The sequence below is a fragment of the Lithobates pipiens genome, unplaced genomic scaffold, assembly GCF_037356315.1.
Source record: "Lithobates pipiens isolate NorthernLeopardFrog02 unplaced genomic scaffold, aLitPip1_a1.2 Scaffold_3, whole genome shotgun sequence".
Lineage (NCBI taxonomy): Eukaryota > Metazoa > Chordata > Amphibia > Anura > Ranidae > Lithobates > Lithobates pipiens.
Window position 1 is genome coordinate 21474557 of NW_027507790.1, and position 1113091 is coordinate 22587647.

At 42.2% G+C, this 1113091-nt stretch overlaps 3 protein-coding genes, 2 long non-coding RNA genes and 1 pseudogene across 12 annotated transcripts; 3 read left to right on the top strand and 3 right to left on the bottom strand.

The window, feature by feature from the left end:
• The first annotated feature begins 297030 nt into the window (after nucleotides 1–297030).
• On the top strand, nucleotides 297031–911702 carry SEZ6L (seizure related 6 homolog like). 2 transcript variants are annotated; one of them, XM_077461365.1, is made up of 18 exons: nucleotides 297031–297177; nucleotides 297581–297764; nucleotides 606006–606719; nucleotides 608608–608741; nucleotides 715729–715921; nucleotides 723270–723455; nucleotides 737215–737380; nucleotides 759881–760035; nucleotides 784254–784448; nucleotides 788555–788693; nucleotides 816869–817065; nucleotides 849983–850177; nucleotides 860892–861083; nucleotides 867878–868072; nucleotides 878179–878211; nucleotides 883650–883764; nucleotides 899599–899701; nucleotides 905338–911702. In XM_077461365.1, exons 2-18 carry the CDS (start codon nucleotides 297671–297673, stop codon nucleotides 905365–905367), a joined length of 3036 nt encoding a protein of 1011 aa, XP_077317491.1. In that variant the 5' UTR covers nucleotides 297031–297177; nucleotides 297581–297670; the 3' UTR covers nucleotides 905368–911702. The 2 variants fall into 2 exon arrangements, with proteins under 2 accessions (XP_077317491.1, XP_077317490.1); XM_077461364.1 differs by lacking the exon at nucleotides 297031–297177 and having other exon boundaries at nucleotides 297274–297764.
• LOC143940209 (succinate--CoA ligase [ADP-forming] subunit beta, mitochondrial pseudogene) lies at nucleotides 354516–356728 on the bottom strand (annotated as a pseudogene).
• On the bottom strand, nucleotides 738481–739833 carry LOC143940211 (uncharacterized). The gene is made up of 2 exons (XR_013263829.1): nucleotides 738899–739833; nucleotides 738481–738736 (listed from the first exon to the last, which is right to left on the bottom strand). It is a non-coding gene; the product is annotated as an uncharacterized LOC143940211 (long non-coding RNA).
• On the top strand, nucleotides 743346–744698 carry LOC143940212 (uncharacterized). Its single transcript, XR_013263830.1, has 2 exons — nucleotides 743346–744280; nucleotides 744443–744698. It is a non-coding gene; the product is annotated as an uncharacterized LOC143940212 (long non-coding RNA).
• A 10790-nt stretch (nucleotides 911703–922492) lies between the features above and the next one.
• On the top strand, nucleotides 922493–1086644 carry ASPHD2 (aspartate beta-hydroxylase domain containing 2). Of its 7 annotated transcripts, none has more exons than XM_077461372.1 (4): nucleotides 922493–922838; nucleotides 1065022–1066155; nucleotides 1083510–1083623; nucleotides 1085276–1086644. In XM_077461372.1, exons 2-4 carry the CDS (start codon nucleotides 1065204–1065206, stop codon nucleotides 1085383–1085385), a joined length of 1176 nt encoding a protein of 391 aa, XP_077317498.1. In that variant the 5' UTR covers nucleotides 922493–922838; nucleotides 1065022–1065203; the 3' UTR covers nucleotides 1085386–1086644. The 7 variants fall into 7 exon arrangements, with proteins under 7 accessions (XP_077317498.1, XP_077317494.1, XP_077317493.1 ...); XM_077461368.1 differs by lacking the exon at nucleotides 922493–922838 and adding an exon at nucleotides 997467–997979; XM_077461367.1 differs by lacking the exon at nucleotides 922493–922838 and adding an exon at nucleotides 997986–998129.
• Nucleotides 1086645–1093200: 6556 nt separating this feature from the next.
• Nucleotides 1093201–1099744, bottom strand: LOC143939955 (uncharacterized). Its single transcript, XM_077461049.1, has 3 exons — nucleotides 1099109–1099744; nucleotides 1097548–1097689; nucleotides 1093201–1095099 (listed from the first exon to the last, which is right to left on the bottom strand). Exons 1-3 carry the CDS (start codon nucleotides 1099566–1099568, stop codon nucleotides 1094883–1094885), a joined length of 819 nt encoding a protein of 272 aa, XP_077317175.1. The 5' UTR covers nucleotides 1099569–1099744; the 3' UTR covers nucleotides 1093201–1094882.
• Between the last annotated feature and the right edge of the window lie 13347 nt (nucleotides 1099745–1113091).

Genomic DNA, 1113091 nt, shown 5'->3' on the forward strand with positions numbered 1-1113091 from the left:
TATTTTTATATTTTTTCTTAGCTATTTTATTCAATGTCTCGATCTTGTAACCTTTTCTCCAGACGAATAGACTGTTCCATTGCTTTTTTGGATTATGCTTTAAGATTATAATTCAAGCTGAAGCTTTATAAATGTATAAGTAACTCACTAAAACTTTTGTTTTTAGTAAATAATTTCATCCTCTTGGAAGGTAGCGCTTAGTCCCTAAGGACAAATACTAATGATATTATTAAGCAGTAACAAAAAATTATTTTCTCTGTCGTCATGATTAATTGTCATGTATCTTTATATAGAACACGTGTCAATATTCTTCTGAATAGGTTATGCACATAAAATGTTATGAGTCCTTCAATGTAATCTATTCCAAGTTGCACAGCTGCCTTGTTCCTGTTTATCTGGCCCTTCCTGAAAGACTGTGTGCTAAATATGAATTCCATCCCAAAAATGAATGTTGTTCTGTGAATGCTGTGATATGACTAATAGAAGCCTTTTTTTTTTTTTTGACCACTGTGCAAATGTGTAATGTGTTGTAAATAACAGAATGAATAAATTAACTGCTAAATTCTAAATCTGGATCACAACGCCTTCAGAAAACGTAATTGTTTATTTAACTGTATAAAAAGAATACATTCCTATTTGATGTTTAAATGCTAAACAAACCATGATGCTGTCACAGCTTTTAAATAAATTGTATTTTTCATTGCAATTATACAAATTGTTATGAAAATCTTTGCTTATCTTGTTACCTTACAGAACCTCAATTTCCAATAATAGAATTCATTGCTTTCATACACTGTATATATATTTATATTTTGCCACCACACTATGCTTGAGGTAAATGCCCAGGTACTCTACCCTGTATGTGTCTTTTTACCCTTGTACTGTGTGATGTCATCACTAGGGGGTGTTGTTGGTGGGCGGGACTTTGGGTTTCTTGATCTGTTCAGTTCCGTGTTGTAGTGTCTTGAGAAAGATGAACTGAGCTTCATTAAAATGTTGACAATATAAACCTTGCTTTTTTTTATCTCCTATGCAAAACCCTTGAATGCCTTGTTTTGGATTTCTATGTTTAATAACATGTAAAGGAACAATTGAAAGATCACTATTACGTTTCAAAATGTAATAACCAGTTTTAACCACTTCAGCCCCAGAAGGATTTACTCCCTTCCTGACCAGAGCACTTTTGCCACTGTGTCGCTTTAACTGACAATTGCGTGGTCGTGCAATGTGATTCCCAAACAAAATTGACGCCTTTTTTTTCCCACAAACAGAGATTTCTTTTGGTGGTATTTAATCACCTCTGAGGTTTTTATTTTTTGCGCTATAAACCAAAAAAGAGTGACAATTTTGAAAAAAATTCATTATTTTTTACATTTTGCTATAATAAATTTCCCCCAAAAATATATAAAAAAATATATATATTTTTTCCTCAGTTTAGGCTGATACGTATTCTTCTACATATTTTTGGTAAAGAAAAAATCACAATAAGCGATTGATTGGTTTGCGCAAAAGTTATAGAGTTTACAAAATAGGGGATAGTTTTATGGCATTTTTATTAATAATTCTTTTTTTTGCTATTAATAGCGGTGATCAGCGATTTTTATCATGACTGCAACATTATGGCGGACACATCAGACATTTTTGACACATTTTTGGGACCATTGTCATTTATACAGCAATCAGTGCTATACAAATGCACTGATTCCTGTGTAAATGACACTGGCAGTGAAGGGGTTAACCACTAGGGGGCAGTGTAGGGGTTAAGTGTGTTCTGGGGAGTGTTTCTAACTGTGGGGGGCATGGCTACATGTGACATGTCACTGATCTCTGCTCCCGATCACAGGGAGCAGAGATCAGTGACACTGTCACTAGGCAGAACGGGGAGATGCTTGATTACATTAGCATCTCCCCGTTCTTCCTCTCTGTGAGGTGATTGCGGGTGTCCCCACAGCGATCGAGTCCACGAAACCCACGACCCGACTCATGGAGCTTGCAAGTGCTTGACAGTAGCAAATCAGCTATGTTTGAATGCAGTGGCGGCTGGTGCTCAATATTTGCTGACAAATTCATGAAAATAATGCTAATGTCAATAAGACACCTACATGCAAGAAAAAGTTAAATCGGCATCCAGATGTTGAATGAAAAATATTAATTTGTTATTGTCACACAACTGAGTGGGCTCAAGGCACAGTGCTCAAGTTCTTGTACTTCTTTTGGGCGTCAGGTATCCTGCGATTCTGCTTGACAGCAATTTTACCACGATTCATAGGACGACAATCGGGGCACAATAACACTGTGATTTTGAGCCATTCAGAGTAAAGGAGATCACAGGGACATCCCACATTTTGAGGCGTTTCCAAAATGGAATGCCATGGTGTGAATGGAGCCTAAATATTCACAAACCCACACCATCTAAATAAATAAAGTAATAGTTTTCTTCTGCTTTGGCAACATTTTGCTGATGGTGAAATTAGTATTACCTTTCGAAGAAACCACTCTGTTCATCCTTTGTGAATACCTTGCTATACAGTATGGTGTGGGTCTGGTATGTGGAACGCAAGTGTTGTTTGTGATACAGTGCCTTGAAAATATTCATACCCCTTGAAATTTTCCACATTTTGTCATGTTACAACCAAAAATGTAAATGTATTTTATTGGGATTTTATGTGATAGACCAACACAAAGTGGCACATAATTGTGAAGCGGAAGGAAAAATAATACAAAATAATAATGGTTTTCAAAATGTTTTACAAATAAATATCTGAAAAGTGTGGCATGCATTTGTATTCAACCCCCTTTGCTCTGATGCCCCTGACTAAAATCTAGTGCCTTCAGAAGTCACTTAATTGGTAAATAGAGTCCACCTGTGTGTAATTTAACCGCTTCCGGACAAGCAGCCACAGTTATACTGTGGCAGGTTGGCTCCCCTGCATGAGCCGTCATAGCTGTGCATCAGCTCTTTAAGATGCATTAGCAGGGTGTCCTCGGAGTCGATGCACATGCCTGGTGGGCACAATGACCGCGGGTAACCTGCAATCGCACGTGACAGAGTGGGAACTGGGATCTGTGTGTGTAAACCCTTCATCGCCCCCTAGCGTTTACCCCTTCATTGCCAATGGCAATTATACAGTAATCAATGGCTATTTTTAGCTCTGATCGCTTTATAAATGCCAATGGTCCCATAAAAGTGTCAAAAGTGTCCGATCTGTCCACCGCAATGTCGCAGTCATGATAAAAATTGCTGATCAATGCCATTACTAGTAAAAAAGGTAAAACATGAAAATGCCATATATCTATCCTCTATTTTGTAGACGCTATAACTTTTTAGCAAACCAATCAATATAGGCTTATTGCAATTTTTTTTTACCCAAAATATGTAGAAGAATACATATTTGCCTAAACTGAGGAAAAAAATTTAGATATTTATTATAGCAAAAAGTACAAAATATTGTGTTTTTTCAAAATTGTTGCTCTTTTTTTTTTTAAAGCGCAAAAAAAAGCAGGGGTTATCAAATACCACCAAAAGAAAGCTCTATTTGTGGGGAAAAAATTGTCAGTTAAAGCGACGCAGTGCTGTATCCCAAAAAATGGCCTGGTCAGAAAGGGGGTAAATTCTTCCGGGGGTGAAGTGGTTAATCTCAGTATAAATACAACTGTTCTGTAAAGCCTTAAGAGGTTTGTTAGAGAACCTTAGTGAATAAACAGCATCATAAAGGCCAAGGAGCACACCACACAGGTCAGGGATGAAGTTGTGGAGAAGTTTAAAGCAGGGTTAGGATTTAAAAAAATATGTCAAGCTTTGGGCATCTCACAGAGCACTGTTCAATCCATCATCTGAAAAGGGAAAGAGTATGGCACAACTGCAAACCTACCAAAACATGTCCGTCCACCTAAACTGACAGGCTGGGCAAGGAGAGCATTCATCAGAGAAGCAGCCAAGAGGCCCATGGTAACTCTGGAGGAGCCGCAGAGAGCCACAGCTAAGGTGGGAGAAACTGTCCACATATTAGTCGTGTACTCCATAAATCTGGTCTTTATGGAAGAGTGTCAAGAAGAAAGCCGTTGGTGAAAGAAAGTCATAAGAAGTCCTGTTTGCAGTTTGCGAGCCATATGGGGGATACCACAAACATGTGGAAGAAGGTGCTCTGGTCAGATGAGACCAAAATTTTACTTTTTTGGCCTAAAAGCAAAATGCTATGTATGACAGAAGACTAACACTGCACATCACCCTGAATACCCTATCCCCACTGTGAAACATGGTGGTGGCAGCATCATGTTGTGGTGATTAGACATGTGCGGTTCCTTATGTTCCGAATTACAATAATCTTGATTATTATTATTTAAACAAATCATATATAATAAAAAAGAATTCTGATGAAATTTGAATTTGAATCGTTTTCAAATCATTCTCAAATACTTTTCCAATTTCCAAAGAGAATAAAATAGAATAGAAAATAAAGGAATAGAATGAAAAAAAATAATAGACTAGAAAAGAATATAGCAGAAAATAAAAGAATAGAAGATAATTGAGTAAAACAAAACAAAACAGAATCGAAAATAAAAGAACAGAATAGACTAGAATATAATAGAAACACATAGAATAGAATGATATAAAAAAATATTATTAAAACTAGGAAAGAATAGATTAGAATAGATTAGAATAGAAAGAATATAACCATTTCCCAAAATTCAAACATAATCAATTTGAATGGAATAGAAAAGAATAGATAACAATAGGAAGATGGTTATATTAATTCTAGTCTATTCCCTTCTGTTGTTTTTTTTCTATACTATTGTGCTATTTTCTATTCTATTCTACTCTATTCTTTTCTATTCAAACTCAAATTGAGTCTATTTGAATTTTTGAAATTGGTTAAATTATTTCTATTATATTTTTTGTATTCTATTCTATTTATTTATATGTTATTCTATTCTTTCCTATTTATTCTATTCATATTTCAGAAGATGGTTATACTGTATTTTATTATATTATTTTTTCTTCTATTCCTTTATTTTATATTCTATTTTATTCTCTTTGGAAATTGGAAAACTATTCGAATTTAAAAAAAAATTAGAATTCGAAAACAAATCAAGTTCGAAAAAGATTTGAGATTGAAAACTTTTCAAATTTGAAAACGATTCAAATTAGAAAACTTTTCCAATTAGAAAACTATTCGAAATTAATTTGAAAACAAAACAAACTCCAAAAATGAATTAAACAAATTAAACTAATTTAACTAAACAAATTTATGTAAATATTGAATTCAAACGAAACTAAACAAATGTTTTCATTCTGCACATGTCTTGGGGATGCTTTTCTTCAGCAGGGACAGGGAAGCTGTCAGACCATATTCATGTGTTAGAATGGCCCAGTCAAAGTTCAGACCTAAATCCAATTTAGAATCCGTGGCAAGACTTGAAAATTGCTCTTCACAGATGCTCTCTATACAATCTGACAGAGCTTGAGATATTTTCCAAAGAAGAATGGGCAAAAATGTCACTCTCTAGATGTGCAAAGCCCATAGAGACATCCCCAAAAAGACTTGCAGCTGTACTTGCAGAGAAAGGTGGTTCTACAAAGTATTGACTCAGGGGGGCTGAATACAAATGCACACCACACTTTTCACATATTTATTTGTAAAAACATTTGAAAACTATTTACCATTTTCCTTTCACTTCACAATTATGTGCCACTTTGTGTTGGTCTATCACATAAAATGCCAATAAAATACATTTACTTTTTTGGTTGTAACATGACAAAATGTGGAAAATTTCAAGGGGTCTGAATACTTTTTCAAGGCACTGTAAGTATGTAGTGTAGGTTCTACTCAAATCTGGTGACTCTTGAAATCCCACGGTACACTAAAATAGACAATTTTAAACAATGTAAGACTTTATTCAGCAGTGGCTGCAAGCTGAAAATAAGGAAAAATGGCTAATGCAAACAGAGTAGCAAAGTCAATAACTAAATGTTGAATCACAGTATTGATATTAGATCATCAACAAATATGAAATAAAAGTTAACTTTCTTTGAGCTAAGCTACCTATAATATAGGTTCCAAATTTGTCTACTGATGAGTGGGCCTTTGGCCCTGAATAACTGCAAAGTAAATAACTCCCTTTCAATTCAACATAGTAGAGACCATCTACTGTCTCCTTAAAGTATATTTAAAGGCAAACCTTTTTTTAGTTTTGTATAGAATGCAAAGCGATTAGAACACTTGTCAGTTTTTACTGCGGCAGGTAGGCTCTATTGCGCAAAACGACGTACCTGTATGTCATTTCGTCCAATAGACACTGGGGTGCATGCGCTGATTGGACACAGGTGATACCTACCAGCAGGTCCCGTGGATCCGATGTCCGCCCGGCACCCGTGATCTTTCCCCATAAACAAGGCAGATTGCCATTCTAACAGGATAGAGATAGAGATCGGTGTTCCTGCCAAGCAGGAACACCGATCTCTGTCTTCATCCAGTCAGAGCAACCCCTACACAGTAAGCAAGTGCCAGCTAGGCACACGGTTAATCCTCTAACCGCCCCTGATGTTAACCCCTTTCCCTGCCAGTGTCATTAATATAGTAGCAGTGCATATTTTTAGCACTGATTACTGTAATAATGTCACTGGTTCCCAAAAAGGTGTCAAAAGTGTCAGTTAGGTGTCCCGATTTGTCTACTGCAATGTTGCAGTCCTGCTCAAAATCGCTGATTACCGCCATTACTAGTAAAAAAAAAAAGAAAAAAAAATGGCATAAAAATATCCCATTGTTTATACATATGATAACTTTTGCACAAACCAATCACTATATGCTTATTGGGATTTTTTTACCAACAATATGTAGCAGAATACATATTGGCCTAAATTGATGAAGAAATTCGATTTTTTACATTTTTTTGGGGTGTTTCAAAGCTGAAAGTAAAAAAAAAAATATATTGTTTTTTTTTTTCAAAATGGTTGCTCTTTTTTGAGAAAACGACGCAGTTGTCAGTTAACCACTTCCCGACCAGCGCACGATGATGTACGTCGACAGAATGGCACGGGCAGGCATATTGGCGTACATGTACGTCCAATATTCGATGCCGCCCTGCCATCGGGAGCGCGCCGCCGGCGGCGCTCTCCCGCGCTGGTCGGGACCCCCGTGAGTCCGGTCGCGGGACCCGCGGACTCGATCGCCGCGGGCATCCCCACGATCATCTCACGGAGCGGCCGAATGGAGGAAATGCTGTATAAACAAAATTTTTCCATTCTGCCTAGCAACTAGTGACGCTGATCTCTGCTCCATGTGATTGGAGCAGAGATCAGTGTACACTAAATGAAAGCCCAACCCCCCCACAGTTAGTAACACACCCCTAGGAACACTTAACCCCTACACTGCCACCCACTGGTTAACCCTTTCACTGCCAGTGTCATTTACACAGGAATCACTGCATTTATATAGCAGTGATTACTGTATAAATGACAATGGTCCCAAAAATGTGTCAAAAATGTCCGATGGGTCCCTGACAATGTCGCAGTCACAATAAAAATCGCAGATCGCCGCCATTACTAGTAAAAAAAAAAAATAATAAAAAATTATTAATAAAAATGCTATAAAACTATCCCTATTTTGTAAATGCTATAACTTTTGCGCAAACCATTCAATAATCGCTTATTGCGATTTTTTTTACCAAAAATATGTAGAAGAATACGTATCGGCCTAAATTGAGGGAAAAAAATGTTTTTTATATATATTTTTGGGGGATATTTATTATAACAAAAAGTAAAAAATAATGCATTTTTTTCAAAATTGTCGCTCTATTTTTGTTTATAGCGCAAAAAATAAAAACCGCTGGGGTGATCAAATACCACCAAAAGAAAGCTCTATTTGTGGGAAAAAAAGGACGTCAATTTTGTTTGGGAGCCACGTCGCACGACCGCGCAATTGTCAGTTAAAGCGACGCAGTGCCGAATCGCAAAAAGTGGTCTGGTCTTTGACCAGCAAATTGGTCCGGTCTGAAAGTGGTTAAAGTAACGCAGTGCTGTATCGCCAAAAACGATCGTGGCCATGCCGTGTTACTAGGACATGGCGCGACCCCAATCTCTGTAAAGAGCCATGGCTGTGGGTCTTTAACCATGTGGTCGGCTGTGTCCAATCACAGCCAGTCACATGTAAATAGAGAAGTGCCGTGAATCGGCAGAGTGTGTGGTGAGGAGTGCTGATCAGTGGCATCTCCTCGCAGGGGAGATCTGGGCAGGTAATCAAGGCTCAGATTATCAGTGCCTTGTTTACAGGAAAGCCCCTGCAGGACCCTCAGTGCCTAACAGTGCCACCAATCAGTGCCCATAAATGCCACCAATCAGTGCCCATAAGTGATGCCTCTCATCAGTGCTGTCCATCAATGCCCATCAGTGCCTCCCATCAGTGCCCATCAGTGCTGTCCATCAGTGTCCATCAGCACTGCCCATCAGTGCCTATCAGTGCTGCCCATCCATGCTACCTATCAGTGTCCACCAGAGCTGTCCATCACTGCCCACCAGTGCCACCTATCAGTGCCCACCAGTGCCACCTATCAGTTCTCATCAGTGCCACCTATCAGTGCTCACCAGTGCAGCCTATTAGTGCCTCCTCATCAGTGCCACCTACTCAGTGCCCATAAGTCCCACCTCATCAGTGCCCATAAGTGCCACCCCATCAGTGCCCATAAGTGCAGCCTATCAGTGCCCATCAGTGCAGCCTCATCAGCGCATCATTAATGAATAAGAAAAATTCCTTATTTACAGAATTTACTGACAGAAATTAGGAAAAACTTTTTTTCAACATTTTTTCTTTTATTTTTGTAAAAAATAAAGATCCCAGCAATGATTAACCACTTACCGACCAGCGCACGACGATGTACGTCCTATTTTTGAAGAGGGATATCTCGGTAACGGCAGCAGCTGCTGCCACAACCGAGATATCCATCTCTTCAGGCGCCGGTCGGCTGTACGATAACGGTGGTCTCCGCGGCGGATTTGGCGCGAGATCACCGCTATCGGCGGCGGGAGAGGTGCCACCCCCCCTCCCGCCGCCCTCCCGCACCTTCTGCCGCTTACCGGAGCCGTCAGTAGCGGCGAGGCGATCGGGTCCTTTCACTAGCTGGGTATGGAGACGAGTGAGGCTAAGATGGCCCCCACTCGTCTCTATACCATAGGAGGGCGGAAGCGACATCAAAACGTAACTTCCGCCCATACCTCTTAAAGGTATATTTTTTTTAAATGTCATTTTTTTTTTTTTTTTTTTGCATTTTAGTCCAAATATGAGATCTGAGGACTTTTTGACCCCAGATCTCATATTTAAGAGGATCTGTCATGCTTTTTTCTATTACAAGGGATGTTCCTTGTAATAGGAATAAAAGTGATCCATTTTTTTTTTTTAAAAAGCAGTGTAAAAATAAATAAAATCAATTAAAATAAATAACAAAAAAAAAAGGGTTTTTAAAAACACCCCGTCACGACTAGCTTGCGCACAGAAGCGAGCGCATACGTGAGTAGCGCCCGCATATGAAAACGGTGGTCAAACCACACATGTGAGGTATTGCCGCGATCGGTAGAGCGAGAACAATAATTCTAGCCCTAGACCTCCTCTGTAACGCAAAAAATGCAACCTGTAGAATTTTTTAAATGTCGCTTATGGAGATTTTTGAGGCTAAAAGTTTGACGCCATTCCACGAACGGGCGCAATTTTGAAGCGTTACATGTTGGGTATCAATTTACTCGGCGTACCATTATCTTTCACAATGAAAGCTTAAAAATGGCCTGGACAGGAAGGGGGTAAAACCTTCCAGGGCTGAAGTGGTTAAGATGATTCCCCTTGAAGGAAGATCTCTGCTTAGTAAGTTCACCTTATCCAACTGATGCTACTATAAAGTATATGTTTTTAAATATTTGTTCTCTGTATTTAGCTAGCAGACTTTCCTTAATTTTGCAATACAGTCTATCACATTAGCTCCTAATAAGATGCAAAGATAACTGGAGATATGGCAATATGGTGTTGCAGCAAAGTAAAGTAAAAAAATCTGAGGGACAGTCAGTGTAACATAAAGAACTTTATTGCAAAAAACATATAATGCATACAATTCAGCAGTCACTTTTCCTCAATAAAAAGGTGGAATCTGCCCCAACTTCCTAGTGATGTCTTCTATACACTCAACAAACCTCAAGAAGATTAGAAGAATCCAGCAGGATGTCTCTCAAATTTCTCTCTCAGCTGCCTTCTTCTAGAAAGTTTTTTCACTGACCTTTCTCCTCTCAAACTGTTATGCAGAACATTCATCTCTCTGATGGCACACACTCTCCAGGTTGGCAAATGTGTCTCTTTTTTTTTCCTGGAACTATCCCAAAGAGGTAAATTGCAGTGACCATTTTGCAACAGTTTGCAATCCATTGCTGGCAAGTTATTAAAGTGGTTGTAAACCCTTACAAACCACTTTGACCTACAGGTAAGCCTAGATTAAGGTTTACCTGTAGGTCCAAGAAATATCTCCTAAACCTATACGGTTTAGGAGATATCTACCTAGGCGCACTGGGTAAGCCGCAGATCGTGGCGATATGCCGCGAGTGTCGGCTACCGTGCGCATGCGCGGGAGTGACGTCATCGCTGCTCCGGCGAATCACAGCACCGGAGCAGAGAGACCCACGGAGACCCACCAAGGAGATAGACGCTCGGAACTACAGGGGACAGCGGTGACTTCGCTGGCTCCTGTGTCAGGTAAGTGACACATAATGGACTACTATGCGATGCATAGTAGTCCATTATGCTTTACCTTTGCAGGGAATCAAAGAGGAATCCCATCAGGGTTTACTTCCTCTTTAAGAACACTATAGGGTCAGAAAACATTCTTAAAGTGGAACTTTATCCAAAAGCATAAGTTCCACTTATTCACATCCCCCCCCCCCCCCCTCCTCTGCCACATTTGCCACTTTTCGAGGGGAAGGGGGAGGGGAGAGCTGGTATCTGGCTTTGACAGGCACCCGCTCCTATTTCCTGTTTGAGCACAGCAGCAATACGAGTGAATGTTCATCTCACCCTCCTTCCCCTTCAGCCATCTGGGACACATGACAGGTCACGAGAGACTGCAGGATCATTCACATAGCACAGCGCACCGAGGCTTGCACATGTGAAGTGTGAAACTACCAGTTTCCTCTAGTCAACATGCCATGCTTGGACCTGAATTGAAGAATTAGCTCAGGTGAGGACAATGCTGGATCCTTGGACAGGTAAGTGCCCTTATATTAAAAGTATGCAGCTGTAGCAGTTGTGGCTGCTGAATTAGAATTTTGTGGACGGGAGAATGGAGCTCCTGTTTAATAAAATAATATTAAACAATTCTGCCACATAACAGATTAATATGTCTGCATTGTAGTACAAACAATTTTGTGGTACATATAGAAAACAGGAAGTATAACAAATACTGCTGATGTGGTTACATATGTAACACTTGACTATAATAAAATGTACAAAACTGTTTGATAGAACATAAAAAAAATGAAAAAATGATGTTCAAACAAAATGCAATAACCGTGTGATAATCAGAGTTCATCTGCTTCAGTCAGGGCTGCTGATAGAAACCATGGGGCCCCGTACAGCCTACCTGATGGGGCCCCCTTCCGCCCCAACCTCAACCCCACCCCTCCATCCAGCGAAAGGGCTGATATGGGTGGGAAGGGGTTAATGATGCCAAGAGGTGCCCACGTCTTACTTTGTAAACTTACAATCTTTTTATTTATGTGCATTATAGTAAAATATGCAGCAAAGTCAGTATAACTGGCAGAAGATGCGGGGGGTAAGTCAGTAGAACAATGGACAGAGTCCCCCATTTCACATCAGAGCCCCCTCCATCACAGCAGAGCTCCCTCCATCACATCAGAGTCCCCCCTGTCACATCAGAGTCCTCTCCGTCACATTAGAGCCCCCTCCGTCACATCAGAGCCCCCTATATCACATCAGAGCCCCCTCCATCACAGCAGAGCTCCCTCCGTCACATCAGAGCCATCACATCAGCGCCCCCTCCATCACATCAGAGCCCCCTATATCACATCAGAGCCCCCTCCATCACAGCAGAGCTCCCTCCGTCACATCAGAGCCCCCTCCGTCACATCAGAGCCCCTTCCGTCACATCAGAGCCCCCTCCATCACATCAGAGCCCTCTCCGTCACATCAGAGCCATCACATCAGAGCCCCCTCCATCACAACAGAGCCCCCTCTGTCACATCAGAGCCATCACATATGAGCCCCCTCCATCACATCAGAGCCCCCTCGTCACATCAGAGCCCCTTCCATCACATCAGAGCCATCACATCAGAGCCCCCTTCGTCACATCAGAGCCATCACATCAGAGCCCCCTCCATCACATCAGAGCCCCCTCCGTCACATCAGAGTCCCCTCCATCACATCAGAGCCCCCTCCATCACATCAGAGCCCCGTCCGTCACATCAGAGCCCCCTCCGGCACATCAGAGTCCCCTCCATCACATCAGAGCACCTCTCAACATCAGTCCCCATTTCAGGTTGGTGGGGGAGGGGGCCTCTCAGGAGGTGTTAGGATCATTTACATTACATAACATTTCTGACTGTTCGTGTTGTGTCTGTGCTGGCAGGCCAGATGCAGTGTCTGTGGGCCTGTTATAATCTGTGCCCACATGAGAGAACTCTCCTGCACAACAGCGTGTCTCTTACCTCAGAAGCTCCTGTCCCGGGCTGATAATCCTCAGACTTCTCTCCTCCAACCAATGAAAGTAGCTGAGGGGTGTGGTCTTGGGTCTGGGGAGAAGGCAAACTAGAAGCTCTGGACTGGATTACAGAGCTCAGCTGAGGTCCTGGGAGACACAGATTCCTGGATTCTGTTTCCAGGATTTTGTAATGGAAAGAACCAGTGTGCAGTGTACAATGAGCGCAGGGAGCCACGGGCCCCCTGGGGGTGTAAATTAGAAAGCGTTTTTTGGGTTTTCTCCACTGAACTGTCTTTGAAGCTGCACAGCCCCCCCCCCCCTGCTGGCCGGGCCCGGTACAACAGGGCTGGCTGTACTGGCTTATCAGCGGCCCTGGCTTCAGTATATTTAGATCTGATTGGTTGGTATGAGTTATTGCAGCTTGCACTTTAGCTTTGCCCTTTACACTGCTCTATAGTAAAAAAAATATGCTCAAGTTGTATATACTGTATGTTCCTGGGTTTTCCTGCTGGAGGAGTCTTTCTGTGCTCATGTGTTCCTGGATTGTTGAGTCTTTCTGTGCTCATGTGTTTCTGGATTGTTGAGTCTTTCTGTGCTCATGTGTTTCTGGATTGTTGAGTCTTTCTGTGCTCATGTGTTTCTGGATTGTTGAGTCTTTCTCTGCTCATGTGTTTCCGGATTGGGGAGTCTTTCTATGGGCATGTGTTATGCCTTTCATCACAGTGCAGAGTGCAGTGACCAATGTGAATAGTTTACTATCCCAAATACTGGGAAAAAGACAAGAAATGGCTGAAAAGGGTTCATCTGTTCAGTTTCTCTTATGCTGCGTCCACACAAGCGGAACATTCCGGCAGACTAGGTCCGACGGTCTTCCCGACTGACTTTCGGCAGAGTTCCAACGGACCTTCCGAATGAACGGACTTACCCACACATGAACAGACTAAGTCCGTTTGAAAGTCCGTTCATTTTGAGCGTAATGAAATACGACGGGACTAAAAAAGGAAGTTCAAAAGCCAGTAGCCAATAGCTTCCCTTGCATCATATTTGGTCCGTTGGACCAGCATACAGACAGTTTTCCTGATAGGAATTGAGTCCATCGGACAGATTTGAAACATGTTCTATTTCTAGGTCCGTCTGATTTTTTATGTAAAAAATGATCGGATTAGTCCACACACAATCGGATTGTCCGACGGACTGATTCCATCGGACCTAGTCTGCTGGAAAGTCCGGTCGTGTGTACGCGGCATTAGCCCTAATAATTGTTCTTAAAAAGTTAATAAATTGATAATACTACTTTACAATCGGTCTGAATTGTTGTAACAAAATGTATCTATTGTTGTGCTCTCTTCTTCCCCCTGTCCTCACCTCCCCCTCCCACCCTTCTCTCCTACTTGCTCTCTATATCTCCCACACCCCCCAGTTAATTTCTTCTATACTAGAATGTTTACCATAGTTCAACATGCATACATATGCCTTGTTTTGTGAGTACATGGTTAAAATAAGTTTATGTAAATGTATCAATTATTGTACTGCCCTTTGCTTGAACAATTCAATGACTTTTCTGTTGTATTATTGAAAAAATCAATAAAAATCTATTTGCAGGGGCGTGGCTTGGCACGCAACGGAGATAGCAGCCTAGCAGAGGAGCTCCGTCGGATTAGTGGCCCTAGCCCGTCTGTATTCACCAGCGAACGAAAAAAAATGAGCAAGCAGAACAAGCTTCTGCATCAGACCCGTTCCCGCCATTCTACGACTGCTAATACCGGGCGAAACATCTCGGACATCTTTAAAACACAGGCCTCAGCACTGAAGGTAACGGAGGAAGGCAAGATGGCGCTGGTTCATGCGGACGAGGACTACAGCGAAGATTCGCAGTCAGCCGCGGAGGACAACGGTAGGCGCAGTGTCCGCACTGCTCACCCACTTACCTATGAGGACATGTCCGGCTTTGCGGCTGACATCAAAGCTTCGTTTTCCGCCGCCATTATGGATCTTAAGACCAGTTTCCTGGTTCTGCAAGAGAAAATGGAGGCCACAGAGACTGCATGGAAACTGAGGGACAAGTCTATAAGCAGACTAGATCAGGCAGTCACCACGCACTCCCTCCATTTCATTGAAATTAATAGACATTTAGAAGATCTGGAGGGTGGCGCAATAATATCAGGGTGCGCGGCATACCAGAATCAGTTATGGCAGACCAGATCACCTCAGTTCTGCAGAGGGTCTTTAATACCCTTCTTGAACGGCCAGAGGACACCGCTATAGACTTTGTTAGGGCGCATAGGGCGCTCAGAGCAAGAGGTCCTGACACATTACCCCCCTGAGATATAATTTGCTGCTTGCAGAGCTTTGCCCTTAAAGAGGACATCATGTCCAGGGCACGCAGGAATGAACAGATTATATTTAATGGGGAGAACATTAAACTTTTTCAGGATCTATCCCAAATTACCTTGAAACATCGAAGGGCCCTGCGTCCTCTCCTGGACAAACTGAGAGAGAAAGATCTACGTTATTCATGACGTTTCCCTTTCACCCTGCTGGTCACCCACGGTGGCAAACAGCACATCCTACGCACGCCTGTGGACCTTCCGGAGTTCTGTGCGGCCCTCCAGATTGAGCTGATTGCCTTACCCGATTGGTATCAGGAGTTTTCATTGCCCCCTAAGGATAGAAGACCACCTTTTTCTCCGTTGGCTTCTCCAGAGAAACATCTCACCAAGAGGCAGAGACAGGGACGCAATGAAACACCGCCAAGGGGAACACCCCGAAGCAGTCCACACTCTTCCAGGAACCTGATGGAAGCCTAGAGAACATGGTATACCTATACCTGCCTGCAAAAAAAATTTCTTTTCCCCTGGGATCCCCCTTTTTTTTTTTCTTGTTGTTTTGCTTTGTCTATGACATTTTCTTTCCACCTGATCAACGTCCACCTACCACGACTACGTAGATCCATTGCCGTTCTGAGCGGAGTGTTTCCGCATGATTGTTTACATATCCGCGCCATGGAGCTATGTGGGAGCAAAGTGCACGAAGACAGTTTTTGGGAAATGGACCATGATTCATCGGAGCTACCGTCCGAGTACTCTGGCAGTTGTTACTGGTGGGACTAAATATTCTGCTGGGGAATCACTGACTCCCCGAGTCCCTACCATATGTGGTTTTGATTGTATGGTCTGGATCGGGGAGAGGCGTAGACTCTAAAATGGTCGTGGGATAGGAGTACCCCGTGGGTCATTTCATGGTGGAGGGGGCTGCTTATAAGGGGTTGATCCCCTGCTGATCAGATCCCGGCGGGATTACATGCCAAATGTTCTTAAAGGTTAAATATGACCAGATGTTATGTTTGTAATTTGTTAAGTTTGCTCATTGCTAATCGTTAATCTTTGGATTGCTTTAATCGTTCGTTGTTGTATAACAGACCGTTTAGTACTTCTCATATGCTTAAATTGGGCCACGCACAACGGCTCCTATTTGAATAAGTTGAGTACCCACTATTGTCTTAATGATAGTCCGGTACTGTGTATTACTCCTTATCACGGTGTGGGCACCTGGTTGGATAACCTGGTGTGCTTCACGCGGTGAGTGCTGCTGTCTCCGGGGAGGGCCTCCCCGGACCCCACAATAGTGTTCCGGACGGGTTCATTTAGGACCCGTTCACGCGCACTAAAATCAACCCCCCGGGACGGTCCGACCGTCTAAAGGGGGAGTAACCTACAACTCCTTATTTATTTCTTTCTCATTTCTCTCATCCTCTTCGCTGTTCTTTCGTTCTCTCCTTTACCTTACCACGGCATTTACGCTAGTAAAGCTTTACTGATTCCTGCTGATTGCATCTAAAAAATTTTCTTTTTTGTGTATTTTTGGAGCTATAATTGCAGGTACTGACCTCCACACCTCCCTGAGTCTGAACCATGGCATATTCCGATTTAGGTCGTAATCCTACGGTGATCTCCCACAATGTTAAGGGGCTTAACATCCCTGAAAAGAGATCCACTTTAATGAGAGAACTTAAAAAAGGTAGGCCTAGTTTTATATTTCTACAAGAGACCCATTTTAAGACCGACCACATACCTAGGCTTACTGACTCATATTTCACTGAGGCACATCACGCTACCAGTCCCGGGACCAAATCAAAAGGGGTCTCGATACTGGTGAGCATAGATGCTGCTTTTGAGGTAACAGATAAACTAGTTGACCCAGATGGGAGATTTATTTTCCTTAAAGGGACGTGCAGGGGGGCTCCCCTGACACTAGCTAACGTATACTTTCCCAATTCAGCCCAGCTTACTTTTTGTCGGAAACTCACTACCGAGCTGCTGAGCTTCAGCTCTTGTAGATTGATTTTGGGTGGGGATTTTAATGTCCCCCTCATACCAACTGAAGACACCTCCAATGGTAAGACTACTATCACCTATAAAGTCCTTAAGAGCATTAAGAAGCTCTTACAATCTATGAACTTAGTTGATACCTGGCGCCACCTGAACCCAGAGGGAAGGGACTACTCCTTTTTTTCTATCCCACACAACCGCCACTCAAGAATAGATTATATCCTCATCACGCAGAGGGACCTACCACTGTTGAGCGATGCTCACATTGGACTGCAAACTATTTCGGACCATGCCCCAATCTCCATCTCACTGGACCTGATGAGCACCCCTACCAAACAAAATATGTGGAGATTAAACTCATCCCTATTGACGGACCCAACGTTACTCCCTGACCTAGTTTCCTCCCTGACTGAATTTTTTAAGCTGAATAATAACACCCGGGATGAGCCCCCTCGTGATCTGGGAAACCCACAAATGTCATATCAGGGGCGGGTTGATCCGTATGGGCGCCCGTAAAAAAAGGGAGAGAGACAAAGCGATTATGGATCTGACCACAAAAATTTGAACTTTAGAATCGCTCCACAAGCGCTCCCTTACTGTTGACTCAGCAGGAGCGTTACTTGAAGCCAGGAAAACCCTAAAACAGATCTTAGATAACACCACCAGGAGATTCTTATTTTTTAAGAAGAAAATATATTATGAACACAGGGATAAAACTGGCAAGATCTTGGCGAGAGCCCTGAGAACCCGGACAACCCACAATTACATCAAGGGCATCACTGGTAGGGGTGGTAGAATTGACAGTGATACTGAGAAAATTGCCCGACATTTCCAAAATTACTACACGCCCCTCTATAACCTCCCGACTATGCACAAACCGCCCGACATGCAGGGTGATCGAGCTCAGGTGATACAGGCTTACCTAGACGCTGCTGATCTTCCCAAGCTAGACGGAGGGGACTGTATCAAGTTGGATAGGCCCTTCGATGATGCGGAAATCAAGACGGCTATTAGGGAGTTGAAAACGGGCAAAAGTCCAGGGCCTGACGGGCTTAGCGCCATCTACTATAAGACATTCATGGACATTTTGCTTACCCCTTTCAAAGACGCTATGAACTCGTTAACAAATCAGGGATTGACTTCTAATGACTTTTTGTCTGCTTTTATTATTTTCCTGCCTAAAGATGGGAAGGATCCGCTCTGCTGCTCCAGCTATAGGCCCATCTCCCTCCTGAATATTGCCGTCAAACTTATAGCAAAAATTTGGGCCAACAGGTTGAGACCCTTACTTCATGATTTGATAGGACCCGTTCAGGCCGGATTCATGCCGGGTAGGGAGGCCAGAGATAACGTGACAAAGTCCCTGAACTTGAACCAATTAGCACACCAGCGAAAGATCGAGGGCTTTCTCCTGTCGACTGATGCGGAGAAGGCCTTCGATTGAGTAGACATGTTGGAGACATGCAAACGCACTGGTTTGGGTCCTAACATGATGGCCTGGATTTCGGCATTGTACCAGAATCCTTCGGCCAGGCTTAAGGTGAATGGGACACTTTCGGACGTAGTGTTTATTAAAAATGGTACTAAACAGGGGTGCCCTCTGTCGCCCCTACTTTTTATCATCGCCCTCGAACCATTCATAAGACATACCCTTGTAGATCCATCAATCAGGGGTTTCCAACTCAATGGGAAGGTCTTCAAAGTAGCGGCTTACGCCGATGATCTATTGTTCTTTTTGACAGATCCTCATATCTCCATTCCCTCTCTTCTGAGTGAATTCGCTAATTTTGGTTACATATCTAACTTCAAAATAAACTATTCTAAATCTGAGGCCATGAATATTTCACTTCCCAATGCTCAATTGACCACGGTCCAAGCCAATAGCCCCTTTAAATGGGTTACGACGGCTGCTAAATATTTAGGAATCTGGTTGACTCCAAGACTCTCATTGACGTTTGCACAGAACTCCCCCCCCCCTCCTTAAAAGCATAGCAAAGGTTCTTCAGAAGTGGGGCTCAGGGTACTTTTCGTGGTTTGGCAGGGCCGCCATCTGTAAAATGGTCATACTGCCAAGAGTGCTCTATCTGTTACGCACTTTACCTATTAGGATACCTATGAGCTTTTTAAAATCCCTACATTCCCTCCAGATGAAATTTATTTGGGCACACAAGCCACCTCGACTGAAGAAGGCCCTACTGACCAGACCCAAGGACAGGGAAGGCTTGGGCGTCCCTGACTACAAATACTACTATTATGCTACACATGTTGCACGTCTCATTGACTGGCATTGTCATTCTCAACTTAAAGATTGGGTCCTCCTGGAGGAAGAGACAAGCACAATCCCCCTCAGATTTTCACCCTGGATTCCACGAACTAGATACCCCATATCCATGCTTTCGCACCCTACCATTGGCACTACCCTCAGCATATTTCACGTTCTAGCCAAACAACCCAAGTTTTCCACCCCCCTGAGCCCCCTCACCCCTATACGAAACAACCCAGACTTTCCCCCGGGAATGGGGAACCCCTTCCTCAAACCGATAATTCTGAGAGGGCTGCTCCTGGCGGCTGACTGTTTCCTCTACAAACTGATGAAAGATTTTTCAGACCTTAAACTAGACTGTGAATTGCCACATATGCCTATGTGGACATACTTTCAGCTACGAAGCTATGTTAACGACGCTACCCGTAGGACATACTTTGCAAGAGACCTAACAGAATTCGAGTCAGTGTGCTTAAAGGGAGAACCCACCCCGAAGACCACTGCGCTTTCTTATGCCTGGATACAATCTCTGGGTCCACGGGAGGACCACAGACTCAGGGAGCGGTGGACTCAGGAATTGGGAACACTGATCTCAGATGACCAGTGGGGCAGGGCTTGCATTCTCTCCCATAGATGTTCTTTGAGCACGAGAATGCAAGAAACGTCCTACAAATTACTGACTCATTGGTACGCCACTCCAGAGAAGATCCACAAATGGTATCCACAATCATCCGACAGATGTTGGAGGTGTGATAAAGAGGAGGGTACTCTGCTCCACATTTGGTGGCAGTGTGAGCAACTGAAACCATTCTGGTCGGGGGTAAGGGATTTGATCATTCAGATCACGGAGACCAGACTTAGGATAGACGCTGCGTGTTGTTTGCTACATATATCCAACACTTCCTTCAGAAAGTACAAGAACTCACTCTCAAGACACATGCTAAATGCAGCTAATTCCCTTATTCCACTTTACTGGAAATCTAAAACAATCCCCACCCTGAAGGAATGGTTAATTAAAGTCGCCTTTATTTGTGAGATGGAAGACACGGCGGCCCAATCAAATGAACGAGTGGATCGCTATCATAAGACCTGGTCTCCGTGGTTCGTCTTTAGGTACTCCCAGACCTATAGGGATCGGATGAGTCAGGGGGGAGTTTGAGTCCAGAGGTCAGGGGTCAGACCTGGATATGTATCTCAGATGGGATACTTCAGCTTTTTAACTGTGACCTGAGGGTTGTGATCCCCTACATCTCAGTACTATACTGACAGTTCTTGTGCTACTTTTCTGGATTGTATGGTATAGGCACTCTCTTTATTTTCCTTTTCTTTCTTTGCCTATCTCTTTTATTCTGCTTCTCCTATAGACTGTTACTCTTCTCAACTTTGTTTCCTTCTCATCTACTGGGAACAAATGGGAATATTCAGAATCGAGGTGTTAGACAATGATTTAACCTCCAGGGTCTTAATGGGTCCATAGTGGGGGAAGTTGGTTCTCAATTTATAACACTTCTGTCGCTGTTTAAAGACATTGTTGACACGTTTTTGGCCTTGTTACGATTTGTAATGATTTAGTTGTATCGATTATATACACATGTTATTTGTACCTTAATTTGCAAATAAACGTTATCTTTAACGAAAAAAAAAATCTATTTGCAAAAAAAAAAAAAAAAAGATTATAAATGCCATATTATCTGTGAAGAGTAGAAAACTAGAAGTGATGTCAAGTCAGAAGTATACGCATGTAGTTCTACCCCTAAGGAGCTGCTTGATAGATGTCTCACACACAGAGACTTACCCCAACTGAACCCAAACTCACTGAAACACCAGTTGAATAAAGTGGGTCCTACTAAAGGCAACATGGCAACACTAAAACAGTTTAATAACAATCTCAAGAATAGGCACTGCAATCACCAAATATAAACATTATTTATATGGCCTTTGTGGGATCCCAAGGGTCCACATATGTCCACATATGCCACTGACAAGTGGGAGGTCCAAGCACAGTCTGCCAGTGGAGTGTTGGCAAATTGTAACAAAAGCAATTAACCCCTGAGCAACAGGCAGCAAGGTACTGTAAACATTAGTGACAGAGAGACCTCTCACCCAAAGTGCTGGTTTTGGTTAGTCCCCTGGAGGCTAAGCAAGAGGTTATGCCACCCACACATGGGGCACCCCTCTCAAGCCAGTGTTAGCTGGATCCGTGGCCTTCTGCTATCTTTTTTTTGCCTTTAGGCTTTTTAAGCTATATGACACCCTCCAAATTTTGCTTTATAAAGCAAGGGCGCATGGGGGGGATTTACTAAAATTGATGCACACAGATTCTGGTGAAGCGGTGCATATTAACCAATCAGCTTATAGGTTTTATTGGCAAAGCTTAATTTAAAAAGCTGAAGTTAGAAGCTCATTGGTTACTTTGCACAGCTGCACCAGTTTTAGTAAATCTCCCCCATTATCTCTGGGTGATTAGTGTGTGCATCAAAGCAACTGGGCTTTCTGCCTTGTTGCATAAAAGCTTTTTATTTATGTCCTGACTTTGCTACTAGAGCTCTTCAAAAGATAAATATCTACTGTGCAAAAGGTATGCTCAGAGAGGAGACTATAGATCTAATTTCTAATGAACATCTTAAAAATGTGACTGTTGAAAAATGGGTCTGCAAATAAAGATGTTGCCATATTTACAGGGCAATGCCCTGGCTCTCAGTGTCACAGTTAGAAAAAAGAAAGAACAATACATTTTTGTTCATCATTTTCTATACACCATAGAATAATGAAGTCATCCATCAATGCTACAGTGTCCACATCCAGAGATTGGAGTGAGCAGCCGATCATCATTTATGGCAGAATCAAGGGAGATAAAGTATGGGCCTGTAAAATAGGATGTCAACGCTTCTCAATATTTAAAATGGGAAGCTGCCATCACTGACTCATGATGTCTACAGAAATATTCTTTCATAGCACAATTTTATTTCTAAATTTAAAGGAAACTTGGCATAACAGAACTATGTTAATTCTATTTAAGATGCTAATTGTCAGGGTTTCATGTTCTGGTGTGAATACTTTCTAAGTCTCTGATCCAGATTAAGTATAGAGCTAATAAAAGCTCCCTTTTTCTGTCTTTTTAGTTGCTGCATATTTGTTTCAGGTCTGCTAATCAGAAGTGTTTAAAGTGTATCTAAACCCAGAAACAAAAATGTTATGTATTGAAACTTCCTAATCATTACAGTTTTCTTTTTTATAATTTTTATTTTCTTTATTTTTTTTACCTGGCGATCTAGCCCAGAGTTTCTCAACTCAACTGGAGTGCCATGAAAAGTCCCCAAGGGTGCCACAGGAAACGGGACCTAAAAATGTCCCCAACTAAGGCATCCATCTATTCTAACATTCTTCGCCACCGGTTTAGCCTTTTTTTTTATTACAGCGGTGCCAGTCTGCTGCGTAAATCTTGCATGCAGCTGCCACAGGCACTCAGAAAGCTGGGCAGGCTGCCAGCCGACTTCCTACCAATCGATGATGTCATCAGTTTCTAAGGGCCAGCCAGATGCTGGCATGGCTTTCTGTTATGCACTCCAATGGGCCAGAGATGTGCTAGAAAGCGCTCTTCTGTTGGTAGGTGGGGTGGCACATGCAGGCGTGAGAGAGAGACACAGGGAGGAAGCTGTTCAGTAGGCTGTATGAGCTCCTGTGGGCTCTGGGAAGTACAAAAATGTTTGTTGATGGTGGTAGTATTTTTTTTTTTAGTACAATTGGTTTAATTGCAGGCATGGTGTTTGATTTGATAGTAATTCATGGAATCATTATGTATGTGTGTGTTTATATACATATGTACTATGGGATAGATTTAGGGACTTGTTTTTTTTTTTTCATTTTATTGTTTTTACTAGAAATGGAAGCGATCTGTGATTTTTGGTGGGACTGCAATATTGTGGCAGACAAATCTGACCCTAAATTAGACTTTTTGGGGACCAGTGACATTAACACATTAAACAGTGTTATAAAAATGCACTGATCAATGTAAAAATGACACTGGCAGGCAAAGGGTTAACACTACGGCACGATCAAGGGGTTAAGTGTGTTCCCTAGGTGTGTTCTAACAGTAGCGGGGATGGGCTGCCAGGGGCATGACAGAAATAACTGTTCCCGATCACCGGGAATAGTAGATGTCTGTCATTTAATCTGGCAGAATAGGGAATTGCCTTGTTTACATTCCCCACAGTTCCCCATTCTGCCTCTCCTCACCGCGATTGTGGGTCACCAGTGGATATCAAGTCCACCTGACCCACGCGCACGCTCCCACAGCGTGCAGGTATGGTGATTCGCGCAGCGCTGCCAACCTGCCGCAGTATATCTGTGTGAGCTGGTTGGCAAGTGATTAAACTTACAAAGCCATTTGAAACGATGTACAGCCTGCATTTTCACTATGATAGGTACAGCTGCTAGGATCCCCAACTGGTGACTGGAGAATGGACTATTCAATTGTTACCAAGAATGTGATGATTACATTAAAAACATCTGACAAAGTATATACGTTATACAATAATTTTATTAAGTTGTATATAGTCCTTTTAAAAGTAATTAAATGTATTTTGCGTACAACAAGTGTAAAGCTGGCCATAGATGGTTTGAATCTCAGCTGGTTCAACAGGAACTAGCTGAGATTCGAACCATGTATGGACAGACTCAATGTACCCAAGTTGATTGATCGAGCAACTTGAGTACAACCAGCCTGCCAGGTTTTACAGTATCTCACAAAAGTGAGTACACCCCTCACATATTTGTAAACATTTTATTATACCTTTTTATTTGATAATACTGAAAAGAAATGACACTTTGCTACAATGTAAAGCAGTGAGTGTACAGCTTATATAACAATGTAAATTTGCTGTCCCCTTAAAATAACTCAGCACACAGCCATGAATGTCTAAACTGCAGGCAACAAACATGAGTAACCCCTAAGTGAAAATGTCCAAATTGGACCCAATTAGCCATTTTCCCTCCCTGATGTTATGTGGCTTGTTAGTGTTACAACATCTCAGGTGTGAATGGGGAGCAGATGTGTTAAATTTGGTGCTATCGCTCTTACTCTCTCATATTGGTCACTGGAAGTTCAACATGGCACCTCATGGCAAAGAATTCTCTGAGGATCTGCAAAAATTTTTTTTTTGCTCTACACAAAGATGGCCTAGGCTATAAGAAGTTTGCCAAGACCCTAAAACTGAGCTGAAGCATGGTGGCCAAGACCATACAGAAGTTTAGAGGACAGGTTCCACTCAAAACAGACCTCGCCATGGTCAACCAAAGAAGTTGAGTGCACGTGCTCAGCGTCATATCCAGAGGTTGTCTTTGTTAAATAGACGTATGAGTGCTGCCAGCATTGCTGCAGAGGTTGAAGGGGCTGGGGATCAGCCTGTAAGTGTTCAGACCATACGCCACACACTGCATCAAATTGGTCTGCATGGCTGTCATCCCAGAAGGAAGCCTCTTCTAAAGATGATGCACAAGAAAGCCTGCAAACAGTTTGCTGAAGACACGCAAACTAAGGACATGGATTACTGGAACCATGTCCAGTGGTCTGATGAGACCAAGATAAACTTATTTGATTCAGATGGTGTCAAGCCTGTGTGGTGGCAACCAGGTAAAGTGTACAAAGACAAGTGTGTCTTGCCTAATGCCTACAGTCAAGCATGGTGGTGGGAGTGTCATGGTCTTGGGCTGTGTGAGTGCTACCGACATTGGGAAGCTAGAGTTCATTAAGGGAACCATGAAAACCAACATGTACTGTGACATACTGAAGCAGAGCATGATCCCCTCCCTTTTGGATACTGGACCGCAGGGCAATATTCCAACATGATAACAGCCCCAAACACACCTCCAAAGTGACTACTGACTTGCTAAAGAAGCTGGGGCTAAAGGTGAGGAACTGGCCAAGCATGTCTTCAGACCTGCAGTAAACCCTATTGAGTATCTGTGGGGCATCCTCAAATAGAAGGTGGAGGAGCGCAAGGTCTCTAACATCCACCAGCTCTGTGATGTCATCATGGGGGAGTGGAAGAGGACTCCAGTGGCAACCTGTGAAGCTCTGGTGAATTCCATGCCAAGAGGTTTAAGACAGTGCTCGAAAATAATGGTGACCACACAAATATTGACACTTTGGACCCAATTTTGACATTTTCACTTAGGGGTGTGCTCACTTTTTTGCCAGCGGTTTAGACATTAATGGCTGTGTGTTGAGTTATTTTGAGGGGACAGCAAATTTACACTGTTATACATGTTGCGCACTCACTAATTTACATTGTAGCAAAGTGTCATTTCTTCAGTGTTGTAATGTGAAAAGATATAATAAAATATTTACAAAAATGTGAGTGATGTACTCATTTTTGTGAGATACTTTACAATCGGATTATTTACAAGCAATAATCACTGTCTTCTCCCCGTGGGGACGGCCGATTGCTGGGCGGGGGGGGGGGGATTCCCCTGTCAAAACTGTCTAAGTTGATGGGGGGAATCGAGCAAATTTCTTTCCTATGGTTGCAGGACAGAAACTTTCTCCCTCTATGGCCAACCTAAGTGCTTGAATCTGTCTTGAGATCAACCTTTGTCCTCCCCTACACTGAATCATCCCCCCACAAACCCCTACTTTCCTCTTCTGACAGTGTTATCTAGTGCTGGGCTACCCACCTTTGCATTTAACAACCCATAGACTGGGATGGGGCATTGCTCTTGCAGTACCGATACATCTTTCTCAAGTCTATGGGACCTTAGTGCACAGAAGAAGGCAGCTCAGGACTAAATTTTCACTAGCAGTGATAACCCCTCCAATGGGAGTAATAAAACTTGACAAAGGTTCTAACTATTTTTTGTTATTTCCAATTCGATTTTTTTTTAACACATGTTCTGTCAATTTTTAACCTATAATACTGTACTTCTTTGTCCACAAATCTATTTTGTCACAATGGGAAAATTTAGCACTAAGTGTAACATCTCCCATTAATCCTTTTTGCTACTACTGCAGTATATTGTATTTCATGCATGTATTCTAATTTTTCATACAACAGATTCTAAATGTCAAAATATGTCTATAATACATAAAGTGAAATTTGTTTTCCAATAGAACTAGCACAGATTTTTAGAGAGGGCCAAAGCAAAGGCTATTAGAAAGTATTGATAAACTGATTTCAGTGTGTTATGTTATTCATAAATAAATAAAATAGTGCAATTGTTATCTTTCCATGTTAGATGTTACAATGTATTATTCACAATTCCCTGTGTAGCTCTTGTGTCAAATCAACATTGTAATATAATAGAGGTAAGGTTGCATTTTGCTGCTCGTAAATTATAAAATAGTTTTGCTAGTTATACATAAAATCTGACAAGAAACCAAAAGCAGTCCACGGTGCTATGATCCATAAGCAAACAAACTCCATGTAGGATTAAATTATGTTTTTTTTCTGTTGAGTCTGTCTATTATAAACAGAGGCAATGCAACTCAGAAGTGAAAAAACAAATAAAATTAAAAAAAAAGAATGTAACAGCAATAGAATAAAATAATATATATTTGTTTACACTAACTGTGGAATTATTTTTGTTAAATACTTTTTTCTTTTTTTAAATGTAGCCACATTCCATTTTGTTTCTGTTAAATGATGTTAAATGCCTGGTTACACTTACTGATGCATCAAACAAAATATCTTAACGTTTGTAATTTTTATAGATACAAAATTGTAGACTGTAAGTGTACCTGTAGGAAAATAAATGTTATAAAGTCTTATTTGGTCTGAACAGGGCCGGTGCTACCACTAGGCGGATTAGGCAACCGCCTAGAGCGCACTGCCACCAAGGGCGCCCGACCGCTGGCTATTTTACTCCCGCATTGTCTGTCCTCCATAGAGCCATGTCAAGCAGCGCCACCAACCCCCACCCCCCCCCCCCCCTCCTCCCCGCTCTCCTCTACAGTACAGTGTTACCACACAGTAATACCTCCTCTCTGCTCTTCTATCACATGAGCGACCAGCGAGTGTCACATGTCTGTCCAGCAACCCCCAGGGGTGCTCTCTGATCGCTGTGTATCACAGTGTCACTGTCAGGCAGCAGCAGCCCCCCCTTCCCCCTCCCTCTCCGCTCTCCTCCTGACACTGTCAGACAGTCTGTGACATGTCATGTCCCACCATAGAGCACACAGCAACACTGTCCATTTCCTGTGTCTGTCCAGGCCAGCAGCACAGCCCCCCCTTGGCTCTCCCCCCCCCCCCACACTCTCCTGGCCTCACTACTGGAGCGGAGTACATGGATGGAGGATGCATGATGGGAATTGGATATAGCATAGTGTGGCAGTGGCTCTCTGGGCTTGGGGACAGATGCAGCCTGGGCTGGCTGAAACTGGAAGAGGCATCAGGCACTGCACCGACACAGAACAGAAGCAGCAGGCAGGTACACAGGCAGTACAGCAGAGTTGGTGCAACTGCAAGCGAAGAACAGGTGTTACTGGTATGCTAAGTAAAAACTGTTAAAGTTAATGAGATTGTATATGTGATGACAATGAAATGTAGTTTTAAAATGTGTGTGTATATGTACAATGCCTTGCGAAAGTATTCGGCCCCCTTGAACTTTTCAATCTTTTGCCACATTTCAGGCTTCAAACATAAAGATATAAAATTTTTATTTTTTGTGAAGAATCACCATAAAGTGGGACACAATTGTGAAGTGGAACGAAATCTATTGGATTTTTGAAACTTTTTTAACTAATAAAAAATGAAAAGTGGGGCGTGCAAAATTATTCGCCCCCCTTGCGTTAATACTTTGTAGAGCCACCTTTTGCTGCGATTACAGCTGCAAGTCGCTTGGGGTATGTCTCTATCAGTTTTGCACATCGAGAGACTGAAATTCTTGCCCATTCTTCCTTGCAAAACAGCTTGAGCTCAGTGAGGTTGGATGGAGAGCGTTTGTGAACAGCAGTTTTCAGCTCTTTCCACAGATTCTCGATTGGATTCAGGTCTGGACTTTGACTTGGCCATTCTAACACCTGGATACGTTTATTTGTGAACCATTCCTTTGTAGATTTTGCTGTATGTTTGGGATCATTGTCTTGTTGGAAGATAAATCTCCATCGCAGTTTCAGGTCTTTTGCAGACTCCAACAGGTTTTCATCCAGAATGGTCCTGTATTTGGCTGCATCCATCTTCCCCTCAATTTTAACCATCTTCCCTGTCCCTGCTGAAGAAAAGCAGGCCCAAACCATGATGCTGCCACCACCATGTTTGACAGTGGGGATGGTGTGTTGAGGATGATGAGCTGTGTTGCTTTTACGCCAAACATATCGTTTTGCATTGTGGGCAAAAAGTTAGATTTTGGTTTCATCTGACCAGAGCACCTTCTTCCACATGTTTGGTGTGTCTCCCAGGTGGCTTGTGGCAAACTTTAGACGAGACTTTTTATGAATATCTTTGAGAAATGGCTTTCTTCTTGCCACTCTTCCATAAAGGCCAGATTTGTGCAGTGTACGACTGATTGTTGTCTTATGGACAGACTGTCCCACCTCGGCTGTAGTTCTCTGCAGTTCATCCAGAGTGATCATGGGCCTCTTGGCTGCATCTCTGATCAGTCTTCTCCTTGTCTGAGCTGAAAGTTTAGAGGGACGGCTAGGTCTTGGTAGATTTGCAGTGGTCTGATACTCCTTCCATTTCAAAATGATCGCTTGCACAGTGCTCCTTGGGATGTTTAAAGCTTGGGAAATCTTTTTGCATCCAAATCCGGCTTTAAACTTCTCCACAACAGTATTACAGACCTGCCTGGTGTGTTCCTTGGTCTTCATGATGCTCTCTGCGCTTTCAACAGAACCCTGAGACTATCACAGAGCAGGTGCATTTATACAGAGACTTGATTACACACAGGTGGATTCTATTTATCACCATCAGTCATTTAGGACAACATTGGATCATTCAGAGATGCTCGCTGAACTTCTGGAGTGAGTTTGTTGCACTGAAAGTAAAGGGGCCGAATAATTTTGCACGCACCACTTTTCAGTTTTTTATTTGCTAAAAAAGTTTAAATTATCCAATAGATTTCGTTCCACTTCACAATTGTGTCCCACTTGTTGGTGATTCTTCACAAAAAATGAAAATTTTAAATCTTTATGTTTAAAGCCTGAAATGTGGCAAAAGGTTGAAAAGTTCAAGGGGGCCGAATACTTTCGCAATGCACTGTATTATATTGACTGATCTGCTCTGCCAAATGCCCCCCCCCCCAGGCTGCATTTGATGTTCGCTGGCGAGGCTGCATTTGATGGTTGCTGACTGCATGTAATGGGCGCTGTCAAGGCTGTATTTAATGGGCGCTGGCGAGGCTGTATTTGATGGGTGCTGGCGAGGCTGGCTGTATTTGATGGTCGCTGGCGAAGCTGTATTTAATGGTCGCTGGCGAGGCTGTATTTGATGGTCGCTGGCGAGGCTGTATTTGATGGTCGCTGGCGAGGCTGTATTTGATGGTCGCTGGCGAGGCTGCTTTTGATGGGCGCTGGTGAGGCTGTATTTGATGGGTGCTGGCGAGGCTGCATTTGATGGGCACTGGCTGTATTTGATGGGTGCTGGTGAGGCTATATTTAATGTTCGCTGGTGAGGCTGTGTTTGATGGTCGCTGGTGAGGCTGTATTTGATGGTCGCTGGCGAAGCAGCATTTGATGGTTGCTGGCGAGGCTGTATTTGATGGGCGCTGGTGAGGCTGCATTTGATGGTCACTGGCGAGGCTGCATTTGATGGGCACTGGCGAGGCTGTATTTGATGGTCACTGACGAGGCTGTATTTGATGGTCTCTGGTGAGGCTGTATTTAATGGTCACTGGCGAGGCTGTATTTGATGGGCGCTGGAGAGGCTGTATTTGATGGGCACTGGAGAGGCTGTATTTGATGATCACTGGCGAGGCGGTATTTAATGGTCGCTGGCGAGGCTGCATTTGATGGACGCTGGCGAGGCTGTATTTAATGGTCACTGGCGAGGCTGTATTTAATGGTCACTGGCGAGGCTGTATTTAATGGGCGCTGGCAAGGTTGCATTTGATGGGCGCTGGCGAGGCTGCATTTGATGGTCGCTGGCGAGGCTGAATTTGATGGTCGCTGGTGAGGCTGTATTTAATGGGCGCTGGCGAGGCTGCATTTGATGGGCACTGGCAAGGCTGTATTTGATGGGTTCTGGTGAGTTTGTATTTGATGGGCGCTGGCGAGGCTGTGAGGTGGGGCGGCAAAATTAGGTTTCCACTAGGGTATCAAAAATCCTTGCACCAGCCCTGGGTCTGAAAAGCAGACATTTGTAAGTGGATGCATGCTGTGTGTTATACTTTGTAGACTGCTCAAGCATTCTAAATGTCACCATTCAGACTTTTTCACCTTACTATTAAGTACTGAGATCACCCATTACAGTGATGGGTCAAAAGTAATGTGCATAACTAAACAACTCTCACTACTACTAACTTTACATAATGCATAGGAATTAGTTTCAGATAGAGTAGATGTAGCACCCCCTGTGTTACAGTGTAGGAAAATCTGGTTGGGCTCCTCTGTAAGCAGAGGAGTCTGGGTTAATTGGTTTAGAGTTTTCTGGCAGAGCTCCAAGCGCTGAATCTCTGTTACCTACCCTTGGCTTCTAGAACTGCTAGAGGGTTCTAGAACCTTAAGGGCAGAAGAGCAGAGATGAGGCCTAAATATTTATGGAGTCTCTTCCAATCACTGTATGGGGATAGCCCAGAAGGTGGAGAGATGGATCTTAAATATTCTGGAGCCTGGCCATGTAGAATACAGAGTCCAGGGCCCAGTCGCCTGGAGGGGAACAATGTGCCTGGGGGGGCTCTGCCGCTGGGCAGAAAAAAGGAGCCAGAGAGAGAGACCAGAAGCAGCTGAAGCCCCACACCCTTTCATCCTCAGCTAGACTTAGCTAAAGCTATCCTGAAAGCCAAGGTCAGGACCTGTTCAGCAGGAGGTCTGTGCAGAAGTTGCTTGAGCCTCAGGATTCATCAAAGGTGTGAGTAAGTGTGAATTAAGAGTGAGTAACTTCAACCACTACATCCCACAGCCTGATAGAGGGGAAACAGCCAGGTGCACTACCAGTGTTAATTTTCATCAACTAAAACTGACTAAAACATTTTAGTCAACTAACTTAATATCATTTTAGTCAACTAAAATACGACTAAAACTAAAACAAGTGAGATGACTAAAATACAACTAAAACTAAAATGGCATTTTAGTCAAAAGACTAAATTGTGACTAAAACTAAAAATGCATTTTAGTCAAAATACTAAGACTAAAACTAAATTTAAATTTGACGTCAAAATTAACACTGGTATGTAGAGCATGTTCATACCTCAATACCATAAATAATAACATATTCAATTTTTCCCTCCAGCAGTATGTAATGAGTTTGGAAATTGTAGAGAAATGCTTAACTAATGCATTAGATATTTAACTACACCCATTAGATTTTAGATGACTAAAATGAGTTTTAATCGACTAAAATGATTTTCATCTACTAAAATGTACTTGAGATTTTAGTCGACTAAAATATAGGGCATTTTAATGGACTAAAATGTCCTGGAGATTTAGTCGACTAAATACGACTAAAACTAAAACAATTGCAGAAGACTAAAATGGGACTAAAACTAAAATGCCATTTTAGTCCTAAGACTAAGGCCGCGTACACACGCGGGGACTGTTCACTCAACTTTGTCCGCTGAACAGTGTTTCGGCGGACAGTCCGCTCGTGTGTGGGCTTTCAGCGGACAGTTTCAGCGGACAGTCTGCTGAACAAAGTTTTTCGGAAATTCCGAAAAACTGTCCGCTGAAACTTTGTTTCAGCGAACAGTCCCCTCGTGTGTAGGCTTGTTCGTCAAACTAAGTTCCGCGCATGCTCAGAAAGGATTTACACGCCGAAGTTTGCATTGCAGTGTATAGGACGTCGTTTTCTAGTCCCGTCGTACGTGCCGTTCACGTCATCGCGCACGGTTTCAGCGGACTGTTCGTTCGTCGTGTGTGGGCAAGTCCGTCCATGCTAATTTTGAGCGGACTGTCCGCTGAAACTGTTTGACGGACAAAGTTGGGCGAACAGTCCCCGCGTGTGTACGCGGCCTAAGACTAAAAGTAAATTGAGATTTGTTGCCAAAATTAACACTGTGCACTACCCAGCTTGTGTACTTGGAAGGGACAGCTTAGAACTACTTAAAGTCAGTACAGCTACCCTACACCTCTTGCTTGGGGAATCTAAGGTCAGACAGTTGTATCGGCATTTTATACAGGGGGAGAGAATTTACATTCAGTGTTTGGAATATTTTTGCTATCAGGTCAGCTGATCTGTTTATCCCACAGGAGGACAGCATAGTGACTTTTAGCAGCCAGAAAAATAGAAAAAATTTCAGTTTGTCATCAAGTTACAGTTCTGGGCATCTTCTATCTTCCCCTACCCATCCAAGTTCATTCCCTAATAAATCAAAAACAAAACAAAACACCCAGTACTGTTTCTTGACTTCTGTGAGAGTGCTGGAAAATCCCTGTAGCATGGCTGTTCAAAAGAGGGAGAACTTGAAAATATAGCAGTGCCTAAGGGGGTAGCGCTACAATACTTGAGAAAGGGAGTAACGTGAGCCTAGAGAGAGGGGGTGCCACAGAAGGACATTATACTCCAGCAGCATATAACCAACACTGTGGTTGAATAATTCTGGGGACTCCTCCGTGCATGATGGTGGGGCTACGGATGGAGTGACTGTGGACAAGTCTATGGGACACGAATGTGAAAAATCAAAAGTGCTAACTTTAAAGGCTTATATACCAGTTATTGACATAAAAAGACCTGGGTCCTGCCCCAGGGGACATGTGTCAATGCAAAAAAAGTTTTAAAAACTGGCGCGACTGAGCAGTGATTTTAATAATGCTTAAAGTGAAACAATAAACATGAAATATTCCTTTAAATATCGTGTCTAGGGGGTGTCCTTGGTATGCCTGTAAAGTAGTGCATCTTCCCCATGTTTATAATAGTGCCACAGCAAAATTAAATTTCTAAAGGAACAAATGTCATTTAAAACTGCTCGCGGCTGTAATGTATTGTTGGATCCCAGGAACATAGATAAAAATACCAAAAATACAAAAAAAAAATTGAATGGATGTTGTCCCAAAATCCATACCAGGCCCTTCAGATCTGGTATGGATATTAAGGGAAATCCTGCTCCCAAATAAAAAAAAAAATGGCACTATATACTCTGAACAGCAGTATATATACTATATGGCCTGCCCTATATACTCTGCAGAAAATTGGACCTTAGGTGTTGGTACCAGAACACTGTAAGCCCTCACAGTTACTCTTGTTGGGTGCAGGAACAGGCCCTGCTGTGAAATATTATTTCAAGAATTGTAATTACATGCCCCTGTTAAACAGGGGCAGAAAAATTTAGCTTTGGGTGGTGGTGGTGCCACAACACTGTAACCCCTTACAGATACTCTTGTTGGGCGCAGGAACGGGCCCTGCTGTGAAACATGACTGCCAGTTTCTTGTCCTTCTGTGGCACCCGTCTCTCTAGGCTCACGTTACTCCCTTTCTCAACCTGGGAACCAACATCGTGGACTTCCAGTTGCTGCTCATCCTCCAGAAGCATATAACCAACACTGGGGTCGAATAATTCTGGGTACTCCTCTGTGCATGATGGGGGGCTATGGAAGGAGTGACTGTGGAAAAGGAGCCAGTGGAATAGGCCACTTTGGCAGCTGCATTGAAAGGCAAACTACTCTGAACCTGGTTGACAGAGGATGAGGACATCTTCGTTATCCACTCCACCAACTCTTCTGCATGTTGTGACTCAATAACATGGCCAGCAGCAGCAAAAAAGGACAAGTGTGCTCCACGGCCACCTTCATAGGATGCACCATGTTTACCACTGTTGACTGTAGACACAGAGGCTTCTTGCCTTCTTTTAATGGCCTGTGAGTGTCTGCCTCTCCTTGATGGCCTTCCGGACATGATGTATTTTTTGTTTTGCAACACCACACTAAACTGTATTAGATACTGTGTACACCGCCTGGTGTGTATTGGAAAGTGTAAAATGGTAGCACTGTATTGCATACTGTGTACACCACCAGAAGTGTAGTAGAGACCGTACACACTGTATTAGATATTGTATACACTACCTGAAGTGTATTACAAACAGTACACCATGGAATGCACTGTATATATATATATGCTACACTGAATGCAGAGCATATATATATATATATATATATTAATACACTGCCTGATGTCTATTAGAAACTGTACACAATGTATCAGATACTATGTATACCGCCTGCACTGCCTGATGTCTATTAGAAACTGTACACACTGTATCAGATATTATGTATACCGCCTGCACTGTATTAGCAACTGTACAATGGCTGCACTGTATTGTATACTGTGTACACCACCAGAAGTGTAGTAGAAACTGTACACACTCTATTAGATACTTTATACACTGCCTACACTGCATTAGCAACTGTACACCACTGAATGTACTGTAGATATAGGCTACACTGAATTCAGAGTATATATATATATATATATATATATATATATATATATATATATATATATATATATATATATATATATATATATATTATCTCACAAAAGTGAGTACACCTCTTACATTTTTGTAAATATGTGTTACTTTTATTTTGTCTTTTCATGTGACAACACTGAAGAAATTATTTTCCAGCACTGCCTTAACCCTCTTGGGCATGGAGTTCACCAGAGCTTCAGAGGTTGCCACTGGAGTCCTCTTCCCCTCCTACATGACTACCTCATGGAGCTGGTGGATTTTAGAGATCTTACGCTCCTCCACCTTCTGTTTGAGGATGCCCCACAGATGCTCAATAGGGTTTAAGTCTAGAGACATGCTTGGCCAGTCTATCGCCTTTACCCTCAGCTTCTTTAGCAAGGCAGTAGTCATCCTGGAGGTGTGTTTGGGGTCATTATCATGCTGAAATACTGCCCTGCGGTCCAGTCTCTGACGGAAGGGGATTATGCTCTGCTTCAGTATGTCACAGTACATGTTGGCATTCATGGTTCCCTCAATGAACTCTAGCTCCCCAATGCCGGTAGCACTCATGGAGCCCCAGAACATGACACTCCCACCACCATGCTTGACTGTTGACAAGACACACATGTCTTTGTACTCTTCACCTAGTTGCCGCCACACACGCTTGATACCATCTGAACCAAATACGTTTATCGTGGTCTCATCAGACCACAGGACATGTTTCCAGTAATCCATGTCCTTAGTCTGCTTGTCATCAGCAAACTGTTTGCAGGCTTTTTTGTGCATCATCTTTAGATCTGGACTACAGCCATGTAGACCAATTTGATGCAGTGTGTGGCGTATGATCTGACCCCTTCAACCTCTGCAGCAATGCTGGCAACACTCATACATCTATTTCCCAAAGACAACCTCTGGATATGACGCTGAGCACATGCACTCAACTTCTTTGGTCAACCATGGCAATGCCTCTTCTGAGTGGAACCTGTCCTGTTAAACCGCTGCATGGTCTTGGCCACTATGCTGCAGCTCAGTTTCCGGGTCTTTGCAATCGTCTTATAGCCTAGGCCATCTTTAGGTAGAGAAACAATTCTTTTTTTCAGATCCTCAGAGAGTTCTTTGTCATGAGGTGCCATGTTGAACTTCCAGTGACCAGTATGAGAGGGTGAGAGCGATAACACCAAATTTAACACACCTGCTCCCCATTTACACCTGAGACCTTGCAACACTAATAAGTCACATGACACCAAGGAGGGAAAATGGCCCAATTTGGACATTTTCACTTATGGGTGTACTCACTTTTGTTGCCAGCGATTTAGACAATAATGGCTGTGTGTTGAGTTATTTTGAGAGGACAGAAAATTTTCACTGTTATACAAGCTGTACACTCACTACTTTACATTGTAGCAAAGGGTAATTTCTCCAGTTTTGTCACATGAAAAGATATGATAAAATATTTACAAAAATATGAGGGGTGTATTCACTTTTGTGAGATACTGTACACATATACGAGACTGTATATATAAATATATATGCATATATATATATATATATATATATATATATATATATATATATATATATATATATATATATATATATATATATATATATATATATATAATACACTGCCTGCGCTGACTGAATATCGAGTAAATGCTGAATATATATATTTTGGTAGATCATAAGCTCAATAACAACATGCAATGCCAAGCTGCTTTTTGAGCAAAGTCCTTTCTTGTTTTAAGAGAGGTATGGACTCCAGAGAGAGAGATATAATTTTGCCCCTGTTCAAATCATTAGTAAGACCTCACCTGGAATATGCAGTTCAGTTTTGGGCACCAATTCTCAAAAAGGATATCGGGGGAACTGGAGAAAGTGCAGAGAAGAGCAACCAAACTGATAAGAGGCATGGAGGAGCTCAGCTATGAGGAGAGATTAGAGGAACTAAATGTATTCACTCTTGAGAAGAGGAGAATAAGGGGGGATATGATCAACATGTTCAAATATATTAGGGGTCCATATAGTGAACTTGGTGTTGAGTTATTCTCTGTACGGTCAACCCAGAGGACACGAGGGCACTCTTTACGTCTAGAGGAAAAGAGATTTCATCTTCAAGTACGGAAAGGTTTCACAGTTACAGCTGTGAAAATGTGGAATAGACTCCCGCCAGAGCTGGTTCTGGCCAGCTCAGTAGATTGCTTTAAGAAAGGCCTGGATACTTTCCTGAATGTACATAATATAACTGGGTACTAACATAGGTAAAGTTGATCCAGGGAAAATCCGATTGCCTCTTGGGGGATTAGGAAGGAATTTTTCCCCCTGCTGTAGCAAATTGGAGCATGCTCTGCTGGGGTTTTTTTTTCGTCTTCCTCTGGATCAATTGTGGGCATACAATTGGATAATTGGATTGTGCGATTATTTTTTATTTTGTTTATTTGTTTTTAAGCTTGAACTGGATGGACTTGTGTCTTTTTTCAACCTGACTAACTATGTAACTATGTAACTCTATATATATATATATATATATATATATATATATATATATATATATATCAAATACACTGACACTAACAGAATAACCGGCCGTTCTGTAAGCAGCCATATATAGTGTGGGGCATGGACTTTGTCCCCCTGGGCCATGATTGGCCAAAGGCAGAGTGCACTCTGCCTTTGGCCAATTATGGCTCTCTCAGCAGAGCATGCTGTGAATGGCCAAAGCATGCAGGTCAGGTGCATGCTTTGGCCAATCTTCATACAGCAATGTGAGCTCGCAGTGCATTATGGAGCGTTCCGCTGCATTTAAATTTTCCGTGAATGCCCCATTTGTTCAATTTATTTTAGAACAAATGAACACCCGATGTTCAAGTCGAACTTATGTTCGTCTCGAACCATGGGCTCATCCCTACTTCTGAACATGTGAGTGTAATTCTTGGATTCTAATAAACCCTGTCTAACAGTTTTACACATTGGGGGTCATTTGCTATATGATAAATGATCCTGCAGTCCCAGAAAATAGCTCCCAATTAAAGCCAATTAAAACTTCAACTCTCAGAAACTGGGCACTAATGCAAATGGAAGGCAGTGTTATTGGTGGCAAACATGCCTGTCAGATCACATACTGTATACGGGAATAGTGGAAGTCAATGGGGCTTGAACCTGAAAAATTCAAAGTTCTCACTGAAGGTTTATATGCAAGTTCTTTGCCATAAAAAGTGTATGGGGACTGCCCCATGGAACATGTATCAATTGTAAGAAATGTTTTTATCCACTTCCAGACCAGCCAACACATTTGTACTGTGGCAGGTTGGCTCTCCTGCGCTAAACCACGTAGCTATAAGCCGGCTCGTGGGGTTTGGATAGCAGGCGCGTGCACGCTGACAGAGGTTCAGCGGGTCTGGCATCTCTTACACAGCCATGGGACGTGACCATCCATTGACGTCACACGGCACACCGGTAACAGAAAATGGCAGCAAGAGAGACAGCACCAGGAAAATATGATGGTAGCAGACATGGCTCGGTGGACAAGATCACTCAGAGCTATTTTACAACAAACAAATTGTCCAAAACTGTCTATTGTTTTTGTCACATTTCACTTGTTTTTGGTGAATGGGTAGTGGTACCCGATACCCATTCACATAGGGGGATCGGGGGCCCCTTGTTAAAGGTGGCTTCCAGATTCTGATAAGCCCCCCGCCAACAGACCCCCACAACCACCAGACCAGGGTTGTGGGGATAAAGCCCTTGTCCCCATCAACATGGGTATCCCCCCCCCTCTTTTCCTGTGGCCTGCCAGGTTGAGTGCTCAGAAGGGTCTGGTATGGAATTTGTGGGAACCCCCGAGCAAATTTTTTTTTCGTGTGTGGGTTCCCCTTAATATTCATACCAGACCCAAAGGGCCTGGTAATGAACTGGGGGGAGGGGGGCAATTGTGACATTTTTTTCAATGATTTTTATCTATATTGCCGGGATCCAACAATACATTACAGCTCCGCGCAGTTTTAAAATATTTTTTTTTCCTTTAGAAATGTAATTTTGCTGCGGTACTTTTCTAAATGTGGGAAAGATACTATGCTACTTTAAAGGCATACTAAGGACACCCCCAGGTACGATATTGAAAGGAATATTTCATTTTTATTGTTTCACTTTAAGCATTAATAAAATCACTGCTCCTGAAAAAAAATGCCTTTTTAAAATCTTTTTATTTCATTGATACATGTCCCCTGGGGCAGGATCAAGGTCCCCATATACTTTTTATGGCAATAACTTGCATATAAGCCTTTAAAATTAGCACTTTTGATTTTTCAAGTTAGTGTCCCAAAGACTTTAAAGTGATTATAAAGGCTCATTAAAAAAAAATATATATATATATATATATATATATATATATATATATATAAAACAAACATGATATACTTACCTCCACTGTGCAGCTCATTTTGCACAGAGTGGCCCCGATCCTCGACTTCTGGGGTCCCCGAGGGGCTCTCATGGCTCCTTCCTGCATCAGATAACCCCCTAGGAGAAGCGCTCTCCCGAGGGGGTTACCTTGTGGGAGTGCTCCCAAATCCAGCATTTGCATCCACAGACACAAATGCTGGAGTCGGCCTCACCCCCGACACCCGCATCATTGTATTTGATTGGCAGCAGCTGGAGCCAATGGTTGCACTGCTATCCATCTAGTCAATCAAGAGCTGGGGGCCTTGTGCAGAGATGGACAGCGCATCTCTGTTAAAGCAAATACGGGGCTCAAGTAAATAAAACGGGGGGGCTGGGGGGCCGGTCACTGCCAGAAGTTTTTTCACGTTAATGCATAGGATGTCCCCTAGATGGAGTGACCAGCACAGGAACTTCAAAGTGATACATATCCCGGTCTCTTATTTTAAGCAAGTACAGGCCCATTTTACCCGATTTGTTTGGGCCCATAAAAACCCCCGACTTAAACGCTCACAAATGACACTTTCCAAACAACGTGGTGGGATTGCGCTGCTAGATCTTTGGCGGTACTACCTTGGCTCACACCTGGGCCGCATCCTTGATTGGAACCGCAATAATCCTTCCAAATAGTGGGTGCAAATTGAGCAATCCCAGACATGCATACCCTTGAGGAGTGCCTTGTGGTGTTTTGGTGACCTATCACCGACATTGAAATCTCATCCAACCATAGGGACCACGTTGAAGAATGGCCACATAGCGGTGGGTCAGGCTTCCTTAACGACCCCTACATCTCCTTTGTTGCCTATACTAGGTCACCCGAATTTTGAACCAGGACTGCTTCCTATGGAATACACTTCTCTTAGAGACTCCAACAGGGTCTATGCAAGGGAGTTGGTGAGGGAGGGGAGTTGGCCCTCCATAATGGCCTTGACAGACTCAGAGGGAACTTTTTGGTTGCCCTTTTGAAGAGCGGTGCAATTGCACCACTTCCTACATTCCATTCCTAACCCCCAAGACTACGCTCGACCACAGACCGTGTTTGAAGATCTCTGCACGGGCACAGACCAACTGACTCATACCCTGTCCCAAACATACTCCCTTCTGAATACCCCTTCAGTCCAGCAACAGTTACCCTGCCTCTCACGGTGGGAAAAAGATCTTGGTTGTATGTTCTCCCCAGCACAGAGCCAGCGTATTATTACTTTAAAACCTCCATCTGTACTAAAATACAGGAACTGAATTTCAAGCTCCTTACACGCTGGTACCTGACACCTTCCATACTTCATAGATGTTTCCCCTCCTCATCGGACCGGTGCTGGCGATGCGGAGAGGAAGAGGGCACGTTGATCCACATTTTTTGGTCATGCCCTGGACTATCGGACTTTTGGAGAGAAGTTTGTCGTATTCCCAGGAGTTTACGGAGGTGCCTATCCAAGAGGATGCAGCATTCTTCCTCCTGCACCATTCTCAAATCCTGGTCAAGACATACAAAAAGTCCTGGGTGAGACACCTAATAAATGCAGCAAGATCTTGCATCCCTTTGTACTGGAAGCAGGGTTCACCCCCCTCAATAGCACACTGGATTCGGAGAGTTGAGGAGATAAAGAGGATGGAGGATCTTGTCCTCACATCATAAAATAAACAAGACATTTTTAAAAAAACATGGGACAAACGGAATGTCTTTGTCTTTTCCAGTGAGGGCCAATGTCTCCTACTGCCTTAGGCCGCGTACACACGGGCGGACTGTTCGCCCAACTTTGTCCGTCCAACAGTTTCGGCAAACAGTCCGCTCAAAATTAGCATGGACGGACATGGCCACACACGACGAACGAACAGTTTGCTGAAACCGTGCGCGATGACGTGAACGGCACGTACGACGGGACGAAAAATACGACGTCCTATACACTGCATTATAGCTTTCAGCGTGAAAATCCTTTCTGAGCATGCGCGCAACTTTGTTTGACGAACAAGCCTACACACGAGCGGACTGTTCGCTGAAACAAGGTTTCAGCGGACAGTTTTTCGGAAATTCCAAAAAACCTTGTCCGTCCAACTGTCCGCTGAAACTGTCCGCTGAAAGCCCACACACGAGCGGACTGTCCGCCCAAACACTGTTCAGCGGACAAAGTTGGGCGAACAGTCCGCCCGTGTGTACGCGGCCTTAGCCATCTCCAATTGTTTTAAGATTATGGCTAGTCTGCCATAGCTTGGGCCTGATGTCTACCGTCGTGTCTCGCGGCTCCTTCCTGCATCAGATAACCCCCTAGGAGAAGCACTCTCCCGGGGGTTACCTTGTGGGAGTGCTCCCAAATCTAGCATTTGCATCCATAGACACAAATGCTGGAGTCGGCCCCACCCCCCGGCACCCGCATCATTGGATTTGATTGGCAGCAGCTGGAGAAAATGGTTGCACTGCTATCAATCTAGTCAATCAAGAGCCGGGGGCCTTGTGCAGAGATGGACAGCGCATCTTTGTTGAAGCAAATACGGGGCTCAAGTAAATAAAACGGGGGGCTGGGGGGTGGTCACTGCCAGAAGTTTTTTCACCTTAATGCATAGGATGTCCACTAGATGGAGTGACCAGCACAGGAACTTCCAAGTGATTAGAATGACTAATAGAATGACTAATTTTCGGGTCAGAAGGTAAAATCACTCTTATTTGATCGCAGCTGCGATTAGAATTTTTTTATTTTCATTTATTTGCAGATATGCAAATCTGTATTTCTACATGTAATGATATTTGAAGGTAAACTTAAGGGAGTGCGATAAGAAGTGGTGTCCCTGGGATAGTAGCAGGTGAATTACAAAGACAAAGTCCCTGTTTGAGCCCTGGTTCACACTGACAGCAGGAGGAAATCATGCAAGTTCAGCTGAACTCACACAATTTCATTCCTGCATGTCAGTCCTGACTGCGGGAGGAATTTCCGACTTCTCTGCGCTGATGTCAATAAAAAAATTGCCAAAAAGTAGCACAGAAACTACTTTTGCAAACTGCAGTGCCGCACCAATTAGAATGGTGCAATTGTCGCCAATTTGACATGTCAAATCACACCAATGTGAACCAGGGCTGACACATACAACACTGCCTATGCACCAGCTGAAATCATTACCTGCAATTCTCCACAGCTGTTATGTATAAAGATTCCACCTTTATCATTTACTTGCAGGTGTATTGAAGAGATTAGTTTTTTTGGTGCACAAATACATATAGAAATAATAAAAGATAGATATTGCACTTCCCCAAAACCACCACCCCCAAAACTAATTAAAAAGAAGAAAAAAAAAAAAAGAAAAAAAAACCAACACAACAAATGCAACAAATAAGCTCAATAATGTACTTTTATTTTGCCAGCAGAAACAAAATTATGTACATTCATTTACTAGCTTCAAAAAAAAAAATTCTACAGGATACATGTTGCTACATTTAGCGAAATTGTTATTAATAGGTTTTTAAGGGCCCTGCTCATAGGAGCTTACGATCTAAAATTTGTCTAAACCTTAGCGTGAACACAGCTTTACTAATAGTGTATAACGGGTGACATTTCATACTACAAATCACCCACCAGCCCATTTTTTTTCTGCACCATTATAGAAACATACTTAACAGTCATTATTCTTACAAAGCATTCCAACATAATATTAAAAAAGACATATATTCAAAATATAACACCCACCACCAGCCCACAATCCACACACATACATAGATGACCATGTTCTGCTGGAAGCTGCATTTCTGTGTACATGATTAAGCAATGAGATCAAAGAGTAGAAGGTCAGCACATGTTCCCAAACCATGTTTGCATGGTCAGACAGGAACAATACACGCCAACATTCACAGCATGGCCACATAAATCCACTTTTGATGGAAAAAAATGCAAAGAATTTCAGCAAACAGTCCTAGTTGGGCTTTTGTCAATATGCACAATATCATTCCTTCTCCCCCACAAATCACAGCAAAAAACCTGGCTTTCTCAGGCCAAATGACCCCTCCCCCCCCCCCCCCACTTCAGCCCTTTATATAAGATAGGTTGCATTGTTAGCACACAGACGCCCTTATCCTTAAATAATATACTGCATATTTTAGTACCATTTAGGAAATTATATCATGCTCTAAACATTATTTCCATGTGCACTACTCCTGGTAACTATAGTAAATTCGATTTTGGGAGTATTTTTTTTTTACTAACGCGATAGTGAATACCGTTTTAGTGCTAATTAGTGCTAATTTGCGGTAATTAGTGCTAATTAACACTGCAGCACTATAGTAAGTGACCCCTATGTGGTACTGTTCTTTTTTAAATGGCTAATTTGGGTGACGTTGATCTGTAACCTCCAATGATCAGACTTGTCCTGACATGCCTTCGCTGCACAGCCATTCACTGGCAAGCTCAGTGTGCTGCGGGGGGCCTTGTAAAACAACCCATTAAGTTTAAAATATAAATGAAAAAAACTTTTTTGTATAGGTATAAAAAATATTATAAATACTTTTTACCCTTTTTTTTTATAAATGATCACATTCCCTCTGTTCTTAGCTTCATGAGAGCTGGGGGGGGGGGGGGGAGCAGCAGCACACTGAGCTTCTCAGTGAATGGCTGAGAGTACACTGAGTTCCCAGCATAGCTAGAGAACTGACAACAATGTGTTCTGCTGTTTAGTGTGGTCAGTGTCTAAAAGGAAAGCAGAGGAACTGGCAGAAACACCAGGGATTTCATACTAAGGAAGCAATACAAAGAAAACAGGATACTTTCTCATACAAGTACATGGTACAGCAGCCACATATCAGGAATATGAAATGTTGAGGTAACAAATGCTTTAAAGCACTTTAAAATATTACAGTTATGCAATATAAGACATAATCCAGCACATAATCTAGCACTATTCTGGTGGACTAGAATATACAAATAAGTTATGTAGTGTTTTTATGTTTCAACTTTGGGTAGTAGAGAATTCCCAAGAGTTTATCATGAAAAAAATTTGTCAGACATTTTGATGAACATTTACCCTTTGTATCAAGCCAAATCAGTGTAAATGCATTTAAGATTCACCCAGGGAGCTGACATTCCCTGAGATTTGGCCACATCTGTTCTTTAATGGGGAATTGTATTTACTTTAACTGCTTGCTGACCAACCGCCACCATTATATGGTGAAAGGTTGGCACTGCTGCAGAAATCAACGCAGCTGTACTGTGGCCACTTTAAGAGTTATAGCGCGGTGCAACGCGGGAGCCAATGCACGTGGCTGGCGGCTGCGTTGTCTGCTGGTGACCCCTGATCACTCTTTAGAGAGCCAAAATTGGGATCTGTCAATGTAAAAAGACAAATCGCCGTTCTGTCTGGGAATTAGAGAAAGATCTGCTGTCCATAGTGATCAGGAACAGCGATCTCTCTCTACTCCCAGTCAGTACACTGCCCACACAGTTAGCAACACCTACCTAGAACACACTTAACCCCTTGATCGCCCCCTATTATTGATCCCTTCCCTGCCAGTACATTCATACAGTAATCAGTGGCTATTTTAGCTCTGATCACTGTATAAATGTCAATGATCCCAAAAAAGCGCCAAAAATGTCTGATCTGTCTGCCGCAATGTCGCAGTCCTGCTAATAACCTTTGATCACTGCCATTACTATTAAAAAAAATGTATAATAAAAATGGCATGAATATATCCCCTATTTTTGCAATACAATTAATATACGCTTATTGTGATTTTGTTTAAAAAAAATATGTAGAAGAATGCATATTGGCCTAAACTGCTGAATATTTTTTGGGGGATATTTATTATAGCAAAAAATAAAATAATATATATCTTATTTTTAAATTGTCGTTCTTTTTTTGTTTATAGCACAGAAAATAAAAACCGGAGAGGTGATCAAATACCACCAAAAGAAAGCTCTATTTGTGGGGAAAAATATTTTTTGTTTGGGTACAACACTGCAAGACCAAAAAATTGTCAGTTAAAATGACGCAGTGCTGTATTGCAAAAAATTACCTGGTCAGGAAGTGGGCTGAAGTGGTTAACATTCACCTTCTGTAAGAAGTGGGTGAATGCTACCTTCCTTGCACATATGCCTGATATTTCTTAAACCTATTTTTTACTAACATTCAACCTGGTTTGAGCTGTCACATCATTGCAATTCATCTACAGAAAATGCAATGAAGGTCTAACTGAACATGTGTTTTCAATACAGGTTTAACATTTTCAGTGGGTGCTGGAAATGGGGATTATTAACCACCTACCTCCTCACTAATGAACCAGTTCACTATGATTTCTTGTTCCTAAATTTAGGAAACATAATGTTGACTTCATTATTGGTTTTGCCTCCTGATCCTGCTAGTAACACATTTCATGTCCTAGTGTGACAGCACTAACTCACCATACTGTATATATATATATATATATATATATATATAGCACTTACTCCCAAAGGAGCGGCAGATTTTTTCCTGGGCTTACCAATTACCTCCTCCAGCTCATACTCGTTGTCCTTGTCTAGGGGTTCCCAGGGTTGATAACCCAGTAATTGCAAAGACCGACACTTGAATTCCTTGTTAGGATTTTTATTTTGCATAAAATGGTTAAACAAACTCAGTCTCTAAGTTGGGAATTGAGGGTATCAGGGTAGGATTTAGCTCAGGTGCTTGAAACTGCTGAGTTCAACGAAAGTCTCTCTGTCTATGTACACTGTCCAGGGAACAGCCGCTCGCAACTGAATTCTTTAACTGATAGATAAATCCTCAGGTTCTGGATTTAGCAGCCAACAGGTAATTCTATCTTTTCAAAGTCTCTCACGCAGACTTGGTTGAAAACTTGGAAACTTAGTTACGACTGGAAGGGTAGAAGTAGGAACTTTTCTTACTGTACCAGAATCTTTCAGTTGGTCCGGCGATTCTGTAAGAATTGTGGATTAAATCAATGTCCATGGCAGCTCAGCTTCCAGGCTCTTACTGAGAAGAGAGCCTTGTGCATGGCTCACTCACCAAAGAGTCCTCCCCTGGTCGCATGTATAGTTGCTGGGCCTCTCCAAAACCTGAGATGGCACCGGGACACCTTAGAATCTTCCTTCCAGTTACTGTGCCTCAAACTAGCCAGTTCTGAGGCTTGTAAACAGATGGATCCGCACCCTAGGCCATGAGGGCCCCCGGGGGATGGTCAGGAGGACCAGGACCACGGAGTCAGCAACAACTTCTGGACCGGAACCCCGAACCACGTGACTTTGGCACCTTAAGTACCCCTTCCTGGATTATGCAGTGAGACAAGTTCCCACTGATTGGTTCAGAGATAGAGATTGGTACCCAATGCGTCCAACCAGACTGCGTTCTAAAGCCTCCCACCGGTGTACAACCCCACCTATAACATTTAAATTTTTTGTGAAGAATCACCAACAAGTGGGACACAATTGTGAAGTGGAACGAAATCTATTGGATATTTTAAACTTGCTTAGCAAATTAAAAACTGAAAAGTGGTGCGTGCAAAATTATTCGGCCCCTTTACTTTCAGTGCAGCAAACTCACTCCAGAAGTTCAGCGAGGATCTCTGAATGATCCAATGTTGTCCTAAATGACTGATGGTGATAAATAGAATCCACCTGTGTGTAATCAAGTCTCTGTATAAATGCACCTGCTCTGTGATAGTCTCTGTTGAAAGCGCAGAGAGCATCATGAAGACCAAGGAACACACCAGGCAGGTCCGTAATACTGTTGTGGAGAAGTTTAAAGCCGGATTTGGATACAAAAAGATTTCCCAAGCTTTAACCATCCCAAGGAGCACTGTGCAAGTGATCATTTTGAAATGGAAGAAGTATCAGACCACTGCAAATCTACTAAGACCTGGCCGTCCCTCTAAAATTTCAGCTCAGACAAGGAGAAGACTGATCAGAGATGCAGCCAAGAGGCCCATGATCACTCTGGATGAACTGCAGAGAACTACAGCTGTGGTGGGAGAGTCTGTCCATAGGACAACAATCAGTCGTACACTGCACAAATCTGGCCTTTATGGAAGAGTGGCAAGAAGAAAGGCATTTCTCAAAGATATCCATAAAAAGTCTCGTCTAAAGTTTGCCACAAGCCACCTGGGAGACACACCAAACATGTGGAAGAAGGTGCTCTGGTCAGATAAAACCAAAATCGAACTTTTTGCCCACAATGCAGGGGAAGATGGATGCAGCCAAATACAGGACCATTCTGGATGAAAACCTGTTGGAGTCTGCAAAAGACCTGAAACTGCGATGGAGATTTATCTTCCAACAAGACAATGATCCCAAACATACAGCAAAATCTACAAAGGAATGGTTCACAAATAAACATATCCAGGTGTTAGAATGGCCAATTCAAAGTGCAGACCTGAATCCAATTGAGAATCTGTGGAAAGAGCTGAAAACTGCTGTTCACAAACGCTCTCCATCCAACCTCACTGAGCTCGAGCTGTTTTGCAAGGAAGAATGGGCAAGAATTTCAGTCTCTCGATGTGCAAAACTGATAGAGACATACCCCAAGCGACTTGCAGCTGTAATCGCAGCAAAAGGTGGCTCTACAAAGTATTAACGCAAGGGGGCCGAATAATTTTGCACGCCCCACTTTTCATTTTTTTATTAGTTAAAAAAGTTTCAAAAATCCAATAGATTTCGTTCCACTTCACAATTGTGTCCCACTTGTTGGTGATTCTTCACAAAAAATAAACATTTTATATCTTTATGTTTGAAGCCTGAAATGAAAATGATTAATAATAATGATTAACGTGAAACAATAAAAGTGTAATATTCCTTTAGATTTCGTACCTGGGGGGTGTCTATAGAACGCCTGTGAAGGGGCACATGTTTCCCGTGATTAGAACTGTCCCTGCACAAAGTGTAATTTCTGCAGGAAAAAAAGTAATTTAAAATCACTCGGAAACCTGCGTTACATCAGAGGGGGGCTGATGTAATCATTATTAAAATCATTATTAAAATCACTGCTCCCGAAAAAACTGCAGTTTTTAAAACTTTTTTTGCATTGATACATGTCCCCTGGGGCAGGACTCAGGTCCCCAAACACTTTTTAGGACAGTAACTTGCATATTAGCCTTTAAAATGAGCACTTTAGATTTTGAACGTTCGAGTCCCATAGACTTTAATAGGGTTCTAAATTTCACACGAAGTTTAGGTCTGTTCGCAGGTTCTGGTGCGAACCGAACCGGGGGGGGGGGGGGGGTGTTCGGCTCATCCTTAGGCCGCGTACACACGGGCGGATTGTCTGCCCAACTAAGTTCGGCAGACAATCCGACAGACAGTCCGTTCAAAATTAGCATGAACAGACTTGACCACACATGATGAGCAGACAGTCCGCTGAAAGCGTGCGTGATGACGTGTACAGCACGTACGACGGGACTAGAAAAACGACGTCCTATACACTGCAATGCAACCTTCGGCCGTGTAAACCCTTTCTGAGCATGCGCCATACTTAGTCCATCCAACTTGCCTACACACGAGCGGACTGTCCGCTGAAACCAAGTTTGGACGGACAAAACCAAGTTTGAACGGACTGTCTTACGGAAATTCCGTAAGACTTTGTTCGTCAGACTGTCCGCTGAAAAAGTCCGCTGAAGCCCACACACGAGCGGATTGTCCGCTGAAACACTGTTCAGCGGACTAAGTTGGGCAGACAGTCCGCCCGTGTGTACGCGGCCTTAATCATAATGCGCTCGTTGTGTCATTGTTAGGCTCCCCAGCGGCATACAAGCAATTCCAGCATCAAGGCCACTATTGAATAAAAAATAAGCAAACTTCCATCATGAAGTATATAAAAGCTTGTCACCTCATTTTAATTCCACATCATCAAAAATGAAGCATAGAACCCAAAAAAAGATAATTCCTTACTATAAAAATAGTCATGCAATGGGCGGATAACTCAGCCTCAACAAAACACTAAGTCGGACCTGCAAACAGCACGTCCCGGCATCTATACATGATGATGTCACAGACAGGCCACGACCAAAGATTTCTGTATACATTCCATGGATCAGATTTTTTTTTCTTGGAGGAAAGTCCTCTAAGGAGAACTGTTATGTTGTAAAAGCCAATCTCGCATATAGAAACAGATTTGCCTGCAAATTTTCAAATACGAACACCTGCACTTCCGGGTCCCATGGATCGCGGTGAAACCACACACGCTGTCGCCATTGTGATCAATGTGACCATGTGACCTTGACCTTGCGGGTGTTCGTATTTGAAAATTTGCCAGAAAATCTGTTTTTGTACATGAGATTGATGTTTTTAACTCTGTAAGTAGTCGATTGGCGTTTGCTATTTCAATAAACTGTCTGAACGATATCACACTATGGGAGTTCCCTTTTTCTCCTTATGACCTTTTTCTGGCTGTTTTGTTCCTGCCGTGGTCTGTCTGAGCGTGCTCACGGAGAGGGTCAGGTTCCATACTGAGAATGTCCATTGCATACCACGTAGAGGGATATTCTGCCTGCCCATTTGACCTTCCTAGCAATAGGTGGACCACTATATCTGGTAAGCGTCCCTGCTCACTGGGTGTAAAGTGCTGTTCTGTGAAGGCTCTGCACGATTACTTGGTGGTGGATTTGTTTAATTGAATTTGTTTATGCACAAGGACTTGATTTATGAATTCGTTCATCACAAGGACTCTTTTTGCACATGTATTGTTTACAGTTTGTAATGTTATTGATACACTGCACTGCACTGTGTATTAGTAGCGCAATTATTTTTTTGTATGTTCTAATATGTGAATACACATTCTTTATGAACGCTTTTTATTTATTATAGCCTTTATATTCATTATTTTTATCTTGCATGCATTTGCACTTAATTGGTATAAAATATCTATCACACATTGTTAATTAAATTTACAGTATATTAGCGATGCTTCCTGTTTATATTATAATGCTAGTTTATAAAAGTGCAGCACAAGAAGAAGGCACAGTTAACAGTTCATGGGATCTCTGGCATGATCGACTGGTATGTTTTGCACCTATTGAGCAGGTATCACAAAATGCTTTCAATTGTATATTTAACAAACTAAAAAAAAGGGGAAATAAGAGAAGCTCTTTCTTAGGATTACCATATCCTTTAACACTAACTTCATGTGATAGATGACCAATTAAATAAGCCATGGTTCAGTGTAATAGAGTGACTAGCTAGACTGCTGGCTGGAAGCTGCAGTCTTCGAATCCTTCAATTAACATAAATGTATCTATATACAGGAGATGAAAGGGAACTTAAATTCATTCATTATGATGAATGAAAGACCTTGACCTACAAACGTTAGCTGAAATATTGACCAAACAACTTGGAAAATATCATGGCTGTGGTCTTTTGAAAGCACACTTAGGGTTGGTTTATTAACCGCTTAAGCACCAACAGTACGCAAATATGCGGTCTCTTGGCGAGTGGGCCTTGGGCACCAATTAGCTGACACAGCCATGACAAGAGCACGTGCCCTGATCACTCCTAGCACAGTTATCGGAGGCTAATGGAAAGTCCCCAATAGCTGCTTGAGTTCAGGAATTTTCCGATCACATGATCACCATGACAGGCAATTGCTGCAGTCACATGAGCATTAACCCTGCCTCCCAGCATCTGAAACCTCTTAACCCCCCTCGCGGTATGATTATGTCAGATTTTTAATGCTGAATGCATGGAAATTCAGCGTTTTATATTGTAGACCTGTAATTCTTAGGAATAACTCACTTAAATCTGTCCAAAAAAGAGTCTAGTAGACATTGCGGGTATGATAACGTTTTTGAAACACAAAATCTTAAATTATAACATAATAATAATACATTTTATTCAATAAATTTTAGTCAATAATATAATCAAACTAAAAACACAGAATTTTTTTGGGCCAAACAAGGGTGCAATATTACTAGTCATATTGCTTCAGTAAACATCCGTGTATGGTAAATTTTGAAACATGGGACTGCACAAAGTCCAATGTCACAATCAGGACAATAGAACCTGGATTCCTTTTGGATTTTCCTTCCAATGTCATCAAGCTTTGAGTAACAAACCACACACATCCTTGTGGGTGCTGACTTTTTTTCAGTTGATGGGATGTGGTCCATGTGGTCCATGAAGTGACAACCAGTCAGCCGTTCCGGGTTGACAACACCAGCAGCACAACGTTCAGCTCTATTTACAGCCGTTGGTGTTTGGTGGTTCAGAAAGATCAGTTCGAAACTTTCCAAGCAAAGTCAGCATCAACCACAGGCTTTTCAGTTGTTGTTTTTTGTAGAATGAAGGCATTCCACAAGCATTGCTCAATAAGATGCCTGAAGATCTTCTTGTAATACTTTTTTTGTTGTTTTCTCATTGCTGGATAAAATATCATTGCCTAGTTGGCTCTGTCAACACATCCTATACTGTTGTTGTAGTCTATCACCACTTGTGGTTTCATGATGTCTTTCACACCTTTTGTGTGTACTAGGCATGTGCATTCGCCCGAATGCATTTTCGTCCGAATTTCAGGTAATTTCAGATAAGTGCAGAATCCGAAAAAACGAAAGACCTGACATAAACAAATGCTTTATTTTCATTTGAAAATAACTGTGACAATAGTTCGATATAGACAGGAGATTCAACATGATGCTGACAATTACAATCTGTGTCTAACCTGTGGTCGAATGTGCCTAACCTTAACTCTATTAGTCCAGACTCCAGGATTATTCTACACAGAGAGAAAAGGTTTGACATAGAGAGAAAAGATTCAACAGAGAGAAAAGATTTGACAGAGAGAGAAAAGGTCGCTGCTGGAATTGGGTGGGGGAAGTAAAATAAAAATAATGATGATGATGAATGTTATTGGCTGATTGTAACCAAAGAGGAGGAGCAGTAAAATAGCTAGAACTAAGTACACACGTACAGCCAACTTTCTTTCACTTACGATTGCTAGCAGAGAGAGACACACACACTGAATCATTTCAGAAGACAGTCAATCTTAGCTGGTCCATTTGTCAGAGAACCTAAATTATTTAGCAATTAAGCATAAGCACAGCAGCAGAACAACAGTGAAGCAAGCTACAGTTCAACTTTTTCATAATAATCTGCTGCTATTGTGTTAGTGTTGTGAACCTGATAGTGATACTAGTGTTGCTAGTGTTGTGATAGCCTCAAAGGCTGCTCGTGTTGTAAGGGGGGATTTATTATTATAGATTCTATATTATAGATTGAGATTATATATATATTATATATAGATTCTATATACCCCATCTTCTTGTTAATTCAGTGATCACTATCACCAGTCCATTACTGGTATACAGTACCTTCAACATGAACAACAAAGATTCAACAAAGCAGTGAAAAACATACAAACGTTGAATCTTTGGCTTATGGCAGGCATGTCCAAAGTCCAGCCCGGGGGCCAATTGCAGTCTGCAGTCTGGTTTTGAACGGCCCGCCTGGTCTTTCTCAATTTAATGTGCCGGGAGCAGGGCTGTCAGATGAGGCCGATCCCAGGCACTGTGAGAAGCTCTGTGCACTTCAAAAGTGAAAGTAAAGTGCAAAGGAGTGTGCTGTGCTTTCTGCTTCCCCCTACAGTGCAGTACCCGGCTGAATGAAGAAGCTCCAAAGGTACTGTACTATGCTACAAGCTAAATTAGTGTTAAAAAGGGCTTTATTCATGTGTGTGTGTGTGTGTATATGTATGTATGTGTATGTATGCATGTGTCTGTATGTGTGTGCATGTATGTGTGTGTGTGTGTGTGTGTGTGTGTGTGTGCACGTGTCTGTATGTGTGTGTGTGTGTGCACATGTGTCTGTATGTGTGTGTGTACATGTATGTGTGTGTGTGCACATGTATGTGTGTGTGTGCCCATGTGTCTGTATGTGTGTGTGTGTGTGTGTGCACATGTATCTGTATGTGTGTGTGAGTGCACATGTGTCTGTATGTGTGTGTGTGTGTGTGTGCACATGTGTCTGTATGTGTGTGTGTGTGTGCACATGTGTCTGTATGTGTGTCTGAGTGCACATGTGTCTGTATGTGTGTGTGTGTGTGTGTGTGTGTGCGCACATGTATCTGTATGTGTGTGCACATGTGTCTGTATGTGTGTCTGTATGTATGTGTCTGTAAGTATGTGTATGTGTATGCCTGTGTCTGTATGTATGTGTACGCATGTGTATGCATGTGTCTGTATATATGTCTGTATGTGTGTGCATGAATGTCTGTATGTATGTGTATGTATGTGTCTGTATGCGTGTGCGGCGTGCATTTGTCTGTATGTGTGTCTGCATGTGTGTGCATGTGTCTGTGTGTATGTTACTTTTAATCCAGACCCCCCCCCCCCCATTCTTATACCATCAAAACTGCTTTTGTAGGGCTTGTGTGTGATATTAGCCAGGACTGCTGCTCCTCTGAAAAGCAATCCATGCACAGATCTCTTTTCAGAGGCATTTGAATGACGGTAAAGAGGCATTATGTTGCCTCCTCACCACCTGTTTTTAAATTGCACTGCACCAAAAGGACCCTACATTTTCCAATGTGTGGGGTACCATTAAGAATTAACGGTACCCCCTAAAGTGCAGAGCATTCGTCTGTGTGTTGGGAATGAGCGTGACAAAGGCAAGAGAATTGTTGTTGGGCCGTGTATTAGTGCTTGGACAGACACACTAAGGCCGCGTACACACGGGCGGACTGTTCGCCCAACTTTGTCCGCTGAACAGTGTTTGGGCGGACAGTCCGCTCGTGTGTGGGCTTTCAGCGGACAGTTTCAGCGGACAGTTGGACGGACAAGGTTTTTCGGAATTTCCGAAAAACTGTCCGCTGAAACCTTGTTTGAGCGAACAGTCCGCCCGTGTGTAGGCTTGTTCGTCAAACAAAGTTGCGCGCATGCTCAGAAAGGATTTTCACGCCGAAAGCTATAATGCAGTGTATAGGACGTCGTATTTTTCGTCCCGTCGTACGTGCCGTTCACGTCATCGCGCACGGTTTCAGCAAACTGTTCGTCCGTCGTGTGTGGCCATGTCCGTCCATGCTAAGTTTGAGCGGACTGTTTGCCGAAACTGTTGGACGGACAAAGTTGGGCGAACAGTCCGCGCGTGTGTACGCGGACTTAGACCAAATTTTCAATGGTTCAAAGAATGTCAGGCAAAATGGTCGGCCCTCAGGCATGTTCACTTCATCAAATCTGGCCCTCTTTGAAAAAAGTTTGAACACCCTTGGCTTATGGTGTCTGTCAAAAGTTCTAAGAAGATTCGACGGAGCAGCTAAACTATACAGAGTCATACAGTTCAGCTGCTCCATTGAATCTTCTTTGAACATTCGACAGACACCATAAGCTTTCAATGACAGATTCGAACCTTAATTAATTTGGATTTTTGGACGAATGCAATTTTTAATGAAAAACAAAATAAATAAGAATTAATTTCGGGAGTAATTAAATAAATTTATTTTTCAGACGAAAACAAAATTCTGAAATGAAATATTTCAGTGTGCACATGTCTAGTGTGTACCACCACAGTTGAGGTTTCATGAATTGTACTTATTAGGCACACATCTTTTTTGTCATGCCATCACAGTGCCATAATTTTGCCTTTCTGCCAGGCAACCATTTCTCCTGTCTTGAGCTTCTTATTGCCAAAGATTGGTGGCATGCCACGCCGGTTAGCCTTAATGGTTCCATAGGCATAGAAGGAACTCATAGTTCAGGAGATGTGTAAAAATTGTCTGTAGTTACACAATTGTATCGAGCTGACCCTTCCGTTGTTAGACTTTTGCCTATACTGATGTCTCTATCTGGCACATAGCTCTGTTGGAAATATTTTTGAATCATTTGATATACCTCCCAAATCTTCTTATGTTTGTATGCTGGATGAGTAGTTTAATCAAATACTTTATTATCAGGGAGAATTTGTACTCCGACATGGCCGTGCCAAAGAATGGAGTGGCTAGTAATTTATTGGTTGTCCAATACCATGTGCAGGGGTTTCCCCACCACTCCCTGGTGAATTATTAGGCCCAGAAATTTCCAAATGTCCTCTTTGGTCACTGGTTCCCACTTTCTGCTCCTTGAAAACCTCTGATGTGTAGCAGCTTGTTACTTCTGGTACCGGTTTGTCCCTGTAACAATGGGAATCTTCAGGGTGCTGAGTGATCCATACTGCAGTCAATAGAGCAACAAATCCACACATCACTTAGGTCAGTCGGCAGGATCGCCGCTGAAATCACTTTCTGTGTCTGATGACGAACTTCCCAACTAATCGCTATCACTCAATTCTGCAAGTGATTCTGTATTGCTATCGCTGTTTTCCAGCCCATCATAAATGGCTTTGGAGGTAGAGGTGCACTTTTTTGATGCCATGGTCGTTCTCCAGTTTCCAGGCAGAAAGTACAGTAAAACTGCAGGCAAGGGCACTGAACAAAGCACTGGGAGGCAAACTGAGGTCAAATTATTTTATTCAGTAATGTAATCCAATAAGATTACAATGTATTGTTTGTGTTGTGGTTTATACTTTTTGAATCTGCCGCTGGTTCCACCCCCCTGCATCGCGACGCTCACAGGCAAGGGAGGCCGGAACACACAGAGCATCAGGCGGAAGGTCCGGCCGCAGTACACAGCGGAAGTACATCCTGGGATTCCAGGGACAAGGTAAGTCACCTCTTCCAGGATCCAGTGATGCAATACGGAGCATGGCTCGGATTTACTGCTAATGGTACTGAAATTTCACCCTGAGCCACACTCGGGAATACAGCCAAGGAGGTTAATGGGCCGGGAGATGCTGGTGCAAAGGGGTTAAAGGCATATAGGCTGTTCACTTTGCTCGGGAATTTTACCCAGAGCTTAGTGAATGAGGTGAAGCTGTGCAGACTTCCATCATCCAATCATGTACAAGCAAAAGTGCTGTTTTTTTTATGATGTTCCATGCACATGATTGGCTATTCTTTGCTCTGTTCCCTTGTAAAGTGCAACTTCTCTTGCAGAATCAACAGCCTATTTTCCTTTAGTAAATTAACAACTTAGGGTCTATTCATATGTGTTCATTCACATAGCTTTCACCCAAGATTTACACATTTTCCAGTTGAATCATCTTCGAAAAATGTGTAGATCTTGGATGAAGGTTACATTTTAGATAGCTCGCTTATATATTTACAGAGAAACTGTGTGATGACAAACCGTCAGCATGATCAGAGAATATTAGTCAAGGGAAGTGTTTTATCATGGTTAAGTAAGTTTATGTTTTAGGGTTTATTTTCAAGAGGTGCAAAGAGAGATCACACAAACGCTTGCAAATATATAACATTTAATTGGGTAAATACATAGTGACAGAAGTAACAAATGTAATAACATCAAAATAATATACTAAGAAACTGCAGGTAGAATATACGGTAGATGCTTTTCCAAGGAGTCACCACCCATTTCCAACTTGGCAGATGATTAGGACAGACACATGCTTGTTGTAGTTCTGTCGGGACTATTCCAAGTTTTGGCTGTAGTTTATACAGGAGTGGGTGGTAATGTTGACCAGTCATAACCCCCTGGAAAGCAGCAGTGCTTTTAAAGGACGATAGCACACATTCCTAAAGGGGCTTGGCCATTTAGTCAGTTTGTAGTTAAATTTCTGTAGTATAAAAAGTCATGTAAGGTAACCAAGCTTATAATACATTTGTGCTGGTGAGTCATAATAAAGAAATATGAAATGCCTCCATCAGAAAGATAGACACTCTTTGACCATTTGCAAACTTTTTTTGACAATTTTTTTAAATATCATTATGATTCTTAACCACTTCAGGCCCGGAATATTAGGCTGCTCAATGACCAGAGCACTTTTTTACAATTTGGCACTGCGTGGCTTTAACTGGTAATTGCGCGAAGTTGTACCCAAACGAAATTTGCATCTCTTTTTTTCCACAAATAGAGCTTTCTTTTGATGGTATTTGATTGCCTCTGAGATTTTTATTTTTTGCGATATAAATGGAATAAGACTGAAAATTTTAAAAAATAAAATTATATTTTCTACTTTTTGTTATAAGACAAAAATCCAATAATCTCAATTTTAGTCATACATTTAGGCCAAAATGTATTCAGCCACATGTCTTTGGTAAAAAAAAAAGTAAATAAGCATATATTTATTGGTTTATAGCATCTTATGGTACATTTGCTGGAATTACGCAGCTTTTAGTTTATGACTACTTATCTAATTTCTTGAGGTGCTAAAATGGCAGGGCAGTATAACCCCCCCCCCCCCACGCCACCCCCAAATGACCCAATTTTGGAAAGTAGACACCCTAAGGAAATTGCTGAGAGGCTCGTTGATCTCATTGAATATTTTATTTTTTGTCACAAATGATTGAAAAATGACAAAAGAAAAAATTACATAAAATTGTCACTAAATAATATATTGCTCAAACTGCCATGGGCATATGTGGAATTGCACCCCAAAATACATTCTGTTGCTTCTCCTGTATGTATGTATGTGTGTATATATATATATATATATATATATATATATATATATATATATATATATACCCTGTTTCCCCGAAAATAAGACCTAGCGTAATTGTTGGTGATGGCTGCAATATAAGCCCTACCCCCCAAATAAGCCTTAGTTAAAGTCCTTGTAGGTCTTATTTTCAGGGTAAGGTTTATTTTCGGGGAAACAGGGTAGGGCATATTTGGGGAGTAGGGCTTATATTGCAGCCATCACCGACAATCACGCTAGGTCTTATTTTCGGGGAAACAGGGTATATATATGTTTTTTTTTATAGCAAAGACCCTAGAGAATACAATGGTGTTCATTGCAACATTTTATCTCGCACAGTATTTGCACAGCAATTTTTCTAACAATTTCTTTGGAAATTTCATGCTTTTAAAAAAAAAAAACATTAAAGTTAGCCCAATTTTTTTTGCATAATGTGAAAGATTAAGTTACGCCAAGTAAATAGATGCCTAACATGTCACGCTTCAAAATTTCACACGCTCGTGGAATGGCGCCAAACTTCGGTACTTAAAAATCCCCATAGGCGACGTTTTACATTTTTTTACTGGTTAAATTTTTTCAGTTACAGAGGAGGTCTAGGGCTAGAATTGTTGCTCTTGCTACCTCATATGTGTGGTTTGAACACTGTTTTCATATGTGGGCAGGACTTACGTATGCATTCGCTTCTGCATGCAAGCACACGGGAACAGGGGTGCTTAAATTTTTTTTTTATATTGTTCATTTTAATTTTCTTTTTGTTTGACACTTTAAAAAAAAAGGGATCACTTTTATTCCATTTACAAGCAATGTAAACATCTCTTGTAATAGGAATATGGCATGATCAGTTCTCTTTACAGTGATATATGGGGTCAATAAGACCCCACATCTCACCTCTAGGCTGGGAAGCCTGAAATAAAAAAAATAAAAAAATAAACAATGTCGGCTTCCCAGCCATTAGTTTGAATGCAGAGGCTGGGTGTGACGTCCTAACATTGCGCCCGGCCTGCTAATGATCATAGAGACTCGGGCAACCATCTGGTCCACTGGAAATCTCTATGGTCACCATCCGGGGCCGGCGGATCCTGTCTCTGACTCACCGATGAAAGTGGTGAGTCGGTAGAAGTAGCAGGAGGAGGGCATCCCCTCTCGCCACCCTTAAAAACGTTCAATCTGTGGAACAGCCACTATGATCAATCCTATATTGTAGTGAATCGCCAGGCTGAAAAAACTCATATCTGAATGATGCCTGTCCCTGACCTTGGCAGGGACCATACTCATCAGCCCCTATCTGTCAGGGTGCCGCTGCTGTCTACCGGTTTGTATTCTGAGCCTGAATCTGATGAGTGACTTCTTCTTAACTATCTGTTATGCTCAGAAAACGTATAGGCCTTTTCACTACTGTACCTTCAATTTGACATTTTGGTCTCTAAATTTACTGGTACAGTACTGAGACTCACAGGAAAAAGAGTTCCTGACTGTCAGTGACTGACTCAAACTACACAAAAAAAAAACTTTTAGCGTTCGCAGGGATCAGGCCTGACTCTGAAAACGCTGCAGTTATGTGTTTTATGTTTTTGTAAGTGACAGTGATACTCCACCTGGGTGCTAGCAGGTATCTGGGATGATCCCACTAACACTGCATTTTTGGGAACCCTAGACTGCTGGAGATGCTAGTATAGATGCTGGTATAGATCTGATCAGATCAACTATCGATCTGTTCAGACACTATACTACTAAGGGAGGTGTATGGTGTGTGCGTGGGTGTTAGCTCTACTGGCACTAATCTGCCTAATCTGCCTGGGGTGACACAGACCCTATCTGACAACTAAAATCTAACTGATATCACCCGCTGGGTGATCGGGGGGTTAAACCTTTATTTAGGTAATATAGAGCGGGTGCCCTGACACTATGAAAACAATTAACTAAACAGCGTCACCCATGACACTAATACAGTGATCACCGGTGAAAGGGAGTGATAAAGGAGTTAAACCTTTATTAGGAGGGGTTGGGGGGGTCCCTAGAACTATCTGGGCATACACTAAATATCCTTACATTTTTGTCCCTAATGACATCAGAGTGATCAAAAAAATATGAACACTGCACTGGGTAACACAGTGACAGGGGACGAAGGGGTTAACTGGGGGGGGAATCGGGGGTGGCAAGTGTACCTACATGAACTGGTGTCAGTGTAGTGTTGGTGCACTTACTCTGAGATGTCTTCTCTCCTCTCTATGGAATGAAAAGTCTTCCACAAGGAGAGATGACATGACTTCCCCTGCTGTGTTTACACTTACACATGCAGGGAAAGGATCTCATTCGCCAGGAGTGATAACCAGGTCCAGGCCAGATACCATTGGCCTGGGCCTGGGGATTGATTGGTTCTGGATCGAATTTCGACCATTAGGGGGTGCGCGCGTGGGACGTACAGCTTCGCGCAGCTGGGCCAATCTGCCACAGTAAAACTTAGCCGCTGGTCCGGAACCGGTTAATATCACCTGATTCTCTTGTTTATTTAGTGTTGTCTTAGTTGTTCTCATGTAATAATTGTCAAATCTGTTCTATTCAACAGATTTGACAATTGTCTATCTATGACAATAAGAATATGTAAACTCAATCAATGCATTTCATAATAAATTTACCAAGTGAACATATTTTTTAAAAGTAATTTTTTATTTTTTCAATCTGAAGTTTTCAATAAAGTATCATTAAATTAATTATTTATTTTAATGCTCTATTCTGAAAGTTTTTCTTTTTATGTAATTTGACTGGTACAGCACCACACAGCACCGCGCAGACACAAATTCATACATTAGAGTACTAGAAACTCTTCCCTGTTGACAGGAAAGATTTGGGAGACGTCATGTGACCTCTGAACAGCAATAATTATATAAGGGATGATGGCAATTAAATATTGTATGCTTAGTATCACTTAAAAACAGAAGTAAACTCATGGATGAAACAGTTACATTTCCGGCACGTGCCGGAAATGGAATTGCCTCATTGGTTGTGCTCTCAACCAAACTGTAAAACTATGTAGAACTTTCTTTTGGTGGTATTTGATCACCTCTGCGGTTTTTATTTTTTGCGCTATAAACAAAAGAAGAGCAACACGTTTGAAAAAAAAACACATTTTTTTTTCTTTTTGCTATAATAAATATCCCATTAAAAAAAAAAAAAAAAAAACAACATTTTTTTTCACAGTTTAGGCTGATATGTATTCTACATATTTTTGGTAAAAAAAATTGCAATAAGCATATATTGATTGGCTTGCGCAAAAGTTATTGCAACTACAAAATAGGGGATAGATTTATTTTATTTTTATTTTTTTTACTAGTAATGGCAGCGATTTGCGATTTTTATTGTGACTTTTACATTGTGGCGGACACATCGGACACTTTTGACATTATTTTGGGAACATTCACATTTACACAGCGATCAGTGCTATAAAAATGCACTGATAACTGTATAAATGTCAAGCCGCAAAGCCGAGGACGTAATATGACGCCTGCCCAGGGTGGGAGATCCTATCTGCGGATGTCATATGTCGATGGGCGGGTAGGAAAGTTGTTAAACAGAGGCCAAGATGGCAGCTTCCTTGGCTGAAAATGATAGGAGAGTTTCCTTCCACTTTAAAATAATGCCTGGAGATCCTGACATGAGGATACTAGTCCAGACAGTTAATTTTTTTGGTTTGAGAACTGTCTTCCAAATATGCTACTGTTTTTTTACCTTGTCTCATACACCCCCAATGGAGACCAAAAGTGACTGTGCGGGCACTCTCAGATATGTTTCACTGTTACCACAAACAGGATACAGGTCTACAGAAATGCCATGCAGCTGGTGCTAAAGCAAGGGCTAAAAGAGGCTTCAGAAAGTCAGCAGCACTGCAATTCAAGAAAGATGAAAACAGTATTTTATGAAATATATGCATCGGAGGAAATGGATAAGACAAAGTATACTCTACCAATGTTTCTAGGATATCAAAAGAACTTATATTGCCTTTTTCTTAAAGGTTTTTGAATCATCATTATTTCCTTAGCTATGGAAACGTAAATGAAAGAAGACACGTCACCAAAATAAAATCAGTTGTATAGATGCTTGAAAATGCATTCACATAAACAGTGGTAAATATCACATGACTATATGAAAGGAGATGACAACGTTTAATGAAATGTCAAGGCCTAATATATGACAAAGAATTTTATAAAAGGAGTTTTGATGGCCATTTCTCATTAGAAATCGGATCTCTCCAGTCAATTAAAATACAAACTAATTGCTTGGCTAAGTGTTTTCTTCTTCTTCTGCCTATTTAAGCAAATGACTAAGAGGTGACAAGTGCCAGAATTTCCGACTCTGCAAAATCTCAATTAGAGGTTTCTTTGTAATTTCCAGGCAGACCATGACTGCTTATTATAGAGAAAGCAGTGCATTTTATGGAACAATTTAAATCCTGGATTACACTTTATTTCTAGTGCTTCTCACTAACCGCTTAAATGTCAGGAAGACTGTTAGCGAGTTCCCTGTGAGATAGGAATATCAAGAAAGCTGAAGCTTTGCAAGGAAGTTCTTTTTAATAAGCCAGCAGCAGAGTATATTTGATACTGCAAGAATTTTAAATAGGAGGCCACTGATTAATCCGTAAAGCGTACTAAAGCTAGCACCTAGCTGGGCAAGGATCAGTTAAGTGGCATGCTGTTTTTGTATTTAGCACACTAGCCATGCAGCAGTGGAGTCCTGGTTCAATTCGGATGTAAGCACACGCTTATGAATTAGCTTATATATTTTGTCAGCATTACTTAAGCTAATGCCTAATATAATGTTTAAGAGAGGAAAGGTTACATATATTTGCTTAACAGAGTATCCATCCTAATACAGATGTCGCAAGTTGGCTGTGCAACTATATTCAGATTTTCGTATTTTTGCTTTGTGGTCTAAGACTAAAACAAGTTATCCATATAATGAAAAGCATTGCAGTGCTCTATATGAAATTAAGTGTAGGCATTGAAAGCTATCAAGACCCTTGATGCCAGTTGAAAACTTTAATCATTTCTTAAAATCAAAACAATTACCAGATAATTTTGAATGTTTTTATTATGCTGTAAAGACATTAATATTAAGCATATAATATGCAGACAAGCCCTGAAATTCTTAGGTACAACTGGCACTAAAGGTTAAATTCACTGTCACCCAGAGGCATAACTAGAACCATAAGGACCCTGGTACAAGAGATTGTTAAGGGCCCCCTGTTAATGGGATCGGTGGAAGTGGTGGTGGTGGGGGGAGGGGGGTGGGATCAGTGGCAGTGCTGAAGGGGATGAAATGAGTGGTAGTGATTGTGGGATGGGGATCAGTGGCAGTGCTGGGGGGGTGTAAAATCAGTGACATTGCTAGAGGGTTGATTGGATCATTGGCAATGCTGGGGGGAGGGGGTGTCTGATCAGTGGCAGTGCTGAAGGGTTGATTGGATAAGTGGCGGTGGTGGTGGGGTGGGGGGTAACAGGATTAGTGGCAGTACTGGGAAAGGGGGATGGAATGAGTGGCAGTGGTTGGGGGAATGGGATCAATAGCAGTGCTGGGGGGTTGATGGGATCAGTGGCAGTGTTGTGGGGGTGATCAGTGCCAGTGCTGAGGGTTGATCAGTGGCAGTGTTGGGGATGGGACAAGTGGCAATGCTGGAGGGGGTGGGATCAGTGACAGTGCTGGGTGGTCTTATCATTGGCAGTGCTGGGGATGGGATGCATTGCAATGTTCGTAACAGGATGTGATCTGTGGCATTGCTGGGGGGAGGGGATCAATGGCAGTGCTGGTGGGTGTGATCAGTGGTGGTGCTGGGGGTGGGATTGGATGCGTTGCAGTGTTGGGAACAGAATGTGATTAGAGGCAGTGCTGGGGGGCATGGGCTCAGTGGCAGCAGTGGTGGGGAGGTTGAGTTCAGTGGCAGAAGTAGTGGGTGGTGAGTGGCAGTGCTGGGAGATGGGATGCGTTACAGTGTTTGTGACAGGATGTAATCAGTGCTGGGGGGTGTGATCAGAGACAGTGCTGGTGGGGGGTGGGGGGGTGTGATCAGTAGCAGTGCTGGTGGTGGGCGGGGGATGCATTGCAGGGGTGGGTAGTATGGGATCAGTGGCAGCAGTGGTGGAGGGAGGTTGGGTAGAGTGGCAGAAGTGATGGGAAGGTTGGGTTCATTAGCAGAAGTGGTGGGAAGGTTGGGTTAAGTTTCCTCTTACTTCCTGTTTTGGCTATGGGACAAGAAGTGAAGAGAAATCTCCGCAAAGGGGCACAGATGGCAAAAAAAAAATTGAGAGAGGTTACCCCTTTCTCTATCCAAAATGGAAAAAAAAAATGCCTATAGTTCTAGTTTATTTGACCTGTTGAGAAAAGAGAGGTTTCATAAGGTTTAAAATCCATCTGTACATGACCAGAACAAGAGTAAGGTTCAAAGTAAGTTTTTCCTATGTGTAGGGTTTCTTGTGAATAAAGTAGAAAATGAGTACTTGGATATGTCCAAACTGGTCTGATACTGGTATAGTGGGTTTAATAATAGTAAGCATGTATTCCAACTTCATATTGGAATCTTGGAACTTCCTTCTGATGACCCCAATCTAGACATAGTGCTAATAACCAGAACCTTAAACTTGGCCAGAAAAACCATCACATTTCATTAGTTATCTCCCCAGCCTCTGATCACGTGTCTTTTGAAGGAAAAAGGACACGTGATCTTTTCGGATGATTTCAGTGCTAAAATACAATAATAACAAAAAGATGAAACCTCAGCAGCTAGCACTAACACTTATACAAAATATCAATAGAAAAGGTGCAGCTCTAAATAATATTGAACTCAAAAACCATTCACAATGTATCCCAAATTAGTACAAATTGATCTGATGTGAATAAAAACAACATTCATTCTCTTATAGATGAAAAACTCGGCGGCTATGCAGATATATTGCACTCTCCAAAGTTTCACCAGTGAGGATAGAGATCCATGGCCCTCTACCTTAATGAGTTACCATAAATGCTTGTGAGAATTATCCCACGAATTCTGAGAAGAAGTTGTTTCCAGCTTCCTATGAATCTATAATCTGCACATAGGGCAGAGAAACATCATTACGAAACCTCATTGCATAGTATGATGAATAAAATACTTTTATTAAAAAGTAAATTATGCACTTACATTAAAATATCTTGGTACCAGCATACCATAAATAGCTGTTGTTTAAAGCAGACCCCCCCCCCCCCCCGCCACACAAACACACACACACACACACACACACACACACAACACTAAACAGTTATCAATGTGGGAGGTACACTAGGCTTGTACATGTAAATGTGAACTCGCCCACTTCAACATAATTCACACCCCTCATTCTGCAGCCAACAAGCCATACAAAACACATGGTATGATAGATTACAGCCTTATGAATACAAAGCATTTTGATATAAATGCATATCAATATAATATTATTTTAATGCATTTAATAAATCATTTTAAATGTAATTAATACATTTAATGCATTTAATATAAATGCAAACCAGTGCAGCTCATCAGTGTCCACCAGTGCCGAATGTCAGGGACCACCAGTCAGGGACCACCAGTGCCGAATGTCAGGGACCACCAGTCAGGGACCACCAGTGCAGCATGTCAGGGACCACCAGTCAGGGACCACCAGTGTAGCATGTCAGGGACCACCCGTGCCGAATTTCAGGGATCACCAATGTCACTTTTCAGGGACCACCAATGCCGCTTGTCAGGGACCACCATGTCAGGGACCACCAGTGCTGCTTCTCAGGGACCACCAGTGCCTATTGTCAGGGACCACCAGTGCCGCTTGTCAGGGACCACCATGTGAGGGACCACCAGTGCTGCTTGTCAGAGACCACCATGTCACTTCCATGTCGGGGACCACCATGTCACCTCCATGTCAGGGAACCACCATGTCACCTCCATGTCGGGGACCAACACGTCACCTCCATGTCGGGAGCACCATGTCACCTCCATGTCGGTGACCACCATGTCACCTCCATGCCGGGGACCACCATGTCACCACCATGTCAGGCTGTGCAGGGTGGGAGATATCCATATTAACCAGTTGATCCTACGGGAATAGTGGTACTCATATAATGTGTGTTTTGCACATGGCTCTTAATCTGTTGCATACTGGGTTGAGTACATAACTTCAGATGGGGAAACGAGATGATTATCTGTAAATGGGTACATAATTGCCTAAAAAAGGGGTTTTATACATGGTTGCTCTACAGAGAAAGCTTGGCCGCAGCTTGGCCATACAGTATAGAGAAAAGGCTATCTGCTGTTAAAGATTGAAATGTGATAGCTTTAATAGTTACATGAGTGAAATCATTGATACAGTATCTACACCACACAGGGGGATGGTCTGCTTCTATTTGTTAAAACCCATAAAAACACACTCATATTTCGGGCAAACCCACACTGCATTGCAGTACTGTACACTATGTGCGTTGGCATTCCTGTGCCTTGTGCACTGCAATGGTTGCAGTCTTACAACAAGGGTTCTTAAATAATTTAATTAATATTAAATTATGAAGAATAATAAGAATGTAGCATATCAGGAAAAAGGGAAAGGCATAAAGGTCAGAGATGAAAGATTGCATAGATGAGAATGATAGTCAGAACAAAGTGAATCTAGGAGCTAAGAGAGCAGAACATTGTCATAAGTAATCAGCATTGGGCAAAGAGAGACAGACAGCACAGAGACAGTGAATCTAAGATTATTTGACAGGCAAATTGAGGCAATGAAGTTGGTTTAAAAAGTCAGTGTTAACAGCACTGAACCTGCCACTCTATAACTTTTCGGCTGTTAGTTACTATTAGGAAAGCCAAGAATTATTTTATACATCTGCAGAAGAGCCATTAAATGTTCTTTGACTTTTCTTTAACATTAGTAAAAGGGCACCAGTCACATGCTAGACTTGCCGTTTCATAATGTTTTTAAAAAATGAAAGATCCAATGCTGTCATCTTTTTTATTTCACAACTTGTTAAGGCAGGGACTTGCCTTACTACTTAACTAGTATGCTTGTCACTAGTAACTGATATTGATACAAATAATATATACACGCTTGCTTCAGGTCAGTGACTCACTAAATATTGAGGCAAGAAAAAGATGACAGACCCAGATCCTGAACCATCAAAAATGTCAGTTCCAATATTTGTATCCTGACAGATTACCTTTAGGTATAGTCTACACACTACTTGCAAGCTCATTGAGGAAACCAGAGATCCAGAGTGTGCAAACCAGATTCTAAAAAAAAATCAGCAAATTCAGATGGAATCTCTAAAATAACATCTAGACTGTGTACTGTGGTACTATTGCAAAAGGTCCCCTCCCCTCTTTGTGTGTTGAATTTTTCTTTGTTTCTGTTATAAAATTTAGCAAATTAATAATTTTTCTTCATAAATTTTGGCCAAAATTTATACTACTACATATCTTTGGTAAAAATAAGTACAAATTGGTGTATATAATTTGGTCTGTGTGAAAGTTATAGAGTCCACAAGCTATGGTCCCAATATCTGAAAATTGATCACACCTGATGTACTGACAGCCTATCTAATTTCTTTAGACCCTAACATGCCAGAAAAGTACAAATACGCCAAAATAACCCCTTTTTGGAAATAAGACATTCCAAGGTATTTAGTAAGAGGCATGGTGAGTTTTTTGAAGTTGTAATTTTTTTCCCACAATTCTTTGCAACATCAAGATTTTTTTTCCCTTCTCCCCCCACAAAATTGTCATATTATCAGGTTATTTCTCAAACACAGCATATGCATACCACAAATTACACCCCAAAACACATTCTGCTATTACTCCCGAGTATGGCGATATCACATGTGTGAGACTTTTATACAGCGTGGCCACATACAGAGGCTCAACATGCAGGGAGCGCCATCAGGCGTTCTGGAGCACCCAGGACAATTCTGACATTTCTCTCCTACATGTAAAAATCATCATTTATTTGCTAGAAAATTACATAGAACCCCAAAACATTATATATGTTTTTTTAGCAAAGGCCCTAGAAAATACAATGGTGGGCATTGCAACTTTTTATCTTGCATGGTATTTGCGCAGCAATTTTTGAACGCTTTTTTTTGGGAAAAAAAAGGTTTGTGCTTTAAAAAACAAAAGAGTAAAGTTAGCCCAATGTTTTTGCATAATGTGAAATATGAAGTTACGCAGAGTAAATAAATACCTAACATGTCACCCTTCAAAATTGCACACACTCGTGGAATGGCACCAAACGTCGCTACTTAAAAATCCCCATAGGCAACACTTTAAAAAATTTTACTGGTTACATGTTTTGAGTTACAGAGGAGGTCTAGGGCCAAAATTACATAGTTACATAGTTAGTCAGGTTGAAAAAAAGACACAAGTCTATCCAGTTCAACCACAAAAAAAAATAAAAATAATAATAATATTATACAATCCCATATACCCAATTCTATACCCACAGTAGATCCAGAGGAAGGCAAAAAACCCCAGCAGAGCATGATCCAATTTGCTAAAGCAGGGGAAAAAATTCCTTCCTGATCCCCCGAGAGACAATCAGATTTTCCCCGGATCAACTTTACCTATAAATGTTAGTACCCAGTTATATTATGTACACTTAGGAAATAATCCAGGCCCTTCTTAAAGCAATCCACTGAGCTGGCCAGAACCACCTCTGCAGGGAGTCTATTCCACATTTTCACAGCTCTTACTGTGAAGAAACCTTTCCTTATTTGGAGATGAAATCTCTTTTCCTCTAGACGTAAAGAGTGCCCCCTTGTCCTCTTTGTTGACTGTAAAGTGAATAACTTGACACCAAGTTCACTATATGGACCCCTTATATATTTGTACATGTTGATCATATCCCCCCTTAATCTCCTCTTATCAAGAGTGAATAAATTCAGTTCCTCTAATCTTTCCTTATAGCTGAGTTCCTCCATGCCTCTTATCAGTTTGGTTGCCCTTCTCTGCACTTTCTCCAGTTCCCTCGATATCCTTTTTGAGAACTGGTGCCCAAAACTGAACTGCATATTTTAGATGAGGTCTTACTAATGATTTGAACAGGGGCAAAATGATATCTCTCTCTCTGGAGTCCATACCTCTCTTAATACAGGAAAGGACTTTGCTTGCTTTGGAAACCGCAGCTTGGCATTGCATGCTATTATTGAGCTTATGATCTACCAAAACCCCCAGATCCTTCTCCACTATGGATTCCCCCAGATGTACTCCCCCTAGAATGTATTATGCATGCATATTCTTAGCCCCCAAGTGCATAACTTTACATTTTTCAACATTAAACCTCATCTGCCACATAGTTGCCCATTGAGGTTGGTTTGTAAATTGGAGACATCCTCTAAGGACGTTATTCCACTGCATAGCTTGGTGTCATCTGCAAAGATGGAAATTTTACTTTTGATCCCAGACCCAATATCATTTATAAAGATATTAAAAAGTAAGGGTCCCAGCACTGAACCTTGGGGTACACCACTGATAACCTTAGACCATTCAGAGTAAGAATCATTAACCACCACTCCCTGAATTCTGTCTTTTAGACAGTTTTCTATCCATTTACAAACTGATATTTCCAAACCTGTAGACTTTACCTTACACATGAGCCGTGTGTGCGGAACTGTATCGAACGCTTTTGCAAAATCCAAGTATACTACGTCCACCGCCACCCCTCTGTCCAAGGTTTTACTTACCACCTCATAAAAAGAAATCAGGTTTGTCTAACAACGTTTGTCTTTCATGAATCCATGCTGTCTGTTGCTTAAAATATTTTTTTCCTGCAAGAACTCGTCTATGTGGTCTTTTATTAATCCCTCCAGTATCTTCCCAACTATAGAAGTTAAACGAACAGGTCTATAGTTACTTGGTAAAGACGTTGTTCCCTTTTTAAATATAGGCACCACATTGGCCCTGCGCCAATCCAGTGGTATTTTTCCTGTCATTAATGAGTCCCTAAAAATAAGATACAATGGCTTTGAAATTAGAGAGCTCAATTCTTTTAGGATACGTGGGTGGATGCCATCAGGTCCAGGTGCATTATCCACCTTTATTCTGTCCAAATATTTCTGGACCATATCACTTTTGAGCCATTGTGGATTTGAGGCTGTGTCACTACCACCCCCATTATGGCTCTTGCTCTAATTTTCGCAGCGATACCTCACATATGTGGTTTGAACACCGTTTTGATATGTGGGTGGGACTTATGTATGCATTCGCTTCTGCATGCGCGCACACGGGGACAGGGGTGCTTTAAAAATATATTATTGTTCATTTTACTTTATTTATTTTAGTTTGACACTTTTTTTCTCCAAAAATACATTTTTTGATCACTTTTATTCCTATTACAATGAATGTAAACATCCCTTGTAATAGGAATATGGCATGACCTGTCCTCTTTACAGTGAGATATGGGGTCAATAAAACCCCACATCTCACCTCTAGACTGGGAAGCCTGAAATGAAAAAATTAAAAAAAATATTCTGGCTTTGATCATAGCCGTGAGTCAGTAGAAGCCGCTATAATCATTCTTATGGTGTAGGGAATCGCCGGCTGAAAAAGCTGATATCTGAATGATGCCTGTAGCTGCAGACATCATTCAGATATTCTCGTACAAAGTCAAGAACGTCATATGACGGCCGGCGGGCGGGAAGTGGTTAAAATGCATTTTTTTAACACAAAGTTGTCCATTTATACAATATTTCTAACACATAGCATGTACATACCAAACATGACACCCCAAAATAGATTCTCCTACTCCTCCTGAGTACGGCGATACCACATGTGCGAGACTTCCACAGCCTGGCCACATACAGAGGCCAAGTATAGCTGAGCATGGCTGAGTATGGCCGAGCATGGCCGTGTATGGCCGAGCATGGCTGGGTATGGCTGAGATTGGCCGAGCATGGCTGGGTATCACAAGTATTGCAGGGTATCACCGAGTATGGCTGGGTATTGCAGGGTATCACCAAGTATGGCTGAGCATGGCTGAGTATGGCCGAGTATGGCTGGGTATTGCAGAGTATGGCTAGGTATTGCAGAGTATGGCTGGGTATTGCAGGGTATCGCCGAGTATGGCTGGATATTGCAGGGTATCACCGAGTACGGCAGGGTATTGCAGAGTATGGCTGGGTATTGCATTGTATCACCGAGTATGGCTGGGTATTGCAGAGTATGGCTGGGTATTACTGGGTATGGCAGGGTTTTGCTGGGTATGGCAGTTTATGGTAGAGTATTGGCAGGGTATTGCAGAGTATGGCAGAGTATTGGCAGGGTATTGCAGAGTATTGGCAGGGTATTGCAGAATATTGGCAGGGTATTGCAGAGTATTGGCAGGGCATTGCTGGGTATTGCAGAGTATTGCTGGGTATTGCAGAGTATTGGCTGGGTATTTCAGAGTATTAGCTGGGTATTGCAGAGTATTGGCTGGGTATTGTAGAGTATTGGCAGGGTATTGCAGAGCATTGCAGGGTATGGCAGAGTATTGGCAGGGCATTGCTGGGTATTGCAGTGTATTGGCAGGGCATTGCTGGGTATTGTAGAGTATTGACAGGGCATTGCTGGGTATTGCAGAGTATTGCTGGGTATTGCAGAGTATTGTCAGGGCATTGCTGGGTATTGCAGAGTATTGCTGGGATTTTCGGCAGTAGCATGGGGTCAGTTAGTAATAAGGAATTCAGTCACCAATTGGGGACTTTAGTGGGGGGTCCGAGGAGTCTAGCATGAGTGAAATAGGGGCATGATCAGATATGGATTGGGTTACAATATTCGCTTCAGTAACTGTATGTAAGTCTATAAATAAGTAATCAATCCATGAGTATCTGGCATGCGAAATAGAGTAAAAGGTAAATTCCTTGTCCTCTGGGTGGGGATAACACCATGAGTCTATGAGATGTAGAGAGTTCAGAAGTGTTTAAAGACTTTTTAGAATTCTGTACGTTATGTACATTTTACCTGATGAGGTGTCAGTCAGGGGGTTTAGGAGTAGATTAAAGCCCCTTCCTAAAATGATGCGTCCAGAACTAAAGCTTTCAAGTTCCTTCACTAGACATTTACAGAAGATCAGGTGGGACGTGTCGGGGGAAGTACACATTTGCTAATGTGATCGGGATACCATTATGTTTCCCTTTGAGCAGGAGATATCTCCCTTCCGGGTCTGTCAATTTGTCAGTCAGTCAGTTCAAAGGTTTCAGTCAGTTCAAAGGAGGATTCCCTGAGGAGTATGCCATGGTTCAGCTGTGGACAGATTCAGAGAGCCATGACCTACAAACAGTACTTATAAGAGAGATCGTGAGAACAAGTAGGTATGATATTGTCAGACATCTGTAAAATTAGAAATAGCTACTACCAATTGATGAAAGTATGTTGAAACTCTTGAGAGTGGTGGACTATAGGGATGGAGGTTAGAGGTCCGATGGCAAATAATAAAAGTCTAAAAAGGCAATTCTGCACTGTGCTGCATAGAACGTAGGAACCACCATATAAAACGGGCGCAGGATAGGGGAGGGAGCAATCTTACCTAACCCTATCCCTCATAGGGGGCCGTATTATTTTTTAAGAATGGTACCCATCAGTTGGGACATTGACTTGGTTAGGGTAAGATAACCTAGTATTATAAAATAGTAAAACACGTGTATAGAAAAAAAAAACGTTGTCAAAGGTGAATAAATGGTAGGCTGGTAGGGCCCTTTAAATTATTAGGCCTACCACTGTATCAAAACCAATACATGTATATGAGTATGTAGCAATCCTGTTCTGGTGGCATTGAGATGCAACTGTTAGCATAGCCTAGAGGCACAAACCATCTATTAGTATGTGTATAACATCTTAAAATTAGAATGGATTGGACGTCCTTTGTCTTTAATTGTTGGAGGCATATGTGTCTGCAATTGGCAGTCCAGTCCCTCATTGCCTCAGTCTAGGTTACAGAGAGTCTTCAATGCTTCCGAAGTAAGCTGAAATCTGTGTACATGTTCTGGCATTAGATTAGAAGTAGTAACCCTGTGTTTATTAGTAGGCCATGGTAGGTGGTTTCCTTTTAGGGGCTATTCAGATTGCACCAGTTTGTCTGGTCCAGCAAAGTCACAGGATGGGCGACTTGCAGTTGCAAACATATATGTAATGGCAAAAAAGGAAATCCACCGCTCCAGGCTGATCCACCGGAAAACTGATTGCTCTTCCTCCAAACAGGTAGGTGCAGGCTAATTGCACTAGCCAAATGGATAAGAAACAGAAGAACTCTGGATAGCCTCACTCCGGATCAGATAAAGTGAATTGTGCCTTTATTGTTTCAACTAAAAAACCTCACATCACACAAATCACAAAAGCAAAGGGAAAAAATTCAGAACAAAAATACTGACGCGTTTCACGCTAAAATTAGCGCTTACTATGAGTAAGCGCTAATTTTAGCGTGAAACGCGTCAGTTTTTTTGGTCTGAATTTTTTCCCTTTGCTGTTGTGATTTGTGTGATGTGAGGTTTTTTAGTTGAAACAATAAAGGCACAGTTCACTTTATCTGATCCGGAGTGTGGCTATCCAGAGTTCTTCTGTTTCTTATCCATATATGTAATGGCCTTCCAATGTATGATGAATAAAATTGCATACAGTCATTTAACCTTCTGTCCAACTGGGGAGAGGGTGCCCAGCTTCCCAAGGAGAAGGAAGGCCGCACAAAAAATCATGAATCAACAATCATAAAGCAGGCAATCCAAAAAAGGGGAAAATGGAGTGAAATAGGGCAACAAAGAGGGAATGTAGAACTGGAGATGCGGTGATTAGCATAGACGGCTAATAGCCAAAGGTCCACCATTAGGTATCATCCGGGGCTCTGGAGGAGTGTGCCCTGTTGTTGTTAGGGGTAACAGTGATCGATCTTCCCTGATGGCTTTGCTTCATTCTCCTGGTTAGGGGGAAGGAGAAATTCTTGATACCAGTCCGGGAGATCCACTTGGCCTAGTTGGAGGGAGGTGCATAATTCTGGGAGGTCATCTGGTGAGCGTAGAGAATGCTGACGGTTATTTGAGAAAAGTCATGAAAAAGCATTATCACTTCCCCGTTGAACACAACTTGATTGTTCCGGCAGTCTTTCTGCATGATATTCTCTTTTAATATGAAGCTCTGCAAGCAGCACATAATGTCACATGGGAGCATGGTGTCTGGGCTGCGTGCTCTCAGAGCCCTGTGTGCTCTCACAATCTCAATTTCAGTGTCCTCAGGCCTTTCTAATAGGCTATTAAATACCCTCTGTAAAGCTGGAATAATTTGATCATGGTCTACTGTATCGTGGATCCCTCTGACCCTAATATTATTCCGTCTCCCTCTGTTATCAAGGTCCTCCAAATGTCTATTCATTTCTATGAAATGGTTAGAGTGGGAGGTTGTTACTTTTTCAAGCCTGTTGATCGCTTTCTCTCTTTGCTTCCCTGCTGCCTCAACTGAGGCCATTTTATCAGTGAGCACTAGCAGGTTTGATTTGAGGTCAGTTATTGCTGCTGAGAAAGTGGATTTAATGTCCACTGCAAAGATGGACATATCAGCATAAGTGAGGGGATGGTTAGTATGTAAAAATCCCCTACAATTTTCCTCTGCCGCTGACTGGGAATCTTCTCTGAATTCCTCTTCAGTGTGGGTCAGCGCCTTTTTGACTCCTGCCACTACTGAACAGCGGGATCGGGTGTGGGGTGTCTGGCTGTTCTGCTTACTCATTATCGTGGGCGGAATGTACAGAATAATGGGCTTGAGGTTGTGGGTCCTCCGTTAGCAAGCTGCCATCTCAGCCGCACACCAAGCCATGCCCCTCCCACTTTTTATAATTAAAAAATAAGACAGCAGTAAAGTTAGCTCAATTGTTTTTATATTGTGAAAGATAACGTTACACTGACTAAATTGATACCCAACATGTCACACTTCAAAATTGCGCCCGCTCGTGGAATGGTGACAAACTTTTACCCTTAAATATCTCCATAGGCGACATTTAAAAATGCTACAGGTGGAATATTTTTAGTTACAGAGAAGATCCAGAGCTAGAATTAGGACCTGGTTTGGATTGTGAGGGGACCCATGCTATTTCTTTAAGAATTTTCTATTGTGGGGGCGTGGCTATCGCGCGCTGGTGGATGGAAGTGTGAGCCGATAGCTCCGCTCCAGCAACGGGTTCCAAGCGACTTCCAGGCGGCTCCACTACACACCAACCTCACCGCAGGCTACCCAAAGCCACGGGGAAGCAGGGAAGATTTTCCGCAAGCAGAAGGATACATCCAAGCCGAAGAAACTGGTGGATTTCTACAAGCCGACGGGCTGCGCCATCCAGCAAGATGACGCCGGTGGAGGAGCCCCCTCTCTTCTTCCTCATGTAGCTTCCACTCCGTAGTGCCAAGCCCTGGAGGGCATAATGCAGAAATCTGCTGCTCCCCTGCCGCATCTACACCGAATTCCTGCAGCCCTGTGAAATCCAAGCCATGAATGGCTGAAGACATCAGACAGGTGAGCACAGAGCAGGATTCCTTAGAAGACACCAGGGAGCTTGTAGATCCATTCACTGCCTTCCCCACTAACAACCAGCCAGTGTCAGATACTATGTTAAAAGAATTTTCTATTTCCAGCATTCTTTTGTTTACATTTCACCTCTCAGTGGGGAAGCCCGCTGACAAATGATGAGTCATTGGTTGTTAAGGATGCGGCGGCCGGCTTTCCCGCCCGCTGCTTACCAACCAGATATTCTTCACACAGAATTAGGATCAGTCAACAACTATACTTAATTAAATTAAATAAATTTCAACAAAATGTGTTACTATTTCAGATGTATCCGAATCTCCGAATAACCAAAAATGTGTCCAAATTCATATTCCGACCAAAATGAATTGCACATGTTAATGTCAGACCTTAGACCTCTAGATCAGCCTTTCTCAACCGAAATGCTGCGGCATCCTGGGGTGTCACCTAAGGTCATTAGGGGTTCTGCAGCATCCTTGTTGAGAAAGGCTATCAGAGCCGACTGAGCTCTGGCTCTTCCAAACTGTACATTGGTAGAGCGAGCAGGAACTAAATTCGAAAACTATTCAAAATTGATTAAAAAAATACACGAAAACTATTCTAAAATGATTTGCAAACTTTCGAAAACTATTTGAATTTGATTCGAAAACTGTTCGAATCGATTTGAAACCAAATAAACAAAACAAAATGAATGAAACTAATTTAACTAAACCAATTTATGGAAATAATGAATCGAAACAAAACACATTTTTTGGATCTGCACATGTGTAGAGGGTAGAGTATAAGGTGCAGTAATGTATAATACAGAGATGGTCTTCTCAAGCAGAGCAGCACTGTCACAAATCTTCTGCCACTCTGTCAGCTGGCTAAATGTACAATTGGAATGACATCTCCCTCACTACCTTCCTCTGCAGTTTCCATCTCTCTTCTGATGTTTTGCAGGCCCCCAAGGTGAAGCATTATACTGTTGCTGCTTGTGTAATGGGATGAGTAGGAGAGGAGGGACAGTGCCAAGGGGTGCCTGTGCATTAAGACGGCCCTGACTCTTATCCATAAAACCAGCCCTTGAAGTAGACATTCAGCCTAAAATTAACTAACTCTAAATCTACTGGCAGCCACATTATAATTTATCTAAGCCTGTAAATGGTAGACATGTGCAGAGTAAAATATTTCGTTTTGGAATTTCGTTTTCGTCCGAAAACTTAATTTATTTAGTTACTCCCGAAATTCGTTTTTATTTATTTCGTTTTTCGTTCAAAAATTGCATTCGTCCGAAAATCCACATGAATTACTGTCGAATCTGTCTTTGAAGGCTTATGGTGTCTGTCGAATGTATAAAGAAGATTCGACGGAGCTAGTATATAGCATACTTTAGAACCCCTGTTAAAGTCTATGGGACTCCAACGTTCAAAATGTAAAGTGCTAATTTTAAAGACTAATTTACAAGTTACTGTCCTAAAAAGTGTTTGGGGACCCGGGTCCTGCCCCAGGGGACATGTATCAATGCAAAAAAAAGTTTTAAAAACGGCCGTTTTTTCGGGAGCAGTGATTTTAATAATGATTAAAGTGAAACAATAAAAGTGTAATATTCCTTTAAATTTCGTAGGGGGGGGGGTTGTCTATAGTATGCCTGTGAAGGGGCTCATGTTTCTGGGGCTTAGAACTGTCCCTGCACAAAGTGTCATTTATGCAGGAAAAAAAGTCCTTTAAAATCACTCGCAGCTATTATGAATTGGCTCCGTAATACAGAGAACCCTCCTTGAAAGTCATTGATAAAAAAAAAAAAAAAAAGTGTGGGGGTCCCCCAAATTCAATTACCAGGCCCTTCAGGTCTGGTATGGATATTAAGGGGAACCCTGCCTCAAATTTAAGAAAAAATTTGACGTGGGATTCCCCCTAAATATCCATAACCAGACCCTTCAGGTCTGGTATGGATATTAAGGGGAACCCCGCGTCAAATTAAAAAAAAAATTGACGTGGGGTCCCCCTAAAAATCCATACCAGACCCTTTATCCGAGCACGCAACCTGGCAGGCCGCAGGAAAAGAGGGGGGACGAGAGAGCGGCCCCCCCTCCCTCCTGAACCGTACCAGGCCACATGCCCTCAACATTGGGAGGATGCTTTGGGGGTCTGTGACCCCTCAAAGCACCTTGTCCCCATGTTGATGAGGACAAGGGCCTCATCCCCACAACCGTGGCCGGTGGTTGTGGAGGTCTGCGGGCGGGGGACTTATCAGAATCTGGAAGCCCCCTTTAACAAGGGGACCCCCAGATCCCGGCCCCCCCCCTGTTTGAAATGGTAAGGGGGTACAAAAGTACCCCTACCATTTCACAAAGAAAGTGTAAAAAAATCGTTAAATAAGACAACCACACTTTTGAAAAATTCCTTTATTAAAAATAATTTTTTTTTAAAAAAGATTCATGCGGTGGTAATCCACTCTTGCTATCCAGCGATGGATGGTCATCTGTCCAGCGATGGCTCATCTCATCCAGCGCAGCGAATCCATCCTTCTTCTGTCTCCGCGGAGGAGACACTGCAGGCATTCCGGCGGCCTGACGTTTCTTATATACGGAGGGCGGGGCCACCCGTCACCTGACCCCGCCCCCCTCTGACGCAAGGGGAAACCCGGGGTACCCTGTGACGTATGGGTGACCCCGCCCCCCTCTGATGTAACGGAAACCTGCCTGTGTTACATCAGAGGGGTGCGGGGTCACCCATACGTCACAGGGAACCCCGGGTTTCCCCTTGCGTCAGAGGGGGTGGGGTCAGGTGACGGGTGGCCCCGCCCTCCGTATATAAAAAAAGTCAGGCCGCCGCAATCCCTGCAGTGTCTCCTCCATGGAGACAGAAGAAGGATGGATTCGCTGCGCTGGATGAGATGAGCCATCGCTGGAGAGATGACCGTCCGTCTCTGGATAGCAAGAGTGGATTACCGCCGCTGGAATCTTTTTTTTATTTTTAATAAAGGAATTTTTCAAAAGTGTGTTTGTCTTATTTAACTATTTTTTACACTTTCTTTGTGAAATGGTAGGGGTACTTTTGTACCCCCTTACCATTTCAAACAGGGGGGGCGGGATCTGGGGGTCCCCTTTGTTAAAGGGGGCTTCCAGATTCTGATAAGCCCCCCGCCCGCAGACCTCCACAACCACCCGCCACGGTTGTGGGGATGAGGCCCTTGTCCTCATCAACATGGGGACAAGGTGCTTTGAGGGGTCACAGACCCCCAAAGCATCCTCCCAATGTTGAGGGCATGTGGCCTGGTACGGTACAGGAGGGAGGGGGGCCGCTCTCTCGTCCCCCCCTCTTTTCCTGCGGCCTGCCAGGTTGCGTGCTCGGATAAAGGGTCTGGTATTGATTTTTAGGGGGACCCCCACGTCAATTTTTTTTTTATTTGACGCGGGGTTCCCCTTAATATCCATACCAGACCTGAAGGGTCTGGTTAAGGATATTTAGGGGGAACCCCACGTCAAATTGTTTCTTAAATTTGAGGCAGGGTTCCCCTTAATATCCATACCAGACCTGAAGGGCCTGGTAATTGAATTTGGGGGACCCCCACGCTTTTTTATTTATTTATTTATTTATTTTTTTATCAATGACTTTCAATGCGTGTTCTCTGTATTACGGAGCCGACAATTCATTATAGCTGCGAGTGATTTTAAAGGACTTTTTTTCCTGCATAAATGACACTTTGTGCAGGGACAGTTCTAAGCACGGGAAACATGCGCCCCTTCACAGGCATACTATAGACAACCCCCCCCCCCTACGAAATTTAAAGGAATATTACACTTTTATTGTTTCACTTTAATCATTATTAAAATCACTGCTCCCGAAAAAACGGCCGTTTTTAAAACTTTTTTTTGCATTGATACATGTCCCCTGGGGCAGGACCCGGGTCCCCAAACACTTTTTAGGACAGTAACTTGCAGAATCTTTTCTCTCTGTCAAATCTTTTTTCTCTGTCGAATATTTTCTCTATATAATCTTGGACTAGTAGAGGTAAGGTTAGGCACATTCGACCACAGGTTCTATAGACAGATTGTTATTGTCAGAGTCATGTCGAATCTCCTATTCTATATCGAACTGTTGTAACAATGAAAACGAAAATAATTTATGTCGGATCTTTCGTTTTTCGGATTTTGTGCTTTCGTTATCGTTTGTCAAAACGAAAACGAAAATAGCTGAAATTCGGACGAAAATGCATTCGGACGAAAACGAATGCACATGTCTAGTAAATGGGCCAGTCCGGTCCCACACGGAGTTGTCAGTAGCAGCTGCTCTGTGTAGGCGGGTAAGGATGAGCCAAACATGGCTTCCCCATAGCTTCAGAGGGGGTAGGGTCGCCCGTTTATGTCACTGGGTGGCTCCGCCCGCAACTATATAACAGCTGTCATAGAGAAGAATTGTCACTCGGGAACTGTTGTGGCTTTTTTTTCTCTTTTTAAGTCTGTCGGGCAGCATGGATTTACATCGCTGGATATTTTTATTTTTTTATTTTTTAATAAAGGACTTGTCCCAAGCTGTCTCTTATCTTTTTTACAATTTTTGACACTTTTTTTGTGAAATGGTAGGGGTACCCCGTTAACAATTCACATGGGGGGGTTGGGATCTGGGAGACCCCTTGTTAAAGGGGGCTTCCAGATTCCGATAAGCCCCCCCCCCCCCCACAGAGCCCCACAACCACTGGACAAGGGTTGTTGGGATGAGGCCCTTATCCCCATCAACATGGGGACAAGGTGCTTTGGGGTCAGATCTGAAGGGTCTGGTATGGATTTTTGGGGGGGCCCCACACCATTTTCTTTTAAATTTGGTACAGGGTTCCCCTTAATTTCCATACCAGACCAGGAGGGCCTGGTATAGATTTTAGGGGGCCTTCTTCGCAATTTTTTTATACATTTTTGGTTTGGGGTTCCCCCTAATATTCATACCACACCCAAAGGGCCTGGTTATGGACTGGGGGGGAACCCATGCTGTATTTTCCAATTAATTTTATCTATATTGCCAAATACTAAAGACACCCCCCGACATGATATTTAAAAGAATATTTTATTTTTATTGTTTCACTTGAAGCATTATTAAAATCACTTCTCCGAAAAAACTTCAATTTTTAAAACTTTTTTTTGCATTGATACATGTCCCCTGGGGCAGGACCCAGGTGCCCAAAAAATTTTTTATGACAATAACTTGCATATAAGCCTTTAAAATTAGCACTTTTAGTTTTTCATGTTAGTGTCCCATAGACTTTAACGCTGTTCCGCTTTTTCCGAATTTGCCCCAAACACTGCATATTGTTCCGTGTTTGCCGAACGGCCGAACAACCAAAGTTTGTCCCGAATTTAGGCTCAGGCTTCACCGTTCACCCATCCCTATAGGCAGGTGCAGGAGAGGCAGCCGACAATGGAAGGCCCATAGTAAGTCTATGGGTGACAGTAATTCCCAGGCATTTCCCAGCCGTTGTTGGCCTTCTCTTCTACACAGCATCCACCGCTGGACTGGAACGGCTGCAGAAAAGGTATATATAGTGTTTTTTGTAATACATTTCTGGCAAGATTACTAGGCATTTTGCTGTGTTTAATGTACTGCACTTGTTGAAAATGTTCTTAGACTGAAAAATTAAAACATGCAGCTACTAGAGCTAAAAAATAGCAAACTGCAATATATTCATTTTTCTTCTTGGGTTTAGATATGCTTTAGCATATGTAAGGGATCTTCCCGGGGTAGGGTGTGTTTGGACACAGTTCACAGCAGACTTGGAATTTGATAAAGCAGATCTTGGCGTTTATTCGTAGTACAAACAGTCCAGCAAACAAAATATACAGCAACACCGTGCTTTCTAAGTACAACAAAAATAAAAGTCCTAGCCCGGCTGGGCGCTTACTAACAGGTTCTGCTCACCTATCTGACACTTACAAACACAGCGTCTTTCGCCTGGATATCGCAGGGTGAGTTTTAGCTCCAGCAGTGGCTGTGCTTGCAGCTTCCTTCAACACACAGATTGTTCATTCCCTGGCTGAGAAGCAATCACCTGCAGACCCTACAGAGCCTTTAGCTTCCCAGGCTAATTAGGATCCAAGCTCACCTGATCCCAAACCCAGAACTGGATCGGGGGATGTGGAATGACAGGTCCCTCTACCAAACCTACCTGCCATTCCATATAAACCCAGGCCCGGCAAAATTAAATAACAACTCAGCAGCATATCGCTGCTGAGAAACTGATCCATCCTGGATTTACCATCTCACACTGTGTAGCAACCTAGGTGAGATGTACACCCCCTCGATCACTTCTCCAGTGACATGTCTACATATCCCCCCCCTCTTTTTCAGACCGGAGGGCTGAGCCTTTTGTCCCCACAGACAACTTACCCTTGACAATGCGTCAGCATTTGCCTGTAATTTCCCTGGCCTGTGTTCCACAGTGAAATTAAAGTTTTGTAGGGAGAGAAACCATCTAGTCACTCTTGCATTTCTCTCCTTGTTTAACTTCATCCATGTTAGGGGGGCATGGTCTGTCACCAACTTGAATTTCCTGCCTAGCAAGTAATACTTTAAAGATTCTAGGGCCCACTTCACTGCCAAACATTCTCGCTCCACAATGGCATAATTTTTCTCGGCCGGGGTTAGTTTTCTACTCAAGTACGTCACCGGATGCTCCTCACCATTCACTACTTGTGAGAGTACTGCACCTAAGCCTGTGCTAGAGGCATCTGTCTGGACCAGAAATTCTCGCCTGAAATCGGGGGTGACTAACACAGGTGGTTGGCACAAGGCAGACTTAAGGCTTTGGAAAGCCTCCTCGGCCTCTGGGGTCCACGTGACCATTGCTGTCTTTCCGCCCTTTGTCAAGTCAGTTAGCGGAGCAGCAACTGAGGCAAAGTTCGGCACAAATCTACGGTAATAACCCGTAATACCCAGGAAAGCTCTAACCTGTTTCCTTGTCAGGGGTCTAGGCCAATTCTGTATTGCCTCAATTTTATTTAGCTGTGGCCTAACCAATCCTCTTCCAACAATGTAGCCCAGATATTTGGCCTCTTCTAGGGCTAGAGCACACTTCTTGGCATTTATGGTCAACCCTGCATCACTTATGGCATCCAACACGGCCTGTACCTTACAGAGGTGACTTTCCCAATCAGGGCTAAAAATGACCACATCATCGAGGTAGGCGGCTGAGTAATCACGATGTGGTCGCAGAATCAAGTCCATCAACCTCTGGAAAGTTGCAGGCGCTCCATGTAACCCGAACGGCATCACTACATACTGGAATAGCCCATCAGGGGTGGAGAAAGCAGTTTTCTCTTTAGCCTCGTCAGAAAGTGGAATCTGCCAATAGCCCTTTGTGAGATCGAGGGTGGTTATGTACCTGGCGTTACCCAACTTCTCAATCAACTCATCTACCCTGGGCATAGGATACGCATCGAACTTGGAGATCTCATTCAACTTTCTGAAATCGTTACAGAACCTCCAAGTTCCATTGGGCTTTGGGATTAGCACAATTGGGCTGGACCATTCACTCTGTGACACCTCAATTACCCCCAGAGCAAGCATACGTTTTACCTCGGCAGATACGGCTTCCCTACGTGCCTCGGGTATCCTATAGGGCTTAAGGTTTACTCTGCTTCTAGGCTCAGTTTCAATGTGATGATGGATGAGGTGTGTACGCCCTGGGAGGTCAGAGAACTTGTTTTTGTTTTTCTGTAAAAATTCCTGAGCCTCCTGTTTCTGTGACACTGATAGAGTATCACCTACCTTGACTGGAGGGATTGGTTGTGACAAATTATTAACAGTATTTGTCGCCCCCAAGGATTCCCTGTCTTTCCAGGGCTTGATCAAGTTTATGTGATAAACTTGGAAAGGCTTCCTTCTACCTGGTTGGTGCACCTTGTAGTTCACCTCACTGATCTTTTCAACAATTTCATAAGGACCTTGCCACTTCGCCAAGAATTTACTCTCAACAGTGGGGACTAGTATAAGGACCCTATCGCCTGGGTTGAATGTCCTGATTCTTGCGGACCGGTTGTAAATTCTACTTTGGGCCTCTTGAGCTCTCTGGAGGTGTTCCCTTACCAGGGGCATTACAGTGGCTATACGGTCCTGCATTTGTGCTACATGCTCAATAACACTCTTGTATGGGGTGGACTCATTCTCCCATGTCTCTTTTGCAATGTCTAGTAGACCCCTAGGGTGATGACCATAGACCAACTCGAATGGTGAGAACCCTGTGGACGCTTGGGGCACCTCCCTAATAGCAAACATGAGGTAGGGTAATAAATGATCCCAGTCACGACCATCTTTTGCCACCACTTTCTTCAACATATGTTTCAAAGTTTTATTAAATCTCTCGACCAATCCGTCCGTCTGGGGGTGGTACACAGAGGTACGGATGTGTGAGATTTTAAATAGTCTGCATAATTCCTTCATTACTTTCGACATAAATGGCGTACCTTGGTCAGTTAGGATTTCTTTGGGGATCCCAGTCCTAGAGAACATATAAAACAACTCACGTGCAATTGTTTTAGATGCAGTGTTTCTTAAGGGTACAGCCTCAGGATAGCGGGTCGCATAATCCAGGACTACCAAAATATACTGGTGTCCTCTAGCTGACTTTACAATGGGACCCACTAAATCCATGGCAATACGCTCAAAAAGCACCTCTATAATAGGGAGCGAAACCAAAGGACTGCGAAAATGTGACACTGGGGCACTAACCTGACATGTGGGGCACGACTCACAGTATTTTTTAATGTCATCATATATGGCCGGCCAAAAAAACCTCTGGAGAACCCTCTCTCGCGTTTTGTCAGTCCCCAAGTGTCCCCCAAGAACATGGTTATGTGCCATGTCAAGCACCTGACGCCGGTACGGCTTAGGTACCAGAAGCTGTTCCACAATCTCATCCTTAACCTTATTAACCCTATAGAAAAGATCATTAGTCACCGAAAAATGTGGAAATCTTTTTTCAGCATCTGGTTCCTGAGGTACCCCATTCATTACAGCAACCTGCTCTCTCGCATTTTTGAGAGTGGGGTCCTGTAATTGTGCAGCCCCAAAATTATCTCTAGACACCTCTAAGTCTAGTATATTTTGCTCAGTGGGAGGAGCCTCCTCCTCCCCAGCCAGGACCTGTAAAGGAAAACAATCATTTTCATCCTGCATACTTTTATCATTCACAGTGGACAAGGCAACCCCCTTAGAGGTATCCTCACTCCTTTTGGGGATTTTTCTTTTTTCCCAGAGAGCCCAGAATAATGGAAAATCGCGCCCCAATATTACATTATGCATGAGGTTTTTAACCACACCCACTTCATATTGTACGGTGCCTTGTTCAGTCCCGACTTTAGCCAGCACTATAGGGTACATTTTTGTATCACCATGTATGCACACAACACTCATATGCTTTTTAGACTCTAAGTCCCCAGTCACCAGGCTAGCATGCACCAAGGTTACAAGGCTTCCTGAGTCCATTAACGCTTTAACAGGAAAGTCATTGATTGTAATATCGCAGATTTGCGGTTCAGTCTCTAGTCCAGGAACTGCAGCACAAGATGGTTCCGCAAATAGCGACTGACGCCGGCTAGCGTCACATTCCATGGGTTCAGAGGTAAGAGGGCAATGGGCCGACACGTGTCCCGCCTCATGGCATCTCCAACACTGGATAGGGCCTGGTCTCTTTGGCAAGGAGTCCTTTTCAGAGCCCCTTAGCCACCCGGGACCATCACCAGTCTTTTGTCCCTGAGACACCACTTGAGCCCTTTTCCCCCCATCAGCACCCCTCCACACTCCCCCAATAGATGGAAGTCTCTTACCAGCTGACGGCACAGATCTGGCGCTCCGGGGAGGTGAAGATGCTGCAGGAACATCACGGAGGTAGTCCTCAGTCGCCTGGAACCTCTCCACAAGGTTGACAAGTTCGTTTGCATTCTTAGGATCACCTTGTCCCACCCAGCGTTGCAAGTCAGTAGGAAGGGCTCGGAGGTAGCGATCCATCACGACCTTCTCTAGGATTTGTGCAGGAGTAGAAGTGTCTGGCTCCAACCACTTTCTTGCCAAATGGATTAGGTCATACATCTGGGACCTCGCTGATTTGTCCAGACTGTAGCTCCAGTTGCGTACCCTCCGGGCACGGACTGCAGTAGTAACTCCTAGTCGGGCAAGTATCTCCTCTTTTAGCCGAGTATAGTCCTTAACCTCTTGCTCACTGAGGTCATAGTAGGCCTTTTGGGGTTCACCTGTTAAATAGGGCGCAATTACCTCTGCCCACTCAGCGGCTGGTAACTTCTCTCGCTCAGCCACGCGCTCAAATACTGTTAGAAAGGCCTCAACATCGTCCTCAGCAGTCATCTTTTGCAGCGCTTTCTGCACAGTCCTTCTCCCAAAAAAAATCTCTGGAGCGGCTCCCATCACTATGGGTGGATTAGTAACCACAGGCGCCTCACGATTTACTATCAGGTGCTCGATAAGTTGTTGTTGGCTTTGGCGCAAAGCTTGCAACTCTTCCTTATGCATCTGCTGTTGTGCCGCCATGGACTGTTCATGTCGTTGCTGTTGTTGCAAACTCACTTGCATAAACTGCTTCAGCATCTCCTCCATGTTGCTGGACTGTTCCTGGAGTGTCATTGCAGCTTTCACCCAAGACATAAGCAGCTGTAGCCAAGTCTGTCCACACCGTTGCCCCTAGCAACCGACTTTGCCCGCATTCGAACACCAATTGTAAGGGATCTTCCCGGGGTAGGGTGTGTTTGGACACAGTTCACAGCAGACTTGGAATTTGATAAAGCAGATCTTGGCGTTTATTCGTAGTACAAACAGTCCAGCAAACAAAATATACAGCAACACCGTGCTTTCTAAGTACAACAAAAATAAAAGTCCTAGCCCGGCTGGGCGCTTACTAACAGGTTCTGCTCACCTATCTGACACTTACAAACACAGCGTCTTTCGCCTGGATATCGCAGGGTGAGTTTTAGCTCCAGCAGTGGCTGTGCTTGCAGCTTCCTTCAACACACAGATTGTTCATTCCCTGGCTGAGAAGCAATCACCTGCAGACCCTACAGAGCCTTTAGCTTCCCAGGCTAATTAGGATCCAAGCTCACCTGATCCCAAACCCAGAACTGGATCGGGGGATGTGGAATGACAGGTCCCTCTACCAAACCTACCTGCCATTCCATATAAACCCAGGCCCGGCAAAATTAAATAACAACTCAGCAGCATATCGCTGCTGAGAAACTGATCCATCCTGGATTTACCATCTCACACTGTGTAGCAACCTAGGTGAGATGTACACCCCCTCGATCACTTCTCCAGTGACATGTCTACACATAGCAGAGGTAGTGTAAATGTATTAGAACCAATTGAAGCGTTAGAACCAGCGTTAGAACCAATTGAAGTTACAGCAAACAGTTTTTATTCTTTTGGAATAAAGGTTTTGCATGAATAAATAAAAGCCAATCATTTTAATCACCCATGCCAGTGTTAAGTGGTTTATCTCATCCACGTAAACTGATACATTCTGCTGGAGAGTTTGTGCTTTTGAAAAACAACCGATTTGCTGGCTGGATCACCAAATGAAAATGGAAAAAAATAAACAGCCATGACTGTTGTAATATAATAAATGTTTGCTTTTGGGTTTAAAACCACTTTAAGATTTCACTATGGATTTTACTAATACACTAAAATAAATTTTGGTGCACACAAACACAATGGACATTTTTTTCTAAAGACTGACACAAGTCTGTGTTGAGTAAATTGGCTCCACAGAAAAGTTAAACCTTAAAGTGGTTGTAAACCCTTATGCCGTGTACATACGGCCGGACTTTTTGACAGCAAAGGTCCGATGGAACGAATCCGTTGGACAATTCGACCGTGTGTGGGCTTCATCGGACCTTTGCTGACGAAAAATCAGACGCACTTTACATTTAGAACATGTTTCAAATCTTTCCGATGGACTCGAGTCCGGTCAAAAAATCTGTTTGTCTGTATGCTAGTCCGACTGACGCTAGGGCAGCTGGCTATGAACTTCCTTATTCTAGTCTGGTCGTACGTCATCATGGTCGAATCCATCGGACTTTGGTGGGATTGTGTGTAGACAAGTCTGATTCGATGGAAGTCCGTTGAAAGTCAATCAAAGTCTGACGGAATTCAGTCTGTCAAAGTCCGGTCATGTGTACACTGCATTACAGACCACTTTGTGCTACAGGTAAGCCTATAATAAGGCTTACCTGTAGCTACCCAGGATATCTACTAAACACGGTTTAGGAGATATCCCCTGTATTTGCATGGGCCGACGTCATCGGCACATGCGCACTGACACAAACTGAAGCAATGGCACGTATATGTCGTTGCTTCAGTGAGTGTGCCATTACCGCGCACATGTGCGGGAGTGACATCATCATGGCTCAGGCCAATCACAGAGCCAGAGCCACGATACCCCGAAGTGACCCCCGAAAGTGATGTCAATGGCAGGTGCTGTGTATGGGCACCGTAGTGAGGGCTTCAATCTCAGATGAGTATTACATAATGAGCTAGCATGCTATGCATACTAGCACATTATGCCTTTGTCTTGCAGGTGTTTTTTTTTGTTATATTTTAAATGGGTTTACAACCACTTTAAAACTGCATGCACCTGTGAAACAAACAAAAATTGCGACAATCAAAATTTTCCAGAGGTGACGCTCTAAAACCTTAAGGCCGCGTACACACGGGCGGACTGTTCGCCCAACCTTGTCCGCTGAACAGTGTTTGGGCGGACAGTCCGCTCGTGTGTGGGCTTTCAGCGGACAGTTTCAGCGGACAGTTGGACGGACAAAGTCTTTCGGAAATTCCGAAAAACTGTCCGCTGAAACTGTGTTTGAGCGAACAGTCCGCCCGTGTGTGGGCTTGTCCGCTGTACTTTCGAAATGAGCGGACTGTTCCCGCTCGGAAAGTCCGCCCATTTCGAGCGCGTGTACAGGTAGGCGGGGCCCGCAAAGGAGACGTTGCGGGCTCCGCCGCCTGGAATGGGCTTAAAGGGGAACCCCAACGCCGAAAAAAATCGGCGTGGGGGTTCCCCCCAAGTCCACACCAGACCCTTGTCCGAGCACGCTACCCGGCCGGCCAGGAAAGGGGGGCGAGCGAGCGAGCGCGCCCCCCCTCCTGAGCCGTACCAGGCCGCGTGCCCTCAACATGGGGGGTGCCTTGGGGAAGGGGGGGCCGCGCGGCCCCCCCACCCCAAAGCACCTTGTCCCCATGTTGATGAGGACAAGGGCCTCTTCCCGACAACCCTGGCCGTTGGTTGTCGGGGTCTGCGGGCGGGGGGCTTATCGGAATCCGGGAGCCCCCTTTAAGAAGGGGGCCCCCGGATACCGGCCCCCCACCCTATGTGAATGAGTATGGGGTACAATGTACCCCTACCCATTCACCTGTGAACTAAAGTACAATAAAAAACACAACACAGAGAAAAAATATTTTATTGCACAGCTCCGGGGGTCTTCCGTCTTCGGGGGTCTTCTCGCCGGACTCCTCCGCTATGTGTGTGTAGCTCTTTTGCTAGCGGAGGAGTCCGGCTTTCTTCCTCCCCGCCGCCGGCCTCTTCTCCCGACTTCGGGGGTCTTGTCCCCCTCTTCGGTTCTTCTGCCGGGCCACCGCGCCTGGTCCGGTGGCCCGGTCTTCTGTCGCCGTCTTCCGTTCTTCTGTCGCCGCCTTCGGTTCTTCTGCCGGGCCACCGCGCCTTCTTGTAGCTCTTTTACAGGCGGTGGCCCGGTCTTCTGTCGCCACCGCCGCCTTCCGTTCTTGTTCTTCTTCTTGTTCTTCTTCTTCTCCTGGAGATGTTGACTCGACGAGCTCTCCGGCCGGAATGCCAGAGCCGCGCTGTGCGGTCACTTATATAGTGACAATGGGGCGGTGTCACATGGTATATGTCACATGGGTTGGTCACATGGTGACCCCGCCCCCTTACGATGTCATAGTCCCCATGTGACATCAACCCATGTGACCAACCCATGTGACATATACCATGTGACACCGCCCCATTGTCACTATATAAGTGGCAGCGGAGCGTGTCCCTGGCATTCCGGCCGGAGAGCTCGTCGAGTCAACATCTCCAGGAGAAGAAGAAGAACAAGAACGGAAGGCGGCGGCGGCGACAGAAGACCGGGCCACCGCCTGTAAAAGAGCTACAAGAAGGCGCGGTGGCCCGGCAGAAGAACCGAAGGCGGCGACAGAAGAACGGAAGACGGCGACAGAAGACCGGGCCACCGGACCAGGCGCGGTGGCCCGGCAGAAGAACCGAAGAGGGGGACAAGACCCCCGAAGTCGGGAGAAGAGGCCGGCGGCGGGGAGGAAGAAAGCCGGACTCCTCCGCTAGCAAAAGAGCTACACACACATAGCGGAGGAGTCCGGCGAGAAGACCCCCGAAGACGGAAGACCCCCGGAGCTGTGCAATAAAATATTTTTTCTCTGTGTTGTGTTTTTTATTGTACTTTAGTTCACAGGTGAATGGGTAGGGGTACATTGTACCCCATACTCATTCACATAGGGTGGGGGGCCGGTATCCGGGGGCCCCCTTCTTAAAGGGGGCTCCCGGATTCCGATAAGCCCCCCGCCCGCAGACCCCGACAACCAACGGCCAGGGTTGTCGGGAAGAGGCCCTTGTCCTCATCAACATGGGGACAAGGTGCTTTGGGGTGGGGGGGCCGCGCGGCCCCCCCTTCCCCAAGGCACCCCCCATGTTGAGGGCACGCGGCCTGGTACGGCTCAGGAGGGGGGGCGCGCTCGCTCGCTCGCTCGCCCCCCTTTCCTGGCCGGCCGGGTAGCGTGCTCGGACAAGGGTCTGGTGTGGACTTGGGGGGAACCCCCACGCCGATTTTTTTCGGCGTTGGGGTTCCCCTTTAAGCCCATTCCAGGCGGCGGAGCCCGCGACGTCTCCTTCGCGGGCCCCGCCTACCTGTACACGCGCTCGAAATGGGCGGATTTGCCTCCGCCTTACGTGGGCGAGTCCGTTCATTTCAAAAGTTGAGCGAACTGTTTGCCCAACCTTGTTCGTCAAACAGTCCGCTCGTGTGTGGGCAAGTCCGCTCATGCAAATTTTGAGCGGACTGTTTGATGAAACTGTTTGCCGAACAAGGTTGGGCGAACAGTCCGCCCGTGTGTACGCGGCCTTACAGTTCATCAGTTTAGAGTTAATAGCCCTATAATATATTCGAAAATATCCTCTCACTCAATCATTTGCAGCAACACCTAAGTTTATACATAAAATGGTAAGCTACCATATATTACATATTTGTTCCAAGATTTAGACACATTAAAAGCAAAAAAATAAATAAATATGGTTCATATTAAAGCGGAGGTCTGGCAGTTTTTTTTTTTTTTTAAGTCAGCAACTACAAACACTGCTGACTTTTAATAAGAGCACTTACTTGTCCAGCGAGCCAGTGATGTCGGCTCCCCGAGGCCGATCCATCCATCCAGATCGGGTGACGGTGCCGCCATGCTAACTAAGGGAAACAGGCAGTGGAGCCTTGCGGCTTCACTGCCCGTTTCCTACTGCGCATGCTTGAGTCACGCGGCACTTTGTGAATGGCCCTGTTTTTTTCTGGGACACACAGAGAAGACAACGGGCAGCTCACCAAAGAGGAGGAAGTGAAGGAAGAGCAACACGGAATAAGAAGAGGCAGATTAGGAAGACTGCCTAGCAACAGGCATTTCTGGTAAGTAAAAAAAAATTTTTTTTTTCAAATTTTTTTAATATATTTTTTGGAGAATGTTAATGTCTTTTTTTATTTTAGGGTTGACATCCGCTTTAAAGAAATTGTTTAATGTATATCTACCCAAGAACAACAATTGAATACTTTGTAGCTCATTATTCCTTTAGTTGTGGTGGCTGCATCAGCTTCAGGCTAAGAACATTTTCAGCAAGTGAAATACTGCAAATACAGAAAAATACCCACTGATCTTGCCAGAAATGTAGTTATTGTCATTTGATTCACAGGCCATTCATTGAACTCATCATGAATTACAAAATTTGTAAACTTTAATCCAAGCCCTATTTGAAGATAGTTTGGGGTGAATCGGGGAAATTCACTCTGGTCATTTTCAAGGCTAATAGGCTAGGGATCATCAAAAAAAGGGCATGGAGAGTAGACCTCTGTAGACTTTTAATACCGACAGGCAGTTACATGAGAGCAGGAAGATCAATAAATGCAAGAGTGCTGACCTGTGCCCTCGCAGTTAATTGAGAACTAAAAGCTGCCAGCAACAATGGCTGATGGTACTTGTAGTCTATTCATTCACAGGAAACTTTGGGAAGAGCCCTGCACAGTCACACCATTTCCAAATTGTGACAGCGGGAGCGGAGAAAAGGGGGGTTCAGGGGCAGGGCTGCTGTTATAAATCATGGGGCCCCATACATCCTTCCTGACAGGGCCCCAACCCCACCTTCAACCCCCCCCCCCCCCCACTGAGGTGCAGTGGAACAGAGGCACTGACTTTATTCCCTGGCAATACAACACTCCTAAAGCACCCCTGCCCATTGCAATCAATGGGGCAGCTCCACCGAACCACCCACAAAATGCCTCGGGTGCTAGCGGGGGTTAAATGCGACTCGCTAGCGCCTGATAAGATCCTCCACCCCAAACTTGCTCATCTATGTCTTTATGGACTTTGCTTTGTGTACTGGTGGGCAGTCATGTTGGAACAGGAAGGGGCCATCCCCAAACTGTTCCCACAAAGTTGGGAGCATGAAATTGTCCAAAATGTCTTGGTATGCTGACACCTTAACAGTTCCTTTCACTGGAACGAAAGGTCCAAGCCCAACCCCTGAAAAACAACCCCACACCATAATTCCCCCTCCACCAAATTATTTGGACTAGTGCACAAAGCAAGAAAAAGGGAGGAAGAATTGTGACTTTAAGTGAGGCAAAGGACCTAGAACTTAATAGAAACATTGGCATGTTTTATTGGCATAGTCAAATAGTGGAACACGTTACATAAATAACAACATGTGTAGTAATAATTGAATACATACATACATACATAGCACATAATAACACATCTCAATATGTACAGTGATGATCTCATGTAAATGAATAATAAACCACGTTAGGATTCATGTATATACCCACAAATGGGCAGCAGATTATAATATTTAATATAGGTAAAAAATTGTAAAACTGATCATGATAAAGTCAAGTAAAAAACGATATCCTATTGACAGGCACATAACTGCATCTTATATACCCGACATGTTTAGTGAATTATCACTTCCTCGGGGGCGGATGCATGGATATATCTAGAAAAAACAGATGTTAGTGTAGTCTGGTATTAAACTAAACTAAACATATCTGAAACCAGCAGGATTGCCAATCCTAAATACTCTCATAAAGCTTTAATTCAATAACATGCAGTGCTATAGAACAGGGGCTTGAGAGAACAGTCTGTCCTAAGTTGTAGGAAAGATGTTCAAACAAGGCACACAAAGCATTCTCAGAAAAGGAATTGGAATCTCCATGTTGTGATCTCTGGTTGTTGTATGAAGTAAACACTCCAGAATGTCTATAATGAATTAATAAAGTGTCCATCAATAATAAGTGGTGCTAGTGTACTGAGATAGAAAGAAACCACAATAGAATAGTAAAAGAAATAGACAAAAAATATATCATAGCAGTGCACCACAACCAGATAAAGACAACTGGTTGGAGAGTTAGACAGATGGTTGCAAGAGCCAAGATGTAGTGACCCAAGAGGAAAAAGAAAAGCCATACGAACGAATGTGAACTGAGAAACCATATGTAGAAATTTCTCATACTAGTTACCTCATGTGTCTGCATGTAGACATGACCCATATATTGAGTGTGGCATAACAAAGTGTGCATCTGAAGAAAATGGTGTCTTTATATATGCCCAGCATGCCAAAAAATCCGGCCAGAGTCACATCAGCAAGACAGAGGAGGGAGGAGTCTCAGTCAGAGCAGGCCCCGCCGCCCGTGACCAGCGCCAAATCATTTCCCATTAGGTCAGCTAGGTGGAACAGTGTGTGTTCCTGCCAAGGATGACATTATGGTCAGGCACAGTCATGGCACCAATGCATGATAAAAACGCCCTCACAGTCCCCCGTTCCCACTGGGGGATATTAAGGTGAGCCCAACACAAAAAGGTGAAGGATCCCTCCAATTCCATAGCACAGCCTTAATCTGAGCATGCAGCTTGGCAACCCAGGAAAAGGGGGAAGCCCTCCTTAACAATACCAGATCACATGACCTCAAAATGGGGGGAGCCCAAGTTTGTTGAGGAAAGGGGCCTTTTTCCACAACCCTGGCTCAATGGTTATGGTGGTGGGGGGGGGGGGGCTTATTGGAAACTGCAAACCCTCAAAAAATCACGTGTTGTAAATCCAGTGTCAATGATGAATGACCCCCATTGAAAGAAAAAAAAAAGAAAAAAGATAGATACACCAATCCGTCCATTTGTGCCACATATGACAGCTCTCTGGAGCTGTCATTGGGTTTATTTAAAAGGGGGTGGGGATATGGGGACATCACTGACCAAATATGGACTTCCCTGACCAAATTTTGTCCAAGGCCATGGTCATATTTAGTCATTGATGTTACCATCACTCTGCCCCTTTGCTTACATAGCCATGGATTATTGGCCATGTAAGTGAATAGAGCCAGTAATGTCACTGCTTGTTAAGGGCTCAGGGGGGCATCTGACTGTAATATTGTTAATATTATGCATGCATTCATTCCTCTAAATGCCTGGAAAGCCAAAGTTAATTTCAAACTTGTGCTTGGACTGAAATTCAAGCTCGTCTATACTAAATCCACAGAACAAAAAGTTTCAATGTTTGTCAGAGATCAGTTATCAGGAAAAAAAAACAATCAAAAGGCAAATGTCAGCAAATGTTTTGCTTTGATGATTTTTATTACTTTTCATAAAGTACAATAAACATGTAAGCAATAACTCATCTATTTCCAACTGCCTCAGCAAATTTGTTTAGTGCACTCTGAATCACATGGATATGTTAAACAAGGATCATAACCCACTAATTTTAATAAGCTATTGCCTGGCATCACATGTTATTTGCCACTGTTGAAAGTGCATTATACTTTCAAATGGTAAATGATCCCCATTTGCTACCAAATATAACAATAATATGACAACAAATATACAATTTTTGACCAGTGTGCATTGATGGACTCTGCATTATTTGCTAAATTAATTTAGTATTCAAGTCCTGGATACAGTTCACAGGCTTGTTTTCTCCCAAAAGATAGTGGTTATTAAACTACATTCTTTGGCTTACTTTTCAATTTTGGCTTATCTGTAGCAATTCATAATGCATTACAATGGAAGCATCAGTCAGGGAAGCAAATCATAGCCTTTTTTCCTTATCAGAAGATAGAAAAGTAATTTTTATACTTAAAAATTACAACCATGTTATGTGTGTCTCACTTGTAATTAAAAATAACAAGCAAGATAGACAAACTTACAGGTAACATCACTTCAACAAATGTTTTCATCTCTTATCTCTCTTTCTAAAATTACTTTTTTTTTACGCAGGGTTAATGGCAATTTGGCCAGCAATGTAACAACACAGCTATATGCAAAGCATAAAGAAAAAAATTATAGGTGAAAAATCGTAGGAGCCAAAATAATTTCCATAAACAAGACCCTGCAAAAAATTTAAAACAACTATTAATAAAAAAATATAGGGGGCGTGGCTTGGCGCCGAGGAGAGATGGCTGCCTAACTAGGAGCTCCCGGCTACAGAGATCCAGCTTTCTTCTGCTAGACCGACATCTCACGGTGAAAAATGGGGAGCACACCGCCGAATGCTTCAGCGATCCGTTTCGGATCGCCCCGGAGAGCAGACCCCCCTTCCCAGCAGCACATTCCGGAGATCTTCCGATCCAGGACTCGGGGAGTGCATCAGGACGCGCAGGCCGCAGCTCACGAGGCCCCGTCGCTCGGCCGAGCGGCGCCTCGATCCAGAAGCCGAAGTCCTCAAAATCCCTCTGCTGCTTCAGACGCACACCATGCCTTAAGCCTGGCTGACCTCCGCGCGGTAGCTGCGGACATTAAATCCGCCATGTCAGCGGCCATCTCGGAACTACGGGAGGACTTCCATCACATGGCTGTCAGGATGGAGGAGGTGGAAGAGACGCAGGTCCGCCATGATGCGGCCCTGTGTCAAGTTCAACAAATCTCAGAATCACACGCAATTCACCTGAGGGACATGAACAGGCATTTGGAGGACCTTGATAACCGAGGCAGGAGGCGCAACTTAAGGGTAAGAGGTCTCCCCGAATCTATTGACTCCCCTCAACTTTTGAGAGAAGTTACGGCGGTTTTTAATGGCCTGCTCGATCGTCCCCCTGACACACTAATTTCAATGGAACGCATCCATAGAGCTTTACGCCCCAGAGGAAGAGAAGCTGATCCACCTAGGGATGTTATTTGTTGCCTCAATGATTTTATCCTCAAAGAAGAAATAATGAGGAAAGCTAGAAATTCTGGGAGACTGATACATCAGGGCGCAGAACTCAGGATCTTTCAAGACCTATCTAGCATTACACTTCAGAGGAGAAGGGAGCTAAAACCATTGCTGGATGTTCTGAGAGCTAGAGAAATCCCATACAGATGGAAATTTCCGTTTTGTTTATCAGCCTCTGCAAACGGTCATTCCTTCAATCTTAAAGTTCCGGAAGATCTGGAACACTTTTGCACCTCTCTTCACATTCCTATAGTTGATGTTCCGGATTGGTACAGCGATTTCCGCCTTTCCCCGCTGCGCAGAGCAGAATCAATGGATGGAGTCGCCGAAGCGGGAAATTTCAGCTTGAACCGTCGCCGCAGACACAACCATCCCTCATCTCTGCAACACCCTGTGGGACCTCTGAGGAATCCGAGCCCCACGGCATCCCCGGATCATAGGAGGCAAAGACGGGCGTAATGCACAGGTGATCGCATCCCCTCAGGCTTCAAGTTTTGATACCAGTTAAATGTCTTTTTTCTGACTCTGGCCTTTTGACTGTTATTCCAGGAGTCATATTTCTGACCTCCTACCAGGTACTTATCCTCTTTTTTCTCGTTTCAACCCTTTTGACGTATATGTTTTTTTTGTTCAGAGTATTAACATGATACATTGGCAGATGCCACTTTCATTGGCCCTCTAGTATCTTCCTATTGACATGTTTCACCTGATCCGTATCACACAAGGTTTAACACAAACTGGACTCAAGTTAACCATTTGCTTTTGTTGCAGGTTTATGAGACGTAAGATCTCTTAACGTCTCCGAAGTTTGGGTTTAGTCCCTATCTTTACCCTTTTAATGTTACAGGAGGTTCTGATTTCTGATTTGCCTAGCCTTGACCCACTGTTGCTATGCCAATTGCTTTAATATGTGACTACCGATTTTTGTGTTCTGACCATCACTGTAGAATGGTCGGCTGTGTAATGCTCGGCTCCTACTCCTCCCCCTTCCCATCGAGTCATGCATAACGCTGCATTTCTCTCACCCTCATCCAGTATTTGTTAAAGCATTAATTACACCTTTATACATGGCAGAGGCCCATCTCCCTGTTTACGGGTGGTTCTGTCCGTTTACACAAATCACCTAACATGGAGCCGTGCATTCACAGTGGATCATAGTCTTACAAAAAAAAAAAAAAAAAAAAAAAAATTTTTTTCTTGATGCTACAGTTGGTGGTCTGATTGATATAGGCAACACGTATCAGACAGTTAAAAAGAAAAGTACAGTAGATGTATCTATATTTTTTACTAAAAAAGTTGAACCTAAGTCAAAAGTCGGGTTCTATATGGACCAGATGGTAGGAAAACTTTGGTTTTGTTAATGTTTGTTTAGTTGGTTACTACAGAGATCACAGGCATCACTTGAAGCACACAAACAACCAGTTCTTCAATAATTCCAAATCTACTATTACCATAGCTAGGTTATTGTCACTTAAACTCTGGGGTTGTACCCACCATCTCCCTTTTTATTTTATACGGTTTAGACCCCTCTTAAAAGAGATCACATTGATGGTCTCCTAACCCTAGCTCTCTCCAGTAATGAGGATATCTCCTCCCCCCTGCAAAATTCACTATTAGTCTTTAAATCGGCTCCTCCCCCCTTTTACTCGGCTTCAAATTAATAGGCTGAGGTTCGGTCCTGATATGTAGCACCACAGATCTCTCGGGATCCTAATTTCTTAACTCACATACAACTTCTCTTTGTTCGCCAACCACTCCTACACACAGGTGGTGCCTTAGTGACCCACCTGACCCTCACTGGGCTTCTTTGTCGGTTTAGTTAGTTCGTGACTACCGACCCCAGTAATACATTATTCCTCCCGGGGGATATCCTCTCACTTTCTGATAGGATATCCAGCGGGTGGATACCTACCCATCCTACTCACTCCCCCCCCCCTCTGCCTTCCATTTCATCCCCTTCCTTTTTTCCCACATACGTACCCACCCCATATCCCTCTACAGATTGTCAGTAGATAGATTAAACGATATCTGGGGATAGTTCAGTTTTTAGCTGATTTACCGCACTGGTTTTTACTCACAATGGCCTCCTCAATAACCAGATCAGGTCCTTCTACTCTAAAATTGGTTTCTTTAAACGCTAAGGGTTTGAACATTCCTGAAAAAAGAACGAGTATATTAAACAGTCTTAAGAGTATGCGAGCAGATGTGGCTTTCCTACAGGAGATGCACTTCAGTTCTCAGGCGACACCAAAACTATACAACCGACATTACCCACACAGCTATCATGCGACAACACCTAATTCAAAAACAAAAGGGGTCTCTATACTTTTGTCCAAAAATATACCCATACAGATTTCGGATTCGCTGATAGATACTCAGGGTAGATTTCTTTTCTTAAAGGGCACATGGCAAAATAGACCCATAACGTTAGCCAATATTTATAGTCCAAACTCAGCTCAAGTTTCCTTCTTTAGGGACACCATTTCCAAACTTGCTACGTTCCAGTCAGGAATAGTCATATTAGGTGGTGACTTCAATGTGCCCTTGGAACCCCTAATCGACACCTCGGCAGGTACCTCACACTTACCGTACAGAGCTCTCCGCCAAATTAAACTGGCCCTGCAGTCCCTTACATTGCATGATACTTGGCGTACCCTTCATCCCAAAGACAAAGACTTCTCATTTTTCTCGGCCCCCCACAATCGGTATTCCCGGCTTGACTACATCTTTATTACCCAGACTGACCTCCCCCTTCTCTCTGCTGCGAGGATAGAACCCATGACTTCTTCTGATCATCACCCGGTATCGATTATATTGACACTCCCTGAGATTCAGGAAAACACACGGACATGGACACTGAACCCACATATCCTCACAGACTCTATTCATGTTGCTGAACTGCAACAATGCATGGATGATTATTTCAAATGTAATGACACTCCGGACGTTTCACCCATGACACAATGGGCCGCCCACAAATGTGTGCTGAGAGGAAAACTGATTTCTATTTCTGCCAAGATAGCAAAGGACAAAAAAGCGTATCTTTCGGATCTTTTTGTCAATCTCAGAAAGTTGGAACAAGTACACAAGCAAACTTTAGCTGCTCAGACTCTCTCAGAACTACATACGGTCCGTACCTCCATCCAGACTGAACTGAACAAACGTGTAAAAAGAAAATTTCTATTGTCCAAAAAACAATTTTATGAATTTGGTAACAAAAGCGGCCGACTGTTGGCCAGAGCCCTGCAAAAACACAACGCTAAATTTAATGTCCATTGTTTGCATTCTTCATCGGGTTCCAAGGTCACTAGTAACAAGGCAATCGCAAAAGAATTCGAGCAATTTTATTCACAATTGTACAATTTGCACAGAGACACCGCCTCAACCACATCCCAATCGTCCAGAGCACAATTGATGCAACAATTTTTGACACAATATTGCCCACAATTGACTGACGCTGACCTTGTCGACGCGTTGGACGCTCCCATTAGCACCTTAGAATGGGACAATGCTCTCAAACAAACAAAAGTGGGCAAGAGTCCAGGCCCCGACGGTCTACCGACAATGTATTATAAGACTTTTTCAGATACCTTGAGAAATCCTTTTGTAAAAGCGTTCAATTCCCTAAACATGCAAAATTTTATTTTACCTGAAATGTTGGAGGCCCACATAGTAGTTATTCCAAAAGGCGATAAAGACCCCACACAAACAGCTAATTATAGACCAATATCTTTGCTTAATGTAGATGTGAAAATATTCTCTAAAATCCTGGCCAACAGACTTCAATCGATCCTTCCCTCACTAATATCAACGGATCAAGTTGGTTTCGTCCCGGGCAGGGAAGCTCGAGACAATACCATAAAAGCCATCAATATTCACCATATCAACCAGACAACTAGACAAAAAAGCTTTTTTCTATCCCTCGATGCGGAGAAGGCATTTGACAGGGTAGCCTGGGACTATATGTATGCGGTCCTGGGTCACATTGGCCTTGAAACTCAATTACTCAACTTTATCCAATCCCTCTACCGACACCCCTCGGCGAAAATTAGAGTCAACCGTACCCTGTCAGATGCCTTCTCCATCAGAAACGGGACAAGACAGGGATGCCCCCTGTCTCCGGTCCTATTTATACTGACGCTTGAACCCCTACTTAACTGCTTAAGACAAAATCCTGACATCATGGGGGTCAAAACAGGTGGAAGGGATCGCAAGTTAGCCGCCTATGCGGATGATATTTTGATGTTTCTTTCGAATCCCCATACTACCCTACCAGTTCTTTTATCTGAATTTCGCAAATTCGCCCTGATTTCCAACCTTAAAATTAATTTTGACAAGTCCTACGCACTTAACATTTCCCTAACCCCTGAGACGGTGGCTCTGTGTAAAGTCAACTTTCCATTCCAATGGAATGATAGCGATATAACATATCTGGGCATCAAAATCCCAAAACACCTCAATGACCTTTATAAAGTAAACTATCCGGACATCCTCAAAAAAATTACTCAGGATTTAAAACGTTGGTCCACAATTTCTCTCTCATGGTTTGGCAGAGCTGCTGTTATTAAAATGAACGTCCTTCCGCGTCTTCTTTATGTACTACAAACTGTACCGATACATCTCCCCCCTGCATTTTTTAAAACATATAAATCAATCTGCACAAAATTTTTATGGGGCAAATACAGGCCCAGAATTAACTACTCACAACTCACTCTGCCTAAGCATCTGGGTGGAATAGGGCTACCTGACTTGCATGGTTACTATGTAGCCGCACACCTAACCAGAATTGTTGACTGGAATATTCATATACAGACGAAAGACTGGGTAAATTTGGAAACAAACTTTTCCAAATTTCCTCTAAGATCGCTCCCGTGGCTGAGGTACTCAACTTATAGGAAAGAAGTTGAATCACATCCTCTTATTATCCCTACATTGCAGTGCTTCCGTAACCAATGTGCAAATAACTTAGTTTCCTCTGTACCGGGTCCACTTACATCAATTAAGCTGAATCCTGACTTCCCCCCAGGGGTCCACGAAAACTTTCTTCACAATAATTGGACTTTTGATCAGGTTTTAATACAACATTTCTATTCTTCCGGACGATTATTGACGGCCGCCCAATTAGCCTCGATTCACCAAAGACCACCTATAGCTGCATGGACCTTTCAACAGCTGACACATTACATGAGAGCCATTTCCAAAATCAGAGACTGCTCGAGACAGTTAACACCTTTCGAATCGCTATGTACATCTAATACACCCCAATCTCACCTAATATCTCAAACGTACTCACTCTTATTCCTTAATCTTAAACCCAATACATCCAAAGCCTGTGCCGGTTGGGAAAAGGAATTAGGGATAGTTTTGTCGCCTGAGGACTGGGAAAACATCTTTCTAAACATCCACAAAGGTTCGCTTAATGTCTCTACTCAGGAGAATGGGTATAAGCTTCAATCACGCTGGTACAGAACTCCAGTGCTCTTACACAAATGGAGCCCAAACAATCCAGAGGTATGCTGGAGATGCCTCCAATCCAGAGGTACTTTATTACACATCTGGTGGGAATGTCCCAACATTCAATCATACTGGAAAAATATCCACAATCTAATACAAAAGATCACTACCTATGACTTACCTTTCACCCCGGCTCAATTTCTTTTACACCATACCACAGTACATAACACATCTTACAGGAAATCACTTACCATTCACCTTATCAATGCAGCTAAACAATGTGTTCCTCTATTGTGGAAAACCCAAACCAGTCCATCTACGAAGGACTGGATACTGAAAGTTCAAAAGATAGCCGAAATGGAGGAGTTGATACATATTTCCAATGATACCCCTCAGAAATTTAACCAGAAATGGGCCTGCTGGAAATACTTTGAATCCACTTCCGAATGTAAAGACATTCTTTTAGGTCGTGCCTAAACATTTTTCGCTTCTTTTTTCCGCTTTTTTCTTTTTTTAGGTAATAACTCATATCACACCACGATAGCCCTTCACTTTGCCCTTACCTGACGTCAAGGCTCCGATCCAACCCCACTGAGCATGGAACATGATTAACCTTTGAAACCCTATGTCCCCTTTCCCTGCATCCTCCTCCCATCCTACTTTCCTCTTTATGTTACCCCGATCCTAACCCCCCTACCCCCCCCCCTCCCCCCCCCCTACCCACCTCGTCCTATCCTTCATTCCTCCCCCCCCCCCACTTCCTCCAGTTCCTTTCCTACCTTTGTATAAAAACTTGGGAATTTTACTCTCGATTAACTACCCTTTCCCGCTATAGTCAACACCATGTAACTACGATCAACGAAAAGATAGATAGGATGATGTTTACTAACTTAGTTAGCGGTTAATATCTCTAGAGTACCTATGTTAAAAGAAAAAAATTTTCTTTTACACTAATGTATGCTAAGTTAAAGAAGATGTACAATTTCTGCTTCTTTTTGACATGTTGTTGATTTCAGTTTATTTCTACAAAATGACTTGTAAGTTACCGTATATACTCGAGTATAAGCCGAGATTTTCAGCCTCTTTTTTGAGGCTGAAAGTGCCCCCCTCGGCTTATACTCGAGTCATCGCTGTCTGCCCGCTCGATCAGCGTGTCGAGCAGACAGACAGCGGCCATTCTGATTCAAAAGCCGCGCCTCCGGCTCCGCCTTCGCCTGTGATAGGCGGAACACTGAATTTCCCAGCAGCCTGTGTTCCGCCTATCACGGACGTCGTATCATCCTCGTACTACGGACGAGGATGATACGACGTCTGTGATAGGCGGAACACAGGCTGCTGGGAAATTCAGTGTTCCGCCTATCACAGGCGAAGGAGGAGGCGCGGCTTTTGAATTTTACAATGGCCGCCGACGAAGAGGGCACGGGACGGAGGCAAGGCAAGGCACGGCACGGGACGGGACGGGACGGGACGAAGGCAAGGCACGACACGGGACGGAGGCTCGGGACAAAGGCTCGGGACACAGGTAGGCTGGACACACACACACACACACACACACACACACACACACACACACACACACGGATGGATGGATACACACACATGGATGGATGGATGGATACACACACACACAGGGATGGATGGATGGATGGAGACACACACACACAGGGATGGATGGATGGATGGATGGAGACACACACACACAGGGATGGATGGATGGATGGATGGAGACACACACACACAGGGATGGATGGATGGATGGACACACACAGGGATGGATGGACGGACACACAGGGATGGACGGACACACAGGGACGGACGGACACACAGGGATGGACGGACACACACACAGGGATGGACAGGCATGTCTCACCCTCGGCTTATACACGAGTCAATAAGTTTGCCAGTTTTTTTGGGGGTAAATTGGGGGCCTCGGCTTATATTCGGGTCGGCCTATACTCGAGTATATACGGTAATCTGTATGCTACCTTATCTGTTTCAATAAAATCTTTGAAAAAAAAAAATAAAAAAAAATAAAAAAATAAAAAAATATAATAATTTTCCCCAGCATTTAAAAAAAAAAAAAGCTCCTCCTCTGTCCAGAGTCATTCAGCTCCTTTATTGGAGTCCCAGACTGTCATGGACTGGAGTTGTATCATTATGCTGGTCTGGGCTTACAGTACTGAAGCACAGAAAATCACTTACGGTACATGCCATTATGTGAGCGAGATTCTGTGCTGCAGTAAGGGCTATCCACTTTCAGTGGCTTTAGCTCGTCACTTCACTGTAAAAAGCCTTGGCTGGAGTTGGGTTTGAAGCAAGTTTTGTGGTTAGTTTGTCTTCAAATTTTTCTTACATGTAGCACTATGCAAAAGATTTAGGCAGGCGTGAAAAAGTGCTATAAATTAAGAATGCTTTCAGAAATAGAAGTGTTAATAGCTTATTTTTATCAATTAACAACATGGAAAGTAAATAAACAGAAGAGAAATCCAAATCAAATACATTTTTGGTGTGACCACCCTTTGCCTTCAAAACAGCATCAGTTCTTTAGGTACACTTGAATACAGTTTTTGACGGAACTCAGGAGGTCGGTTGTTCCAAACATTCTGGAGAACTAACCACAGATCTTTTTGCCTTAAATCCTTCTGTCTCTTCATGTATTTCACGACAGACTTGTTAATGTTTAGATGTGGGCTCTGTGGAGGATTTAAGGCAGCCTACAGCCAATTAGGCCCGAAGTCACTGTAAGCCAAAATATCTGTTAATATATGTTTATAGCTCACAAATCTATGTTTATAGCTCACAAAGTCTGTAAAAAGCTCAGGAATAACATAACCAATTTGATGCAGCTGTCCAGCTTAGCCTGGATCCTCTCATTTTATTTCTATTATGCTTCTAATTTATTATACTTGCATATTAATATATTGGTAGTCTATTGACTGTCACTGTTGCCCCATAATAGTTGTAACTATTATTCCAAAGATATGCTAATAATATCAGCATAACAAATATACATGATAGATGATATTATAAATGCAATGAGTTGTTCATGCAGTCAGGTACAGTCTGGTTTTCAATACTTTGGACATTGCCAGAAGCCATAGCACAGCTGCTTTGCTCCTCTGTCCTCTATATCATGGTGAGTTTTTCAGTACTGTTAAATGTGGGGTAGCTAAGTTTATAAGATGAGAGCACAGGTGGCTAGTGAGCCCAGTGGATAAAAAAATCTTATATATCCTGTTCATAATAAAATCACTGCTTGTAGTTTTGGCCATATAACTAAAAGTACCTCAAGGGTTTTTCAGCTGTTCATCCAGATGTTTACTACAAATTCCTATTGACAAATAAATGAGAAGCACATACTCCATATTTGAAGTTAAGCAGCTGGATTTATTTACACGTAGACCATGAATAATGTTCAATTCAGTGTCTCACAATGGCTAGAACAGCCAGGAATGAATATTCAGGATATCACAGCATAGGAACCACATTTCTTGTTATAAAGTGTAAGGAAGAGATGAATAGTCTCTTGCTAAAATAAAGATAGATTCAAGCAATCATTCAATTTGTTGAAATGCAATGTGAACACTGTATGTCCTGATCAATTTAAGGTTTGCTTCTTCTAAGCATTTCAGTACAATTTCCTATAGTTATATACAGTATTGCCTGCACTCCTGCAGATCCAAAGTATGTATCACGCACAAGTACTTTGCTCTTCATTTACTAGATGCTGTCCACAAATATACGATTTGAAAGTCAAATGTATATACATATTAGTGATCTAGAACAGTGAAAAACACATTCTGCACTATATATTAAAATAACCCAAACAAATACATTTCCATGCAGTTTCATAAACATTACACACTTATTTAAAACCCAAATAATATATTCAAATCCATCTATTATGCTCCCTATATTCAGTTATGGACCAGCATCGCTACTTGCAAAAGTACTCACCTGAAGTTTTTGGCCTTACTCTCATGGTTTATAGAGGCATATATCTACAGTATCCTCAGCCTGAAGGTAACCGATGTTCTTCTACTGTTGCATGGAATTCAACTCCTATTGGACTCATAATCTCTGTTCCCCGTTCTTTAATATGAAGATCTCTTCAAGCTCACTAGGGAATGGAGAGCTACTTATGTCATAAAACCAGAAGAGCATGCTGCCAATAGTATAAAACAGATTGATTTTAATTTAAAGCAGCAGTTATAAAAACAGCTACTACCAAACATGTTCATCTGAATTATGAAATAGCAGGGACGAATTTGTTAAATAATTTTTTGTAGATATAGGGGTTGCTTTACTAGGGAAAAACAGGCTGTTCACTTGGCAAGGGAAGTTGTACTTTGCAAGAGAATTTGCCCCAGAGCTTAGCCAATGGGGTGGAATTTTACTTTAAAAAAAAATTCATGAGCAAGAAAGAAAATAATTTTTGCTTGCTTGATTGGATGATGGAAGTCAGCAAAGCTTTGCCTCATTCTCCAGGCTCTGGGGAAAATTCCCTTAAAAAGTGCAATTTCGCTTGCAAACTTTGCCTGGTAAATGAAACTCATAGCATGCGTATAGTGCTGCCCTAGATTACTAAAATATATAATTTTCTATAGTGTCCAGTTATATGTAGCCATCTTCTAGCCAGAGGATCAGTTCTAACTGATCCAAAACCAAGGCCATATAGAGGGCAATTGTTTACCCTATCCTAGAACCCCCCAATATTACAAATTAATTGAGAATACATTTCTCCTTCATGTGTAAGCATAGCTGAAATATTGCTTTGCTCATACTCTGCTTTTCTTGATATATTAAAATACTGAGACAACATTTAACCTTTAGATTCTTTTATGCTTTGTTTATGAGTAGCTGGAGTCTGAAATATATTGACTGAGTTATATATTGTAACCTTTTTGTTTTTAAAACACAGCCTTTCAATTGTCTGTGTTTTTGGATGCATAACATAGCCACTTGGTATGTCTTATATATTATATTGTCTTCAGGCACCAAAACAAAATTGAGATTCAATGCAGTGATTTCACAAAAACAACTCTATTAAAGTGAAAAATAAATTACGGAGACTTTCGAGAAGAGAAATTTTCAAGCAAAAATTTGTATTTTATTCTTTCCATGGTGAAACAAAGAAAGAAATTGGCAGTGAAACTTGGAAACTGTCCTATAAAAGAAGAGCAAAGGTTGGTTGATTAAGGGGACTTCGTAATCCAGATCTCTGAACACATTTTTATTGTTTGTGTCCATTAATGCAGCAGATGATTGTAGTAATGGTTTTGTCTTTCTCAGTCATTCTACTAAATTAAAAATCTACAGTATGTACAATATGTATATATATATATATATATATATATATATATATATATATATATATATATATATATATATATATATATATTTATATTTCCGTAACCCTGTGAAAAAATTTAACACGTGTCCTTTAAAATACTTAACCACTTATCCACCAAGGTAGGTTTATAAATGTCATAGTAGACAAGTGGTAGAATCAAGCTCACAGTTACTGCGGCAGCTGTGAGTTTGTGATCAGATTTAACCACTTGCCTCCAGGGCACTTTTACCTCCTTTCTGCCCAGGCCAATTTACAGCTTTTAGCACTATCGCACGTATAATGACGATTGGGTGGTCATACAACACTGTAGCCTAACAACATTTTTATCCTTTTTTTCACACAAATAGAGCTTTCTTTTAGCAGAATTTAATCACCACTGGGTTTTTATTTTTTTTTCTAAATAAACAAAAGGTTTTGAAAAAAATCAAACTTTTATAGTTTATTATAAAATTTTGCAAATGGGTAATTTTTATCCTTTGCTGATGTGCGCTGATGGGCACTGATAGGCTGCACTGATGGGCAATGGTGAGCACTGATGGACACTGATGAGAGGACATTGATGAGGTGGCACTGATGGGCATTGATAGGCTGCACTGACAGGCATTGATGAGGAGGCACTGGTGGACACTGATGAGGCTGCACTGATAGGCAGCACAGATGGGCACTAATAGGTGGCACTAATGGGCAATGATAGGTGACACAATGGGCACTGGTAGGTGGCACTGATAGGTGACACTGATGAGGAGGCACTGGTGGACACTGATGAGGCTGCACTGATAGGCAGCACAGATGGGCACTAATAGGTGGCACTAATGGGCAATGATAGGTGACACAATGGGCACTGGTAGGTGGCACTGATAGGTGACACTGATGAGGAGGCACTGTTGGGCACTGATTGGCAGCACTGCATTTTTTGGCAGCACTGGTGGGCACAGATTGCCAGCACTGGTGGGCACTGTTGAGACTGCACTGATAATCAGGACATTAATAATCAGTGCCCTGATTATCAGTGTACATGTTCCTTTTAGAATAGCCAGTTATCAGCTCTCTTCTTCTCTCCTCATGCTGTCAACATGCGGAAAGGAATGCCGATAACCGGCTTCTATTTACATCCGTAATCAGCTGTGATTGCACACCTGTGGTAAAGAGCCACATGTGGTAAAGAGCCAATGATTGGCTCTTTACCTCAATATGTGATCAGCAGTGTCCTTCGGACAGGTTTGTGGAGGGCATGATGACGTGCGACCGTCATATGATGGCAAATGGTTAGCTTTCAAATAAAAGTCATCAGGCAGCTCTAGAGCCACCTGATCACTTTTATGTTACTTTTTTCCCCATAAATGTTTTATTTATAAAATTAAGTAAAATAGTGTATTATACAAATGGATTGAACAGGGACTGTACAGTGGCAATGACAATAGGTAATACAATACATTAGTATGGCAGAAAGTTAATTGACAATGCATAAACCTTAATGAATTAAATCTTGTCTCAAGTTCTGCAGTAGGTCGTAAGATATTCGGCTAGAAGGCAATATTTGGGTTAGGCAACCTGGGTGGTTCAGTAGGTTTTCCCAACTCAATTGCAGTCAATCACCTTTGAGAAATGGTCACGTATGGAGAAATATAATGGAGTGTGGGGGTAGCTCTAGGTAGAAGGATGGGTTTGTGGTGGACAAGATATGTGTGTGATTGTATGTCACTTTTAAGGGGCTCTCTGCTGGAATACATTTTTCATGTGTTTTGTGTGCAGCAAATGAAAAAAATTGCCCTGGTAGATATAAGTGGCTAAAGTACGGTAATACAAGCACTATAATCAATTTGATTCTTATAATAAACCATCAGTTAGCTCCCTGCTTAGACTTCAAAACTGTTCTTTCAGCTTGCCAGAAAATCTAGTTATTTTTGCTAAAAATAAAGTTAATAACCAGTTTTTGGCACAATAGATGATCTGCCTATTTAGGCTGTTATTTGATAACCTACCTTACCTCATTCTGTTTCCTGTCCTTCCTTAGCCACTTTTTTATTGATTGTAAAATTAGGGTTTGTATAGGTGCACATATTACCTGATTTTCTAAATTATACCACACCTATAGGGATGAGCTTCGTGTTCGAGTCGAACGTACGTTCGACTCGAACATTGGCTGTTCGTGCGTTCGGCGAATTCCGAACGTTTTGGCCGTTCGCGTCAAAATTCGAGTGACGCGCGCGCGGACCATAATGCACTGCGTTGGCGCAGTGCATTGCTGCCCGATGATTGGCCAAGCATGCACTGTGACCCCGCATGCTTGGCCAATCGCAGCGCCGGCAGCGAGGAGAGCCATGATTGGCCACAGGCATCCTGCCTGTGGCCAATCATAGCTCAGGCTGTGTAGTGCACGCCCCACACTATATAAGGCCGCCTTTGAGGCGGCTTCGTGTAGTGTGTTACTTAGCATCTGAAGCAGTGGGTGTTCTGTGTACCTTCAACACAGTACACACCAATCGTTTTTGGCTGATTTCCTATCTTGCTGCTGTGTAGTGGTTGTTGTCTGTGCCCTGACTGCAGTATACACCACTATATTCACCTCACCTATATAGCTAGTGATCTAGCTTTAACCACTTAACAACTGCCCATTGCCGATTAATGGCTTCAGGGCGGTTGTTTAACTCTGAGAGGCCGTTAATTAACGGCCTCCCAGAATTCTGCTCTCGCGTGCCCCGAGGTGTGCGCACTCGAGAGCATCCGTGACCGCCGGGTCGCATCACGGATCACGGTAAACGGCCGCTCATAGCGGCCGTTTACCACGTGATTGCTCCGTCAAATGACGGAGTGATCACTTGGAAACAAACCGGCGTCATGTTATGACGCCGGTTCCTCCCTCCCCTCTCTGTACCGATCGGTACAGCGGAGGGGAAAGAGATCGGTGTCAGCAGCGATGTGGGCTGCATCTGCAGTGCCCACATCGCTGCTCACCCAATTTAACCCCTCAATTCCCTGCCAATACTCTGCAATACCAGTGCATACTCTGCAGTACCCTGCCATTACTCTGCAGTACCCCGCCATTACTCTGCAGTACCCTGCCATTACTCTGCAGTGCAGTACCCTGCCATTACTCTGCAGTACCCTGCCATTACTCTGCAGTACCCCCCATTACTCTGCAGTAACCCCCATTACTCTGCAGTAACCCCCATTACTCTGCAGTACCCCCCAATACTCTGCAGTACCCTGCCATTACTCTGCAGTACCCCCCATTACTCTGCAGTAACCCCCATTACTCTGCAGTAACCCCCATTACTCTGCAGTACCCCCCAATACTCTGCAGTACCCCCAATACTCTGCAGTACCCTGCCATTACTCTGTAGTACCCCCCAATACTCTGCAGTACCCTGCTATTACTCTGTAGTACCCCGCCAATACCCCGCCAATACTCTGTAATACCCTGCCATAAATTGCCATACCCAGCCATACTCAGAGATACCCAGCCATACTCGGTGATACCCTGAAATACCCAGCCATAGACGCCCCCCACCCCTCACCGCCCTCCGGTGCTTCTACCAACTCGCCAGTACAATCAAAGCCAGAATCTTTTTTTTATTTTTTATTTCAGGCTTCCCAGCCTAGAGGTGAGATGTGGGGTCATATTGACCCCCCAGATTTCACTGTAAAGAGGACCTGTCACCCCATATTCCTATTACAAGGGATGTTTACATTTCTTGTAATAGGAATAAAAGTGATCAAAAATATATTTTTGGGGAAAAAAATGTCAAACTAAAATAAATAAAGTAAAATGAACAATAAAAAAATAAAATAAAAATTAAAGCGCCCATGTCCCCATGTGCTCGCATGTGCCACACATGTGAGGTATCGCCGAGAATGTTAGAGCGAGAGCAATAATTCTAGTCCTAGACCTCCTCTGCAACTCAAAACATGTAACCAGTAAAAAAAAAATTAAAGCGTAGCCTATGGGGATTTTTTAAGTAGCGACGTTTGGCGCCATTCCACGGGCATGTGCAATTTTGAAGAGTGACATGTTTGATATCTATTTACTCAGCATAACTTCATCTTTCACTTTATGCAAACATTGGGCTAACAAGTGGTTAATAATAGAGCTTGCAGTCAGTAGTGTTAGGAGATAGTGCGTGCTGTCTGCGTGCTCTGTACCCAGTACATACAGCTATAATATAGGGCAGGCCCCTACTTTCAAACATCCAACTTACAAACATCTCCTACTTGCAAACGCAAGGAGACAGCAGCAAGTGAGATGAAAAAAGATGGACGACAAAACAAATTATACAGGGCTGATAACCCTTCCCTATGTTTTCCAAAAAGCTTAAAGATAGTTTTTTTGACTGGAGCTACACTTTAAAAATGTACCGGTTGAAAATGACAAACAGATTCAACTTAACACAACAAACCTACACAGTCCCTGTCTTGTTTGCACCGCCTGTATACTGCTGTTCTGAGTATATAGGGCCTGGGGGCCACACGCATTTCCTTTTTTTAATATGGGTACGGGGTTCCCCTTAATATGCGTACAAGACCCAAATAGGCTGGTAATGGGCAGGGAGGGCTACCCATGCCATGTTTCTCAATGATTTTCAACCATATTGCAGGAACCAGATATAACATTAAAACTGCAAGCAGTTTTAAATGGTGTTATTTCCGTTTAATGTCATTTTGTGCAGGGACTGTTCTAAACACGGGAAACATGTGGCACTTCACAGGCATACTACAGACACCCCCCAGGCACCATATTTAAAGGAATATTTCACTTTTTTTTTTTCACTTTAATCATCATTAAAATCAGTGTTCCCGCCAAAACGGCAGTTTTTAAAACTTTTTTTTGCAGTGACCCATGTCCCCTGAGGCAGGAGGCAGGTCCCCAAACCCTTTTTAGGACACTATCTTGCATATTAGCCGTTAAAGTTAGCACTTTCCAATTCGAACGTTCGAGTCCCATAGACTTCAATGGGGTTCTAACGTTCGTACCGAACGCGGGGGTCGTTCGCAAGTTCTGGTGCGAACCGAATCGGGGGGTGTTCGGCTCATCCCTACACACCTAAATCTATGAAAGTAATTTATTTATTTTTCACTTAGAAATTTAAATCCAACTTCAGCTTTAGGTAATTGATGTGGGGCTACATCATCTCACCATTATAAATACAACAACACAAAAATGTTGGGGTAGGGCTTTTTTTCTGACGGAACACTCCGAAAAACTGTTTTGGCACCTGCCAGAGCACTTCCTGTGTCCCAATCTGTGTAGCCTGCTGCACTTGCCTGTAAAAAAAACACTAGCAGCCATGGCTGGATCAAACGTGGAGGATAATCCGCCAGAGCACCCCCCATATTCTGTACTGCTGTGCTGTCTATAACAAAAAAACACTGATGGCCACTGAGGGATCAAACGGCTGCAGCTTGTGAGAGCAGAAAGGATGGTGTTGGTAGGTAGCCTGCAGTGTTGGTCATCTTACTTTAAAAAAGTAATTTGTTAAGTTGCAAATTACTTCTCCCAAAAAGTAATTGCGTCAGTAACTCAGTTACTACATTGGAAAAGTAATTAGTTACTCAGCAAAGTAACTGTGACTTTTTTTTTATATTCTAAGGGGCGGGTCTAGTATTTCTGTAAGCAAGGGGTGTGTTCCCCTGCACATCTATTTCCCCTCTGTTCCCCCCTGCACGTCTGTCCCCTCCCACACATATATCTGTTCCCCCTCTGTACCCCACTACACGTCTGTCATCCCCTCCACAAACATATATCTGTTTCCCCTCTGTACATCTGTCCCCCCCAAACTCACGGATCGGATCATTCCTCGGATCAGAGTCACAGATTGGGTCATTTTTCGGATCAGCAGATAATAACTGAATTTTCAAAAACCTGTGAAAATTCCACCACTATATAGTCCCCACTGTAATACCCACAATCTCCCTACTGTAATATCCACGTCCTCTCCCCCACTGTAATATTGTCTGAGTATGGCTGGGTACGGCTGAGCATGGCTAGGTATGGCTGGGTATCGCCGAGCATGGTTGGGTATTACCTAGTATTGCAGAGTATGGCAGAGTATGGCTGGGTATTACCAAGTATTGAAGAGTATGGCAGAGTAAGGCTGGGTATTACCGAGTATGGGAGAGTATGCTGGGTATTACCGAGTATGGCAGAGTATAGCAGAGTATGGCTGGGTATGGCAGAGTATTGGCTGGGTATGGCAGAGTATTGGCAGGGTATTGCAGAGAATTGCAGAGAATGGTCATGGTATTGCAGAGTATTGACAGGGTATTGTGGAGCATTGGGAGGGTATTGGCAGAGTACTGCAGAGTATTGCATGGTATTGCAGAGTATTAGCAGGGTACTACAGAGTATTTCAGGTTATTGCAGAGTATTGGCAGGGAATTGCAAAGTATTGGCAGGGTATAGAAGGGTGGCTGTGTGACTGCAATTGTCACAGAGCAGCGCTGTGGGCACTACAGATCCAGCCCACATCGCTTTTGCCATCCGATTTCTCCCCTCGGCTGTACAGATCTGTACACAGAGGGGAGAGAGGAACTGGCGTCATCATGATGCCGGTTTATTTACAAGTGATCGCTCCATCATTTGACGGAGCAATCACATTGTAAACGGCCGACCAAGATGGCCCCGTTTCGAAGCTAGGCCGAAGCTGCGGCCTTTCCTAAGGCCGAAGCTGCGGCCTTTCCTAAGGCCGAGGCCGCAGAGCGCTCCAGATCGCCAATTACATCTACCGCTCCCTGTGGCGGTAGATGTAATTGCGGTAACGTCGCCCAAGTAATGGGAACGGCGTTACCATGAGGGGAAGAGTAATCAGTTAGATTACTCGTTACCCTCTAAAGTAATGGTGGCCTATCCTCCTCCTTACTAGCCTCCTGTTCTGTGCTGGGGACTGTGGAAACTGTTTTCTGGTAACAAAACAACAATGTTGCTGAATGGGGCTGTGCTGTGTCTCTTTGCTGGACTGGACTGAGCTGGGATGTCTCTTTGATGTACTGGACTGGGATGTCTCTTTGATGTACTGGGTTGTGGCTGTCTATTTGCTGGACTGGACTTGGCTGTCTCTTTGCTGGACTGGGCTGTCTCTCTGATGTACTGCACTGGGTTGTCTCTTTGCTGGACTGGGCTGCCACGTTGATGTACTGAGATGTGGCTGTCTCTTTGCTGGACTGTTCTGGGCTATCTCTTTGATGTGCTGAGCTGTGGATGTCTCTTTGCTGGACTGGACTGGGCTGTTTCTTTGATGTACTGGACTGTGGTTGTCTCTGCTGGACTGGACTGGGCTGCCACTTTGATGTACTGTGATGCAGCTGTCTCTTTGATGGACTGGGTTGGGCTGTCTCTTTGATGTACTGGGTAGGGATGAGCCGAACACCCCCCGGTTTGGTTCGCACCAGAACTTTCGAACGGACCGAAAATTTGTGCGAACGTTAGAACCCCATTGAAGTCTATGGGACTCAAATGTTCGAAATAAAAAGTGCTAATTTTAATGGCTAATATGCAAGATATTGTCCTAAAAAGGGTTTGGAGACCTGGCTCCTGCCCCAGGGGACATGGGTCAATCCCTAAAATGTTTTTAAAAACAGGCGTTTTTTCGGGAGCACTGATTTTAATATACGATTAAAGTGAAAAATAAAGTGAAATATTCTTTTAAATATCATGCCTGGGGGGTGTCTATAGTATGCCTGTGAAGTGGCATGTGTTTGCCGTGTTTAGAACAGTCCCTGCACAAAATGACATTTAACATAAAAATTTAATTTAAAACTGCTTGCGGTTTTAATGTAATATCTGGTTCCGGCAATATGGATGAAAATCATTGAGAAAAATGGCATAGGTAGCCCCCTGCCCATTACCAGCCCCTTTGGGTCTTGTGCGGATATTAAGGGGAGCCCCGTACCCATATTAAAAAAAGGAAAGGCGTGGGGCCCCCAGACCCTATATACTCAGAACAGGAGCATACAGGCGGCGCAAACAAGACAGGGACTGTGTAGGTTTGTTCTGTTAGGTAGAATCTGTTTGTAATTTTGAACTGGTACATTTTTAAAGTGTAGCTCCAGTCAAAAAATCTATTTTTAAGCTTTTTGGAAAACATAGGGAACCCCTGTATAATTTGTTTTGCCATCCTTCTTTTTTCATCTCACTTCCTGTTGTCTCTTTCCATTTGCAAGTAGGAGACGTTTGTAAGTTGGATGTTTGAAAGTAGGGGCCTGCTATATATGCTCTGCAGAAATTTGCGCCTAAGGTATTGGTGTTGCCACAACACTGTAAGCCCTCAAAGTGACTCTTGGTAGGCGCTGGTGAACCCTGCTGTTAACAATTATATCAAGAATTGTAATTACAGGCCATTGTTGAACAGTGGTAGAAAAATAGGGCCTTTGGTGGTTGTGGTGGTGGTAGTGGCGATAGTGCCACAACACTGTACGTCCTCACAGTTACTCTTGGTGGGCGCAGGAACGGTCCCTGCTGTGAAAAATGATATCAAGAATTATAATTACATGCCCCTGTTAAACAGGGGCTGAAAAATTGGGCCTTAGGCACTGCTTGCTGGTGCCACAACACTGCAACCTCTCTCAGATACTCTAGTTGGAGTGCAGGAATGAGCCCTGCTGCAAAGCATTGCATCAAAAATTGTACTACATGCCCCAGTGTGGCTCCTGTCCCCCAAACAAACCAGCGCAAGCACGGCATGGCATTGTTTTGCCTGCGTACTTGCGTAGCCCCTTGAACGCCTACGGAGCACCACTGGTTCCGAGGACAGAGCACTAGAAGAGGCCATGGAGGAAGAAGAAGAGGAGGGGGGTGGAGGAGAGAGGTTTGTCACAACCAGTAGTAGCATTTTGGAGGCGTGGTGGCGGAACAACCTCCAACACTACTGCACCTTGTCCTGCATCCTTCCCAGCTGCCAGAAAAGTGACCCAATGTGCCGTGAAAGACAGGTAACGTCCCTGTCCATGCCTGCTGGACCATGAGTCAGCGGTAATATACATCTTACAACTGACTGCCCTGTACAGCGAGGCAAGGACATTGCCTTCCACATGCCGGTAGAGAGCCGGAATCGCCTTCCATGAGAAAAAGTGGCGTTTGGGGACCTGCCACTGAGGAACCTCACATTGCACAAACTCACGGAAGGGGGCCGAGTCTACCAACTGAAAAGGTAGCAGTTGAAGTGCTAGCAATTTAGCCAATCTAGCATTCAACCGCTGTGCATGTGGATGGCTGGGAGTGAACTTCTTTCTACGGTCCAGCAGCTGGGGCAGGGAAATTTTCCTGCTACAATCTGACGTGGGTGTACTGCTAGCAGAGTGCCCCCAAGCACTTGGCTGTGACACACCTAATATACCTTCATTCCTCTCAGCACAGGTTTCAGAGAGGACTGAAGGTCTAGTGGGGTTGGAGATCCCAGCTGATGAGGAGCAAGGAGAGGTCTGCTTTGTTCTTTGGTGTGGGTCTTTGAGGTAAGCTTGCCAACGAGCTGCATGGCAGGTCAACATATGTCTGGTCAAGCATGTGGTGCCCAAGCAGCTGATGTTTTGGCCACACGAGATACGCTTGAGACATATGTTGCAAATAGCAGTGGTGCGATCTGATGCACTCGTCTCAAAAAGGCCCACACCAAAGAACTTTTAGAATAACGCGCAGAGGCAACGCCCTGCACAGGCGAAGCTCTGCGGTATGATTCAGTCAGTGTGCTGCCCCTAAGCTGGCCCTCAGAGGGCATCCTGCCTCGTTGGAGATGTGCCTCTTCCTCCTCCTCCTTCTCCTCTCTCCTACCAGGCAACCACATGGAGTCAGTGACCTCATCATCCCCTCCCTCTTCATCACTGGAGAAAACCTGGCAGTATGCTGCAGCTTGTGGAACATGACTGCCAGATTGCTGTCCTTCTTGAGCATCCCCTCTCTCTGTGCTCACGCTACTGCCTTCCTCTAGCTGAGTATCATCATCAGAGACTAAAAAACACTAGGCATCCTCCTGGAGCATGTACCCAACACTGTGCTCAAACAGTTTGGGGGACTCCTCAGAAGGATGTGGTGGGTCTAGGGAAGGAGTCACTGATGATGACATTGAGACGAGGGAAGAGGATGCATTGGCAGCTGCTTTGCTAGTAGCCTGAGCCTGGGTGAGAGGATGAGGAGGATGAAGAGGGCTTGATCATCCACTCTACCAAGTCTTCGGCATGATGCAGCTCAACACGTCCAGCTGCTGAAAATAAGGACAAGAGTGTCCCATGGCCACGTGCTGATGACGATGCACCGCATTGATGACCAGCACTGTTGTCTCTAGATGCAGAGCCTGCTTGCCCTCCTTTATTGGCTCGTGCCTGTCTGCCTCTCCTTGTTGACCTTACAGACATGGTAATGGCCTGCAGGGAGATGGAAAAACCAGCAATTGGGTAGTGTATATTGTGCAGGAGGCACAAAACACCCACTAACTCCTGCAGATGCCTTTATTATAGAACTCCAGCAATAAAGGGCAGATATAGGTGTATACTGTGCTGTGCTGGAGGCACACAACACCCACTAACTCCTGCAGATGCCTTTATTATAGAACACCAGCAATAAAGGGTAGATATAGGTGTATACTGTGCTGTGCTGGAGGCACACATCACCCACTAACTCCTGCAGATGCCTATATTATAGAACACCAGCAATAAAGGGTAGATATAGGTGTATACTGTGCTCTGCTGGAGGCACACAACACCAACTAACTCCTGCAGATGGCTCAATTAGAGAAGAGCACTATAGAAAACTACAGGTGTATACTGCGCTGGAGGCACACAACACAAACTAACTCCTGCAGATGGCTCAATTAGAGAGCGGCAATGAAGGGTAGATACAGGTGTATTCTGCGGTGCAGGCACACAGACAACACCCAGTCACCCACTAACTCCTGCAGATGGCAGATGGCTCAATTAGAGAACTGCAACAAAGGGTAGATACAGGTGTATTCTGCGGTGCAGGCACACAGACAACATCCAGTCGCCCACTAACTCCTGCAGATGGCTCAATTAAAGAAAAGCAACAATGGGTAGATACAGGTGTATTCTGCGGTGCAGGCACACAGACAACACCCAGTTGCCCACTAACTCCTGTAGATGGCAGATGACTCAATTAGAGAACAGCAACAATGGGTAGATACAGGTGTATTTAGTGGTGCAGGCACACAGACAACACCCAGTCGCCCACTAACTCCTGCAGATGGCTCAATTAGAGAACAGCAACAATGGGTAGATACAGGTATATTCTGCGGTGCAGGCACACAGACAACATCCAGTCGCCCACTAACTCCTGCAGATGGCTCAATTAGAGAAAAGCAACAATGGGTAGATACAGGTGTATTCTGCGGTGCAGGCACACAGACAACACCCAGTTGCCCACTAACTCCTGTAGATGGCAGATGACTCAATTAGAGAACACAACAATGGGTAGATACAGGTGTATTTAGTGGTGCAGGCACACAGACAACACCCAGTCGCCCACTAACTCCTGCAGATGTCAGATGGCTCAATTAGAGAACACTCAGAACAGCAATGAAGGGTAGATACAGATGTATTGTGCGGTGAAGGCACACAGACAGCATCCACTAACTCCTACAGACGCCAGAACACTACATAAGGCCGCCGCACTGCCGACCTTATATAGTGTGGGGCGTGTACTACACAGCCTGAGCTATAATTGGCCACAGGCATCCTGCCTGTGGCCAATCATGGCTCTCCTCGCTGCCGGCGCTGTGATTGGCCAAGCATGCGGGGTAACAGTGCATGCTTGGCCAATCATGAGCCAGCAATGCACTGCTATGGCGCAGTGCATTGTGGGCCGTGAGCGCCACGCGAATTTGGCGCTAACGGCCCACAGAGTTCTGGCTTTGCCGAACGGGCGTACAGCCGGTGTTCGAGTCGAACATGCGTTCGACTCGAACACCAAGCTCATCCCTAGTACTGGGCTGTCTCTTTGCTGGACTGGACTGGGCTGTCTCCAATTGGTCTTCAATGTTGCTAAAGGATAATAACTGGTGAAAGGGCTAAATAGCAACAGCTTTTTGTGGTCTTTCAAGACAGTAGGCATTCTGTTTCCCTGGACTTCTGGCTAAACGATTGTGTTTAGTCTTTATAATCAGTGTCCCGCATAGTAACAAAATATAAACATTTCTATTTACCAGATTAGTCCAGTCTGGCATAAAAAAATAAATCTTAAAATAAAAACATTGTGAAAAAATATTTCTGGCAAACAAAATGTAGACGTAGAACAGTTTCCAGTATAAATAATGTTATTTAGCAGTTCTAAAACATTTAGCATGATCAGCAAAGTGGTTAAAATATGACATGCAATTCAATTTTGCATCAATTAGATTTTGCTTCTCAACTGTATTCCTTTTTTTAGTAACCACATTTATGTAAAGAGGCTGGAATACTTTGAAACAAGGCAAAACATCAGTCTGACATTGTCCAATGTCATGGACTCTTCTCCAGTCACTACATACTAGAGAGACGAAATCCTGTCATTTCTTATTCTGCCTACCTTCAATGCAGAGTGTTCATTCTGACAGCTTACCACTTTCCAATTCATAAAAACAATCTGATAAAACAGTCTGTATATTGCTGTGGACATTACATATGAATTCTATGGAACCCTGACCTACTTCTGAAAATTTTCTTCTATGAGCTCTCAGATAGAAGTCAATAGGTACAGTATTATCATTTCAGTACAATGTTAGTGGGCTCAAAAAGAAAAAATGCACAGAATGTAACATTCTTTTTTTTGTAGAAAATAATATTATCCAGACAGTGTTTGTTTTCATATGTATTGTATGTACAGTACTGTACAGTACTGTGTTAGTGATGATACAGTACTGTTCACATAAACTCATAAACCAGGACACAAGAAGTCACAGGAATGGCCCACCACAAAGTCCTGATTTGAGTCTGGAATATCAGCAACCATGGGCGTCCGCAGAACTTTTTTCGGGGGGGGGGGGGGGCATCATTTTAAGGTCACTCATGCTCCGCCAGTTTTGACAATGTCATGAAGGGGAGGGGCTTAGTCATTATCACATACAGTGGTGTGAAAAAGTGTTTGCCCCCTTCCTCATTTCCTGTTCCTTTGCATGTTTGTCACACTTAAGTGTTTCGAAACATCAAACCAATTTAAACAATAGTCAAGGACAACACAAGTAAACACAAAATGCAATTTGTAAATGAAGGTGTTTATTATTAATGGTGAAAAAAAATCCAAACCATCATGGCCCTGTGTGAAAAAGTGATTGCCCCCTAAACCTAATAACTGGTTGGGCCACCCTTAGCAGCAACAACTGCAACCAAGCGTTTGCGATAACGTGCAATGAGGCTTTTACAGCGTCCTGGAGGAATTTTGGCCCACTCATCTTTGCAGAATTGTCCTAATTCAGTTACATTAGAGGGTTTTCGAGCATGAATGGCCTTTTTAAGGTCATACCACAACATCTCAATAAGATTCAGGTCAGGACTTTGGCTAGGCCACTCCAAAGTCTTCATTTTGTTTTTCTTCAGCCATTCGGTGGTGGACTTGCTGGTGTGTTTAGGATCATTGTCCTGCTGCAGAACCCAAGTTCGTTTCAGCTTGAGTACACGAACAGATGGTCGGACATTCTCCTTCAGGATCTCTTGGTAGACAGCAGAATTCATAGTTCCTTTTATCACGGCAAGTCTTCCAGGTCCTGAAGCAGCAAAACAGCCCCAGACCATCACACTACCACCACCATATTTTACTGTTGGTATAATGTTCTTTTTATGAAATGCAGTGTTCCTTCTACGCCAGATATACTTGGACACACACCTTCCAAAGAGTTCCACTTTTGTCTCATCGGTCCACAGAATGTTGTCCCAAAAGTCTTGGGGATCATCAAGATGTGTTGTGGAGAAATTGAGACGAGCTTTGATGTTCTTTTTGCTCAGCAGTGGTTTTCTCCTTGGAACTCTGCCATGCAGGCCATTTTTGCCCAGTCTTTTCCTGATGGTGGAGGCCTGAACGCTGACCTTAACTGAGGCAAGTGAGGCCTGCAGTTCCTTGGACGTTGTTGTGGGGTCTTTTGTGACCTCTTGGATGAGTCGTCGCTGCGCTCTTGGGGTAATTTTGGGCGGCCGGCCACTCCTGGGAAGGTTCACCACTGTTCCATGTCTTCGCTATTTGTGGATAATGGCTCTCACTGTGGTTCGCTGGATTCCCAAAGCTTTGGAAATGGCTTTATAACCCTTTCCAGACTGATAGATCTCAATTACTTTCTTTCTCAATTGTTCCTGAATTTCTTTGGGTCTCGGCATGATGTGTAGCTTTTAAGGATCTTCTGGTGGACCTAACTGTGTCAAGCAGCTCCTATTTAAGTGATGCCTTGATTGTGAACAGGTGTGGCAATAATCAGGCCTGGGTGTGGCTAGAGAAATTGAACTCAGGTGTGGACAACCACAGTTATAGTATGTTTTAACAAGGGGGGCAATCACTTTTTCACACAGGGCCATGATGGTTTGGATTTTTTTTCACCTTTAATAATAAACACCTTCATTTACAAATTGCATTTTGTGTTTACTTGTGTTGTCCTTGACTATTGTTTAAATTGGTTTGATGTTCCGAAACACTTAAGTGTGACAAACATGCAAAGGAACAGGAAATGAGGAAGGGGGCAAACACTTTTTCACACCACTGTAAATCGTGATAACCCTCCCCCTTTCACTGCCACATTTGGCACTTTTTGTGGGGGAGGGTGTACCTGGTTCTGCCATGGCAATCTGAGCCATATGCAAAACAATGCAAAACATGCTGCGACCACAGCAAGTGAAGGTATAAATAAACATACAATTAAGCAACTGATCAATTACAAAAAAAAACTACACCTGCATGGTGCAGCATTAGCTTAAGCCAGTGGAGATTTTAAATTCTATGCTGACACAATAGCATCTTTATGCTGTTGTGCCCATATAGCTGCTAATGTGACCTTCTAGATGCTGTTGTGCCCATATAGCTGCTATTGTGCCCTTATAGATTCTGTTGTGCCCATATAGCTGCTATTGTGCATCTATATGGGCACAACAGAAGCTTTATTGGCACAACAGCAGCTTTATTGGCACAAAAGCAGCTTTATGGGCACAATAACAGCTTTATGCTATTGTGCCCATATAGCTACTGATGTGTCCATATACACTAGATGCTGCTCTGCCGATATAGCTGCTGTTGTGCATTTATATGGGCACAATAGCAGCTATATGGGTGCAATTGCATAAAGATGCTATTGTGTCCATATAAGTGTAAAGGCTGTATTTGTGGGAGGAGCCTGAGAGGGCTATTTAATCCTCCTCCTCTGTCAGGGCCAGTGTTGCTGGTATTTCTGGGTGGATGGTTCTCACTTCCAGCCACCTTTCTGAGCGGCAGTTGGCTGTAGCATGGTGTCGGTTCCTCCTCTGTCCCTCGTCCCCCGTCATCCCTGGGTTCTACCAGCATGTTCCAGCTTTGTGGGGGGGGGGGGGCGTCTGTCCTTGCATCTTCCTCCTCAGTCTTCATCCCAGAGATACATCTGGCCAACGTGCAGCCCACCCGCTTCTTGCGGCGTTCATGGCAGGGGGAGCGAAGGGGGCGCCCGTCCTTCCATCCGCCATTTCACAGTCACCCCTCAGCTCCATGTGGCCAGGGTTTGGCCCGCCCGCTTTTCCCAGTGCTCATGCTGGGGGGGGGAGCGGGGGGGCGTTCATCCGGCCATCCATCCTCCATCTCACTAATCTCCCCACTGCTCCGTGGGGCCAGCGTGCAGCCCATCCGCTTTTCCCGCCGCTCATGCCGGGGGGAGAGGGGGGTGTGTTCGTCCGGCCATCCATCCTCCGTCACAAACTTCCCCACAGCTCTGTGTGGCCAGCAGGCAGCGCGCCCACTTTTCCCGGCGCTCATGCCGGGGGGTAGTGGGGGGCCGTCCGTCCATTCATCTCACAAATCTTCCCAGCTCCACCTGGCCAGCGTGCACACTTCGTGGGGGTGGAGTGATCGGCTGCCCGCCTGCTCCTCTCTTCATGTATGTCTGGCATGAGGGGGGCAGGCCGTTGGTTTCTCCTGGTGCTCACGGGGGGATGGGAAGTCTCCTGCCAGTCGCCCCTTTCTTCCCCACAAACTGGCATTTCTGCAGCGGTATCAGTGGTTCTCAGACCACCCACATCAGCCATGGCAACGGCCAGACGTGAGGCCAGGTTTGCTGCTTTTACTTGTTTTACTTTCTTTGGTCAGTGTTTTTTATCACAGCCAGCGTTCTGTCCAGCATTTTCTGTCATAGCAGCATTTTTCTGTCGCGCATTCTGTCCAGCATTTCCGTCATAGCGTTCTGTCCAGCATTTCTGTCATAGCGTTCTGCCCAGCATTTCTGTCATAGCGTTCTGCCCAGCATTTCTGTCATAGCGTTCTGTCCAGCATTTCTGTCATAGCGTTCTGCCCAGAATTTCTGTCATAGCGTTCTGTCCAGCATTTCTGTCCAGCATTTCGGTCATAGCGTTCTGTCCAGCATTTCTGTCATAGCATTTTGCCCAGCATTTCTGTCATAGCGTTCTGTCCAGCATTTCTGTCATAGCGTTCTGCCCAGCATTTCTGTCATAGCGTTCTGTCCAGCATTTCGGTCATAGCGTTCTGTCCAGCATTTCTGTCATAGCATTTTGCCCAGCATTTCTGTCATAGCGTTCTGTCCAGCATTTGTGTCATAGCGTTCTGCCCAGCATTTCTGTCATAGCGTTCTGTCCAGCATTTCTGTCATAGCGTTCTGTCCAGCATTTCTGTCTAGCGTCCTGTCCAGCATTTTCTGTCATAGCATTTCTGTCCAGCATTTCGGTCATAGCGTTCTGTCCAGCATTTAGGTCATAGCGTTCTGTCCAGAATTTCTGTCATAGCGTTCTGTCCAGCATTTTCTGTCATAGCGTTTCTGTCCAGCATTTCTGTCATAGTGTTCTGCCCAGCATTTCTGTCTAGCGTTCTGTCCAGCATTTCGGTCATAGCATTCTGTCCAGCATTTAGGTCGTAGCGTTCTGTCCAGCATGTCTGTCATAGCGTTTCTGCCCCGGCATGTCTGTCATAGCGTTTCTGCCTGGCATGTCTGTCATAGCGTTCTGCCCTGGCATTTCTGTCCTAGCGTTCTGACCCAGCATTTCTGTCCTAGCGTTCTGACCCAGCATTTCTGTCATAAGCGTTCTGCCCCAGCATTTCTGTCATAGCGTGCTGCCCAGCGTTTCTGTCATAGCATTCTGCCCAGCAGGTCTCTTTTAGCATTCTGCCCCAGGACTTCTGTCATGGCATTTCTGCCCCAGGATTGCTGTCATAGCGTTTATGCCCCAGGATTGCTGTTGTGCCTTTATTATAGAACACCAGCAATAAAGGGTAGATATAGGTGTATACTGTGCTGTGCTGGAGGCACACAACACCAACTAACTCCTGCAGATGGCTCAATTAGAGAAGAGCAATGTAGGTAGCTACAGGTATATACTGCGCTGGAGGCACACAACACAAACTAACTCCTGCAGATGGCAGATGGCTCAATTAGAGAACAGCAATGAAGGGTAGATACAGGTGTATTCTGCGGTGCAGGCACACAGACAACACCCAGTCACCCATTAACTCCTGCAGATGGCAGATGGCTCAATTAGAGAACTGCAACAAAGGGTAGATACAGGTGTATTCTGTGGTGCAGGCACACAGACAACACCCAGTCACCCACTAACTCCTGCAGATGGCTCAATTAGAGAACAGCAACAAAGGGCAGATAAAGGTGTATTCTGCGGTGCAGGCACACAGACAACGCCCAGTTGCCCACTAACTCCTGCAGATGGCTCAATTAGAGAACAGCAACAATGGGTAGATACAGGTGTATTCTGCGGTGCAGGCACATAGACAATACCCAGTCACCCACTAACTCCTGCAGATGGCAGATGGCTCAATTAGAGAACTGCAACAAAGGGTAGATAAAGGTGTATTCTGCGGTGCAGGCACACAGACAACACCCAGTCGCCCACTAACTCCTGCAGATGGCAGATGGCTCAATTAGAGAACAGCAACAATGGGTAGATACATGTGTATTCTACAGTGCAGGCACCCTTGGCATTTTGGGCACGGCGTTCTGTCATATCGTTCTTCCCCAGCATGTCTGTTTTAGCGTTTCTGCCCCAGTATTTCTGTCTTTGCGTTTCTTCCCTAGCATTTCAGTCTTTGCGTTTCTGCCCCAGCATTTTTGTCTTTGTGTCTCTGCCCCAGCATTTCTGTCATTGCGTCTCTGCCTCAGCATTTCTGTCATTGCGTCTCTGCCCCAGCATTTCTGTCATTGCGTCTCTGCCTCAGCATTTCTGTCATTGCGTCTCTGCCTCAGCATTTCTGTCATTGCGTCTCTGCCCCAGCATTTCTGTCATTGCATCTCTGCCCCAGCATTTTCTGTCATTGCATCTCTGCCCCAGCATTTTCTGTCATTGTGTCTCTGCCACAGCATTTCTGTCATTGCATGCATTTCTGTCAAAGTGTTTCTGCCCCAGCATTTTCTGTCTCAGCATTCAGTCTCAGTATTCTGGCTCGGCGTTCAGTCTTAGCACTTCTGTCATTGCGTTTTGCCCCAGGATTTCTGTCATTGCATCTTCTGTCTCATCGTTCAGCCTCAGCATGTTTCTGTCATTACACTTCTGGCTAGGATTTCTGTCATGGCATTTTTGCCTCAGCGTTCTGTCATAGTGTTTCTCCCGCCAGGATTTCTGCCATTGCATTGCTGTCTCAGATTTTCTGTCATAGCGTTTCTGCCCCAGGATTTCTGTCATTGCATTTCTGCCCCAGCATTCAGTTTCAACATTTCGGTCATAGCGTTTTCTGTCATAGTGTTTTCTGTCATAGCGTTTTTTGTCATAGCATTTCTGTCATAGCGTTTCTGTCATAGCATTTCTGTCATAGCATTTCTGTCATAGCATTTCTGTCATAGGGTTTCAGCCTCGGTGTTCAGCCTCAGAGTTTCAGAGGGGCATTGTTCACTTATGGCATACTCTGGTAGTTGTTTCGTCTTTGTTGATTGTCATGTCTCAGCATATTTGTGTTCATGTGTGTACCTGGGTCAGTTAGCTAGGGTTCGCATGTCAGGATCTGTCACGTTTACAGATCCATACGGGCTGAGGTTTTGTTTGTCAATTGATTGTTGTCCACAATCTTCTCGCCCGTATACCATATGTCATACAATGCATTTTCATTCACCACACCTATACGACTACCCACCATGGTCTGTGGGTACACTAGCCCTCATGTTTTCAGTGATTACCTGTCTCTGCGCTGCAGGTTACTCTGGCTCACTTACCACTTACACAAGGGTGGGGGGTTGTTCCATCGTCAGGTTCATTTACGCACAGTGATTTTGACTTTTCTGCTCATGTTCTCATTCGTAGGTAGGCACAGGGGGGCATTGTTGTTCTCATGCTTGGTTGTCTGTCATTTCTCTAGTTTGTGTTTTTCAGATTGGGCCACCTCGGCATCCATACCAATATCAACCATGCTTGCACTCACTTCCATCATCCCTGCCCGTTGTTGTGGGCTAGTTGATTGGTGCTGATGTTGTTTCGCCACTGGGCAGCAGTCGTGAATTCTTCTTCAGTTGATGTCCTGTTGCATAGAGGCCTTGGTTACCGCCCAGGGTTGTATAGTCTCTCTCAGGGTGTGTGCCAAGCCTCATCCCCTTGATGGTCCTTGGGTGGTAGGTTTGGGCCACGTCATCATGATTTTTGATTCCACTCTCAACTCTGATCTTTTCTAGCATGTTTCCTGGAGTACTGCTCAGGGACGTCAGTCCAGGCGCCTTTTTCCGATCCCCAGCCTGTTCCAGGTAGGGGGGGCCTCAGTCACTTTGGGTATGTCTGTATCATGCCATGGGACGCTTTCCCCTGGGATGGAATCTGCCCCTCCTTCCTCAGTTCAGGATACAGACTCAGTTGTTAGGTCTCAGGCTGAAGCATGACCCGATCGTATGGGACCAGAGTCCTGTGTCTGGCATGGTTTCTCCACATTTGACGGTTTATTGCCATGGCGAATGGGCCTTATCCGCAAACTCCATCACATCCGTCAGGTATCCAGCTTTTCAGACTCCTGTCAGTGGTCTTTTTGCACTCACTCTTTCCCTCTCACTTCCCCAGACCGAGTATGGGTAGGCCAGGATTTGGGGGGGCATGTCACTGAGCTATTTCACTGGTGTCCGTTTTAAAGTATTTCGATCTTCTCGGCCATAATTTGCAGGGGTTTTCTCGGGCCAGGCCTTGCTCCTTTCCCCCACTTATCTTCTCATTTCACAAGCAGTTCATTCTCATGTCTGGGTTGTCTTGGGCATCAGGCTCATCCAATCTTTCACGGGATGTTCAGTTGGGTTCTGGGTAGGTTTGCAGGTTCTATAGGGGGTTCCTTCTCATCACCAAGTCAGGAGTCGTGGGTTTCTCTTGTCACAGCAGATACTTACCGGATACTTGTGGGATACTTACTGTAGCCATCCAGGCGCACGCTATTACACGTGTTGGCTCATTACCTTCCCTTCTTTACTTTAATTTAATGGAATTGCGCAGAGTGGCTGTGAACCTCCTCTATTCGGGGCCCCCACGGCACTCCTGGCCCCTCCCCTCTGTCCAGTGTCCCCATGCCTCGTATAGGGTCTATAATTATAGACCCTTCATTTCTTTGTAAGTGGGCAAACTTACAAAATCTGCAGGGGATTGAATAATTATTTTCCCCAACTGTAGCTGGCATATCTTCACTTGCCTCATGCACATTCCCGACCAACTTCTCAAAGTCACTGCGCTGAATAGCTCTGTAATACTACCATCAATTATGTAAAGTTTCATTAATGCCAAGAAGCAAGAATTAGGACATTAGGTATATGACACAGCTTCAACAATCAGCCCCTATGATTCCACTTCTACTATATCCTTGCTAACACTCTAGAACAGGCTTTAGGGCCCATCCACACCAGTAACTGTATTAGACAGCAGCCACTGGTGGGCGCTCTGTTGGGATGTGGTGCTGAGAAAAGAGCATTGCACTGTAACATTTTTGTTTGAACTTTATTTCATTTTGTTTTGCTTTATTCACCACATCAGCATTATGATTCTGTGTACTACTTCGCATCATAATACAATGAAAAAAATGGCTGCACACTGGACTTTTTTTTCAGGTGTAAGGCTGGATTCACACCTATGCAGTTTTAGTGCTTTTTGCATTTTGCAGATTTGCACTACAGTCCATTTAACATTGTTTCCTATGGAACACGTTTTGTAGTGCAAATCTGCAAAATGCAAAAAGCACTAAAAATGCATAGGTGTGAATCCAGCCTTAAAGAACATCCTGGTTTATATCTTTGTAAAAAAAGGAAAATTGCCTTGTGCATGCATTGGGGCTGTGCTGATAAAACTGCCCAGTGGAGCACAATGGACCTGGTGTGTATGGGCCTATAAGTGGATGCTAACAGATGGACTCTTAGGCCTGATTCACACCTATGCATTTTTAGTGCCTTTTGCATTTTGCAAATTTGCACTAAAGAAAGTGCTCTATAGGAAACCATGTTAACTGGACTGTAGTGCAAATCTACAAAATGCAAAAAGCACTAAAAATGCATAGGTATAAATCAGGCCTTACATAACATGATGTGATCATGTAAAGAACTATTAAATTAATAATCCAACTCAATACCTGTTGGTTGAATAGGCTGTGCCCTTTATTAGGCTGGATTCACACCTATGCATTTTTAGTCCTTTTGCATTTTGCAGATTTGCACTACAGTTCATTTACCATGGTTTCCTATGGAACACATTCTGTAGTGCAAATCTGCAAAATGCAAAAAGCACTAAAAATAGGTGTGAATCCAGCCTTATAGGTTTAATATTAAAGAGGAAGTAAACCCTGATGAGTTTACTTCCTCTTTCATTCCCTGCAAAGGCAAAGCATAATGGACTACTATGCATCGCATAGTAGTCCATTATGTGTCACTTACCTGACACAGGAGCCAGCTGTCCCCTGTAGTTCCGAGCGTCCATCTTCTTGGTGGGTCTCCGTGGGCCTCGCTGCTCCGGCGCTGTGATTTGCCGGAGCAGCGATGACGTCACTCCCGCGCATGCGCACGGGAGCCGAGACGCGCGGCATTGCGCGGCATCTTCGTCATCGACGATGCCCCGCTCAGTGCGCCTGCGCGCCGCTATCTACGGCGCATGCGCCGTAGATAGCGGTGCCCGTCTTCGGGCAAATATCTCCTAAACCGTATAGGTTTGGGAGATATTTCTTGGACCTACAGGTAAGCCTTAATCTAGGCTTACATGTAGGTCAAAGTGGTTTGTAAGGGTTTACAACCACTTTAAATTAAATTAAATTAAAATTAAAAACGAATATTCAAATAATACAACATAAAATATATAAGAATTATATTATAATTTTTTTTTTTTTTATATTGTATTTACTAAATAATAATTAGTCTCTTAATGATGCCATAAGTGGTGAGGACGGGGACATTTTATGCCCCATCCCCCACTATTATTCCTCAGTACTTCTGAAGCCACTGCACCTGTTGTTGGGAAGTACAGGGGGGTGGAACAGAGAAAACAGCCCATCCATTTCCTTCTCATTCAAACAGTTGCTCACTGATCGCTACATGGCAGACTTATCAGCCAATAATTCAAAATACACTACTTTGTTTCAAAAACAGCAGGTGCATGTTTCAGCATGCATGGGAAACTAACAATTAATGACAGATGTAAATATATATTAGTATATGGTAAACTCACACCGCTAGGCAATTTGGAAATTGTTTCTCTAAATATCAAAATACAGGTGCATGGTATTGTTACTAGTGAACAATGCTCACAAAATGTGTTTCCATGGAAACAAAGACACTCACGCCAAATCATTGTTTATCATTGGAATTTGGGTGCTGAAGCAGATTATTTTTTTGAAGTTTTACTAAGCTGGAACATTTGTAACATATCTTAAATACTCATTTAAGAGTGGTTGTTAACCCACTTTTGTTACATGCTGCCATCCTCTCTGCAGCATTATACTAATTGTCCTGTGCCTGTGTTCTGTAAAAAAAAAATGCAGAATTGTACCTATATAAGCTCCGTTCCTGGCTGATTTCTCTCTGACTCACAGCTGCAGTGGGCGGGGCCAAAGCCTCCCGCTGATGTCAGCTGGGGAGGAGGGGGAGAGAGGAGAAGAGTGGAAATACAGAGATCAGACCCGCCGTCAATCAGCTGAGCGGTGGGAGCAGAGCTCATACAGGTACAAGCTTGCCGTTTTCTTTTTACATTACACAGGCACAGGGACAATTACTATAATGCTGCAGAGAGGATGGCAGCATGTAATATGTGAAATGAGAGCAGCAGGATGAGTAGGGCAGGCACTGATAGAGCAGAGACAGACAGAGAGGGGAAGGGGGAGGAGGGGGAGAAGACCACGATGTCAGGGGCTCAGCAGCCAATGGTTATGCATGATCTGTTTGCAGGGGGAGGACATAAATAGGCAGGATCAGGTATTTCAGGTGATAAAAGGGAGGGTCCAAATGACACAGTACAAGCACTGGGCTGTATAACATGCTTTAAGGGAACAAGATCTCTTTTTTTTCGGGTTAACAAACACTTTAAGTTAACAGTAGAAAAAAATGAAGGAAACATGGTCACAAACTTTTGGTATTATGCAGCTCCACTTGTTAGGCTAGACATAGACATGAGATGGTAGCCATAAGATTGAACCTATTGTCCTATAGAATGACCATGCTACCAATATGCATAACTGCTTCAGGCAAGAGATAATATTTTTGCACTTAGCACGCACCTCTGGGACCAGGCTCATCTCAGGGGACAAAAAATGATTATCCAGGAAAATCCAGGTAAATGGCTTTAGATTACTGAAAAAAAGTAACTGAACAGCTTGATCTGTTTAATTTCTATGCAAATATTTTTGTTGGTATCTTGAGATAATTAAAGGAGACCTGTTCTGAAATTTTTGTTTAGGCTTCCATTAGTGACCTCCTTAAAGGATGAAGCCTTTTCAGAAGCCTAGAGTCCATACAAAAACAAAGGGTGCCAGCCTTCTTCCTCACCAAGACAAACTAAGCTGCCCTTAGGTTCTTACTGTTTTCGATCCCACGTAGCATCATCTGTTTTAGCATCTACTTGATTTTTTGGTAGAGTTATGGAGGTATGCTTAAATGTTTCTCTTGCTCTCTCTATGGTCATCTCATGCTATCTCATGTTCAATTGCAGCCCAGGTCATGGCCCCCAATTAAAAAACATCTGACCACTTATCCAATAGATGCTGTACTATTTATAAGTGAGTGTAATTTCTTCAGTGGTTAGTTTTAGGAATAGTAGTATCTTGGTCACCACTGAGTCATATTTATTCTTGTCACATAGTGATAACCATGAAACTCTCAAAGTTTCATGTGTCTCACCTTGTGACAGGGATGGGGGGAAATTATATCTGTAATTAGGGCCAGTGCTGCCAATGATTTTCCAAAGAGCAGGCAGAGTGGAGTCTTAGTGTTATGGGTTTCAACTAGTACTGCACTTCTCTGGACCATTGTGGGGATCCAAAGAGTCAATTCTATGGGCAAGGGTTCCATGAGGACAATGAAGCCTTGCTATCAACAGTGAGAACTGAAATTTTGTGGATGTATATTCCTTTAGCCATTCATGTGCTCCTTTCCCTATGGTGTATCTTTGCTGCTAAGTCTTACAGTTTGAGTGCATTATGCAGAACAGATTCTCCTCCTCTTCTCACTCTGCTTTCTGACTCTGATTGGTCTCTATTGTTAAGGCTTAGCTTTACACTGCTTCCAACTATTTTCAAAGTAATCCTGGTCTTCCACCAGGAGGTACAATAATAATCGTTTTGCCTCCCCCTCTAGGTAGAAAAGCTGTGTGCTATTGGGTTAATGCTCACACACAAATTCTCAATAATGGGGCAGCTCAACTAGCTACAGATCACTTGACCAGTTTTCTCTGATTTAACAGACTTCTTTGAGCTACTGAGAGAGGGAAACTGGAAATATCCAGGAATCCAGGAAGTTTTGGGAAATGGAAATAAAGGGGTCTGCATCTGAGCATGGTGAGCAATTGGGCACTCCGCCACCCTATTAAGAAGCCATTTTTACTGGGGGAGGAGGTGCTGATCTAAAAAGCAGATCTTGCAGTTTAAAGCATTTCCATTTTAAAATAAAATTCAAATGTGCTTTTGCAATGGATTCATTTTACAACAGGAACTTTGAAGAAGATATTACTAGTTGAAATAGCATGTAAAGTAATATGATACTGAACAGCATTACTGTTAAATTCTAAGAAGAAATTCTGGCAAACGTGAAAAGTATATGTGCTGTGTCCTGTAGCTCATCAACCACCGCAACCTACACAAACACAAATTCAGCAGAGAGTAGCACACAGTGCTGCCAGCTTTGACATCATTAAATGGAAAAAGCTCCCAGCACCTTCCTAGATCTGAGGAATAGCTATCAACCTTTGCTGCCTTCTGTGCTTATATCTACTACTGCTGTTCTGACACCTGGACTTACTGAAACGTGATGGGTGTCATTTTATACTCCCGTAGCTGTTAAAACTAATTGTATTCTACTGTGATTCAAATGAAAGAAAGTCTACAGGATTCACTTTTTTATACCACCGTATAGAGCTTGGTTCATCCTGAGGAAGAAAGCTGTTGAACCTTTTTGAATCCCAGTACATTGATTAATGGATATATTTGCTTCACTTTCTTGCCATTGAAGCACACTGTGTTATTAAGCAAAGATATGCTAGAGAGCAGTGGCAGCTGGTGGTAATTTTTTTTGGGGGGGGGGGGGGGGGCGGTAAACAATACCACCTCCCCGGTCGGTCGGCTGGGTTTGTTGCACATACCCCATCTATGGTTGTCAGCACTTCTCCCAGGTTTCACCAGTGGCTTCCCTTGCTCAGCATTGACAGCTTTCCCTTCCCCTGCTCCCCACAGGCATTGCGGCGGCTTCCGTTTTCTTCCTGCTCCTCAACGGCCAATTGGTACTTTTTTCTTTTCGGCCAATCAGAAAAAAAGTATTTTTTTTTGTGCTGTTGTAACACCTGGGTGGACTCCTGGCGCAATGATCTGCACCATGAGCCCACCCTATTTTCAAGCCTATTATAGCCTTTGGCTCTAATCAGGTGTTTCAAAAAACACCCGCATCGATGTAATTCACACGCCCTGCATCCTGAAAGGGGCCAGACGCATGAATAGTGGGTGGCAGTATCCTGTCAAAATAACGGCCGTGGATAGAGCATGGGGGTGGCAGCTGTGGATAGAGGGGGCGGCGCCCCTAATGGATGGGCCACCACTGCTAGAGAGTAGAGTATAAAACCATGTTGTCTTCAGACTTACTGGGCTAAAGTGTAGCTGTAAACTTTGGATAAAATAACATGTTACATTGAAAAGATCCTATCCTTGCCTCACTGCATTTCGAATGGGAGATGTTATGCATGTTTTTGCCTCTGTATCATTAGGTCATTCACCTAGCCATGGTAGATCTTTGAGTTTAGGTAATGAGGGAATTAGAGATCACACAAAGAGGTGATCCGTGATGCTGATGGGTGGGAGCTCTGCATGGGAGAGAGCTGAGAACTACCCGCTGATCAGACCGAGCTTGCTACAGTTACATGCCCAGGGACCGCAAACATCTGCCGATCACGGGGGAGAAGAGGGGACCTAAAATCACACACTATTTTCTACGGCAGCATGCCGTTTCTTCCCCTGCTGCACTGTCCAAGATGGCGCCGCCACAAGCTACCTAGGCGAGCACCGCCGCAACAAGTAAGAAGGGTACACAGGCGGAGGCTGCTTTGGCTGGGGATTGGCCCTCACAAACTGACAGACTGCTCTCCCCTATATTGTCCTCTGCAATCCTGCACTCTGTCTCACGGATGGGCTTAGACCCCTCAGGAGGGACAGATGACCATGGGGAGGGCTCCCTCTGGGACATAGTTGCAGGCTTACGCAGTAAGCAGGACCTGCATGACATGGCAACCTCCATTGTAAACACTCTCTCACGGGAGCTGCATGACCTCTGCCAGCAGGTAGATACAGTGGAGGAGAGTCACTGTCCTGGAGTCCTCCGCCAATACCACTGATGCACATATTACTAGCCTGGAGACAGAGCAACAAGCCTTCCATCGCTATCTTGTTGAAACCCAACGGTGGCTGGATGATGGCGAAAACAGGAGCAGGTGGAACAATCTACACCTCAGAGGCATTCCTGAGGCCACCATGGGACCAGATCTACGGGCCACTGTGGTAGCTATCCTGAACCAAATCTTGGGCAAGCCCCCGACCATGGAGCTAGAGCTGGACAGGGTTCACTGTGTACCGGGCCCTAGGGCCCCATTGGCGTCATCGCAGGGACCCACCCTTACAGACCTGCCGTGGGATGTTCTCTGCAGGGTACATTTCTTCACCATCAAGGAGGAGATCCTACGCATGGCTTGGAAGAAAGGTCGAATTGACTTTGACAGAGCCCACATACAGGTCTTCCCTGATATCTCCAGGCAAACACAGGTCATGCGAGGGTTCATGTACCCCCTCTTCAAAGTAATCCGTGAAGCCGAAACTACATACCGCTGGGGCCCCCTTTCCACCTGATTGTGAGAAAGCAGGGATCTAAGTTCTATCGCCGCTCACCGGATCAACTCCCAGACCTGTTCAGCTTCATCAACAAGCCTGCTGTGAGTGTTTCTAACTGGTTTGACTACCTGTTATCCCAGGAGGCGCTTGGCCCACCTGCACCTAGACAAAAACGGCTCCCCTAGCCATGAGGTTGCCAGTCCTCACCTGATGTCCTCAGAGGCCTGATTTTCTTCTTTATCCCAGTGTCTGGTGGCTGTTGCAATTGATGTTCCTGTGGACTTCATCTGGGCTGGCCTGCTTGTTTGTTTGTTTCCCGAATCTTTGCTACAGCTGGGGGGGCTTCTTTACTTACACAGGGAGGAACTCTAAAATCTTTACTCTTTATTTTACGGTTTGTGGTTCTAGGCTATGGCCAGTCTAATGTTGCCACTTGTGATTTGCGATAGGAGAGAATAGGATGCTATATAGGGATCTGTGGGCAGGCACCAGGTTCCACTATTCCAGACCCCTCTCAGCCACAAATGGCCGCTACCAGTCTGGCCCTCCCAGTATTGACCTATGGAGCCTCTGCCCTCTATACAGCCCTTACAGTCTCTGGAACCTCTCCACAGCCCCCCTCCCCCCAGCATGTCCTAGCTGCTGCTATATGACTAGCAAGGGGATACTGGGGCCTGCCCGACAGCAATGTTTCTCTATAGATGTCATGGCGATATCATAGAGATGGGCCCTGCCTGTGCCTTTGTCTCGCACACTATGTTAGGCCTTAACCATGCAGACTACTTCTTCAAGTGTGTATTGGTCCTCGGTCCTGATGCTCTGGGGCACGCTGCTGGGCCATGGAGTGTGTTCCACCCTTTATGTCCTGTTGCTCACTCAGGGTCCCGCTACCCTGTTCACAACCCCCAGTGCACCATCACGGTATGACCCCAGCTATTGGTACTCAATTTCTCAGCTCAGGTTTTTGTCTATGTTTTGGATTTGTTATGTCTTTGCCAGCTCATATGCTACTTAATATATGGTTCTCTGTGCTCCCACCCCGTGCATCTCCATGTGCTTTGTTTATTTTCTCTATTGTTCTATTACTGCTCGAGTGTGAGCAGGCCCTAGCACTTCATCTGCCCCTAATTAGGGCGGACCCTTGGTAGGACACCATAAGTGCCTAACAGGGGACCCCAACATATTCACATTTTGAAACCAAATATACCCCCCTTCCCCTTGCCCCCTCTCTCTTCTTCTCTCTTTCATTCTCCCTTCACCTGTCACTGTCTTTCCCCCTCCTTCTTTTCTTGTTCTCTCTGTCTCACACTAAACACCCCCTGACTTGGGGGGACCCCTTGGTTGGGGCCTCTCCACACACTCGTTGGTGGCCATTTCCATGTCAGGCGGCATCATGGGTCTCCTCAAGATCACCTCCCTTAATGTTCGTAGCCTGAACACCCTTGAAAAGTGCTTGTAGCTAGTGTATTGGTCCTCGGTCCTGATGCTCTGGGGCATGCTGCTGGGCCATGGAGTGTGTTCCACCCTTTATGTCCTGTTGCTCACTCAGGGTCCCGCTACCCTGTTCACAACCCCCAGTGCACCATCACGGTATGACCCCAGCTATTGGTACTCAATTTCTCAGCTCAGGTTTTTGTCTATGTTTTGGATTTGTTATGTCTTTGCCAGCTCATATGCTACTTAATATATGGTTCTCTGTGCTCCCACCCCGTGCATCTCCATGTGCTTTGTTTATTTTCTCTATTGTTCTATTACTGCTCGAGTGTGAGCAGGCCCTAGCACTTCATCTGCCCCTCATTAGGGAGGACCCTTGGTAGGACACCATAAGTGCCTAACAGGGGACCCCAACATATTCACATTTTGAATACAAATATACCCCCCTTCCCCTTGCCCCCCTCTCTTCTCTCTTTCATTCTCCCTTCACCTGTCACTGTCTTTCCCCCTCCTTCTTTTCTTGTTCTCTCTGTCTCACACTAAACACCCCCTGACTTGGGGGACCCCTTGGTTGGGGCCTCTCCACACACTCGTTGGTGGCCATTTCCATGTCAGGCGGCATCATGGGTCTCCTCAAGATCACCTCCCTTAATGTTCGTAGCCTGAACACTCTTGAAAAGTGCTTGTAGCTAGTGATGGCCGAACGGTTCGCCTGGCGGTCGTTTCACGGCGAATTTCGGCTGTTCGCGATTCACCCGATCGGCGGACTATTGCCGCCGCTCGCCCGGCGGACTTCCGCGTTTACTGTGTAAAAGAACTTTGACCTATGATGACACATCCATCATGAGGTACAGGACAGCCAATTGAGACATTACAGCACATGGACACTTGGACATTCCCCCTAACTTATAAATACACCCGATCCGGTGGCCATTTTACATTCTTTCTTCTGTCACTATAGGGAGAGGTTGCTGTGTGGAGCAGGGAGAGATTGCAGTGACCCAAATCGCTAGCTATTTGGTACACAAAAGTTCTTTTCAGGACTGGTATAGGTGTTAGGTTTAGTTCAGGATATAGGTTTGAGGCAGTGCTGTGCTAGTGATTGTTGCAGCAGCCTGAGTGTCTTTTGTTAGTTTAGAGAAAGGGACAGGACGGTGTGTGCTGCAGGGAGAGTCAGTTTAATCATTAGCTGTTACTATCAGGTCCACAAAAATGCTATTCCAGTAACCAGTTATTGTTTCAGCAGCCTCTGTTTTGTCAGTTTATATAGGGACAGGCAGGAAGCTGTGTGTGAGGCAGTAAGGGTCAGTTTAATCAGTAGCTGTTACTATATTAGGTCCACAAAGGTTCTTTTCAGGACTGGTATCAGTGGTATGGTAATAGGCTTGTACACGTATAATATTCTTTCTTCCAAATATAGAAAGAATATTATACTTGACTGCTGCCCTTCTGCTGCAGTCTGCTAATCAGTCACAACCTACTTGTTCCACAAAGGTCCTTATAAGGACTGGTAAGGTCTAGGGTGCTACAGTACATAGGGTTGAGTGAGGTACAGTCTGCTATTCTATAAGGACTGGTATAGGTCCACAATACATAGGGTTGAGGTGCACTACTGCTGACCGCTGCCCTATACTGCAGCAGTCCTTCATCAGTATAGGGACTGACGTACAGTCTGCTAATCAGTCACACACAACCTACTTGTTCCACAAAGGTCCTTATAAGGACTGGTAACCTGGTGTAGCGTGCTACAGTACATAGGGTTGAGTGAGGTACAGTCTGCTATTCTATAAGGACTGGTATAGGTCCCCAATACATAGGGTTGATGTGCACTACTGCTGACCGCTGCCCTATACTGCAGCAGTCCTTTATCAGTATAGGGACTGAAGTACAGTCTGCTAATCAGTCACAACCTACTTGTTCCATAAAGGTCCTTATAAGGACTGGTAAGTTATAGGGTACTACAGTACATAGGGTTGAGTGAGGTACAGTCTGCTATTCTATAAGGACTGGTATAGGTCCACAATACATAGGGTTGAGGTGCACTACTGCTGACCGCTGCCCTATACTGCAGCAGTCCTTTATCAGTATAGGGACTGACGTACAGTCTGCTAATCAGTCACACACAACCTACTTGTTCCACAAAGGTCCTTATAAGGACTGGTAAGGTATAGGATACTACAGTACATAGGGTTGAGTGAGGTATAGTCTGCTATTCTGTAAGGACTGGTATAGATCCACAATACATAGGGTTGAGGTGCACTACTGCTGACCGCTGCCCTATACTGCAGCAGTCCTTTATCAGTATAGGGACTGACGTACAGTCTGCTATCAGTCACACACAACCTACTTGTTCCACAAAGGTCCTTATAAGGACTGGTAAGGTATAGGGTACTACAGTACATAGGGTTGAGTGAGGTACAATCTGCTATTCCTTAAGGACTGGTATAGGTCCACAATACATAGGGTTGAGGTGCACTACTGCTGACCGCTGCCCTATACTGCAGCAGTCCTTCATCAGTATCAGACACTACCACCAACAACACCACCACCACCATATACCTTCCACTTGAGTCACAGGAATTATTTTCCGATCCATATCAAGACATTTCTGATGCGCAGCCACTCTTGGTAATGGATCAGGAAGAGGAGGTAGCGACAACCGCTACTCAGCAGTCTGACGACAGTACCCAGATCAGCCCAAGGAGGAGGTTGGTCCCCGGTGTTGCTGCCTACTCCGAGATCTCTACTTATAGCGGTGTTGAAGGTGACTTCGATGATGATGTGTCTAGTGATGTCACGTGGGTGCCCACAAGAGAGGAAGAGGAGGGGAGTTCAGAGGGAGATATGGACCAGCAGATAGGGAGGAAAAGCAGGAATAACTTACATTGCACAGGAGGGACAAAGTAGACTGCAAATGTATCAGGAGTGAGTCATCGACCATGTACGGTCACATCTGGCGCTCCCAGGACACCGGCACATGGCTCCGCAGTGTGGGCTTTTTTTAACGTGTCCACTGCTGACAATAGCGTTGCCATCTGCAATCTTTGCAGTCAACGCATTAGTCGCGGTAAGCCCAACACTCACCTAGGGACGACCGCCTTAAGAAGGCACATGAGCAGCCATCACCGAGCCCAGTGGGAGCAACGGAACACACAAAGCCACACTCCAGGCTCTCACCGTCCAGCCTCGTCTTCTACTTCTCCTTCTCCTCTCTCCTCACAATTGTCCTCCACACCACCTTCCATCACGCCAAGCTCACGTTTTTCTGCAAAAAGGCAGGCTTCCATGGGCCTAATGTTCGAGCGTAAAAAAATGATGACCCCGGATAACCCTCTTGCCCAACGGTTGACGGCTGGCTTGTCAGAACTCATAGCCCGCCAACTACTGCCATATAAACTGGTGGACTCGGAGGCCTTTCGTAAATTTGTGGCCATTGGAACACCACAATGGAAGGTCCCAGGAAGGAAGTATTTCTCACAGAAGGGCATCCCAGAGCTATATGGCCATGTTCAGCGGCAAGTGAATGTATCTCTGGCACACAGTGTCGGTGCCAAGATACATCTGACCACAGACACGTGGTCTAGCAAACACGGGCAGGGAAGGTATATCACTTTTACTGCCTACTGGGTGAAGCTTCTGAAGGCCGTCAAGCATGTAACCCGTGGCACCCGTTTAGATTTGGTTTTACCGCCACGGATTGCATGCAGGCCTGGCTCTTCTTCTCCTCCTCCTACTCCATCCTCCTCCCTCTCCTCCTTTTCCGCTGCACCGCCCAAGCTCCCCAGAACCTATTCAACATGCCAGGTGAGACGTTGCCATGCCGTGCTGCGTCTGTTGTGCCTGGAAGCCAAGAGCCACACTGGCCCGGCACTCCTTTCAGCTTTGCGTTCACAGGCAGATCAGTGGCTAACACCGCTCAATTTGACAGTTGGTAAAGTGGTGTGTGACAACGGTGCCAATCTGCTTAGCGCATTGAAACAGGGCAAAATCACGCATGTGCCATGCATGGCACACGTCTTAAACTTGGTCGTGCAGCGATTCGTTGTCAAATACCCTGGGGTCCAGGACATCTTGCGGCAGGCAAGGAAAATCTCGGCCCATTTCAGAAGATCTTACACGGCCATGGCTCGCCTTGCTGACATTCAGCGGCGACACAATCTGCCGGTCAGACGTCTTATTTGCGATTGCCCGACGCGATGGAACTCAACCTTCTATATGCTTGATAGGCTGCTCCAGCAGAAACGTGCAGTTAACGTCTACCTGTATGCACTCTGCGGCAGAACAGGTTCTGGGGAGCTGGGCTTTTTTTCACTGCGCCAGTGGCTGCTGATGCGCGATGCATGCAGACTTCTCCGACCATTTGAGGAGATCACCAAACTGGTCAGTCGCAGCCATGGCGCCATCAGTGACATGGTACCTTATGCCTTCTTTATGGAGCGTGCATTGCGTCATGTCATTGATCAAGCTGTGGAGGAACAGGAGCGGGAAGATGAGGAAGTCGCAATGCTGGATGAATTCCCGGGGGGGCTACTCTATCTGAGACAAGTCAACAACAGGAGTCTGAAAAGGAGTCAGAGGAGGATGGTGCCGGGGCAGATGAGGAAGAGCAAGAAGAGCATGCTTTAAACCTTTCTGGGACCCCTGTTGTTGTGCGTGAATGGGGAAAGGAGAATGAAGAGGACAACGTTATCCTGGATGATGAGCAGGAGCCAGGCCACTACACCGCTTCCAGTTTAGTGCAAATGGGGGCCTGCATGCTCCAGTGTTTTAATAGGGACCCCCGTATAAAAAGCATAAGGGTCAAGGACCAGTACTGGGTGGCAACGTACTTAGACCCCAGGTACAAACACAAAATGGCGGAAATGCTACCGCCGTCACAGAGGGCTGTCAGAATGCAGCACTTCCAGGCCTTGCTTCGAGAAATGCTGCATTCTGCTTTTGCATGCACTGGCAGAGGAGCAATTCCCACTCCCAGAGAAGGAGTTGCGGGTACCAATCCAACAGCGCCTGCAAGAAGAGGCCGGTTTGAAGATGTGTTGGTGACTTCAGATATGAGGTCATTCTTTCAGCCGACCCATCGACAGGTGTCGTCCGGATCCAGCATCAGGGAATGCCTAGACCGTCAGGTGTCCGACTACATCGGGTTAACGGCCGATGTGGACGCTCTGAGGAGTGATGAACCCCTGGACTACTGGGTGGGCAGGCTTGACCTCTGGCCAGAGCTTGCCCAATTTGCAATCGAACTGTTGGCTTGCCCCTCGTCCAGTGTCCTGTCCGAAAGGATGTTCAGCGCAGCAGGGGGGATCGTGACCGATAAACGTACTCGCCTAGCTCACAACAGTGTTAACTACCTCACATTTCTAAAAATGAATGAGGCATAGATCTCGGAGGAATTCAACACATGTGACCAGTAGACCATGTATATGTCTATAAACATTTTTTTTAATCGAGCACACAGACCTTCTTTCTTCATTTGGCTCACTTCCTTGTCCAAAAAAATCACACCGTACTATATGCCCGTACCCTCCTGTTTGAAGAGGTTGAGCGGTGTCATATTTCTACTGGGGCTGCTTAATATGAGGGGCTCCCACCATCCCTGTGCTGTGCTGACTTCCTCCCGGGGCTGCTTATTATGAGGGGCTTCCACCATCCCTGTGCTGTGCTGACTTCCTACTGGGGCTGTACCTCTGCTGTGCATATTATGAGGGGCTCCCACCATCCCTGTGCTATGCTTATTATGAGGGGCTCCCACCATCCCTGTGCTATGCTGACTTCCTCCTGGGGCTGCTTATTATGAGGGGCTCCCACCATCCCTGTGCTGTGCTGACTTCCTCCTGGGGCTGCTTATTATGATGGGCTCCCACCATCCCTGTGCTATGCTTATTATGAGGGGCTCCCACCATTCCTGTGCTGTGCTGACTTCCTCCTGGGGCTGCTTATTATGAGGGGCTTCCACCATCCCTGTGCTATGCTTATTATGAGGGGCTCCCACCATCCCTGTGCTATGCTGACTTCCTCCTGGGGCTGCTTATTATGAGGGGCTCCCACCATCCCTGTGCTGTGCTGACTTCCTCCTGGGGCTGCTTATTATGATGGGCTCCCACAATCCCTGTGCTATGCTTATTATGAGGGGCTCCCACCATCCCTGTGCTGTGCTGACTTCCTCCTGGGGCTGCTTATTATGAGAGGCTCCCACCATCCCTGTGCTATGCTTATTATGAGGGGCTCCCACCATCCCTGTGCTGTGCTGACTTCCTCCTGGGGCTGCTTATTATGAGGGGCTTCCACCATCCCTGTGCTGTGCTGACTTCCTCCTGGGGCTGCTTATTATGAGGGGCTCCCACCATCCCTGTGCTATGCTGACATCCTCCTGGGGCTGCTTATTATGAGGGGCTCCCACCATCCCTGTGCTATGCTGACATCCTCCTGGGGCTGCTTATTATGAGGGGATCCCACCATCCCTGTGCTGTGCTGACTTCCTCCTGGGGCTGTACCTCTGCTGTGCATATTATGAGGGGCTCCCACCATCCCTGTGCTATGCTCATTATGAGGGGCTCCCACCATCCATGTGCTATGCTCATTATGAGGGGCTCCCACCATCCCTGTGCTATGCTCATTATGAGGGGCTCCCACCATCCCTGTGCTATGCTGACTTTCTCCTGGGGCTGCTTACGGTGCAGGTGTCAGTGCTATATATCACGGTGCTGATGTCAGTACTCTCTATCACGGTGCTGCTGTCAGTGCTGTATATCACGGTGCTGGTGTTAGTGCTTTATGTCACGCTGCTGATGTCAGTGCTCTCTATCACGGTGCTGTTGTCAGATCACTCTATCACGGTGCAGGTGTCATTGCTGTATGTCACGCTGCTGATGTCAGTGCTCTCTATCACGGTGCTGCTGTCAGTGCTGTATATCACGGTGCTGGTGTTAGTGCTTTATGTCACGCTGCTGATGTCAGTGCTCTCTATCACGGTGCTGGTGTCAGATGACTCTATCACGGTGCAGGTGTCATTGCTGTATGTCACGCTGCTGGTGATCATCTCTTGCACCCTCTTCTTTGCCTACCCTGGTCCCTGACCTTCCCTCTCCTAATTGCCTTCATGCGCTCCACAGTCCTGAATTGTCACAACAATTTCCCATATAAAAAAAGAATGCTTGTAGTTGTCGATCCCAGATTCACCTCATACATGTGTTATGTCATTGGCCATGTGGTGGGACTATGTTTGCACAGCTATTAATTATTTTGTGGCTGCAAATTTGACCTGTAGGTTTGCAAAGTTTGCCTCCCATTGAAGTCAATGGGTCCTGCCACGAACGTTCCGGTTCGCGAACTATCGGCCGCGTTCGCGGTCCGCGTTTGCGAAACGTCCCATCGGAAAATCGTCAATCACTACTTGTAGCTCCTGGCTGACTTGCGCAAAGGCAAAACTCACGTAGCCTTTTTACAGGAAACACACTTTCGTGGTGATAGTATTCCTAAACTGACAAATGGAACCTTCCTGACGGTTTATGACAGTGTCTCCCCGATCTCTAAATCGAAGGGGGTTAGCATCTTGTTGGCCAAATTGGTGCCGTGGACATTCGAGGTGCAGCAGGCGAATGTGCAAGGTCACTTTCTCCTTCTGAGGGAGGTGGTGTTCAATCTGCGGGTCACCTTTGCTAACCACCTGCAGTTCCTGTGGAGACTCTCTCCTGAGCTCCTGGAGTTCGCAGAGGGGTTATTTTTGGCGGTGACCTTAATTTGTCGATGGAACCGTCCCTTGATGTTTCACGCTGCGCCTACCACCTCTCCTACTCGCACCTGAAATGCCTGAAAGCAGATCCCCATACCCTGCGTCTGGTGGACCCCTGGTGGTTGCTCAATCCACAGTACTGGGACTATACTTTTTTATCCCAGATGCACCACAGGTACTCACGGCTGGATTATCTGCTGTTGTCGAATAAAGACCTAACCAGAGTAGTATCCACCTCCATTGATGTCATGTCTTTCTCGGACAGTGCGCCAGTCCACCTGACACTCCAACTGGGGCCAATAACCCGGTCCCCCCCATCCTGGAGATTAAATGAAGCCTTGCTTCAGTCAGAGGAAACTCATTCTGAGCTACTGAATACTCTGCAGGAGTACTTCTCCAGTAATGGAGAGTCTGTTACCAACCCCCTAGTGATCTGGGAGGCTTATAAGGTGGTTGTCAGGGGCACACTGAGAATAGGGGCCTGCCTTAAATGGGAGAGAACCCGTCACACGGAAGAACTCCTCGCCCTGATACGTAGCCTGGAGTGTTCACATAAGCCATAAGGCGAGTCTGGCACATGCAACCTTTCAGGATCTCCTTAAAGCCCGTGAGGAACTCCACTCTCTCTTATTTCACAAAATGAAGCAAAAATTGGCTTGGGCGCAGAGCACCATGTATGAATTCTCTAATAGACCAGGGCTCTGCAAGGCTTGTGCATGAAAACATAAATTTCTCATATCCTGCCTTCCTCTGGACAAAAGCTGAATACATCGACAGACATGGCGACAGAGTTTCGTTCCTTCTATGAAGGTCTCTATAACCTTAACAAGCTACCCGCTGCTGACCCCCCAGCTGACAATAGCTCCACCCCCAGTCATATGTAGCCGCCTCTGGCATGCCATCGCTCCCTAGTGCTGTACAGGAAAAGCTAGAGGAGCCCATCATGACAGCAGAGCTGGGAGTGGCTTCGGCAAGCTCAAAGCCAAGGAAGGCTCCCGTCTCCAATGGCCTGACTCCAACGTACTACAAGACCTTTTTTGATACGCTATCGCAACCTCTGGTCTCTTTTCTCAATTCTATTACAGAGGGTAACTCTTTCCTGGTAGACACTCTGAGAGCCTATATCTGCCTTATCCCCAAAGAGGGGAAAGATTCACTACGGTGCAGGAATTATCGTCCGATAGCACTCTTGAACACAGACTTTAAATCGTTTGACAAAATCTTGACCAACAGACTGCTCTCTCATATACCAAGTCTCATTCATAGAGATCAGGCAGGCTTTGTGCCACTATGGGAGCCACAGGACAACACCATCCGAGTGGAAAACCTGATCCACACGGCCAGGACATCAAAACAGGCCCTTCTCCTGCTGTCTACCGATGCCGAGAAGGCCTTTGACCGCGTGAATTGGTCTTTTATACAAGCCACCCTTGAGCACATTGTCCTCCAGTCATTGATGCGGAGATGGATATTGTCTCTTTACTCTCACCTCACTGCAGTTAATGAGACTAGGTCTGCCTTCTTCAACATCCGCAATGGCATACGGCAGGGCTGCCCCCTGTCTCCTATGATCTTTATATTGTCATTGGAGCCTCTTCTGTGCAGAATAAGGGCGGACAAAAAATCGGTTACAAAAAATCTTCAGGGTCCCAAAAGGTGGCCGCATTCGCGGACGACTTAATCTTCTTCCTAACGGAACCACTTACTTCCCTCCCAAACTTGCTTTGATCTCTTCAGGAATATGGCACTCTCTCCCTCTTTCAAATTAATCTATCCAAATCCTCCATTCTCAATATAACGGTGAGTAAGGACATTGTTCAACATCTGCGATCAGCCTTCCCTCTGAGATGGGCGACTAACCTTATCTAATACCTGGGATTCGATATCACCCCAGACCCTGCTGACTTGTACTCGGTGAATTTCGCCCCATTACTCCTTCGCCTTAAGGTGGATCTTCTTCACTGGCACTCCCTCACATTGACATGATTTGGGAGTTGCAATGCCATTAAGATGACTCTGCTGCCGAGGGTACTATACTTGCTACAGGCACTTCCTATATGTCTACCCCTAGTATTTTTCAAGCGAATTGACTCTTTGTTTTGCAATTTCGTTTGGTCTTATTGCAAGCCAAGCATTAGACTTCAACTCCTCCCCCTAGCAAAAAGTAGGGGCGAGGTTGGCCCCCCAGACATGAAAGCCTATTACAGGGCGGCTCACCTCACCAGGTTGGTGGACTGGCATTGCCACGATGAGGCAAATCACTGGGTGGCCATATAAATGGAGGATTCCGGGAACACGGCCAAGAGCTGGCCCTGGATCACCACACCTCTGTCGGGGGACTTCACTGGTCACCCCACATTAGGTAGCACACTATCAGTGGCCAGAGATGCCTTTCGGCACTCCTCTATGTCCCCGCTGCCCTCCACCATGGTACCGGTCTTGGGTAATCCAGAATTTACACCTTGCCTTCAGAATCCTCACTTTAAGCGACTGGCAGCAGGCAGTCAGCTCCATTTGTGTGACTTTTTGGGGCCCAACGGCCAACTCCCCTCTGAAGCAGGGGTGTCTGCTACAGACCCCCCTTTGGACTACTGGAGTGGTCTACAGCTGTGCAACTTTCTGCACAGATGCCTGCGGGCATCTACAGTCAACTTACTGAACTAGAACACATCTGTCATCAAGAGGAGCCAGTTGGCACTTGGCATTCAATTCACTGATTTCCAGAGGGGGAAGATTCTCCACTTTGCAGAGAAATCCTCTATAGCCACCAGAGTCCAAGACACCTGCTACAAAATTATGACTCAATGGTATAGAGTACCTACCACTCTGCACCATTTCTTCCCACAGGTCTCTAGCCCTTGCTGGCACTGTGGCACAGCAGAGGGAACGATGCTGCACGTTTTTTGGGCTTGTCCAAAATTATGCCCTTTCTGGCTTGAGGTGACTCGCACGATCAAACACCCGACTGAAGTCTCTTTGGAGAGGAACCCCGCTGCCTGCCTGCTTCACCTTTCGAAATGACTCATTAAGAAATACAAGGCCTCTCTCACCATCCAGCTACTGAATGTTGCAAAGGCATGCATCTCCCTCTGTTGGAGATCGGAGAACCAACTAAGTCTCTGTGGTTCTCTAAAATGAACGAATTAAGAGACATGGAGGATCTCACTGCCACTTTTCAGAACTGGAAGGAGACTTTTCGGGAGACCTGGAGACTCTGGCAACACTTCATATACACAGACTCTTATCTTTGTGAGGTTGCACAGTCTGGCTGACCCATTAGGCTTGATTGGGAAGCGCTACGCTACTCTACCTTACCTACTCTCGGCTATCCTCAGCTATCTGTCTCCACACACCACTATGCTTCCACCTGTCACCTCCCCCTCACCTCACTCCCTTCCCCCCCCTCAGTCTTTGTCCCCTCCCTGCTTTTAGGGTTATTGATCCTCTACCTCCCCTTTTTCCCCTTTCGTACACACTCCCTCCACATAGCTCTTATCCATCATGGGCTGTTTTGACCAGATACTGTGAATATCCTGATGTGCATTACTTATTTCTTGTGTCCCATGTTTGGGCCCACCTGGCTTTTGGGTTGCTGTGCCTCCCAAACAACTGTTAATGCATTGCATAGCTTTGCATACGCTATTACCAGTTCTCGGCTGCGCAAACACTTGTTAGGATGCCTTCCCGGCTTTGCACACCTATAGTATTTCTATACCGTATTTTTCTTCTCATATGCTTTATTTACTGTGCGGAGCCGGAGTAACTGATTTGTTTACCTCATCTCATGACCATGTTTGAGTTTTCTGTCTGATTTTTATTATGTATCTCTGCTATATGTGTTGAATGTTAAACGCACTTTTTATGAAAATAAAGGAATTACAAAAAAAATACGAATTTTGTCTTACCAGCAAAACAGCTGTTTATGTCAGATGAAACATTCCTTAACCTAATAGAAAGGGAAAAGGATCTCATAGAGAACTGTATCAGTATTTATAGTAAAAGTCATACTCGTGCTTTAGTAGTAAAACATTGCCTTCCTTATATACATGTCTGGATAAAGAACTTGCTTTCATCCTCTGCAGTAGCCAAATTCAAACTTGTATTTGAAAATGCCAGCTGTTGTATAGAAGTTTACATCTGACTATAGAATGGATCTAATAGGAAAATGCAAGGTTTTACTATATTGTACCTGAAGGAAATCAACCGTGCTGATATGCAACATGGGATGAAATAAGTAATAAAAATGTTTATGGCAAGTGTTTATGATACACAGTGCTTTAGCAAATTAATATCATTCATTTATCAAAAACTCACTCCCCTAAATTATAATCCTATCTTTATTCTTCATCCTTAACCATGCCCCCGAGCTTAACTTAATCCCTTGCCTAACTCTTATAAGGCTTTTTTTTTTTTGTTTAATCATTCCAAGTTTATTAAAGGATTGATTGTATAACATAGCATTGGCAGATGCAATTGTTTGTTTTGCAAAATGGTTCGGTAAATGGTAAATCAAACATACATAGCCTGGATACATTAAGGACCGAACTGTAACTATTAACATGTTCATAGTCAGGAAACATTCCCTTGTTTAACTGCCTAAACTGTTAGACTTTTTGACTTGAAGTCACAAAATTACTGTGTGAGCAGGACTATGGTGCTTTAATAACCCTTTTAGATCTTAACACATAGCCTTATTTGCTATTGCTAGCTAGGTTTTGAGGATAAGAAAGAGGAGAGAAAAAGGAAATATAGAGAGCGGCAGTTGAGAAAGGTGGCATCGGATAAGTGGAGATATCCATGTGGATATTCATGAGCCCTCAGAAGGTATGTTACGCAGGGCTCAAGTCCTGCGGGAACGCATGGGAACAGAGTTCCTGTACTTTTTCCCCAACAGGAACTCAGTTCCCATTAGCAGTCCTGCAAGACTTTGAAGTATGTGAGCTGTGTGGCAGGTGCTACACCAGCAGCTTCCTACACAGCTTGCAAAAGTAAGTGCCGCACACCAGGGGTGGACTGACCATTCAGGCATTGCCAGTAGGGGGCCCCATGACAGCTTCCTCTTTGATCTACCTGTCAATCACAGCCAGCTGATGGGTAGATCAGGTCCCTGCTGCTATGAGATTGTATTTAGTGAGACCTCTCATGATGCGCTCCTCCCCGCCTATCTTCAGTGCCATATGATGAGAGAACTCAGACCCAGAGGAGGAGCAATACGAAAATTGGATGTAAAATACCACTTTTGAAGTGGTCGTGCATATGAGAGTATAATTTTTTTTTTGGTGGGGGAGTGAATCTTGGGTGGGAGTTCCCACACTTTTTTCCCCAAGACTTGACCCCTGATGTTACGTCACCATTATGTATGTTGTCTATGTGTTCAGGGATGTCTGGATGTCTTCATAGGCTCCAGAGTATTTGAAGAGGAGCCAGCGTTGCCAAGTCTTATGGAGTCTATCAACCCTATCATTGGCCTGTGATAGAGTCTCCTCCATTTCATAGGTGTCGATACCTTGCACAGCCAGTCTGCAATAGAGGGAACCTGGTGGGAATTCCAATGTAAAGGAATTAAGGATTTGGCCAGATTTAGTAGGTGTCTTGATAGAGAGTGCTTATTTCTATTTAATGAAACACTGGTTACATACAGTAAAAATTTGGGGGGTGGGAAATTAAATTTGCTTTATTAGTATAGTATATCAATAGTAGTACGGGCTGGGATCTAATTCCACATTAAATGTCATTGTCTTACAACCACTGAATGTAAGACAATGACATTTAATGTGGAATTATATCCCAGCATACCCTATAATAAAAAAACACACCATACGGTGCCAGAACTACAAGCCCCACGCATACACACCCACATGCATACCCATTCACGATGGAGATAAAAGATGCTGCTAGCAGTATTGATTTAGACCCGGGAATATCATGTGCAGAGATAGATAGTTTCAAAACTTGATTTGCCAGTTAATTGGTTGCTTAATGTCCATTTAGGGCTAGCTTTGAGACTGTTATCCATTGGTTAATTAAATTCCTGGTGAGGTAATTAGTACAGATATATCACTGAGCACAATAATGATAGACTAGTTTAGTACTGTCAGTTGTAGTGAGCCATCCCAGGTTTATGTATAGGCCGATCAGAATGAAATTCATAAATTTGTTTAGGCACAAAATAGGTGGAACCTTGTGCGCTGCTGTAAACTAAAACTAAACACCTAAATACTATAAATGGTGACAGCTGCTGACACTTCCCACACCTTCCCACAATGTGATCAAATGAAAAACTCTATATATTATTATATATGTCTTGTGCACATGCACTGACATATATAAATGTGTCTCGCTATGTATCGCAGAGTGATTAACTGCGATACAACCTTCTAATATTATAAACGTATTATGAAAATATTCCTATCCCCATAAGGTGCTACTCAATAAGGTAACAAATCCATATATGAATATGCTTATAAATACATGAAAAACAAATAAAAAATCAAATAATATATAATCACGTGAAATACATATATATCCAGTGCCTGATGATATGGAGTCTATATATATATATATATATATATATATATATCTCTAATATCCAATTTTCAATAATAAAGTGCTCGTGCTCAGTGAATATAACATGAATAAAATCAATAAAATGCCATCAAGTCCATGAATTTTTTTTTTTAATTTTTATTTAAATTAAAAAACAAAAATTAGAATGAACATAAAAGCAAACAGTCCATCTTTAAAGTGCTCAGTGACTTTGTGCACAATTGTGCTCTCCTCCCCTGTCAGGTGTGGCCTGACCCTAAGGGCTTAAGTTTTAAGCCTGAATTGATTAGTATCAGCCGGGGGATCTTGATGCTTTATTTTATTCCTGTAGTGGCTGCTATAGACACCTCTCATTGCAAGCCTCCTCCACACTCTGGCTGTACACCTTCCTCCAAGAAATCTCCTCCAAGCCTCCTCACATATCCCATAGGGAGAGTAATAAAGGCACACAATAGTGTAATACCACTTGCGTAATAGTGCTGTAGTGGTAAGGGGGGTAGGGCCACCTGTTCCCAGATCTGCAGCCCCGGTGATGTTGCGTCAGATGCTCCTACACAGCCTCCCCACCCTACCTCCTTCTTTCTCACAGTCATTACAACTGGCGGGCAAATTTATTGCAAAGGGTTACGATAGGGATTTCATTACCAGCAGAAGAAAGGAAGTTGGAAGTATGGAAAGGGACTCATTGTTAGTTGAAAAACCATCACAAAATAAAAAAGAACAACCACCTGCTATAATCTTGGACTGCAATGTGCAATATAAACAGGTAGAGAAAATAATGGAAAAATATTTTGAATGTGTTGAAATGTGATGACATCTTGAAACCATTGATTCCAGAATTTTTTTTTTTTATCTACAAGCGGGTAACTAACTTGAGAGATATGTTGGTTAAAAAAAAAACACCTGATCAACTGGATCACATGGGACACAACTACCATTTAAACTAATGGCTCTGCTTGCCCACTATGGATCGGCTGCTATCGATCCCCACATATATTGGATCACTAAACCACATCAGCGAAGATGGACAAAGGCAAGGTCCACTGTACAATCCTCCCAAGCCACAAATAACCCCAAAAAGATGCAGACCACAAAGGTATACTCCAGCTCTTTAAAGTGGAAGTAAACTCCCCTATCGTTTTCAGCCAAGGAAGCTGCCATCTTTGCCTCTGTTTAATCTTCAACTGCTATGGTGCTGCACATGAGATTCGTTATGACCCCAGCCATTGGATGGTTTGATAGTTTGGCTGAGAGCACAGCCAATGTGCAGTTAGCATTCCTGGCATGCCTTATTTTTTAACTGTTTAAATCCATGGGTTTACTTCCACTTTAAATGTAAGTAATTCTTACAGCCACCACCTGCAGATACCTCTCTATATCCCATGCCGGTAAAAATACTTTCTATCAACACGCACGGCCTCAACCACCCGGCTAAGAGGGCATCTCTATGGAAGGAAGCGGACTTATTCCACTGTGATATCATATGTGTACAGGAGACACATTTCCACCAGGATGGCCCTCCCAAATGTTTTTACAAACATTTCCAACATTACTACTTCTCTAATATGAAAGCGAAACAAAGAGGAGTGATGGTAGCAATTAAAGACTCTGTCTCTTTTCAGCTACATGTGGAACTCTCAGACCCCATGGGTTGATACCTTATACTGGTATGAGATATCAGTTCTGTTACATATACACTGGTGAACGTTTATGTTCCTAAAAAACATCAAATAACTTTCCTAAACAAACTACTGAAGAAGGTAAGAAAGATCCAAAAGGGATCCCCCGTAATCTGTGGGGACTTCAATATGGTCCCAGACCCACATCTAGATTCTATGTCCAAACCTCCCAATAAAACTCCAGCTATGGCTTTGTTTTTGAACGCACAGAACCTATTTTATGCTTGGCGGTGTACTCACGCCTCCGAAAGAGACTTTACATTTTATTCACATAGACATTGCACGTATACGAGAATTTACTTGTTTTTGATGGATAGATGGCTACTCCAAAAGGTACTGAAAGCTCAAATAAATAATATATCATGGTCAGACCATGCTTCTATACTATTAACCATATGGGATTCCTAACCTACCCACATTGTCTCTGTCTGGTGGGGTCAGTCCCCTAATTCTGAAAGACCCTGCAATAAAAGCCTTTTGGAGTGTCATCTGTCCGAATATTTCCAGATCAATTCCCCTTCCTCAGAAAACCCGTTTATTGTATGAAATTCTCACAAAGCATACATTAGAGGTATATTCATTCAAATCAGCTCCAAACTTAAGAAGCAGAGGCAGCAGAAACTAGGCACCCTATTGAGAGAAATTAATGTCCTCGATAAACAAAATAAACAACATCCTGACCCCGCAACTAGCGACAAACTGTCCTCATTACGACACAACCTTAGAATGGAAATTCTCGGCTCCTATGAGATAAAAGAAAGAAGATTAAAAATGTAATTCTATTCCACCTGTAATAAAGCCGGGAAGGCACTAGCTCGCAGACTAAAAAGCCAAATATTCGAATCCAAAATTTCTCACCTCATAGACCCTGTATCCAAAAGCAAAATAATAGACTCCCAAAAAATAGCGGACACATTTAGTGACTACTACAGCTCACTTTATAACTTAAATCAAGATAACCATATGACACAACCTACTCAATCTGAAATACAAAATTTCCTCTCTACCATAGGACTTCAGGCGTATCTCCCCTTCCCAATTACAGAAATTAAATTCTCCCTTCTCAATACCTGAAACTCTGAAGGTCATAGAAACTCTGCCCAATAACAAATCTCCAGGCCCAAGCGGCCTACCGGGGGAATATTATAAAAGTTTCAAGTCTATCCTAGGCCCTCATCTACTCAGGGTGTTTGGGCAGCTGCTGCGTCTGCTTCCTTCCCCACAGAAATGTTGGAAGCATTAATCGTCACTCTGCCCAAACCGGGTAAGACATCGGATGCCCCCCAAAACTTCTGGCCTATCTCACTTCTGAACAACGACTTGAAAATATACGCTAAACTGATAGCCTTATGATTGATAGACATTATGCCCACCATAATTCACCCTGACCAATCGGGCTTTACAAAAGGGAGGCAAACCTCTGATGCCACCAGATGATTAATTGATATAATCAACCTGGCACATAGGAATCGGATGCCTTCTCTGCTCCTGGGTTTGGATGTGGAGAAGGCGTTCGATAGAGTCCATTGGATATATCTTACCAAAACATTCGAAAAATTCAGATTCGAGGGACACATCCTCTCAGCAATATTGGCCCGCTACACATCTCCTTTAGCTACACATCATGCATGCTGTCCAAACCATTTTTGATCTTGAACGGGACACACCAAGGATGCCCACTCTCCCCTCTCATATTTAATATGTCAATAGAACCTTTAGTGGCAAGCCTTTTTGCAGACAATGTAATACTAATGCTTACGCATCCGGTGTCTTCCCTGACCAAAGTGACCAGATTATTACATAGGTTTAGCGAAGTATCATACTACAAGGTAAATGATTCCAAGTCGTATATACTGAACTTAGTTGTAAGCTCACAGGACAGCCATCCAACAAACTTATCCGTATGTGTGGAATGAAAACTACATCTCATACCTAGGGATCAAACTCACTGCACAGCCAGTCCTGCTGTTCCGAACCAACTACCTACCACTGGAATCAAAACTCAAACATGATCTACAGAACCTAAGCAAACACATCCTACCATGGTTCGGCAGGCTGGCCGCTTTCAAAATGCAAATTTTACCACAAATCTTATACATATACCGTACAGTACCTATACCAATATCTAAAAAATGTTTACACACACTACAAAATATCCTTTCCAAATACCTCTGGGAGAGGAAGAGAGCTAGAAGATCGATCTCTACACTTCAAAAAACGAAACAAGCAGGGGGTATAGGATTAACAATTTTAGCTTATTACTGGCTGGCAGCGACATTAGCTCAATTTAGGGAATGGTTCGTAGCGCACCCTACCACCTTATGGGGGGAAATAGAAGGTACTCTGATCCCAGGAGGGAATCTATACAATTACATAATGGTTCATACTCTTATTAAAAAGAAAATCACACGTCTGGCTTTACCAATGGTAGCGTCCCTTACCGCTTGGAGGGCTTTAACAACATCCAATTCCTTAGCATACCCTACCCTGCCCATTCCAACTTCTCTGTCTTCCCTAAAGCTACTTATCCCTGACCTACATCTAGATAAATGGAAATCGGCAGGACTCACTCACATATCGGATGTATACTCCAACGATAAAATGAAGTCACTTGAAGCCCTACAGTAGGAATATGCACTACCTTACTCAGAACACTTCACCTACACCCGAATAGGACCCTACCTTACCTCTAACCATATCTCAAGTTACAATCTATACTGGAAGCTTAAAACATACCTCACTGATACAGTACACCATAAGGGCAGAATATCCCTTTTTTACCACTCTCTCAACAACAAAGCAATCTTCGCTAAAACAAATCCCATTCTAGCCTGGGAACAAGACCTTAAACATTCTTTTTCACTAGACCAATGGCTTAAAGCTATTAGATATACCCACACTGCCACAAAATGCACCAATCTTTGGGAAATGTCACATAAGATTATACAAAGATGGTACGTAACACCATATAAAATAGTGAGATTTGACAAGTCCACACCTCCAACATGTTGAAGGCAGTGTACCCAGGTTGGTACTCTACTCCACATACTATGGAATTGGGAGAAGCTTTCCAGATTCACCATATTTTATCAAGTAACTGGTCTAAGGTCTAAATACCCAACCCTCTCCCTCGTTAGCAATTCTAAATGTAGGAATTGAAGAACTCCCTAAAATACATAGGAACTTTTCCATATACCTATTCTTGGCATCTAAACTAGTAATACTCAGACATTGGAAATCTCAAGATCCTCTGCAGGTGATAGAATTGATACGCACACTTCATACACACTACACCTACGAATACATGCTCGCATGCATAGCAGGCAAGCAAGCTACCTTTACACTACAATGGCAGGCATGGACCAATTGGTACGCTAGCCATAAAACCACCTATAACTGATTATTAATGTACACCACTGAGTATACTCTTCTCAGCCCACTCCATATTACTTGTGCTCTTCGATTGATCCATAAGTCCACAGAGTTTATATAGTTTATATAGTTCTGATGTTTTTTCAACTTTATTAAGTGTGATCGACTCCTGGTGAATATTGGCATACGTATATTATTTGCTGATTTTCTGATATTGCTCTACAACAGAACTTGCTTCGCTGGGAGGGCGCTCCCCTGATGGCCACAGTTAGTTCCCAGATGGGGTGACTGACAAGGGGATGCGGACCCTTCACTACTACCTACAAATTACACCTTCTATCAATACTGTATAGATGCATGATTCTGTAGGATAGACTCAATTCCGTAATGTTGATTGTTTTTACAAAGTGATGTATATTTTCACCATTGTAACATGAAAAATTAAATAAAAATCTTTTTGAAAAAAAAAAACCCACCTGCAACCAGCACTATAACACTGTTCAAAAGGAAAGGTTTTTAAGCGTGTGGCAGATGATATAGCTGCAAGGCAGTCACCAATAATGTGAAAAAAAAAGAAAAATTCACCAATGGACATAATGGTAAAGAATATGTATTAAAGGATTTCCTAACATGCAACACGAAGGGCATAGTGTACGCCCTACAATGCCCATGTGGCATGATTTATGTGGGAAGAAACAAAAGAGAAATGCACATGAGAATTAAAGAACATGTTTATCAGATAACAAAAGGAAAAAAGGAGGACTATGTATACCAGCATTTCAGAATGATTCATAAGAAAGACGCATCAGGTTTACTCCCCTGTGTCAGAACCCTCAGTCAGAGAGAATCGTGGTGGGTGTATGAATTGGGTAACCTGGCACCCAGAGGATTAAATAACGAACTTGACTTGAGTTGCTTCCTGGCTAATTTTTAATTTTTAATTTGATTTAAAAAAAAATTTTAGGTTCACCATACTTCTTGATATTTTTGGGTTGCGATTTAGCGACTTAAGGTCATCCATTATCGCAACGAGGATGTATGTATAAAGATCTTTTAAGCATACTAAAAACATTGCATAATACATATTTAATAATTTTGCAAGCTAAAGAGAGGGTTAATATCACTAGATTTTAGATTTAGGTTTAATCTTATTTGGATAATGACATGCGATAACACCATAGAAAGGAAATCTCTAGATAGCAATTGTGATTAGCATTTTATTGAAATAGATATCATCTTCTCCCACTAGGGGTCTCTCTCACCGCTAAAGATCAGGAAAAAGGTGGCAATATAATAGCTGTTTATAGTCTATTATATGCAGCAACATAATAGTAGACACATGATGTTTGAGGAGATGTATTGCATAATTGTTTTAAACACCAGACGCTGTGGATTAAGAAGTCTCCTAATAGAAATATATCTGAATGCTGGCATAGTGCTAACACAACAAATGGACTAAGGCAAAATGGCGGCGATCGGCTTGATAATAGAAGAATACACTGGGACTACAGGAAAATGATGGCGGATGCCGCAATATAAAGTAATGCTACACATCAGCCAATCAGATATCCCAGAGGAAATCACGGGGATAGTGACGAAACCGGTCGGATTTTGACTGCCTTACGCACAGAAAGAAGGAGGTAGCGCGGGGAGGCGGTGTAGGAGGTGTACAGCCAGAGTGTGGAGGAGGCTTGCAGTGAGAGGTGTCTATAGCAGCGACTACAGGAATAAAAGAAAGCATCAAGATCCCCCGGCTGATACAGCAATTCAGGCTTAAAACTTAAACCCTTAAGGTGAGGGCACACCTGACGGGGGAGGAGAGCACAATTTTGCACAAAGTCACTGAGCACTTTAAAGATGGACTGTTTGCTTTTATGTTCATTCTAATTTTTGTTTTTTAATTTTAATAAAAAAAAAAAATCATTGACTTGATGCCATTTTATTGATTACGTTCACGTTATATTCACTGAGCATGAGCACTTTATTATTGGAAATTGGATATTAGAGATATATCTAGACTCCATATCATCAGGCACTGGATATATATGTATTTCACGTGATTACAGTGGGGATCGAAAGTTTGGACACCCCAGGTAAACATGTGTATTAATGTGCATAACGAAGCCAAGGAAAAATCTCCAAATGGCATCAAATTACAGATTAGACATTCTTATAATATGTCAAAAAAGTTAGATTTTATTTCCATCATTTACACTTTCAAAATGACAGAAAACGAAAAAATGGCATCTGCAAAAGTTTGGGCACCCTGCAGAGTTAATATCTTGTACTGCCCCCTTTGGCAAGTATCACAGCTTGTAAACGCTTTTTGTAGCCAGCCAAGAGTCTTTCAATTCTTGTTTGAGGTATCTTTGCCCATTCTTCCTGACAAAAGTGTTCCAGTTCTTTGAGATTTCTGGGCTGTCTGTCACACACTGCTCTTTTAAGGTCTATCCATAGATTTTCAATAATGTTGAGGTCAGGAGATTGTGAAGGCCATGGCAAAACCCTCAGTTTGCGCCTCTTGATGTAATCCCCCGTGGATTTTCAGGTGTCTTTAGGATCATTATCCATTTGTAGAAGCCATTCTCTCTTTAACTTCAGCTTTTTCACAGATGGCATCAAGTTACCATCCAAAATTTGCTGAAATTTTATTGAATCCATTTTTCCTTCTACTCTTTTTCCTGTGCCACTGGCTGCAATACAACCCCAAAGCATTATTGATCCACCCCCATGCTTAACAGTTGGACAGAGGTTTTTTTCATTAAATTCTGTGCCCTTTCTTCTCCAATTGTACCTTTGCTCATTCTGGCCAAAAAGTTCTATTTACCCTTATCGGTCCACAGAACTTGTTTCCAAAATGCCTCAGGCTTGTCTATATGTTCATTTGCAAAGTTCAAACGCTGATTTTTGTGGTGAGGACGTAGAAGAGGTTTTCTTCTGATGACTCTTCTATGAAGACCTTATTTTGACAAGTATCTCTTTATAGTGGAATAGTGTACCACAACTCCAGTGTCTACCAGATCTTTCTGGAGAGATCGTGCAGTCAAACGTGGGTTTTGAATTGTTTTTCTCACAATCCTGCGAGGTGTTCTGTCTGATATTTTTCTTGGTTTTCCAGGTCTTGCTTTAACTTCCACTGTTCCTGATGACTGCCATTTCTTAATTACATTCCAAACGGAGGATATTGACATCTGAAAATGCTTTGCTATCTTCTTATAGCATTCTCCAGCTTTGAGCGTCAACTATTTTCAGTTTCAGTTTTCTAGACAACTGCTTAGAAGAATCCATGGTGCTGATTGTTGGGGCAAGGTCAGATGAGTCTGGCCATTTAAAACTTTTGAGATTGACATCACCTGGTCTTCCTAGATGATGATTGAGAACAATCCATGACACTGGCAGGTCTCAGCTTTGCAAAGGGGGCAGTGCATGCTATAAATTCTGCAGGGTGCCCAAACATTTGCAGATGCCATTTTTTTGTTTTCTGTAATTTTGAAAGTGTAAATGATGGAAATAAAAAAATATATTAAAAGAATGTCTAATCTGTAATTTGATGCCATTTGGAGATTTTTCCATCATTCCTTGGCTTCGTTATGCACATTAATACACATTTTTACCTGGGGTGCCCAAACTTTCGATCCCCACTGTATACAGTATATCATTAGATTTTTTATTTGTTTTTCATGTATTTATAAGCATATTCATATATGGATTTGTTACCTTACTGATTAGCACCTTATGGGGATAGGAATATTTTCACAATAAGTTTATAATATTAGAAGGTTGCATCGCAGGTTAATCGATAGCGATACATAGCGCAACACATTTATATATGGCAGTGCATGTGCACAAGACATATATAATACTATATAGAGTTGTTTAGGCACAGTTATTCATGCAGTATCAGACTTTTAAACGTATTGAAACCTTGTAGGCATAGCCGACAAAGCATAGTATATGTAGATACACTCAATGTTCACTTTGTATGCAAGGGGGAACAGATAACGAGAGAGACAGTAAGATCGTAATACTGCCCGAAGGTTCTCACCACTCCATAGTGATGGCTGGAACTGTTGTAATTCTATCCGTTCTGTGCTTACCCAGTGAGTATAAATGCTGTCTTATTAGTTAGGCTTAAAGAGTGTTCGTTCAGGTGCAGTGCAATCATAGTCCACTGTTTCTCGGCTATACATGAGAATTACTGATCAGCTGTCCGGAAGATCAACTACAGTGGTTCAGAGGTCAATCTGGAGCAGGCTTATCCAAGTAGACCAAGGGAAGATGGAGGTGCAACCACACACATTAGCTTGGACACATGATAGAGTGTGAGGCTAGTCTGGTGCAACCTTTGTCAATGCATTTCGCACACGTGCCCGTGCGCTTCTTCAGAAAGTGCAGTAAACAACATGCTGCGTTCAAAGTAATTTGGTTTCTATTAATTGTTTCATCAAGGATTTTACTTTGTCCCAATATGGTAGAATTAGTGGACAGTGCCACCATATAGGGGACAGTGTGCCTCTCTCTTTTTCACACCTCCAGCAGACTTTTAGGAGTCTGTGGGTTCCAGCCATGCAACTTGGCCGGGGTGTTGTACCAGTGTGTCATGAGCTTATATGCTGTTTCTTGCATTTTTGTGCTAATGGAGCATATGTGAGCAAGGATACAAGCATGCCTACATTGTTTGGCAGTGATCTCCACTTGAAGTTCCTCTGACCATTTCCTCCTGAGTCCGTCCAAACCAGTGGGTCTTGAGTTTTGTAGCCATGAGTAGGCAGTAGAGGTGGCTTTAACGAACTGGGTGCCTTTATGAAATATCGACTGCAGTTTCATAAGAGGTCTGTGCAAATTTCCTTTACCTGTCTTCCCCCCTAGGTAAAAGTCCTTTGCCACCCTGTGACAATGCTAGTCTATTATTCTGATTAAGTGAGAAGCCTGGTAGCAGTGTCAAAAATCAGCTATACCCATTACTCCTTGCTCTTTAGGTTTTATCAGAAGGGTGAACTTAATTTTCTGTTTCTGGTGGTTCCAAATAAACCCTAATAGGATAGATCTTAATGAGTTAAAAAAAAACTTTTAGGGAATTTTGATTGGTAACATGTGTAGGAGGTAGAGCAACCTAGGCAGGATGGTCATTTTGATTATAGCCGCACGCCCGAAGCAGGAAAAGTATCCAGGTTGCCAGCAATTTAAATCCTTCTCAATGTTTTTCATGAATGGGGGAAAGTTCTGCTCATATGTAAAGGTTGGTAAGTGTGTGAGCCATACTCCCAGGTATTTCAGTGCCCTTGGGTCTCATTTAAAGGGGGGGGGGGGTTAGCTTTGGTCAGTGTAAGTGTCTGTTCTGGGAGGGATATATTCATGGCTTCAGATTTTGAGTAGTTAATCTTTAGATTGGAGATGAAACTGTAGTGAGCAAACTCTTTCTTTAAGTTGGGCAGGGTGGTCACTGTGTTTGTCAGAAAGAATATTAAATCATCCACATAGGCAGCTATCTTTAACTCTCTGTCCTGAACCCCAAAGCCTGTAATGTCAATGTTAACCTTGACCATCCAGATAAATGGTTCTAGGGAGAGTATGAATAGAAGAGGTGATAGCAGGCACCCCTGTTTGGTGCCATAGGTTATGAGGACCTTGTCATAAAGAGTGCCATTCATTTTTAGATTGGCTGCTGGGTTTTGGTGAAGTGCAGAGATCATATGTGGCCCTAGGCCCACCCTTTCGCATACAGCCATCATGAAGTCCCATGCAATACGGTTGAAGGCCTTCTCTGCGTTCGTAGACAAAAGAAGGCCCTCATTGTTCGCGTGTGTGCCACATGCATTAGTAGCATGGCTTTAATAATGCTGTCCTTTGCTTCTCGGCCTGGCATGAAATCCACCTGTTCTGAACCAATCAGAGTCAGTAAGATGGGGCTCAATCTTGATGGCAGTATCTTTGCAAAGATTTTTACATCTAAGTTTAGTAATAGGTTTAATAGGTTTAGCAATAGGCCCTAAGTTTAGATAGGGAGGTAGCTAGCATATTCTGCAGGGTCTTTACTGGCCCTTGGAATCACAGTAATGTAAGCAGAGAGAAAATCTGGGGTGACTTTCCTAGGCTCAGAGAATTCAATTCTGCCCTAAGTGGGTCCACTATAATATGTGCAAAGGTCTTATAATAGATGGATGTGTATCCATTGGGGTCTGGGCTCTTTCCTGACTTCAAATTTTAAATTGCACATTTAATTTCTAATGTCTCGATCGGACTCTCTAAAAGTGATATGTCTGCGTCTGTCAGGGTTGGCACTCCACTTTCATCTAAGTAGTCCCAGAAAAATTGAGGTATTTCACCCAGCATACCCTCCTGTCTATGTTGCGGTGGTAAATTGTACAACTTTGTATAGATGTTGTGGAAATGTTTTGCAATGGCCTCTGTGGTCACATCTACTTTACCGTTGATTCGTCGGATACCAGGTATAAAGTTGCTAGTTCTCTCAGGGCCATAGCAAGCAGACCACCAGTCTTATTGCCCAATTCTTAGTAAATAAAATAAAAAAAGAAATCTCTTTGATCTGTTATCGAAGATCTGTTGAAGGACCTCCCTAGTGTCTAGAAGTTCTAGTGCCATGTAAACAGAGAGAATTGTTTATGGAGTGTTTCCAATTGTTTAATACGTTCAGTCAGTGCCTTAATGTTTTTGTCCCTTTTACGATTTGAGCCCATTCTGATAAGTTCCCCCCCTATAGTACATTTGTGTGCCTCCCAGGTCATGAGTGGGTCCACATCAGGGGAGTTGTTGTGCTGGAAGAATTCCGTAAGTTAAGTGGTAAGTTTCAGGATAAGAATTGGGTCGGTTAGCAATGAGGCATTGGGTCTTCAGGTCTGGGGTTTCAAAGGGGGTGTAGCTAGGTCAAGAGCTAGTGAGGTTGGAGAGTAGTCAGAGAAAGTTTGAATTCCTATATGTGTCACAATGACCGACGATAGGTCCCATTGTGAGATAAATATGTAGTCCAGGTGGGCATGCCTATTATAGGTAGACGAATAGTATGTGAAATCTCTCCCTCGGTGTAGACAAAGTGCCAAGTGTCAATTATTTGTAGAGACTGGAGCAGGGTGTTACGTTTTTTAAGGATTTTATATGTAATGCAAGTCTTCCCATTGGATGTGTCAACTAATGGGTTTAGAGGTACATTAAAATCCACACCTACAATTAGGCATCCAGATGTAAACCCTTGGAGTTCCTTCACTACCTGTTGGCAGTTGAGATGGCTTCATGGTTCGTCCGGCGGTCGGTACGCGGGGAACTTTGATCGTTCGCGATTCGCCAAACTGGCGGACTTCTGGGGCTGTTCAAGGCGGACATATTTGTTTACATTGTGAAGAACTTTGACCCATGACACATCCATCATGATGTACAGGACAGCCAATGGAGACATTTCAGCACATGGACATACCCCCTACCTTATAAATAGACCTGATCTGGCGGCCATTTTACATTCTGTCTTTTGTCAGTGTAGGGAAAGGACGCTGTGTGGAGCAGGGACAGTCAGTCTAATAACTAGCTATTACTATTAGGTCCACAAAAGTCTTTTTAAGGACTGGTATAGGTGTACAGTATATAGGGTTGTAATACACTTATAATATACCTTCTTTCAAATATAGAAAGCATATTATAGTGCACTGCATGCAGTGCTGACCAATTCTGCAGCTGTCATTTCTCAGTGTAGGGAGGGACAGTTTGGTGTTTGGAGCAGGGACAGTCTGCAATTCACTAGCTACTAGGTCCACAAAGGTCCCTTTAAGGACTGGTATAGGTGTACAGAATATAGGGTTGTAATAAACGTATAATATACTTTCTTTCAAATATAGAAAGCATATTATAATGCACTGCATGCAGTGCTGCTGACCGATTCTGCAGCTGTCGTTTCTCAGTGTAGGGACAGTTTGGTTTTTGGAGCAGGGACAGTCTGCAATTCACTAGCTAGTAGCTAGCTACTACTAGGTCCACAAAGGTCCTTTTAAGGACTGGTATAGGTGTACTATTTTACACGTATAAAATACTTTCAAATATAGAAAGCATAGTATAGTGCATTTCCACTGTGCAGCATTGTGACTGCTGAGCGGTTCTGCAGCGATACTACAAAGAGTGACAAATGCAATTATAAAAAAGTATTATAACTGGTGTGATAGACCAGAGGCCCCCCAAAATGACAGATTGAAGTGGGGTGTTATATACCTTCTTCCACATACATGCTGCACTTCTCTAGAGACTTTTGTCACAGGGTCATTTAAAAAATGACAGTCAGAGGAAGAGGCAGGCCCATCCGCAGGGGTGGTAGGGCTAGGGCAGGAGCAACAGGCTTGAGCCAAAGTGGCAAATTGCAGAAGGTGCGTTCGATTACTTCAAAGGACGCAGCAGACTTGGTTGAGTGGCTCACTCAGCCTTACTCTTCTGCACCCTCCTCATCCTCTTGATCTGCACCCTCTTCACTCTCTGCTGTGTGCACCCCCAAAGACACTACCACCAACACCACCATATACCCTCCGCTTGAGTCACAGGAAATATTTTCCGATCCATCACAAGACATTGCCCATGTGCAGCCATTATTGGCATTGGATCAGGAAGAGGAGGTAGCAACAACCGCCACTCAGCAGTCTGACACCAGTACCCAGATCAGTCCAAGGAGGTTGGTCCCCAGTGTTGCTGCCTACTCCGAGATCTCTAATTATAGCGGTGGGGAAGGTGACGTTGATGATGACATGTCTAGTGATGTCACGTGGGTGCCCACAAGAGAGGAAGAGGAGGGGGGTTCAGAGGGAGATATGGACCAGCAGATAGGGAGGAGAAGCAGGCGAAACTTACATTGCACAGGAGGGACAAACCAGACTGCTAATGTATCAGGAGTGAGGCATCAACCATGTACGGTCACATCTGGCGCTCCCAGGATGCCGGTACATGGCTCCTCAGTGTGGGCTTTTTTTAACATGTCCTCTGCTGACAATAGTGTTGCCATCTGCAGCCTTTGCAGTCAACGACCGCCTTAAGAAGGCACATGAGCTGCCATCACCGAGCCCAGTGGGAGCAACGAAACACACTAAAGCAGAACTCCAGGCTCTCACCGTCCAGCCTCTTCTACTTCTCCTTCTCCTCTCTCCTTAGAATTGTCCTCCACTCCACCTTCCATCATGCCGTCCTCACCTTTTTCTGGAAAAAGGCAGGCTTCCATGGGTGAAATGTTCGAGCGTAAAAAAATTATGATGCCGGATAACCCTCTTGCCCCACGGTTGACCGCTGGCTTGTCAGAACTAATAGCCCACCAACTACTGCCATATAAACTGGTGGACTCGGAGGCCTTTTGAAAATTTGTGCCCATTGGAACGCCACAATGGAAGGTCCCAGGAAGGAAGCATTTCTCACAGAAGGACATCCCAGAGCTATATGGCCATGTTCAGCGGCAAGTGAATGTATCTCTTGCACACAGTGTGAGTGCCAAGATACATCTGACCACAGACACGTGGTCTAGCAAACACGGGCAGGAAAGGTATATAACTTTTACGGCCCACTGGGTGAACCTTCTGACGGCCGTCAAGCATGTAACCCGTGGCACCCATGTAGATTTGGTTTTACTGCCACGGATTGTATGCAGGCCTGGCTCTTCTTCTCCTCCTCCTACTCCATCCTCCCTCTCCTCCTCGGCTGGCTCCTCCTTTTCCGCTGCTAGCATCTCTTCCGCTGTGCCGCCCAAGATCCCCAGAACCTATTCGACATGCCTGGTGAGACGATGCCATGCTGTGCTGCGTCTGTTGTGCCTGGAAGCCAAGAGCCACACTGGCCCTGCACTCCTTTCAGGTTTGCCTTCACAGGCAGATCAGTGGCTAACACTGGTCAATTTGACAGTTGGTAAAGTGGTGTGTGACAACGGTGCCAATCTGCTTAGCGCATTGAAACAGGGCAAAATTACACATGTGCCATGCATGGCACACATCTTAAACTTGGTCATGCAGTGATTAGTTGTCAAATACCCTGGGGCCCAGGACATCTTGCGGCAGGCAAGGAAAATCTCGGCCCATTTCAGAAGATCTTACACGGCCATGGCTCGCCTTGCTGACATTCAGCGGCAACACAATCTGCCGGTCAAACGTCTTATTTGCGATTGCCCGACGCAATGGAACTCATCCTTCTATATGTTTGATAGGCTACTCCAGAAGAAACGTGCAGATAATGACTACCTGTACGAACTCTGCGGCAGAGCAGGTTCTGGGGAGCTTGGTTTTTTTTCACCACGCCAGTAGCTGCTCATGTGCGACACATGCAGACTTCTGCGGCCATTTGATGAGATCACCAAACTGGTCAGTCACAGCCGTGGCGCCATTAGTGGCATCGTACCTTCTGCCTTCTTTATGGAGCATGCATTGTGTCGTGTCATTGATCAAGCCGTGGAGGAGCAGGAGCAGGAAGATGAGAAAGTCGCAATGCTGGATGAATTTCCAGGGGGGGCTGCTCTATCTGAGACAAGTCAACAACAGGAGTCTGAAGAGGAGTCAGAGGAGGATGGTTCCGGGGCAGATGAGGAGGAGCAAGAAGAGCATGCTTTAAACCTTTCTGGGATCCCTATTCCTGTTGTTGTCTGTGGATGAGGGGAGGAGAACAACGAGGACGACATTATCCTGGATGATGAGCAGGAGCCAGGCCACCACACCGCTTCCAGTTTAGTGCAAATGGGGGCCTTCATGCTCCAGTGTTTTAACAGGGACCCCCGTATAAAAAGCATAAAGGTCAAGGACCAGTACTGGGTGGCAACGTACTTAGACCCCGGTACAAACACAAAATGGCAGAAATATTACCACCATCACAGAAGGCTGTCAGAATGGAGCACTTACAGGCCTTGCTTAGATAAATGCTGCATTCTGCTTTTGTGTGCACTGGCAGAGGAATTCCCACTCCCAGAGAAAGAGTTGCGGGTACCAATCCAACAGCGCCTGCAAGAAGAGGGTGGAAGATGTGTTGGTCACTTCTGATTTGAGATCATTCTTTCAGCCGACCCATCAGGTGTCATCCGGATCCAGCATCAGGGAACTCCTAGACCGACAGGTGTCCGACTACATCGGGTTAACGGCCGATGTGGACGCTCTGAGAAGTGATGAACCCCTGGACTACTGGGTGGGCAGGCTTGACCTCTGGCCAGAGCTTGCACAATTTGCAATGGAACCCCTTGCCCCTCGTCCAGTGTCCTGTCTGAAAGGACGTTCAGCGCAGCAGGGGGGATCGTGACTGATAAGCGCACTCGCCTAGCTCATGACAGTGTTGACTACCTCACCTTTATAAAAATGAATGAGGCATGGATCTCGGAGGAATTCAACACATGTGACCAGTAGACCATGTATATGCATAACTCTATAAACGATTTATATAATCTAGCACATGGACCTTTTTTCTACCTTTGGCTCTCTTCCTTGTACTAAAAAAGCACACCGTACTATATGCCCGTACCCTCCTGTTTGAAGAGGTTGAGCGGTGTCATATTTTTGGGTCCCACAGCGAGTTGCTAGTATCAGTGCTGGTGTCAGTGCTCTATATTTCGGTGCTGGTGTGGTGTCAGTGCTCTTTATCATGGTGCTGGTGTGGTATCAGTGCTCTCTATCATGGTGCTGGTGTGGTGTCAGTGCTCTCTATCTCGGTGCTGGTATCAGTGCTCTCTATCTCGGTGCTGGTGTCAGTGCTCTCTATCACGGTGCTGGTGTCAGTGTTCTCTCTATATCTCGGTGCTGGTGTGGTGTCAGTGCTCTCTATCACGGTGCAGGTGTCAGTGCTCTCTATCACGGTGCTGGTGTCAGTGCTCTCTCGCTATCTCAGTGCTGGTGTCAGTGCTCTCTATAACGGTGCTGGTGTCAGTGTTCTCTCTATATCTCGGTGCTGGTGTGGTGTCAGTGATCTCTATCTTGGTGCTGGTGTCAGTGCTCTCTATCACGGTGCTGGTGTCAGTGCTCTCTCACTATCTCAGTGCTGGTGTCAGTGCTCTCTATCTATCTCGGTTCTGGTGTGGTGTCAGTGCTCTCTATCTCAGTGCTGGTGTGGTCTCAGTGCTCTCTATCACAGTGCTGGTTTCAGTGCTCTCTATCACGGTGCTGGTGTCAGTGCTCTCTATCTCGGTGCTGGAGTCAGTGCTCTCTATCACGGTGCTGGTGTCATTGCTCTCTATCTTGGTGTTGGTGTCAGTGCTCTCTATCTCGGTGCTGGTGTCAGTGCTCTCTATCTCGGTGCTGGTGTCAGTGCTCTCTATCACGGTGCTGGTGTCAGTGCTCAGTCTCTATAAAGGTGCTGGTTTCAGACAGTGAGGGAGATAGCAGCGGAGAAGCCAATCAGCAGGCAATGCCAGCACTATGGCTGAGGATCAGCACTGGACTGGCACCTCTGGACCACCGCAGTGGAGCCCTGCATAGGTGGGGGTAAGGGCCGGGCAGAGGGAGGGGCTCAAGCACAGGTTGGCACACTGGGACACTGGGACAGGACTGCGCTGCCCTGACTGTGGCACTGATCATCTCCTGCACCCCCTTCATAGCCTGGCCTGACCTTGCCTCTCCTCCATGGCCTTCATGCACTCCTGAATTGTCAAAATTTCACAGATAAAAAAGAATGCTTGTCGTTGTCAATCCCAGATTCACTTAATACTTTTGTTATGTCAGTGTCCATGTTGTGGGACTATGTGTGCACAGCTAGTAAGTATTTTGTGGCTGAAAATATGACCTAGAGATTTTTAAGGTTCGCCTGCCATTAAAGTCAATGGGGTCCGCCGCGAACCGCAAGGTTCGCAAACTTTTGGCCACGTTCCGTCAGAAGTTCGTCCATCACTAGTTGGCATTAAGACACATGAGATTTATTAGGGAAGTATATGTTAGCCAGCGTAATAGGTGTGTTGTTGTATGACCCCATTAAAAATATAAACCTACCACTCGGGTCTATTCATTTTTCTTTAAGGTTGAAAGGGGCTTCCTTGCTTACCAAGATCGAGATTTGGATCTGGAGCCATCAATGGTGGCATGGTAGGCTTCTCTAAAAAAGTAGTCTGCCAGTTTAGATAGATGGTGTGTTCTAAAGTGTGTTTCCTGGAGAAACACAAAGTGTGGCCTGCCTTTTTTGAATTCCCTCAGTAGGGTGGAACGTCTCTCAGGTATATTCAAACCTCTGACATTGTGTGAAATCACTATGAGACTACATCCCAGAGCCAACATTGGGTGGACTCAGGAGGAAATGCCTAGGAGCGAACCAGCAAAACAAAACTGGTGATAGCTAATTAAAATCCAGACAGATATATTGTTATATGGATGTAGCACTGACCCCCAAAGGAGCGGCTGATTTAATTGGGCTTACCGTTACCTTCTTCACCTCCTGTGTATCTAGGGGTTTCCCAACGTAGATGGCCCAAGAACTGCAGAGACTGACGCCAGATCCACTTAAAGGGATTTTTATGTGCAAAAAGTAGTTAATGAACACAGTCTCTCAACATAGGGTTAGAGGGTTTAGGTAGGAAAGTCCAGATACTCTTAGTGCTAATTCAAATAGGAAAAGTCTCTCACATCAGGATATCCAGAGAATAACCATTCACAGCTGGATCCTCACCCTTATCGGATAGTCCTTCTCTCACCAGGCACTCCAGGCCATGAGAGTCCTGGGGGCTGGTCAGGTGGACCAGGACCATCAGCCAGAAAGCACTCCTGGACCAGAACCCCGAAAAATATGACGTCAGCCCCTTAACCACTTCAATACAGGGCACTTAAACACCTTCCTGCCCAGACCAATTTTGAGCTTTCAGCGCTGTCGCACTTTGAATGACAATTGTGCGGTCATGCTACACTGTACCCAAATGAAATTTTTATCATTTTTTTCCCAAAAATAGAGCTTTCTTTTGGTGGTATTTGATCACCTCTACGGTTTTTATTTTTTGCGCTACAAATAAAAAAATAATGAAAATTTTGAAAAAAAAATTTTTTTTTTGTTTCAGTTTCAAAACTTTGTAAATAAGTACGTTTTCTCCTTCACTGATGGGCACTGATGGGGCTACACTGATGGGCACTGATAAGGCAGCACTGATGGGCACCAATGATGTGGCACCAATGATGTGGCACCAATGAAGTGGCACTGATGAGGTGGCATTGATGGACACTGATATGTGGCACTGATAGGCGGCACTGATGGGCGGCACGGATGGGCGACACGGATGGACACTGATAGGTGGCACAAATTGGCACTGATAGCTGGCACGGATTGGCATGGATGGGCGGCACAGATGGGCATGGGTGGGCACTGATAGGCGGCACAGGTGGGCACTCATAGGCGGCACAGGTGGCCACTCATAGGCGGCACAGGTGGGCACTCATAGGCGGCATTGGTGTTATACTGTACTAATGGATGCCAATCAGTGCCAAACAATAACGCATGCCAATCAGTGATGCCCATTGTGGGCACTGATTGGCATCCATTATGGGCACTGATTGGCATCCATTGTGCTGACTGGCATCCCTGGTGGTCTAGGGAGGATTACCTTTTCCCTGGGGGGTCTGGTGGCGTCCCTGGTGGTCCAGTGTGGGCATCCTCGGGGGGGCTGTGCTGATAATCGATCAGCACAGACCCCCCATGTCAGAGAAGCAGCCGATCGGCTCTCCTCTACTCGCGTCTGACAGACGCGAGTGAGGAAAAGCCGATCACCGGCTCTTCCCATTTACACTGTGATCAGCCGTGATTGGACACGGCTGATCACGTGGTAAAGAGTCTCCGTCGGAGACTCTTTACCAAGATTGTAGTTTCCGGGTGTCAGATCAGGATTATGCAACCACTTTGCCACCGTCAATTGCCTACATGGATAATAGTGAACACTATGCCAAAGGTCAGACAAATTGGTAGAAAGAAAGGTTTAGAAAAATAAGTATAAAGGGCTGAAGATATCCATGTTCAAACAGGGTAGACTGTCTCAAAAAGTAGTAATTTAGTGTGCCCTATACAAAAATAAACTATGTACAGGGTCAGTTGAATGGGGAAGAGAGAGGCGACTAACAACCGGGTGAGTGGTCAGTCACTAGCTTCAACTAACAGTGAAAAGTGTAAAAAGTTAAACCAATAAGAGCAACTAGGTTGCAACACACACAGCCTTCAGATAGTAATCAAATAATTCTAATCTAATTCTAAATCTACCCAACCAGGCAGTATTAACAAATAATCTTGTGGGCAGTGAGCTAAGGTCACCAGCCCCCCCCAGACCCAGGACCACGGTCCCCCTAACCCACCTCCCCATGAGATTATGGGCTGCATTAGTCCCGGATCCAAGCCAATAGGCACAGGGGTGATCACATTGCATTGCAAATGGCTGAGTCATATCAGTTAGTCACATGTGTGTCCAGACACTGGGTGGTTATAGTTATCAACCTTGTGGGGCTTTTGCATTCAAATATCAAATTAGTTAAGGTGGAAGTCATCAGTATGGAGTGTCTGAGGCTCCAGGTTGGGTTGCTCAAAGGAGTAGGGAAAAAGGGTGAAGGGGGGGCCTGGTGAGATGTAGTTGGCTCTATGTGTCCTTTGGTAAGGAAGTCCAGTATGTTCCTTTAAGTAGCATTAGCCGTAGCACAGTAGCATGGAAGAGTCAGTGAGAAGGGGTAAGTATACAAGTGGCAAGCATTGGGGTGGTATCTGGGTTCACAGCCTGAAAATGATCAGCACGGGTAAATGAGGGGGTAAAACAGGGGGCCTGGGAAATAAGCAGAAAAAGTAAAAATGTAACAGCCAAGTCTGAGGTTATTCTTTCTCTTGCTCTCTACAATCTTCCATTGAAGGTTTGGGTGTTATCGCCTTAGATCCCCCAGTACGGTGTGATTTCTGCTTCTTGGATTGTCTTTTGTCCAGCATGGAGAAGGGGGATCTCGGGGAGCTTCTTTCCAATGGGGCCATTTTGAAATCAGAGTACCAGTCAGGGAGGGCTACATGACCCAGGTCCAGTGGCTCACAGAAATCCTGTAAGTCATCCGGTGCAAGTAGGATGTGTTGTTGACCATTCCAGGATACTGTCAGTGCAAATGGAAACCTCCAGGTTTATTTCAAATCTCTTTCCCTCAATTTCTCCAGCAGGAGACGTAGTGCTCTGCGATTTTTCAGAGTGATTAGTGAGAGATCCTGGAACAGCATTAAGTTTGCCCCATTGAATACAATCCGCTGGTTTCTCCTGGTTTTACCCATTATCTCCTCTTTGAGGGTAAAGTTTTGCAGGCAGCAAATTATATCCCTTGGTTTGGTGGTGTCTGGGCCCCGCGGTTTGAGCACTCTGTGTGCCCTCACAAAATCAGTACCCATATCTTCCTGTCTTTCCAGCAAACTGTTAAAGACCTATTGCAAAACAGGGATGATCTGATCTGTTTCCACTGTTTCAGGGATTGCCCACACATGTATGTTGTTCCTTCTGTCCCTTTTGTCCAGGTCCTCAATGTGCCTGTTAATTTCAATGAAGTGATGGGTTTGTGTGGCAGTTACCCTTTCCAGCCTGTGGATCACTTTATCTCTGTGTTTCCCCACCGCCTCTGCTGCCGCCATCTTCGTAGTTAAAACTAGGAAGTTAGATTTCAAGTCAGTTATGGCCACTGAGAATGTGGATTTAATGTCTGCAGCAAACACCAACATGTCAGCGTAGGTGAGTGGATGGTCGTGGCAGGATTTCCTCCTACCTGAGTTCTCAGGAGCCGATTCGGAATCCTCACTGTAGTCCTCCTTGTGGTGCAACGGCACCATCTTGGAGTTCCCCATGCTGCTGCGGGCCTCTGGTTTCGTTTTAAACAAGTCTGTAATGCTTCTGGCTAGATGGGCTGCAGATTCTCGTCTCGGGAGAGAGTGTGGGGTAGTGTAGAGCTGTTTGCCTGGCATCTGCAATCGGGAGGTCGAGTATTAGCTAAGGAGAGGCTGTGTGTGTGCCGGAACTCTCTCAATCAGCATCCATGCCTGTTGCGTGCCAAGCCACACCCCCAACTCTTATCAGTCTTATGTCCTGCATATTTACCTGCTCTTGTTCAACAAGTATCAGGCTGTCTTCTGCCAAGATAGCCACCAAAAGCTTCCACCCTTCCCCAATACAAATCTATTTCATAGGTGCCAATTAAACAGCCCAATCATTATTAATTATGTTAATATTGATGCTTGTTGATAGTAACAGTGCTAGGACTAAACCATAAGGAAAGACCATGGAATTCATAAAGACATGTCAATAGCTAAAATAGGAAAACTATAGTACTTTATTAGTGAATACAGAGCAATAGAGAACTGCAATCTGCCAAGAGGTTTACATGTGAAATAAATACATTGCAGTAGATACAGCATTTATCTGCTCATAGCACAATACTTATTGATGCATTTTAGACCAATGCATTTTCTCATTTGTCAGAGATTGAAAACTACAGCATTCTGTCAAGTGCATTGTGTCAGCTAGGAAAGTGTAAACCATTGTGATATCATTTTCTTCCATCCCAAGCATTAACTTGTCAGGATTTTTTTCACAGAGCTATGCAACTCCTAACAATAACATTTAATCTTTTTTTTCATATCTTCCATGCTGACCATTTATCTCATTCTCAGCCCATTGCTACTATCATTTGGATCAACAGTAGTAAGATATGAACAGCATTACACATACACTTACCTCTAAATAATGTCTTATAAATAGGGGAAAAAAATTGGCTTTAACATAAAAACTGCCTTCTCCTTATCTCTTGTGTTTCATGAGAAAACCAAAGCGAAATATCATTATAATTAAACTTTCCTATTTAATTCTGCAAACAATTACAGAAAGCACACAGATTGCAATTACTAGGTCTGAGGCTGGGGATTGGAAGAGTAGATGATAACATTTACATGCAGATATTACGCCTCTAAGGAACATGCATCACTGAATGCAATTTAAATATTTAATAATAACAGATTGGGTTACACATTTAAACCAATATTGCCTCGCTGTGAGCCACAAGGGTCAAGACTTCATAGAATAATGGATGTTCCAAGAGGCGCTGTCCAGTGTACAACATGTACTAAAGGATAGCTCATAGGCATTTATATATTCAGTCATACAGCAGTTCTGAGAATACAAAAAGGGCCCAATGGATTTAACAGCAGCAACACATCTTGCACGCATTAGGTGTCATTTCAGGCTTTAGCAACGTGTGAAAATGGTCACCCGTGCATTGTTAAAAATTAGAATTTTTCCCTTGACGATAACACTTAATTCACAGGATTTTTTACTGTTAAAAGAAAAAGTTGATATTGTTTTATTTTTCCACCAAGTGCACCATGAAAAGTTAATATTGCTTGGGTGCAATTCACTTCATGCTACATGCAACATGCTTTTTTTTATTTATTTGTTTTGCTTTGAATCATTATTGTGTTGCAAGGTCCATTCCCAGTTCATTTTTTTACAGATTGCCTTACATTCTCTTCATGCACACTTTGATATGATACCAAATTCATGGTTGACTCAATGATAAAAGCTGTCCAGGTATCCAAACAAAAAAGAAACCCAAACCATAAAGGTTTCCACCACCATGCTTCACAGTTGGTATGGGCTTCTACTTCTGAAATGTTATCTTTAGTTTGCACCAAACAGGTCTATGGTTACCATGGCAAACAGGTCTGTGTTTGATTTATCATTCTACAGCACATTGTTCCAGAAGGCCTGATCTTTTGTACAGCAATACTGTATAATCTAAATCATCCACATTAATGAATATTCTATAATAAAAGTGTTAAACAGCAATTCTGGATGAATGCTGAACATTAAAAATTCCATGTCCACACACATGCATTGTAGGTGTTTATTTTTCATTCTTTTTAATTGAGAGTAGGTTTTAATTGTGCAAATGGTATACCAGGTACTGTTTCTACATTTTGAGTTGCTTTGATAAGGTGGGTTGTGCCCCATTGAAACATTGGACATTTAGGTTTGGGGAGATATACGCAATGCGTAATCACCTTGACATCAGGCAGCAGGAAATGAAGAACATGATTGATATTTTGGAGAGAATATAATCCCTTTTTCCCTTCATTTTATTTTTAGATGACCACAATATTTTTTAGTACATGGGATCTCAATGTACGTGTTTTGTGGGTGCAACCCCTTCCTCATAACTCTAGTAGGTGAGAGGAAGGGATTGCACCCCCAAAACACGTCCATTGATCCCCCATGATGGGAGATAGCACATGTTGACATTACCCATTTGGACTCCCAATTTGTGTGCATCTTCAAAATTTGGCTTTTACAGGGGGTGACTTCACTCCATCAGATTTCATCAGATACGGCAATATCAAGACATTTTTGACACTATAATGTCTGATATTGCCTTCAGTTTTTATACGTTGAACTTTGTAAGTTCCAGAGTTGTGTATGTTATGTTCTAAAACATGCCTGTTTGTAAATATATATATATATATATATATATATATATATATATATACAAAATTACTTACAAAATTGGTATTGAGTATTGAAAGAAGAAGCCACACATTGTTGTATTTCAAAATATTTACTCATATTCACACATGTGCGTTTATAAAATGTGTGTTTTTTTATCACAAAACTTTTTTTTGTTTATATTTTTTCCTCAATATAATATTTTTTTCATCAATATATTATATATTGATGAAAAAAAATTATATTGAGGAAAAAATATAAACAAAAACATTTTTTTTGGCTTATTTACTAAAGGAAAATCCTAGGAGACAGCCAAAAAGAAAAGCAAGCAATAAAGAAAATTCTATATTTTATCAGAAAAAAAATGTAATTACTAAAAAGTTTATAGATTGTCTGGCATTGCAATGGCACCCCACCCATAAAATAATTGACATTTTTCTTCCGAACTTCACGGGCGCTTTCGGGTGCCAAGCCAGTACGCCCAGTATCCAGGCCCATCAGGGTATTCTGTGGAATAAGTCTGGCCTCAGGCCCAACTGAGGCTAGATAGTTCTGGGAATTTTTCCGTAAATAATTGTGCAGGATGCAGCAGCACAGGATGATACCATTGATTTTGTAGTCCGCCATATGGATTGCTCTCAGAAACAGAAGGAACTGGCTGGCCATTATCCCGAAGGTATTCTCAATGACTCGTCTCGCTCTGGCCAGCCGGTAGTTAAAAACCCTCCTCTCCGGGATTAGGGTCCTTTGGGGGAATGGCCTCATCAGGTGCTTGCTTAGACCGAAGGCTTCATCTGCAATAAAGATGAAGGGGAGTTCTTCCACGTTGTCTGCATCAGGTGGCAATGCCAGGCCACCAGTCTGGAGATGCAGGTAAAACTCTGTCTGAGCAAAGACTCCTCCATCCAACATCCGGCCATTTTTCCTCACGTCCACATAGAGGAACTCATAGTGTGTTAACACCACCACCATTAACACTACACTATTAAACCCCTTATAGTTATAATAGTAAGACCCCAAATGGGGTGCTGGCACAATGTGGACGTGCTTCTCATTTATAGCCCCTCCACAGTTGGGAAAGTCCCAACGGTCAGCAAAATGGGAGGCCACAGTCTGCCATTCCTGTGGCATTGAAGTAAACTGTGGAGTCAAACAAAAAAATATATAAAAGTACTTTTGCACATAACATTGCAAGCATATTACACAAAAATATTCTTGAACAATATTAGTATAACATTTATTTGAAGGAGACAAAAATATAAGGCCCACACTTTTCAGATTCCTCACCCCCTCTGATGGCCCATTGATAAAATTGTATGGGAGGGGGGGTTTGAGGTGACTTTGGGAGCCCAAAAAAGCTTCAGGCACTCTGTCTGAAATTAAGGACACACATTACATTTGGACACATTTTAGGGGATGGGGAGGGTTATAAATTAATTTAAGAACACACATTACATTTGGAGACATTTTAGGGGGTGTTTAGGGGGAAAGCAGTACAATGGAGCTGACAATATACATTGTTAACAGGACTAGGCTATAGCTGTATATGGGCCCAGGATAGCTTGCAAGGGAGGTTAGTGATGGCAAATATGCATGTAAGCCAAAAAAGGAATATTAAAAAAGCTTCCAGCATGCATGAGGATAAAGGGGACATTAACAGCATATTTTAATCATGGTAATTAAGGAATGATGAAATAAATACAATACATTAGCAAACATTAAATACATAAAATGTGATGTTAAAGGAGAAAACTTAGCTTAATGCTTCAGCAGGACCTGGATGATGGCAGAACAGGTCTCTGGAATAATGATCCCCAGAGCCTGGGGGGAGATGCCTGTTGAGAACTTGAGGTCCTGTAGACTTCTCCCAGTCGCCAAGTACCGCAAGGTAGAGGCTAGCCTCTGCTCCGGAGTGATGGCTTGCCTCATGCAGGTATCTTACCTGCTGATATAAGGGGTGTGCAAAGCCAACAGATGGTGAAAAATGGAGTCCATCATCCTGAGATAATTCCTGAAATCATTAGGATTATTCTCCTGGATCTCACGAAGCAAAGGCATGTACGAGAATTTGTCACGCTGGAGTAACCAATTCTTGCTCCATGAGGACTGGGCTCGGGTCAAAGTATGAACCCCAACACCAAGCCCCCACACAGCACAAACTCTACGAGTATGTATACCTTGGTTAAAATGGTCAGCTGGTCAGAATGAACTTAAACGAACACACTGAAGAACAGAAAGGCAGTAAACAGTTTAACAGCAGTAAAATGATCGGAATAATATGGAGTCTGAAAAGCGCAAATTGTCTCTAACCAAACTTTTACTAATACAATATCAGCAGAAGGAGCCCAAAGGGTGGCGCACTGGGTCTTGAACTTCCTTTTTCTAGTCCCGTCGTACGTGCTGTACGTCACTGCGTTCTTAACAATCAGACTTTGGTGTGATTGTGTGTACGCACGACAGTTTCAGCGGAACTCTGTCGGAACTCCGTAGAAAACACCTTTAGAGTTTATTCTGATGGGATTACCGGTCGTGTGTATGTGGCACTACATTATAGGATTTTGCACAAATGAACTTCTTTGTATTTTGCGCAGAATGTTTTGCACACTAATATATGTGTACAGCATATATGATGTTAGTAGTTTTGAGCTTATTTAGCACAAGGTGTTTTGAGTTTTAACACTTTAGCCAATGGCTCAATCTGTCCTGTAAGAACAGGAAGGGAGACCAGTGCTGCTGTAGATGAGCCCTGCGCTGGAGTAAGAGAGGGTTCAGGAAAGTATTTAGGGAAGGGGCAAGAGGCAACAAGAGTACAGTTTTTCACATTAATAAAGATCATGCATTAAGGAAAAACACCTGTTGACTTGGAACCACTTTAATGTGACATTACAAGTTCAACTATGTACAAAAATTGAAAAATAACTAAACTACGACATGCAATTCACTGACATTCTTGTCACAGTCGGTTGACTTCAGCTTCCAATACTGGTCCCTTGTTCTTCTATTATTCTAAAAGAACTGGTGTTGGCATTTCCTCTTTTGTAGGCGAAGTCCTGACTTTCCTCCAGAGACATGATGTATTGCATTATCTGGAGGTTTGCCAAATAGCATTTTTCCTGAAAAGAAGGTAAATTAATTAATGCTTGCTTGGGTACTGTATCCTCAGACTACTGTTTCAGATATAATGTCCTTCTGTGTATGACGGAATTGGTTGTGAGTTTTGCTATAAAACAAACTTGATCAACAGCTGTCTCAGTTATGAAATTAGATGACAGCTTCAGATTTTTCATAGCTTCAATAATGACATTTCTGTCTACTCCTCGTCTCTGGAGATGATAATTCTGCATACCTAGGACAAGAGGAGACACTGAATAAGATTTGTTTATCTTTCCATCCTTCTGGCCTGCCTGAGAGAAAGCATTTTCCAAGCTAGTTGTCTGATGGTGAAAGCGTTGTAATTTTTTTCTCTAATACATAGCAATGGAAATTACTGTTCCTTCCCTCGGGTAGACTTTCCAACAACCTAGAATAGGACCAAACTTGAAAAGTTAAGATCTGTATATAATTTCTGCTGTCTATAGGCTGGTAAACACAGGCAGAATATCAGCCAGTATCAGCCAGTTCAATAGAAACCAGCCGACATTTGGCTCATGTGTGCAGCAGCCTGTCTAAGGCCGCGTACACACGCGGGGACTGTTCGCCCAACTTTGTCCGTCAAACAGTTTCGGCAAACAGTCCGCTCAAAATTAGCATGGACGGACATGGCCACACACGACGTACGAACAGTTTGCTGAAACCGTGCGCGATGACGTGAACGGCACGTACGACGGGACGAAAAATACAACGTCCTATACACTGCATTATAACTTTCGGCGTGTAAATCCTTTCTGAGCATGCGCGGAACTTAGTTTGACGAACATGCCTACACACTAGGGGACTGTTCGCTGAAACCAAGTTTCAGCGGACAGTTTTACGGAAATTCCGAAAAACTTTGTTCGTCAGACTGTCCGCTGAAACTGTCCGCTGAAAGCCCACACACGAGCGGACTGTCCGCTGAAACACTGTTCAGCGGACAAAGTTGGGCGAACAGTCCGCCCGTGTGTACGCGGCCTGATAGAAGCTGGTCTAACGACCATCTTTTTTTAAATATGCATGCTGGAAAACCAGCATCCGATCAATGCTTGCAGCCATCGCATTGATCGGATGCTGGTTTTCCAGCATGCATATTTCAAAAAAGATCAGCAAGTGCTGATCACTGTGTTCTGATGGGGAGGTGGGATCCGACAGCCCCCCCCCCCCGTCAGAACACAATAGCTCAGTGAGGGAGGTCAATGTACTAATATCACTTGTGTTAGTGCAACAATCCGTCAGGTTTTTTTTTTTTCGTTCAGTCCACTGGGTTGAATGAAAAAAACTCCCCGTGTGTAACTCTTTTATTTCTCTAGTTCTATTATCTCTGCATATGCATTGTTTTTATCATATACATAATGCATCAAATGGTTCAGTTTTGTGACATGTTTATTTTATGAAGACAGACTGTAAAGTTTTGCAATATCAGATATGTTACCAAAACAATCAAAATACTGCAACTCTGTTTCCACACATAATGGTACCTAAATCATTAATAAAGGACATTTTTTTTGTTTAAAAAAAATTAACAGTGTGGCTTGCCCCCCCTCCCCCTGCTCCCTTTTTTCAGCTCCCACGGCTGCCTCTGTGCCAATGAGGAGAAAGAGAGAGAGAGCAGCAATGGCGAGGGGATGATACTGGAAGGTTTTTTACTTGAATGCATAGCATGCATTAAGGGGGAAAAAAAAACTTGAGCAGAAAATATCATTTGTTCACCTTGTATGAGAAAGATACTGACAGCCAAGAGTAGATGAACGCACATCACTACTGTGTACATTTAGTACACCTTAGGGACCAATTTGCAAGGGCCACTCTTTAGAATCAATTTTGCTACTTAAGGTAATCACCAAAAAAAAAAAGAACTTGTTTAAGACCCTGAAGGCTCATAGCATTGCACATTAACAGATGACATGAGCTGTCTCAACTGAATAGTGGAAAAATCCTATGTGTTTGGTATCTATCTGTGCTTTTCATTACTGATTCAATGCACACAAGCAGTTCAATAAATTTCACTCGGCTATGAGAATACAGCTGAAATTGGGATCACATGACTTTATCCCATTAACACACAGACTCAATAAGGAGCAGCAAAATGATACACGTATTACTATATTTATAGTATTTCTTTAATTATCCCTCCTTTTAGATTTCCTCTACTAGTAGCTATGCTTCAAATCTAGGTTAATAGCCCATGACAGCCAATAAGACATACGTTTTCAGGAGCTTATTAGGGGCTGACTACTGAAGATTTACTGCACACAATAGCCCTTATATCACCAAATAAGTCCATTCATTTTTAATAGCAGCATTTTGTGACAATATACTGTTACCCTGTCCCTTTCAAACATAAGCAATGTTCTCTCAAAATGTTACCAAAAAAGAAATGGTTGCTGCTGCCCAGAATAGTGTTATATAGTTAGTTATAATAACAGTAAATGATACGGATAAATAAACAATAGTCTGCATAGACTAATCCATTACACTTACATATCTTTTAAAACACCCTATAAATATCTGTTTTTAACACCCTTCTTTTAGAGCAATGCTGGTAAAATAAATATATACTATATATTTCATAAATGTTTTCTTTTCATGCCACAACTTGAGTGGGGTGGTGGCAGGTGACTAATCTTTCAGCAGTGTCCTGCTTTGCTTTTTCTAGCAGATCCATTACTAGATATCACCTGTCATGCCATTGCCATTAATCGATACCTCAGCTGATCAAGTTACATGTAAAGATGTTTTATTCTAGAACCTCAAATGATGGAATGCTTACAAAATTGTTTAAAAAAGAGTATGCAGTGACAAATAGCAAATGACCACATCTCACATTGGGCTTATCAGTTTGCAGTTAACTTACTTCCCATGTCTGTGTTCAAGCACTTTACTTCTGCTTGAACAAGGTAGACACTAGTCAACTGAAGATCCGATGATTTCTTACAGGGGCACTGTGGGTCTAAAGCCAAAGAGCAAGACAAAACAAGGCAAACTACAATGGTTTAACCACTTCAGCCCCGGAAGGATTTACCCCCTTCCTGACCAGAGCACTTTTTGCGATTCGGTACTGCGTTGTTTTAACTGACAATTGCGTGGTCGTACGACGTGGCTCCCAAACAAAATTGAATTCATTTTTTTCCCATAAATAGAGCTTTCTTTTGGTGGTATTTGATCACCTCTGCGGTTTTTATTTTTTGCACTATCAACAAAAAAAGAGCGAAAATTTTGAAAAAAAGCATTATTTTTTTACTTTTTGCTATAATAAAAACAATATAAAAAAACATTTTTTCCCTCAGTTTAGGCCAATACATTTTCTTCTACATATTTTTGGTTAAAAAAATTGCAATAAGCGTTTATTTATTGGTTTGCCCAAAAGTTATAGCATCTACAAAATAGGGGATAGTTTTATGTAATTTTTATAAAAAAATAATTTTTATATATATTTTTACCATGACTGCGACATTATTGCGGACACATCGGACAATTTTGACACATTTTTGGGACCATTGGCATTAATACAGCGATCAATGCTATAAAATTTTGGGGTTAACCACTAGGGGACAGGGAGGGGTTAAGTGTGTCCTAGGGGAGTGTTTCTAACTGTCTGGGGAATGGGCTAGCAGTGACATGACACTGATTGGTAATCCGGATGACAGGGAGCAGACGACTAGGCAGAACGGCGAGATGCTGTTTACATCAGCATCTCCCATTCTTCAGCTCTGTGACACAATCGCGGGTTTCCCATCGGCGATCGAGTCCGCGGGTCCCATGGGCATGGTAACTGAGCTCACGGCAGGCATGTGCGGCGGAAATTTGAAGTAACGCATGGGTACGTTACTTTGCCCAGCCGTGCCATTCTGCCGACGTATATATGCTGACAGCGGTTGGTAAGTGGTTAATTCAATATTTAACTGTTTAATTTTTAAGATTAGGTTTGCTATATGTACACAATCTTTACAAATAAGGACTCATGCACACTGCAGCTCATAGAAGCTGCTCCTACCGGTATTTGCGTTGTTTTGAGCTTTTACTTTTCTCTGCCGGTTAACTCCCCTCCATCTTAGCTGCATGTGTCCATGCACACTATTGGCATTTTCAGGAGTTCAGTGGCAGGGAAGTTTTTACAGGCTGAAAACAAAAAATGCCCCTGAACTCATATAGGAGTTGCTAAACTCCTGTAGGAGAAAAAAACATATTTTATCTTAGGCCGCGTACACACGGGCGGACTGTTCGCCCAACTTTGTCCGCTGAACAGTGTTTGGGCGGACAGTCCGCTCGTGTGTGGGCTTTCAGCGGACAGTTTCAGCGGACAGTTTGATGGACAAGGTTTTTCGGAATTTCCGAAAAACTGTCCGCTGAAACCTTGTTTCAGCGAACAGTCCGCTCGTGTGTAGGCTTGTTCGTCAAACAAAGTTGCGCGCATGCTCAGAAAGGATTTACACGCCGAAAGTTATAATGCAGTGTATAGGACGTCGTATTTTTCGTCCCGTCGTACGTGCCGTTCACGTCATCGTGCACGGTTTCAGCAAACTGTTCGTTCGTCGTGTGTGGGCATGTCCGTCCATGCTAATTTTGAGCGGACTGTTTGCCGAAACTGTTGGACGGACAAAGTTGGGCGAACAGTCCGCGCGTGTGTACTTAGTGTGTATGAGGCCTAAACATTTAATACAAGATAAGACTCCACGATTCTCATGGGTTATCTAAGAAGACGGCATAGTAGCAGCAGCCTGCCTTGTGGCTGGAGATGTTTAATTGAAACTTTGGACTGAGCTGTCTTATATAGCATTGGAATGAACCTTACAGTTCTGTGTGTAAATGCAGCTTGAACTATGGAGTTCTGCATTTGTAAAATAAAAAGTAAAAATAAAACATATTAGTATGTAAAATCTTATGTTTTCTTGACTTAAAAATATAAAAAAAAAATAGTTTTTTTTTCTTATTGCGGACTATATATAAAAAAAAAAGAAAGAAAATATGCACAAAACCACTGCACATTCCATTTAACACAAGACCTGTGAAAAGCGTTTCTTTAAATTATCCCTTGTAATTATCAGTGCCTGTAAATGTGCCAGAATAAAAAAAGCCTGAGTGATGGCCAAATGTACCTATATTAGTCCCATTAATATTCCCCAGCAGGTTACTTTTCATCTGTAATTGTAGCTCTGAAGTGTATATATGAAGTGAAGTATGAAGAGTAAGTGTGTATATATATATATATATATATATGATACATATGGCATTAAAGATCACACATTAATATCTACTTTTTGACAAAGTGAAGTATATTTTACTAACTTTACTGACTGACTCTCAGTATATTTTGTTGAATTATTAAAAATACCTTTTTACATACTTCTCTGGAATTAATGCATCCTAGAAAGTGCTCTATCAGCACTATATTGGAGAAGTTGAATTAATGTCTAGCACACCCTCCATACAGCAGTAAGAGTCTGCACTGAGGCAATGGAGCAAATATACTAGTAAATTCTTCTAATCAGCAGACTGCGTTTTCTTAATAGTGTTTCCCTGCATTACACATGCTTCATTAGCTGGTGTAAAAGGTTAGGTCTGTAGTCTTGAAAAGCTATAAACTTTCTTTATATTTTAAATAGTGATGCTTCGGGTGTGCCTTTACACCATTCATTCACTAATGCAGAAAGATGGATTTCTTCTTCCAGCAAAAGTGCAGCCTACAGCTCATGTGTTTCTTTATCATTCATATTGTTTTTAAAGTGAATGGTCTAATAAACATAAAATAGATAGATGACAAATGGCTCTGTATCAATTTCACCAATAGCTAATCAAATTGTATGCTGAAGTTCCTTTCCCTGTCTGAACAGATCTTCAAAGCACCTCCTGCTTTTAAATGTATGAAGTAAGCCCTTTTGTCATAGTAGATCATATAGTTATATTGACCATTTCCTACTGTGATAATAGTGGATATGTTTCTTAAATGGTCAGTCCACCCAAAAAGAACATTATATTTCCAGGTGGATCCTTGCGGGCTGAGTAAATCTCTGGATTCCTATATGTCCTGAATACTCCAACAAGGAGATCATCCTTGCATAATCTCTAACTTTATTTCCTCTTACCTTGTATGTTTTAGCACCCCTGTTTGAGTCTTCATAATATAAATGAAATAAAAAATTCAATAAGTTGAATAGGACTTCTTCATATTGGTCAAAGCAGTTGTGCAGATCTTGGAACTTGAATGCAAATATCTCATCCCCAAGAAATATAAGAAGCTGTCAGGCACCCTTGCTCTCCATAATCTATCAAAAACAGACATTGCTGTAGTGCTCCAGTCCTCTCTACCCCCCTTATCTACAATGTGGTGATCCTGGAACACACTTGATAGTAATACTAGAACACCAACCCAATTGTGTCTCACACACAGCATGCCAGTAATAAAGGTATGTTTACATCCACCAATCAGATTCAACCCGTCTTAGAAGTGTGATTGATGGTGTGAAAAGCAAAGTTACACAGCACAGGCTTACACAGACCATTGACCATCCTATTGACTCTGTGTAGTACTATGTATATTTATTCTGCAGAGCAATACACAGAACTTAGATCAAGGAAAATCAAGAAAACTTTCCGACTTTGGCACAGTTGCTGTATTTACAAGAGCATAGCTCATTGAATGCTTTTACTTGCCTGGAATTTCTCTCTAAAGGAAAGGCATAATGTGTTTTCTGTAAGCACATATTTTGAGACATTATTGCAGTATTTACCATAAGTAATATTTTTATATGACGTTCACATTTTTATGAGCTTGCTCTTTCATGTTTGGCATTCTGTTAAATATAGAGATTTGTAGTTTAGGTCTCAGTGGCTTTATACAATTTCTCTGCCTCTCCCTTAACAATTGTTGAGGTAAAGTTAAAGGTTTGATGAACTTTTGGAGAAGTCGGGTTTAATTTAATCCTTGATGCAAGAAACATCCTGGCCTTTTTTTGTTGTTTGGCTCTTATTAACCACATGGTTGGGTATTCAATTTCAACCCAGAACCTTATTTTTTAAGCTCAATGACTTGCAATGTGAAAAAAGAGCCAGTCAATTATGCAGCACTGATATCAGAGAGCAAATATGGATGCTCAATTAACATATATCATTACAAACTTTACATAACAAACAAGTGTTTTTGAAACACTAACAAACATAATATGTTTACACCAAGTATACCTCTTTTAAATGTTTATTTAAAAAAAAAAAAAAAAAGTCTATATCTTCCTTGTAACGTATTTCATATTTCAGAATCAGTTTTTATACCACAATATTATAAACAATTGAATACCACCATTGCACTTTGGTCCACAATTTGACTAGTAGATAAAAAAACTTGTTTTCAGTAACAAATGCATTCTGGATAATAATACAAAAAAAAAAATGATGTTTCACACAGTAGGCTTTCACAAAGCATTGAAATATGAAAGCTTTCATGTGGAATACTATCATTGTTTAAAGTGTAAGTTTACCTTCAGAGAAAATCTATAAGGTGATGTTACACTGGATCCCCTCCTCCCCCCCCCACCCCCCGCTCACGCTGTATCAGATTGCCTCGATCCCCCACTGGCTTAATCTTGTGTCCATATTGCTTAGCCAGTACAAACTATAGGGACTCTAATTCTAATTCCATCAGAAGCCATCTAGCCCGCACTGTCAGCACTGCGAGGAGAGGAGAAAAAACAACCGGGATTTCAACTGGACCAGTAAAGAGGCTTTTTGGTGCCTAACAGCGGGGAATCGCAGCAATCTGGTACAGCGGGGACCGGGGGTGGGATAGGGTCCAGTGTAAGGTCACCTTACAGATTTTCTGTAAAGGTGAACTTACACTTTAGAGGGTTAATTCAGCTTTACCAAAATATGCCTATGCAGATACGGGATGTCTGTAGATAGAAACAAACTGTGCAGCTTTGGATAATTTTATAAATATACTGTATGTAGCCCTTGCTATAGGTGTAGGCCATTTTGTCTCACCAGAAAACTTCCGGGACCAGCTATTACTGTTTACCTTCACCATCTTGAGTTACTGCATCAGGAGAGAAAAGTGCATGAAAGGGGGCTTGAATCAGAGAAATAGCTCACTTCTGTGATGGGGAAGGTGAGCAGTAATAGTTGGACCTTCCTTATCAACATCCTAGCAACATCTTGGGAGTTTTCAGGTCAGGCTTCATGAGGTACGTAAATGGCCCACACCTACAGCAAGGGCATTCTTCAACTTGAATTAAAGATGCACAGTTGGTTTTCATGTACAGACATCCCTTCTTTATAGGCAGTTTATTTAGTAAAGGTGAACTTTGCCTTTAAAGTTAAACCTAAACCCTGTGTTCACAATTTCCCTTTGATAAGGTGCTGAAATATGAATGTGCATTTACATGAAATGCAATTGTTACTTAACCCCTTGCCGACTGGCTCACGCCGATATACGTCGGTAGAAGAGCTAGTACAGGCATATTAACGTACCTGTATATTGCCCTTTAAGACGGGGCATTGTGGGCGTGTGTACGTGCGCAAGCTCCGTGAGTGTGATTGCGGGTTCCGCAAACTCGATGTCCGCGGGGATACCCGCAATCCTTTCACGGAGAGAAAGAATGGGGAATGGTCCCAAAATAGCACCAAAAGCGTCTGATCTGTCCGCCATAATGTCGGAAGTCACAATAAAAATCGCAGATCTCCGCCATTACTAGTAAAAAAACTATTATTAATAAAAATGCCACAAAACAATCCCCTATTTTGTAGATGCTATAACTTTTGTGCAAACCAATCAATAAATGCTTATTGCGATCTTTTTTTTTTTAACAAAAATATGTAGAAGAATACGTATCAGCCTAAACTGAGGGGAAAAAAATGCATAGATGTGAACCAGGCCTGAAAGATTCTTTGAATAAACATATTAGGTGGTTATTATACTGTTGAGCTATCACAAAAGAGTTTGTTTACACAAGGGTTTACCTCCAGATCCCTGTATTCACAGTTGAAACCACTTTTTATTAGTATGTTGCATGCAAAACTTATTTATTAAAACAAATGTCAAGTAATGATCTTCTTGTTAGATTCTCTATATGTCCCCATGTCCATCTAGACGCCCCTGGCACGCATGCTTTATGATGGCTCCATCTTCTTACATGATGTGTAGTGTATCACGTGAACATCACACTTATGGTTTACGTACATTTAGAGATGATTTTTATATGTATTTCTACTTATCTAGAATGCATGTTTAAGCTCCTGAAAAAGCGATCATTTGCGAAACATGTTGAGCTACAGCAGGCTGCCATGATTTTACCACACTTCAAGCAATCCACTACTACTATACCATTACTATGGGTTCGGTTTGGGTCATCTGTTCAATAAGCCTGATCTGATTATGTCCTTCTATGCTTTTATGAATTTTTTTATAGATTGTGTGCCTAGAAAGTCCATGTTTTTACTGCATCTCTTTTTCAAATTCTCCATGTACACTTACTTATTATTATTATTACTTATTATTATGTACACTTACTTATTCATTGCTAGGTATACATACATGTATTACTCACGAACAAAAGGAGGTTGCTTTTGCAACACAGGTGCACTGGAAAGTTAAACAAATAACTAGCCAGTAGGCCAAATATGGGCTGGCTTGCCAATAATTAGGGTGTGATTCATGTAACTCAGAAAATATTGTCACAAAAAGAATGGGGCATAATACCAAAAGAAGAAAGGGTGTTACTTGTAAGACTAAGCAGCTTAAACAACTGGAATCTTTAAAGTATAAAGAAATTGATGTAAACAATGACACCACAGTTGTAATTAAAAAGACAACATTGTCCAAAATCACAGCAGCTACACTCACTTGCCTCACATGCAGATGTGACTTAAAGATACTACTGGGCACAAGAGGCTCTGACCAGCCCACAAGTGCTACCCTTAAAATCACTAATAATCCTGTAGGGCAATACTAGGTGTGTAGACAGTCTGTGAATGAAACGTCACTGCATCAGATGGCAAATTGATGTAATCAAGACAGTGTAGACTGATAGTATTTGCTGAAAATGGAACAAGGCAGCACAATTTCACACATACTCTGTGTGGGGAGATGCTGGTAAACAACAGATAAGTCTATGTTAGTGAGCGCCTAAGCAGTGTTCAGATTGGGCACACTAACTGATACTCCAGGCAGGATTTGTAGATCAGCTCACCTAAATGCAGAGTCTGAGTCATCCTTTCTCCTGGATAGCTGGGGAGATACCTTTGCTCGTACCTCAACATCTCACAGGAATGACAGCTTGCTGTGGTGTCCACTGTCCAGATCACACATCCATGCAATAGAGCTCACAGTGCCTTTATGTCAGAAACTGTGAAATCAGGCTGAGACAGAAGTACAGTTAAATCACACTTGTTTAATAATAAAAGTAAAAAGAACAAACGTAGTCAAAGCATAGCCAAAGTTCAGTAACCAGAATGGATAGTCCGCCAAGCCAGAAGTCAGGGATGAATGTAGTGGAACAGCAAGCAGGATCTGGAGCCAGAAGGGATGTCAGCAAAGCAAGTCTTGAACAGGATCGCAGGAGATAGTTTCTGTGATGTTGACCAAGGCAAAGGCAGAGCTCCTCTGGACTAGACTGCTTAAGTAGGCAGGACTAACTAGCAGGATATCATCAACAGCTAAGTAACTGTGGAGAGATAAGAGCTGGCAATTAGCCTACAGCAGAGCGGCCAAGTCAGAGGAGGAAGGGTTAATCCTGAGAAGCATACGTAAAGGCCCAATAAACCGAGGTGCGAACTTCAGTGAGGGAACACGAAGTTGGAGATTGCGAGATGAAAGCCAGACCCTGTCCCCAACCTGGTAGGAAGGTGCAGGCAGGCGTCTGCGGTCAGCATGGAGTCTGTACCTATTATTAGCATGTCGCAAAGCCACCTGGACTTGTGCCCAAGTGGAACGAAGACCACGGAGATGCTCCTCTAACGTGGAACAAACGAGTCACGCAACATGGAAGATTGGAAACCATAATTCGCCATAAACAGGGACAATCGGGAAGCAGAATTCAAGGCACTGTTGTGAGCAAACTCTGCCCACAGTAATAGGTCTGATCAATTGTTATGATGGCCAGAAATATAGCAACATAGGAATTGCACCAAGGATTGATTGGCTCGTTCTGCGACCCCATTAGACTGCGGGTGATAAGGGAGAAAGCAAGCTGAACTCCCAACTGTGTACAAAAGGCTCGCCAGAATCAGGACACAAACTGACAACCCCTGTCCGAGACAATCACCTTGGATAGCCCATGTAAGTGAAAGATCTCCCGAGCAAAAAAATGGAAGCCAGTCCCTTAGAAGTGGACAATTGTGGAATATAATGACACATCTTTGAGAACCGGTCAACCACCATATGGATAACTGTGTTGCACTGGGAGTTGGGTAACTCCACAATGAAATCATAGACAGGTGGGTCCAGGGCCTCTCTCCATTGGGTATGGGTTGTAATGTAGGATCAGGATGTGCCAACACAGGAGCAGAAACAAAGGAAGCCTTGAGACTTTCAAAGGCCTTAATGGACTCCGGAGACAAACTCTGTGGGTTTTTGTCCTTTCTGGCCATATCAATCAGGGGCTTGACCAGAGGTGATAAGTTATGAACAAACTTCCGATAATAGTTGGCAAAGCCCAGGAAATTCTGCAAAGGGCGTAAACTCACGGGTCGGGGCCACTGTAGAACTGCCGAAAGTTTCTCTGGGTCCATCAAAAAACCAGCAGTGGAAATGACATAGCCCAGGAATGTAGCCTGTTCACGATAGAACTCGCACTTCTCCAGTTTACAATAGAGATTGTTCTCTCTTAATTTCTGAAGCACACTACAAACATCCGTGTGGTGGCTCTCCAGGGACTTGGAAAATATGAGGATATCATCAATATAAAACACCACACATAACTGCAACAAACCTCGCAGGACATCATTAATAAATTCCTGGAAAACTGCCGGGGCGTTACGAAGGCCCAAAGGCATTACTAGGCACTCATAATGGCCTGTTCTGGTATAAAACACAGTTTTCCGTTCATCGCCCTCCTTAATCCTCATGAGATTGTATGCTCCTCTCAAATCAAGCTTCGTGAAAACCGTTGCTCCCTTGAGGCAGTCAATTAATTCCATAATCAACGGATTGATTGAGACCCCGTTGATTGAGACCCCTATAATCAATACAAGTTCTCAGTTCACCACTCCTCTTCTTCTTCACAAAGAAGAAACCAGCACCAGCAGGAGAGGAGGATTTGCGGATGAAACCTTGAGTAAGTGTGTCTGCTACATACTTCTCTGTGACCTTATCCTCCAAGACCACCAAAGGGTAAACCCGGCCATGATGGGGTATGGCACCAGGTTGAAGGTCAATTGTGCAATCATACGGCCGGTGTGGAGGCAGGACATCATCAACAGCTGAGTAACTGTGTAGAGATAGGAGCTGGCATTTAGATGACAGCTGAGTGGCCAGTTCAGAGAAGGAAGGGCTGAGCCCACCCCTGACACTTTACGAATATGAATGCAGAGTCCTTCAAACAAGCCACTAGGCATATGCAGGCAGGCGGGGCTGCATCCGCGGTGACCGACATGTTTCACCCAATCAGCTTGGGCTTCTTCAGGTATAGACATACATTTCTTACAACATTGGATAGCAGAAATTTCATATACATACAATCCAACTTCTAACAGTTGCGCTGTGCTTCCTTAGAATTAAGGATGAGTGGTCCAGGCATATTCAATTTGCAGAAAGTTTAGCAAGCCCAACAGTAAGTGCTAAAACCCAGAATAAAGCACTAAGATGTATTGAAGTCTATGTGAGGCAAATCTTGTCATTTTTTTTCTGTTCTTTTTCAAGGCTAATTTGCAAGGTATTGTTAAAAAATAAAAGGATACATCAGTACCCCTTATTGTCTATTGCCCCCAAAAAGTAAAATAATGTATTAATGTAATCATGTAAAATAATGTAAAAATAATGTATAAAATATAATAAAATGTACGCATTGTCATCTGGTGTAAATGTTTGATCACATTGTTCAGTGTTGATGATCTAGTGTTAATCATGTTTATCTGGTACCATATAATGTTCCCCCACTGCCAAGATGAATTGTCACCTGGCAATGCTTTCCTTCTGCACTAATGTCACTAAATGACAAATTCCTTTGTGCTTGAATGTAAATGAGCAACAAAGATCCTGTATGATGTCTTTGACTGCATTTTTTCATAACCCAGAATGTGGGGATTTGGACAGATGAACTGAAAATGATGTTTGTATGATAGTTTGTGACTGACTCAAGCTTGAATATCATCCCTAACTAGCATTTGGATCACAGCATACCATATATGTCACATAAATATTTTTACAAAATCATAAATTCACTGCCTCCTCTAAGTTGTCAAATCGTCTCCTGTACTCAACATGTTGTTACCTGCTACAGTAGTATGCTTCTCTTGGCTAATAATAGGCTAACATTTTTTTCTTGGGAGCTTTTTTTTTAGCATGTAGGGCGTCTTCTTTCTGAGAAGACACGGTTTGCATCAGTGCAAGGCTCACACCAAATCCCAACTGTTCACATTTTGTAAACTTGCCGAACTAGACTGAATGCTTGGTTAAGGCTCTGGTATAGATTTTGGGGGGGCCCATACTTTATGTGTTTTTTTGGTGTTTTAGGTTTGCACAGGGTTTCTTCATGAAATACACACCAAATCCTCATCGGGGGTTTGATGTTGATTTTGGGAGGTCCCCGTAATATTTTTACAAGAACAACCAAGTCTGCAGAGAAATGTAATTTAAAAGAAAATGTTTTTTCTTTGAATGTTTTAAAAACAATCTGAATGTTTGATAAAACAACAACCTGGGGTTCCCACCAATAACTAGAACCTTATCAAACAAAAACTATTTAGTGGGGTCTCTTCCAAAATACATAACAGACATGTTTCCATGTTGAACAAAGGTCTGGCATAAATGCCCAGTTGCTTTGTTTACAAACAGGAAATGTCTTTTAGTGGCCAGCCAATGTTTTTCTTTCCAAATATCACTTTTGCTTCTGTACATCCTACACATATTTTTTACGTGTTTAAGACATCCACAAGCATTATATTTAAAGGGTTTGGGTGCTTTAAATGTTGCCCTTTAAGCCTTATTAAAAGAGTTATTCCCTTTGTTTGACAATCTCTTGCCTATTAGACTAGAAAAGGAAAAGAATTGACTTTCAAGATTTGCCCTCCACAGACTTCAGTTCACATTAAAATTCCCAATTTGTGGATTTTTGTGGTGTTCAATGAATCTGCATTTGAATTTAACCCAAGCAGATTCTGTCATCACTACTAATGAGAGTATAAGGTGCTCCCAGCGTGTGTTGGAAGATGCAAAACTGATCAGGATGTTAAAGCCCAAATGAAATTGCAGTTTAAATTAATGAAATACATTCCAGGTGTATCTAAACAAAGGGTGTACAAAATATTACAATTTTTTTCTTTAGACACAACTTAAATAGGACCAATATCTCTGTGATAAAGCAGTAGCCTCTCTGCAAAAGTTTCCCATGGCCTCTGCTGAATCAGAGCTAGTGTTTACCAATTAGTAGACATGTGCAGAGTGAAATATTTTGTTTCGGAATTTTGTTTTCGTCTGAAAAATACATTTATTTAGTTCCTCCAGAAATTTGTTTTTATTTATTTCGTTTTTCGTTCAAAAATTACATTCGTCCGAAAATCCACATGAATTACGGTTGAATCTGACTTTGAAGGCTTATGGTATCTGTCGAATGTATAAAGAAGATTCGCCGGAGCTGCTAAACTCTATATAGCTTATAGGCGGAGCATTTGACTCCTGAAATGTACGATTGCAGCGTCGTACAGTTTCGATGCTCCGTTGAATATTGTTTTAAACGTGTGTGTTTTTAGTTGCTTTGTTGAATCTCCGTCGTTCATGTTGAATGAATGGTCAAAGTCTCACAGTGTCAGGTGTCAGATAGTGAGTGACTTATAATAACAAATATGGCGGCAGCCCATTGTGAGAGCGACATGGAGGCATTGGAGGACGTTCAACACTAGTGTCACTGTCAGGTTCTCACACTAACACAATAACAGCAGATTATTAGGAAAAAGCTGAACTGTAGCTTGCTTCACTATTGTTCTGCTGCTGTGCTTATGCATAATAATAATTCGGGTTCTCTGACAAGTGACAATCCAAATGGACCAGCTAAGATTGACTGTCTTCTGAAATGATTCAGTGTGTGTGTCTCTCTCTGCTAGCAATTGTAAGAGAAAGTAAGTTGGCTGTACGTGTGTACTTAGTTCTAGCTATTTTACTACTCCTCTTTGGTTACAATCAGCCAATAACATTCATCATCAACATTATTTTTATTTTACTTCCCCCACCCAAATCCAGAATCTTTTCTCTCTGTTGAATCTTTTCTTTCTATGTCTATGTCAAATATTTTCTCTCTGTCGAATCTTTTCTCTATATAATCCTGGACTAATAGAGGTAAGGTTAGGCACATTCGACCACAGGTTAAATAGACACAGACTGTTATTATCAGAATCACGTCGAATCTCCTATTCTATATCGAACTGTTGTAACAACAAAAATGAAAATAAAGCATTTATTTATGTTGGATCTTTTGTTTTTCGGATTCTGTGCTTTTGTTATCGTTTGTCAAAACGAAAACAAAAATACCTGAAATTCGGACGAAAATGCATTCGGATGAAAACTAATGCACATGTCTACCAATTAGCAAGGAACATGAACAAAGCTCTAGCTATGAATCAGGGGAAATGTTCCACACAAGAGAATGGTCCTTCCCTTTTCTACTGAGGTTGTTTTCTAAAGAAAAAGAAATGTAAGACGTTGAAAGTCTATATAGACATTCTACAGCCTACTTAGCTCATCTACTGATAAAAGGATAGTTAATGAAAAAAGATCAAATATTAAAATTACAGTTTTACATTTACAGCAGTCATCATGTGTGAATCTTAAGAGATTCCTGCTACCTGCCTGCAACTTGGAGAGGGAGCATACAGTGCACCGAAGGGAGGCAGAGCACTGGTGTGCCTAAATGTCATGGGCTGCTTGTCGAACATGTTAGGAGGCTTGCTAATCTCCATCCAAATGTAATCCTTCTAGTGGTACAAGAATACCATTTGCTTTCACAGTAACTTATTAGAGGTTCCCAAATTGTATATACATTAATTTTATACAAATGTATTTTCTAAGTTCTATTGCTTTTTTTTTTTTTTTTTTTTTTTTTTTTTAATATTAATCTTTATTAAATTTTCACAATATACAGACCACATTTTAAAGTAACGTTGCCAAAATTTCAATACATATTCCTTCCATTCAGGAGTCTGAGTTTTAAAATTCTATGAAGGGAAGGGGGACATGAAAATACATCCATACATCACATATAATTAACAAAATAAAAACAATATCTGGACAATACCATAACCCCCATTATCCTTCCTCAACTATTTTTGCAATTCCTACATTTTTCCTATTGATATAACCCCCCCCCTCCCTCCCACCCTTTCTATCGACACCACCCCTCCCTCCCCTCCCCGCCAATATATATATTTGTGCTTTTATCCTACAATGTGTCATAAATGTGTTATAATGCTTCCCATACCTTTAATGTACTCTACCCTGCTCCTTCCCAATACCCATCCCCCCTCCCCCTCTCCTCTTCCTTTTCCTATCATGGTTTAAACTGGGGTATGCATCTCTTCTATCCACTCTCGCCAATTTCTATTAAACTCTTTTAAGTTATTTCGTTTTGCATATACTGCTCTCTCCTTACATAGGTATTCATTTACAGCACTTATCCAATCCTCTACTGTGGGGGCTAGATTTGATTGCCATCTCCTAGCTATCATCCTTCTGGCTTGGAATAGGCATCTTAAAATTACCGTTGTTACTCCCTTTCTCTCTACTTCCTCATTTCTATATCCTAAGATACACACTATGGGATTTAATTCTATCGCCGTCCCAAAGGCCCTACTTATTGTCTCTACCACTCCTTCCCGGTATCTAAATAATTTGGGACATTTCCAGAGCATATGCATTAAATTCCCTGACCCCCCACACCTGGGGCAACGGTCATCTGTTCTCTTACCAAATCTAAATAATTTCTGGGGAGTATAGTATGCTCTATTAATTACCATCAAGTGGGAAATCCTATGGGGAGGAGAGACCGAGATCTTTGGGCATGCCGCTAGGATATTTTTCCACTGTGCTCGTGTTATATTACCTAAGTCTTGCTCCCATTTCTCCTTCTCGACCCTCCCTTTCCTCTCACAATTAATCTGTTCACCCAACTGGGCATAGAATTTAGATATTAATCCTTTAGTGGGTCCTACTTGTGCTACTGGGTATAGCAAGGGCAGTTCTTCCCATGTTAGTGATAAGTTTCCAAACTGGGTCTTTAAAGCGTGCCTCACTTGTATATAAGCATAGAATGAGTTTTGTGATATCTTAAATTCTTTTTGCAGTTGATCGAAAGATTTAATACCCCTGCCGCCATATAAATGGCTAAGCCTTACAATACCACATTTTTCCCATTCTACAATTTTTCCAATCCGCCATATTTCCTGTAGCTTCTTATTGTTCCAGAGAGGTGTATACTTTGTTATTTCACTATATCCCATTTTTTTTTTAACTATATCCCATAGCTTTAACATCATTTTTACTGTAGGGCATCTACACTGGAATGAGTCCGCTTCCAAGGTCTCAATCAGCGTGCTATGTGGGGAGCCTGTTAATACTAATCTCCCATTTGGGGTTCCTCCGTTCATTTCATCAATCCCCCCTAGCTGTTGTAATTGGGACGCCCAAAAATAGCACTCGGGATAAGGGACTGCGAATCCTCCTTCCTCTCCCGGTAGCTGGAGCATCCGCAATCTCAATCTGGCCTGTCCTCCCTTCCATATTAACTCCCTGAACAACATCTCGATTTTATTAAACCAACTTCTATTAATCCATATTGGGGCGTTATGCAATATGTATAAAAGTTGGGGCATCCATATAATTTTTATCAAATTACATCTGCCAGCCACCGAGAGAGGCATTCGCTTCCATATAGCAATTTTTTGTTTAAACTTAACCAATAATGGGACTAAGTTATAACTTATATATTGCTTAGGATCCCTTGACAAGGTTACTCCCAGATATCAACTTATCCACTGTTGGCATTTGGGGGGTTCCCAGGGCCGTTTGCTGACCAATTGGGTCCAGAGGAAGACATTCCGATTTTTCCCAATTTATCTCCAGCCCTGTGAAGCCTCCAAACCCTTGCACCAATCCCATTGCCCTTGGTAGTGAGTACCTCATATCCCCCAAAAACAATAGGATATCGTCTGCATAGAGTGAGATTTTTTCCTCTCCAGTTTTTCTTACAAAACCGACTATCTCCCGGTTTGCTCTAATTGCACATGCCAAGGGCTCTATAGCCAATGCAAAGAGCAGGGGTGATAGTGGGCACCCCTGCCTCGTCCCTCTCCCCAGCTCTATTTTCCCGGATAACTCGTTATTAATTTTTAGTCTCGCACTAGGTTTGTCGTATAACATCCTAATCCATCCTATGAAGGAAGGACCCAGGCCAAATTTCTCCAAGACTTTCCATATATATCCCCATTCTACGCTATCAAATGCTTTCCTTACATCCAATGCCACTACTGCACCCGGAGTATCGTTATCCATTGGGATCTGCAAATTCAAAAAGGCTCTTCTAATATTTATACTAGTTGACCTGTTGGCTATAAACCCTGTTTGGTCCATATGGACCAATCTTGCTATAACTCGATTAAGCCTAATCGCTAATACCTTGGCCAGTATCTTTGTATCGGTACACAGGAGAGAAATTGGTCTATACGCTGCAACATCTAGGGCGTCCTTCCCTTCTTTGTACAACAGGATTATAACCGCCTCCATCATTGATGGAGGCAATTTACCCTCCCCATATGCTCCTCTTAACATCTCCAGGAGTTCAGGAAGCAGTATCTCGCCAAAATTTTTATAGACTTCAATCGGTAGTCCATCCGGCCCAGGCGATTTCTGATTTGGCATACTCGCAACTGCTTCCTGAAGTTCTTTCAAGGTTATTGGGGCTTCCAGTTCCTCTCTTTCTTCTTGTTTCAAACATGGTACCTCTAGTTGACCTAAAAATGTTTCCATTTGCTCATCCATCCCCACTTTCTGTGCAGTATATAATTTTTTATAATATCCTTCAAATGCTTGGCATATACTCCCAGTTTCCGTTGTAACCTCTCCCTCAGGTATCCTAATCGCCGAAATTGAGGAGGGACCCGTGTTATTCTTCACCAGTTGTGCCAACATTTTTCCCACGCTTTCCCCTTCAGCAAAGGAGGCTTGCCGTTGGAACATATGTTGTATCTCTGCTTTTTTCAGGGTTAATAGCCTAAGTTCTTCTTGTTTATCTAACCAGATTTTTTCTTTGCCCTGAGTGGGGTCACTAATAAAATCTCTTTCAGCCTCTAACACTTCTCTCCCTATTTGTACCTCCTGTTCCCTAGACTTTCTGTTTATTTTTGCTATTGATTGAATCATAAGGCCCCTCACAAAAGCTTTCAGAGTATCCCACAGGGTCCCTGATGTTACTGTACCCCGGTTATTTTTTAGAAATTCTTTTAATTCCCACTGAATTCTCTCAGGGCGTTCTTCTGTCTCTTTTTTTATCAGTTCCAACCAGAGCGGGTTCACTTTCCACAACCTCTGTACCTTTCGTTCTCTCATTTTTAAAACTGCTGTCACTGGGGAATGATCTGAAATCCCCCTGGGCTGATATTCAATCTTTTCCACCATTTGTAAGGCCAGGTCATTCCCCAGTATCATATCAATCCTGGATAACGTAGCATGCGTGGCCGAATGACAACTATACTGCCGGGCTCCCGGGTTCCCAGTTCTCCATAAGTCCAGTAGTCCTACTTCTTCCAGGTACTGTCCCAACCTCCCCTGCCAAGCTGGTTCCGCCAGTATTTTTTCTGGGAATCTATCAATTTTAATATCCAAGACCGTGTTGAAATCCCCTACTGTTATTATAGGAACACCATCTATCCCCACTAAAAATTCCTGTAATTTAAAAAGCACTTCCATTTTAAATGGTGGAGGGATGTAGATATTTGCCAACATACATTCTCTATTTTCAATTAGGCAATGTAAGAAAATGTATCTGCCCTTTTCATCCAGGCTGACCCGTTTACATACAAAATTCACCCCCGTTTTTACCAAGACACTCACCCCTCTACTATATGTCGAATAAACAGAGTGGTATTGAAATTGATATTTTCTACTCTGCAACCGGTATATTGTGTCTCTATTTAAATGGGTCTCCTGCAGGCAGAACAGCTCTACTCCATATCCCTCCAACAAGGATAGCACAGCTTTTTGTTTCACCTGCGTCCCCAGGCCCCTCACATTCCAGGAGCCTATCTTAATTTTTCCATCCTGCATAAACATAAACAAATAAAGAAGAAAAAAAAAATTGGAGCAGGGAAGAGAGAGAGCAAAATACCCAGTCTACTGAGGACACTATTGAGATCCATTTGTCTCCCAGTACCCACCAACTCCCCCCTATCTTCTTTTATTAACTTATACCGCACTCCCCAAATATTACTCCCTAGTGTAATAACAAATTTATTAGTCATCACCATTATCTCATATATTATGTGTCTTTTGATATGAATTATACTATATAATTGTTTATTACCATTTTCCCCCTTGTGACCAGTAGATTTTCCTTGTTTTTTACCACCCCCAGTTTTACCACCCCATATTTTGTGTCCTTTCTTGATTTGAGTTATATCCTGTACCCCATTTATTAGTGCATACATATTTCCCCCCCCCCCCTTCAACCTCCCCCATATTTTCCCCCCCTCCCCCCCTTCTACCTCCCTCCCACCCCTCCCCCACCTTCCTAGGTGTTACCCTAGGGGCTCCCCATACTCTTCCCTCCCCTCCCATTCTAACTCCCTCCCTCCCTCCCCTCCCCCACCTTCCCAGGTGTTACCCTAGGGGCTATTAGTGACCTTATACCACTCTCTTCACAACCTATTCACCAACCACACCTGCTACACTCGCCGTGTGTCACCTCCCTCCCGCCCCCCCCCCCCTTTCACCCAAAAAAAAAAAAAAAAAAAAAAAAAAACACCATACATACTTCACCCCCCCAGCTCTTCCTATCTTCCCAACACACTCCTGTCCAGAATCCCCAAGGGCTAAAATTTTTCTTTATTTTCTTCTATCCATTTTTCCACATCCATTGGGGAGCAAAAAACCTGGGTATACCCTAAAGCATTAATCCGTAACTTTGCAGGATAAAGAAGAGCATACGACACCCTAAGCTTCTGTAACCTACGTTTCACCTGAAAAAACTCTGCCCTTTTCCTCTGGAGTTCTGGGGAAAAGTCAGAGTATAATGAGATTCTAACACCCCTATACAATACATTCCCCATTTCCCTTGCTTTCCGTAACAATACCACTTTATCTTTATAATTGAGTAGTTTCATCAGTAGTGGCCTGGGGCGCCCCCCCTCAGGTGGGGCTCTAAAGGGTACCCTATGTGCCCTCTCTATAGAGAATGTTGTTGAAAAAGCCTCCCTCCCAAACAAATCAACCAAAAGATGCTCCATAAATTCAGCAGGGTTTACACCCTCGCTTCTTTCAGGAAGTCCCACTATTCGCACATTGTCCCTCCGGAGCCTATTTTCCATTTCATCCATTCTTGTTCTGTAACTACTGAACTGTTCCTTCAAGCTTTCTACTTCTTTAATTAGGGAGGTTGTATCGTCTTCTAGTCTACTAGTCCTTGTCTCAAGTTCTGTCGTCCTTTCCACCACTTTCTGTAGGTCTTGCCTTACCACCAGTAGATCCTCCTTCACTCCCTTCATTTGGTTACAGAGTTCTTTCAATGAGATATTACATGCGTTTACGGCCAATAGCACATCCTTTATAGTTGGCTCTTTTTCTAACGAGGGGGAATCGCCTGTTGTAGTTTCTGTATACTGTTCCCCTGCATCCGCATTTTTATTTACTGAGGGTTTTGCCCCTGCCCCTGCTCCAGCCTGCGTGTTAATATTAATGTTTGACTGTCCCATGCTTTTCCTTTCGGTCATTGCACCTTGCTGTCCCTTTGACTGTCCTTTTTTTGGGGGAGTCTGTGAAGACTGTACCGGGTTATGAGCATACTGTTCTAACTTGGCTGCTGTGGCGGTCTGTTGCGAGCTTTTTTCCCCCCTTTCTTTTGCGGAACGCAGGTGTTGCATCTTACCTACTTTTTCTTTCTCGCCCCTTACTTCAAAACAGTCCAGAATATAGCGTGATTTAAGATTTAGGAGGATTTTAACCCTACCGCCAACCACACAATAATCACTAACTGCAGTGAAAGCCGTGACCCAATGTTCATTTCAGATATCGCAAACACGTTCTATTGCTAGTTGGTATTATAGGAGCCAGAAAGTTTTGGGTCCAATTTGCTGCTGCTATCTATATCAGTTGCATTGTTTATCATGCCTATAGTTACTTTAAAAGGGAAGTAAACCCTTCCAAACAACTTGGACCTATAGGTAAGCCTAGATTAAGGCTTACCTGTAGGTCCAAGAAATATCTCCTAAACCTATATGGTTTAGGAGATATTTGCCCGAAAATGGGCACCGCTGTCTACGGCGCATGCGCCGTAGACAGCGGCGCGCATGCGCACTAAATGCGGCAAGTCCAAGAATGGATTTGCCAAATTTGTCGACTCCCGTGCGCATGCGCGGGAGTGACGTCATCGCGGCCTCGCCGTATGACAGCGGCGGAGCTGCGAGGCGCGACTCCCGTGCGCATGCGCGGGAGTGACGTCATCGCGGCTTCGCCGCTGTCATTGGTCGGAGCTGCGAGACGCCACCAGCAAGATGGACGCGGCGGACTACAGGGATCAGCGGCGACTTCGCTGGCTCCTGTGTCAGGTAAGTGACACATAATGAGCTACTATGCGATGCATAGTAGTCCATTATGCTTTACCTTTGCAGGGAAAGAAAGAGGAAGTAAACCCATCAGGGTTTACTTCCTCTTTAAGTGTGTGATATGGACCTGTGACTAGTTGCTACCTAAACCTAAAAAACAGCAAAGTATATCTGTATTAAAGTTGTTTAGATGAATGGAAATAGTCACTGGTGCAGATTAAGTTTGTCTTCAGACTTCAGACAGGCATACACAGAGAATCTTGATATGTTTACTGAACTTTGGATGACTTTATATTCTAGCCTAATGCATTCTTGGTACAGTCTCCATTCTGTAAATAACCAAGTCAGAACACTCCAAGGGCACTTACAGGTTCTCTAAGTTTTAAAGGGTATTATATAAAAGTATTATATAAAATCCAACAGCTATTATGGATATTAGAAGCAGTTGAACACTGGCTGACTGATTAACTAAGTTCAAATTCAATTCAAAGTAAACTAAACTAAACCAAAAAGTAATACACAATTGCATAACAAGCAGGAGTCGAAGTCAGCTGGGTATGGATGATGTCAATTGTAGTCAGGGAGAGAACCGGGGGCAACAAGCATTATGATTCAAAGTTAGAATGTGGAAAAAGTCTAACTAAGGTTACAGCAAGACTATGGCACCCTAAGATTAGGCAAGATCCAGAAAAACACTTGGCAACAAAAGCAGCTGGAGAGCAACAAACAGTAACACTCACCAGCCACTAAAGGTTTTTTGAAAGCCACAGCAGTCAAACAGCGTGGGAACTTGGCAGCCCTTTTAAAGAAAGAAGGACTAATCGGAAGGCACTGAGTCCTGTATATAAGCGGTACCACCTAAAACTTCCAAGAGGTAAATTGTGGCACTAATTACAAATGATCAGTGCAGTATATGTATAACGTATTTGATAACCATACATGTGCTTAAATGAATGAAATTTAAATAACACCCAGTGCAATATCAGTGAAAAAAAATCAAATGAAAAAAGTTCATAACAAACTTCATATAGAACTTAAAAGGCAAATGTTCATCATAAGTGCATTTTCATGGTATTCCAGTTCTGTGTCATTACTGAATTTTCACACCACACCATGTGAGAGCATGCCACCACTTCCCCATTAGGTTTACATTCACCGGATCAATTTGCCTCACATTCTCATGTTTGACAAATAGGCTGTTTAACCCAGAGGGTTAGAGGATCATCAGCAGCGATCTTCAACTTATAAATGGTGAATCACACAGCTCATATATGGGAAGAAAGGGGAGAGCTCCAAGAAGTTTCACACACACAATTTATTTAAAACTCTTCAATTATTACACTTTCATTAATCCATAAGAAAACAGGAGTAAATCAATAAAAACATCCCCATCGCATTGTGAGGTAAAGATGGATGCAATGCCAAAAGCTGGTATATCACCCGATCGATGGCTCTTATCGGAACATTAATTCCGGTTTCCTTCCAGAAGTGCTTTCCATACTTCCAGTTTAAAATTTGAGTCTGGAGTATAGTTGCCTGAAAAGCATATTTAAAAGTGCACACATAGAAACTCAGGTAAGGAATATGGAGAGCATAAGATTACAGATGTTGCAGGAAAAGAGGGAGCAGTCAAATCCAAAGGGCAGTAGGACACAGGACAGAAGAAATGAGAACCAAACTCCAGCTGACTGCATAACACCGTCCCTCCAGTTGCTTACCACATCATAGATGACTGCTGGATGAGAACAGTCTAGATGGGTCCCTGACAGACTTATTTATTCTAGTGCGATCACTTCAAAGCTTCCAGTCTTGTGAAGAAGTGGAAACAAACATTGAATTCTGCTGCACTTAATTGGATGTCTGAAGTAAACACATGTTCTGTTATCTTCACCTGATAGTAACACAGGCCCAGGCTCTCTTCACGTTAACTAGGTTCATCTCTATTTCTCTTCACAATTTAGTTATTCTTTACCTGTGATACAAAAAATATCGCATGGAACTATATAACATACAGGATATGATGTGTATAGTACAATATGCTGTCCTCACTCACCCCCTAAAATGCAGTACACACATGCATGCCCTCAAATACAGTATACTATAAAGAACTTAGTATGTAGAAAAATATACACATATTTACTAAAGCTACAAAAAGGCCTGGAAGTAGCTGTTATGCACATTCCAGCTGTTTGCATTGGGTACCTGTTGACTTTACTATTGCAGCCAAGAGGGACTGTTTAATAGCAATGTCAATGCATTTACATTTAAAGCAGAACTAAACCTTCTTGTCCTTTACAGTCAAGAAAGCTGCCATCTTAGCCTCTGTTTGATCTACACTTGTCATAGTGTTGCACATGTGATCCGTTTTGACACCAGCGTTAATGGCTTGACAGTTTGGTAGAGAGCACAAGCAATTGTTAAAATTATCATTTATGGCATAATAATAAAAAGGTGCACTATCCTTTTTAAGAAAAAATGTAATAACCCATATACTCCAACTCATAAAAATAAATAAAATATTAGTGCAGTACAATAAAATAACATATGTAAATGAACAATAATATAATGTGCTAAAATGTGTCAACATAACAGTTAAGTTATAACAAAAAAAAAAAAGGGGGGTCTTGCCACAAAAGGTGAAGCCTCATCATGCCCACTGGCTCGAGCATGTCTCCTACTTTTCATTGAGTCTGGATTTTGTGATTTATTTTTTTATCCTTCATGCCTGGGGTCCGGTGCGTTCCTGTACACTGGTTCAGGTGTGATTCTGGACTGAATTTTAGTCTGAATTTGCATCTGAACAGGACCCAAGGATGCACCGTGGTAATTTGCAGTAATTTGAAAAAAGCGTAAGGTTTTCTTTGTTTTATTAATTCACTGCGTACCTTGAACATGATTGAAATGGTTAAATAGATGGGTTTAGTTAAGGGGACTCTACTTCTTTTTTAAATCTATGTTTACATTTTTGTCTCTTTTTGTTCTGCGTATTTTTTCACTGCTAATAATGTAGTGGCTATTTACAGTACTGTATGTATTGAATTGAGTATTATTTGTACAGACTACTAAGCAGAGTTTCTCAGATCACCAGGCTGGGTTAGAGGTAGACTGATGCACTGTAGCATAGGCTGTTTTCCTGTATGCATTTTAAGGTTTTGTTTTTTATTTTAATTTGATTGTGCCTTTATAATAGTAATTTAGCACCCCAGGTCAAAACTCCAAGAACCTGCTGCAAAGCCCACCAAAGGAAGTGATACTGCACTGCCATGTGTAAGCCCTTGTACACACGGCTGGACCACAAAATCTGTTGGATTTTTTCAGATGGATTTTGTCCAAAACTGGTGTTGCATACACACGGTCGGACAAAGTTGTCAGAAAATCCAATCGTTCGGAACATGATCACATTCATTCGTTATGACGGGAATACGTCCAGGCTAGTAGCCGATAGCTTTGGTCTCGTAATTTGATCTGAGCATGCATGGCACTTTGTCCGATCGAAATTCTCTACAAACGATCGGACAAAGTCCAATCAGATCATGTTGTTGGAAAATTTTATATCCAGCTCTCAAACTTTGTTGGTCAGACATTCCGACAGAAAAAGTCAGATGGAGCCCACACATGGTCGGATTATCCGACAACACGGTCCGTCGGACATTTTCCGTCGGAATGTCCAACCGTGTGTACAAGGGCTAAGAGATATAGAGAGCATGACAGGCCACTACTAACTTAACCTGGCTAGTCAGCTATCAACCAGGAAGACCACCCATCTGACCAAAAAGCAGTCATGGGTTATTTTGAATAATACATAGACTTTCTTTTATTCAGGTTTTATTAATTACTAATGTGTATATAATTTTTTTCTTTTAATACTGTGTACTTATGTTAATTACATAATAAAACATTCAGGGAATGAACAGGAAAATATTGTATGCTTTGTAAGTTTTTTTTATTATAATTATTACACACACCTCACAACCACATTGGTTTCTTCAATATGATTGCCCTACTAAGTCATACATATTATTCAGTGAGACTAAAGCATATTTATCCCTTTGATAGCTGTAGGGCTTGAGTATTTTAGTGCACTGTGTAGTTGGATACAATTCACCCCTATCTGGGTCCATACAACTAGAACTAAACTGTTGGAAAAGTTGACTGACATTTTTAAAACTTAAACTCCTTTTCACATCAAAAGACACCCTTCGTTAAAATTAAATAGTTTTCAATGCACTTCTGGAATGGTATATTTTATCCTTTGGAGATGCAAACCGGGGGCAATTCATCAAAAGTACAATTTCCAGTACTTTTAAAGTGTTTCATTTACACTGTGATGTAAGTGTTGCTGACATTATCCCTAGTGTTTCTAAATACATAATGGATAAAAGTTAAGTTCACACTCCAATTGCTGACAGACCCTAGTGTGCATGGAGATCTCCTGAACATAACAATAATTAAGTATACTGAAGCAGGATAAAACACAAGTTCATACCACAATGATATACCTGCATGATACACTTAATGTACAGCATATACAGTAAATCTATACAACATGGAAAATAGATTTGAATTGCTTAACCACTTGAGATCCGCGCTATAGCCAAATGACAGCTACAGCGCGGATCTCCTTTTCCGGGACGACGTCTATTGACGTCGTCCCGTGCACGAGCGGCCTGCGCGCCGCGCACGCCCCTCAGGGGGCGCGCAGGCCGCTCGTGCACGGGACGACGTCCATGAGACTCGCCTGATCACCGATCCGTGCAAGGGGTCGATCCCGACCCCTTATCACATGATCAGCTGTCAGCCAATGACAGCTGATCATGTGATATAACGGAGCCGGTAATCGGCTATTATTCAGCGCGAGGAGAAAAAAAAGCCGATCACCGGCGGCCGTGATCGGGACATCAGTCCCGATCATGGCCAGCCCTGCTAGTGCCCACCTGCCCCCTGCCAGTGCCCACCTGCCCCCTGCAGTGCCACATGTATTAAAAGTAAGTGCCCCCCGTCAGTGCCACCCAGCAGTGCCCATAGTGCCACCCAGCAGTGCCCACAGTGCCACCCAGCAGTGCCCACAGTGCCACCCAGCAGTGCCACCCACAGTGCCACCCAGCAGTGCCCACAATCTGCCTCAAAGGGGCTGCACCCCAGTGCCACATATCCGTGCCCATCAGTGTCATCTACCAGTGCCCAGCAGTGCCGCCCATCAGTGCCCAGCAGTGCCACCTATCAGAGCCACCTATCAGTGCCACCTATCAGTGCCCATCAGTCCCATCTATCAGTGGTACCTATCAGTGCCCATCCGTGCCACCCATCCGTGCCACCCATCCGTGCCATCTTATCTGTGCCCATCTTTGCCCATCAGTGCCGCCTTAACTGTGCCCATCGGTGCCGCCTTATCTGTGCCTATTAGTGCCGCCTTAACTATGCCTATCAGTGCCCACCAGTGCAGCCTATCAGTGCCCACCAATGCAGCCTATCAGTGCCCACCAATGCAGCCCATCAGTGCCCACCAGTGCAGCCTATCAGCGCCGCCTAATCAGCGCACTTCAATGAAGGAGAAAAATGACCCGTTTGCAAAATTTTATAACAAACTATTAAAACATGATTTTTTTTTTTGCATCTTTTTTTGTTTGTTTAGCAAAAAATAAAACTCCGAGCTGTAACTAAATACCACCAAAAGAAAGCTCTATTTGTGGGAAAAAAATGATAAAAATTTCATTTGGGTACAGTGTTGTATGCCTGCGCAATTGTCATTCAAAGTGCATCAGCGCTGAAAGCTGAAAATTGGTCTGGGACTGAGGGGGGTTTAAGTGCCCAGTAAGCAAGTGGTTAATATTGTTTTATTATTGTTTTATTATGCAGCGTGTCTGCCTGTCACCTTATGCTGTCAGACTGCTATGTCCCCTGCAAATACATGTGTAATAAAAAAATGCAAATGTACTATGTAACAGAATGGCATATCATGCCTTGGCAATCAATACTTAAGCCCCGTACACACGAGAGGATTTATGTCCGACAGACTTCCGAAGGAGTCCTGCCGGAGTTCTGCCGGAGTTCTGACAGAGTTCTGACGGACTTTTCGACTGAGTGGACTTGGCCACACACAATCACACCAAACTCCGACGGATTCGAACGTGATGACGTACGACTGGACTCGAATAAGGTAGTTCATAGCCGGTAGCCAATAGTTGACCTAGCGTCGGTTTTAGTCCGTCGGAATAGCATACACACGAGCGAATTTTTCGAAGGGACCGGGTCCGGCGGAGTTCCGTCTGAAAAATTTGAAGCATGTTCCATTTTCTAAAGTCCGTCAGACTTTTGCGAATCAAAAGTCCGTTGCAGCCCACACACGATCGGATAGTCTGACGGAATCATTCCGTCGGACTTTGGATGTTGAAAAGTCCGCTCGTGTGTATGCGGCATTCGAGTTTTCCTGGCCCCTGGGACAAACTTTTATATATATCGGACTGATACTGTGTGGCCCACTGTAGAGCCACTCTTTTCCTTTCAGACCTCTTTTAAAGCAGTATCTACAGGTAGTTACAACTGCTGATCATTATACAGCATAAAAACCTGCTCTCCTCTTGGATTTGTGATCTCAACCCTGTGCAGCTTCCTTTGTGGCTCTGACATGTCAGATGACCTAGTGCAGAAGCCTGCAAAGTGAAGTCAGTGCTAATGAAAGACCCAGGAGCAGCTGACCTTTGAAATCTCTGTCCCCACACCACTTAAAGTGGTACTAAACTCTGCCCCTTGAGCGCTCCTTATGATTGCATTCAGTATGTTCAATGTTTCTAATACATTCTTCCCAATTAGTGACCCCCCTGGAATCTTGGGATGTCTCTTACTTGTATTTGCTGCAGTTTAAAATGTGTTCCTATCTGTCCGAAGCCGGCACTATGAGGATTACTGTCTTCTGTGTCAGCAGTGCTTTAGGTTCCTACCATATCTGTTTCTCCCTGTCATAAATGTGTAGATGCTGACTTTAAATAAAAGGACTCTCACCTGTCCAGGGGTCCAGTGCGGGGCTCACCCGAACCAGTTCTTCACCTGTTTTTAGATTCCCTCCCTGGTCCCTGCATGTTTACTGTGGGCATTGGGCTGTGATTCCTATGACTTCACAGCTAGTTGCCCATTGTGCATGCACAAACTGCCTTTGTGGATGGTCCAGCAGCCTTCTGGGACCTGTGGCATTTTCCAGAAGGTTTCGGGGGAGAGGGGAGAACTGCTGGTGGATTGCTGCGGTGATCTGTCCTGAAGTGGAAATGGGTACCTGTCAGGTACCCGCTCCCTTGCCAAAAAAAAAGAAGAACGGGGGGGGTCATAAAGTGCTAAAGTGGAATTTCCCCTTTAGGATGAATGAAGTTCCACTTTAGGCACCAAGAGTAAAAGTTACTAGTTACAAGTTACATGGTGAAATATTAAATCACTGCAATAGAACGTTTTCCAGTAAGATGGCAGGATATATTTTATTTTAGTTCTTGGAATGTACAGGCAATGCTACTGACAATCTAAGGCAGCTAAAATAAAAACGATATTTAATAAATACATGTGATTCTCACATTAACAGATTGTGATCTAATAAAAAAAATTTGAATTGTACATGTTAATGACTGTTGATTGCAAGATCGATATCTTATTTCGCATGTAGTGCATTGCATTAAATGAAATGTCTAAATGGTATGCAGTTTCATTAATTGTACAGTTTTAATGATAGGAACGGGATGCACTAAATGAATAGTTTTAATCTTGTAACAATTGCCATCCCTTAATGAAAATCACAGCTTTTTATAATGAATGTGGCCATGCAACAGCAAGAAACTACAGAGTACACATCTGTGTTCATTGTCAGACAGTATGTGATGTTCACTCTGGCAGAATCCTTTTTACCATTTCCCCTATGCAATTTAATGTTGTCTCTTGCTTTGCTGGCATTCAGTACAGAGGTGTAATGATTGCCCATACCTTTCTAATAGGTTGTCTGAGGTTAGGATATAAGAAACATCATGTGGAAGAATCCCTTGTAGTTTGTTATCTGAAAAGAAAACTAGGCTAGATTTAGGAATGGAACATTCTTTGATACTGTAGTCTTTTTATTTTAGGTTAACCTAGTTATTGTGTGGACTTCTTATTTTGATTATATTCTTTGTTAATTATCTTATATAAAAAAGGTAAGTCTTTATCTGAGAAAGAAAAAAAATACAGAGAAAATGTAAAATTCAATAAGAAGATTGAAAAGCTCTTTATGCACGCATTTAAAGGGTAAAGCCACTTTCGTGGGGAAAAAAAAGAGAAAATAAAGAGAAAATAATATAGAGTATACAATTGCGACACAAATCATATTGTAATTGAATGTTATTAAAAATGACCTTTCCTTTTCAATCTGCAGCCTCTGTACTTTTCTGTAAATGCAGTGCAATATGGCTACCAGGAGATGTTCTATACACACAGTGTGTACTGACCACTCCCCAGAAACATAATTTCCTGCTTGTTTGATTGACTCACCAATTTCCCAGAAGTCTGCCTAAGATACAAGTCAGATTTCAGGCATTCCCTGCAACAAAAGTGTATTTTTTTGGTGAGATACTTTCAATAGAAACAAGTCGAAAGGGATGCAGGCCCGGCATATTTCCTCATTAGTGCTGTTCAGGTGCACAGCTGATAGATAATTATGAAACGACTCCCATTAGACCTACTGAACACAGAGGTTCAGAACAACAATTGTAGGAATCTAGGAATCTGCAACAAAGTTTGTTAAAATCCTTGCAATGTACATAGACCATAAATACAAAGAATAGAGCCAGCAACTCCAAACGTCCTTGTTGCTTCTTTATTGGTGCACCAATGAAGAAGCAACAAGGACATTTAGAGTTGCCAATAAAGAAGCAACAAGGACATTTGGAGTTGCCGGCTCTATTCTTTGTATTTATGTGTGTACCGGTGTGAGAAAGCATCAGAGCCAGAGCACTCATTGTGGATTTTATTACAAGCCTGCAAAGGACTTACACTGATTTTAAGCATTACATTATCTGCTTTACCAATGTACATAGATCACCCAGAGGGTGTGGGGTCATCAGCTTAGAGTATGATTAATATTCATTGGTTGTTTTTTTTAATGTAATCATGTGTTTATAATATTATTTTGTAATACCATTGGGACACTGTTCGTCTAGTAGTCCCTCTGGTTTTAATGTATTTATGTGTACCTTTTGTCTTGTATTTGCTAATAAAGTATTTATGTTTTTGATTTGTGTGTGGTGTTGGTGGTCATTTATAATCCCATCTATATAGGGGGACTTTTGTGTTTAAAATAGATCACCCAGAGGGGAATGTTTTTTTCTCAACAAAAGTGGAGTTACACTTTAAATAAAAGAAAATGATGTTCCATGATGTTTTGTGTCTGTAAAATGAGGCCTCCTATGTACTGTAGATGTGTAGCAATTAAAGATTACACAGCTTGATTCACTAATAAATCCCTGCACCCAGGGAAGCCATCAGTAATTTTGGAGACCCTTACACAACTTTGAATTGCACTACAAAAACGATGTATTCCCAAGAGTGAGGGGGGGCAGGGTTGCCCATTTGAAGGTTTTACAATCTTGCATGTTTTTTAAGGCAGGGCCTTGACTGTCTTTCTAGGAAATCCCATTACACCAACTATATGCTGGAGGACGCCGTGGTATCTCCGCTCAGTCTCCAAGCTCTTCTTCATGCAAAGTTGCACTCGCTACCTGCTACTCTACAGTCTAATCTATGAATAAGAGACACTGTCATAGCCTGGAGAAAAGTGATTAGACTCCTTGGTTTGGCTACCACCATATCCCGCTACCTGCCTATACAGGTGGTCCCCAAGTTACAAACATCCGACTTATAAATGACTCCTACTTACAAACGGAGGGAGACAACATGAAGTGAGGGAAAATCTCCCCCTAGAAAGGGAAATTCACTCCTGTAAGAGCTATTATGTGAAAAAGGTACCTCCAATGATGCTTTATCACCAAGGCTTGTTTCCACAACAACCAAAATTTTCAAAATCCAATTCTCATTGGGACAGAAAGTGAGGTGAAGTCTTCTGAACATTGGCACAGACAGCAAAACAAACATTACAGGGGTGTTAACCCTTCCTTATGCTATCTAAAAAGCTTAAAAAATGTTTTTTTGGCTGGAGCTACACTTAAAAAATGTACCTGTTCCGACTTACAAACAAATTCAACTTAAGAACAAACCTACAGACTCTATCTTGTTTGTAAACCAGGGACTGCCTGTACATGGTAATCCAATGTTCTCACCCTCCATGGAACATAAAGTATTTGGCCAATGGTCAGCTAGCGTTTTTTCAAATCAAATCTCTTTTTTATTTAATTTTATCACAAAAAATAAAATATTAATTTTACATTTATCCAAATAACATCATACATTAAAACAAACATTTCTATCTTCTTTTATATATCAACAAAGGGGTCTCAATTTTGTCTATTACCTTTCTTTATTATATTTCCCGTTCCCCTTAACTTCTTCATATTCATTCTCACCACATTCATTCTCTGCACATTCTTTCTCACAAAAATAAAATAAAAATTATGTATATTTATCCAACTTCCTCTCCCACCCCCCCCCCCCCCACACCCCCTATATTCCCCCATGGGCCAATTGTTGCCTTTCTAATATTCTATCATGCTACTTGAGGACCGAAATTCTTCCCATTTCTTCCATATTTCTGGTATTTGATTTTTTATATATCCTTCTTCTCTTATTTGCTTTTCCATGTATTGCATTTAGTTCATTTCACAAATCCATTCTGTCACCGTTGGACTGCTTGTTTCTCTCCATTTTTGTGCTATTACTGTTCTGGCTGCTGTTGTCATATATTGTATTATCCCTGTTTTCATACAATCTATTGAATTTGCCGTGAGAGAAAACAATGTGATATTTATCTCTGGGTTCATCTCTATTCCAACCACTTTCTGATGTATCTCAAAAATCTTATTCTAGCTAGCAGTTTTTCAACTGCCGCAGATGTTTTGAACAGCACCCATGGCTCCTTCAGACACTTTTCGGACATATTTATCCCTATTATTTATCGCTATCATATTTAGCCTAACCACCAACATTCCCCAGGGTCCATCCACTGTCCCAACCCATGTCCTTCCCCTCCTCTATCCCATGTCCTCTTCCTCCCCATCCCATATCCTCCTCCTCCTCCATCCCATGTCCTCCTCACCCTGCAGTCCCAACTCCCTCATCCCATGTCCTCCTCCTCCAGTCCCATCTCCCCCATCCCATCTCCTCCAAACCATGTCCTCCTCCCTCCTCCGTGGTGACAACCCCATCCTTTTTCCTTTCAGTCACTAGGACAATGTTCCTTGTCCCAGTGACTCCATATGTAAAATTAAAATTTTTGGGTTGTCCCCAGAAGAGGAAAAAAATAAAATCTTCTTTTCTGGGGACACCAATGCTGGTGACAACTGACTGAGAGGGTATTTCCCTCTCACTTTCTGATGTATCAATGGGACCTGACAATGGGGCACAAATGGGGAAAAAAATTAATTGGGTTTTAACTCTACCATAATTTAGTCAACATAACTAGAACATCTAACAGGGTTATATCATTGCAAGAGATTTCCCTTCACTTCCTGTCCTGGTGACCCCGAGACAGGAAGTGAGGGGAAATCTCCTCAGCAGGCACACGGCAATGAATCATATCTATAGACCTGTACTTTTCCATGGACTGGAAGGAGATATAAGTACATAGAGCCTCAGTGCCTCAGTCTGAGCCCCCTCAAGAGGTACCCACATCTCCCTCTCACCTGAGGATGAGGATGGCGGCCAGCAGCAGCCCACACAGGAACAGCAGCCTCTGGTGCCTCTCCTGCCTCATGTCTCCTCTGGCTCCTCATAGAAGGTCCTCCACACTTCCTGGTTGACCGGGTAACACTAAGCTCTCTCCTCACTGACACCGCCGTTTGGACCCCAACCCTCAACCACAACTTTTCTATGCACCACCATCCACAGCTTATTCAAACGGCTCTTCCTTCTGCACAAATCCCACCCCCCTTCCCAGCTCTCACCTCCACACAACCCGCCCCTCTCCACAGCTCTCACCTCTGTAAAATTGGTCCTTGCCCTTCATAGCTCTCTGCTCTGTACAAATTCCCCTCCTCCACAGCTCTCACCTCTGCACATCTTCCCCCCTCTCACGTCGTATGCACCAGACCCTCGACCTTCCCAGAGTTACCTCTGCACAACCACCTCCCATCAACTTTCCCTGCAGAGCTCTCTCACCTCTTCCCCCCTTCCCTGCTCCCCCCCACAGCTCTCTACCTCTGCACAAAATGATTCCCCCATCCAAGCTCTCATCCACAGCACAACCCCCCCCCCCCCTCCTTCCCAGCTCTCCTCTCTGCATCAAATCCTCAATTCTCTCTACACTACCTTCAGACTGCACTCAGCTCTGTGCAACACAGGTTTGACAGGTGGCAAGGGACAGAAGCTGCACTTTAAAAAGAAATGCATCAGGATCCAGAGAACCCACAAGTTCACGACAGCCGGTAGAGGAAGTAATGTAGAACATTTCCTGTGCTAAGTGACAGGTTGCAGAGGACAGAGCCATCAGAGGTGGAGTATACTACCACATTATGGCTGAAAAAAAAACGCTACCTCCGGGGTCCCCTACATGTGTATGTGTTGTCCCCCTCTGATGGCAGCCCTGCCCACACCCCTACCATATCTTTATCCAAAAATAGATGTAATTAGTGTAAGGAAATCTAGGTAATCAGAAGGTTTGGGAAGCTTGAGTATTTTGGGAGAGCTATTAAATATCTAAGGGACTTCCTGGCACATGGTCTTCCTTCAATGATTTCACCCTGAGAGATCCTGCTGTATACACTAGTCTTGCTCTTAAAGCGGGAGTCCGCCGTTATTTTTTTTTAAAAGCCAGCAGCTACAAATACTGCAGCTGCTGACTTTTAAAATAACGACACTTACCCACCCAGCGCGCCCGCGATGTCGGCACCGGAAGCCGGTCTCTCGATCGTCTCTCGGGTGCTGCCGCCCCCATCTCGGGTATGGGAATCAGGAAGTGGAGCCTTTCAGCTTCATTTCTCGGTTCCCTACTGCGCATGTGCGAGTCGCTCTGCGCAATAAGGATGGTCCCCGCTGTCTCTGGGATCCGTGTGTTTCCCAGCAGGCAGCGGGGGACCTTCGGAAAGGGCGTAGATTCTGCAGAATCTACGCCGGAAGATACTGTACAGGTACCTGCACCCCACTCCCCCCTGAAAGGTGCCAATTGTGGCGCCGGAGGGGGGAGGGTTCCAATGAGCGGAAGGTCCACTTTAGGGTGGACCTCCGCTTTAAGCTTTTGGGCTTATGAACTGAAGCTCTGCAGGGATCTCCTCTCCTAGGAAGCATCCCTGAAGATATTGGCTGCATTAGTGTGCTAGGGCCTAGAGGAAACAGACTGAAGAGGTCCCCCTCATGGAGGTGGCAAGAGACTTCTGAGTAGGAGTGTGATAGACTCACCTGTGGCAGAGGCTTTTGGAGGGAACTGAATGCTAGCCTCTACTGATTATAGGCCCTGGATTTGAATGGAACAATACTTTTTGTGAGGTGTCTGCCTAGGGACCCTTGAAGTAATATTACTTTGGATTCAAGTCCATGCCCCCCCCCCCCCAAGACACACAGACTCTGAGAACCCTGTATATTACTTATTAGAAATAGTGACTGCTTCACACTGTTGGGACTCATAGCAGATGCTGATCTCAGCCACCTGTCTGTCTGTTGTCTACTATAATGTGTTTATTGTAAATAAGTCTAGTGTGGGCTCTAAGAGTCTTTCACCCATTGTTATTTGTGCTAATTATCTCTGCGGGGTTCTGTGCGCATATTTAGGATAATGCGTATTGTATAGTCAGTAAGATAGGAGACAACAAGGCTGCCCTGAAAGGTCATATCTCTGAGTCATCTAGTGTGATTAAAGGATTAGTTAATTAGCTCATGTTAATTAGGTTTCTGGTTACAGTTTGTATTGTCATCCTGGTGTATATATTTCTATAGCCAGATCCATTGGTCTCGTACACCAGGACTTCGGAAGCAGCTTCTTGGTGAAAAAGCCCAACAGGGTATCAGGATTCCGTTACAAGGAGAAAACACAGGAACCTCTGCATTGCTTTTATGCTATGAACCACAAGTCTGAGATATCCATAGAACCCTAGATTTCAAGAAGACTTTTGTAATATAGTTTTTTGATAGCTGAAGAGTCATATACCTGTAAAATATGTCTGCCTGCTTCACAATAGCATAGCTCCCAACTTACCTGATTTTGAGGGACTGTCCCTGATTTGAAACAAAGTCCCTCTGTCCCTCCTCATTTGTCGCTCATTTTGGTTTCTAAATTGCTGCATTTGTAAATTTTAAAAGCCAATATAAGGGAATAGTAGTTGTAAAAGCTCCTCTTTTTTTTTATTTTATAATTTTCCTTTAACGGGGCATGGCAGGGTATGTGCCCTATGCTTACATACTTTTGCTAATAGGTGTCCCTTGTTCCCATCTCAAAAAACTGAGGCATGCCATAGGGCTACATTAGTAACAAGCACACAGCTGAAATATACCTTCATTAGAGTTGATGTTGCAGGCTGCAGTCAAACAAAAGGGACAAGCATGAGACATTGTTAGTTTCTTTAATTCTAAATTATTACTATTATTATTAAATCTATATGATTAAAATCTATATGTAATAAAGCAGCAATGTGGCTAGATTTCAGGTTTTTAATTGCGCAGTCGTGCAATGTTGTACCTAAACAAAAGTTATGTCCTTTTTTCCCCACAAATAGAGCTCTCTTTTAGTGGTATTTGATCACCTCTGTGTTTTTTTTCTTTTTTGCGTTATATAAAAAAAAAGAGTGACAATTAAAAAAAAAAAACACAATATTTTGTAGTTTTTGCTATAATAAATATCCCAAATTAAAAAAAAAAAGAAAAATGAATTTCTTCATCAGTTTAGGCTGATATGTATTCTACATATGTTTGGTAAATTTTTTTTGCAATAAACATATATTGATTGGTTTGCGCAAAAGGTATAGCGCCTGCAAAATAGGGGATAGATTTATGGAATTTTTATTATTATATTTTTTACTAGTAATGGCAGTGATCTGTGATTTTTATCTTGTCTGCAACATTTCTATGGACACTTTTTTAGGACCAGTGACATTTATACAGCGATCAGAGCTAAAAATAGCCACTGATTACTCTATAAATTTCACTGGCAGTGAAGGGGTTAACAGTAGGGGTGATCAAAGGGTTAACTGTTTTCCCTCATGTGTGTTCTATTTATAGAGGGAATGTGGCTGACTAGGAAGAGAGAGATTGTTGTTCCTACTTAGTAGGAACACACAATCTCTCTCCTCTCCCCTGACAGAACCGGGATTTGTGTGTTTACACACACAGATCCCGGTTCTCGCTCTGTCACGATCAATCGCCGGTGCTCTGCAGTAATCTCGCCGCTGGGCACATGCATCGGCTCCAGGGACATGCTGCAGGCTCACACAGGTCTGCTACAGCATCTTAAAGAGCCAACCTGCCGCAGTATAACTGCGGCGGCTGGTCAGAAGGTGGTTAATGACATCAGTATATATAGTTTGAGAAGCTTCTGAGATCATTCAGAAATCACTGACTAGTACATTTGAGCTGCAGTTGACCTCTTTATGACCTACTTAAAGAGAGTTTTGCATTTCCATAGACTTGTATGTATCCATTGACACATGTCCTAATTGTGGTCTGAGGGATGAGCCCTCCTCTGCTCAATAATCTGGGAAAAGGGAAGGAGTTTTTATCTTGATCTACTACATAGTTAGTAAGGTTGAATAAAGACACCAGTCCACCCAGTTCAACCAGAGTGAGTGTCTACAATTGTCCCTATCCCTGTCCATTGCACACTCACATCGGTCCCTACCCTCAAGGAGCCCACAATCCAAGGTCCCCATTCATATACTAGGGCCAATTTGGGACAGAAGCCAATTAACCTACCTGCATGTCTTTGGAGTGTGGGAGGAAACCGGAGTACCCGAAGGAAACCCACACAGGCACAGGAAGGGCATGCAAGCTCCAGGCAGGTAGTGTTGTGGTTGGGATTCAAACCAGTGACCCATTTTACTGCTAGGTGAGAGTGCTAACCGCTACACCACTGTGCCGCCCATAAGCTGTTAGGCACTTTTGTGCGTTGCAAGCACAGTTGCCTGCATGGATTAATCCACCATGTAAACAAAGCCTCAAGTTAGAATGCCAAGTCTAATGCTAAACAATGTGGTTTTCTGGGAAATGTACTATTATGTTTAAAAGTTGTTGCGGCCATGTAGTATAGACAACTTAGCTAGATTATAACTTGGTTGTTACTTTCATTCACACCAGATCCCTTTTCTGTAGTGCTTTTTAAAACTATATCACGTGGAGGACCTCAGGGTTCCTACAAGTTGGAGCTGGAAGTAAAAACAACTCTAATTGGTTACCCCAGGCTACTGTATATCTACTATTGCTTTTAGCATTGGTTTATTAAATAAAGCTCATATCAAGTCAAAACTTTAAAGTATAACTAATGCCGCATAAACACAAGCGGAATGTCAGACAGAAAAAGTCAGATGGAATAATTTCAACGTATATTCCGATCATGTGTGTGCCTCATCTGACTTATTTTTTTGAAAATTCTGACGGACCTAGAAATAGAACAATGTTTTAAATATTTCCAACGGAACCAATTCCTATCTGGAAAACCACTTGTCTGTATGCTGATCAAAGACCACACATGCTCTGAAGCAAGTACGAGGCGGAGGCTATTGGCTACTGGCTATTGAACTTCTTTTTTCTAGTCCCGTCGTATGTGCTGTACATCACCGCGTTCTTGACAATCGGACTTTGGTGTGATCGTGCGTAGGAAAGACAGTTTCAGTGGAACTCCGTCGGAAAAACCTTCAGAGTTTATTCTGACGAGAAAACCGGTCGTACGTGGCATTAGTCAAAATTTTTTATACATTTTGAATAGAGTGGAGACTGATTAGAACACCTGTCAGGTTTTTAAATTTTAATCATGTTTTTCACCCTTCGTATTTGTCTTATTTACCATTTTCACCGAAAGGGAAAGAAATTCTCAAATTTAGGCATATAGAGTAATATAGGGAAAATATTCCAATTGGGGCATAGTTCTGGTGACCCTGTTGATAACCAGAGATTCCTTTACTTTGTAGGAATTTCTTCTTAAGCCCCATACACACTATCAGTTTTTTTGCTGAGTTTTTCCTTCAGATTTACCAAAACCATATAATATGAGGTCAAATCTTAGGAGTTTCAATTTGTATGCAATCAGGCAGGCCCTTGCACTACATGGTTTTGGTAAACCTGAAGGAAAAAATCATCAGAAAATCTGATAGTGTGTATGAGGCTTAACTTCCTCTTTTGGCTTTAGGCAGAAAGTGAAGAGAAAACTCTCCAATGAAACTCAGATGGTAAACTTTAAGGGGTTAAAATCCAAATTTTCTTCCTTACACTATCCAATAGACATGTGCATTCGTTTTCGTCCGAATGCATTTTCGTCCGAATTTCAGGTATTTTCGTTTTCGTTTTGACAAACGATAACGAAAGTGCAGATTCCGAAAAACGAAAGATCCGACATAAATAAATGCTTTTTTTCGTTTTCGTTGTTACAACAGTTCGATATAGAATAGGAGATTCGAAGTGGCCGTTCGATATAGAATAGGAGATTCGACGTGACTCCATATGTCTATTGAACCTGTGGTCGAATGTGCCTAAGTTTCGTTTACCTCTATTAGTCCTATTATATAGAAAAGCTTCGACAGAGAGTAAATATTCGACATAGAGAGAACAGAATCGACAGAGAGAAACGATACTGGAATTGGGTGGGGGAAGTAAATTAAAAAAAAATAATGATAATATTCGACGGGATCGTTGCACGTTTAAAATAATATTCGACGGGATCGTTGCACGTTTATAATAATATTCGACGGGATCGTTGCACGTTTATAATAATATTCGACGGGATCGTCGCAACTATACGACACTGCAATCGTACATTTCGGCAATCGAATGCTCCGCCTATAGGCTATATAGTTTAGCAGCTCCATCGAATCTTCTTTATCCATTCGACAGATACCATAAGCCTTCCAAGACAGATTCGACCGTAATTCATGTGGATTTTCGGACGAATGCAATTTTTGCACGAAAAACGAAATAAATAAAAACGAATTTCGGGAGTAACTAAATAAATAAAATTTACGGACGAAAACGAAAAAACGAAACGAAATATTCTAGTCTGCACATGTCTACTATCCAAAATGAAAAAAAGTGAGGGAGGGTCTTAAATTAAACGTTAATTAAACATTAAGGCTTGGTTCATACTTGTGCAATGATAGACATCACATGTGATTGACACTGCATTGTTGTGCAGACCACATGCTATCTCTTGTTGAAGCAAATTCAGCCATTCAAACTGTATGGGTGAAATCGCATTGCATTCACACCAAAATGGTGCAGGACCCTTTTTTTGCTTCACACTGGAATTGGATTGCATGGGTTTTCACATGTGATCTGATTCCTGCAGAATTTGACAGTTTGCACTGCAATCTGGAATTGGAATTGCGCTGGTTCCCAAACCACACTGGAATTGCTCTGGTTCCCGCATCGCATATGTGTGAGCCGGGACAAAGGCTGTTAAGCTCATGCATCAGGTAAAGTGGACATGAAAAATAGATACATCCAGTTGAGCTACCAACCAGTAATAAATATACAAGAAATAGAAATGCAAACTTTATATTATTGCCATAGTAATAACTAATTAATGCATAAAATTGTGAATAATGTTCTTTTCTCATTTATTTTATAGCTTAAGTAAGTAACAAAAGAAAAAAAATACAGACGGTATTTGAGGAAAATGATTGCAAATGTAATAATGGATTTTTTTGCTTTCCCTAAAATCAATACTATAACTGAAAACATACCCCACTGTAATTTAGCAGACTATTAGAATTCCTTGTGGCATTCTGTGACAATAGAAAATCACAAAATCACGGACCAATTGCTTTTATACAGGATGCAGAAATAAGTGAATTTCCACTAGTGGACAGCATCAATAAAACAGCACGTTCGGTAGTTAAGGATGCTGTAATCTGGCAGCACTCCAAACTGCTAAAAGAGGACTATACATATTACAGGAAGACTCTTTAGTGCTTACTGCATATTTTAAGAAACCTGTGGGATTTTTAAAGCTTGTAGCTTCTTGTGTATGTGTGCACCAGAAATCTCCAAGTTTCATTTATTTCCAGCATGCTACAATAGCAGCACTCTAAAGCTGGCATGGTCATGCTGTGGCCTGCCTCTTCCCCCTTTACATGACTACTAAGTGCGATGAACATGTAACATACACCTATACCATTAGCAGAAGAGAAATGCAACACAGTACAACAGCACTTGGCAGGAAATTGTTTATGAACAAAAAGAAACTAGAATAAAAAAAGAAACAAGAGAAATAAATGCTTTTCTTTTACTCTTGTATGCTTTAGGGAGTACAAAAGATTAATCTTGGGAGAAGAAAAAATATTCAGCAGTAAATACAGGTTCTGGATACTTCACTATTTCCACATATGAATAAAAACAGAGAGTGTTTTCCTTAAAGCCGCGTACACACGGGCGGATTGTATGGCCTACCTAGTCCGTCATACAATCCGACGGACAGTCCGTCATACTTTCGAATGAACGGACTTGACCACACACGGATGCACAAACAGTCCGTCGAAAGCTTGCGCGATGACGTGTACAGCACGTACGACGGGACTAGAAATAGGAAGTCCAATACACAGCAATGAAACCTTCCGCCGTGTAAATCCTTTCTGAGCATGCGCCATTCTTAGTCTGTCGAACTAGCCTACTCACGAGCGGATTGTCCGCTGAAACCAAAGTATGACGGACAGAATTACGGAAATTCCGAAATACTTAGTACACCAGACTGCACGCTGAAAAAGTCCGCTGAAGCCCACACACGAGCGGACTGTCCGCTGAAATGTGTTTTGACGGACTAAGTAGGCCATACAGTCCGCCCGTGTGTACGCGGCCTAACTCTAAGTCTCTGTAACTATTGGATATCTTAAACAAATAATCATGGTTTCTTTCATACCATTATCACAGACCTTTCTGTTTCCAAAGATGGAAAACCGCAATAGAAAGTGAAATCTTCTCTCTTCTCTTAGCAGAAAGGCCTTACAAAGGATCAATGTTTTTCCAGTACATAGAACCTCTCAATTATCAGCCCATTCCCAGATAAGGATTTGGGGACATCTGCAGCACCTATCCCTCTTTAATTAGATTGGGGCTCTGTCCCTATCGTCACTTCCCTCTTAAGGGTCCTATAGGACACCTGTGCCTAAAGATGGCCACTGATATCTCCCAGGAGCTCCATGTCCAATCATACCTATTCCCAAGATGGCACCAGAAGTCTATAGTGATGGACACACCTATTGTATTCCGCCTAGTGCCAGCATCAAAGCAGCACTCACCTGACCAGTGACCACCTTTTTAACATTGTCTTACAGTGAAAACAACCAGCAGCCACACATTTAAACCTACCTGTCTACACTCACTACGAAAAGGATAATGGTATAAAGCCAGTACCCAACCCCTTTTACAAACAGCCTTACTGGTTAATGCAAACATAGTGGCACACGGGCTGGGCTGCAGCACTTTTGCAGTCTGCATAATAGATTACCTCAAGTTGTGGAGGGTCAGGAGCTTTTAGAATCCCAAAAGTTTAAATAGTAATTTACACTATTGCTGTAGACATGACTTTATGTCTGTATTCATTTCACCTACCTCTTTTAACAGGTTATTTATGCTAGAAAATAAAATCTTAACAATAAATAACTCCATAAAAAAATGTAAATGTATAACTAAAACTTTTTTTTAGGTTTTGGATGAAACACAATAGGGAACCAGTATTTCTAAGATTATTCATCCATTGTACATGACATATTAATACAATGACAACCCATATTGAAATGAATGAGCTGTTCTATGGGCAAGTTTTCTTAATGGGACACCACGTATCAGTATCTGGGCTGCGTTTTTGTCACACCAGGTGGTCTGTGCAGTGCAATATAAAAAAGGGTAGGGTACTTCTTTGCAAAAGCACATGCACACATATGAACCAGGCCTTACTGTCTATGCTGCTTGTTTCATATTCATGACGCATAGATTTTGAATTCCAATAATACTGCTCAGTATCTGGTGTGACCACCATTTGCTTCACAGAGTGCAGCACATCTAGAGTAGAGTAGAGTTGATCAGGTTGTTGATTGTGGCCTGTGGAATGTTGATCCATTCCTCTCAATGGCTGTGCGAAGTTGCTGGATATTGGCAAGAGCTGGAACACACTGCCGTATACGCTGATCCAGTGCATCCCAAACATGCTCAGTGGGTGACATGTCTGGTGAGTATACTGGCCATGCAAGAACTGTGATGTTTTCAGCTTCCAGGAATTGTGTACAGATCCTTGCAACATGGGGCGTGCATTATCATGCTGCAACATGAGCTGATGGTCGTGGATGAATGGTACAACAATGGGCCTCAGGATCCCGTCACAGTATCTTTGTGCATTCGAAATGCCATCAATAAAATGCATCTGTGTTCATTGTCCATAGCATACGCCTGCCCATACCATGACTCCACCACCACCATGGACCACTCGATCCAAAATGTTGACATCAACAAACCGCTCACCCACACCACGCCATGCACACTGTCTGCCATCTGCCCTTTACAGTGAAACCCGGGATTCATCTGCCCACTCAAGTCGGTTACGATGACGAACTGCAGTCAGGTCGAGACCCTACGGAGGACGACGAGCATGCAGATGAGCTTTTCTGAGATGGTTCCTTACAGTTTGTGCTGAAATTCTTTGGTTATGTAAACTGATTGTTGCAGCAGCTGTCCAGGTGGCTGGTTGCAGACGATCTTGGAGGTTAAGATGCTGGATGTGGAGGTCCTGGGCTGGTGTGGTTACATGCAGTCTGCGGTTGTGAGGACAGTTGGATATACTGCCAAATTCTCTGAAACGCCATCGGAGATACCCGCGATCATCTCACGGGGAGGCTGAATGGAGAGATGCCGATGTAAACAGCATCTCCCCGTTCTGCCTAGCAACAAGTGGCACTGATCTCTGCTCCCTGTGATTGGAGCAGAGATCAGTGATCTGGAAATCACAGCCACGCCCCCCACAGTTAGAAACACGCCCCTAGGACACACTTAACCCCTACACTGCCACCTCCTGGATAACCCCTTCACTGCCAGTGTCGTTTACACAGGGATCAGTGCATTTGTATAGCACTGATTGCTGTATAAATGGAAATGGTCCCAAAAATGTGTCAAAAATGTCCGATGTGTCCGCCATCATGTCACAGTCACAATAAAAATCGCTGATTGCCGCCATTACTAGTAAAAAAAAATTAATAAAAATGCCATAAAACTATCCCCAATTTTGTATACACTATAACTTTTGCGCTAACTAATCAATAATCGCTTATTGTGATTTTTTTTACCAAAAATATGTAGCACAATACGTATCGGCCTAAATTTTTTTTAGATATTTTTTGTGGATATTTATTAGAGCAAAAAGTAAAAAATAATGCGTTTTTTTCAAAATTGTTGCTCTTTTTTTGTTTATAGCGCAAAAAATAAAAATCCCAGAGGTGATCAAATACCATCTAAGGAAAGCTCTTTTTGTGGGAAAAAAGGACATCAATTTTGTTTGGGAGCCACGTCGCACGACTGCGCAATTGTCAGTTAAAGCGCCGCAGTGCCAAATTGCAAAAAGTGCTCTGGTCTTAAGTCAGCAAAATGGTCCGGGGCTTAAGTGGTTAATATGGTGCCATATATTCTTAAACCATTCAAAGCATCTAATTTTTTTAAATAAATGATATCTTTTCAGGGGCTAATTCTCCAGTTTGCTTAGAGTGATTGTTAAGAATTTATTTTTAAAATAACAATATCTATATCTACCTGGATAGCACAAAGTGGCCCTGAACCTCCTCTTCTTAGGTCCCTTGCTGGCGCTCCTCATCTCTGTCCAGGGGGGTGAGGGACAAAACTGATGTCTAAAATGTTTAGGCTTTAGAACCACGTTAACTCTTATTAAAAGTGTTCAAGATCCCACCATTTACCTATAGAATAATAAAAAAAAAAGTCTTGGCTTTCAGTGAGTAAAATTCATCACCTTCACTCGACTGCTGGAATTTTACAGTATGACTTTTTTTAAATAGTATTTCTTTGCAGTACTGACTTCTCCATTTTAGTTAAATGTGTCCATTTTCTGGGGTTCTTCCTTCTCACTAAACCTACACTAAACCCTACCTGTAATAATTTATATTTCCCTTTAAATAATTCCTTTTCTTATCAATAATTCTCTTTTCTTGTGCCTTCATATACTTATTGATCCTCTCAGCATGTGTTCTAAACTCCTCTAACCTTTTAGAATAATGCTGGCCTCACTTCTTTCTCCCATATTGATCTGGCTGTATTTTCAATGGTATGGGCATGATGTTCCACTAGTAATTGTGTTAAATATAATAAATATTTATCCAGTCTTTCCTCCCATTTTTACCAACTGATCACTAGGTCTCTTTGTGAAACCTCAATCCTCTCAGGAATATTTTCTGATCAATATAGACTTTGAGTATGGTTTTATCTCATTGTGCGCATAGTTCTAACATCATTAACTTTTCCAATTCCAGGGAAAACCATATCCAGCTTTATATCTTTCAGAGGAGTACTGTATTTCTTTTTTTTTTAAATCCAGAGGGATAAAGCCTAACATTAGATTCAGTTCAGGCACATGGTGTGCCACCCATTCAGGATATTTATACTACCAATCTAAAATATCAAGCTAGTATTGCAGCTACAATATGGGTACAGGAATTTGCAGTGTATAAGTCTGGTGTCAATTTGCAATAATACTTTGAAACACAATCTGCATGCTATCCTAGCAAAGAAGAAACGCACTCTCCTACTCTACCAAGCTTACCAAAACCTACTACAAAGAACAAGTCAGCATTTGTAACCCCACATTGTCTAACAGGATATCCTCTTACTGTCCATGCTGCCTAGAAATGTTATTCATTATTTGGAATTCTCTCTTTCCTGTATTTGCGTGTCCACAATTTATATTTGATCTCCTTTACAACAAATCACAGTATTCTCTATTTTAACAGCTTACTGCTTCCAGTTTCTTACCCCAGCACTGCTCTGTTTACAGTGCTTGCAATAGCCATATTTCTGCTGATTGTGTTTGTCCATGTACTGGCCCTGGTGTGTAACCTTGATTGTGAATCTTCTTTACCTGCCTTGTTCCCCACCTGGATACTGACTAGAAATCTTGCTTGACTTGAACGGCACTCTACTTCAGTAGGGTGCTGTTTCACCTTCATTCTCTGCCTCTGGGTTCACATTATGTTTTTTTAAGTTTTGCTACGATAAGCATGATAGAAGGGTTAAAATCGCTGTCAGTTTTGTTTGTATTTTTGCTATCTGTATCACGTTGTGAAGATTTTACTCTTCTTTAGGCAGTTGTCATCTGAAGAGTTAACCCTTATTGGAAGATTTACTCTCACTTTTCAGTGATGCAGTTTGTTAAACGTGGTCACCAGAATAGTGAGAGTGATCCACCTAGCCAGGACAAAAACAGCAATAAAAACTATTCGGAGGTTATACACATTCTCTATGTAGCACACTTGTCCCTAAAAGTAGGTCTACAGGTAAATTTAGTTATGCTGGGTGGTAGCCAGCCTGGCTAATTTGTAGTGTTTAGTGGTTAAATGACTTCTTTGCTAATTCCATTTGTTTGTGTCTTCTTCCTTTTGTCAGTAGGTGTTGCCTTTGACATTAGTATGATAAGCTACAGCATATGCAAGTTATGGATAATCATACTTTTTTTCAGCCAATCACATACTCTGGGTGGATGTGTGTAAAGGTTCTGGCTGCTCCTAAGCCTGAGGCCTAGCCAGGCAGCTGCAGGCTGCTAGGCCTATCCGAGGCCTACCCGGGTGTTCAAGTTCCTGATGAGGAAAGTCTGCCAAAGATCCACGACGATTCTAGAGGGATGGAGTTCTAAGGAAGCACCAGAGAGAGGACCCTTCATGAGCAGGAGGCTATGAAGTGGCTGGGAGGACGTCAAGATAGAGCTCATCCAAGGGAATCAGTGCATGAAGCAATGAGTAAAGTTCTGTTATTAGAGGAGTCAGCCTGTCCTACAAAGTACAGATGTGCTGGTTTAGCTTAAAGGCTCTTTTTCCTGTACTGCTGTCTGCCTTATCTCACCTATTTTTGTCCAAGGAGTCTGCCAATCTGCCTGTTGCTGATCGTTATTAAGGGTGTATTGTGTCCTAATCCCCTCTCTCCCACATTTTTCCTGTTCTGAGAAATAAACTTCTCTATTGTTTAAAGCATAAAAGTAACTGGAGCCCAATTTCTTTCTTGTTTATCACCCACCATACCCACAAACTTGCACCCTGAGAATGTATGTCAGCCAGCCCTACCCCTGATAGTCACCATCAGGCCCCCAGAAAATCGGGGTAGGCGCTACATCTATACTATCCATAACTATCAAAAAGTTTGGGATATGTGTACACTTCGACTGTCTGACATTCAGAGACTATATTTGTGGGTCAATAGTGAAATAACTGCAGTCAGCATGAGCCCACGTGTGAAAGAGGTATATGTGATATGTTCTTTGCCCCATCCCAACAGAATAAGAAAAATACCCAGCATACTTTCCACGTAACTAACTAAACATCTTTGGTCAAAAACAATGGATTTCGTTGCATACACATGAAGCCAAACTGACATGTCAAAGTACCTTTGAAAAGTGTGGAACCTAACTCAAAATATCTTAGTTCTAGGCTGGCTATGTATGTTCTTGCAACATTTTGGATTCAAAGACCCTTTCCTTCAAGCCCTTACAGCATTATACTTTGTCCCCCACAGCTCAGATCAAGTTCCCACATTAGATTCACTCTGTATGTACAATGGTACCCAACAGGGTTGTCCCCTCTCACCTCTGTAATTCATATTGTGTCAGGAACCGCTAGCTGTGGCAATACTCTCTCATGCATATATAAAAGGTGTTTCAGTACATCACCTTGAATATAAATTATCCTTGTTGCTGATTACATTTTACTCATACTTATAGAGCCACGTATCTCACTCCCAAACCTGCATGCTTTTGTTGGATGACCCCAGTACCCTCTCTGGCTAAGATTAACACAAAAAAAAAATAACCCATCCCAGCCATATAGCTTTAGACCAGTCGATTGCCTTACAGGATAACTACCCTTACTATTGGTGTTCATTCAATCCAATATCTAGGTACTCACATTACAACATCATACTCAACACTTTATCAAGCTAACTTCCCCCCTATCTTTCAAGAGATTCATAAATTGCTTAGACAATTGAACATCTATAATATTTATTTTCTTGGCAGAATTAATGTCCTTAAAATGTCAATACTCCCCAACTTGCTGTACCTATTCAAAACCCTAGATATAAATAAGTGCAGCGCTAAAAAAAATCATATATTATTTGAAAATAAAGGTCATGTAAATCTTATAGAATGTATAAAAGTCCAAAAGAATTTTCATAAAAGTTCATGAACTGAAGATCCCAGATGGTGCAAAGTGGACGCCTCAACAATATAGATGGCTGCTCACGTATGACCTCCTGAGCCAACAGGAAGGTCAAACTAGCATTCCCAAAAGCGATCTGCCAATTTTCTGATGGTCTGAGTGGCTCCAAGTCCCCAATGCTACCTTAAAATCATAGATAGCAATAAAACATCAAATAAAAAGATTCTAGTGCTCTCTGCTTTATGATCGTTTATTCAAACAATGAAAATCATGCAAAAACCTGGCACTTGTCACAAGTGCATAGACGAGCACTTTGTGTATACATAAACAGTCCAGTAAGATGGCCGTGGGTGACGTCATGCGTGGCTTCTCCCCATACACATTGCATCCTTGGTGGGACTTTGTCAGTGGATACGGAGCTAAGCCAATAACCCACAATGTAAAAGACTCGCCTAGGGTGCCTTGGCGACATAGTGTCGCCCACTCTAGCTATTAGAGCCTCAGTAAATAGACTTAAAAGCATACATTAGTGGCAAAGCCATCAAGCCTCTCATTAAGAAGGTATTCTGGACTACAATATTAGGTAAAAATTCTTGCAGATAAATCAAACATATAGCACACCAAATAATGCAACAGCAACACGGCAGTCATTTCTCTTCTTAAAGGAGTACTCTAGCCACATCAATACCGGGCCTATTCTGGCACTCCTCTCCTACACGTAAAAATCATAATTTGTTTGCTAGAAACTTACTCAGAACCCCCAAATATTATATATATTTATATATTTTTTTAACCATTGAAGTTTATTGAGATTTTCATAATACAGAAATAGAAAAAAAAAGGGCAAGTAACAAGGCAAGGTGAGAAAAAAAAAAGACAAAAGCAAGTTATAACAACAGAAACAGTTACATTAGTACACACTGTTGCATAGATCGAATCTTATCAAGTATAAGAATACAGACTCAGTTCGAGCACTGAGACAGTCAAAGAAAAACAAGAACAAGTTATCAACAAGGATTAAAACCTCTGATATTTAGCACTCCAGATACTTCAGGTTATATCAAATTCTGAACATTTTAGAGCATTTATAGCTAATGCACGCTCTAGGGTGTAATGTCGTTGAACTACTCTGGTCAAGTCCGTAATGTTTATAGTCAAGGCAGTTTTCCAGTGTTGTAAGACTAAGGATCTCGCTGCTAGGAGAATATTAGAGACTACCGTCCTCATGTTGTAAGGAAACTCCTCAATACCTAAATGGAGGATCGCTAAAGCTGAGTTAGGAGTAGTAGTGATATTAGTAAGGGAAGTTATGAGTTGGAATACTTGGTTCCAAAAGCTCACTAGATTGGGGCACTCCCAGAACATATGGAGTAGGTGTCCTGGCTGCCCGCAGTTTCTCCAGCATAGTTTAGAAGTATGCGGAAAGATTTTTGTCAATCTACAAGGGGTGTATTGCCATCGATTAAGAATTCTAATGGTCACAGCCCAGTAACTGATAGAGCGTGAGGCTTTTTGGATCTCACGGAAGGCTGTCGTCCATTGATCATCTGAGAATGTATTTCCTAAGTCAGCTTCCCAAGCATTGATCTGTTTAGTCCTCGTGAAGGACTTCTTGTCCTGCAGAAGAGTGTAAAAGATCGATATGCCTTTGTTTGTTGAGGACTCTCGGGTAAGGAAGTGCCACGCAGTGGGTGGTATTGTAATTGTAGGGAGAGGGTTATGTTTCAGAAAATGTGCAATTCGGACACACGAGAAAAGATGGTGATTAGGGAGACCAAATTTATCCATTATCTGAGTATAAGTGAGAGCTTTGTCATTAGGGCACAAGTTTTGGATGGTATGGATACCATACCTAGGGAACTGTTTTAAAGACAGCATCGGGATTCTGGCTTCAAGTAGGCTCAGGGGAAATTGGTAACCTATAGTATGGAGGATGTTGTGACTCTGGTTTAGGAAGAACCTCCATGCTTGCAGGGAGGTTTGGATGGTGGGAGAGAAGGTGCGCATATCCCATGGTTTCCATATGTCTCCCATAAGTAGTGCTACAAGGTCAGGAAACGGAGCCATGGCCTGTTCCAGCTCAACCCATAATGGTTTGTTTGAGGTTCTAAACCACTGTCTGAGTTGGTCTAGTCTTGTGGACCACAGATAGTCATAGATATTTTTTAGCCCTGCTCCTCCAGCACGTCTGTGGGGAATTAGGTTACGGGGGGAGCATCGTGCTTTCTTATCTTTCCACAAGAATCTCCACAAAAGAGTGGAGATATCTCTAAGAAAGTGATTCGGAACGTGGATCGGTATGGTCCTAAACATGTATAGTATATGAGGAAGTACCAACATCTTACACGCAGCTAATTTGCCCATCCATGCGAGTTCCGTTTTAGCAATATGTTGAAGGGTCTCTTTAACCTTAACTAGTAGGGTCCCAAAGTTTGAGGTGGCCATTTTGTTTATGGAGTTGGTTATTGTGATACCCAGGTATGGCATACCATCCTCCCTCCATTTGTATGGAAGGTCACGTTGAAGTTGGTCTCTTGTACGTCTGTCCACTCCCAAGTCCAGAAGCAATGATTTTGCAAAGTTGACCTTATAATATGAGATCTCCCCAAAAGTTTGCAGAATTTAATGAATTAATGGTAGGGACTGGGACGGATTCGACAACATCAGAATGACGTCATCCGCAAATAAATTAATAATATGGTTGCAAGAACCTATTTTGAAGCCAGAGATGTCAACTCTCGATCTAATGGCCTCCGCCAGGGGTTCTATCATAAGATTGAAGATAGTAGGGGATAGTGGACACCCCTGGCGGGTGCCATTCGAAATTTAGAAGGGATTGGAAAGCATACCGGCAGTCAAGACATGGGCAGATGGACAAGAGTACAAGGCCAACACTGCATTGGATATAAGGCCATCAAAACCAAACCTACAGAGCACCTCTTTCATATAACACCATTCCACCCTATCAAACGCCTTCTTTAGACACTGCAGCATAATGAACAATATTAACAATACGTCTCGTCGCATCAGAAGTCTGTCTCCCCCGTATGAAACCCATCTGATCGCTTTGAATTAAAGATGGTATGTATTCCTCTAGGCGTTTGGCTAACAGCTTGGCGTAAATCTTTATATCTGTATTAAGTAAAGAAATAGGTCTAAAGTTACTCAGGGTGGTAGGGTCTTTCCCTGGTTTGGGGATGGTGGTTACGTAGGCTTTCAACATCTCTTGTGGAAATGATGCATTGTCTGCTGCTTGTGTAAAGACTTTTTGTAGGTATGGGGCAAGAACTTTGGGAAATGTTTTGAAGTATTCATTGGAGAACCCATCAGGTCCAGGGGATTTACCATTTGGAGGCATGGCAATAATAGATTCTATTTCAGGGGTAGTAAATGGGGAATTTAGAGAAGAAAGCTGTACTTCTGAGAGCATCTGGAGATTTAAATCTTTTAGGAAGTGTTGTATTTTGGATACGGTGGGCTGTATGGTATGAGGGTCAGTATTAAGGTTGTACAATTCGCTATAGTATTGTGCGAATTGGTTTGCAATGTCTTGAGGGTTAAGAATTTTGTGTTTGGATATGGGGTGTATTAAGTGTGAAATTCTGTTTCTGGTGCGTATTGTCTTAATCCTGTTAGCAAGGTATTTACCTGCTCTATTTGCGTTGGCGTAAGAGGACAGCTGTAGGCGACGGAAGTATATATCATACTTTTGGGTGAGGTGCTCCCTTAACTTCTCTCTAAGTGCAGAAAGCTGTTTGGATAACAGTTGTGAGGGGGACGCCATGTTTAGTAACTCTAATTTATGAATGTCAGCTGTAATAGAGTCAAGGGTCGCTGTGTATCGCTTTTTTGCTCTAGCTCCCAGCTGAATTAGGATACCTCTTACGAATGCCTTGTGAGCATTCCAAAGTGTAAATGGGCTTTCTACAGAATGCTCATTGTCATGGAAATAGTCCAGTAAATGTTGAGCGATCAATTTTTGAGTGCCAGGGTCTTGTAATAATCTAACATTGCTGCGCCAGATAGGTGGGGAGGGGGAGACACCCTTCTCATGGATGGACAATGAGATAACAGCGTGGTCTGACCACGTAATGTCATAAATGCATGCGGAGGAGACATCCTGCAGAGTCCACTTATCAGTCAAAGTAAGAACCGTGTCTGTGAGAAAAAAAGGTATATGTTCGCTCGTTACCATGTGTACTTCTCCACACGTCGTACAAGTCAGCAGCATGGAGAATTTTGTTCATATATGCCTTGCCAGGCCGACTGGTGGTGGAGGTGTCTAATTTGGGATCAACAATCAGGTTGAAATCCCCACCCACAATAAGACTCCCATATTGGGTGGATTTCACTTTGCGGAGCAGTCTGCTGAGGAATCTGACCTGGTGGTTGTTAGGGGCATATACCGACACAATGGTGTAGGGCTTAGAGTTGATGTCCCCTTGAAGAATAATATAACGACCATTTTCAGCAATCCAGGAGTTTCGGAGATTGAAAGAGACTGTATTACGAATTGCCAGGAGAACACCACCCTTTTTCTTATGTGGAGTGGTTGCCAGAAAGATATGCGAATAATTCCTGTGTGTGCAGTTGGGGTGGTTGTTTAGTTGGAAATGGGTTTCTTGCACACACAGAATATCAGCCTTCAGCTTTTGGGCTTCTGACCACAGAGAGTGTCTTTTAGCAGGGTGGTTGAGACCCCTGGCGTCGATGGACACACAGGTGATAGTCTTTTAACAGGAATAGGGTGTAATGTGAGGGACCGTACTCTCTGTGTCCTCTGAAGGGTGTTGGGAGCGACTCATCTCCATGGGATTGGTTCATAGCGTACTGCCATAGTTGTCCTGGATACGTTGAAATAGGAGGTACTTGATGAAGGTATGCAGAAGCGGTGCTAAGTAGATAAGAACTGGAAACGTAATAACAAACAAAAACAAATAAAACGTTAAGAAAAGAATCTTGATATCGCTTCATGCGCAGGCGTAGCTGCATAGGTAATATATTCCAGGGGAAAAAACAAGGGATGCAAGGTAATTTAGAGCCCTTGTGTCCAAGGAGAGAACCGAAAAGAGTATGATGTGATTCACGTAGTTCCATCGGTGACTTTTTTAGGCGCCCGTTTGCGGGAGACCACCTGCCACTCATCAGGAGAAGAGCCAAGTTGCGTGACCTGCGGCTCAAGTAGGCCTTGCTGAAGTATTATGCCCCATTTTCGCAACAGTGTGATCCCTTCAGCCAGGGTAGAAATTATATGAGTGGCCCCTTCATGAGATATGGACAATTTCGCCGGGTAACGCCACTTATGTGGAATATTATGATTTCTTAAAGCCTTTGTGACAGTGGCTAAGTTGCTTCACTGTTGAAGGGTATGCCGTGACAGATCAGGAAGGAGAATTAGCTCTGCATATTGCGGATGTTTGTTCTCATTTTTGCGGGACGCAGCGAAGATTTGGTCTTTGACATGGTAGTAGTGCATTTTAAGCAATACATCCCTAGGAGAACTATCAGGGAGGAATGCCAGCTTGGGGATCCTATGGATCCTATCAATAGTTAAGTCCTGAGGGGATAGTGCAGGTATAATGGTGGAGAATAGTGTGTGCACATACTGCAGAAATTGGGTCGAGGGTATGGCCTCTGGGATGCCTCTAATTTTTATGTTGGACCTCCTGGACCTGTCCTCGAGGTCAGCTACCTTGTTTCTCAACCAGGCGATTTCTTCACTATGCGACTTATGGGCCTCTACCAAAGTATTGAAGGAGGTAGTGTATTCTCCCAGTTTGCCTTCCACCTGATCCACTCTGTTTCCCAGAGCTAAAACTTTTTTGCGACAGTAAGTGAGTTCAGCAGTGATATCTGCCTGTATAGAGGCCTAGAGGGATAACAGCATCTCCTTTAAGACTGTATCAGATACCGGTCGGTCTGAGGTGGGATACGCTGCAATGGGGTCCGGGTTATGTACTTGAGGAACGAGGCCTACAGCAGAGGGCCCGCTTACCTCCATGTCGCGGTTGTCTGGTGAGGAGATCCTCGGTTTTTGTTTTACTGGGCTCCTTGTGGATGGACTGGCTGACCCTGATGAGGTGTCGCTGAGAGAGGCAGCTCGAGGATGCGATCGGTGAGGAAGGGCCTGTTCAACATTCGTCGCCTGTTACATAGAGTTATCCTCTCGTGCTCCGGCGCCATTTTGTGAAGGTCCGCGCGCTCCAAAGAAGTTCGGAAGTTTCCGCGGCGTCTGTGGATGTTTTTTGTTCTTCGGCATAGTCGACTGATGCCTCGGTGTCCGCACTATGTAACGAGTGAGGCAGGTCTGTCGGTAGTCACCGATGGACGTTCGGATGGACGGTTCTCTCCGGCGGCCGAGCGGAGCTCTCAGCTCACACGTCCATCTTGTAGCTCGGACGCCACGCCCCCAATATTATATATATATTTTTTTAGCAGACACCCTAGGGAATAAAATGGCGGTCATTGCAAATTTTTATCTCGCACAGTATTTACGCAACAATTTTTCAAACGCATTTTTTTTGGAAAATAAAAGTTTCATGATTTAAAAAATAACAAATAGTAAAGTTAGCCCAATTTTTGTGTATAATGTGAAAGATGATGTTAAGCCAAGTAAATAGATACCTAACATGTCACGCTTTAAAATTGTGCACACTCATGGAATGATGCCAAACTTGAGTACTTAAAAATCTCCATAGGCAACGCTTTAAAATTTTTTACAGGTTACAAATTGAGAGTTACAGAGGAGGTCTAGAGCTATAATTGTTGCTTGTGCTCTAACGCACGTGGCAATACTTCACATGTGTAGTTTGAATGGCGTTTACATATGTGAGCAGGACTAACGTGTGCGTTCGCTTCTGAGCGCGAGCTACTGGGGACAGGGGCATTTAAAAAAAAATATTTTTATTACATTTTTTATTTTACTTTATTTTTTATTTTATTTTTTTAGTTTATTTTTACAACTTTTTATTTTTTTGATCACTTTTATTCCTATTACAAGGAATGTAAACATCCCTTGTAATAGGAACCTATGTGACAGGTCCTCTTTATGGAGAGATATGGGGTCAGTAAGACCCCACATCTCTCCTCCAGGCTGGAAAGCATGAGATTGTGAAAAAAAAATTCACTGATCCCATGCTGACAGCCGCGATCGCGGCTATGTTAACTTCCGGGAACCCGGGCGTGACGTCATAACATCGCGCCCGGGCCTCCGACGGTCATAGAGATGACTGGTGACCATCTGGTCACCGGAAATCTCTATCGTCATCATCCGGCACCGGACAATTCTTTCTCCGGGTCTCTGATGGCACGGGAGAGCCTGGAGAAGCACCGGATGGCGACGGGAGGGGGGGCTGTCCCCTCCTGTCGCCTGTAAGAATGATCATTCTTATGGTGCACAGAATCGCTGGCTGAAAAAAAGGATATCTGAATGATGCTTGTGGCTGCTAGCATCATTCAGATATTCCCACTGAAAGTCCAGGATGTCATATGACGGCCGTGGGCGGGAAGTGGCTAGACTACAAAATTGTATTTAATAAAAAATTACCTCAAATAAAGCATACCACGGCCATCTCTCACCAAAATACTTAAATCCATATAAATTTAGATACAAACTTAAACCCTAAATACAGCAAAACACATAAAATCATCTATTTTTTTTTAGATCAAACTTGACATTAACCACCTCAATACAGGGCACTTACACCTCCTTCCTGCCCAGGCCATTTTCAGCTTTCAGCGCTGTCACACTTTGAATGACAATTGCGTGATCATGCTACCCTGTAACCATGTGAAATCGTTATCCTTTTCTTCACACAGTTAGAGCTTTCTTTTGGTGGTATTTAATCACTCTTGGGATTTTTATTTGTTCTTAAAAAAAAAAAAATTTTGAAATAAAAATTTTTTTTCTTAGTTTCTGTCAGTAAATTTTGTAAATAAGTATTTTTTTTTTTCTTTCACTGATGGGTGCTGATGAGGCGGCACTGATGGGTACTGATGAGGCAGTACTTACAAAGTTACAAATTGCATAAAATTTACTAAAGCACTGATGTGAATGATTGTATAAAATGTGAACCAAAAATGAAAAATTATATTGTGATCCAATAAAAATAAATAAATAAAGAAACTGATCATATATATGGGTCCAGTAAATCACACTAGGTATGAATGAATTACTGTTCTTCCAAAATGCGTGTAGATTTTTGGAGATACTAGAAAAAAAAGTCAAATACCACTCATTTGTAAGAAAACACACAAAAGGACAACGATACCCAAATGATCAGGTGTGTAGTCTTTGATGTTCACATATGGTTGATTGCTTTCAAACCTTCATTGCTTTCAATCCTTCATAGATCGATATTGCTCAAACAAAAGAAAGGACATACCTCATTGTGCAAATAAAAAAACTAAAAACAACATGGGGGTAATAAAACACAAGCCTTAGACAAATGCGTGGTTCCCTCCGCCCAGTCTATGTCTGGATAATTTAAATCCCCCATTAGAATAACACTTCCCATCCTTGCTGCTAATCCAACTTGTGATAGGAGATCTGTCTCCCCTCCTCCCTCAGGTTAGGGGGCCTATAGCACATGCCCAATAATATTTTGCCCTTAGCTTCATCCCTTTGGAGCTCTACTCATAAGGATTTCACCTCCTCCCTAGCTTCCTTAGTGATGTCATCTCTCACATTCACTTGAACATTATTCTTGATATATAGGCATACCCTTCCCCATTTTTTACCCTCTCTAGCCCTGCGATAAAGGGTATACCCTTGAATGGTTGCCAGCCAATCATGAGAGCTGTTGAGCCAGGTCTCTGAAATTTCTACAAAATCCAAATCCTCCTTATACAACAGTATCTCTAGTTCACCCATGTTGTCCGCCAGGCTCCTGGCATTGGTGAACATGACACATAGTTTAGACTGGTGCCATACTATCCTCTTATTGGGTGTTCCGAGATTGCAACTAGGACTTGTTACTATACTTACCTTGGGTTTATGTGCTTTAATCGACCTACCACTAATGAACCCAATACTACCCTTTGGAATATGTTCCACGCTGACTACATCTACATCTGGGCCCTCCCCTCGTTGCCTAGTTTAAAAACCCCTCTAACTTTTTGCCCATCTTTACTCCCAGCTGATCTGTACCCTCCTCATTTAGGTGCAGTCCGTCCCTTCTATAGTACCGGGTATCGACTAAGAAGTTGGACCAGTCCTCCAGGAACCCAAACCCCTCCTTACTATACCAGCTCTTCAGCCACTTGTTTACTTCCCTAATCTCCCTCTGCCTTTCTGGTGTGGCTCGATGTACCAGTAGTATTTCTAAGAATACTACTTTGGAGGTAATTTTCCTCAATTTAGCTCCCAAGACCCTAAAATCGTACTTTAGGACACTCCATCTGCCTCTGACCTTGTCATTGGGGCCAACGTGCACCATGACAGCTTGGTCTTCCCCAGCCCCTCCCAGTAATTTGTCCACCAGATCTTTGATGGGCCGAACCCAAGCGCCCAGTATACAACATACAGTTCAGCGCTTCAGGTCTTTATTACAGCTTGCCCTCCTAAGAATTGAGTTTCCTACCACCATAATCTGTCTTTCCTTTCCCTTCGCTTCCCCCCACTCTCACTGGAGGAGTTCTTCCCCTGGCAGCTAGGAGAGTCCCTCAGCTCCAGCAGTGCTGGTCCCTGACTGGTTTCACCAATGTCACTCAATGGAGCCTACTTATTGGGATACTCCAGCCCTGGATAGGCCTCCCTTGCACTTCCCCCTCTACCTTTCCTGACTGTCACCCATCTACTCTTTCCTAGCACCTCTTTGTCCCCCTTCCTCTGTGCTGGCCCCTGCTGACACCTGTTGTGTACATTCCTGGCTCTCCTTTAGTATGGAGGGACTTCTCAGTGCTGACAGTTGCTTCCCCAGATTCAGAACCTGGGCTTCCAGGGAAACAATGTGCTTACATTTTGCACAGCAGTATTTGTCCTCGATTGGATGATCAAGGAAAGCATACATGCTACAAGATGTACATGCAAGATGGAGTTGCATCTCCACACCCACCGGGCATCGTACCTACTAGCAGCACTCAGGTACTCACAATACACAGGTACTACTTGACACTAATACTCAATACAGCCCACATGCACTAACAGCACTCAGGTACTTACAATACACAGGTACACACTCACCCTACACAGGTACTTGACCCCTGTTACAACCTCTTGTTTTCAGCTCTGTTTTTTTAAATCACCACTTAGTCGAGTTCTACTTGGTCTAAGTTCCAGCAAACTCAAAGATGAGCAGGCTCAAAATGAGTTCTACAGAAAGTTATATAGGCCTTAAGCACCTATGATCAATTAACCAGTAGGCTGAAGGAAGGGAATAAAAAAATCTGTTTAATTAGTGACAGAAAAGGGTGTTAAAAAACTACAAGTAAAAGCCCCAAAAAGAACCTAAAAATGCAACCCAGCAATCACTAGCAGTCAAAAAGCAAAACTTGTTCACACTCTCCACCCAAGGTCCCCACTGTTTAGCTTTCAAGCAGTCTGGTGGGCATTGATTAGGTGGCACTGATGAGGAGGCACGAATATGCCGAACTTATGGGCACTGATAGGTGACACTGATATGTGGCACTGATGGGTGGCACTGGTGGGCACTGGGCACAGATAGGCAGCACTGGTGGGCACAGATTGAAGGCACTGGTAGGCACAGATAGGCAGCACTGGTGAGCACAGAAAGGCAGCATGGATAGGCGGCACTGATGGGCGGCACTGATGGGCATTGATGGGTGGCATTGATGGGCAGCAGTGATGAGCATTGATGGGCAGCAGTGATGGGCATTGATGGGCAGCACTGATAGCCAGCACTGACTGGCATCACTAATGGCTGCTGAGTGCTGCCACTTGTGAGCACTGATTGCTGGCACTTATGGGCACAGATTGGTGGCAATTGTGGGCACAGATCGGTGGCAATTGTGGGCACTGGTTGGCACTGATTGCTGGCAGTGGTGGGCAATCATTTGCTGGCACTGGTGGGCACTTACTTGTAATCTTCGCACTGATGATCAGTGCCCTGATTACATACCTAGCTGTCCCCTGTGAGGAGATGCCTCCGATCGGCTCTCCTCTCCACACACTCTGTCAATGTGAGGCGAGGAGCGCCGCTTACCAGCACCTCTGTGTTTACATGTAACCGGCTGTGATTGGACACAGCCGATCACATGGTTAAAGAGCCGCAGCTCTTTACACAGATCGGGGTTTGCGTCGTGTTACATGGTGGTTAAAGCCAGCAGGTGCAGCTTAAAGTGGATGTAAACCCGATTCATGAAATTTGAGCTAGGCACATATATCTGTTGCTGGAGGCAAGATGGCACCGACCTGCCCAGAGGAAAATTTCAGTGAGGAGTCCCAATCAGCTACAAAGCACAACGGTAGGCTACAGGTAAGCCTATAATAAGGCTTACCTGTAGGTAAAAAAAAATCTCCTAAACCTGTATGGTTTAGGAGATATTCCCCTGGCAATTAGCCGCTGACTGCAGCGGCGCATGCGCACAGGGGTTTCTCGGTTGGAAGCCCGGCAGACAGCAGACCCTGCCGGAAAGAAACCTTTCGCGCGCATGTGTGGGAGTGACGATATCGCTGCTCCAGCCACTCACAGCGCCGGAGCCGCGATATCCAGAAGACATGCCGAGGGAACATGTCAGCTCCCTCGGAGTGTATCGGGGCCTCGTTCTAAGATGAGTATTTCATAATGAGCTAATATGCGGTGCATACTAGCTCATTATGCCCTTTCCCTTACAGGTGTGAAAATAAATAAAGAATTCAGTGAGTTTACTACCACCTTTAAGCAGCTTGGAAGCACAGGGAGAAGGGGATTCACAGACTGGAATAAGTGACAACATCACACTCTATCCACTTCATAGAAATGAATAGACATTTAGAGGACCTTGGCAATAGAGGGAGACAAAACAATATAAGAGTCAGGGGGATCCCTGAGTCAGTGGACAATGAACAAATCATTTCAGCCTTGCAAAGGGTCTTTAATAGCTCTGAGGGCTTGAGGCCCTGATACCATGCCCGACATGACTTAATTTGCTGCCTGCAGAGCTTTCTGCTGAAGGAAGCAAGAAGGAAAGACCAGATAGTATTTCATGGGGAAAACATCATGCTCTTCCATGATTTATCTCAAATAACCCTGAAAAACGATAGGGCCCTACGTTCCCTCTTACGCAAGAAAGACCTGAGATACTGTCACGTACCTAGTAGTTGAGCCTGGAATGCAGGGAGCGGCCCCTCGTATCCCCTGGCTAATGAACCCCTGGAGATGGAGACAGGTATTCAAAAATTCAGGGGGCACAAGTGCCTGGCGGATGGAGACCGGTCCGGATAAGCAGCAGGGCACCGACAGCGAGTAGGTAGAGCTGATGGTACTTGACCGTAGCAGGCAGGCACAAGTGGATAGACTGGCGGGCAGGTAGACGTCAGGAAATACAGGAACCCCAACCGGTGAGCAGGAACAGCAGGGTCAGGTGCAGGTCGGGTCAGCAGGAATCGATCAGCAAGGTACAAGAGGATGAGGCAGAGACGTGGTCAGACAAGCAGAGGTCGTAGGCAGGCAGCAACGGATCAGGGTCAAGGAACAAGCCGGGTATCAGGAACCAAAGTAACAGGTACAGGTACAGAAAGCAAGGTCACGGACACGCTGTAGACTGGACAGCACAGATGGGATGGAGCAAGTGCCTTAAGAAGACCTTAGGGCGCCAAAACGGTCGTACGACGGGTCAGCGTGCCCCCGCGAGTAGACGTGCGCCCGTTCGTGACCCCACGTGTGTGCGTGCGCTCGTTCATGTTGACGCGAGTGCGTTCGTTCGCTTTAGCGCGCGTCAAGGGGAAACGACGGGTTCTCCACGACAGGCTTCTACGGGTAAGTCTCCTGTGTACGGCCGAAACGCCAGGGTGATCGTGACATTGCCCCTCCCCCCAAGGGGCAGCCTCCGGATGCCCAACTGAGCCAACTTATTCGGGTGGGAATTCTTGAAGGCACGGATGAGTCTCTTGGCATGGATGTTAGCTTCTGGCTCCCAGGAGTTCTCCTCAGGTCCGTACCCCTTCCACTTGACCAAGAATTGGACCTGGTTCTGTCTCTTCCTACAGTCCAGAATGGCCTCGATTTCAAACTCAATCTCCCCATTGACCAACACGGGTTCCGGGGGACTGGAGATTCTGTCAGCGAAGGGATCCGTGACTGCGGGTTTGAGAAGTGACACATGGAAAACTGGATGAATTCGGAAGGATTCAGGAAGTTTGAGTTCAAACGCCACGTCATTTAATTTCCTCTTGATCGGGAAGGGACCCACGAATTTCGGGCCCAACTTCTTGGAGGGGCAGGACAGTCTAAGATTCAAGGTGGACAACCAGACCCGATCCCCAACCTTAAGATCCAGCTCCCCTCTTCTCCTTCTGTCGAAGACTTCCTTGTTATGCTCCTGCGACTTGGCCAGGGTTTCTTGTAAGAGCTTGTTATTTTCTTCAAAGAAGTTAAGATTCTCCTGAACTGCTGGTACCGAACACTCGGGAAGACTGCCAGACAAAAACAACGGATGGAAACCAAAGTTCGCATAAAAAGGGGACTGCTTGGTGGCCGAGTGGATTGTGTTATTGTAAGCGAACTCAGCCATCGGTAAAAGAGAGACCCAGTCGTCTTGGGAGAAGGACGAAAAACAGCGAAGATACTGTTCCAGTGTCTGATTCGTCCTCTCGGTCTGATCGTTGGTCTGCGGGTGGTAGGCTGAGGACAGGCAAAGATCGATCTTCAGAGTTCCACAGAGCGCCCTCCAAAATCTTGAGGTGAACTGCACCCCCCTATCAGATGTGATGTTGGCGGGAATGCCATGAAGTCTCACAATTTCCTTAACAAAGGTGTTAGCTGTCTCTGCGGCTGAGGGGGTGCCCTTCATGGGCAAGAAGTGAGCCATCTTGGTGAGTCTGTCGACTACGACGAAGATCGTTGAATGGTTCTCCAAAGGGGGAAGTTCGACGATAAAATCCATGGAGATCATCCTCCATGGTCTATCAGGGACAGGTAGCGGTCTTAGTAGACCCCAGGCTCTTGACTTGTCGCCCTTACTCCGAATACAGGTGGCATAGGCCTGTACATACCTCTTGCAGTCGTCCTTCATTCGTGGCCACCAGAATGTACGCCTGAGTAATTCCAGGGTTTTGAATACCCCAAAGTGGCCAGCCAGAGGATGGTCATGACAGGAGGCCAGAACCAGAGTCCGAACTGCCTGGGGAACAAAGATCCTGTTCCCATGCCACAGAAGGTCATCGCTGGAAGACAACGGGGCACCGGATGGAGGTGTAGCGCCTATGGAAGCCCGCTTGACCTGAGACACCACATCTCCCTGGAGTAGAAGAAAGTTCCCAGCATAAAGGATGGTATCAGTACATGGCAAGTTCTCCGGCTGACTAAACATGCGGGATAAAGCGTCTGGCTTAGTATTCTTGGATCCGGGACGGTAAGTGATGTGGAATACAAATCTTGAGAAAAAGAGTGCCCACCTGGCCTGACGAGGCTTCAATCTCTTAGCTGTCTTTAAGTATTCCAAGTTTTTGTGGTCGGTATAGACCAGGATTGGGTGGATAGCCCCCTCCAGCAGGTAGCGCCACTCCTCGAGTGCAGACTTAATTGCTAATAACTCATGATCTCCGACGTCGTAATTTCTTTCGGCCTCTGACAATTTGCGAGAGAAGAAAGCAACCGGATGGAGTAAGGACTTGGGTCCCTGCCTCTGGGAAAGTATCGCTCCGACTGCTATTTCTGAAGCGTCAACTTCGAGGGTATACGGTAGAGCGGGATCGGGGTGCTTCAGGACCGAAGCCGAGACAAACAAATCCTTCAGGGTCTTGAAGGCCTCTTGTGCTTCGGGGGTCCAACGGAACCTTTGGTCCTGCTTGGTCAGCCCGGTAATGGGGGCGATAATAGAAGAGAATCCCTTTATGAATTTACGATAGAAATTAGCGAAGCCCACAAATCGCTGAACTCCCTTCCTATCGGAGGGGGCAGGCCAATCCTGGATTGTGGAGATCTTCTGGGGATCCATCTCTACCCCTCTAACCGAGATGACCAGGCCGAGGAACTGAATACTCTGCTGATCGAAAACACATTTTTCGGGTTTGGCGTATAAACCGTGAAGGCGGAGACGGGTCAGAACCTTCTTAACATGTTCCCGGTGGATGGCTAGAGTGGAGGAAAAGATTAAGATGTCATCCAGGTAAATAATTACAAACAGATCAAGATAATCTCTAAAAATGTCATTGACAAAATGCTGGAACGTGGCTGGGGCATTACACAACCCGAATGGCATCACTAAGTATTCGTAGTGCCCGAAGCGGGTACGGAAGGCTGTTTTCCACTCATCACCCCTTCTAATACGGACGAGGTTGTAGGCACCCCGAAGATCCAGCTTTGAGAACAACTTAGCGGAACCCAGTCTCTGAAAAAGTTCAGGTACTAACGGCAGGGGGTAGCGATTTTTAATGGTGATCTTGTTTAGAGCCCGATAGTCCACACATGGGCGTAAGGAGTGGTCTTTCTTTTCCACGAAGAAAATCCCAGCGCCAGCTGGGGAGGTAGAGGGTCGGATAAATCCTTTTTCAAGGTTATCATCCAAGTAGGACTTCAGGGTACTCAGTTCAGACTCGGATAGAGGGAAGATTCTTCCGAAGGGGATTTCTGCCCCCGGGAGCAGTTCTATAGGGCAGTCATATGGCCTATGGGGAGGAAGAGTCTCTGCCCCCTTCTTACTGAAGACATCTAGAAAAGCATGGTATTCCTTGGGTACAGCTTGTCGGGTCTCATCATCTGATTCCAAACAGAGAAGGGCCGAGGAGTCCCCGTTGGGAGTCGGGCAGCAATGCTGGAGACAGTAGTCCGAGGGGAATTCAATTATTCCAGTGGCCCAATCAATGCGTGGGTTGTGTGCCTTCAACCAAGGCATACCTAGAATGATGGGGAACAGAGGAGACTGGATGACGTCTAGGCATAGGAGTTCTTGGTGAGTTCCGGCGATGACAGCGGATAGGGGGCTAGTCTCCTGGGTCACTGGTCCTGATCCCAAGGTAGACCCGTCAGCCAGGTATACCGAGAGCCCGTTCTCTCTCGGTCTAAGGGGAATCCTGTTCTTTCGGGCGAAGGACGAGTCTACAAAGCCACTGCATGCCCCGGAGTCAATAACTGCGTGGGTTGGAATAGTCCTTCCTGGAAGCTGCAAAAGAACAGGAACAGCCAGATGAGAGGTGTTATCAGACAACACAGGTGAGGGGACAGGTGGAACAAGGAGGCACTTACGCATCTTAGCTGGGCAAGAGCGAACAAAGTGCCCTGGTTCTCCGCAATACAGACAGAGGTTGTTGACCCGGCGACGTTGGCGTTCTTCTGGAGTCAGAGATGGACGGAGTAGCCCCAGCTGCATGGGTTCCGGGGTGTCCAATGTGGATGCGGCTGGAACAGGAGGAGTTGGGTGACTAGGCACCCGTGGTAGCATCCAGATCGGGCGAGTAGCTGTGGAAGAACGTTCTTGGAGGCGCTCCCTCAAGCGCCTGTCAATTTGGACAGAGGTGTCTATCAGGGCTTCCAGAGTCTCAGGGACACCCACACGTGCCAACTCATCCTTCAGAGCCTCGGAGAGGCCCATGCGGAACTGATACTGCAGGGCCGCGTTGTTCCAGTCTGTGTCTGCGCTCCATCGTCGGAATTCTGAGACGTAGTCCTCCACAGGCCTGCGACCTTGTTGCAGGGCATGTAAGGCTGCTTCTGCGGTTGCAGCGAGTTGGGGGTCCTCAAAGAGTCTGGACATTGCCTGGAAGAAGGTATTCATGGAGTCTAAAGATGGGTCCTTTCGTTCCAACAGACGGTGTGCCCAGGCCTGAGGTTCATCTGTTAGCAGAGAGATGATAAATCCCACCTTCATCGCCTCAAGGGAGAAGGTCCTAGGTTGCAGGGCGAAATAGAGTTCGCAGGAGTTGCGGAAGGCCCTGAACTTGTTCCGGTCTCCCGCGAATCGTTCCGGAGTTGGGACCCTGGGTTCGGGTGGCATCATCACTACTGACGGTGGAGCATGGGCCCCTGGAGCAACTGGTGCAGAAGTGGATAGCGCCTGGACTTGTTCCTCCAGTCTACCGTAGCCTTCCTGTAGACTCTTAACTGCCTGAGTAAGGCCGGCCAGATGGTGGCAAAGCTCGTCCATGGGGGAGGCTCCCTGCGCAGGCTTGGACATGGCTGTCCAGTACTGTCACGTACCTAGTAGTTGAGCCTGGAATGCAGGGAGCGGCCCCTCGTATCCCCTGGCTAATGAACCCCTGGAGATGGAGACAGGTATTCAAAAGTTCAGGGGGCACAAGTACCTGGCGGATGGAGACCGGTCCGGATAAGCAGCAGGGCACCGACAGCGAGTAGGTAGAGCTGATGGTACTTGACCGTAGCAGGCAGGCACAAGTGGATAGACTGGCGGGCAGGTAGATGTCAGGAAATACAGGAACCCCAACCGGTAAGCAGGAACAGCAGGGTCAGGTGCAGGCCGGGTCAGCAGGGATCGATCAGCAAGGTACAAGAGGATGAGGCAGAGACGTGGTCAGACAAGCAGAGGTCGTAGGCAGGCAGCAACGGATCAGGGTCAAGGAACAAGCCGGGTATCAGGAACCAAAGTAACAGGTACAGGTACAGAAAGCAAGGTCACGGACACGCTGTAGACTGGACAGCACAGATGGGATGGAGCAAGTGCCTTAAGAAGACCTTAGGGCGCCAAAACGGTCATACGACGGGTCAGCGTGCCCCCGCGAGTAGACGTGCGCCCGTTCGTGACCCCACGTGTGTGCGTGCGCTCGTTCATGTTGACGCAAGTGCGTTCGTTCGCTTTAGCGCGCGTCAAGGGGAAACGACGGGTTCTCCACGACAGGCTTCTACGGGTAAGTCTCCTGTGTACGGCCGAAACGCCAGGGTGATCGTGACAGATACACTTGGCGTTTCCCATTTGCACTACTTGTGATTCAGAACAGCCTTCAACATTCCTTACGCTCTCCTGAAGATTTACCAGAGTTCTGCAGCTTACTATAATTGGGCCAGGTTGATCTCCCTGAATGGTACCAAGAATTCCTCATACCTCCCTGGAAAGGAGCCCCCCACATTCTCCCTTAACATCCCCGGAGAAGTGCCAACCAAAATAGATTAAGCCAAACCACCAAGGAGGCTTGATAGCTGGTACTCCAAACAACAGGGCCCATTCTTCCAGTCCCGGGTGATGCTTGATAACTGGCTCATGGCCCTTAGTTATATGTGCTTGTCTTTTTTTAATGACTTCAATTATTTCTCTCTATTTAACTAGAAGTGCAGTTGAATGCCAGATGGGATATCTGACATTATCATTTTGCTCAATTTCCTGGAACTGTCGCTTGATTTTTTCCAACTCAGTTATGGGAGGATAACAGTTTCCTGACCATTTTTGCACCAAAGGTCTTTTTATCCTCTACCTCCTACTAACTAATGTTGTAATTTGATAACTTGCTTGGTGCTAGGGATCTCACTAGCTCCCAGAACTTGTTCTACGGTAATTAAGCTGACTATCCAGGGGTAATAGGTATTTCTTTCACCTTAAATAAAATTGTAACATGCTTACAATTGCTTCCGGATATAGATTTCACAGTACTTCTTTGTTTTTAGATTTTAAGTACACCTCGTTAATAGTTAGTTATTGTCAATAGACCAACCACATTTACATATTTCTCAGTATAGGGGTTTTCTCCTTCATTATGTTTTTCGTTTTTGACAAAGTTATATTTTTCCATTATGCATCCTAAAATGTAATTGCTATGTTCAAATACAACCAATAGGTCACATTCAGGGAATAGAGATGGGGATGAAACTTTTCCCCCCTCATACAAAGGTGGTTCTTATAATTCAGTGATACTAAAGTGCAGAATCATTCTTTAGCTCCCTTACTACTGCTCCTTGAGGCTGAGACCCTCTCACCTGTGCCCAGTTAGATTGACACTCTTTCTATAGTGACAGGTGTTCTGCTGAATGCTGTTCAGACCAGCAGATACAGCCCTTAACCCTACAAAGTGCCTTTTGTTATAACATTTGTTGTTAGCTGGGTGCATTAGTTAAGACCCTAAGGATAGTGTTTCTATCTAAAAGGTGATAGACTCACAACTCACCATCTTCGTACTTTCTACTTCCTCTATCCCTTCATTTCATTTCTTCTCTGTACTATTTATTTCTACCTCTAACAAGCTTCTGCCAACGTTATATTTGTTTACTTTCATCGTTTTTTTTTTTCTTTTTACAGTTCTGTCTACAGATTGAGACTCCCCGGCTCTCTCTGACTTGGTTAAATGGCGTACTCCTTCTTGGGAAATAGTCCCACAGTGATTTCTCACAAAGTCAAGCGACGAAATATCCTCGAAAAACATTCAGCCCTTCTAAGGGAACTGAAAAAAGGTAGGCCATGCTTTGCCTTTTTGCAGGAAACACACTTTAAGACTCACCATGTACCCAAGCTCACTGACTCATTCACTGAAGTTTATCATGCCACTAACGATCATGCCAAATCAAAGGGTGTTTCCATAATGGTTAGCAGGGAAGCTTCCTTTGAACTGACTGACAGATTAACAGATTCAGAAGGGAAAGTGTAGTGGAATTCACAAACACTTCCCATTTAGCCTTCTATCAACATTTAGTAAAAGAACTCAAAAGCTTTAGCTCAGGTTGCTTGATTTTGGGAGGGGATTTGAATCTACCTTTGAACCCCTTAACAGACACCTCATCAGGTAAAACCTACATCATGTACAGAATCGTAAAAAGACCTAAATCACTGTTAAACTGTCTTTACATTTAATAAATACTTGGCGCTTTCTCCACCCTGAATGGAGAGACTTTACCTACTACTACCTACTATGCCACCCCTGCCAAGCTGCATACATGATATCCTCAGACTCCTGACGTGTGCTGGTGAAACCAGAAGGACAAGGGGACTCTCTTCCACATTTGATGCCAATGTCCTTTGATCTCCCCATTGTGGACAAAGATAAAGAGAATCATTTGCAACATAAGATCTCTGAAGCCAATATAGGAATCCAATCCATATCAGATCAAAGCCCCATTTCTTTGACCTTAGACTTCACAGTTTCCACATTCAAACCTGTGACATGGAGATTAAACTCATCCTTGTTAACTGACCCTGTGCTGCTCCCCAAAATTACAGTGCTCTTAAACAACCTTTTGGACATAATGTGTCCCCATAAATGCTCCATTAGGGGAGAGCTGATCAAGATGGGAGCTCAATGTAAAAGAGAGAAAGAAAAATAAATCAATAAATAAACTGATAAAATCCTGAAACTAGAAACCCAACACACACAATCTTTGACAACACAATCCTCAACAGACCTGCTGAAAACTAGGAAATTGATGCCACAGACGCTAGATGCTAGAACTAAACATTTTCTGTTTTTTTAAGAAGAAAATGTATTATGAATATGGGGATAAGACAGGCAAATTCCTGGCAAGGGCCCTGAAAGGACCCCAGGTCAGACACAATATACTGGGCATAACAAAACAAAGGCGGGAAATTAGACGTTACTAATGAAACAAATTGCATGGCACTTCCATGACTTTTACACTAACCTTTATAACCTCCCGAGACAATACAAACCAGCAGAGATTCAGGGCAATAGATCACATATCATACAAGAATATTTGGATGACTCCAAACATCCTACATTAACAGAAGCAGACATTGAACACTTTGAAAGACCCATTGAAGCATCAGAAATCTGACAAGTAATTAAGGACCTAAAGACAGGAAAGACCCCCGGCTCAGATGGCATTTCATCCAACTATTACAAAATGTTCAACGACACTCTTATATGTCCTCTCACCGAGGCATTGAATTCTCTCTCAAAACCAAGGGTAGTCCCCCCAGCCTTTCTATCAGCTTTCATAATGCTCATTCCCAAGATGAATAAAGATCCAGCAAATTGTACCAGTTATAGACCGATTTCCTTGCTCAACTTAGACGTCAATATATTAGCAAAAATCATAGCCAACAGAATGATATCTCTGCAACATGGACTTATTGGCCCTGAACAGGAAAAATTTATGCCAGGTAGAGAGGCAAAAGACAATGTAATCAAATCACTCAATTTAATTTATCCTGCCTGGATGTGAAAGATCGAAGGCCTTCTCATGTCTACAGACGTGGAGAAGGCATTCAATCGAGTAGCATGGGACTTCATTCTGGAGACTTGCAGATATAATGGCTTGGGAACCCACATGGTGGCCTGGATCTCTGCACTCTACAAAAACCTGCTGGCTAAGTTAAAGTTCAACGGATCATTATTAGACACTGTAAACATTACCAATGGTACAAGGGAGGAATGCGCCCTTTCATCACTACTTTTTATTCTTTTGTGTGAGACATTCATCAAAAGGGTTATAGAAGAAAAAACGATTCAGGGGTTTAAGGTAGCAAATAGAGAGTTTAAGATCATGGCTTACGCCGATGGTCTAGTGTTCTTTCTGACAAGTGCATACACCTCAATACCCACCCTACTGAAGGAATTTTCTATATATGGATACATATTCAATTAAAAAATTAACTACACAAAATCGGAAGCAATGAATATCACTATTCCAGAAGGGGCCCTCAAACACATACAAGACAATAGCCCCTTTAAATGGGAAGCTTCAGCACTCAAATACCTTGGGATTTGGCTTACCCCATGACGCTCTCAAATTTTTTAGCATAATTTCTTACCTCTTCTTAAAGTAATAGAGAAAGACCTACAAGCCTGGCATCTGAAACACTTCTCTTGGATTGCAAAATGTCCATCCTACCCAGAGTTCTTTATCTATTTAGAACCCTACCCATAAAAATACCCCAAAGCTTTTTCAAGGCTTTACAAACCAGACTTCTGAAAAACTCCTACTGCCTCACTCTGTCACAAGAATCGTTGACTGGCATTATCACCAGGACCTCAAAGACTGGGTGTCTCTAGAGCAGGGATATGCAATAAGCAGACCTCCAGCTGTTACAAAACTACAAGTTCCATCATGCCTCTGCCTCTGGGTGCCATGTTTGTGGTTTTCGGGGTCTTGCTATGCCTCATGGGACTTGTAGTTCTGCAAAAGCTGGAGGTCCACTAATTGCATATCCCTGCTCTAGAGGACAAACTTAGTCCCATACCCTTAAAATTCTCCCCTGGATACCTTAGACAAGCTATCCACCAACTTTAAAATTGCACCCTTTGATAGGTACCACTCTAACAATATTTAATCAACTGGCCAAACAAACAGAGCTATCTACATCACTGAGCCTGCCTAACTCGTTAAGGAAAAATCCTGACCTCCCAACGGGGGTTGGGAACCATTTACCTCAAACCAAACCTCTCCTAACAAAGCACTGCTTTTAGAACTCTTTGATCAAGGAATTCCATGTGCTCAAAATAGATAATATCCCACACCTACCCCTTCAGACCTATTTTCAGATCTGTAGCTATGGAAAATAACATCCACTGCAAGGGCAACTTCAGTAGACTTTTAACTGAGCTAGAGTCAATGTGCTTAGAGGGCAAACAAATTCAAAAAGTCACCTCGGTCTTCTAAGCCTGGTTGCAGAAATCCAACCAACTACCCATGAACAGATTCAGAGAGAGCTGGTTGGCAGACCTACACATTGTAATAACAAACAGACAATGGCAGAGGGTGTGCATTCTCTCCCATAAATGTTCTCTTAGCACTAGAATGCAAGAAATAGCATTCAAAATACTTACTCAGTGGTATGCCACCCCTGCCAAGCTGCATACATGGTATCCTCAGACTCCTGACATGTGCTGGCGATACCAGAAGGACAAGGGGACTCTCTTCCACATTTGATGCCAATGTCCATCGATCTCCCCATTGTGGACAAAGGTAAAGAGAATCATTCGCCACATCACAGAGACCAAACGGAATCTTGATGCAGCATGCTGTTTGCTCCAAATCACTAACTTTTCATTCCCAAAATACTAAACATCTTCGAATGCAGCCAAATGTCTTATTCCGCTGTTCTGGAGATCAACCGGTATCCCCTCTATTCGGGATTGTTACACAGGATTACAGACATCTACGATATGGAGGAGACTATTGCCCAATCAAATGACAAAACTGAACACTACCATAAAACATGGCCCCCCTTGTTTGGCCTTTAAGTACTCACAGTAGGTTGAAATCTGTCTAGTGAGACTGAACTATAAACTCATTAAATTCATAAAATGAGCCTCGACTTGAACCTGTACCTGAATATGACTCATTGTGAAAATCTTTTCACAATTATTCATATCAACCTAGGGTCCACCTTTAAGTACAAATTCAAATAATTTCATAATTATCCCAATGTTTAATGCTTTGTTAATGAGTAAAGTAGTTAATGAGTAAAGAGTAAAACAGGTTACCATTTTAGAGATACACAGGATGTCTGGAGCTAAAATTATTGCTCTTGCTCTGACATTCACGGTGATACCCCACACATAGGGTGAGATCATTGTTTACATATATGTGCAAGACTTGTGTATGCATTCACATTTGTGTGTGAGCACAGGGGGACAGAGGCATTTTAACATTTTCTAAAAAATTATTATTTTAATTGAAACCCTAAACACTTATTTGACACCTTTCACCAATCCAGTAGTGTTCCGACTGCACCCCCGATTTTATCTCTTCCTGGTCTCACAGGAGACACTGAGGACTGTTGTCAGTCAAACTCTTGTGAGGGGAGAGCCAGAGCATGGCTTGACAGGACTGTGTGTGTCTAAGGGGAATGATCTTGCACGGGTGCCCCCTTAGCACACAGTTTGCTGAGGGGGCACTTGGAAGAAGAAAGAGTGGACAGTGCTGGTGGAGGACCACCAAAGAGAAGGTAAGGGACTGCTCTGTGTAATATCATGGCACAGAGCAGTTAAGCATAAACTTTATTTTAGTAAAAGAAATGCTTTTAATATCATTTTAAATTGTTGTTTATGCTTAGGGAAACAGGTACAATTATTTTTACTTTCTTAAACCTTCACTCTAGCAGTAGGTGGTGCTGGTTCAGGGCTAATGTACTTGATGACATCACAGTGCCATCAACCACCGGAGTTGCAGGGAGAAGAGGATGCAGGGCCTTGTCTTACAGCATGGAGAGAGCCTGTGGGAAGGGGAACAGATAAGTAAAAGTACTTGTTCCTTGTATCCTAGGCATAAATGAGCATTCAACCCTTGCAGTGCAGGGGGAGCCCCACTGCTAAGGGAGATTTTTATTGCACACATTTGCAAACCACAATGCCATGCCAAAGCAACTTTGTAATGTGTGATGCCTAACTGCCTAGCTTTGCAAATAAGAGCAAATAAGTCACCACTTGCCAGTAGACATGTGCAGAGTAAAATATTTCGTTTCGGAATTTCGTTTTCGTCTGAAAACGTAATTTATTTAGTTACTCCCGAAATTCGTTTTTATTTATTTCGTTTTTCGTTCAAAAATTGCATTCGTCCGAAAATCCACATGAATTACGGTCGAATCTGTCTTTGAAGGCTTATGGTGTCTGTCGAATGTATAAAGAAGATTCGACGGAGCTAGTATATAGCATACTTTAGAACCCTATTAAAGTCTATGGGACTCCAACGTTCAAAATCTAAAGTGCTAATTTTAAAGGCTAATTTGCAAGTTACTGTCCTAAAAAGTGTTTGGGGACCCGGGTCCTGCCCCAGGGGACATGTATCAATGCAAAAAAAAAGTTTTAAAACGGCCGTTTTTTCGGGAGCAGTGATTTTAATAATGATTAAAGTGAAACAATAAAAGTGTAATATTCCTTTAAATTTCGTAGGGGGGGGTTGTCTATAGTATGCCTGTGAAGGGGCGCATGTTTCCCGTGCTTAGAACTGTCCCTGCACAAAGTGTCATTTATGCAGGAAAAAAAGTCCTTTAAAATCACTCGCAGCTATTATGAATTGTCGGCTCCGTAATACAGAGAACACTCATTGAAAGTCGATAAAAAAATAAATAAATAAATAAATAAAAAAGCGTGGGGGTCCCCCAAATTCAATTACCAGGCCCTTCAGGTCTGGTATGGATATTAAGGGGAACCCTGCCTCAAATGTAAAAATTTTTTACGTGGGGTTCCCCCTAAAAATCCATACCAGACCCTTTATCCGAGCACGCAACCTGGCAGGCCGCAGGAAAAGAGGGGGGGGACGAGAGAGCGCCCCCCCCTCCCTCCTGAACCGTACCAGGCCACATGCCCTCAACATTGGGAGGATGCTTTGGGGGTCTGTGACCCCTCAAAGCACCTTGTCCCCATGTTGATGAGGACAAGGGCCTCATCCCCACAACCCTGGCCGGTGGTTGTGAAGGTCTGCGGGCGGGGGGCTTATCAGAATCTGGAAGCCCCCTTTAACAAGGGGACCCCCAGGTCCCGCCCCCCCCCCTGTTTGAAATGGTAAGGGGGTACAAAAGTACCCCTACCATTTCACAAAGAAAGTGTAAAAAATGGTTAAATAAAACAAACACACTTTTGAAAAATTCCTTTATTAAAAATACAAATAAAAAAAAGATTCCAGCGGCGGTAATCCACTCTTGCTATCCAGCGACGGACGGTCATCTCTCCAGCGATGTCTCATCTCATCCAGCGCAGCGATCCATCCTTCTTCTGTCTCCGTGGAGGAGACACTGCAAGGATTCCGGCGGCTGACGTTTCTTATATACGGAGGGCGGGGCCACCCGTCACCTGACCCCGCCCCCCTCTGACGCAAGGGGAAACCCGGGGTTCCCCGTGACGTATGGGTGACCCCGCCCCCTCTGATGTAACGGAAACCTGCCTGTGTTACATCAGAGGGGTGCGGGGTCACCCATACGTCACAGGGAACCCCGGGTTTCCCCTTGCGTCAGAGGGGGGCGGGGTCAGGTGACGGGTGGCCCCGCCCTCCGTATATAAGAAACGTCAGCCGCCGGAATGCCTGCAGTGTCTCCTCCACGGAGACAGAAGAAGGATGGAGGATTCGCTGCGCTGGATGAGATGAGACATCGCTGGAGAGATGACTGTCCGTCGCTGGATAGCAAGAGTGGATTACCGCCGCTGGAATCTTTTTTTATTTTTTTATTTTTAATAAAGGAATTTTTCATTTCAATTGTTTTATTTAACCATTTTTTACACTTTCTTTGTGAAATGGTAGGGGTACTTTTGTACCCCCTTACCATTTCAAACAGGGGGGGGGCCGGGATCTGGGGGTCCCCTTGTTAAAGGGGGCTTCCAGATTCTGATAAGCCCCCCGCCCGCAGACCTCCACAACCACCGGCCAGGGTTGTGGGGATGAGGCCCTTGTCCTCATCAACATGGGGACAAGGTGCTTTGAGGGGTCACAGACCCCCAAAGCATCCTCCCAATGTTGATGGCATGTGGCCTGGTACGGTTCAGGAGGGAGGGGGGCCGCTCTCTCGTCCCCCACTCTTTTCCTGCGGCCTGCCAGGTTGCGTGCTCGGATAAAGGGTCTGGTATGGATTTTTAGGGGGAACCCCACGTCAATTTTTTTTTTAATTTGACGCGGGGTTCCTCTTAATATCCATACCAGACCTGAAGGGCCTGGTAATTGAATTTGGGGGACCCCACGCTTTTTTTTTATTTATTTTTTTATTTTTTTATCAATGACTTTCAATGAGTGTTCTCTGTATTACGGAGCCGACAATTCATAATAGCTGCGAGTGATTTTAAAGGACTTTTTTTCCTGCATAAATGACACTTTGTGCTGGGACAGTTCTAAGCACTGGAAACATGCGCCCCTTCACAGGCATACTATAGACAACCCCCCCCCCCCCCCTATGAAATTTAAAGGAATATTACACTTTTATTGTTTCACTTCAATCATTATTAAAATAACTGCTCCCGAAAAAACGGCCGTTTTTAAAACTTTTTTTTGCATTGATACATGTCCCCTGGGGCAGGACCCGGGTCCCCAAACACTTTTTAGGACAGTAACTTGCAGAATCTTTTCTCTCTGTCAAATCTTTTTTCTCTGTCGGATATTTTCTCTATATAATCTTGGACTAATAGAGGTAAGGTTAGGCACATTCGACCACAGGTTCTATAGACAGATTGTTATTGTCAGAGTCATATCGAATCTCCTATTCTATATCAAACTGTTGTAACAATGAAAACGAAAATAAAGCATTTATTTATGTCGGATCTTTCGTTTTTCGGATTTTGTGCTTTCGTTATCGTTTGTCAAAACGAAAACGAAAATAGCTGAAATTCGGACGAAAATGCATTCGGATGAAAACGAATGCACATGTCTACTTGCCAGAGTAATAAGTTTGGATAGCCTGAATAACTTGTGTTTTTGAATAAATCTGAATGACAGGTCAGATTAGATAACACACTGGTGAATGACTTACAAGAAAAATGCACTCTTTCCCTCTTATTCAAGTAGAGGAGGAACCCTACATAGACTACCAGCTAGCATGCAGGCAGTGTTTGGTTTATCTCTTTAAAATTCTAAAAATATATATAGCCAGTGCCACTACCTGAAAAAATATCATGTGCCACATCCAATATCCAAAAAAGAAGAAATTCCCTATAGGTTGGACTTTTAAGGCACAGGATATTTATTCTCCAAAAAAGGAAATTCAAAATGAGCTTTAACCACTTGACCACTGGGCACTTAAACACCCTTAATAACCAGACCAATTTTCAGCTTTCGGTGCTCTCACATTTTGAATGACAATTACTCAGTCATGCAACACTGCACCTATATGACATTTTTGTCCTTTTTTTCACACAAATGGAGCTTTCTTTTGGTGGTATTTAATCACCGCTCGTTTTTTTATTTTTTGTGCTATAAAAGAAAAAATACAGAAAATTCTGTAAAAAAATGAATTTTTCTTTGTTTCTGTTATAAAATTTAGCAGATTAGTAATTTTTTCTTCATAAATTTTGGCCAAAATGTATACTACTACATATCTTTGGTAAAAATAAGTACAAATTGGTAGATATTATTTGGTCTTTGTGAAAGTTATAGAGTCCACAAGCTATGGTGCCAATATCTGAAAATTGATCACACCTGAAGCACTGACGGCCTATTTCAATTCTTCAGACACTAACATGCCATAAAATTACAAATACCCCCCAAATGACTCCTTTTTGGAAAGAAGACATTCCAAGGTATTTAGGAAGAGGCATGATGAGTTTTTTGAAGTTGTCATTTTTTCCCACAATTCTTTGCAAAATCAAGATTTTTTTACTTTTTTTTATTTCACAAAATTGTCATATTATCAGTTTATTTCTCACACACAGCATATGCATACCACAAATTACACCCCAAAACACATTCTGCTATTACTCCCGAGTACGGCGATACCACATGTTTGAGACTTTTACACAGTGTGGCCACATACAGAGGCCTAACATGCAGGGAGCGCCATCAGGCGTTCTGGAGCACCCAGGACAATTCTGACATTTCTCTCCTACATGTAAAAATCATCATTTATTTGCTAGAAAATTACATAGAACCCCAAAACATTATATATGTTTTTTTAGCAAACACCCTGGAAAATACAATGGTGGTCGTTGCAACTTTTTATCTCGCACGGTATTTGCGCAGCAATTTTTCGAATGCTTTTTTTTGGAAAAAAAAGTTTTGTGCTTAAAAAAAAAAACACAGTAAAGTTAGCCCAATTTTTGCATAATGTGAAAGATGAAGTTACGCTGAGTAAATAGATACCTAACATGTCACTCTTCAAAATTGCACACGCTCGTGGAATGGCGCCAAACATCTCTACTTAAAAATCCCCATAGGCGACGATTTAATTTTTTTTTACTGGTTATATGTTTTGAGTTACAGAGGAGGTCTAGGGCTAGAATTATTGCTCTCGCTCTAACATTCGCAGCGATACCTCACATGTGTGGTTTGGATACCGTTTTCATATGTGGGCGGGACTTACGTATGCGTTCGCTTCTGCATGCGAGCACATGGGGACAGGGGCGCTTTAAAAAAATATATATATATTTATTGTTCATTTTACTTTATTTATTTTAGTTTGACTTTTTTTTCCCCGAAAATAAATTTTTTGATCACTTTTATTCCTATTACAAGGAATGTAAACATCCCTTGTAATAGGAATATGGTCCTCTTTACAGTGAGATATGGGGTCAATAAGACCCCACATCTCACCTCTAAGCTGGGAAGCCTGAAAAAAAAAAAAAGATTCTGGCTTTGATTGTATTGGCGAGTCGGTAGAAGCACCGGAGGGCAGCAGGGGGATGTCTATGGCTGGGTATTGCAGGGTATCACCGACTATGGCTGGGTATGGCTGGGTATCTCAGAGTATGGCGTTGCAGAGTATTGCGTTGCAGAGCATTGCAGGATATTGGCGGGTGTTGCAGAGCATTGCAGAGTGTTGCAGGGTATTGGCGGGTGTTGCAGAGCATTGCAGAGTGTTGCAGGGTATTGGCGGGTGTTGCAGAGCATTGGCGGGTGTTGCAGGGTATTGGCGGGGGTTGCAGGGTATTGGCGGGTGTTGCAGAGTGTTGCAGGGTATTGGCGGGTGTTGCAAAGCATTGCAGAGTGTTGCAGGGTATTGGCGGGTGTTGCAGAGTGTTGCAGAGTGTTGCAGGGTATTGCAGTGTTGCAGGGTATTGCAGAGTGTTGCAGGGTGTTGCAGGGTGTTGCAGGGTATTGCAGAGTAATGCAGAGTAATGCACAGCACAGTAATGCAGAGTATTGCACAGCACAGTAATGCAGAGTATTGCAGAGTATTGCACAGTAATGCAGAGTATTGCAGAGTATTGGCAGGGAATTGAGGGGTTAAATTTCGGTGAGCAGCGATGTGGGCACTGCAGATGCAGCCCACATCGCTGCTGACACCGATCTCTTCCCCCTCCGCTGTTCCGATCGGTACAGAGAGGGGGAGGGAGGAACCGGCGTCATAACATCACTCCATGATTTGACGGAGCGAGCACGTGGTGAACGACCGCGATGAGCCCAGGGGGCGCGTGAGAGCGGAATTCTGGGAGGACGTCATATGACGGCCTCCCAGAGTTAAACAACTGCCCTGTAGCCGTCATTCGGCTATGGGCCGGTTGTTAAGTGGTTAAATAATTTATTACAAAAATGCACAGGAAAAACATATATGTACATATTAAAAACATGAAGTGTTTGAACATCTCTCAATAAGTGGATACAACATATGAGTAAACATTATGATCAGAAAAGGGGGGTTTCACTCCTACGCGTTTCAATGACTGTAACTTCCTCCTTCTTCAGGGGTAAGAACATTAAAGAAACCCTTTTTCAAGAAAAATTATAATCAAATCAACCTATGACCCAGGTAGTGGTCTTTAGTCAGTCACATGAAGCCTAGTGTCTTTAGGAAGTTGCATACAGCCTAGTGTTATTGGAGAGAGAGACAGAGAGAAGACAAAAGATTTGAGAAGACAAGAATATTTGACAAGACAGAGAAAAGACATGGCAAGAGATGTGTCACATGAACGCCTCATCAACCTGGTGCATGCTAGGCCAACTTTATGGGACAAGCAATGTCTTGAATATAGTGATCGAATCACAAAAAGTAGGATGTGGGAAGAGATCTTTGTGGAGGTCACACCAAACTGGGCGTCACTCAGTGAGAAACAGCATCAGATACATGATAAGCAGTTTGTGGGATGGGGGTGGGTTGGTATGGTTAACTTGTAGTACACCCATATGTCATTATCAGCATCCTGATACTTGCAGTCCACCTAAATCACAGGGCAAATCCCAGCACTCCTCTCAAGCATGTAAAAGTCATCTTTTTTTGCTGGAAAATTACGTGGAACCCTCAAACATTATATATATATTTTTAACTGAGACCATAGGGGAAAAAATGGTGGTCGTTACAACTTTATCTGTCGCATGGTATTTGCTCAGAAATTTTTCCAAAGTGATTTTTTGGGGAAAAAAACACTTTCATGAAAAAGAAAATAAAACATTTTTTTGGTATAACGTGACAGATGACGATACGGCGAGTAAATAGATACCTCACATGTCACGCTTTAAAATTGCGTACATACGCGGTATGGCGCCAAACGTCAGTAATTAAAAATCTCCATAGGCGAAGCTTTAAATTTTTTTGCAGGTTACATGTTTAGAATTGCAGGGGAGGTCTAGTGCTAGAATTATTGCTCTCGCTCTAATGTTCACTGTGATACCTCACATGCATGATTTGAATGTTGTTTATATATACAGACGTGACCTACATATGCGTTTGTTGCTGTGTGCAAGAATGCGGGGACGAGGAGGTTTTTCTTTTTTCTTTTGGCTCTGACTGACCGTAGTCGCGTGACATCACTCCTGCGCCTGCAGACCAAGTAAATTTTATTAGTTTCTGTTTTAAGTTGTTTACATTTTAAACATTTCAAAGAAAGGGCCTATTATTTTTTTGAAACGCGCCTGCAACACTTCCTTTGTCCTCCACTTCATCTTTGAGCTCCTGCCTATAGCATTGCAAATCTAGAGAGTGAGATTTTGCACAATTCTTCTTTGCACAATACCTCAAGCTGTGTCAGATTGGATAGAGAGTGGCTGTAAACAGCAATTTTCAAGGCCGGTAACAGATTCTCAATTGGATTAAGGTGTGGACTTTGACATGCCCATTCTAACACATGAATATGTTTTGTGACTTCTGAAGGCAAGGAGTATCAGAGGTGGGGGCTGAATCGAAATGCACACCACATATTTTCAGAGCACTAGATGTTTTAGTTTGTATACAGTATATGTTATTTTTTTCTACAAAAATATGTTTGCACATATTCTATTTTTTGGGATATATGTTGAGGTCAAAAAAATTTGACTGCATCGAAAAGTGAATTTTATTATTTTACTCTATATAAACCAAATATAACAGATAGAAAATACGTGATGTCATTGGGGCAGTGGTGATTGATGTTGGCACTGCTTTGATATGTACAACAGCTTGTTTAATCTATGCCATGAAGAATTAAGGCAGTTCTGAAGGCAAAAGGGGGTCAAACATAGTACTAGCAAGTGGCTGGTGAGTGTTTTTACACATGTTGATACTGCCACGGAAGCTCTCCTTCTGGGGACATGAAGTAGTTTGCAAATGTATCACGTATGGTAATGTCTGAATTGTTGGGTCGCAGTCCAGCATACCATACAGAGATGCCTAGAAAGTGTAAAGGCCTCATCAGCTACAAGCACATTTGGCATATCTGGCCCTGCAGTTCCTGTAAGAAGTTTGTCTGATGGCAAATCGAAGTGATACATCCATACGCCCCAATATCTACAGCTACAAACTTATAATTACTGTCACAGATTGCCATAAGCACAAGGGAGAAGTATTTCTTATTATGAAAAAAATGTGAGCCAGATCGAGGCAGCATCTGAATTCAGACGTGTTTCCCATCGAGGGCTCCAAAACAATTAGGGAATTGGGTATTTCTACAAAAACCATTTGTGATTGCCTGCCACATGGGTGCATCTGGAACAGGCATTGCAGTAGACCAAAGCTCCTCCCATATTGTTTGACATGTGTTATGCACAATTCCTGAAATTGTGGAGATTCCCAACAAAAAGTAGTGTTTTAGGGAAGCATAGGATAGTCCAGATCCCAGAAACCTAGGAAGAGTAGAAGAAATAATCAAAGGAATCCTTCGCTGGAAATAATCAAGCAGAAAGGCTGGCTTACCTCAGGGTAAGTAGAAGTCGCTCCTCTGGAGGCACACAACTTTCAGTCGTGGATGCAACTTTTCTAATAAAAATTTGAATGTTGTTACGGACATTCTGGTGAAATTGAAGAATTTTTGCGGAAAACGTTGCAAATCTGCCTAGTGCAGAGCAAAAAAAAAACCTTCAGTGGGCCTCTTGAGCAGCATGGGATGTGTCCAGTACCTGCATCTTCTCGCAGAAATCTTCCTGCTGATTTTTCTTCTCCTCAAATACGATAACATGACAAATAATGTCACATGGTCAAAAAATCTGTTCAAACCCATCGGTCTGAAGCACGTAGACTGCAGAAAGTTAACAGGAAGCACACAGCAATAAAGGCTGAAACCAAAAATCAGCATGGGAAGCAAAATGCACACTGGGGAAAAGCAAAGAATCATGGGAAAATTCATAAAAAACTGATGAAAAATGGCTGCAAAAACGGATTACAACGAATGAAAAACGGATGACAACGGACAAAAAACGGATGACAACAGATGAAAAACGGATGAAAACCGGATGACAATGGATGAACAAATGGATGACAATGGATGAAATTTGGATGATAAACAGAGATAAATGGAAATGAAAACGGATTTGACTGACAAATGGCCAGGGGCCTTATACCGCGTACACACGACCGGACTTTCCGGCAGACTAGGTCTGACGGTCTGCCCAATGGACTTTTGGTGGTGTTCCGAACAAACGGACTTGGCCACACACTAATGGACTAAGTCTATTTGAAAGTCCGTTCACTTTGAACGTAATGACGTAAATGGGACTAAACAAGGAAGTTCAATAGCCAGTAGCCAATAGCTTCCCTTGTGTCGTATTTGGTCCATTGGACCAGCACACAGATGAACGGTTTCCTGATTTTAGTCCCTCAGAATTGAGTCAGTCGAATAAATTTGAAACATGTTCTATTTCTAGGTCTGTCGGATTTATTTTTCGAAAAATGATCAGACTAGCCCACACACGATCGGATTGTCTGATGGACTAATCCCTTCGGACCTAGTCTTTCCCGGAAAGTCCGGTTGTGTGTATGTGGAATTACAGTCTTTCAAAATTGCTGTGAAGCAATTTCGGCCCACTCTTTGCAGAATTGTTTTAATTCGGCCACATTGGAGGATATTCCAGCGTGAACGGTCTGTGCAAGGTCATGATACAGCATCTCAACTGGATTTAAGTCCGGGCTAGGCCACTCCCAAACCTAACTTTGTTTGAACTATTTGGAGGGGGGCATTCTGTTGTGTTTCGGATCATTGTCTTGCTGCATAACCCATGAGTGCACTTGAGCTTGAGATCATGAACTGATGGCTGGGCATTCTCCTTTAGGATTTTCTAGTTCATGGTTCCATCAATTATGGTAAGTCGTCCAGGTCCTGAAGCTGCAATGCAGCCCCAGACCATCATGCTACCACCACCATGTCTGACTGTTGGTATGATGTTCTTGTCATGAAATGCTGTATTATTTTTATGCCAGATATGCACTAAATGTATGTAGTTATATATATATATATATATATATATATATATATATATATATATATATATAGAAAGGCCAGTATGGTGGCCTGAAATTATGGGAGGAGCCCGGTGGTGTATATAACCTGCCGTTCGCCCATCTTCCTCGTCGGTTCCGGTGCGCGATACCTGATACGTCAGATATCAAGGGCCGACTATCCAGATCAGACGCAGCGAGCCTGTTCGGCGGTTCCCGCGTTTTCGTCTTCAATTTGACAATCCCGTCTCGTCCATCAGCGTCCGTAGGTTCGTCGACGTCGTACCCATCGAATTTGTCGCTCGGGCCGGCTGTCGCAGGTAGGGCTTCGGCACCCTCTTTTCATTATGTTCTCGATGTACCGTCATTATGCTTGTACGCACGAGCCGCTCGGTTCTGTCATATCGAATGTTTCGGTGGCCTCGTACGCTTGTCACTGCATGCTACTTTCGATGTAGGCGTTGTCATCATTCGACACGTTCGATTACGCCACGTCAGGCGATTCATTCGCAGCTACGGCATTCGAAACCGTTCGACTGCCCGTGCATTTCTATTGTAGCGGTCGAATCGTTCGACCCACAGCCGACTGCTTGTTACGACAAGGCAATCAGTCCGCACGTTTCGCTTGCTCTGCTCCAGTTCGAATATGTCTCTTCATTTCTTGCAATTATGTTATGTGTCTCATTTCACCTCGTTCAAACATTTCAGTCCCAGTCATTTCTGCTGCTCCAATATCATTTCTGTCACTAGTCGCGCTCCGTCGCGAATCCTGTCGCACCGCTGGTGCACCGATTCGCTTTGAAGTGCCCCAGGGTTCGGCCTCATTTCTGTACATGCTCCAGAGACTGAATCACTTGCAGGTTCACGCTCGGTCCCTGATTCTTGTCTTTGTCATGGCATACCATTTCTGTCACTTATTACGCTCCAATTCGAATCCTGTCGCATTCCTCTATGCACCGATTCGTCCTGGTGCGCCCAGCTGCTACGCCTCATTTCAGTACATGCTCCAGAGACGGATTCTTTGGTTACCTACAGTCCAGTCGTTGAATCCTGTCTCTGTCATGGGACATCATTTCTGTCACTTATTACACTCCAATTCGAATCCTGTCGCATGTTATTATGCACCGATTCGTTCTGGTGTGCCCAGCTGCTACGCCTCATTTCGGTACATGCGCCAGAGACGGATTCATTATTTGCTACCATCAGTCCAGTCGTTGAATCTTGTCTCTGTCATGGGATATCATTTCTGTCACTTATTACACTCCGATTCGAATCTTGTTGCATTTATTTGATGCACCGATTCGTTCCGGCGTGCCCAGCTGCTACGCCTCATTTCAGTACATGCGCCAGAGACGGATTCATTATTTGCTACCATCAGTCCAGTCGTTGAATCTTGTCTCTGTCATGGGATATCATTTCTGTCACTTATTACACTCCGATTCGAATCTTGTTGCATTTATTTGATGCACCGATTCGTTCCGGTGTGCCCAGCTGCTACGCCTCATTTCAGTACATGCTCCAAAGACGGGATTCATTTGTTAGGTGCATGGGCTCGTCTTCTGATTCCAGTCTTTGTCATGGGTTTCATTTCATTTCACCTATCACGTTCCGGTACGAATAGTCATGTTCATGGACCAATTCGTCCCGGCGTGCCCCAGGAATGGCCTCATTTCAGTACATGCTCCAGGTTCCGTTTCGTGCTCGGTCGCAAGTTTGTGGCATGGCGATTCGGATCTCTGTCATGGCAGATTCATTCATTTCACGGTCACGTATCACTTCCCGCTTCTAGTCCAGTTGATTCTTCAACGTTGGATTCTTATCGGGGGGCCCTTGCTCGTCAGCCTCATTTCACTAAAAAAAAAAAAAAAAAAAAAGGGAAAAAGAGAAAAAAAAAAAAAAAGGGGGGGGGGGGGTAAAAAAAAAAAAAAAAAAAAAAAAAAGGGGGGGGGGGCGATTCAGGGGGGGGGAAAGAGAAATTTTTTTTTTTTTATTTCCTTCTTTGGTGTCATTTTATCTCATGTGTGACGTCTCACCTCCACTGTTAGCTAGCCTTCGTCAGGTGGGAGTCTCAAACAAACTTCACCTTCATCTCCTCAGGTCAGTCGAGTTCAGTAGGTCCAGCCTGCACCTGGTCAGACGGTGCCTCCTTAGGTAAGCATAATCATCTAGCGGGGAAAATGCCCTTCAGCAAAGCTGCCTTCTTTGAAACAGGTATTTCTTTAGGAGTCTCCAACCAGTTGTAATCCATGTCACCCCTTATAGGTCCGTATTAGGAGAAAGACCCGCATCAGAGGGCTTGTGGCCTCGTCAGACCCAAATTCCGCCACCATGTCCCAGGACGGCAGCGAGGACCTCACGGCTCCATTGTCTCCATCCGGTTCAGAGAATGGCAGCCAAAGGGCCTTCAGAGCTTGGACCATTCCCAGGCTAACAGCCGAGCTGAGACGCAGGGGTGTGCCCTTTTCAGCAACAGCCAGAAAGGCAGAGCTTTTCCGGCTCCTGTTTCCTCCTCCCGCGGCGGTGGAGGCTTCTACTCAGCAGGCCTCCTTAGGCTCCATCGCCTCTTCTATCTCCCAGCTCCACACCCTGGTGTCATCCATCACGACCTCAATGACAGATCTGCAGGGCCGAGTGGCCCTCCTCGAGACCCAACCCTCTGTTTCTCCGCCTGTACCAGCATCCCTGCCAGTTGTGAGCCCTCCTGCAGGTATCCCCGGAGCTGCACCAATAGTGTACCCATCGCATTTGGTGTCAGCAAACATCAGGAAGGACATCTTAGAGGGAAAGGACGTCAATTTGGCTTCCCTGCTGATCTCAATTCATGAGCTGGCAGAGAATAAGGCCTATACTTGGGGGGACGTATCAGTGGTCCTCAAAGCTAAGGACCCCAGATTAGATAGAAAACTCTCTGTCACTGAGTTTACCTTAGCCTTTGGCATGATGAGGGACATCATTTGCTCAGCCTCCCCTGGCAGGAGGGAGGAGCTGGATCGGTACCTCCATGTGGTAGTTGACCTGGGCTACAAGTACGGCGGATTTTCATTTTATGACTACCACCGATCCTTCTCCGCTAAAGCAGCCGCCAGGCTCTCCCAGTTCCAGACCCCTACGGATTGGAGCACCATGGACACAGAACTGTTCTGCCGCCACTTCGCGGGGCTTCGGTCCCCTCTGTGTGCAATCTGCCAGTCAGCAACACATACTGCGGCCTGGTGCGCTACCTCAGTGGCAGCCCCGCCCTTCGTCGGCCCATCTACCTCGGGGACCGCTCAGGGCCTGCAAGCGCCAGCTCGCCCGCCACAGACCGATAAGCTAGGGCGCCCAGTTAAGACCATGGGCGGTGCTTCAATCTGCAATAATTATAACAGTGGGTCGTGTAATTTCAGCCAGTGTAGGCTGCTCCATGTGTGCACTCAATGTCATAGAGCTCACCCCCGGCTCATGTGCGAGATCAAGCAGCTCAAAAGGTCCTGACTAAGCCGGCTCAATGTGTCATGGCTTAGCGTCTACCTATCCAGCCACCCTACCCCCTCACTGTCCACCTTCCTCGTCCAGGGCTTCACGGAAGGCTTTCACACTGGACTTATCTCTCTCCCTCACGTCACACACGAATGCCAGAACCTCCGCTCAGCAGCCACGGATGAGCTAGCCATCGACCAACTGCTACAATCTGAACTAGATCAGGACTTTGTCATCGGCCCTTTCGTACAGCCCCCATTCGTCACCTGGCGAGTCAGCCCTATTGGGCTTGTCAAGGGCAAGTTCTCTAATAAACTCAGATTGGTTTATGATTTGTCAGCGCCTCATTCCTCCACGGTTCCCAGCCTCAATTCCCTTATTCCCTCTGAGGAGTTCTCCCTTAAATATGCATCAGTAGACATGGCCATCCAGGCCATTCTTAAGACAGGCACAGGTACCTGGCTCTCCAAGGCCGACATCTCAAATGCTTTTAAACTTCTTCCTATCCATCCTTCCCTCTGGTGCTGGCATGGAATCAAGTGGAGGCAGCGGTACTACTTTGCCACTAAGCTCACGTTCGGGTCCAAGAGTAGTCCTTGGCTCTTCGACACCTTCGCACAGGCTCTTGCTTGGATCTTGTTACACGTAGCCCAGTGTCGGGAAGTCATTCATTATCTGGATGACTTCCTGCTGATAGAGCCGCCCGGCTCTCCCCCACAAGATCTGGCTAAGTTGAGGGGAGTCTTCAATAACCTTAATGTCCCCATTGCCGAGCACAAGGTGGAGGGTCCGTCGCAGGCTATCACCTTTCTCGGGGTCAGCCTAGACACTAACACTATGCAGGCCAGCCTTCCCCCGGATAAACTGACCCGCATCAGGACGGTCCTGAGGGACTTTACTCATGCCAGGACTTGTACCAAGAGACAGCTCCAGTCCCTTCTTGGTATGCTCAATTTTGCTATGCGCATCATCCCCCAGGGGCGCTCGTTCGTGTCACGCCTGCTGGCCTTATTATCCCACTCTCAGGATCCGGAGCAAGTACTCAACCTGGATTCCGCGGCTATTGCAGACCTAGCCATGTGGGAGGAATTCCTGTCCTCCTGGAACGGAGTGTCCCTGTTCGTCCCCTCCGTGTCCGCCCTTTCACCTCGGGTGGTGACCGACGCGGCGGCCTCCACGGGCTTTGCGGCTATTTTTGGCAACCTCTGGCTCGCAGCCCCCTGGCCTCCACAGATACTGGCTATTCCTGGCTTCACTGAGACGTCCTCCCTGTTTGAGCTATATCCCATTGTAGCCGCTGCACACACCTGGGGCCGCAGCTGGTCAGGCCAGACGGTGGTCTTTTCTACAGATAACCTGGCCACTGCGGAGATTGTCAATAAAGGCAGGTCCAGATCTCTACAGATTATGTCCTTCCTGCGGCGACTGACCCAGCTCTCATTATTGTTTCAGTTTAACCTTCATTGTTCTTTTGTCCCCGGCAAATTCAATCAGGCGGCGGATGCCCTCTCCCGCTTTAACTTTGTTTCATTTTTTGATCAGGTGCCCGGAGCCGGACCAACTTCTGCAGCTATCCCGGACTGGTCTCAACTGACATTGGATTAACCCCGCACTTGTCAGCAGCGACTCAACTTATTGATCACTCCCTCTCAGACAATACCCGCAAGGCCTATCAGTCGGCCTGGAGGGCCTTTACTCGCTTCATATCATCCCACAATACAGAGACCTCCCGGGTCAAGCAAGTCCTTGCCTTCCTTTCCTACTGCCATTCGGACCTGGCATTATCTTTCAACACAATCCGATTGTACTTGGCCGGGGTACAACACTTCACGTCCCTCCAGGACCCTACCAAGCCCTCCTTATTCACCTTTCACGCCGTCCGGGCACTCATGCGCGGCATTCAGAAACGTCGGCCGGTTTCCAGCATCAAACGGCTGCCTATCACGGGCGAAGTGTTCAGGGACATGTCAGACGTTCTGGCCTCCTCACCTTTCGGTCTCCATGTCAGTGTCGTCCTGCAAGCAGCCATACACCTGGCCTTCTACGGCTTCTTGCGGCCAGGCGAGTTTACCTGCAGTGGCCCCTCGGCACGTATGCTGTGCAAGCACCATCTAGTTAGGTTTGAGGACCATTTCATCCTACATTTAGCGGTCTCAAAGACACAGCAGCTTGGCCCAGGTACGGACATACATCTCTATAAAACCCACAACCGCTGGTGTCCGGTTGCTGTCCTCACCCGCTTGCTGACCCTTTTGGCCGATCAACCAGGGACTGGCCCACTTCTCCCCTTTCACTCCAAACCTCTCAACGCAGCCCAGTTCATGGAGCATGTCAGGATACTCCTGGGCATCCTTCACCTCAATCCTGCACACTACTCGGGACATTCGTTTCGCATCGGGGCAGCTTCAACGGCCTCCCGCCAAGGGGTCCCGGTCCACGTTATCAAAAAGTTGGGTAGATGGAAGTCCTCCTGTTTTGCCCGTTACGTACCCAATCCGCAAGTTGAGATGGCCCAGGCCTTTGTCAAACTTACCCAGTAACAGTCTTGGTTCAATAAAATACATCCCCTACCTGAGTGTTTTGCCCCCTTATTTTGGTATACCGTACGTTAGACCAGGGCACACTTTCAGGTCCATTTCAGGTAGCGAGTTTATGTTGTCCTTGTCTATCATCCTTGTCCGTATCGGTCAGAGGGCTCTTCACCATAAATAGAAAGGCCAGTATGGTGGCCTGAAATTATGGGAGGAGCCCGGTGGTGTATATAACCTGCCGTTCGCCCATCTTCCTCGTCGGTTCCGGTGCGCGATACCCGCCCACCCGTCCCCTTTTATCAGGCCTTCACTCTAGCATACTCCTCATATGAGTACTCATTTCACCCATTTCATATTCATTTCATTTTAAGGTATGCCCCCTTATTTTGGTATACCGTACGTTAGACCAGGGCACACTTTCAGGTCCATTTCAGGTAGCGAGTTTATGTTGTCCTTGTCTATCATCCTTGTCCGTATCGGTCAGAGGGCTCTTCACCATAAATATATATATATATATATATATATATTCTCTGAGCAGCACACAGCCATACATTTATCTTCAATATTATGTTTGGAGATTTTATAAAAATAGGTGCACCAACGTGGATTAAAGGTACAGAAACATCCAACTGTTAGCTATGTATTACAAAAGGATAGAAAGGGTACAAATATTACAAAAGGATAGAACAGGATACATGCAAAATAATAATTTACATTTTTACCACTTAGAAATTTGTAGACTTTTATGATTACATAATAACGTATATATTAACCATTTTAATCAAACCAAATATTAAAATATAAGTTAAAATAAGCTAAATGCATCTCTGGTCAAATGCAGTAATATGACAGAGAGCCACCACTGTTAAAATGCTGCAAACATAGCCTTTGTGTCAGTTTTCTTGTTCATATTTGCTGACAGCACAGTGTGACTATATTTGACAGGGAACCATAAGTAAAATCACCTAGGGTTCTCTAACAATGTATAAAATAGTAGCTAACAATGCAAAATATTAAGCATTTAGCATGGGAACCTGAGCTGTATTATTTTTCAACACAATTAGTCAAGTGGCATTATTGGAAGATAGTTTACAATAAAGCCACTGGAACCTAGCAACTGCATTGTTTGCTATAAAAATGCAGCTGATAGAGACCCTGTCGATAGCAAGATCATGCTGATAATGAGACCTTGAGGAGCTCTTGGAACTTTTCTCTTCCTTGGTTGTCATATTTCCAAGCCTAATGCCATGTACACACGGTCGGACTTTCCGGCAGAAAAAGTCAGACGGAATCATTTAATGGTATATTCCGATCGTGTGTGGGCTTCACCGGGCTTTTTTTCAAAAATTCTGATGGACTTAAATAGAACATGTTTTAAATCTTTCTGATTGAATAAATTCGGGAAAACAGTTCATCTGTATGCTGTTCCAATGGACCAAAAAGCATGCAAGAGCAGCTATTGGCTACTGGTTATTGAACTTCCTTTTTCTATTTGCGTTGTACGTGTCGTACGTGTTGTACGTCACTGCATTCTAACAATCTGACTTTGGTGTGACCGTGTGTAGGCAAGTCCGTTTCAGCGGAACTCTGTCGGAAAAACCGTCAGAGTTTATTCTGACGGAAAAACCGGTCGTGTATACACGGCATAAGACTTGTACTTTCAGAATGCTAGAATGGACAGTTAGGTTTTGCACTAAGAAGCCATTCACTTGTGTAAAAACATCCAGTGAAACTGTCCAAAGATTCTTAATTGTTTTCTCTTAGAAAATCTGACAGTTTCACTTTATTTTTTTAACCATTTGCGGAACGGCCATTGTAGATATACTGCAGCAGAGTGGCCACTCTCTACCAGATCATGTGCCTAGTATGTGATCTGACACTTCCGGGTCTGGGGAGTGCACGCGTGCCGCCGGTGACCTGCTCCCGATGTGATCAAACACAGCGGTAGCCCAGCGATGGATACCATGTCCGCCAGCAACCGCCGAGTACACAGAACTAGACATGTGCAATTTGTTTCATTACTAATTTGTTTTTGGATTAAATTCTGCATATTCGTTTGTTCAATAACATCTGAATGAACAAAAGACTCTTTGAAGAATGCATATGAAACAAATTGTCAGAAAGAACAAAAATATGAAAATAAAAAAATGCGAAAGAACGAAAAATGATTCATGAAATGAAAAAATGTGAGTTGTGCTAACCTATAAGTAATGGAACATATGAGTGTGCGTATAAACACAAAAATAAAAAAAACAACAACCTAGTGCTGAATGAGTAGAGATTGGCTCCTTACCGACTAGATATGACCCCCCCGTTACAGAGGGTCACAACAGGTGAAAGATTGCAGTAAGTGGGCTCTCACGCTGTCAGACTATCCATCTGATCCTATATCCGATCCTATATCGCTCAGGGCGGAGCGACGCACTGAGGTCACCTCGTTTTTAGTTTGTCAACACACCAGGAAGCACGGGTTGGTTTGTTTGTGTGCGTCCGGCCGGCGCACACTTCTTAAAGCCTGATGCCATACTACTTTTGTAAGTGCAATATTTTGTATTCATTTGTATGGATTAAAGTCGAAGGTTTTACATTATTTGGAGCCTTTATCTTTTATGTGCTATCGCGTTGAGCGGAGAGTGGTGCATGGGAGAGAGTGAGCTGGCTCCATCCTGTGGAAGACATAGAATCGGATGGATAGTCTGACAGCGTGAGAGCCCACTTACTGCAATCTTTCACCTGTTGTGACCCTCTGTAACAGGGGGTCATATCTCGTCGGTAAGGAGCCAACCTCTATACATTTGGTGGTGGAGAGAGCACAATTTGCACCTTTGAAGAGCCTTATTGGAATTCAGCTTTTTAATGCATTTTTACCACGGGTGGTCGGCTATTGATATGGACACTATTCATCAATATTAATTTTCAATCCTTAATCTTTTATTCTTTAGCACTACCACTAATTTGTGTATTCATTTTGTTTATTTAATTATTTATATGTGATGATCACCATCATTTGTTATATATGAATTGGTATTTGTCACAGCACTAATCGTGGTCTCATGACCATTTCTCTGATCTCACGATTGGTGACATTTAGTTACATTCAGCACTAGGTTGTTGTTTTTTTTGATTTTTGTGTTTATACGCACACGCATATGTTTCATTACTTATAGGTTAGCGCAACTCACATTTTTTAATTTCTGTTTTTGTGTATATTTGGTGTACATTAGAGTTGCAGCTTCCGAAGGGCCTTTCTTTGGGCTGTTTAGACTTTTTTTATCCCGTAGCGCAGTTTTCCTCTCTTTTTTCTCGAAAAACGATTCAACCTATGAGTTTAACAAATCAATTACATTCGGATAATTTCGTTTTTGTAGTTTCATTCTTTCAGACTATTCGTTATTGCTGATTATAAAGAAATAATGAATGCATTTTTGTTCTTTAACCCCTTGTCGACCAGCTCATGCTGACATTGTCAGAAGGACATGCACAGGGATATTAACTCGATGTCAGTGGGGATACCCGCAATCGTCTCACGTAGAGGAAGAACAGGGAAATGTTGATGTAAACAAGCATTTCTCCATTCTTCCTAGTGAAAGGATACTGATCACAGCTCCCTGTGATCGGGAGCGGTGATCAGTGTTGTATCACACGTAGCCCATTCCCCCTACAGTTAGAATCACTCCCTAGGACACACTTATTCAGTGTATTTTTAATCACACTGATCGCTGTATAAATGTGAATGGTCCCAAAATAGCTCCAAAAGTGTCCGATCTGTCTGCCATAATGTTGAAGTCACGTTAAAAATAGTATAAAAAAAATTTATAAAAATTCCATAAAACTATCCCATATTTTGTAGACGCTATAACGTTTGCACAAACCAATAAATAAGCGCTTATTGCGATTTTTTTTGCTAAAAATATGTAGAAGAATACATATCGGCCTAAACTGAGGAAAAACATTTTTTTTATATATTTTTGGGGTCTATTTATTATAGCAAAAAGTACTAAATATTGAGTTTACCACAAAGGTGATCAAATACCACCAAAAGAAAGCTCTATTTGTGTAAAAAAAAGGGCGTCAATTTTGTTTGAGACTCACACCGCATAACCACGCAATTGTCAGTTAAACAATGCAGTGCCGAAACAAACAAAAATAGAGCGACAATTTTGAAAAAAATGCATTATTTTTTACTTTTTGTTATAATAAATATCCCCCAAAAATATATTAAAAAAAACTTTTTTTTCCCTCAGTTTAGGCCGATACGTATTCTTCTACATATTTTTGGTAAAAAAATCGCAATAAGCGATTATTGATTGGTTTGCGCAAAAGTTATAGCGTTTACAAAATAGGGATAGTTTTATGTCATTTTTATTAATAATTTTTTTTTTTTACTAGTAATGGCGGTGATCAGCGATTTTTATTGTGACTGCGACGTTATGGCGGACACATCGGACATTTTCGACACATTTTTGGGACCATTGTCAGTTACACAGCAATCACTGCTATATAAATGCAGTGATTCCTGTGTAAATGACACTGGCAGTGAAGGGGTTAACCAGTGGGTGGCAGTTTAGGGGTTAAGTGTTCCTAGGGGCGTGTTACTAACTGTGGGGGGTTGGGCTTTCATTTAGTGAACACTGATCTCTGCTCCAATCACATGGAGCTTATTAACAATAATTCTATTTGTGGGGAAAAAAATACAACATTTTTATTTGGGTACAGTTTTGTACAACCGCGCAATTGTCAGCTAAATTAACAGTGCCGTATCGCAAAAAATGGCCTGGTCATGAAGGAGGTAAAACCTTCCGGAGCTCAAGTGGTTGAAATCACAATTGAGGAAATATGGATAAACTAAGATTACAAGATTAAGATTACAGAAGAAAAATGGTCTTTCACTTTATTTGTTTTTTGAAGTACTCTTGTCATTTAGAAGATATGGGCTCAAATAACCAGATAATTCCGACACCTGCCTCGGGCGCCATGTTAAGAGGGGTGCTGCTGACAGGAGCAGTGACAGTGGTATCACAGCCCAGCGCTGGGAGCGAGGAGGAGAGAGCCAGAGGCAGTAAGGACTATTTTTGGTTTTTTTCAGAACTTGTAGACAGGGGCGGACAGCATATAGTATATTACAGGCATCAGGACAGGCATCTAAAAGCTGTAATTTTTGGTAATGGGGGTGGTCTCCTGGTGTAGTGTGGGGGATAGGGGAGTCCTCTCCGCTTTCTCACTTCTCTCTCTCTCACCTCTCCTCTCTCTCTCACCTCCTATCTTTATCTCTGACCCCCTTCACTCTCACCTCTCTCTCTCTCACCCTCTCTCTCCTTCACCCCCTCATGCCCTCTCTCTCACCCCTCTCTCACTCCTCTCTCTCCTCCCTCACACCCCTTTCCCTCTCACCCCATTATCTCACCTCTCCTCTCTCTTTAACTCCCTCTCTTTTACCCCCTTTTCTCTCTCTCTCGCCCCCACCCCATCTCTCTCTCCCACTCTCTCTCACCCCCTCTCTCTCTTTCTCTCACTCCTCTCTCTCTCAGCCCTCCATCAACCCCCTCTCTCAGTCCCCTCTCTTCTCCCTCACCCCCTCTCACCCCCATTCTCTCTCTCTCCTCTCCTCTCCTCTCCTCTCCTTTTGACTCCCTCTCTCAGCCTTCTCCCTCTCTCACTCCTCTCTCTCAGCCCCCTCTTTCCTCCCTTAACCCCTCTCTCTCTCACTCCTCTCTCTCAGTCCCCTCTCTCCTCCCTCAAAACCTCTCTCTTTCACTCCTCTCTCCCAGCCCCTTCTCCCTCTCCCTCTCCCACCCCCATATCTCTCATCCCACTCTCTCTCTCTCTCACCCCCTCTCTCTTATTCCCCTCTTTCTCTTACTCCTTTCTCTCAGCCCCCTATCTCCTCCCTCACCCCCCCTCTCTCTCACTCTTCTCTCAGCCCTCTCTCCTCCCTCAACCCCCTCTCTTCTCCCTCATCCATCTCTCTACCCCCTTTCTCTCTCTTTACCACCCCATCTCTCTCCCCCATCCTCTTTCTCTCCCACCCTCTCTCACCCCCTCTCTTATCCCCCCTTTCTCTCTCTCCCCTACCTCTCACCCCCTTTCTCTTCCACCTCTCTCTGTCTCTTAACACCTCACCCTCTCTCTCACCCCCCTCTCCCTCTCTCACCTCCCCTCTACCACCTCACCTTTCTCTTTCTCTCTCTCCCCACTCTCTAATCACCCTCTCACCCCATCTCTCCCCCCTCACACTCCTTTTTTCCCCTCACCCCCCCCCTCCTCTCTACCCTTCATTTATCTCCCCTACTATTCCTATCTCTCCTCCCTCTTCCTCTCCTTCCACACCTCTTCCTCTCTTAGATTATATTAGGAGTGTTTGTTATATTTCAGGTTCTCTGTAAAAAAAATGTGTTCTGTTAATCGATTTTCCATGTTTTATATAAAGCAATAAAATAATAAAAGAAAAACTACTGACACTGTCCTCTGTCCTACTGACACCAACCTCTGCTCTATTGACACCATCCTTTTTGAAGAGGGGGGGGGGGAATGGTGTCTTTGATCCAGGTGAAAGAATGTCTAGTTACCCACTGGAATGATCAATCCCAGTTTAGATCATACCTCTGCACCCTGGTGCTCTGTTTTCTGCACACCCCCTCATATTCTGTGTTTAGTTGTGGTTTTGCACCACTGTATATCCTGCTGATAGACTCTGTCCCTTTCACAGCCACTTCCTGCAGCAACTGGAGTCTGTAACACTCCCCTTTGTATTCTTTCAGACTCTGCAAATGATGTAACTTCCTTCACAGCTCAGATGGTGGCTGTGTAGTGCCGATTCCCCATACTGCCCGCACCCCCCCCCCCCCTTGTTGTTCCGCAGTGCTGCTGGCTTCCCTCCTCCATATTTCAGGATGGAGAATGGTGGAAGGGGCTAGTGAATATGTAATTTACTGACACCTTACTGACACATTCTGTTTACTTTGCTTTGGTTTGTGATTGAACAGGAAGCCGCTCAGCATAGACCAATTAATTCACTGCCCCGTGCAGCTAAGGCTGCAGAGAAAGGCATGTATGTTTGGGCTTTGGGATGCACACCCTAGTGCAATAGGTTGCGCACACCTATGGATGGTGGGTGGGATTCATAATTAGCATTCAATCCCACCCAGTCACACCTACAGGAAGAGTCCAAACCTCCCAAGTCCCACCTCACAGATCACAGCATTATTTACATACGCAGCCTGTTCTGAAAGCTAGCTGTGCTGCTGCTGGGAGGGATTGAATGGATCACAATTAGAATTCAATCCTGCCCAGTTATATATTCCAACCAGTCTGAACAGGGAGAGTCCCACCCCTCAGATTCCGCCCTTTCCGCTTTACCTGACACATGAGCCAGCGATGTCACCGCTGTTCCCTGTCGCACGGAGCGTCCATCTTCTTCCGGGTATCGCTGCTCCGGCCACTCATATCACCGGAGCAGCAATGACGTCTCTCCCGCGCATGCGCACGGGAGCCACCACTAACGGCATATCGCCATTAGCAGCGGCATACTCAGTACGCCTGTGCACTGCTGTCTGCGGTGCCTGTCTTTTTGTAAATATCTCCTAAACCGTGTAGGTTTAGGAGATATTTCTTGGACCTACAGGTAAGAGTTAATATAGGCTTACCTGTAGGTCAAAGTGGTTTGTAAGGGTTTACAGCCACTTTAATTTACATATGAACAAATCACCTTTATAATAACCTCCTATAGTCTATCTTCTGTAGTCCTACAGTGTGCCATTATTCTCAAAGAATCATGGGAGATGTAGTATCAGGACTCGTAAAAGAAGGAAACAGGAAGTCAGAGAACTTTAAGATTCAGTCAGGAGAAGGAGTGACCTCAAAATCACAGAAACCGGCTGTATACAGCTAAAGTAGGTAAGTGACACATAAACTGACAGTGGGGCTGGGTTTCATTTACATACACAACGCACATGGTGTTTTGGAGTGGAAAAGCTTCTTGGGGAGGAGTTCTTCTTTAGGTCATTTTGCCCCATGATCACAAGTGTGCATTGAGCCCAATCTCAAAATGTGCTATCATGTAGATAGAGCTTTCTGTGTACAGCACAATTCTTTATTTACAAAAAAAGGGGAGATTATACTGACAAATTCTCTTGCCTGCCTTTCAGAAATGTGGTTCTATATTTTTGTGTGCTCTGTCCCATTTGCTAAGCCCTACGCTCTCTAAAATATATAAAAAAAAGGTGAAATTAAAGCCTAATCAGGAGAGCAGTCATTTTTTTTTAACATTTCAAGTATGCTTCAGGTTATATCATATTTTTTGTCATATTAATATGACTCAGCTGTCATCTGTTTTCACTTCTAAAAAGCAGTAATTGTGTTGTGTGATCCCAACCTTAAATTACTGTTAAATTGTTATTATTTTTGTACAGTTAATCTGTGATAGTGATCCCAATACCATTACCACATTAAAAACATGACAATCTGACCTAGTAGTATATAAACAGCTGAAAAAAAACATCCATTCAAGGCATTACAATTGATTTTACTTTTATAAACATGAAAGCAAAGGAAAAATAGAAATATGTATGTAATGAATAATCGCTTAATAATAAAGTCACATACACAGCATATTTACTCTTCATAACAGTGTATACCCTGTTACCGCCATTCAATCCTTCCCTGGATTTTTGCTTAATCAAACAAAAGAAATAATGCATCTGCTTGGATATGTGCATGTGAAAGTTGAACATATGTCACCTCTACATCTGAGAGCCAAGCTCCACTGCCAGAGATGTACATGATTCTGAAAAGTCCTTAGCAAGATTGTCATATATCACATACGTGTTATCATGTGTAATGCCGCGTACACACGAGCGGATTGTATGGCGTACTTAGTCCGTCATACAATCCGACGGACAGTCCGTCGTACTTTCCACTGAACGGACTTGACCACACACGGATACACAAACAGTCCGTCGAAAGCTTGCGCGATGACGTGTACAGCACGTACGACGAGACTAGAAATAGGTCCAATAAGTCCAAGACACAGCAAAGCACCCTTCCGCCGTGTAAATCCTTTCTGGGCATGCGCCATTCTTAGTCCGTCGAACTAGCATACTGACGACCGTATTGTCCGCTGAAACCAAAGTACGACGGACAGAATTTCGAAAAAACCGAAATACTTAGTACTCCGGACTGCACGCTGAAAAAGTCCGCTGAAGCCCACACACGAGCGGATTGTCCGCTGAAATGTGTTTAGACGGACTAAGTACGCCATACAATCTGCTCGTGTGTACGCGGCATTAGGCACTCTACTGTACTCTACTATATACTGGGGCTCATTTACTATAGCGCCGAAAAATGATCCTGCAGTCCCAAAAAATAACACCCAAATATGGCCAATTAAGACTTCAACTCTCAGAAACTGAGCGCTAATGCAAATGGAAAGCAGCGCTATCGCAGGCAAACATGCCTGTCAGATCACATATGCGGGAATAGTGGAAGTCAAAAGGGCTTGAACCTGCAAAATCCAAAGTTCTCACTGAAGCCTTATATTCAAGTTCTTTGCCATACAAAGTGTATGGGGACCTGGGTCCTGCCCAAGGGGACATGTATCAATTGGAAAAAATGTTTTTAAAACTGCAGTTTTTTCGGGAGCATTAATTTTAATATGCTTAAAGTGAAACAATAAAAATGAAAAATTCCTTTAAATATTGTGCCTGGGGGGTGTCTATAGTAAGCCTGTAAAGTGGGGCACCTTTCCAGTGTTTATTACTGGACCGCAGAAAAATGACATTTCTAAAAAGATAAACATTTCATTTAAAATTGCTTGCGGCTCTAATGAATTGCCAGTTCCCGGCAATATAAAATTAAAAAGAAAAAAAATGGTGTAGGTTCCCCCCACTGGTCCAGACCAGGCCCTTTGAGTCTGTTATGGATATTAAGGGAAACTCTGCGGCAATTTAAAAAAATAGCGTAAGCATCCCCCGCAAAGGGTTTGGTATGGATATTAAGGGGAACTCTGCGCCTAAATTTGAAAAAAATGGCGTGGGGGTCCCCCCAAAATACATACCAGACCCTTATCCGAACATGCAACCTGGCAGGCTGCAGGGAAAGAGGGGATGACAGGAGAGCACCCCCCCACTGAACCATACCAGGCCACATACCCTCAACATGGGGAGGGTGCTTTGGGGTCCCCCTCAAAACACCTTGTTCCCATGTTGATGAGGACCAGGGCCTCATCCCCACAACCCTTGCCCAGTGGTTGTGGGGGTCTGTGGGGGGCTTATCAGAATATGGAAGCCCCCTTTAAAAAGGGGCCCCTAGATCCCGCCTCCCCCATGTGAATGGGTATCAGGTACATTGTACCTTCTCCAAAACAAGCAGTGAAATGTCTTCTTCCTCTATTCTTCCTCTAGCTTCTTCTTTCCCCCGCTCTTTCCTCCGTTCCTCCTTCTTCCTCCAGCTTCTTCTTCCCCCTGCTCCTTCTTACGGTCTACCTTTAGTTTTCTCCTTTTTCCTCCAGCTTCTTCTTCCCCGTTTCATCCTCCATCTTCCTCCACTTCTTCCTCTGGTCTTTCTCCTCTGCCGCTCCCGCCACTGACCTGCTATAAAAACAAAGAACCTCCTCTGAGGCCATCCAGTGGGAGGCCCCCACAACCACCAGGCAAGGGTTGTGGAGATGAGTCCCTTGTTCCCATGGGGACAAGGTGTTTTGGGGGGGACCTCAAAGCACCCTCCCCAAGTGGCCTAATATGGTTAAGGAGAAGGGGCTGCTCTCTCATCCCCCCTCTTTTCCTATGGCCTGCCAGGTTGCATGCTCAGATAAGGGTCTGGTCTGGATTTTGGGGGGAACCCCATGCAATTTTTTTATTTTGATGTGGGTTTCCCCTTAATATTCATACCAGACCCAAAGGTCCTGGTAATGGACTTGGGGGACCCATGCCATTTGTGTTCAATTTTGGTGTGGGAGGTCCCCTCCGAATCCATACTAGACCCGAAGGGCCTGGTGTAGACCTGGGGGGACCCCATGCAGTGTTACTGTCATTTTTTTTTTACTTTCAGTGCAGTGAATGGAAGAGGTTGGGACTGAGTTGGGAATAACAAGCTAAAAAAAAAAATACTGCCCATCAGCTGAGGCTAGAAAAGGGGTACACCAGAGATAAAACTCAGCCATGAGTTACCATGCACTGAAACCCCATGTGGTGTAGGAGAGATGAATACAAATTTGTTGATTCCAAAACGTGTGACATGCCCTGATCTAAGGAAACACAAACTAGAGAAATGAGAACAGACAACCAACCCATGAAACAACAACACCCCTACGTACCTGATAAGTGTGAAGATGTAGGTGCGGAAATGACAAGACCAACAGTGAGTGAATGTGAACCTAATAATGACACCACCTTAGAGTATGCAGTGAGCGAGCCCGAGCAACCTGCAGCGCCAAGACAGGTAATTAAAAACAAACGCTCAGGGCTGAGGTACCCACAGACCATGGTGGGTAGTAGTAAAGGTGTAATGGTGAACGTGCATGCTTGATACGGGTGAGAAGATTGTGGGACGGCAATCAATTAAAAAACGAAACCACAGCCCGTATGGATCCGTAGACGTGACAAACCCTGGATGTGAGGACTAGCTAAAGAGGACTGCTACGAATGAAATTCTGCAACAGAAAACCAGAGACAGGTAGCAAAACTGAAACCCTCAAGGCTAGTATACTCACAGACCTTGGTGGGTAGTCATACAAGTGTAATGAAATGAACATGCATCGTATGACATATGTTATATGGGCGTGAAGATTGTGGTCAACAAACATTTAAAAAATGAAACCTCAGCTCATATGGATCTGTAGACATGACAGACCCTGAGATGTAAACACTGCTAACTAAACCCAGGTGTATGAAGAACACTGAACAAAAAGGTACGATGATATGGAACAAACAAAGATGAAACAGCTATTAGTGTATGCCGTGGCTCTATGGCACCGACAAGCTGCGACAGAACATGCTGGACATAACCACTATGGCAGAAATTCCATGACAGAAGTGCCACAACAGAAATGCAAACCACACTGACAAGAACTGCTATGACAGAACATGCAACTGACAGAATCGCTGGTCAAAACACGCTAAATGATAGAACCGATATGACAGAAAATGACGTGAGGCATGAATCATGAATGACCATGGCAGTGGAGCTATCCCTCCAATCAGTCCCCCACCTGCTAGGCTGCACCCCCTTCCCCTAGATCTGTGAACCCACAGTAGCTAGAATTATCAAGCAAGTCTCAGCCGACTTGCTCCCCAGGCTCACAGAGCCATGCCAGGACACATCAAGCAAAACATGTAAAACACTAGTAACTGAGAATTCTGGCATTCCCTGCCCATCTATTCCCAGACAAACAGCTACACCCCCCGCCCTCTAATGACTGGTGTACCATACCCCTCTATGAATGGCTCTCAGACAAAACAAGGTGTTTGTTTTTTTTATTTTTTTTTACCAGTCTCTTGAATGACTGCCATAATGACAGCCTGTGCCTGGAGGAGTGGGAGGACGGCCCCCCTCATGAACCAGTGTGTGCCTGGAGCAGTGGGAGGGTGGACAAATGCCCCCCTCTCAGCGTGAGACCCGGGAGAAGGAGTGAGGACAGCCCCCTCTCTCAGCGTGTGCCCGGAGGAGTGGGATGGTGGACGGACGGCCTGCCCTCTCAGCGTGTGCCCAGACGAGTGGGAGGGTGGACGGACGGCCCACCCTCTCAGCGTGTGCCAGGAGGAGTGGGAAGGTGGATGGACGTCCCCGTCCCCCCTCCTAGCGTGAGCCCAGGAGGAGGAGTGGGTGGCCCTACAGACGATGCAGGTGAGACCATGGAAGGTGAAGTGGGTGAATGGCGTGAGCACCGGGAGTATTGTATTGGTATTGTTTGCAGATTGTAAAGACTCCTGTGTGAGTTTGGGTAAAGATTGTTATGAGATGGAAAGTAACATGTGAAAGTGACAGAGAAAAATATATTTTACCAAAACATTCCACATTCTAGCATTCTTAAGAACAAAATATTTGAAGTAGAAGCAACAATGTTGCAAAGGAAAATGTATTTCAGAGAAAGATACATTTCATCTCAACATTAAAAGGATTTATTTGTGAAAGTTACAATTCATCCATGAATCCATTAAAATCAATGGCTAAAACTTGCATTGAACTATAATATCAGCGCTCATTTTTGTATTTACTATTGTAAAAAAGACACTTTAGCTAAAATGAGAGCCATTTGCAGGTCTGAGCATGCTCAGTTGTGTTGGCACCTAGTTGTACAAAAAACGGGGAATTTATCTCTTCTCAGACTTTTAAAGATATTTCAATGTAGAAATCAATTTTTCACACAGTATAAAAGCAGATTATCTTTAAATAATATACTGCATATTTCAGTACCATTTATGCAATTATATCATGTTCTACTCAATATTTCCATGTGCAATTCTCCAGGTTTTAGCAGAGTAACGGTTGGGGTGCTATTTGGTTTCAGAGAACTATAGTAAATTAGATTTTGGGAGTATTTTCTGACCAGCACTATAGTGAATACCGTTTTAGCACTAATTTGCGGCAATTAGTACAGCGGCGCTATAGTAAATGATGACCCCCACTATGTATGTATGTGTATATATATATATATATACATATACATATAGTTTTTCTGGGACTAACATAGCTTAAATAGAATAGTGGGGTATCTCAACCACTTTGACACATCCTTAATAAACCACATGAATTTACATTTCATTAAATATAGTAGGTAAAAATTGCAGTGCTTCTATACTTATATTGTAGTAATAATCAAGTCCATTATCCTAAAAAGGATAACAATAAACCATAATAGAATATCCAAATTACGATTAATTTAATAACATATATAAAAAGAGTCCTTCAGCTTTAAGGTGAAATGGTAGCTTTACAGAAGACACACATACAGAGTGGAGACCATCGCCTTTGACACCACCACCACCACTACCAGATGTTGGTGACCCCCTATTGCAGAGGATCAAACGTGCTTATAAGTAGACATGTGCACACTGAAATATTTTGTTTCAGAATTTAGTTTTCGTCCAAAAAATACATTTATTTAGTTACTCACGAAATTCGTTTTTATTTATTTTGTTTTTCATTAAAAAATGCATTCGTCTGAAAATCCAAATTAATTAAGGTCAAATCTGTCATTGAAGGCTTATGGTGTCTGTCGAATGTTCAAAGAAGATTTGACGGAGCAGCTAAACTGTATGACCCCGTATAGTTTAGCTGCTCCGTTGAATCTTAGAACTTTCGACAGACACCATAAGCCAAAGATTTGACGTTGTATGTTTTTCGCTGCTTTGTCGAATCATTGTCATTTATGTTCATGTCGAATGTATATAGTTCAAACAGAAAATGGACTGGTGATAGTGATCACAGGTAACAAGATAGGGTATATAGAATCTATATAGAATCTCAATCTATAATATAGAATCTATAATACAACACGGCAGCCTCTGAGGCTATCACAACACTAGCAACACTAGTATCACTATCAAGTTCACAACACTAACACAATAGTAGCAGATTATTATGAATAAGTTAAGTTGAACTGTAGCTTGCTTCACTATTGTTCTGCTGCTGTGCTTATGCTTAATTACTAAATAATTCAGGTTTTCTGACAAACGGATCAGCTAAGATTGACTGTCTTCTGCAATGATTCAGTGTGTGTGTCTCTCTCTGCTAGCACTCGTAAGTGAAAGTAAGTTGGCTGTACGTGTGTACTTAGTTCTAGCTATTTAACTGCTCCTCCTCTTTGGTTGCAATCAGCCAATAACATTAATCATCATCATTATTTTTATTTTGCTTCCCCCACCCAATTCCAGCAGCGATCTTTTCTCTCTCTGTAGAATCTTTTCTCTCTCTGTCAAATCTTTTCTCTCTGTTTAATCTTTTCTCTCTATGTCAAATCTTTTCTCTCTGTGTAGAATAATCCTGGAGTCTGGACTAATAGAGTTAAGGTTAGGCACATTCGACCACAGGTTAGATAGACACAGATTGTAATTGTCAGCATCATGTTGAATCTCCTATCTATATCGAACTATTGTCACAGTTATTTTCAAAGGAAAATAAAGCATTTGTTTATGTCAGGTCTTTCGTTTTTCGGATTCTGCACTTATCTGAAATTATCTGAAATTCGGACGAAAATGCATTCAGACGAAAATGAATGCACATGTCTAGTACACACAAAAGGTGGGAAAGACATCATGAAACCACAAGTGGTGACAGACTACAACAACACTATAGGAGGTGTTGCCAGAGCCAACCAGGCAATGATATTTTATCCAGCAATGAGAAAACAACAAAAAAAAGTATTACAAGATCTTCAGGCATCTTCTTGAGCAATGCTTGTGGAATGCCTTCATTCTACAAAAAAAAAAAAAAAACTGCGAAAGCCTGTGGTTCATGCTGACTTTGCTTGGAAATTTGCCGAACTGATCTTTCTGAACCACCAAACACCAACGGCTGTAAGTAGAGCTGGGTGTTGCACTGCTGGTGTTGTCAACCCGGAACGGCTGACTGATTGTCACTTCATGGACCACATCCCACCAACTGAAAAAAAGTCAGCACCCACAAGGATGTGTGTGGTTTGTTGCTCAAAGCTTGATGACACTGGAAGGAAAATCCAAAAGGAAACCAGGTTCTATTGTCCTGATTGTGACATTGGACTTTGTGCAGTCCCATGTTTCAAAATTTACCATACACGATGTTCACTGAAGCAATATGACTAGTAATATTGCACCCTTGTTTGGCCCAAAAAAATTCTGTGTTTTTAGTTTGATTATATTATTGACTAAAATGTATTGAATAAAATGTATTATTATTATGTTATAATTTATGATTTTGTGTTTCAAAAACGTTATCATTTCCCGGGATGTCTACTAGACTTTTGTTTGGACAGATTTAAGTGAGTTATTCCTAAGAATTACAGGTCTACAATATAAAACGGCAAATTTCCATACATTCAGCATCAAAAATCTGACATGTGACTGCAGCAATTGGCTGTCACGGTGATCATGTGATCAGAAAATTCCTGATCGCAAGAAGCTATTGGGGACTTTCCATTAGCCTCCTGTAACTGTGCTAGGAGTGATCAGGGCACGTGCTCTTGTCATGGCTGTGTCAGCTAATTGGTGCCCACGGCCCACTCGCCAAGAGACCGCATATTTCCGTACTGTTGGTGCTTAAGCAGTTAATAAACCAACCCTAAGTGTGCTTTCAAGGGACCACAGCCATGATATTTTCCAAGTTGTTCGGTCAATATTTCAGCTAACATTTGTAGGTCAAGGTCTTTCATTCATCATAATGAATGAGTTTAAGTTCCCTTTCATCTCCTGTATATAGATACATTTATGTTAATTGAAGGATTCGAAGACTGCAGCTTCCAGCCAGCAGTCTAGCTAGTCACTCTATTACACTGAATCGTGGCTTATTTAATTGGTCATCTATCACATGAAGTTAGTGTTAAAGGATATGGTAATCCTAAGAAAGAACTTCTCTTATTTCCCCTTTTTTTAGTTTGTTAAATATACAATTGAAAGCATTTTGTGATACCTGCTCAATAGGTGCAAAACATACCAGTCGATCATGCCAGAGATCCCATGAGCTGTTAACTGTACCTTCTTCTTGTACTGCACTTTTATAAACTAGCAGTATAATATAAACAGGAAGCAGCTCTAATATACTGTAAATTTAAAGTGGAGGGCCACCCTGAAAAACAAAAAGTACATAAAAAATTTGCAAAAAATTAGAAAAAAATTTTTTTATTTTTTTTTAAACTTACCAGAAATGCCTGTTGCTAGGCATATCGTCCTAATCTGCCTCTTCCTCCTCCGCGGTGATGTTCTGTCTTCTCTCTTCCGTGTGGCGTCTTCTGGTTAATGGGTCGTGCTGTGTTCTGGGAACTGTGTGTCCCAGAACACAGCGTGCCCCATTCACAAAGCGCTGCGCGACTCGCGCATGCGCAGTAGGAAAAGGGCAGTGAAGCCGCAAGGCTCCACTGCCTGTTTCCCTTAATTGAAATGGTGGTGCCGGGACCCGAGAGCCGAGGGATGGGTCGGCCTCAGGCAGCCGACATCGCGGGCGTCGTGGACAGGTAAGTCTGCTTATTAAAAGTCAGCAGCTACAGTGTTTGCAGCTGCTGACTTTTAAAAAAATTTTTTTAAAGCTGGCCTTCCTCTTTAATTAACAATATGTGATAGATATTTTATACCAATTAAGTGCAAATGCATGCAAGATAAAAATAATGAATATGAAGGCTATAATAAATAAAAAGCGTGCATAAAAAATGTGTATCCACATATTACAACATTAAAAAATAATAATTGCGCTACTAATACACAATAAAGTGCAGTGTATCAAATAACATTAAAAACTGTAAACAATACATGTGCAAAAAGAGTTCTTGTGATGAACGAATTCATAAATCAAGTCCTTGTGCATAAACAAGTTCAATTAAACAAATCCACCACCACGTAATCGTGCAGAGCCTTCACAGAACAGCACTTTACACGCAGTGAGCAGGGACGCTTACCAGATATAGTGGACCACCTATTGCTAGGAAAGTCAAACAGGCAGGCAGAATATCCCTCTACGTGGTGTGCAATGGACATTCTCAGTATGGAACCTGACCCTCTCCGTGAGCACGCTCAGACAGACCACGGCAGGAACAAAACAGCCAGAAAAAGGTCATAAGGAGAAAAAGGGAACTTCCATAGTGTGATATCGTTCAGCTACTTACAGAGTTAAAAACATCAATCTCGTGTATAAAAACAGATTTGTGGGCAAATTTTCAAATACGAACACCCGCAAGGTCAAGGTCACATGGTCACATGGATCACAATGGCGACAGCGTGTGTGTCTTCACCGCGATCCATGGGACCCGGAAGTGCAGGTGTTCGTATTTGAAAATTTGCAGGCAAATCTGTTTTTATATGCGAGATTGGCTTTTGTTATTTCAATAAACTGTCTGAGCGATATCACACTATTGGGGTTCCCTTTTTATCCTTATGACCTTTATTCTGGCTGGTCATGGAGAGGGTCAGGTTCCATACTGGAAACTTCTCAGAGGATTTTCCGTTGCACACCCCCGCAGAGGGATATTCTGTCTGCCTGTTTGACCATCCTAGCAATAGGTGATCCACTACATCTGGTAAGTTTCCCTACTCACTGGGTGTGAAGTGCTGTTTTGTGAAGGCTCTGCACAATTACTTGGTGGTGTATTAGTAGCACAATTATTTTTTGTATACACTGTTTTTTCTTGATTATGTCCTGGGATTAATTGCTGTTGCTTTTTGAGGTAATAGGATTTTTTTTCACTTTTAGTGTGGTATAACATTACACTTTGGAACATAATACAACATAACAGTTCTGCTTAGAGGACTTTTTTCGAAGAAAAAAAAATCAGATCCATGAAATGTATACAGAAATCTCTGGTCGGGGCCTGTCTGTGCCGGGACGTGCTGTTTGCAGGTCCAACTTAGTGTTTTTGTTGAGGCTGAGTTGCATGACTATTTTTATAGTAAGAAATTATCTTTTTTTGGTTTCTATGCTTCATTTTTGGTGATGTGGATTTAAAATGAGGTGACAAGCTTTTATATACTTCATGATGGAAGTTTGCTTATTTTTTATTCAATGGTGGCCCTGTCCAGGGGACATGTATCAATGCAAAAAAAAGTTTTAAAAATGGCCATTTTTTCGGGAGCAGGGATTTTAACCACTTGCAGCCCACCCTATAGGCAATTGACGGCTGCAAAGTGGTTGCATAATCCTGACCGGACGTCATATGACGTGATCAGGACTATGAGCCGCTGCGCGCCCCCGGGGGCGCGCATCACGGCGATCGTTGTTGCGAGGTGTTAGTCCGACACCCGGCAACTACGATCTCGGTAAAGAGTCTCCGACAGAGACTCTTTACCACGTGATCAGTCGTGTCCAATCACGGCTGATCACAGTGTAAATGGGAAGAGCCGGTGATCGGCTTTCCCTCACTCGCGTCTGTCAGACGCGAGTAGAGGAGAACCAATCGGCTGCTCCTCTGACAGGGGGGGTCTGTGCTGATCGATTATCAGCACAGCCCCCCCGAGGATGCCCACACTGGACCACCAGGGACGCCACCAGACCACCAGGGAAAAGGTAATCCTCCCTAGACCACCAGGGATGCCAGTCAGCACAATGGGTGCCAATCAGTGCCCATAATGGATGCCAATCAGTGCCCACAATGGGCATCACTGATTGGCATGCATTATTGTTTGGCACTGATTGGCATCCATTACTATAGTATAACACCAATGCCGCCTATGAGTGCCCACCTGTGCCGCCTATGAGTGCCCACCTGTGCCGCCTATGAGTGCCCACCTGTGCCGCCTATCAGTGCTCACCTGTGCCGCCTATCAGTGCCCATCCATGCCCATCTGTGCCGCCTATCCATGCCCATCTGTGCCGCCCATCTGTGCCGCCCATCCGTGCCAGCTATCAGTGCCAATTTGTGCCACCTATCAGTGTCCGTCCGTGTCGCCCATCCGTGTCGCCCATCCGTGTCACCCATCCGTGTCGCCCATCAGTGCCGCCTATCAGTGCCGCCTATCAGTGCCACTTCATTGGTGCCACATTGGTGCCCATCAGTGCCACCTTATCAGTGCCCATCAGTGTAGCCCCATCAGTGCCCATCAGTGAAGGAGAAAATGTACTTATTTACAAAGTTTTGAAACTGAAACAAAAAAAAACATTTTTTTTTTCAAAATTTTCAGTATTTTTTTATTTGTAGCGCAAAAAATAAAAACCGTAGAGGTGATCAAATACCACCAAAAGAAAGCTCTATTTGTGGGAAAAAAATTATAAAAATTTCATTTGGGTGCAGTGTAGCATGACCGCGCAATTGTCATTCAAAGTGCGACAGCGCTGAAAGCTCAAAATTGGTCTGGGCAGGAAGGTGTTTAAGTGCCCTGTATTGAAGTGGTTAATAATGATTAAAGTGAAACAATAAAAGTGTAATATTCCTTTAAATTTTGTACCTGGGGGGTGTCTATAGTATGCCTGTGAAAGGGCGCATGTTTCCAGTGTTTAGAACAGTCTGACAGCAAAATGACATTTCTAAAGGAAAAAAAGTAATTTAAAACTACTCGCGGTTACAATGAATTGTCGGTCCTCAATACACATAAAAGTTCATTGATAAAAACGGCATGGGGATTTCCCCATAGGGGAACCCCAAACCAAAATGTAAAAAAAAATGCATGGGGGTCCCCCTAACTTCCATATCAGGCCCTTCAGGTCTGGTATGGATATTAAGGGGAACCCCGCATCAAAATAAAAAAAAATGGCATGGGGTCCCCCCAAAAATCTATACCAGACCCTTTTCTGAGCACGCAACCTGGCAGGCTGCAGGAAAAGAGTGGGGTGAGAGATTTCAGATTCCGATAAGCCCCCTGTCCGCAGACCCTCACAACCACCGGGCAAGGGTTGTGGGGATGAGGCCCTTCTCCCCATCAACATGGGGCAAGGTGCTTTGAGGGGCTACCTCATAGCCCCCTCCCAATGTTGAGGGTATGTGGCCTGGTACGGTTCGGGGGGCGGTCTCTCCCCCCCTCTTTTCCAGTGGCCTGCCAGGTTGCGTGCTCGGATAAGGGTCTGGTATGGATTTTTGGGGGGACACCACACCATTTTTTTATACATTTTGGCACGTGGTTCCCCCTTAATATCCATACCAGACCTGAAGGGCCTGGTATGGAATATAGAGGGGCCCCCATGCATTTAAAAAAAAAAAATTGGTTGGGGGTTCCCCTGTGGGGAAATCCCCATGCCATTTTTATCAATGAACTTTTATGTGTATTGCAGACCGACAGGTCATTATAGCCGCGAGTAGTTTTAAATTACTTTTTTTCCTTTAGAAACTTCATTTTGCTGTCAGACTGTTCTAAACACGGGAAACATGAGCTACATTACAGGTATACTATAGACACCCCCCAGGTACAAAATTTAAAGGAATATTACACTTTTATTGTTTCACTTTAAGCATTATTAAAATCACTGCTCCCGAAAAAATTGCCATTTTTAAAACTTTTTTTGAATTGATACATGTCCCCAAACACTTTTTATGACAATACCATGCATATAAGCCTTTAAAATTAGCACTTTTGATTTCTCCCATAGACTTTTAAAGGGTGTTCCTTGGCTTTCGAATTTGCCGTGAACACCCAAAATTGTTCACTGTTCAGCAAACTGGCGAACAGCCATTGTTTGAGTCGAGCATGAGTTTGACTCAAACATAAAGCTCATCCCTACTGAAGACAAGCAGACTAAGGACATGGATTACTGGAACCAAGATAAACGTATTTGGTTCAGATGGTGTCACGCATGTGTGGCGGCAACCAGGTGAGGAGTACAAAGACAAGTGTGTCTTGCCTACAGTCAAGCATGGTGGGGGGAGTGTCATGTTCTGGGGTTGCATGAGTGCTGCCAACACTAATGAGCTACAGTTCATTGAGGGAACCATGAATGTCAACATGTACTGTGACATACTGAAGCAGAGCATGATCCTCTCCCTCCAGAGACTGGGCTGCAGGGCAGTATTCCATGATAACGACCCCAAATACACCCCCAAGATGACCACTGCCTTGCTAAAGAAGCTGAGGGTAAAGGCGATGGACTGGCTAAACATGTCTCCAGACCTAAACTCTATTGAGCATCTGTGGGGCATTCTCAAATGGAAGGTGGAGGAGCGCAAGGAATTCAGTGGCAACCTATGAAGCTCTGGTGAACTCCATGCCCAAGAGCGTTAAGATAGTGCTGGAAAATAATGGTGGCAACACAAAATATTGACACTTTGGGCCCAATTTGGACATTTTCACTTAGGGGTGCACTCACTTTTGTTGCAAGCAGTTTAGGCATTAATGGATGTGTGCTGAGTTATTTTGAGGGGACAGCACATTTACACTGTTATACAAGCTGTACACTCACTACTTTTCATTGTAGCAAAGTGTCATTTCTTCAGTGTTGCCACATGAAAAGATGTTATAAAATATACACAGTACAGGGGGTCCCTGATTTACAAACACCCAACTTACTAACCACTTCTACTTACGAACAGGGCGCTGCGGGGACCCTCTGCTGCTCTGCACAGACCATCTGCCGTTCTGCGCATGCGCGGCCAGACAGAGCCTTGGAAAATGTAGGAAATGTCCATAATTTGCCACGCATGCGCAGAACGGCATTTGACAGAACATTTGAAATGTCCGTTATTGTCGTTCTGCGCATGCGTGGCCGACTTACGAATATTTCCGGGTTACAAACAGGAGGAAAGTCCCTAACAGGTTCTGACCCCCTGTATATGTTCATTTACATGTTTGCTGAGGTTGTTTTTTAATGAAAATTTCACTATGGATAAAGATTTTTTCTTTTTGTAATTTGTTATTTATAAATCTTTTTGTATGCCTTGTTTATGTTTGTATACTTTCATAATATATTTTATTGTGTATTTACAGTATGTGCTGTATTCATCTTTGTAGATTTAATATATATGTGATAGGCGTGAATCCTGAGGAATCTGCAAAACTAGATGCCATTTTGGAGAGAATCGCATATACTTAATAAATCTATGTCTTTTTGTGATCTACACACAATTTTAATTTACTTGTTTCCAATTAATTCTGTTTCCTCTTTTTTAAACTGTATAATAAAGATTAATGATTTTATACATCAATTGTATATAGTCTCTTGCTGGCACACACAAAGGCAGAATTTTCTGGCTCCCACCCTGTGTAGGTGGGAGATGGTCTATGTATATGTCTCAGGGAACTAGTAGCTCTTTTTGACAAGTACCAACTCCCACTTCTTCAATTTCTCCTATATGAGAAAGATGTCCAATTGCTTCCAGTGAGCTGAAGTCCGAAGTTCAAAGAATTGGCTCAGGGGAGAACAACACTGTATTCTGGTAAGTGTCTGTTTCATAAAAAATGTAAACTTTTAAAACCCAACAGAATATAATTTTGCCCATTTTGGGCAATGTGACAGAATTGTTTCTAACCCCCCCCCCCCCCCCCCCCGCTCACCCCCAATCTATTCAAATCCACCTTAAAAGTGTTCCTCTGCAGCTTTGTAATCTTAACCCTGTGTAATTTTAATGTTGGATAAAAAGAAAAAACTGTAAGCGCAAATATTTGTAAACATGAAGTAATATAGCAGGCAATATGAGAGCAATAATGGCTCAATATAAAACAACAGTACTTAGGGTGGGGTGGCAGGAGGCAGCTGTCCTCAGAGAAAAGCCAGCTCTGTAAGCAGATTGAGGAAGGGGGAGAGACACAGGAAGAACCAACCTGAGTTTAATATATTAAATACAATTTATTAGCAAAGTAAGTACAGTAATGCACTCACAGGAACTAACATAATAACAGGCTCATCGGTAAATGGTGATGTCTACAGATGTAGATCGGCATCCAAAACAAGCGTCCATGGATCTGGCAGATGACTGCCTTAATCCATCCTGTGCCCAGCAGGAAGTCGGTCTGGGCCACCATGTAGCGCAGGGAGATGATGTCACCAGGAAGCAGAGAGACACCAGGGGAGAAACAACTGAATAAAAGCGTCTAGGCACTCGGAGCATCAGCTCCTTCTACAGGCCTAGGGGGGAAGTGCTGGAATGGTGGTATTTATATGTCTGGGCTGGTTGTAGAACAACAGGCTACAACAGGATGGTCATGTGATTCCTAATCACAAAATGGGTCAGCCAGACACTGAATATTAAACCTACCCAGGGATATTTAAGAGCACAGCAATAAATAAATGTGAGTTTAAATGGAAACTAAATGTCCATATAGGCATCCATAAATAAAAAAGAGAAGGGGATGGAACCTGCAGAGTTCATAAAGACATGCATATATATATATATATATATATATAAAATATATATACATATATACATACACACATATGTACAAGCATGCACACATATGCAAAACTATAATAATGACCATCATAACCACAATAAAAAATGTATAGAGAAATGGTATTGTGTATTCATATAATACAATACATAATACAATAATGATAATAATAATAATACTAATACACACATTGAAAACACATATAGCCAGCCACAGGTCTGATAGAACATTGTTGGGGTGTGCAGGTGGAGAAATCCATGCACACATCATAACGATGTGCATTCACACCAAATAAGCACATACACAAGAACGATTCCATACTTCTCAATAAAGGGATAAATGGATAGATAAATGGAAGGATCTTATTGTATGGAGTTGATAAGAGGTGTGTGTATAGATTAACCTTAGCAACACGGTATATGTACATCTCACTGAAGGGATGTATATGGTGTGTCCTAATCAATTATTAGTAAATCATTATCTATGCCAAAATGTGTATACGCTGAGGTAATACTACTTAGCACTATAACTAGGGTGCTTACTATGATTGGAATAACTGATAATAGAACGGGACCATAAGGGTCTACTGCAAAAGATGGGAACAATGGTTATAAACAAGAAACCAGCCGCACCTGGCTGTGTTCCTCCCCAGTCCTCCTGACTGGCTCTCTGTCCCAGTCCTGCCTGACTGACACATACATGTGGAGATTCCCCAGGGTAAGGTTGGATGAACAACCTGGCACAACACAGTCTTCAGGAGAGCACTGCTGCGGTTGACAGTCTCTCCCCTAGTCTTTCCCTGTACCATGCTGATCTACTTACTGTCTCTCCTTGCTCTCTCCCACTGCCTCTCCGGCATGAATCCCTCCAACTACCTCCTGTGGTGGGATCCTTCCAGGCCAGCCTCCCAAGCTCCAGCCCAAGGTCAGGGTTCATCAAGGGCAACCGACAGCCTCTCCTTGGCACTGCTACTCCATCTTCCACCCGACTTCCCTTGCTGACATGGCCCATGTCTATTTATCCTAGTTCCCTGCCAGGCCCATTCCTGGGGATTGGCTGTGACCCCATAAATATTCACGGTAGCTCCTCCTTACCTCCACACATTAGTTCTAGAATCTTCTTCAACTTGGGCCAGAAATGCCTTTAACTGCACTGCACTTCTAGCAGCACACACTGGAGGGTGCTACAGAGACTAGGATCTTTCTGTAACAGTATTGCTTCACATGTAAACGAAAGGTACTAATGCGCTCCACCTGACTAACAATAAATATCTAAAAATGTCTAAAAAATATATATGTGTGGAAGCGGCCAGCAAAAAAATAGTGATCTCTACACCAAAGGAATGATATGTAAAATAAATAAATTGCGGCGCTACCTTAAAAAATTAATACACTAAAATACAATACCTACAATAAATAAAAAGTGCAAAAGTGAATCCACCTCACTAAAGTGATAAAATGTGCAATATTAAACCATAAAATATATTGCATCTAATATAGAATAAAATTGATGATCATATACGTGCATAAATATTCAAAAACTCCTATGTGAAATAATTCCAGAGTACAAAAAAGGATGCTAAATAAGCAATAATGTGCAAAATGCAATAATAAATAGTGATCCTCAAATAAAGTCCATGCAAAATGATTAGTGACCATATAACAAAGTCCATGCAAAAAATACAAAGTGACTTCCAATGCGTGACTGTCCACCGCCAGAACTTCAGTGCCAAGCTTGTGCACCACCAGTTTCCCCCAGCCTCTCACCTCAAATATATAGCATAAAGGCACTGTAAATACCCAGATGCTACTCCATCCTTATCCGTCCAGCCTCAGTTGAATACCACTGTATATATACGGTTATAACTTCCCCAATTTCTCCAAATAGATCCAGTTACAGTTGGTGGTGCATAGAGAATGGAAGAAAGACAAGGGGGGGCTCTCATGTGTAGTATCCAAAACAATAACTTTAATAGATAAATATCCTCACTTACATATAAGCAGATGACAGCGAATTCGTAGCAAACCCGGACTTCCGGTCTCGGCCGCGACCGGAAGTGATGAGTGTAACACCTAAGCTCCTTCCCTGACGCGTTGCGTCACAACCTCGTGACTTTTTCAAAGTTATTGCTTCACAGTCGTGAGTACACACATGGGACATCTTTCTGAGGAACATTAATCCACATGCAGGAACAAACCAGTTAAAAGTTTAGACCATTCAAAATGAATATTTCCATTTTTAGTAATAGCAGGCGTTCTATGTAAATATGTTGGGAAGGGTTTTCTGTTGTGCCTTATTACTCCACCAAAACTGCTGCTCTGCACAGAAACGCAATGAACGGTAAGGCATGATAAGCCAACATAAGTGAAAAGATTAGCTACAGGAAAGTAATAACTAGTATTTTTTCTGTGTTTACATTTTTTGAGCACAGTTCCCACTGTTTAGTACTTCTTTAACCACTTGCGGACCAGCCGGATAGCCGCAAGCTCTGTGAGTCCGTACGCGGGTCCCGCAGACTCGATGTCCACGGGGATACCCGTGATCGTCTCATGGAGAGGAAGAACGGGGAAATGCTAATGTAAACAAGCATTTCCCCGTTCTGCCTAGTGACAGGACACTGATCACAGCTCCCTGTAATCGGGACCAGTGATCAGTGTTGTGTCACACACAGCCATTCCCTGCGAGTTAAAATCACTCCCTAGAACACACTTAACCCCTGCAGTGCCCCCTCCTGGTTAACCCCTTCACTTTCAGTCACATTTACACAGTAATCAGTGCATTTTTAATTGCACTGATCACTGTATAAATGTGAATGGTTCCAAAATAGCTTCAAAAGTGTCCGATCTGTCCACCATAATGTCGCAGTCATGATAAAAATCGCTGATCACCAGCATTACTAGTAAAAAAAAAAAAATATGAATAAAAATGCCATAAAATGATCCCCTATTTTGTAGACACTATAACTTTTGCGCAAACCAATCAATAATCGCTTAGTGCGATTTTTATTTTTACCAAAAATATCTAGAATATGTATCGGCCTAAACTGAGGGAAAAAAATGTTTTTTTTTTATATTTTTTGGGGGGGATATTTATTATAGCAAAAAGTAAAAAATAATGAGTTTTTTTTTTCAAAATTATAACTTTTTTTTGTTTATAGTGCAAAATATAAAAACCGCAGAAGTGATCAAATACCACCAAAGGAAAGCTCTATTTGTGGGGAAAAAAAGGACGTCAATTTTGTTTGGGAGCCAAGTTGCACAACCGCACAATTGTCAGTTAAAGCATTACAGTGCCGAATCGCAAAAAGTGCTCTGGTCTTTGTCCAGTCAAATACTGCAGAGCTGAAGTGGTTAACTGTGGTGTGAGGCAATAGGTCTTGATAGACTGGTTTGGATTGTACCTGAGTAAAAAATAGGAATTTTGGTGCTTTTTATATCTTTATAGAAAATAGCATCATAAGCACCTAAGATCTCATTACAGGGCTTTGCAATTTGATCATTGTGTTATCATAAAGGAAACCTGAATATGCTATCTCAGCTCTTACTCTGCACTCTGAAAATCATGGTCAGACAAAGTAGATAACAATAAATATGGATGAAAATATAAACCTTAAATATTGTTTGAAGTTGTGTATTCATTAGTTTACAGGCCAAGAGACCCAGTGCTGCTTAAAACATCAGTGCTCAGATCCTGCCAAACATTTTTCAGCTTTAAAGCAGAACTCCAGGAATTTTTTATTCCCCATGCAGTTGGCCAGTCCCCGTCCTGCATGGGTTACCTGCTCATTTTGTCCAGGGGCATACAGAAAGGCTATACTTATACAGAAAACATTGCACCCCTAAGTCCAGCAGTGAACTGTTCCTATTCTCCTCATATGCAGAGCTGGTCTATGAGTGTGATGACATCAGGAACAATACATGCATGAAACCACCAGATTGGGAGGCAGGAGCGCCAGAGACCAATCCTGCGCTCGGTGGATAGGCAGATTAGGTAAGTAGTGTAGGCAGCACAGTGGTGTAGTGGTTAGCACTTTCACCTAGCAGTGGAAGTGTCACTGGTTTGAATATCAACCACCACACTACCTTCCTGGAGTTTGCATGTTCTCCCTGTGCCTGCATGAGTTTCCTCCAGGTAATCTGGTATCCTCTCACACTCCACAGACATGCTGGGAGGTTAATTGGCTCTTGTCTAAATTGGCCCTAGTATATGTATGTATGAATGTGAGCAAGGGACCTTGAGGGTAGGGACTGATGCAAATTTACAATGTATATGTAAAAGCACGGTGTAAATTGACGATGCTGTATAAGTATCTAAATAAAATAAATACAAAAATGAGAAGCCCCACTACATTGTAACATATTTATCCTGGAATTCTTCTTTAAATAATTACTTGAACCACCCACTTAGCTCCTCCCAAGACCCCCTGCTCTCTAGCTCCTTTATCTTCTCCTCCAATGCTCACATCCAGTAGTACTCCAGAGCCTTTCCCATCCTCTTGAACTTCTTCTCCCAATTTGTCACAGTATCTCCCACTCTGCCTGCTTTTACACTATCCCTGAAAACTCTTCTCTTCAGACTAACCTCTCTTGTCTCTACCTAACAGCTTAATTTTACTTTTTCAAGCAGTGATTACACAGTGATTACCTCTTTAACCACTTCACCTTCCCTCTGGTTTGTAAGCTCTCATGAGCAGGGCCCTCTTGTCTTGAACTGTATTATAACTGCACTGTCTTAAAAATGAAAAAGATGTTGTCAAATATACTCGAGGACCATCCCTCAAGAGTGACAAATATATTGTATACTTATAATATATATTATATGTATATCATTTGTATATTTGTCACTCTTGATTGATGGTCCCCAAGTATATTTGACAACATCTTTTTAATTTTCAACCAGATTAATATTAGGTGTACCATGTGCCTTTCAAATGGGCACCTATGCCCTCTGGGGTGGATCACCTCTCTTCCGAGCCCCCCTTCGGTAAAACATATGGACGATGGGGGATTTGCAAGTCCTATATATACATGTAATGTCACTAGTGTGTGTATACACAAAATGTATGTTGTGAGTAATATGTATATTTTTCTTTTTCTATGGGTATATGACAATCAATTATTTACACCGTCTAAATATAGAAAGCTCCTGAAGAAGCGGCTAATGTAAACGCGCGAAACATGTGGAGCAACCAATACACAGATGGTATCCATGTTCAAGTTGTCATGATAAGATACAATTTTTGAAGTCTTTTTCGATTGTCATGGTCTGTTTTTTATTCTGTGAATATGTTCTTTATATATATTTTTTGCAATAAAAATACCTTAATAATTTTACTCTTGACTGCTTAATACATGGTACAATTAAAGTCCAAACATAGCCTCTCTTTCTTTTTTATGTACCATAAACAAAACTCTTTATCTTCATGGCACTTCTCTACAAGTCAGAAATGATATCCCTTTCATACTCTTTCCAAAGAATAAAGTTTGGCTGGAGTTCCACTTAAATAAATAATGTTCAGTGGTTATTCAGTTAACACTCACATTAAGAAGAAAGCGTGTAGTCATTTAAAAAATAAGCATCCTTTAATTTTTTTTTTCCAGATAATGTTAAGTAAACTGAATTAAAAAGGAACTGTTTCAGCAACCTATACAGCATGTTGTATAAATGAATGACCAATTCTAATATAAGTTGCTTTATCTTCAACAGTGTTGTTTTTGTGTATTAGATGTTACTGAAAAGGGAGAAACTGGGCCTTTAATTTACACAGTAGACTGAATGTGCAAATGCTAAATATGTTTCATATTTTTGTAGTGTGACTTTATCAGTGTCTTTCCCTAATGGCTGAGTGGATAAATGTACACTTCAGTGCTTGCGTCTATTTTTACCCTGTCCTATTGCACGTTTCCCTCTGCAGTTTCTTTCATCGCATGCCTTCCCATCCATGTGTCTGTGCCTTGTAGCACTTTGTGTGCCTGCATTCTCTTAGTGCGTTGCCTTGGATGATATAGTATGAATGCTTCCTAGCAGCAGCCTACGAGAGCACAATACACAGTCTGACACATTAGGTTGGTACTGAAGATTTTTGTTTCCATTCGTTTTTTTATTTTTTTATTTAAATCTCCTTTCACTGCACATGAATTCACTCATGTCATCTCTCTTTGTTGATCAATGCTGTTTACTTTAATTTGCTATTCACTCTTCTCTCTCTGTGTGGCTGTCGTCTCTGTTCTCTCTTTCCCAGTGTTTCTACTCCCTGCCTGCCCTCTTTCTGTCTCTCTCTCTCTCCTTTATTACGCTGCCTTGTCTCACTCCCTCCTTCTCCATTTCAGTACAGTAGCATTCTTTTCATAAACAAGCACAGAGACCTCTCTGTGCATTGCTGTGCCTCTGTTTCCTCTTCCCCTTTAATCAATAGCCACACCAGGAGAGTTGCTCACATGAATGAATCCTTGTGAATCTCACCCCCAGACATCTTTCACTGGATGTGCGGAGCTGAGCTGGAAATCTTGCTCAACTACCCTTGCTAATCCTGGTATCTTCAGAGTCTGGGGCTTTATCATGCTGGTCCGTGGAATATGCGAATCTCTTGGTCTCAATGTCCACCCTGTCATCTTGATCTCCCTCATCCTCCTTCTAGGAGCCCAAGCCGAAGGTAAGAAGATGCTCAGCATCACTGCTTGTCATTACTATAATACTCTCATCTCAGTTACCCTATTCCTTTAATTGTTAACTGTTTCTATTTTAGTGCTTTAAGCATTGCCTTGCAATGTTTCTGATTTCTTTTAAGAGAAATTAAGCAGCAGGGAACAGCTATATTTTTTAGCTTAATCAATAAGGATCTTGGTGCTGCAACAGTCACATTAGCGAGATTTTTTTTCGTACAAAAGTAGTATATAAAAGAACAAAAAGCACATGTGCTCACAGCTTCCTACTGGACAAGTACAAAAGTGGTCCACCGTTCCATCAGCGTGAAATCCTATTATGTGCATTTTACAAGTTAACATATGTATGTTCCCAAACTGATGATAGGCAATTTAACAGTTCATTAGTTAGAATAGTCTAGGCTTATTTAGGCATAGATTTCTGATATACCTCCCATTCAAATTAGGAAGCAAGGTGGGCTTATGTCAAAAACTTTCTCACTCTGGGAGTTTTATTCATTAAAATACTGGGATGGTGTCAATGTCCAAATGTGATCCCAAAGCACCTGGTGCTCTTTTGAAACAAATATTCTGTGAGTGGCTTAGCAAAAGTTAATCTTTTAGCAAGATTCATTTTATATCTTTAAAGGCAGAGGAGGAAGATTTTCATTTTTTTTTCTCACTGTGAATAAATGTGGATATGATTTCAATCATTTTTTTTTTAATTCCCTTTGCTGTATTTCTTAAAGCTTTGTAGAGTGGGCAGTTTTTGCCATCTCCACGCTAATCAGTTGAGCTAATCTTCTGATGTGTATTATCTCTTCCGCTATGTGATGTCTATGTATCCTTGTGCTATGAAATGTTTTATTAAAACATATGGCCTCTTTCTTGGTAAAAGAGAGAAGACTCCCAAGAGTGTAGTAGTCTTTGGCTGTCATGTTAAAGATGTGCAGTGCAGGCTCTTGTGCATGGAAGTCCTGATGGATGTTTGCTTCATTTTCACTTACTTAACTGGAAATAGAAAATGCTGATATAGTTGAGAGCACTGAAAATGTGGTGATAATTGAAAATATGCACAAGGGTTTGGGAAAACCAGAAGTGGTGAATTAGTGTGGCAACTGAGCGCCTGTCTAAACAATAAGATGCCCAATTAGTGGGACTCCATAGTACCGAGAGTGTGCATTGGATTGGAATCTGCTGATGTGATGTATATGTAACATTTGAGTAGCCAGCTGAGACTTTTAATAATAATGGCTTCACACAATCATTCTCCTCGATCTACAAGTAGACAAGAGAATGTAGTTCCCCATAGTAGCAGCTCTGCACAGCTTGTCAATGTTAGTCTCAAATATAGTAGTTTCAACCCTTGAAGAAGTAAATAGCATCATAGTCAAGGAACAATAAATTGTGTCATCTGTCAGACTGTTTAAGAGTGTAGCAAAGAAACTTTTATTTTTACCAACAACGGTCTCATATAGCATACCAATAACGTTTTCAATAATTCATTAACAGATGACTGAGGTCAAGGAACCTTACAGGCTTCAAATCTTTATTGATTTTTATGCAAAAGGTTAGCGTGAAGCCAGAAAGGGGTTAATGGTGTTATTAGTAAAGTATAAATATTTTCTATCATCAAACCCTGCATGTAGATTTAGATTGTTAGCTTAAAAGAGCATTCTAAAATCATTAGTTTATAAAGTTTAATTTGTCTCACTTTGCTTTGAAAACATTTTTGAATTGGGTTCAAAAACTGAACTTATCTTTTTAATACGTGTTTGGTTTTATTAGGAGTATATCTTCATGCTGTGCCTTACAATATTTATATTGTTGAAATGCATCCACTTTAGACCTATAATCCATGAAAAAAAGGAATGTTCAAGTACTACCATCAGAATAATAAATCAACATCTATATATTAAAGTTGTAATAATAAGACACAAAGCTCAGTACTTTGCAGTAACTCATCGCAAACCTCTAGGTTATACGTTTCTTGCAGTTTCTGGAGCACAAATTATAAAAGATTATCTATGATTGGCTGCTCTGTATCAGGGCTGGTCAATGTTCAATATACTAGGGTTTTGGATATCAATTTGCTATTGCAAAGATTCCCCGCCACCCAGTATGTGGTGCTTGCTTTACGTTATAACCCAACAGAATGAATGCAGTGTGAAATATTTAGGAAACTCTACTTGAACTCTCTGTACTATTTTTAAATGGATTATTAAACATTTATTGTTCATTACACAAAATGTGCCTCACAGTTCTGTTTTACTGCATACATGAAGGAAAAGTACCACGAGTGCAGAATGGACATTTTTGAATGCACACTAAGCTGCGTTCCTTGGAAAGTTTAATTATAAAAATGTAATTATCTGGTCAAAATAACTGACCTTGAGACATAAGAAAAAACTATACTCTACATTATTTGTTGGTGTCTGTTGTCTGTTAGACACAGATCTAACACGATCAGTGGTATTGTATATAATGTTAACATAAAAGATGTAAGAGATGATAGGATTGTATCTCTGTAATAGAGTTGGCTACTTCTCCAGAAAGGCAATGTCATGGTCATGGCTGCTGAAAATTGTTTATAATGTGGAACTGAGTGAAAAGCACACTAATACCTATGTCCTTGTTCCATAAACTACATGCCTGTCTGTCTGTTGGAGATCTTATCTTTGATTGTGGAATAGAATTGCCACATCATATGTCAATGTATGATATCTGCATCTCTCTTGTGAATTGCTTGCCTGTTAATGGAATTCTGAATAAACTGCTGGATCACAGCAGAATACCCATAGTAATTCTGCCTGGGTAAAACTGAACATATGATTGATGGGTTTTGAAAATAACTTCAGTTTTTTATTTTTATTTTGTGCATCTGTCATAACTTCAGTCAATGAGGTGCCAGAATATTTTGAAGGATCTTTTGGCTAAGAAGCTTGTTTAGATGTCCTTTTGGCTAGATGGCTTACTGGATCCATTTTCACTGTTGTTTTGTATGTATCGATTAAATATAAGTACAATCATTACCCCCCTAAAAAAAAGTGTGGTGGCTGGGGGTCTAAATCTTCAACCAGATTTCTACCGGTGCTTAGTCTATAACAGTCTATAAAAGTTCAGCCTATCCATGTGGTTGGTACTTTGTTAAAGACCCTATACTTGTTTACTGTATCAATGCGTGCAAGCTCCTAGTTCCAGGCTGTAGGGTTAACTTTTGTCCAGGCCATGTGAGATGGGATTTATTATCACAAGGGCATGGGTTCTGTTAGCCAATAAAGGTAGAATCCCATTGGGTACTAAAAGCAGCACAGAATATGCTAGGTCTATGCTTAAGGGTGACAGTGAAAAACACATGTTTCTCCTTATCTGCATCATATCATTAAACTCTTCATCAGCAGGCAGTAGGGGTCACAGCACTCTTCTTATCAGTCAGCATGATGCATAGTTGCACTCTGATTCTAACTGGCCATTGTATTAGTAAGTCAGGGGGATGTGCAGCCTACTAAAATGTTAACTGCTTTATAAGGACACAGATAAACATAAGTGGGATCCATAGGGAAAGGTTCCGTGAACTATTCATGGTGCTGACACAATGGATCTGTGCATTCCAGGATTGACTTTGTGCTCACTTCAAGGGCAGTCAGGAATCGTGAGTTCTCCATGGTCCCCTGCTTTTTCTATAACCACAGGCCCATTCACCTTTGGGGTGACCTGAGTAAGGGCGCTGCCCGCGGCCCGGGTTCCTGGAAACCTGAATAGTACCTTGCTGGAAAATGAGGAACTGATGGGGGAGCTCGGGAGGCTTATGACACCTGGAAATAGGAAAATAGATTATTCAGAAGGGTAAATGAGTGGTGGGAGTTTGTGAAAATCAAGCTGCACACCTTCTTTCAGGCAAGGGGACACCATCAAGGGTGTTCCAGGAAGATGGAAGTCAGGAGACTGCAACATATTGTTTCATGTCTGGTAGTGCTATTTCTCTGAAAACATCACACCGTAGGAAAGCCTATCTGGAAATGCAGCACTGATTCTGACTATGGTGTAATATTGTCCTTTCTGATTACCAATAGAAACTATTGTATTTAATATGTGATTAAATGTGTGGCCCTTTGAAGACCAGAAATTCTATGTTATCAAAAAAATTGCCTTGCGAGTGACTAACATTTACCCATATCTACTGAAAATGCAAATATTGGCTTTCAATAAACCTGTTAATGTCCAACTAAAGCTATTCAGTTTGGAAAGGGTTAGAACCTCTGTCAGGCCTTTATTACTGTCTGTGTCCCTATGGGGGGGGGGAGCATTTGATCTTGTTGTGCATGTGTTGCCCCTCCATGTGCTCCTTGCTGAAAGGTCAGTTTTAGGTGAGGGCAGTGGCCATTTGTTTATTCTGTTGAAATATTGGTGAGGGGGACGCACTAGACACCTTTGTTACCATGGTGCTTTATTCTGGGTATCCTTGTGCCTTTAAGGAGGGGTGACCCCCTCCAGGCTCACCTGCCCTCTGCCTATCTATTATAATGCTAGTGCTTCCATTTTGGAGGCTCTCAAAATTTAGAGTTATAACTACAGAAAATACTGGGGTGCCTTGATGGGGCTCTGTAGCTTACACATGTATTTGCAAATGTGTGCAAACTAAACCCCTGTTTTTAACGCATACTATTAGGCATGATCATTTGGTTGGTTGCAGGCTGGTCAGTAAGTTGAGCTGAACATTTTTGGTTTTGTTTTGCATATGTTGCCCTTCTATGTACTCCTTGCTGCAAGTTATAGGTGAGGGCAGTGGCCATTTGTGTGCACTGTGGATTGTTGTGCAATTGACCACAGTGCCCAAACATCTGATTATTATTGTGCCTCACAAATTATGCCTAGTGGAACGTAGGAATTAATTGGAATATGTGACACATATGGAAACCCACTGTTGTTGGCATTGTATTATTAGTTGCATCTGTTCCTCGTTTCTAAAATTAGACTGGTTTATTGAACTTCACGCAAGCTGACCAATTACAGTGGTTGAAACAGTTGAACTGTGTGCTCAGGTTGACCTAATTTTGATGTTTGAACATACACTCTTTCTTCTAACCTCTGTTATTGTAAATTTTTACAAATATAAAGTTATTTCTTATAACAGCTGTTTTATAATGAGATGTATTTAACACATGGATATCATATTATAAGAACACATGGTTGGAAATTTCACAGTTCTACCATATGAGTTGGAACAGTTAAAAATTGGGTAATAGATACAATGATGTATCAGTGATTTGTGACAGTAAATATGTGCTTACAAATCAAGTACTTGGAAGATGGTTTGCCATATCATTTTGTGCTACAAGATTACATTCCTCCCTGTATTGATTGTTATTTTCATACATGTTCTGCTTGCTAACTTTGTTAAGAGAATTCTATATACCTTATTGCCCTGTATATGCTGTGTAAGCCTCCCTACTACCAATTAAATGAAATAATGGTTAAGCATGTCAGGCTATAAATAACTAGTTTATTCATGTGGAAAAAAGCAGGGTAAAGCATTTTAACATGCTGTCTTATGTGGTTCTTCTTGTATTTCCTATTGCACTGTAATTCTATACAATTTGTCACAATTTTTGCAGACGTGGGTTAGCCAGATCATATAGGTGCCCTTGGTAACAAGGTATAAAGATAAAACCTTTGCTAAAGATGTCACAGCAGAGTAGTTAATGAACTGCATGGGCTTGAAAGGAAGTCTAAGGTGGATTACAACAGGTACCAGCAAACATTTTTTCAATGTGATAGTTTACAGGTATATAACTTAGAGCTTAGAATCTTAGGTGGCAGCACAATATAACAACATCAAATAACTGGTTTATTTAAATATTTAAAAAGCTGAATAGCATTTCCTGACATTTAAATATTTCTATTTGCCTTAGATTGGGTTGGGAAGAACACAGTGATATAAAACAGTTTGTTTAGCTAATTGAAAAATATTTCCCTTTGGTTGGTTTTATAGACAGAGAATAGCAGGTACTATTTCCACATAAATGGGGGACCATAGTCTTCACAGTTATATGGCAACCCATTTGGCCTTAGCATATACTCTTCTTCTCTGGAATGGTATTTGATAGACACATGGGTTATGTGGATACTTTTCTCAAAGCAGCTGATTCAAGTGATGTCACCGCACCTTTTTATAAGTGCCATGTGATGTCACCTTGATGAGATACAGCCGAGCATTAGATGGTAGATGAAATGCCATCACCCTTACATACTGTATGTCTAGGATGGCATCACTCCATAGATGGCATCACTCCCTCCTGAAAACCATTGGCTTCCAATATAAGGACTATTATTATTATTATTAAATATAAGGATATTTATTTTATTTTCATCAGGCCAAGCCAAATTCAAGTCAACAGAACAATAATGCAAACATTACGGTACACCAATATATCAAATACAATCATTACTCAACTAATAACTTAAGACTGAATGTATACAAAGGTCAACAGAATTTCCACGTATACATTCAAGTATAGTTGTGACTTTTCCTTCCAGAGACTTGAGAAAAGAGGGTTCCCCTTTTCAAGTAGCCATCAAAGGAAAGACTGCCCAACCTTTCTCTTATTTTAAAAATACAAAACACACAACAACAAAACAACAAAACAATGATCCATGCCTCCATGATCTGAGATCCAGTATAAAAATCTGCCTTTAAGACCCCTTTCACAATGAGGCATTTTTCAGAAGCTAAAGGGCTAAAAATAGCGCCTGTAAAGTGTGTGAAACACGTCTCCTCTACAGCCCCAGTGTTAAAGCCCGAGTGCTTTCATACTGGAGCGGTGCGCTTGCAGGATGTTAGAAAAAGTCTTGCAAGTGGCATCTTTGGAGTGATTTTAGGAGCTGTGTATATACCTCTCATTCACTGCCCCTGCCCATTGAAATGAATGGGCACCGTTGCGGAAGCGCCTGCAAAGCGATTCGACAGCGATGCTTTTCAGGCACATTTAACCCTTTCTTCAGCCGCTAGTGGGGGTTAAAAGCGATAACGTGGAGTGGTGCCAGTGTGAAAGGTGTCTTAAAGATATACGTATATCTATAGCCAACATTTTTTCCTTAGTTTTGGATACAATGGGGAAAGGTTAGTATTTCTGTCAAATTTTACTGCCTTGAAGGTTTCATTAAAGATATTCCCTTCTCCAACAGCGACACAGACAGAGTTTCTGCTAGAAAATCGGCAAGCTTATAGCTGTGCACTCTGCTGCATTGAAATCTCAAGTGCTGTTATCTGGCCTGCGAAGTGCCAATTTATGCAACACCTCCCCCTATTTTATAGAGATGAGAAGAGGGACAGTTGTGTTCCAGTCCCAATACAAATAATGCCCTGGGTTGATAATGCTGCTCCTCTATAGATACAGGAAGGAGACCTGTAAGTAAAAGTGAAGCTGCAGCAGAGAAAGATCATGTCCCATGCCAGGCAAGACTACGCAGTGTGGCAGAGTAGTGCAAACCTCGGAACCGGGTGGCCAGTAGGGATGAGCTTCGTGTTCAATTCGAACATACGTTCGACTCGAACATCGGCTGTTCGCCCGTTCGGCGAATTCCGAATGTTATGGGTCGTTCGCGCCAAATTCGTGTGGCGCTCACGGCCCACAATGCACTGCGTCATCGCAGTGCATTGCTGGCTCATTATTGGCCAAGCATGCACTGTGACCCCGCATGCTTGGCCAATCACAGCGCCAGCAGCGAGGAGAGCCATGATTGGCCACAGGCAGGATGCCTGTGGCCAATCATAGCTCAGGCTGTGTAGTACACGCCCCACACTATATAAGGCCGCCAGCACGGCGGCCTAGTGTAGTGTGTTGGCATCTGAAGTAGTTAGTGGGTGTTCTGTGTACCTTCAACACAGTACACACCGATCGTTTTCGGCCGATTTTCGATCTTGCTGTTGTGTAGTGGTTGTTGTCTGTATGCCCTGACCGCAGTATACACCGCTATATTCACCTCACCTATATAGCTAGTGATCTATCTTTTATAATAAAGCTTGCAGTCAGTAGTGTTAGGAGCTTGTGCGTGCTGTCTGCGTGCTCTGTACCCAGTACACACCGCTATATCCACCTACATAGCTCTTCTCTATTTGAGCCCACTTGCCATCTGCAGGAGTTATTGGAAGTTGTGTGTGCCTCCAGCACAGCACAGTATACATCTGTATATACCCCTTTATCTCTGGTGTTCTATAAAAAAGGCATCTGCAGGAGTTAGTGGGTTTTTTGTGCCTCCAGCACAATATACACCTGTATCTACCCTTTATTGCTGTTCTCTAATAGAGGCATGTGCAGGGCTTAGTGGGTGTTGTGTGACTCAATTACAGTATACCCCTTTATCTCTGGTGTTCTATAATAAAGGCATCTGCAGAAGTTAGTGGGTGTTGTGTGACTCCAGCACAATATACACCTGTATCTACCGTTTATTGCTGTTCTCTAATAGAGCCATCTGCAGGGCTTAGTGGGTGTTGTGTGACTCCATTACACTGCTGATTTTCCCAACTCCCTTCAGGCCATTACCATGTCTGGAAGGCCAGCAAGGAGAGGCAGACAGGCGCGAGTCGATAAAAGAGGGCAAGCAGGCTCTGTGTCTAGAGACAACAGTGCTGGTCGTGGACGCGGTGCATTGTCATCAGCACGTGGCCATGGGACACGCTTGTCCTTCTTTTCGGCAGCTGGACATGTTGAACCGCAACATGCCAACGACTTGGTAGTGTGGATGACCAAGCCCTCTTCATCCTCCTCATCCTCTCTCACCCAGTCTCAGGGTACTAGCAAAGTAGCTGCCAACGCATCGTCTTCCCTCCTCTCAATGTCATCATCAGTGACTCCTTCCCTAGACCCACCACGTCCTCCTGAGGAGTCTCCTGATTTCTTTGAGCACAGTGTTGGGTACATGCTCCAGGAGGATGCCCAGTGTTTTGTGGGCTCTGATGATGACACTCAGCTAGAGGAAGGCAGTAGCGTGAGCGCAGAGAGAGGGGATGCTCAAGAAGGACAGCAATCTGGCAGTCATGTTCCACAAGCTGCAGCATACTGCCAGGTTTGCTACAGCGATGAAGAGGGAGGGGATGATGAGGGCACTGACTCCACGTGGGTGCCTGGTAGGAGAGAGGAGGAGGAGGAGGAGGAGGAGGAGGAGGCACATGTCCAATGAGGCAGGATGCCCTCCGGGGGCCAGCTTAGAGGCAGCACACCGACTGAATCACACCGCAGAGCTCCGCCTGTGCAGGCTGCTGCCTCTGCGAGTTATTCTAAAAGTTCTTTGGTGTGGGCCTTTTTTGAGACGAGTGCATCAGATCGCACCGCTGCTATTTGCAACATATGTCTCAAGCGTATCTCGCGTGGCCAAAACATCAGCCGCTTGACCAGACATATGTTGACCTGCCATGCAGTTCGTTGGCAAGCGTTCCTCAAAGACCCACACCAAAGAACAAAGCGGACCTCTCCTTACTCCTCATCAGCTGGCATCTCCAACCCCACTAGATCTTCAGTCCTCTCTGAAACCTGCTCTGAGAGGAATGAAGGTGTAGAATTAGGTGTGTCACAGCCAAGTGCTTCCGGGAACTCTGCTAGCGGTACACCCACGTCCGATTATAGCAGGCAAATGTCCCTGCCCCAGCTGCTGGACCGGCGAAAGAAGTTCACTCCCAGCCATCCACATGCCCAGCGGTTGAATGCTAGCTTGGCTAAATTGCTAGCACTTCAACTGCTGCCTTTTCAGCTGGTAGACTCGGCCCCCTTCCGTGAGTTTGTACAATGTGCGGTTCCTCAGTGGCAGGTCCCCAAACGCCACTCTTTCTCACGGAAGGCGATTCCGGCTCTCTACCAGCATGTGGAAGGCAATGTCCTTGCCTCGCTGGACAGGGCGGTCAGCGGTCAGGTGCATATTACCGCTGACTCATGGTCCAGCAGGCATGGACAGGGACGTTACCTGTCTTTCACGGCCCATTGGGTCACTCTTTTGGCAGCTGGGAAGGATGCATGACAAGGTGCAGTAGTGTTGGAGGTTGTTCCGCCACCACGCCTCCAAAATGCTACTATTGGTTGTTACACACCTCTCTCCTCCACCCCCTCCTCTTCTTCTTCCTCCATGGCCTCTTCCAGTGCTCTGTCCTCAGAACCAGCGGTGCTCCGTAGGCGTTCCAGGGGCTACGCAAGTACGCAGGCAAAACGATGCCATGCCGTGCTTGCGCTGGTTTGTTTGGGGGACAGGAGCCACACTGGGGCGGATGTTTTGTCAGCTCTGCAGTGGTTGACGCCACACCAGCTTAAGCCAGGAATGGTGGTTTGTGACAATGGCACCAACCTCCTCTCCGCCCTCCGACAGGGACAACTGACCCATGTGCCCTGTGTAGCTCACGTCCTTAACCTGGTGGTGCAGCGGTTCTTGGGCAGGTACCCGGCTTACAGGATGTACTGAAGCAGGCCAGGAAAGTCTGTGTGCATTTCCGCCGATCATTTAATGCCTGTGCTCGGCTGGCTGAGCTCCAAAAGGAATTGAACCTGCCCAAGAACCGCCTTATATGTGACATGCCCACCAGGTGGAACTCAACGTTGGCCATGCTGCAGCGGCTGCACACGCAGCAGAGGGCCATCAATAAGTACCTGTGCGACTACGGCACCAGGACAGGGTCAGGGGAGCTCTGTTTTTTCTCACCACGCCAGTGGGGCATGATCAGGGATGCATGCACTGTCCTGTCACCGTTTGAGGAGGCCACAAGGATGGTGAGCAGTGACAGTGCATGCATCAGTGACACTGTACCTCTTGTCCACCTCTTGGAGCATACGCTGCGTGGAATAATGGACAGGGCACTTGAGGCAGAACAGAGGCAGGAAGAGGAGGACTTCCTTGCCTCTCAAGGCCCCCTTTATCCAGACAGGGGTGGTCCTGCTGTCCCACCCATCACACAGGAAGAGGATGAGGAGGAGGAAGAGGAGGAGGAGGATGATTGTGTCAGCATGGAGGTGGAGGCTGGCACTCAGAATCAGCAGCAGCAGCAGTCTTGTAGGGATGATTTACAGTCCCAAGAAACACGTGGACTTGTACGTGGCTGGGAGGAGGTAGGTGCGGATCATGTTGCCCTTAGTGACCCAGAGGACTCCGGACCGAATGCCTCAGCTAACCTACGCTGCATGGCCTCCCTGATCCTGCAAAGCCTGCGGAAGGATCCTCGTATTCTTCGGATCAAGGAGAGGGACCATTACTGGCTGGCCACTCTCCTTGATCCACGGTACAAGGGTAAGGTTGCCGACCTTATCTTGCCATCGCAGAGGGAGCAGAGGATGAGACATCTCCGGGAGGCCTTGCAGAAAGGTCTGTGCAACGCGTTCCCAGAGACTGGGAGGTTACAAACTCCTGGTCCTGGACAACGTGTTGCTGAGGCATCGGTCAGAAGTAGCGGTGGAGAAAGTGGCCGTCTGACTGATGCTTTCAGACAATTTTTTAGTCCGCAGCCCCAAGGTATGATCGGTTCCAGCAACCATCGCCAGCGTCTGATTTACATGATGCAGGAATACCTAGGGGCAAGGTCAGACTTGGACACCTTTCCCACCGAAAATCCTCTGGCTTACTGGGTCTTGAGGATGGATCACTGGCCAGAGCTTGCACAGTATGCAATTGAGCTACTGGCCTGTCCTGCATCCAGCGTTCTTTCGGAACGCACCTTCAGTGCTGCTGGTGGCTTTGTTACCGATCACAGGGTGTGCCTGTCCACCGAATCAGTTGATCGACTGACCTTCATCAAGATGAATCAGTCTTGGATCACCCACAGCTACCAAGCACCTGAAGCTGATGTAACCGAATAACTTTTTTTGAAATATCACATCCCTTCAAGACTGCCTATGCTGATGCTGAGTGACTGTCCTGTTATATTGATTGTCTATCCTCTTCCTCCTCCGCTGATATGTTGGAAGAACATTTCTGGTTCTGGGTGATGCCATTAGCCCAATTTTTCTGCCCCTGTTTAACAGGGGCGTTTAAAGAGGGATTCCACCAAAAAAATAAATATTAAAAGCCAGCAGCTATAAATACTACAGCTGCTGACTTTTAATAAATGGACACTCACCTGTCTCGGGGTCCAGCGATGCCGGCAGCCGAGGCTGATCGATCGCTTGGCTCTCGGCTGCTGTCGCCACCATTCTAGGTGAGGGAATCAGGAAGTGAAGCGAATCGGCTTCACTTCCCGGTTCCCTACTGCGCATGCGCGAGCTGCGCCGCGCAATAGGAAATCTCCGCGCTGTCACTAGGACCCGTGTGTGTCCCAGCAGACAGCGCGGCAGGGCAGGAAATGGCGTAGACTCCAACGGGAGTCTATGCCCGGAAGTGGGTGAAAATACCTGTCTTTGACAAGTATCTACACCCCCCTCCCCCCTGAAAGGTGTCAATTGTGACACCGGAGGGGGGGAGGCATCCGATCAGCGGAGGTTCCACTTTAGGGTGGAATCCCGCTTTAAGTACAATTTTTGATGCAATGCTTTGCAGCAGGGCTAATTCCTGCAATAAAACTAGAGTATATGGGAGAGGTTGCAGTGTCGTGGCACCAGCACCAGTGCCTTAGGCCCAATTTTTCTGCCCCTGTTTAACAGGGGCGTTTAAGTACAATTTTTGATGCAATGCTTTGCAGCAGGGCTAATTCCTGCAATAAAACTAGAGTATATGGCAGAGGTTGCAGTGTGGTGGCACCAGCACCAGTGCCTAAGGCCCAATTTTTCTGCCCCTGTTTAACAGGGGCGTTTAAGTACAATTTTTGATGCAATGCTTTGCAGTAGGGCTAATTCCTGCAATAAAACTAGAGTATATGGGAGAGGTTGCAGTGTCGTGGCACCAGCACCAGTGCCTTAGGCCCAATTTTTCTGCCCCTGTTTAACAGGGACATGTAATTACAATTCTTGATATAATATTTCACAGGAGGGCCCGTTCCTGTGCCCACCCAGAGTAACTGTGAGGACTTATAGTGTTGTGGCACCAGCACCACAACCACCAAAGGTCAATTTTTCTACCACTGTTCAACAATGGCATGTAATTACAATTCTTGATATAATCGTTTACAGCAGGGCGCTCCAGCGCCCAGCAAGAGTCACTTTGAGGGCTTACAATGTTGTTGCAAAACCAACACCTTGTTCCGCCATTTCTGCAGAGCATATAGGGCAGGCCCCTACTTTCAAACATCCAACTTACAAACATCTCCTACTTGCAAACGGAAGGAGAAAACAGCAAGTGAGATGAAAAAAGATGGACGACAAAACAAATTATACAGGGGTGATAACCCTTCCCTATGTTTTCCAAAAAGCTTAAAAATCGTTTTTTTGACTGGAGCTACACTTTAAAAATGTAGCAGTTGAAAATTACAAACAGATTCAACTTAACACAACAAACCTACACAGTCCCTGTCTTGTTTGCACCGCCTGTATACTGCTGTTCTGAGTATATAGGGCCTGGGGGCCACACGCATTTCCTTTTTTTAATATGGGTACAGGGTTCCCCTTGATATGCGTACAAGACCCAAAGGGGCTGGTAATGGGCAGGGAGGGATGCCCATGCCATTTTTCTCAATGGTTTTCAACCATATTGCAGGAACCAGATATAACATTAAAACCGCAAGCAGTTTTCAATTATGTTATTTCTGTTTAATGTCATTTTGTGCAGGGACTGTTCTAAACACGGGAAACACGTGGCACTTCACAGGCATACTACAGACACCCCCCAGGCACCATATTTAAAGGAATATTTCACTTTTTTTTTCACTTTAATCATCATTAAAATCAGTGCTCCCGCCAAAACGGCCATTTTTAAAAACATTTTAGGCATTGACCCATGTCCCCTGGGGCAAGAGCCAGGTCCCAAAACCCTTTTTAGGACAGTATCTTGCATATTAGCCATTAAAAGTAGCACTTTTAATTTCGAACGTTCGAGTCCCATAGACGTCAATGGGGTTCTAAAGTTCGTTCGATTTGGGGTCCGTTCGAAAGTTCTGGTGCGAACCGAACCGGGGGGGTGTTCCGCTCATCCCTAGTGGCCAGAAATACAAATCCCATGACAGGTAAAACTGCTCCTATACATGTATTTCATCTGTGTGTTTAACTATTTGCAAATAGCAAGCACCAAAAGGCTGCAAGATTTTAAACTTGTGTTCTTGAGTTTAGATCAGTGGTCACCAAACTGTGGCCCCAGGGCTACTATGGACCTTTGCTTGCGATTGCTCACCCAAAACAAAGTATTCATTAGACTAACACCATCATGGGGCACATTCCTGCCACTGGCACCAATGAGAGAGCACTATTCCTTCCCCTGATACCAGCAATTGGCACTATTCCTCCTACTGACACCAACGATGGGGCACTATTCCTTTCAATGATGCCAACAGTTGGCTCTACCCAGATAGCAAGGATAACTTGCTACAAATTTGTGGCAGTGTTCAATTGTAAGTCTGTTAACTTGCTGCACCTTTTCACTGGCAATTTGTACACTTGCAAGAGCAAAGTTGCAGTGATGAGTCTGAAGCAAGAGCTCAGCAAGTCTACAGCATGAAAATTCAGCCACAGTGACCCTTGTGGTGAGATGGCTTTTACACAACATAACTGAACCAGAACTTGCAGCATATTTGCAGAATGTTTGCAAAGAAAGTTGATCTGGAGTCATGCAATGCGGAATTGCTGCAATTGTGCAACAAACTTGTGAAGCCTGGCAAGTCTAGCAATAGCTTAGCAAGTAATTTTCAAACTTGCAGCACAATTCCTTGCTATCTAGGTATTCCTCCCACTCATATGAATGATGAAGAATAGGTTAATCCCATTGGTGCCAAAGCATTTTCTACTCTCAATAGTCACAATGTAGTCCCCAGAAAGTCTGCTGTCAGGTGCAGCAAAATTGGTACAGTATAACTTTAAAACTGAGTAGCTTATATTTATAGTAACTACAGGCTGGCAACGCAACAGCTTCTCCATAGAAAATATTTATTTAAGTATTACAGTAATAACATCATCCAAAAATGCTGACACGTTTCGGCCTTAAGCCTTCATCAAAAGTATGCTTTTGATGAAGGCCTAAAGACGAAACGTGTCAGCATTTTTGGATGATGTTATTGCTGTTATGCTTAAATATTTTCTATGGAGAAGCTGTCGAGTTGCCGGCCTGTACTCTCTATGGAACTTTTATGAGCTTAATTAGCCAGAGCACTGACTACGCTACACACCAACTATACTATGTAGTGATTGAGCTTGGGTGAGTTTTTCTCTAGCTTATATTTATGTTTTCATGCGTACTGAATTTGAAACATTTGTTTTGTTGCTTAAAATGAATAAATCACTCAGGGCTATTTGGTAGAAATCTTAAGACTGCATATTTTTGAACTATTTGAATTATTTTTGTCAGCAGAAAAAAAACGATAGCCTGTTATTTGTTGAAACAAAACTGTCATCCATAGGGAAAAAAAGCTACTGAGCAATTGTACACAACACCAGCTATTGCAGGAATAAACAGAAGGCTGTATCCAATTCTAATTTCTTGATGGATGTATTCCTTTTATTGTGTCTTGGGGCCAAATTGATATGGTTAGTACCTACAGCATCTAAATATTTCAATTCAATTAGCCAAATGTTATGCAGGCAGATGTAGAGGTGTTCTGGGTTTATAACCTTCATTCAGCAGTTAGCAATGCATGTCTCTGTTCCACATTTGAATTAACGTGATTTTTTTTATTTAATTTGGTTGAACTGGCTTTGAAGGTATTACCTCCCTTTTCCATCTTTTGCTTTCACATCTTTATGTATGTGCACATTTATATACAATACATCAGGGTACATATGACTAAATGCACCACTACTAAGCAAGAAATTGCCTATATTTATTTATAGAATTAATACAATGGCCTTAAAAACCATGTGCATTATGGATCTGATGACAAATACTAATGGAGAAATTAAAACATTACCATCATATGTCAGTGACTTCCCTAGCATTGATGTTTATGTGAATGTAAATATATTCTACAATAGCGAAGAAACTGACATAAGCCTTAGACGCTGTAAATATATTTGAATACCATTTAGTAACTATTTTCCGATTAAAGGGTAATTTCACTTTTGCCAAAAAGAAGACTGTGTTGTCCAATAGGGGTATAGCAGAAGAGTGTGCTAAACCTACCTTTCAGCCAGCACTATCCTGTTCTTTCAGGCTGAACATGCACAGTTGCAGCCTCTGAGTACATCATTGGTGACAAGAGACTTCACTCTGCACATGCAGAGTCTTAGGCCTCTTTCACACTACCGATCCGTTCAGGTCCACTTGTCAGTTTTTCAGGCGAACCTGAACGGATGCTCCATAGAGGTCTATGGAGAGTCGGATGTCAGGGGTGACATGTCCGCTGACATCTGACCCGCTCCGATCTGAAAAAGTGTGATTGAGGAAAACCTACTTTTGCTATCCGTCATCTGATCGGATCCGGTAACGAAGGACACTGCGGTCCGTCATCATCCGATATCCCATAGGGGAGAGCCATGCTCTGACAGGTCCGACCCTGCACAGTGTACAGAGATGGACCTGTCCTCTGCCTGCTCAGCGGGGATCGATGGAGCGATCCCCGCTGAGCAAGCGGATATCCACAGTGCAGATCATTGTTGATCCCCCCCTTGTGAAAGGACCCTAAAAGAACAGGGCACCATTCCTTCCTGTGTCACTAGGAGCGGCTGGTTCCAGAGGTTGCTCCGTCACTATAGAAGGCTTCTTTGTTTATGCAGTTTTGACCCACATTTCTTGAACTGAAAGGCTGCCCTGGCTGGAAGGTAGGTTTAGCCCACTATGCTACTATACAGTACTATAAAGAAAAGTGTTCTTTTTGGTAAAGTTGAATATACCCAGGTCTTTTTCAGAGAAGAATGTGGGGAAACGCAGCCCCAACACCTCCAGCACTGAATATATTTTAGGGCAAGGAGTGCTGGAGGGTCTTATAATGCTGGCTTCTGGGGGATTTACAGTGTTGCAGGTGGGGATCTATTTTTGTGTGGTAGTCTATTGTTGCTGGGTAGGTCTATTGTTGCTGGTGTGGTGTTTCTTTGTTGCTGGAGGTGAATTGTTGCTGGGAGGTATCTACTGCGATAGATATCTATTGTTGCTGGCTGTTGGAGGGTCTATTGATGCTGGCTGCTGGAAGATCTGTTGCTGCTGCTGGGAGTCTATTGTTGCTGGGTTGGTGTTTTGTTGCTGGGGGAGTTCTATTGTTGTGTGGGGGATATATTGTAATACACTACTGCTGGGGGTCTATTGTTACTGGGGTGGGGACTATTGTTGCTGGTAGAGTCTACTGTCCTGGTGCAGGGTCTATCAAATTCCATACAAATACCTTAGTAGCACAAAATTATACTTGGTTCTGTATTCTCTTAAGGGGTGGCAGGTGGAACCAAGGGAGGTGGGTAGGGGGCAGAGATGAAGGGTACATCAGAAGGTGGTGTTCCTGCACCCATTCTTTGAGAAAAAAAGCCCTGAATATACCCTTTACTCACTGCAAAGTTACTAAAATAAAGTATTGAAAACTTCCAAGACTTATCAAGACTATGTTTGTTATTGTACATATATGCACAAATAAACATTATTTCAAAGAATGTAGGCCAAAACTGCATTCAAAAATCCTTCTTAAACTCTTCTACAGTCTATGATGGTTCTATCCCAAGTTATTTAAGGGAAAAAGTAGCTGTTGGTACCAGCACCCACTACTGTCATTGGAGGGAACAATGCCCTTTGTCTTTGGGCTGCACAGTGTTACCCACGATAAGCTCAGTGGCTGTGACAGGACTACACACTACGAATGTGTGGCCTAAAAAAACAGGACCACACTAGCGGGATAGTAAGTTTAACACACTATGCTGTTATACACATTTGGGACCCCAAGGGCAGTAGGGGCAATCGACACTGCAACACTGCACATAGTGATTAGGATGTACCACAGCTGGCACACACCCTGTGCATATATATGAAGACATGTGAATCCATTGAATTATTCAGCCCACCAGCCCCTTTCTATTACCAATTTTCCTGCACTTTATGTTAAAATTATTGAGCCAAGAGCAAGATCAGAACATGCTGAGTCTATTTCCTTCTATGAACAGAGATTGGCTGGACAGTTAGATTAATACTAATCCGTTTATGTCCTGTTATTATTATTTTCAACTGGACTTAAACTTCTTACATTTCAATAAAAACTAGTAAATTGGTAATGATATAAAATGTTTTGATACTAACATATGTAATTTAAAATATTTAAAGACTTAAGTAGAGACCTCCATCTTCTAATGACAACCTCTCCCCCCATTTCTTATCCTGCTGTTACAGAAACAGATGGCGAGAGAAAATCTTTCTCGATAGGTTGGACAGAAATAAAAACCTGACATAAAAATCTCTTCCTGATGCAAGTTGATTTGGGGCTGTTGCTTTCGCTTATAGTTCCATAAGAACTCCTTTTTTCTATTTACAATAAGCCCAACAATACATCTGCTTCTTGCTGTTTCCATCCTAATTTTGCTCTAAAAATTCTCTTTTTGCTATCCATATGCTCATTAAATTGTTTTCCTTCAAATAGCATTTTCTTTAGTAACATCCTATCTTGCCTTAATCGTCCTCTCAACAGCTCCTGATAACATTTCTTTCAAATTCCACCTATTAATCCTCCTCCTAAACAGTGACTTCTTCTGAAACTGCTCCCTATAACTTCTCTTACAACCACTTTAAGAAATTGCTTTCCTAAATGACTTACAAACTCTTCTCTAAATGCTTCACTAATTTAATAAGTCTTTTCAAGTTGACTTCTAAGTGCTCCACTCAATAGCTCTTTGCTTAATTTTTATTATAGCTACTGCCTACATACCTTTAGTCAATTCGGCCTGATAACCACTCAGATGTTTTTGAATCAGTTTATATAGTTAAAACTTTTGCTAGGTATTCCAGTTATAACTGTGTGCTGACCTGTTTGACATTTTATATCACAAATAGTTGCTGTTATTTTTAAAAATATTGTACAATGTACAGTAAATGTAAAAGAGTTGTGTAAAATTGACGACGATATATAGGTAACCAAAATAAATAAAATAAAAATAAAATAAAAATATTGTGAAATGAGGGGGTGTGGCTAGCCGCAGAGCAGAATGGAAACTTGATTCATGAGCTCCGCTCCATAGCAGGGATATAGAGCGACACGCAGCAACAGGCTTCTCCCCTCTCCTCGAGAAGGGAGGGGAGAGCAGCAGGACAGGATCCAGCATGTCAGGGAGGCATAAACCACTGCCACAGCTGTGCCACCTAACCGAGTATTTCAGCCCAATGGAACACAGAGCCAGGCAAGAGGCGCCGGCCATACTCCGTTCTCAGCCGAACAGCATGGCAGAATGAACAACGTTGAGCCACACCACCTGGAAGGTGCAGAGCTGACAGGGATGAGAGACACAGAGAACATGAACAGTCTCCCTCCTTCAGCGATAGACACAGCAGAGGCACAGCAGGACAGAGGTAAGACACTCGCTTCATCTTCCTGAAATTCACCTAGCAAAATCCCTCAAGCTAAAAAGCACCATGGGAATGCCTCAGGATCCACCTCTCACAGCCCCACACATCTGTCTACTCTGGCAAATATTCCTGTAACTGATAACCCAGTGTCTGAAAGCATGCTAAAATCAATGTTGCTCACCCTGCAAAAAGATTTACACAGGGAGCTGCAGCTATCTCTATCACAGGTACATGACAGGCTTGCCTGCCTGGAAAATATAGCAGACACGACAGAGGAGCATATATCTGAAATGTGCAAAGCTCATAATGAACTTCTCGACGCACGCGATCATCACTTGGATGAGAACCAAAAAATATAATTGAAGTTGGCAGACCTTGAGGATAGATCCAGAAGAAATAATATAAAATTCAGAGGGATCCCCGAGTCAGTGCCACCCAATGATCTCAAAAAATATCTACAGCAGCTCTTCGTCACCCTGCTCCCTAATCTTTCTCCCCACGACCTGCTCATTGATCGCACGCACAGAATTGCAAAACCAGACTACCTGCCAGCGGAGACACCTAGAGATGTCCTGGCCAGAATCCATTTTTTCCACATAAAGGAACAAATCCTGTACATGGCTAGGAATCCTAGACCCCTACCAGCACCCTACTCCAAAATATCTCTCTTTGTGGATGTGTCACCAGCTATAATGGAATTACGTAGAACATATACCCTGGTTACCTCAATTCTTCAGGAGAATAAAATCATTTTCCATTGGGGATACCCCACCATGCTTCTGGTTACCTACCAGCAAAAAATCGTTCCAATCTTATCTCATAAAGATGGATATAAAAAACTGACTAACTGGGGCCTACTACCCATTCCTGCGACCTCTCACCGGTCACACAATCAGGATGCCTCTTCATCTTCTCCTTCTCAACACCAACCAAAAAAGACAGATAAAACCTAACAGTTACCCTAAGGTTACTTGTGCCCAGTTTAGAAATATCCTGCTTGGGTAAACTATTCGTTTCCACCTTTCCACCAGTTTTTAGTGTGCCAAGCACACTTAGTTAAACGTTTGTTTACAATTCCTCACACAGTACGTTCTCTGTGAACTTTCTCTACTGTTTTTCATTTGCTTTTATTTCTAATAGTGTGAAGTGTTTTTAACGAACACTCATAATCTGTACTATTTACAGAGTTACAATGGTTGTTTTTCTTTCTCTCAGTCAGTGAGAGCTATTAAGTAATTTGTTATAACTCTCAAAGTATACTATTTGTCCAATAACTAATCTCTATAGCAGCCAGCTGTATACAACACTTTAGTCAAGCTCAACTACTGCAAACCAATCCCAACCACCTGAAATTATTCCATTCAATGTCACATCTATTAATGCCAAAGGACTTAACTCCCCTTTTAAGAGAAATCTTCTATGGAAAGAAGCATGTTCCCAACATGTAGACATACTATGCGTACAAGAGATGCATCTTTCAAGCACCAAACAGCAGCCTGTACACATAAAATATACTCCCATTACTTCCTCTCCAACAACAACAAAAAGAAATGCGGGGTAATGATAGCTATTAGTGCCAATGTCTCCTTTCGCTTACATCACGTAGACACAGATAATTCTATCCACCTCCATTGATAGCCACCCCATGACTCTGGTGAATGTTTATGTGCCCAACATGCCCCAAAGAAAATTTTACAAAAACTCAGAACTAAACTGAATCCCTACAAAAATAGCACATTAATCATTTGCGGTGACTTCAATGACAAACCCTAACCCCACACTGGACTCCACCAACTCAGACAGAAAGATGGAATCAACACTCTCCTCATTCATGGATCACGAAGATCTATATGATCCTTGGATGTGCATGCATGATGTTGAATGTGATTACACATTCTACTCTCACTCTGGGAATTCTTATGCCCCGTACACACGAGCGGACTTTTCAACATCCAAAGTCCGTCAGACCGAGTCCGTCAGACTATCCGATCGTGTGTGGGCTGCAACGGACTTTAGCTTCGCAAAAGTCTGACGGACTTTAGAAATGAAGCATGCTTCAAATTTTCCCGACGGAACTCCGCCGGACCCGGTCCCCTTCGAAAACTCCGCTCGTGTGTATGCTACTCCGACGGACTAAAACCGACGCTAGGGCAGCTATTGGCTACTGGCTATGAACTTCCTTATTCGAGTCGGGTCGTACGTCATCACGTTCGAATCCGTCGGAGTTTAGTGTGATCGTGTGTGGCCAAGTCCGTTCGGCCGAAAAGTCTGTCAGAACTCCGGCGGAACTCCGGCGGAACTCCTTTGGAAGTCTGTCGGACATAAGTCCTCTCGTGTGTACGGGGCATTACTCTCAGATTGACCTTTTCCTTATGACCCAAAAAGCATTATTGGCCACCTCAGAATCACATATAGGTCTCATCACGTGGTCAGACCATGCCCCAATATCCTTAAAAATATTCCCCCAAACTTGCCCAACCAATCACTCTTTATGGAGGCTGAATTCATCTCTCATAACCAATCCAAGATACAAAAGCAAAATTAAATCCGAAATTGAGAATCCCTTTAAGATTAATTGTGCATCTATCAACAATCAATCTATGGTATGGTTAGCCCATAAAGCTTTTCTACAAGGTCTCCTCATCAAATTTGGTGCTTAAGAACGCAAAAGACGCTCAGCAGAGATAGAGTCATTGCTGCAAAAACTTAAGACTTTAGAATTAACAAACAAAAACTCACCCAATCGGACAACATCGATCAGGGACCACAGATACAAATTAAGTGAGCTATTACACCACAAATTTGACTATTATGTCAAACGCTTAAAATTAAAATCCTACTTACCTTTAGCAACAAATCTGGAGCCTTTTTGGCCAGACAAGTTAAGCGTCAGCAAATACGTGTAAAAATCCCCCACCTCCTTAACACACAAGGGGTGCGCATGACCAACCCATTGGACATAGCCAATACTTTTGCGTCCTTCTATTATACAATCTGCAAGAATCAGGATCCACCACCCCACCAAGTATCAAAAAAATAGAAGCCTTTCTTTTGCCCGTACAACTTCTGTCACTGACCTCCACACAAGTAGCCAAGCTGTCTACCCCATTCACTCAAGATGAAATCTATAATTCTTTCAAATCTCTCCCACTGCATAAAGCCCCAGGACTGGTCCTCTAACGAATATTGTAAACATTTCAATGACATACTTTCACTCCACTTGCGCACTACATTTAACCACTATGCTTCAACAGGAAAAATCCCAAATAAATGTCTCGAAGCTCTGATAGTGACCCTTCCCAAACCAGGTAAACCAACAGATGTCCCAGAGTATTACAGACCCATCTCCCTATTAAACACAAAGCTGTATGCAAAACTATTAGCTCTCCGGCTTTCTACAGTTATAAATCAGTTGATACATATAGATCAAGGTGGCTTCATTCCGGGTAGACAAACATCAGACGGGACCCAGCGGTTTATAGACATCATTCAATGGGCAGAACACAAGAGAGTGCCCTCTCTGCTCCTTTTATTGGACCTATCTGGAGGCAGTCCTACGTAAGTTTAACATATTGGGCATACTCCTAAATGCCATACTCAGTCTATACGCATCCCCAAGTGCAAAAGTGTGGACCTCGGGTGTACTACCCAACTCTTTCAATATCACAAATGGTACAAGACAGGGCTGCCCACTGTCACCTTTAATCTTTGCCATGATAATGTAACTCCTAGCCCAACGTATTCGCTCTGAGTCCCAAATTAAAGGTATAAACATTGGTGCCACTGAATATAAAATCGGTCTTTAACCACTACAATACAGGGCACTTTCACCCCCTTCCTTCCCAGCCCAATTTTCAGCTTTCAGTGCTCTCGCTCTTTCAGTGACAATTGCGTGGTCATGCTACACTGTACCCAAATGAAATTGTTATCATTTTTTTCGCACAAATAGAGCTTTATTTTGGTGTTATTTATTCACGACTCCGTTTTTTTTTTTTTTGCGATATAAGCGCAAAAATAGCGGAAATTTGGAAAAAAAACTATATTTTCTTTTTTCTATTTGAAAAGAAATCCAATAAAATCAAATTTTGTCATAAATTTAAGCCAAAATGTATTCTGCTACATGTTTTTGGTAAAAAAAATTCCGTTAAGTGTATAATAATTGGTTTGTGTGATCACGGACATATGTACGCAAATGATCATGTACATATGTGTGCAGGTGATCACGTACATATGTGTGCAGATAATCATTGGGACATGTGATTTTAGTGGGACATATGTGGGGGACATGTTTTTATTATTAGGGACATGTGTTTTTATTATTTGGGGACATGTATGTTTTGGGGACATGTGTGTTTTGGGGACATATGTGGGGACTGTGTTTGTACTGTGTGGTGTGTTGTGTGTGTACACTACACTGATGATCAGTGAGTAAAAAGCTGTAAAAAGCAGCCCATACTCACTGATCATCAGCCGGCTGCAGCGATCTGCTCTCTTCTCCTCAGCGGTGACTTCCGTGTGAGGAGAGGAGAGCCGATTGCCTAGCAACCGGCTGTTTGTTTACATCACATGACGGCCGTGATTGGACACGGCCGTCATGTGATCAGGAGGGCCAATCACAGAGCCCTCCTGCCGATCTGAGATGTGCCGTGTCCGGGTGACACGAGCACATCGGGATCGCGCCGCTGCGCGGGCGCGCGCGCGCGCGATCCCGCTGCTCCTGAATGACGTTCCCAAACGTCCTATCAGGAGCAGGCGGCTCCCACCCGGCCGTATATACGCATTGGCCGGGTGGGAAGTGGTTAAGCAGACAACGTGATAATCACCATTACTGAACCAAAACACTCCCTAACTGAGATTCAACATATTCTTGACCAGTTCAGTGTGATATCCTTATACAAAGTAAACCAAGTCTTTTATGCTGGTGATAGGCCTAGATAAATCAACCATACAGTGCATTTCAAAACACTCCTCATTTTCGTGGTCAAGAGACTCCTCTTTAACCTATTTAGGAATCCGCCTGATCTCACCTAGCAAAAATCTTTTGTGCACAAATTTGGCAAACCTTGTAGAAGAGCTTAAAAGAATATCAAATTAAACACACCTCCCCTTTGTATCATGGGCTGGTAGAATTGCCTACACTAAAATATCTTGCTTCAAGTAAGCACATACTTAAGGGTATCTCATATAGCTATGGTCTATTCTCTCAGTCTGCAAAGTACTCAATCCAGAACCAAATACAGTGGTCCAAGCACATCCCCTCGGCCCCTCCGCCTATTCAATGGTACAAGGCTCTAGCTTTGCAGTCAAAACTCTCTCACTGCCCCACACACTGGGAATCCATACAAATGTTCTTCCAACACTGGTACTACACCCCCCAACAGAATTGCCAAGATTTACACATCTCACTTATGCTGGAGAAATTGTGGTCTCCCAGGAACCCTCTTCCATATTTGGTGGGAATGCCCAAACCAAATACTAAAAATGCTCCACTCACTTGCCCCCACAACAAATAGTCTATCCTCCATTGATCTCCTCCTGGGCCTGTTGATTCCCACATGGCCCAGCAAATCTCAAACTTTGGCCACCTACATCCTTATTGCCGCAATGTTGACTCTTGCAAGGAAATGGAAAAATGTTCACCGCCCTGACATGTAGGAACTAATTACAATCTTAACCACTTGCCGCCCGCCCTATTACAAATTGACGGCGGCAAAGTGGTTTCATAATCCTAACCGGACGTCATATGACGTGATTAGGATTATGAGCCGCTGCGCGCCCCCGGGGGCGCGCATCGCGGCGATCGTTGTTGCGGGGTGTCAGTCTGACACCCGGCAACTACGATCTCGGTAAAGAGTCTCCGACGGAGACTCTTTACCATGTGATCAGCCGTGTCCAATCACGGCTGATCACAGTGTAAATGGGAAGAGCCGGTGATCGGCTTTCCCTCACTCGCGTCTGTCAGACGCGAGTAGAGGAGAGCCGATCGGCTGCTCCTCTGACAGGGGGGGTCTGTGCTGATCGATTATCAGCACAGCCCCCCCGAGGATGCCCACACTGGACCACCAGGGACACCACTAGACCACCAGGGAAAAGGTAATAAAAATCCATAATCCTCCCTAGACCACCAGGGTGCCAGTCAGCACAATGGGTGCCAATCAGTGCCCATAACGGATGCCAATCAGTGGCCACAATGGGCATCACTGATTGGCATGCATTATTGTTTGGCACTGATTGGCATCCATTACTATAACACCGATGCCGCCTATGAGTGCCCACCTGTGCCGCCTATGAGTGCCCACCTGTGCCGCCTGAGTGCCCACCTGTGCCGCCTGAGTGCCCACCTGTGCCGCCTATGAGTGCCCACCTGTGCCGCCTATCCATGCCCACCTGTGCCGCCTATCTATGCCCACCTGTGCCGCCTATCCATGCCCACCTGTGCCGCCTATCCATGCCCATCCGTGCCGCCCATCCGTGCCGCCCATCTGTGCCAGCTATCAGTGCCAATTTGTGCCACCTATCAGTGTCCGTCCGTGTCGCCCATCCGTGTCGCCCATCCGTGTCGCCCATCAGTGCCGCCTATCAGTGCCACTTCATTGGTGCCACATTGGTGCCCATCAGTGCCACCTTATCAGTGCCCATCAGTGTAGCCCCATCAGTGCCCATCAGTGAAGGAGAAAACTTACTTATTTACAAAGTTTTGAAACTGAAACAAAAAAAACATTTTTTTTTTCAAAATTTTCAGTATTTTTTTATTTGTAGCGCAAAAAATAAAAACCGTAGAGGTGATCAAATACCACCAAAAGAAAGCTCTATTTGTGGGAAAAAAATGATAAAAATTTCATTTGGGTACAGTGTAGCATGACCGCGCAATTGTCATTCAAAGTGCGACAGCGCTGAAAGCTCAAAATTGGTCTGGGCAGGAAGGTGTTTAAGTGCCCTGTATTGAAGTGGTTAAATAACAATTTCAAACTAGAACACGGCTTCTCCAAAGCCCAGCTCACCACTGAAAAATTTTACAGAAATTGGGACTCGTGGGACAATGACCCCAGAAGTTTACAGCTGGACTGACCTTTCATTCACAAAGGATTCATAATACTGTTTCTCCTCCCATTTTACCCCTCTGTAATAAACAGGCAAAACACGGGTCTCAGCATTGTGCACGCAGTATCATTACACAACTACATGTGTGATTGTCTGCTGGTTCTACTCCCCATAGGTAGTAAGACTAAAGACGCGTACACACGGGCGGACTGTATGGCCAACTTAGTCCGTCAGACAATCCGACGGACAGTCTGTCCTACTTTCGAATGAACGGACTTGACCACACACGATGAACAAACAGTCCGTTGAAAGCTTGCGCGATGACGTGTACAGCACGTACGACGGGACTAGAAATAGGACGCCCAATACACAGCAATGCAACCTTCCGCCATGTAAATCCTTTCTGAGCATGCGCCATACTTTCTCCGTCCAACTAGCCTACTCACGAGCGGATTGTCCGCTGAAACCAAAGTCTGACGGACAATATTACGGAAATTCCGAAATACTTAGTCCGCCAGACTGCACGCTGAAAAAGTCCGCTGAAGCCCACACACGAGCGGACTGTCCGCTGAAATGTGTTTCGGCGGACTAAGTTGGCCAGACAGTCCGCCCGTGTGTACGCGGCTTAAGGCTTAAGTTAACTTTAAAACTCATAATGTTGTTTTTCCTTTTTTTTTCTGGTTACTATCTATACAAGACTATGTATATGCATGCTATAGCTCCTCTGTTAGTACATATGCGAAATAGATCTCTTAATTCTATAGATACATACCAATATGTATACATACCATAACTTTAGAATGTATCTTTGTACTACTCTTTTTGTTGCTTTTTGTACCTTTTGAAAAATGAATAAACCTTGAAGTTTAAAAAATATATATATATATATCTAAATATTGTGAAATGATCAATAAAAAACCTTTCAGACTGGCATACATTTTTGTAGCAACTATACTTATATGTTTAATTTGTAGTACTAGGTCTTCCTTTACACTGAGTACAACAAGCCCGCTGAACCAAGTACTGATCTTTTATGAAATCACATACCACTAGTGTGCTTCTTCAGAAATTATCAATTATTAGTCAAACACTCATACCAGTATATGATATTACACAGCATTATGAGGTTACTGTATGCACAGTATGTACTGTTTTGAACAATATAATTATATCCCACTAATAGCCGTTGGCAAATTAATTGGAGTTATAGTAACAATCTATAATTTTGACATACAGTTCTTTATAGTGATAAATTAGAGCTTTAAAGCAGATTTGGTTCTGATTGTGGGCAAGCTAAGGCTTCTTATAAAGTTAACTATAAATTGACAGCCGTCTGAAAATGCAAGACAAGGACATCTTAGATAGGAAATTGCATTCAATAAATACAGTATACTGTATGTGTCAAGGTTTCAATAGCAATTTTCTTTTGAAAAAGCAAATAACAAACAAAAAATGTTTTTGTTTACCTATTGCTTAGGCAACTGAGGCCTTGACTCAATAGGTCTCAAGGACTGACTTTTACATTGCGAAATTCCCATGCATGTTCACAGGCTGCAGATCTATGGGTAGATTGCTACCCTGACTTTATCTCCTTCTCTAAAGTTTCCATGATTCTGCATTGTCTCTGCCTTATTTGGCCCACCCCTTTGACTATATAGTGACTCTTCTTCCCCTCAGGGTTTACTGGTGTTCTGAAACCCTGGTTGTCCTTGTGGTTACTTTCCTAGCCTCTACCTATGTGTCAGTTTTCTGCCTTCAGTACTTCACATTCAACTGAATTGCATCTTCTGTGGACCTCCTACCCATTTGTGAAGTACACCCTTGCCTGATTAAAAGGTATTTCACTTTGCTGTCCTGTCACCACCCTGTCACACCCTAAAAGTTACCAGTTGGACAAACCCATCATAGTCAAGACCAGATATTTCTTAGACTAAGCAGCCTAAGGGAGTATAGCTCTATCTTCAATGGCGTATAGAGTGCACACCCTTCCACATGAGTTTCTTTGACCCTAGGTGTCATTCCCTTGCATGCACAGCTCAGATTGCATTACCCGCTGACAGGCAGGGGGGTCATTTTTGACAGAAGAGAACCCTAGGGTCTCTTCTGTTATAAACACCCTGCATGTCAGTGAGTTTTTACAGAAGACACTTTGTTACCACTTTAATGCATCTGTGATATACTAAAAATAGATTTCAAATAAATGCTTTAGATATTCTATTTAATGGTAGTATTCCATAGTACTCTAGTTCCCATGTAAATTGGTCATGACACAATAAGCAGTCCCCGGTAGATATGAGATTAAATCTCAGTCCAAATTAAAGTTCAGAGTGAAATTTGGCTGTTGGAGTATTTTCACATTTATCTGTCGTGGATGTACATCGTACAACATTCTTAATTTTTTTTCTTATATTTAAGGACTTATCAAAACTGTGTTTGTGTTTTTTTTTTAACTGTTTACATTTTTTTGTGTGATTGAGTAAGGGGTTCCCCCCTGGCAAGGCACCCTACATGCTGAATGCATTTGGTTGGGTATGGTTCAGGAGGACACACCTACCTCTCTGGCCTGCCAGACTGTATGCTCAAATAAGGGCCTGGTATGGATTTTTGGGGGATCTCATCCTTTTTTTTATTTTTGCATAGGGTTGGTATGAATTATGTCTGGTAGGAATTACAAGGGAACATCATGTGTTTTTTTTTGTAGGGGGTCCTCCATTAACATCAATACCAGAGCCTCATCTCAGATAGGAGTCTGGTATAGATGAATAGAATATCTGGGTACTTTATTTACAAAGAGAATAAGGAAGCTAGGAGCTGTCATTTGCTGGCAATTAAACTTCAGTTTTGCTGTATTAAAGGGGAGTTCCACTCAAAAATTGAACTTTCGCTTTAAGTACTCCTCGCCCCCTTACATGCCACATTTGGCATGTAATTTTTTTGAGGGGGAGTAGGGACTTCGTTAGGAGGGGGACTTCCTGTCCCACTTCCTCCTTCCACCCAGGGACTGCCAAGGTGACTCCTCCTTTCACCCCTCCCTCTAGGCGATCTCCTGGGACACGTGACAGGTCCCATGAGATCGCCTGTCTACTCCGGGAGTGCAGCACAACTCACGCATGCACTGTGCCTGCCCAGCCGTGAAGCCAAAAGCTGTCACGACCAGGTGCCCAGAGTGGCAATGGATGCGCCGGAGGAGAGGAAGGTGAGAGGAGCGACGCTCCGTTCGGCCGTATTATATATATCAAAAACAAAAAAACTAAGTTTTCTGCATTGCAAACCCAAGGTCAAGTATCTTAATCACAATAAATATATTGTTAGGAATGAGGATATGCATTCTATTCTCATCAAATATACACACAGTGATTTAATTAATAATAATAACTTGCTGATGAATGCAGACGATGCTGCATGATAACAATTCATTTTATTCCTGTTTCCCACAGAAGCATTAAGCAGCACTTTACAGACCACACAGAGCCATTCACATTTGTCCCTACACCAGAAGAAAATACAGGTCAATGCCCCTATTATTACACATGCCTCTGTTATATATGCTCAGAATTTTTATTGTATTATGAATTATGGTGACCTTTGTTTATACCGTCTGTTGAAATTAAAAGAGTAAAAATAAAATTAATTAACTTGCATCAAAGTTCAGTTAAATTGTATGTATACACTTCTCTATAAAGCTATCAATAGAATGGTGATGTATTAAAATCCCTGTCAAATTTTTAATGCTGTCTGTGTCTCCACTGGCAGATTTGTAGCAATTGTCACCGAGAAAGAAAGTAATAGCAAATCTCAAATGTTTAATTTGTCACCAGAACAATCATACAGGCATTCAATTGACTGGTAACAAAAGCATCATATCCCTTAGTAACATAAACATGGAATTTTTATTGATTATAATTATTTTTAATTATACAACAACTTAAAGATAATGCTTTTTATTTGATAACTATTTATAAAAATGTATTTCACATACATATAGTTAATATATACCTCTGTAGTAACCCCCCATTGATATATCTGTAGCGGTACCCACCAAGGAGCTGCTTGGGGAATTTGGGTTCTCCGTTCTGTTCTGACCCCAAGGACAACCTCAGCCCCTCTGATGCACCTGGTTGAGTGAAAGTTATTGCAAGCACTTATAGGAACACCAGTGTAGTTCCCTTAACTCAGCTGTGAATTAGCACCAGAAAATAAACATAAAACTGTTTTGTGGTAAATTAACTCAATGTATTGGTAGGGGTTAGGATAAATAGTGATTTGAGCATACAGTAAATGAAAACACAGATGGTAAGTTCAGACACAGTCTGCTAGTTAGTAAAATCACCATGCCAAGCCAAAGTAACTGGGGAACCACTAGACTGGAATCAACACACAAATCAACAAAGTCAGCTTTAAACAGTGCATATAAGCATTAACTGCAATGTGAATAATAATATTATAGCTAGTCTAGGGTGCACTTTAGGAGAATGGCTAGGATATGGTGCAATGTCCCCTGAGAGGTACCTCTTAGCATACGCAATAGGTGAAGGTCTCTGTGTAGCAGCTGTAAAGGGACAGTCTTTAGTCTTAACTCTTCAGTTGGCTAGTGTTGGGGCCCAATTGTACCATTGGTGCACATGACAAGCATAGTAAATACCCACAGCAGAAGCTCACCAGTCCTTGTGGTATTACGGCTCATGATCCAGTCACACACAGTGATTATTCCACTCTCTGTTCTGCACCCAGATGACCATGGCTGCTGCCACATCTGAACTCAGTACTCCCGATGCTGCTAAAGCTGCCTTTATGCAGAAGTACTGGTGCACACCAGACAGTAATGTGCAATGTGCACTCTCTGGGCTCCTTTATGGCCAGAGAAAGCTGTGTCCTGTACAGCCTGAGAAAATGTAGCTAATTCCCCTCCTTCTGGCAATCTTCTTCTGGGAAATGCAGTTTAAAAGCTCTTGATTATAATAGAGTAGCTCTCCTCTGGACTGCAGCTCCCACAATGTAGTGCTGCCTGATGCAGTCTATTGAACTCTTCCTACTTAGTAGCATCCTCATCTTACTGATATAGCTGTTAACACTGCAGGGCAGAAGCTACAGAGAGCAGCTGTAGCCAGTGTTTCTTTCACTCCCCATTCTTAGCCAAGCACAGCTGCATATCTACATATAATCTCATTGTATTTTTCATAATGTATTACCTCGGGACCTGATAGTCCTTCTATATACCTCAATTACACCAACGCATCTATTGTATAAGATCTTTCTAATAGGCAAGGTGGGGGTGTATCACAATCTTTGCAGGACAGCAGACTTAATATATTTTGTATCAAAAGCCTGATACATGATAGATGCTGCAAGTTCACAGCTAAACCCCCTTCTCTGTCGTGGGACTGCAGAGAGAGATATGAGAAGCCTATATCTGCCATCTGCTGTTTAGTCAAATGGATTTATTTAAAATCAAAAGACCATTACAGAGCCTTATTGTTAGTAATGGTTAGGAGTGTCTCTGATCTATAGGTCTATATCCTATAGGTGTACATTTGACTGGGTATGCTACCAAATGTAAATAGTAGACTGGTTCCCAATCATTGGCATAAGTATGATGCTGTCTTAGTATGAGGGGCCGCTCTCCTTAGTTACTCCAACAATGTCCCCAGTCACTTGAGGAGTCTATCTCCCCATGTGTGTGCACCCAGTAAAGTGTGAATTGATGCAATTTAGGCAGCAGAAGCCTGGAGGCATTATGAGAATCCTATAAATGACAACTACATGGGTACTGTGTTGGAATAACCAGGAAGAGTGGCCCATCCTAATAGGAGAGCAACATATTGCACTATTTGCCCATGATTGGGGACCAGCTGTCTATTCACATTTGGGAGCAAACCATATCAGATATATGCTTATAAGATATTACCCCATTTATCAAAACAGCCTGGAATGGTCACTTGAGGCCAAACATACCTATTTGGTAAAACAACAGAAGTTGGCAAATACATTATAAGCACCTAATGTCTTTTGTGGTCTCCCATCATAGGGAAGGGGTTTTAGGGTAGCTGAGGACTTGCTGCATCTATTACTCTCAGGTTTTTCCTACATAATAAATTACATCTGTTTCCCTGATGAAACTGATCGCAAAATGCATCAAAGTAAAACATCAAAACCAAGAAGTATGAATACACATGTTACTGCAATGCAAAGGCTGCCAGACTACATCTTCCAATGCAGACGAAGGAGATGATGTTGTTTTAATGCTTGACGGGCACATTTCCATTCAGAGCAAAGAAAAAGGTTAGCCTAATAGTGTGTTCCCACTGTTGCTCCTTACTTGCCACTTTCTCATGGCCCTATTATCCAAACAACACCCAGAAACAAAGTCCTGTGTAAGTTGGGGTTCAATCAGAGTCAAATATTACAAGAACTGTACCCACTCCACAATGTGGCAATGTTCAGGCTTGGTGAAATTTAGGAAGAGGGTGATGTTCTTTCATAAATTATCTTTCACTAATATTTTTTATTCATAATATATTTGCTCTGAAAGACTGAAGTAATGGTTTAACTTTTTCAGCCTCACTGTGAGTAAGTCACAAAATCAGACAACATGGCTACTTGTATAAAAGGCTTACAAGATAGATACTTAGGTTTGTGGTTAAGCTGTGGATGCAGCAACCTTATACAACAGGCCCTAGTGTGGGATCAAGGTTTATAAAGCCCCCTGTCAGCATATACAGAATACAGCAGATCCTACTTGAAAATCTGCCAGTCAGAGTATAGAAAAACAAAGTAAAGATTACATTCAGAAGCCAAGGGACTTTGATGCCATGTTCTCATCTGTGCATGTTTATTTTTTTATTTTTTTAGAGCAATTAAAATGTCAAGCTATGCAGGTTATATAAATTGTTTTTCACATTCTGATTTTTTAAACAAAGTCATAACTATAAGGTGTGTAGTGTGGATCTAAAATAGGACCAAGGAGGTCTTGAGTTGAGCATAATTACAACTTCCTGGATTTAATAGCTGTGCAGTAAAATTATATTCAGGTTTTTTTTTAGCTGTTGTTTGAGCATCTACTAGGTATATATATTGAAAAACATGAAGGATTGAACAAGGCCATTAAAAGTTTTTGAATGAGATACTAGTAAGCCCCTGGCCAGATTTTACTACACGACCTTCAATTTTTACTGAAATTATGCTGCAACCTATAAATTTGTAAAATGTACCTGCAGATTCAGAAGAATGTACTAAATCCTCAATTATTGAAAATTGTAATTCTTTTCAGGAGAGAAAGCTAGAGGAATTATAGAGTACAGAATTACAAAGAGCAAGCTGCAGCTTCCATAAACAGAGCAAAATGGAACAATGTGTGTGCTTTTTCTGACCATTACTATGGCAAACATTGAAGTGCTTCATAATATACACTATGTTCTGCAGAGTTATTGCTGTGCGCCAGGCAGCTATAAAAACACCATTAATCCAATAATGTATTTATTAAAATTCATTATCTTATTACATAGCAATCTATTAAAATTCAGTTCCCTGCACAGAGGTAATCAGATAGGTCTTTATTACTTTTCACATTGCTTCTAGTTTGACACAGAAAATATGCTTACAGAACAGGAAAGAACAGGCATCACTTCATCAGTGTCATTTATTGTCCAGACACAGGTTAGCATGCATCTTGAAGCAGGCTGCATTGGTTAGCTGTACTGTAATCTAATGGCAAGTCAAGGCCAAAGCTGGGTTGTTTGGTAGTGGAGCCTCATGGCATAAGGCTAACTGAACTACCAATCCTATTTCATCGTTGGCTTGGAGTTCAGCTTACAGAGCGAGCTTTACCATTAAAGTCTTGAAATGACTCAAGTCATCAATTATCTCTAATGTACAGGAATTCATTTTAGTATACACAAATACAATATAATAACAATATTTTTTCGCAAAATATAAAAGATGAGGTTGTGTTTAGCAAATAGACATCAAATATGTTGAACCCCCAAAATTGTGTGTGCCTGCAAAGCAGGGAAAAACAATGGTACCCAAAATTGTCTATAAAAGCTTTCATGCATCATTTGTCTAGAATTAAACATGAATGAGAGCTTAAAATGATAGCTCTTATTCTTGTACAGTATGTGTGGCAGTACCTAATATAAGGGGCACCATTGTCTTATTCATATGTATCAAAACCAAATCACCCCAACATCAGAAAGGACGCCTGGCAACACAGCATTTATAATCTTGCCCTAACTTGTTATCAAAACTATATATAAAATGGAATGCAATAAATAGTTAAGAATAAATACGTCTTTAATAAAACAACCAACAATGGTAGCCAAAGATGTATAAATAAATATCAGCAAAAGTGCCATATATTGGAGGCAGATGTTGGTACAACTAGCTACATCCCTTATATAAACTATATATCAAAGTCTGGAAAAAATCCAGAACACCATTGTAAATGTGACTTTTTAAGGTGTAAATTCCCTCAAATAAACATTATTTGCAGCATAGCGTAAGGCCCCAAAGCCCTGATTTATAAAATTAGACTACCAAGAACTTCATATCATTAAAATCTATTTGAAAAATACAGCACAAAGAAAACCATAACTTTATTGAAACCCCTATAAAGATAATCATCCACTGCTTGTAGGTGTACATATAAATCAAGCAAATGCCAAATAATCCATCCGGGAGTAGTCAACCCTCCTGGATTCTGATGTGAATTCTCCAGAGAGCTGTTTATGGATGAATTGAAGATCCAAATACATTTCACCAGTATTGCTTCTTCAGGGAAAAAGAAAATTGGGAGGTTGCAGTTTACAAATAGAAATTCAATACAAACATATAGATAAATCAATATACATATATATATAACATCATGTCTCCACACATATACAGTACATATATGTGTGGAGACATGATGCTCACTAGGAGAGGTAGGACAACCGCATATCTCTCATCTTGTGCATGGTGGAAACAGACAAATGAAGACCAAAGCAGAAGGGGAAAACAGGGAAAGGAAACACAGGGTCCGAAGCAATGTATAAGGCCTACAAAATTAGTATTACCAAAAAGGCGATTACTGTTTTTCATACAATGATAATACATCAAACTGATCCACAAATCCAAAAACCCTCATATAGATAATGGCTGAATGTGCACATAATATCTACATAAATAAAGATAAACATAATGGTAGAAAAACATATGGGGGTCACTTAACCACTTAAGGACCGCCGTATTGCCCTTGTACGTCATCGCAATGGCACCGGCAGGCACAAGCACCGACAGGCACAAGCATGTACACGTACGTGATAATACATCAAACTGATCCACAAATCCAAAAACCCTCATATAGATAATGGCTGGATGTGCACATAATATCTACATAAATAAAGATAAACATAATGGTAGAAAAACATATGGGGGTCACTTAACCACTTAAGGACCGCCGTATTGCCCTTGTACGTGCTTGCCTTCCAGCGGGTGGGGGGTCCGATCGGACCCCCTCCCGCTGTATACAGCGGTCCGTTTCGCTTCAGGAGCGATCCGAGATGAGGGGATGGCCGTTGGTTTCTGGCCATCCCCTCTCGATCGCTCCTGGCGAATGAGGAGCTTCCTCCCTCTGTGTATAGTAAACACAGGCAGGGAGGAAGTGATGTCATTCTCCTCGGGGCGGTTTTTTGACTGGACTACGAGGAGAAGACAGAAAGTAAGTGTGCACCAACACTACACTGACATGTAGGCACACACAGGCACACACACACCCCGATCCCCCCCCCCGATCGCCCCGCACCCCCCCCCCCCCCAGTCACAGTGTCACTGATTGCAGTGATCATTTATTTACTGATCACTGCATTCAGTGTCAGTTGTAAAAGTAAAAACTGTCAGGGCAGTTAGTGTTAGGTCCAGGGTAGCCCCCTACCACCCCCCAATAAAGGTTTAACCCTCTGATTGCCCCTAGAGTTAACCCTTTCACCCCCTTTTGCCAGTGTCACTAAGCGATCATTTTTCTGATCGCTGCATTAGTGTCGCTAGGTAGCTAGTTATTTTTTTAGGTTCACCGCCAGGTTTTTATAGCGCTAGGTACCCCGATATACTACCCAATAATGGTTTTAACCCCCTGATTGCCCCTAGTTAACCCTTTCACCCCCTTTTGCCAGTTTTACTAAGCGATAATTTTTCTGATCGCTGCATTAGTGTCACTAGTGTCGCTAGGTAGCTAGTTATTTTTTTAGGTTCACCGCCAGATTGCCCCTAGTTAACCCTTTCACCAGTGATCACCGTATAAGTGTTACGGGTGACTCTGGTTAGTTTGCTTTTTATTGCATCAGGGCACCCACCATTTATTACCCAATAAAGGTTTAACCCCCTGATCACCCGGCGGGTGATATCAATTAGGTTTTAGGGTCAGGGTCTGCATCGCCCCAAGCAGTGTTAGGTTAGTGCCAGTACCGCTAACACCCACACCCTCCCGTAGTGGTATAGAATCTGAACAGATCAATATCTGATCTGATCAGATCTATACTAGCATCCCCAGCAGTTTAGGGTTCTAAAAAAACGCATTGTTAGTGGGATCAGCCCAGATACCTGCTGGCACCTGCGTTTTGCCCCTCTGCCCAGCCCATCCAAGTGCAGTATCGATCGATCACGGTCACTTACAAAACACTAAACACATAACTGCAGCGATCGCAGAGTCAGGCCTGATCCCTGCGATCGCTAACAGTTTTTTTGGTAGCATTTTATATTTAAATCCGGAAGGCAGTGCTTGGTTTTCGGGGTGCCGTACGCGGCTAGACTCCCAAAAAGTCCCACATATGTGGTATCCCCGTACTCATGAGAAGCAGCAGAATATATTTTGGGGTGCAATTCCACATATAACTATGGCATGTGTGAGCAATATATCATTTAGTGACAACTTTTTGTAAACTTTTTTTTTTTTGTGTCATTATTCAATCACTTGGGACAAAAAAAAAATATTCAATGGGCTCAACATGCCTCTCCACAACTTCCTTGGGGTGTCTACTTTCCAAAATGGGGTCATTTGGGGGGGTTTTGTGTTATTTTGGCATTTTATGGCCTTCGAAACTGTGATAGGTAGTGAGAAGTGAAATCAAAAATTTGCACCCTTAGAAATCCTGAAGGCAGTGATTGGTTGGTCCAAAATGGGGTCATTTGGGGGGGGTTTGTACTGCCCTGCCATTTTAGCACCTCAAGAAATGAGATAGGCAGTCGTAAATTAAAAGCTGTGTAAATTCCAGAAAATGTACTCTAGTTTGTAGACGCTATAACTTTTGAGTAAACCAATAAATATACGCTTATTGAGATTTTTTTTACTAAAGACATGTGGCTGAATAAATTTTGCCCTAAATGTATGACTAAAATTGAGTTTATTCGATTTTTCTTATAACAAAAAGTAGAAAATATCATTTTTTCTCAAAATTTTCGGTCTTTTTCCATTTATATCGCAAAAAATAAAAATCGCAGAGGCAATCAAATACCATCAAAAGAAAGCTCTATTTGTGGGAAGAAAAGGACGCAAATTTCGTTTGGGTACAACATTGCATGACCGCGCAATTACCAGTTAAAGCAGTGCAGTGCGAAATTGTAAAAAGACCTCTGGTCCTTAGGCTGTTAATTGGTCCGGGGCTGAAGTGGTTAATTAATGCATTTGTACACTGTCTTTACTTTGACAGTGTACTTTGGAATCACTGCGGGACACATGGATTTGCTGTAAGAAAGACAGTAAACACCTTAGGTGTGTGTGCAAGAAGAAGAAACTATACTGGTAAAATGCATTGGGATCTTAACGCCATCCATAAACAGCTCTCTTTGGAAAATTCACACCAGAATCCTGGGAGTTGACTACTTTATACTACCCAGTAGAGAGAAGCAAATGCATGCTCACTGGTTTCACTGATCTGCTCTTCCTTCTGACACCCATCAGCAAGGTTCCAGGGAGATTCATACTGGGGGTTAGGTTTTGAAATGTTTAAACCAAGTAGAAGTGATCGGGTAGCTCTACAGCTGCAACAATAACTTCTATTATATACAGTATTTGGCAGCTGGGAGAAAAATATGCACAACCTCCTGGCTGCTATAGTGGCCCGGAGTTTGTTTACATGCAGGCACTGTTGCCATCATTACAGTTACAGTCATAGCAATCAAGGGATTAATAGCACTGATTCTTTTCACAAAGTAAAACACAGGGGCTTATTTACCAAGCTATCAATCAAAAATGAGTTTAATTAGAACAAGGATATGTCATTTTTGATTGACTGCTGGGTTAGTATATGCACATTACAAATTTTCATGTTAAAGCAGACCTCCTCCTCTACCCCTTTTAATAAACACCAACATCAATTAAATAAATATAGGGAACACATGATAATTCATATTGCTACTCACCTGATTAATGTTTATGTTTTCAAATTCTATTTCTCAGTCCACCCCATGCCAAAAAGCCTGCACATTTATTTTTAAATCAATGTCATTGGTGGCCGGCTCGTCTTCCTCTTAGTTCTCAGTGCTGGCCTATCAATGACATATGCATAATCTATGCGGACATCATCACATGCATTTTTTCCCTTTCCAGAAGATAGCTGGGAAGTCCTGGTTAAGTTGTCACCATTGCCTCAAGCTTTGATGAATGGTGTAAATCTGCAGTAGGAGTTTAAAGTGCTTAATGCTTTAAAGGGAAAAACCTGCTTTAAAGTGGAACTGAATTTAAAAAGTTAACATGGAAGCAGTGGGCCTCGATTGAGAGCTCTTGGCTTCTACCCGGTACACCATACTCCACACTGTTGGCATCTATCATAACCACCAAGACCTTTAATTCAGCTTTCCCTATAGTACAACTGGTTGTGGACACGTGGAGAGGCTTTGTCAGGGACGGGGCGTTACTCCACCCCTCGATTGACATCCCTATCCCCCTCTCGTCCATATGCACACACGTCCCGGATCTGGATTTAGGGGCTTGGGAGAAGTTGGGTATTCAAAGTTTCATAGTTAGTAAGGTTGAATAAAGACACCAGTCCATCCAGTTCAACCTAAGTGTCTACAATTGTCCCTGTACATTGCACACTCACATCGGTCCCTACCCTCAAAGAGCCCACAATCCAAGGTCCCCATTCATATACTAGGGCCAATTTTGGACAGAAGCCAATTAGCCTGCCTGCATGTCTTTGGATTGTGGGAGGAAACCGGAGTACCCGGAGGAAACCCACGCAGGCACAGGGAGAACATGCAAACTCCAGGCAGGTAGTGTCGTGGTTGGGATTTGAACCAGCGACCCTTCTTACTGCTAGGTGAGAGTGCTAACCACTACACCACCGTTAGATTTGTTGGACGGTGGTAGACCCCTTTCTTTCGAGTCACTTATGCATAAATTTGAACTACCTAGGTCGGAATATTTTACTTATAGACGATTAGTCTCGTTCCTGTCTCAACACAAGGGTTCGGTTATTCCAATCCCGCGACAAGCGTGGGTGTTCTAGTCTGATGTATCCAAAGTTAAAGGGGGTATTTCTTTATTTTATAACTTACTACAAAACAAGAGCTGCTTTGTGAAATCCCCCCCCCCCCCATTTCATAAATGGGAAAGTGAGCTCTCTGCGAAGTTCTCGGACGATCAGTGGAGGAATGCAATTAAAAGTAACAGTGGATGCATCAGATCAGTTACGCATTGGGAAGTCTCACAAAAAGTCCTACTTCGGTGGTATTATACCCCTTAGATCACGGCAAAATTTACCCAGGGAAGTCCAAATACTTGCTGGAGAGGGTGTGGGAAAGTCGGCACTTTGTGCCACATGCTTTGGGAATGCCCCCTCATCAGAGGCTTCTGGAGAGGGGTGTTTTCCTTGGTCTCTAAAGTGACTGGAATCCTAAGTGTGGGATCTCCAGAGTTGGCGTTGCTAAACTTAAATATTGATCAGTTCCCACCTTCCTTGAGAATGATAGTGACCCAGATTCTATCTACAGCTAGACTATTGATAGCAAAATATTGGAAAAACCCCTGCCCCCCTGGCAAGGGGGAATTAATCAGAAAGATTAATGAAATGTATAAGCATGAGCAGCTACTGGCCAGTATGGAAGGAAAATTTTCAAGTTTTTGTTTCCAATGGTCCCCATGGACTAACATTAGGAATATTGCGTAGTTGGATATTTCTTTTTCTGCTGTTTTCAAATACGGTGTTAAAATTCACCGTTATTTACCTGTTTTTTTTCTGTATATTTTGAAAAATGCTACTGTTGTTATAACACAAAAAGGGGCTTGTCACCTTCTGGCGCCCAGGGGGTCACAGTGTACATTTCTATTTGTATGATGTGAACTGTAAATTGACACATGTATGTTTGCCATTGTTACCATCCGTCTACCTTATCTGTACACCATGCAAGCCTTTCAATAAAAAATATTTCTTAAAAAAAAAAAAAAGTTAACATGTGCTATGTTGTGGAGCAACCTTTTTACAGTTCTGGGGACAATCCAAAATTTTCACTTTTGGTGATAATAGTGACCAGGACAAAGAGAGATGATGAATCTCCCTAACAGGTGCACAGGCAGCAATAAATACTTGAGAGGAGTTCTAAAACCTGTCCACTTTTTGCAAAACCTAAAAAAAATGAAAAATAAAAAAAAAGTGTGCCTTTAGTTACATATTAAGACTTTAAGATACCAGTGTTGATTAGCTACATTTTAGCAGACCAAACAGTGGTTTTCAGCACTAGTGCCATGGACAGCTCTCAAGATTGTATATGTGAATGATAGAAAAATACTCTACATCCTTAAAACATTTGTGTACCCAGAAAAATTAAAAACCTATAAGGCAAAGTCATAATGAGCTAGTATGCAGTGCATACTAGACCATTATGAAATACTTACCTTAGAACAAAGCCCACACACCAGGTCACCGCCAAGGAAGCTGGTATTTTGTCTCTGCAATTCTTCCGGGTTCGCAACTCCAGCACTGTGATTGGCCAGAGCAGCCATGCATTCACGTGGGAGCCCTCAGTTTTAACAAGTTCCGGCATGATACACCGGACCTTTGCCGGACCTTCACTGCACATGTGCCCCTGATGTCAGCAGCTACATGCAAAGTGAATATCGCCTAAACCGTACAGGTTTAAAAGATATTCATTTTACCTACAGGTAAGCCTTTTTATAGGCGTACCTGTAGGTATAAATGTGCTAAAGGGGTATACTGGGGTAACTGCTTTAAATTGTCTCACATTTATAGGTTAAATAGTTCCCATTGCCTCCAAATTTATTTTCACACACAAAATTAACAAACCTTCCAAACCTTTGAATAGTTATCTAATGCCGCGTACACACGTAGCCAACTATCCGGCGGACTTAGTCTGGCGGACTTCCCGCCGGACTGTCCGTCCAACTTTCCGAACGGGCTACTTGCCCACACACGGCACTTTTTCAGCGGACTAATACGGCGTATTAAGTCCGCCGTACTACAGTGGTGTGAAAAAGTGTTTGCCCCCTTCCTCATTTCCTGTTCCTTTGCATGTTTGTCACACTTAAGTGTTTCGGAACATCAAACCAATTTAAACAATAGTCAAGGACAACACAAGTAAACACAAAATGCAATTTGTAAATTAAGGTGTTTATTATTAAAGGTGAAAAAAAATCCAAACCCTCATGGCCCTGTGTGAAAAAGTGATTGCCCCCCTTGTTAAAACATACTATAACTGTGGTTGTCCATACCTGAGTTCAATTTCTCTAGCCACACCCAGGCCTGATTATTGCCACACCTGTTCACAATCAAGGCATCACTTAAATAGGAGCTGCTTGACATAGTAAGGTCCACCAGAAGATCCTTAAAAGCTACACATCATGCCGAGACCCAAAGAAATTCAGGAACAATTGAGAAAGAAAGTAATTGAGATCTATCAGTCTGGAAAGGGTTATAAAGCCATTTCCAAAGCTTTGGGAATCCAGCGAACCACAGTGAGAGCCATTATCCACAAATGGCGAAGACATGGAACAGTGGTGAACCTTCCCAGGAGTGGCCGGCCGCCCAAAATTACCCCAAGAGCGCAGCGACTACTCATCCAAGAGGTCACAAAAGACCCCACAACAACGTCCAAGGAACTGCAGGCCTCACTTGCCTCAGTTATGGTTAGCGTTCATGCCTCCAGCATCAGGAAAAGACTGGGCAAAAATGGCCTGCATGGCAGAGTTCCAAGGAGAAAACCACTGCTGAGCAAAAAGAACATCAAAGCTCGTCTCAATTTCTCCACAACACATCTTGATGATCCCCAAGACTTTTGGGACAACATTCAGTGGACCGATGAGACAAAAGTGGAACTCTTTGGAAGGTGTGTGTCCAAGTATATCTGGCGTAGAAGGAACACTGCATTTCATAAAAAGAACATTATACCAACAGTAAAATATGGTGGTGGTAGTTTGATGGTCTGGGGCTGTTTTTCTGCTTCAGGACCTGGAAGACTTGCCGTGATAAAAGGAACTATGAATTCTGCTGTCTACCAAGAGATCCTGAAGGAGAATGTCCGACCATCTGTTCGTGTACTCAAGCTGAAACGAACTTGGGTTCTGCAGCAGGACAATGATCCTAAACACACCAGCAAGTCCACCACCGAATGGCTGAAGAAAAACAAAATGAAGACTTTGGAGTGGCCTAGCCAAAGTCCTGACCTGAATCCTATTGAGATGTTGTGGTATGACCTTAAAAAGGGCGTTCATGCTCGAAAACCCTCTAATGTAACTGAATTAGGACAATTCTGCAAAGATGAGTTGGCCAAAATTCCTCCAGGACGCTGTAAAAGCCTCATTGCACGTTATCGCAAATGCTTGGTTGCAGTTGTTGCTGCTAAGGGTGACCCAACCAGTTATTAGGTTTAGGGGGCAATCACTTTTTCACACAGGGCCATGATGGTTTGGATTTTTTTTCACCTTTAATAATAAACACCTTCATTTACAAATTGCATTTTGTGTTTACTTGTGTTGTCCTTGACTATTGTTTAAATTGGTTTGATGTTCCGAAACACTTAAGTGTGACAAACATGCAAAGGAACAGGAAATGAGGAAGGGGGCAAACACTTTTTCACACCACTGTATCTGCCGTACTTTTGAAATGAACGGACTCGCCCACACACGTGGAGGAATGTCCGCTCATTTCGAGCGCGTCTCCAGGTAGGCAGGGCCCGCGAAGGAGACGTTGCTGACCCCGCATCCTCTGGGACTGGAGATCATCCGGTGATATCCCTATATAAGTTGCTGCGCGTCCGGTCCCCGTCATTGTGAGTGGAGGGAGCGACAAATCAACATCTGAAGAGAAGAGAAGAACAGAAGAACAGAAGGCGGCGACGATGACGATGACGACAGCGGCAACAGAAGACTGGGCTACCGCCTGTAAAAGAGCTATAAGAAGGTGCAGTGGCCCGGCAGAAGAACCGAAGAGGGGGACAAGACCCCCAAAGTCGGAAGAATTTAGAAGTCGAAAGAAGAGGGCAGCAGTGAGGAAGAAAGCCGGGCTCCTCCGCTAGTCAAAGAGCTAGAAGAAGATAGCGGAGGAGTCCGGCAAGAAGACCCCCGAAGATGGAAGACCCCCGGAGCTGTGCAATAAACTATTTTATCTTGTGTGTTGTGTTTTTTTTTACTTTATTTTACAGGTGAATGGGTAGGGGTAAATTGCACCCCATACTCCTTCACATAGGGTGGGGGCCGGTATCCGGGGGCCCCCTTATTAAAGGGGGCTCCCGGATTCCGATAAGCCCCCGCCCGCAGACCCCAACAACCAACGGCCAGGGTTGTCGTGAAGAGGCCCTTGTCCTCATCAACATGGGGACAAGGTGCTTTGGGGTGGGGGGGCCGCGCGGCCCCCCCTTCCCCAAGGCACCCCCCATGTTCAGGGTACGCAGCCTTGTACGGCTCAGGAGGGGGGCGCTCGCTCATCCCCCCCTTTCCTGGCCGGCCGGGTAGCATGTTCGGACAAGGGTCTGATGTGGACCTGGGGGGACCCCCACGCCAATTTTTTTCGGCGTTGGGGTTCCCTTTTAAGTCCATATCAGGTGGTGGGGTAAGCAACGTCTCCTTCGCGGGCCCCGCCTACCTGGAAACCCGCTTAAAATGAGCATACTTTTCTCCGGGCAGGAAAAGTCCGTTCATTTCAAAAGTACGCACGGCCGGATTGTCCGCCGAAATGCAAGTCCGGTGGGAAGATTGGAGTGCAAAACTACTTTCTAAGTCCGCCGTACTTTCGGGTCAAAAAAGTACGCCGGAGGCTACACACGGGGGGATTGTCCGGCGGACTTGAGTTTGCCGGACTTTTCCACCCGATTGTTTGATCGTGTGTACGCGGCATAAGAATTAAAGATTGCTTAGACATTATTAATAATATTTGTAACTAAAAAGAATTATTATTATTATATTATTATTAGGGATGAGCCGAACACCCCCCGGTTCGGTTCGCACCAGAACTTGCGAACGACCCCCGCGTTCGGTACGAACGTTAGAACCCCATTGAAGTCTATGTGACTCGAACGTTCGAATTGGAAAGTGCTAATTTTAACGGCTAATATGCAAGATAGTGTCCTAAAAAGGGTTTGGCGACCTGCCTCCTGCCTCAGGGGACATGGGTCACTGCAAAAAAAAGTTTTAAAAACTACCGTTTTGGTGGGAGCACTGATTTTAATGACGATTAAAGTGAAAAAAAAAAGTGAAATATTCCTTTAAATATGGTGCCTGGTGGGTGTCTGTAGTATGCCTGTGAAGTGCCACGTGTTTCCCGTGTTTAGAACAGTCCCTGCACAAAATGACATTAAGCGGAAATAACACCATTTAAAACTGCTTGCGGTTTTAATGTTATATCTGGTTCCTGCAATATGGTTGAAAATCATTCAGAAAAATGGCATGGGTAGCCCTCCCTGCCCATTACCAGCCTATTTGGGTCTTGTACGCATATTAAGGGGAACCCTGTACCCATATTAAAAAAAGGAAATGCGTGTGGCCCCCAGGCCCTATATACTCAGAACAGAAGTATACAGGCGGTGCAAACAAGACAGGGACTGTGTAGGTTTGTTGTGTTAAGTTGAATCTGTTTGTAATTTTCAACTGGTACATTTTTAAAGTGTAGCTCCAGTCAAAAAAAATATTTTTAAGCTTTTTGGAAAACATAGGGAAGGGTTATCACCCCTGTATAATTTGTTTTGTCGTCCATCTTTTTTCATCTCACTTGCTGTTGTCTCCTTCCGTTTGCAAGTAGGAGATGTTTGTAAATTGGATGTTTGAAAGTAGGGGCCTGCCCTATATGCTCTGCAGAAATGGCGGAACAAGGTGTTGGTTTTGCAACAACATTGTAAGCCCTCAAAGTGACTCTTGGTGGGCGCTGGAGCGCCCTGCTGTGAACGATTATATCAAGAATTGTAATTACATGCCATTGTTGAACAGTGGTAGAAAAATTGACCTTTGGTGGTTGTGGTGCTGGTGCCACAACACTATAAGTCCTCACAGTTACTCTGGGTGGGCACAGGAAGGGGCCCTCCTGTGAAATATTATATCAAGAATTGTAATTACATGTCCCTGTTAAACAGGGGCAGAAAAATTGGGCCTTAGACACTGGTGCCATCACACTGCAACCTCTGCCATACACTCTAGTTTTATTGCAGGAATTAGCCCTGCTGCAAAGCATTGCATCAAAAATTGTACTTAAACGCCCCTGTTAAACAGGGGCAGAAAAATTGGGCCTTAGGCACTGGTGCCATCACACTGCAACCTCTGCCATACACTCTAGTTTTATTGCAGGAATTAGCCCTGCTGCAAAGCATTGCATCAAAAATTGTACTTAAACGCCCCTGTTAAACAGGGGCAGAAAAATTGGGCCTTAGGCACTGGTGCCATCACACTGCAACCTCTGCCATATACTCTAGTTTTATTGCAGGAATTAGCCCTGCTGCAAAGCATTGCATCAAAAATTGTACTTAAACGCCCCTGTTAAACAGGGGCAGAAAAATTGGGCCTTAGGCACTGGTGCCATCACACTGCAACCTCTGCCATATACTCTAGTTTTATTGCAGGAATTAGCCCTGCTGCAAAGCATTGCATCAAAAATTGTACTTAAACGCCCCTGTTAAACAGGGGCAGAAAAATTGGGCCTTAGGCACTGGTGCCATCACACTGCAACCTCTGCCATACACTCTAGTTTTATTGCAGGAATTAGCCCTGCTGCAAAGCATTGCATCAAAAATTGTACTTAAACGCCCCTGTTAAACAGGGGCAGAAAAATTGGGCCTTAGGCACTGGTGCCATCACACTGCAACCTCTGCCATACACTCTAGTTTTATTGCAGGAATTAGCCCTGCTGCAAAGCATTGCATCAAAAATTGTACTTAAACGCCCCTGTTAAACAGGGGCAGAAAAATTGGGCCTTAGGCACTGGTGCCATCACACTGCAACCTCTGCCATATACTCTAGTTTTATTGCAGGAATTAGCCCTGCTGCAAAGCATTGCATCAAAAATTGTACTTAAACGCCCCTGTTAAACAGGGGCAGAAAAATTGGGCTGCTGGCATCACCCAGAACCAAAAATGTTCTTCCAACATATCAGCGGAGGAGGAAGAGGATAGACAATCAACATAACAGGACAGTCACTCAGCATCAGCATAGGCAGTCTTGAAGGGATGTGGTATTTCAAAAAAAATTATTCGGTTACATCAGCTTCAGGTGCTTGGTAGCTGTGGGTGATCCAAGACTGATTCATCTTGATGAAGGTCAGTCAATCAACTGATTCGGTGGACAGGCGCACCCTGTGATCGGTAACGAAGCCACCAGCAGCACTGAAGGTGCGTTCCGAAAGAACGCTGGATGCAGGACAGGCCAGTAGCTCAATTGCATACTGTGCAAGCTCTGGCCAGTGATCCATCCTCAAGACCCAGTAAGCCAGAGGATTTTCAGTGGGAAAGGTGTCCAAGTCTGACCTTGCCCCTAGGTATTCCTGCACCATGTAAATTAGACGCTGGCGATGGGTGCTGGAACCAATCATACCTTGGGGCTGCGGACTAAAAAATTGTCTGAAAGCATCAGTCAGACGGCCACCTTCTCCACCGCTCCTTCTGACTGATGCCTCAGCAACACGTTGTCCAGGACCAGGAGTTTGTGACCTCCCAGTCTCTGGGAACGCGTTGCACAGAGCTTTCTGCAAGGCCTCCCGGAGATGTCTCATCCTCTGCTCCCTCTGCGATGGCAAGATAAGGTCGGCAACCTTACCCTTGTACCGTGGATCAAGGAGAGTGGCCAGCCAGTAATGGTCCCTCTCCTTGATCCGAAGAATACGAGGATCCTTCCGCAGGCTTTGCAGGATCAGGGAGGCCATGCAGCGTAGGTTAGCTGAGGCATTCGGTCCGGAGTCCTCTGGGTCACTAAGGACAACATGATCCGCAGCTACCTCCTCCCAGCCACGTACAAGTCCACGTGTTTCTTGGGACTGTAAATCATCCCTATAAGACTGCTGCTGCTGATGCTGAGTGCCAGCCTCCACCTCCATGCTGACACAATCATCCTCCTCCTCCTCTTCCTCCTCCTCACCCTCTTCCTGTGTGATGGGTGGCACAGCAGGAACACTGTCTGGATAAAGGGGGCCTTGAGAGGCAAGGAAGTCCTCCTCTTCCTGCCTCTGTTCTGCCTCAAGTGCCCTGTCCATTATTCCATGCAGCGTATGCTCCAAGAGGTGGACAAGAGGTATAGTGTCACTGATGCATGCACTGTCACTGCTCACCATCCTTGTGGCCTCCTCAAACGGTGACAGGACAGTGCATGCATCCCTGATCATGCCCCACTGGCGTGGTGAGAAAAAACCAAGCTCCCCTGACCCTGTCCTGGTGCCGTAGTCGCACAGGTACTCATTGATGGCCCTCTGCTGCGTGTGCAGCCGCTGCAGCATGGCCAATGTTGAGTTCCATCTGGTGGGCATGTCACATATAAGGCGGTTCTTGGGCAGGTTCAACTCCTTTTGGAGCTCAGCCAGCCGAGCACAGGCATTAAATGATCGGCGGAAATGCACACAGACTCTCCTGGCCTGTTTCAGGACATCCTGTAAGCCGGGGTACCTGCCCAAGAACCGCTGCACCACCAGGTTAAGGACGTGAGCTACACAGGGCACATGGGTCAGTTGTCCCTGTCGGAGGGCGGAGAGGAGGTTGGTGCCATTGTCGCAAACCACCATTCCTGGCTTAAGCTGGCGTGGCGTCAACCACCTCTCGGCCTGCCCCTGCAGAGCTGACAAAACATCCGCCCCAGTGTGGCTCCTGTCCCCCAAACAAACCAGCGCAAGCACGGCATGGCATGGTTTTGCCTGCGTACTTGCGTAGCCCCTGCAACGCCTACGGAGCACCGCTGGTTCTGAGGACAGAGCACTGGAAGAGGCCATGGAGGAAGAAGAAGAGGAGGGGGTGGAGGAGAGAGGTGTGTCACAACCAATAGTAGCATTTTGGAGGCGTGGTGGCGGAACAACCTCCAACAATACTGCACCTTGTCCTGCATCCTTCCCAGCAGCCAGGAGAGTGACCCAATGGGCCGTGAAAGACAGGTAACGTCCCTGTCCATGCCTGCTGGACCATGAGTCAGCGGTAATATGCACCTTACCGCTGACCGCCCTGTCCAGCGAGGCAAGGACATTGCCTTCCACATGCCGGTAGAGAGCCGGAATCGCCTTCCGTGAGAAAAAGTGGCGTTTGGGGACCTGCCACTGAGGAACCGCACATTGTACAAACTCACGGAAGGGGGCCGAGTCTACCAACTGAAAAGGCAGCAGTTGAAGTGCTAGCAATTTAGCCAAGCTAGCATTCAACCGCTGGGCATGTGGATGGCTGGGAGTAAATTTCTTCCGCCGGTCCAGCAGCTGGGGCAGGGACATTTGTCTGCTATAATCGGACGTGGATGTACCACTAGCAGAGTTCCCGGAAGCACTTGGCTGTGACACACCTAATTCTACACCTTCATTCCTCTCAGAGCAGGTTTCAGAGAGGACTGAAGGTCTAGTGGGGTTGGAGATGCCAGCTGATGAGGAGCAAGGAGAGGTCCGCTTTGTTCTTTGGTGTGGGTCTTTGAGGTATGCTTGCCAACGAGCTGCATGGCAGGTCAACATATGTCTGGTCAAGCATGTGGTGCCCAAGCGGCTGATGTTTTGGCCACGTGAGATACGCTTGAGACATATGTTGCAAATAGCAGCGGTGCGATCTGATGCACTCGTCTCAAAAAAGGCCCACACCAAAGAACTTTTAGAATAACGCGCAGAGGAAGCGCTCTGCGCAGAGGAAGCGCTCTGCGCAGGCGGAGCTCTGCGGTGTGATTCAGTCGGTGTGCTGCCCCTAAGCTGGCCCCCGGAGGGCATCCTGCCTCGTTGGACATGTGCCTCCTCCTCCTCCTCCTCCTCCTCCCTCCTTCCAGGCACCCACGTGGAGTCAGTGCCCTCATCATCCCCTCCCTCTTCATCGCTGTAGCAAACCTGGCAGTATGCTGCAGCTTGTGGAACATGACTGCCAGATTGCTGTCCTTCTTGAGCATCCCCTCTCTCTGTGCTCACGCTACTGCCTTCCTCTAGCTGAGTGTCATCATCAGAGCCCACCAAACACTGGGCATCCTCCTGGAGCATGTACCCAACACTGTGCTCAAAGAGTTCAGGAGACTCCTCAGGAGGACGTGGTGGGTCTAGGGAAGGAGTCACTGATGATGACATTGAGAGGAGGGACGACGATGTGTTGGCAGCTGCTTTTCTACTACCCTGAGACTGGGTGAGAGAGGATGAGGAGGATGAAGAGGGCTTGGTCATCCACTCTACCAAGTCGTTGGCATGTTGCGGTTCAACATGTCCAGCTGCAGAAAAGAAGGACAAGCATGTCCCATGGCCACGTGCTGATGACAATGCACCGCGTCCACGACCAGCACTGTTGTCTCTAGACACAGAGCCTGCTTGCCCTCTTTTATCGGCTCGCGCCTGTCTGCCTCTCCTTGCTGGCCTTCCAGACATGGTAATGGCCTGAAGGGAGTTGGGTAAAACAGTAGTTGGGTCGTTTATATTGTGCTGGAGGCACACAACACCCACTAACTCCTGCAGATGCCTTTTTTATAGAACAGCAGAGTTAAAGGGGTATATACAGATGTATACTGTGCTGTGCTGGAGGCACACACAACTTCCAATAACTCCCGCAGATGCCAATCGGGCCCAAATAGAGAACAGCTATGTAGGTGGATAATAGCGGTATGTACTGGGTACAGAGCAGGCACACAGCACGCACTATCTCCTGAGTGACACTACTGACTGCAAGCTCTATTGTTAAAGATGGACCACTAGCTATATAGGTGAGGTGAATATCACGGTGTATACTGCGGTCAGGGCACGCAGACAATAACAAGAAAACAGCAGAGTTAAAGGGGTATATACAGATGTATACTGTGCTGTGCTGGAAGCACACACAACTTCCAATAACTCCCGCAGATGCCAATCGGGCCCAAATAGAGAACAGCTATGTAGGTGGATAATAGCGGTATGTACTGGGTACAGAGCAGGCACACAGCACGCACTATCTCCTGAGTGACACTACTGACTGCAAGCTCTATTGTTAAAGATGGACCACTAGCTATATAGGTGAGGTGAATATCACGGTGTATACTGCGGTCAGGGCACGCAGACAATAACAAGAAAACAGCAGAGTTAAAGGGGTATATACAGATGTATACTGTGCTGTGCTGGAGGCACACACAACTTCCAATAACTCCCGCAGATGCCAATCGGGCCCAAATAGAGAACAGCTATGTAGGTGGATAATAGCGGTATGTACTGGGTACAGAGCAGGCACACAGCACGCACTATCTCCTGAGTGACAGTACTGACTGCAAGCTCTATTGTTAAAGATGGACCACTAGCTATATAGGTGAGGTGAATATCACGGTGTATACTGCGGTCAGGGCACGCAGACAATAACCAGAAAACAGCAGAGTTAAAGGGGTATATACAGATGTATACTGTGCTGTGCTGGAAGCACACACAACTTCCAATAACTCCCGCAGATGCCAATCGGGCCCAAATAGAGAACAGCTATGTAGGTGGATAATAGCGGTATGTACTGGGTACAGAGCAGGCACACAGCACGCACTATCTCCTGAGTGACACTACTGACTGCAAGCTCTATTGTTAAAGATGGACCACTAGCTATATAGGTGAGGTGAATATCACGTTGTATACTGCGGTCAGGGCACGCAGACAATAACCAGAAAACAGCAGAGTTAAAGGGGTATATACAGATGTATACTGTGCTGTGCTGGAGGCACACACAACTTCCAATAACTCCCGCAGATGCCAATCGGGCCCAAATAGAGAACAGCTATGTAGGTGGATAATAGCGGTATGTACTGGGTACAGAGCAGGCACACAGCACGCACTAACACTACTGACTGCAAGCTCTATTATTAAAGCTAGATCACTAGCTATATAGGTGAGGTGAATATAGTGGTGTATACTGCGGTCAGGGCACAGACAGTAACCACTACACAAGAGCAAAATAGTAAATCAGCCAAAAACGATTGGTGTGTAACTGTGTTGAAGGTACACAGAACACCCACTGCTTCAGATGCTAACAAACATTACACGAGGCCGCCTGAAAGGCAGCTTTATATAGTGTGGGGCGTGCACTACACAGCCTGAGCTATGATTGGCCACAGGCAGGATGCCTGTGGCCAACCATTGCTCTCCTCGCTACTGGCGCTGCGATTGGCCAAGCATGCGGGGTCACAGTGCATGCTTGGCCAATCGTGAGACAGCAATGCATTGCGCCATCGCAATGCATTGTGGGCCACACGAATTTTGCCGCGAACGGCCCAAACGTTCGGAATTCGGCGAACGCACGAACGACCGATGTTCGAGTCGAACATGCGTTCGACTCGAACACGAAGCTCATCCCTAATTATTATACAGGATTTATATAGTGCCAACAGTTTGTGCTTTCAATATTAAGGCAGACAGTACAGTTACAATACAATAAAACACAAGAGCTTACAATCTAATAAATGATAAAAGAAATACAGTCATATCAATAATACTTGTATCTGTGTGTATCTGTGTGTAGAGAAATGGTTAAATCCACAAGTAAATTACATACAGTATATTCTCCACATATGTGTTTTATCCAGATGGTCTAATTTCCTACAGCAACACAAATGCTGTTTACTGCACTGAAAAAGAAGTCTGGCAATCTACTATCAGCATTTCAAGTAATAAATGGCATCTACCATCTGACCCATAAAATTGTCCTGCAAGACATTTAGGAATTGGCGAGCCTTAGATGAATGGGCGGTTCCCTCCGCCCAGTCTATGTCTGGATAATTAAAATCCTCCATTAAGATAACACTTCCCATCGTTGCTGCTAATCCAAATTGTGATAGCAGATCAGTTTCCCCTTCCTCCCTCAGGTTAGGGGGCCTATAGCATAACTCCCAGTATTATTTTACCCTTAGCTTCATCCCTTTGGAGCTCTACCCATAAGGATTCCACCTCTTCCCTAGCTCTCTTAGTGATGTCATCTCTCACATTTACTTACACGTACATTATTCTTGATATATAGGCATATATATATATATATATATATATATATATATATATATATGCATACCTTTCCCCCTTTTTTGCCCTCTCTATCCTTGCGATAAAGGGTATACCCTTTAATATTTGCCAGCCAATCATGAGAGCTGTTGAACCAGGTCTCTGAAATTCCCACAGAATCCAAATCCTCCTCGTACAATAGTATCTCTAGTTCACCCATCTTTTCCACCAGGCTCCTGGCATTGGTGAACATGTCATGTAGTTTAGACCGGTCACATATTATCCTCTTATTGGGTGTTCTGAGATTGCAACTAGGACTTGCTACTATACTTACCTTGGGTTTATGTGCTTTGGTCAACCTACCACTAATGCCGCCAATAATGCCCTCTGGAATGTGTTCCACGCTGACTATCTCTACCTCTGGACCCTCCCCCATTGCCTAGTTTAAAAACCCCTCTAACTTTTCAGCCATCTTCATTCCCAGCTGTTCTGTACCCTCCTTATTGAGGTGCAGTCCATCCCTTCTATAGTACCGTTATCGACTGAGAAGTTGGCCCAGTCCTCCAGGAACCCAATCCCCTCCTTACTACACCAGCTCTTCAGCGACTTGTTTACTTCCCTGATCTCCCTCTGCCTTTCAGGTTTGGCTCGGTGCCACGGTAGTATTCCTGAGAATACTACCTTGGAGGTTCTTTTCCTCAATTAAGCTCCTAAATCCCTAAAATCATTCTTTAGGACACTCCATCTGCCTCTGACTTTGTCATTGGTGCCAACATGCACCATGACAGCTGGGTCTTCCCAGATGTGCCAAACCCAAGCACCCAGTAGACAACATACTTTTCGGTGCTACAGGTCTTTGTTACAGATGGGCCTCTCTGTCCTTCTAAGATTTGAGTCCCCTACCACCAAAATCTGTCTTTCCTTTCCCTTCGATTCCCCCCACTCTCACTGGAGGAGTTCTTCCCCAGCAGCTAGGAGAGTCCATCAGCTATGTGCAGACCTACATGCACTCACAGACCTACGTGCACTTCCAGACCACTCACAGAACTATGTGCATTCGCAGACCTACGTGCACTCGCAGACCACTCGCACTCACAATACACAAGTACTAACGATCCACACACACTGCTCAGACAACACTCAAGTACTCACACTGCACAGGTACTATGACCCCTGTTATAACCTCCGTTTAAACTCTGGTTTTTAACTCACCACTTAGACCAGTTCCACTTGGACAGAGTTCCAGCAGACTCAAAGATGAGCAGGCTCACAATGAGTTCTACACAAGGTTATGCACCTGTGACCAATTAACCACTCCACTTAATTAGTAGGCTGAAGGAAGCAAAGAAAAAAAAAGGTGTTTAAAAAGTGTCAGAAAAAAGGTGTTAAAAAGCTACAAGGAAAAGCCCCAAAAAGAACCTAAAAATGTAACCCAGCAATCACCAGCCGTCCAAAAGCAAGACTTGTTCACTCTCCACTCAAGGTCCTCACTGTTTAGCTTCTAACCAGCAGTTTGGCCATAAAAAGTAGACAAAGAAAGGAAGGTTAAAAAATTTGAGAAAAAAGGAAACACCAGCCAATATTTTATGGATAGAAGCAGCACAAAGCTTAGAGCAAAATAAAAAGGTAATAAAAGGCAGCCCTGTATAAGCATTGACACTGGCAATACTTAAATTGTACATAGAGCAGAAATGACTCCATCTCAACCAAGCCTGCAGATAGTACTCCCATGTTCTAGATGAAATGGAGTTCTTCAAATTGGCAGAGATTAATCCCTAATCAAGCCCCAGAGGAATTCCGGGCATTGGGAGCCAATTGGGTCTGCCTCCGGAGCCAATTTGCGTATCCTGGAAAACTGAAGACGAGACAACAAGTCTGCAATACTATTGGTTACACCTGGTAAATGTGTACCCTTAAGTCAAATATTAAATGTCATACAATGTAGAGCTAAAAAACAAAGAAATGTAATCACAAATTCAGATTTAGAATAAAAACAATTGACCGCGAAGAAGACACCTTTATTATCAGTGTGAATTAATACCCTATGATTTTGAAACAAGTCTCACCAAATAACTGCATCAAATATCTACAGAAGCCACTACTGGAAATAACTCTAATGCCCCATACACAGGGTCGAACATTTCAACGACAAAATCCATCGGATTTTCTCCAACAGATTTTGGCCGAAATTTGTCTTGCATACACACAGTTGCACAATGTTGTCGGAAAATCCGATTGTTCAGAACGAGGTGATGTTATACCTGTACGACAGTACTACGTAGAGGCCAGTAACCAATAGCTTTTGTCTCCAATTTTTTTCTGAGCATGGAAAAAGTTCGATTGGATTTTGTTGTCGGAAAATTTTAGATCCAGCTCTCAAACTTTTTCAGTAGTAAATTCCAACAGAAAAAGTCCGATAGAGCCCACACACGATCTGATTTTCTGACAAGATAATCCAATCAGACTTTTTCCGTCGGGATTTCGGACCATGTGTACAGGGCATAATAAGACCAAATTGTGAGAAATTGTCCAGTTCTTCCAAGATGTGTGCCATTCAGACGCACACCAGTGACCTGCCAAAAAAGCACCAAAGCCTATAGAACCCAAAGCTTCGGTGAAAAGGCCAAAATCTAAATCGTCTATAAACTCCTTCTGCCATACTGTTGAGCCATTAAAACAAGAACTCGTCCCATACTTTTAAATCATCCTTAATGGCTTTTGAAATAGTGACATGTGAAAAATAATTTTTTAAATCTTTCATAACCCTAGCAAACCGGCAAGAAAGAATCCTAGCTACCTGAATTACTCTAGCAGCAAAAGCAAACAAGCCCAAAAGAGATTGAACGTCCTTAAGCAGAGCTCTCCTTTTGGATAAAAAAGAAGATATGAAAGATCTAATTTTGAACAGTTTGGCAAGAGGCAATCTAAGCTCCATGGCGTCTTAATCAATGACAATACCCAGAAATTCCAAACTAGTGGATGGAAAAACAATTTTCTCCTGGGAGAGGGGAATACCAAAATCCTCACAAATGTAAAAAAAAGCTGACAAATAATCAGAGCAAGTAGAGCAATCAGAAGGTCCTATAAAAAGGAAATTGACTAAGTAATGAATATAACCAGCACCTGGATGTACAACAGACAACACCCATTGAAGAAAAGAAGAAAAGGCTTCAAAGTAAAAATAAGATAAGGAGAAACCCATTGGCATACATCTATCAAACTAATAAAGCCCATTAAAATGGAAACCTCAAGAACTAAAGCCTTGGGAATGCACTGGAAGTAACCGAAATGCAGACTTGATATCCACCTTGACCATTAACGCATTTTTCCAAAATGTCTGAGCAGGACCAAGGCCTTGTCAAATGAGACATACATGATTGAAGCATCAAAATCCGCAACCTCATCATTCAGAGAATCACCAGCGGGATAAGATAAATGATGTAACGCAAAGAGCCCGGTTCTTTCTTAGGAACTATGCTCAAGGTGATACTCTGAAATTGGAAAAAGGAGGCAATGGAAACGGACCTGCAATTCTGCACTCTAACAATTCCTTCTCAATTTTATCTTTTTTTTTTTTTTTATACACATGGTTTTACTTTACAGTGCAAGAATTAGGATTGTTTTTACATTGCTTCAGTATTAAGAAAAAACAATTTACAAGGCTGACATTGTGCATTGATGGAATCTTGACTTTGGCTTTATTTGAAAATGTGTACATATGTTACGTGGCCATTTGCCAGACACAGGTTAATGCACAAAAGTGGAAGTAATGAACAAGCATTGGATCATGAAGATTTTAATATGTATATACATCATCACTACAGAGAGGAAGTGCTTCAAGTAAACCTACAGCAGAACTAAAGTTGTTCCTCGCAGAGTAGTACTAACATTCCAAAGAATAATAACTTCTTTAATTCTGAAAAAACTATGTTCTGTGACAGCATAGTAGGGTAAATCGGAAACAACAATCAGCGGTGGGATTGTTGCCTATAGCATCCAAATCATATTTAGAGGGGATGTTGCCCACAACAAAAAGGTTTCAGGTGACCTTTTTTGTAGTGCAGATTAGAATTACTAACCCGACTGAATGCTACTTACAATTATTCTTGTCTAAAAAAAAATAAAGCCTAAACATAAAGCTCATGTGAAGAGCCAGAAATGCAAAAATCCTGTACATGAATTTCAGACTATTTTTTTGAGCAGACAAACTTGTGAACAGTAACCAAAACACTGGTTTGGGAAGAAGCAACTCACACGATAGCTATAGGATTGTTAACTGGTGAGTGGACACTGGTAAAATGAAAAATACCAAATGTAAAAATACTGCCTATATATACGTCATGACAATGATTTCTAAAGCAGCAACTCAGTTTAAATACAAACCACTTTCAAAATAGATTCAAACATTTAATTAAAACCTAGACAAGAGGAAAAAAAAATACACAAAATTTCCAACTCAGTAAATTGCTGGTGCACCATTAGATAGGTAACTGAAATTTGACATCCACTTGCGCTTGTTTCGCCAAGGTTACAATTTCTGAGAGTTTAACAACCATCTTTGCAGCTTCATCCAGATCATCACATGCAAGGATTTTCAGCCCACTGGCTGTTATAAGTGCTTTAGCATCATCGACCCTTGTACCTTGTAAACGCACTACAATGGGTATCCGGAGATCCAGATCCTTTACAGCCATTATGATGCCTTGTGCAATTACATCACATCTAATAATACCACCAAAAATGTTAACCAGTATAGCCAGCACCTTTTTGTCAGAGGTGATGAGCCTAAAAGCTTCTGTTACTTGCTGAACCGTAGCGCCACCACCAACATCTAAGAAGTTTGCTGGAGTTCCTCCATGAAGCTTTATAATATCCATTGTTGCCATAGCTAGGCCAGCACCATTTACGAGACATCCAATATTTCCATCCAGACCTATATAGTTGAGGTCAGCTTTCGCTGCTTGGTGGTCTCGCTCATCTTCCTGTGACCAGTCTCGGAGATCAAAAATTGTCTTTTGACGATATGCCGCATTGGTGTCAAAATTAATTTTTGCATCCATGCACATCACTACTCCCGAAGCATCTTCTACCATGGGGTTAATTTCCACCATTGTAGCATCATACTTCATGAACAGATTATACAAGTTGATCATGCACGCAGCTGCCTCATTTACAATGTTCTCTGGGAAACCCATTTTCTGTGCAAGCCTAACAGCTTGATCTTTTTGGATGCCTTCTACAATGTCAATTGGCTCTTTCACAATAGCATCTGGGTTTTCAGCCGCAACATCTTCAATGTTAACTCCACCTTGAGAACTTCCGATCAGCACAGGACCTTGAAATGACCTTTCCATGGTAATTGCGAAGTAATAATCTCTCCTGGGATATCTGCGCTCGCAGATGAACACATGGTTACATATCCTGCCCTTTTCTCCTGTCTGTTTCGTAAACAACTTCTTTCCAATCATCTGTGAGGAAATGGCTTTGGCTTCTTCTGGAGAATATACAATCTTCATGCCTCCTTTAAGGCCACCTTCAAAAGTTCTCTTGCCTCGACCACCAGCCAACACTTGTGCTTTAACTACCAAATCCTTTGAACCTATTTCTTTAGCTACAGAATAAGCCTCTTCAGGCGTTCTTGCAACAAAGCCTTTAGGGATGGAGATGCCAGCATCTTTAAGAAGATCCATGCTTAGATACTCGTGCAGTGATAAGTTTCTGTGCGCTTGTGCTTGTAACCCATGGCAACCGAAGAGACCTGGGAATCCACCAAGAACATGTGCAGCACAGCCCAGAGCACCTCGACTCTTCAGCCCCACTGACAGCCGGCTGTACATTATGGAGGCCGCCATGTTGTCTCTGTCAGACACACCTCGACATTCCCTCAATTTTATCTTTAACAACCTCTGGATGTGAATGGACCGATCATAAGTTATCAACTAAAATACAATCTGTCCCTGAAAATCCAGGGACTAAAAAAAATCCTGAAAGCTGCTACGAAGTAGCTCCGCCATCTTGAGGTTTGGATAGATTTCTAGCCAGGGCAGCATGCTTAAAAATTTCACTGGTGTCAGAGCCTTTTGAAAACCCATCCCTGGACTGAGGCTGGCCTGACATGGCAGAGGCTATACATTAACATCTACAAGCAGGGTGTGTCTCCATACACTCATGCTTGTATTTACAGTTGGACAAAAACTTACATTGCACCTCATTAAAAGCAAAGCAGAAACCTTTGCAAAATTAATTATTAGAAGAACTGAGTGTTTTATATTGCAATTGGGGTTTTGGAGGCAGCGTCAGATTTATCCAAAGGCCAACATCCTTTACACCCCAAACGCAGAGAAGGATGTATTGCCAATTTCTGTCTAAAATTCTCATCGTAATGAAACCATGAGATGCTACCGAAATGTCTAAAGGCTTCCGCAACAATATCAAGGTGCTGGAATAACCCAGAATTATTTTCTGGAAACTTTTCATCCATTAAGCTAAAATACAGAATGCTTGTAGCCATTTGTGGAATGTCCTAGGTATGGCTCTCCTCCTATCCTCTTCCAAACGATCCTCTGATTTCTTATCCAACTTAGAAAGAAATTCTTTAGAAGAGGGCAGAAGGGACAATAAGTCGACAAATTCTCCTCTCCAAATTTTCTCCTTAACCAAGGAGGATAAATGAAAACCCAACAGAGAAATTTGCATGGAAAAGCTTCTTTCATACAAGCTTCTGCTATCTTCCCAGGTGCAGTGTTACAGGAAATAGGCTGAACAGGACCACAAGTATTAACCAGGGTGTTCTGCGTTTTGAAAGGGTTAAACCGCTTGTCAATAGGAATAATAACAATACCCTGAGAACGCATAGCGTTCCAAACTGAGGCAACCTTTAATGAATCACCAGTGACTGTCTGAAACATATGAAACATATGACCATTACCCTGATAAGCACCAACATTTTGTGCACTTAAAAAAAAATGAAGGCTGCACATCCTGCCTTATACCAGCAGGTGGAGCAGTGTTAACATTCAAATAATTAATTAAGCTTTGGCCTGACATTGCTCCAGCATACTGAGCTCCTGGCACTGCACCAGAATACTGTGCATATGGTTGAGAAATATAGGGAAAAGAACCAGAGGGCTGTACACCTGTTGAAGTATTAAGAGGAGCACCAGCAAGCTGTATCTCCTGCGATGCACCAAATACATGTGCCCCTTGTAAAGTACCAGAAGGCTGTGCCTCCTGCACGAGGAGAGGTGATTGACTTGTAGCATTCAGTAATTGCTGGCTATTCTGAAAAGAACAGTCAGCACCTGCAAACAGAGCCCTGGCAATGAGAGAGGGAGAGGGAGACCCTTGTTCCCCTTCTGACAGGCTAGCAAAAGCATTAGCTAAAGAATTAAGAATAAAACCTAAGTCAGACATAGAATAAACAACATTTTCACCAGACAGGATATCCGACAGAGCACTCTGTCCTATAGGAGCTGCAGCGGAACCGCCGGGGCTGCTGTCTTTCTCTTTCTTTTTCCTCCTACAGGTGGGCGGGAGCTGCCAGCCACTTCAGAATCCCTGGGTTCCTCTGTAGGAATAGTCGGCATGGGCGTTAGACAGGCAGGGTAGAGCGGAACATGAGGGTGGGTCTTCAGCTAAGCAACACCTTAGCCACTTCTCACCACCAGAGCTTTCTGCTTTTTCCAGGAGTTGACGAAGTAGAGACTCCATGCTGATGAGCGGCTCACATAGGAGCGCAGACTGGTCCTCTTCAGGTTGTTCATAGCTGTAACAAAATCCTGCTTTTTATAGGCAAGCAAAGGGCGCAAAGAACAGCCTGCCAAATCCCTCCAATGACAGTGTGTTGCTATGGGAGATTCCATCAATAGTACCTGCCAAGAGAAGGGAGGGAACAGAACAGGGGAACGGCCCTTTGCCCTCTTTCATGGGGGACCCCGGGTAAAGCCAGGGACCGAACATTATAACTGCCCTATACAAACTGAGTGGAGTGTAATAAAGCCTATATTATCACCTGTCAAAGTATCTTAACATTTTCAAAAGACAGGGACAATGCTGACCTTGTCCTTGTCCAACTTCTCTGTAGTATATTATTTCTCCAGAATTACAGGTGCACTTTAAGATGTTTAATTCGTTTTATACCAACCAAAGTGATTGCCTACTGCATGTTTATCCTGGCCATACATTTTCCAATTTTCATTTAGGAAAATATTCCTTAAAATAAAATGATTCAGAGCAATCTACCACTGTTTCGATTGTTTCCCAGTTTCAAAATTGCAGTTAAAATCAATTGATTACATCACAAGACTATTTTAAAGGCATTTCAATTGATGTAGGCCCCCTTTTCAATCATTTGATTGCTAGAAACAGGTGGCAGGTTTCTGTGAGCCATTCAATTTCATGCAATCAATTTTTCAGTCAAAAGTGCATCAGAAGCTTCCAAAATGGTCACAAATTGTCAAATACGTAGCTAACATAGTGGAAGTGGAAAATGCATAAATCATATTTCATTTTACTGTAGTCATATCAATTAGGAAATGTTTTCTGACTAGTTTTGGTGGTATACTAAGCGTATATATATATATAAAAATGTATTGCCCAACACAATGTCAAGAAATATTATTCTTAATAAAACCTTTAGTTACCCAACACTACAATGTTAAAATATGGCTATGCAAATCATTGAAATCCCATATAAGTTTTAAAATATTAAGGCAGCTTATTTATTTTAAATGGGTTGCTAGCGCACCCCTACGTGTCCAGAATTGAACATCACCCTTTTTTGTAATGCAACGGCAGCAACACACTACCATACTTTGTCATATGTTATGGTGTCCTACAATGCTGTTGCTTAGGGGTGCAATTCAAAATAAATGCCATCACATTGCACCAACACTCATATATCTACTTAATAAGTAACCTGTCCCCAGACTATGGAGATTAAATTAGGCTTCAGTAATTTTTAGCAGTTTAGAAACATCTGCTTACATCAGGAGATTGGAGATTGCCAAAATCTGCTTTCCATAGAAAGAAATTCAGATTTCACTGCCTCTGTTGCAAACTCTGGAGACAAATTTCTCCACAATGCTTTTAACTAGACAGGTGAATAAGGCTTGATTTTGTGCTAATGTCAAAAGGAGTTGTTTCCTGCATTTGAAGAATTTTTGAAAAGCAATTTTTGGAATATCAAACTCAGGTCAGCAAATCCTCATTACCTTAAACAGTATGCATGGCTTTTCAAACATTAAATTTCTCTATTAGAATACTGTTGCATTTGTTCAAATGGAAAACACAGCGTTTGACAAGAGTAATTGTTCACATGAATCCTTAAAGTACTGCTACTGCTTGTTTAGATTATTTAAACACTTTAGTGTCGATTATCTTGAGAATTACATTAATGTAAAAAATGGTGAAAGGTGTTGGTAGGAAAGGAAGGGGGGTATGCGGAGAGCGGTTGCTATATGTTTGTTAAGAATTATCTTGGAACAAACAACATTTTGATAAATATAATTCATTGCGTAATTTTTTTTTCCTGAATTGTAAGGCAGTAACATTTTATGAGTATAATTTTAATGCCTGAACTCTAAGGTGAGGCACATTATTAGTTGTAGCTTAAGTTGCTTTTAGCTATCATAGACTTCAGTTTCACTGATCTTATTGATATATACCTTTAATTATTTCTGCACATACACTTTGTTCAGTGTCATAAAGTATGAAGGTTGGCCCTCCTGTTGTTAAACTACATGAAACATAAAATTAAATTGCTTGGTTGATACCAGTTGTCTGACTGCCTGTCAGGAATCCTGAGGCTTACATCTAAAGCATCTAGTATTCCACAAAGATAACACATACACTGAGTTTGCTAACAAGGACAAGAAATAGAAAAATGTCTGTATGTTTTTTCTAAAAGTTTTTTTTTCCTTTTGTTAAGCAGGCAGAAATATTTTGGCCAATCACAACATAGATATTTTTAATTAACGCATCCCTGTTCACTTTATGCAGTTTTGAGGACAGAGACCAGTGGTTCATGAAATTCAGTTATTTCAACAGAAGCAAGAAACACCACTGTGCTATGAGATAACCAGATAACCCTATGCAACTATAGACTGGTTGTTAGGGCAGGCACTGCCATGAATATCCACTCACTTTTATGAATCTTTATGGTGGTTCCTTACTAGCAAGCAAGGTATTTCCACAGGGTTGATTTCAGACACATGCACAGATTTACAATAACCTCCATTTCTGCAACATAATGATATGAGGCGTTAACATCTTTAACTTACATTGGGGAGGATCCATTCAATACCATAAATATTCAGTGTTGCTCATCAACCTTATATGCTAAATATCTTAAACATTTTGAAATTCTAAATTATGGTGTATCACTCCACCCTCTTGAAACACCCTAATGCAAAATTGCCCCATATGTTGTGTGGCAGGCTAACATTTCACACTGGATCTGGTTGTTAGTGTATGGTAGAGAGAAAAAAAAAGTAGGGTGCCACTCACTTTAGTCTTAAAGTGGATGTAAACCCAATGTCATCCTTTCTAAACTACTGCCATAGGGGTTATCTATAAGGATATACATGACTCCTGCATGTATCCTTACCTGTCAAATGTCTCCCCTCTGTCTGTTATGAGAACCAAAAAACTGCAGATTCTGTGGGTGGGTCTGTTGTCTGGAGCTCGGTGGGTGGAGTCATGATGTCAGTAGACTCCTTGCCCACTTCTACACTCCCCTTGTCAACGTGCATTATTTCCTGTGTATTTGTTACACTGAAATCTGCTATGATCACTAACATCCAGTGAAAAGACAGGAAAGTAACCATATGACTTCAGCATGCCCAGTTATGCTGAGGTGGGGAACATCCAATCCTGGCAGAGCAGCAGAAGAAAGGAGTGGGAGGGAATTAAAAAATAATGCATGTCTCTTAGGCTAGTGCATGACATATGTAAATCACCTGTCACTCACAGCAAGGGGGTGGGGGATTTGACAAAGTTTTTCTCTGTCAAGATTTATCTCACTAAATAATAAAAGAGGATTGCTCAGAGCTGGATTAACTCTTTGTGGCAAGACTGGGCTAAAATGATATGAACTCTTATAGTCTACATTATGAGATCAAAAAAATAAATAAAAAAATGTTTACATCCACTTTAAGATCAGTTTTAAGAAAATCTGATTCATATATTATCATGATTGCCTTTTGCAGCTGTTATTATTTGATAGCCACATTGGCAGATGTGTTTGGCAAACAAATTAAAATGATCATTTTAGTTTTTAACAGGATAAGTATGTTTAAAACCCCTTTCAAATACATTGCTTGTGTATCTTTGAAAGAAATGTCAGTTACTTCCTTTCTTATGAACACAACAGGTAGCTTGAGGAAATCGTCGAAAGTGAGGGGAGTTATACATTTAGAAAGTTATCCCTGGAACAGGTGTCCCACTTGGAAGATTTACCCCTACATTTCCCCATGGGGGCACAGACAGTAATGAAAACTTGATAGAGGGCATAATTCTCCCCTATGCCATTCAAAACTATAAAATAGAACAAAATTGCCATAAAGATATACATTATTAAAAGTCATAAATAAAAGCAGCATTTATATGATCATTCATTATTATATTGCTGTCATCAGTGTCATTATTATTAGGTGTGCTTGAGAAACTTTCATCTTCACCAATGCCTTTTTACCAAAGCTATTATTTTGTGTGTCTCTGTTCAATGACTCAACTGTTCATGTTGTGTAATTTTGCTCGTGTGGTATAGCTAATTTTTTGTGATTATCATGTTGTGACGTGGTAAATACCCTTATACCATTTCAGTTGGGTTTGCTTAGAAAAAACATTACCAAAGTCATGTTAGTGTTAAGAGGCCTGTAAGAAAGAAGGAAAACACACTATATATTATGAACCTATTGAAAATGAACTAATTGTTAAAACATTTTATAAGGTTCTAAGATCATGGGGCAGAATTGTTTCCCCTTTAAAAACATATAATAAATATACCTTGTGAACATTTACACCCCCCCCCCAATTGTATATCACAACGACATGACCATAAATAAAATTGCTATACTCTCCATTTAGTATCGGACCCAAAAGAATTCAAATTTCCCATAAAATCTAGCTCTTGTTGTCTCACTATTTGCAAAATTTCCAAAAATTGAAAACCTAGAATGTTTTCTTTTATAAATCTTCAAAAGAAGTGTCAGTTTGAGAAAAAAAGGCTAGTTTCATTTCCAACTTTTTTTAGTCTATATAACATTCACTTGCAAGCACTTTGTGGTATTGCATTTCTGGAATGATCTGCATATACCTTGCCAATAACTAGAGTGAGAACCACACATAAAGTTTGTCTAAAGCCAAAACTTTTTTTCTTTTGCTATGGATGCAGTGGTGAGGAGTTAAAACCTCTTTTGATTTTTTTTTTTGTTGCTGTATGGGTCCTTATTTTGGAAGATCCACTGTCCCCATTATCATTGGGTTGAAAATGGGGGAAAAACCAACATTTTTATTTGTCACAGAATAGAGATAGAGGGGGTCTAAGAAATGCTTTGAAAATTCTGTCCCTCACTTTGTGTCACCAGGAGAAGAAGCGAGGGGATCTCACCCCAATGGCACACAAATGGGAAAAACATTTAGATAATATCTTCAAATTCCCTATTTTATCCAAATTGAGAGATATAATTTAAAGCGTAACTCCAGGAAACCTAAAAACTCCCCTTTGGAGCTTCACCCACAATGTAGTAGTTACCTCCTTGTTTATTTATAGGGGATGGAAAAGCAGTTTTACTTACATGATCATCCACACATTCAGCAGATGGCACTCCCTTACAGTGGTAGACTTCCTCAGAGTGCTAACATCCAGTGCAGCGCTACAGTCCCTGCTTTGTCTTGATAATGTCAGAGGACCTTAGACTGCCAGAGTGCAAGGGAGAAAAGGCTGGAAGGACTGGTGGATCAGGTAAGTAAAAATGCTTTACCAAGTGCCCTAGACATAAAGGAGTAGTTAACTCTTTCTGTGTAAAGGAAGGAGGATTTTTAGGTTTCCTTGAGTTCGGCTTTAAGATGAAATGATATGTCACAGTGATCTCTCCTTTCTTTCTTCTTTGGATACACCATAGAAATTATCAGTAGTGACACTGCGAATAAAATTCCAGGCATCACACTCATTGGGAAATTAAAGCTATCAATTTGTTTGCAATAGGTCCCTACAACCAAACTGGACTTTTTAATACAAAGTTGTAGTTATGTTGGTAGTTGGCTTATATTTTGCACAATATCTGATGTGTATTGCTTGAGAACTGTGCTAACCTTTCCTGATGTAAGTAAAAAAAAAAAAAAAACATATAGTACATATAAAAAGGATCAAGGTTTTCCGGGAAATTGATGTCCTAATTAACTGTGTTCTATGTTATCATCCATAGTCTTAACTAGGGACATACATTAATTGAAAATAAATTAATTCCCTTCCCTAGATAATGCAGCTACACGAGGTTTAATTTTTTCTAGGGCAGGTAAGTGGAATTCTACAAGAAAAGGTCACACTTATATGCTAGAGGTTACAATACACCAAACAGTGCTGATGGGTTTTATTTGAAACATAGCGACTAAATAAATAATAAAATGTATAATATATTGATGCATTTTCCTGAAATGACCTGATGTTCTCTTCCGTATTAAATAGATATGTGGTTGTTCAAAGCCCTACATACAGGTAAAAAGGTTTCTTACAGTATTATATAGAATATGTAATCAGTTGTCATCTTTACAAAATAAACTATTAGTATTAACATTGTAACAAAACTAAAACCTAAAAAAACGAATTATTTTCTATAAGAATTGTTGCTTTAGATTCATTCACTGCTGTTGTATATATAATTGTTATATCATAGCTGCTCACACAGCATCTATGGGGCCCAGGGAACTACAGCCACTTTTCATGTAGTTCTTGTCAGGCCAAATCTTTCAGTGCAGACAATAAAGCTATCAAATGCTAGCAAATTGTATCTGTTAATTTTGCCCACCCAAATAGTATCAAGTACATTTTTTTGTGCCCCAAATACTTGCATTGTTGATGCAGCTGGCACTATCCTATGGGCACATATGCAGCCTTCCTGCATGCATTGTGCTTGGCTCACGTGTGTCTATTATGGGGCAGCTAATGTTGCTTTGCCAGACACATGCACAGTACAGCAGCTGTACCAGTACAGCGGGTATTCGTAAGTTCTAACCCATTAAGCGCCCATTCATGCAGTAAAAGTCTCAGAAACACAAAACAACACTGTCCATGCAACGAACAAAGCAGCCGCACTGCACCTGAAAAAGCAGCTCCATAATGCACATGTGCTGGCCAAGAACGTGCAAGAGTTAACACAGGAGAGCTGCCCCCCACAGTGCATGCACCAGCAAGACAGCGCCAGCAGCCCTGATTCACATTTGTTCAACAACACATATGAGGCAGTGACGTTCACCTCCAGGAAAACATCATGAGGGCATTCTACAGGTGGAAGCAGCACTTCACATTTCAAAAGCTACTATACTTATTCTTTGATTTTTATAAGGAGGGTTTAATATCACTTTAATGCTCAGGCATTGAGAGATTCTGCAAAGGCTTCAAAAAGACATAGGGTCAGTAGTGTCAGTACACTCTGTTCTAAAAGTGTATATATGCCTCAATCGCACACCTATAAAAGACAAATGAGTAGTGTTTTCTTTCCTTTTAACATCTTCTCTGTGATCTATGGATGGATGATACCTAGCATGATAATGCATACTTGTCACAATGATTAGAAAATAAAAGATTCTTGTTGTCATATCTCTACTGACCTTTTCTTTTACATTGTAATACCCATGTATTTCATGCAGTTAGCATCTAAATAATTCCAGACTGGTGTTTCTAATCTAGAAAAAATGTCTACTAAGAATGATGTGGGTTTAGAGAATTAGTTGGGTTTAAGAGAATAATTGAAATACATAAATATACTGTATGTGTAATACACTTTAAACACACACACACAAACACACTGAGCTTAAGCCTAGTATGCACGGGCCAAATGTTGGACGACATTGGTCGGTTCAATAAAAAATGGCTGACATTCAGCCTATGTGTATGGCAGCCGGTCCGACAGAAGCTGGCCATTTGGCCAACTTCTGTTGGACAAGCATGCTGGATAACCAGCTGCTGACCATCTCCAGGCTCTCAGCCAATGGCTGAGAGCATTGACCGGAGTGTTCTGGCAGGGGGGCGTTGCCCTGTCAAAACACAATAGAACAGCAGGAGAGATCACTGTACTAACATCAGATTATTTGTACAGCGGCTCTGACCGGAGTTTTCAGGTTTTTTTCATTCAACCCAAAGAGTGGTGTGTACTAGGCTTTAGCCAGCCCAAGAGCTCCCTACCATAATTCCTGGCTCTGTTTCTTTCCACCTGGGAGTTTTTAGTGTCTCCACTCACTATTGTATGTTCTAGTGCATCCTGTTTTATTCTCTATAATATAAAATAAGTAAAAAATTCCAGCACTAAAAGACCAAAACAAATGTGTACTTTGCAGGATAGCTTAGGAATTTGGAATCAAGACTGAGGAGTAAGGTAATTGCTGCACATGCACTCTTTACATTTAATTTTGCCTGGAGTTGGGCTTTAAGAATAAGAGAACTGACAGGCACACAAAAAGAAAAAAAAAATGTAATATGGACTTTATGGATAGCATCTATAATACATCTAACAACATCCAGATTCCAATGATTTTGCATAAGCACATTCAATTGTCTGTGTGCAGTTGAGTTTCGCTACTTGTTCATTATACATATAATTAAAATTGCAGAGACAAGGCATGCTTGATGGTAAGAATGATGGATATTAAAGGAGTACAATGAAAATTAAAGGAATCAATAATAAACTGAAAAACCACAGGGTGTGTATACTCTAGTGCCATGTATATAATCATCATAAATGTCAATGTTGTCATTACTGTGTAATTATACATAGCAGCGATAAAAATGCAATGAAATAAAAAGATAAGGCCCTTTCAGGGGAAATTAATGTAGGCGCAAAGTAAGGATCTATAAAAAAGAAAAATAACACTGTCATTTAGCTATAACAAAAGTGGGAAAGGTAGAAGTGTAAAATAGGAAGCAGAACAAAAGTATCTAAAATGATTCTGTTTCATATGAAGCAAGAGAAAGTGGTTTTATAGTAAGTGGAAGTTTAAAAAGCAGTGGAAAATTAGTTTTTGGAAATGCTTACCTAAAGTCTATCTAAGGCTAGAACTTTTTGGATTTTGTTTCAGATAAATTAGGGAAAGATTAGAACCCCTGTTCTAACCTCGGTTTTTATTGCTGTATGTGTCTAAAGCTTTGTCATGGTGACAACTTTCACAGAACTTATTTTTTTATACACTATTTTGAGTTGTGGCCAGAACAGGAATGGAGGGGTAATCTTATAATGGGGACACTTGTTCCCATGAAAAATTATTACAATTACACTTCCTCATGTAAGGGAGATTGTGTCTATAGGACAGTAAGTAAAGAGAAACTTCCCCAATGACAGATAAAAAAAAAACTTGAAAGGGGTTTTAATATTTTTTTTTCCCCCTCTCCAAAATCAAATATAGGGAAATAGGTATCTGCCATTGCCAATATTCCCATTTGAATATAATACTTAACTGCCAAGGTGATCCAGTGCCTTTAAGCCCTTGTACACACTGTCGGAAATTCCGACCACAAAATCCACCTAATTTTTTTCCGACTGATTTTGTCCGAAACTGGTGTTGCATACACACAGTCGGACAAAGTTGTCGGAAAATCCGATTGTTGACATTGGAGGGGTCAGATGGCATCGCACATGGCTGACATGTTTCAAGGGCGTACCCTTTTTCTCAGAGCCTAAGCGGTCAATGACTCGTCTCCTCTAGTTATATGTATCCACATGCCCATGCCCAAGCCGACACCCACCAGAACAAGTCACACCTATCCAAGTGGACAAAATCCACCTGGTGACTCAAATTGGTCACATGCCTATCCCCTGATATGCTGAAGGTGCCCTCATCCAGAATGCAGAGTTATATTATAGGCAGGGATTAGTGTGGGTATACTTCCCCCCAAAAAGATCAGTATCAAATGAGAGGATTATAGTATATAACTCATGGTAATGGCCAGAAAGACCCAACCATCAACCACCACAACTGCCCATCTCCATCGCATCTCACCTGCCACACAGGACCTCAGTGTCAGCCGTGTGTGATGCCATCTCTCCCCTCCAATATCTGGTCCAGGTTGCAGGCATTCAGAGACGCTATTGATAAGCCTATTTTACACGTTTGTTTGTGAGTATGATTATTGCTGTTATAGCTTTTAATAAAATTTACCATTGGTAATGTACAAGGTCTGTGCGCCCTCCTTTTCTCTTTTTTTGTTCCAGTTTTAAGAATACCCATTGTTCTGAGGAGGGCAGCAAGACTGCTGGGTTGATTTAGAAGGTTGATTTAGAGGGTTGGTGGCACCACGTATTCCTAGACTAAGCACCCAAGTACAGGAGATAAATGTTTTTCTTTCTGACTAGTGTTGTTTGATCATTGTTTTTCCTTCTACTATTGATGCAACTCCAACATTACTGCTTTTGGCAGGAAAGAGAAGTAAGTAACCATTTTTAGCTGAATGTGAGCTATTATCTTCTCTGACAATCTCATCAGTTTCCAACTCAGGATTATATATTTGCTTCTCCCTCTGATGCTAATGTGGTGAAGATTATCACCAGTCTTGGCCTGCCATACAGGAGCTGCTCCAGTTTATAAGGAAGGATTTGGAGCCTACTTGTTATGCAACCTGACCATTGTGAAAAGACAACCAAGCCTTAGCCAAGTGTAAATATCCATGTGGTCCTTATGATGCTACAAGGAAAACGGTGAATGCTCAGATGCTATATAGGTACATTGCTTAAAAAATTTGTAATGAGCTGTCTAAATTTTAGCCTCATCTGACCACCTTAAACACTCCTCGAAGAGTCTGAGGCCACATTTAAAAAGGTGTTATGGTCAAAGATGAGACTAAAAAACTTACCATATGTGTGGCGGAAATCCAATACAGCTCACCATCCAAATAACACCATTCCTACAGTAAAGCAAGGGGGTGGTAATATCCTGTTATGGGGGTGTTTCTCTGCTGCAGAGACTGGAGCACTTGTCAGGAAAGAAGATAATGGGATGGGGCAAAATACTATCAAATTCTTGAGGAAGGTTTACCTTCCAACACTGCAAAGTACACAGGAAAAAAGGTTTGGTTTGTTACAGGAAAAATGACCACACATGTCTTTGCATGGCCCCAACTATATTTACAAACATACAAACATTTAATGTTTGACTAGAGTATCTCTTTAAATAATTCTTTACACTGATGTCACATGTTAAAGGATTTCAGCATAAACCATTAACAGTTTGGGGGGATTAAGGTTTTAAACTAAACCATAGCAACAGAGCCCTTATTTATGATTGACAAGGTAAGTTCTGGTAAGTTCTTTTTAACTATGGTCCTCAATTAGTGTCCATGGATACAGATACATCAATAGTTACCACATATGCTTGAGACAATAAAATACATTCACATTATGCATACATTTATTCATCCTGAGCCTGTATATTAATAATTATAGTGATAAGTAAAATGATGTGTTATGCATAATGATGGTTAACTATAAAACTTTCAATTAAACCAGATTACTCCACCGGAGTCCAATCATTGATGTATTTTCCAAATTACTTTAATTCTTTAAATATAGAACTTGTACAAACATTTACTACAGAACGGCAATGAAAGCCTGAGTCATAATGCAGAATAATCTCCTACTGTCGTCCTTTCCAGGTTCAAAAAATTAGTCCCTGAAACGGAACAGAACTAATGAACAAATTAGATATTTGTTGAACAGCTTCAGCTCTTATTTCCCAAGTTTCCTTGGGAGCATGCTAGCTGCCTGGCTGTTATGTGTTTTCAATGGAGTCAGTATTTTTAAAGGATCTTCTTGTTCTGGGTCATTAGTTTAGAAACTGAAGCTAGACACAGTGCCACAATCCTCAGGACAGCTTTTTATTAAAATTCAGATGCATTAATTATAATAAATCTTATATATATATATTTTTCTGTGCAATGATTTCAGGCAAGTGTGAAAAAATGCTGTAAATTAAGAATGCTTTCAGAAGTATAAGTGTTAATGGTTTATGCATAGCTCCCAACTGTCCCTTATTTGGAGGGACTTCCCTGATTTGGAGCAATGTCCCTCTTTCCTCCTCATTTGTCCCTTATTTTGGTCTGATCTATATAGTTGTATATAAAATACACTTTTTTATCTTCAAAAAAGTGTTTCTCAGAGCTAAACCTTTCATCCGATTTCTAAATTGCTGCATTTGTAAATTCCAAAAGCCAATATAAAGGAATATTAATGGTAAAAAAAAAGCACTGGTGGATTTGATTAACTGGTGTGGCAGGGGCATGTCCTATGCCTACATACATTTGCTAGTAGGTGTCCCTTATTCCCATCTCAAAATGTTTGGATGTTGGGAGGTATGTTTATTTGTTATCAATTAACAAAATGGAAAGTAAATGATCAGAAGAGAAATCCAAATCAAATCAACATTTGGCATGACCATCCTTTGCCTTCAAAACAACAACAATTCTTCTAGGTACACTTGCACACAGTTATTGAAGGAAAAAAACAGGTAGGTTGTTCCAAGCATCTTGAAGAACTACCCACAGATCTTCTGTGGATGTGGGCTGCCTCCAATCCTTCTGTCTGGTCACATAATCCCAGACAGACAAGATGGTGTTGAGATCTTATCTTATCAAACAGATATAACAAAACTCTTTTAATTATATATTTACCAGACCAAAATAAAGGATGTAAGAGAAATTCATTGTTAGGGTTTACATACACTTTAAATGGAATATGAACAGCTTTAGCAGCACCAGCTACAGCATTGTAATTAGTGCTGCTAAGAGCTATGTAGATGGGCACTGTAAAAACACTGACTTTTTTGCACAAAGCAAGCTTTTAAATCATAATATAGCAAAAGGCGGCATTGACAACAATTTGGATTGTTAGTTGCAACTCAAACAATTAAGACCTGCCCAAGATTTCATGGTGGCATGGCAATTTTGCCATGTAAATTAGAACAAGGTGGATCCGAAAACGGATTATGGTAACTGAGTTAACCAAGTGGCAATAAAAGCCATGTTTTTTTCTGGACACTCATTAGAATGAATAGGGGACGCCTTGGATAAGTAGTGCAACATCCTCCACATTTTAGAACAAGTCTAGAATGTGGCCAATAGTGATGAGCTCCCGGTTCAGTCCGACCCCCAGGTGCAGATCAAATTTTACTTACGCCAAGCTTAGTTTCATATATACAGTATTTCACAAAAGTGAGTACATATATCTTTTCATGTGACAACACTGAAGAAATGACACATAGGGGGTTATTTACTAAAGACAACTCCACTTTGCACTGCAAGTGCACTTGAAAGGGAGGGGACCATGCTCTGCTTCAGTATGTCACAATACATGTTGGCATTCAACAGCCATGCAGACCAATTTGATGCAATGTGCGGTGTATGGTCTGAGCACTGGCAGGCTGACTCCCCACCCCTTCAACCTCTGCAGCAATGCTGGCAGTACTCATACATTTATTTCCCAAAGACAACCTCTGGATATGATGCTGAGCACGTACACTCAGCTTCTTTGGTCGACCATGGCAAGACCTTTTCTGAGTGGAACCTATCCTGTTAAAAGGCTGCATGGTCTTGGCCACCATGCTGCAGCTCAGTTTCAGGGTCTTGGCAATCTACGTATAGCCTAGGTCATCTTTATGTAGAGCAACATTTTTTTTTATATCCTCAGAAAGTTCTTTGCCATGAGGTGCCATTTTGAACTTCCAGTGGCCAGTCTGAGAGAGTGAGAGCGATAACACCAAATTTATCACACCTGCTCCCCATTTACACCTGACACCTTGTAACACTAACGAGTCACGTGACATGGGGAATGGCTAATTGGGCCCAATTTGGACATTTTCAATTAAGGGTAGACTCAATTTTGTTGCCAGCGGTTTAGACATAATGGCTGTGTGTTGAGTTATTTTAAGGGGACAGCAAATTTACACCATTATACTAGCTATACACTCACTACTTAGCATTGCAACAAAGTGTAATTTCTTCAGTATTGTCACATGAAAAGATATAATAAAATATTTACATAAATTTGAGGAGTGTACTCACCTTTGTGAGATACTGTCATTGTGATATTTGTGATGATTTCCCTCTCAATGTTTGTTAAGGATGTGACGTCACCTGGTCCCACTAATTTGCTGGTGAGGAATCCCCAGGGATGTTAACAAAGGGGCATGCATAGTGGGTGACATCATTGCTACATACCAACTACTACTAACTGGAATTATTATATTTGCCATGTAGTACTGATTACTGGTCAGATGCATTGACATTGATACTTTGATGTCTACAACTTCCAATATTGAATGAACTGCATATATCTATTAACAGCTGTGTCTTGTAATTTTATTCTGCTTTTAAATTACATGAATGGAGCCAGACTTATATACCTTACTAACCATTCCAGCAACCCAACTTTGCCAATCCCTTCATTGGCTTCATATTGCCCAATGAATACAATCCAAAGTACTCTAAAGAACCCAGCCCAAGTTACATCACCATTCCTGTCTCAAAATATCACCCAAACCAGAGCATCTCCCATTCTTTGGAACTTTTTACCATGTACCGTATATACTCGAGTATAGGCCGACCCGAATATAAGCCGAGGCCCCCAATTTACCCCCAAAAAACTGGAAAACTTATTGACTCGTGTATAAGCCAAGGGTGAGACATGGCTGTCCATCCCTGTGTGTCCGTCCATCCCTGTGTGTGTGTCCGTCCATCCATCCCTGTGTGTGTGTTCATCCATCCATCCATCCATCCATCCCTGTGTGTGTGTCCGTCCATCCATCCCTGTGTGTGTATCCATCCATCCATCCATCCCTGTGTGTGTGTGTGTGTGTGTGTGTGTGTGTGTGTGTGTGTGTATTCATCCATCCATCCATCCCTGTGTGTGTGTGTGTGTGTGTGTGTGTATCCATCCATCCATCCCTGTGTGTGTGTGTGTGTGTGTGTGTGTGTGTGTGTGTGTGTGTGTGTGTGTGTGTGTGTCCGTGCAGCCTTGTGTGTGTGTCCAGCCTACCTGTGTCCCAAGCCTCCGTCCCGAGCCGCCGTCGTCCCGAGCCTCCTCTGTCCCGTGCCTCCTCTGTCCCGTGCCTCCTCTGTCCCGTGCCTCCTCCGTCCCGTGCCTCCTCCGTCCCGTGTCGTGCCGATGGATCGCCGCTCCAGGATCGCCGCTCTTCTCGGCGGCCATTCTACAATTCAAAAGCCGCGCCTCCTTCTCCGCCTCCGCCTGTGATAGGCGGAACACTCAATTTCCCAGCAGCCTGTGTTCCGCCTATCACGGACATCCTCTCATACTCGTCCGTAGTATGAGAATGAACGGATGTCCGTGATAGGCGGAACACTGACTGCTGGGAAATTCAGTGTTCCGCCTATCACAGGCGGAGGCGGAGAAGGAGGCGCGGCTTTTGAATTTTAATGTCCGCCGTCTGTCTGCTCGATACGCTGATCGAGCAGTCAGACAGCGGTGACTCGAGTATAAGCCGAGGGGGCACTTTCAGCCTCAAAAAAGAGGCTGAAAATCTCGGCTTATACTCGAGTATATACGGTATCTCCTATTCTGTCTAGCTCTAGGCAATCCTGAAAACTCATCTCTTCATGGAAGCCTATCTTGCCTTTGCCTAACAACTAAACTTTTATTTCTTCATCAACTCATCCCCACACATTCATTATCTTTTGTGTTACTCTATTGTAAGCTATCATAAGCAGGGCTACCCTAACCCTCTTAAATTTTTGTCTTGAATTTTATTGTAATGGTACTGTCTCCCTTTATATTGTTAAACTTTGTGCAAACTGTTGGTGCTAAATAAATCCTGTATGATAACAATACTGTCCTACTCTAGCAATCATGCTTTTTGTGAAGTGCGCATTTTCCTTTATATAATTGACTGTAACTGTAAATAGCTTCCTTTGGCTTTCCAGAGCAAGAACTACTCCCAGTTCATTTTATTTAGTATCTAAGACACAGAAAACCTCCCCACATCAGCAATGTATTTTATAGGTTCTAATTTCTATGCTATATTGATAGCTATTTTAAATAATGAGAACAGAAAATAATGCTGAAAATAACAATTGTTATACCATGCAAAACATGTAATAATTTGGTAAAATTAGTCTTGTCGGCTAAATAGGCCTCTGGACTCAATCTCTCCATGCACTTCCTAGAGCAACCTTTTTCAACCAGGGTGCCCAGGCACCCTGGGGTGCTTTCGGATTTCTTTAGGGGTGCCTTGGCAAAATGCCTAAAAATCACCCAAAAACTGTATACAAAACAATGGGAGTAGGTTTTTTTTGTGCGCCAATACAACCTCCCAGCCACCGGCATCCTAAAAACCCTGTTCAGGCACCCAACATCCCTTTATCAACTGATGGCATCATCGGTTGATAAGCAGGATGTTCGGTGCCTGCACAGAATCCTTGTTTGCCCCCTCCCCTGCCTGTCAGCATTGGGATCACATTAGCTAAGTGAGAAAAAAAAACTGAGAGAGAAAAGAAACATTGGAATACTAGTCAGTACCAGTGTGAAAAGGTGTATTTGCTTTGGAAGAATAAATCACATTGAGTGTCCTACATGTGTGAATGCTGCTGCATTATGTAACGTTATTACTTTCATTTTTTACATTTTAGAATGGGGTGCCTGAGATTGTGCTGAAATTTAAAGGGTGCCTTGTTTATAAAAAGGTTGAGAAACACTGTCTTAGGGTTCCATCAAAAAAATATTATTAAACTATTTCAGTGCTTGCTGCTCACACTTGATACAATGAGTGTGACTTTGCTCGAGCACTGTTAATGTAATATCATAGCTTTAAAAGCTATACATGTTTCAAAGAGGCTGCTGCAGATAAATAGGCTGTTTTGCTTTGTGAAATTGTTCAGTCATCCTAGTACAACAAGGCAATCAACATGTCTGTTTCTTACAATTACTGTCTTAGTTTTGTAAAGATGTGAAGGCAAACATATTTCCTGCTATAGTTCTTTGAAACCAAAGTAAAATCTTTATAAGCATGCATTTGTATGAGAAATAATACTGTTCTACTTAGGTTTGAATTTAAACTTTTTTCTCAGATTATCTAGAAAGCATTTGCCACATAAAGTAAGTCTTTTCTGGTAATTAAAGCATATAACTCAAAAGTTCTGTACAGACGATCAGACTTTCCGACAACAAAACCGTGAAACTTTGTCCGAAGGGTGTTGGCTCAAACTTGTCTTGCATACACACGGTCACACAAATGTTGCCCAACAATTACAAACGTAGGGACGTACTAGACATACTACGTGGTTTTTCAGCTCTTTAGCACCACCCTTTGGGCTCCTTCTGCTAATTTCATGTTAGCAGAAGTTTGGTGAGAGTTGATTTGTGCTTTTCTTTTTATGTTTTTCATTTAGCACTTTTAGCACTTTTCAGTTCGCACTTTTCATTTTCTGCTTTTCAGTTAGTTTCTGAATGGCTGTTCGTCAACCAGAGACGTTGCGGAATCAGAGGAGATAACGTGTTATTTATTATTGGCCTTGGAGTTATTGCTTTGACATTTTTATTTATTTTTTGGTTGAATAATGATTTGATTTGTTATATTTGCTATATTTTTGGATGCATAGAATTCACTTTTTTGGTTAAGTTCTATTGGCAGATAGCATGTCTATTTTTTTTTAATGCACAATAAAAAACATTGTGGAGAATAATACTTGGTTATGTGTTTTACTTCAAATTACAGTTTGGGAGTAGGCAGTTACATCTTAAAAAATACAATGTAAAATTGACAAGGAACAACAACATAGTTGTATCTTTGACCTTAAAAACTATGGAATAATGGTGTTGTGGTAACTTGCACAAATAAAATAAAAAACAGAATAATATTATTCTTGATATCAGAAAAAAAAAGTCTCTGAAAATTCGTTTGCAATAACTCCATCATTATCACCAGCAAAGCAGCTTCATTATAATCCCATTAAAGAAGAGACCCATGCGCTACATTTGGAGATTTCATAATTTGCCACGTCACAAATGTTAATTCTCTGTTACAAATGCTAGTTTACAAGACCGACCTCTTCTGCTTCCGAGCATGCATGTTTGTACTTTGGACTTTTGTCCGACGGACTTGTACACACACGATCGGAAAATCTGACAACACATTTGTTGGTGGAAAATTTTAAGACGTGATAGCCGACATTTGTTGGCGGAAAGTCCGACAACAAATGTCTGATGGAGCATACACATGGTCGGATTTTCTGCCAACAGCCTGGCATCCAACATTTCCCGTCGGAAAATCTGACCATGTGTACGGGGATAAAGACTATTGTTTTTTTTTAATATAAATTAAAGAAAAGTTAGAACCCCTGGTGTTTTCATTGCTGTCTGTTGAACAGTAGACTATTCCTATCTATTTGTTGTTGTGTTCCAGTTACTACTGTATTTAAGAGGAGATTTACCCTCACTATGAAGAAATTTACTGGTGTCTCTTTAGGACCATTCTATTCTCTGATTAACTTGATGTTGTGAAGATCTGAGCGTGGGAGTAGTTTAGCAAAGGACATTGGGCCCACAAAAATGCTGTATGTTGTCAGCATAATGGAGCTAAAGAAATTAGTGCAATAAATAAAACATGCATATATTGCAGAGATATACATATTTTTTTTATATATTTTGACTTGACAAAAAGTATGTTTTCATGCTTGCCATACACATTTGATCAGACTAATAAAGATGGTCGCTGGGTGCTCTGACTGGCTTGAGACAGGACATGGAGGCTCCACCTCCATCTTGCTTTGGGCTCTGGCTGGCTGCAGACGAGACACGGAGGTGGGGTTGCAGGCGGAGCATCCATGTTACCTGCTTCTCTATAGATCTAATATAATCTATATTTATATTTTATATACATATTTATATATATATATATATATATATATATATATATATATATATATATATATATATATATATATATATACATATATTATTTTGTGGGGTGGCTGGACCAACTCTTTAAGGGCTGCAATACAGCCAAGTAAAGAAAATAATATAGTTATCCCATTGTTTTAATAGTTTATGAATCTCTTGATTTCTTGTATTAGGTGGTGCCTACTGCCTAGATATTTAATTGAGTGTTGACATCAGTGGCAGTGATAGTGAGTTTTTGGGTTGCATAGGAGGAATGTGAATGGGTAATTATTCATTTCTATTGCAGCAGAATCTTGGCTACCTACCAGCTTTTTAATGTAAACAAACAGCAGGTGTTTCTAAACTGCTAGAAATTGACTGAAACCAACTCTTTGTTGGGATCTTTGAGGATCTTTGAGAATGACTACTTTACAATATCAACATCTAGAGGCCAGGGATAGTTTGATCTAAAGACCTTTTACTGCTTGTTAAGAATATGCAAATACTTTAATGTCCATAGCACATGCACTTTAAGGGATTTGTACAGTTAAAGTAAGCCAGTTACAAAAAATAACAATTCATACTAAGGGTATAAAGAAAAAATACCTTGAACTTATCCCTACCATTGATGTTTGACAGCAGTAGAAAATAATCATAGTTCATATATCAAGTTTTGACTAAAATTTAATTTAGGCCAAATACCAGGGAAATGTACAGTAAATAAATGTATCTACTGTACATGCACACTTAATTATGCTGTGTTATAAAAAAAAAACTGTATAGTTGCTGTAGGTAACTTTTCTCGTTCAATAGCTCCAATCTTAACCACTTTCAGACCGGACCATTTTGCTGGTAAATGACCAGAGGTCTTTTTACACTTTGGCACTGCGCTGCTTTAACTGGTAATTGCGCAGTCATGCAATGTTGTACCCAAACAAAATTTGCGTCCTTTTCTTCCCACAAATAGAGCTTTCTTTTGATGGTATTTGATTGCCTCTGCGATTTTTATTTTTTGCGATATAAACGTAAAAAGACCGCAAATTTTGAAAAAAAATGATATTTTCTACTTTTTGTTATTAGAAAAATCCAATAAACTCAATTTTAGTCATACATTTAGGCCAAAATGTATTCAGCCACATGTCTTTGGTAAAAAAAAAGTCAATAATTGTATATTTATTGGTTTGCGCAAAAGTTGTCACATCTACAAACTAAGGTACGTTTTCTGGAATTTACGCAGCTTTTAGTTTACGACTGCCTATCTCATTTCTTGAGGTGCTAAAATGACAGGGCAGTACAAAACCCCCCCAAATGACCCCATTTTGGAAAGTAGACCCCCTAAGGAAATTGATAAGAGGCATGTTGAGCCCATTGAATATTTTATTTTTTTGCCTCAAGCGATTGAATAATGACAAAAAAAAAATTTTTTTTTTTTTTTTACACAAAGTTGTCACTAAATGATATATTGCTCACACATGCTATGGGCGTATGTGAAATGACACCCCAAAATAAATTCTGCTGCTTCTCCTGAGTACGGGGATACCACATATGTGGGACTTTTTGGGAGCCTAGCCGCGTACAGGGCCCCGAAAACCAAGCACCGCCTTCAGGCTTTCTAAGGGCGTCAATTTTTGATTTCACGCCTCACTACCTATTACAGTTTTGAAGGCCATAAAATGCCAAGATGGCACAAAACCCCCACAAATGACCCCATTTTAGAAAGTAGACACCCCAAGCTATTTGCTGAGAGGCATGTTGAGTCCATGGAATATTTTATATTTTGCCACAAGTTGCGGGAAAATTACAAACTTTTTTTTTTTTTTTTTTTTTTTCACAAAGTTGTCACTAAATGATATATTGCTCATGCATGCCATGGGCATATGTGAAATGACACCCCAAAATAAATTCTGCTGCTTCTCCTGAGTACGGGGATACCACATATGTGGGACTTTTTGGGAGCCTAGCCGCGTACGGGGCCCCGAAAACCAAGCACCGCCTTCAGGCTTTCTAAGGGCGTAATTTTTTGAGTTCACTTCTCACTACCTATTACAGTTTTGAAGGCCATAAAATGCCAAGATGGCACAAAACCCCCACAAATGACCCCATTTTAGAAAGTAGACACCCCAAGCTATTTGCTGAGAGGCATGTTGAGTCCATGGAATATTTTATATTTTGCCACAAGTTGCGGGAAAATTACAAACTTTTTTTTTTTTTCACAAAGTTGTCACTAAATGATATATTGCTCACGCATGCCATGGGCATATGTGAAATGACACCCCAAAATAAATTCTGCTGCTTCTCCTGAGTACGGGGATACCACATATGTGGGACTTTTTGGGAGCCTAGCCGCGTACGGGGCCCCAAAAACCAAGCACCGCCTTCAGGCTTTCTAAGGGCGTTACAGTTTTGAAGGCCATAAAATGCCAAGATGGCACAAACCCCCCCCCCCCAAATGACCCCATTTTAGAAAGTAGACACCCCTAAATTTAGGGGTACACTAGTGAGACTAGGTAATAAATGGCGGGTGCCCTGAAACTATAAAAAAATAACTAACCAACCAGCGTCACCTGTAACAGTTATATGGTGATCACTGGTGAAAGGGTTAACTAGGGGGCAATCAGGGGGCTTTATGCGGTAGTATATGGGGGTCCCTGGCGCTATAAAAAGCTGCGGCGAACCTAAATACCTACCTGCCTAACTAGCGTCACCTGTGACACTAATACAGCGATCAGAAAAACGATCGCTTATTAGGCTGGGTTCACACTGGAGCGATGCGGGAACGCCACGAATGCGCGGCGGGTTCCCGCATCGCATGCCTCCCGGCGGCAGTTCACACTGCCCTATGCGAACTGCTGGGAGTGTCAGTGAAATGTTAATGACACCCCCAGATCAGTTCGCATATCGCAGTGCGATCTGCAAACTTGGATCGCATGGTGTGAACACCCATGCGATCCGATTCTGCTGCGGACCAAAAAAAGGGTCCCGTGCGAGTTTGCGGCGGGTGCGACACGAATTCAGCCATACTATCTGTATAGCTGAACTCGAATCGCACAGAGATCGGATGTGATTTGCACTGCAGTGCGGTGCGAATCACATCCGTTCTCATAAACCGCTGCAATGTGAACCCAGCCTTAGTGACACTGGCGACGGGGGGTGATCACGGGGTTAAACCTTTATTGGGGGGGTTAGGGGGGTACCTTAGAACTAAAGGGGGCTAACCCTAACTGCCCTAACAGTTATTAGTCACAAATGACACCTGCCGGGTGATCAGGGGGTTAAACCTTTATTAGGTAATAAATGGCGGGTGCCCTGAAACTATAAAAAAATAACTAACCAACCAGCGTCACCTGTAACAGTTATATGGTGATCACTGGTGAAAGGGTTAACTAGGGGGCAATCAGGGGGCTTTATGCGGTAGTATATGGGGGTCCCTAGCGCTATAAAAAGCTGCGGCGAACCTAAATACCTACCTGCCTAACTAGCGTCACCTGTGACACTAATACGGCGATCAGAAAAATGATCGCTTATTAGGCTGGGTTCACACTGGAGCGATGCGGAAACGCCGCGAATCCGCGGCGGGTTCCCGCATCGCATGCCTCCCGGCGGCAGTTCACACTGCCCTATGCGAACTGCTGGGAGTGTCAGTGAAATGTTACTGACACCCCCAGATCAGTTCGCATATCGCAGTGCGATCTGCAAACTCGGATCGCATGGTGTGAACACCCATGCGATCCGATTCTGCTGCGGGCCAAAAAAAGGGTCCCGTGCGAATTTGCGGCGGGTGCGGCGGGTGTGGCGGGTGCGGCGGGTGCGGCGAATGGCTGAACTCGAATCGCACAGAGATCGGATGTGATTTGCACTGCAGTGCGGTGCGAATCACATTCGTTCTCATAAACCGCTGCAATGTGAACCCAGCCTTAGTGACACTGGCGACGGGGGGTGATCACGGGGTTAAACCTTTATTGGGGGGGTTAGGGGGGTACATTAGAACTAAAGGGGGCTAACCCTAACTGCCCTAACAGTTATTACAGTCACAAATGACACCAATGCAAAAAAAAAAAAAAAAAAAAAAAAAATGACATTGGTGTCACTGTGACTGGGGGGCAGGGGTAATTGGGGGGGTGATCGGGGGGTAAAGGGGGGGTGTGAGTGTGCCTGGCATGTTCTACTGTGTGTGGGATGTGTTGGTGCAACTCACTGATCCGCTCTCCTCCGTGTCGGAACGAAAAATACCGACACGGAGGAGAGAATACATCACTTCCTCTCCTGTGTTTACATTACAGGAGAGGAAGTGATGTCACCGGGGATTTCCATTCGTCGGGAGCGATCGCGAGGGGGTGGCCATGAATGAATGGCCGTCCCCTCGTCCGGGATCGCTCCCGAACGAAAACCGACCGCCGCAGGCACCGGGCGGGGGCCCGATCGGGCCCCCGACCCGCGGGAGGCAAAGGACGTACATGTATGTGCTTATGCCTGCCCGTGCCATTCTGATGACGTACATCGGCGTGCGGCGGTCGGCAAGTGGTTAAAAGACTGACAGTAATGAAACTTGAAATCAGATCTCCTGTCTGACTTAAGTTTTTTTTTTTACTGCACAAATTGTTACTGTCATGGTGTCTTTTATTGAACAAATGTAGTCTAAACTGCATTTATCCACTTCTGTTTTAACCTTGCTTATGACACGAAAGGAGAGATTGGAATGAGCTGTCTGTTTAGCTGAAGTGTCTTCAAAATTAAATGGGTGATCTGAGCCGTTCATTTATCTGGTCAACTTAAATGAGCAGACACTGTCACAGAGATACCCCGGGGCTCATTTATCATGTGTACAAGAGTGGCATGAAAACCAAAATCTATATACCTAGTAATGGTTCTACTATACAACCATACAGCAAAAAGTTTAATGCTAGCAGCTAAGCATTCCGTTCATTTAGACTAAAGTGCCTGGTAAATGATGCAGGAACAAAGTTTGCACACCCTTTGGAATTACCTAGATGTCTTCATTAATTGCTCCCAATATTTTCAACATAAGTCAGCAAAATAGAAAAACATTTAAATAATTACATTTCAACATGTTGTATAAAACAAACTGATGCTACAGACTGGGCAAAGTATGTGAACATTTGCGTGAAAGAAAGACAGCGCTGTGCCCAGGTGTATGTTAAACGAATCAAACCTAAAAGAAAATGTGAGCTCCACACAATCCTGTAATCTCTCGCCAATAGTTTCTAAAGTGTTAACAACAATTCTATCTATATTATGAAATAAAAATTGAAACTAAACTAAAAGGGTATTATGATGTGTAACCACCCCAACAGCAGGCCATCACACCTTGGTTAAGAAAGAAATCACCTGCTGAATGCCAAGATTGTCTGAAACTTAGCTCTAAGATCATCCATTATGGATCTACGGATTTCTTTCACACTTTTTTATGTTGAGATTTCTCAATTAGATAGCAGCAGGACAGGATTCAGTCATTAATATCACCTTTGCGTGGTCTAACCCAATTTTCTACTATGTGAACAGTTGTATTGGGTCTCTGTTTGAAACTTCAGGAGCGATAATATCCAAAAGATTATTTTTCTAGTTGCTAATCAGACTTGAATAGTTAGGAGGCTTTAAAGACAATTGTTCCCTGCAACGTGGATTCATTTCATTGATATTTCTGTAATTCTATGCATGGCTTTCTATGCTATAGAATTTCAACTGTGCTGAGATCTGACCTCTTCAGCCATCCCTGAGAACACATTTATTTTCTTTTATGCAACTCTGCTGCTTATTTATTTCTTTGTTACATGTCCTTAAGTGTTGCATCACACAATTTTAGTACGTTTCATGTCGAGGACTGCTGTTCTGATATTCTTTCTTTGTACAATTTTGTATTTATAGTTCCCTCTGTTAGAAACAGTTGTCCAGACTCCTAGCTGTCTCAAACTTTGCTGTTCCCATCATTAGGGACACTCAAGTTTGCTAGTATTATGGGTTCAAGGCGAATCCTGCAAGTTCTGAATTTGTAGTCCTGGTGAATTTATATGCAGAGGTCCAGAATTTTTTTTCTTAAACTATAATGCACTGTATGGCTTTTGAACTATGGCCAGCAGGCTTAGAAGAACAAAAAAATGTGTGTTTTAGTTAGGCCAGTCCCCTAACTATAAAGTGGGGGGGGGGGGGCACAGAATAGCCAGTGCATTAGAACCTGGGAAAGCTGACAAACTACACAAGGAGAGATTAGTGTAATTTAAAAAAATATATATTTTTATTTTGTTTGCTAGTTATTTGGGTAATCAACCCAACATGCTGGTCCTTTTATTATTTTTGTGATTTTTTTTTTTTTTTACTTTGTGGTTGATTTGAAGTCAGCAGACAACTTTAGCTCCTGTCTCAGCCCTAGTCAACTTTTTTGTACCTGCAAGGTTTTCCTATAAAAACAGTGTTTTTTTTTGTTTCAGGTGTGGTATTTTAGGGGTTACATTTCTTCGGGGTTCTTGTATTTTATGTTAATAGGGTTTTTAAAAGGGAGCATTCATGTGCTACTGGCCATCTGTTCCTTAAACTCTCTTTTATATCACTCATAGTCAGCCCCATCCCCATGTATAAAATAAAAGTTAGACAGTTAGATCTCTTATGCTTAAGTAAAACTGACATGCTGTTGACCAATTTTAGGCTGCTGTATCCTCTGCTGTATCCAAGCTGTAACGTGACTGCGCAGGAGCAACTTCAGATTAGGATTACACTTGTAAGCATCTTTCTTTTACAGGGTAGATAGAATAGGCTTAGTTGGGCATGGGAGTAGATTTAAACTTAGTTAGGTTTTGACTTGCCTCAGTACAAGTCCATTTTTACTTTACAATTTCCCAACACACTTAACAGCTAGCCTGCAAACAATGCAAATTGGACCTGTCTAAAAAGGAATGTTAAAAAAAGTGGGGTTTCATTGAACACATTTGCAAATATATGGGGAAGCCTTATGCCGCGTACACACGACCCGACTTTCCGGCAGACTCGGTCCAATGGACTTTCGGCAGAATTCTGATGGACTATCTGAACGAAGGGACTTGGCCCCACATGAATGAACTAAGTCCGTTCGTAACTCCGTTAGTTTTGAATGTGATGATGTAAACAGGACTAAACAAGGAAGTTCAATAGCCAGTAGCCAATAGCTTCCCTTGTGTTGTATTTGGTCCGTCGGACCAGCACACAGACGAATGGTTTTCCCGATTTTAGTCCATCGGGGGCAAAATTGATCCCCCTATTTGGTGGGAAGAATCCACTTTATTTGCCCATGGTAACCCATTCAAAACCAACATCGCCTGGTATGGTCGTTTCATTGATGACCTGATTGTAGTATGGCATGGATCGAGTGGTGACATAGGTGACTTTATGAAATATATTAATACCAACTCCCTAAATCTTGAGTTCACCTGTGTGCACCATCCAACCCAAATAGACTATTTGGATTTGACCTTGAAGGGGCATCTAGATAGCAACACAGTGATTTCCAGAACTTTTAGAAAGCCCTGTGCAGGTAATTCCCTTTTATTGGCCAATAGATGTCACCGTCACCCTAGTCACACCATCAAGTCTTTACCCACTGGTGAATTCATCAGGGCCAGGAGAAACTGCTCTACAGACAAGGATTTCTTGCAAAAATGCACAGCGATTCAAAAGCGACTCAAAGAAAGGGGCTATAACACAAGATCAATAGCTAGAAGTAAAAATATAGCATTACATAGAGATCAGGAGGAGATGATTCAGAATAGTGGCTCAAATAAACACAAACAGTGTAGGGATCACAATAGAAATAAAGTTAATTTTGTCACTACTTTTTCTTTAGAATACAACAAAACCATTGCGATTCTCAAAGCAAATCTCCCCATTTTGTATGCTGACAAGGATCTGTATGCTGTTATCCATCAGGGTTGCCAATTTTCCAGTAGAAGGGCCCCCGGTCTGGGAAGTATGTTGTCACCCAGCTTGTTTTGTTCTCAGAAGTCAAACAAATGGCAGACCTGACTTTCCACTGTAGGTTCCTACATGTGTGGCCACAACACATGTAGGTAGTGTCATGGACATAAAAAAAGCACCTTAGTTTTTTTTCTTTTTCTACCAAGAAAACATATACCATCAAACAGTACATAAACTGCAACTCTAAATCGGTGGTATATGTTATTCAGTGCAGTGCCTGCAGTCTACAGTATGTTGCCCGTTGAGCGTTAGAATCTTGGAACAAGTGAATTACACTACAAATATTAATGCTAAAAATATCTCAAATGTGTCAAAACATTTTCAGGAATTTCATCATGGTAATCTTTTTTGGTGCTGAACAGGTTAAAAAAACCCAAGAGGAGGTGACACTCATCGTATTTTGCTTAAACGTGAAGTGTGGTGGATCCATACCCTCAATACTAGAAAACCGTATGGTTTGAACGATAGAATGGGCATAAATCTTTTTTTTACATAATCGCATTTTTTTATCATAGTCGCATTGTTTGATACATTTATTGCACCATTTTGAATATGCTTTATTTGTTCATGATATGTCCCTCATATGCCTGCTGTGCTTCTCTCCATGTGTTTTTCATTGTTTTGATTGCTCTGATTAGGATGCACCTGCCCCATTTGGAGTACTTACTCTGTTATAAATATCAGTTTTTAAATCAAACATGTATGCTTTGATGAAGTCTTCTTAGCTGAAAAGCGTCAGCGTAGCCTGTACCCGTGTACCCATGTAACAAAATAAAGGACTTTTATTCAAGAGCATCCGAGTCGCCAGCCCTTTTTTGATTCAAGTACTGCATTGTGGGGCCTTAACGTCCTGGCTAGAGCACTGGTCCACAGTTCATAGATCATCATATTGGCAGTAGAGCTGGGGTATTATTTTGCTCCTCACAGGGACATATGGCACAATGGCAGTTGAAGGCATCCAATGAAACCCCACACCAAATCAGCAAACAAGCTATACAAAAAAGATGGGAACCACCTCAATTTATAACTAGCCTTTGCAGTAAGGTGCACATGGTAGGGCAACACACATCACAAACAAACAATAATGTGTATTTTTAAACAGGGTCCATTTAGTTTGAAAAATTCAGTCCCCCTGGTCCTCAGAAGTAGGGGTGCCAGCATGCAAGCTCACTAATCCAGTGGTGATAGAATCTATAAACATGGTGAACACCGCACTCCCAACCTGAGCACAGTGTAAGAATAGATGTTAAACAGCCGCAGCTGTGGCATGGTTTATGAAGCAGACCAAAAGTGAAGCAGACCTGACCAAAGTGTACTTACAGTACACTTTGGTCAGGTTGGGATCGTGGCATTCCCCAATGTTTGTAAATTGTTAGTAAAAGTTAGTTCCATTTTTATTTATTTTTTCACGAATCAAAGTCATTAAATTCCATGACTCCCATGATTTATTTTATTGCTTGCTTTCCTATCTCTTCCACTCAGTGATTAGGATTATACCTGTATAGCAGGATAGACTCTCCATTGCAATAATATATTTTCTTTATCACATTTGATAAATAATATCTCATTCTTTTTTTCAGTGACATCACAGCTTGTAATATGCCTTTTCTGTTCTTTTGTCACTGACCTCACAGCTTGTATATTATAGCTATGAACAAGTGTCCTGCTAAATGATTTATTAGTAAGGGACAAGTATTCTGCTTACCTTTCACTACGAGCAAGGCTACAATCATCAACAAATCAATACAACAGCATGTAAATTTTTGTGAAAATAGAGAACACCCTATTGGCTTTTTCAAACATGAGCAGGCTATGTTTGCAGAAAAGTGTAAAGAACATATGTGTTTTGTTCATGCCATCCATCTATCACAAGGGTACTCATATTGTGACATTCACATTGTCCTCTCACAACATTAAAGATAGATCATGTGAACTATCATGTCCAGCCAAGCGTATACCTTAAAATTAATGGTAAAATGCAAGCAACTATATGTGCTTGGAAGAACTTCTGCTTGTTCTCAGAGTGGTTCCTTTGTGCCTAGGGAAGATCCTCGATATCAGACCTAGAATGTATTCAAGATATTGACTTCTTTTCAAGTAGAAATGTAACTCTGACGTCCCTGAAACTAAGGCCAACCCTGCAATTCAAAAGTAATTCAATAGTTCAGTAAGGGAAAATCAGTAACCAACAGAGGCTTTGGTATCTAACAGTGAATAAGGGGAGGGTTTAATGCTGGGGATAGGGCTTAATCTTGACATTGGGAGAATTTCTCAGTGGCATGTAGAATGTTAGTGTATTAAAATCAAACCTATGTATGTGTAATATACAGTAGTGATGGTCTTCTCCATCTAGCGGCCAAACGGGCACACTACTTAGTTCAATGTTATCCTACTAAAGCGCATGTACGAGAAACCTCCAGAAATCTGTGAGGGGGGCCCCAAGGTTTCCACTACCTAGAGGCTTCCACAGAGTTTAATCTGGCACTGCATTTTGCCCACTCTCAGCCTCACTCTGTGCATAGATTTTCCAGTCTACCAGCCAATAATCCATAATATGTGCCTGCAGATTTTTTCCTTCAGATTTACCAACACCATATAATATGAGGTTAAACTTTAGGGGTTTCAATTTGTATGCAATCAGGCAGGCTCTTGCACTACATGGTTTTGTTAAATCTGAAGGAAAAAATCAGCAGAAAAGTGTGTATGGGGCTTAAGAATGGGGTTGGTTAACCTTTTACATATACAAGCAATAGCTGCTACCACCTGTTTTAACAGAAACACACACCCTTCACAGTATCTGCTATAACAATTCTGACCTTTAAGAAATATTTGTGACACTCACTGCTATGATAGACAGGAAGGTAAAGACTTTAAAATATAGAGCATTCTTCTTCTGCTACAAGTTCCTTCAGCATCTGCCCTGTCTGGATATCTACAAACAATTGCCGCTGCCACAGCTTTTAACAGGTTCACCCACTGCTCACAATATCTGCTGTAACATTTTTTACCTTTAGGAAATATCTGTGGCTCTCGCTACCACGCCAGACAGGAAGGTAACAAAGAATGAAACGTGATATTAATACTGATTGGCTATCCCAGTAATCAGTCACTGTGAACACACCCATGTGTTGACTTCGTCTTCTGAATAGAGAGGAAGATATGTTGTACCTTCCTCTCTTTGCAGGAGATGAAGCTGTAAATTAAAAAAAAAAGGTTGAAATAATGAAAAATAATAAAAATATATTACAAAACAAAAAAGGTTCTATATAGTTCAGTGCCAGGGTTAGAGTTCGGGTTAAGGCAAGGGTCAAAGGTCAAGATCAGGGTCAAAGGTCAGTGACAGTATATTTTTGGTAGGATTTGTTTTTAAGTATTTTTTAAATTAGTATCAGAGTCAGTTAATGTCAGTGTCAGTGTGTTTTAGATAGAATAAAAAAAAAGTAAAGTGTGCACCATTGCTTCTAGGCAACAACAAATAACATACACACATGTGATATCACTGCGATTGTCAGTAGCAGGAGAATTTATTATGGGTTATTCTTGGATGCTAAATTATGGTAATAGCAAGATATTTTTATTTTACTCTTTTTGCATGGCTTTCCTTTGATAGTAAAAAAAAAAGCAGGAGATATGACATTTACCATCAAAAGAATACCCAAAATCTGTCCTGAAAAAAACCGAGGTATAATTATTATTATACAGGGTTTATATAGCGCCAACAGTTTGCGCAGCACTTTACAATATGAGGGCAGACAGTACAGTTACAATACAATTTAATACAGGAGGAATTAGAGGGCCCTTCTCATTAGAGTTTACAATTTAGGAGGGAGGATCAACTGATACAAAAGGTAAAAATTGTGGGGGATGATCTGATGGAGAAAATAAAAGTACAACTGATAGGTAGAGGCAGAATAGGCTTCTCTGAAGAGGATGGTCTTCAGGGATCATCTAAAAGAGAGTAGGAGAAAGTTGGACAGATTGGGGTAGGGAGTTCCATAGGATAGGAGAGGCTCAGAAAAAGTCCTCGAGGTGAGCATTAGAGGAGGTGACAAGGAAACTAGAGAGCAAGAGGTATTGGGAGGAATGAAGAGAACAATTAGGTTGGTAGTTTAGTGATGTAGCTGGGGGCCAAGTTGTGGATGGGTTTGTAATTTGTTAGTATTTTGAATTTAATTTGTTTGGCGAATGGAAGCCAGTGGAGGGATTGACAGAGGAGTAGCAGACACTGAATGGTTGGTATGGTGGATGAGCCTAGCAACAGCATTCATGGTGGATTGAAGGAGGGTTAGCCTATGTAAAATGAATACCATGAGGAGGGAGTTTTAGTAGATGGGGCTATAGAGGACTAGGGAGAGAGCGCATTGTGGGGTCTTTGGTTAGGAAGGGACATATTCTGGAGATCTTGCAGAGGTTGAGGCGACAAGATTTGGACAGTGATTGGACGTGGGGCTGAAAGGATAGTTCAGAGTCTGGAATTACACCTAGAACTTTGGTATATGGGGATGGGCCGTGAAACTAGTGCTATCAATCTTGACAGAGAAATTAGGGGAAGAGAGGAATGTGGGGGAGGAAAAATCATGAGCTTATGCCGCGTACACACGAGCGGACTGTATGGCGTACTTAGTCCGTCATACAATCCGACGGACAGTCCGTCATACTTTCCACTGAACGGACTTGACCACACACGGATACCCAAACAGTCCGTCGAAAGCTTGCGCGATGACGTGTACAGCACGTACGACAGGACTAGAAATAGGAAGTCCAATACACAGCAAAGCACCCTTCCGCCATGTAAATCCTTTCTGGGTATGCGCCATTCTTAGTCCGTCGAACTAGCATACTGACGAGCGGATTGTCCGCTGAAACCAAAGTATGACGGACAGAATTTTGAAAAATCTGAAATTCTTAGTACGCCGGACTGCACGCTGAAAAAGTCCGCTGAAGCCCACACACGAGCAGACTGTCCGCTGAAATGTGTTTCGACGGACTAAGTCCGCCATACAGTCCGCCCGTGTGTACGCGGCATTAGTTTTGGATAGATTGAGTTTGAGGAAGTGGTGTGACATGCAGGCTGATATGTCTGTTAGTAAATTAGTAATACGTGAGAAGACTGAAAGGGTGAGCTGAGGGGTAGAGAAATAGATTTGGGTGTCATCAGCATAGAGATGGTATTGGAAGCCATGAGAGGCTATTACCTGATTCGCGGAGGAGGTGCAGATGGAGAATAAGACAGGTCCAAGAATAGAACCTTGGGGGGCCCCGACAAAGAAAAGGGAGAGTAGAGGAGAGCAGGAAGAAGAATTGTAAGTAACGCTACAGTTGGATAAGTAGGATGAGAACTAGTGAAGAGTACAGTCATGGAGAACAAAGGCATGGAGTTTTTAAGTAGAAAAGGGTGGAGGCAGAAAGGTCCAGGAGTAGGAGTACAGAATATTGTCTATTGGATTTAGCTGTTAGCAGATCATTTGTGAGTTTTAGTAGAGTGCTGAGGGCGGAATCCAGATTCAAGGGGATCAAGAAGGTTATTCTCAGAGAGGTGGTTGCTCAGTCGGTTGTAAACCAGACGTTCAAGGAGTTTGGATAAAAAAGGCAGCAGGGAGATGGGGCGTAGGTTGTTAAGATTGCTGGGATTAGTGAGGGTTTTTTAAGTATAGAGCTGACTAGTGTATGTTTTAGGAAGTTGGGCAAAATGCCAGAAGAGAGGGAGAGATTGAAGATGTGAGTTAGAGAGTGTAGAATAGATCCAAATAGTGACCGTAGCATTTGCAAAGGAACAGGGTCCAGGGGGCAGGTGGTTAGGTGGATGATAGAGAAAAGTTTAGCAACCTCGTCTATAGTGGCTATTCACCTGAATAGACAAAGCAGTTGTGATGATATGTACAGATTTGCTAACACATGTCCAAGTTGCAAAATTGTGTTCAGGCATAAACATTAAAATGAAAGGTACTTAGCAAACCTGCATGATCTAGGTCCCTGTGCAGATTCCAATACACTTGGAACAAGTCTGATTATAAGTCATTAGCCCTCAGAAATGGTTTCTATCACATACCATAGGCTTTACACAGAGATGAAACAAATCCTCCTACATAAGTTGTACTTGTTTATCTGCTGTCCTCTGTCCTCTACATCCATTCAAAGTGCAGCATTTATACAGATTGTCTGATATTTCAGCAGAGGATTGGGAGCTGCAGTTACACACTGCAGAACTTAGTGAGAGCTGAGGGAAGGGATACCCCCCCCTCCCCCTTGACACAGCACACAGAAACAGAGCTGAAGCTGTCAATCACAAGCTGTGTGCTGGAGGTGCCTCCCTGTCACCTTTTTTTATATTGGTGTCAGGAAAACTTGTCAGAAGTGATTCATGTAGATGGCAAAGGAACAAGGTAAATACACACAGGGTATATGTTTTGTTTATATTTAATGTCAGAGGTTTACAACCACTTTACGTGTTTCATGATAATTCAGCTGATATTCCTTCAAAGCCATCAAGGACATCAATATTTACAGATAACCATGTTTTACAGTTTGAAAATCCACTCTATTGCATAGAATGAAATTGCAGTTTGATAGAGATAGAGATTTGATGTGACCAACCTGCCTTCTAGACATTACAGAGCAGGAATGTGTGATATCAAACCGATTCTATTTTCTTATATCTTTAGGTAGACATTTGTTATTAGTGTGCTATGAATATTAAGTTTTCTGAAATATTAATACATTTTCATTTGGGCATTTAAAGAACATGCTAGGCCAGGTTGTGTACTGCTTCCTAGAATGTTTTAACAGCTGTTTATGATAGCTATTAGTAACGTCTGGCTTAATGGAGGTTTAGGACTCTGCAACAGGGGCTTGATTAGAAGTCTTTTGAGGATTTACCGAGCCTGCCAATTACTATTATGCATTCCAACCTGTTTGATTCAATCGGATCTGTTTTTTGCTGAGTTATTTTAGTGGGGATGGGAGGGTGAAATGAGATGTGTCTCACACACATACTCAAGATCTAAATCTAATTGCTTGTTGCTTACTTGTGAATTTTAGAGAAATCAGGCTGGCAATGCATTTAGTACTTCCTCTTTCTCTTTTCTCGATTTGGGGTTATAAGACCTTAAAGTGGTTCTAAAGTCAGAAGGCTTTTTATCTTAATGTATTCTATGCATTAAGATGAAAAAAACCTTCTGTGTGCAGCAGCCCCTTCAGCCACCCAATTTGAAATCCATCCATCTAAATCCAGCAATGTTGCACGAGAGCCTCGGCTGTCTGGGACTCTCCATCCTGAATGGCTGAGAACCAGAACCGGGAACCATTGGCTCAATCAATCAAAGTCAGCGAGCCAATGAGGAGAGAGATGGGTCAGGGCCGAGCAGCGGCTTCGTGTCTGAATAGACACATAGAGCAGTGCTCGGCTCGGGTGCCCCATAGCATGCTGTTTGCTGTGGGGGCACTCGGAAGGAGGGAGGGGCCAGGAGTGCTGGCGGGGGGACCCAAGAAGAGGAGGATCTGAACTGCTCTGTGCAAATCCATTGTACAGAGGAAGTAAGTATAACATGTTTGTTATTTTTAAACAAAAAAAAACAAGACTTTAATATCACTTTAAAAAGATTTCTGTGCCCCTGTTGTGAACTTTGATGACACAATTCTCCACAATGGCAATAGCTAGCCACATGAATGCTTTTTTTTTTTAAGAGGGTGTACTATTTGTTTTAAATATGCAAATACTTTAGCACACATGATCACTTTATGATCCAAAACCATAGTAGGTTTTGTCAAGAGTCACTTCAGTTCCTGCACAGGATGTCAGTAGCCAGCGCAATTTTGCTTGGCTCTACATAGGCAGGGTTTATTTTAGTGAAGTGCAGGTTTGGGAATGTTGGCAGTTTTCAGTGCAAAGCTTTGAGTTTTATGACCCATTTGTCATTTGAGAATTTGATAACTGTAAGGCTGGGTTTACACTGGAGAATGCAGCGACTCACAGCAGGAGTCCAGTTCATCTCCATTCATGGTTTCAGGTCAAATTTCTGACCAAATATTTGGCTGAAATCAAACCTGAAATGGACCAAAAGATGCACAGGGCTCCTGTGCAATTCGCATTGGACCTGCTGCGGAGATGTGTGAACCGGCTCCATAGAGAACCAGTCACAATCTCCTGCTATGCGAATTAGGATCCGGGAAACCCAAATCCAATTAGCAATAGTGGGAACCCAGCCTAAAGGAGTAGGTGTAGTAGGTGGCCACTATATCATTATAACTATAAATGTTTTAATTTATTAGGCTATTTGGCATACAGAATGAGTCTTTCACACTTGCCATTAATAGTCAGTGCTTTGTTGCCATTGCCTCATGCAAACCAGATACAAGCATACAAGACTAGAGTGATCATTAATAAAACACTTCAAAAATGCACAAAAATCTTTATAATTTTTAAGAACTATAGTCTACAGCCCATGTTGGAATCCTTCTTTTAATATGTTACTTAACTAATTATGTACAAACCTTTAAGCTGTAATTTGGGAATCATTTAACCCAAAAAGCAAATAGGGGTCCTCGAGTCCCGGAGGGGTTGTTGCTACTTTGCTGGCAAAATTGATTTTAAAGGCGATTACATTCTTCCTTTGATGTAAGTGCAATTTTTTAGCTTTTCTAATAAAGTTTTAAGGATTTTACACTGTGGAACCTTTTATATTTTGGGGATTACCTGTGATAACACTCTGCGGATGGTTTGTTTTCATGCCGCAAGAGTATCCTGCCTGGATGTATGTATAGCCACAAGCGTCACTGACCTTACGTAACAGGGGGTCTGTGCAAGCTGGCAAGCGAGCACTTTGTCTGTGTTGGTGGCGGTGCTTTAAGGGATCACTTAAACCAGGTGGCGGATGGTGGTGGTATTGTTAAAGAATATCTTCATTACTTCCAATAAGTTTTGGACTTTTATAAGATCATTTATTGTTTGGTGTATTGAGTTAAATCACCTAATTAGTGCAACTCTGTAATGGTTTCTAAATAAAATATTATAGAGCTTGCAAAATGGCAAAAAGTTTACCTTTCCTAAAAGTGAGTATGCATTTCATATAATATGCGGTATTTAATCACTTGCCGACCATCGTACGCCACACATATGTGTCGGCAGAATGGCACGGGCAGGCAAATCGGCATACCTGTATAACCCTTTGAATTTGCTGCCTATCAGGCATGAGCATGCCATGGGATCATGTCACGGGTCCCGTGAACTTGATTTTCACCTGGCGGCATGTGATTGCGGCAAGGAGAGGCAGAACGGGGAGATGCCTATGTAAACAAGGCATTTCCCTGTTCTGCCTAGCAACATGACAGGGATCTACTGCTCCCTGTCTTCAGGAGCAGTGACCTGTGTCATGTTGTAGTGTAGCCCACCCAACCCACAGTTCGAATCACTCCCTAGGACACACTTAGCCCCTTGATTGCCCTCTAGTGTTTAACTCCTTCCCTGCCAGTGTAATTTATACAGTAATCAGTGGATATTTGTAGCTTTGATTACTGTATAAATGACGACGGTCCCAAAATAGTATCAAAAGTGTCTAATGTGTCCGCCATAATGTTGCAGTCCCGATCAGAATTGTAGAGTGCCACCATTACTAGTAAAAAAAAATAATAATAATCAAAATGCCATAAATCTATCCCCTATTTTGTAGATGCTAGAACTTTTGCGCAAACCAATCAATATACACTTACTGCAATTTTTTCACCAAAAATATGTAGAAGAATATATATCGGCCTAAACTGTGGAAGAAATTTGTTTTTTTTATATATTTTTTGGGGATATTTATCAGAACAAAAAGTAAAAAAAAATCGTATTTTTCAAAATTGTCACTCTTTTTTGTTTATAGCGCAAACAATAAAAACTGCAGAGGTGATCAAATACCACCAAAAGAAAGCTCTATTTGTGGGAAAAAAGGGACGCCAATTTTGTTTGGGTAAAATGTTGCATGACTGCGCAATTGTCAGCTAAAGCGACGCAGTACGGAATCGCAAAAAAATGCTCTGGTCAGGAAGGGGGTAAATCCTTCTGGGTTGAAGTGGTTAATCCTTTTTAACATCCATTTAGAAATAACTATGCAGACATTTTTCAAAGTTTGGTGTTGAAAATAAGTGTTAAATCCTTGGCTTATCGATGTAGACTGAGTTTGATTTTCCAAAGTAGCACAAGGGTTAATTAGAGGAGCAAATTAGATATATGGTCAAATAATTAATTCCTTGCAAAATGATTACTATTTAGTAATGCGTATCAGCTTCCGCTAAGTGATTAAGCATTACATACATGAGCAACCTCAGTGTAATGCTGAAAGTCTATTAATCGGAGATTGAAAGACTAAGTAGGCAGACTAAAGCACTAAATAAAGTCTCTTTATTTTAATTCAGAATCAATGTGTTCATAGGAGCAGAAATGTCTCTGCTGTTCTGAGGCTGATTTGAATAGCTTCAGAATGGGGTAAATTGGTGTTAAATAAGAAGAACAAAAGTATTATAAAAAATAACGCACATTAAAAGGATTTACTTCAACCAGTGTGTGCTTATATTCATGTATACATGCTTTGCTTGGTTTTGATATATAGCGATATCCAACTGGCTGCTTTGGTTAAGTCATATATCTAAGTCTATATATGCATGTGCATACCTACTTATTTTTCAAATGGAAAATCAAAGTAGCCAGTCTTAGCCCCTGTACACACAGTCGGAGATTTTGCCAACCAAATCCGTCGGATTTTGTCTGTCGGATTTAGTCCGACGGATTGTGTCCGAAACTGTTGCATACACACGGTCGGGCCAAGTTGGCGAAAAATCCGATCTTTCAGAACGTGATGACGTAATTTCATTATGATGGGACTACATTCAGGCTAGTAGCCAATAGCTCTGATGTAGGAATTTGATCTGAGCATGCGTGGCACTTGGTCCGATCAAAATGCTATACACATGATCGGATTAGGTTCGACCAGCCCAGTTGGTCAGGAAATATTTCCAACATGTTGGAAAATTGGGTCGGACGGAGATTCGGACGGAATCAGTCCAATGCATACCACACACAGTCGGATTATCTGACGACACGGTGCGATAAGACACATTCCGACAGATTCTCCGACCGTGTGTACAGGGGCTTAGGGCTTATTCACACCAGTCTGAATGCTAAAACAATACCCTTTATCATGCATCCTGTTGTTGATTCTGTATAGACAGTTGAGAATGTCGCATTGTGTTTTTTTGTAGTGCAAGCGCTGTTTGCATTTTCATTTTTCTTTTAACTTGTGGCATTTCATTCATTTCTATGCACCGCTGCTGAACACTGGTTCAATGACCGACAGAGACTTCATGTGAGTTCCATTGTGGTGTGTGAGCCTGCATTCATGTGTGCAGAAAAATGCAGGTCACTTCACGTCATGTGAATACTCCCTTAAATCTGACTTAATGCTATGAGCAAGACAGAACTTCTAGCTTTCCTAAAGGTTAACCGCACATTTAAAACACATTAGCTATTTTAATATATCTAGGGATATCAACTGTGAAAATATAAGTTATTGCCTCTGCCTTTTTCTTCCCTGTGCTTTCAGAGCTCTCATAAGGGTAGGGAAAAAAATATTCTATTTACGTTCAGCTTTTCAATGGCTGGCACTGCAGACACAGTGTAAGAACAGACATCTGTGGCAAATACCTGTTTGATTGAATGTCTTCAATTCTACAAATGATTATTTCTATACTGCGATGCACTCCTGCAGTCACTGGAGATCACAAACTGTTGGAAGCATTGTAATATAAAATTTACACTGAACTCTAAGTCTATGATTACAGCTCTCAAAAGCATTGTAACGACAGTGGTATTAGGTTACATTTGTAATGCTTCTTTGTATTCCTGGATGTAGTAAAGAACTAATTTGTTTTAAAGCTACATTTATCTTTTAAATCAATCCCACTTTTCTCCACTTTACTGAGTTTGGCAGCAAGACGAAGAAATATTATAACAGAATGATACACTGGATATGCCAAACAAAAGAGTTGGCACTGTTAATACAAGAAAATGGTAACTATTGTTTCTTTCATACAACTGTGTTTTTCCATTACACAGTCTCAACAGCTGCTCAAAAGATCTTTTTTTTATATAGGAAATAATGAGAACAACTTCAGCTGAAGCTTCAGAGTTGAACTAATTTTAACTTTACCAGGGATAACTCCCTTAAATAATATCAGTTACATTTATATATAATATAATTTATTTATATTTATAATGAACAAGCTTTTCTAAACAAAGTCTAGCAAAACAAAAATGTAAAAAAAAAAAAATATATATATATATATATATATATATATATATATATATATATATATATATATATATATATATATATATATATATATATGTATATATATGACTGTTGTATGCAATACTATTTTAATGAGCATTTATACCCTGGTAATGATTATGAGTATATGTGTACAGTTTCTGTTCACTCACTTCCCAATATATTTCTCACATCTTACAATTTCCTGAGCACAACAAATGTACATTCGTAATGTACCATGAATCTGAATTTACCTAGGTTTGGTTTAAGGTTGGTTTGGCAAGCATTACTATCCTAACCCTATTGAAGTCAATGGAAGGCAATTGTTAAAAAACAGCAATGGTCATTTTATAGGCAAGGGATTGTCAAACAAATGAGAAAGGCGAGGGCAGCAATTTTAATATGCTTTAAGTGAAACAATAAATATGCAATGTGACGGGGGGGGGGGGGGGTTGCCTATGAAGTAACGTATCTATACAATGTAACCAAACTACTTTAGTAGAATTGAGGGAAACAAATGCTAACAAATGACAGCTCAGCTCCTGCTTACTTCTGTTTGTAAACAAAGCAGCATAGGATTCCCTTAATCTATACCAGACCCTTATCCAAGAGGGACTAATGTATTAATAGGAAACCCCAGACAAAAAAACAGCATAGGGTTCCACATAAAAATACATAACAGACCTTGATTACGGTCTGGTATGGATGCCAAGGAAGACATCACATAAAGTGTAGCCCCCAAAATCTATGCCAGATCTTCATCTGAACGTGTAGTTTGGCTAGCCATAAATGGGGGGAAGAGCATGTTCCCTCCCTCCTAAGCCATACCAGATCAAATGCCCTTAACATGGGCAGTACCATGCCATGGGAGAGCCCCTTGACAAAGCATCTTGTCCCCATGTTGATAAGGACAAGGGTCTCTTCCTCATAATCCTGGCAGGCTGTTGATGGAGCTTTGTAGGTGGGGGTCTTATCAAACATCTCTTTTGTATAATGTGCTGCAGCTAGATACATTAATCCCTCCTGTCGGCTTGGCTGGATGATTTTAAGCATCATCTAGCCCTTTACTGAGAACTTTACTGTTCCTAGCCTGATCCTTTAAGCTATTTGCTTTCTGCTCTGTCAATCATTTAGTCTTAGCATAATGTGTGGATTTTGCCCATGGTAGTCTGCATGAAAAAATGCATTCCCCCTGGGAACACCAACGTCTCAAGTCTTTTCAGCCTACCACAAGGCTGTCCATCAAGGCACCTTAAAGCAGTTGTAAACCGTTTTTTTTTTTCTTTCTTACCCTGTGAGGTAATGTCATAATGTTTTAGTATGCATTGCATACTTGTACATTATGTTAAACTTACCTTAAAACAAAGCTCTTCCATTGCCGAGATGTCAGAGCTGCAGGTGCTCCTATCTTCCCCCATTTTGCTTCAGGGTTTGCAGACTCCAGCTCTGTGACTGGCCTGCGCATGCATGCAGGAGCTGCTGGTTAGAGGACAAGGTTCTGAAGGAACAACGCGGGTGGCCTTTTCTTCAGAGCGCATGCACCAGTGATTTTACTGGCTGCATGTACAGTAAATATCTCCTAAACAGTGCAAATTTAGGAGATATTTACACTACCTATAGGTAAGCCTTTTTATAGGCTTACTTATAAGTAAAAATTAGTGATGGAAGTTTACTTCCACTTTAAAGAAAAACATAGCTCCTAAAAGCCCCAATCACACTCCCCTTTGCAGAATTGCACTTTTCTTTCTGTGTTAATCTATTTTTTTTCTTTTGGCTTCGACCCCCACAACCATTCTGTATAATATGATCACATTACACTTCAACTTTAGAGAGCCATACCCTACTATTTGTATTTTTTAAAGGTACTTCAGTTTTAATTTTATTTACCGTATTTGCCGGCGTATAAGACGACCTTTTACACTTAAAAAAACTGAGCAAAAAGGAGGGGTCGTCTTATACGCCGGGTCCGCTGCTGGGATGCCTTCTGGCTGTCCGGTAATACTGTATGTAGCTTCGGCTACATACAGTATATACCACTGAACCAATCCCAGTGAGCGATGTATTCAAATGAATACAGAGCCTGCTCGGATTGGAGCAGCAATCTCTGCCAATCCGAGCAGGCTACACACAGTAGCCTGCTCCGATTGGCTTTGAGAGTGAGGCGCGGGCTGATGATGTAACAGCCTCCGCCAATCCCAGCAGGCTTTGTATTCATTAATAGAATACATTGCTCGCCGTGATTGGCTCCAGCACCAGAAGGAAGAAGGAAATGGCTCCAGCAAGAACGAAGAAGAAGAGGGATATGAAGCGTCGGAAGCCTCGGAATCGGGGGTCGTCTTAAACGGTGAGTACGGGCAAAACATTTTAACTGTGCAGGTTTTTAGGGGGTCGTCTTATATGCCGGGTCGTCTTATACGCCGGCAAATACGGTATTTTATATCTTGTGTGGTCATGTTCTTGTGGCCAGTCTCCATTGTTGCCCCTGCCTCCAACTCTACAGAGGTGGTCCTAATGTAATTGTAATTGTTTTACTAAAGGCTTTAAATAATACTCTGATGAAATTACCAGTAAAATTATAAAGTAAGTGGATTGTAAAGTTGCTTTACTCTGTTATTACATGTTGCAAAATATTAAAGTGATAATAATAATATAATACCACCCATATTTGAAACTTTCTTCTTCGTTTTTTTTGTGTGCATTTGTTTTGTTTTGTTGTTTTCTGTACTGATATAAAAATGTTTGCAGGATCTGAATGCGAGAGTTTGATTTCATGCATACTTAAACACTTGTACACATTTGGTTGTAGGATCTTGGAATACATTCATATCCTAGAATTACACAGTATATTTTATTTGCTTATCCTGCAAACACACAACCCACAGTACTTGAGGTTTTAAACAGCAATAAACGGTGACATTTTACAATAATTGCAATGGTGTAAAATATAACAATCTGGATCAAAAGAATCTGTTTTTTGGCTGAAAGTCATCATGGATCATGACTGTACATTGTTTGAGCTTTACATCCTCAATCTCCATTCAAATTGTTGGGAGATTTAATGGCAAGATCAACATCTAGCACTGAAAATGATGCTGTATAACTGCACAAACTAACAAATTTTTTTGCCATTACATTGTCACATAAAAACATGTCAGGAGAAATTCAGCCTGCAGCTTGTCAGTTTATTTCAGTTTTTTTATTTATTTTTTCTAGAATTTCATATGGCAGTTAAATATTGGCCGTTCTATCTGTAGACACCAGAGAACATTGTATAGCTGTAGTAGTTGAAATATACGCATATGATGCTTACAAGCAATAATATGCTGCATGCTGTTTATGTACTGTAGTTAGATTGCAGGCAGGGTTTGCTATAGTGATATATGCACTGAATGGAGTGAGCACTTGTGGATTGCTTTAATCCTTTTCTCATCATAACCTGTAGGGTTGTACTGTCCTGATGGGTAAAATAGAAGCTGTGCTTTCCATATACTGTAACAATGATGACAAAAATTGCATGAAACAGCTGTATGCTGTTCGGAATAAATGGCTCTATAATGTTATACTATATTTTCACTATACACCAGCAACTCTAGATGTGCATCTGGCCAGAGGGACAAAAAGCAACGATTTGCATGGCCATGATACTAATTTTTTTAAACCTATTGCCCAAGGATTTGCTTAGTGTGATCCCCTTTGCAAGTTTCATCTTTTGAAAAAAATTTTTTTATGGGTTACACTATGGATATATAAGAGAAAGTGTTGCGCTAAAAAATATGAATAAATGTGTACAAAGCAAAAATCTCTGTCCAAAGTGTATACTTATTTAGCCTATTGCACAGATAATAATTATGTTAGTTCGATTGTGCATATATATAAACAGTACACATAAGTAAATAAAATTGAAAAGTGTGCAAAAATAAAGTCCTTAGGTGAATATTGGTGTAATCTCTGCCCAAGGGACCATCAAAAGTACCCCTTGATGTGAAAAATAGTGACAATATCTTCCAAAGTGTCCAAAATGTGCAGAATACACCCTTATGTGAACACCGCCACCTAGAACAGATGTAGGCTTACTGAACGTCTATGACCCAAACGAACATACGTCCGAAGGGTCAAGAAAGCTTTGGTTCAAAGCGACTATGAAGCCCTCAGGGAGACACACCATGAGGCGTGGAACTGGTTGATGCAAAAACTCCTCCAAAGCCAAGTCACCCGAAGCCAATATCCTCCAATCAAAGAACAGGTCACGCTCTACTCCTCTGCTGCGTCTTCCAGCAACGTCTCTTGTCTACTTCTTCCCAACTCACCTCTCACCCAAAACTTCCTGTCTGCACCTGACATCACTTCATCTTTTGAAAAAATGTTTTTTATGGGTCACACTATGGGCATATATGCTTTTTATTTTTTATCCTGCTGAAGAACCAACCCTGGCTGGACTACGTTTGGTGCTTTGGTGTTTCCTTTCATAAGGAGATGTAAGACGTGCATTTGACCATACTATATGATGGTCCACGGGATCCGGCAAGAGGCTTTAATACTTGGTGTCCCCTGGTGGTGGAAGCACTACGAATTGTGATTGTGGAGACACTGGAGGAGCAAGTGAATCATGGATGATTTGTTTCCTTTGGACGTTTTTGTTTCACATATATTTTTCCTTTTTAGCCCTTGTGAATTGGCTCTTATGGACACTTATTTATATATTTGGTGTGATTTCTTTATACACATTTTTCACCTAATAAGTTTGATGTCATTATTTTGATTCACTTTTCAGTTTTCACAAAACTGAATTAAATGTTTTAGCACTGCTTCATATATTTATCACGTGATAGAAAAAGACTTGTGAATACCTTCTGTTTTTTACAGACCTTTACTTCTTTACAGTAGTGAAATAAGTAAGAGGTAGAAAGTGTAATGTGTGAACATAGATTCAGCAATACCATGTTGCACTGTATTTGGTGGATAGGCTGTAATAAACCACAGTAAATTTCTATAATGTTGACATTTTCAAATGCTATGTATAGCATTTGACATACAATTCAAAAAAAGTTTCAGGGGTATTTCGATTTTCTTCCTCCTCTGTCGATATAATGAAAATATCATCAGTATAGCGATAGTATATGTTTGCCCTTTGTTGTATGCTGTTAAGGAATTGTCCTCCAGGTCTGCCATAAATAAGTTAGCATATGCAGCGAGTGCACTAATACAGATGCAATCACCTTAAGCATGAGGGATTCTGAAACAAACTGCAAAAGAATATTGGTTGCAAATTTAGCTTAATTTAGCTTAAACCAAAAATATTTATAATAGAAGCAATGCTTTAGGAATAGTTCTCACTTTTCTGCTTATAATGTGTTCTACTTTTATGCTAATGCTTTGAATGTCAAGCTAAAAGGATGTTACAATGTCATATACATTTAATATGTATTTAAACACATCGGTGATCCTTTGTTAAGGTACATCGTGTGCCCAAGGCAAAGGATTAGCACCGAAACATCAGCTCAGCTACTTAATAAGCTGTTTTGACAATCCAGGTCTAATTTGCACTAGCTCTGAACTGCATGCTTTTAAATTCTCCATGCCAACCTCATACAAGCATTGCAATTGGGAACTGAGATAGACTTGCCTAGTACATGGTGCTTTAAAATGTATGAAACAATACGAATACTGCAGTATTTGAGATTTTTCTATATGAATACATATTCACATGTATAAAATTCATAAATTTCTTTCATCAGCGTTTTCTTTTAATTGTGTTTGTTACAGCAGGGAAGTTATTTCCTGAGGTGCCTGCATGGAGTAAAATGTATTTTTAGATGATGTAGTCATTTGCAAACTGTTTTCAAGTTTGGTATTTTACCCCCCTGTGTGTAGATTGTAAAAACAATGAATCAGGAAATCCATCATGAAATGTATTTCATTTCAGTTTATAAAACATTCTGCCTCATTTATATCAGTTTACAATATTTATTAAAGTCCAGTATAATTGATAATATTTTATTAGCTTTTAAAATAAAATGGAAGCATTTGCTTACATGTGTGACACAAACAACTCCTTTTTTTTATATTTTTGAAAAATGATTCCCAATTACAGATAAAACAAGCACTCCTTTGATCTATGTTGCTTCCATCTAGATCTGTAAGGTAGCGGTGTAAATGGTTAATATGTATCCAGCTTAATGGGGTAACAATCCTTTACTTTTGCATCTCTAATACAGGCATACCCCACTTTTAAGTACACAATAGGGTTTATTTACTAAAGCTGGAAAGAGCAAATTCAGCCTCACTTCTGCATAGAAACCAATGAGCTTCCAGGTTTTATTACCAAAGCTTAATTGAACGAGCTGGGGTTAGAAGCTCATTGGTTTCTATGCAGAAAGGAGCATAATTTTGCAATATCCAGCTTTAGTAAATAAACCCCATTGAGTACTTAAAAGTGGGGTATGCCTGTACAAAGGTTTGCATTGTTATTTTTTTTTCTATAAAAAAATGTATTCAGTAAAGAAAGAGTATACAGAGAAAACGATACACAAAGTCAATAAAATCACATTATTAATATCGAATGAGGTTTACAGTATTAGGGTACAACCTAGGAGAACAGCCTGGGATGAATCGACCAGGAACGGAAATTGTGAATAGAACGAAGCATTGTTAGGTGGAGGATTTCTTTAATTTTCACCTCCCCATCCCTCCCTCTCTGGAACAATCAAAGGTAGGAGGTAGCTTAGGGATTTGCACCAGGTCAGAATTGTGAACGTAGTGTATCCTAAAATGGCGTACTTAGTGACAACAGGATAAACATAGGGGGGAAGGGGGGTAATGTAAAAGTTCCAGTCAAAGACAGGGCTTTCGAACGTGAGAGGGGGGATAGGCTGAGATAATGTGTGAAGAAAGAGAAGATGGGGAACAAAGAGAAGAAGAAGTGAGAGATGGGGAGAGAAGGGCAAAGGAGGTGGCGTGGGGGGAGAATAGGGATGGGCTTGGTCAAGAGGGGGGAAGAAGGGAAAGATGTTATGGGGGGGACGTGGGACAAGATGGGGTGTTATTAGATTGGTTTTGCGTGTTTATGCTCCCCAACCTCTCCCATCTCCTCCAATACACTAAAGGGGCTTGAGTTTGTTTTTGCAGGTCCCTTCTATGGAACATATAGACGGTAACAGTTGGTTGTTGTAAAATGATTCCAACATGCCCAAGCGAATGTGAATTTGTGCATTCTATCTTGAGAGATATGAATTAATTCTTCCATATTTTTTTGTTTAAGACCCTCGCCAGCCATTCCCTGATCATTGGAGCATTTTTAGATCGCCAATGATTAGGCATGCAGAGCTTAGCTGCGTTTACCATGTGCATGGCTAATGATTTGTAATAATATTTTTGGCTAAAGAAGATGTGTGATGTAAAAAGAACTGAGCAGGAGAATAATCTAAGGTGAATGTAGTAACATGGGTAATAAGGCTATGAACCTCTTTCCAGAAGGGTTGTATTTTATCACAGTCCCACCAGATGTGGAGCATGGTACCCTTCATCTTCTCGCATCTCCAGAATATGTTATGGATGGAGGGGGAAAATTTGTGAAGGCAGGATGGAGTCCTATACCACCTAGTTCTCACTTTGTAGCAATTTTCTTAAATGGCAACATTCAATGAGTATTTGTGACCGTATTCGTACACAGTGTTCAATTCCTCATTGGTTAGAGGTGTTTGCCATTCCCTATTCCACGCTATCTGAGGGGTGTGGATCATGGTTGGTCTCCTCTGAGAGGAGGCCATATAAGAGGGATATGAGATGTCTATGTGGCGTTTTGCAATGACAGAGGGCTTCGGAGCGTGTGAGTTGTCTCGCCTAGTTCGTTTTGTGAGTATGGTTCGTGAGGAAGTGCCGTATTTGCCTAAAGGTCCTAAAGGGGAAAGAAGTTATCTTAGAGATGGTATTTACTTTCTCTAGTGGGATAAGAGTCCCACCAGAGAAAAACTCGCCATTCCTGACATACTTTGATTCGCCTGGAGGAAATGCTGGGTTTCCTCTCCGAGTAGTTAGGGGTCCCAGGATAAGTGAAAGTGTCCCTGATTGTGAGGCTTTTTTGAAGGCTAGGAGAGAGGGGTAAATGAGTGGATGGGATGAAATGCTTGATGGCCAGTACTTGTGGGGTTTTCAGGGGAGTAAGTGAAGAGGATTGGGTCTAAAGGAGTTTTCAAGGTGTATCCATTTCTTTTTAAGCGTAAGGTGACACACTGTGTAATACTTGTGTAGGTCTGGTAGTCCAATACTCCCTTTTGTTTTGTGGAGTGTAAGGCGGGAGTATTTAATACATGGTGGGGAGTTCTTCCATATAAAAGCAGATCAGACTTTCTGATAGCTCAAAAAAAAATTGGCGGTAGATGGATCGGTACAGATTGAATTAAGTAGAGAATGTGCGGGAGGATGATCATTTTGATTAGAGCTGAAAAGCCAAACCAAGAAACATTTAATCCCATCCAGTCTCTCAGGTGTTTTTGGGCCTTGAGGAGAACATTATATATATATATATATATATATATATATATATATATAGATCTGACAGGTGGGATGGGATCTGAATACGAAGGCATGTGATTGCCTCCCTCTCCCATCGGAAAGGAAAGGAATCTTGACAATGGGTTACTTCTTGCGGAGGGAGGGATATATTTAAGGCAGGTTGATTTTGCATGATTGATTTTGAGGTTGGATGGAATATATTGAAAGTATGATATCTTTGAGGAAGTTGAGCAAAGAGGTTCAGGGAGATTTAAAGAAGAGCAAAATATATTGAGCAAAACCTATGACCTTATATTCCCTATCTTTTACGCTCACTCCCTATATGTTGGGGTTGTTTGGTAGCCTGTTGAGGAAGGGTTCGAGAGTTAGTATGTATATTAGGGGAGATAAGGGGCAGCCTTGGCATGTACTGTTATAAATGGAGAAGGTGTTCGTCAGGTAACCATTGACCCTCACGGCCGCGGTAGGACAGGAATATAGGGACATTATATGCCTTGGCATGTGAGTTTCAAGGCCAAAGGCCACGAGTACTTCACACATGTAGTCCCAAGCCGCTTTGTCGAACACCTTCTCCACGTCCAGGGAAAGAAGAAAACCTTGAAATTTCGAGGATGTCAGCTAATGGTGAATGTTTAGGGTACGTATGGTTTTGTCCTTGGGCTCCCTACCAGGGATGAATCCCACTTGATCTGCGGAAACCAAGCCAGGCAAAAGGGGGGGCAGCCTATTGAGTAGTATCTTTGCATAAATCTTGATGTCTACGTTTAGGAGGGAGATTGGTCTATAGCTAGCTACTAGGGTGGGGTCTTTCCCATGTGCTGAAAGCATTCTATCTGGTAATATAAGGGGGTGCGTTAAAAGTAGAGAGAAGTTTAGGAGAGAGAACATCAGCAAACGATTTGTAATACTGGAGGGTAAAGCCGTACCAGTTTTCATTTGCTTAATGGCAATCTCCAATTCTTTTCCTGAGAGATCGCTGTCCTTCTCTTGAACCTGTTGGGGCGTGCTTTAAATGTTCTTAGTATTTAGATACGTTTAAGATAATATCTCAGGAGCCAGGGGTACCATAATTGTGTCGGTGAAACCGAGTAAGAAAGTCTAGGAACTAAGAGCAAAAGCTCATGGTAAGCTCTGAATATTTGGGAGGTCAAATTTGCGGTATGGGTTGTTTGTTCGTTTTTTGGGGTATTCAATGCGATATTGAGAGTGTGGTGTTTGGTCAGACTCAGCTTAACATCCCCCCCCCCCAGGCTCACAAGATATTCCGTATCCCTATTACCTGTTGAAGGCACAGAGGTATGCATAGTACGTTATATAAAACTAGCAATACAGACTATTTGTGTCATAGTTGTATAAAAGTATTTTTATCTTCTGCATATAATTTGGCATCAGATGGGCCAACCAATAGTGCCAGTTGGTTATGTCAATATTTACAACTACGTCACTTCTTGGATGAGTTGGAAGGGGAGCCGCTTTGTGGGGACTTGACCCTGTTCAAGGAGCTTTGCCTCGCTGAGTTGAAATGTTTGCATGCTCTTTCTAAAGTATATGGTATTCTCCTGTCCTATGCATTTTCCAATTGCCCTTTCTATATTTAAGACTTGGAGCAAGAATTGGGTAACACTTTAGCCTGAGAATTGGAATGAAGCCATTTTCCTTACATTCAAATCAACCCTAGCTTCTCAATTGCAGGAACAAAACTATAAAATGTTAACTAGATAGTATTGTTACCCGTTCTTAATAAATAAGTTCAATCTGGCTACTGTATATCAGATCAATGTTGGAAACGTGATGAGCCAAGTGGTACATATTTCCACATGTGGTGGTGTCCTGCTTGGTAATAAAACTACATTGGTCTGTTATATTTCTGCTTAGCCAATTGATAGAAGGTAAGATGTGGCTGGAGTCTACGGAGGTCGCACTTCTTACCAGGTTCCTCTGATCAATTAAATCCATTAAAATTTAATATTTAGACTCTATCCGATGGCAGGTAGAGCTCTGATCCCTAGATATTGGAAAGCCCCAGCAATCCCTACAATACAGGAATGGGTAGCAGAAGTGAACTATAGTATGCATATGGAGGAATTGGTAACCTTAGACCATGAAAACGATTTCAAGTTTAGTGAAGTATGGACCTCATGGAGTTTCTTGATAGTCCCTTGCTATTTCCTTTTATGAGACAAATAGATACTGATATCCCATGCTCGAAAGCCATGTTTGGCTGGCCTTTACCACCAAATGCTGCGGGATACGGATATCTTTGGTCAACCCTCCCGACAGACGCTATTTCGGTTTTGTTTTCTTTCTTTCTTCTTTCTTTCTTTGTTTTTGATCTTGTTTAGTTGATGGAAAAGCGAGCCTTGACAGTAAACACTATGTAATTGTATAACGATTTAAGTGTGTGTTATACAGTTGTTGAAGTATAACATTGTATGTTGTCACTATTTATTTTTTGGTGATTATATCTTACCCATATAAATATTAGCAAGTATCACCATTACTGTCATAGTGCCACATTTTTTAATAAAATGTTATTAGGCAAAAAAGGAAAGGAAAATAAAAAGGGTCAATTACACTGTTGCCCCAATTGACATTGTCAGGTGTCACAGAAAGAGGTCATGGGGGAATCTCATCAAAATGTTTCCATTGTAGATTTGCTCCTGCTGATAAAGTCTCCAATCCTTCCCCACTCTACTTTTAGATTTTGCTCCCTTTTTGCCTTGATAACCACATAGTGAGTAAAAAAAAATCATCCAACATTTTTTCTGGAGTTGGATTTCAACACTTCCTTTTCCATGTTGCAATTAATATGTGTGATAAAACACTTCTTATAGCTCCCTTGGGAAGCCTCACTTTTCAGATCTTCATTTTCAGGTCAGCAAAGGCCTTGTATACCAATCCTGCTGGTTGGTGGGAGTCCCTCTATTGCTATATCTACTGGTCTCTGAGCCTGACCCCTGACCATGACACACAAATTTAATAAAGTATAATAAATTAAGTTCTATCTTAAACAATGTAACTAACGCTAGCAAAAATTATTGTATGCATCATTGTTAAATGTTGTTGAGTCCACTAATCTAAATGCATCAGAATAAGACTGATATTTGATACATTTGCTAGCAGTTTTTAAAAGACCTTTTTTCTGACACTTTTTAAACAGCATTTCCCCCCCCCCCCCTCTTTCTTCCTGCCAAATTAGGGGAGGGGTTAATTATTCACAGGTGTATAAAAGGTAGTTATACTAACTCCTCCAGGAGCTTGCTCCCTTATGGTGTCTTGCATGTGGATTTTGTGAACACAAGTGGATTTTTTGAACTAAAGTGGAGAGTTAACAACCAGGAGTTGAAAACAGGAGTTAAGACAGGAGTCTCTAACCTCTATCCTACCTCCATCCTCCCATCCATTTTAAAGATCCCACTGCAAGGGGCAACCAGACAGCTTTCCAGAAACGTCAGGCTGACAGCAAGCCAGATTCACCGGAACCAGAGTGTTTAACGGGGACCACCGCAGCCAGGTAAGCTCGCACCTCCACTCCCCCCCCCCAGTGATTCTTCCAGGGACTCAGTCCGACCGCCTACGGGGGTCAGGAAGGAATTTTTGCCCCACTGATGCGTTTGGCTGCTACTGTCAGGGTTTTTTTTGCCTTCCTCTGGAACAATCAGGAACAACCATAGGTTAGCATACCCCTACCTCCGGCCTCCTTTCCATTTTTTACGCTATCCTAGGACAACTATTCCAGATCACAGCCAGACTTCTTTTCTGAGCGGAGACCTTAACCTTAAGTAAAGGTAGCTGGAACAGCCAGCAACCGAATACAACAACTCCTTCTGCATCCATATTAGGCATCCCCTGATCAACTTGCGCGCTAATAGCCTCAAGCACGGCGGCAAGTCTGATACCTAGCCCCACCTCAGGATCAATACCCTGATCAGGATCATCATCTTAGGCCCATAGTACCATCAACAGCATCCACAAACCATCTGCTACTTCAAATACTCAGCTGAAGTTCTGCACAGACTAAGGAACATCAACACCACATTGCCATCTTCCATACAAAAAATACTTCAAAGAGAACAACTATTAAAAACCGGACGACAAGCAGCTCCCAACCACAGGAAGACATCTACTCGACCACTACAATTAGATTGCGCCTTGATTAACGCCAGGTCTGCAGTCAAACATAGACTGGAAGTACAATGTAGACTGCCTCTTCATCACCGAAAGCTGGTTAACCTCTGACTGCAACACCATCCTCACCGAATTGGTGCCGGAAAACTACAGGATCCTAACCGAACACCGGATAGGGAAAAAAGGAGGAGGCCTAGCAGTGATCTTTAAAGGTCACCTGGATCTCACTAAACCATCATCTCAGAACCCAGTTCCTTTTATGGAAACCCTGACGCTACATCTTCAACCAACACCCCATGACACCACTCATATTCTACTGTGCTACAGACCACCGGGACCAAAGTCCAATCTTCTTTCACCCCTCACGGAATCCTTTGCAATGCACACCCTAAAATTCAAAAATGTCCTGGCACTCTGAGATTTCAACCTTTGGGCAAACGAGCCTAAAGACCCCATCGCGACTGCCTGCATCAATCAACTAGAAGAACTGGGTCTACAGCAACTGATAAAGACTCCCACGCATGGGTCAGGACACACCCTGGACCTCATTTTCAAACAGAACATTGACGTTAACATACTCGACAACATAACTCTGCCATGGACGGATCACCACGCCATCAAATTCAAAATCGCTACCAACATCACCAACGCAAAACGGAAACCTGTAACAACGCCCTGGACCAGATCGCATAAAAAACTGTACTCCGAAGCCTTCAAAACCACTCTGTCCAAAAAGATATCTACAATAACCTTAAACCACTCTACGGAGGAAACACTCAACTCCCTGAACAAGGCATTACTGCAATTAGCAGACTCGGTAGCACCAAAACGCAGGGCACTCATCAGGAAGAAAAATGCTGGATGGTTTAATAGCTCCCTCTCCGTACTAAAGCAAGAACGCAGAAGAGCGGAAAGAACATGGAGAAGAAATAACCGAGGAAAACCTATTTAACTACAAAGGTCTGACAGAGAATTATCGGAAAGCAATCTTCAAAGCCAAAAAGGACCACTTCTCATATACAATCTCAACGGCCGCAAACCAACCACGGGAACTGTTTAAACTGGTTAATCAATCAATGAATCCGGTGTGCCTAGAACCCCCAGAAAGCGAATCCCAGGATTACTGTGACAAACTGTCGGATTTTTTCATCGATAAAGTCAAAACCATCAGGGAAACAATTTGTCAGAAGAAAACATCCAACCTCAGCCAGCAAATACATAAAGAGGATGTCTGCACCAACATACCGCAACCGCCAAAATTTTCACTATCCCCAATTACCGTAGACACCGCAAAAAACATTGTTAATAAACTGCGTGACAGTACCTCACCTATTGACATCATCCCCACAAAACTACTGAAAGAATGCTCCGACATCGTGGCTCCAACCATAACCCACCTCATAAACCGATCATTCCACGAAGGGATTGTTCCCAGCATCCTCAAACAAGGCATCGTCAAACCTCTACTCAAGAAACCAAACCTGGACCCTCAGGATCCAAACAACCGTAGGCCAATTACGAGCCTCAACACCATTTCTAAGATCATGGAGAAAGCTGTAGTACATCAGCTACAACTTCACCTGGATACTCAGAAACTCCTGGACCCGCTGCAATCAGGCTTCCGCCCGGGTTATGGAACAGAAACAGCTCTCCTCAATATTTGGGATGACGCCCTCGAAGCAGCAGATGACGGAGAGCCGTGTCTCCTCGTACTGCTAGACCTAAGTGCAGCGTTTGATACAGTAGATCACAATACTCTACTCGTCCGCCTCACAGAAGTAGCCGGAGTCCAAGACATAGATCTCCAATGGTTCGCGTCCTTCCTAGGAAATCGGTCACAGACAGTGAAACTAGGAAAATTCCTCTCCGAAACTCGGGCAGTCACCTGCGGAGTCCCTCAAGGCTCTCCGTTGTCACCTGGTCTCTTCAACATTTACATTCGCCCCCTCCTTCAAATCATCAGATGCTCAGATCTCTGCTTCCACTCTTACGCTGACGACACGCAACTTTATTTCCGGATCAATGGAAAAAAAGATCACCAACAACAACTTGAAAACTGCCTCAAATCAATAGAGGACTGGATGACCACCAACTCCCTCCAGCTGAACGAATCAAAGACAGAGCTTCTTATCTTACACCCAAATCATAAGCCCGCAACCAAAACCTCCTGGTCTCCACCAACCGGCTTTGGGCAGACTATCTCCCCAAAGACCAAAGCGAAGAGTCTCGGGGTTATTTTAGACGCACAAATGTCAATGGATGCGCAAATAGGATCTGTAGTCAGTCGATCTCACCATCTGCTGCGCATGTTTCGCAGACTCATCCCTTTTATCCCAAAGAATGACAAAGCAGTGGTAGTTGGAACAATCATTAATTCACGACTGGACTACGCAAACTCGCTTTACATAGGATTACCACAATATCAACTTACGCGATTACAACTGATCCAAAACACGGCGGCAAGGCTGATAACAGGAAAAAAACCCTGGGAATCCATCTCTCCTTCACTGAGGAGCTTACATTGGCTAACCGTAAAAAATCGGATCACGTTCAAGACCTTGTGCCTCACCCACAATGCGTGCATAGAGAAGCTCCGCAATACCTAATGGAGAAAATAAATCATTACACACCAAACCGCAGTCTTCGATCAGCCAACAAAAACCTCCTCCTCGTGCCCAAAGCCCGGTATAAATCCAAGGGGGATCGGAGATTCGCTGTCCAAGGGCCTCGGCTATGGAATGCTCTACCAATCAACATCCGCCTGGAAGAAAATCACCTGGCTTTTAGGAAAAAACTCAAGACCTTCCTCTTTTAGCAGATGATCAAAGCTCGCCACAGCGCCTAGAGGCGATTCAGTTCGCATTGTGCGCTATACAAGTATTTCATTCATTCATTCATTCAAGACTGTAGGTAAAGACACTAGGTTAGGAGAAACAATCTTTTTTGTTTTGTTGTCTATTCTGTCCAGAGAGTAAAACATGAGGAGAAATACTCAGATTAAGGGCCTGTTTGATGTGTTTTTTTGTGCTGATTCCAATCCCCCTTGATAAAAAAAACAAGCATGGCTTAACCCTTGCAGGGAAGGGAGAGGGACAACATTGTATAGAGCTATAGATGCTATAGAAGGTTAAGAAATTACCTGTGGCACATAGATTTCTGAACCTCATATTAAAACTATTTTACATAACAGTGCTCTTAGACCAAAAAAGAAATGTAAAATAACCTAAATATCTTCTTCATAATGTCCAATCCAACTACATCAGAATAATCAGTCATGCCTTTAAATGACATTCATTGCTAAATTTTTAATTATCACAGTCATCTCATCTGGCAAATTGTGGGATACTCAATTCATACTTCCTTTAGGCTTTAGTAACCCTGTAGATATTTAATAACCCTTGTTACTTGTAAACTCAGGGCACACATCTAATTAAACAGTAGAAATACATACAGCATAGTATATGTTTTTCCTGCCAAAGGAGTTTATCTCTGTACAGCCAGTTTTGTGATTTACACACGTTTCCACAGCCAGACAGGTGGCAAGTGTAGCTCCTGATTAGGTCATTAATCTTCATGTCTGAGCAATACAGCTTCCTATATTACCTACAACCTCTTCTTTGGGTTCATGCATGAAGGGATACTGATCCATAGATCCATCTTCACTTCAAGCCATCTTCACCCACACAAGATGCATAGGTGTACCCTGCAAACCTCTTCAGGCAACCTATTGAAATCAATGACAGGCAGCCAGCCGCACGGACTTGCATGGATTTCTATGTGTATCGTGGAGTGTACATTCGTGTGGGTCCAATGCATGGATTAGAGTCTGTCTGCATCTTGATCTGTATATCAGACTCACACTGGATGTACACTCCAGGATTCACCAGTAGATCCGTGCAGGTCTTTTCTGCTGGCTGTCTGTCATTGGTCTGAACTAGCTGCTCACACAGGTCTGCATGGAACACCTGTGCATCCCGCATTGGTGAAACGGCCCATTTACATGGCATGTGGTAAGCGTGTATAAATGAGCCCTTAATTGAAGTCATCACCTTGGTCCAATAAGCAGGAAACTTCACTAGAAGAAGTAGTACTTCATAGTGGTGAGTAGGGATGAGCCGAACACCCCCCTGTTCGGTTTGCACCAGAACCTGCGAACAGACCTAAACTTCGTGTGAACTTTAGAACCCTATTAAAGTCTATGGGACTCGAACGTTCACAATCTAAAGTGCTCATTTTAAAGGGTAATATGCAAGTTACTGTCCTAAAAAGTGTTTGGGGACCTGGGTCCTGCCCCAGGGGACATGGATAAATGAAAAAAATGTTTTAAAAACGGCCGTTTTTTCAGGAGCAGTGATTTTAATAATGATTAAAGTGAAACAATAAAAGTGTAATATTCCTTTAAATTTCGTAGCTGGGGGGTATCTATAGTATGCCTGTGAAGGGGCGCATGTTTCTGCTGCTTAGAACTGTCCCTGCACAAAGTTTCATTTGTGCAGGAAAAAAAGTCTTTTAAAATCACTTGCGGCTAAATTGTCGACTCCCCGTAATACAGAGAACACTCAATGAGTGTTCTCTGTATTAGCCGACAATTCATTCATTCATTGATAAAAAAAAAAAAAAGCGTGGGGGTTCCCCTAAATTCAATTACCAGGTCCTTCAGGTCTGACATGGATATTAAGGGGAACCCCGTGTCAAATAAAAAAAAAAATTGACGTGGGGGTCCCCCTAAATATCCATACCAGACCCTTCAGGTCTGATATGGAAATTAAGGGGAACCCCGCATCAAATTTAAAAAAAAAGTTGACGTGGGGGTCCCCCTAAAAATCCATACCAGACCCTTTATCCGAGCACGCAACCTGGCAGGCCGCAGGAAAAGAGGGGGGACGAGAGAGCGGCCCCCCCTCCCTCCTGAACCGTACCAGGCCACATACCCTCAACATTGGGAGGATGCTTTGGGGGTCTGTACCCCTACCATTTCACAAAGAAAGTGTCAAAATGATTAAATGGGACAAACACACTTTTGAAAAATTCCTTTATTAAAAATAAAAAAAAGATTCCAGCGGTGCTAATCCACTCTTGCTATCCAGCGACGAATCTCCAGGGTCCAGAGATGGATGATCATATCCAGCGACGGGGGATCTCTCAGTCCAGCGCTGTCCATACATCCTTCTTCTTTCTCCATTGCGGAGACACTGCGGAGATCCCAGCGCTGACGTTTCTTATATTAGGAGGGCAGGGCCACTCGTCACCTGACCCCGCCCCCTCTGACGCTGGTGAAGGGAGCCAGGGGTTCCCCAGTGACGTATGGGTGACCCCGCCCCAACTGATGTAACGGAAACCTACGTTACATCAGAGGGGGCGGGGTCACCCACACGTCACTGGGGAACCCCTGGCTTCCCTCTCCAGCATCAGAGGGGCGGGGTCAGGTGACAGGTGGCCCCGCCCTCCTAATATAAGAAACGTCAGCGCTGGGATCTCCGCAGTTTCCGCAGTGGAGACAGAAGAAGGATGTATGGACAGCACTGGACTGGACCCCGGAGATCCGTCGCTGGATAGCAAGAGTGGATTAGCACCGCTGGAATCTTTTTTTTATTTTTTTTATTTTTAATAAAGGAATTTTTCAAAAGTGTGTTTGTCTTATTTAACCATTTTGACACTTTCTTTGTGAAATGGTAGGGGTACTTTTGTACCCCCTTACCATTTCAAACAGGGGGGGGTGGGATCTGGGGGTCCCCTTGTTAAAGGGTGCTTCCAGATTCTGATAAGCCCCCCGCCCGCAGACCCTCACAACCACCGGCCAGGGTTGTGAGGATGAGGCCCTTGTCCTCATCAACATGGGGACAAGGTGCTTTGAGGGGTCACAGACCCCCAAAGCATCCTCCCAATGTTGAGGGTATGTGGCCTGGTACGGTTCAGGAGGGAAAGGGGCCGCTCTCTCGTCCCCCACTCTTTTTCTGCGGCCTGCCAGGTTGCGTGCTCGGATAAAGGGTCTGGTATGGATTTTTAGGGGGACCCCCACGTCAATTATTTTTTTAAATTTGATGCGGGGTTCCCCTTAATATCCATATCAGACCTGAAGGGCCTGGTAATTGAATTTAGGGGAACCCCCACGCTTTTATTTTTTTTATTTTTTTATCAATGAATGAATGAATTGTCGGCTAATACAGAGAACACTCATTGAGTGTTCTCTGTATTACGGGGAGCCGACAATTTAGCCGCAAGTGATTTAAAAAAAAAAAAAAATTCCTGCATAAATGACACTTTGTGCAGGGACAGTTCTAAGCAGCAGAAACATGCGCCCCTTCACAGGCATACTATAGATACCCCCCAACTACGAAATTTAAAGGAATATTACACTTTTATTGTTCCACTTTAATCATTATTAAAATCACTGCTCCTGAAAAAACGTCAGTTTTTAAAACTTTTTTTTGCATTGATCCATGTCCCCTGGGGCAGGACCCGGGTCCCCAAACACTTTTTAGGACAGTAACCTGCATATTACCCTTTAAAATTAGCACTTTAGATTTCTCCCATAGACTTGTATAGGGTGTTCCGGCTTTTCGAATTTGCTGCGAACAGCCCAAATTGTTCACTGTTCACTGAACAGGCGAACAGGCAATGTTCGAGTAGAACATGAGTTCGACTCGAATTCGAAGCTCATCCCTAGTGGTGAGTGAATCAGAAGAGTGTTCTTACTAACTAGCAGTAGAGTATGTACAATTTACAAATGCTTTCACATGTAAAATAGTAAACACGCATGTATTTCCACCGCCTAATTAGCTGTTTACCTGAAGTAGCATATTAAATGATTTGTTTGGTTCAATATTACCATAATGTCTACCAGCTTATTGCTTTTTGTCCCATGACATTACAACATAAATGTAATATGCCACATTCTGTGGACAATTGAAAACTGGATGTTTTAAATCTAGATACTTACTATTTTCTCATATTCCAGTATTTGCACTGGTCGCTTTAAACTATACAGTAAAACCACAGGATCATAATAACAGCTGCCACTTTCAAACTCACAAACAGAAGTGCTTTTCTGTAATAAAGGATGATATTATATTCTGTTTTGCAAGCCGCTCCATTTTGGCATGGCATCTGTTGGCTTCTTTACAAATGATTTTATGATCCTCTGCAGGTTCCAGGGTGAAGAAAGATGATTTTCACTTCTGAATTGAGAACAGACTGCAGTAAGAGAAAAAGCTGCAATTTCAACTAGTAAAATGTTTGCAGTAGTATATAAAGTAAAACAAATAATTACATGCATGTATCCTTGGAGAGCTACAGCTGTAACATTTTTTTCTTGTTGTCCCCTTGGATGTTGTTGGTTAGAACTTAAAATTAAAAAAAACAGATTCACAAATATAAAAAGGCAAAATAAAGCAAATTGTGTGCCTGTTGGTAGCCGTGGTATAGGAAAAGTGGATCCATATTTCTTGGGTGCCCATGGAGAATAATAGACATTATTGCATTATTAAATTATTGGTAAATGATGGTATTGGTGATAATGCCAACTTTATGCTGGCCCATTAAAATCATCACAAGTGTTTTTTAATCCTGTTAATACAACTTACAACAGCTGTCCTTAAATCAATGTTTGTCTTGTATAGTAATGGCACAGGTTGTGCACATAGAAATTCAAGACAGCGCAGGTTAATTGCAATGTTCTAAGCACAAAAATGGAACAGTTGTAAACTATGCTAGTACTGACCATGTGGACGGCTTGTGCAGTTATACATGAAATGTCCATTAACATGTTCACCAAAGACAAATTACAATAGTGGAGGTTAATCATATGAAATATGTTGAACGTGAAAATTTTCAGTACTTTCAATTTCAATGAGATGACAAATGTTGCCCAAAAGTACTTCAGAATTTAATTCGCTTTTAACATTTTATTTTGGAATGAATAGACTTTCCCGAACAAAAAACACTTTCACTGTTAGAAATTCGTTCCTTCATGAAAAATATTCCATCCTGCTCCTTGGAATTCTATCGTTGGAAACAAATGTTGAATTGACCCCACTAACCATTAGAAGATTAAACGAACATTCTTGAAATAAAAAAATTCAATTAAAACTCTATCAGTGTATGGCCATCTTTACCCCTTCATTACCAGGCCATATTTCAATTTCCAGTGCTGTGAAACCTTGATTTTATCCAATGAACGATAAAATGGCAAAATGTACTAGAGACAAAAAGTACGAACAGGTGTTTTACTAAAAAAAAAAAAATATATATATATATATATATATATATATATATATATATATATATATAATAACACAGATAATACAGTAGTGTAAAGTCGATCAGCAGCAAAACAGATTTATCTATGCATAGTAGGCCTTAGCATAGTGGTTGCAGGGAATGTGATATAATGTGAAGTGGTTTATGTATACTTAGCTTAGTTTTCCTTTGAATGATGCAGTGGTGCGCAGAGAATGCAGAGAATGCAGTTCCAAGGACAAATGGTTAGTAACAAATTAATTATCCACTTTGGGTACCACAAATGTTGAGAAAGCCCTATCGGTATTACATTTTTTTACAAATACAAAAAATAAATGAAAACCCCCCAAAATATACCACCCCTGAACCAGAAGCTCACTTTTTTTTCCAATTTCTTTGTTAATTTTATCGTGGATACAACCTCGCTAAAACATCCATATACAAATTCTTAATACATTCTTAACACCCACCTCCCCCCCCCCCACCCAGCCCCAACCCCCATCCTCCCCCCGTACCTATACCCTAACCATCTACCTTTCTTTCTCCCGATCTATCCTATTCTTTTCCACTGTTCCTCTTCTGCCTCTGTGTATCTATTTTTTTTTATTCCTCTACTGTGGTTTTTGCCTTATGCTCCCATTGCTTCTGCAAATCTTATTGTTAGCTTATAGTCGGCCCATTTCCGCCATTTCTCTTTAAACTCTTCTATTCCCTCTCCATCACTGAACCTAAGGAATTCTAAGCATTGGATTTCGTTTACTTTATTACACAAGTTCTTCATGATGGGCCTTTTTGGTTCCTGCCAGTGTCTGGGTATAAGGCTTTTCACCGTGTTTAAGAGCTGTGGGAGCAACGTTCTCATATATTGCTTCGTTGACATTCTTATCCCATGGAATAGGTACCCTCATGGGTCGTCCGGGACCTCTATGTTAGTTATCTTTCATATTGTTTGCCTGATCTCCCTGCAGTTTTTTTTTATTTCAGAGCAAAGCCACCATATATGGGCCGTGGTCCCTAATAATAGAAAAAAAAAAAAACTATCCATCACTGATATGAAATCAAACACAAAATAAAATATGAGGAAGCCCCCAATAATAATAAAAAAGAAGGCAGCAAAATGGTTGATTGCCTACAGAGCTAGCAATCAGCATTAAGGCAATTTCCTAACTGATATCTCCTTATGCATTGTGAGCTTTCCCAATTTTTTTTTTTCTTGTCAATAGCTTCTAGTTCACTGATATTATGATTGCACTGTGCCTTATAGTAAAGTAGCTGGCATATCTAAAACCCCTTTTTAGCTCTTCTAAGTTTACTGGCCATAGTTCAAAGGCTGTAGAGTGCCCAATAATTTGTTAAAATGATCCCTGGTAAATCTGCACATAAATTTACTTTCATTCCCAAACCTGCAGGACTTGACTCAAACCCACGGTAGTGGCGAACCTGAACCTCATAACTATTTACAAGCTAATATCAAAAATAAGCCATATGTACTGTATGGGGCCAGATAGTTATTGTATATTATACTGAAAAGGAATGGGTGAATATTATTTGCACTTTAAGGTAAAAACAGTAATTACAAAAAGAAATGGGAAATGGAAAAATATGTTTTGTTTCTTTAAATATTTTTGCAATTTGTACTGTATCTTTTCAGGCTTGTAGCTTGTCTTTTTTTATATGGATGAGATCCAGATTATAAGAATCTCTTCTTACCTGCATAGTCCCTGAGCTTTTTTGTAATTTGGTTACTGTCAAACCAAGACACATGGAGGAGATAATATTCCATATAATTTAATGTACAAAGATGTTTTCCAATTTCCTAATTGTTTCAAAGTTTTTCTGCAAATGAATTAGTGCTTTGTTTTTGCTTTTTAAATCAATGGAATAGAAATCAAGATGCTTAGGCAATGAAAATCTTGATAAAGTTGTTACTAAAAAAGCCAGTTTCAATTGTCTTATGACAACATAGATTACTGTGCTTTTAATGCGCTTTTTACGTTCCTAAATACAACTGGTCATTTTGGCCCTTATATATTCTTATACATGGTGGCTCCCAGAATGTCACTTTAAAAGCCAGGCTGTTCTGAATTCACTAACAGGCCAATTCAAGTCTTTCTCCAGATATATTTGGGTCAATTTACTAAAGGTGAAGTGGGATTTTCACCTTGAAAAGGAAGTTGTGGCTTGCAAAGGAATTTTCCCCAGTGACTAGTGAATGAGATAAGGCTCAGATGACTTTCATCTTGCCACCATGTGCAAGCAAAAACAATTATAAGTGCTCAATCAAGATTTATAACAAGTCAGTTTACCACTTAACTGTCTAATGTCCCCATTGTCCTACATAGGAGCATGCTGCTATTAGTTAATGGCAAATGACTTATCAACAACAGTTCAGGTCTACAAATTGTCTTCTGGCACATGAGCAATTTTAAGCCATTGGCTCACTATCTATTTAACAACAGAAATATTCTTATCAACCCTTTATCAACCCATTCTTACATTTTTGTTTGATACACAGGCCTTATACATGAAACATAAAATGTTGTATTGAATGCAGAAATCAATTGATGCATAGTTATTTTTAACACTTTCCCACCAGTCTTATAGCAGATTGACAACCGGACAGGTTTCATCCTTCTGAGGGGATGTCATAAGATGTCCCTTCAGAAGGTACCATGCAGCGGTGCGATCTGTCACCAGCTGTGTCTACCAGATACAGCCAATAAATGAACAGTGTACCAGCTCATTGCCGGTATCATGTGACCACTGGAACCAATGACAGTAGATCACTTGACAATTGTAAACAATCAATGGCTTCCTTTCATGCCATCCATTATATACAATTGTGTTGCAAGCATTGTTTGAAACTGATGAATGGATGGATTCTGATGGATAAATGAGGGCAGGTGGACTGAAGGGGAGCCCACCCCTTCTTAAAGGTACAGCAGCACACCAAATACCCAGCAAATAGCACAATGGCTGCAAAGGTGTTGGCAGTAAAGTAGTAAAATGTTACTATGGTAACATTATATTGCTCTGGTCACAGTGTGTAAAAAAAATTAAAAATCATAAAAAAGTAACAATACATATTATATATATATATATATTACATTTTTTTCTTGCATTTTTCAATATTTTTTTTTTTTTTTTTTTTTACACACTGTGACCAGAGCAATATAATGTTACAATAGTAACATTGCACTACTCTGGGGAAGTGATCACAATGTTTTTTTATTTTTACACATTATGATTGCTTATAGCAGTACATTTCTTTGCTATAAACAATCTGCAAAAGATATACATATATATCTACATATATATAGATATATCTATCTATCTATCTATCTATCTATCTATCTATCTATCTATAGATAGATAGATAGATAGATAGATAGATAGATAGATAGATAGATAGATAGATCTATAGATATATATATCTATAGATTTATATATATATATATACATATACATATATGTTTACTTTTTCATACTGTCACCAGTCAGTGTCCCACCATGACAGCAGTTATGTGATGATGCCATACTGCACTCGTGACAGTATGTAAAAAAATAGTAAATTTCTATTTTGTCATTTCCTAATTTTACAAAAAAATTTGACAAAAAATTACATCTTCAAAAAACTAGCCATGCCTCTTGCTAAATACTTTGGACTGTCTACTTTACAAGAATGGGTCATTTGGGGGATATTTGTACTGTCCTGACATTTTTGGGCCTCAAGAAATGAGACAAGCCATCAAAACATCAGGATTGATCAATTTTTCGGATATATACAGTACCATAGAGAAATGAGGAAATTCGGCGAGGAAATCTAATACACAGGGCACCTCATCATTATTAGGCACCACAATAATCCCCTCCTCCCTAGTCCCGTATTTTTTTCTTTATACAGTACCATAGTTTGTGGACTCTTTAACTTTCCCACAGACTAAATAATAAAAACTGATTTGGGTTGTTTTCACAAAAGAAATGTAGAAATGTGGCAGAATACATTGTGGTCTAAATTTATGAAGAACAATTATTTATTTGTAAAAACAGACACAAAAAATATTTTTTTTTTCAAAATTTTCCGAATTTTTTTGTTTATTTAGCAAAAAATAAAAAACCCAGTGGTTATTAAATACTGCCAAAAGAAAGTTCTTGTTGTGTGAACAAACTAATAAAAATGTAGTTTGGGTACAGTGTTGCATAACTACGCAATTGTCATTCAAAACACAAGAATGTGAAAGTTGAAAATTGGCCTGGGCAGGAAGGGAGTAAAAGTGGTCAGTATTAAAGTGGCTAATGTGTCCTGAATTTCAATTTAGTACCGTATTTGCCGGCGTATAAGGCGACTGGGCGTATAAGATGACCCCCTATTTTTCAAGTGAAAACATAGGTTTTGGGCAATACTCGCGGTATAAGACTACCCCCCTTCTGAGGCAACACCATTTAAAAAAAAGATTAGAACCATTAAAAAACACAAAGCAAGAATGCCAACTACTCATCCGCCATGCTGTGATATGTCATAAAGTAAATCAAACAATAATAACACAAACAGAGATCTATTGAATGCCACAACTCTGGAAAGTAGAATTTTTCACTAACCAAACCCATACCACTTTTGGGTTACATTCTATGGGAATTGTCCCTCAAAATGCATTTAATAACCCCCCTGTCATATGTCCCAGATTTACCTGTCCCTCTTGGGTGCCTGGGACCTCAAAGGCAAACAGCAGGATGTATAGTAGTAGGAGATCAGTGAATGGATTTACCCAGGGAAGTATGGTGAGCGGTGTATTCTTTTAATGAATACAACGCCTGCTTAGATTGGCAGAGGCTGTAGCATCATCAGCCCTTGCCTCTCTCTCTCTCTCTCTCTCAAAGCCAATCTGAGCAGGCTACTCTATGTAGCCTGCTCGGATTGGCAGAGGTTGTTACTCCAATCCAAGCAGGCTCTGTATTCATTAATAGAATACATTGCTCGCTGGGATTGGCTCAGCGGCGTATACTGTTTGTAGCTGAAGCCACATACAGTATTAGCAGACATTTGGGGGCTGACATCCATCGGGCAGCATTGTATACCCGACCTATAAGACGACCCCCGATTTTTGGGCTTTTTTTTTAAGTGTAAAAGGTAGTCTTATACACCAGAAAATACAGTAAATAATTTTGTTAATGGAACAGAATGAACACTTTAAATATGAGAAAACTAAACAAAAATGTAAACAAAAAGCCGAATGTAAATAGCAGCAAAACATAAAAAGACATTGGACATTGCTTATTAATTGGATGAATATTCAAAATTATTTTGGTTAAATATATATGTTAAGTATTAATGTACTAATAATTATTATATGGAGAATCTCTGGAACAATGTGCTTTTAGAATATTTTAAGTAAAAAAATTTTCTAGGGTTAAAAGAGCTATAAATTTCCTGTCGTGGTAAACGTTTACTATGTTAAGCCCTTTGACACTCATAAATAAACTTGGAAGTTGGGTCAATTGTAATATTGATCTGTTTGGTTTCACTGCAATTGATTAATAAGTGATCCTTTTGGCATGAAAATCATGCTCATAATTTATTCAAGTACCTATATATATATATATATATATATATATATATATATATATACACACACCATATTTTTCATCCTAAACCTGGTTGAAATGAATTACTCTTTTGTTTCTGTGCTCCCTGCGGATGAAATATTCAGAAAGAATTAATACATGAATGCATGGCACTTATATTAACATAATGATTAATTACGACTAAGTATTGTAATCTTTTGTCATTGTCGGTCATTTCAGTTCAACAATTCAAAAAGTTTCAACAGAACAGGGTAAATGTCATTTACTGCTAAATGGTGGTACGTTTTCTCTTTTAGTATGACCTTAACTTGCTTCTTGCAAAGCTCACTTTGATATGCAATGGTTCATTAAGTATACAGGACGGCAAGCTCTTCATTGGAGTACAGCGCACTTAATCTTTGTCACTATCCCAGGGGCAGTATGGGCTAGGCTGTTCAATATAAGAAGGCTGGTTAAGAACTTGATTTACTAAAATATAAAGAAATTGCATGGGCTTAATCATGCATTTAAATAAACAATTTGTCTTGGAAATCTGCAGTTACAGTGGTACAGAATAACACCAGTTTTTTTCATCTTTTATTCAAAAAAAAATGACATGCTAGCTTATACATAAATTTTTAGTGCTGGAACACCAGCGTGGTAGTTCTGAGTGTATGTATGGCCTTCAGTGCTAAAGGAAAATAATGCTAAATACTGTCACTAAATCTGGGACTTCTATCCTATCAATATTTGTTAGGTTGTCCTAAGATTCAATTTTTATATTTCATTTTTGAGGATATTTATTATAGCAAAAAGTAAAAAATATTATTTTGTTTTCAAAATTGTCGCTTTGTTTTGTTTACAGCACAAAAAATTAAAATCTCAGAGGTGATCAATTACCACCAAAAGAAAGCTCTATTTGTGGGGAAAAAAGAACATCCATTTTTATTTTTGTACGAAGTCGCATGCCCGCGCAATTGTCAGTTAAAACAATGCAATCGCAAAAAATGGCCTGGTCATTAAGGGGGCAAATCTTCCGGGGCTGAAGTGGTTATAGGGTTAAATCAACTTTTTTATCCAAAATGTACTGTGCAATAATGAGGCCCCAGTGTTTTATAAAACATTGTTTGGTAAATTAGTTTACTTAAAGCCTCCTGTGGTCCAAGGGTGGCTTCTCTGCAGCCTGGCTAGAAATCTTCCATTGAGAGGGATCTGCTGTTTTCTGTATGGAATCTAAGACAGGAGAACCAATGAGAGAAGCACTAGCAACTAAGGTAGCACTGGAGGGGGAGAAATAAGGTGTCATTCTGATGGGCAATTGCGTGGCCTCCTTCAGGGAAGCTGGGTAGATGTAATTAACCAAAGCGTTTTCAATTGCCTTGGATAGGCCACCTCGGAATTGGCTGTGGAGCGCTGCATCAGTCCATCCATTTTCTGGGGTTCATATACAAAACGTTGAAAAAGTAAAAAATAAAATAAACAAAAACGTTTTACAGTTTGCTATAATAAATGTCCCCAAATCTTTAAAAGAAAAACAAACTTCTTCATCAGTTTAGGCCAATATATATTATTCTACATATTTTTGGTAACAAAAATCACAATAAGCATATATATATATTGGTTTGCGGAAAAGTTATAACATCTACAAACCATGGGAAAGATTTATGACATTTTTATTATTATTTTTGGGCCCATGAACATTTATACAGCAATCAGTGCTATAAATATGTCACTGGTAGTGAAGGAATTAACACTAGGGGGCAATTAAGGGGTTAAATGTATGTTCCCTAGATGTATTCTAACTGTATGGAGATAAGACTGACTGGGGAAGGAGACAGATTGTTGTTCCTACTTAGTAGGAACAAACGATATGTCTACTCTCCCCTGACAGAACAGGAATTTGTGTGTTTTTTCATACAAATCCCAGTGCTTGCTCTTGTGTACACAATTGCAGGATTGCAGGCAGCTTTTAAAGGGAAAGCCATACCTGTACAGGGTTTTTCCCAGGAGAGCCGTTCTGCAGCAGTATATCTAAGCGAGCTGGTTGTGGACCAGTTAAGGACCCGTGCGAGTTCTGATGTTGAGAAAGTGCTTCAGCACAAGGAACAGGGCCCTAACACCGGCAGAGACTGATTTTAGTCCCACTGGCTCATGGCATAGGTAGAGCCTCTTTTTTCATGTTGGCATTTAATCCTGTTAAGGTTGTTGCCATTTTAATTATCATACATCTGTTGATTTTTGCATTTTATTTGTCTAAACTATCCGTTTATTTTTAATTCTTTTTCTTAGTGCTTTCATATGCAAGTTACATAACTTAGAACAGTGTTTATCAACCTTTTTTTTCAGTCAAGGCACCCTTTAAAAATGATGGACAATTTCAAGGTACCCCATTTTAAAATGTAAAAACTATTCTAATAGTTTACATTACGGAGCACATTCACACAAGTACCACACTCAACATTCAGGGTGATTAATTCTTCCAAAGCAAATACACTTTGCAAACTGGTACTGGCTAGAATTCCAATGTTTCTCTTCTCCCTCAGTTTTTCTCCATTACTCAGCTAATGTGACCCCCAATGCGGATGGAGAGGGGCAGGGGAAGGTCAAACAAGGATGCTATGCAGGCAACTGACATCCTGCTCATCAACTGATGATGCCATTGGTCATTAGAATGCCAGCAGCTAGAAGGTTATAATGATGCACTATGAAAACCTGTGGTTTTGTGTAACTAAAAGGCAGGTTTCAGCCACACTTCGATTTGTATACAATTTTGGGGCAATTTTTAGACATTCTGCCAAGGAACCTCTGAAGAAACCTCAAGGCACCGAGGGTACCTGGGCAACCCAGTTTAAAAAGGCTGACTTATAAAACAGTCAAAACAACATGTATCACTACAATGCATCATCACCAGTAAGCAATGCAGCGCATATGATGCAGAACTACATAATCATTTAAAGGGGTTGTAAAGGCAGAAGTTTTTTTTTTTTATCTTAATGTATTCTATGCATTAAGATAAAAAGCCTTCTGTGTGCAGTAGCCCCCTCATCCCCCCTAATACTTACTTGAGGTCCCTGGTGTCCAGCAATGCCCGTGTCTCAGCCAACTGATATTCTCCTTCCTAATTGTCTGAGACAAAGCAGCATTGCCATTGGCTCCTGCTGCTGTCAATTAATGTCAGCTATCCAATCAGGGCAGAGTGGGGGAGGGGTCGGGTCGGAGCTTCATGTCTGAATGGACACAGGGAGCTGTGACTCAGCTTGCGTGCCCCCATAGGAAGCTGCTTGCTGTGGGGGCACTGAACAGGAGCCAGGGGCCAGGATCACAGAAGAGGGACCCAAGAAGAGGAGGATCCAGGCTGCTGTGTGCAAATCCACTGCAACAGAGCAGGTAAGTATGACATGTTTATTATTTTTATAGGAAAAAAACAAGACTTTACAATCACTTTAAGGAGACAACAACACATTATGCTATAGATGGTTGTAACTCTCAATAGTAGAATTCCTGAAATACAAGATGTACCCACGAGGACCCCCAAAAAATCACAACCATAGCCTCAGAAAAACAAAACAGTATTACGCAATCAGTCAGATACAGTGAATTTAACCTATCCTTTTAGTGTTAATAAAGAATTCTGTGCTGGAAACTGTTCTTTGAGCCTTTCCCACACGGTGTTGTGTGCAATCTGCTGTGGGTATCAATATGTTCTTAACAACACCCGAAACATAGATTTGCCTGCACCGGATGGCATGGTACTGCAGTATTGAGTCACACAGGAATTGTACAGGAACAAGGACCACATTCCAGTGTGATTCGGGTGTGAACCAGCACTTAGGCCGGGTTCACACTATAGTGATGCGGGAACGCCGCGAATCCGCGGCGTTTACCCGCATCGCACACCTCCCGCCGGCAGTTCACACTGCCCTATGCGGACGGCTGGGAGTGTCAATGTTATGTTAATGACACCCCCAGATCCGTCCGCATATCGCAGTGCGATCTGCCGACTCGCACAGGAATCGGATCGCATGGTGTGAACCCCCATGCGATCCGATTCTGTTGCGGACCCAAAAAAGGGTCCCGTGCGAGTTTGCTGCGGGAGCGCTGCGAATTCAGCCATACTATCTGTATGGCTGAACTTGCATCGCTACGGAGATCGGATGTGATTTGCTGTGCGAATCACATCCGGATCTCCCCCCGCAGCGGTGTGAACCGGGCCTTAAACTGTTTTTAGTTGTGTTGGAGGTAACCCAGGACTCAGGATGGATGATCATTCAAGCAGGGAAGGAGTCCCCAAAGAGTCCAACAGGTCTTTTTGGGGTAAGAGCTACTTATATATATATATATATATATATATATATATATATATATATATATATATATATATATATATATACATTTTTCTAAGGCGAAGTCAACCAGAAAAAATACAATAATATCACATTGTACTACCAACCAATATGATTATTAATTTTTTTAGTAATTAATATACAGTGCATAACACATGTTCAGATACATTCCATTCACTTTAATGATTATCTGATACACACAATTCTGTTATTGGCTTTCATCCTGAATTAGCCATGCTTGTAATTAATGTAATCTTAATTACAAGCATGAATCTTAGTCTGGTTATAGGTCAGTTGCAAACAGCAAGAAAATGTAGGCACACAGTTTTCCTGTTGTGTTCTTTAAAAGTATATTGAACATAACATGCTGTATATGTTTGTTTATAGTACACGCCACTTCAAATGTGTGTTATGAATAGAAGACCTACATTAGCATGTGACTTTGGCAAGTAATATGTTTGTAGTGGATTCTAGTGGTATGTAAAGGATTTAGGATGAGGATCTGCCTCCTTTGCTTCCAAGAGTACCCATACTTATCAATAGCCACCATAAGGCAGTCTGTAGATGTGAAGTACAGTAAGTGACAAGTACTGTACCTGTCCTTCATTTTCCAAACAGTCACACTCTTGAAACGTCTGCACCTTTTTATTGTGAATCCTGCAGTGTTAAATCAAAGTGCACCTGATTACAATTGTCCTTGTACCTGTGTGCGCTAGTTATCACTCACAAGGGGCCCAACACTGATTCAATAGTAGTGCTTGTGTACATGTTTTTCAAATTATATATGTGTGACTGCCTAGAAGTGTCTGTAATATAGTAGTCGTATCTATTGTCTCTGAGTATATTAGCTCATTTTAGAATTAGTAACCTTCATACAGGTTGATTTACTAAAGCGAGAGTGAGAAAACTACTGCAGCTTTGCATGGTAGCCAATCAACTTCTAACGTCAGCTTGTAAACCTGGAAGCTAATTGATTTCTGTGCAGAGCTGTTTCAGATTTTGCATTTGCCAGTTATAACAAATAAATCAACCTCATCATCCCTACTGTGCACAAAATCGAATCACGTGACATTAAATGGATAATAATACCAACAGATGACACGATTAGTAAAATATGAAATCCAATATGTGCATCAATCTTTGAGAACAACTATTATCAAAATAGCTTGAAAACTATAAAACATGTCAAGCAGGAACAACATTTAGTTACACTTTAAGCAGGATTTCAGCTTCTTAAAAGCAGCATTTATGTAGTTACTGTATATATGTTGTCAGTGTAAAAAATGTTGAACTCCTGAAGAAGCGGGGCTAACCATGAAACATGTTGAGTACTGGCCAACTATACACTCCAACTGTATATATTGCTATATTCATTATTATGAGTAAAACATCTCATTTAAAGTTCATCCATTGTAATGGGCTATTTTTAAACCTCTGGCTTTAAACCTCTTTTGTATATGTTCTATACATATGTAATAAAGTATTTTTTTTATTTTACTTGGCTGTAGTGCTTTTGACGGGACCAGGAAAATCATTTTTCCCCCTCTACCCTGTATGTGCCTTTTGGTTCAGAATATAATAATATAATTATTTAATAAAGTCTGATGAAAATACTCAAAAGTTGTCCAGCAAATCTTAGCATGCTCTTCTCTGAATAGCTCTGTAGTCACTAGAGAAGAAAAGCTGACCAAACAAGCAGATCAGCTTACTTGGATCAGGCCTTGACTACATACATTGACGTCTGGGAAGTCATATACACCTTTTTCTGGCACGGGTGATAGCTAGTGAGATGGAGAATTATCGATTGTTTTTTTTATTTGTAGATGAGATGTGGAGTTTTAAATTAAAACATATTGTATATGTAGATCAAGGAACATTACAAATAATGTCATTTAAAAATTAATGGTTTTTCATTTTTTACCACCTGAAGTGTGTTCTTACTTGAGCCAAGGTGATAGAATTAAATTGTACTTTCTAATCGCCAGTGTCAATGGGCTTTAGTTAGCTCCAAAACTGATTTCTTCTCATATGAGTCTATGGGAATGCAGGAATGCAGATGCAACTGGTCAAATGCAGGCCAAATACACATGCATTGAATTCTGAATTAACTCAGACTGATGTTAAGAGTATTGCCTGTAGTGCCCACCACCTTTAGGTGGGTGTTAGTAGGTAAGTGTTAAGTAAATTGCAAGTGCCTTACCCTGTTTGTTTAGGCCTGTTTTTTTTGTTTGGTTTGGGAGGAGTAGTAGAATAGAGGGGGGTGTGACCACCTGTATTCTGCCCTGGAAAAGCTCCATTGCTTTCCCTAAGAAATGTTCTGTAAAGAAGGCGGGCTGGGGACTGGAGTGCAGGCAGTTTGTATAGATGGCCCTGGTCCAATCATTAATTTGTATGGGCAGGGGCGGGACTGATATGTAAACTGAGGTCACATGCTTCCTGAGGAGGATGGGAAGAAACTCAGTGGAGAGAAGCAGACAAAATGTGACTCTAAGAAGCAGGTTTGAAGGCCTGGGGTTTCAGAGGCCCCAGCGCTGGAGAGCAGGAACCAAAACCTGAAGGCCTGAGGGTTCAGAGACCTCAGTGCTGGATGGCTCAACAACACCATTTCACCTAAAAGAAAACCCTGGGAGAACCAGCCATCCCGGCTGGGATGGTTCTATCTACAAGAAGTGGGAAGTAACTGCAAAGAGGATGGAGTAGACCGCAATGTTATCCAGACTTTCCTGAACTGACCTGGGAAGATTGCAGGAGGCAAGATAGGCAGGTGAGGCCTGGGACTTCCAGCATCCATTTACCAAGGTGCTTTTCAGAGTGGCACCGGTCAGTTCATTAAGGGAGAGGGACTTAACTACTCTAAGGAACCAGAAGGAGGAGGAGGCAGCTCATATTTCCTTTTAATACAATCGTAACGGACTGCAGCCAAGTGAATAAAGTTATCTGTTCAACCTTACAGACGGTTTCTGATGTGCCTTGTGCAGGGGTGGAAGAATGGAGGTATGTTAGCAGTAAAGTATGAACAACCCAGCAGATCCCAAGGGAGTAGTGAGCTATATGCCCATCGGCACAGGATCCACTCCCTGGACCCCATCGTCTTTCACTTATATACACAGGCTGAAACATATCAGTGTATATGGAGTTTTTCCTTAAAGTGGACCTATACATAAAATCTAAGGTTTGGATGCCCAATAGGCATTCATTAGGACAGCTAAATATGACTAAGCTATCAAGAAAATGCCCTTTAGCATATATCTGATTAGAATATATTTAATTGAATTTATTCATAAACGATCCGGAGGATGGGATAAACAGCTCAATCTCAGTATTTGCGAATGATACTAAGCTAAGCAGGGCAATCATTTCTATGTAGGATGTGGGAACCTTGCAAGAAGATCTAAATAAATGAATGGGGTTGGCAACTGCATGGCAAATAAGGTTTAATGTTGAAAATGTTAAAATAATGCATTTGGGTGGCAAAAATATGAATGCAATCTACTCACTAGGGGGGAGAACGCTGGGGGAATCTAGGAGGAAAAAGGGATCTCGGGGTCTAGTTTAGTAGATGACAGGCTCAGCAATGGCATGCAATGCCAGGCTGCTGCAAGCAAAGCCAACAGAATATTGTCATGTATTAAAAAGGGGATTCAATTCTCCCACTCTACAAGACCCTGATCCAGCCACACCTGGAGTATGCCGTCCATTTCTGGGCACCAGTCCTCAGTACTGGAACTAGAGAGGGTCCAGAGAAGGGAAACAAAGCTAATAAAGGGACTGGAGAATCTCAGCTACGAGGAAAGACTGCAAGTACTGAATTTATTCTCTCTGGAGAAGAGGCACTTGAGAGGGGATATGATTTCAATGTACAAATACTGTACTGGTGACCCCACAATAGGGATAAAATGTTTTAAACTTAAAAAGACAAGTGACTATTCCCTAAAATTAGGGTTTAACCCTAAACTGCATAGAGGGTTCTTCACTGTTAGAGCAGTAAGGATGTGGAATTTTTTTAGGCTTTCTTTCTTCTATTTTAATCTGGTGAGCAGTCGCAAAGATGAGACAAACCATTAACCACTGACAGGGGTGCTTACAATGATCAGCTTTTATATAGTTATGGAAAACCTTAATCCCAAAAAGAAAAAAAATGTTTGCCGTAACTGTTTATAAAGTGTTTTCTTGAGTTTGGCTTTAAATTGTTAGTGCATTTAAAACTGCTAATACATCTAATACTCCCCTCCTCCCACACTGACAATGCTGCTGTCCAAAGGTGTCGCCTGTGCTTCTTTATCCAGAATGGAGGCACTGTATCAAAAGAGGTGATCCCCATGACTAAGCTCTGGGGGCAGAGTGAAATGCGTTGGGGACATGGCCTGGTCAGAGTCCAGGCTGAGGTTGCCACTCTATTCATTGCAGCAGAAAACCATAAATATGCGACTTTCAGGGGTCACCCCCATTCCTTCCTATCACAGGAGGTGTGTTACTGGCTAGATCACCAAGTGAAAAGTCTTCTTTTTGAAATGCCTTAAAAAATAAAAATAATGCAGCCACCACATGTAATGATTTCTAAGCTGCATTATTTTACATTTTTGGTTTTGGGTTTAATACTGCTTTAATTTCTAAATATTTGTGTAAAAATGTATTTTCATATTGACCACTTGCTGCCCACTATATAGCAGAATGGCGGCGGCAAAGTGGTTTCAATATCCTGACTGGGCGTCATATGACGTCCTCAGGATATTAAGCCGCTGCACGCCCCATTGTTGCGGTGTGTCAGTCTGACTCACCGCAACTACAATCTTGGTAAAAAGTCTCAGACGGACACTCTTTACCACGTGATCAGCCATGTCCAATCATGGCTGATCACAGTGTAAATAGGAAGAGCCATTGATCGGCTTTTCCTCACTTGCATCTGTCAAATGCGAGTAGAGGAGAGCCAATTGGCTGCTGCTCTGACAGGGGGGGGGGGGGGTCTGTGCTGATTGATTATCAGTTCAGCCCCCCCAGGATGCCTACACTGGACCACCAGGAACGCCACCAGACCACCAGGGATGCCCAGCACCAGGTATGCCACCCTAGACCACCAGGGATGCCAGTCAGTGCCCACAATGGATGCCAATCAGTGCCCACAATGGATGAAAATAAGTGCCCACATTCGGCATCACTGATTGGCATGCATTATTGTTTGGCGTTGATTGGCATCCATCAATACAATACATTACACTACAATGCCGCCTATCAGTGCCCATCCATGCCGCCTATCCATGCTCATTCGTGCCGCATATCCATGCTCATCCGTGCTGCCTATCCATACCCATCGATGCCGTCTATCCATGCCCATCCGTGCTGCCTATCCATGCCAATCCATGCCATCTATCAGTGCCTATCTGTGCCTCCTATCAGCGGCCATCCATGTCGCATATCAGTGCCACTTATCAGTGCCCATCAGTGTCGCCTATCAGTGACGCATATCAGTGGCACATATCAGTGCCCATCAATGCCACCTTATTAGTGCTACTTCATTGGTGCCACCTCATCAGTGCCCATCAGTACCGCCTTATTAGTGCCGGTCAGTGCAGCCTCATCAGTGCCCATCAGTGAAGGAGAAAACGTACTTATTTACAAAGTTTTGTAACTGAAACAAAAAAAGACATTATTTTTTCAAAATTTTCGGTAATTTTTTATTTGTTTAGCAGAAAATAAAAACCCCAGAGGCGATAAAATACCACCAAAAGAAAGCTCTATTTGTGGGAACAAAATGATAAAAATTTTGTTTGGGTACAGTTTAGCATGACCGCACAATTGTCATTCAAAGTGCGACAGCACTGAAAGCTGAAACTTGGTCTGGGCAGGAAGGTGTATAAGTGCCCTGTATTGAAGTGGTTAAATATACGTAAACCTTTTGTCCAATTAATAATGTTATGTAAGGTTTTTGCAAAACCTTTGCATATCTCTTGTCTATTCTCTTTATGCCACAAAACTAGTTCCTATTCTGCGCAGCTTTCCATACTGAATTAGTGACTGCTCCAGAACTACTTTAACATGGAGATGAGTAGAATTATGCCATAATAAACAATGCTGACACATAAAATTAGAGAATTGTGATTGAGGGAATACATTTTTTTTTCTTGATTGTGAGGGTTTTTATCATATCAACATGAAGAGAGTTCATCGATGTCATTCCAAAAAAGAAAAGCTTTTAAACCAGGTAGCTCCACTGGGAATAAGAAGACACAATTTACATTTTAAAATCGTTGAAGAAGTAATGTGTGTTTAGAAAATATGGCTGTTAGTGCCACAATATTAAGAAGCTATGGTGTTGAATGTCCTCCTGTAGACAGTATATAAAGGTGACATTTGTATCCATGTAGTCTTTTTTTTTTTCAGTTTTTTTGTTATGCATGATGCACACATTAGTTATGTGTGTTATTATGGCTCACTAATGTGAGAAATGACAGTGACTCCCAGATACCAGTCAAATTTTAGAATCCTAAGTTTGAGCAGCGTTGTGTGTAAATATAAGATATGGCCTGTCTATTTGTCATGGATATTAACACTTTGCAATTTTTTTTTTTTATTAGCAACTGAATGTAGAAATGTTTACATTCTCTAACAGCAAGGGTGAGTTATAGGTTACTACAACCAGCATATGCGTAACACACAGAGCCGGTACAAGGGGTGGGCGAGAGGGACAGGTGCCCTGGGCGGAGTGTGAGAGGTGGTGAGTTGTTAGCAGGCATAAAAGTATCATTATCCTATGCCAGGCATCACTAAATGGTGGCCCGCTGCTCTTTCTTAACAGCCGCGATTGCGCCATTTAATTGCTGCTTTTGTCCCCAGCCTCCTCCGCTATCATTAGCAGAGTAGAAAGGAGCGGACGGTGGGACAATTCTGCACTGGGGGTGGGACCAGCACTGCGTGGAGAGTGGTAGCTGCCTGTCATGTTAATCGGGAGGTGATTGGCTGCTAGGAGGCAGTCCTAGCAGCCAATCACCAGTTCGCTAATATGAAAAGTCAACCCGGAAGCCCCTCCCAGTGCTGCTATGCCTTCAGTTTAGGATTGGCCTGCGGCTCCTTCCTCCTGCTCTCCACTCTGTGAAAGGTAGGAGAGTGAAAGGAGGGCAATATATGGAACTGTGAAGGATGGGATGTGGGGGAATGGGGGCAGTGCTGTGTGGAGGGGTCATGTAAAGGGAGCAATACTGTGTGGGGGAATATGTAAAGGGGCAACACTGTGTGTGGGGTGATATGTAAAGGGACAATACTGTGTGGGGTAGGTCATTAAAAGGGTGAAATACTGTGTGTGGGGTGATATGTGAAGGGGCAACACTGTGCAGGGGTGATATGTAAAGGGACAATACTGTGTGGGATGATATGTGAAGGGGGCAATACTGTGTGGGGTGATATGTGAAGGGGCAATACTGTGTGGGGTGATATGTGAAGGGGGCAATACTGTGTGGGGTGATATGTAAAGGGGCAATACTGTGTGGGGGTGATATGCGAAGGGGCAATACTGTGTGGGGCAATATGTGAAGGGCAATACTGTGTGGGCGATATGTGAAGCGGGCAATACTATGTGGGGTGATATGTGTGAGTGAACTCTGTTTCTATCGCATTAAACCTAATTGAATTTGTATTGTTTTAAGTACAGTGGTGTGAAAAAGTGTTTGCCCCTTCCTCATTTCCTTTTCCTTTGCATGTTTGTCACACTTAAGTGTTTCGGAACATCAAACCAATTTAAACAATATTCAAGGACAACACAAGTAAACACAAAATGCAATTTGTAAATGAAGGTGTTTATTATTAAAGGTGAAAAAAAATCCAAACCATCATGGCTCTGTGTGAAAAAGTGATTGCCCCCTAAACCTAATAACTGGTTGGGCCACCCTTAGCAGCAACAACTGCAACCAAGCGTTTGCGATAACGTGCAATGAGGCTTTTACAGCGTCCTGGAGGAATTTTGGCCCACTCATCTTTGCAGAATTGTCCTAATTCAGTTACATTAGAGGGTTTTCGAGCATGAACGGCCTTTTTAAGGTCATACCACAACATCTCAATAGGATTCAGGTCAGGACTTTGGCTAGGCCACTCCAAAGTCTTCATTTTGTTTTTCTTCAGCCATTCGGTGGTGGACTTGCTGGTGTGTTTAGGATCATTGTCCTGCTGCAGAACCCAAGTTCGTTTCAGCTTGAGTACACGAACAGATGGTCTGACATTTTCCTTCAGGATCTCTTGGTAGACAGCAGAATTCATAGTTCCTTTTATCACGGCAAGTCTTCCAGGTCCTGAAGCAGCAAAACAGCCCCAGACCATCACACTACCACCACCATATTTTACTGTTGGTATAATGTTCTTTTTATGAAATGCAGTGTTCCTTCTATGCCAGATATACTTGGACACACACCTTCCAAAGAGTTCCACTTTTGTCTCATCGGTCCACAGAATGTTGTCCCAAAAGTCTTGGGGATCATCAAGATGTGTTGTGGAGAAATTGAGACGAGCTTTGATGTTCTTTTTGCTCAGCAGTGGTTTTCTCCTTGGAACTCTGCCATGCAGGCCATTTTTGCCCAGTCTTTTCCTGATGGTGGAGGCATGAATGCTGACCTTAACTGAGGCAAGTGAGGCCTGCAGTTCCTTGGACGTTGTTGTGGGGTCTTTTGTGACCTCTTGGATGAGTCGTCGCTGCGCTCTTGGGGTAATTTTGGGCGGCCGGCCACTCCTGGGAAGGTTCACCACTGTTCCATGTCTTCGCCATTTGTGGATAATGGCTCTCACTGTGGTTCGCTGGATTCCCAAAGCTTTGGAAATGGCTTTATAACCCTTTCCAGACTGATAGATCTCAATTACTTTCTTTCTCAATTGTTCCTGAATTTCTTTGGGTCTCGGCATGATGTGTAGCTTTTAAGGATCTTCTGGTGGACCTTACTGTGTCAAGCAGCTCCTATTTAAGTGATGCCTTGATTGTGAACAGGTGTGGCAATAATCAGGCCTGGAGGTGGCTAGAGAAATTGAACTCAGGTGTGGACAACCACAGTTATAGTATGTTTTAACAAGGGGGGCAATCACTTTTTCACACAGGGCCATGATGGTTTGGATTTTTTTTCACCTTTAATAATAAACACCTTCCTTTACAAATTGCATTTTGTGTTTACTTGTGTTGTCCTTGACTATTGTTTAAATTGGTTTGATGTTCCGAAACACTTAAGTGTGACAAACATGCAAAGGAACAGGAAATGAGGAAGGGGGCAAACACTTTTTCACACCACTGTATATTCTTGTTTTGAAATTACATTGATTCTTTCTTAAAAACGGGGGGGGGGGGTGCAGTAATATGATCAAACTATCCAATCACATATGCGATATAGCCTGCCCATACGAATAAGGCTCTCTGTTTATCTAAGTATCCCCCTGCAAAAAATTGTAAACACCTGTTGATTCTAACAGTAGAATCATTGGCATTGGGTACTTTCTTGGATAGGGTAATACAACTCTTACATCTCCAGTACATTCATTGCAGCCTTGCCACCTTTAGCTGCTGCCTCTTGCTGCAGCTGTAGCTCCTGGCACCAATGATGTCATTGATATCATTGATATTATTAAATAGCCCCATCTAGCTCTGTTGAGGGTCCTTTAGATTGACAGCACATTATTCTATCTGCAGGAGCTTAGAGAAATCATGCAAAAGGCAGGAAGAAGCTGTATTTATTTAAAAAAAAAAGAGACAAATTACATTTGTTTTTTTAAATTCTGGGGAAATTAAAAAACTCCCCTTGCAGTGATACTATTGCACAGAACAGGTAAGTATAACTAATTTTATTTTATTTTAATTAAAACAAAAAGGAGCCTTTATAATCAGTTTAATGTTGTTATACTTATTATGTGAAAATAAACCTTCTTGACCGATTTTCATCTCCTTCATGGAACAGATCAGTCTAGACTCATCTAAACAATTTGAGTCCCTCGTTGGCCATTTTGTACTTCATGTTTAAATTTATAGTTGCTGAAAAAATTTCTCAGGTGACAGGCACCAAATTTTATGTATTTAATTTAATTCAGCATGCTGCGTAAGGCATATCATTAAAACTATTGTGATATGAAAATGGAAAGTTTGAAATCCAGGCATGCATCAGTATGCTAAAACGAGGAAATACCACCTGTAATTTTTCTTCTTCATTCAATTTATTTTTAAATTTCTAATTTGTTTGACTGATATTTGATGCACTTAAAGCACTTCCTCCAAATTAGGATTTCCTGGCAAATAATTGCTAATAGTAATAATGATAGTAATAATAATGATAGAATGCCCATATTTAGTATTTCCAGTTACAATCAAATTGCTATTTTACTGGCTGTGAAGCATCATACAAAATTCAGAATACATTCCAGCATCCCTGAAGCAAAATTTGCCCTTGGAGATGTAGTAAAGCTAATAGGAGACAAATGTACTTCAGCTAATAGGAAATGTGAACTTTAACAAATTCAGGTACCTCCAATCTCAACATTTATCACCCACCTTCTGTCTATTATGTAAATGGAACATCTGCCTGCATGCTTGAGATCTAATCAGTTTCAGTGGCTTTCACTTATGTCCTATTAAAATGATGGCTGGCAATCATATATAGCCGAATGTGGTATTCCAACTACAAAATAATATTTGGCCCATTTCCTGCAAAGCAGGAGTAGCATATAAATATTCACCAATTCTCTGCTGCTGGAGCTTCACACCACAGCTTGAAATCATCCTTGTACTATCCATCCAAGAACATTGTTCCACGAGTGTTGGATTTGATTAGCAAATTGCTAAATATTGGATCTGATCTTTGAAAGCTTGATTGAAAAATGGAAATCAAAACTGAAACTGTTGTCCACAGCATTAAATCAGATTTATGCTTTTATTGCTTGCTATGGACAACCATTCCATTTTGCCCTTGTTTTCATTTACTTCAGTTTCCATAAAATTGCCCTTCTGAGCCCTGATCTATAAAAAATTGTAAGGAACAAAAATAGAGTTGGTGATCATAGCAACCAGTTATAAGTTATCATGCTTCATCAAGTGCAACAGCGTTACTTTTTATTCTCATATCGGTTACATTTACACAGATAAGTATATTAGATATTCTACAGTATGTACAGAGAAGTTAACTATGCACTTCTCAAAACAAGACACACCAATAAAGTGGCATTAAAATTATCTGAGTATAGTGGCTCTAAAGTGAATTTGTGGCCATATATATATATATATATATATATATATATATATATATATATATATATATATATATATATATATATATATATATATATATTTAAGTGCTAAAATCGCCTTAACATATTCCTATTACACAGTAAATGAGTCCCCATTGATCTATTTAGCCGCTGGCACCGAAGTACAAATTATCTTCAAAACTGACAGCTGAAGTACAGCAGAAGTATTAAAACATTCTCTCAGTATTTCAGTACACCTTGCTTCATCCTAACAGCAGTGACTTACAGACTTCTAACCCCAGGAGCTCTAATGCCCCGTACACACGAGCGGAATGTCCGACAGAAAAAGTCAGACAGAAGCTTTTCATCGTATATTCCGATTGTGTGTATGCCTCATCTGACTTTTTTAATTCTGACAGACATAGAAATAGAACATGTTCTAAATATTTCCGAAGGAACCAATTCCTATCAGCAAAACGTCTGTATGCTGTTCCGATGGACCAAAAACTAAGCATGTTCTGAAGCAAGTACGAGACGGAGGCTATTGGCTACTGGCTATTGAACTTCTTTTTTCTAGTCCCATCGTACGTGTTGTATGTTACCGCGTTCTTGACAGTTGGACTTTGGTGTGATCATGTGTACGCAAGACAGTTTCAGCGGAATTCCGTCGGAACTCTGTCGGAAAAACCTTCAGAGTTTATTCCGAGGTGAAAACCGGTCATGTGTACAGGTCATAAGAGGCTGGCGCAAGGGGAGTTGAGCTGGTTTGGACAACAAATTTCCTGCCTCTGTTGTGAACTTTGATGATAATGTGCTCCACAGTGCCTGCAGCTACAGAGGTCTGTGTGGGCATGTTTAAAAGCTTAAAATACTTGAATGTTTATAGACTGCAGATTATAGACTGCAGATTCATTTTAACTTTTAGTCTCATGCATATATGTAGTGTACAACTTTTGCATGACATAATTAGCCAATGCTAATCTGTTGGGTTAGGAGCCCATATTTCTGTATGTACCCTAGGACTGTGTGCTTCATGTCTTTTTTCACTGCTCAAATGGAATAAGCTACCGTATTTTCCGGCGTATAAGACGACCTTTTACACTTAAAAAAACTGGGCAAAAAGCAGGGGTCGTCTTATACGCCGGGTCAGCTGCTGGGATGCCTTCTGGATGTCCGGTAATACTGTATGTAGCTTCGGCTACATACAGTATGTACCACTGAGCCAATCCCAGTGAGCGATGTATTCAAATGAATACAGAGCCTGCTCGGATTGGAGTAGCAATCTCTGCCAATCCGAGCAGGCTACACACAGTAGCCTGCTCCGATTGGCTTTGAGAGTGAGAGAGGCGCGGGCTGATGATGTTACAGCCTCCGCGAATCCCAGCAGGCTTTGTATTCATTAATAGAATGCATTGCTCGCCGTGATTGGCTCCAGCACCATAAGAAGGAAGAAGGAAATGGCTCCAGCAAGAACGAAGAAGAGGGATATGAAGCGTCGGAAGCCTCGGAATGGGGGGTCGTCTTAAATGGTGAGTACGGGCAAAACATTTTTAAAACCTGTACAGTTAGGGGGTCGTCTTATATGCCGGGTCGTCTTATACACCGGCAAATACGGTACCTAAAGTTTGTATAGAACAAACACTAGATGGGTGTGTGGTTAGAGTTAACAATTCATACCTTACATAGTTACATAGTTGCATATGGTTTGAATTAATAAAACTTGAGAGTGCAAAATCTGGTACAGCTGTGCATAGTAGCCAATCAGCTCCTAACTTCAGCTTGTTTAATTAAACCATAACTCCACTTTTGTTGAGAAAAACATTCCCTTCTGGTGATCTATGTAAATTGCAAGGATTATAACAACCTTTGTTTCAGATTCCTACCTTTTGTCTTTCTGAAGTAATCCATGTGTGTTTGTCTGTGCCTCTGCACCTGTTCACCTGCAGGGCACTAATGAGGAAATCTGCTGGGCCTGCATTCCTTTAGATGTGCTCCTATTGAAAGTATCTCTCCAAAAATGATATTTTTGTTGCAGGGGATGCCTGAAATCTAACTTGTATCTTAGGCAGACTTCTGGGAAAATTGGTGAGCCAATCGCACAAGCAGGAAATTATGTTTCTGAGGAGTGATCAGTACACATTTAATTACAATATGATTAGTATTGCAATTACATGCGCTATGTTATTTTTTCTTTATTTGCTTTTTTTTTTTTCCCCATGGAAGTGGAGTTACCCTTTAAGCTTTGGTAAAAAAAAAAATGGAAGTTGATTGGTTACAACTGTTTTATTAAATCCAGCACACAATTTATAAGTTTGAAAAAAGAGCAGGTCCATCCAGTTCAACCTATGTGGATGTATGTATATGTGTGATTTTTTTTTCTCTAACAATTCCCATAACGCGCATATTATGCATCCTGAAGAAAACATGTTTTTGAAGTTGTTGACACTCTCAGTTAGTACCTCTTCCTCAGAGAGGGAGTTCCACATTTTTCACTGCATTGTAAAGGTAAACTTCCTTTCTTCCAACCTCAAATCATGACAGACTGTTCTCTCCAGCTACCTTAGAGTAAAAACTGTATTATAGTTACTGGAGTCACCTTTGATATACAGTATTGGTGAATCATATTCTCTTAACCACTTGAGGACCGCCGTATTGCCATTGTACGTCAGCACAATGGCACAGGCAGGCATAATCACGTACATCTACGTGATTGCCTTCCAGCGGGTGGGGGGTCCGATCGGACCCCCTCCCGCTGGTTACGGCGGTCCGATTCGGTCCAGGAGCGCTCCGTGATGAGGGGATGGCCGTTGGTTTTCGGCCACCCCCTCTGGATCGCTCCTGGCCAATGAGAAGCTTCCTCCCCTGTGTATTGTTTACACAGGAAGGAGGAAGTGATGTCATTCTCCTCGGGGCGGTCTTTTTGACCGGACTACGAGGAGAACAGTAAAAGTAAGTGTGCACCAACACTACACTGACATGTAGGTACACACAGGCACACAAACCCCCCCCGACCCCCCCCCCGCCCCCCCCTCCCCCCCCCAGTCACAGTGTCACTGATTGCATTGATCATTTCTTTACTGATCAATGCATTCAGTGTCAGTTGTGACAGTAAAAACTGTCAGGACAGTTAGTGTTAGGTCCAGGGTAGCCCCCTATCACCCCCCAATAAAGATTTAACCCCCTGATTGCCCCTAGAGTTAACCCTTTCACCCCCTTTTGCCAGTGTCACTAAGCGATCATTTTTCTGATCGCTGCATGTGTCGCTAGTGTCGCTAGGTAGCTAGTTATTTTTTTAGGTTCACCGCCAGGTTTTTATATCGCTAGGTACCCCGATATACTACCCAATAATGTTTTTAACCCCCTGATTGCCGCTAGTTAACCCTTTCACCCCCTTTTGCCAGTGTCACTAAGCGATCGTTTTTCTGATCGCTGCATTAGTGTGGCTACAGTCGCTAGGTAGCTAGTTATTTTTTTAGGTTCACCGCCAGGTTTTTATAGCGCTAGGTACCCCGATATACTACCCAATAATGTTTTTAACCCCCTGATTGCCGCTAGTTAACCCTTTCACCCCCTTTTGCCAGTGTCACCAAGCGATCATTTTTCTGATCGCTGCATGTGTCGCTAGGTAGCTAGTTATTTTTTTAGGTTCACCGCCAGGTTTTTATATCGCTAGGTACCCCGATATACTACCCAATAATGTTTTTAACCCCCTGATTGCCGCTAGTTAACCCTTTCACCCCCTTTTGCCAGTGTCACTAAGCGATCGTTTTTCTGATCGCTGCATTAGTGTCGCTACAGTCGCTAGGTAGCTAGTTATTTTTTTAGGTTCACCGCCAGGTTTTTATAGCGCTAGGTACCCCGATATACTACCCAATAATGGTTTTAACCCCCTGATTTCCGCTAGTTAACCCTTTCACCCCCTTTTGCCAGTGTCACTAAGCGATAATTTTTCTGAACGCTGCATCAGTGTCGCTAGTGTCGCTAGGTAGCTAGTTATTTTTTTAGGTTCACCGCCAGGTTTTTATAGCGCTAGGTACCCCGATATACTACCCAATAATGGTTTTAACCCCCTGATTGCTGCTAGTTAACCCTTTCACCCCCTTTCACCAGCGATCACAGTATAAGTGTCACTGGTGACGCTGGTTAGCCAGTTAGTTATTTAGGTTCCCCGTCAGGTTTTTATATAGCGCCAGGGACCCCCATATACTACCTAATAAAAATTTGAACCCCCTGATTGCCCCTAGTTAACCCTTTCACCACTGATCACCGTATAAGTGTTACGGGTGACTCTGGTTAGTTTGTTTTTTATAGCATTTTATATTCAAATCCGGAAGGCAGTGCTTGGTTTTCGGGGTCCCGTACGTGGCTAGGCTCCCAAAAAGTCCCCCACATGTGGTATCCCCGTACTCGGGAGAAGCAGCAGAATTTATTTTGGGGTGTAATTTGACTTCTGCCCATAGCATGTGTGAGCAATATATCATTTAGTGACAACTTTGTGCAAAAAAAAAAAAGTTTGTAATATTCCCGCAACTTTTGGCAAAATATAAAATATTCCATGGACTCAACATGCCTCTCAGTAAATAGCTTGGGGTGTCTACTTTCCAAAATGGGGTCATTTGGGGGGGTTTTGTGCTATTTTGGCATTTTATGGCCTTCGAAACTGTGATAGGTAGTGAGGAGTTAAATCAAAAATTTGCACCCTTAGAAATCCTGAAGGTGGTGATTGGTTTTCGGGGTGCCGTGCGCGACTAGACTCCCAAAAAGTCCCACACATGTGGTATCCCCGTACTCGGGAGAAGCAGCAGAATGTATTTTGGGGTGCAATTCCACATATAACCATGGCATGTGTGAGCAATATATCATTTAGTGACAACTTTTTGTAAAAAAAATTTTTTTTTTTTTTTTGTCATTATTCAATCCCTTAGGACAAAAAAAATAAATATTCAATGGGCTCAACATACCCATCAGCAATTTCCTTGGGGTGTCTACTTTCCAAAATGGGGTCATTTGGGGGGGATTTGTACTGCCCTGCCATTTTAGCACCTCAAGAAATGAGATCGGCAGTCATAAATTAAAAGCTGTGTAAATTCCAGAAAATGTACTCTAGTTTGTAGACGCTATAACTTTTGCGCAAACCAAAAAATATACGCTTATTGACATTTTTTTTACTAAAGACATGTGGCTGAATAAATTTTGCCCTCAATGTATGACTAAAATTTAGTTTATTCGATTTTTCTTATAACAAAAAGAAGAAAATATCTTTTTTTTTCAAAATTTTCGCTCTTTTTCCATTTATATCGCAAAAAAAAAAATCGCAGAGGCAATCAAATACCATCAAAAGAAAGCTCTATTTGTGGGAAGAAAAGGACGCAAATTTCGTTTGGGTGCAATATTGCATGACCGCGCAATTACCAGTTAAAGCAGCGCAGTGCGAAATTGCAAAAAGACCTCTGGTCCTTAAGGTGTTTATTGGTCCGGAGCTGAAGTGGTTAAATGCCTCTTCTCCAAAGTGTATATATGTAATCTATATAACTGATCCTCTAATTCAACAACATCTTTCTTAAACAGGAACTGCAGTCTGCTCACATAATTTGTAATAAAAACATATTTTCCATTCTGAAGCTTCCCTCCAACCACTTTGCATATTATTTTATATATATTGTGATTCTGTACTTGCCAAATATGCTGCAGAAATCTCCCTTCACTGAGTCTGGCTGCAACCATTTTAACTGTGGGTAGCTGAAGCTGATGCCTGTTCACTTCCTGGATTTACACAGACACACCTCCAGCTCTGCAGCTCTCATTGGCCCTCTTATGACTCAACCCCCCTCCCTTCCTGGCAAACGCTCACAAGAGTGGTAGAGAGAGAGCTGTGTATGATGTCATAAGCCTAGGCTTTTTACCAGATAAGAAAGAGGAAGTGGGCTGTATAAGGTATTTACTGGCAGAAAAAAATGTTTTACTATCCAAAGCTAAAACAACAAGGGCAGAAGATTTAATAGATTGAAAGTTGAAAAACATGAATGAAGTTCCGCTTTAAGTATTGGTGAAAAAAAAAGCATACTGAAGATGGGGCAGAAGCAGTGTTTTGGAAAGGGGTCAAAGTATTGATTTATCTCCTGAATGCATACCCTTATTAATTCATGCGTTTTTTTCTGCTAGCTTTGTTACCTACAGCTTGGTGTTGCAGTGTACTGCTAAGTCTGTGATCTACAAGCACCTCCAGAACCTTTTCTATCACTGCAACAAAGTGGGGTAGATTTACTAAAACTGATGCCCTCAGAATTTGGTGCAAATGTGTATGGTAGCCAATCTTCTTCTAACTTAAGCTCGTTCGATTAAAGTGGTTCTAAAGGCAAACAATTTTTTTATCTTAATGCATGTGCTAAAAAAAAAAACTTCTGTGTGCAGCAGCCCCCCTCAGTCCTCCTAATACTTACCTGAGCCCCATCTCGATCCAGCAATGTTGCATGAGAGAATCGGCTGTCCATTGCCTCTTGATTGGCTGAGACACACAGTGGGTGCCATTGGATCCCGCTGCTGCTAATCAAAGTAAGTGAGCCAATGAGGAGAGAGAGGGGGCAGGGCTGAGCCTTGGCTCCATGTCTAAATGGACACACAGAGCACTGGCTCGGCTCAGGTGCCCCCATAGCAAGCTGCTTGCTGTGGGGGCACTTGCAGGAGGGAGGAGCCCTAGAAGAGGAGAATTGGGGCTGCTCTGTGCAAAACCACTGCACAGAGCAGGTAAGAATAACATGTTTATTATTTTTTTTAAACAAGACTTTAGTATCACTTTAAGCTTTGGAAATAACATTTGGAAGCTGATTAGTTTCTCTGCAGACCTGAGCCTGATTTTGCACTCTCCAGCTTTAATAAATAAACCCCTTTGTATTTTACATATATATTTTTGGCATCCAAGTGCACAACTTTACATTTCTCAATATTGAACCTCATCTGTCATGTAGCTGCCCAAGCCCTTATTGTATCAAGGTCTTCCTGTAATGATGCTACACCCTGTGCCAAATAAATGTCAATGCATCATTTTGTATCATCAACAAACACTACAGTTCAGCTTTTAATTCCATTCAGTTTCAAAATGTAAATAAATTCTAATACACTGGCCCAGTATAAAAAAGATATATAAGGAATAAAAAAAGCCTCTTACTGTAATTGTTCTCTCTACATTTTTTTTTTGCGATATCTCCCCATATTCAAAAGACATATGGTCCAGTCGGGATACACTGGAAAAAAATGTCTGAAAAACATTATTTCAACTGGTGCCACCATTATTGACCCGAGCACAATAAATCATGTTCTTTGCACAGAATCAGATGTGCTCAATCAATATCAGCCTGTACATACAATTAATCTGGGTCTAAGATATCTGGCAAAGGAGCAGGGTAAATTTCACTGGCCACTTCCATGTATTTGCAGATTTTTGCAACAAATTTTGGGAAGAAGAGCAGTCTTTTCCAAAATCATGCATTTATTTATAATATTATACTTACAGATGTTTTTCCCAGATCCACTAATCTACTTTATGTTAACCTGAGATATCAACTTGGGATAATACATTTCTAAATGAAAATGGCATCTGTTATCCATGAAAATATACTAGAATAAAAAATGCAAAAATAAATAAATAAATAAAATGTCATAATACGCAAGTGTGCGCCATCATCAATCTTTTTCTTATTAAAAAATTATGAGGAGCAAGATTAAACTATTTAATGAGAACAGAATGCTAGGAGTTGATCAAACAAATCAGGGCAGCAATCCCACTGGTGAAATATCAAATAGATATATTTTTTGCTGTTATTATGAAGCGCTACTCTATTATGCAGACATTTTCCACAAGTATAAATCGAAATACAACTTTAATAAGACTTTTCAAAGCTAGCTACTAATTAAAGACACGTAAAGGTAAATCTGTCTTAGGCTTGTCTGTTCTTATATAGCAGCTGATCCATGATGGGTTACGTGGGGAACATTACATGGACACTGGAGATTTCCTAAGCCCCTATTATATTATGTTGTATGCAGACTAAATCTCTGGTGCAATAAATCCAGCCCATAACAAATGCACAATAATAAGCAGCTCATTAACTCATCAGATATTTCCAGAAGCTTCAAGATATGGTTAGGGAACAGGGGAGTACAAGAAACTTGGGTTATGGGATGATTAAATCACATTATAATGTGTGGAATTATAAGAGCACTATGATGACCAAGACAACATGAAACAGTTCATGGAAGTGTTCTTTTCCATGGTTTCTGGGACTTGACGCTGAGAAAATAAGCACAATTAAATTAAATCTGAACTCAAATTAAATAAATACATTGTTTAACTACAAACAGCTGTGCAAAAAACTGATAAATGTGTTCAACAAATCTTGTAGTTCAAAACCTCTGTATGCCCTTGTACACACGGTCAGACATTCCGACGGAAAATGTCCGATCGGACCATGTTGTCGGATAATCCGACTGTGTGTGGGCTCCATCGGACTTTTTCCATCGGAATGTCCGACCAACAAAGTTTGAGAGCTGGATATAAAATTTTCTGACAACATGATCCGATCGGACTTTGTCCAATCGTTTGTAGAGAATTCCGATCGGACAAAGTGCCACGCATGTTCAGATCAAATTACAAGACCAAAGCTATTGGCTACTAGCCGCAACGTAGTCCCGTCACAATGACTGAATGTTATCACGTTTTGAACGGTTCGGATTTTCAGACAGCTTTGTCCGACCATGTGTATGCAACACCAGTTTCGGACAAAATAAGTCAGAAAAAATCTGACGGATTTTGTTGTCGGAATGTCCGACCGTGTGTACAAGGGCTAAGACAGCAAAGCTTTGTTAGTGACCTCAACTTTCCCTACTGCAGTTAAACATTACAGTTCGGTCATAACATGCCCGCAGCCTGTGACTGTTAGTAAAAGAGAAAATGCTCTCTTTTCGTATGAACATGTTCAAGCTTTTGACTAATTGAATGTTGCAATATTGGATATTAATTCAAGTTTACCAACAAAAAAAAGTTATTTTAATGAATACATAACAGGAAAATATTGTGTTTTCTGCAGCAAAATATATAACTGATGTAAAATAAAAATGAGAGTTTGCTTTTTTATCATTATGAATACCTGTGGACATTGCTTAACCACTTCCCGACCAGCGCACGATGATGTACGTCGACAGAATGGCACGGGCAGGCATATTGGCATACAGGTACGTCCAATATTCAATGCCGCCCTGCCATCGGGAGCGCGCCGCTGGCAGCGCGCTCCCGCGCTGGTCGGGACCCCCGTGAGTCCGGTCGCGGGACACGCGGACTCGATCGCCGCGGGCATCCCCGCGATCGTCTCACGGAGCGGCCGAATGGAGGAAATGCTGTGTAAACAACATTTCTCCATTCTGCCTAGCAACTAGTGACGCTGATCTCTGCTCCATGTGATTGGAGCAGAGATCAGTGTTCTCTAAATGAAAGCCCAACCCCCCCACAGTTAGTAACACACCCCTAGGAACACTTAACCCCTACGCTGCCACCCACTGGTTAACCCTTTCACTGCCAGTGTCATTTACACAGGAATCACTGCATTTATATAGCAGTGATTACTGTATAAATGACAATGGTCCCAAAAATGTGTCAAAAATGTCCGATGGGTCCCCCACAATGTCGCAGTCACAATAAAAATCGCTGATCGCCGCCATTATTAGTAAAAAAAAAAATAATAAAAAATTATTAATAAAAATGCTATAAAACTATCCCTATTTTGTAAACGCTATAACTTTTGCGCAAATTAAACAATAATCGCTTATTGCGATTTTTTTTACCAAAAATATGTAGAAGAATACGTATCGGCCTAAACTGAGGGAAAAAATGTTTTTTTATATATTTTTGGGGGATATTTATTATAACAAAAAGTAAAAAATAATGCGTTTTTTTTTTCAAATTGACGCTCTATTTTTGTTTATAGCGCAAAAAATAAAAACCGCAGGGGTGATCAAATACCACCAAAAGAAAGCTCTATTTGTGGGAAAAAAAGGACGTCAATTTTGTTTGGGAGCCACGTCGCACCACCGCGCAATTGTCAGTTAAAGCGACGCAGTGCCGAATCGCAAAAAGTGGTCTGGTCTTTGACCAGCAAAATGGTCCGGTCTGCAAGTGGTTAAAGCAGTTAATGGAAAAAAATGGAACTTCCGCTTTTTGGAATACTCCCCCTCCTCCAGTGTCACATTTGGCACCTTTCAGGGGGAGAGGGGAGCAGATTCCTGTCTAATACAGGTATTTTGCTCCCACTTCTGGGCATAGATATCCGATCCACCCGCGGGTATCTACGTCACTTCCCACCCCCCCCCCCCGCTGTCTTCTGGGAGACACACGGGTCCCAGGAGACAGCAAGGACCAGTGGGAATGTGCAGCGTGAGTTGCACATGTGCAGTAGGGACTCCCTTACAGAAGATGGCGGCGGCAGCACCCGAGAGCTTAGGGACAGAGCATCTTTGGGTGCCGACATCGCGGGCACCCTGGACAGGTAAGTGTCCATATTTTAAAAGTCACCAGCTGGAGTATTTGTAGCTGCATACTTTTAAACAAAACTAAATCGGCGGAACTCCACTTTAAGTCATTTAGTTGCTGGCCTTACTAGATATGTTGAGACCATAGGAAGAAAAAAGCACAGCAGCATATTCTTAGTTATATCCAGTGGGAACCATCTGTCTCCTTTCTTTCCAGCTATAACTTTGATTGGCCAATTGGGAAAGTGTAGGATAATAAACGAGAATGAACTGATCGGCAGAATTTACTGAACTCATTCCAAAAGTTGTAGTTTTGAAAGCGTTTTGTTATTACAAGTGGAATTAAATTACAGTGACTTTTGTAATTAGATAACAATCATAAATGTAGGTTGCAGTCGTAGATGTGTATCTCTGAAGCTTTTAAAAATCCTGCTATGCCTGCTGCATGCTAAAGATTTATAACTTAAAATATAAGTGCATGCCTTTATACAAGTAATTCTTTTTTAGAAAGGTGATAATGCAAACCTTCATAATATTCCTAGGGAGATTTTTAATTATTCTGTGGCAGGCATGGGTGGACATAATGGGGTTTATTTGTTTATTTACTAAAGGCAAATAGGCTTTTCACTCTGCAGAGGAACTTTCACTTTGCAAGGGAATTTTCATTTAGCTTAGTGAATGCAGTGAAAAATAACTTTGCAAAGAATAAAAGTAGAAATAAAAAAAACAGTATTTTTGTTGCTCATGATTTCGGTGAGTGAAGTGTGCAAAGCTTCACCCCATTTACTAAGACAATAGGAAATTCCCTTGCAAAGCGAATAGTCTGCCTTCAGTAAATCAAACTCCATGTACTTAGTGGTGATCTTTTGGCATGGCATAGGTTAAAATCAGTAACTGCAAGTGTGACGTATTGGCGCTACTCATCCATCACCGTTATGGGAGTTATCCAAGAGTCACTGCTAGGAAGATTTCTACACTAAATAGCAGCCAGCATGATTTAGGACACACTTCATTAAAGGTAAGTTATGTCCCTGGTGCTGTATAAAATATAACTAAACTTCAACTTGAAAGAGTACCTGTCTTGCCATAATAAATATTTAAGTGTAACAAGTAGTGATAAGCCAAACACATCTGGGTTCATTTTGAGCAGGTGAGCAGGTGAGCATGAGCAAAGCTGAATGTTAAAGTGAAACATAAAAAATGCAAGAATTTGTTAAATAACATGTCTGGGGGGTGCCTTGGTGCCATCTGTGCAATATATACAACATAATACAGCAACTTGAACCATTTCTAAGAAAAAAAAGTCTATTTAAATTGCTGACAAAATAATAGTTCCTGGTAGGTTGATTCTATTTGTAAACAGAGCAACCAGGGATTCCATTTATCTGTACCAGATCCTTCTAAATAGGTCTCCTATAGATGTTAATGGGGGACACCCACAAACAAAAATGACATTGGGTTCCCCCCATAGATCATGCTAGGCCTTGTCTGGTATACGATTTAAGAGGGACCACAAGAAAAAATGGTGTTGGGTCATCCCTAAATTCCATAGCAAACTGTGCAGGTTTGGTATAAATTTAAGGGGGACCCCACACACAAAACAAGAAAAAAATCCGTAGCAGACTCTTATCTGAACGTGCAGCCTGGCTGGCCAGAAAGTTGGGCACAACAGTGTGCCCCTCCTCCTGAACCATACCAAGGAACATGTCCTCAACACTGGGGAGTACCTTGCCGGAGGGGGGGGGCAAAGCACCTTGTCCCCATGTTGATGACATCAAGGGTCTCTTCCTCACAACACTAACCCAGTGGTTGTGGGGGTCTGTGCATGGAGAGGCTTATTGGAATCTGATAGTCTCCCTTAGCAATAAGGTTATTGGGGTCAACCCCTATGTGAATGAGTATGGGGTACACAGGGGATTCAACCTTGCGCCCTCCGTGAGTGAAACGGTGACAGCAGGGTGCCAGGCTGACATCCCCTCAATGTGTGGCACCCAGGGCGGACCGCCCCCATTCCCCATTGGTAGGCCACTGCTTGGTTGCTATAATTCATAGAATGTATTCTGTTTTGCAAACAGTAATTCCATAATTAAGACAATAGTGAAAGCCCACTCAGTCTTTAAAAGGACAAAATAAAAACACAACCGCTAACAATGAAAGTAAATATAAAAAGTGATAAGTATAACACATAAATACATTAAAGTAATTATTATCAGTATATCATAAGGATAATATTGATAACATTTCAATGCTGAACATATCTTGAAGGTGGGCCACTACTTTTTAGTCCTTATAATTTATATCACTATATAGCATTCAATACATCGCCTAGGGGTCTATATGCTGTACATATACACTTTGATTATTTATTTGTTTATTTTTTATGCCATCTATAAGATATGTTAACCTGACGTGCTATCAATATTATCTTCATGGTTTATTGATTACTTATTATTTTTCTGTAGCGGACAGCCTTAACTTTTGGGCTTACCGGTTACCTCCGCTTGGCTTGTTCTTCCATGTCTAGGGGTTCCCAGAGTTGATACCCAACAACTTTGGATGCTGACACCAATAAAGTCCTTTTGAAAGGTTTTTATTTGCAGGGTTTAACATCTAACAAACACATCTTGGTATGCGCAGAGAAGAATCTTGGCTCTTACAGCATCTTATCTCCCAGGGCCTGGGAATGTTTTAGCAGATCATTTGAGTTGAGGCTTCTCGTATGGGAACAGAGAGCACGGGTGAAAGAACTCAGGCACCTTGAACTGCAAATATAACAAAGTGTCTAATACCACCCAGAGAGTAACCACTCGCAGCTGGGCACTTCAAGGCTGAACAAATCTCTAGCCAGAGATTATGGCAATCAGCACTTTGATTCAGAACTTGTGAAATCTCTGACCTTGAACAAGTTGTAACTGAAAGTGAACAGGAACCCTTTTCCTCAGTACCTGGAACGTTCTCTGTCTCCTTGACAGTACTCGAAAAAGCATTGATTCGGCAATGTCCTTCACAACTCAGTAACTAGGCACTTCTCAGGATGCCAGTTTGTTGGCCCTCCTCCGAAGAGTCCTCCCCCAGTCACTTGCATGAGCTGCGTTTCCCCTCCAAGCCGAGAGCACACCCGGACGCCTTGAATCCTCCCTCAGTTACTGCGCCTCAGACCAGCCGGTTCCGAGACTCGGGAACAGATGGTTTCCTACCCCAGACAAGGCAGGTCTATTGGGGCAAACCAACCGAAGCATTTTGCAGGGCGACGGACACTCCCGTGACTCCCTCGCGGGGGCTACCCAGGTCCAGAATCAGAAACAGACCGCTAGGGCCTCGCGAACTAACCCGGAACACGTGACTTCAACAACTTAAGTACCCTTCTCCAGACTCTTCAGCGGGGCCTGGCGCACCCACTGATTGGCTCCGAGGAAACTGATACCCAAAATGTCCAACCAGGCCTGGTTCTGACCTGTCAAGTTCACCTCACTGTACACATGACCAGTCAAAACTCTAACACAGCCCAGCCAAACTGATGTCAAAGTTAAAACCTACACAATTAACCCTCAGAACCCCATTACTGTTCTGAGGCAAAAACTAAATTTACACATGATAGACACTTTGTCCAAAGTGTCATCGCTACATTTCATTTTTCTGCTCTGTCTCTTTTATGTTGTGTACTGACTAGCATAAAACATCTCTACTGCTGTTTTACCTCACTTTTGCCATACCATAAATTCCTATGTGATGATTGTAGCAAACACAACTACATTCTGTCTCCCAATTGTGTTTCTGCATTGCCATCAAGTCATTAGTGCTCCAGATGAAGACTACAACACACATTGCACAGGCATTGTCCACTGTTGTCACTATCGGCAAACTCCCATGCAGCCATCACTAGAGTACATGCAGGCAGGAAGGAGCTGTAGAGAGGCTACAGGAGAGCCATAGCACTGACAGATCACATAGGGTACAAAAGTGAGACAAGGGGTAAAACAAATAGTACTTTGATTTAAAAAAGGCCAACTGTTTATTATACACACTACAGTACTTTAGCAAACAGTCATTCAGTTGGGTTTTACGCTTACTCAAAGTGATTGCAAATGATCACCTTGTAAAACAACCCATTCAGTTTAAAATAGAAATGAAAGGCAAAACATTTTTGAATAGATATAAAAAAAAATTATAAATACCTTTTTTCCTTTTTTATAAGTGATCACATTCCATATGTACTTAGCTGCATAAGAGCTAGGAGGAGGAGAAGCCGCGTAATACTGAGCTTCCCAGTTGAATGGCTGTGCGGCGTGGGTGTGTCAGGACAAGTCTGATCATTGGAGGAGAGTACACTGAGTTCCCAGCAAGAACTGACCACGATGTGCTCTCCTGCTTGGTGTAGTCAGTTTTTAATAGGATAGCAAGGGGACTAGCAGGAACACCAGGGATTTCACATAAAGGAGTATAGGATACTTTCTCAAACATAACATGGTACAGCAGGCACCTATCAGGAATATGAAGTGTTGGGGTAAAAAAACACTTTAAGTAAACCAATTGCATTATTCCGGGTACAATGATCTTTGTCATGGTAACGCTTGATTCACGGCACCTGAAACTAAAATAGGTTTGAGTGAATCCATTGTTTATTTTCTATTAACCATATATACTCACGTAGCAAAATCAACAGCTGAAATGTCTGAAATAACATAAACACCATTAATTATGTGGAAATACGAACAGTCTGTCTGATTGCAGATGAAGTATGATTACTGATTTAAATCAGTAAAATTGACAAGAAAGCCGGATTTTGATTATTAAAAACGATTCTGTTTTCTGCCTGCCAGCTTTTAACAAAACTGCTTGGAGGTGTAGGATTCTTTAACTTGAATATTTATAGATGTAAAACAGTGTGCGCAGACACCCTAATGCCAGTACAAATATGCTTCTTAAAAGAAAAAATGTAGGTAACATTATTTTGGTTTATTATATCCTAGTAAAGATATTTTGCATATCTGCTAGGCACCTTCAAATTACTTAGTGCCTACAATATAATAGCATCTTGTCCTTGTAACCAGTGGTGGCCTGTCCATTAGGGGAGCCCCGTTGCCACCCCCCCTATTCTTGCATCTAGCCCCCTGATCTACATACATCTACAATCTACATACAGGGCATCGGACTCATGGATTCCAATGGCGTGGTGTGGGTTTTTTCAAGCACGTGATTAGAGGCTCTAATAGGCTCCAAGGAAGGGTGTGCTTGGGGCTCAGAGCACTGCGCCCCGATCCTACCCAGTTGTGTGACAATAGCGAATTGATATTCGCTATTGCCACACTGATCCTCTACCCAGTCAATCAGGAAGCAGGTCTTGAAACCTGTCACCCAATTTGCTGAAAGGACATCATATTGAATGCATAGGAGGAGGAGCCACATGATGGAAGCCGCTGAAGCTGAGGAGGAGAGGACACAGGAGCTGCTTCCTACAACCCGCACACTGTCCATAGGAGCCCGCAATCCGGCCGCAACCTAGATGGGGTAAGTGCAGTGGGGGGAGGGCCACAGACTGATCAACTGACCAATAGGGGGGTGGTTGTTTGCTGCCCCCCCAAAAAAAAAACATCTGCTGCCACTGCTTGCAACCCTTCCAAAGAAATTAAGAGGTCTAGACATATATGCTAGAATCCTAACAGTTATAGGTCCAACAAACGTATGGCCCCATGTAATACTGTTACAAAACAAACCTATATGCCTTTCAGAATTGAAAATGTGTTTAGGCTTTTCACCCTCTTTACACACCCACCTATTGTTAAAAGACACCAGGCACTTCCACACCTTCAGTGACCCAAGAAGGACCAAGAAAAATCAAGTGTATGTGATTCTCTTTGCAGTGCTGCAGTCGAGTTAGCCACTTCCTAATCATTTACATGTTAATGGAGTATTTTGAACACATGAGCAGTTTGAGATGATGCAAACATAGGGTTAAAATTAAAGACATTTCAAAAATCTTTATAATAAATAAAACATTCATCTCATCATTTTCCGCAGTTGGTAGACTAAATATTTAATTAAGGATAATGTTGAGTGTTACCTTTTTTCCTGTAAGTCCTATGCTGACTCTTAAAAAAAAATATGAAGTGATACAATTTGAGAAATAGCAGCTCATCACACCGACCCTCAATGACTCTGAGCAGCAGAGGGTGGGGACTCTCTTATGAAGATTCATTATATATTGTCAGACCACTAAGCAAAGAAAGCAGTTCTGGCAGAATGTTTTCTACCATAATGAAAAATATTCTTAGTTTGTAAAAATAAATGAGCTCATCTCATTTATGCTTTTTTATTCAAGAGCTAAAATTGTGCATTTGAGTTGGAAAAGCACTGTTTTTAGGATTTGTACCACAAATTTAAACCTTTACTGTAATACATGTGTCATATGTTCACTACAAAAAAAAGCAAATATTCCTTTAATCCACACTGTTGAAAAAAATATATATCCAAAAAAACTGTGAGTACAAATCATAAAATTGTGTTACATAAAGAAAATAACAATGCATGCATACTGTAAATATAAGTCACTGCTGCTGCTTTAACAATACCCCAAAAATGTATCAAAAAAGATGAAATCACAAAGTGTAAAGTCACTTCCATACGTGGGGGCGTGGCTCTATGGCAAACTGGAAGTGACGTCAGGTGGGGAGATTCTGAATAGGAGCAGTTTTTTATCTAATGTCTTTTGATGATCTTTATATTGTAAGTTATTTTTTTTATATATATATAAAATCAGAGGAGAGGAGGATTGTACATGTTTTGGTAACCGGCATTACCCAATGACTTGCTTTTAAAATGATACGTGCCTGTCTGTTAATAACAGAGGCATATATTGTACATACAGTATCTCACAAAAGTGAGTACACCCCTCACATTTTTGTAAATATTTTATTACATCTTTTAATGTGACAACACTGAAGAAATTACACTTTGCTACAATGTAAAGTAGTACAGCTTGTATAACAGTGTCAATTTGCTGTCCCCTCAAAATAACTCAACACACGGCCATTAATGTCTAAACCGCTGGCAACAAAAGTGAGTATACCCCTAAGTAAAAATGTCCAAATTGGTCCCAGTTAGCCATTTTCCCTCCCGGGTGTCATGTGACTCATTAGTGTTACAAGGTATCAGGTATGAATGGGGAGCAGGTGTGTTAAATTTGGTGTTATCACTCTCACTCTCTCATACTGGTCACTGGAAGTTCAACATGGCACCACATGGCAAAGAACTCTCTGAGGATCTGAAAAAAAGAATTGTTGCTTTACATAAGGATGGTATAGGCTATAAGAAGATTGCCAAGACACTGACACTAAGCTGCAGTACTGTGGCCAGGACCATACAGTGGTTTAACAGTACAGGTTCCACTCAGAACAGGTCTCTTCATGGTCGACCAAAGACTTTGAGTGTGCATGGTCAGCATCACATCCAGAGGTTGTCTTTGGGAAAAAGATGTATGAGTGCTTCCAGCATTGCTGCAGAGGTTGAAGGGGTGGTCAGCTTGTCAGTGCTCAGACCACATACAGCACACAGCATCAAATTGGTCTGCATGCTATTGTCCCAGAAGGAAGCCTCTTCTAAGGATGATGCACAAGAAAACCTGCAAACAGTTTTCTGAAGACGAGCAGACTAAGGACATGGATTACTGGAACCATGTCCTGTGGTCTGATGAGATCAAGATAAACGTATTTAGTTCAGATGGTGTCAAGCGTGTGTGGCGGCAACCAGGTGAGGAGCACAAAGACAAGTGTGTCTTATCTACAGTCAAGCATGGTGGTGGTAGTGTCATGGTCTGGGGCTGAATGAGTGCTGCCGGCACTGGGGAACTACAGTTCATTGAGAGAACCATGAATGCCAACATGTACTGTTACATACCAAAGCAGAGCATGATCACCTCCCTTTGGAGACTGGACCACAGGGCAGTAGTCCAACATGATAACCACTGCCTTGCTAAAGAAGCTGAGGGTAAAGGTAATGGACTGGCCAAGCTTGTCTGAAACCCTGAATTCCTATTGAGGATCTGTAGGACATTCTCAAATGGAAGGTGGAGGAGCGCAAGGTCCCTAACATCCACCAGCTCCATGATGCCTTCATGCCATCATGCAGGAGTAGAAGAGGACTCCAGTGGCAACCTGTGAAGCTCTGATGAACTTCATGCCCATGAGGGTTAAGGCAGTGCTGAAAAATAATGGTGGCCACACAACATATTGACACTTTGGACCCAATTTGGATATTTTCACTTGGGGTGTACTCACTTTTGCTGCCAGCGGTTTAGACATTAATGGCTGTGTGTTGAGTTATTTTGAGGGGACAGTAAATGTACACTGTTACACAAGCTGTTCACTCACTACTTTACATTGTGTTTACAGTGTTGTCACATGAAAAGATATAATAAAATATTTACAAAAATAAGAGAAGTGTACTCACTTTTGTGAGATACTGTATATGGTGAGTTTTCCATCTACTAGGAGAGGATAATCACTGGGAGAAATGTGTTGGTGCACCATTTAGATAACATGTATGACTTTACAGTTTATGATTTTGTCTTTTTTTGCCATATGCTGACATTTTCAGGTGCCAGCAATCAGTTTCAACTTTTATCTAGAAAACTCCAGAAGCCCCAAAACCGAGAACACTTTCATTAACAAAATTAGCCGTGTCTATATACTTTTCAGATCAGGTACATTCTTGGTGGTCCAGGTGAGCAAGACACCAAGACCTATGGGGTGGTCAGTGTGAGCAATTGTCAGCTTCCTGGTTGAAGTTGGTGCCCCAAGGTGTTCTTGAAAAAAGCTAGACATATGCTGGGAACTGAAGGTTTGTGGAGGTATTGCTTGTTAGTGATATAACATTTTAGGAAGTACAGGTAGAATTTAAGAGGTCTTACTGGAAAATGTAAACAGCAACAAAAAATATATATAATTGCAGTACTTGTGGCCCTGTGCCTGGAGGCAGAAGAGATAGAAGGGCAGCAGGAAAGAACATTTAAAACCTGTGTCTGCATTCAATTTTTATTGGTCTGACTCAGCAACGTTTAATGCATTCAGTTTAACTACAGCATAAAGCAAAAACTGTACTCATAATTCCATGTGCATGAGTCACTAAATATTGTAAGGGTTGTGATAGGCTGCTTACACATTTTTAAAGTGTATGTAAACCTTATAATTGATATTCAAGTAATGAATTCTCATTTTATTTAAAAATCTTCTTTACGTTCCTTCTTGTGCAGTTACACTCCCATTTATTAGCAAATACTGGATTATAATGCCAATTCCTTTAGCATACTGACAACACCAAGTATGGAAGCAGAGCTGTGCTGATATGATGAGTTTGTATTTTTCGACTTTGTAATAAGAGCAACAGGACACCAAATCAATGCACAGCAGGCCTGTAGTGATATAGTCAGCTTAGCTATCATGACCCCTGTCTAGCCTTGTATTGCTTGATTGACAGCAACTTTCCCCACTGTCCTATATATCATTTGCTGTCTGCCCTCAGATATCCCCCCCCCCCCCCCCCCACACACACCCAGGAACAGGGATGGGCAAGCACTTGACAGCCTACTAAAACTACAAAACTAAGGTATACAAACGATTATTTTGTTAAAAGATGTTTTATTGGACTATTAGATAGGTGTTTGAATGTGGTAGTATGTTTTTTCTTATTTGACTTCACATCACTTTAACTTGATATTTATCTAACAGTGCATTTAGAGTATAATGCCAGAATATGGAAGTCAATACTTAAGATAGTGTTTCTATCTAGAAACAGAAAATCAGTATTATTGTTTTTTTTTAACTGAGGAATGTATTTCATTTTTGGAAAAGGGAATTGAGTGAAATGAATTGGAAAAGAAAGAAACTCAGAATGAATTAGCTGCATGTACTAGACCACAGAAGTGTTCCCTGTTGCCCTTTTTGTAAGTCAATTCTCAAAATAGGTGACGTTACATGCCTTCCTGCTTCTGTGCCCTTTTATCCACTGTGATTGAGTTACAGTTTATCATTGCTGAGTGATAGCTATGAAAAGTGAACGACTGGTGCAAGGAACTGCAGAAATAGTTTAGGCATTAATGAGTACAGCGGTATTCTTCAAGTATTTTTACATTTTACCTTTATAACCTCTTTAACATTAAACTGAACAATCACTTATTCTGAAGGGCAAAGCTAACTTTTTGAAATGTGTGGCACATAACTAACTTTTATTCTGCTCTTTGATTGAAATTAGTAGCTAGAAAGCATGAGTGGCTTCATTGATTATTATACAGAGCAGACACAAAGCCCTTCTGACCAGCTAATTACAAAGCATCACGCAATCCATCCCTGCATAAAATGGAGCTCTGGCTTTCCAAATTTGAAAATCAATTAGCCCTTGACTTGTGCGGGTGTAAGTCACTGTGGCAGCTGAGTTATCATTAGCTTCTCTATTACTAGCAGCACTAGGGTTCTACTCGACAAAGAACCTACATGATCGGGCCCCACCTTTGAATTAATTTAACAGTGTTCTTTCTATTCATGCTGTGATTTCTCATTCTCAGTCACATTTAGAACAGCAATTCTTTCTGTATATATGTAGTGTTCCTCCTCTAAAGGGTGGTTCAGAAAAGTAGTGTGTCAAACATTTGACTCTTGGGGTTGTATCTTTGCCGCATAGTGGGGTAAAAAAACAGTTGGTTGCCAATCACTTAAGTCTTTAATCTAGACAAATGGCAGGTACATACTGTACAGACCTGTGATTTCGATCCTTAGCAGAGGGAATTACCAGAATTAACTTTCTTAGAGGTTTTAAGATTATGGGTTCATTTTACTAAAAAAAGAATACTACATTAATGCTTGCCTTAAAAAAAAAAAAAAAAAAAAAAAAACTCATGCAGTGGGTATCTCAAAAGTAGTTAATTCACAAAAAATAATTTGTTGCATTTTTATGTTTTGTTTTTATGTTGTTTCATTACATTTTTCACAGACTAACACTGCACTAGAGGGAGATTACGCTGTGAATGAATGCACAAAAAATATTTACTTGCACAGAACAATCTCCCTTAAGTGCAATGTTACAAATTATTTGCATTGATCTACGGGCATGACATTTCCACACTGATGCATTGTTTTCTTTTGACTTACTGGCCAGCGCAGCGTTTCCCTTGTTATTATCTTCCTAAAATATTGACTTCCCATACCAGGGGTCTCCAAATTTTCTAAACAAAGGGCTTACTATCCTTCAGACTTTAGGGGGGTTGGACTGTGTCCAATGGAAGAAGAAAATGTTCCAGCATCAGTGGGAGTAAACAACGGCCCATCATCAGGAATAGTGCCCCTATCATTGGTGTCAGTGGAAACAATTATTTCTCATTGTTTGTTTCAGAGGGGGAATAGTGCCGCATTGTTGGTGTCAGTGGGAGAAATAGTACATTATCGTTTGTGTCAGTGGCAGGAATTATGCCCCATTGTTGATGTCAGTGGGAGTAATAGTGTCTTGTATCAGTGGGAGAAAAAGTGCCCTAAGGGTAAGATAAAGGCAAGCAAAGGGTCACATCCTGCCCCCCGGGCTATGGTTTGGAGACCACTGGCCTATGCTGCCAAATAAATAACATTTTTATAGTGAATTGATTTTAGGCTAGATTCACATCTGTGCAGGTGATTGCCACTGCAGAATTGCACTTGATTGCCACAGCTGTAAACACCCACATAAAAAAATGCAGGAGATGTGTGTGTGTGCCAATAATCTTACTAGCAATCACTCCCGACCTGGGAGTTGCACTGCACTTGAAGAGCAATGCCAGTGTGAACCAGGCCTTAATGATTTAACTCAACTGTTTTGCAGTATACCTCATTCATTTACTGAACTTGCAGTATTTGCCAAACTCAATATTTTACTTTGACACAAAAGTCAGTGCAGGAGGAGTGCAAAATTGCAACGTGTTGTGCTCATTTGTTTGAGGAAGCTGAATGATAAGGATTAACTGTGTAATTATTTTTCTACTTATTTTATTTAGTATTTTATTTATTTGGATGGCACCACATCATTTTAATTTAACAATTATCTTGTTCAGTCCATACAGTATTTAAAACGTATTTATTTTCTCCCTGTCCTCCTGCTCTTCTGATCCCCATCTGGTCCTTCTTTTCACTACTTTACTGGCTTCTGGACAGCCCCACATATATTTACTGCTGCTCTGCGACACTCTGCACAAAATCATGTACCTGTACATAAATTTGCTCTTCCAGGTCTGGGGTGCGCACGTGCGCCCCTTAATGTTAATGCCTGCCAGTGTCATTATTACAGTTACAGTGCATAATATTTAGCAATGATCACTGTATTGGTGTCACTGGTCCCCAAAAAAAGCTTTAAAAGTGCTACTTAGTGTCTGATTTGTCTGCCACAACATTACAGTCCCACCATAAGCTGCTGATCGCCACCATTACTAGTAAAAAAAAAAAGTTTCATAAAAATATCCCAAAGTTTGTAGACGTGATAACTTTTGCGCAAACCAATCAATATACGCTTACAGTCATACCCCACTTTTAAGTACACAATGAGGTTTATTTACTAAAGCTGGATATTGCAAAATCAGGCTCACTTCTGCATAGAAACCAATGAGCTTCTAACCCCAGCTTGTTCAATTAAGCTTTGGTAATAAAACCTGGAAGCTCATTGGTTTCTATGCAGAAGCGAGGCAGATTTTTCACTTTCCAGCTTTAGTAAATAAACCCCATTGTGTACTTAAATGTGGGGTATGCCTGTAATGGGATTTATTTTTTACCAAAAATATGTAGCAGAATACATATTTGCCTAAATTGAAGAAGAAATTCGATTTTTCAAAAATGTTTTATTGGATATGTTTTATAGAAGAAAGTAAAAAATATAGTTTTATTTTCAAAATTGTTGTTTTGTTTTTTCGTTTATAGTGCAAAAAATAAAAACCACAGAGGTGATAAAATGGCAACAAAAGAAAGCTCTATTTGTGGGTAAAAAAAGGACGTCAATTTTTTTGTGTACTGCATTGCATGACTGCGCAATTGTCAGTTAAAATAACGCAGCGCCGTATCGCAATGAATGGCCTGGTCTTCAAGGAGGGTAAACCTTCCGGGGCTGAAGTAGTTAACCTTTCATACCCGCAGACAGATAATATCATGGGCAAGAATAGTAGAATTAGAAGTCACATATTTCTCCCAATAAACATATGTCTAAAAGATAACTATCCAGTAAAATGTGAGCAGTTTGTACAAATCATATACAAACATGAATACGATGTGGCAGACCATTTTTGCTGCAGACTTTTTGCCTCATAATGAATCAGCATGTTGAGCTGTTTAAGTGAACTAGCTGAGAAAAGCATTGAGAAATCAATGTAGATTTACCGTAAATGTTTTTAACTGCACAAGAAATACCCTACCTCATTTGTGAATAACACTGCCAATTAATGCATACTGATTCAACTAACTTGAGTACAAGAAAGACATTATGAACGTGATGAATTAACTCTAAAATGTCATGAATGTCATTCATAACTCCTTTTGAAGTGTTTTTGGCCATGAGTTTGACCACAAAAGAAATCCTGCATGCCAAAATAAACCACAATCGTTCTGCTAGAACTTGAAATAGAAAAGCTAGAGCTGAACTAATCCTCAGTGTCATTTTTTCACTATTTCGTTTTATTAATATTTTTTTAATAGAAGTTGTTATACAGTAGTTTTAAAGTGTCTCGTCTGTCATTAATAAATCGCAGGTCCAGATATATACTTATTAACCACATGACCTCCAGAAAGTTTTACCCCCTTCATGACCAGGGTATTTTTTGCTGTTCGGCACTGCGCCATTTAACTGCCACTTGCGTGGTCATGCTACATTGTACACAAATAAAATGTATGCATTTTTTTCACACAAATTAAGCTTTTCTTTTGGTGGTAATTGAGTTTTTATTTTTTATTATATAAACGAAAAAAGACCAAGAATTGAAAATAAAAACTCTTTCTTCATGAATTTAGGCAAAAATGTATTCTGCTATATGTATTTGGTACAAAAAATTCCAATAAGTGTATATTGATTGGCTTGCATGAAAGTTTTAGCATTTACAAATGATGATATATATTGGAATTTTTATTTATTAATCTTTTTTATACTAGTAATGGCAGTGATCAGAGACTTATAGTGGGACTGTGATAGTGTGGCGGCCAATCTAACACTAACTACCACTGGATGGGAACTGACTAACTGACACTGATCGTCAGTGATCAGTTCTAATACTATACACTGCCACTGTACTAATGACACTGGCTGAGAAGGGGTTAACATCTACAACCAATGAAAGGGCAAACTGTGTGCCTAACAAGTGTAATATTTGCAATATGACAATATGTGCTGCTTTAACTAGTAGCTGTGGCTGATTTTTCTCTCTGCTTTGCAGGGAGAAAAAAAAAACAGCCACATTTCTGTGCCATGTCCCTGTGTTGTCAGTAAACATAGGGCTCTGTATTGTGATTCACTAAGCTTATTAGCAGGTCCCGGCCATAAATTATTGACCGAGCCGGGACCTGCTGAATTGTGCTGTACCAAATAACAGCACAGATGGGGTGGTGGGCTCACACGCGCATGCCTTCTACCCAGAAATGCTGGATCACCTACACGTGTGTATGGGTTTGACTAACATGTTTAAGGCACAATTCCAGTAATCAACCTTTGTATAGCTGGTGAGAGGTCCAAGGTTGTCTAGAGGAATTGGTCTAGATAAGTCATTGTTTTTCAAAGCAAATAGGCATTCAAGTAAACAATTGTGGTTCAGATCTCTAGATATATCAGACAGATTGGGTATTTCCATAAATCTCCAATGTGCTGTAAGGTTATGTTGGGCAAAGAGGAGAATCTGTATCATGAGCATTAATATGAAGTGTAATTTCTGCAGAGGGGGCTGGCTATAGGTATCAGAGTAAATTCGGAAATTAGTCTGGAGGCTGGAGGAGGCAAGGGCAAGTGTTAACTCAATATGGGTGTAGTACCTGCAATGCATTTTGTAGCTGACAGGAGGGCCCCCCCGGCAGAGGTCCTACGACTGGTCCAGAGGTCCAACATAGCATAAAGGATCAGTGCCAGGTGAGGCAGGAGGAGCCCAGAAATAAAAGAATATTAACCTGAGAGAAAATAAAAAACAACCTGGAAAAAATACCAGGGATCAACAGGAATGCTATATTGTAAAATCATGGGGGGGGGGGGGGGTTCAGTTGAAAAGTTGAACATTGTAATCTTGAAATTTTAGGAGTTGGTTTGCTCCAGGTGCCAAAATGTTCCATTCTTTCAAGAGTTGTATTCCTTTTTATTCCTTTTTCAAGGGAATGGACAATGTGAGTTTTGCCTTGTCTGGAGATCAGTAACCTGGTGGGATGGTCAAACTTGTGCGAGATTTGATGGTTTCTCAGTGCTTTTGTTATGGTCAGGAATTGCTTCTTGGTTTGCATAGTGGCGGCTGAGAGATCGGAGTATAGAGATACTCCTGTAAATTTCTCAGCCAGCGCTGAGTTGTTTCTGGCAGCCTTCGTCACTTTCTCTTTAGTGTGAAAGAAGTGACACTGTGGTACATGGTATATTATCCAATATGAAAGAAGGTTTAAAGGTTTAAAGGTGTTGTAAAGTCTAAATGTTTTTCTCCTTAATGCATTGCTTGCATTAAGGTAATAAAATGTTTAGGTGTTAGCATCGCCCTCTCAGCCCCCCCCTTTACTTGACTGAAACCTCATTTGATCCAGCGCCATACACATCTGTAGATCTTTTCTCCCCTCACTTCTGGGTCATGCTGGCTTTGCTGAGGCACCAGAAGCCATTGGCTCCCAGTGTTGTCAATCAAAACCAGTGATGAGAAAGTGGGGGGCGGGCCAAATCCCACTGTCTGTGTCAATAGATACAGCAGAGGGACTTGGGTGAAAGCACGGATGAGTGGCCCGATGGGAAGCGGATTTCCATGGGGGACAATGGCCAGAGAGCAGGGACCAGCAGCACCAGCTAAAAGGATGCAGGATAATCCTTTAGTGGTACTAGTGAGATGGGGAGATGCGGGTCTGGAGAAGAAGGGGCTGCTGCCATGTTGCTGAGCCCTTTCACAGGAAGGTGGGTAGAAATCTGGTAATTTCTGGAGACCAGCATGAGTCCTAGGCATTGTGAAGAGGGTCTGAGTGCATTGCACATGCTGTCTGAGCCAGAGATAGGATCCTCAGTAGCTGTATGAAGCCACATGTATAGCCTCTCACTCAAGTCTTCCTCATATGCAGCCATCTTGGTCTGCAGCCAGCAATGCCACCCCATCCTAAACACCTTGTATTATGTTTTTAAAAGGAATAAAATAAGAATTCCTGGGACTCTCACAATACACATGGAATTTCTTAGTTACCAAAGAAAGGGATGCAGGTTTGTCTGTAAGGGTTCTTAGGGTAGAATAAAGAATGGAGAATCCACAGTTTCCAATCAGTCAGAAGCATGAAGCAGCAGTAGTACAACCAGGTAGATTCAGATTAACCTTTTATGTCAGAGTATGGGTCATTTGGAAGTGTCTCCACATTGTCAAAAGACGCAACTGTATTAAAAACCAGGTAACACCTGCATATCAATTTGGTTGTTTGGGGACTGTGACTGTGACATTTAGTTAACCCTAAACAAGACCTGGAATATATAATATAGATCTCACTGTATCCTTACTGTATCCTTACTGTGGACGAGTTTGGGGTGTAGCAAGATGGCGGTGACAGAAACGTCACTTCCGTTACAAATTCTGACGGGTCGCCTAATATGAAGAAACACAGGCATCTCAAGTAAGGTTTCCTGTTTAGCCCACTGAATTCCCTGAATTTCCAAGCAGACCCTTAGTCCAATGCAGGCCCCAATGTCCCTCACTGAACAGAGGTGAGGCACGGGAGGTGGGAGGGCTCAAAATAAGGCTTCCACCTCCTGTGTCCAGGGATTCCAAATATCTAATCTGACAAAGAGACTCCTGGAGTTGCTTACTATTTGATGTGGTGCTTTAACATCTTTAATATAAAGTTTATGAAGTTACATTGTATCTATCTAAGATTAAAGTTGAGTACACACTATTCATTTTTTTTCGTACAACAACATGGTTTGAAAGAAAAAAACTAACTGTCAGCTCAGGTCGGAGCCACTGTACTAACCATGCAAAGTTAGCTCAATGGTCTCCCCTGCTGAGCTGTTGTATCCAGACAGGAGCTGAGAGTGCTGATTGAGAGTCGGTCGGATGCTGGTTTTCCAGCATGCATGTCTGACAGAAGCCAGCTGAACAGACCGACATACACACAGGTTTTTTTTTTAACTGGCTGTTGTCGTCTGACATTTGGCCCATGTGTATGTGGCTTAAAGTGGTTGTAAGCATCCCTGACACATTTTTATATATAATAAGGCTTACCTATATGTACTGAAAATATCTTCTAAACGTGCACCGTTTCACCAGTGTGCAGATGAGGTGATCAGCGCATGCATAGTGAAGAAACAGCTCTCATGCCAAGGAGTGACATCATGCGGCTCTGGCCAGTCACAGAACCAGAGTCCGCAGCCCCGGAAGGAAGAGGGGTAAAGATGGATGCTTTCACCAGCAGGGACATTGCGGTCCTTGTTTGCAGGTGAGTGCGATGTATACAAGCCCATTATGCTTTTACTTTGCAGGGGAATAAAGCAGAAGTAAAAACCATCAGGGTTTACTTCCATTTTAAATTGTTAAATGCTGTAATTTACAGATATTATTTACTAAATGCTTAACATTTCAGGCAGAGATAAACAGGATCATTCATTTAATCAGTGCAAAGTGCAACTGTGAAAGGCACTACTCAATATTATGTATCAGAATTGAACTTTCTTTAGCCATTAAAGTTAAGATAATCTCTGAATTTTTGTTATTGTTGTCGTTCTTTGCAATATTCATTGCCATATTCACCTGTTTTATGAGTATGCTTGGAAGGTCCAAGTTAAAATAAAGTAATCATTAGGAAAATTAAAAACTAGAAATTAGGTATTGATCTAACCGACACTGCAAGCATAAATGCAAAAAAGGGGTCATGACTACGGTGTTGGTATTATTAATAGAAAGAAGATACAAGTCATAGCCGGTTTGTATTTTCCTATTTAAACACTTCAGTAAAAATAATACCTAATTTAATATCATGGTCTAAACCACTAAACACCTCTTCCCTCCTATGATTAGATATTAAGATAAAGATCTTTGAGAAACATTAACATAAGCATGTTGCATTCAAAGTGGAACCATGTCTCCAAAGTCCCTGCTGAGCTTAACTGAGCTCTTCTTGTGTGGAACATCTTAATTTGATTACCGAATGCAGATTTCCCAGGATTTTCTGTACTATTCAGGCGTACTGATGAGAGGAGAAAATCTCAGCATTAATGCTCGTCTATGTAATTTCAAGGAGAATTGCTAGAGTGGGCACAGTAATTAACACACACATTCTCTTGCAGTGTATGTCTGGCAAGCCTGAATGGACAACTTTTAACATCAAATGTCACCTTGGCCTATATACAAAGCAGCCTTCTACAGATGCATATTAACAACTACAGAAAATTATGTCTTAATTAGATATGCAAAGATCCAGTACAAAATATCAGGGAGAAGAGAAATAATGGCGACCTTCGTAAGAAAGGACCAGTGGTAGCCTGCCATAAGTACATCTGGATTAATTAAAAGCTATGCAATTTATATTAGACTGAAATGGGGTTACTATCATACCTTTGAAGTGGAGCTGAAATCAATTTTAAGAATGCTACAACCCCCCTATGGTGCAATAACTAACAAGTGGATCACAATGGTCTATTGAAATGTAACATATTACAGTTTATTAATCCTTAGATGTGGTGACTCCGTTAGTATTCTTTTTTTCCCCTTTACTTACCCCTATTATCTTTTAAGTAACACCTCCCACTTATATATTTACTTTGTTTCACAGCCACCAAAGAGAATCCAATTTGCCCTGCTGGTTTAAAGGGGATTAGTATTGCATGAAGCAGTGGGAAAATATATAGCATTTCTCAGGTTTAGGAAGCACACACCTACTGTCTCCTAATGATCAGATGAAGTGACCTGTGTGTGCCGTGATCGTGGTGGATTACAAAGAATTCAGATTAAAGTAAACTGAGAATAGTTTTTGGTTTTAGCAAAGTTACAGTGTACTGGAATCCACTAGGACTTCACCTGTCGGAGCATTAGGGACCCATCAGTGTGGTCTTTATTTGAGCTTCCTTACATCCTAAGGATTTGCTTTTGAATAGCAGAGGAGGTTGTTTATATGCAGTAATATTCTTTCAGGTCTCATGATACCAATATAAATCATTCAGTAGTCTTTAAGAAACAAACTATTTAATTCAAGGTACTTATTGATTTTCTTATCCACTGCACATATGCATGCTCATAATACCAGGCCATAATATATTTAATACATGGTCATTACTAATTGCGCCAATACCATTATGATTACGATATCGAAACGAACGGACTTTGGTGTGTTCGTGTGTAGGCAAGTCCGTTCGGTCGGAACTCCATCAGAAAGACGGTCAGAGTTTATTCTGATGGAAAGTCCGGTCGTGTGTACATTAATGTTCTTAAATAAATCAATAAACCAGTAAAATAGGCATTAACAAATGCAACATGATTTAGCTGTCCATTGTCCTGGGCTTTAAAAAGAAAGTATTGTAATTAACTGTGTATTGACTGTTTGTTATGGGGGTATATCGAAAGGTTTAAAATAGTAACATTTACACCCTTATTTAATATTATATAAACCTTTAACATCACACTATTGGCAGATACTTTAATTGGACCTAAACTAAGAAAGTGAATGTTTCACTATCTTGTAGCGAATATCTATACATACAAGTAAAGCAATACCCTGATAAAACATTTGCCAGTACATGGATAACCCTGCCCACAGTCTGTGTCCCTCCATGGATTCCCCCCCCCCCCAAAAAAAAAAGATTTTAATGTGAGTGCAAAAATCCTATTCCTTTTTCTTTTTTTTGCGGGAGCCAGGAATTGTTAGACTGTTGGGACATTCAAGAGAAGGGAGGGCAGCATGGCAATAAACAAAAACAGAAGACGAGGTGGTAGCCTTGCAAACTGGGAAAAGCTGCTTGATGCTGAGAAGATCAAGACAAACTCACAGATGCAGTACATTAAACCGTGACAGCAAAGGATGGAACCTGATCCTTAAAACCTATACGTTGGATTATGGTCTGCCTTAATCACCTAGAGATGGTTGAATGTGAAGCCAGAACACAAATATTAATTCCCACAGCCCAAAATACTTTCAAAAAATTTAAGGAGAAGTCCAGCCTGAGCTTTTTAGGCTGTGTTTCTTCGAAGGGTCACAGGAGTGCAAATGCGGTCTGAAGTCTGCTGTCAGCTGATGTCACTGCCATCAGTTGAGGCAGTGCATCATCCTGACTTCCCAAGTCTGGATACGCCAGCTGCCTTTATTGATGGCAGCCTCAGCGTCTTAGTGAGCTGCTGAGATGGCCACTCCCTGCCATTCCACAGTGTATTACTCCAATGAGCATGGAGTACCAGAGCAGGAGAGTTGCTGACTGACAGGCAGCATCTCTTTCCTCAGGGAGTAGTGAGAACCAAGCCATCAGCGGTGTTCGGTGGAGCATCGGTCTGAGGCTCCATCCACTGAGGTAAGTATGAATAAAAAATAAGAAAACCCATACTTCTCTTTTAAGGGAAATTTCTTTTCGGTGAACTGGAAATGGACAGAGGGACAGAACCATACAATGGCCTGAATGAGGTGAAAAGCAGAATCTAACCTAAGAAACAACCAGGGAGAGATATTTGCAGAATAAAGCCACTATCGCAGATAATTTCCTCACAGAGTTGATGGATATTACTTTCTGGGTGAGAGTAAGGACAGGGATGATAGATCCTAGCAGAGTCACAGGGGAAGGAGCAGGGTGCTTTGGGGTGGGGGCCATGCGCCCCCCCCCTCCCCAAGGCACCCCCCCATGTTGAGGGCACGCGGCCTGGTACAGTTCAGGAGGGGGGGACGCTCGCTTGTCCCCACCCGCTTTACTGGCCGGCCGGGTAGCATGCTCGGATAAGGGTCTTATATGGACCTGGGGGGAACTCCCATGCCGTTTTTTCTGCGTAGGGATTCCCCTTTAAGTCCATACCAGGTGACAGGGCCAGCGATGGCTCCTTCGCTGGTCCCAGCTACCTGGAGCCGCACTCAAAATGAACGGACTTTCCTCCGTGTGTGTGGGCGAGTCCATTCATTTCAAAAGTATGGCGGATAGTCCGGCGATACGGTGGATAGTCCGGCGGACTTAGACCGCCGGACCTAGTCTGCCGCAAAAGTGCCGTGTGTGGGCAGGTAGCTAGTTCGGAAAGTCCGACGGACAGTCCGGCGGTTTGTCCGCCAGACTAAGTCCGCCGGATAGTCTGATACGTGTGTATGCGGCATAAGTCACCACTGTATTGTTCAACTAAATCCAGAATGAATGACTATAAAATGGAATGTTCCAAAGCTGCAGAGACATCTAAGCACAATGTTGCTCAGGAAAGAGATTCTTTTGACTATGTCCACTGCACCAACAGGGTCCCAGGGACCCCTCAGCCCGACAGGCTTTACTTTATTTATTATAGATCTTTCCAAAGGGACTTTCCCTTTTCTAGAGCCAGAGACCTAAGCCACAAAGCCAGAGACTACTTGGTTCTTGGTGTCAACTGAGTCAAATTGTCAACGGACTAGATTCACTTGTCCAATGATTACAAAATGCTGCATTGTTGCATTTTGAGCTACATTGATATTTTATATGTTAAAGCAAAATGCCAGGTACAATTAAAATTGAATCTTATAGTGGGACTTCATTTCACACTTCAAGGTTTAAATGTTATTTTTTTTACAAACACATATTAAAAAGCAGCTTTATTTGCCTCATGCCTCACTCTTGCAGGCTTTCTCCCAGCTGAATGACCAGTCCCCCAAAGCTGCTTCTCTTCTTTGCTCTGTTGATTGCAGGCCCTGAGGTCATGTATCTTATGTACAATGCAAAACCAGTTTCATGAAATGTAAGTGGTTCCTGCCCACAACCTGGAGCATGGAGAGAAGCTAGTCAACCATTCCCAATCGTTATGATCTTGCAATTCCTAATTGTAAAGCAGAGCTAAATGCAGAATATATTTGCCGAATTTTGTTGTTAAATGTTAAAAAAGTGTAAATAAGAGTATAAGAAAGAAAGACCTTTTAATGAATATGCAAGACAATGTGTATATCATGCCATATAAATAATTATCATCAAAAGTGAAAGCAGCTGTTAGTGACCCATGACACTTTGATGACCAGAACTAGTATGACTTCGATGAAGTATTTTAGTTACATCCACAGGTTATGTCCAGAGGTCAGCATGGTATCTATGATTACTGTCAGCTACAGAGGCAATTATGATCATTTATTTGTCTGTTAAACTATAGGCACTCTATATTCCGAATGGCACACAGACAGGTGCAGTCAAACATTGACTGCTGCACCTACTGTGAGTTTTTAAAACATGATCAGAATTTTCTTTTTCTAGTGTCATCCTAAAGTATTCAAAGGGGAAATAGTGTGTCTGGGATAGCACTCCTATAATAAAGCATACGTGATCTTGTCAGCCAATCAGAATAATCTAAATGTGTTAGCTATTGTATACAATATATCTGGCCAACAGTAAGCAGAACAAGACAGCTAAGGTCATCTGTTAGTGACAACATGAAATAGTATGTTCACCTTAAAATCATATTTCTGCCCTCTGTTTTGTTTTATTTTTGGTAACTACAGAGGTACATTAAGCTCCCTTCTTCCCTACTGTTCATTCTGTTCCTGATGCAATAAAACTGGAAAACTCACTCTACCTATTCGTTCCATAATGTTAAATAAATAAAAAATCTGATGGAAAGGGGGTTCATTTAAAAAGCGGTATTTCTTGGCTGCTTAAAAGTAAACTGTGAGAGGAGAGCCCCTAATGTTAACTGTCAAAGACACATGATCAACCCAACTTTCCTCCATTCATGGAGCCATCTCTGATCCATTAAGCAAAAATAATTCTTTGGGAATGAACTGGGAATGAACTGGCTATACACCGTGGCCTGATTTTTATGAATGAGATAGGCCAGGGTGTGCTTGGCAAATAGCAGTGTAAAGGAGAGCCCCTAAATGAGCTCCAGAGCCTTATTTGTAATCTCTATGGCAGGTGGAGGAACCTGGGAATTCAGATAGAAGTATCTCATCATGTATGAAAAAAATAAGTAATACAGCAATTAGGCATTTATCCATTTTGTGTGGAATTGTCATTTTGAGTATTCTATATAGTGATATTTTACTTTATGGGGCTGCTAGGAGGCTGAGTCAACCACTATCTTCTTATAGACCTTGGAAACTCCTTACAACAAGTAACTAACAAAACTACACACTCAAAAGATTTAGCATTGCTCTCTGTTTAGCCACCTGTGATGTTTATCCTCACCTCTTCTCCATTTGGGACTTGTCACCAAGATAGGGGTCAAAAACTACAATAAGCAACTGACAGAGGTAACCCTTCCCAAGTATACTCAAGTGTTTCTATTGCTGTTGCACAGATTTCCACTCACAACTTTCTCCTGATGACTTGACAAGAAGTCAGGGAAATCTTGCTATTAGAGACACAGATTGCAGCACAAGTCTAAGGCCCATACAATAAAACTAAAATAAAATAAATAATAAAAAAAACGGAACATTTTGGTGCCTTGGAGTTACAGGTGGGGCATACAGTCTTCTGCCAGTGGCCTGTCAAAATCAATAATAGGCTTAAATATGCTTTGGGTGTGTGTTGCTGCAAGCACATCTGAGCAATACTTGCGGTCATGGTCCTATGCATACAGGGACATATGCTCTGAACACAGAGTTTGAGGCATGCATCCCTGTATGCATACAACAATACAACTCCCACAAACATGTGCTTACAGCTGCATGCATTCAGAGCATATTTCAGCCTGTCATTGATTTTGACAGGCTGCTGGCAGTAGGCTGTACATACCACCTGTATCTCCCAGATGGCAGAATGCATCTGGTTTTGATGCTGTGCAGGCAAATGCGTCCATGTGCATGGAGCCAAAAGGTAGACTTGAGTACCTTTTATCTTTAATATGATGTAGCAAAATGTGTCCTGCACCAAGGACTTCAAACTTCAAAAAGTGTTTAAGAGTGCTTGCACCTATTCTCTGACAAAAACATTGCCTTGCATAAAAATATAGGCTATAACAGGCATAAGGATTTAAATAATTGCACTATCTATGGCCCACTATTACAGTCTAAGGTAGCCTTTCTTAACCTTTTTTACCTCTGAGAAATCCTTACAATAATTTTCAGATCTCAGGTAACCTCTGATAAAATTAATTCTTCAAAGGTCATTGGAAAAATGCCCCTTATTTTGGTAGTTAGTGGGAAGAATGCATCCTTTACAGTGGTGGTCAGAACCCACCCTCACAAACAGATAGAAATTGTTGGTGCCATGCTACTGACAAGTGTCATATTTTACATACATCAGTTTTTGTATCCAGCTGCCTCTATTCATAAGACTGCTGAACCAAGTGTGGACATTATCATTTTATATACAGTAAATGAAAAACCAAGATGATGGCTAAAATGCTGCTGTCCTAGAGAGAAAAGTAGATTATCTCTCAAGTTAGAAAATGGATTCCTAATTGTATTACTGATTACTGTAAAGTTTCTACATTTCAAGACCTGCAGTGATCTTATACGTTCACAGCTTTACATAGACATGAATGATGATGTCCATACTATGAATGAAGATAATTACATATTACACGTATAATCCAATTTCATTTTTGCAATGAAAAAAAATATTTTTTACTTATTTACAATGGTCTTCCCAAGAGTGTCATCTATTGTGAGAACATGTGGTGAGGATTACATGGTAGATAATGGGATTTTTTTATTTCTCTAACACAATGTACAGTACACAGCCAAAATTACTGAATGTTACATTGAAGTCTGACTGCTACATCTGTGCCTAGAGGTGTTAAATTGTATTAAGTAAGATCAAGCTGACATTTCAAAGTGACAGTGTGTGTTGTGTGTGTATTTTTACCCAGTGCCAAAATGCTGATTGTAAGAGTACTGCAATAGAAAGATAATGTAACTGAATCACACTTATAACTCTGGCAAGACACACTTAATGCCAAGCCAACATTTTCTTTGGAATTTGCTGACCCAATAGTTACTGAGAAATACTGTGCTGGTGTTTCTCTAGGTAAATTGGCAGAAGCTGCCATCAACGTATACGTGATTAACACACACAATGCTTTGACCTTGACTATACATGGCTTTTAGCTTTTAAGATATAATTCCTTCTCAATCCACATGTAACTTAGCAAACAGCAAATATAAATGTCAAATGTTATCGATAGAAATAATACATATTACTGAGTTGTACCTAAAGTATGTTTATACAAATGTATATCTTGTATCTTGGTTTGGTTCAGGGCATTCATAAAACCCATCATAAAGTCAGAATATTGCAAATTTAAATGTGAACCCCATTGAAGTCTTCAGGCGGGCATATCTAAAAAATCTATTTCTGCCTATTTTCAAATAAAGTTTTCCCCAAAACATCGCTATGCTCCGCACCTTCATACCAGCTTACCTAACAAGTTATGTAACACTTTATTTATACTTTTTTTTGTGGCCTGGCCAACACCATAGTGTACCATACCCAGCTGTCATTATTTGTCCTAGAAGACTATACAAACAGCTACTTTGGAACATAGTGCCATAGTTAGAATTTCACCACAAAACACATTCTGCTACTCCTTCTAAGCATAGGGATACTGCACATGTGAGACTTTTTCAATGTTTGGACTGATTTTGTACCAAACATTGCATCTTGCTTAATACAAAAAAACAATAAAAAAAACAATCAATACTGTATTGAAGCCATTACTGCACTATATGTGTGGTCAGTTACTGTAGTATCACCCATAGCAGTCCCCATTCATATAAGCTAAACAGGCCTAGTGTACTAGTACATGGCTGTCCCCAGGAATCCACACAGAAATGCACAGGTGTTCCATGCACCTGGATCCCTGTGCAGACAATCCCATTTATAGTATCTCCCAAATGTAAGTATACCCCTCACATTTTTGAAAATATTTTATTATATCTTTTCAAATGACACTTTCCTAAAATGTAAAGTAGTGAGTACACAGCTTGTATAACAGTGTACATTTGCTGCCCCCTCAAAATAACTCAACACACAGTCATTAATGTTTAAACCGTTGGCAACAAAAGTGAGTACACCCCTAAGTGAAAATGTTCAAACTGAGCCCAATTAATCAAATGGTGGTGACCACACAAAATATTGACACTTTGGGTCCAATTTGGACATTTTCACTTAGGGGTGTACCCACTTTTGTTGCCAGCAGTTTAGACATTAATGGCTGTGTATTGAGTTATTTTGAGGGGGCAGCAAATTTGCTCTGTTATAAAAGCTGTACACTCACTACTTTACATTGGTGCAAAGTGTAATTTATTCAGTGTTGTCACATGAAAAGATATAATAAAATATTTACAAAAATCTGAGGGGTGTATTCACTTTTCTCAGATACTGTATGTCTGTTGGGACACAACTGCTGCATGGAGACAGTCACTGCTCCCAATCTTTCTGTGTTTGACCTTGCACCCACACAGATATCAGATTGGGAGCAGCGGTTGTGTCCATGCAGCCACTGTGTCCCAATAGACATGAATAGATCTGCTGGCACAGGAATGCATAGAACACCTGTGCATCCTTGTGCAGGTAAACATGGCCCTTGCAAAAGGTAGAAATTGATATGCCCAATATGAATGAAGCCTTCTGGAGACAGTGGGACTGATCCAATATTTTGCTAGAAGAGCTGCAGCCATTGAACAAGTGGTCCCTCTATCTTTGGTCTTTTTTTTCTTCCATCCTATAGAGACTTAATGAGTTTGTCCATCACTCTTTACTTGCGCTATTGAGTCTTTTTATTTTTCATATTAAAACAGTTCAGTGTCACTGTGGTGACATTAAACTGCTATGATCAATGATCAGTGACACTATGACCCCTTTCACACCAGGGCGTTTTGCAGGCGCTATAGCATTAGAACTAGCGCCTGCAATCTGCCCTAAAAAAGCTGCACCATTGTCTGTAGTGTGAAAGCCCAAAGGGCTTTCACACTACAGTGGTGCGCTGGCAGGACGTCAGGGAAAAGTCCGCTGCTCCCCTTTGAAATCAATGGGGCAGCGCTGTAATACTGCTGGCAAAACGCTGCTATTGCGGCGTATTGCCAGCAGTTTTGACCCTTTCTCGGCCGCTAGTGGGGGGTAAAAGCGCCCAGCTAGCGGCCGAAATGCGCCGCAAATATGGCGGTAAAACGGTAAACGGTAAAAATAGCGGCGTTTTACCACCCACGCTATGGGCCGTGTGGTGTGAAAGGGGTCTATATGCTACAATGGCATACAGTGTCACCAATGACTAACCAGAGCAGTACACTGTCACCATAGTGACACTGCACTGTTCTGATGACAATGATAATTGTCGGATCGTTGTGTTTTTTTTCCCTTCTTTTCCAGTGTGTAGTACAGGGCCCAGCATTGCACTACACAAGCTGACTTAGTCAGTGATCACCTGTGAGAGGAGAGACCTGACTGACCTGCGGTACTGCAGTCTCTGTTTTAATGTGATCTGCTGTGATTGGTCACAGCAATCACCTGGGAAAGGGCCAATCACAGCAGCCCTGTACCCCAATATGTAATCCTCTGTGTTTGATGGACATAGCCATCACAGATCGTGCTGATGAGCGACACGGGGCCACTTATGAGCACACAATGGGAGGACATTCGGATACATCCTCCTGGATCAAGGAGGCTCCCACTTGGCCGTTTTTATATAGTTGCTGGACAGGGGGTGGTTAAAGTAGATGTAAGCCCAAACACTAATATATCATATAAGCTTCAACAGCTGATGATACTGATATAAAGGTCTATGTTTGGCCAGTTGGTGGTATGGTGTAACAATCGACTGCACCATGTTCCAAAATCTCATGCCTGCAAATCACCTTGTCACGTGCATTCCCAGAGATTAAAAAAAAAAAACTTCTGTGTAAATGAACATTATCCAGAATTACATTACCCAGGCCTTTAAAAAATTACAACAATTAGGAAATATGCCCTCTAAAAATACCTTTTTTTAAATACACATGTAGCCTGGAACGACTGTTGACAGTGCATGTAAAGAGACTATAAAGAAGCTGCAGAACACACATCAGCAGCATTAAGATGCAAAAATCCTTCTTTCTCTCTACTCCCAAATTCCCCAAGATGCACAGCATTGTTACATGAAGAGCATAGAGAAGCCATTATTAGCAGTTGGTTACTATATCAACGAACAGTCGCACCAGTTTGCTAAATCCACAGACCATGAATTGGTTGGGTTTGCTGTAAACTCATGCATAACCTGAAGCCAGAGCTCATACCTAATAACCACATTTTACTGTAAAGATGCATTCCAGACAAAACTGAAAATGATCATTTGGGATGCACACACGGGACATAGCTCTCTTGCTCAGTACTTTTCATCAGGTAATTTTCATCCCAATGTAGCATTACCCCTGGAAGGGCTGCTGAGAGTTTACCCAGGTCTCCCTTGCTAGTACAGTGGCTGCCAGTCACAAGCTCCGTTCCATGCACACCAACAATACAGGCTCAATCTAGGGGATGTCTTTTTAGAATCTATTGCTGACTATCTTGAAAGAGGAGAAGGGTACAGGTGCCAGGAAACTCCAAACGATAGCAAAAATAGCATTACATCTTCTTACTAATCTTCTCTAGACTGTCACACGAGTTGACCCCTATTCAGCTTCCACTGGGAGATACTCAGTCTGGAGAAAGATCTTTTATCTCTCTCACAAAGACTTCTTCCCCAGCCCTTTAGTCCAACTCCCGCTAAGGCCCAGGCTGTAGCAAAAATCCTCTTTAGCAATCTTCTTCAGACCCTTACTCCAATTCCTGCTGAGGCTCAGACCGGATTCCTTTTTTCACTAACAATCTCGGAGGGGCATTAGTCCCAGGATGAATGGAACCCTGCCTAGAGAGGAAAGAGCATTCTGGAAGCATACAGTATATCATAACTATTCATACTGGTCATTTGACTCTCCCTATCCAATATTCTGGAAACTTCTTCTAGAAGCAGGTGAGAAAAACCAAATACCCAGCTAGGAAACTCTGACCAGATAAAAACAATCAATTGCTGTACCACTAATTACAGCGAAGCCAAAAACTAAATTTAGCCTAGCAGGCTAACTAACTCCTTTCAGCAATCCAATGACCCTGTTACACACCTGCTTTTAAAGCAGGATTGCATGTTGCATACTCTTTGCCTCTTACATGGTCAAAATCTGATTAAATAAGAATGCCAGTGCCAATAATATTCTCAAACATGTACCAAACTTTTTCAAACATGACTTCAAAGTTTGAATATGATTGGTGATGTAGCACTGAATTCAAAAAGTGCATACCTGTTGACCCCATGAGGACTTTTACAGACAGCTTCATCTGTAGGGTTTCACAAAACTCAAACTAAGGTAAATTCAGTAAAATGCCTGATGTTTTTTGCATTCGTTCACATGTTACTTTTTGCACGTGATTTTTGTTCTTTGTTATGGCCAGGGCTTACAATGAAAAAACATTCTTCTTTTTTTGTCAGGTAAAAATCAAATATGGCATACTGACTTTTGCATTCCCTTTTCATATCTGTCTATTTTCTGTACATCTTTTTGTTCATAGGCTTCCTAGCTGCAATTTAAACACAGAAATAAATGACCCATTAGCACTGACACATTCCACTGACTCATCCCTAACCAGTGTTCAGTATCAAGTATCAGCCAGACCAAGGGTGGGAAGCACCACTGTCTCTTTAGCTAATCCATGGTAGGAATAAACCTTTTTAAAAACAAAATACTATTTACATATTAGTAGATACAAAATAAACAACACTCCTGAATCTCCGTATATCCCTACGGGAGAAATTTCTTTTGACATGTACCCTCTCCCACTTTCTGGTAAGATCGCCACCAGCGATCTATGACATTTCCGGCTCCTACTCCTTCCCCTCACTGCCTTCTGGGAGACACACAGTTCCCAGAAGATGGCAGGACCATTCAGAAAGCGTTGCGTGACTCGCCCATGCGCAGTAGTAAACAGGCTGTGAAGCCACAAGGCTTCACCTCCTGTTTCGGTACTACAGATGCCAGCGCTTGCACCTGATGCAGATTCATGATTCAGCTAGAGGTGCTGACATTGCATCACTGGATAGGTAAGTGTCGTTACAGTGCCTTTAAAAAGTATTCATATCTCTTGAAATTTTCCACATTTTGTCATGTTACAATCAAAAACGTAAATGTATTTTATTGGGGTTTTATTTGATAGATGAACACAAAGTGGCACATAATTGTGAAGTAGAAGGAAAATGATAAATGGTTTTCAGATTGTATCACAAAAAACATGTGAAAAGTGTGAGATGCATTTGTATTCAGCCCCCTGAGTCAATACTTTGTAGAGCCACCTTTCACTGCAATTACAGCTGCAAGTCTTTTTGGGGATGTCTCTACCAGCTTTGTACATCTAGAGAGTGACATTTTTGCCCATTCTTTCTTGCATTATAGCAATTTGTAAGTCTTGCCAGAGGTTCTCAATTAGATTTAGGTCTGGACTTTGACTGGGCCATTCTAACACATGAATATGATTTGATCTAAACCATTCCATTGTAGCTCTGGTTGTAAGTTTAGGGTCATTGTCCTGCTGGAAGGTGAACCTCCTCCCCAGTCTCAAGTCTTTTGTGGACTCTGACAGGTTTTCTTCTAAGATTGCCCTATATATGGCTCCATCCATATTCCCATCAACTCTGACCAGCTTCCCTGTCCCTGCTGAAGGAAAAGCATCCCCACAACATGATGCTGCCACCACCATGTTTCACGGTGGGGATAGTGTGTTCAGGGTGATGTGCAGTGTTAGTTTTTCACCACACATATCATTTTGCTTTTAGGCCAAAAAGTTCAATTTTGGTCTCATCTGACTAGAGCACCTTCTTCCAAATGCTTGTTGTGTCCCCCACATGTTTTCTTGCAAACAGGACTTTGTATGGCTTTCTTTCAACAATGGGCTTCTTCTTGTCACTCTTCCATAAAGGCCAGATTTGTGGAGTACACGACTAATAGTTGTCCTGTGGACAGATTCTCCCACCTGAGCTATGGATCTCTGCAGCTCTTTCAGAGTTACCATGGGCCTCTTGGCTGATTCTCTGATTAATGCTCTCCTTGCCTGGCCTGTCAGTTTAGGTGGATGGCCATGTCTTGTTGGGCTTGCAGTTGTGCCATACTCTTTTTATTTTTGTGTGATGGAATAAACAGTGCTCCATGAGATGTTCAAAGCTTGGGGTCATTTCTTATAACCAAGCTCTGCTTTAAACTTCTTCACAACTTTTTCCCTGATCTGGTGTGTTCCTTGGCCTTCATAATGCTGTTTGTTCACTAAGGTTATCTAACAAATCTCTGAGGGCTTCACAGAACAGCTGTATTTATACTGGGATTAAATTACACACAGACTCTATTTACTAATTAGGTGACGTCTAAAGTCAATTGGTTTCACTAGATTTTAATTAGGGGTATCAGAGTAAAGTGACTCGAATACACATGCACACCAGTTTCCACATATTTATTTGTAAAAAAAAAATGAAAACCATTTATCATTTTCCTTCTACTTCACAATTATGTGCCATTTTGTGTTGGTCTATCAAATAAAATCCTAATAAAATACATTTAAGTTTTTGGTTGTTACATGACAAAATGTGGAAAATTACAAGGGGTATTAATACTTTTTGAAGGCACTGTATAATTTATATATACCAGAAGATTTTTTGACCTGTAATCCATCCTTGTAAAGGTTTTCAAAGTTTTAGTTGTTATCACAGGTTGTCATGCAAATCAAATATTTCACAAGTATATTGTTAATACTGTACTCATAGTTTGTAAGGTTGAATAAAGACACCAGTCCATCCAGTTCAACCTGAGTGAGTGTCCATAATTGTCCCTATCCCTGTACATTGCACACTCACATCGGTCCATACCCTTAAGGAGCCCACAATCCCAGGTCCCCATTCATCTACTAGGGCCAATTTTGGACAGAAGCCAATTAACCTACCTGCATGTCTTTGGATTGTGGGAGGAAACCCACGCAGACACAGGGAGAACATGCAAACTCCAGGCAGGTAGTGTCATGGTTGGGATTTGAACCAATGACCCTTCTTACTGCTAGGTGAGAGTGTTAACCACTACACCACTATGCCACCCAACTCTGTACAATATATGCAATCTTTGCTTTACAAATAAACATTGCATGCATAACAAACAATACCTGGGGAACTATGTTATTTCTGGTGAGAGCTATCTGGTCATAAGAGAAGCTAGCCGATTTGTCGGATAGAAACCTTGGAAAAAGGGATTGAGTCATTGGGATGCAGTGTATGTGTAAATATTATCTTGAACTATTGAGCTCTGTAGATAACAGGCTTTTTACTGCAAAAGAGATACACAAAACATGAAAATGAGCCTAGTATGTCCAATGCTGGCTGATTATGAGTGAATAATGTTAATTCACAATATGTAATTTTCCTTTTTATTCATTTTAATTTATATCTTTAGCTGAATGTACATAAAAAACTATGCACATTTTTTACTCATGGGGTGTACATGATATGTATTCAGCTCTAGTGCAGCAAAACTGCAGACTTAGAAGGCAGATTAAACACCTTGTTTCATTTATTGCATCCTAGTAAAAACCTAGTGTTTAAGATAGACTTCCTTGCTGGCTTTACAGAGGATAGCTAAACAACCAGGAGAAATTCTTGGCTATGAAAGGTATTTAATACAAGTGGAGAGAAGGCAAGATTAAGAAATTTCTTTGAATGCGAAGATGTTTTGCACCATCTTTCTTCCGAGAGGTTGTTTAAAATAATTACAGTGCCTTCATATTTGCCAGTTTGCCAAGGTGGAGAGTGCCAAGTGTAATCAACCATGTAAACTAATCATAATTCATCTTGCACTGGCCTAATTTTAGTAAAGTGAAATGTAATTGGTTGCTATGGGTTCTTGCATTTTCGATATTAGCACTGCTATACTGAACAAGCCTTTTGCAATCGCTAAATATTTCGGCATGTTGTATTAGAAATTCAACATTTATATGCACATCACAGATTGTGATCTGTATTTTTTTCAGAATAATCAGCTGTCTAAGATAGCAGTAATAATCATTAACAACCCTTCACCTATGTTTACTGTCCATTACTGACTTCTAACAATGTGCTTGTTCACAGTCTGTCAGAAACATTACACTCTACAACTCCATCATGTTAGAAATGTGCCCTCAGGGCCTTGTGTAGAAGAGTGGCTCTGTGCTGACAGTGGATTTCTGCCCAGTGTCTGTGAATCTCTCTCAAGCACAGCCAAAATTCTGAAAGGTTGGTTAATATTCTGCCAGTCCCTTAAATCATCTGACATACTTCATCCTCCTAACATTAAAAATGAAAAGTTGTTAAATGATGACTCTTGCTGCTCTTAAAGACTACATAACTGGAACCTTCTCTGGCAATATCTTCTTGGTTTTTAAATTGTAAAAAAAAAAAAAAAAAAAAAAGACTTACGGTATTATTCTTGTAGGTCTTCCTAAAAATACAAATAGATTTTGTATTGCATATTTCACTTTTCAGTATCTCTATCTATCTATCTATCTATCTATCTATCTATCTATCTATCTATCTATCTATCTATCCATCCAATCTAATCTATTTATATCTTTGTATGTCTAATCCAGCAAACTAGGCATAGTTTATCATAAAGTATTGGTGTTTAACACATCAGATACAGTAGCTGTTTCTGTGCTGGCTAAGTCAATTATAAGTTAAAAGCCATCCATATTTCTATGTTATAGGGGATCCTTGGGTTTCCATACATAATTTTCACATTTGTGAAGGCTCTGGTTCTTTAAAAGAAATGAAGACCTCCAGTTCCAGCGCCATATGTGAGGAACAGGGAGACCGGTGGCTCCACTCAGCCTGCAGGCAAAAAAAAACAGCATACTTACTCCTAGGGCAGCATCTAACATGCCGGTATTCATTCACCCATCCTCCCTGTAGTGCCATGGATGGAGAAGTATCTCACTCAGCCACAATCCCACTCCAACTCCAGATTGAGAGACACTTCTCGCTCCAGAGCTCCAGTGAAACCTAAGATGGTCGCCGTAGCATGCCCTCCTTCTCCTTCACAGAGCGATCACCCGCCCCACAACCCAGGTGACTTCAGAGGCTGAGAGGCATCATAAGAAGCCATGGTAGCCAGTGGGTTGGGGAACCCACTGTCACAAGGCTCCTATGAAAGAATAGCTCAAGCGGTGGCGGCTCTGCTATCCCCCACAATTACAGCCGCATTTGATCAGAGCAGTGTCAGCAGGCATAACGCAACTGTGAAAAGAGCTGGAAGAACAATCACTGGCTGAACAGCGTATCTCCTCCCTAGAAGATGATCAATATAGCATGAGAATCATGTTAAAGTACACCTAAGGCCAGCAACATCTACATGATCAAATGGAGGATTTAGAAAATCATTCCAGGAGGAAAAATCTGAGGATAATCTGCCTCCTTGAAACCCACAAGCATGGCTCACTCCTAGACATCTGCACCTCCAGCCTTCCAGAAGGTCTTGGTCTAAACCTTCACTGTACCTTGAAAAGGGCTCACCGAGTCAGGGCTCCAGCAAATGATCGCAAGCACCCAAGATCGATCATAGCCAAATGTCTTAACTATGCCAACGGCACAGACATCTTACAAAGCTTTTGGAAAGCCAGCTCCGTGTTGGTAGGTGATCACAAGCTACTAATTTTCACAAGCTACTCGGTGGAGTGTCCCACAAACGTAAGGAATTCCAGTCCATGTGTGCAGAGCTCTACAAAAGGAGCATCCGATTCACTTTAGCTTATCCTGCAATTCTTCACATACAAGCCCCCAATTGGGAAAAGCTAGCCTTTCAAACACAAAAAAAGGAGGAATCCTATCTTTGCTCCCGTAAAAGTCCCATATCTCCCACCTCATAGGCATTGCCTTCAATACAGTTATTAACAATAGCAAGGACAGATCTAACCCCCACTATATACCAGGACCGCCTACACGAGACTACTTCACCTACTTTTACCACATGGTGAACGTCCTTCAGTTGTTAGATATATGCAGGTTACACCATCCCCTGGATAAAGAGTTCACCTTCTTTGCTCCAGCTCATAACTCCTTTGCTAGACTTGTTTACATTTTATGTACCCCCTCCCATCTCCCAAATATTAGAGAATCAATCATTCATGACATGGTAGTATCAGACCACTCCCCTATCTCAATCTCACTTGACAACCTTCATTCATCCAGATTTTAGACAATGGCACTTCCCAGCACACTTAAACCAAAATGACAGCTTCAAAAGAATGCTACATGACGCCTGGTCAGAGTATGCCCAAAACAATAGCCCACATGAGGATAATCCTAATCTGTTCTGGGAGGCAGGCAAATCTTTCATGGGCGGAAGGATCATTTCCTTCATATCAGCCTATAGGAAAAACACCCAAAAACAGTACCTAGAAGCCAGCGACTGAGTACGAACTGCTGAATCATGACTCAATATACAGAACACCTCAGAAAACCTGAAATCCTGGCAGGAAGCCAAAGATTTCTTGAATACCTTGGCAAATAATCTAGAACAAATGGAAATGACACACACCCAACTACAGTATCACAAATAAGTCAATAAAGCAGGGAAGCTATTGGCCAGACTCACCAAGGGCACATATCACCCCACCCATATCAGTGCCCTGAATAATGCAGATGGAACTATTTCCACATCGCCCAAGGACATTGATAAACCATTAGAAACCTACTACACCAATCTCTATGCCCCTGAATTAATAGTCTCCACTGAAGCGACCAAATGGCTAGACTCAACAACCCTCCCCAGGATATCAGACCTCTTCTACCACTTCATACATAACCTTTATTCTACGCCTTCAGCTACAGTAATAGCTGCAGGGCTATAATCCAACCCTATATGGCTACACAAAGGAACAAGACAGAGATGTCCCCTCTCTCTCCTGCTATTTAATCTAGTCATTGAACCCCTCTCACGATACCTCACACCACACACAGCCTCTATCCATGGAATCCCATTCGGGCGAGACGAAATGCGAGTCACACTCTTTGAAGATCACATATTAATCTTTCCTCCCTAACAGACATACCCGCCATACAATCAATATCAATATCACTCTTTGGGACATGCACGCTCTTTAAAATGGTTAGCTTTGCTTGACTATTATACCCCTTACAAACTCTACCATTATTAATGAAACACAAAGATATACAGATTATAAATCAGGTGATTACATCTTTTTTTTTTTTTTCCAATAATTTTTTTTTTATTCAAGTGAAGTAACATAACAGGCAAAAGAAATCACATTATGCAATTTCAATAAACAAATATTGCGTGACAATTATAAATGTCTATTCCGGTTACATTAGCATAAACATGGACTCAAGATCTGAAACCATCTGAGACATCATTTGTAAAAAAGGAAAACCGGAAGGACTTATGTAATATCACCTTCATAAACAGTACAATATCCTGAGAACTGATATCACAGCCTATCTGTAGGTTACGTGGTTAATAAGGGAGGGGGGGAAGGTATAGGGGGACACAAAAGGAGGGTAGAAAAGAATAGACTATAAATAGAAATAGAGAAGGAGCAAGACTGTATTCCAAGGCCACCTTCACAGAGGGGTTCTCACCATCGCCTTTCCGATAAGGGCCAGACATAAACCTAGGTAGACGATCCGCTAAGGTCGAGGAGCCCCTCAACCCGTGGACAAGCTATCAAATGCGTCTGAGTACTTAAAGTGGTTTGGTACCTGAAAATGAAACTTCATGTTATTAAAATCAACAGATAGCATACTTACCTAAACGAACCCTGAAAAAAAAAATATTATTTACTTACCTTTTATTTCTGATGTTTCAGCTGACTTCCGGGTTGTCCTCCCGTGGGAGTAGGCGTGGCTATCGTCCTCGCAATGATCCCTGGGAAATTTGTAAGCTATTTCCCAAGAATCCACGGGGGACAATGAAATTGCGAAATCTCGCGAGATTTCGTTAGGACGCCGGTCACGTGACGAGGGCGTGTACGAATTTGCCATTTTTAAAGTGGGCAGCAGCTGTATCTGCCATTACCACTATTGCACACTGAGCATGTGCAAGATGGAGCGGAGCATGCTGGGAGCCAGACGTCATCATATACCAGGAAGTAAATGCCTGTGGGCTTCAGACGCCCACAGTTAAAATGGAAAACGCCAGAGCAGGTTTTTATAAGTCATCCTGAGGAAAAGATTCGTCGCGCCGTGGATGCCAATCGAAGGTAGCACTCGCCCACCTGTGACACAGGTAAGAAAAAAAAAAAAAGAGCGGAATCCCGCTTTAAACTGCACCCATGGGGACCATGTTTTGTGAAATTTTTCAGAAGATTCATTGGCTATAGCCAGAGTCTCTTCCATTGCAAATATACGGTTTACCTCCCTCAGCCATTCTCCAACTGTGGGGGTTGAAGTCGTCTTCCAATACCTAGGGATCAGGGATTTAGCAGCAATGAGGAGGTGTTTAGTTAAGGACCTTTTGTATCTACCAAGGGGACAATCAGAAATATGTAGCAAGCAACATGCCGGTGTAAGTCATAGAGTCGTGTTCGTAATGCGTAAAATTAGGTCACAAATTTTCCCCCAAAATACAGAAATCCGGGAGCAATTCCACCATATGTGCAACATGTCTCCTTTAGCCTCACCACACCTCCAGCAGAGGTCTGTGGAAGCAGGGTACCATCTCTTTACTTTCTCTGGGGTGGCATACCATTGTGACAAGAGCTTGTAAGAATTTTCCTGTAGCCTAGTGCTAATAGAGCACTTATGTGCCAGGATACATGCGTTTTGCCACTGCAGGTCAGTAAAATGAGTCTGGAGCGACGTTTCCCATTGGTCCCTAAAACGGACCGGGTCCGTATTGCCGTGCTGCTGGAGACATGGGTACATAAGTGACGTTGTCCTCTCCACAGGTTTGCCCTCCAAGCAAATAGCTTCAAAAGGGGTAGGATCTCTCAACATCTCCTTCTGTCCCTTGGGGGCAAGTAAGTAGTGGCAAGTCTGTCTATTCCAAAAAGGGAGTTCCCAAGGTTCGAGGTCACCCAGCAAGCTATCATGAGAAAGGATCTGTCTGGACCGTGTCATATGTAGAGCCAGAAGGGGTGATGTACCCCTCAAGGCAAATGTGCTCGTGCCCATTCCTGGAGGGAAATCCGGGTTATTCAACAAGGGGGTCAGGGGTCCCGGTGAGGTAGCAATCTGATAATCTGCGGTGGTTTTGTGAAAGACCTGTAAAGTAGCTTTAACAAGAGGGTGCTGCAACAATTCTGGGGGGGGCATTTAGCCCAGGGTATCCACGGGGAGAATTTTAAAGGGGTGTGGGAAACTGTCTCTTCTAAAGCCACCCAGTCCTTGTTTTCAGTGTGATAGTGCCAATCTATAACTCTGGCCAAATGCGTGGCATAATAGTAATGCTTGAAATTTGGGAAACCTAAAGCCCCGTACACACGAGCGGACTTTTCAACATCCAAAGTCCGTCAGACCGAGTCCGTCAGACTATCCGATCGTGTGTGGGCTGCAACGGACTTTAGCTTCGCAAAAGTCTGACGGACTTTAGAAATGAAGCATGCTTCAAATTTTCCCGACGGAACTCCGCCGGACCCGGTCCCCTTCGAAAAATTTGCTCGTGTGTGTGCTACTCCGACGGACTAAAACCGACGCTAGGGCAGCTATTGGCTACTGTCTATGAACTTCCTACGTCGAATCCAGTCGTACGTCATCACGTTCGACTCCGTCGGAGTTTGGTGTGATGGTGTGTGGTCAAGTCCGTTCGGTCGAAAAGTCCGCCAGAACTCCGTCGGAACTCCGTCGGAACTCCTTTGGAGGTCTGTCAGACTTAATCCCTCTCGTGTGTACGGGGCATAAGCCACCTACTGCTTTCGGCCTCATCAACAAACGGAGGCCAATGCGTGGCTTCTTGCCGGCCCATACAAATCTCCAGAGCACAGATTGTAACTGTTTAAAGAAACTAGCCGGTATCGCGACTGGTAAAGTGTGAAAAAGATAAAGTAGTCTAGGGAGTACCACCATCTTTATTATGGCCGCTCTCCCAAACCAAGAGAAGAACTTAAGGGACCATTTAGCTAAATCTGATTGGATCCGCTGCAGCATGGGTGTAAAATTTTTGGAGAAGACGCTGCTAAGCTGATGAGGTAGTAAGATTCCTAAATATTTGAGCGTACTTACCACCCATTTAAAGGAATTGTTTGTTTGTACCTGTGCTAGAATCTCGGGCGGGAGAGAAATATTCATGGCTTCTGACTTGGTATAATTAATCTTAAGATTAGAAATATAGCCATAGATAGAAAATGCCTTTAATAAGTTGGGAAAGGACGTGTGGGGCTGTGTGAGAAAAAACAATAGAAAAAACAATAGATCGTCCGCGTATGCCGCTGTTTTATAAGTTTTAGGGCCGACTTGGAAGCCTGTGATATCGGGAGTTTGGTTAACAACGCGTATGAAAGGTTCCAGTGAGAGTATAAATAGGAGGAGCGACAAGGGGCAGCCCTGCCTAGTCCCGTTTTTAATATGTACCGGCTCTGATAGGGTTTCATTAATTTTTAACTGCGCCATGGGGTTCCTGTACAGGGAGGAGATCCAGGACAGCAGGCGAGATTTCAAACCTATGTGAGCGCAGGTTGCCAACAGGTAGTCCCACGCGACCCTGTCGAAGGCCTTCTCCGCGTCAGTAGACAGGAGAAGGCCCTCGAGTCCCAGTCTGTGGCAATGGTGGGTCAAGTTCAGGGCCTTGGTCACATTGTCTCTGGATTCTCTCCCCGGCATTAACCCAGCCTGTTCTGGACCAATAATGTGGGATAGAAAGGGGCGTAAGCGGTTCGCTATTATCTTGGCCAGAATTTTCAAATCTAAGTTGAAAAGGGAAATGGGCCTGTAACTAGCACAATCCGACGGGCCCTTGCCTGTTTTAGGGAGCACCGTAATATGTGCCCCCAAGAATGTGGAGGGAATTTGGTGGGGATCCATGAGAAAATTAAGTGTTTTCAATAGCGGGGTTTCCAGAATATTCACAAATGTCTTATAATAGTGAGCTGACAGCCCATCAGGGCCTGGGCTCTTACCGGGCTTAAGATTCTTGATGGTGTTCAGTAGTTCCTCTGAGGAAATCGGTCTCTCTAGAGACTCCACATCCTCCGGGGAGAGTGTGGGGAGACCACACTGCCGCAAGTAGTCCTGAATAATTTGATTCCTGTCTCCTCCCCAATCCCCAGGTTTATGTTGGTGGGGGATGTCATAAAGTTTTGAATAGAAATGGTGGAAACTCTCCGCTATCCTGTCCATTCTATTAGTTAATTGGCCGTCTAAGGCTTTAATCGCCAGGATGGTATTGGCTAAGGACCTTTAATGCCCTAGCCAGGAATTTCCCTCCCTTGTCTCCGTGTTCGTAATAGATTTTATGCTTAAGGAAGAGAGCACGTTTACTGCTTGCTTCCAAAATATCTCGGAGCTCGTCGCGTGTCGCTAAAAGTTCTTGTGCTTTTTGAGAGTCCAGAGATTGTTTATGTTGGGCCTCCAAACCCGCAATTTTGGCTGATAAGGTCTTAATCCGTTTTTCCGCTTCCCTCTTGCGGATGGCTCCTGCTCTGATGAATTCCCCCCTCATTACGCACTTGTGCGCCTCCCAGATTGTTAGGGGAGAGAGAACATCAGAGCTGTTTTCAGAAAAATAGTAGCGTAAAGCATTAGTTAGTTTGGGTAACAATTCAATGTCCATTAACAGAGAAGAATTCAATCGCCACATGCATGGCCTCGGCCTGTGATCCGCACGGTCAATAGAGAGGGAAGTGGGTGCATGGTCAGAGAGTGTTTGGATTCCAATGTGTGCCGCACGTAACACCGACAAGTCTTTTTGCGTGATAAATATATAATCGATGCGCGCATATTTATTGTGGGGGGCTGAATAGCAAGTAAAGTCCTTACCTGGCGGGTTTAGAGTGCGCCACGAATCTACCAGTGTCATAGAGTGCAGTAAATTTTTGATACGTTTCAGGGTGCTATAGGTCACACTGGATTTACCTGTAGACATATCCTGAGAGGGGCTAAGTGGTATATTAAAGTCCCCTCCAAGCAAGACACATCCCTCGGCAAAGCTTTTGAGTTCTTCAATAAGGTGTCTACAAAAAGTTATGTGAGCCCTATTTGGGAAATAAACGTTAGCCAAAGTTAGCGGGATCGTTCCCCAGGTCCCTTTCAAGAACAGGTACCTGCCCTCAGGATCCACTAGCTGCTGGGTGACCCCGAAGCCCGCCGCTTTATGTAGCAAAGTCGTGACCCCCTTAGTCTTGGCCAAGGGGTTTGTGGCATGATATGCCTTGGGGAAATTTTTGTGTCTCAGGATCGGAATTTTGGTGGACTGGAAATGTGTTTCCTGTAGAAATACAAACAGGGGTTTTACCTTATTAAGTTCTCTAAGTAAGGAAGAGCGCTTCTCAGGGGTATTCAGTCCGTGGATGTTGTGGGAGACCAAAGTGGGTCCGTGGCTCAGCATTGAATACGCCATAGCGCAGACAGTCCTCCAGCTCCAAACAGACTTGCAGCCTATAGGAAAAAGAGACAAGAAGGGGAAAAAAGGAGGAAAAAAAGGATCAAAGGAGGGATGGAGGGGGAAGGGGAAAAATTCGGGGGAAGGGGAGTATAGCCCGTAGGATCGGACCGTACAATGGGGAATAGAAAGCAAGAAGCTGCCTGCAGTAAGCAAAACTGCAAGCTTTTTAATAGAATGTGGACAGTATCCGTGTCGCAACAGCGGCACGGCTCTGCCCACCTGTGGGGTAGGTGGGAGGAACTCCAACAGAAGATGCTAAGGCACTTCTGAACTATTAGCAATCTGCTATGTGCACTGAAATATCTAAACTAAGTTCTGTGCAGGAGAGCTGTAATCAGAAGGCCCCACAGTCCAACAATATTCTCATAAGGAAGCACGTGTAGTTCCTTGGCAGTACAAAAAGGACAAGACTATACAAAACACAGGTGTTGCATATGACAGTTAACAGAGAGGAAACATATCAGCAAAAAATAATTGCAGAAAATCCCGCGGCACCAGGAGGGGACAACCAGGATGTGGGAAGGAGAACAAAAAGGGAGGATACAGTGGCACCATATTAACCTGTTTCAAAAACAAAAACAAAACAAAAACAAAAACTCGGAGCAGTGAGGGTGGAGCTCCCAGGTTAACTATAGAAACAAGAGTTACCGTGGCCCCAGCAGGCCCCTGGGCCCAGCTCGACCCAGAATATGGTCTAAGATATGGTCCAGGGGTAGATAGGGTCTCAGTCTAAGTCTCAACAGACGGTCAACCTCCCGGCCCATATTTGTAGAGGCCTGGCCACCCTGAGATAGAAAAGGAAAGTGACCAAGAAAAAACAAACCAAAAAAATAAAAAACACAGACCAAACAAACAGATATCGGTCTAGCCAGCCTTAGATCAGTGAGCGAGAGGGGGGGGGGGGGGGGGTAGTAGCTGGGTGTTAGCATAGCATTGGATAGAATTGTTATCCCAGTGAGAGAATAGGCCAGCAGGAACAAAAACAGAATCCTTACGCTCACAATAAGGGCAAGTATGACCTGACCTTCCAAGTCACGTAGCTCCTTCAGGTGCAATCACGGTGTCTTGGGGGCCGGACTGAAAGGGATGAGCGGCTCGAGCCTAGGTTTCCAGACTTTCCCATTTTGCTCCTCTTAGGTGGTGGTTTGGCCGGAGATGAATGGGGTGTGTCCACAGGGCTACGATCTATTGGGGGAATCTTGAACTCGGCATACCAGTCCGGTAGATCCATGTGTGGGATGTTTAGGGCAGCGCAAAAATCTGAAAGCTCATCTGGCATCCTCAGAACAAATTGTCTCCCATCTAAAGTAGCTTGCAAAGCAAAGGGGAAGCGCCACTTGTAGACAATCCCTTTGCCTCTGAGTGCATCCAGAATAGGGCGCATCGCCCGCCTGTTGCGCAAGATGATAGGAGACAAGTCCTGAAATAGGGAGATCTCACTGTCGTTAAAGAAAACATGGTCATTTTTCCGTGCTTGGTTCAGAATCTCCTCCTTTAATGGGAAGCTTTGGAGACAGCATACGATATCCCTGGGAGGTGCAGAGTCCATAGGCTTCGCTCTCAGAGCCCTGTGTGCTCGCACCAAGTCTATGGGGGTGTCGGACGGATTCTCTAGAAGATTGTTGAAAATCGATTTCAGGGCAGAAGGGATTTGTTCAGGGCCCACTGACTCCGGGACTCCCCGCACCCTGATGTTGCTCCTTCTACCTCTGTTATCAAGGTCTTCTAAATGGTTTCAATCAAGTGGGCAGAGTGAGAAGCAGCAGTGGCTTCCAGCCTGTCTATAGCTCTGTCCCTCCTACCCTCCGCTCTCTCCATGGCGGTCATCTTTTCAGTCAGTGATAGCAAATCAGCTTTCAGATCAGTAATTGCTGAGAAGAGGGTATTTTTAATGTCTGTGGCTATGGATGTCATGTCCCCCAATGTGAGGGGGTGATTGGGATGTCCCGGTCCGCTTACCGTGTCCTCCGCCGCTGACTGTGAGCCGTCACTGAGTTCTTCCTCTTCTCCTCGTGCCAGTGCCATTTTAATCGGCGTGTTGCGGCCTGAGCGGGTCTGAGTAGCAAACATTTCCTGGATGCTGCGGGTGCGCGAGGGAGCTGAGGGTCAGCACCATCGTGTCCCCGTGTTGTGGCGCCCCGATTTGCTCATTGTCAGCCGTAAAACTGCCAAGGGAAAGGCTAAAGGACCGCGGGTCTCCCGGAACTCTGCGTTCAAGCAGCCATTCTCCGCACGCGCCAAGCCACGCCCCCCGATTACATCTTTTCTATGGCAAAATGGTAAACCGAGAATAGCCTTGACCAAACTTTATCTCCCCAAGAGTGAGGGGGGAAGCCTCCCAAATATTAGAGTTTATAACTTAGCGTGTTTACTGAGATCAGGGATGGATTGTCAAAATACTCCAATTATGATTTAGAATCCAATATGGTCTATCCAGTAAATCTATCTGCTCTTTTACAGAGTTTGCTACAACAAATCTCTAACCATATCAAAAAGAAATTGCTTCTTAGAGACACGATAATAGCATGAAGGGAGGTGAGGAAAAAATTTCCTCACCACAGAAATTAAAGGCATAAAAAAAATTATATGGTGGATGACTGCAAAAAATTCCTTTCAATTCAAGGCAACTCCATGTTCCCCATTGGGCTTCAATACAAACCAAATTCTCCAAATTGAGAGATAAATGTTTAACCAAAGCATTCTCTCTATATCAAGCTAAAAATGAAACCCTTAAGCTCTTCCACCTCATAGCAGAAGAATTTAACCTACCTAAACATCACTTTCTTCATGTAGCACAATACTTGGAATTTATCAGCAAAGCCTGCCCAAAGAAAAGCATCAGATTCCAACCTTCCTTCTTGAATAAGCTACTTGTGGAACACCGAAACTCTTTCACAGACATATACCATCCTCTAAATGTGAACATCCCTAAATCCCTACAGGATCACCAGAAACATTATCCCAAACGAATCCTGGAGGGAAACTCAGTTTAAACGAAAGTACAAGGCCTAATACCCTCACTCATCAAAACACCCCTTCTCTATGGGAGCTGCCTGCTCCTGGTGTTCACTCCAAAAACAGTCCCTACTCCACCACCTCTGGCTCTACCCACAGATCTCTACCAACTGGTCTACAATCCTAACATTCATCCAAGACATGACTAACTGTCAACTCGAGAAAGATCCTATGCTTCTTCTGGTCAGGTAACCAAACCCAAAAAAAGACTTTTCAGTCATCTCTTCCATGCTACCCCAACAAAATTTCCAATGGATCCTCTTCAAGCTTCTCATAGCTCGCAGGAACATTTCCAAACATTTGATCTCCACTACACCTCTGACCTTACCTGAAATGAAAAGAAATCTCAAAACCTTGCTCTGCGAAGGAAAATTGGATGCCACACTGCAACACACATGGCTCAATAGCAAGCTCAAAAAAAATAGACTTCTTTTATCTAAAAATGTCCGACACCTATCGCACGAGCCTTCTTAAATTCCTCTTCCTTCTCATTTGCCGGGTGTGGCTATATATCAAGCACACAACCTCTCCGCTTTTTTGGTATGGTCCAGTTTCTTTCACTATAATTTGAGAACGCTATCTGCTTTGTTCAATAAGGGTCAAAGATCTTCATGTGGATCATTATTTTCTACCTGGTCTTGTCTGAAGCTACCAAGGGGGATGTCAGCCAAATGTTCCTACTCGGTTTCCCTTCTCTTCATCTCAATTCCTCCTGAAACCTTCTACCTTCTCCATCTATAGCACCCCCTTCTATCCTATGGTTTCCTCTTCTATTCTCCTCTGTTATCATGATTATTAATAACATTGCCTGTAATGTACATTTATCCTGATTACGTATTTACTCTATCCTTCGTTAAAATTAACAAAATATATTTGGAAAAAAAAAGCAATAAATGGCAAAACTGTGCAGATTTTATTATGTTCCATCTGTAACATCATCCTATAAGTTTTTTCTTCTGGTCAGATTGCTGATATCATTTAGGAGCATTTAAGGTCTGATTTTATGAAAATATGAATTTTCTTTTAATAGTTGTACCCAATATTAGTAATAGTGGCAAAAGTAGCCTCTCAACACTCCTGATACTCATAAAATGGATAAGTGTATATAGCACTCACCCTCAAAAGGGGCCACTGATTTGGCCCAGGTTCTTTCTCCAAATAGGTGTGGATGCAACCTGGTACGCAACACCAGTCACTCTTTCTGGCTCAATGAACAATCTATAGGTTGTTCTTTTGATACTTTATTGTAGGCTTGAACTTGGATAGGGTGTAGGGAGCTGTGAGATACTCCGCAACACTGTGCAGTAACAAGAGGACACTCTTCATTTCATCAGTATTTTATAGTACAGTTCCTCTAGTAGCAGTTAAGGAAATAATAAGCACTGAGACACCATAGGAAATGCCCCACTTTACAAGGGACTGAAACAGCACACAATTACTAGGATCTTGCAATCAGGGCTGTACACACAAATGTCCCTGGATACTTGGATGCCTCATTCCAATTTCAGCCAGGAATTTCCCCCGTAAATTCCCCAGACCAGATCCTCAATTAAATCTCTTGATCAGCTCCAGCTGTTCTCAGAATTGTAGCCCCCCTCCAACTCGGGACTTCAATGACCTCCTGTAAGAACTTCACCTGCACTGTCCAGAAGGACAGCAGCCCTTTAGACTAGGGACCTCTCTTTCTGGGCAAGAACAGGGATGCCTAAGGCTCCAAACTATTTATGCATGCCCCCACTCACCTTCTGGCACCCTATCACCAGGAATTAGCTGAGAAAACATAAATATTCAGTTTGCCGTTCCAACACACTACATTTTGGAATCTTCCAGAGGGCAGGGAGAAATAAACAAACCTGCAGCCAATGGAACCCAGAACATTCTAAAGCAATCAAGCTGCTTCACTGATTACAGTAAAGCCAGAAAGAACTACATTTACCTAGCGTTCCTAGCAGCTTCTCTATGAGGGTGCTACATATATAAAACTATTTGTTGGACTTATCTACTTGAAAAAAAAATTGTTATATAGAGTAACTTTATGTCCATTGTTACTTAGTCTAGGTTCACATTATAGATTTTCAGGAATGCATGCATAATCACACATATTCCCAACACGAGAAATGTGCAGACACTCAGAGATGCTATTAGTTCTTAATAGTGCCCCTTGCATCAGGAAAACATCTGTGTTTTCACACGTAGGAAACTGCATGGTGCCTTAGCACCATGTGATTCTGTGCGGCATGATTTTAAAAGAGAGTTGGGGACTTTTCTCCCACATTTCGGTGGGTAGGGCAGCCCATTGAAATTAATTGGCTGCCCTTCGCACAGGGCAATGGGAACAGAGCCTTACTCAATAAGACCTTATGCACATGAGCGTATGAATTTATGCTTTAAATATGCTTTCCAGAAATGCGCAAAAAAAATGCCTCTAATGTCACATTTGTATGCACATTCATGCTATTTTGTATATGCATTTATGTGCAAACAAATGGGATTTAGAAGCGTATGAAAAAAAACATTCTAGTGGCTGAAATATTCATCTAACAAATTTACGCACATGCGTGCATGTCTATGCATGTTTATGTGTGTTGCCCGTCAATTACACTTATAACTTCCTCTCTAAAAGCAGCTTTGGCACATTTTTTTAGGCCTCTAAATACTGTTCATATTGATCTAAATGCCTAATGTGCATGGCCACATAGGCCAACACTGAACAGAAATTAAAGGCATAAAAAAAATTATATGGTGGATGCCTACAAAAGCGGTGTTTTTTATGCTCATGTGCATGGGGCCTAAACATGTCAAAAGCTGACAATTAATTGTATAGTGTAGAAAGCCATAATAACCACATTTGCTGGTAGCTATCATACGTCTATTTCACAAAGGCAGCCTCTTTATATGACGGTGAGCACGTGCACTCAGCTTGTTTGGTCAACCACGGCGAGGTCTGTTCTGAGTGGAACCTGTCCTGTTAAACCACTTTATGGTCTTGGTCACCATGCTGCAGCTCAGTTTCAGGGTCTTGCCAATCTTTTTATAGCCTAGGCCATCTTCATGTAGAGTAACAATTTTTTTTCCAGATCCTCAGAGAGTTCTTTGCCATGAGGTGAAATGTTGAACTTCCAGTGATCAGTATGAGAGAGTGAGAGCGATAACACCAAATTTAACACACCTGCTCCCCTTTTACACCTGAGACCTTGTAACACTAACGAGTCACATGGAAAAGGGGCTAATTGGGCCCAATTTTTCACTTAGGGGTATATTCACTTTTGTTGTTAGTGGTTTAGACATTAATGGCTGTGTATTGAGTTATTTTGAGGGGACTGCAAATATACATGGTTATACAAGCTGTACACTCACTTCTTTACTTTGTAGCAAAGTATAATTTCTGCAGTGTTGTTACATGAAAAGATATAAAAAAAAAATTCAAAAATGTGAGGGGTGTGAGATACTGTATATGTAATGTGCGCATTTTCACATTGCCTTAGAATTACTATTTATATAACTGTAACTAAAAAGCAATTAGCTTTTATAGAGTCAAAATATAGGTGAATAAATGAAGTCATTAAGTCCTATCTTATATGTTAAAGTAACTACATAGTTAAGAGAGACTAAATGCAAATACAGCTGATGCTACGTAATGTTATAAAGCCAATGATAGGTTACATATTAAGAGATGTGGCCTTTACTGTAACAGATACTCCACTTTAGTCAGAATGTCTCTGCATAAACAGACATTAGAAAAATGAATCTGAAAAGATCTCAAAGTAATGAAGTGTTTCCATGGCAACATTTCTTTGGATATCTTGTAATGTTGGGAAAAGATACTGTTTCAGTTCGCTTTTCTTATTTTACTGAATCTAAAGCACTATTAAATATTTTTTTTAAATATTTAGGGAAAACAAGAGGGATTTAACAGAAAAAAGATGGCAAAGCTGCAATGCTTGATCAGCAAAGTAAATGTTAGCTAAAGTACACTAAATTACATGTTGATTACATCTAGTTAAGAGGTCATGTAGCATCATCGTTATTTAGAAAATGTTCATTTTAGCGTGTATCATTTGGGAAACAAGAAGAGCAGACAAAAACAGCTTTATCATACCTAGCAATAATGTAAAACCTTCCAAAAGCTTCTACTTCATGTGTGTCCGTTGTTTTCGTGTGGGTCTCCTCTGCGTACTCTGGTTTACTCTCTAAATCTTCCCATTTGTTTTTGTACAAACTGGCTATGCATATGTGTTATCACATTCTAAATGTCAGTCCCAAGACAAGCAATTGGGGAAGGTTGAGGAAAGTCCTGGGGGCCTACTTCATAAAGAATAATTGGCAAGAAAAATCCTATGTAGAAGGTTCTCAAGCATTTTAGAGACAGAGCCCAGAAAGCTGGGCCATAGAATCGCAGAACTTCGGATATGATTGAACAGAAAGCTACTAGGGAGTCTTGAGGAAAGACCTGGTGGCCTATCTGATAAAAAATAATTGCTAAGAAAATTCTATAAAAAAGGCTATCAAGTGTATCAGACATAAAGCCCAGAAAGCTGTTCCATAGAATTACAAAGAGTCAGCTATGATTTAACAGAATATATATACATACATAAAAGGGTTTCTAGGGGTTACCATTAAATTGGCAAATAAGCTAAGCTGTCTGAAGTTCTTACTCCAATTAGTTATTCCTCAAAAAAGTCCAGTAAAGATTTCTCATGAGGATAGGTATAGAAAATACACAACCCACAACAGATCAGCTGAAACCTCTCAGATTAAATCAGAGGTCTTCAGACTTTCTAAGGGTCAGTTTATGGACATTCAGACCAGGAGGGCAGACTATGGCCAGTGGGAGTAGAAATTGCTACAGTGTCAGTGGGAATAAACAATGCTTAAAGCTTTGTGGTTAGTGGAGGATAAAAAAATGTACATGGCACCTGTGGTCAGTAGGAGGAGGAATAGTGTCCTATCATTGGTGTCAGTGGGTCGAAAATGCCCGATCATTGGTGTCAGTGGGAGGAATAATGCTCCATCGTTGATGTCAGTAGGAAGGATTTTAACCTATTCGTGTCAGTAGGAAGAATAGCACCACATCATTGGTGTCAGTAGGAGGGATAGTGCCCCATCATTGGTGTCAGTGGGACAGTGGGAAGAATAGTTCCCCTTCATTGGTATCATTGGGAGGAATAGATTCCCATCATTGGTTTCAGTGGAAGGAATAGTTCCCCATAATTGGTGTCAGGGAGAAATAGAGCCCCGTTGTTGGTGTCAGTGGGAGGAATAGTGCCCCGTTGTTGGTGTCAGTAGGAGGAGGAATAGTGTCCTATCATTGGTGTCAGTGGGTCGAAAATGCCCGATCATTGGTGTCAGTGGGAGGAATAATGCTCCATCGTTGATGTCAGTAGGAAGGATTTTAACCTATTCGTGTCAGTAGGAAGAATAGCACCACATCATTGGTGTCAGTAGGAGGGATAGTGCCCCATCATTGGTGTCAGTGGGACAGTGGGAAGAATAGTTCCCCTTCATTGGTATCATTGGGAGGAATAGATTCCCATCATTGGTTTCAGTGGAAGGAATAGTTCCCCATAATTGGTGTCAGGGAGAAATAGAGCCCCGTTGTTGGTGTCAGTGGGAGGAATAGTGCCCCGTCATTGGTGTCAGTGGGAGAAATAGCACACCATTGGTGTTAATGGGAGGAATTATGCCTCACCATTGGTGTCAGTGTCAACAGTTTCTTTTATCAGTGGGTGGAATAGTGTTGTCCTAATAATCACCATGCAGTAAACCATAGCAAGCATTCACAACTCTCTGTGCTGTAGTCAGACTAGTATAGGATGCACTGTGCTTAATTGCTGCAAGCCATAATAATTGGTGTGATCACTGCAGTCTGTATAATAAAAGAACCTACTGTTTAGTCCAGATCTATTCAGAAACCACTAAATGTATTTGAAACACTTGGATTCCATCTTTATATTTCCTTCCAGTGAAATTAGGTTTTATTGGATTATACATAATAATTATGCTAACATGTTTTAGGTCAGTGTTTCTTAACCTTTTTTTCAGTCAAGGCACCCTTTAAAGTTATGGATAATCTCGAGGCACCTTTTGAAATTATGGGCCGTCTCGAGGCATCCTCCAAAGTTTGAGGATCCCCATTCTAAAATGTAAAATCTATTCTAATAGTTTTACATAATACAGCAACCACCAATACACATAGGACACCCAACATTAGATATGATTTATTCTTCCAAAGCAAATGCACTTTTGCAAACTGTTACTGACTAATATTCCACTGTTTCTCATCTCCCCCAGTTTTTCACCTTTACTTAAGATGGGCTTACAGAAGTAAGAGCCCTCTGGTAAGATTCCAATAGAGTAATGCCATTCAACAGGCTAGGGAGGAAGCAGGTTGGAGGTGGGGACATGACACAGGAATCTACAAAGCTGTAAATATAGAACAGTAGTGTTTTTTCCTAGCTATACAGCGTGACAGGGTTGTGTAACTCACAACAGTGGCTAAGCACAGTTACAATATAAATATCGGAAAAGAGTTTACATACATGTACTGTATATCAGCTGTTTTAAGTTGTTTGGCTGGAGTTCCACTTGACTGGCTTTGTATACAAATAGTTCATGCTGATGTTTAATAATCTGTAGTTTAACCATTATGCCATGCAGGGATGAATTTTCAAGCAATAACGATAACATATACATTTTGTAAGTGCCTGTTATTGCATTCAGACATTTCCAGCAGCTTCCCATTACTATATGCATACTGTATCAGTATATCAGACAAGTCAGGCAGAAAAGTCCCTGTGGGTCTCTCACCACCTGTTCTCAGGGAGACATTTGTTGTATATAGGCAGTCTTATTTCGTTGCAGTATCAATTACCTGAATTGCTTAGGATGTCAGGGTTCTTATCTTAAAAGGACTATGTTAAACAAATCACCCCATCATTTTATTTCCTCTCATTCCTTGTCTTTAGTGGTGCTCCAAGATATTACTGTAATAAGACATGAATAGTACAAAGCAATCTTATCTGTGAGCATAATATTTTGATGGCAAAATCCTCCCTTGAGTGCCACTGATTAATTAGTTGCTCAAGTCAAATCTCTGCATCCAAGGAAGGGGGTTCATATGCTTCTCTATACTGCAGTAACTGTGTGACAGAGCAACCAAGAAGTGTACCAACAATGGGGCCATAAGCAGGCAAGGAGGAGGACTGAATGGGTAAAATGACAGTTTCTATTTGAAACAATGTCACAGTGTACACATTGTACACATTGTACAGACAGGATGTGTAAGGGCTTTTCCAGGAAAACAGTTATCTATGGGCCTCATTCACATCACAATACTCATGTTGACGTACATTGCGGTGCTGTGTAGAAAAATGCAGACATGCTGTATTTTTCTTTAACACACCAGATGGAGCTGCATGTCACTGTCACTGAGTGTTTTTGATGATGCCCTGTGAGAGGGGAGAAACATGTCAAAGAAATTTCCAGTTCCCTAACCAATTATGTCACTTCTGCCATCTGTGGAATGCACGCCAAGCGGTGGCAAATCCGGATGAGCCCTATACTCTGAGCCCTATACTCTGCAAAACAATACTCCGTCTTACATTCTGTAAGTGTAATTTTAACTTTATTTATGAATAAATTGAAAATACTACACTATGAGAGTTCTCTCCCTCTAATGAGCCTGGTGGGAAATGAGCAACAAATACAGTGATAGCTGCAGATAGGACTAGCATGTGGGAGGCATACAGTAGAAGGAGAGAGGAGAGAAAAGATTTGTGGTACCCCCACACCAGATACAAGCAAGTTTGACACTCAGGCTGAAACGCTGAGGGTCCATTTTATCTGGTGAGTAAGGGCACAAGATAAGTGTGTGCTACACTTCACGGCATGTTTCTTTGGAGCACTTCAGCACTTTGTTTATAAACTATTGAGCACAGAGCACTTTTATTGGATGGTGGATTATGGAATGAATCGCTTTTGGAATTGTTTTCTAATTTGGAATACTTTTTTGGACCAATTTTTAGTTTACTGTTTACACTTATTCAATATGTTACTTGTTTTTATATATTTTTTGGTTCACTATGTGATGTGGAATACACTGTATGTACTGCGATAATATTTGATATTTCTGCACTGAACTGCAATGCACCACACTGCTGTGTGGATGCATAAATGACATATCACTTTTTGCACTTCTGTAAAAAGTAGCTTTAGCTGTGAAAAGACTCTTCTGCCTTTTCTAGATGATTGTGAGACAAATTTCTTAGTTGTATAACTGAGTCAGCTTGAATCAAATGTGATTTATTTCCACACAAAAGTTACAGAAATACTTTTTTATATAAAAAGTTAAAAATACTTGTACATTTAAATACAAAATAAATGTAGCTTCAAATAAGATCAAAGATATGAGATAAAGTTGTTTGTTTCAAAAAATAAGTTCAAGACATGTGCTTAAAAATGGCTGCAATTTCCTTTGTCCTGAGAGCAGCTGTAATAATGTATGCATGCTGGGTTTCTGTAGTTATCTTAGAAGTGAAGAGACTTTCTGCAAGCAGCACTTGACTTAAATAAACCTGCTCCCTTTGTTAAATATCACGCCAAACTAACCACTCCCATATTACTCCCATTATCACCTCCCATCCACTCCCAAACAAAGGTGGGGGCTAGGGTTAAGAATTCTATTTGACCAGCATCTCTAATTAACACCAGACACAGTAAGAGGGGGATGATAATTTGCTTGCCACAGAATGAATATACACATTGTTTCTCAAACAGAATATCAGTAACATATGAATTCCTTTTAAGAAAATATAACCAGAAATATCAATCAAAATGTCTTGACAGCTTCTTGAAATTGAGAACTTAGTTCAAATGTCAACATCTGTAAGTCATCAGTTCAAAAGACCTTTCATATACACAAAATTACAGGGGATTTCCTTGCCTCAGCTATATACTTATAGGACTGAATAAAAATTTAGATATTAAGAATATAGCATTCCCATGTAAAATATGAGTAATAATCATATTTATTATTTTATATCATTCACATTTCGATTCATATGACAAATACGTTGGCTTTGGTCTAATAATGCCAAATGTTTTGTCATTTGTAACTGAGTTTCCAACTCCAGAACCCATTCTTCTTTTAAGCATATTTTTCAACAAATCATCGCCTCTCCTGATTTAATTTCTAATTCCATAATATCATTTTTTCATTCTAAACATTAAACATAACTGAAATATAATACATAACATAATAATAATGAAAATAATAACTATAGGATGTAATAAAATATTTCCTGCTCCTGAAGTTTTCCACTAAATTTATATACTATTACTGACCATTGATGAACTATTTCTTGCAAATTTCCTTGTTCTTGTTTAAACAATATTTCTGTATTCAGAAGTTCCTCAGCTAAAGCTATTAATAAACCTTTATCCTTTTGAATTCCATTTGCCCATTCTTTCCAAGGAAATTCATCTATCGGAGATATATTGTATTGTGAGGGAAGAACACTTATATTTTTCATAAACATATTTGTTAAATTTGTTCTCAACCCATTAACACGTATTGCTACAATGTAGCCTTCTATACAATACAAACCTTGATTTAGGTTTTCTGTATTTGTACAAGAGGAGAAAACAGTTTTAACCTTTTCTGTGTCTGTCATGATTTGGAAATAAGCCTTCTTATTATCCTCAAGAGTAATTAATTCAGGAGTAGTTTCAACTTTTTCTATTCTTGGTGAACATAATGTATGATTATGATAACAAGAATGAAATATGCTTTTGTCTTGATTAGGTAAACAGCTAACTTTAGACTGGAATTGTTAACACGATGACAGATCGAATTGTTCTAATTCAAAATTGTCATTGTTAAACACAAAATCTGTATACTATAATTTATAATATAATAATTGTGTATTGCTGGTAATCCCAATACAGTAATTGAAACCAATATTTGTTATTTGCCTGCTAATGGAATCATAGAAGAACTATAACATACATGCTGATTGCATTCTATCCATTTATTTACCCATGACTCTGTATGATTTATTGCATATATTGCATATACAGTAGTCTCTGGGTAAATTAGGTAAAATGCCAAAAGGAGATATTCCACTCCGAAATGCTTGAGCAATTATTTTAAAATTAGTGGAATATTCAGTCTGGATTTCTAAGCATGCTCTGACTATATGAGAATGTTGTTCACTTGTCATTAAATTAAGAGTAATATTTTGAAGATGTAATATAGATGGACCCACTACATTAGCTGTTTTAATAACCATATCTTCTAAAATCTGATTTAAATGGCTTTGTACCTTACTTCTCAATAAACCAGCTGTTTCAAGATCAGACTTTAAAGTATTAATATCCATACTATTTTTATACTTCCAATAGTACAGACTTCTCCTAAAATACCTTCAACAATACCATGCTTATTTCTGTTATGATTCCTACTATTAATTGCAAACCATATTTCAATACCCAATTCCATATTAACTAAATGTCCTTGACATTGTGGAAACTTTGTAGAAATTTTCCATTCTGAAATATTAGAGTTCCACAATATAATGACAAACTTTTATTCTCTCAAGAGAACTCTGGATTGGAAGTGGTTAATCTGGAAAGGATTAGCAGGAACACTTTTCTTATCAATACATGGAAATTTCCTTGGAGACATTACAACACTACTTGCATTAGCACATTTCAACGTATAATTTTCTTTTGATATGCAGCACATATATACCAGTATCATTTAAAGATACACCTATTTGATGATAAATAAATGTATCATTAATCCAATTCACACTACCAAAATATTTTTTTATGAATTATATTAGTAGTACTGTGAAGAAAGCTACCCATAAATTCACCATTCCTTTTCCAAGTTAACAATGAACCTTGAGGTAAAGAAAATGTGTGTACTACATATCACAGTAATATTAATTTTAACACTTATTTGAGCTAATTTTCTTGTTACTTTAAAATCCCATATTCTTACAATGTCCCCTTTTTCATCTCCTATTATATTTAAATGTTCTGGATCTAATATTTTTACAAAATTTTGTAAAAAGTAATAAAATTGCTCTTCTGGGTAAAGTAATTTCCCAGACCTTATCATATTATTAGTAACATCTCCAGACCAAATTGTTGAATCATTACCTTTTACAAATACTGACCAGAAATCTCTTTCCGCTATAATACATTCAAAGGTTCCAGTTCTGTTATTTAGTTTATAAGATCCCTGCATTTTAACAAATTTTGTTTTAGATTCTATTTTAACTTCAACATCATTAATATTAATGAAATACAATTCCATATACCAATTATATCCCTGTCCTATGCATACATATCCAAACAAATCTTCAGCTGTATTGGTATTAGTTTATCTAAATTTATCTCTTTTGTCATCTATATTGATATCATTGTCTTTATCACTTTTGACAACTGTATTGATATCAGTATCTTGCTCGCTTTTGTTATCTATATTGATATCAATGTCTACATCTCTTTTGTTTCTGAATAATGTAATGTCTTTGTTGTGTAAATCTTCAATCCTATTAACCTTTGCATAGCTGGAACAGTTTGTGATATATTTTACCACAGATAAAATTGTCACTAGAGAAAAGATGAATCCTGTGATGATGATGATAAGTCTTCTCTCTTTAAAACTTTTTTTTCTTTTGTTGTCATCTTTTCTTCTTTTTGGAATCCATGATTCCTCCAGGACAGATTTTTAGAAATCATTCCTGAAAAAAGAAATGCAGCATTATTATCTCAGCATATACAATTTGCATTGATCAGTGTGTACCCACATTTTTTGTTGTCTACGTGCATTTTTCACTGAATTGAGAGGCATTTGGACCTGCACCATTACACCTTGAACATCCAGTATGTAAAATGGACCTTCCCAATTACTTTTCACACAGTCCACTTTTCCTGAATTTTTTTATCATAAGTTGTCCTCCTTTCTCAAACTTAGAAATATGTGGAGGAACAATTCTTTGCATACAAGTAGCTGGATGTGGCAAAATATTGCTTGAATTGTCTGTAACATCTGTAACCATTTTGTTTCCTGTATTGCCTCTCTTTGTGTCGTAGACAAGACACAAGTGGCATTTTCCTTCCTGTCGTTAATTCAAAAGGAGAATACTGTGCTACTGAAGATGCTGTGCTTCTGACACTCATCAGAACAAATGGTACAGCATAAACCCAAGTATTTCCTCTGTCTAACATAATTTTTGCAATTCTAGATTTGATACTCCTATTCATTCTTTCCACAATATGTGCAGACTGTGGATGATATGGTACATGAAGTCTCTGTTCTATTCCCAAGATTTTACACATTGCCTGCATGATTTTACCTGTAAAGTGAAATCCTCTGTCACTACTGAGGTTTGTTGGTATACCCCAAACTGGAAAAACATGATTAACCAATTCAGCCCCGGAAGATTTTACCCTCTTCCTGACCAGAGCACTTTTTGCGATTCGGCACTGCGTCACTTTAACTGACAATTGTGCGGTCATGCTATGTTGCACCTAAACAAAATTTACATAATTTTTTTCCCACAAATAGAGCTTTCTTTTGGTGGTAATTTATCACCTCTGCGATTTTTATTGTTTGCGCTATAAACAAAAAAAGCATACATTTTGAAAAAACTCAATATTTTTTACTTTTTGCTATAATAAATATCCCCCAAAAATATATAAAAAAAAAACAATTTTTTTGCTCATTTTAGGCTGATCTGTATTCTTCTACATAATTTGGTAAAAAAATCAAATAAGCGTATATTGAATGGTTTTCACAAAAGACATAGCGACTACCAAATAGATAGTTTTATAGCATTTTTTTTTATTAGTAATGGCGACGATCTGTGATTTTTATCAGGATTGTGAATTATAGCGGATACATCGGACACTTTTGACACTATTTTTGGACCATTGTCATTTATCAGCACCATTAAAATGCACTGATTACACTGATTACTGATGCACTGATTACTGTGTAAATGACACTGGCAATGAAGGGGTTAACCACTAGGGGTGATGAAGAGGTTAAGTGTGTACTAGGGAGTGATTTTAACTGTGCGGGAGATGGGCTACTAGTCACATGACAGAGATCACTGCTTCCAATGACAGGGAGCAGTGATCTCTGTCATATCACAAGGCAGAACGGAAAAATGCCTTGTTTACATAGGAACTTCCCTATTCTGAGGCTCTGTGACATGATCGCTGAGAGACCGGTTGACAATGAGTCCGCCGGTCCTGCAGGCACTGTCATGTTGTATGTGGTGCGCCTGCCATCCCTGCCTCTTAAAGGGGATGTACAGGTATGCCCATTTACCCACTGCTGCCATTGTGCCGCCGTATATCGGTGTGCAGCGGTCAGCAAGTGGTTAATTAGCATCCTAGCATTTGTTAAACCATCATCTTTGCGAACTGTTAAGATCTTGATCCACTTTGAAAAAATGTCAACCAAAACTAAAGCAAATCCAAATCCATTTTTCCCTAATGGTAATGGTCTTATATAATCTATTTGTATAGTGGACCAAGGTCCATCTGCTGGAGGAATTCTTTGTAAAGGAGGTTTCTGATCCTTTGGTCTAGGATTCACTTGTGCTCAAATTATACAAGATTTAATTACACTGTCTACACTCTCTTCCATTTTATCCCAATAAAGCTTCTCTTTAAGAATTTCAAGCAAGTATTTCTTATCAACGTGACCTAAACTTTCATGACTGAATTTAGTGAATTACACCTGTAGGTGTTGTGGTATAACAGGACATATAAACCCATCTAAGTCATGATACAAGATCCCATTTTCACAAACAAAGGAAGATTTTGGGTCACCCAGAGAAGAAGAAAAAAAGAGAAGCATCCCTTTTCTGTTCCTCTGCAAATGAGGGAATCTGTGTGTCTGTCTGTTTTTCTCACAACATTAATCAGGACCAATTCAGGTTGAATTACTAATTCTCCATGCAAAGCTTCTTCTTTTGCTAATGTGTCTACTGTTTTTTGCCTACAGTTAACTTACTATTGTCTTTTTTATGTGATGGAATTTTTAAAATAGCATATGCAAGAGGATTTTTTTCTGCAAGTCCAAAAACGGATTTAAGTGTCTCTTTTTGCACAAGGGTCTTATTAGATGAATCTACAAAACCTCTCCCTTTCCAAATAGGTAGATACTAAGAGAACGAACAACATATGAACTGTCACTATAGATCACTAATGGACTTCTATTCGCTTCCTTTTCAATTGTCAATACTGTTTTTACTGCTTCAAGTTCTGCTCATTGACCAATTTACATGGGGGGGATCTGGGAGGATATGGGATTTAAAGGGGCTTCCAGACTCCAATAAGCCCCCTGTCCACATACCCCCACAACCACAGAGCAAGTGTTGTGGGGATGAGGCCCTTGCCCCAACAATATGGGGACAAGGTGCTTTGGGGTGAGACCACAAAGCACCCTCCCCATGTTGAGGACATGTGGCCTGGTACAGTTCAGGAGGGGGAGCACTCTCTCATCCCCCCTCTTTTCCTGCAGCCTGCTAGGTTCCATGCTTGGATAAGGGTCAGGTATGGATTTTTGGGGGACCCCTACGGCATTTTTTTTAATTTTGGTGCAGGATTCCCCTTAAAACCAATACCACAGGTCTGCTATTGTCTCCCTGTCTGTCGCATCATCTACCTCAATAGGAGAATCTGGTATATAAGATGCTTTTGAAATCTCTGACTGAGTTTTGATATTCCTCGTCGTAACCACTGGGATATGTTTGTTTTTTGAAATTGTAACATCCTGCATTTCCATTTCACTTTTCAAATGCTCAATATAGTTACAAAAAAATTCACAGTTTGAACAACTAGGTTCAATAGATAAATTCTCATGTGTTTGTATAGTTTCTAAAACATTTTTACCTCCTGATTTGTTCACAACACAAATCATATGTTTTTCTGCCACATCATAAACCTAAACATTTTAGCTAATAAAAATCTAGCCTTATCAATTTCAGCATTCTCCTGTAAACATTGTTCATACATTGATTTCCCAAATAGTGTCAGACACATGATTCGCTAAACCTTTAAATTCCAATTTGCTTTCATTAGCTAGACAATCAACACATTGCATGATTTCTACTCACCAAATGACTTTTTCCTTTATGCGCTGATCGCAAATAACCGTCTTTCAATTTCCACGCGAAATTCTCAGGTCTTCACGATCATCAATCGATTGATTTTTCTTCTAGGTGCATTCAATAGTTCCGAAGTTTAATTTCACTTCTCCCCTCTGACCAAGGAAAGAAGTGGTATAAAAATTTACACCAAATTCTGGCTTGCATGCACCAATGTAAAAAGTAGCTTTAGCTGTGAAGAGACTCTTCTGCCTTTTCTAGATGATTGTGAGACAAATTTCTTAGTTGTATAACTGAGTCAGCTTGAATCAAACCATGTGATTTATTTCCACACAAAAGTTAAAAAAATACTAACAAAAGTTGTACATTCAAATACAAAATAAATTTAGCTCAAATTTAGATCAAATATATGAGATAAAGTTGTTTGTTTCAAAAAATAAGTTCAAGACGTGCTTAAAAATGGCTGCAATTTTCTTTGTCCTGACAGCAGCTGTAATAATGTATGTATGCTGGGTTTCTGTAATTATCTTAGAAGTGAAGAGAAAATGTAGAAGACAAGACTTCCTGCAAGCAGCTCTTGACTTAAATAAACATGATGATCCCTTTGTTAAATTTTGCGCCGGACTAAGGACTCCCATATTACGCCCATTATCACCTCCCATCCACTCCCCACAAAGATGAGGGCTAGGCATAAGAATTCCATTCGACCAGCATGTCTAATTAACACCAGACACAGGAAGGGGGGGGGGGGGTGATAATCTGCCTTCCACAGAATGAATATACATATAGTTTCTCAAATAGAATTTCAGTGAAATATGAATTCATTTAAGAAAATATAACCAGAAATATCAATCAAAATGTCTTGATAGCTTCTTGAAATTGAGAACTCAGTTCAAATATCAACATCTGTAAGTCGTTCAAAAGATCTTTCATATACACAAAATTACAGGGGATTTCATAACCTCAGTTATATACTTATAGGACTGAAATTACATTTGGATATTAAGAATATAACAACTTCAAATGAAGTAAAAAATAAATAAACAACGCTATGATCTCAAATGCACATTGCACCACCCCCTCAGAGCTGCTCACTGCAGGGCAAAACTGACAGCTACCCACATGCTAAAATTAACAGTTTAGCCTAATGACAGTGTGAAGAAGTAATAAGTGCAGAATGATGACATACTATTGCTACTTTTTCACTTATAATATATTTTTTATTGTGGTAACAGGTTCTATATATAAAGACATCAGAGTTTAGTTCTATTAGACCCCTGATTACTCCTCCAAATCCATCAGATACATATTGGGCACAGAAGGTCCCTGATTTGCATTTGAGTTGATTTAGAGCATCCGCAAATTGAATATTACTAAATATGCTCCTCGTGTGTTCTGTGACCGAGTGTGTGAGTGTATGTTTGAGAGAGAGCACAGGATGACAATAAATAGGTAGAGAAGCAGACAAACAGGAGGAGAATGTAACATTCCTAATAAGTGTGTGGGGGGGTGTACAACACTGGGGAGGCAAACAACTGGAGTAAGATATCGCATGAGCCAAGAGAGTGTAAGTTATCTCTGTGTAGGATGTTTTCGGTACTACTGACAGGAAACAGTGATACTGTACATCTTTTTTTATGTATTGTATGTGCTATTTGCCTGTGAATATACATTTGTTATGTGTGAATGGGGGTAAAAACCAATGTTACTAGGCTTTTTTCTCTCAAACAGAATACATTGAATCTGGAAAATATTGCAGTGTGCTCACTAGATGAAATAGAAGATAATACTAAATATTTTCTATGATCATCAGCTCCATCTAGTGGTATTTACTTAAATCACTTTTTTGTATGAAGAATACCATTCACCATGGAGCGAAAATACCTTTATAATTTTAGTTTCTGCCCAGTTTGCACAGAATAAATGTACGATATGTGTAGTTTCACGGGATGAATAGCTCTGCATTTATTTATTTTTTACAAATGCACCTCAAAGAATATATCTACAAAATATAGCTGGGAGGGAAGAGAATGCTGAGGGGCAAACAGGAAGATGGGAGTATACTCATTAAAGCTTTAAAGCTGAATAAGCACAAGAGGGCTCCACTGGTCATTTATTTTTATACAGAATATTGCAAGGACAGTATGTACTACAGGTGCCATCTCTATACTGCCATTAATACTAGAAAGTTAGGTGTGTGTATTAGGGGCAGTCTAGAGAAAAGACCAATGGGTGTGCTTGTGGTGGAATTTCAGTGGATGGGGTAGCAGAATCCTACATGAGAAAGTAAAATTGGAATTTGTCTCTCTTATGTAGGAAAATTTTAATTATAATTAAAATTATAGTAATAATAACAATAATAATAATAATAATAATAATACAGTTTTAGAGCGCAACGTACTTTAGAAAATATAAAATCAATACTGTAAAGGTAATGAGTAATGAATCCCAAGGCTAAATAAATAAAAATAAAAAATATGTCTAAGGATGGAGCCTCATAGACAGATGTGATATGTGGGTTGGAACCCCATGTGAGAATATCCATTTGCCATATTAATATATGACTTATAATATATATAACTGGGTTTGTTTGCACAGAAAGGATAAGAAGAGTTTGGAAATATTGAGGGCCAAGGCTATTCAGTGCTTTGAAAATTTTCAGACCAAACCTAAGCATGATTCTTCATTTTATTTTATGCCAGTGGAGGTTGCAGAAAATTGGAGTAACGTGTACAGTACATAGTTAAGTTAGCAGCATGTAAATGTTAGCAGTCAAGCTACAGCATTGACTGTAATGGCATGCAGCGTGGTAATAATCTTGTTGAAGAAAAAAAGTCACTAATTTGTTTTGGCAAGCGAAATAAGGTGCTTTATACTCATTATCTCCTTATTCAGCATTCTTCAGGTAAAAGCAGGGCTGTTTTCCCAGAGAATAGGTGCAGGAATTCCTCCCCCCACTCCAAGTCACTGCTCGTCTCTACCCCTACCCATCTTCAAGCACCACCTACCCACCTCCCAGTACTACCCATTTTAGAGAATACAGAGCTGAGCCTCATTTTTGGTTCTAAGTAACTTGTAAGGAATTTGTTAATGATAACAAGAAAAGCAGTAAAATAGTTCCCCTGCAGCCAGCAACAATAGACCCCCTAACAACATTAGATTACCCAGAGCAATAATGAACCACCAGCAACATAATACCCACCCCAAGCAACAATAAATCCCCCACCAGCAACAATAGACCTTCACAGCAACAATATACACACCTGAAAAAATAGATCACCTCCAGCGACAATAGATCCCCCAGCAGCTAGCATCAACAGACACTGCATCCCATCCCAGCACTGCTTGACAATACATACATTCAGTGGGAGAGATGCTGGAATTGTGTTCCCCCAAGTTCTCGCTGAAAAAAGCCCCAGGTAAGAGAATAAGAATTTGACAAGAGTTAACCCTTGATGTTCAGCAGCTATTATACTAAACATTATATCAAGGTTGAGCATTAGGCAAAAGTAGTCTTCATTAGTGTTCTATATTGGTTAGATACAAACCAACCACCACCAATATCTTAGCTTTGTCAAAGTTCAGTTTGAACCAGTTGGAAATCATGGAGTCTCGAAGTTCCTTCAGACAGGAATTTGTAAAAATAGATCAAATAGATGTTGCCTAAAGGTTAAATATTACAGCGCATGCCTTTTTGACTTGAACCCATTGTCCTGCACTTTTCTACCAAGTGATGTCATAAAAGCGGCAAACTCTATTGGAGACTGTACTGAGCCTTGTGGGACACCATACAAATGTGATACTGGGCCAGAGCAGTGGGTTCCTACAGTTACAGTAGTTATACTTCAGACATACTCTTTAACAGACAAGAAGGAAAGGAACCAACTGAGAACCCTGCCCTCGAGACTACAATTATTGTATCCTCTTTTGCTACCAGTAGGGTTTGCACTGCATAAATAAGTGCTGTGCCAGTAATGTATCCTAACTGCAAGCTATGAGAGATGCAATTATTGGAGAGGCTGGCTTGCAGCTGGTAAGAACCTGCCTTTTCAATTACCTTTGATAAGAAAGTCAAAACCTACGAATGTGTGCACTATATTCATGAATTGTTACATCAAATCTGAAAATCTACATTTAGCTTAGAAATTTAGCATCGTCCTCTACAGACAGACATCATCCAGTGAATCCCTAACTCTGTATCGTGAGGAAAGTCTCAAAGGAAGGAGTCTGTTTCACTGCTGATTTTAGGGTCTGGATAGAATATTAACTGATGTTCTTGTATTTATGACTAAACTGTTCATGAGAAATTTTTCTGTGAAGGACGGAGGACAATGTCTCATCCTTTATTATTTATGAGCATGTAGCTACTATTTACAGAAACCAGGGGAAAGACACATTGCAAAATAAAATTGCTTGAATGTGCCAATGTATATGAGACACAATCCTTTATGCATTTCATTTATCCATACCACCATGGTTTCTAAAGCAGCCTTGGTTGTATTGCAATTTACAAGTTAAAGTTCATACTTTTATATCCACTTTTATGATTTCAAAGTATCTTGTTTATGCCATAATATGCCAGCCTATTCATGCAGACTGCAACTGACTACACACATAGACAAAAACAGGGGACTAGCTGGTATGGTGAATCTTGTTCATAAAGACAGCTCATTGAAATTGAATGCCAATAAACAGCTTATAATTACAGATTGTATGAGTTACTTTTGACTTTCCTGACTTTCATCAGAACATAGTTGGGGTGAAATGTAAGGTGTGATTATTCAACACTTCCTATTCTGGCTATAGGACAGGAAGTGAATATCACCAGTGGGACACAGATGACAAAAAGACTGACAGGGGTTATAACCCTGTATTAAATACACTTTGCACACACAAAGTTCGACTTTTAAGGTGCAAGGTCTCAACAACAAGATGCCCTTTTCACATTTTCACAATACAGACAGTTGGCACCTGCCAGTAGACATGTACTTTTCGTTCTGAATTAAAATTCGGATGATTTTTCCGTTATTTGGAAATTCAGATATATCTGAATTTCTGAATTGGAATAGTAACTAATTTAAATGAATCCAAAATAATGAAAGTATAATTTCGGACGAAATTTGTATAGTTTTCAAATTGAATTTGGATAGTTTTCAAATCGAATTTGAATTGTTTTTGAATTGAATTGGAATTCAAATTTCAGAAGAGAATAAAATAGAATAGAAAATAAAGGAAAAGAATAGAAAAGAAAATAATAGAATAGAAAATAAAAGAATATAATATGATAGAGTAAAAAAGAACAGAATAGAAAATAAAAGAATGAAAAAAAAGAATAAAAAATAAAGGGATACAATAAAAAATAAAGGAATAGAATAGAAAATAAAATAATAGAATAGAGTAAAATAGAAGACAATAGAATAGAAAATAAAAGAACACAATACAATAGAAAATAAAGGAATAGAACAGAATAATAAAAAAAATAGAATACAATACAATAGAAAGAATAAAACTGTCTTCTGAAATTCAAATTTCAAATAGAATACATTTGAATTTAAATAAAAATAAAAGGCTAGAATAGAATAGAAAAGAATAGGAAAAAAAACAATAGAATTGAATAAAATAGAAAGAATATAACCTTCTTCTGAAATTCACATTTTGAATAGACTAAATTAAAATTCGAACAGAAAATAATTAATTAGAATAGAATAGAAAATAAAGGAATATAACAGAATAGAATAGAATAAAACAATAGAATAGAATAGAACCATCTTCCAGAATTAGAATTTTGAATAGAATAAATTTGAATTTGAATAGAATAGAAAAGAATAGAAAAGAATAGATTCATAGAAATTAGAAAATAAAAGAATAGAATAGAACAAAATAGAAAAAAACAATAGAATATAATAAAATTAAATGAAAAGAATATAGCCATCTTCCAGAATTAAAAATTTGTATAGAATAAATTCAAATTGGAATAGAATAGAAAATAATAGAATGGAAAATTTAATAATAGAATATAAAAAACAACAGAAGATGAAAAAATAAAATAGAAAGAATATTACCCTCTTCCAGAATTCAAACTTTAGAATAGACTATATTTGAATTAGAATTTTGAATATAGTAAATTTGAAATTGAATAGAATAGAAAAGAATAGAATTGAAAATAAAATAATAGAAAAGAAGAGAATAGAAGAATAAATACAGTAGAATAGAAAGAATTTAACAATAAAACCATCTTCCAAATTTTGGAAGACTATAAAAGAAAAGAATAGAAAGACTATAAGAAATCTTAAAAAATTCAAATTTCAAATAGAATAAATTAGATTTCAAATGGAATTTAAATGAAAATCAGACTGATTAGAATTTTCTGAATTTGGTCAAATTGAATTTGAAAAAACAAAACGAATTCCGAAAATAGATTAAATGAATTAAACAAATTTAAATAACAAAAAATGTATGTGACTAACAAACCGATTCAAATCATACTTCACAAATGTATGTTAGATGCAAGCCACTAATGCTTGTGTACTCAAGATTTTAAGGAGAACTATACTCTTGTGAGTTGCATAAAAAACATTTAATCCAGTGAATGGACTGGATTTTATAATTACATTTCTGTAAGCCCTTGTACACACGGTTGGAGAATCTGTCGGAATGAGTCTTATCGGACCGTGTCGTCAGATAATCCGACTGTGTGTGTCCGAATCTCCGTCCGACCCAATTTTCCAACATGTTGGAAATATTTCCCGACCAACTGGTTCGATCGGACATACTCCGATCATGTGTAGCGAATTTTGATCGGACCAAGTGCCACGCATGCTCAGATCAGTAATATAATTCCTACATCAAAGCTATTGGCTACTAGCCTGAATGTAGTCCCATCATAACGAAATTACGTCATCACGTTCTGAAAGATCGGATTTTTCGCCAACTTGGCCCGACCGTGTGTATGCAACAGTTTCGGACACAATCCGTCGGACTAAATCCGACGGGCAAAACCCGACGGATTTGGTTGGCAAAATCTCCGACTGTGTGTACGTGGGCTAAGGACTATTTACAGTATCCATTTAAGATTGCTGAGTTGTTATGCTTATTTCTACTGCATGTTCCTTTTGAGTATATATCAAATGTTTCACAAGTGTGATCTGTAACTATAAACTCTAATTGCCCTTTTTGGGGGTTTTGTTGACCTATGAGGGGTCATCACCACTATTGCCACATTTATATCATTAATATATAACAATTGTTCCATTATATGTAATTGTTTGCTAGCAGGATAAACAGCAAACATGTTACACCTACCATTGCACAGAGCAGCCCTGAACTTCCTCTTTTAGGCTCCTCTGTTGGCACTCCTGGCTCCCCCTTTTCAGTGAGTGCCCCCATAGCAAGCAACTTGCTATGGAGGCCCTTGTGTGGATTCAATACCGAGCCACGCTCCTTGGGTCAATAGATACAGACAGTGTAGCTCGGTCCCACTCCCCGCTCCCTCGTCCAACAGCCTTCACACAGCACACAGGAACAAAGCTGAGGCTATTAATCACAGGTTGGGTGCTGGAGCTCTCTCCTCTGGGCCCTTTTTAAACTCTTGGTGTCAGGAAAACTTTTCAGAAGGGATTCATGCTGATAGCAGAGGAAGGAGGCAGCAGACAGAAATTACGCTTAGTACCCTGGACTGAGAGTAGTAACTATAGAGGGATATACTTTGTTTATATCTCTTGTTTGAGGTTTACAACAACTTTAATGCAGGAAATGGCTTGTAAACCCGCTGGCAGTCACCGGCCCCCCAGCCCCCCATTTTACTTACCTGAGCCCTTTCATCTCTTCGGTGGGGACGTGCCATCTCTCTCTCCACGGGATCCCGGCTCTTGATTGGATAGATTGATAGGAGTGGAGCTATTTGCTCCCAATGCTATCAATCAAATCCAATGACATGGGTGACGGGGGTGGGGCCGAGTCCAGCATTCGTGTCTATGGATGCAAATGCTCGACTAGGGAGTGCGCCCCCAAGGCAACCCCTCGGGAGATTGCTTCTCCTAGGGGGTTATCTGATGCGGGGAGGAACCACGAAAGTCGTCGGGGGGGCCCCAGAAGAGGATGTGCGGGGCCACACTGTGCAAAACGAGCTGCACAGTGGAGGTAAGTAGGATAAGTTTGTTATTTAAAAAACCTTTACAATCACTTTAACTGTTTAAGGACCAGAGAATTGTCCCCCTTAATGACCAGGCCATTTTTTGCGATTTGGCACTGCATTGCTTTAACTGACAATTGTGCGGTCGTGCGACAACGTACCCAAACAAAATTGATGTCCTTTTTTTCCCACAAATAGAGCTTTCTTTTGGTGGTATTTTATCACCTCTGCGGTTTTTATTTTTTGCATTATAAACAGAAAAAGAGCGACTTTTTTTTTTACTTTTTGCTATAATTAATATCCCAAAAAAGTGTAAAAAAAAAATATGTCTTCATCAGTTTAGGCCAATATGAATTATTTTACATATTTTTGGTTAAAAAAAATGCAATAGGCGTATATTGATTGATTTGCACAAAAGTTATAGCATCTACAAAATAGAGGATAGATTTATGGCATTTTTATTATTTTAATTTTTTTACTAGTAATGGCGACGATCAGTGATTTTTAGCTGGACTGCTACATTGTGGCGGACAGTTTGGACACCTAACTGACATTTTTGACACTTTTTTTGGGGAATCACTGACATTATTACGGTAATCTGTGCTAAAAATATACACTGTTATTGTAATAATGGCACTGGCAGTGAAGGGGTTAACACTAGGGGCAATCAAGGGGTTAAATGTGTTCCCTGGGTGTGTTTACTAACAGTATGGGGGAGTGTGTGACTGGGGAAAATACACAGATCCATCTTCCTGTATAGCAGAAAGACAGGATCTGTGTGATCTCCCCTCTCAGAATGGAGATTTGCTTTGTTTACACAGGCAGATCTCCTGTCACTGCGGGGAACGATCGTGGGTAGCCGGCAGACATTGAGCACACCCCACTCCCTAACTGGCTCCCCAGCTGGCCAATGGGTGTGTGCGCATGCCCACAAATCGCCGTACACTAGCCGATGTGCAATGACGATGATTTGCATTAACCAGCCACATTGACGCAGTACAATTGCGGTAGCTGGTCCTTAAGAGATTAAGTTAAAAAAAATTGTAGGCTTTGGACCCACTTTACAGCAAATGAAACTGACATTTGTCACATTAATATTAAATGTAATTTTAAATGGTTAATAATTGTATTTGTTTTTATTTTTATTCCTTAAATATATTTCATTTTAAATATAACTGGGACTGATTAGCCAGAAATCTACAGCATAGGAGCATAGAGCTCATAAAATATAGAGTGGAGCCAAAAAGACATGTTATTTTTAAACTGCGCTATTTTTATTCTGTTGCTGAAATTACAACAGTGAGGTTTCCATGGTTACCACAAGTTAATATATTGCCAGTATAGCGTCTGTGGTCAAATCCATAGTTTTCCTGCAGAAGAAGATTCCACAGATTACCGTGATGTTGTCACGAGGTGGACAAGACACAAAGCATAACTTAAGGAGTAGAAAAGGCTGCATAATAATATTTTCTTGACTGTATCATTTAATTTGATATCTACTTGAAAAAAATGGACTTGCAATATATTTTATTCTTGTACAGGTATATATATATATATATATATATATATATATATATATATATATACAGTATAAATATCCAGAATTCACTGATCCTAACTTGCAATTTATCTTTTCTTCTTAAAAACCTAAACATGTTGCTTTTGTGTTTGCAAAATGACTAAAGAAGAAAGCCAGAAAATGACTCCCCCTTTTAAATGAATCAAATCTTTAACCTTGCCTTTTCTATTTTGATCCGACAATTTGTATACAAGTCAAAGCATACTGCTCTGTATACAAAGGAGCTGACTTTTCAATTTGAAGGTAGGTGCAAAGTGAAGTGCAGCTCTGTTCCCTTCATGGGGGTTGATTTAGTAAAGCGAAATAGGCTGTTCACTTTGCAAAGGTAAGTTGCACTTTGCAAAGGAATTATCCCCATGGCTTATTGAATGTGATGAAACTTCACTTTGAAAAGAATACCCAATCATATGAAAATAAAGTAAAATAAACTGTTATTTTGCTTGCCCATGATTGGATGATGGAAGTCAGCAGAGCTTAACCTCATTCACTAAGCTCTGTGGGGAAAATCCTTTGCAAAAGAAACAGTATACAATATTTGCCTATGGAACCAATCATGCAAAGGAGAAGCTAATTTCATGGATATGCACAAGGGCCACCCTAACTTTATACTTTAATAAGGCAGGCCTAAATTGTGTAGAGTACAGTGCTCTGCATAGCAGAGGGTTTGATCTACTAAAACTGGAGCATGCAAAATGTGGGGCTGCTGTGCATGGTAGCCAATCAGCTTCTAACTTCAGCTTCTTCAATTAAACTTTAACAAAAAAAGCTGATTCGTTTCTATGCAGAGCTGCACCAGATTTCAGTAAATCAACCCCTGAGATTCACATATATATATATATTTATAGTATAGTATATTCGAAGATAGGTCTTGGTCTTCATCTAGGACCCTTTCCCTGTGAAGATGGTTTGGGGAGAAATAAAGATGGAGTTTTAAAAGTTGAACTTCAGCCAAAATAATTTTTATTTTTGGCTAAAGTTCAGAATAGTTAGAACTTCTGTCTGGTTCGTATAAATGTCTTTCCATGCTGGGAGATTTCTTTTCACTTCCTAGTCACATCAGACATGACAGGAGGTGAGTGGAAATAGTTTGTCTCCTGAACAGTGGTTTCCAAACTTTCTGCTCCTGTGACATCTATGACAGTTTTGATATTTCTGGCAATGGTCACAACACTCTCTACAATGGTGACACTACCCCTTCACAATGATCCCTTAATATAACCTTTTCAAACAATAGATTCCTTTGACTTTACTCCCTCTTTAGTACATCAAGCTGCCACGAGTGAAGAACCTACCTCCAGGTAAGCAGGAGCATGTGGCTCACTCCCCTTCCTCTCATGTGAAATCACTGGTGCTGTGGCTTTGTGGATTGTCTTAAAGCTTATATAGGGTTTCCTTCCTTTGCTCCAGGCAGTTGAATGGAGCAACAATGAAACAAAGGAAAGGTGCGCCCCGAATTGGCAAAGCATAGGTCTGTTTTAAATATCAAACACCAGTTGTGTTTCACAACACATTAAAGTGTTTCTAAAGGCAGGATTGTTTTAAAATAACAAACACGCCTTACTTAACTGCTCTGTGCAATGTTTTGCACAGAGAAGCCCCGATCCTCTTCTTTTATTGGCCCCCTGCCAACAATCCTGGCCCCTCCCCCTGGCCGAGTGCCCCCATAGTAAGCCTGTTGCTATGAGGGCACTCAAGCAGGCTCGCTTTGGAGCCATGCTCCTGTGAATGGACATTGTCCATTCACACATGGAGCATGGCTTGGCTCCACCCCCCATCTCTCATCATTGGCTCACTGGCTGTGATTGGCAGCAGCAGAAGCAAATGGCCCCCTCTGCTGTGTGAACCAATCAGGAGAGAGAGACTGCTGCTCCCATGCACATTACTGGTTTAAGATAGGGCTCAGGTGAGTATGGGGGGGGGGGGGGGGCATTAAGGTAAAATAAAAAAACTTGAGCCTTTAGAACCTCTTTAATGTTTTTTTTTGTAGGAGAAATGATCAGAAGCTTAACAAGTAACAAGAACACGTTTTGCATCCAAATTAGTGTGGGTATATGTGAGAAGTGGATGGAAATGGAGACACACCTTCCACCACATTTAACAGGACTGAATGGCAACATGTATGCAACCAGTCCACAGCGTACCTGCAAGATGAAAGAATAAAACAAAGATCTTGGACAGCAGTCATTTCACATTTCTAGCATGCTTTCTGGAGGTATGTAGCGAACTGTGTGCCTCGAGAAGGCATGCTACAAATGTAAAGAGTCCAGCTGTCTCAGCTTATCCCATTCAGCCTTTTGCAATAAAGACTCCACAATCCACAGAGGGCTGCAAGTACCCTGCAATGTCTGGACATAAGATAGATAATGCACATTTTTACCTGACCTGGCTACACTTGTTATAGGCAACATTTTCACACTATGACACTACGTAGACATAGTTATTGCTGTTTGTGCTGCTCTACCAAAATCATCATAATTACTTTTTTGGTAGAGATTATCCATGGTTGAGCTTAATAAATATATTTCCTTTATGGGTTTATGAACAGAACTTAGTATGGAAATTTACTGCTATGAAAAGTGTGAATTAATTGAAATAAAGTGCAGCAATTTGATGCATTGTTCAACCATGCTGTGTTTAAGCTGTGTCGCAACACACAATCAGCATATTTTTGTGTTTAAACATTCCCTATACAGAAATAATGTGAGATCGTCCATTACAGTGAATGAAAGTTGCTCTGTAGACTCATTCATTTTTCCAGCTGTAATTGGTAATTCAGAGACTGCAGTCAAGCTATTTGTCTGTTATAATGCAGTTTGGGGTTTTAGACTGCACTCCAGCAGAAAAGCAGAAGATTTATAAAAGATGAAAACAGATTCTCAACATTTCTAAAGAAATTTCAATTTCATTAAATGCTGATCATAAACTAGGCATATTCTCATAGACCAAGTGTCACATATGTAGCAGAAAAAATAATTTCTCAATAGTTGCCCCATGATCTCTAATCAATAGACGTAAGGATGTTTATGTTGTATCCAAAAGCATTTTTCTGCTTTGCTGATTACTATTTAAATGAATTTGGCTTGGCACTGTTGTATGTTTGTTGGGTATCTGCCCATGTTTAGGCTTAAAGAGTGGGGCGGGGGAGGCACATTGTCTTAACAATGGCAATCAGACAAGGTTTATCAACTGGCCCAAACACAATTTCCCTCAATAAGTGCAGATTAATATATCTCAGGCATCACTAGTCTGTACAGACTAGTTATAACCAGATATTCTTGAGCAAAACAGGTAGTATAGGGCTCATTCACACTAGTGGTTGGGGGGGATTAAAACTCTGTGGGGTTAAAAATCTCCACACCTTTATCACCCCCCCCCCCCAAATGCTACCCTTTTTAGCTGCAGAGGGGCAATGGCTGGGGATGTACACATGGCACGGCCATGGCAGGAATTATTCCCCATTTTGCTTTCAGCGGTTGCCTGCTGAATGCGACCCATTCAAGTGAATAAGGCTGTTCTTTAAGCTCCCCGCAACCGCGTGCAGTGCACTTGGTTGCTGCAGGCTAGTGTGGGGTTTAAGGGGTTAAAGCAAACAGTGAGATGGTGCTACAATGCCTCCTCACCACTTGTGAAATGCTCCATGAAGATCATTTCAAACATGGATCGTGCTTTAGAAACCAACTAGTGTGAAAGAGCCCTTATACATTTGTAAAAATTACCAAATGATAGACGGTAATCCCAATAGTATTATACATAAAAACTAAAGCTCCTAATGCTCAATGAAGCATTCAGGCTTGTTACATAAAGTAAGAAAACTATCATAAGACTGCAGCTAAAAATGGAAAGGATAAAATTTATAGGAAATACACTAATAAAAGACTGTCAACCAGCCCCTCACCTGTCATTATAAAACTGTATTTATGTCTAACCCTTTGTTTAGGCCCTGTGGAGCCAGGCTGTATATACAATATGTCACAAACTCACACAACTTATTGTAATGTATGGCCAACTTTAGACTGAATTAAATAAAAAACAGCTTTCTCCAACCACGCTATACATGGATAGGATGATAGGATGCAGCCACTGTTTAACCAACAATTTTCCAGCAGGCTCCTTCAATAAAAGTCAATTAAGAATTCACTTTTGTCGACGGGAGTGGAAGCAGAAGGACCTCGCACTGAGCAAATCTCAGACAGTTCCTCAGGGACTGGCCAAAATTTGCAGTTATGCCGTGTACACACGACCGGACTTTTCAACGGACTGAATTCTATCTAACTTTTCAACAGGCTTTCAATGGACTTCTGTCGAATCGGACTTGTCTACACACAATCACTCCAAAGTCCGATAGATTCGGCAGTGATGATGTATGACCAGACTAGAATAAGGAAGTCCATAGCCAGTAGCCAATAGCTGCCCTAGCTTCGTTTTTTGTCCGTCGGACTAGCATACAGACGAATGGATTTTTTCGACTAGACTCAAGTCCTCCGGAAAGATTTGAGACATGTTCTAAATCTAAAGTCCGTCTGATTTTTCAACAGCAAAGGTCCAATGAAGCCCACACATGGTCCAATTGTCCAACGGATTCGTTCCGTCGGACCTTTGCTGTCGTGTGTACACAGCATTAGTGTTTAAAGGGGTTGTAAATCCTCACATTTTTTCACCTCAATGCTTTCTATGCATTGGTCTATGCATCTATCTAGGTGAAAAACCTCTTGCAGTGCACCAGCCCCCCAGATCCCCCCTTTTACTCACCTGAACCCAATCATTCATGCACCAGGGACAAGCACACCCGCTGCAGCCGGGGTCTCTGGTCCTGATTGGATAGATTGAATGTAGCACACCCATTGGCTCCTGCTGCTGTCAATCAAATCCAATGACCTGGGAGCCAGGGGTGGAGCCAAGTCCTGCTGTCTGTGTCAATAGACGAAGCATCAAGACATGGGAGTGCACCCACACAGGTGTCCCAAGGGAGATCAATTTTCCGAAGGGGCACTCAAGAAGAGGAGAAGCCAGGAACGCCACTAAGGGACCTGAGAAGAGGAGGATCGGGGCCACTCTGTGCAAAACCAACTGCACAGAGGAGGTAAGTATGACATGTTTGTTATTAAAAAAAAAAAAAAAAAAGTTTTGTTATCCTTTCAATCACAAATCATTTTTAGCTCAAATGGATTCAGTTCCAAACAATTTATGTTTAGGGATCGAATGACTGGAAACTTGTGGTGATTAAATTCTGGAATTATTTTATCCATCTTGTCACCTTTGCAAGGATGTGTAAATAGAAGAGGCTGAGCCTGAATTAGCTGAACTCTCTGCCCACTTTCTCCTGCCTCTGGTGACTACTCTGTAGTTCAGCCCAAAAGAACAGTCACTCCTCCAACCTATGGGGCACAATGTGCATGTTGTGTGTGTTTCTGGAGGAAGGGAGAGGAGCAGAATACTTCAAGTAAAGACAAACACCGGGATGCCCACCACCTCCATTACTAATACAGCAGGATTTTTCTAGAAGTCCAACATCCAAATTGTATTATTTATTTATTTTACTTTCATGGTAAGCATTTTATTTGAAATGCAAAACCTCTATTTCTTACATTGACTTCATGAATGATTGAACCTTCTGTATTATTATTTTATTCTATATTATTGAATTAATATTAAATATTTTTTAACATGCAATCTCTATACTCTATACTATACAATCTGATTTTCTAGACTCTGTACAATCTCCTTTAGTTTTACCAAAGTTATGTAATATGAGGACAAACTTGAACAATCAATTTAATTTGTTTCAAATCAGGCAGGCCCCTGTACCATATACTCTACTACCTGCAGTCTTCTTTTACAATATGTATAGGATAGGATTTAAGTTTCTTTTATCACCTGCCTGTTACTTGATTATGAAAGGGAATACTACTGAAATTCTTCTTATGATAATCTTCTATTATAAGCTGTAGGGATGAGCCGAACACCCCCCTGTTCGGTTCGCACCAGAACCTGCGAACAGACCTAAACTTCGTGTGAACTTTAGAACCCTATTAAAGTCTATGGGACTCGAACGTTCACAATCTAAAGTGCTCATTTTAAAGGGTAATATGCAAGATACTGTCCTAAAAAGTGTTTGGGGACCTGGGTCCTGCCCCAGGGGACATGGATCAATGCAAAAAAAAGTTTTAAAAACTGCCGTTTTTTCAGGAGCAGTGATTTTAATAATGATTAAAGTGAAACAATAAAAGTGTAATATTCCTTTAAATTTCGTAGCTGGGGGGTATCTATAGTATGCCTGTGAAGGGGCGCATGTTTCTGGTGCTTAGAACTGTCCCTGCACAAAGTGTCATTTGTGCAGGAAAAAAAGACTTTTAAAATCACTTGCGGCTAAATTGTCGGGTCTCCGTAATACAGAGAACACTCAATGAGTGTTCTCTGTATTAGCCGACAATTCATTCATTCATTGATTTAAAAAAAAAAAAGCATGGGGGTTCCCCTAAATTCAATTACCAGGCCCTTCAGGTCTGACATGGATATTAAGGGGAACCCCGTGTCAAATTTTTAAAAAAAAATTACGTGGGGTTCCCCCAAATATCCATACCAGACCCTTCAGGTCTGATATGGATATTAAGGGGAACCCCCGCATCAAATTAAAAAAAAAAATTGACGTGGGGGTCCCCCTAAAAATCCATATCAGACCCTTTATCCAAGCACGCAACCTGGCAGGCCGCAGGAAAAGAGGGGGGGCGAGAGAGCGGCCCCCCCTCCCTCCTGAACCGTACCAGGCCACATACCCTCAACATTGGGAGGATGCTTTGGGGGTCTGTGACCCCTCAAAGCACCTTGTCCCCATGTTGATAAGGACAAGGGCCTCATCCTCACAACCCTGGCCGTTGGTTGTGAGGGTCTGCGGGCGGGGGGCTTATCAGAATCTGGAAGCCCCCTTTAACAAGGGGACCCCTAGATCCCGGCCCCCCCCCCTGTTTGAAATGGTAAGGGGGTACAAAAGTACCCCTACCATTTCACAAAGAAAGTGTCAAAATGGTTAAATAAGACAAACACACTTTTGAAAAATTCCTTTATTAAAAATGAAAAAAATAAAAAAAAGATTCCAGCGGTGCTAATCCACTCTTGCTATCCAGCGACGGATCTCCGGGGTCCAGCGATGGATGATCATATCCAGCGACGGAGGATCTCTCAGTCCAGCGCTGTCCATACATCCTTCTTCTGTCTCCACTCCGGAGACACTGCAGAGAGCCCAGCGCTGACGTTTCTTATATTAGGAGGGCGGGGCCACCCGTCACCTGACCCGCCCCTTTGACGCTGGAGAGGGAAGCCAGGGGTTCCCCAGTGACGTGTGGGTGACCCCGCCCCCTCTGATGTAACGCAGGTTTCCGTTACATCAGAGGGGGCGGGGTCAGGTTGTGAGGATGAGGCCCTTGTCCTTATCAACATGGGGACAAGGTGCTTTGAGGGGTCACAGACCCCCAAAGCATCCTCCCAATGTTGAGGGTATGTGGCCTGGTACGGTTCAGGAGGGAGGGGGGGCCGCTCTCTCGTCCCCCCCTCTTTTCCTGCGGCCTGCCAGGTTGCGTGCTCGGATAAAGGGTCTGATATGGATTTTTAGGGGGACCCCCACGTCAATTTTTTTTTTAATTTGATGCGGGGTTCCCCTTAATATCCATATCAGACCTGAAGGGTCTGGTATGGATATTTGGGGGGACCCCCACGTCAATTTTTTTTAAAATTTGACATGGGGTTCCCCTTAATATCCATGTCAGACCTGAAGGGCCTGGTAATTGAATTCATGGGAACCCCACGCTTTTTTTTTTTTTTTAATGAATGAATGAATGAATTGTCGGCTAATACAGAGAACACTCATTGAGTGCTCTCTGTATTACGGAGACCCGACAATTTAGCCGCAAGTGATGTTAAAAGACTTTTTTTCCTGTACAAATGACACTTTGTGCAGGGACAGTTCTAAGCACCAGAAACATGCGCCCCTTCACAGGCATACTATAGATACCCCCCAGCTACGAAATTTAAAGGAATATTACACTTTTATTGTTTCACTTTAATCATTATTAAAATCACTGCTCCTGAAAAAACGGCCGTTTTAAAACTTTTTTTTGCATTGATCCATGTCCCCTGGGGCAGGACCCAGGTCCCCAAACACTTTTTAGGACAGTAACCTGCATATTACCCTTTAAAATGAGCACTTTAGATTTCTCCCATAGACTTGTATAGGGTGTTCCGGCTTTTCGAATTTGCTGCGAACAGCCCAAATTGTTCACTGTTCGCTGAACAGGCGAACAGGCAATGTTCGAGTAGAACATGAGTTCGACTCGAACTCGAAGCTCATCCCTAATAAGCTGCCTTATTACATTTCTCCAACACCCAGTGCCTTAAAACATGCTAGACTGACAGCACTTGGCAATTCAGCAGACTTCAATCTATCCTACAGTGCATAACACACATTCTCGGCATAATACAATGATCCAGGTCTAACTTTCAGTGTTGATCTAAGCTGAGATAAAGATCTGCTTCTCATCAGAGAAAGGAAGGAGTACCGCTCACCAACCCAGTACATGAATATTTAAAAGAGTGTGGTCTCGGCCAGTGCCGCTCCAGCCATGCCCCCTGATATGTTTTGTCCCGCACACTGGGGCTTGGTCACAGAAATCCTCTAAACTAAGATAAAGATCTCCCTGCTGGTTACACTGAAGGGAGCAGGTGCCTATGCACCATTCAGGGGTGTAGAAGCAGGAGCGAATCAGTGACCAAGCCCTGGGGGCTGGCAAAACATGTCAGGGGGCGTGGTTGGAGCAGGATTGGCTGAGGCCACACTCTTTCACATATTCATGCACTGGATCAGTGAGTGGTGCTCCTTCCTTTCCCTGATGATGTATCGACATAATACAAATATAGATTTCAGGCAACTACGCCACTACAATTTAAAATACATTTAATTACTTTTTTAATACATGCAAAACATAATTAAATTATGTTATATACTGCTTAGAGCTCTACTTTAAAGATCTTTAAGAATAATTTTCTGTTTTCCCTTGAACCATTAAAACTCCCTGTGAATGCAGTTATGTACGTACTGCATATGTTTAAGGTATCCAATATGATTAGAGAGTTAACATTACTGGGAGCTGAAATGAACATGCATTTCACCGTGTTATTCTCATTCTGATGTTTTATGATCTTTTTCTGTGTGATTGTTCTTTCAATACAACCACAGCATGCAGAAAAGGGCAAAGCAATAATTTAAATTGTCATCTTTATCTCGTTCTTGTTCTAACATTGCACAGAGGACAGCGAATCTGCCTAATGCACATGGAAATTAATTGGATATATGCCTTATATGCCCTACAAGCCAAGCATGACATTCCTAAACTTTACAAGATCCTCAGCGATAACAGATCTATTTTGTTTGTGTCTTCTCCTTGGGGGCCTATTGAAGGCAGTGTAACGTAACTACGAGCAGTGGCAATTAGGTATAGCCGACTACCATGTATCTGAGATTAAAATCCTTCTACACTAAACATTAGTGGCTTTATTAAACATATTTTCATCAGTTTTCCTTAAAAAAAAAATTTAAATTTCCACCGATCACAAAATAGTTTAGATGTCTGTAGCAGGAAAGCAATGAAGCAAATCAACATAATTTTAACGTATAGCAGAGGTAGGCAACCTTGGCATTCCATCTGTGATGAAATTACAAGTCCCATCATGCCTCTGCCTCTGGCAGTTATGCCTGTGACTTTCAGAGACTTGCAATGTCTCATGGGACTTGTAGTCCCGCAACAGCAGGAAAGCAGAGTTTGCACACTCTTGCCTTAAAGGAAAACTGTACTGAAAGATATATGGTTAAAGTACTATATACAAACTTTTATTTTTCATTTCAGCTAGAGTAAGGGAGGGTTACAACCCCTGACGTTTTTGTTTTTTGATATCTGAGTGAGTCCTATTGGGGAAATTTCCCTTCAATTCCTGTCCCATAACCAAAACAGGAAGTGAGAGGAAATCCCCCTAAAGTGAAGGAATTCCTGGTTGTCACCGGGGTTACTAGAACAGGTAGTCCAAACGGAAGGCTTTCCTTCTATTCCAGTTCTGGTGACAACCCAAAATTTTGGCTTTTCTATTACTTTCACTTTTGATGATAATGGTAAACATGACAAACAGGGAGGTTGAATCTCTCTAACAGGGACACAGACAGACAGCAATAAAAACTTGACAGGTGCTCTAATCCCTTCCTTTTTATCCAAAATTATAAAAGTTTTAACTTTATTCATTCTTGAATCTCTTATGAAAATACTAGTTTCCTAACCCCAATGATGATACTATGTGTATCCCTTTTTTTTGCTTTGTTTTTTTTTTGGGGGGGGGGGGGGGGGATTATGACAAGTGATACTCCCCAAACAGAATATTGTGCTAAACCTATGGGGAATTAAGACAACCAGAGCCTTCACTAAGTGAACGAGTGGGTTTGGTAATAAAGCTGACAAAGCCTCCAGCCAGGACAGGGCCTCTGTGAACAGAGGGGTTTCCCTTCCTGGGATATTAACAGTAATCTAATCAAAGTAATTATGAGCAGATGGACCACTGTAACCAGCATATATTATTAATCGTAAATATAGAGATGCACACCAGTACGGAAATAATACGGGCATTATATAATAAAACATTAATATTAGTACATCCATCCAATGTACAAACAGGTATTATCAGCCCAATAGGAATCCTGGTGGAATTGTGCACATATACCCGGGTATATATAGCTGTTCATAGGGATACTTTCAGATGAGTCTTTCAAAAAAGTCCAGTTGCAGGGGCCCCTGAGGATCGCAATGAGGCATTCATCTTGGTGTTAGAGACCTGAAGACAAGGTAATAGGGAGACCTTCCAGCCCTCCAGCCCTCCATTGTCCAACCAGGAATGTAGCTTATTACCAGTAGAAACTGTGGTGTGGCACTGGAACTCAGAGCCAGCCTATCTACTATGCGTTTTAGCCCCTAATAGATTTTAATCTGACATGCAACCAGACCTCTAATTACCAGAAAAGCCTAACCTGGCACTTGATGCCTAATGCCAGAAATCAGCACTGCTGTATTTATGGCAAACATATTGTACTTTCAATATATGATGTATTAATATAATTATCAAAGGGATAAGGCTATAACATCAAAACAGGAGAAATTAAATTCCACACAACTAAAACATGAGAAAATTTATGGGACGTTAAAAACTGTAATGAGCATTAAAAAGACAAGCAGCGACTGCTGTGTTTTGTGTGGGTGCAATTGCTTTCTATAAATGAAATCCCACATTTTTTACAACAAATGCATTAATAATTTGTTATCATGCATCCATAGAAATATTCTCTGCAGGGTTATATCTTTTATAAGAGATTAGAGAACGGGTTGGGATACTGCTGATTTAATTATATAAAGTTATTTATGGCAAGGATCATAGAGGAGCACGAAAACATTTTTTTTGTTCACAATGCACTTAACCAGTTCTTGTTATGTACATGCAGATATTGAATTGGACATACTATATTTTGAAGGACAACATTATTTGTATTGTTTTAGAGGGATTTCTTCTTTATTCAATAGCTTGACTTAAGATTTTGGAGTTGAAAGTCATCAGCATTCAAAACAACTTAGAATTTTCTTGCTAAAAAACAATAACTGCTATAGAAATATATCTTTGGATATAACTTCAGCCAATAGCTGCTGATAATTTTGGATTGCGGATGATTACCTTTACATTGGCAGGTGACAGGTTCTCCTGCAGTTTGAATTTTCAAGCTTTGTGATAGGCTTACTTTAACTCTTTTAGATTGTTTCTAAATAAGCCTGTCAATTTCCTGTAGGTTTTTCATCTGTAATGGCCCATGCTTTATTCCACCCTCTATCTTTAAAATACATAGAGATTAACGATAAATGGGCACATCTCTCGCTTTGTATTGGTTTTTACCCTTTAAGACTCACCTTTATACCAGGCAAGACATTACTACTCTACTAGGAAGAAGAAACCTTCATGTTTTTTTTTCTGATGAAGAAGGCATCATACCACAGATGATGATGAATAGGGTGTAGTAGTAACTGTAAATGTAAAATATTGAGCTGCTTAAGAGAAATGTGGTTATTAAAAAAATCTCCTTTTATTTTTTTACAGATTGTTTTTGGTCAAGGGGAGTTATTTAAGTTAATTTTACTTAGCATTCTTTGTATTTGTGATTTCCCCTTTGTTTTCGCATATTTCATAATTTTTTGTGTACTGATGCATTACATTTTTTATTTTATACAAAAAAATTATGAAGATAATAAGAAGCATATTTGGCACAGGTACAGGATAGTTTAGAGGTGTAGCTGTGAGAATTTAAAGCCCACTGTACACTTCAAAATCATCAAAGATCTGCAACAATCTCTGCCTTGTGGGATGAAGAAGGGATGTTCCTACTCACCCTGTGTTCTCAAAGTTGGGATATTCTGGACACTCCAGCAGGGATTTGAGTTGACTTATTGCAATGCACATGGTACAATATGGTATCTTAAGGTGCCAAGTATCCATCAGGGACCTTTTTTTATTAAATTGTTGTCTTCTACAGTTTTACTTTAAGTGGAAGTGGAACTGGGCAGAATGCCATTCCAGAAAATTTCCTAGAAAGCCAAAATAAATGCATAGTTTGTGATGTTGAATTATCACAGCATCCTACTGCTTATTTTCTAGTGTCTGTTTTTTAGTATACTGAAGTAGAAATATGGCATAGTAGCCATGCTGTAGACTGCTACAACTAATTTTTTGCCCTTGGAACTAGCATTCATGAGAGCTGGAAAAGGTAATAGATCAGCAATCAGTAATCTCCTGCCAAGCTATTCTACTGTTTTTTTTCAGCATACTGAAGTAAGATTATGAAATAGTAGTCATGTCCAAAACTACTAAAATTCACTTCTGGCCCTTAGTGCTGGCATTTATCAGAGTTGGGACAGGCAACAGATTAGCAATCAGCAATCTCCTTCCTAACTTTCTGAGGCAGAGACCAGATGTGCTTAACATCATATAACATACATAACATAACTGTATCCCCTGCTATTCTCACCTAGATGGATTCAGGAAAAAGATAAATAGAGGAGGGCCAGGTATATGCCCACATGCAAGTCTAAGACAGAAATCAAAAGTAAAAGTAAAATATTTTTGTGGGAAGGGACATGAGATTCAAGGAAAATGTAAATGATAAGAAGATAATGCAGATGTAGAGTAAAAAAGAGCTCCTCTTTGCTCTCTTATTTTCTCCAGCTAAAGCACAGTGTGCAGCCAGCTACTGCTGAGAAATTTGACCTTAGGGCTGGTTCACACTTTTGAAAAATAAAGGAGAGAGCCGCTACAGACAGGCAAAGAACTGGATCAAGTGGAGCAGGGGGATATAGAGAGGGGGGATACTGCTACCTAAACATTTTTTCACCTTAACCTAGGAAATGCATTAGGGTAAAAAATGTTTGGCTTTAGAACCACTTTGAGTCTTTGTTATGTTTTAGATGAGGTAACCTTCCTTGAGTTCTTGATTCTTAACTGCCTACACCTAAAAGGGACTTGGGCTAGCAATTGGGACTCCTTCCCTGGACTACTTTGTCCTCAAGGATCCATGACCTATCAGAAGCCCTTTTTTTGCCACATATGATAGAGCCTTCTCTAAATATCACTCGGCCAGGCAATTTTGGGCTCCTAGGCTATCTGGAGCATACGCACACAAAAACAAAACAAAACAAAGAACAGGGATGTTGGCTAAATTATACTCTGACTGCAGAAAAAAGTAACTACAACAGAGTTGGAAGCCCCTGAAGATGATATTCTAAAGGAGTCCTTATTAAATGAAATGTCTAAATGCTCTAACACAGCAAAACTGTCAGGGAAAACATACCCATACATGAGCCAAAGTTTTAATAGGACCTTTTTATGAGGACTTAACGCCTAACAAATTCTTGGTGCTACAAGACAGAAAATCTATCTGGGCACCTTATTTACCCCCTCAATAAGACTACTAGCTACTAAAACAACTATGATTCACCCCACATACATGCAAAACAATACATATCCGATATTGTAGCCCTTTCTTTACAATCTAGCTTATTTTACTGCAAGGTTGTACCAGTACTACTTCTCCGCCTTCTCTTCTTCCTTTTCCCCTTCCTCCCCTTCCTTTTCATCCCCCCGCTGTAATTGTAAACCTGTCAAGGATACTTTTCCTTTGCAATTAAGTTTATTAGTATTGTACTGTATTGTACCCTTCTCTACCATAAAAGACCCATTCACATTAAAACGATAAATATCAACAAGTGCAGCACTTTCCCTTTAAAATCAAACCTAACTCATTAGTTCTTTGATGCTAAAGAAAACTTCTGCTTGCAATCAATATTCAATGTATAACATCCATACCATATGCCACAGTTTAAAGAGTACAATAATAAACAAATAATGATCAAATATTACAACCTTTAATTTGTTCATATCATCTCCCCATATCTTTCTGAAGAGCATTATCCAACATATCAAATCAATATCAACATCCTGTGAAGGTATACACAGCTCTTCTGTGAACAATCCACAACACCATACACAGTGAACCAAAATTGTGAATGAATGTCTTCAGAAACAGTGCTGTGCTCCTTCCTCAACCAGTGTCACATTCACTTCACTATTAGTGTAGGACCTCTAAGCTATAGGAGGTCATAAACAGCCCTACCGGTACTTCAGGTAATAAAGCTTAGCTCCTGATGGTGCTTCTGGTCATTCTAGGTACTGCTTTTGGGTTTAAAAACAACAGAAATGCTAATGTTTTGAAACACAACTATGGGAACACACACATAGGGGTTGGTTTAGTAAAGCTAAATAGACTGTGCACTTTGCACTCTGCAAGTGCAATTACCCCAGAGCTTAGTAAATGAAGTTAAGCTCCACTTTGCAAAGAATACCCAATTACATGCCAGGAAAATGAAAAAAAAAATGCATTTTTGCTTATACATGATTGGATAATAGAAGGTAGCAGAGCTTCTGCTCATTTACTCTTAGATTGTAAGCTCTAAGGAGCAGGGCCCTCTGATTCCTACTGTATTAAAGTGGTTGTAAACCCTTACAAACCACTTTGACCTACAAGTAAGCCTAGATTAGGGATGAGCTTAGTGTTCGCGAACATACGTTCGACTTGAACATCGGCTGTTCGCCCGTTCGGCGAATTCCGAACGTTATGGGCCGTTCGCGCCAAATTCGTGTGGCGCTCACGGCCCACAATGCACTGCGTCATCGCAGTGCATTGCTGCCTCGGGATTGGCCAAGCATGCACTGTGACCCCGCATGCTTGGCCAATCACACCGCCAGCAGCGAGGAGAGCCATGATTGGCCACAGGCAGGATGCTCAGGCTGTGTAGTACACGCCCCACACTATATAAGGCCGCCAGTGCGGCGGCCTTGTGTAGTGTGTTGGCGTCTGAAGCAGTTAGTGGGTGTTCTGTATACCTTCAACACAGTATACACCGATCGTTATCGGCTGATTTTCGATCTTGCTCTTCTGTAGTGGTTGTTGTCTGCGTGCCCTGACCGCAGTATACACCGCTATATTCACCTCACCTATATAGCTAGTGATCTATATTTTATAATAGAGCTTGCAGTCAGTAGTGTTAGGAGCTTGTGCATGCTGTCTGCGTGCTCTGTACCCAGTACACACCGCTATATCCACCTACATAGCTCTTTTCTATTTGAGCCCACTTGCCATCTGCAGGAGTTATTGGAAGTTGTGTGTGCCTCCAGCACAGCACAGTATACATCTGTATATACCCCTTTATCTCTGGTGTTCTATAATAAAGGCATCTGCAGGAGTTAGTGGGTGTTTTGTGCCTCCAGCACAATATACACCTGTATCTACCCTTTATTGCTGTTCTCTAATAGAGCCATCTGCAGGGCTTAGTGGGTGTTGTGTGACTACATTACAGTATACCCCTTTACCTCTGGTGTTCTATAATAAAGGCATCTGCAGGAGTTAGTGGGTGTTGTGTGCCTCCAGCACAATATACACTACCCAACTGCTGTTTTACCCAACTCCCTTCAGGCCATTACCATGTCTGGAAGGCCAGCAAGGAGAGGCAGACAGGCGCGAGCCGATAAAAGAGGGCAAGCAGGCTCTGTGTCTAGAGACAACAGTGCTGGTCGTGGACGCGGTGCATTGTCATCAGCACGTGGCCATGGGACACGCTTGTCCTTCTTTTCGGCAGCTGGACATGTTGAACCGCAACATGCCAACGACTTGGTAGAGTGGATGACCAAGCCCTCTTCATCCTCCTCATCCTCTCTCACCCAGTCTCAGGGTACTAGCAAAGCAGCTGCCAATGCATCGTCTTCCCTCCTCTCAATGTCATCATCAGTGACTCCTTCCCTAGACCCACCACGTCCTCCTGAGGAGTCTCCTGAACTCTTTGAGCACAGTGTTGGGTACATGCTCCAGGAGGATGCCCAGTGTTTTGTAGGCTCTGATGATGACACTCAGCAAGAGGAAGGCAGTAGCGTGAATGCAGAGAGAGGGGATGCTCAAGAAGGACAGCAATCTGGCAGTCATGTTCCACAAGCTGCAGCATATTGCCAGGTTTGCTACAGCGATGAAGAGGGAGGGGATGATGAGGGCACTGACTCCACGTGGGTGCCTGGTAGGAGAGAGGAGGAGGAGGAGGAGGCACATGTCCAACGAGGCAGGATGCCCTCCAGGGGCCAGCTTAGGGGCAGCACACCGACTGAATCACACCGCAGAGCTCCGCCTGTGCAGGGCGCTGCCTCTGCACGTTATTCTAAAAGTTCTTTGGTGTGGGCCTTTTTTGAGACGAGTGCATCAGATCGCACCGCTGCTATTTGCAACATATGTCTCAAGCATATCTCGCGTGGCCAAAACATCAGCCGCTTGGGCACCACATGCTTGACCAGACATATGTTGATCTGCCATGCAGCTCGTTGGCAAGCGTACCTCAAAGACCCACACCAAAGAACAAAGCGGACCTCTCCTTGCTCCTCATCAGCTGGCATCTCCAATCCCACTAGACCTTCAGTCCTCTCTGAAACCTATTCTGAGAGGAATGAAGGTGTAGAATTAGGTGTGTCACAGACAAGTGCTTCCGGGCACTCTGCTAGCAGTACACCCACGTCCAATTATAGCAGGCAAATGTCCCTGCCCCAGCTTCTGGACCGGCGAAAGAAGTTCACTGCCAGCCATCCACATGCCCAGCGGTTGAATGCTAGCTTGGCTAAATTGCTAGCACTTCAACTGCTGCCTTTTCAGTTGGTAGACTCGGCCCCCTTCCGTGAGTTTGTACAATGTGCGGTTCCTCAGTGGCAGGTCCTCTCACGGAAGGCGATTCCGGCTCTCTACTGGCATGTGGAAGGCAATGCCCTTGCCTCGCTGGACAGGGCGGTCAGCGGTAAGGTGCATATTACTGCTGACTCATGGTCCAGCAGGCATGGACAGGGACGTTACCTGTCTTTCACGGCCCATTGGGTCACTCTTCTGGCAGCTGGGAAGGATGCAGGACAAGGTGCAGTAGTGTTGGAGGTTGTTCCGCCACCACGCCTCCAAAATGCTACTATTGGTTGTGACACACCTCTCTCCTCCACCCCCTCCTCTTCTTCTTCCTCCATGGCCTCTTCCAGTGCTCTGTCCTCAGAACCAGCGGTGCTCCGTAGGCGTTCCAGGGGCTACGCAAGTACGCAGGCAAAACAATGCCATGCCGTGCTTGCGCTGGTTTGTTTGGGGGACAGGAGCCACACTGGGGCGGATGTTTTGTCAGCTCTGCAGGGGCAGGCCGAGAGGTGGTTGACGCCACGCCAGCTTAAGCCAGGAATGGTGGTTTGTCACATTGGGACCAACCTCCTCTCCGCCCTCCGACAGGGACAACTGACCCATGTGCCCTGTGTAGCTCACTTCCTTAACCTGGTGGTGCAGCGGTTCTTGGGCAGGTAACCCGGCTTACAGGATGTCCTGAAGCAGGCCAGGAAAGTCTGTGTGCATTTCCGCCGATCATTTAATGCCTGTGCTCAGCTGGCTGAGCTACAAAAGGAGTTGAACCTGCCCAAGAACCGCCTTATATGTGACATGCCCACCAGGTGGAACTCAACGTTGGCCATGCTGCAGCGGCTGCACACGCAGCAGAGGGCCATCAATGAGTACCTGTGCGACTACGGCACCAGGACAGGGTCAGGGGAGCTCGGTTTTTTCTCACCACGCCAGTGGGGCATGATCAGGGATGCACGCACTGTCCTGTCACCGTTTGAGGAGGCCACAAGGATGGTGAGCAGTGACAGTGCATGCATCAGTGACACTGTACCTCTTGTCCACCTCTTGGAGCATACGCTGCGTGGAATAATGGACAGGGCACTTGAGGCAGAACAGAGGCAGGAAGAGGAGGACTTCCTTGCCTCTCAAGGCCCCCTTTATCCAGACAGTGTTCCTGCTGTGCCACCCATCACACAGGAAGAGGATGAGGAGGAGGAAGAGGAGGAGGAGGAAGAGGAGGAGGAGGATGATTGTGTCAGCATGGAGGTGGAGGCTGGCACTCAGCATCAGCAGCAGCAGTCTTGTAGGGATGATTTACAGTCCCAAGAAACACGTGGACTTGTACGTGGCTGGGAGGAGGTAGCTGCGGATCATGTTGCCCTTAGTGACCCAGAGGACTCCGGACCGAATGCCTCAGCTAACCTATGCTGCATGGCCTCCCTGCTCCTACAATGCCTGCGGAAGGATCCTCATATTCTTTGGATCAAGGAGAGGGGCCATTACTGGCTGGCCACTCTCCTTGATCCACGGTACAAGGGTAAGGTTGCCGACCTTATCTTGCCATCGCAGAGGGAGCAGAGGATGAGACATCTCCGGGAGGCCTTGCAGAAAGGTCTGTGCAGCGCGTTCCCAGAGACTGGGAGGTTACAAACTCCTGGTCCTGGACAACGTGTTGCTGAGGCATCGGTCAGAAGGAGCGGTGGAGAAGGTGGCCATCTGACTGATGCTTTCAGACAATTTTTTAGTCCGCAGCCCCAAGGTATGATCGGTTCCAGCAACCATCGCCAGCGCCTGATTTACATGGTGCAGGAATACCTAGGGGCAAGGTCAGACTTGGACACCTTTCCCACCGAAAATCCTCTGGCTTACTGGGTCTTGAGGATGGATCACTGGCCAGAGCTTGCACAGTATGCAATTGAGCTACTGGCCTGTCCTGCATCCAGCGTTCTTTCGGAACTCACCTTCAGTGCTGCTGGTGGCTTTGTTACCGATCACAGGGTGCGCCTGTCCACCGAATCAGTTGATCGACTGACCTTCATCAAGATGAATCAGTCTTGGATCACCCACAGCTACCAAGCACCTGAAGCTGATGTAACCGAATATTTTTTTTTGAAATATCACATCCCTTCAAGACTGTCTATGCTGATGCTGAGTGACTGTCCTGTTATGTTGATTGTCTATCCTCTTCCTCCTCCGCTGATATGTTGGAAGAACATTTCTGGTTCTGGGTGATGGCATCAGCCCAATTTTTCTGCCCCTGTTTAACAGGGGCGTTTAAGTACAATTTTTGATGCAATGCTTTGCAGCAGGGCTAATTCCTACAATAAAACTAGAGTATATGGGAGAGGTTGCAGTGTGGTGGCACCAGCACCAGTGCCTAAGGCCCAATTTTTCTGCCCCTGTTTAACAGGGGCGTTTAAGTACAATTTTTGATGCAATGCTTTGCAGCAGGGCTAATTCCTGAAATAAAACTAGAGTATATGGGAGAGGTTGCAGTGTGGTGGCACCAGCACCAGTGCCTAAGGCCCAATTTTTCTGCCCCTGTTTAACAGGGGTGTTTAATTACAATTTTTGATGCAATGCTTTGCAGCAGGGCTAATTCCTGCAATAAAACTAGAGTATATGGGAGAGGTTGCAGTGTCATGGCACCAGCACCAGTGCCTAAGGCCCAATTTTTCTGTCCCAGTTTAACAGGGACATGTAATTACAATTCTTGATATAATATTTCACAGGAGGGCCCATTCCTGTGCCCACCCAGAGTAACTATGAGGACTTATAGTATTGTGGCTCCAGCACCACAACCACCAAAGGTCAATTTTTCTACCACTGTTCAACAATGGCATGTAATTACAATTCTTGATATAATCGTTCACAGCAGGGCACTCCAGCGCCCACCAAGAGTCACTTTCAGGGCTTACAATGTTGTGGCAAAACCAACACCTTGTTCCGCCATTTCTGAAGAGCATATAGGGCAGGCCCCTACTTTCAAACATCCAACTTACAAACATCTCCTACTTGCAAACGGAAGAAGACAACAGCAAGTGAGATGAAAAAAGATGGACGACAAAACAAATTATACAGGGGTGATAACCCTTCCCTATGTTTTCCAAAAAGCCTAAAAATAGTTTTTTTGACTGGAGCTACACTTTAAAAATGTACCAGTTGAAAATTACAAACAGATTCAACTTAACACAACAAACCTACACAGTCCCTGTCTTGTTTGCACCGCCTGTATACTGCTGTTCTGAGTATATAGGGCCTGGGGGCCACACGCATTTCCTTTTTTTAATATGGGTACAGGGTTCCCCTTAATATGCGTACAAGACCCAAAGGGGCTGGTAATGGGCAGGGAGGGCTACCCATGCCATTTTTCTTAAAGGTTTTCAACCATATTGCAGGAACCAGATATAACATTAAAACCGCAAGCAGTTTTAAATGATTTTATTTCCGTTTAATGTCATTTTGTGCAGGGACTGTTCTAAACACGGGAAACACATGGCACTTCACAGGCATACTACAGACACCCCCCAGGCACCATATTTAAAGAAATATTTTACTTTTTTTTCACTTTAATCGTCATTAAAATCAGTGCTCCCGCTAAAATGGCCATTTTTAAAAACATTTTAGGCATTGACCCATGTCCCCTGGGGCAGGAGCCTGGTCCCCAAACCCTTTTTAGGACAGTATCTTGCATATTAGCCGTTAAAATTAGCACTTTTAATTTCGAACGTTCGAGTCCCATAGACTTCAATGGGGTTCTAAAGTTCGTACGAATTTGGGGTCCGTTCGAAAGTTCTGGTGCGAACCGAACCGGGGGGTGTTCGGCTCATCCCTAGACTAGATTTAGGCTCACCTGTAGGTCCAAGAAATATCTCCTAAACCTACACAGTTTAAGAGATATTTACAAAAAGACAGGCACCGCTATCTACAGCGCATGCACTGTAGACAGCGGCACGTCAGTGCACTAACACCGTTAGTAGCATGCTGCTGCTAACGGCGATATGCCGTTAGTGACGGCTCCTGTGCGCATGCGCGGGATTTTCGTCATCGCGGCTCCAGCACTATGAGTGGCGTTAGCAGCGATACCCAAAATAGATGGACGCTCAGTGCTACAGGGGACAGTGGTGACATCGCTGGCTCCTGTCTCAGGTAAGTGAAACATAATGGGCTAATATGCGATGCATAGTAGCCCATTATGCTTTACCTTTGCAGGGAGACAAAGAAGAAGTAAACTCATTAGGGTTTACTTCCTCTTTAAAGTGTATTGTATATGTACTGTCTACCCTCAAGTTGTAAAGTGCTACGTAAACTGTTGTTGTTATATAAATCCTCTATAATAATAATAATTTACTAAGCTCTGTAGCAATTGCACTTTGCAAAGTGCATAGTCTATTTGGCTTTAGTAAAGAAACCCCGTACTGTCAAAACCTGCACACTCGTAGCACCCCAATATTGTACTTGTTAATTCCTGTGTCTGTAGATTTACAGAAAGAGCTCTTGTTAGGGCGTTTCAACATTTTTCAATATGATTCATACTGAGCAGTGACAGGGGTTATACATCACAGGCAGAAATATTGTTAGTTTTTCCATTACCTTAATGCTGAATATAATATTGGTTTGCTTTGGTGCATGCAGAACAATAAACTTTTTTCAGCTATAAGTTCCTGCTTCATAGGAAATGTGATTACTATTCTTCTCATAAGATATTCTGAATATGTTCCTGGGCTTGCCTCACCTAACCATGATGTGAGTAAATGAGCAGCTAAGCAAGAACAAAAGGTTTGTGAGGAATTATTTGGAGTCATTATATACACTGAGAGGAATAATACTGAAAGTGGATAATGGTATATTTACCAGCATTATTCAATAATTTTTTGTCAAAGATATATGTAGAGCAGGTAAAGATGGGAAATAATAAAAAGGTATGTTGTACTAATAGCTATCCTGATTCCCATCAGTGAAGCTTGTAGGCATAAAACAATACCTGTTTTCTAAGCTCATCTCCTTTGCATATGATATGTTCTTATTTTACTAATCCTAACCTGGCAAAAAGACATTGTGGTAATGGGTCTGACCTATTAAAGCAAACTAAGCAGGACAAGAATAAATTGGTAAGGTGTACATTCAGCTCATAATGATATGCACATGCATTAAAAAACGAAGCCTTTGCACATATTATTCATTAAGGATTTTTACAAATGACATTTTTACAGTCTCATTTAATGATTGTGTTTTACTCCTACAGGGTATGCATATTGAAAAATGCTAATAGGTCAAGTATACCCAAAATTGAGACACAATCACATTTATATTATGGGTCTGCCACAGCTGTTGTATGTTTGGGACACTGACATCCACATTCCATAGCTAGTCACATTTTCCAGTAAATTCAACTTACCGTATATACGCTAAGGACTGAGTGCACGCATCTGTACGCATTGCAGATGAACAGTAAGCTCAATAAGTATGGGATTTACCTGTTTGCTTAAGATCAATGTTTCATTGTTTGCTCATAGCTTTAAGTAAATTGGGTCCAATGAGTAAACAGAGTTGGGCTGTAGAGTTGGACTGTATATAGCAGTAATAGAACAAAATTGGTAATTGCCGTTATCAGATTAGGTGACTCGGTGTGTTTATTTGAGACACCGAAAGCCTAACCTAACCCTTAAAATTAACTCATAACACATTGAATTTTCCTAACACTTATCTCTTAACCTCACTCTACCCTTAACCTAACACTTAGCTTACCTTTAACCCTGAACTTAACACCCTAAATATTAACTTTAGGAACTAACCTTTAATCCTAGTCCTAAACTTAATCTAACCTAATTGCTAACCCTAAATTAACCTACTAAAATCCAATGTGGATTTTAAAGTATAGTGTCAATGCTGTGCTGAGATCAATTATTTGATGTGCCTTAATGGTGTATATATTGATGACTTTTGCAACATATTTGAACAGGCCAACATTAGATATTTCACTTAGCACTACTGTTAATTGAACATTGAGTTGTCTGGTTGCACAAAAACATATTCTGGGATATAAGTAGCAATAGTAAAACACTTACATTTTGGTTCATATAAATATATGAAGTTTCCACAGCGCAGAGAGAGGATATAATAACATTCTATATTGATTCAAATAAAGGTAATATACTCAAAAAAATGACATATAAAATTGACATGGTGGTGATTTAATTAAAAAAATATGTCCCTCCAACATGTCATATTCTTGGTATGTGTTTGTTGTACCATTTACTTGTGTAAAAAAAAAAAATTCTGTTCTCATTGTATTGCTTCCTTTGTGTGAAATACCTATTGTTCCAGCCAGTCTCCTATTTCAAACTGACCACACTAGTATTAGAAGCACATTCATCTTAGCATAATCAATTTTCTGACTGTGCTGGTAGCACAGCCTGCCTGTCCTCCAATGATCAAACTTCTGATAACACCATCCCACCTGCACACAGCTGCTTCTCCACCCCTAGGCCTCTAAGCACCTAATGCAGCTGAGGAGAACAGAGATTTTGTAATCACTTATATAAAATATTTTATACATTATATTGGCAAAAGTATTGGGATGCCTGGCTGGCAGTCTGCGCTCTAATTCATCCCAAAGTGGTTCCATCAGGTTGAGGTCAGGATTCTGTGTAGGGCAGTCAAGTTCCTCCACCCCAAACTCGCTCTTCCATGTCTTTTTGGACCTTGCTTTGTGCACTGGTCCAAATCATTTGGTGGAAGGGGGATTATGGTGTAGGGTTGTTTATCAGGGTTTGGGCTTAACAATGGGCAGAAATACTGGGGGGGGGGGGGGTAAAATTAGAGTAGGGCTACAGTTTGCAATTGAACAAACAGGAAAATACCAAGAGCAGGAGCTGAAGACACTCAAAGATAGAGGGATCACTCAAAGATAGAGTTGCTTAGTCACATTAGACATGTTTGCCACACACTGAAGATATCATTTCCAGAAAAGAACCTCATAACAATTGTAAATCGGGCACATGGAGATGTTAGGCCTCTTTCATATGGCTAGGTAGCTGCGGCCGCTGGATTCTTGTGGCAAGAAACAGCAGATTCTTGCTGCTGGAATGACCGGGTTATGAGATCAGCCCATTTAAATTAATGGCGGGCTGACAGGAGCCGCCTCTGTTCCCATATAGCCACACATAAAGCAGTTTCAGTTAGGGAAAGATGTCCAAGTCTAGACACAGCTGACTGATATACATATACTGTTTGATTTTAGCAAGACTAGTCGATTCATTTATTTCATTTTTAAAACAATTCTGTTAGTGACATACTGTAGCATCCTATATATAGAAGAATGACAAGCATTCATTTTTTTTTTTTTTTCATCAAGAGAACAATGAAATGGGAAGCACTAAATGTTCCTATTAGAACTGTTTAAAGAGAAGCATGGGAGGACAAATGACTAAATTAATGGCTTAGAACACAGACTGAGCAAATTTAAATAGCAGCCAATCTTGAGACAACATGAGATGACCCACATAGAATCTATCCTTCCATAACAAGAACATGTTGTGCTATTTGGAAAGTGGTAACACTGTTAATAATATAATATGTGGGCAGTAATAGTTATTACAAGATTCTATTTTCAGTTATATGGACTGATGAGGCAAATCAAATACAAATCAAATAATTGATGTTACATAGTGACATACAAATAAAAATATTGTATCATGGTCATAAGATAAGCAAGTTATCAATGTCATAATATCTCAGCAAGGATATTTTAAACATTCTGGATGAGATTGAAATGTACTGCAGATGATAAAAATGGATGATTTATCTACAGTGTAATATAGAGGGGAAAAAATGCATTTAGCGCAAACATCATTATAACAAGATGGATTCAGTTACTGTCTTGTACCGTGAATAAAGCAATATAGAACTATTTGATTAATGTGTTTTTTTCTGTTGCTAAGAGTTTAGTTTATGAGTTTATTAAGGTAAATTTAGGGCAGTACACTGACCTATGAATCCTATTCAGGAAAAATCTGCTTGGAATTTGCTTGTTTTCCCTTACATGGGGGTACTCCTATTTCCTCCCACATTTCAAAGACATGTTGGCAGGTTTATTGACTCTTGACCAAATGGGCCCTTACAGAACCCCCTAAGGAGCTTCAGAATATAGATGGGCCCTTCTGGCCTTTCTAGGGTATCAGTTCCACAAATTCTTCACAGCTCTCAATGGCCATCAATCAGCAATCAAATAAAGGGCCTCCTCTCTGTTAATCTTTTCTCAATTAAAAGATTATTAAAGTGATTCTAAAGGCTCAAGGTTTTTTACCTTTTATGCGTTCTGTGCATGAAGCTAAAAAAAACTTCTGTGAGCAGCAGTCCCGTCAGTACCCCCTAATACTTACCTGAGCCCCACCTCAATCCAGTGATGTACATGAGTGCCTCAGCTCTCCATGGACTCTGCCTCCGCACTGGCTGAGACAGCAGCCAGGAGCCATTGGTTCCCATTGCTGTCAATTACAGCCACTGATCCAATCAGGAGAGAGAGAGAGGGCAGGGCTGAGCCACGACTCTGTGTGTGAATGGATACACAGAGCCACAGCTCATGCGTGAGCCTGCTCGGTTCCCCTATTGCAGGCTGCTTGCTCTGGGGGCACTCGGCAGGAGAGAGGGGCCAAGAGCACAGACAAGGGACCTGAGAAGAGGAGGATCAGGGCTACTCTGTGGAGAACCACTGCGCAGAGCAGGTACGTATGACATGTTTGTTATTTATCAAGTAGGTCCAATGGGATATCAAGTAGGTCCAAAAATAACTATTTACACAACTAACTTGTGTGAGGAAAATTACTCCAGTCCCTCTCACAGGCTGGTAGACAAGTTCAGCCTCTTTAACAAGCTAAATTGACGTGCCTTTCAACCAAGAGCCAGCAATATTTGACATCATTGGACAGCAGCATCTGTGGCATTCTGAAAGAAGTACTTGTGCTGTGTCCCTTCCCTAGCTAGCTAAAAGTGCTCTGAAAAATCGAAAGTTTTGTCATATGTTAAATAATTATTTGTAAAACTCCAACCACCAAGACATAAGTTTCCAACATCCCAATTAGAACAATATTATAAGAGAAGTACCCCAAAAAAAGATACTATGGACTTTAGAGGCAACAAATCAAAAACATATGAACAAAAATAGAAATGTATTATGGTAAAATATGTGGTGCAAGCAACACAAACAAGAAATTACATATATAGTAAAAGCCAAATAAAATGACAAGTATAAAAAACAGATTCAAATCCTTCAGTATTACGCCCCACGCATTTCTGGACCTGTATAGAGTCCTTTCTTCATGGGAATTTTGTTTGAAGTGATATTGATATTCTATAATGAGACAAATTCACACATGAGATTCATATTAGGGTTTACAGGGGATGAGCATTGTTGAGGCCAAGTAAAAACAAACATATCAGTTGGGTAAAGAAAAAACAACAAACAAAAAATGAGCAAGAAGATACTTCCGAAGAAGATGTGGCCAAGAAGGAAAATGCCACAGTCACTGCAGATGGGTAAAGGTAGGTGTGACACTTGAAGAAGATTGTTGACCTATCCAGGGGAAGAGGAGTAAACTCTATGACAAGATGATACATGAAGCAACCGCTGTAGCGTCCACATTCATGACCCAGAAGGTATTACTATATAGTGGTGGAATAAACCAATGCCCTATAGGGATAAACTAGGCCCTAAAAACGAGACAAATACATTTGATAAAAATCAGGCCTGCATATATATGACCATATAGTAGGCCAATAAAAGTCCAGAAAAAACATTTAATGTTCAGCATTATTAATACAGCGGTTGCTTCACGTATCATCTTGTCATAGAGTTTCCTCCTCTTCCCCTTGAGGGTCAACAATCCTCTTCAAGTGTTGCACCCACCTTTACCTGTCTACAGTGACTGTGGCATTTTCCTTCTTGGCCAAATCTTCTTTGGCAGGATCTTATTGCTAATTTTTTTGTTTTGTTTTTTCTTTACCCAACTGGTATGTTTGTTTTTACTTGGCCTCAACAATGCTCATCCCCTGTAAACCCTAATATGAACCTCATGTGTGAATTTGTCTCATTATAGAATATCAATATCACTTCAAACAAAATGCTCCTGAAGAAAGGACTCTATACAGGTCCAGAAACACATTGGGTGTAATACTGAAGGATTTGCATCTGTTTTTTATACTTTTCATATTATTTGGCTTTTGCTATATATGTAATGCCTTGTTGGTGTTGCCTGCACCACATATTTTACCATAATACATTTCAATTTTTTTCATATATTTTTGATTTGTTGCCTCGACAGTCCTTAGTATCTTTTTTGGGGGTATACTCTTATCGTATAAAACAAAGGTATAACTATACTGTAGATGTGTGTGTGTGTATAAACATAATCACGCATCATGATATACATCAATATGACATCTCTGAGCCAGCAGAATGGCTGCTGATTGAGCTCATCCCTTCCACATAAGTTGATCAAACAAATTACTCTGTCAAGCGGGGACAGCCACACACTGATTGAAATGCAGCTGATCCCAGCTTACTTAGCCAAATTTCTATCAGTGTATGGCCAGCTTTACCTTTGTTTTATGGGAAATTAAATGTTTTTTGTTTGGTCACTGCATTTTAAACTGTAAGCCCTTGTACAAACGGTCGAACATTCCAACAACAAAATCCGTCGGATTTTTTGTGACGGATTTTGTTCGAAACTGGTGTTGCATACACACGGTCGGACAAAGTTGTCAGAAAATCCGATCGTTCAGAACGTGATGACGTTATTTAGTTACGACAGGACTACATTCAGGCTAGTAGCCAATAGCTTTGGTCTAGCAATTTGATCTGAGCATGCGTGGCACTTTGTCCGATCGGAATTCTCTACAAACGATCGGACAAAGTCCGATCGGATCATGTTGTCAGAAAATTTTTATATCCGGCTCTCAAACTTTGTTGGTCGGACATTCCGATGGAAAAAGTCTGATAAAGCGCACACATGGTTGGATTATCCGACAACACGGTCCGATCGGACATTTTCCATCAGAATGTCCGACCGTGTGTACAGGGGCTAAGATACATAGCCCTCTTTCGAAAGGGGGTAAAAGAAATGGCCCTCCATAAACAGGATATTGCGCCAACCTTGTAGGTAAACTAGAAAACTAGAACCTTCAAGAAGTGGGAGTATGGGTTTGGTAATAAAGTTGGAGGTGCCTCCATCCAGGGCAGGGCCTCTGTGAACAAAGGGGATTCCCATCCTGGGAAATTAATCTGTAATCTAATCAAAGTAATTTGGAGCTCAACTACTGCAATCAGCATATAACATTAACTAGGGTTGTCCCAATACCACTTTTTTAGGACCGAGTACAAGTACTGATACTACTGATAAAAAAAACTCACCGATACCTATTACTTTATTTTTATTTTTTTTATTAGCCCTGTTGGGGGGGGGGGGGGGTGACTTGGGTGAAATATCAGGTGTCTTAACAGACCTTTTGAGACAGGGAAAGGGACTGAGGACTGAGATTTCCCAGTCCCTTTCTCTGCAACCTCAGCTCCACTGGAGATGAATGGACAGGAGTCAGTGGCTCCTCTCCATTCATAAACTGAAGCATTGTAAACAGTTTACGATGCTCATTGACAGTTATGAATGAACAGAGTCAGTGAAAAAGATGGAGCTGGTAAATGACATATTTACCGGCTCCTTCCTCTGCTCTCCATCCTAATAGATCGAGGACAGAGGTGGCGGAGGAGCATGGTGGGGGACCGAGGAGCAGAGAGGGGGACAGGAGGAGGATATGGGGAACAGTCAGGGGTGATCGTGTGGCATTGGGGAGGAGTTACAATCACGATCTCCCTGTATAGATTTCAATAATGCAGCTGAAAGCCGTGGGAGGGGGAGGAGGAGAAACAGCTGTCAGCTGCTTTATTGAAATCTATACAGGGAGATTGTGATTGTAACTCCTCCCCAGTGCCGCACGATCACCCCTGACTGTTCCCCATATCCTCCTCCTGTCCCCCTCTCTGCATAGATTTCCCTGTATAGATTTCAATAATGCAGCTGAAAGCCGTGGGAGGGGGAGGAGGAGAAACAGCTGTCAGCTGCTTTATTGAAATCTAAACAGGGAGATTGATAATTGCAACTCCTCCCCAGTGCCACACCAATCACCCCTGACTGTCCAGGTATCAGATTAAGCATCGGAGCATTTACCCAAATACTCTGGCAAATGCTCAGTATCAGCACTGATACTAGTATCAGTATCGGTACTGGGACAACCCTAACATTAACCATAAGTATATAGATGCACACCAGTATAAAAACAATGCAAGCTTTATATAAAAATAAATTAATAACAGTACATACAACAAATGTACAAAGACGTATTATCAGTATTATTGGCAAAGGGCCTGATAGGAGTCCTGGTGATAATTGTGCACATTTGCCTAGGTATGTACAGGCATACCCCACTTTTAAGTACACAATGGTGTTTATTTACTAAAGCTGGAAAGTGCAAAATCAGGCTCACTTCTGCATAGAAACCAATGAGTTTCTAACCCCAGCTTGTTCAATTAAACTTTGGTAAAAAACCTGGAAGCTCATTGGTTTCTATGCAGAAGTGAGCCTGATTTTGCACTTTTCAGCTTTAGTAAATAAACACCATTGTGTAGTGAAAAGTGGGGTATGCCTGTACAGTTAATAATAGAGATACCTCCAGATGAATGTTGTAGCAAAGTCCAGTTGCAGTTGTTGTCCAGTTGCATTTACGTAAGTACGTAAATGTTGTTTGGGTACAGCGCCGCACACCCGCGCAATTGTCAGTTAAAGCAACGCAGCGCCGTATAGCAAAAAATGGCATTGTCATTAAGCAGCCAAGTCTTCCGATTTGTAAGTGGTTAAAAAATAAGCAAGTTTAAATGAATATTATACTGTGTACTGCATTTAATACTTTGATGTCATAAATATAAATTATTGCCTCAATAGGCTTATACAGCGGGTAAAAAAGGTGCTAATGACAATTTCACCAGAGGTCGTTAACAACCCATTCAATCCATACATGCAAAGAAACCAAAACAAATAAGTTCAGGAGTTAATAAATGTGTAATAAAATGGAATGAAACAGGGGAAATGTATTGAACACATGAAGAAAGGGAGGTGCAAAAAGACATGGAAACCCAAGACACCAGATGAAATCTATCAGTAATTAGAAAGCAATCCTGCACATTGTTAGTGCAATTAAGAGCTCTATCAAGACCTTATTGTTGAAAAAAATACTGATGGCATTGATTACAGAAGGATTTCTAAACTTCTGAATTCCATCGAGCACTATTGGGGCCATACTCCATAAGTGGAAGGAACATTTCACCATAAATGATGTCCTTTATTTTACCCGCTGTAGATGAAAAAAATGGTTGTAGTCTGTTAAGGGATATTACAGGTGTAGTATCTGAAGTAGTGAATGGAAGAGGAGCATTTTGTATATACAGTGGGGACGGAAAGTATTCAGACCCCCTTAAAGTTTTCACTCTTTGTTATATTGCAGCCATTTGCTTAAATCATTTAAGTTAATTTTTTTCCTCATTAATGTACACACAGCACTCCATAGTAACAGAAAAACACAGAATTGTTGACATTTTTGCAGATTTATTAAAAAAGACTGAAAGAGCACATGGTCCTAAGTATTCAGACTCTTTACTGTGAAACTCATATATTTAACTCAGGTGCTTTCCATTTCTTCTGATCATCCTTGAGATGGTTCTACACCTTCATTTGAGTCCAGCTGTGTTTGATTATACTGATTGAATTTAATTAGGAAAGCCACACACCTATATAGGACCTTACAGCCTACAGTGCATGTCAGAGCAAATGAGAATCATGAGGTCAAATTAACTACCTGAAGAACTTAGAGACAGAATTGTGGCAAGGCACAGATCTGGCCAAGGTTACAAAAAAATTCTACTGCACTTAAGGTTCCTAAGAGCATCTATCTGAGCAACAAAAACCCACAATTTAAATTTAATATTTAAAGCAAAATCCACCATCCATCTATGTCTCCATGCTTTATTTTGCTGCTAAATCACTTTGAAATACATCCTCTAGCATTTCTGGCTGTGGCCATCTTGAGTAAGGGCAAATGATTCAAATGATTCAATTAGCATTTACTTCCTGGAATCCGTCTGCCCTTGGTTCAGGAATACAGGCAGAAGGGAGTGCTTAGCTGAGAAACCCCTCTTTCACTCCTAAAGGCAAACCCAAACCAGGAAGTAACTGAAGAAATGCAAAAAAAAAGTTTTCAAACAAGTAAATATGATATACTTTCCTCTCTATTTACTAATACTAGCAGCATGAGGATTTAGATGTGTAGATGTATAAAGATGTGTTCCACTTGGACGTATTCTAGTATGAGTTCTGGTAAAATATGTATATACCTCCCAGGCCCTTGTCAATTCACTTAGATGGTTTTGGATTTTGGAACATCCAGAGATATCACTTAATAGGATTTGCTTGCAGCGGGGCATGAGCTTCAGTACTATAAGTTCTGTACTTAAACATACAAATTAGTGCATTGTTACTCATATTTTTTGGGGTGTTGGATGAGAGATTCGTGAGAAATTGTATGATATTAGAACTGAACATGCTAAGATAACATGTACGTTTGTATTTAATTGTTGGATGCCCTGTGAAAAAGCTGGCTGTGTTCAACATTAACTGAACCAATAATGAGGACAACATCATACTGTTCCTTGTAAATACAGAGAATGTATTCTTAGCACCAAGACTCAGTAAGCCCCAGGGAATTTACATTGTCTGCTTGCTGTGTAGTTATTCTATAGGTCCTTGTTATATTTATATTTTTTAACTCTGGCTTCTGTCTCCTCATTGACCTTCTTTAGTTGTCAGCACCCCACCTTCTCCACTCTGGCTTCCAGCTGACAGCTTCTAGTCAAACATCTGTTGATGAAACGTGCAAAGGAAATGCATTAAAGTATTCTTGCTGATGTTGCATTTATGTTTATTTTGCTTATTGGTTTTAACTGGGATATATATGAAGGGGTTTTGAAGCCTCGTGTTTTTCTAATTAATGCAGCCTATGCATTCAGGTGAAACAACTTCAAAATTCCCTAGCTCCCCTCTTCTACTCACCTGAGCCCATTCATTCCCTCAGAGGAGATGAGCTGTACCTCTCTGCCTGGGGTTTCATGACTTTTGATTGGATAAATTGATAGTAGCGCAGCCATTGGCTCCAGCTACTGTCAATCAAATCCAATGATTGCAGGCGTTGGGGGGAGGGGCCAAGTTTGGCATTCTGTGTCTATGCACGCAAATGCTGTGCTTGGAAGCGCACCCACAAGGTAACCCCCAGGGAGAACGCTTGTCCGAGGGTGTTTACCGGTGTGAGGAGGAGCCGCGAGTGCTGCCGGGGGACCCTAGAAGACGAGATTCAGGGCCACACTGTGCAAAACGAACTGCACAGTGGAGGTAAGTCTGATATGTTTGTTAGTAAAAAAAAAAAAAAACAACCCCTTTAAGGTGAAAAACCTTCTGCCATGCAGCAGCCCCCTAGACCCCCCTGTTTTACTTACCTGAGCCCATTCTTTCTCACTCCAGGGATGAGCACATCAGCTTGTGTCTTGTCTTGTGTCCTGATTGGATAGATTGATAGCAGCGCAGCCATTGGCTCCCACTGGTGTCAGTCAAATCCAATGATGCGGGTGCCGGGGGCGGGGCCAAGTCCTGCTGTCTGTGCCAATAGATGCAGCAGCAGGACACGGGAGCGTGCCCACACGGGTGTCCCGAAGGAGAGCACTTCTCCTACGGGGCACTCGAGAAGAGGAAGAGCCACGAGCACCGCTGAGGGATCCCAGAAGAGGAGGATCGGGCCACTCTGTGCAAAACCAACTGCACAGAGGAGGTATGAATGCCATGTTTGTTTAAAAAACAAAACAAAAAAAAACGAGGGTTTGGTAACCCTTTAAGATGCAATGTTTCCACGGAATTTAGAAAAAGTAATTTAGTGGAAACACAAACAATAGCACCACAGATCTGGAACGGGTTGCATAACACTTAGCCCATGGACAAAACTGGGCTTCCATCAGCCTGTCATATTCTATGAGTCAGACAAAATGACTGCCGAATTCAAACAAAACCACTCTAATGAGATCAGATCTTAATGACGTTATCATAGGGGTTTGTTTCAGGGAAAATCATATTAGTGTAATAGCATGCTGTTGAATAGCCATATTAGCCGTGAATGGCTTCATCATAATGCTCTTCATGATCCTCAACATTATATGATAATATCATAACATACTTACAGAGTCCTCATCAGTCTACTTAATGTCACTAGAAATAATGACAGCAGTTCTGCTTTTCAGCTTTTCTGGCAGCTGATGAATGTTCTCTGCAAGCTGAGCTATCTCTAGTAGATGTCAGTCCATGTTAGCGGCAACAAAGAGATGCATACAAAGAGCAGGCTTGTCAGAAATGTATTACAGATGGGCAGTAGTCAATATCACTGTATTAAATGTAGTCTGTACTTGGTGGCTAAATCTGCTAGAGGAGATCCATAGAGACGGCCTAACCTCATCTTTTTCTCTTTAATTGTATTTTGTACAGGTCAATATTTGTGAAATCCTTGTCTGTTATTCTTCTATGACTACCTAACAGCATAGGATGGTGAAAAGTTCTTTATCTTCACAGCAGGGTATATTTTTTGTCAACTGCCAGTGATTATTGACTCTATGGACCACCTGGGCTTTCCATCACTTGCTAGTTTCCTGTCAATAATTTGTGTGAAATGTGTTTTTTTTTATTATTAATGTTTTCTATGCGCTTATTTATTGTGTTTGAGTTTATTTCGATGGACTTCGCTGCCAGAGTAATTTTTGCATTATTTTTTTGGACACATGTTTAAAAAAATCATTTTAAGCCTGAAGATAACATAAATCCCCCAAACGTTCTATATTTTCTGAAAGCAGGCACCCTAGAGAACTAGTGGCAGTTCCAATTTTTTATGTCACTTGATATTACCGCAAAGGTCTAGGAAAAACAAAACTTCAGTAAAAAACACACAAAAGTGCATTTTAGGGCAAGCAAACACAATAAACTACCCACATTTTTGGTAAAATATAAAAGATGAGGTTGCACCAAGTAAATAGATACCCAAAAACCAGACACACTTCATTACCCTAGATTTTCTATAGGCAATGTTCAAAAGCCACTATAGGTCATAGATTTAATGTAATGAAGGAGGTTTTGTGCAATAATTTTTGCTCTGGCGTGTGCGGCAATATATAATATGTGTTAAAAAAAAGGCTTCCCCCTGAGTGGGTGGGATTTTAAATGACCATAAACTTCGGACACAAATGGACACAATAATATACAATTTTTATTCATAAATTACACAATGTACATAATATTACCAGGAAGTGCAAATGGGCTAAACAATATCCTCCTGGTATATTAATAAATAAACAAACATATATACAGAACAAAATATGATTAAAACAATGCTTGTCCTATATCACCCACACCCGACGCGTTTCCAGTTGCTGATAATTCAGAACCTTCATCAGGGGTGAACAAACTTGATGATATAGCAATCTAGTGAGGTGTAAGTTCGAGGATCAAAATGCCTGCCATTTAGAAAAATATAAGTATGTCTGAAGAGTACTTCAAATACTATTGAGATGTCAACCAAGTACAGGATATCCTGCAAATTACTTCCAGATCAGTTAGACGGATTCTATGGCAAGGGGGGTTTTTGTTTCTATGTGGAACATTAATTGGAACAAACAATGGCTATCTGGATGTTTCAAGTCCACCTTCATGTGTGTGTCAAGCTGAATTAGCATGTATATGACTTGCACCCAGGGTTGCCTTGTCCCATTCCCAGGAAATAAGCCCAAAAGGAAAACTGGAAGCTGTAGTCCAACCACAAATTACAAACGGCAAAGCAGTCCTCTATGTGCAGCGTATGGATGGCCATAGAATCCATCTAACTGATCTGGAAGTAATTTGCAGGATATCCTGTACTTGGTTGACATCTCAATAGTATTTGAAGTACTCTTCAGACATACTTATATTTTTCTAAATGGCAGGCATTTTGATCCTCGAACTTACACCTCACTAGATTGCTATATCATCAAGTTTGTTCACCCCTGATGAAGGTTCTGAATTATCAGCAAATGGAAACGCGTCGGGTGTGGGTGATATAGGACAAGCATTGTTTTAATCATATTTTGTTCTGTATATATGTTTGTTTATTTATTAATATACCAGGAGGACATTGTTTAGCCCATTTGCACTTCCTGGTAATATTATGTACATTGTGTAATTTATGAATAAAAATTGTATATTATTGTGTCCATTTGTGTCCGGAGTTGATGGTCATTTAAAATCCCACCCACTTAGGGGGAAGCCTTTTTTTTGATAAGTATAGAGGGATTGGGCCACTTCACCGTTATTTGACCCATTTTCAGTTCTTTTCTCGTTTATATATAATATGTGTATCGCAATCAAAGTTTTCATGTGTAGGTGCTCCCAACGCATGCGTTTGCACTCATACTTACGTATACGTGGGGGTGGGAATCAACATGGGGGGGGTGATTTTATGTGCTTGGGTATAACTTTAATTAAAAAATCAAAAAAAAAAATTTTTTAATTAACCTTCTTTTTTCATCACATAGGGAACAAAAATTCCCCTATGTGATGATTTTCTAGTGACAGCCGGGGACACTGAGAGTCTGATCCAGAAGTGAAGTCATTGACGTCACTTTCTGTGTCACAGCAAGAAGGGGAGGAAACCAGATGTGTGCCCATTGTTCTCCCTCCCCTGCCATGCCGGTCCCAGGCCCAGAGATGGGCAAGTTGAGCCCGGAATACATGGCACGCACATGGTGGGTCAGTGCTGGTACCACCCGAATACATCCAACGGACAGGCAGGAGTCTGTTTTACACACAATCCCGTTGGCTGCAGCCACCGAATTTTGTGTGAGACCCCCTCGTGGTCAGGTCCATACGATGTGGTCAGGTCCATACGAACTGGCAGAGAAAGAGTTAAAGGGCATCTCTGGTCAAAATGTAAAATTATATATTCACCTCCACATTAGATTTCATTTATTTCTAGCTTACTCCAATTAATCTAAAAAAATCTTGAAGTTTGTACACTTGCTTGATTTACTAAAACTGGAGAGTGCAAAATCTGGTGCAGCTCTGCACAGAAACCATAGAGCCTGCCTTATGAACTACAGAGGTACTAAGAGGAGGAGTTTCAGGAGGCCGAGTCAGTACAGAAATCATAGCTTGCTGGAAGCAAGGTACCGTGGGACATGTAGTTCTTGGAAATTGAATGTAAATAGCAGAGGAGAAGCTGAAAAACATGCAGGCAATCCAATAAGTTGGCGAAAAAGATGGCCAGCAGACAGGCAGAACTCACAACATGAAAGGAGATTTTTCAAATAAGCTTATATTGTATTTTTTTTTATAAAATAGCTATTGTTTGCTATTACAATTCTGATGTTATAAAGTTAAAGTTTGTGCGGTGACTATAGATTTCCTTTAAGTCAGTATGAATACATTCCTGACATGTCACATTATATGGCAACACGGTCATTAAAAAACAGCCCTTGAGCCCCAGTTCTGTGCACTTTTGTTGTTTTTTGATATGATGGCAATAATGAAGGTAAGGGGAAGCATTTCCTCACTCCCATTGACCAGACTGCAATATTTTTACTTTGTAGAGAGTCATGAGGTAAGAGGCTGTTTCAGGGGCTGATGTGTACCAGACATTGGTAAACACAGCCAAGAACTGCACATGCACCAGGAACTATGACTGTTGCATATCTGAGCCAGCATATCAGTCCATAAAGTAGATATTGATCCTAGATGATGCCTGGCTCTGGAGAGAAAAGCTGATGAAACTATTTTCAGGAAGAGTACTGTAATCTTTGTGATTAAAGTGGAACTTCACTCTCTCAGTCAGCATTGACTATTTGTAATCCTTATGCTGCTAGCATTAGTAAATAAATAGGAAAGTATATCATATTTACTTGTTTTAAACTTTTTTTTACATTTCTTTAGTTACTTCCTGTATTTTAGGTCTAGGAAAATTGTGTCATACTTCCCAGGAGTCTTCAGGAGAGAAGGAGGGGCTTTCTCAGCTAAGTACACCCTCCTGCTTGCATGCCTAAGCTAAGGGCAGATGGATTCCAGGAAGTAAATACTACATGAATCAGCTGCCTTTACTCAAGTTGGCCATGGCAAGAAATGCTAGAGGGTGTATTTCAAAGTAATTCCCCAGCAAAATAAAGCATAGATACATGAATTGGGGAGTTTGCTTTGAATATTAAAACTTAATTACCGGTAAGTAGCATTTTTTTATTTTTGGTGCTCAGTTGCAGTTTAGTTCCTCTTTAATTACCTGTAAGTATTATACTTACATATTACTTACCATACATGTATTTCATTGTGAGAGAATATACTATATCTAATGCTAGGTCCATTTATTGTAAATGGCAGACAAGTGTACACAGAAAGAAACATGCATGTATAAAACATTCACCTTAAAAAGCATATGAAATTTCACTGGTCTGATTGAAGTGAAACACATATACTGAAATCCTGAGGCATTCATAAATGCAAAGCCTATTACAATGTCATCATAGCTTAAAATGGTTGAGCACTAAGTGTGGATTATGTCTGCTCTCTTGCGCCAGTGTTATTTTGTGGTGGTCACCCCAGTGGTTTTATCATCAGTTATGGTAGCAATCTCTTTTAGTCTATAGAGAGTGTTCTATGTAGTGTTCATTCTCTGGCCAAAGTGGTAGTTAGCTCTTGGGTTTAGTTGTCGCCAGTATGGTTGTCAGCAGAGGCAAAGTAATACTTCATATTCCCATCGCACACGTTCCTGGATAAACTATCAAAGTGTGGGTCCTACACCATTCACAAAGTAGATATTAGTTTATTGCATGATCACAACACAAGAAGAGTGCAATGTTTTGGACTCACGCAGGACCCCTTCGTCAGGCATGCCTGAGGAAGGGGCTCTGCGTGACTCCGAAACATTGCACTCTTCTTGTGTTGTGATCATGCAATAAACTATTTGTTTGGACGCTACTTTGTGTCGATCCATGGTGTGCTGGCAAATATCTACTTTACGTCCATAAGGAGGGCGCACGGGCGCCGCTCCCTCTATCCACGCCACCCCCTATATGATTAATACACGGCCACCGCAGCCACCCCCTATTCATGCATCCAGCCTCTTTCGGGATGCCGGGTGCATGAATTACAGCAGCGGGGTGTTTTTAAGCACCTGATTAGAGCCATATGCTCTAATACAGTGGTCATCAACCCTGTCCTCAGGGCCCACTAACAGGCCAGGTTTTATGTATTACCTTGGGGAGATACAGACTAGAATACTGCAATCACTGAGCAGAAAATGATATCACCTGTGATGAATTTCAGTTATCTTGCAAACCTGGACTGTTATTGTGTCCTGAGGACAGGGTTGAGCATTGTGCTCGGAGCTGGTGTTGGCTCTACAATCATCACGGCACCATGGTTGTTATGGTGTCAGGATGAATGAGGCACATTATTTCTATTACTACATTATAATATAAAGTTAAATATTTAAACTCACCATACTGCAGAATCAGTGGGAGCCCTAAGCGTGTGACTTGCCATGTCGCCTGCCACCAGATGCAGCTTGTCACTTGCCACAACCCCTGCCACCAGATGAGGAATGTCACTTGCTATGCCCCCTGCCACTAGATGAGGAATGCCGCTTTCCACGCTGCCTGCCACCAGATGAAAGCCACTTGCCATGCTGCCTGCCACCAGATGAATGTCACTTTCCATGCTGCCTGCCACCAAATGAATGCCACTTGCCACGCTGCCTGCCACCAGATGAATACCACACTGCCTACCAGTGCCACCAGATATGGATTGTTACTGAATTAGTGGCACTGGTTCATTTAGTGGACATTCTTGAGTGAGGGCAGGAGTAGAGTGGTGATGCAGGGCCAGCGGTGAGAGATGATGTCATCTCTCTGCTCCCCGCCGCACCTCCGACACCAGCGCTGTGAGGGTCGGAAGAGCTGTGATGCGAAGCAGGCGCTGATAGATGATGTAATCTCTGCTTGCCAGCTTCTCTCATCTGCCTGCCTCTGTGATGCACCGGGCTCTCTCTCACTCGCCCTGTTCTCTCATGCCACCCACCGCATCCGTGACCCAGCTGCAGAGTCACTATGGTCCGGTAGTGGGCCGCGGCCCGGGGGTTGGAGACCCCTGGTCTAAAGTGTAGGTCACTCTGTGTATGCAGCGCTAATCATTGTGTGTCACTACTAGTAGTCATTGCCTGTGCTCTGTTGTGGTCATCTTCTATGTCCAGAAATTATTTTGCCATTTTTCAGATGCTGGTAACCTCCTGTTTCTTTAGTATCTAGATCTTACATTGACTTAAAGTAGAGCTTAAGTCTTGTTAACCACTTGCCGCCCGCCCTATAACACATACACGGCGGCAAAGTGGTTTCAAAGTGGTGATCAGGATTTTGAGCTGCTGCGATTGTTGTTGCAGGGTGTCACTCTGACACCCCGCAACTACGATCTCGGTAAAGAGTCTCCGACGGAGACTCTTTACCACGTGATCAGCCGTGTCCAATCACAGCTGATCACAGTGTAAATAGGAAGAGCCGGTGATCGGCTTTTCCTCACTCGCGTCTGTCAGACGTGGGTAGAGGAGAGCTGATCGACTGCTCCTTTGACGGGGGGGTCTGTGTTGATCGATTATCAGCACAGCCCCCCCCCCAGGATGTCCACACTGGACCGCCAGGGACGCCACCAGACCACCAGGGATGCCCAGGACAAGGTATGCCACCCTAGACCACCAGGGATTCCAGTCAGTGCCACAATGGAGGCCAATCAGTGCCCATAATGGATGCCAATCAGTGCCCACAATGGGCATCACTGATTGGCATGTATTATTGTTTGGCACTGATTGGCATCCATTAGTGCAGTATATTATAATACAATGCCGCCTATCAGTTCCCATCCGTGCCACCTATCAGTGCCCATCCATGCCCATCTGTGCCGCCTATCCATGCCCATCTGTGCCGCCTATACATGCCCACCTGTACCGACTATCCATACCCATCCATGCCAATCCGTGCCAGCTATCAGTGCCAATTTGTGCCACCTATCAGTGCCCATCCATGTCTTGAGGATGGACCAATGGGCAGAACTTGCTCAATATGCAGTTGAGCTACTGGGCTGTACTGCATCCAGTGTGCTTTCTGAATGCACATTCAGTACTGCTGGGGGGTTTGTAATGGATAAAAGAGTGTACCTATCCACAGACTCCATTGATAGGCTCACATTTATAAAAATGAATCAGTCCTGGATCAGCAGCTATCAAGCACCTGAAGACTGCGTATACTGCCTATCCTATTCCTCCTCTATCATGACGATGCTAGCTTCCAATGATGTTTTTGATTTAGGGCACCACCACCACCCAAGGCCCAATTTTTCTACCCCTGTTTAACAGGGGCATGTAATTACAAATTTTGAAATAATGTTTAACAGCAGGGACCGTTCCTATGCCCAACAAGAGTAACTGTAAGGGGTTACCATGTTCTGGCACCAACAACACCTAAGGCCCAATGTTTCTCCCCCTGTTAAACAGGGACAAGTAATTACAATTTTTTAAATAGTATTCAACAACAGGGCCCGTTCCTGCGCCCAACAAGAGTAACTGTGATGGGTTACAGTGTTGTGGCACCACCACCACCCAAGGCCCAATTTTAGTGCCCCTGTTTAACAGGGACATGTCATTACAATTTTTGAAATAATATTTGTTCTGGCACCACCAAGACCTAAGGCCCAATTTTTCTGCAGAGTATATAGTGCAGTCTGTATAGTACATATATACTGCAGTTCAGAGTATATAGTGCAGTCCGTACAGTATATACAGTATACTGCAGTTCAGAGTTCATATTTCAGTCAGTGTAGTATATATAATACAGTGCAGGGTATATAGTATAGTGTACAATATATAATATAGTGCATTGAAGTGGTTAAGGGGAGCCCTATGACAGAATTAAGAAAAAAACGGCATGGGTTCCCCTCGTCCATACCAGGTCCTTTGGGTCTGGTATGGATTTCGGAGGGATCTCCACACCATTTTAAAAAAAAAATTGCCATGGAGTTCCCCTTAATATCCATACCAGACCAGAAGGGCCTGGTATGGACTGGGAGGGTTACTCTGTTTTTTTTCAATGCTTTTTTTATGTACATTGCTGGGATCTGGCAATACATTACAGCCGTGAGCAATTTTAACTGACTTTTTTTCCTTTAGAAATGTTATTTTGCTGCGGTACTGTTCTAAACATGGGAAAAGTGCCCTACTTTACAGGCAGACTAAGGGGAACCCCCCCCCCCCCCCCCCCGGCACGATATTTATAGGAATATTTAATTTTTATTGTTTCACTTTAAGCATTCTTAAAATCACTGCTCCTGAAAAAACATCCGTTTTAAAAACTTTTTTTTTGCATTGATACATGTCCCCTGGGGCAGGACCTAGGTCCCCAAACACTTTTTATGGCAATAACTTGCATATAAGCATTTAAAATTAAATGTCCGCATGTTCGCACAAATTTTTTGTCTGTTCCCAAGTTCTGGTGCAAACCAAACCGGGGGGGGGGGGGGTGTTCGACTCATCCCTAGTACTAAATCAGCTTTTGCGTGAAAAATAGCGCCACCAACCTCACGCATTTTTTAACGTTACATTGAAACTGATCTGCTTGGATTTTGGGCTTGCTGTCAAAAAGTAAGGCCTAGCTCAGCATATCTGCAAGTACAAGCAAAAAAGCAAATGTGATATTGATTGTCGGCCAGATTTACCTTCATATACTTATACTTTATAACTTATCAACAAAGTCTTTAAAATTAGCAATAATCTAAACCAGGCTAATTATTCCAAACAGAAAACAATTCAATATTTTTTACCTCAAAACAGAAAGTATGTGATGATTAAATGTATGCTTCAACGATCATAAACACACTTATTTAGCTATTTTGTCAACAAACGGATATTATAAAAATTCTGTGGGTGGTACTTGTGTTAAGGACAGAAAGTATATCTCTTGACTCACATTGTGGAATTAGTATAATGTATGCTTCATTTCATGCTTTGTTAAAGAGTAGACTGTTTTAATGCTTCCCGCACGGCAGCCAAATGAGATATTAGTCCAAATTCTAGAACCATAAAATGGATTTAACAGTAACATGTACTGTAAAATGGAAAAGCATTGCATTAGTGGAATAGTCTGGGAAGCCAAGTAACCAAAGGTCAACATTTGGTACTGCAAAGAACAATGAGAAAAAAATTGTTGTATAAAAGAAAGGAATAGAAACAGCAGAAATAGGGTAAAATAGGGTCTAAAAGGTGTTATTCACAGGAAAAAATGCAGCAACAATCATACAGTTCCAAAATGTTTTAAAAAGGTCCCCACTTCTGAACAAACCTTTAGGCTGGGTTCACACTATGTGCGGAGCGGCTCGCAGCAGGGTGTCCGGTAAGTCCCTGTTCTCCATTTCAGGGGCGAATTAGGTCTGATTGTTTGCCTGAACGTGGACCCGAAAATGAGCCAAAGACACACATGAACATTCTTCTGTGCACTCCGCCGCTGCCCCAGGGAAGTGTGTGAACTGGCTCCATTGCAAGCTGATCACAATCTGCTGTCATGCGAATTGGATGCAGGGAAACCCGCATCCAATTTGCATAAGTGTGAACCCAGCCTTAGATGTTTACTATTGTATTATTGCTATAAAACTAAGAGCAGTTTCCATAATAATATGTTAAGACCAGTCCACTCCAACCCACACCCAAATTCCCCCTCAATACATTTTGAAGGATACATACCTTAAATCCCAGTGTCTTCACTGTTGCAGTGGTGGAGGGGCCCTTTCTCCTGCATAGGTTTTTGTTATGAGTGCCTGATATTGAAAAACTGGAGAAGCAATCATTCATAGATCTATACAGTACAGCAAAGCATGTCCCCCATGCTGTTGTGATTTAAAATGTAGCGGGTAGACCACTTATCAATCTTCTAGAGCCACCGTTCTGAGTTGGGAAAAGGCAATGATTGGCTGACCGCAGCTAGTCAGAGGCACTGATTGGCTGCCTCTGCTTGAGCCACAGAACCATATGAAGAAGCTGAAGTGGAAACAAAGACCAACACTGTACGGACTTTGGGGGGGGGGGGGGCCTTACTCTAGGAGAGTCTTTTTTTTTTAAGATCTAGCAGTTTTTTTCTTTTTTTTTTAATGGCTGCAGCACAGGGAAGCTACAAATCAATATTTGTAGGTCTTTTTAAGAAAATATATTTAATTAAAGCCAATTAAGTTGTCTGGTGTGTGTATATAATCTCCCTTCCCATGTCACCTTATTGCAAGAACATTTGCTTGTGATTTACATCTGTGTAAATCATGTAGACGTAAGTCCATGAAAACCTTTATGCTTCTAGAAAAGTGAATTTGCTGTTTTTTTTTATGATAGCAAGTCCGCTGTTCAAAAATATTTCAGACACATCTTGAAGACTTCACCTGCAAAATCTCATACCAATTATAGTTGCCATTTCTGTTCTAATCTTCCTTGGACTCACTCTTCTTATTGCACTATTGGTGATTTCACTCATCCTGTTGCACTTAATAATATAATATAATATACAGGCAAATAAGAGTTCAACTAGTTGTGTGAAATCACCTCATAACACACAGATGAGCAGATCTGGAAACGTGACATAGAGATGTCCAATGGACACAAAAAATATATAAGAATCTACTATTGTAGATTAATAAATCTCCACTGTTAACCACCATGAACTGAAATAGTAGTTTTCATGGACTCACCCTATAACCTGCTGTAAAGCAGAACTACAGGATCAGTAAACAGTTAATACATTTGTGAAATTCTTTACCATTGAAGAGAAAAGCATAATTGAATTTTCAGAAAGTCACCTCTGTAATTCAAAAAAAATGCAACATGTATTCTGTCAAGGAGGAGCTGTTAGAGCAGGGATTGCATCATAGCCTCTGCCCTCACTCTACACTATAATGAGACTACACTTTCTATGAATCTTTGGGAATTGCAGTGGATGTGGGTGGATACACTAGACCTGTACATGTTAAATGTAAACAAGCCCACTTCAACATAAATCACACCCCTTATTCTGCAGCAACACTATTTAGCAACACACATCAGAATAGATAGGTTACAGCCTTATAGATTTAAAGCATGCATGCCAATGCTTAGTTCATCATAGCATTTATCATCTATCATCAACCTTGTCCTCAAGTATCCCCAACAGGCCATGTTTTCAGGTTTTCCTTTATCTTACACAGGTGCTTAAACCACTTGCCGCCCGCCCTATAGGCAATTGACAGCTGCAAAGTGGTTTCATAATCCTGACCGGACGTCATATGACGTGATCAGGATTATGAGCCGCTGCGCGCCCCCGGGGGCGCGCATCGCGGCGATCGTTGTTGCGGGGTGTCAGTCTGACACCCAGCAACTACGATCTCGGTAAAGAGTCTCCGATGGAGACTCTTTACCACGTGATCAGCCATGTCCAATCATGGCTGATCACAGTGTAAATGGGAAGAGCCGGTGATCGGCTTTCCCTCACTAGCGTCTGTCAGATGCGAGTAGAGGAGAGCCGATCAGCTGCTCCTCTGACAGGGGGGGTCTGTGCTGATCGATTATCAGCACAGCCCCCCCCCAAGGATGCCCACACTGGACCACCAGGGACGCCACCAGACCACCAGGGAAAAGGTAATCCTCCCTAGACCACCAGGGATGCCAGTCAGCACAATGGGTGCCAATCAGTGCCCATAATGGATGCCAATCAGTGCCCACAATGGGCATCACTGATTGGCATGCATTATTGTTTGGCACTGATTGGCTTCCATTACTATAGTATAACACCAATGCCGCCTATGAGTGCCCACCTGTGCCGCCTATCAGTGCCCACCTGTGCCGCCTATCAGTGCCTACCTGTGCCGCCTATCCATGCCCATCCATGCCCATCTGTGCCGCCTATCCATGCCCATCTGTGCCACCTATCCATGCCCATCTGTGCCGCCCATCTGTGCCGCCCATCCGTGCCGCCCATCCGTGCCAGCTATCAGTGCCAATTTGTGCCACCTATCAGTGTCTGTCCGTGTCGCCCATCCGTGTTGCCCATCCGTGCCGCCTATCAGTGCCGCCTATCAGTGCCACTTCATTGGTGCCACATTGGTGCCCATCAGTGCCGCCTTATCAGTGCCCATCAGTGTAGCCCCATCAGTGCCCATCAGTGAAGGAGAAAACGTACTTATTTACAAAGTTTTGAAACTGAAACCAAAAAAAAAACATTTTTTTTTTCAAAATTTTCGGTATTTTTTTATTTGTAGCGCAAAAAATAAAAACCATAGAGGTGATCAAATACCACCAAAAGAAAGCTCTATTTGTGGGAAAAAAATTATAAAAATTTAATTTGGGTACAGTGTAGCATGACCGCGCAATTGTCATTCAAAGTGCGACAGCGCTGAAAGCTCAAAATTGGTCTGGGCAGGAAGGTGTTTAAGTGCCCTGTATTGAAGTGGTTAAATCAGATTCAATGGCTTGGTATTTTGGACAACTATTTTATCCAAGAGAAATTACCAAAACATGGCTTGTTGGGGGTACTTGAGGACAGGGTTGAGAACCACTGCTCTAATCTAATCGATCTATTCAGTATCCTCCAGAACAATCCACACCCCCTCTGTAGTGTTCCCCAGCACAATCCCTTTCCCCCCAGCACAAACACCATCCCCCTGCAGTGTTTCCCAGCACAATCACCACCCCCCTGAAGTGTTTCCCAACACAATCCCCTTCCCCCTAGCACAAACACCATCCCCCTGCAGTGTTTCCCAGCACAATCACCATCCCCCTGCAGTGTTCCCCAGCACAATACCCATCCTCCAGCACAATCACCATCCCCCTGCAGTACTCCCCAGCACAATCCCCATCCTCCAGCACAATCACCATCTCCCCTGCAGTGTTCACCAGCACAATCACCATCCCAGCAAGACACAGGCAGGGAAACAGGAAGCTGAACACTGCTGGGAACATAGACAGTGGAAATAAAGCCAAGGAAGGAGAGGCAGCGGTACACTGACAGCAGGCAGGACGTTAAGGGGCACACTCCACAGATGTCATTTTTAGAATTGCATTTCCCCTCATTGATTGCTTTGTGTGTCAGATGATACACTGCTGGGATAGAGGAGGCTGGGAAGCCCCCGAGCTCCTGAACTGTCATTTTAGGACACCTATGCCTCCATGGACAATACAGACTGGGTTAGAGGGTAGTCTTTGAGTGCCATCCTCACACTACAACAAGCAGGGATGGAAGTACGTCCCTGCTTTCTGGAGAAGAGAACTACAAATGGGGTGTGCCGAGACCAGTGGCTGGGGGAATATTTGGATTGCATATTCAGTGAAGGTATGAAATTTGCAAGCAGAACATATGAAAAAGTTTTTGCCCGGAGTTCTCCTTTAAACAATGACAATAGTGGTACAGCTTTGTTAAGAAGACCATACAAGTATTCAGCGTTCAAATGAGTGATATTTTATTGGCAACTAGACTATATTTATTTGGGCTTCATTTGTATTTGGAAAGTAACTGCATATATCATGTTGATGATAGATTAATCAGTAGTTTTGGTTAAAAAACTAGCTATATTAAATTATGTTTTAAGACTTGTAAATAACCATTTACAGATATTTCCAAAGCCCCCTTTTAAGTCTATCCACTTCTGTTAACTTGAGGTGATTGTAGTCGTATTAATGCACTTGCAACAGAGAAAATTAAGTACTGTCCATGATACTCTTTTTATTTGCACCAGTGGCGGCCCGTCCATTAGGGGAACCCCTCTCTCCAGCCACTCTCTCCAAGTAGAATGGATAGATTTATGCATTGCATGAATCTATCCATGGCCGCCGCTACCAATCCCTATTCAGGCGTCCGGCCCCTTTCCGTACACTGGGCGCCTGAATCACAGTGGTGGGGGTGTATTTCTGAAGGCCCTGATTAGAGATATAGGCTCTAATGTGCTTCAAAAAGGAGGACTCGTGGCGCAGAGCATTGTGCTATGAGCCCGCCCAGGTGTTACAACAGAGAATGAATATTCGCTGTTGTAACACTGATCCTCAGTCTGGCCAATCAGAAGTAGGTCTGAGACCAGTTTTCTTATTGGTCGAAAAGAGAAGACTCCCTATTGGCTGCCCGTGGAGAGCAGGGGAAGGAGGGAAGAAACGGAAGCCAGAGCCAGGAGGGAGGAAACTGAGGGAGAGCCGCTGCTGAAGCGCTGATTACATGGGGTGAGCCAGTGCACCAGACCCGCCGGCCGACCGACGGAAGGGTGTTACTGTTTGTTGCCCCCCCAAAGAAAATAACTATCGGCCACTGATTTGCACTAACATACAATATTTCAGGACAAGCTTTCGGGGTCCATCCAAGAAGTACTGATTCACAAACGTTTTAGCAGAAAGTCTGTGCTGAGAAAGGAGGAGGGTCCCTTCCCTTCCCCTCCCCTTCCCCCTCCCTTTCCTTCCCCTTCCCTTCCCCTTCCCCCTAAAAAAATTTTTTTAAAACAAAAAACAGTCTTCTATTAGATGACTTGCTTATCTCTGAACAAAACACAATCTCTGAGGGAGAGAAAAACAAACATATACAAATCAAAGTATATGGCAATGGTAAAAAAAAACTACCCGCGGAGTTAGTGAGATAAGAGAGGAAGAGCTGTAGACTGCGGGGGGGGGGGGGGGGGTGACAGTCACAGAGGGGGTCATAAAACTGTACTATAACGGGTAAGGAAACCAACATCTAAATTTAGGTTGTTATTTTTGTATCAAAAAGAAGTATCAGTCTTAGTTCAAACTTTTTCCTTTCCTGGATAGTTCTGAAATTCCCTTAAAGAACTACAGTACAACATTGAACTGTCTTCTTTATGTTCCTTGATGGTATGTCTGTGCAAATTCATCCTCGCTTGAACTAAGAATGATACTTCTTTTTGACACAAAAAATTGTGTGTTAGTGCAAATACATTTTCTCTGTCACCTCTGGTAAAAAATAGAAGAATATTGCATGTAATATCCCAACCTTTCAGGTAAAAAATGAGTACTTAATAGAACAAAGTGACACATACAGAAAAGAGAAATATGTGCACCGAGAAGTCCATTTAACTTTAAGTGCTGTACTGTTTTGAGAAATTAAATCCTAAAAATGTCAAATAAATTATGCTTGTTATGCAATTATGTACAACTTTGGTTGAAAATAGTTGAATTTTGCCAATATAAAGTTTGTTCTGGGGGAAAATACTTGATTTCTATTTTTTTATTTATTTTTTCCTTAACCCCATACACACTATCAGATTTTCTGCAGATTTTTTCCTTCAGGTTTACCAAAACCATATAATATTAGGTCAAACCTTAGGAGTTTCAATGTGTATGCAATCAGGCAGGCCCTTGCCCTACTTGGTTTTGGTAAATCTGAAGACAATAATCAGCAGAAAATGTGATAGTGTGTATGGGACTTTACAGTGGCAGGTGTACTGCCTGTGTAGCACATGAAAATGTTACATATGTCTAGTAGAAATGGCCATTTTGGGGGACCAGGAGTTTAGAGCCCACTTTTCAACTCATCCTCTAGGCTCCCCTTTGGAGTGACACAACCCCAAAAGGGATGGTCCAAAAATATGTCTACTGTAACAAAAAAAATGACACTACTAGTACCTTGCTGTGCCTGTATGTATGCATGTTAGTCTTCAAAATCAATGTTTGAGCAGAAGTTGTACAATGCACAATTTGTGCCAGGTGTCCCTGAATCCTAAGGTATGTATAAATTAATCTGAAGAATATTTCAAAGTACTTACAGGCATTAAAAGGTGTCTGCCTTTTAGTATTATTGCTAGCTCAGACTTCAGAGGTTCACTGTTTCTGTATGAAGGCTATGAAATACAATTTATGTTTAATGGAGCATGTAAAATGAAGAAGGTGACCCCACTGGTGTTTGTGATATCAGTACGGAAAACATTATAATGATAGCAAGGTTTTTCCAGTTACAAAGGTATATGAACAGCTGTTGCTGACACAACATATTGTAATGTAGATTCTGTATGAGTTCCTACTAGTAAGGGCCAACATTGGCAAGAAGGGTCTATAGGATTATGACACGTACTGTAGGCAAAGTAGAGAGAAGTACGTTTAACTGATTGTCCTGTATTTATTAAGATGTTCCCATAAGGCCACCTGTCACATTGTCTACAAAAATACATAATTAATTCCATGAGAGACAGAATGTTTACATTTTAGGATGGAATGGTTGCAATTTTATTGAGCAAGTAAAGCTCCCCAAGGGCTTTTTTGCCAGTTCAGAGATATGCAAGTCATAATAGCAGATTGCAAAATATTTACTAAACTCCCCCTCTACCAAATCACCCTGATTCTTTATCAAATAGTTTTTAACACTGATTATTGGTGATGAACATCAAAGGGGGCTGTGATGGTTTAAACAGAATTGCCCCTCAATCTTTGATCAAAAGTTATGGATTTTCGTAAATTGTCATGAAAGTTGTCCATTCTAAAATGAATGCTTATGGTAATCAAACTGGAAATTATTACTTCTCTACATGCTCTCAGTCTCTCTTGATGGGCAGATAGATTACAAAGTTCAAGATTCGACCTGGATCAATCCAAACAAAATTGCCCCTGCCCCCTATAACTGGCCTTCACAGCAAGGAGCACATGGAAGGGCAACGCATGGAAGGCAAAACCAGAGAAATTCCCAGCTCAACACACCAATCAGTCTGCTTACCAACCAAATGAACCTGTCTAACAGTATGCCTTAATAACAAGGGTTTAGTTATCACACATTTGCAAAAACATGCGTAAGCTGCCAGGCCTCTTCACGGCACCCTGTATTACCTGCAGTTCTAACTCCTGTAAATTTATGAGAGTCTTCACAGTGGAAGCACATGCATTCTAATGGATATATAGGGTGCAGGTGGGCCTGGAGGTAGCCCAATCCTCCTTAACCACTTCCATACTGGGCCATAGTAAAATGACGCCGGCAGGAACATCTCCGACCTCCGGGGTGGACGTCATTAGACATCTGCCCATTCTTGCCGCTCACGTTCCCCCCCGAGTGCAGTGATCAGGGATAAGGTCTGTCCCTTTGGTAATAAAAATGTCTCTTTATCATGTGACTGGCTGTGTCCAATCACAGCTGGTCACAAGTGCTATCCCCATGCATGTGCATACCCCCAAGGGCACGCAGAGTGGCGATCGGGGATGAGGTGTGTCATTGTGATACAGCCCATCCCTGATCAGGGTAAAGAGCCAATGAAATTGGCTCTTTACCACATGACCAGCTGTGTCCAATCACAAATGGGCAAAGGATGTAAATAAACTGCGGTAACTAGCTTACAGGGTTCTCCTCCTCACACACCAATTATGTGTGATGAGGAGATTGTGGTAGCCGCTAGTTTCCACCCGCAGGGTACACCAAATCACACTGATTGCACCCAGTAATAAAGAGTACCTGTCACCAGCCCATCTGAGTATCTGTCACCAGCCCATCTGAGTACCGGAGTACCTGTCCCCAGCCCAGAGTACCTATCTGCAGACCACCAGAGTACCTGAGAATGTGTCTCCAGCCCATCAAAGTACCCGAGTAACTGTCTCCAGCCAGAGTATCCAAGTACCTGTCACCAGCCCATCAGAGTACCCGAGTACCTATCTGCAGCCCATCAAAGTACTGAATACCTATTTGCAGCCCATGCCTCATAAAATATATATGGTTGGGTGTTTGCTTTCAAAAATGGGGTAATTTTGTGGGTAATTCCACTGATCTGGTACTCCAGGACCTTCAAAAGTATGATAGGTAGGAATGAAATTAGATGTGTAATTCATGCTCCTAGAATGTCTGACGGTGCTCCCTGCATGTTGGGCCTCTGTATGTGGCCAGGCTGTGTAAAAAGTCTCACAAATGTGGTATCGCTATACTTGGGAGGAGTAGCAGAATGTATTTTGGGGTATCATTTTTGTTATGTACATGCTATGTGTTAGAAATATCTTATGAATTGACAACTTTGTGTCATTTTCTTTCCACATTTTCCAAACACTTGTGGAAAAAAATGACATGTTCAAAAATCTCATGATGCCTCATAGAATATATACGTTGGGGTATTTGCTTTCCAAAATGGGGTCATTTTGTGGGTAAGTCTACTGTCCTGGTGCTCCAGGGCCTTCAAAAATGTGATTGGTCGTTATATGTGTAATTTATGCTCCTAGAACGCCTGATGATGCTCCCTGCAGGCTGTGCTCCAGGACCTTCAAAGGTGTGATAGGTAGGAATGAAATTAGATGTGTAATTCATGCTCCTAGAATGTTTGACGGTGCTCCCTGCATGTTGGGCCTCTGTATGTGGCCAGGCTGTGAAATAGTCTTACACATGTGGTATCGACATACTCGGGAGGAATAGCAGAATGTATTTTGGGGTGCAGCTGGAAGTATCCACATGCTGTGTGTGAGAAATAATTTGTTATTATGACAATTTTGTGTAGAAAAAAAATAAAAATGATTTCCTAAGTTTCCCAAGAGTTGGGGGAAAAAATTACAACTAAAAAAACTTGCCATGCCTCTTACTAAATACCACGTACTGTGTACTTTCCAAAAAGGAGGTATTTGAGGGGTATTTGTACTGTCCATGACAGAAATGAGATAGGCCATCAGTACATCAGGTGTGATCAATTTTCAATGATTTGCACCATAGCTTGTGGACTCTATAACTTTCACACAGACTAAATAATATCCACTAATTTCGGTTATTTTTACCAAAGATATGTAGCAGTATATATTCTGGCCCAAATTTATGAAAAAAATGACTTATTTGCAAAAGTTTATAATAGAAATTCAAAATTTTCGATCTTTTTTCCCTTAAATTGCAAAAAAAAAAAAAAAAAAAACGTGGTGATTAAATACCACTAAAAGAAACCTTTATCTGTGTAAAAAAAAATGATAAAAACTTTGTTTAGGGATGGTGTTGCATGAGTAATTGGCATTCAAAGTGCGAGAGCACCGAAAGCTGAAAATTGGTCATAGCAGGAAGGGAGTATAAGTGCCCTGTATTGAAGTGGTGAAAGGCCCAGGGGTCTGGTTTTGTCCTGGATAAATCCAATCACAGCAGCTTCATGGGCATTTAGGCTCCTTTCACACTTGTGTGATGCAGGAACCATGCGAAACCCCTGCGAGTTCCCAAATCGCACCCGACTCGCATGGCAGTTCACAGTGCCATATGCAAACTTCTGGGAGTGTCAATACAATGTTAATGACACCCCAATTTCAGCTCACATATCGCACTGCGATATGTGAACACCCATGCGATCCGATTCTGGTGCAGACTGCAGTATGGTGTGAATCACATGCAATCTCACACCAGGCACAAGTGTGAACTGGGACTCAGACTTACCAAAAACCTGTAAAGGGATCTGGTGTTCACTAGATCCACTGATGAAGTGATTCTAAATAAAGACACCTGCTCACAAATTGTTATAAACAATAAAGCTGCCCTCCTAAAGTGCAAAAACACCCGCTAAGAAAATACATAAAAAAATGGATAAGGCGCTAAGAAGCTTACACCACAAGGTGTGGGAAACATTGCGCATGTTTATGGACTTATTATTTGATTTATTATAATTATTTTCCATATTTTGGTTGTATTAGCACCTTATCCCTTTTTTGGTTTAGATCCACTGATGGTGAGGCTAAAGCTTATACAGGTGGAACAGGTGGATCATTACCTCAGAGATTGCAGGTTATCCCGTGTGTGTGACTTCACTGTGCACAGGAACTACTATGCTACCACCAAGCAAAGTAGAGAACTAGTAAGTGGTCCTACACTTGGTGGATCTAAGATTCAGAGTGAATCATGGTCTCCATTCTGACAACAGAGCAGATTTTCTATTGCTCACTCGTCTCTACCTGCAGTATGTACAGTAACCATAAAGTATCTCACCTACATTTACTGTTTTATTTGTTAGCTTTATTTTCCCATGACCCTTGTTTGGCACATAGGCAGTGGATAATTGGTATTTATCACAGCTTTTCCCCTGAGACAAATATAAAAAAACATGATCTGTCAAGGATACTTGAAAGATAGACTTTAGAATAAGAAACAGTTTTCCGAAGGACATCCTAAGTTTTAGATAACAGTATTGTTTTGCAGTCACTGTACAAATGTTTTATGCTAAGAAATGCATTCTGACAGTTTCAGTGTGGAGAACAGGAGTGAGCTTTATCAAATCTAGTTTTCATGTCATGACTAAGAATACTATCCCAAAGGCCCTGCGTGTTTGATAGACATACGACATCACCTGTTCCCAATCTGTACAGGGTCAGACAGGAATAGGCAGGACAGGTTATCTGTCCAGTCCTCACAGGACTTTCAACAGTTTGCAGCAGCTTGTATATTAAGCTTTGATATTTAGTCACCTCTCATATAAAAAGAAAGAAAAATGTGATATGGGTAAACTAGAGAGCAAACCAGCCAATTTTAGCTAATTATTGTCGTACACAAACCAAGTGTTCCTATTATAACTCTTTTTGATGTCCCTTTTCACTTAAGACAGAGGGCTGTACAAGCTCAGCATGCTTATGTAAATATGGATGAAAAATTGGTGAGAAATAAATGAAAGTATACAGCCTTACTCCAACTAACCAGTGGTTATGTGACTACAAAAAAGTTAGCATGTACACTAGGCCCCCTACAACAAATGTTAAAGTGAAGCTGTTTCCAAATCATGCATATTTGAGTATTTACATTTTTTAAATAAACAATAAAAGCACTTTAAAACAAGCCTCCATTTATATCTGTATGTATAAGCATTGTGGAAGAACTACTTTTTACAGCACAGGCATTGGAAGTGTAGTGAACAGAACAAAGAAAGGTAGCAAGCACTTTAGATTTTGAACGTTCGAGTCTCATAGACTTTAATAGGGTTCTAAAGTTCCCATGAAGTTTAGGTCTGTTCGCAGGTTCTGGTGCGAACCGAACCGGAGGGTGTTCGGCTTATCCTTACTCATTGATGATGTCAAGGTCCTCATTTGAGACCTTTTGTATCAACTAAGCTCTAATCTCTGCACATTAGTCCAAAACCTTTTACTTTTTGTTAAAAATCATTGAGAACAAAATGTATCACATTGATTTGAGCAGAAGATTCTCCTGGGTTGCATAGAATTGTGTTTATAGCTTTAACTAAGATGACAGGTATCTATATAATGGCCTTTAGGGATTTTCCAGAATCACACATGTTGATGAGTGCCAAAATCATTACAGATAACTTCATAAATGAAGGAAGAGCAATGTAAATGGGTACCTAAAAGGTGTATTCTCTTGTGAGCTTATTAACCCCCCTGACGGTATTCCCGAGTCTGACTCGGGGTGGATTTTTTATACCAAGAGCAGTATCCCCGAGTCAGACTCGGGACAGCGTCGCTGGATCCAGGAGGAGGTTTACTTACCTTCTCCCTCGGATCCAGCGTTGTCTCTCCGCTGTACGAGCGAGCCGTGTCTCGCTCGATGCATTACATCGCCGATCTCCGTGCCCTGCGAGCGTTGCGACGCACGGGCACGGAGATCGGCGCCAAATTCAAAAAGTGAAACAAACAGTAAACATACAGTATAATGTAATCTTACAGATTACATTGCTGTATGTAAATATTTCACATCCCCGTTGTCCCTAGTGGTCTGCCCAGTGTCCTGCATGCAGTTTTATATAATAAAAACTGTTCTTTATGCCTGGAAACTGGAGATTGCCCATAGCAACCAAAACTGTCACTTTACATCAAAAATGATTTTAGACCAGCTAGAAAACAGCGATAATAAATTAGAATCACTCACAGAATTGAGCGATAGCGATTTGTGGGGAGATCCGTCATCAAATACTGAAAAGTAATGACAGTGACAATTCTGCAACTGAGCAAATTTCAGTGTTTTTGATTTGATTACATTATTAAATAATTTTTATTATTGTTATATTATTATTTGGTACAATTATTTATAATTATTTATTATATTATAATTTATGATTTAATTTTTCAAACTTTATCATACCCGGGATGTCTGCTAGACTCTGGTTTGGACAGATTTAAGAGAGTTATTCCTAAGAATTGCAGGACTACAATATAAAACGCCAAATTTTCATGCAAAATAATGGTACCGCTTTTAGCACCTAAAATCCGAAATAATCGTACCGCCAGGGAGGTTAAATACAGTGCAAAAAATTGACAAACAGTCATATGCCAGCCATGCACGTCAAGAACAGCAAAATGCTGTAAAAATAAAGCAGCAATACCTGACATCCCTTATGTCAGAGTTGTATCCTTCCCAGTATCCTATCCACTCTGGCAATAGTAAATCCTCTAATGTCCATAAAATCCCAACAGGAAAATACATAAAAAGTATTTAACCCCTAAAAGTGTTTGCGATTTTATTTAAACACTGTTATTAATATGCATGAGCAGAAATAACATATGCTGTAAAGATATCCATTATGGGTTACTTAAGCCCAGTAAGCCCATTTCCACAGGATTATGAGATCACAGGCAGTATAAACTTTCCAATAGGAACCCTCTTTCCTTCAACAGAAGAAGAGTGGACTGAACTGAATGGGTTAGTATTGTGCTTATTCTGATATGCTAACCTAAAAAATGGGAATGTTTCTTAATTTAGGGGGCTTCATATCAATATTTTCACTCAAGGTTCCAAGATTCACAGACCGTTTACTTAATAAGTTTTTCAAATGCAATCTTGAAATGTGAATCTTGAGTAAAACGCCTCAATGTGCAGCAATAATTATATTGGTGAAATTGCAATCCATTCATTGTGAATGGCAACCTGATGTACCTTGCCACAGATATGAGTTCCAGTGCAAAGTGTGTCAATGCACTGACGTGCATTGTGTTAAGGTGTGCTGCCAAAAAATAGTGCATGCATTATTTTCTGCCATCACACCAACTACATGATGTAGTAACACGTACTTTACCAACAAAGCATAGTCTAGACAGGAACTTATGTTAAAAATATAGGCGTGCCAATATGGGCAAACTTCTCAAAATGTTGTAGCACAATGCTCTGCCATGCACTATGGTTAAAGAGCATGGAAACACATGTGCATTGCCTTACTGTGTTAGGGTGCCAGTCAAAATGAATTACCATCAATGGCACCACACACATGTAAACACATGTATCATGCATTGCTGCACAATGCGGTAATGCACATGTTACCACAACACAAAGGCTCCTTGCAAGTAATTTTGAAACATTTTTGGAAGAAAACAGGTTATGGTAGCAAGAGATAGTAGACCAATAGCTGGAGAAAATGGAAATTCTTATGAATGTTAAAGAATAACTAAAGGCAAAAAATATTTTTTTTTAGTTGTGGATAGAGTAGAGAAGGATTAGAACATGTTTTTTTTATAGCTGTTTGTATCCCCATTATTAAGAGTAACCCTCTCTATTTGTCCTGTTTACCGTTATCACTAAAGCCCCATAAACACTATCAGATTTTTTGCTGATTTTTGTCTTCAGGTTTACCAAAACCATGTAGTGCAAGGGTCTGTCTGACTGCATATAAATTGAAACTCCTAAGGTTTGACCTCATGTTATATGGTTTTGGTAAATCTGAAGGAAAAAATCAACAGAAAATCTGATTCAACAGAAAAATCAGTGTGTAAGGGGATTTCCTCTCACTTTCCGTTTTAGCTATGTGATGAACGAAGAAAACGAAGGAAAACTGACAGGGGTTATAATCCTTCCTTACTCTTTCCAAAATGAAAAAAAGTTTTGCCTTTAGTTTTTTCTTTATAAAAGGAAATTGATGATAAGGCTGATATTCTTCCCAGAATGGCGACTTTAAAGACATCATCACAGACCAAAATTCAACCATAAGTGCCCAATTTAGCAGTGTGTAGTATGAATGTATCATAGTTTGCTCACTTCGATAGTTTTGATTCTCTGTTTCAATAACATTTTAGCTAAGGATGCCAAAACAGTCACATATTTAAAGTAGAATTCCAGGCATGGATATTTCATACACAGTTAAACTGGTCCAGCCAATCATCATGGGCACCATTAAAGAGGAAGTAAACCCTGATGAGTTTACTTCCTCTTTGATTCCCTGCAAAGGTAAAGCATAATGGACTACTATGCATCGCATAGTAGTCCATTATGTGTCACTTACTTGACACAGGAGCCAGCGATGTCACCGCTGTCCCCTGTAGTTCCGAGCGTCCATCTTCTTGGTGGGTCTCGCTGCTCCGGTGCTGTGATTCGCCGACGCAGCGATGACGTCACTCCCGCGCATGCGCACGGGAGCCGACACTCGCGGCATGTTGCCACGATCTGCAGCCTGCACAGTGCACCTGCGCGCCGCTGTCTATGGCGCATGCGCCGTAGACAGCGGTGGCTGTCTTCGGGTAAATATCTCCTAAACCGTATAGGTTTAGGAGATATTTCTTGGACCTACAGGTAAGCCTTAATCTAGGCTTACCTGTAGGTCAAAGTGGTTTGTAAGGGTTTACAACCACTTTAAGAGCATGCTTTGAATTTTCTGAAATAATACAAAGCATTCTCTGATTGAACAATGTGGAGAGGTGGAACGTTGATATCCCATTTTCTACCTCATCCAATCATAGAATGCTTTACATTCATTCAAAAAGTGCAAAGCATCCTCTCAATGCCACCCTCTGCTGAGCAGCCTGTTGTCACAATGCAGCCGGCCAGCTGCTCAGCATGAGACCCAGAAGCATACAGTGGTGTGAAAAAGTGTTTGCCCCCTTCCTCATTTCCTGTTCCTTTGCATGTTTGTCACACTTAAGTGTTTCGGAACATCAAACCAATTTAAACAATAGTCAAGGACAACACAAGTAAACACAAAATGCAATTTGTAAATGAAGGTGTTTATTATTAAAGGTGAAAAAAAATCCAAACCATCATGGCCCTGTGTGAAAAAGTGATTGCCCCCTAAACCTAATAACTGGTTGGGCCACCCTTAGCAGCAACAACTGCCACCAAGCGTTTGCGATAACGTGCAATGAGGCTTTTACAGCGTCCTGGAGGAATTTTGGCCCACTCATCTTTGCAGAATTGTCCTAATTCAGTTACATTAGAGGGTTTTCGAGCATGAACGGCCTTTTTAAGGTCATACCACAACATCTCAATAGGATTCAGGTCAGGACTTTGGCTAGGCCGCTCCAAAGTCTTCATTTTGTTTTTCTTCAGCCATTCGGTGGTGGACTTGCTGGTGTGTTTAGGATCATTGTCCTGCTGCAGAACCCAAGTTCGTTTCAGCTTGAGTACACGAACAGATGGTCGGACATTCTCCTTCAGGATCTCTTGGTAGACAGCAGAATTCATAGTTCCTTTTATCACGGCAAGTCTTCCAGGTCCTGAAGCAGCAAAACAGCCCCAGACCATCACACTACCACCACCATATTTTACTGTTGGTATAATGTTCTTTTTATGAAATGCAGTGTTCCTTCTACGCAAGATATACTTGGACACACACCTTCCAAAGAGTTCCACTTTTGTCTCATCGGTCCACAGAATGTTGTCCCAAAAGTCTTGGGGATCATCAAGATGTGTTGTGGAGAAATTGAGACGAGCTTTGATGTTCTTTTTGCTCAGCAGTGGTTTTCTCCTTGGAACTCTGCCATGCAGGCCATTTTTGCCCAGTCTTTTCCTGATGGTGGAGGCATGAACGCTGACCTTAACTGAGGCAAGTGAGGCCTGCAGTTCCTTGGACGTTGTTGTGGGGTCTTTTGTGACCTCTTGGATGAGTCGTCGCTGCGCTCTTGGGGTAATTTTGGGCGGCCGGCCACTCCTGGGAAGGTTCACCACTGTTCCATGTCTTCGCCATTTGTGGATAATGGCTCTCACTGTGGTTCGCTGGATTCCCAAAGCTTTGGAAATGGCTTTATAACCCTTTCCAGACTGATAGATCTCAATTACTTTCTTTCTCAATTGTTCCTGAATTTCTTTGGGTCTCGGCATGATGTGTAGCTTTTAAGGATCTTCTGGTGGACCTTACTGTGTCAAGCAGCTCCTATTTAAGTGATGCCTTGATTGTGAACAGGTGTGGCAATAATCAGGCCTGGGTGTGGCTAGAGAAATTGAACTCGGGTGTGGACAACCACAGTTATAGTATGTTTTAACAAGGGGGGCAATCACTTTTTCACACAGGGCCATGATGGTTTGGATTTTTTTTCACCTTTAATAATAAACACCTTCATTTACAAATTGCATTTTGTGTTTACTTGTGTTGTCCTTGACTATTGTTCAAATTGGTTTGATGTTCCGAAACACTTAAGTGTGACAAACATGCAAAGGAACAGGAAATGAGGAAGGGGGCAAACACTTTTTCACACCACTGTAGGTCAGGTATGGTATACAAATAATTACATTGGACCAAGCTGGACCAATGTAACTATATATAAAATATTCAAAATTGGAGTTTATCTTTAAATATCTATTCACTTATTTGAACTCCATTTCACTTTTGGATTCAATGAAATAACCAAATACTGTAACCTGCGATAAAAATAACTGTTCACTCTACAGAAGCAAATATCTGAGTTCTTCCTTCATCATCTGTTCTCACATTCAAGTTTTGGAACATCATATGTTCTCTGATGCAAGCAAACTATAATTGCTTTTGTTTAGAGTTGAAATATATGTGTGTTGTACACAGCACAATGCTGCAAATATGCATGGAAAATATCATTCTGGAGGCGGAAAAGAAGGAATCTGACTGGCAGGGCAAATTGACAGGAGCCTTTAATTTTCTGCATGCCTCCATTTACAATTGCTCTGTCATATCTAATGTATTTGCAAGTACAACAAGTAGCAATCAGCAATGTAACTGTGATAGGTGCATGGTGAATTAGTCAGCAGGCACTAAAGGAAAACTTGCTGGAATAAATTGAACAAGACTGTAGAGAGCCCAGGTGCTTATTTAGTATTACTATAACACGTATCAATGTGTGAGATCATTAGACTTATTCAATAACGGTGTAAAGAGCAAACTGCAGGAACTCAATCAGTCAATTTTCACTTGTGATTTTTACCTAGCTGTCATGCTGACCCTCAAAGCTGAACTACAGGAAAGTAGAAAATGCACAAATGAATGCAGCCCTGTATTCATTGGTGCACCGTTGCATTTATTGTTTTAAATGCAAGCAGTGCAAATACCTAAACCCTACTTGGTATTGTACTCCTGCAGTCCCTGTACTGCAGAGCTCAGACTAGGGGAGGGAGAAGCTGCAAATTAAACTAATTAAACCAGTTGGTTCTGATGCAGTGTAAATAGTGTTCTGTGCTGCTTCTCCTTCACTGCACAGTCACAGGTTGAGTGTGGGGCAGAAAAAGTAAACGTGAAACTGCAATAGAGAAAGTTCAGGTCCCCTTCCCTGCAACACAGGGCTATGCTCTGTGCAGAGCTATAAAGATCTCAAAGCGAAATGATAAAAATCCCTTTGGCAGGTAAAACAGCTCTTATTTGTTTATTTAGCTATTTGCCTGGAGTTCCGCATTAAGTAACTAGCCAAGAACCACTCTGAAAATAACTTGAATTACTTGAGCCTTTTTACTGGCATACATTAGCCAGTGGAAGTATTTTATTGTTTTTTTTTATTTGTTTTATTTATTTATTTATTTATTTATTTTTTAGTGTTACTAAACCCAGAACCCTGCATTCACTATATCTGGTCTCCCACATTACACAGAACATGAAAATGCAATTATTTTGGTAAATATAATCTGTTAAATATTTTTGCTCATCAGCAGCATATAGCAGTCATCTGACTTCTATCAGTGTCTGGCTGAGCACTGGTTAAAGCATGTAGGAGGAGTTTTAACCCCTTTACGACCAGCACACGTCGATGTACGCCCCTTATTTGAAGAGGGATATGTCGGTAACGGCAGCAGCTGCTGCCACAACCGAGGTATCCATCTCTTCAGGTGCCGGTCATGTTTACAATAATGGTGGTCTCTGTGGTGGTGCAAGATCATAGTTGTCAGCGGCGGGAGAGCATCCCCCGCTCTCCCACGCCCTCCGATCGGGTGCTGTCTGGTATTTAGACAAGTGAGGCTAAGATGGCCCCTATCCATCTCCATACCATAGCAGGGCAGAAGCAATGTCAAAACCTCCTCTGTAACACAAAACGTGCAACCTGTAGAATTTTTTAAACGTCGCCTATGGAGATTTTTGAGGGTAAAAGTTTGTCACCATTCCACGAGCAGGTGCAATTTTGAAGTGTGACATGTTTGGTATCAATTTACTCAGCATAACATTATCTTTCATATTATAGAAAACATTGGGATAATTTTACTGTTGTCTTATTTTTGTTATTCAAAAAAGTTAATTTTTTCCCAAAAAAGTGCGTTTGTAAGACTGCTGCGCAAATACGGTGTGAAAAAAAGTATTGCAATGACCGCAATTTTATTCTCTAGGGTGTCAGAAAAAAATCAATATATAATGTTTGGGAGTTCTACGTAATTTTATAGCAAAAAAAACAGCTTTAAACATGTAAACACACACAACCGGACTTTTCGACAGGTCTGATGGTCTTCCCGACGGACCTTTGGCGGAGGTCTGACGGACTTTCTGAATGAATGGACTTGGCCACACACGACCGGACTAAGTCCGCTCGAAAGTCAATAGCTGCCCTTGCGTCGTATCTGGTCCCTCGCACTAGCACACAGACGAACGGTTTTCCAGATTTTTAGTCCGTCAGTCTTGATTCCGTCGGATAGATTTGAAACATGTCCGTCTGACTTTTGGGAGTAAAAAGTCCGCTGGAGCTCACACACGATCGAATTGTCTGATGGATTCCGGTCCGCTGGACCAAGTCTGCTGGAAAGTCCGATCGTGTGTACGTGGCATTAGTGGTTAATTCTCCTCTGACTGGCCTATGAGGCTGCATGGCCCCTAATCCTCTGTCTGAACAGTGCTGATTGACCTTGTGCTGATCACATGCACCCTCCCAAAAAAAAAAAAACAGCTCTCTAGCAACATACACTAAACTGAGCATGTGCAGAGTGCTTCCAATGCTCTGTACTATCAGGATATGGATTAGGAACTGTGGAATAAGGTGGGATCAAAGAAGATAAGATAAAAGCCTTTTTACACAGTGCACAGGATTAACTCCTTAGGTTCCACATTGAATATAACAAGCATGCTTTACTGCATATACAGACTGATATTACTGTTGTGGGTTTAGTAACACTTTAAGCTTACCTTTTCCAAAGGTTAGTCACCTATCGCTGCAGGTTCCTCTTCACCTTTTTGCTAGTCTGGGCATATATAGTGGAGCTGACATAATGAAGTCATCACTGCTCTTTGCAGCAGTACACCGTGAATGATTATGTAGTTTGACTTTGATGCAACTTTGTATATTATATAGGGCCGAATCACACTGTAAATCACACAAGACTCAAATTGCATCAGAAATCTCGCCAGTGTGGACCAGTACTGCATAATATTAGCATTGGGAAGTCCTACCAGATCTAAATTACTATTGATACCAAGGCTTATAGTAAATGCCATTGCTAGTCTGCTACTGCACGCTATTACTCCATTTAACTAAGCATGTATGAGTCTGAGATTGTAATTGCCTGGCCTAAGTCTGAAAAGGCAGCATTATTAGAGAGCAGATAAAATGTTCATGAACAGACACTGGTTCTAGATATATCTTGACGTGAAGCATTCTGAGATAGCGTCTTTTGCAGCTTAATATTATAGGGGCTGTAAGGCTACAAGGAGAGGTATATTTATCCCTGTTTAATGTTAGCAGTGTGAATGGCCCTCCAGTGCTCATCCATTAAAGCCCAAGTCATTTGGAAAAGGTCTGCATTCTTTTTAACCAATGGCTGAGCATTATTAGGGGCCAGTGACCCAGATACATATTTTATTAGACTGCTTTTGACACAGACAGAGAGCTACAGAGACGACCAGCGGAGTGCTGAGATCATCTTGTTTTGTATTACCCAGATATGGCTATAAAACTCATCCCAGGTTCTGCTGCTTGTGCATTTTATGCTCTTATATATAGCTGATCCAAAGTCTGATTTGCACTGCACTGCTACAGTTCTGTGCAATGCAAGACTATACCTGTAAAATAGTTTTAGTCTGTGTTAGTTTTAAAGGTGGAATTGATCACATTGTAAAGAAGTAAACACAATTTCACATATGTAATTTTGATTTTAATTAAAAAAGCTAAAGAGAACCTGTCACGTAGACTTGGTAATAATGAAAACAGTGCAGGGAGCACAGAACGTTATCCGCTGAGATTAGAAGGCTGGCAGGCTGCCGAGAAGGGGCAGAATGAACTGTAATGTTAAAAACAAAACTGAAATGACTTCTTGCTGTAAATTTTAAGGATCAGTTATTCCACAGTTATTCCACATCGTATGCTGCAATAACATCCTGTAATCCACTAAGGAGTGTTGCGGCGTGCTGCCAAAAAGTTTGCATACCTCTTTTGTAGTTTCATTAAGTAGCCCTCCTATCTGAATAATACAAATAATGATCCAGTGCAACGAAAACAGTGCCTCTTAAATAAGTCCCAAATGATGAAACAAATACTGCAACTGCTGGCTTTTAAAATATGGACACTTACCCCTCCAGCGCGCCCGCAATGTCGGCATCCAAAGCCGATCTGTCGATCGGCTCTCGGATGCTGCCGCCGCCATCTTTACGTGCCTTGTGGCTTCACTTCCCTGTTCCCTATTGCGCATGCGAGAGTCGCGCTGCGCAATAAGGATGGTCCCTGCTGTCTCTGGATCCGTGTGTTTCCCAGCAGATAGCGGGGGCCCCGCAGGAAGTGGCGTAAATACCTGCAGATTCTGCGGCTATCTATGTGCCCGGAAGTGGGTGCAGATACATGTATTATACAGGTATCTGTACCCCGCTCCCCCCTGAAAGGTGCCAATTGTGGTAACGGAGGGGGGGTTCACGATGAGCAGAAATTCCACTTTAGGGTGGAACTCCACTTTAAATATGTATGTGTGGCCAACTACCAGTGAATTCCAGATATTCCAGCCTTTTCTTTAATGGATCACCCACATGTCACATGCATAACACCCAATGAACCATATGCGCTCACCTCCTGGGCTGCACCTTAATCACTAGTCAAGGTCAAAGGCACTTTTGTCCCTCTACGGCTATACTCCAACTGGCTCCCAGTTCCAATCACAGGCACGGACCCATGGACTGGAGCTTCTGTTCCACCTCCTCCTCTCCGTGTGGCATGTGCTCGTGCAAAAGTAATAAAAACATTAGTGCTCTCCTTACATTTTAAAACAATTTAATATCATTTAAAATGAGACACTCACAAACAAATGCACTCTTAGCCTTTTCATTGTAGGGTCTCCACATTGCCCAATGGTGTCATCAAATGTGCTGACTTGACTCTGGCTTGACTCAGTAGCTACTGAGGAAGGCTTTAGAAGTGTACTGCTTATAGGAACGGAGTCAAGTCAGCACATTTGATGCCACCTCTGGGTGGTGTGGAGACTCTGCGGTGAGAAGGCAGTTAATTTTATACTATGCACAGAACATGGCACTAAGAGGGAATTTGTTTGTGAGTGTCCTATTTTAGATTTTATTAGATTGTTTTAAAACGTATGGAGAGCACTATTCGTTTTATTCCTTTTGCATGGGCACATGCCACACCGAGAGGAGGAGGTGGAACAGAAGCTTCAGTCCATGGGTCGGTGCCTGTAATTGTTACTGGGAGCCAGGAGCCAGCTGGAGTATATCCTTGGGGGGGGGAAGTGCATTTGACCTTGACTATTAATTAAGGTCCAGCCCCGGAGGTGAGAGCACTTGGTTCACATGGTGTTATGCATGTGACACATGGGTGATCAGTTGAAGAGAAGGTTGGAATTAATGAGTGGTTGGCCACACATACATATTTAAGGACTTTTTTTGATTCATGATTTGGGACTCATTTACTTAAGAGACATTGTTTTAGTTTCATTGCATCATTATTTTTATCATATCTTAGAGGGGTGGATTGAAAACGCCTAATGTTGCTGGGCAGCAACTAAGAATTCACAAATTTGTGAGGACTTTGATTTGCTTATTATTTATGTACATTAGGTTTATATGTCTGTAGCATGGCCACCTTGAGGACTGCTTGTACTTATCTGCTCATTTGCATCGCCATGACCCTGTGAACATTCAAACCCACCTAACACTCTGGGTTCAGACATCCTTGCAACACCTTTGAGTAATAAGACAATACTCAATATGTTTATATTCTGTTATCGTTTACTGGAATGCTTCAGATACGATATAATTGTACAATAAGGCCACGTACACACGGGCAGACTGTTCGCCCAACTTAGTCCGCTGAACAGTGTTTCAGCGGACAGTCCGCTCGTGTGTGGGCTTCAGCGGACAGTTTCAGCGGACAGTCTGACGAACAAAGTTTTTCGGAATTTCCGTAAGACAGTCCGCTGAAACTTGGTTTGTTCGACAAACTAAGTTTCGCGCATGCTCAGAAAGGATTTACACGGCGAAGGTTGCATTGCAGTGTATTGGACGTCGAATTTCTCGTCCCGTCGTACGTGCCGTTCACGTCATCGCGCACGCTTTCAGCGGACTGTTCGTTCATCGTGTGTGGTCAAGTCCGTTCATGCAAATTTTGAGCGGACTGTTTGTCGGATTGTTTGACGAACAAAGTTGGGCGAACAGTCCGCCCGTGTGTACGCGGCCTAAGGGTAATGGTTCAACTGAGCTTTGGTTAACAGCACAAGCTCAGTAGAATAATTCTCCCAGCAAAACAGTTAAGGCAGTTGGCAACAACAGGATACTATATATACATATGTACAATGGAGTACCACTTAAACATAGCCTAAAAGGATAAGCAAAGTTAAGCATATATTCTGACAATACTTCTAAACAGAGAAACCCGGCCTGTTTAACTTTTTTATCCTAATGAGAGATGAAGCTAAACAAGAATGGTATAAGGGCCCTTTAAGCAGCAATGACAGAATGTCCCCATTGCAGATTTGATGGTCTTCACTGACAGTCGGAGCTCATTAACTGTATCAAATAAGGTGTAGTAACAGAGTGGTAAAATTTCTTATGCTTAATGCAGCTAAGAATGCTTATATAAGTGTTTGAATAGAAGTGCAGTGTAGTGTTCTTGAAGTAAAGCTTTCTGTGCATAGTGTCCCAGTAAATAACCAAGGAAAGACTTGCAAATGTGGGCAATTGCCCTCTCACCAATGACCAGGCCATTCAAGCACCTTCCATAATGCAAATCCCAAATCCATGTCATGTCTGCAGACTCGCCTGTGGTGATCACCCGAATGTACAACATGAAGCGTGGGTTGCTGTATGGTCAAGTCGGTGCTGGTTAGGTGTCCGATGAACAGCAGGCAGTGCTGGACCCCTTCTCGGTCAGGCAGGGATGTTGTACTCCGCGTAGTAAGCCGTGCTCTCACTTCCCTGCATGAGGAGGTCCCTCACACATGAAGCCTGGGAAGCAAGATACCCTGAGGCGGACTTCTGGTTTCTTTTATAGCCCTTCCCAGTAGTCTCCCTGATAGTCGCACAGATCCCTGGGATACGTGGTCCAGGTGTATAGCCATACAGGGGAATAGCCATCTGGTGGAACTACCAATCCCACAATCCCTTTGGTTAGGCTCACAAATATGATTTCAATTTAGTAATACCAGGCACTAGAGGGATAACATAATATATGGATAGGGTAGGGAATAACTGTTTGTTGCTCACTTATATGAACTTATATGAATGTGCTACCCTAAAGCCCAGCTCCTGGAAACATAAAAATTGTCACTTACAGTGGGGTTGTGCCTGCACTGCACTGTTGGAATGTAGAGGAGCATCTTCTGCCATGGGGGTTTAGAATCAGGTAAGTTAAAGTGCTTCTCTCCTCTAGACTAACCAAGCAGTTAACCCTTGCAGTGTAGGTGCAGTTTCCTGGAGTTGGGCTTTAATTAAACACATGTTAATGCATGGTATAGCAGTTCTTTCCATTGCATAGTAATGTAAAGTCTGGCTTAATAGTCTGTAAATTATTATGGTAATGGAGTGTGTCTTTTCAATTATGAAGGTTTTAGTGCATTTTTGAATTTGTGTTATTAAGCTATGCCCCTTTTTTACAAACATTTTATCATGCACATTTTTTTTTTAACTATGAAAAATAAATAAAACATTTTGAGTTTGAAATAGATTAGGAAAATATGCAGTTATAATAACATGGAAATGAAAATAAGATAAATACTACCGAAAAATATATATAACTGTGTTTTTCTGTAAATACAGTAAAATAAAATAAAACATTCTTATTTTCCATCTTTATAATCAAGCCCCAAAGTTCTCAATAAAACATGTGGCCACTTTGGAGAAATCAGGTTAAATAAAAGGTAAATATATGCATATGTTCTCAGTCTGATGAGAAAGAAATAGATTTACTTTTATTTCCGTATGTGGCAAATGTATTTCACAGAATGAGGCAAATGCATTTCTTATTATTATGAACTTGAAAAAAATCAGCACAATAAAAAAGGAATTACGGCCCGGTATGAGGTGTATTCACTGGAGTGTGATAGCCTGCATTGCTCATAAGCAGCTATTCAAGCGTATGTAGTGCATATTATACCAAAATTATATGTTCTTTTTATTTTATCAGCACTTGTACAGCTGTTTCTTTGTGTATTTTGCTTGTTCTGAAACTTCATAAAAATAATGTTTTGATGGAACTACGTTGTAGTAGGTCACATTGCATTAGCTGTTTAGGTACATTCTATAACTAATGGCAGCTCTGTAATTATTGCATGACGAGAACAGGAGCATTACGTTTACTTTTAGACATACGTATAAATTATTTTAAGTGCTTCTTGATAATTTGCTGACAATTACAAATTCCTGTTAGGTGGTAATATTGCTAATGGAATATCATAACAAATATAAATAAACGTACCTGCACATACAACAGACATTGAAAAGAAGAAAATAATCCAGGGCAGCTTTATTTATTTTTTTAAAGCAGTATTAAACCCAAAAGCAAATATTTCTTAGAACCTGCAGGGCCCCCCCTGCCCCACCCCCCTCCAAGCCCAGGACCCTTCACTCTTATCACAGGGCTCAGTCTTTATTATGGTCCTAAAGTGGGACCCTTTCATATGTTCTACCCTCTTCCTGCTGTCTTGGGTAGAGTTGCCACTTTTTCTACAAGCCGAACTCTTAAGTGGGGTACACACTATAAGAAAATCGGGCGAATGTTCATTTAATTTTTCTCGGTGTTTCACAGCAAATCGGAACTGATGAATGAAAATTCATAAGACAAAGGCTTTTTTTTTTTTTGTTTATTGTTTCTGATCATGCGCAGTCTTTCTTTTCTGATTTTTCTTGTATGAAAAATTGTACGAAAATGGTAAACATTTTCTTATAGTGTGTATAAGCCTTTACACTAAAGATTGGTCTGATGTCTGGCTTTAAACCAACATAAAAACTAAAATTGGGGTCTTAACCCAGGTACTGAGAATCTACTTTATTGTTTAAAGACCAATTTGTCTATTTGGACGGGGTACCTCCGCAACTTATAAAAAGTCCACAAAATAAACACCAGGGGGAACCACATAGGTTACCCCAGAAAAAGAGTTGCACAGTGAGAACCAACCAAGGCATTCATTATCTAGTAAAAAATACAAAGTTCAAAAATTACAGGCTGAAGTAGCTAACACCAACCACCAACAGTATAAAATAGTTTAAAAACAAAGTGGACAATGTTGTCACATCCATGCAACTAAAAAGGCTTGTTTGGTTGGCACATTTTGGATACTGTCCCAGACCGAACTTTAGTGTAAATGAATTGAATGGTTATATTTATACTATATCAGTATTATTATGTGATTGATGTATTAAAACACAACATGTGCTGCCAGGCTGCCTCAAGATCTAACACACAAGCTATTCTGCTGGCTGACAGTCCCCACTAAGTACTACTTTAATCAACATCTCTCTGCCACCCTGAGCAAAGCTATTGGTTAGAGCAGTGCTCAGGGAACATGTCAAAATAGGACAATGGGGCACTTCTGCCAAAAAGTTCTTCCAGTGAGTTGTATCAAAGGATCATCATGGGGATGGTATATGAGAGCTGGGGTAGCACCAGAGCAGCACTTTGGAGAGTTCATGAGCTAATGAAGGAGCTATTACGCATGCACCGAAATGTGCTACCACCTCAGCCTGACATCATTTCCGGTACATGCGTTCCATACAGAACACGTGCATTCCACCGTAGTTCTGGAAGCCAGGTGGATATTCTTGCCCCATGCTCTTCCCTCCCTGCAGCTGCTGGTCGGCTTAGCCTTGTGGAGGTAGTGAAAGGAGCCAGGATCTGGGAACACGATGTGCCTGTTATTATACTGGATCCTTTAAGTGTTTTGACCATATATGTATTAAACCTTGGAAATACTGCACTTAGAATCACCTTCTTGTTGCTCTTTATAGCATGTCAGAGAGCAGCAGAGCTTCTGTGTGAGAACAACAGCCCACTTTCATTGTGCTGCCAGCTTAGGGGTTTTAACCCTTGCTGCTGCACTTTGCTGATGAAAAAGTAAAGAAGTATATGCGCTACCATATATTTGGCTCTATTGCATTATGGAGCATACACACGGTCGGAATTTCGGCCAGCGAAAGACCACTGAGAGCTTTGCATCGGAAAATGCGACCATGTGTATGCTCCATTGGAATTTTGCTGGCCGAATTTCCGCTAGCAAAAGATTGAGAGCGGGTTCTCAATTTTTCCAAAGGAAAATTCCGATCATGTGTATGCAATTCTGATGCACAAAAACTCACACATGCTCAGATTCAACTACGAGAAGGAAGCTATTGGCAACTGGCTATTGAACTTCCTTTTTCTAGTCCCATCGTATGTGTTGTCCCATCGTACGCGTTCTTGACGGACGGTCGGAATTTGGTGTGGCCATATGTATGCAAGACAGCTTGAATCCCGTCAAAATTCTGTTAGGAAAACCATCAGAGCTATTGCGGACCAAAATTCCGTTTACAAACGTTTTTATTCAGATTTAACATGAAAAAATTCCAGAGTGTACAAGCATCGAAAGAACATTCTCTATAGTTGTATAAAGAGATAGGTCAACTCTCTGAAGCATGTGTCGGGAACCAGAGGGAACATCCTGTGCAGGCGGTCAGGGGTGTAATACCACTGAGTGTGGAGTTTGAGAACCGTTTCTTTGATGGATATGGAGCGTGTGCATTTGTGTATATTCTCAATCGTGTCTTGCCGGTCTTCTACTGGGAACTCCTGAGCTGTCTCAGTCTCCCAACCCAACATTGCTGCAGATTTAGTAGAAGTGTTAAAGTCATTAAGGTATCTGTATAAGGTTGAAATAATCCCCCTATCTCTAGAGGCCTCCCCACACATATATTCAAGTAGCGCTTTCGACAATTCTATCGCTCCACACAATTTTGTCAAAAGATTGTTGTAGGTGTGCGAATGAGCAAAAGGAGGTGTCCTGTAACAGGGATTTCAAGTTTGACAGGCCACGTTCAGTCCATTCATGTGTCTGTGTTAACCGATCCCCGACCAGCGCGCGCCGATGTACGGCACGGGCAGGCAAATGGGCGTACCTGTACGTCCCTTTAAATTTGTTGCCCTGCCATCGCGAGCGCGCCGCCGCTGGTCGGGACACCCCTGAGTCCAGTCGCAGGTCCGGCGGGCATACCCGCGATCGTCTCACGGGGCGGCTGAACGAGGAAATGCCATTGTAAACAGCATCTCCCTGTTCTGCCTAGCAACTAGTGACGCTGATCTCTGCTCCATGTGATTGGACTAGAGATCAGTGTTCACTAAATTAAAGCCCAGCCCCCAACAGTTAATAACACACCCCTAGGAACACTTAACCTCTACACTGCCAGTGTCATTTACACAGGAATCACTGCATTTATATAGCAGTGACTGCTGTATAAATGACAATGGTCCCAAAAATGTGTCAAAAATGTCTGATGTTTCCGCCATAATGTCGCAATCACAATAAAAATCGCTGATCGTCGCCATTACTAGTAAAATAAAATTATTAATAAAAATGCCATAAAACTATCCCCTATTTTGTAAACGCTATAACTTTTGCGCAAACCAATCAATAATCGCTTATTGCGATTTCATTTACCAAAAATATGTAGAAGAATACGTATTGGCCTAAGCTGAGGGAAAAAAATGTTTTCTTATATATTTTTGGGGGATATTTATTATAACAAAAAGTAAAAAATAATGCGTTTTTTTCAAAATTGTCTATCTATTTTTGTTTATAGCGCAAAAAATAAAAACCGCAGGGGTGATCAAATACCACCAAAAGAAAGCTCTATTTGTGGGAAAAAAAGGACGTCAATTTTGTTTGGGAACCACGTCGCATGACCGCACAATTGTCAGTTAAACCGATGCAGTGCCGAATCGCAAAAAGTGGTCTGGTCTTTGACCAGCAAAATGGTCCGGGTCTGAAGTGGTTAAAGGCCGGGGGCGCAGATCAAAATTCCGATCGTGTGTGCGTAGCATTACAGTAATAGTTAAGAAGTTTTAACCAGGCTTTACGTTTTTTTTTTTGTTTTTTTCTGCTGTCCATAAAACAATGAGGAAATTAACTTTAACTTTTACCAGTTCAGAAGCCACAACACAAGAGAAAATCTCTCCTCAATGAGGGGAAATCACCTCTTGGACAGTTATCACCCACGCTACTGATGCATTTAATCTCACTGATTTATCCAACCCACAGACATACGTGGGAGGACAGTGGGTGATTTAACCAAAATCCAGGCAGATTTTAAAGACACAAATTAGAGCATTCATTAATAATTAATTCATTAATACATCTTTTAATGTATTTTTTTGTATTGCAAGCAGTGTAGGTACTTGAGTTTAAAAGCAGAGTTCCACACATTTTTTAGTCTATTAAAAGTCAGGACTGTGGGACACTCACCTGTCCCACAGTCCAGCGATGTGGCCGCCTGGAGAATTGCTCCTCTCTCCCTCCTCTCCATTGATGCCATCATAGCCACTGTGGGCACCCGGCCGTGACAGCTTTCGGCGTCACGGCCGGGCGTGCACTGCGCATGCGTGAGTCGCGCTGCGCTCTACTAGTGCCAAAACAATCTTCTGGGACCTGTCACATTTCCCAGAAGATTGCTGACTGGGAGGGGCCGCCTGGGGGGAGAGGAGGAGTCGCCTAGGCTACCAAGCGCAGGAAGAAGAAAGTGGAACAGGAAGTGCCACTCTAAACTAAGTACCCCTCCCCAAAAAAAATTACATGCCAAATGTAAAATGTCAGGGGGTGAGGAGTGCTTAAAGCGGAAGTTCCACTTTTGGGTGGAACTCCGCTTTAAGTGTCATTAAACCAAAGTCATTAAAAGTGATCAATAAATGTTGTATTAAACACTGTTCATACCTACTCAGTCACTATGAGATTGATTTTCTGTATTCTGCAAAAAACCTGGTTGATCCTGCTGTTCTCTGTCTCCCTTCTGTTCATGTCCCCACTGCAGTTTGGGATTTTCCAGAGCAGTTTTGGTAGCTAGTGCACATGCTCAGTTTTCAGTGTTTTCTATCCACACAATTTCCTCCCTATTGCATCTGAGCAGCCCATGTGGCTATAGAGTCACACATGTGGGCGTATATACACAGTGGTAAATAGCAGAGGGCTAGAAGCTCTTTCTGACACTGTTTCCCTGCAGACAGGCTGGGAAAGAGCTGGGAATTATGACAGCTGTATATGGTCTAGGAAAAAAAGGTACACAGTTTATTTTTATTACAATAATTACAGTTCCATTAACAACATACAGAAAGAGAAGGAATAATGTAAATCAAACAGGGTGAATCAATGAAAAGCAATGGGCTAACACATATGTGGCAATTGCATGTGAATAAAGGATAAAAAACAAACCAAATATACTTGAAAGCCCAAAGGTGAAAATAAGTTATTTATAAGCATTATTAATAAATATTGCACAGTCCAAATCTTGCTGAAGAAAGCTCCAATGACTGTGCTCCTGGTCTTAAAAGGGCCTCAGATACTCCTCATATAAGTGCTCCACCACAAAGTGTACAAAATGCATGCTTACCAACAGCATCTATGATATGCGCCTTTGGTGTCATAGGGTATCACTCTTTTTGCACATTGTTTTCACAATGTCCCACCTTAAGAATATATAGAATATATAAGAGTTTATTGTAAATCCACCACCAGCTGATCTCCTCAAACATCAATAACCAAGACCCAGGGAGAGATAATAATCCATGATAGTGTAATACAGTTTTATTAAAAGTCAAAACAAGGATTAAAAATGCCCCTCACATTTCAAGGTGCTATAGTCAGCACCAACACAACCTGCCTGTTTGATTGTCCTGCACACCGATTGGTCTGAGCCGGCATGCATTCCAAACGGCCGAATGTTCAATCCAGAACAAAACCCAGAAATTATGTCATGTATGGTGCATTTCGCTTGTCAGCATCATCAGGAAGTAATTTATAGTAGAACTTTGAGAAGCAATCCTTATATGTACACTGTCCCCTTAAAGAAAAGGCAGCCATCTGTGTAATGTTTTTTGTGATCCACATTGCTCTTTTATTCTCTGATATTTGGACTATTACATACATCCATTCTATGTGACTTTGTTATCTTCCCTTTAGTCCATGTCACTACTAGCATCTAAAAAAAGCCAAAAAAGGATAAAACCCCGCAACGCCCGTTGAGTTCTTCTTTAATTTGTCCACAAACAAGCCCTTGGAGTGCAGTGTTGTTTTCACTGATGCCTTGGGTCTCTCTTGCTTGTTATTGATGGCCGAGCGGTGTCTTATGTTCCTTTAGAGTACAAACGATCACAACTTTCAGCAAATAAATGTACCTTAGCACTGCCAGTTTCTGCTCAGCTAACATTAGTAATAAAAGCGGTGCCAGATTTTTGATGTCCACTCTGCAAAGCTCATTGGTGATATGCTGACAAGAATTCTAATTTAGACATTTTGAGTCACCAGCGACAGCGAGTGACCAGAATGCCAAATATGCCAGGGAATGTAGACAAAGAAATAAGTGTTCATTTCCAAAAAGTATTCTGCGCTTTTCGAGCCCACTCTATTTTGAAGCCTATTAGAGCCTCTGACTGTAATCATGTGCTTAAAAAAAAGCATCCCCCCATTGGAATCCATGCATCTGGCCCCCTGCATGTAGATTAGAGGGCGGATGCATGGATAGGGGGGCTGCGCCTGTGTGCCCCTAATGGATGGGTCGCCACTACTCTATACTTGTTCCAACTCAGTGACTCTGACAGCATTGAAGCCAAGGCATCAGAACTCAGGGACTAGCATTCTCAAGGCAGAGTTCAGTAATGGCAACCTCCATTGGTCTCTCGTGACAAGTCCCTAAAATCTTCCTTTTCACTCCTTATTGTGGCAAAGTTAATTAGCATAGTATACAGTGGATACCATGCTGACCCATTAGGGTGGGTTTGAAAATATATAGATTTAATGCATATTTGCTTGAATGTTTTAAAGATTTACATTAAATGATGATTTTAATTTGTTAAAATAAGTGTTTGAACTCATCAATAAAGGAAGGTAAAACAAACCTTAAGGATCCTTTCACATGGGCTTTGTTAGCGCTGTTTAATAGGTGATCCATGCCAACCATGCCCATTCAGGCTCAGTTGCATTTTGTCAGCAAATGTTTGTAGACCAGTGATGCCTCTACAGTGCTTTGAAAAAGTATTCATACCCCATAACATTTTCCACATTTTGTCATGTTACAACCAAAAACTTAAATGTATTTTAATGGGATTTTATGTGATAGACCAACACAGAGTGGCACATAGTTGTGATGTGGAAGGAAACTGATAAATGTTTTTTACAAATAAATAGCTGAAAGTGTGTTGTGCATTTGTATTCAGTCCCCCTGAATCAATACTTTATAGAACCACATTTTACTGCAATTACAGCTGCAAGCATTTTTAAGTATGTCTCTACCAGCTTTGCACATTCTTCTTTGCAAAATAGCTCAAGTTCTGTCAGATTGGATGGAGAGCATCTGAGAAGAGTAATTTTCAAGTCTTGCCCAGATTCTCAGTTGGAGTTAGGTCTGGACTTTGGGCCATTCTAACACATGAATATGCTTTGATCTAAACCATTCCATTGTAGCTCTAGCTGTATGTTTTGGGGTGTTATCTTGCTGAAAGGTAAACCTCTGCCCCAGTCTCAAGTCTTTTGCAGACTGCAAAAGGATTTTCTTCTAAGATCTAAGATTGCCCTGTATTTGGCTCCATCCATCTTCCTGTCAACTCTGACCAGCTTCCCTGTCCCTGCTGAAGAAAAGCATCCCTACAACGTGATGCTGCCATCACCATGTTTCACAGTGAGGATGGTGTGTTCAGGGTGATGTGCAGTGTTAGTTTCCCGCCAAACACAGCTTTTTGCTTTTAGGTCAAAAAGTTACATTTTGGTCTAATCTGACTAGAGCACCTTCTTCCACATGTTTGTTGCGCCCCCTACATGGCTTCTCACAAACTGCAAACAGGATTTCGTATGGCTTTCTCTCAACAATGGCTTTCTTCTTTCCACTCTTCCATAAAGGCCAGATTTTTGGATTGCAGGACTACTAGTGTCCAGTGGACAGATTCTTCCACCTAAACTGTGGATCTCTGCAGCTCCTCCAAGGTTACCATGGGCCTCTTGGCTGCTTCTCTGATTAATGCTCTCCTTGCTGGGCATGTCAGTTTAGGTGGGCAGCCATGTCTTAGTAGGTTTACAATTGTGCCATACTCTTTCCATTTTTGGATGATGGATTGAACAGGCAATTGGTTACAGTAGATTTTAGAGTCAAATGTGTTTTTATTATATATCAGAATAAAAGAACATAGAAGGAGGTCAAGATATTCATCATAATAAATCATACAATACAAACCGTGGGTCAAAACGTAAGTTGTAACACCAAAGTGAATAAGTAAGTACCTCACATGATTGAAAAACTTGAATCCATATCTAGGGGTGACTTGTGCTAAATCCTGAAGTTGGTATATCTGGATATGAAAAAGGTAAAACAAGGAAGAAAGAAGGAAAGAGAAGGGAGGAAAGAGCTGAAGAATAGGGTGGAATCAAGGGGGAGAAAATTAGGGAAGATCTTGAGCGAACCTTGGAATACAAACCTGGAAGACTAGCCTGTGAAATTCAGTCAGTGAGCATTTGCACATTAATCAGCAGGTGGTAACATAGTTTTCAGGGAATTTGAGGTGGAGAAATCCAGCCAGATGAGCCATAAGACCTTAAATTTTTCATAGGTACCATTGTCTAAAGCTAGCATCTCTATCATTCGCATTCGCGTGATGTCATTGACAGTTGAAACCCACAAGTATAACGGAGGAGTAGTCATTTCCAAAAAAGGGGGATCAGTTACCTTGTGGCAGACAGAAAAAAGCGTTTCTGGGAGACTATGGAACCGGTAGCATGGATAATAGTGCCATCTCCGGGGTAGGTGTCAGAGGCCGATCATAGAGGCTGCTGTATATAGAAAAAACCTGTGACCAAAGAGTCTGAATTCCATTGCTGTCCCACCATACATGAAGATAAGTCCCATCAGCCGATCCACACCTTCAACAGGTAGGGGGAACTGCCGGAAATATATTATGTTTATGTAAGGACTGAGGATCCCTATACCAATTGGAGTTCCAGTAAATTTTAGTTAGGATTATCAGAATAAAGGGGGTTGAATACAAATGCACACCACACTTTCAGATATTTATTTGTAAAAAAATGTGAAAACCATTTATCATTTTCCTTCCACTTCACAATTATGTGCCACTTTGTGTTGGTCTATCACATAAAATCCCAATAAAATACATTTACGTTTTTGGTTGTAACATGATAAAATTTGGAAAATTTCAAGGGATATGAATATTTTCTCAAGGCACTGTATGGTTGGCCATATGTAAACATTTACATCAGGCTACCTCTGATCCATCACGTTTAGGTTTGGAAAAACAGATCTGGATGGACTTGGAGGCAAATTATTTGAAAGGGACCTAATACTTGAACACAGTTTTGCAACTATGGCATATCTTAATAAAACTGTGCAAATCATTGCAACTATTTGGTGCATCAAGTTTTTTTACATTCTCTCATTACATTCCCTGCTTGGGAGAAAAATATACAGTTTACTTGGGTGTGTTTTACAGCGAGATCACTGTGATAGCCAGTGCTCACACAATCACTGGCGATCACATTGATCATTTAATTCGGAGACACTCCTCCTGGATCGTAATTATTAGTAGGGGGCCTGGAGCTGTTGGTGACACAAACACAAGAGCACATATATGCAGTTCCTCAGAAGAAGGGCCACCGCCGATTGGTGTGACATCTGTATCAACAGGTTAATAGTAATAGCTAACATTGAAGATGCTTTAGTGAAGTCATTACAGCCACCATTTTGTTTTTTGGGGGCTTTTTTTTCTGCCTTTTTCGCTTGCGTCACATGCATTTCACGCGCATTACTATTTATTTATATGTAACATTTTTTGTTACTGTACCCTTTAATGTTGTAAACAGCATTTCTCTTAGCCAGCCATATGATGTCAAAATGTGAAGATGACCCTATTTAGAAAACGGGTACATTACTCACCACACTTATGTGTGAATTCACCCCTAAACATACTCCTTCTTCCTTGACAAGACCAGTGAGCAATTGGTTTTAGGGAATCCTCAAGCTAATTTCCCAAGGAATATCCAACATCTACATGAGAATGTGACATGCAGGGCCAAAAAAACAGGTGGGCGGAGGGGACAACCTTCCCCAGGTGCCGCATTGAGAGGGGTGCCTCTCACTGCCAGAGGTAGTGACAGCAGCATCTGTCAGCTCAGTCCTGGGAAGAAGTGTGGGCTGTGCATAGCTCTAGGCAGTCCTGCTTGTTTGTCCCTGGATGTTTTCAGGTCGGGCTCCATCCCCGGGAAGAGTGTGTCTCCCATAGTGAAATGTAGTGCCTGTTAAAGCTGACAGCTCCCTTGCCCTCCTCCCTCTTCACCTCCATGCTTGCTGCTTGGGGGGAGGGGTGGGGCATCTTTTTCTGACAGAGAGAGAGAGGAAGGGGCATGGACACGGGTCCTGATTGGATAGATTGATAGCAGCGCAGCAATTGGCTCCTGACACTTTTGATGCCATTTTAGCACCTTGTGATTTGCACTCTGCAAATTTTAATAGTTGGAAGACCCTTTCTGGACTGTAATTCATTTGCACTATTTGCACTTTGATACACATGGACTTTTTGTTGTATGCACATTTCTCTTATGCATTATGATTTTATGAGCAATTGAATGCACTATAGTCACTTTTTTTGCTATCATTTCACTGATCACCATTTTATTGAAGCATTTGTTTTATTATTTATGTCAGTTTATTAGTGCAAATATTACTTATTGTTAAAGTGATAGCGCCTCAAGGGATTATAAATAGACATAGGGGTAGGTACCATCATCCCATAATTGTATAGAGAGAAAGAAGAGAAGTTCATATAAGGGCTACTCCAGATAGTACCCTTGAGCAAAAATGGTGAAAGGGACTATTGCGGTACCTATATATAGTAGTCACACATAATATAAAATGATATCACATTTATTTAACACAAATTTAAGACAATACAAAATATATACATAAAAAACAAAACACTGATTTTTACATAGCTCTTCAATATAAAACACAGGGGTTTATAAATTTACAGATGACCTCACATATGTGTGAGGACTCATTGTTGCGGGGTTGGACGTATTCCTCGACCGGTTTCGGGGCTGTAAGCCACTTCCTCAAGAGGCGTCACCCATAACGTTCTATAAAAGAACATAATCCTTACAATCATTTCATCAAAAATGTATTTTATACCATCAAACACATTTAATGTAATATTGCGCCTGGAGTATTTGTATAGAACCTCTGTGAATCACCCAGAAGACCCTTTGTGGCAACAGGCAGCAATATTTGAGACACCCTACAATCGGGTGACCCCCTGGGGGGCGAACACGGGGGCTGGGACAGCTATAACAGATAATAGAACATCGATCAATTAAAAAGAAAATCTCAAACACTGTTGAGTTGCCCATGGACAAGAAAAAAAAAATACCAATTAACTTAAACAAACACTCGCGTAGTCCATGGATCAAACATAAACGGTGAACGAGAAAGTTAATAAGCTAGCTGAGGGTATTGATAGCATACCCGATAGGGGTCTAAAAATCGGTAAGCAACCAGGATAGGCAGCATCCTTTCATAGTAGAGGACCCCCAAGGTTGACCAGCATAAGCTGACCGGTTATCCGGGGGTGTCTACCAGCAGAGATCTGAATAAAGAAGCAATTTAGATAGAAATAAATCCCATGGTCGATTCATCAAATTACTTACTGTCATTTATCTTAGCACTTTATATTTGTTACACCATTAACACCAATTTTTGATTTTTTCCATTTAACCTTTGTGGGTATAGTTTGACCCATACAGTGGCTGCTGCACCTTATATATCGCCCTATTCATTCCGAAGTAGTGCGGGAATACTTACTTTACCAAATTGCCTCCCACTGCTGTCAATCAAATCCAATGAGACAGGAGTTGAGGTAGGGCTGAGTCCTGCTGTCTGTGTCAATAGACAAAGCAGCAGGCATGGGAGCACGCCTTCATGAGTGCCCAAAGGGGCACTCAAGAAGAGGAGGAGCCAGGAGCGCCACTGAGGGATCATAGAAGAGGAAGATCGGGATAGCTCTGTGCAAAACCAACTGCACAGAGGAGGTAAGTATTTTTTTTTTTAAACAAACATTTAGATATCCTTTAAAGTGATGTTCCGCCCACCACTGCAAACATTAAAAGCCAGCAGCTACACACACCATAGCTGATGGCTTTTAATAATAGGAAACTTACCTGTCCTGGAGTCCAGCGATGTCGGCACTGCAGATGATGTTTCCATCAGGTGTCAGGTGCATGCCATCGCCATTGTGGGTAAGGCAACCCGGCAGTGTAGCCTTACGGCTTCATTCTGGGAACCCTACTGTGCATGTGCAAGGCCCTGCTCCTCTCTCCTACTGGCCCAGCGGCAAGGGGAGGAGGAGGGAGCCGAGCGGTGACGTCATGGTCTGCGGCCTGGACTCCTGAAAGTGGGAACAGTATACCTGTCAAAGACATGTCAAAGATTCACACTGCACAGCAATGCAGTGTGAATCGCATGCAATGTCTGTGTTCGCTCAAGTGTGAACCCAGCCTTAGATAGTACATTTCAGAGCCAAGGAAAGCTATACCCATAGCTACCAAGTGTTCCAGATCTGCCGGGACAGTGCCATTTTCTAGACATCTGTCCTGCAGTGGCTTAGTCCTGATCTACTGCATGTCTCAGAATCCAAGCAACTGGGGTGACTGCAGTACTGTACATCCCTGGGCAATTTAAAGAATAACTCCAAACATAAGCTATATTATACGTAGTTACAGTGTTCCAGCTTGGACCAATGTAACTATGTATGTACCATACCTGACTGATGCCCCTTAAGCTGCAGAGAAAGGAACCAGGGAATCTATCCGCAATCCCTTCCTGGTCTCAAAAGTGAGGAAACAGAGGTATTTTTAGACCCCTGATATTGCACCAAAGCCCCCAACAGGGCTTCTAAAACATTATAAAAAATAATATTGTAAAAAAGTAATAAAATTGTAAGAGGATAATTAAAAATAAATAATAACATTTTTAAAACTGACACTCTCCACTACCCTACTATCTTTAACCTCTGCCCTACTAACACCATCCTGTTCTGGAATGGGGGGGCACCAAACTAAGTCTTTGCCCCGAGTGAAGGAATGTCTAGCTTGATCACTGGTGACATGCATACTATATATGGGACATCACCTCTAATGTATTGCAAGACAAGTGAGTAGTTAACCCTTGCCTTGGTGTCCATTTACTGTAAATAGTTCAGAGCACCTAAGGAAAAGGAGGGATTGGCAATAATGTGATCACTGTCACAGTAGTAACATAATTGGAAGCAGGTCCCACCAGCTACAAATCCATAGCCTGGAGCGAGAGCTATCTGCCACAGTTCAATCTTTGTGCTGTGAGTGTGTTCTCAGCACATAAACAATGACTGTCCAGTGATGCATATCTGCAGTGTGGAGGCATTAAAACCCATCCTTTTGCCGTCACATACAGGTATATGTGGCAGGCAATTGTAAAATGAGTTAAACTAGGCTCTGTCATCCCCCTTACAAGATACCCTCCCAATTTTTAAAGGAATGTGAGCTGGCAGAGGGTCAGGGAGGGGGCACCACACGCTCCCTGTCCTTCCTTTTCTGGCCACCCAAACTGCATGCCTGGATAAGGAGCTGGTTTGAATTGTAAAAGGAACACCCCACCACTTTTTCTATTTTTTTAAATGTCAGTTTATAAAGGACTACCTTGTACTCTTCTGTAACTTCACATGCAATTTTAAGGAATCACCCAAGTATATTATTTAAATCTGCATTAATAAATCATGAACTGTATTGGTTAAAAAAATGTTCATAACCTTGGTACATGCCTCCCATTTCAGTGCCCTGCTACCCATGCCCCTTTTTTTAGAAATAGCTTGCAAATTAGCATTAAAAAAGGCCAGAAAAAGATTCTGTTCCTATAAACTTCAGGGTTTGACACTATGTTTGGGGTTCACAGACTTTCTACTGGGTTTGTTGAACCTCCTGCAAACTGAACTTTATCCAGTTAATTTATCCTTAATAAAAGATAGATATATGTCAGTACAAGTTATTAATAATACACATGCAGCCTATTTACAAAGAGAATTGACAAATATAAATAACAGAAATATATGTCAATACAAGTTATTGATAATTGAGATTCTATTAATAATAATACTTCATAAATATAAATACCACTTAAGCAGTAGGAAAGAGATTTGTCATAATACTAACGCAAATCTTTTATCAGGCTAACCGTGTCTGTAATCATACAGATACACTATGAATTAATAATGGTTTGTATCCAATTTTGACACTGCTCGGCTAATGCAGAGAAAATACAAAGATGAAAAACGCAATATAAGTGACACGTGCCTAAGGAAAGATGTAGCATACATTTTTACTGTGGAACTGAAAAAATCAGATCCTTGTTTGGAGTTGAGGTCATTAATCTGTATTATGTTGCAGTCCGGTTACTGATCATAAGTTCTCAGTATGTATGAGATGATGATAACGAGAGTCTGTTTGTCAAAGGCTATGTTCACCTAAAAATAATAAATGCTCATGTTTTTGCAGTAAAAAATTTGCATTTATTTTATTATTTCAAAGGAGTCTGCAAAGCATTGCACCCACAATCAGTGGAGCTTTCCCTTGCTGCATGCACAAACACTAGTGTAACCTGTCCTCCTGAAACTGTTGCAAGCAGTAAACCATAGTGCAGATTTATTTGGTATCTGCTCACCTGAATCCATTTAAATACAGTCAAAATTCTTAAGCCCTGATGAAGGGAGAGTGTGTTTGTCCCCAGAAATATGTGCTGCACTGACGTTTCTGGATTCTGAGTCATGGGGAAAGAAAACAATGTATTAAAGGATCTGCAGGAAAGGGTAGTTGAACTGTATAAAACAGGAAAGGGATATACAAAAGTTATCCAAGGAATTAAAAATGCCAAACAGCAGAAAATGAGGGGTTATGCTAAAATCAAACCACGGTTAGGTAGACCAACTAGAATTTCAGCCACAACTGCCAGGAAAATTGTTTGGGATGCAAAGAAAAACCCAAAAATAAATTCAGGTGAAATACAGGACTCTCTGAAAACATGTGGCGTGGTTTTTTCAAGATGCACAATAAGGAGGCACTTGAAGAAAGATGGACTGCATGATCAAGTCGCCAGAAGAAAGCCATTACTACGCAAATACCACTAAGTATCCCGCTTACAATACACCAAACAGCACATTTGGAGAGGAGTCAACAAGGTCTATGATGAAAGGTACACCATTCCTACTGTGAAACACGGAGGTGGATCGCTGATGTTTTGGGGATGTGTGAGCTACAAAGGCACAGGAAATTTGGTCAAAATTGATGGCAAGATGAATGCAGTATGTTATCAAAAAATACTGGAGGAACATTTACATTCATCAGCCAGAAAGCTGCACATGGGACATACTTGGACATTCCAATATGACAATGATCCAAAACACAAGGCCAAGTCAACCTGTCATTGGCTACAGCAGAATAAAGTGAAGGTTCTGGAGTGGCCATATCAGTCTCCTGACCTCAATATCATTGAGCCACTCTGGGGAGATCTCAAACGTGCAGTTAATGCAAGACAGCCCAAGAATTTACAGGAACTGGAGAATTTTTGTCAAGAGGAATGGGCAGCTTTACCATCTGAGAAGATAGAAGATTCTATCCACAAATACCACAAAAGACTTCAAGCTGTCATTGATGTTAAAGGGGGCAATACATGGTATTAAGAACTGGGGTATGTAAACTTTTGATCAGGGTCATTTGGGTAGTTTCTGTTGTGATTATAAATTAAAAAGAGTAAACACAGTTGATTGATAATAAATGGCTTAAGCCAAACACTAACCATCAGTGAAAGAAAAAATTTTGTGTTATCATTCATATTCTCTGAACAATGGCCAAGAAATCATAAATTCTGCCAGGGTATGTAAACTTATGAGCACAACTGCATATAACGCCAACAGTTTGCACAGCACTTTACAATATAGGGAGACACTACACCAACAGTACAATTCAAAACAAGAGGGTTAGAGGGTGGCACATCTCCACCTAAACATTGAGTAGCACTGACCTTACAGATTTTCCACTGTAAACAGGAAGGTTTCTCTTTTGTAGTGCCAGTGGCAAACCCACAACTGGAGACTTATAAAGGTCATATATTTGACTGAAGTTTGTTGGAGCAGAAGATTATCTTCCAAGTCCCTGACCTGAAAATAGCACACAAATGTCTACCCTTTAGGTTACTGATTACATTGTAATTGGTGGCTGGGTTACGCTTGTCTCTAGGTAAAAATATATTGTAAATGGTGGTTGGGTTACACTTGTGCCCAGGTAAAAATATATTGTAAATGGTGGCTGGGTTACACTTGTCTCTAGGTAAAAATATATTGTAAATGGTGGCTGGGTTACACTTGTCTCTAGGTAAAAATATATTGTAAATGGTGGCTGGGTTACACTTGTCTCTAGGTAAAAATATATTGTAAATGGTGGCTGTGTTATGCTTGTCTATAGGTAAAAATAAGTGCACTATTTTGGTGCCCCGGAAGATTGAACATACAGAAAATAAAAGTGTGATGGTTAAATTATGTCGGTACACAATGCAGATAGGTAACTATTTATTTTATTCAGTATCATGAATAAAAATGTTTATATATATATATATATATATTTCTGAAAGTTGGAATCACCTTTTCATATGTCAGCTTGTATTTGAGATTTTATGCTTTAAGGTAATAAGAAGCTCCAGAGGTACAAGCAATCAACAGCACCCCTGCTGACTATGTCTTGTTGATGGCAATGTATTAGTGGAGGACATGCTGTGAGAGTAAAACCACATTGATTAACGGGTTAGCATTGTAAACCCAGCAATTTGGAGGCTACATATGGAGAGAAAGAATTGTTCTTTTATCATGTAGGATATTATTCAAAATGTATGGTAGATCCAGCATAATAGTTTTTGACAAAATTATGTACCAGATATATTCCACAGATGACACAAACCCATACTTCAATTTGATAAATGGTGAATATTTTTTTTTTATTGTTGGTACGTAGCTTCATGTTACCTCCTTTAGTTTTAACTTGTATTAGCTTAAAGGGTATGTAAACCCTAACAATGAACTGAAGAACTTTGCAGCGTTATCAGCCTAGGCCATCTACCTTTACTACAGAGCCCCTCCTCCAGTTACGGAGAAGTGGAACGTAAGAGGTGTTATGTAGTTGTGGTCCAAGTGTGGCAACCCTGTACCTCTATAGATATAGTGCAGTGAGTGAGCATTGTCATCCTAAGACAGAAAGTGTGTTACTGGCAAGATCGCCAAGTAAAAATAATGGGAAAGGGCATAAAGAAAACAAAAGGAATGCAGTTACAAGGACTGGCTGTAAAATATTACATTGTTGTATCTCGGGTTTAGACACACTTTAAAGGCAGTATTGGCATTATGGGCACAGAAGCCAATGTGCCACTATAGGATATCAGCAGCATGGATGGCCTGATACAATATCCTCCCTCTGTCACCAACATTCTTTCATAAAAAAATGGTTACTAGGCCATTTATAGCACCATGTTTAACTGCTGTATGATTTTATGTTATTTTTTATGAGCTCTTAGCAGCTTTAGCACCCTGTTGTATTTCAAAAACCTGACCAAGAAGGAAGTAAGAAGTACAAACTCCTGCTACTGCTAAACGATTTAACAATTTATTTTAGGCAAGCAATTATAATGCTCTTTTCTAGAGTTGTTTAGTAAATGTGTTATCTGTAGCGAATAACTTGTTCATTTAAGCCTTTACATGCTTTTAAAGTAGTGGTAAACTCTGGTTTTAATAAAAAAAAGTCCCCCTGCAGGTTAATGTCATAATGCTCTAGTATGCACTGATTTCTACCATGGTGGGAAAGTATATTGATATCTCTACAGTTGTCTTTTGAAGCAATGTAGAATCACAATATTCCAAAGGACAAATAAATTAAGTTGAACTGTAGTCCCAACTTTCAATAAACAGAGTGTCTATCAGTACACTGACATGGATGAAGTGTTGCACAACACATATCCATGTCTCTGTCAGGCAGTGTTTCATCTGCCAAACCGTGCCCATCTAAAATCCCGCTCTGTTTCTGAATAGCAGTTTCCTGAAATATTTCATGTGCCCCCACATATCTACAATACTTACATGCAACAAGCACAGTTTGGACACCCCTGATACCTTGGTCAAAAGGTACACTCAAGTCAAATGACCAGTGAATGCATTATTTGAATAATATTTTCAAGGTAAAATTTTTGACATTTATGCAGTGAACTGTAGTTGTGTTTATGAGAGAAAATCACATTAAACAAGTATGGAATCAATGTTAAATCTTTGTATTTCAGTAGATGGAAAAATCCTAAAGAACCCCATCCCAACAAGTGTATTGGAAATGGTCCCCGTGGAACTTTTCAGCAGCAAAATTGGAAAGGAAAACACCAGACTGAAGGATATGGGATCCCAAAGTGCTCCTCACTCAGGAGAAGAGCTCTTAGACTCAGAAGCACAAAGTGAAGTGTTACTCCGTAAGCAGCAAACACCAAGCTCCACTCCAGATTTTGCAGATAACCAAACAATGCCAACTAGGAAAAAGCCTCCATCTTTAAAACAATTAAATATAGCAAGGAAACGTTTGAGGCCACAAATAATCCCAACTGTCTCTGGAAGACTGGTAGAATCAAGTGCCAGCATATTATCATCAGCATCTTTGTCATCCATATCATCAGATGTGTCCCCTGCACTGAAGGATTTATCTTCTGAAACTCGAGAGGTAAAGGAACATATCCCAGAGTTTCCATTATGGATAAACAGAAGAAGACATAGTGGTTCCATTCCTCGCCACCCTTTCCAGCTGGCACCATATACATCCCAACCTTCAATGCCCCATAATCAGGATTCCATAAAATTATCTGTAGGAGATATCAACACTTCTTTGCAGGCAGATGAGCCTTTTAGGACACATTATGCAGACCGTGATTTGAATGCAGGAGAGGAAAACCAAGATACCACCACATCTACTATAATAACAACAACTGTCATCACAACAGAGCAGAGTCCAGGTATTAAATACTTATACAGTGGCAATCGCCTCTGTTTATTGCTGTATTTTTATCTCTGTTTAATGTGCTTTTTGTGCTGCTAACATTAATAGCAACTTTCATTATCCACTTAGCTTTTTCCTAAAAGCCATTTCAGCTCCTATTACCTTTATTTGTGAGTATATGCTAGGCACTACTGGGTAGGTAGATTTGGTCATTCAGACCACTAAAAGTGGAGGCTAAACTGCTCAAGTATATTATCACAGTATATCTACAGTATACCCTATTACTGTGCATATGTTTTTGTCTGTCCTTTGTTTTACAAATGTGTACTATACGTTTCATGAAGTGGGACTAAAAGATGTAAATGGTTTTTGCCAAATGTCATAATATTTAATAGCTTTGTTGTCTATAATAACATTATGCACCAAGCAATGCACTGCCATTTTTCACATTAACTAGAAATCTGATTTTAATCTGCAGGGGAATGTAGACAGATTGCAGCTGAAATCTGCTTGGTTAAAACGGATTATCGCCCACCTTTACTGAATACGTTTATTAAATTAGTACCTTTCTAGCTAGCTTGCTAAATCATTTCATTGATTAACAAGATTACATTTTACACTATAAAAAGGGGTGTCCATTTTTTAAAGCTGTGAATGTGACTTTCACCAAACATTCTCTAGAGAATCAATCACTATCATATAAAACACATGGACCTGGGAGATTCACCTGCAGAGAATGTTTGCTTAAAGTGTTACTAAACCCACAACAGTAAAATCAGTCTGTAGGTGCAGTAAAGCATTCTTGTTATGCTCACGGTGGAACCTAAGGGATTAATCCTTTGCATTGTGTATAAAGGCTGTTTGATCCTGTCTCTTTGATCCTCCTCTTCTTCCACTGTCTACAAAATATAACCTGATATTTACAGAACTAGGGATGGGCTGCACATGCTCAGTTTGGTGTGTATTGCTAGATAGTTTTTTTTTTCTTGGGGGGGTGCATGTGATCAGCACAGAGCCAATCAGCACTGTCCAGACATAGGATCAAGGGAGAATAAAAACTCCTTCTCCAAGTTTTACTAGGAACTGATAAAAGTCACAAGGCTGCTACTGAATATACTGCTGATGAGAAAAGGTATTTATCAGCTTATATTTACTAAAACTATTGTTCCATGTTCTGCTGTGGGAGACCAGATATAGTGAATGCGGGTTCTGGGTTTAGTAACACTTTAATTCACTAATCTGATTCACTAATTTAAAAATATGCTCCATAAATCATTTTATCTAGTGACTTTTGTATGAAACTCAGAAGTTTTTTCATGAAGGATGGAATTTAAATGTTTTCCTATTTTATGCATTGCATCCATTTCTCCTTTGTCTTTTATTGAATGAACACAGCCCTTGGAATACCAAACCGTATGCCTGGTGAGCCAATTAAGCGTCACTGCGCAGAAGTGCCATTTTTTGTATTATTTATTATTTCATCATTACAGCAAATAATTATTTCCCTACAGTTTCTTCTCAAAAAATATCTTAATATTTGATAATTACCAAATCTGTTAAAGTCAGATGTGATGCGCAATTGTGTAATTGCATGGATACATTAAAAGCTATTGTAAGATGCAAAAACACATGTAGTCAAGAACGAAACCGCTGTTTTTTAATGTGTAAGATCTGTAGGCCTTATTACCACAAGAGGTAGGCACTTCAGTTCATGACATACATATGAGCAGTACATTTATTTGCATGTTCCCCAACACTTTAGAAAAAAAAATGCAGGGCTTCATTGAAAAGGTCGACCTCTAGAGCCCCAGTATTTCCATTTGATAAGAATGTTAAGACCTTTTAAAATGCTATCTTTATATATCACATTGTACTAAATGTCGCTAATAAGGATTTGTATGTAGTTCAATGCAGTGTGAACTTCTTCGAACCAGAAGGATACATTGACTCAACAGACTACCCTCCACTTCCTTTTCAAAACTACCTGGAATGCGCTTACAATATCACAGTCTACATGGGCTATGGAGTGGAACTACAGGTAAGAACTGAAATGTCTCCACCTATTTTTAAGTCTTATCTAATATGCCACAAAAAAATACAACTAGTACAGCTAGCTACAGCTAGTAGCTATATAGGAATAAAAAGCAGTCTAAGCCTAGAAGAGCTATGTAGTACTTTGCTTGGACTTGAGCAATGTCTTTATTCTTCTGGATTCACTGACATTTCTTTACAGAATTACTAATCGTGTGCCCAATATTACTATATAAATACTATCAAGTGTGTTAGTCTTTCTAGCAAATGTCATTGTTTTTTTTTTTCTCTATTTAGGTTTGCATATATGTTTCTATATCCAAGTTTTGATATTGTTGACCATTATACTGTCAGTCATGCCAGGAGATCATTGTAGGTATATATTACAATATAAATTGTAAATAATTCTGAATAAATTCTCTTTTATTATTTGAAGATTTTTATTAGCTAACTTGAACTACCCGAAACTTTTACAACAATGACTTATTAATAAGATATAATATGCATTAAATTATATCTGCATTGCGTGTTTGTTAACCCATATAGATAAATCGCCGACAGCCTCTCTATTGTAGGCAGGCACAGCACACTGTACCTGTCTTTTATAAAAAACAAGGCTTGTAAATATCATTTTAGAGCGATCTTCAGGCCGGTGACATAACTCGCAGCTGCTTTACAGCTCCAATACATGACTTCTGCAGGAGGGGCCAAGATCTCCCTTTGGCGTCAGTCCCGGAGAGCACTTAGCCACTCAGCCCCTTCTGCGGTAGCCCTAGAGACCGACCGAGAGTTACGTGACTGGCCTGAAGATCACGCTAAATCTCTATTTACAACCCTCGTTTTTATAAAAGACTAATACAGTATGCTATGCCTGCCTATAATAGAGCGGCAGGCAGTGACATTTTCTAATTTCTTTATTTGTACTAATAGCGGTGGGGATGGGGGGCTGAGACAGAGACACAGACACAGAGCTGATAGGCAGGGAGGAGGGGATGAGAGGGAGAGAGGAGAGCTGAGATCAGGGTTGCGGATAATGAAGGGGCGTACGCTGACCACAGTGTTCAGGGCTCAGCAGTCCTGATTTTCGTGGTCAGTGTGCAGAGGAGGATACAAGAAGTGGCAGGTTCAGGGAGGATTTTTACAGTTTAGAGAGGGGCATTGTGCTGTTTAATCTACTTTAAGGGACCAGGATCTGTATTTTTTTGGGGGTTAACAAACACTTTAAGCTTTTTTTTCAGCCTCACATTAGTCATCATTTTCTAGCTTTTGAATAATAAACCTATACTGGAGAATCTCATCACTCTTTTATTGTTTTACCTTTTTTCATCAGCATATATGTATATTTTGGCATCTAGTACATGGTAAGATAAAGCAATAAGGAATTTATTATTTTCCTGAAAAAAATTTAAATCCCTCTATTGAGTGGTTCCACCACTGACAACACCCTGTACTTTTCTAATACTATATGTTTCTTGGAGCACACTACAGTTAAAAACAAATTGAGTCAGATTTCAGACCCCTAGACCTAAAACTTAACTGCCATTTAAAAAAAAATATATAATATTTTCATATAGTCAACTCATATACTGCTTTACTGTTTTCTGCACAATTCCACACAATTCATACTGCATTAGCTAGTCATACAAGTTTCACACAATATTAACACATTTTTAAATTTGGATTCTATTGGGAAAATGTGTGAATTCTGGGTGAATGTTGCATTAATCTTGTGTGAAAATATGTATAAATAGGCCCTAGTGTCCATATTTTAAAAGGATAGCAAAAAGGACATGTTCTGGTGAGAAACGTTAGCTTTTATTTATTTCTATTGCCTATTACCATGTTGATAAATATAAGAGGGGCCATGTACCTAGGAATAGATAAAATGCATGCAAACAAAGTATCACACAAATAAAAAGACTGAATTTAGTTTACCAGTCTGAGATCTGTTTTTATTATGTCTTTCCTACTGCAAGTAGGAAGGAGAAAAGAGCACCCTGCAGGTATCCAAGCAAATCTTCTTTAATTTGCTTGTTTGTCCACATGAACAACATCATTATGTTTGTATTTCTTTTGCTATTTCATTCCTGTGTTAAAATATATCTCGCAGTATTCACATCGACAGCTATATTGTCAACGTTTACACCGAAGGTGATGAAAAGTACATGAAAAATTATAAGTTCCTTTCCTTCTTATCTTTGTTACATTTTCAAACCTTCCTCTCAAGCTTTTTGCAAAAAGCAGATAAAGAATAACTAGGAAAACAAGAATGAAACACTGAAGGGCAACTGAATGAAATAACAGCCAATCTAAAGGATAGGTTTCAAAACTGAATTCAAACTGTAATAGCTCATTATGACAAACGGCCCAGTCTAAGGAGGGCTTTGTGTTAACATGCGCACCCTATCATACAATGTGTTAAGGCAGCCCATTCAAATGAACAGACTTCTAATGTACCAGAACACAGAAAAAAACATGCACCTATTTTTCAATACATACATTCCCACAATCTAGTACACTCCCTATAGCAATGGACCAAAACATCAGTGATGAAATGATGAGTGGTGCCATCAAGCACATAGCCCAAACTACAGATTTTCACCAGCACCTCATAAATAAAAGTTAAGGACAAGACATTTTTGCTCCACCAAAGAATAAGAAGAAACACTGATGTTTCACAGCCACTGAGGGCACCTTCCTTAAAAGATAAGCATGAGAATCAACTCACCTAGAAGGCTGCAGCATGGTTCTGCAGCTATCCCCCGCAGGCTCTACCCAGAGAACTGAGCAATCAAACACAGCTGATCACTCAGTTCCCCTCTGTTCTGAGCAGAGAGCCATGAATGTCAGTCAGGGATCTCTGTTCTCCCCTTCATTACTCACTGGAGCGCTGGGCTGTGGAGGGGGTAGGAACAGCTGGCTCAGTGAATCGCTTTAAAGCTTAGCCAGGTGCTGGTCCAGGCATCTTGGTGGATCCAGAACACATGGTCAGGATTTTTCCGAAGCCTGGACCAACTGAGTGATGTTAGCCAACAGCAAGCTGTAGCCCACTGTCAGCTGAAAATGTTTCACAGGAGTGCAGAACAGACTGCACTCCTGTGATCCATAGAAGTACAGCCAAACAAGCTTTGGCTATACGTTCCCTTAAAATGGTTCTTTCCCCTGTTTGAAAAAAAGAAAAATCAGCAGAAACAAATACATAGCTGCTGACTTTTAATATAAGGATACTCACCTGTCCAAAGGTCCAATGCCATCCACACCCAAACCAGTTCTTTGCCAGTCTTCGGGTCCCCACCATCACCATGTTTATGTGGGCAGCTGGTTGTGTTTCCTTGTGGCTTCACAGCCAGCTGCCCACCGTGAATGCATGAGCTGCACTGCACTTTATGAAGTAGAACTTTCAGTGGATCTGCCGCAATAAATAAAAATCAAATACGTTTGATTAAGATATTTTATGCTTGTAAAATTTTAATGATACCTTTTTCTTTATGAATGGCCATCTTTACATAAAAAAAAAAAAACACTCTAGTGTCTTGACTTGTCATCAAATGAAACCTGTGCTAGGACTTCTATTGCACAGTATAGAGCTGGAGTCACAATAAATGATTTGTTAAAGTGGACCTTGCTATACAGAGAAAAAAAAAACCTGCAGGGCAAAAAATGTACACATTTGTACAATGTGTACATTTTACACATTGTACACACAAACATACCTACTTTTCCCCTGACTTCTGTACTTCAGAAGAATTGATGTCAGGTTTCTTCCGGGAATCCTGGGGAATGCAGAGTAACTCAAATCTCATGAGTTCAAGCTCAAACATAGTGCAGAAGCATTTTCTTATAAAATTTGGGCAACTCAGAATTCTTCAGAAGTATAACCTTACCCACACATTAAATGGCAGACAGAATGTTTGGTAAAGATCAGTATATTTAATGCATTTTTTCCATAAAATATTTTTTTATTATTTTATTGGGTGAGCACAGTGGTTAAGTAGACTTAAGCACAAGTTCACAGTTCTATAAAACGTGTATGGGTTTTCCCAGCCACTCCTACATATCATTCTCTACAGTATATCTCAAATGCATCACAGACCTATTCACCGCTGCCCAATTCTCCGCAAATTCAAGTGTTTAGATTTGTGGCGTTGTTACAGTACAGGAAGTGATGAGTGGTTCTTTGCTGCATATGAGGCCTGTGTGGAAACATACTAGGTAGTAGGAGAGGAAAATAGACCCACTAAACTTAAAGCCAAACCTTCTTTTTGTTTTTTATAAAGTGGGAAACGGACAGGGCCGGCCCTACCATGGGATCCAAAGGGACCATGACTCCAGGCGGCATTTAACAGGGGGCGGCAGCCAGGCCAAAAATAAGTTACCACCAGGAATCCCGGATCAGTCAGCATGACTCTCAGGAGCAGAGCAGATGCTGGTCGGCTGTGCACTGTGTGCTGTCTCCTGCACTGGTTGTTAGAATCGCCTGCCGCCCGGTGTCTAGCAACCAGTGATGTCATAGGCCGCAGCCGCCCCAGCATTCACAGCACTCAGCTTCCGCGGCAATCAATTTATCCACCCACCTCTTCCATCTTCCATCTCCAGCGTGAGGGAAGGAAGGGTCTGAGGAGAGCTGCCTGTGCGGCTGTGCCCATGACAAAGTGTGAGCTGAGCCTGGGCAGCTTCTTTGCCTATCTGAAAAACAAGGTTAGTTAGGTTGGTTAGTAGTACAACTTCAAGTGATTTCTCTCAAAGATTTTTCTTTTTATAAGGGACTTAAGCTGGATTGAATGTGACTGATCTTTCTATTATACCCATGTTTTCCCTGGAAACACTTTGATGAGGCTTTTTCTTCTGTGCTGTTTGTAAATGATCACGCAGATTTACAAAAGAAAAATGCTTTTTTTACATACAAACTATAAAATTACTTGTATGATTTTAAGGGCTTCTAATAGTGGTATAATAGTGGTGAATTTTATTGGGAACAGGCATAAAAGAGGTTAATTACTGCTGTGCTTCAACTCCCTTTCTTTTCAAGATAGATGAGATTGTCAGTTGATTAATCAGATTGTCAGTAATGCTACTTTCACACTGAGGTGTTGCTATGCTTTACCATAGTTTTTGCGGTGCTTTTTGGTCACTAGCTTTTAACCCCCACCAGCAGCCGAAGAAGGGTTAAAACTGCCGGCAAAACGCCACTGCAGCAGTGCTTTGCCAATGGTTCAGAGATGCTGCCCATTGATTTTAATGGGCAGGGGCGTTTTAGGAGCGGTGTATTTACCGCTCCTACAGCACCTCAAAGATTTAATTTAATTTTAGTTATCCTGATATAAAATAATGAATGTGGGGGCCTTTTGGTGGGTGTGATTTTATTTTTATTTTTTTGGGGGGGCAGCATTTCATTATTGGTCCCAGGCAGCACCTTGTCTTGGGCAGGCACTGGAAACGGATAGAACCTCTAAAAGGCTTTCAATGCTGTCGCAGTCCGAACTGAGTAACTTTTACTCTGGGGCTTTTTGGAGAGATTTCACTCCACTTCCTATTCTGTCTGACACCCTGAACAAGAAGCGAAGGGAAATTTCCCTAATGGGATCACTAAGAGCAATTACATCCGGACAGTTTCTAAATCTTCCTCACTAGAAAATTATTTTTTCTTGTTCCCCATTAAAAAAGACTCAATTTCTGTTCTGTCTAACATCAAATGAATGTGAAATGAGGAGAACTCTCCCAACCTGGAACACAGATAAGAAGCAAAAGTTAATTTCTTTTGGCTGGAATTGGGTTTTAGGGTGTATCTGCAGAGTAGGTATCTTGGATGCCTCTAATATCCTGTACAAAGCTTTGGTAAATCCAAAATCTGGTGAGTTCTTTAATAGAAATAACTCTAAAAATATTTCACCCCCTTCTGCATCATACTGTGTATACCAAAAAAGTACCTCTTGGGGACTTTTAAGGGGAAGGAACAACTACTAAGTAGTATAATGCATTTGAATATTTATTACAGACAAGTGGTATAGAGTGTGTAGGAAGATCAACCTACATAAATATACAGAACATTACCAAGTGTATTAAAAGAGAAAAGGATGCAATAAACAGGGAACATAAAGAGCAGATACAGGTAAGTATTCAGACACATTTCGAGTATTTCAACTCTTCTACAGGGAAGAAAGCAGTATGAGATGAACATATGGCTAATATATACAAAACAAGGTGTTGTAACATCAAAAAAAATGATAATGGAAAGTTTTTTGTACATACTGACCCTGTAATATAGCTCAGTTGATGCATCCAAATAAAAAAAAAAACATGAATAGCCCTGGTGTGGTGAGCATCAGGGTGATAAAAGGTTACACTGTCCTGTATCCTGTAGCGGCCCAGAGCTGGGGGCGGGGCTTGCCCAACCAAACGCCCCACAAGGAAATTCCCCAACAAAGGGCGCCAGAGAAGAGTCTCCCCGAGCAGTCCCGGAGGTGAACCTAGCAACAGAGGGTTGAAACGCAAAATATAAAGATGCTCTGAATAAAATTAATGAACTAAAATATATTAGTTGAGAGTAAAGGGCCAATAGGTGGACATCACCACCGGGGTATCTAAATTGCTAGGCAGGCATAGAGAAGGTATCGGTAGTGAGATTACCTGTTAGGCCCTTGGATGGAGAACATGCAGCAAGGGACAGTCAGGAAAAATTTACGTAGATCCCAAAAGCACAGGATGGCACAAATGGAATTGACCCACGGTTATTATAGGTAACTAACAGTGAGGCATGGGAGGGGGAGAGGGCTGGCCAGAGTCATTGACCATGGAAGCCAGTTGCTCATCGCATCGGTAACCCTTGTCTTAGAAGAAGAGTAGGTGGCATTTAAAAAGTTTTCTTTCCCTGCAGATAGTTGAAATGAATGTCAATGTAAAAATGAATAACGGTTTTGAATCTGTCAGTTAACATATAGCTAATATGTCAAACAACTTTTGGCATATGCACTAAGCACTAAGCACTAAGCACTAAGAATCTGTAAGGTATTTTATCTTGTCTATATTTAACTTTTATGTTAAAACCTTTGTTATAGCAGCTAAAGCAATCTTGCTTTGGAATGGATAAATCTATTATTTATTACTCAAACTATAGCAGCAATCTGGAACTAAAATTATTGTAGTAGACAGTCTTTTTAATAAGAGGCTGATAACGTTTATGCAGCTACCATTAAGCATGCTGAAATTCACTCTTGTGGTGATTTAATTTTGTGCTTGTGTCCTGATACATAAAGCAAGGTCTAAAAGGACATGCCTCCAGAGAATCATTTGTGGAACTGCTATAAATATCATGGATACACAAGTTCTAAATCATTATCAGCAATAAAACTGTAGGTGAAATGGTGGTATCTAAAATATGTTATAACCTAAGTTAAAGGAAAGTTGTCACTAAGTAGAATTTTTCTAACTTATGGTCATGCTTAAAGAAACCCTGTTATCAACTTAAACATTGCACAGAGAAATCAAGTATTTGAATTGCTTACTTTTTCATGAAAATTATTTTTTATTCACTTTCAATGCGCCTTTGAACTTTGCTAAAATAATTGACTAGTCAGTTTCTTAGCATAGCCCCCTCCCTCCTGCACATCATAGCCCTCTCCTCATATGATAGTGTTTAATTGCTCTCTGTGATGGCGTAGCTGCTTTGCCCTTTCCCTCAATTTTTATATGTAGCTGCCAGGGGAGGATACTTTACTTTAATACTTTACTTAAGTTAAATCTCTGAGGCTGCCAGGGGAGGATACTTTACTTTAATACTTTACTTAAGTGAAAGCTCTGAGTCTGCTGGGGTTGCTGACATCACATCCAAGATGGTGGCTACAGCAGCAGTCTCAGCGTTTTTGGGTATCTACAAAAAGGAAGTTTTTACAGGTAAATAACATGCATAATATGTTTTTAAATGCACATATAAACTTTTTAGAAAGATTTTTCTTCAAAAAGGTCTGGTGACATGGTCTTTCAGGCCACAAAAAAATAGTTGATACATGCACAAATGACAAAAAAGGTTGCAAACTCCTAGTACATTACCTCCAGTTCTTTATTGCGGAATTAAGGAATTACAAATTATTTTCACAAACCAACATGGATTAGTAGTATGTAAGATAAAAAGAGTCCAGAAGTCGGCCTTTCAACCTCATGGGATTGTGTGAATGACAGAACTGCGTTTCAGGGGACTGCCCTCTCTTTCTCAGAACAATTAGTTAGACCCCTGATATTTAACTTTTGAGACAGAGAAAAGAACTGTGGACATAGATTCCTCCATCCCTTTTTCTGCAGCCTTTGCTGCACTGGACAGTAGATTGAACAGAAATCACTCTGTAACCTTTGATTTCTATGCTTCAGGGAGAGACACATTGGGGATCTTTTCTAGTAATTTCCTCCCCAACCACACTGATCACCCTCCCTGCCCAAATCTGATTCCCCCTGTCACCTGGGCCCCCCTGCTGGCCCAGATCCTATATAGGAGGACAGTGGTACTCCCTTATCGCCGCGGCCCTGATGATAGCTCATGAATCTGCATGTCCGTGCAGTTATTTTCTAATGTTTGTCTCAGTAGTAGGATGAGCAAAACAGAGTTTTCACTGCACAGAACATGGGAACACGATCATATATGTTGCAAGGAACATGGCCAACTTTAACTATTGCCCATTTGTTGAGCATGTATTGCAAGGATTCATTATTTGATGCATATTGTTACAATTGCTCATTTATTGTTCATGTATTATCATGATTTCCTGTTTGTTGTTTGCATATTGTAATGACTATCTGTTTTATTTCCATGTATTGTGATAATTGCATGTTTGTTGTCCATGTATTGCCACTAACGCTCATTAATCCTCCTAATATTTTCCCAATTGGCTGTTTGTTTCCTGTGTTTTGTATTGACTGTTAGCTGCATATTGTTGTCATTGCATGTTTCTTGCCCAAGTATCGCCACGACTTCCCATTTGCTGATCAAATTGTGAAATGATTGCCTTTTTGTTGCCCATTGTTGCAATTGCTTATTTCCTGCCTCTGTATTCTTGGTCATATATTTTTATGATTGCTTATTGGTTTCCCACATGTTGCAACCGCAGCCCTTGGGATGCCCACATACTGTAACAATGTTCTCTTTGTTGCCATATTGTTATGATTACATGTTTGTTTGCCCATACTTTGCTATGATTGCCCATTTCCTGCCCATGAATTATCTCAATTGCCCATTTGTTGCCCACATATTGTTTGTTTCATAATGATTGTTTTTGTCTCCTGTGCAGTATCAACAATTGCCCATTTTTTACACATTGCAATGATTGCCAAACTGATGTCAACATATGGCTACAACTGGTTTGTTTCATTAATATTGTCACAAATACCTATTTGTTGCCCATGTGGTCACAGGATTGAGATTTTTTCCTACTTATTATCAAATCCAGCCTATGTTATTAGCCCTATATTTTAACCCACTGCATGCCTGTTACTATCAAGGCATTCCTCTATTATACCAAAGCATTACTGTGGCGCACATGTGCACCACTAATACACCCTTTATTTTGCTATGCATGCTGCCATGTGTTTACTATGTGTTTACTTTGTGTTTACTATCTACATATATATCACATACAGATCAATATATGACTGTATCTCCACAGACTATGAAATTATTTTCTGTGTATCGCTACTTTCAGAGTTTTATTTGAAGCTAGGTCTCAGCCTAGCAGTGTTCTGTCTGTATCAGCATGGAACCTGTAGGTGGATATAAGATCACAAGTAAAGATGCCTAGGTTTTAAATAGCGGATAGCGGGAAATTTACCAGTACGCCTCCTGCCCTGGGGCCGCTTTGCAGGGCCGATCCTGGGCTGAGCCACAGGGTGCACCCACCCAGGTACCATGAGCTGAGGCAGAGGAGAGGGGCCCAGGGCTGGTCCTACCAAGGATTCCACTGCTGGGTCCATTGGGCTGCTTCTGAGGGGAAGGAGGGACGAGCGCTGCCAGGTTACACAGAGCGGGGATCTCCCTCTTACCCAGCAGGCTGAGCTGATGGGCACTGGTATTTTAGAAAAAACAAAGCTTTAGTATTACTTTAAGTAACTTTTTGAATGTACGTAACCTGACCACATTCTTCTTTAAGCCAGTATTCAAATTAAACAAAAGATATGTTTACATGGAGTATTGCTTATTTTAATTTGTCAAAAAAAGGTTTGCAATGCAATGATGGATCTACACTGAGAAACAATCTATTTTGTTTATCAATCTTTACCAAATCAAACCATTTAATATATAGTTTGCTAAGAATCAAAAGTAATTTTCCTAAATAGGGGATTATTTTCACGAAGCACCTAGAGCAGCAGATGTTATTTCAAGATGTAGACGTCTGTGAATCGGAATACAATGTACCTGACACTGAGATATATTCTCTGAAAGCAAAACAATGAGTTGCCTGAATATAGCTAGAATCAAAGCAATGGGTTGCCTGAATATACAATAGAAAGAAATATACACAATCCAATACAATTTTTAAAGAATGGCACTAATTAATATCTTCGGCTAAGATAAGACTGATTCTATTAATATAATCATAATTCCAGTCCAGACAACACTAATTGTCATAAATCTGTAGGAAAAATGGAGATCATACAATTTCACTAACTACAGTATATCTCTAATTGTCTGTAATTGTATTCACACACACAGTACATACGTTCATTTCACTCAAGGGGTTATGTCCAGTACTGTTTGTGTAGTGTATATGAAACATGTTGGTAATTCCAGTCTCACAAGCTTCTTCCACCCTGGTGTAAGACCAGCCATGTAAGCCATGTAAACATAACTGATCACCTTGTAGGTGGCTGATAGGTGGTGACAGCATTGCAGTTGTAACTTGACTGTAATCAGTGCTTTCTTAACGTACAAGAGGAGATAACTGGGATTGTACATGACCCTGCATACCTGCATCAATAGCGATAGCAGCATGTGGGTCAGCCTTGTGTAAGATATAAAACGGAATGTTTCTTTAGGAGCCTGTGATTGTACAAGCATTGACACAGAAGCATATGGGTCATCTCCAGGAAAAGTCCCGTTCCTTTTCATCTACAGCAATGAGATAAGAAATACTTTCCTTGGTCACTGACACTGAATGAAGAGCCATAATAACACAATGGCACATCATTCACCTAGATGTAATATGTAGCAAAAGTAAAGGCTCAGTCTTTATGAATATTGATATTCCATCAGATGTGTAAATGATATTTAAGGATGGCAGTGGACTTACACAAGTTACTTATGTAAAACCAGACACTGTGGATATATTCATATTAAAGTTAACCTGTTAGGAGAGAGGGTCTGATATTGCTAATTTCCTTCTAAAAAAAATGATGTGACATATAATATGATTGTCCTGCTATTAGGCTAACCTACTAGCATTAGAATGTTTTGAGTCTTTGACCCAGAACAACTATGGAGATCATGGAAATGACAGAGGTTTGTATGTGCATAATTGTTTCAAGTCAAACTATTGTAAAGGGTTCAGCTTGACAACCATGCAAATAGCATTTTAGAAGGCTTGATCGATCATGGTAATCTTCAGGTTTTTATTATGACAGGTTTTCTTTAAAGCATCAGGATTTCAAAATGCATTTACAGCCAATACATTTTGTTGTTAAAACCTATACATTTTTATTACTGTCTTTGTCACCAGTAGGTAGAATCATTCCCTCTATTTATCCTTTGCCACCAGGACGAAAAGTGATGGCAAATGTAAAATGTTACAGTTGTCAAATCTTCCGATAAAGATGGAACAGCTGGGATGGGAAGTTTGAGAAAATCTCCCCAACAGTATGCAGACAGGAGTTTTAATCCTTCACTAATCTATCTAATAAAAAAAAAGTGCTGCCTGTTTTGTAGCAGCAATAATAAATTGAAATAAAGAATAGGGTATTTGCAGACTGTCGTAACAGCTTGCTGAGGAATGTCACAAAGAAGGTAGGCAGTTAATTGCACGATTGCATTTACCTTGTTTATTCTGAGTTTATCTTTTGAATTTAGAGTAGCAAAATGCAACATATGCACTCTTGTCAAAGTTTTATATTTAGCTTTGTCTGGGCTTTCTATCCTGTTTTCTACCTTGATCTTGTCTATATTTCAATTCTGGCTATCCATTATTGGCTATCCATTAGATGTTGGTCTCAGTTACCAATTATAATTGAGTTGTTTATATTCCTTAAAATCATAGTAAACAGCGGCATGTAAAAAAAATAAAATAAATCCCCTGAAAGGTAAAGGCATAATGTGCTAGTATGCATCACATACCAGCTCATTATGAAATACTTTAGAACGAAGTCCTTCAGCAGCGTTCTGTCACCTCTGACAAGGCTTTCATCTTCCCCTGGTTGTCCTTCTCTGGATTTGTGAGCTCCGGCTAAGTGAGTGGCCCGGAACCGTGATGACATCACTCTTACGCATGTGTGAGGGAGCCCTTGGCTCCAGCACAGAGCTCTGAAGATCCAGCGCAGTATGCCGGACCTTCAGAGCACGTGCACTGGTGATGTCACTGACTGTATCCAGTGTAAATATTTCCTAACCACCACAAGTTTAGGAGGTATTCACTATAACTACAGTTAAGCCTTATTATAGGCTTACCTGTAGTTACAATTTCAAAAAAAGTGTTTACTACCACTTTAACTGTATGATAAAGGATTGAACAAATGGAAGCACTAAATTAATTCAGACAATCCAATGACAATTTTATTCTCCAAAAATAAAAAGCTTTTATGGACTGTCTAAAGTAGTGTGGTGTGCCCATCTTTTCAATTATTTAGCTAACCCCTCTGATGATCCAGCAAAACATCATGGTTGTTGGTGAATAGCCTCCAGGGCCACATACTATGTATTATGTTACAGCAAATCACCATAATGTTCCACAAATGCCATCTCCACAAATTAATTAATGTGCAACCACACCCAATTATGACCAGCAGACTTCTGCTGGATTTGGTAGATAATCATTAATCACAATAGGTGCTGATGATATAAAAATCCTGCAATGAGTGAACAGTATTCTTAAAGTATTTGAGGGCAATGAGTTTAATGATAACACACTGCAATATTTTATTTGAAATTCTTGGTCAGTCTGAATTTTGTGCTATGCACTATTGTGCTCCATTCCATTCAGATGCTACATTTAAGGGTTTTTTTTTTTTGTTATAAAATAGTTCTATGGATTCTAAGAACTTGGAACAACACCATTGATGAATACAATCACACGGTTGGTGTTACTTTTCATGGAACACCATAAAAAGCAACATACTGAAAAGTTAATTTAATAAACCTGAGCACATTGTTATGTATGGCTCATGCAGCTTTCAGCCATACAGAATAACAAAGAATGTGAAATCCACACAGTAACAAAGAAAGGTTCATATGTAGACGTTAAATATGTTCATAGATTTGTGAATGAGATGGCAATAATGAGAAGAGGCGGCATGAATTATATTACCACAGAGCTTCATGAATCTCCTTCCTAGCAAGCCTTTACTTCCTCAAAATGCTGAGGGAATTAGAAGTGACACGTCTAATGCACCAGAGAGCACTTGTAAGCTTTTATCATTTTTATTCAGGCCCTTAGCTCTTTATTGGAGGTAATAGTGTATACTATATTTTATACCTAGTCTCATACCGCCACCGTTCACAGATTGGAATGCATTTAGGTAAACTTTGGAACTAAAGACCTATGAAAATATTTATTTCTATATATGTATACCATCAAATTGTCATTTATTTTCACAAGACTGCCCAATTTTTAAAGATGAAGATTAAACCAACTCCGTTGCTATATTTAAAAGGTCAAAAATGATAGTCCTTTCAAAGCAAGCAATTAATACTCAATTGTCCCGCTGCCCATGCTGCTGAACTTCACTGCTTTGAAGAGATAATTTTGTTGAAAGATCTTCCAGGAGTGTCCGATGTCAGAATCATTTCCTGCATTCTGTGGTTCCATCTGCAAATTTACCACTACAGAACACAGTTATGGTGCAGGGACCAGTGGATCGAACTTTTAAGCACACCAAGGGATTGGGCATCTTACACACAAGGTAGTGTGCCAGATGCTCAGTGTCTCATCAATGTAAGTGTGAGTTGGCAGCACAGGCAACAGGATAGGTGAATATTATAACTTGCTATGCTAAGATTGACAATTTCCACCTTTTAGAAATAGGAATGTAATAAAACTGGCCTGTTTTTGGCTTGCACAGGGCCTACCGTGTATCTAAGACCAAAACCACAAACTTAGGGTGTGGGGGGGGGGGGGGCGGCATTGTTACACAGACTGAAAGTGAAAATTCAGAATTTGAAGTTGATACCAGAACAGAAATACTTCCAATGAGCACAACGCTTCCAGCTAAAACTGTCTAAGGCTGGCCAGTGGCCATACACGGTGCAGATTTCTTTTCACACAATTCTCCCATCAACACAGACAGATGAATAAACAATTGTTTCCTTACGGTGGTGGGGGCTGGGGTCAAGCGAGAAGATAGTGATCATTGCTAGCGACTATTTAGATTATATATACAGTAGCTCACAAATGTGATTTTTGTAAACATTTTATTGTATCTTTTCATGTGACAACGCTGAAGAAATGACACTGGTACAATGTAAAGTAGTGAGTGTACAGCTTGTATAACAGTGTTTTGCTGTCCCCTCAAAATTACTCAACACACAGCCATTAATGTCTAAACTGCTGGCAACAAAAGTGAGTACACCCCTAAGTGAAAATGTCCAAATTGGGCCCAATTAGCCATTTTGCCTCACCGGTGTCATGTAACTCCTTTGCCCTTGTACAAACAGTCGGAAATTCCGACGGAAAATGTCCGATCGGAGCGTGTTTTTTGGATAATCCGACCGTGTGTGGGCTCCATCTGACTTTTTCCATCGGAATGTCCGACCAACAAAGTTTGAGAGTTCATTGAGGGAACCATGAATGCTAACATGTACTGTGACATACTGAAGCAGAGCATGATCCCCTCCCTTTGGAGACTGAGCCACAGGGCAGAATTCCACCAGGATCATGACCCCAAAAAACACCTCCAAGATGACCACTGCCTTGCTAAAGAAGCTGGGGGTAAAGGTGATGGATTGGCCAAGCATAGGGGTGTACTCACTTTTGTTGCCAGCGGTTTAGACCTTCATGGCTGTGTGATGAGCTATTTTGAGGGGACAGCAAATTTAAACTGTTGTACAAGCTGTACACTCACTACTTTGCATTTTAGAAAAGTGTAATTTCTTCAGTGTTGTCACATGAAAAGGTATAATAAAATATTTACAAAAATGTGAGGGGTGTACACACTTTCGTGAGATACTGTAAATTATATATAGATTATTGATAGCGGCTTTAGCAGCCACTAGCAATAATCGCAAAACAATCCAGCAGGCTGGTTGTACCCAAGTTGATTTATCGATCAACTTGGTACATTCAGCCTGTCCATTAACAGATTTGAACCGGGCATGGCCGGCCTAAAAAGGGATTTACTCTCAATTTCAAGAGATTTTTCCTTTTCCTTCCAATTGTGTTTACAGGACAATAAGCTAAGGGAACTCTCTCCAATGAGACACAGATGGCATAAAAAACTTGCTCAAGGTTCTAGCTAGTCTCCCCAATCTCTACACCCTCCACAATGAAGAAAAATGAAAAATACATTTTGGCTTTGTATATATTTTTTAATATATGTGATAACAGCACAAATTCAGACGAGTAGCTACAGTATGTCATTTAGAATAGGTAACACAGTATTTCTGTATCTTGTGCCCTATGGGTAAATACTACACAAGAAGAAATAGCAGCAGGTAACATCTGACTCTTTGCTTAAAGTGGAGCTATGCCAATCAGAGCTGTGCAAAAGGTGGCATAAGATCTCAATATGTCAGTAAATTGTAATATTCAGTTATTAAATCAAACTCTGCCCCATAGCATCTACATTTTGAAAAAACATTTTCTTCCACTTTACGTTCAAAAAGTTTTTATTGAGCAAATGTTTTTTCAAAGAAAACAATACATTCACAATATCAATCTCCTATGCAACAATGCTCCACAAATCTTTACAGGGCAAAAGAACGATAATTGTTTCTACTTTAAATGAAGTGTCTTTGCTAGGTTAGCAGTCTGGTTTCAATTGTCAGATTTTCAGTAGGGGTTAGAAATAGATTTAATACTCTGATGGGGCAAACCATGTATTTTTCTTTCAGAGACAAAGCTGTTAACATTGGGTTCCCAACTGGTGAATCAATAGGTGAATTCAGTTGGCTTTTATCATGTGCGCACATGTAGGTGAGGTAGGACGGTTATTATCTTAATTTGCCAGGGTCAATAGTATATTAACAGGACAAAAGTGACAAGAAAATTCACCCAATTTTTTTTCTCTTTATGGTAGCAACAGTATATAATAAGATAAGTATGCGAAATCCCCCATAAAAGTTAATAAAGGTATATGCATCCAAGGATAATAGATATAGGGCTAAATAGCTAAATATATCTAGAGAGACAACGTTTTTCCCCTATACGTCTTTACTTTCAAAAGTCAGCAACAAATCTAGTCAGTATCCACTTATTTTACTTATCGTATTTATCAGCTTATAACACGCACCTGAAAATAGGGGGAAAATTGCGGGTGCATGTTATACGCCGACAGCGTATCTCGGAGGGGAAGGAGGGGGAAGAGTGCCGCCAGAAATCACCAAGCCTTCATCTCCTCTCCACTAAGCTCTCCGCTCGGCTCTCATTCAGCTCGCACGTCACACACAAAGTCCCACCTCTGCCTCCGGCATTGGACCAGTGTTCTGTCTATCACAGGAGCTGGTACAATGCTGATGGCGGAGGCAGGACTGTGTATGTGACTGCTGACTGAGAGTCGAGTAAACAGATGATGGCTTGGTGATTTCCTGCCAGGAGAGATGGTGAGCTGCATCGATGGGGGAGATGGGCACAGATCAGGCTGCACTGAAGCTGCAGATGGGCACAGATCAGGATGCACTGAAGCTGCAGATGGACACAGATCAGGCTGCATTGAAGCAGCAGATGGGCACAGATCAGGATGCACTAAAGCTGCAGATGGGCACAGATTAGGCTGCATTGAGGCTGCAGATGGGCACCAATCAGGCTGCATTGGTGCTCACTGACCATTATTTTGCTTCCAAGTGGTTTATTAAAAAAAGTTTTTTCTCCTGAAACTTACCTCTTAAATCGGGGTGCGTGTTATACGCCGGCGCTTGTTATATGCCAATAAATACTACGATATTTGGTTTTGTTTTATTTTGCAGTGCTGGAATATAATAGGAAGTAAGAAGTGAGGCTGACCAAAGGTTGTGCTCAATATACAAATCCATTCTACTGACAACTGACTTTGAAGGGGCAGTCCCAAGTGGGCAGTGTTCTGCCAGGAGGTGGCATCCTGGCAGAACTGTGTAGATTTGGGAGAACAGGCATGAGCTTTGAAGGCGAGCCAGAATTGTTATTGTGCACAGGTCCCCCCTGCATACACCATTGCCAAGGATCATATAACATACTGCAGTATGTTTGTCTGAATTCTGGATGACTGGAAAAATATCATCATCCATTATTATGTGTTTACTGTCTAAGGGCTCTTTGCTGATTTACCAAATCCACAGATAATTTTAAAGGAGATCTATAGTAACAACATATATTTTCATTTTATAACATCAGCAATGCAATAGCAACACAACAATAGTTATTTTTGACAATCTAATATAAGCTTACTTTAACTTTAACCACTTCCCGACTGGCGCACGACGATGTACATCGGCAGAATGGCACAGGCAGGCAAATTGTTGTACAGGTACGTCTATTTGTATTTGCCGCCCTGCCATCGCGTGCATGCCACCGGCGGCTCACGCGCTTACCGGTCGGGACCCCGTGAGTCCGGTCGTGGGTCCCGTGGACTCTTTCGCCGTGGGGATACCCGCGATCGTCTCACGGGGAGGCTGAACATCGGCATCTCCCCGTTCTGCCTAGCAACAAGTGACACTGATCTCTGTTCCATGTGATTGAAAAATGTCTGATGTGTCCGCCATAATGTCGCAGTCACAATAAAAATCACTGATCGCCGCCATTACTAGTAAAAAAAAAAATTATTAATAAAAATGCCATAAAACTATCCCCTATTTTGTAAACTCTATACATTTTGTGCAAACCAATCAATAATCGCTTATTGCAATTTTTTTCACCAAAAATATGTAGAAGAATATGTATCGGCCAGAACTGAGGAAATTTTTATATATATATATATATATATATATATATATATATATATATATATATATATATACTTTTGGGGGATATTTATTATAGCAAAAAGTAAAAAATAAAGAGTTTTGTTTTTCAAAATTGGCACTCTATTTTTGTTTATAGCGCAAAAAAAAAAAAAACAGAGGGGTGATCAAATACCACCAAAAGAAATCTCTATTTGTGGGAAAAAAGGGACGTCAATTTTGTTTGGGAGCCACGTCGCACGACCGCGCAATTGTCAGTTAAAGCAACGCTGTGCCGAATCGCAAAAAGTGATCTGGTCTTAAGCCAGCAAAATGGTCCAGTCTGAAAGTGGTTAATGTTGTAAGTGCTACCTATTTGCTGGTCATCTCTTTCCACAACTTCCTAGATTCCCTGTATGCCTTGCAGCTTCTCCTCTGCTAACTCCTTTGGTTTAGGGTGAATTCACACTATACTACAGAACCGCCTATTCAGTGCTCCGTGTTCCCGGCTGCAGTAGGGGGCAGTGTGATGAACAATTTGGCGCATCACATAGCTCCTTTTTTCCTTTGAATAAACTTTATTTGAAGTGTACAAACGCACAATTCATTCACTGCAATGTAGAGTAGTGCAATGTGCTGCGATGCTTTACACTGCAGTGTGATTGGCCACGGTGTGCTGCGATAAATAGCAGCATGTTTGCATTTTACCACAGCACTAGCCTGTGTTCCAGTGTGAATGGGACACATAGGAAACAATTGTTTCCTGTGTGTCCCTGCAATGACAGATGTTTTACACTGCAGTAAAATGTCTATCACCACAAATAGTGTGAATTAGCCCTAACGGTCCATTTCTAAGGACTACATATCCCATGGTACTTTGCTGCTTGCAGTCAGTGATTGAATAGTGTTCCAACAGGATTTGAAGTGGATTGTATAGTGTATGGCACCTCTTAACAAATATTTATTTGGGATTTTAAGTTAAGTTTTAAGTCATTTACCTAAAGAGGTGAATAACACTGGGTGCTTTGATATCACATTTTTGAGTAAAGAGGATTTTTTTTTTCTTATATTTTACACAGGTTGCACTTGATGGTGGACATTAAAAAAAATAATGTTTTTTGGTTTATTTGGATTTAGGAATACTGATTATGGACACATTGGGGGTTATTTACAAAAGGCAAATCCACTTGGATTGCACTTGGAAGTGCAGTCGCTGTAAATCTGAGGGGTAGATCTGAAATGAGTGGAAGCTCTGCTGATTTTATCATCCAATCATGTACAGGCTAAAATGCTGTTTGTTTTTTTTCCTTTCATGTCCCCATCAGATCTACAGCGACTTTACTTCCAAGTGCATTTGCAGTGCAAATTGGATTTTCATTTAGTAAATAACCCCCATTGTTTTTGAATTGAACAGCATCATTTTTTGAGCACCATATCTTTGAAAGTGGATATTTTGTTATACAGTGTCATTTATAAAATTGTCTTGTAGGTATTTTAACACTTGATATCCAGAGTGCGGTCACACACATAATTGTTCTTGCACACTCCACAGTGAATATAGTGACTGCAGCTGAATGATTATTTTATTACATTTTATAAAATAAAAAGTTATCTCACCTCTTTAACCACCAAAGCAAGCAATTGCTATAAGAAGTGGTGTAAGAAACAAACAATCCAAACAAGAATGGCTGCACACCACGGTTAGACCTTAAATGATTTATTGTGCAGTCATCGACAATAAATACCACCACCAGGACACAAAAAAGCTGTATCTAGTTGACGCATTTCACACAAACTTTGTGCCTAATCTTATCATTGGTGTTATGATTAAGCACAAAGTTTGTGTGAAACGCATCAACTAGCTACAGCTTTTTTTGTGTCCTGGTGGTGGTGCTTATATTTGAAGATTGCACAATAAATCATTCAAGGAATAACCGTGGTGTGCAGCCATTTTTTATTTGGATTAATAAGTATCATGGAGGCGAGCTGGGGATGGCACCCATTTGCTCAATCCATCAGGCTGAATATACTCACCAAACAATGTGATAGCAACGATAATAATGACCATACTGGTACTGTATATTATAACATAATGTCCTTTCATACAATTACACTAAAACCCAATTGCAAGTTTCTTTAACCTCTTGCCATCTGCGCTATAGCCGAATGACGGCCACAGCATGGATCTGAATTTCCGGAAGGCCATCATATGACGGCCTCCCCTTTGCACGCTGTGATCACAGAGTTGCTGAGACTCTGGTGATCACAGATCTGAGTAAGTGGCCGGTCCCGGCCCCTTACCACGTGATCAGCTGTCAGTCAATGACAGCTGATCACAGGATCTAAACAAAAGCTTGCTACTAATTTTTTTTTCTCCTCACGCTGACAGCGTGAGAAAAAAAAGACGACCACCGGCTTATCTGCAGGGGACATCGGCCTTGAAGAGGAAGAGGTATTTCTGTGTCACCAGTGCCATCTGCCATTGCCACCTGCCAGTGCCCCTATGACTACTCAGCTAGGTGTATTTAAAAAAGCTACAGACTGTCCATAAATACTGTATATAATCATTACTGATGTCATAGCAATTGCCCAAATCAGCTTTTCCTAGGAAAGTTTACAGCTAATCTGTCCCACCCCTTCATACTGGGCAATTTTGTGATGGGCAGGATACTTATCCATTGGGAGAATTTGGGGGAATTACACCAGCTCTAAACATTGCTATGAAGTTTCAGATTTTGCACCTTGTAGCACGTGTGTGGGGAGCCTCAATGGTTCTCTTCTGTAAATTCTAAAACTTAGTAACAATGCTGAGAGCCTGCCCATCCCAAACCTTCCTGGTTTGTGATTAGAACACCATAGTTTTTTTAGTTTTTTTACACAGGTAAAACAGCCCCAAAGCACCCACCCTCCCTTTTGTTGAGGGCATGCGGCCTGGTATGGTTCAGGAGTGGAGGGGGTGCTTGCTCGTCCCCTCCCTTTCATGACCTGCTGGGCAGCATGGTTGGATAAGGGTCTGGTATGGATTTCAGGGGAACACGTTTTTTTTTCCATTTTAGCGTGGAGGGGGGTCCCTTCTGAATCCATACTAGACCTGAAGAGCATGGACCTGGGGGAAACTCCATGCCTTTTTTTATTGCAAATTATGCAAGATTCTGTTTATTTTTTACATCCAGCTTTCAGCGGGAAACCCGCTGACAGCTGATAGCTCATTGGTTGCTAAGGATGCGGCGGCTGGCTTCCCAGCCCTGTCCTTAGCAACCAGCTATATACAGTGTGTTTTACAGTGCATTTAAAGAGAAAAAACATGAAAAAAGCCAAATACATAAAAACTTCATGCAAAACAGCATAAAAAACGCTGGTTTAAAAATGCTAAATTCACTGAAAAAAATGCCTGAAAAACACATAAAGCGCTGCGTCTAGGCTTCCCAGATGTGAACCTAGACTAAAAACCAATTTAATGCAGCCCAGTTGCAAATTTAGAAATGAAAAATTATATTTGTCTACATAAAGTGAATTATAAAAAAATGCTTTTTTTACTAACTTGTTTATTTTTTTCTGCACACGTGAAATGTAGCAATGCAAGCACTTTGATCCAATCAGGCTCTGTGGCATCATACACTACTGCCTTCCTAAAAAGATTCAGGCCACGGGTACTGCAGATGGATATTTAGGTAGACCAAAAGAGGAGAGGAGCACATAGTGGGTCTCACTCATTGCTCATTCATAGTTCATAAGGCTAGCTAGGGGTATGTAATGCAGGAAATTGCAGGGATACAGTCTTAAAGAGGAAGTAAAGGCACTGACATTTAAAAAAAAAAAAATGCAACCTGCAAGGCAAAGGCATAATGAGCTAGTATGCATAGCTTACATGAGAACGAAGCCCCTGAAGCGGCCCTCCTTCTTTATCTTCACCACTGCCATGTATCCCAGAGTGACTTCCAGTCTTGCTGCTCCCGCGCTGTGATTTGCTGGAGCCATGATGACGTCACTCCCCCATATGTGCATGGGTGCCGCCACGAGCGGCATATCGCTGTTATCTGCAGCGTGCTCAGTGCGCCTGCGTGCCAATGTCTAAGGCGCATGTAAATATCTCCTAAACCGTGTAGGTTTAGTAGATATTTCTTAGACCTACAGGTAAGCCTTAATCTAGGTCAAAGTGGTTTGTAAAGGAGCTAGTTGCACTCCTTGATTCTATATTCTGTGGGAAGGGTGTGTGAACTACAAAACTGACTAAAAAGTTTATGTGGGAGAAAAAGCATGACACATATATGTACATAAACCATTTACCTGTTTGGGGGGTAAGAAGAAAAATGTAGATTAGTGGCTGAAGTGCACCCTACAGAAATTCAACAACTGAGTGACTTCACGGAAAGAATAAAATATGCAATTCCTGGAACAGCAAAATATCTGTTCTTTGTTAACTCATACCTAGTCAGCTTAACACGGGAGCTATTTGAATATATATTGTGTTTCAGATGCCATGCTTCAGAAGGTACATATCAACTAACATATTTCATAAATATTTCATGGTGGCTATATCTCAGTAGGTATAGCTCAGAGGCCTTGTCACAGTTTAGTCAATATATCTTAATATTGTCATTTCTTAAATAGTCACATTTCAGCATGATGTGTCAACTATAGTTATAGATGGAGTAGGATTTACGGAGATAACTTTTAAGTTGTTGTGGTGTAAACTGGGCATATTACCATAAAGGTTAAGCCTTGTTAAAGGTATCTTTTAAAAAAGGTTGTAGCTCAAATATAAACGCATAAATAAATTCAAACTACTTATAACTTGCAAACAGAAGAGCTGGCCATGGACTTAATCTGATGAGAGATGTTCCCCTTGATTAGACAATAGTCTGTTGTCTGTGGATCAAGGATACACTGGCCAAATAGTATTGGGTAGGGGAACATCTGGCCTTTCCTTCCATACATATATGCTGCTACTTTTTAACAGTATTTTGCCTAAATGGGTCAAATTATGACTGCACCTCAGACTAACCCAATATATTTATGTAAACAAAAACAGGAATAAGATCTGGACAGCCGCACGCAAAAGTTGGAAGACGCACTCAAAAGTCATAGCTGTGACTAAGCACTACATTTAAGTGTGAAACTCGTTAGTTCCTGTCTATTTGTATTATTTGGCTTGTATTTTTGTTCACAAGAATTTTTGAATAAAAGGCAAAAAAAAGTTTTTTTGAGTGTGGCTGTCCAGATCTTCTTCCTGTTTTTGATTGCTATATGCATTTCCGGCACCTGGGCTTCCACGCTGGATGAGAAGGTTTTATCTCTCTCTCTACCAATATATTTATAGTTACCCTGCTTTTTTAACCACTTCAGCCCCGGAAGATTTTACCCTCTTCCTGACCAGAGCACTTTTTGTGATTCGCCGCTGCGTCGACAATTGTGCGGTCATGCGACGTTCTACCCAAACAAAATCAACGTTCCTTTTTTCCCTACAAATAGAGCTTTCTTTTGGTGGTATTTGATTTCCTCTGCAGTTTTTAATTTTTGCGCTATAAACAAAAAAAAGCGTCAATTTGGAAAAAAACTATATTTTTTACTTTTTGCTGTAATAAATATCCCCCCAAAATATATAAAAAAACATTTTTTTCTCAGTTTAGGCTGATATGTATTCTTCTACATATTTTTGGTAGACAAAAATTGCAATAAGCGTCTACAAAATAGGGGATAGTTTTAAAGCATTTTTATTTTTAATTTTTTTTATTAGTAATGGCAGCGATCTGCAATTTTTATCAGGACTGCAACATTATGGTGGACACAATGGACTATTTTGACACTATTAAGAAATGATGCTGATCATCAATAAACAGATGTATCTGTAGGAAATGATGCTGATCATCAATAAACAGATGTATCTGTAGGAAATGATGCTGATCATCAATAAACAAATGTATATGTAAGAAATGATGCTGAGCATCAATAAACAGATGTATCTGTAGGAAATGAGGATCAGATATCAAAATTGTTTGCAGATGGATGTTAAGCTGAACTTCAGGTTATCAAATATAATTTAATAATTCATTTAGAATAATTTAAGTATTCATTAACAAAATTATTATATACATTTTTAGTGCAACTGTAATGCGCAACAGTACTCAGACTGAGAGAGCAATGGGCAGCAAAAAAAGGCAATAAACTCTGTGACAGTCCAAATACACTGACAGGAAATGAAAACAGAGGGAGCAGAAAGGTGACCACATCGGTGTGATGCTGTTTCTTCATTGCTCAATCATCATACTAGGTCGTCATACATCATACATTTCCCGCTCCTCGACCGCTGCTCCCCATTGAAACCAATGGGGCAGCGCTGTAATACCGCCGGCAAAACGCCGCTATTGCGGCGTATTGTCGGAGGTTTTAACCCTTTCTCGGCCACTAGCGGGGGGTAAAAGCGCCCCGCTAGCGGCCGAAATGAGCCGCAAATCCGGCGGTAAAAATAAAAAAATTTCAAAAATTAAAAATAGCGGCGTTTTACTGCAGACTCTATGGGCAGTGTGGTGTGAAAGGGGTCTTAAAGCAATGCAGTGCTGTAGCGCAAAAAATGGCCTGGTCAGTAACGGGGGAAAACCTTCTGGAACTGAAGTGGTTAAACATATACAGTATAAAATAGTCAAAATTAAAATGAACTGGAAAAGGGCAATCTGTAGCAAGATGCACTGTAATTTTCTTTTTCTTTTATTTTAATACTGTACATTATTTTCAAGCATTCCCGTATCTCTGTCAACTTGGTAACAATAAATTCAAATTTCTTGGTATCTGACTAATTTTCACTGCTCTGAGATGAGAGGGGATCACATTGCATTATTCTCTGTTGCCTGGAGTTTGGCTGCATTACTAATTGTGTGTGCCTGTCGCTGATTCTCGCTTGTCCTTTGATGGCCAAACATTATTTAATATAGCCTGTATCTTTTACCGTCTGCTCTTCTTTCATCTTTTCTGACTTTCAAATGTTCAAAACAAGTTTCTGGCTTTACATTCTGGCCATATGAGCTTTTAATTTCTAGCTCTTGTCAGGGAAAACTGGAAAATTACTTTGGACATAAATAAAGTTCTAAGGCATTCAACATCAAATATCGCCAGCTTGTTGAAACAAAATTCCCTTGTAATTTACTGTGTTGCTATATGAGATAGTAGAACAAATGGAAGAAGAATGTTGTATTTTAGAACAAAACATAATATTAGTAGACCAATGCATGAGAGTGCATGTATACACTTATAAAGGAGGGAAGGAGGAGATTGCCTAGGCATATCTGGGACCAGCTTGGCTAATTGCCTAGCTTGCCTGAAATGAATCAACATAACCAATTACTTTGGTCTATCAAGATCTAAAATGGCTATAAACTTAATGATAATATTGCATAAAATGGAGCTATCCAATTGTGTATGCTCCTGTCTTTAAAAAAAAAAAAAATCATCAAATCTCGCTGAAGGTTTGACAACCTGTAATGTGGGAATTAAAGTGTTAGTTCAGCTTTACATAAAAAATGAAAAGATGAGCTAAAACCTTACAGCCTCCCCTTCCCCTGGTCAACCATGTACTCACCTCCAGTGATGCTAAGCTGTCAGTGCCCATGCACTCTGGGAATTCGTATACCCATTCTTCTTCCTCTTCTCTGTGCAGCTCTGCCAGGATGGAGCAGAGTAATTCTGTTTGATCAGCACCTTCACAGTGAAACGCTTTGGGCCACCCTGGAGGTACTTCACATAAAAAATCGAGGAGTGAGATTTCAAATCTCTTGATTAATGGACAATGAACATCTCAGCTTTACCAGACGCAGCAGAGACCAGGAGGGGGTGGGGGTCGGGAGGCGGTAGGGTGTTAGTTGACCTTTTCCTTTTTTCTGTAAAGGCGAACAAACAGTTTAAAATTAATCTGCACGCTGTCTATACAGTGTAAAGCAATGGATTTACTTTAATGTAGACCTTCTCAGCAGCATATGCTTACCTCTTTTTTTGCTCCCTAGCCATCTTTGTTCAGCCACAGGTAGCAAAAGGAAAGCTCTCTCTAATACCCTCTACATACGATCTGAAATTCTGCCAGCAAAGTGTGAGCTTTTGGTCAGAAATTCCAAAAGGTGTGTATGCTCCATCGGACTTTTGCTGGCAAAATTCCAGCCAGCAAAAGATTGAGAGCAGGTTCTCTATTTTTTGGTCGGAAAAAGTTCCTATCCGAAAATGTGTTTGTCTGTATGCAGATCAGATGCGCAAAAAATCACGCATGCTCAGAAACAATTCGACGCATGCTCGGAAGCATTGAACCTCCATATTCTTGACTCATCGTGGTGTTCGGGGCTCAAGTTCTGTGGGAACTCATGGGAACGGAGTTCCTGTACTTTTTCCACAACAGGAACTCAGTTTCCGTTAGCAGCTGCATCCTGCAAGACTTTGAAGTATCCGAGCTGTGTGGTAGGTGCTACACGAGTAGCCGCTGACACAGTAGTAAGTGCCGCACACCAGGGGTGGACTGACCATTCAGGCATTGCCAGTAGGGGGCCTCATGACAGCTTCCTCTTCGATCTACCTGTCAATCACACCTAGCTGATGGGTAGATCAGGTCCCTGCTGCTAAGAGATTGTATTTAGTCAGACCTCTCGTGATGCGCTTCTCCCCGCCGGCCCCTCCTGATTTTCTGTCTCCTCATCCCCCCCACCAAGGCTCCTGCATACTTGCTCTGTGTGTCTCGCTGAATCCCTCCCTCCTCTATCTTCAGTGCCATATGATGAGAGAACCCTGAGGAGGAGCACAGCTATTCTGCTCACAGGACATGCACTGAGAGAGGTGAGCTGAGGGAGGAACATTAGTTTGGGGTGGTAAGCTGAGCACAATACTTGGCAAAGTTTAATGCATGGAAGGGAAGTTTATGTGGAAATATGTGAAGGGTTGGAGCCCTGCAGAGTTTGCATCCCCCCAAGATAACATACATCTCCTGAGCAGGAACACATCACTATCTCCCCAAGCATTCTGTCTAGATAATGTGCAGTTCATTTATGACCTTTCCGTTTAACCCTGTGTTATCCAAACTCTATTCAATGAAAACAATGAAAACCCTGTGTCATCCCCCAATAAAGATCAGAACATGATGTTCACATTTGCATGGAAGGACAAATGAATGAATGCTGATTATTCAGAGAATTACCGTATTTATGTTTATTGAGGATTGTTTTTTTTAATGTACTAACAATTAAGCTTCATACACACGATACGAAAATTGGATGAAAAATACCACTTTTGAAGTGTTCGTGCATATGAGTGTATCATTTTTTTTGGATCTTGAGTGGGAGTTCCCACACTTTTTTCCCCAGGACTTGACCCCTGTGTTGTACGTCACCGCATTCTTGACGGTCGAAATTTCCGAGAACTTTTGTGTGACCGTGTGTGTATGCAAGGCTAGCTTAAGCGGAATTCCATCGGAAAAACCATCCAAGTTTTTTCTGAAGGAATAGCTGATCGTGTGTATGTGGCACAAGTCACTTCAGCTGGAGCACTGATAAGCCCAGCACTGTCACATGGATTGAGTCACAAGTTCCTCAATACCTGGAAGTACCAGTTATTTTATTTGGCTATTTTCTCTGGCTTTTCCCTGAATTGGCTAAACATAGGTTTTAAAGATTAGCAAATATCCTAAATATGTTCATTTTATGTTCATTTTTTTCATATGCCTTATCTAAAAATCCTTTATCATTGGAGGGTCTAGTTGAATTCTCCTATAAATGTTCTTCACAAAATGATTGAAGCATGATAGCATAAAGAAGTACATTTCCAAAGCACTTTCGAGCAAATACAACAATTTTAATTAAAAAAAACACCAAAATAATATATTATATGAATAATATACATTTTGCCCATTTGAAAAGAGAAAGCACTTTTTGAGAAACTTAAGATTTAAATGATAATTAACGGTACCTGCTCTTGTCACTGTCTGAATTGTCAATTAGTCTGAATTTTTTTAATGGCCTGCTCTCTAAACGGACATTAAATATTCATCATAGCAATAAATCACTTGGAAATATTAATTTAAGTCCTAATGTGGAAATGCTTCACTGGGCAGCAACTCAGTTCAGTGCAGTAGAACTTTGTCTAGCTAACTTTCAATGGCTTTCATATAACGTTTTCTTGTAGAATAGAAGGTAGAACTTATCTCTACATATTGCCTATGCCAGATGTTTGTAGCTCAGTGATACAGTTTGCTGAATATTAAAAGTTTTCTAATAGTTGAGAATAGGAAGAATATTGGAGAACCATTGTAAATAAACAGGCCTGCGGCATCCGTCATAATGATGCTGTGCAAGTCTAATGCCCTGTACACAAGACTGGTTTTCCCATCGGAATAAACTCTGAAGGTTTTTCCGATGGAATTCCGCTGAAACTGTCTTGCGTGCACGCGATCACACCAAAGTCTGATCGTCAAGAACGCAGTGACGTGCAACAGGTACGACGGGACTATAAAAAGAAAGTTCAATAGCCAATAGCCAATAACTTCCATTATCTGGGGTTCCCCTTACTTCATATGGATATCCCCTTACATCCTGTTCTGGAGACAATGTTTTACCAGATAGGAAGTGAGGGGAAATCAGCAAAGGGGAAATAAACAACAGTGAAATCTGATAAAGGTTCCAGCATTCCCCTGCTTATCATAAAAAATTCTCCTCACTTCTTGTCCTGGGAACAAACTTTTTCCAGATATAAAGTGAAGGAATCTCTGGATGGATGGAGTGGAGCCTGCGACTATAGTAAAACCTGATTCTACTTCTTCCCCATATATATAAAACTTAAAAAAAGTTTTGACCATCACCCAAAGTATTTCATTACCAGGCAGTCCCTCAACTTCATCAACATTTGAACAAAAATGCATTTATGACTCGCATTCCCTGGGTATAATCTTCCTCCTGTATGAGGCACTCACACCTTCAGCAGAAAGCTTGTCTCCCTCCTTAAGGCTTTAATGTACATGGGACGTTTTAAAACCTCTCCTGAATGATTTAAAGTGGAAGTAAACCCATCAATTTAAACAGTTAAAAAAAAAAGGCATGCCGGGAATGCTAACTGCACATTGGCTGTGCTCTCAGCCAAACTATCAAACCATCCAATGGCTGGTGTCATAACAAATCACATCTGCAGCACCATAGCAGTTGAAGATTAAACAGAGGCAAAGATGGCAGCTTCCTTGGCTGAAAACGATAGGAGAGTTTACTTCCACTTTAACTTGACATTTAAAAACGCCATGTTTAACCGCGTTTTTTATTTTATTTGCAAGTAGTCAAAAATGTATCTTCATTAAAAGTGTCTGTAAATGAAACAGCGCTAAAGGCAAGTTACCGCATTTACACGCGTTTACATGCGTTTACAAGCTGTTACAGGTATTTGGCCTTTCAAATGCCTCTGAACATCCATCCCGAATGCATTTTTTGCTTTCCAAAAAATGCTTCTAAACTCAACTTCCTAGAAACTACTCTAAACAACCCTGTGTATGTGTACTGATAAGATAACATAGAGGAGAGTTCAGGGGGAGCTGAAAAAAAAACAAAAAAAAAACGCCCAACTGCTTACAAACGTTTTTTTACCAGCAGCAGTGTACATGAAGCCTAACCCAAAAATGGAACCACAACCTGAATGAGACCCCAGACGATGCTAACTGATTTCACGCAGAGCCTTGCAGGTAGCCTGTTCATATTGATGCAGCCGGTTCCATGGACCTGCTTGGATCACCATGCGTATTCCGGGTGTACATTCATGTGGGTCCAATGCACAGATCAGAAGTAGACAGACTGGATTTCAATCAAAATATTAAACAAGAAAACAATGTTTCGGCAATAGGTACACATATATTCAGCATTGGCAACCTTCATATTCCACAAAGCTTTCATGCAAATTATTTTATATTGGTAACAATGTAAACTAATGAAACCTAATACAAATAAATCTGTGATTTTGACAGTAATCAGTCTCACATTACCATGGCCTTTGCAAATGTTCACAGTTGCATGGTTACAAGACCCTGTGCATGGTTTGCTCTGTATAACGCTCACACATGTGTAAGGCATTAGTACAACACACCACATTGTTTACTTATTTTTTTTTTTTAACTTTATTATATAAATAAAAAAACACAGCTCTGCGGTATGCCGATCAGAACTGCTCAAAGCATCCGGTGTGAACTATTCCTGATTGTGGATTTCAGCTTCCACGTTGTATTTCTAATTAATTTATAGTGTTTACACAATTTTTTTTTACAATGTTTAATTGAATTTAATTTACATATTACAATTTATACAGTAAACAAAAACAAATGGAAGTCACTTTCATATCTAAGTTAATGATATACTAGAACTACCAATGTATATAAGGAGCTGACCTAATGCCGCGTACACACCGGACCGGACTTTCCGGTAAATTAGGTCCGACTGTATTCCCAATGGACTTTCGGCGGAGTTTCCGACGGACTTTCCCGAACGGACGGACTTGGCCACACACGAACAGACTAAGTCCATTCGAAAGTCCGTTTGTTTTGAGCGTGGTGACGTAAACGGGACAAAAAAAGGAAGTTCAATGGCCAGTAGCCCATAGCTGCCCTTGCATTGTATTTGGTCCGTCGGACCAGAACACAAAAACGAACGGTTTTCCCGATTTGAGTCCATCGGAATTGAGTCTGTCGGATAGATTTGAAACATGTTCTATTTCTAGGTCCACTGGATTTTATTCTCGTAAAATGAACGGATTAGGCCACACACAATCAGATTATCCGACGGACTAATCCCGTTGGACCTAGTTTGCCGGAAAGTCGTGTGTACGTGGCATAAGACATACTGGGCTAGGAATGGTCACACACATCACCAAAAATATCTAATTTCTATATATGTATTTGGTTGTTGGTATGAGCCCATGTTAGATATAAGCAGAGCTTTTAAATAATTACAAATGTTGATGGTAAGCAAGAGATTAAAATAATGTGTTGTATATATCTGTGCCATTTGTTTAACTTCCATTCCCCTGTTTTTTTGCAATATACTCATCAGCAGACATAACCTTTGATAAGTATCAACCACTTTCCACTTCCCATTGAAATGGCCAAATCTTGAAACAAAATCACACTGCACAAAGGGTTTGGCACTATAAATCTCTTTTGTTATTATCTGTGAATGTCACAGGTGATGATGATTAATACAAATAATCTCCCAAATCTGTCAAGAGATAAGAGCAAAGAAACAGTGTCCGCTGTGAATCTGTCTTTCCCATTAAGCAAGCCTTGCTTTGTCAAGTTCTCCTGAGCTGAAATGTAGAGTGAACAGCCTCATTTTTATCCATGTCAAGGGCATTGCAGTATATAATTAGCAAGCTGAAACAATTATCATTACGAAAGGGGTCAGCAAACAACTGGATACATAAGTACGGAAAGATCTGGTAATCTAATTTCAAGGTATATCAACCATGTTTTGTCTGTTTTGATGTTAATTGTGTTTGTCTAGTGTAAATGTATTAGATGAAAGGAACTTTATTGTTAAAGGCCATTTTAATCAAAATAATGAAAACACCAGAGGTTGGGTAGCTAGAAGCACACATTGAGCATTGTCAGTGCTGCTAACCTATAGTTTGCAGGTGGGACACAGTTAATATTAAATAGTACTACAGTTACTTTTTCAATTTTTTGTGTACTGAAATAATGATCGCATAGCATTTAGCATATGGTAGTTGCTTAGCCGACTCTCTCATTGCACTTGTCTTTTCACTAGAGTGTCAATTTGTTTTACAAATAAGCATTTATTAAATCACAAAGGATTCCAAGAGCATTGCGTGTTAGCTAAGACAGCATGGCAGATGTTGCCTGCTTTGAGGCTTGCTTTCTCATTAAAACCTCAGGCAAAGCAATCTCACCAGAGGAGATTCACTTCTCTTGTGTATGCACATTTTAGTTTGACCTATTGAGCTTTGTAAGGTACAAGCTTTTTTCCAAAGGGGGGGGGGGGGGGGGGGGCGAAGATTGCAGAAAAACATGAGAAAAGGTGGCTTGATGCTCCAACAGTTGGATCAGAAGCATGCAAAATATTACACTATGCAATTTTTCCTATTTACCTGGAGAAAGTAAACATTATTAGTCCTGACCATAATAAATAAATAAAAATATGTGCAAAACAATTTAGAGCTTCCGGTACACACTAAGTGATGTAGTTTCTGGAGGAAGGGGATGGATGCAGGCCACAGGGAGGTGCAGGTATTCAGTGCATTCAGAAGAGTCAGATGCTGAACAGTCTAGCAGTACATCTATCTCTTCTAGAGCTCACTTACACTGGTGTCGTCTTTTGAGGCTAGGTTCACATCTATGTGGGCGTTCCCACAGAAAAGCACGCTAAACACCTGCTGGTGCTATGAATCCTAATGGCAGACTGCATGCACTGGAAATCACACCCACACTGGGAACCGCACTGCACTTTCAGTTACCATGCAGACTGCAACTTCTGAAATATTGTGTTTTAGGGGGCATGGCAGCCCATTTAAATGAATGGCCTGTGCTGCACGCACAAAACGCGGCTCATAGAGCCTCATAGCTGTAAACCTCGGGTGAAGGGTGATCCACAGGGGATTGCTTTCCAGAAGATATTATTTTGCCTCCTAACCACCTGTTACAACCCCTAAACCATGCCACCACAACACAACCATGCAGGGGGGGTTCGATTCAGCTCCATTCATTTGAGGATAGTACAATCCACTGAATGCAACTAGGGTAAAGTATAACTAAAAACAAAACCTTTATTTTAGTTTTGGATAGAGTGGTGAGGGATTAGAACATGTCATGTTTTTATTGCTGTCTTTGCCCCCTTTAAGGTGATTTCCCATTTCTATTTGTCATGTTTACCCTTATCATAGAAAGTGAAGGTATAAGAAAAGTAGAACTTTTGGGTAGACACTAGAGTTGGCCAAACGGTTCAGACTGAGCAATTGTTTGGAACAAACATCGCCTGTTCAGCCATTGGGCGAACACCCACATTTGCATCTGCACACTGCACAGTGCATTTTAAGCCCTGATTGGGCAAATCTTTGCACAATTAGGGTGCAGTGAATAGCTGGTTGTTAAAATGGATGTAAATCCTCCATATACCCAGTGAAGTGAACAGCCTCAGATGATACACAGAGATGAAACAAATCTACCTATATAAGTATTACATTATATTATTATTGTATTATATATACTGTCTTCTTCTGTATATATCCTTTAGAAAGTGGAGATTGTGTTAACACTTTTCTCTTCCTGGTTACCTCTGGGAGTGGATCATTGGCATACAGCCAAGACAGCTGATTGGAGGAAAGGCCCCCCCCCCACTCCTCAAAGGCAAAGGAAGAAAGGAATGAGCATAGCTGTGCTCTTAGATGCCAATTTCACTGCTAATCTATTTATAGCAACCTCTTCAGACACACACACACGTCTATCTCCCGTCTCAGAGAACGTGTGACAGAGCTATGAAGCAAGACATAGCTACAAGACTAAGTGCTTTGAAGAGAGATAAGAAAATTCTGCAGATCTATGTGCCCAGCGCAAATTTAATGAATGGAGTTTACATCCACTTTAAAGAGCAGGCCGGGAAGCTGGCCATGCTGTCCTTAACAATGGATGATTCATCAGCTGTCAATGGGCTTCCCACTGAGAGCTGAATACATTGGCGGCAATAAAAAAGTGAAAAAAATGGTGGGCATGGTATGGGTTTTAAGAGGAACCCCACACCAAAATTTTAATTAAAAATGGCATGGGGTACCCCCCAAAATCCATACCAGACTCTGAAGGGCCTGGTATGGACTGAAAAAAAAAAACGTGGGCATGATATGGTTTTTAAGAGGGACCCCACGCCAAAATTTTAATTAAAAATGGCATGGGTTACCCCCCAAAATCCATACCAGACCCTGAAGGGCCTGGTACGGACTGGGGGGGTGTCCTCATGTCAATCTTATTAACATTTTTCTATTGCCGGAAATTTAAATGTAATTTCATTCATTTTTTTTTCTTTAGAAACATCAATTTTGCTGCAGCATGTTCTATACATGCTACAGATGCGCCACTTTACAAGAAATACTAAGGGAACCCCCCCAGGTACTATATTTAAAGGAATTTTCCCTTTTTATTTTTTGCACTTAAAGCATCATTAGAATCACTGCTCCTGTAAAAATAATCTTATAAAAAAAAAAATTTTTCTTTGCATTGATACATGTTCTCCAGGGCAGTACCTAGACCCCCATACCCTTTATGGCCAATTACTTGCATATAAACCTTCAAAATGGGGACTTTTGATTTTTCAAGTTCGCTTCCCATAGACTTTAAAAGGATTCGCCGTTCGGGTCAGAATTTTTTCTCTGTTCGGAACTTCTCGTGTGAACTGAACAGGGGGGTGTTACTGTCAGCCCATCTCTAGTTAACCTCAGCACAGCAATAGAGGGGACAACTTCCAATAGGGACACTAATTCTGGTGAATCTGATAAACAGAGATTCCCTCATTTTGGAGGGATTTCCTCTACATTCCTGTTTTATCTATGAAATAGGAAGTAAAGGAAAATCTCCTCAACGTTATAGTGGTTATAAGTCTCCTTATTCTAGCCAATATACAAAACATGTTTTGTCTGTAGTTCTACTTGAAGTTCACCCAAAAGGGATATTTTAGTTATAGAAGGAGCCTGATGGGTTGAATTAGCCTTTGGTTTTTATAAGTCATGGTTGTTTCCACAATGAAATCCCAAACTATGTTGCTGTGCATGTGTTTTGTGTGTTCCCCATAATTTAAAATAAATGAGATAAAGAGGTAGAGGAAACCCTTTATGGTTTCCAAAGTTTGTGTGCAGACCTGGAACTCAAGCACAGAAATTCCAGAAAATAGGCAAGAAATTGTTGTGTAGTTGAGCTTTCCAGCATGTGGCAAAACCTGAATTATCATGTGTGCTGATGTGTGTGAGGTGTGTATGGCCATAACAAATGAGATATCTTCATTGCAGTACCTCTCTAGCAACACACATGGTGGAACAAGAGCAGACAGGGCCGGATTAATAGCATCATGTGCTTGGTGCTGAGGATTTTGGTGGGACTTTTACTGGGCAGCCTTCTGCTTTCCAAGAGCCTGTGCTGGCATGCGCCCAAACTCAAAAGTGCGCAGCTGCACAGGCATAATACTAGGGAAGCCTGGCATTTGATTTGCAAAATTTCTGTAAAGGCCGTGCATTGGCGTGCACTCTGAGCTGAAAGAGTGCAGCTGCGCAGGCCTAACACTATGGAAGCCCCAGACTTCTGTAAGAGCCCTGCATTGGCGTGCCCCACCACCTTGCCCAGGCAGTGCATGTGGAATGCAGGACCCGTCAGGGGAGATCTCTTCCCGTTGGCCCATTGCTTTCCATGTCCTTTTTGGGTCGCTGGGCCTATATTAAGGTAGGGGCCTCGAGCTGCAGCTCCAATAGCACCTACGTTAATCCAGCCCTGAGAGCAGATGTGGGTAAAGTGCAATAAATCAACTGCTTGTTCTAAGAATCAGAGACTTTAAAAATCTTAAGTACAAAATGCTCACACAAGTAACAATACAGCAATGTAACACTCAGTGAAACTGACTGCTTTCAGCAGAATTACATAGAAGCAACCTTGACATTCTGCACCTAAATGCTTTAGAGCAGGTCACTTTTGCATGGAGCATATATGAACTTCTAAGCCCCTACCTAAACAGAATGAAGCAAATAAATGCTTTGTGCTCTCCCTGCATTTCACACTTTATGAAGGACATATTCCGTTTAAGGGAAACCATAATAGTATTGCATAGTTTTTAATATTTTTATTTATAAGCATTTAACTCTTTCACTGTCATTTTTGCGTTTTGTGCACACATGTTTAAAAAATAATTTTATGGCTGCAGATAACTTAAACCCCCCCAAACAATATATACTTTCTGAAAGTATATACTTTCTGGAAAATAAAACAGTGGTAGTGTCAAGTTTATCAAGTGTATCTCAGTAAAAAAAAATACACTAAAGTTAATTTTAGCACACACAAACACAATATATTACAGAAAATGTTGGTAAAATATAAAAAATGAGGTAAGGATGAGTAAACAGATACCCAACTTGTCAAGCCTCAAAATTGTGTGTGCCTGTAAAACTACAGTATCTTAATTTTTTTTCATAGGTGATGCCTTAAATGCCTTTACAGGTCATCAGTTTAGAGATAACCATAAACAATAGACCTTGATTATTACTCAATCATGGCAAAATGTAACATGTTTAGCACAAAGTGTCCAATTTCTTCAAATGCTGTTTCTCTGTTAATCAATCAGTGATGTCACTTTTCAAAGAGCTCTGCACTCAAAATGCCAAACAATTGTATACACATATTCTCTTCTGTGTGTCTTATCCTCCACTGTGCATCACCACCACATTTGTACACTCACCAGATGACCATGACCTCTTTGGAAAGAGTAAGGTCAAAATGCGCTTTTCCCCCAAGGCGTAATAATCCTAGGCAGCAGCTTTAAGTTATATATATATATATTATAAATTGTAATATGCAAATGTGGAAGATAAAAGGAGGGTAGGTAAAGAGCTTCCTGTAACGCCTCCTGAAGACGTAATGTGACAAAACTTACGTCAGGGCAGGGATACAGGAAGCTAATTGTGCTGGGAGCCTGACACCTGGGAGTGGTGAGTATTGAGGATGGTCTGTGCTCACACTGAGACACAGAGGAGCCGGCGGTTATGCAAAAGCAATTCAACTCGGGTGCAAGGGGAATGCACTTTATAATGTATGTGCATATATTTATAGTTTTTGAGTTTATATTTAAATAAAATGTTTTACACTATTAGAGTTATCTCTCTTCCATTGTATGGTGATAATTATCCTGGAGTGGAAAAGCAGCTGCCTAGGATTAATAACCCCTTGGGGGAAAAGCGCATCTTGACCATACTCTCTCCAGCGAGATCATGGACATCTGGTGAGTGTACAGGTGTGGTATAAAGAAATACGTTTTGAGGTGTGGTTTAGAGCTACTTTGATTGATAAAAGACACTCGAACATTTTAAGATTACTGCTTATCAGAAGCATCAGCTGCAGTGAATCTTTCCTTGTAGAAAGGAGCTCTCTAAAGACATACAGTCAAGAGTAATTGATCTGCATAAGGCGGAAAAGGAATATAAAGCAACCTCAAAGTGTTTAGGCATCCATCAGTTGACAATTAGACAAATTGTCTATAAATGGATACAGTTTTGTACTGTTCTTCTAAGTATTCTTCTTAAAAGTTGGCACCCAGCCAAGATGATTCCTAAACAGGGCCGGCCTGTCTATTAAGGGTGTACAGGCACTGCCCCCTCTCTCTAGCCACCCCCTCTATGTACAAGGGGTAGATTCACGCATTGCATGAATCTATCCATCCCTTATTCAGGTGTCCGGCCCCTTTTAGGATGCCGGGCACCTGAATTACAATGTTGGGGGTGTTTTTTTAAGCACCTGATTAGAACAATAGGCTCTAATAGGCTTCAAAAAAGGTTGACTCGGAGCACAGAGCATTGCACTCTGAGCCCACCAAGGTGTGTTAGCTAGGCGCTGGTATTGGATGCCTAACAGGAAGCAAGAAGAGACACATGGAGGACACAGCTCAACGCTGCCGGACCGGCCAACAAGGTGGGGTTAGTGCTGGTCAGACAGTGGGTAGGTGGGGGTCACAGTGGCTGCATTTAATGGGGCATGATGGTGGAATTTCATGGGCACAGTGGTGGCATTTAATGGGCACATTGGTGGCATTTGATAGGCACAGTGTCAGCATTTGATGAGCACAGTGGTCACATTTGATGTCACAGTGGCTGCAAATGATGGGCACAGTGGTGGCTATTGATGGCACAGTGGCTGCATTTGATAGCACAGTAGCTGCAATTGATGGCACAGTGGCTGCGTTTGATGGCACAGGGGCTGCAATTGATGGGCACAGTGGCTGCAATTGATGGGCACAGTGACTGCATTTGATGGCACAGTGGCTGCCATTGATGAGCACAGTGGCTGCATTTGATGGCACAGTTGCTGCATTTGATGGTCACAGTGGCTGCATTTGATGGTCACAGTGGCTGCAATTGATGGGCACAGTGGCTGCAATTGATGGGCACAGTGGTTGCATTTGATGGGCACAGTGGCTGCAATTGATGGCACAGTGGCTGCATTTGATGGGCGCAGTGGTTTTTTTTTCAGTATTTTTCTGAATTTTTCAGTTTGTTTGCACCCCCTCAAAAAATTGCCACTGCTCCCAAGGCACAACACAGAATCCTCAATGAGGTAAAGAAGAACCCACAAGTAAATGCTAAAGGCTTGAAAACATTATGACTCTATCTATCTATCTATCTATCTATCTATCTATCTATCTATCTATCTATCTATCTATCTATCTATCTATCTATCTATCTATCTATCTATCTATCTATCTATCTATCTATCTATCTATCTATCTATCTACTGTATCTATTTATCTGTCGGTCCATCTATATATCTATATATCTATCTGCTGTATCTATATATCTAACTATATTTCCTGTATATTTATGTAAATCTATTTATTTATTTAGTTGTGTATTTATTTATTCATCACTTGCAAACTGTTATCTAGAGTATAAAAGAATAAAATAATGAAGCACAAAAAAGAATGGTCCTTTTGGTGCTATTTTACTTTTAAGAAACAACATGTCATTTATCATTTTATGGTTTTGTGCAAATCATATGATTTTCAAATTTAGAAAACCTACAAAGCAATGCCAAAATTCCAACACATACTGTTGTTGGGACTTTATGTCAGTGTGCAATGTGTTCTAGATACCTCTCCTGAATCAATCCATCAAATTTGAGCGACTACATCTCATTGTTGGTGGTAGGAATGGCAGAAGAAAAGTACTGAATGTGACAGCAAAAATGGGGAAGATAGAAGGGCTTAGACACACATTTATCTGTAACTTCTAAAAATAAGTAACTATACCTATAGTATAAACTTTTAAAGCTGAATTCTAGGCAAGTAAAAAGGAGGAAATACTTATATACCGTATATACTCGAGTATAGGCCGACCCGAATATAAGCCGAGGCCCCCAATTTACCCCCAAAAAAACTGGCAAACTTATTGACTCGTGTATAAGCCGAGGGTGAGATATGCCTGTCCATCCCTGTGTGTGTGTCCGTCCCTGTGTGTCCGTCCATCCCTGTGTGTGTGTGTGTCCATCCATCCATCCATCCCTGTGTGTGTGTGTGTCCATCCATCCATCCATCCCTGTGTGTGTGTGTGTCCATCCATCCATCCATCCCTGTGTGTGTGTGTCTCCATCCATCCATCCCTGTGTGTGTGTGTCTCCATCCATCCATCCATCCCTGTGTGTGTGTGTCTCCATCCATCCATCCATCCCTGTGTGTGTCTCCATCCATCCATCCCTGTGTGTGTGTGTCCATGTGTGTGTGTCCGTGTGTGTGTGTGTGTGTGTGTGTGTGTGTGTGTGTGTGTGTGTGTGTGTGTGTGTGTGTGTGTGTGTCCAGCCTACCTGTGTCCCGAGCCTCCGTCCCGTGCCTTGCCTCCTTGCCTCCGTCCCGTGCCGTGCCTTGCCTCCTTGCCTCCGTCCCGTGCCGTGCCTTGCCTCCTTGCCTCCGTCCCGTGTCGTGTCGTGCCTTGCCTCCGTCCCGTCCCGTGCCGTGCCTTGCCTTGCCTCCGTCCCGTGCCTTGCCAGGATCGCCTCGGCGGCCATTCTAAAATTCAAAAGCCCCGCCTCCGCCTCCGCCTGTGATAGGCGGAACACTGAATTTCCCAGCAGCCTGTGTTCCGCCTATCACCGATATCGTCTCATCCTCGTACTACGGACGAGGATGAGACGATGTCCGTGATAGGCGGAACACAGGCTGCTGGGAAATTCAGTGTTCCGCCTATCACAGGCGGAGGCGGAGAAGGAGGCGCGGCTTTCAAATTGTAGTATGTCCGCCGTCTGTCTGCTCGATACGCTGATCGAGCAGTCAGACGGCGATGACTCGAGTATAAGCCGAGGGGGGCACTTTCAGCCTCAAAAAAGAGGCTGAAAATCTCGGCTTATACTCGAGTATATACGGTACTTTGCTTTTACCTGCCAAATAATTAGTATTTTTGTCCTCTTAGTTTTGATATTTAGATATCTCTGCCACACAGCACAGCCCTGACTGTCAGGGCAGGAGACCCAATTTTTCTCTGCTACAGTTCAGTAACATTTACAGTGACTGTGTTTCATTGTTGAAGTCCATACGTGCACTGAGGGGGTAAACATGACATATACATAGAGCCATCTACTCAGCCAGTGTGCCTGTCACATACCTTGTGGCTGTGGTTGAGGCTGGCGTGCAGAAGGAGGCCTCTTGTGCAGCCCCGACTCAAGAACCACTGATGTTACGACAGTGGTGGCAAGAGTTCGGTGAAGTTCAGGTGCCCATCTGATCTCTCCGCTGGATGAAGAGGCGAGCAGTAGATTTGTTCACCAGAGCTGGATGGTAAGCTGGAACTGAAGACAGCAGACAGCGGACCTCTGGTTGGCAGATAGCAGTAGCGACTGGATGTGTGATTGGACAAGCAAGGTCGGTAACAAAGGGGCAGAGAAAGGCATAAACAGCTGACAAAGGCAGACAGGCAGGGTTCGACAACACATGATCAGGTGGATATCAGAAGGCGGAGCAAAGTCCAGAACAGGCCAAGGTCAAGGAAGGTAGCGATCAAGTGAACTCAGGGGCAAACCGAGTAGCTGCATATCAAACAGCAAAGGACTACTGAACTTATATAGGCCACTGGGCGCCAATGTAAACGGCTAACATGCACACATCCACTCCTGATCGGGTGTGCGCTCTTCTGCGTACGTGCATTCGCACTGGCACGCATTTATTCACAGCTGGATAGGTACCAGTAAGTCTCTGTGCCTATGGGTCACTGCAGTATCATTACCAGCAAGTTCCTGACAGTGCCCAAACTACATACTGCTGCACTCAGTGGGTCCTGAGTGGAACAACTGGGACTCTATCCCATCTTCTGCAGACATTAGCCAGCCTTCACCCCTAGCTTCCACAGGTCAATCTGTTTGGGTTTCAAATATTCTCCTCTGAATGTCCAATCCTCTCTGACTCCTTCTGAGGGTCACCCTTACATCTCATTGGAGGGCCATTTCCAACAATCAGGGAACAAAATATTTGTTTCCATATCATGGTGATGGGAGTAGACTTTAACTCCTCCCATGGCTTGCTCCATGTTCCTGAATTCCTTTTTTCCCTTCCTGCACTGCAGTCTCCATATATTCCTAAATTCCATTTTCCCTCCTCTCTCTTTAGTGTACCTTCCATATATACAGTATGCTCCTGTAGTTCCACCCACTTCTGGGCTACATTCCCTATAAATACCTCTCTGGTGTAATTTCTCCATATATTGTTATGCTCCTGTTTCACCTCTCTGGATTTCATTCTCCATAAGTTGCTATGCTTAATTTCCCCCTTTATGGAGCTAATTCTCCATACATTTATATCCTCTTGTTTTATCACTCTACTCTGGAGTACATTCTGTGTATATTGCTGTGCTCCTTATTTTCCCATTTTCCATATATTTCTATGTTCCTGTTTTCCCATTCCTCTGTGAAATGTATTCTCCATTAATTGCTGTGCTCTTGTTTCCTCCTCTCGGGAGTACATTCTCCATATTATATTATACTTCTGTTCTCCCCATCCTCTCTGGAATATATTTTTCCATATGATACTGAGCTTATGTTTCACCTCTCTGGATTACATTCCCCCCCCCCCCAATTCTCTGAAAAATGGATGCATGGTAAAAGCAGGGCAAGCACATGGTACACACACATTACAAATGCATGAGAAACGCATTGAAAACAAAGTTCTAATTCCAGCGCACACCAGTTCTAGCTCATCTGCGCCACTGCTGTTGATAGTTGAAAGAGAATATGTTGGAGATATTTACCATTCCTTTAAATGAGAAAATATGGACAGGAAACAGCATTAAGGAATGTTTTAGAATCACACAAAATGCAAAATAATGCACCAAATAAAAATGGGCTCTATTTGATGCTACTTAAAGGCTCCTTTGGGATTTTTTTTGCCATTACTTTCTGCTCTACAAAGGTTAATGGGAATTTAAAAACATCCCATTTAATCAACTTAATGAAAAATAGCACAAAACATAACTGGTTTCATTTCGTAGAATAAAATTAGGCAAGTACATTATGTTTTCGTTCTGAATTTGATTAAAATTAACAAGCCTGTATAGAACATAGACAAGTTAAATTATTCTTGTTTTCCTAAAATATAAATAAATCAGTAGGATGTCTTAATCTATCCTCAATACGTAGTGGAAATATTAAGTTTATATAAATTAGCTATTTCGCCTGTTCTACCTTTGCCCTTAAACCACTTACTTTAGTCTTGTTCTAATGAGTATTATATCCTGTTGTTTTTAGCAAGGGAAGTACTTAGTCATTTAAAGTTTAATATATTTATATACTAAGCACAAAGAATATAAAAAATTATAGATAATAATTATATTTTTGAGAATTTATAGAAAAAGCCCAATACTATCTATGCCAGAATCATCTACCCAACCTTCTAAATCCACAATGGCCACCCTGCTTTCCCTGTAGAATAAATTAGGTTCCGTTTCTTAATTACATTTGTCATATCAGGTGATTCTATATTTCTTAACCACTTAAGGACCGGAAGAATTTACCCCGTTAATGACCAGGCTATTGTTTCTGATACGGCACTGCATCACTGTGCAATGTGGTAAACAAAAAAAGAGCAATCATTTTAAAAAAAAACAATATGTTTTACTTTTTGCTATAATATATATATCCCAAAAAATAAATAAATAAAAACAAATGTATTCATCAGTGTAGGCCAATATGTATTCTTCTACATATTTTTGTTAAAATTTTTTTTGCAATAAGCATATATTGATTGGTTTGTGCAAAAGTTATGGTGTCTACAAAATAGGGGATATATTTATGGCATTTTTATTATACATTTTTTTTTTACTAGAAATGGCAGTGGTGAGCGTTTTTTTGCGGGACTGAGACATTGTGGCGGACAGATCAGGCACTATTTTGGGACCATTGACATTTATACAGTGATCGGAGCTAAAAATAACCACTGTGTTGCGTTCTCATGTACCTTGTGGATGAGCCCGATGTGCAGAGGATGGCCTCCCCTACATATCTGACTCTTAGTCCCTAAAAGAGCAGACAGGGGACCTGAGAGTGCAGAATGGTATGAGTGCCTGGCAGGTTGGTTGTTAGAGGAGCTGCTCTGGAATTTCCAATGCCACAGGGATGAGGACCCGTGAGGCGAGCGGTCTGGACAACAGGCAGTCTTGGAGCTGGATCAGTGAATATCTGGATACCCCACACTTGGATGCTAATGGCATCCCACAGCAGATCAGCCCTGAGAGATATGGAGCACAGACAGGCACAGGCACACTGGGTCATACACAGGATTAAGATGGCAGGACAAATGTAAAGTCCAAGGCAGTACAGGCCAGGTTGGTAACAGCCGGACAGCGTAGTGATCAAAGGAGTAAGCATGAGCAAAGTCAGGGATAAGCCGGGGTCGAATGTAGGCAGAAGGCAGGAAGAGTCAAGGCAAGCCAGGTCAAACACAGGAACAGATCTCTAAGGCAGGTTACAGGTAGCAGGGGTCATGGGAGAGCTGCAATTCAGACAGCACTGGCTCTGTTTACAAGCCCTGTTTAAATAGTTCAACTGGCACCAAGATTTGCGCTACCACGCAATGGTGCTCGCAAATGTGCACCAACAGCAGGATTGCTTCTGTAGAGCATTTTCTGACACACAGATTACTGTATAAATGTCACTGGCAGGAAAGGGGTTAACACTAAGGGCGATCAAGAGGTTAAGTGTTCCATAGGGAGGTGTTTATAACTGTGAGGGGAGTGTACTGACAGGGAGTAGAGAGAGATCTCTGTTCCTGATTACTAGGAACAGCAGATTTCTCTCTACTTCCCTGACAGAACGGGGATCTGTCTGTTTACATTGACAGATCCCTATGGCTCTCTGAGTAGTGATCATGGGTCACCGGCGGACATCAGGGCTGCTGGCCACGGGCATCAGCTCTCTGGCATCGTGCCACGAGCAAACCCCCTAGAGCTCTTAAAGTGGCCAACGTACACCTACGGTAATTCGCGCAGCTGTGCCAACCTGCCACAGCATATTGACGGCGGCTGGTCGGCAAACGGTTAAGTAAATGTAAACCCAAATAACTAATAGCGCATGTAATCTTTCACAGCTTAATGTTCATGTAGAAGTAATATTCTAAAGGATAAAAGGGAAATTGTTAGTGATACAAAGTGCTGTAACAGGCTAAATGTCATCCAGTTAGGATTTACATATTTTGTAAGAAGACGCAACCAATGAAAAACACATGTAAAAACAGTTAGTAGACACCAAAATATACAGCAGTGTGCAAAAATTGGGGCTTGGTAGCGTGGAGAGGAATGGAACAAGCTCTCTTTTTCCTCTTAACTACTTAACCATTAAAGAATGGCACCTCCTACCTTTCATGCTGAGGGTGGTCTGCCTGGGCAGTGGCCTCCATGATCAGTGTGCAGGAAAGGTATCTAAGCAATATCAGCAATAAAAAGCAGTAAGGTACAGAGTAGGTACCTACCTGAGACTGAGGGCAGCAAGGATAAAGAAAAACCTGAGAGAAATGTAGTTTGTAAGCCATCAGCTCTCACTGACATTGTTACGGGTTTTTAAAACTGGCGCCGCCATTGCAGTGTAAATGACGCGATTGCGCATGCATGCGCGCATGCACCCGCATCATCTTGGAGACAGGCAGGATGATCTGCGGAGCTTTCTCACTACCACCGGCGCATGAGCAGAATGCCGGGAAGGATGCGGCCGCCATGATAGAGAGGTCTCAGCCTCTCGGGGAATTACAGGGCCAAGCATGACCTGGAAAGAGAAAAATAAGAAATAAATCTGACAATATCTGGTGCAGAAAATAAAGGTAGGAGGCTACTGTGATAAATAAGCTTCTTTAAAACTTGTAAAAATGCCAGAAGGTGTGCTCCGAGACCACCAGTTTGGGGTTCTCTCTGTAAAGGCTGCTTTAGAGATTTCACTGAACAGACTTCCAACCAGGAGAGGCTTAACCTGGGGGGGGGGGGTGATTGTGGTAAAAGGTGTGAAGTCCATCTCAGTCTTGTCAGGTGAGGATAAAAAAAGAATGAAGTGGGGCTTCTCCTTCAAATTTATAGTTAACCAATCCTGTCAGGTTGTGGGGGCGGAGTCATTTCCCAGTGTGCACTGCCATGATGCATCTGGAAAAGCTGATTATGCATGTACATGCCTATATCCCTATATTTACTGGTGACTTTGACATGTGGTTGCCACTAAAGGTGATGTATGCATTTTCTTTAATCAATTGCTCAGTTGTTAACCACTTCAGCCCCGGAACATTTGGCTGGCCAAAGACCAGAGCACTTTTTTGCGATTCAGCACTACATCGCTTTAACTGACAATTGCGCGGTTTTGTGACGTGGCTTCCAAACAGAAGTGACGTCCTTTTTTTCCCACAAATAGAGCTTTCTTTTGGTGGTATTTGATCACCTCTGCATTCTTTATTTTTTGTGCTAGAAACAAAAAAAGAGCGTAAATTTTGAAAAAAAAAACACATTCTTTAAATATCCCCAAAAAGTATATAAAAAAATGTTTTTTTCCTCGGTTTAGGCCGATGCGTATTCTTCTACATATTTTTGTTAGGGGATAGTTTTATGGCATATTTTATTAATATTTTTATTTTTTTTACTAGTAATGGTGGCAATCAGTGCTTTTTATTGTGACTGTGACATTATGGCGGACAATATATATATCGGACAATTTTGACACATTTTTGGGATCATTCACACTTATACAGCGATCAGTGCGATTAAAAATGCATTAATTACCGTGTAAATGTGGCTAGCAGTGAAGGGGTTAACATTAGGTGGCGTTGTAAGGGGTTAAGTGTGTCCTAGGGAGTGATTCTAACAGTGAGGGGGAGGGGCTATGTGTGATACATCACTTATCACCACTCCCAATTACAGGTGTCATTAGACAGAATGGGGAAATGCTTGTTTACATTAGTCGTTCCCCCGTTCTTCCTCTCTGTTAGACGATCGCGGGTGTCCCTGCGGACATCGAGTCCAAGTGACCCGCGATCCTACTCACGGAGCTTGCGGCGTGTCGACGTATATCTACATGCAGTCGTCGTGAACCGGTAAATAAATTGCTGCAGTGGTAAATACAAGTGACTCCACGTGTCACTGGTACTTTGTCACTTGTGAAAAGAGGAAAGCACTCTAAGCCCTTGTACACACGGTCGGACATTCTGACAACCAAATCCGTTGGATTTTGTCCGAAACTGTTGCATACACACGGTCGGACAAAGTTGTCGAAAAATCCGATTGTACATAACATGATGACGTTATTTCGTTACGACGGGACTACATTCAGGCTAGTAGCCAATAGCTTTGGTCTAGGAATTTGATCTGAGCATGCGTGGCACTTTTTCCATCGGAGTAGGCTACACATGATCGGAGTATGTCCGATCGGAGCATTTTGTCGGAAAATTTTACGGACAAGTTGGAAAACTTGTTCCGTCGGATACTCCGACGAAAACAGTTCGATGGATACCACACGCAGTCGGATTATCCGACAAAATGGTCCAATAGGACACATTCCGTCTGAATCTCCGACCATGTGTACAAGGGCTAAGAATGGAGGGCAGACCGATGTATGAACAGTCTGCCTCCTCCATTCACAGGGCACTTTGCAGTGGTGGAATTATAGGGGTCGCCAAGATCGCCATGGCGACCGGGCCCCTTGCTGCAGGGGGCCCTTTAGGGCCCCCTGTACTCTTCCGTAGGAGGGGAGGCTGAGAGGAGCTCCTCGATCATCAGCCGAACTGAAATCGGCACTGTGCGGGAGCTCCTCACATTAGGGTAAAGTGTGCGCTCTTTGTCTCCCCCTACAGTGCAGTACCCGGCAGGAAGAGCCAAGGTACTGTAAATGTCTGCCGTTTTTTTTTTTATAAGACTAGCTACTGCATTTGTGTTTATATGTGTGAGCATGCTTGTATGTATGTGTGTGTGTGTGTGAGCATGCTTGTATGTGTGTGTGTGTGAGCATGCTTGTATGTATGTGTGTGTGTGTGAGCATGCTTGTATGTGTGTGTGTGAGCATGCTTGTATGTGTGTGTGTGTGTGTGTGTGTGTGTGTGTGTGTGTGTGTGTGTGTGTGTGTGTGTGTGTGTGTGTGTGTGTGTGTGTGTGTGAGCATGCTTGTATGTGTTTGTGTTAGCATGCTTGTATGTGTGTGTGTGAGCATGCTTGTATGTGTGCGTGTGAGCATGCTTGTATGTGCGTGTGTGAGCATGCTTGTATGTGTGTGAGTGTGTGAGCATGCATGTATGTGTGTGTGAGCATGCTTGTATGTGTGTGTGTGAGCATGCTTGTATGTGCGTGTGTGTGAGCATGCATGTATGTGTGTGTGTGTGAGCATGCATGTATGTGTGTGTGTGTGAGCATGCTTGTATGTATGTGTGTGTGTGTGTGTGTGTGTGTGTGTGAGCATGCGTGTATGTGTGTGTGTGTGTGTGTGTGTGAGCATGCATGTGTATGTGTGTGTGAGCATGTATGTGTGTGAGCATGTATGTGTGTGTGTGTGTGTAAGCATGCTTGTATTTGTGTGTGTGTTCATATATGTATGTGTATGTATGCATGTGTGTGTGCGCATGTATGTGAGTGTGCATGTATGCATATGTAGGTATGTGAATGTGCATGTGTTTATCAGTGGCAGTACATCCAAAAGGGTGCACAGGTACCGCCCCCTCTCTCCAGCCACACCCTCTATGACCAATGGATAGATTCATGCATAGCATAGCATGAATCTATCCATGGCCACCGCTGCCACCCCACATTTAGGTGTCTGGACCCTTTTGGGGTTGCCGGGTGCCTGAATTACAGCGGCGGGGGGTGTTTTTGCAGCACCTGATTAGAGCCATGGGCTCTAATAGGCTTCAAAATAGGTGAACTGCGAGCGCCATGCTTGACGCTCACAGTCTACCCAGGTGTGTTAGAAAAGTGAATTAATATTCACTTTCCTAACACTGAACCGCCTCTCCACCAATCAGGTGTGCGGGTCTGTTACCCATCACCTGATTGGCTGAAACGGTAGGCGCAGCTATTGGACACCTATCAGGAGGAGAGGACGGGAGATGAGGATGGCAGGAGATGCATGGAGGACCCCGCTCATGGCCGTTACCCGCTGCCCCACCAAGACAGGGTAAGTGGTGGGCAGACAGCGAGCGGGTGGTGGGGATTCACAGTGACAGCATTTGATGGGCACACCAACAGCATTTGATGTGCACAGTGGCGGCATTTGATGGGCACAGTGGCAGCATTTGATGGGTACACTGGCAGCATTTGATGGGCACAGCGGCAGAGTTTGATGGGCACAGCGGCAGAGTTTGATGGGCACAGCGGTGACATTTGATGGTACAGTGGTGGCGTTTGATGGTACAGTGGTGGCGTTTGATGGGCACAGTGGCTTTAATTGATGTTTTTTAAATCGGTTCCTTTATATGCGGCCACCCACTTGGGACTGGGCCCGGGTGTTCCACTATCGGGCTCAGAGAAAAGAGCCCTGTCCGGAGGTCGGGGGGGCCCTCCAAGGTTTCCTACATCGGGGCCCTGAAGGTTCTAGTTACGCCACTGGCACTTTGTATTATGGGAAATGATTCTGAGGTACAGTTTCTAAGAGTGGAGCAGGGGGGTAGAAAGGGCAGGCATAGTCATCATTTTTGATGAGCGCCTATGACAGGTGAAGCCACTGGTATTAACCCCTGCAGCACCAGAAACATCACAGCTGCAGGGATATTCATGGGGCAGAGAAAAGTAGATTTTAAGGAAGAGAGCAGTCATCGGTACATGTAAGTACTGTCCTTGGTGCTGAGTAAAAAAAAAATATATGTACATGATACATCACTAAACTTCAGCTTTAAATTAAAAAGGTAACAATACTCATCTACTATGGGATTACAGTGAAATGCATTTTACATAAAACATATTTTTATTAAAACTCCTCTGTCCAATGACTAACCCTCTATTTTCATCATCAAAATATGCCCGTTATGAATATTTTATGTAGTTCTGTAACATGTGCCTGTACTAGAGGGAGTAGTAAAAGACTAATACCAATGGAGGCTAATTAACAGTAGCTCATAGAGGTAACTTTGATCCCTCCAAAGAAACACTGGGACTCCCATGCAACATATTTAAGCAAGGTTGCCCTTTCTTGTTCTGAGATTTCCATATTGCATTCTATTCAAGGTGAACACAAGGGAAAGTTAATGTAGAATATAATAAACAATAATTCTTTTAGAAAGTCTGCATTGTAACGCTCCAGCTGGGAGTTAAGTGTGTGGCTGTGTATGGTTTCTGGTTCATAGTGGGTGGTAATCTTATAAAATAAATTCATCTTTCATTTTATTACCTTGTAGAGTTTGTGCAAGTCACTCAGCCCCATATGTGCAAGAACAAAACGACTTTCATAAAGTCCTTATGGTATGGGCAAAGTTGCTAAATAATGCATGCAAATGAATATTTGTTATTTTTTTTCCATAATATATCAAATAAATATACGTACATGCCTTAAACTAGAGGATGCAGAACTCTGCTAAGGAAAAGCATCTAAACTAGCTAAATAACAAAAATTTAATTTCAGAAAAAAAACCTTACTGTGTTAATTGTCACAAATTCAAACAGAGAATGTTATGAAAAAAATGTAATAGCAGAGGTTCTAACTAGTGAAAACCACATGTCAAAAAAATCTGCAGTTCCATTCAGTGCAAAACCACATGCCAGAACAATCATGATGCAGAGAGATAGGCAGATGACGTTTTTGAACACTGTAAACTTTTCTTGTAAAGCCCTATACACACTATTCGTTTTTCTGCTGATTTTTTCCTTCAGATTTACCAAAACCATATAATATGAGGTCAAACCTTAGGAGTTTCAATGTGTATGCAATCAGGCAGGCCCTTGCACTACATGGTTTTGGTGAACCTGAAGACAAAAATCAGCAGAAAATCTGATAGTGTGTATGGGGCATAAAAGTTGTGCTTAACCTGATCTTAGCCGACTGCTCCGGCTGGTGAAATAACAGGCCCCTACTTTAGGCTGTGGCTCTTCCTGCTGACCCTTAGTCACAGCAGGACCCGGTAGTGTCCCTGAGGTGGTTAGGTGGAGCACAACAACTAGCAGAGGACATACTATCAGTGCTCCCCGCTGGCCGAGAGGTCAGATAGCAGACGCTGCACCTGACACACAGTGCCGCACCGGAGGGACACGCTGGAGCAAAGAGCGAAGCGTCGCTGTGTGAGGAGATGTAACAGCGGGTTCTCAGCGCGACATTGACTTGACGGCACGCAGCAGATGTTTTCTGGGGACAAACGGTCTGGCATTGAACAGGGGGTGAGTTCACACACGCCTGGAGCTTCACTGAGACAGAGGCTATGCCCTAGGTGGTAGTGTGCCCTAGGCGGCTGCCTACATCACCTAGTGGTAGCGCCGGCCCTGCATACTATTCCATACACCCTGCAGTGCGGAATAAGACAGGTGTTGGGAGCTCTGTTACTGAGCAAAGTTTTAGCAAACAGACTGCTAGACAGACAAGAATTATGGGCACTTCCAATTTATTTTTGGCATCCTTCAGTCTTGACAGGATCACTTTAACAGATACAGCATAGCTAGGACTTAAAAAGCATTGATATAGGCTTGCGGTTATCTCTGTACACCTATCAGGCATCCAACCATAGCAGAGGACAGGAACAGAGGATGGGAGAAGACATCGGGGAACATTGAGGAGCTCTCCCACGAGACAGGGTACGTGCAGACGGTGGGCTGGGGGCACACTGACAGCATTTGATATGGCACACTGGCAGAATTTGATATGGCACAGTGGGAGCATTTGATATGGCACAGTGGGAGAATTTGAGGGGGAACAGTGGCAGCATTTGATCTGGCACAGTGGCTGCGTTTGATAGGTACAGTGGCTGCATTTGATGGGCACAGTGGCTGCCTTTGATGGCAGAGTGGTGGTAATTGATGGCACAGTGGCAGCATTTGATGGCACAGTGGCTGTGTTTGATGGTACAGTGGCGGCAACTGATGGTCACAGTGGCTGCGGTTCATGGCACAATGGCTATGTTTGACGGCATAGTGGTTGCGTTTGATATGGCACAGTGACTGCATTTGATGGTACAGTGAGGCTGAAATTTATAAGTTTTTTTTCAGAATTTTTAAGTTTGTTTTGCCCCCCAAAAATTTTAAGCACCAGCCTGTGGTCTGTCAAATAAAGGACATGACATATAGAGGTATTGATTAAACAAATACATTTTCTTAACATGACTGGTAAACCCAGAGCATGAAATAGAAGACAGTATAACTATCTGCATATAAATGTCCTGTCTGCATTTGCAGGTGAAAGAGTGAAAAATATGGAATAATTTCTAACCATGCAAAGCAGTAGTGGTTCTGCATTAGCCCAATAGGCTAGGTAGATTGTAATTGTACGGATGCTGTAATTCTCCAAGGGTATAAAGTCTCAGGGTTATACTGTACACAGAAATGACATGTAATCTCTATAGCCAGAGACATAAATACACATTTGTGGAGGTAAGTTGATTAAATAGAATTTAATTAGAGTAGGATACCATCAGCATCAATTCAGTTTGCCTTTAAATGCCAGTAGAAAGCCTGCGTTGACCACTAAATTGTATTTATTAGTATTATACAGGATTTATATAGCACCAACAGTTTGCACAGCCCTTTACAACGTTAGAGCAAACAGTACATTTACTTCAATCTAATAGCTAGCCTCCTCCAAAGATATTAATATAACAACAGCTGCTGCAGTCTTTGGCAATCTCTATCAAAGTATCTAGGCAGGCATATATGATAGAAAGTCGTTCCTTTAGTACCAGAAAATGCATGTACAGTATGTGTAAGAGCGCATCACCCCCTCCAGGTGTTCTGGGATGCTCTGCAGGATCAAAGCCCAGTTATAAATTCCAAATAGTGCATGGCTGTGTACTTATCCAGGTTCATAACTAAGGCAGGTCTGTAGTAGCAGTACAAATCGGTGTCAAAATGAAAGGGACACCTTAGGGACAGCATGACGTGGGAAAACCATAAATGTTTAAAGTCTAGTCTGTTCGACAACCATTGCCATCACATAGATACAGTTGAGAAAAAAATTGTGTTACACTTGAGGACAAGTGTATTATACATGGGATCACCTAGTGAAAATAAAGGGAAAAAAATCTGAATAAAAGAAATGCAGTTTGCAGCCACTACGGACTGGTAACCTCCAATATATGTGCTTTATATATGTGGGGAAAGGTTCCTAGGTTCCTAGGCAGAGTCGGCCCAAAAGCAAACACAACTGGCAGATAATAATGCAATTGAATTAAACTAAATTAAAACAAAAACAAACATATCCTTTGTTAAAGAATTAATATTGAATATTTAATTGCCATTCATCATATGGTAATTTATTGGTATTCAAAATCACTTTTCTGTTAATGTACATTGGCTGGATTTTCAAAAATGTCAAAAGCTGCCCTCAAAAAAATGTCTTTTCCTGCATATATGACTGGTTAACTGTCTTTACCATTAATGTTTCTCTTATCACAGCACAAAAACTGAATTATACTTTTAATGGTAGTTGTATAGAAGATTGGATAAATGGAACACAATAGTTCTGTCATATGGCGAATACAGGATTGCTTAAACAGAAAATCCATACTGTGCTCTTCCAGTGACAATGCATGGCAGAAGTGAGGAGAAAGAAAAAGTAGAACATATCTGATGAGGCAGGAATAGAATAAGTTAATGGGTAGAAACACATGCACTGAAAGGGGAAAGAATTGACTTAGTATATATCAGGGGATGTGACTTCTGACAGTAACATAATCAAAATGATTAAGAAAACTCATGCAGAGTTCCAAGAAATAATCTAAGAAAGGAGGTAGAACCGGTGGGGTTGATTTACTAAAGAAGCAGAGACTGTTCATTTAGAAAAAATATTTGTTCACTTAATTTAGTAAAAAAATATTAAACTCTTTTCTCTTTCAATGCCCAATATTGCTCAGGAAACATTTTAAAATGTTTAATTTCTGCTTAACCACTTCAGCCCCGGAAGGATTTACTCCCTTCCTAACCAGAGCACTTTTTTGCGATACGGAACTGTGTCGCTTTAACTGACAATTGCGTGGTCGTGTGACGTTGCACCCAAACAAAGTTGACATCCTTTTTTTTCCACAAATAGAGATTTCTTTTGGTGGTATTTGATCACCTCTGCGGTTTAAATTTTTTGTGCTGTAAACAAAAAAAGAGAGACAATTTTGAAAAAAAAGCAATATTTTTTACTTTTTGCTATAATAAATATCCCCAAAAAATATATAAAAAATAGAATTTCTTTCTCAGTTTAGGCCTATATGTATTCTTCTACATATTTTTGGTAAAAAAAATTGCAATAAGCGTATATTGATTGGTTTGCGCAAAAGTTTTAGAGTCTACAAAATAGGGGATAGATTTATGGCATTTTTATTATTATTATAATTTTTTTCTCAACAGCGATCAGTGCTATAAAAAGGCAGGGAAGGAGTAAAACACTAGGGGGTGATCAAGGGGTTACATGTGTCCTAGGGAGTGATTCTAACTGTAGGGGGGTGGGCTCACTATAACATGAAAGAGATCACTGCTTCCGATGACAGGGAGCAGTAGATCTTTGTCATGTTGCTAGGCAGAACAGGGAAATGCCTTGTTTACATAGGCATCTCCCCGTTCTGCCACTCTGTGTTACGATCACAGGCCCCCGGCGGACATCGAGTCCATGGCACCCGCAGGCACGCTCATGGAGTACATGGCAGGTGCACCCACTAAGCTACGTCTTAAAGGGGACGTACATGTACGCCCATTTGTCCAGCTGTGCCATTGTGCCAATGTACAGCATCGTGCGCTGGTGGGCAAGCAGTTAAAGTACAACAAAATGCTCCTGTTTGACAGTTGAAAGAAGTAAAAGATACTTCTTTTACTTTCTGTGACTGAGCCAAATCCTCCTCTATTTGTGTCTCAAACATTTCCCCTCCCTAGACACTCAATCTATGCTCTCAATCCAGAAAGCAGCCGGCGGGACTAGTTGTGGCTAGGTGCTGATTGACAAGCTACTGACAATGTAATTTTAAATTGACCTTAAGTAAGAGACAAACTATGTCTTAAAATAGAAGTATAACCAAACTTTGTTGGCTATCCTTCTCTTTTGGGTCACAAGAGAAAATTTACTTATGTACTCCTGTGACCCAGAGTCACCTGATAGTGGCTATTACCTACTTCCAGCTGATGCTACATTTGGGAAAGATACAGACAATATTGTTAGGATCCACCCAGCTGCCTGATTGAAGGATGGCTCTAACTTTAGTGTGTGGCTAAGAGTGGGAGTCCTTCTAGCCTGTTGCTCTATTGATCGTTGAAAGTGCAGAGTGGAGTGCAGTGATTGACAATCATTGTTCTCCGCTGCGAGCTGACTGAGAGCTGAATGATCATGTGATATGTACCACTCGGTCTTAAAGTTGGCGTGGGACAGCTGCAGTCTTACATAAATGCTGCACTATGTTCAATCAAAGTTTATTGAGAACATTTTTTAAAATTCTAAATAATAATACAAAAGTGGTACACACATAACAGCAAAGAGAGCAAAGACCAAAAAACAATTAACAGAACAATGAAAGGCACCAAATTGTAAAGGTGCACAAAATATATAAACAACCCACAGAGGACATAGCACGTATATAGTATGGACCAATGTTAATAAAAAAGAATGGGCTGATACAAGAACATAGCTATTAAAGAGGATAGTATGCCGAATAGCACCAACTGTAAAGCTTGAAAGGGAAGTGGGCACACCACAACTTTCTAGTACCAGTAGAAATTATGGTGCATAATACATGAATCCTTAGTATTAAACAACTCCAGAGAGGGGGGGGGGGGCAAAAAAATGATAAATGTACTGGTGGTGGGAAGGGAGGAAAAGGTAAAAAGAAGGGGAAGGAGGTTGGGGACTGGAAGGATGAGAGACAGCTAGAAACAGAGCAGGTGGAGAATAGGAAAAAAGTGAGACTGAGAAAGCCAAGGGTGGACAACCAGAAAATACTTCACACAACCTCAAACCAAGTTCAGGTGTTACGATTGTCCTGCAAGGAGTTTTCGCAAATCATATGACTCCCTGAGCACCTTCCAAGAGAGCCATGTTTGGTGGCATTTTTCATATGTATGCAGCTCACGTGTCAGTAGGGTCTCCATCCACTCAATGTAATCCACTCAAGCAGAGGAGGAACCTGTGCCATCTGCCAATGTCATAGAATTGACTGGAGTATTAAGTTGGATAGTAAGCCCATAATTCTCTTTTAACTCCAACGCTTTTCCAGGCATTGTTGTCAACTTTAAAATGGTTTGTTCCATCCCCTGAAACTGAACCATTTGCTGTACAGCTTGTCCTTATATAGCACTAACTGAGTGAGCTGCTGGTTATTTTTGAGCTTACCGTTACCTTCCGCTTCTCCTTGTTGCACGTCTAGGGGATGTCCTGTGGTAGATGACCCAGTAACTTGAAACTAACAATAGATCCAGTTGAATGGATTTTATTTGCAAACTTCAACCATTCAACAGTCTTTCAACTTGGGATCAGAGGGTTGGGAAGGAATTCAGGTACTCTCAATGTCAAAGTCTATAAACGTTAAGGAACTTGCTTACTTTGACTGCATCCAGAGAATAGCCATTTGCAGCTGGATGAACACTCAGGTTGGACAGTCCCTCTCTCACAAGGCCTAGCAGCCAACAAATAAAAAGAGTGAGACGGCACCCTCTAAGTGCAGCAATAAACTGGCTAAATTTTATTTAAAAGGTTTAAAAACACTCCCATTAGGTTAGTGGTGTAAAGGAACATCTTAAATACAGTATTTCATCCGTATTTCCTTAGAGACACAACTCATGGGGCTGTAGTACAGGGGTCACAGCATCTGTCCTTTAGCCGATGGTTAGTGGCTTGATCCATTCCACGACAATTTCAGGATGGTTGGAGCGGTGCTGGTCACTGTAGTGCCCTTGGTTTGGTGTTCAGGGAGTCTGTGTCTTCCGGAGACGGGCTGGGATAGGCGGCGCTTCGGAGTATGCGTGCTCCTTCATCAGGCTCTAATAGTGGCCATGTTGGTTGAGGAACATTTAAATGCTAGATAGGAGGGATAAGGTACATGGGCGGTGAACAAAAACCATTGAAATGTGTGTCACGTAAGCGAGGATGTATCATACAGAGAGGAGGATCAACAACACAGGGGCAGAGCATGCGCAGAGGCTACCTAGGATTCTCTAAAGACGCCGATGAACGGCGTGAGCATGACTGTGAGAAGGGGGTAACCATAGGGACAGAGCATGCGCAGTAGCCGGTGGGGATTCCCTATGGGAAGGGATAAACAGCGTGAGCGTGGCTATAGTACGTCATACAGAGAGGAGAGTGAATAACATAGAGACCAGACATGCGCAATAGCAAGCTGGGGTTCTCTATAGGGACGAGTAGACTGTGTCAGTGTGACTATAGTAGTGATTGTGCGCAGTGAATAGAGGCAGGCAGGCATCATTAGGAGAAAAGACCAAGCTAAGAAAAATAGTTTGAGAAATCGTCAGAGAAGGGGCAAATTAAAACATATTAATAGACAATCAATTGGATAGATGGATAATTACAATAAATTGGATAGCAGCCAACAAGGTGCTTACTCAGGAACAAAGTCTTTGTCACAGACATTGTTACAGAACAGGTGGGAAACTAAGCTGTAGAACACATGTAGGATACCTGGATCTTTCAGGCTGCTTGGCGATATCCACAAGACCGGATTCTCTCAGTTACTTCAGCCCTTCCAGGCTCTTGTTAAGAAAACCAAACTCACGCATGGTGTTCTTCTAAAGAGTCCTCCCCTGGAATGCTCGAAGTCCAATGGGTCTCTCCTGGACCGGAGATCTAGTTTCCATGCCTTGGGCTAGCCAGCCCTGAGGCATTAAAATCAGGTGGAACTGCACCCCAGCCCATAGCCTTCCTTGGGGCTGGTCAGGAGGATCAGGACCATGTAATCAGCACAGCATACTGGACCGGAACCCCGAACCACGTGATGTCCGCATCTTAAATACCCTCTCCAAGAGGGCCACTCCCACTGATCTGACTCCGAAAGAGAGTAACTTAAGCGCCTGACCAGACCATAGTTCCACACCTGCCACCAGAGACAGTGCCCCCCACGGCCAGGCTGAACATCTCATAGTCCACTCTGACTGACACAGAAGTCAAATTTAGACAAACAGACCCAAACCAAACTGTAGTTTGGGTAAAGTTTTAACTTTGAAAAACATAGCGCGTGCTCTTCAGCAGCCTGCCTCTACACTTATAAAGGAGTTTAATAATGATCAGAGCTACTAGTAGGACCAACAGGTAGTAAAACTATGTTACAGGGGAGCACGCAGAAAAACAAATGCTGTTTGTTGTGCTAATACATATAATAATAGTAGTAATGACAATCTGCATCATCAATGTACATTTTTATTTTGCTCACAGTTACACTTTAAGTCCTCATGAGCTATATTTGTTAGATATCAGTGCTTGGATTTCTGTGTTTTGAGGCGTTTTTTGTTTGATTTTTTTTTTTATTGCATTTTGGGAGTTCGGAGCTGTGCAAGCACAAATACCTCTGATCATGGCAGAGGTGCAATTTAAATATCATGGGAAATTGGAAAATTGAAATCTATTCCTCCCTAGAGCAATTCCACAAATGAATTAGATGTTATATATATATCCCTCGCAGATCCTGTGACTGTGTATCAGAGCTGTTTGATATGACACCAATTGTTGAAAGAAAGCACAAAACCACCCGCTAATGTAAAACATAGCACATTTTATAGGCTTTTGAATCCGTGTTAAATCATCCCATGTGAATATCTTTTTTCATCACCACTAATTACCAACCTAATTAAGTTATTACACACTAAGATAAATGAAGGCAGGTGTTAAAACATTAGAATGCAATATTGCACCTCAGTTATGCTGTAGCTCATAGTGACAATCCTAATTGATTTACAGATTTCTCTTTAATTTCTTACAGTACTGAATTTCACCTCTGTAATTACCATCAACAGCTGATACATGTTTTATGTTTAAAACCCTAAGCTATTCAAGATTAACCATTTATGTTTATTAGCAATCTATATTGATGGCAGGAATATTTTACTTTTCCCTCGGTCTTGGAGGACAATGGATTTTATTTAGCAATGTGTCTGAAAGAAGTACTGTTCTTATTGCCCATAACAAATAATGTATTTTGTTTTTTTTTTATGAATTTCCCATATAACAGACTAGAAATGAAAGTGATTTTTTAAATAACAAACATGTCATACGTACCTCCACTGTGCAGTTAGTTTTGCACAGAGTGGCCCTGATCAGCCTCTTCTGGGGTCCCTCGGCGGGGCTGGTAGCTCCTCCCCACATTGTATAACCCCCTAGGAGAAGCACTCTTTACCTTGCGGGCACACTCCCGAGTCTAGCATTCGGCGTCCATAGCAGAATGCTGGACTCAGGTCCGCCCCCCGGTGCGTGTCATTGGATTTGATTGACAGCTGCGGGGAGCCATTGGCTGTGCTACTATCAATCTATCTAATCAAGAGCCGAGAACCCCGGGCAGAGAAAGAGCGCATCTCCACCGTGGGAAGTTCCAGGACAGGTAAGTAAAACGAGGGGGCTGGGGGGCCGGTCACTGCCAGGTATTTATTCACCTTAATGCATAGGATGCATTAAGGTGAAAAAACACGAGGGTTTACAACCCCTTGAAGTGAATAATCCCATTGGAAGAAATATACATCATAACTAACACATTTAGACCCCTTTCACACTGGGCGTTTTTCATGCGCTTTAGCGTTAAAAAAAGGGCCTGAAAGAAGCCGCAACTGCAATCCCAATGTAAAAGCCCGAGTGCTTTCACACCGAGATCCCTTTCACACTGGGGCGTTTTTCATGCACTTTAGCGTTAAAAAAAGCGCCTGAAAGAAGCTGCAACTGCAATCCCAATGTAAAAGCCCGAGTGCTTTCACACCGAGGCACTGCGCTGGCAGGGCATCAAAAAAAGTCCTGCAAGCAGCTTCTTTGCAGCGCTTTTGGAGCGGTGAATACACCGCTCCTAAAGCGCCCCTTCCCATTGAAATCAATGGGAATCGCCTGTAAAACGGCAGAAAAACGCCTGAAAAACGCTATTGGCAGCAGCGTTTTGTGGGCACTTTTAACCCTTTATTTGGCCACTAGCAGGGGTTAAAAGCGCCCCAATAACACTCGAAAAATGCTGGTAAAGCGCTGCAAGTTTAAGCGGCGCTTTTACGAGCGTTTTTCGGGCGCTGACATTGTGAAAGGGCTCTTAAAGCACTTGGGCTTTCACATTGGGACTGCAGATGAGGCTTCTTTCAAGCGCTTTACAGGCGCTTTTTTTAACGCTAAAGCGCCTGAAAAACGCCTGAAAAACGCCCCAGTGTGAAAGGGGTCTTAGACTTAGACCCCTTTCACACTGGGGCGTTTTTCAGGCGTTTTTCAAGCGCTTTAGCGTTAAAAAAAACGCCTGTAAAGCGCTTGAAAGAAGCCTCATCTGCAGTCCCAATGTGAAAGCCCAAGTGCTTTAAGAGCCCTTTCACAATGTCAACGCTTGTAAAGCGCTGCTTAAACTAGCAGCGCTTTACCAGCGTTTTTTCGAGCATTATTGGGGCACTTTTAACCCCTGCTAGTGGCCAAATAAAGGGTTAAAAGCGCCCACAAAATGCTGCTGTCAATAGCGTTTTTCAGGCGTTTTTCAGGCGCTTCCTATTGATTTCAATGGGAAGGGGCGCTTTAGGAGCGTTGTATTCACCGCTCCAAAAGCGCTGCAAAGAAGCTCCTTGTAGGACTTTTTTTGACGCTCTGCCAGCGCAGCGCCTCAGTGTGAAAGCACTCGGGCTTTTACATTGGGATTGCAGTTGCAGCTTCTTTCAGGCGCTTTTTTTAACGCTAAAGAGCATGAAAAACGCCCCAATGTGAAAGGGATCTCGGTGTGAAAGCACTCGGGCTTTTACATTGGGATTGCAGTTGCGGCTTCTTTCAGGCGCTTTTTTTAACGCTAAAGCGCATGAAAAACGCCCCAGTGCGAAAGGGGTCTTAAGGTCAGTTCACACAAAAACGCACGAGTTCCCACACGGGCCTGCATATTTAACAGCCTATTCATTTCAATGGGCTGGCAAATATACCGGAATGTGGAAAAAGTGCAAGCGCCATGGTACTGTGGTACCAAAAGTGGCCAAAAGTGCATACTCCATGGTACCGTGGTACCAAAAGTGGCCAAAAGTGCAAACTTCATGGTACTGTGGTACCATGGGGTTTGATGGCCGTAAATGCACTGTATTTGCAAGATTAATTTGGGGCTCTATTAACAAACTGCACGCATCTAGCCGGGGCAATACATTTATATGTGGTGCAGGAAACGTGCACAGAATATGGCTTTCCTGCACTGCTTTGCAGTGTGCACAGGCCCTTATTCAATCAATACAGTACACTAAAATTTACAGTAATATTTGGCTAGGCTTCATATTTTTTAAGATAATACACAAGGAGCGGCTATAGTTCTGAGTTCGGTGAACAGTATCAGAAAACAAACAAAACAGAAGATACAAAAAAATTACCCTTATTCGCCTTCAAAATAATCAACATCCTTCACAACACAATTTTGGCAAGGTTTCTTAAAGCTTCTGGAAACTGTAAGCAAAGGCCTCTTTAGAAATCGCTCACAGAACTGCTGTCATACATTCTTGGATTGCCGCCACGTCTGCAAAACCTGCACCTTTTATGACACTCTTCAGGTGGCAAAACAGGTGATTCTTTTTGGGTCACGAGAAGGATGGTGCACGGCATTCCAGCATTCCATCGATTGCCGCTTGGATTCCGGATCGGACTGATAGCACCCCCTGTGATGATGGTTTGCAGAATAGATGGATCCCGATCACACATGGTAATGAAATCTCCAGAGGTTTCCATCCGTTATGCTTTGTGTTCATCTGTCAGGTTGTGTGGCACAAACCAGGAACAGATCTTCAGCTTTCCTCATTCTTCATGGATGATGGTGTAGAGTCAGTCGCTAATTTCGTGCCAGCATTTATCACACTGTCTGAAGTTCAGCTTGTCGACGATCCACCTGAACGTAACTCATTCTCAGTCATTTCCTTACCATTGCAAAAGTATTTTAACCAGTCGTAAACACATTTTCTGCTCATGGCCTTTGTCCTTTACACTTGCACCAACATTTTATGCGTCTCTGTCCCACTTTTCCCCAATATGTGGCAGAATTTGATGTTCACTTGTTGCTCCATTGCACCTACCTCTCACACTGACTACATTTAACTGCCCACAGTTGGTTTACGCTGATTGTCATGTGCACTCCACACTTAGTGGCACTTCTCGACGTGTCTCTGGATAACCATGTGCATGTATGCGCACCTGGTCCATGTTGGCATTGGGATATTGGACTATTCACTGAACTTTCTAGACACACCTCATATACATTTATTATACTATCTATCTATCTATCTATCTATCTATCTATCTATCTATCTATCTATCTATCTATCTATGCATTTTAGTTTGTGTTTTACCTGCCAAAAGATTTGTATTTCTTTCTATTCAGCCTTATACAGCCCTGACAGGGAAGGAGACTACATTTTCCTCTACCGCATTTAAGTAACACTTACAAGTCTTATTCTGTTTCCAACCTATGACTTGACAGAGAACAGCAGCACACTAAAACATTCTCACTTCTGTCACCCTGATCTCTCCCCCCTTTTTAACATGCTCCTTATTAGCACAACTAACGGACTCCACATTCTGCTACTCACTCTCCAATTCTGAGCTCTGCTGTATAGGGATTGCCATAGAATGTCAAGTCAAAATCAAGTGGTTCTAAAGGTTACCTTAATGCATTCTCTACATTAAAGTTAAAAAAATGTCTGTGTGCAGCTCCCCACCCCCCCCCCCCCCCCCCCATGTACTTAGCTGAGCCCAATCCCACTGGAAATTGATGCAGCAATGAGAGCCAATGGCTCCTGCTGCTTTCAATCACAGCCAGTGAGGAGAGAGTAGAGGATGGGGCCGAGGTTCGGGATTGAGCTTGCATGAGTTCCCCTATATCAAGCAGTTGCTATAGCAGCACTCGGGGGGAGGGGGGTGGGTTGGCAGGAGGAACCTCAGAAGAAGAAGGGCTTCACTGTATGACGTTTATTATTTTTATTTTTATTTCCATGTGTTTCTTTTACATCCACCTGGAGGTCAGTTCCTTTTATTCTGTATTATGCGTGTTTTTTTTGCACTGCATTGTTTTTGTGAAGGAGCCTGCTAGATAAATGACAAGTAGCCATTGATTCTGCCCTTTGATGTCCTGGGCACCTTTTATTATTTCTTGGCTATGATAAGAAGTCAAACTGGTATCACTAAACATTGCAATACAACTTTCCATATAAAGAACAGCTGTGAGAATAGAGCATAGTTTCATATTCATTTATTATCTCACCAGGCAGTGCTTACTTTTTGATGGCAGATTTATTGGCACCCAGTCCGTATAAAGGAAGATTTTATGTTCACACGTCTGCTGTTTTGAAGTTATTATGATAATAACATAATCATACTATTGTTATAAAACGGTGTACTTCCATGAATGTGATCTTTTCTCAAGGGAATAGCAGATGGTTTTTTTATGTAGTAGTTCCATACCATTTTGGTGTTAGAAATGTCTTATCCGGTACATATTATCGAGGTAATCTTGCATGACAGCCTGCTACAGCATGGCTGATGGAACAATGAACTATAATGATGTTGATTTTGTCACTGAAAATTTGCCAAGGAGATTTTCTTTCCCTTTCCCACTGCGTAGCAAGGTCTGCATGATTTCTGCTCTATATACTGTATAAATGTCCTGTGCATGATTTTGTAGAAAGATTCGAATTCAAAAGTTTTGAATATATATATACAGTAAAACCTTGGATTGAGAGCATAATTCGTTCCAGAAACATGCTTGTAATCCAAAGCACTTGTATATCAAAGCAAATTTCCCCATAAGAAATTATGGAAACTCAATTGATTTGTTCCACAACCATTTAATCCTTAAGTTTATAGTCCATATAAGAAGATTATAGCAATATGATATGTTGTGTAGTAGGGATGAGCTTCGTGTTCGAGTCGAACGTACGTTCGACTCGAACATTGGCTGTTCGTCCGTTCGGCGAAATCCGAACATTTTAGTCCGTTCGTGTCAAATTCGTGTGCGATGGCGCAGTGCATTGCTGGCTCATGATTGGCCAAGCATGCACTGCGACCCCGCATGCTTGGCCAATCGCAGCGCCAGCAGCGAGGAGAGCCATGATTGGCCACAGGCAGGATGCCTGTGGCCAATTATAGCTCAGGCTGTGTAGTGCATGCCCCACACTATATAAGGCCGCCATCGCGGCGGCCTCGTGTAGTGTGTTGGCGTCTGAAGCAGTGGGTGTTCTGTGTACCTTCAACACAGTACACACCGATCGTTTTCGGCCGATTTTTCTATCTTGCTGATGTATAGTGGTTATTGTCTGTGCCCTGACCGCAGTATACACCGCTATATTTACCTCACCTATATAGCTAGTGATCTATCTTTTATAATAGAGCTTGCAGTCAGTAGTGTTAGAGTAGGATTTTGCAATATCAATCAATTGGATCGCTCTGCAAATGCTGTCTCATGTACCCCTTAAATGGACAAAGCCTACTTGATCTTTATGCGCAGCCACTGCGCCCATCAAGCGCAGCCACTGTGCCTATCAAGCGCAGCCACTGTGCCCATCAAACGCAAGTACTGTGCTCATTAAACGCAGCTACTGGTGCCACTAGCGGCTGGTGCTCAAAATTTTTGGGGAGGCACAAACAAACTGAAAAAAGAAAATCAATTGCGGCCATTGTGCCATCAAACTAAGCCACTGTGCCCATCAAGCCCAACCACTGTGTCTATCAAACGCAGCCACTGTGCCCATCAAGCGTAGCCTCTGTGCCCAGCAAGTTCAGCCACTGTGCCCATCAAATGCAACCACTGTGCCCATCAACCACAGCCACTGTGCCCATCAATTGCCACCACCGTGCCCATCAAATGCAACCACTGTGTCTATCAAACGCAGCCACTGTGCTCATCAAGCGCAGCCACTGTGCCCATCAAATGCAACCACTGTGCCCATCAAACGCCGCCACTGTGCCCATCAAATGCAGCCACTGTGCCATCAAACGCAAGCCACTGTGCCCATCAAATGCTGCCATTATGCCCATGAAACGCAGCCACTGTGCCCATCAAAGGCAGCTACTGTGCCCATCAAGAGCAGCCATTGTGCCAACTACCATACCTATCAATTGCTGCCAGTATGCCCATCAATTTCTGCCAGTGTACCCATCAATTGCCGCTCCTGTGCCCCATCAAATGCTGCCAGTGTGCCCATCATTTGCCGCTGCAACTGTGCCCCATCAAATGCTGGCAGTGTGTATCACCCCGGCACTTGCCTGTCTCGCAGCGGGTCAGTGGCGGTGTCCTGCGTGCTCCTTGATGTCTTCTTCCGTCCTCTCTATCAGGCGTCCAATCACAGCGTCTGATGTTTCAGCCAATCAGCTGACAGATAACAGACCCGAGCACCTGATTGGCTGAGAGGTGGTTCAGTGTTAGCAAAGTGAATTCCTTCGCTTTGCTAACAAACAATTGAGTGAGCCGCAAACGCACAGCATTGCACCCGCTGTTCACCTTTTTGGGTGCCTATTAGAGTCTACGGCTCTAATCAGGTGCTTCCAAAAAAAAACATCACTATAATTCAGGTGCCCAGCGCCAGAAAAGGGGCCAGACACCTGAATAGGGGGTGTCAGCGGGGACTATAAATAGATTCATGCAAGGCATGAATCTATCTATGGTGATAGAGCGGTGACAGAAGAGAGGGGGCAGCGCTCCTGCGCCCTTTACGGACGCACTGCCACTGTATGTTATACTTTTCATTTAAAGCCCCTCTCAGAGATAAAATCCACACCCCTGCCTGTTGTAGCCACTTCCTATTGGATGGGCTATGGTAAAAAAAAGGTGGACGTCAGCAGAGAGGATTGGAGGAGACTGGTGGTCCCCTGGGTCGGTGGTACTCCTAACAGTGGGGATGTGGGATCTAGTTTGGGGATTTACGTGGGTATATCTGGCTTCACACAGTAAGGGGAAAAAGGCCTAATAGAAAAAGATAGTGGGTATTTAAGTCAAATAATGAAGAGGTAGAGAAAACATTTTGGGAGCCCAATGGATCCAGCAAATTATGCATTCTAATTATTTTCCTATTGCATTCTTCTTTCTTTTCTCCAGTACCACTACATTAAACTCCCACTTAAATTAATATTTTATTGCTTCATAGGCAGAACAAATGTCATTTGTAATTATATGGCAGAGGTTGCAGTGTGGTGGCACCAGTGCCTAAGGCCCAATTTTTCTGCCCTTGTTTAACAGGGGCGTTTAGGTACAATTTTTGATGCAATGATTTGCAGCAGGGCTAATTCCTGCAATAAAACTAGAGTATATGGAAGAGGTTGCAGTGTGGTGGCACCAGCAGCAGTGCCTAAGGCCACATTTTTCTGCCCCTGTTTAACAGGGACATGTAATTACAATTCTTGATATAATATTTCACAGGAGGGCCCCTTCCTGTGCCCACCCAGAGTAACGGTGAGGACCACAACCACCAAAGGTCAATTTTTCTACCACTGTTCAACAATGGCATGTAATTACAATTCTTGATATAATCGTTCACAGCAGGGCGATCCAGCGCCCAGCAAGAGTCACTTTGAGGGCTTACAATGTTGTGGCAAAACCAACACCTTGTTTCGCCATTTCTGCAGAGCATATAGGGCAGGCCCCTACTTTCAAACATCCAACTTACAAACATCTCCTACTTGCAAACGGAAGGAGACAACAGCAAGTGAGATGAAAAAAGATGGACGACAAAACAAATTATACAGGGGTGATAACCCTTCCCTATGTTTTCCAAAAAGCTTAAAAATAGTTTTTTTGACTGGAGCTACACTTTAAAAATGTACCAGTTGAAAATTACAAACAGATTCAACTTAACACAACAAACCTACACAGTCCCTGTCTTGTTTGCACCGCCTGTATACTGCTGTTCTGAGTATATAGGGCCTGGGGGCCACACGCATTTCCTTTTTTAATATGGGTACAGGGTTCCCCTTAATATGCGTACAAGACCCAAATAGGCTGTTAATGGGCAGGGAGGGCTACCCATGCCATTTTTCTCAATGATTTTCAACCATATTGCCGGAACCAGATATAACATTAAAACCGCAAGCAGTTTTAAATGGTGTTATTTCCGTTTAATGTCATTTTGTGCAGGGACTGTTCTAAACACGGGAAACACGTGGCACTTCACAGGCATACTACAGACACCCCCCAGGCACCATATTTAAAGGAATATTTCACTTTTTTTTTTTCACTTTAATCGTCATTAAAATCAGTGCTCCCGCCAAAACGGCCTTTTTAAAACTTTTTTTTGCATTGACCCATGTCCCCTGAGGCAGGAGTCAGGTCCCCAAACCCTTTTTAGGACAGTATCTTGCATATTAGCCGTTAAAATTAGCACTTTTAATTTCGAACGTTCGAGTCCCATAGACTTCAATTGGGTTCTAACGTTCGTTCGAACTTGGGGTCCGTTCGAAAGTTCTGGTGCGAACCGAACCGGGGGGTGTTCGGCTCATCTCTATTGTGTAGCCATAAAATGTCCATCCACATATGACAGCCTCCACAAGGGTATTAGAAGCCATCAGGAGCTACAGAGTATAAAAGAGAAGAGAGGTGCCTCTAAGTGTAGCAATATGGTTACATTTAATGAAGTTACAACATTTAGCAAGTCACATGATAATTAAGAGAGGCACATCTAAGTATGCAGGCATCCGGGGTAAAGCTGTCCACAGACCATCCTCCACCCCGTCCCTCTCATGGCTGTCAGTCTGCAATCATGACCAGGAAGACTACCCTGCAGTAAAGCGATCTGAAAGTGAGGCTTGAACCATTAGTGGAGTGCAGAGTGGAAGGGATGACATTGATGGCAGTGAGGAGGATGATCTATGAGGACAGCTTTACCCCAGATGTCTGCATACTTAGATGTGCCTCTTTTAATCATCAACCATGTGAGTTGCTAAATGTTTTATATATATATATATATATATATATATATATATATATATATATATATATATATATATAGATAGATAGATAGATAGATAGATAGATAGATAGATATATCAGTGGTGGAATTATCGGGGAGAAGGGCTGGGGTGCAGGAGAGGAGCCAACTCATGGAGGACTGCCGTAATGGCGGCAGCAGTGGGAGCGGCGAGGCACACCACCGATTGAGCCACGCTCCCTCTGCCTCCTGGGGTGAAGCTGTCCAGGTCCATAAAAATTCCCAAAAGGAAAAAAACCTTCCCTGCATCTTACCTGGGGCTTGGGCTGGAGGAAGCGTGCAGCTTGACACAGAGGCGAGACTGAGAAGCATGGAATCAGGTACGTGCTCTTGACAGCCCCCGGTGATGACTATAGGCATGACAACATTTACTTTAAAGAAGAAATACCCACAAGAATTAGAAAAATTCCTTAGGAATCTACCGATCAAGGGGTTAAATGTGTTACCTAGGGAGTGATTCTAACTGTGGGGGCAGGAGATTGATGAGGGGAGGAGACCGATCGGTGTTCCTATATACTAGGAACACATGATCTGTCTCCTCTCACATGACAGGACATGGATCTGTGTGTTTACCTGTAGAGGCAAATTTGGGGAAAACACGTGTGAGGGAGCTTCCACCTTTCCAGATAACAGCTCCGCCCATCGCTCAGACCTCGAGGCTGCCGATGCCTCCAGTGAACCAGGATAAGAAGAATGGATGGTTGGCATTTAGGATGACTTCCAAAACATAATAATCCTTTGTTGAAAAGACATGTTCAACACTGTAAAAACAGCCTACGTGTTTCAGACATTAGTCCTTGGCCATGGCTTATGCGCATGTAGAGGCAAATTTACCAGTAGAAAATGTTAAATGTACCTATTTCCATGGACATTTGTGCATAATACAACATTGCAAACAGATATTGTGTAGAACAGCACCTACTTTTATAGTGCTCACATATAGTGCTTTAGATTTACTGTTTAGGTAGGCAAAACACATTATACTGGGACTCTATAATCCGACAGTAATGAGTTACTAACCATAAACAAAAGCTTACCCAATGGAAACACAAATTCAAAAAGTACAGTAAAGTGCCAGAGTGTCAGAGAAATGGATTCCTTCATCTCTGATTCATAAATACATAAAACAGAATAGTGTACAATTTCATATATCCTGGCAAATGCTGTGCTTACTTATAAAATATGCAAATTCTAAAATGCAATGAAATTCTAAAGTGTCAAAAAAGTATTATGTATATCAAAGGCTCCCGCGCTCTATGGCCAAAGATTGGTCAGAAGGTAAAATTCTGTTCTGAGGGGAGCAGCAAACACTGTATGAGTTGGCTCTCAATGCTATAGAAATGAAACGTTGGGGGGGGTGTTGCGCTTCCTCAAATACCAAATGAACTAATAATAATGTACAACAAAATATAAAGATATAAAAATAAATATTACTATCAAGGCGAAAAAAGTGCAATAGTGCTTATAGACTAGAACAGTGCTTAGTGCTTATGGAATTGCATTAAAAGCGCATCTGTGCATTGCATAAAACAACTGGTTTAAAGTGTCTCTGTGCATCCCTCAAGTGTCAAGATCCAGGATGCATGTGCTAAATACATACAAACGCATATAACCACTAAAAAATACAGTGTAAAAAATGCAGTGTGGAAAAAAATATCTGTGATATAAACACAAAAACTTAAAATAAAAAAATTCCAACAGAAATCAATAGCAGCAAATAAGTGAGTTGCAGCAAATAAGTGAATCTCAATAGAGTGTCCCATACATAGTCCAATCGTGCAATTTGGATGCAATATCACAATCAAAATTAAAGTGCAATGTGCCAAGCCAACTCTCTTCCAGTGGTATTCCATTAAATAATTACCTCACAGCTGTGAGGTATGCAGCGAGAAAAACAACTATATTGCAGGGAATACTTGGAAGGGTCAGGGGGATAACTGCAGAGCGGACTTCTGACGGTGCCAGAGACTCATCCGATTTCCTCGTGGTTGTTACCAGCGAAAAGGCTCAAGGGGACAGATAAAAAGCATCCACCATAGTGTAGTATTTAAAATCAACACTTTTATTAAAATATAACTTGTCTACTCACAAGAGGAAAACGAATAAGGCACACAGCTTGACAATAGACCGGTGAACGTCTTGCTCGGATGTAAACGTCACTTCCGGTTTCCGGTTTGGGAATCAGTGCAACCCAGCTGGACTGGTACAGAAACCAGAACTTTTAAAGAAATTAGTCTGAGCCGAACTACAGCTTCAGACAATAAAATTTGAAAACAACAATAGCGTCTGCTCATCAGGAGCAGGGCGCCACACCTATAAAATGTGCACATTTTAAAATGGAATACTTGTACCACACTTGTGAGTGCAATTGTGATTCAATTTTAAAGCAGAATGGCAATATGTAAGCTCAAAGAGAAAAGAGATTGCCCATAGTGTAAAACCATTCATATACTTTTACCACTAGGCGTCCGCTCTATAACCAAAAGACGGCTACAGCGTGGACGCCAATTGCCGGGAGGTTGTCCCTGGACATCCTCCTGTTTACTTCCACAATGTGCGCTCCCGCAAAAGCGCATCGGGGAAGTTCTGTTCTGGCCATGTCCATTTACAGATCGCTGTAAATGGCCAATCACAGCGACCATTTACAGCGCAATCGGCGTGTCCGTGTAAATGGCCAATCACAGCGACCATTTACAGCGCTGGCTCTTCCTCCTCACACAGAAACAGCGTGTGAGGAGGGAGAGATGAACCGCTGCAGCGGTTAGTAAAGAAAAAAGAAAATAAAGTGCCATCTGTCCCCACTGCCATGTGTCCCCACTGCCACCTGTCCCCACTGAAACCTGTCCTCACTGCCACCTGTCCCCAGTGCCACATGTCAGTGCCACCTGTCCCCACTGCCACCTTTCCTCACTGCCACCTGTCCCCACTGCCATCTGTCCTCACTGCCACCTGTCCTCACTGCTACCTGTCCCCACTGACACCTGTCCCCAGTGCCACCTGTCAGTGCCACCTGTCCCCAGTGTCACCTGTCCCCAGTGCCACCTGTCCCCACTACCACCTGTCCTCAGTGCCACCTGTCAGTGCCATCTGTCCCCAGTGCCACGTATAAGTGCCATCTGTCATCAGTGCCATGTATAAGTGCCATCTGTCATCAGTGCCACATGGCATCAGTGCCACATATTAGTGCCATATGTCATCAGTGCCACGTATCAGTGCTATCTGTTATCAGTGCTACCTGCCAGTGTCACGTGCATCTGTTATCAGTGTCACCAGTGCAGCGTATCAGTGCCATCTGTCATCAGTGTCACGTGTAATCAGTGCCACGTATTAGTGCCACCTTTCATCAATGCCACGTATTAGTGCCACGTGTCATCAGTGCCATGTATAAGTGCCATCTGTAATCTGTGCCACTTGTCATCAGTGCCACATATTAGTGCCATCTGTCATCAGTGCCACGTATCAGTGAATCTGTCATCAGTGCCATGTGAGTGTCACATGCCATTGTCCTGGTGCTCCAGGGCCTTTAAAAGTGTAATAGGTAATCAAGGAGTTAGATGTGTAATTTATGCTCCTAGAACACGTGACGGTGCTCCCTGCATGTTGAGCCTCTCAATGTGGCTAGGCTGTGGAAAAGTCCCACTAATGTGGTATCGTTATACTCAGGAAGAGTAGCAGAATGTATTTAGGGGCATTATTTGTGGTATACACATGCCATGTGAGAGAAATAACCTATTACAATGATAATTTTGTGGGAAAAAGAATCTTAATTTTGCAAAGAATTGTGGGAAAAAATTACAACATCAAAAACCTCACCATGCCTCTTACTAAATACCTTAGAATGTCTACTTTCAAAAAAGGTGTCATTTGTTTTGTTTTTTTGTAATTTCCTGGCTTATTAGGGTTGCAAGAAATGAGATAGGCCACCAGTACATCAGGTGTGATCATTTTTTTATGATTTGCACCATAGCTTGTAGACTCTCTAAGGCCACGTACACACGCGGGGACTGTTCGCTCAACTTTGTCCGCTGAACAGTGTTTCGGCGGACAGTCCGCTCGTGTGTGGGCTTCAGCGGACAGTTTCAGCGGACAGTCTGACGAACAACGTTTTTCGGAAATTCCGTAAAACTGTCTGCTGAAACTTGGTTTGAGCGGACAGTCCGCCCGTGTGTAGGCTTGTTCGTCAAAACTAAGTTCCGCGCATGCTCAGAAAGGATTTACACGGCGAAGGTTGCATTGCAGTGTATAGGACGTCGTATTTCTAGTCCCGTCGTACGTGCCGTTCACGTCATCGCGCAAGTTTCAGCGGACTGTTCGTTCGTCGTGTGTGGCCAAGTCCGTCCATGCTAATTTTGAGCGGACTGTCCGCTCAAACTGTTTGACGAACAAAGTTGGGCGAACAGTCCCCGCGTGTGTACGCGGCCTAACTTTCACAAAGACCAAATAATATCCACTAATTTGGGTTATTTTTACCAAAGATATGTAGCAGTATAAATTGTGGCCACAATTTATGAAGAAAAAATAATAATTAGCAAAATTTTATCACAGAAACAAAGAAAAATTCGTTTTTTTTTTCAAAATTTACGGTCTTTTTTAATTTATAGCGCAAAAAATAAAAAACCCAGAGGCGATCAAATACCACCAAAATAAAGCTCTATGTGTATGAATAAAAGGACAAAAAAAATCATTTGGGTACAGTGTTGCATGACTGAGTAATTGTCATTCAAAGTGTGAGAGCGCTGAAAGCTTAAAATTGGTCTGGTCACAAGGGGGGTTTAAGTGCCCTGTTGTCAAGTGGTTAATGTAAAAAAGAAATGCACTTACATATACATAGTACATGTAAGTGCATAGTATGGGAGGGCACACAGTGACATCACCACGCTACGCGCTACTATGTATATGTAAGTGCATTTCTTTTTTACATTAAAGTATATGAATGGTTTTACACTATGGGCAGTCTCTTTGAGCTTACATATTGCCATTCAAACTACGATACTGTCCTGCCGAACACCATAGTGGCTTGCTATGTGTGAGGTCTCATCCCTGGGAGATAAAAGACCCCTGGTATAAGCTAAAGGTTGCGGCTGGGTTACCTCTAAACGCTCCTTACACTTTGCCATCTTGTAAACACAATCTTGTCTCGGTGGTCGGGCATAATTATACATAATTATGTGAAGGACTTTTGCCAGTAATACCGCTAATAAATGATGAATTGATGTATATTTATGTTTTAATTGATTGATTTATATTAATGAATTATTGTATAAAGACAGAACAACTGAAATCATGTAAGTAACAGTAACCTGATGGATTGCATGGACTTCTGCAAGTCCTTCAACGTTTTAGCTAGTGACTAGGTCACACTGGACCAACAATGGCTTAGAAATTAAACTAACTTATGTAGAAGAGAAGAAAGAATAAAAGAGAGGAGAATAAAGGGTACATAGAAAATCCAGTGGAGAGAAAGGTGAGAAAAGACTAGGAAAAGGTATGGAAGAATGAGTACCAGGCATACACCCTCTTATGCAGTGTGCAGTTGTCTCTCCATCCAGATCAGGAGGATTCTGAAAGATATTTCATCCAGGGAGTCCATGTTTTCTTGAAGTAGGACTGCTTTATGGAATCCCCTCCACTGGCTTCCCCAAGAGGGCTTGCTGTGGAGTCTTGGGTAGATTCACTTTTCATAGCCTGGCAAAGGTTATGCCTTATAATTGGTTACTGAGGTAGCCAGTATATCACTATGGGATGTGATCAGAGGGGCATGTCTATTTTTCACAAGCGAGGGTATGGTAGAAGGTTCCAGGTGGCACTGCCATATCATATCATGCTTGTAAAGGTATGTGCTACATGACTTTTATAGGTTTTATAGAGACTGTCTTTAAAGGAAAGTGTTATACTTTCTGGTACAGCAGTAATTTAATATGATGATGATTATCTGCTGTATAAATTCTTGTGTTCTATAAGTGAAAACTTTAAAAAGGATTTCCTTTTCTAAAAACATGGTTTTCTTGGGAGCCATTAAGCCATTATTTACTGTGTGCTTCCTTAAGTAAAGACATGATACAATATTTTTTTACAGCACTGATTCAGCTGTAGAATTTAATATAATTCGGTATACAAGTTTATGACATTTTTTAATCAATAAGTGTGAAACATTTAATTAAAGCAAGGAATAAAATGGTCAGCTTGTAATGTGTTTAAAGAGAGAAATGGAGAGTTACTGATTTTCAAAAGGGGTTCTGAAAACTGAAGATAGCAATATGTATAAAATGTAATATTTTTTAATTGTCCCTTAAGCAATCATAACAAAGATTTACCAAGATTTACCAAGTGAGATACTGAAAAGGGTAATAGCTGTAAATGAGGAGAAAACTAATTTCTTGTTCCCAATAGGAGTATTCACTTATGGCTGCCTTGTTTCTTTGTAAATATTTTGGAATAAGGGGGCATTTTGCAGGACCCAGAGGCACATGCAAAGAGGCCAGCAGCAATACAAACTTCATGCTGCCCTGCCCATGGTAATGTCAGTGCATACATACTGAACGTGTGTGTGTGTGTGTGTGTGTGTGTGTGTGTGCAACTGGTGCAATTGCTGTAACTACCCTTTGGTTTCAAACCAGCATAATTTTTCTTACACTGGCACACTTTCTACATTTGCACAAAGTCAGGGATTTTGTAGGATTAGAGCCAGGTGTATATTTAACCTTCCTAGCGGTAATCCCGAGTCTGGCTCGGGTTGGGATTTTACTAACACAAGCGGTAACCCCGAGGTAGACTCGGGATCACATCGCTGGATGCAGGGAGGACACAGGGAGAGTTACTTACCTTGTCCCCTGGATCCAGCGATGTCCTCTGCGCTCTGTGATCGAGCTATCCTCCGTTCGATTCACATTCCCGAATGCCGGTGAGCTCCGTTACCCTGCGATGTTACGGCGCACGGGAGCGCAGATCGGCGACAAATTCAAAAAAGTAAAAAGACACAAAACACACACAGCACTGTAATCTTACAGATTACAGTACTGTATAAAAAAAATTACACACCCCCTTTGTCCCTAGTGGTCTGTGCAGTGCCCTGCATGCACTTTTATATTATTAATACTGTTTTTTCTGCCTGGAATTTGGAGATTGTCCATAGCAACCAAAAAGTGTCCCTTTTTTAGTGTTTTAGGATTTGATTACATTATTGAATAATTTTTATTATTCTTTATTATATTATAAACTTTATCATACCCGGGATGTCTACTAGACACTGGTTTGAACTACAATACAAATGCCAAATTTCCATGCAAAATAATTGTACCGCTTTCAGCACCTAAAACCAGAATGAAAAAAAAAACAGAATACCGCCAGGGAGGTTAACCAACTATACCAAGCAGGTGGTAATGAATATGTAGGTTGAAACACAGACATTAACTTAAACAGAAACATGAGAAACAGCCGAACTCTGCTACTAAGGTGAGGTTGTGGAAGACAGTTTCATGTCGCAGGTCATGCACCATGGCAAGATTGAGCACAGCAACAAGACACAGGGTAGTTATACTACATCAACAAGGTCTCTCCCAGGTAAATATTTCAAAGCAGACTGGGGTTTCATGATGTGCTGTTCAAGCTCTTTTGAAGATGCACAAAGAAATGGGCAACATTGAGGACCGTAGACACAGTGGTAAGCCAAGGAAACGTAATGCAGCAGATGAAGGACATATCATGCTCATTTCCCATCAACATCAGAAGATGTCCAGCAGTGCCATCTACACAGAACTGTCAGAAACCAGTGGGGCCCAGGTACACCCATCTACTGTCTGGAGAAGTCTGGCCATAAGTAGTCTTGATAAAAATAAGCTATTAACACTTCTATTTCTAAAAGCATTCTAAAGTTACAGCATTTCTTCACACCTGCTTAAAACTTTTTTAAGTAGTAGTACAATATATATATATATATATATATATATATATATATATATATATATATATATATATAAAAACACACAAACACACACACACACACACAAAGTGAGAGAGATCAATGAAATTCACTGGGTTTGTTCATCAGGGGTTATATATTACACGCTTTTAGCCATATTCCACGACCCATATCAAGCTGTGTTACATATGATCATTTTTAGGTGGCATACCATCTGGCAACAAATCAAATGAAAACTTATATCAAAAGTACAATGCTTTGTTACACTTGACAGCAAGCTAAAATTGGAAATGGATACGCTGAACAACTCAACATTGAAAATTAGAACATTCAGAGCAGACACATGCAGATGTAAATCCCCATTAGAAGAGATGAAAGAAATCATGCATATTAGTAATAAATTAATAATTTACGAAAATAGGTGAATAGCAAAGTCTGTGTTTAAACCCTTAAGGTGAATAACTGAATCAAGTACATTTGGTATATTTCAAATCGTTTTTATTTCAGAATCTTTTCACCTTCTCTTTTTAACATGTTAAAATCGTAAAGGTCCAAATCCTGGAATCTGGTCTAATCGTGTCCATATACATTATCCACAAATGTTTTTTTTGTTAGCAGTTATGTGATTTCTCTACTGGAGGATTTAAAATCAGGACCGGATCTTCTAATCCTCTGCAATCCCAAAAGGGATTTCAAAATGCATACCTATGTAACAGAGCTCACAGCTAAGAAAACAAATATTTCAATTTTTTTCACAGTGTGGAAACCCTTTATCATATGGTAACATTGCACACAGGAAAGGATGGGATAAGTATCTTGTCTGTCTCTTCCTAATAATCTAGGCTGTCAAGTTAGTCAAACTTTTCTACTGCTGTAAATATGCTCCAACCAAACATAATAGCCACCTTGAAGTAAGTGCCAGTGTTTCAGGACGATCATAATATCTGCATCTGACAAGTTGAGTCATCAAGGAAAATGGATCTTGGATCATAGAAGATTTTCCTATATATTTGAACCAACTATTACCCACTTACTTTATTAGGAAACCTGTTCTCTGACTTGAATACAACACTCCGAAAAATGACTAATAATGGCTAATGACTAATAAATCACCACCACTTCGTTACACGTTCTCAAAGCAAAAACAATGACCCACACATTTTGATGAGGTGATCATCAAAAGAGCCCAACATTAACTTGCCACTTTCACTATTTGGGAGATGCCACCTCTTTAAAATGGTCTAGTTTGCTAGACTATTGTATCCATTACAGACCTTACCTCTGTTACAGAAACATAAAGATACACACTGCACTGCTTGCGTTCATTTTGCACAGCAGAAAACCTCGCACTGCGCTTCAAAAACTCTGTCTCTCAAAGAGTGAAGGTGGAGCGGGCCTACCCAGTATTAGATTTTATAATCTTTCCTGCCTATTGAGACAAGGTATCGTTTGGTTGTCCAAAAACTCTTGTTACTCTAACTACATGCTGGAGGGTGCCCTTGTGTTCCCGTTTAATCTCCAGGCTATCCTTCACTCCAGGCTACATGCCCTTCCCCAGCCCCTGAGATCCAACCTCTTGATTAGAGACATAGTGAAGAGAAGAGAAATACAGAGACTCCTGGGTCTACCCTTCACCATCTCAAGCCATCTTCCCATACTTGGCAACTCAATGTTCCCTTCTATGGATCACAAGGCTTTTGCTCAATGGTCATCCTCTGGCCTAACAACCATCTCTAAAATCATCAATCCTGCTCAAGGTACTTTTAGACACTTTTCAGAACTGACTAAACAGTACTCCCTCATGCCATCACAGGTGTTTCACTGTCATCAGTTAACCAGCTACCTCTGATTCTGCTTCAGCCCGCGCCAAAACCCTTCTCAGCGCTCTTTTATTTATGCCCTAATTGATTGGGACCAGTACTCCATATCAGATATATACTCAAACCTCATCACCCATCAGGCTTCAAAATACCACATTGTTCCCTTCAAATCCTGTATCTCTATCCTTGGCAACCAAGACGCACCAGAAAAGATCAAAAAATCCAGTCTCTGGTGGTCTGCGAAACGTGGCGAGAAACAGTTCAAAATCGCCCATCGGGCATATCTCCTGCTTTTTCCCAGTAAAATTGCCTCATCTCTCTTTCTGCATGCCCTTGGTGTACTACTCCCAGACCATCCCTTTTCCACAGATTATGGACCTGTCAAGTAATCTCCAGCTTTTGGGACCAGGTGTTGAAATACATTGATAAGTCTCATTACTTCTACCTAAGGAACCTTTGTTATGCCTTTTCAGCTGCGATACCTCACAGGCTTCCTCGTCAACACCTACCTGTGACTCTCCTCCTCAATTGGTCCATATCTGCCTTCTAAAAGCTCGCAGAGCAATAATGCAAGCTTGGATTCACCCTTCCCTGCCTCAAATTGCCTTGGTAAAACAAGCACTTTTAACCCTATTTCACATTGAGAAATTATATACTATCACCCAACATTCTACATCATTGAAACGCTTTATTGTAAGATGGCGTCGCTTCATGGAACACTCTTTCTCTCCAGAAGAAATCTCTTCTTACATGACTCCCTTCTGCTATATGGACTGGTACCTGTTTGCAGACCTTGCTAATACACTGGTTAAACTTAGGATCCAGGACACCTCCAATGCCTTAACCCCTCATATCCCCTCCCCTAGGCATTCCACCTAATCATTGTTAATAAGTAATAAATTATTTGATGTGAAATGTTTGATAGTTCTTAATAATTTTATTAATTTTTCTAGACGTTTCGCGGATGAATGTTCACCTGCTTCCATCCCTTTGGCCACCACTTTGGCAGAACCACCAGTTAGTTACGCTTGTTGGACCAGATACTGTGTTATTAGTTACCTCGTTAATGTTTGTAGGCTCCAAACCACACAGTTTTATCCTGCTTACTGTGTAGTATTATATATTTTACTTTGTTGCCTTTGCTGGCAGATTACTCCCGCTTCAACAAATCTAGTATTTTAATATGAAAATTTTATAAATATATAGTGCCTTGCAAAAGTATTCATCTCCTTGGCTTTTTACCTATTTTGTTACATTGCAGCCTTTATTTCAATGTTTTTTTAACCACTTGCCGATCGCTGCACACACATATACGTCATTAATACGTCGTAAAGGTCATTGTATTAAGCAAAATGGGCATACCTGTACGTCCCTTTGAATTTGCCACCTTGCAGGCGCGCTTGTGCCTGCTGCACGCCGCGGGTCATGTAAACTTGATGTTCGCCAGCGGCCCACAATTGTTAGATGGAGAGGCCAAATGGGGAGATGTAAAGAAGGCATTTCCCTGTTCTGCCTAGTGACATGACAGGGATCTACTGCTCCCTGTCACCGGGAGCAGTAATCACTGTCATGTCAGTGGTAGCCCATCCGCCCACAGTTAGAACCACTGACTAGGACACACTTAACCCCTTGATCGCCCCCTAGTGTTTAACCCCTTCCCTGCCAGTGTCATTTATACACTAATCAGTGGCTATTCATAACACTGATTGCTGTATAAATGACAATGGACCGAAATAGTATCAAAAGTGTCCAATGTGTCTGCCATATATGTCGCAATCCCGATAAAAAGCACAGATCGCTGCCATTACTAGTAAAAGAAATTATAATAAAAATGCCATAAATCTTTCCTATTGTGTAGACGCTATAACTTTTGCACAAACCAATCAATATACGCTTGTTGCGATGTTTTACCAAAAATATGTAGAAGAATACATATTTCCCTAAACTGAGGAAAAAATTTGTTTTTTTATATATTTTGTGGCATATTTATTATAGCAAAAAATGTATGCTTTCTTTTAAAAATGTATGCTCTTTTTTTGTTTATAGCGCAAAAAAATAAAAAATGCAGAGGTGATCAAATACAACCAAAAGTGAGCACTATTTGTGGGAAAAAAAGGATGTCAATTTTGTTTGGGTACAATGTTGCACGACCACGCAATTGTCAGCTAAAGCGACGCAATGCCGAATCGCAAAAAATTTTCTGGTCAGGTAAAGGCTTCCAGAGCTGAAGTGGTTAATCTGAATTACATGTGATGGATCAGAACACAATAGTCTAAGTTGGTGAATTAAAATGAGAAAAATATATACATAAAACTATTTTCAGAAATAAAAAACTGATAATTGGCATGTGCGTATGTATTCACCCCCTTTGTTATGAAGCCCATAAAAAGCTCTGTTGCAACCAATTACCCGCAGAAGGCACATAATTAGTGAAGTGATGTCCACCTGTGTGCAATATAAGTGTCACATGATCTGTCATTACTTATACACACCTTTTTGAAAGGCCCCAGAGGCCGCAACACCTAAGCAAGAGACACCACTAACCAAGCACTACCATGAAGACCAAGGAACTCTCCAAACAAGTAAGGGACAATGTTGTTGAGAAGTACAAGTCAGGGTTAGGCTATAAAAAAAATATCCAAATCTTTGATGATCCCTAGGAGCGCCATCAAATCTATCATAACCAAATGGAAAGAACATAGCACAACAGCAAACCTGCCAAGAGACGGCCGCACACCAAAACTCACGGACAGGGCAAGGAGGGCATTAATCAGAGAGGCAGCACAGAGACCTAAGGTAACCCTGGTGCAGCTGCAGAGTTCCACAGCAGAGACTGGAGTATCTCTACACAGGATGACAATAAGCCGTACGCTTCACAGAGTTGGGCTTTATGGCAGAGTGGCCAGAAGAAAGCTATTACTTTCAGCAAAAAACTAAATAACCCATTTTGAGTTTGTGAAAAGGCATGCGGAAGACTCACAAAATGTATGGAGGAATGTGCTCTGGTCTGATGAGACTAAAATTTAACTTTTTGGCCATCAAAGAAAATGCTATGTCTGGCGCAAACCCAACTCATCACATCACCCAAAGAACACCATCCCCACAGTGAAACATGGTGGTGGCAGCATCATGCTGTGGGGATGTTTTTCAACAGTCGGGGCTGGGAAACTGGTCAGGGTTGAGGGAAAGATGGATGGTGCTAAATACAGGGATATTCTTGAGCAAAACACCACTCTATGTGTTATTTGAGGCTAGAACAGAGGTTCACCTTCAAGCAGGACAGTGATCCCAAAAAAATGACATGTAAACATGTAAATCTGTTGGAATGGCCTAGTCAAAGCCCAAACCTAAATCCAATAGAAAATCTGTGGTCAGACTTAAAGATTGCTGTTCACTAGCACAAACCATCCAACATGAAGGAGCTGGAGCAGTTTTTCAGGGAGGAATGGGCAAAAGCTCAAAGAGACTTATCCAACGAGACTTGAAGCTGTGATAGCTGCAAAAGGTGGCTCTACAAAGTATTGACTTCGGGGGGGGGGGGGGGGGGATGAATAGTTATGCAAATTGACTTTTTCTGTTATTTTGTCCTATTTGTTGTTTGCTTCAAAATAAAAATAAAACATCTTTAAAGTTGTGGGCATGTTCTGTAAATCAAATGATGCAAATCCTCAAACAATCCATGTTAATTCCAGGTCGTGAGGCAACAAAACACGAAAAATGCCAAGGGGGGTGAATAAAAAAAAAAGAGCCCCACATAAAAAGGACATTCATTACGGCCTTCTTGAAACAGAGGGGTGTATTTTAATGATTTGACAAGGAAGTCATTCAACATTCACCCTAAATTCACCTTTTCTTAACCAAGAGTCAGTTTCCCACATTCCCTCTATTTATCGCAGTGGTTTTATCCCACATTCAAACAAGATTAATATCAACATTCTTTACTACTGAATGTAGGTTTTCCAGAAATCGGGCCCAAATTACAATTTTCCAATTGCCACTGTTCTCATTATTCCCTGGTTTGAACTGAGGAATGTGTATCTTAAAGTGATTGTAAAGGGGTTTTTTTTTTGCTTGTTTTGTTTTTCAGTTAACCACTTCACCCCCGGACGAATTTGCCACCTTAATGACCAGAGCATTTTTTGCGATTTTGCACTGCGCTGTACCCAAACAAAATGAATGCGCTTTTTTTTCCCACAAATAGAGCTTTCTTTTGGCGGTATTTGATCACCTCTGCGGTTTTTATTTTTTGTGCTATAAACAAGAAAAGAGCGACAATTTTGAAAGAAAAAGCAATATTTTTGACTTTTTGCTATAATAAATATCCCCAAAAAAGATATAAAACAACAAATTTCTTCCTCAATTTAGGCTGATATGTATTCTTCTACATATCTTTGGTAAAAAAAAATCGCAATAAGCGTATATTGATTGGTTTGCACAAAAGTTATAGCATCTTCAAAATAGGGTATAGATATATGGCCTTTTTATGAAAAGATATTTTTTTACTAGCAATGGCGGTGATCTGCGATTTTATTGGGACTGCAACATTGCAGTGAACACATTGGACACTTTTGACACTATTTTGGGACCACTGACATGTACACAGCGATTAGAGCTAAAAATAGCCACTGATTACTGTATAAATGTCACTGGCAGTGAAGGGGTTAACACCAGGGGGCGATCAAGGGTTTAACTGTGTGTTCAGCGTGTTCTAACTGTAGGGGGATGGGCTCACAAGAACATGACAGAGATCACTGTTCCCGATGATAGGGAGGAGTAGATCCCTGTCATGTCACTAGGCAGAACAGGGAAATACGTTGTTTACATAGGCATTTCCCCGTTCTGCCTCTCCTCGCCACGATCACGCCCACCAGCGGACATCAAGCACACAGGACCCACGGAAAGCCGCAGTGCCCACTCTGAAGACGGGACATACGAGTAAGCCCATTTGCCCACCCGTGCCATTCAGCCAACATATATCGACATGCAGCAGTCGCGAACTGGTTAAAATAACAAACATGTTATACTTACTGTACCTCTGTGCAATGGTTTTGCACAGAGCAGCCCTGATCCTCCTATTCTCGGGACCCCCCATCACTGCTTCTGGCTCCTCTCCTCCTGCTGAATGCTCCCACAGCAAGCCGCTTGTCCATAAGACACACAGAGTGGGGCCTGGCCCCACCTCCTGCTTCCTCCGCACTGGCTCTGATTGAGAGCAACAGGAGCCAATTGAATGCAGTAAAGCTTCGGCCTTTACAACCACCTTAAAGTATTGTATTTATTTTCTTTAGAGCTGTGGATTTTTTTCTGCTTTTGGAGAATGCTGAAGCCATGTCTTTAATACAGGTCCACACTTCCATTGTGTATATATGTATATATATATATATATATATATATATATATATATATATATATATATTGTAATATTGGGGTGATTAAGCACAATTGGTAGATGCACGTTTTAGTCTACATCAGGCAGGCGTTTTATGGTTAAGGGCCTGGTAGCCCACGTTTATTATAAGAAAACAAAATATTAGTTCATCCAGTAATCCCACGCAGGGGTTTAAATTCATTCAGCACACAAATGAACATACCAAGCCACCTGGCTCTCAATTGTCAACAGTTCCTCTGCTTGCTCCCAACAGATTTGTCAACTCTTTCCAGCCCCCTGGACTCACCGACTTCCTTAGTCTTCCTGACTCTCAAGGTTGTCAGCCTTTCCCAGTCCCTTACACGGACTACAGTCTCCCACAGGGCAAACCACTCTTCAGCCAGCAGCAAGCTGTTCACACTCCTCCACCTTCCACACCAACAGCCCTTCATTTATATGGCTTATATGCAGCTGGGCACACACCCTGCTCGTTAACATCAAGACCCAGACACAGGGCTGGAGATATGCAAACTCTGTGTCTGCGTCTCGTTTTCCTCCAATTTCATAGGGACAGAGCCTTGCTCTGTCACATATCCCCCCCCTTTGTTTCGATCCGGAGGGAGGAACACCAGCACCCATCATGATGGTTGGGACACCTCTGTGCTGGCTGTCAGCCACGTAGGCCCAACCTTTTTTCCGGGTGCGCTTCCAGGAACATTCCCCCCTGGATCTTAACAGGTTCCTATATTTTCCTATACTCAGCCTTCCTCTTCTTTTGGGGTCCCTGGGCTTATTCACTTTTCTTGGGGGAACTCTGCCTTCCTTGAGCCCTCCTTTCACCTTACAAATACCCATTTTACCCTTCACCATCGGTATTTCAGGTTTAAAACAGTTTCTCTTGGTACCCACTGCAACCAAATCATTGTTTACAGAACGAACTCTTAACAGATCACAGCTTTCCAATTCAGTGTTTGTTAGAAGAAGACCTGAGGAGGGACTACATCCGACGGGACCATAGCACAGCTCCATCTCACCCGTTGTCCAACACTCCATGGGTACCTGTTCTAACAAACTACCCTGACCCAAGCATAAACCATTTTTTTCAGGTGTACACATTACATTGTTACGGCAACCAACATTAACACTTTCTTCCACAGTGTCTCCAGGCACCTTAACTTGTACCTCTGGGCCAGTGACAGAAAGCATCTCTGCTACTGCCGAGTCCATTCTGGGCCGTTCTTTCTCATGAGGCCTAGCGGGTAAGGCAGTATCTGCGCCCTCTACTGACAACTGCTCCGCCACACCTCGGACCACACCAGCAGAGATGTTTCTAGTCACCGCATCAGACGGAGAGACCTCTGATATCTCAAGCAGTTCTCTTGCGTGCCTTCCATACCAATCAATAACTAGAAGTACGCTCACAGAGAATCTGGAGATCCTGTGCCAAATGGGTAACCATTGGTCCCACCAATTCCACTGTTGGTCAAGGTTTCCCAGCACTGCCTGTACCACTTGGCTCCACCCATTGGTGCTACGCAGCACCACCTGGTCCAACTGCGGTGGAGATACCCAAGTATACAGCAAGTTCATTTTTACCAACTCTAGCATTTCCAGTAAAGTTTCTGTCATCTCTAAACATCCCATGTCTAAACACCAGAACTTTCTAGGGTCCTTTACCCTGTCCAAGACATGGAGGGGCTCAGCGACTGCAGGTTGAGAGGGTGAGACATTTGAAGAGACCTCATCCTCCTTGGAGGTACTCATCACGGCCTGTTGCTCCCCTGGAGAGCTGTCAGACACATGTCTCACACTTATCCCTTCTGCACCAGTGTTGGTGAGCCTCTGCAGGTCATTATAAGTCACACTATCACTTTGATACTCCATATCATTTAGCTGTGGGGCTGTGGACAACACATCTGCGATGCCAGTGCCCTGAACTGTTTCTTCAGAGGGGAGGGCAGCAACCTTTGCAGGGACCAGGACGCCCTCAACCACCAGCGGCTCTGCGATCCCCCTGTCTGGCATAGCAGTTGTGTCCACACCCTTGTTACTTAAGCTAGCCCTATCCAGCATGGCTAGCAATTGTTTGGCCCAGCTGTCCCAGTCCATTGTGGTTCCACCATGGGCGTTCCACAGTGTTGCATCACCTGCTGTAGAAAGCCGCACAGAAACATGGGATTCATTAGCTTTAACTGCACATTCCTCACTTCTATATACATCATTTTGTAACACCATACTTTTATCAACGTTGCATTGGGGTGATGCTTCATCACCTAAAGCTTGGTGCAGCACACCATTTTGAACACCTTTTTCTGGTGGCATTACAGACACATTCAGCTTTGTACACTCAACTTTTGCAGGCTGAATTAACCCCTTGCCCACTGGGCTACATGTAGGGTTGTGGGGCTGCGCCCACACGCTCTCACTGTGTGAATTAGTCCCCCCTTGTTCCACCAGCATAGCACCAGAGCCATCCTGGGCAGCCTCTGACTCCAACACATGGAGACCCCATGAGACTTCCATGGACAATCCTGTGCCTCTGCCTGTCATGGGAGATCTCCTACTCTCATCACTGGTAGTGAACACATTACCAACCTCACTCTCAGATATGACATTACAAGAAACACATGCTTCAATGTCATTACACTCATCACGTTTAGCAATAGTATCACTTTTGTTAGTACGATCATTAGCATTCTCATTACATGTAGACACAACTGCTGTTTTTGTGGTTTGTTTATGAGCCACCATAACCTCTGAGCGACTCTTCACAGCACCTGCTCTCTGTAAAGGGGCACTTTTGCCTATTTGGGCAGCTCCATAGCTGACCTGGGAAACTCTCTGCTCCAACACTGCAAGCTCCTTGGAAGTTTCCCTGGGCAACCCTGCAGCAGCTGTCACTAGGGAACATGGTACCAGCACTGTTTTGGTCACCCCTAGCTCAATTTTCCCAGCCATCTGCTGGATCATAGCAGGCATATGCAGAGTCCCCATGTCCTTTTCAGTCTTTAGCCCTGCGTCTAGTTGGGCTTTACGCTGCGCCTTCCCACTGCTCTGGGTAGCACAATGCAGAAAGTCTATGTCCATTTGTACTGCGGATCTCCCCACTGGACATACTCCCATTTCACTGGGTTCAGCATCATAAACTGAAACAGTCTTACCAGTTCCTGCAGCTGATGTCATAGCCTTCACTTGAGTGCGTTGTCTCACTGGTGTGGTGTCTCCATAGGCTGACTCCCCCATGTGGCCATGGAGCAAAACTGCAGCCTTTCTGGACCCACTGACGCCCCCTGTAGGTAACACAAGATCCTTGTTGCTAGGGGTAACTGCAGACTTGCGCTCCAAAGCTGGTTGGCTATACCTCATGCAGGATTCAGGCTGATATACTCTCCTTTCTGGACTGACCCCTTGGCCTAAGTGGCCATGACAGAAAACCTTACGTTTCTCTGGATTTCCAATTCCTAGGACTTCCGGCGACACTTCTCCCATCCTGGAGCATTGCTGGCGGCCCATGATACGATGAAACTCTCCTCTAAGAAGGATTTCCTTTTTAAACTTGCGATAGTCATCCTGGCCCCCATCCATCAAATGGTAAACCGACCGGAACTCTATCCGCAATAAGGTTTGCAGCAGTTTTGGCCACCGGTCCCTAGGCCATTTTCTCTTTACAGCAACTTTTTCAAATCTTACAAGGAAGTCTCCCACCTCCTCTGTAGGCAGCATGGGTTGCATATAGTCAGAGGCCAAGATCTCAGCCCCTTGCAGTGCACCCGACTCTTTGCGATTCCACTTGAACCATTCATTCGCTGTCTCACATGTCACTGGCCCCTTTTTACTGGTCCTACAAGGTGGAGACATCTTCTCAGACCATGCTGAGCTCACTTCTTGGCATCTCCTCCATGACTGGCTCTCACTCGTTGCCATTGGATACCACTTCTGAGGACACAGCTGATCACAATCATTAGTAGATGAGCTCCAGAATTCATCAACCTCCCATCCAGCTTGGTTATTCCACAAACATTCCTGTGACAAGGGGCAATGGGCAACAGCATGTCCCCACTCACTACAACGGATGCAGCGCAGAGGCCTCCTTGCGTCATGCTGTGGCACCTTTGGGCTCAGGCTGCCAGGAACAACATCCTCTTTAACTTGATTAAACATGAACTTCTTGCTTTTTGACTGCCTCATCCTTGCAATCACATGCACACAGCAGCTTGTAACAGTTCTCAGCAAAGAAGGAGAAAAGGAAAAAAAAAAAAAATCTGATGTTTGATTCTTCCTTCACAGGTACACAACCCGCATTCAACACAGTCCATCAAATAAACGTATACGCAATGCTGTTCGCCTGGCTGCCACACACAGCTAGCAGCAGTTCCTGATGCGACTCACTGTGGAGCAAGGACCCGGATTCCACCGTCTACATGCCCGCATTCGAGCACCACTTGTAATATTGGGGTGATTAAGCACAATTGGTAGATGCACGTTTTAGTCTACATCAGGCAGGCGTTTTATGGTTAAGGGCCTGGTAGCCCACGTTTATTATAAGAAAACAAAATATTAGTTCATCCAGTAATCCCACGCAGGGGTTTAAATTCATTCAGCACACAAATGAACATACCAAGCCACCTGGCTCTCAATTGTCAACAGTTCCTCTGCTTGCTCCCAACAGATTTGTCAACTCTTTCCAGCCCCCTGGACTCACCGACTTCCTTAGTCTTCCTGACTCTCAAGGTTGTCAGCCTTTCCCAGTCCCTTACACGGACTACAGTCTCCCACAGGGCAAACCACTCTTCAGCCAGCAGCAAGCTGTTCACACTCCTCCACCTTCCACACCAACAGCCCTTCATTTATATGGCTTATATGCAGCTGGGCACACACCCTGCTCATTAACATCAAGACCCAGACACAGGGCTGGAGATATGCAAACTCTGTGTCTGCGTCTCGTTTTCCTCCAATTTCATAGGGACAGAGCCTTGCTCTGTCACAATATATATATATATATATATATATATATATATATATATATATATATATTTTTTTTTTTTATTATTTACTGTAATACAAAGAAAATAAACTATATCCCCCCTTTCCCTAAACTAAAGTAAACAAATGAAATAAACCCCGCTAGTATAGTGCTAGTATAGTGCTCAAATGCTATATAAACACATTTTCAGCACTATGAAAAGAATGTCAGCAAATCAACTAAAGGGCATTTCTTCAATTTAACAAGGATCATCTAAAACATCCCAACAAAGATTTTTTGAAAAGTGGAAAATAGTTGCTAATGTACTATTAGGATCTATCTTGGCAAGATTTAACCATCAGGATTCACCCAGCAAATATACAGTAATGTGATACATAAAAAGAATCCTGACAGAAAATGTTGAAAATTTTTGCCATTTTTACACTGGACGAATTTCAGAAACTTAAAATAGAGGGCTTCTTCTGCACTTAATGGCAGTGCCCATGAAAATTATTTACATGTTACATGCAGATTGCAAACTTTACATAAATAACTGCGGACACAGAATATATCCTAAAATCAAGCTTGCTGTTCTTTACATTAACTTATTTACATTAACCTTGGAAATTCAGTCACCTTCCAAAATGTGCCAAATTACTATGGGTTAAGTCCAATGAGGTGCATGCCACCCTAAGGACTTATTTCTTTCATTTACAAATTACAATTTTGCTGAGTGTTGGGAGTATAGTTATCTCTATATTTCTGACACTGGAACTTCTGGGCTCAGCTCCAGCAGATGCAAAGTCTTATGTAGTCATACTGCCAGCCCTGCCTCTCCTCTTGCCCAATCACAGAGTGCTTTAATTATGTGAACCCATTTACTAAAGACAAAGCTTTCTGTCAATGGACAGCAGAGGAGAGGGGCAGGCAGAGCTGCTGCTGGGTGAGAAAGCAGTATCTCTCCTGTCAGAGCCCCAAAATATATAGTGAGGGCTATACTCCTGACACCAAATAAAAATTTCAGTTGTAAACAAAATACATAAGTCCATGAGGTGGCTTAGACATAGTAAGCCACCACATTTAAAAAGGGTTATTTAACCTGCGTAAAACGTGACCCTATAATGACTATAACCTCTAATAGTCTGTACTATGTAGAATTTCAGTTTTCAGCACTATGGTGTACATATATTACATTACAGAGGTATGCTCTACCAAAGCTTTGCCTGGATGTTAAATGACAGCCTGGAAGTAGTAGCGAATATCATACGACGTATGTGATACCATGATTACTAACACCCTCTGGAAGAATCCAAAGATTCTGAGATTTTTCTTTATTACTATGGACAGTGCTTAAAACAACACCCTACCCAACTACCATTGATATGCCATGCCACAGTAGTTAGCCTTATCACCTTCCCGCCATAAGCTTTTTTTTCCCTAGTATCAGTAGAGTCTTGTACCATGTTAGCCATCAATTAATACAGAAACCTTGGAGATAAGTAATATCCTTTATTGACTAACTTAAGTTAATAAAGATGCAAGCTTTTGGGGCATTCTTTCTGTCCCTTCTTCATTATCCTTGATTAGATTAGCAAACAAGGAAAATAATTAAACTCAAACTTACAGCATTTTTAGTACCTAAAATCAGATAACAGCACAAGGAAGGGTATTTCTAAATTCATGTCCAATGTCCTGTTTATATAACAGTAGACAGTTGGAGATCAAAAGACAAGCCCCTGAATTCCTAAAGAGTGCCATAGACAATTTTCATATTTCAGTTGGGCCTCCACAACTCAATTGTCAGTGTTTGTGACACATTCATGTACTTACTGGAAACAGGTATATGAATCTGTAGACTGGCACTAAGGTTGGGATGTCCATATAATTTTCACCAGTTGCTACGATGCTGCCTGCATCCTAGCAACCAATAAAGTAAACACAAAACACACAATAAAGCTAAACACAGCAGCCCCCTTTCCAAAACGCTGGCCTGTATTCCGACTTTAAGTTAGTCTTAAGGCCCGTACACACGGTCGGACTTTTTGGCAACAAACATGCAAATTAGCTGTTTTGGAGCAACATCCGACTGTGTGTACGCTCCATCGGACAAACTTTTTCTGTTTTCATCGGACTTTTGTTGGCTGTGCGAACGGACAAACTTTCTGGCAACAAAAGTCCGATGGAGCAAAGTCCGACCGTGTGTATGCAAAAGCATCGGACTTTTGTACAAGGTACAAACACGCATGCTCAGAACCAATGCAAAAGATCAGACTACAATACAGAAGTTCACCAAAGGTGGCGCTGGAGTCATTGAACGTCCTTTTTTGAAGCGGCGTCAGTACGTTGTGACGTCATTACGTTCGTGTTTGTTGTCAAAAAGTCCGACCGTGTGTATGCAATACAAACTTGTGGACCACGCCCTTTGTACAAAAGTCCACGGAAAAGTTTGTACAAAGTCCTACCGTGTGTATGAGGCTTTAGTTACCTAAAGTTGAATTATCAATGAAACTGGAGGTAATTATTTTTTAATCTGTCTCACCCATTTTGACACATTGTTAAAGCAGTTACACATAAAAACAACAAAAAATGCGTCATACATTTCGGAAACTGTCAACAAAATCATCAGAAAGCTTTCATGAATTAGTGCAGGGCATTTTTAAAAGGATCATTCTACCAGAAAAATGTCAATATCACTTCATTTAATTTCCTCCAAGGACCTCATTATAAGCCACTCTATGAGGACAATGGTTGAAACAAAATCAACACCATGATAGACGTAGCTCTATCACAAGTAAAATGTATAGATGCTTCAAATTGAAACTTCAGCCAAGTTCTTATTAAGAACATATTGATACCTAAAGCCCAAAGAATGCCGTGTCAACTGAGCAGTCCCAACTCCGTTTCATAAGAAAAAAAGTCAATATTTTATTCAACTGTACAAAAGAAAAATACACTTCATTCTGAGATTTTTTGTAAACAGTTATGCTGCATGTATGTGACATCATAACAAAACAAAGCAATGAAATTGTATATCATTTCACGCAATATAACAACCCTTTGTTTTTGATGACAGCTTTCAGTGAATTGTATCGAGCTCAACTGTGAATCAAAATGTTACATAAATTGATTTTTGTCAGAATAGAAAATTGTACCATTCCGTGTACTCAAATCCTTCTTAGGACAGATATAAAGGCTTCATGTTTAAGTTATGGAAAGTGAATAAAACAGTGTTTTTCAGCAGACAATTGACAAATGCATACACAACAGAAAAGAAAGGAAGCAATCAGCTATAAAATAACTCAGTAACATTTATGACAAAGTTTCCTTTCTGTGTGAGGATATTTTCTATCACTATATTTTTACTCTTACCTTGTTTATTTGAAGTCTTTGAACTCCGAATAGGCTAATAAATTGTACTTTTTAAAACATAACATAGAAATCCTCCTGCTAGTTGAAATGCTGTTGCTTGCTTGGGGTTGTTTACAGTGCATAATTTAAGTGAATAAAGGGATCTATATGTTTTCTCACATTTTTGTAAATAATTTATTATATCTTTTCATGTGACAACAATTAAGAATTTACACTTTATTGCAATGTAAAGTAGTGAGTGTACAGCTTGTATAACAGTGTAGATTTGCTGTCCCCTCAAAATAACTCAACACACAGCCATTAATGTCTAAACCGCTGGCAACAAAAGTGAGAATGTCCACATTGGGCCCAATTAGCCATTTTCCCTCCCTCTGTGTCATGTGACTCAGCGTTACAATGTCTCAGGTGTGAAGGAGAGCAGGTGTGTTAAATTTGCTGTTATCGTGCTCACTCTCTCATACTGGTCACTGGAAGTTTAACATGGCACCTCATGGCAACAAACTCTCTGAGGATCTGAAAAACTGAATTTTTGCTCTACATAAAGATGGCATAGGCTGTAAGAAGATTGCCAAGACCCTGAAACTGAGCTGCAGCACAGTGGCCAAGACCATACAGTGGTTTAACAGGACAGGTTCCACTCAGAACAGGCCTCGCGATGGTCAACCAAAGAAGAGAAATGCATGTGCTCAGAGTCATTTTCACCAGGTTGTCTTTGGGAAATAGATGTATGAGTGCTGCCAGCATTGTTGCAGAGGTTAAAGGGGTGGGGGGGGGTCAGCCTGTCAGTGCTTAGACCATACGCCGAACACTGAATCAAATTAGTCTGCATGGCTGTCGTCCCAGAAGGAAGCCTATTTTAAAGATGGTGCACAAGAAAAACAGTTTGCTGAAGACAAGCAGACTAAGGACATGGATTACTGGATTAGACCAAGATAAACTTATTTGGTTCAGATGGTGTCAAGCACATGTGGCCGCAACCAGGTGAGGAGTACAAAGACAAGTTTGTCTTGCCTATAGCATGATGGTGGGAGTGTCATGGTCTGGGGCTGCATGACTGCTACTGGCACTGGGGAGTACCAGCAGCATTAGAGATTAGAGTACATCAAACATAGCCATAGCATGGATACATTTGCCTCTATACTTCTTTTTTATTATAAAAGGAAAACCAGTCCAAAATGGTAAAAATAAAACTTTTTTTTTTTTTTAATTTAGCTGTATAAGTCCTGTTACTACTATAACCTACCACCAAAGAACAATGCAAAATAAAATATCCTGCTTCCAGCGATCACAGTAATACCATGTATGTGTATGTAATTTGTTGTTTGCACCCGTAGTACAGCCCAGAAACAATAGTGCATTTTTTTTTTAATCCTACCTAAAGCCCACTAGGACACTAACTGATACTGATTCTAATTTAAAAAAAAGTCATGACCTTGACCTTTGAACTTACTTGACCCAAGCATTAACCCTGGCACTGACCTAGATCAAACATTGATCTAGGTATTTTTTCTTTATTCTCTATTATTATTATTTAATTTATTTTTTACACACTTTTTTTTTCCTCTTCGCAAGGAGAGAGCAAGATGCATTGGGGTTGATTTACCAAAGGTAAATAGTCTGTGCACTGCAAGTGCTTCCGAATGTGCACTTTAAGTGCACTGTAAGTGCAGTTGCTCTAGATCTGAGGGGACCATGCAAGGAAAATTTAACAAAACAGCATTTTTGCTTGCACATGATTGGATGATAGTAATTATCTGAGTTTTCTTTCATTTCAGAGCTTCCCCTCAGATCTTGCAGTGCTCTTGACGTGCACAGTTAATTTGCCTTTATTAAATCAACCTCAATGTATCTTTACTCTGCATTCACAGAGAGAGAAACACATGGGTGGGCTTCACAGTGACTGATCACTGTGATAGTCAATCAAAGGCAATTACAGCGATCAGGTGACCTGGAACCAAAACTTCCTGGTCCCGATCATTAGTATGAGACTCAGGGCTCCCAGTGAGACCCTGGTCTCTGTATTGGGAGCGCGCTGTGCCGCATATCTGTGTACTGTTAGCATCAAGAGGTTAAATAAATAAAAAAGTGTTGGCATGAAAAAACACTCATGCATTAACAGGTTATTGGCAGGTATCACAAATGCTGCCCATTTTGCATTTTAGGAGCCGCCAAAGTGTACATGCTTAAAAGAGAAGTATGGACTTTTTAAAAATGTAAGAATCATACTTACCTGGGTCCTCCCACCAACTCTAACACTGAGAACTGAGTGATCAAACACCAACGATTGTTCGGTTCTCACAGCTCCCTGAACAGAGAGCTGGTGACTGGAGCGCCAAGCTGTGGAGGGGGCGGGAGGGGTCAGCTCAGGCTCTCAGCAGCTTAACAACAACCAAAATCGCTGCCGTACATAATAAACCCAAAAAGTATAAAAGAAAGGACATGTAAGCACAGGACACCATTGTATTTTTTATCTTTATGTTTTCTTTGACACAATGGGGTTGATTTATTAAAGTTAAATAGTCCATGCACGGCAAGTAGAGTAGAGTAGTGTAGGCATGTGTAATTCGCTTCGTTCAGAATTCATTTTTTACCGAATTTAGACAAAACCCGTTTAACAAATTTTTCTGAATATTCATAAATTCGAATGTATTCGAAAATTTGTAAATTTGTAAATTCAGAAATTGTAAATTAGAAAAATTGAAAATCTGAAAGACTAATTAACTATTAAATTATAGGTATTGGAATTTCTTTTCAAATTTGGCTGTTAGTGAACGTAACAAATTTATCCAAAGTTATGAACTTTTTATTATTATTATTTATTATTAATTTGTTACATTCCATTTGTTATTTTGGATAATTTATAATTTTGGATTAATTTGTATTCGTTAGATTCACTAACAGCCAAATTTGAAAGGAAACTCCAATACCTATAATTTAATCATTGGTAGTTAATTAGTTAGTAAGCTATTATTTTTAAATTTCTGATTTTTGATTTTTTGAATTTTTCGAATTTTTAAATTTACAAATTGTTGAATTTACTAATTTTCTAATTCACAAATTTTAAAATTTACAAATTGCGATCATAACAAATGACCCGGAAAAAAAATGAAAACAAACAATTTTTCTTGCAGTGAACATGTCTAGTTCTGAGGGGAACATGCAAGGAAAATAAAAAATTGCATTTTTGCTTGCCTATGATTGGATGATAGAAATAAGCAGAGCTTCCCCTCATTTCAGAGCTTCCCTATAGATGTATATTATATTTATTTATTTTCCTGTATGTTTTTAGTTTTACCGGAAGAATAGTTCTGCAATATTCTTCTTTCAAATAAAACCATAAGAGATCTGTTGTGTAGTTCATCCGTTTTTTAACTGATGTCCATACACTAGTAGATTTTAAAAATCTTTAGTTTTAAGAACATTTGCTTGATTTCCTAATTTTTAGTGGGAGCGGGGTCAAATCAATGTTTGTTTTCAACTGTGATGAGACAGTGATGAAAAAATTTGAAGAAGATGCAGAATGGAAAATTCTAAAGCAAATTAATTTCTAACAGTGTGGGGTTGATTTGCTAAAACTGGGATGTGCAAAATCTGGTGCAGCTCTGCATAGAAACCAATCAGCTTCCAGGTTTTATTGTTAAAGCTTAACTGAACAAGCTGAAGTTAGAAGCTGATTGGCTACCATGCACAGCTGCATTCTCCAGTTTTAGTAAATAAATCTGTGTATGTGTTTTTTGTTCAAGAAAGTAAATTTGCTTTATAATGAAATGTGAAAGCAAACAATTTTTTGAACCACTTTTGAAAGACATTCATCAAGCCATTAAATGTCCGTACAAATGTTTGTATGGATTTTCCTACAAATTTTCATTTGAAAATCTAAAAGGGTATATCCTGATTGAGTTGTCTATTTTCTCTTTTCATTTGTTCACATAGTCCAGCCTCCAGGATTTGTTGATATGAGGTTGAATCAACTCTTTCTGATATCCTTCCCTTCCCTTGAAATGTTTCATGTCACTAGCTGCCACTCAAATACAAACTGTAATAGATCCTTCATACTTAAATGGTGACAAGGGGTTGTGTTCTTCAAATACCTTTGACAACATTTTTATTTAATGAGACCACAGCACTGCACAGCACTAAAATGCCTTTGGCTTTCCTAAGCATCGAGCTGTGCTCTTCGAAAGTAGACTTTTGAAATTGCATTACATGTAAGGCTGCTTCTGATGAATCTTCCATGTAGATAATATTTGTGCAAGCAATGATGCACAGCAGACCCATAGATCCCAATATTTGAAGTAACTGTCCATCTTTTGCAATCAGATATCTCTCCTTCTTTCCTCCCTGATTGTCACTTTTTTAGGTAGAATGTACAGACTGCTATATTACAAAAGATTATTTAACTATCATATGTGTTATCATACAATAACCTTTTCAAACATCCTCTAAATGAGGATAAAGGTATAAAGTAGGGGTAAATCACAGTACTTCTGGTTTAACCAATTATTTTTGACATATAAATTAATCGTGGTATGGGTATGGGGCTTGACACAGCGTCCTTTGCTTACATATGTGTATGCTGTGTTTAAAGTGTATTTACATTTCTTCAGCAAAATTAGGATACTTTATGTTTGTTTCATGTTCCTATTAACATAAGATAAGACAGCTCCCTCACTTCCTGTCTTGTAAAACATAAACAGGAATGAAAGTGAGTAGAGATCTCTCTATGAGATCCCTGGAGAGCAGTAAACCCTGAAAGGGCTTCTAAGGCCAGCCATACATGGAGCATTTTTTTTCCTGCAACCTGTGTTTGCAGGAAAGAAATTGGCTTGGTTCTGTTATCAGCACAGACTGTGTTGATGTGGGAATACCTCCTGCTGGCCATTCTTTTATCCCTGTGAGAGGGGTGGTGGAAGCTATCCCCCCCAGGAGAAGAGATTATTGCTATTGACTATAGCAGCAACCAGAGATAATTGCAGGTAAAATCCAAGTTGATCGATGGATCAGCTTGGTACATTCAGCCTGCCCATACACAGTTTGAATCTTCTGAAATTAGAAGAAATGTACGCACACCACTATGTTGATCCAAGGTCCTTTATTAGGACATCCCAAAAGACACTACAGGAACAGAATGCTAGGTAGACATGTTTCACACACTACAGGTGCGCTTAATAATTACATTACAGTAATGATTAAGTGCACCTGAAGTGTGTGAAACATGTCTACCTAGCATTCTGTTCCCGTAGTGTCTTTTGGGATGACCTCATAAAGGATCTTGGATCAACATAGTGGTGTGCGGCCACTTCTTCTCATTATTGTTGCACACGGAGGCAAGCTGGGGCGGGCACCTACTGGATCCATCAGGCTTCCATTTCTCACCTGGAGCAATGAGTTATTTTTGTTCAGTTCATTAAAACCTGCTGAACCAGCCAAGACTTGAACCGTTTATGGCCTAATCCTGCCCTACACCACCCAAACTAAAAGAAACCTATAGCAAGAAATGCCAGAAACTCGCCGGTTTCTTCTTAAATCTTTATTGAGCACTAACAGCGGTGTGACATCTAAAGTGCTAACATGTTTCGGCCAGAGCCTTCCTCATAGCATTTCTTGCTATTTTGATGTTTATGGGACACAACAAGCCTGAGCACTGTTTTTTCAGCTCATCATTCTACAATCATGTGGTAGAGCTTGAGTGAGTTTTTGTCTAAAATTGGCTTTCTGGAAACAACAAAAGAACAAGTGGAAAGATTTTGTTTTGTATGAGAATATCTTAATGATCATTATTTGACAAAGTGAGGATTGCTTTAACTTTTTCAAAATACTCTATGCCAACCCAAGATCCCTGCATCTGTTATTTACCCCTGAGGGTACTAGTGTGTCTTGGACTTCTCTATATTACTAATTATAAAAGGTCTACTCACTGGAAGCCTAATATGATACAGGCCCTTAGCAGACTGCTTGACAGGATGTACAGCAACACGTCTTATGTCTCAAGAGGATTTGTCATCAGGAATTTACCTTGGTATATACTGGTTATGTTCACTAATTGGAGAAACTTTCCAACAATTCCATCAGTTTGGGGATTTTTATTACCATGCAGTAGTACAAATATAGTGGGAATAGCCAGCTCTCTGCAGCTTTCTGATATGAAGTTGAAAACATGACTACATAACAGAAAATGCTGATTTCTGCTACTTCCTGCTCGGCAATAGAACTACAAATTTAAAAAGTAAATGTAGTTTTGGTCGAATTTGTAAATACAGTACAATAAAATAGCAATTGTTCTTCACATATCATCCAAGTGTTTTAAATAAAAAGTGTCTACCTCCAATCACATTCCAGCTGACAACCGTGCTGTGCAGCTTTGAGCCTGATTTGTTACTACTGGAGTGGACAACACATTTGTTATTTAATAGAGTTTTCAGAATAAGGCCTAATATATAATTTTCACATCTCCAGTTGTAACTTTCCCATAATTACTCTGTAGCAAACATATATTTTTTACAGAAGAAACATGAAATTATCAGTGTAGCAGAATTACCATTCTCGGAAATCTACTGTAGTAAACCTGAATAAATTGTACAGTACATGATTTCTAACCAAGGTTAGCTTTTCTCATTGATAGAAACTTGCCACAAACCTCAGCAATTCAAACTGAGCATGAGGTGGAAAAGGGCATAGGATGTAAAAAACAGGTGGCAAAAGCATCAGATCCAGCAATAAATAAATTTATACTGTGTGAACATGTGAACTGTCAGTTGTACATGGTGCCATCCCCCACCCATTGATTGATTTTCCCAAAAGTTAGTGTCTATAAAATAGGGGTTAGTTTTATGTCATTTTTATTAATAATTTTTTTTTACTAGCAATGGCGGCGATCTGTGATTTTTATCATGACTGTGACATTATGGCGGACACCTCGAACAATTTTGACACATTTTTGGGACCATTGTAATTTTTACAGCAATCAGTGCTATAAAATTGCACTGATTACTGTAAAAATGACACTGGCCGTGAAGGGGTTAACCACTAGCTGGCTAGAAAGGGGTTAAGTGGGTCCTAGGGAGTGATTCTAACTGTTATGGGGTGTGGCTACGTGTGACACATCACTGATCATAGCTCCCGATCACAGGGAGCTATGATCAGTGACAGTGTCACAAGGCAGAATGGGGAGATGCTTGTTTACATTAGCATCTCCCCATTCTTCAGCTCCGTGAGATGATTGTGGGTATCCGCACAGACATAGAGTCCGCGGGACCCGCGATCCTACTCACGGAGGTCCCGGAAGGGTCACATGTGCTGCCGGCGGCCGCGCACATGACCTCATGGCGGCAAATTCAAAGGGATGTACCTGTATACCCATTTGCCCAGCAATTCCATTCAGTCAATGTAAATGTACATGTGGAGGTCGGCAAGTGGTTAAAAGATAAAATACTACAACTAGCCTTTGCTACAATGTTCAGGTTGATGACCATTTAATCCACTTTCTATGAGCCCAGTTCATCCTTGACCCGTCCCAGACTGTAACTGGACAGTAAAAGTAGAAGCAGTACAGTGGCTTAATGTACATGGGATGTTTTAAAACCATTGCTGAACCATTTAATTGACAGATAGTAACCAATTGTTTTTTTTTCAAATGTCAGTTTTGCCATGTTTACATGATGCGTTAAGCCATGTTTGCATTTAGAGGGGGTTTTTTTTTCTGATGAACCAGTTGAAGTTTGCTATGTGGGTGGCCCTGTCAGCTGCCTCCTATATGCCATCTTTCGCTTGAAAAATTTGTATTTAAAAATTTTGGGCCAATTGTTAGAATACAATAGGCACAGCGGCAGAAACAATCATCTGCGCTGTATACCATGGATGGAAGAGCCTGTTAAACTTTTCTCATCCAGCCTGTAGGCTGAAAAAAAGAAATCTAATGCCGCGTACACACGATCCGACTTTCTGGCAGACTTGGTCCGGTGGACCAGAGTCTGTCGGAAAAAATGTGATCGTGTGTGGGCTCCAGCGGACTTTTTCTTCCCCAAAGCCTGGGGGATCTAGAAATAAAACATATTTTAAATCTTCCCACCGAAAGTCCGCCTGACCCAGTTCCTGTCGGGAAGTCTGCTCATCTGTATGCTGGTCCGACGGACCAACTACGACGCAATGGCAACTACAGCACCTGCCCGCGAGAATGTTTCCAGTGCGATCCTATCACCCTGGTTCTCGGCTACAGGGTACTGTACACCAGGCCCTTAGGTCTGGTATGGATCCCTACACCGAAAAAACTGCGTGGGGGTCCCCCCAAAATACACACCAGACCCTTATGTGAGCACGCAGTCTGGCCGGTCAGGAAAGGGGGTGGGGATAACCGAGCGCCCCCCTCCTGAACCGTACCAGGCTGCATACCATCAACATGGGGAGTGGGTGCTTTGGGGAAGGGGGGTGCCCTGGCCATTGGTCGTCGGGGTCTGTGGGCAGGGGGGCTTATCGGAATCCGGGAGCCCCCTTTAATAAGGGGGCCCCAAGATCCTGGCCCCCCACCCTATGTGATTGAGTATGGGGTACATCGTATCCCTACCCATTCACCTGGGGGAAATAAAAAATGAATAAAAAAACACACTACACAGGTTTTTAAAGTAGTTTATTAGGCAGCTCTGGGGGCCTTCTTTTGACTTCGGGGGTCTTCTTCCGACTTCTCTGCGCTTTCCGCTTCTTCTTGCTGGGCTCCTCCGCTATCTTCTGCTCTTTTGCTGCTCTTTTGCTAGCGGTGGCCCAGCTTTCTCTTTCGTTGCCGTCGTCACCTTTGGCGTCATCGCCTTCTTCTTCCGTTCTTTGATGTTGACACGATGCTCTCTCCTGCTGTACTGCGGTGGACAGGGTGCACTGCGACTTATACAGGCATAAGGAGCGGGGTCACCGGGAGATGGAAGATGACCCCCCGGAGCTGCCTAATAATCTACTTCTAACCTGTGTAGTGTGTTTTTTATTGACACTTTTACCCCAGGTGAATGAGTTGGGGTACGTCGTACCCCATACTCATTCGCATAGGGTGGGGGGCCGGGATCTGGTGCCCCCTTATTAAAGGGGGCTCCCGGATTCTGATAAGCCCCCGTCAGCGTAGGGGGTTACTCTTAAAATCCATAGCAGGTGACAGGGCTTGCAAGGTGTCAATCTCGCCGCATCGAGATTGACTTCCTTCTCTACTCCCATCGTACCTGGAGTCACGTTCAAAATGAACGGACTTTAGTCTGTGTGTGGGCAAGTCCGTTCATTTGGAAAGTCCATCGGACCTCCGCCAAAAGTCCGGTGGGAAGTCCGTCTGACCTAGTCCGCCAGAAAGTCCGTTCATGTGTGCGCAAGTCCGCTCGTTCGGAAAGTCCGGCGGAACTGCGATGCAAAGTCCGGCGGATTGTCCGCCAGATCAAGTCTGCCGGAAAGTACGATCATGTGTGCGAGGCATAATGGTGTATGGCCAACTTCACACTGCTTGAATTTAAAACTGAATATAATGATGTAATATTGATTACAGAGCTCCATGAATTTGTGTCTTTTATATCTGCCCAGAGTTTTATGTAGCTTATTTGTATAGATGTGAAATACTGTTGTAACTGAATGTGACTTCTGATGAATAATTTGTTTCATTTGATTTACCCAGCAGCTTTACCATAAACAGTCATTTGGTGTATTGTAAATGATTCTAGCCAATATCAGGGCAATCCTTGAAGTCTAGAATATTTACACATTCATGTAGCCTGAGCCATCATTGTCAGGGGAGTAAAAGCAGACCTCCCAAATAAATCTATAGATTTGTCATTGTTTGATAAACTCAAAAGGCTGTATCAAAGGTCAATGAAGGTGCATTTTCAGAACAAAAAGCTGAAAAATGTTGGTTGCGTTTCTATATCCATGCAGATATGGCTTTATACTTTTTGGACACCTAGTTTTGAAGTGCCAGTAAGCAATAGCTAGTCACATTCAACTGAATTTATTCTGTAATGTTTAAAGCGGAGGTCCACTCTAAAGTGGACCTTCCGCTCATTGGAATCCCCCCCCTCCGGCGCCACAATTGGCACCTTTCAGGGGGGAGGGGGGTGCAGGTACCTGTACAGTACAGGTATCTGCACCCACTTCCGGGATAGCTCTCTGCGGAAAGGGGCGTAGATTACGCCCCTTTCCAAAAGTCCCCCGCTGCCTGCTGGGAAACACACAGATCCCAGAGGCAGCGGGTCCATCCTTATTGCGCAGCGCGACTCGCACATGCGCAGTAGGGAACCGGGAAATGAAGCCGAAAGGCTCCACTTCCTGATTCCCATACCCAAGATGGCGGCTGCAGCACCCGAGAGACGATCGAGAGATCGGCTTCGGGTGCCGACATCGCGGGCGCGCTGGGCGGGTAAGTGTCCTTATTTTAAAAGTCAGCAGCTGCAGTATTTGTAGCTGCTGGCTTTTAAAAAAAAAAAAAAACGGCGAAACTCCCGGCGGACTCTCGCTAAAAGATATTTTATAGCTAAGCCTCCCCTTAAGTTCTAATGAGTCACATGAAAATACCCCAGAGTTTATATACACACATAAAGACGCCTCAACCAATCACAATGGGAAAGCACATTTTTTTGTCCAAGAACAGGATGGGTGGTGAGGAAATTGTGGAACCACCCTCTTATAGTTACATAATCCAAACATATTGGCATCGGGCTTTGATTTACATAGCTGAATGTTTGACTTGTGAAAAATGTCAGGGTAGAGATGATAAAGCAGAATTATATGTGGAAGACAGTTAGTGTTATAGGCCACCAACCCTGTTCAATGATGGTTGTTCCATCATTGAACAGTCTTTCGAATGTACACCTCACTGTAATCTAGGAATTGTCAAATTTCTTTAAATAAATGAAAACTACTGTGTGTGTACTGGTACAAAAAGCTGTCCTATATTGGGCCATTCATTTTTTAAGGGGGGGCAGTATCTCCTAGGCAATATCATAGGCGCAGAAACAGAGTGTACTTGCTAGTGCATATAAAACAACTTTAATCGTGAGGAATTAAATTTGCACTTACATATAAGTGACTTGATCAATGCGCATCACCAAAAACAGCTCATCCAGAGGAATACCTTGTTCCACCAAGAGATTGTACTCTCATGTAGAAGATGCCAGTGGGAAAGACTAACATGTTTTGGGGTCCCTGCCCCTTCAGCAGCTGATAAAGTGGCATGGATCCCAAAATATGTTAGTTAAGTGGAGGTACTGTATCACCATGCACACAGATTCTGTCCCCTTCATGTTCTAGGTTGGGACATTTCTGCAGTTCTGTCATGTACCTGATAGGAGACTGATATGACAAGGTTGGCCTCTCTTATATCTCCAGCCCTGGCCCCACTGAGAGTGGAACAGAGGGTACCGAGGTACAGGAGGAACACGAGTGTCAGCAGATTTTGATAGTAGAACCTGCAGCTGGAGTATGTCCTGGGAAGCCGGTGGATCATCAGGACAGGAACAATAGCTGTGCTCAGAAAACCAGATAAGATTAAAGGGGCACTGCACTTGTGCTGCAGGTTCAGGATGCATGGCTTGTCAGAACTGTCATTGAAGGGCAGAGCAGGTACAGTGAACAGCTAGGTGATCACTAGGAAGGACAGTCATGATCAGAAGTAGAAGCGTGGTTACAGGAATAGCCAGGGTAATCAACAGGTGGACAGTGAGGTAAGGAATCATAAGCAGAGCCGAAGTCAGGAACAGTAACAGGGTTAGAAATAAAGAGACAAATCAGAAGCAGGATCCAAGATCAGGTCTGAGGTAAGTCGGGTCAGCAACAAGGGAACACACAGGAAGAAGGCAGGATGCAAGGAACAGCTAAAAGACCAGTCAGCACTTAAGCATGAGCAGAAGCCCATCTGACGCCAACATGCATGCATTAAATAGCCCATCTGACGCCAACATGCATGCATTAAATAGCCCATCTGACGCCAACATGCATGTGCGTGTGCACCTGTGTGCATTCGGTTAAAAAATCAGCGTGCATGCGCATTTCTGTAATCCAGACATCTGGAAGGCATTCTCCGACAATTCCCTCTCTTCGTGGTTTTTATAATTTTCACCAAATACTTTTCAACTTGATTGCTGTCTCTCCCATTTGCCAGCTTCTACGTGAGCGTATCATTGCACCTGTTGGCAGGACATGGTTATCCTCTGGATGAGTTGTTTTTGGTGATACACATAAGTCAAGTCACTTGTATGTAAGGGTAAATTACATGTCTTGCTATTGATTCTATCTGCACTCTGTTTCTGGTTTTATATTTACATGTATATTCGATCCTTGGAGATATATACAGCACCAGCAAAGATTTACAGCACCTGCTTGAAATCAGTGTAGCATTATTTTAATATCACACATGCAGAAGTGTTCTGCTTCTAATCAAGATTTTTATGCTAAAGGCACATTTTTTAACTAATGGACTGGTCGCGATAAACTGTGCTAGTGCCTGTTAGACAAGCTTTAAATTCAAAGTATTGGCCCAGACTTAAAATACCATACCTTCTTAATTAAAATGCTTTAGATAAAGCTGACAATATTAAAGTAGGCGAAATTGTAAATTTATTTTTAAACAAAGATCCTTGCAAATATGCCTCTGAAACATTTAAGACATCAATGTTAAATTAGTTTAGCCCACTAATTGCTGCCTATGATTAATGATGGCAAATGCTAGATTTTTTAACACCATAGTGTTTACAGTAAGTCAGCTATAACATAAAAAGGTGGTGTGTCTTTGACAGGGAGTAATCAAAACTAAAATAACGATATAAACACAGTTTGCACCAAAACTGCTTATAAAGCATAACCCCAAAGCAATTTCAGAAAAACAATCATTAGTTCTCGATGTGGAAATTCAAGAAAACTTGCGGTGAGTTTTTAGCTTGGATTTTAACCACTTCAGCCCCGGAAGGATTTACCCCTTTCCTGACCTGGACATTTTTTGCGATACAGCACTGCGTCGCTTTAACTGACAGTTGCGCCATTGTGCGATGCTGTACACAAACAAAATTGACGTCCTTTTTTTCCCCACATACAGCGATCCCCACAAATACAGCTTTCTTTTGGTGGTATTTGATTACCTCTGTGGTTTTTATTTTTTGCACTATAAAAAAAAAGAGTGACAATTAAAAAAAAAATAACATATATATATATTTTTTTTTTCCTCAGTTTAGGCCGATATGTAATTTTCTACATATTTTTGGTAAAAAAAATCACAATAAGCGTTTATTGATTGGTTAGAGCAAAAGTTATAGCGTTTACAAAATAGGGGATGGTTTTATGGCATTTTTATAACTTTTTTTTTACTAGTAATGGCAGCGATCTGTGATTTTTATCAGGACTGCGACATTATAGCAGACAGATCGGACACTTATGACACTTTTTTTGGGACCACTGACATTTATATAGCGATCAGAGCTAAAAATAGCCACTGATTACTGTATAAATGTCACTGGCAGGGAAGGGGTTAATACTAGGGGGCGATCAAGGGGTTAAATGTGTTCCCTCCGCGTGTTCTAACTGTAAGGGGGATGGGACTTCCTGGGGGAGGAGACAGATTGATGTTCCTATATACTAGGAACACACGATCTGTCTCCTCTCACCTGCCAGAACATGGATTTGTGTGTTTACGACCCTCATTCTGGCTATGTCAGGAGCAATCGCGGTTGCCCAGCAGCCACAATGTCATGCACATTGGCTCCTCAGTACTGTGGCGGGCGCGCGCACCCCCTATACCCCTTAAAGTATCTGATATACAGCTACGGTGATTCGCCCAGGGGAGCCATTCTGCCGCCCTGAAACTACGGCGGGCAGTCGACAAGCGGTTAATATACAGAAATTATCAGTCATATTTAGCCTCTTGCCTCCCGCCCACAGTTCATTTACTGCAGACAAGCAGCAGCTTCAGGCTAGGCAATATAACGAGTTTGTCAACAGGTGACAGACAATGATTATGGCTGTACACCTGCTGAACAGCTGTGGCCAGTCACAGCACAGAGTTCTGTATTTACATTCACACTGAACTCTGTACACAGAAAGTGATTTGACTGTTTCTTCCCCCTGAAATCAACTCTGAGTTCAGGGCGGAAAAGCAGCCAGATCAGTGAGTAAAAGCAGCGCACATCACACTTGTTAGGCACAAAGTTAACCCCTTGATTGCCCCTTGATTTAATCCCTTCCCAGCCAGTGTCAGTGTACAGTATTATCACTGATCACTGTATTCTGCCATGTACACACGGTCTGACTTTCCGGCAGAAAAATTCAGACGGAATAATTTCATTGGATATTCCGATCGTATGTGGGCTTCAGAGGACTTTTTTTTTTTTTTTTCGAAAATTCTGACGGACCTAGAAATAGAATATGTTTTAAATCTTTTCGACGGAATGAATTCCTATCGGAAAACCGTTCGTCCATATGCTGTCCGACGGACCAAAAACGGCGCAAGGGCAGCTATTAGCTATTTAACTTCCTTTTTCCAGTCCCGTCATAATTGTTGTACGTCACCACGTTCCAAACAATCAGACTTTGGTGTGATCGTGTGTAGGCAAGTCCTTTTCAGCAGAACTCCATTGGAACTCCATCAGAAAAACCATCAGAGTTTATTCTGACGGAAAAAACAGTCGTGTCACTAGCAATGTTAGTGTCAGTTAGTCAGTTAGGGATTGATTTACTAAAACTGGAGAGTGCAAAACCTGCTTCTAACTTCAGTTTGTTCAATTACTCGTTGACAAAAATACCTGGAAGATTTGTTTCTCTGCAGAGCTGCACCAGATTTTGCACTCTCCAGATTTAGTAAATCAATCCTTTTGTGTCCTCCCAGCCAGTGTCTCTTAGCACCATATTGTCCGCCACACTATCACAGTCACACTATAAGTCGCTGCTATTATTAGTATAGCGTCTATAGCTGCTTAAATTCCAGTATAAATACTATAGTTTCTAGATGCTATAACTTTTGCACAAACCAATTATTATACACTAAGGCCTGATTCACACCTATGCATTTTTAGTGCTTTTTGCATTTTTGCAGATTTTCACTACAGTCCATTTAACGTGGCTTCCTATGGAGCACGTTCTGTAGTGCAAATCTGCAAAATGCAAAAAGCACTAAAAATGCATAGGTGTGAATCAGGCCTTAGCGGGATTTTTTTTACCAAACATGTAGCAGAATATATTTTGGCCTAAAATTACGAAGAAACTTGATTTTTTTTGCATGTTTTATAACACAAAGTTATGTTGTTTTTTTTTCGAAATCTCCGATCTTTTTTCGTTTATCTAATAAAAATTTAAAAACCCAGTGGTGATAAAATACCCCCAAAAGAAGGCTTTATTTGTGTAAAAAAAATTATATAAATTGAATTTGCGTACAGTGTTGCTGAGCAATTGCCAATGAAAGTCTCACCGTGCTGAATAGCAAACAGTGCCCTGGTCACGAAGGGGGTAAAACCTTCCGGAGGTCCAATGTTTAATGTAACAGTGGTTTTTTTTGTCATCAGGTTGGGTTTAGGTCCATAAACAGATGACGTTGCCGCTAGGGAACTGGCCAGTAACCACACTACTTCCTGCTCACCAGCTCTCCAGCTTCCTGTACTGTACATCCATGCATGTACAGAAAAAAAGTCCACAAAACCGAATAAAGCAATGGGAGTCTTTATTTCAATTAGCACATTACGGTAGCAAAAAAGCTTTGACGTAAGAAATAAGACTACCATATAACTAAAAAGAATTGTAGCCTGGAACATTACTCACACTATTATATCACCAAGAATGATATTTGACATAAAGTTTATACCTTGAGGACATAATGACTGTCATGTTGTTATGATTGTTTGTTCTTATAACTTCTGTTTATTTTGTAGGTTAAAAGTGTAAATCTCTCTGAGGGAGAGCATCTATCCATTCGAGGCATTAGCGAGGATGGTCTTGTAGTCTTAGCAAATGAAACCCTTCTGGTTGAAGGTCAGGTCATCCGAAGCCCCACTAATAGTCTGTCAGTTTACTTCAAAACATTGCAGGATGATTCAATTGGGACCTTTCATCTACATTACCAAGGTAAGTGTTAAAGCAACAACTGGTTTCTTATAAGAAACAAACACGAGCAATGTGACCAGAAACAGCCACATGCTCTGAGGGCTTATGAATCCCTTAGCATCGGTGGCAAAAATCTATATTTTATTAAAAGTTGCAGAGTCGAAGCTATGAAATCAATCAGGCAGCAAAACTTGCTGACTTGGATGCCTAAATTTATAAGCAAAACTGAAAAAAGAATGCTAATGAACGAGTGTTTTATTTCTTTATATAAAGGCACAAAAAATCAAAGAAGATGTTGCTTTAAAGACTAAAAAAAAAGCATTTTGTTTGTCAAAGCCTGACCATCTGTGTATATTTATCTCCCATGTGTTGGCTTTGTTTGATTAGATAAAGGCTGTATTTTTATCCTCTGGGATTTTTTTTTTTTTAATTGCCTTCTTGCCTGTAAGTGCGCTGTACATTCTTGTTAGCAAATACTACAAAGGTTTTTTAAACGCCAAGACACTAAGACAAGAAAGCTGGAGCAGGGTTGACACAGGGACAGAAAGTTCTAGCTCTTTCCCACTATATTAAAATGAGCCTTTGTTTTCATTTGCAATCCCATTTGAAAGATTTTTTATCATTTCCTGTGCCAACATGAAGTGAGGGGAGATCTCCCCAACAGGAACAAACATTAAAATAAAAGCTGAGAAATGTTTAAACCCCTTTCCCACAGAGCAATATAAATAGTTTTGGCTGTACGTCGGCAGAGTGGCACGGGCAGGCAAACTGGCGTACAGGTACGTCCATCTGTAATTGCTGCCCTGCCATCATGTGCGTTCCTTCTGTGGCGTGCCGGTCGGGACCCCCGTGGTCCGATCGCGGGTCCCGTGGACTCGAACGCCGCGGGGATACCTGCGATCGTCTCATGGAGAGGCTCAACGGGGAGATGCCGATGTAAACAGCATCTCCCCGTTCTGCCTAGCAACAAGTGACACTGATCTCTGCTCCCTGTGATTGGAGCAGAGATCAGTGTTCACTAACACACAGCCCATCCCCCACAGATAGTAACACGTCCCTAGGACACACTTAACCCCTACACTGCCACCCCCTGCTTAACCCCTTCACTGCCAGTGTCATTTACACAGGAATCAGTGCATTTGTATAGCACTGATTGCTGTATAAATGACAATGGCTCCAAAAATGTGTCAAAAATGTCCGATGTGTCCGCCATAATGTCGCAGTCACAATAAAAATCGCTGATCGCCGCCATTACTAGTAAAAAAAATTATTAATAAAAATGCCATAAAACTATCCCCTAATTTGTAACGCTATAAATTTTGTGCAAGCCAATCAATTATCGCTTATTGCGATTTTTTTTGCCAAAAATATGTAGAAGAATACATATCAGCCTAAACTGAGGAAAAAAAATGTTTTTTATATATTTTTGGAGGATATTTATTATAGCAAAAAGTAAAAAATAATGCGTTTTTTCAAAATTGTCGCTCTATTTTTGTTTATAGTGCAAAAAATAAAAACCGCAGGGGTGATCAAATACAAAGCTCTATTTGTGGGGAAAAAAGGACGTCAATTTTGTTTGGGAGCCATGTCGCACAACCGCGCAATTGTCAGTTAAAGCGACGCAGTGCCGAATCGCAAAAAGTGGTCTGGTCTTAAGTCAACAAAATGGTCCAGTCTGAAAGTGGTTAAAGTATATTTCCACTTTTGTAGTCAACTTTGAGAAAAGCCTACTATGTGTTTGGTATGTGTACTCATTCACACAAATTAAATGTTTTTTTTTTTTATATTTCCTACCATATTGATGTTCTCACAAGATGGTCTCATGACTGACGTCAAGGATTTTTGAACAAATTCAGAGTGAGGCGGAGTTTCCTCTCCTTTGTTAGGACAGACAGTATTCAAATCTAGTTTACAGCAAACAGCTGTCCAAAGCTGTAAAGACTTTTGGGCAGATATGCCTTTAGATAAGTTACCTTTGGGCAGTTTAAAGTGGTTGTAAACCCTTACAAACCACTTTGACCTACAGTTAAGCCTAGATTAAGGCTTACCTGTAGGTCCAAGAAATATCTCCTAAACCTACACGGTTTAGGAGATATTTGCCGAAAGACAGGCACCGCTGTTCCGAGCACGTAGCCAGGCCGGTCAGGAAAGGGGGTGGGGATGATCGAGCGCCCCTCCCCAGGCCACGTGTCCTCAACATGGGGGGTACTTTGGGGAAGGGGGCCCTGCGGCCCCCCCACCCCAAAGCACCTTGTCCCCATGTTGATGAGGACAAGGACCTCTTCCAGACAACCCCGGCCGTTGGTTGTTGGGATCTACGGACGGGGGACTTATCGGAATCTGGGAGCCCCTTTAATAAGGAGGCCCCCAGATACCAGCCCCCCACGCTATGTGAATGAGTATGAGGTACAATGTACCCCTACCCATTCACCTGGTGAAAAAAATGTAAAAAAAAACACAACACAAGGGTTTAAAATAATTTATTGCACAGCTCCGGGGGTCTTCTTCCGTCTTGGGGGGTCTTCTTGCCGGACTCCTCCGCTATCTTCTGCTAGCTCTTTTACCAGCGGAGGAGCCTGGCTTTCTTCTTCATCGCCGCCCGGGGGTCTTCTTCCGACTTTGGGGGTCTTGTCCCCCTCTTCAGGGGTCTTGCCCCCCTCTTCGGTTCTTCTTGCCGGGCCTCCGCTTTCTTCCTTTAGCTCTTTTACTAGCGGTGGCCCGGTCTTCTGTCGCCACCGCCTCTTCTTCCGACTTGGGGGTCTTGTCCCCCTCTTCGGTTCTTCTAGCCGGGCCTCCGCTCCTTCTTCCAGCTCTTTTACTAGCAGTGGCCCGGTCTTCTGTTGCCGCCACCTTCTCTTCTTCTTGCTCTTCTTCTTGTTCTTCTTCTTGTTCTGCTTCCTTAAGATGTTGACTCTCTCTGCCCCCAATGACAGGGACGCAGTGTGCAGTGACTTATATAGGGACATCCCCAGGTGATGTCCCCACCCATTATAATGTCACAGTCCAAGAGGATGCTGGGACTGTGACATCATAATGGCAGGGGACATCACCCGGTGATGTCCCTATATAAGTCGCTGCACACCGCGTCCCTGTCATTGCAGCCAGAGAGTGTCGAGACAACATCTCAAGGAAGAAGAACAAGAAGAAGAGAAGGCAGCGGGGGTAACAGAAGACCTGGCCACCGCTAGTAAAAGAGCTAAAGGAAGAAAGCGGAGGCCCGGCAAGAAGAACCGAAGAGGGGGGCAAGATCCCCAAAGAGGGGGACAAGATCCCCAAAGAGGGGGACAAGACCCCCGGGCAGCGACGAAGAAGAAAGACGGGCTCCTCCACTAGTAAAAGAGCTAGCAGAAGATAGCGGAGGAGTCCGGCGAGAAGACCCCCCAAGACGGAAGAAGACCTCCGGAGCTGTGCAATAAATTATTTTAAACCCTTGTGTTTTATTTTTACATATTTTTTTCACCAGGTGAATGGGTAGGGGTACATTGTACCCCATACTCATTCACATAGGGTGGGGGGGCAGTATCTGGGGGCCCCTTTATTAAAAACATGGGGACAAGGTGCTTTGGGATGGGGGGCCGCAGGGCCCTCCTTCCTCAAAGCACCCCCCATTTTGAGGGCACGCGGCCTGGTACGGCTCAGGAGGAGGGGGGGCGCTCGCTCGTTCCCACCCCCTTTCCTGACTGACCGGGCTGCGTGCTCGGACAAGGGTCATATATGGACCTGGAGGAGACCCCCACGCCGTTTTTTCAGCGTAGGGCTTCCCCTTTAAGTCCATACCATGTGACGGGGCCAGCAATGTGTCAATCTCGCCACCAAAGGCGGCTACATTGACCTCCTGCGCTAGTCCCGGCTACCTGGAGCCGCGTTCAAAATGAACGGACTTTCCTCCGTGTGCGGGAACGTCCATTCATTTCAAAAGTCCGGTGGACTAGTACACAGACAGCCGGATTGTCCACCGGACTCGCAGTCCAGCAGCCAATTTTTGAGTCAAAACTACTTTCTAAGTCTGCCGGACTTTTGGGAAAAAAAAGTCACCCGGAGCCCACACACGGGCGGATTGTCCGGCGGATAGTCTGATCATGTGTACACGGCATAAGGAAGCATCTCACCAAAAATGAAATACCTATTGCAAAGAATGTCTAAAATTGCATATGTATCTTAGTGCAGAGAAAAATCGGCGCACCAATCACACAAGCAGAAAATTACATTTCTGTGAGTACCAACTGTGTACAGAACACCTCTAAGTTTCTATATTGCACAGTTTTTTTTGGCAGTTTTGGAAAATTCCAGCAGCCTCAGATTGATATGGAAAGTTAATTTTTAATAACATTAAAATTGCATGTGTGAAAGTTGTATATGCTGTTATATTTTTAACTGGAATTTACCTTTAAGTTTTATTCATGCTAATTCTGTTAATATTATTAAACTGGATTTCATTAAAACAATTAAGCAAGAACCTTAGAAAAAGAAGAAAAATTAAAAACTAATTGGTATGATAATTATATTTAGACCTCGTTCACACCATGTGGAGAGATGTCAGTTTTTCTGCATGTGTTCTGCAAGAGCACAAAAAAAATTGTTCTCTACGTTTCTGCAACATGGGATGTCAACACAGGGCACATACAGTATCTCACACAAGTGAGTACGCCCTTCATATTTTTGTAAATATTTTATTCTATCTTTTCATGTGACAACACTGAAGAAATGGCACTTTGCTACAATGTAAACAGTGAGTGTACAGCTTGTACAACAATGTAAATTTGCTGTCCCCTCAAAATAACTCAACACACAGCCATTAATGTCTAAACCACTGGCAACAAAAGTGAATACACCCCTAAGTGAAAATGTCTAAATTGGGCCCAATTAGCCATTTCCCTCCCCGGTGTCATGTGACTCGTTAGTGTTACAATGTGTCAGGTGTGAATGGAGAGCAGGTGTGTTAAATTTGGTGTTATCACTCTTACTCTCATACTCATCACCAGAAGTTCAACATGACACCTCATGGCAAGGAACTCTCTGAGGATCTGAAAAACAGAACTTTTGCTCTACATAAAGATGGCCTAGGCTATAAGAAGATTGCCAAGACCCTGAAACTGAGCTGCATGGTGGTCAAGACCATACAGCGGTTTAACAGGACAGGTTCCACTCAGAACAGGCCTCGCCATGGTCGACCAAAGAAGTTGAGTGCACATGCCCAGCGTCATATTCAGAGGTTGTCTTTGGGAAATAGACGCATGAGTGCTGCCAAAATTGCTGAAGAGGTTGAAGGGGTGGGGGGGTCAGCATGTCAGTGCTCAGATCATACACCACATACAGCATCAAATTGGTCTGCATGGCAGTTGTCCCAAAAGGAAGCCTTTTCTAAAGATGATGCACAAGAAAGCCCACAAACAGTTTGCTGAAGACTAGCAGATTAAGGACATGGATTACTGAAACCATATCCTGTAGTCTGATGAGAGATAAACTTATTTGGTTCAGATCGTGTCAAACGTGTGTGGCGGCAACCAAGTGAGGAGTACAAAGACAAGCGTGTCTTGCCTACAGTCAAGCATGATGGTAGGAGTGTCATGGTCTGGGGCATGAGGGGGAGCTACATTTAATTGAGGAAACCATGAATGCCAACGTGTACTGTGACATACTGAAGCAGAGCATGATCCCCTCCCTTCAGAGACTGGGCTGCAGGGCAGTATTCCAACATAATGACCCCAAACACACCTCCAAGATAACTACTGCCTTGCTAAAGAAGCTAAGGTTAAAGGTGAAGGACTGGCCAAGGATGTCTCCAGACCTAATCCCTATTGAGCATCCTCAATCAGAAAGTGGAGGAGCACAAGGTCTCTAACATCCACCAGCTCCGCGATGTCATCATGGAGGAGTGGAAGAGGACTCCAGTGGTAACCTGTGAAGCTCTGGTGAACTCCATGCCCAAGAGGGTTAAGGTAGTTCTGGGAAATAATGGTGGCCACACAAAATATTGACAATTTGGGCCCAATTTGGACATTTTCACTTAGGGGTGTACTCACTTTTGTTGCCAGCAGTTTAGACATTAATGACTGTATGTTGAGTTATTTTGAGGGTACAGAAAATGTACACTGTACATTCACTACTTTACACTGTAGCAAAGTGTCATTTCTTCAGTGTTGTCACATGAAAATATAGAATAAAATATTTTCAAAAATGTGAGGGGTATACTCAATTTTGTGAGATACTGTAAGTGATGTCATCGTGCATAAAAACTCACTGAAACATACACGCAAACTGATATTTCTACAAGTGAAATATTTCCCATCAGTTTTTATAAACGTATGGTGTGAATGAGCCCTTAAAAAAGAAGTATGTTACATCTGTCCCCCATTGCCACTGAGAACCAAGCGATCAAACACCGCCAATCGCTCGGTTCTGACAGCTCTCTGAGCAGAAAGCTGCTGACTGTCACTCAGCAGCTCTCCGCTATGCCTCCTCCTCGCTCCCTGGTGCGCTGAGCTGTGGAGGAAGCTGAGTGGCCGGCTCAGACTCTCAGAAGCTCGCTAAGAGGCTGAGCCAGGTGTCAGTTCAGGCAACTGGCGGATCCCAACTTCCATTGTTGTGATGGTGCGGTGCCTGGAACGACTACTGTAATGTCAGCAGAGAGGGGTCTTCAGCTGCTCTCTGCTGGAAATGGGTCACAGGAATGCAAAACGAATTTCACTCCTGTGATTCATTGGAGAAGTACAGCCAAATGAGCTTTGGCTATACCTCCTTTAAAATTGAACTCCACTCATACCTAACAGTTCCACCATGCAAGGTTTAACTGCTTATTTAAGTTAAAAGGGCATAGAAAAAATGATTTCAGTACCAAATCTTCTACTTCACGTCACTTCAATCTCCCCTTTAACAGATCCATATCTGACTTTCTCAAACACCCGAAGGGTGGCAGCAGCCCAAAAGTGTCTAAGATCTCTCTGTTCCCCGCAACATGGTTAAGATAATTTTTAAGAGAATTACCCAAAGTTGGGCTTTAATGAATTTCATGTTACACCATAATATAACTATTATCAACACTTTAAAAGAAATTCCTTAAACACCATTGCTTGCAGAAATTTAGGTGACAAATGGATAGAGCAGCTTTTGGATATACAGAATAGATTTTGGCAGAATATCATAGAGTTCTCTAAATGTGCTAAAAGAACTATGTCCTTTTTTTATAAGGCTTTGTAAAAGTTGCATTATTTGTAATTTTTTGGAAAGCTGTAGAAAAACATGCACACATTGTCACAGGTATTATCACCATTTTTTGTTGTTGATTTGATAAATAAATGAGACCTTTATTATTATAATGAATTACTATGTCTGTTTTCTTGCTTATATGTAACTGTATTTGTATTTCAAGTTTTCATGCTCAGCTGCAGCTTTCCTAGAAGGCCAGATAATGGAGATGTGACAGTCATGGATCTGCATGCTGGGGGAACAGCACACTTTCATTGTTACATGGGATATGAGCTGGAAGGCTCCAGGAACCTTACGTGTATCAATTCTTCAAAACCACGTTGGAGTGACAAGGAGCCCATTTGCCTAGGTAGGTCATGACATACAGGTATTTTGGGAAATCAACAACAAAGGTATGCCATGGTAGCAGATAACCCCACAGCATACACAGGAACATGTGGGAAGTCTACAAGCCAGTTTGCAAGTGTTTTCTCACCTAGATTTTGTGTTTTTAGCAGTGCAGTCCAACATAACCTTTCCCAATCATTCAACTGTGGCGCTACTCTAGGAAACACAAAAATATTGCCCAGGTCTTCCCCAGATCTTTTTCCTCCAACCAGGCACACAAGCACAGTCACACATTTCTTCAATAACTAGTCGAGGAGTGTTGTTTTTGTGGTTTTTATTTTTGGAGAACTTGGATAGGGTTCAGGAAACTGAATGGGATACTCCAAAAACAAGAACTATGTAGAAGTCGAGGACTATGTATTATTTCTGTAGAAAAAGGCTATGGTAACATTTCTTGCTTGCAACAAACAGTGGACTTAGCTTTGAAGTAGTAGTTGTTTAACACACACTCCTTTCTTTAGAGCCACCAGATCAGAGCCCCTTATTAGAGGATTGGGTGGACTAAGCTCTTCAGGACACCAGCCAGTGTCCCCTTTAACAGATCCATATCTGACTTTCTCAAACACCCGAAGGGTGGCAGCAGCCCAAAAGTGTCTAAGATCTCTCAGAACCATCTGTACTCAAACAAGGCCCAAGGACAGCTGGTTGCCTCTTCCAACTTCCAAGTAATGCCTACAGTATCTCCAGTGATACCAGACCAGATCTTCAGCAGACAGCTTCTCAGTCAGATCTCTGGGGTCCCAGGCCCTCAGGTCGCCCACCTGAGGCATCACAGACAGCAAGTACAGGGCAGCATTGCCCTGGAGGGCAGCAAGCCCTCCAGACTGGACTGATCCTATCCAAAGAAAGACCCAGAGCTCATTGTACTCAAAGAATATAGCATGACATCAGGGCCCACCTTCCTGGGACTGACCAGGGCTGCATAAATATTCATGCTGCCATCTGCATAGTTCCACACCTATGATCCATAACATTCTCACAGTTGTTCTGGACAACAGAGGGAGTAAACAGACTAGCAGCAGCTGAGAACACTGAGCAGACCTAACTAGTCAAATGCAGTTGCATTAAATGCAGTGTGCAACTAAATTTACCTAACACAGCAATTGCAACCATACAGACCACAGTGTGGCAAGAAAAAAATTACCTATCAAAACACAGTGAGCCAGCACTAAATCTATCCATCAAATCCTAGCACCTATCTAGGAGGGTGCAACACCACATAAGCAAATTAAAAAAACCTAGCTTTCTAGCCTACAATTTTATCTGGTAATAATATTGCTTACCTGACTTTCACACTCTCAAATAGTATGGTTCTCCCTGTCATTTTCTCCCAAACAGCATTTTTTATGAGATCAAGCAGTAAATGGGTGTGAATTCATGTTAACACAGTGCACCTGCTATAAACGCTTCTTAACACCTGTGCATAAACAGGGACCCTTGGTTACATTAGCACCCTGGGGGTTTGCACATATAAATTTTACTGTACATATAATCATAAAATTAACATTTTGAAAAAATACTGAAATTGCTTTCACGAAGTGATGTTCAAAAAGATCTAATTAAAATACTCAAATAATTGAGTAAATATTATCTATCATTTCTTAAGACATTGAAATGAACACAAATGAACCACTGCCCATTTCATCCAGTTAAAAAATGTTCTACAGAAAGTTTCCTTTAATATCAGTTAATTACTTTGGCAGTTCATGGACATACCTAACGAGAAATAAAAGAGCTTGGCAAAGATGTTAAAATACCAATTCTGTCATTTTGTTAACACTGTTAATTTCAATCATTAACAAAAACAATACTTGCGTACATTTGATAGCTGTAACTAAGAAATGCCTGCATGTTTACTCTGCAATATACATTTAGATTTGTAGTTTTCTATCTTTAATTGCATTGATGTGCACCTTCCACCACAAGGGAGGTTACAAATTGAGTGTAAAGCCTTGTACCCAAGTTCGGACTTTCCAATGGGAATTGTGTTGGCGGAAAATCAATTGCTCCATTGGACAATTGTTGTCGGATTTTCTGCGGACAAATGTTGGATGGTAAGATTTAAACATTTCCGCTTGGAAAATCTGTTGTCAGATTTTCCCAGCGTGTGTACACAAGTCCGTCGGACAAAAGTCCAAAGTACAAACACGCATGCTTGGAAGCAAGGAAAGCTGGAATCGGTCGGACTAGCGTTTGTAATGGAGAATTAAAAATCATTACGCGGCAAATTATGAAATCTCAAAATTCAGCACACATTCTCTTCTTTAATTGGTTAATAATGAAGCTGTTTTTGTGATACTGATGGAGTTCTGCCAAACGTATTTTCAAAGGCTTTTTTTTTTCTAATGATATCAAGAATAATATTATTATGCTTGTTTTTTTTTTTTGTTTTTTTTTATTATTTGCTGCAAGTTACCACAACACCATTGTCCCGTAGTTTTGAAAATCAAAGATACAACTATGTTGGTGTCCCTTGTTAAGTTTACATTGTATTTTTTACAAAAGTCAGAGTCTGATCGTGTGCACGAGGCTTAAAGTCAACCAGCCATGTTGCGGAATCAGAGGAAATAATGTGTTATTTATTATTGTCCTTGGAGTTATCGCTTCCCAGGAACAGGAGGAGGAGGATTTCTTGGACCAAAAATTGGTTGCTTTATTAATAGTGACCAATTATGTCATATGCCTCTGCTGCAGGAGCTCCAGGATAATAATCCGGATGATTTTTGGAATTATTTCCAGATGATAGACCCCTGCTTTCACCAACTCTTGGCATTGTTGACCCCCTATATTAAGAAGCAGGACACATGTATGAGTCTTTTATTTTATTTTTTGGTTGAATAATGATTTGATTTAGTATATTTTCCAGATTTTTGGATGCATAGAATACACGTTTTGGTTAAGTTCTATTGGCAGATAGCATGTATAATTTTACTTGTATTCTTTTTTTAATGCACAATAAAAAAAATTGTATAGAATAATATTTGGCTATGTGTTTTACTTCAAATGACAGTTTGGGAGTAGGCAGTTACATTTTAAAAAATACAATGGGAAATTAACAAGGGACACCAACATAGTTGTATCTTTGATCTTAAAAACTACGGAATAATAGTGTCGTGGTAACTTGCATAAAAAAAAACCAAAAAACAAGCATAATAATATTATTCTTGATATCACTAGAAAAAAAAGCCTTTGAAAATACATTTGGCGGAACTCCATCAGTATCACCAGCAAAGCAGCTTCATTATTATCCCATTAAAGAAGAAGAGAAGGTGCTCTGCATTTTGAGATTTCATAATTTGCCCTGTCACAAATGTTAATTCTCCATTATGAATGCGAGTTTACAAGACCGACCGCTTCTGGCTCGTCCTTGCTTCTGAGCATGCGTGTTTGTACTTTGGACTTTTGTCTGACGGACTTGTGTACACACGCTTGGAAAATCCGACAACAGACATTTGTCCACATAAAATTTTAAAGCCTGCCATCCAACATTTGTCCGTGGAAAATCCGACAACAATTGTCTGATGGAGCATACAAACAGTCAGATTTTCCGCCAACAGCCTGTCATTACATAATTTCCGTTGGAAAATCCAACCGTGTGTACGAGGCTTAAGTGCACAAAAGGTGCAGATACAACTTAATAATGTATAGGCAGGCTATACCAACCTTATGGAAAGTACAGAAAATACTGTACGTACATTTAAATCCTCCCGCACTAGACACAAATAAGCAAATAAAGCACTTTGAATATAGTCATTTAAAAGAAATAAATAAAGATGGCTTGCAAATCAACTTTTTAATTGTCCAGCTTCTCCACTAAGCTGGAAGCTGGAAAGGAAGGATTATGAAGCAGAAATAATTAAGTGATTACATACAAAACCATATCCTGAGTTGGAAAAAAAGAACATTCAGTGACTATAAAACCTGTCAGATAATGTTATTATGATTATTATTATTATTATTATCTAGAACCAGCATAGTCCATGGAGTATTCTATGATATCATAGAGAAATACTGTGTTGGGAGAGTGTCTAGCTGCATGGACGTGCTGTTCACAAGTTATGGAAAGAGGGAGTGTGAAGTTAAAATGTTAGCTCCACTTTTACTGACATTGTATAATACTATTGTGGAGAAGTGTACTGGGCAATCTGCTGTACATACCTGTACATACCTGTCTTCATTTAGAGTGATGAATTATGGGTAATGAACAAAACGATGAGACTGTGGATGCAGTTTCTGGGCTTTCCTGAAACAGTGGGTGAGGATATTGGCAGGCTGGGAGCATCTCAGAGGGGAGCAGTTATTCTATTATATTGGAACCAGTTTGCCATCTGTTTGGAGAGGTCCTCTAGAGGTTTCCTTAGGAACTCAGGAATGCCATTATTATATCCCCATATGAATAAAGAATTACTTAGAATTCCCCGTAAACTACAAGTTGTGACTGAGCAAAAAACATTTTGGGTTGGCCCGTTCAACCTGCTTACCTTGCAACTACTAAGACATTTCACATAAATACACTGAACTGCCAAGGAAGCTGTAAGCCACAGATAGAAACATTCATTAGAATTAAAACATAGTTTGAAAAGAAATGAAGGATGGCACTACTTGGAAAATCAGAACTTGACAGTAGGGATGAGCATAATTTTCTGAAATGTAGGCAATAATTAGAATACCTCCACAAAATGATTTAATGAAGTCAACAGAGATGGGGTATAAGGTGTTTTTGCTGTTCTTAAGCATGCAATGGTCTTTAAACATTTCTAGACCTGTTCCAGAATACATTCATGATAAATCTGACCCTTAGGCCGCGTACACACGCGCGGACTGTTCGCCCAACTTTGTCCGTCCAACAGTTTCGGCAAACAGTCCGCTCAAACTTAGCATGGACGGACATGGCCACACACGACGGACGAACAGTTTGCTGAAACCGTGCGCGATGACGTGAACGGCACGTACGACGGGACGAAAAATACGACGTCCTATACACTGCATTATAGCTTTCGGCGTGAAAATCCTTTCTGAGCATGTGCGCAACTTTGTTTGACGAACAAGCCTACACACGAGCGGACTGTTCGCTGAAACAAGGTTTCAGCGGACAGTTTTACGGAATTTCCGAAAAACCTTGTCCGTCCAACTGTCCGCTGAAACTGTCCGCTGAAAGCCCACACACGAGCGGACTGTCCGCCCAAACACTGTTCAGCGGACAAAGTTGGGCGAACAGTCCGCGCGTGTGTACGCGGCCTAAGGCTTACTGTAAAAATACCTTACCTCAATGATAAGCCTAACCCTTATTTATTGTTCATAAACAAAGTGCATGAGCAGGGGCATAAATATAGAGTATAGAGGGAGATATGGATAGCAGTGGGAAAAGGGATAACTCAGTCCAGCATTGTAGAGAATTTAGAAAGATAGAGGCAGCTGTCTGAACACTGGAGATCATTTTCACTTAAAAGGAAGCATTGTCTTCACAATGATTATTAGTCTGGCAGATTATTGCTCGAATTCCACCTACCGTAATCTTCTTGAAGTGGAATTTCAAGACAACAGCTAAAAATCCACATCCATCTTTGCAAAATACAGTGGTGTGAAAAAGTGTTTGCCCCCTTCCTCATTTCCTGTTCCTTTGCATGTTTGTCACACTTAAGTGTTTCGGAACATCAAACCAATTTAAACAATAGTCAAGGACAACACAAGTAAACACAAAATGCAATTTGTAAATGAAGGTGTTTATTATTTAAGGTGAAAAAAAATCCAAACCATCATGGCCCTGTGTGAAAAAGTGATTGCCCCCCTTGTTAAAACATACTATAACTGTGGTTGTCCACACCTGAGTTCAATTTCTCTAGCCACACCCAGGCCTGATTATTGCCACACCTGTTCACAATCAAGGCATCACTTAAATAGGAGCTGCTTGACACAGTAAGGTCCACCAGAAAATCCTTAAAAGCTACACATCATGCCGAGACCCAAAGAAATTCAGGAACAATTGAGAAAGAAAGTAATTGAGATCTATCAGTCTGGAAAGGGTTATAAAGCCATTTCCAAAGCTTTGGGAATCCAGCGAACCACAGTGAGAGCCATTATCCACAAATGGCGAAGACATGGAACAGTGGTGAACCTTCCCAGGAGTGGCCGGCCGCCCAAAATTACCCCAAGAGCGCAGCGACGACTCATCCAAGAGGTCACAAAAGACCCCACAACAACGTCCAAGGAACTGCAGGCCTCACTTGCCTCAGTTAAGGTCAGCGTTCATGCCTCCACCATCAGGAAAAGACTGGGCAAAAATGGCCTGCATGGCAGAGTTCCAAGGAGAAAACCACTGCTGAGCAAAAAGAACATCAAAGCTCGTCTCAATTTCTCCACAACACATCTTGATGATCCCCAAGACTTTTGGGACAACATTCTGTGGACCGATGAGACAAAAGTGGAACTCTTTGGAAGGTGTGTGTCCAAGTATATCTGGCGTAGAAGGAACACTGCATTTCAGAAAAAGAACATTATACCAACAGTAAAATATGGTGGTGGTAGTGTGATGGTCTGGGGCTGTTTTGCTGCTTCAGGACCTGGAAGACTTGCCGTGATAAAAGGAACTATGAATTCTGCTGTCTACCAAGAGATCCTGAAGGAGAATGTCCGACCATCTGTTCGTGTACTCAAGCTGAAACGAACTTGGGTTCTGCAGCAGGACAATGATCCTAAACACACCAGCAAGTCCACCACCGAATGGCTGAAGAAAAACAAAATGAAGACTTTGGAGTGGCCTAGCCAAAGTCCTGACCTGAATCCTATTGAGATGTTGTGGTATGACCTTAAAAAGGCCGTTCATGCTCGAAAACCCTCTAATGTAACTGAATTAGGACAATTCTGCAAAGATGAGTGGGCCAAAATTCCTCCAGGACGCTGTAAAAGCCTCATTGCACGTTATCGCAAACGCTTGGTTGCAGTTGTTGCTGCTAAGGGTGGCCCAACCAGTTATTAGGTTTAGGGGGCAATCACTTTTTCACACAGGGCCATGATGGTTTGGATTTTTTTTCACCTTTAATAATAAACACCTTCATTTACAAATTGCATTTTGTGTTTACTTGTGTTGTCCTTGACTATTGTTTAAATTGGTTTGATGTTCCGAAACACTTAAGTGTGACAAACATGCAAAGGAACAGGAAATGAGGAAGGGGGCAAACACTTTTTCACACCACTGTACATGTGAGTTTATTGCATGGTCAAAACATATATACTGAGCAATTTCTGGCATGGCTACCCTTACTCAAGGCTACAGGTATAGCATAATGACATATAAAATCAGTTATACAGTAACAAAGAAGAAACATGCGATTCCAAGGGTCTTACAACTGTTTATTTGAGTTATTTTGCAGATACGTCTGTGGGGCTTTGGAAACTTTGTAAACACTTTGAAAATAGATGTTTGGAATCAGAGGGATCACATGTTTTCTCTTTGATAATATATAACTGAGGAAGGATTAAGACACCAAACCCGGTGGTCTGTACCTTTCTATTTAGCATACTTGCATAAAACCACAGTGGGTTTTGCAAATACAGATTTGTTACTGCATCCTCTATTTAGTCGGATATACTGTATATAAAAAACAAACAAAAAAAATGAATGTATTATAATCAGGAACTTGTAGGAATCTTCAGCAGAATCAGTGTAGAAGCACACTGAGTTTAATTGAAATGCAATGTTTCTGTGGATCACAGCCATTTTTCATATATACAGTATATAGATATATATATATAGATAGATGTATCTATATGTAGGAAGCCCAGTGTGGTGGCCTGAATTTATGGGAGGAGCCCGGAGGGTATTTAACCAGCCCGCTCGCCTGTGGTCTTTGTCGGTTTCCGGTGCGCGGCACTACGTCACTAGGCCGACTGCTCGTGTTTCGTTGCCGCTCGGACAAAACGTCTCTCTACTAGAATCTCGTGGTTTACGTTTCCCGTTCGTTTGTACAAACGTCGCCGGCTAGACTGCCGCAGGTAAGGGTCTCGATTGACCTTCCTGTTCTATTTTTGAGTGTCGTTAAAACCTGAAATATCGAATCGTTCGTTATGATACCAGGTGGTTATCACTCAAAACGCACTATTTTCGCAGCACCCTTCATTTCACGGGCGTCATTTCGGTAGATATTGCTTGTAGGAAAAACTGCACTGTTTTAGTAACTTGTTATAGTCTCGTTGCCGTGTTCCACAGTCAAATCGTTGACAGTCGTATCTCACGGCACAACGACTCGTACCTCTGCCATAGCTGGCTCACGTAGGTCATTTCATCATTTCACTCATTTCTGTCACGCACTGCGCTCCGATTCGAATCCAGTCGCATCCCTAAATGCGGCGATTCGTTCCGGTGTGCCCCTAGTTGCTCGGCCTCATTTCGGTACATGCTCCAGAGCCCGCTCGTTGCTAATCGACCCGGGTCTCTGTCATGGGAGTCATTTCACCTCACCTATTACGTTCGAATCGAAACCAGTCGCTTTTCTCAAAACGCACAGGTTCGATCGACGTGTCCCAGTTGCGTTGGCCTCATTTCGGTACATGCTCTAGAGCCCGTTCGTTGGCGGTCGCAGGTTGCGTCCTCTCCGATTCATAGCTCTATCATGGGAAACATTTCATTGTCACGTAGTACGTTCAGTTCGAATCCGGTCGCATCCCCGTGCATCGATTCGTCCGGACGGCCCCAGGTATTTTCGGCCTCATTTCAGTACATGCTCCAGAGTCCCGTTCGTTGTCAGTCGCAGGTTGCGGCGCACCAATTCGTGCCTCTGTCATGGGAAATCATTTCACTGTCACGTATCACGTTCCGATACGAATCCAGTCGCATCTACGATGCACCAATTCGTCCCGGCGTGCCCCAGGTATTTTTTCGGCCTCATTTCAGTACATGCTCCAGAGTCCCGTTCGTTGTCACTCGCAATCGCGGCACGACCGGTTCGGGCCTCTGTCATGGCAAACTTTGTCACTCATTTCACTGTCACTTACCGCGCTCCTATTCGAATCTAGTCGCATCCGTCATGCACAGATTCGTTTCGATGTGCCCCAGTTGGTCACGGCCTCATTTCAGTACATGCTCCAGAGTCAGGATTCATTATCGGTCGCAGTTTTCGGTTCTCTGATTCATGACTCTGTCATGGGAAATCATTTCACTGTCACGTATCACGCTCCGACACGAATCCAGTCGCATCGTGCGCTAATTTGTCTCGGCGCGCCCCAGGTATTTCAGCCACATTTCAGTACATGCTTCAGAGCATGCACGATTAATGGATAGTCGCAACAGCGACATGATCGATTCGTGCCTCTGTCATGGCAATCAAAATTAATTTCACCAACACGTACCGCGCTCCGTTTCGAATCCAATTGCATACATGCACCGATTCGTTACGGCGTGCCCCAGTGCTTTAGCCTCATTTCAGTGCATGCTCCAGAGTCCGGTTCATCTTCAGTCACAGTCACGGCATGACCGGCTTATGCCTCTATCATAACAGGTTTTTTTTTTTTCCCATTAAATTGACCGTCATATACCATGCCCCGATTCGAGTCGGTCGCATCTGACATGCACCGATTCGTTCCGGCGTGCTCCAGTTGTTTTCATTCGTACGACCGATTCATATCGGATTCATTCCATACACATCCTAGAAACAACGTCTTGCAAAATCGCTGCTAGCGCGCACCTAAGCATACACTCCCTGCAATCATTGCAAACACATTCCCAGGCACAGACTTCTCGCAATCGTTGCAAGCATGCATTCAAGCATAGACTTCTTGCAATCTTTGCAAACACGCATCCAAGCATAGACTTCTTGCAATCGTTGCAAGCATGCATCCAAGCATAGACTTCTTGCAAATCGTTGCAAGCACACATTCAAGCATGGATGTCTTGCAGTCGTTGCAAGTTCGCATTTAAGTGTAGACTTCTGGCAACAGTTGCAAGCACGCCTTCAAGCATAGACGCCTTGCAGTCGTTACAAGTACGCACACAAGCGTAGACTTCTTGAAATCATTGCAAACACACATCCAAGCGTAGACTTCTTGCAATTGTTGCAAGCACGCATCCAAACATATACTTCTTGCAATCGTTGCAAGCAAGCAGTCAAGCATGGACATCTTGCAGTTGGTGCAAGTACGCATACAAGCGTACACTTCCTGCAATTGTTGCGAACACGCATCCAAGCGTAGACTTCTTGCAGTCATTGCAAGCACGCATCCAAGTGTAGGCTTCTTGTAATCATTGCAAGCACGCATCCAAACATAGACTTCTTGCAATCGTTGCAAGCACGCATTCAAGCATGGACGTCTTACAGTCGTTGCAAGTACGCATACAAGCGTAGACTTCTTGCAATCGTTGCAAGCACGAATCCAAGCATAGACTTCTTGCAAATCGTTGCAAGCGCGCATTAAGCATTAACTTCTTGCAATCGTTGCAAGCACGCATTCAAGCATGGACGTCTTGCAGTCGTCGCAAGTACGCATACAAGCATAGACTTCTTGCACTCATTGCAAACACGCATCCAAGTGTAGACTTCTTGCAATCATTGCAAACACGCGTCCAAGTGTAGACTTCTTGCAATCATTGCAAACACGCGTCCAAGTGTAGACTTCTTGCAGTCATTGCAAGCACGCATCCAAGCGTAGACTTTTTGCAATCGTTGCAAGCACACATTCAGGCATAGACCTCTTGCAGTCATTGCAAACATGCATTGGAGCATAAGACCTCTTGCAATCATTGCAAGCAGATGTCCAGGCACAAACTTATTGCAATCATTGCTAGCAGGCAGTTCTGGCTGGCTCAATAGATTGCTTTAGGAAAAGCCTTGATACTTTCCTAAAGGTACATTATAACGGGGTACTTATATTTATAGGTAAAGTTGATCCAGGGTAAATCCGATTGCCTCTCGAGGGATCAGGAAGGAATTTTTCCCCTGTTGTAGCAAATTGGGCTATGCTCTGCTGGGGTTTTTGCCTTCCTCTGGATCAGCTGTGGGTGTAGAATTGGGTGTGTCGGGTTGTGCGGTATTTTATTTGTTTGACTCGTGGTTAGGACTGGATGCACTTCTGTCTTTTCCGACCTGGCTACCCATCTATCTTACCATAACTCCTTGCAATTGTTGCAGGCACGCATCCTGGCATAACTCCTTGCAATCATTGCAGGCACGCATCCTAGCATAACATCTTGCAATCATGGCAAGCACGCATCCTGGTGCGACTCCTTGCAATCGTTGCAGGCACGCATCCTAACATATCATCTTGCAATCGTTGCAAGCACGTATCTTGGCATAACATCTTGCAATCGTTGCAAGCACGCACCCAAACACATGTTCAAGCACAACTCCTGCAGTCTTTGCAAAGCACATGCGGTAACACGAATTTCTCATAGTCACTACCAACACATCTCCAGTGACAAACTCCCGCGCAATTGTCGCAAGTACACGTTTAAACACTACTTTTGCAATCATGCCAAGGCTCGCGACTTAGCATAACTTCTTGCAATCATTCTTTTGCAAGCACATTCTCAGTGGCACACAAACTGGCTACACGTCGTTTTCAGCAGCACTTAATTGACCACTTGTCTCCTGTGGCTTTCCTTACAAGCCACTCACCGTTTCCTGTCTGTCTGTCTCTCCCTTAGGACAGTTGAGTGCAACTTCCGTCCTGCACCAGGATCATATTGACACACGCAACTGGCTTCTTCCTGTAACACGCTCAGGATATACCTAGCCAGCGTTCAGCATTTTGTTATCCTTACAGGGCCCGGAGAGCCATCCGTCTTTACGGCCCATACAGCAAGATCCCCACTACGAGGCATCCAGAGGCATCGCCCATAGCCAACGGCAAACGACGCCCATCACATCTGCCATCTTTACGGACATATAAAAATCCTTGCATATTCCCCAGTCTAGTCATCCAAGCGGCCATCTACCTGGCCCTTTGTGGTTTTCCATGGCCTAGCCAATTTATTGTTGGTAGCACTGGCAGCCAGGTTCTACACAGACACTACCTGACGAACGTTCAAATCGGCAATACGGGCCATTCCCCAGGGTCGATCTTTATGTCACGCCTCCTGGTCCTCCTCTCACGGACACAGGACCCTTCTCAGATCCTTAATTTAGATGCCGTGTCAATAGCAGACCTATCTATGTCGGAAGGTTCCTTACTGCATGAATTGGTGTAGCGATGTTTAGACAATCTACGATGCCCCTGTCACCCCTGGTAGTGACGGATGCCACAGCCCCCACAGGCTCGCTGCAATTTTTGGCCACCACTGGTTACAGAACCATGGCATCAGGGATACTCCTAAACCCCGGGTTTACCTGGACTTCCTCCCTCTTCAAGCTATACCCGGTCATGACAGCCTCTTGAATCTGGGGTTATGTCAGGACAGGACAGGCTGTGGCTTTCACCACCGACAACTGGGCCGAGGCACACCTTGTTGATGAAGCCAGGTCTGGACCGCTCTCGGTTGGGTCCTTCCTGCGCAGACCGCTGCAGTTATCTTGGGGGCACCAGTTTAAAGTCCATTGTATGGGCATTCCAGGCCTTCAGCAATCCCGCAGGCCAAGTCCGGCATAGTCGTCACTTGGCTCGCTACCAACACCATTTCATCCTCCACCTTGCAGTGTCTAAAACCCAGCAATCTGGCTCCAGGATAGACGTCCATTTCTATAGAGTAGGCAGTGCTTGGTGTCAAGTAACCATACTCGACTACCTACTGTCACTCCTACCGGAACGCCTAATCTCCAGTTCCCTATTGCCTTTTCGTGCTAACACTTGTGTACCTGCCAGTTTCCCAAACACATGGGGTTCTTCTACGCAGCCTACACCTCAACCCCGGTCCATACCGTGGTCACTCTTTAGTATTTGAGCACCCTTGGCAGCATGTTGGCATGGGTCCCAAGTCACGTCATTGAGAGTCTAAGCAGTTGGAACCCTGCCTACCTCGCCCGGTACATCCCCAATCCTCGGATGGAAATGGCACAAGCATTCACCAAACTTGCTCAACTAATTAAGCTAAAACTAACAAAACTACACCCCTACCTGAATGTTTTTGCCCCCTTATTTTGGTATACCGACCATGAGACCAGGGCACACTTCAGGTCCATTTCATGTTGTTAATCTTATGGTAAAGTCTATTTGTTTATATCCGTATCGGCCATAGGGCTTTGACCATAAGTAGGAAGGCCAGTGTGGTGGCCTGAATTTATGGGAGGAGCCCGGAGGGTATTTAACCAGCCCGCTCGCCTGGGGTCTTTGTCGGTTTCCGGTGCGTGGCACCCACCCTCCCATCCCCTTTTCAGGGCATTTCTCAAATTCATTTCTCTTCACAAATATTAATTTCTAATCTAGGGTATGCCCCCTTATTTTGGTATACCGACCATGAGACCAGGGCACACTTCAGGCCCATTTCATGTTGTTAATCTTATGGTAAAGTCTATTTGTTTATATCCGTATCGGTCATAGGGCTTTGACCATAAATATATAGTTGTATACATATAACATCTGCTTGATTCCGAGGTGTGGCAAAGATGTGTTAATAATAAGATTTTAGATAATAATTTATAATTGGATAAATCTTTTGCCGGGGAACCTGGTAAGCATACATGTGTTTCGATAGTGTCTTTAGCTGCATGCCTTAGGTTCCACCTTGCTATATCCATGTTTTTGGGTTTTATTTTCTAAAAATGTACATCATAAATATAATTTCATTATGCTTTTAGCCCCATGTGGAGGAAGAATACAAAATGCCACTGTTGGACGAGTACTTTCCCCTAACTTCCCAAGTAACTATAGCAACAATCTCTTCTGTGCGTGGACGATTGATGCACCGGGAGGACAGAAATTGCACTTGCATTTTGAGAAGTTCATTTTGGCTGAAAAAGACAGGTACAATTACTTGAATCTTTTTGTCTTGTATAGTTCTTCAATGGCTCTTAGTTTTCCTGCTGTTGTACAATGAATCAACATCAATCAGCTTAGCTCTGATTTTATACAGAATCTTATTCATCCTGTGAGCTTGTGAGCTTGAATCAAGGTAATCATCTAAAGTATGATACACTGGACTACACATTTTGAATCATATAATTGACAACTTGTCCAAACATGTACCACATGCACAGCCATTATGTTTTTGGAGTTTCAACATGATGATAACAATATATTTAGCTATAAAGTGTACCTATAGCCAAAACATTTTGTATAGTAGGGAGGGGTTTGCATTACTACCTGTGTCCCTACTTCAACCATTGTCACCAAGGTTAAAAGCAATCTTTCCCACCAGAACGAGAGGTGAGGGGATATTATCCACTGGGAAGACCAGTTCCAGTGACAAATGTCATTCCTCTTGTATCTTGATATGTCTCGGAGACAGGAAAACAAGGGGTAATCCTCAGGTGTTGTTTTTCTTGTTTGTTTTCTGTTGTCCCTTCTATAAGGAAATAAGTACGTAGGATGCAGAACAATGTAATGATGGTTATTTAAAAAATATATATATACACGATAATGTAATGTAATGGAATGAGATTATAACACTATGTATATGGCTTGAGGTGCTTCTCAAATGGTTGTATGGACTTTTGTAAAAAACATAAAGGAAAGAATAGCAATTTGAAAAGGTTTCTCAATGTGTCTGATTTATATTTCTTCTCAAAATGGTACAAGAAGACTGTCTAAGGCTGCTGCAATGTCATTAGACCAGCGGTTGCCAAGCTTTGTGAGACCAAGACCTGGTAAAATTTTTCAAAAGCTTCCCTCCCCTAATAGTAAAAAAAAATACAGTAAAATTAAATTCAGTAATCGGGCTATAAGTGAGGGGAATATTGCCTTTCTCTGGTAAATATTGCCAATTAACCAGAGAAAAAAGGAATGTGACATTTCCAAGGACATCACTAATTAATGCACTGTGAAGAAAATATAATGACAGGAACGGAAGGAGAAGGGCGGGACTGTTACGGTGCTAGTAATGGTTAGAAAAAAGTATATAGATGTTTAGATAAAAAAGAATATTTTATTAAATGTAGTAAAAGCGATCAAGAGAATACAAAAAGATCAAATTTAACAATATACATATATTGGCTGGCATACAGAGCAATATATAAAATCCAACAATTAGTTTGAATAACCATATTCTTGGCAGTTCAGATGGAAAATTCCCGACATGTTTCGCCTATTGTTAGGCTTCTTCAGGGGAGCCAATAATTGGTGGAAGAGAAATTGTTTTGTTTAAAATACAGAAAAGGTTCACTACGAATAGAGAAAAACAAAACAGCATTAATGGAGACGGTCATATACAAAAGCACACTCTTAGTCCTCAGCATTGCCCAGGTGTCTCAAGGGACCAATCAATACAGAGTAAAACAAATAGTATGTGTGTGTCATTGGAAAGTATAAATTAATAATACCTACCAATCTAAAACAGATGCGTCTAATCCCTAAGAAGAAGACCCCACCCGGGATTGGGAAGCGAACCGATCAGAGATAACCGCCAATGCGGTGACTGCAGGAGACAAAATAAGCGAACAGGCAAATCTAATATTTTACCATTTTTACAAGGAGCTTGAAAAAGCTTCCATAGAAATTAGGGTAATTAATAGATTGAAAAAGTCCATTACAATAAGGAATAAATTCAAAACATACCTGTGCTGAGTTAGGTGTATCATGTGTTACACATGGGGAACTGGAAATTACCCAGAAAAGGGTCCTTGAAATTATTTCTAGAAGCCCGTGAATTGATCTTGATTGTAATGGGGTAAAGCACAAAAAGAAAAAAGAAAAATATTCAGATGTATAAAAAGAGCCCTAAAGCAGAGCAAGAGGAAGAAAGAAAAGGGAATTGGTTGGGCATTATGCTCAAAAAGTAGCTTTTAATCCATTAAAATGAATCTTGCTTACCAAAATCGCATAAAAATGCAGTCTCAATTGTAGCTGTATTCTGCAAACAGCAACCCAAGCGTACCGCACAGCAGACAGCAATGGAGCCACACCATTCAGGTTCCGAGCGGAACCGCCAGAAAAAAAGGAAAGTGAATCTAGGGTATAGAAATGACCAAATTAAATTTAAATGAATTGGACAAAAAGGGAAGGAGAGAAGGTTGGAACAGCTACGTTGTCTGCGTGGACAAACTCCGCACTTGTTCTATAAACTGACCTTACGGCGATGTCGACTCACAAGGGCTCGGCAGGGCGGACAGACCTGCAGTGTTGGCGAACGCCTTTTTATCTCCCTCATCATCCGGCGTCTAATTAGCGACGTCGGATGTGAGCGGACAGTGGATGCGGAACAGCGCATGCGCGCGCACCCGCGTCACACAAAAGGCCTACAGTCCCCATAATGCCCGGCGGCGGCGTCTCCGTAACTAAGGAGACCGGGACGCCGCGACAGGCAATAACGGGGAACATGGGAGAGACACTCAAGAGGGCTCAAAAGAGCCCTGTGAAGACTGTCAATCCAGGGACCCAGTGTGGCGAATGTGCTCGCCCAGCAGCCCGCATATTGACAGGTCCAGCTCCCACATAGCTGGACCTGTGTGTCCATGCAGGCACCCATAATAGGCGGAAACAAAGTGATCGGACGCGCCCCCCCCCACAAGGAAGGCAACCTAGAAACAAATGACTAGGGGGAAACATCGAGACAATATATGACACTGAAAACAGTGTGGATTGGTCTAAATGGTTGACAACCAAAAAATGGTTTTGTGGTCTAAGTTAAACTAAATCCCTTGAGACATATGGACCAAAGTAGGAAGGAAGAACTGTGCCTGTCGGCCGACTCCATATGGATTCATAGATGTACAATGAAACAATAAACAAGTTATAATAATGAATTTGAACAGATTCATACGACAGAGCGTTAATGAGGACAGCTACCTTATACATGAAGCATAAACAAAAAATCAATAATGTTTAAAGTGTAAAATAAAAAAATGAAGAAAGAAGCAGGTGGAATTTTTACATGAACTAGAATAGAAAAATAAAGTTTAAAGATAAAGATAAAAAAAGCGACAATTATTAAGTAGATCAATAAGGTTGTTATTTTAGACTGAAAACAAAAACTGAAATGTAGCCGGAATAAATGACACATAGCAACAGAAAAACAATAAACAGAAGATAAATAAAAGTAAAAATAAAAATAAATATAAAAAAATAATAATAAAAAAAAATTAAAATAAAAATAAAAATAAATATAAAGATAAAAAAAAAAAATAATAAAAAAAATTTTTATATAAATATATGACTGAGAACGCCAGTGCTCTCATTGACAAGCACCTTTTTCCACATGTACTATCTTTGCCATCCTATGTAAAGGACACCATCGATCTATTACGGATTTTAGATGGGAAACAACTTCCCCCAGGTACATGGCTAGTGGCCTTGGATGTTGAGTGTCTTTACAATTCCATCCCACACTCAATAGGCATCCAAGTCATGCACTCCTTCCTTCGGGAACGTGGTTCTATTTCGCAGAATTATGACAAATTTGTGCTTCAACTTTTAGAGTTCATTCTCACGCACAATTATTTCATGTTTGATCGCTCCCACTACCTCCAGGTGCAGGGCGTGGCTATGGGCACTAAATGTGCCCCTACCTACGCCAATCTGTACCTGGGGGGGTGGGAGCGACATATCTTCTCAGATGACCAATCCCGGGATTGGTGCCAGTTCATCTTGGGTTGGCACCGTTATATTGATGACATTTTGTTACTATGGACTGGTTCCCTTGATGAATTACATGAATTCTTTGACAACTTATCTACCAATCAATTTAATCTCAAATTCACGATGGAATTCAGTCAGACCCAGATTAATTTTCTGGATATACACATCAAATTGGACAAAAATGGTGTTATTGACTCAGCCCTATACCGTAAACCCTCTGCGGGGAACACTATCCTTCATGCGGAAAGTGCTCACCCTAGATCACTTATAGACAGCATTCCGTACAGCCAGTACCTTCGTTTACGTCGCAACTGTTCTCAAGACGTGGATTTTGAATTAGCTGCACGGGATCTCACCACACGACTCTGTCAACGTGGATACAGTAAATCATTACTAAAACGCACCTACAATAAAGTATCTAAATTGAACAGAAGCCATTTAATTTACCCCAAACCCAAACCTACCTCCCATGCACCCATACGCATCATAACACAGTATTCACGTCAACATCATCAAATGAAAGCAATTCTTGACAAATATTGGCCCTTACTAACGGCCGACCCAATTATTCATAAATACATCAAGCCTTTTCCCCAATTGACATACCGCAGATCCCAGTCCATGAGAGACCGACTAGTCACAAGTCACTTCAATACCCTCCGACCTGTCAAACCCAATCGCACTGGCACCTATCCTTGTGGCCACTGCGATATTTGTCGCTTCATTTCAGGATCATCACAAATCACACTACCTAATGGTTCTGTTCGCACCATTGGACATTGTGTTACTTGTAAAACTGTGGGGATTGTCTATATTGCCAACTGCCCTTGTGGATGTTTCTACATTGGAAAGACCAAGCGTCCATTCTATAAAAGAATCAGAGATCACATGCTGCCTTTATCTAAACGATTATGCACTACAGCATTAAACAGACATATAGGCAATTCCCACAATTTTGATTCCAACGGTGTATATTTCGCAGCTCTGGAACATGTGCCCATTCATGCCCGGGGTGGTGAAATAGACACGCGTTTACTTCAATTGGAAACCCAATGGATATATACCTTAGAAGCCACTAAGCATCCAGGTTTAAATGAATACATTACATTCAAACACTTTCTCTAAAAACTATTACTTCCTCATACCCCTCAATAACTAATATGTTTAATCCTGAACCCATGGAATTTTCCATGGGGGGCCCGCTCCTTTGAAACTAGGGCTACCCATTCTCTGCAAAATTGTCAGTATTTTCACATTTCACATTTCACACGTTTTTTTTTTTTTTTTTTTTATATTTATATAAAATTTTTTTTTTTTTTTTATTATTTTTTTTTTTTTATCTTTATATTTATTTTTATTTTTATTTTAATTTTTTTTTTTTTTTTTATTATTATTTTTTTATATTTATTTTTATTTTTACTTTTATTTATCTTCTGTTTATTGTTTTTCTGTTGCTATGTGTCATTTATTCCGGCTACATTTCAGTTTTTGTTTTCAGTCTAAAATAACAACCTTATTGATCTACTTAATAATTGTCGCTTTTTTTATCTTTATCTTTAAACTTTATTTTTCTATTCTAGTTCATGTAAAAATTCCACCTGCTTCTTTCTTCATTTTTTTATTTTACACTTTAAACATTATTGATTTTTTGTTTATGCTTCATGTATAAGGTAGCTGTCCTCATTAACGCTCTGTCGTATGAATCTGTTCAAATTCATTATTATAACTTGTTTATTGTTTCATTGTACATCTATGAATCCATATGGAGTCGGCCGACAGGCACAGTTCTTCCTTCCTACTTTGGTCCATATGTCTCAAGGGATTTAGTTTAACTTAGACCACAAAACCATTTTTTGGTTGTCAACCATTTAGACCAATCCACACTGTTTTCAGTGTCATATATTGTCTCGATGTTTCCCCCTAGTCATTTGTTTCTAGGTTGCCTTCCTTGTGGGGGGGGGGCGCGTCCGATCACTTTGTTTCCGCCTATTATGGGTGCCTGCATGGACACACAGGTCCAGCTATGTGGGAGCTGGACCTGTCAATATGCGGGCTGCTGGGCGAGCACATTCGCCACACTGGGTCCCTGGATTGACAGTCTTCACAGGGCTCTTTTGAGCCCTCTTGAGTGTCTCTCCCATGTTCCCCGTTATTGCCTGTCGCGGCGTCCCGGTCTCCTTAGTTACGGAGACGCCGCCGCCGGGCATTATGGGGACTGTAGGCCTTTTGTGTGACGCGGGTGCGCGCGCATGCGCTGTTCCGCATCCACTGTCCGCTCACATCCGACGTCGCTAATTAGACGCCGGATGATGAGGGAGATAAAAAGGCGTTCGCCAACACTGCAGGTCTGTCCGCCCTGCCGAGCCCTTGTGAGTCGACATCGCCGTAAGGTCAGTTTATAGAACAAGTGCGGAGTTTGTCCACGCAGACAACGTAGCTGTTCCAACCTTCTCTCCTTCCCTTTTTGTCCAATTCATTTAAATTTAATTTGGTCATTTCTATACCCTAGATTCACTTTCCTTTTTTTCTGGCGGTTCCGCTCGGAACCTGAATGGTGTGGCTCCATTGCTGTCTGCTGTGCGGTACGCTTGGGTTGCTGTTTGCAGAATACAGCTACAATTGAGACTGCATTTTTATGCGATTTTGGTAAGCAAGATTCATTTTAATGGATTAAAAGCTACTTTTTGAGCATAATGCCCAACCAATTCCCTTTTCTTTCTTCCTCTTGCTCTGCTTTAGGGCTCTTTTTATACATCTGAATATTTTTCTTTTTTCTTTTTGTGCTTTACCCCATTACAATCAAGATCAATTCACGGGCTTCTAGAAATAATTTCAAGGACCCTTTTCTGGGTAATTTCCAGTTCCCCATGTGTAACACATGATACACCTAACTCAGCACAGGTATGTTTTGAATTTATTCCTTATTGTAATGGACTTTTTCAATCTATTAATTACCCTAATTTCTATGGAAGCTTTTTCAAGCTCCTTGTAAAAATGGTAAAATATTAGATTTGCCTGTTCGCTTATTTTGTCTCCTGCAGTCACCGCATTGGCGGTTATCTCTGATCGGTTCGCTTCCCAATCCCGGGTGGGGTCTTCTTCTTAGGGATTAGACGCATCTGTTTTAGATTGGTAGGTATTATTAATTTATACTTTCCAATGACACACACATACTATTTGTTTTACTCTGTATTGATTGGTCCCTTGAGACACCTGGGCAATGCTGAGGACTAAGAGTGTGCTTTTGTATATGACCGTCTCCATTAATGCTGTTTTGTTTTTCTCTATTCGGAGTGAACCTTTTCTGTATTTTAAACAAAACAATTTCTCTTCCACCAATTATTGGCTCCCCTGAAGAAGCCTAACAATAGGCGAAACATGTCGGGAATTTTCCATCTGAACTGCCAAGAATATGGTTATTCAAACTAATTGTTGGATTTTATATATTGCTCTGTATGCCAGCCAATATATGTATATTGTTAAATTTGATCTTTTTGTATTCTCTTGATCGCTTTTACTACATTTAATAAAATATTCTTTTTTATCTAAACATCTATATACTTTTTTCTAACCATTACTAGCACCGTAACAGTCCCGCCCTTCTCCTTCCGTTCCTCCCTATCTGTTACAATTGGGATGAGGTGCGTTGTTAATCCCTTGCCTTACTTAGCTCTTTCTTTTCCCTATACAAAATATAATGACAGTTTCAGGTGTCCCCACCCTTTCTCAATTTCAAAAGTGTATAGGTAATTACTAGGAAAATAATTAAAGTGATTGTAAACACTCACATTTTTTTATTAAAATAACAAACATGTTATATTTAACCACTCTGTGCAATGGTTTGCACATAGAAGCCCTGAACGTCCTCCTCCGGGGTCCTCCGTCAATGCTCCAGGCTATTCTTCTTATCTGTGTGCCCCCAGAACAAGATACTTGCGGGGGCCACCTGCAGGCTTGTTCCCGAGCCTTACAAAGGTACAAAACACCACTCTGAATACCAAATATACAATGGAAATCATAACATTACCACAGAACCATTAACCCTATTACACAGTATACTCATTACTTGTATATTACAAGTCCTATTGAGCAATGCAATTGATACTGTTATTATAACATATACAAATCAAATTCTTTATTAAGACCCAACAGTTGTAATGCTAAAATTAAAACCAATCAATTATTAGTAATTATTATTAGTAGTAGTAAAACTGAAAGTAGAAAATATAGTATAATAATTATAATCAGTGTGTGTGTAGTTATTTTGTTAGATTATGTAGAAATGTGCTATTCCTAGATGTAAACAGCCCACTCAGTGATTTCCAGGTAGGTTTCAGTGCTGTGCAAAGTGGGACTTCCCTGTGGCCCCTGACAATTGACATGTCAGTGGTCCTTATAATATCCAGCAAGTTTTTTCGTTGCTGTTTTCAAATGCTGAAAAGTTTGATCCAACCTGTCTCCTTGCTGTGACTGGATGACAGGCGGACAGAGGGCTCGGTTAGTGGTTACATCCTGCTGCCTCTTCTCTTTACACAAACAGCACCCTGAAGCAGAAACTACTCATCCAAGGCCCTGCAGCCTGGTGAAGCCCTGTAAGATAAGCCTCTAAGAAGTATACTTCTGGGGTGAGCCTCATTCTATGCTGAAACGTATTGTGTGTGGGGGTAGAGTGTTATTCAATACGCAACCTAAGGAAGAACTATCCCTTAAGAGACAATTATAAAAATCTGAATAAGGTTTGGGACTTTTCATGTACTTCCTTGAGTTAATAACCACTGAGCCAACACGTTATATAAAATCATTTGTACATAACTTTATTTAGAACATTATAAAATTCTTAACCACTTGCCGACCACCCGCCGCAGTTAAACTGTGGCAAGGTGGCAAGGCTGCGCGAAACGGCGTCTGCCACAGAATGTCTGCCAGAACCCACCGATCGTTCCCCAGAGAGATAGAACGGTGGCCTGCCAATGTAAACATGGAAGACCGCCGCTCTGTCAGGCATGGGTACTGCAATCTTGTGTTCCCGCTAATCAGGAACACGGATCACTGTGTCCATGCAGTGGGCCCATCTCCCCATAGTAAGAAAGCACAAACAGGGAATACACGTAACCCTTTGATCATCCTTGATGTTAAACCCTTCCCTGCCAATGTCATTTAAACAGTGTCAGTGCCTATTTTTAGCACTGATCACTGTAATAATGTCATTGGTTCCCAAAAAAGTGTCAAAAGTGTCAGTTAGGGGTCCGATCTGTTTGTCACAATGTTGCAGTCCCACTAAAAATCGCTGAGAGTCTCAATTACTAGTAAAAAAATAAAAAAAAATAAAAATGCTATAAATCTATCCCCTATTTTGTAGACAATATAACTTTTGTGCAAACCAATCAATATGTGCTTATTGGGATGTTTTTTACCAAAAATACGTAGCAGAATACATATTGGCCTAAACTGATGAAGAAATTCGATTTTTACATTTTTTTATTGGATATGTTTTATATCCGAAAGTAAAAAATATATATTTTGTTTTTCAAAATTGTCAGTCTCTTTTGTTTCTAGCGCAAAAAAATAAAAACCACAGAGGTGATTAAATACCACAAAAAGACATCTCTATTTGTGAGGAAAAAAAGGACATCAATTTTATTTGCGTACAATGTCGCACGACCGCGCAATTGTCAGTTAAAGTAACGCAGTGCCGTATCGCAAAAAATATCTTGGTCTTTAAGGGTGTAAAAGAAAGGGGTTTATTCCATAAAACAAGTTAAAGCGGGAGTCCACCGGGACTCCGCGTTTTTTTTTTTTTTTTAAAAGCCAGCAGCTACAAATACTGCAGCTGCTGACTTTTAAAATAGTGACACTTACCTGTCCAGCGCGCCCGCGATGTCGGCACCCGAAGCCGATCTCTAGGTCGCCTGTCGGGTCCTGCCGCCGCCATCTTGGGTATGGGAATCAGGAAATGGAGCCTTTCGGCTTCATTTCCCGGTTCCCTACTGTGCATGCGCGAATCGCGCTGCGCAATAAGGACGCTCCCCGCTGCCTCTGGGATCTGTGTGTTTCCCAGCAGGCAGCGGGGCACTTGCGGGAAGGGGCGGGCACTTGCGGAAAGGGGCGTAAGTTACGCCCCTTTCCGCAGAGAGCTATCCCGGAAGTGGGTGCAGTTACCTGGATTATCCAGGTAACTGCACCCCCCTCCCCCCTGAAAGGTGCCGATTGTGGCACCGGAGGGGGGGAGGGTTCCGATGAGCGGAAGATCCACTTTAGGGTGGACCTCCGCTTTAACAAACTGTTTGTCCAGGGTGATGTAATCCTGGATTCAAGAACCGGTTTTGTATATCTTTTTAAATCTTCAATCCTGGATCTTGGATCCAGCATTACATCACCCTGGACAAGCAGTTTGTTAACTTGTTTTTATGGAATAAACCCCTTTCTTTTACGAATTGTATAATGTTCTGAATAAAGTTATGTACAAAACGATTTAATATAACATGTTGACTCAGTGGTTATTAACCCAAGGAAGTAGATGAAAAGTCCCTAACCTCTATCTTTGCTGCCTTTCACTGCACACAAGGGCCACTAATAGGGGATTTTGGTGTACCAGACGATCAGTCTCTTTAGAGCGGGTGATGATTGTTCAAACTTATTGTGACTACTTGGTTAGAAGACAGCAGTTGAGAAACAGTAACGTGGAAACTTTGTATAACAAAGTACCATAATCTTTCTAAGTGTCTCTTCATCTACACTGATAGGTAGCCTGTGAGGTAGGTGCCAATAGCATATACACAAGGAGAACTCAGGCCTGTATTAAACCAAATGTTTGATGAAAAAATAAACAAAAACTTATGTACAGAACAGTAAGCATCTGTGGGCACACATAGGTATCCTCAGCATAGTGTGTAAGGACACCCTGGAGATTAATTCCCCTTTTATCAAGCCTCCAGAGGCTTTAAATCCATTGCCATTCCAGCACAGTAAGCCCTTTCACTGCAAGATACTCCAGTAGCTGTTGATGTCAGATGTGTCATCCAGTGAGTAGCTTCAGAGCACTACCGTGTTTCCCCGAAAATAAGACAGGGTCTCATATTAATTTTGGCTACAAAAAATGCACCAGGGCTTGTTTTCAGGGGATGTCTTATTTGTCACTCTCCTTCTCTGTCAGCTCAGGAGTTAGCATCTATGTAATCCTCAAAATAAACCCTAGTTAAAGCCCTTGTAAAATCATTTAATCTGCTCTGTAAATGTATTATATAATGTCCAGTGTGTGTCTTTATGTAACATTGTAGAAAATACCTTATTTACAGCGTCGCTGGGTGCACACATGACCTGCCAGAGCTCTTCTTCTCCGCTCTGAGCACTGCTGAGGGAGATGCCGAGATCCCCGCTGAGGTCGGTCCCACTCTGAGCACTGCAGAGGGAAGGGCAGGAGACGTTGGTAGGTAGGAGAGGAAGAGAGCTCTGGCAGGTCGCATGAGTGCCCAGCTGCGCTGTAAATAAGATCTTTTCTACAATACTGTTACATAAAGACACACACTGGACATTATACAATCCTTTTTCAGCGTGGATTACATGATTTTACAAGGACTTTAACTAGGGCTTATCTTCGGGTAGGGCTTATATTGCAGCCATTCTATCTCCGTATGCCCATGCAGTATGCATATGTTCTGTAAAGGAGATACTGTTTCATTTTTTCAATAAATATCCAGTTTAATACATGCCCTCGCCTTCCTTGTTTTTATCTCCTTTGCACTAGTTTGATCACTCCCCCCCCCCCCCACGCCAATCCCGGAGGAGGTGCAGGAGCCGCAGTGGTAATTATATGGAATATTCTAAGGACATTATGGACTGAGCGGACTCACAGGGTTGTGCAGGTTAGGGTATGTGCACAACTTATATTTTGTTTGTGAGGTAGGTGCCACCTAGATACCAGATGGGCACACAAAGTGTAAACAATCATCACCAGCCCTGCAGGGGCTGTGACAGCCCTGCAGGAAGGAAAACAGGCTGTACCAATACATGGTGGCCAAACATAGAAAATAACTACTGGTTCTGCAAAGACTATGTCGGCTTACTCAGAATCATTGAATTAGAATGACACCTATACTAACGAAGATTGGAATGTCCATAGGGACATGTGAATTAATAAGCAAAAAAATACATTTTGGCATGTCAATAATCATCTGAATACTTTCTTCATGACAACAGGACCTTCTACCTACATCTCTGACTGTTACGCCTCTTTCTTTTACTGCCAGAGAAAAGTGTAGGATAAATGTGGATTGCTGTAGGCAGTTGTGGATTTGGGTAAGCTATTATTCTGCCAGTCAGAGAAAGGAGAACTTCAAGCAAATGAAAAAAAAAATGGAACAATATATTATTTTTTGATGATAGGATTCAAAGATATATCCATATGACGTATGTGAAACAGATCTGTACTGACAGCTGCTTCATGTCTGGCAAGTGAGCCATTTAAACTAATTAGAGTTATTTCAGGTAACTAAAAAAAACTGCTTAAAGCGGTGGAACATTTTTGCTGTTACCTAACAAAAATTGTGCTAGCAGGAGTTAACCCTTAAAGGGGTCATAAAGTCAGATGGTTTTTTATCTGAATGCATTCTATTCATTCAAATAAAAAGCCTTGTGTATGCAGCAGCCCCCCTAATAGTTACCTGAGCCCTATCTCTGTCTAGCGATGTCCATGAGTGTCTCGGTTTGTCCAAGACTCTCCCTGCTTATTGGCTGAGACACAGCAGCAGTGCTATTGGCTCCAGCTGCTGTCAATCAGGAGAGAGAAGGGTGGGGCTAGGCAGCGGCTCCATGTCTGAATGGACAGAGGGAGTTGTGACTCAGCTCGAGTGCTCCCATAGTAAGCTGCTTGCTGTGGAGGCACTGAACAGGAGGGAGGGGCCAGGAGTACAGATGAGGAACCCGAAAAGAGGAGGATCCGGGCTGTTCTGTGAAAATCCACTGCACAGGGCAGGTAAGTATAACATGTTTGGTATTGTTATAGAAAAAGAACGAGACTTTACAATCACTTTAACCACTTAAGGACTGCCTCACGCCGATATACGTCAGCAGAATGGCATGGCTGGGCACAATCACGTACCGGTACGTGATTCTTTAAGTGACCAGCCATGGGTCGGGAGCGACCGACCCGAACCTGAGCTCCGTGGACCAGTGGACCCGATCGCCACTGGTGTCCCGCGATCGGGTCACAGAGCTGAAGAACGAGGAGAGGCCTGTGTAAGCAAACCTCTCCACGTGCTTCCCTGGGTGGCTGTCACCGATCGCCTGTTCCCTTTTATAGGGAAGGACGATCAGTGATGTCACAAGCCAGGCAACGCCCCCTACAATAAAAAAACACATCACGTCATACATAAACCCTACACTGCCCCCTAGTGGTTAACTCCTTCACTGCTGGTGTCATTTACACAGGAATCAGTGCATTTAAATAGCACTGATTGCTGTATAAATTACAATGGTCCCAAAAATGTGTCAAAAATGTCCGATGTGTCCGCCATAATGTCACAGTCACAATAAAAATCACTGATCGCCGCCATTACTAGTAAAAAAAAAATTAATAAAAATGCTATAAAACTATCCCCTATTTTTTAAACGCTATAACTTTTGCGCAAACCAATGAATAATCGCTAATTGCACTTTTTTTTTACCAAAAATATGTAGAAGAATATGTATCAGCCTAAACTGAGGATAAAAAATGTTTTTTTATATATTTTTTGGGAATATTTATTATAGCAAAAAGTAAAAAATATTGATTTTTTTTTCAAAATTGTCGCTCTATTTTTGTTTATAGCACAAAAAATAAAAACCAGAGAGGTGATCAAATACCACCAAAAGAAAGCTCTATTTGTGGGAAAAAAAGGACGCCAAAGTTTATCATGTAACCATGGTATACAGATCATCCAAAAAGGTATATAGTGGCAAAAAGTAAAAGTAAAAAGTAAAAGTAATAAGTAAAAGTTAAAGTAAAAAGATTTATAAGCTGCAGGAACTGTAGGGGTCAGATTAACTATTTTCATATTATTGGGTTTAGCAACACTTTAAAGCGGGAGTCCGCCGGGACTCCGCGTTTTTTTTTTATTTTTAAAAGCCAGCAGCTACAAATACTGCAGCTGCTGACTTTTAAAATAGTGACACTTACCTGTCCAGCGCGCCCGCGATGTCGGCACCCGAAGCCGATCTTTAGATCGTCACTCGGGTGCTGCCGCCGCCATCTTGGGTATGGGAATCAGGAAATGGAGGCTTTTCGGCTTCATTTCCCGGTTCCCTACTGCGCATGCGCGAGCCGCGCTGCACAATAAGGACAGTCCCCGCTGCCTCTGGGATCTGTGTGTTTCCCAGCAGGCAGCGGGGCACTTGCGGAAGGGGGCGGGCACTTGCGGAAAGGGGCGTAATCTACGCCCCTTTCCGCAGAGAGCTATCCCGGAAGTGGGTGCAGTTACCTGGATTATCCAGGTAACTGCACCCCCCTCCCCCCTGAAAGGTGCCAATTGTGGCGCCGGAGGGGGGGAGGATTCCGATGAGCGGAAGGTCCATTTTAGGGTGGACCTCCACTTTAAGGTGCTACTAAACCCACAACATCTGTCTGTATATGCAGTAATGCATGCTTGTTATACTTATTGTGGAACCTAAGGAGTAAATCCTCTGCATTGTGTAAAAAAGCTGTTTTCTCTGACCCCCCCCCCCCCCCCACCTTTCACAGTCCTCAAACCATTGCCTTTGATGGCAAGATGCACATGTTCAGTTTGGTGTGTATTGCTAGAGAGTTGTTGTTTTTCTTAGGAGAGTGCATGTGATCAGCACAGGGCCAATCAGCACTGTCCAGACATAGGGTTTGTGGTCCCGCAGCCTCATGGAACAGTCAGAGGAGAATGAAAACTCCTCCTACAAGCTTTAACCAGTGCTCTGCTGGACACTGATAGAAGTCACAAGACTGTTATAACTGCTGATGAGTAACAAAAAAAAGGAAGGGGAAAGGTTTGGGACTTTAAATGAGGTATACATATGATAATATGTGCCTCTATCCCTGATTCAAATGAATAATAGATAAAAAGTTGGGACTTTGTATAGGGCAGTGGTAGCTAATCAAGACAAAATATATATAGCGACTAAATGACTTTATTCACATAAAAGAGGGTATAGAATAGCACTCAGTATGCAGTACATTAAAAGCCGCTACATAATGTAAACGTTGAAAGAAGTACAGTTCATAGACATATGAAAATGACATTAAAAAAATATTCAGATAGTTCATGTACATACAATCTTAAAACCAAAATGGCAGCACATTCCAATTAACAATGTATAGAGTGTGTACTCAGTGTAAGAGAATAGCAAATAATAAGGGGGTTGATAATTTGAAAGATGAATAACTAAAATGAGGTTGCATCCTACCTATGCGTTTCGTGTAAAGACACTTCATCAGGAATGGATGCATCCATTAGTTTGTAAAACAAATAAATATAGATACCAGTAAGTTCCAGTAAGAACTCTAGTAAGAAGGAATTATCAACCCCTTTATTATTTGCTATTCTCTTACATGGAGTGCACACTCCCTACATTGTTAACTGGGATGTGCTGCCATTTTGGTTTTAAGGTTGTATGTACATGAACTATCTGAATATGTTTTTATATGTAATTTTCATATGTCTATGAACTGTACTTCTTTCAACATTTACATTATGTAGTGGCTTTTAATGTACTGCATACTGAGTGTGATTCTATACCCTCTTGTACATGAATAAAGTCATTTAGTCATTATATATATTTGTCTTGCTGCCACTTGCTCATAGAAAGTCCCAACTTTCTTTCTATTATTCATTTAACTGTTGATGAGAAAAGGTATTTAGCCATGTATATTTACAAAAACGTTTGCATTTCCATGTTCTGTGTACTGTGAGAGACCAGATATAGTGAATTCAGGGTCCTGGGTTTAGTAACACTTTAAATGCTTAGTGAGTCACTGATCCTAAACACATGGTCTGCATATTTGTTCTTGGTCAATATTTTACTAGTGAGAATGAGTTTGATAGCTTGGGAATCTTGTAGAAAGAAAAAAAATGTCAGATTCCATATTGTGGCATGACATTTAATGGCCTTTAAGTACACAGGAGATTCTGTTAAGAAAACACAGTTATTATAACAGCAGCAGAGGAGAGGCAGGCACTGAGATTTGCTGACAGGCAGGGAGGGGGAGAGAGGAGAGACTGCGGGCTGACTGAGGCACATAAACTGGCCACTGTATCATGGTTCAGCAGCCATGGCCTGTTGGAGGTACTTGAGGACTGAGGTTGAGAACCACTGTTTTGATGATAAAAAGGGACAAATTACACAGCACGAGCACTGTGCTGTTATTCATGCTTTAAAGGAACAGGATAATTATTTTTAGTTAGGGTTACAACCACTTTAAGTCACTCTGGTTGAAGCTATAGACTCTGCCTTCACGACTGACAGTTTTCAGGCTAGAAGTCAATGGGTGGGTCTCAGCATCAAGAGGCATTACAAAGAGTTTTTTTGGAGCACAGGTAGCTACTAAATTGGTGTTTCTATTAGCCTTCTTGACAGCTTCTCTCCCTAGAGGGGGGGGCTACCTAAGGGCCTTTCTCCCTGGAAGGGGGAAGGCTAAAGAACCCTTCTGTAGCAAGGCTGATCCAACCAACTAATGACAAAGTCACCAGGGGTTGGCCAACTGACAAGATGGGCAGAACTCCTGGCCCCACACACCTGATACAGAAAACTAGAGCCTATTCCACTCTGAGCACCAAATTTAAGGTGAAGTCATACAAAAAATGCAAAACATCTCAAAGAAAATTAGCTAGGAGCTCATATACATTTTATGAATCATTTTATGAATGATATCATTTTTTGTGAAATCATAAACAAATGTGCCCAGTTTTCAGGGCCTATCCCTTACAAATTTAATTTACTTTGAAAAGGTAAATTTCTACTTTACAGCACAGAATACATTTTATACTAATACTTGTTTTTATAGCAAGATGTAAATCCAGTGTACACTAACTCCTGTATCTATTCATCATGCTTTGTTCAGTTTTAGAATTCAGCTTTTGTCATTGCAAGGTAGGGTAGCTAATTAAGCTAGCTTGTTTTACATATTGCAGATTGCTGCAAATCAATAGTGATTACTGAGCATCACCAACTAAAAGCAGGTCTTAAGTACAAACTATACGTGCCAGACTTAAACTGCTAAACAAGCTTTTTTCATACATCTTACTACAAAATAGGTCACATTTTCTGCACAGCTTCATGCCACCAAAATGGAATAATTTTTTCATGTCTATTTTATTGTTTTTTTATTTTATGAAAAAGAGCAACCCAATTGTTTCCTTAAATCCCTTAACCCCTTAGTTATTCTAGTATAAATCAAAGGTACCAGGCTGCATTCACATTTTATTAAATATGACTCAAAAAAGCATGCCGAGTCATTTGAGCTCTACACTGACCCTTGATTATTTCTACTGAGGGATTCTTTCACTGGCTTAATGGCACTTGTCAATGCAAATATTGAGGGGGTTGTTGGCAACACTTAATGCAAGGTATAAGGACACGTCCTACTCTCTTGTGTTATGCACTGACCGTAAATGCCTGAAATGGATACATGCTTCTCTAATCATGAGTAAAGCCAGAGCTAAACATGTGGTGCCTGCTCAGTTAACTCAGCTTATCCACTTTGCTCAACAAAATGGTGATGGTGATAAATAACAAATTACTAGAATTCTTGTTGCTACAATGAAGTAGTTGAGCAAACATTATAGGTTTACAAAAAGCATCATTCCTTCATTGCATTTTAAGATCCAAGGTGTCTATCTCTACAAGGCTGCGCTAAACCAAGATTGAATAAAGTGGGTGAAAAACATGTATAGACAGCAGCTTACCTGTAAAATAATTTTCTTGAAATACATCACGGGACACAGAGAAGCATAGCAATTACTATGTGGGTTATAGGCCACCTTCAGGTGATGGACACTGGCACACCCAAGACAGGAAGTTCACTCCCTATATAACCCCTCCCATACCGGGAGCACCTCAGTTTTTTTAGCAAAGCAATATACATATATCCCAAAAGAGGGGAAGAACCTCTGTGTCCCATGCTGTTATAAAAATCCTATTTTTTTTAGCGTACATCACTAGATACAGAGCAGCATAGTAATTACTATGTGGTACATCCCAGAGCAATGCTATCTGAGGGGAGGGAGACACAAAAAAATCAGGGCGTCATCAGACTTGAGGACCTATACTGCTGCCTGCAGCACACTGCGCCCAAAGTTGGCATCCTCATGTCTTTTTCACATCCACCTGATAGAATCTAGTGAATGTATGGACCAAAGATCAACTTGCAACCTTGCAAGTCTTCATAGAGGCTTTGGTGATGCACTGGCCACGAAGCACTTACTGCTCTGGTAGAGCGGGCTCTAACTCAAATTCTCCTTTTCAAACCATGAGCCTGGATAATAACCTGCTGAATCTACTCAAAAAAATAGTAGATTTTGATGCTGCCTGCCTCTTCCTGGGCCCTTCTGGCAACACAAAAAAAAGCATTAGTCTTCTGTATCTGAGTAGTTGTTTTCAGATAGACTTTAACTGCTTTCACTACATCGAGAAAGTGTAATAATCTTTCTTCTGCAGAATGGAGTTCTGGAAAAAAAACGAAGTTTAGGGAAACATCTTTGGTTCATATGAAAAACTAGATATTACTTTAGGTAAAAAAGGATGGGTGAGGATGCAGCACCACCTTATCCTTAAGAATAATTAAGTATGGCTTTTTACAAGAAAAAGCTGCCAACTCTGGAACTCTTTTTGCGGAAGCTACCGGAACCAAGAACACTAATTTCCCTGTCACAAGGATCAAAAGGACATGGCGCAAGGGCTCATAAAAAGGATGGCCTTGTAAAGCCGACAAAACCACACTCAACCCCATGGGCACAAGGGTGACCTAACTGGCGACATTAAACACATTACCCCTTGTATAAAGGCCCGGACCAAGAATGCGAAGCAATCGGCCGAGATTTGACCCTTGATAGTACTCACGACTAACTTCATTTCTACTCCTAATTGTAGGAAGGCAAGAACTCTACTTATGACATACTTCTGAGGATGCTATCTTTTGGTTTCATACCAAGAAACATAGGCCCTCCAGACCCTATAGTAAATGGTCCTAGAGGCTGGCTACCTTGCATTAATCAGGGAAGTTACTTCTGAACCTGAAAACCCCCTACTCCTTAGAATGTAGGTTTCAATAACCTAACCATCACATTTAGGGCTTGTAAGGCCAGATGGAACACCGGCCCCTGGGAAAGCAGGTCTGTCCAATATGGAAGAGACCAAGGGTCCCCTTACTGACATCTTTAAGATTCCTGCATACCAGGATCTACTGGGCCACACCAGGGCCACTAGAATTACCACCTTTTGTTTCTCCCTGAGCCCGCATAACAGTCGTGGTAGCAGCTGAACTGGCGGGAACACATAGATCAGTAAGAACTGATCCCAAGGAGTCATTAAAGCATCCAGCCCATAGGCGAGCGGATCCCTTGTCCTTGAAACAAAGTTGTCCAACCTCTTGTTGAACTTAGATGTTAATAGATCTATGTCCGGGGGTACCCCCTTTCTGGCATATGGCTAGAAAGATGTTGGGATGTACAGACCATTCTCCCGGAAACAACTGTTGGCGGCTCAGAAAAATTTGCTTGCCAATTCTCCACCCCTGGGATAAAGATTGCAGATAGGCAAGGAACATGTTCTTCTGCCCACAAGAACATGGTTCACCTCCATCTGGGCTGTGTGAGTTTTTTGCTGCCTCCTTTTTGGTGATTGAAATAAGCCACTGCTGTGGCATAGTAGGACTGTATTCCTGACGGGACCATTCCGCAACCTGAACATCCACGCTATTAGAGCCAGACGTACTGGCCAAATCTTCAGGATGTTGATGGGCAAGGACTTTGCGGACGCTGACCATTTCCTTTGAACAATGGTCTCTTCTAGGACTGCTTCCCAGCCCCATAGGCTATCATCCTTTGTTACTATTTTCCAGGTAACCGGAATGAAGGATTTCCCTTCCTGAAAATCCCTGCTTATCAACCACCAACTGAGACTCTGGCACACCCTTGAGGCCAGATTCATTGGATAATCCAAGGCTTAGGCTTTCCTGTTCCAAACAGACAGTATACTTTATTGCACCAATCTTGAAACTGGACATAGGGAGCATCTTCCCTATCAACCTCATGCAAAGGCGAATGGAAGAACCTTTCCTCGCCTTGACCACCTGGACCAGCTTCCTTATAGCCTTGATTTTGCCTGGGACAAAAATAATCCTTACTGATCACAAGGATGATTTCTCCAGGTTGAGAATCCAGCCCAGGTGTCCCAGAATACCGACTGTACTGGATACCCTTCGTTTAATCGTGCCAACGACAGACAACCTGCTGCTGTAGATCAATGTATACCATTACCGCTATACTCTGGCCTCTTAGTCTTGCTAGTACTGAGGCCATAACTTTTGTAGATCCCCGGGGAGAGGTGGCTGACCTGAAGGGCAAGGCCGCAAACCGAAAGTAGCGCTCTCCCACCACAAAAAAGCTGAAATGTCTGCTAAGCTCGGAAAATTGGCACATATAGATATGGATCTTTGATGTCTATAAATGCTACAACATCTCCTCCCCATAGGGTGGATAGGACTGATTGGACTGACTCCATGCGACATGTTTAGGAAGCGATTCAGATCTTTGAGATTTAAAAATGGGTCTGACATCTCATATCGGTTTCGGTACCGTGAAGAGATTTGAATAAAACCACATACCCTTCTTCTTCTGAGGGGGTCTCTGTAATTACACCCTAAAAAAACATTAATCGCTCTAAGCCTGGCCAGACGTCCCTCTCATGAAGGGCGCCTGGGCACCTTAGACACTGGTGAAAAAACTGAGGTTCTCCCAATATGGGAGGGGTTATATAGGGAGTGAAATTCCTGTCTTGGGTATGCCAGTGTCCATCACCTGAAGGTGGCCTATAACCCAAATAGCAATTACTATGCTTCTCTGTGTCCTATGATGTACGATAAAGAAAAGTCCATCTAGTTCAACCAAATATAACAAAAAAAAAATCATACAATCCCATATACACAATCCTATACCCATAGTTGATCAAGAGGAAGGCAAAAAACCCTAATGCCCCATACACACGATTGGATTGTCCAACAACAAAACCGCGGGTTATTGGCTCAAACTTGTCTTGCATACACACGGTCACACAAATGTTGGGCAACAATTAGGAACGTGGGAATGATGAGCCAAAAAAAAAGGAAGTTCATTAGCCAGTGCGGCTTCTTCTGCTTGATTCCGAGCATGTGTGAACTTTTGTGCGTCGGACTTGTGTACACACGAGTGGAAATTCCAACAACAACATTTTGTTGGCAGAAATTTGAGAACCTGCAAGTCAACATTTGTTGGCGGAAAATCCGACAACAAATGTTCGATGGAGCATACACGCGGTTGAACGTTCAGCCAACAACCTCACATCCAACATTTGTTGTCAGAAAATCTGATCGTGTGTATGGGGCAATACAATGCATGATCCAATTTGCTCCAGCAGGTGGAAAAATTCCTTCCTGATCTCCCGAGAGACAATCCATTATTCCGTGGATCAACTTTACCTATAAATATTGGTAGCCTTGCTTTCCGTTTTAAGGATCAGTATGATTTCCTAATTTGAGATTTTATTGGACTTTGTTTAAGAACCTTGGATTTTACAAATGTGATTAGTAATGATGGAATGATGTTTAAAAACACCTCTTGCCATTGGCACACCTAGGTGGTGGGGGGGGGGGGCTTCGTACTCCCTGGTTACATCCAATGGGGGAATTCTCTGTCAGTGTGGACTGAGGACAGGATAGACAAATCTTTCTCAGACAAGGATCTGCAAATACCAGGACTGCGCACTCTGTCAGATCATCAAATTAAGTGAGTACTAAGAGTTGCCCTTTGCTAGCTCTCTAATTAGTGACAGCTGTGACTCAGGGAGCGAGTGAGCTGTTCTGGTACATTTAAGTCCAGGTTTGGATTGGATATATTAAAAAGTGGTGCCACGGACACTGTGGGCTTAGTTTACTAAAACTAGAGAGTGCAAAATCTAGTGCAATTGTGCATGGTAGCCAATCAACTTTTAACTTCAGCTTGTTCAAATAGCTTGGACGAAAAAAAATTGGAAGCTGATAGGTTTCTATACAGAGCTGTACCAGATTGTGTACCAGTTTTAGTGTTCTACAGGTACCTTGGCTTTCTGCCCACATGTTGCAATGGTTGTCCATTTTTTGTCCATGTATTACAATTCCCATTTGGTTTCCAGTGAATTGCGACAATTGCTTATTTGTTTCCCTTATATTTAACAATTGCCTATTTATTGTTGCGTATTGCAAAAACGGATGATCTGCAGTTCATGTGTTCCTCATGTCCTCACTTTTTGGCATAGCATTGACATCTTAGCTATGTATTTTCATTTTACTACTGTTCAGAGGACCATATAACTATATTGTAATCCCCAGCAGGCTTTTCAAACTGCCAAATTGTTACTTGCATACACAGCGTTTCAATATGTTTATATGTTTCCTCTTTTTAGCAACACATGTTGCATATAAAATTTGCCATCTATAAGAACATTGTAAACTCGATTGTAGAAACATGAAGGCAGTCTAATATATAATTTCATATCACACAGGTTGGCTGTGTACAGCAATGGAAAGATGCTCTTTGATTCAGCAAAAACAGAGACCGTGTCGTTTGAAGGTCTAATTAGTGAAGGGTCCTGCATTAGGATTGAATTCTCCACAGATGAGACCAAGACAGCTCCAGGATTCAATATTCGTTTTGAAGGTAAATGAAAACTTGCTATGAAATACTTATGATCTTTAAAAAAAACGTGCTTCTCACATGTTGATCAATTTAGGAATATGCAAGTTGAATCTCATTTAACTCATTCATATAAATATTTTATATGAGAAGAACTAGTGTGTTAAAACACAATTAACATGTTGAAGCTATATTTGAAAAAACTTAAAGCAGTATTAAATCCAACAGCAAACATGTATTATATTGCGGCTTACCAATTCTTAGATGTCCTTTTTTAGAATTTTTTTAATTCTATTTTCATCTGGTGGTCCAGGCAGTAGCTCTCCATGGATGAGACAGACAACCTAACACTGGCAGGGGTGCTTAAAATGATCAGCTTTTATTTATATACGTAAAAACCTATAAACCAAAAGGTAAAAAAACTGTTTGCTATAACTGATTATAAAGTATTTACTGAAGTTTGGCTTCAATTTGTTACTGTTTTTAAATCTGCTAGTGCTTAGAACACTCCTCTTCCCCCTATCTGACAATGCTATTGTCCAAATCTGCCCCCTGTGCTCCTTCATTCACAGTGGTGTCTGTATAATACAGAAGGTGTGTTACTTGTCAGATCACCAGGTGATAACAGAAGGGAAAAAAAGCCTAAAAAAGAAACTAATAGGGCCACCACATCTAATAATCGGTAAGGTGCAATATATTACATTTTTTGTTCAGTGTTTAATACCACTTTACTGTTATGTTTGGGAAAAGGCTTATACTGTATACTACATTATCCTGATGTAAAAAATGTGCATCAGTATTCTGCTGCACTTCAAATATGTATCTCTACGTGTGTGTGTATATACGCTATATATATTTGTACTGAACTTTTCAACCTTTTGCCACATTTCAGGCTTCAAACATAAAGATATAAAATTTTAATTTTTTGTGAAGAATCACCAACAAGTGGGACACAATTGTGAAGTGGAACGAAATCTATTGGATTTTTGAAACTTTTTTAACTAATAAAAAAATGAAAAGTGGGGTGTGCAAAATTATTCGCCCCCCTTGCGTTAATACTTTGTAGAGCCACCTTTTGCTGCGATTACAGCTGCAAGTCGCTTGGGTTATGTCTCTATCAGTTTTTCACATCGAGAGACTGAAATTCTTGCCCATTCTTCCTTGCAAAACAGCTCGAGCTCAGTGAGGTTGGATGGAGAGCGTTTGTGAACAGCAGTTTTCAGCTCTTTCCACAGATTCTCGATTGGATTCAGGTCTGGACTTTGACTTGGCCATTCTAACACCTGGATATGTTTATTTGTGAACCATTCCTTTGTAGATGTTGCTGTATGTTTGGGATCATTGTCTTGTTGGAAGATAAATCTCCGTCCTAGTTTCAGGTCTTTTGCAGACTCCAACAGGTTTTTATCCAGATTGGTCCTGTATTTGGCTGCATCCATCTTCCCCTGCATTGTGGGCAAAAAGTTCAATTTTGGTTTCATCTGACCAGAGCACCTTCTTCCACATGTTTGGTGTGTCTCCCAGGTGGCTTGTGGCAAACTTTAGACGAGACTTTTTATGGATATCTTTGAGAAATGGCTTTCTTCTTGCCACTCTTCCATAAAGGCCAGATTTGTGCAGTGTACGACTGATTGTTGTCCTATGGACAGACTCTCCCACCTCAGCTGTAGCTCTCTGCAGTTCATCCAGAGTGATCATGGGCCTCTTGGCTGCATCTCTGATCAGTCTTCTCCTTGTGTGAGCTGAAAGTTTAGAGGTACGGCCAGGTCTTGGTAGATTTGCAGTGGTCTGATACTCCTTCCATTTCAAAATGATCGCTTGCACAGTGCTCCTTGGGATGTTTAAAGCTTGGGAAATCTTTTTGTATCCAAATCCGGCTTTAAACTTCTCCACAATAGTATTACAGACCTGCCTGGTGTGTTCCTTGGTCTTCATGATGCTCTCTGCGCTTTCAACAGAACCCTAAGACTATCACAGAGCAGGTGCATTTATACAGAGACTTGATTACACACAGGTGGATTCTATTTATCACCATCAGTCATTTAGGACAACATTGGATCATTCAGAGATCCTTGCTGAACTTCTGGAGTGAGTTTGCTGTACTGAAAGTAAAGGGGCCGAATAATTTTGCACGCACCACTTTTCAGTTTTTTATTTGCTAAAAAAGTTTAAAATATCCAATAGATTTCGTTCCACTTCACAATTGTGTCCCACTTGTTGGTGATTCTTCACAAAAAATTAAAATGTTATATCTTTATGTTTGAAGCCTGAAATGTGGCAAAAGGTTGAAAAGTTCGAGGGGGCCGAATACTTTCGCAAGGCACTGTATGTATATATATATATATATATATATATATATATATATATATATATATATATATATATATATATATATATATATATATCACTCTGCAAAATGCTGTAAAGTAAGAATCTTTTCAAAAATATATATACTAGATTTTCTTTTTTTTTTATCAATTAACAAAATGCAAAGTGAGAAAACAGAAGAAATATCTAAAGCATCAATTCTTCTAGGTACACTTGCACACAGTTTTTGAAGGAACTTGGTAGGTAGGTTGTTCCAAACATCTTGGAGAACTAATCTTCTGTGCATGTAGGCTGCCGCAAATCCTCCTGTCTCTTCATGTAATCCCAGACATACTCGATGATGTTGAGATTGGGGCTCTGTGGGGGCCAAACCGTCTCTTCCAGGACTCCTTGTTCTTTTTTATGCAGCAGGAGGCAGTTTGTTTGCTGAAGGGCTAGAGAGAGGTACAATAATGAATGTTGCAGGCAACAGTGAAGCATGGTGGAGGTTCCTTGCAAGTTTGGGGCTGCATTTATGCACATGGAGTAAGAGATTTGGTCAGGATCAATGGTGTCCTCATTGCTGAGAAATAAAGGCAGAAATTTATCCATCATGACATACCATCACAGAGCTGTGTGACTGGCCCCAAGCCAATGTTTTTAGGAATTATCTTTAGTGTAAAGAAGAACAAGGAGTCCTGAGAGTGATGATTTGGCCCCCACAGAGCCCTGATCTCAACATCACTGAGTCCGTTTGGGATTACATAAAGAGACAGAAGGATTTGAGGCAACCAGCATATACAGAAAATGTGTGTTAAGTTCTTAACCACTTAAGCCCTGAACCATTTGGCTGGCCAAATACCAGAGTACTTTTTGCGATTCGGCACTGTGTCGCTTTAACTGACAATTGCGCAGTCATGCAACATGGCTCCCAAACAAAATTGACATCTTTTTTCCCCAATAAGCATTTATTAATTGGTTTGCACAAAAGTTATAGCGTCTACAAAATAGGGGATAGTTAATATTTTTTTTTTTTTACTAGTAATAGCGGCGACCAGCGATTTTTTTTGGGACTGTGACATTATGGCGGACACATCGGATCCTTTTGGCGTAATTTTGGGACCATTCACACTTATACAGCAATCAGTGCAATTAAAAATGCATTGATTACTGTGTAAGTATGACTGGCAGTGAAGGGGTTAACCACTAGGCTGCACTGTAGGGGTTAGGTGTGTCATAGGGAGTGATTCTAACTGTGGGGGGGGGCTGTGTGTGACACTACACTGATCACCGCTCCCGATTACAGGGAGCTTTTATCAGGATCAGTGTCATTAGGCAGAACGGGGAAATGCTTGTTTACATTAGCATTTCCCCGTTCTTCCTCTCCGTGAGATGATCGCGGATATCCCCACAGACATCGAGTCCACGGGACCCGCGATCACACTCACGGAGTTTGCGGCGGGCGCGTGCCTGCAGGCGGCTTCTTAAAGGGCAACATACAGGTACGTGATTCTGCCTGTACCGTTAGACGTTGTGTTTTAATTATAATTGGGCCATCAAGCCCTTAACTATAGTTCAAGTCTGATATCTGGACCTTAAAAATGCTCACCACCTCTGAGTCCAATCATCCACATATCACAATATATATATATATATATATATATATATATATATATATATATATAGGTTTTAGCTAGATGTTAAGAAGATCGGCTGAATCGGCCGCTTTGCTAAAACCTTTGTGTATCAGTTCCTGTTTCTTCTTAAAGGCTGGGTTCATACAGTGGCTCACAGCAGGAATCTGGTGTATCTCCATTCACTGTTTTGGGTCTGATTTCACCACAAATTTTTGGCTGAATTCGGACCTGAAAGGGACCAAAAGACGCACAGGGCTCCTGTGCTATTCGCACCAGAGCCACTGCAGAGATGTGTGAACTGGCTCCATAGAGAGTCGGTCACAATCTCCTGCTATGCGAATTGATGTGGGGAAACCCACACCCAATTTGCAATAGTGTGAACCCAGCCCTAAAGAAGTGGATATTGCCTGAAAGCTTGTCCTGATAATGCGACTGTGAAGTTTTGAATAAAAAAGTATTATGAACAGTACTCAACCGTGTTGGTGTATTGAGTGACAAGGTTATCAAAACCTATGGGAAGCTATCATGCAGGAGCAGCCAGCACACTACAGATCAGCCAGCAGAATGTAAACAAACAATAGAGGCTTTTTCTCCTTGAGCCGTGCTACTCATGTGAATGGCTGTCTTCCAAGTATTTGTTGCCAGCTTCTGAAAAGACAAGCTAGATTCAGGGACACATGTCACTTGGTGGAATCCTATTTTCACACCCCGGGGTAAAAAAACATATGAACCTGAATTGCTTTTAAAGTATTGTTGAATTTGTCAGGTAATCATTGCATGTCATAAGATCACACAAATCGCTATCCCTGAAGATGCGGATACCGTTCCATGAAATGCATTAAAAAATAGCAATCTTTTTTCCATGTGCCTCCTAAATGGACGCTTGTACAGTAAAATGATCATTTCTACCTTTATAAAAAGGACCCTTAGCATTTTAGACATTTTAAGTTCTTAAAAATGTAAATGTACACCATCTGTGATATGTGTTATTTTAATGTACAAAGAAGATTCGGATTGAACAGAAGCCTAAGAGAATGAGATAAGATGTATTTGTTCAAAGTATTGGACTGATTTTCAAAATAATTGACATTGAGATTTAATACTATGCATGCATCTTAATGCTGAGTTTAAATGTGTCAAACACTAGTTCCCAAATACAATTAAGAAAAGCTGCCAGCCTGTTTCTCATCCCACAGTGTAAATCGTGTCAAAGGGTGTAGTCGGAATTTCACCTGCTTTTCCTCATAGGACTTGTCAAGTCTGGAAAGAATCTTTTGGAAGTAATGTAGATGCTTAACCTCCTGTCCACATGAGACCTCATGCAGATGAATTCTTTATAATGCTGGGCTTTGATCTAAACTTTTTAAAGCAAGGATAAAATAATTGTGTTACATTTTGTGAAGCCTGAACTGTAGACAGCAGTGTTCAGTGTACAGTAGACATTTATTACAGTAAATACGATTTGGTTCTGAGTTCTCCCATATCGAATGCCTTCAGATTTTCATTTGATTAGTGTGTATGTGTTCCCAAACTTTATTTGAAGCCAAATTTTCAGGGTTAGTTCTTATAAAATCACTATTCCAGGAATTGATGATGTGCATGCCAATGAACTGAATTACACCAACAGATTTCTATACTCTGTCCTTTCCAGAACACATCATCTCACATTTTACCTGTGGCATTCCTCTAAACAGTATTATGAGTGCCAAAAAATGTAATCTTTGAAAACACCTAAAGCAAACTTATGTTCAGTCTATTATGAATGCGGCTGCCAGACTCATCTACCTTACTAACCATTCAGTGTCCACCATCCCTCTCTGAAAATCCCTCCACTGGCTTCCCATTGCTCAACAAATAAACACTAACAATAACATACAAAGCCATGTACAAATCTGCTCTGATATACATCACCAATCTTCTCTCTAAATATTACCCAAACTGTCCTATCCACTGCTCCCAAGACCTCTTGCTCCCTAGCTCCCTTGCCTCATCTCCAGGACTTCTACAGAGCCCATCCCATACTCTGGAAGTCCCTACCCTAATCCGTCCAGCTATCTCCTACTCTGTCTACTTTTATGTGATACCTAAAAATCATCTCTTCAGGGAAGCTTATCCTGTCTTCAGCTAATAAACAAATCATCTATCTCTGCCATCAGTTCATCCCTTACAGTTATTAGCTAATAGCCCCTCCATATTAGTTTGTAAGCTCGCAGGATCAGGGACCTCCTAACCCTCTTGTTTTGGATTGTATTGTTCCTGTATTTTCTCCCTTTATATTGTAAATGCTGTGCAAACTGTTGGCACTATATAAATCCTGTATAATAATAATAAGAAGAAGAAGAATTAATTTCCTTCAGATGAAGCCAAGTACCTTGCAAAGTACCCCAGGAGCCATAAAGCATGGGGAGATTCAATATATTTCCAAGCAGTCAATATCCAACAAAAAAAAACCTCCTCCTATGCCAAGGTGTGGTGGATGTGGTGGATGTAAGTCACCCAGTTTTCATAGATGGTCCTCGAATTGTCATAGGTTTCCCCAGGTCACACAATGCTTCCTAGGCCTCGCATCCCACTTAGACAGGCGAAAACAGAACACAATATCACAACAAGCAAAATGGGTGCATCACCCTAATGCATTACCAATGGCACCAGTTATTAAAATAGAAGTATCATTATATTCACAAACACAGATGAGTGTTAAGCTCATAGAAAAAAACAGAAGTGGCCCTAGACAGACACAGATTACACCTAATGATGTGTAGCAGAAGATGATGCATTTTGAAATATACCCAGTTCCTCAGAGCAGAGGTATACCCTCAAAACGTATCAGCATCTGCTACAAATCATTGGGTGTTTGTGAGTATAATGGTTTGTTACTTCTAATTTAATAAATGGTGCCATTGGTAATGCACTTGACTAATGCATCCTTTTTGCTTTTAATTACGTATATATTTCCAAGTATTTGTTTCTGAGGGCATGCTTGTTCCTTTCTTATAAACCAATAATTGTTTACTATTAGAATATCTTTTTCATAGACAGTTTGACTGACGAAAAGTGGAGCATTGGAAGTGGGAGAGAGTGACAAGTAAAATCCCAGAAAATGTATTTGCAAATTAGGCTTTGGTGCTCCCAGGCAGTTCTACAAGGTATCTAAGCTTGAATGCATGTGCCTACTTTAAAGGAAATTTAGGTTGGAAATGTATATATTAAGTATATATTTATTAGTAAGCTAGGTATGAAATATTGAATATATACAGTCACTAGGTGGAGCTCTAGTCCTGTTTTCACACGTGAATTCTTATATCAATGAAAATGCCAACCAAACCATTTTCTTCATCCCTCCCAAAACCTCCTGCACTCTAGTGGTCATCTACTCTCAGGCTCGCCTCCAGGACTTCTCCTGAGCCTCTCCCATCCTTTGGAATTCCCAACCCCAATCTGTCCAACTATCTCCTACTCTATCCACTTTTAGGTGAACCCTAAAATCTTTTCTCTTCAGAAAAGCCTATCCTGCCTCCACCTAACAACTGTACTTTAAATTTCTCCATCAGATCATCCCCCACAGTTTTTACCTTTTGTATCACTTGACCCTCCCTTTTAGATTGTAAATTCTAACGAGTAGGGCCCTCTGATTCCTCCTTTATTGAATTGTATTGTAACTGTACTGTTGGCTCTAACCTTGTAAAGTGCTGCACAAAATGTTGACGCTATATACATAATCCTATCTATGCTGAAAGAAGCTGTCAGAGGAATGGCGATTCCCTCATCTGATGGCAGGGTCCGAGTTCTCAGTGAGAAAAGCAGTGCCTTAAAACAAGCATCATCAGCTGTGCTGTCTCTAGATAATCCATAGTGCTACAAAAGAAAAGCGGAGTTCCACCCACTTCCTCCCACTCTCCGCTGCCACATTTGGCATCTTTTTGGGGGGGAATGTGGGTACTTGTTTTTGACACTGCAGTGAGGTCCCCTAGAAGTTCGTCCCTACTCCTCCTTCTCCCACCTCTGGGCAATTCACAAAGCATGACATGCTTCATTCATGCGCAGTAGGAAACCGTCTGTGAAACCGCAAGGCTTCACAGCCAGTTTCCCTTACGAGGAATGGCGGTGGCAGCACTCAAGAGCCGATTGAAAAATTGGCTGGGGTGCCGACATTTATGAACTACTATGCATTGTTTGGAAATATAGTTCTGTTTTAAAATGGAAACAAGCTATTTTAATAAAATCCATTTCCCCACAAGCCATGTTAGCACTCCTAAAATGTAAATTAAACAGCGCTTTTTGACTTTTGCAAACAGTTAAACATTTTAAGATCTGTAAACTGAAATGAATGGTGAGTTAGCTAAGAATTATTATGAGTATCAATTCCAATATCAATCTATCAATTAAGTATAATGGCTCAGTAATGTATTGCCACATACCTAAAAGTTGTATACAAAGACAAATAAATGGAGTCACAATGCATGGTCTTCACATGGTCAACCTACAAACTACCCATCCAATCCCCAGTAGTTTGTACTTTAAAGGGAACCCACGCCAAACTATAATTTTGCCCTATTTCATATTTAGTCATGTGTGCCCCTATGGGGTTGTTTCATATTGGTTACTATGATCTCCATTTGATATACCTTTTCAGATATTTACAACAAACACTATTAGGAGCTTGGTCTCCTTAAAGAGCTGTATGTGGAGTATCCAAGGTGACCAGAAGGTGGCGGTGATCGACCATGTGAAGATCATGCATAGTAACTCCATTTATTTGTTTTTGTACACAACTTTTACGTATGTGGAAATACATTACTGAGCCATTATACTTATTGATAGATTGAGTTTGAAATTGATACTCATAATATTTCTTATTCTAGTCTCCTGACTGTGCAATAATTTGCCTGAAGAAGTGTGCTATGTCCCCTGAAATGCAACTGCATCAAAGTTCAAGCAAGTCCCTCATCTCCTGCTGCAGTAGGATTGATGACAAGCAACACTAAGAAAAGCATTTCACTGTTCTCCTGGTTCTGTCTGTGGTATATGCGTATATTTCCATGTTTTCATTTTTAACCTGTATAAATAAATATTTTTGATTTATTTATTTTTTTACTTCATTGGTACCGTTATAGTCCTTCCAATTTAGTAGTTTTTTTTTAGGGGGTTTTGTGTGCATTTATCTCTCAGAATGAGGTACTAAACATCATTTGTCTAATTATCGAGGTTTCTCGTATGAGTTCCTCCTCCCAATATTCCTTTTCCTAAGTAGTGACAGCAATGGAACCTGCACATTTTAAAGCCCAGGTTTACCACAAAGATGTTCTGCTATACACTAAAGACTGAAATCTCCTTCTGAAGCATAACTGAATCTCAGTCAGTAGAAAATTTACTTTGATCCTGATATTTTAATATATATATGGTAAATGATGCTGTAGAAATATACAATTCAAAACTATATAAGATTTTGTCTTAACCTTATGGGTCTATTGAAGAGAACAAGAGCAGCTACTTGTATTTAGATGGACTTTGTAAAAAAAAAAAAATGGTCTCTTTCCCTATTATATTAATGGCCCACATATGTACTTCAAAATAATAGATTTTCTCTTTCAATTACATCAGCTTCTCCATCTTGGCTTTGCTGGACTGCCTTATATTGAACAGATTCAACCTTAAGCTATGCGGAAAAGGAGACTTAATGGCAGAGAAGAGCCACTTGATCAAACTACTACTTTTCCATAAATAGAAAGTGATTTGTATCTTTTGCAGGTAGACTACATCAAACCAGCAAGTCCTAAGGGATATACATTTCTTATTCATTTCTTTATTCATTGTAGACTATGCATAAACAGAAAGAGACACACAAAAATCAGCCTAATAAGAAGTGGCAGCTGTCTACAATAGAACAGCCAGAGAGGAAACATTAAGTATGGCTAAGTTTAAAAGGAATTTCTTTCATATTCTCTATATCTGAATGTAACTTTGAAACTAAGTTCTTATAACTGCCACAGTGCAAAATACATTGTTATTTCTTATGTTCTACTGGCATATAAATCTCAAAGGAGTATCTTTGCTTCATTTTAAAAACTTGTCTACTTCATTTTAAAAACATGTCTAGTTTGACTTGTAGAATAATTTAGTGTATTCATGCAATATTTTTATTAATACAGTGCCTTGCAAAGGTATTTACCCCCTTGGCTTTTTACCTATTTTATTACATTACAGCCTTTAGTTCAATGCTTTTTTTAACCACTTGACCACTGGGCACTTAAACACCCTTAATAACCAGACCAATTTTCAGCTTTCGGTGCTCTCACATTTTGAATGACAATTACTCAGTCATGCAACACTGGACCTATATGAAATTTTTGTCCTTTTTTTCACACAAATAGAGCTTTCTTTTGGTGGTATTTAATCACCGCTGGGTTTTTTTATTTTTTGTGCTATAAAAGAAAAAATACAGAAAATTCTGTAAAAAAATGAATTTTTCTTTGTTTCTGTTATAAAATTGAGCAGATTAGTAATTTTTTCTTCATAAATTTTGGCCAAAATTTATACTACTACATATCTTTGGTAAAAATAAGTACAAATTGGTGGATATTATTTGGTCTTTGTGAAAGTTATAGAGTCCACAAGCTATGGTGCCAATATCTGAAAATTGATCACACCTGAAGTACTGACGGCCTATTTCAATTCTTGGGACCCTAACATGCCAGAAAAGTACAAATACCCCCCAAATGCCCCCTTTTTGGAAAGAAGACATTCCAATGTATTTAGTAAGAGGCATGATGAGTTTTTTGAAGTTGTAATTTTTTCCCACAATTCTTTGCAAAATCAAGATTTTTTTACTTTTTTTTTCACAAAATTGTCATATTATCAGTTTATTTCTCACACACAGCATATGCATACCACAAATTACACCCCAAAACACATTCTGCTATTACTCCCGAGTACGGCGATACCACATGTGTGAGACTTTTACACAGTGTGGCCACATACAGAGGCCTAACATGCAGGGAGCGCCATCAGGCGTTCTGGAGCACCCAGGACAATTCTCTCTCTCTCCTACATGTAAAAATCATCATTTATTTGCTAGAAAATTACATAGAATCCCAAAACATTATATATGTTTTTTTAGAAAACACCCTGGAGAATACAATGGTGGTCATTGCAACTTTTTATCTCGCACGGTATTTGCGCAGCAATTTTTCGAATGTTTTTTTTGGAAAAAAAAACGATTTGTGCTTAAAAAAAAAAAAAAAAACAGTAAAGTTAGCCCAATTTTTGCATAATGTAAAAGATGAAGTTACGCTGAGTAAATAGATACCTAACATGTCACTCTTCAAAATTGCACACGCTCGTGGAATGGCGCCAAACGTCGCTACGTAAAAATTCCCAAAGGCAACGATTTTAATTTTTTTACTGGTTATATGTTTTGAGTTACAGAGGAGGTCTAAAGCTAGAATTATTGCTCTCGCTCTAACGTTCGCAGCAATGCCTCACATGTGTGGTTTGAACACCGTTTTCATATGTGGGCGGGACTTACGTATGTGTTCGCTTTTGCATGCGAGCACATGGGGAAAGGGGCGCTTTTAAAAAAAAAAAAATGTATTGTTCATTTTACTTTATTTATTTTAGTGTGACATTTTTTTCCCCCCAAAAAAATTTTTTGATCACTTTTATTCCTATTACAAGGAATGTAAACATCCCTTGTAATAGGAATATGGCATGACAGGTCCTATTTACAGTGAGATATGGGGTCAATAAGACCCCACATCTCACCTCTAAGCTGGGAAGCCTGAAAAAAAAAAAAAGATTCTGGCTTTGATCGTATTGGCGAGTCGGTAGAAGCACCGGTGGGTGGCGGGAGGGGGGGATGTCTATGGCTGGATATTGCAGGGTATCACCGACTATGACTGGGTATCTCAGAGTATGGCGTTGCAGAGTATTGCGTTGCAGAGCATTGCAGGGTATTGGCGGGTGTTGCAGGGCATTGCAGAGTGTTGCAGGGTATTGGCGGGTGTTGCAGAGCATTGCAGAGTGTTGCAGGGTATTTGCGGGTGTTGCAGAGCATTGCAGAGTGTTGCAGAGTGTTGCAGGGTATTGGCGGGTGTTGCAGAGCATTGCAGTGTTGCAGGGTATTGGCGGGTGTTGCAGAGCATTGCAGAGTGTTGCAGGGTATTGGCGGGTGTTGCAGAGCATTGCAGAGCTTTGCAGAGTGTTGCAGGGCATTGCAGAGTGTTTCAGGGCATTGCAGAGTGTTTCAGGGCATTGCAGAGTGTTGCAGGGTATTGGCGGGTGTTGCAGAGCATTGGCGGGTGTTGCAGAGCATTGCAGAGTGTTGCAGGGTATTGGCGGGTGTTGCAGAGCATTGCAGAGTGTTGCAGGGTATTGCAGAGTGTTGCAGGGTATTGGCGGGGGTTGCAGAGCATTGCAGAGTGTTGCAGAGCATTGCAGAGTGTTGCAGGGTATTGGCGGGTGTTGCAGGGTATTGCAGAGTGTTGCAGGGTATTGCAGAGTGTTGCAGGGTATTGCAGGGTATTGCAGAGTAATGGCAGGGTATTGCAGAGTGTTGCAGAGTAATGGCAGGGTATTGCAGAGTAATGGCAGGGTATTGCAGAGTGTTGCAGAGTATTGAAGGGTATTGCAGAGTAATGGCAGGGTATTGCAGAGTATTGCAGAGTGTTGCAGGGTATTGCAGAGTATTAGCTGGCATTGCAGAGTGTTGCAGGGTATTGCAGAGTATTGGCAGGGAATTGAGGGGTTAATTTCCGGTGATCAGCGATGTGGGCACTGCAGATGCAGCCCACATCACTGCTGACACCGATCTCTTCCCCCTCCGCTGTACCGATCGGTACAGAGAGGGGGAGGGAGGAACCGGCGTCATAATATGACACCGGTTTGTTTACAAGTGATCACTCCGTCATTTGACGGAGCGATCACGTGGTAAACGGCCGCGATGAGTAAACGGCGGTCACGGATGCTCTCGAGTGCGCGCCCCAGGGGGGCGCGCAAGAGCGGAATTCTGGGAGGACGTCATATAACGGCCTCCCAGAGTTAAACAACCGCCCTGTAGCCGTCATTCCGCTATGGGCCGGTTGGTAAGTGGTTAATCTCAATTATATGTGATGGATCAGAACGCAATAGTCTAAGTTGGTGAAGTAAAATTAGAAAAATATATACATAAAACTATTTTTCAGAATTAAAAAACTGATAATTGGCATGTGCGTATGTATTCACCCCCTTTGTTTTGAAGCCCATAAAAAGCTCTAGTGCAACCAATTTCCTTCAGAAGTCACATAATTAGTGAAATGATGTCCACCTGTGTGCAATCTAAGTGTCACATAATCTGTCATAACATATACACACCTTTTTGAAAGGCCCCAGAGGCTGCAACATCTAAGCAAGAGGCACCACTAACCAAACACTGCCATAAAGACCAAGGAACTCTCCAAACAAGTAAGAGACAATGTTGTTGAGAAGTAAAAGTCAGGGTTAGGTTATACAAAAAATATATTAAAAAAATCTAAATCTTTGATGATCCCTAGGAGCACCATCAAATCCATCATAACCTAATATCATCATCATAATCTATCATAATCAAATGGGAAGAACATGGCACAACAGCAAACCCACCAAAACTCACAGACCGAGCAAAGAGGGCATTAATCAGAGAGGCAGCACAGAGACCTAAGGTAACCCTGGAGGAGCTGCAGAGTTCCACAGCAGAGACTGGAGTATCTGTACATAGGACGACAATAAGCGGTACGCTCCATCGAGTTGGGCTTTATTACAGAGTGGCCAGAAGAAAGCCGTTGCTTTCAGCAAAAAATCAAAATGGTATGTTTTGAGTTTGCAAAAAAGGCATGTGGGAGACTCCCAAAATGTATGGAGGAATGTGCTCTGGTTTGTTGAGACTAAAATTGAACTTTTTGGCCATCAGAGAAAAGGCTATGTCTGGCGCTAACCCAACTCATCACATCACCCAAAGAACACCATCCCCACAGTGAAACATGGTGGTGGCAGCATCATGCTGTGGGAATGTTGTTCAGCAGTCGGGACTGGGAAACTGGTCAGAGTTGAGGGAAAGATGGGTGGTGCTAAATACAGGGATATTCTTGAGCAAAACCTGTACCACTCTATGTGTGATTTGAGGTTAGGACGGAGGTTCACCTTCCAGCAGGACAATGACCCCAAACTCACTGCTAAAGCAACTGCTAAAGCAACACTTGAGTGGTTTAAGGGGAAACATGTAAATGTGTTGGAATGGCCTAGCCAAAGCCCAGACCTCAATCCAATAGAAAATCTGTGGTCAGACTTAAAGATTGTTGTTCACAGGTGCAAACCATCCAACTTGAAGGAGCTGGAGCAGTTTTGTAAGGAGGGATGGGCAACAATCCCAGTGTTAAGATGTGGCAAGTTCATAGAGACTTATCCAAAGTGACTTGGAGCTATGATAGCCACAAAAGGTGGCTCTACAAAGTATTGGCTTTAGGGCAGTGAATAGTTATGTGTGTACAAATAAATTGCGCTTATACCATAAGTGATCATGTGTGACAAATAAGGAAACACCAATCAATATCAATATACGAACACCATACTGGTGACCCCACAATAGGGATACAACTTTTTTCGCAGAAGGGAGTTTGACAAGACTCATGGACACTCATTGAAATTAGAAGAAAAGAGGTTTAACCTTAAACTATGTAGAGGGTTCTTTACTTTAAGAGCAGCAAGGATGTGTAATTCCATTCCACAGGCGGTGGGGTTGGATTTGATGGACTTGTCTTTTTTCAACCTCACCTACTATGTAACACAAAGCTGCACTATTGCAATAAAACAAATTCTGAGTGAAACAATATGTAAATAAAAATCTGTATGTTAAAGTCTATATGAAAAGCTCTTCATCAACAGTGATAAAAATAATAATAATTGAGTCCATAACAGAAACAAAAATTAGTGGTGTATTTCCAAAAGTGTAGTAAAAGTCCAAAAATCCTTCCACCTTCACCCAAGGAGACGAGAAGAGGGAGCGGGAGATCCTTGAATCAAAAACCCACTTGGTGTGTGGGGACCCTTACTCATACTGATAGACCCCCCTGCATCATCAGATTTATCCCTCTGCAGGGTCTAGCGAACCTCCAACCTCTTGGAGCACTCCAGACGTAGCAAGGAATCCTCCGCAATGTCCTGATTAAGAATGGAGACTCCAAAGAGAGAGATGCTGGTGATGGTCACTATCAGAACAAAAATGGAAAAAAAATAATCTCTCACCTGTACCTTTAGCGCTTTATGAACAGGTTGCTTGCCCAACAGTGATACTGTGATAAAGCTGTGACAAAAAAAAAGTAAGCACACCAAATTTTTCAGGCCTAAATGTTTTACTAAGGTCAATGGATATCCCCTTAGCTTATGGGTTTACTGTTGAGATTGAAAAATATGTTCAGCCTCAACATTGTCACAGTTTGTTGGCTTCTTTAAAACAATTGCACTTAAAGCAGAACTAAATCCTTCTATTGTTTTCAGTCAAGGAAGCTACCATCTTGGCCTCTGTTTGATCTTCAACTGCCAAGGTGCTGCACATGTGATCAAGTATGACAATGGGACAGTTACGTTCCCGACACACGCTAGGAATGTAACTATTTTAAAAAACTGGTAAAATGATGGGTTTAGTTCCGCTTTAAGTATACTGCATTAGATGTGGTGGCTGCAATAGTTTTCTTTAGGCTTTTTTACATTTGTTGACACCTGGTGATGTGGCCAGTAACACACCTCCTGTACTAAGGTGCCTACATCCTACTCTGGATGAAGGAGCGTAGAGACACTTTTGGACAACAGCACTGTTAATCTGGGTGGAGAAGAGTGTTGGATGTACTAGCAGATTTAGAAACAAATTGAAGCCAAACGCCAACTCTTTTTTTTCTTTTGAGATAAAAGTAGATAAATAAAAGCTGACCTTCATCTCAACCCTCTAACTGCTACATTTCAAGAACAGCTTGTTCTGTTGAAAAACAACAGATGTACTGACTTGATCACCAGGTGAAAACAAAGGAAAGAAAGCCTAAAAAAGAAAACAAATGAAAAATATTACATCTAAGAACTGGCAAGCCGCAATGAAATAAATCTTTGCTTTTGGGTTTAATACTTCATTAAATGGTCCAATGTATACCAATGAACACAGGCATTTTAAAAGATAAATACAAAAGTCTGTATCACAATTATATTATTAATTGATGTGGTAGTGATGGTAGCGGTCGTAGTGGTGACAAAATTGCCATTGGTGATGACCAGGGGCGGTCCATCCATTAGGAGCGCCTGGGCAATGCCCCCTATCGCCTCACCACACCCCCTATATGCAATGGATAGATTCATGCATAGTATGAATCTATCCATGGCCTCCGTGGGCACCCCCTATTCATGTGTCCAGACCCTTTTGGGCTCATGAATTACAGCGGCCAGGTTTTTTTTTTAAGGACCTGATTAGAGCCATAGGCTCTAATAGGCTTCAAAACATGATGTGCTCGGGATGCTGAGGATGCGCCTGGAGCCCACCCAGGTGTGTTGCAACAGCAAATGAATATTCGCTGTTGCAACACTGATCCTCCTCCGAGCTATTCGGGAAGTGGGTCTTATACCCATCACCCGATTGGCTGAAGGAACAGGCCTAGGAGGAGGGGAGGAGACACACAGTGGAAGTAAGGAGGAGAAGAGCTGCCCACTCCCCACTGATGCCTGATGCCCAATCCCTGCCGCCGCTCCATGGATGCTCGATCCCCGACACCGCTCCATGGAAGCCTGATCCCCTCCGCCGTTTCAAGGTTGTCCGATCCCCACCATGTAGATAGCATAAGTGCCAGTGGACCGACCAGTGGATAGCAGGGGGGGGGGGGGGGTGGGGGGTTTGAGTTGCCACGAGGGGGGTTCAGTGTCCTTATTTTTAGTTGGAATCACAGCTGTCATATGTAATGTAAGATACAGAAGTACAAAATAACCTTGTATACAGGTATTTTATTTGTCTAAACCAATGCAATAAAATATCAATGTTATTTAAGCACTTTGAAAAAAAAAAAAAAAAACAACAGTTCATTATAGATTCCCTTTAAGAAACTATGGGTTTGATTTACTAAAGGCAAATCAACTTTGCACTGAATGTGCACTTAGAAGTGCAGTCGCTGTAGAACTGAGGGTAAGATCTGAAATGAGGGGAAGCTCTGCTGATTTTATCATCCAAATGCTAATCAAAAAAATGCATCTCACACAGAGTGGTGCTCTGGATACACAGAAGTACAACAAGTGCCACGTCCCAATTAATATTTTACAAAAAAGAAAAAAGGTGGGGCTTCTGGACTTTTTAGGTGCCTAAAAAGTCCAGAAGCCCCACCTTTTGTCTTTTTTGTAAAAGATTTTATCATCCAATCAGGTACAAGCAAAAATAATGATTTTTTTATTTGCTTTGCATGTCCCCCTCAGATCTATAGCGACTGCAATGTCTTTAGTAAATAAACCCCTATGTGTGCTGAAAGAAGACACATAATAAAAGAAAGTCCTATATCAGCAAGGAGCTATACACATTTCATGCAGATGTAAAGTTCATCTATAAATAAACATACATTGAATGCAGGCTAATTACGCTGCTCATTCACACTAGTTGTAGTGGATTAATCATAATACACTTTGTAATTGAATATCACTTCACATACAACAGTGCTTTGTGCTGCACATTCCATTGACCTATTACAAGGATAGCAGGAATAATAGCACATGCAGACATATGCAAGTCCATTTTAGGATACAATATTAATAAACGGCAGCATGTCCTCTTGTCTGTGCAATTGTACGGGATCCTGCTGCTGTCGAATATAAAACTGATAATAAATGCCCTTGTTACTATGGGCTTTTCGCAATAAGAATGTATTTTTGGAGCATGGACCTTCTTAAAAAGAGATTATGGACCTCTTGCTGGGAGATGGAGAGATCAGGTTGAACAGTTATCACCTATTAAAGGATGTATAACATCATGTGAAAATCTTTTTCTTAAGATAATCCTTTTGAAAGTGCCCCTGGCCTGAACTTCCCTTGCTAGAAGTACCACTGCGGTAGATTGTGTCAGTTATTTTGCAAAAAAAAAAAATACCAGCCTTATCTGTATAGACAAAACATGAAAGCCCTTGCTAGCAGTATATAGGAGAATATCATAGGCAGAATTCTGTCTCATAAATCAGTTTCTGCATAGGCTCATTAAAGCTGATCTCCAGGCATGCAGCTAAATACAGTTGAAATATATGTATAGAATCTAATTAGCTGGCAAAGAATATGTAAATATGTGCAGCCCGTTATGTGACCCATCCATCCTGCCAGGCAGCCACATTATAGACATCCTCTGCAGCACAGATCACAGGTCAAAATCAGAGGTCAACGTGAACTCCAAACCCAAAATGGGAAACCAAAAGAGCAGCAGCATATTAGTGATCCATCTGCTCACACTCTTCTCTCCTCCTGTCAGCATGTTCCTGTGTGCTGATGCAGAGCATCATTATGTGCTGGTCTTACTACTTCTGTGTCCTGCTGTGTAGTGATTTCTGGAGATTGATATCAAGACAGATTTAGGTACTTTCATTAGCTGCATTTAAAAATACATTTCTTAAATAAATTGATAATTGAATTAAATAGTTCATTATATTCCTGCTTACAATTCTGTGTCAAAGTGTTACTAAACCCACAACAGTAAAATCAGTCTGTATATGCAGTGAAGCATGCTTGTTCTACTCACTGTAGAACCTAAGGGGTTAATCCTCTGCATTGTGTAAAAAGGCTGCGTGGTCCCGTCTCCTCTGTTCCTCCTATTCTTTAACTCAGTGGTCATCAACCCTGTCCTCAGGGCCCACTAACAGGTCAGGTTTTATGTATTACCTTGAGGAGATGCAGACTAGAATACCGAATTCACTGAGCAGCAAATGATATCGCCTGTGATGTATTTCAGTTATCTTGTAAACCTGGCCTGTTAGTGGGCCCTGAGGACAGGGTTGAAGACCACTGCTTTAACTGACTCCAACCCATCTCCTGATACAACACAGCATTAGGAGTCAAGCTGCACATGCTCAGTTTAGTGTGTAGTGCTGGAGTTTTTTTTTCTTTCTTGAAAGAGTGCATGTGATCAGCACAGGGCCAATCAGCAATGTCCAGACAGAGGATCAGGGTAGAATGAAAACTTTTCCTACAAGCTTTAACCACTTAAGCCCTGGACCATTTTCCAGCTAAAAGGACCAGGCCCCTTTTTGCGATTCGGCACTGCGACGCTTTAACTGACAATTGCGCGGTCCTGCGACATGGCTCCAAAACAAAATCGGTGTCCTTTTTTCCCACAAATAGAGCTTTCTTTTGGTGGTATTTTATCACCTCTGCAGTTTTTATTTTTTTGCGCTATAAACAAAAATAGATCGACAATTTTGAAAAAAAATTTTTACTTTTTGCTATAATAAATATCCCCAAAAAATATATAAAAAAAACTATTTTTTTCCTCAGTTTAGGCCGATACGTATTCTTCTACATATTTTTGGTAAAAAAAATTGCAATAAGCGTTTATTGATTGGTTTGCGCAAAAGTTATAGCGTCTACAAAATAGGACATTTTTATTAATTTTTTTTTTTTACTAGTAATGGTAGCGATCAGCATTTTTTATTGTGACTGCGACATTAGGGCGGACCATTGGCATTAATATAGTGATAAGTGCACTGATTACTGTCAAAATGTCACTGGCAGTGAAGGGGTTAACCACTAGGGGTTTTATACTGTTGGGGGGCATGGCTTGGCATGTGACATTACTGATCATCTTTCCCTATAACAGGGAACAGACGATCAGTGACAGCCACACTAGGAAGCATGGGGAGAGGTTTGTTTACACATACTTCTCCTCGTTCTTCAGCTCAGTGACCCGATCGCGGGACACCGGTGGCAATCGGGTCCGCGGGTCCCACGGCCACGGTCACGGAGCTCAGGGCCGGGTCGCGAGTGTGCAGCCGGTGGCGTGCGGGCGACCCACGGCTGGGCTCTTAAAAGGCAACGTACCTGTACGTGCCTGTGCCCAGCCGTGCCATTCTGCCGACATACATTGGCGTGAGGCGGTCCTTAAGCGTTAACCAGACACTGATAGAAGCCACAAGACTACTATATACTGCTGATGAATAAAAGGTATTTAGCTGTTTATATTTACAAAAATAATTGTATTACCATGTTCTATGTACTGTGGGAGACCAGATATAGTAAATGCAGGGTCCTGGGTTTAGTAACACTTTAACTCTCCATTGCCATTAGTCACAGTACTGTATTTTTCTGCACTAAATAAAAATAGCTAAAGGTACAGTCCATGATTGAAGAGAATAATGAAATGTGAATTTTAATGTATAGACCCAAAAATGAATATTTACTTTCAGATATAGTATCATTACAAGTTTTACATTGGGGGTTATTTACTAAAGGAAAATCCACTTTGCACTGCAAGTGCACTTGGAAGTGCAGTCACTGTAGATCCGAGGGGGACATGCAAGAAAAATAAAAAACAGCATTTTAGCTTGCACATGATTGGATGATAAAATCAGCAGAGCTTCCCCTCATTTCAGATCTTCCCCTCAGATTTACAGCGACTGCACTTTTAAGTACACTTGCAGTGCAAAGTGGATTTGCCTTTCGTAAATAACCCCCATTGTGTTTCTGCAGTTGCAATAAGTAAAAAAAAAATAATTACTGCAATATAATTATTGAGGAAAGGCACTAGATGAGTATTATTTTGTTTTGGAGGAAATAACAGTGACAGCAGGAATCTGCTAATGATAAATAAGGGTAAATAAGTGTAAGTGGACACAAACTAACAGGGTTTGTGTGTTAACATAGTTTTATTAAAAATAATAATTTACAGTTGTAAAGAGCCAAGAGAGCCTGCAACAGTAAAAGATATTCATCAGCCCTTTGTGGCCAGTGGCAGAGTTGCGAATGGACCAAGAAATCTTTGTGGCTCCGGGGCAACACTTTTGGATTACAAGGTAACCATGGCCATGCACTTTGGGGAAATCACCCCCTTTATCAGACCAAAAACTTGAAATCACTCACCAGTGTATGCAGGATGAGAACAGTTGGATGTCACCTACTGCTGCAGGCTCTCCATAAGCACATGGGCATCTGGCTGTTTTCAAGTATAATTTATTATTTTTTAATAAAATGGTTCATTTTAATGAAAAAATGTTGGTTTGCCCTGTTCATTATTTAACATGTGTGCATTGATTACTCAACCTCGATTAACCTTTCTATACTATGTTTCACCATATGTCATTCTTATCCACTACAATGATGAGTTTCAATTTATATGGTGCCCTGGTAAAGTCAAAACCAGGAAAATGGATAAACTTTTTAATCCTAGAATTCTGCTTAGCTGAATATTAGTCACTATTGTCGAGTACACACAATCGCAAATTCTGGCAGCAAAAGACTGATGAGAGCTTTTGATCGGAAAATGCGATCATGCGTTTGCTCCATCTGACTTTTGCTGGCTGAATTTCGGCCAGCAAAAGATTCAGAGCATCTTCTCAATTTTTCAGTCGTAAATAGTTCCTATCTGAAAATACGTTTGTGTGTATGCAATTCCGTTGCGCAAAAACTCATGCATACTCAGATTAAACTACGAGACGGAAGCTATTGGCTACTGGCTATTGAACTTCCTTTTTCTAGTCCCATCGTAGGTGTCGTATGTCACTGCATTCTTGATGGTCGGAATTCGGTGTGAACATGTGTATGCAAGACAGAGTGAGCGAAATCCCGACCAAAATTTTGATTGTGTGTACGCGCCATAACTCTAACACAAGAGAACTCAAGCTTGTTATCCTTAGCACTCTAGATTCATCTTAAAGACTATTAATGAACATATTTTTAAGGAAAAAATGTGCATTTATTATTTTTTCACAGGAGCCCAGAAAGCATTGCACCCACAATCAGTGGATCATGGGTGCACTGTCAGGGCCCTGCTGACTCTTCCTTTAGCTCCCTGTCTGCACTCAGGTACAGACTTTCCGTTACAAAGCTGTAGGTGGGTTGCGGTTTGCGGGTGAGAGGGTCCCATTTGCACCATGTTGCATATTATACCCTAAATATTGGTTTAAAATGTAACATGGTGAAAAAGGTGGAGTTAGCCTTTAAAGTTCATCTAAGGGCTATATTTAGGGAAATAATTACACATATTTGTCATATGGAGGTCTCACACCTCGGGTTTTTCATTTACAAGCAATGTTGTTCCATCTTTTCTTGAAGAAGCTACCATCCCATGATGACACTAAGCTTGGCCATGGTTCTTGCACGTCCATGGGACTTACCAACATTTGCTTCATATCAGGTCAGCATCGCAGAACACTTTCTTCAGTCCTTATGTTCCAGGATACACTGAACTTTCCAGGGCTCTCTACTTGTCACCCAATATTTCTTACGTCCTTAATGAGAGTTTTACTCATATTCTGATGAGGGTCATTAAGATTGGATACATTTCTACAGACATAACTAATTTATGTAAAGATTATGTAAAAATAAATTAGGGTTACCTAATGCTTTTGGAAGAATGCCTAGAGCACATCCCCTTCTTGCCAAATTAAGGGTTAGCTTTCCACTAAAAGTCATTGGGGCATTTTAACTTTCCAAAGCCATTAACCACATCTCAAACTGCCATACTTCCTACTGCAAAGATAACTATTTTTCAGCAACCCTTGTGAATAAATCTGACACCTTCCACTGTTAAAGTGATTGTAAACGATCACCTTGTAAAACAATATGTTCAGTTTAAAATAGAAATGAAAGGCAGAACATTTTTGTATAGATACAAAAAAATATATAAATACCTGTTTTCCCTTTTTTATAAGTGATCACATTCCTTCTGACCAAGAGCTGGGGGAGGAGAAGCAGCAGCACACTGAGCTTCTCAGTTACAGGCTGTGAAGGAGGGCATGTCAGAAAAAGGAGAGCAGCATAGCTAGAGAACTGATCACGCTGTTTTCTCTCCTGCTAAGTGTGGTCAGTTTTTAATAGGAAAGCAAGGGTACTAGCATGAACATAAGGGATTTCACACAAAGGAAGCTAATACAAAGAGAACATGATACTTTCTCACACAAGTACATGGTACAGCAGCCACATATCAGGAATAGTAAGTGTTGGGGTAACAAATGCTTTAAGCTGCCCATTCATGGGTCACTTTTTTTATTCAGTCAGCCTGAACAAAAAAAGCTAACCAGATTCCGCCATACAAACATTTGGTGTGGATGGGGAAATCCTCCCTGTCTTTGTATTCTGATAGTGGGGAGACTCTTCTGCCTCCCCACTGTCAAAATACACTTATCAGCGTTGCAGCCTATTGGTTGCAATGTTGATTAAACTGAAATTTTCCAGCAGCCCTATTTGTGAAAAGTCGATCACTAAATTGCCTTTCCATGAATGGGAATGGCCATACATGGATCAAAACTTCGACTGGTTCCTTCTAAACTGGCCAAATTTTAATCCATGTGTGGCCAGTTTTACAATTCATAATGAAATAGGCGACCTTTAGCACTGATGATTCAGGTAGGTAAGGTAAGGTAGGTAAGGTAAGTATGATGCCCCAGTTTAATTAAGTGTAGGGGATAAGGTTAGCTTTTACAATTGATTTGTTTTAGTGTCAAGTTCTAGGGTTTTAAGAGTTAGGGTAATGTTAGAATAATGGTTTTAGAGGTTAAAGCTAGACTCCAAAGAAAGAGATAAATATAAGTATGTGTGTGTGTTTGGTTGTTACCTTTCAGAGGATTTGCATGTCTGTCTATCCAGTTTTGAGATTTAGTCAACTCTACTAGACAGCTAAGCTTGAGTTTACTTTTTTTCGTACTGCAGGTACTAAGGTTTAAGCACTATAAAGAAATTATGTTTTTCTTCTGATAATTTTGTAGAATAAATAGTTGACTAAGTGGCACTAAACTATGGCTTATGCTACTGTGATCTGACTTCCTGGTGAAGGGTGGCATTCATTCATTCTCCATGGCCCTACTGTATGTAGGAGCATAGCCACCCTCTTTTGCTTGTTCCCAAAATGGGCTAGGGTCTAGGAACTATGGATTATGACCACAACTAACATGTACTGCCCTTCCAAATTAATGGAAGTGGGGGGGAGAGGCTCAGAAGCTCACAGAGGCTGTAAGAAATAATTAATGAAAAATAGATTACAGGCCCAGTAAGTATTGGATGTGTATGGATTATTATATAAACTGGGTTTGAATATTTTGAAATCCATGGCTGTGACTGATCACTGTCTTCATTTTTCAGCCTTTGAACGAGGACATTGCTATGAGCCCTATATTCAGAATGGCAACTTTACAACAACAGATCTAACTTACAGCATGGGGACTGTGGTAGAGTTTACATGTGACCCCGGGCACTCTCTGGAACAAGGACCATCTATTATAGAGTGTATCAATATGAAGGATCCTTACTGGAATGATACAGAACCTCTCTGCCGAGGTAAGAAAGTTATTTTATTTCTACAATTCAATTGCAAGTGCTGTAAGCTTAGATATTTTAGTAAAACCACAATTTGGCTTAAGACATTGGTGGCCAAAGGTAAGGGCTAATTTGAAGGATAGAGAACAAATGGACTTTAACGCCACATATAAAATATTATAACACATTTTAATAGTTCACATATATTATATACAAATGCACATTAAGTATTTTGTATATAATTGTAAATTATTTCTCTAATTAAACAGAAGCTCCTGAAGAAGCGATAATCTGAAAATCACAAAACATGTCGAGCAAAAAGTGTTTTTAAAATCTTCAGGACCTATGAACACCCTATCAGCGTATGCCACACCCTAGTGGAGGTTTCTCTGACTTGGTTATCAATACCCCACAGGAAGTATATTAGTGGCATCCATCTTTTGGGTTGATCAATGAGACCTTTTTTTCTAATTAATCTATTTTACTTAATGTGCATTTGTATATAATATATGTGAACTATTAAAATGGGTCATAATATTTTATATGTGCCGTTAAAGCCCATTTGTTCTCTATCCTTCAAATTATCATTATTAGGATGTGGCACTTTTTTTTATCAAGGGTGTTCTAATTGCCCCAGGGCCCAGCAATCAATCTCTTTTCCAAAGGTAAGGGCTATTACTTTAATATTTCTTCTAATCAAATGTATCCCTGGAATGTATGTTACATCTTCTGACATTTTAATATAGTTAAAATTAACCAATTACAAATCTGGGCAATCCAAACTGAGCATATGTATAATTCAGAAACATTTGCAGCTGAAGTTGTATGAGAATCTCATATTCCAGTATGCCCATCCCTCCCATCACCTGTGATTTCAGTTTGTTCTTTAGGATCCTTTTTACACGGGATGGATCTGTGATGATCCACCCCGTAAACATCCGCTTGCTCAGTGGGTATCGCTCCATCGATCCCCGCTGAGCAGGAAGATGACAGGTCCATCTCTGCACACTGCAGGGATGGACCTGTTTGAGCACCTATGGGAGATCGGATGGCGACGGACCACCGAATCCGATCACAGATGGAAAAGTAGTTTTTTTTTGTTCGTCACACTTTTTTGGGTCGGAGCGGGTCAGATGTCAGCGGACATGTCACGGACATGTCACCGCTGACATCCGACCCTCCATAGAGGTCTATGGAGCATCCATTCAGGTGGACCTGAACGGATCGTTCGTGTGAAAGAGGCCTAACTCTCTGCTGCCTCAATAAGGAAGCTCAGCTTTTAATGAATAAAATATTGAAAATTACATTTGAAATTACAGTAATATGATAAGGCTTATATGAGATTTTAGTGATTAAGTTTACATACACTTTAATATTTTGACTGTACATCTTGCATTATCATATAATCAGTTTGAAATTCCCAGATCTGTGACAGATTTCCCCTAATAAAGTGTTTCTAAGACCCCTTTCGCACTGGGGTGGTGCTTAACCGCTATTATAGTGGCTCTTTGCCCCCCTTTCATTTCAATGGGCAGGGGTGGTTTATGAGTGGTGTATACACCACTCCTCCACTGCCCCAAAGATGCTGCTTGCAGGATTTTTTTTCCCATCCTGCAAATGCACCGCCTCATTGCACATGGGCTTTCACACTGGTGCTGCAGAAAAGGCAGTTTACAGGCGCTTTACAGCCACTATTTTTAGTGCAAAAACGCCTGCAAAGCGCTTCAGTGGGAAGGGATCTTAGACTTGTCCTTAAATTTCATCACACCAGTGCATTGTTTGAATTCAGTATTAAATAAAAACAGTTATACGATTCTCAACAGTAAATGTTACTGGTGTGGATAGCCACAAAGCATGCACTAATGGTAAGACTTGAAGACAAGTTTGGAAAACATTGACATATACATATACACAAGTTATTTTTCTCAGAAAATAGGTCCTGAATTCAACTACAAAACCCCCCCAGGGAAAAGCATGCTACATTAAATGGTCAGTGTGACTAAATGGACCAATCTTTTGGTCTTTTAATCTTCTTAAAGTAACTCAGAGAGTAAAGGACAATGCAGAGAATGCAGGCATCAGGAGTAAGTGATGCTCAGGCCACTGTACAGAATACAGCCAAAAATTAGCCAGCAGCCCTAATCTCCCCTCCACCTCCAGTAAAGGTCACCCCTCACAGCCCTAAGGCCTACTTCACGTGGGGCTTTTTATTCTGTACCCTGTGGTTTCCCCCTATAAGCAGTTCCCTTGAACTCTGCATGGACACAGCTGCTGTGTCCCAATATGACATCCATGTGAGTGTAGGTGTGGGTGCATGCCCCTGAACTCACCCTGGGTGCTTCAGGGCTATGCACCCTCACCGATGTCACATTGGGAGCAGCGTCTGTCTCTGTACAGCACCTCTGTCCCAATAGATAACAATGGGACTGGCAGCACAGGGATGCATGGAACACCTTTACATCCATACGTTGGTAAAACATTACCCTGCATGGGGTACAGATGTTGTTGCCCCATGTGAATCTCCCACTTCATCCCTCTATAGAAACCATTCCCTTCCAGCTTCCTGTAAAATAAAGTTTTTTTCATCCAGCTAGTTCTTTCTTCTAGAAGAAACAGCTGAGCCACATACAAATGCGACCGTGTGTATGTTCCATCGGAATTTAGCTGTCCGAATTTCCGCCAGCCAAAAATTGATAGCATGTACTCAATTTTCCCGACGGAAAAACTTTCTATTGGAAATTCCGATCGTGTGTATGCAATTTTAACACGCCAAAAATTATGCATGGTCATATTCAACTACGAGACGGAAGCTATTGGCTACTGGCTATTGAACTTCCTTTTTCTAATCCCGTCGTACGTGTTGTATGTCACTGCGTTCTAAACAATCAGAATTTGGTGTGACCGTGTGTAGGCAAGACAGCTTGAGCGGAATTCCATCCCCGCCCCCCCTCTGATGCAAGGGGAAACCCGGGCTTCCCCGTGATGTATAGGTGACCCTGCCCACCTCTGATGTAACGGAAACCTGCCTGTGTTACATCAGAGGGGGGCGGGGTCACCCATACGTCACGGGGAAGCCCTGGTTTCCCCTTGCGTCAGAGGGGGGCGGGGTCAGGTGACGGGTGGCATATAACAAACGTCAGGCCGCCGGGATCCCCGCAGTGTCTCCTCCGTGGAGACAGAAGATGGATGGATTCGCTGAGCTGGATCAGATCAGCCATTGCTGGAGACATGATCGTCCATCGCTGGATAGCAAGAGTGGATTACCACCGCTGGAATCTTTTTTTTATTTTTTTTATTTTTAATAAAGGAATTTTTCAAAAGTGTGTTTGTCTTATTTAACTATTTTTTACACTTTCTTTGTGAAATGGTAGGGGTACCCCCTTAACATTTCAAACAGGGGGGGCGGGATCTGGGGGTCCCCTTGTTAAAGGGGGCTTCCAGATTCTGATAAGCCCCCCCCACCCACAGACCCCCACAACCACCGCCAGGGTTGTGGGGATGAGGCCCTTCTCCACATCAACATGGGGACAAGGTGCTTTGAGGGGTCACAGACCCCCAAAGCATCCTCCCAATGTTGAGGGCATGTGGCCTGGTACAGTTCAGGAGGGAGGGGGGCCGCTCTCTCGTCCCTCCTCTTTTCCTGTGGCCTGCCAGGTTGCGTGCTCGGATAAAGGGTCTGGTATGGATTTTTAGGGGGACCCCCGCGTCAATTTTTTTTTAAATTTGACGCAGGGTTTCCCTTAATATCCATACAAGATCTGAAGGGCCTGGTAATTGAATTTGGGGGACCCCCACGCTTTTTTATTTATTTATTTATTTTATTTTTTTATCAATGACTTTCAATGAGTGTTCTCTGTATTACGGAGCCGACAATTCATAATAGCTTGTGTTTAATGTTTACAAGTGACAGCAATGAGCAGCAAGCACAGGGCCGGCACCGGAAGTGTCAGTACGGCGTTCTGCCACGTTTCAGCAGAAAAAAAGCCCTGCGTGTACATATTACTTCTGCTGCTTTTGTTTTGGTAAATACAATGTGGTATAAACTGTAATTTCACTTTATGTAAGCCCATAATGTTTCAGTGTTATGGATGTACATTGTCTGATTACTTTCTCCTAAATTTTTCTAGCAATGTGTGGTGGAGAGCTCTCCACCCCAGCTGGAGTTATCCTCTCACCAAACTGGCCTGATTTGTACACAGAGGGTGAAGACTGTATATGGAGAATCCATGTGGGAGATGATCGAAGAATATTTCTTGATATACAGCTGTGAGTATTGCTAAGACAGATTTTGGGGAAATTTAAAGTATTCAGTTCATGTTCTTTATTTAAATATCGTAAGTGAATAACGGGGATTTTTTTTATTCTTTATTATATATTTTTTTAAAGTATGGTTATACAGTAATATGCAATGTCAATATATGCAATGACAAAGAAACAACACTAAACCACCTATGCACATACTAAACCAGTAGTGGTCCAATAGAACCAGGTTTTGCAGACTTTTCCCTATTTGGAATTAGCCGCTGCCATCAATTCCTCCATAAATTAGATGTCATTAACCTTGGACAAACATAGGCTAGTTTGGAAAGGTTAAGTTTACTTCCAATAAATATATGGTATACAGGATTTGGCTGCATTTAGCAAATGTATATAAACAGATCGTTTGTAATGCTTTAGTGACATTGGGATCTGATGGAGAAGAAGCACCGCCGGATAGTCCGGCATCTGGACATCTTTCAGCTGGAGAATGACAACATATTTCTTGATCATACATCACGGGACACAAGTGCTTCATTACATAGTGGGTTATATAGGCACCTCTGGTGATTGGACACTGGTTAACCCCAATTAAGGAGAATTCCTCCCCTATATAACCCCTCCCATATGGGAGGCACCTCAGTTTTTTTCGCCAGTGTCTAAGGTGGTCACGTAAACCATGTGCTATGAAGAAAGCTCTGTGCAGGTCCCTGCGGGGGTCTAAGGGCTATGATAACCGGATCCATATCTCGGGCCGATATTTTGACTCCCAAGATGGTATGGTACCCGGGCCTCGTTATCCGAAGAAACAAGGTTTTGCCTGTAAGTCCTCTCCTATTGGAAGACTGGGCTCTGGGAAAACCAGACTTGGTGTACTATTTACATAGTGGCACGAAAGTTTCTGGCAGAGTCTTTTACAAGGTCCAGGTAAGAGGTTCCTCTGAGAAGGAACCCTAAAAATCCTGAAGGTTGGCACAACTCTGCCCGCCGTGATGGGTGAAGGCTGGAATCTGTCTGTTTACAGCAATTCCTGCGGCGAGGACAGGTAAGAGAAGTTAATCCTATATAAATCATATATTATGGATTTCTTCATGTGAGTAGTTGTATGTCTTACCTGGTTTCCACCACTAGAGGGAGTAAGAGCAGCCTGATGCATACTTACATGCCTTTCAGATACACACGCTAAGTGAATCCTGTTTTTTTCCAGATCACTCACGTCTCCACTGCAGTCTCTGCCACAATGAAGGTAAAAAGAGGGGTCCCACGTAGTCTAGGGGTCCCGCGCGGCTCCATAGGTGATCCCCTTCCCCTTTGGATGACCGTCAGTCCTCGTGCACGCGCGCTGAGCGCGCTCCCATTTTAATGGAGGGGGTGTGGTTGCGAGCCGTGCACGCCGACGTGCACGGCAATGTACTGCGCAGGCGCCAAGCGGCAATTTTTAAAAGCCCAGAGCACCAGGGGGCTGTAAGTGGAAGACACAGGAGGTGTGGGCAGTAAGCATCCTAAGGGATTGGATCCAGGCAAACCTAAGACACCTACTCAGCATCAGGTTGTGCAGTTTAAGCATATATATTTATTGTGAGACTTGGAGCACAACAGTGATTGCACCTTTGTACTAGTACCTCTGCTTTGTAGCTTTGTCTCCTCGTAAGAGGGTCTCAGGGGGTGGTAACAAGGGCACTGGTAAATCACCGCCTAGGTCTAGGGGTTCTAAAAATGCCTGTAGATTACCATCCCCCCTGCAAGACTGGAGCCAGCCTCACAGGATGAGTCAGTGCCCCTGTCAGGTTTTGCAGCCTCTCCTAATTTTTCAGCCCCGGTATATGTCACTGAAGACTCCCTTAAGGCTACATTGGAGGGTTTTGAAGGGAGAATCATGAATTTATAAAATGTTATTTTAGCTTCCCTAAAAGATAGCAGAAAAAGGGGTAGATCCCCTCCCTCTGCTGAGATTCCTCTTTCAGATGACACCTCTGACAATGAGGAGACATCCCTATCATGGGATGCAGTCGGATGAATCAGAGGAAGAGGAGAGAGTCCCCTCCTCCCAGGCACTCAGAAAACGGGTTCAATATACAATATACTGAATTGGTGCGTACCACATTCAGAATGCCCGCTGCTGAGGTCGCCACATCCTCTGTTTCTTCCCTGGGGGTCAGGAAAATCCCACAGACTGCCTTTTCCTTTCCAATTCATCCCTTAATGGATAAATTGTTGTATGAGGATTGGGGACATCCCGATAAACTGTTTGCTCCTCCTAAAAGGTTTTCTATGCTTTATCCTCTGGAGGAAAGTTTCATCAAGAAATGGGGGGTCCCACCGGTCGATGCGGCTGTTTCTTGTGTGAATAGAAACCTGACCTGTCCTTTGGATAATGCTCAGGTATTTAAGGATCCAACTGATAAAAAGCTGGAAACTTTATTGAAAGCCTCCTTTTCCATGACTGGCGCTGTAGTGCAACCTACAGTCGCAGCTGTGGGGTTGTGTCAGTTCCTCAAGGAACAGGTTAAGCAGATGCTTGGCCTTCTTCCCAGTGAGGAAGTGGAGAATTATGCAGAAATACCTCAAATTCTGTGTTTTATGATTGATGCGATTTTGGATTCTGTCCAACAAGCGTCTCGTTTGTCTCTCCTGTTGGCTCATATGCGAAGGGCCCTATGGCTAAAAAATTGGGCAGCTGAGCTATCATGTAATAAATATTTGATTGGGTTCCCGTTTAAAGGGGAACGCTTATTTGGAGAGGAATTAGACAAATTCGTCATAAAAATTTCAGGGGGTAAATCTATTCTCCTTCCAATCAAAAAGAGCAAACGTCCATCATTTAGGCGTTCTCTTTCTCCTGGAGCATCAAGCTCTAAGCAGTGGCGACGGCCTTCCCAACCTCCCTCTACAGGAAACGCTCAAGGCCATGCCCAGGGGCATAAAAAGACTTGGGGGCGAAAGCCTGCCAAGCAGAGCCCAAAAGCTTCCTTGTGAAGGGGCGTCCCCGCTCGGCCGAGTGGGGGGAAGGCTCCTGCAGTTTGCAGAAGCCTGGCGGGAAGAGATCCGGGACAAGTGGGTAACCTCCTCGGTATCTCTGGGCTACAAGCTAGAGTTTCAGGAGATTCCACCTTTTCGCTTCCTAAGGTCAAGGATCCCCAAGGATCCAATAAAGCAAAGACCGCTATTTCTGGCCTTAGATCCCTTACTATCCCAGGGGGTGATAGTGGAAGTGGACCCAAAAGAACAGGGTTCAGGCTTTTACTCGAATCTCTTCACCGTTCCAAAGCCAAATGGAGGTGTCAGACCTATCCTGGATCTGAAGGATCTGAACCTGTTTTTGCTCATCCGGTCTTTCCGAATGCAGTCAATACGCTCTGTGGTCTCCTCCCTGCAAGGGGGAGAGTTTATGGCATCGATAGATATTAAGGATGCATATCTTCATGTGCCAATTTTTTCCGCACACCAAAAGTATCTAAGGTTCGCGGTAGATCAGCGCCATTTTCAATTTGTGGCCTTGCCGTTCGGTCTTGCTACAGCTCCTCGAGTCTTCACGAAGATTCTAGACACTCTCTTGGCAAACCTAAGAGCTCGGGGTATAACCGTCATGGCTTATGTAGACGATTTACTTCTCATAGAGAAAACAGTAGCACTTCTAAACCACAGTGTTAACAGAACGCTAGAACACCTGGAACGCTTAGGTTGGATTATAAACCTAGAAAAGTCATCCCTACAGCCTGCTACCAGCTTGAAATATCTGGGCATGGTCATCGACACCGCTCAGGGCGGGGTGTTTCTACCAAGGCCAAAAGCCATGGCTATAGGGGGTCTGGTGCGCCTAATTCTGGCCAGAAGATCTTCCCCCATTCGGTTGAGTATGAGACTGTTAGGGAAAATGGTTATCTCCTTCGAGGCCGTTCCATTCACCCAGTTTCACTCAAGGCCTCTGCAAAGCTGCATCCTTGCGGCTTGGAACAGGAAGCCCCAGGCCTTGGATCTTCCTATGTGTCTATCCCCAGGGACACGCAAGAGTCTCGTTTGGTGGTTACAAACCAAGAATCTGCTGAAAGGCAAAGCTTTTCTTCCTCTTCCATGGAAGATCATAACTACAGATGCCAGCCTGACAGGCTGGGGAGCAGTGTTGGAGGAGACGTGCTCGCAGGGGAAATGGTCTGCGATCGAGAAGCTATTGCCCATAAATGTTTTGGAGATCCGGGCAGTTTATATGCTCTCATAAACTGGTCTTACAGACTACGGGGTCTCCCTGTTCGAGTTCAGTCCGACAATGCCACAGCAGTGGCCTATATCAATCACCAGGGTGGCACCAGGAGTCTGGTTGCACAAAGAGAGGTGAATCGCATACTTGCTTTGGCAGAAAGGCATGTTCCATGCATTTCTGCAGTCTTCATTCCAGGAGTGGAAAATTGGCAGGCGGATTTTCTGAGCCGCCAGCAGTTGTGCCCAGGAGAATGGACTCTACACCCCAACGTATTTCGGAAAACATATGTCGCAGGTGGGGCACTCCAGACGTAGATCTGTTTGCATCCAGATTCAACAGAAAGCTGGACAAATTTGTGTCAAGGACAAGAGATGCACTTGCTCAGGGGTCAGATGCTCTGACAGTTCCCTGGGATCAGTACAATCTAATATATGCCTTCCCACCATACCCACTTCTGTCACGGTTCCTGGGAAGAGTCAAGAGGGAAACAAAGTCGGTTCTTTTGGTAGCCCCCGGCTAGACCCAGGAGACCTTGGTACGCAGAGATCATGAAGTTGGCAGTAGGCAGGCCATGGATCCTCCCTCTCTGGCCAGATCTACTCTCACAGGGTCCAATTTACCCTCCTGCTTTACACAGTCTGAGTTTAAGGGTTTGGCTGCTGAGACCCACATTCTGAGAGATCGTGGGCTTTCGGGGCCAGTCCTTTCTACTCTGGTCAATGCCAGAAAGCCGGCCTCCAGGCTTATTTACTACAAAATCTGGAAGGCATATGTTTCCTCGTGTGAACCCAGGAGATGGCATCCTAGAAAGTATGTCGCTAGCAGGATCTTGGCCTTCCTCCAGTCAGGCCTAGAAATGAATTTGGCCGTAAGCACTATCAAGGTGCAGATTTCGGCCTTGTCAGTGTTTTTCCAGAAGCCACTTGCATCACATTCCCTTGTGCGGGCTTTCATCCAGGGGGCTATGCAGTTAAGGCCACCAGTCAAACCTCCGGTATGCCCATGGGATCTGAATTTGGTTCTCTCGGCTTTGCAGGGGCAACCATTTGAACCTTTGCATCAGACTTCATTAGTTCTTTTGACTAACAAATTGGTTTTCCTGGTAGCCATATCCTCGGCTAGAAGAGTGTCAGAACTAGCAGCTCTCTCCAGCAAGGAACCTTATCTAATTTTCCATAAGGACCAAGTGGTAATGCATCCCAACAGGTCCTTTCTGCCTAAGGTGGTTTCAGGATTCCATTTGAATCAAGATGTAATCCTAGTCCGCAGAAGAAGAATCTTTGCACACTTTAGATGTGGTAAGGGCAATCAGTATCTATCTTCAGGCAACTGCTCAGATAAGAAAGACTGATTGCTTATTTATTTTGCCGGAAGGCCCTAGGAAGGGCCAGGCGGCATCAAAATCCACTCTCTCAAGGTGGATTAGACAGATTATTTTTCAGACCTATAGTGTAAAGGGGAAAATCCCTCCTTTTCAAGTGAAAGCGCACTCAACGAGGGCTATAAGTGCTTCTTGGGCAGTGCATCACCAGGCCTCCCTGGCTCAGATCTGTAAGGCTGTGTCCCATGATGTACTCTCAAGAAAAGGATTTTACAGGTAAGCTGTATATAAAAATCCTATTTTCTAACAGCCTATCACTTTTTGACATCTCCAACACAATAGGAAGCATTGAGAAAAAATCTTATGTAGTCTCTTGGGGACCTTATACTACCTTGCTAGTATCTAATAGCCCATTTCCTGTAAGGCACAGGAAATAGGCATTTTGTGGGTCAACTTCATAAACTTATACTTGTGTTGAACTGTGAATGTGACATGAAAGTCTTTTTCCATTGTTCTATATATTTGGTATAGAAAACATTAGGTGGATGGAATAGTATTCGATAAGATTGGGATAGGCTTTGTCAGGGTGGTTCTGTCTCCAAACACAGTGCCTCAAAGGAAAGGGTTGAGATTTGTTCCATAGTTGAATGAGAAAATTACACAATTGCATACCTCATACCTCAACAGTTTTTTTCAGTTTACCATCCATGAGGAAGTGATTAAAACAGTATTGGTCCTTATGGAGTAGGGATCAGAATGTCCCTTTCTGTAATTCATGTTGGAATTGTGTATGGCCTATCAGAGGGGTCATGCAAGAGGGAATCTTTTTAGATAAGATGGACCCTCTGTCACAGAAAAATATTAAGGTTGGATCAATGATCGGGTGCTAGTAGAGCATTTTAATAATTTCTGGGGGTAACCACTATTTACTAGACCTAAGATTGCACAAATCCAGTATTCAATTGATATGAGTGGCCTTGTGATATTTCACCACTATGAGTCCATGAGATCTATTGGCCCATAAGCTTTCCAAATTAATTTTAATCTAATTGAAAAAAGATTTTATGATCAAAACTTGCAGCCTGGAAAATATTTAGCCACTATATAGCGTACTTAAAATTAATATAGTTCCATGACTCCTATATAATATAGGAGTTATGGAAGTGTATTCATTTTAAGTATGCTATTCCGCCCAAACCACAAAAGACGGATTGATGACCACTTGTCGAATCTTGGTTAAAAATGAGGCAAAGTTAGCTGAAAAAAAAATTATTTTGGAGGAAGTGAGATAACGATCAAAATATTTTATGCGCGTCTGAGGACATTTAAACAGAAATTGGACTTTAAGGTTTTGTAGAGTTGCCTGATCTACATTGATGTTCAAAGCCAATTTCTGGAGGTTTATTTTGAAATTTGAGAGAACACTATCAATATGAAATTCTGTGAGAAGGTTAGGCAGGGAGCAGTTAGTGGTTGGGTTGCAAATAAAAGCAGATCATCCACATATCCTGCCAGTTTATGTTTTCCAAGATTGGTTGCAATTCGGCTAATGTTGGGATTAGCTGTAATCTGGCACAATAGTGGCTTTACAATGGGGGGACAATGGGCAGCCCTGCCTAGTTCCATTGTTAAGTATGAACGTGTCTAATAGCATGCCGTTGGTTTTGATATTCGCTGCAGGTAGGGGATATATGGCGTCTATCAGTGTTAGTGAGTTTTTGTGCAAAGCCTATATACTGCAACACTACCTTCATAAAGGACCAGTCCACTTGGTCAAAGGCTTTGTCAGCATCTGTGACTAAAAGATTCTATTTTGGGATTGCTTAACAGTGTAGCCAATGGATGACATTTAGGGCCTAGGTCGTATTGTCATTTACCTCTCTTTGTGGGACACAACCCACTTGATCCTGATGGATAATTGTATGTATAAAAGGGAGGAGAATAGTGGCCAATATTTTAATGAACAGTTTAAAATCTGCGTTTAGAAGAGAGAGAGGTTGTCAACAAAGAAATGAGCTCAGCTGAAAAGTCAGCACCACAATATACAGACAGAAAAAAATTGAAAAAGAATTGTGACTTTTCAAGTGCTAAAATCTCCTATCAGAATAATACTCCATACACAATCATACATTTAAAAAGTTAATTTTATTGTACAATTCATAAAAAATATGTCTAATATTAAGATTAGACACCCTTTAACCACCTGCCGTCTGTGCTATAGCCGAATGATGGCCACAGCGCAGACCTGAATTTCCAGGAGATTGTCATATGATGGTCTCCTCTTTGCATGCTCTCTGTGCACGCCCTGCAGGGTGTGCGTGGCATGCGCTGTGATCACCAAGTCACTGAGACTCGGGTGGTCATAGATCCGAGTAAGGGGTCAGTCCCGGCCCTTTACCACATGATCAGCTGTCAGCCAATGACAGCTAATCACATGATGTAAACAAAAGCTCGGTAATAGTTTCTTCTTTTCTCCTCACGAAAAGCCGATCACCAGCTTACCTGCAATGGACATCGGTCCCAAAGAGGAAGAGGCAATTATGCCTCATCTGTGCCCACCAGTACCCCCTGCCAGCACCCCCAGTGCCCAAAAGTGCCACCTATCAATGCCCATGAGTGCCACCTATCAATGCCCACAAGTGACACCTAGCAATGCCCACCAGTGGTGCCAATCAGAGCCACCTAGCAGTGCTGCCTATCAGTGTAACCAATCAGTGCCCATTATTGCCACCCATCACTGCCCATCACTGCCACCCATTAGTGCCCATCACTGCCACCTCATCAGCGTACAACAATGAAGGAGAAAAATTACCTGTTTGCAAAATTTTGTAACAAACTATAAAAAAAAAAAAAAATTCAGACTTTTTACATTTATTAACAAAAAATTTAAACCGCAGAGGTGATCAAATACCACCAAAAGAAAGCTCTATATGTGGGGAAAAAATGATAAAAATTGTATTTGGGTACAGTGTAAAATGACCGCGCAATTGTCCTTAAAAGTGCATCAACACTGAAAGTTGAAAATTGGTCTGGACAAGAGGGGGGTTTTAACCTCCCTAGTGGTATGATTATTTCAGATTTTAGGTGCTGAAAGCAGTACCATTATTTTGCATGGAAATTTGGCGTTTTATATTGTAGGCCTGTAATTCTTAGAAATAATACATTAAAATCCATCCAAACAAGAGTCTAATAGCCGGGTATGATATCATTTGAAATATGAAATCATAAATTATAATATATATATATATATATATATATATATATATATATATATATATATATATATATATATATATATATTAAAATAAATAACTATAAATAATTATAACAAATAATAATATAATAATAATAAAAATTATTCAATAATGTAATCAAATCAAAAACACTGAAATGTGCTGAGTTGCAGAATTGTCGCTGTCATTACTTTTAGTGTTTGATGCCGAATTTCCCTACAAATTACTATCGCTCAATTCTGCGAGTGATTCTAATTTATTATCGCTGTTTTCTAGCTGGTCTATAACCACTTTGATGTAAACTGACATTTTTTGGTTGTTATGGACAATCTCCAGTTTCCTGGCATAAAGAACAGTATTTATAACATAAAACTGCATGCAGGACACTGGACAAACCACTAGGGACAAAGGGAATGTGTAATTATTTGCTACAGTACTGTAATCTGTAAGATTACAGTATACTGTATCTATACTGTGTTTTTTACTTTTTGAATTTGGCGCTGAACTCCGTCCTCATGTGTCGCAACGCTCGCAGGGAACACGGCTCTGCACTGTCACAGATCGAGCGAGACACGGCTCGCTGATCACAGCGGGGAGACATCGCTGGATCCAGGGGACAAGGTAAGTAACCCCCTCCAGCGATGCGATCCCGAGCCTAGCTCGGGAATACCGTTTATGGTAATTAAATCTCACCCCAAGCCAGACTCGGGAATACCGCCAGGGAGGCTACATGCCCAGTAAGCAAGTGGTTAAAAAACATTATAATGCCAAGATCCCCCCCCCCCCGAAGATAGTAATTCCTCCTCCACCCTCCACAACCTCACCCTGTGTTTACACAGAACACTTAGTTTGTCATATCAGGCAGAAAAAAACACACAACCCGACATGTTTCGCCCTGTTGGCTTCTTCAGGATCTTTGGAGGGGGGGTGGTGGAATGAAGTTGCTGAAAAAAAAATATAGATACACATAACAGACATCAGGCATATATACGTATTGGTTTGTATCATAGTTTACAATCCATATACATGTAGCTGTAGTTACTTACAGTAAGTACACATTAATCTTAGGAGGGCCAAAAAGGCATTTCACATTTCTCCCAGAGCAGTCAGACACAATATGGGCACACAATTGTGCGTACCAGATGGACCCACAAGCCAAAAGGAGCCTCACCTGGGGGCCACAGACTCGGTCTAAAGCATAGGGATATTCTCAGGTTGAGTCCCAGTATAGGATGTTTTCAATTATGTTTCCATGTGCTAAATGTTAAATTTTTATTACAATTTGAACAAGCTCTCCCACTGTAGCTTTCTTTCATGAACAATCATTTGCCTTTCTAGAAAGTTGCATTGCACTTCCCTGTCAATGGATATCGTAAATATTTTTCAAATCTTTGTTAACCTCCCTGGCGGTACGATTATTTCGGATTTTAGGTGCTAAAAGCGGTACCATTATTTTGCATGAAAATTTGGCGTTTTATATTGTAGTCCTGCAATTCTTAGGAATAACTCTCTTAAATCTGTCCAAACCAGAGTCTAGCAGGCATCCCGGGTATGATAAAGTTTGGAAAATTAAATCATAAATTATAATATAATAAATAATTATAAATAATTGTACCAAATAATAATATAACAATAATAAAAATTATTCAATAATGTAATCAAATCAAAAACACTGAAATTTGCTCAGTTGCAGAATTGTCACTGTCATTACTTTTCAGTATTTGATGACGGATCTCCCCACAAATCGCTATCGCTCAATTCTGCGAGTGATTCTAATTTATTATCGCTGTTTTCTAGCTGGTCTAAAATCATTTTTGATGTACAGTGACAGTTTTGGTTGCTATGGGCAATCTCCAGTTTCCAGGCATAAAGAACAGTTTTTATTATATAAAACTGCATGCAGAGCACTGGGCAGACCACTAGGGACAACGGGGATGTGAAATATTTACATACAGCAATGTAATCTGTAAGATTACATTATACTGTATGTTTACTGTTTGTTTCACTTTTTGAATTTGGCGCCGATCTCCGTGCCCGTGCGTCGCAACGCTCGCAGGGCACGGAGATCGGCGATGTAATGCATCGAGCGAGACACGGCTCGCTCGTACAGCGGGGAGACAACGCTGGATCCGAGGGAGAAGGTAAGTAAACCTCCTCCTGGATCCAGCGATGCAGTCCCGAGTCTGGCTCGGGGATACCGCTTTTGGTATGAAAAATCCGCCCCGAGTCAGACTCGGGAATACCGTCAGGGGGGTTAAATCATCCCATACAATCCCCTCATCTATAGCCAACTGGCTATTTTGCTGGGTTAATCTCCATTGACAGCAGTTGGTTAGTCACCCTTATTTCAAAGGTTATGTACTGCAGCTATTTGTAATGTGCATTCGTTCTCAGCCCAGCGAAAAACTAATGAGATTTCTTCATCTCAGCCTGTAGTGTAACCATCCATGCCCCAAAACTTCATACGTTTCCACAATAATTATTTTTTAATTTCACTTACCAGCAGACATTTTAAATTCTGCCTCTGGCTCAAGATAGCGTGGGAAGAAGAAGAACCTTACTTAGTAGTTTAACTACTATTATAATAAATTACTGTATTTATGAATCACATGGTCAAAACTTTAGATTATAAAAGCCGGACTACAAATAGTTCTAAAAGTTACTTATGGTAAACATATACACATGTCAAATAGGGAAAACTAACACTTAACAAAAATTCCACAATATTGTGTACTTATCGGGTTTGATTCAATTATGTAGTAGAAAATTTAGCAAAGTAAATGCTCAGTTTGAAAATGACTGTTCACTCAGCTTAGTGGATAAGGTGAAACGACTGTGTTTGCAACAGTCATCCAATCATATGCAAGCAAAAGCATTTTTTTTTTTTCATTTTCCTTGCATATGGTTGGAGGTACAGAGTGAACATAGCTTCACTCTTTGAAAGCACACAATCAATTTTCAGAGTGAATTTTCTTCTTTATTTGTGCAGTGATTACTACTGCAGCAATAGTCAAATGGGAGATTTAGAACTATACATCTTGTACCAATGTGGTGCTCATCATTATTTATTGACTTATATCCTATAGTGATAGGAGAGCTAAAAACCTTTTTGGTTGAAATTACTTTACGGTGCCATAATGTTTTATTTTTACATCAGTGAAAACATTTATTTAGGAGTTTCACAATTTCAAGGTTAATTTCAAGATTAAACAATAATACAGAAGGTTACCTTAGTCATATGTAAAGCGGAGGTTCACACAAAAAGTAAACTTCCACTTTTCGGTAACCTCCCCTCCCTCCAGTGTCACATTTGGCACCTTTCAGGGGGGAGGGGGTGCAGATACCTGTATAATACAGGTATTTGTACCCACTTCCGGGAATAAACTCCCGCGGGGCTCATCCCCTTCACGTCACCCCCCACTGTGTTCTGGGAAACACACAGGTCCCAGAACACAGCGGGGACCAGTGAGGATGCACAGCACGACTTGTGCATGCGCAGTAGGAAACCGGAAAGTGAAGTCGCAATGCTTCACTTGCTGATTCCCTCACCGAGGATGGCGGTGGGGGCAGCCGAGAGACGAGCGATTGCTCGGCTTCGGCTACCGACATTGCGGTCACCCTGGACAGGTAAGTGTCCATTTCTTAAAACTCAAAACAGAATCAATCAGCGCTGAACAGATAAACTAAAATACATACAGTTCGTACTAAAATACTGCGGCTAGAATACTATAGGTTAAAATACCAAATCCCAGAATAAAAATTAAAAACAACAGTACGGCGCAGATAAAAACCAACAAAATATTACTAACAAAGTAATATATGTAACATATACAAAATAATCTATAAATAAACAAAATATAGGATAGGTAAGATGAGCATCAAAAAGTCCACAAGTGCAGAGTGTCTTCATTCAGCATAAAGAGGTGATGATGTGATCCCTTCCACCAAAGAGTAAGATGGACTCTCACCTTAAACAATGGACCCCTGATAAATCAGACAGGTCAAAAACGCATATTCCCACCAGGGGTTAATCACAGACATCAGCATTCAGACAAGAGTGCTCCGGGAGTAGATCCTTTTCATATCCCATATACCAGCATAATTCCACATGAAAGCATAAGAAGACAAAATCTAGTGCTCTCCGTTTCCAAAAGATTTATTAGATTTATTAGAGAAGTACAAATAGAATGGTACACTCACATGCTGTGGCACTGATCTCCAGTGCCGAGTAGTAAGCGGAATACGAATTCAATGAATATCCATGCACGGATCAGCGTTATGGCTTGCGGGTGACGTCACGGCTAATGTCACGTGGTCCGTACGCGTTGCGTCCCCGAAAGTAGGCGGGACTTCATCAGCGACAACGGCATGACGTCGGACAGCCGCTTTTAAGCTCACAACACTGATCAATAACCAATAAAAAAAGAATATATGCGCAAGTCAACTACACAGGGTGAACGTATCCAACGTGACCCCGGAAGCCAGAATGCGCACATAATCAGGTACACACAGAGAGAAGAAGTAAAAAAGTGAAATAAAAATAATAATAATACATCGGCCAGAGGGACAGAGCAAAAACGGAATGCAACAGCACTCCTACAGTCCTTTGTAGTTTGTATACCTCAGAATAGAGCCATTTCTTAAAAGTCAGCAGCTGCAGTATTGGTAGCTGCTGGCTTTTATTTTTATTTTTTTTAAGTTGACCTCCCGCTTTAAATGAGACGAAACTGGTAATTAAACTCTGCGATTTTCAGAACGGTGGGTGCATGCGCCATTTTTAAAAGTAAAGCAGTAGCACTCAGTGAGGTCTTGTCTGGCGTGTGCTGTGCCTCTTCCTACATCCCCTCCGCAGCTTCTGACCCTCTGTCTCCCCGCAGCCTCTGACCTCCTGCCCCCCCGCAACCTCTGACCTCCTGCCCCCACAGCCTCTGACCTCCTGCCCCCCACAGCCTCAGATCTCCTGTTGCACCCTTCGCAGTCTCTGACCTCCTGCCACCCCGCAGCCTTTGACTTCCTGTCCCCCCCCGCAGCCTCTGACTTCCTGTCCCCCCCCCCGCAGTCTCTGACCTAATGTCACCCACCTCGCAGCCTCTGAGCTCCTGCCCCCCGCAGCCTTTGATCTCCTGTCCCCCTACAGCCTCTGACCTCCTGCCCCCCGCAGCCTCTGACTTCTTGTCCCCCGCAGCCTCTGACCTCCTGTCCCCTCCCCACAGCCTCTGACTTCCTGCCACCCCGCAGCCTCTGACCTCCTGTCCCCCCCCCCCCGCAGCCTCTGACCTCTCCTGTTGCCCCCCCGCAGTCTCTGACCTCCTGTCCCCCCTGTACCATCCGCAGCCTCTGACCTCTCCTGCATCATCCACAGCTTCTGACCTCCCCTGTAACATCCACAACCTCTGACCTCCCCTGTACCATCCACAGCCTCTGACCTCCCCTGTACCATCCGCAGCCTCTGACCTCCCCTGTACCATCCGCAGCCTCTGACCTCCCCTGTACCATCTGCAGCCTCTGACCTCCCTTGTACCATCCGCAGCTTCTGACCTCTCCTGTACCATCCACAGCTTCTGACCTCCCCTGTACCATCCACAGCCTCTGACCTCCCCTGTACCATCCGCAGCCTCTGACCTCCGCTGTACCATCCGCAGCCTCTGACCTCCCTTGTACCATCCGCAGCTTCTGAACTCCCCTGTACCATCCGCAGCCTCTGACCTCTCCTGCACCATCCGCAGCAGCTGACCTACCCTGTATCATCCTCAGCCTCTGACCTCTCCTGTACCATCCGCAGCCTCTGACCTCTCCTGTACCATCTGCAGCCTCTGACCTCTCCTGTAGCATCCGCAGTCTCTGACCTCTCCTGTACCATCTACAGCCTCTGACCTCCCCTTTACCATCCACAGCCTCTGACCTCTCCTGTACCATCCGCAGCCTCTGACCTCCGCTGTACCATCCGCAGCTTCTGACCTCCCCTGTACCATCCGCAGCCTCTGACCTCTCCTGCACCATCCGCAGCAGCTGACCTACCCTGTATCATCCTCAGCCTCTGACCTCTCCTGTACCATCCGCAGCCTCTGACCTCTCCTGTACCATCCGCAGCCTCTGACCTCTCCTGTACCATCCGCAGTCTCTGACCTCTCCTGTACCATCTACAGCCTCTGACCTCCCCTTTAACATCCACAGCCTCTGACCTCTCCTGTACCATCCGCAGCCTCTGACCTCCCCTGTACCATCCACAGCCTCTAACCTCCCCTGTACCATCTGCAGCCTCTGACCTCTCCTGTACCATCCGCAGTCTCTGACCTCTCCTGTACCATCTACAGCCTCTGACCTCCCCTTTACCATCCGCAGCCTCTGACCTCTCCTGTACCATCCGCAGCCTCTGACCTCCCCTGTACCATCCACAGCCTCTAACCTCCCCTGTACCATCCGCAGCCTCTGACCTCCCCTGTACCATCCGCAGCCTCTGACCTCCCCTGTACCATCCGCAGCAGCTGACCTCCCCTGTATCATCCTCAGCCTCTGACCTCTCCTGTACCATCCGCAGCCTCTGACTTCCCCTGTACCATCTGCAGCCTCTAACCTCCTCTGTACCATCCGCAGCCTCTGATCTCCCCTGTACCATCCGCAGCCTTTGACCTCTCCTGTACCATCCGCAGCCTCTGACCTCTCCTTTACCATCCGCAGCCTCTGACCATCTCGTCTTATATCACGTGTGGAGAGGAGTCAAGAGTGGGAGTGCCGCCAGGATGGGGGTCATGGGAGAAGTCAGAAATGTATGGACTGTGGAGAGGAAACTATGGGATAAAACCAGAGCCACCAAGCTGGGGCCGACTGACTGAGCCCTGCACGGTGCACCTGAGAGGAGATCAGTGACAGCGCCACCAGGCCAGTCTGAGGGGGAGTCAATACAATATTGTAAGGGGACACTGATATAAAGGTTTCCCCCCTTATATCAGTAAACCCCCTTAGCTTAGTGTTTTCTTTCTGCTGAAGGTGGTCTCTGGTCACCAGAGTCCTCACCACATTCCCAGAGTTCCCCTTTACATCATAGTCTGCAGGATTCCACCTTACAGTGCAAGTGGGAACTCTGATATAAAGGGCAATGATGCAGATGTAAGTAAGAACTATGATGTAAAGGGGAATGCAGTGGACTCTGATATAAGTAGGGTCTCTGATCACCAGTGCCCCCCTTTATATCAGAGTTCCCACTTAGATCATGATCTGCAATGTTCCCCTTTGTCCCCCTATGTCAGAGTTCCCTTACACTGTAAAGGGGGAATCCTGCAGACTTCTGATGTAAGGGTGAACTCTGTGCTGGGTTATATTAATCTGACCTTCATGTAAATGGAGAAATATGGTTTTTGACTTTTGTTTAACTTAAACATGTTGCTAATAGCTTTAGCTAAATGTTTATAGCTTAAATATTGTTATTTGCACTGAAAACTGCCATTTTGGCATTTTTATTGCAGTGTCAGTAAAAAATGTATCTGCCAGTAAATGACATGATTTTTGCCAGTATAAAATTGTTGCCGTTTGTAAATTCCACATCTCTCTTATCTATATATAATACACTCTTCAAATGTGCTTTAAAATGCATGGTTTTCTCTTTTGTGAACAAGAAAATAATGATGCTATGTTGTTGGGCTGGTATAATAATGCGATTTTACAGTGAGTACAAAAATCCCCCCCCCCCCCAATTTAGTGGGGCTGTGCCCACACTGCAGTGGCCTACTGCTTGTTTTGTCTAGGGGTGAGAACAGAAAGCATATGCTCACACGATCCTTCTTTCCTCTGGAAAACGGCGCTCCCCCATGGTCCAGTGGACTGTTCCTGGTCTGGACCATTTTATTGGGCGTACCATTACCTTCTTGACCTTGCATCTGTCTAGGGGTTTCCCGAGGTAGATGGCCCAAGAACTGCAGAGACTGACGGCAGATCCGCTTAAGGGATTTTTATTTGCAAAAAGAATAAACAAACACAGTCTCTCAAAGTAGGGTTAGAGGGTTTAGGAAGGAAAGTCCAGGTACTCTTGAACTAAATCAAACAGACAAAAGGAGTCTCTCACATTAGGAAATCCAGAGAATAGCCATTCAGAGCTGGATCCTCAACCTTATCGGATAGTCCTTCTCTCACCAGGCCTAGCAGCCAACAGGGTGTTTAAATCAAATAAAGTCTCTGCCACAGACTTGTTGTAGATCACTTGAATAAAGTCTCTGCCACAGACTTGTTGTACAACACTTGAATAAAGTCTCTGCCACAGACTTGTTGTAAAACACTTGAATAAAGTCTCTGCCACAGACTTGTTGTACAACACTTGAATAAAGTCTCTGCCACAGACTTGTTGTACAACACTTGAATAAAACTGAAAGATGTAGACAACTCAGAGAACCCTCGAACAGTACTACTATCTTGCAGCCGGTCCGGCAATACCATACGAGACCAGATTCACTTGGGGTCTTTCAACTGAGCCTCCAGGCTCCTGCTGAGAAGCCAACCTTTGCGTGGCCTTCTCCCAAAGAGTCCTCCCCTGGATGCTTCTACAGTTGCTGGGCCTTGCCACAAACCGAGACAGCACAGGACCACCTTCGAATCCTTCTTTCAGTTACTTTGCCTCGGGCCAGCCAGCCCCGAGACTTGGAGTCAAGTGGATCCGCACCCCAGGCCATGAGAGCCCCGGGGGCTGGTCAGGAGGACCAGGACCAAACAGTCAAAAAGCACTTCTGGACCGGAACCCTGAAGCACGTGACGTCAGCACCTTAAGTACCCTCTCCCAGAATGCACAGCAAGAGTGACACTCCCACTGGGCTGGCTCCGAGAAAGAACTGACACTTAATACACCCAACTGGACTGCGTTCTAGCACCTGCCAGGGATGACAGCGCCACCTATGGTCAAGCGGAACACAATGCAATCCAGGCAGACTGGTACTGAAGCCAAAATTTTGAGTGATTAAACTCAAAACCAAACTGCGGTTCCAGGAATATTAAATGCCAAAAACACATAGCGCGCGTGCTCTTCAGGAGCCGGCGCTACATAAGGAGGGGCTCTCTGGGGACCCTAATGTAGGGGGAGACTCTTTGGGGACCCTGATGTAAGTGGGGTATCTCCTGGGACCCTAATGTAAGTGGGGGATCCGCACTCAGATATTTAACAATATTATATATATATATATATATATATATATATATATATATATATACAAACACACATATATTATATACATGTCTGTTCTATATTGTTATAATTATTCTTTGACTGTTTTGTTTAAAGGAGGGAGGATTGTATTGGGAGCACTGAAGTGTCAGGTGTGACTGTGTAGCAATATCAAATGGTTTACATAGCTCACTGCATCACGGGTCAGGTAGAGGGCACCTTAGCAGAATTTTGCTTATGGCCCCAGGGAGGTCAGGATTGGCACTGGTCAAGTGCAACCATTAGAAGCTACAAATTCATACTTATAACCAGATTCGAGGGGCTTAAACCTGGGATTTCTAACCACTTGGCCAATACCTTTCCAAACCTGGCCAGACAGCACCTGTGTTGATATATATAGCATTTAAGTCTTAATATATCACCCACTACCCTTGTCCAACGTATAAGTTTAGGGCGCTCTGTAGATTACCAGTGTTGTAGAATAAGTTTGCGAGCCTGGAATAGCATAGTGGTCATGACCAATATGCTTGGGATAAACCTGGATACTAGTCTGAAATACTTTATTCAGTCTGTCTCTAACTGCTGTCCATTATATATGGAGTTTGGGGCAGTATTTGGGGGTATAATGAGGATGTAAGAGGATATATGGTAGTGAAAGATGTTGGGTAACATTGAGGGACCTAGTCTGGACAGTTATTTCCAACTGGTCCTCCATAAAATGTCACACATCGTGTTCCCATTTCTATGCCACTTTAGAGAGAGAGTCCTCAATAAATGCAACCAATAGCAGGGCATAGCAAGAAATGAAATGAAGTTTCAGTGTACCATTTTGGGTAGCTATATTGGCTCAATACACAAATATACTGTGTTCCCTGCTTAATAATGCACAAATAGCAACTGTCTTAACTGATCCCTGCACTACTTTTGTCCAACTTGATGCAATTTCAGCCCATTGACTTAAATGCATTGAGGGTAAACCCAATGCCCAAAAGAAAGTGGGGTCCCCCCAAAAATCCATACCAGACCCTTATCCAAGCATTCAGCCCTGCAGGTCAGGAAAGAGGGGGACGAGCGAGCTCCCCCCATCCTGATCTATACCAGGCCACATGCTCTCAACATGGGTGAGGTGGGTGCCCCAAAGCACTTTGTCCCTATGTTGATGGGGACAAGAGCCTCTTCCCGACAACCCTGGCCGGTGGTTTTGGGGGTCTGTGGGCAGGGGCTTATCAGAATCTGGAAGCTCCCTTTAAGAAAGGAAGCCCCAAGGTCCCCGCCCCCCCATTGTAGCCCTACCCATTCACCAAAAAAAAACATATCTTTTTTTAAAAAAACATAACACTACCCTGCTTTTTTTTGGTGAATGGGTACCCTATACACCTACATATGAGGATGCGGGATCAGGGATTTCTTAAAGGGGGCTTCCATATTCTGATAAGCCCCCTGCCCGCAGACCCCCCACAACCACCAGCCAAAGTTGTTGGGAAAAGGCCCTTGTCCCCCCTGCCCCAAAGCACCCACCCCCCAATTTGACCTGGTATGGTTCAGAAGGGGGGGCTTGCTCATCCCTCCCCTTTCCTGACCTTTGAACTGCCTGCTTTTTTTTTTGGGCATGGGATTTCCCCTCAAGATCCAAACCAGACCCAAAGGGCCTAGTATGGATTTGAGGGGCCAGAGATTTTTTTCTTTTATATTTATAAATTTGGCAGGTTTTAATTTGAGGTTTAATTTATACCAGAGCCAAAGGAATTGTTTTGATTGTTCAAAGGATAGGTAACAATCATCTCAAAGTCGGATCAAAATTGAATCCTGTTCAATGAAGTCACATTCGAAGTTAGACCTGAAGTCACAGGACAAAGTCGGATCAGAAGACATGCGACTTCCATTGCGGATCAACCTAAGTGCTGAAACTTGTTTTTTGAAGTGGGTTGCTGAACACAACTGCGTTGCACATGGTAAAAAAGCCCGTAGTCCTTTGAAAAATCTGTAACTTAAAGTGATTGTAAAGTTTTGTTTTTTTAAATAACAAACATGTTATACTTACCTCCTCTGTGCAAGGGTTGCACAGAGTAGCCTCAACCCTCATCTTCTGGGGTTATCTCCCGTGGCACTCCTGGCTCCTCCTCTTCTCGAGTGTCCCCCACGCAGAGCCGCTTTCCATGGGGGCCCCAGCGAGGGAGTGCTCCCGAGTACTGCTGCATCCATTGACACAGACAGAAGGACTTGGCCCCGTCCCCCAACTCCCGTATCACTGGATTTGATTGACAGCAGTGGGAGCCAATGGCTGCTGCTGTGCTCGTCCCTTGTCCGCTCGTCCACTGGAATGATTGGGTTCAGGTAAGAAAAGGGGAATGCATAGAATGCAATAAGGTGAAAAACCATGAGGGTTTACAACCCTTTTAATGCATCTACTATGGACAGAAATTTCATAATACAACTGTTCTATGAATAAGGTAAATTAAATAATAAAATCTCATTATCATTCTAGACCAAGCTGCAGTCATGCTTTTATTGAGCGCTGGCAGTATTTATCATTCAGCATAATAAATTATACTTTTATGTTTATTTCTGTCCTAGAATTTTAGAAATTAGAAAATCAATCTCCATCTGAATTATAACTGAATAATGAACAATTACAGAATTGAGCAAAAGGCATAATAAACAGAGGGGCACATAAATAACTGAATGTGGTTACTCAGTTGAGTGGTGACTATTGTTATTTATTGCTTTGGCATAAGGATTGTTAGATATGATAATTAAAATGCTATTTCCTTTGCTTCCCCTGAAGGTTGAGGAGCCACGGAATAAGCAGCAATACAAACTAATGATAAATTCTTCAAATCTTATATTTTTTTATTCCATACTAAATACAAAGTTTTTTGGGTGCATTGTAGCCTCAGTTTTGTGCGTTCAGAGATAGTATTCTGTATACCTTGGTTGTACCGAGTGGTTATTTGAGTTATTGTTGTCTTTCTATCATCTCAAACCAGTCTGCCCATTCTCCTCTGACATCAACAAGGCATTTTAGTCCAAACAACTGCCGCTCACTGGATTTTTTTTATTTTTTTTTGGACCATTCTCTGTAAACCCTAGAGATTGTTGTACATGAAAATCCCAGCAGTTTTTGAAATACTCAGACCAGTCAGTCTGGCACCCAGAACCATGCCATGTTCAAAGTCACTTAAATCCCCTTTCTTCTCCAATCTGATGCTCGGTTTCAACTTCAGCAAGTCATGTTCACCGCGCCAAGATGCCTAAATGCTTTGAGTTGCTGCCATGTGATTGGCTGATTAGCAATTTGTGCTACCAAGCAATTGAACAGGTGTATATAGATATATGTAGATAGATAGATAGATAGATAGATAGATAGATAGATAGATAGATAGATAGATAGATAGATAGATAGATAGATAGATAGATAGATAGATAGATAGATAGATAGATAGATAGATAGATAGAGATATATAGATATATACACACACACAGTTGCAAAAAAAGTATGTGAACCCTTTTGGAATGATATGGATTTCTGCACAAATTGGTCATACAATGTGATCTGATCTTCATCTAATTCACAACAATAGACAATCACAGTCTGCTTAAATTAATAACACACGAAGAATAAAATGTTATCATGTTTTTATTGAACACACCATGTAAACATTTACAGTGTAGGTGGAAAAAGTATATGAACCCTTGGATTTAATAACTGGTTGAACCTCCTTTGGCAGCAATAACTTCAACCAAACGTTTCCTGTAGTTGTAGATCAGATGTGCACAACGATCAGGAGTAATTCTTGACCATTATTCTTTACAGAAATCTTTTCAGTTCAGCAATATTCTTGGGATGTCTGGTGTGAATCGCTTTCTTGAGGTCATGCCACAGCATGTCAAACAGGTTGAGGTCAGGACTCTGACTGGGCCACTCCAGAAGGCATATTTTCTTCTGTTGTTGATTTACTTCTATGCTTTGGGTCGTTGTCCTGTTGCAACACCCATCTTCTGTTGAGCTTCAGCTGGTGAACAGATGACCTTAAGTTCTCCTGCAAAATGTCTTGATAAACTTGGGAATTCATTTTTCCTTCAATGATAGCAATCCGTCCAGGCCCTGACACAGTAAAGCAGCCCCAAACCATGATGCCTCCACCACCATACTTCACAGTTGGGATGAGGTTTTGATGGTGGTGTGCTGTGCCTCTTTCTCTCCACACAGTGTTGTGTGTTTCTTCCAAACTCAACTTTGGTTTCATCTGTCCACAGACTATTTTGCCAGTACTGCTGTGGAACATAAAGGTGCTCTTGTGCAAACTGTAAATGTGCAGCAATGTTTTTGTTGGACAGCAGTGGCTTCCTCTGTGGTATCTTCCCATGAAATCAATTCTTGTTTAGTGTTTTACATATCGTAGATTCGCTAACAGAGATGTTAGCATATGCCAGAGACTTTTGTAAGATTTTAACTGACACTCTAGGATTCTTCTTCACCTCATTGAGCAGTCTGCGCTGTGCTCTTGCAGTCATCTTTACCCGGCGCCCATTTCTAGGGAGAGTAGCAGCAGTGCTGAACTTTCTCCATTTATAGACAATTTGTCTTACCATGGACTGATGAACAGCAAGGCTTTTGGAGATACTTTTATAACCCTTTCCAGCTTTATGCAAGTCAACAATTCTTAATCGTAGGTCTTCTGAGAGATCTTTTGTGTGAGGCATCATTCACATCAGGCAACGCTTCTTGTGAAAAGCAAACCCAGAACCTGTGTATGTTTTTTATAGGGCAGGGCAGCTGTAACCAATACCTCCAATCTCATCTCATTGATTGGACTCCAGTTGCCTGACACCTCACTCCACCTGCACTGTGAATGTTTACATGGTGTGTTCAATAAAAACATGGTAACATTTAATTCTTTGTGTGTTATTAGTTTAAGCAGACTGTGATCGTCTATTGCTGTGACTTAGATGAAGATCAGATCACATTTTATGACCAATTTGTGCAGAACTCCATACCATTTCAAAGGGTTCACATACTTTTTTTGCAACTGTGTGTGTATATATATATATATATATATATATATATATATATATATATATAACAATATATTGTCAAAAGTATTGATACACCTGCCTTTACACGTATATGAACTTTAATGGCACCCAGTCTTGGTATGTAGGGTTCAATATGGAGTTGGCCCACCCTTTGCAGGTAGAGCAGCTTCAACTCTTCTGGGAAGGCTATCCACAAGGTTTAGGAGTGTGTCTATGGGAATGTTTGACCATTCTTCGAGAAGCACATCTGTGAAGTGGGGCACTGATGTTGGACGAAAAGGCCTGGCTCGCAGTCTCCACTCTAATTCATCTCAAAGGTGTTCTATCGAGTTGAGGTCAGGACAATGTACAGGCCAGTCGTGTTCCTCCACCCCAAACTCACTCATCCATGTCTTTATGGTCCTTGCTTTGCGCACTGGTCCAAATCATTTGGTGGTTGGGGCTTATGGTGGTTGTTTTTCAGGGGTTTAGTTCCAGTGCAGCGAACTCTTAAGGCGTCAGCATACCAAGACCAATTTTTGACAATTTCATGCTCCCAACTTTGTGGGAATAGTTTGGGGATGGCCCCTTCCTGTTCCAACATGACTGCCCACCAGTGCACAAAGCAAGGCCCATAAACACATGGATGAGCGAGTTTGGGGTGGAGGAACTTGACTGGCCTGCACAGAGTCCTGACCTCAAACCGATAGAACGCCTTTGGGATGAATTAGAGCAGAGACTGTGAGCCAGGCCTTCTAATCCATATCAGTGCCTGACCTCACAAATACGCTTCTTGAAGAAAGGTCAAACATTCCCATAGACACACTCCTAAACCTTGCGTACAGCCTTCCCAGAAGAGTTGAAACTGTTATAGCTGCAAAGGGTGGGCCAACTCCATATTGAACCCTACAGACTAAGATTGGGATGCCATTAAAGTTCATGTGCGTGTAAAGGCAGGTGTCCCAATACTTTTGAGATATTGGGGGTTATTTACTAAAGAAAAAAACACTTTGCACTGCAAGTGCACTTGAAAGTAAAGTCGCTGTAGATCCAAAGGGGGACATGCAAGGAAAATAAAAAACAGCATTTTAGCTTGCACATCATTGGATAATAAAATCAGCAGAGCTTCCCCTCATTTCAGATCTACCCCTTACAGTTAGAGTGACTACACTTTAAAGTGCACTTGCAGTGCAAAGTGGACTTGCCTTTTCGTAAATAACCCCCATAGTATATATATATATATATATATATATATATATATATATATATACTGTATATCTTTATTTTAGGCACATATTTCCTCTTTCTCTTTACCACTTGTTGTTGTAAAATTTTACATACACAATTTAAATCAGTATTAACACCAAAACTAAAACTGTAATATATTGCAGTTTACCAATCCTTAGATTAGATATGTTGGCTGTGCTTCCTCATCCAAAGCAGAGGCACTTTAACACAGTAGGTGTGTTAGTGGTCTGTTTACCAGGTGAAAAGAGAGAAAAAAAGTCTAAGAAAAGAAAACTAATGAGTAATAACGATATTTTGACCATTTATGATGGAGATTAAATTACATCAAAGTTTTTGGGACAGTTAGTGGGAAGCACTTGTTAAATTTTACGCACACAAGTTAAAGTAGTATTAACAACAAAACTAAAAATGTAATGTATTGCAGCTTACCAGTCATTAGATTAGATATGTTGGCTACATTAGTTTTCTTTTCTTAGGCTTTTTCTATTTTCACCTGGTGAGCAGACCACTAATACACCTACTGTTTTAGAATGCATCTGCTCTGAATGAAGACATAGGGGCACCCCTGGACAGCAGCATAATTCATTTGGTGTGAGGGGAGTGTTAGATGGACTAGCAGATTTGCATGTTGTAGATATACTAACAAATTGAATCTGAACTTCAACTAACGCTTTATAAGCAGTTATAACAAGCAGTTTTTGTTCCTTTTGGGATAAACGCTAAAGCTGAACAGTGTAAGCATCCCTGTCCGTAGTAAATGGTTTGTCTCAGCCCAGTAACTGCTACATCTGCAGGACAGCTTGTTCTTTTGAAAAACAACATACTTATTAGCTGGATCACCAGGTGAAAATAAAAGAAAGAAAGCCTAAAAAAAGAAAAGTAATGCAGCCACCACATCTAAGACATGGTAAGCTGAAATATAATAAATGTTTGCTTTTGGGTTTAATACCACTTTAATGAAGCAGTGGAGTTATTCATCCCTTACTGGGCGAATCTATCCAGAGTTCAGTCAGACAAATCAAGCCTCAAGGCTTGCTGATGAACCACTTCAATACAGGGCATCTTCACCCCCTTCCTGCCCAGGCCATTTTGCAGCTTTCAGCGCTATCACATTTTGAATGACAATTGCGCAGTAATGCAACACTGTACCCAAATGTTCTTCACACAAGTAGAGCTTTCTTTTGGTGGTATTTAATTCACTGCTGGTTTTTTTATTTTTTTACAAAAAAAAATTGGAAAAAAAATAAAATTTTCTTCGTTTCGATCAGTAAATTTTGCAAATAAGTAATTTTTCTCCTTCACTGATGTGCATGATGAGGCTGCACCGATGGGCACTGATTAGGTGGCACTGCTGAGGAGGCACTAATATGCGGCACTAATGGGCACTGATAGGTGGCACTGATGGCCACTGATTGGTGGCATGGATAGGTGGCACTGATGGGCACTGATGGGAGGCACTGATGGGCACTGAAAGGCAACACTGAGTGGCATCACTAATGGGCACTGATTGGTGTCACTCATGCCCACTGCTAGGGCTTTACTGTAATCAGGGCACTGATGAGCAGTGTCCTGATTACCTGTCCTGGTCTCCCCTGAGAGGAGATGCCGCTGATCTGATCTCCTCACCACACACTCTGTCAGTGTGAGGCGGGGAGAGCCAATAAACAGCACTTCTGCATTTACATGTGACCGGCTGAGATTTGACACAGCCGGTCACATTGTAAAGAGCCGCCTCATTGGCTCTTTATAGAGACCGGGGTCGTGCCGTGTCCTAGGAATAGCATGACCCCGGGAGTAGCCGTTGTGGGGCGACGTCATATGACATCATCCAAGGACGAGAGCCACACCGCTCCTCCGTCATTTGATGGTGGGTGGGCGGTAAGTGGTTAAATAACTTATGTTGCTCTGGGAATTATTTTTTGTGTATTAACTGTTTATTTGTAAAACAAATGGTATATATATATATACTGTAGTTAAAAACAGGTATAAAATATCGGTTTTGAAAAAACGTATCAACTGAAAAAAAAATAAATAAAATTGACCTATCAATAGGAGAAGAAAATGAACTGCTTGACAATCACTCATTTGTGAGACTGTTGGGTGATTATTGGAATTACAATATACCTCTGTGAGATTAATCCTGTGAGACATAATGCGAATGCGCTAAAATGACATTTTGTCTCCAGGATAATTTCTTCCGCCTCTGACAGAAAAAAATGTTGGGCAGTCCACGGTTCATTTTTACAGAACTGATCACTTCAGTGTTGTATGTCTTTTCTGCTTTTGAAATTGACATTGAAATAAACTGGAAAAACAAAGCAAAATCGTGTTGGATTTGTACCAAATTCAAGTAGACCTATTTAATTTTTTCATGTTCAGTGCATACATGCTAAATACTGTTTAAGTGTAATACCTACAAGTATGTATTACCTCTCAATGAGATTTAAGTAATCCTTTCTGCAGTGATAACGAAGAGCTTGAAGTGCTGCTCCAAGCAGAGGCTGTAATGTTTCCCTACTGGTATCCAGGATATGGGAGCAGGCATCCATTTACTATTCCAGGAGTGCTTGAATATAAGGTGTAAGATGTGTCACCACTGAACAGGGCGCTCATAGAAAATGTTAGATTTTGGGCCGCTCCAGCGACATCCCTGACGTGTTTTGCCCCGTCCATCAGTGCTTGGTCATAGAAGTGCCCTTGTTAGGCGGGGCAAAACATGTCAGGGGTGTGGCCTGGAATGGCACTGGCTAAGGCCAGAAATGCTAACATTATCTATGGCACTGGGTTTGGTCTTGCACTGGTCTGGTCCTTTCAACAGTGCTTGTGTTTTTTTTTTCTCCCCAGAAGGCCAGAGCATTTTTTTTCAGGTATCATTCAGGGTCAGCATCCAATTTTAGCCCATACCCATACCATACCCAAGCCCATACCCAACACAATAATTTAAACCCTGTTCATTTTTTTTTTTTTTTTGCTGCTGTCTCCAGAAAGTTATAATCTTATAATATTCCAAGTGTACAAGGAAGAGATAACTGTGGAAAGGCTTTCTGCTCACAGCAAATAGACAGGCTGAACCCCCCGAAATAGAATTAGCAATTCATTTTTAATGAAATAAGGTACAGTTTTATTTTTTTCCAAAAAAAACATATACTATAGCTGTATACTAAGTTAGTGGCAGTTGGTACTCTTTTGGGGGGGGGGGAAGCAAACATCCCCTTCCCCACCGCCAGGTCTGCATGTACCCCATCCACGATCACTTCCCCTCCTTCTTGGCAGAAGAAGTAGGAGAGCAGCCAGGTGGACAGAGCCAGGCTGCGGCACGCTCCCCAACCAAAATCGCTATCTTTCTTCTACCTGCTTCAATTCTGCCTCTGCACGTCAACGCCAGTGGTTTGGCAGAACACCGGAGACTGCACACTCATTGGCTGCCGCCAGCACCCCCTACCTCCTCCTCTGCTTCTCTGCTCCTCCTCCCTGCTCCAACCACCGCCACACACGTCACACAAGTAGGTGGGCTCGGGAAGCAGTACTCTGCGCCCCAAGACCACCCTTTTTGTGAAGCCAACTAGAGACTCAGACTCTGCTCATGTGTTTAAAAAAAAAACCCCCATTGAAATCCATGCGTCCTGCACCCTGCATAGAGATTAGGGGCCGGGCGCATGGATCGGGGGGCCCCTGCACCGTCATTGGTCAACCTCATATTGTATACAGAGCAGTGAGAATGTTGAATTACCACATTGATTATATCATGTAGTCATACTTTTAGGTCTCAGTCTCTCTGCACATAGCAGTATAATGGTATTATTTTAGGTATTTAGGATATAGGTATGTATGAATGGTGCTTACTGGGTTAAGGAACATTGGTTTAACTAATTCTTGAAAATAGGGTTCATTCTAAAGAATAGCTGTTGTAGCCTACAAACTTCATCCAAGAGAGCTCTAACCAAGTTAAAACTGCATAATAGCCAACCGAAATTTTGTGCTATTCTGTATGACTTATCCTATGTTTTTTGCCTGTCTTTGCAGAATGAATCTGAGTAATAATGATATTTTGACCATTTATGACGGAGATGAAATTACTTCAAAGATTTTGGGACAGTTTGTGGGAAGCAGTGGCCCTCAGAAACTCTACTCCTCATCTCCCGACCTCTCAATTCAGTTTCACTCTGATCCAGCAGGGATGATCTTTGGAAAAGGACAAGGATTTATTTTGAATTATATAGGTGAGTAGCTCTTTTAGGATTGAAACAGCAGATTAGAAGTCTGTACAGTAAATGTGTTTTGCTTTGTATCTGTATGGGCACTTTGCGGTAAAGCAGGAAAGCATTAAAAACCTGTGTAATATAGTAGATGCTTTTACTAAACAAAATGCTGTACATACAAACTACTTAAAATTTTAAGGAAAACAATACCAGACATACAATGTATTAGCTTTTGTACACACGGTCGGATATTCCGACGGAAAATGTCCGATTGGACTGTGTTGTCGGATAATCCGACCGTGTGTGGGCTCCATTGGACTGTTTCCATCAGAATATCTGACCGACAAAGTTTTAGAGCTGGGCTCTAAAATTTTCCAACAACATTATCCAATCGGACTTTGTCCAATCATTTGTAGAGAATTCCAATCGGACAAAGTGGCACGCATGCTCAGATCAAATTCTTAGATCAAAGCTATTGGCTACTAGCCTGAACGTAGTCCCGTCGTAACGAAATAACGTCATTGCGTTACGAACGATCGGATTTTCCGACAACTTTGTCCGACCGTGTGTATGCAACACCAGTTTCGGACAAAATCCGACTGACAAAATCCGGCGGATTTTGTTGTTGGAATGTCCAACCGTGTGTACAAGGGCTTACAGAAATACATACAAAACCAAGATATACAAACCAGTGGTGTATTTTGGATTTGTGCTGCTCTAGGCAAGACTAAAATCAGGCGGCGCCCCCCATCTAAATTTTACATATAACAGAATATGTATAATGGAAATCAAGGATGCAAAAAATCAAAGCAAACAACAGATTGCAAAAGATAGTAGGACAAACCCCCAAAAAATCTTCAAATATATTATTCATAAAAAGGTCAGGTCTGAGCATGTAGGCCCTTTACAAAATAATCTGGAGTGGATGACTGGGGATGAAGAGAAGGCAAATTTATTAAATAGCTTCTTCAATAGTGATGGCCGAACGGTTCGCCCGGCGGTCGTTTCGCGGCGAATTTCGGTCGTTCGCGGTCCGCTCGTTCGCTCGCCTTTTCCCGTTGTTCGCCCCGGCGGACTTACGTGTTTAATGTGTAAAAGAACTTTGACCTATGATGACACGTCTATCATGGGGTACAGGACAGCCAATTGAGACATGACAGCACATGGACACTTGGACATTCCCCCTAACCTATAAATACACCCGATCCGGTGGCCATTTTACATTCTTTCTTCTGTCACTATAGGGAAAGGTTGCTGTGTGGAGTAGGGACAGATAAAATGCTAGCTATTTGGTACACAAAAGTTCTTTTCAGGACTGGTATAGGTGTTAGGTGTATATAGGTTTGCTGTGCTACTGATTCTTGCAGCAGCCTGAGTGTCTTTTGTCAGTTTAGAGAAAGGGACAGGGCGCTGTGTGCTGCTATTTTAGGGACAGCCAGATTAGTCATCATCATCATCATCATCATCATCATCATCATCATTAGCTGTTACTATCAGGTCCACAAAAGAGCTGTTCCAGTAACCACTAATCGTTCCAGTCTACTCTTTTTTGCTACTTTGTATAGGGACAGGAAGGAAGCAGTGTTGTCAGGCAGTGAGGGTCAGTTTAAAGACTTGCTGTTACTATTAGTTCCACAAAGGTTCTTTTCAGGACTGGTATCAGTGGTACGGTAATAGGCTTGTACACGTATAATATTCTTTCTTCCAAATATAGAAAGAATATTATACTTGACTGCTGCCCTTCTGCTGCAGTCTGCTAAACATTCACAACTCACTTGTTCCACAAAGCTCTTTATCAGGACTGGTAACTTGGTCTGTGTAGGGTGCTACAGTACATAGGGTTGAGTGAGGTACAGTCTGCTGTTCTGTAAGGACCGCTATCGGTCCACAATAGATAGAGTTGAGGTGCACCACTGCTGACCGCTGCCCTATACTGCAGCAGTCCTTCATTGGTATTGGGACTGAAGTACAGTCTGCTAATCACTAACACACAACCTGCTTGGTCCACAAAAGTTCTTATAAGGACTGGTAACTTGGTCTAGGGTGCTACAGTACATAGGGTTGAGTGCGGTACAGTCTGCTGTTCTGTAAGGACCGCTATCGGTCCACAATAGATAGGGTTGAGGTGCACCACTGCTGACCGCTGCCCTATACTGCAGCAGTCCTTCATTGGTATAGGGACTGACGTACAGTCTGCTAATCACTAACACACAACCTGCTTGGTCCACAAAAGTTCTTATAAGGACTGGTAACTTGGTCTAGGGTGCTACAGTACATAGGGTTGAGTGAGGTAAAGTCTGCTGTTCTGTAAGGACCGCTATCGGTCCACAATAGATAGAGTTGAGGTGCACCACTGCTGACCGCTGCCCTATACTGCAGCAGTCCTTCATTGGTATTGGGACTGAAGTACAGTCTGCTAATCACTAACACACAACCTGCTTGGTCCACAAAAGTTCTTATAAGGACTGGTAACTTGGTCTAGGGTGCTACAGTACATAGGGTTGAGTGAGGTACAGTCTGCTATTCTATAAGGACTGTTATCGGTCCACAATAGATAGAGTTGAGGTGCACCACTGCTGACCGCTGCCCTATACTGCAGCAGTCCTTCATTGGTATAGGGACTGAAGTACAGTCTGCTAATCACTAACACACAACCTGCTTGGTCCACAAAAGTTCTTATAAGGACTGGTAACTTGGTCTAGGGTGCTACAGTACATAGGGTTGAGTGAGGTACAGTCTGCTGTTCTGTAAGGACCGCTATCGGTCCACAATAGATAGAGTTGAGGTGCACCACTGCTGACCGCTGCCCTATACTGCAGCAGTCCTTCATTGGTATAGGGACTGAAGTACAGTCTGCTAATCACTAACACACAACCTGCTTGGTCCACAAAAGTTCTTATAAGGACTGGTAACTTGGTCTAGGGTGCTACAGTACATAGGGTTGAGTGAGGTACAGTCTGCTATTCTATAAGGACTGTTATCGATCCACAATACATAGGGTTGAGGTGCACCACTGCTGACCGCTGCCCTATACTGCAGCAGTCCTTCAGCGGTATAGGGACTGACGTACAGTCTGCTAATCAGTCACACACAACCTACTTGGTCCACAAAGGTCCTTATAAGGACTGGTAACTTGGTGAAGGGTGCTACAGTACATAGGGTTGAGTGAGGCACAGTCTGCTGTTCTGTAAGGACCGGTATCGGTCCACACTAGATAGGGTTGAGGTGCACCACTGCTGACCGCTGCCCTATACTGCAGCAGTCCTTCATCGGTATAGGGACTAAGAGTTTTGTCACAGGGTCATTTAAAAAATGACAGGCAGAGGAAGAGGCAGGCCCTTCCGCAGGGGTGGTAGGGGTAGGGCAGGAGCAACAGCCTTGAGCCAAAGTGGGAAGTTGCAGAAGGTGCGTTCAATTACTTTAAAGGACGCACCAGACTTGGTTGAGTGGCTCACTCAGCCTTACTCTTCTGCACCCTCCTCATCCTCTCGATCTGCACCCTCTTCTTCACTCTCTGCTATGTGCACCCCCAAAGACACTACCACCAACAACACCACCACCACCACCACCACATACCTTCCGCTTGAGTCACAGGAATTATTTTCCGATCCATATCAAGAGGACATTTCTGATGCGCAGCCACTCTTGGTATTGGATCAGGAAGAGGAGGTAGCAACAACCGCTACTCAGCAGTCTGACGACAGTACCCAGATCAGCCCAAGGAGGAGGTTGGTCCCCGGTGTTGCTGCCTACTCCGAGATCTCTACTTATAGCGGTGGGGAAGGTGACGTTGATGATGACGTGTCTAGTGATGTCACGTGGGTGCCCACAAGAGAGGAAGAGGAGGGGAGTTCAGAGGGAGATATGGACCAGCAGATAGGGAGGAGAAGCAGGACTAACTTACATTGCACAGGAGGGACAAAGCAGACTGCAAATGTATCAGGAGCGAGTCATCGAGCATGTACGGTCATATCTGGCGCTCCCAGGACACCGGCACATGGCTCCGCAGTGTGGGCTTTTTTTAACGTGTCCGCTGCTGACAATAGCGTTGCCATCTGCAATCTTTGCAGTCAACGCATTAGTCGCGGTAAGCCCAACACTCACCTAGGGACGACCGCCTTAAGAAGGCACATGAGCAGCCATCACCGAGCCGAGTGGGAGCAACGGAACACTCAAAGCCACACTGCAGGCTCTCACCGTCCAGCCTCGTCTTCTACTTCTCCTCTCTCCTCACAATTGTCCTCCACTCCACCTTCCATCACGCCAAGCTCACGTTTTTCTGCAAAAAGGCAGGCTTCCGTGGGCCTAATGTTCGAGCGTAAAAAAATGATGACGCCGGATAACCCTCTTGCCCAACGGTTGACGGCTGGCTTGTCAGAACTGATAGCCCGCCAACTACTGCCATATAAACTGGTGGACTCGGAGGCCTTTTGCAAATTTGTGGCCATTGGAACACCACAATGGAAGGTCCCAGGAAGGAAGTATTTCTCGGAGAAGGGCATCCCAGAGCTATATGGCCATGTTCAGCGGCAAGTGAATGTATCTCTGGCACACAGTGTCGGTGCCAAGATACATCTGACCACAGACACGTGGTCTAGCAAACACGGGCAGGGAAGGTATATCACTTTAACTGCCCACTGGGTGAACCTTCTGACGGCCGTCAAGCATGTAACCCGTGGCACCCGTGTAGATTTGGTTTTACCGCCACGGATTGCATGCAGGCCTGACTCTTCTTCTCCTCCTCCTCCTACTCCATCCTCCTCCCTCTCCTCCTCAGCTGGCTCCTCCTTTTCCGCTGCTAGCGTCTCTTCCGCTGCACCGCCCAAGCTCCCCAGAACCTATTCAACATGCCAGGTGAGACGTTGCCATGCCGTGCTGCGTCTGTTGTGCCTGGAAGCCAAGAGCCACACTGGCCCGGCACTCCTTTCAGCTTTGCGTTCACAGGCAGATCAGTGGCTAACCCCCCTCAATTTGACAGTTGGTAAAGTGGTGTGTGACAACGGTGCCAATCTGCTTAGCGCATTGAAACAGGGCAAAATCACGCACGTGCCATGCATGGCACACGTCTTAAACTTGGTGGTGCAGCGATTCCTTGTCAAATACCCTGGGGTCCAGGACATCTTGCGGCAGGCAAGGAAAATCTCGGCCCATTTCAGAAGATCTTACACGACCATGGCTCGCCTTGCTGACATTCAGCGGCGACACCATCTGCCGGCAGACGTCTTATTTGCGATTGCCCGACGCGATGGAACTCAACCTTCTATATGCTTGATAGGCTGCTCCAGCAGAAACGTGCAGTTAACATCTACCTGTATGAACTCTGCGAAAGAAACGGTTCTGGGGAGCTGGGTTTTTTTTCACCGCGCCAGTGGCTGCTCATGCGCGATGCATGCAGACTTCTGCGGCCATTTGAGGAGATCACCAAACTGGTCAGTCGCAGCCATGGCGCCATCAGTGACATGGTACCTTATGCCTTCTTTATGGAGCGTGCATTGCGTTGTGTCATTGATCAAGCTGTGGAGGAGCAGGAGCGGGAAGATGAGGAAGTCGCAATGCTGGATGAATTCCCAGGGGGGGCTACTCTATCTGAGACAAGTCAACAACAGGAGTCTGAAGAGGAGTCAGAGGAGGATGGTGCCGGGGCGGATGAGGAGGAGCAAGAAGAGCGTGCTTTAAACCTTTCTGGGATCCCTGTTGTGCGTGGATGGGGAGAGGAGAATGTAGAGGACGACATTATCCTGGATGATGAGCAGGAGCCAGGCCACCACACCGCTTCCACTTTAGTGCAAATGGGGGCCTTCATGCTCCAGTGTTTTAATAGGGACCCCCGTATAAAAAGCATAAGGGTCAAGGACCAGTACTGGGTGGCAACGTACTTAGACCCCCGGTACAAACACAAAATGGCGGAAATTTTACCGCCGTCGCAGAGGGCTGTCAGAATGCAGCACTTCCAGGCCTTGCTTCGAGAAATGCTGCATTCTGCTTTTGCGTGCGCTGGCAGAGGAGCAATTCCCACTCCCAGAGAAGGAGTTGCGGATACCAATCCAACAGCGCCTGCAAGAAGAGGCCGGTTTGAAGATGTGTTGGTGACTTCGGATATGAGGTCATTCTTTCAGCCGACCCATCGATAGGTGTCATCCGGATCCAGCATCAGGGAACGCCTAGACCGTCAGGTGTCCGACTACATTGGGTTAACGGCCGATGTGGAAGCTCTGAGGAGTGATGAACCCCTGGACTACTGGGTGGGCAGGCTTGACCTCTGGCCAGAGCTTGCCCAATTTGCAATCGAACTGTTGGCTTGCCCCTCATCCAGTGTCCTGTCCGAAAGGACGTTCAGCGCAGCAGGGGGGATCGTGACCGATAAGCGTACTCGCCTAGCTCACGACAGTGTTAACTACCTCACATTTCTAAAAATGAATGAGGCATGGATCTCGGAGGAATTCAACACATGTGACCAGTAGACCATGTATATGTCTATAAACTATTTTTTTTAATCAAGCACACAGACCTTCTTTCTTCATTTGGCTCACTTCCTTGTCCCAAAAAAGCACACCGTACTATATGCCCCTACCCTCCTCTTTGAAGAGGTTGAGCGGTGTCATATTTCTACTGGGGCTGCTTATGAGGGGATCACACCATCCCTGTGCTGTGCTGACTTCCTCCTGGGGGTTCTTATTATGAGGGGATCACACCATCCCTGTGCTGTGCTGACTTCCTCCTGGGGGTTCTTATTATGAGGGGCTCCCACCATCCCTGTGCTGTGCTGACTTCCTCCTGGGGCTGCTTACGGTGCTGCTGTCAGTGCTGAATATCACGGTGCTGGTGTGAGTGCTTAATGTCACGCTTCTGATGTCAGTGCTCTCTGTCACGGTGCTGCTGTCAGTGCTGTATATCACGGTGCTGATGTCAGTGCTGTATGTCACGCTTCTGATGTCAGTGCTGTATGTCACGGTGCTGCTGTCAGTGCTGTATATCACGGTGCTGATGTCAGTGCTGTATGTCACGCTTCTGATGTCAGTGCTCTCTATCACGGTGTTGCTGTCAATGCTGTATGTCATGGTACTGGTGTTAATGCTTTATGTCATGCTGCTGATGTCAGTGCCCTCTATCACGGTGCTGTTGTCAGATGCCTCTATCACGGTGCATGTGTCATTGCTGTATGTCACGCTGCTGGTGATCATCTCCTGCACCCTCTTCTCTGCCTACCCTGGTCCCTGACCTTCCCTCTCCTCCATTGCCTTCATGCGCGCCACAGTCCTGAATTGTCAGAACAATTTTCCATATAAAAAAAGAATGCTTGTAGTTATCGATCCCAAATTCACCCCATACATGTGTTATGTCATTGGCCATGTGGTGGGACTATGTTTGCCCACCTAATAATTATCCTGTGGCAGCAAATTCGACCTAAAGGTTTAAAACGTTCGCCTCCCATTGAAGTCAATGGGGCCCGCGGCGAACGTTCGGTTTCGCGAACGGTCGGCCCCGTTCGCGGTCCGCGTTCGCGAAACGTCCCGTCGGAAGTTCGTCCATCACTATTCTTCAACTCTGTGTGTACAAAGGAGCATGGGGGGAGGTCATGCCTACAATTGGATTGCAACTGACACAGCTTCAAATGGTCCACAATAGCTCAAGGGGTGGCTATGGACATGGTATACTTGGATTTTGCAAAAGCATTTGACACAGTTCCCCACACATGGCTCATGTGTAAGGTAAAGTCTACAGGCTTGGAAAGATCAGTTTGTAAATGGATAGAAACTGGCTAAAAGACACAATTCAGAGAGTAGTGAGTAATGATTCGTACTCTGAATGGTCTAAGGCAGGGGTGTCCAAACTACGGCCCTCCAGTTGTTCAGGAACTACAATTCCCATCATGCCTAGTCATGTCTTTGAATGTCAGAGTTTTACAATGCCTCATGGGATGTGTAGTTCTGCAACAGCTGGAGGGCCGTAGTTTGGACACACCTGGTCTAAGGTTATCAGTGATAGTGGAAATTTAGAAATCAGTGCTGCACTTACTATATAAATTTGCATCAACAATCCTTACACTTTAGTGTATGTGTTGTACAAGTAACCAATTAAAGTGCTAAAACAAATAAGATATGGCCAATTGGCCACTTAAAGTGCTGTGTGCCAAACTACAACATAATATATGTTCTAATTCTTGTTATAAAAAATATACAATAAATTGAATTTTAGTCATACATTTAGGCCAAAAAGCATTCGGCCACATGTCTTGGGTAAAAAAAAAAATCAATAAGCGTATATTTATTGGTTTGTTCAAAAGCTATAGTGTCTACAAACTAGGGTACATTTTCTGTAATTTATGCAGCTTTTAGTTTATGACTGCCTATCTCATTTCTCAAGGTGCTCAAATGGCAGGACAGTACAACCCCCCCCCCCCCAACAAATGACCCCATTTTGGAAAGTAGACACCCCAAGAAATTGCTGAGATGCTTGTTGAGGACATTGAATGTTTTTTTTTCTTTGTCATAAGTGATTGCAAAATGAAAAAAACACTTTTTTCACAAAGTTCACTGTAATTATATATTGCACAAACATCCCATGGGCATATGTGAAATGACACCTCAAAATACATTTGGCTGCTTCTCCTGAGTAGGGAGTCTAGCGACGTAAAGGTCCCAGAAAACCAATCACCGCCTTCAGGATTTCTAACGGCGTAAATTTTTGATTTCACTATTTACTACCTTACACAGTTTTCCGAAGCCATGAACTGCCCAGATAGCACAACCCCCCCCCCCCCCCTCAACTGACTCCATTTTGGAAAGTAGACACCCCAAGCTATTTGCTGAGAGGCATGTTGATTCCATGGAATATTTTATATTTTGCCAAGTTTTTTGGAAAATTAAAAAAAAAATTTCTTTGTTTTGCAAAGTTGGTACTAAATGATATATTGCTCAAACATGCCATGGGCTTATGTGAAAATACATTCTGCTGCTTTTCCTGAGTATGGGGATACCACATGTGTTGGACTTTTTGGCAGTCTAGCCATGTACAGGACCCCAAAACCAAGCACCGCCTTCAGGCTTTCTAGGGGCGTAAATTTTTGATTTCACTCCTTACTTCCTATGACAGTTTCCGAGGCCATGAAATGCCCAGACAGGTCGACCCCCCTCCCCCCAAATGACCCCATTTTGGAAAGTAGATACCCCATGCTATTTGCTGAGAGGCATGTTGAGTATTTTGCAGATGTCACTTTTTGCCACAACGTTTTGAAAAATTTAGAAAAAACGAATAAAAAAAAAAAAAGAATTTTCCTTTACTTTCTTCATTATTAAAAACAAATGAGATCTGCAAAATACTCACCATGCCTCTTAGCAAATACCTTGGGGTGTCTACTTTCCAAAATGGGGTCATTTAGGGGGGTTTGTGCTATCTGGACATTTCAGGGCCTGCGTAACTGTGATAGGTAGTGAGAAGTGAAAATCACCATTTTACACCCATAGAAATCCATAGAAATCCTGAAGGCGCTGATTGGTCCTGTACACCGCTAGACTCCCAAAAAGTCCCACACATGTGGTATCTTCAGAATGTATTGTTCACATATGCCCATGGCATGTTTAAGCAATATATCATTTAGTTACAACTTTGTCAAAAATAATGTATTGTCATTTTCCTGAAACTTGTGGCAAAATATAAAATATTCCATGGACTCAACATGCCTCTCAGCAAATAGCTACTTAACCTGTCCTGGTATTTTATGCACAACATTAGAAGCTCATGTCACACATCACCGACTCTTCTAACCACCTAAAGACAAAGCCCTTTCTGACACTTTTTGTTTACATAAAAAAATATTTATATTTTGCTAGAAAATTACTTTGAACCCCAAACATTATATATTTTTTTAAAGCAAAGGCCCTACATATTAAAATGGTGGGTGTTGCAATTTTTGTTTCACACAGTAGTTGCGTAGCGATTTTTTTTGGGGGGGAAAAAACACTTTTTTGAATTTTAATGCACTAAAACACACTATATTACCCAAATGTGTGGTAAAATATAAAAGATGATCTTATGTTGAGTACATAGATACCAAACATTAAGCTTTAAAATTGCACACAACCATGCAGCCGCTACAAACTACATACATTTTTAAAAGCCTTTGCAGGTTACCACTTAAGATTTACAGAGGAAGTCTACTGCTAAAATTACTGCCATCAATCTGACGTTCATGGTGATACCTCACATGCATAGTGCAATTGCTGTTTACATATGACACGAGACCGTTCGCCATTGCACGCGAGCAGGAGGACAGGGGTGTTTTTTATCCTTTTATTGTTATCACAGGGAATGTAAATATCATCTATGATAGCAATAAGTAGTGACAGGTGCTCTTTTTTTTTAATTAAATTAAATTGGGGACAGGAGAACCGGAGAAAACCATGGAAGATGGTGGGGGAGGGGGGACTTCCCACCCACTGCTTGTAAAAGCAGTTTAGTGGCTAATTAGTTGATAAGATTCCTTTTACATGAAAGCTGACCGCTGGCTGAAAAGAACAATACCAACATGATATCTAAACCTGCAGGCATCATTCTGGCATAACCACTCATACCAGTACATACCAGTACGTTGCTGGTCCTTGTTGGGCATATATTGTAATGTTCTCTTTTTTCATGCAGCCTGTTGGCTGAACGAAATAAGAGACTGATCGGTGGGTATGCCCACCATTAGAATACCGCCCCGGAATCCACCCTCTTCTTATGATGGGCGTACATCTTTTTTTTTTTTTTTTTAACTGTGGTGGTGAAATCACCTCCTACAGCACTGGAGTCACTGATTTACATATTGTGAGAGCAAACGCTGTTGATAAAAAGATGAATAAATTAGTGCTGCAGCTGAATGGTGTACCTGAAAAGCAAACAATGGTAGCAATGAAACAATAACTTAATAAAACAACAATCTGTACCAAAAAAAAGAGTAAAAAATATATGCTGAAGCATGGGGCAATCTACCACTAATGTTAGGGACAAATTGCCCCTCCACCCCTGCCCCCGTGCTTTGGCACATATGCTCTTTTTTTCTTAACTGTTGTGGTGAAATCACCTCCTACAGCTCTAGAGTCGCTGATTTATGTATCGTGAGGGCAAACGCTGTTCCTTTCAAGATAAATAAATCAGTGCTGCAGCTGAATGGTGTACCTGAAAATAAAATAATGGTTAACAATAAAACACAGTACACACTAATGCCACGCACACACGATCTAATTGTCTGGCGGAATTGGTCTGGCAAACAATCCGGCGGACTTTATAATGAACGGACTTGGCCACACACGGACGCTCCGAAAGTCCAGTGATTTCTAACGCTATGACGTACAGCACGTATGACGGGACTAGAAAAAGGAAGTTCAATAGCCAGTAGCCAATAGCTTCCTCCTCGTACTTGCTTCAGAGCATGCATCATTCTTAGTCCGCTGGACTAGCACATTGACGAATGGATTGTCCGCTGAAAGCCAAGTCCGGCAGACAAATTTTGAGTCAAAACGACTTTCTAAGTCCGCCGGACTTTACGATGAAAAAGTCCGCTGGAGCCCACACACGATTGAATTGTCCGGCGTACTGTGTTAGCAATCACATGGATCAGGGATGACTCTGCAAATGCTACAGTTGTGTGTTTTGTGTTTTGTAAGTGACAGTGATTGATTGATGCTGCACCAGGGTGGGCTGGGCTGGGATGGGCGGAGGGGCCAAACGCAGGTGCTAGCAGGTATCTGGGCTGATCCCGCTAACACTGCATTTTTGGGAACCTTAACCACTGGGGACGCTAGTATAGATCTGATCAGATCAAACATATTGATCCGTTCTGACACTATACTACTATGATACGTGTATGGTGCATGCGTGGGTGTTAGCGCTACTGGCACTAATCTGACGCTGCTTGGGGCGACGCGGACCCTAACTGACACTAAAACATGATGTCACCCGCCAGGTGATCAGAGGGTTAAATCTTTATTTAGGTAATATACAGCAGGTATCCTGACGCTATAAAAAATAACTAACTAACCGTTACACTAATACAGTGATCACTGATGACAGGGGATGATCAAAGGGTTAAACCTTTTTTAGGGGGTTAGGGGGGTACCCTTAAGCAACCCGGGCCTACTGGTGTTAGTGTAGTGTTTGTGCAACTTACTGTGAGATGTCCTCTCTCCTTTCTCTGGAACGAAAAGAGTTCCACAAGGGGAGATGACACTTGCCCTGCCTGTTTTTACACTTACAGGCAGGGGAAGGATTTCATTCACCAGAACTGATCAGCAGATCCAGGCCATAAATCATTGGCCTAGACCTGAAGATTGATCAGTTCTGGAATGAATCCGATGGTCTCGCACAAGGCGGAAGCGCGTCTCCTGGCGGCAAGAGCGTCCCCCGTACAGGTATGGGATTTCACACAACGGTGCCATTGTGCCGCAGTATATGTAAGCAAGCTGGTCGGGAACTGGTTAATGTTGATAAACGTAAAGTTATGCAATTGGGGGCTAAGAATATGCATGCATCATACTTATTAGGGGGAATCCATAGTGGAGACGGATCTGTTTTTTTTTATAGATCATAAGCTTAAAAATAGCATGCAATGCCAAGCTGCGGTTTCCAAAGTGAGCAAAGTCCTTTCTTGTATTAAGAGAGGTATGGAATCTAAAAAGAGGCCCCTGTAAAAGAGAAAAAAAGATTTAATCTCCAAATATGGAAAGGTTTCTTCACAGTGAGAGCTGTAAACATATGCAATAGATTCCCTCCAGAGTTGGTTCTGGCCACCTCAGTAGATTGCTTAAAAAAGGCCTGGATTCTTCCCTGAATGTACAAAATATATCTGGATACAAACATTTATAAGTAAAGTTGCTCCAAGGAATATCCAATTGCCTCTTGGTGGATCAGGAAAGAATTGTTTTCCCCTGCGGGAGCAAATTGCATCATGCTTTGCTGTTTTGTGTTGTTGTCTTTCTCTGGATCCACTGTGGGTATAAGATTGTGTATATGGGATTGTATGTTTTTTTTTATTATTATTATTGGTTGAACTAGATGGACTTTTGTCTTTTTTCAACCTATGTCCCACCTCTATTCGGGGTGGCTCTGGTGGCTGTGCAAGGTCTCTAGTGGCTGTGCGGGGTCTCTGATGGACTGTGGGGTAGTTGCTCCCCCTAACCCTCCGCTAGTCTGCCACAGTGCTCCCACCAACCCCCCTACTAGCCTGCCACAGTACCCCCCCTCCCCCTGCTAGGAGAAGAGATAGCAATAGGAGGGAGAGAGAGATGGGGAACATGGAAAAGGAGAGAAATGGAAGAAGGGGAGAAAGGAGGTGGGAGAGAGGGAGGGAGGGTGAGAGAGACACCCCCAGTGTCCACACTTACCTCACAACCTGGCCACCACACTCACCCCCAGTTCCCACAGTCACCTCATACACCCCCAGTGCCCACACTCACATGTCTCCAGAGGACATCAGATCACCCCGGAATCACCCTGCATCATCTCTGCAGCGGGGCTCTGGGGCTGATCCTAATGACAGGCTATGTTCTGCCCGCCCTGTTACTCCCTTCCAGGGATGAATCAGGAAGCCCCTTGCAAGCAAGCTTCTCCTCCTGCGTCCTCTTCCTCCCCCCTTAAGGCCGCATCCACAGGTTAGGAAGTAGGATGTGACTGTGGAGGAGGAGGGAGGAGGAGCCACGGTCGTGCCCAATCCCAGTGTGGGGGAGGAGGGTAGGGTCACAGGTTGCTGCTGTCAGGTTCAATGTGGAGCAGTAGATTCAGCAATGTTAGGAATGGTGCAGGATTGACAAAGCGGAGGCGATGCCGCCCCCTTGAAACCTGCCACCCCAGGCAAACGCCTTGTTTGCCTCGTGGTAGATACATCCCTGCATACAACACATGTACATGCTACCTAACTTTCCTGGCAAATGAGCATGAACAATAGTTTGTGTACAATAGGAATATGCTAAAAGTCACTTAGCTCAGGTTATAGCAGTTTCACCATCTCTGTAGGCAACCAAAGCTCCAGGTTCTACTCAAGTGATTGCAAGAAATAGGAGCTGGTGTCATCCCCAGGTGATTTTTCTTCTGGTACAGACTTTCCTTCTTAGTTCTTGTTTTATTTTAATAAAGTCATCTGGCACAGACCTTCCTTGTTGTGATGGAGCCCTCCTGGCGCAGACCTTGCTTGTTGTTACAGAGCCCTCCTTTCAGTTTATGCTGCTAGCCTTTAATTTGCAAACTTTGGGTAGCCATTCTCACACGAGTGTATTCTTTTTTGCATTTCTTCTATGAGTGAAACAGAATGAGAATATAAAAGTTGAGATCTAGCCACACAACCTCACTCCTGATTTGCATTCAGTGATCTTCAATGAATAATGCTGCTATAAACAAATGTTCAAATCCAAATTTTTCATACTTAATTCAAAAAAGTATATTGGATTTTCTCTATCAGGCTTAGTTTTCTTGCGACCACATCTTCATTATTCTATTCCATTAGTGACCTTGCAGTACCATATTTTAACTATAATTGCATATTTACAACATATTGAGAAACATCTAGTTGTTGTTTTTGCTCTCTAGGATGGATAATCAAAGTAAACATTAGAAATATAAATAGTAAATCTGAAAGCCATTGTACTGCTCAGCTTACAGCTTGAACAAAAAAAAGCACTTTTTTGGGAAAGTCAAACAGCAGGAACAAGAAAAAAACATTACATTAAGAAAAAAATGGCCAAATAATACCTTACATATTTCAGTAGAGAAGAATCTGATAAACATTCCACTCGTCGATTTGAAAAGTTTACCTTCTTTTGCATATCAAACCTGGATTTATCAACAACTTTGTTAAAGCAAGGAATAAAACAAGAATTTTATTCATGTGCTTGAGAAATACATTTACCAGGATTAGTGATGCTAAGATTAAAGAATTTAATTTTCTACGTCCCCACATAACAAAATTGATAAAAGATAACAACGTTGATGTAGAGGTAAATGAAGATGAAAAAACTGCATAGTAATCTTTCAAAAGCATTTGCAAATAAAGTGGGCAATTATCAGTGAGTAACATACTGAAGTTGTACAAATGTATGGAAGTAACATTGAAAGTTCATTTTCAATGGTCCTACTTGGGCTTTGCTGTACAAAATGTTGGCATAGTCAGTGTTTCCCCAGGGCATTTCAAACATGAAAAAGCAGCACCAAAACAGAGTCACAGTTTGCTGACTGATTGATTAATTAATAATTCCATAGTGCTTTTCTCCTTAGGACTCAAGGTGCTGCAGTTGGGGCAACCATCTTGGGCCCACACATTAGATTATCATGCAAGAGCTAATTCTAGACAGAAGTCAATTAGCATGTCTTTGTAGCATGGAAGGAAACCCATTTAATCACAGGGAGAACATGCAACCTCAATGCAGATACAGCAGTTTCCTAGCCAGGATCTGAACCAACACCAGTGCCGCAAGGCAGAAGTGCGAACTACTAACGATTTAGCCACTGTGTTGCCAATGATATGTTCCTGAGGTGGAATGCATTAGAGAATCAAATATGGCTGTGCTTTTAATTAATTTATAAATATAGGATATGAACAAAGCAAAGGTGTATGTTACTCTAGAAGCCTGTCTAATGGAAAAACTCCCAAAAAATATTCAAAAATTACTGTGGGATATTTATAAAGCAATGAATGCAACTTTCTCCAGACACTCACTGGTAATAATTTTTTTTTTCTTCGTTCACTAGTTCTAAATGGATTGATTTAACTAATTTGCTACTCTCTTAACCAGCCAAACATGGTGATTTCTAAAAAGTACTAGTTGAAAAGTGGGAATTTAGTCTAACCTTCTGATAATTTGCTTTGTGATTATTGTAATTTTTAGATTATTTGGGGGGGGGGGGGGTAGCACAGGGTAAAATGCTGCCTGTTGAGTTTGAAGGATTCGTGGTGCCAGTCACTGGTGGTGGTGGTTGATCCATTTTTAGTGTTGGAGAAAGGTCATTTTTATGGACGTGTCACCCCCTACACTGAAATTTCTGTCAGTTAAGGAACTTCATGCTGGGTAGTGGAGCACTTAGATGGCAAACTGGGCCAGATCAGGTGATTTCTTTAGTTTGCACACCATGTAATTTGTTACACAATCTTCTTTCTTGCTTTTTCATATAAATAGAAGTATTTTCTTTAATATAAAAGAATGTTGGTACTGATTTTGTTCATAGCACAGTTTTATCTATTGATGAATCTGGTTACCTCTCTAAAAGACTTCAGTAGGACTTCACTGCGTATTATAAAAGAAATGCATGCGCTACTGCTGTGGCTCATAATGTAGTTGTACTGCAGTTTTATTGCTTATGGACAAGGTATAGTATATGCAGAATGGAGGTCTATCAAGGTGCTGTGTTGCAGATGAAAGCTGAACTCCAGGAAAATATAAGAACACAAATGTAAGCAGATTTCTAATTAATATATCATTATCTGTATTTTTTACAAGCAAATTAAGTACCAGAATTTGACTTGGCATTGATCTCTTGCAGGCATGTAAGGAATATAATGTACTGACTCCAAGAAATGTTCCACATCCCTAACATAACAATTCAAATAAAATATATGGTGGGATTTTTGAGGCACAACCTACATAAAATTCCAGTATGAAATTCCAAAAATGTGGAAATAAAAGGTGGTTCTATCCACCAAATTGTTATAAGAATTAAGAATTTATCTGTGATGGGTGACAAAAATGACAATTAGGGGCATAATTATGTAGTGCCCCCCTGAATCTGCTGGGGGCAAGGAGAGACACACTTGCAGAGCTCACCTCAGCAGCAGATCCTCAGGGCAGGAGGGCCCAAGGTAAGAGAGAGAGCACATGGCCCAGCCCAAATAAATACCCTTTCCCAGGTCGCACCAACGGCTAAGAACCTCCTACTGGGCTAGGCTGGAAAAGGAATAATTATTCTCAGCTCAACCTTGTTGTAATTCTCATACTGGCCTGTGGTACCAGTGACACCTACTGGCGACAGTGAGTAATACACAACTCAATTGAGATTAGAGAAAAAACTGATAAACTTTATAATTATTCTGAACTGTTTACAGGTCAGTCAAAAACTACAAAAACATCTCCAGTGTGTAGTCTCAGCAGGTTTAGAAACCAATATTAATCAAACACGGGTAGAAATAATGTACGTTGTAGCCAGGTGCTTTTTTAACAAAATATATGATGCTAATTTCTTAACAGGACAAACTATAACTGAAACATCCAAATCTGTTACAATAAATGTTAGCTTCACTCTGACTTATGCCTGGTACACACGACACAATGAGATTATCACACAAATTATCTTCCATTTTTTTTTTTGCATGCTAGTCTTATATCAAAAATGAAGAGTTTACTAAATTATAAAAGTTCTTGTAGTGCTCTCTGTACGAACTCTGCGGCAGAAAAGGTTCTGGGGAGCTTGTTTTTTTTCGCCGCGCCAGTGGCTGCTCATGCGTGATGGATGCAGACTTCTGCGGCCATTTGATGAAATCCCCACACTGGTCAGTCGCAGGCATGGCGCCATCAGTGACATGGTACCTTATGCCTTCTTTATGTAGTGTGCATTGCGTCGTGTCATTGATCAAGCTGTGGAGGAGCAGGAACAGGAAGATGAGGAAGTTGCAATGCTGGATGAATTCCCGGGGGGCTACTCTATCTGAGACAAGTCAACAACAGGAGTCTGTTCAGAAGATCTTACACGGCCATGGTTTGCCTTACTGACATTCAGCGGCAACACAATCTGCCAGTCAGACGTCTTATTTGCGATTGCCCGACACGATGGAACTCAACCTTCTATATGCTTGATAGGCTGCTCCAGCAGAAACGTGCAGTTAACGACTACCTGTACGAACTCTGCGGCAGAACAGGTTCTGGGGAGCTTGTTTTTTTTTCGGCGTGCCAGTGGCAGCTCATGCGCGACGCATGCAGACTTCTGCGGCCATTTGATGAGATCACCAAACTGGTCAGTCGCAGACATGGCGCCATCAGTAACATGGTACCTTATGCCTTCTTTATGGAGTGTGCATTGCGTCATGTCATTGATCAAGCCATGGAGGAGCAGGAACAGGAAGATGAGGAAGTCGCAATGCTGGATGAATTCCTGGGGGGGCTACTCTATCTGAGACAAGTCAACAACAGGAGTCTGAAGAGGATTCAGAAGAGGATGGTGCCGGGGGGGTGGGGAGGAGCAAGAAGAGCATGCTTTAAACCTTTCTGGGATCCCTCTTGTTGTCCGTGGAGAGGGAGAGGAGAATGAGGAGGATGACATTGATGAGCAGGAGCCAGGGCCACCCCACCGCTTCCAGTTTAGTGCAAATGGGGGCCTTCATGCTCCAGTGTTTTAACAGGGACCCCCGTATAAAAAGCATAAGGGTCAAGGACCAGTACTGGGTGGCAACGTACTTAGACCCCAGGTACAAACACAAAATGGCAGAAATGTTACCACCATCACAGAGGGCTGTCAGAATGGAGCACTTACAGACCTTGCTTCGACAACTGCTGCATTCTGCTTTTGCGTGCACTGGCAGAGGAGGAATTCCCACTCCCAGAGAAAGAGTTGCAGGTACCAATCCAACAGCGCCTGCAAGAAGAGGGCGGTTTGAAGATGTGTTGGTGACTTCTGATATGAGGTCATTCTTTCAGCCGACCCATCGACAGGTCTCATCCGGATCCAGCATCAGGGAATGCCTAGACCGACAGGTGTCCGACTACATTGAATTAACGGCCGGTGTGGACGCTCTGAGGAGTGATGAACCCCTGGACTACTGGGTGGGCAGGCTTGACCTCTGGCCAGAGCTTGCCCAATTTGCAATGGAACTGTTGGCTTGCCCCTTGTCCAGTGTCCTGTCCGAAAGGACGTTCAGCGCAGCAGGGGGGATCGTGACCGATAAGCGCACTCGCCTAGCTCACGACAATGTTGACTACCTCACATTTATAAAAATGAATGAGGCATGGATCTCGAAGGAATTCAACACATGTGACCAGTAGACCATGTATATGCACAACTCTATAAACGATTTATTTAATCGAGCACACGGACCTTTTTTCTACCTTTGGCTCATTTCCTTGTACAAAAAAAGCACACCGTACTATATGCCCGTACCCTCCTGTTTGAAGAGGTTGAGCGATGTCATATTTTTGGGTCCCGCAGCGAGTTGCTCGTATCAGTGCTGCTGTGAGTGCTCTCTATCTCGGTGCTGGTGTCAGTGCTCTCTCTCTATCTCGGTGCTGGTGTCAGTGCTCTCTATCTCGGTGCTGGTGTGGTGTCAGTGCTCTCTATCTAAGTGCTGGTGTGGTCTCAGTGCTCTCTATCTCAGTGCTGGTGTGGTCTCAGTGCTCTCTATCACGGTGCTGGTGTGGTGTCAGTGCTCTCTATCTAGGTGCTGGTGTCAGTGCTCTCTATCTCGGTGCTGGTGTCAGTGCTCTCTATCTCGGTGCTGGTGTCAGTGCTCTCTATCACGGTGCTGGTGTGGTGTCAGTGCTGTCTATCTCGGTGCTGGTGTCAGTGCTCTCTATCACGGTGCTGGTGTCAGTGCTCTCTATCTTGGTGCTGGTGTCAGTGCTTTCTATCTCGGTGCTGGTCTCAGTTCTCTCTATCACGGTGCTACTGTCAGTGCTCTCTATCACGGTGCTGGTGTCAGTGCTCTCTATCTCGGTGCTGGTGTCAGTGCTCTCTATCTCGGTGCTGGTGTCAGTGCTCTCTATCATGGTGCTGGTGTCAGTGCTCTCTATCATGGTGCTGGTGTCAGTGCTCTCTATCTTGGTGCTGGTGTCAGTGCTCTCTATCTCGGTGCTGGTGTGGTCTCAGTGCCCTCTATCTCGGTGTTGGTGTGGTGTCAGTGCTCTCTATCGCAGTGCTGGTGTGGTCTCAGTGCTCTCTATCTCGGTGCTGGTGTGGTCTCAGTGCTCTCTATCTCTGTGCTGGTGTGGTCTCAATGCTCTCGATCTCGGTGCTGGTGTGGTGTCAGTGGTCTCTATCTCGGTGCTGGTGTGGTCTCAGTGCTCTCTATCACGGTGCTGGTGTGGTGTCAGTGCTCTCTATCTAGGTGCTGTTGTCAGTGCTCTCTATCACGGTGCTGGTGTCAGTGCTCTCTATCACGGTGCTGGTGTCAGTGCTCTCTATCTCGGTGCTGGTGTCAGTGCTTTCTATCTCGGTGCTGGTCTCAGTTCTCTCTATCACGGTGCTACTGTCAGTGCTCTCTATCATGGTGCTGGTGTCAGTTCTCTCTATCTCGGTGCTGGTGTCAGTGCTCTCTATCTCGGTGCTGGTGTCAGTGCTCTCTATCATGGTGCTGGTGTCAGTGCTCTCTATCATGGTGCTGGTGTCAGTGCTCTATATCTTGGTGCTGGTGTCAGTGCTCTCTATCTCGGTGCTGGTGTCAGTGCTCTCTATCACGGTGCTGGTGTCAGTGCTCTCTATCACGGTGCTGGTGTCAGTGCTCTCTATCTCGGTGCTGGTGTCAGTGCTCTCTATCTCGGTGCTGGTGTCAGTGCTCTCTATCATGGTGCTGGTGTCAGTGCTCTCTATCATGGTGCTGGTGTCAGTGCTCTATATCTTGGTGCTGGTGTCAGTGCTCTCTATCTCGGTGCTGGTGTGGTCTCAGTGCCCTCTATCTCGGTGTTGGTGTGGTGTCAGTGCTCTCTATCTCAGTGCTGGTGTGGTCTCAGTGCTCTCTATCTCGGTGCTGGTGTGATCTCAGTGCTCTCTATCTCTGTGCTGGTGTGGTCTCAATGCTCTCGATCTCGGTGCTGGTGTGGTGTCAGTGGTCTCTATCTCGGTGCTGGTGTGGTCTCAGTGCTCTCTATCACGGTGCTGGTGTGGTGTCAGTGCTCTCTATCTAGGTGCTGTTGTCAGTGCTCTCTATCACGGTGCTGGTGTCAGTGCTCTCTATCTCGGTGCTGGTGTCAGTGCTCTCTATCTCGGTGCTGGTGTCAGTGCTCTCTATCGTGGTGCTGGTGCGGTGTCAGTGCTCTCTATCTCAGTGCTGGTGTCAGTGCTCTCTATCACGGTGCTGGTGTCAGTGCTCTCTATCTTGGTGCTGGTGTCAGTGCTCTCTATCATGATGCTGGTGTGGTGTCAGTGCTCTCTATCTCGGTGCTGGTGTCAGTGCGCTCTATCACTGTGCTGGTGTCAGTGCTCTCTATCTCAGTGCTGGTGTTAGTGCTCTCTATCACGGTGATGGTGTGGTTTCAGTGCTGTCTATCTCGGTGCTGGTGTCAGTGCTCTCTATCACGGTGCTGGTGTCAGTGCTCTCTATCTCGGTGCTGGTGTCAGTGCTCTCTATCTCAGTGCTGCTCTCAGTTCTCTCTATCACGGTGCTGCTGTCAGTGCTCTCTATCATGGTGCTGGTGTCAGTGCTCTCTATCTCGGTGCTGGTGTCAGTGCTCTCTATCTCGGTGCTGGTGTGGTCTCAGTGCTCTCTATCACGGTGCTGGTGTCAGTGCTCTCTATCTCGGTGCTGGTGTCAGTGCTCAGTCTCTATCACGGTGCTGGTGTCAGTGTTCTATCTCAGTGCTGGTGTCAGTGAGGGAGATAGCAGTGGAGAAGCCAATCAGCAGGCAGTGCCAGCACCATGGCTGAGGATCAGCACTGGACTGGCACCTGCGGACCACCGCAGTGGAGCCCTGCGTAGGTGGGGGTAAGGGCCGGGCAGAGGGAGGGGCTCAAGCACAGCTTGGCACACTGGGACACTGGCACAGGACTGCGCTGCCCTGACTGTGGTACTGATCATCTCCTGCACCCCCTTTCATAGCCTGCCCTGACCTTGCCTCTCCTCCATGGCCTTCATGCGCTCCTGAATTGTCAAAATTTCACAGATAAAAAAAGAATGCTTGTCGTTGTCAATCCCAGATTCACTTAATACTTTTGTTATGTCAGTGTCCACGTTGTGGGACTATGTATGCACAGCTAGTAAGTATTTTGTGGCTGAAAATATGACCTGGAGGTTTTTAAGGTTCGCCTGACAATAAGTCAATGGGGTCCTCCGCGAACTTTGTGGTTCGCAAACTTTTGGCCGCATTCGCGGTTTGCATTCGCATAACGTCCCGTCGGAAGTTCGTCCACCACTTGTCACACTGCTAAGAGATTCAGATACAACTTATTCCAATAAAAGTTAGGGGGACAATCCAAAGATTCTCCAATGCAATCTAGAGGCCCTGAGGAAGGGACTTTCATCTGAAGCGTGTCCCTGTATTGCAGCCATCTTAGTAGTGGCATGCCAGAGCTGCCTGACTAGTAATCTGATGATGATAGGGATATTTAACCTGTTGCTGACCAGCCGTCGTCGTTATACGGCAGCAGGTTGGCACGGCTGCACAAATCCCCTTAGGTGTATATCGGCCGCTTTAAGAGCTGTGGGAGGCGCAATGTCACCAGTGCCCTTTCTGTGCTCTCTGCTTGTGCTGTATTCTTATATGCTACCATATTCAAATGTATTTGAGAAGTACAGAACTCCTTCCCTCTGTGTTATGGAGAAGAAGAGGGGAGTGTAGTCCTGATTCTCTTGTCCTGATCAGTGATGAGCTGAATGTGCCCAGGTTCCATTCGAGATACATTTGCCAAACAGTTGAAAAAAATTGCAAACATTCTCCACACCCTACCAAAGTCTATGGGGGACACATTCTGTAATTTCATTTTGACAATTTTTAAAAACAATAGGAAAGGGCCTAGTAAACTGGTCACTGCCAGGAGGAACATGTACTAATATAAACATTTTGAAAAAGTACAATTCGGTGGGGAGCAGCACTTTTTAACAGTCTTAAAAGGCAACATAAAAAAATCACAATACCTTAAAATAATATGCTTGGGGGATTTCCTAAACCTGCTTGTGAACTGGAACTCCTGTACGATGTACTAAAGCAAATGTGACATTTACAAAGCAAAAAATAAATACATTTTTACTTAACGTAAATGTCAGTTCCTGGCCATGTTGTTCTGTCTGTAGCAAGTAGCTAGATATCCCTTTAACATTGATACTAGACTCTTACCCCATGCAAAAAAAAAAGAAAGGAAAATGGTATGCCCTTCGACACTTGTATGGATTTAAAGGGGATACCCCATGTAAAAACACAACAGTGTGCCCCCCTCAAATCCACAAATGACTTGATGCACATCTTAAGGTCTATGTGTAGAAAGGTAAACAGGCCATTTGGTTTGCCCATTTCATGAACCCTCCATCACCCTAAACTTATACCCTATCCCTACCCTGTTCCCCCGAAAATAAGACCTAGCATGATGGTTGGTAATGGCTGCAATATAAGCCCTACCCCCCAAATAAGCCCTAGTTAAAGTTCTTGTAGGTCTTATTTGCAGGGTAAGGCTTATTTTTGGGGAAACAGGGTAGGGCTTATTTGAGGGGTAGGGCTTATATTGCAGCCGACACCGACAATCACGCTAGGTCTTATTTTCGGGGAAACAGGGTATTCCTAAAACATTACACATTGTGAGCGTTGTCACCAGGGGTGGGAAAAAGACCAGAGCCTTCCCACATTTTAAAGTGAGTCCAGCCTAAGCCCGGCATCATGGAGGTTTATGCTTACTTTCTGGCGGCTGGGCTGCTACCTATTCCAGTGCTGTGCAGCGGGCCTCAGTGACAGCACACAGGAGTCTGGAGGGCTTTAAAACAGGAACCGAAACTGGATGGAGGCCATCAGCACAGCCTCATCAGTACCCATCAATGCAGCCTCACCAGTGCCCATTTGCTCAGTCTCATCAGTGCCCATGAGTGCAGCCTCATCAGGGCCCATCAATCTAGCCTCACCAGTGCCCATCTGCTCATTCTTATCAGTGCCCATCAATGCAGCCTCACCAGTGCCCATCAATGCATCTTCCCCAGTGCCCATCGGTGCAGCCTGATCAGTGCTCATCAGTGCAGCCTCACCAGTGCCCATCAATGCAGCCTCACCAGTGCCCATCAGTGCAGCCTGATCAGTGCCAGTCAATGCAGCATCACCAGTGCCCATCAGTGTAGCCTTATCAGTGTAGCCTTATCAGTGCATATCAATGCAGCCTCACTGGTACCCATCAATGCAGCCTCGCCAGTGCCCACCAATGCAGCCTCATCAGTGCCTATCAGCTCAGCCTCACCAATAACCATCAATGCAGCCTCAGAAGTGCCCATCAATGCAGCCTCAGCAGTGCCCATCAGTGCAGCCTTGCCAGTGTCCGTCAGCACAGTCTTGCCATTGTCCATCAGCACAGTCTTGCCATTGCCCATCAGCGCAGGCTTGCCAGCTCAAGGGGAGAGAAGAGCCGCCGGTGTACACAGAGCAGGGATCTCCCGTTTACCTGGCACAGCCGCAGTGTCACACTAAGTCCTGCCTCCTGGAACTCCTTTGATTGATGTCACATGTCCCAGCATTGGACCAGTGGGACGTCCATCATAGGAGCTGGTCCAGGGGGCGGGACTTTGTATGACTATCCCACTATCACAGTAGGCCAGTCCAGTCCTGTATAGCCCCAAGTTCCAGGCCATCCCCCCTTGGGGCTAATAATTGTCAGTCAGCGATACTAGACCCGGGGCTTTTTGAGGGCCCACTTGGGGCAATAGCCCAGGTCAGCCCCCCCGCCTAAAGCCACTGGTTGTCATCCTAGGACAGGAAGTGTGTTACTAACAAAATTTCCAGGTAAAAAAAAGGGTAAATGCCTAAAAAAAAATCAAATGCAGCCACCACACATATTAACTGGCAAGCTGCAATATATAAAATGTTTAAGGTTTTTGACTTAGGTACACTTTAAGCCCTGTCTGTTTACCCCAGCTGTGATAACAATGTGTTTGTTTTTTAGTTCAAAATGTTAACAAAAAGGACTAAGTCAGTGTCACGCTCCTTGGACTGGAATTAAATTGAAGGCTTGTTTTAGAAGCCTCGGCCGTGATAGACAGATTTTAGTTGTTTTGTATAGTTGCTACAATCTGTTTTTATTACTTTTTTTTTTTTTTTGTTCAACAGCTAATCTCAAATTATCATTGATAGAGCAATTCTAGATGTGTATAGGGTCTAGATTTGTTAACTACATTGTGTCCATATATCTTTACCTTCCTTTAATATTTACAGGAGAAGTTATTATCTGCATTGTATAGATTTGAAAGAGTTAAGAAACTTCATTTCTACTCATCTCAACCAGCTCTCCTGTGGTTAGTTTCATAGCTATCATTTCTTGCTGCTCTGTGAGATAAGATACCACTGTTTGTAAGACAACCCCATTATTTGTATAGATTGGACCAATTCAGCACCTGCTGGGATACAAAACTGTGCTATAACAAAAACAGAAAAAATAAGAACAAAGAGTTTACTCCTACTGTTTCATAAAAGTGCTCAAACAGCCAATGCAAATCTCATGGTACATCTGGGTAAAGCAAATACATGAATATTATACGGATCATATTGGTTACTTATGAGTATATTTATAGAAAGCCTGTAGAATAAATCTATTATAAATCAATGCATTTACAATCCAAATAAATTATACTAAAAAAGTAGCATCTGTACAGAAAATATAGTTAAAGGGTGATACCTGGCATTGGCCACTACAGAATGGGAGCTACTAGCTTTTAATAGAGCACATAACTAAACTGAATGTTAAAGTATATTTAAAGCGGAAGTAAACCCATCGATTTAATAGTTTAAAAAAACAGTTACATTCCCGGCATGCCGGAAATGCTAACTGTCACATTGGTTGTGCTCTCAACCAAACTGTCAAACCATCCAATGGCTGGCGTCATAACTGATCACATGTGCAGCATCATGACAGTTGAAGATTAAACAAAAGCCAAGATGGCAGCTTCCTTGGCTGATAGGAGGCTTTACTTCTGAACGCATTACCCATACATGGTCCACCATTTTAAGCATCAGGAAACCCACCCTGAGAAATGCCATGCAACCATCATTGAAGTGCATGTAGAAATGCAGTGGCTGCAGGAGATCAGCATCCTAAGAGACGAAAAGGGAAAAACACATTTTAATTTTTCATAAAAATAAGAAAAGAATTTATAATACATATTTCTTTAGCAAACTAAACACCACTCTGGTGAGTTTAAATCTACTTTCTCCTGGCCATTGACACAATGGAGTTGATTTACTAAGGGCAAATCCACTTTGCACTACAAGTGCACTGAAAGTGCAGTCGTTGGAGATCGCTGTCGATCTGAGAGGAAGATCTGAAATGAGGGGAAGCCCAGCTGATTTTATCATCCAATCATGTACAAGCTAAAATGCTGTTATTTTATTTTCCTTGCATGTCCCCCTTAGATCTACAGCAATTTTACTTCCAAGTGCACTTGTGGTGCAAAGTGGATTTGCCTTTAGTAAATAACCCCCAATATACTTTTGCCTGATCTGATTAAGCAATATCAAATGATAATGATGATAAAGTTGCACTTAACCAATTTTCCGTAAAATAGTTGATGGTTTTGATTGTTTCTCCTAGTGATGCAGATGATTTACTTACAATGAGTGACTCCAAAGCCCTACACTTTTTCTGTTATAAACATTGATAAAATCTTTCATTCACAACTGTCTGAGGAGAAAGATTTTTTGGGCTGCTTGCTGTTGGTCAGTTTATCCAGTCTTCTGTCCAGGGCCTGACTGAATGGTAGACAGAACAGGTGGCCACCTTGAGCACTTTAGCAGGAAGGGAGCACAAAAAGCATAGCACCTGCAACCTATACTGCTTAGCCAAAAGGGAAAAAGAGAACCTCAAGTCTCCAATCAAGGAGCCTGGAGTAGGGGGATGTTTGTGTGTCATATAATACACAAAAAAAGTAAATATATAAAATGTTACAAAATCTTTATTAGTGTATGAAATATAGATAAAGATCAGATAAAAAATTGATCCATATATATATTTTTTTTACTAAAGGCAAATCCACTTTGCACTACAAGTGCACTCACTGTAGATCTGAGGGGGGCATGCAAGGAAAATAAAAAACAGCATTTTTGCTTGTACATGATTGGATGATAAAATCAGCAGAGCTTCCCCTCATTTCAGATCTTCCCCTCAGATCTACAGCAACTGCACTTCCAAGTGCACTTCTAACTGGACTTGCAGTGCAGTTATAGTGCAAAGTGGATTTGCCTTTAGTAAATCAACCCCTATGTATTCGTCTGAACTGTGTCTCTGTATCACAGCCATCTTGCTAGAGGCATAACCGTGCTACTTTACAATGGAACTGCCTGACTGATGATCTGATCACTGGTAAGATGATATTCAAGAAGCAGAAGATAAAGCCCAGCAAGCATAAATCCAGAAAAAAATGAAGCAAAAGCAGGGAGATTCTTACATTGCAGATTCTTAGGCATAGCTTTCTCTCCTGGAAGGAAACAGTGAGGGGTAGCAGCATCACCAAATCTTCCTCAATAGCATAGTTAAAAAATAAATACAAAATTAAGCTTACCTTGTTTAAGATGGACCCTCCAGTAAGGAAATATCTCTTTCTTTGTGAGGGTGCTGGGCATTGTTAATTTTGTCAACTAAAATTAATAAAACATTACTAAATGAATACTATTTTAGTCAACTAAAATACAACTAAAACTAAAACAATGACTAGAGATGACTAAAATACAACTAAAACTAAAAAGACATTTTAGTCAAAAGACTAAAATAGGACTAAAATTAAAATGGCATTTTAGAAGACTAAGACTAAAATGAAATTGAAATTTGACTTCCAAATTAACACTGGTCTGTAGTGCATGTTCATACCTCAATACCTTAAATAATAACAAATGAGATTTTTCACGCCAGCAGTATATCATGAGTTTGGAAATTGTAGAGAAAACGAATGAATTGCAATTTAAAACATCCATTCAATTTCAGATGACTAAAATTAGTTTTAAGCCGCGTACACACGGGCAGACTGTCTGGCCAACTAAGTCCGTCAGACAATCCGACGGACAGTCCGTCCTACTTTCGAATGAACGGACTTGACCACACACGATGAACAGACAGTCCGTCGAAAGCTTGCGCGATGACGTGTACAGCACGTACGACGGGACTAGAAATAGGACGTCCAATACACAGCAATGCAACCTTTCGCCGTGTAAATCCTTTCTGAGCATGCGCCATACTTAGTCCGTCCAACTAGCCTACTCACGAGCGGACTGTCCGCTGAAACCAAAGTTGGACGGACAATATTACGGAAATTCCGAAATACTTAGTCCGCCAGACTGCACGCTGAAAAAGTCAGCTGAAGCCCACACACGAGCGGACTGTCCGCTGAAATGTGTTTCGGCGGACTAAGTTGGACAGACAGTCCGCCCGTGTGTACGCGGCTTTAGTCGACTAAAATGTACTGGAGATTTTAGTAGACTGAAAGGTAGAACATTTTAGTTGACTAAAATGTACTGGAGATTTAGTCGACTAAATACGACTAAAACTAAAACAATTGCAGAAGACTAAAATGGGACTATAACTAAAATGGCATTTTAGTCCTAAGACTAAAACTAAATCGAAATTTGCTGCCAAAATTAACACTGGTGCTGGGCAGCTGTTTTTGGCATATCTAACCCTGTCTGTACTGTGCCGACAGATCTTAACTATCAATTATGCTAGATTTAAATACTTTCTTTCCTAATAATTGGCATAGGAGCTGGGCTTCTTGCTTTGTATGTTAATGAGGACAGGCTTGGGACAGACTCACCCTGACATTGTTAAAAAATCCTTGCAGTCAGCCATGATACCTTGTCCTGAGAAACATCTAAAAGGTAAGAAATATAAAAAAATTGTAATTCTGTGTGAATGGAAACACATAACAAACATATAGTGGGGTTCTCTCAAATTTGATTGCAAAAGTGGAAATACGCTTTAAGCTTGCCATACACTTAATCTCCTGCTGTGACTTGTACATTTTGACTGGCAGCCTGACAGCTGTCAAAATATCTGATCAGCAGCTGCATCTGATGATTGTTCGATCTTTCTAGCAGATCGAACAATCATCTTTTGTAGAACAAAGGGAGGCCAGCAAGGCCAACTGCTGAGAAATTTTCAGATGGTCCTTTAGGCAATAATTCTCAGTGTATGGCCAACTTCAAATGATATCCTACTTCAGATACGCAGCTATGAAATTTTTGGCAGACACAGGAAGCGTACTTCTATTTTTCAGGGGATTTTCAAGACAAAAGTTAAATCTTTCAGGATTCTGCTTAAACAGTGTTACAATTTCTCATTGTTCCCTAAATAATAGTTCTTCGTTTTTTTAGATCCACTTTTTAAAATAGATCAGGCTGTCTTAAAGCTGGGCAATTCAAACTGAGACTAGGATAGAAATATTTATAAGCAGCAGTTCCCTTGAGTGAAAGCTGCTTGTCAAATCCATCAGTAGATATAGCAGCTGAGTTTATATGCACATCTCAATGTTTCCTAAAAAAGTCGAACTTGCCCTCCCTCTACTTTCTCTAATTTCCCAATTCTCCCTATTGGTCGTTTAAAGTAGGGGTCTCAAACTGGTGGCCCTCCAGCTGTTGTGAAACTACAAGTCCCATTATGCCTCTGCCTGTGGGAGTCATGCTTGTAACTGTCAGCCTTGCAATTCCTCATGGGACTTGTAGTTTTGCAACAGCTGGTTGGCCACCAATTTGAGACCCTTGCTTTAAAGCCTCATTGATCCACTAATATTAATATTTATTTTTCACTGTATGCTGTATTAATTGCCCAGTTTTTTGAGAGGATTACTTGTATGAGAAGTCATACATTTTTACTAAAAGTAAAAAAATCAGTTACATAAAAAAAAAGTTATTAAGCACAGAGCTGCAGTAACTTGTGTCTTTTATATTTTCCTGTAGTTCAGCTTTAAGGAAAATGTGGCCTTTGCCAATGCAGGATAAAGCAATATGCTTGCTGTAATGCCCCTTCACCTGTGGCACATATTCACCTTTACTTTGTTCCACCATCTTGCAGTTCAGGCAGGCAGAAAATACTTCCAGGTATGGAGGAGCATGTTATTTTCTCCCGTTCCTATAACATGACAGTGCTGGAGCTTAAAGGATAGGTTCACCTTTGGGACCATGTTACATGCTCCACGTGTTTTTAGGGTGGAACATGTAACATGTTCCCACTCTGCTGCATCTAGTGACAGCAAGTGGGGGATCTTCCTCCCCGCACGCTGTCACTATTTTCAAAAAAGTGGCTCTGCTGACCCAACCGCATCATTCATTCACAGAGTTCTGTGAATGGGAAGCTACAAGTACCAACAGCCTTTGTGGCTACCGGCTTGTAGTTCTCAATTAAATACCAGGGCACTGTTGAGCACTTTGGTAATCCATTGATTCTTCCTGTCAGCGTGTATCTGCCTGCTGGTACAAGGTACGTGCAGACAGATACACTGACAGTCTGTAGAAGTCCTGCATGGCACCAGTGATCTGCTGATTTCAGGTTCAATGCTTTCCAGGCACCTATTAAAAAAAAAAAAAATACATATTTTTTACCTGCAAATAGATGTGCATTATTTGTTTAAATGGGAACTTATCCTTTAATGACTAGCCAAACACTGGCACAGGGGATGGGGCAGCAAATAGAGAGACAATAGCCCAGTGTAAAGTCCTATTAGGGTCACCTGGAGCCTACTGTACATGGGTTCCCTTTCCTAAGTTCTGGTGGCTGAACAGAGAATTGAAGAGAAGGTGAGTATATGATTCTTGAAGGGGGTGTTAGTAAGACAAACTTTTTGCTTTGCCCTATATAAGCAAAACAAAATGTTGCTTTAAAGAGTTTTAACGCTCAAGAGAAAATATTTAATATAGTGCAGCTTCGCAGTCCTTGGATGCTGTGACTGCGTTCATATTTTTTCCACCTTGTTTTAAGCTCTCAATTCTGCCAGTAAAACAAATCCTGTCTTAGGGTGACAACACTCATACTGGATCTATGCAGGATCAATGTTGTCACCCTAGGATAGGACTGCAAAACGCCTCTCCTTCTTCCCATCTCCATAACATAAAGGTTGGTGTTTTGTAGGCCACAAAAATAACTCATAAGAGTGCAGCATGGACAGGACCATCTTTAGCGTGGGGGAAAAGGGGCAGTTGCCCAGCGGCCAATCATTAATGGGGCCCCAAAGCAACTGTCCCTTGAGCCCACGCTGCCCACAAATATTCTTCCCATTTCCCGGGTGCAGCCGATTCCCCGCTAGCTCTCCTGGTTGGTTGATACAAGCGAACCCACTGTGAGTGTAACAGGGGAGAAGCAAGCTGTGGGCTGTATGTGACAGGGCCTGCTCATGCCGCTTCTCCCTATGTCAGCACTGGAGCGGCAGAGTGGCTCAGTTTCCCCCCTCTAGCCCCCCCTTCTCCAGTCAGCAAGGCTAAGATGAAAGCGACAAAGCGGGCTGTGATTGTTCTCCTTCACCCTTCTCCCGTCAGCAGCGGAGGAGAGTGGATTAATAAAGCAGTGGCTGGACCAGAGCAATATACAGAGGGTGACACTGTGAGTGAGTTACAGGAATCAATGAGCAGTAATGCGTGCAGTAACTTCTAGCAACCAATGGGTGAGTGGTAATGTGTGCAGTAACTCCTAGAAACCCAATCAATAACCAGTATTGTGTGCAGTAATGTCTAGCAACCCAATCAGTGAGCAGTAATGTGTGCAGTAATCTCCAGCAACCCAATCAGTGAGCAGTAATGTGTGCAGTAATCTCTAGCAACCCAATCAATGTGTGGTAATGGTGTGCAGTAACCTCTAGCAACCCAATCGGTGAGCAGTAATGGTGTGCAGTAACCTCTAGCAACCCAATCATCGAGCAGTAATGTGTGCACTAACCTCTAGCAATCCAATTAGTGAGCAGTAATGTGTGTAGTAATCTCTAGCAACCCAATCAGTGAGCCGTAATGTGTGCAGTAACTTCTAGAAACCCAATCAGTGAGTGGTAATGGTATGCAGTAACCTCTAGCAATGCAATCAGTGATCAGTAATGGTGTGCAGTAACCTCTCGCAACCCAATAAGTGAGCGGTAATGGTGCGCAGTAACTTCTAGCAACCCAATCAGTGAGTGGTAATGGTGTGCAGTAACCCCTAGCAACCAATCAGTGAACAGCAATGATGTGCAGTAACTTTTAACAACCCAATCAGAGAGCTGTAATGGTGTGCAGTAACTTCTAGCAACCAATCAGTGAGTGGCACTGATGTGTAGTAACCTAGCAACCAATCAGTGAGGTGTAATAATGTGCAGTAACCTCCAGCAGTCAACTAGTGAGCAGTAAGGATGTGCAGTAACCTCTAGAAATAATCAATGAGCCTGAGCCAATAAGTGAGTGTGGACCAGTTCCTTATTTTTACATTATTAAAGTGATTCTGAAAGGCTTTCTTTTAAAAAAATGAATAGATAACATACATGTTATACTTACCTGCTCTGTGTAATGGTTTCTCCTCTTCTTGGGTCCCCCACTGGCTCTGGGGAACTCCTAGTCCCTCCCCCCTGTGGAGTGCCCCAGAGCAAGCAGCTTACAATGGGGGCATCCAAGCAGGCTCCTTCCCAAGCCCTGGCTCTGCGTGTCTCTCTCCTATGATTGACAGCAGTGAGATGATGACTGTGTCAATGAAGAGGTAGAGTCCCCAGAGAGGCAAGGCTCTCATGCACAGTGCTGGTTCAAGATGCTGCTCAGGTGAGTATTGGGGGGAGCAGCGCTGGGAGCCCCAAGAAAATGTTTGCCCAGGGTCCAATCAATATTAAAGACAGCCCCACATAGGAGGGCATTGGCTTACAAGATTCTTGGCATAATCAACAGGTATTTTTTTGCACTTAGTGAATAGACATCAAAGAACATTCTACAGATCCACAGAAAGAACATAAGATATCTTTCAAATTAATTTTAAAATCAAAAACTTCCCCTCAAGCTGTTTTTTTTTTTTTGATGGATACAGACTATGGTAAAATAATCACTCTGTTAGTAAATCAGCATCATGACGATTCTTTTTTCAACCAGCTTCTTTTTGTTATATATTATAGAAGTGTCCAGGAATGACTCTTGCTCAGAACTACCTGAAATCCAAAATGGATGGAAGACTACATCTCACACGGATCTCGTCAGAGGAGCCAAAATTACATATCAGTGCGACCCTGGATATGATATTGTGGGCAGTGAAACCCTGACCTGTCAATGGGACCTCAGCTGGAGTAGCGACCCTCCATTTTGTGAGAAAAGTAAGACACGCGCAGTTTTATTACTCCACTCTAGATCATTCCATGGCCTTCCTGAATCTTCAGCAATTGGTATTCATCTTCAGAAATCAACTTTTGTTTATATGAATCATTGCCTTGAATACATTATTCCTGTTGTGTGTTTTCTGAGCATGCATGCACACTTCTAAAGATCTTTTAGTCGGAAAATAAGTGCTAATCAGTGTTTGGGAGGAATGTGTTGTTTTTCTAGAAATATTATTATGCAAATTTGCAGACTAAACCTTGTTGCTATAAACAATTTATATTTAATAGAAATGTTTCCATTTCAGCTCTAAGATTTTTTTCATTTTGGATATAGTAAGGATTATGACCACTGTCGTTTTTTTAATGCTGTTTTGTGCCCCCATGGTGGAGATTCAGTCGTGTAGACAAAATGGAGTTGATCTAAAGGCAAACAGGCTGTTCACTTTGCAGGGGAAGTTCCATTTTACTAGGGAAAGGCTTAATGAACAAGGTGAAAGTTCACTTTGCAAATCAAATCAAATTACCTACATGGAAAATAACAAAACAGCATTTTTGCTTGCGTGTGATTGGATGATGGAAGTCAGCAGAGATTCAGCTCATTTTGCAAAGTTCTGGGGAATATTCACTTGCAAAGTGCAACTATTCTTGCACATTAAATAGTATATTTTCCATAAATAAATCAACCCGTGTGAAAACAAGAACAGAAAGGGGAAATCTCCCAACAGAAACCCCTTGTTCCAGTGGCAAGTGCTGATAGTGTGGTTCCACCAAGGAGATTTTTTTAATTTCCTGTTTTCAACTGGCGAGACAGAAAGTGAGGAAACACAGACAGCAATAAAAAGCTGGCAAGTATTTTAATCCTTCCCCACTCTACCCAAAAACTTTACAAACATTTTGGTGAAACGTTGGAGTGTATTTTTTTTTACATCAACATAGACCATCTATGCTGATCTTAAAAATAGTGGTAAAAAAAACAGACCATCAAAACATCACATTTTTCCAGATTTTTCCAGGGATATACACAACATATGGCTACCATAAAAGATGGCTGCTAGGCCAGTGGCGGAATCTTTACATGTGTAGAGCAGAATTTCAAAAGACTTGTTCTGACCTGCAGGTTGCACAGGGGCAATAGAAATTAATTTTCAATAAGTGCACACATTGGCAGATGCAGCCACCAAACAGTTGGATTTTCCATCTCACCTTTACACCTATTTATACAAAGATCCAGGGAAATTATCAATAGGTTACCTCCAAATCATCCTGAGCATATGTGTTTGAAAGTTTATTTGTTATTTTTTTTTAAAGTTAAGCAATGTGTTTATCTGGGTGTCTATTTCCACTATGGCTCCAATTTTGTGTGTACATTTTTTTGCGCAAATATGTGGCAGTGCTGTAAAAGTTACTATGTACTATGTAACTATGTAACTATTTCACTGTTACCCTACTCAGAGTAACACTCCCAATAGCCATCAGAAGATTTCTTATGTCTTTGGGTGTCTTGGGCCAACTTGCTGCAAAAACACTGATGCGTACCTGAGACAAATGTATTTAGTCTATCAAGAGGTTTAGGGGAGGCCCAAATAGACACTGTATGGAGCTGGTTTATCTGAGAGGCAACAGTGAACCATGATTCTAACCTTTAAGACCATCATTTCTCCCTTGGATCATTGGATGGTAGTGTCTAAAGCCTAGTACACACAGTAAGTTTTTTTTTTTTTGCGGGCTGAACAACAAGAAAAACTGAAGAGTTCAGGACGAGATCCAGTACTATCTATCTGATATTAGTACAGCGATCTCCCACACTGAACACACCAGTCAGTGTTCTCAGCCATAGGCACTGATCGGATGATAATTGCCAGACATTTTTTGGTAATGCCCCTTTGACAGAAGCCAGTTAATCAGCCGGCTTTTGTCGGACCGGCTGCCATACACACAGGCCAAATATTGGGTGGTGTCAGCCAGTTCAATAGAAACCGGCTGATACCATCTGATATTCAGCCTGTGTGTACGGCCCCTAAGGCTTCTGCAAACAGGAGATCATCACCTGGACAACTTGAATCATTCACCTCTCATGCTTATGGGTACTTTAAGACACATGGGCTGGAATGTTTCATAACCCAGCTACATTAAACCCAAGAGCTTTTATATAAATAAAAGTAATGATATGCTGTACCTAATAGCAGCCAATCGTATTTCTTTATACTACACAGAATTGTTTTACTGAATAAGGGCTATAATTACGTTTGCCTATTTGCCTTTAACCAATGCATTAAACTTGTGTCAATAAACACAATTCCTGAATTCTTTTAATATGACCAGGAGCTTCCCATGTTGTTAGAAGCATTAACAATAACACCCCATCATACATTGTAAAAGGCAATAGTTCCAACACTTATAATATTAAAACAAAATCAAAAATGTAATATATTGGAGTTTAACAATCCTTAAGTGTATCCTTTTTTCTTTTTTTTTCTTTTTTGCTTTTTTTTTTCTTTATTTTCACTTTAGGATCTGGCCAGTAACACACTTCTGTCCTAGGGTGTCCCTACTTTGGATGGAGGAGCAACACAACCACTCTAGCAGCAGCATTGTAAGCCTGTGCATAGAGTAGGGCTAGTGCACTAGCACATTTAGATGCACTTGCCTAGGAAATTAAAGCCAATTCCAGCTAACACTTTTTAAGCAGTTACAGCTATATTTTGTTACAAAAATTTATTGAAGCTGACCGTTGTACAGGCATACCCCACTTTTAAGTACACAATCGGGTTTATTTACTAAAGCTGAAAAGTGAAAAATCAGGTTCACTTCTGCATAGAAACCAATGAGCTTCTAACCCCAGCTTGTTCAATTAAGCTTTGGTAATAAAACCTGATACGGCTACAATCACATTATGTAATAAAACCTGGAAGCTCATTGGTTTCTATGCAGAAATTAGCCTGATTTTGCACTTTCCAGCTTTAGTAAATAAACCCCAATGTGTACTTAAAAGTGGGGTATGCCTGAAATAACCCCTGTTGGTGTTAAATGGCTTTTCTCAACCCTCTTACTGACAGCTTAGTCTGTTAAAAGAAGCTGAAAAAAACAGACTTACTGGCCAGACCAGCAGGTAAAAATAAAGGGAAAAAAAAGAAAACTGCAGCCACCACATTTAAAGGGTAAGTTCACCTTTACAGAAAAATCAGTAAGGTGAACTTACACAAGACCCTCTCCTTAGTCCCCCCGTCTTGCTGACCTGTAGCGTGGCAATCTCCCGTTTTGAGCCCCGGTATAGCCACCTCACCGGACCAGGGCTTAGAAATCCCCTTGGCTTAACCCCCCTGACGGTATTCTTGAGTCTGACTCGGGGTGGATTTTTTATACCAAGAGCGGTATCCCCGAGTCAGACTCGGGACTGCATCGCTGGATCCAGGAGGAGGTTTACTTACCTTCTCCCTCGGATCCAGCGTTGTCTCCCCGCTGTACGAGCGAGCCGTGTCTCGCTCGATGCATTACATCGCCGATCTCCGTGCCCTGCGAGCGTTGCGACGCACGGGCACGGAGATCGGCGCCAAATTCAAAAAGTGAAACAAACAGTAAACATACAGTATAATGTAATCTTACAGATTACATTGCTGTATGTAAATATTTCACATCCCCGTTGTCCCTAGTGGTCTGCCCAGTGTCCTGCATGCAGTTTTATATAATAAAAACTGTTCTTTATGCCTGGAAACTGGAGATTGCTCATAGCAACCAAAACTGTCACTGTACATCAAAAATGATTTTAGACCAGCTAGAAAACAGTGATAATAAATTAGAATCACTCGCAGAATTGAGCGATAGCGATTTGTGGGGAGATCCGTCATCAAATACTGAAAAGTAATGACAGTGACAATTCTGCAACTGAGCAAATTTCAGTGTTTTTGATTTGATTACATTATTGAATAATTTTTATTATTGTTATATTATTATTTGGTACAATTATTTATAATTATTTATTATATTATAATTTATGATTTAATTTTTCAAACTTTATCATACCCGGGATGTCTGCTAGACTCTGGTTTGGACAGATTTAAGAGAGTTATTCCTAAGAATTGCAGGACTACAATATAAAACGCCAAATTTTCATGCAAAATAATGGTACCGCTTTTAGCACCTAAAATCCGAAATAATCGTACCGCCAGGGAGGTTAATCTCCAAAATGCCCCCCATCAGAAGGGACGTTTCGGAGCATTCTAATTGGCCAATCCCACGTAGTCCGTCCTGTCAGCAGAGAAGAAGTAGAGAGAATGCCGAGGGGATTTATAAGCCCCAGTCCAGTGAGGCTGCTATGGTAGGGCTCAGAACAGGAGATCTCTGTGCTCCAGGTCAGCGGGACAGAGGGGGGGGGGGGGTGAGGAGTGGGTCTTGTGTAAGTTCACCATACTTATTTTTCTGTAAAGGTGAACTTTAAGAATTGGCAAGCTGAAATATAATAAACTTTTGTTTTGAGCTTAATATCAATTGAATCTGTAATTAACATCCCTCCACCTGTATATACACCCTGATCAAGGAACCCCATATAATTTAGGCTAGTTGCCCAAAAAGGGGCAAGTGTCGATGTACTTCTGTAGAAATATCATTGCATCAGTTTTTACTAACTAGTTAGAAGGATTTCAAGTCTAGAAGTTCTATAAAAGCACTGAAATTTAGAAGGTTTTTGTAAGAAATATTACTTTTCAGTTTTGTTATATGTATTAAGGAAAGTTTTAGGTTTAAACATCAGGGAGCACAATTTACATAATAAAAAAAAAAAACTATGCATATGTTTAGGGCTATATCTCTTTTCAAGGAGTTTGTGTTAAAATACATTCTCTTGTGTTAATAGTTAATACCTAGCTCTGCGGGTGGTAAAAATGTGTGTATTCAGCCATTTATACAGAATAAATTAGTTGCAGATATCAGAAGAAGTTTGATAAATTTGCCAAGATCAGGCATTGATAAATAAGCAAACACTTAATAGGATATGGTGACAAAAGGATAGCCATCTGGCAACAACTATCAAAACTGCTTCAGAGCATAAAAAAATTAAACAGGCATGTCAACATTCATACCTGCCATATAGAAATCTCATCCACTGTAGAGAAATTTCTTGTATGTATTGTAGGAGACCATTTTCTGTCTACAATATTCAGTAACATGGCCGTTTTCTGCCTACAACATACAGTATTCTTGGCAATGCATCAGAATTGACCACATACCACAGATGTTGAAAAGGTGACCTGATTGGGTTATGCAAGTGTAATAGGTGTTTTTTGGTTTTGGTAAACACACCTGACAATTAAAAAGATGTTCATAGCCAAAACAAAACCATGTCTTCCATGCAGCTCTGCACATACTCTTGTTTAATGTATGTTCTGCATCTGCTGAGTGCAGAAATAAGAAGTAATAATTAAAAGAGAACACCAAATGGGGGAAGGTACGGTTGGGGCAAATGTTTAATTTGGACTGCTCATGAAGAGAATTGGTTGATGAGAGAGAAACTAATATTAATATAATGTATAGGAGAAAAAATCTTCATTCATACATATGTTTGTTTACCTGTGTGCTCATTTCTCTATTAAAGATCCAATATACTGATAACTTACTCTGCTTGAAGGAGCTCTGACTAACATATATGTCTATGTAAATGTTTCCAGAATCACAACTGACAATATTGGATAATGCCTTTTTATTGTGAATAGTTAAATGTTCTGTTGAACATTGCCCGATTAAGTTGGTGATAACTCAGTGTAGTCAATGCAAAATGTTATAATTCTGCCAGACATGTAGTAGTTCTAGGAGAAGAATTTCTTTTAAACAGAATTTCACTTGTGGAAAGCTCTCATTTGACCTTAGCCATGAATCTGCCCCTGTACAGCCATTTTGTTTTGTGACAGTCTCCATCTCAACTATGACCATCTACAAGGATAGCCACAATTGACAGATATTTGCTTTTGGCTTGGATATTGGGCATGATTGCGTCTTTCATCACAACTATTGAATAGCCCAGAAGATATCTGTGGGCCTAAAAGGTCAAAAGCAAATTAGATGGCTGCCTTGGCAAATAATAAGTTGTATTGTGGGCAGCCTAAAATGTATTTAATGACAAGTTTTCTTGTTTTATTTCAGTTTTGGATAGAGTGACAAGAAGCTAGAAGCTCTGTCAGTTTTTATTTCTGTTGGTGTCCCTGCTGGGAGATTCACTCTTTTTCAGTTTGTCCTGGGACCATCACTGGGACAAAGATTAAGGGAAAATCACAAATTTTAAGTTGGCACCAGAGCAGGATCGTGGGGTAAAATATTCAGATGAGGATGGCTGTCTAAGAGGGGATTTCTTCCATTTTCTGGAGATTTACTACAACTGTCTGTTATGTCTAATAAGAAGTCAAGGGTAATCTTCCCAATGGACCACAGATGTCAAAAGATCCTGACAGGGGCTTTAGCTATTCCTTTCTCTACCCAAAATGAAAGATATGGCTTTAGATATATTTTTAGCTTTCTTTAGTCTAAATAAACTGCATGGAAAACAGTGTTAAATACATTGTTAATAGATATTGAAGTGTTTACATTCATATTAGTCTGTATTATAGGGTTATAGTTTGTTGTTATGTTATTATTCAGTGTAATTCTAGCTGCTTTGTGTTCCACATGAAATAAGGTGCATGTTAAAGTGTTGTGATGGCATATTACCTAGATGTAAATGTTTAATTTTCTTGCATCCTGCATGCACACCTACTTAATAATGCATAGCATAATAATAGTATGTTTAATTTCTTAAGTGCATTAGCTCTATCTCATATCCTTATTGTAGGCACATACTATCTGCATAGAAGATGTGTCTGCATAATTGTCAGATATATAGAGTAAAAATAAAATAATGAAAATTGCTCAGAAACAATGGTTGTTTGAATATTGTTAGTGCCTTTGGAGGTATGATAATTTATCACATCTCCCAATTGATAAACAGGGTGGTCTGCCAAGGTTTTTTATCCTTGGCCTTGAAGTTTCAAAACATAGTGGTAAAGGTAGCTACTTTGGTTAATTGTTATTTTGTAACATTTTCCTTGTTTTGAATATTTCCTACATGAGGGATTTATGCCAATTAATATCTTTCAAAGTCCTATAAAATTAAAAAGAATAATAATAATTAACCTACATTTAATATATGTACAGGTATTCCGACCAGTTTATATACCAATATTGCAGTAATATATACCACATTATTTTATTTAGTGTTCTAATAGACACATGAGAAGAATTCATGTATTTTTCCATTATAGATTTTGGAAGCTTCTTCTTTACAATATACTCCATTCTAATCATTTAGATTCTTTCATAAAATAAGTACTCACAGCTTTGAAATCCTAATCAGCAGAGGAGGTCCAGCCCCCTGACAAAAAATTAAAAGTCAGCAGCTACAAATACTGTAGCTGCTGACTTTTAATATATGGACAGTTACCTGTCTCGGGAGCCTGCAATGTTGGCACCCCATTCGATCTTCGAATCGGCTGTCAGGTGCAGCTGCAGCCATTCCTAGTAAGGGAACCTGGCAATGAAGCCTTTCAGCTTCATAGCTGGTTCCCTACTGCACTTTGTAATTGGTCCGACAGCAGAGGAAGGACTGGGCTGTGGCCTGGTCTCCCAGAAGTAGGGAACGGTATCTGTTAAAAACAGGTATACCTCTTCTCCCCCTCCCCCCTAAAAGGTGCCAAATGTGGCACCGGAGGGGTGGGGAGACGGATAAGTGGAAGTTCCACTTTTGAGTGGAACTCTGGTTTAAGTTTTTAAACCTAAAGCAACTCACTCTCTTGGAGCAAGACCAGAAAAAGATAGCTTATCGTAGGTTGCTATGGGTTTCTGTCCTTAAGAATAGTCCCTTAAAAATGTTTTTTTTTTTCATTTTGGACAGTATGGGTAATTGCAAGGACCACTCGTGGGTTTTATTGGATTCCCATCGTGGCTTTTGTCCTGGTGACTACTGTCATGTTTTGTCCTGGTGACTACTGTCAAAGGAATATAAAGTAAGGATAAATGAAAAATGTTACGGTTGTCACCAAGTCACAATATCTTCCAAAGAAACTCCTGTTCGGGTTACACTTAAAGAATAAGAACCCTTTGTTGAGTAAGGCTGTATTTGTCTTATCAGTGTTTTCATTTGAATAATTGCAGAGGTCATTAATCAGAATCCATTAGCAACAAAGTTATTCTACAGTTCATATGTTCATCTTTATTTATCTAATCTATATTGCATTTGGTAAAAGTTGACCTTATTCAATAGAGTGCTTGTGTGTAAGTTCTTATTCTTCAGCACAAATAAAAAACAACTAATCAGAATTCACTTTGCTGAAGTCAGACCAGTAGAAGATGGATTCTGCTTGATTGCTTTGGGTTACTGCACTCAGGAAAGCTTTTGGTTATTTCACTCTAGAATTAATAAAATGTAAACCCTCTTTATTACATAGGAACACATATAAACTGCTTGAATAATTGCATTGATTTATGGTCTTTAAAGTATGGCATGCCATGATTTCACTATTCTGTTACCCAAATTGCTTTATTGTACTAATTTAGCCCATGATTTAATTCACCAGGACCAACATCTCACCATCAGCTCTGGGTGCCATAGGTTTGCATATACATTTCCTCTACAACCTTCAGCCCTACAAAGTGATAATTTAATACCATCTCTGTTGTGGATGTAAACTGGACTTGGAATCATTTGAGTGAAGTTTTGTATGCACATATTAAAAAAATATATATATTTACATCTTCTATGGATTTTTATGAAGATATGAAGTTCAACCGATAGTAGTTATCTTGGCAATATCTGCTTTATTTGTCTCCATTTTATCTTTAGATGAATTGTTCCCTATTGTAAAACTCTAAAACTTTTGTGAATGCCTTATTGTTTGGTGTTTGACTCTTTTTGTAATTGTACTGCACAGAGACCTTCCTTCTCATTTATTTAGTTGGTGGTGTTTGTACTTGCGAATTGGTATATAAGATTGCTATTATTATTAATATTATAACTATTATTTCATGTGCTCATGTAACATCCATCAAAAATAATAAAATATTTAAAAACATAATGCTGAGTAATCCTTGACTCCTATTTGAAAGAATCAGTAACCATGTAAAAATGAGTAATCGTAACAGTTTAAAAAGATATTGGATTCACTACAAATGGCGACTTTATTTTGATCCATTTACATGTTTCTCGCACAGCTTTTTGGTGTCTTAATCATCTTTAACCCCTGTGCTTTTACCTAATTGTCATCCTACAATATAAGTGTTAGTCTATATATTCTGCCTTTATGTATTGTGGTCATACTGCAATGACGTAGAATTCCAAATTAGAACTTCATTGAATGATTGAATGGGCAGGATAGGCAAGCAGTTGAATGTCTTCCTGATTTTACCAATAGCAATGACAATGTGAAAAGCCAGTTCTGCATATGCTTGGTCAAAAAAACAATATGCAGTCAGCAAGCATCCAGAGTGTCTTATATCCATATAAATGTTAATTTCAAAGATTTTTCTACTGTCTCAGTCATATGATAATCCCAGGAAATACATATATATATATATATATATATATATATATATATACAATTGCTTTTTATTGATGAACTGCATATAATTTGGTGTAAGCTTTATTTATCCAACAGGTGGATAAATTTGCTGAAGCATAATGACAAGCAGCCCCGCTGGTCCTTTCTTTAATCCTCAGATATATACTATAGACCTCGCACATCTGATTTTCATGTAAAACGACAAGTTGCCAATGCTTCAGTGGTCCATTTTTATTGTTAATATTTTATGCTTTGGCTTTTTAGACCCTGGACTTAATGTCACCTCTTTACTTTGTATACAGCCACAGGAATGCTATTAGCAATTGTTAGCCAGAAAATAAATGTGGGCACTGTTTTCCTCCAGTAATATCTTTTTGTTGCAGGTATTCTCCGTGGAGGAATGTGTCCTTGTATTATGTCTGAAAATTTGTATTTCATCATGTATATAAAAAAAGAAGGGACCATTGATTAATAAAATACATTTTATTTTGTTAATATTCTCAAAACCATTAGTAAATCAGCCTCAAAATTGTATTTTTCAGTAACATAAAATTATGTCTGTTTTTAACTCTCATATTTGGGCTATATTATTAAAGCAGTATGAATCTAATTTAAAAAAATGTGCACCATTAAGGGACACCTGCAGGGAATGTTTGGTGAATTTTACTTTAAAAATTTTGTTTTTTACCCTTAATGTCTAACTTGCATGGCCATTTGCTTTATGCATGTACATAAAATACATAAAATACATTTTGCATTAGACTGGTTTTGTATTTTATCCTCATTCATACTTTTACATGTATTAAGGTATTTGCATCCGGTACTGCATACTTAGGATCATTGCATTTACAGCTGTTACATACACTTAATGTGGACATTCATGTGCTGAAACCAAATACCATGTTTTTCCTCAAAGCTTGTATACTTATTAAGAATTGATTTCATCATAGTTTATTTTACTGTTTAAAATAACTGTGGCTTCCAAGAAAGGTTTTTATATATGTCCGTATAGTGTTTCTGTTTGACAAAAAGAAATGTAACATAGTTTAATTGTGTTGTCTTAGTGTGAGTCATTTCATGTTTTATATGTGCAGTTTATGGTAATATTAATTGCTATATCTGTCTTTGTTTTGCAGTCATGTACTGTACAGACCCCGGAGAGGTAGATCATTCCACTCGTCTTATCTCAGACCCAGTCCTTCTCGTGGGCACTACCATCCAGTATACTTGTGACACAGGCTTTGTGCTTGAAGGAAGCTCTCTTCTGACCTGCTACAGCAGGGAGACAGGAACCCCAATTTGGACATCCAAAATCCCCCACTGTGTTTGTAAGCAAATCATATATTGTCTTGGGATGGGCTCTCAGTGACTGTACAGCCTGGGATTAGTTTGTCAGGATTCCTAGGTCATATCATAGAATTTATTGTACCTTGTCTTCAATTTGACTATCAAAAAGGAACAACTTGACCCAGCCTAGCTACTTCCATAGCCAAAAGTGCTACCAGGCACTGTAATGTGCATAATCCTTTTTTTTTCTTGCCTAATTTAAATCCAAACAAGGTAGTCACATTTCTCTGTCTGGTATCTTTATGCGAAAACATAAAAATCCAACAGGAATATAAAAAGAGTACCTGGTTTGGGCTTTGAGAAACTACCTTTTCCAGGTTAATGGTGCTGTAGAACAGGTATTTAAAACTGATGGTTTTTTTGGATGTTCTCTCTTATTCCAGGGAGTCCTCAGTGGATTAGGGTTTAAAATGAATGAATAAACAAGGCCCCAGATTTTCTTCAACTGATAAAAAAAAAACTTTCTTATGTAATTTTGCATATAAATACTTCAAGGTGCACTTCAGCTATTCAAAACTGTCAAAAGAGCAAGGCATATCTGTAAAAGAAGACTGTGGATATTTTGTCTTCTCTTCTGTGTTGTGGATTGAAGCTCCATTTATGAGAAATCCCCCCCCCCCCCAGCATATCCGTAGGGAAGCCAAAACTTTCAGAAAGGTGATCTCCTGGGTCACCCACAGCTCTCCCCGGATCTTCCTGTTTACTTCCATATCACCATGGGAGCTTCCTTGCAGACTTCGGAGGACAATTTTTACAGAACCAAGTGGCATTCTGCAGTACAGATAGCAGGAAAGATAAGCATTTACAGTCTTATTTTACATATATGTCTTTCCTTGGGGAGTTTTGTATAGTGATAGGGTTGCTTTTAGGAAGTGTTATAAGGCTCCCTTCTCTGGGAAAAAAAGCATTGTAAGTTACAATCATTCTATAATACTAATGACACTAAAGCGTGGCCCTCAGTAGATCTAATGTAGCCACTTTGAAGATTTATTCTACTCAGGAATGGTGTTTCAAATTCTATAAAAAGGATTGCTTCCCTGAAGTCCACTAGGGTTATTAAAATGTAAATCAACCAATCACCATCCAAATGAAAATTTAGTTTTGGGTACATTTAACATCTCCAATTCTTCCTCCTAAATTGTATACTTAATTCTTATTTCTAGTTTTGCATGAAGGAGAAAAACTTTTTTCAAGCAATAAAAATAATTATCTGTTTGTAAATCAATATGTTAACAGGCAATGATACATTCTTATTTTAATATAGACAAGCTCCACTGAGTGCAGAAATTACATTTTATGTAGGAAGAGCTTCTGTTTTCTTCAAGTGTAACAGTTGCTGAATAAACACTAAATTGTGCTAGAAAGGCATCAACATGTATCTGCCAAATGAGGAAAGTTATTTGAACAGTTAAGAGTATAATGCAGGTGATACCCAGGATATGTGAAAACTCTATTAGTCACTGACTTCACAAATTAGCTTTTCTAATTTTTATCTGGTCAGTTGATGCAAATTCCAAAAATTGCAACAATTTTCTTATAACTAAAAGTTTCCATTTACAGCTCCCAATGGCTGAACAGAGTACAATAGCAGCACATTTTGAGTGCATGCAGCTGGAGTTGTCTGGCACTACAAGAACCTTTTACTTTGCTTGGACAAAAAGAAGGGGACACTTTAACCACTTGAGGTCTGGGCCATAGCCAAATGACGGCTACAGCACAGACTTCAATTTCCCGGGAGACCGTCATAGGACATCCTCCCCTGTGCATGCTCCCTGCGCGTGCCCTGCAGGGGAGCACGCTGTGATCACCGAGTCACTGAGACTCGGATGATCACCGATCTGAGTAAGGTGCCGTGATCAGCTGTTAGCTAATGACAGCTGATCACATGATGTAAACAAAAGCTCGGTAATCGTTTCTTTTTTCTCCTCACGCTGACAGCATGAGGAGAAAAAAAAAGCCGATCTCCAGCTTATGTTAAAGGGACATCGGTCCCGAAGAGGAAGCATCACAGGCACCTCATCTGTGCCAATCAGTACCCCTTACTAGTGCCACCTGTTATTGCCACCTGCCAGTGCCCACAGTGCCCACCAGTGCCACCTATCAATGCCCATAAGTGCCACCTATCAATGCTCACTAGTGATGCCAATTAGGGCCCATTATAGCCACCCATCAGTGCTCATCACTGCCACCCATCAGTGCCCATCGCTGCCACCTATCACTGCCCATCACTGCCACCTCATCAGCGTACATCAATGAAGGAGAAAAATTACCTGTTTGCAAAATTCTATGACAAAACTTTTTTTTTTCTAAATTCCTTTTTTTTCCATTTTTTTTTACAAAAAATAAAAAGTGCAGAGGTCATCAAATACCACCAAAAGAAAGCTCTATTTGTAGGATGATAAACATTTCATTTGGGTACGGTGTTGTATGACCGCGCAATTGTCATTAAAAGCGCATCAGCGCTGAAAGCTGAAAATTGGTCTGGACAAGAGGGGGGGTTTAAGTGCCCAGTAGGCAAGTGGTTAAGCAAATGATGCTGAAATTAGTTAGTAAACACCAGTAAATATAAAACCATGCAGAAATAAAAGTTGCTTCAAAGGTACAGTCAATCCAAAAGTAATGTTTTAACTGTAGGTGACAGCTAATGAACTAAATCTTTACACTGTACTTGGAGTCTACTGGGTTAATTGATTTAATACCTTCAGTTAATACTTTCCGCTTCAAGAGGGCTCTAGATCTCTATGCTGTTATTTTGGTTCATTTGTAGCTTTGGGTGTTTCTGCTCACGATGGGTTGTTTTCACACTTTTCGCTGCACTCTTAATAATATAAAATAAATTAGAAATCCAACCGTGAGCATAGGAGTCCCTTATAGTGCTCGAACAGATGTAGTACGTTGATAACACAAGTGCATATATACAAGAGACAATTATCCCTCTAGCTTCAACCAGAAATGGAAAAAGTACCCTGTCTAGAGTTATGTTGAGAATTGAAGAGGGTGACTGTATATGGCTAGGTAGCAGAGGCTCACAGCACATGGAACCCAGTTAACAATGCTTGTGTACTTTACATACAGGTATTTATATTTTGCTCTATGACAGGACTGGGAAAACCAGGGCATGTGCCATGCAACAAATAAATAACTAATGAATTAAGTAAGAGAATATTGTTGACTACACAACTATTACTGGGCCAACAAAGTTTGCAGTCAAGTCAAGTCAATTTTTTCCACATTCACTAAGTTCTAGGGAAAAATGTGGTAATTTGACCAAAAGGGGAAGTTGCGTTTGTTTGCACCATCCGTCCCTCTACTGCCATATTTCGCACTTTTTTGGAGGGTGCGGATACTTGGTTTTGACAGGTACCCTCTCCTACTTGCCACTCAGATTGCCACAAAGAACTGAGTTGGAAGTTCAGCCCTCCTCCTTCCCCCGCAGTCTTCTGGGACACATCACAGGTCCCAGAAGAATACAAGACCATTCACAATGTGCAGCGTGACTCGTGCATGTGCAGTAGGAAACTGTCTGTGAAGGCTTCACTTCCTGTTTTCCTTACTTCAGATGCCACCCGCTTGCACCCAAAGCCAATTCAATAATCAGCTCAGACGAGGACATTGCTGGATCCCTGGACAGGTAAGTGTCCTTATACTAAAACTCAGCAGCTACAGTACAGTATTTGTAGCTGTTTACTTTAACATTTTTGGGGGAGCTGGTAGCTCCTCTTTTAAGGCAGCAGGGTGAGGAAAAGTAGCACTTAGCCCTAAACTGAGCACTTAGCCCTTAGCCTAAATTTTGTTTCCCTCCATTGGTGCCTGCTTTGTGGCTACATTAAACAAAGGAATTGTAGGTGAAAGGAGATGCAGGAGAGATTCAGTGTAGTCAGAAGACTCACTATAGGTCAAAAAAATCCAGCCTTGTTCTTTTCTCTTGTTTGTTTGTTTGTACAGTTGAAAAGAAGCTTGGAGTACCAGACAACCTGTTTCTTCCTATAACTCATTCTACAGATATTGGAGAAAGCAGATCATACAAAAAATTGTCACAATTTAAATTTTTATTGACTGACTGAAGGACATTTTCAAAAACAAGGAGACACATCAACTAGTAGTAGTTGGTCACATTCAACTGGAGTTGTTCTGTAATATTTTTTCGTAGCTTGTCCAAACCACTTCTTATAGAAGGGGCTTGGACAAGCTACTACACATCTTCAACATTATAGAACAAGACCAGTTGAATGTGACTAACTACTATTAGATACATCCTGACCTGGATAAATTAGAAGTTTCACAGACACAAGAAGATACATCGCTATTCCCATTTTGTCTTGTGCCAAGAAAATTAACTGATGCTACTGTAGTTCTTGTCAGTGTTCCATGCACCATGTATTATAAGTATTTACAGGATTCTATGATTTAGATTTATGATTTTAGTCTCTAAACTGTGGCCTGTGGGCCTAATGTGGCCCTTTGCTTGTCTTTTTCTGTCCCTTGGGGCACCATTCCATTCACTGACACCAATGATGGGCATCATTCCTCCCAAAGACACCAAACATGGGGTACCATTCTTTCCACAAACACCAATGTGGGGCACTATTCCTCCCACAAACACCAATTATGGGGTACCATTCCTACCACAGACACCAAATATGGGGAACTATTCCTACCACAGACACCAATGATGGGACTCCAATCCCCCATAGACACTAATGATGGGGCACCATTCGCCCCACAGACACTAATGATCGGACACTATGCCTCCCTTGAATACCAACAATCTGGCATTATTCCTCCCACTAAAACCAATGATGTGCTATTGTTTACTCTCACTGATGCTGGGGCATTTTGTAATCCCACTGGCCAGAGTATGCCCACCCCCCCCCCCCCCCCCAAAGCCTGAAGGACAGTAAACTGGTCCTTCGCTTGAAAAGTGTGGAGACACCTGATTTAGATCATTGGTCTTAAAATAGTGCTAAATTCACTAACTTTTTATGCATTGATCTTAACTGCTTATAATGTTCCCTGTGAATTTTTTCATGACAATAGTGAATTATAAAACAGGTGTAAATAAATTTTCATCACGCAATCAGTTTTTACTGTCATAGTCTGAAGTGTGCAGCGTTGTTCATCATGATGAACAAATTCAAAGTGTGCCCTCTCTCTTTGAGCCTGAAATAATGAACAGAAAGTGAGTTGTTTATGTGGAGGTGACTCGCCAACATTCAGCTTCCATCATATCAACAGATCTATTGAATGCATTGATTACAGCTGTCACAAAATGTTTACTGCATCAAAGAGATAGCTAAAAAAAATCAATACAAGGAAACACCCATATAATTATATACTGAATCTGTGTCAAAATGTCAACAAATTTGACTCTTCCTTTTGTCCTTGTAATTTACTGTTTCACTTATTATGTCTGTTTTGGGAGCTAAATAGTTGCGATTGTTCTGCAGTTTTTGTCTGAATGGTAGACAGTTATTCAAGTAAGACCAAATGTCTCCATCTACAGATTAAAAGTGGTATTCCCTGTTTATGGTACTAGTGAAATAAAACAACTTTTCAATGGGTTTAGACTATGGCAACAAACTACTGGTAGTATACAAGAGTACATTTCACATGATGATATGAAAATATAATATATACATTTTTTAAAACCAAATGTATTTATACCAAAAAGACCACGACGGTAAAAATATTAGGTTATGCATACTAAGTTTGTTTTTAAATATGTACCCATAAATACTATGTGATAAAATAGCAGTGCCTGGGTCACCCCACATTTCATGCAACCAAGGCGTGACTACAAGTGTGAGCCTTAAAAATTGAGCTTTTAAGAGTATTATAGCCAAATTACAGAACTAAAAGTAGAAAGAGGTAAATGACTATATTGCGTGTATTCCGCATATAATTATTATTATGATTATTATTAATGAATATTACTGTAGTGCACAGCATGCATGGCCATTACCACAGTTATGATCTCGCATTTGATATATATAAAGATAGGTGCAGAAATGGTGCACTATGTCTGCATCTTTTAATTTTCTTGACTATTTATTTCAATTTATTTTTTAATTTGTAAAAATTATATATTTTTTCTTATGTAAATGTACACAAATATACTTATAGAAGCATACTAATGTTCAATATCATTGTTTTCTCTATAAAATCGTTTATAAAAATACAAATTAAGGACTGTGTTGATGGGCTATGAACTTATGTTGATGACATTAATTTGACATCAGTGTGAAATGCTTATGAGATAGTTTAGAATGCATTGACAGGTGCACTTGACCTGTAGTTGACCTCCTTCTGACCTGCATTTCAAATTTTTCAAGTGGGTTTTGTATTCACATAGACTGGTATGGGTATGCAAAACCTGTTTGATATGAGCAAAGCTCCGTCATCTGGCCTTATACAGTGCATCTTTGACTTAAAAAAAGTCCAGCACTGCCTGGATGACTGTTGTCATCTTCTGTCTAACCCACCAATCTACTGTGAGGGATGTGTACACGTCCCGCTCACCAATTGAATCAGCTGGGTGTATAATTTGATCTCCTGCTATTACAGTCTATTCACAACATTGGGCTATTTACAATGTTTAAGTTAGGCATTTATTTGAGAACTTGAGTTCTACCCTCAAGCTTCATATTAAACTACCTTAAACATAATATAATATTAAAATAAAGAAAACATATATCAAAACACTATATATTTCCTTCCGTATGTCCTATGAATCCCTATGCATTTACTTAGCTGTTGGTTGTTCTATGTTTTATAGCTGAAGAATCCCTTGCGTGTGACAATCCTGGTCTACCAGAAAATGGCTACCAAATTCTCTACAAAAGACTCTATCTACCTGGAGAATCACTCACTTTTATGTGTTATGAAGGCTTTGAATTGATGGGAGAAGTCACTATTAAGTGTATCCTGGGTCAGCCTTCTCAGTGGAGTGGACCTCTTCCAGTATGTAAAGGTACTGAGCAACTGCATGCTTTCTAGTTTCCCTATTTTCAGTCCATTATGCTGACCATTCACACAATAGGTTGGATTTTACTACGGGAATAGTGACTGTTAATTTTGCAAAGTCAATGTTTACAGGGCTCAGGTAAAATCTGGGCTTACTTTTTTCAAGTGATTAAATGATTGAAGGGAACACAGCTTTGTCTCTATCTAGCTAGAGAACATTTCAGAAATTCAGCAAGTTAGCAACTTGCAACCTTAAATCATTTAAACCAGCCTTTGAATTCACCAACTGAATGGTTCAATGAAATTTAACATCAAAACTGTCTATTGAAACTGAAAAATGATTGAAACAGTTGATCTTAGGTTGTCCTGACCCATTTGTTCACTTTTGCTATCAAGAGTATTGAAAATGGTTGAAACTGCCTAAAAATTGTTATGTGTATGGCTAGCATTAGTTTCCTCTGTCCTCCGTCTGTAAGAGTGCAAGACCGGAAAATATGAGAAAAGACGCTTAAAATGCTTTTTCTGCTAAAGGATGTTATTTTGTGCCCTTCTAGCATCAAAGGGGTTTCATTAGATTTAGCTTACATTTACCCAGCAGTGAAAGGAAGCATTTCAAGAATAATCCTTTAAATCATGTTATGTCACAGAACTGTGAAATAAAAAGTCATACTGAAAAGTCCTTCTAGACCTTAACTCTTAATGTTTTTGTCAGGAAACTTACTGGTTGATATGCTTACAAGTAAATGTTCTTAAAATCAAATTATTCTTTATCCTGATTTGGCCCTTGTAAGCAGATGGTCTGTTCAACCTTCAATGCATTCCATGTCACCCAACAGAGACATTAAAAGTGAGAGAATCTTTACTAGGTTACACAAAACAAATGCTTCTACAGTTAAAAGAGTTGTATGACTTGTTAACCAACAGTGTCTGCCTTAAACAGTATAGTATAAGGCAGCTGACATAATATGAGCTTCTGATTGAGGTAGCTCAAATAGATTTATTATGTGATAAGATTATTAAAAGAGATGTCATTTTTCTGAATCAATTTGTCAATCATTTTTACTATTCATTTTAAAGGTTAAGCATATCTATGGTTAAAATCAAAAGCTAGTAATTCAGCATAAGAACCATGAACATAATATCAATACTTTTGGCACCCACAGTGCCTATAACATTGTATGATTAGCAAAATCTACTCTACAATAACAAAAACTGTACAAAATATTATATTAAAAAATCAATAAAGCAAATACGTGTTTATACAATATGTCTAAAAACACTACAAGATGGCATGGTCCTTGAGCCTAAGATCTCAAAGTGTTTAGTTGAACTAACGGAAGGAGAAAGGGGACCCACAAATCCCCTCACCACCTGAGATGATTCCTTATGGAATATAATAGGTATGAACATCATTTAAACCCTACTCAAAAAATGCCAATCCTAAAAAAAAAAGTAAATCAAAATCATGAGAATCATTAATTATTTGCGCAAAAGCCACATCCAGTTACTTGATATACTAGACAGTGCAAACATGTATTGCAAGTCTTGAATTATTTGGTATTTATTGAAGAAGGGCCTAAAGGTGGCTGTTTATCTGATGGAAGCCCAGGAGAAAAAAGCCACACGTATTGGAGATAAGGTAGTGAAGAGCCTCTATTTGGGATTAAAACGGGATGATCCATTTGTAAGAGATATGGCACATTCAGATGAGGGTTGTGTAATTATTGTAAATACATCACTATCTCCACACAGATTGCTTTACCTAATGGGGACTTATTAATGAACAAACTTAATGGTATTATATGACAATTGAAGTGGCAATGAGCCCAGGGAGTGTTTACATAATGTATTTGCTTTATTGATTTGTCTGAGACATTTTTAATATAATATTTTGTACAAACAAAGGTTTTATGAAAGTTTTTGATGTGTTATTGGTACCATTGAGAATCCCAGTTCGATAACAAAAATAAAGTGATTAAAATTTTAAATCATATATTAATTTCCACATTGTATTTCAATTAGGTTTTAGCCTACTTCTACTGTAAATGATCTTGAAGTTTGTAATCATACGCTGTAAAGATCCCCACACATCTGCTTCCTTGAATTCTGTGACATGTATTTAGAATGCCCTGTGAGTTGGCAGTGCTGTGTCACACATTTCACAGAACCTGCATTCTGAACAGTGGTGCTGAGAGGAGGAGTTTCAGGAGGTATAGTCAGTAAAGGAATCACTGCTTGCAGGCAGCAAGGTACCATGGCATATGTAGTCCTTAGAAATTGTAGGTAAACATAAGCATGTATCTATGGGTGTATTAAAGGGAAACTATAACAGTTTCTGGTCAGATTTATTACACATTTTTATTTTATTTTGCAAATAATTGCTGATCTACCAGAAGAATTTCTCTCCTTTAACTCATTCAGCTGTGTCATTGTAATAAGATATTCATCTATTTAGATCTATTCATAAGACAAAGGCAATTTGACAAAAGACTACAGAGTGGCCTTGAAAGTTCCACCTGCTGTAGGCAAGTAGTAAATATTAGTTATTCAAATGCAATATTTAACCACTTGCCACCCACCATATAGCAAAATGACAAAATGGCACCAGCAAAGTGGTTTCAATATACTGACCGGATGTCATATGACGTCTTCAGGATATTAAGCCGCTGCGTGCCCATCATCAGTGCCACCTCATTGGTGCCCTATCAGTGCCCATCAGTGAAGGAGAAAACATACTTATTTACAATGTTTTGTAACGGAAAAAAACCAAAACATTTACTTTTCAAAATGTTTTTTTTTTATTTGTTTAGCAGAAAAAAAATCCCAGAGGTGATCAAATACCACCAAAACAAAGCTCTATTTGTGGGAACAAAATTATAACAATTTAGTTTGGGAACAGTATAGCATGACCACGTAATTGTCATTCAAAGTGCGACAGTGCTGAAAGTCTGGGCAGGAAGGTGTATAAGTGCCCAATATTGAAGTGGTTAAAGAGGAAGTAAACTTCCTTTACTGACTTTTACCAATAGGTAAGCATATAATAAGGCTTACCTATAGGTAGTGTAAATATCTCCAAAATGTGCACCGTTTAGGAGATATTTACATTACATGCAGCCAGTGACGTCACTAGTGCATGCGCTCTGAAGGAATGGCCACCCGTGCCATTCCTGTGCCATGAATGCGTCATCGCCATCACAGCCAATCACAGAGCCAGCGAACCTGGAAGCAAGATGGGTGAAGATGGGAGCCCCTGCAGCATTGACATCACGGAGCTGGAACGGCTTTGTTTTAACCTCCCCTGACAGTATTTCCAAGCGTGACTCGGGTGGATTTTCAGTACCATAAGCAGTAACCCTGAGCCACACTCGGGATTGCATCGCAGGATCCAGGTACATGTTACTTACCTTGTCCCCAGGATCTTGCGATGTCTCCCCGCTCTGTGTGAAAGCCATCCTCCGCTTGATCTATCACTATCAAGCTCCATTCTTTGCGAGTGTTGCAACGCACGGGGACGGAGAACGGCGCCAAATTAAAAAAGTAAAACACACAATACATATAAAGTACACCGTAATCTTACAGATTACATTACTGTATCAATTTATTTCACATCCCTTTTGTCCTTAGTGGTTTGTCCAGTGCCCTGCATGCAGTTTTATATTATAAATACTGTTATTTCTGCCTGGAAACTGCAGATTGTCCATAGCAACCAAAACCTTCCCTTTGCATCAAAAGTGGTTTTAGACCAGCTAGAAAACAGCGATAATAAATTAGAATTCGCTGTTTTTGGTTCTGTATTACTTTGCTGTAACATGTACAGTGTGATCCTGATCTTCTAATAAGGCATGCAAAATTTCATTTGGAGTGCGGCTGTCCAGAATTTTCTACTCACCTTGATTTAATAAATTAGAATCACTTGAAGAATTGAGCAATAGTGATTTGTGAGGAAATCCATCATCAGACACTGAAAGTAATGACAGCGACAATTCTGCAACTGAGCAAATTTCAGTGTTTTTAATTTGATTTGATTACGGGGGGGGGGGGCGTCCAGTGGTATACAATCGCTTTAATATTTACAAAATTTGCACAAAAAAATTTAAAAACCAAAACGTTTATGAGTAATACATACATATATATATATATATATATATCACTGCATTCAGACCTCTTTATTCTAAATTCTAAAGTGACTGACAACATATCATATGAAATATATGTTTTTTTACATATATAAAGACTTTGCAATTTTGGATGGTAGTGGTGCTATAGCTCTTTTTTAGGTAATCCTTTCTATTATTTTTCACTCTACATGAAGTTTCCTTCCTTTAACATAAATGTTTCAGTAATCTCATTACATTTCTTAACATGTTCTGTGGTCATTGGAGGATTACGGGAAACAAGAAGTATTTTCAACACATCTTTTAGACTCAATGCTTTAGTGTAATTGACCCAGCTGCGTTCTTTATGGAGTATTTATATAGAGCAATAGGAGGAGTTACAAGTCATCAAACTCCATTATTGCTTAATGTGGCTGTTCTGTCTTCAGCTCCCATTCAAATAGACTAAACCTGCAGCCAGAACAACCTCATTAATCAGTAACAGGTTGATAAATGACACCCGCAGTGTTATACGATCTTCGAAACTCGACAGCCAAGAACATGTACTTACTTCTTTGCATGAAAACCTTATTCTTGATGTATTGATTCCAAGAGAATTGAAGCTGGCAGTGCTTTGATATTCCTCCTATTGAACAACCAGTATTATAGATATACTGCAATTTTAAGATACAAAATAGGCTAGCTACTAATAAGCTGTGTTTGCTGAAATATTGTGATCCTTGTGTATTTATAAGATAGAAGATGAACTTATTCCTGCTGAAGGTGGACCCAGAAAAGCATCTGGCTATTGTTTCTGTTTATTTCTTTGTTATTTGTTGTTAGTGGTTACATAAAAAAAAAAATTGTAGTGAGGCTACCACTAATCAATTATTAACATATTCTTAACAAGCGGTAACTTAGCTTAAGGCCCCTTTCACACGGGACGGATCAGTAATGATCCGCCCCGTGATGATCCGCTCACTCAGCAGGGATCGCTCCGTTGTCCCCACTGAGCCGGCGGCGGACAGGGTGGTCCTAGCACACTGTGCAGGGACCGCCCTGTCAGCTCTCCATTCTCCTCTATGGGGGATCGGAAGAGCACAGACCATCTGTCCGTGTTCATCCGATCCGCTCTGCAGACGGATTTTCCTCTGTCCTCAGAATCGGACAATTGCGGAGGCGGACAATATGGATGAAAACGCAAACGGATGGATGAAATACGGACATACTGTCCACATGTGTGAAAGGGGCCTTAAGTGGACTTCCACCCAAAAGTGGAACTTCCGCTTTAAGGACTTCTAACCCCCTGACTTGAGACATTTGACATGTACCCAGCCCCCGCTTCTGCTCGAGCCACCTAGACTCGAGCGGAAGTTCCCCCCCACCCTGCAATCTTCTGGGGCAAGTCACAGGTCCCAGAAGATTGTCTGGCCATTAAGAAGGTGCAGCGTGACTTGAGCATGCGCACCTTCTGTGAAGCCACAAGCTGCCACAGACGGGTGCCCACACTTGTTATGCAAGCACCAGAGAGAGAACCAAGGGTTCAGCAGCCACTTTGCTGGACCGTGGGACAGGTGAGTCTGTGTTTATTAAAAGTCAGCAGCTACACTTTTTGTAGCTGCTGTCTTTTATTAAACAGAAAACTGAGCGGAACTCCGCTTTAGAAAAAAAAGGGTCATTGACTCCTGCAGCTGCAGACACTGTGGTGTAATTTATTGTTCACAGCTTAGCTCACCACTGGCTGCTTTCCCCGAGCACCTGCGCTTTGTTTACATTAAAGAGATTGAATGCTGAAATGCTGCAAACTCACTGCAGGAAGAGAAAGGGGAGCTAAGCTGCTTATGCTTCATTCACATGTACGTTTAGAGGTGCTGGCAGAGACTGGTGCAAATATCCCAGCATGTTGGCTGCAGTGGCCAGGGAGCTGCAGGTGACAGGTACACCCCCCCCCCCCCCCCCCCCATGGGGATGCATAGCTGTATGTCCTTGCACTTACGTAAACCTCACTTTTATCAACAGCTGTACATATCTCCAGCCACAGGAAAAAATTATATTTTTACCCCAGACCCTGCCTGTACCTCCAAAGGTCCATGTGAATGAGGCCTTAGAGAAAAGAGTTGAAAAATGTCAGTGTTTTTGCTTTGTTTTGAGCTTTGAGAATGAATTGCTCCAGAGTGCCCACAGTTTACTCAATTCTTGTTAGGAATATTTAAATACTTGAAAGTCTATATTTTTGACCATATTTAATGTTACATCCATATTTAGAGTGTAGCATATAACATAGTCGCTGTCTGCAGTGCCCCAACCCAAACCATCCCCCGACCAATACTGAATCTGAGGTTTCTTCTCCCTGGAGTGCCAAGCACAGTCACGCCAAATAAAAAAATACAGGATCTGTTAATGAAAGACACTGCGGTAAAGGGACTTGTAGATCTCAAAGGAGACCAAGTGTGGTGACGTCACTACACCTGTAATCTATTGATGTTTCCTCTTGCCTCGTAACTGAAGGTTCACACATTTGTTACAGATCTGGACTAGGCCTGAGCATTGCACCTGGGATCCAATGATTGAGGTTGCAATGCTTTTTACGATCCAATGCAAAAAATAATAAATGCTCAGGGTTGGATGCATTTGTTATTTTTTGCAAACAATAGAATTTTGCCTTTAACTGCTTTAGCCCGGGAAGATTTTACCCCCTTCCTGACCAGAGCACTTTTTGCGATTCGGCACTGCGTCGCTTTAACTGACAATTGCGCGGTCATGCGACATGGCTTCCAAACAAAATTGACGTCCTTTTTTTCCCACAAATAGAGCTTTCTTTTGGTGGCATTTTATCACCTCTGCAGTTTTTATTTTTTGCGCTCTAAACAAAAAAAGAGCAACAATTTTGAAAAAAATGCATTATTTTTAAATAAATATCCCCCAAAAATATATAAAAAAAATGTTTTTCCTCAGTTTAGGCTGATACGTATTCTTCTACATATTTTTGGTAAAAAAAAATCACAATAAGCGATTATTGATTGGTTTGCGCAAAAGTTATAGCATTTACAAAATAGAGGATAGTTTTATGGCATTTTTATTCATCATTTTTTTTACTAGTAATGGCAGTGATCATCAATTTTTATCATGACTGCAACATTATGGCGGAAACATCGGTAATTTTTGACACATTTTTGGGACCATTGTCATTTATACAGCAATCAGTGCTATACAAATGTACTGATCCTGTGTAAATGACACTGGCAGTGAAGGCGTTAACCACTAGGGGGCAGGGTAAGGGTTAAGTGTGTCCTGGGGCATGTTTCTAACTGCAGGGGGCGTGGCTTCATGTGACACATCACTGATCTCTGCTCCCAATAACAGGGAGCAGAGATCATTGACACTGTCACTAGGCAGAACGGGGAGATGCTTGTTTACATTAGCATCTCCCCATTCTTCCTCCCATGAGACTATAGCAGGTATCCCCATGGAGATCGAGTCTGTGGGACCCGCGACCCGACTCACGGAGGTCCCGGAAGTGTACATGCGATGGCACGGCGGCCAATTTCAAGGGACTTACCTGTACGCCCATTTGCCTGTGGGAGCCATTCTGCCGACATACATCGCGTGTGTGCCGGTTGGAAACCGGTTAAGGTTAACTCTTCTTGTACACTTCTGTTGGTAAATGGACATTTAGCAGTTGGGCATTTTTTTCAGCTGCCCCTGAATTCTGTTCTATGTTATCTTATCAGTACATGTACACATTTATAGTTGTTTCTAGTCAGTTGAGTTCAGAAGCATTTTTTTGGAAAGCAAAAAAATGCATTCAGAATGGATGTTCAGAGGCATTTGAAACGCCAAATGCTTGTAACAGCTTGTAAACATGTGTAAACGCAGTAACTCGCATTAAGCCATGTTTAGTTTACAGGCATTTTTAATGGAAATACATTTTTGACTATTTTGAGTTTTTTTAAACGCTGCATAAATGTTGTTTACTATCTGTCAATTTAAATCGTTCAGGGGAGGGTGTAAAATGTCCCATGTACATGAAGCCTTAAAGGCACGTACACACGATCGGATTGTTGGACAACAAAACTGTGGAATTTTGTCTGAAGGGCGTTGGCCCAAACCTGTCCTGCATACACACGACCACAAAATTGTTGGCCAACAATTACGAAAGTAGTGACGTACTACGTTGTTTTTCAGATCTTTAGCACCACCCTTTGGGCTCCTTCTGCTAATTTCGTGTTAGTAGAAGTTTGGTGAGTGTGGATTCGCACTTTTTATTTCACACTTTTCATTTCGCACTATTCATTTCGTTTCTGATAGCCCGTTCGTCAAACAGCCATGTTGCGGAATCGGAGGAGATAACATGTTATTTAGTATTGGCCTTGGAGTTATTGCTTTGACATCATTTTTTTGGTTGAATAATGATTTGATTTGATATATTTTCTATATGTTTGGATGCATAGAATGCACTTTTTGGTTAAGTTCTATTGGCAGATAGCACATCTAATTTTATTTGTTTTCTTTTTTTAATGCACAATAAAAAAAAATTGTGTAGAGTAATACTTGGCTATGTACTTCAAATGACAGTTTGGGAGTAGGCAGTTACATTTAAAAAAAATACAAAAATTGATAAGGGACACCAACATAGTTGTATCTTTGATCTTAAAAACTACGGGATAATGGTGTTGTGGTAACTTGCCCCCCGCCCCCCAAAAAAAAGAAAAAAAAGCATAATAATATTATTCTTGATATTACTAGGAAAAAAAAGCCTTGGAATATTTGTTTTGCAATAACTCCATCAGTATCACCAGCAAAGCAGCTTCATTATTATCCCATTAAAGAAGAAGAGAATTGTGTGCTGCATTTGGAGATTTTATAATTTGCCACATCACTAATGTTAATTCTCCATTACGAATGCTAGTTTACAAGACTGACCGCTTCTGGCTCATCCTTGCTTCCGAGAATGCGTTTTTGTACTTTGAATTTTTGTCCGACGGATTTGTATACACATTCTTAGAAAATCTGACAACAGAAATTTGTTTACGGGAAATTTTAAAACATGCTATCCAACATTTGTCCACGGAAAGTTGGCCAACAATTGTCCGATGGAGCATAAACACGGTTGGATTTTCCGCCAACAGCCTGTCATCACACATTTCCCCTCGGAAAATGGGATCGTGTGTATGAGGCTTAAGGCTTCATGTACACTGCTGCTGGTAAACGGACGTTTAGGAGCAGTTTGGTGTTTTTTTCAGCTGCCCCTGAACTCTCCTCTATGTTATCTTATCAGTACATGTACACAGGGTCGTTTATAGTTGTTTCTAGGCATTTGAGTTTAGAAACATTTTTTGGAAAGCAAAAAAATGCATTCAGGACAGATGTTCAAGGCATTTGAAACGCCAAATGCCTGTAACAGCTTGTAAACGCATATAAACATGGTAACTCACATTTAGCTGCGTTTCGTTTATAGGTGTTTTTAATGGAGATTACTTTTTTTTTTTAAAGCAATTCTAAACGCTTCTAAACACAGCATGGAAACATGGCAAAATGGATGTTTTTAAATTGGGTTACTCTCTGTCAAGGTAAATCGTTCAGGAGAGGTTTTAAAATGTCCCATGTACCTTAAACCTAGGCAGTGGTTACAAAAATTCCACTCTAAATACAGTATTCCAGATAAAATTGTATTGTTTGTTGTATAAACACAAAAGCTATTCTTTCCTCCAGTTTTGTTATTGCTATAGAATTGCAACTCTAAATTATGCACACCTACCTCTTAGGTTATTTTCTGAATGTGAAATCTGGAGGAAAACAAGGAATTAAATTGAACTGTATGTAACTATGTAACTCTTTGGCTTGTTCTATCAAATGTGAAATGCAAAGTCGAATTGAATAAAATTCGTTTAGGCAACATTTTGAAGTCAGCTTCACTGGTTCATATCAGCTCTGCATATAAACTGTTATGACTGTTATAAAAAGCCATTTCACAAAACATATTTTAAAAGTCACAGATTTTCCCTTTTATCTTCTCTAGCTACACAGGACAGGTTTGAACATGCATTACAAGGTAAGTGTCTGTAGTTATGCAACCAAATGGAATATGTGCTCTTTAGCAAATGCCAGCAGCATGAATGGAAAGGTCATGTTTTCACCTGTACAATTGCTTTGGCAGTTTGGCATAAATTACCAATGATTTTTATTTTCTCCCAAAAATACATATGTAAACGAGTTTTAAAAATCCACCCATCATTAAAAATGACAAGTTGAATGGAAATGGAGAATATTTAAATTTTTAATGTGGTCATACTTTGGTAAATAAAATGAACTATTTCAAAAAATGTGACCCAGCATATCCTTCCCATATTCCCTATTTTCTTGTAATATGTAGTTTAGCGTGGCATCAGCTTATCTGTTCTGAATTAGTAGAGAATAATACCACATTGATTTAAGAAACAGATACAATTCTTCTTGGCCCCCAGCGCATTTACTCTTGCCATTACACTGTGAGGTGTTGTTAAAAAAATAAAGAAAAGCATCTCCGGTGTGCAGCAATGTCTACCATGTATGACCACCTTAAAGTTCTTAAGCAGTATCATCTATGATATTATGGGGTCAAGCTGCCATCATGACTTCTCCATTAAATTGTCAAGTGTTTTTTAGGATATTTTACATGTGTTATTTGTTGTTCCTAATTCTTTAAAGATAGCAGACTTGATTCCCTAAAAAAAATATAAAAAAAAAGTGGTTTTCACATGATATCCCAATTTTAGCTAATACATTAGACATTCTATATTTACAAAGCTCTTAATACATTTTAAACAGTGACATTAGGGGGTTGATTTAGTAAACTAGAGAGTGCAAAATCTGGTGCAGCTGTGCATGGTAGCCAATCGACTTCTAACTTCAGCTTGCTCAATCAAGCTTTCACAAAAAAAAAACCTGGAAGCTGAATGGTTTCTATGCAGACTTACACTCTCTAGTTCTAGTAAATCAACCCCTAAGTATTTCTAAAGCAAAGATCCTTTTTGTATAGAGTAGGTAAGGATTAAAACCCTTGCCAGCTTTTCTCCATCTGTGTCCCATTGGGGAGATTTCCCTTCACTTCCTATCTGGTTGATTGAAAATGGGATGAAATCTCTCCAAAGTAGGGAAAATCTCTTCGTAGATAATTGTCACAGCAACAAATGTCCCCATCGGTAGACTTCTCCTTCATTCCTGTTGTGTTGACAACTCAAAATGTTAGACTTTCTCTCATTTTCAGACCCGGCAACAATGGACACTAGAACAAAATAGAGAGAATGTACCTCAATAGCCGAAACACAGATAACAACCAGGGTTTCTAACCTTTTCCTATTCTATGCCTATGAACAATTGCAAACAAAAAAAAACAGACAAAAATATCACAGCTGTTTTTACAAGAAAGAAACAACAGTTTTGCAGCATGTTAACAAAACAATTCAAGAATATTTAAAACATTAGAGAATGACCTTGACTGAAGTTCCATCATGTCATCATGAGGACCAAGGACAACAAAACAACACCTGTTTTATTAAAAACATTTCAGGGCTAATGTCTCAGCATTCACGCAAAAGTCACTATTAATCCCCATAATGCATAATGCTGTTTATGAAATGTCAGATTTTAGACCCCTTTCACACCAGGGCGTTTTGCAGGCGCTATAGCCTTAGAAATAGCGCCTGAAATCCGCCCTAAAACAGCTGCACCATTGTATGTAGTGTGAAAGCCCCGAGGGCTTTCACACTGCAGCGGTGCGCTGGCAGGACGTCAGGAAAAGTCCTGCCAGCAGCTTCTTTGGAGAGGTGAAGGAGCGGTGTGTTTACCGCTCCTCCACCGCTGCTCCCCATTGAAATCAATGGGGCAGTGCTGTGTTACTGCCGACAAAACACCGCTATTGCGGCGTATTGCCGCCGGTTTTAACCCTTTCTCGGCCGCTGGCGGGGGGTAATAGCGCCCCGCTAGCGGCCAAAATCCGCCGCAAATCTGGCGGTAAAACGCTGCTAAAATAGCAGCGTTTTACCGCAGGCGCTATGGATGGCGTGGTGTGAAAGGGGTCTTATATGTTGCTTTTTGACCCCTTTCACACCAAGGGCATTTTGCAGGCGCTATAGCATTAGAAATAGTGCCTGCAATCCGCCCTAAAACTGCTGCACCATTGTCTGACTGCAGCGGTGCACTGGCAGGACGTCAGGAAAAGTCCTGCAAGCAGCTTCTTTGGAGCGGTGTGTTTACTGCTCCTCCACCGCTGCTCCCCATTGAAATCAAAATGCCAAAATCCGGCGGTGAAACGCCGCTAAAAATAGCGGCGTTTTGCCGCCGACGCTATGGGCGGCGTGGTGTGAAAGGGGTCTTTGCAGGGTGAATGTAACATTTTTTAACATTCATCCCTAAAAGAAAATAGCTCTAAGAACATTTGACCAGAAGAGATAAAGAGCATTTGACCAATAGAGAATACAACCTAACACTATAGGTTAAGAAAATTTGACCAGAAGTGGAAATATTATGAGGTAGACCTCTGCTAGGTGTATGAAGATACCTGTGCTCACCACTGACTGTAATGCAGCCATTTCTCAAACAGGGTTCAATTTCAGAAAGAAAATTGACTTTTAAGGCACCAAAACTATAAACTATTTAAAATGATCCATCTTTATTCAAAAATTATATATATATATATATATATATATATATATATATATATATATGTAGCACTGACTACCGAAGGAGCGTCTGGTTTTAATGGACTTACCGTTACCTTCGCATCTAGGGGTTTTCCGTGGTAGATGGCCCAAGAACTATAGAGACTGACGACAGATCCGCTTAAAGGGATTTTTATTTGCAAAAACGTAGTTAACAAACAGTTTCTCAGTATAGAATCAGAGGGTTCAGGTGGAAAGTCCAGGTACTCTTAATGTCAAAGACAGTATAGAAGAACTCTTACTTTGAATAAATCCAGAGAATAGCCATTCACAGCTGGATCTTCACCCTAATTGGATAGTCCTTCTCTCACCAGGCCTAGCAGCCAACAGGGTGCTTGAGTCAGGAACAAATCTCTGCCACAGACTTTATTGTAGAACACCTGTAAGGAAACTTGAAAACTTGTAGAACGCTCGTGTGGTACCAGTATCTTGCAGCTGGTCTGGCGATACCGCACAAGATTGGATTTGCTTAGGTCCTTCAGCTTTACTAGGCTCTTGTTGAGAAGCCAACCCTTGCATGGCCTTCTCCCGAAGAGTCCTCCCCTGGATAACTTTGAAGTTGCTGAGCCTCTCCACAACCTGAGATGGCACCAGACCACCTCCGAATCCTTCCTTTAGTTTCCTCGCCTCGGGCTAGCCAGCTCCGAGATGTAAAGTCGGATGGATCCGGACCCCAGGCCATAGGCATCCTGGGGGCTAGTCAGGAGAACCAGGACCATGCAGTCAGAACATACTTCTGGACCAGAACCCCGAAACATGTGACATCCACATCTTAAGTACCCTCTCCCTGAAGGCACAGCAAGAGTGACACTCCCACTGGGCTGACTCCAAGACAAAGTAACCTTAAATCATCCAACCAGACTGTGTTACTATGCCTGCCAGAAGTGACAGCGACCCCCCACCCCCATGGCCAAGCAGAACACCTTGTAGTCTAGTCAGACTGATGCTGAGGTCAAAATTTGGAGCAATCAAACCCAAACCAAACTGCGGTTTAGATTTAACATTACATTTCAAAAAACACATAGCGCGTACTCTTCAGGAGCCGGCGCTAGATATATATATATATATATATATATATATATATATATATATATATATATATATATATATATATATATATATATATATATATATAAACAGGGTTAAAAGTAGGTCATTCGCAGATGTATTAATTCTAAGGGTATAACATCCTGGGGTGGTTAGATCCTGCTTAACATGTTTCACGACTATGTGCTTCTTTAAGAGCTTAAACAAATGTCTAAATGGATGAAAACAGAGCATCAATGCACGGCTTACAGATTGAGAAAGCAAACATCATACATGTATAGTATCTTCAAATGCAGTTGTTCTATTTCATATACACAGTATAATATACAAATATAGAATGTGGGTAGTGACTGAGTGATACTGTATAAGATATTTCTAGAAAAACTAGTAAACCTTCAGTATTATTGTTTGTCAGGGGATTTAGCCAACCTTATGGGGTAAAATATTATGGGAATGACCTACTTTCAACCTTGTTTTTATATATACAATTTTTGAATAAAGATGGATCATTTTAAATAGTTTATAGTTTTGGTGCCTTAAAAGTAATTTTTCTGTCTGCAATTATAGCGGAACAGTTTATCATATTGGTGCCCGCAGTATCACCTTATGGTGACATATCCATTTGCTCAGCCAGGCTTCCTCCATAGGTTTCTAAGAGTTCCTTGAGCAATAACGGATTTTCCTCCAACTTGATGGTTACTGCATAGTTCAGGGCCTACGTCGTTTGAAAGAGCAAGCTGCATGATACCTATGATCTTTTTCACCGTCTGTAAGGGTGGCGTTCTGACAATCACAGTTATGCCCCTTTTACACTTGTGTGACTTGTTCTGTTTAGGCATACTCCATGATTTCCATTGGGTACCGTTCATATCTGTGCAACTTCAAAGTTGTCTCTGCAGTACTTTGGTCTGAATTTGATGCGAATGGAGGTCCATAGACCTCAAGATTACACAGGCATTGCCTCAAGTCACGTCTGAGTCATGCCAAAGTCGTGCCAAAGTCGCGTCAAAGTCACATCAAAGTCACAAAACTTTCAGGTTGCACAAGCGTGAAAAGGGCCTAACCACCAATTTAAGGGATTCACTGGCTCCCAATAAATTTGTTTTAGCAGGGATTCCCCTTGGGGTAAAAAGGTAGGGAAAGGCTGGTGTAACTAATTGGCTACTGCAGGGAGGAAACTGCTATACAAAATTGACACATAATACATAATCGGTTCAGTATAGTAGTTCAGTCCCTGCAGCAGCTGATTCATTACACTTAAATACTTTTTTACTATAATCATCAGTTCCTTCTAGCAGTCATAATGCAGTATTTTCCTGATTCACTCTTTTCCTAATATAAATGATAAAACATTCAACCTGGAGTAAAAATAGCCTATTAACTTTGGTTTTGCCCCCATTTGCACAAAACAAGTACATGTAGTTTCACAGAATGAATAACTCTGCCATTCTTTATAAATACATATCTTACATAGACCTTTTCTGGTTGAATGTTCTTAGCCTATTGTATTAACGTATTTCTGCATTGATCGAATGTGCTTAGGCTATTTTCTCTTGAGATTGAATGTTAGAGAATTTTAAGGGAAGAAAAACACTGCAAGTGAGCATACAATACGTTTTTTGTTTTGTTTTTCCGATTCATTTGGTCAGGGTCACAGTACCTAGTGATTTTATTCTGCTAAAAAAAATGTATGTCTTTATGTGAGACTGAAACTTTATGGATGTGTTTTCCATATTTTATACAGTGGCAGAAGCAGCTGCAGAAACATCTTTAGAAGGAGGAAATATGGCATTAGCAATATTCATCCCTGTTGTCATCATTTCAATTTTGCTTGGAGGAGCATACATTTATATTACAAGGTAAGTCAGTGATGTAGGCTCAGAATAGGGCAGATATGCCATCAGCCACACAGTATCCTTCAACTGGAAGTCCTACTGTCACATTTAGCTGACAAAGGTCATTAACACGCACATGGTGACAGTTCTTCTTTGCTGCTGGAGGCAACAGTAAACAGTAAGGGGTCCCTATAGACAAACATGCAGAGCAACATACATTTGCTAATCAGATTCATTGAAGTGCAACTGTGAAGACATCCTTTTAGGCACTCTTAAACCACTGGCTGAATAGCACTGTACTTAAAGCAGAAGTATAGCTAAAACATTTTTTTCAATTTTGGATAACGTAAGGGAGGGTTATAACCACTGCCACTTTTTTTGTCATTGGGGAGATTTCCCTTTGCTTCCTGTCCTATAGCCACAACAGGAAGTGGGAAGAAATCCCTCCAAAATGAGGAACATCTCTAATTGTTATCAGGTTCACCAGAGCTAGTGTCCCTATTAAAAGATGTTTCCCTCTAGTCCTGTTCTGGTGGCAACTCAAAATTTGAGATTTACCTTGACCTTCACTCTTGATAAAAACTAAAAAACAGATTTAGTTACAGTTGCATTTAAGGCCCCTTTCACGCAGGGCAGACTCTATTTGGATCAGCAGGGAGACCTGTCTGCTGATCCCCTGCTGATCAAATCAGAGCGGCAGATGACAGATCAATGTCTGCTCAGTTTCTGCTGGGTGCTCGGGTGCAAACAGACAAAGATGTCCATTTACACCTGACTGCACTATGATCCGATCTACCTAGACTAGGTAGGCCAATGTAAACGGACATGAGTCTGTTTACATCCGTCGCTCTATAGGGGTGAATGAAAGGTCTGATCAGGTTCGCCTGAAAAACTGACAGGCAGACCTGATCGAACCCTTCAGGTAAAAGGGGCCTTAATCGATTTCTCTAGTCACATACTTTGCACTGCATGATGCATTACAGATAAGACCTACTACAATACACAGAAGCACTGCTGCTTTTAAAGTCTAGTAAGCCTTAAACGAGTAAGTAAGGGGCCAATCTGGTTAACCTGAGTGCAACCCAATGCAGGCTGGCTCCAGAACAGTGTGGGCTTGATACTAAAACTGGAGTGTGCAAAATCTGATCTAGCTCTATCAGATTCCGTTTTTTTGGTTAAAGCTTAACTGAACAAGCTGAAGTTAGAAGCTGATTGGCTACCATGCACCAGATTTTGAACACTCCAGTTTTAGTAAATCAGCTCTAGTCTTACTAGGACACTGCTTCTTGCTGTCTGACATACATCTGTGCAAACCTTTCTCCTGCAGCCCGCTCAAAATCCTAATCTGTAAAATACAGGGATTAGCTGTGGCTTTACAACCATTGCTGCACCAGTCTTTACTTTCAAGGATGCTTTGTGTGCATACATCGGTATCAGGTGCCCCTTGGAACTTAGGCAGAAGGGAAAAGCTGATGGTAGTCAATGCACCAGCCATCTAGAGAGTAGTTGTTAAACTAGCAGAGTCAGGAGCGTACAGTACCAAAGGTCTAGGCAGGAAGGAATTTGAAAGCAAAGTCAAATGTCAAATGTCTGCAGCCAAAATGAACCAGAGCCGAATGTCGAACAAAGTAGTAAATATTATTCAAGAATTACGGTACGATGAGGGCACTGGAGTTCTAGCAAGGCTAGAAAAACAAAAAGAAATGGTTGCACCCAAAGTCTACCAAACTGTAAAATAGCAAATCAAGAATTGAAAATGCTATCCCTAAAAGACAAAGTAAGGCCGTGTACACATGGGCGGACTGTATGGCCAACTTAGTCCGTCAGACAATCCGACAGACAGTCCGTCCTACTTTCGAATGAACGGACTTGACCACACACGATGAACAAACAGTCTGTTGAAAGCTTGCGCGATGACGTGTACAGCATGTACGACGGGACTAGAAATCGGAAGTCCAATACACAGCAATGCAACCTTTCGCCGTGTAAATCCTTTCTGAGCATGCGCCATACTTAGTCCGTCCAACTAGCCTACTCATGAGCGGACTGTCCGCTGAAACCAAAGTTGGACGGACAATATTACGGAAATTCCGAAATACTTAGTCCGCCAGACTGCACGCTGAAAAAGTCCGCTGAAGCGCACACACGAGCGGACTGTCCGCTGAAATGTGTTTCGGCGGACTAAGTGGGACGGACAGTCATCTCGTGTGTACGCGGCCTTATTTTCCTTCTATTCTGAAATCCTGTAGGCCGAAAGAGATTGTCTCTAATTTTAAGGGATGGGATAGACATAGTGGAGGTCGCTACAATATGGCAAGAGTAAAGCCAGGATGTAAAAGAAGGCAGTGTGTGGGTTCTCCCCTTTAGAGTAGAAGCCCAGCCTGGAGTTGCAGACCTTGGTAACTAGGAAGGAGCTCTGAAAAAGTGTAATGGTAATTGTGAGTACCACAACGCCCCCCCCCCCCCCACACACACTTTTATTTTACTGGACATTACTAGAGAAGCACCCTTGGGATTGGACTGCTTACCATTTCTATGGGCTGCAATGAAGTTACTGTTATGCCGCGTACATGCGATCGATTGTGTGTACGTGGCATTACAATATCTTTGGAACAGTACTTATTTTAAATGCTGTGGATTGTTAAAAACTATATAATAGGATTTGTGTGCAGTTATCTGCAGTTTGATGTAATGACTAAGAATTCGTGTTTTGGATTGAAGTTTGGTTAAATATGCACAGCCAATACCTGGGGAACAGCGTGTCTTTGTGTAACAAGTACAAACCTGATTAGCCTGGGAGCTTGTGATGGTTAACAGAAGAAGTCATCATCCTGGCGGTGAGCAGAGAACTACTCTCACAACAGGACACAAGTTGGGTGGCCTGGGGACCCATAAACTATGGGCCCCCAGGTGTTCAAATGGATTCCTGAGCCTTATCCTGTAACCACAAGTATAATCCCGGACCTGAATGAAAGTGTGCTCCAGGCATATGGGAGAGTTGATATAAATTTGAATTTGTGTTTCCTCTAAAATAAGAACTCCCCTGTAAATAAGACCTAGCGCTATTTTCCAGGAGGACTGCAAAATAATCCCTACCCCGAAAATAAGCCCTAGTTCGAGGTGATTGTGTGCTTTTCGAGGAAACACATTATAATCCTGTTACAGTGGTGTGCTGTGTGTGTCTCTAGCGGTGTCAGGCGCCTTTAATACAAAGCTGCGCACAGCTGATCTCCCCGCTGGTCTCCTCTTCTCCCGCCTGTCTGTGGGGGATCGCGCCCCCCTCCCTTTGCAGAGCTTTCGCGGGTCACTGACGGTACGGTGCAGAGCCTCTGCAATCAACACGTTAAACTGTGTGCAGTATGCAGCATGGATAATCCTGTCTCCACACGGTATTTACAGATTTTTTTTCTTCACATGCTGGCTGGTGTGCTCTCTTCCCTGTTTCGAGCATTGCAGAGGGAGGGGGGCTAGGGTCCCTTGCTGGCGGCTGGGAGAGGTGGAAGAGAGCTGCGGTGTTTGGCACTGTTAGATTGCAGTGGTACACACGTTCTGTATTGTGTGCTACTGTAAAAGAAAGGATTTGGGCATTTTAAGTTTGTTCAAACTGGGGTTTTTCTGGCAGGCAGGGAGAGAGAGAATATGTTAAGACCTACCCTGAAAATAAGCCCTACTGGGTCTTTTGTTGCCAAAATAAAAATAAGACCTGGGCTTATTTTCGGGAAAACACGGTAGAAGTCTGTGTTGGCTTTCAGGTAAAACAATATAGAGATAGTGGCCCCTAAATAGCCCTACCTACAAAGCAGTGTGACTAATCAGGATGTGTGGCAATGCACATTTATGTACGCGTGTGGACAGCCATTCTTTTCTGGCTAGAAAACATGCTTGAAAGCACAGGGAACATGGGTGCATGTGTATGGAATTTGGAAAGGTGGAGCACCCAGAAGTAAGATCCAAAGAGCAGAAGCAGAGATTAGCAACGCAAAAAAAAAACTGTGAACTCCCAGGAGAATAAGCCAGCAAGCTCTGCCAACCAGTTGACTGTTTAATGTCAAACCACAGCCCAGACAGATGACTACCAATGGCCTGGCTAAATGAAAGCGATGTCCAGACTAATCAGATTTTATTATTTATAAGACCACATAAGCATAAATAAATAAACACTTGATATTCTTTAGTTCAGAAAAAATGTCAAGAATGAATTCATGGAATTGTATGGCAAGGCTGACATCTAGTGGACAGTTTTCAGTATATACACATATTGACTACAATTTTAAACATGTGCATAAAACGTCATTTGCGAAATACAATACAAAAGAATAAATTAGGTATTATAAGCATTACATATGGCCTATACAAAACTATCAATAATATGAGCACTGTGTATGCGAAATGCTTGCATCTCAATCACTGTGTTCAACAGTTTGATAATTAGGAGCAGTGATATGTGCCCATACAGCATATCTCCCTATGAGTCTAGAGAAGCTTCAAAAATCAATAAGCTAATTTGGAAGCCCAGCATTCAGGCCTGATAGATTACAAAGCAATGGTATTAAATATATATATATATATATATTCAAAGCAGATGTGGTGAACAGCACAGTGCAGGGCAAAAGGGGAAGCTACCCTGGGCCCTGTCATTGTTGTGGGGCCCAAAACAGCTGCCTCATACTTGCCAACTATCCAGGTTTAAATTCCCTTGTCCCTTGAAGTTTTATTCCTGTGCTGTGTCCCAATATCTCAGTGTGAAGTGCTGGTACTAATGCTGCCCAGCTCTGCCCTATTGTTGTGTGTAGATGACTCACCCGCAGATCCTATGTTTACATGTAAATAACCGGCATTCGTATGTAAATAGTGGCAACAATACTAAGTAAATAGCTGTGGACGGCGGCATTGGTATGCAAATAAAGGCAGCATTCCTATGTATATCGTGCTCCCCTGCTGTGAGGAGGTGATGTGCTGTAACCTCTAGCAACTAATCAGTGAGCCGTAATGTGTGCTCTAACCTCTAGCAACTAGTCAGTAAGCAGTAATGATATGCTGTAACTGCTGGCAATCAATCTCAATTGCTGCCTGATTTGATACAGAAAACTGATTTTAAGTCTAGCTGCTATTTATTGTATGTCTCAGAGCAGGTGGAGAGGGAAATTGCATGGGGGGGCCCTAAGAAATTTTTTGCCCTGGGTCCAATCTATACTAAAGACGGCCCTCTATATACTGTGTATATACAGTATCTCACAAAAGTGTTTACACCCCTCACATTTTTGTAAATATTTTATTATATCTTTTCATGTGACAACACTGAAAAAATTATACTTTGCTATGATGTAAAGTAGTGAGTGTACAGCTTGTATAACAGTGTACATTTTCTGTCCCCTCAAAATAACTCAACCCACAGCCATTAATGTCTAAACCTCTGGCAGCAAAAGTGAGTACACCCCTAAGTGAAAATTTCCAAATTGAGCCCAAAGTGTCAATATTTTGTGTGGCCCCCATTATTTTCCAGCACTGCCTTAACCGTCTTGGGCATGGAGTTCACCAGAGCTTCACAGGTTGCCACGGGAGTTCTCTTCCACTGCTCCATGATGGCATTATGGAGCTGGTGCATGTTAGAGACCTTGCGCTCTGCCACCTTCTGTTTGAGAAAGCCCCATAGGTGCTCAATGGGGTTTAGGTCTGGAGGGTAGTTATCATGTTGGAATACTGCCCTGCGGCCCAGTCTCCGGAGGGATGGGATCATGCTCTGCTTCAGTATGTCACAGTACATGTTGGCATTCATGGTTCCCTCAATGAACTGTAGCTCTTCAGTGGCGGCAGCATTCATGCAGCCCCAGACCATGACACTCTCACCACCACGCTTGACTGTAGGCAAGACACACTTGTCTTTGTACTCCTTACCTGGTTGCAGCAACACACACTTACATAGTTACATAGTTAGTAAGGTTGAATAAAAGACACCAGTCCATCCAGTTCAACCTGAGTGAGTGACACCATCTGAACCAAATAAGTTTATCTTGGTCTCATCAGACCACAAGACATGATTCCTGTAATCCATGTCCCTAGTCTGCTTGTCTTCAGAAAACTGTTTGCAGGGTTTCTTGTGCATCATCTTTAGATGAGGCTTCCTTCTGGGACAACAGCCATGAAGACCAATTTGATGCAAGTGTGCGGCGTATGGTCTGCGCACTGATAGACTGACTCCCCACCCCTTCAACCTCTGCAGCAGTGTCTTGGCCACCATGCTGCAGCTCAGATTCAGGGTCTTGGTAATCTTCTTATAGCCTAGGCCTTCTTTATGTAAAGAAACAATTCTTTTTGTTCAGACCCTCTGAGAGTTCTTTGCCATGCGGTGCCATGTTGAACTTCCAGTGACCAGTATGAGAGAGTGAGAGTGATAACACACCTGCTCCCCATTCACACCTGAGACCTTGTAACATTAACAAGTCACATGATACCGGAGGAGAAAAAGGCTAATTGGGCCCAATTTGGACACCTCACTTTTGTTGACAGTGATTTAGATATTAATGGTTGTGTGTTGAGTTATTTTGAGGGGACAGTAAATTTACACTGTTATACAAGCCGTACAGTCACTACTTTACATTGTAGCAAGGAGTAATTTCTTTAGTGTTGTCACATGGAAAGATGAAATAAAATGTGAGGGGTTTACTCACTTTTGTGAAATATTGTGTGTATGTATATATATATATATATATATATATATATATATATATATATATATATATATATAAAATAAAAAAATAAAATAAATATTGCTGTGCTATAAAGTGAATCATAAAGTGAAATGAGGTTTGTAACAGATTGCCATATATAGGTAAGACTAGATGAAATTCACCAATATGGAGAGGGGTGTAGTGCTCAGACTTTCAGCTAAGAGCTATTGATTTTTGGGCATAGAGCCATAAAAGACCTAAACTAAAGTGCATTCAGAGTTTGTATAAGTATACTTTTCTAATTATCCAAATTGAAACAAAAAAAATAAGGAAGAAGCTGCAATTGCAAGGGTTTTAACTATAGAAGAGACATACCTAATAACCATTTGGCAAACACAAATTATTTGTATGGAAAGACAGTCTCTGTGAAAGAGTAAACTATCAATGAAGCATGAATAACTTAAAACAAGGAGCAGGGAACCCCATAGAAAGCTAAGTAGCAATTAAGTAGCTGGCAATAGAGTAGAAGTTTTAATAGGGCTTTGAGACTCAGACTGGGCAACTGCAGAATCATAAGTATGCCCGGAAGAATTTTCAGTATTAATTAGATTGATTTTCCAATCAATGACAAATGCAGTTTTTTCCATATGGTCAGCTGCGACTTTCACCCTCTAAAGTGTAGGAGTAAGAGTCAGTGATACAAATTCAATCAAACTGGAAGGCAAAATTATCTTGATATACAGCTACTTACCCACAGGAGATAGAGTATCAGAAATGCAAAAACTTTCTGAGACTATCAAAAACAATAGCAAATTGCCCCATTTCACTTTTAGTTCTGAAATGTCTGAATATTGTTTGAGGATCCAAACCACACTGCATAAGGATGTGTAAGCATGATATTTATTTATTTTTTACAAAAAAATGTTAATTAATAAGATGTTTCTAACACACAGTATAGGCATACTTAGAATTGCACCCCGAAAACACATTCTACTACTCCTTCTCTCAAGTATAGTGATCCCACATGTGTGAGGCTTTTTCACAGCCTAGTCATATAGAAAGGCCAAAAATCCGAGGAGCACCTTTGGGCTTTCTAGGAGCATAAATTACACATTTAATCACATCTGCGGAGGCCCTATAGCACTGGAACAGTGGAAACACCCACAAAATTTCCTAATTTTAAAGAGTAAACATCCCAAGTTTTTCTTTAAGACGTGTGGTGAATCTTTTGAAGACTTCATTTTTTTGCTACAAGCTTTCAGAAAATGTGGAAAGGAAATTAATTTATTTTTTTACACAAACTTATCAATTTATTAAGATATTTTTTACACACAGCATGGGCATACTTAGAATTTTTAACTCAAAATACATTCTACTACTCCTCCTGGGTACATGTGTGGGACTTTTTCAATCGACTAATTGTACTCGACATACCTTGTGTATCACAAAAATTAACCAGTTGTATCAAAAACAGTGTACTGAAATGGTCAGCTCCGTACGAGTGGGCAGAGCATATAGCTTAGTGTAGCGTCACCTATAGTAGTCCCTGTTCCTATAAACCAAGCAAGCCTTGCCCATTGGTAAATGACTGATCCCAAGGAGTGCCATGTTTGGTGATTAGGAAGTACTGGACACTGAAAAAAGGATGAACAATATATGGCTTAGAACGGTGTCTCACAGGAATGTAGTCAGTGGGACTTGCAAATGGGTCAATTCAGCAACACTGTTGCTTGCTTACACTGGTCTGGTGAAACTGGGACTGGAGTAGTGGTGATTAGGGACATGGTTGCTGGCATACACTGGTCTGGTGACACTGGCACTGTTGTGACAGTGATCAGGAACACTGTGTCTGGCTTTCATTGGGATAGTGACATTAAGATTTTGTGTGCTGGCAATCAGGAACACTGTTGCTGGCATACACTGGTTTTGCGACACTGCAACTGGTGTGGCAGTGATAAGGAACATTGTTTCTGTCATACAGGTGTATGGATAACCCCCTTGAGTTTCAGAAGCAGTCGCACCGGGTGTACACATACCAAGGCTCTAATGCTTGTGGCAGTGATCAGAGACAATGGCTGACATACAGTGATATCAGAGTAGTCAGACATTGCACCATAGTGACACTGCACTGCTCTGGTGACAGTATGTGAATTTTTTTTTACTGTGGTGACATTGTACTGCTGTGATGGTGATCAGAGACAATGACTGGATGCAATAGCATACACTGAGCTCCACTCACAGAACCAGATCCCATGCTGTATTTAGGTGCTCAGTACCGCATAAAGCAGCAGTGAAAGTCAATTCACAAAAAATAAAATAAAATGCATGCGGTAAATGAGTAGTGGCTCCACCATATGGCTGCCCCATCCTTACCAACCGAGTCATCAGTTGTGAAAGGGCTTCCCGCTGACAGCTGAATTAAAAAAATATAAATGACAGCAATAAGAATGAAGTAAACAAGTGGCATGGGGTCCCCTAATCCAAACCAGACCCTTAGGGCTGGTATGGATTTTAAGGGGAGCCCCAAACAAAAATTTAACAAAAATGGCATACCAGACCCTTATCCAAGCATGCAGCCTGGCAGGTCTGGAAAGGGAGGAGACAAGCAAGTGCCCCACCTCCTGAACCATACTAGGCCAAATGACCTCAATATGGGGGGGCTTTCATCACCCGGTGACCCCGCCCATTGTCCCTATATAAGTCGCCACAGACCGCATCCCTGTCATTGCGGCCAGAGTGAGTGTTGAGTCAACATCTCAAGGAAGAAGAACAAGAACAAGAACAAGAAGAAGAGAAGGCGGCAGCGGCAACAGAAGACCGGGCCGCCGCTAGTAAAAGAGCTGGAAGAAGGAGCGGAGGCCCGGCAAGAAGAACCGAAGAGGGGGACAACACCACCGAAGTCGGAAGAAGAGGCGGCGGCGACAGAAGACCGGGCCACTGCTAGTAAAAGAGGTATAGGAAGAAAGCGGAGGCCCGGCAAGAAGAACCAAAGAGGGGGACAAGATCCTCGAAGAGGGGGACAAGACCCCCGAAGTCAGAAGAAGACCCCCCACGCAGCGATGAAGAAGAAAGCCGGGCTCCTCTGCTAGTAAAAGAGCTAGCAAAATAGCAGAAGATAGTGGAGGAGTCCAGTGAGAAGACCCCCCAAGATGGAAGAAGACCCCCGGAGCTGTGCAATAAATGATTTTGAAACCTTGTGTTGTGTTTTATTTACATTTTTTTCACCAGGTGAATGGGTAGGGGTACATTATACCCCATACTCATTCACATAGGGTGGGGGGCTGGTATCTGGAGGCCCCCTTATTAAAGGGGGATCCTGGATTCCGATAAGCCCCCCCACCCGCAGACCCCGACAACCAACGGCCAGGGTTGTTGGGAAGAGGCCCTTGTCCTCATCAACATGGGGACAAGGTGCTTTGTGGTGGTTCGGCACAGATCATTGCTGTGAGAGGAAATGGCTCAAATACTGCAATTAAAGATTGACATCTCTTAACTCCATATTCTCAAGACACCAAAATATGAGCACAAATTGTATGTTATGGGTTCCTACAGTATCATGTGATAGATAAACCATGTTGGAACACTAAATGATCACAACAGACTAGTGCTACCATTAAATTGATCCACTGGGTTGGAAAATCATAAGATGATTTCTGCTGATAAAGTAGAACTGAACCAGCAATAAACTTTTATCCACTGAGATGGTGTGTGACAAGTACTCTAGTGGGATAAAAGACAATCATTCAAGGGTTTAATTCTCCTTTAGCAGAGCCTTTACAGTGAAAGGATTTCACCAGTATTAGAACACCAAAAAATATGTGTCTCCCTCTCTCTAATTTTAAATTGTGTGTATGTTTATATGAATATATGATGTGAATATATTCCCTTTTATCAACACATAAAACAAATGTCCAATACGAGATATGATGTGAACCCAATGTAGCGCTACCCACCCCCCCCCCCCCCCAATAGGGGCATCTGGATTGAATGGGTCCTCTGTTCTATGACTTGGTACCCAATAGTAGTGTTCTAAAGAAAATAGGTAACAAACCAGGTAGTAGAGGCAAACTTAATATATTGTCACCCAATGTGATTGGTAACTAGGCAAGTATAAAATGGATTAACAATGGTACTAATACAATTTAGCATACAAAGTAATTAACAGTAATTACTAGGCATAAGATGATATTTGACATCCCGATCAGCATAAACACTAGCAAGGCCACCTCAAGTGTAGCAGTGAGTGGTAGTAAAGTTTAATCTACCATGCGTTGGAACTATGCTGCCATATCGCATATATGGCTGCAATGCTAGTCCTAGACCAACTAGGTATGCACTGTCGAAAAGTAAAGGGGGATGTTAGCGGAAGTGGCAAGGGGATGGTTTTCAGAATAATTATTATGGGTTGAGTAGTCCCGAGTCCAGAGCATCAGTGCACTCAATGACAGTCCCAGTTAACCTGCATACAGTATAGGTACATTATAGGTGTGCAATAGTCTCGGCACAGGTTCAAGGTAGATGTGGTGAAGGTTCAGTATAATGCGGTATAGGGATGGTATCGGTACAGTTTAGATTTGAATAAATGCGGTATAGAGTGCAGTATGGGTGTGGTATGGATTGGGGATATTTGATGTCCTGCTTTTTGTGGCTCAGTCCCTGCTAGCAGAATCAGCAATGGGTAAATAGCCCTCTCACCAGTCACCATGATGCTGCGGTGCCCTCTCGCTGTAGAAGGGGTCCCCTCAGTCACTCAGCCATAGGAAGCAGAGAGTGAGTGGATGCTCCATTCTCCCTGTGGCACTGGTACATGTGCTGTGATGTGGGAAGCGCTTGGATCTCCACAGACAAAGCTGCTCTCTCTCTCTGATTCCCTCTGTGCCAAGAGGAATAACGTCCCCATGCAGTTTAATCAAAATCATCTATCCACTTCTCCTACTTCACAGTGTCTATTGAGATCTGTAGTGTAAAGAGTCTATTTGTCCCTTTATATGGCTGCCATCTGAAATTGCAACTCCCAGGAGTCTCTGCTCTCTGCAAAAAAGTCTATAGGCTTACTTGGCTCTAGTTCTCCCCTGCTAGCAAGAGGAGAATGGTGTAGCATAACATCAGTATCTCAGTAGGAGAGAAGAATAAAAGGCTTCTCCATATTGCTGTAGCCCATTATCTAACTACACCAATAATAGTATGGAACCATTAACCAATGTTTCTCTACAAATACATTCATTAAATTTTACGACATTCTGTAGAACAAATTGGCTTCTGCAGGCTTTCCAGTGATGACACTGTGCAATTGTGGCATGATCTTTTACATGACTTCTACTAGTTGTAGTGCATTGCAACTAATGTTACATTTTTTTCCAATGCAGAGCTTTGCTCTGAACTGGTACCCTTGAAATCAATATTATTTACCTTGTCCATGCATTGTAAATGCATAGAGCAAACCAGCCTAATGAAGGTGATATGATGAGCCCTAAAAGAAAATTGGAAATACATTTAGCTAGCTGACCTATTTTTAAAACATGAATAGGTAAATTTAATTTTAAACTTTTTTTAGTTTTTTGTGTAAAATACAAAAAGAAAGGGTACAAAAGTGACAACCACTATACGACAGATACCATTAATAAATCATACAAAACATATAACGAGAGAAACATGTCTGAATGAAAAACAAACCTAACCCAGATTTGCATCAGTGGAAGGAAGGAGGGGGGGACAAGCGCCAACTAAGTGTAGCACAGTAAAATAGATTTTAATATAAATACAATGAATACACTCACAAGAGAACTGTAAACGCAGCAATAACCAGCAAGCATAAAATAATAACAAATTATTATTAATATTTGATACTTGCGGGGTCTGGGCTTTGCTGTCTGCCAACCTCTGCCCCCTTGCTTTCCCATACATACCTCAATTAACATGGCACTAGTATGGCCTGAAGAACAAGCACATGCTCCGCAACGTCGCCATATCTATACATCACTTCCAGTCCTGACATCACTACATTCCACGAGCATCAGGAAGCACTGGAAGCTATCAATGCTTCCAATCAGCAAAACCACAGCCTGTTTCCATTGGTGGACCGGGACCATGATAGTGTTCACAGAACGTTAATAGCATGTTATGCCTGCTTTTACAGTTCTCTTGTGAGTGTATTAATTTTATATATATTAAAATCTTTTTTTAAAGTGCTACACTTAGTTGGAGCCTGTTACCCCCCCCCCCCCCCTCTACTGTTTGCTTTTTAGAGTCACTTTTTACTCTAAGGAATGAGCCTCCGCCGAGTGGGCTGTTTACTCTGCCTGCATGATTCATATGGACATTACACCTTAGAGACTTTATTTTAGTGGACTATTTTCTACACCACCCCCCCCCCCCCCCCACCTCAATATCCCTCTATAACACAAGAGCACCAGTAGGATCCAAAGGACAGTTAGGAATAGGCAAATGACATCAAATTCCACAAACAGAACAGTTGTTTTATCAGATTAGTACTGTACAAGAAATGTTATATAGAGAGACAGGCAAAATATTTTGCGTTTAAATGTCACCTTTCGATCAAGGTTGATATATCCAGGATTCTCAAAATTGGTCAAAGGAAAGGTAAAAGGTAAGGGGAAGGACAGTGGAGAGCAGTCAGGGCAGCTCCATCTACGGTCTCAGTTACCCCCCGCCAAATACAAGGATGCCATGTTTTATTCAATTTTATTTGGTTATTAATATAGTTATTAATAAAGATAACTCCAGATGAATGTTGCAGCAATGTTCAGTTACAGGGGTCCCTGAGGATTATCGTGATGTGGCATTTGTGTTTGTGCCAGAAACCTGACAAGACCAGTGGTGATGGGGAGTTCCTCCAACTGTTGTCCAACCGGCCCGGAACACAGCTTTTCACACGCAGAAGCTGTGGTGTGGCACGGGAACTCAGAGTCAACCTATCTACTCTGTGCTTTAGTCTCTCCATTGTAGTTTCTAATTGGACATGCAACAGGACCCCTAACAACCGAAAGTGGCCATCGGATGTGTAACCTGGCTCTAGCCTATGCTGGTTTGTCAAGCCCTAAGCTAAAACTAGCTAACAAGTACCAGACTAGAAGAGACAGGATTAACTAAAATAATGGGAGCTGCATATAAACTCTATTGCAATAAATAAAATATAGATAAACTGCAGTAAAAAACAAAAAACAAAAAACAAAAAACAGAATATCGCAATCAACTTTTATTTGTCAGATAACACAATTTACGTTCAATAGGCTTTATAAAGACATGATCTAATTATCTTGTTGTCAAACTACCAGAATACAGTTTATTTGTGCTATTTATGTAGAATGATCTGTCGGGAGGAACAGTGATATTTACTAGCAGTTATTCAATAGTACTACTTCTCAAGGTTGCAGTGTGCTCTGATGTTAGAGACTTTTGTTTATGTTCAAGGTTTCTTGTATTTTTCCAGCTAGAACATGTACTTAGCTGCTTGCTGAAGGCTTTAATAACACTCTCATACAGTACATCCTTCTCTAGCGCATTGACATTGACACAAACAGCGCAGACAAAGTTCACAAAGACAGCATCACAGCTGAAAAACTGTGTCTGAAAACAATAATTTTACTGATGTGTGAATGTTTTCAGGTGGGAATGTTATCAAAGGGCTAAACTACAGGGGCATGTTCACCTCATACTACTGAACAGTGTAACTACTTGCTGGCAATCACAGGATTTATTGCACAATTTGCAGCAAAAAAGTGGTTAAGCCCCTTGAATGGTTTAGGATAAAATCATCCCGTTTAGTTTAGCCTTTGATCAATTATATGATGCACAAATTGTAGTTTGTTCTATTAGAAGTTTAGCTTTATAATGCAGACCCATTCTGTATTTGTCTGAAAAGAAGAAAGGGCCAGGAACGTTGTTTTGTGAGGTTGAGAATTCTGTAAGCCGTTGTAAACACGGTCGGACATTCCGACAACCAAATCCATCGGATTTTGTCCGACGGATTTTGTCCGAAACTGGTGTTGCATACACACGGTCAGACAAAGTTGTCGGAAAATCCGATCGTTCGGAACGTGATGACGTTATTTCGTTATGACGGGACTACGTTCAGGCTATTAGACAATAGCTTTGGTCTAGGAATTTGATCTGAGCATGCGTGGCACTTTGTCCGATCGGAATTCTCTACAAACGATCAGACAAAGTCAGATCAGATCATGTTGTCAGAAAATTTTACAGCCCAGCTCTAAAACTTTGTCGGTCGGATATTCCGACGGAAACAGTCCGATGGAGCCCACACATGGTCGAATTATCCGACAACACGGTCCAATCGGACATTTTCCGTCGGAATGTCCGACCGTGTGTACAAGGGCTAAAGGATAAAAAGCATTTCTTACACCAAAATGTTTGCCCCATAGGATAGCCTAAAAGGCCTATTCCATTCCCAACCATTGCATTAGGCTATCAAATATGATGAAGCTGTTTATGGCCACCCATATCTTAACAAAAATCTAGCCCTTAACCCAGTGGTAGGCAACCTTGGCGCTCCAGCTGTAGTGAAACTACAAATCCCATCATACCTCTGCCTCTAGGAGTCATGCCTGTGATTGTCAGGGTCTTGCAATGTTTCATGGGACTTGTAGTTTCAAAACAGCTGGAGAGCCAAGGTTGCCTAACCCTGCCTTAACCCTGCATAAACCCTAAAGCCTAGTACACACAGGCCAAATGTCAGGCTTCCACCTGTGTGTATGGCAGCTGATCCATGTCTGATAAGCATCCTGGAAAATCAGAGGCGGCAAGCTCCCGATCAGTTTTCTCAGCCAATGGCTGAGAGTGCTGACTGTAGTGTTCTGGCGGGGGGGGAGTCCCCCTGTCAGAACACAATAGCTCAGCTGGGCAGAAATCTGTACTAGCATTGGATTGTCAGTATAGTGGCTCCAATCTGAGCTGTCAAACTAGTAGTGTGTACTAGGCTTAAATCCAGCCACGAACCTGAACCCAACTCAGTCTAATCTTTAAAGCCCAACTGAAGTTTCAAATTGCTTTAACCTCCTTATAGTCCTCTTCCCCATAGGGAGATAAAAATATCAGTTAAAACTCCTTAGGAAGTTATTTGTACAAGTGTTACCTAAAAAATTAAAAATAAACATTAAATTAAAGGCATTGCATGGTAAATTAGCACGTGTAATATGTAATTTTCTCTTTCCAGGTGCAGATACTATTCCAGCCTTCGCCTTCCTCTCATGTATTCTCATCCTTACAGCCAGATAACAGTGGAAACAGAGTTTGACAATCCAATTTATGAGACTGGGGTATGTAGCTTTCATCCATGCGATTCATTTATTAATTAGCATTGTCAAGATAAGTCAGTGAACGAATGCTAAGATTTTGAACTCTGACACAAGAGCTGAGAACATTATATAAAACTGGAAATAAATTCAAGGATGTTCGAATATTTCAAAACCTCTGCAGTTTGAGGACTTCCATGCTATCACCAATTCCACCACAATCCAATCTTACTGTACTCAGGGGCAGCATCCATTGTCATAGCACACTGCTATCCCCAAAAATGTCAAACCCACACAACTTACAAATAACATATATGTAATATTAGGGATAAAAACAAGGTCCTAATATTATAAATGCATGACTATTTGGGCACAATAGACAGAGCAAACTTTTGGTCTCCCAGTATATGTGGATCCCCTCTCCTGTAGGGAGCTCCTCATCTTCAACTATAGTTTAGCCATCGCGCTTGCCACCTAAGGCTTGAGAAGAATTAGACATAAGCCGGTTGTGGTTCTGAAATTTTACTAGAACTTCTTATAAGTCATATGGGACAGTTCAACAGTTAATAGGATAGGCATGCTTCATTTAAAATCATCACATGGTCCTTTTGCACATCTTTGGTCTCTAGCAAGATTGCTGGGGAATACCTCTTGCTAAAAGGGTCACATGTTAGCAGCTAGGCCACAGGATATTCCCACAGGGTCCACACAGCCAAAGGTTGTACCTTCTTCTTACTTTACACAGGAAATGTCCTAGAGTTCCCACTATATATATATATATATATATATATATATATATATATATATATATATATATACAGTATCTCACAAAAGTGAGTACACCTCACACATTTTTGTAAATATTTTATTATATCTTTTCATGTCACAACACTGAAGAAATTACACTTTGCTACAGTGTAAAGTACTGAGTGTACAGCTGGTATAACAGTGTAAATTTGCTGTCCCCTCAAAATAACTTAACACACAGCCATCAATGTCTGAACCTCTGGCAACAAAAGTGAGTACACCCCTAAGTGAAAATGTCCAAATTGGGCCCAAAGTGTCATTGTGTGGTCACCATTATTTTCTAGTACTGCCTTAACCCTCTTGGGCATGGAGTTCACTAGAGCTTCACAGGTTGCCACTGGAGTCCTCTTGATGACATCATGGAGCTGGTGGATGTTAGAGACCTTGTGCTCCTCCACCTTCCATTTGAGGATGCCCCACAGATGCTCAATAGGGTTTAGGTCTGGAGACATGCTTGGCCAGTCACCTTTACCCTCAGCTTGCTGCAGAGGTTGAAGTGAAGAGGGGGGTGAGCCTGTCAGCGCTCAAATCATATGCCACACACTGCATCAAATTGGTCTGCATGGTTGTTATCCCAGAAGGAAGCCTCTTCTAAAGGTCATGCACAAGAAAGCCTGCAAACAGTTTGGTGAAGGCAAGCACACTAAGGACATGGATTACTGGAACCATGTCCTGTGGTCTGATGAGACCAAGATAAACTTATATGGTTCAGATGGTGTTAAGCCTGTGTGGCAACAACCAGGTAAGGAGTACAAAGACAAGTGTGTCTTGCCTACAGTCAAGAATGGTGGTGGGAATGTCATGGTCTGGGGCTGCATGAGTGCTGCCGGCACCGGGGAGCTACAGTTCATTGAGGGAACCATGAATGTCAACATATACTGTGACATACTGAAGCAGAGCATGATCCCTTCCCTTCAGAGACTGGGCTGCAGGGCAGTATTCGAACATAATAACTACCCCAAACACACCTCCACTCACTACTTTACATCGTAGCAAAGTGTCATTTTTTCAGTGTTGTCACATGAAAAGATATAATAAAATATTTATAAAAATTGGAGAGGTGTACTCACTTTCGTGAGATACTGTGTATATATATATATATATATGTATATATATATATATATTGTGCAGGGGTGCCACCTAGGCAGGGAAATGCTTTACTGCCTTCCTACAGCCTTGTAGATGTACATAAAGTTAATCAACTATTACTTTACAAACTATAAAAGGTCTTACAACTGCAAAATCAGCAGACTGGAGAGTGCCTTCCATATTGGAGGCATCACACTGTCTGTTGCCACAACCTATTTTCTAAGATCATAGCCACTTCATCTACAGGAGCACTGTGTCAATAGATGCACACAGTGCGCCTCGTAATTGAGCCCATATGTGTGCTCCCCTTGTCACTGGATTTGATTGACAGCAGCTGGAGTCAGTGGTTCCTGCTGCTCTCACTGAGTCCAGTAAGGAGGGAGAGAGAGCAGTGCCACTGCTCTCAGGCATAGTGCTTGATCAAGATCAAGCTCAGGTAAGTATTTGGGAGGGGGGGTGTATAAGAAGTTGTAGAGCAATAATTTACATTTGTGTGCTTTTTTCATTATTATTGTACAGTTACAACAGTTACAACACTTACATTTGTAGCACCAGAGCAGTAAAGGACAAAGACTCCTCAGAGAGTGTTGATTTCGGGACAGGCAAATAGCGAGCAGGGAGACTGAAGCAAGGTTCTCATCTTGCTTTATGGAAGACTGCCCCTGTCTGTACCAAACATGGACCTAATTAACCACAGTAAATGTTAAGATTTGTGATGAAGAAACTGGAAATGCAAGTGAAAGGCATGATACAACACCAAAAAAAAACAAAGACTTTAGATGCGTTTTCCCATGTAGGTTGAGTCAGCATTGTCCAAGAGAATTACATCGTAATATGATGGCTTCTTGTCATAAACACTTGCAGAATTGCAGAATTGTAGACTGATTTACAAGTCTTGGAGCACCATAAATAACATGTCACAAAATACATTGTACTGCTAATCTTGCCTATTTACTGCTGTGTGTCAGCACTGTCAAAGTAAATCACAATAAATCATTACAATGTTGTCATATTACGATGCAACATCAGCACACACATTTGTTGAATTACAGATAGGGCTGCAGACAGAGCAGGTTCATGCAGTGCTAATAACAATCAGCATATACACCATTTTAAAATATGAATAAGGATAGATTAAAATGTTTAAAGCAAATCTTGTTTGTTTTGAAAGACAAACAGTTTTAAAAATAAAGAGCACTGATGGAAGCAAATTGATTTCATTTTCATTCATAATCATGGGAATTGGTTGCTCGGGCAAACTACACTTTGGAGTCTGTTGTTTGCCTTTGAAACCTAAAGACATATTAAAACTAGGGATGAGCCGAACAGCCCCTGGTTCAGTTCACACCAGAACATGCAAACAGATGAAAAATGTGTGTAAACATGCGAACACCAATAAAGACTATGAAAGTGAAAAATCAAAAGTGTTAATTTTGAAGGCTTATATGCAATTTATTGCCATAAAGAAGTGTTTGGGGGCCAGGTACTGCCCCAGGGGACACGTATCAATGCAGAAAAACGTTTTTGAAATGGCCGTTTTTTCAGGAGCTGTGATTTTAATAATGCTTAAAGTAAAACAATAAAGACAATAAAGACAAAACAATATTCATTTACATATCCTGCCGGGGGGGGGGGGGGCCTTAGTCTGACTGTAAAGTGGCGCATCTTTCTAATGTGTTTTACTGTGCAGCAGCAAAATTACATTTCTAAAGGAAAAAATGTAATTCAAAAATGCTTGCGGCTGTAATGTATTGCTGGATCCCGGCAATATAAATAAAAATCAATGAAAAAATCAGTGTGGGGTTCCCCCCAGTTCATACCAGGCCCTTCAGCCCCATTAAGGGGAACTCCACACCAACATAAATAGCGTGGGGTCCCCCCAAAATCCATACCAGGCCCTTCGGGTCTGGTATGGTTTTTAAGGGGAACTATAGGGCAATATTTAAAAAAAATGGTGTGGGGTCCCCCAAATTCCATACCAGACCCTTATCCAAGCAAGCAGCCATGGCAGGTCAGGAAAGGGGGGCGCCCCCTCCTGAACCATACCATGCCGCTTGCCCTCTACATGGGGAGGGTGCTTTGGGGTCCCCCCAAAGATACCTTGTATGCCTCATCCCTACAACCCAATTCCAGCGTTTGTGGGGGTCTGCAGGCGGGGGCTTATTGGAATCTGGAAGCCCCCTTTAACAAAGGGGGCCTCAGATTCCGCCCCCCCTATGTGAATGGGTTTGGGGTACATAGTACCCCTACCCATTCACCAAAAAAAATGACAGGAGACAGTTTTTGACAATTCCATTATTTATTTAAAAAAAAAGCTTTGCCTCGATGGGAGGCATGACAGCTTGACAGCTGTTATATAGGCAAGAGTGGCACCACCCAGTGACATAAACAGGCGACCACACCCCTTCTGACAACACATGATGTCACATGATGTCGGAAGGGGCGGGCAAGGGTTGTGGGGATGAGGCCCTTGTCTCCATTAACATGGGGACAAGGTGCTTTGGGGGGACCCCAAAGCACCCTCCCCATGTTGAGGGCAAGCAGCCTGGTATGGTTCAGGAGGGGAACACTCGCTCTCCCCCCCCCTTTCCTGGCCTGTCATGGCTGCTTGCTTGGATAAGGGTCTGGCATGTATTTTGGGGGGACCCCCACACCATTTTTTAATTGGCGTGGGGTTCCCCTTAAAATCCATACCAGATGCTTTTTGGCACGGGGTTCCCCTTAACCACTTAAGGACTGGGCCTATTTTTCAGACTCTGTGTTTACAAGTTAAAATCAAGTTTTTTTGCTAGAAAATTACTTAGAACCCCCAAACATTATACATTTTTTTCAGACACCCTAGAGAATAAAGTGGCGGTCATTGTAATACTTTCTGTCACACCGTATTTGCACAGCGGTCTTACAAGCCTACTTTTTGGGGAAAAAAACTTTTTTTTTTTTGACAAAAAATAAGACAACAGTAAAGTAAGCCCAATTTTTTTATACTGTGAAAGATAATGTTAAACCGAGTAAATTGATACCTAACATGTCAGTTTCAGAAGATGTCTAGGGCTAGAATTATTGTGATCACAGGGAGACCTCTCATGTGGGGATTGAACACCGTTTTCATATGCGGGCGCCACTTAAGTATGCGTTCACTTCTAAGCGAGAGCTTGGTGGGATGGGGCGCTTTAATTCTTTAATAGAGAAGAGGATAAAAACTATACTCCTGTTCAAACTGCCGACGTATAATGATGGCAGGCGGTCCATAAGTGGTAGAAAAATCCATACCAGACCTGAAGAGCCTGGTATGGATTTTGGGGGGCCCACATGCCTTTTTTTTTTTTTTTTTTACATTTTGGCGCGGGGGTTCCCACTTCACTGGCTGAATATAGAGTCTAAACTGAATATCTAGTCTACACTAAATGCAGCAGAGTATATATATATATATATATATATATATATATTTATTAATTAAACTGTATATATATATATATATATATATATATATATATATATATCAAATACACTGCCAGTAACTAACTAACCTGCCTGCCTAATCTAACGCAATCTATCTCCATCCACACACTATACATGGCTGCTATGTAAGCAGCTTTATATAGTATGGGGCATGGACTTTGTCCCCCTGAGCCATGCTTGGCCAAAGGCACCCTGCCTAGGGAGGGAGCCACGAGTCCAGAGGTAAGCTTTAAACTAGATACACTGTACATTGGTAGACATTTACAATGCCATTAATGGTCTTTTCTGTTTTTTGTTTTTTTCAGGAGACACGAGAATATGAAGTTTCAATATAGACCTAGAGATTTCCATATGAAGGCAAGCACCAAGACACCTTTATTCAAGATGTCAGTTCTGGAACATGATAGAACTTTTCAGTGCTTAATCCAGAGACTATGTGGAATTGAATGAACCTTTTAGCCTTTTAGTTGTATTTCCTTTTAACTCTTTCTTGAAGATTTCCATCTCTGTATTTATAACATTTGCATTTAACTAGATGTGGTTTAAGAGAAACAATCTGTTATGTTGCAGGGTACTTTACAAACAAAGATAGTGAAACACTCCTTGGATTAATTTAGGTTAATTTAGAAAGAGAATTTTCAGTAGTCAATAATGTTGTTTCCTGCGGATGGTTTCCAATTTGAGAGTAGGCAAGTATTAATAAACTAATTTATTATAATCTATATGAAAAACAGTTAATAATAAGTCTCAGAGACAGTTAGACTGATTAAGTAACAAACAGCAATGATGTTCAGTCAGGCACTGGAACTAGTCAGAAATGGAAGTTGGATTCTGATTGGTCACTAAGGGTTAGTAGACACTGTTGCTTGATGCACTAGACATGTCCTAATGCACTATCAAATTAAACAGAAGATACATAGCAAATATTGCTGGAAGATGAGAGTGAAGAGTTGTTGCCTGTATTTGCTGTCATTGAATGCACTTTATTTTATTGCACAGTAAAAGTGGGCGAATTAATTCATGCTTTATAGTGAGAAAGGTGGAAATCTTACTAAATATTTATTTAAAATAAAATCATATAACATATGTCTGTTAATAAAGCTTCAAGGGACATTGTTACTTCGACCTTACAAGCAAAAGTGGGTGTCTCTAAATAGTCCACCAACCAAAAAATAATGTATACTCAATGTTCTGCGCTCCCTGCAGCTGCAGCAATCCAGCAGTATTGTAGCTTATCTGGGTGGTTCGCACCACTGGCACCCATTTCCCACCCCACATATGACAGAGCTTGAGCCTGGCTGAGCACTAGCACGTGGGGATGGTCACATGATCCCTATACCCATATGCCTCTATTAGAACAACAGAATGGTGGCTCTCTTGGTGTGGAGAGGTGGTAAAGGAGTAAGAATTGGTGAGCATAATGTGTTGGGGAGGCTATCAGAAAAGCATTCACTTTTTGCCTAATGGTCAAGAAGGGCAGTGCCCCTTTAGGATCAAGTTTCTGAGGACAATTATAATGACAATAAAGCATATCTGAACCCAAATCAAAAATGTAATATATTTAAGCTTACCAGTTCTCAGATGAGGTGAAGGCATTCGTTTTCAGGCTAACAACATCTTCAGCAAGTACAGAAATGTCCTTGTCACTTACTGTGAGCTTAAAAGATAGAAAAAACAATCTCCCCTTTCTTTTGTAAATTGCTTGTCCCTTCATTCTACCATAAAACAAAGACAGACATGCTTAAAGTCCATTCTGGGTGGAAACCATGTCTCCTTCTATAGATACACTAGGGGAGTCCAACAGCCCAGGGTTGGGAAGTGTGTTATTTTATGGCTATGGAAAAAAATGCAACCATCCATCTAAGGACTGATAAAATGCAATATAATTCATTTGGGGGGGGGGGGGGGGTAGTTATGTTTTAATCTAAAGCTGTCAGAAAAATAACTAAATACACTTTTGCCATTTTGGATCAATAATTATCAGGTGCTATTAACAGAAGAAAAAGAACGCTCATAACTACTGAACTGATGCAGTGCTGCCAATTGCTTAGAGGGCTGTAATTTAAAAAGTTCTTGTGATTAATATTTTGGTGCCAAAATGGGTTTTCTATTGCCAGTTGAAAGGTCCAGACATGGCATGATAGACTTACTGAAGTTAAGTGTTCACTCACTGTTTCATTACAATCAGGATCATTTGAGTACATGACCATCACACAGTTTCAGTCGTTAGTTTTTATTTTTTTATACATTTACAAATGTGAAGGAAACAGAGTAAAAAGGAAAATTAAATAGTTCAGTAGGAATTATCAGCAATTAGGTTAAAATATAAAGGGTTCTGGATAGGAAACAAATACATTGTACCAGCAGCAGACCTTTTTAACTTGAAATTGGTAGCTATTACCCATATAATGTTACAGGTAAGATCCCTGCACTTTAGAACTTACTAAATGTAAGGACAATATGTTGCATTTAGAAATGTTGCCAAGAACTGAATGTTTGCTTTTTTTTTATAGCTGTCCCCATTGACTTGAATAGTTATTCGTTTTTAGCTTTGTGATTCTGTTACCGGTGATTCAATTGCAAATATTTGTTGACCTAAAAAGAATAACATTGTGTTTTCACTAAAATGAGAGGGTTTAGAGTTTATTAACTTTTTTTAAATTTGTGTCAATAAAAATTCCCAAAATTGTGAAGAGCATGTCCTTCACCTTACTATCGATTTCTATATTATTAATCATCATAGAATTGCACACCTTTCATCATGCTAAAATCTTGTTTACACCACAAAGCCTGTCAGGGCCTGCATGGCCTTTCCACATGTAACAAAGTGAAAAGAAGTGCATAACTAGGTAACCTTGCATGCAAATATATTCTTACTTCAACAGCACCACTATCAAGGTCTACCTTAGTAATGTTCCCCCATCAATCTCCTCCTTGGCTTATGTATACTCTTTGCCTGTCAAGTGCAGGTAGATTGAACACAAAGGAGGAAAACGGTGACAGAATCTCGTTATGGTGGATTATTTTGAGAGTTTCAGAGGAAAAATGCAGTTCTTTTTACAATGTCTCTTAAGCATGTTCCACCTGAATGCCTATCACTCATTGGTTTTGAGAATGATGAACTGAGCTCCATCGAACTGTTGAAAATTCCGCTGCTTAGATTTATCTTTGCTGCAAGAACCGTGAATGACTATACCTATTTTGGATTTGCCTATTGCTCCTTATCAATATCCCTGACTTTGGAAGCAACCCCTCTAAAGGTCCTGGTGTTCCAAAATCCCCCTAGATATTATAAAGCCAGGCAATGCTAATGTGTCCCTTAATGTAATGCCCATAATGTATTTCCAATGGGGCTGCATGAAATAAATAACCTTGTGATGACAGCTACTTTAGCTCCAGATTTTCAATAATCCACCAAAACTTGTATCGCAAATTTAATTAAGTATGACCAGAGTTGAATGAATTATGCTGAAGGAAACTGTCTGATTTCATCTAAAGGCAACGTGAGTCTAAGAAAATGCAGATAAGTCACAGTTTTACATTTTAAGGTACTTTTACTGTACGACTCGAACTTAGATATCTAACTAGCCTTTTGTTGATTCCTAACATTGTACAAACAATTTATATGAAAAATACCGATACAACAGTCTTGAAATCTATTTCACAGTCTAACAAAATTCTGCTATCATATTTATCATGTTGATATTGTACCATTTTGTTTTGTTTTTTTGTGAAAGGTAGTCTTTGTACCTGCATAAGTTTTTTTTTTTTTTTTTTTTTTAAGTATTCCATTTCAGACTTCCATGACACTCAGATTTTCAAAGCCTGTCACATTACAGTCATGGTTTTGTTAGCTCCACTCAAGTCCTTTATAAATGCTGTGTATTATCCCCAAACTATTCCAGTTATGGTGATTGTGATGCTGTCAACCTGATCCTTCTCTACTGAGCTGTGTTTTTGTGGGAAGAAGACCTTTTAATGTCTTTTTATGGTGTATTTTTATTGATCTGATGCAGGACATGGATATGGATGTTTGCAAAGAAAAAGACAGTTCTTTGATTATTAAACTCCGCATGGATAAAATGACAGCCCATGAATGAGACCGGGAAGGACTACTAACTTTTACTGGATGGAATTGTGTTTATTTTGTTAGAATTTAATTTTCTCTTTTCAATGTCTCCTATCTTAGCCATTCCAATACTATGGCAAATATTTTAATAGTTTATGTTTGTTTTGAAAGATAACAAAATGCATTGGACTTATACCTGGAATATTTAAAATGTCTTTTAATAAAAAAGAAGAATGTGTATTTGTATGGTTGAAACGTGTGTTTCAAATATGGAGTATCTGACATTTTGTCCCCATTAAGCTAAATGATGGATACGCTCTACTGACAAAATGTACAAAGCACCACCCCCCCCCCCCCCCCCGAGTAATTTTTTTATATATATGCTAGCTGATACAAGGAACCTTACTGTGAATGTAAATTCTTAAAATGAACTTCTCTTATTTGCTCACTTTAAGTTTATTACACATACCAATGAACATTGGTATGTTACATCTATTGTTGCATCTGCTTGATAAGTACAAATAAACATCTGCTGAGCCTGCCAGAGCTGATAGCTTCCTGTACATTCGTCATATACTGCACTGTTATCATCTAACATTGCCCCCTACCTTTTCTGTGGACTACAAAATACCTCTCCCTATGTTATGGAGAAGAGGATATGTGATCTGTAGTCCTAAAATACCTTCTGGTCTAGGGTGACAAATAATACAATATCACCCTACAACAAGAAGTGTATTACTGGCAGGATCCCCAGATGAAAATAAAGAGGAAAAAAGCCTGAAAAAATAATACTTATGCAGTACCACTTCATTGGACTAGTAAGCTGCAATATTCTATATTTTTAATTTTTGTCTTTAACAAAGCAATACATATTACTAATATTGAGTAAATAAAAAATGCAATTTGAGCCTTTATACAATGCTTTGAAAAAGTATTCATAACCCTTAAAATTTTCCACATTCTGTCATGTTACAACCAAGAAAATGAATGTGGGATTTTATGTCATAGACCAACACAAAGTAGAACATAATTGTGAAGTGTAATGAAAATGATAAATGGTTTTCAAAATTTTTTACAAATAAATATCTGAAAAGTGTGGCATGCATTTGTATTCAGCCCCCTTTACTCTGATACCCCTAACTAAAATCTAGTGGAACCATTTGCTTTCAAAAGTCACATAATTAGTAAATAGAGTCCACCTGTGTGTAATTTAATCTTAGTAAAAAATGCAGTTGTTCTGTGTTAGAGAACCTTAGTGAACAAACAGCAATATAAAGGCCAAGGGACACATCAGACAGGTCAGGGATAAAGTTGTGGAGAAGTTTAAAGCAGGGTTAGGTTACAAAAAAATCCCAAGCTTTGAATATATAATGGATCACTGTTCAATCCATCATCCAAAAATGGAAAGAGTATGGCACAACTGAAAACCTACCAAGACATGGCCACCCACCTAAATGGACAGGCCAGGCAAGGAGACCATTAATCAGATAACTCTGGAGGAGCTACAGCGATTCACTGCTCAGATGGGAGAATCTGTCCACAGGACAACTATTAGTCGTGCACTCCACAAATCTGGCCTTTATGGAAGAGTGGCAAGAAGAAAGCCATTGTTGAAAGAAAGCAATAAGAAGTCCCATTTGCAGTTTGCGAAAAGCCATGTGGAGGACACAGCAAACATGTGGAAAAAGGTGCTCTGGTCAGATGAGACCAAAATTGAACTTTTTGGCCTAAAACCAATGCGCTAAATGTGGCGGAAAACACTGCACATCACCCTAAACACAACATCCCCATCGTGAAACATGGGGGTGGCAGCATAATGTTGTGGGGATGTATTTCTTCAGCAGGGACAGAAAAGCTGGTCAGGGTTGATGGGAAGCTGGATGGAGCCAAATACAGGGCAATCTTAGAAGAAAATCTGTTAGAGTCTACAAAAGACATAATACATGCAGAGCTACAATGAAATGGTTTACATCAAAGCATATTCATTTGTTAGAATGGCCCAGTCCAAGTCCAGACCTAAATCCAATTGAGAATCTGTGGCAAGACTTGAAAATTGCTGTTCACAGACGTTTTCCATCCAATCTGCCAGAGCTTGAGCTATTTTGTCAAGTAGAATGGACAAAAATGTCACTCTCAAGATGTGCAAAGCTGGTAGACATATACCGAAAAAGACTTGCAGCTGTAATTGCAGTGAAAGGTGGTTCTACAAAGTATTGACTCATGGGGGCAGAATACAAATGCACACCATACTTTTCATATATTTATTTGTAAAAAATGTTGAAAACCATTTATCATTTTTCTTCCATTTCACAATTATGTGCCACTTTGTGTTGATCTGTCACATAAAATCCCAATAAAATACATTTACTTTTTTGGTTGTAACATGACAAAATGTGGAAAATTTCAGGGGGTATGAATACTTTTTCAAGGCACTGTACATCCAGAATAAAAAGCAATTGAAATGATTCCCACAAATTTATCAGACCATTAAACATTTTTTTCAACATTACGAAGACTTGATGAAGGAGAAACATTTGAGCCCCTGAAACATGTTGATTTTTTATGTTACAAGAGTCTGAATAAAATTAAATCTGGATTATATACACTCTGCTTATTGTGCTTTCCTACTTGAACACCCAGTTCCTAGTTGAGTAGAGAGACGACCTTCGGTCACCACTCCTTGAAGAACTGCCTAAGGATAACCATTCTCTTAACATTTCTAAAGACATGACTGAGAATATCTACTGCTTTATAGGATCCAATGCCCTATACTGTTTTTTTACTTCCTGAAGTAGTTTGTCTCTATTGGTTAAATTCATCCTCTCTATTTGTCCTGGGGACCATTGCTAACAGGAAGTGATGGAAGACCCAAAATGTTACAGCTGTGTCCCTGGAACAGGGGGTGAGGTAAAACCAGCGATTAATGTCTGAGGAAGGGATTCGTCTCTCTTTTGTGTTATGTATGTGTTGGGGGGGTTGTCAAGTGTAGTGACTGAGTTCAGTCCAGCCAGAAGATACTGTTTAGGGTCCACTTTTTAACCACTTCCTGCACGGCCTATAGCAGAATGATGGCCGGGCAGTAGTTCAGTTATCCTGACTGGGCGTCATATGACGTCCAGCAGGATAACATGTCGGTGCGCGCCCACAGTACGTCGATCACTGGTGCTGTGTGTCACTCTGACACACCACATCTCTGATCATGGTAAGGAGCCTCTGATGGAGGCTCCTTACCATGTGATCAGCTGTGATTGGGCATGAACCAGGATGTGCCGCTAAATGGCTTTCCATGGTTCACGATGACAGGGAGAGCCAATCGGCGGCTCCTCCTGTCAGAGGGGGGTCTGTGCTGATAATCCGCACATTGATTATCAGCACAGCCCCATCAGATGTGCCACCAACAATGTCAATCAGTGCCCATCAGGTGCCAGTCAGTGCCCCATCAGGAACACCTGTCAGTACCCATCAAAGTGCATCAGTGCCCACCACAGTGCCAATCAGTACCCATCAGTAACACCTGTCAGTATCTCACAGGGGTCAAGTCCTAGGGAAAAAAGTGTGGGAACTCCTACCCAAGATCCACTCCCCCACCAAAAGATTATATGCACAAACGCTTCAAAAGTGATATTTTTTATCCAATTTTCGTATTGTGTGTATGAAGCTTAACTGTTAGTACTGTTACTAACACAGGGTTAAATGCAAAGGTCATAAATTAACTGCACATTATCTGGACAGAATGCTTGGGGAGATAGTGATGTGTTCCTGCTTAGGAGATGTATGTTAGCTTGGGGGGCTGCAAACTCTGCAGGGCTCCAACACACACTCGCTGCTACTCCAACCCTTCACATATTTCCACATAAACTTCCCTCCTGGCATTAAACTTTGCCAGGTATTGTGCTCAGCTTACCACCCCAAACTGATGTTCCTCCCTCAGCTCACCTCTCTCCCTGCACGTCCTGTGAGCAGAATAGCTGATCTACCCATCAGCTAGCTGTGATTGACAGGTAGAACGAAGTGGAAGCTGTCATGGGGCCCCCTACTGGCAATGCCTGAATGGTCAGGTGTGCGGCACTTACTATTGTGAGCTGTGTCGGCGGCTGCTGGTGTAGCACCTGCCACACAGCTCACATTCTTCAAAGTCTTGCAGGACACGGCTGCTAATGGGAACTGAGTTCCTGTTGTGGAAAAAGTACAGGAACTCCGTTCCCATGCGTTCCCACAGGACTTGAGCCCTGGTACCTCATCATCAGTGCTTCCAATCAGAGCCACTTATCAGTGCTGCCTCTCAGTGCCCATTAGTGCTGCCTGTCAGTGCCCATCAGTGCCACCTACCAGTGCCCATCAGTGCCACCTATCAGTGCCCATTGGTGCCGCCTATGGTGTCCATCAGTGCTGCATTTCAGTGCCGCCTATTAGTGTCCATCAGTTCTAGATATCAGTACCTACTCATCAGTGCCCATTAGTGCCACCTTATCAGGGCCTGTCAGTGAAGGAGAAAACAACATTTCATAACAGAAACTAAGAAAAACTTTTTTTTTTTTTTTTTAATCGGTCTATTTTAGTTTGTTTAGCAAAAATAAACACCCCAGTGGTGATCAAATACCACCAAAAGAAAGCTCTATTTGTGGGAAGAAAATAAAAAATTTGTTTGGGTAGAGTATAGAATGACCATGCAATTGTCACTCAAAGTGTGACAGTGCTGAAAGCTGAAAATTGGCCTGGGAAGGAAGGGGCCAAAGTGTCTGGTATTGAAGTGGTTAAAAAGAGAAAGTAAAAAAAATGTTGCTCTTGCAGGGCTTCCCACCATCACTTTACAGACAAAAGTCAATTACATTAGCCTCATATGTTGCTCTTGTAGTGCCTCTGATCAGGTCTCAATCTTAGGCCTTTGGCTGGTTCCTCAGACCAATTCACAGCACTGCTGTGCTCCCATGCAACCTCTGCATTCTTCTCTCATTTCTCATGTCTGGACATATAGGTTTTGACATGTTTGGACAGCTTTGCACATTTATAGATTTGGACGGGTTTGGAAATGTTTTCATGTCTGCATAATTTGACATGTTTGCGGGTTTGGACAGGTCTGGAGAGGTTTAGACATGTTTGCTGGTCTGGATGTGTCTGGACATTCTTGGAGGTTTGGACATGTCGGGACATGTTTACACATGTTTACAGGTTTAGACATATTTGCAAGTTTGAAAAGGTTTGGAGGATTGAGCAAATTAGGCAAGTTGAAAAGAAAAATATAAGGTCTGGGATGACCTCCCACTCACCTCCATCCCTAAAATACACAGGAAAAAACAGAATAGCCCCAGGACTTTGAACGAGGTGGGAGAGAATTGGCACACTTTCACAGAAAATTGTAATAAAATCTATTTATTAATAACAAGATGCTGTATAACCAAGTGGGAACAGCAATAATTGTGCATTATCAAGTCATTACCATAGTGGCCAAGTCAACAGCAAAGGTAAAATCAAATGTCAATTCATTACAGTTGATATTTATCCATTAAACAATAACAATGTTCGTTGTAAATTGCTAAACCAGTGGATATGTATACATCATACAGAGTGGAAAAATTGGACATACATGAGTAAAAACAATACATAAACAATGATACACCCAACAAAAATACCCAGCAATATGTGCATATAAAGAGCATCGATGTTGCCCTACGCATTTCGCGAATCTGTGTTCGCTCTTCAGGGGAAGATACATAGTTTAAATATCTGAAAAGTAATGGAGAAAAAGTGGGTGTATATTAATAAATTAAAAAATGGGGGCAAAAAGTGGTGGGCAAGAGAGGTCAAGACACAACAGACCTCATACTTACCCAAAGCGGTCGGGCTGGGTCACCGACCGCTGGTGTCAGGATGTCGGCAATAGGCATATCCAGCTCATTGAGCAAGTCTATAGGACACAGATAACGATAAAAACCTGATGACAAATTCAGCTAACACTTCACCCTAACACCACCTATGAGAAGTGCATGGCTATAAGTGTTACTGTATGATAGCTGATAAAATGAGATTAAAAAAACAACACCCTATAATGAGCCTTAGTCATTTATTATGGGCTCCTTGAAAAGGGGACAAAGAAAAGGGTGGCAAAAACATGTTCTTCCATCCCTCCATTGACATTTTGAGGCCTTACTGGATGCCTTTCTCAAAGTAATAGGCAAACAGGACACATATAAACAAATATATTACCTTCCAATTGTGCAAACTCACCACACCTGTATCTATATTTTTGTGAAACCAGATTTCCACTTATTATTAGCCCTGGAACTTGAATAAAGTAATATATCCGTGATTTAAAAAAAAGACAATCCATCCTAATGGCATTCCAGTCACTCTGTACCCCAAACAGGGCAGGCATCACTGCACAGTCATTAAGAACTTGTTTGTGATCCAAAGACAGAAAGTGGTTGGTGGCAGCACTAATTCTTCCCATCAAACCAATGAGACTGACCCCCATCAATGATGGCCTATATCATCATAAGGACAAAGTTTGCTTTAGGAAATGTCAAAGAGAATGGATAACATAGTTTTAAAGCCCTTGGGACAGAACTCACTGTCTGCAAAGTAAAAGTCAAAGATGCTTCTCTTTGCAATAACAGGGAATTTCTGTCACCAAGATGGCATAAGGGTGTAATGTAAAGATGTTGTTCCACGAGTTTTTAAAACTTTTCACGTAGAAAATGTTCAGTCTGAAAATAGGTCTTTACCTGTTTTTGGGGAGGGCAGGTTCATCCATTATATGTCGTGCACGTTTTAGGGCTTATTTAGGACATCCCTAGGATACTCATGACCAATGAATTGTAAGTAAACAGCGGGAGATGAGGGTCTGATATATACGTTAAAGGGTTTAGCCTGGTCTGCAGTTCCAGTAGGAAATGGACTTTGTGATTGTGTTGCTCCCTGAGATACTACAGAACAGCTGGTGTTTAACTGCTCTCCATCCACATGGGGGCAAGTGAGAATATGAACTATTGGAGACTTTTGAAAGAAAACATTGAGGATTGTGGAGAGCATACTTTACAGAAGAGATTCAGCCAATACTACAAGTTCACTCCAAACTACTATTCCCAAAGAGAGAGACTGAAGAGGAGGGGTTGAGGCAGTGTATCCTGGGTTGAGAGAGAAGAAAGTCTTCTTTTCTACAGGGAGACAGGAACTGCTACAGACATGCTGTGCCTTGGGTGGGACGACCTCTACCTAAGAGCAGTGGAGATAGAGCGGCCACTATACTGGAGCATTGGTGGGAGACCTGGCCTTCGGGAGCCTGCTGTTCAGTAAAAGAGCTGGATGCTGAGAACCCTAAAAGAGAGAGGGAGACCCCTTTGCCTAGTGAGTAGAAGGAGAACCTCTGCCTGCACAGGACTGGTGAGCAGCCGTTGACCACCCATGCACTACAGTTTATCAGCAGAGGGACTGATTTGCTGGCTAGGAACACATTATCATTGCATTCATCCATTTTTAAAGGGATACTACTCCCAGCACTCCACCGCAAGGTTTTGGGCCCCAACGAGCTGGCCAGCAGAAGGGCAAGATTACTACTGATTGCTGACTGATACTGTGGTGAAAACCTACAGCTTCTCCCTCTAGTTATGCTTACCCAGTGAAGGTTTAAGAAATAGATGGACTATTAAATATTCACTGTTTACAGTCTGGTAATAATACCGGTTAAAAACTGCAGTACTACTTTTGCTGTTTTTTTATTTTTGACTGCTGTAGTATATCTTTTAATTGTGAACCAATGTGGTATAATCTTTTCTTGCTGACTCGCCACTGTATAGTCTTTTCTTACCTTCATCTGTTTGCAATACATTTAGCCACTACTCAAACAGTTTGGTGTTATTTTCTAGTGTATATGTGTTACTGTGTATTGTACTGTATATATGCACAGGTATCTGCAACTATATCCTCAGCTCAGCCAGGCGTATCAAAGAGTACAGCGTTATTCACAGAGTTGTGAGCTCAAGAACAAAGGACTTGGCACATCAAGTGGCTTCTTTGGGGGTAATCACTACATGGGGAACCCCACACATAAAAATAATAAAAACAGCATGGAGTTCCACCTAAAACTACATACCAGACCTTTATTCTTGGTGGCAAAAGACACATGGGGATCTCTCAAATTTCATACCAGCATTTTTGGGTCTGGTATGAATTTTAAGGGAGGAAGATTGCACAAAACAATAAGAAAAAAGTAAACTATACCAAGACACATGCCCTCAACATTGGGAGATATCTTGCAAGTGGGACCTCCCTGGAAAAGCACCTTGTCCCCATGTTAATAAAACACAAGGGCCCCTTTATATTTGTTTAGTGGCATCACTTATTGCTAAGGACACAGCGGATGCCGACACCCGTTGCATCCTTAGCAACCAGCAAGGAAGCTGTCATGGGTAGTAGAAGTATTTCTACCAATTAATTTTGCCATTCTTAAATTTTATTTCTCTTCCAGAAGTTTTCAGCCCTGAGATTTTTGTTTCAGAGAGTATGTTTTTGGACATATTGTGTTTGCTTACCTCCCCTCATGTGTTCAGACTAAGAGGCCAGCCACTTCCACCTGGTGGTTTTTATAACCTCTCCTCTAAGTATGGCTCCACCCCATGCCCTATCAGGGAGCCCTATATTAACCTGTGCACTGCAGGTCATCAGTGCTGATCAACCATTGTGAATTCCTTTGTGTGTTAGCTTCCTGTTACCTGCCGTGTGCTCTTCTACTGTTTTCTGTTACCGACTTTGGCGTGTCTTTGACTATCCCTGTTTGCCTGTGATCCTGACCTTTTGGCGTGTCCCCGACTATTCTTGTCTGCTTGTGGCCCCGACCTTGGCTTTGTCCCTTACCATCCCTATCCTCCTGTTGCCTACTGTGGGTGTGAGCTTGGGGACCCTGGGGGTCGCGACCTGGAGCCAGTTGCAGCCAAGTCCATCCTCACCACTCGAGGCTCTGGTGAACACCTGCTGGCTCTTAGACTCCACGCCCCAGGGAATCGTATGCTCTAACCCCGGTGGGACCTGTCTCCCTTCTGCAGCAGTCAGCTGTAGGGTCCACAACCTTGCGGTGCACTCCTGATCCCTACGGTGTGCATCTGTCACCTCGCCTCAAGGTGACCTGCCAAAGTGCCTATCTTAGAAACCTTCAGGACAATCTTCTAGTCGCTCTGTTTATCAGAGTTCATTGAATCTGTTCTTAAGCAGTTGTTCGCAGGGTGCAAAGGTATAAAATACAGTAAAAGTCATTGATTTTGGGTGTACAGATAGCACCCTACAACATGTGCTCACTAGAATGAAAGAACCTGCCCCTCCAATATAGTTACAAACTGGATCCCCAATGTTCAGATGCAGCCATTTCTATCTGAAAAGCTTAATAAGAGTTTTGAATCCACATTTGTACTGTTTGGGGAATGACTGCAACCTATGTATTATAGTAAAAAGGCCACCATTGCACAATATACATTTCAAATGTTATAAATGTAACAATTGTAAGTACTGTTCCCTGTGACTTCTGTTTTTTCCATCCCCATTTGGGATACAAATACGCCATGCAACAGTATTATAAATGTGACACTGATTTTTGTGCCTACAACTTGAAATCCTCTATTCCTTGGTGTACGTGGGGAAAATCACATGTCTATTTAAATGTTGTTTTCAAATGCCCAGAAGTGGCATCAGGGTGACCCTTGAGAACCATCAACAGCAAAAGCCCATATATCAGGATAAACCTGTACATTTTGTACAGCCACAGCATCAAAGACACAGCTCAGAGGTATGGGGATTGATTGGGCCCCACCCTTGTGCAATTTTGGTGACAGGAAATGCCTGTGTCACGTACCTGGTAGAAGAACCTGATACGATGACGAAGCCCTCTCCTACACCTCTGAATCGGGGGCCCCGGATAGAGTAGACAGGTAGCGTAGGAGTGCAGAGTTGCACGAGTGCCTGATGGTCACGCTATCTGCAGGTCGTCAGTGAATCACAGCAGGCAGAAATGCCGGGCAAAAGTCAATAAGCAGTAGCAGGAGAAGGTTGGCACTGGCGACAGCAGATAGGTGAACCACAGGAGGGTAGCAGGCAGATGGAGAGCAAGCACTTTTGGATAACAGGCAGACAGGCAGATGCTTGCAGCTTGAAAATCCAGTAGGGAATGGAACATAGACAGGGTCAGATGAGCCATACACAGGCAGACAGATCAGGTACAGATGCGGAAGTAGGAGCAAGGTCATGGTACAGGCCAGGGCAGTAACAAATTAGCAAAGTAGCAGTAATGGACAAAGGCAGAAGCAGAGGTCAGGGACAAGCTGGGGTCGATGCAGACTGAGTTCAGGAGTAATTAAGGCACGCTGGGTCATGTGGGCATGAGCACCTGCACATGAAGAGCTGTGAACAGGAATCTGCCCAAGGGAGCCATCTTGTCTGCTGGCATGTCCCTTCTGAGAGCCTGTTATTGCAAAAGGAAGCATTTTTGACTTTTAAGCCGTGTTTACATGCCGCCTTTAGCCACATTTGTAGGGGGGTTTTTCGTCTGTAAACGAATTGCTGCTAAACGCAAGTTATCAGCGCTTACAGGCTGTTACAGGCATTTGGGGTTTCAAATGCCTCTGAACATCCATCTGAACCCATTTTTTTTGCGTTCCAAAAAATGCTTCTAATTTCAACTGCCTAGAAACAGCTATAAACTACCCTGTGTACATGTACTAACATAGAGGAGAGTTCAGGGGCAGCTGAAAAAAATGCCCAACTGCTCCTAAACGTCCTTTTACCAACAGCAATGTACATGAGGCCTTACTTTGCAGATGGTTTATCCTAAGGGCTTGTTATCACTGGTTCTGTTCTTACCTGAACCCCAGCAGTCCTTTAAATGCTAATTAGCAATTGCTTTTTTTATTTTGTTTACAAGTTCTTGATTCTCTTTGACATTTCCTACAACAAACATTGTCCCTATGATGAAGAGAGCCATAGTCAGTCTTGTTGGTTGGCATGTATGATGGGCGGATTTAGTGCTGCAACCACTTTCTGTCTTTGAAACATAAACAAGTTCTTAATGACTGTACAGTGATTTATAACCTATTTGGTTTGCAAAGTGACTGGAATGCCACCAGGATGGAGTGTCATTCTTTCAACAAGGGCTATATTACTTTATCCAAGTTCCAAGGCTAATAATGAGTGGTAATTTGGTCTTGCAATAGCATGGATACAGATGTGGTGAGTTTTCTCAGTTGGAATGTGTGTGTACGTGTGTGTGTATGTGTATAAAATATGTACATAAATACATGGAATGGCCATAACTTTTTAACCATTGGCAGGGAAAATGAAAAACTTTGATTATTTTGTTACAATGGCATCTGGAAGTCTGTGGGATATTTTAGACAGGGAGTAAACATGTTGTTCCTGAAGTTGGTGTGTTGAAAGCATAAAAAAAAAAATAAGATTGCATTTTGTTGTGCATGGGGCTGTATAGTTACAGAGCGGTCAGGGTGCCCATGCTGACCCCTGTCCACAGCCAAAAGCCCTTACAATGGGCAGGTGAGCATTAGAACTGGACCACAGAGTGATGGAAGAAGGTGGCCTGATCTGATGAATTACATTTTCTTTTACATAATGTGGGTGACCAAGTACATGTGTTTTGCTCACCTGGAGAACAAATGGCACCAGAATGCAGTATGGTAAGACAGCAAGCTGGGGGAGGCAGTGCAATACTTTGGGCAATGTTCTGCTGGGAAACTTTGGGTCCTGCCAGTCATGGGTATGTTACTTGACATGTAGCACCTACCTAAACATTGTTGCTGACCATGAAAACCATATTCCCTGATGGCAATGACCTCTTTCAGCAGGAAAATGAGCCCTGCCACACCGCAACAATGGTTCAAGAATGGTTTGAGGAACACAACAACGAGTTTAAGGTGGGCTGGAAAAAGAAGTCCGATCCATAGAAGCCAGATATTACATTATACATTTAGAGGTCTAGCGGTATCCATGCAGCAATGGGTCAGAGCTATTTTGGGGGCATAAGGGGCTGTAGGTGGTCATAACTGATTGGTGTTATAGTAGTCCTATGCTGTTTGTTTGTTTGTCTGTCTGCCTCAAAATTTCGGTGAAACCTGGAGAAACCTGTTTTTGGCACTTTGATGGCTTTGTCTATCTTTTTAGCAATATACACCTGACAAAGATTCCAACCCTTCGCCACTCTTTTAAAATTAAAAAAAAAAAGTTTTGGCTTTAGATATAGCTCAAAGCAGTGTCCCTGTATTTTATTAATCTTAGGTCTATACATATTCTATTGCTATGAAGTTAATTTAAGACTGTGCGTATACCCACAGCACCTCTCAACCTGTCATTTATTTGTACAGGCTGTTGCCCACTGCTGTGAACAAACATCTATGATTCCCAAATCACACTCCTTTGTATAGTGTATCATCTTCTGTGGCCATGTGAATGTAGCCTAAAGCTACATAGAGGAAGGAAAGGATCTCACTTAGGGATCATAAGAGACATACATTTACAGTTTTTTTTTGTTGAGCTTTTGTAATGCTCAAAAAACGCTTATGACAAAATGTATATTGTGAGCACCCATGTGTGTACACACTAACGCTTACCAATCCTGCTTCACATTAATGAAAACTGCTGCACATTTTGGGTTCCTGGCTGCATCAGCACTGATAATGCAAGTCAATGAGAAGGCTGAATAAACTCCCAGAAAATGCTCAGAAATTGCCAACAAGGCAAATCATCTGCATTATCTGTGATATTCCCAGCCCTTTTCTTTGGCTGACCCAGCTTTTGCTCTGCCGCCAGCTTAAGGTATGCTCAAAGAAAGTAAAGAAGCATAATTTAAATTATAATACGTATTTAGATCCAGTATATACAGGGAGATATACAGCATCAGAAAATGAAATCATGGTATATACAGATGGCAATATACTCATTATCAGAAGTTAATTATAATTAATGTATTATTACAATAAGGTTACTTATTAATTTATTATAAACCAACATTAAATAATATCGCGTTAACATACATTGTTTACAAACTTTAAGTTCTGTTTAAAAAAATTGTTACAGTAGAAACTGCTGCTTAGAAACAATGAAATACAATTTACTTTTATATTGGTACACCTTATTGTAAATTGAGACAAACGCAGTATGTAAAGGGTACTGGTGGCCAGAAGATGGTGCTGTTGTTTTAGCTACAAAATCATTTATCTGCTTGCCTATGTATGTCATGGTTTTCAAGGCCACAGCTTTTTAAAAGGGCATTTCACTTTTAGCATATATGCAGAATGCTGTCACCTATCTCCTCCTGACAGGTCTTCCTACTAGATCATCTAACCTGCTATTTACCACAGTGCTCAGGGCTGTGAGGTCTACTGTTCTTCAATGTTCCTCCAACTAAGAAAACCACTGAAAACAATTAGAATTTTAACCAACATTCCCCACATAAGTACTGCTTTAAAGCCCAACTTCAAGAAATCTGAAAATCCTCCCTTGCAGTGGTAATGCACAATGCAATTGCTCGTTTATTCTATGGAAGAGTAGGAGCACTTTTACTTATTCAGTCATCTGGAGGTGGGGCAGGTGCTCCCTTATGTTCTGATGGTGGACTGCCTCTCTGCACATCATATCAAATACAGGGCTATAGAACCTGAATTGGTCTGGATGATGTCAAGACCCTAGACCACTGGAGCCTACAGGAGAAGATGCTGCAGGCACCAGTTCTTCAGCGCAAAGGTTTGGGTAAGTAAATATTCTTTTCTATACCGTCTTGAAACCAGTTTTTCTTTACGTACTGCTGGCCAAACAAAAAAGCTTGCTGTTTAGCGATCCCAATAGCTGAAGCTAATATTTACATAAAGTAATTCCTCCCTCACTGCATAAATCTTTATCTGCTGTTCAGAAGGCATTGTCTCAGTTTGGAGACAGTTTCTGAAAGGATAAACAAAGACTTGGGGGGCACACCCTAAAAAATGCATAAAAGTTTCTGCCGTATCCTTTCTTTTTAAAATACATAGTGCTCTGAGAATATTTTGTATTTGTAAAACACAAAGTGCATATATACAGTAAAAGAAAGAAAAAACTCTAGCTCCGTTTAAACACTTACTACAAGTAAATTGCAAAAATTACCCCAAACCATGAAAGTTTAAAAAGGGTAATGCCGCCTACAAACGATTGGATGTCTCGTCGGAAAAAGATATGGCGGCTTTTCTGACGGGATTCCACTCAAGTTTGCCTTGCATACACACGGTCAAACAAAAGTTTGCTGAAATTATGACAGTCAAGAACACGGTGCCATACAACACTACGACGAGCCGAGAAAATTAAGTTTAATGCTTCCGAGCATGCGTCAAATTGTTTCCAAGAATGCGTAGGAATTTTGCCGGTCGGCATTGCCACAGACAATCACATTTTCAGATAGGAACTTTTCCCGACTGAAAAATTGAGAGCATGCTCTCAATCTTTTGCTGGCTGGAATTCTGTCAGCAAAAGGCAGATAGAACATACACACGGTCGCATTTTCCGACGAAAAACTCATTGGCCTTTCGCGGGCCGAAATTCCGATCTCATGTACGTGACATAACTGAGTTAGATGTTTGACTTCACTTCAAAAAAGGGCCATTCAATTTTGGTTATCTGCACTTCTAGACAGAAAGTTGTTGCTATACAATGTGGCATAATCAAAAGGAATTTCACAATAAACATCATAATGGTGACCCCACCAAAGACATTGTTCATATTAAACTGTTATGCTGCACTTGTTCAGTAAAGTAACATAAATTATTCTGTGCCAAGATAGGGTATGAAATAACAGCACTACAAATGGTTAACTCGCCAAGACCAGTAAGAGGAGTGTAGTTGCTAAGTGTAACCAAGTACAAGTTTGAGACACCAAGCAACCAGTCATTAGGTTTGTAAGTCATTAGGTGTGTAAGGTGACAAGTCCTCCAGTAACAAGGGGGTCGATGTCTGGCTCTCTCCCCAGAAGTTGGTTTCCAATAGTAACAGGAACCGAACCTGCATTAGGTAGATCCATGGCAATCTTATCCTGGTCCTGGACATTGATGAGCATTTTCTCCTTGAAAGGCCCACTGCCTGGAGTAGCCCAAGAACCCCTGTGGGCCTACAACCCGAAGTAGTCTTCAAGGATACACAGCCTGCTACAATACCGCCCACCCCACGAGTATGTTAGCTGTCCCACTGCCGATATCGAATAGCAACAGTAAAGATTTAATACTTGGCCTCTAGCACAATACTTCTCTTCGGTGGTAGACATTCTCACTGAAGGTGGTACACAAAAGGTGTAAAGATTAGGAATTAGGTTTAGCGCTCATCTTGTAATGTTGCTATATACAGCCCATGTCAGACAAGTAATTTTGTAGTCAACCTTTACATTATTATCATTTACGTGGAGAAGTTCCTTCACTGCCTAAATCAGAGCTGTCACTCTATTGCTGCTCCCAGATCGATTTCAGTGGAATTTTGGGTGGAGAAACTTCCACTAGTGATAACAGATGTTTATATACACATTTTTCCAGTCAGACCCCTCCATACACTTTGTAAATGTTTATATACTAAATTGGTGTAACTTTTTACCCTTTGGTAACCAGAGTAAATTGATGTCTAGATGCCCAGGCCAAAATTACAATGTAGTATCAGCATGCATTGGTTAACTTGAAAATAAATATGTGATTAATTTGCATGCCCAGATCATTTTTATATTTTTTAGGAACATAACAGGATTTTATTTGGATGACTATATGGTAACATTTTCCTGTAATGTTTCCCAATGCAACTTGTAGGAAATTGGTGCACCCCTATATATTTAACCCAAATTATAATAAACAAGTGATAAAAATAATACCTCATTAGTGTGACCTTTATGTGTGGCACTAACCCCAGAGAGGCCACTGTAGATTAGGGGAAAAAAATAACTTTGTATGTGGCATTCCGCATAAGAAAAAGTTCTTTAGTGAAAGTGCAAAATTTAAGTACAAACATACAACATTGCAGGACCCTAGGTGACAGAACTCACAGCAAGTAGTGAGTGTACAGCTTGTATAACAGTGTCAATTTGCTGTCCCCTTAAAATAACTGGCAACAAAAGTGAGTACATCCCTAAGTGAAAATGTCCAAATTGAGCCCAATTAGCGTGTTGTCATGTGACTCATTAGTGTTACAAGGTCTCCGTTGTGAATGGGGAGCAGGCGTGTTAAATTTGGTATTATCGCTCTACCTTTCTTATACTGATCACTAGAAGTTGAACATGGCACCTCATGGCAAAGAACTCTGAGGATCAGAAAAAAAGAGTTGTTGCTCTACATAAAGATGGTCAAGGCTATAAGAAGATTGCCAAGACCCTGAAACTGAGCTGCAGCATGGTGGTCAAGACCATACAGTTGTTTAACAGGACAGGTTCCACTCAAAACAGGCCTCCCCATGGTCGACCAAAGAAGTTGAGTGCATGTGCTCAGCATCATATCCAGAGGTTGTCTTTGGAAAATAGACGTATGAGTGCTGCCAGCATTGCTGCAGAGGTTGAAGGGGTGGGGGGTCAGCCTGTCAGTGCTCAGACCATACGCTGCACACTGCATCAAATTGGTCTGCTTGTCTGTCACCCCAGAAGGAAGACTCTGCTAAAGATGATGCACAAGAAAGCCCTCAAACAGTTTGCTGAAGACAAGCAGACGAAGGGCATGGATTACTGGAGCCATGTCCTGTGGTCTGATGAGACCAAGATAAACATGTTTGGTTAAGATGGTGTCAAGCGGGTGTGGCGGCAACCAGAATAGGAGTACTAAGCAAGTGTGTCTTGCCTACAGTCAAGCATGGTGGTGGGAGTGTCATGGTCTGGGGCTGCATGAGTGGTACTGGCACTGGGAAGCTACAGTTCATTGAGGGAACCATGAATGCCAACATGTACTGTGACATACTGAAGCAGAGCATGATCCCCTCCCTTCGGAGACTGGGCCACAGGGCAGTATTCCAACACGATAACGACCCCAAACACACCTCCAAAACGACCACTGCCTTGCTAAAGAAGCTGAGGGTAAAGGTGATGGACTGGCCAAGCATGTCTCCAGACTTAAATCCTATTGAGCATCTGTGGGGCATCCTCAAACGAAAGGTGGAGGAGAGCAAGGTCTCTAACATCCACCAGCTCTGTGATGTCATGGAGGAGTGGAAGAGGACTCCAGTGGCAACCTGTGAAGCTCTGGTAAACTCCAAGCCCTAGAGCAGTGGTCATCAACCCTTTCCTCAGGGCCCACTAACAGGCCAGGTTTTATGTATTACCTTGGGGAGATGCAGACAGGAATACTGCAATCACGAGCAGCAAATTATATCACCTGTGATGTATTTCAGTTATCTTGTAAATGTGGCCTGTTGGTGGACCCTGAGGACAGGGTTGATAACCACTACCCTAGAGGGTTGAGCCAGTGCTGGAAAATAATGGTGGCCACGCAACATATTGACAGTTTGGGCCCAATTTGGACATTTTCACTTAGGGGTGTACTCACTTTTGTTGCCAGCGGTTTAGTCATTAATGGCTGAGTTATTTTGAGGGGGCAGCAAATTTATACTGTTATACAAGCTGTACATTCATTGTAGCAAAGTGTCATTTCTTCAGTGTTGTCACATAAAAAATATACTAACATTTACAAAAATGTGAGGAGTGTACTCACGTTTGTGAGATACTGTGAATTCTGTATAATAATAAGAATAATAATCTAGTTAAAGCCCTACCACTAGCTCACAGTAAATGGTTAGTACATTCAAAATATATCAACACCTTATACTTCAGCCGAAGTGTAGATCTGTTGTCACCTACAAGGAACAAAGTTAGCATATCAACACAAGCATCACAGCATGATCCTGAAGCATTACTTCCATAGAGATAATCCTCCAGTAGATCAAAAGCATAGCATCCTATAATCCTAAATGTAGTGTTATAAAGTCTATAAGTCACATTACTATCTACATTCTGAGATATGGGGGTTATTTACGAAAGGCAAATTTTGCACTACAAGTGCACTGCAATGATTGCACTTGGAAGTTCAGTCATTGTAGATCTAGGGGGACATGCAAGGGAAAAAAACAGCATTTTTTTTCTGCAATCGCCCAAGAATAGATCACTATAGTAGTGGACAGGGTGGCAACATCTGTTACATCTGTTACTATTCTCCGTACTCAGAAGTCCAACACAGTCAGCTGGTGGTTCCAGCCTAGACTTGCTTGGACATGCAGGAGTCTCTGATTACTGGTGCCATTTTAAAATAGTACCAGAACAAATAGCTTCCATCCCAGCACAGCACTGGAAACTCAAGTTGTTAATCTATTAAAGCTTTATCTGTTAATTACACTGTTACATAGATGGTACTGCAGATCCCACTGCAACCTGAAAGTGGCAGTGTTCATCTATCACTATGTCATAGCAGACTACATCATCCAGAACCACTCTGATAGGTTCCCAATTTTTAGTGGGGACACCATCTGTCAGTGGCAGTCAAAATTGAGAGCCACTGGCTGCCCAAGAAGTCACCTGCTGACTCTCAGAAGAGTTTCATTTATTAATGTATCCGCAGCATGGCGGATCAAGCTGGGGAAGGTATTAACCACTTCCCGACCGGCGCACGCCGATGTACGTTGGCAGAATGGCACGGACAGGCAAATGCGTGTACAGGTACGTCCCTTTAAATTTGCCACCGTGCCATCGCATGCACGCCGGTCGGGACCTCAGTGAGTCGGATTGCGGGTTCCGTGGACTCAAGCTCCGCGAGGATAGCCACCATCGTCTCATGGGGTGGACTGACCGGGGAGATGCTAATGTAAACAAGCATCTCCCCTTTCTGCCTAGTGACAGTGTCACTGATCTCTGCTCCCTGTGATTGGGAGCAGAGATCGTGACATGTCACACACAGCCATGCCCCCCCCCACAGTTAGAAACATGCCCCAGGACACACTTAACCCCTACACTGTCACCTAGTGGTTAACCCCTTCACTGCCAGCGTCATTTACACAAGAATCAGTGCATTTGTATAGCACTGATTGCTGTATAAATGACAATGGTCCCAAAAATGTGTCAAAAAGTCTGATGTGTCTGCCATAATGTCGCAGTCACAATAAAAATCGCTGATCGCCGCCATTACTAGTGAAAAAAATTATTAATAAAAATGCCATAAAACTATTCCCTATTTTGTAAACACTATAACTTTTGCGCAAACCAATCAATAAACACTTATTGTGGTTTTTTTTACCAAAAATATGTAGAAGAATACGTATCGGCCTAAACTGAGGAAAAAAAATGTTTTTTATATATTTTTGAGGGATATTTATTATAGCAAAATGTCAAAAATAATGCATTTTTTTCAAAATTGTTGCTCTTTATTTGTTTATAGCGCAAAAAATAAAAACCACAGGGGTGTTAAAATGCCACCAAAAGAAAGCTCTATTTGTGGGGAAAAAAGGACGTCAATTTTGTTTGGGAGCCTCGTCGCACGACCGCGTAATTGTCAGTTAAAGCAACGCAGTGCCGAATCGCAAAAAGTGGTCTGGTCTTTGGCCAGTAAAATGGTCCAGGGCTTAAGTGGTTAAACAAACTGTAGGTAGGTAGGAGGTAAAACTTTAAATTAGATCATGGGGAACTCATTACACGATTTTTGTGTATATATTTACTAAAATGTCATCTATCTTTTTTTTTCTTTTCTTTTTTTTCTTAAATGATAGTAATTAGTTAATTAATGACAGTTATATCAAAAGCTTCACACATAACATCTAACATTTCCACATTATCTATGAATAAGCGCAAGGTCATTGCTGGAAAATGTATATAAACCTTTTGAAAAGAAAGTAATTGAAGTCAGGAATTTGATCAATGACTCAGATGTTCCAGGCAATTCAGATGTGGATTCTTGCTTTTGACAGTCGAATTCTGTTGCTGTTGAATATAAGATATCAACTTGTTTTAGTAGATAATTTTATATCTGTGCAAATGTTTATCAAAGCAATATTTATGATAATAATTGGTGTACACTTATCAATGTAATTTCCAAAATCTTTATTAAATATAAAGGATAAGGCCTGGTTCACACCTATGCATTTTTAGGGCTTTTTTGCATTTTGCAGATTTGCAAACAACGTGTTCCATAGGAAACCATGTTAAATGGACTGCAGTGCAAATCTGCAAAATGCAAAAAGCACTAAAAATGCATAGGTGTGAATCCAGCCTTATACTGCATTGAATTAATAAATAATAATTATGTCTACATTTAGCATTGTGCATTTTGGTAAAAAACAGAGGTACTTAAAGTTAAAAATAAGTTTAAAACTTTTTATATTTAGCATTACAAAAATTATGACACTAAAGTTATTCCCAAACCTGTAACAGATGAGGGGGTACCTAACTGTGTATAGTATAATAGGGATCTGATCTGCACTTGTTTATCATTATTGTATGGGCCACGTTTAACAAGTGTACATTATGACTGTTTGATGTGTTGCGTATATGGGTTTTGTTCTGTTTTTTTTATTTTTTTACTTATTTTATTAAATTGAAATTGATATTTTAGGAATTATTTTTAATTTTTAGAATTGAACATTATTACTGATAGGATGCTGAGAAGTCCATGGTGGCAATGTGCAGAGTGGTGACAGGTTCTCTTTATGGAGATATTATGTGAACGCCTCCATGGCATGCTAGTAAATAAGATTTCTAAACTGCAAGGAGATCGGAGAGCATACTTCATATGTTCCTCATTTTCCCCACAAAGCATCTTGAGCTGAAGAGTCATCAATAAGACCAGAATAGTAGAGGGCATCATCACCAACTTGATCAGAGAACAGTGGCAACAACAGAGGGGAGGGTAGCTACTGTTGACATTATGTAGTAGTGATCGGGCAGTTGAATAAGGTTGACCTTGAGACTGAACAAAATCCATGATCAAAGAAGGAGTTCTCATCAACTATCGGCTTAACGTTTTTCAATTTTAAAGTGCAGAATAAATTAGAAGAAAAGATTTTAAAATATTCAGTTATTTTTTTTAAATGGTCTTCTCAAAAAGAGCCTTGGTCAGACAGTATCTGTACAACATAACAACTTACATTTATTTCAGTAGCCAGGTAAATCTTTAATAGATTTATGAAAGCTTACAAAGGCATAATGAAGACTTTCATTGTTCATTTATAACCTTTGATTAGGATTCCAGTCTACTCATCACTTATGAGACAGATCTTGGACCACTTTATGGCAGCACCTGAAAAGTCATTTACCTTATGTTGTTTCAGCAGACAGCGTGTATTTCCTGATACAATAGTTCTAGAATTTGTTTCAATAACAGGTTTTAGAAAAATAAATATTTAATATGGCAGCTGAGTCTGCCAGATAAATTAGATGATTATTTTATAATATATTACTGCATCAATAGTGTGTGGACCGTTTATCTAGTCCACCATAATAAACATATCACATCATGGGAGATATTAATAACAAAATAAGCAATCACAAAGAAAGATAAAGCAGAATGATGCCTTTAGATTAACAAAGACAATTTTTTTTATGTGCCCAGAGAACTGCTTAAAGCAGTAATAAAACCAAAAGCGAACATTTATTATATTGGAGTATACCAATTCTTACATGTGATGGCTGCAATCATTTCCTTTTTTAAGTTTTCTGTCTTCTATTTTTATCTGGTGATCCAGCCAGTAAATTTGTTGTTTTTCACAAGCACAAGCTCTCGGGCAGAATGTAGCAATTTATATGAATGAGACAACACACTTAACATTGGTACTATTTTATATGATTTATATTTATTCAGCTTTTATTTGTTCCTGTAAAACCTTTATCCCAAAATGAAAAAAAAATGTTTGCTTTAACCACTTCAGATCCGCGCTATTGCCAAATGACGGCATTAGCGCGGACCTACATTTCCGGGACTACGTCTATTGACGTCGTCCCGGTTACGAGCGGCCTGCGCGCCCCCTGAGGGGCGCGCGCGGCGCGCTCTGTGATCGGCGAGTCTATGAGACTCGCCTGATCACCGATCCCTGCAAGGGGTCGATCCCGACCCCTTATCACGTGATCAGCTGTCAGCCAATGACAGCTGATCATGTGATAGAACGGAGCCGGTAATCGGCTATTATTCCTCCTCGCGCTGACAGCGCGAGGAGAGAAAAAAAAAGCTGATCACCGGCGGCCGTGATCGGGACATCAGTCCCGATCACGGCCATCAATACAAGGGACCACCTGCCACCTGCCTGTGCCCACCTGCCTCCCGCAGTGCCATCCTGAAGTAAAATAAAAGCAAAAGTAAGTGCCCCCCGTCAGTGCCCCCCCGTCAGTGCCCATAGTGCCCACAGTGCCACCCACAGTGCCACCCCACAGTGCCACCCCACAGTGCCACCCACAGTGCCACCCAATCTGCCTCAAAGGTGCTGCACCCCAGTGCCGCCCATCAGTGCCCAGCAGTGCCGCCCATCAGTGCCCAGCAGTGCCGCCCATCAGTGCCCAGCAGTGCCACCTATCAGAGCCACCTATCAGTGCCACCTATCAGTGCCCATCAGTCCCATCTATCTGTGGTACCTTATCCGTGCCACCCATCCGTGCCATCTTATCTGTGCCCATCTTTGCCCATCAGTGGCGCCTTATCTGTGCCCATCGGTGCCGCCTTATCTGTGCCTATTAGTGCCGCCTTAACTATGCCTATCAGTGCCCACCAGTGCAGCCTATCAGTGCCCACCAATGCAGCCCATCAGTGCCCACCAATGCAGCCCATCAGTGCCCACCAATGCAGCCTATCAGTGCCGCCTAATCAGCGCACTTCAATGAAGGAGAAAAATGACCCGTTTGCAAAATTTTATAACAAACTATTAAAACATGATTTTTTTTTTTTTTTTTTGCATCTTTTTTTGTTTGTTTAGCAAAAAATAAAACTCCGAGCTGTAACTAAATACCACCAAAAGAAAGCTCTATTTGTGGGAAAAAAATGATAAAAATTTCATTTGGGTACAGTGTTGTATGACCGCGCAATTGTCATTCAAAGTGCATCAGCGCTGAAAGCTGAAAATTGGTCTGGGACTGAGGGGGGTTTAAGTGCCCAGTAAGCAAGTGGTTAACTAACTATAATGTGCAAGCTGGAGTTTTGGCTTCAATGTGTTTAGTGTATTTAAAACTGCTAATACATTTAACACTACTGTCCTCCCCAGACTGACAATCCTGCTGCCTGCTGTGCCTCCTGTGCACACTGGATGTTTTTTCAGCTGCTTCTAAGGTGTCTGGCAATTTTTTTTCCTGCCTCTAAACGCCCCTGCATGTTTACAATGTGCCTATGCACACATAGGCTTTTAGAGGCGTTTAGAGACAGGGGCATTTATAGGCAGAGAAAAACACTGCCAGTGCATCCAGGAGCAGTGTTATTTGGCAGAAACAAATGCTTTACGCATGTAAATGCATCTATACACCTCTAAATGCATCTAAACGCTCATTAATGCTAGGCACTTTAGTGCTTGAGCCTTAAAGCGGAGGTCCACCCTAAAGTGGACCTTCCGCTCATTGGAATCCTCCCCCCCCCTCCGGCGCCACAATTGGCACCTTTCAGGGGGGAGGGGGGTGCAGATACCTGTACAGTACAGGTATCTGCACCCACTTCCGGGATAGCTCTCTGCGGAAAGGGGCGTAGATTATGCCCCTTTCCGCAAGTGCCCGCCCCTTTCCGCAAGTGCCCCGCTGCCTGCTGGGAAACACACAGATCCCAGAGGCAGCGGGGACCGTCCTTATTGCGCAGCACGACTCGCGCATGCGCAGTAGGGAACCGGGAAATGAAGCCGAAAGTTTCCATTTCCTGATTCCCATACCCAAGATGGCGTCGGCAGCACCCGAGAGACGATCTAGAGATCGGCTTCGGGTGCCGACATCGCGGGCGCGCTGGACAGGTAAGTGTCACTATTTTAAAAGTCAGCAGCTGCAGTATTTGTAGCTGCTGGCTTTTAAAAAAAAAAAAAAAAACGCGGAGTCCCGGCGGACTCCCGCTTTAATTAATTTCAATGGCTGGAATAAATTATTACTATGGCCAATGAATTAATGCTCAAATGCTTGACACAGCTAAACACGTTAAACACATTTACAATTTTACAAAGGCCATGCATTTTTTTTTTCCAGAAGGAAAGGCGTCTAGGAACGCTAGAGAAACATCCTGTCACGGACCTTGTGGCAGAGCCTGACATGACATACAGCCCCGGTTCTGAGACCTGATGTTGTGACAGTGGCCACGAGAGCACGTGAGGTATTAGTGCCTGAAAGATGATCTGTCAGCCGCAGCTGCTGGTGCGTCCCCAGAAGCAAGTCAGATCGCTGGAACAGCGGCTGGCAGCAGACCTGGGACTAAGCAGATAACAGGCGGCAGATGCTTGATGGGCAGCTAGCATGTGGCTGGTGCAGCAGGATTGGTAACACTCAACAGGTGAAAAACATTTAGGGTCCAGGTAGCATGCAGAGTAGGGATGGGCGAACGGTTCAGCCGAGCTTAAGCTCGGGCCGAAACTTTCGTTGTTCAGACATTCTGCGAATGACCCATTTGTTCGGCCCCCTGAACCGACCACAAAGCATTGCAGCGCTGAACAATGCATTGCAAGCCCTGATTGGCTGAAGCAGTGAACGCTTCAGCCAATTAGGGCACAGAGTACTGTCAGAGTCATGATTGGACACTGTCATCATGACTTTATCCAATCATGGCTCATTCCCGCCCCACAGTATAAAAGTATTCTTGCAATGGCAGCCATTTTCAGTGCGATTTTGGCGTGGCGAGAGATAGAACAGGGCTCTGTTCAGTGCTATTAGTTAGTGTGCTATACTATGCTATTTTGCTTCAATTGTCAGTATAGAATATTAGTTTAGTGTCAGTCTAGGGCAGGGATGGCAAACCTTGGTACCCCAGATGTTTTGGAACTACATTTCCCATGATGCTCATGCGCTCTGCAGTGTAGTTGAGCATCATGGGAAATGTAGTTCCAAAACATCTGGGGTGCCAAGGTTCACCATCACTGGTCTAGGGATTGTGTGAGTGTAGTGAGGAGGACCATCATTCAGCTTTGTATAGTGTGCAGCTAGAGTAGGGACATCTCAGATAGTTTCAGTGTAGTGTAATGAGACCGTGATGCTCATGCGCTCTGCAGTGTAGTTGAGCATCATGGGAAATGTAGTTCCAAAACATCTGGGGTGCCAAGGTTCGCCATCACTGGTCTAGGGATAGTGTGAGTGTAGTGAGGAGGACCATCATTCAGCTTTGCATAGTGTATAGCTAGAGTAGGGACAGTTCAGATAGGGTCAGTGTTGTGAAGGTTGAACACCATCTATTTCATTGCGTTACTGCCAGTTTAACGCCATTTACTTCTGTGTGCGTTACTGCCAGTTTAGCGCCATTTACTTTTGTGTGCGTTACTGCCAGTTTAAAGCCATATAGTTTTGTGTGCGTTAATGCCAGTTTAACATCATATAGTTCTGTGTGCGTTACTGCCAGTTTAAAGCCATATAGTTTTGTGTGCCTTACTGGCGGTTTAACGCCATATAGTTTTGTGTGCCTTACTGGCAGTTTAACGCCATATAGTTCTGTGTTGCTTACTGCTAGTTTAACACCATATAATTCTGTGTGAGTTACTAACAGTTTAACGGCATATAGTTTTGTGAGTTACTGCAAGTTTAACGCCATTTATTTCTATGTGCGTTACTGCCAGTTTAACGCCATATCATTTTGTGTGCAGTACTGCCAGCTCAACCCCATATAGTTCTGTGTGCGTTACTGCCAGTTTAACACCATATCGTTTTGTGTGCATTACTGGCGTTTAATGCCATATAGTTTTGTGCATTACTGAAAGATTAACGCCACTTACTTCTGTGTGCGTTACTGCCAGTTTAACGCCATATAGTTCTGTGTGCCTTACTGCCAGTTTAACACCATATAGTTTTGTGTGTTACTGCAAGTTTAATGCAATTTACTTCTGTGTGCATTACTGCCAGTTTATTGTCATATCATTTTGTACGTTACTGCAAGTTTAATGCCATTTACTTCTGTGTGCTTGACTGCAAGTTTAACGTCATTTACTTCTGTGTGCATTACTGCAAGTTTAATGCCATAAAGTTCTGTGCATCACTACGTTTGGCGCATTATATTGCAGTATATTATAGTGTATCTGTGGAGTGTGTCTGTGTAGTGTGAGTACTCAGTGTGAGTAGTGTGAGTACTCAAATTAAAGTGCACCAACAAGAAAGGCAGTCATTCCATTGGCATTGTAAGGGGGCCAGAAACAAATGTGTCCACAGGCAAAGGTGGACATGGTGGTCAGTCCTCAGACAGGGCATCATTTCCTCTGTTTAGTGAGTTTGCTCATGCTATCCAGTCACAGCATGCAGAGGAGGTGGAGGACTGGCTTACTAAACATTCCTCATCCACCTCATCCTCTGTAATGCAAGCAGGGGCAAGTGTGCAGTCCCCTGCGGTTGCCAGAGTGGATAAACCTGCCTTCTTGTCCCCATCTATTCCTGCCATAGCCCCAAACTCAGCCATGGAGGAGTCAGCTGAGTTATTTGATCACAGCATGAGCCACCTGCTCCTTGATGATGCCCAGTCATTAGTGGATTCAGATGTTGGTTCTGAGGTTGAGGATGAAAGGGACATGAGCCCAGAGAGAGGAGAGAACACTGGTAGACAAAATGGAATTTATGTTCCCCCAGCTGCAGCATATTGCCAAGTTGTCTCCAGTGGTAATGATAACTGTTTCTATCTGCAAACTGTGTCTCAGGTCATCAAACATGGCACAAAAAACACCAGCCATTTGGGTACCACATGCTTAATAAGGCATTTAACATCCAACCACTGAGCCCTTTGGCAAGAACACCTAAAAGCCACACAAAAGGGGCACAAATCTGTCCCTCCTCCTCCTCCTCTCTTTACCCACTTTAGTCTGCCCCTGCTATACCGAGTCATTACCTCCCAGCAGCCTCCACTGACAGGGATGAAGGTATAGCACAGGGTGTCCCAGGTCCTAGCAGCACACCACCAGTTGTAAACTGTAGCCGGCAAATTTCTCTGCCCCATCTGCTACAGCGGAAAAAAAATACAGTCCCTGCCACCCACATGCCCAGCGTCTAAATGCAAGTTTGTCAAAGCTGTTGGCTCTCCAACTTCTGCCATTCAGCCAGGTGGATTCTTCCCCCTGCCCCCCCCCCCCCCACACACACAATGTGCTGTACCACAATGGCAGGTTCCCAGTCGGTACTACTTTTCATGTAAGGCCATTGCATCTCTCTACCATCACGTGCAAGGGAATGTCACAGAACACACAGGAGGAAAGAGGGGAGGAAGATGAGGAGGAGGATTCTGCACTTTCATAGGCTTTAAAGAAAAGGAAGACATGAGTCAATCTTTACGTGATGGCTGTCCAACCCCAGGACCCTTGGGAGTAGTACGTGAATGGGAGGAGGAAGTTCCAGATGCTATCATCCTGAGTGATCCCGAGTAGGGATGAGATAGTTGTTCGAGTCGAACGCATGTTCAACTCGAACACCGACTGTTCGCCCGTTCGGCGAAGCCAGAACTTTGTGGGACGTTAGCACCATATTCGTGTGGTGCTCACAGCCCACAATGCACTGTGCCTTCGCAGTGCATTGCTGGCTGATGATTGGCCAAGCATGCACTGTGACCCGCATGCTTGGCCAATCACAGCGCCGGCAGCGAGGAGAGCCATAATTGGCCACAGGTAGGATGCCTGTGGCCAATTATAGCTCAGGGGGTTTATTACACGCTCCACACTATATAAGGCCGCCTGCGCTACCCCCATTTGCTAGTGTTGTTCTGTTCTTATACCACAGGCAGCTGCACCAGTTACAGTGGGTGTATTGGGCCTCCTGCACCGTATACACCTGAAGCTACCCCCAATTGCTAGTGTTGTTCTGTTCCTATATCACAGGCAGCTGCAGCAGTTAGAGTTGGTGTATTGTGCCTCCTGCACAGTATACACCTGAAGCTACCCCCAATTGCTGGTGTTGTTCTGTTTCTATACCACAGGCATCTGCAGCAGTTACAGTGGGTGTATTGGGCCTCCTGCACCGTATACACCTGAAGCTACCCCCAATTGCTGGTGTTGTTCTGGTCCTATGCCACAGGCAGCTGCAGCAGTTACAGTAGGTGTATTGGGCCTCCTGCACCGTATACATCTGAAGCTACCCCCAGTTGCTGGTGTTGTTCTGTTTCTATACCACAGGCATCTGCAGCAGTTACAGTGGGTGTATTGGGCCTCCTGCACCATATACACCTGAAGCTACCCCCAATGGCTGGTGTTCTGTTCCTATACCACAGGCAGCTGCAGCAGTTACAGTAGGTGTATTGGGCCTCCTGCACCGTATACACCTGAAGCTACCCCCAATTGCTTGTGTTGTTCTGTTTCTATACCACAGGCAGCTGCAGCAGTAACAGTGGGTGTATTGGGCCTCCCGCATCGTATACACCTGAACCTACCCCCAATTGCTAGTGTTGTTCTGTTCCTATACCACAGGCAGCTGCAGCAGTTAGAGTTGGTGTATTGTGCCTCCTGCACAGTATACACCTGAAGCTCCCCCAATTGCTGGTGTTGTTCTGTTTCTAAACCACAGGCATCTGCAGCAGTTACAGTGGGTGTATTGTGCCTCCTGCACAGTATAAACCTGAAGCTACCCCAAATTGCTAGTGGTGTTCTGTTCCTATACCACAGGCAGCTGCAGCAGTTAGATTTGGTGTATTGGGCCTCCTGCACTGTATACACCTGAAGCTCCCCCAATTGCTGATGTTCTGCTCCTATACCACAGGCAGCTGCAGCAGTTACAGTGGGTGTATTGGGCCTCCTGCATCGTATACACCTGAAGTTATCCCCAATTGCTGGTGTTGTTCCGTTTCTATACCACAGGCATTTGGAGCAGTTACACTCGGTGTATTGTGCCACCTGCACAGTATACACCTGAAGCTACCCCCATTTGCCGGTGTTGTTCCTTTTCTATACCACAGGCATCTGGAGCAGTTACAGTCGGTGTATTGTGCCACCTGCACAGTATACACCTGAAGCTACCCCAATTGCTGGTGTTGTTCCATTTCTATACCACAGGCATCTGGACCAGTTACAGTCGGTGTATTGTGCCACCTGCACAGTATAAACCCAAAGCTACCCCCAGGGAGGAGATGATGAGGTCACTGAAGCCACATGGGTGCCTGATAGGAGAGAGGAAGAGGAGGAGGCACATCTCCAATGAGGCAGGATGCCCTCCGGGGGCCAGCTTAAGGGCAGCACACCGATTGAATTACACCGCAGAGCTCTGCCTGTGCAGGGTGCTGCTTCTGCACGTTATTCCAAAAGTTCTTTGGTGTGGGCCTTTTTTGAGATGAGTGCATCAGATCGCACCGCTGCTATTTGCAACATATGTCTCAAGCGTATCTCGCGTGGCCAAAACATCAGCCACTTGGGCACCACATGCTTGACCAGACATATGTTGACCTGCCATGCAGCTCATTGGCAAGCATACCTTAAAGACCCACACCAAAGAACAAAGCGGACCTCTCCTTACTCCTCATCAGCTGGGATCTCCAACCCCACTATACCTTCAGTCCTCTCTGAAACCTGCAATGAGAGGAATGAAGGTGTAGAATTAGGTGTGTCACAGCCAAGTACTTGAGGGCACTCTGCTAGCAGTACACCGATGTTCGATTGTACAAGGCAAATGTCCCTGCCCCAGCTGCTGGACCGTCAAAAGAAATTCACTCCCAGCCATCCACATGCCCAGTGGTTGAATGCTAGCTTGGCTAAATTTCTAGCACTTCAACTGCTGCCTTTTCAGTTGGTAGACTCAGCCTCAGCTAACCTACGCTGCATGGCCTCCCTGATCCTGCAAAGCTTGCAGAAGGATCCTCATATTCTTCGGATCAAGGAAAGGAATCATTACTGGCTGGCAAATCTCCTTGATCCATGATACAAAGGTAAGGTTGCTGACCTTATCTTGCCGTCGCAGAGGGAGCAGAGGATGAGACATCTCCGGGAGGCCTTGCAGAAAGGTCTGTGCAACGCATTCCCAGAGACTGGCAGGTTACAAACTCCTGGTCCTAGACAACGTGTTGCTGAGGCTTCAGTCAGTCACAGAAGGAGCGGTGTAGAAGGTGGCTGACTGACCGATGCGTTCAGACAATTTTTTAGTCTGCAGCCCCAAGGTATGATTGGTTCCAGCAACCATCGCCAGCATCTGATTTACATGGTGCAGGAATACCTAGGGGCAAGGTCAGACTTGGACACCTTTCCCACCGAAAGTCCTCTGGGTTACTGGGTCTTGAGGATGGGCCACTGGCCAGAGCTTGAACAGTGTGCAATTGAGCTACTGGCCTGTCTTGCATCCAGTGTTCTTTTGGAACGCACATTCAGTGCTGCTGGAGGCTTTGTAACCGATCACAGGGTGCGCTTGTCCACCGACTCAGTTGATCGACTGACCTTCATAAAGATGAATCAGTCTTGGCTCACCACCAGCTACCAAGCACCTGAAGCTGATGTAACCGAATATTTTTTTTGAAAGGTCACATCCCTTCAAGACTACCTATGCTGATGCTGAGTGACTATCCTGTTTTGTTGACTGACTATCCTCTTCCTCCTCAATGATCCTGCTGATAGCTTGGAAGAACATTTTTGGTTCTGTGCGCCGCCACCAGTGGCTAAGGCCCAATTTTTCAGCCCCTGTTTAACAGGGGCATGTAATTACTCTAGTTGGAGTGCAGGAATGAGCCCTGCTGCAAAGCATTACATCAAAAATTGTATCTGGGAGAGGTTGCAGTGTCATGGCACCAGCACCACTGCCTAAGGCCCAATTTTTCAGCCCCTGTTTAACAGGGGCATGTAATTACAATTTTTGATGCAATGTTTTGCAGCAGTGGTCATTCCTGCACTCCAACTAGAGTATCTGGGAGAGATTGCAGTGTCATGGCACCAGCAACAGTGCCTAAGGCCCAATTTTTCAGCCACTGTTTAACAGGGGCGTGTAATTACAATTTTTGATGCAATACTTTGTAGCAGGGCTCATTCCTGCTCTCCAACTAGAGTTTCTGTGAGGTGTTTCAGTGTTGTGGCACCAGTGCCTAAGGCCCAATTTTTCAGCCCCTGTTTAACAGGGGTGTGTAATTACAATTTTTGATGCAATACTTTGCAGCAGGGCTCATTCCTGCTCTCCAACTAGAGTTTCTGTGATGTGTTGCAGTGTTGTGGCACCAGTGCTTAAGGCCCAATTTTTCAGCCCCTGTTTAACAGGCGCATGTAATTACAATTCTTGATATAATATTTCACAGCAGGGCCCGTTCCAGCGCCCACCGAGAGTAACTGTGAGGACTTACAGTGTTGTGGCACCAGCACCACCACCACAACCACCAAAGGCCCAATTTTTCTACCACTGTTCAACAATGGCATGTAATTACAATTCTTGATATAATAGTTCACAGCAGGGTGTTCCAGTGCCCACCAAGAGTCACTTTGAGGGCTTACAGTGTTGTGGCAACATCAACACCTTAGGCCCAAATTTCTGCAGAGCATATAGGGCAGGCCCCTACTTTCAAACATCCAACCTACAAACGTCTCCTACTTGTAAACGGAAGGAGACAACAGGAAGTGAGATGAAAAAAGACGGACGGCAAAAAAAATTATACAGGGGTGATAACCCTTCCCTATGTTTTCCAAAAAGCTTAAAAATAGATTTTTTGACTGGAGCTACACTTTAAAAATGTACCACTTCAAAATTACAAACAGATTCTACTTAACACAACAAACCTACACAGTCCCTGTCTTGTTTGCACCGCCTATATATACTGCTGTTCTGAGCATATAGGGCCTGGGGGCCCCACGCCTTTCTTTTTTTTTGTTTGGGTACGGGGGTTCCCCTTAATATCCATACAAGACCCAAAGGGGCTCGTAATGGGCAGGGGGGGCTATCCATGCCATTTTTCTCAATGAATATCATCCATATTGCCGGAACCAGACATTACATTAAAACCGCAAATAGTTTTAACCACTTTCAGACCGGACCATTTTGCTGGTAAATGACCAGAGGTCTTTTTACACTTTGGCACTGCGCTGCTTTAACTGGTAATTGCGCGGTCATGCAATGTTGTACCCAAACAAAATTTGCGTCCTTTTCTTCCCACAAATAGAGCTTTCTTTTGATGGTATTTGATTGCCTCTGCGATTTTTATTTTTTGCGATATAAACGTAAAAAGACCGCAAATTTTGAAAAAAAATGATATTTTCTACTTTTTGTTATTAGAAAAATCCAATAAACTCAATTTTAGTCATACATTTAGGACAAAATGTATTCAGCCACATGTCTTTGGTAAAAAAAAAGTCAATAATTGTATATTTATTGGTTTGCGCAAAAGTTGTCACATCTACAAACTAAGGTACGTTTTCTGGAATTTACGCAGCTTTTAGTTTACGACTGCCTATCTCATTTCTTGAGGTGCTAAAATGACAGGGCAGTACAAAACCCCCCCAAATGACCCCATTTTGGAAAGTAGACCCCCTAAGGAAATTGATAAGAGGCATGTTGAGCCCATTGAATATTTTATTTTTTTGCCTCAAGCGATTGAATAATGACAAAAAAAAAATTTTTTTTTTTTTTTTTACACAAAGTTGTCACTAAATGATATATTGCTCACACATGCTATGGGCGTATGTGAAATGACACCCCAAAATAAATTCTGCTGCTTCTCCTGAGTACGGGGATACCACATATGTGGGACTTTTTGGGAGCCTAGCCGCGTACAGGGCCCCGAAAACCAAGCACCGCCTTCAGGCTTTCTAAGGGCGTAAATTTTTGATTTCACGCCTCACTACCTATTACAGTTTTGAAGGCCATAAAATGCCAAGATGGCACAAAACCCCCACAAATGACCCCATTTTAGAAAGTAGACACCCCAAGCTATTTGCTGAGAGGCATGTTGAGTCCATGGAATATTTTATATTTTGCCACAAGTTGCGGGAAAATTACAAACTTTTTTTTTTTTTTTTTTTTTTTCACAAAGTTGTCACTAAATGATATATTGCTCATGCATGCCATGGGCATATGTGAAATGACACCCCAAAATAAATTCTGCTGCTTCTCCTGAGTACGGGGATACCACATATGTGGGACTTTTTGGGAGCCTAGCCGCGTACGGGGCCCCGAAAACCAAGCACCGCCTTCAGGCTTTCTAAGGGCGTAATTTTTTGAGTTCACTTCTCACTACCTATTACAGTTTTGAAGGCCATAAAATGCCAAGATGGCACAAAACCCCCACAAATGACCCCATTTTAGAAAGTAGACACCCCAAGCTATTTGCTGAGAGGCATGTTGAGTCCATGGAATATTTTATATTTTGCCACAAGTTGCGGGAAAATTACAAACTTTTTTTTTTTTTCACAAAGTTGTCACTAAATGATATATTGCTCACGCATGCCATGGGCATATGTGAAATGACACCCCAAAATAAATTCTGCTGCTTCTCCTGAGTACGGGGATACCACATATGTGGGACTTTTTGGGAGCCTAGCCGCGTACGGGGCCCCAAAAACCAAGCACCGCCTTCAGGCTTTCTAAGGGCGTTACAGTTTTGAAGGCCATAAAATGCCAAGATGGCACAAACCCCCCCCCCAAATGACCCCATTTTAGAAAGTAGACACCCCTAAATTTAGGGGTACACTAGTGAGACTAGGTAATAAATGGCGGGTGCCCTGAAACTATAAAAAAATAACTAACCAACCAGCGTCACCTGTAACAGTTATATGGTGATCACTGGTGAAAGGGTTAACTAGGGGGCAATCAGGGGGCTTTATGCGGTAGTATATGGGGGTCCCTGGCGCTATAAAAAGCTGCGGCGAACCTAAATACCTACCTGCCTAACTAGCGTCACCTGTGACACTAATACAGCGATCAGAAAAACGATCGCTTATTAGGCTGGGTTCACACTGGAGCGATGCGGGAACGCCACGAATGCGCGGCGGGTTCCCGCATCGCATGCCTCCCGGCGGCAGTTCACACTGCCCTATGCGAACTGCTGGGAGTGTCAGTGAAATGTTAATGACACCCCCAGATCAGTTCGCATATCGCAGTGCGATCTGCAAACTTGGATCGCATGGTGTGAACACCCATGCGATCCGATTCTGCTGCGGACCAAAAAAAGGGTCCCGTGCGAGTTTGCGGCGGGTGCGGCGGGTGCGACACGAATTCAGCCATACTATCTGTATAGCTGAACTCGAATCGCACAGAGATCGGATGTGATTTGCACTGCAGTGCGGTGCGAATCACATCCGTTCTCATAAACCGCTGCAATGTGAACCCAGCCTTAGTGACACTGGCGACGGGGGGTGATCACGGGGTTAAACCTTTATTGGGGGGGTTAGGGGGGTACCTTAGAACTAAAGGGGGCTAACCCTAACTGCCCTAACAGTTATTAGTCACAAATGACACCTGCCGGGTGATCAGGGGGTTAAACCTTTATTAGGTAATAAATGGCGGGTGCCCTGAAACTATAAAAAAATAACTAACCAACCAGCGTCACCTGTAACAGTTATATGGTGATCACTGGTGAAAGGGTTAACTAGGGGGCAATCAGGGGGCTTTATGCGGTAGTATATGGGGGTCCCTAGCGCTATAAAAAGCTGCGGCGAACCTAAATACCTACCTGCCTAACTAGCGTCACCTGTGACACTAATACGGCGATCAGAAAAATGATCGCTTATTAGGCTGGGTTCACACTGGAGCGATGCGGAAACGCCGCGAATCCGCGGCGGGTTCCCGCATCGCATGCCTCCCGGCGGCAGTTCACACTGCCCTATGCGAACTGCTGGGAGTGTCAGTGAAATGTTACTGACACCCCCAGATCAGTTCGCATATCGCAGTGCGATCTGCAAACTCGGATCGCATGGTGTGAACACCCATGCGATCCGATTCTGCTGCGGGCCAAAAAAAGGGTCCCGTGCGAATTTGCGGCGGGTGCGGCGGGTGTGGCGGGTGCGGCGGGTGCGGCGAATGGCTGAACTCGAATCGCACAGAGATCGGATGTGATTTGCACTGCAGTGCGGTGCGAATCACATTCGTTCTCATAAACCGCTGCAATGTGAACCCAGCCTTAGTGACACTGGCGACGGGGGGTGATCACGGGGTTAAACCTTTATTGGGGGGGTTAGGGGGGTACATTAGAACTAAAGGGGGCTAACCCTAACTGCCCTAACAGTTATTACAGTCACAAATGACACCAATGCAAAAAAAAAAAAAAAAAAAAAAAAATGACATTGGTGTCACTGTGACTGGGGGGCAGGGGTAATTGGGGGGGTGATCGGGGGGTAAAGGGGGGGTGTGAGTGTGCCTGGCATGTTCTACTGTGTGTGGGATGTGTTGGTGCAACTCACTGATCCGCTCTCCTCCGTGTCGGAACGAAAAATACCGACACGGAGGAGAGAATACATCACTTCCTCTCCTGTGTTTACATTACAGGAGAGGAAGTGATGTCACCGGGGATTTCCATTCGTCGGGAGCGATCGCGAGGGGGTGGCCATGAATGAATGGCCGTCCCCTCGTCCGGGATCGCTCCCGAACGAAAACCGACCGCCGCAGGCACCGGGCGGGGGCCCGATCGGGCCCCCGACCCGCGGGAGGCAAATCACGTACATCTACGTGCTTATGCCTGCCCGTGCCATTCTGCCGACGTACATCGGCGTGAGGCGGTCGGCAAGTGGTTAAATTACTTCTTTTCCGTTAAATGTCATTTTGTACAGGGACTGTTCTAAACACGGGAAACATGTGCCACTTCACAGGCATACTATAGACACCCCTCAGGCACAATATTTAAAGGAATATTTCACCTTTTTTTTCACTTTAAGCGTCATTAACCACTTAAGGACCGCCTCACGCCGATATACGTTGGCAAAATGGCACAGCTGGGCACAGGCACGTACAGGTACGTTGCCCTTTAAGAGCCCAGCTGTGGGTCATATGCACGCCGCCGAGGGCGCACTCGTGACCCGGTCCTGAGCTCCATGACCGTGGCTGCTGGACCTGTGGGCCCGATTGCTGCGTCCCGGTCACAGAGCTGAAGAATGGGGAGAAGTAAGTGTAAACAAACCTCTCCCCATGCTTCCTAGTGAGCCTGTCACTGATTGTCTGTTCCCTGTCATAGGGAAAGACGATCAGTGACCTCACACGCCAAGCCACGCCCTCCTGCAGTAAAAAAAAACAGATGCTCACACTTAACCCCTACACTGCACCCTAGTGGTTAACCCCTTCACTGCCAGTGACATTTTTACAGTAATCAGTGTATTTTTAATCGCACTGATTGCTGTATTGATGCCAATGGTCCCAAAAATGTGTCAAAATTGTCCGACGTGTCCACCATAATGTCGCAGTCCCATTAAAAATCGCTGATTGTTGCCATTACTAGTAAAAAATAATTGTTAATAAAAATGCCATAAAACTATCCCCTATTTTGTAGACGCTATAACTTTTGCGCAAACCAATCAATAAACGCATATTCGATTTTTTTTACCAAAAATATGTAGAAGAATGTGTATCAGCCTAAATTGAGGAAAAAAATGTTTTTTTATATATTTTTGGGGGATATTTATTATAGCAAAAAGTAAAAAATATTGATTTTTTTTTCGAAATTGTCGCTCTATTTTTGTTTATAGCGCAAACAATAAAAACTGCAGAGTTGATCAAATACCACCAAAAGAAAGCTCTATTTGTGGGAAAAAAAGGACACCAATTTTGTTTGGGAGCCACGTCGCACGACCACGCAATTGTCAGTTAAAGCAATGCATTGCCGAATCGCAAAAAGGGGCCTGGTCCTTTAGCTGGAAAATGGTCCGGGGCTTAAGTGGTTAAAATCAGTGCTCCCGAAAAAACAGCCATTTTTAAAAAACAAATTGCATTGATCCATGTCCTCTGGGGCAGGAGCCGGGTCCCCAAACCCTTTTTAGGACAATAACTTGCATATTAGCCTTTAAAATTAGCACTTTTGATTTCAAACGTTTGAGTCTGATAGACTTTAATGGGGTTCTAAAGTTTGTACGAATTTTCGGTCCGTTAGAAGGTTCTGGTGCGAACCGAACCGGGGGGGTGTTTGGCTCATCCCTAACCCCAAGAAGTCTGCTTCTCAAGCCGCTGCAAATTTTAGGAGCATGGGCAACCTCATGCTTCAAAGCATACGAAAGGACCCAAGAATACGTGGCATAAAGGAGAAGGATGATTACTGGTTGGTAACCCTCCTTGACCCCCGTTATAAGGGGAAGGTCTCAGAACTCATCCCGTCCCCACAGAGAGGGCAGAAAATAAAATCTCTAGAGTACACGTTAAAGAGGATTTTATTGAACGTTTTTCCTGACTCCAGTAGGTTACAGTGTCGTGGAAAATGTGTTTTTGAGTCTTCTGTTGGTCAAAAGAAGAGCGTTGGAGAAGGCGTCTGCCTAAGTGAGGCATTTTGGAGGGCTGGTAGCTTCCACATCCCATCTGCAGCATCTGCATCATATGGCGGATGATTACCTTGGGGCCAAAACAGAGATGGAGAGCTTTCCAGCTGACGATCCACTGACTTACTGGGTCATGAGAATAGATCATTGGCCAAAACTTGCTCAGTATGCTATTGAGTTGTTGGGCTGCACTGCATCCAGCGTGCTTTCAAAACGGCATTAAGTGTTTCAGGAGGTGTTGTTAATTATCATAGAACGCATCTGTCCACAGACTCCATGGACCATTTGACTTTTATAAAAATTAAAGAGGAAGTAAACCCTGATGGGTTTACTTCCTCTTTTTTTCCCTGCAAAGTTAAAGCATAATAGACTACTATGCATCGCATAGTAGCTCATTATGTGTCACTTACCTGACACAGGAGCCAGCGAAGTCGCCGCTGTCCCCTGTAGTCCGCCGCATCCATCTTGCTGGTGGCGTCTCGCAGCTCCGACGAATGACAGCGGCGAAGCCGCGATGACGTCACTCCCGCGCATGCGCACGGGAGTCGCGTCTCGCAGCTCCACCGCTGCCATTCGGCGAAGCCGCGATGACGTCACTCCCGCGCATGCGCACGGGAGTCGACAAATTAGGCAAATCCATTCTTGGACTTGCCGCATTTAGTGTGCCTGCGCGCCGCTGTCTACGGCGCATGCGCCGTAGACAGCGGTGCCCATTTTCGGGCAAATATCTCCTAAACCATATAGGTTTAGGAGATATTGCTTGGACCTACAGGTAAGCCTTAATCTAGGCCTGCCTCCTTCTCTTGTCTGTGTAAATTAAAACATCAGAGCTGGGAAGGAGGAGATGCAGCTGTTTCAGTTTGCTCTGTATGCCATTAGTGTGAGAGTCAGCTGGATGCAATCATGGCTATGGGACCCCAGACACCCGCAAGAGTTGTGGTGCAGGTTAAACTGGTACCCAGGCAAGTTACTGGAGCCTATTGCCGGAACTTGTTCCTGCATTGGGCTCCATTCGGAGATACAGCCATAATCCACCAAGATACCGGGACTTTGGACAGTCCTCGCAAATCCATTGCGACTGGGAGGTATGCTCACTTGGAAGTTTTCCTTTCACTTTCTTGCTTGGGCTGAGACAGGAAGTGAAGGAAAATCTCTCCAATCAGACACAAATAGCAAAAAAAAACTGACAGTAGTTATAATCCTCCCTTACTATATTGAAAATAATGACATCTTAACCCTTTCATGCCGACTTAATGCAAATTAGCGGCCTTCGGCTTCAAGGGGTTTTACCACCAGGGTGATGCCTGCAGCTGCAGCTGCAAGCATCACCCCGGTACTGTTTTTTAGAGTCAACGATCAGCTTTCTTTGTGATGACAACCGATGCAGCTAATCAGCTGCTCAGCTGTTATAACAAGCAGCGGGAGGGGACGTTCCCCCCCTCATGCCACTTTCCGCAGTGTGCCACGGCTCTCCCATCCCACCGTGAGTCCAGAGCAACCAGCTGTCACGTCCACCGGCTGGCTGGAGACCCGAACAAAGCCAGAATCGGCTTTGATCAGGTATCAGATCTAGTAACCCGGACGTGATGTCATGATCTCACTTCCTGTTTACAGGAGCCTTAAAGGCGCAAAGTAAAAAAAAATGACACTATTCAAAACAGCCAAACTTTGCATTTTGAATGCTACTTCCGAATGAAGGCTACAGCAGGGACCTGTTTTGCCAGGAGTACATCTATTGACGTCCTTCCGTGCCTGAGCGACCCCGTACCACATGTTCAGCTGTCAGCCAATGAAACAGAGCCGGTAATTGGTTATTTTTTCTCCTCGTGCTGACAGCGTGAAGAGAAAAAAAAAAGCCAATCACAGGGGGCCATGAGAGGGACATCATGGAGAGCTGCCGCCAGTTCCTCAGTGCCCACCTGTGCCACATAACAGTGCCACCTAACTAGTTTCATATCCATGTACAGTACACACAATTTCATCAACTCCACCAGACCTTGTTTTATAGAATACAGTATGTAATGCCGTAGCAAAATTTTGATAAACTACCTTCACTGGACTTCCATCATTCAATTTTTCACTTGCTTTCTCACAGAACAATAACAGAATAACAATCCACGATGGTTATCTCTTATGTAGCGCTGGTCTAAAGCACTTCTGCCCACCGCCTCACAGACTGATCTGTCAGTGAAATGCCACATACTGTATTTGGTACTGCAGCTGTTCTCCCTCTCCTCGGCTGCCAAAAAGGAGAGGAGTACAGAGAGTGGACACAGGTCATTTGTGAGGCTGTGTTGCATTCACTGTGAGCCAGAGGAGAGTCCACAAGCTCAGGTTTCAGAGGACACTGTAATGACACAGCCTGGAAGGAAAGCGGACTGTTGGGATCCATCTGGGATTATGGGAAATGTAGTCGCCAGGAGACATCTTCATATTAAGCCAAGAATGTGACAGGACAAGTCCCAGGACACCCAAAAACTGCAGCAGAAAGGGAATGAAGCCTAGGGCTCCAGGCAGTCTTATGGAGAGGTGATCACTAGGGAGACCTAGTCTACCCAGAGGTCACAGTTGTGCAAGATTGCCACTGTCAGGCCCTGGGTCACTGCTGACATCACCCGTCTTGTAAGAGATCGTTACTTCTGGGTCCTAAGTAGCTGCTGACAACACCGGTCCTATGAGAGATTGTGATTATTGGGTCCTAAGTCACCGCTGACATATGTGGTTGATCATCATTATGGAGTCCTAAGTTACAGCCACTTTACCAATTCCAAACAGAAAGCAGGAGAAGGTGTAATTGCAGATCGTTTAGTGGTGATAGGCCACAACTTCCTGCCCACTTCTGAAGTAGAATAATAACGTATCAAACCAGGCAGGACCTCAGTGATGCAGGTTTATTAACCACCTTGCGCCCGCCCTATAGCCGAATGACGGCCGTAGAGCAGGCGCTTTCGTCCGGGAGGCCGTCCCTGGACGTCCTAATGTTTACTTCCGCAATGCGCGCCGCTGCGGACGCGCATCGGGGAAGTTCTGTGTTTGCCGTGTCCCCCGGGGAAAGGCAAACACAGATTGCTGTAAACGGCCAATCACAGCGGCCTTTTACAGCACGATCGGCGTGTCCAATGGGAGATGATCTCATATGTAAACATATGAGATCATCTCTCAGCGCCGCTCTCCCTCCTCACACAGAGTGTGAGAGGGGAGAGATGAATGGCTGCAGCGGCAGCCGTTCTGCTTTGCTTTGTTTTGATTAAAAAAAAAAAAAAAGTCAAAAAAAAAGTGCCATCCTCCCCCAGCAGTGCCATCCTCCCCCAGCAGTGCCATCCGCCCCAGTGCCATCCACCCCAGTGCTACCTGCCCCCAGTTCCGTCCGCCCCCAGCGCTACCTGCCCCCAGTGCCACATGTTGTCAGTGCCATTTGTCCCCAGTGCCATCTGTCATCAGTGCCACGTATAAGTGCCATCTGTCATCAGTGCCATGTATAAGTGCCATCTGTCATCAGTGCCACGTGTCATCAGTGCCACATAGTGCCATCTGTCATCAGTGCCACGTATTAGTGCCATCTGTCATCAGTGCCACGTATCAGTGCCATTTGTCATCAGTGCCACCTGTCAGTGTCACGTGCCATCTGTTGTCAGTATCACGTGTCATCAATGCCACTTATCAGTGCCATCTGTCATCAGTGTCACGCGTCATCGGTGCCATGTATTAGTGCCATCTGTCATCGGAGGCACGTATTAGTGCCACGTATTAGTGCCATCTGTCATCGGTGCCACGTATTAGTGCCACGTGTCTTCAGTGCCACGTATTAGTACCACGTGTCATCAGTACCACGTATAAGTGCCACGTGTCATCAGTGCCACATATTAGTGCCACTTGTCATCAGTGCCACATATTAGTGCCATCTGTCATCAGTGCCATGTGTCATCAGTGCCACGTATAAGTGTCATCATTGCCACGTATCAGTGCCATCTGTCATCAGTGTCACGTGTCACGTGTCATTGTCCTGGTGCTTCAAAAGTGTAATAAATAGTCAACAAGTTAGATGTGTAATTTATGTTCCTAGAACACACAGAAAAAAAAATGAAAAATCTTAATTTTGCAAAGAATTGTGGGAAAAAAATGACAACATCAAAAAGCTCACTATGCCTCTTACTAAATACCTTGGAATGTCTACTTTCCAAAAAGGGGTCATTTGGGGGGTATTTGTACTTTCCTGACTTGTTCGGGTCACAAGAAGCGAGATAGGCCACCAGTACATCAGATGTGATCAATTTTGTGCGATTCACACCACAGCTTGTAGACTCTCTAACTTTCACAAAGACCAAATAATATCTACTAATTTGGGTTATTTTTACCAAAGATATGTAGCAGTATAAATTGTGGCCAAAATTTATGAAGAAAAATTAATAATTTGCATAATTCTGTCACAGAAACAAAGAAATATGCGTTTTTTTCAAAATTTTCGGTCTTTTTTCATTTATAGCGCAAAAAAAAAAAAACCCCAGAGGTGATTAAATACCACCAAAAGAAAGCTCTATTTGTGGGAAAAAAAGGACAAAAAATTCATTTGGGTACAGTGTTGCATGACTGAGTAATTGCCATTCAAAGTGTGAGAGCACCGAAAGCTGAAAATTGGTCTGGGCAGGAAGGGTGTTTAAGTGCTCAGTAAGCAAGTGGTTAACAGCTGGGAACATACAGGTTTATGTTCCAAGTATTACAAGATGCAGGTATAATTTATACAGTTTCTTACAATGCAAGCATATTAGGTATAACATGATTGGTTGCTAAGATCTACGTCAATGTAACTAACCATAAATCTGACACTTGTCATACAACCAGACAAACTTATTCATTCCCAGAATTCCTACATGTTTATTAAAATTATTTATAACAGTTTTTGTCTATGGCTTTACCCATTAAAATACTTGTATAGAGGCAATATGGCACCCAGTCATGTTAAATCAAACCCTCCTTGTCCTGATAAGACTTTAGCAACTCAAAGATAACAGATTTACAACTTTGGAAAAATAAGCTTGCAATAATCCCACCTTATGTGTTATATGTGTTATTGTTTTTCACTATACAATCCCATGTGTTTGTATTCATATATTGTTTTATATATATATATATATATATATTGTAATATTTGGGGGTTATTTTAGCTTAAAGGTAGAGCTTACCAGTGAGCTGGATCCACACCAGATGTCGTTTAAGGGCTCGTAGGCCCACTTTTATTAAAGAAAGAAAAGTCAGATAACAAAATAGTTGCCCACACAGGGGTTTCAGCTTTCCACAGCAGTAATGTATGTAGAACCAAAAATACCAAGCCACCTGGCTCTCTTTAGCAGCACTGCTGCTCAGACTTCTGCTGCAGCCCTCTTGGCTCTTTAACAGAGTTCCTGTACACCCAGTACCTCAGCACTCTTTAACAGCTTCTCTTTCAGCCCACAAGCTTGGACCCTCTGTCTGCTCTGACAGACCGACCTGTGCAGACATGCACACTTCTTCTCCCTTACACGCCTGGACTCCTCGGGAGGGTGGAGCCCAGAACCATGGTGTTGGCTTTGTTTTAAGCCCAAGACCCACCTGTGCAATCATGCAGCCAGACTTCTGGCTGTTCCCAAAACCCGGTCCCAGGATTGGAGATTCCGTACTACCACAATATATATATATATATATATATATATATATATATATATATATATATATATATATATAAACACATACATACACAAAGCTAACTGCTTTATTCAATATTGTATAATTATTAATATATACATACAAAAACATCAGTGTTATCCTATTCAATGTATTTTAATAGTTTTAGTGAGAGCACAAGCAGATCTTTTGACCCTGTCAAACTAAATTAATGTACATAACTTTCCCATATTCCACATAAAACTTCTTATACTTGACAATGTTTATTTATTATCTTTAAGGAATGTTATCTTATCAGGCTGTAGTTCAACCCCTGTCAAAGTGTTTCTCTTCTTCTAATTATTGAATTTAAAAACTATGAAGTATCCTAATACATTTTCACACAGTAAACTATATTATAAAAAAATATCAGAAAGAAGCAGAGAGGTCATCTAAAGTTCAATGTTTAAAAATGAAGACTTTCTATATTTATGGAATAACTGTCAGAAACCATGAATCAGACCGAGACAGAAGTACAATTAAATCACACTTGTTTATTAATAAAAAATAAAAAGGTAAATCGAGTAGTCAAAGCATAGCCAGAGTCCAGTAACTGGATCGAGTAGTCAGCCAAGCCAAAGTGCAGTAACCAAATCGGGTAATCAGCCAGGCCAGAAGTCAGGGATTCAAGTAGAGGAACAGCAAGCAGGATAAGGAGCCAGAAGGGATGTCAGCAAGCCAGTCTTTAAACAGGAACGCAGAAGATGGTTTCTTGTGATGTGACCAAGGCGAAGGTAGAGATGAAGTGAGCTGGGCAGCTTTAAGTAGGCAGGTCAGATGAGCAGGATCAGGAACAGCTGGGTAACTGTGGAAAGAGAGGAGAGCTGGCAGTTAGCTGACAGCTGAGCAGCCAGCCCAGAGAAGGAAGGGCTAAGCCAGCCCTGACAATAACATAGTATACATTAACCACCTCAATACAGTGCAGTTACACCCACTTCCTGACCAGACCAATTTTCAGCTTTCAGCGCTCTCACAGTTTGAATGACAATTACTCAGTCATCCAACACTGTATCCATATGAAACTTGCGTCCTTTTTTCCAACCAAATAGAGCTTTCTTTTAGTGGTGTTTAATCACTAGTGGGTTTTTTATTTTTTGTGCTTATATAATTTTATAAATAAAATAAAACGTAAATTTTGTGAAAAAAATGCCTTTTTCTTTGTTTCTGTCATAAATTTTTGCTAATTAGTAATTTTTCTTCATAAATTTTGGCCAAAATTTATACTGCTACATATCTTTGGTAAAAATAACCCACATTAGTATATATTATTTGGTCTTTGTGAAAGTTAGAGAGTCTACAAACTATGGTGCCAATCACTGAAAATTGATCACTTCTGATCAGGCCTTCAGTACATCAGGTGTATCTCATTTCTTGAGACACTAACAAGTCAGGAAAGTACAAAATACCCCCCAAATGACCCCTTTTTACAAAGTAGACATCCCAAGGTATTAAGTAAGTAGCATGGTGAGTTTTTTTAAATAGTCATTTTTTCCCACAATTCTTTGCAAAATGAAGATTTTTTTTTTTTTTTACTAAATTGTCATATTATCAGGTTATTTCTCACACACAGCATATGCATACAACAAATTACACCCCAAAATACATTCTGCTACTCTTCCCGAGTACGGCGATACCACATGTTTGAGACTTTTACACAGCCTGGCCACATACAGAGCACCAACATTGATGTAGTACCTTCAGACGTTCTACGAGCAAAAATGACCCATCTCATTTCTCAACCACCTATTACACTTTTGAAGGCCCTGGAGTACCAGGACAATGGAATTTCCCATAAAATGACACCATTTTGGAAAGCAAACACCCCAACGTATAATCTGTGAGGCATAATGAGTCTTTTGAATGGTTAATTTTTTTCCAGACGTTTTTGGAATATGTGGAAAAAAATTAAAACGCATTTTTTTTTACACAAAATTGTCAATTTATAAGATATTTCTAAAACATAGCATGTATATAGCAAAAATTACACCCCAAAATACATTCTGCTACTCTTCCTGAGTACGGCGATACCACATGTGTGAGACTATTACACAGCCTGGCCACATACAGAGCACTAACATTGATGTAGTACCTTCAGACGTTCTACGAGCAAAAATTACGCATCTCATTTCTCAACCACCTATTACACTTTTGAAGGCCCTGGAGTACCAGGACAATGAAATTTCCCATAAAATGACCCCATTTTGGAAAGCAAACACCCCAACGTATAATCTGTGAGGCATAATGAGTCTTTTGAATGCTTAATTTTTTCCAGAAATTTTTGGAATATGTGGAAAAAAATTAAAACGCATTTTTTTTTACACAAAATTGTCAATTTATAAGATATTTCTAACACATAGCATGTATATAGCAAAAATTACACCCCAAAATACATTCTGCTACTCCTCCCGAGTATGGCGATACCACATGTGTAGGACTTTTACACAGCCTGGCCACATAGAGAGGCCGAACATTGAAGTAGTACGTTCAGGCGTTCTAGGAGCATAAATGACACATCTCATTTCATTCCTACCCATCACACTTTTGAAGGTCCTGGACCACCAGGACAGTGAAATTACCCACAAAATGACCCCATTTTGGAAAGCAAACACCCCAACATATATTCTATGAGACATGGGCTGCAAATGGGTACTCGGGTACTCTGATGGACTGTGACAGGTACTCGGTACTTTAATGGACTGTGACAGGTACTCGGGTACCCTGATGGACCGTGACAGGTACTCGGGTACTCAGATGGGCTGTGACAGATACTCGGGTACCCTGATGGACTGTGACAGGTACTCGGTACTCTAATGGACTGTGACAGGTACTCGGTACTCTAATGGACTGTGACAGGTACTCGGTTACCCTGATGGACCGTGACAGGTACTCGGGTACCCTGATGGGCCGTGACAGGTACTCGGTACTCTAATGGACTGTGACAGGTACTCGGTACTCTAATGGACTGTGACAGGTACTCGGTACTCTAATGGACTGTGACAGGTACTCGGGTACCCTGATGGACTGTGACAGGTACTCGGGTACTCAGATGGGCTGTGACAGATACTCGGGTACCCTGATGGACTGTGACAGGTACTCGGTACTCTAATGGACTGTGACAGGTACTCAGTACTCTAATGGACTGTGACAGGTACTCGGGTACCCTGATGGACCGTGACAGGTACTCGGGTACCCTGATGGGCCGTGACAGGTACTCGGGTACCCTGATGGGCCGTGACAGGTACTCGGGTACCCTGATGGACTGTGACAGGTACTCGGTACTCTAATGGACTGTGACAGGTACTCGGTACTCTAATGGACTGTGACAGGTACTCGGGTACCCTGATGGACTGTGACAAGTACTCGGGTACCCTGATGGACCGTGACAGGTACTCGGGTACCCTGATGGGCCGTGACAGGTACTTGGGTGCCCTGATGGGCCGTGACAGGTATTTGGGTACTCTGAAGGGCGGTGACAGGTACTCGGGTACTCAGATGAACTGTGACAGGTACTCGGGTACTCAGATGGACTGGAACAGGTACTCGGGTACCCTGATGGACTGTGACAGGTACTCGGTACTCTAATGGACTGTGACAGGTACTTGGTACTTTAATGGACTGTGACAGGTACTCGGGTACCCTGATGGACTGTGACAGGTACTCGGTACTCTAATGGACTGTGACAGGTACTCGGGTACCCTGATGGACCGTGACAGGTACTCGGGTACCTTGATGGGCCGTGACAGGTACTCGGGTACCCTGATGGGCCGTGACAGGTACTCGGGTACCCTAAAGGGGCCGTGACAGGTACTCGGGTACCCTGATGGGCCGTGACAGGTACTCGGGTGTGCCGTGACAGGTACTCGGGTACTCTGATGTGCCGTGACAGGTACTCAAATACTCTGATGGACTGTGACAGGTACTCGGTACTCTAATGGAATGTGACAGGTACTCGGTACTCTAATGGACTGTGACAGGTACTCGGGTACCCTGATGGACCGTGACAGGTACTCGGGTACCTTGATGGGCCGTGACAGGTACTCGGGTACCCTGATGGGCCGTGACAGGTACTCGGGTACCCTAAAGGGGCCGTGACAGGTACTCGGGTACCCTGATGGGCCGTGACAGGTACTCGGGTGTGCCGTGACAGGTACTCGGGTACTCTGATGTGCCGTGACAGGTACTCAAATACTCTGATGGACTGTGACAGGTACTCTGATGGACTGTGATTGACAGGTACTATGAGGTGTGGTGACAGGTCCTCTTTATTGGGGGGGGGGGGCAGGCAGGCAATCAGTGTGATTGGTGTACACTAGGCGGTAACGAGATGTTACCGCAATCTCCTCCTCACACACGATCGGTGTGTGAGGAGAACAACCCGGTAACATCTCGTTTGTTTACATTTTAGTGATCGGCTGTGAAAAGATCACAGCCGATCACGTGGGTAAACAGCCAATGGCTGTTTACCAGCGTCGGTGACGAGCAGTGTTCCCGGGCAATACGCCGCCACCGACGTGCACGCGCAGCGCGCTCACGATCACACGCATGCGCTGTGCAGAGCCGGGGTGTGACCATCTGTGATCGGCCAGTGACTTCATCACGGCCGATCACATGGTAAACAGCCATAACCAATGGCTGTTCACCCCCTTCGGGGGTGAGCGGTGTCTCCGTGACACGCCGCCACTGAAGAAACAGGGATGCGCGCGCACGATCGCGCGCATTCCCCGTTTAAACGGGAGGCCGTGATATGACGGCCTCCCGCCACAATAGGTGCGCCGCCTGGCCGTCATTTCACGCCCGGTGGTCGGCATCTAGTTAATAAAGATTAATAACTATTGCTTTGCTTTTGAATAATAATATTGATGAAGACCACTACTATATAATAATAATAAGAATAATAATTATATTATCAACAAAACATATGCAAATTAATATGAATAACATGAAATATATTAGTTAATATGAAATTCGAATACATTCCCCCCCCCCCCCCCCCCCCCGTTCAGGCATAAGCCTCAAAGCAATTATAATACAGATCACTTACCATGCCCTTCAGAGACCCCATGTACCCAACACTCATCACATAAATCACCCACAAAAAAATCAGTCCAATCAAAAACACACTGCATCTTCTTCTGTAGCTGCAAAGTCTTCTCCATATGTGGCACGGAAGACATAGTTGTCAGTCTCAGTGGCATCGTAATCATCCTTGCCAAACTTCTTCCAACAGACAACAGTTACTCAGCAACATCACATCAAGAATAACAGGGAAGAGGAACAATCCATTTAGCTAGTGAAAGTAAGCCAAATATGTGGTTCCAGGGACCACTCAGTAGACTCAGTCCCATAATGCTCTGCCTTTTCCTGCATACGTCTTTTCAGCTTAGCCAAGTGGTTGATGTTTTTTGAGAGATCTCCTTCTCCATCATCATTTGCTGGTCCAGTATCATAGCACAAGCTGCTTTGGCTGCTGTAAGACACCAGTTCAGTTCATACCCGTTCTGCAAAGATACAAGTCTCAGATTTTCCAGTTCCTCCTTTATTGCATGAAATCCTTCCTTTTGGAGCAATTAACCACTTGCCGCCCGCCAATTGTCAAATGACGGCTGCAAAGTGGTTTCAAAATCCTGACCGGACGTCATAGGACACCTCAGGATTTTGAGCCGATGCGCGCCCCCGGGGGCGCGCATCGCGGCGATCGTTGTTGCGGGGTGTCAGTCTGACACCCCGCAACTATGATCTCGGTAAAGAGTCTCCGACAGAGACTCTTTACCACGTGATCAGCTGTGTCCAATCACAGCTGATCACATTGTAAATAGGAAGAGCCAGTGATCAGCTTTTCCTCACTCGCGTCTGTCAGACGCGAGTTGAGGAGAGCCAATCGGCTGCTCCTCTGACAGGAGGGGGTCTGTGCTGATCGATTATCAGCACAGCCCCCCGAGGATGCCCACACTGGACCACCAGGGAGGCTACCAGACCACCAGGGATGCCCAGCACTAGGTATGCCACCCTAGACCACCAGGGATGCCAGTCAGTGCCCACAATGGATGCCAATCAGTGCCAACAATGGATGCCAATCAGTGCCCACAATGGGCATCACTGATTGGCATGCATTATTGTTTGGCACTGATTGGTATCCATCAGTACAAAACAATGCAATACAATGTCGCTTATCAGTACCCATCCGTGCCACCTATCAGTGCCCATCCATGCCCATCTGTGCTGCCTATCCATGCCCATTCATGCCACCTATCCATGCCAATCCGTGCCAGCTATCAGTGCCAATTTGTGCCACCTATCAGTGTCCATCCGTGTCGTCAATCAGTGCCACCTATCAGTGCCCATCAGTGCCGCCTATCAGTGCCAAATATCAGTGCCCATAAATGCCACCACATCAGTGCCACTTCATTGGTGCCAGCTCATCAGTGCCCATCAGTGCCACCTTATCAGTGCCCGTCAGTGAAGCCCCATCAGTGCCCATCAGTGAAGGAGAAAACATACTTATTTACAAAGTTTTGAAACTGAAACAAAAAAAACATTTTTTTTATTTGTTTAGAAAAAGATAAAAACTGTAGAGGTGATCAAATACCACCAAAAGAAAGCTCTATTTGTGGGAAAAAAATGATAAAAAATTCATTTGGGTGATTGTGAGCGGAGCCGAGAAGAGCCGAGTACACTCGGCTATGTGTATCTCGCGGATACAGTCAGTGGAGATCGGCGGGGATCGGTGGGATCGGCGTATAACACGCACCCACGATTTTCCCCTGATTTTAAGGGGGAAAAAGTGCGTGTTATACGCCGATAAATATGGCGTATAAATTTTATATAGATTATTCTTTTACATTTTAATTCCTAGTTTCCAGCCAATACTATTTCACATACAATAAATTTAAAATTATTATCATTTCTTAACCTTGACTCCACCTACCAGTCACTTTTACTCTGGTCGTGTCATAGGTCAATATAGTCAGTCCAGATATTTCATTTGTTTTAATTCTGTAGTCTTTCCACAAAGTTTGCTAAACCCAAACCGTTTTACTTTTTGTCCATCCCTGCACATACTATACTGTAGAATATTATACAATAACAGTCAGCATGAGTCTCTTCTGTCAGTCACTGCTATACTGTCTAAGTCAATAGCCTAATTTTAATTACTATGGTTTATTTTTTACCTCTCCTATGTCTTAAAGCATGAATTATAAAACAGCATATTAAATAAATCTGTACACACAGATTTTGCTGTTTTTTTTTATTATTATTATTAAAAGTATCCCTCAACATATAAATGAGAGTTCTTGGCCCACATCATGCAAATATCAAGATAAATAACATACCGTATCTTATAAAGCATCAATACCATACATTATTAGCGAAATGTCATACTCATTACTAGTGATGGACGAACTTCCGACGGGACATTTCACGAATGCGAACCGCGAACGTGGCCAAAAGTTTGCGAACCTCAAAGTTTGCGGCGGACCCCATTGACTTTAATGGCAGGCGAACCTTAAAAACCTCCAGGTCGCCAAATCTACAGCCTGATTAGTGCCTGGACTCTCCCTGTAACTTAGTGTGGCAGTGTTTCTTGGACTCCCCCCCCCCCCCCCACTGGCCCTCTAACCTGCTACATTCTTCTTCGGGGTCACACCCCGGGTCCCTCTGCTTGACAGACATGTGATCACTTTTTGCGAGTCCTAACCGCCTTCCAATGCTCCCCCACCGCTTACAGTCGCCACTTCCACATGGGGAGCTCCACGTGTAACTGAATATATGCCTAGTCCCAACGCCTCATGGTGAAATACGGACCGAAACACCTCCCTCAGTCGCTGTCTCCTGATCTGTGGCCCTCACAGACTCTAGATCGCTTTCTAAGCAGGCCGGCCTCCCCTGTTCCAACTCCAGGCTCTTCTACATATGCGCAAGTGGCTTCCCAACTGTCCGCACCAGATAACCCAAGTCCTCTGTCCAGGAGCCACTTGGACACGATGTCCGCCCCTGTTACCGTCGAAGTACTTGATGATAAACTGCGAGCTCTCCTGCAGGACTTGACCAGCAATGTCTCAAAGGAAATGGGTAAACTCGCCCATGAATTGCGGGGGGAGCTTGCTCAGATTGGGGAACGGACTGACGTCCTGGAAACCAAATTTGACGATTTACTGCAATATGTACACGTCTTGGAAGAAGACAACGCCGGTTTGAAGCAATCCGTCTCGCAGCTCCAATCTCCACAGGAGGACCTGGAGAACAGGGAACGCCGCCAAAACCTACGCATCAGAGGAGTCCCTGAGACGGTTAGTGAGGGGGAGATTAAACCATACCTACTCAGCCTCTTCAATGTTGTCGCCCCTAAAATTCCAGGCATAGATTGGAGATTAGATAGGGCCCACAGATCTCTAGCCCCAAAGCCCCCGGCTGGGGCCAACCCTAGAGACATCATTGTACGCTTCCACTACTACGACAGCAAAGAAGCGCTGACCATGGCCACCCGTAACAAGTCACGTCTGGAATTTAAAGGGGCCAAGATATAGATTTTCAGCGACTTGTCCCCTATAACCTTGGCCAAACGTCGCAGCTTTCGTCCTGTAACTACCCATCTGCAAAATCACCAGTTCCCGTATCGCTGGGGTTTCCCCTTTCGTCTCTCGGCTTCTAAAGATGGGACTCAATATTCCATGAGGGATCTTCAGGAAAGTGAAGCCTTCATACGCAATTTGGGTTTACCACCTCTGCCAGATGAAGACCCCATCCCGCTTCCAACGACGCCCAGACCCACGTCTATCCCGGCACGGATTTGGACACCAGCTCGCCAGAAATCGCAGAAACCCTTCTCTACTCCCCAGCGTAACTTGCATCCCAGAATGCCTCCTTGAAGAGAAATCTCAAATGTTGGGTCTGGTTGGACTCGACCTCGGTCCCTATTTCACCATGTTTTTTCCTTCTTTTTTTTTTTTTCTCCCCCCCCTTGACAGGGGATATCCGCACCCTTAGTTATAGGTTGTGACTTTTCTTTTCTCCCCATTTTTGTTTTCCTGGGACTATGGTATATTGTTCCTATTGCTTGTAACTTTTACTGGAAGGTGGCGGGGTCTCTCCAGATGAGCTGGAACCCCTGATGTGCCTCCTTTTGTTCCGCGGCTGCGGCTGCGGACTCCTGGGTGGTTTTTACCCCCCCGGGCCTTTTTTCTACTACCTATGGTTTATTTTTCCATTTTTTAGGCCTTTTTTTTGGCCTTTTTATCATTTTATGCTTATTTTGGATGCCTTCTTTCTCACTCTTTAGATGCATTGTTGATATTTTATGTTTTCACTTGCTTTTCATCCCTAGGATACACCACGATCTCCAGTATTTCCTTGGTCTGTACCGGTATATTTGGTTACTGCATGTTAATTATGGGTACTTTAAGCTCCAATTACTTAATGCACGATGGCTTTGAGGGTACTTACTTATAATGTTAAGGGCTTGAACTCTGTTCATAAGCGTTGGTTGGCTCTGAAGGAGTTCAAGTCCTCCAACGCAGATGTGGACCTAGTCCAGGAGACTCACTTCCGCCCAGGGGGTTCTCTTAAATTTGCTGCCAAACATTTTCCGGTTTCTTTTATGGCCTCCGACCCCTCTGGTAAATCCGGGGTCGCGATACTGATTAAAAAAACCTGTCCGTTGCGGGTGAAGTCTTCCTTCCTTGACCCGCAGGGTAGATATATTCTCCTGGACTGTGACTACCTATCTCACTCTCTTACTATAATTAATATTTATGCCCCCAATTCGGGTCAGGTTCAGTTCCTCACTGGGGTCTTGGATACGCTGGGCGCATATGCCCAGCCGTTCATGATCATCGGCGGGGACTTTAACATGACTATGTCCGCTAGGAGGGATAGACAAACCCTATTCTCAGGTAACCCCTCCTGTAAAACTGAACGTCAATCCACTGCGTTTCGCAAAGTCATTAGGTCCCATAACCTTCTAGACATTTGGAGGATTAAACACCCTACACATCGGCAATTTTCTTTCTATTCCCCCCCACATAAGATGTACTCTAGATTGGATTATATTTTTGTAACGGCACCTCTACTGACGTCGGCAGTAGCCGCGGAGTTGAACCCCATGACATGGTCGGATCATGCCTCGGTTCAGCTTGACCTCGCCCTCTCCACTTCTACACCCCGGACTTGCCACTGGAGACTTAATGATTTCCTTCTCCGTGACCCGGTCACTGAGGCACATTTGTCTCAAAGTTTAACTGACTTTTTTCAACTTAACGTAGGATCTGTGCGGGACGTGTCCACCCTATGGGAGGCTCACAAGGCCTTCTTCAGAGGAATATGTATTTCTGCCGGCTCCCGCCTTAAGCAAGACTCGGCGGCGCAGAGGCTTGACATCCTTTCACATTTGCAAAAAGCTGAGGCTCTGCTCTTATCCTCCCCTTCGGTGTCCTGTCTTCGCACAGTGACCTCCTTACGCGAAAGGTTAAAATCTCTGGACATGCACAAATGCTCTAAAGCCCTACTCTGGGCAAAACAGAAATTTTACGAGTTCGCCAACAAGCCTCATAGGATGTTGGTGAATAAGCTCAAACCCCGCCCATTTCACTCTTATCCTGATCTGCTTATGCAGTCAGGTGGCACTCCGACTTATTGACGATGACTAAAGTTTTTGGTGCTTTTTATAAAAAATGATATAACTGCCTGACTTCCGACCCCAATCACGTGTTCTCTCAAGAACACTTTAATGACTTTTGTACCTCTTTGAAATTGCCAATGTTGTCTTCTTCTCAGGTGGACACCCTGAACGCTGCCATCATGCCAGAGGAATTGGCAGCGGTAGTAAAAGCACTCCCGTCCCACAAATCCCCAGGCCCAGACGGACTTCCTTACATCTATTATAAATCTTTCCTCCCGACTCTCAGCCCTCATTTACTAAATCTTTTTTCCTCTTTACAGAAAGGAATAGTACCTCATTCCCAGTTTCTGCATGCACACATAACGGTTATCCCGAAGCCGGGTAAATCCCCTACCCTACCGGACAATTACAGACCCATAGCTTTACTTAACTCCGATTATAAGATCTTTACCAAAATTCTAGCTAATAGACTTTCCTTGATGATTCCCGCCCTGGTCCATAATGATCAGGTGGGATTTGTCCTGGGTAGACGAGCCGGTGACAACACTAGACGTACCATCGACCTTATAGACCTGCTCGACAAGACATCCCGCCCTGCCATTATTTTAAGTTTAGACGCACAAAAAGCTTTTGACAGGTTGGGATGGCCGTATATGTTTGCCACAATCCAGCGTTTTGGATTTTCTGGTTCTTTCCTGTCAGCGCTGCAGGCCTTGTACTCACTACCCACGTCTCAGGTCCAACTGGCATCTTATAGGTCCCCGCTCTTTACGCATAGTAATGGTACTAGACAGGGATGTCCTCTCTCCCCCCTGCTGTTTATATTATGCCTTGAGCCCTTGGCCGCAGCTATAAGGGATGACCCGGACATAAGCGGCGTCTCCCTCAGGTTGAGGGACTATAAGCTGTCTCTTTTTGCCGATGACATCCTCCTCACCTTGACGAAACCCCACATCTCCCTTCCCAAACTTCATACACTCCTAGATGCATTCAGTAGACTCTCTGGATATAAGGTCAACACGACTAAAACTGAAGCGCTCCCCATTCACATCCCTCCCACACTTCTAGCTTCTTTAAAAAATGAATTCCCCTACCATTGGTGCCCTGTCTCCCTCAAGTACCTTGGCATTAATTTAACCGCTACATATAATTCCTTATACGAAGCTAACTATGTTTCTCTGATTGCGGAAACGCATAGTTTGCTCCGAAGCTGGTCGACTTGCCCGTTGTCCCTCCTGGGTAGGATTAATGTATTAAAAATGGCCATACTCCCTAAGTTTTTATATCTCTTTGAAACGCTACCAATTGCAATATCCATGCCTCAGCTTAGGAATATTCAACGGGCCTTCACCAAATTTATATGGGGAAATAAAATGCACAGAATCGCCCAGACCGTGGTCTTTGCTCCACGGTCCCAAGGGGGATTAGGAGCTCCTGATATAGTGAAGTATTTCTATGCGACTCACCTTCTGCCGGCTATCTCCTGGTCGTCGTATTTTGCTACCAGTAGATGATCGGAACTAGAGATGAGCGTTGTCAGTCCTGTTCACCCTTGCTCTATGCTGTGGTCAGATTTGCCCTCCTCTATGGTTCAGCTTAGACGCATACTTCTTGGGCCGATGTTATTTTCTTTATCCATATTGAAAAAATGTCACAGGAGGTTCTCTCTCTCTTCTCCATGCTCACCTCTGCTGAATGTTATTTTCAACCCAGACCTACCAGACAGCCTCTCCCTGAAGAATATGTCCCCATGGTTTAGTTCGGGTATCTTCCAACTTCGCCACTTGGTACATCCGATATCCCGTAAATTCCTATCCTTTCTAGAGCTTCAGAATAAGTATGATATCCCGAACCAACTTCTTTTCTCATATCTCCAATTCAAACACTATTTTCATTCCAGATCCCCTGACCTGGCTTTGGTCAACCCTAGTCCCTTTGAAACCTTATGCTCCCAGGGTCCTTGCCAGAAGGGTCTAATATCCTCCATATATAGCATACTTCATAATTCAACCACCCCCAACACGGAAACTCACCTCTATATGAGGAGATGGGCCACTGTTTTACAGACTCCCTTAACTATCTTTCAATGGCAGGATATCTGGATGTCTACCTCCAAAGTCTCTAGGTGTGTGGAGCAGAGAGAGACAGCTTATAAGATACTGATGTTCTGGTACAAAACTCCTGAAATGTTGCATAGATACGACCCCTCTATATCTAAGATGTGTTGGAGATGCCTGCGACATGAGGGCACTCATTATCACATTTTTTGGAGTTGCCCTTTGATTGTACCCTTTTGGTCTATGGTCCAATCCCTGCTCCATACTGTGCTGGGGATTGGTATCCCTTTGGATCCTAGGCATTATTTACTGGGCTTGCCTGTGGTGACACTATCTAAAAGCGCTAAGAAGCTGAAAGCATATGTCCTTCTAGCTGCCAAGAGAGTGATTCCTGCTCTTTGGCTGTCCTCCTCCCCGCCCACTCACTCACAGTTGATATCCGCGATTGCAAACATACGCAGAATGGAACATATGACTGCCTTGGCACAGGACTCCCTACCTAAATTTTTTAAAATATGGGATAGATGGGACAACTCCATACTGAACCCTGAGGCAACACCCTAATGTATAGATATGAACCCCCAGGAAAACCTCCCCAAGGCTTACCCCCGGGATCCTATCCCTGCATCCCCTATATAATTTACGGCATTTGGTTTACTTATGCATCTTTATTTGCAAATCTGTGGTGTATCCTTTTTCCTTTCCCCCCAATGTTATATATCAAGATACCAACATTTGATATCCCGCCTGCGGCGGTTTTTGATGTTACATTTGCAATGTTAATTTTGTTTGTATGTATTGGAAGCATTATTATTTTTGTTCTGCAAATGAAAACTTTTTCTCAATAAATATACATTTAAAAAAAAAAAAAAAAAAAAAACCTCCAGGTCAGCCACAAAATACTTACTAGCTGTGCACACATAGTACCACAACATGGACACTGACATAACAAAAGTATTAAGTGAATCTGGGATCGACAACGACAAGCATTCTTTTTTTATGTGTGAAATTTTGACAATTCAGGAGCACATGAAGGCCATGGAGGAAGGCAAGGTCAGGGCAGGCTATGAAAGTGGTGTAGGAGATGATCAGTGTCACAGTCAGGACAGTGCAGTCCTGTGCCAGTGTCCCAGTGTGCCAACCTGTGCTTGAGCCCCTTCCTCTGCCCGGGCCTTACCCCCACCTATACAGGGCTCCACTGCGGTGGTCCGGAGGTGCCAGTCCAGTGCTGATCCTCAGCCATGGTGCTGACACTGCCTGTTGATTGGCTTCTCCGCTGCTATCTCCCTCACTGTCTGAAACCAGCACCATGATAGAGACTGAGCACTGACACCAGCACCGAGATAGAGAGCACTGACACCAGCACCGAGATAGAGAGCACTGACACCACACCAGCACCGTGATAGAGAGCACTGACACCAGCACCGTGATAGAGAGCACTGACATCAGCACCGTGATAGAGAGCACTGACACCAGCACCGAGATAGAGAGCACTGATGCCAGCACCGTGATAGAGAGCACTGTTGGTGGTAGTGTCTTTGGGGGTGCACACAGCAGAGAGTGAAGAGGGTGCAGATCGAGAGGATGAGAAGGGTGCAGAAGAGTAAGGCTGAGTGAGCCACTCAACCAAGTCTGGTGCGTTCTTTGATATAATCGCACGCACCTTCTGCAATTTGCATTTTTTAAATGACCCTGTGACAAAAGTCTCTAGAGAAGTGCAGTATGAATGTGGAAGAAGGTATATAATACCCCGCTTCAATCTGTCATTTTTGGGGGCCACTGGTCTATCACACCAGTTATAATACTTTTTTTTTATTGCGTTTGTCACTCTTTGTAGTATCGCTGCAGAACCGCTCAGCAGTCACAATACTGCACAGTGGAAATGCACTATACTATGCTTTCTATATGTGCAAGTATTTTATACGTGTATTACACCCCTATATACTGCACACCAAATAGTACACCTATACCAGTCCTTAAAAGGACCTTTGTGGATCTAGTAACTAGTAATTTGCAGACTGTCTTTCAGTCCCTACACTGATAAAAGACAGCTGCAGAATCGGTCAGCTCAGCAGTCAAGTATACTAGGCTTTCTATATTTGAAAGAAAGTATATTATACGTGTACAACCCTATATACTGTACACCTATACCAGTCCTTAAAAGGACCTTTGTGGACCTAGTAGCTAGTGATTTGCACACTGTCCCTCAGTCGCTACACTGATAAAGGACAGCTGCAGAATCGGTCAGCACTCAGCTCAGCAGTCAAGTATAATAGGCTTTCTATATTTAAAAGAAAGTATATTATACATGTACAACCCTATATACTGTACACCTATACAAGTCCTTAAAAGGACCATTGTGGACCTAATAGTAATAGCTAGTAATTAAACTGACTGTCCCTGCTCCACACAGCGTCCTGTCCCTACACTGACAAAAGACAGCTGCAGAATCGGTCAGCAGTGCACTCATCAATCAGCAGCACAGCAGTCAGCAGCAGTGTACCAGAACCCTATATACTGTACACCTATACCAGTCCTTAAAAGGACCTTTGTGGACCTAGTAGCTAGTGATTTGCAGACTATCCCTCAGTCCCTACACTGATAAAAGACAGCTGCAGAATTGGTCAGCACTCAGCACAGCAGTCAAGTATAATATGCTTTCTATATTTGAAAGAAAGTATATTATACGTGTACAACCCTATATACTGTACACCTATACCAGTCCTTAAAAGGACCTTTGTGGACCTAGTAGCTAGTGATTTGCAGACTATGCCTCAGTCCCTACACTGATAAGACAGCTGCAGAATTGGTCAGCACTCAGCACAGCAGTCAAGTATAATAGGCTTTCTATATTTGAAAGAAAGTATATTATACGAGTACAACCCTATATACTGTACACCTATACCATTCCTTAAAAGGACCTTTGTGGACCTAATAGTAATAGCTAGTGATTAAACTGACTGTCCCTGCTATACACAGCGTCCTGTCCCTACACTGACAAAAGACAGCTGCAGAATCGGTCAGCAGTGCACTCAGTAATAGTGATGGACGAACTTCCGACGGGACGTTTCGCGAACGCGAAACGCGAACGGACACAAACGTTCGCGAAAACGACCGTTCGCCGCGGGCTCCATTGACTTCAATGGGAGGCGAATTTCGCAAACCTTTAGGTCGAATTTGCGGCCACGGGGTAATTATTAGGGGGTAGCACGTAGTCCCACCACCTGGACAATAGCATAATACATGTATGAGGTGAATTTGGGATCGATAACTACAAGCATTTTTTTTTTATTTGGGAAATTGTTCTGACAATTCAGGACTATGGAGCTAATGAAGGCAATGGAGGAGAGGGAAGGTCAGGGACCAGGGTAGGCAAACAAGAGGGTGCAGGAGATACAGAGCACTGACAGCAGCACCGTAATACAGAGCACTGACATCAGCACCGTGACATACAGCGCTGACAGCAGCTCCGTGACATACAGCGCTGACAGCAGCTCCGTGACATACAGCGCTGACAGCAGCTCCGTGACATACAGCGCTGACAGCAGCTCCGTGACATACAGCGCTGACAGCAGCTCCGTGACATACAGCGCTGACAGCAGCACCGTGACATACAGCGCTGACAGCAGCTCCGTGACATACAGCGCTGACAGCAGCTCCGTGACATACAGCGCTGACAGCAGCTCCGTGACATACAGCACTGACAGCAGCTCCGTGACATACAGCGCTGACAGCAGCTCCGTGACATACAGCGCTGACAGCAGCACCGTGACATACAGCGCTGACAGCAGCTCCGTGACATACAGCGCTGACAGCAGCTCCGTGACATACAGCGCTGACAGCAGCTCCGTGACATACAGCGCTGACAGCAGCTCCGTGACATACAGCGCTGACAGCAGCTCCGTGACATACAGCGCTGACAGCAGCTCCGTGACATACAGCGCTGACAGCAGCTCCGTGACATACAGCGCTGACAGCAGCTCCGTGACATACAGCGCTGACAGCAGCTCCGTGACATACAGCGCTGACAGCAGCTCCGTGACATACAGCGCTGACAGCAGCACCGTAAGCAGCCCCAGGAGGAAGTCAGCACAGCACAGGGATGGTGTGATCCCCTCATAATAAGAACCCCCAGGAGGAAGTCAGCACAGCACAGGGATGGTGGGAGCCCCTCATAATAAGAACACCCAGGAGGAAGTCAGCACAGCACAGGGATGGTGGGAACCCCTCATAATAAGCAGCCCCAGTAGAAATATGACACCGCTCAACCTCTTCAAAGAGGAGGGTAGGGGCATATAGTACGGTGTGCTTTTTTGGGTCAGGGAAGTGAGCCAAATGAATTAAGAAGGTCTGTGTGCTTGATTCCAAAAATTGTTTATAGACATATACATGGTCTACTGATCACATGTGTTGAATTCCTCCGAGATCCATGCCTCATTCATTTTTAGAAATGTGAGGTAGTTAACACTGTGGTGAGCTAGGCGAGTACGCTTATCGGTCACAATCCCCCCTGCTGCGCTGAACGTCCTTTCGGACAGGACACTGGATGAGGGGCAAGCCAACAGTTCGATTGCAAATTGGGCAAGCTCTGGCCAGAGGTCAAGCCTGCCCACCCAGTAGTCTAGGGGTTCATCACTCCTCAGAGCGTCCACATCGGCCGTTAACCCAATGTAGTCGGACACCTGACGGTCTAGGCGTTCCCTGATGCTGGATCCGGATGACACCTGTCGATGGGTCGGCTGAAAGAATGACCTCATATCCGAAGTCACCAACACATCTTCAAACCGGCCTCTTCTTGCAGGCGCTGTTGGATTGGTACCCGCAAATCCTTCTCTGGGAGTGGGAATTGCTCCTCTGCCAGCGCACGCAAAAGCAGAATGCAGCATTTCTCGAAGCAAGGCCTGGAAGTGCTGCATTCTGACAGCCCTCTGCGACGGCGGTAACATTTCCGCCATTTTGTGTTTGTACCGGGGGTCTAAGTACGTTGCCACCCAGTACTGGTCCTTGACCCTCATGCTTTTTATACGGGGGTCCCTATTAAAACACTGGAGCATGAAGGCCCCCATTTGCACTAAAGTGGAAGCGGTGTGGTGGCCTGGCTCCTGCTCATCATCCAGGATAATGTCGTCCTCTTCATTCTCCTCTCCCCATCCTCGCACAACAGGGATCCCAGAAAGGTTTAAAGCATGCTCTTCTTGCTCCTGCTCATCCGCCCCGGCACCATCCTCCTCTGACTCCTCATCAGACTCCTGTTGTTGACTTGTCTCAGATAGAGTAGCCCCCCCTGGGAATTCATCCAGCATTGCGACTTCCTCATCTTCCCGCTCCTGCTCCTCCACAGCCTGATCAATGACACGACGCAATGCACGCTCCAGAAAGAAGGCATAAGGTACCATGTCACTGATGGCGCCATGGCTGCGACTGACCAGTTTGGTGATCTCCTCAAATGGCCGCAGAAGTCTGCATGTGTCGCGCATGAGCAGCCACTGGCGCGGTGAAAAAAAACCCAGCTCCCCAGAACCGTTTCTTTCGCAGAGTTCATACAGGTAGACGTTAACTGCACGTTTCTGCTGGAGCAGCCTATCAAGCATATAGAAGGTTGAGTTCCATCGCGTCGGGCAATCGCAAATAAGACGTCTGACCGGCAGATGGTGTCGCCGCTGAATGTCAGCAAGGCGAGCCATGGCCGTGTAAGATCTTCTGAAATGGGCCGAGATTTTCCTTGCCTGCCGCAAGATGTCCTGGACCCCAGGGTATTTGACAAGGAATCGCTGCACGACCAAGTTTAAGACGTGTGCCATGCACGGCACGTGCGTGATTTTGCCCTGTTTCAATGCGCTAAGCAGATTGGCACCGTTGTCACACACCACTTTACCAACTGTCAAATTGAGCGGTGTTAGCCACTCATCTGCCTGTGAACGCAAAGCTGAAAGGAGTGCCGGGCCAGTGTGGCTCTTTGCTTCCAGGCACAACAGACGCAGCACGGCATGGCAACGTCTCACCTGGCATGTGGAATAGGTTCTGGGGAGCTTGGGCGGTGCAGTGGAAGAGACGCTAGCAGCGGAAAAGGAGGAGGCAGCTGAGGAGGAGAGGGAGGAGGATGGAGTAGGAGGAGGAGAAGAAGAGTCAGGCCTGCATGCAATCCGTGGCGGTAAAACCAAATCTACACGGGTGCCACGGGTTACATGCTTGACGGCCGTCAGAAGGTTCACCCAGTGGGCAGTAAAACTGATATACCTTCCCTGCCCGTGTTTGCTAGACCACGTGTCTGTGGTCAGATGTATCTTGGCACCGACACTGTGTGCCAGAGATACATTCACTTGCCGCTGAACATGGCCATATAGCTCTGGGATGCCCTTCTCTGAGAAATACTTCCTTCCTGGGACCTTCCATTGTGGTGTTCCAATGGCCACAAATTTGCGAAAGGCCTCCGAGTCCACCAGTTTATATGGCAGTAGTTGGCGGGCTATGAGTTCTGACAAGCCAGCCGCCAACCGTTGGGCAAGAGGGTTATCCGGCGTCATCATTTTTTTACGCTCAAACATTAGGCCCACGGAAGCCTGCCTTTTTGCAGAAAAATGTGAGCTTGGCGTGATGGAAGGTGGAGTGGAGGACAATTGTGAGGAGAGAGGAGAAGGAGAAGTAGAAGACGAGGCTGGACGGTGAGAGCCTGCAGTGTGGCTTTGTGTGTTCCGTTGCTCCCACTGGGCTCGGTGATGGCTGCTCATGTGCCTTCTTAAGGCGGTCGTCCCTAGGTGAGTATTGGGCTTACCGCGACTAACGCGTTGACTGCAAAGATTGCAGATGGCAACGCTATTGTCAGCAGCGGACACGTTAAAAAAAGCCCACACTGCGGAGCCATGTGCCGGTGTCCTGGGAGCGCCAGATGTGACCGTACATGGTCGATGACTCGCTCCTGATACATTTGCAGTCTGCTTTGTCCCTGCTGTGCAATGTAAGTCATTGCTGCTTCTCCTCCCTATCTGCTGGTCCATATCTCCCTCTGAACTCCCCTCCTCTTCCTCTCTTGTGGGCACCCACGTGACATCACTAGACACGTCATCATCAACGTCACCTTCCCCACCGCTATAAGTAGAGTAGGCAGCAACACCGGGGACCAACCTCCTCCTTGGGCTGATCTGGGTACTGGCGTCAGACTGCTGAGTAGCGCTTGTTGCTACCTCCTCTTCCTGATCCAATACCAAGAGTGGCTGCGCATCAGAAATGTCCTCTTGATATGGATCGGAAAATAATTCCAGTGACTCAAGCGGAAGGTATGTGGTGGTGGTGGTGGTGGTCGTGTTGTTGGTGGTAGTGTCTTTGGGGGTGCACATAGCAGAGAGTGAAGAAGAGGGTGCAGATCGAGAGGATGAGGAGGGTGCAGAAGAGTAAGGCTGAGCGAGCCACTCAACCAAGTCTGGTGCATCCTTTAAAGTAATTGAACGCACCTTCTGCAACTTCCCACTTTGGCTCAAGCCTGTTGCTCCTGCCCTACCCCTACCACCCCTGCGGAAGGGCCTGCCTCTTCCTCTGCATGTCATTTTTTAAATGACCCTGTGACAAAACTCTTAGTCCCTATACCGCTGAAGGACTGCTGCAGTATAGGTGAGCGGTCAGCAGTGGTGCACGTCAACCCTATCTATTGTGGACCTATAGCGGTCCTTACAGAACAGCAGACTGTACCGCACTCAAGCCTATGTACCGTAGCACCCTATACCAAGTTACCAGTCCTTATAAGAACTTTTGTGGACCAAGCAGGTTGTGTATTAGTGTTTAGCAGACTGTACGTCAGTCCCTATACCGCTGAAGGACTGCTGCAGTATAGGGCAGCGGTCAGCAGTGGTGCACGTCAACCCTATCTATTGTGGACCGATAGCGGTCCTTACAGAACAGCAGACTGTACCGCACTCAAGCCTATGTACCGTAGCACCCTATACCAAGTTACCAGTCCTTATAAGAACTTTTGTGGACCAAGCAGGTTGTGTGTTAGTGTTTAGCAGACTGTGCGTCAGTCCCTATACCGCTGAAGGACTGCTGCAGTATAGGGCAGCGGTCAGCAGTAGTGCACGGCAACCCTATGTATTGTGGACCGATAGCGGTCCTTACAGAACAGCAGACTGTAACGCACTCAGGCCTATGTACCGTAGCACCCTATACCAAGTTACCAGTCCTTATAAGAACTTTTGTGGACCAAGCAGGTTGTGTGTTAGTGATTAGCAGACTGTACGTCAGTCCCTATACCAATGAAGGACTGCTGCAGTATAGGGCAGCGGTCAGCAGTAGTGCACGGCAACCCTATGTATTGTGGACCGATAGCGGTCCTTACAGAACAGCAGACTGTAACGCACTCAGGCCTATGTACCGTAGCACCCTATACCAAGTTACCAGTCCTTATAAAAACTTTTGTGGACCAAGCAGGTTGTGTGTTAGTGTTTAGCAGACTGTGCGTCAGTCCCTATACCGCTGAAGGACTGCTGCAGTATAGGGCAGCGGTCAGCAGTGGTGCACGTCAACCCTATCTATTGTGGACCGATAGCGGTCCTTACAGAACAGCAGACTGTACCGCACTCAAGCCTATGTACCGTAGCACCCTATACCAAGTTACCAGTCCTTATAAGAACTTTTGTGGAACAAGCAGGTTGTGTGTTAGTGATTAGCAGACTGTACGTCAGTCCCTATACCAATGAAGGACTGCTGCAGTATAGGGCAGCGGTCAGCAGTAGTGCACGGCAACCCTATGTATTGTGGACCGATAGCGGTCCTTACAGAACAGCAGACTGTACTGCACTCAGGCCTATGTACCGTAGCACCCTATACCAAGTTACCAGTCCTTATAAAAACTTTTGTGGACCAAGCAGGTTGTGTGTTAGTGTTTAGCAGACTGTGCGTCAGTCCCTATACCGCTGAAGGACTGCTGCAGTATAGGGCAGCGGTCAGCAGTAGTGCACGGCAACCCTATGTATTGTGGACCGATAGCGGTCCTTACAGAACAGCAGACTGTAACGCACTCAGGCCTATGTACCGTAGCACCCTATACCAAGTTACCAGTCCTTATAAGAACTTTTGTGGACCAAGCAGGTTGTGTGTTAGTGATTAGCAGACTGTACGTCAGTCCCTATACCAATGAAGGACTGCTGCAGTATAGGGCAGCGGTCAGCAGTAGTGCACGGCAACCCTATGTATTGTGGACCGATAGCGGTCCTTACAGAACAGCAGACTGTAACGCACTCAGGCCTATGTACCGTAGCACCCTATACCAAGTTACCAGTCCTTATAAAAACTTTTGTGGACCAAGCAGGTTGTGTGTTAGTGTTTAGCAGACTGTGCGTCAGTCCCTATACCGCTGAAGGACTGCTGCAGTATAGGGCAGCGGTCAGCAGTAGTGCACGGCAACCCTATGTATTGTGGACCGATAGCGGTCCTTACAGAACAGCAGACTGTAACGCACTCAGGCCTATGTACCGTAGCACCCTATACCAAGTTACCAGTCCTTATAAGAACTTTTGTGGACCAAGCAGGTTGTGTGTTAGTGATTAGCAGACTGTACGTCAGTCCCTATACCAATGAAGGACTGCTGCAGTATAGGGCAGCGGTCAGCAGTAGTGCACGGCAACCCTATGTATTGTGGACCGATAGCGGTCCTTACAGAACAGCAGACTGTAACGCACTCAGGCCTATGTACCGTAGCACCCTATACCAAGTTACCAGTCCTTATAAGAACTTTTGTGGAACAAGCAGGTTGTGTGTTAGTGATTAGCAGACTGTACGTCAGTCCCTATACCAATGAAGGACTGCTGCAGTATAGGGCAGCGGTCAGCAGTAGTGCACGGCAACCCTATGTATTGTGGACCGATAGCGGTCCTTACAGAACAGCAGACTGTAACGCACTCAGGCCTATGTACCGTAGCACCCTATACCAAGTTACCAGTCCTTATAAGAACTTTTGTGGACCAAGCAGGTTGTGTGTTAGTGATTAGCAGACTGTACGTCAGTCCCTATACCAATGAAGGACTGCTGCAGTATAGGGCAGCGGTCAGCAGTAGTGCACGGCAACCCTATGTATTGTGGACCGATAGCGGTCCTTACAGAACAGCAGACAGCACCCTATACCAAGTTACCAGTCCTTATAAAAACTTTTGTGGACCAAGCAGGTTGTGTGTTAGTGTTTAGCAGACTGTGCGTCAGTCCCTATACCGCTGAAGGACTGCTGCAGTATAGGGCAGCGGTCAGCAGTAGTGCACGGCAACCCTATGTATTGTGGACCGATAGCGGTCCTTACAGAACAGCAGACTGTAACGCACTCAGGCCTATGTACCGTAGCACCCTATACCAAGTTACCAGTCCTTATAAGAACTTTTGTGGACCAAGCAGGTTGTGTGTTAGTGATTAGCAGACTGTACGTCAGTCCCTATACCAATGAAGGACTGCTGCAGTATAGGGCAGCGGTCAGCAGTAGTGCACGGCAACCCTATGTATTGTGGACCGATAGCGGTCCTTACAGAACAGCAGACTGTACCGCACCCAAGCCTATGTACCGTAGCACCCTAGACAGACCAAGTTACCAGTCCTGATAAAGAGCTTTGTGGAACAAGTGAGTTGTGAATGATTAGCAGACTGCAGCAGAAGGGCAGCAGTCAAGTATAATATTCTTTCTATATTTGGAAGAAAGAATATTATACGTGTACAAGCCTATTACCGTACCACTGATACCAGTCCTGAAAAGAACCTTTGTGGAACTAATAGTAACAGCAAGTCTTTAAAATTATCCTCACTGCCTGACACACTGCTTCCTGCCTGTCCCTATACAAATTGGCAAAAAAGAGTAGGCTGGAACGATTAGCTGGAACAGCTCTTTTGTGGACCTGATAGTAACAGCTAATGATGATGATGATGATGATGATGAAGAAAGACTAATCTGGCTGAGCTGTCCCTAAAATAGCAGCATACAGCGCTCTGTCCCTTTATCTAAACTGACAAAAGAAACTCAGGCTGCTGACCTAACACCTATACCAGTCCTGAAAAGAACTTTTGTGTACCAAATAGCTAGCGTTTTCTCTGTCCCTACTCCACACAGGATCCTTTCCCTACAGTGACAGAAGAAAGAATGTAAAATGGCCACCGGATCGGGTGTATTTATAGGTTAGGGGGAATGTCCAAGTGTCCATGAGCTGTCATGTCTCAATTGGTTGTCCTGTAACACATGATAAACGTGTCACGAAAGGTTAAAGTTCTTGTATACATTAAACACGTAAGTCCGCCGGGGCGAACGACGGAAAAAGGCGTTCGAACCCGCGGACGGCGAAAGTCGGAAATTCGCCGCGAAACGACCGCCGGGCGAACCGTTCGGCCATCACTACTCAGTAATCAGCAGCACAGCAGTCAGCAGCAGTGCACCAGAACCCTATATACTGTACACCTATACCAGTCCTTAAAAGGACCTTTGTGGACCTAATAGTAATAGCTAGTGATTAAACTGACTTTCCCTGCTCCACACAGTGTCCTGTCCCTACACTGACAAAAGACAGCTGCAGCATCGGTCAGCAGTGCACTCAGTAATCAGCAGCACAGCAGTCAGCAGCAGTGCACCAGAACCCTATATACTGTACACCTATACCAGTCCTTAAAAGGACTTTTGTGGACCTAATAGCTAGTGATTTGTGTCACTACAGTCTGCCCCTGCTCCCCACAGCAACCTCTCCCTACACTGACAAAAGACAGAATGTAAAATGGCCGCCAGATCAGGTCTATTTGAAAAGGTAGGGGGAATGTCCAATTGTCCATGTGCTGAAATGTCTCAATTGGCTGTCCTGTACCCCATGATGGATGTGTCATCATGGGTCAAAGTTCTTTCACAATGTAAATGCATATGTCCGCCGCGCGAACATCGCCAGAAGACCGCTGGTTTGGCGAATCGCGAACACGCAAAATTCACCGCGAACCGACCGCCGGGCAAACCGCAAGGCCATCCCTACTCATTACATTACTACACTTCTTAAAGTGATAGTGTCATCTATTCTTAGAATACAGTTTGGGTACTTATGCCTGGTATTGTGGGTTCCACTCAAATCTGAGCGCTCCAAAGCCAGAACTTTGGGCTTCAATCATTACCAATACACTTGCCAGTAAGAGAGGTTTGGAGAGAGTGGCAAATCTTTTGTTTCCAATACCACCCCTTAGTTAGGATCGTTCTGGTTTTAAGGTTTAGGGGCAGAGACATTTGGTTCTCTAGTTATGTACAGTATGGTGTTGTGACAGTTTATTCACTGTTACTATTTACCGGTATTGCGGTTCTGTATTTCTTGCCCATTGGGAATAGTTTACCAAATAAATCCTCCTCATCTAACCTTGGTGTGTGAGTGTGTGGCATTGCCATTCAGGCCACTGACATCAGTAATCAGGGGACCCAAACATCAGTGGCTATTTCAGGGGTATGCGCCACATTTATGATACCTTTATCCCAGACTAATTTCTCTACAGCGTCCCATACCATTCCCCCAAATACCCTATATACTACTTGTAGCGGTGCCCCCGTCGAAGCCACTGAGTGTACTCCTCATGTACTCCTCAGTCACCTTAAGTCCATGAACAGTCCATGTGCTTGTTTTTGTTTATTTTATTAAAGGAATTTAACTTGGATGGGGTGAAGGAAATATGGCATGCCCGGTGAATTGTACAGTATCTCACAAAAGTGAGTACACCCCTCACATTTTTCTAAATATTTTGTTATATCTTTTTTCCCCTCAAATAACTCACACAGCCATTCATGTCTAAACCGCTTGCCACAAAAGTGAGTACACCCCTAAGTGAAAATGTCGAAAGTGTGAATATTGTGTGGCCACCATTATTTTCCAGCACTGCCTTAACCCTCTCAGGCATGGAGTTCACTAGAGCTTCACAAGTTGCCACTAGAGTCCTCTTCTACTCCTCCATGACAACATCACAGAGCTGGTGGATGTTAGAGACTTTGCGCTCCTCTACCTTCCATTTGAGGATGCCCCCCAGATGCTCAATAGGGTTTAGGTCTGAAGACATATTTGGTCAGTCCATCACCTTAATCCTCAGCTTCTTTAGCAAGGCAGTGGTCATCTTGGAGATGCCTTTGGGGTTGTTATCATGTTGGAATACTTCCCTGCGGCCCAGTCTCTGAAGGGAGGGGATCAAGCTCTGCTTCAGTATGTCACAGTACATGTTGGCATTCCTTGTTCCCTCAATGAACTGTAGCTCCCCAGTCAGGGCTGGACTGGCCTACCGGGATACCAGGAGATTTCCCGGTAGGCCGCCTGCCCTGGGGCCGCTTTTAGTTGCGGCTGCATCCTCGCTCTCTCCTGCGGTTCACAGAGCTGGCTGGCTCTGTGCTCGGCGCCGCTCTGTAACATGGCCCCGCCCCCTCAGACTGGCTGGTGTGATAGTAGATAGAATCAACTTTCCGCCTATCACACGAGCAGGTCTGAGGGGGCAGGACCATGTTACAGAGAGGCCACCGAACACAGAGCCAGCCAGCGCTGTGATCCGCAGGAGGAGATGCTGCAGGTACAGCCCGTGCTGTGTGCCACAGTGCCTGGATAGGAGTATCGGCGGGGTGTGGGCTGCAGGGGCCCCCCTGCCGATTCTCCTATCCAGCTTATTTTACTGTCCCCAGTTCACCTTGTGCTCCCTGCCCCCCCCCAGTGCTCTCCTCCACCACCACACTCCCCCCCTGTTCTTCCCCCCCAGTTGTCTCTCCCCGTTCTCCCTCCCAGTGCTCTCCCCCCTGTTCTTCCCCCCCTAGTGCTCTCCACTCGCCCCAGTGCTCCCCCCCCTGTTCTTCCCTCCCAGTGCTCTCCACTCCCCCAGTGCTCTCCCCCTGTTCTTTCCCCCCCAGCGCTCTCCCCCCGTTCCCCCCCAGTGCTCTCCTCTTCCCCCCCAGTGCTCTCCACTCCCCCCAGTGCTCTCCCCCCTGTTCTTCCCCCCCAGTGCTCTCCACTCCCCCCAGTGCTCTCCCCCCTGTTCTCCACCCCAGTGCTCTCCTCTCCCCCCCAGTGCTCTCCCCCCTGTTCTTCCCCCCCAGTGCTCTCCACTCCCCCCAGTGCTCTCCTCCCTGTTTTTTCGCCCCCCCCCCCCAGTGCTCTCCAGCTCTCCCCATCACTCTCCAGCCCCCTCCCCAGTGTTCTTCAGCCCCCCATTCTCCCCACCCCGTTCTTTCTGGCCCCCTGGTGCTCTCTAGCCCCCCCAGTGCTCTCTACCCCCCCCCGTGCTCTCCAACCCTGTTCTTTTTGGCTCCCCCCAGCACTCTCCACTCCCACCCCTGTACTCTCCACCCCCCCCCCCCCCCTGCATTTTGCCTCCACCCATGTGCTCTCCAACCCTACCAGTGCTCTCCACCCCCCATAGTGCTCTCCAGTCCCCTGTGCTTTCCACCTCTGTTCTTTCTGGCCCCCACTGGTGCTCTCAAGCTCCCCTCCATTGCTCCCCACTCCCCCCTGCTCTTTGTAACCCCCCAGTATTCTCCAGCCCCCTGTGCTCTCCACCCCTGTTTTTCTGCCCCCCCAGTGCTCTCCACCACGTCACACTCTTAGCCCCCCCAGTGCTCACAGCCTACCATGCTCTCCACCCCCAATAGTGCTCTCCAGTCCCCCGTGCTTTCCACCTCTGTTCCACCTAGGGTTCTTTTTGCCCCCCCCCCAGTGCTCTCAAGTCCCCCCCCCAGCGCTCTCCGCTCACCACCCCTGTGATCTCCACTCCCCCCTGCTCTTTGAGGACGGCTGAAGGTGCAGGTGGCCAGGGACCACTCCATCTCACAGCAAACAGATCCTCTGGAAGGAGCACCGTCCCCATCCAAAACGAGAACAGACCCTGCCTGCTGCTGGCCGTAATGGATATCCTGCTGGCATGCAAGGTACTGTACCAAGCATCAACAACACACCTTCCCACAGACAGGGACTGCAGACTGGGACATGGGGTACAGGAGGGGCTGCAATGATGGGCACAGTGAGACTGCATTCATGGCACAGTAAAGCTGCATTTGATGGGCACAGTGAGGCTGCATTTGTGGGCACAGTGAGGCCGCATTTGTGGGCACAGTGAGGCTGCATTTGTGGGCACAGTGAGTCCGCATTTGATGGGCACTGCTGAGGCTGCATTGAGCTCTTGTATCATGTCTGCAGTCTCTGACCATTTCCTGTATCATGTCTGCAGTCTCTGAGGGAGTCTGGAATTTGAATATATATATATATATATATATATATATATATATATATATAAAATCTATATATAAAGCCCTATGTGATTTCATATCTATATATAATACTCTTTTTTTTATCAAATGTGCTTTAAAATGTATGGTTTTCCCTTTCATGAACAAGAAAATAATGACATTATGCTGTTGGGCTGGTATAATAATGCTGTGGGGCTGGTATAAAAAAATTTCCAGGGCTGGTTTTTATTCCCAGTTCGGCCCTGTCCCCAGTGCTGGGAGCACTCAGGCAGCCCCAGAACGTGACACTCCCACCACAATACTTGACTGTATGCAAGACACACTTCTTTGTACTCCTCACCTGGTTGCCGGCACACACGCTTGACACTATGTGAATCAAATACATTTATTTTAGTCTCATCAGACCCCATGGTCCCAGTAATCCATGTCCTTGGTCTGCTTATCTACAGCAAACCATTTGCAGGCTTTCTTGTGCTTCATCTTTAAAAGAGGCTTTTTTCTGGGATGACATGCAGACCAATTTGATGCAGCGTGCGGCATATAGTCTGAGCACTGACAGGCTGACCCTCCCCCCCACCCCTTCAATCTCTGCAGCAATCCTGGCAGTACTCATACGTCTATTTCCCAAAGACAACCTCTGGGTATGAAGCTAAGCATGTGCACTCAACTTCTTTAGTCGACCATGGTGAGACCTGTTCTGAGTGGAACCTATCCTGGTAAACCGTTGGTCTTGGCCATCGTGCTGCAGCTTAGTTTCAGGGTCTTGGCAATCTTATAGCCTAGACCATCTTTATTTAGAGCAACAATTATTTTTTTCAGATCCTCAGAGAGTTCTTTGCCATGAGATGTCATGTTGAACTTTCAGTGACCAGTATGAGAGAGTGAAAGCAATAACACCAAATTTAACACACCTGCTCCCCATTCACACCTGAGACTTTGTAACATTAACGAGTCACATGACATTGGGGAGGGAAAATTACTAATTGGGCCCAATTTAGACATTTTCACATAGGGGTGTACTCACTTTTGTTGCCAGCGGTTTAGACATTAATGGCTGTGTGTTGAGTTATTTTGAGGGGACAGAAAATTTACACTGTCTCCTTCGGCACTTTCCTTGCTTGCAGACTACTCATCTTCCTTTCTCCTGCACAACTCTTAATTCTCAGGACCAGCTAGCACATGTAAGGTCAGGCCTGACACTGGCTCAGACAGGCCTTAGCAACTGCCTTTTGCAGGAAAGGACCACGGGCCCCTATAGTGTTGCAGAAATAGAAAGTCTTTAGTGCTAGCTATCCTACTGATGGACTACTGCTCCCAGTCAGCCCTCTTCAGGCCCTGCCAGCTCTCATGGCTGCAGCTGCCCAACTCCACTGCCCATGACATTGCAGTCCTCACTACTAGCTCTGCACCCATTTCTGACTGTTTCCTCTCAGTCCTCTCAGGCATGCCTCCCAGTCCTCCTGACTGCACATGTTACTCACCAGCCCTCCTGGCTGCAACTGGTGGTTCCCTCCTGAAGACTTGCCCAGCAGTACTAGCTTATTCTGTCCTCTTTTGCTCCTCCTGTGCCTTCTGTCCAGAACCTTCATACGTTCTTAAAGGTCTCCATCCTGAACCTGAGCCCCAGGCCCAAGGTCACCCCCCCCCCCCGCCCCAGACTGGGGAGCTCCCTTAAAGGCCCCTACAGCCTAGTACTCCATCTCCAATTCTTCCACCCCACCACTCCTCCCCAACTGGGCTGACCTGGGGTATTTATGAAGGCCTGCCCCCTGGCCACCTGCCAATCCAGGTTGGGGATTGGTCAGGGCTCCTTAGAACACCCCAGGCAGCTCTACCTCTCCTCTCCTTATAGAATCTCCTAGAAGAAAAGGGGAGGTCTCAGTGACGCTGCCTGTGAGTCACCAGTTGGTGCTCTAAGCCACTCCCAGCCCACTCAAACCAAAACAAACAGACCTGGTTGCCAGCCAGCCAGGCCTGCCTAAAATTGTGTGCTGCAGTTAGCCTCTTGATAGCCTCATCTAATTTGAACTAGCTGTGGTACTAGTTAGATGATGACTTCTGCCCGGTGCAATATATTGTGATGATGGAATTTTTATTGACTCACTTAAAGCCAGCCTTTCATGTCATCTTCCTTACTCAACAAGATCAGTAGTTTTAGATACACAGTCCAGGTTAAGGGTTATGTTTTATAATGTAAATAGACACATATTTCAGGTGTCAAGAGACCCATCAGACACCCGTGTCAGGAGCACTGTCAGACTACAGCTTTGCCCATCTGAATCCACATGGCTCAAAGAAGAAGAAAATCTCACAATAGCATTCAAACACTGGAGGGTTTATTATAAATCGACAACACAAATCAACACTGGTTGTAATTTGCCTTAATGCGATTAACATCATAGTGCTTATTCACAAGGTTAATCTCACCCCAGCTGTCACCATGATTTAGTAAACACTCTCAACCAATAAGCTACTGTACATCATTCACCCACCACTCAATCATGCAACAGCTTGTAACACACCTGAAAATCCCTAAAATCATGGAAATTCACAGGGAAACAAATTTGAATCAGTAATGAACCTAGATTACAGAATAGATAATAAAAGTGCATCAATAATACTATATTTAAAGAGACAGCTAAAGGTAAACAGGACAGTTACAACCTGTGATTTAACAACGGCATGCCACCATCCCTGGATATATTGGTAAAAAAAGGAGAGAGAAATAGGACATTACATGAGGCATCTCGTTGTAAATAAAGATAATATATTAAGTGTATATAACCATAATTTCAATGTCATAATCACATGTTACAATCCATAATATAATAAAGCACAATATACTATAACAATGATTAGCAATATATGATATTTATAGAAAATGTATCTATCAAACATAATAATAATAAAAGAGATAAAGTATTTATTATAAAAAAAATCCAGCGGACATGATTAGTATAGTATATACTGCATAAATGATGCCGAACATGATATGGATATAATGAACAGAATATACCCACATATACTCATACGTCAGTGACAGAAACATATACATATGGGGATTAAAAATTCATAGTAGAAACAAGCTTGTCCTGGCACCCTATGTTGGAAACTTGACATGTTTCATGGCATACAGCCACTCATCAGAAGTTAGATGCACAGTTATTCTAAAAGGATAAAATAGATAATAGATTTATTAATATATGATACCCTCTAAAGGGGAGAGAACATCATGTAAACAAACCAGTTCTCAACTACTCACAGAGCAGCCCATAGACCAACTCCTAACGGGAGTGGACGGTGGTCCTGCATAGGCTGTCTCACCCAGGGTTGAGGCGGGAGACCCTCCCTACAAATGGGGGACCGAAGGAAGCAACCATGGGACATATCCGACCGTTGTGATATGTTCCCTAGGTATAGTGTATGTGCATGCATTGTGTACCTGGTGCAGTGAAAACATAGGTGAAAAAATGTAATTATAATTATAAAAATATATATTTAAAGAGAATAGCAATATATACAACAAAATGTAAGGAATATAATGTATTACTCAGAACACCAGTCATCTAATTATCAGAACTGTGCATGACATTCAAGGAACATTTTAACCTACTTTTTTTAAATACTATTCAAAAGGTAGGTATACATCAAGATGCACTGGACAGGAAGCAATGGACTTTTAATATTCAAACTATTTATGAAAAAGACATATGTAAACAGGGTTATAACTAGAAGGTACAGGATGCCATAACAAACTTTTCAATGGGCCCCCCACCAGCATGTGTTCATGGTGCAGAACCCAGAGATTAATATTGTAAAGTAAAGCAAAAAGGCAATGGTCAATAGGTTGAAAATGTGATCCAGTGGTCAGTAACAGAAACAAATGGCCTTTGTCAATGGTTAGTAGGAGAGAAAAAAAGTGGGAGGAAAGAAAAAGTGCCCCCACAATGGTGGTTAGTATGAGGAAAAAATGCCCTGGCATCAGTGGTCAGGAATAAAAAATAATACTCTGGTGTTAGTGTTCAGTGGTAGTAAAAAATGCCCTATTGTTAGTTATCACTAGCAAAAAAAAATGCCTCCTCAGTGGTCAGTAGGTGGAAAGAAATATCTCATCTGTGTTTAGTAATAGGTAAAAATGCCTCTGTCAGCGGTCAGTAGAAGGAAAAAATGCCTTCTCAGTGGGCAGTATGTAGGCAGGTGCAGTCTACTTTCTGCATTGCAGGTGTCCCTCTTCCGCAGGGGCACTGCAGTTGGAGGGAAAGTCAACAGGAACATGGTTCCTCTATGGTTTCCTGGGTCACTGGGGAAGCTATCCCATTGGATGCTGCCACACCATGCTACTTTAGCAGCCATCTTGGGTGAGGCAAAGCCTATTTAAGGCCATAGCTCCCAGGTTTGGCCTGCATTTTACGAGCGGGTAGAGTAGGGACAGGTACCCTTCCTGGTAGGGACAGAACCTTTGGCAGGGAAATTTTTTTCTAAAGAGGAGGCAAAGCATAAGGCTCACACTTCTCTGGACATCTTCCTGCTTGGGAACAAGACAGCCAGGCCACATTCTGCCCCTCTTAACAGGAGCTGTTAGTTTGGCTGAATCCTGCTCTCTACACACTGTTGTACCTGTGAGCTGGGCTGTCTTCCCACCCGGTTAATTGTGAAGTGTCTGTTCATTATTTCATTGCAAGTTCTTTCATCACACTTGGACTGTGCATGTTACTGCCACCGCTCCACCCTGCACCCCACCTAAAAGCAAAGGGAAAAGATGCCTCATCATCGGTCAGTAGGGGGAAAATGCTTCATCTGTGGTCAATAGGGAAAAAAATGCTTCATCAGTGGTCAGTAGGATAAAAAGGTAAGATGTGGGGGGATGGACAGTAGGCCATCTAAAATCCAAATGCATTACTGACTCCTGGCTCCTGCGCTGACTGCAGCACTCTATGCGTTATATACTTTTGACTCTTGAATTTTTTGCATTACACATCCTGGACCCCTACATTTTGTATAATGTATTCCTAAACCCGCCACTGCAGCACCTTGTGCGCTATGTACTCTTGAACCTCGCACTCCATGCATTGCACGACCCTGAAAAGCTGCCTTACATACTATATTGTACATCAAGTTGCCGACTAGATCAATCACAATTAAAGAGACTGCAATTAAATTATTCACAAGATGGCATTACACTCCGGTTAAAATTCACGCCATTTTCCTCACAACTCCTCAGACATGCTTCAGAGGTTGCAACTCCGCAGGTTCATTCTCACACATTTTTTGGGAATTGTGAGAAAGTCACACATATATGGAAGCAATTAGAAATATTTGCTTCTAAAATCCCATATAGTAGTGTATTAACCTAACTCTTCACAACTGTCTATTATTTTTTCCTATCACTGGACTCAAATTCCTATAATATGAGACTGATCCACACAATATGTGTAGCAATACACTGGTTGATAGCATTCCACTGAAAAGTCCTCATCAGTTCCATTAACACACTTAAAAACTAGAATTAACAATATCAATCTTATGGAAAAAATATTCCACACACTACAAAACACGAATAATTTTTATAACAAAAAAATGGGACCAGTGGCTTAATTTTTCCAATCTCTTTTTCAACCCTGAATGATATTACTATGTATATATATATCTGAACCATTTAGGAGATAGGTCTGATTTAAATGTCAGGAAGCCAGCTCTGTGACTCAAAAAATGCATCATCTTTTCTGGCAGGGAGGATCTTAGCACAATGATTGCATCATATCCTCTTCTCTCTCTCTCTAACTGTAATCAGCCTACATTTCCCATGAATCCTTGAGGTGGGAGGGAATGTGGGAGGTACACTAGGCTTGTACATGGCAATGTGAACCCGCCCACTTCAACATAAATTGCACCCCTCATTCTGCAGCCAGCAAGCCATACATAACACACGGTATGATAGGTTACAGCCTTATAAATAGAAAACATTTTAATATAATTAAAACCAGTCCTACGTGTCAGGGACCACCAGAGCCAAATTTCAGGGACCACCAGAACCAAATGTCAGGGACCACCACTGCCAAATGTCAGGGACCATCAGTGCTGCATGTCAGGGACCACCAGTGCAGATTATAAGTGCCCATCAGTGCGGTGACACCAGTGCCTTATCAGTGCCCATCAGTGCGGTGACACCAGTGCCTTATCAGTGCCCATCAGTGCGGTGACACCAGTATCTAATCAGTGCCCATCAGTGCAGAGCGGGGATAGTTACAGATCATCGGGATGACAGAGCGCATCTCGGGCTGTTAGGTCTATATGTGAGGACATCGATCCTCATACAGCCCCACCTCCCTGCCCCCGGAATTGTGATAGACAACGCAGAGCACACTGTTCCAATGTACAGGGAGGCTGTACCACGAGCTGTGTTCTCACATACAGACCTATCAGCTCGAGATGCGCTCTCCCGATGATGATCTCTAACTCTCTCTGCTCTGCAGACAGATGGTGGGATGGCGGGCGGGTGGCAGCAGTGGGAGGACGGGGTGGCTCTGGCAGGGAGGAGGAGGAGCGAGCAGAGGAGCAGGACACCACCTCTATGGGAGGCACAGACCAGGGGCTGTGAGACCCCTCTGCCCACTACAACTAGCCAGGCGGAAATAGCGAGCCAGGCAGAAACTCCCAGCTTGCTTTCAAAGGACTACAGGGGGGAGTGTCAGACCGCTGGCTGAGTTTAGTGGAGGGATAGCAGCAATGGTCTTTCAAACGGGAAATCACCAGGCAATAACGTTTTTTCAGCAAGTTCAGCAGGGTATTGCAGAGCAACTACAGAGCTCAGAAGAACATGGCTGACATAGTTGGTGAAGGTAGGTGATCAGCAAGGAGAACATGGAAAAAATTGCCCAGAGTTCTGCTTTAACTGTATGCCGACCAGCCGCCGCAGTTGCACTGCCGCAGCATGGCTCGGCTGTGCAAATCGCCGTTATGCTACGTCGGTAGCATAAACGGCCACTATGGGGCGCGTGACAATGAGAGTGCCCGGCGGTCAATCGCCGCTGGGCTCCCACGATCGCTCGGGGCACGTGGAGAACCGGCAGCTGTGTGTATAAACACATAGTTTCCAGGTCTCTGAGCAGGGAACTGACAGATCGTCTGTCCATACAGAGTATGGACAGCAATCTGTTAGTTTCCCTGCACAGTCCCATCCTCCCTTCAGTTAAAACACAAAACAGAATACATATTAACCCATCCCCTGCCCCCTAGTGTTAACCCCTTCACTGCCAGTGACATTTTTACAATAATCAATGCAATTTTAATCACACTGATTGCTGTATTAATGCCAATGGTCCCAAAAATGTGTCAAAATTGTCTGACGTGTCCGTCATAATGTCACAGTCACAATAAAAATTCCTGATCGCCGCTATTACTAGTAAAAAATATATATATATATAAAAATGACATAAATCTATTCCCTATTTTGTAGACGCTATAACTTTTGCGCAATCAATCAATATACACTTATTGTGGGGTTTTTTTAATCAAAAATATGACTAAACTGAGGAAAAAAATGTTTTTTTATATATATTTTTGGGGGATATTTATTATAGCAAAAAGTTAAAAATAATGCGTTTTTTTCAAAATTGGCGCTCTTTTTTTGTTTATAGCACAAAAAATAAAAACCACAGAGGTGATCAAATACCACCAAAAGAAATCTCTATTTGTGGGCAAAAAAAGGACATCAATTTTGTTTTGGAGCCACGTCGCACGACCGTGCAATTGTCAGTTAAAGAGACGCAGTGCCAAAACCCAAAAAGTGGTCTTGTCTTTGGCCAGCCAAATGGTCTGGGGCTTAAGTGGTTAAAGTTTTTTTTTTTTGGAGTGAACATTCCTAACACTTTTAGTAAATTAACCTCAGTGTAAATTTCAGGCTTTTCAATTTATGAAACATTTTCTTATAATCTTTTAGTTATTATATTGGAACTTTGTATACTTTTATTCAAAACTGTAAAAGAAAATACATTGTTGTCACTGGAAGGACATCTAAAATCCTATAAAAAAAAAAAATCAACCCACCAATGTAGCCAAACACTTTTGGGCTGATATAATTGAGACATAAGCCTATGTGCAAGGATTTTGCCCACAAATCAAAAGTGGGAATATTTTCCATAGGCTCTGCAGAATATAGGTGTATTGGATTTTTCTTGTTCAATATGTTTATTGAGTTTACACAAGAAAGGTGTAGCAATAGTAATCAGAACCGATAAATGAAGATGAGTAACAGAATAAAATACGATATGGTTTATTGGATTTTTAAAGGGGTAGTAAACTCAAAATGATAAATTTCCTGCTTTGAAATCCTTAATAATTAATGTATATAGTAAGGTGACCAGATTTTTTAAATTAAATCCGGGGACATATTTTTTTTTTATTGGCAAATGGTAAACTATTTTATACGCATATTTTCCTCAAATTATATATGCAGTCAGAAGTATAGCGTGGGTTGTCAGCGCCCGGGACAAGACAAGAAATGTGCACCCCGCCAGACTTTTAGCACTCCGAGTCCCTTCCACTAGTACAGTAGTACTGACCAACTTGATTCCTACACTGACCTACCTGCTCACTGAACTAACCTACCTGGTTTCCTACCCTGACCACTACACTGACCTACCTGACCACTACACTGACCTACCTTATCCCTACACTGGCCTACCTTATCCCAACATTGGCCGACCTGATTCCTACACTGACCACTACACTAACCTACCTGATTCCTACACTATCCTCTACACTTACCTACCTGATTCCTACACTGACCTACCCAATTCCTATACTGACTACTACAATGACCTACATGAGTTCTATACTGACCACTACACTGACCTAAATGAGTCCTGCACTTCTCACACACCCCCTACATGAACAGCATAGATTGGTTGATTTTGCTCACCTCTCCATGGCCTCCATGATAATCTATCAGAGCAGGGCTCTCCCCAGCACCAGGTACTGTTCCCAACACCCAGCTGCTCCTCAGTATCCCCTGCCAAGAGCTTCTCCAATAGCTGCCATATGCTCTGCACTGTTCCTCCCCTCCGCTGTTCTCACACACACACGGGCCGCCCTCACCAGAGGGATCATAGGGGACAGGCTAGACTACAGGAGTCCCTGGACGGGGGGGGGGGGCAACACAGCACACTTGGGGGGGGGCACAGTAATGATTTTGCATCCCCCAAATGTTTCACCCAGGGCGAGAGTAACAGATGCCCCCCCTCCATACCACTGCAATCCAGGGACAAATCCGGGGACAGACTGGCTCCGGGGACAGTGTCCTCAATCTGGGAACTGTCCCCGGTAACCGGGGATGTCCGGTCACCCTAGTATATAGTGCCATTTGTATCTTCTGTATATACTGTTCTATATTTTGCAGTTTTAGGCCTCGTTCAAAACATGTGCAGAGACCTATGTGCCCTGTTCACACCACAACATTGGTATTATATTTTTTCTGCACAGAAAGTATGAATTTTTCTGTGCAAAATAAAACTTACCTGACACCAACATTATAGTGTGTACAGGGAACATAGGAAAGTACAAAAGAGGCTGTGAGGGGCAGAGGATCTGGTTAGTAAAACTGCTTTACCTGATATTCTAGGTGTAAATAAGCATTTAACCGCTGCAGTGTGTAGGGGTCTACTACAAGGGAACTTTTTACTTTCCCTGCAGTTCAGCTTTAATTATGGCAAACATAACTACACAGTCTCCATATAAACATTACATAGAAGAGGGAAAACTAGGTAGGATTTTAAGCAAGTAAAAAAACAAGGAAATAGGTATGAAGCTATTTCTTATAACTGGCTACTGTGTTCTTCACCTATAGCAGCCCCCTTTCCCGTAAGGCAAGCAGGCCTCGGGTACTCGGTTGCCACCAGGTCTTATACACAATGCTATATTGCCTGACCACCATGCCAGGGCAGGCACGAACTGAGCAAAGCAAACAGGTACTTGCGGTTGGCAGACAGGTAGCGTGGTTCTATGACAGTCTAGGTAAAAGGCAGGCTGAATTCAGGGAATAGTCCAAAATCTGGTCCAAGTTAGGGAAATTCAAACTATCACAAGCATGCGAGTGAGGGTTTGGCTGGCTTATAACAGGTTTGGTTTCCACCCAGACACTGGTCAATTCAATCACCTTGCAGGTGGTCAGACAGACAAGGAGAGTGCCAAAGCCAAAACACCAGATGCTGGAATGAGGAGCAGGAGCACTAGATGCTCCTGGCACTGGTGCAGCTGTGCATAGTAATCGATCATCTTCAAACTTCAGCTTGTTCAATTAGGCCCCCAACACAAAGCATGCACTGCTCATACCAACAAGGTGCAATATCCTTCCAGGTGCTTGCCCCCGGATCACCACTATAACTGGATTGTGTAGAACAGGGGTAGGTAACCTTTTGAGCACAGTGTGCCGAAAAATGTTTTCAAAGAAATTCAGCGTGCCGATTTTACAACAAAAAATTGTTAACTTTACACTCAATCACGAAAAGGATTTTTTTATAAAGTAAATGCTGTAAACTATTTGAATAATAGTGACTAATTAACATCCTGCACTCTCATGCCTTAGATCAGCCCCAACTCCTGTATCTCCAGTCCTCAGAGCAGCCCTAATTCCTGCACCTTCACACCTCAGATCACTGTACCCCACTGCTCATCTGTCCCCTCACTGTGCTACCCAGCACATCTGCCCCACCTCTGTACCCCCTGCTCATCTGTTCCACCACTGTACCCCCCTGCACATCTGCCCCACCTCTGTACCCCCCCCCCGATCATCTGTTACACCATTGTAACCCCCTGCACACCTGCACCACCACTGTACCACCCTGGTCTTCTGTCCCACCACTGTAACCCCCCTGCACATCTTTCCCAACAATATACCCCCGTTCTCATCTGCCCCACCACTCCCTGCACATCTGCTCCACCGCTGTACCCCCATGCTCTTCTGTCTCACCGCTGAACCACATCCTCACCTGTCCTAACACTGAACCCATCTGCTCATCTGCTTCACCACTGTAACCCCCTTTCTCATCTTCCCCACCACTGTTCCCCCTGCTCTTCTATTCCATCTCTGTTCCCCCTGCTCTTCTGCCCCACCACTGTAACCCTCTACTCATCTGTCCCACCAATGTACCCCCTGCTTTTCTGCCCCACTTCTGTACCCCCTTCTTTTCTGCCCCACCACTGTAAACCCCCGCTCATCTGTCTGAATAATGCACCTCCCTTTCACATCTGCCCCAACACTGAACCCCCCCACTTATCTTTCCACCACTGTAACCCCTTTCTCATCTTGCACAACACTGAACCACCCTGCTCATCTGTCCCACCACTGTAACCCCTGAACATCTGCCCCACCGTTGTACCCCCGTTCTTCTGTCCCAAGGCTGAACCCCCTTCTCATCACTCCCACCACTGTAACCCCCTTTCTCATCTGCTCCACCACTTTATCTCCTGCACACCTGTCTCACCACTGTAACCCCCTGCTCATCTGTCCCACCAATGTACCTCCTTTCTCCTCTGCCCTGCCACTGTACCCTCCTGCACAACTGCCCCACCTCTGCTCTCCTGCCCCACCAGTGTAACCCCCTTTTTATCTGGCCATCACTGAACCCTCTCCTCCTGCTCCTCTGTCCTACCACTGTACCCCCTGCTCATTTGCCCCATCACTGTAACCCCCTTGCTCTTCTGTCCCACTGCTGAACATCCTTCTCTTCTCTTCCACTACTGTACCCCCTGCACATGTGCCCCACCATCGTACCCTCCTACTCTTCTGTCTCACCACTAAACCTCCTCCCCGCTCATCTGCCCCACCGCTGTACCCTCCTACTCATCTGCTTCACCACTGTACCCTCTTCTCATCTATGATATGCATGACATGCAGAGTGGGGAAAGGAAGCAGAGATGAGATGCATCTACCTGTCCTGGCACACTCATCCTGCTGATCCACCTTTCACATTCAGCCCCCATGCTTGTATGTGATGTATGTGATGTCACATACATGTATCTGGAATGGATATGCAATAATGATCTCAGGTCAGGGGCATTTTCTGAAAGCAGTGGGCCTGTGTGCAAGACTGGGCCCCCGCAGTTGAGAATGAGAAAAGGTTCGGTGCCGAGCGCCGCAACTAAATTGGATGTGATTTTCATTGTGCTGAATACTGGCTGTGGCTTAAAGGGACACAGAGTGCCAGGGTTCAGTAGTAAGTGACGCAAAGTTCAGGGGTCAGGTGTAAGTGACGCAGCGTTCAGAGGTTGGGAGTAGTAGATGATGCAGAGCTGAGGGGTCAGTAGTAAGTGACACAAACACATAAATTAATATATATATATATATATATATATAAAAAGTAGTAGGTGAGATGCACACACGGTCAGTGAAACAGGTGTGCCAGCAATCGAGTCTGTCCCAAAGACTCAATATAAAAAAGCAGAAGAGGGATTGCTGCACAAACAAAAGTAAATTTATTGATAAAATTTACATCACATCAGGTATAATTCAGGTATTCAGGTGACGTTTCGGACTAAACATGATATCGCCCTTCCTCATGACCCCATACCTGCAATAAAAATTGTAACCAACTTCACATAGAAAGGCTTATAGCTCACATCTATCATTAATCAGTTAATTACATTCAGCTGGAATCAATCTCCACAAACCACCCCTTGTATCTCTCATACATCATTTTTATATCTATGGGTATATCTGAACAATAGCTAAAAAACGGGACAAAAGGATGCCTTCCCTTGAAGATAGTATGCTGAATCATGTAGTTCATCCAAAAAAATACAAAGAAAACATAATCAATGAATCATCAAAATTTATTTGTGTATTCACATACCATGAAAAAAACTAAACAACAAACAAAGAAATCTCATAATGTGTGGCCGTATCGGCCAATATCTGGCAGATCGGTCAACACATATAGAGACTTGTACCATCATTAAAATAAATAAAGATCAAAATCTGTATTTAACCCTTTAGGATATAAAGAGTCTAAGCGATTTATCCAGTAAACTTCTCTTTTTCTCAATTCCAATTCTCTATTCCCCCCACGTCTGTTAGTTGGAATACCATCGATTACCATATATCTCAATTGAGAAACCGAATGGTTCATTTCTAAAAAATGTCTAGAGAGAGGTAATTTAGCGGTAATAGCGCCTGAATTATATCTGATATGATGTAAATTTTATCAATAAATTTACTTTTGTTTGTGCAGCCCTCTTCTGCTTATATATATATATATATATATATATATATATATATATATATATATATATATATATATATATATATATATATATATATATATATATTTTTTTTTTTTTTTTTTATATGGGACCAAGTTAACATTTTACACGGATATACCATGCTTGTGAACAAGCGCGGTATATCAAACTTCTTGTTCCAGCTCCACTTTCTTTCTTCTACATTGTTCAATTAAGCTTTGACAATAAAACGTAGAAGCTGATTGGTTACTATGCACAGCTGCATCAGATTCTGTGTGCACCAGTTTTAGTAAATAACCCCCTAGTGACCACTGAGTATAATAGAACCAACATATACAAAAACAATGTATTTTATTGTATATAGATTACACTTTTAGTATAACATTATAGAAAACATATGAAAATATTGTTACAAATAAATGAATCGCAGTCTTGATGTATTACCTTAGGAGGGGTCTTCGTGTTTTGTGGAACAAGACCCAACCAGGTGACAAAGAGTTGCTGTTGGCTATATACGCTTACCGGCCCATATGAGAAGTACCCCAAGGTATCCAGCAACATAAAGTTATATCTACAATAGCAAAAATACTATACTGTATATATGCCCAGCCTGTCATCATGTGGTCACTCACAAAAGTAAAACCTATTTTTATATATAAAAACAGAGGTGGAATCGTTCATTTTGGGCTTACCTAGATTTTCCTGCCCATATGGATAATATTACATATGGGGAGGGAAAATCTAAAGTGGGAGGGTTGGGGGCAACCTAAGACAAACCAATTAGAGCCCCAGGCTCTAATCACATTATTTTCAAAAATTTATGGACCCAATAGACAGCCATTAGTCCGGCACCCCACACACTGCACACACATAGAATTATTTATTTTTAAATAAATGATAATATGACTAACATTTTTTAACTTTGAGATGTTAAAAAAGATTAGTCATATTTTCATTCATTTAAAAATAAATTGTTCTATGATTAGCTTTCTTATTTGGTAAAACTTTGGGGGAGGGGGGGGCGATACCCCTGCGCCCCTTATGGACCAGCCGCCACTGTGTACAACCCTAACCAAAACCATATAATATGAGTTCAAACCTAAACACTTTCAATTTGTATGTGTAGAAGGTGCCCTGCTTATTGCGCAGCCAGGCTGAGCTGGCCGAGATCATTCTGTGAGGGAGAAAGTGCCTTCCTTACAAAGACACACAGGGCTGCTCACTCTGCATCCTCCCATGTCCCTATTGGCAGGAGGAGGACAGCCAATTACAGGAAAAATTACAGGGGGGATAATGAGAAAGACTTTAGCAGTAGCAGCTGCAAAGGATTCTGGGATATGTAGTCCCCATCTGAAAGGGCCCCATAGCTTTCTATGAACACAGAACTGCAAGAGCCAGCCTGTTCTGGGGAGAGAGGCGCAAAAGACTCCATCTTGATTTACCGGAGATTTCAATTATCATGCAGCAGGGGAAGGGACTGGACTTAGGGGAGTGGTTCTACCACCTGGGTCAGTCCACTGCATTGCTCCAGGCATCCACAACTGGTTGGGGACATTCAGCCTGAGAGAAAGGGATCTCAGGTGCATATCCAGGCCCACCTGCATCAACAGAGTGAAGCGTTCCAGTGTAACTTGACCAGTCGGGTCCCCAGAAGAGCCTGCCTGTTTCCAGGACATTCGTTTGGACCTGACAACAGGATTTGGTGAAAGGGCACTTGCCCATTTGCAGAAAACAAGGACACTGCACACAGAGAGTTGTTTCACTTTGCCCATTTAGCTTTATGGATACTGTATACAGACATCATCATTGCTCTTAGTTACCTTGCTGACACCTGTAGTGCTACAGGACACCAGCTCATTTGCAGATACAGAGATACTGTATACAGACACCATTGTCCTTTCATCTTGCACACACACGTCCAGGGCTCTGTATATGTAGTGGGTGTGCAGGATAGTTTATCTGGGAAGTTAAGCCCCTAAATGTTGAACTGGGTACAGTGTGTGTAATTGCGCCTGTGCTGTTGGGATAGAAGAGAGAGGATTGACATAAGAGAAGGACATTCTTCTGCTCTCCTCCTGCCTAGAGCCAATTTGAGTAGAAGTAATCAATCCGATATAAAGTTTAATATTGTGATTTATTTTCCATTTAAGTGTGCCTCTTCTCTTGGGGACATTCTCGGGTTTGGAATCCCCTGAAAGTAGCCTGAATTGAGAGCTATATTGATCTTAAAGTGTTACTAAACAGTAAAAATGTCTGTAGATGCAGCATAGCATACTTGTTATACTCACTGTGGAACTGCATTGAGTATAAAGGCTTTTTTATCCTGTATGCACAGATCTTTCCCCTCCTGGGGACGGCCAGCTAACACAGGCAGAGTAGCCAACCTGCACATGTTCAGTTATGTCTTTTATGCTGGAGAGCAATTTACTTGTTGATCAGAGTTAGCCAGGTCACATGATATTGATATAACACATGTGGCCGTGTATACAGGCTGAAGTGGAAATCTCCTCCTTTCTGAACTCTCAGCACTGGAGAAACTGTGCAGTTTATGATGTAACCGTGGTATACAGATCATCCAAAAAGGTATATAGTGGCAGTATTTTAATGTAAAAAGATGATTTATAAGCACCATGGGGGGGAGGGGCAATGAACTATTTTCATATTACTGGGTTTAGTAACACTTTATTCTCAACGAATTGCTCTCCAATTGATTACTTGAATATATATAGACTGTTACTGTCTGTAACCTCTCCACAGAAATATTGCAGTAAAGACAATTTCTGTGTATTATGATAATGTGTGTGTTTCTCATTGGTGATTGCACTTACACTATAGCCAGGTGTGCCAAGAGCGGCACAGTGGTGTAGTGGTTAGCACTCTCACCGAGCAGTAAAGGGTCTCTGGTTTAAATCAGAACCATAACACAACCTGCCTGGAGTTTGCATGTTCTCCCTGTGCCTGCGTGGGTTTCCTCCGGGTACTCCAGCCTCCTCCCACACTCCAAAGACATGCAGGTAGGTTAATTGGCATCTGTCCAAAATTGGCCCTAGTATATGAATGGGGACCTTGGATTGTGGGCTCCTTGAGGGTAGGGACTGATGTGAGTGTGGAATGTACAGGGATAGGGACAACTGTAGACACTCACTCAGGTTGAACTGGATGGACTGGTGTCTTTATTCAAACTTACTAACTATGCAAGAGGGGCAGAGACTGTTATTGGGGTATGAGAGGCAGAGAATGCAATAAGTAGAATTATAGGGGTCTGATAATGTTGAGTTTATATATATTATATTTATCTATAATATCACTTTAAGAATTTGTAATACACTTTCTTGCTTCTTCTTAGACACAGAATTTTCAGTCTATGATGACCTCCACCACCAGATAAGAAGCAACAATTGACTCCCTTTTTACTCCAAGAAATGGACAGTCTTATCTAGCTGGTCTGATCCAGTACCGTCATGGCGCCCATGTTTTCTTTCGCTTTCTATCAGTCACATGATGTCACCACCCATTTAAATGTTCCCTTGCTACAAAGATATGAATGCTGATTGAGCTAAACTATACAATCACACCTATAACATGCCTAGTGCTTATGCATATTCATAAAGTATATATTGTTAAACTTGATGTTTTTAAGTCACAGACACTTCCTTTTTCATTCGGTCTGGTAGTGCTGAATATCGGTGTGTTTTGTGTCTCTCCACTGCAGTGTATGAATAAAGCACCTACCTACTCATATTTTACAAAGCTCTGGGTCTGCAATCTCATCTGTATGTCTTGTTTAGAGACTCCTTAGCCTGATTTAACAGCAACAAACATATATAAGCGGCTCCTGCGGTGGTAGTGCTATATACTCAATCATGCAGGCCCTTGTAATCTAAAAGGAAACTAAATAAGAAAATGGTATAATGTATGGCCAGCTTTATTGTACTGCGAAAGTGGAAATGAACTTTAAAATATTTCCTGGTTGTAGTGCCTATTTCTGTCCACTAGATGTCCCATGTGTGCAACGTTTCTATGTATGTGTGCTCTATTCTGCAGCTACCGCACGATTGAGTATTGAGTGAGTGACCATGCTCATTTATTTCGAGTTTCTACCAAAACCTGGTGACAGTTGGAGTGAGACTACCCTTGTGAAGAAGTGCTATGAATGTGTATGGCGCCATGGCCCAGTACTAGCAGTACCGAGGACGAATAACGACCCCTTCCTCTATTCGGAATCCTATTTTGCGGACTTTGCACCTCTCGGAATTGTGCTTCACAAATATCCAGCAGGTGGCGCTGTGTGTGGAGGATTCCAACGCTAGCAACCGCCAGCTCACAGCGCAGCCTTCGCTAAGACTCATGGTCATTGTAGTCCTGCCGCGTTCTGTCTCCGCTACTGATATCGTCCTGTTCGGCTCCTTCCCCTGCAGCCTCTCCCTGTGTCAATACATCTCCTTCGTACTAAGCGTCCGGGCTAGGAAGGAGCTCGCCTGAAGCGACCAAGGAAGGCTACAGCCGCCTCCAGAGCTCAGAGGGAGAACTACAAGTCCCATGCTGCCTTGCGAGGCGGGGCACGGCAGGATTTAAAGGTGCAGTACGAGCCGGAGATAATGCAGCAGGTTGGTTAGGGGATTTTTTACTGCAATATACGTACGTATTTAAATGAGTGTGGTGGAAAAAAAAAAAAAAAAAAGAAGGAAGGAATGACAGGGTGAGACATGACACGAGTGAGAAGAGCGAGCCATCCTCCCCAAGCTGTGTGATAGAAGGTATAGTAGACTGGCAGCCTTCTCCTCTCATGTAACGCATGATGTGTGATTGGTGAGGGGGTCCTACAGGAACACTGCATGCTGGGCCTGGGGGGGGGGGATTACTGTTATTCTCTATGTGATCACAGATAGGCGTGCTGCATAGAGGGTGATGGGGGGGGGGGTGATCAGATTATGGCACCATACAAGTAAGGCTGCATTGTGTCTCTTCTATGCCCCATAGCCCTAAGGTGCCCATAATGAAGGGGCATGGATACCACTCATTTCTAGGATTAGGTGTCCTATGTATTCTACATATGCAGCAGTCCTTTTAGGCGTAAGCAGTTTGAAGAGGGTTCCGCCAAGCTGTCCTGCAGAGCAATCCTCTAGTGATCAGATCTGTTTGGGGCCCCCCGGGGGTGCCACCTACGCCTCTCTCTCCGCCAATGCTGTAATCTAGTCCTACCATGCCTGGCACAAGAAGATGTACAGACAGCATTTATATCATCTCCCCCCACCCACTACCCAAGCTTTGATGTGTCAACTGATCTTCACCAGCCACTTGCATGATATATATATATATATATATATATATATATATATATATATATATAATTTTTTTTTTATTAGCATTGCACCACAGGGCCTTTATTCCACCAATAGATCATCCCAGCTGTTTACATACAAAGTTTTATATGCTACGGAAATATGGATTTTTTTTTTTTTGGTTGTCGAATAATATGATGGTCTGCCTAAATGGAACTTTGCTGCTTCTAAATCAGAACCTGAACCATTTGCTGCAAATGAAACTAAAGGACAAAGACGATTGGTTCGTGTTGTTGCCATGGAGCCAATTGTTTAATAGCTTTGCATTTTGTGTTCACAAAAAAAAAAAAAAATGGTCGGAGTAGCAAATCAGGTGCTTGCTTTAAATTTCTAAATTATACCATTTATGACCACTGTTTTTTTTTGGGGGGGGGTTGTTTGAATTTTTGGGCAAGGGTCATTTTGTTTTTTATATTTTGTTTTTCTAAATTTTGGTTTAAACTTTATTATTATTATTATTATTATTATTTCTGTACTTGGGTAACTTTCTGAGTTTAGTCATTTTAACTTCATTTGAAATTGTGACGTAACCTCCTTAGACGGCTGAACAGTAGAGGGTGCAAGATCTGGCACTGCTGTTGTTGCTGTTGCTGCTGTTGTTGTTACTGTTGTTATTATTTATTACAGGTACTTGTATAGCGCTATCGATTTACACAGTGTTTTACATATATCGGAAGGCTATCCACAGGCGAGTCTGAATTCGTGGGAGGAGTCCGGGGCTATTTAGCCCTCCTCCACGGCTTGTGTTTCCAGGCTCCCACTAGAGCTGCACAATTCTGGCTAAAATGAGAATCGCAATTTTTTTGCTTAGAAGATAGATCATGATTCTCTCACGATTCTCACGACATAACATCATCTTTCACATTAAAACAAAAAAAATGATGCTAACTTTACTGTTTCGTTTTTTTTATTTATTTATTTGTTTTTTTTTTCCCCAAACAATTGCATTTGAAAGACTGCTGGGCAAACACAGTGTGACATAAAATATTTAGTATATAGTGAATATAGAATAGTGAATCGAGATTGTGTTTTTTTTTTTTTAAGATTAATCGTGCAGCTCTAGCTCCCACCCTCCCGGTTCCAACACATATTTCTGTCACACTTTGTCCAGTTATACTTATATACTTTCATCCATACAGGGTATGCCCTCCTTTCAGGTATACCGACCAGTCAGGCCAAGGCACACCGCAGGTCTCGGTAAGTTAGTGCTTGTCGGTACAGCAGGATTCTCGCTACAAATATTATATATTTACATCAGTCCCTGTCCTCAAGGAACTTGCAAGGTCTATAACTCTCATTTTTACATACACATACAAGGGCCAATACACATTTAGTATTATTATTGTTATTCATTTTTATTCTGGTTTTCTTAGCACCAACAGTTTGCACAGCTCTTTGCAAATTTAAAGGGATACAGTACAATTGCAATGCAATTCAAGACAAGGGCCTTGCTCATAAGAGTTTATATTGTAAAGCGCTGTGTAGCTATATAAATCCTGTATAATAATAATAATAAAGGGAGGGGCAGGGGGATGAGTTGATGGAGAAGAAAAGAAAAAAGAAATGTCAGTTGTTAGGTAGACACGCTAAAGCACTGGTCTCCAAACTGCAGCCCAGGGGCTGGATGTTGCTCTTTGTTTGCCTTTATCAGGCCCTTGGAACGCCATTCCTCCCGCTGACGCCAGTGGTGAGGCACCATTCCTCCCGCTGACGCCAGTGGTGAGGCACCATTCCTCCCGCTGACGCCAGTGGTGAGGCACCATTCCTCCCGCTGACGCCAGTGGTGAGGCACCATTCCTCCCGCTGACAACTTGGATGGGGCATTATTTTTTTCAGTAGTACCATTTTTCTACCCCCACAGGCCACAGTCCAACCCCCTCCAAAGGCCTAAAGAGCAGTAAACCGACCCCGTGTTTAGAAAGTTTGGAGCCCCCTGCTCATGGATATGGAAAACTATGATGCGTTTGCCTATGAAGGCAAATTCTGGCTCTGCCCCTCTAGGGGAAAATAAAAACGAATTGAAGGGAAGGTAGGAATGCCCACTGCAGGTTTAAACAGAACACAAGTTGAACACCAGACTTGTGAGGTTGGGCTGCACTTTTAGGTGTGGGGGGCCTGATGTAAAATGGTGGCACTGCTAAAAGTAGAATTATGACAGATAAACCTTATAGGACCCTGTGGGTATTGTTTTCTTTTATTTTCAACTTTGACTATAATGTACCTTTTTAAAAGCCAAGCAATTTAGAAGAAAGAGATGAGTAGCAGGACTTTTCTTATCTCTGACTTAATTTACCCTCAGTATCCTAAGGCCTTGTAAATGTTGGACAGGTTTCCATGCATCTGCAGCATTTTCAGATATAGTAATATGAATAGACATAAGAATATAAATTGTTTCCAGCAGCCCTTATTTACGCCAATATGTTGTCAAAATGTCTTGGCTGTGTTGATCTAGACTTTTTGACTGAAGCCAGTTGAACAACAGCCTTAATTCAGTGTAATGCAGCATGGAACAGCCTGTTTTTGTATTTCTGGTGCAAGTCCAGCTTACATTTTAAGTTTTTTTAGTCCGACATGTCACTCATAAACATGAGAACAGCTGAGACCTGCCTTAAAATGTTTACAATCTAAGTGAGGCCATTTTAGAACTTTCCTTATTACAGGCATTAGGTGGCACAAGGTATAAAAAAACAATACTTTGGGTTCCTTCATGTTTCTTTCCATCTCTTTCTGAATATCCCGAGAACACAAAAGTCAGGACACTCTAATATGCAAATGTTAATTTGACAAAGCAAAGTCAAAGACTGCTTCCTGCACCTTCTGTCTATTTTGCCTAACTATCTCATTTAAGGGTCATTAGGGAAGCAGGCAAGCCCCCATCTTTAAGCCCAACTATTAAATTCAAGGCCCATTAGGCAAGGCAAGCCCTCATCTTTAAGTCCTCAAGTCATTTTTTGCATTCTTTTCTATCTCCTGGGTTTTGTGTTCCTCATGAAGAGGTGTTCAAGTATCTTTAGGCAACTGATGGGGTTGCTTTTCAAACCTGGTGGCACTTACAATATTTTAATATAGAGAATTTGTTCTTTAAAGGTTGGAACAAGCCTAATAGAGAACTGAGAATTGAGCCTTTCCACAAGGAGTCTTGTAGTAGTCCTTTAGATAAAGTTCTGAATGAGGAGCACTTTAAACCTTAAGGGTAGCGTGCTGACTGCTGCTTGGGAGGTATTTGTAGGGTTGTGAAGTGTTTTCAAGGCACAAAATAATACTTTTGGTTTTATTCCCTGGTTAATACGAAGCCTGTAAAAGGATTAAAAGAGTGCATTAGAAATGGTGGGAAGTATAATTAAATCTCACGGCAGCATTCATGATTGATTGTAGAGGTGAATATCTTATAAGCGGAAAACTAAAATAGGGGTAGTTGAACAGTTATAATTTCTGTTTCCAATTATTGTTTTAAGACCTTAATGTCTTTATTTTCCATGTACATTCCTTTGTACTGCACAGTTTAAGCATCTCAGCTAAGTACGTTGTCTGCAATGCTGACAAATCTGGAGATGGCAGTAGTTAAAGGCATAGTTTACCTTTGCCAAAAAGCTGCCTATGCAGGTATGTGGTACCTGTAGATAAAAACAAATCGTGTAGCCCTAACCAAAGTTGAAGCAAGCTTTCACTGATTCAAACCCCCTCACATGTGCATTCTCTTCTGTGACACCCTGGCTCTGAGCTCAACGATTGATAACTCGCTCCCGTGATAGAGGTGAACAGTAAAAGCAAGGAGTCTCTTGGCAATGTCATAGCAACAAGGCATTACTGGATGAAGCAATTTCTGGGAGTATTCAGTCAGGCTTCAGGAGATACAAAAATGGCCTATGCCTATAAGAAGGGCAAATTTTCAACTTTGTTCAAAGCTGCACAGTTTTTTATCTACAGGCGCCCCTTACCTTCACAGGAAGTTTTATGGTAAAGGTGAACTTTGCCTGTAAAACAATGGCTGCAAATCACCTAACAAGATCCATTTCAATGCTAGTTGCTAAGAACGTGGGATATTTTGTTCATATTTTACCTGTAAGTACAGAAGCCCTATGTAGTGGGAAAAAATAAAGGTCAAGGGAGAATACACATTTCAAATTTTCCAAAAATAGCAGGTTAAGTGCGCGCAAACCAGATAGTGGCTGGCGTGTTAAATGGCAGACCTTCAAATACTCACTATTGTCTGTTTAGAAGAAGCAAACCCAAGATTTTTTAATACAGTTTGGAGGGAGGTATCATACGAGGATGCCTTTTAGTCTACCTAATGGGGAAAACTCATCCAAACAAGCGGTATCGAGCAGCATGTTATTGCACTTCAGTTTTCAAACTGCTGTGTGAACAATTTGAAAGCATTAAAGAGGAATTAGTCTCTAATTGTACCTACAGTTAAGCCTATAACAATTTGCACCGTTTCAGAGATATTTACTATATACGCTACCACCGATGTCATCGGCACATGTGCACTGAAAGAATGCCCGCTCTTGCCGTTTCTTCAGGGCCCATGACGTCATCGTGTCTCTGGCCAATCAAAGCGCCGGAGCCTATGAACCCAGTAGGGAAAGATGTCGGCCCTGTCAGCAGTTTGCTGCCACTGATTCAGGGCATTGTTCTAAGGTAAGTTTTTCATAATGAGTTAGTATCTCATGCACACTAGCTCATTATAACTTTGTCTTGCAGGGTTTGTTTTTTTTTTTTTTTTTTTTTTGAGGTTTACAACCTCTTTAAATGGCCATATTATGGCAGGAGTAGAAAATGTCCTAATATCAGTAGGAGTAAATAGTTTCCCCTCTTTGGTATGGGTGGGAGGAATGGCACTTCGTCACTGGTGTCAGCGGGAGGAATAGTGCCCTGTTTTCAGTGGCAGGAACTATTCCCCACTGTTACTGACGGTAGAGGGAATAATGCTCCAAGAGCTGGATAAAGCAAGCCAAGGGCCACAACCGGCCCCTGGGGCCACAGTTTTGTAACCACTGGTCTAAATAAACACACGTGTTAAGTTTGTAATGCGTAGGACATTTCACAGAGCTTATTCAAAAAGGATTTCTGCTTCTCATAGAAGTGGACAATTTGGTCAGGAGTTGGTGAGTGGACTTTAAATATTACTCATCTATGTGGTCATGATCTTCTGATTAGCTGACCTCGAGTCCTTATGTGATCTTATCCAGAGCATGGGGCCACTTTCTTTGTCTGTTAAGGTGTCAATGAATTCACCTAGATTTACAGTAGGTAAAGATAAAACAGCACGGAAGAAACAAAGGGGCTGACCACAGGATTTCACATAGATCACATTGAGTGGGAACCAATGAATCAGGAGATCATGACCATATAAATGCCCAATCCATTCTCTTTGCCATCATGTCTTTCATTCTCAATTTACTGTATTTTTATTTTTACTTGTGGATAACATGGTGACATTGCTAGGTTATTCCAATGTGGAGTTTCACCAACTTTGTGTCCTGGTGACATTGGAACTGAAATTGAGGGGAACTCCAAAACTTTGAGCTGTCGCCAAAAGAGGAATGGGGGGTTAAACTCTTCCATTAAGGACACCTGCTTCAGTGACAAGTCAGAGGCGATTTCCCATTACTTTGATATTTTCTTTCAATTCCTGTTGTGTTTACAGGGCAGGACGTGAAGGGAAATCTCCCAATGGCAAACCATTCCCTACACTATAAAAATGGATAAAAAAAGTAAAATTTTTATAGCTAATGCAGACAGCGTGGCTGCCGTAGTTCATTGAAGCATTTTGATGGTATAGCATCTGCATCTTCTGATTCCTTAACATATTGAACTGGACGGACTATTGTCTTTTTTTCAACCTTACCTACTATGTAACTATGTAAAATCCTAACCCAACATAAGGCACTCGCCCTTCCCCCATTATCATTAGTAAGAATACCTGATGAATAAGCATATCATGGATGTGAAGAGATGGCAATTATTTTCTTTATCGCTAATGCTACCGGGAACAATAAATATAACCTATAGAAACACTTACGTAATAGTTCCACTTTCAAGGTTACAGGCTGTGCTAAAGTGATTATAATGAAATACTTTATCGCTCAATACTAAAAGATGCTTTACTGCATTGCTGACTTTTTTAGATGGTGATCTCTGTGAAGCTGTTGACTAATTGATATGAAGTAACACTGTTAAATGTATTGTGACTACTGGTTACTATGTCCGTATTCTTTTTTTTTTTTTGGGGGGGGGTTGTGAGACAGTACCAAGATCATGTTGGTGTGTGACCCAATGTAGTCCAGCCTTTAGGCAAAGCAAGCTGGTCTTGTAGCATGCTTCTTTGCTATTTGTGCCATTACCATTGGTGATGAGCATCTAACATGGACAAAACACTTGAAAAAACACAATGTAGCAATTCTGATTTCTCCTGCTATCAAAAACGTTTCAGAGCCTTGAATTATAATGGTTTGATATGCATACAATAGGTTCGTCTAGGTAAAAAATGTTCTCTTGCCTAATCTGAAGTTTCCATGATTCTGTCTTCCCTCTCTATGCAGAGAATATTATGAATGGGAAGTTCTTCCAAGACTTCAGCAATGGCACAGCACTCAAAGATACCAAACCTGCAAATTTAGCTGTCCATAAAAACGACCTTGACCCTCTAAAGCTGGCTATAAACCAATAGAATTTTGTTGGACAGTTTGTATGGAATTTCAGAAAAATCATTCTTTAGAGCAGGGGTGCCCAACTGCTGGCCCACGGCGTCCTCTGATGTGGACTGCCACCTCCTGCTCTAGAATGGTGGGTCGGCAAGCCCAGATCATGGGTTTCCAAAACACTATCCCCGAACATCAGTGTGCAGAATGGAGCTGATGCTTCCTGTATATCGCTGACTCCTGTCACAAGCGGAGTGATACCAAATGTACTCCACCTGTGACAGGAGCGATACAGGAAGCATCAGCTCTGCTCTCTACTGCAGCCACATGCTTCCGGCTCCAATGGCAGAGAGTGGTGGCCAGAGTTTTCTGGCGGGGGGGCGTCCCCCTGTCAGAACACAACCTCTTAGTGGGGGAGATTGCTGCACTAATGTTAGATCCTTAGTACAATGGCTCTGACCAGAGCTGAGTGCAGTGTGTACCCAGCTTAAGGCTGGCCATACACAGTGTGAATTTCTTTCCTGTTGCAGGAAAGACATTTGCACAATTCCACCATCAAAACAGACAGTGTTGACGGGGGTGGGCAGGGGATGCTGTTTTCTCTGGGAGAAGACAGTGATTGTTGCTAGTGGCTACAGCAGTTGCTAGCAATAATCGCAAGAGACTATGGCAGGCTAGTTGTACCCAAGTTGATTGATCTATAAACTTGGTATGCTCAGCCTGCCCATTAATGGTTCAAATCTGTCTGATGATCCCCTGCTGAGCGGGGGGGTGGCTGCTCCTTGTCCTCTCTGCTTATTCAGAGCAGACACAGCCTGCTCTCCTCTATGGGTGGACGGAGGTTTACATCTGACTGCCATCCGACGCATGTCCATTTACATCCAACTTCCCATAGAGGAGACTAGCAGGTCCAATTGGGGCCACCTGAAAAACTGACAGGTGGACCCAATTGGTCCACTAGCATGAAAGGGCCCTGTGACAGACCTAGCCAGGAGAGAGGCTTTTGGAGAGTATTGAATGCTAGCCTCTTGACTTCTGATTATAGGCCCTGTATTTTAAGGGAACAATACTGTTTGCGAGGTGAATGAGAAATCCAGTCTGATCTGTATTAATCGGACTCAATTTTGTATATATGTATATATTGTATATTGTCTCATTTTGTTGTGGACTCTTTGCTGTGATCGTTTGGGGTGTGGCTGTATTCCAATTTTCTATTGTCTGTCTGCCTTGGCTATCACAGGATGTGTATCTCTATGGAGGGAGGGGGGATTCCTCCAGCAGCCCCCCTGCTGATGAGCCTGTTTACTGATGAGAAGTTAAACACACCTGACCTGTGTGTCTGTCATTGGACAGTTTAACTCTTTTGCAAGGGTGGGGGGAAAGAGTCTCGGAGTTATATTATCTGTTGTGTCCATGTGTGATAATAAATGAGTTTGTTGTTTGCCACTCCAAGACTGGTGTTGCCTGGTGACTGGGTGGGCCAAAGGGTCTTCGATAGCATTGGTTCTGAACAGATGAAGCATAAATGGTGGAAAGAGACCTGTTTGAGGATAGGGCTTTGTCACAGGCCCTAATGCCATGTACACACAATTGGAATTTTGGTTGGAAAAAGCTCTGATAGCTTTACAGACGGGATTTCGCTCAAGCTGTCTTGCATACACACGGTCACACCAAATTTGGACCGTCGAACGCAGTGATATACAACACGTACGACGGGACTAGAAAAAGGAAATTCAATAGCCAGTAGCCAATAACGTCCGTCTCGTTGAATCTGAGCATGCGTGAGTTTTTGCACGTCGGAATTGCATACAGATGATCAGAATTACCAAAACTTTTTCAGTTTGGGAAAATTGAGAACCTGCTCTCAATCTTTTGCTGGCGGAAATTCAGCCAGCAAAATTCTGATGGAGCCTACACACGGTCGCATTTTCCGACGAAAAGCTCTTATCTTTTGCTGGCCGAAATTCCGACCATGTGTACGCGGCATAAGTGAAATAAAACTGTGGACTAATTTCAGACCTGTCCTAAAGAGTTTGTGCACCTTTGCAATAAAATTCGCTTTAAGGCCTCATGTACAATGGACATTTTTACAGCTGCTGTTTTTGGCTTCAAACGTTTTTCTTTCTACAGCCAGTAAAAGCCCCAGTATTCTATGTGTCCATGCACACCTAGGCTGTTAGCCATTTTTGGCTGGGACGTTTTCTGGCTGGAAAAGAAAAAACAAAACTAGTGTGTTTGAAGAGGAGCTTTTCAGCTGTAAAAACTCTTTAAAATTCCTTTTACATTGGGACCATTTTCAGGTGCTTTAGTGCTGGAAATAGTCTCTAAGTGCCTGAAAACCACCTCCCATTCATTCAAGTGTGACTTTTCACACTGGGGTGGTTCGCTAGCGGGACATTCCGAAAAGTCCTGCAAGCAGCATCTTTGGGGTGGTTTGTGAGCTGTGTATTTAGTGCTCCCAAAACGCCCTGCCCATTGAAATGAATAGGCAGCACTTCTGAAGTGCCGCAACACGGGAGTTTTTAATCCCTTCTCTGGGCTTAAAAATGCCCCGCCCCGTCATCGGCACATGCGCACTTAAGCAAACTGAAGCAATGACACGTACGTGCTGTTGCTTCAGTTATACTGTGCTGTTACCAGGGGCTACCACACGCATGTGCAGGAGTGATGTAATCGCGGCTCCAGCCAATCACAGCGCCGGAGCCGCAATACCCGGAAGTAACCCCGGGAGAGATGACGGCCGCCGACGCGGTGAACAAGGACCATTGTGGGGGCTTCAATCTAAGGTAAGTAATTAATAATGAGCTGGTATGCTATGCTTTGTCTTGCAATTATTATTATTATTTTTTTTTAAGGGTTTAGAACCACTTTAAAGTGTTACTAAACCCTGTAATATGAACATAGTTCACCTGCCCCCAACAATGCCCACAGCCTCTAAATCTTATTTTTACATTAAAATACTGCCACTATATACCTTTTTTGGTGGATCTGTATACCACGGTTACATGATAAACTGCACAGTTTCTCCAGTGCTGAGAGTTCAGGTAGGAGGAGATTTCCATTACAGCCTGTATTCACGCCCACATGTTTGATGTCAATACCATGTGACCTGGCTATCTCTGAGAACAGGTAGAAAAGACACAACTGAGCATGTGCAGGTCGTCTACCCTGCCTGTGTGTTAGCTGGCCTTCCCCAGATAAACCGTGCAGAAGGGGAAGGATGTGTGCATACAGGATAAAACAGCCTTTTTACACAATGCACAGGATTAACCCCTGAAGTTCCACAGTGAGTATGCTATGCTGCATTTACAGACAGATTTTACTGTTGTGGATTTAGTGACACTTTAACCTTATTAGTGGCAGCAGGCCTAGTCATCATTTCCATGCAGTACATGCCCACAGGAAGTGCGCTGGGGGTTTGACTGGAAAAACCTGTTTTGCATGTGAGTCTAAAAGGCTAATGTACACAGGCTTTGGAAGCCGGATAGTGATTTGTTGCAATGTCAATGACTTGATCAAAATTAAAACACTGTATTTATTCTGCATCCATCAAACCAGCTTTCAGGTTTTTGTCAGATGTAAAACACAAATTTCTGTGTACACTAGCCCAGAGGGATATTCGGAGTCTATCTGCTCTCACAAAATGAAAGGAAATAGAAACTGTCAGGGACCCTAATTGCAGTGCAGCACTTAAAGCAGTATTAAACCCCAAACCAAAAACGTAACCTGTTGCAAATTTAATAATCATTCGATATGGTGGCTGCTTTTGTTTTTTTAGGCTTTTACTGTTTTCACGTGGTGATCTGGCCAGTAATACACAGTGAGATTTACTAAAATTGGAAAGTGCAGATACCTGATACAGCTCTGCGTGGTAGCCAATTAGCTTCTAACTTCAGCCTGAGGGCTTTTACACTGGAGCGGTGCGCTTGCAGGACAGTCAAAGTCCTGCAAGCCGCATATTTGGAGCGCTGTATTTACCGCTCCTAAAGCACCCCTTCCCATAGAAAACAATGGGGCTAAAACAACATTAAAGCGCCACAAAATATAGCGCCGCTTTACCGCCAGGGCCCAGAATGCCCCAGTGTGAAAGTAGCCTTAACCCTCCCCCCCCCCCCCCCTTCTGGTGTCACAGCTGGCACCTTTCAGGGGGTAAGAGGGTGCAGATACCTGTCTAAGGTACCTCAGGTATTTGCACCCACTTCCGGGCATAGACTCCCACGGGAGTCGATGCCGTTTCCTGTCTTGGCGCGCTGTCTGCTGGGACACGCACGGGTCCCAGAGACAGTGCGGACCATTGCCATTGCGCTGCATGACTTGCACATGTGCAGTAGGGAACCGGGAAGTGAAGCTGCAACGATTCACTTCCTGATTCCCTCACTGAGAATGGCAGCAGCGGCAGCAGCCGAGAGCCGATCGATCGGTCTCGGCTGCCGACATCGCTGGACCCTGGGACAGGTGAGTGTCCATTTTATTAAAAGTCAGCAGCTGTAGTATTTATAGCTGCTGGCTTTTAATATTTTTTTTGTAGGTGGAATCCCTCTTTAAGGTTTGACCTCATATTATATGGTTTTGGTAAATCTAAAGGAAAAAAATCTAAAGAAAATCATATAGTGTGTATCCAGCATAAGATTGCTCCCACTCTGGAGGAAAGAACAGCATGGTTATTCTGGGGGGGGGGGGGGGGGGCTTGTTGGATGTACTGGCAGACTTAAATACACTAACAAATTGAAGCCAAGCTCAAGATAATACTTTTTAAAGTGTTTAAACCCTTACAACGCACTTTGTGCTACAGGTAAGCCTATAATAAGGCTTACCTGTAGCTACCCAGGATATCTCCTAAACCGTGCATGTGCCAACGTCATCGGCACATGCGCACTGAAGCAATGGTATGTACGTGCTGTTGCTCCAGTGAATGTTCTGCAGCCAATGAACTCCCCAGTATGTTATCCTATGTATCCATGCATACATAAGCTGTTATCAGCGATTTTGGGCTGGGGCGTTTTCTGGCTGAAAAAAAAAAAACACACAGAACCAGTGCTTTTTCGGAGGCGTTTTTCCAGCTGTAAAAACATGCTAAGACCCCATACACACTATACAACCTGTTTGTTTTCGTTTAGATTTACCAAAAGCAGTGCAAGGGCCTGCCTGATTGCATGCAAATTGAAAGTCTTAAGGTTTGACCTCATTATATGGTTTTGGTAAATCTGAAGGAGAAAATCTATGGAAAATTGTATAGTGTGTATCTAGCTTTACTCTGATAAAAGCTTAAAAATGCTGAAAAACACAACTAATCAACGTTTAGCTGCTTTGTGAGCCATAAGCTTTTTTGGAGTATAGTTTTACTAAAAAAAGCACAGCAAAACTCATTCTTCAGCTACAGATTTCTACAGCCAAAGCTACTGGCTAACCCTGAAGTAGTCAGATAAGGACAGTTGGAGTAATGACAAAAGGCCTTATCTGCCTACTGGTTGTAGTTCTGGGTCTGTTGCTATTAAAGGATTATAAAGTAAGATAAGGTGTGTATGTGCACCTTATCTTTGCAAAACTCCCAAGAGCTAGTGCTCTTTAAAGATCTTCTCTGGGTGTCACTAATTGATGTGCTCCCTGTGTCACCAGTGGTGGTCATGTGCCCTTTTTAGGCATAGATGATAAGTAGCACTCCTGCTATGTGATACCAGTTTGCGGCCCTTGAATATGCCCAAATTTTTGTTCAATTTTAGGAGGGACTGACCCATTTTTTTTTTAAACCAAATCATTCCGTTGTCCCAAAGTTATCAAAGTGTTATTGTGTATTAAGCGTTTTTACACAAAGTCTAAATTATTTAATTTTGTTATTTGAAAACATTTAATATAAAGAAATGTCAAGAGTTAAAAATGGTTTACGTAGTTTGCCATATCATTTTTGTAATAAGAGTTCTATATGGCCCATAAAGTGGGGGTTATTGTAGTGTAGAGTCCTCTGCCTAAGGATTTTGTGCTAAAAAGTGCCCTTCTTTTCCATCTCAGAAAGCTGGAAGGTACGGTGTAGTCTGTAGGCTTTCAGATGTTGGAGCTAGCGGCATTCAGGCAGAATCTCAAGAAATGCTTAGATCAGGTCCCTTTTTTAAAGGCAGACATCAAGCTGTGTACAAACTGGCCCAAACCAGAGTACCAATTGGGATACCCAAAGCTCACTCACTAAAACTAACGAGTCCTTAGCTGAGGCACTTTCTCTTCAGGCCCAATGTCATTCTCATGATTCATCATTTTGCTTTACTCTGTAATGCGGGTCAGTGCCTAGGACTATAAGGCTAGGAATGGAGCCATCGTGGGGGGAAGGCACAATAGTGTACTATAGTACTATTCTTTACTTCAAACATCCTGTTGTATACAAACTTTAGAGGAAATTTATACCAGAAAATTTAGGTTTCAGTTGAAGTGGATACACGCTACAATACTTGTGAAGCTACTCCTTGGACACACTTCCTTACTGCAGTGTTATATAGGTATGGGCTTGCTGTGGTTTATGGCGTAACTCTAGGTTTTAGTAAACTTTAAAGTGACTAAATTTGTGCTTGTGTGTTTTTTAATAATTAAAATAATAAATTGGTTTATACTTGCCTGCTCTGTGCAATGGTGTTGTACAGAACAGCCCCAAACCTCGTCTGGTGCCCTCCACTGGCTCCTGTTCTGTGACTGCCCCATAGAACGCCACTTGCTATGGAGACCGACGTGCAGGCTCGCTCCTTAGCAGGGCTGTGTGTGCCCATAAACACACACTGAGCACACCTCGGCTCCCGCTCCAATGGCTCCCACTACTATTCCGAAATCTGTGAGACCAAGAAGAGGGAACTTGCAGATGGACACAGAGCTGAATCGATAAAGGACTTGTGTTGAGGAGGGGAACAGACAGTGCAAGGTTTTTTTTTACCCTAATGCAGAGAATGCATTAAATGGGTTGTAAACTCTCGTTTTTTTTTTCACCTTAAAGTGGAAGTAAACCCTCCTATCGTTTTCAGTCAAGGAAGCTGCCATCTTGGCCTCTAATAATTCTTCAACTGCCAGAATGCTGCACGTATGATCAGTTATGACACCCTCCCGTTCCCTCGGCGGAGAAGCACTCTTCCTCTCTGCCCGTTGTCTCAGCTCTTGAGTGAATAGATTGATGGCAGCACAGCCATTGGCTCCTGCTGCTGTCAATCAAATCCAATGACGTGGGCGGCGGGGCCGAGTCCTGCATTCTGTGTGAATGTACACAGATGCAGGACTTGGGAGCGCTCCTGCGTGGGTGTCCACCTTTTGGAGAGCCTTCGATGCAGGGAGGAGCTACCAGCGAGGATGGGGGGCACTCTGTGCATAACGAACTGCACAGTAGAGGTAAGTATGACATGTTTGTTATTTAAAAAAATAAAGAAGCCCAACCCCTTTTAAGGTAAAAAAAAATAGCATTTAGAACCATTTAAATAGTTAATTTGGACCATGCTAGTCCAAATAAAATTATCCTTCAACAATACATACAGCTTCTGTTTAAACTGTATGTAGCATCAGCTACAATACAATATACGACACTGTGCTCTGGGAGTAGAATGCAGACTTTGTCCTGCTTCTACAATAAATTCAAGTTGGTTGGAGTGCTGTTCGGCCATTCACAGGAAGCTTTGTATTTTCTGGATAACTACAAGGCTTCCTCTGATTGGGTTGAAGAGGCAGGCAGATGATATCATGATTTCCACCTTAGATAATCAGATGAAACCTTGTAGTCATCCAGAAAATAGCTGAGCAGCACTCAGTCCTACACAATTTTGTTTCAGGAGTGGGACTGGACTGGACTCATCCCACTGCTAGAACACATCGCTGTATACTGTATGTAGGCAATGCTTCATTGAGTTTATATGGCATTGACAGCAGCTAATTGTATGAAGGAAATAGTTGGTCCAAGCATACCAAAATTCACTAAAACTTGGAGTAAGGCTTGCAAATCCCTTTTCAACCTGTTTTTCCCCTTTTACAGTACTTATTTTGTTTTTTTAATGTTTTGTATTGTCGTGTTCAGTATATAGATGGTTGGTGCATTTTTTATAAATAGTGTCAGGTTATTTTTGTAGCCATTACTGGAATGATTATAGTATTTTGTATATATATATTTTAGAGAACTTGGGTTCTCTGCAGATAATGTAGGTGCACCTGATAAACACCCTTTGGGGGGGTTGAAAGGGTATTTCTTTTATGCTGCAATTGATGTGAAGCTTTTATGTGCACACGTTGGCTTGTATACCATCTTAAGCTCCCATTTACCCTACTGTAGCTCATCATACATTTTTTCACAGTGAGCATAGGGCAGCTACTTTATTTCAGTGGGCTGCCTTACACCTGACAATGAGGCATCATTGAGTTTTGCTTGGTTTTTCATGTGCCTTGCCTTTTTTTTTAATGTGCAAATGAGTGCATCTTGCTTGCAAGCTCTGCGATACCATTGGCATTTAATAGCACTGTGTGTTTCAAAAATTGCATGCACTGCACAAGTGTGAATGGAGGCTAAAGGACTCGCCCACGTGAATGCATAGCGCTGTACAGCATTAAAAGCCATTTCCTTTTTTGGACTAGCATGGAGCTTTGTCCAAGCCTCCTATATAAGTGAATGGAGACACAACGGCCTCGCCTGCACAGCCCAGCTAGAGGGGTATGTAGTGACGGGTACACAGCCCACAATGAGGGATGAGACTATGCATCCAGGGCCATGTACTGCCTCTGATTTCGACATTTTAAATCACTGACCTAGAACAAGTACAGAGATACAGTTCTTGGATTTCCCTTATAACAGATGTACCCTAAGGGCCCATTCCCATCTTCAGATGACCTTAACCTGTGTTTAGCACAGCAAACGGGTACACAGGAACTGCAATATGTTGTGTCATTCTTTTTAGCCCTTTGACGTTCTGCTCCACCGTTTGGTAGAGCACATTTTGAGTCATGCTAACTTTAAAGGGTTAAATCACATCCCAATGCACTATTATAGTAGAAGGCAATGTAGTCACACTTCACCAAACCACAAAGCACACACCATGCTTTTTGATGCACTGCGTTAAAAATAAATCAGTTCTGTTATTCAGTGTGTTAAGGTGTTGTACCATCCCATTCAAAACAAATAGCCTGCCTTAACACACAATAACATAGTATGTTAATGGAGTACATTAATCTCAAGCATAGTGTGAATCTGACCTTATAGAAGGTAAATGTAAACTGCTGGGGGGGCTATCTTTAAGTGGAAGTCATTGCTTAGCCCTGCGCATTTGAAGTTATTCTAATTACGGGGCTAAGGATGCTCATTTATAGTTGCTACACATAGCAGAAATAGATTTGGCTTCTTAAATAGGAATTTGCCATTTGTTTACTATTTTAAAAGGTCAAAATTAATGTATGCACTTTTTTTTTTTTTTTTTTTCCCATAGTTTGAAAAACCTGTGCATGTCAAACTCCATTGCCATCTTCTGCACCTCTTCGCGCTGATTAAAAAAAAAAAAACTCTTAGCCCTTGTACACGCAGTCGGAGATTCCGACGGAATGTGTCCTAACCGACCGTTTTGTCGGATATTCCGACTGTGTGTGGTCTGCATTGGACTTTTTCCGTCGGAATATACGACGGACCAAGTTTTCCAACTTGCCGGTAAAATTTTCAGACAAAATGCTCCGATCGGACATACTCCGATCATGTGTAGCCTACTCCAACGGACAAAGTGCCACGCATGCTCAGATCAAATTCCTAGACCAATGCTATTGGCTACTAGCCTGAACGTAGTCCCGTCGTAACGAAATAACGTCATTACGTTATGTACAATCGAATTTTCCGACAACTTAGTCTGACCGTGTGTATGCAACATCACTTCCGGACCTCTTCCGAAATTAATCTGTCGGAATTAGTCCGACTAATTTGGTTGCCGGAATCTCCAACCGTGTGTACAAGGGCTTATAAGTGAGTGACCAGTTGGGAAAATAAAGTGTGCCGATTGAGGCCCCGTCCACGTTGTGTTGTGAGAACCCACATGTTCTCATGCACATTACCGCAACAAGAAGCACCGTACGCTACCTGTGATGGTGTTGTGCCTTTCATTCTGAATGACACTTTAAAGTGGACCTTCAGTCACTTTCAACTTTCCATCTATTACATTTTCTGCCCTTGTTTTAACTTTGGATTAGAGCTGCAACTAATGATTGATTTGTCTGTCGACTAATCTATCGATTATTTTTTCGATTAGTCAACGACTATCCGATTATTTATTTTTATTTTTTAATGAATCTAGTGGTATTTTTTGATTAGCTAATTAATCCTTTGGATAACCTTGAGAGTATTGTATTGGCGGGCAGAGTATTGGCGGGCAGAGTATTGGAGGGATGGCTGCTTCCATCCGACCTCTCCCCTCCACTGCACAGATCAGTACAGAGAGGGGAGAGAGAAACCGGCGTCATGTCATGACGCCGGTTTGTTTACAAGTGATCGCTCCATCGGAGAAGAAAGAGTGTAGAAAGATGGCCACCGCTTCAGAGCTAGGCCGAAGCCGTGGCCTCTCCTAAGGCCGAGACTGCGGAGCGCTCCGGAGCGCGGCATGTGCGCTCGGAGCACGGATCGGTGGCGATCCGTTGCACCCCTAGGGACGGCGGCACGGAGGGGGAGAAGAGAGGGGGATGGCGGCACGGAGGGCAGCGGTAGATACTAAGCACTGCCCCCACTGTGACGCATCGACGCCCTGCATGCACATCGACGGATTTTCTTAGTAGCAGCTCTACTTTGGATAGAAAAAACATTTTTTTTTCTGACAGTAAATGCCTTATAAAGTCCACTTCCTGTTTATTGTCTGGTAAGAAGCCTAGGCTTATGACATCATGCCTCCCTCTCTCCTTCCGGGAGGGGGAATTAGTCATAACAGGGCCAATCAGGGCTGGAGGTATGCCTCCTGTGTAAATCCAGGAAGTGGACAGGCAGCAGCTTCAGCTGCCCACAGTTAAAATGAATTCAGCCAGACTAAGGCCCCTTTCATGCTGGGGTGGTGCAGGCGCCTGCTGTAAAATGGCGCTAGTTTTAGCGGCTGTTTTTGGCTGTCAGTGGGGGCAGTTTTAACCCCCTACTAGCGGCCGAGCAAGGGTTAAAAATACTGCAAAGTATAGCTGCGCTGCCCCATTCATTTGGGGAGGAGCGGTATACACATCGCTCCTTCACTGCTCCAAAGAAGCTGCTAGCTGGACTTTTTTTTTTTTTTACCGTCCTGCCAGCACACCGAGGGCTTTCACACTGGAGTGTGAGGAGCGGCTCTTTCAGGGCGCTTTGCAGACGCTATTTTTAGTGCTGTAGTGCCTGCAAAGTGCCCCAGTGTGAAAAGGGTCTTTGGGTGGATTCACACCTATGTGTTTTTAGTGCTTTTTGCAGATTTGCACTACAGAACATGTTCCATAGGAAACCGTGTTAAATGGACTGAAATGCAAAACTGCAAAATGCAAAAAGCACAAAAAATTAATAGGTGTCAATCCAGCCTTAGTTGAGGGAAATTTCTGCAGCAAATTTAGCAAGTACAGAATCACAGTATATATTAAACACGCAAAGTTGTTGGAGGGAAGCTTCAGAATGGCGAAGATATTTTTATTACAAATTCTATGAGCAGACTGCAGTTCCTCTTTAATGCACCTCACCTAATGTGCATTGTAGTACGGTGTGCTGTAAAAAAAAAAGAAAAAAGTAAAGGTTATGTTTGTACTTGGTGAGGTGCATGCCAGTCCAATAACCTTGAATGGACTGCCTAAAGCATAGCACATAATGATGTGAAAATACATTTGTGCACCTCGGTAAGGTGTGAAGGGTAGGGTTAGGATTGTTTGTGTTATGTGAAGCTGGTATTGCACACTATGGAGTATAGCGTGGTAATGAAGCACAATCTCTCTGCATGCCCCCTCTATCCCTCTATCAGTCCAGCACAATGCACGCTGACTTGGGGAGTGTCTGAATGCTGTGAAGCAGAATGTATTCAGTTCTACTGGCAATGGCCTCGACAGCAAACTTCATTGATGTCATTCTATTCTGTAATGTGGGCCAGAATTGTATTGCTTTTATTTCCGAGCCAGAAAGGGATCACTCTGCCACCAGATGACATATTGCAGTAAGTACTGTGTCCTGCACAGAAAACGGGGTCCCTTTAAATGCATGCAAGAGTGTTTGATTGCTGAGGACAATTCCTGTGTGTCTTCTCCCCAAATCTATCCATAGCCCTGTATGATGACGGTAAATATTAGTGATTTATTATCATTTTCCAGGTATCTGTCCCTTAATAAAGATATGGATGGTATTTGTACAGCTCTGCCTTAAGTACAGTTTCTATCTGTGTGGATTTCTATGTGTTTTCCATGGAAGAAATGAGCTAGGAAATGTGGTGCCAGGAACAGGAGGTCTGCTGCATGCTGAAGCATTAAATATTTGTAGTCCCAGCAGCTGCTCTGAGTGGGTGGATCACACAAACAGCCTTTCCTCGCACTAGCGTATTTTGTCAATACATGACTATGAAGAGGAAGCAAACCTTGACAACAAAAAAACGTCTTCCTAGCTGCCTGAATAAACTATTCCTTTAACGCCTGTTTTAACAAAACTCAAATTACAATTGATTGCTATATTCTCTGTATATTGGTGTAATTAGAAGGTATTCTCTGATCACAATTGAAAATGACACCCTGAGATACATACCTGCTCGGGGCTAATCAGCCAGGTATTGCACCAGGCCACCTCTTCATTTTATCAGTAATCCAATGATCTCAGGACCCCTGCTTGTAAGGAAGAAGAGTCCCTATACACACAGCCAGTGCAAGCTCATACTCCTTATTTTTAGATATTTACTACAGGTACTTGTATAGCACCATTAATTTACGCAGCGCTTTACATATACATAGGTATATTGTACATTCACACCTTACTTAAAGGATAAGTTCACCTTTCTACAAAAACTAATAAATGCACATCTTTTTGCAGGTAAAATGTATTTATAATTTTTTTTGTAGTAGGAGCCTGTACAGTATCTCACCAGGGATCAGCAGACCTCCTGCACACTGTCAGTGTATCTGCTTGTCTGTACATGCTGTACTGATAAACCGATACTCCCTGACAGGAAGACTCCATGACCTACTACAGCGCTCCACAGTGCCATGGTAGTTCATTGACAACTACAAGCCAGCAGCTGCTAAGGAAGTTGGGACTTGTAGTTCATTCAGTTACACAGAGCATGTGACTGAATGAAGCGGCTGTGCTGTTTTCAAACAGTGATAGCTAGTACAGTTCCCGCATCGTATATCTCCCAGCGGCAGTTCACCCTGCCCTAATCAAACTGCTGACACCCCCAAATCAGTTCACATATCACAGTGCGATCTGCAAACTCGCACAGGAATCGGATTGCATGGATGTGAACACCCATGCGATCCGATTCTGCTGCGGACCATAAAAAGGGTCCTGTTCGAGTTTGGTCCGAATGTGATGCAAATTCAGCCATACTGTCTGTATGGCTGAATTTGCATCACACGCACATGACATGTTATTTGCACTGCAGTGGGTACGAATCACATGTGATCTCGCACCATGTAGCAGTGTGACCTGGCCCTTTGAAGGACACAGCTTGATGTGCATGCACCATTGTCCTGAGTTCACATGCTTGTCTGCCCTGCAGATCCAGTGTTGTCCTGCTGCAAACCCCTGCTCAGGTGTGATAGCCAGGGTCCTTCACCGCTTGCGTCTTTTGTTCTAAGACAGCTGCCTCTTCCAGGTTTAGGCAGCTGGCCTACTATGACATGCATCAGCTCTGCCCACCAGCCACTGTTTGTATTACTTTTTCAGCCTCCTGGCATATGTTATGCCAGGAGGCTGCAAGAGCACAACACAGCATTATTGCGCAGGTGAGAATGGGGTTGGGGCGGGAGGTAGACTCATGCAGAGTGAGTGAAGGTCTGCTTTGAAGAAGTTGCAGCTGTTTTGAGTGAAGGTTTTTGGCCATCTTGATTAGCTGGTACATGATGACCTAACTCCTGTATATGCCCAGAAGTTGGTCATCCAGGCACTGTGCCAGAAATGTAAACTGCTCATGTACCCTATAGAAGAGAGAACCGTGAGCCAGGCGGATAGGTTTATTTTATTCCAAAAGAGACATCGCAAGTTTCTTCTGTGATAAATAGCCTGCCCACTTGCAAGTTTATTTTTTTTATTATTATTTGACGGGAACTGGGCACAAAGCCCACAAACTGAACACCACCCTAGAGGTTGTAACCCATCACACCTGGCCAATTACCATTAATGTCTCCTTACTTTCGCCTATGCGTTTTACGTAATTAGAAGGTTTTTATATCAACATCTACTTTTCAGGAAGCCGAGAAGCATCACATTTCCCAGTTCATTTAGCATTTTGGTAGGCTGAGGCAGTTGAGCACAGTGTAGGCTGAGCCACCATTTTAAATCTCCCACTGTTTTTTTTTTCTGCTCTGCGGGCCTTTTGATGCAGCTACATTGCTTGGTATACAAGCAGTGTTCGCTGCTGAGGCAGCTAAGCATGGTTTATGCTCAATCACATATTTATATTTCTCTCTGTAAGTGTTCGTTTACACTTGCTTCAAAACATGGCTTTGGACACGCTTTGTTACAGCTTCTGTCACAAAAAAAATGGTTCGCTTACTGTCCTTTTTTTCACCTTGCTTTTGCTTGGTGCTTTGGTGGGGCTTTGAGCATTTGGTGGGGCTTCGAGTGAGCTTTGCCATAGACTTCTATGGAGGCTTTGAAGGCGCTTGAAGCACCATTAAAGCTTCATGGGTTATAATTTTTAAAGCAAAAGCAAGTTGTAAACAGGGCTGTAAGCTAACAGGAGCTTTGACTAGCGTTCAGAGAGCTTTAACAAAGCCTGTCTGAAGCCTTGTTTTGAAGCAAAATAGGTGTTGATGTGTGTTGAACCCGCAGCCAGTGTAAATGAGCCCTAACAGGTTTTGTGGGAGCGTGCACACGCTATAATGTGCACTTGAGCATATGCCAGTACACGTGCATGAATGCCAAAACAGTATATACAAGCCTACAGTTCTGTTTTGTCTATTTACAGCCCCAGCCTGGTGGCACCTGATTGCTACTGGGGAGTCCAGCTCCAAATTCAGATGCTGGGGGGAAATGGTATTGTGCACTGCCAACAAGAGGGTAGGATAAAGCTCCTTGACAGAGGGAGCGCTTATATTGGTAAGCTATGCTTTTTCTTAAAACCCGTGCACCACATTATTATGCTGACAGTACTTAGTGGCAGGTTTGATCCACTGGATCCCGAACATCAGCCTGTTTCCCAGGAATTTTCAAGGCTGCACTGCAGGACTTGGACTTGGAATGTATTAAAGGGGTTGTAAAGGTAAATGTTTTTTCACCTTAATGCATTCTATGCATTAAGGTGAAAAAACATCTGACAGTGCCGGCGCCCCCAGTGCCCCCCATTGGCTCGCGCTGCTGTCAATCACATCCACCTGACACGGAGCGCCAGGGGGCGGGCCGTGTGATACAGTGAGCGGCTATAGCCGCCGGTGTCCCATCATATAAGGTCCCCCATCCGATAGTGCCCGCTGTGTACTGCGCATGCGCAGTACACAGCAACACAGACTCCGAAAATAGCCGAGGATGAACGGCGCCTGCGCCGTGAGTCCAGGTTCTAGCCCCACCATCCAAGTGGACATAGAGTAGGAATAAAAAAGAGCTGAGCGAGGCCGAGCCCGAAGCGTGGCGAGCGAAGCTCGCCCGCGAGGGGCCCTCTAATTTTCACAACCCTATATCCACTTGGCTGGGGGGGCTACCACCTACACTCACGGCGCAGGCGCCGTTCAGCTTCTGAGATTTTCCGAAGCTTCTTCTGCCCCGTTCTGCGCATGCTATATCATGGCAGGACGCTATCTGCCAGAACACCGACTGTATGACGGGAGCGCCACCCGCAGATGCTTCTCACCATGCGAGGGAGCTCGCATGAACGTCAGAAGCACCTGCGGGAGGAAGCCGAGACAGCCGCCGAGGGACCCCAGAAGAGCAGGTTCGGGGCCACTCTGTGCAAAACGAGCTGCACAGTGGAGGTAAGTATAACATGTTTGTTATTTATTTAAAAAAAAAAAATTCACTTTACAATCCCTTTAAAGCTGGGCAGTGTGCTTGCTCATACCAGAATGTGTCTTTCTTTTTAAAGGTTGTACACAAAGCACAATCACAGCATGCTGTGCTCTGAGCTTTTTATAAAAGCAGATCTCTCTCTCTACCTGTACTGTTTACACACAATGTTATTTCAGACTGCTGTGATTATTCCTCTTACACCTAGTGAAGTTATTTCCTTCTGTTATGCTGGATCTTTAACTCAATGTTCCTTTCTGATTGAATATCCTTGAAGCCACCGCCACCTTCCTCTGTGGAATCTGACAGTCTATAATATTAGACACTCTATCGGAGATCCTTCAGCGGAATTGTCACATGTTGAGTACCCTTTTTATCTAGAGGACAGAGTACATTCTACAACAATGCCCCTGTACTGCTCCAGTACAGGAGCATTGTTGTAGAGAGTGCACTTTCATCCATTTTTTACTAACAGATACAGGCTGGTTGTCGGCCGGTTGATTAGTACTCTTCTTCTTTGCTCTACTCCTATTGAACCTATCAATGGGCGCACACACATGCTTGCACTCCATTAGCAATTTTACAGCAACACAACTCTGAAGCAACATGCAGCTGACACTATAGTGTGAGTGTCTTGTTTTATTATACATGTAATTTATTTTATCTTTATATTTGCGTGTGAGCTGAGCAGGAATTGTTTATACTTTCAGAAAACCAGCCATTGCTCTTTTAGTCAGATGGGGTTCCCTCTTGGTCATCTTGAAGGTCCTAAAAGAGGTTTCTCCTGCTTCCTGATCCACTATTTTCATATAGATTTTACTGCTTATTGTGCAGGTCTACAAGTTGCAAGATAACGTACCTATTTTTCCAAATAGAGCCCTCTCTACTATGGTATGAATTATATATTTATTTATTTTTCTTGGAGTTTTGTCACTAGACCTTGGTGTGTCAGGGTTGCAAGGTTGTGACTTGGTCTTCTTCCACAGATGCTAGTTTTGATCAAAGTTTTCTTCCAGCAACTATTTGATGCCCTTTTTTTTTTTTTTTTCTTGTTGGGTTCGTTTGGCTGTGTTTTGATGTTCTGCCCCTCACATATGGACTGCTTTTGGACTTTCGTAGGTTGATTGGTTATCGTATAGCTGTGTCCCTCAGTGGGTTTCAAGAAAGGATTATACAGTGCATTCAGAAAATATTCACAGCCCTTTACTTTTTCCACATTTTGTTATGTTATAGCCTTCTTCCAAAATGGATTAAATTATTTTTTTCCTCAAAATTCTACAAACCATAACCCATAATGACAATGTGAAAAAAATTGTTTTGAAATTTTAATAAAAATGGGAAAACATCTCATGTACATAAGTATTCACAGCCTTTGCCATGACACTCAAAATTGAGCTCAAGTTCATCCTGTTTCCACTGATTATCCTTGAGATGTTTCTACAACTTGATTGGAGTCCACCTGTGGTAAATTCAGTTGATTGGACATGATTTGAAAAAGCGCACACCTGTCTATATAAGGTCCCACAGTTAACAGTGCATGTGGGAGCACAAACCAAACCATGAAGTGTCTATAGACCTCTGAGACAGGATTGTATCGAGGCACAGATCTGGGGAAGGGTACAGAAACATTTCTGCAGCATTGAAGGTCCCAATGAGCACAGTGGCTTCCATCTGTAAATGAAAGAAGTTTGGAACCACAAGGACTTTTCCTAGAGTAGGCCACCCAGCCAAACTGAGAAATTGGGGGAGAAGGGCCTTAGTCAGGGAGGTGACCAAGAACCAGATTGATCACTCTGACAGAGCTCCAGTGTTTCCCTATGGAGAGAGAAGCTTCCGGAAGAACCGCGATCTCTGCAGCACTCCACCAGTCAGGTGTATGGTAGAGTGGCCAGACGGAAGCCACTCCTCAGTAAAAGGCACATGACAGCCCACCAGGAGTTTGCCAAAATGCACCTGAAGGACTCTCTGACCATGAGAAATTAAATTCTCTGGTCTGATGAAACAAAGATTGACCTCTTTGGCCTGAATGGCAAGCGTCGGGTCTAGAGGAAACCAGGCACCGCTCATCTCCTGCCCAATACCATCTCTACAGTGAAGCATGGTGGTGGCAGCATCATGATGTGGGGATATTTTTCAGTGGCAGGAACTGGAAGACTAGTCAGGAGTGAGGGAAAGATGAATGCAGCAATGTACAGGGACACCCTTGATGAAAAACCTGCTCCAGAGCACTTTGGACTTTAGACTGGAGTGAAGGTTCATCTTCCAACAGGATATTGACCCTAAGCACACAGCCAAGATAGCAAAGGAGAGGCTACGGGACAACTCTGTAAATGTCCTTGAGTCGCCCAGACTTGAACCTGATTCAACATCTCAAAATTACGCTCCCCATCCATCCTGATAAAGCTTGAGAGATCCTGCAAAGAATGGGAGAAACTGCCCAAAAATAAGTGTGCCAATCTTGCCGCATCATACTCAAAAAGACTTAAGGCTGTAATTGAGCAAAGGCTTTGAATACTTATGACATGGGATTTTTTTTTCATTTTTGTTTTGTTTTTTCTTTATTTTTTTATAAATTTGCAAAGATTTCAAACAAACTTCTTTCACGCTGTCATTATGGGCTATTGTATGTAGAATTCTGAGGAAAATAATTAATTACATTTTGGAATAGGGCTGTAAAATGACTAAATGTGGAAAAAGTGAAGTGATGTGGATACTTTCCGTATGCACTGTACATGGACATAAAAATCCTATTTTTTTACAGCCACCAAATTGGACCTGCCGCATGTGCTTCCTCTCTCATGTGCCATTACTTAATTTCCCATTCTTGTCTGCCACCTCCACCTGTGTGCGGCACCACTCACAAGGCAATTTGGATGTGCAGAGGCCCTGCTACAACATTTATGTACCTGCTGTAAACCAGGGGGATAGCTCAATTGGTCAAAGTTGTGTATCTGCCTGTCCCTTTCTCAAGGGAGGATGAACTTGTAAGCAGTTGATGACTGATGGAGAGGTGTCATGCCAGTATCAACCATGCAAATGGGGCAGCAACTTGTGTCTACTGCAGTCTATATCTTTGTCAAATAAAGGGACTGGGAGCCCAAGCTGCCACTTTGCCAAGGGTTCCACTACATGCTGTCAAAATCCTGCTTATTGTGGGCGCACGGTATTCACTCTGCCCTGCTGCAATGTGGTTGTGCCTTACAAAGTTTCTACTATAGAGTATGATGCAAATTTGTATAGAATCTCTCCACGTTCCCCAGCAGAGATCAGATATTGGACAGAAGTAAAGGTAAATATTGGCACTGAACATTACCTTCTACACAGAGGTAAAGGGGAATGCTTATACTGTTAACACCGCTCAGAGGAAATGCATCAACTTGTCATGCTTTGTGATTGCTATTGTCAATGTCCTAGAACCTAGTATATTGAATAGGAATTCTAACTTCTCTAGTTTAATTTGCTGTATGTTTCTTCCGGGTCTGCATCTCCAAAGTATTGTAGCCAGACAAAATTGGGCAACTATCAGTTTCAGAAGAAAAGCAGAAATGGAGCCCCTGAATTTCTCTCATGAGATGTGTAATTTGTTTGAGCCTTGAATAGACGCTGTGGGGGGTTAAACTGAAACTTCACCCTCCCAATCAACATTGATTATGTTTAATCCTTATGATGCTGGTATTAATAAATAGAGAAGTATATCATATTTACTTTTTTTAACATTTCTTCAGTTACTTTCTGATTTCTGGCCTATGCAAATTATGTCAAACCTCCCAGGAGTCTTCAGGAGGGGACGAGAGGAGGCGTTTTCTCAGCTAAGAACACTTTCCTGCATCCATGCTTGAGCTAAGGACAGAGGGATTCCAGGAAGTAAATGCTACATAAATAATCTGCCCTTACCAAAGATGGCCTCGGACAGAAATGTTAGGGGGTGATTTCTCAACAAAATAAAGCACAGACAGGAGTGGTTGGGGAGTTTGCTATGAATTCAATAGAGTTTTTGGTTTGTGGTGCTCTGATGCAGTGAAGATCCGCTTTAAGGGGTCCTAGTAGATGATAGGCCATGCAATGGCATGCACGCAATGCCAAGCTGCTGCTAATAAAGCAGAATATTGGCATGCATTAAAAAAGGGATTAACTCCATGGATAAAGCGATAATTCTCCCACTCTACAAGGCTCTGGTCCAGCCGCACCTAGAATATGCTGTCCAGTTCTGGGCACCAGTCCTCAGGAAGGATGTACTGGAAATGGAATGAGTATAAAGGGTCTGAAGGATATTAGTTATGAAGAAAGGTTGCGAGCACTGAACCTATTCTCTCTGGAGAAGAGATGCTTGAGAGGGGATATGATTTCAATTTATATATACCATACTTGTGACCCCACAATAGGGCTAAAACTTTTTCGCAGAAGAGATTTAACAAGACACATGGTCACTCATTAAAATTAGAAGGAAAGAGGATTAACCTTAAACTACGTAGATGGTTCTTTACTGTAAGAGCAGCAAGGATGTGGAATTCCCTTCCACATGCAGGGCCTCAGCGGGGGGCATTGATAGTGTTTTTTTTTTTTTTTTTTTTTACTATTAGATGAGCACCTGAATGACTACAATGTAATACTGACCTATAATCACATAGGTTGGACTTGTCTTTTTTTCAACCTCACCTACTATGTAAATATATGTAACTATGTAAGTTCTGAGAGAGGGAATTTTTAATAAATGTTAAAATGGTAGTGCCGCCTTTCTTGGGGTTAAAATATTTGCCCCAAAATAAAATGACCTACCTTGGCTCTAGTTTCCGATATTTTCTTGGGAAGCAGGTGACTTCACTGTGCCGCCAAACAGAGCTTTTTTTGTGGGGGGGAAAAAAGGGTAACTGGTTGGTTATTTAGTGGAAATTTGCGAACTAGAACATAGACTTTCCCAAGATGTCTTCTGGAGACCATGATTATGGACCCTTCTTGCCTGCTTCTTGAGTCTTTCCATTTTATTTTTTTTTTATGTCAGCTGCTTTTCTTCTCTATAGTGTTTTTTTTAAATGTGTGTTCCCCTATAAAATGCTGCCGTAAAAAAGGCTCACATTTATTTGGAAGAAAGAAGTTTGATGCAGAGCTGCTTCAGCAGGCAGGTGGTGTTTAAAACAAACTGGTTGCGATGGTGGGTGGTTCTTATGGGACTCAGTATGACAGCTATCCTGCCTGGAAAGCAGCTCCCTTCCAAACCCTTGTTATATTGGTCAGTGAACCCCGAAGCTCCAGCATCAGTTTTCACTGGCCAGGGTAATGGAAAAACCATTGGAAAAGATAGGCCTTTGTCTATGCTTAACACACACACATCCCCTGACCACTCGACTTTCACTTGTGCTATTTACTTACTACACTGTGGGGTTGATTTATTAAAACTGGAAAGTGCAAAGTCTGGCGCAGCGATGCATGGCGGACAATCAGCTTCTAATGCATTAAAGTAAAGTTTAGCCTTTAGAACCACTTTAAAGGATAGGTTCACACATTTATTATTTGTTGCAGGAGCCTGAAGAGCATTGCACCAGTGATTAGCAGATCGCTGATGCCATGCAGGCCTCCTGCACACTGTCAGTGTATCTGCTTGCCCTTACATCCCATATGGGTAAGCCGATACTCCCTGACAGGAGGACTCCATAAACGAACACAGCGCCGTGGTAGTTCATTGAGAACTCCAAGCTGAAAACCACTAAGCATGGTGGGGCTTGTAGTTCATTTAGACACACAGAGCTGTGTGTCTGAATGACGTGGCTGTTTAAACAGTGGCAGCTAGTACGGACAACATGTAATATGTTCCCGAAGGTGAACGTCTCCTTTAACCTACTATTTGTCTATTAAAAAAAAGTAACAGATGTGCAAAATAGTGTACTTACCTACCTAATTTACTTTTCGGAGCCCCCCTCTTCGTAAATTGATATTCAAATTGTAGCATGGCCTCTGCAGCAGAGCTTAGCCAGCGATAACAAGCCTCCCACTATGTCAAATGTGAAAATAGTTGGACCTTATTTTGTAGGAGAAATGGGAGAGAGGGATTCTCCAGCTGTATCCTGAAATGCAAAGTACTGGTTTGCTTTAAGTTTCTGTGGCATGAATTGGGACCAATGTCACTCTGGCATTAGCTGTGCTTCCGATAGCGCATTTAAGAAACCTTAAACTGCTTCCCCCAGGAAAGACTAGAAACAAGCTTCCTATATCCCCCTATGCTGCCAAAGACTCACTCACAGCATTACCATAATCGTCTCCAGCAGCAAAGTTATTTAAACATTACATCTTCTCTCTAGATGAATTTGATCTTCCCTATGGAATTTGCCCAGAGTGAAGTCATTTCATCTCTCTGCTGCGTTGGTAACTTATACTGCATACTGCGTGGTTTCTCCGCTGACCCCGATTTCTGCTCTCACTTCTCCGTGAGCTATTGCTGGATCAATGCCTGTATCAAAAATCCTTTGTGTATTGCAGAGGAAGACATGAATATGTGATCCATTTACACTCTAAATGTATGCAGGGAGTTGTCCGATAATGGGGATGGCCTAAACTAGGCATGTAAACCTTTCCTTTTGCTGCAGTCCTGTTGTGAGCTTCATTTGCTGTGTAGCCTTAAGCAAGCTGGGACTTTTTGGTATCGCGGGGAAATTGCAGCAGCCCGAGGGATCAGTGAACTCTGTGAGGGCTTTTCTTACCTTTGCAGCATTTCAATATACAAAATTGTCATTTAGTGTTTTTTTTTTTTTTTTTTTTTGTATTGTGTAGACCAGTATTTCTCAACCTTTTTACAATCAGGATGCCCTTGAAAAGGATTTTCACTCTCTAGGCATCCCAATCTAAAGCCTTGTACACACAGTCAATCGAGCATCTGATTTTTATTTTTTTTGTCTTAAGGGCTCTTGTTTTGCATACTAACCGTACACAATTGTCATGCAACAAACACGAACGTAGTGGTGAACTATGAGGAATTTCAGCTCTTGAGCGCCCCACCCTTTGGGCCCCTTCTGCTAATTTTGTGTTTGGTGAGCAATGATTCCGAGTATGCGTGTTTGTACTTTCAACTTTTGTGTAACGGATTTGTGTACTGACCATATGAAAATCAGACCGTTGTCCGCCAAAAATTTACTAGCCTGCCATCCAACATTTGTTGGCCGAAAGTTGGACAACAATTGTCAAAGGGAGCGTACGGTCAGATTTTAGGGCAACAGTCTGTCAACAGACAATCCCCTGCCAACAATAACATTGTGTGTACGAGGCTTTAGGCTTGGTTCTCATTAACCACCTCCTGTCCACTGTATATAGAAATTATGGCTGCGGGGTGGTTTTATTGTTTTGGGACGACATCATATGAGGTTGTCTCACTCTTGCACTCCCCAGGACATGGCACATCCCTAATCTTGGTGACGTGGCTCTTTACCCATGTGATCAGGTGTGTCCACTCACAGCTGATTACATTAAAATAAGGAAATGCCGGTTATCAGCTTTCCTCTCCTCACACTGACAGCATGTAAGGTGAGGAGAGACGATCGGCGGCAATTCTTCACAGGAGAGACCTGCAAAGCTAATCAGGGCACTGATTGAGTGCCCTGATTATCAGTGCAGCCCCAGCCATGCCCATCGGTGATGCCAATTGGTGCCGCCTCATCAGCGCACATTAGTGATGGAGAAAAATTACTGTATTTATCGGCGTATAACACGCACTTTTTCCCCCTTAAAATCGTGGGTGCGTGTTATATGCCGATCCCCACTGTCTGCGATCAAAAAATACAGAGCGCGGCAAAAAAATACCGAGCTAATTTGCTCGGCTCCGCTCGTAGTCCCGCCTCCCTGCTGTTTCTCTAGCGAGCGCTGCCGAAAAAGACCGAGCCGTCTGTACTGTGTGCTCGGCTCGGCTTGCAGTCCCGCCCATACTGGGCGGGACTGCAAGCCGAGCCGAGTACACAGTACAGACTGGGCAGGACTGCAAGCCGAGCAGAGTACACAGTACAGACGGCTCGGTCTTGTTCGGCAGCGCTCGCTAGAGAAACGGCAGGGAGGTGGGACTACAAGCGGAGCCGAGCAAGTCGGCTCGGTATTTTTCGGCGGCGCTCGCTCGGTCTGTCTCGGCGGCGGGAAATTTAAACATGGGCAAGGCTGCAAACGGCGCTGGCCAAGCTGCAAATGACACTGCAAAGCTGCAAACAGCACTGGGCAAGCTGCAAATGACACTGATCATTCTGCAATGATGGACAAGGCTGCAGATGCACACTAAGGCTGCATTGACTGGCATTTAAATGTAATTTTTTTTTTTTCCTTAAACTTCCCTCCTAAAACTTTTTTACTTAAAATGCCCTCCTAAACTTGGGGTGCGTGTAATACCCCGATAAATACGGTACTTCTTTACAAAATTTTCTACCATAAACAAAGACTTTTTTTTTTTTTTCTAAATTTTCAGTCTTTTGCAAAAATTTTAAAAACACAGTGGCTATTGAATATTATCAAAAGAAAGGTTTATCTGTTTGGGCAGAGCGTTGCGTGACCGTCCAATTGTCATTGAAAGTGTGACAGCAGGGAAAGCAGAACATTGGCCTGGGCAGAAGGGGTTAAAAGTGCCCGTTGTTGAAGTAGTTAATGCTTGTCAGGCAACGCATGTGTTCCTGACATGCAGAGAAATGTGCTGCTTTGTACTTTCAGTACCTTGAAAAAGTATTCATACCCCTTGAAATTTTCCACATTTTGTCATGTTACAACCAAAAACGTAAATGTATTTTATTGGCATTTTATGTGATAGTACTTTTATTGTGAAGTGTAAGGAAAATGATAAATGCTGTGGGCTGCATCTGCAGTGCCCAGAGTGCTGCTCACCGAAAGTTAACCCCCCTAATTCCCTGCAATACCCTGCCAATACTCTGCAATACCCTGCCATACCCAATACCCTGCCAATACTTTTTATTTCAGGCTTCCCAGCCTAGAGGTGAGATGTGGGGTCTTATTGACCTCATATCTCACTGTAAAGAGGACCTGTCATGCCATATTCCTATTACAAGGGATGTTTACATTCCTTGTAATAGGAATAAAAGTGATCAAAAAAATTATTTTTGGGGAAAAAAATGTCAAACTAAAATAAAGTAAAATTAACAAAAAAATTTTTTAAAGCGCCCCTGTCCCCTTGTGCTCGCATGCAGAAGCAAACACATACGTAAGTCCCGCCCACATATGAAAACTGTGTTCAAACAATACATGTGAGGTATCGCTGCGAACGTTAGAATGAGAGTAATAATTTTGTCCCTAGACCTCCTCTGTAACTCAAAACATGTAACCAGTAAAAAAATTTCAAGCATCGCCTATGGGGATTTTTAAGTAGCGACGTTTGGCGCCATTCCACGAGCGTGTGCAATTTTTGAAAGGTGACATGTTGGGTATCTATTTGCTCAGCATAACTTTATCTTTCACATTATGCAAAAACATTGGGCTAACTTTACTGTTTTCTTTTTTTTATTTATTTTTTTGTTTTTTTTTTAAGCACAACTGTTTTTTCCCCAAAAAAAGGGCATTCGAAAAATTGTTGCGCAAATACCGTGCGTGATAAAAAGTTGCAAGTTTCTGGCATGTTAGGGTCTCAAGAAATGAGATGGCCATCAGTACATCAGGTGTGATCAATTTTCAGATATTGGCACCATAGCTTGTGGACTCTATAACTTTCACAAAGACCAAATAATAGCCACCAATTTATACTTATTTTTACCAAAGATATGTAGTAGTATACATTTTGGCCAAAATGTATGAAGAAAAATTACTAATCTGCTAAATTTTATAACAGAAACAAAGAAAAATTTATTTATTTACAGAATTTTCAGTCTTTTTTTTTTCTTTTATAGCACAAAAAATTTAAAACCGAGAGGTGATTAAATACCACCGAAAGAAAGCTCTATTTGTGTGATATAGGTACAGTGTTGCATGACTGAGTAATTGTCATTCAAAATGTGAGAGCACCGAAAGCTGAAAATTGGTCTGGTTATTCCGGTATTGTACCCAAATATTTCAGTCAATCTTAGCCCATTCATTTACTTTCATTGATGCTCAAATGCCCCTTTAAAAAGAATCTCGCCGTAATTACCTTTTATTTTAATTATTAGGTGTACTTCCGGTCTCTCCTCCCGTGGGAGTAGGCGTGTTTTTTCGCCTTTCCCCTGCTCCGCGAAGTCCCCTGGGAGCTTCTTCTGAGTCCTCCCAAGATTCTGTGCGGATCATTGTCCGGCCGAAATCTCGTGAGAGCTCGTTTGTATATGTTTGGTTGCCATCACAACGTGGCGGGAACTTCCGACGACGCCGGCCGTTGTGATGGCAACCCGGAATTTTACAGCGCTGCTCCCTGTTATACAATGAGCATGCGCAGGATCGAGCGGGGAATCCTGGGAGCACAGCATTCACCGCTCCTGGAAATAAATGATTGTGGGCTTCAAATGCCCACAAGCAAAATGAAAACCGCCAGGATACATTTATATAACATCATATTGCTGACAAAATCGGAAAGCAGGGGAAAAATTTAACGCAGCAAGTGAGTACTCTCTGTGCATTACTAAAGTAGTTCAATGACCCAGGAGAAAAAAAACGGAAAGGTCAATGGAATCTCACTTTAAGGGTGTTTAAGTGCCCAGTGGTCAAGTGGTTAAAAAAAAAAAAGTCTTTATCACTTTAACCACTGGGCACTTAAACACCCTTAATAACCAGACCAATTTTCAGCTTTCGGTGCTCTCACATTTTGAATGACAATTGCTCAGTCATGCAACACTGAACCTATATGAAATTTTTGTCCTTTTTTTCACACAAATGGAGCTTTCTTTTGGTGGTATTTAATCACCGCTGGGTTTTTTATTTTTTGTGCTATAAAAGAAAAAATACAGAAAATTCTGTAAAAAAAAAAAAAAAAGGAATTTTTCTTTGTTTCTGTTATAAAATTTAGCAGATTAGTAATTTTTTCTTCATAAATTTTGGCCAAAATTTATACTACTACATATCTTTGGTAAAAATAAGTACAAATTGGTGGATATTATTTGGTCTTTGTGAAAGTTAGAGTCCACAAGCTATGGTGCCAATATCTGAAAATTGATCACACCTGAAGTACTGACGGCCTATTTCAATTCTTGAGACCCTAACATGCCAGAAAAGTACAAATACCCCCCAAATGACCCCTTTTTGGAAAGAAGACATTCCAAGGTATTTAGTAAGAGGCATGATGAGTTTTTTGAAGTTGTCATTTTTTCCCACAATTCTTTGCAAAATCAAGATTTATTTTACTTTTTTTTATTTTTTTCACAAAATTGTCATATTATCAGTTTATTTCTCACACAGCATATGCATACCACAAATTACACCCCAAAACACATTCTGCTATTACTCCCGAGTACGGCGATACCACATGTGTGAGACTTTTACACAGTGCGGCCACATACAGAGGCCCAACATGCAGGGAGCGCCATCAGGCGTTCTGGAGCACCCAGGACAATTCTGACATTTCTCTCCTACATGTAAAAATCATCATTTATTTGCTATAAAATTACATAGAATCCCAAAACATTATATATGTTTTTTTAGCAAACACCCTGGAGAATACAATGGTGGTCGTTGCAACTTTTTATCTCGCACGGTATTTGCGCAGCAATTTTTCGAATGCTTTTTTTTTTTGGGAAAAAAAACAGTTTTGTGCTTTAAAAAAAAAAAAAAAACACAGTAAAGTTAGCCCAATTTTTGCATAATGTGAAAGATGAAGTTACACCGAGTAAAAAGATACCTAACATGTCACTCTTCAAAAATTGCACACGTTTGTGGAATGGCGCCAAACGACGCTACTTAAAAATCCCCATAGGCGACGATTTAATTTTTATTTTTTTTACTGGTTATATGTTTTGAGTTACAGAGGAGGTCTGGGGCTAGAATTATTGCTCTCGCTCTAACGTTCACAGCGATACCTCACATGTGTGGTTTGAACACCGTTTTCATATGTGGGCGGGACTTACGTATGCGTTCGCTTCTGCATGCGAGCACATGGGGACAGGGGCGCTTTAAAAAAAAAAAAAAAATGTATTGTTCATTTTACTTTATTTTAGTTTGACATTTTTTTTTTCCCCCCAAAAATAATTTTTTTGATCACTTTTATTCCTATTACAAGGAATGTAAACATCCCTTGTAATAGGAATATGGCATGACAGGTCCTCTTTACAGTGAGATATGGGGTCAATAAGACCCCGCATCTCACCTCTAAGCTGGGAAGCCTGGAAAAAAAAAAAAGATTCTGGATTTGATCGTATTGGCGAGTCGGTAGAAGCACCAGAGGGTGGCGGGAGGGGGGGGGTGTCTATGGCTGGGTATTGCAGGGTATCAGCGACTATGGCTGGGTATCTCAGAGTATGGCGTTGCAGAGTATTGCGTTGCAGAGCATTGCAGGATATTGGAGGGTGTTGCAGAGCATTGCAGAATGTTGCACGGTATTGGCGGGTGTTGCAGGGTATTGGCGGGTGTTGCAGGGTATTGGCGGGTGTTGCAGGATGTTGCAAGGTGTTGCAGGGTATTCAGGGGTTAATTTTCGGTGAGCAGCGATGTGGGCACTGCAGATGCAGCCCACATCGCTGCTGACACCGATCTCTTCCCCCTCCGCTGTTCCGATCGGTACAGAGAGGGGGAGGGAGGAACTGGCGTCATAACATGACGCCGGTTTGTTTACAAGTGATCACTCCGTCATTTGACGGAGCGATCACGTGGTAAACGGCCGATATGAGCGGCCGTTTACCGTGATCCGTGATGCGCCGGGTCCTGCGTAATAGGCTCGCCTTTGGGATTGTACTTTTGCCCAATTTGCTCACCCCAAAAATTGCAGTGCAAGTTTAAGGTTGGCTCTGGGCCAGTACTTGCACCTGCTTCCACCACCCAGGCACCCATCACTGCATTATAAGGCTTGGTTCACATTGCTGCGATTCAATTTTGATATCATTTTCAGTGTGATTGTGTAGTGCAAGGACAGGTTGCACCCAGCAATCTGATGAATGTTAAAGCTTATTTATGGTCCAGATGTAAAATCCCATATTTATTTCCTCATTGCATTTCGATTATTTCTAGCTTATTCCTCTTACTCTAACTCGACTCTGTTCAATGAGGAGAGAGACAGCAGCTGGAGCTCCTGCACATCACTGGATTGGATTGGGCTCATGTAAGAAAAAGGGAGGGGCTGGGGGTGCGCTGCAGCACAGAAAGCTTTTCAGCTTTAATGCATAGAATTCATTAAGATGAAAAACCTTAAAGGGATTGTAAAGTGAATTTTTTTTTGTTTTTTTTGTTTTTTTAAACAAACATGTTGTTATACTTACCTCCACTGTGCAGCTCGTTTTGCACAGAGTGGCCCCGAACCTGCTCTTCTGGGGTCCCTCGGCGGCTGTCTCGGCTTCCTCCCACATGTGCTTCTCACGTTCATGCGAGCTCCCTCGCATGGTGAGAAGCATCTGCGGGCACGCTCCCGTGATACAGCCGGCGGCTATAGCCGCTCGCTGTATCACACGGCCCCGGCGCTCCGCCTCAGTGGATGTGATTGACAGCAGCGCGAGCCAATGGCTGCGCTGCTTTCCATCCACTCCAGCCAATCAGCGGCCAGGCTGAACAGTGGAAAGGACGTCGGGACGAGCACGGGACTTTCAAAGGGTGAGGTAAGTAAAACGGGGGGGGGGCTGGGGGCGCAGGCAGTGTCAGATGTTTTTTCACCTTAATGCATAGAATGCATTAAGGTGAAAAAACATTTACCTTTACAACCCCTTTAAGGCTTTATGACCACTTCCACTTTTGTGACACATTCATGTCCTGTGAGTAGGTACTGCTATGTCACAGATTTCATTGCCTGCCTTCTGAGCTACAGAGGTGCAGATAGGAGGAAAATAGGAAAGGCTAAAAAAAAGAAAAATAATGCAGACATCATCCCTAACAATTGATAAGCTGCAATATCATTTTTTATTTTTTTTAGTACTGCTTTAAACTAAATCGGGGAGAGTCACAAGAGTTTTGTAGATGATAAAGGTGTCTTGTTTTGTAAATTTCATATTGAGTTACTGAGTTCTGTAAACTGGCTATTTTCAGCCCAACTGGCTGCTTATGATCATAAATATTTATATGTAAAATTCCTATTTACCTGGGAATTTTTTATTTTTTTTATATTTTGTATTATTTAGTCCTAACCATAATTAGGGGAACAAGTAATAGAAGGAAATATATACAAAGCATAAAACATTCCCTTTAAATTGTGGCTGCTGTGATGAGCTGCAGCTTTGACCCACTCAGTGTAGGGAATACAATCTGTATTCACTATGGTGGTGAAAATATTGTATGCATTGCTAACATATGGAGTGTCAAGATGTGTCCTGTCAAGGTGCTTTATACTTGGTTACAGAATCCTGTGTTGCTTTAATAATGTAGACTGTTCTTGAGATATTTTAATAAGATTCATCTAATTTTTAGCCTGTAGTAAAAGCATGATGAATAATATGGTTGATATGAATAACACTATTCTTTCTTAATTGTACATCACGGGACACAGAGCCACAGTAGTTGCTATGTGGGTTATATAGGCCACCTTTAGGCGATGGACACTGGCACACCCTAAACAGAAAGCTCAACTCCCTATATAACCCCCCCCCCCCCCCCCCCCCACAGGGAGTACCTCCGTTTTTTCGCCAGTGTCTTAGGTGTTGGTCACGAGTAAAAACGTGCTATGCTGAGCTCCGCTGGAATATTCCTTGCTAGGGCCATGCAACCGGATCCATTCAAAGTGTCTTTTTCCAGACCGAATTGAATGGTACCCGATCCTCGTGTCCAAAGAAAAGGTTTTACCTGTGACGCTTCTCTTTTTAGAGAGCTGGACCCTGGGATCCAGTATTAGTTTTTTTTTTTTTTTTCAGCCTATTCCTGGCGGGGTGCTTTCTACAGGCCCAGGGCTGTGGATCCCCCAATGAAAAGGGGGCCCCTGTCCCTGAAGGTTTTTTTTTAACGGAGCCCACCATGAGCGGTTAATATTGGGTCTGTTTTACCACAGAACCCTGCAGCTAGATAAGGGAAGGGAGATTCCTAGTTCTTGTGGGTTTTCTCCTTTAAGTAAATGTTTGCTATGCCTAAAGTCACCACCGTGAGCTGTCAAGAGCACATACCTGTTCCATGCTGGTCAGTCTTGCTCAGTGTCACAAGCTGCATGCTTCCTTTGAGCCCAAGCTCCAAGTAGGATGTAGGAAAGGTTTTTTTTTTTTTTCTGTTTAGGGATGTCCCTCCACAGCTTCCCCTCTCCGTTAGAGCCCATAGGGTGGTTGGCGGTATTCCGCACCGCTTCCGCGGACACCGCCATTACAGGGGTTCTCCATCCACCTGCTCTCCTCTCTCCTCCACCCCGGCCCCCCCTCAACGTGCAATCCGGTCAGATCGGAGCTAGTGTGGGAAAGCTGTCTTCTTTTTTTTTTTTTTTTTCTTTTTTTTTAAAGATAAGGTGGGGGGGGGGGGGCTTGATGGTCGGAGGAGGGGGGGGACGGAGCATTAGCAAGGTGTTGGCGTGGCCCAACGCCCATAAGTGCGGGCCATGCTTAGCTCAGCCAAAGGAGGGTCACAAAGCAGATGGATTGCATGTGAGAGTAGTTGACACAGGCATTCCCAGGCACATTTACTTAGCATCAGACTGAGCCTTGATAGCAGCGGCAGTTGCTGAACTATATTGCTGAGCAGTGGATGCATTTCTGGTATTACGTCTGCCTTTGTGCTTAGCACTATGGGCAGAAAGGGAGGTACAAATACCCTGAAAAATAGGGGCTCAAGGGGATCTCCCTCAGGCTCTGAGGACCCTCCCTCTGCAACGCCATCTTCCCCTGAAAAACCTAGGGACCGGGAAGAGACTGATGATTCCTCTTCTAAGGAATCAAGTGGGGAAGGACCCTCTTCAGCTTCACAGGCTGAGAAATTGCTGGTGCAATCTTACTGAAATGGTGTGCTCCACATTTAAGTTACCCGTAACCGAGTCTGTTGAAAAGCCCGCTTCTGGTTTGGGGTTCACTGAAGCCTCAAGCTGTGCATGCCTTTCCTGCTCATTCAGTGCTGGAAAAGCTTATTTATTCTGAGTGGGATCACCCAGATAAGCATTATTTCCCTCCTAAAAAAGTTTTAAACACTTTATCCTATGGAGGAAAAAATGTACTAAGAGGTGGAGTATACCGGCAATTGACACTGCTATTTCCTTGATAAATTCAAATTTGAAATGTCCGGTTGACAATGCTCAAATGCTTCGGAATCCATCTGATGAAAAATTGGAATTCCTGTTAAAAAATATTTTCTCCTTGGCAGGTTCAGCAGCTCAACCTGCAGTGGCGGCAATTTGGGGTATGTTAGTCCCGGAGAGACCATTTGAGCAGCTGCTCAAGGTTTTCCCTGAACAGCTAACCCAGGATGCCAGGAGTTTGGTATTTGGCAATTGACGCAGTCAGAGATTCTATTTTGCAAACCTCTTGCTTTGCGCTTGGGTTGGGGCATATCTATAGAATCTTATGGTTGAAAAGTGGTCAGCCGAAGCACCATGCAAAATCTCCCGGCTGTTTTTTCCTTTCTGTGGTGAAAGGCTGTTGGGGATGCAAAAAGATACCCTTTAAAAAACCTATAAAACGGAACGCTAAAGCCTCTTATGAAGCACTCAAGTGAGCGCGGGGGAGAAGGACTTCTGCTGTTCTCAAGGGTCTGGCAGGAGGAGTTTCGAGACAGATGGATGGTTTCCGTAATAGCTCTAGGCTACAAACTAAAGTTCAGAGATTTCCTGTCTCCTTGTTTTTCCTCTGGGCAAAGGTCCATAGATCCAGAGAAAAAGAAGTCTCCTTTTTTTTCAAACATTAGTCCGACTTTTGTCTCCAAAAGTGTCATGGCGGTCCCCGCGATTGGAAAAGGGGTTGGAGTTTTTTTCAAACCTTTTCACGGTGGCAAATGGGGATGTCAGACCCATGCTAGATCTCCATTATCTAAACCAGTTCCTGAAATATCCACTTTTTCCACATGGAATCAATCAAATCTGTTGTCCCCATCCTAAAAGGAGGCATCAGTCAACTTCTGGCATCAGTCGACATCAGGGATGCATACCTGCATGTGCCTATGTTTCCCCACTCATCAAAAATATCTGCATTTTTGAAGTAGAAAAACTTCACTTTCAGTTGTAGCATTGCAGTTTCGGTCTAGCTACTGCACCTTGGGTGTTTACAAAAATTTTGGCCAGATTAAGGACTCAAGGTATAACAATTGTAGCATACCTAGATGACCTGCTCTGAATACACAGGTTGGTAGCCCGCTTAGACCAAAGCATGGTCTCCACAATTGGCTGGAATACCTAGGTTGGGTCCTCAACCTGGAGAGATCTTCTTTAAAACTATTAAGAAGACTAAGAATACTTGGGTCTGGTTATAGATACAGCCTAGAAGACTGTGGCTTTTACCCCTTGCAAAGATCAATTCCGTAAAGGAGCTGGTTCAGGTGGTCAGGGCAAATAAGGGTCCTTCTATTCACCTTTGCATAAGGTTGTTGGGAAAGATGGTGGCTTCATTCAAAGTGATTCCATATGCTCAATCTCATTCAAGACTGCTGCAAAACAGTATCCTGTCTACCTGGAACAAGAAGGTCCAATCGATATATTTCCAAAGCGTCTGTCGCCACAGGGTGCGCCAGAGCCTCAGTTGGTGGAAGATATCCAAGAATCTGCAGAAGGAGAAATCCTTCTTACCAGTTTCCTGTATGATGGTAACAGCTGCCAGCCTTTTGGGTTGGGGAGCAGTCCTGGAAGAGGCGACTGTCCAAGGGAAATGGTCCAGAATTGAAAGGACCTTGCCCATCAACCTTCCACAGATTTGGGTGGCGCACCTAGCCCTAAGGGCCTGGACATTCAGGTTGCGGATTTGTCCTGTCAGGATTCAATCCGACAATGCCACAGCAGCAGCTTATGTCAATTACCAAGGGGGCACTAGAAGTCATGTAGTAACCATATCCTAGCCTGGGCAGAAAAGCAGGTGCCGCAAATATTGACAATCTTAATTCCAGAGCTAGAGAATTGTCAGGCAGACTAATCGAGTCACCAGCAGTTCCCGGGGGAGTGGTCCCCTCACCCTGAAATCTTTCTGCTTATATGTCAAAGATGGGGGATTCCGGACATAGGTCTGTTTGCATCCAGGTTCAACAAAAAAAAATTCACTTTTGTATCAAAAACAAGGGATCCACTCGCATATGGAACAGATGCGTCGGTGACCCCGTGGGATCAGTTCTCATTGATTTATGCATTCCCTCCTATTCTGCTGCTACCACAAGATCAAGCAGGAAAAGAAGTTGGTGGTTCTTGTGGCCCCAGTGAGGCCCAGAAGATCTTGGTATGCAGAGATTGTAAGGGACCAGTATTCCATTCTATCTTAGTGCTATATTTAATGGTTTGGCTATTGAAACCCACATTCTGAAGAATCATGGGCTTCCAGGCTCAGTGATATCTACCTTGATTAATACAAGGAAGTCAGCTTCCAGAGTCATTTTATTATAGAGTCTGGAAGGCAAATGTTCCTGGTGTGAGTCCCTGGTGTGAGTCCAGGGGTTTCCATCCTAGAAGGTATATTCCTTGCCTTTCTGTAAATAGGATTAGAAATTAAGCTCGCATCAAGGGCCAGGTCTCAGCCTTATCAGTATAATTCCAACGACCACTTGCTTCACATTCCCTGGTCCGGTGACACGGCTTAATCTGCCGGTTAGGTCACCCTTAAAACCTTGGGACTTGAATGTGGTTTTGTCAGGTTTACAAAGACAGCCTTTTGGGCCAATACAACATACTCCCTTGATCCTTTTGACAAGTTGGTTTTTCTGGTTGCCATATCTTCAGCAAGGAGGGTATCAGAATTGGCTGCTCTTTCTTGTAAAGAGCCATATTTAATTACTCACTAGGATAAGGTGATGGTATTGCATCCTTATCCTAGCTTTCTGCCGAAGGTGGTTTCAGGTTTTCATCTAAAGCCTCATGCACACGAGACGCAGTTAAACGCGCGTTCAGATGCAGTTGGACAGTTTTTTCAACTGCACCTGAACTCATTCAATGTTATCCTATGTGTCCATGCACACAGTCTCGTTTTTTTCCGTTTATATGCAGTTGCGTTTTAATCTCGTTTTTCCAGAAGCAAAAAAATGCGTTCAGAAACAAAAATTTCTGCGTTTCAGACGCAAAACGCGGTAAAACGCCGCTACCGCGTTTAGCCGCGTTTGCGTTTATATGCGTTTTTAAAGGTGACCTTTTTTTTTTTACATTAAAAATCTCAAAAATGATTGCAAATGATGAAAAACCATTAGAAAAATATTTTAAACAATTGCAATTGCAAGTGGACAATCCACAACTTGTGGCAAGTGACGTGGCAAGTGGACAATCCACAACTTGTGGCAAGTGACATGGCAGGTGGCAAGTGATGTGGCAAGTGGACAATCCACAACTTGTGGCAAGTGACGTGGCAGGTGAAGTGGCAAGTGACGTGGAAAGTGGACAATAGACAACTTGTGGCAAGTGACGTGGCAAGTGACCTGGCAGGTGACGCGGCAAGTGACTTGGCAGGTGACGTGGCAAGTGGAAAATCAACAACTTGTGGCAGGTGACTGGCATGTGACGTGGCAAGTGGACAATAGACAACTTGTGGCAGGTGACGTGGCAAGTGACCTGGCAGGTGACGCGGCAAGTGACTTGGCAGGTGACGTGGCAAGTGGAAAATCAACAACTTGTGGCAGGTGACTGGCATGTGACGTGGCAAGTGGACAATCCATAACTTGTGGCAGGTGACGTGGCAAGTGACGTGGCAAGTGGACAATCCACTTGTGGCAGGGGACGTGGCAAGTGACGTGGCAAGTGGACAATCCACTTGTGGAAGGTGATGTGGCAAGTGACGTGGCGAGTGGACAATCCACAACTTGTGTCAGGTGACGTGGCAAGTGGACAATCCACAACTTGTGGCAGGTGATGTGGCAAGTGATGTGGCAAGTGGACAATCCACTTGTGGCAGGGGACGTGGCAGGGGACGTGGCAAGGGACGTGGCAAGTGGACAATCCACAACTTGTGGCTGGTGACGTGGCAAGTGGACAATCCACATCTTGTGGCAGGTGACGTGGCAGGTGACGTGGAAAGTGGTGTGGCAAGTGGACAATCCACAACTTGTGGCAGGTGATGTGGCTGGTGACGTGGTAAGTGGACAATCCACAACTTGTGGCAGATGGCATGGCAGGTGACGTGGAAAGTGGACAATCCACATCTTGTGGCAAGTGACGTGGCAGGTGATGTGGCAGGTGATGTGACAAGTGGACAATCCACATCTTGTGGCAAGTGACGTGGCAGCTGACGTGGCAAGTGACGTGGCAGGTGACGTGGCAAGTGACATGGCAAGTGGACAATCCACATCTCGTGGCAAGTGACGTGGCAGGTGAAGTGGCAAGTGACGTGGCAAGTGGACAATCCACAACTTGTGGCAGGTGATGTGGCAAGTGACGTGGCAGCTGACGTGGCAAGTGGACAATCCAAAACTTGTGGCAGGTGACGTGGCAAGTGACGTGGCAGGTGACGTGGCAAGTGATGTGGCAAGTGGACAATCCACAGCTTGTGGCAAGTGACGTGGCAAGTGGACAATCCACAACTTGTGGCAGGTGACGTGGCAGGTGAAGTGGCAAGTGACGCGGCAAGTAGACAATCCACAACTTGTGGCAGGTGATGTGGCAAGTGACGTGGCAGGTGATGTGGCAAGTCACGTGGCAAGTGGACAATCCACAACTTGTGGCAGGTGATGTGGCTGGTGACGTGTCAAGTGGACAATCCACAGCTTGTGGCAGGTGGCATGGCAGATGACGTGGAAAGTGGACAATCCACATCTCGTGGCAAGTGACGTGGCAGCTGACGTGGCAAGTGGACAATCCAAAACTTGTGGCAGGTGACGTGGCAAGTGACGTGGCAGGTGACGTGACAAGTGATGTGGCAAGTGGACAATCCACAGCTTGTGGCAAGTGACGTGGCAAGTGGACAATCCACAACTTGTGGCAGGTGACGTGGCAGGTGACGTGGCAAGTGAACAATCCACAACTTGTGGCAGGTGACGTGGCAGGTGACGTGGCAGGTGACGTGGCAGGTGATGTGGCAGGTGATGTGGCAAGTGACGCGGCAAGTGGACAATCCACAGCTTGTGGCAGGTGGCATGGCAGATGACGTGGAAAGTGGACAATCCACATCTCGTGGCAAGTGACGTGGCAGGTGATGTGGCAAGTGACGTGGCAAGTGGACAATCCACAATTTGTGGCAGGTGGCGTGGCAGGTGATGTGGCAAGTGGACAATCCCCAACTTGTGGCAAGTGGACAATCCACAACTTGTGGCAGGTGCCGTGGCAAGTGACACGGCAAATGCAAGTGTACAACTGCTCTCTATGCTGCTGCTGCTCACTCTGATCAAAATAGCAGAAATAGTTAAAAAAAATGCTTTGAGAGCTTGGGGAGGGTCTACATGATGTTATCTTTATAAACGCGTCTAAACGCAAACGCGTCTAAACGCGTCTAAACGCGACATGCAAACGCGGCAAAACGCGCGTTTCTAAACGCGCGTTTCAGCTTTTTTTTAACAGAGGTTTCATCTGCGTCTCGTGTGCATGAGGCCTAAACCAGGATATTGTTCTACCTTCATTTTTTTTTTCCAGAACCTTTTTCTAACAGAAGAAAGGTCTCTACATTCTCTTGATGCAGTGAGAGCAGTGAAAGTCTATTTGAAGACAACTACTCAGATTAAAAAAAAAAAAAAAAAAAGTTTTTGTTTGTGTTGCCTGAAGGTCCTAGAAAAAGACAGGCAGAGTTGAAATCTACTATTTCTAAGTGGATCCGGCAAGTAATTATTCAAGCTTATGGTTTGAAGAGAAGGTTCCACATTTTCAAATCAAAGCACACTCCACCAGGGCTGTTAGTGCTTCATGGGCAGTGCATCACCAAGGGGGTTATTTACAAAAGGCAAATCCACTTTGCACTACAAGTGCACTTGGAAGTGCAGTCCCTGTAAATTCGAGGAGGACATGCAAGGAAAATAAAAAACAGCATATTGGCTTGCACATGATTGGATGATAAAATGAGCAGAGCTTCCCCTCATTTCCGATCTACCCCTCAGATTTACAGCGACTGCACTTGTAGTGCAAAGTGGCTTAAATCTGCAAGGCTGCAACTTGGTCTTCAGTCCATACATTCACCAGATTCTATCAGGTAGATGTAAGAAGGAATGGGGCTATTGCCTTTGTGCACAGTGTACTGCAGGCAGCAGTATAGGTCCTCGGGCCTGATGGCACCCTACTTTTGTTTGTGTCTCCTTCCCCTCAGTTGGCATTGCTCTGGGACATCCCACATAGTAACAACTATGGCTCAGTGTCCCGTGATGTATGATTAAGAAAATAGGCTTTTTATAACGGCTTACCTGTAAAATCCTTTTCTTTTGAAGTACATCATGGGACACGGGTCCCTCCGCTCTTTTTCGCTATACACGTGTATTGCTACAGAACTGAGGTACTCCCTGTAGGGGTTATATAGGGAGTTGAACTTCCTGTTTGGGGTGTGCCAGTGTCCATCACCTAAAGGTGGCCTATATAACCGACTTAGTAACTACTATGGCTCTGTGTCCCCATGATGTACTTCAAAGAAAAGTATCCTATTTTTTAGGAATATATATATATATATATATATATAGATAGATATAGATATAATATAGTTGGCGGTTGTTTAGCTAAAGTGTAGCGCTTACCAGTGACCCGAGTCCGTGCCAGTTGTGCCATTTAAGGGCTTTTTGGCCCACTTTTATTAAACAAAAGAAATGAACAGACCATCCAGAATTCCCACTCAACTTCACAATAATAATCACAAACGGAAAATACCAAGACTCCTGGCTTGTACTTTTCATACAGTCATGCGGATCAGGCCTTTGTCTGTTTCCCACAGACCATTCCCTTGTCAGTCCATATAGGTAATAGCCACTTGCTGTTCTGACCCTCAGGCTTGGGTCTCTGGCTTCTCCCAGTGCACACCTGCATTCTCTGGCTTCTCCCTTGCAAGCTTGGACTCCTCGGGAGGGTGAAGCCCACAACCATGGTTAGGTGTCTACAAATAGCCCAGCACACACCTGATCAGTCAGTATGCTGTTGGATCTCAAAACCCGGACCCAGGACTGGGGATTTCATCCCATCCGAATTTCTACAAAATCCCTGGGCTCCAGGTCCCAAAGTGGACTTTAGTAAATAATGAGGAATTAAATAATGACTTTTTTTTTTTTTTTTTTTTTTTTTTCCAAATTACAAATCCAAAGAAACACAAACAAGTCCACCCCCACACACATCTTGGAGTGGATGTGAATATCCTACCTTTTTGTATTCTGCCAGAATACAGTGACTGAACACAAACTTTCCAACATTCCCATTCTAGAGGAGTTGATCACTGTGTTGACTCCTCTGAAAGAGGAGCGATCATAGATTGATCAAAATTCAACTGGTAGCTACTGAACCAGCCAAATTGCAATTCATTTATGATCAACTCTAATATGTTCATAGGGAGTGTCACTATTTTTTTTTTTTTTTTTTTTTTTTTTTATTTGCATAGTGAGTCAGGTGTAGACAGTTATCAGCGACTGTTGACAACCACATTTACCACACAGCGTAATTGTTTCAATGGTGGACACCTCCACACACTGTGAGAGCACTCTAGCAGGGGTAGTGCAGTGAGGAATACTTTGACTGTGAGGCCATAAAGTGATTGGTTAAAACACACAATGCATTCCAGCACATTGTAGCAATGTTAAAGTCTGAATTTTTTACAAATTGTCCTAAATTCTCTGTAATCCACAGCATACACAGACCACCTCACAGGAGCAGTAAAAGATTTTTGATTTGTAAGTTTATGGCGTAAAAAAAAATAGACCACTAGAGCTAAATAGCAGAGGAGAGTAAAAAAATTCCAAATGTATAATTAAATATATTAATAGAAAGGAAGCTGGATCAGAGCATATTGGCTCCATAAAGAATGATCAGGGGAAGTTGGTTACCACTGGCAAGGAGAAGGCAATGGCAACTGTATTAAAAACGTTCTTCTCCGTTTTTACAAAGGAAGAGGAGAGGTATTCTAATAAAGACTTGGTAACAGATCACTGAATGTACCCTTGTGGCTAATAGGAGCCAGTGTCTGAAAAATGCTTGAAAAACGCAAATAAATCACCAGGACCAGCTGGCTTAGTCCTCGAAGGCGAGTCCTCTGGGAACTTACCCAGGTAATAGCTAGACCGTTGGTCCTAATTTTTATGGACAGCTCAGTGGAAAAGTACCATCTGATTGGCAAAAAGCCAACGTGGTACCAATATTTTAAAAGGGGAAGAGCTATATACCTAGAAACTACATGCCAGTCAGACTAACATCAATAGTATGTAAACTATTAGAGGGGATGATAAGGGACTTTTATCCAATAATTTGCCGATTGAAACAATATCATTAGTAGTAATCAATATGGATTTATGAAAGCGCCTTCTTGCCAGACCAATCTGTTCACATTCTATGAGGAAGTGAGCTGCCATCTAAAGAAAGGCATGTGCATGTTGTGTATCTGGATTTTGTAAAAGTATTCAATATAGTTCTCCCTAAATGATTGATTAATTTACAAGTTGAGGTCTGTTGGCATGGACCTTACTGTATGTACCTGGATAGAAAACTGGTTACAGGGGTGCATTAAAAGGGTGGTGAATAATGGCGTGAGTGTGGGGCACCCCAAGGCTCTGTCCTAGGACCAATTTTGTTTAATTTATTCATTATGATGTAGAGCAGGGGTGCCCAACCATTTTGAGGAGCAAGGGCCACTTTAGCAACTTGGTCACTGGTCGCGGTCCACAATCTGGGCTTGCTGACCCACCATCCCAGAGCAGGAGGTGGCGGGACACATCAGAGGGTGCCGTGGGCCAGTGGTTGGGTGCCCCTAATATAGAGGATGGGATAAATAGCTCAATTTCAGTGTTCGCTGAAAATAAAATACATGAATAAATACAAAGCTAAGCAGGGCAATAACTTCACAGCAGGATATAGAAACTTTACAAGAAAACCTCGATTAAAATAAAGGGATGGGCAACTACATGGCAAATAAGGTTGAATGTTGAAAAATGTAAAGTAAATTGTAAATTAGCATGTAAGGGCTAAAAATATAAACACAAGCTACTCGATAGTGGAGAATCTTTGGTGGGGATCCAGAATGGACAAGGATTTGAAGGTCCTAGTAGGTCACAGACTTGGCAATGCCAAGCTCCAGCAAGCAAAGCTACCAGGATAATAGCATACTTACAAAAAGGCTATGTATGCAAGGGATAAAACTATATTTCTAGTACTTTACAAAACTCTAGTCCGATTTGCATTTTGAGTATGCCATCCAGTTCTGGTCTCCAGTCCTCAGGAAGGATATGCTGGAACAGGAGAGAGTCAAGATAAGAGCAACAAAGCTAATAACGGGGCTGGAGGACATAATTTATGAGGAACGGCTACAAACATTAAACTTCTTTTCCATGGAGAAGAGATGCTTGAGAGGAGATATGATAGGGAATCGGGATTTATGCAAATCAAAACCAGTGATATATATATATATATATATATATATATATATATATATATATATATATATATATATATATATATAATCAAAATTCACAGTAGCGCTACTGTACAGTAGTACTGCTACAGTAGCGCTTTTCACTGGTTTTGATATTTATGCTTGAAGGTAGCAGCATTGGCTATAATTTTTCTTTATTTGGAGCGTGGGAGATCACGATTATATACACGATTTATACAAATGCCTCAATGGTGATTCAAGCATTGTTTTTGTTTGGTTATCTGAAAATGTCACATTACAGATGTGAATTTATGCAGATCTATAATCTTATGCATCTCAGATGGAAGTTAAAGTTTATTGCACGTGTTCTGCTTAACATGTGCTGGATATTCTGAGAGCGTTGTATGTAGTGCACTTCTGTGATGTGTACTTTCCTGCAGTCATGTCAGCGATGACAGTAGTACTGTGAAATTGAAGAGCTGTAAATATTAGAATTCCCATGGCCTGATCTTTACAACCTAGATTTCTTTGTAGGAACCATGGGCAACAGAGCGTAAACTAGCCCTATCATATCACAACACCTTTTGCAGCCTTCTGGTCTGATCAATCAAGGTGAAGCAGAGTAGGGACTCGGCTACATTAATCTTTTCCGTAAGAGTAATAGCAGAGACCTAGACTAGTCATGATGTTTTTGTTGTTCTAACAGACTGCTGAATAATTTACTGGCAAATTATTTGCTGCCTTAGGAACATATTGATCAGAGACTTTGAATGTATGCATGAGTGGATTTGTATGAACAGTAAATAATTGTATGGATTTTACTGTATTTTGTGCATGTAATCTGTGTTGGGTGAAAGAACTAATGATTGACTTGATTGTGTGAATACAGCGTGCTCAACTAGGGACGGGGTATTCGCTAAAGCAGTATCCCTGCGGCCTTTTGGTGTCCAGACACATCTTCCCTAAATATCACATGGAGTACTGCAACTGTCAATCCGCTATGCTGTTTTACATTATTTACAGCAAAACGCTCAGTAAATGCCGCATGAGAAGGCATTAAATTCATTTCACAGCAGAAAGTAAATAAATAAATGCATGCAGTAATGTAGTGACCCAGGTAGGTGGTATTTAAGGAATGTCAAAATATAATAGCCAATTTTGAGTAGTTTCCGCCTTTTTGGGTCAGTTCTGTCAACAGTAATGCATAGAAACCTAGATTATAAATTATAAAAATCATTGGGGTTGATGTACTTAAATGAGTTGTAAAGGCAGAAGTTTTTTTTTTTTTTTTTTATCTTAATGCTTTTCTATGTATTAAGATAAAAAAAACTTCTGTGTGTAGCAGCCACCCCAACACCCCCCCCCCCCCCCCCACAATTACTTAACTGAGCCCCATCTCTCTCCAGCAATGTCTACAAATGTCTAAGCCAGCCTTTCTCAACCTTTTCAACACAGAGGAACCCTTGAAATAGTTCTCCAGTCTCAGGGAACCCCTGTTGCCTGCTGAAAATTGGAAATCTACAACTCATGACACATTAGTGTGGTCATTGGGAAGAATTACCTCCTTACAGATAGCTAAAAAGATCAATAGTGTGAGTGGGAACTTATCTGAGAGGCAGAAATGGCCCAATGCTGAAGGAACCCCTAGCACCATCTGGAGGAACCCTGGTTGAGAATCACTGATCTAAGCCGTCCAGGACCTTACTCATAATTGGCTGATACACAGCAGTGCCATTGGCTCCTGCGGCTGTCAAAGTCAGTCAGTCAATCAGGGGAGAGAGGGGGCCAGGTTTGGGATCCATGTCTGAATGGACACGCCAAGCTTTTTTTTTCTTAAAAAACAAAACAAAAAAACTTGTCACTTTAAAGTATAACTTTTTTTATTTTTTTATTTTATTTTTTGTTTTGTTTTGGACTGAGTGGAGGTGGATTAGAACACTTGTCGGGTTTTTATTCTTGTCTGTGCCCCCATTAGGGAGATTCACCCTCCTTATTTGTCTTGTTTACCATTATTGAAAGTAAAAGAAAATCCCAACATTTGGGTTGTCCCCAGAAAACTAATAGAGGGGAAAACTTTTAATGGGGACACACATGGCAAAAAATGAAGAAAAAAAAAAGGCTGGGGTTATAACCCTCCCTTACTCTATCCAAAATGGAAAAAAAATAAAAGTTGTGTCTATAATTCTACTTTTAAGGAAAATAGACTATGCAATTTGCAAGTTGCTCCAGTACTTAGTGCATGAGGTAAAACTTCACTTTACAAAGAATACCCAATCACATGCAAGGAAAAAAAAAACTGCATTTTTGCTTCCACTTGATTGGAAGTCAACAGAGCTCCCCCTCCTTTACTAAGCTCTGTAGCAACTTCACTTGCAAAGTCTTATTTGCCTTTAGTAAATCTACCCTGTTACATGTAGGAAAATATACTTATTTTCTCTGGTCATTTCGCCAGATTTTTAGAGACTTTTTTTTTTTCTGGGGAATATACAAGCATATACACTCACCGGCCACTTTTAGGTACACCTGTTGTGGTAACACAAATTTCTAATAAGCCAATCACATGGCAACAACTCAATGCATTTAGACATCTAGATGTGGTGAAGATGACTTGCTGAAGTTCAATCTGAGCATCAGAATAACAAAGAAAGGGGATTTAAGAGACTTTGAATGTGACATGGTTTTTGGTGCCAGACGGGCTGGTCTGAGTATTTGAAAAACTGCGGATCTACTGGGATTTTCACGCACAACCATCTCTAGGGTTTACAGAGAATTTTCAGTTCCTTGTTGATGTCAGAGGAGAATGGGCAGACTGGTTTGAGATGATGGAAAGGCAACAGTAATGCAAATAACCATTTGTTACAACCAACGTATGCAGAATACCATCTCTGAATGTACAACACAACAATTCTGGAAGCAGATGGGCTACAGCAGCAGAAGACCTCTCCACCCCTCAGCTCACCCCATCAGTCTCCTCACACATCACTGATTTACTAACAGACACATTAGCCTGGATGTCACACCACCCCCTCAAACTGAATCTATCTAAAAACAAGGTCATAATAATTCCTCCACCATGTGCCCCTTCCCCTGACTCCTTTGTCAAGATCAATGGCACAACTATCAGTCCTCCCCACGTGCTAGGGGTAACCCTAGACTCTGAACTGTCCTTTCATGCCCACATCCAATCCCTGTCCAAATCATGCCACCTTACCCTCCAACATCTCTAGAATATGCCCTTTTTTAACCAATGACACCATCAAGCTTCTAATTTACTCCCTGGTCACCTCTCGCCTCGACTACTGCAACTCCCTCCTCATTGGACTACCATTACATACACTATCACCCCCTCAGACCATAATGAATGCTGCTGCGAGACTCCACCACCTTACCAACCGTTCAGTGTCGTCCTCCCCCCGCCAATCCCTGCACTGGCTTCCTCTCACCCAACTAATATAATTCAAAGTACTAACAATAATTTACAAAGCCGTCCACAACTAACCTAGTCTCAAAATACCAACCAAGCTGTTCTCTTTGGTCCTCCCAAGACCCCCTGCTCTCTAGCTCCCTTGTCATCTCCTCCCATGTTCACCTACAGGATTTCTCCAGAGCTTCTTGCATCCTTTGGAACTCCCTACCCTAATCTGTCCGATTATCCCTGAAAACCCTTCTCTTTAACCACTTATAGACCGGACCATTTTGCTGGTCAAAGATCAGACCACTTTTTGCGATTCGGCACTGCGTCGCTTTAACTGACAATTGCGCGGTCGTGCGACGTGGCTCCAAAACAATTGACGTCCTTTTTTTCCCACAAATAGAACTTTCTTTTGGTGGTATTTGATCACCACTGCGGTTTTTTTTTTTTTGCGCTATAAACAAAAATAGAGCGACAATTTAAAAAAAAAGCATTCTTTTTTACTTTTTGTTATAATAAATATCCCCCAAAAATATATTAAAAAAAAACATTTTTTTTCCCTCAGTTTAGGCCGATACGTATTCTTCTACATTTTTGATAAAAAAAAAAAATCGCAATAAGCTATTATTGATTGGTTTGCGCAATAGTTATAGTGTTTACAAAATAGGGATAGTTTTATGGCATTTTTATTAATAATTTTTTTTTTTTTTTTACTAGTAATAGCGGCGATCAGCGATTTATTTTTATTTTTATTTTTTTTATTTTTTTTTTATTGTGACTGCGACATTATGGCGGACACATCAGACATTTTTGGGACCATTGTCATTTATACAGCAATCACTGCTATATAAATGCAGTGATTCCTGTGTAAATTACACTGGCAGTGAAGGGGTTAACCAGTGGGTGGCAGTGTAGGAGTTAAGTGTTCCTAGGGGTGTGTTACTAACTGTGGGGGGATGGGCTTTCATTTTAGTGAACACTGATCTCTGCTCCAATCACATGGAGCAGAGATCAGCGTCACTAGTTGCTAGGCAGAACAGGGAGATGCGGTTTACAATGGCATTTCTCCATTCAGCCACCCCGTGAGACGATCGCGGGTATGCCCGCGACGATCGAGTCCGCGGGACCCACGACCGGACTCACGGGGGTCCCGACCGGCACGCAAGCGCGGCGCACTCACGATGGCAGGACGGCATTAAAGATTGGACGTACCTGTACGCCAATATGCCTGCCCGTGCCATTCTGCCGACGTACATCGGCGCGCGCTGGTCAGGAACCGGGTAAAGAAGCTTATCCTGCTTCTAACTAATACAGTTTTACTTTCTCCATCAGCTCATTCCCCACAGCTATTACCTTTTTGTATCAATTGACCCTCCATCCTAGATTGTGTGAAAATGTGTGATTTTTATTTTATTTTTTTCAATAATAATGGTAAACAGGACATTGTTTGACAAACCGTTAAAATGTTGTAATACCCTTCTTCCACCAATATAAAAGGCAACCTATTTTTTTTTTTTTTTATTGGTGGTGGAAGAAGGGTGTGTGTGTGTGTGTGTGTTAAAAATATATATTATATTATATTATAGCAGAGCGAGGCTCTGTCCCTATGAAATTAGAGGTAAAAGAGACACATATCTGCGGCCTGCAGGACTACAGAGTGTAGAGTTTAAATGGAGAAAACTGCTCTGTCAGTTTAGTTTTCTCCAGGTTTTGCTAGTTCTGGATGGGATTCTGTAGTTTGGAGATCCCTGAGAGTCATGGGTGGGACGGGATCTCCAACCCTGTGTCCAGGTCTTACACCCCTTTCACACCAGGGCGTTTTGCAGGCGCTATAGCGTTAGAAATAGCGCCTGCAATCCGCCCTAAAGAAGCTGCACCATTGTGTGTAGTGTGAAAGCCCCGAGGGCTTTCACACTACAGCGGTGCGCTGGCAGGACGTCAGAAAAAAGTCCTGCCAGCAGCTTCTTTGGAGCGATGAAGGAGCGGTGTGTTTACCGCTCCTCCACCGCTGTTCCCCATTGAAATCAATGGGGCAGCGCTGTAATGCCGCCGGCAAAACGCCGCTATTGCGGTGTATTGCCGGCGGTTTTAACCCTTTCGTGGCCGCTAGCGGGGGGTAAAAGCGCCCCGCTAGCGGCCGAAATGCGCCGCAAATCCGGCGGTAAAACGCCGCTAAAAATAGCGGCGTTTTACCGCCGACGCAAAAGGGCGGTGTGGTGTGAAAGGAGTCTTAAGGATAGCAAGCAGGTTGTGTGCCCAGCTGCACACAGCCCATATAACGAGGGGCTGGTGGGAGTAAAGTGTGGAGGATGGTGGAGTGTGACCAGCTTGCTGCTGCTGTTGTTTGAAGACAAACCTGTGTTTGGAGAGTGGTCTGCCCTGTGGGAGACTGTAGCCCGTGTAAGGGGGGATTCTTTGCCCAGGAACTGGGAAAGGCTGGCCTGCCTTAAACCCCTTTCACACTGGGGCGTTTTTCAGGTGTTTTTCATGCGCTTTAGCGTTAAAAAATACGCCTGAAAGAAGCCGCAACTGCAATCCCAATGTAAAAGCCCGAGTGCTTTCACACCAAGATCCCTTTCATACTGGGGCGTTTTTCAGGCGCTTCAGCGTTAAAAAAAGCGCCTGAAAGAAGCTGCAACTGCAATCCCAATGTAAAAGCCCGAGTGCTTTCACACCAAGGCGCTGCGCTGGCAGGGCGTCAAAGTCCTGCAAGCAGCTTCTTTGCAGCGCTTTTGGAGCGGTGAATACAACGCTCCTAAAGCGCCCCTTCCCATTGAAATCAATGGGAAGCGCCTGTAAAACGCCAGAAAAACGCTATTGGCAGCAGCGTTTTGTGGCCGCTTTTAACCCTTTATTTGGCCACTAGCAGGGGTTAAAAGCGCCCCAATAATGCTCGAAAAACGCTGGTAAAGCGCTGCTAGTTTAAGCAGCGATTTACGAGCGTTTTTCGGGCGCTGACATTGTGAAAGGGTTCTTAAAGCACTTGGGCTTTCACATTGGGACTGCAGATGAGGCTTCTTTCAAGCGCTTTACAGGCGCTTTTTTTAACGCTAAAGCGCCTGAAAAACGCCCCAGTGTGAAAGGGGTCTTAGGAGTCGGGAAGACTACGGAAGCCAGTGAGTTCAGGGGGCTGGAAAGAATCAATAAGTCTGTTGGGAGCAAGCAGAGGAACTGCTGACAAGAGAGCCAGGTGGCTTGGTATGCATTCATTTATGTGTGCTGAATGAAGTTAAACCCCTGCGTGGGATTCCTGAATGGACTGTTTTTTGTTTTCCCTTTAATAAACGTGGGCTACCAGGCCCTTAACTATAAATGCCTGTCTGATGTGGACTCACTGCACAAAAAATGCATCTAACCACTTGAGCTAAACACCCAATGTGTGTGTGTGTATATGTGTGTATGTATATATATTATAGTGTGTGTGTGTGTGTGTGTGTGTATATAGATATAGATATAGAGAGAGAGAGAGAGTATCAGGGCTCGACAAACCCCGGGCGCCAGGTCGCATTTGCGACTAGAATTAGTGACTTGGCGCCTGGGGCAGCACAGCTGGGGGTAGCCTGTCTCCAGGCACCCCCGCCGGCGTGATCGCGTCGGGCCGCGCCACCGCCGGCCGGTAATTGAGGCCGCGACTTTGAGGCCTTCTGCGGTCTTATTTTTCCTTCTGGAATCTGGCGCCCTCTAGTGGTGGCTGTTGGTATGACAGCCAGCAATGCTAATAGAGCTTTCACTGCCCACCCATCTCCTCCCCTTTACTTAGAACTCCTAAACAATATATATAATTATTCTAACAAACTAGAGAATAAAATGGTGGTCGTTGCAATACTGTCTGTCACACCGTATTTGTGCAGCTGACTTACAAGTGCACTTTTTTGGGGGAAAATTATTTATTTAATTAAAGCGGGAGTCCACCGGGACTCCGCATTTATTTTTATTTTTTTAAAAGCCAGCAGCTACAAATACTGCAGCTGCTGACTTTTAAAATAGTGACACTTACCTGTCCAGCGCGCCCGCGATGTCGACACCCGAAGCCGATCTCTAGATCGTCTGTAAGGAGCTGCCACCGCCATCTTGGGTATGGGAATCAGGAAATGGAGCCTTTCGGCTTCATTTCCCGGTTCCCTACTGTGCATGCGCGAATCGCGCTGCGCAATAAGGACGGTCCCCGCTGCCTCTGGGATCTGTGTGTTTCCCAGCAGGCAGCGGGGCACTTGCGGAAAGGGGCGGGCACTTGCGGAAAGGGGCGTAATCTACGCCCCTTTCCGCAGAGAGCTATCCCGGAAGTGGGTGCAGAATACCTGTACTGTACAGGTATCTGCACCCCCCTCCCCCCTGAAAGGTGCCAATTGTGGCGCCGGAGGGGGGGGGGGGGTTCCGATGAGCGGAGGTCCACTTTAGGGTGGACCTCCGCTTTAAAAAAATAAGAACAGTAAAGTTAGCCCAATTTTTTTAATATTTTGAAAAATAATGTTACGCCGAGTAAATTGATACCCAACATGTCACGCTTCAAAATTGCGTCCGCTCATGGAATGGCGACAAACTTTTACCCTTTAAAATCTCCATAGGCGAGGTTTAAAAAAATTCTACAGGTTGCATGTTTTGAGTTACAGAGGAGGTCTAGGGCTAGAATTATTGCTCTCGCTCTACCGATCGTGGCGATACCTCACGTGTGGTTTGAACACCGCTTTCCTATGCGGGCGCTACTCACGTATGCGTTCGCTTCTGCACGCAAGCTTGGCAGGACAGGGCGCATTTAAAACATATTTTTTTTTTCTCATTTTAACGTTTTATTTTTTCACTGTTCTTTAAAAAAAAAAAAAAAAATTGTCACTTTTATTCCTATTACAAGGAATGTAAAAGTCCCTTGTAATAAAAAAAAAAAATAGTTATTTGAAAAAAATAAAATAAATAAAATGTCCCTCTAAGAGCTATGGGCAATGACTTGGAGACGGGGGGTGGGCGCGCGCGCGCTATCTTCCTCTCACTCGTCTCCATGTCAGGCCAGGGACAGGTCTGTATCGCAAATTTGTCAAGTATATATATATATATATATATATATATATATATAATATATATATATTTTTTTTTTTTTTAGTGTGTGATCATTGAAGAGTTTAATTATTTTTGGGTCTCATTGGTTGCAGGCTCAGCTACTGCCCTCTGCCTTCTAGTGGATTCTGAAATTAAGTGGGTTGGCCTAAATATTTATGTAGTCTCAGGCCAATCCCTGGGGGAAAATGGCCAGTCAGTGGCTGAGGAGTGCATAAAGAGTCTGGGGTCTGGAGCAGCAAAGTTCTTGTATAGGAGAAGATCCCAGCCTGAAGGGCTGCTGCCCTTCTGGGCAGTATAGCTGAAGTATTGAAGAGTTCACCAAGGTCCCAGCACACTGAGAGCTGGGGAGCCTGTTTTCTGCAAAGGGCTGGGTCCAAATAAAGGGGATTCACTGAGCATCTGGCCTGGAGATGCACGGGAGAACTGTCGGGCCAATGTTGGACAGAAGTATCCAAGAATACAGAGATATGGTGAGTGTAGGATCCTAGTGACTGTTCACGGCTCTAAGCCTTTGAGCATCTGCTCCAGTATTGCTGAATTGGGTTCTTTCCTTTTCTTGGAGTCCCAGGGTTGCTTTTTCTATTGCCTGCCAAGAGGGGAATTATATCGAAGAGTGTAGACGAGGCAAAAAGTGTCCTGGTTTCTTTGTGCACTAAATTCAGAGTATCCCAAAGCCCACCCTGCATTCCAACCAAGTTCAATGAGCATTAAAGGAGAAGTACCGTCAAAGTTTGTTCTTGTACTTCTCCTGTGGATCATAGGAGTGCAGTTCGTTTTGCACTCCTGTGACCCGTTGCTGATGTTAGAGATGGTCCAGGCTCCACATCGCAACCATGGAGTCGAAATCTGTCTAGATCCCTGGACCGACACTCGGCTCAGGCTCTCAGCGAACCGCTGAAAGCCTAAGCTGGCTGCTCTCGCCCCTCCACAGCTCAGCACTTCAGTGAGAGAGGAGGAAGCAGAACAGATATTGGTAACTGACAGCCACCAGCTTTCTGCTCGGGAGTGATCGACTGTGTTCGATCGCCCGGTTCTCGGTGTAGAGATGTTGGGGGACAAATGCAGCATTAGACTGATGCTGCATCCACCTAGGTAAGTATGAATTAAAAAATTTTTTTAAAATCCATATGTCTTTTTTTTTTTAAGCATAAAAAGACATTCCCTGTCTAATCATTGAGTTATGAGACTGTCTGAGTTGTGTGCCTGGCTGCTTGTACACCCATTTGGGAAGAGAACCTGGAGCAAATTAGCAGGGGCCATTAGGAGTCAGCACTACACTAAAAATTTTAAAGCGCCTCTGTCTCTAGAAGCAAAATGAAAAACTGTTGCAGGCATAAAGTGCAGATACGTAGACATGCCTGCAGATGAGATCACATACCAGGTCATACTGATAAGCAAATCTTTGACACTTCTGTATTGGAGCTTGTCACTACATCCCATCATATTTTGGACCATAAATGCATTGGGCTTCCTTACTGGCCAATAGGAATATGTTGTAGGCAAGAAGGGATGGGCAAGCTTTAGAAATATGAGGAAGTGTCAGATCTTTAGAAACAGTCTCTCTGTAAGCAGAAGAGGGGAGCCAAGGAGTATAAGCCTATGAAAGAAGTATGTTATACTTAACATGTCCAGTGGTTGCCTGGTTTGTAGAAACATTGTGCACATGCAGAGCTGTGAGCCAATAATATACCACACTTCCAGGGGTTTGGATTGGTATGTTCCCTGCTGGCTGCTGTGGTTCCTCCTAAAGACCATATGTTACTACTGTGTTCTGCAGTGACTAGGAGGAACCACAGCATCCAGCGGGGGACACGCGCTATTTGACACACCAAAGGAGTCACAGTATCGCCGCTGGGAGCCACCTTATACAGTGTCTTGTAAAAGTATTCATACCCTTTCCACATTTTGTCATGTTACAACCAAAAACGTAAATGTATTTTATTGGGATTTTATGTGATAGACCAACACAAAGTGGCACATAATTGTGATGTCGAAGGAAAATGATAAATGGTTTTCAATTTTTTTTTACAAATAAATATCTAAAAAGTGTAAAGTGCCCCCCTGAATCAATACTTTGTAGAGCCACCTTTCTCTGCAATTACAGCTGCAAGTCTTTTTGGGGATGTCTCTACCAGCTTTGCACATCTAGAGAGTGACATTTTTGCCCATTCCTCTTTGCAAAATAGCTCAAGCTAAAAATGGCGCCTGTAAAGTGTCTAAAAAAATGCCTCCCCTGCAGTCCCAGTGTGAAAGCCAGAATGCTTTTTACACTGGGGCACTGCTTTGACAGGATGTTAAAAAAAAAAAGTCCTACAAGCAGCATCTTTGGGGTGGTGAAGGAGCGGTGTATACGCTGCTGCTCCACTGCTCCTGCCCATTTAAATGGATGGGCACCGCTACATTGGCGCTACTTGGGCGCATTTAACCCTTTATTCGGCTGCTAGCGGGGTTAAAAGCAGGCGAATAGTGCCGCTAAAATGATGGTAAAGTCCTGGCAAAACTAGCTGCTTTTTACCGTCAATCCCCGCCCGCCCCAGTGTGAAAACAGCCTAACACATGAATATGCTTTGATCTAAGTCATTCCATTGTAACTCTGGTTGTATGTTTAGGGTCATTGTCCTGCTGGAAGATGAACCTCCACCCCAGTCTCAAGTCTTTTACAGACTCTAATGCCGCGTACACATGACCGATTTTCCCGTCTGAATAAACTCTTGAAGGTTTTTCTGACTGAGTTCCGCTGAAACTGTCTTGCGTACACACAATCGCACCAAAGTCCGACCGTCAAGAACGCGGTGACATACAACGGGACTAGAAAAGGGAAGTTCAATAGCCTCCGTCTCATACTTGCTTCAGAGCATTCGTAATTTTTGGTCCGTCGGAACAGCATACAGACGAGCAGGTTTCCTGATAGGAATTGGTTCCGTCGGAAATATTTAAAACCTGTTCTATTTCTAAGTCCATCAGAATTTTCGAGGAAAAAAGTCAGATGAGGCATACACACAATCGGAATATACAATGAAAAGCTTCTGTCAGACTTTTTCTGTCTGACTTTTTCTATCGGACTTTCTGCTCGCGTGTACGCGGCATAACAGGTTTTCTTCTAATATTGCCCTGTATTTGGCTCCATCCGTCTTCCCATCAACTCTGTCCACCTTCCCTGTCCCTGCTGAAGAAAAGCATCCCAACATGATATTGCCACCACCATATTTCACAGTGGCGATGATGTGTTCAGGGTGATGGGCGGTGTTGGTTTTCTGCCACACATAGCATTTTCTTTTTATGCCAAATAGTGCAATTGTGACCAGAGCACCTTCTTCCACATGTTTGCGTTGTCCCCCACGTGGCTTCTTGCAAACTGCAAATAGGACTTCTTATGGCTTTCCTTCAACAATGGCTTTCTTCTTGCCACTCTTCCATTAATGCCAGATTTGTGGAGTGCACCACTAATAGTTGCTCTGTGGACAGATTCTCCCACCTGAGCTGTGGATCTCTGCATCTCCTCCAGAGTTACCATGGGCCTCTTGGCTGATTCTCTGATGAATGCTCTCCTTGCCTAGCCTGTCAGTTTAGGTAAACAGCCATGTCTTGGTAGGTTCACATTTGTATCACTCTTTCCATTTTCGGATGATGGATTGAACAGTGCTATGTGAGATGTTCAAAGTTATTTGGATATTTTTTTTTTATACCCTAACCCAGCTTTAAACTTCTCCAACTTTATCCCTGACCTGTCTGGTGTGTTCCTTGGCCTTCATGATGCTATTTGTTCACTAAGGTTCTCTAACAAACCTCAGACGGCTTCACAGAACAGCTGTATTTATACTGAGATTAAATCACACACAGGTGGATTCTATTTTCTAATTGGGGGACTTCTGAGGGCACTTGGTTCCACTAGATCAGGGATATGCAATTAGCAGACCTCCAGCTGTTGCAGAACTACAATTCCCATGAGGCATAGCAAGACTCTGACAGCCACAAGCATGACACCCAAAGGCAGAGGCATGATGGGACTTGTAGTTTTGCAACAGCTGGAGTTCCACTAATTGCATATCCCTGGTATATAACATAAAATCCCAATATAATACATTTATGTTTTTGAGTGTAACATGACAAAATGTGGAAAATGTCAAGGCGTATGAATACTTTTTCAAGGCACTGTAATTAAGATAAGTTAAATTGTATACTTGCTCCCTACATTTGCAAAGTCCAGAAATTTAATTCAGGACAAAAGGGTAGAGCTTCAGTATTCAGTTAGGCCTAGGGCAGTCCTTTATAGAGCAACTCCTTTTTAATTTTCCCCAAGTTTGTTCATCAGCCATGTATCTGTAGTTTCCCAAATATTGACAGTAGAAAAAATAATCCATTCACACTACATAATAATAAAGCTAGAGAAAGTAAAGCCACAGTTGACATAGACTATCCCATAACCGTGTGTGCTAGGGTTTTTTTTTTTTTTTTGGGGGGGGGGGGGCAATTTACCTTGTTACACCAAACTGAATGAGAGGACCCTGTGAGATGATTTTACAGATTCACAACGAACATATACATTTTGTGATGTCTGTATGTCCATCTTCAATGCATGTCTTGTGAAGTCCAGTGTAGTTTGCTGTGCGATCTGTTTGAGAGGATTATACCTGATCCTTTACCTAAATGAAGGTCATGACAACTTTGCATCTATCTATAAACTAGATTCATTTTTACTTCACTTCATGTCACCTGTAGGTTTTCTTCTTCATTCTTCCTCTTGTGGTCATTTTGTATGCCATATTGATGCCATTGTCACCCTTGCTGTAAAATAAACAAAATCCAATCACGTTTTGGGAATTTATGGGAAAGTGCTAATGATCTCCTTAAGGGTTCACTTTTTTTTTCCAGAAATTATGCAATTACAAAATATACATAAAAACAAAAATGACTGGCAACCAAACTGTTATTATTTTGTCAGTTTCAACTTCCATTATTCTGAATAAAGAAAGGGAGAAAAGGCACTCATCCGCAAATATTGGGAACAAAAAGAAAAAAATAAGGAATTCAAAGAAAACCTGTGGTCAGACTTTAAAGGCACAACAAACACTGGGAGTACAAAAAAATATTTAACATTTATTGAAAAGTACATATAGTATAAAGACCAGAGATGTAAAAGAAATAATAAAAATCACATATAAAGATAAGAATCGATACATGATGTGAGCCCTAATGCGTCTACGTGTTTCATTGTACACTCCTTCAGGACACATTTGGGGTTCAGAAATTGCAAAGAAGGGAAGGATCTCACTATCTTGCAGGAGGATCACGTAAATACGTGTTCGTCAATCAGTGATTAGACAGAAAGTGGTTTCCAATAAAGAAAAACATATGAAAAAACTCGGGGGCAACGCAGCTCAATACCGCCGAAACCTATAGAGGCCACCTGTGAGCTGATCATCAAAATCTTATTGAGCAGGGCATATTAGATGGGAGATGTTGTATGCTGTGGACCATGATGAATAGATCAAAAAAGATCCTTAAGTCACAAGAAAGACCATAGATGGAAGCCTATTTATCCAATATGGTGGATCCAGATCCCAGCTAGTATCATCCCAAATAATTATATGGTGGCATTACAAAAATCCCCTGGGAGAGATTGAACAACTTAGTCTCTCCCATCTAATATCCCCTGTTCAATAAGATTTTGAGGATCAGCTCACAGGTGGCCTCTATAGGTTTCGGCGGTATTGAGCTGCGTTGCCCCTGAGTTTTTTTTCATATGTTTTTTTTCTTTATTGGAAACCACTTTCTGTCTAATCACTGATTGACTAACACGTATTTACGTGATCCTCCTGCAAGATAGTGAGATCCTTCTCTTCTTTGCAATTTCTGAACTCCAAATGTGTCCTGAAGGAGTGTACAACGAAACGCGTAGATACATTAAGGCTCACATCATGTATCAATTCTTATCAGTACATGTAATTTTTATTATTTCTTTTATGTCTCTGGTCTTTATACTATATGTACTTTTCAATAAATGTTAAAAAAAAAATTGTACTTCCATTATTCCATTGCATTCTGCTCAGCCTTGTTTTTTGGGCATTTATAATATTCATTTAGTTGCTGGTACATTTAGAGGCAGTTAAAGTGTGATGTATGAGATATAGATGTCTGTAAATCTACTTAGGAATTGGTTGTTAATAATGCAATGTGCACTAATTATCATGCAAACAAATGCCTGGGAGGCTTGGCTTGCATAGTAATGTGATATATATTTTTTTTTCCCCTATGATGTGTATTAGAGATGCAGAAATATTGGTTAACGTCCAACATTTCTGTAGATTAGAAAATACTCATCCATCCAGCTACAAGGTAGAGATCAGCTTTCAAACAAAATGTGCCATCACAGTGTAATGGTTGCTTGTAAACATGATATTTTTTCCCCACTGGTGTGTATGAGTGCTTACATTTTTTTTGTATTTCCTAAAGCCACATTTTTGTTTGGACGGCCTATTAATAAAATCTAGACTGTAAGATAGTTGTCCTCATTCTCTATTTGATTGATTGTAGAATATTGCAAACTAATTTGATTTCATTGGCAATTATTCTTCTCATGTATTAATGTGGTATAGAATCTGATGCGTTTATCATTTTTTATAATGAAGATGCTGCCGTAACCGTTACATTTTATTATTTTCTTAAAGCCTTCGTTGGCAAGTGTTCCCTATGTAGTTTGTCTGCCCCTGCTGTGGAGTATCAATATAAAATAATTGAAATTCTTCATAATGCTTGTGGCAGGTGGGTGGACCAAAGAATTTATGTGCAAAGATCTTGTTTTAGGAGTCTTTGATGTACAGTATATGAGATGTTGAGAAGTTACAACCACCATCATCTGCCTAAGAACTGAAATATGGGTTTGGGTGCACTGAAGAATTAAAGCTGAACTCCAGGCGGTTCTAAAAGGCACACAATACACGTTGTTCTGTATTATAAATACAAGTTAAAGTCAAAAGGTGTGTTTGTAAAAGAAAAACTTTTTCTTTTTTGTTTTTCCCTTTTTTTTTTTTTTTTTTTTTTTTTTTTATAGTTGATCACATTAATTCACATTGATTCACACTAGGGCTGCAACTAACAATTATTTTCATAATCGATTAGTTGGCCGATTTATTGTTTAGATTATTCGGTTAATAACCTTAAAAAATTTTTTTAAACCCCATTATGTTACTGGCTGAATAATCGATTATGAAAATAGTAATCGATTATTTCATAATCAATTAGTTGTCGATTAATCGATTACTTGTTTCAGCCCTAATTCACACCTGTGCAAATCTGCAAAATGCAAAAAGCACTAAAAATGCATAGGTGTGAATCCAGCCTTAGAGATCTAGGGGTGGAAAAAGAGCAGTGCATATTACTTGGCTATTGGAGGACATTCAGGCTATGCTCCCAGCACAGCCAAAAAGATGGTTGTTCTCTCGTGCCTAGTGTGATCAGTTTGAAATAGGAAAGCAGCGGGACTGGAAGGATCACCAGGTATTTCACACATAGGAAGCAATACAAAGAGAACAGGATACTTGGTACATGGTACAAGAGACCCATATCAGGAATAGAAACCGTTGGGATAACATATTCCTTAACTGCAGCATAGAAAAATCAGGTCCATCAGGCAAGATAGAGCGATGCTTTGTAAACAAGAGAGTAGCATGGACAGATTCTTTTGGCAGGTAAAATGGCTCTTGTATACTTATGTCATCATCTTTGTATTTAGCAGTTCGACTGATATTCAACTTTCTAGGATGTAATATGGGAGATATTTAGCTTAGCGGTAGTAGCATTTTGACTGGCGTTCAGCGATCTAGGGTGTGATATGGGAGTTGTTTAGCTAAGTGGTAATAACATTTTGTAGTAAGGCCACGTCAGGCCAAACTGGGGTTTTAAGACTTACCAGCCCACTTTTATTGAATATGGAAAAGTAAAAGTTCACAAAGCAGTTGCCCAAGCAGGAGATTTTTACCAGCAAAACAAGTAACGAAAATACCAAGCCACCTGGCTATCAGCAGCACTGCTGCTCTTGTCACTCGTCCCTCAGTCCATCTTACCTAGCTCTCCTGGCTTTCAAGGCTTTCCTGGCTTACTCACTCTGTAGTTCCTAGCTCCCTGCTGTATGGGCCCAACCCTGGCTTCTGAATGGAGGATCTCCTAGCATCCTGGGCCCTCTCGTTCCTCCGAAACTTAGATTCCCTCAGTCCCCTGGACTCTCCTAGTCATTCCCTCCTCTTCCAGACTCTTTCTGTCCCCCAGATTCGCTTAACTGCCTCAACTCTCCTAGTCCTACAGACATGGAATCTTTCCTCCAGCATGGAGTGCTATCTCTTGAGTAGAACTCCTCTGTCTCCTAACAGAAACACATATCTATCTCCAAACAGGAGCTCTGAACTATACCCAAGTCTATCATTATAACAATAATTATAATGACTGTGTACTCAGCATCTGGTCTTTTGCAAAACCTGTAAACTGGGTTGGAGATTTATTCCCTCCCAAAGCACTCAAAATTCTCCAAACTAAGGAGCCCAATCCAGGAATACCAAAATACAGAGAAATATGTAAAAATAGTTTTCTCTGTTCATAATAAATGCCCTAGTATCCTGCACCCTGCATACATGCAAACCCTGTGTTCATTTTACAAGTATTTTTACAGTGGCAGGGCCTTGCACTGTCACTGTGGGTTTCTAGAAGTATTTCAAGCATAACAAAAAGTCAGAATAGGGGCCGAAGTAGTCTTAATTTTCCCCAGGGTTTTCTTGTTGGTTAGAATTGTCTCTCTTCCAGAATTTGCTATATTTTTTGGTTTCTTCTGTAGAGAAGTTAAAAAGGATTTGAACATATGCAGCTGGCAGCAGACCCAAACACTGAGCATACTCGTGAGCCGCATGGGTAAAATGTGTAAGCCCTTGTACACACGGTCGGAAATTTCGACGGAAAATGTCCAATCGGACCATGTTGTCGGATAACCCGACCGTGTGTGGGCTCCATCTGACTTTTTCCGTCGGAATGTCCGACCAACAAAGTTTGAGAGCTGGATATAAAATTTTCCAACAACATGATCCGATGCGCGTCAATTCCGATCGTGTGTAGCCTAGTCCGACGGACAAAGTGCCACGCATGCTCAGAATAAACTAAGAGATAAAAGCTATTGGCTACAGGGCCGTTTATAGTCCCAACGTACGTGTTTGATGCCACCTCGTTCAGAACGATCGGATATTCTGACAAATTTGTGCGACCGTCTGTATGTAACACAAGTTTTGGACAAAATCCGTCGGGGAAAAAATCTGACGGATTTTGTGGTCAGAATGCCTGACCATGTGTACAGGGCATAAGAGGAAAGAGGTTTTTGTTTCACATACCCCCATGCTATTAACCATGTTGAATTTGCTTTTTAAATACCCTTACATTTTTAGAGCATATACAAATAAAAAGTCTAATTTTGTGTTCTTATTTTCAACAGATATAGACCGCCTGCTGTCTTCTTCAGAATGACCTCTCCTCAGTGGATAGCCGTAAAACCAGTGATGACACATTGCTACGTACTGTACAAGACCAGACCACGGAAATCAGTATGGTCCTATGTGTGTCTATGTGCTTCTAGATTTCAGCACCAAACAACCCCTAGCTACTAACATTGCTTAGATGTCTAAAGGGAACAGGCAGAGTCATGTTGTCTTGTTCACCAATTCATCCATATTAACCCGCATGGTGTGGGCTCCTTCTAGAACTTCCACTCCTTGTTGCATTGCATCGTCTTATAAACCAGACAGCGGCTGGACAAAAATGTCTGCAGAGTGGTTGACTGACTGGACCTGTTTACTAAGAGGACTTCGTGACCTGATTGCTGGGTGCATCCAAGCTGTGCGTGACTGCAATACCTTTGCCCTAACTACCGTTGTCTGCCTCTTATTGTTGTTTGCATGGTATTGTTACCGAGTTGGTAAGGACCAACCCCGTTCTCCCTTTGCCACTGTGAATTTACTCATTCAAAGTTCAGACGCCAAAGGCTTGCAGAATGGGTTTGCTTATTGCCACTCACGTGAGTGTGTACGTTGTACCCATAATGAAGGACTGAACCAAAAACTCTATCATAATCTGCAGGAATATGCCAAAAGGTACTCCTGGTCTGGCATGGGCAGAATTCACAAAGGCATCCGCGAACAAGGTCGTTATTTAAACGACAGGCCATCTATACAAAAGCCAGAGCTTTTCTTCCTTCCTGATTTACCAACCATGCCCTATTTTGCGCGGGATGCTCAAAAGCATGATGTGGAGCTGCTAGAACAGAACTTTGCCACCATCCTCAGTGAATTTGAAGTCATCTACAAAGCCTTTTCAAACTGCGGCATGCCTCAAGGTTGGAAATTAAACAGTACTCCAACTGGGGAATGGTTCACATTTTATTTAGTCAATCAAGGTGTGTGCATTCCTAACAATTGCAGGAAATGCCCACGGACGTATCGCTTGCTTGGATCTCTTCGTACCTTCGTTGGCAACAATGTGTTTGGGAATGCTTGTATATCTGTGCTTACCCCGGGAACAGTCATAACAGAGCATTATGGGCCCACCAACATCAGAATAAGATGCCATTTAGGTATGCATTTTCACTCCAAATTCCCTAATTTCTTTAAAATTTTAAGAACAAAAAAAAATCTTTGTTGATGGTGAGGGTTATTTTTATTAATATATTATGGTAGTTTACTATTTGCAACTCACTTCAGTTTTGGAGTTTAGGTCATTCATGTCAAAACTGAAGTGTAATTGCAGAGAAGCTTGCGGTGCAAGATACATTTCTGTGACAACTTTAATACAGTTTGGGGACTGTAAATTTTATAGGTAACAAACACAAGATCACTAAGGTTCAAAGCATGGGCAATGAAGAATATCCTTTAAAGAGTATCTAAATCTAAGAACAACATTTTTTATGTATTGTAGTTTACCAGTCTTCTAGATGTACAATAGTTACAAAACGTTTTTTTTTCTTTTTCAGCTTTTTCCTGTTTTTCACCTGGTGAGTCTACCAGTAACACACTTCCTGTTCTACAGTGACAACGCTCTCTCATTTTACTGTATCTATGGAGAAGCAACATTGTCACAGGAAGTGTATTAAGACTCCCCCCCCCCCCCCCACTCCTCATATCCATAACAAAGCAGGAGTTCTGTATTCCTAAAAAGTAGAAGTCCTCTAAAAACCTAAGATTAAAGGTGAAGATAAAAAAAACCTTCTCTGTGAAGCAGCCCCCCTAATTTTACCTGAGCCCCGTCGTGATTCAGCGATGATCCAAGGACTCTCCCTCCATATTGGCTGAGACAGCAGTGGGAGCCTTTGGCTGCCGCTGCTGTCAATCACAGCCAGTGAGCCAATGAAAAGAGACAGGGCAGGCCAAGCCACAGCTGTGCATGTGTGAATGGACATGCAGAGAAGTGGGTTCGGAGCAAGCCTGCTTGGGTGCCCTCATTTAAAGATGCTCGGTGTGGGTACAGAAGATAGGGGCCAGGAGTACCAGCGGGGTACTCAAAAAGAGGAGGATCGGCGCTGCTGTGTGCAAAATTGCTGCACAGAGCAGGTAAGTAGGATATGTTTGTTTTAAAAATAAAAAAAATAAGTTACCCTGTAAAGGAAAGATGTGTACTTGTCTAATCTAAGGGAACTCTTGTCTGGTCATATAATCTCCCCAGTGGCTGGCTTCCGGGAAGAGGAGAAAGCAGTGACAATGGCTGAAGAGCCTGGATGGTGATGTTACCCATAGAATACTATGGGTCACTTGTTGTCCACTGTCCCTCCTTTCCCCTGAAGACGGCACTGGGAGGCAATCATCTAACCGAACCAGAGTGCCCATAGATTGGTCGAAGTATATGCATCTTTCCTTAACAGCCTAGTTAGTATAGGGCCTAGCATGGGGGTGGGAGTAGGTTTAGGCATAGAATGGGGGTGGGAGTAAGACTTCAAAACCTAGGACACGTAATGGGACATCACTGCATTTCTGGCAGGATTACCAAGTGTTGTTTTCTTTAACAGATATAACAAACCCCTATTTAACAGACCAAAGAGAGAAAATAATGGTTAGAGATTGTGAAAAATTTTGAATATTTGAATTTAAAACCCTCAAACAATATTATTTCAACCCTAACTGCACACCTCCACACACACACAAATCATGAGTCTTTTTAAGGTTTAAGAATCTATCTTGCTTAAAAATAAAATCAGATAATCTGTTAATCATATTTCTCTTTCTGATAATATACACAGTTCACTTTTAACTTTGAGCCAGAAAAGTAGATCCAGAATGAATAAATATAATGATACTTGGGCACATTCTTACAGGAGACTTAGGAGTTATTAGCTTTTTTAAATCTTGTTGAGCAGGGAAGGCTTCCCAGCCAGCCTTTGGATGATGTAAATGAGAAAATTCTCTGCTCTGTGTAGAGATTAGGATTGTACAATATGAAAGTTTTCAGCGTGGAAGTTCTTAGAATGGGCCTTTGTTCCAAAGCAAGTTAAAAATAAATCCTTATACAGTAGTTCCTGGAAAGAGGGGCTTGTAATAAAATGTGAAGATTGGAAAACTATTTAGCAGACCACAGATCTAGTATAAATGTCTTAACTGTAGAAACACCATATAAAGTATTTTTCATGATGGTGATTAATACAGTAAAGACCATTAAAACCGGTGTCCTGGTATCTGTCAAAGAGTATCACAGGGTGTAGGGATGAAGAAACCTTGACGTATATGGTGAACCTGTCCCAGCCTTAAAAGACCTTGGTCCCGTGCCTGTTGAATAACATATATTATGTTTGGTTACAGGTTTCCAAAAATCCTTTTGAAGAATGGAAAATTACCCATTTAAATAAGTTCATTTTTTTTTTTTAAGTTGTCTTTTTACACATGGAACTCCTGAGTATAGGATAATATCATGTCAGTAGAGAAACTTTTTGCATCCAAATAGGCTGGCACTTCACTTTTTTTATATGGTTTTTATAACCATTTCCTCATACCTTTTTTGTTTTCATTCTGTCCTGGTCTTGATTTACTTTACTTGTTTTGATTCTATCCTTGTCATGCAATGCTGAAAATGTAAATTCACTAACCCTTTATGCAAAAACGCTCGGTAAATACTGCATAAAACCATGTTCAAGTCAATTCACTAAAGGAAAGAAAAAAAAATGCATTTGTTAAATAAATAGTGGTCCAGGCATGCAATGGTTAAGGAATGTGTTTCATTTTAGGTAGTTGTTAAGAAGCTGGTAGAAGCTGCCTCTTTAACTCATTTGCGGTATTTGTCACTGACAGCAGAATGTGAACAAAAAAGGCGCCATAATTTAATTTTAAATAAAATTTTTTAAAAAGCAGCGTACCCCCTCCCCCAATCCCTATTAAGCCCTTTGGATCTGATATGGATTTCAGAGAGGACCCCATGCCATTTTGTTTATTATTTTGGCATGAGGTATCCTCAAATTCATACCAGACCCTTATCCGAGCATGCAGGCCAGGAAATGGGGAGATGAGCGAGCACCCCCATCCTGAACCCCTCAAAGCACCTTGTCCCCATGTTGATGTGATCAAGGGCCTCTTCCCCACAACCCTGGCCCAGTGGTTGTGGGGGTGCAGGAGAGTGACTTATTGAAATCTGGAAGCCCTCTTTAACAGGTAAATGAGTTTGGGATACTTAGTTAAAAAAATGTGCAAAGTAAATAACCCAGTGACAGTCCTTTATTCAAAAGCCCCCAAAAGATAAATGTCCCCTGAAGTAGATCCAACATTAATCACGATGAACGCTGGCCGCTGACTAGAACGGAAAAAAAGAAACAGACCCGCACCGACGCTTGGTTCCCGCCAAATGACAGTTCTGCCGCCTACCCACTGCTAAATAAACTAAGGGGCAGGCCACCCGGTGACTTCACTGGGTGACCCCTCCCTTTTATGACCCTGTAGACCCAGCATGACCATCTCTTGTATCATGTCTCTATATCCTGTTGTCTGAATTTTCTGTGTGTCCATTTCATAGTTGGTAAGGTTGAATAAAGACACCAGTCCATCCAGTTCAACCTGAATGAGTGTCTACAATTGTCCCTATCCTTGTACATTGCACACTTGCATCGGTCCCTACCCTCAAGGAGCCCACAATCCAAGGTCCCCATTCATATACTAGGGCCAATTTTGGACAGAAGCCAATTAACCTACCTACATGTCTTTGGCATTTATTAATGTCAAGGGCCCCACTTGAAACCCACCATATAAAGAAAATTAACCACCATCACACAAGTAGCAGAGTAGTTTACCTGCCTAGTTGCTTAAAAAACAAGTTTGCAAATTTTACAAAAATTCACATGGACACACTCAGTACACTAAATCATGCAACCGACCACCACAGATCCTTACTTCCCTTCTCTGATGACTGCAGCCTCCAGTGCTTTCTACAGACTGACTGGTAAAAGTCTAGTACTGGATTGCTTCCCCCCCCCCCCCCCCCCCGTCCGGCACATGATTGCCCCATAATTCATTCTTCATTGGGAAATACTGGTTCAATGGGGAAAAATGTCCCATTCAAGTTCATCAGAAATTGGGATACAAGCAGTCTGGCACAATTTTTGCCAGGCTGTAGACAATACAAGAAGCCACAACTGTTGGAGGAGAGAAGTAAGGACAATCGGGTGCTGGGTGGTGTCCCAGTTTTATGTTTTGAGGGATCTAGGGAGGAGGACTAGATGAATTGTAATACTTGTGAATTTGTCCTTTTTACAGTTACACAAGTAGACTTGAATTGTGAGAAGGAGCAGTAAAGAACAACCAATGGTGTAGCGCTATATAGCGGTAATCAAATTCTGCATATGTAACTAGTAAATATGCAGTCCCTATGAACATGTATAACTATAAACTATACATTATATTTGCATCAAACTCATTTCTTATGTGTATATAAAAAAGAAAAAAAATGAAGATACAGTACTTCTCCTATAGACAAATTACCGGTATTTCAATCTCTTAATATGGTTGTCCCAATTGCTAAAGTGCCATAACCAATAGCACCTGCAGGTGCTGTTCATCCATTCCCCCTCTGTTCTCACAAATCGGAGCGCTTGACTGAGCCCAGGGCTCCTGTTCATGGAGTATTTAGGCCTGAGGACAGGAACATGCTCTTTATTTTTCATATGCATTTGAACTATATGTATGTACTGCATAGCCAAAAAAAGTATTATACATTCCCTTAAACGTAATTATTGTTTCATACTCTCATTCAGTAAACAGCCAGTCTGTTAATCTCTCTTGTTTTGCAGCATGGAAATTGTCACTAGCACCTAATTTTATTGAAAACAAGACCTAAATACTGTATATCATAATCAACAGGTTAAAGTGATTGTAAACCCTCGCCTTGTAAAACAATATATTCAGTTTAAAATAGCATGAACATTTGTGTATAGATATAAAAAAAAAAAAAAAAATGGGGAAAAAAAAAAGGTATTTATAAGTGAGCACATTCCCTCTGTTCTCAGCTGCATATGAGCTGGGGGAGGAGATACAGCAGTATACTGAACTTCTCAGTGAATGGCTGTGCATGGGGGGGGGGGGTGTCAGGGCAAGTCTGGTTATTGAAGGAGAGCAGGCTGAGGTCCCAGCACAGCTAGACAACTGACCACTGTGTATTCTGCTTAGTGTGGTCAGTTTGATAAGAAAGCAGAGAAGGCGGATGGATTGGCAGGTATACCAGGGATTTCACACAAAGGAAGTAATACAAAGAGAACAGGATACTTTCTCATAAAATGACATGGTACAGCAGCCACATATCAGGAATATGAAGTGTTGGGGTAACAGACGCTTTAAGCTCAAATGAAATAGGGAGCAAAAAAACAGTCAAATTAATCTGCAAGGGGGTGTTTTTTGATCTACTATTTTGATCTAACTATTTGAATGATTAAACAAAGTTAACTGTTAGAGCTAAACTCCAGACTGCCCCACCCCCTCTAACTACTGGCATCAAAAAACTATCCAAACGCCCCTTTTACACACATAAATTGCCAATCATCTGACCTTCTGGACCTGAGTTTTCTCTCTTCTTCTGTGTACAGGAGGTGTACACATCACTGCCTTTTGTGATGAGGACACCTACTACTGGCTGTTCAGTACCGGGAGCCAGGAGAGAGGCTGCAGGTGATGGCATCACTGAAAGAGGAGCCTGGAGACCAGCCTGCGTGGGCACATCTGCAGCGCTGGATTACCTGCCACCACACCCAGAAATGGCAACAGACCTGAACAAAGGACATAGGCATTTATAAAATGTTTCACAAGGTAAAAACAAAACAAAAATGCTAATTAGATTAGGTTGGTTACATTTAATAAAAGCAGAATTCTGCTGGAAAGCTGTCATTGGTACTTGTCATGGCCTGGGGGTGACCAATAACCTTTGTTCCAGCACCTTCAAAGACAAGTGGAAGTATGGCCAGAGGTGACACACCTCTCATGTTGTTGTTTCCACACTGTCTCTGCTTATTATAAATGGTAAGCTCTGCATTCTTTCTATCTAACTGAAAAAAATGTAATTATGAGTTCTAAACCAAGCCAGTTCCAGATACAGGAATAGTCCTTTTCACAAAGCTTAGCATTACACTAGACTGGCAGACGGTCACCCAAGGGTCCCTGTGCAAGAACTATTTTTAGACCCCTTATACAACAACTGCCCAAGTACAAACACCTACTGTGAAAGATGGGTAGATAGACGAAGAGTAGCCTTTGCAATACCGTTTTACATGTCTCCATTCCAGTCAGGAAGCAGATAAGGTGCTCCATAACCAACACAACTTGGATAATACAAACTAGGAGCGTGGTAACCGTATTATGAAGAATGTCTCCCACTTTTCACCTGCCATGGAAGTCAGGTCTTTGTGAAAGAGGGGCCCAGCATTGGCCCAACCTACATCTAGTATAATATAATTATACTGCACATCTGCCCATAATTGTTAGTCTTTTTCTTTTTAAAGCACTGTCAAAGAAAATTACATTTTATACACATTTGTGTTCATTTTCACTTTTCAAAGGTAAGTTTGAAGTTAAAATGTGGTGTGTGTTTTTATTTTTTTATTTTTTTTACCTACTAACAAAAGTAAGTGGAAATTAGATTTTATGACCAATCGGCTATCCTTTAGAGTAGAAAGTTATTAATGGTTACACCACTGTAGCACAGAAAAACCAAAACGACTTTCACCCTAAAGTAATGAAATCATTTAGAAGTGTTTTTTTTTTTTTTTTTTTTTTTTGACCAGTGATCCTTTGGTTTAGACAGAGCATTTTGGCATTTTTTTTTAACTCCTTTAGAAAACGTGTATATTGAACTTCTAAGCCTCTTAGTTGATTGTATACTGCCATTTGGCAGTTTGACATTATATGGTCTACTTTTCATGGTTGGGTTCCCTTTTGCATGTGATTTTATTTTTTATTTTTTTCGTTATTTTGTGTACCCTCCTATATTTACTTGCATACTTACAGCTCTGATGTAACAAGCCATAACTCATCTCTATGTTAAAGATACAGATCAACATGATGTAATTGCATCACCGGCTGCGCTTGGATAGGTTTGCATGCTCCAGTTTTGACATTGACTTGTCATCAAAAGCTGTCAGCAAAGCCTTGCCATTTGCTGGATCAATACAGTATGTTAATTGGGTATCGCCTTTCATCTGTCAGGTCTTAGATCTCTGCCAGACACAAAGATCATTAGAACATTTCATGCTTTTTTTTTTTTTTTTTTTGCACTGTAGCATTTGCTTAATGAATACCTGTTATTTACAGATCAGCCATAACTGAACATGATGGTTTATCTGGTTATTGTTACCTGTACAGAGCAACAAATTGGATCAGCTGTAATGGTGATTAGATTGGCTTCTACATACCAATATCTCCATTTTTAAAGTCTTTTCCTTTCAGGATGCAGCATACATTTGGGCACAGTATGCATAGTTGTATCTTTTTCCTTTGTTAGATGTACTGCTTCAAGGCAGTTTTAGATGGTTAGGTGCATTTTAGGGTTTCTGTTTGGATCCTGGACACAAGAGAATCTCTTTTTTTTTTTTTTTTTTTTTCTATAAACAGGGCTAAACTGTGCAGGTACTCGACCAGTGTAAATACTGCCGTTGACAAATCATTCGATTAGAAATGTCCCCTAAATGAATCTAGATGTTGGTTTGACAGTGCCATTGTGAATGAAGCCCTATGTAGGCAACAGCATCAAGTTGTATCTTTAAGCCAACAGCACTTCTGTACAAAAGGGGTTGGTTAAGATATGGAGCCAGGGGATAGTAAAAGTAGCGAATTGAGCTGCATTTTGATCGCTCTACCCAACTACTCACCTGAAGAATAGGCAGCCACTCAGGGCTTTATACATGCTGTGATGCTTTGCTTTGCTTACAGCAAAAATGAAACCCCATTGCATTCAGTGGGAGACCCATCACTGAACATGTCACATTCAAGTTACCGGGACCATGGTGCAACCGTGTGCAATGCATGTGGGTGTGGTAGAACAGTGTGGCTTTTTGTGGCTTAAAAAAAAAAAAGGTGCTGATACGACCTATAGCCTCCCATTCACCTGTCAACCACCATCAAAAAAGTGACCCATTGTGGATTGCTTTTCAGAGAAGCATCGAGGGTTATTGCATGCGGGAACAAGCCCTAACCGACATGTTTCTTAGCACTGACATGAGACGCCTTTAAAGAGACACATTCCTGGGTCTACTGAAGTGTCCTGTAGGGAAGATGAATAGGGTAAGAGTACAAGAGATAAGTGAAACCCTGTGTTTTAGGTAATCGCAGTAAGATCTATAGACTCTAGAACCCGGTTTCACAAACGGGGTCCCTTTGGGTGGTGGTGTTTGGCCACTGAGCTGCAGCATCCATAACCTTTATTCGTAAAGGGTCTGTAATCTATAGCAGTATTGTGTTGCATGTCCCCAGTCTCTAATAGTCTCCTTTTGCACATCTCAAGAATTAAACCACTTATGTAACCTGTCCCCAGTCTCTGACCATTTCCAGTAACATTTATGAAGCCTCTGACAGTCCTTTTTCAGCACTACAATACCCTCAGTATATTATTTGTGACACCCCCCCACATGGATGTGCAAGACTAAAGTAGAGACACTTATTCCTAGTAATTTGACTGGCCCTGCTCTAGCAGAAACATTTTATTTTGTGGTTGTATGGCAATACCAGATATCAGCAGCAGGCGGTGCTATAAATTCAGTCTAAGCCCTTGTACACACGGTCGGACATTCTGCCAACCAAATCCGTTGGATTTTGTCTGACCGATTTTGTCCGACGGATTGTGTCCGAAACTGTTGCATACACACGGTCGGACCAAGTTGTCGGAAAATCCGATCGTTCAGAACGCGATGGCGTTATTTCGTTACGACGGGACTACGTTCACGCTAGTAGTCAATAGCTTTGGTGTAGGAATTTGATCTGAGCATGCGTGGCATTTTGTCTGATCAAAATTCTCTACACATGATCGGAGTATGTCTGATCGGACCAGTTTGTCGGAAAATATTTCCAACAAGTTGGAAAATTGGGTCCGACGAATATTCCAACAGAAACAGTCCGATGCATACCACACACAGTCAGATTATCCGACAAAACGGTCCGATAGGACACATTCCGTCGGAATCTCCGACTGTGTGTACAAGGGCTAAAACGGAACTCGTAGCTTCAGAGCTTGCCAGAGTTAATAAAAATCCCCTTACAGCTAAATAATAGTACTTATTTAAAGAAAAGTACATAAAAAAAAAAGAATATAACCTGGTGATATTGCCTATATTCACATGCATAACTAGAAAAACACAAAAGGTTTTCATTTTCTGAAACGGCTATATATTGCTTTATCATGCAAATTGTGTTTCCTCTTCTAAATTATGTCTGTGACAAACTGCATTGGAAATTAGGTTTGAGTATAATCATAGAAGGGATTTAATGAAGATCGATAATCTCTATACTTTAATGAGATCATCTGTTTTGCTGCACAGTGAGTAAATCCTTAAGCAGCTATGTGATTGCGTATATAGCACATGTACACTAAGCAACTCTCTCTAACCCTTGCTTTGCTCATGGAGTCCAGAACAGTTTCCTTGTAGCAGCACACTTCAATTTGTGAAAAACATGCTGTGAAAAGTGTCAGGAGTGCTGGCACCTGGGAAAATTTAGTACCAGCAATCGATATGATTGTATTGATATTGTACAGTTCACTTATGAAGCACTCAAGTTCATGTGTACTAGTTAATTAAACAAAAACCTTTAACCTTTCCTAGAAAGTGAAAGGACGTGCGCTATTAGGTTGTCCTAATATAGTGTGGCTGGCTCATTCTATTTATGAATTTTAAACTTTTTCAGTTGGTTAATAATAAAATGGAGGATTTTAAATTAGTACTTTTGATCCTTTATCAAGCAATTCTGTTCAAAAAGCCAGCCAAGCACAGATTCATATTCCAAAATCTGCATAAAGCATGTACAAAAGCAAAACACCAGAAGGAAGGCAAGTCTTTTTTAACCACTTGCTTACTGGGCACTTAAACCCCCCTCAGTCCCAGACCAATTTTCAGCTTTCAGCGCTGATGCACTTTGAGTGACAATTACGCGGTCATACAACACTGTACCCAAATGAAATTTTTATCATTTTTTTCCCACAAATAGAGCTTTCTTTTGGTGGTATTTAGTTACAGCTCGGAGTTTTATTTTTTGCTAAACAAACAAAAAAAATGCAAAAAAAAAAAAAAAAAATCATGTTTTAATAGTTTGTTATAAAATTTTGCAAACGGGTCATTTTTCTCCTTCATTGAAGTGCGCTGATTAGGCGGCACTGATAGGCTGCATTGGTGGGCACTGATGGGCTGCATTGGTGGGCACTGATGGGCTGCATTGGTGGGCACTGATGGGCTGCATTGGTGGGCACTGATGGGCTGCATTGGTGGGCACTGATGGGCTGCATTGGTGGGCACTGATGGGCTGCATTGGTGGGCACTGATAGGCTGCACTGGTGGGCACTGATAGGCATAGTTAAGGCGGCACTAATAGGCACAGATAAGGCGGCACCGATGGGCACAGATAAGGCGGCACTGATGGGCAAAGATGGGCACAGATAAGATGGCACGGATGGGTGGCACGGATAAGTGGCACGGATGGGTGGCACGGATGGGCACTGATAGGTACCACAGATAGATGGGACTGATGGGCACTGATAGGTGGCACTGATAGGTGGCTCTGATAGGTGGCACTGCTGGGCACTGATGGGCGGCACTGCTGGGCACTGATGGGCGGCACTGCTGGGCACTGATGGGCGGCACTGGGGTGCAGCACCTTTGAGGCAGATTGGGTGGCACTGTGGGGTGGCACTGTGGGGTGGCACTGTGGGGTGGCACTGTGGGGTGGCACTGTGGGCACTATGGGCACTGACGGGGGGCACTTACTTTTTCTTTTATTTTACTTCAGGATGGCACTGCGGGAGGCAGGTGGGCACAGGCAGGTGGCAGGTGGTCCCTTTTATTGATGGCCGTGATCGGGACTGATGTCCCGATCACGGCCGCCGGTGATCGGCTTTTTTTTTCTCTCCTCGCGCTGTCAGCGCGAGGAGGAATAATAGCCGATTACCGGCTCCGTTCTATCACATGATCAGCTGTCATTGGCTGACAGCTGATCACGTGATAAGGGGTCGGGATCGACCCCTTACACGGATCGGTGATCAGGCGAGTCTCACGGACTCGCCGATCACAGAGCGCGCCGCGCGCGCCCCTCAGGGGGCGCGCAGGCCGCTCGTAACCAGGACGACGTCAATAGACGTAGTCCTGGAAATCTAGGTCCGCGCTAATGCCGTCATTTGGCAATAGCGCGGATCTGAAGTGGTTAAAGTTGGCCATACATGATACAATCTTTATATCGGTCATAAACTATATGTAAAGGCCCTGCCTGATTTATTATTATTTATTTTTTTTCACTAATGGAATTATTTTATACAAATAAAGTGTTTAGGTTTGTCCTCAGATTGCAAAGCGTTGTACAGAAATTATACAATCAGTTTGTATAATGTATGGCTAGCACTAGGTTTGTGAGTTTAAGGCAGAGCCTATTCATGGTCTGTCAGACTGTTTGGGTGTCAGGTCCATGGAATTGAGAAAATCCCAAGTTTTGTCGGTAGTAAAAAAATGCCTCAGTGGGGAGGATGGATGCCCTGGCATAGTAGGTCAGTAGAAGTAAAAAATACCCTGGCCTGCTCTATCAATAGTGGTCAGGATATAGTACCCTATCACTGGTGGTCAGTAGGAGGATTGTAGCCCTAACATAGGTGGTCAGTGGCATTTTCCTTGCAGGCTCCATGTACCGTGCCACTGTTCTGATAATGTCACTACTAGGACTATACAAACAGCATTGTGGAGTAGATTAGTCAGGAGATCACAGCTTTATAGATCTGATGCCTCTGGTTGAGCCTTGGGATACCACACTATGACTCAGCCTTAAGGAAGATGCATCCTGCACTGGATCCTGCATGGTTGCTCACCTTGGCACATTGACTGGCATTCACTGGCTTTGTTGGAGTTCTGTCCCTGGAGGGCAAAGCTAGGATGGGCCTTCTCCCTAATATCCTGCTCTAGTGTTGAAGACCTCTTTCGCTGTAAGTTGTGGGCTTTGTTCCTTTTTCTGGTCGCTGTCTGCTAGCTCTACAATCCCTGGTGGTTATTATACTTTTGAATGATGGCTTGCAACCAAAAAGCAGAAGCGCTAGCCTTTTTAAAATTGGGGCCATTTTCAGCCCAATTCTGACTAAAGTCTGTTCAATAGGCTGCTATTGCACTTCTGTGGCCTCGATCCACCCCTGACATGCATGTGCACACCATCTTCCTCTGGCGCACCCCTACTTGTAAGAGTAGGGGAATGTCTCTCTGCCTTCTTGGCACTCTGATCCAAAGATATCGCAGAGGTATTAGTTTAAAGTGTCATTTAAAGGGGCTACAAACTAAAGTTTCGACCTCTTCTCCATTTCATGCTCTCAAATTTGCCATCTTCCTTGCAAAAATAGGTGGCTGTTCTTGCTGTTCAGCAGCTTTTCTCACAAGGTTGTTGTCTTAATGTGGAACGAGGAATGATTTTTAGGGTTTTCCCTCAAACCTGTTCACTGTTTCCAAGGTAAATGGAAGCACTCTACCCATTCTTGATCTGAAAGCTCTCAACTTGTTCCTGCAAGTCCAAAAGTTCTGCATGGAGTCAACCAGGTTTATGATTGCCTGCCTTCTACCTGGGACCTTCATAACTCTATGGACATTAGGGATAGTTATTTGCCCATCCCCATATTTCTCCTCCTCAATGCTATCTGCTTTGCTGTGGACATACCAGTTAACATTACTAGTTTGTTTCCCTCCCTATTGGTCTGTCTACAGCACCCCAAAAATTCACCAAGGTGTTCTGTTCCCCATCGGATTCTCATTGTGTGATACTTGGACAATCCCATGCTAAATGACCAGGCCTCCCAAGCCTTGTCAGCCAGTGGAAGGACAGTGCAGTTTCTGCAGCTGTTCAAATGGATCTTCAACCTTGAAAATTGTCACTGGACCCCACTTACTGATTAGAGTAGCAGTGTTTGGTATTGAGTATCGCCCTGACGGCATCTTCCTGCCCAACAACAAACTTCTGTCCCTCCTCTCTCATGCCTGCACCCCTCCGTCCCAGGTGCAGCCCTCAACTTGTGCCTGTATAAAGGAGGATCTTGGGCCTCAAGTTAGACTATTGCAAATCAACATTGTAGCAAAATGGAGCAAAAAGATGTAGTCCTTAGACTGCCCACTGCATCTGACATGCAAGGCCAGACTTTTTGGCATGGTTTATTTTCAACCTGGTGCTGGAGTCAGGGAAACCCTTTTTTCTAATGGTGTGTCATGATGAATGCCAAGCTGAGTCCTGGATGCCCTATCCCTGTGGGGGAAGCTTGATTTCCCATCAACATGCTGGAATTCAGGGCAATTTGGTTATCCCTTCAATGCTGAACCTCCTCAGCGGTAAGGTCACCCAACCAGAATACGGTCGGGCAAAGCTAAAAATGGACTACATCAAGAAGAAGTTGCACTGCACAATGTGATGCAGACTTGATTCTCACTTGGGCTGAACTGCATGTTTCGGCCCTGTCTGGCATCCACATCCCTGGTGTAAAAATATTTAATAAGTGAATTTTCTCCATCCGCATCTGGATTTGAGGGAATGGGCTCTTCCAAGCATTTTGCCACAAGTGAGCGACGGCAGTCATGGAACTTCTGGCATAGACATTTAAAGGGAAAACTGTATAGGTTTTGTCCCCAAGGTCCAGAGACCCTCAGGCATTTGCAGTGGATGCTTCAGTATCACCGTGGAATGAGTTCAGCCTGATCTACTGTAAGCCCTTCCTTCTCTACAGCTCCTCTCTCATCTGCATCAACCTGGCCCAGGAGGACATGGTACGCGGATATGCTCTTGGCCGACACCCTGTGGGCTCTACTATATTGTAACCTTTTTTCTCAAGGGTCGATCTACCATCCTGCTTCATGATCGCTGGCATTGTAGCCCAGCCAGGTTCTGATTAGATAAGGTCATCCCTATGCTCTAAATGGCTATGCAATCACCTTGCAATCATCACACCTGAAAGGCTTACCACATGGGATTCATTCAGTCATTTCTCTATTTTGCCATGGACCAGCCTCTGGCTCAGAGTACCATCAAGGAGAAAATATTGTCCCTGGCTGTTCAGTTTCAGAGACTGTTGGCCTCTAAAGATGAAGGTCTTTCTACAGGGTGTTGCACACATTACATTCCCCTGTGACTCTGTGGGACCCTATCCTGGTTCAGCCATCAGAGACCACACTTCAAAACCATTCTAAATATCTCAACTTCTGACCACTCGCAGGGTGGCCTTTTTTGTTGATGTCACCTATGTGTTAATTTGTGGCCTTATGTTTTAGAGAGGCTTATCTAGTGCAACAAAATTACAGCGTTGTCCTGAGGCCTAATGTTCTCAGTGCGGGAAATTGATGCTGCATCCACCTAGGGGAGTATAAGGTTGGTTTTTTGTAAACCCCTGCTACTCTTTTAAAGAATATATTAACCCAACATTTCATATTCTTGATGTGTCTGTTGTACCATGTTAAAAAGCATCTGTTCTTTGTATTGCTTCTTTTTTGTGAAATACATAGTGTTCCTGCTAGTCCCCCTGCTCTCCTATTTCAAACTGACCACACTAGGCAAGAGAGCACATGCTTCCCAACATGGTTGTTTTGTGGCTGCACTGGGAGAACAGCTTGCCTGCCCTCAATGATCAGACCAATGCTAGCAAGCTTCCCTTGCACAGCCATTCACTGGAAAGATCCGTGTACTGCTGTTTCTCCACCCATACCTCTCTGAGCACCTCCATAGAGCTGAAAACAGAGGTCATGTGATCACTTATAAAAAGAAAAATGGTATTTTATCATTTTCTTTTTTCTAATGCAGTATATATTCACATGTTTTTTACATTTCGTTTCTATTTGAAACTGAATTATTTATTTTACAAAGTAAGGGTTTATATATACTTCACCAGCTGCTGCGATGCAACACAGTGTCTGGTATGCAGTGTGGTTAGGCCAGACCAGCACAGACATTTCATAAAGGTCTATCAGCCAGTGTTCGGTGACCTGCGCTGTGCTGGGGGGAAAAGAGTACGGCGGGCAGTTCTTCCCCATTTTTTTCTTTTCCCACCACACCTGGTGTGAATGGACCCTTATGCTGCGTACACACGACCAGACTTTTTGAGGGACTAGGTCCGGCGGTCTTTCCGACTGACTTTCGACGGAGTTCCGACGGACTTTCCGAACAAACGGACTTGGTCACACACAATCACACAAGTCCAACGGATTCAAACGTGATGACGTACGACCGGACTAGAATAAGGAAGTTCATAGCCAGTAGCCAATAGCTGCCCTAGGGTCGGTTTTTGTCCGTCCGGACTAGCATACACACAAACAGATTTCTCGGTCCGGCGGAGTTCCGGTGGAAAAATTTAAAACGTTCTATTTCTAAAGTCCACCGGATTTTTGGCAAGCAAAGGTCCGATGGAGCCCACACAAGATCGAATTGTCCGACGGACTCTTTCAGTCGGACCTTTGCTGTCAAAAAGTCCGGTCGTGTGTACGTGGCATAAGATCCTGTTTTGTGTCTAATACACCCCGACGGAGTCAGTCCTTCGCTCCCTACTGAGTCAGACCTTGGCTCGGCAGTCAGTAAAGCTCATGCTCCCTGCTAATTAAAGAGCTGTGGCTTTGACTGGGCAGGGGAGGTTTCTCAGGGTAATCGCTGCTTCTCCACAGGGAGCATAGGTCCCGCTCTACAGCTTCCGGACAATAGGGTCTGCTTTCTAAAGAGAACAAACTGCACACATTTTGGACTTGCAGACCTTGTGTCAGACCTCTGAAGGAACAATCCCAAAATCTGTATAAAACAAGGTAGTCTGCTACCCGGAAAACCTAAGATGTAGTAGAATGTAAATTGGCATCTGGGGCATCACTTTAAGATCTCTCACTCCCTAAATAAGAGCAAAAGGGTTAAAAATTGCCATATCTCAAGCTTGAGGTTGATTTTTGCTTCTGCTCTTCACCTTAAAGTATAACTAAAGGCAAAACATTGTAGTTTTAGAGAAGAATAAAGAGTAGAGGGGAGATGGATTAGAAAACCTATTCGGTTTTTATTGCTGTCTGTGCCCCCTGATGGGGAGAATCACCCTTTCTATTTGTCCTGTTTACCATATATCAAAAGTGAAAGTAAAGAGAGCCCCAAATTTTGGGTTGTCCCGAGAAAGGCATTGGAGGAGAAATTGGGGTTACTTGTTAAGGTGACCTGGGAGTCCCCAAGGAAATTCCCTTAATTTGTGGGGATTATCTCTCGCTTCCTGTTTTTGGCTTTGGGACAGGAAGTGAGAGTAAATCTCCCTAATGGGACAAAGATGGCAAAAAATAAGCCTTACAGGGGCTACAAGGCTACTTTAAAGTGTTTCTAAAGACGGAAGCTTTTTTTTTTTTTTTTTTTTTTTTTTTTTTTAATCTTCATGTATTCTATGCATGAAGATAACCTTCTGTGTGCAGCAGCCCCCCTAATAATTACCTGCGCTCCCTCTTGATCCAGCGATGTTGAATGAGAGACTTTAGCTGGTTGGAACTCTCCCTCCTGATTGGCTGACACAACAGCAGATCGCCATTGGCTTCTGCTGCTGTCAGTCAAAGCCAATGAGCAGGAAGGGGGGCTGGCCTGCAGCTCCATGTCTGAATGGACACACAGAGCTGCAGCTTGGCTTGGGTGCCCCCATTGCCAGCTGCTTGCAGTGGGAGCACTCGGCAGGGGGGGAAGGGCCAAAGAGGGACCCGAGAAGAGGAGGATCTGGGCTGCTCTGTACAAAAACACTGAACAGAACAGGTAAGTAATAATAACATGTTTGTTATTTTTAAAAGAAAAAAAAACAAGACTTTAGTATCACTTTAATTTACAAGTTTATCTGTTCCCCCTCATCTGCATTTCATCTGTCCAGTTAATCAGTGCTGCTCTCGCCTCACTGTCTGGGAGTAAAAAGCTAATGTTTTTTGTGTATTATGCTTAGATGTGATTAAAACATTTGTGATTTTTGGATACTCGGCTATAGAAAAAAACCAAACAAAAAAAAAAACTGTAGACAGTTGTGTGCGTTTTTTATTGGAAATGTTCAGAGACCACAATGCTAGACATACAATTTACATTCTAAAAATGTATGTCGCACTGTGTAGTGCCATTTTTTTTTTTTTTTTTATCTCTGCAGTACAGACTGTGCAAGGATGTAGAATGAGGTGTTGTGGCAAAATATACATCATATAACAGACAATAGAATGTTTTTTTGTATGTTTTTATGTTTGTTTGTTTTTTGTTTTTGTTCACCTTGTGATAATCTGTGTTCCATTTCAAGGTTTACGAATCCCAGCTAACTGTGAACTGGTGGTTGGAGGAGAGCCACAGTGCTGGGCAGAAGGACATTGCCTTCTGTTTGATGACTCCTTCCTGCACACAGCATTTCATGAAGGTATGGTGGATTGCTGGAAATGGTTCATAGCAAGCAATGGTTTGGTTAAAAAGAAATATATACTATTTTTTTTTTTTTTGGCATTTGATTATCAGGAGCAGATGCCAACCGCTAATCCAATTCATTTTAGTGCAGTGTTATCAGAACCTACAATAGCGGTTATATTTCACTTTCTGCGTATCTGTGTTCCATGTGCACTAACTTCCAGTCACCCCAATCTGAATAGGGTTTAGCCAGTGTTGCAAATGTTTGGGTGAGCTTCAAACAGGTAGCAATTGTACAGTGACAATAGAGAAACATATTAGGACTGATTTTCTGTGTGCAAAGAAAAACCTGGCCACTTTTTTTAAAAGTCACCACTTACCTTATTTTTTTTTTTTGCATGCTCACAGGGAGACAATACATGGTGCCTTGAAACTGGGGTTAGCCCAGTACATATAAGGAATAGCTAATACTGTGACCACATTTTGCCTTAAAACAGACCCTACATTATGATCATAAAATATAGAATGCATGAGTATGTATATGAACATAATAATCTATGTTAATCTATTTATTTACAAGAAATGCTAGTTGCCATACCTGGTAATAGAGACTAGTGATGATATGCTGGACATTGATAGACCACCCAGGGAGGAAGTTTGTGGGGGGAGGGGGGGCACTGCTAAAAGGAATTTGCAGGTTTCACTTTAAAAGGGGCATGGATAGCTAGGGCACCACCATGGGGGGCATGTATTAATGTAACCAAAAAAAATTTAGCTGGTGATAATGGGAGAACACACAGTAATGATTGCTAGAGGCAATGATCGCATGAAAAATCGGACATACTGGTTGTATGATCGATCAACTTTGGTACAGTCAGCCTGCTCATACATTGTTCGAATCTCGGCTGGTCTCTGTTGAACCGGCTGAGATTCCAATAGTCTATAGGCAGTTTTAATGACAGGTCCCTGGACAGCGTGTGTGTGTGTGCGCGTGCGTGTGCGTGTGCGTAAACAAACCAGTCAGGGATCCTCTGTGATAATACTGATCAAACATAGCAATTTGGTTGTTTGCCGAATTGCAAACTGGCTGGGCTTGAGTTGTACTTAATCAACCCAAAGCTCATCCCTACCTGTCCCTTGGTCTGCATTTCCTTGGTGTGAATTGTATTTTGGACCTGCCATATATGAGTAGCCTCAGAATGTATGTCCAAACCTTCCATCCTTGTTGTTTTGACTACATCTTGTGTGGCTTTAAACAAACTCAACTCCTTGAAGCCAAGGCTTGGGAGGATATTACACTAGTATATGTAGCTTGATCCAACAAGTATACAAGGCTTGATTCTCTAAAATGTTTCCTGCAATATTGGCCATATCATTTTGTAGACTTGATACCACACAGAGATCAGTGGTAACATGAATTGGCAAATGACTGCTGGCATCACATCCAAGGTCACGATTTGAGTTTCTGAAAATCCTACACAAGGAAGCTTTCACATACAAACATACATTAAATGCACATATAATCTCTTCTGAAGATTTTTGTTGAAATTAATGGTAGAGATAGGGTCTCTTTAAAATGCATTTGTTTTGATGGCAAAAGAATCTTCCTTGCATGCAACCACCTATATCCTTCCATTCTCTTATGTCTTTTTGTTTCTTTAATTTTAGGTTCAGAAGAAGACGGTCCTCGAGTGATTTTTATGGTCGATTTGTGGCACCCCAACGTGGCAGCAGCTGAACGTCAAGCACTTGATTCGATATTTGCTCCCGGACGCTGATTCAGTTCCACCACTCGCAACCGAACATCTATGCTCATGGGATCTTGCCTCAAAGAAAAGCTTGTCTCTAACAAAATCCATTCTGTGTATAAGAACTATGTCTTATGTTCTCTATTTAACCATTGGCTTCTCTATAGGTTTCCATTGTAGAAATGTGACAAAGAAGTAATTGCATCAACCAACGTACAACTCTTTCACGAGAGAGCACTGAACTCTACTCAGCAGAGGAGAGCACTGATATGGTGGCTAAGACTCCTAGCACCATATTAACTAAACAGCACAAACCAACATTTAGCTTCAAGGCTTATTGTAAACGAGGCAAAAAGCTGGGAGACACCTTTTTAGGCGCATATAGTAATATCAAAGCATTCAGGGAATGGCTGGGAATCCTTCACAATGCTCAGTTTTGTTCTCCCCTTATGAGATTTTAGCAAGAATTGTATTTCATATTGCAGCTAACACCATATTTTCCATTCACTACTAGAATGCAGCACTACTATATTATGTTTCATGTTACTACTGTATATTTATACAACTCTGAAATACAAGTTTAGGAAGTGACCTAAAGCAATGTATTTGTTGACGTGGACAAGACCACGGAGTCTGATTCATGTCAAAATTGATCAGCCATGTAGGATTATCTTCTTGCTCACTCAGACATGCCGAGGTATTACACCCTCATTAATCATGTACGGGAGGTCTCCCTCCACTCAGCCATGGCTAGGCAAAAAAAAAGATCTTTTTTAAAAGAAGATACTGCATTCTGTGATAGTTGTATACAACACAAATCCTTTGAATGCAGCTTATAATGCTGAAATCATCAAATTTAAATAAAAACTGGACTTTCTTCACTGGTCCAAATTTCTAGAGACTTTTTTTGAAATTGACATATAGAAATAATAAAAATAATAATTATAAAATTGTCTTTAGATTTCTCTTAAAATGTACACAAGCTCACTTGTGTAGTTGTGGGCATTGGAAGGGCTTGGTCAAAGTTATTTTTAAGGAATTTCAGAGATCTTCTATCTTTATCCAACCAAAGTGTTTTTTTGTTTTCAGTTTGATAAAAAGGAACATTTCCAGTACGTCTGTCTAGTGTTCCAGCTCCAGAATTGAGGATCTGTTTATGGTGGTTGTAAAGCAGCCATATTGTCTTTAATGTGGAAACGAAAAACTTTTTGTTGTCTTGTACTTCGCAGTGCAACAGACTTCATTTTGTTCCATAATAAAAAACAAAATGTGTCTAAAAGATAAAAAAATATTCTGTGGTACTTATTTTTATTTTTTTTTGTGTTCAACCTGACAATGCATGAGTACAACTAGCATTCTTACTACATTGAATATTTTAGCTGTAATTACCCTGGAGTTCTAGAAACATAGACCTATCCCTTATGCCCCATACACACGATCAGAAATTCTGCCAGCAAAAGTCGGATGTGAGCTTTTGGTCAGAAATTCCGACCGTGTATATGCTCCATCTGACTTTTTCTGGCAGAATTCCAGTCAGCAAAAGATTGAAAGCAGGTTCTCTATTTTTCGGTTGGAAAAAGTTCAGATCGGAATTTACGATCGTCTGTACAAATTCCGACACGCAACATTCTTACGCATGCTCGGAAGCACTGAACGTCATATTCCAGGCTCGTCATAGTGTTGTACATCACCGCGTTCTTGACGGTCGAAAGTTCAGAGAACTTTTATGTGACCGTGTGTATGCCAGCCAGGCTTGAGTGGAATTCCGTCAGAAAAACCATCCAAGTTTTTTCTGACGGAATTTATGATCGTGTGTATGGGGCATTAGTCTATGGTTTTATACAGTACCTTGAAAAAGTATTCATACCGCTTGAAATTTTCCACATTTTGTCATGTTACAGCCAAAAATATATATGTATTTTATTGGAATTTTATGTGATAGACCAACACAAAGTGGCACATAATTGTGAAGTGGAAGGAAAATGATAAGTGGTTTTCAACATTTTTTTTACAAATAAATATGTGAAAAGTGTGGCGTGTATTTGTATTCAGCCCCCTGAGTCAATACTTTGTAGAACCACCTTTCTCTGCAATTACAGCTGTAAGTCTTTTTGGGGATGTCTCTACCAGCTTTCCACATCTAGAGTGACATTTTTGCCCATTCTTCTTTGCAAAATAGCCCATGTTCTGTCAGATTGGATGAAGAGTGTCTATGAACAGCAATTTTCAAGTCTTGCTACAGAATCTCAATTAGATTTAGGTCTTGACTTTGACTGGGCCATTCTAACACATGAAAATGCTTTGATCTAAACCATTCCGTTGTAGCTCTGGCTGTATGTTGAGGGTCGCTGTCTTGCTGGAAGGTGAACTCCCGCCCCAGTCTCAAGTCTTTTGCAGACTCTAATAGGTTTTCTTCTAAGATTGCCCTGTATTTTGCTCCATCCATCTTCCCATCAACTCTGACCAGCTTCCCTGTCTCTGCTGAAGAAAACCATCCCTACAACATGATGCTGCCACCACCATGTTTCACAGTGGGGATGGTGTGTTCAGGGTGATGTGCAGTGTGAGTTTTCCTTCACACATAGCGTTTTGCTTTTAGGCCAAAAAGTTCAATTTTTGTCTCATCTGACCAGGGCACCTTCTTCCACATGTTTGCTGTGTCCCCCACACGGCTTCTCACAGACTGCAAACGGACTTCTTATGGCTTTCTTTCAACAGTGGCTTTCTTCTTGCCACTCTTCCATAAAGGTCAGATTTGTGGAGTGCACGACTAATAGTTGTCCTGTGGACAGATTCTCCCACCTGAGCTATGGATCTCTTCAGCACCTCCAGAGTTACCATGGGCATCTTGGCTGCTTCCCAAATTATTGCTCTCCTTGCCCAGCCTGTCAGTTTAAGTGGACAGCCATGTCTTGGTAGGTTTGCAGTTGTGCCATGCGCTTTTCAATTTTGGATGATGGATTGAACAGTGCTCTGTGAGATATTCAATGTTTGTATTTTGTTATGACCTAACCCTGCTTTAAACTTCTGCACAACTTTATCCCTGACCTGTCTGGTGTGTTCCTTGGAATTCATGATGCTGTTTGTTCACAAAGGTTCTCTAACAAACCTCGGAGGGCTTCATAGAACAGCTATATTTATACTGAGATTAAATTACACACATTACAAGTTAAAGGGGGCTGTATACAAGTGCATGCCACACTTGTTAGATATTTGTAAAAAAAAAAAAAATTGAAAACCATTTATCATTTTCCTTCCACTTCACAATTATGTACCACTTTGTGTTGGTCTATCACATACAATCCCAATAAAATACATTTAAGTTTTTGGTTGTAACACGACAAAATGTGAAACATTTCAAGGGGTATAAACACTTTTTCAAGGCACTGTATGAAGGAGTTGGGGCCAGTTCACATCATAGAACGCACTCCGGATGCGTTTCAGATGCTTTTCTGAATGTGCGGTTTTGATGCAGTCCATTTTTTCCCCTCTTTTCTTTTTCTTTGCTAACCTTAAATAAGGACGTGTGTTCCAGTGTGTTTTTTTTGTTTTTGATGCGTTTTACGGTGTTCCTGTACAGTCCAGTGCAGGAAAAATGCAACATGTTCTAATTTTTTTTTTTCTGGAACTGTAAGCACTGGTGTGAACTATGCAGTTGAAAACCATATAACCTACTTTTCATGCATTTTTGATGCAGAAAAAAAATGCACTGGACTGCATGTGGTGTGAACTGGCCCTTAATCAGTCTGGTAATGTTAAAGTAATGGCAAACTCACATTAGATACATTATATACTTGGTGCTCATGTCTGTGACTGTGTGTATAGGCCTGTAGGAGTAAAAGGTAGGTAACGGTTGGGTACAAACCTCTGACACAACTGCTGGTTTAAATGTTGAATCTCTGTGACTCCATAAATCAGAGCTAGTGCCATACAAATTTATTGTGCTTAAATAGCTTTCCGCTTGAGATTGCCATATCCATTCATTGAGATAATGGTGGTCCACTGAATTCTAGAGCAACCTAGCGTGTCCCCCTGTCAGAACACAATATCTCAGCAGGGGAGATTGCTGTACTAACCTTTTTTATAGTTAGTACAGCGGCTCCGACTTGAGCTTTCAGTTTTTTATTTTTTCAACCTGCTGGGTTAAACTGAAAAAAATGTGAATTACTTTTCTGACGCATCTAGCACCTTCTCACTGAACAGATTCTAAAATGATTATTTTAGAAAGGTACAATGCAGAAATGCAAAGCTGTGCAGAGTTGGATTTAGTAATAGAAACAGATCTTCCAACTGTCTTGATTATTTTCCTAATATAAAAATATCAGTGTGAAGGCATTTTGTAGAATCATTTGGGTGTAATTAAATGAGAAGTATGGGAATCCTTTTTTTTTTTTTTTTTTTTTTTTTTTTTAAATCCTTCTTTCCTAGGTGGATGCAGCATTGGCTCCCTGCTGGCTCTAAGACTTAGCCCTTGTACACGCGGTCGGAGATTCCGACAACCAAATCCGTCGGATTTTGTCCAACAGATTTTGTCCGAAACTGTTGCATACACACGGTCGGACAAAGTTGTCGGAAAATCCGATCTTTCAGAATGTGATGACGTAATTTTGTTACGATGGGACTACGTTCAGGCTAGTAGCCAATAGCTTTCATGTAGGAATTTGATCTGAGCATGCATGGCACTTTGTCCGATCGGAATTCTCTACACATGATCGGAGCATTTTGTCGGAAAATATTTCCGGCAAGTTGGAAAATTTGGTCCGACGGAAACAGTCCGATGCAGACCACACACAGTTGGAAAATATCCGACAAAACGCTCCGATCGGACACATTCCGTCAGAATCTCCGACCGTGTACAAGGGCTAAGAACCAAGCGATTGAACACTGCCAGTCTTTTGGTTTTCACAGCTCCCTGAGCAGAGAGCTGGTGATTGCCAGTCAGCAGCTTTCTGCTTATGCCTTTCCACGCTCACTGGAGCGCTGGGCTGTGGAGGGAGCGGCCGGCTCAGGCTCTCAGTGACTCACTGATAGGCGGAGCTGGGTGCCAGTCCAGGCATGTGGGCAGATCCTGACCATATGGTTGCGATCTTGCCCAAGCCTGGACTGGCTCTGTGACTTCAGCATGCTGTCTGCTGAAACTGGGTCATAGGAGTGCAGAACGAACTGCATTCCTGTGATCAACAGGAGAAGTACAGCCAAACGAGCTTTGGCTGCATTTCTCCTTTAATGGTCTGGTATAGTGCTGCATTTGGCTGAAGGCCAATTTACGCTTTAACCACTAGGTGGTGTGATACATGCCAAATGTCACATTGACTTGTACTATATAACTGTCATTCGCAATACTGTGAAAGCATTTCAGTTCTCTAGTGTGGTCAGACATGCTGTGGAGAGCCCTGAATCGTGGATATTAATTCAAAATCTTGATTAATAATCCCCCGATAAGGAATTACCTGTGCAGTGTCAATAAATCCATAATGAATCCATTGATTATGGATCTGTCGAGCATTTGTGTATAGGAAAATTATGTGTACCTAACACGGTATTCTGTAGTGGTACTACATTTCTAATTACCGGTACTCTATAAATAGTGAATTTAGCCAAATACAGCTGTTGCATATATAGTAAATCAGCTACCTCAAATCATTAAGACATTTATTTAAATATTCAGTGCCTATTTGTAATAGAACACCACCCACCAAATAAATCAGTCTAAAACAAACGTAATGCACTCCAACACAAAATACCTTTAACTGATATTACCCAATAAAAACCCATCATATATTGAATCACTCCAAAGTCTGTCAAAAGTTTTGAAAATTGTGTTTAATGTTTTTATTTTTTACCCAAAGATATTGAATATCTTAGTAATTATTCCTCTTCAATTTTTTTTTTTTCCACCATGAACCATGATCCCTCCACCTAAGATGGAAACTCCACTTACTAAATGTCTTGCCTCTTTAATCAAAGGCAATAGTGCAATATAGGCATACTGCTCCTCCAGGCTGTAGATTACCACATTTACTCCAAAATATTTCACTGGTGTCTATTCCTGACACCAACTTTTTTTTTCCTCCCACAATGAATCCTCCTTTGATGTATGTGGTCCTCAATTAGTACATTTAAAGCAAAACGACTAGCATACAGTGTAAAACCTATTACAAACAGTATACAATTACACTCATGTTATTAGTGCTTATTAGCACTATAAAAGAATCCAGCATCAGCAGATGCAATCTCTTATGTCCCTCCCATTCATTCTCACCAGCTTCTCTAATTCACAAGAAAACAGGTGAATGCGGTTCTAAATTTCTGATGGAGGGAGTGTATGGTGGAAAAAGGAAGAGGCGTATAGTCGCAAATTATACATTATCTTTGGATGAAAATTTGAAACACTGAATACAAATTTCAACAGACTTTTGCTAGAATTTGGATTGATTGCAAAATAGATTTAATTTTCACAGTAAAAATGTAATTGAAGTGTTTTTTTTTTTTTTTTTTGTGTGTGTTAAAGTGTATCACTTTTATATGAAATTGATTTATTCGGTGGGTGGTGTTCTGTTGCAAATAAGTGTTACATATTTATATAAATATTAGAGCTGCACAATTCTAGCCAAAATGGGAATCGCGTTTTTTTTTTTTTTTTTTGCTTAGAATAAAAAGATCACGATTCTCGCAGCGTAAAATCGTTCACATTCTACCAAAAAATTGGCTTACATTTTTTCTTTTTTTTGTAAATTGATTACAAAAGTTTTTTTTTTTTCAAAAAAATTGCATTTGAAAGACCGCTGCGCAAATATAGTGTGACATAAAATATTGCAACGACCACCATTTTATGTCTACTAAATATATATATATATATATATATATATATATATATATATAAAATGTTTGGGGGTTCTAAGTAATTTTCTAGCAAAAAAAAAATATTTTAACTTGAAACCAACAAATGTCAGAAAAGGGTTTAGTGTTTAAGTGGTTAAACTTTTTTCACTTGCACACAAAGTCAATTCCAAACTGTTACAATGGTTATACTTAAGTTCAACTGATACAGAATGTTCTGATTCTTGGCAGACTGCCCAGTTTTTCTCCTCCTTTCTTTTGAAGGCTGTTGGTTTCAGAAGAGCAGCGAGAATTCTTTGCATAGAAAGAATTGTGAAACACTTTAGTCAAGATCGTGATAACGATTCTTGACGATTAATCGTGCAACTCTAATAAATATGGAATACTAATTAGTAGTATCTTCATGGTTCCTGTGTATTTTGATTCATACAACTTTTCTCCTTAAAGCGGAACTTCAGTTATTTTTTCATCTTTCCATCTATTAAATCTTCTGCCCTGGTTGTTTTAACTTTGGATAGTAAAAACTTTTTTTCCTGCCAGTAAATACCTTATACAGCCCACTTCCTCTTTCTTGTCTGGTCATTAGCCTAGGCTTATGACCTCATGCATAGCTCTCTCGTGAAAGTTTGCCAGGAAGGGAGGGGGGGTGAGTCATAAGAGGGCCAATGAGAGCTGGAGGCGTGCCTCTGTAAATCCAGGAAGTGAACAGGCAGCAGCTTCAGCTGCCCACAGTTAAAATGGTTGTAGCCAGACTCAGTGGAGGGAGATTTCTGCAGAATATTTGGCAAGTACAGAATTACAGTGTATATATAAAATAATATGAAAAGTGGTTGGAGAGAAGCTTCAAAATGGCAAAGATGTTTTATTACAGATTATGTGAGCAGACTGCAGTTCTTGTTTAATCTGCACCTTGCATTACCTACTTTTCTTTATACGTATGGAGAAAAGCATCTTGCCCTCCACCCAAAAACTACAGGTTCCAGTAACATGACTAGCCTTCATTCATATGTTCAACAATTTATTTTATGTTCAATGAAGAGTCCATACAAAGTAAACATAGCACTGCATGTGTCATTGATGAAAATGGAGAATCTGCTGAAAGTTTACAAACCTACTTTCCTAACTCTTTGGAGAATTTAGAGATCGACAATTAACATTTTTATTTATAAGAAGAACGTATGCATTTTTATCTATACATGATTTAAAATATTAACTAAAAAAAAAACATAAATATTATTTACAAATAAAAACAAAGTGCTAAATGTAACATTATTCACATTTCTACATTGAGGAACATCGGCCCTTAGGAAAACTAAAGTAAATATACCATGATGTTTTTAACCAGAACAGGCGTTTATGAAATTGCTCTAATAGGAAAAAAAAAATTCTAGTGACAATTATCAATGATTTGACTTTCCCTCACTTCAGGGGTATGTCCTGAACAAAAAAAAAATCGAAAAAAAAAAAACCACTAGTTGTGACTTCAGGGTGAGCTACTTTAACTCTGCCTGACCTATAAGCACAGGAATGCTCTTTATTAACCATGGTGGGGCCAGCGTGCTTGACAAACTCTGGATGTTGAGCCAAAATGGGAAGAAAGAGTTGCAGAGAACCCCCTCAGCTGTGCTCAAATAGATCTCTCATCTCCCGGGGTCCTTGTTCTGAGATCATTTGCCATTGTATGGCTAGCTAAGATAGCAAGCATCTGGCTGTTATGGGCAACACCTACACCTTTCTGCTAATTTTCTGTAGTCATTCTCATTGTGAAGCATCCAGTTGTTTGAAGCACACATGCCATATTGTGAAGTCAATAAACTTAAAAGTGTAACGCTATTGTTACTACCCCATTTCACTAATCCCAGAAGATAGAAAAATCCTGTTGTCACTTAACAGTCCTGGAGAGGTGATGACACAGACCAATAAAATTTAGATGTCCGTGATGGATTGCATTTTAACTGTATTGCACTGCCTTAAAGAGTGAATGAGATGTTTTCATTAGTTATGCTTCAAGGATTAAATTGGGACATGTCAAAAAGATAAATGGCTCACAGCATCTTAAGGAGTCCTGGTAAATGCAGCAGGATGACATACATGGTCGCAGTTCTTGCTTGTTTAATAACATAACACACAGAGCAGTAGTGTTAAGTAAAAACCGCAGTCAATCAGAAAAAAAAAAGCCTTAATTAAACTGTTCACACTCTGCTGCTAAAAGTTGATCTTAGTGCAACGTGTCCTTTTACACCTCTAAGTAACCTGTAGTCCAAGGCTGCTCTGTGATTCCATGTACTTTCAATGCTGAAGGTACTCCTTTAAAGAGGGTCTTTATCTAGTAGTAGTTAGCCACATTAAACTGGACTTGTTCTGCAATGTTAAAGATGGTTCGTAGTTTCTCCAAACCACTGCTACAGTTCTAGTAAGTCTCTAATGTTATCTGAGTTCTGATTTTTATTTTTTTTTAAAGTGCCAAAGAAATATATTTACAAGTGTAGACATGAATAAAATGGCCAATATGGAAGTATCCTAGATGTTTTTATATTTCCATAACTGGCTGGCTAGTCAAGCATTACACGTCGGCAGTCTTTGGCGGCATTGGCTCATGTGGCATTTTGTAAGAGCATCTCAAACAAAGTGTTGGAGTTCCCTGCTTTCAGTACATAGTCCAATGTGGGATCAGTTGTGTTTTACAGCTAGTACTGAAGAGCTATGAAAGGAGCGTGAAGCAGAGACACCCTGTGGGAATTACAGGGTACGTGAAGTTCATTCTTCATACAGTGTAAGGCCAGGCTTAGCTCTATCACTTCTTCATTCACCATGCTGTCTGTTTCTTTCTCCTTCAAAGCTTGTAACAGGAACATTACATCCAACGCTAAGTCAATAATATGGCCACTCCTCAACTGTGTGAACCTACAAAATAAAATGTGTAGAGGTAAGAAAACTGCAATAAATCACTTACGAACAATACCCGTTTGTGTCCAGCTAACCCCACCCTCTTGTATGCACAATAACATTATGGCAATACATTTTTTTTTAGTCCAAATACAAGCCTGATACAGGCATTTAAGGGAATCGGTACTTTGCCAGCAGGGAGCAAAGAACCAGGTTTACTTAAATACTTAATCCTGCAACAGCTTATATTCTGCTCCCATTTGTCCCATGAGACACACTGACATCTCCAGTATTTCCAGGTATGGGGGAGGAAGTGGTTTACTCCCTTTCTTCCCATGGGACAGTACTGGTGTTTGTTGAAAGAGTAGGAACCCCTTTATGAATTGTAACAAACTACCCCTCTGCCAGAAAAGAGAGCCTCAGGGAGCAAAGGGGAGATTATTTTAAGCTGCTGCAGGGTCACCATTAAAGAGCCTTTTGGAAAATTAGGAGCACAAAATGTAACATTTTTATTAACTTGTCCCTGCACAGTGCTAGAGCAATTTTATACTATTTTGAATCGTTATGTTTCCCAGGATTCCTCAGTAAGGCCCAATAATGTCACCAGCGCTTGCAGGATGTGAATGAATTTTAGGGTGGCAGGATTTGTACACATCTTTCAATTTTTATTTTTGCCTTTAACTGAGTGTTTTTAAATGGGGGTGGGTTCCAAACAAGCAGACAATATAATTTCTTTCCACTGCTTTGAAAGTCCCCTTTTGTTGGAAGCCTATTGATTTCTTAAAGCCCATCTACAAAAAAAATTAAAATATATGTCCTATAACAAGGAAAGATTATGAGATGATAGCTGATAATTTCTCATATCTACAAGCCCAAGTCAGCCATCTAGATAATAGAAATTGCCGGCTATCAGAGTCAGTGACTGATCTCATGCCAGCCATTTCCAAACTATTCCACAACCTCCTGCCTGATAAACCAATATCAGCTTTCACATGCAACAGGATCCACAGGGCTCTCCATCCTAAACCACCACCTGATAAACCTACCTGTGATGTAATCCTGTGCATGAAAGATTTTCTCACTAAGGAGGATGTCATGCGTGAATCCAGGAACACTCTTAACATTGACTTTGATGGCAGCAGGATTCAAATATACCTGGACATCTCCACTGCAACACTAAACATGAGGCGCAGAATGAGGGAGGTTGCTTCAATCCTGCAAACTGCAAGAATCGGGTATCACTGGGAATTTCCTTTCAAATTAACGCTGCACAATGGTACAATTTACACAGTATATAACATCAATGAAGGAAAGAAACTGATTAAATTGGGCCTGCTTGATCCAGAACCAAACATTTGACCTCCTACAACACCCAGATCATCTCCCATTTGGTCTACCACTTTATCTCACAGTGATCAGAGAAGATGGCACCAATCCTTCTGTGATCAAGCTACCTAACTTCGATCCAGCTTCCTAACAGTTATACGTTTTTAACCACTTTTCTAAGTTGCTTACTAAAGATTATGTGGTTCAAAAGTTCTTGTACATGAAAGGAATGATCCTCCTGCCTCCCATGTATAACACAAATGTTCTCTCACACTCCAAATGTCAGCAGAAACCTTGTGGCCTATTAACTATTCTATATTGCTGCAGACTCTAATATCAATGACAAAAAAAGATGGCCTGTATTAAAACAGGAAATGAGAGAAAATCCCTCTAAAGTGAGAGAATCTCTGGTTGCCACCAGAACTAGTGTCCATTTTGAAAGACATCCCCACTGTTCTAGGGACAACCCAAAGTTTGAGATTTCTTTTACTTTCAGTTATGATGGTAAATAGAAGTAATAGAGAGGGAGAATCTCCCTAATGGGGGAACAGACAGCACTAAAAAACCTGATAGGTGTTCTAATTCTTTTCTACTCTATCCATATTAAAAACAAAATTGCCTTCGGTTATACATTTAAATATACAGTACATATAATCTTGCTGTTTCAATGAATGTCTCTTTAAAGAGGAGTTCTGCCTTGGGGAAAAAAAAGTAAAAGTCAGCAGCTCCAAATACTCCAGCTACTGACTTTTAATATATGGACACTTACCTGTCCAGGGAGCCCACGAGGTCGGCGCCCCAGCCGATTTTTGAATCGGCTATTGGGTGCTGCCGTCACTGTTATTCATAAGGGAAACTGTTCCCTACTGTGCATGCACGAAGCATTCTACGTTTTCTAACTGGCCCGGTGGCAGAGAAAGGAGGTGGGGCCGGACTTCCGAGGGACGGCACCATGGCGCTGTCTCAGAAGTGGGAAGCGTACCTGTCAAAAACAGGCTCCCCCCCCCCCCCCCGAAAGGTGTCAAATGTGGCATTGAAGGGGGGAGGAAGCAGATAAGTGGTAGTTCCACTTTTGTGTGGAACTTCGCTTTAAGTTCAGAACAGTTATTTAACAAAGCCATAATGATGGAAAGTAGATACCTCGAATGGGTGTGTCCGTTGATGGTTAACACTGGAAATACTGTTAACTGTTCATCAGCTAAAACCTCCAAATGCAATTCAGCACGGCGAATAGAAAGGCCAAAATTGTCTGGGTCAATGTAGAGGCTGATTTCTTTTTTCCCTGTACCAAACAAAAACAGGATTTTTAGTTTACATCAGTCAAATTCATATAGGTAAAGTATATTGTTTTAATGGTCGGTGTCCAACTGGGGATATTTACCATAAAGTATAACTTTAGGCAAAACTTGTTTTAAATTTGGATAGGGTGAAGGAGGGTTATATCCCATGTGAGGTTTTTTTTTCACCTTTGTTTCCTGTCCAATAGCCAAAAAAAGGAAGTGGGAGGAAATCTCTGCAAATTAAGGGAATTGCTTGGGGGCCCCCACATCATCAGAACTAGTGCTCCCATTGGAAGGTTTCTCCTTTTATTTTCTGTGCACAACCCGAAATGTTGGATTTTCTTTTACTTTAACTTTCAATAGTAATGGTAAACCAGACAAAAAAATAGGGTGAATCTCCCTAATGGGGGCACAGACAGCAATAAAAAAAAGAATAGATGTTCTAATCTATCTCCACGCTATCCAAAACTAAAAACAACATAGTTCTGCCTTTAATTATACTTGCCAGGACAACTGCAACTTTGTTTAATTTAAAAAATATATATATTGCACTAGCACATTTGTTAAAAAATAAATATAAATGGTAAAGCTTTGTGTATATATAAATGAAGACTGTGCCATGGTCTGCTAAACTGTTGGCAAAATCAGAAAAAAAATTGTAGCTGTGTATATTAATTTGTGTCATGATTCTGGCTTTGCCAAGAGCTGTTGGCTCTGTATATGAATGCAGATGCCATCAAAAGAGGGTCTATTATCCACATCTCTAGGAACCCCTAACAATCTATATAGGAACCCTATGGTACCACAGAACCCTGCTTGAGAATGGCTGGTCTAGAGAAAATGGTTTTATCTCAAATTAATTATTTGGATTATATAGTTCCATCCAAAACCAACAATGCAATGGAACTATAGAGGAAATACAACTCTTGTTCCCTGCATTACTGAAACCAAACCATTTTTGCTTTTGGTAGGAAAACTAAAAACTATCATTTGGTTGCCTTCTTTTGCATGCCATGCTTGCTAACCTAGGTCCCACAAAAATTAGGGAAAATACAAAATCTAAATATTCACCAGAATAGCAAGAGGGGAATATTTACCATGGAGATGCTTGCCCTAGCGACAACTGGCATTTCTTACACTTTAAAAAGATTTCCTCTCACTTCCTGTTGTGTCTATAAAACAGGAAGTAAAGGGAAATCTCCCCAATGAGATACAAATGACAAAGAAAAATTCCAGGATGTTTAAAGTCCTCCTGAAACCAAAATTATAAAAACAAGTTCAGACAACTTTTCCATAATGTAACTTTTCATTTTAGATCTAGAAGACTGTTGATCTTCTTTACGTTCACTATAAATATAACACTAAAATAAGGAAGTCATATTAGAATAGAAATTGTATAATATGTATCAAAAAAGACATACCATCCGCCATTGTTCCCTGGAGTCCCTTTACTTTAGGACAGTTCAGCCGAAGCTTGCAGCACCTGTAGACCCTGCTCACATATTGGAAGAGGTTCCGTTGCGGAAATGTTGCCTTCAATGGTCCAGTGAATATTCTGAACATGTAAACTGACTTGGGATCTTGGTTATCAGAAGAATCGTGCCAATATGTCCAAGACTGATTCATATAATTACACTGTGTCCTGTGATGTTTTAGGATGTCCTGTCCTTTTGACCATCTGTCAGCAGTGATTTTTGCCATTATTGTGTCTATTCGGTCTCTATTTTGATTATCTGCTCTCTGTTTCTTGATGATATTTGTTTGTGCTGCCCTTTCTGGCTTGGCATGCACTGGTACATGGTCAGAGGTTTTCCTTAAGAACATGGAAAATGTCCAGGAGACTTGAAGAAGGACACATAGCCAGAGCCACAGTGTAGACATCTCTTCTCTCTTTGGAAATGGCTTCTAAGTTGTCTGCAGACTTTGCTTAAATACACCAAGCCTTATTTCCCCTTCAAAAGGCCCTTTCGCAGGATGTGTTAAGGGGCATTGAATGGAAAAGAGCCTTTCATATAGGATGATGGTGTCAAACCTCTGAACAATGTGTTTCTCAAGCTGAGATAATGACTTGTTTGCACAGCTACCATTATGGTAATGAGAATCCTAAGCTCTTTACAGAAGTCAGAAACCTCTGCATGGGAAAGACAAGAGCATGAGTGAACTGATGCTTTCAACATGTCCTAACAAATTAGACATCAAACAGTCCTGCTGTAAATGTGCTCATAGACATGAGATGACAATTGCCCAATCTATTAGACCTTGAAACAGTCTGCAGACATCACCAGCAATTTCTAGTGACTGAACCCAATCGGACAGGTTTATAATCATTGTCTGATAATATTTCCCTATAAAAGCTTGCACAGGCTGATTTTCTCTCTGCTATGCACCACAGCATGTTTGTGGGACCAAGCTAATCATACAGTATGTTTCTGATGGATAGTCTTTGGGAAGGTTCCCCCAATTTCAGCTACTGGCAATGTTGGATTCATTTTGGCTTGTAAAGGTGTCTAGGCATGTTTTATCTCCTGCCTCTATAGGTGTAAATATACACACAGAGATCACTGGAGAATGTTTTTTTATGTAACCATCAGTAAAATGAGGAAATCTTCTGGTGTTGGGAGCAGCACTTGTATGACCGATTTTCTGACATGTTCATGTCAATACGCAGAAGGACTTTAGGATGCTTGCTGTAGCAGCTTGGCTTATTCTGTTTTGTTATTTTTGCACAGTATAAAGACAATATACAGACCTATGGAAACAGTTACATGAAAAATATTGTGAATTAACCATTTGAAGCATTGTGGTTTATATCCAAAGCAACCAATGGGCTTAGAGTCCACCAGTCAACTATCTGTAATGGAGACAGCTTCTTTGTTACCTAGCTTACAATAGGAACTTTGGGCTTTTTTTTTATAAACCCCAACAGTTTATGTTCTGTGTGGGCTAATATACTAGCCAGTATACACATTCTCAAGCTCTGGTCAATTAAACCAGGTAACGATTTTTATTATTTTAGTTCAAATCTTTTTTTAAACCTTTATAATTGACCATAGACATGCAAACAAATCCAACTGATAAAAAAAAAATTCCTTGGAATGATCTAGTCCTCCTGCAGAAGAAGAAATCACTAGAATGTCTGCAGAGGTAGCAGAATCAAAATAGAAATGTTGATTTTCAATTGACTGAAACTGGTCAAACCAGCCAATGAACATTTCATAGACATGCCGTTTTATTCATGTGTCATAATTAGAGGTGTTTGCATCAGTCATTCACCCATGTGGACCAAAATCTGAAACACTGATTTGTCTGTTTAAATTCTATGACCTTATTAGACACTTACTGGTAGACCAATGGAGGAATCAATAAGCTTGTTGGACATTCCCAGATGATTTTTACTGTTTTTCAGGACAATCAATTACATGTTTACATAGTAATTCTTTAACAGTTTGGTTTTCTCATCTCTCTTCTATGGGCACATTTCTCTGTAAATGCAGTAGTAATTATCCATGAAGCCTAGTTGAATTGTCCCCAAAAATACAGTAGGTCAGTTTGCAGGCATCAGCACAGACCTAGATGTAAGATTTCCCAATCTATCTAGGAAGCATGTTCTTCCCTGGATATTCACATATTTTATTGATCATTCCTAACAGCCCATTAAACCATCCGACATACACTAATGCTCATATGGTACATCTATTTTTCTTTATTTGAAACACTCACAAAAGTGACTTCCAGATTGTGATGGCACAGTTACTATTACATGAGATTGAAAAGGTCTATCTCATGTCATCAGTAACAAAGGGTATCACAGTATTCTGCTAGAACATAAATGTCTCATTGCAGATAAAAATGTATGATTATATTGACTATAAAAAAAAGTGCTAGTCTCCAAATGAATGCCAATCCTATAAGGATCTTCATGTCTGCTGGGTGTCTGACCCCTGGCTGTTAGCGATGTCTTCTATCTCTCAGGGGCTCTATTGGTAAAATATTTGCTTTTGAGTTCCTGGGTCTGCACACCTTTTGTACTCTGAGGGCCTCACTCTCCTTGTATTTTTCTTTCTATTTTAGATTTATATTAATATTATAGAAAATGCAAAACAAAGTGCGGGGGCACCCAAAACTCCCATGTGGAATCAAAAATTATTGGCTAACTTATTAAAGATGCAAGCTTTAGGGGTGCCTAAAACTAGTCATAGTCATAGAGGGTATTTTTTTTATTTTTTCGAAAGGTAATATTCCTTCATATACACAAGGCAAGGTAGATAAAGGAACCCCCTCCCCCCGCAGCTGTCAGAATACATTGATCAGTGGCTGAAGCTGCTGGTTGACAGACGTTTTACAGCATGTCCCTTTGACAGAAGTTGATCAAACAATTAACTTCTGTTGAGCAGGGATGGCCACACACTGATTGAAATTTGACCAGTCCCTGTTGAACTGGCTGAATTTTGATCCATCTATATATAAAGCCTGGTACACAGCCTGGTAGCACTGTTTGGCTGGATGTCAGGACGTGCAGCTGGTTCCTTCCTACCTCTCTGTGACCAAGCCGCTGCAGGTGGCCCTCTAACAAGTTTGGTGGCTAGCTTTGCAAGCACATCCTTAATCTCACCTGGCTTCAGCATATTCTTTTGGCTGCCTTGGAGTGCGGGGAGTTTTATCCCTTTAGGGACAGCAATACTAAGTCTATTATTTTCTAGACTCCTTTGATGCCCTTCATGCCACATGCTTTTTTTCTACAATTTTTAATGTTAACGAATGAAACATTGAGAACTATTTCCCCTATCAGTATTATATGAATTCCTCCTTCCCTTGTACCCCTGAAGAAGGACTAGACGTTATCCTGAAACGTGTTACGTTATCCCGAAACGCGTTGGGTGTAAGGAGGTATTGTGATATAAACTATTTGCATGGTGATATCAACTGACTGCATTCAGTTAATCAATGTTTCACTTTTATTTTTAATCATGTTTAATCTTTAATAAAATGTATTACTATTTTATTACTTTGGTATAGTCTTATACAATACATTTAGTTGCCTATAAAGTCCACTTAGGGGATTTTTTCTCTTTCTTGAGTTTATTATCTTGTTCAACCCAGCGGGTTGAACGGAAAAAACCCCAATAGTTCCGGTCAGAGCTGCTGTACGCACTATGCGAAGTTAGTGCAGTAATCTCCTCCGCCAAGCCATTCCCCCGCCCCCCAGCAGAACACTCCGATCAGTGCTGTCGGCCATTGGCTGAGAGCGCTGATTGGGAATTGGTCGGCTGCTGGTTCTCCAGCATGCTTGTTTGACAGAAGCTGGCCAAGCGGCTAGCTTCTGTTGGACAGACAGTCGTACACATGGGCCAAATGCCGGCCGTTTTTGTTATAACTGGCCCATGTGTCCTGACATTTGGCCTGTGTGTAGCAGGCTTACCTTTAGATCCCTTCTCCTGGCAATACACATTTGAAATCTAAGACATCCTGAACGCCTGCATATTTAATAACTTAGGTTAGCCAACAAAGGGTATTACTTAACCCCTTGGCACCAGCCCTTTAAGGGTTTTGCTATGACAGCAGGCGGGGCAGGGCTTATGGCCTCCTGACTGCCCTGATTGGCTGTCACAGTGGTCACATGATCGGAAAAGTCTGAATCACAAACGCCGATCAGGAACTCTCTGCGAGCCGCCGATTACTGTGCTGGTGCTATTGCATGGAAATATGTGGCCACTCTGTGCCAAGGCCTGGTCGTTGAGAGGCTGCATATTTGTGTGCGCTCGGCACCAAAAGGTTAAACTCCAAACTTATTATATCAATAAATGGCTAACACAGTACAACACTCTACTATAACCAAGTAAAAGCATTTTATCCATACATGGTGTCAAGACTGTAAAATGCAGGACCCTTAGCAACCAGTAATATTTCTATATTATGCAGACAGATTTGTGAAAGATGAATTCTGAAGATTGCAAATGACTGTTGCACATTGCTCTCTCCAAAACTAAACAAGCCCATTCTCTTATTTCATGTTTTTGGGGGGGGGGGGGGTTTAGGAAGAAAGAAAGCTTTTCCTTTCCCTTGCTACTTAATTGAATATGCCACATTCATAACATAGTAAAGTTCTATTGTGATTAGTGGTCAAATTATGTTGCATCGATGTAGTGTACCACCTTTACAGATTGCAGTAAAATTATATTATGGCCCTGTATGTCTTGTAGGCTATTAAAGTGCATACTACGTGTACAGATCAAATGTAAAAAAAAAAAAAAAATCTATGAAATATATATTTGTATAGTCCCATCATCTTTTGAAGTACTGTGAATATGAAGTGCTACTAGCAAAGGTACATAAAGTAAACTGCAGATACATAAAACATTTGAACAAGTACATACAGTTGCATACAAGAATAAGATACAATGAGCCAGCTGGGCTTGTACAAGGTTATAATAGGTACATCATCAATATGGCATGCTCTTTAGGAATTCTTTAGGAAATCCTGTATGTTAAAATCAACTGTTTTGGCTACACAGAGTACTTAACAAAGACATCTGCAAGATACAGAGCTGGTGGCCATTCATATGCATAGTAATGAGCCTCTGCAGGAGGTGATGTCTGCCGTGATCAAGAGAGGTGTGAAATAACTAAACAGGATGGCTCATGAAATGCCTTGCCCATCATTATTTTATTCCCACTTTTTACTAGACAGTTTATTTTATTATGAATCAGGCTGCAGAATTTTGCAGACTCTAGAAATTATCTTGATTAAGTTTAGGGGAGTTTTTTTTTTAATTTCCAAAAAGATTCCTATATTTATGACAGGTAAAGATACCCTTAAATATGTAATGAAATTTGGAAGATACATCTGCAGAACAGTTGTTATTTTAGGGCTTATGACATAACTTTGCACTCCTTTGTCAGCTGAAAATAACGTTTTTTCACTGAGCAGAAATTCCAGTGCTGAACAAATAGCAACATGCCAAGGAAATCCAGCCCGTACATTCATTGTTATCACCAAGGAGCAGGCTTACCATAAGGCATAGCGTAAATATGCAGCCAAAAAAGAGGCAGATTTTCTTAGTTAACTGCCAATGCCTTTTTTTTTACTATCATCTGTAGATTACAGTAATCAAATATACAAAAAAATTTTAAGCAAAGTTAGGATCAGTAGAGTGAGAAAATGGTTTGTTTAAAAGAGGTAGAGGATTGCTGTGCTGGGTGTCAGAAACTGTAAGCCTACAGGTGCCAGAGATGGAAATTTGGACCTATAGATAATGGTGGCCCAGGGTGGGTCTGCAGAAGCTTGAGTATCTGGAGACATGCAATTATTTAGCACACCGACCATAATTGGCTAGATTGGTAGACAATCATCATATGGACACCTTTGAAAATCTTTGCCAAGGTCTCATTCTAATTGCATTTCAATAGCATGTGTTGGGACAAGACAAGCTAAGACACAATCGAAACCGGGCAACACACCGTTTACACATTTACGGAAATGAATGCCTTGAGTGAGGTTTTAATGAACTGGAGAACGTGTGTGGCTGTAGCCAGCCGCAAGATTAGAGGGTGATAAACAAAAAATACAGCCACAATCCAACCACACCCAGATTTTTCCCTACAAATTGTCAAACAAACATACACCTTTTTTACATTAGAATGCAAGATGTAGAGCTCTAGCACCAGCACATCCCAAGAGTAAAAAAATTGCAGTTGACCAATTGCTATTCCATCGGGTTGGTTGATTGGATCATATAGACATGAAGTTCATCAATCAATCTAATATGGTTGGTCAAGTGGCAATCATCTGACATCTATAGCCATGTTTATTGTGAGTCTGTCTTTAGTATGACTTATTCACAGAAGAAAATTAGACCTTCTAGCAGTCTAGTTTTTTTTCTCAAGAGAAGAATAACAGGGCTGATTTATGGAAACATAAGCAAATTAAATTAAACTATTTTCTTTCAAAGGGGGAAAGTTAAAATCGAATTGGTTGTTTTAGGCACCTGATTTTTTTCTTCATAATCAAAACGATTGATCAGTCCACATTATGTACATTGAAATGTGGTTGATAATTTAATAAAAAAATAAAATAAAAAAAACAGCTTTTATGATTCTTGAAATATTTAAAAAAAATAATGATGATGATAAGGATTCACTCAGCTGCTAAAAAATAATATCTGTTCACTATACCTGCTATTGCACTCCTCTAATAGATATACTGTAGGGATTTTTCCCTCCACAACAAAGATCACTATATATTATTTTTCCATGTCCCCTTATGCAGATATTTTAAATATTAATAGTAAAACAAAAAGACCATAATGCATTAAATAAACAGAATCTTTGGTTCTGGCACATGATCTGAATAGCAATGTGCCTATTCATTTACTGTGGCAGGGACACTGGGTTAATGTGCAAAACATGTTGCTGAAAATTTTCAACAGAGTGTTATTAAAATTATCAGATGCACTACTTTAATATTACAGTAAAAAACTGAATATTTTACTTTTGAGCGGTAACAGATTAATCCTGAATCACATGATAAGGCTATTCATGCTTTTCCATCATTTTAATTAAGGGCACCTCCCTGCAGCTTCAGATGAGATCCCACAGCTGTATGTAGCGCATTTTGCTATGTATACACAGGTGCTGTCATCTCATCTGCCGCCTGTGTGAAAATCCTGGCTTTGGCCATTCGGCACTCTCCTTGGGACTACAATGCAAATTGATGAGTCTGCTGCAGACCACATTTAAGCCTGGTGCACACTATGAGATTATCGGACGAATGATCATCAGTTGTTTTTTTTGGCATGCTAGTCTCCATATCAAATATAAAGAGGTTACCTAAGTTCCAAAAATTCTCGTATGACGGAGTAAAATTTGGAAGTGATGTAATCTTTGTATTGTAATACAGGCATACCCCACTTTTAAGTACAAAATGGGGTTTATTTACTAAAGCTGGAAAGTGCAAAATCAGGCTCCCATCTGCATAGAAACCAATGAGCTTCTAACCCCAGCTTGTTCAATTAAGTTTTTGTAATAAAACCTGGAAGCTCATTGGTTTCTATGCAGAAGTGAGCCTGATTTTGCACTTTCCAGCTTTAGTAAATAAATTCCATTGTGTACTTAAAAGTGGGGTATGCCTGTATATTGTAATGTATTGTATTTGTATTGTAATTTCGGACAAAAACTGTACTGATTATAAGAAAATCGTACAAGAAATATGTTTGTGCTTGTCCCGATGGATAATTGTGCACAACTTGTCCTTATCAGCTCTCGAAAGCTAAGTACTAAGGATCAGCGGCCTTTTTCATATGATATTCTGATCGTGTGTACTAGGCTACCTAGCACACACACTAGCTAACTGGCAACACAAAAATAGAGAGGCTGCCATTATTGACCTTCTTAAAATGCTGGCGTGTTTGGCTTCAATACTTTCTGAGTCAGTGTTTGTAAAAAAAAATATAGAAGCCAGACAGCAAGGCTATCAGCATTTCTAGAAGGAGATGCAGCTTTTGTGTTTCTCTCATATAGGCTTCCATGTGGAGTGCTGAAGTGTGGACATTTAAAACAACTACTAAATAGGTTTTTTTAACCAAGTTACTGTAATGTGCTCTGAATGTTCCCTTTTAATACTTGTGTGTACAAGGTCTCCCAGTTCTCCTGCCACCGAGCAAAATGATCTTATCATCGTTGTACAAATAGAATACTCAGAGAAGTGACATAGACATGTCTACTATATGGCCAAATATTTGTGGACACCTGCCCATCACATCTACATCTGTTTTTGGATGTTGGGTATTAATATGGGGTTGGTCCTACAGTTGTAGCTATCACAGTCTCGGTTCTTATGGAAAAGCTTTCCACACGACTTTGGAGTGTGTCTATGGAAATGTTTGCCTATTCAGCCCAAAGAGCTTTTCTAAGGAAAGGTGCTGATACTGGACAACAAGATCTGGTTCCGCATTCCATTTCATCCCAAGGTTTAACATTGTTGAGGGCAGGTTTCTCTGCAGGTCACCCAAGTTTCTTCAAACCATTACTTGTACTTGGCTTTGCGAACAAAGCAAAGTCATGCTGGAACTGAAAACATCCTACGCAGACTTGCCACAAATTTGAAAGCATATAATGGTGTAAAATGTCTGTGTATGTTAACAATACCCATTGGAAACACCTGAACTCAATCATTTGATGGGGTGTCTACATTCTTTTGGCCATAAATTGTAGGAGTGATGGTCTCATTTTTGGCTGTGTAGTATATTGCCTTGTATATAGCAGTCCTGAGTACCACATTTGAAGGAGACTGAAAGTATACATTTTAAGAAAACCGATAAAATGGTTTAAAAGTGACCTGAACTAAAACTTAAAAGTAACATTCAGTATATAAAAGATGACTAATTTACATATTTGTATGTTTAATAGTCAAACCTTGTATGAAAGAATGAAGGAATTACAATTTTGTTAGTTTTCTTTTTTGCAAAAAGTATCTTGTAATAAACTTCACAAAAAAGAAAGAAGGGTTAAGTTGTGTATGCAGCAGATGTAGGGACCTTTTTAGCCATTGTTGTGTTAAGGGATGTAAAGAATATACAGTATAAAGCAATGTATATACTGAAACTCTAAGGTAGGCCGTAGATGATTTGATTTTCTTTCCTGTAACCACAGGAGCAGGGAGTCTTGCTGGCCAGGAGGACACAATGATTTTTTTCTAGTTGCAGTCAATGGATAGACTCCAGTACAACCAGCCTACCCATACATGGATACAATTTTGGCCGGTTCAGCAGGGACCAGCCGAAATTCGATCCAACTATGGCCAGCTTAACAGGGCAGAAACTTCAGCACATCCCTAAAAGCATAGGCTGGTCCAATCATGTATTCCTAAAATTGTCATTAAACTGAAGGCTCTGATCATTCAGAGACTAAATATTAGTGATTTACAGAATATTTCCTTTACCCAAAATGCCCATCCACTATAAAAGTGGAATTATCAGTATATAAAATATACAGTTTAGCAAAATGGTTTTGAAGTTGCAGGACGTGGTGCTGTTATTACTGCTTCAATGCTTAGCATGCTGAGCTATTCATCTGAAGTAGCACATGCATATCAAGGGGCTCTGATATATGCTTATTCTGGGTTAGTAACTCTCTAGGTAGGAATAACAGCCCAGGATCCTGAACCTTCAACAAAAAGTTAGAAATGGCAGATTTCATATTTATATTCTAACAAGTTCATGTCAATGATCGTCTCTTTCTTGCTCATCCACACTCCTATAGAAAAAGTTAGTATCATCCATCAATCTCTTCCCATGTAAGGCCACACAACGTTCAGTCTGGACATCTATATCAACTAGTTAATATAAAGCCAGGTAATGTCCCTGTTATGCTCCAAAGGCAGTACAACAAACTGGTGCATTACGTCTGCACCCAACAAAACTGATCATCAGTCTGCTGTAAATTTCCAGTTCCAGTTGATTATGCCTCATAATTGTAACCCTCAGGGGCCACTTTCATTCTATGCATTTCATTTATCTGTCTAAAGGTGTCAATCAACACAATTTAATTAACAGTGACTTCTAGAAACAATTAGCATATTTGCACTGATGTGAGTTTCACAGGGAATTCTTTCAAGTGCTTTTTACTGTTATTACAAGAATAATTAACTATATTCTATTTAAACAAAAAAAAGGATATGTTGTAATGTTGAATTATTTAAAAACTGATGCTATCCTTGGTTGATTAAATAATATAAATTTCTGTAAGATGTCATCTTAGAAGCAATCTGTTAAGCTTACTTTTACTGCTCTGGCAGCTGAAGACTAAAGGTGCCCAAAAGCCATTAGAAGACAGACTTCTGATGTGTCCACAGTGTAATTTGTATGGCGCAGCAGAAAACACTACTGGCCAAGGATTGTTCAAGAAGGAAGCAATGAGATGTGAGAAACACATTATCCAATCAATATTGTTTTCCTCTGATAAGGCAATGATGGTGACTAAATTGTACTGCATGTCCAACCACCCGATAGCGTTCATAGTTGCCTTAACCACTTCAATACCAGGCCTATTCTGGCACTTTTCTCCTACATGTAAAAATCATCATTTCTTTGCTAGAAAATTACTCAGAACCCCCAAACATTATATATGTTTTTAGCAGACACCCTAGGGAATAAAAGAATGGGCATTGCAACTTTTTATCTTGCACGGTATTTATGTAATAATTTTTCAAACGCCTTTTTTTTTGGGAAAAAACGGTTTCATAAATTAAAAAATAACAAAACAGTTAAGTTAGCACAATTTTTTTGTATAATGTGAAAGATGATGTTACGCTGAGTAAATAGATACCTAACATGTCACGCTTTAAAATTGCACACACTCATGGAATGGCGCCAAACATAAAAATTTCCATAGGCGATGCAGTGAAAATTTTTACAGGTTACCAGTTTAGAGTTACAAAAGGAGGTCTAGTGCTAGAATTGTTGCACACATTCTAATGCACATGGCGATACCTCACATGTGTGGTTTGAACGGCGTTTATATATGTGGACGGGACTTACATATGCGTTTGCTTCTGAACGCGAGCTAACAGGGACAGGGGCGTTTTAATTCATTTATTTTTTTGCACTTTTTTTTTATCACTTTTATTCCTATTACAAGGAATGGTGTGTGAAGATTCACTTTATGGAGAGATGCGGGGTCAATAAGACCCCACATCTCTCCTCCAGGCTGGAATGCATGAGATCGGGGAAAAAGATTCACCGATCTCATGCTGACAGCCACAATCACGGCTTCGTTTATTTCTGGGAACCCGAGCGTGACGTCATAACGACGTCCGACGGTCATAGACATGACTGGTGACCATATGATCATTGGAAACCTATGCTCGTCATCCAGCGGTGGGCGATTCTTTCTCCGGGACCCCGAAGGCTTGGGAGAGCCCAGAGAAGCAGCGGATGGCAGCGGGAGGGGGGGGGAGGTCCCCTCCCGTCACCTATAAAAATAATCAAGCGGTGGAACTGCTGCTATGATCATTCTTATCGTGCACAGAATCGCCGGTCAGAAAGAATGATATCTGAATGATGCCTGTGGGAGACTCCCAAAATGTATGGAGGAAGATGCTCTGGTCTGATGAGACTAAACTGAACTTTTTGGCCATCGAAGAAAACAATATGTCTGGCGCAAACCCAACATATCACATCACCCGTGAAACATGGTGATGGCAGCATCATGCTGTGGGGATGTTTTTTTAGCAGTTGGGACTGGAAACTGGTCAGAGTTGAGGGAACGATGGATGGTGCTAAATACAGGGAGATACTTGAGCAAAACCTGTACCACTCTGTGTGTGATTTGAGGCTAGGACGACCTTCCAGCAGAGACAATGACCCCAAACACACTGCTAAAGCAACACTTGAGTGGTTTAAGGGGAAACATGTAAATGTGTTGAAGGAGCTGGAACAGTTTTGCAAGCAGGAATGGACAAAAATCCCAGAAGTAAGACGTGGCAAGCTCATAGAGACTTATGCAAAGCGACTTGGAGCTGTGAAAACCGCAAAAGTTTGCTCTACAAAATATTTACTTTAGGGGGGTGAATAGTTATGTACATTGACTTTTTCTGTTATTTTGTCCTATTTGTTGCTTGCGTCACAATAAAAAGAAAAAATCTTCAAAGTTGTGAGCATGTTCTGTAAATTAAATGATGCAAATCCTCAAACATTCCATGTTAATTCCAGGTTGTGAAGCAACAAAAAAAAAAAAAAAATGCCAAGGGGGTGAATACTTTTGCAAGGCACTGTACATTATGGTTTATTTTTTGGAGCCCATCGTTTGCACCCTTTTATTATTTTATGATACAGAACTGTGCAATATGTTGCCAAATAAATAAAAGGATAATATTGCTACTTGACTCAACCAATGGACAGTAATCTTTACCTTCCTTTTACATATTACTTTGAAAGATCCAGTTTGCTGGTAGCCAGTTCACATGTCTAAAGCAAGTCTGGGTGTACCAGGATAACATACATGGAGATAAGGACAAAAGAAAGTTATCTTGGGATGGCTATTACAACTTAAGCCAAGTACACACAGGCTGAATGTTCAACATTTGGCTGGTGTGTATGGTTCTGACCAGGCTGAATGCAAAAACTCTAATGGCGTGTACTAGGCTTTAAGTAAACTGAACTCAAAAAGTGAAGATTAGCTATTATATAGGGAAAAGTCAGAAATGTGAAATGTATTTTAGCAGCACCCTGAAAATGTTCCCTTTGTCTGGAATTCCTCTTAAAAAATAGCAGAGCACTTTCTGGTATGCAAGTGTGCCTAGGCAGTCTTGTGCCTACAGTCTCATAGCTGTATATCAGTGTGAGAGCTAAGGCATTGCTGCCTTTGACTGCTAGTCTCAGGAGTAGTGGGGAGAAATTTGGTTATATCCCTATTTTGTTTCTCATTGATCTCCTTGCTCGAGGTTAATATGAAGAAGCAAAAGCACTGCCTCTAATTAGATGGCCACCTCCATAGGGAGACAGTGGAAATGGTAAATCAGTAAAGATCAGCTGCAAGGGGACCACAGCTATGTTGATAACTAGTCCTTTGCCCTCTGCCTGCCTTCTTTAGGGTATAGCATCAAGAGTTCATTTTCTCTACATCTATGGCCTGTCTTGCTTTGGAATTGATTAAAACCTTAACACTGCTTGTGAGTTAGGCCATTTAGGTGTCACCTCTTATTCAACACCAAACACTTTGAAACAATGGAATCATAGCTGTAACTATATGCATTTAGGATCCATTATAAAACCATTCAGGGACTCTTCTACCTCTTTAATTTCTGTCACAAAGACATTTTCTCTAGTGATTCAGAATACTAAATTCTATTATAGCAATCCTATAGAGGTTCTTAAACGATGTATATTTATTCATATTTATTAGCCAGATACTCTTGCTACCTCTACATATTACTCTGGGACACTTTGTTTCTGGATTCTACAGCAGTTGCATTGTCTGCTATGGCTATAGTTGAACTTTTTACTAAAAGTAATCATTATCATGCAGCAAGTTTTTATTGGATTCGGTTTAAAGCCTAGTACACACTATCAGGTTTTTTGCTGGGTTGGGCAAAAAAAACAAAAACCTGTCAGCTCAGGTCGGAAGCCACTGTACTAACGATCCAACATTAGTACAGTGATCTCCCCTAGTGAGCTATTGTGTTCTGACAGGGGGGTGGCACCCCCGCCAGAACACTACGGTTAGTGCTCTCAGCCATTGGCTAAGAGCACTGGTCGAAAGTCGGTCAGCTGCTGGTTTTCCAGCATGCTTGTCCAACCTTAGCCAGCCAAACGGCTGGCTTCTGATAGCCCGGCTGCCAAACAGAGGCCGAAGACATCACCCGACATTCAGCCTGTGTCTACTAGGCTTTACTTTTTCGGTAAAGTCGG

Bases quoted from the DNA above. Each gene is read 5' to 3' on its own strand.
- SEZ6L (XM_077461364.1), top strand. From the start codon at position 297,554: ATGAATCCTTGTGAATCTCACCCCCAGACATCTTTCACTGGATGTGCG. The intron at 784,449-788,554 runs GTAAGAAAGTTA...AAATTTTTCTAG, and splicing joins TACAGAACCTCTCTGCCGAG to CAATGTGTGGTGGAGAGCTC. The intron at 850,178-860,891 runs GTAAGACACGCG...TTTGTTTTGCAG, and splicing joins CCCTCCATTTTGTGAGAAAA to TCATGTACTGTACAGACCCC.
- ASPHD2 (XM_077461372.1), top strand. From the start codon at position 1,065,204: ATGTCTAAAGGGAACAGGCAGAGTCATGTTGTCTTGTTCACCAATTCA. The intron at 1,066,156-1,083,509 runs GTATGCATTTTC...TTCCATTTCAAG, and splicing joins CAGAATAAGATGCCATTTAG to GTTTACGAATCCCAGCTAAC. The intron at 1,083,624-1,085,275 runs GTATGGTGGATT...CTTTAATTTTAG, and splicing joins GCACACAGCATTTCATGAAG to GTTCAGAAGAAGACGGTCCT.
- LOC143939955 (XM_077461049.1), bottom strand. From the start codon at position 1,099,568: ATGTCTACACTGTGGCTCTGGCTATGTGTCCTTCTTCAAGTCTCCTGG. The intron at 1,097,690-1,099,108 runs GTATGTCTTTTT...TGTTTGGTACAG, and splicing joins CCAGGGAACAATGGCGGATG to GGAAAAAAGAAATCAGCCTC. The intron at 1,095,100-1,097,547 runs GTATCTACTTTC...TTTATTTTGTAG, and splicing joins AACGGACACACCCATTCGAG to GTTCACACAGTTGAGGAGTG.